This window comes from Ischnura elegans, chromosome 10 (genome assembly GCF_921293095.1).
Source record: "Ischnura elegans chromosome 10, ioIscEleg1.1, whole genome shotgun sequence".
Lineage (NCBI taxonomy): Eukaryota > Metazoa > Arthropoda > Insecta > Odonata > Coenagrionidae > Ischnura > Ischnura elegans.
In genome coordinates this window covers 104,991,974-106,145,406 of record NC_060255.1, presented here as the reverse complement: position 1 = coordinate 106,145,406, position 1,153,433 = coordinate 104,991,974, and the positions used below count along the sequence as shown (strand labels likewise).

Here is a 1,153,433-nt window from a genome sequence, read left to right as displayed (position 1 = left end):
ATTCTACCAATAAATGTAGGTTTCCATGGATTACTTGAGAAAATCTCCTTCCATTAAGCACTTCCCTCTTCAATTCACAATGAGTCTTACTCCCTTTCATTATTTCTATAAATCCTATTCTTTTCCTTCCCCTCCTTAGTTTACCCAACATTCTACCCCAATCTAACACTGTTTTCAACATCCCCTCCCCGATGAGTACTCCCTCCATCCACAACTTCTGCCTCCTCCGTATCTCATCTAAAAACTGCCTCTCCTCACCCACCATGTCCAGCACTTCGTCGTTCCTCCTCCTCTCCATCCACTTCACCTTCTCTATTCTTCGCCACACCCACATCTCGAATGCCTCCAGTCTTCTCTCGTCCTCCTTCCTTAGTGACCATGTTTTCGCACCGTACTACACTCCAGATAAAACTCTTCACTAACCTTTTCTTTAAACTTTTACGTAATGATCTTCTCATAAACTCCCTCCTGTTAATGAACACCTCCTTCGCCAATACCATTCTCTTTCTAATGTCCTTTACTCGGTATCCGTTTTCCTCTAATGTGCTGCCTAAATAGCTGAATTGCTCTACCTGCTCAATTTTTCCCCACCTACTTTTACCTATAGCCTCACATACCTCTTACGCAATCCTCTCCGTTATTCTCAATCCGGTATCTGTGCTCTAATTATTTTTGTTTTTCTTTCATATAAAATATAGAGTAAATACTCGTGGTTTTTGCTGTCCTTGAATGTGGAATAAAAGAAAGACACATTCCTGAGATTTGGCAAATCGTATTCTCAGCCGCGGTTACCATCAAACGATCCGGAACTAAAGCAATCGTTAAATGGAGCACATCCCATTCAATAAAGGAAAGAGCGTGAAGGTCCAACATGGCTGCAGCGCGCATTGCCAAAAGTGGCCATGCGGAGCGACAGCCCGGGTGAATGAATGGCTTTGGCCAAAGCAACACTTGGCACTGCAGTGCTTCGGGTAGCTCCCAAAGGGTGAAGGGTTCCTTATCCACGCTTCGTCGCGCCAAGCGAATGCAGCGCCAACTAACGGCTCCAAAGGAATGTAAATTGGGGCTATAAACGAACGGATTAGGGAATCAAATCGCTGTGAAAACATCCCACGGCAGAAATGGATACTAGAATGACGACCAAAAAGAAAAAAAAAGGCTGGCCGAGTAGTGTTATGTATTCAAAGAAAATCTAGGAATATCTCAGGTTGTCACCATAGTCTAAGGATGAAAATAGTAAAACCTTTATTTTCCGGAATAAATTGGTAGAAGAAAATACTGTGGTTTTCATTTTAAATCTGTAGAGATATATATTTTCGATCGATGCTTACGCCTGACACTTTTCCAAACGCATATTTCCAGGAATGAATTAGCTGGAGCATATAATTAAGGCTTCTCAACTTCCTTTGGACTCAATAAACACAACAATCTCCTCCCTTTATTTTTATAGTGAAATTTCTAATTACCCATGCATAAAAAATTAAATTACACACGCAGTACCTTTTGAATTGATAAAAATTATAAAATAAAAAATACAAATGGTTAAATAGGACAACCTGCACGAGTAAAAGCAAATGTTCTTTAAATCAACACAAATTTTTGAGAAAGAATTCCGTCAAAATAGGGTCAATTTTGCCATTTATTCTGTTGGAATTCGGGTCGAATGAAGCGCATAAATTTATGTTCCCTCTACATAGCTTTGTGATGTACATAGAAATAGGCACGTAATGAAAATAGCATTTTAAGTATGTCACAATAGCGGTCTGGGCTGACCAGCTAAATTTTGGAAATTTACTAGCAGAAATTTTATGACTGCGTGAAAGAAAATTATGTTAGAAACGTAGAAACTGAGATCATTTAGCTGGATTAGGACCTAATATTTGTATGTATCTTTTGCTAATTATAATTCTTTTAAAAAGTTCTAAAAGTAAAACGAAAAAACTGCAGAAAGATCAATTACACACTAATGCATAGATAAATACGAGAATAAAAAGCTCAATGGAGGGCCAGGATACAAAGAAGAACACGAATTTTTAGTTTCTGTGGCCAGACACACGTTCCGTGAGACGCATAATTGGAGGCTAGAATTGAAGGAGACGAAGAGAGGAGGTAAAGTCAAAGAAAGGCATGGGGATGAGGAGGGGGCATCTTAAATTGAAGGAACTGCAGGGGAAAAGGGAGACTTGCAGCACTTATATCAAACCTAGGATGCGTGAATACTCGTGTTTGGGGTAAAAGCAGAGATGGGTATTATGTTCTCTCTGAGGACAACGCCAAGGAGGTACGTTTAGCGAGACAAGGGAGTGGGTGAACCCTGGCTACTGGCCCTTGAAATGAATAATCTGTCGGATGGAAAAGGGAAATCCCGCGGTCAGGGACAGAGAGTGGCCGTAGCTCTCTAGAATGTCTCCCTCCGCTGCTGGTTGGTTGGTTGGGTCTCGAGAGAACCGCATCTCGCCGCTCCGAATGTCTTCTCTCGGAGACGTGTGAGGACCAAAGCATTATTACAAGACAGTGCGAGGGAGGAGAGATTTCTCAAAGGCCTTCCCTTGGCTTGCGCGTGAAAGGACGAGTGGTTCCCTAATGGACGATGCGGAGGTCTTAATGGAGCACCCCACGCCTCGAAGCCCTAAATTCTCACAGGACCCCTTTCTCCCCCGGATGCGGACGCGGCCGCGAGGATTTAATCAGTCACATGCCACGAGCATTTACATGGGAAGGACACGAGGGAACAAAGGACGGCAATGACACTACCAAAACAGCTATTGAAACGCACCTAAAAATACAATTTTATGCACGTCTACGTACTTCTATATATGCCACTAAGCTAGAATAAGCGGACAGAAACGTTTACGAGTAATTGGACCCAAATTCCAACAGAAGAAATGGAAAAAACAACCATTGAGGAAAACGATTACGACCATATTTAGCAAATCGCCTTCACCCGATTGCTAAACAAAAACCCCAGACTTTTCATGATAAATGGAATGATTTACCACACTTTGTTTAACTAGCAGTTGAGGATAGTGTCAACAGCAAATATAAATTGAGGAACAAAGAAGGGATTCCCACAACCTCAAAAAAATCAGAATTTGTAATGCACCCAACAATTGTTTTGGTTAATAAAATAACCAATTCACTTTCAATATAATACCTTCAAAATGAGTATACATGATTTTACGTACGGTTTTATATTTTGATTCCCTTTCTCTTATATCCGTAGATATGACATAAACTTTCAGTTTTAAAACACTGCAATATCATGTAAACCGTTGCATATATATTACGAAAGGACATTTGACTTTTCATTTTATATTAAAATGAAGACGAAATGCCAAATTTATTTGAAATTGTTGACCAATGGGAAAGAAAGATAAATACTTCGATTACCTAAGTATAGGTGGGAATAGACTGTCAAACACGGATGATTTTGGCGGCGCAGAGCAGAGCGGCGAGCTCTTCTCTTTCATTGCTTCACTCGCCCGATACTTATTTATCCCTTGGCGCCACGCTCACCTTGATAATTAGATATGTGAAATAGTTACGTGGCGGAGAATTGAGAAAAGATTCCGTCCACGTAGATCACTCGTTGGCGAGCTTATGGTCTATCCGATAACAGGCTCCAGGAAATCTCCGAGAACGGTATCATTAGATCAATGAGGATAATGGATTGAGGGCTCAAGGGGAGCCCTCCAAGGATACAACGCACCGGGGTGGGGAACCAAGCCCGTTGCTTATACGCCCGATCACCCGGGGAGGGGGAGGGAAGGAAGGAAAAAGGAAAGAGGCGCCGCCGCGATAGGAGCCCGTCGACGCCTCTGGGAGAGGAAAAGTGCGGAAGAAACGGGAGAGGGAAAAACACATCAACGCTATAGAAGCGAAGAGGGCCCTACTAATTAGGGAAACCAGGAAAAGCCATTAATGTTCCAACGATCTTGGAGGATTATTCTATGAGGAAGAATAATCCAACGATCAGATCGTTAGATATCAATGAGGATAATGGGAAAACAATTATTTTTTTAAACGATGATATAAATCTGCTTATGACTGAACGACGTGCTAACAAACGCCGGCAGAGGGGGCGCCAGGAGGCGCCCGGGGTGGATGGCCGCTGGTAAAGAAACGAAGGCGACGTCAACCCGTTATACAGGTTGCATTTTTACAAATTTTGATGGAATCGTGGGGGTCACAAGGGCACGCCAAATGCCACAGAATTTACTGCCCCACTGTAAATCAACGAGTCAGCCTCGATTCATGGAAATCAGGATTCCCCTAAAGATCACTATATTTATTCGGATTGCGTAAACATTAGGATACAAATCCAAAAAATTTGTTTGCCAAAAATGCAATGCAATTAGTAGACAAATATTATTTCTGAATTCCGTGATTACGGAGAGTTTTGAATTCCGTGGGCATAAATTCTGCTACATAGCTATAAATTTCTTTCCAATAACTAAATCAGGCATAAATAAAACGGTAAGGCAATGTTGAATGCGATTATTCAACTGAGAACTGAATAGCTAATCACTTCCATTTCCACAAATTAGACTTCGAATTATTACCATTAGATGCCTAATGTAGATATAAATAAAGCGGGAATTATTCATCGGAGAAATGTAAACATACTTTTGAACAAAGAGCATTATAAATAGGTTTGCTCATTACAGCCTGTTTAGTAATGGTAGGTACGATGCAGTGGCGGATCCAGGATAGGGACAGGGGGGGATGAGTGGGGGCTAAAATTCCAGCAATAGAGGTTGGAAAAAATTACCATTCTATCTAGTGTAAATTGAATACAAAAGGGGGGGGCTATAGCTCCCTTACCCCCACCCCTTCATATCCACTACTGATACCATGGAAGGCGTAAAACTCTCCATGGCTTCAACTCCGTCGCACAGCGGTAAAAAATGGCGCGAAGTCGGACAAAACACTTGTAAGACTGCGTTTGCTTTTAAATAAAAATCGGTTCTCGGGGGTATTTGACACTTGCTAAGTTCCATTATGCCCTCAGATTGCACCAGTGGCGAATGTTTTTTCAATTTATTACGATGAAAAATTGACTAAAGTTAATTTTTGTTGTCATTTTGAACACTAGAATTCCCGGCTGGGTCAAGTCGACCCAAAAGAGAATATTTATTTTGAATCGAAGAAAAATTTGGACTCAAATTTCATGACTTTTAATTATTTAATTTGGTCTACCACTGTGCAAAAGTTAGGCCTGATATCATTATTTTTTCTATTTTTTCTCATCACTTATACCTGCCATGCCCGGATGGCTCATATTGGCCCAGACTATCGAATCCATTTTAAGTCTTTCTACTTTTCCATTTGATTCAATGTAACGGTGTGATTTATACGTGTTATATTTATAAAATGTTATTGTAATTTTTTTTAACCTGATACCATTGAAATTCATTGTACCTCCATAAACCATTAGATGAAAAGTGATACGTATTCACAAATTTGTGGAAACTAGTTTCCCATAACACCATAGACGTTGTAGAACAACTACATTGTAATATTTTTCGTCTAATTAAATTTTCTACTACCCTCCAAAATGCTTTATAAACAATATTAATAACTAAACTGGGAAGGAATTAAGTATTTTGAGTAAAATATGCAAACATGGTCATATTGGGTCAAAATGACCCACTCGGGCATAATAGAGTGTAAAGATTGGTCGGGTATATTAGTGCTAAGGGTGACTGAATTCAATCATTACTTACCTCAAATTGTACCAAAGGTGAACGCATTTAGAGTTTTCAATTAGATAATTTTCAAAGATATGTATTCCGGGATGCAAGTGGTTTAGAAATGGCCCATCAGGTTCATGATCTCCCCCATGTAACACCCGTATCTCGTGCACTGAAAATACACTACATGATATTATCTACAGGCTCAGCTGCATAACACGGCAATCCTTGCCGCCATCACATGGGAAACTGCCGAGCGCCCGCCGTCTGTCAGCTGACTACCCAAGTGCGTTTTTAGCGTTCTGGGCCATTTTTGCAGGCGCAGTGGCAGTAGGTTTCAGATGTGTTTTATGTAAGGTTCAAGTTCGACTCTTGAGCAATCATGCGGACGCAAGCGATTCATATGATCTCGGAAAAAAATTTAATGCGACGCTGTGAAAAATGCCAAAATCCTCAAGAAACAACGGCTGGATTTTTCACACAAGGGCACAAGGCAAATTCTGTCAGTATAGCATGAAATATGAAATATTATTCAGAAGAATCATGATTCGAAAAGTAAAATAGATTATCTTCACGAAGAAATTGCCAGAGCAAAATATGCCACGAAAAGACTAATTGTAGGATTGCCAGTTTACTTAGGAGGCAAGAATAAAGCACTTTTAGGCGAGTTACGAAGACGTGCTTTGGGAATCTGGCAGGTGTATCTACATCTTATCAAACTGCAATGTTTGAATTAAAAGGCATAATAAACAAAATGCGACTTTTTTTTCGACTTTCTGGAATTTGCTACAACTATGGGTTGGATGCATAATCGAAGTATTCAACAGGTTATTCAAGTGAATATTTGTATTCGTAGGGTTTTTCTCGGTTAAGGTAAATTTTAAAGTCAATGTTTACTTCAAAGACCGCGAAAATGATAAAAAAATACGGTCTAGTGTTTTACTAAAATCTATTTCAGTTTAACAGAGGGAACTGTTTTTTTGTAAAAACTTTGCAAGACATCGCGAAGAACAAATTTTTTATTGCATAGCCCAAAAAAATTCCAAGCAAATGTTGTAGTTATTTTTCCATAATCGCGCTCAAGTCATCAAATAATCTTGAAAAAAATAAAAAAAACCTCAATCACATAATCTCCAACAATAACCAATAAAAAGTGTTTGCACTTTACATTAGCTAAATTTTTGAAGCTACTGTGTTACAAGTGAACGTTACTAGCTATACCACTCATGCAACTGGAGCACTGGTTAGTGTAGCTACACTATGCCACCGTCTAATGGCGCTAGCAGTCAAGTGTGGAGTTTTGCATGGAAATGACTCACATCACTGTCTGGTTCATGACAGCTTATTGTGCAGAGCGCGGTATCGTTCGGTTCCTAGCGTTCGAGGTCAGGGGTGTGTGTCCCTTGCAATAGTTACACGAATAGCATCATATCAGAACCCCTTTCCTTTTCATATGCAAATGGCTGGTATTCTATCAACCCCCTCCACACGCTTTTTGAGGTAGCTTGTAGTGTAGTATGTAGATGTAGATGAAGTATAGCACAAAAGAAATTGATAGGAAGCAGCAGAAAAGTTTAGGAACCAAATTAGAATTTCAAATTTTTTTATTGAAATAATAATATTATAAAAGAAATTTCCTCACCGTTTTCGTGGAAAAAGAGAAACCATGCATGGAAAATAATGTACTGGGAAAATTCCAGCAATCAAAGAGATCTACAATAGAGGATTGAAATTGAATATTTAAAATTTTATTTTGATGGAAAATTATGGGAGATATTTGCCAATAATTACATTAAATTATAAGTGCATTACGATTGACTTTCATGCGGTAACTAGGGTATTTGAGTTGATTTACCTGTAAAAGCATCCAAAAATGATAGGCTGTGCAGTCTGGTCTAATGAATGGCACCGATTTATCAGCCACAGAGAACATACACGGAAAATTCCGGGAACACGAACTGAAACCAGCCGATGCGATTGGATGCATCTGGATTTTAACTGGCTCGAAATGAACACTGCCTTTGAGCTGGAGCCATGAAAAGAAGATTGTGTTCCATCTTGATAGTAATTGGATAGGAGTTAGATTACCTTTACGAGAAGCGTAGGAGACGAAGCTAATCACTGCCCATTGCATCAGAAAATCACGGGTTTACTGAGCACAAAAAAGGGATTGAAAATTGCCAGCGTTATGCTCTAGCCTGACCTTTAGCATTCTAAAGAAAAGTGATTTACGAAGGTAACCCAAAACCTTGGATCCGAGGAATATTCCGAAACAGTTTTTGAGTTGCTCGAAATATTGCATTTTATGTGGAAGTCATTTTACACTAAAATATTGCACACGTACGACCGAATGCATTTCCTCACAATAAGCGGAACTGTAGTTACATAACACACGCATGAATGCGGATTAAGTACGGAATTGAGGCTTAAGAGTGATTCATGGCAAGCAGTGCAGAGAAGATATCAACAAAAACCACGCAAAGTTAAACTCTTCGAAAAGGGACAAACACAAAAACATACTGTTGCCAGAAAAACGAACTGTAAACTCCATATCATGGTTTAAAAAAACCTCACCAGCTAACAACAATCCAATGATAGATTAAACTCATAGTTTAAAGTATCATATTTCTAAGTTTAATATGATAACATCTGAAAAATCGTTTGGCAGATCATTATAGGAATATTGGTAATCGGAGCAAAGAAATATGTACATAGAGCTCTCTCAATTTATTAATGAATACGCACGCACTCACACACAAACAAGCGCTTACGAAAACATATTATTTTTTTAGTCTATTCACAGAGTCATTAACGAAAATTTATGTCTTCAGATAATATTTGCTCGCATAAAAATAGAAATTTTAACTCAAGGTTTTTTTTTAACGGGTTAGTGCAGTTTTATACCTATTTCGTGCTTATATCAGGACAATACCCATGGAAGTTCAAGCAAAATAACAGGAATTGTGGGATCTATGATGATATATTTATCCCCCTTCCTTTATTTCTACACAATATGTATCGCAGCGCAATAGATTGAGATATTAAACCACGTCAGTCTGGAGTAATAAACGCCCCTTCTGCTACTTATATGCGCTATTGTCATAAACTAATACCGCATGTGCATTTAAAAACGTGTGAATCAACTCAGTAGTTGGACATTATGCACTTCTTAACCATATTTTAAAAACTTATCTCTTACAACGTAAGTATCATTAAATAATGACGATTATACAAAACAAAAATATCCAGAGGAATAATTAGAAGTCGACGCGTATGCCTTTCTACACTGCAATACACTATGCCGAGGATAACAATCCCGAGACATATAAACTGACACTATGTACTGGCATTAACTTTAGGCAAGAAATTTTAATTAAAAAATTAACAGTTTCATTAAAATTTGAGCCTCAGAAAGTCAGAACAGAAATAAAATTCAACTTCGTAGTACTAATCTGTGGATTACAGAAAGAAGAATGCTGAAATTTAATTTCTTCATGCAAAGCGTGGACTTCCACAGCGCTCTTTATTTACCGTTAAGAAAATTGGTCAATGTTCCTTGTCAACGCAAATCGGCATTCCTTGAGAGGTCACACAATCGATACGTTTCAGCAAAAAAAGCTTTATAAGTATGTGCCATCAAAATGATAGTAGGAAAAAAAATAAATGGCGTAGTGAATTAATAGACAGATTTCAAATGATCTTAATATTTAGAGGACGCATCAATGCCTATTGACCAGTCTTAATCGCGTCTAATCACTTCTTCAAGGCTTATGCTGTCCTACTGAGACAGTCAATGTATAGAGAGTGGATCCTGACTGGCATTTGTCTCAAGATCAAATTATAAATTCCGCCTCAGAATTATCTTAGTTTTGAAATGTTTACGCTGAGGTACAGAAAATGATGAAAAACGTCCACTCTATTTACACTGAAAATGTCTATCTGATACAGCAAGCATTGATCTGGTAATAGATCGCGAGACACAATCAAATACAGCCGAGTAGGAAAGTGGTGCGGGTAAAAAAGGAAGAAGTTCAACAAGGTGGGAATCACAAACGGACAGTAGTGCCTCGTTTTATAACTAATTTAAGAATGAATGAGAAAGCATGAATGCAAAGAAAGAACAGAAAACCTAGAATAGAACATTGAGGGACACCTCTTGTTTTTCCGGTCCACCCATCTCAGATACCATTAATAATTACTTGCTGATGGCATCCAGATAGGTATGGTGTTATAAAAATGAATATCTAACAAGAAAAACTCACGATTCTCTCGTTAAAAGACAGAAATTTCGAAAAGGAATGTTAAGGTTGCCAAAGTCAAGTAGAAAAGACGAATAATAATAAATTTACTGAGAGATTTGAATGCTTTTTAAAGAATGATGATTCCTCATACTGATGTTTGACTTGTGTTAATAACTCGATGACACCAATGTCCCTAATGGTGCTATTCCGTCTTAAACGGTTCCAGACTCGAGCGCAATTTCACGTTAGGCATTCTCTCTCTCTCCCTCGGGGACTGTGTCCGCTGGACCATCTCCGCATTTCTCCTCGCTCCTAGTGGCTGCACTCCAAAGAAATGAATCATGGCCCTCCTGGTATGGTTGTAAGGGAAAGGACACGACTACACCCCCTGTTTCTGCAAGGTCTTTGCCAGCCTTCATCCCCCCTGGCAGTTCATTCGTTAAGACTCCCGCCTCAGCCATCGTATTTGATTTTGTTTCCTGGAAATTTCTTGATAAAAGCCTGGACTATTGTATTTTAATTTTGAGGAAAAATGGAGCACACTCTCATAAATGGCACCTGCATCTGAAAATTTTGCAAGATTGTCATTGGCGAGGTTTAATGAAATTACGCTGTACCTATTCCATTCATTTCCTTCAATATAACCATATATTATGAACTTCTGATTTATATATTTTGGTGATTCCAGACGTACTCTAGGTTGCAGAATCGATTCATGTATTTCGAGGCATCTCAAAATCAGAAACATGTTTTAAGTCCCCGCCCCTCCTGGTGGTTGGGGCCTGTAAAAAATATGCATAATCCCTGTTCGAATGATCGCAATTTTGTAAAATTTACTGGTGCTGAAACAGCTCATGCAGTTAACTTGAAATTTTTAGGATTTACAGATCATCCCTTGCCATAAGCAACAGATCTAAAATATGAAAATTTAATCTACTTACAGAAGATAAAAAATGTCATATTTGAGTCTATCATTATGTTATGCTATTGCTTGTATTCGTTAAACCAAATCTTACAGTCATGAATTTCGCTCTAATTTTAAAGAAAATACATTGGTTGAGGCAGATACTATAAATAAAATTAATTTTAAGTTGTTTTGTTGGAAAAAGTTAATTTTTTTCCAGAAAAATACTTCAAAAACGATTGAAAATTTTATTTTTTAACCTGTACATATATGTACCAATATTTTTCGATTAAAATTTAGTTGAAAATAATAATTTCATAGGCAAAATATTTAAACATTATTATTATATCCAGCGCGGTGGTTTGGCTCCCGCATAAGAGATATGCAGACAATAGATAAATATAAAAGCCTTTATTATTGTTAATTACACCAAGCGAGGTAAATAATACCAAAACTTCAATGATATAATATCCAACAACGTCACCGGGCATTTTATTTGAGGTTAATATGCCCTCACGTAAACAGGAAATTTGATTAAAACATGAGGCCCTACGGATCAAACGCTTGTCGAAATAAGGTGTATTCATCCGTGTATAACTTGTTTCCAGACATATGAAAACACTCGTGTGAGCATATTCCAAAATATTTTCCTCGAGAGTTTCCTTCGTACTCGACGCCCCGCTGCACTCCCTGCAGGGCGAAGAGGAAAGCGACGTGGAGCGGGACTATAGCGAGGCAGGACGCCTTCTTCAGGGGAGCTATTGGGAAATCCATCCTTGCGATGATTTACAACTGCGCGGAGCAAAAGTGTTCTTCCCACTTCGCGAGAGGAGAGGTTGTCTTGCTTCAGGCCCACTTGCATGCACCGCTCATTTCGTCCGCTTTGGAACGGGAAGGACTGGCAGAGTAGCCCCGCATCAACCCCCACTTTGCCTTGTCGCGCCGCTAGAACCCTTGTCTTGTATGGGGACTTCCTTAAGGAGGAGCTATCGTCATAAAACGGCTAAAAACGAACACTTTTCCCATGTTTTCTATAAAAATATTCCTACCATCGATTGACGTTGAATATATATTTTCTGGAAAAGTGACTTTGTTAATAAATAGTTGTCATGATGAGCAAAAAGCTGGAGGATAAAGTTAATGAAAGACTTACAAAATGACACAATCACCATTGAATATTACTCATAATTGATTTTAAACTATATGAACTAGGGTGAATTGAAATTAGGCATTCAAATGTTTAGGTTCGTATTAAATTATTAAAAAATAGGAAAATTTCGCAAAAAATTCATCTTTTCGTAGGGTTATGTTTTTAAGAGTTGTTAACGCTACAAGAATTGATAAGTCGGTCAAAACTACAAATTAAATTATTTCTTTTGTTTTTACCAATTTAATGACTGAAATTCGTAACATTATAACATTTTAATTGTTATACCATTTTTCTGAACTGATGGCGGCTGACCTTGAGCGTGCACGAAACCCACCCACTCTTTTAGCCAATCACAGAAGAGCGACAGGAAAAAGTGTGGAAGAGCCCGCAGTCTCTCTCCGAACTCTGTGCAGTGCTCGTCGCTCTCCAGCTAGCAGTGTTGCCAAGCCGAATCTTTGGAAATCGCACAGCGCTCGCTATGCCGCCCCCGAAAGTACCGTTATTCCCAAGGCTGGCAACGCCGGTCGGGCGGATGGAGGGGAGTGGATTGGAAAAGGGAAGGGGATGGAGGGGAACGGAAAGGTGGAAGGGGCAGCGCATAGTTTCTATTTTCCACCCAGCCGCCATCAGTTCGGAAAAATGGTATAAATATACTCAAAGTATTGAAATTCTATTAAAAAAATTTAATTTGAGCTAATTGTAAGCTCAGGTCGAGTTTGTAAACAAATCTCCAAGCTATTGTTGACAATCAGTAATGACCGTGTTCATGTCAACGAATCGAGCAATTTCATTTTATTTCCCCGGAATGTTTGCAAATTAGTTTCATCGGAAGGTGAGCTCATCCAGAGTGTTTCCGAATATGATTGATCACTATAAAAATCACAAATGGTCGAATGAGCGAGCAATTTTGACGGCCTAGAACGAAGATATGGATGACTCAAACTAGGTAAATCAGGATCAAATACTTGGCACTCTGCATGAATTCAAATCTTTTAACCGTGTAATAAACGAGGACGAAGTCACCAACTATCTATCTGAATATTTATAGTCCGTTGACGTACTTGGCTTACCACGGCACAATTTACAGCTAAAGGTAGGCTCTGTGTTCATGATCTTTCGAAACCTAAATCAACTAAAACTATCCAACGGAACGCATTTGGTGATTAAAAAACCGATAATGAATATGATTCACGTGACTATACTCAAAGGAAAATTCAAAGATGAGGAAGTTCTCATTCCGAAGATTCCATGATCCCAACTTATATGCCCTTTGGAGCTTAAACGAATTCCAGTTCATTTGCATTCGTGATGATGATTAAGAAATCACTAGGTCAATGATTCAGTGTTTGTACTCATAAGTTCATGAAAAACCCAAGATTTTATATGTAGTTTGTTCACAAATAGGTAAACCATGCACTAAATCTTTTTCTTCGCTTCGCTATATTTATTTCGATTCATCCGCTTTATCTTGCGCCTGATTAAAAAAAAGCTGTCATATATCAGAAGGTGCTTAACTAAAGAGATTAAACCCGAATGTTTAGGTGCCGTGGTACGTTTACGCAGTGCACTTCCCCGAACCGAGTTATAACTAGCGCGTCACGAGTATATGACAATGTATGCTGCTCCCTAGGGGCTTTTTGACGAGATTTTGAGCGTCAGTCAAGAATCGGTCTATCATAGCGTAAACTTGCTTCAACAACCGGTTGGAAATTAATAAATGCTTTTTAAGACCACAGTGTCTTAAATTTCCTAAGTTAAAATAAAAAATTAGGAAATTCATTGAAAAAATCCGCCTGTGCATTAGGGCGGATCGCAAAAATCGATTTTTTTTCAAATCCATCTGGCCCAATGAAAAAAAGTTGTGGGACCGATCAAAAATAAGGCCTGAAAAATTTGAGACCTCTACTTGAACCCCTGACCCTCGCTCAAATGCAATTTAGGGGGGGAGGGACAAAATAAAAAAAAAATATAATATTTAATGGTCATTCCCTATAGATTTTGCCGAGTTACTTTCCCCTTTTTACTTCCTGTGGTACCGCTAAATCCATTTAGTCACATTCATAATGGAAGAGAAGCGCGTCACCGAGAGACATATTCATAGACCGTAGGCTCCTTTCCTGCGTTCGCAGATCTAAAAATATTTCATCACTTCTCTAAAAGTTGGTAACATTGATTTGTTTAACGCCGACGAGGCGCCAAATAAGGGACAAGTCGTCTCATTACGCATCGTTTTTTACCTTCTACCATCTTCTGATTTATATTATGAAAGATGAACGCCCTCCTAGCACCACACGCGGGATGACTTTTGCTGCATTCGAGGTGTGGGAGGAGGAGAAGCGAGCGGGGAGGGGATCGGCTTGCTGCTCTTGTATCCGCGACGCTGCGTGGGCGTTGGAATATTTTCTTCGTGGGCGCGGACTCAAATTAGGTATTTTGTGGCTAAACGGTGGAAGATACGTTAAAATGCACGAAACTTTTGTCCTAAGGGGAAAGTAACTCGGCAAAATCTATAGGGAATGACCATTAAATATTATATTTTTCGAATTTTGTCCCTCCCCCCCTAAATTGTATTTGAGCGAGGGTCAAGGGTTCACGTAGAGGTCTCAAATTTTTTAGGCCTTATTTTTGATCGGTCCCACAACTTTTTTTCATTGGGCCAGATGGATTTGAAAAAAATCGATTTTTGCGATCCGCCCTACTGTGCATGCCTTGGTCTACTTCCCGGGTGTAGTTTGAATGAAGAAAATATATTTCTAACAAGCCATTGCTATGCTTATTTATATTTTTTAATTTTCTATTATTGTGTTACCGTAAGCTAAATATTATTAAAATCAGTACACCGCTCTTGATTCATAAATGGTGTAACTAAAGTGTTCAGTGAATAATGGGCGGTATAAGCTCGCCTCCTCAGCTAGTATATTTACTAAATTTAAGAGCTCACTGTTTCAAGCCACTGCTTCGATCTGACTTCAATTTGAGCGTGCATTTTTTAATCATTGAAAATAGTCGTATGATATCTTCGATTAATTTTTTTAGTCATGATAATTACGATATAACGAACCTTATATCAGTGCTTTGGTTATAGTGACATCTGCATTGAATTTTAATGAAAAAATTTACCCACGGCCAGCCTAGAATCGCCAAATCGCGTGCAGGAGACATTGTAAATAGATATATCGATAAGACAACTAATCTCAAAAGGCAATGAATTTAGAAATATTATATCCATATCTCCAAACAAAAAGCTAAATTTATCTGCCTAGGATGTTACCCCTAGCCGAAGTTACCCAGCAAATATTAAGTTTCCCTTTCCTCATCATTTCCTGCATTGCAAATGGACTACTTTTCGGTTCGTTTCTGCACAAGTGCGCTGACCCAATTCCAATGTGCCTATTGTTCCTTAAAACTTAAGCAAACTAGGCAGCGAAAATTGCAATAAATGCTAAATAATGCACGGCGTTTAGGCCCCTCGGAATAGAAAGGCGAGTGGTGGAACTATTTTTTATCATTCAATCCAGTTCAAAATTTAAGCGGGTCAAATTAAAAAATGACAGCAATTTTTACCCATCCACTAAGTGTGTACCGTTCCTATCCCGATTAAAAAATAAATCATCTGGAAAATACTCCAGTTTACCCTGAAATCATTGTTTGCATCGCACATTAACTGGAACTGTACTCAAGTGAGATGCTATCATTGGTAAGAAATACGTTTGCATTAGTTATTCCTAAATATCATATTTTTGATTTATATTTTCAAACGTAGCGCTGCAGATAATGTGGTATAATATAACGCCAAAATGTCGCGTATTGTGAGCATTTGACATTCCACTGGAGCATAGGTGTTGTGCAATTTGAATATGTTCAGGTTAAATTGAATACTATCACTCATTCTACATTGGCATACGTGTGTTACTCCTATCGATTCAATTTTCCAAAACGCAGATCTAAAATCAGAACGACGCGATATGATGACACTGCGAACACGGCGCGTATTTGAGAGTTCCATCGGATCATTTCACTGGAGTTTAATCGCCCTTGACTCCTGAATATCGCGACGGATCTACCAGTATTGAGTCGTGTTCGGAGCGGCGCATGTAGGTGGACAGGGCTGCACGATCCACTCACACTCGTAGGACCGGCGTAGGACAACGAAACAGCAAATCAAAACGGGCTAAAATCCCTTTCAGACCTCTTCGGAAATAAAGTGTTTATATCAAACCAAAAAGAAGGCGAATATATGCGAAAGAATTTTATCGTTTCATCACTTTACACTCGGCCTTTGATGCAGGAACTGTAATGAGTCATGCAGGTTTACTAGCCTTATGCTCAATTATGCACATTGCACAATCATTCGTACCGACATACCTAGATCAGTATTTTCCCACCATTATAATTCTCAAACACCACTCTAAAATCTGCATGACGTGACATGAGATATCTTGAAAACTGCGACTCTATGGGACTATATATAACTGAATTCGTCATTCACCAATTCGTGAATCGCTACAGATCCTAACGAATGACGCAGTGCTTGTCGTGCTATTGGGGCAGCGAGCTGCTTAGTCCATTCATGGTCTGCGTACGCGGGCTCAAATAGCTTCGACGCCACATTGGAAATTGAGATACCGATACGGTTTATTCTTCGTTTCTTTTAGATCCGTTTGACACGACATTTAAAGCCTGTTAATTTAGGAAAACAATAATATTAATTTCTCCAATCGCGAACCACAAACAAGGTTAGCCCGGGGAAGTGTTAACAGATGTTCACGAATACTGAATTTTCGCGTTTCCCCTCCACTGGTAATTTCTTGTTTTGCAATCCGAAAAAGCTTTTATTTCAATTCAGTGCAACAGTGTCTGCCATACGCCTAATTTCCTTATAAATCAATTACACAAAAACTTCTTTAAAATATGATACTGCTGTAAATGAAAATACCGCTGCATGGCGTGACATGATGTACAGCCGGAAATATAAAGCATTTAAATTCCGTGGTATCATCGGCCTATATGGCATTATATTCCAGCAACGATGGCACTGGAGAATGCCGTTGAAATGCGGGTCATGCTATTGAAAATTTTCATCACCTCAATCACGTACAATTAATGTTTTATTATTATTTATAATCATTATTTCCAAAAACAGCACCGAAGACCATTACATCGAGGAACTACAACAAATAACAATAACCTATCGTAAATATCCATGTCCTGTGTAGGGGCAATATACACAGGCGGGACTCGAACCCACGACCTTAGGCTTGAATGATTACCTACTGCCGACGAAGCATTTAATATTCACACGTATGCGGGACGATTTCATTCACAATTAAATATTCAAAAATAGTGCTGTACAATTGTGAATTATATATATTGAAATGAACACTCGCAATTTTCGACGACTATATAGCAAATGTTTACTTCAATGTGGAAATATTCCACTCCACCTCGCTTGGATCTTCGAATTTTATGTGAATGAAATGATATCACCCAGAAAACTGTGAGTATTCGAGAATTCCGCGTGGTCATCTATCCGGATTTAAATCGCCCTCGGCTCGCGACGGATCGCTCGGAATTACGGCCGCGGGTGAAGAAGTGGTGTCTGCTCGGCGGTCCATTCATGCGGAGAGGGCGACACCGCCGATCATCGCGGCTTCAAAAGCGAATTCAAAAGATACCCCTCCCTCTTTCTCTTCCGCTTTCGTTTGATGTCCACCGCTTTACAGCCGATGCGAGCGACAGTCGTCACTCCGTCCAAGCCGTAAATCTGATTCGCGCGCACGGCGTTCCCCGGATGATGCAAAAAGGACGGAACATTCATAAATCCCATTGGTGGTGGCATTTATACATTCGTGCACGGGCGTGACAAAAGGGAGGCGAAAGGCGACGCAGAAGAGCGCTCACATTTCCGACTTCACGATCGCCAAAAGCTCCAGAGGGTTTAAAATCGTGAAATAATGATGTCATGAACGTCAGTGAAGGAAGTTGTTCATTCATCACGTTGCTGACGTCGTGAATTCCAACATCCGCGGAGTGTAACTCGGTAACCAAAACGATATATGGAATGCTGGAAGTGACTTCGTTCACCAGAATTACAGATTCCTTTCATTCCAACTTCTCTCTCTATATTTAGATATTTATCCCCAGCCTATGAAGGGGTAAAAATTATTTTCAAATTAATCACGAGCATTTTCGCAATTAGGAACTCGCAGTAAAGAAGAGGTCGTCATCATCAAAACTAATATTAGTATTTTTTAAATACATGTATAACATAGTAACTTATTTTGACTTTATAACAAACTCTCATAAACCTAGAAGGAATAATTAAAGCCACGTCATCCTTCGTATTAAAACCGTGAATTTTTTAAGGAAATAGTAATTTCAATATCATTGAGTTGCTTTTGTCGATGAACTCTATGTGCAAATGATGACTTTTTTTCAGTTAAAAAAATCAATTATCGTAATAAACAAGAATTAATCATCAATTCTCTCCTCGAACATGATTCGATTATTTTGGATTGATTGAAAACAAAATTTTCAAAAATTCTCAATTTAGAGAGACTAAATTAATGTGATAGGAATACTTGGTGTAACCTATGTCTTTTATGATATTTTTTAAAAGATCAATACGCTACACCCCCCAAGAGGAGTACTTATGAAATTATTTCACATTATACTCCCACCTTTGTCATACTACAATATGTCCTAACAATTAAATGCAGACGATGAGTAATTAAATGAGTAGAGGCGATAGAGGGATTGGGGGCCCTCTGCTGGAGCTCATGATGTGGTCCCCCTCAGAGGCGGATTCGATCCCCCCTCCGCCGGAGAGTTTAAGGAATTTCCTTGCCCAGAAATGGATTTTTCCGCTATTCTGGCTCTAGATAATACCTATTTAAAAAATAAAATTCTGTAATAAAAATACAATTAAAAATGAGAACTTCACAGCTAATGAAATATAATTATGTATTATGGATCTATTATCTACTTAGTAAATTTGTTTCTTGAAAATGCCCTGAAATTTGAAAAATCTCTAAAATAACCTTTACGAATAACTCATTCAAAAAGGAAAAATTTAAAATGTAAAAATATCACGAAGTACATTTTGGGGCCAGATAAAGACTTTTGGTTGTTATTAAATAACTATGTCTAATTAATTTTTTCATGGCATATAGATATTGTCACAAGTACGTGGCTTTCATCCATATCCTTGGTTATTGTTTTAAAGTGTAGATAAAAACTTGTCCAAAAATTGAGGTAATAATTTTGCAGAAATATTTAAGTATGAATTAACAAGCATATCTCAAACTATTTTTTTAAGGATAATGTTTAGCAATTTGTTTCGTCCATATAAATCAGCTGGTAATTATAACTGTCGGGTAGAGAAGAAAATAAGAGGTCAACTATTAGGATACATTTTAAATATGTTTATGTATCTTGATTTTGAACTTTATATTAAAGATGCTGTAGTTAAAAAAAGTATTTTATCAATAACTGTCAAATATTAATGGACCCAATCTATATTAAATTATTTTTGTGCTTTCTTTCTAAGTGATTATGTGTTCAGGGACTCATAAAATACTCGCAATATAAATATTTACAACTTTGTTAATACTACCAACTTCTACACAAAAATGCAAAAGGTGGCAAATAAAAAATAAGAAATTTAGGTCAACTCTTAACTATTGAAATGTTTTAAAAATATCTGATTTTTGACGCGAAGCCGAACTTGAAGTCAACAGCCTATCCGAAAACTACCTTCAAGTGGCAGATGAGCTGTGGTTTGAAATATCAACACAGAGAACATGCATACGTCAAAGAAACAGAAGCAACGCGCCTAAAATCCAGAAGAATATTTCAGGAGATCAATTTCCAACCTTTTTTTGGATCACTTTATTTCAGAGATAGATTTAAGATAGACAGCAGAGGTTTCCGTGGAGCCCTTCCTCATGAAAGCGTCATTCCCTCCAGCCTATCAAGATTCGCGATTCGTCCAAAACTGCTACGGGCGTACAGAAAGTGTTACTGGAATTGGATTGCGAGCCACTAGAGACTCGGAGGCTGCGCGCTAGGCTTCAATTGCTTGAGCAATTGGGAATGGATATGTTTTAGAGCCACTTACAGATCATCATGCTAGATCCCACTACCTTTCCAGGTACGAAAAAACGAAAAATAAGAGAGGCATTTAGTTGAACGGATAGGCGTGGGAATTAGTTATTTCCCCCGCACGACAAAGGGCTTTAATAAATGCCAGGCGTAATTTCGTTATAACATTTCCTTTTCATATGAATACGGCGGGTGTCCTGACATCCCCCTCCACACGCCTATTGAGGCATGTTGCGGGGTGGTATGTAGATGTCTAGATGACAACCATAAAACTTGTACTTACAAAACGACCTACTACATGTGCACAGTAATGTCTTTCTTTCCCTTAACCCGGTAACGCCTGAATTAAAAAATTTCTGCTATTTTTGTGGTAATCATATGTTTTAATACGAATGAAATTCTGAGTCATTCAGTGCAAATTTTATTCTTTTATCTCTAATAGTTACCGAGATACAGCCTGGTACCATATGGTACCGCTAGGCGTTTAAGGGGTCAAAAAATCGAAATTTGAAAAACTTTTCGGAAATCACATTTTTAAGCCAAAAACATTAAATATTTATTATTTTCCGGAAAATACATTTGTTTTCATCCAAAATTACGCTAAAATATCGATAATATTCAATTAACTATTAAATATTATTGTATATAAAATAGAAGTTATGTATAATTGACGTTGAAATCAAGAATAATATGATTTCAGTGTTTCACTCAGTCGTCGCCGCACATGGAAATGAACAAAGCTGTCACTGCATTGCATTTAAAGTATTCTGTTCTTATTCTACTGGTTCAGTTTTCAGTAGCACACCATCCCTGCTGGGGATTGGAGTTTATTTGTTGGTTGTGCCCGTCGAACCTATCAGGGGTATTGGAAAGAAGATAGGCCGCTGTCAGTTGAATGCAATCTTTGAAACATGAATCAATTACCAATCTATTCCTTTAGCCAAGTACCCCATTCCAGTCGCACTTCTGGTAAATTGAGCACGTCCTTGATATTTTAGGGGATCCTTGTATCCAGCTGTGATTATACTACTGGCCATCGGAACTCAAGCTGAGTTATGTTTTTTCACGATTTCCGTATCAGCATCCATGCTTTAGGCGTCATTGCATCCAGAATCCAAGTAAAAATGGGCCACGAACGTTTTGTCGACCCCGCACCATCTTTCCCAATTCCTTTTTCGTAGGCTTTCACATTCCTGAGTTTTACGAAGTAGCAATCTGAGCTATTGATGCACCACATTTTCTAGTCAAACCTAATTAGCCTCCCCCGCATGAATTGCTAACAGCCATGTCTTCCAAAAGAGAACATTATCGACTCATTGAAACTCAAGGACTGCTTTTCTCTGAAATAGCCGCCGAATCTTTCTTTTGCCATGCCCATAAAAGGGCGCATTTTCCATATCTTATATGATTTATCCATAGCGGTGTAATCACCGCAATGAATAAACCTACGAAGTTGTAGAAATCTGTTACGTCTCATTGTGTAATAAACAAGATTATTTCAGGCGTTTAGTGCTGCCTCACAATAGTGCCTTTTACTGGGAGTCGTTTTATGCCAACTTATAAAAAGAATTGCAACAAATATTTTCAGTACCTCATGTGTTATATTTGGGTCATAACAGTTGCAGGATTGTACACACCTATTCGACTCTAACACTTAGTATGTAAGGACATTTGCGTCAAAGAACAGTTCAAATATTCTAGTTGGGCATGCTTCATGAAACAGTGAGTTGGTAATCAGGATTACGAGAAATCCTTTCGTGCTTTACGATCTCTTCATCATCAAAATTGTGTCCTTCCTCCCTATTTTTTTACCTTTTGGGTGCTTTACGGCTCTGTCCAGTTTCACTACACTTTTGAATATTCTCAGACTTTTCTTGAGATGAACTCAGCTGATTGTCCACCTTTTCGAACAACAACTTCAAGTTCGAGCAAAATTGGCGTCCATCGTTATTCCATTTTCCTCAGTCAGAAGGGAGGTATTCATCCTCTCCTTGTAGCAGCACATGCTATATTATAAGCAGTATGTGTAAGTTATTTCGGTTTTACTAGCACATGAAAGTGTGAAAAGTATCGGAGTGTGATTGAGATACGTTAGACAAAAATTAGGATTACGCTGCTTTTGTCGAAGTGATGCCTGTCGCGTGGTCGTCTCTCGCCGCCAGCCGTCATCGAATTTTCACCTTAGCAAGCCCCTTATTCCCCATCATACCCCCTTCCTAATTGAGTGCACCGATATTCTTCCTATTCATGTTTTTCTAAATAGGATTCAGGTATGCAATTATACCTCCCACTCCTCAAGCCCTCGTGAGGGTACGAGATTCTGAAAAAATGCGGACAATTTAGGGCCTTATGTACTTGGATGACGTCCTTATAACAAAAAAATTAATTTATGTACACATTTAATATGCGTTATAGCATTTAAATAACGCAAAATTTATAATATACATGATGAAAAATAAATAATTGTAAAATAAACAACAGTTAGAAAACGAAAACAACAGAAATATTCGTATTTACGCTTTCCGCCAAAACATGGTAGTGCAAGCGCCTAGCGGTACCATATGGTACCACCAAAATGTTTTGCATCATAACATCCCAAATATTAGGCTCACATACAAAAACCATACTTAATATGAAATGTACATGTTATAACAATCATAATTACATAAAAACATCTTCGTATTATGAGTACATAAGACGCAAGTAAAGAAAATCGAAATGTTTGCACTAAAAATTCCGTTTTTTTCGCATAGCTGAAAATTCTCAATTTTCAAACGGCTCTAAATACGTTAATTTCAGCTTTACAAAATCAAGCTTTTCGGGAAAATGTAAATAAAAACATTCTTATTATGTTTAAGCTCTCAAAAACCCAAATAAATTACAATAAGTGACAAAAAAGTTACGTTTAACATTGCTCTACCGGCTGGTACCATATGGTACCGCTAGGCGTTAACGGGTTAAGAATTAGCCAAAAACCTCCGTTTTTGAGTCTTGAAAACCCCAAATTTCCTATATCCCCAAACCCCCGGTTCGTCCCTTTGGTCGCTTCTGGTATCATCAGGCGTATCACTGCAGGTTTTGCAATAGTAGACCGTTTATTTCCTTTGTTTGCATTTAGCGCAATATATTGAAGTAGAAACTAAGTTCACAAAAAATTAAAATATATGTACAAAACGAACTAAAAAACAAACGTGATTATGAAAAGAAGGAAGAACCGCACGGCAAGTTGACTCGAAGCGCGTCACAAGACGGCATGTTTTAAACCATTAAAATTAAAATACGAATATTCCAACGTACCTACCTCAATCTGTATCTTAACTCTCCTTATGTAGTAAATCGGTACAGGAACCTCTGGTTTTGTTCATCCAAGCACTCAAGTTTTTTGAGATATAATTGGAGATATAAGGGGTTTTTCTTCTTTTCATTTCTTTCCTGCGCACCGCTTTTATAATCACATTTCATAAAACACTTCAAAGAGAATGATACTCTCCCACAAACCAAACCAGCATTCACTGAACGACTTGCATTTCGCAATCTGTGTCAGGAAAAATAAAGAATGGTGGAAGGAAGTTGGAGAATCTGCAGATCCGGTGGAATTCCCGAATAACCTTCCACGATTCTATGCGCCGGGAAAGCCTGCGAAAATTCAAATTCTTCAAAAATAAATATTATCTGTAGCTACTGTGCGCGCGCAACTTCCCCTTCCAAAAACGCTTCCTTCCCTACTTCCCGTCCGTTGCGCTGGGTTCCACGGTAATAGATACCCCTTTGTGAAAAAACTCAGAAAAGTGAGATGTCGGAATATACCCAAACATTGTGATGTGATATTTTTTCGCGATTGAATTCGGGTATCGACTACCAAGAAACACCTGCGGGGATATCGGGTTTCGCTGCGGAATTGGAGACTTCGGGAAGAGAGGACGAAATCTTTTTAATGGAATGTCACATGATCCGTAGTAGTCCCCAAAATATACTGATGTATACACGGTCGCACTTGCGGTTGCCACCGTGGTCTCATCTCGCGAGGGAGAATCACAAGAACTCGTCGTCATATTTGGCCTAAGCGTGGGACAGAAGAGGAAGAAGAGACGCGATCAGCGCCACAGCGGATGCCGCCCGCTTCATGGCATACGCGAGCGTTGTGTGGTGCCTCCAAAGATCGGGGCCCCCAGAGTCCTCTGGATGGTTGTCTCGACACTACTCCCTCATAGGGTTATTAGGGTTATGAGCTAAGTAGTGCATTATCGAGGACTTCATTCAGAGGACTTTGGGGGCCCCCTGAGCTCGGGGCCCTCGGCGATCGCCGACCAGCCGACCTGGCCAGACCGCCCCTGATTACACATCGTGATGAGAAGATGTATTGAATGTAATTTAGGTAAATTGGAAGGGATGATACTACGGTTATGTGTGTCTAAGAGAATAAACGGCATGGAAGACTAAGTCGTGCAGTCATAATGGCATAAGCATCACTGAAGGAAGATTTCCATTCATCATGTGGTTGTCATGACAACCACCATGCATGGTCCGCACCTCAAACGCTCTATTGGGCCAACTTCGTTCACCAGAATTATTGATTACCCACACACCCTTGTGCCTCTATCACTGTAACTCGCTGTTGCTCGTTGGGGGGGGGGGGGGGGAGGGGGGAGCTCTGCCCTCCCAGTAAAAGGCCTGCAGCATGATACGGTCTTGCACTTTTTTCCTGCCGTTTGTTACTTAAAGATCGTTCACTTTTTCATTGGCTGTATAAAATATTAGCAACATTTCCACTTTCACGTATAACGAGCGCATGGTACGTAAATTACATCTTGGAAAGAAATTTTTATAGGAGGGAAACGCTTTTCTGAGGGACTAAAAATATAAAATAAATTTTTACGAATGTGACAGAGTTTATAAATTATTCACTTCAACTAAAAAAACGTTGAGAGTATGCTCCACTGTAACACTCAAATCGTACTTAATATCATTGCCTAACGAATTTACGAAATGCAACGAATTACAGTTTACTACATTTTAATTGATAAAGAATTTTATAAAGCAAGCAAAGACTGCATAAATGTAGTTAGAAATACCAGTTTCTGATTAAACTCATCGCAATTAAGATTCATGTGTAGCATTGAATATTTCTGTGACTTTTACCAAACAAGTACGATAAATGTAATGCCATTAATAGGAGAAAGAGGGGCACGAGTACGCATCTAACAATCAATCATAAAAATTATGTATTTCAGTAAAAAACAATAATTCATTTTTACACAATTTATTCTTTGTTACATCTACTACAATACCTAGCTTCCATTGCAACATAAAAAATATAGAACTGCCGATATTTATCAAAATATAAGAGAAAAACAAATAGGAAACTTGCCCCTCGCGTGGGGCAAGAGTCCTCCCTTCATGGGGCAAGAGTCCTCCCATTGTGGGGCAAGAGTCCTCCCTTCATGGGGCAAGAGTCCTCCCTTCATGGGGCAAGAGTCCTCCCTTCATGGGGCAAGAGTCCTCCCTTCATGGGGCAAGAGTCCTCCCTTCATGGGGCAAGAGTCCTCCCTTCATGGGGCAAGAGTCCTCCCTTCATGGGGCAAGAGTCCTCCCTTCATGGGGCAAGAGTCCTCCCTTCATGGGGCAAGAGTCCTCCCTTCATGGGGCAAGAGTCCTCCCTTCATGGGGAAAGAGTCCTCCCTTCATGGGGCAAGAGTCCTCCCTTCATGGGGCAAGAGTCCTCCCTTCATGGGGCAAGAGTCCTCCCTTCATGGGGCAAGAGTCCTCCCTTCTTGGGGCAAGAGTCCTCCCTTCATGGGGCAAGAGTCCTCCCTTCATGGGGCAAGAGTCCTCCCTTCATGGGGCAAGAGTCCTCCCTTCATGGGGCAAGAGTCCTCCCTTCATGGGGCAAGAGTCCTCCCTTCTTGGGGCAAGAGTCCTCCCTTCATGGGGCAAGAGTCCTCCCTTCATGGGGCAAGAGTCCTCCCTTCATGGGGCAAGAGTCCTCCCTTCATGGGGCAAGAGTCCTCCCTTCATGGGGCAAGAGTCCTCCCTTCATGGGGAAAGAGTCCTCCCTTCATGGGGCAAGAGTCCTCCCTTCATGGGGCAAGAGTCCTCCCTTCATGGGGCAAGAGTCCTCCCTTCATGGGGCAAGAGTCCTCCCTTCATGGGGCAAGAGCCCTCCCTTCATGGGGAAAGAGTCCTCCCTTCATGGGGCAAGAGTCCTCCCTTCATGGGGAAAGAGTCCTCCCTTCATGGGGAAAGAGTCCTCCCTTCATGGGGCAAGAGTCCTCCCTTCATGGGGCAAGAGTCCTCCCTTCATGGGGCAAGAGTCCTCCCTTCATGGGGAAAGAGTCCTCCCTTCATGGGGCAAGAGTCCTCCCTTCATGGGGCAAGAGTCCTCCCTTCATGGGGCAAGAGTCCTCCCTTCATGGGGCAAGAGTCCTCCCTTCATGGGGAAAGAGTCCTCCCTTCAGGGGGCAAGAGTCCTCCCTTCATGGGGCAAGAGTCCTCCCTTCATGGGGCAAGAGTCCTCCCTTCATGGGGCAAGAGTCCTCCCTTCATGGGGCAAGAGTCCTCCCTTCATGGGGCAAGAGTCCTCCCTTCATGGGGCAAGAGTCCTCCCTTCATGGGGCAAGAGTCCTCCCTTCATGGGGCAAGAGTCCTCCCTTCATGGGGCAAGTGTCCTCCCTTCATGGGGCAAGAGTCCTCCCTTCATGGGGCAAGAGTCCTCCCTTCATGGGGCAAGAGTCCTCCCTTCATGGGGCAAGAGTCCTCCCTTCATGGGGAAAGAGTCCTCCCTTCATGGGGCAAGAGTCCTCCCTTCATGGGGCAAGAGTCCTCCCTTCATGGGGCAAGAGTCCTCCCTTCATGGGGCAAGAGTCCTCCCTTCATGGGGCAAGAGTCCTCCCTTCATGGGGCAAGAGTCCTCCCTTCATGGGGCAAGAGTCCTCCCTTCATGGGGCAAGAGTCCTCCCTTCATGGGGCAAGAGTCCTCCCTTCATGGGGCAAGAGTCCTCCCATTGTGGGGCAAGAGTCCTAATCACATCTTTCACATGAGAATTTTCGCTTTCCAGAATATGTGGTGCAAGGTTCTTTTATCCATGTTTTACATTCGTAGCACATTATCCAATCGACAATGGGTGGCTCTAAGTACATTTTTTCACAACCTCCAAAGGCATAACCAGTATTTCCGGTAATTTGAATTTTGCCGTTTGCCGTCCACAAACCGCCGATTAGCACTGCAATACCTATCCCTGTTTTTAGATATCTTCTTATTTAGTGTCAGGGTGTCGAATAAACTCGTAAGAATTCAGACCGCTTTGAGTTTTTCCGCCGATTTTGCACTTGCAATGATTTTGGATACGGAATAATGCTCTCAAGACATGTGCCTTCCGATATGTGCAAGACAAAGTATTCTCAGAGGTGGAAGGTTTAAAAGGATTAAATGGACAGGAATAAAGGAGTTAAGGGAGAAATGCTTGAGGGTAAAAAGGCTTCTTCGCCTTCTACGTTCATTTTCTCTCCTTGTTCCCTCTTTTTATCCATTTCATATCCTCCTTGATTTGGATCCAATTTATCTGTAACCAACGAAGGCACGAAATCAGACTCACTAAACGCGTATGGATCTAGTGAGTAAATACCGCGTCTATTATCTCTTTGCTGCATTCCCGACAGTTGCTTCTTTCTCAAACATTTCAGAGGGCCAAAGAATGTTTTATCTACTAGCTGAGCGTTGTGTGAGCTATGTAGGAAATGGACCTAAAGAAATTTTTGTTTGCATTACCCTCTTCTTGCATCGGCGAAGAGTCCGAGAGGGGACTAGAATTCGCAGCCTAACTTATTCCGCTATCACCTGCTTTCAGCCTCGTGAGAGGTTTTTTAAATTGCTCTTCTTCATGATCTAAAGTGAAATTTTTTTTATAAACAATCGATTGAATCACTCAAGTGAATAGTGAGCGATGATCGATATCACCTAAACGAACGACATGGTCAATCACTAATGGAGATGGAATTAAAATATTACGCTGGTCAGAAGGAGGCAGTGCTGATAATAGAGATGTGCCTGCTCTAACAAGTGATTACCTTTAGAAGAAGATGATGAATCTGTTGCGAATGGTTCTATCATTAATTATTTTGTAGCCAAGGAGGTCTTGCTGATTTGTTTATGCTTTAGGCAATAAGTCATGGGCTAAGTTTGTAAGGCATAAAAAGCTCTAATGAACTGATTCGATAATCGTGGAGATCGTCTTCATACCCATCTCCACAAATCAGACTGTATCAAAGCAATTAAAAAATTGCCATCAAATGTTCGATGAGATGAGAAAAAAATAAAGCCTATCTAGATCTACCAAGTGATTCTAAAAATAATATGTCACCCCAGCGTCACAAAAAATGATTCAATCGTCAATTTTATTTCAACAATAGGAAAACTTATTGCGCGTGTTGTTTACTTCATTCAGCCGGCTGACGTGATTTCGTTGTCTTTTCTATTTTTTGATTTTCTAATTTCAAGTCCAATTTGAGTTTTAAATTACTTTCATGCGGTGCATTGCTGCAAGATACTTTTATACGACACGTGCAGCACATAGAATGACGTTTACATTCTCCGTACAACGCGAGAAACTCCTTCGCAATCCTATGTTTATTTGATTAATTACCAGTTTTTCAACATCCTTGAAAAATATTTCTACCTAGATCGCAATTTTCATTCTGAGATACAAAATTGGAGCTTAGCTTGTAACCACGAAATACGAGTTAGCATTGGAATTATTTTTATCATCAATAAAATTAACGGTAATATCGGGAACACAGTTGTGTGTTGAAGCGCAATCAGGTTAATTGAATTTTTTCTTAGTTAAAAATTTAAACACTTTGACATGATACATTTTTTTCGTATTTTTCGCTCATATTGTGCAGGAAATCCATGACAACGGGTGCATGGTCTAGCCACGTTTTGTATCCTTAACAATTTTATCTGAAGGAGAATAACTAATTATAAACATCGAGTGATATTGCTAAAAGCCTCAAAAGAAAAAAACCAGCCCATTTATTTAAATTAATTGATTGATTGATTAATTGATTTACTTTAATTAAGTGATTGAAATTGATTGATTGATTAATTGATTTACTTTAATTAAGTGATTGAAATTAGATTCTGTTTGATCTAAGGGTAGTGTCATGTTCATCGCAAAATATTAAAATAACACCAACCAATGAAAAATATATATTTGAAACAGGATGTATTGAGAGGAAGCTAGCACTTGTATTCTTTTTTCCATTAAAACAACGCTTATATACCAAGGTCACATTCCTATATTGAGGAGCGATCAGATTAATTGTATCTTTTTCGCAGCAAATAACTTAATGTATCGCGGCAAAATAATATTGTCACATTAATATTTGCAGTAGGATTAACGCCGAGAGTATAATATGAGTATCCAAATGAACTAAATAATATAAGAAATAATTTCCAAGGCCTGCTATCAAAATGTGATCAAAATATTTAGTCAAGTGAGTATTACATATTATAAAGAAGGTATCTTATGGAAAAAGTCCTACAAGGTGAAGATAACTCAAGGGTAGTTATTATACCAATATACATGTCAGTATTTTTAACGTTTATTTTAAATCATGAAGACAAAGATTTTATCAGAATTAAGTATTGCAGTGATATAATGTTTGTCGAACTCATTTCACAACAAACAACTTGGGTAATTCTCATGCTATGATACTTTTTAATTCACACTTAAAGGGCTAATATTTCGAAAGACGAACACGGAACATGACCTAAGTACCTTAATCTCGCACGTTCTATAAACACAAAGGTAATCAAACTCTATCAGGTGTTGATGCTTTCATTAGCATCAAGATTATCAAAATTGGCATTTAATTAGTGAAACATATGAAAATCATCTTTTCATTCAAAAGCAGGCTTCGATTAAAAATAATGTAAAAAAACAGAAATCATCTTGACAGCAGTTCATATAATTATCTTAAATTCGCTTCTGTTCCATTTTATTTTCATGAATTCGGAATTATATTGGAATATTACCTTTGGATAATGTAGAATTGGAACAGGAAGTATTGAATGCTGTGAGCAATAAGAGAGTAATCCTGGGTATGTCGGTTAATGCGTCCTTGGGGAAACAAGATTTGTGCCTGTCATGGTTGGTCCACACAGGAAAGGTCGCCTCGTTCGGGAGCCAATTAAAAACATGGCGAGAAGAGAGCGATTTCAATTCGAATCCAATTAAAACGTTGTATTGACATATCAATCAATGAAATAAAACCCCGTTGATCATGTTTGACCTTTCCTCGATGCTGAAAAGTGAGAAACGGCATTTCCACTTCATAGCCCCTGACGGTTTAATCTCAATTTTAATCAACGTCCTTCGTCCAACATCTCCAACATATCTTTGAATCAACCATTTTATCACTTATCATACGAAATAATGGACACTTCCGAGGCAGCATCATGCAATAACTATTCATTAGCTATTATTTAAAGACCCATGGCCGTATGCATTAATTTCGTGTTCATCTACGCCTGCATACAACCCCGCAAGCCAGCAATATCAATTGGCGTGTGGCGGGGTTTGATAGGATAACAGCCGTTTAACATAGAATAAGGAGGTGCGCGAATTGAATTCCACCAAGAATTTATGAAATTCCTTTATTGTTATGAAAAACTAAATCCCATATCTAACCGTCCGGCAAAATATCTCTCGTCATTGTCATGCATCGCTTCTGTCTAGGAACGAGAACCTAGAAACGAAGCAGTGACGCTCGTATAGTGGGGTTCTACTATGATGAATTCTCTCTGCTACTCTGGAATATATGTATTTTCTCCTCTGCTGGAGCAATCTAAGCGTAGCGCGTAGCCTCCGGGTCTTTAGTGGCTCCAAACCTAATTCTTTAAAAATCTGATTAACGCTTTCTGAATGATCGTGCTCCGAACATAGCGATTGTGAGTAACCTAGTACCTTACCTGCGGCTCTAAGTCGCCAATTACGAAAAGTTAGTCATAGATAATTTTAACTCTGGTTTTCGCGATGCAACAGACACTTGTTTCTGAAAAGCTATTGCATTATACATCAAAATATAGCTTACTTGCATAGAAACATCAAACAACCTATTTCATACAGTTGAACATTGCCTTTTGACGTACAATATGGAGAAAAAAATGAATGCATTTGTATTTGGCAAAATCTGCTCCAATCAAATAGGAAACGCTACATAGCTTTAACACGAATAATGAAAGGAGCAGCTTGACTCTCGTAGGCTATAGGCTAGGCTTAAATTTCTTGGGAAATTAGGAAAAAATCTTTCATAGTGACACGGAGAATATCTCAGAGCAGCTCTATACTTCCAAAATCAACAGACATCATACAATAAAGACAATGGTTCAACGAAGAGAAAGGAATCGGAATTTACTTTTTCATCGGATTTGAAGAATTTAAATGAAAACTGGACCACGTTTCTGTCAAAACTCCCTTCGTCATAGGCCCACGCAAGCGGTTTGGGGATTAATGGGGCATCAGGGATTAATGAGTGAAAGTAGATGAAATAAGACGGGAAAATTTATTATTCGCAATCGGTTACTTTATTGAGTGTGTCTCCTCACAAAACATTTAGTTAATCTCATGTATTCAGAACCAGCAATGTCAAAAAATATGCGTAAAAAACTGTTGGTTCGCGAAGAATGATTACCATTTGTTCAATTGTATTAGGCTCAACTATGTGGAAGTTAATACTCGAAAATGAAAAGGAGACTTCGTTGATTTCCACTGATTTATTTCGTCCGTACGACATGTTTCAAGTACTTGATAATGACCTCTATGGTTCGAAACATGTCGTAAGGACGAAATAAATCAGTGGAAATCAACGAAGTCTCCTTTTCATTTTCGAATGATTACCTTTCTCCTGAAATCAGGAGTAAAAATCACTACTGCGCCCAATACAAGCAATGAAAATATTTAAAACCGATACTTTCTCGCGGATGCCTAAGTTATGTGGAGATTTCCCTGACGACGCGGGGTTCCTTAGGGATTTAAAAAATTACATTTTAGAGTTCTCCAATAGTCCATCGGATATGTTGCCTCCCAGCGAGCATTTAAATGGGTTTAAAAAGGTTCAACTCGCAGCGCTGACAGTAGAGTGATCCTAAGGTACAACTAGTTATGTAAAACCATAACTTTTACTCGAGATGATATAATCGATATAAATCATGACTCTCCAATATTCTATCCCCGATACCCGGGAAAGCGAGTACTCTATAGTTGAAATTGTGGATGTTAGACGGATCATCAGCCCTAAGATGGAAACAGACTCCGATGCTTCGACAGCCATGTCAACATTGACCTGGCGAGAACAAGGGAACCGAGTAGTGGTTGTAATAACAAGCCAATGAATCAATCGGCCGTCCTGCGCGCAGCCCCGTCGCCCCGGGGTGGGTACTCTGTGAACCTGCAGAACAAAAAAAAAACACGTCCGCACGTTGCGAAAGGATATTTCCGACACACTTTTATTTTTTGAACCGTGTCGGGAGATGTGCCCCTAGCGGGTTGTCGTATCGCTCACACGAAGGCATTTCTAGCATAATGGGAAAGAGGAGCCGAGAGAGGGTGGGGGATGGGGGTGGGGGGAGGGGTGAAGGGGAGGGCTATATTAGATGATGCTCAGGTGAGGGAAAGGAATCACCCGGATAAACTCGATTTTCCTCCAATCTGCCGCGATTGTGGCGGAGCCCCACGACGGAAGGATGAACTACTCTCGCTCGCAGAGCAGTACGCAAATATGGGTTTATATTGGAGCATACGTGCGCCAATAAATAGCTCTTTTCAGTCGTTTCGCGATGCCTTTAGACAAAGAGACGTCCAATAAGTCCGTCCCGTCGATTTGCGTTGCCACTTTGTTATTTTTTAATTGATTTTCAAAAATATTCGCAACGCAGCATATCGATATATTTTACCCATATATTAGCTGCTAGAGTATTTTAATGGCAATGAATATCACTGCAAATTTATGAAATCGATGGATTTTATACATTATCCATTGAGTTTCCAAAAAATAGCTTATTTCCAGTGATAATTCGGATCGCTCTGTCGTCAGCGGCGCGGGTGAGGACTTCGGCTAGATCATCTATTTGAGCGGTGTTTAACAAGACATGACGTGAGCGAATGGAGAATTCTCTGTAGTTTTATAGAGGCATTTTAGCGCCATTTTAGCAATGCAGCCTAAAGTGCCTTTCTCAACTACTTTTCAAACTCATAGCTGGATTTTTTCAGATGGAATTTTCGCTCCAAACTTTCAAAATTTCTAGAAAACACATTTTTATTTTTTTAAAGGCATGGTATGGTATCTGGAAGAGTCGACTGAATACTGATTTGCGCCAATAGGGAAGGATGAGTGGAGGGAAACCCGGCGTCGACATTAGACGGCTTTAAGAGAAAGGCGCCAAAGGGACCACGGATTAACCCTTACCCAGTGACGTGCAATTACTGTTACACTACCAGTGACCAGTGGTCTGGGAGACCGCAATAAAATAAAAACTCATAAAACGTTGCATAGTCATTTTTATTGCTTATTTTAGTGTTTCATTGACGTCTCAACTATTATAAAACTTATATTTAATATTATGCATTCCCAATACGAACCAACTTTTTCAGTAAAAATAGTTATTTGAAACAGTATCAAAAAACTGACATCAAAAACACTTTAGTTTTTAGCATCGTAATTTTATTAATAACGTACTTAATTATCCACGTTATGCAACTAAAAATTCTTTTTTACAAATTATTAATTATTATTATTACTATTAATATTCTTGAAAAGTCACTAGGAATTGTTTTTAACAACTTTTTGAATTATTTCCACCGGCATTACGTTTATTGGTTTTTCAAATTTAGTGACGTGAGGTCTCACAGACCGCTACTAATGTTCAGTTGCAAATTTCCATATATAAATAATAAGAACGTTAAATTTTAAGAGTGTCATGTCCTTACTATGCAAAATTATTACCTTCACGAGAATTATAGGCAATTTGAAATAGCAATTTAAAAAAATTCTTAATTTTGGAAACGCAGCGGTCTCTCAGACCGCACGTCACATGCTAAGGATTAACCTCCTATCTGACGTACGGAGTGCCATGCAATGAGTTCCCTCCGCAACGCAACCAAGTAGGAATCGGGCAGTCTTTGATAACTGTTTGCCACTTCCGAGATTTGAACCTGAGCCGTCCGAACGGGAAGCCATCATACATCACCCACCCTCTCTCTACTTTTGGAATTGTCTGTAACTGAAATAGCTGTGCACCTGATGATGACTGCGAGACATTTGAAAAACATGCGGTAGAGCCTTTGAATAAGAAAACGGTATGATGTCTTTACGCATATTTTTACTCTAGCAAGCACAGTAACCAGACTCACCCTTTTAGTTCAGTCCTAGTGGTTGCATTTTTAGGTGAAGACACATTAGTTTTTGCTTCTGTTGACATAAATCATAATATAAGTTTTATATCGACTAATTAATTATTTATAACTATTCATTTCAATAGCTGCAAAGAACGGTAAAACACGTATTTAAATGGTTCGTCAAAGGATAACAAAATTAAATGTGAATATAAGGATTGCATATGGCATATTGTTACGACTTTTCTTGGCACTGTATAAAGTCAAAGATTCGATTAGATGAGGGCATTTTTTAATTTGCAAATACAATGTGGGACGTCACCCGAAAATATGGCCACTGCTACTGGAAAACATAACTGACCCATTAGTTTTTTATTTTTTTTCAAAATGTCCTTGAGATGAAAATTCCGAGGGAAAGCAAACATTGAGTTGAAAAATATGAAAAGGGTGCGGGTTTGAAGGTTTTTTCTTTAAATCACAATTAATCTCAAGAAAAAGTGGCAAAACGAGACACCGTCAAGTACAATCAACATGAAATCTATGTCCTGTTTTCTTATTTTGTGAACACATCTATTTTGCGGGAGTTGTAAATAAAGGAGAGAGACAGGAATGACTACGTGAAGTCCAGTTCACTCATGCATAGCAAGCCATCACATTGGCCACGGAACTAAGGTGAAAATTGCATAGCAGGTCGCGTTCATTAAATCAGCGGCTATTCCCTAGAAAACAAAACTTGAAAATTTAATGAACCCCGTAAAATGAGATTGTAACTGCATATTTTTCAAAGTATATCACCACCAATTTTTCTTTTCATCAATTACTTGCATGAATTTCAGTTTATGTTTTCCGCACATCGCTTTCGTCATGGAGAAATGTGAAAAACAAAGAACACATTATACCCCTCAAATTAATCCATCCGAAATTTTTATTTGAATGAATCCAATATGTGTACAGTTTACCCGATGATAATCAATTTTGTCCACTATACGTATGCAACATTTTATTCAGAATTTAAACATACGGCAGAGTATACCTGTGACAATGTAATGCAATGAAACAAATAGGGAAAATGCGAGTAATTTGGGAATTACCACCCATATAATAAAAGGGTTTTTGATTATTTTTTGTAAAAATATTTGTTCGTTTATAATTAATTGGAAATTTAATCATTCCGTGAGACATAGCTATGATAATATTTTATTTAATGTAGGCAATCTAAATCCACGAATTTTAAGGCTTTTGTTCCCCGATTTACGTGGCAGGCGAATGGCACTGCAACAAATCCATTACCTACTAAGTGCGTCGATATGTGAATGAATTAGCGGCGTGATTAAGAACTAACACGATTAAATTTAGACCTTTCGTTATATTTTAAATTGAATAGTCAACATCATTCGCAAAAAGTGTGCATAAAATGCGTAGATGAAAGCGATTTCAAAGAGTATTTTTCGTTTCCAATTTCTATATTTAAGGAGTGAAGTAACATTAATAACCACGGCACTGATTCCTCCAGAACCTCTCTTTGATTCATATTTCCCATTATAAAGGTGTACAACATTCAAAAGGTGTGAGTTCCTTCAAAGGGGCATTGGTTTTTTAATATCTTTGAGCCACAGGTGCTCTCTTCTTAATAAGAAGCTAGTTAAGTTATACACGGAACATACATAATGATGCAGGGCAAAGAAAAAATTTAGTAACATGAGGACATGGATTGGAGGGTGATAGAATTGAAATTAGTACTCATAAATAGTTTGGAAAGAGGCAAGGAGAAATTATGGCAGAATAAAAACAATTAAAGGAAAATGCTGAATAGGCAAAGAAAAATATGTAGTCAATGAAAAATCAATCAGTTGGAATCCACTCAGTACAAAATTAGTCATACCTGAACGGAAATGTTTTTTCACGACCTCAAACTCGGGCACGTGGAAAGCTCTTAAATATTTGAGCAGCTTGTGGAGAAATTAAAAAAGGATACCAAGTGAATGGATTCAGCATGCAACGCGGCATGAGGGATTGGTGAAGATAATTCTTGAAGGACTGGTGTAAGGCAGAAAAGATAGGAGTTATGCCTGGCCTAGAATATTGGAAGTAAGCAGGAAGTGGGGTGTGGACGACAATGAAGAGAGTAGAAGAAAAAGATGGGGAGAGATATTGAGAGAGAGCTGCTGTCTCCAAACAATCCTGAAAAGGATTTGCAACTGAGAAGAAATAGGAGTATCGAGTGAGGGGAAAACGACAACAGCAGTGACAGCAGCATCAAAAAGACGATTCCGTGAGAGATAAGAGGCTTTATGAAAAAAAATATTTTCAAATAGGATCGGAGTGTTAGTGCATAAGTGAAAACGAGTGATTGTTCTGAATTATAGTGAAATTTGATTTTTGTTTTCGATCCAAAACCTTGGGCGATGAGATAAGCGGAAAAAGAAAGGATCGAGGAGGCATTGAAAGAAAAACTTGAGCAGGTAGAACAGTTATACTAATTGGGCAGAACTTGAGAGGAAAACGGGCACAGTGGTATGGACATCAGAAAGGGAATTGCGTTAGGCAGGGAGACATTTGAGAATAGGTATATGCTGTTAAAAGGATCGTAATGTAAACGTAGGTATAAAAGGCAATCAATGCTTCTGATATGGAGTGTAGCGGTCCACGGGGTGGAAACGTGGGCAATTAGGAAGAAAGGCGAAAACAATGAGGAGGCGTTCGTGATGTGAGTGTGGAGAAGAATGGAGTGAGGAAATCGGACCAATAGGAAGAGGAATGATGAAGTGCTGGAGCTGGTGGGCGAGGAGATGAAATCTCTCTTAAGGCAGAGGGTGGAGTAAGCCACAAGGGACGTTATAATCCGTGTTGTAAGGAAGGGTGTTAAGTAACCGAATAAAGTGCCGGTAGAGAATAGACCTTATGGACCCAATGCAATGGAATAGGCCTCACTGTGAAGTTAGAGGAAAATGAAATACCGAAGGGAGAATAGAAGGGGTTTCTGGGAAAATGATCGATAAATAAACAAAGTTAGTGGCAAAGTATCATAAATAATTACCAAAGCAACTTTCAAAGGCCTTTTTAATACTAAAATGTGACAAAAATCTCTCACATAACAGGAACAGCGAAAAATAATCTTATTACAAACTAAATTAAAATTTAATTATATGACAGCTACGCGGTTAGTTTCAAGTTTGGATTGGAAGTAGCCATAATGACGGAATTCACTGACAACTGAAAGGCATGACGGAGTTTCAGAAGAAATAAAAATTGGCATCCTAGGAATGTTGATCTATTATGTTGCTGCCCTGTAGATACTGCCCTGTAGATACTGCCCTGTAGATACTCTCGTCTTCTTTCTCAGAAAAATACAAAAATTAAAATACAGAATACAGATCTCCAAATCTCTGCGAAGCACCAACAGATGCATTTTTAATCTCTCCATCACTTCTGTCTCTCCGGTCTCCAACTTGCATTAAAACATTCATTGACAACGCCCGTCATTTATACTGTGAATGCTTTAATATTATTCTTCCCCTTATCAACGCAAGAATACCATCCCGCCCCAATCGAGTCAACTCCCTACTTCACTTGTCATCACACAAACTACCAATAGTTAAACGTTATGTTTTTACCCTTCTTATGATCTAAAAATTCCCTCCTGATGGATATTGACCGGTTTTCTTCATCAATGAAAAATTATTCCGCCTGGTTATCAACTCCTCTTATAAAAAACTAAGGAACTTGCTAAATCCTGAGGATTCTTTGGCTTTGAATTTCCACTTTTCGATGCATAACTCTATTAGCTCCTTTTTTATTGCGTTTCTATAAGAGCACGTTAAATCAGCCATATTGCTGTTGTGTGATATGCGGTAAATACAATAAAGGATTATGTACGTAAAGCTATAATGAGTTTTCATAAAATAAAAAAGGATGAAAATAAAATCCTGTGCAATGAGGCCGAGCCAACAGTCGTATGATTTCCTGCAAATAATTGCGATGGTGTTCGACTGGGGATGAAGATTTTCTTCATATCCGCTAATGTTATGAGGAAGGGCGTTATCTAAGCAAATCAGGTACAGAAAGAGAATAGAGTTAGTGGACACAATGGAATAGAATAGCGTTACTGTGAGATCAACAGGACAGTAAAAAATACTGAAGGGAATCAGGGGGAAAGTGAAATACCTAAGGGAGCCTGGCAGGGGATGTTGGGAAAATGATCCCTCGAAAAAAAGCTGAGCTGCTCCGCGCGGTAGCTGCGACCTCGGGGAGCCCTGGACTACGTCAGCGTATTCAATTTCCCTCGAAACATGCAAGTACGTGAACTTAAAAATGAAAGAACATGCCAGACCCATGTCCTTTCATTTTAAAGTTCACATTTTACGGCATGCAGTGTTTACGGCCCGTCAAGCTATCACCCTGCACGCGTTCTACCATTTTAGTTATAAGATACACGTGGTATGGGGCAATATTTTCAAATTTTGACACTATACTTCGAGAATTTAAAACTCGATGAGAAACCGAGACCACGGCGCCAACAGGTGGCAGTGATAGGCTCCCACCAAAATTGGGAACACCCGTATTTGGATCATGCATCGAAAACTAAAGGCATTCAAGAAAATCCACTCGCAATTCGGCCTGCAGTTGCTGATGGCCGGTAATTCTGAGGAATGAATCTGGGTGGTGAAGTGGAGTGAAACGGTCCTTGCCCCGCCATCAATAAGGCGTTTGCTGGAGGTATCCCTCGGTTCGGTAGTGACGGTCGGATGATTCTGGCTTTAGTTTGGCATTCGGAGTCGACTCCACGTGAATCCGTCCCTTCTTGACGCGAGGCCCACACGTGAGTTTCACCGTTGGACCCTTTTTAAAGTGGTGGCGGGTGATTCCGTCGCCAAATTCTCTTTCAAGGCGAAGGTGGTGGCTTAGCACCAATTTTCCGCTCTGGGTGCGGTATCGGGCGGAACTACCAACATGACAAACGACGTCAAATAAATTTTAGGCTACATCATTTTGGAAACATAAAATAAACGGTATTCTTTGCATTAACGAGTTGAAATACCGTAATCGACATTGAATTCATAGGCTGAGAGATATCTTACATTACGTTATTTACTAGGCTTAGCGAGAAAATTGGGAATGAAAAAAAGTATTATAAGTAATACAATGCGCCAAATCACTTCCCAGAATCCTTACCGCTGAACCATCCTTCTAGGCTCGACAATAGAGAGACATTTCGCTTTTGAGATAGGCGTAAACATTTATTTTCCCCAAACGATAAAGGTTTTTAATAAATGCTTGGTGGTACTGAGTATGCACTCCGATTTACATTTTTTCGTCTTTTTTTTCTAAAAAAACGGCTGTTGATGCAGCTGAAGGGGAATTCATTGACGGGCGGAGGTGAGTTTAAATCGTAAGTCCCACGAACAAACATTTGCGCGCGAACTGGATTGCGCGTACCGTGTAGATGCGTAATGAAGTTACGGGAGGAGAGTGACGTCACCGTGACAGGAAAACGTCTTCTTTTGAGTAATTCGGCGCCAGTAAAGCTAAAAAACGGTGTCAATGAACATTCAGCGCTAAGAGTTAAACCGAGTACAAAGTTAAAAAACATTTTTTACGAGCAGATATAAAAGAAGGTAAAAAGAGAAGCAAAAAACGAAAACTATTCTTTCGGTAAGATTCACATGAGTGCATGAGGGCAACTTTTTCCTTTCTCAAAAGAGCGTATAAACATACTGCTAGATGGAAGAAGTGAATCTTCAGTAAAAATGCTGAAACTGGTAAAAGATAGGCTTTCAAAATGGTTAACATTTGCAGAAAAGTTTCTTGGGTTTTCCACCGGTTGCTGTTGCCTATGTCTCCCGACGTTTCGAGTAGCTGTCTTCAGGGGATATTCCAAATGGTTAAAATTTATTTAAACTTTTTTTCCAGTAAATTTTTAAATATTTAACAGCCCGTAGGATTTGTTTTCCTGATTTTTTATGACAATCTTTTTTTCTGCACTCGTACTTCATTACTTCTCTAATGTTCTTTAAGATCAAATAAAGTACCTGACATATCGTTGTTGTGCAAAGTATCTCCTATAGACGAAAAATATTCATTATGAATTGCCAATCATGAAATAATTAAGCTTTGATTGCATAAACATTGGTAAACGCATGATACTCGCATTAAAATAGGAAAAAAGAATCAAAATACCGTGAAACTGGCAAAAGTTCTAGTTGCAATAATTCTTTCAAAGATATGCCAAAAATTTCGATTATTCGTGACATTACTTATTTAAACACACGCTTGCATAACCTTAACTTTCCTTTGATGTCACGCAAAATGGTAACCTAAAATCTTGAGATGAAAATTTTCTATATTAAAAAATTTCATGAAAAATAATATTATTTTTGAGTGAATGTTTTTTATAAGTTACTTTCATTAATGCATTGGTTTCATTGAATATTTTTTTTAAATATTGTGGGTTATACTGTAATCCTCAAAATATAATAAGATAGTGCTCTAAGAAACACTTCCTATGTTTTTCACACAACTTCGGAAATACTTTTTTCTCGCTATAAATAAAATGGCAAAACTGTACTTACAACGAAATTGAAATACGCCAACGAGTATTTCTCTCGCAGGTTGTCAGGAGTTAGGTACCGGAAGTCGTGCGATAAGTTACCTGAAAACTAAAGGACAATAAATATATTACGTCATCTGATTTCACCATTAAATTATTATTTTAGTTCATATAATCTCGTAAATACCATGGCAAATTACGAATAATTACCAGAGATAAGATAGGCCACAAGTGAGTTAACGTACGATTCGTCATACACTCATGCGTAGCAAATTGCTACATATTTGGCAACCATCAAAAACGTGATATCGCCACTAAAAGCACCCTGAGTAGCCAGAAAGACTCCGCCAGAGTACGAGTGCTGGCTCGAAGCCAAAGAGGCAATTTGAAGAAAAGGATCAGCAGCAAAAAATATGTAATACGAACAGGTTATTGCTCTTTACAGAAACGATTGAAAAAATGGCAAACCGATATTTACCGGGTGCGTAAAAGTATTATGAATCATCGGTTTGGAAAAATTCTGAAAAAGACTTCTTTTGTAATGACAAAATAAATTTTCAAGCAGTTTCTGAAGACTCTGTGAAACACTTTGTGAAATTTGAATTGCAGGTGTCTGACAAGTTCCAAAAGAGAATTTACTAAGGTTTTAGTGGTATACAGGTTGGGATTTTCCAGATTTCCCATTTCCAATATTTTTCTGGGGGGGGGGGGGCACAAGCAAGGCCGTATCCAGGATTCTTTCTGGGGGGGCACAAGTAATGCCGTCTCCAGGAATTTATTCTTGTGGGGGCATAAAGATACCCCGTAATACAAAACGAGCGCAATGATAATGGGACCGTATTAAAAACCTTGCAAATTTTTTAAGGGTCCGGGGGGGGGGGTGGGGGGGAGGGGTCACGAGCCCCCGCGTCCCACCCTAGATCCGCCTATAATGGAATAAATTCAGTTCTGTTTTTTGCAAAAATTCAGCTTATTTTTTCTGGAGAAAGTGCTTATTTTTATGCTGCCAGGTTATTGGGTTATTTTCAGTTTTATAACCGACTAGCTGACCCGGCGAACTTCGTACCGCCTAACAATCAATGAACTTACAGTTTACTTACACCATTTATAAATCAGGAGTGGCTGTATCGTTTATAATCGTGTTTAATTTATTATAATAAAATAAGGGTACAAATTCAATAAAACTACGTAAATGAGTACCAAAATTGCTTGTCAGAAAGACATTTTCTTTATTGAATCTACATAGGGTGAATCGGAGCACGTTTACGCGGATTTTTTCAACAAATTTTCTTACGTTTTAGCTTAAGAAAATTTGGGCATTGTGGTTTAATAAAGCAGTTCATGAAATAAAAATTATACGCATTCAGTTGTTGGCTATTTGCGTTATTAGCTGTAAAAAAATGTTTTTAGGTCCAAGTCTGTTGCATACACTTGGCCCATTCAGGGGGCAGGTTGACACGACCCCAGACCGACGCTTGACTGATGCTCAAAATCGTGCAAGAAAAGCCCCTATGAAGCAGCATTCGCATTAAATGACTTAAGGCGCGCCAGTTTTAGTATCTCTGTTTGGAAAAAAATGCACTGCGTAAACGTACTGCATGCGTAAACGCACCACGGTGAGCCCTACACATTCGGGTTTAATGTCTTGCGTCAAGCACCTTCTGAGAAACAACAGTTTTTGTTTTGTTATCAGGCGCAAGATGAAGCGGATGAAGCTAAATAAATATAGCGAAGCAATGCAGTGACGCAGCGAGGGGAGGTTTTGGGGGATAACCCCCCCCCCCCCACCCAAGAGCTTAGAGAATTTTTTTATGAAAGATTTTGTTATTAATATTAGGGGGACGGATGACTAACAAACAAAACATATTTAACTATTCACACAGCCGCAAAACCCACTATTTTGAACCATTTATCTCAAAAAATGTCTGAGGGAAGTGCCCCCACACTTCCCGCTTACCTTAGCGAGTTTTCTATACCCTACAGACCCGTGGTATTAGCTGCGCCCAAAACCCCCTATCCTAGCTACGCACTTGAAGCGTAGGATGAAATACAGAGGATGGTTTATCGACTCGTGAACATAGCACGCTAAATTGACCATGAGAAAATCATGGGTTTTCATGAGCACATGAGCACAAACAACACAAAAACTGAAAGAATGACCATGCGATTTTTTAATCGTTACCACGAATGCAACACGAATTGTAAATTGAATACGTTTTAGCTCAAAAGGGCATATGAGTTGAGATCATGGAATCTACGGAATGAGGACTTCCTAACCTTTGAATTTTCCTTTGAGTAAAGCTGCGTGAATCACATTCATCACCAATTTTTTTAATGATCAAACACGTTCCGTTGGATAGTTATGGTTGGTTTAGGCTTCGAAAGATCATGAGCACAGAAACTACATTTTTCTGTAAATCGTGCCTTGGTAAGCCAGGTACGTCCAAGGACTTAAAATATTCAGATAGATAGTCGGTGATTTCGTCTTCGTTTGTTACACATTTAAAAGATTCGAATCCATGCAGAGTACGAACTATTTGAATTTACCTCGTTTTAGTCATCCACATCTTCGTTCTTGCTCGCTAAATCAACCATCTTTGATTCTTTTAGTGATCAATCACATTCTGGAACTCTTTGTTGATGAGCAAACTACTCGATTCCTCGACAGGAACACGGACATTACCGTTTGTCAACAATTGCTTGGAGATTTGTTTACAAACACGGTAGTGAAGTGTCAACTCGAGCTGGGCCACGGTTGGGCTTACAATCAGCTCGAATTAAATTTAAAAAATGTAATTTCAATTTAATTAATATTTTGAATATATTTAGTAATTAAAATGTTATATTGCTACTAAATTCAGTTATTAAAGTGGTAAAAACAAAACAAATTATTTAATTTGTAGTTTTGACCGACTTATCAATTGTTGTGTTACTATAACTCCTAAATGCATGTCCATAGGAAAGAGATGAATTTTTTTTGTGAAATTATCCTTTTTTTAATAGCCTATATGTTAACCCCGCCTGTGACGAATCCAAAGAACCAAATCTCATTGAAATCGGTGCAGCCGTTCTCGAGTTATAAGTGTTCTAACTAACACGATTTTCGACTTTCTTTTATATATATAGATATGGCTTGAAAAAATGCACCGTGCATTCTCAAGTATAAGTTTCTTTATCTGAATTCTCCTAATACTTAACAAGAGCTTAAGACAGCATCTAGGTTGCTTGCGAGCGATATGGGAGCTTATTACAAGCTACGCTGGCCACCGTGTATGCCGCTGTACGTATGAGATGTGTGAGATGATGATAAATGAGATGCCTCCCCACTTCCTTTTCCACTTACTTGAGATTTCACTCTCACGTGTAGGGGCATTTTACGTGAAGCGATTGTTTCGGCGGCGAGTTGTGTGTCAAACAAAAGTGATCACCACACCAAACACCAGGTTAGGGGCATGAAAATTATATAAAAAGTCCCAGAACGCTGAAACAGACGGAGTCAAAATAGTTCCGGTACGCTGAAAAACTAGAAATAAGTCCCAAAATGTTTATCACAAAAGCTATTAAAAATTTTTCATTTGATAGAATTGTTGAACAAAAGTTAAAAAGCAACAGAGCAAAGACTCACTTTTAAAAATATTTCGAAAGACTTTTTCCGCGCTTTAACCATAAAAATAATCTATATACATCAAAACTCGAAAAGAAATGTTACACAACGTTACAAACATGACAATAGAGACGTGATATATAAAATAGTGCTGTCATTATGTAAAAATTTGATAACTTGAGGCCAAATTTTCCTCGGGCCATCGGTACATGCGAAATGAAAAGGCAGAGAGAATTAGCGAGAGCAGTAAATAGGTGAGGCAAGGAAAAGAGCGAAGTTCGAATGACATCGACAATCCTCACATCAACAAAGCGAACCTCAAAAGCGGAAGAAAAGAGAGATCGCAAGCTTTGCTGAAATGCTTTATAGTATCTACGGATGGAAGAGGACAGAAACGCATTCTTTTTAATTCACGGTAAATTCACCACGTACAACCGACCCCTTTGAATATGTATTTTCTTAGAGATACAAAAATATCACACGCATAAAGACAAATGTATATATGTTGTATTGATCATCGAAATCAAAAACGAGTGTACTCGATGACTCACGGTACCATAGTACCTATGAATATATGCTAAACATTTTTCTCGTCCATGTATTGTCCGCACCTTGTACCCATGATTGACAATCGACTTTAGGTGTGATTGTTGTGATGGCAAAGTATTTTCAGCCGAGAGGGAGAAATAAATCAATTTTTGAACTATGTGTGGCAGAAGAAAGATGAAAATCTAATGAACCGATTGCTTGAGTTTTTTATAAGCCCCTAAAAGATCAGGAATAAAATGAGTCCCGTGAAAACTTTTAGAATGAGACGGGAAAAGTTAATAAGTCGTAACAAAAGAAACGATTCAGAGACGTTGACAATCTTCGAATGAAATAATGCGAAAGGAAAAAACGCCAAATCAAAGATTCGGTTGATATACAGGGAGTCAATCAATTTTATCAAAATGCATTTTCAAGTCCTCGTTGGAAGTAGAATGTCCGGTGGTAAAACCATTTCTACAAAGGGAAAGGATACCTTTTTCAAGTATTTTAGGGGGACATCAGCTACGTATCGGCCATTGCGACTACTTTCATCCTTTGAATCACAGAATAAGTTCCTAAAATAACTGAAAAACTATGAGTAGCACACATTTTATTTTATTTTTATTTCAAATGAAATTTTAGGTACATAGAAAAACTGCAAATTTAAAGTCCACTTATAAAATATAAACATTATGAAAAGGGTTATTACAATTAAAAATCAAAAGATAAAAAAACAAAGATAACACACCGATTGCAGTGTCAGCAAATTCACTTTTGCATTCAGCAACAAAAAATAGTCACAAATGACTGTTTTAGATTCGAGTTGCGCAACAACATATTTTGGCCCACCAGTAAAATAAAACCCAAGGATTTGTTCGGACGTTGGCTACCAATGAAGCTTACGTGCGCATTCGGAGAAACAGAGCTAGCACTAGAATGTCCAGGGGTATCAATTTGATTCCCTCGGCCGTGGAAGGGGAAGGTCCGGCTGTTCTAATGTTATAGGCGTGCACTTCACTCAATCTTTCTTTGACCCCCCCCCCTTACATTCATAAACGTAAAACAGTTTACTCTTCCCCAAAATAACATGCCACACATGAGACCGCCGGGACAGCACGCTAGGACTTCCGAAAACTTTAGTGACCTCTAAAGGCCCCTCCGAATGCGAGGAAATTAACGAAGGACGTTTATTTCTTTTCGCGAGGGGAGACATTCGGAGAAAGTTAAGTGTCCACACTCGCTCCCGCGGGAGAGAGCAGCTTGATGGAGGGATTTCCTGGTGCGAGCGACCCTTCGTGCTGGCCAGGGGATCTAGAGGACACTAGTAATTTTTACAGCCGCGGCTTATATATCTCTATTACCCTCCCGATGGTTATTAAAGAAAGAAGGGCGACTTTATTACAACGGCGGCGCGTTTGATTAAAAGAAGAAAATGGAGGACATAATAAAGAAAGACAGCAATCCAGGCCAAAATGGACTCGTGAGCTGCAGTCAGGCGACACGTAGCAAGGGTGCTGTAGACCTATTTCCTCGCTAAACACGCCTCCATCGACAACTTGACCTGTAGCGAAAATGTAAACAATTTTGCTGGATATAGGGATGAGCCTGAAGTAAAACCAATTTTAACTTTAGAGAATGATTCATTGAGCATTCAAATTATTGCATTTTTACTGAATGCTAAAAATGACTTGCTATAAATTATTTCAATGAAAACTTAGATACATCTTACTAAAAAGGTTATTTAATTTACGTAATCCTCAGAGAAAATAGAAAGAAGAACGCGCATAATAGCTGTGTAGCAACCAAAAGCTGTGGACAAAATTGAAACCCAAACCTTCGGAAAACTTTAGGAAAACTACTTAAAAAATGACAGCAGTTATTAATAAATGAAAATACTTCCATATGTATTCATCCGTGTCATCTGTTTTCGGGTTTTGTACTGCGTGTAATAATGAACTTTAGACGAACGCGGCGGTGAAACTCAAAATGAAAAAAAACATCAGTGCATTTAATTGCTAAAATCTAAAATTAAAACTTTGTAATGGACTTAATTATAATTTAATAGAATTTATGAGATACCTTCATTTCCGAATTACCGAATTCTCGATTTTCACGAATTTCACGCATTTCATCTCTCATCGACCAATTTGTTGACACATAATTCTTCTGGTTTCACATACTTCACCACCTTCCCCATGCATCTTCATGAGTATTAAAGTCAACGGAAATAAAAATGTAATTTTAATAAGCAGCAATAAGAGAAACGCTTTCACTCTTATTAACTCATCAAACACACCAGACTTCAGACAGAACATTGAAATTCACAAGCTCAGGACCCTATGCGCGCTGCTTTAAATAGCTCTTCCAATGCTATTCATCAAGGAACATGAGTACCTGCCGGCGTATCCATCAAATACTTTTCACTAGCATTTCTACACATCAACGCATCCAATTAAAATGTTTCCTTATCTCTCAAATAGCCCATCAAAAGTTATCGATAATGAATTCATTACCGTTCTAGGGTCGATTTACAAATAAAATGATAATTTTTTATCATAATGATTACCAATCAGCAGGGTATGTTCATTCCAGTTCAATGGGAATATGCAATACTAGTACCAATAATATACCAATTTCCCAGACAGAGTTTGCATATTAAATTACTACTAAATAGATGACACATTTTTTGTTATGAAATACTGCCGAAAGATAAATGCGAGCACACAGGTAAAAAAAATATTTTCATTTGAAACTGGAAGGTAAAGGGCATGCACTGATGCGCTCAGAGAGTAATTATATTATCTAATTGGTCAAATTAGAGGGTAAAAGTTCACAGGGGTCATCACAAAATGGACTTAATTAGAGCATGATAGGGGTGCAAAAAGCAAGCGCTTTTTAAAAGGAATTAAACAGACAGCGAGATTGCTATCGCACGTGTCATACGGAAAGAGATTATGATCATAGAGTAACTGCTACCTCAGGAGACGCAAGTGATATCAGTAGTTGAAATTGCACTGAATTTTAATTCACAATTAGACGATACATAAATGGAGTATGCTAGCAAGTGTTTATGGAGTTGTGAAAGGCCGAAGTATCGTGAGATTTAGGGCTAATCCTGAATTATCGCTATCGTCGCAAGCTTGATCTCATTATTTGCACAATACTATTTTCCATTATTGCTTTCAATAGGACAGTAGCCATTGACCAATCACGTTTGCTCTACGTAAGGTCACCACGGCTATCTTCGATTGTTTATATGGACATTAAAATTACTTTCAGTGAAAAACGAATCTTCCTGTGTTAATGTTATAAGAAGCCGAAATAACCCTTGCGTAGTTCCAAGCATCGTTTCAGTCAAGTAAGGAGATTATATAATTAGTGTTCCTAATACGGGGCTAGAAATCCTGGGATGTACAAATAGGTAATATCCCTGGATGGTGGAGGGTGAGAATACTTATGGATGACGATTGGAAAAGTTTAAGGCCAACAATACATTAATTCGTTAAACAATTTTACAGCATAAAACCTTATTGTTTCAAAAACACGTTGCGTTGAAAGAAAAAATTACGTTTAAAAGCCCTTAATTTACTAAAAATTTCAAATACATTTGATAAGAAAGTACAATAAGTTTTAGAACAAAATTTCAGGTATCAAAAACTAAAAATATGTTGCGCATGAAAGCTATTCTCTTTCTCTGAGAGGCATGGATGACCTATTGACCAGTAAGTATTAATTTTATTACCTTACATGAGCACCACGTTTCTCGTTTACTACCTCTGAATCGTTGTTATAAAAATTATTTTAACTTTTCTATCAAGCATACTAGAAAGTTTCAATGATTTGAGGGGACGCAAGCCGTTATTATATACTTCTTAATTAAATGTTTTGTAGGTAAAAATGTTATATGATTAACTTGTAGCAATGAATTAAATGTTTTTTCATTTGTTTGCTCATCTTCTGAAGAGATTTCATTACACCTGCAATAATAGCGGGGCATCGATTGGATTTTGGAGGACATTTTCGGAACTTATCACCTATTTCATTTTCATTTCTGCGTATTACTCGAGATTCTGTTCCGATAGTTGTAAGAGTGTAAGAGCATTGCTTTGTCTTCTATTAGTTAGCTCTGCTGAACATTATAGCGCTCTATCTTATAAGGGAAAGGTTGAAATTTGAGTTGCAAAAGTTTTTCCTTACGGACAGACAGGACATTGAGTATGATAAAATATGATAATATAGTGTATACCAACTTGTATTATAATTAGCGAATATTTGCAAGAGCTTCAGCTTTAATAATATTAATAAAGCTATTCATTTACTGATGAAAATCCAATTAATTTGGTTACATTGATTAATTTATTTAGAATTCCTATCTTCTACGAATCAGGGACGTAGTTTACCGTGTTAGCATATGTATAACTAGACAGTGTCATTATATCCACAGAAAATTATCATGTATTTCAATTTCACTGTGAGAAATATGGGTGAAAACGGAAAGAATGAAGATGAAGTAAACATGACTACAAATATTAAAAGAAAGCGTTATCAAACGTCGGTGAAAACTAACATTAGCGGAAAATTATCATCACTTCGTTTTTTGTAGCAAAAATAAAAGTTTCCTACATTGAATTCGACTGACGGAAGCGTTCAAGTGGAGTAATAAAGAGGGAAATGTAAACTATGCCCATACATTGAATTAGTAAGAAATTTTGAAAACGTTGTTCCTCAATTACAGTAAAGCGCACTTTAAGGGAATTCGTAATTATTGCAGCAAAATAATTGTAAGTATTAAAAATAAAATTAAATATGAAAGATGTGTAACATATCTATGAGTAATACTCAGGGGAGGTTATATGGAGGAGGGTTTGTGCCTTGCTTGCTGAGAAAGAGTTGAAAAAGATAAACTTGCTACGCTCCTCCACAAATTATGATATGGCAACGAGGAAAGTCGAAATCTTAAGTGCCCCAAAAGAATTGACCACTTAAAAGCGCCCCTTATCCTGCTCCCATACAATTCTTAAGTGCCTGCCAAGGACTTAGCCGATAAGGGATTGCACGATTTTCGTTATTTTTAAGAAGTTATGGGAGTAATTAATTCAAGAGGATATAGCAATTGCCTGAAAGAAAGGATCCCACATGTCGATGATAAAGATTACCCATGGAACAACAATAATAACCAAAATTTGGTGGCCAATAAAAAAACATTAAAGTAAAAAAAGCTTAATTTTCGAGAAAAAAAGTATGCCCTGCCTGGCCTGAATGGCCTGCTTATTAGCGTATTCCGTAAAAGTCATAGAAAAAATTGCAGATAAACGTCAAGGCCATTGGTTAAAACAACATAGGTCATAGGTTAATTCAGAGTCAAGGAGTAGCTGCTGCATATTTAAGTGGGTTGGTCATATTTTAGAGCCGTACCGTAGTTACATAGCCATACGCTTGACCGTAGTAATGACAATAGTTTCTATGGCTATGACAAAAAAACATGCCTTCATCGGATAGCGAACTGCTGAAATTGAGTAAAGTGAAATATAACCTTTGACTCTCCCCAAAATCCCACAATTCCAACGATATACTGTTCATTTGAATTAGAGCATTGTTGTCCTCATACGTGACAGCTACATCGGTTAGGGTGTTCAATAAGGAGTTTTTTGCTGAAAGTGCGGATGCATTTTTCGGTTTAGTTCATGAAAAAACAGAAATAAATTAGCTCGGTCGCACAATAATTGACCAAATAGCGTTACGAAATTTCTACAGAGCCAAATTAAATGTCTACTTTACGGGGACGAACGAATTATTTCTGTTTCTATGGCAGAAATGGCGGTTATTAGTAAAAAAATCAACTTTTAGTAAAAAACGATGATGTTTCCAAAAAGTTAAATTCCCAGCAAACAGATTTTCCGCATTTAGCGACTTACGATGACTGATTTTCGATCATTCCTCGACATTACAGTTACTAACTAAGCCTTCTATTTTAAGATCCTGAGAAGTTGTCACGTGCTGAAAGATAATGTCAGCATTAAAGTCTAACAATTTCATGAAAACTTATAATATAGCCAATGTACAGGTATCCAATAATAGATTTTTTCCCCGTCAGATACTTTATTTTGAAGATAACGCATGCTAATAATGGACGTTAATGATTGTAGTTAATAATTGCGCCTCAGCCGAACAGAAATTTATCAAAGCAATCGAAATATTGGAGTTTAACTCATGTAAAACTTATTTTTTTAAATTTTCTTCGAACACAAATTGAAGGCTATCATTGGAAACGGTAAGATTATTCACTATAACTTGATTTTTTTTACAGATAACGGCAATTCCTATCGCGTAAATCTGAAGAACTAAAATTCCCTATAAAACGACATCACATAAAGCTTACCCAAAAGCATTGTCACGCGTTGGAACGAAGAGAAATAAATGACAAATCACAAAAATCAACAATATGCAAGTGGTCCTAAGGGTCGAAGAAGTGTCACAGCAAATCGAATGGCGCCACTATCGCTGTCCTTAAAAATTCAGCTTCATCACTCGTGTTTATATGTAGTGTAGTTTCATGTCCTTACGGCAGCGCATATTAAACGCAGCAACGCGCGCAACGGTGGACTTTTGTAACCAAGTTTACGACCAAAATAAAACAAAGCTATTTCTCTACCACCATATCACCATCTCCAGCTCCCTTATGACCACTCCACGGTTGGTCACCATAAATTTATTTACTCAGCAGGGCAACATGGTAAAAGTATAAGTGGTTACTTTTAACTTAAGGCATTGAATACGTATTGAGTTCATTTACATGTTATTCATTCATATTGTAGTTTTTACTTTCGTTTATTTAGGCATTGGCCGTCCTAATGAGCATATGGCATTATTGTCACGAATATTAAAAAAGAGGATCATCAGGTCAGCCTCTAAAAGAGTTGTCACCGTTCGCGCATTTAAATGGGTTTACGAAAGTTGCCACTCGTGTCGCTGACGAAAAAATTGATCCGAGAAATAAGGTATTACTATGGGTGTTAATCGCAAGTACACACGTGATGATATGGCCTTTAAAATATATGCATTTTCAATGCTATTCTTCGCAATGTGAAACATAATGCAGAAAAATATTGGAAAAAAATGGATCTCATTTTACTCATCACATTTTTATGAACCGGTTAAATGCGACCGAAGCGGCAACAGAAGTCAGCCTTAAATGGCATAGAATTGGGCCTTCTCCATGCAGTACCATATTGATTACGGTGTTCGAATTTCAATATTCATGGTCGTGGCCGCAGAAAAACATGCGGCAATAGAGGAAGTTTAAAATCGTCTCCTAGCATATGCGGCGCTGCTTCGGGAATTTTTTGACCCATTTTTGGGGGTGTCTTCAGCGAGTGTCATGGCTTCCCATTCTCACTGCTCTCTCTGTTATCCTCCAGCCATGTCCTCCTCCGGCGTCGCTCGTAACTTCACTGCGGCACACAGACAGACAGGCAGCACGCTTTCACCGAGGTACACGGAATTCACAGCCACGCACGCCACGAAATGCGGAGTTTACACCGAAACGCGCTTTGGCCCAATGAGATACGATGGCATCTGTTTCGCCAACGGAAGCTTCAGGTCATCCCTAGTTAACAAAGAAGTCGTGGCTATTGAAAATTGAAGAAGGTACCTATATGATTCTACGTCTACATTCTACCCCAATGCAAGCCGCCTCAATAGGCGTGTGGCGGGGGGTGTTAGGACAACAGACGTTAGAAAATAAAAAAGCATATGCAATAACGAATTTCCGCCCAGCATTTTTTAAAGCCCTTTATTGTCCGGGGGAAAAACTAATCGGGTAGTTTCATTCATCAAAGAAAACGAAAGGCATTGATTTGCGATTCGTTACCCACCATAAGTGTATTCTTAATATACAAATTATTTGGTTTTACAAATCCCAGTTTAGACGAATGGCAATGGTCAATTTTAACCTCGTTTGAAAAAGGCCAAATTGGCGCCCATTCGATGCCACTCCACGTGACGTCACAGGGACCTAGATTCTATACGAATAGATAGGAGGTTTACATCGTCTGAGATTACAATGCATGCATGAGGCACATAGCTCGGGGAAACATCTCTTAATAATCACTGCCTAAGGTCAGAAAGTTTCCTTCGTTTGATAAGGTACTAATAATCCTTATTGAAGCCAAACGTTGCCGACTACCTGCTAATTGCTAGCAGCTTGCATCGCAGTGGCACACGCATCCTCGCCCCATGGTGACCTCACACGGCGACAGCGGGAACCAGAATGACGTCACACGGGGTTTTCTCAGAATTCATACTTAGCCGCCGCGTTTTCGCGCGCTTGAAAATTTCCACTTTTCATTAAATGGCGAAAAATAGATATCGCCATTTAAAAATATAAAAGCATGAAATGCGTACTCCAGGAGTAATAATCATTCGATTTAGGCAATAAAAATATAATAGGAAACCACCCTATTCCCATACCACTCCGTTCCGCAAAACATATCTCTTAATTTATCGTTTCTGTCGACCTGGAAATATATTGGGGCTCTGCGATTATATTCTCCGTGTCGCTCTCAACGATATATATTCTCCATTGTTCAAACAATCTAAGCCTTGCCTTCCTTCTAGCTCTAAACTTCGAGTCACTAGTGGCTCCCAGCCTAATTCGATTAACATCAAAATAACGTTTTCCGTACGACCGTAGCAGTTTTTTTTACTATCACGAAGCTTTCCTTAGTATTTTATTAAATTCACGGATTAAGTCTTTGTGCGCCGGATCGCATTTGCTCATTACATTTTCATCTCCGTACGAAAGCGAAACTAATGCCAACAATATAAACCCACACTTGTTTATAATCAAGGAAAATGGAAACAGTAAGTGAACCAGAAACAAATTAGTAGCTAATCGTGAAATAATTATAACTCTCCCTTGATAGTGGACATTAAATTTAGTGGAAATCAAATTCCTATCTAAATAAACAGCATGAAAACAAACGCTATCGTTGTGTCCAGCCAATGGGAGCCCTCAGATCCATCACGTGATCTAGGTTTGCTATCACCTCAATCTTGATCACATGGCCAGAAACCGATTCGTATTCTTGTTTACATTTCCTCTGAGATGTACACCCAGATTGACGTGTGGACGCATTGTAGAAATTTGCTTCAGCAAAACGTGTCATGATCTCCATTGTTGCGTCAAAGCAGCTTCCCATTTCAGCTCGCCAATGAGCACTTTCGTTTCCACGAGGAAACACTGTGTGCAGTGGTTCATATCCGCTCATTGGCGTCGCTCAATTTCCACTCGCACGGACGGGGCATCATCACTTGAGATGTCGCAATTTCCACATTCGACACGCGTCGCGGAAATCCCAGCAACTCCGTGATTGCCCAATCGCCTGCTAAAGCACTCGCGCATACTATACGATTTTTGAAGCAAATGGACAACTTCCCGCCAAATATTCCCGTCGGGAAAGAAAACTGACTTACACTAACAGTCAGGCCATGCGACGAAGTTGTCTCTTTCTAGACCGACGATTAGAACGAAATATTGCCGAAGGTTTTCGTTGAAAATTGTAAAAGATTAAAGTTCAAGGATAAGCAACATCGGTGATATTTAAAACAAATACTTTCCATTCATTGTTTCACGAAAAAATACGGGACTTTTTTCACAAGTTTTACATTGGCGTCACGCGTTTCAACCGCTAGATCATCATCATCAGGAACACTTTCGTGTATCGTTTGTGAAACATTTTCACTCTTAGTAATATCCAATGCGGTAAATTAGTTTTTTTTAACCCATTTACGGCCAAAGGTGCGAAAACGTACCATTTTTTAATAAGTTCGTGAAAAAATATCCACTACGTTATTTAATAGTTTTTCCATAGTAAATTATTTATTAGATGATAAACTTATTTTTAAAAGCATTTTCTTTAAGAATTTAGGCGTGATTATTTAGTAATAATTTTTCAAGTTTACTTAATTTCTTGCTCATCGAGAGCTATCAACTTAATATTTTTTTACGAGTGCACTAAGAATATTTATGAATCCTAATACTAGTATTTTAATTGTACTAATAATGCTTAATTACTCAGATTTTTTAAAATCTAATAATATATTTAGAGGTGTACAATTTTGACACTTGAATATAATGGTGCGTTTTCGCACCTTTGGCGTTTGGGGGTATGGTGGATTAGGACTGAGGCACCGTACCGAGAGACAAATGTAGCAAACCTTGGTCACTAATATTGTACGCCGCCCTGTAATTATTCGATGAATCAATTTAATCACTGTTGGGTTTTAAATACCTTAAAATTTACTTTCTTATCTTATTGATCTCACAGCTGTCGTCTTCTTAAATGTGGCTTCATTTATTCATTGCGTACTAATGAGCAACTCGATTCTCCGCCACGAGGCCTATCGGTTTTCAACTGTGTGTAATGTGCAGTTTCTCAAACAGCGCTGGCCATTCAGAAACGGATCACTGCTACGTATAATTCAATGGATCTTACCTTCGAATACTAGAAGAAAGCTTCGAGAAGTTAGTCTCATTGGTCTATACGCATTCGTTAGGTATGACGGGTGATCCTACGGCTTCAATATCAACGTTTCAGGCAACGTAGGAGTGAAAACAATTATCTTTTACATTTCACCAAATTTTCCGAGACTACTGTAGATGGATAATAAAAGAAGGTGTATTTCCACCCAAGATATCTTGACCACTTTAGATGAAACCCTGGATTCTGTGGATGACGCAACGGATGTTGTCTAAATACCACCAGACGTTAAAAACTTGACTGATGAAGAAGACATCGATGATAACATTTGAACTGCGAAGCCGATTAACAATGACATCGCGGTAACGTTGGAAACACATCAAGGCGATGGTATAGTGGAGCACCGGCTGAGTGCGCAAGAAGAAGAAGGAAAGCCATCAGTATGCCAAAAAAGATATCCGTCGTCTGATAAAAGGGAATAATTTTCGAAAATGGAAAAAGGATATTGATGCTAAGTTTTTGTGTCGTCCAATTTCTAAAGAGAAGGAATATGACGAATAAATAAGACGTGAATTTGGAGGCATGTCTCCATCTGACATTTATCTCTTGTTTCTTGATGACGAGGTTAGGAGGAAATCGTATATTTTTCAAAAAAGTATGTTACTGATAGCAATACGCATCAGTTACAATTAGTATTGCAGACATGAAAAGTTTATTGAGATTTTGATTCTCTCTAGGTATCATGTGCTTCCGCAGCAGGACTTGTACTTGTCTAAAGATATTATAAAGATAAATGGTTGAATTAGTTCGTCAAACTATGAGTAGAAAGAGATAAAGGAAAATTTTTTGACACCTTTTTTCTCGACAAATCGGACAAATTTGCAAATCTGAGACCAATATTTACAATGTTGAATGCTAATTTTTTGCAGTTGGGAATGTTTTCTCAAAACCTTTCTATAGATGAGCAAATGGTTCCGTATTTTGGACGCCACTCAGCGAAAATGTTGATGTAAAATAAACTGGTTTGATTGGGGCTAAAATTATGGTGCCTTTGCTCTTCAGATGGTTACCTCATCAAATTGTTTTCGTATGGAGGGGCTAAATAAATCAAATCCTCATGGAATGAAGGTAGGATTTGTAGCTATCGTTGTTTCACATTTCTTGGAAATAATTCCCGTTATTACTCAGCATCGGTTATTTTTTGACAATTTCTCTTATACATGTTCCTTGTACCAAACACTGAAGGAAAGGCGATCCTTTGCAACTTGAACCACTCGGGAAAATAGAACTGGAAAGTGCCCGCTTGAAGACTCTACAGCTCTTGGAAAAAACCTCTAGGCTCAATTGTATATGCTTTTGACGAGGAATCTAAATTGTTCGCGGTCAAATGGAATGAATCCTCTGTTGCATTGCGACCAGAAATCATAACCAATTTACCATTTGAAAGAAACTATTCCCCAGCTTCTAGTCATTGGGGATTGCAATAATACCAAAGGTGGAGAATATATCACGATAATACAAACGCGATTCATAGATTCAAAATCAGAGAGAAAACGTGGTGGTGTCCATTGTTTACCAATTTACTGGAAAGTATGTTTACTTATTCATGGAAAATCTATAGGAGGGCTAGTGGGCTCAAAATGTCTCCAATTGATTCCTCAAAGATCATATGGTGCACTAACGTCAATCAAAGGTGACCGATTCAGTATTGGCAATCACTAAGAAATACATGCAGAAGGACCATCAAATCCGAAAAAAGACAAACCTTCTCGTAATTCTTTACTAGCAGACAATAAAGAAGATAATGCAGGTCATATTATCGAGAAAAAGGTATCACGGAAAAGGTGCAGGTAATGTAATACGCACAATTCATATTTTTGGGTAAAATGTAATGTGCCCTAATATCCAAATAATTTTCATGGATAAAAGGGTTATATTATAGTATGAACGGTTACTTAATGATTTTAAATACTAATTTATGCGCTTCTATGTGTTTCAAAATTAAACAATGGAAAAGAAAAAAATTTAGTTTTTCAAGATATGTTAACCGAAGTAACCACATTCCGCCAAAGGTGCGAAAACGCACCATTATTTTTCTGGTATAAATAAATTTTTTAGAGCCTCAAATTTTTCAAAATTTCTTTTCTAGTATCTATTAAGACTAAATATGATGATAAATTTAAACATTTCTACCGAATATTAGCCTTGGCCGTTAATGGGTTAATGGAGTACACGAAATGTGGATATAAGCCGACCGTCGTATGTTGGCAATTGGTCGTTAAACAGTCAGCCAATCAGTGAAAGACTTTCATCGTGGTCAGATGGGGTAGGATGAGGTATCGTGCGAAGCAATTGAATTTCAGCAGTACTCCAGTTGATAGTGTCCTCGATACACATTCCCTCACTCTAATTCTTGTGCAGGCTTTCGCGGTGTGTCTGGTGAAGATTCGGTGGAGAGGTAAACGGGATATACTCCGCGTGTGTTCTTTACCGCAGACGACAGTTTAGCCGGCATTGCAGCTGACTTATTTAGGTCGATGAAGTGCATAGCGGTGGTGTCTAATGTAATGTGCATTCAACCGTCGGAGTCAGGCGTCTTCTAATTGGTCCACTTAAAAGACAGGACTTCTCATTGGCCCGTCTTTCCTGGATTTTTCCTCCTTCTTTTTCTCCCTAATTGGCTTGACCACAGTTTTCCATTTCCATGGATAAGTGTCCGAGACCAACACCTAGACTACAAAGAACATCACAAGAAACTAATAAAACGCGCCACAGCAGATGCAAGCCGACTTCAACCTCTCCTCACGGCAACTGAAATAGCACAAAAAGACCGCCTCCGTCTATACAGGCAAATTATAATACCCCGCCTCCTATATGCATCGCCCATATGGTCAGGAGTTGGACTACGAGGCCCCATACGTCGACTCCAACTACGACTCCGTCGCATTCTGAGGATGATCACCAGGACACCGCGCTGGACCGGAAATGACGTCCTTCACCAACTAACAGACGAGCCACTCCTCGAAGATCGACTGAAACACGCAGCGAGGAACTTTTTCAATTCAACGGCGACGTGCTCGCTAGAGCACATCGCAACCTTAGCAGCAGACGTTCCTCGATGGTGGGATAGGTACAGACGTCCTATCTCCGCCACAGGACTGACAAAGCATCTCCCAAAGCAGTAAACCTGCCAGCACCGGAACGGTGCATATGATAAGAGCTGCAACGACTTAAAGCCCGCAAGGGCGAAAAGTCGACAAAATGTCCAAAGAGGCATTTAAAAGCCACCCCATGCGTCTCAGATAGTGGAAAAAGAGAGTCGGTACTACCCAAGGCAAATCAGGGAAGCAATTGAAATTCACAACACACAAAATATTAACAGGGACAACGGCTACCCAATCAACAACGTTTGGAAGAGAGTTCTGACCAATCAGCGCACAGGAGGAGATCGGCCAGTGCTATATAAGACGGCAAAAAATGAAAACTTCTCACCTTCGACCTGAAGATGGAAGCAGGATGGCTCCCGAAACTGTTGTCAACCATAAACGACAGACGCGGCTGGAGAACCCGAAAATTAGCAGTCATTGTGAACAACGCCGCGGAAACCTACGTACGAATTTCATTATTGTATTCACAGTTGCACACCTCGCCAACCTCTCCTATGAATGAATCTTCCCTCACTTCACTTTAATCAAAAGTATGTCTTTCGAGAAGTGCATTATTTGGTTGACAATATACTTTTACATCAACAATTATTATAGAAGTTTTGCTATCATTAATTACTTCAAAAGTTATTTACTGTGAAAACCGAAATCAACCATATATTAATTAATATCGGCATTCAAATATCGAGAGTCACTTGATTATGCTTCAAACAAACCAGAACATTAACTTTTTAGGTTGCGCTGTGGAGCGTCAGGCCGCGTTTTGCTTGGCTCAAAAGCGTGTTTTCATGGCTAGTATGAAAACAATAACAATTATGAAAACTTTTAATCACTTCAAGAACTAGGTACCCATCCCCATCAGAGATGTAGGCTGCAAGATGTCTGCCGTGACCTCCTATTGGTCGTGAGTTTAAATGCTCAATTGCCGACTTAATAGCGATCAACGTATGGTAATACATTCCGTGTAAAAGTCAATATTTCACTCCAAACTTGATCCCTGCCCCTGTCCTATCTTCATATAAATGACGAAATTTTAATAAATTTACGGCAATATTTTACAAACAGGTAAAAAATATAGCCAGGAGACAATATTTTATTTCACTTTTATCTTGACTACAAAGGTACAACAAATATTCCACGAATTTTTTTTTGTCATAATAACAAATATTTTATCGTGATAAATTTTTTTAACGCACAAAATGTGCATGTATCTTCTTAAGACTGCCAATATTATTGCGAATTTTAAAGCGCTATTTAAGATAATACGTCATTTTTTTAGATTAAAATTGTTTACCAAATGACACATACCGACTTCATCTTCTGGAAAAACTTCTTCAGTATCTTAAGGCAAGAAAAAATGCAGTGAAAACAAAAAATATTACCGTTCCCTGTTGTAACAAATTTCCCTGCACGGGTAATAGAACAGCGGTCCTTCCCAAAAAGTCAAGGTCCCTCAACCAATTCCAGGTAAATTGTCAATTGTTCCCATGTGTGGTACCCATTCAGATCAACGGAATTTTCTAATTACTCAACATACAAGGCAATATAAAAACTTACTACCTACATAAGAGAAAGGAGGATTCGTGGCTATGATCTAAGCCGTTTGCTTATAAACCCACACGAATCATTCCTTCTCTCTTTAATTTTTCGGGTCGATCAAATCGCGGAAGATTTGCCGATATTACGATGGGATATGTATATGTTCACGGCCTCCCTTTCTCTTCCGAGTGGCGCTGCTAGAATGCAATTAGTGGCCGCATGAGAGGCGATTAGCGTGGAAGCCGTCGGTGGGTTGAGAGAGACACGGAATATTGCGAACAATCTCATCTGAAGATTCATGGCATTCCGAAAGCGAATAGGTAGCGGTGTATTCTCCGAAAGCCAAATGGGAAGCGACAATTGCAACGCGGAGCGCGCGATTACATCCGCGAGCCAGCAAATTTGCCTTTACTACTCCAATAAACTGGCAAGTGATGCAGACGTATCCATGAGCACTGTTGACGCGCGAATAATTGAATAGCTAGCTACTAAAGTACGCATGTATTTGACTTCTCCTCATGGAAATCATTCTAGCTGCAATCAAAATATTTCCCAATCGACTGGAGCTCAATTGTTTCTTATGCTGACACTGGAAAGTCATAGTAAACTATTTATAGTGAAAAAAACTTTATTTATGCCCTCAAAGTTATGGCGTTTAAGATCGTTCCTATTTCACACTTGCTATATGATAGACGCGAATTCGCTTAAGATCATACACAGTTGATGGCGGCCATCTTCTCGCATTGAATTATTTATTTGACCTATTTTAAAAATATTCGGAAAACTTAAAGTTTATTTGTGTAACAGTTATATTTATTTATCTTTGGTTATAGAAGAGGAATACTGAAATAAATTAATATATTTATGGAATGAATGCTTGAGAACTAATTTACTTCGCATTATTCGAGAATTATAAGCACCATTCAGCATCAAGTTATCCTAAGATTCCTTGGAAATATCAGAACTCGGCCCGGGACGCCGCGTTGCTATTAATACGAGTCCTCTCTGGAATCCCTGAGCACGCTCAGACTACATATACTCCACCGTTGATAAGTCGAGTCCAAACTCAAATTGAGTCGCCAATTTCCAAGAAGTCTGCTATATTTGCCTCACACTTTTTAAATTAAATATCTCTCTTAGAAACACTTACTTGTGTAATACTGTACACCAATTATGCTAATTTTAGATGAGCGGGAGATGAGTGACACGATTTTATGTTGATGTATTGCTTTGCATAAATACTGGAACCTGGATAATTATTCGAACTTATTAAATTCAAAATATATTCTTTAATTCGAATATTTCTCTCGGTCCCCATCATTTTGTATTCAGAGAGTGCTAAAACTATTGGATTATGCGAATTTCCGGTACTATGGTAATTTCCGGTCAAATAAACTATAAATTATAATCCGCGACTCAAAATAATTGTGAATCCAACGGAAATGCTTAACCAACGTTATTGTCAAAAATGTTTGTGTTAGACAAAATGCGTGCCAGCGTAGACTCCGATGACTTATTCTTCACCTCCCACCCGCCGAGCCGACCGTTCCAAACCAACTTTGTCCTTTTTGAAATAAATATTCCTGTTTTAAGGTTACTTTAATCTCGTTAATAGGCGTCAATCAAAGTATTTATATTTAAAGGGTGTCAATTCAATGAAGAGTATTTATTGGAAATATGAAGTTAAGTGTTTTTCTCCTATTCAATAAGGAATTCTTTGATTTGAGTTTGGATAATTGGGTGGTTTCCTATTATTTTTTATTGTCTAAATCGAAAGACTCCTGGAGTACGCATTTCACGATATTAGATAATTAAATGACGATATCTATTTTTCGCGATCAAATGAAAAGTGAAAATTTTCAAGCGCGCGAAAACGCGACGACTAAAGGTACGTTTTCATAGACGCGTCAGAGGCGCACGCGCGCGACGATACGCGTCACGTATTCGCGTGAACCGTTCACATACAAGCGAAAGCGAACCTGCGCGTAGGATGTGCTTGCGCGACATCTACGGCAAAGAAGAAATTATAAAAAAAAGAAACGACACGACCGTGTGTGAATGTTGCAAACTAACTTTCAGATATATGAGTTGGAGTGTATTTCTGCGAACATATTTGAAGGGAAGAAATGGATGCAGTACTGCCATTGAATCCTGTACAAATGGAATGGAGGTTTAATGCCTTATTGGGCCTTGTTTTACTAAGAAGACGGCGATATGCAAGAAAAAGGTGGTGGGTTCGCCCAATATTTGAGGAACGCAGAAGGCAGGGAGACTACCATCATCTCCTCCAAGAGATGAGGCTTAACGACCACGAGTCATTTTTTAATTACTTAAGAATGTCCCCAGAAATGGTTTAGTTAGAACTATCGAATTCTGATGAAATTTATCAAAATTTTCGGTCATCATATGGCTCATTGAAAAATTTAGTAACAATTACCAAACCAATTTGATAAATTATATCAAACTTGGTTAAAATTGGTAAACTTGGTTAAATTTGATAAATTATATCAAACAATTATATCATACTGGTTTGGTATTTGATACCGAAATGGCCACAGCAGTTCAATAAAAACTATCAACATCAAAAGATAATAAAACATACGTAGCGTGTACATGTGAAATATTTTCAATCCAGAAAACACTCTTATGATTTAAAAAGTATAAAATTAATAGTTTAACGTAAGTTCATGCCAAAAATATACATAAAAAAGTTAAAAAAAATACACCTGCATGCAGCATCGAACATGGGCCCTCCGCATGGTAGCGTCGGGCGCTAACCACTGGGCTAAATCGGTTGCCACAACAAATGTCTACACAAACATACTAATATTTTATTAATGTTCATGATTAACCTTTGCGTTGAAATGTGAATAAGATGTGATTAAACTTTCCCTTTGTAAGCTTAAGAGTAATACTTGATGCACACAATTGCACTAAGTAGTTACTCCATATCCATATCTAGTGCATATGCGCAAGAAAACTTTGTTTGTACGCTTTTTACATCGATCTAGAGGTGATTTTAACGTGCTGGGTGATATCCTTAGCATGGATTGCGTCTAGTATGACGACTTTAAATACGTCATTCAACATGATCGCGAATGATTATGCCTCAGGAATACCTCCAATTAAGGTTTTTATGTGTCGAAATACACAAACATCTCCTAACAGCTTTAATATCCATGATAATACGCTGTTCAATCATTGTCTTTGATGCACCGGCTTACGGATAACATTGCAATGTAAAGCAGAAATAAGCAGAAAAATGAACGTAAATAAAATTAAAACTTTATCGCCATCACAAATAATAAAAACGAAATCATTTCTACCAAATTACCCGGATTTCCGAAATGATAACTTCATCAACGAAACCTCGCTGGTCGGCCATGTTTGAGATTCTACGCGTCCCACGCGTCGAAAGTTGAACATATTTCATCTCGGGAGACGCGAAGCTAGGCGAACGTACGCGATATCACACGAAGAAATCCGGGCTTCTGATTGGCTGAAAATTTCGCTTTCGCGTCGGTTCGCCTGAAACGCGTTCATGAAAACGTACCTTAAGTATGAATGCTGGGAAATCACCGTACGACCTCATTCTGGTTCCCGCTGTCGCAGTGTGAGGTGACCTTGGGGCGAGGCTTTGAGCGCTGATGCGATGCAGGCTGCTAACTAGCAGGTAGCATAGTACCCTCCTAGTAGGTAGAGCTTGGCTTAAATAAGGATTATTAATACCCTATCAAACGAAAGAAACTTTCCAACCATAGGAAATTTTAATAGGTGATTATTAAGAGATGTTTCCCTGAGCTCTGTGCCTCATTCATGGATAGGTAATCTCAGACGATGTAAAACTTCTATCTAGTCGTATAGAAACTAGGTCTCCGTGACGTCACGCGGAGTGGCATCGCATGGGCGCCAATCTGGCCTTTTTCAAATGAGGTTAAGATTGACCATTAACATACGTCTAAACTGAGATTTCTTAAACCAAATATCTGTATTGTAACGGTTAGCCACCAACCATTTTATTTTATGTTGTATGCTTTGTTTTGAACTCGCGGGCTATTGAATCGGATGATTCGATAGCATGGCTGGTTTTCGCACGCCGCCGTCCCTAGGGACGGCATAAAAAGGCGCGGCGGGTGAGGACTCGGGACAGAAAAAGGAGTGCAACGATGTTGTAGTGAGTGGTGAGTGAAATAATTGAAACCAAGGAAAGGAAGTTCGACACCGCGGAGCCATACGGACGCAGTAACGTCAAGGACAGAACGTAAAGTATCTGCACTCCATTCCCCCCCCCCCCCCAGTGAAGACCCCCTCCTCATATACAGTGAACACTGTTCGTGTGTGGGAAAAGGGATTTTTTTTATTTCTCTTTGGTTGTTATAACTTGGTCCTTTCATTGTTCAACGATTTTTTTAAAATTTCTCTTTAGTTGTTATAACTTGGTCCTTTCATTGTTCAACAATTTTTTTTGATGTTATAATAAATTTTTATTTCTGTATTGTAAGGTGGCTAACCGTCATTTCCATCCGAATCATCAGCGTATTTTACTCGTGGGCGAACCCCAACACCCATCTGGGATTTCAAAATTTTCCAATTTTATTCCTTGCAAATAACCACTTCCTTGGGACGTAGGCATCAGGGGAAGGGAGGACCTATTGAACGGGCTGGTTACAGTATATTATGAATACAGTAATGGTGGGTGACGAATCGCAAGCAATGCCTTTCGTTTCCTTTGATGAAGGAAACTACCCTATTCCAAGTTTATAACTGGTCCCTAGATATTCGAATTATCCACCTTCCACTGTGTTACCATTGCATGTTACCACATTTACTCTGGTTATAGTGAGTTCACGTGAAGTAAGTTTCTAAAATGGAATTCTTAACTCGAACTCAACTTGAACAATCTGAACTGCCGATGTAAGAATAGAGAGTGGGTACTCCAGATTGAGTCAGGTTCTGGAATTTTTTTAGCCATCAGTGACTTCTTGGGTACCTGATCTTGTAACGTGTGAAGTTGATTGTTATGATAGAAGCCAAAAAAAACTACATCCATCCACCTATTTTTAAGTTGAAGAGTGCCAAAACGCTTCGTATTGGCAAAATTGGAAAACTCGAAATAAATGCCGGATGTCAAGAGGAAGTATTTTAATTTCCATACATTTTGAGAGAATTTAGTTAAATATTGAGTGTTGATTGCTCCTTCATAAGTAGCAAACGCTAGTCCCAACCTCGTTAGAGCCCTTCATTTTTTTTATAGCTGTAAACGGCTGGTGTCCTAACACCCCCTGCCACACGCCTTTTAGGCGGCTTGCGGGGTATTATGTAGATGAAGTAGTGGACTTAAAAATAGCATTATGTGCTCCACACTCTGCCTTTGTAACTAAATCAACAAGACCTTCCTCGAAATACCCATAGAAATCGATTCCTTCTCACTTAGTTTAAAATTTAGCTGCCCAAACTACAGTAATACGAGATCGAATGATCATCTGGACCATAAGTCGATTTTTACTCATATCGTAGTCAGCCTCACTGAACAGTAAGCTTTGAAATGCTGCTGACAGCCCCTTTCTGTCCGAAGCCGATTAATTTGTCAACATTGCGGATCTTGAAAAGGGCCTTTGCAATTGCACACCTTTTATAATCACGGAAAATCACGAAATTTTTGAATTTATTTCCTCAGCTCAATTAATTCGAACGAGAATGCGACTTGGAATAAAAATTACTCGGATCCCTGACCACAGTTTTTTCAAGTAAAAAGGCGCTATTCTTCCAATACAATTTTTCACTATTAAAAGTTCCTGTTTAAAATACGTGCGAGTCGGTTGTTTGTGGAGGGCCCTGGAATGGCTTAATCCAGGCTGCAAACAGCTCGCATGCGCAGCAGGTAATGGCGACCAGAATTCCATTGTTTGGAGTGAGCCGAGTGTAATTGTAGTTAATAGGCGACTACCGTTGCAGTCAATTTCGACGAGTGAATCCAGCTTAATAAAGAGGAATCGGGACACGAGAAGGCCGGATTTCCATCAGCCCACCACGCGCGACAGCGTAGTCAAAGCGTTCCCTGAATTTGCTCTAGGGTGCTCTAGCCTGGTTACCTAATTAATTAACCTCTAAGCCTATGCTGCAAAGAGAAATTTAATAGACCAGATGAAGACTTCCTCTCGAGCACATCACAGCATGAAGTTCTTCCTGGTGTATAACGAAAGGTCCCACCAATCCCACAAATTAAGGCGGCTCTCTCTATCGCAGGCACTTCAGATGAAAGCGAATACGCAAAATGCAAAAATGAGTAATGCCTTAAATTCGGGTTATTCATCCCAAAGACAGTCACTGATGATTTTGAGTTTCTAAAGGTTTGAAAACGGGGACACAATAATATACTTTGCGAGCGTCACGTTTGAAGGCATTGTCCATTAACTTATCTTTCTCATTTCTTCGAGTTTGTTATATTCATGTGCGCCCATTGAAAAGAGATGATTCTTTTCTGATCATGGTTTAAGGTTAAAAATACTAGCCTCATTAAAAAAAACTGTTTTATTTTCCATTAACACCCAACCACCCAAGTCGTTCGAATATTCATTGAGGAAAAAAATTTACCGGCAAAAAAATCCAAAACATGGTAAAATATTACGATAATTTAGTCTTTATACTATAAAGCCCCTTTCCGACCACAAACTGATTCGCTGTATCACTCACACAAATTATCGGGGAGAATGAGATAAGCTACGACAAGAAGAAGAACGATGTAATTGATTTCCTCTAAAATTGTCCGAAACTCTGTCAAAATACTAAATTATCTATCCATAGTCTATTAAATAATGTCTATTTATTATATATATATAGCTGTTTGTTCAAAATTAAGTATGGTGATCGGTTTAAAAATTACCATAAAATTCGATAGCTGCGCAGCTATTAGTAAAAGGAAGAAAAATTATAGAAAACCATAGCAACGAATTTGCGTAAGCAAACAAAAAGAAGCAGAGGTGAAATAGAAAAGGTGAAAAAGATGAGGGAGGAGCAAAAACTAAATGAGGTGAAAAATAAGGTAGGAAATTTACATTGTAATTTTTGAAAAGGCCAATTATTCATGGCTTGTTTCCATATGAACAGTAATTTGTTTACGTCAAAGGTCATTCAAAAATGGATAGAAGTAAAATTGGCAAACAAAAAAGAATGGGTGAAATGGGAAAAAGAGAGAAAGGGGAATAGAAGAAGAATTAGGTAAAAGGAATAGAGGAGAAAGATACGGTAGGATATTTATTATGCACCGTTTGAATAGTCAGATTCTTGATGGCATGTAATATGTTACACATGAACGATTCCTCGTAAAACAATTGTGGTTTTATTCACTTTAAACTCGATATTCTCAAGCGTTTTCCTAAGGAACCTAAAATTAAAAAAAAATATTTTCAATGCGCGTGACAGTGTTGGGCGCATATTTCACTATTATAATCAATCTATACTTAACTTCAATTAAAGTATAATTAACTACGGTTATTATATTCCGTTGTTTCATTTTGTTACGATGTTAAGCATAAAGTGAGCGCTATAGATAAACATGCACCCAACGGTTTTCGTTATGTAATCAAAATAATTAAGAGGCTTTTTCCGGCTCAAAAAAATTTAATTAACGGCTTAATTTATTTTTTTTAGTTATTTAGAAAAGCGTTGTTTTTATAAAAATTATTTTTATATTGTAATAAATATTCTATCAACGCTCGTTTTACAAGTGGAAGTGAAACTATTGCAAATTTATCATCTAAAACTTCTAAAAAAAACGATCCTTAAGTAGCCAACTGCAGACGAAAATTGTAAAAACTGGTAGAGTGAGCATAAAAGGCAAAAGCGAGTCCAACAATATGGCAACGCTGCGAGCAATCGCCTCCAAATGAGATTTAATTATGACGGCTGCGGACCACCGCCTTTTTCAGGAGTCAGGCAGCCGAAATGGCCACACCTCATGGAAAGGAAGAGACTTAGGGAGAGAGTGGGAGGGAAAGGAGAGGAGAAGGGGAGAGGGGCGAAGGGGGAAAGTGGTGAAAGGCGAAGCAAAGGCTGAAGAGGAGACGGCGACGGTCGAAGTGCGAATTTGGGCGGACGGAAAGGAATACTCACGCACTCATAGCTCAGAAAGAGAGAGAGAGAGAGTTTCGGAAATATTGTGAAAGTTTCAGCTTCTGCAGACGAAATCGAAGGTGGATTCACGGAAAACATAATCCATAAATATAAATAAAGATTAACGTTAATATTAGCTTCACAGCTTCAGGGTGTTCACAGAAAAATTAGCATGGACCAAGCACAATTTACCATCTTTCTGCAGAAATACTTGTATAATAGCAACAACTTAGTCCGGAGCGAGTGCAGGATTTTTTTCTGGGGGGGCACAAGGATTTGACAGGTCTTCTCATACTTAAGATTTAAAAAAATACAACAATTACCTACTATAGAAAATATTCTCTTCATTTTCTTATGAAAGCTATTAATATTAAATTAAATGATTCAGATTCCGTAATACACAAAATAAAACGAACGTAATAATAACCGTTTCAATTTTTTCTATGCATTAAGCGTCTGGGGGGGGCACGTGCCCTCGTGCTTCTCTCTAAATCCACCTATGAACTGAGTCGCACTTAAGCTATTGGAATTGAATTTGAGCTGATTATTATTGCCACGTCGATTTATTTTTCCCTATTTACTTCATAATTCCTCATTAAATTCACTTCATTTATCGTTTAGAGTTGTTATATTCCAACATTCTCGGTCACAATTGAGAAAAAACTGTTGTGAAGAGAATGAGAGAAATGAACACAACAGTGCGCGTTACAGAGTCTCACGATAATTTCCATTAGCTGAAAATGAACCAAACTCCACGCTAATTATCGCTATAATTTCATCAGGTGAGCGAAGTCGGTCGTCGGTTGCTCGCAAAGGATGTTACTCTTCAATCGTTCACGATCAATGTCGGTCGCGACAGACACTGTTCCTGATTAACATGCGTAATAACCGACGATCGACCATTTGCGATTGACTCACTCAAGTGAATGGTGGTTGGTGATCGACACCACTGGAAAGACCGATTCGGTGCATCACAAGAGAAGGGTCGTTTTCCTGCTCACACAATCCCTCGTGTCAGAATAAGGCTCGACGCTCTTTGCTAAAATTCCCCACACATCCCCCGCAAGATTCATGATCCAGTTCTGGCACCTTAAATGGAAAAATCCTAGATCATATGACGCTCGATTCCTCGCGTGCTAGACTCCTCCTTGGTTGATTTTTATGAAGGCATTGTTCTACTCGCAGCGGAGAGTCCGATTACAATTGTTTATTGCCAGGTTACTTGGATAGCTCACTTTCACTTATACAACGGCTTTATACTATTTATCAATACTTTCTGTCTCATCCGTATCTCATCTGGAAGCTGCCTCTCCTGACCCACCATGTCCAGCACTTCGTCGTTCCTTCTCCTCTCCGTCCACTTCACCTTCGCTATTCTTATCCACACCCACATCTCCAACGCTACCTTCACTCAGCTTATTATGCCCTTGAAAATAAAATATATTATTATCCATATACTCACGCACTAATTTCTCACGTACATTACTTTTAGGGCGCGAAAAACTATTGTTATAAGTAAAAGTGAAATATCCAAGAAACCTTATAATGGAATACCACACAGTTGAGAATGTGTTGGTGAATTTTGTTTATCACAACTAAAAATGTTATTTCAATACAATGAAAGTGGGAATGAAGTTCTTTTAGAGGAATTACATGATCGTACCTTGGGAAATCAACAGGTAAAGATGTATTCAACGGTGTTCGGCGAGATGTTGTGGAACATTATGATACAATGATAAATGAAGAGCAAACTTAGTGCATGTCCACAGTAAAGGAGTAAAGTGCATGTCAACAGGTATTTTCATTATCTTTCAAAATGCAAAGTAGAATTTTTAAATATATTAAAAAGAAGAACTCCGAAGTTTTCTTCGACCACAGGTTTATGGGGGGGGGGGGGAGTCAAGGACCACTTGCGCCCCCCTGGCTCACTAAATATTTTGGGAAATGATAGTCGGTACCCTCAAAGTTTGTAATTTGAATAGGAACAGTGTGTTTTGAAAAGGAAAACATAGCAAATAAGAACAGCCGAAAAAATAAGCCCTTAACAACACTTCTACTTCTTCTACGGACTCTTCTCAGCTCACTACTCCGCTCACTACTACTAAGCATCACAAGGTAGGGATAGAGTGAAATTAATGCGATTCAGTGTCACCTAGAGCCACTTCAGGTCGCAGCACGGAGCCTTGAGTATGCTTCCGCGAAGGATACTATTTCTTTACAAAATTGTTCTTAAGCCAGACAGAAATCGGGTGTACCTCACAATAATAATACTTAGTTTAGTCATTAGGTAACAAACATCTGCTGAGCGTTAAAATAACAATCACAATGCACATATAACTTCGAACTACTTCGTTTTTACGCTGACGTGAGATTCTTACGCTAGCTCAAAACACTTGTAGCCAGCGGTAAAGGGGTTTACCTATCCAAACACAAGTATTCACCCCTCTTTACTCTCATCCCCTCCTTCCACTCCAGTCAGCTTCATCCAAAGGCCTCTGCCAAGTCGCTTCACGACCTAAGCTCCGTGTCTTCTGTACCTTCAGCTTTTCCTGATGAGGATTAAAATCCTACCGCCTTTTTTTGAATATTTTGTTTAGCAAAATATACCAATTTTTGCAAAGATAAGAAATAAAAATATAAAACGTAGCTTATAGTATTGCGCTGCCATTTTTTTAAGACTTCGCATTCAAAATTTCCGTGAAATAAGTAATAAAGGCATTGGCATTTATGTGAACTCCGCTCTCGTGTTAAGAACACATTTGGAAGGAGAATATGAAATAATCCTCGAACTACATATGAATCGGGAGATGTTTTCCGCACTCCACTTGCATATTGGATTGAAAAACCTGTGAAAATTTGTAAATTAATATGCTAAATAAACTATCTTTGCCGTAGTTCCCTAACTTAGTTCAGTGAATATGGTTAGAATGTTCACCTAGCACATGTTCAAAGTTAGTGTAGCGGGGAACGACCCCTGCACTTTCTATGAACGTTCTAAGCACATTCAATCTGAATTAATGCAACTCTGCACATACTTAGAAGTACTTACTTCTTACAAACTTCATTCTGCACAAAATGTCCGCACTGGGTTGCATAAATATAAGGTTTGTTACTATATTGGAACGATAGCATTAAATTCCCGTATTATTTAAATAGATATAATGACAACTTCACATATTCCACACAGTTTCATTCGGTAGAGCCTTCTTTGGTGAGGTTATACCGAATAAAGCTATGTATAGAAGACAGAAGCGATAGATTAAGAGAGATTTTTTGCCGAACGGATAGATATGGGAATTCGTTTTTCCCCCGAACAATAAAGGACTTTAATAAACGCTTGTCCCAACCTCGTTAGAGCACTTCTTTTTTTTTATAGCTGTAAACGGCTGGTGTCCTAACACCCCCTGCCACACGCCTTTTAGGCGGCTTGCAGGGTATTATGTAGATGTAGATGTATATTGGACAAAGCAACCAATACGTTTATTTAACCATGAGCAAGTTACAGCTCGCAAGCAATTAAAGGTCCACATAATATATTCCACTCAATATAAAATTTACTTCCCACCCAGGTTTCAATTTCCCAGCAATCATTATCGAGGTAAATTTAGCATTTTTCAAGTCTAAAACCCATAACTTCAAAGTCATGTCTGGATATAGCTTGATTAATTCTTTTCCGTTTACAAAATTTCATAATACCCTTCAAAATATCCAGAGAATAGACAATCAAGGGTTAGGCATCCGAAAAGCGGCGCAATGAAATAATTATGAAAATCAAATGGATCGCCCGAGTGAGCGACAAGGAAATCCAATGAAGATTAGGGAAGAAGAGAAGCTTTATGAAACCATTAATTTAAATGCGGAGCGACTTAATCTGCCGTGTATTGAGGACTGATGAAGACAATCGTCGAGGGAGAGGTAGACGGCAAAAATAGAATTAGAAGACCTTTGATAGGTATGGAACAACTGATGAGGCATATGAATGAGAAGAATTACCTAGGCACGAAAATATTATTCTGATGCGAGGACTGTTTGGAGAGCTGCCTGAAACCAATCACCGTATGTTTGGACGGTGATGATGACGTAAAATAGGTCTTTCTTTGGTAAAGATTTCTATTTTCAAAGTTCACGAGTTGCATTACCTTTTTTTTTTACGCCTACATTCGCTTCACTTTCCATCCCCTGCCGTGACTTTACGTGCGCGGACACTCTGTTTTCATCGACGATGAATGATTCAAGGAGGCAGGGCCACTAAAAGCGATGGTTTTGTCCGGGAAGTCGCGATCGAACGATAAATCACCCAAAGGGCCATCCATATCCCACCACTAGTTATATGCACGCACCGCTCTTCCTCGTCCATAAATCTGACTTGTAGATTTCGACCCCACACGGAAAGGGGATGAACTTGGAATGCTTCAGGGGGGGGGGAGATAGAAAGAGGATTGCGAGGCTACGGTGATGTGGAATGGAGAGCGTCAAGGGGAATAATAACAACGACTGTAGAAAGCGAACCAATTATTTACTTTATGGCTAGACGGAATGCTGACTCCAGTGCAGGTGCAGACCAGGGTGCGGCTGGACCGTGGTCACAAGAATGAGTGTTTGAATTCCCCCCTCTAAAAGTGGCCAAATAGTCTGAAACTCGTATCGGAAAAGTTTCAGCAGAACATGATAACGTAAACACCTGTCTTGTTGTGAATGAAGTTAGGATAAAATGCGATTTTTAGAATAAAATGGAGATCTTTTCTCTAATAGGGTAGTTTCCTTCATCAAGTTAGCCATATCTTACGGACGCCAACATACTACGGAAGATCAGCTGATATGAATAAAATAAGAGAGATAGACTGTTGAACAGACAGAATCAGAATGTCTTTTTTTCCACAATCAATAAGAGATCATAACGGCAGTGATAGAGCTTATATAAATATATCATATGACTTGTAGCCTATGCCTACTAACCTATGTAATACTTCATGAATGTTTCTTAATTTCTTTATTATTTCTAACAGCATATGGTAGTATAATTTGTTAGTATGCGTGACGTTTTTTGGACTCTATGGTTTGCATGTGGGAGTCCAATTGCATGCTGCATGCTGGTGATTGATCACCCCCTGCCAAACACCCTAGAGGTGGCTCGCAGGGTATTTTTTAGATGTAGATAAAATAAAACGAAAGGCATTCATTGCGATTCGTTACCCACCATTAGTGTATTCATAATATAAAAATTATTCGGTGTTAGAAATCCCTGTTTAGACGAACGTTAATGGTCAATCTTAACCTCATTTGAAAATGGCCAGATTGGCGCTCATGCGATGTCACAGGGACCTAGATGCTCTACGGGTTGTCAGGAGTTTTACATCGTCTGAGATTACCAATGCATGCATGAGGCACAGAGCTCAGGGAAACATTTATTAATAATCACCTAACTGGCTAAAGCACTCCACCAGAATTCGGAGGATCCGGGTTCGAATTCTGGTCAAGGTGAATGATTTTTTCTCTGTGAATTTTTCGCACAAGTTGTTCATTGCGGGTGACTCCCGTAAAAGTTATCATCGTGGCTAGTCCCGGTATACTTAAAATTAATGTAAATATTGTGATGAAATAAGATATATTATTATACTTGAGTTTTGTTTGTGGATTATTAATGATATGTTGATAAAACTGTGTCCAGTGCACCGACGCTTCTAATTCGAGTACCTAATTAATCACGAAGTGTATTATTTACTACCCATATTCAAGGTGTCATTTATGATCAGCGAGTTGGGCGACATACGTTAAGCCTGAATCACACGATCATTTTATCCGTCATTTCCGCGTGATTACTATCACGATCACTAGAGTTATCACTCGCAAATGATCGTCGCCGGCATTTGTTTTTCGCGATCACGATCGCGATGAGGATTCCCATTACTATTTTTCATCACTCGTCCAGTCACTTTTACCGTCCCAAAATAATATCAGTGGTTAATGATAAAAATGCCAAATGTTTGATCCAATGGGAGAAGGTTGAGGCAATACGTGAATCCATGATGGCCACCACCAATTGTGCATGAGTATAAAGTTTAAGGGGATAGGATACTTCGGGAGAACTCCGCGATAATGGTCACTGGCATTTAGTTCCGAAAGCGACCGCTGCAGTTGGAATTGGAGGGGAAGTTGACTGGGTGGAAGGGGGACTCGAGAGCGAAGAAAAAATCATGGTAGGTGAGAGGGACTGAGCTCTCCTTCTGCGGTGTCAGATTACGGTCCGCTAGCTGTCGGGATCTCGGATAACCTTGGCAGACCTCAAGGAGTTGTTTGTGAGAACGCGAGATATCGTGTATCAATTTCGATTAATTGCAGTTTCAATTTTCTCTCTACCGTTTGTTGTTGCAATCCTTCACAAAATCTACGTTTATATTACTTCAATACTCCGTATTATTGCGCACTTCAATTATAATTTTTTCCCATGATGGCAACGACAGCATAATTTTTAGTACAGCTGGGAGGAATCCTAAATTGCCTCTATTTCGGAAGCTTCAACTCCAAGTGTGAAAGATGAAAGTATGTCTTAAAGTTCGAAGATTTTTACAAGTGGTCTATTTCATCTATATACCATAAAGCCCCTTAACGACCTTTCATTCATTCATTCACTCACTCATACAAATGTTTGGGGTGAACGAGACGAGATACGACAAAAAGTCTTACGAAGACCCCCCCTAAAATTGTCTGAAACCCCAGGAAAAATTATGAAAACAATAAATTTCCAATATTTTATCTGTCTATTCATATAAAATTGAGTATGGGGATTAGTTCAAAAAATGGCCACCAAATTCCAATGGCGGCGCGGCAGTTGTACAAGCAAACAATCATAGCAACATATTTGTTTATGCAAACAAGAGGAGCTAAATTGGGAAAGAAGATAAAGGAATTAAAACGAAAGGATGATAAAGATAAGGTAGGATATTTACTAAGTTATTTTTGAAAAGTCAATCTTTTAATGGCTTCTTTCCGAATGAACAAAAATTTGATCACATTAAAGCGTATTCAAAGGAAAAGAGGAGAAACACAAGGTAAACAAACCTTCATTAAAAGATAGGTTGGTAAAAATGATTTTGTATTCATTCTTTGTGATGGCGATAACGTTTTATTTTTCTTTACGTCCTTTTCTGTTACTAACCCTTTTAATGTGCAATGTTATCCGTGAGCTGGTGCATCAATGGCAATGAATAGTAGAATAAGGAGAATAAGTGCGATTATAGAATCGAAAGTGTGGTTGTTATAAATTCCATAGTTAACAAGTGCACATTATGTAGTTCCTCCCTTGTTGCCAATACACGATTGCAGTAGAAAGATATCTAAACAACCTTTCCTTAAAAGATAGGCAGGTAAAAATTATATTTAGCGTTTTATTTTTCTTTACGTACTTCCCCTGTTACAATTTTTTAATGTGCAATTTTATCCGTGATCTGGTGCATCATAGGAAGTGAATAATAGAATATGGAGGATAAGTTCAATCATAGTTATTTCTTATTCAATTATTTGTCTTACGAAAAGCACGTTTCATTGAGTGACTAAGTTATTTAGCTTCAATTTAATCTAAATCATGACATTTATGATGCCTTGTTCATTAAAAGTTGCCATCTGCTACTCACCAGTTGATTTAATTTCGCATTATATTGGATATTAAAGCTGTAAGGAGATCTTTGTGTATACCGACTCATTAAAAAATTTATAGAGGTTTTCCTGTAGTGGTATCATTCGCGATCATGACAAATAGTCTTTCAATAAAATCGTCATATCTAAATTCGTCATACTAGGCCCAATTCATGCTAAGGATCTCCATTTATCAACTAAAATGTAGTTTACTGTAGTTCATTGTATTTCGTAAATTCGTTATGTTATGATAATAAGTAGGTATACATTGAGTGTTACAGGGAATATGCTCTAGACGTTATTTTTTATTTGAATTGAATAAGTTAGAAACTCTGTCAGACTCATAAAAATCCATTTTATTTTCTTAGTCCCTCAGAGAAACGTTCCTCTTCATTAATATTTTACTTTCATATTGTAACCCACGTACTATACGCTCAATTTACTTGAAAGTAGAAATATTACTTATATCTAATCTAGCCAATTGAAAAGTAAAAGATCCGTAAGTAGCAAGCGGCATACAAAAAGTATAAGACCTTCCATAGCGACCAAAACAAGGCCGAAGGCCTTTTACAGGGGGGTCTGGGGGGGTCTGGGGGGGTCTGGGGGGCAGACCCCCCCCAGCGAGCGAAGCGAGTATGATAAATATATGTGTTTATGATTACATTTATCTAAATTCATACACAGTTATTAAACCTCAACTCCCCTGGGATCATGCAAAATTAATTTTTTCTAAACTTTGAAGTCCATAGCGCTGCAATCGGCACTGAAGCTGAGGAGTCATGATACTTAATCTTACTCGTTTGAAAATGCCCGGAGAAAATTAATGTCTCGCCGCAGCACAGAAAAATTTCGACTCGGTTCACAATTGGTGAAGGGTATTTAGAGGTGGAATTAGTAACTTCATGTATTGCGATCTCATTACCCTGTAAGAATCCCATCTCTAAGGCTAAAGCCGGAAAATTTTTGACGTCCGCGTGACTTGATAAACAATGTGGTTCGCGTGGCTGAAAGCTATTAATTATTTTGATGCATAGCATATTGTAAGCACTAATGGAAGTCGCACTTAAATTAATTTATAAAATTGGTCGAGAAAAGAAAAATGCATCTTACTCAGCCATGCAATGATATATGTGCGATAATCCACGAAAAACCAGTGGCCAGGGCAGAAGGCTGCTGTTGGCCGCACTGCAATATACAGGGATAAAATATTACCATGTTCGGTCTTCAGGAGGCCGGTGTGCAAAGAGAAATGAAGGATAAATAGTTGAGGGAATGTTTTGATTAGAATTAAGAAAAAAACATTAACTCCGGTACAATTATTTATTGTAACCAGGTGTATTCTGGCATATTTTGGGCAACATAAAATTAAGGTAAAACTCTTTTAATTTATCCACCATTGCTGTGGCCCAAAACTGCTTTTCCCTTTGAATTCATCAATTAAAATCCCATGAGGAGACCACAAAATAAAATCGCAATATTTTTTTTCGCATATTTCCAGCTCTCCCTGCACTTGATAAAAATATCTGTTTCTCCTGCGTAACTTATATTTTCCTTCTTTCACTTCCATGAAGGTAACTCTTTTATTTTTAACTCCTTCCTCAGGAGTAATATCTCTACAATTATAAGGGCACTTGATTTCCACCAAGACTTCGCCATCAGATATTACCACATGAGGATTAGCAGCCATAAAAGGTAATATGTCATCAACAAAGAGACCTGCGGGTAAAACTTTATATTTGATTGAAGACTAATATTCCCTAATGGCAGATTTTTCGTTAGCATTTCCCCAATCTGTAGCCTTGTTTCCTCTGAAGGAAGGAAACAAAATAACGTCTGCCACTTTCTCCCTGGATATTGTGGGCCTTAAATTGCAAATACGGCCAAAGAAAGAGGCGGTCAACCTTTTCCACCTTTCCGCCTGCCACGACGCATTGAGCATTTGGTCCCGTGTTTCCCTCTCCAACTTTTCCTTTGGTGTTTTATCCATTTTAAGTGATGAATAGGAAATCACTCATGGAATCTAGGCTGGCCAATGCGATGTCACGTTGTACATCAGGAACCAGCCCATAATGTTTGCCTGGTCCCTCTATTCGCAGACGTTTCTTTTTTGAAGTTTCAGAGAATTCCAGTCGTCGCTTTCTCATGTACTCCCTATTTCTTTTGGAGGAAACAGATTTTTTTTGGGTATTCTCCTGGGCTCTTGCTCGTCAGTCATTTGTGAATTATGCCATATACATCATCTTTCACATTGAAGGCTACCGATGCAATGGCACACCTAGTTTCATAGGCCCCCCTTAAACTTAAATTTACCCTTTTCCCTCCTACGTACTTAGCTACATAAGAGTTGCAGGGCTCCGCAAGATTGTTAGTCACGTTATATATCAAACTAGCGGAGTGACAAGATAATAGACTGTCGGCATAGGTGATATCCTCCCAAATGCCGCAACTAATGAAATTAGGGACCAAGTTTTCCTCTCCTTCTTTGGGCCCTCTGCAATTATATTTGTCACATTTATTATGGTCGCCGAAAACATGATTCGGTCCTTGCTCTATGCCCTTCTATAGGAGTTTGACCCTTTCCGACCCGGCCATTTTCCCTCTGAAGGACATTGCCTCACTCACAGCTAACCTCAATCTTTGCAAATTATTGTTTATTGTTCTCCTGTACCCAACGGGCACTGCCCCTTTTGAATTTCTTTGCCGTCGTGCAATATCTTGCAGTCTACTGCTGTAATGTCGAAGAAGGTGGTTGACGCATTCTACTTTTTGCACTAGTAACTGCGGCCCATATGGCATTTACCTAGACTGCCTTTGCATTATGCTACTATCACCATCACCTGTAATAAATGTATTGCCACTTCACGTAAGGAGTCGGTTTTTCCATTTTCTGCTTTCCTCAATCACACTCGACACTGCCCCGTCGAAAAACACAAGGGTCTCATGCTCTCGGGGCACGCTTGAATACTGTACCGTCTCCCGAAACAAAATATTTTTTTTTCGAATATGACACCGACCCCCGAAGCAGTTGAGCCGTTTGTCGGGAAGGAAGGCAAGGGATTGGTGGTGGGGGAAAGAGGGGGGAAGGAGTGAGACCGACAGAGGGAGGGGAAGTGGAGGTGGGGGGGATCCTTCTCTGAAAGACAGCAGCGCCAGTTCCCAGCCAGCACTGTGATAGCCGTCGAGCTGTAGAAAGGCCAAAACATGCACCACGCTTTACAAAATTAGGGGAATCTGATTGCATGCGCGCTCTACCGGTATATATATTTGAAATTATTAAAGACACAGCTTTTGTGCAGATGTTTGATCAGTTCTGAGTCTCTATTTGGAGCGGAGTTATTCTCGTGAGAAAAAGGATATTTTTTTGGGGAGTTAACAATTTTTTTCCTCCCAACTGGTTCCACATGAGTAACTGTAAAAACACTTTAACTAAGGCTACATGTATCCCATGAATTTTAGTGAAAATGGTTCCGAGTTAAATGTAAAAAATGCCCCCATAGCGATGTTTACGGTAGCGTCCTGCAAATGGCACTTTCTGGCGAGGTATCCAGTCCCCTTAAGGGCGTCAATTGATCACGAGCAGGAAACAGAAACGATCCTAAACCCCACAAGCTAGTGCGTCTCTTTTTCTCTCTTCACACTTGCTAACGCGCTAGAATTACTGTTCACACCGCAGCAATACTCTTGGTAATACATCGAGTAATATGCTGATCTCTCAATATTTTTACGATCACGTACAGACGCCTTATGGCAAGAATTGACCTCATTGGAAGCCGGAGGTTTCATTTCATGTTCTTTGAAAATACTTTGAGTTACGATCACAATATCGAGGGCAGTAATTTATTTGGCGCATGGCTAAATGAAGATGCATTTTTCCTTTCACATTCACATTTTCCGAAAAATGGTATTTTTAGCAGAAAATCCAATATTATTCTTTAAAGTTGACAAAAAATATTTCCTTGACAACCCGTTATAATGATAAGAAAAAAGCGTTTGAGACTATGGGCCGTATCCAGAAACCATGCTTCAACTTCTAGCGGCGCGCTCTGCTGAAGGCTATATTCAGAAACCTCACTACTCCAAATCGCTCCAAATTGGTGGGGGCAGTGTTGCCACATTTATTTTGGGCTAGATTCATGACGTAGGAGAATGTAGTGACATTATGTGCCCCTAGATGCGGACATCGAGAGGAACTAAGGGCAATAATTGAATAACGAATGTCTCAACGTGACTTTGTTTGTAAGCAAAATGGAAACGGGATGGAAGTAGAATTTCACCGTAAGAGAAGAATTTGATTTTAAAACTAATTATTGATAGGAAAGTTGTATTAGAGTACAAGAAAACCGATACTGTGGGTCTTTCTTTAAAGATTATGGCATGGAAGAAGGTGGAGTTCGAATTTAATCGGCACGACGTCGTAACGAAGGTAAGCACATTGGTAGGCCATGATTTGTAAAATTTCTGCAGAAAATCTTTTGTCTTGTTCTTCATATCTGAATGGAAATTATTGATAAAATTTCTCTTTTTTAGTGGTGTTCATGGAAGGATGGTGTCTTTGGAGATGCGGTATCTCACACGGAGATTCCTTCCTTCCACGGAGAGATGGTCCTTCAAGTTTCTTCTGTGAATCTGGTTCCGTTCATTGTGTAAAATGTGTCCTTTTAAATCGACAAAGTAGTCATTGAGCACCTGCTGGTACATGCTGATGAATCTGCGTGCTCAGAAATCCCGCGACGTGTACCAAGTGTCGCGACTAGTGTCGATCGCCGATGATTGCCGGCTGGCATCGGCTCTGCCGCCGTGGAAAGCCGGCCGATGCCCCAGGCCCCGCACCCCAAAAATGCACCAAGGTGTGCGGAAATGAGTAACCTAATCAAGTTTTGTTCAGGACACCCAAGTTTCGGTGCTGAATTTATTGATGATTTTTTAAATAAAATGTTGTCATCTGTTACAATTATTGCTGACGACGCGAAATGAACGGATTACACGAGTAATGTAAAAAAATAGTGCCGTTATTAAGTTGTGTCGCTGCCGATGTTTCGCTCTAATTACTTATTTCTTGTGTTCGTAATGTGTGGGTAATTTGATTTGTGAAGTCACAGTTAGTGTTTTCGCTCCCGATTTTCTTCGTGTGTACATTTCCGGGACAAATTTATTTGCAATTAATGAAGTGAAGTAATAGTACGTATGTGTCGTTTTGCTATCGATTTTCTTCGTGAGTACTTTTCCTGGACAAGTGTGCTTGTAAAGCGTGTTAATTTTATTTGTTGCATTGAATGTGACAGGTACGACGGTAATAAAGAAATGTTTGTGTACTCATTATTTCTTGTGGTGGTATTTATTGCTGAATAATCCTTGGCGTCACTAGCGCAATTCGTCATTGTAGTTGACAAATATACTCGTACAACTGTTGATCGTATTGGTGTAGTTGGATATATTAGACATTGCCGTAGTGTAATAGATGTATGTATTGTATTTTAGCGTCCAAAGATATACGTGACATTCATTATGAGATGAATATAATGTGTTATTGTGAACGGACTGAGAAGCAATATGCCATTTCCATCGACCCTTCCCTTAAACTCCAACTCATCTTTTTATTGACATTATAAATCATTATACGTAAATTTTCTCGTAATTGAACATGATTTTCAATGGCTCGGAACTAATATTACTTAAGCTAGCATAAACCGAGTATGGATGTAGCTGACTGGAAGACGGCTTTGTTGCTTTGAGTATTTTACGCGAATTGTGGATGTCATAGGCACAAATCTGGTGATTGCAACTTTATTTGGGCACTTATATATAATATGAATGGTTTTCAAGGCAGGCCACTACGTAGACCATAGTTAATAGCTATTAGAATGACAAAGCCGAAGAGGTTTCAGTATAGTTGAGTTGACAGTAGTTATTTTAATTAAAAATGTATTTCAAAAGCATCAAGGCGAGACATTAATATGTCCCTAATTTGTTTTTCTTTAATTATAAATGGTTTTCAAGGTCTGACAGGACCCGTTCAGAAGTTAATTGCAACTAAAACGGTGAAGCCGAAGAGGCTTCATTACGGTATTGTCGACAGTATTTATTGGTAGTTAAATTAGCTAAAATATTTACTCAATAGCATAACAGCCGGTTATTGAAGCATTCCTACTATATTTTTATGTAATAATAAATGGTTATCATGAACTTATAGCCCTTTAAACATCAATAATTATTAACAATAAACGCGAGACGATAAGCTGACGAAATCCGGCGGCCATATTACTTGTAGCGAGTAGCATGCCATGGACCTCACTAGACTTTGCAGCGGGTGATCGTAGCGGTGCTCGGCCGCTATAGCAGCTACGTCATCATCTGATGACGTATCTAGCAGTACTGAGGTTTCTAGATATGGTTGGCAATTGGGATGTGTTTTGGGTTGATACGTGAGGCTGCGAATTTAATAAAGAACGTTAACCATCTGCCTCAAGAATTCTCTTAACCATATTGTTTTTTACATTTCTTAATTAAATTCTGATTCTTATATTAATCAATTAACAAATTATTTCAAAGCATATCCCTGTAGTTGTACTCGTTCGCTGCTTGGGGCGCTGCTTCAACAATTACTTGTCGCGACTTTTTAGACTGTGGTAAATAGACCGCAAGAACGACCTATGCCGGGATGCGCTGGTTATCTAATAGATGATTATCCTTAGAAGCGCAACCTTTCTCTGTTCTAACGACATTAACTTTCTCTATACCGACGACATTAATTGAAATCAAATATGAAGGCACCTATAGCACGTGAGTACTCAGTGACGTAATTTCACTTCGATATTGAGTCAAAGGATTTCCCGGAAGACGTGTAAACTTAAACGCCACCCGCAATCTGTTAGCATGGAGCTCAAAGTCAAATAATAAGAATTCAGGCGCAGTTTGTTCCCACTTACACCAATTTATGAGCTAGAACTTGGAGAAACTGCACAGCAGTGCAGTTCTTGAATTGCTGTCAGTTAATTAAGCCACGTCACGCGCGCGGAAATGCATAAGGCCTTGGGCGGAAATTTGAGACTCTATGAAGTGGGGCGAACAGCATCTTCATCTACGTCACATTCCCTCCGCCTCCCCCGCGACCACCAGTTGAGTGTGACTCGTTTTAAACAAGTTTAATAATAGAAGAAGCATGGTCTGTTCATATGCATACATATGAACAGACCTCGAAATTTCAAGTTGAACCAAGACCGAAAGCATTGTGAGGACTGTCTCCATGTCACCGAAATACTAAACAAAAAGCACCGTCAGGGTCTTCTCGATCAGTTCATTGAGTCATCTAAAGACTTTAACAGCATATTAAGTTTGTTTTTAATTTTTAAACACCACTCTTCAGAGAATCCAACTCAAAAAATTTGCTAACAAATAAATGTAAGTGGACGATGGAAAAACTCAGATAAGTTTGCGGTTCTAACTTCATGGTGGATTTAGTGTGAGAAACTTCTAATGCAATAACACCAAAGAGTATGAAGCTTTCTGTGTCAACAAAAAGAAAATGTGACCTATTTAAAAAAAATATATATTAATCAGCTTTCAGAGACATTATGCATTATGTAACAAGAACAAAATGTATTGTTAATTAACTTACAGGTCTTATAAACGCTACGGGACGGGTAAAAAAATGATTGTAATGGATTTTGTGATGACCACTGACTGTGATGCCCACGCGTGAACGGGGCAAAATGCTTTCGTATATTTTAAAAATAGATAAAGGAATGCTCACAGAAAATTTTCGCGGGAGCATAACTTATGTAATTAAGGATTGAAGAGATAAATTTTCACATTTGATGCCCAAAAAAAATCACTAGAGTCAGTATCGCCCAGGCAGAATTCATTACTCTAGAGAATCGTTTCATTTCGCTGAAATCGGAGAGTTTCGCAGTTTTTGTCGTCCAGACTGCCCTATTGGAAGAGTTAGATCACAGTGGTTACTCCATGATTTGAGAGCAGGAAGTTTTCTATGATGATTAAAAAGAAATCACGTCTATTGACTGGAAAATATTAATATTAGAAGTTTTAAGGAAAATCACGATACTTATAAAAGAAAATGGGTATTCATAAAGAACGAATTGGCCATGAACGTCGTATCAGATAACTTTAGAACGTGAATCTAATGCACTTTATTATAAAATGAAATCAAAGTAAATTATTTTTCCACCTTAAAATTTATTTCGCAATACAAGAGCGATGCCTAATTTTGAGCTGAGCTGAAAACTTTTTAAGTAATGTATTTAAAAGATTTGAAGGAAAACCCAGATAGTCCAGGAAATGAAGCTCATAAAAGTGAAAAACCTTGCAATTTTTTCAAACTGAATGGAGTTGCACAAAAATTTGAGATTAGACTAATACTGTTTAGACTAATAATATTTTTATTTAATTTTCTACAAGCTACAGTTTTCTAATTAACAATTTCCTAATAAAATTAATACTTTTCAAGTTATTTGCCTATAATTGATTAAAAGCGTTGATTTTTTCGTCAAAAAACTGTTACTTTCAATCGCAAATAACTCAAAAAATATTAATAGTACGCAAAAAATGGAAAGAACATTTTATTCTTAGAATTTATTTTTCTATCGTTGCCTGTGTTCAAAATATAATTAAAATTTTCCACCCCCGAGATGGGGTGGAAACCACCCCCTGGGTAAAAGCGCCCGTCGGCATGATATAGATTTTGATTCTTGGTATATAACCTACTTATTGTGAAAATTTCAAGAAAATCGATTCAGTTTGAAAAAATTGCAAGCCAAAATGCTTCATTTCCTGGACTAAGAGATGATGCTCGCTGTAGGACAGTGAGCCTACTTGTACTTAAATGGCAAAAGTCTCACCTCTGAGATAAAACTTATGACTACCGTTCCAATTCCCCGAACCAAAGTCATTGCTCTAGTAAATCGTTTCATTATGCAGAAATCAGCGAAGTTTGCAGTTTTTGCCTGCCAAACTGCCTTGTCCCAAGAGTGAATTAGCACCCAGTAGCTACTCGCATGAATGGAGAGAACATTTTTTTACCGAGACGTTCCGACAAGGCCCAGATGCTGTCTAATGAATTCGTCCGGCAGACTTAACGAGCGATGCAAAGCACAAGGCATGGCCCAGTTTCAAAGCATCGGTTGGCGGGGGTAGAACAGAAAAAAGGCGAGCATTGGTAAATCAGGATTAGCGTCGGAATAAAGTTGAGCACAGCTTAAATCGAACGACGCACTTCAGTCAGCCAGACTATCTCACCAATGCTCCAAAATCCTAGAGGACACCATAGAAAAACGGCACTGCTCTCGTGTTTTTCAATCGTTTTCGCAATAATGAACATGTGTCAACATCAAAGGACTTTCTTAATAAAAATCTATTTTATTTGAAGCAAAAAAAATGCTTAGCCTATGCATGAAACGTTTGCCAGACTTCCAAACCAAAACTGAAAATTATTAGTTGAAAGGCTGTTTAATTTCGGATGGAAGTCCAGCCCCTTGCATGTAATGCAAAGCACTCCAGTTTCTGTATTACCTGCCTTTAATCTTGAGTTCTCCCTCGATAGACAATACATTATCAAGAATGACATAAGTATTCATGTAGCTGCGGTGATGAATATCGCTGTAAATAATAAGTGAACGGCGAAGAAGGAGGTAAGATTAAGTGTATGGGATCAGAAATAATGGGAGTGAAAAAGAATAACTACACAACTGCAAAAAGATTGGCTGATAGAAGACTTTAGCGGAGATCTGCATCAAACCTTTTGGTTTACAAGAAACAAAAAACTACAGGATTAAAGCAATGATTCACAATACAAAATGTTTACTGAGCTACAATGAGGTTTTATTTCGAGTCACAGCTAAATGTTATTAAACTTACTCCGAAAAAAAACAAAATTTTCTAGAGGAATATTTTGCAGATCTCTATGCTTGCACAACTCAAACTTCCAGGAATGGTTCATGCGGTTTTGATGGTACACATAAGCGACAAAAACAAGCTCTGTAAAGTGAACTGTTTTAGGGGAGTGATCTGTTTGCCATGGATCAGAAAAAATAGAAAATAAGACAGTCCCAAATAAATTTTTCATACTAGGATGTATTTTATGAGAATGTTTTGACTCCCTTTCATTCGCCGAAGTCACCACTGGTTGTACTAGAGATAGCTATTTCCCAAAGGGAGCCTTAAATAGAAGCTCTAACGAGAAATTGCTAAGGTGATGCTGGTTCTCCTCATTCGTGAAAGTAATTCTTAATGCACTTCTCAGAGTTATATTTTCAATACCACCACAATCGCAGATATGCGAAAATAGTCGAAAACATACATTTTTGTAGAAGTACACACAGTGAAAATAAAAGAGCTATTACGCAAATAAACTAGCCTACTCAAAGCTCTCAAACCCAAATTAATTCATCGCTTCAATACACTTGTGTTTTTATTTCATTTCGCGTAAACATCATGTGTGCCAGATAATGTTCTGAACTTTTGCCGCAACGTTATTTGATTTTAGAGACGCCGATTTTAGCATGACTAATTTTGGATATATTCGCCAGTATTAATTTATTTTTACACATTATAAATTCACTTTTTAGTTTAAAATCTCCTTGAAAAAACTAGTTACACCGCATACGTGCGTGGACCACATTATTATGAAAAATACGCGCAGGCATGTTCTTTTTTAATATCCATCATTAGTCCTTGTTCGCGTTGATTAGAGTTTAAATTGAGCAGTAGCTATCTTATGAACGACTACACCATGAACTGCATAGAAGAGCAAAATGAAGGAATATTTCACATTTAGATCACTTATTAATTGAAAATAAAAACAACAATTCTGACCAAATGTATAGGTTTTGTTGACGCAGCCGTCAATAGGACAGCATTTTATTTCGAAATGATAAGACTTTAATTTCTCGTATCGCCGATTCCTTCTAAAGGTTTGATGATAAATTTTTGCAATATATATATGTGTAAATTAATTTAAAATCTAAATTATTACCTTTCATAAAAATGTGGAATCAAAATTCCCGAAAATGGTCACAGTGCTTTGGAATGGCGAGCTATTTGAGCGAGTTTTGAGCATGATTTGGCACATATCTCGCACTGCTCATTACCCCGCCGGGGCTTCAGTAACTTTACCGAGGAAGCTGAGCAACAAGCGCAGAATAGAAATGAATCCTCCTGGCTCAGCTGAGTGAGGGATCAGTGCCGATAATATGTTCAATGGTTTGTAACGCACGTCGTGAAAGTGAGTTACTATACTTCATGAATTCTGTGAATATACCTAAGGGTACCCGCAGAGTCCTCTCCCGTGTAAGCTCATAATTTTCGGTTTTTATGACAAATGTTATTATTACATATAAAAGGTTAGTTGGATACCTTTGCTCAAGTTCTTTGTCATTTTCATGAGCACCAACCTCTGATTCTGTTCTACACATTGGCTTTACTTTCGAAACAGCTTCACAGGCTACTGTGAGATAGGCAAACTGCGGCAGTCTTAGACGCGAAGGACTTGTCGCAGTCTATCAGAAGGCTTTTTGGGCGGATTGAATATTGATTACGAAGTGAATTGAGGCTTCGAGGAGCTCATGAAGGTACTTACATTACAAGAAAATGAAAAGCAATTCAAATAGTACTTTTCACTATTTTTCGGCTCGAAAAAAAAAGTTTATTTTTAAATAAATATTTAGCTCTTAAAACATTTCTTTTATTTGGAGGAGCCCATCAATACAGTAGGCACGTGTCTTAACTGAGACGGGCACTCAACGTATGTTGGACGTGAAGTAGTGTGGTCTCCTCACGCGGCTTATATTCCCGATATTTCCCACACCCCTTGGCTTGCTCAAGGAGTATGATTTAAAAAATCAATCTTCATCAACATTAGATGACAAAAAAATTCAATTTTTCTGCGTTATCATAAATAGAATAGGTACACATTTTTTGCTATTCTAACATATTTTCGTATATCATGTGTATTTACGTCATCATCACCTCGTAATCATCACACATGCACTTATGGATGGTTCGCCGATAAAAATTGCTCAAATATCAATTCGCAAGTGCACAGGATATGGGTAGAGCCATTCCATTCATCAAAAAGCAGCGGAGTTCACCCTGTAAAGTAAAAGTATCGGGAACGCAGGCCAGTTTGTTTAAAAAAAACACAATGGTTCAATGATTGCATTGTTAGCAAGATATCAGTAAACAAAAATAGAAAAACACAGTACTTCAAAATTTGATGGTATAAGCTAATGCTGCAATTAAATACAAAATATTACAGAAAATATGAATGTCAATAAATCTTTATTCCAATATAAAACCACCTTGAAAAAAATCCCACAATAAACTAAAAATCGGGCATAAAACTCCACTGTCAGAAATATCTTTGTTACAGCGAAGCACTGAAGAATATTGCTGAGGGCAAGGAAGAGAAATCACGCAAATTATAAACAATATTACAATTCGCAATATTGGAAAATAAATATTGCACATGCACCTCAAATTTATTAAATTCTTTCAAGAAGACGTTTGAATAAGTAAAATAAACCACAGTAACATTCACATGATGATAATAGTGAAAAAACAAATTTGAAAAAAAAAACAAATTTAATGACAAAACTTGATGTATTGGAATACATAAGGACACGCTCAGGCACAATTCATAGATATTGCAAAAGCCAAATACATTATAATGAAATCATAAATATTATCCTTTAACATATTTGAAGCAAAGGAAGGAAAAAAATACACAAGGAAAATATTATAAACAGATTGTATTACTCGACCTGTAACCATGCTGCGAGACTAATACACGCGCTTAAATACCTAGGCTTACGTTAGGCAAATTATTCAACCTTGACTTCCCAAATCAATGCTAACACTTCTTGCGATCCTCTTCGACCGTCGTCTTCTTGTCTTCGAGTCCAGGGATGACGATTTTCTGTGGAGAGGTAAGATTAGTAGGTACAAACAAAAATACGCATAAAATTTTCCTCACAACCATCCCCAAAACAAAACCAAAATTCAAAGATCAAAGCACAATAAAAATAAATCATCGCACACACCCCTACCTACGTTTTCTTATTGAGATTATAATCTAAATAAACTTTAATAAGGTTTATAAGGCCATTTGTTTTAGTTTTCATTTTGACAACATTTCTTCAGCGCTATTTTCATCATTTGCTCAACCTTGTTCGTGGCCTTTGATCTTGTGGAAACTTCATTTACACGATTTGGTATCTGTTTACTTTGATTTTTTTCATTACGTTTATTGAAAGGACTCGTCACTTATGGAAGCCATGTGTACTTTAATACCTTGTGCTATGTGAGTGTTGATGTAAAATTCATGTGTGAAAGACATGTAAACTTAAACCCAGAGGACTGCACAAAAATAAAACACGCAATAGCCGAAAACACTAAGTGATGAACTGCCTATCAGTCTCTCACTGAGGCCTAATGTCATCGTTTCTTGCGATGGTGGTTGGCGTAACATGGTGAAACTCCTTCATGATGCACAAAGGTTAAGAAAAGACTTCGCTGTGAAAGACATGTAAACTTAAACCCAGAGGACTGCACAAAAATAAAACACGCAATAGCCGAAAACACTAAGTGATGAACTGCCTATCAGTCTCTCACTGAGGCCTAATGTCATCGTTTCGGCGAAATCTTTTCTTAACCTTTGTGCATCATCGTCTCTTCTTTACAGGCGAACACTTTAATTTCCTCATTTAACATTTCGTTGTTCCGAAGATACGTTTCCCTTTAATTTCATTCTGTAAAGAAATGAAAAGAGTACTTCAGTTAGCTTGTACGTGCGGCATGAACAGGAACTCATCCCATTCAGAACTTAGTTAACCTAAAAGATAAAGAAAATTAGAGAGAAGTTAAGCAAAATTTACGGAACCATCACTGTGATGAACGAAATTAATGCTGGAAGCATTGGAATATGACCAGGATACGTCAAATAAATAAACCACTTTATATGCTACTTTTGGTCAATTTGGAATCTATTAATTGGGGTTTACACTTTTATGGGGAATATCAGGTTCATTATAAACATGAAGTGTAAATCTAATGAAAGAAAATTAATGGGAGAAATACCGAAATAACAAGAAACTTTGTCCTCAAAGTATAACCTTGCATGGATCATATGTTTCGGACTGGAGAAATAAAAAAGAGCCATGCAAAATAACTGACACACTTAGGAAAGGCTTTCAAAAAACCAGTTGGCTTCGAGAACGCCTCATCTGATTACCACACCAGGGTGCCTCGTTTTGCCACTTTTTTAGCAGAGAATTATAAAACCCGGAAAATGTTATAGATGGATAGAGATAATTAACTCTCTCGGCTGAGCTTAAAGCCTCAGTGCGTTCAGCGCATTACGGATGGTAGGTCAACCTCGATATAGAGGTAAGCTGCGATATAAGCAAGTTTACTTGTCAAATAGGCAGTCGTGGACATAGTGCGACGGCATTCCGAGGTGGTATGGAGCTATCCCCATGTACGATAGGCCATCAAAATGATATTGTGCCCGTGAATAAGCCGTTACTTGGCGATAAGAGACCGCCAAATATTAGTCCTCCCAAAAACCCAGGAGAGAAGCCAGCAGCTCTTCTTAATTAGAGATAAGGTGGATCCAAAGTATTCCCTACAGCGACACTAACTTCACCGCAGGCGTGGTAACATTTAATTTAACGGCTCCAGTAGTGTGGTATTGAAAGCAAGGGAAAACCACTTTATTATTAATCTGAAAGTCACAGACATTCCATTTTTTAAAATATGGAATTCTCTCAGGTAAAACATTCCAGAGGTAAACTATTCCCCAATTGGGATCTCCGGGAGGGAGCTATTCGAGAGGGTACATCGGTCAAAGGCGATAGAATGTTAAGGATAGGAACATGGAACGTGAGAAACCTCAGAACCTGCGGTAGGCTAGAAAAACTTAAGGCCAAAATTCAAAGATTGAATCTCGATATGCTAGGAATCAGCGAAATGAAGTGGCCAGAGGAGGGAGACTTTGGAGTGGAATTATACACAAAGGATCTGTAAACGGTAATGCTGGGGTTGGGATAATGCTCAGAAAGAGGCCGGAATGCGTGTGAAAAGCTTTCTACACTACAATGAAGGGATAGTTACGGTAAAGTTAGAGACTAAATCGGTAGATACCGTAGCGGCACAGGTTTACATGCCTACGACAGCCTACGAGGATGAACAATTTGAATACGATTATGAAGATATCACGAAAGTTATCATACAAGTAAGGGGTGAAGAATACTTAAGTATTTTAGGTAATCGCTGTCATCAACGAAGGAAAGGATAGAAGAAAAACCAAGATGTGAGAATTAGGGAGCATAAATGACAGATGAGAATCGCTCCTGGAATTCTGCACCGGACACAACTTAGTGTTTGAGAAAACACGGTTCAAGAATAACATGCGTAGGAGATACATAAGATTTCAACTAGACTATACTTTAATGAAGCAGAGATTTAGAATCCAGATAAAGAACTGGAAAAACTACTGAAGGAGAGATATCAACAGTAAGCACAATCTATTGATAACGAAATGCCTTCTGAAATTCAAGAAATTAAATAAATCACTCAAGGACTCATTGCAATTAGAGAACCTTAAGGAGAAAAAATTGCAACAAGAATTTTAGAACGTTGCGGAGAGCAAAATAGGATTACATTAGACTGAGAAATCAATGGTGGATAGCTGGAAAATAATCAAAAAGGATGCCGCTAGAGAAATTCTAGCTACTTGAAGAAAAAGCAAAAGGCCAATTATGAAGTAATATTCCTCACAAAATAATGTAAAAATATAAGAATGCGAAAACAGAAGAAGGTAATTTTTTATAAAAGGTAATAAGGAGCGATATTATTCGCAAAGCATGGAAAGATGGTGAACCGTGGGTGATAAACATATGCGGGGATGAACGAAATACTCGTTTAAAGGGAAAGTAGAAGCAGCCAATAGAATAGTGATAACCATTTCAAGGAATGGAGTAAAATATGAGATGTAATAACACGAGAGGCAATTTTAAAATATTTTAATGGAAAACGAAAACAAAGTGAAGAGATGGATTGAATAACTGGAGGAGTTATGCAACGGAAGCAGTCATTATCGAAGAGAAAAGTGAAGTAGAAAAGAATGACATGGGAGCCATCATCTTAAGATCGGAATTTGACGCTGGATTAAGATGTTTACGAAGGAATAATGATCCAGGAATAGATGATTTACCAGCAGAGGTTATTAAAAATGCAGGTGAAAAGACTTTAAATAAATTGTAGAATACCATCTGCGATATGTAATCAACAGGAGGTATCTATAGCAGCTTCAAAAAGAACATTATTCCTCTTACCAAAAAGAAGAGAGCAGAGAAGTCCTAAGATTAAGATCTGCCTGACGACGCATGAGTCGAAGATACTGACGAGAGTCGACTACAGGGGAGCAGAGGGGAGAGAACAAGAATTACTACATGAATACTAATTCCGATTTAGGAAAAGCTAGGGCACAAGAGAAGCAATTTTGGCACTTAAGCTGCGCATACACAAGAGAATGGAAGAAAAAAATCGACTTTCATAGCATTTGCCCACTTGTAGGAGGCCTTTGATGACGTGTAATGGAACTTGATACTTTGAATTGAGAGAGAAATTGGAGTTCTTTACAATATTCTTAGAAATGTGCTTATTTTGTACAAATACAAAGCAGCTGTGATAAAATGTGGACCCAACTGCGCAGAAGAAAGAATAGCGAGAGGAGTGAGACGAGGGTGTGCAATTTTCCCCGCAATGTTTACTGTTTACACTGAGAAATTCATCAATGAAATTGAAGAGAGGGCTTTGGATGCCATAATCCTCAGAGAAACAATTAGTACGCTGCTGATTTGCTGACGACTTATCAGTCACAGTTGATTCAGTGAAAGGTTTTAAGAGGACTTTGACAAATAAGGAAATTACAATGGCTAGATATCAACTGGCAATCAACAAAATTAAGACTGAGATATTAGTATGCAGCAAAATAGAGGAGCCTAAGGAAAACGTCACGCTAGGAAAGCATAAGCTTGAAGAGATGAAAGAGGTTTCTTACCTAGAAAGACGAAATACCAACGACGGACGAAGCAAGAAAGAAATGGTCAACAGAATAGCGCAGGCGAAGAGGGCTTTCTACGAAAAGAAAAATCATCTTCACTCTGACAATAAAGTACAGAAGTGAGGAAATAATTCATCAGATGCTACATATGGAGCACGATTCTCTATGGCAACGTGGCTTGAGTGTTGACAGCAGCAGAGAATTCAAGAGTCGAAATGTGATGCTAGCGTAAAAAGATGACGATAAAATGTACCGACCAAGTAATTGATAAGTAAGCGCTAAGAAGAGTGGGAGAAAAGAAAAGTCTTCTTAAAACCTTAAGCAGAAGACGGGACAACTTAGTTGGCCACATTATGAGACATGATGTAAGCCATCGTGCAATGGCAGGTGTAAGGGAAGAAGGGTAAAGAAAGGCCTCGAATGATTTACATAGGGCAGATTATTAAGAAAGTAAAGGAGAAGAAATATATCGCATTGAAAAGGCTAGCGGATAGGAGAGAGGAATAGAGAGCTGCGTCAAACCAATCTTACGATTGTTCACTAATGATGATGATGAGCATATTTAATACCTGCAAAAATATTAAGTGCCATAAATCTCGAAGACTTAGTTCAAATAATGAGATATAACTTTAAATGCCCAATTCCTCTTGAAGTTGCTTGGAAATATTGTCACAAATATAGATGACCAGGTGTAACTAATATTTATATAAAAAAACACACAGAAATACCTTCTCATTTGACACTCATTTCGCAGGATCACACAGGCCGCGGTTAGCTTTTAAAAGCCATTAAATACTAGCAGGAAAAGTCGAATCATGCATGGAATTGGCAGTGAAAAAAGAGAATACCATTAAAGATATTATATCACTCTGTACGATACGACATTAAACAATTTTGAAATATAATCACTCAAAAGTTAACGTGACATACGAAAACCGTTCCTTTTCTATACTGAGTACAGTTCCTTCTGATTTTCTCATGATTGCCGACGTATAATCATCACGTATTATTAAACCAGTAGTAAAGCTGATTATTGATAACATAAAACCCCATTGCTATCTGAAACACAATGAAAAATCCATCATCATCCATTTTAAAATTATTATTCCATAAAAAATTATACAACTTGAACTACACCGGGTATTGTTGGCCTACAGCTGAAACGTTACTCCAAGAGGAACAGAAGATCGGTGCATGGGGATATTCAAAGATAAATAAAATATTTTTCATAAAATGAGTTATATTAACTTGCCATATTTTCCCGTTTCCCCCTCCATGTAATCCCGTCGCAACTCCCCACAAACCCCCTCCAATTTCACGGAATTAATCCGCTACCCTAATATGCCTCGAACACCTGGAAGGAATTAAAACAATGTTCGTATTAGAAGGGGGTAATGTTGAAGTAAAAAAGATTTTAGTTGAGACGAAGCGTTGCTCAAGGTTTGGTGCGAGGTTATAACTGGAGTTCGTGCTAACTATCTCGACCGAAAAAAGTTTGGAAGGAATTGCTATGTATCCAACGTTGTGCGCCAATATTTCCTCGCTCCTCAAACTTATTACCAATTGTTATAGAGCGGCTACAAAGTGTAAAGTTAACGCAAACTAGAGAAAAATTAGAAATATAGCATATTTGCAGTATCGTGATGACTTTGGAGGATGACAATTAGAGACCTAAATATCATAGAAAGCCTTTGATATTCTTTTTAAAAACTATTAATAGAATGACTCACTATACAGATAACATTAAAAAGAAGAAGGCATGAAGGTCGAATGAGGGTTGATGACTGGAAACTGAAGCAATCCTTGTCATGTATTTTTGACGCGTAAATACGCTCAGTTTATCACTAACGAAACAATACGTTACGTACGTACACTATTCAGCAACATCTACAAGCACCCCACATAAACATCCTCAGCGATTACATCCATCTGTTTGACCTTGGTAAGTGCTAGTTACCGTATTGCTAAAAGTAAGCTACCGAATAGCCATAAAAAACGCAGTTCAAGCAAAATAAATATAAGATTTGTTACCCTAAGGTTAAACACGGTGTGTTAAGGTTTAAACACGGTAAAAAACGATAAAACTATTCACAAGTTACCAACACTCTTCAAATGCAGATGGTCTATATCGAAATACCATTAATCAGATGCAACACATACATATGTATGAACTTATGTAATATCTACATATGACACAAGCTCATATCAAAGGAGGATTGAACCAGTTAAATAATAGAGCAATGGTCGTATTAAATCTTTTAGGCAGCAAATACTCCATGAAACCTGGTCCATTTCCGTAGTACTTTGTACTGAGGAAATTATTTTGATACGAAATCCAGTGTTGAGAGTAAAATACGAGGAAATTTAAACCGAGAAAATATCTTCTATTATAAGCGTTCTTTAAAACACTACGCTAATTTTAACTAAGGCACATCCCCCACATGGTATCTTACGTTTAAACGTGAAGAAGGAAGGCGTCATAAAAAGCTATAAATGACAAATGTCTTATGAAAATCTTATAACGATTACTTAAAAAAATGGAATAAATCGTATTTTAGATGGATCCATGACTTGAGGGAATGGAAAATGCATGAATAAAGGCATGAAGGCTATCAAAAAAAGAATAGTTTTAGGTACTCACCTCTTAATCCCAAGACAGCTTGTCGCGAAGTGAATTCCAGAGAGAGGGACTTCTGAAACAGCCACATGCCGAATAGATATGACGTCACCATGTATTTGAACCGTTTTCTTGATAAGCCAATGAAAAGCCTTGAAACCACTGAATGCCTTATATTTTAGGTTGTTTGAAATTTTATCCAATAAAATACATACATTAATAGTCGTATTCTATATCAAAAGTTATTTGTAAAGAGGAAGATCTTGATCATTTTTTATAGATACTCAAATAAGGGTACCAGTACAATTACCAGTAACATCCACCTCGCATGAGGAAATGAGAATTTCTCATGTCAACGCCCAGTCATTGATTGCTCACATCGATGATTTCAGACATTACTATTGTACAAACACTTTTCATGTAATCGGTGTGAGTGAAACGTGGTTAAACGAATCAATTGACTCTGTAATGGTTTCCTTACCTGGGTTTGTACTATACCGAAATGATCGTGAAGGAAAACGAGGAGGAGGGGTCGGCATATATGTACACTCATCATTAAAAGTCAAAGATTTGGGTCGATCTGCTAATGTAATTGATAATCAACTGGAGTATATCTCTCTTGAAATTAGCGGTCCATATTCAAAATTATTAGCGACTGTTGTATACAGACCACCAAAGACAAATGGGTTGCCCGAACTCGAAAGTTTTCTTGTTAATACTGTTCCTAGTTATGTAAATCGAGTTGTCATGGGTGACTTCAACATCAATCTTTTAAAAGAAACAGCTGATAAAGATGCCTTCCTTAACCTATTACAAGTGTGTGGTTTGAATATTATGCCAACCTGTCATACGAAGAGCTGCAGCTCTCTCCTAGATATTATCTGTGTTGATGACCTTAATAAAATTACGTCCTCTGGTCAAACACCGGATCCGCCACTCGTATGCCACGACCAAGTCTTTGTTACCTACAAAATGTTAATTCCATCATTTACGCCAAAAATTGTAACCTTCAGAGACTTCAAAAATTTTGACGAGGAAAAGTTCATCACCGATCTATGCCAGATTAACTGGTCTTCCATCAGTAGACTGATTTCTGTGGACGACAAAGTTAACGAGTTAAACTCCCTCCTACTCAACACACTGGACTCGCATGCTCCAATCCGAAGTGTACGTGTCACCCATCCCCCGACACCATGGCTCACACCAGAAATTAAACTGAAGATAAAGAAAGAAATATTACTCGAGCAATGTTCCGGCGATATAAAGTTCCGGCTACTCTCACTAGATACAAAACCATACGTAACCAAGTGAAGAGTATGATACGCAATGCAAAAAAAAATTATTTCAAACGCACTCTAGGAAAAAAGGGCGATCCTAAATCTATGTGGAAATCCATTCGTAATCTTGGAATTTTACCTCCTAAAACCAATAGCAATATCTTAAATATCCATCCAGATGTTCTCAATAATCACTCTGTCAAAAGTGAACCGCAAATCTCCCTCGAACCTCATATCCCACCTCCAGCGAATCATAATCAGTTCTTCTTCTCACATGTCTCATCGTCCTCAGTTTTTAGCGCGTGCAAAAAAATCACCTCCAATGCCAAAGGACATGATAAAATTCCCATTTCCTGCATTAAGAAGGCTCTACCTGTCATTTTGCCCTCGCTCCTAAATATAATAGATGCCTCACTTCAAACGGCACACTATCCTGCGACCTGGAAGCACTCCCTTATACACCCAATTGCTAAATGCCCCCAGCCCTCTACACCTGATGACTTCAGACCGATAGGAATTTTATGTGCTTTTGCCAAGATATTTGAGCGGATTGTATTTCAGCAATTAAGCTCATATACATCCACTGCTAACTTACTAAACCCCTTGCAGTCTGGCTTCCGTGGTCGACATAGCACTCAAACTGCACTCTTAAAAATTACCGAGGACATTCGTGAGGCAATGGACAAACGCCAGGTGACGATCTTAGTATTATTCGATTTCACCAAGGCTTTCGACTCCGTTTGCCATGAATTGCTCCTCCGCAAGCTGAGTACCCTAAATTTCTCAAAGAGTGCTGTTGACTGGTTTAGATCTTACCTCAGCGGTCGCACTCAAGCAGTGGTGGTAAGTAGTAACCTACAGTCAAACTGGATCCCTAATCCCGTGGGGATGGTACAAGGCTCAGTTCTTAGCCCACTTCTTTTTTCTCTCTTTATAAACGACCTCCCTGATGTCCTCATGCACTGTGACTACCACCTTTACGCCGACGATTTTCAAATTTATCGTCATTCATCGCCGTCCAATATTATTAATTCAATCGCACTTATCAATGAGGACATCGAGAGAATTAACAGTTGGGCGCAGGCTAATCATTTGGTTCTCAATGACAAGAAAACAACAGCAATAATTATAGGGAGCAATTATTTCTTTTCCCAATTAGACCATGAAAATCTACCTAAAATAAGACTCGGTAGCCACAATATACCTTATGAGGAAACAGTAAAAAACCTTGGAGTCATATTCGATCGAACCCTTAGCTGGAAGCCTCAAACAAACTATGCGAGGCGTAAAATTTTGGGATCACTACATCAACTTGTCAGAGCCAGAGAAATACTTACACCCGACATACGAATTTCATTAGTTAAAACACTAGTCTTCCCTCACTTGGATTATTGCACAGCCTTATTCACTAACCAAGACGACGCAAACAATAATAAACTCCAATTGGCCATGAATTCAGCTGTAAGGTTTATTTACGATTTAAAAAAATGGGACCATATCAGTAACTATTACAATCACCTCAACTGGCTTAAGTATAAAGAGCGTCGCACCCTTCACATAATAACTCTAGCCTTTAGTATCTTAACGACCGGTTACCCGCCATACTTGTATGAGAAATTCATTAGAAAATCTGAGGTTCATGATATACCTACCCGAAATCATAACATTGACCTCCATATTCCAAAACATCACACGCCTCATATGACCAAATCATTCATAGTAACCGCCTCACAAATATGGAACTCTCTCCCAGCCCAAATAAGAAGCAGTACAAATATCAATAGGTTCAAACACATCACATATGGGTTTCTGAAGAATGCCTCCTTATCCCCAAGTTAAATTTCTTTTGTTTATATTCACTTTCTTATGTTCATATTTCTTGTTTATATTCACTTTCTTATGTTCATATTTCTTGTTTATATTCACTTTCTTATGCTCATATTTCTTGTTTATATTCACTTTCTTATGTTCATATTTCTTGTTTATATTCACTTTCTTATGTTCATATCTCTTGTTCATATTTATTTTGTTTGTCACCTTAAATTTTGTAATTAGTGTGTTATATCGAAGTGCGATTATTTATTATTATTTTTTTTGTCAAAAATATTGTATTGTTTCTTTCATGTACTAGGCGATATGCACTGTTCACATTTGACTGTATATGTATATATATTTATTTACTTTTTCTTTTATTTATCTATCTCAATGTGAAATGTAGAAAGATGTACTTATATTTTCTCATGGGCCCCAGTGCCTACGAAAATAAACGATATTATTATTATTATTATATAATTATAAAAAAACTATATCCCATGGAAAACCATATTTGCTATGAAAATAAAAAAAATGTTCTCGTAAAGGTGGCGCTGAACACATGGTTTCGTAAACAGCCAATGGTGGCAATGCACGTGGAACAATATCCCAGAACATTTCAATCCTATCCGATATTTACGAAAGAAGAACAGTTAACCGATCTTCATGAAGACTGCATTCAACTGTTATTTCCAATCCAGCACTTCCCCTCCCCTCCTCCGTAACACACCCCCATTCCCTCACCAACCGTCCCTTCGTTGAAATCATACTTGCGCAAGTTTAAAATATTTGTCAGGAGCATCAACGTCTGCCGTTCCTTCGTTTATCGTCTCATTGCGTGGGAACGAGGAAAGAGAGCGTTGAATACAATTTATCAACAGAATTACGAATAAAAAAGCAGCAGTATTGACTAAGGTAAGTGCGAATATATAATTCACATTACGGAATAAAAACGTACAAAAGTTAAATTGTAATTTTGATCTGTTCGTGGCTATAGATATGCAAAAATGCAGCCACTAACGTGGCTTATAATGTAAAATTATTGCCTACGATGGTGAATAGTGGAGATTATGAATTTATATGCTTAGCGGAGTTCACGAACAATAAGAACGTTGGTAATCGCACTATGCGGGAGGTACATTTAATTGCAATCACCAATTCCGTTCGTGAGACCATCGATGCATAAAAGTCATTGCGGACTTAATTTAAAAGACCGCTAAACTGCAGAGAAGCAACTTTTATCACTTTAGAACTTTAGTTCATTGATATTATCGACTTTTTCTTCTTCCCTTCTACGCAGTATGTCGGTGATAAAGAATTACACTCTATAACATAGAAATACTGTGTTGATTCCCAAAATTCATGCCGATTGCGCGTGTTTTATTTGTTACTGTCACATAATGCCTCCACTGTGTTCAATAGCAGATATAACTCTATATGGCACAAGTAAATAATCTCTTATCTCATAAATTATTCAAGCGTTAACATAAAAATCTCATTAGTGCCAATGCAGAGCTTTCAATGGCAGAAAAGATCAAAATTCTATTGGCAGATATCAAACGGCTAATTGAATAATTACTCAGAATGATTAATAATTCCATTAGTCTTTCATGTGATCGTTGATGGAATGAAAACTCGTGGACGAAATATGATAACAACCTGCCAATGTTTATTTTTTTTTCTGTTTATTCGCAGGTTCGTTTCCGAGATAGCATTCGCAAACTTGAAGCATTGCTCGGTGGAGTAGGCTGATGCTGCCGTCAAAATACGAAATGGGTTGCAAAGTGATTTATCGTGAGCAACATGGAAGCTTCTATCATCAACTCAAGGAATAATTTTTCTACGAAAGATAATACTTCAAGAAAAATATAAGGTGCTTCTGATGAATACGATTTCTCACCGTTAAGCCAGTCTAGATGTTTCATCGTTCTCGAGGTAAGTAATGCCATTTTATTACCTGAATTGACCAGATTTTCATGGAAAAGATTAATAGCTTTCATTAAGTTAGTTGCCTTTATTATTCATTATTCGAATTAAAAATGTCATATTAAATGATTTCATACATATCTTGGTTAATTACAAATTTGAGTTACCTTTTCTTGAAAATAGAATCATTTTGAGAGACAGACAATTTTGCAGTCCAGGCACCATTAAGAGTTGGAGTTCCAAGGAGGTTAATATGTGTAAAATATAGGAGAAATCTTTAACGCCAATTAAATGTCTTTTTGCTTGAGAATGTCGCTAAATTTTTCACCGGTATCACAAAAGCAGCTGGGCCTGCAAGGTGCACTTATCAGTATTGTATAGATCAGTCGTATTGGTCATCGTAAAATAGAGTAAAGACAGCCATGACAGGGGCATATAAACCTTTAAGCATGAGTCACACGGAGGGAGAGCTTTTCTCGGTAGAATACTCTAACGTAAACTAAGACGTATTACAGGAATACACCTGATAAGTTTTCTCATTTTGCGTCTGTTCCGAAACGCTAATGAAATATCTAATTTCGTGGAGCGCATGAAGAAGAAAGGGATAAAAGGTTTATCTTTGGAAAAAAATCAGTTTTTCCATTCTCTCTCCTCTCAATTTAAGTCAACCCATGTCAATTTGGTTTGCGCATAGCTTCGGCTCCTAGACTCTTTCATGGATTTTTAACCGTTAAGAATGACGTCGCACAAGTCCTGAATCTGTTACAGTGTAAAGAAATGTACAGATGTTTACGTAGGTATTCCTTGGCATCGTAATTAAACTAGGTCGGCTTTGTAATAATTTTTCATAATTCCACACGGAAGTATAAGAGGTCATTATTGTATTAAACTAGCCTATTGAATTGATAGTTGATTGTCTCTGATAATTGAGTTTTTTTTAAAATTCAGTCTCGCGACATCACAAAATAAAACACAAAAGCCAGGTTTAACAGAAAATTTACCATTTCAAAATGAAGCCGCCTGATGTAAAATAATTATCATCCTCTTATAATGAATCATCAAGGAAAAAGATAGGAAAGCCATCTGAAGCTTCAGAAAATCATCCCACCATCACTATTGTCGGTCAAATCGAGCAAGAACCCGGTCAAACAGGGTCTCGACGGCCGACATCACTGCCTCACATGGGATAGCACATCAATGTTATGAGATCGCAGTGGAAAGAGGGATGAAGCTTATCTACTTCCCCCAGCTAAATACCTTCCTCCAATCAACCCACTTTTTTTCTAGCGATGATTCAGCTCTATTCTCTGCCACACAATTTTCACTTAATCCATGTCAACTCGGTATGCAGATGACCTTTTAGATTTACAGATTAAACACTTTTTTTTAACTTATAACTAACCGTTTAACCGCTAACAATGACGCGTGACCGTGTTATTTCATAGTGTAAAATATGTCATTAAAGAGATTTAGAAGGTTACTACTAGAGCGCGGAAAAAAGTCTTTCGACTTTTTGTAAAAGTGGGACTTTTGTGGTTTTAAATACAAATCTTCACCAATTTCATCAAATAAAACCATTTTTAATGACTTTCTTAGAGAATTTTTGGGACTGTTTTTGCTGTGGCGGGTCTTTTTCGATTGAAAGAGACTTTTCTGGGACTTTTTATTGAAAACATCTGCCTAAGTTAATATTTGGCTGTTGTGACCGCACTTGTTCGTCTTTGTATCGGAAAAATCTTGTTTTTTTATGCGGTGCATACTACACGGAGCAGATTTTACCGTAAAATATAAGCTACTAACAATTGCTAATGCGGAATTTTATTAGTAGCTCCGGAAACTGCAATGAATTCTTTCGATTACTCCACCGTTCATGAAGTAAACCCATGCAGTGCTTCAACTCTAAGGTGGTTTGGATATGTGAGGGTAAAGCTCACGACGTACTTATCCAACTGCATGTTAAATTCACATATTGTTACTTTCCCTGGGCCACCTCACCCTTTTTGTCTGCTAAGGGTATCCAAAGACTTCACAAAGGGACATTATGAACCAACTTATTTGAACCCGGGTGGTCTGCTGACAAGGGGACAGCGCTATACTGTCTGCTAGTACTTTGTTGTTTTTTGTAGGACATTAGTGGAAAAATTATACAAATAAATGAAAGGTTATCTAGAATTTCCGACGAAGTGAATGTCTCACGTTGAGTGTAGATGGTTACGAAATGAGCCTACATTGGAGAGAGGCAAACAATACGGTCTTGGCACTCGGTCGAAGAGGAAAAATGAAGGCTCAACAAGGACTGGTGAATGTATACACATTGTATTAAGACAATTCTATACATTCGAGTTAGCCGCGTAAAGTTTCAGTCATTTGCTGAGGTCCCCAAGCGTCGCAAGACCATCGTCCGCTCGTTTGTGCAGCCCAGCCCAAGAAAATGTACAAGATGAAAGAACAGGCGTCTTCAGAAGCCAAGCTGACTGCATATGCTTCACTATGCAGGTACCTGCAAGTACTGAGCAACAGTATTTACTGCAATGCTTGTGAAAACACCGTGAGTATCAATACAATTTTTGAATCTGACGACTTTAATAATTATAATTATTATCTTAAGAATTTTTTGGCATTCCCGAATAAGTCAAAATTGTGAGTTAAATGTTTAACTGTACACTGTGTGTGTTTTTAATTATAATTCTTTATAAAAATACAAAGATCTATTTTGAGCTATGCTGAATAATGAACTTTAAAAGTAATTCTCATAATAATTTATCTCTCTCATTATTTTTCAAGATATCATCGGACAAAAAGTCACATGAGAAACAGCACATTGACAGCTCATCGCATCTATCTCAAGTGAAATTAAAGGAGACCGTGAGCTTGCAGAGTTTGCGACAGAACCAACTATCGTTTGCAGCCACCGGAGATAAGTTTGCTTTGGACTTGTGCGAGCTATTTGTGGCATTGAGCATTCCTACTCACAAATCAAAACACCCTCTATTCACATCGTCTATGGAAAAATATTTAAGAAGGACAGTTCCATCTGAGAGATCTCTTCGGAAAACTTACTTGCCGAGACTCCACGTAAAGGTATGAGTTTCTAAATACTTTTACGTTGTAAATGCTGTAAAAATCTTTTGCATGCCTGCTCTTTGGATATAAGTGTTTAAAACTTTGGTTTCATACGATTTCAAAGAAATATTCGGCTGTATTACATAAATAGTTCACTAAAATATGTCAAGGTATAAGCATAAAATATGACACATACCTTGAATGGGCATTCCCGAATAAGTCAACATTGTTCTATACATCTTTAATTATACATTGCGTGTGCTTTTAATTATAATTCTTCATAAAAATACAAAGACCTATTTTCTGCCTGCCTTTCAACATGCATAGTTTGCGTCGGAAATAGTATTATCTATTGAAATACTTTCACTATTTTCTGGTCGTAATCCGACTGGAATAAGATTAAGAACGAAAAAGTATTAACTATTTACTAAGAAAGTAATTGTGTGCCCGGGCCAATTTTTATTGCTCTTTTAAGTGTTTGCCTTAATATTTTTTTAAAATGCTCTTGTGTTTTAGATCACGAAAAGTATCAAGGATGACCTGAAAGTAAGCAAGTTATATGCCATTGTTGATGAAACGACTGATGTTAAGGGTCAATATGTGTGCAACATATTGGTCGGAATATGGTCGCCAGATGAGCCCATTAAGCCCTACCTCATACCATCCAAGCAACCTGAAAGAGTAAATAATGAAACGGTCGCTCGCTGCATTGAAAAGTCTTTGAGTAAGTGATGATGCGTTATTTGGTATGGTGAAATGTTTTCTGAAAAGGCGAGCATATTCAAATGAGAACTTCAATGGGTTTTTGCTAGAAAAAATCAAATATCTTGAATCTTCCATCGTGAGCCTCAGTGATTCGGTGTCAAAAATGATGGATGTGAAAAAGAAACTTGAATGTGCAAAGGGTGAACAAGCTGTAAGTGTTTATGGCAAATTGTGCAATGTTTTGGGGAAAAACGAAGGCTTCAAGTTAATGACTGATATATCTCAGATTCTCAACGGAGAGGTCAAGGGGCAGACATCTAATGTTTTACAAAAAATCACCATAAGTGAAGTGGCTACGCCGCGATATGCTCCTATTACAACATGTGAAGTTGAGCGATCGTTTTCGACGTATAAACTTTTTTTGACTGAACGTCGCACAACATTTACCATGGAAAACATAGAAAAATACCTTATCTGTCACTACTTCATCAAAGAATTTTTTGGAAATACAACTCAAAGTGAATGAAAATACGTTTTTTCCTTTACTTTATATCATTCAATTAATAAATAAAATCTGTTACCCATAACCAGTAATTTGACTTTAAAATCCCTATTTCAAAAAAAGATAGATATTGATCAGCTAAAAAAATTACAGGAGTCAACTATATTCTTAAACAATTGCTGATCATCAAAGAAAGTTGTATGATCTTAGGTTTTCCCGGCGCATCAGTTGCAGAAAAGTTCCTCGTGTTTTCCACCGGTTGATATCTTCCATGTCTCAATTGGAAGACATGGACATCAACCGGTGGAAAACCCGAGAAACTTTTCTGCAAAGAGAGTGTTACTCAGAATTTAAAAAAATATTTTGTAAGTTATGATGATCTCCTGTTTAAAAGTCCATTAAATAACACGTGAACCCATGAATCCGCATCTCTGCCCTATTTTCTCCATCAATTCAGTTAAATTCAGCCACTTTCTCATGGAAATAACTCAGACTTTTAAAGAAACTTTTTTAAAAATATTGACGACTTTTAGGCACCTTTTTTTGAAAAATTGGAGACTTTTTTTCCGCGCTCTTATCCCACGAAACAATAATTCTACTACGCAGAATCAGTAACAACTAAGTGCGGTAACAATTAGTGGTTTTTTATAAAGAATTATGAGGGAAAATATTTCAATTCATATCTATTGAACTAATTTTGAAATTGCATTTTTTTAATTACATCCTATGATAGCAGAAAATCAAAAAATTTATCCAAATATTACAGAAAATTTTATACTTTCAAAAAGTCGCCGTGTGGTATAAAACAATTCTCATCCTAGTCAGAAAAAGTGGGTGCAACATCTGTTTTCGTTTCGAATAATTGTCTGTCAAAATGTTAAAGCTTCACATTGAGTGCCAGAATACCTACCTTTAAAGAGAAGGATACCTACCTTTCATTCGATGCCGTGTCCATCGACGCCCGAGGTCAGCTGTCCATCGGCGAATTCCCAAAATACATACATTCACCAACACATCACATTCAACACTTTACTGACCATGAATTTTTCCATGAAAACTTGACACTTTCACTTCACTTTATTTAATAGCTAGATGAGCACTCGCTTCTGCCATTAGGTACTAACACAGTCGAAGTGTTCACACTAATTCCATGGGACACGCATTATGCTGACAGTGTGCCCGACGCTGTGTGCAGCTGACGGCTCAAAAGGGAGCGATGCAAGCTGGTTTTCAACCCTCTGCTTCCATTCAATCGGATGACTGCATTATTCGCTCATTTCTCATAAAATCTGGAATAGAATAAATAGACCCAAAGCTATAGACTAAGAAATAAATTGCATCGCCGACACAATACATCACTTTATATGAACAGAAGAAGTGGTGACAGCGAAAATGCATAAAGGTTACACATAAGCCATATTTAGGTTTAAGCCCTTCTTTAAAACCCATTTTTACGATGGAGAAGCAATTATAAGTTCATGTTTATTTCTAAACAGTTTTAATGAAAGGAAACCTGTGCGAATAAATAAATGTAATTAAACTGGAAGAGACTCAATTTTCTGCTCAAGCATTCGTAATTGATGAATCGTTGAGTTGTAAATTTTCCTGTTCATTTTCGGCCAAGACAATCTTACATGGATTTGTTCGTAGTAATGTATCGCGTAACCAGAAATCTAGAGAGTCAAACCCCAAAAATACGACCTGAAAAACCTGCATTAATTAATACTTATCTTATTATCTTATTGCCAAAGTGTATATTGTAATTTTGTAACTAACGTGCAAAACATAATTATTTAACATGCTGAAACAGCATGGAAAATAAGGTGCGAATAAAAGACATACCTCGACTCTTCAGAAACAGGCCATCCTATTTTCGCCACCAATCGAACAGCTATGAGACTCGGACTCCACGATAACAGAATGAGGACTACGAGGAATTACCGAAATCGCTGCTCTGCCTCTTACTCGTTGCAATCGGAGGATTGCTAAGGAATGCAGGGGGTGTTAACTGGCACGAATGACAGAGTCAAAAAGTGTTGAATTGAATTTGAGTCGCTGTGCATCACGAAGTCTGACGGATGAGTTGCGGTTTAGGCGTCGCGTCGTTGGGCAAGCGAGGCAGGAGTTGGTGTCTACTACTTATAGCCATATAAAATATTGGCACAGATCAAACATTTGAAACGCCTAATCCCAATAGAAGTACGAAAAAAATTGGCGAATACCTTGCTGGTTCCACATATGGACTATTGTTCCCTTGTTTTTTCCGACTTAACTGGTGAATTATATCAGAAGTAACAAACATTGTTAAATTCTGCGATTAGATATATATATATGATATAAATATCCGGGAGCATGTCACTCCTTACTACATAAAGCTGCAGTGGTTGAAACCCCAACAGAAAACTAAATTCCCGCTATCTGTTTTTGTTTACAAAATACTGTCATCCAAAACACCTGACTATCTTTACAATATGATTATATGTAACCAAAGTGAAACCAGAGGAATAGTAAGAGCTAGAAGGCGTTTTAAAATACCTAATTGCCGAACTACCGTGTACTATCTGTCCACTTTAAACTCTGCAATAAGAACATGGAATGAAATACCGGATGATATTGTTAATTGTAAAACTGTTAATCAATTCAAAATGAAAATGTTTGTTTATTTACTCGAAAAATATGATTGTAATTAAAATACTGTAATATATTTGTCATTAATACTGTTAAATTGTATTTCACTTTTCTATGCTGTTCACTACTGAGACTTAACTGTAAAATTTGATATGTTCCATAGGACAAGGTCCTAGAACAATAAATTTATTATTATTATTATAGCCCGGTCAAATTAGCCCAAAAAATAGGGGTACCCTAGCATAAATTGCCAACAAGCTGAAAATTCTCATAAACCTCAAGGATACCACTCTTATGAAATCCTAAAAAGTCCCGATTGATCCCGTGTGTGAAAAAAATTTTATTCAAGGTCAAAGGTCACAAAAATGGGTTTTTTGCATTTTTTTGCCAAATGGTTAGTTTTATGATAAAAATTGCTCTCACCAAAATTGTAGATCGGAAAATTATCTACAAATTTGTCATTTCACTTTTCTCTCTTATATTTACCGTTTCTGAGAAAAAGCCATTCGAACGTTAGCTGAAAGTGTATTCTCCGTAATATGCATGACTATATTGTTGCGCTCTCCGAACATTGCTATATTTAGTTCTTAGCAAATTTCGGGCATGGCTTCATCTGTAAAATAACCATTGCCTGAAAGTTAAATTGCTACTGCTGATCGTGGCTCAAAGACATTGATTGATGCAAGTGCTGAAAGAAGTAATGAATTCATTAACTACCAAAAAAGCCAAAAACCATTGGCAAAACATGTGCAATGTCGGAAAAACTAAACTTGGAGTAGTACTATTGCTTCAGTGAAAGGCATCATGAAGCGCATCAAGCCAGTACATCGAAAGTAAGTCCTCCTCGTACAAGAGTAGTACACATAAATGTCTCGGTTTTTTGTTTTAACGGTGGCGGCGGGTTAACGTCCTCGCTTGCCAAGCAAGAGGTCGCGGGTTCGAGTCCCGCCTTGGTAAGTTTTCCCTGTCCAGGGCATGGTTGTTCGTGTACGATTAATTGTAAAATTTGTTGAATACCCCGATATAAAATGGCCAATATGAGCTACATTCGATGGTTTGAGAATAAAATAAAAATAAATTCCTTCTTTTGCGGCGATGAACGGAATGAAGAATAGAAAGGAAACGAGTATTGGCTTAAAATTTGTAAAGTTACTACACTGTCATTCAAAGAATCTGTTTTGTGTTTAGCTGATAATAATTCGTTCTGAAAGTAATTAAAAAATATCATCGCTCGCATGAGGTTTAACCTTTAGGTGCAAGCTAAGCGGGGATTTTGCCGCATTTTTCAAAAATTCGAAATAGCGCGTTTACTGTGAATGGATCACTTGTTGCTCACTTTGGTATTCTATTTCTGTACTTTTCCCTCCACGGAGAACATATGTTTGTGTCAATGTGACGACCAACTATTGCGTTAGAATCTTACAAAGTGAGAACGACGACAACTTCGTGTGATTTGCCGCTAGATGGTGTTCACACGATACTAAGGAACTTCTGATAATCTGTCGCTACCGTGGCAACTTGGAAGCATAATTATTTTTTCAGCAATATGCTAATATGTTGTTTCAAATTTATTATATTTTTTGTAAGCATTTGCATTGTTATTTTGTTATTATTATTATTTATATAATTTATCTCAACCTCAAACCTGACGTAATTCAAATATTTCATCTTCATACTGAAATATGAATTACATTGGTGTAAAACTCCGTTATTTACACTTTACTAGTGACCAAAAAATAGGTGATGCACGTTTATTATGATGTATTATGCAGTGAAGTTTGAAGGCCAAGAGTCGGCACTTTTTGTATCTACCTACGGAAAAGAACATAATGCTTCAAATGCATTATATCAAGATTCAGGAATCGTAACCTCCTTATGGACGTAAATTGTATTATGATATTATCGAATTGTGAACAAATTGAGCCGGTGATGACTAATGTAGAGTATATGATATTCCAAGGCCAGTACGTATTTATCACCCTAATGAGTTCTAACGAGTGCTTCAAAAGCTTGATAATGAAGATGGGAGGGAAGGGCAGGTAAACCACGATATGGAAAATATAGTTTTGATTTCTCAAATGAAAGTGGAGGGGAGGAAGAATGTTTTTGAAGACGCATTACATTCCAGCGCCCACATAATTTCAACATTTATCTAAATCAACGGAAAACAAACGGTGAAACGTTTTGGCTGAACTCTTAGATACAATTTGCAAACACCCCAAAAAAAGATAAATACATTGTTCGTGATTCACCAGGGCCAACATCATTTCCTGAGAATGCCGCAACCGAACTCCGAAAACGATTTTACTGAAAGTGATTGAAAAAAATATCGAGAATACCAACTTGTATATTGAAGGAAAACTGTTATCTCATGTGTACTCGAGAATCAGCGGTTGCATCATTACTTATCGTATAGAAATAATATCTTTGTTTGGAATTAAATACACTCTCTCTGTAAATCAAAGTCGAAAGGGAGATGCTAGAAGAACTTTTAAAACAGATGGAACAGGCCTGATGATTTGCAGAACAGCGTTCGGGATAGCAACGGGAATTCATGAATTCGAAAGCGAAAATAATAGCAAAGCATTACTATTCAATCTTGGTTTAGCCATTTATTTGCAAGAAAATGGTCTAACTTTATTAGGAACCGTGAAAAAAAATCCTTAAACCCACAAAGAGCTTCTACCCTGAAAAATTCGATAGGCTGCAACTTCATTTCTTGGTTTCCAGGATACCTGCACTCTTGTTTCGTTCTGCACTAAACGAAAAAAAAGTGTAATTCTTTTCAAGTGCTTTCTATGTCGCAAAGAGGAGATCGAAACGAACTGCAAAACCTGAAACGATCCTGAACTCAACCAAGGGACTTGTCGATTCTGTGAACCAGAAATGTGTAAATTACTCCCCTTCAAGACGAACACGAAGCCTCTATCAAATTTTCTCCAGTTTTTTTATATGGCTACTCTTAGCGACCACGTGATTTTTGTAGCTAATAATATTGAAAAAAATCCATCGAAGACCAAGAATGGAGTTCATGGAAGCTCTCGCATTTAGCCTTGCAGATAAACATTTCAAGTCCAGGGTGGAAAAAGGCAATCTTTCAGCAGACACATTGGCTTTTCTAGCAATGAAACTTGGGAAAATTCCTGAATTATCTGCTTCTGCATATGAACGTCAATGTAGGGCTGGTCATTGTTTTACACGTGGAAAATTTAAAAATTATAAGACGCTAAATATACGATTTTTTTCTATTTATATACAATAATCATTCCACCTGCGTCAAAAAATGTGACAAATGTCATTTCAGAGGCAATGATAAGGATGAAAAAATTGAAAAATTAATTTTGCTTATATGGTTTGTTATTTTTAAAATTTTAATTATTGCATTAACGATTTGGCATATCCATTTCCTTTTTTTGTGGCTGTTTTTTAGACTTTATAGTGTCTAGATTGTCGTCTGCAATTCCTATAGAAAAAATAGTCGAAGTACTTTTCAAGAAATTTGCATATAATTATGTGATATTTTTGTTTATAAATTAATGGGAAAAATATTTTAAGTGCTTTTATTTATTAGAAGTTACCCAAATACGTTAAAATACCCTCAAATTTGAATTTATACTTGGGAAAATCAAAAATGTAAAAGTGCGGCAAAAAAGCCGCTAGCGTGCACTAGCGCTAAACTTGCAGATGCGTGCACCAAAGGGTTAAACATAATTCAGTATCTGCTGAGGCTAGTTATCGTCATGGTTGCAGTTTCTTTTTTAAAACCGCCCAATGGCAGTAAAACTGGTGGTGAATCCCCTAGGTGAATCATTGAATCTGGCCATGGAAGAAATATTTGCCTACATCGAGAGTAGTGACGACTGTCAGTCTACACTGGAAGAATTAAAAACTGTTTGCAAATATGGTAATATGGTTATTATCACTGATAAACCCGAAAAATTAACATTTATATGCTTAATTTGATAATCATAATGATCAATTAAATCAAGAAAAGAAGAGTGACCTAAGATCCTGGAAGCTGCGGCAGCAGATGATGATGCGAGATGATATTCAATCGTTAGCCATTGATAATTCTCATTATCCTCCACCTAGTCGCATGTTTGTAGATATAAAAATATATATTCCGTGGTCATTGACACATGTTTAAGAGAAAATTATTTTAAAAGATAAACGGTTAAATTTAGAACATATGAAATCAGTATGTACAAAGCTGTCCTAGTATTATGACTGCTGTTAAATCTCGGTCTTTCAAGTCCCAGCTAAAATTTGGTATTCCAGGTTTTATCGTCGGCAGTTTGCCTCAAAACGACTCATACAAATTTTAATACTCCAATTTCTCACAGAATTTGCTTTCTTCTTTCAGTCTATGGATCTCCAACAAAAATCACGTCCACTTATCTTTTGCTAAACAATCAATTAATGAGAAACGTGTGCAATTTGCTTGTCTTCTATCAACCTCAGCTTCTGCTCAGCGATATTTCTATCGATTGTACCAATAGGTTTAAGTGTGACTTGGCAATAAACTGGATCCAGAAGCAGGGGCGTACCCAGCGAGGGGCAAGAGGGCAGCTGCCCCCTAGAATCAAAATTCGCAAATGTCTTTAAGGAAAATAATATTTTTTCAAGCAAATAATTTTTAAAGATAATAAAGAGCTGCTACAGTTTCCTTAAAATGTTGATTTCATTTACCTTTTCCATGCTTAAATCTTACCTACAACTTGAACAACCATGGCTTGCCCCCCCTACTTTTGATCCTGGGTACGCCATTGTCCAGAAGAATGGGGTTGGAAGTTAATTCGCAATGTACTGGAGCCAATGCATACTCCACGCCCGTCTCCTTAACGCATTTATTATTTTTTTTACAACTGCAAGAAAGGGTGTAGTTCAAAATTTAGCTGCAAAAAGTGGGCTTATTTTGTTCAACGGCAAGAATCACTTGTCAAGGCCAGTCGGGTTCAAACGTTCAACTTTCAACAGAAGAAGAACCGACATCAACGACGAAACAGATAATATATCGCTGTTACAACAAGTTACATCGACCTACGGGAATGTAGAGGAAGAAGAATATAAGGGTGGAATAAGAAATTAATAAGGAGAAGCTCAATAAGACCTGATTTACGAGTAAAACAGACCGTGGAGTAGACCTACTGGGGAAACTACGCTTAAAAAAACGCACCTCGTGCACTACCACATAGGGGGCGAGGAAACGTGTGCATATTAAGGAGAATAGTAAACCCTTTGTCTCGATTGTTGGCGGATGGTCAGGCGAAGGCTAGCAACCAATATGCGAGTTACGCGTCCAATAATGTTCGGAGAGCGCAACAATATAGTCATGCATATTACGGAGAATACACTTTCAGCTAACATTCGAATGGCTTTTTCTCAGAAACGGTAAATCTAAGAGAGAAAAGTGAAATGACAATTTTGTAGATAATTTTCCGATCTACAATTTTGGTAAGGGCAATTTTTATCATAAAACTAACCATTTGGCCAAAAAATGCAAAAAACCCATTTTTGTGACCTTTGACCTTGAATAAAATTTTTTGCACACAAGGGATCGATGGGGACTTTTCAGGATTTCATTAGAGTGGTATCCTTAAGGTTCATGCAAATTTTCAGCTTGTTGGCAATATATGCAAGGGTCAATGTCTATTTTGACCGGGCTATTAGTTGGGGAGGTCGCGAAAGAGCGTCGGCGAGGACGAGGGTGGGGAAAGTGAGTCAGGGCGCCACCTTCTGCACGCTAACGCCATTCATTCAGTTTTAATTTAAGTCTGTTGAATCGCTGCAAAAAATGGCTACTTTTTGTCCTATTACCTGTGCTCCAGCTATTTCCAAATTTCAAGGCGAATCTTCACAAGAAGATGACAATAATTCATTCATTAAGTTACGATGAGAAATTATTTTCAAGTCCCTCTTTTTAAATACCATTCATATTCAATTACATTTTTTTCTTTGCGTTGTTTACTAATTACAATACTAAGGTTGGTGCCCATCAGACATGTTTGATTCCCCCGGTTTACCTTGGAAAGCTAGATTTTATGGTACGGAGGTGTTGTACGGATTGCAAAAGCTTTCGTTGCGTAGGGAAAGCAAATTTTTGTTGTAGCTCATCGCACGAAAGCGAAGTTGTTGCGCGGAGCTAGAGTCAGGGCGAGAAATGAATCTCAGCGTAAATTATTTGTCGTAGGGCATCTTGCTATCCAAATGTATACTTGTCGACGGGCTTAACATTATGGTGTCAGACGAAGTCAAATATGTGGGTGTTCGAATTTTAAGACAATTGTGGACTACATGCACGATGAATACTTTTAGCAGTATGATTTCTCAAGCACGGAACGATTCACTATAGTCAATCAGCAGATCACAGTTAATTATTTTTCCTATCTCAGGCCCAGTATCCAGGCCGCTGGCCACAAAGGAGATCCTATTTGAGCTCAGTCTCCTAATGGCCAACTGCTACCCCAACAAGAGGACATGTGGGAAAAGTTCTATAAAGTGCGGCTTGTGACGACTTAGGGTAGCACGATAATTCGACGTTCTCATGTAACCTGCAGAAAACTGGGAACACAAACGGGTGAGAAATATACTTTTATCTCTAACATTCAATCTCAAATAGTGTTTTTTACGCTAATATTATAAAGTATCATAGGACATCAATATCTTCAAATTCAAAGTCATTCCTTCACATATGATTTTAGCTATCTTATATTTTGAAATCTTCAATATAATTCATGCATGTTTGCCATTATGGCGAAAAATCGATAAATTTTGCAATCCCAAATATTTTTAAATCAATGTAATGAAATGTAGCCAATCTATACGAGGTAATAACATTTGTCAGAAAAATGGAAAATTATAAACTGACATGACGAGAGGATACTGTGGGTTAGGGGTACATCCACAGTTCCGCAAGCCACTCCCAAGGATTAGAAATTCGCTAAACTTAAAGCTCTTAACTTTCAAGATGTCCGTTACAAACCAAAGAACATTTTATCGGCACTAATCCATCACTCAATGAAGCCAAGAGGATTCATTTCAAATCTGCGCTAATGAAAGACAGCTTCTTCAGTGAAGTAAGTGAAGCCTCGGAGGGGAAAGGGAAATTACGAGACGGCCAAATCATGCTCGAAACTCACTCAAATATCTCATTCTAAAGTGCAGTTGCCATTTCCTGGAGTTATTTCCAGCCTTATTTTAGCAAAGGTAACAAAATCTTTAATTTTATCGCAGAAATACGGTCAAAGACGCACTTGATTGCACTATTGGCGGAATCACGATGCAAACAATTATTTTTGTTGCATTTTGTAGTTGAAAAAGTTAAATTTGCAGTCAAAGCGGTCAGTTTTGGGAGAGAGAGGGGAGAAGGAGGGAGAGGCGAGAGAGGGTGAGAAAGGGTATCGGATGAGTGAGCTTTTCGAGGGTGTGCCACACCCGACTGGGGGCCAACTAAGATGTGGTCCCACGTAATGCATCTTAAAATTGATCATAACTATGTGGTAATAGGATTTTAATGTAATTATATGGAGCCATGTAAATTTTATCATTAAATGTTATCATCAAAAAGCAAATTCAGACAAGTTAAAATTACGATTTCATAGGAATTAAATAGAGCGGAAGTAAGCTTAGTAAAACCACTTGTCTGTCTCCACACACTTTTATTTAAACCGACCATGGTTTTGGTACCTCGTGCCATTATCAAGGTACGAGTTGCCGAAACCATGGTCGGTGTAAATAAAAGTGTGTGGAGACAGACAAGTGGTTTTACTAAGCTGAATATCAAAGATTTCCACCGCATCACGCCGGACACCGTATCTCTTAGAGCGGTAGTGAAATTGAAATACGCACATAAGATGAATGTTTATAAACATGCAATTAAATCAACATTTTAGGAGAGATTACGAATGCACACGTTAACCGAAAATGAAGTAATCTTGAAATGAAAACTTATAAATATACTAAATAAAAGGGAAGACCTGTTTGAAATAAAAACAAGGCATGGAAAAAGTTTTATAATACACGCGATTAAAAAGGTTGCATGATAATTAACGTCCAATGCTCTCCATGAAAACTCTTATTTCGAATACATTTGATGACCTGCAGTTCATACCTAGATGAAAACGGAATTTTCTCCCTTTAACTTTATTCAAATTGTAGAATAATTTATTTCAATAAAATAAAGAAATACATTCTTATCCAATTCTGTCCATAAACTCAATTCAAATAAAACTAAATATCGATCTGATAGGTTTTTCTTCGTATAACATGTTAACAAGGACCTTAATATTCGCCCTCAACATTAATTGCACTTGAAAAAATAAACAAAAAAGGTAGATACTCATTTTAAGGATTTACCTTCCCATTAATCATATCAGCGAAATAAATAGAGCTAAGGCAATCGGACCTGGTTTTCTGAAACTCACTGCATTACAAAGCTATGCGAGATACATTATTTCAGTAATACATCAGGTTGGGTACGTAATGAAGATTGTGTGAGTAATGATAATGTTCGGAAAGCGTAAAAATAAATATCTCCAATGAGAAATTGTTCCAAATTACGGTATAAAATATTCAACATGCTGGCAAAAGTTTCATGCGAACTAATTCTGATTTTTCAAGAGGAGCAATTATAAAGATGACGATACGTACCATAGAGTAAGTATATTGTTATATATACTTACTCTATGGTAGTACTATACCCATAATGCATTGAAATATACAAAGGCAGTTGAATTGAAAAGACATCCTCAATTCACTTCCAAAGCACGAGGTGATATTTCACTGCAATTAATGCTTCACCCCTAATATCGACAAATGAGGCCAGAGCTCACCCTAAACTAAGCATGTGTTCAGTCAAAAAATGTGTGCTATTTTCTATGAGCTGATGATTTCTGTACGAGGGTGCCATATCGCTTCAGCCGAGATTTGAACCCGGGTTGCCAAGCACCACACCTATTACTCCGAAATGCAACCACGCATTTACGCTCAATCGATCCTTGGCCGCGATTTGTCAAAAACGGCTACAAGCGAACACAATGCGTTGTACTTCATTTACACGAATGTGGCTGGCAGCCGCTAGATATTCGGAGACAACGAGTTAGTTTAGATTGCTTCAGCAATAAGGAACAGACATCTTTCAGGGAGACCTGGAGGATCATCATCACTGGTTATAAATCCTAGGATTGGTTTGACGCAGCTCTCCACTCAGTTCTCCTATCAGCTAATATTTTCACACCTACGTATTTCTTCTCTTTCACATCTCTCTTTACTTGCTCCATATATTTTGTTCGGGGTCTTCCTTTTCCATTCTTGCCTTCCACTTGTCCTTCGACGATTGTCTTCATCCGGCCATCATGTCTCAAGGTGTGGCCTATAAGGTTGTTCCGTCTTCTTATTAAGGTTTTTATGAGGCTTCTCTTCTCTCCTACCCTTCTTAGGACTTCCTCGTTACTAACTCGGTCGATCCATTTGATTTTCATCATTCTTCTGTAGCACCACATTTCAAAGGCCTCTATCTTTGCTTTCTCCGCTGCGGTCATTGTCCATGCCTCACTTCCGTATAGGAGCATACGCCAGATGTAGGTTCTTATAAATTGTTTCTTTACTTCCATATTTAAGTTTCCCGCTGTAAGCAGGTCTCTCTTTTGGTGGAATGCTCTCTTCGCCTGGGCTATTCTGCTGATAATTTCTTTCTTGCTTCTCCCGTCACTAGTTATCTTGCTTCCCAAATAACAGTATTCATCCACCTCTATCAGTTTTTGCCTCCCTTTTTAAATGTTGGTCTTGACTTCTTCTCTTCTGCTGCATACTAAGATCTTGGTTTTCTTAGTGCTTATTTTCAGTTGATATCTACTCATTACCCTACCCATATTAACCAGAATATTTTTCAAATCCTTCTCTGTTTCTGCTATAACGGCTATGTCATCGGCAAATCTTAGCATGCAAATTTTTTCTCCATGGATATTCACTCACAATTCCTTTTCTTTGATTTCATTAATGGCTTCTTCAATGTAAACGTTGAAAATTACGGGTGACAGTGCACAGCCTTGTCGCATTCCTTTCTTAATTCTTACTTCTTCACAGTTGGGCCCTGATTTTATCACGGCTACTTGGTTTTTGTATAAACTGTGGATGATTCTTCTGTCATTATAAAGAACCCCGATTTCCTTTAGGATTCCGAGCATTGTGCTCCAATCCACGTTGTCAAATGCTTTCTCTAAGTCCACAAACGCAACGAATGTTGGCTTGTTCTTTTCCATTCTCTTCTCTAAGAGCAGTCTTAGGGCCAATATTGCTTCCCTTGTGCCTTTGTTTTTTCTGAATCCAAATTGGCCCTCATCCAAGTACTCTTCTGATTTTCGTTCTATTCTTCTATAGATGATCCTTGTCTGTATCTTTGACGCATGTGTAGTAAGGCTTATGGTCCTAAAATCTTCGCACTTCTCCGCTCTTTTCTTCTTAGGAATAGGGATTATAATGTTCCTCTCGAAATCCTTTGGTATCTCACCTGTGGTATACATTTCACTTATGATTTTGTAAAGCTGGTTCAACGTCTTCTCTCCTGAATTTTTAATTAGTTCTGCAGGAATGTCATCAATGCCAGACGCTTTATTTATCCTGAGGTCTCTTACAGCCGCATCAAATTCCGATCTTAAAATTGGGGCTCCCATGTCATCGGCATCCACTTCCCTCTCGTTTACGATAGCATTCGTTCTGAGGCGACTTCCTTTGTACAAATCTTCCAGATATTCCTTCCATCTCTTCCCTTTTTCTTCGTTTTCAATCAATAGTTCTCCGTTTTTGTCCCTAAGGGTATTACATCTTACGCCCCTTTCCTTAAAGTGGTTCCTCACTATCCTATAAGCGGCCTCTACTTTTCCATGTTTAAGATTGTTTTGCACGCCTTCGCAAATGCTTTTCATCCACGTTTCTCTAGCCTTCCGCGCTTTACGACATATTTCGTTCCTTATTTTCTTGTAACGATTCTGTCCTTCCTCTGTTTTCGCAGCCTTGTATTTTCTTCTTTCTTCAATGAGATCTAATACTTCCTGCGTGATCCATGGTTTTTTCATAACGACTCTTCTTTTACCGAGAACTTCCTCAGCTGCCGCCTGCAGACCACTTCTAATGGTTTTCCAACTCTCTTCCATTGGTTTGTTGGTCGTATCCTCCCCTATTTTATTTTCTACAGCGTCTTTAAAAGCCAGTTGATGCTGAACCTCCCTCAATTTTTCAACCTGCCATATGTTTATCACGGCTTTCTTCAACTTTTTAAATTTAAGGTGGCATTTCATCATAACTTAGTTATGGTCACTATCGATATCTGCTCCTGGATAACTTTTGCAGTCCTTCACCTGGATCCTGAATCTTTGTTTCACTAGAATGTAGTCGATTTGGAATCTTCTACGATCTCCTGGCATCTTCCACGTGTATCTTCTTCGCAGGGGATTTTTGAATAAATTGTTGGCAACCACTAGCCTGTGCTCCATGCAGAATTCAAGTAACCTTTCTCCTCTTTCATTTCGGTTACCCAACCCATATTTCCCAGTTATTATTCCGTCTTGACCTTCTCCGACGACGGCGTTCCAGTCACCTAAAATAATAAGATTTTCTTCCCCTCTTACCTGCTTGATAACTTCCGCTATATCTTGGTAGACATCTTCTACTTCTTCGTCTCCATATTGACGTAGGAATGTAAACCTGTACCACTACAGAAGCTACGGGTTTAGTATCTATCTCCACCATTACTATCCTTTCATTAAACTGCAGGTAGCTTTTAACTCGCATCCCGGCGCTCTTTCTAAGCATTATGCCTACTCCAGCATTACCATTTAGCGATCCCGTGTGTATCATTCTGTAGCTTCCACTCCAAAAGTCTCCTTCCTGGGGCCACTTCATTTCGCTGATGCCTAATACATCGAGGTTCATTCTTCGCATCTCCACCTTCAAGTTCTCTAGCTTACCGCAGGTACGAAGTGATCTGACGTTCCATGTTCCTATCCGTAACATTCTATCTCGTTTGACCGATGTACCCTCTCGAGTAGTCCCCGCCCGGAGATCCGAATGGGGGACTAGTTTACCTCCGGAATATTTTACCCGAGTAAATTCCATCATGTCATTATATAAATTGAGTGGAGTAGCTGTGTCTCCTCGGGATGATAATGTGGTGGTTTCCCCTTGCCTTCCACATCGCAGTACTACAGCCGTTAAAGTAAATGTTACCACGCCCGTAGTGGAATGTGTGTCGCTGTACCGACCAGTATGGTCTCCACCTTCGCACATGTGAAGAAGAGCTGCTGCCCTCTCCCCCGGGTGATGAGAGGCGTAATTATTGGCGGCCCCCAGTCGCCAAGTCACGGTATCTTCACAGGTTTTGGTATCTTTTAAATGGTCTACCTTACCCAAGGGTAGCCCAATACCCCCTCAGAATACCGCCGCTTTTTGTCCACGACTGCATATTCGACGAGATAACTCGCTTATCTCGCAGCTAACCTCTATATCTAACGGTCGACCCACCAATGGTGGGCCACCATCCACAACCCGGTGGACGCACTCGGTGGCTTTAAGCTCAGCCGCGAGACCTGGAGGATATCATCTCAAAAGCGTACAGCAATATTTCCACTAATTGTTCGGACAGAAATTATTAACTGAAAGAGATATTTGGCCAAACGGATAGATGTTGGTATTCTTTATGCCTCGAACAATCCAATAAGTGCTACTTGAAATTCAGGCAGCCAAATCCCTTTCAGCCCTATATATTTCGTCTGCCTACAAATTAATAGCTGGTCTCCCAACAGCTCTGGTGACACACCATTTGACACGGATTATCGGGCAGTATGTAGATCTATTTACTTATGTGGTGTAGTATAAATGCATATGCACATAATTGCACAGTTCATTCAGTATAAAAAACATTAAAAGGAATCCTATTCAAGTGATTCTCAATTAAAGCTAACTAAGGAATTTTTTTAATAGAGGGCAATTAAGATTAAATATATGACGTGGGCGCGAACGTGCTCACTGAGACGATGAAGATGATATTTTGAATGAAACTTTGAATAAATACCGCCAACAGAGTTCATTTACGATTCAAAAATGCTACCAGGAAAAATACAATTCCAATAAAAAGTCAATTACCTAAAGGTCAATAATTAGATTCATGTTTCAACTTCAAAATACAATAACAAACATACAGGTTCAGTATTTTTGTTGCTACTACTCAAATCGTACAGTTATTAGTTCATAAATAGGGATTGCAGCTGTACTCCCTACTAAGGTAAAAAAATTACTTCCAAGGAATTTTTATAATTTGCCGATATCATAATTTTCTCTCTATTAATCAATTTATTCTAATAAATTTATCTGAGGTATTTCGATAAACACATCATAAAAATAGGATAATAATCCCATAATCTGTTGTTTATCTCCATGAAAAAGGAAGATTTTAATAAAAATACTACAATATAACACATTACTTGAGTGGAAAATAATTGCAAAAGTTTGAATACAAAGTCATTTCCCTGAGGATGTTAATTTCGGTGGCTTGTATAATAAGAAGTTTAAAAGTAAGAATAAGATTTGGAAGAAATTACGGTAAATTACGGTATGTGAGAAAAAGTGGGCATATTGGAAAAATAAGACTAGATGTGGAAATGATGTATTTAAAAATAATAATATCGAGCGAGTAATACTTTTATTAATTTATTAAATATTCATGAAACATACTGCGCTGAAGATAGCTTTCAACTCGACGAAATTACTTTTTTATTCAAAATTACCTACCTGAAAGAGGAATATTTAGACACATACAGAGTATCAAGATTCACCTTTATTCTGACGGCGAGCCACATAGGCGAGAGGAAAAGGTCACGGCCACCAATGGATAAAAAGTCGCCTCTGAGAGTTTTTTTAAAATACATTTTTCACCATCGATTATTAGCATTCAGCGCACGTGAAAAATAAGGGTGTCTCTTGCGCTAATTGGCGTCCCACGGTCGGCTTTTGTTTCTTTTTTCTCCATCACGCTCTCGTTCACCGCTAATTTCGAGATGCAGGCATTCCTCACGATCGACTGTGGCCGCCCGATAATGAAGCGCGGATCGCCAAGAAGAGGTTCATCAAGGCAACGTCCCGGACCCACGGAATTATTAACGGCACGGCGCTATCCACCGCACATCTCGCCTTGACCCGCCTCAAGATGTTACCCATCGACAGAAAAAAAGATCTCATCAACGCATGGCTCCGAAAACCACCTTAAAACGGGTGAGTGGCGGGTAGTGTTAGGGCACCAATTTCTTGCTACCGGGAAATTACTTTGAAATAATACTACGGTGGGTTTCCATAGGTTTCATCGAGGGACTTTAAGAGGAATTTATTCATTAATTTTATCATGTTAAAAGTTAAAATTTTGTGCTCTTTACAGTTAAAAAAGAACTTTTTTGATATAAATAAAAATTTCACCCTCGGTATTTCTGTGACCATTCATTTCGGTGATATGAAAACAAAATTTTAAATTTAAAGAATATTTGCGGTACTTTTGTGATTAAAAATCAATTTGTAAAATATATATTGACCAAAACATGCTATTGCACTTGTTAAAAGTTTTTTTGTTTTAATCCTGAATTTCATTTCTTTCGTGTGCTTCACTTTCGGAAGGATCCACTTAAGTATGTTTCAGTTAGCATCCACCTTCAGCCATGACATTTATTAGTTTGAACATTCCACAACTTAAAGACTACATATTCTCTTCACCATATTTGACTATTTCTTGAGATCCTTCACCATCGAGCGTTTTCAGAGGCTGATCATGGCCACAAACTTATTGAATTCCTTTGTTTAGTGCTATGTTTGGAGAAAGGTACCGAAATCTGTGGTCATTTGCGCCATAAGGAAGGATTGGGGGAGAGAAACCCGGCGTCGGAATGAGGCAGCTGTTGGCGAAAGACACCAAGGTAACCGCGGTTTAACGTCTCATCCGTCGGACGGAGTGATGTACTCGAAGTACCTACCCTCCACAGAGCACTCAAGTAAGGGTATATCAGTCCCTGAAAAATCTCAGGCACTGCTGGGAAATAAACCCGGGTCAATAGGGTGTGAAGCCAACGCTCCCGCTACCACAGCGACCCGAACTCCGATCCGATATTGCACGAGGGAGAGAGCCATTCCTATACATATCAAAAACACCCTAGCCATTCTTCAACGAGAAAATTCATGCACCGAGCATGGAACCGAGATGAAATGGAATATTACGAAAGAAATATCAATTACATATCATGAAAATCAAATGATAGGGGAATACCCGCGGTTAAGCTAACCACTTACCTCAAAAATTTACCCATATTTTGAATACGTTTTTTCACCCAGGCTTCAAGTAATATATTTTTATCAAATACAGATCTTAAAAGGTAATCTCCCAACAGGATTATTTAAATATATTCCTCCAAAATGAATACAACAATGATTATCGTACTCCGGTTATATTTTATAATGATACCTATTGTTCGAAATAAGATTTATATTTCACCTTCCAGCCTTACTATTTAATAGCAAATAATTTCACATAAGCGATAACGCGACCAGAAGAAGTCGTTTGCCAAAATTCCGGAGTGACTCGATAATACCACCCAGGGCGAAGCCTGACAAAAGTTTCTTCAGAGTTACGGTACTTCGATGTTTTAGGTGATCAATTTAAACATGCCAATGACACTATTCCCGATTATTCTGAGAAAGGCAACCCACTAATAGTGATCAACAATAGGTTGATGCAACTCTCCATTCAATTCCACGATCGGCTAATCTTACTTCCACCCCTGCCGCATCATTCATTTCCTGCTCCATATATTTCATCAGAGTTCTTCCTTGCGCATTCCTGCTATTCACTTGTCGTCATCATACCATCACGTCGCAAGATATGGCTGATGGAAATTTTGATGAAGAGAAGAATGAAGCCTTTTTTTTGCAAGTTTCATGAGGCTTCTCTTCTCTCCCAAAGGTATCATTATTGCTCACTCGGGCGATCCATTCGCTTCCGTCACTCTTCTGCGCTTTCAAATTATGAATGCCTCCAACTTTGCTTTCTTTTCTGCTGTCATTGTCTATGCCTCAGTACCACATGGAGAAGCATGCCCCTTAAGTAAGTTCGGATGAGTTATTTCCGTGCTTGTATGATTAAATTTTCTGCGATAAGAAAACACTTCTTTAGGTAGAATTTGGGAGAAAAAATCGCTGGTGATATTTTCGTAACATAGCAATGCTTTACGCACTCAAAACCAAAGCTCAGAGATCGAATATCAGAAATTCAACTGAACTATGAATAATTCATGGGGGAAAACGACGGGAATAAGAAAGGCAATCAGAATCAGCCTTCCCAGAATTCAAAGTTTTATTTTTTGGTCCTGATGCATTCAGTGAAAATTTCTAGATTGTAGCATGTTGACTGGAATGAGGAGACGAGTTTATTACTATTTAAAATCTCTCAAATACTCTAGCTAACTTTTTCGCGGAATAGAAACGCTAAATAATTCAAAATTGAACTCACAGTGACAGGAAAGTGTACACGTGTAGGACAGGACATCTAGAGACCCAGACATGAACATTAATCAATATTACAAAGCAAATGAATGATAAATGACTATCATTTCTACCAACATACATTCTTTCGTCGTCTATTGCATGCTCATAATATCACTCTGAAGTAATACAAATGCCTTTTTTAATTTTGCAAAAACAATAAGTCATCACCAGTGGTGAGAAATCCGAAGATAAGTTTGTCGCCGCTCCCCACTCAGTCCTGACCTCCACTGATCTTTTGATATTTACGTATTTCTTCTCTTTCACATCCATCTCTAGCCGCTTCAAACATTTGATTGGCGGCGCAGAAAAGTTTCTCGGGTTTTCCACTGGTTAATGTCGTCCATGTCTCCCGACGTTTCGAGCAGCGACTTGCTGATCATCCTCAGGGGATCTTCCGAATTCTGTTCTTCGAAATTTGTCCAGTATAAATACACCCCATCCGTGGTTGGGTGTAACCTGATTGGTTCACGCTTGCTGTGCTTTCCCCGCCATTTCCGTTGTATTTGAGTGCGGGAAGACATATATTGGAGAGACCAGTCGGACCATTGAAACATACTCGCGTCACTCCCGGCAAAAAAAGCTCCCGGGCTTGACAAAATTTCCAACCTTCAATTGAAATTTGCCAGTCGCAGCGCTTCCTTTAACTTCCTTCTCTCTGATCTTTTTAATTACTCCTACTCTTTACGTCACTTCCCGTCGACATGGAAACAGGCCAAAATTATTTTAATCCCCAAACCGGGCAAAGACCCGAAAATTCCCGGCAATTCTCGCCCGATCTCTCTTCTCTCAAACCTTTGCAAAGTCCTAGAAGCAATCATTCTTTCCCGTATTGAATCCTTTGCTACTTCACGAAGGATAATTAGACCAGAAGAACTTGGGTTCAGACGCAAAATGTCAGCAATTGACCAAATCCTCCGCTTAGCCGAAAAATTTAGTCACTCATTTAATAATTATTTATTCACTCATTTATTTTTCTCAGCTCATTTATTCACGGACAGCAGCTCGTCTTTGCCACGTCTTTTAGATGGTTTTACGGTTCAAAATTTCGTTAGTTTTTTTACCGCCTTGGAGCCAAACACAATTGGAAGACTTTCCTGTATGTTGCAGAGAGGTTAAGTTCACATAGCTATACGATTGTCTCTTGTTGACCGCGACTGATGGAAAAACGTGATAATTCCTGCATTTTGTTTGCTACTCTACTGGCATTTTTTTCTTTCAATCAATCCCCGGTAGGTTTGAACTTTTGATGTATAGCGAGAGCTGAAAAATCAAAATAATTAGGCTAGAGTATTTATTTTATCCCGTTAGGGCGACTTCCTCGCGCGAGTCACAAAATAGTGTCCTTGAAAATGAATCACGGGGAGACGGCGAGAAAATAAACAATAGGAGTGCTCATGTATAACGAAGTTTTTAATCGTCACGTACCGGCAATGAGGGAAAGAAAAAGCAAAAAGGGCATTCAATTAAAAGAAGAATCTACTCACTGTAGGCGATTCAAGTGTTGAGGTAAGAAAACTATTTATGCAGCTGCACTAAAGCAGCGAAGTATGGACGACGACAGTAGCAGAGAAATCAAGGGTCGAGGCATTTTAAATACTGTGCTACGGAAGAATGATGAAAATCGAATGGACCAACTGATGTGAGTGAGGAAGACCAAAGAAGATTAAGAGAAGTCTTGTAAAGATCTTAAGTAATAAGAAGGCGGGACGATTTTATCGGCTATATCTTGAGGCATGATGGCCTAATGAAGGCAATCGACGATGGACAAGTATATGGCGAGAACGGAGAGGAAAGACCTCGGATAAAGGGTATAGATCACATAATGGAGGATTTGAAAGGGAGGATACACGGGGGTGTGAAAATAATAGTTGGTAGGAGAATCAAGTGGAGAGCTGCGTAAAACGAATCTTAGGATTTAGATTTAAAACCTTTTTCAGACTTTCTACGAAAATATCGCTTTGTGATATCGTAAACAACTTAATTTTCGAAATGTCGACCCTAATACAGATCATCAAGAAATGGGACACGACAGAAACAATTTTGCAATCAATGAAACTGGAAATCCTATAATCATTATATATTAGGATTTCTCATCGCTGGAGATAATGAATTGTAAAGCGCTGCTATGCATTTCACGGCTCTGTCTTACGGTTCATTCACGGGAGTACATTGCTATATAAGGATCAGTTGCGATTTGTAAGGAAAAAGAAATCAGGGAAAATTTGGCTCGTGGTAGAGGACCAATTGAATTTTCAAATTAAAAGGGACCTCGTGCAAAGGAAGTTCACGCAAAATAGAGACGGTGATGCATTTTTTATGAAGTGCATTCTCATTCAATTTATTTTCAAGAAGTGTTTTTTCTCGCAAATTCTAATTTTTTATTCTCAGAACTGCACTTCATGGACCGACCAACGAATCATAATAGACACTTCATGATGTATTTACTTGGAATTTCATTTGAAAATCCGCTTTTTAAGCACGGTTTACAATAAATTAGGTGAATAGGGATGGAATGACATCGAAGTCCAGGCAATAATTTGTTTCTTAAGGGCGTAATTTTGGGAAAACATGTATCAATCGCTGGAGTACACCCCTTTGGCCAACGAAAGGTGTAAGATATCTATAGCAAGGAAGGATTAAGAACGGCTGTCCCTGTAGAGAATCTTCCACTCGAACGCTTTTGCCTCATTCCTAGGACGCCGCCAGCAAAATTCTCTTCCATAGATATTCTCTGCCTTCAGCGCCCCAGCCGACCTTGACTCGAACCAAAAAAGTCGTCGTAAAGCTTTCAAATAAACGAGAGAAATAGGAGAGGGGGTGCGGAAGGGGTCTGGACGCCGAAGATGGGCTACGCACTCTCAAGCACGCACTGTCCGCATGGATCTACGGAATGGGGATTTCCCTCGATGGCTCAAGCAAAATATACGGATGGAAAGCAATGTCAGGCATTTAGGGTGGTAGGGTTGCCAACATTCAAATTTATTTGATAATTCTCATACATTGCAAAGCGGTAAAATTGCATGCATAAACTTTTGCCTTTGTTAATATGACGACGAATCTATTATACTCATCATCAGGGGCGCAGCTAAGAATTAAGGTTGGGGGTGGGGTTTAGGCGCAACTAATACTTAGGGAAGTGGGGGTATTGCATATTTTTAAGGAAATTCATAATTATTTCTTCAAAACACAAAACAATACTCTCTCCGCGTTCGTTTAATATTTGAAAGAGCATTAGCTACATTACATGGCATGGAAACTTATTATTATTTCTATTTGACCGATATTTTTCCTGGGTGAGAATCTATTTGAAAGGTATTACTATGTACTTGTATTTCAGAAATATAAGAGGAGTATTCGAAGATTTTAACGAAGAAAATTATTGGCGAATTTAACTCAATATAGTAACTATAACTTAAACTGTAGTCATCTTCAAATTTACTCAAGAGTAAAAGCTTACTCATTACGACACTTAAAAAGTAAGTGTATTTGAAACTGCTTACCAGGCTACATATACTGCCTTGTTACATTTATTGATGTAGGTTATACCCTCTTTCTTCACCTGCCTCTTGTTCATCCCTACTCCTCCAACAGGTAGCCTAACCTATGTCAATGTATCTGATAATGCCACACTATTGAATTCCGGATTGAGCATTAAAAGTTATGCGTGAAATGCCAATGTTTTAACCCAATCTCCGTCTATTTCACGTTTTAGATAATGTGATTTCAGATGATTTTTACTTGTAATTGATTACCGATCGATTGCCACCCGTACCAATTCGAACATTTATTGCCCTCTTCTTCGCTTTCGCGCAGATATGTATTGAACGTTGAAAACACGTAGCTCTCTGAGATTTAAAGATACGCTCCAAAGATTTTGGCGCTACTTCCATCGGTAGGAAAAGCCATGTCGAGAATAAAATGTGCCGTATACATTGGGAAGCGCCCACGCGAGTTCGGGACTTGTGTATGTGAGTGTGGCAGACGTATACATAGGCCGATGGGTTAATCTCGTCCTGCTCCCGCTTTGAATTACGCGACGGGATATCTGGTCCAAGAGATGGTTAAATCTCCCACTTCCGACATCGAAATGCCAAGGTCAGAGCCTGGAAAACTCACCGCAAAACCTCAACTTAGAATTAACGTTACATAGAAATTAAATTACTTTTCATAGTTTATCATCATTATAAGCCAGCATCGGATATTATTTCGCTTCGCACGTATTGTGGTCAATTTTTAGTCTGAAACTCTTGGATTGCTATCAAAGCTAAAAAATAATGACTCAATCACCAATTATTTTAACCTGGAATGTAGTGGGATAAAAGAGCTTATTCCGAACTAAGAAAATGCGTAACGATTGTGTAGAGGGTTGGGAGGGCCATCGCTGAGCCGTCTCGCACCGACTGTTGTCATTTGTTGTTTCCCAAAAGATCCCCGGATCCAATGAACCTTAGCGCAAGTTGGAAGAAAATCCTCAGATGAAGGATCGAAGACGTAAAATATAGCGAAAGATTGACAGCGGGCGATACCTTCGTTTGTGACTGCTAAACGATGCAAAAGTTATTCATGCCTGTCTACTCTAAGTATAATGTGGGGAATTTTCTAAATCACCACCTAAGCCTACAACATTTGAACTAAGTTTCCAACCACAGCGTCATGTACATTATCAACAGTAGTATTTGCAATATTTATTTACCAAAAAATCAGCATTATGACGCGCAAATAATGTAGCCGGAAGCAGCAACCATTATGTAGAGAAGATAAAATGCTTAGCAATAGAGGACCGAATATATTGAAGCGGTTAAATAATCGCTGCTTCAATAATTGCTAATGAGCGCATTTCATTTACCTTTCAAGAAAAATTCATGATACTCGCACATACCTAACCAGGAGCGCAGCTAGGAAATTAAGACTGGGCGGGGGGGGGGTTAAGATGCAACTAATACCGGGGTGTGTGGGGGTATGGAATACCCGCTAATTGCGGAATTTTAAGATAAATTGCTCAAAATGGTGAGTTTTACGGCTTTCTGAGGGATATTTCATTAATCCTTACTATTCTATTAGTAATATCAATCCAATTATGTAAAATGGATTAAACTTAAAAATTTCTCCGAGCACTGGTAGGGGGGGAGGTTTATCCCCCAAACTCCCCCCCCTCGCTCCGCCACTGTGCCTAACCACAAAAGAAAATTCTTTGCTTAAAGAACATAAGCTTAAATACAATTTAATTTGCCAGAGGCTGAATTCATGATTTCTTCATTTCTACGAAACTATGTAAACTTCTATAGGAACGGTGACCCAAAAATAATCGGACGGAATTCACTACGCGCGTCGCTCTTATATTTTTGGCTTCTCCCACCAGATGGCTGTTTTTTCACCCTTTCTGAGTCAGTATGCGAAACGGCGTAGATATAGACGGTTGCAGCGAGCCACTGTGACAGTTTACGTTCGAACAGTTTTTTGACCCCTTCGATTTTTGAAGTGGCTGATATTCGAGGACGTCGTGCAGCGTTGAAATTTTGCTCTCTACTCGGTAAATTGAGTTTGATACGGTTATTATGTTGTCTACAGCTTATAAAGAGCACGCTTTAAAAATAACTCCAGTGCAAGAGTGGTATTCGCAATTCAAACGTGGCAACATGTCAATCGGGGACATTCAACGCCCGGATCAGCCTACCAGGTCCAGAACTGATGCAAATGTGGAAAGAAAACTCTTACCCTTGTCTACGAGGATAAAAGACGTACTATTGAGGGACTCACTGTAAAATCTGGTCGTTCGTGGAGTTCATTTCAGTGAATTACAGCTGAAGATTAGCGATTGAGACGAAACGCGGTGAAATTAATCCCACCGCTTGTTGACACCTGATATAAAGCGATACGTGTTGCTATATTGCCGCGGCTTGAGTTTTTGGTTGAATTAATTGCATGATGCTGCTTCCCCACCCACTCTACTCACCAGATCTCGCACCTTTTGAGTTGCTTTTGTTCCCACGGATGGAAATGGTGATGAAAGGGAAATGTTTTGATCATATTACGGAGGTGTAAAGAAAATCGAAGGCGGCGCTGCAAGGCAACGGAAACGACGAGTACCAAAGGTTTTTCGCGTAGAGGAAAAAACATTTTAACCACAGTAAATGGGGTGTACTTCGAAGGTGACTTACGTTGGTAACATAAAACATCAAATTTTGAATCATTCAAAATTGTGTCAGGTTATTTTTGGCCTCCCCTCGTATATTTAATATCTCTGATTACTACATCGCAACGTGCCGCCAAGTTCAATGAAGGAGTAGGATATAAGATATTATTTGCAAAATATAGCCGAAATTTTCACGTTTATTTGACTCAACAATAAGCAAAAAGGTTCCTGAATTTAGCTTAAACATTCAGTTAAAAACAAGAACGAAGAATTATGAAACTTTTCGATTTTTACGGAGTTGTGACGCATTTGGAAGTAGTACTACACATGTTACAGCCCAATTAAAGCGATCTAGGTGAAGCGAATGATGAAATTATGGGGGCGTAGTGTGACGGTGGCGATTATCCATTTAGGCCCAATGGCCGTCGGGGACAGAATCCTCAGGTGAGCACTGCGCAGCTGTTCACTCATTAGCGTATGGAGCGGAAGGAGAACGAGTTTGTCCATCAGTATTGTACTATTGAGCACGAGGAACACGCTTTATTTGCTCGCAATCAGATTACACTGCTCGGGTGGGTTTGATAAAGGAAGACATAGAAATGAAGATGAAGAAAGAACAATGAACGGGCTTCATTTGGGTTGTTAACGCATAGGGGGTGAATCCATCGCGCATTTGTAAACATAAAACAAGGGAATTGATGGCAGTGTTTTGACATCGACGGACAAGCAGACCAATTAGTAGGACCGTTATTTCAAACGGTATTCCACTTAAAATCAATGGTTCTCACTTGGCGAATACCTACAACAAACATTTTTTTAAATTTTAAATTATATGATTTTAATTTAAGTTCATAATTACGAAAAATCATAGCCTCGCTCACAAAGATTTTAATTTATTGTAGCTTGAATTGTAAAATTGAGTTGAATAATGAATTTCGCCAATGGATGGCATACGTCAATCACAGCACACAATGCTCATTAGTCATGAATTCGATTTCAGAGGATTTTAGATAGTTTTTGTGTCGCTCATAAGATCTTAAGTCCTCTAAGATCTAATTGCAATTACTAGGCAGCAATAGCGCAGCGAGGGGGGGTTTTGGGGGATAATTTCCCCCCCCCCCCCCCAGAGCTCAGAAAAATATTTAAGTTTAATCCATTTTACTTACTTTGATTAGGATTACTTATAGAATAGTTTTAGGATTTATCAAATATCCCTCAGAAAGCCGTAAAACTCTCCATTTTGAACCATTTACCTTGAAATTTTTCTGGAGGAGGGCCCCCGCAACTCCCGCTTACCCTGGTGGGTATTCAATATCCGAAAGTACTGTTTACGCCAAAAACCCCCCTAGCCTTAATTCTTAGCTTCGCCCCTGCTAGGTAGGCAGTTCACTGTGAGTTCTACTAGATGTCGTCGAGTACATGATATTATTTCCTATGATCGCCCTGAAGCTAATTTTTATTCTTAATCCTATTTTATATTTATTGCCATTTTTTATATTAATCGGTCTTTAGTCTGTTTGAATGACATGTGTCACGATGTGCTGGAAGCAGCAACCTTCTCCGGTGGTCGTGTGGCGTCTACCAGACGTCAATCCATTCTCTTAAATTTGCCCACAACATATTTCCATAGCTAGGAAACTCATATTCCTTGTATCTTATTAATTTATGCTTCTGAATTAATCATCTATGTGATTCTATGTCTTGTCAAATTTCTGGAAAAAAAAAGATATTTTGTTAATTTTGGAGTCTGGTATACGCCACGCGACAACTTAACACAAATTAAGCTACAATACGTTATGTGCCAATACATTCGCGACATTCATTTCAAAGCATTCATCAAATTTATTATTAAAAAAAACAGATATATAAAGCAATTAATTTTGGATATGCGTGTTATTGCTGCGCATTTTTTATTGCAACCAATATAAAACCCGAAGGAAACTATTATTGCGAAGTATTTATTATGATTTTCACATTATTTGAGTGAACTTTGGCATATACCATACCGTTTCCCCCCTGACACACTCTTTTATGGTGACTTGCAGAGTGTAAGCGTAGATGTAGACACACTCGAGGAGTTTTTGCGTGTCAAAATTAGGGATATATGTTAGATGGCCCATTTCAGGTAGGTAACTGTCCTCATGATGTAGTTAAAAGATTTATTCCACCAATTCGAAGCAACGGACGATACGTCACCGCAGATAACTAGGTTAGTAGTTAAGATACTTTTACAGATATTCTAAAAAAATGGCAAGCTTATGTATGTGGACACAATAAGGAAAATTAAAAAGTCAGTTATCGCCCTCCAGGTCGGCAACAACTTAGATCCCTTTTTCGTTTTCAGAAAGAGTGCACTTTAGTTCCATCCATACCCAAAGCAGGAATATAATTCCCTTCTACTATCATTATGCATCGCGATTCTGACAATGATGAAGTAAAAGGTAAAGCAAAAAAACGTGTAATTGTTCCTTCCTACAATGCCACGACATCTGGAGTGCCGTTGTGGATAGGTTATGTGCGACATACTCTTTGTTGAGAATCAATAATCGCTGGCCAATATTAGCCTTCTGCACAGTAGTCGATGTAGGATCAATAAATGCTCAGATAATTTATCCATAAAATAATTATTACTCTTACAAACTTAAAAAAAAAGTTATTTTATAAAATATCTGGCAAAATAATTATTAGCGGAACAATTAACAAATGGGTCCCAAATCACTACCAATTCTACCAATAAAGTGGAATAAATTTAAACGCATTTGAAAAATTAAAACTCAGTTTAATAATTAATAATAACACTAAGGGAATGAATTGTGTTATAGTACATGCATGCGTTCCCGAAAGGAGACCGCAGAAAGTGGAAAAAAAGAGAATTCCTCAGCCCGAAAGAGGTGTTATATATGAGCGAATCCTTGAATGCCTTAATAAAAATGTAATAATTGTAAAAAATTTATTTCAACCTTAATTAACCTTATTCAACTATTTGTCTGTCGTTCACGAATCAAGTACCTAATTAGTAGGTGTTCTCAATTAGATGTATTCTGGAATAACTCCGCATACATCAAAGCCAAACGAGAGGTAACTCGTTAAAGATTCAAGTTATTTTTTTAATGGTGAGCGATGGACAATTTATGCAAGAATATTTCGAACGATCCAGAGGAAATACAAAATCATTGAATACCAATGAAGCCGTATTAGGATTACTAATCGTGAGTGCGCTTCATCAGCGAGCACCCCGGCTCAACAAATGCTCCGTGTCCAACTGTTAAACGGATTAAATCACCGTATTGAGAGGACCGTTAAGTTAATTGCGACGCGAACGAACTTGTGTTTCGAGAAACAAAGTACTGCGCATGCGCAATCACTCAGTAGGATGGCGTGATTGAAGAGAACGCGTGAAAATGGGTCAGCGCCATCATCCCGATCGCCTCCGACCGCATTTCGCAGAAACAGCAGGGGTAAAAGGGTAGAAGCGGAGGGCAGACGAGCACGCAAATACCCACCGGATCTGTTAAATTCAATACTGAACACCTCGCTAATTACCATGCACTTCCACCGAAGGCGATGCTCCAGGGAACGAGGTATCAGGAACAATCGAGCTACACGCATTTGAGATGAGAAGTTGAGAAGAATTCAAAATCAAACATTTCAAATTTGCCATTATATCGCCTCATCATTCATTTCTGCCGAATATGATATTTAGGAATCAAGAGATCAATAGTGAGTCGAGTTGTTGATGCCTTAACAATAAAAAGTGGTGAAAAATCACACAAAGTAGGCTGTTTAAACTGACCATTACATCATTAATCGTTACCACCAGAGATGATATTTATGGAATCAAGAGATCAAAAAATGATCCAGCTTCACTCATTAGCGATTATCAATAGCAAAACTCTCCAAAAACAGACATTTTAAATTTGTCACTGGAAAAGAAACAATATGACGTATATGCACATTGTATTCTTTTTATTCTATATACGTTTTCACGCATTTTTAGCTGGAAACTGCTTCTATTTTATGTTTATATGTGAGCTCGATCGCTCCTTATTATGAATGTAGCAAATAGATGACCATTTATATTTGTTTGTGAAGAAAAGTGAAGCAACGGTTTTTAAAGAGACACTAAACAAAGATATTGATTGGAATTTGGTAAACCTATCGTAGAAATAGAAAAAAAGATATTTATGGTAATGAAAACACATCTTTATTGCGATGAGGTTCATTGGTTTAAATTATCTACGCGATTAATACCCTGCCCAGGAGCATAGAATATTTACTTTACGCTTAACACGTTACTTTCAAATTACTAGGAATGAAGATAGGAAACAACTAGAAATGTCGTCAAATCAATTTTCTCAGCCCTACACTTATAACAATAATAAAAAAATCTTTAGCTATCTACGATTAAATTTGCGTTCGTGTCATTGAATACTTTCCTACCAGATGAAACTAGATGAACCAGTGGAAAATTAATTATAAAATCCAATGCAAACCTAAGATTTACTCTATATTTACTCATAATTTACATCGATAATTAGAAACTTTATAAGAAAAAATGTTAAATTCCCACAGCTGATGACACATTCAACAGAAACAACAGATAAATTTTATAGTGATTAGGAACATTGCGTACGCAAAGATACAAATCCTGCTTTTGTAAAATTCATCGATACATTTCCTCACTAATTAAAACCGAAAAAGATACTTAAATGCTAAAGAGAACATAATAGAGCCAAGATATTTCCTAAAGGCATCAAAGAATCATAAATACTACATTTTTAATAAAATAATACCTCTGATTGAGAAATATAACCACTTACTAGACTGATTTCTGTATTTTTTACCTTGCACACCCAATTCAATGGCAATTTCTCTCTTAGCTACCTTACATATCAAGCAGAACTTGCTGGATTCTGTATATTTAGAAGGCTTTCTGCGCCCAGTAACAATGGAATAATAATTAAAACTTAAGCATAAACACGTAACGCTAAAGGTTTCTTGGTCATTCAACTTTTACTTATGCCACTACTTTATTTATATAAAGCGACTCAGGTTTTAGATGAGTAATAATTATTATCAGAGGTACATTATTATTACCCCTAATGATAACGATTACTATTCAAAACCCGGGTTGCTCAATGTAAATAAAGTAGTGATGTAAGTCAATTTTAACTAGCCAAGAAATTTTATAATAGAATACCACAAAGTTAAGAATAGGTCTACATCAATTGGTCCCTCCAAATTTATTTCTCGGAATCAAAAATTACCAATTAATCGATTGGTATAATTTCACACTTAGGCCATTACTAATTATCTTTACCCTTGCCTGAGTTTTTCCCCCTATATAATTATCTCCAGACAAATACTGAAACATTTTCTTGATACATAAACGGATATAAAGGCTCTACATCAGCGTATATTTATGAAATAATGTTCAAAATTAGTTAACAAGTGGCTAAAAATGGTAAATTGTTTTGCTTTAGCTTGATTTGAATACGCAGTATTTTTGAGGCAGTATAAACGCAGCCTGAACTCCTTAACTTAAAGACACCTCACGGCTCTTCAAGATGCATTAGCAACCACGGATGAAAATAATGGCGCAGCTCATGGATCTACAGTCTTGTAGAACACTAATCGTAATTTTTTTTGGGAGTGATGCAACCGATTTACCCCTTTCATATTTTTTTAGAACGTTGCATTATCTAATGGCTATAAATTACATTAAAAATAAATTGAGGAAGGGGGTATTTTGGGGGAATATTCAAGATCTAAGCGTAAGGGTTATATTTTTTTGGTGCGAAAATTAATTTTTATAAAGCTTGTTGCATTGATTATTATTAAAATATTTCAAGCAATGTTCTGGTAAATACCTTAACTATGCTACAAATAGAGTCATAGTTTACAAATAGTTTCCCAACAGGTACACATACTGAAATAATATTTTTAAGCTAAATTTGGTATCACGTAGCATTGTCATTAATTGTTGTATTACCCTATATGATTCCGTTTGTTCATCACTTGGAAAGGGATATTTTATACGCCAAATTTGTAAGAAACTGTTCAAAGCGTGTTAAAAATGTACTTGATAGCATTTATTTGACGTGCAATCACCCGCACATGGCAAAAAGTGAGAGGAAATTTTTACGTTTTGAAATTTTAACCATAAAGGGGAACGGCTGAAGGACGAATTCCGTTTTTCCGTTCTCCTTTGCTTATCTTTCCCTACCATCCAGCGATGTACTTCAATGATTTGCTAATTGGCGTCCAAACGATAGACATCATTGAGGAATTTGCAAATAATATAATCTTTTAACTTTAATCTGCGAACTCAAAAAACACATTCTTCAGCAGAGTATCTGATGCGAAAAAGCATTCCTAAAAGAAAAATTAGCTTAGAGTGAGCTATTTAAGGTTAGAAGTAAGGGAGCAATTTATAAGATCTTAAAATTTAAATATACTTCTTACGGAAACTAGTCATAGACAATGTTAGCAGCGGAGAAAGGAGGATTAGAGGCTTTCGTAATGTATGTGTTGAAGAAGAATGATGAGGATCACATGTATAGACCAGGTGAGCAATTGGGAACTTCTGATAAGGAAGACTAAGACAGAAGGGTAAAAACTTAAAGAAGAAGACAGAACAACCCAATTGGCCACATCTGTGGTCATTATGGCCTGATGAAGACAATCGTCGATGGACGAGTGGATGGCAAGAACGGAGAAGGAAGAATTCGAATAAAATATTACTGTAAAATCCGTTTAAGTCGCGAGTATCTTGGTGTAACCTTTTCGGCAACCCAAGACAATATAGAATAAAAGGAACATATTTTTTGCGTTAATTAATTCTGATTAAACAAGGAAAATACCTGTTAATATGAATTATATCACAAACACTTTTTTGTATAATTCGATTAAAAAATTATAATTACTCTCGAGCGGCTCCCAGCATTATGCTTTTTTAATATCTGTGTAACTCCATTTGTACGCCCGTTGCAGTATTTGACAATTGGCGTAGCTTCCCTTGGTTAAATTAAGATTAAACAAATAAGCAGAGAGCTCCGTTAAAAAATGGGATTGTTGAGCAGTGAGGACGATGAGGACTACCTACGGAACAGGTAAATAAATACTCCGAGAAGAGGAATAGTCGCATGGGGTTGAGTGGAAAGGGAGAATGAGGATGAGGGGGGGGGGGGGTGAGAGGGTTAAATGCGGAAGAGGCCGCTAGATGTCTCTGAGGAGGAGTGGTCGGTCGGTAGAAGAGCGTTTGGGAGCGATTGTGGAGGCGCGAATGAGTGAAAGCAGGAGCATCCCAGAAGTAAACTGCCTCGTCCTTTGAAGCACGACCGACCCACAATGCAATGCGACCCAGTTCCGTATTTGCCAGGGAGAAATCCAACGCCAGCGAAGCAGGTCGCTGGAGTTTTCGATTGAGTTTCCATTTTATTTCATAAACTTTGGCAGAAGTTCTAAAGATATCAATAAAAAAAGAGATGACGGAGGAGTCATGAGATTATGACAGAAAGAAAAAAATCAATGCATTAAAGAGAAATGCCAAGTATTACGCATTTTCAACATTACGTATGTTGACCCGTTTAATTTTTTTCTTACGGAATTAAAACGTATGCTGCCATTCTGAAAGTTTCAGGATAGAGATAGTTTCAGTCAAGTGCTCTAATGTACTATGCAGCAGTACCTGCCAATGAATTTCAGTCAAATCTGAAATGTGAAGACAAGGACACTCTGAAGAGGAGGATTCCATTCCATCTCATGAGAGAAGATTGATTTGTGGGCTACCACTTCAAGTGCTATTTAATCGGTTTTCAAAAATATCCGCAGAACGGCGGTGCCTGCTGAGCGATCCATTATTTCACAATATTTTACAGCATCTAATTAGCAAATTCGAATAATTGAATTGAAGATCTATGAATGTGATGGATTTTACCATCATGAATATAAATTTGGTTAATAGCCCAAATTATAGCACACTTTTCCATTATATTCGAATCATTCTGACCCTGTGCGACGCGAGTGACGATTTATGTTAACTCATTAAAATGCGCGATGGTGATCAGAGACCGACTAGATAATGCTCTATGCTAGATTTCGTGATCGATCAATCCGCCATTTAGACTTTTTCTAAAAGGGAAGCATAATATGGAAAAGAGAGAAATCGTTGTGGAGTCAGTTCTGACACCCACAGTAATAAAAAAGCGTATTATCACAGTCAAACAAATTTTTATAGCAAAGCAAAAATTTTGAGTCTTTTTTATTGAAAAAAGTTTGTTTAAAAATTTTTGAAACGGTTTTTTGTAAAAAAATGTGCTAAAAAATGAGTATCTAATCTACGATAGATATAAGATTTGATGGATTTTTGACGTATAAAACAGTGATATTCGGAATAGTATTCAAGACGAAAAAGAGAAAATATCCTTAGGTTTCCTACACATGTACGTAATGAGTATTGCACCTTTCATTCGAAACAATCCGAGGACATACCAGTGGCGGCATATGAAAGCGATGAGTGCCAGGATGGCCGATGCAGCAGTCTATATTCATGTGGGAATAAAATAAGCAAGGCGTTTAAGAATTACAGCGTACTATTTAAAATTACGAAATAAAATAACATAATATATTTGTCATGGAAAATACTGAAAATTTAAAAAACGCCAACTGTTATACCAGGTTATGAAACATGAAACACTTCTTTTTTGTATTCGAAAAATATATACTCTTTAAGTTTGATTCACGCATGAGCAATGCAAATTCTATCCCACAATTGAAGGCAAAACGTGAAATGGGAACAGAGAGCGATGGACTGCTGTTGATTGCTAATCCCCGACCGAAAGCGTTAGCGCACCTAGAAAGAGTTGTATTTTGGAATTATTTTTATTTATTTCTAAACATGAAAGAGAAAAAGAAAAAATAGTTTTTGTGAGATGCATTGGAAGGCAGAACGAAACGTTAATTGAGATAATTATAGTGTAAAGAGTTGAGACCATTCCTAATATAAATCATTTACTTGTTGCCATTGACCTCAAAAAAATGATGGGTACAAAAGTGATCCCAGTAAATGCGGAATTCTGCAAGTAGAGGTCAATACAAGATAATAATTGAACTTGATCAGGCTACTTGGAAAGTAGCTTAGACTCAGAGAAAATTACTCAAGCTCAGCAATGAAATTAGGTATCCGAAGAAATGAAAATGTGGAGGTATCTCCTCTTACTTTCAAAATAAATCAAAGGGGGACTTCTAGAGAAATATGGGATAAATTGAGGCGTTTCTACTCCCTACAGAAAAATAAAACCCTAACATGAAGTATTTTTAAAATAACGATGCGTGATGTAACCGTGACAACTTATTAGGTCACATAATGTGACATGATGGCCTGATGAGGAAAATCGTTCAAGGCCAGGTAGATGGGAAGAAGGGCAAGGGACGGCCCCGAGTAAGTTCCACATTATTAAGGATGGAAATGAGAAGCAATAATTCACGATGAAAGGACTAGCGGATGAGAGAGTGAGAGGAATAAAGAGCGGCGTCAAACCAATCTTAGATTTTTTAGCTGATGACGATGATGATAACGAGTAATTAAAAAAATTAACAATGTTAAACGTCAAGTTAGTTTAAAACATTATGCCAATATACGGTCCCATTTAGATATTTAGTTATTTAATACATTTTTAACTAAATAAGCCTGAGATTTAATTCAACTTTATTTGGATTTTGGGAAAATTTACGGCATTTGGATTTACTAAGGCGAACGGAAATTCTGCCTTGAATGCGAAACATTCTGGTTTCATTCACCTCCAGTCTCACAATTTTCCCTTGATGTAAACTATGCTTAAAATCAGCTATTTTTTAAAATATTTATTCTAGAATTCCTTAATTGGAAAATTAAGAGTTATTGTAGAACTTTTCCAGAGGAGATGATAGAAATGTGAGACGGAAGGTTGCGATGTGATTAAGGAATGCGAAGGCAGGTGGAAATAAAAATTATTTAGCAATGAGTAAGCATTTAAAATTACAAAACCAAATGCAGGAATACATATTTTGCAATGTAAGGTGAAGTATTAACTTCGATTTCAGGATTAAACGCATAAACCACTTATTTTATGAGCTCTATGTGAAAACCTGAATGACTTAACGTTTCACATTTATCCTATCCAGTGTGAGGAAGTTGCGTACGTGATTACCAAGAATTTTAAGGCTGATGTGCACAATTTACATGCAAGATGCGGGGAGTTGGAATACAGTAATGGATTTAAGAAATTCGGAGGCAGTTATAGTCTCGTTGAAATAAAAAAGGGAAGAATTATATGCAAATGAATTTTTAAGATTTTGAATGAAAATTAGACACTATTTTTGTGATAAGTACTGAAATTCAAAGATAAGTTTAATGAAGACGTTAAACACATCATTCACCTTATCAGTGATTTATCCCGAAAGCTAGTTTAGATATATGAGGGTAAAGTTCACCTCGAACTAAGTCAAAGGAGAGAAAAAATTACACATTCAGGGAAGGGTAGGCAATTCTTTTCCCGGGCCAACCGCGGCCATCGAGAATTTTCATTAGGAGTGTCGTAGTCCTTCACCCGGGATCTAAACCCAGGACCTCTCCATCAGAAGCCAAAGCGCTATACCAATTGGGCGACCACGCTTCTGATCATAGAATTTTCGACATTCCATGTAAAAAGTTGAAAATCTTTGTTTCGGACGAATGCGTAAGGTGGGTTGCGTTCGATGTTTGCCGAGGGAATGGAGCGAAGGAAGCGCGGGACGAAAGAGAGAGATGGCGGAGCTGTTGATCACCGAAGAAATAAATGCAAAAGGCTACGAATGAAAATAAATTACCAGGAAGTGATTCAAATTACGAAAAAACTGATTATTTATTATGATATGAAACGTTGAATACCGTTTTCATGCTTATAATCCGAAATCAAGGAAAATATTCGTTTAATTCTACTACCTCATTTTCCACTGTACTGATTCAAATTCACTCAACTGATTTATGCATTGGGTAAGCATTACCTCATAGTGGCAAAAAAAATAATAACCAAAGTTTGGCATTGAATCCGAAAATATTTGGATTACGTTCATCTTCAATCTCACGTTCGATTGAAACAAGCAACTGTTATCAGTACCTGATGGGAGCATTTTTTATCGTTATGTTTCGTGTGCATCTACGTGCAAAGTATCTTGCGTTAGAACTTTCATCTACATCCACAAGGTACCATTCAAGCTACCACCAGGGTATATGGCACGGGGTGATTCCACACCAGGAATGCAGCACTCATCCTAGCCTTAATTAATCAGAAATGCACTCGTTTGCCGGGCACAGGAAGAGCACTCAAGACAGCGAGTTGCGGTCAGACCAGAAGGTAGGGGAGTGCTGAGGACACGAACATGCTACCATGCAAATAAAACTAATGCCTAACAATAGAAAACAAAAATTTAACGTGGTAAGAAATACATGAATGAGTTATGACATGGGGAAAATTCATGCGGATTGCCAGTATTTACAACTACAATAAATTATTAACTACACATAGAGAGCTTACTGTACCTTGTCCACATCAAGCTACCATAAATCTATAACAAATCTAAAACTATCGCAAATATAGCTGTCTCTTGTTGGCCGCAGAAAAATGACATATTAAATCTATCGGTTCTGCTGTCCATTTCCCAAATATTATCACTTTGATCGTTTTAACCAAATAATTGGGCTCTTTCTAAACACTTGAAAATTAGATTTACTTGAAATCTCCGCAAAATAGTTAGTCTAAACTTTTCTCCATAAAAGCCTTTACTTTCCAGTACTAAATTCCTAGTAAATTCAGTTGCACACCATTGTTTATCGCAACAATTTCAAAATCTTTTTTTTCTTTCCCCGTGGAGAAGTGATCCAGGGATGAGTCGCAGGAAAGCGATGGGTTTAAGGATTGCGGAGGAGGCCGTTGTGATCCCCGCCGCGGAAATAAAATAAAATCGGGGGGTGGTCGGCTGGGTTAGTGGGTTCTTTCTCCTCTTCTTGGAGGGGGGGGGCGGCGTATCGGGGTATTGTGTTCCGATCCCCCCCTCGTGGAAACCTCCTCTGCCCTACCGTACCCCTTTAAAGAGAGGGTGGGGACGCATGCGTGGGAAAAACCACTCCACCGCCGACCCCCACTCCCCCCTTCAACCCTCTCCGCGGTCCGAGAGACTCCAGGCGAAGGAGGGGGGGGGTTGGGGGGGATTGTGCGTGAGATGCCAGCAGAGGGGGAGGCGGGAGTGCGGGGGGGGGGGGGAGATGAGGGAGACGGCGGCGCCTGCGCAATGGGGTGGCGTATATATCTCTTAAAAAAAGGAAATAGGAGGAAGGGAAGGGGGAATGATAGTGTGCGAGGGGAGGGGGGATAGAGGGAAGAGCGAGGAATCTCTTGCAGTGGCAACCGATAGGCCGCCGTGATCGGTTGCATTTCGCGCGCTACCGGCTTCATAGACGCGGGGTTTCATCTCCATCTACGCTTACTCCAGAGGGGATTTCCACTGGAAACATACAGCCACGGCACTGACCAGAAAGCGGATTTAAATGCGCAAAACACCCAATTAAACACATGCGACCGTGATCGTAGAGAAGGGGTGTGAGGTTATCAATGCCCTCGAGGGCACTGCACACAACACAAGCTTGAGAGCAGCAACAGCATCGCAAAAAGACGCCGTGTGTTCCGGCAGCGAAGAGGTTGGCATCCGCCGGCGCAGCGCACAGTGTGGTCGAGCAAAGAGAGGGAAAGCAGGAGACTCGGTGTGGGCGACAACCCGAGCGGGCCAAGCGCTGTCCCTTGAGGTACCCCGACGAGGAGCAAGTTTGGGGAAGGCGGACAGGTGGAGCGGGTTTGAGTGCGGGAGCCGCGCCGGGTGCAGAGCGCCGAGAGACGACGCCGCATCGAAAGACGAGGGTGAGTGGGAACAGTGTTGCTTACCTTCGCTTATATCCCATACTTATGCGATCCCTTTTGAAGAGTGAGGTTCATGAGAAATCTTATGAGTTCTCTCCCTCATCTCCGCTAAAATATGTTTAGCACACGTTTCTATCAGATTTTTCAGGTTGCGAGTCATACCTTTCTTATTTCAATGACTAGGTAATCCTCAAAGCCGCCCCGAGTGCCTTAGACAGTTCTTATCGAAGCCAAACCATTGCCGCATCTTCGTCATCCCAGCCAAACGAGCTCTACTTCTTAATTGAAGTCAGTTTCGCGTTTGATGAGGTGTATGCAAGATTTCTCTGGAGGTTTGGTAGGCAGGTTCATGGCAATCCGAGAGTCAAATCCAAGGGTGTTGGGCAGGGGGTGAATTTCATTGAATATACTCATTGCATGTTTTTTTAGCCAATTCACTGGCGAATTTAGAGATGTAGCTAACATTCTCGAACTGGCTCATTTTGGAATAAATTTCATGGTGATTCTGCCAAACTTTCGAGGGAAAATAAGCAAACATCTTACAACTGCATATGGAAAACGAAGGAGCACGATTGTGGATCTTGCCATTGACGTATCAATACATTTTAAACCAAATCAACTTTTTCGTACGATACAAATTTAGGCGCTTATAGAGCAGACTCATGCTCATACGGAGCTTGAACCAATTTTACCGAAATAAAATAAATCAATCGGGCATTAAATTGAGTGGACCACCTGGGTAAGGTGAAATAAGAAACAACACAATAATATTTATGTGAATCATCAGTCTACGTAGCAGACAAATTAAGAATTGATGGACGACGTATCAACTCTTTCTGTCCACTCCATTACAGAAGACTATTTTAAATCATCGTGTTAGAACTTTTGACACTTAAACCCTTCATTCAGTTCCATTACTGTCTAGTTCTTATATCTTCTTTCAGCCCTTTTTTTGCGAACTTTGTTCCCTGATTTCTGCGGAAGATTGGCCATCCTCTGTCTGCTAGTTCAGAGTTTTGCATAAGTAGGAGTTCTGAGATTGGGGTGGGGGGCGGGGGGATAGGAAGGTAGCAGGTGGTTGATGACCTTGAGAAGGAAAATGCTTTACAATTGCGTGTTTCCCGTTCGTCCTCGCGACATCTATCGGATGCACTCACACTTCCACCCGCACGCACGAGTCTTTTGGGGACTGAGATCTTTCTCTCTCTCGCACGGGAAATGAAAGCCAGCAACAGTTTGATTCGTCGGAATCTAGACGGAAAAAATAACGCCACCATTCCCCAGCTCCCTTCTGTCTTGTGACTGGCGCTTTGCAAAGAATTTCGACCGCGTGAGAAGGTGAGAATGGAACTTTTTTCAAACTTCCCTCGCTCCAGCCATCACACTAACATATGGCGTCCGAATTAAAGCACAGAATGTCTCGCAATCGTATGTTTCTTCCTAGATTATGTGTGTCGGGGATTGGCTTAGTGAGGTGGCCACAGCGTTAGCTTCGGAACCTCGCCGGCCCGGGTTCAATTCGGGGATTGTCAAAGAATAATGTACAGACACAGCTTAGTCCCTGTTTGGCTGTTGGGTAGGGGACACTTTAAGCTTGCCACCCCGTCCGTCGGAAGGGACAATAAGCTGTGGTCCCCGAGGAGCCTTTAGTCAAGATCAAGCTAATGCTGGGTTTCTCTCCACCCACCCTTCCTCACGGCGCAAATGACCGCAGCTGACGCTCGTCTCCTCACAGCACACACCCTTATTCAAAGCCACCCACAAGACATTTGCTTAGTGTGTTTAAATTTCTTTCATTCTACAACCAAATTTTCATAGAGCAAGCATCTACACTCCAAGCAGACCTTCCAAGTCATAATAGCCATGGGCAGTTCTTTTCCTATGCCACACAGTGGATGCTAAATAAATGTCATGAAGCACTTACCTACTAAATGACCACGTGCATGTATAACTTCGTCACCTATCACCAGAAATGCAATTGGGAAAGGAGCGAAGGAAGCTTAAATTCGGACGGTAAATAATGGCGGAGCACGTTTTGGCACTAAAAATACGGCTGATTGCTCAAGAATAAATGGATAAAGGATAAAATACTCACAAATACACACTACGGCTATTAAAACTCCTGCGGGAAGATAAGATTTCAGAATGGATATTGTTAAAAGTAATCTGTCCTCAACGACCGAGGAAAAGTTGGTAATCCATTTACTTCGAATTTTTAATCCTTTTTTTTTGCCTCACAAACATGCGAAATATTATCAACCTTATTTATCATATATCATATCATATTCATTCTCATTGAATCTTAATCCTCCGTCGATGAAATGCCTACAAATCCAGGAACGAGAAAAAGCATTTTGGTCCAAGGAAAAAGTTCACTTATTTCTTGATACAACTCTTTCTTTCTTAATATTCTCACACTCGACAGTGAAGATCTTTGAGCATTTGCAACCTGCATTATGCTATCCCCAAAAATAAAGTCCGAAAATTTCAAGACGGAAGACTTAACGCTTTCCTGGCAAGCAATTCGGGTGAATTCACACGGTCATTTATTTATTCGGGTGTGTTGGTCATGCGTTGAAATGTCGGAAATATCTCATATGCTCACCTGTTGGAATACCCAAAAACCCTCCACCAAAAATACCACTTTTGCCAGAGGTAACGAAATTTTTATCACGGCCAATGATAAATTGAGTTTAGACAGTCATCCTCTATGTGCAAGACGACGATTAGTGGCAAGTTTGCTTCTGTTTTTGTCTTTCGAACACGAATGTTATACTTAAAAAAGAGTTTTTGATTGCTTTATGACTACTTTTTTCAACTATTAATTTCTGGAAACCGATAAATCAATTGCCTTAATACCGGAATTTTGGTACATTAGAAAGCAGATGAACTTAACGAACCCAATTTATGCACTTTCGAAAGCTGTTTTCATGTGCTCAACTATCGAGAAGGACTGACTAAAACTTCCCAGAATTGCAATCCAGCCCGGCATCATTCAGACAACTTCACTTGTTGAGGAATTTTGCACAGGCATAAATATACAGTAATTGATTGATTCTAGCAGCCTTACAATATTAATAATTTGTAGACGCAGATGGAAAATAAACAATTACTAGTTGAGTATGAAGCAGTGGCATTATGTACACCCTATTTTATTTCGTATGCTGAATCCAAATTTACTTTCGGGAATGAGTCCTTTCTCTTTCTTTAAGGCCGTTTTACACGGTACACGGAATTGCGCAGGTTAGAGCTGCATTAATTTCTAAAATGGCGTGGAATTGCGCGAATGCATGAACGAAATTAGAACAGGGGCTATTTTGCCGTCTCGCATCCACGCATTCTCGCATGTGTTCTAGCACCGCTTTACACGACGCAATTTTGATTGCGCCTTCACACGTACGTCAGACTGCGCAATTCTGTGTACCGTGTAAAACGGCCTTTAACCCATTTATGCCGAAGGTTTGAAAAATGCGAATTTTACACTGATTTTTACATATTGTGGATAAAAATACGTATAACAACAATATCCGAAAGAAAAAACAATGTATCTCTTGACAATTATGAATTAAGAGGTGCTAAAAAAATGGAACACTAGGCAAATCCACTACTATGACGAACTCATTGATTACTTGCAAAAAAATTGATTCAGACTTTTATTAACTCACTATTAAAAATGATATCCAGGTGAACATTTAACATGCAAGGTTAATTGCATTTTTACATTGAAAAGTGGGATTTTTGTAACATTGTTTTCCCTGCTTTTGCATTCTAATGGTTCATGCCGTCATTACGTGAGTCAAGTTTACGATTCATATATGGTCTTCCTTTCCCACCAGGCTCAGCAGTATTACCATACGTCTCTATATAGGGACAGGCCACATGGCAACAAAATCAAGAAGATCCATTGGCTTCACATCGTTTATTTTATGCAATTGCCAAGAATTTGGTAAAGCCAGCTCAAAACAGAATAACCGGAGGGCTCGAGTATCATTTCTTTCCACGGATTGATGCTTGATACTTGTCAATATTTTCATCAGCTCGGTCTATTTCTCCCATATACTGAATATAAACCTTAATTAATTGACTGAGTAACTTGTTGCACCACTAACTAGAGAATTATGCAAGTCTGGTCTTTGCTCCCAAATCATACATCGTCTCCGAACAGAGACGTAACCACTCAAGAAAATTATTCCAAAAAAACACCAACAGCCAGTTCAAGGTTCACTTCAATATCAAAGAAAGAGTTCTAAATATCCTGTAGTTTTCATTTTCTTGATTTGTTCTTCTGAAACTCTTCTTCCTACTGGCTGGGCAGACAGATCGGCTTTCTTCTATTTGCGCACAACTTTGGTTACCTTTTTTCTTTTAGCAAGAAGAGGTTGAGGCGAAGCAGAAGCCGATGCACCGTCATTTTTTGAAGTATCATCATCCGGTATCAGCAAAAGATCAGCATGGTCAAAGTTCTCGTCAGAAGAACCATTAACGAGATGGGCAATAAACGTGGAAAATTATTCATTGTTCCACATCTAAATGTTTACTTGATTTAAAATTAAAGTTAATATTTAAGTGCGTCTGAGTGCACGCATAGTAGTAATGGATTTGCCTATTGTTCCAAAAATGGAACACTGATAAATAAAAGCTTATAACTGAAACAAAATACATTATTTCGAATATTTCTTCATTTAGCACTATATGTTAACTATTACTGAACATGTAGGGAAACATTTACAGCATTTGTGCGTAATGGCAAATAGTTATTAATATAACATTATAGATAGTCTCAGAGAAACTGCCTTGAAAAAAAGACCGATATTTCTCAACACACTAGCTGCGATGCGTTGGCGAAAGCAGCTAGATTTTCGCGCTTCATAATACGATATATCTTTATAAAGAGGTATAAAGTCGCGTCAGGAGCTTAGATATGTATATTGTTGGCACCATCAAATCTATACAACTTGAAACTTTTGATGCAATATCGTAAGTTTTAATGCAATATTGTTGGCACCATCAAATCTATACAACTTGAAACTTTTGATGCAATATCGTAAGTTTTAAGTAAGTTCTACGCCAGGTAATGAAACAATGAACGATGCGGAAGAACTGCCATCGCGAATAATATTTTAGCCAGGGCATTCTAGCCATAACTTCCCTCGTGATTTATGTCCATACAAAATGAGAATTTAAACCCTTCAAAAATGAAAGTATTTTACCAGTTGAGATAAAGCACACGGTTGCATGTTTCAATTCATTCCCTGTCGTCAAGTGACACTGAGGTTGTAAATTGTGCTCTAAAAGCCATCACGCATCGCTCGTGCCCACTGAGCAATAAACAGACGTAAATCATACCCTATCAGGGTAGTCATTACTTCCTCATAGCCAGTACTGAATTCAACAAACAACGCGGAACAGGCTGAGCTTAACATTGCCCATGGCCATTAGGGAAAATATTTTGGCATGATTATGGACGTGAGATTTTCCACCATAAACGTGGGATCATCAACAACGTTATTAATTATGGAGCAAGACATTATAGGATTCAAAGTAACTCGCGATCCCAAAGGATATATTGAACACAAAGTCTCACCTTATACAATTATTTCGAAGCACATACGTATTGACAGCTATAGGTTTGATAATTTTTATTTGCAAATTTTGTGCTCGAACTAAAGTGGAAATACTGTAGTCTGAGATAATTACTGCGGCTGCATAAAATAATAACTAAACATATCCGCCAAATTCCTACTCTTGATATTGATATTTATTTTTAAAGTCTTTAAAGTACATCTATTTTCACGCGAACGCTCTCATTTATATCTTTAAATAATTTCTGAAAATAATTTTCGCGCCTCCTTCAAACATATCGCATAATTTATTTTATTTCTCCACCTCACGCTAAGTATTCACTTTTACGCTGTTTAAAATTAATCAAAGAAACCCAGCACTGTGAAACACAGAATTTTTTAATCTTAATTTTATTTTTTCCCCAGTGATTGTACACCCATATATTCTGCTCTCACCAATTAATTCCTACCTTTCAAGATTCAAACACCTCGAAAGCCAACACAAGGAATTCCTACCTCTCTCTATGGAATATTACAAATATAATATCAATAATCACTAAATAATAAGACTAATTACTAATTCACGATTTCGACGGTGCATCTGCATTTATATACACCTGTACCGTATAATTGAGATAGTAAATAACTCTTTAGATATTAAAAAATAAAAATAATTTTGATATACGAAAAGTAGTTTGACTCCAGTACTCTCTTGCTTTGGCCCACTTCACTATTTGTACGTGCAAAAATATGTTAGAAATATGTGTAAATTTGAATCTATGTGATGTAAAATATTTTCTGTATTACTTTTTGGGGTATGACTATGCGTTACACGAATTTCAGATGTAGCAATGATGCCGAACCTCCCTTGTGATTATTATTTTTTTAAGTTGAGCCATTGATGTCCCCGCCTGGGATTGCTTTGTCCCACGCATGATATTTCATAGTTATGACGCTTGTTTTTACTGATGGGTCAATGTTACCCCTAGAAGGAATTGTGCCGATCAAGTTGCTCTTATTTCACTCATATACCTTAAATGCTTTTTCCATGCTTTAGATCCTTGAAAACTTAGGGAGTCTATTGTTAGTTCTGCCAACTAATGGTAACAGTGTTCCCTATGACAATATGTTGACTGAAAATATGTTTGAAAATATTTTATCTTTTGTATACATATATATAAGAGGATGTCTGTTTATCAGTCCGCTATTACGTTTCCATACGACTGCAGGGATTACTACCAACGCTTGTAATTAGGTGCATCTCATGCTCCCAAACCCCGTAGTGATACTTTCGGATGCACCCGACTCGTCAGTTGTGTCGTTTTCTCATTAACAATTGTTGCGTCACATCATGCAACTTCTGCGGTTGGACATCCTGCCAGGTAGGCACAACTCTTGACACGATCAAAGGGAAAGCATAACTCAAAGGATACCACACTTAACTATTAATCCTCTTTGTGCAAACGTTTTTGCTGGCGTATGCATTCACACGACGTCTTTTACTACGCACGTCCGGACACACACTGCTGCTGAGCGAGGTGTGACCGGATCCCATGCGTGGCGTACGGAAATGGCTTCTTTCCCTTTTTGCAGTGACATATGTACACCACCGTCATACCTGCTTTGTTCCTTTGCCTAAATATCCTCCCATGTGACCATTGATTCCAAATTTCCCCCTTCTCCGGGTTCGTGCTCTCCTTCCTGATCAACGCCGGGCGGCCGGCTAGTCTCTTTCAAAAAGTGTGTGCCAAAGTTGCCCTGATTTTCCAAAGAAACACAAGCTCACGGCAGCTTTGGGAACGTATTTTGCACACGTGAGTGGAAGCGAGGTGGTTCACCATTGCTTGCTGCGCGGCATCAGATTGAAATGTACGATGCCTAGATTAAAATCTTAAAATGCTGAGAAATGCTTCGCAACCAAATAATATAATTATATTTTTTAATTTATAAATTATTAGGAATCAACGGTTAGGCAAAAATTAATTAGATTTTTTCACTAAGAAAAATAGCTCCTTCGCAACTAGTACTCCTTTTGTTTTCTACGCATGCCGTCACGAAGCACTCTTTAGCACTCATAGACACTTACGTGTTGATAATAACCGTGAGATGTCGCTATCGAGCCACTGCCCTTGCAGTCTTTTCCGGCGAGTGAACTTGGCTTTTTAACACTTTCAGCTCGAAGGTAAAAATTTTAGCTTTGCCCAGATCCGAAAACTTTTAGTTGCGTAGTCGGCCGTCATCCATTGATGACGCTCGGATCTGGGCGGAATCCGGCGCGTCGTCTATAGATGACGCTCGGTCTCGAAGTGTTAAACACGCGGAGTAGAGAAATGCCGGAAGGAGCGGCGCTTCGCCTTGCATCGCTCGCTGCAAATGCCTCGTTCACATTACGATTGTCCGAGCGATCGTCCATACGATAGTTGGCCGAACTAGCCGTGTGAATGCATGTCCCGGCAATAGTTCACGTAGTTCCGAATGTTGTCACTTTACGATGGTTAGGCGATGGGAGGCCGGAAACGGAAGTGACAAGAGAAATACGAAAAGCTCGTGAAGCTCTATTTTTTTCATGGATTTGTCCTAGGAAGGAAGAATATGGGCGGAAGAAAAAATATTCGTTAAATACACGTTGAACTCAGTAATATCTTGACCCTGCATACCTCAGCAGCTTTGCTAACAGTGAATTTCTCGTTCACTATAGATGTCGGCACTAGAGGGCAGCACAGGTTTTAACCATATTGGTGTGAATGCACGATAGTTCCGACGATTGCTGGAACAATCGTAATGTGAACGAGGCATCACTCCGAGGAGGCGCAATGACTGCTCTTGAACTTCCTCCCTTCTCGGAACAAAGTTTGGATCGCAATTGATCCATTTCACCCTCACATCACCGTCCACAAGGGCACGCTAACGTAAGGGCGGGCTCCGAAAGTTTCGAGTTCATGTCATGCCAGAACAAGGTCTGGTGAGTGACGGGAAGGAAGTCTGCCAGGGAGCCAACTCCAGAGACTCATGGCTCATCCGTCACACACAGAACCACCCTCTGCCATTCATCCCATCGGCGCATCGCTTTTAGAGCGAACTGCGCGTAGGTGTATGGAATCAAGGTGACTCACGGTTGCTTGCTTCGTGCCATTGGAGCGAAAAGTTCAATGCTCAAGATTCAAACCTTAGAATGTTGAGAAACAGGATTTTAAAATATTCAGCATGGTGTTTACAAAGCTATTTTACAGTATTTCTCATATTGAGTTGATTATTCGACGTTTTTTAAATTGATTAATAATGTTCTGATATTTAGTTTTATTAAATTAATACGAAAGACTAGTATTCATGAAATCTACTACTTTAAACTACTTTAGATGGCCCAATACCCTTATTATAAGCATCAGGCTATCCTCAAGTTCCTTGGATGCACCCAATAAATTAGAAGCTTCAATCGAAGAGGTTAAGAGATGTCTGCCTTAGAGAATATCCGAGGACCCTTGAAACTACTCAGAGACACGCGTACCGCATCCGCCACACACACAAGCACCTCCTGCCATTCACCCCATCCCTTGCTGCTCATGCACTGCTCACGGGTGAGTGGAAGCGAGGTGATTCACGGTTGCTTGATGCGTGGTACCGGATCGAAAAGTACGATGCCTAGTTTCATATCTTAAAATATTGAGAAGAACATCGACTAACTGATGCGACGGAAACTGATGAAAGAACATCACTTAACTGAGACATGTTTATAATGCTATACAACCTAGTGAAGATTGTAGAGAAGTGTTTACGAAGAACATTTACTCAGCTACCCCGACGGAGTTGAATTTTAGGAAATTTTAATGAAATATCGATGTTCAGATATGTACCCATCGCATGAAGACATTAAATTATCTATGAAAGAAAATAATGGGAATTGCAATTGTTGGCCCAACACGTCAATTTTGAACGCTAAAATTATTGAGGAAATTATATACATATACGCTCTTATGGCAACAATGTGGCGAAAAACATAGGTAGAGCTACAATAAAAATGTCGCTTTTAATTGAACATTTGACGACACATAGTAAACATTTTGTCTAGTTCTAAAAAGATAAAACTGAGGGACAATACTACTAAAAACTAGTTTCAGAGTTATTGACGAACAAATGACGAACTTGTTTTATTATTAAATATGAACTAAGTTTTATTTGAATTATCGCATTTTTAGAATCAAATTTACTCATTTTTATTCCATTTAAATAGCCGTAATTAACCGAAGCAGCCATTTGCCAACATGCACACTTTATATAAGCACAATCAAAATTGTTTTTACCTAAATATTCTACAAACATCAAACCACTGTTTTAATAATAATGATAAAATAATTAATTATTCGTAAAACCAGAGTCACTCCCCGTTGAAATTTCACCTTGTGCCTCTGTCGCATATGGAAGAAATTATTTACAAATAATACACGCCAGAAGTATTTTTTCGATACTTATTTATCCGTATGAAAATTCTGGAGTGTATAACTTCCCCGTCAACGGAATATTTTTGCCTGCACAACCCACTTCTTTCACGCGGGAAAAAATTCACCTGCTTCGCGGAGAATGGCTCTGGACTGTTGGCGGAGGCGACAGCCGTAAAGAGGGCGACGGGCGAAGGACGTCACGTCGAAAAGGAATACATGTCCGTATGAAGGATTTCTCAGCAACAGCGACGCTTCCTTTCGCTCGGGGGTTCGAATCTTTCGCTCTCCCAGCAGCTTAAAACCTCCCCCTCGACACTCCACCTCCTGCCCGCGGACCCTCACTCCCCAACCCTTTCCGCCCCCTTCCCCTCAGGGTATAAGTTCCCGAATGGGTTTCCCTTTGGATGAGCGGCGGTTTTCAAGGCGAGGAGGACAAGCGGAGAGAAGAAGGCGAGGGGGCAGTGGGTGGGCGGATGAAGAGAATTCAGCGCAACTCTCGATGAAAAGGGGTGTTTCATCCGCACCCACACTCTGCCCCCCTCCAGACGCCGGTGGAGGGGGGAGGGGGGCTACGACTCCAGCAGTTAACCTGGAAGAAATATTAAGGCGTATGAAGAGAGAGTTTTGAGCATGGCTTAATTTATGTAAGCCTCCAACGCCCGCAGGAAAAACGCCCTTTCCCAAATCCGCCCTTTCGTCCAAATATTTTTCTCGTCAATTTGGTCGGACCATTGGAAATAAAGTTCGTTTACCAAATGACTCTTTCTTGAAAGGCACTCGGAGAGTAAACAAGGCATGGCAGCAGAGCAGCCGTTAAGCTTGAGGAGAAATGAATTGGAAATATTACTTCCTCAACCTCTGTCGTATGCTCTCTCTTTCATGACTTGTAAGTTTGAACCATTTTTAAACTTACGCTTTTGCCTTCAATTTCGAGAACTAATACGTTGAACATATTTAATCTCCATATATTCGTTGTTGTCGTTGAACATATCTGTATCTCCTGCATGAACACTCGGAAAATTATATTATGTAATAACAAACTCAGGAATTCAGAAAATTATAGTACATAATAACAGCGTAATTGTAATATCATCTTAAAGTAACGAAACAGGAAGCACCTACTGTTGGGACCATAATACACTTGATGGCTCCTACCTTCATCTGGGACTTTCCCCAAATATATCTTACATGTATGTGTTCCTCACCATTGGCTTGTAATTATCATGACTATGGCAGTGTCACGACCTTTTGTAGATTGGGCTATTCGTATAGCTGGGGTATTTAGTCCTGCAACGCCAGAGAGCATACACTGCTGTGAAGGCGAAACAAGGAAGGTCGAAGAAGCGGTGGAAATGGAGGTGGGAGGGATGATGGGGGAAGTTCCGAAGTTCTGCACGAGCGGATGAAGAAAATTCTGCTCAACTCTCAACAGCAAGGGCTGCAGGTTTCACCTGAATCTCCATATTACCCCGCTATCCACCTCAGTATGATTTTCTATGCTAGATGAAGAGAGTAAGGCGTGTGTTGAAAGTATTTTCTTTGGTATGACTATGGTACTCGTCAAAAATTCAGTGTATTCAGTCTATATAAAAACTCATAAACCACTCATGACTATGGTATATTATTTATTGAAGCCTGTATTGTACGCGGGGAAAATGATTTCAAACAACCATCCGTTTGGCAAAGTAATCCTCGTAATTTATCGCATCTGTCCACCCTGGAAAAACCTGAATTGGAATGGCGCGATTTTTTGTACTGTTGTTCTCCATGCCATTCTGAAAGGTTTCAGGTAGTTGAAGGCTAGCACTTAGCCTCCGAGTCTCTAGCGGCGCCCAGCCAGCAATTTGTGTTAAAGCTGTGCAGCGCTTTCTGTTCGCTCTGAGCAGTTTTTGACGAATCGCCCGTCTCCTTACCCTTTTTCCCTCCCTCTTCAAGGTTTAAGTTCCCGAATGGGTTCCTTTTGGATAAGCGGCGATTTTCAAGTCGACACGACGCCCGAGGAGAGAGAGAGAGAGACAAAGAGAGAGAGAGAGAGAGGGTGTTTAAGAGAAAGACGTTGTGGTGAGGGACGGAGGGGGTTGCGACGAAGGGGTTTGTGAGCGAAGAAGAAAATTCCGCTCAACTCTCTCTGAGATGGGGGGTTGGAAGTTTCCTCGCAATCTACATACTACCACTCAAACAGCCTCAACCGGCGTGTGGCGGGGGGGGTTGTAGCACTACTGTTATTCTGGAAAAGATATTAAAGCGACTTATCAACTCCATTCGATAGGAATTTTACTTATATTACAGACGCATTACTTAATTCAACCTTATAATATCATCTATAAATTTTCAAGAGGCGCATAAGAGACCTTAGTCAGTTAATTAATCAGAAATATAAGCTTCCGCATTCCACCCAAGAAAAACATTCAGAGACAACTTGAAGTAAACTTTATGCTATTCTCACCATTACTCGTCAACCGAAAGCTTGGAAGAAAATAAAACGGCTTCTTGAGCGCAGATAATGCAAATATTTGAACTTTTTATTTTCTTACATGACGTTACTCGACTAAAAACGGAAAAAGACATTTGATTAATACTATAATGTGTGGGTCGTTTCGATTAGAATTGGCATAACGATCGCTATACTTTAAGAAGCGCGATAAAAATAAAACCAAAATCCAAGGATAAAATATGAAATGAAAATAATAAAAATTATAAAAAAAACTAAATGCTGGCAAGTTATAAGAAGCGCATGTCATGAAGTTCAAATAAAAGAGGAATATGTGTATGGATCCATGATTTTGTAGCAACGGCAATGAGTGGTCAAAATATGAAAAAACATCAAGATTTACAAGTTAACACAACGAAATTATCTTAAACAGCAGTGATGAGTGTACTATAGTAATAATTCCACTATCCTTTAAGAACGGTATTAAAGGTATCAAATAAGAGGCCAAAAACCCGAAGGCGATATTTAGGTAGTGGAGTGATTTTCAACCGAGGCAGTAGTTTTTTTAGTGAGTGGAAGTTAAGCTCTGCTTGGATAGATAAAGAAAATTCATTTGTAATCTCGTCGGAAAGGAATAAAAGTCTGATTCACATGCTGCCCCAATAGCTTCCTTGCTGAGCGTGTAATGGCGGCTGATTGGACGGCAGACGGTGTGCTAATAAAATGTGCAGCGGCGGAAAAAATCAGCGCAAAGCTCGTTGGCGCCTAAAAGCGGCCAGTTGAGGAACTATTTATCTTCCAAAAGTTTGCCCTCGTAATGCTCTCATACAACTGGAAATTTAAAAGCTATTTGCCCCTTATAGCTGATAAATAATCATATCCGTCGCATTATGACAATGCGCGAAAGATCCAGCTACGAACTCTTCCCCATATTCTCCGAAGTATGCTTCGCCCACGACTCACCTAGAATAAGTTTGGTCTAGTCGGGACAGCTGACATATTGGGCATTGAGACTGCCTTAGGGCACAATATTTCCAGTGGTGTAGTGGGTAAATTATCATGTAATGAATCAGAGGTTCCACGGATCAAGTCTTTGTGACGGATGATTTGATGTATTGACTGATGTTTTTAATATATGTAAACAATTTATGTGCTGGCAGGTTTAAAGGTCAATTAACGTCATTCGCAGATGACACTGCACTAAGTTATTCTGTTAATAGTGTTGATGATCTCTATGAACACATACAAAGTGATCTTTTAACACTCAATATGTGGTTTTCGGCTAATTATATGTTGTTAAGTGAAAAAACGAAATATATTATGTTTAGCATGAGTAAATCTACCTCAAACAAAAGTAAACTATACTATCAATGTGCAAATTGTGTAAAAGATAATGTTACTTCCTGTGATAAATGTATTTTGATCGAGCAGGTTAGTCACATAAAATATTTAGGCATATATTTTGACCAAAATTGTAAATGGAATTCTCACATAAATAAATTAAAATCAGAAATGATTTCCATTGTAAGAAAATTCTACTTCCTGAGATACAAATGCGCTGAATCAGTGTTAAAAATGGTACATTATGCTCTCGTTAATTCAAGATTGCAATACGGAATAGCCTGTTGGGGTGGAGCATATTTTATCAACATTAAAACATTGATAGTGGCGCAAAAAAGGGTTATCAGGGTTATAACGCGATCGTATAGAAAAAGCCACTCATTTCCTCTTTTCAAAAAATTAGATATCCTCCCACTAAGGCATTTATTCCTCCTTAGTCCTTAGATTTTTCTATAACCGTAGTGGTGAAAAGGCCATACCACAAACTTATGATATCAGATCTTGGAGAAACTTCCATATACCTAGGCCGACGACTGAAATTTATCGACAGTCATACAATCAATTAGGGCCTAAATTGTTTAGTATGTTGCCGAGTAATGTAACAAACTCGGAAAAAAGATGGGGATTTGCACCCGCTGTAAAAAAAAATGGCTTATGAGGTGTGAGGAAGTAGAGTTTCTACTAAGAAAGGTGGCTTAAAAAGTTTACAATAAAAGGTATATTGTATATTCTATGTATTTAATTATGCGTTTATATAAGAAAAATAGATATCCTTGTGCAAACATTTGAAATACCATATTGTAATAATGAATGCAATCGGCAAGAGAACAAAAAACTGAATGCAAAGAAATTTTACTTCTCATGTGTGCTAGCACCAGACCTATGTAAAAAATTTAAGATGGTAGCCCCAAAACTATACAATAAGGGGTACCTATATATATTCCATAATTATTTAAGTATGTCCTATGTAATATATTTGAATGTTAATGGAATAAAGTTAATATATTATTATTATATTATAACGTAAAAAACCCTAGGATGGGCAGTATCACAGAACACACAAGATAAACATTAAAAACTCACATTAACACCCACAAAGTAATACTTAACTCCGAGGAAGGTGGTAATGCCACCGAAAATTAAGTTATTAATGTGAGTTTTTAATCTTTATCTTGTGTGTTCTGTGATACTGCCCATCCTAGGGTTTTTTACGTTATTTACCTCGCCGAGGAACATTTCAAAGTGAGTATTATTATATTATATATATATTATTTCCTGAATAGATGCGATGAGCTAGATTTGGCGAGATGACACCTCTAAGATATTTGATGGCTAAAGGCACCTTCGACGATTTACAATTTAGGATTGTCATTTTTTAAATACCTTTACGGGTACATTTACTGCTGAAATAAACTGCACTTAAAATTCGGTGCTGTCTCCATCGATAATCTCTGACGACTTCACGCCGACCACAACCATCAGCATGGCGATAGTTAGGCGCAAGAATGGATGAGTGGTTTTCAAGTAGGTGTGGAGCGAAGGCAGGGGGTGCGTGGGAGGGAGGAAGGAGAGGAAAATTCAGCTCGGGACTCGAGGAGAGGGAGCGGGGTGGTGGCGGTGGTGCCGCGTGGGCGTCAAGGGTGCGAAACGGGGGAGGGTGCGCGGAGAGAGAGAGAGAGAAAGGGTTCGAAAAAGGGGTTTTTCCCCTCCTCTCTCGTTCCTCCTCCGCTGTTTTCTCTTCTTTCTTTCGTTTATTATTCCTCAGGGTGCTCATTCAACTCGTGGCTGCCGAGGAGGGGCCGACGACACGTGGAAGGGTGGGCCGGAAATTAAACACGGCGGCATTTAAAATGAGAAGCACGTTTATAATGACGGGAAAAAATGACGGCGCGACTGTCGTGAGGTGCGAGCGAAAAACTGTAAACATGACCGAATTATTCGTTCGTTCTTTTGACCAGGATCAAAAGTGCGACGGAAATAAAGTAAATAGCATTGTTAGCATATTGCATTGAATTGCACATTTAAACCTCATTTTGTCGAAACTGCATTTAAGATTGAAAATAGTGAATTAACTTTGATTTAATAGACTTTATATAAGTTTCATATATTTAATAGACGATCGCAGGCGGGTCTCTTCTGTGTTTCACTCTCCCTTTCCCCTGCCACCTATTCTTATCTTATCCCCAGGGTATCAGTGGCGTAGCAGAGATAACTTCCTTACCTTGAACGCGACATGAATTCATGGTCAGCTTGAGCAATACATACTAATTGTGGATATTTTATAATTTTTTTACTATATTACTATGAAAATCAAACGTTTCCACAAAATACGGCCCAATACGGTTTTGCATTTTCAATTATACCCGAGATACGCATAAAAAACCCTCCAATGCGTACTGTATTATCAATGACCGGCACTTTGCTACTGCCGCGAAATATTTTTTGGAAGTAAAAAAGTGTCTGTTATTGATAATATGGAGCCCTTCCACCACGCACAAGCTTCAAGCATTCGATTTAATTTAAGTGCGTACTGTTTTCTAATGGTGGTTTTCTGTAGGATTGAATATCAATGCAACACTAATAAAAGCAAGAGAAGGCCACGGAAATCAAGCAAATTCGGGAGAGCTGGCGAACATAAATCGATACAAATGGCGATCACCACTGAGTTGATGAGCTGCACTACTATCATGAATGGGCTTCTTAGGATCTTTGGAAAAAACAGAAAAAAGACAATTCAGGAAACCCCAGGAAAATATACGATAAAAATATGATTCCTACCCTGGAAAAAATATTTGCGTCGGCTATTCTCAAGATAAGCTGCGAATAAGACTCCGACCATTCGGCTCTCGATGCTTCATTTAACGGATATTTCACTCAAAAATAATTTTTCCGAAAGGTTCTTACGTCAATTTTGGTCTGTTCCGTCTATTGACCTTTATTTTGATTTTCAATATCAATGAATTCCAAGTAAAAACGTGAATCTTCTCCTCACAATAAGTAAAAAGTACATGTTTTGATATTTTTCCATTCAATGGACATCTTGATCAGGGAAATAAAAATTTGCAGTTATATAATAGAAATGTTATTAGAACACAACAAATGTTGCAGAGGAACGCAGGGAGAAGGTCGCGGGGAGGCAGGCCGAAGGAAAGCTGTTTACGTGCGGTGCAGAGAGAAATTATAGGAATATGATTGGATGAAGAACCGGTGAAGGGAGGTATGGGAGGTATGGAGGTTGAGATTCGGAAGACGTAGAAGGTCGTAAACCAATAGGGTTCGAATGAGATACTCAGGCGATGAAAGATGCAACGAAGCAAGAGTTGTGCGTGTTAAAAGACTAGGCACAAGAATTTATCTACGTCAAACCAATCTTTGGTTTGATGAGTACTGATAAAAACATGTTACCGCAATTAGAACATTCTGTTATCGCAGAAAATTATATCGCAATTTTTCATTTCAACTGCATAATTGCAAGCTAAAATTTCTATTTCAATGTCTGGTAGATAGAATGAAACAGTTACAAAATATCAACGAAGATACTTCCACGTTCAACAATATTAAGTCTTTGGCGCCAAGATCCCAAAATACCTCGGCTCTTTTTAAATACAATGAATTTGCTTCCAAACTTTCTAAGCGGAGAATAGAAATAAAATGATTTTTATTTCCTCGAACTGAAAATTTATCCCCTAATCTCATTCACTTCGTGAATTTAAAGGAGAAGCGATAGGTGCCTTAAATCCACTCTGGATCAAATATTCACTCCTTACCCACTCCATCCCTTCACAAGAAAGTTTGTTTCCAAGCAAATATCGGCTTCACTCTCCTCCGCGACCAGATAAGCCATTTCATCCCACCCCACCCCTTTCTGCACCACCTCCTACTCGGCGTCAAACATACCGATCCCGTCGGGCGAACGCTTCCTTAATGAGGAGCGTCTTCCGCCGACAGCGGGGACCACATACGGACCCAAACGAGCCACAGTACACGCGGAAGATATCACTGCACATTACACCTCTTCGTCACTGGACAACAATCCTCAGAATGGTAGCCCTCCTATCAGCTTAACTTTTCACATCAGGGTATTTCTTCTCATTTAAATCCTATTTATTTCATTCGGGGTCTTCCTTTCCCAATTTTGCTATCTTCTCATCCCTCGAAGATCGTCTATATAAGGCCATCATGTCTCCACACATGTTTCATTGGATTATTCTGACTCTTAATCAAGGTTTTCAAGAAGCTTCTCTAGTCCCCAGAGCTTCTTAGGCCTTTTGCATCACTTACTTGGTTGATCCATTTGATTCTAATGTGGTTAATATTTCTTTCTCAGTTACACATCACAAACGGTCATAAGTAGAAAGATAACAATTAACAAATGGCCTCGTTTTCCAGTTTTTATTTACTGTCAAGTCTGATAGTCTCAAAGATAAAGAAACCCGCATTTTCAGTACTTCGATCCATCGCCTACATCTCTTGCCATTCGCGGCGAAAAATCTACGGCCTTCATCCTCTCGTACATAAGTTGATGACGTCACATAACTCATGCCAAATGGATTACGCGCATCACGACTTTGTGCATCGTCCCCACGTGGCTCGTTGTTATACTGGGTGGAGAACAATTATGTTAAGAAATTTTAATCCTGTTTAGCTGATGCCAGGAGGAGGGAATAATACCTACTAATGACATTTTGGCCGAAAACGCGCCATATTTAAACTATCGAAACTTTGGGCCAAGCGCTTCGATTGGCTGCGAGTTCTCTGTGGTCGGATTCCCTGAACAACTCAAGACTTCGAATGCTTTGTTTGCCGGAGACCGCGATTTATCCATGTTATTCAGCAACAGGGCAAACTGCGGCTAATCCGACCTATCCGACGTGCTTTTCCGACCTAAAAATCATAATTGCCGGCCTCGTTGGCGGTGAGGTAAAGTCCTCGCCTGCCAATCCGTAGGTCGTGGGTTCGAATCCCGCCTGGGTAGGTGATCCCTAACCAGGGCATGGATGTTTGTGCTGTGCATTGTTAATGTTGAACACCCGTTATAAAGGCCGCAATGTGCTGTTTACGGGGAAGTGGGAAATAAATAATATAAAAAAATAATTATTTTGGTTCCCACTAGCAACGAGTGTTAAAATTTCGTGTAACCGTTTTTCTCCATTATGTTCAGGATCGTGTGACCATATCCAGCAGTAAAGAAAGAATTTGGCCTCTAAAAGGAATTTCATCGTTTTACCTGATATCAACTCCGATATTCAATATATCACTGCCATTAGTACCAAGTAAATGTAACATAACACAAACAGTAATGCACACTAAGTAATCAATGCGAAGTTTACGGCATGAAGGGCAACCATAGAAAAGTCCTAAGTCATGGTCAGAAGGGTACTGTGAAGTCCAAAGAGGAAGTAATTCAGGCTAAAGGTAAGGATAGTTCAACGGCGATGAACGGAGGCATCAAATTTGATATTTGCAAAGGAAATTCAAGGAGAGTGGACTCAAACGTAAGTTTATCAGAAAGAGAATCGCAATGACGTAAGAGGCGATCAAAGATAGGAATGATCTGATGTGAGGATCGTGTAAGTGAGCAAACTTCTTCAGGGAGGGATTTAAAATGGACCCTTCTCTAAAATATTAAAATAAAATACAATTGCTCTTTCCCACGATTATTTAAGTGGGCACAACGCGTTAAGTGAGCCACCATCTGATACAAGACATCGTAGTTCATGAAAACATTACATTCTACATTTAAGAATTTGATAAGTTTGAGGAAGGGGTTAGAAACAGACGGATGTTGTGACGTATCAAATTCATAAAACTATAGAGCGCTTATTTTCTGATAGTCTCACCAAATGGACAAACTAGCGCCTAACAGGAGGAGAAATTCAAGATGCGAGAGAATGCGTATCGCGTTCCCACATAAATTCAACAGGCAATTCCGCATTCGCTCAGCAATAATGTTTTAACAAAGTTTAAAAAAATGTTTTTAAGCAGGTTTAAATAAATAGTTTTACACATAGTAACTGACAAAGGCTGTAAGCTGGATTTTACAGCAATGTGAAGTTGTAAATTGTAAAAAAAATTGTGTATGATTTTCTCAACCCATGAACAAACCTCTCCTAATAGCCACAGCTCCCTCGTCTGACAACTCAAAACCCCACGAGCTGATCCTCTCACACTGACCTCATTTACTGCTCCACAGAAAAAGTCTTTGTGAGCCACACTTTCAACATCAAATTTTACCCCAAATCAACCCCACACCCCTATTTTTACCTCTCTTTCATCGACTCACCCCTTGTACACCCAACCGCAACAAGTTGCAGCATATAAACATTTATTTTGAGCTGCCGAAGCCCAGGTTTGATGTCAAAAAATAAGTACGGAATTTACAACAGTTTAATCTACATAATTATACAAATAACCTGAATGCAAGAATCACATAATGAAGAATTTTTACAAAAAATGAGATTTCCACAATGATTCTCCTAATCTCTTTAACAAGCAGACATTTTCATTTTCAACAATACGTTCCTTATAGGTCCGGCAGACATAGTAGGAATCTTACTTTTTCCACTCTGAGTGAAATAATCCTAATTTTATTCTCATTTTCCCCTAAACTTCACTGGCATTCTTGTCTTGCAATGTGTTTTTTTATGAAATCAACAACTTCCACGAAGTATCGCTAGAGAAGAGTTCTCAAAAATAAGACAAGCATCAGTTGCTTGAAAATGTTCCTAGGGACGAATGAAATAGTATAACATTTCCACTCGGGAGGGTTCTGAAGGTCTTGGAGCGAGAGATGATTTCTTTCTGAAGAGCAAGCATTCAGGGGGTGCTAGAAGACACAAGGGGATGGGAGATGCAGAGATTAGCCGGAGGAGAGCCAGCAGCTCACATTCTATTCCACAGCAGCAGGGGGAGAGAGAGTAATTATGCATTCGGAGCGTGTCTAACTCAAAAAGAAGCGCGCTCAAGCTGCGTGGAGAGATTGGCCGCGCGTGGGACTCACTTTTTTATTTTTAAAAGTCCACTTCGGGAGACCTTGGAAAGGTATAATTATATAAAAGGTAGGAATAGCAGAGGGGAATGGAATGAGGCGAATTTAAGGATTCGATACGAAGAAAACGGAATGCGAGTAAACTGAAAATAATACTAATGAAAGCAATTGGTAAAATATTCCTTGATTGAAAAAGGTATAGAAATGATCGATTGCATCATTAATACTTAAGTTAGATAAATAAGAATACAATTGATAGGTGATAGTAGAGAGTCTTGAGAAGCCTCGAGAAATCCTTTACAGGAAGACGGAACAACCTCAACGGCCATATCTTGAGGCATAATGAAAATAATCTATTACGGACAAGTTATATAAGGGCCAAGAAAAGGGTTAAGAAGGGCTTGCAATGGAAGAACTACGTACGTATGAAACGATTATCTGATAATTGAGAGGAGAGCAGCGTCAAACCAACATCAGGATTGTCGACCATTAATGGGGATGGGGTGATGTTAACGACGAGCCTTGATAACCATAACTGGGAAATAGCTCGGAAATGCAGTAATTCCAAGGGATAGAAAATGCAAGAAACTAAATATGCACTCAAAAAAATTTATCGGTGAAACTAGATTTATCTATAATTCTTGAAAACGTAGAAAAAGTAGGTGTGGGATACTTCTTAAAAGAGAGAAGAAAATAGTGAGCTAAACTCTTAGGGAAATCGAGAGAACAAAATTAGTCATAAAACCCATTCACAGAAAAGAAACGAAAACAAATATTTCTTCAAATTTAACACTCGAGGTATGGAATTAAATGATCAGGAATTGCATTGACGCCGACATTAAGAATACTGTGAAAAAGTTCTAATAATTATCTGGCCGCTTCCTAACTAAAATTGGCTTCGCTCAACATATTTCATCGGCAGTTTACTGGGCCATTCTTATATTAATTTTAAGGCAAATGATTGCTTCCCCTCAAAGCATCTACTGCTCAATTATCTGCTTCACATTTTTCTGCCTCTTTTTGAAGCCTGACCTTTCTACTGTTATACTACATCAGAGATTTGCGAATGCAATCAAGTAACATTAAAATACTTGGAATTACATCCAAGTACTAGGAAATATTAATTGCTATGAAATACTCGTGAGTTTCCCAGAGATCATGTTTGTAGCCCAACACGGTTTTATCAAAGGGGATTAAATTGAGGAAGATTAACGAAAGATGCATTTGTGAGAGGATGGAGACAACGCTGCCCTCTGACGTTATTTTTATCAAAAAGCGTAACAAAGCGAGATGAAGGGCACTGGACCCTATTGCCCCAGATATTCTTAATACAGATATTCTTAAAATTCAACTTATCATAAATGTGATTTTATACAAAAGCTATGGGTCTTCAGTTTTTTTAGTTTAGAGATAATAAGGCAAGTAAATAATATTACTCGACACCCACTACTGCCGGTCGAGAGTTGAAGGGCTTTTGTGAGCAACTTTGATAGGGTCAACATTACCTCTAGAAAAAAACTTGTGTCTGGAAAAAAACGCGTCGTATCTCTGAAAAATCTTTTGGATGACCGGGGTACTCCACGTTTTTGGCGTGGCGGCTTACATGCACGCGCATACGTCTAATGGCGTACCCATGTTGTGGGTGAAGTAGAGTCACGTGGTCGTAAAACACGAGAAAATGTTCAAATGTAAGGTTGGCTTTACTCTTTTCTAGCTGGCGCACCTCATTATGTTTGATATAAAAAATAAATATGAGTAATTATACAAATCAAGGAGTATCAATGCATGGCGCAGCCATGTCATAGCGAATGATTCATTTAACTATGATATTAGGTACTTCATTTTTCTCATTTCGGGGGGGTCAGCGCTCGGAACCCCTCCGTCCACCTTATGAACGACACAGGATCACGTTAAATTCAAATACGTTTTCATAATAAAAATTTCATATAGAACGCATTGATTTACTCTGTGTAGTAAAACCCTCGATTCAATATATATTAATCCGTTAATCCGTGCTAAGGAGCGATCGTAAAGTGAACTCTATCCGATGTTGAACCGGCATCAATTCCGGATAAGGAATCAGTTTGAAAAGCATCGCCACATCATCAAATGTTTGCTATTTAAAAAATAATTTTTCGTATCCTAGTAGACGTATTATTACATTTTTCACGACATATTGTGCGAGTGGAAACAAAATCGGCGAAATTTGAAATGCGATCACAAAAAATTAGCTCAAGGTGACTACCATGCATAATAGAATGAGCACCATATGAAAATGACCACCCATGGAGAGCTATTTGATATTAACGGCTAACTGAGTCATTCATTGAACGAGACATTGAGAATGACACGATGGAAACACCGAAACGAAAGGAGACACAGAGTTTGGCTAAAATTATTTATGCTATTTTATATATGTAAGTATGGGTAAAATTTATGGTTAGTTATTCCGTATAATCTGACAAATTCGGATGTACGGAAAAAACCCCAAATCGCAATCCGAGCCCATCATAAGTCGTACCCATCGCAAAACGGAAGTACACTGTAATCATCTTCATCTGCGTACTACCCCGCCAGCCGCCCAATAGGTGTAATACACTGGTCCGTCACTAGTGTCTGGTCACTAGCCATTTGTAGAAAAATGAAAAGGAAATGTGGATACGAATTCTGCCTAGAATTTACCCTTTTACTGATCGGGGAAAAAACGAACGCCCATACTTATTCGTCCGCAAAATATCTCTCTTAATTAATTGTTTCTGTCGGACATGGAAGTAAGTTGAGGTTCTATGGCGTTTGATGTTCTCTACGTCACCCTTAAAAGAAAGATTCTCAATTGCTGAAGCAATCAAAGCCCAACGCGCAGCCTCCGAGTCTCTGTGCTGTGTCGGCAAGGAAATAATCTCTCCCGAATTTTAAGTATGCTGATGGGAACTCACCACAGAAATAATCTTCAAGAGAGTTCATTCTACCATGATAAAAATGTTACCGGACAGGGTCCCGTCTCTTCAGGTGTTTTCTGCGTCCCCCACTGATGACGTGTTGGCTTACATGAACGTATATACATACACGTCTAATGGCGTATCCATGTTGTAGGTGAAGTATAGTACCGTCGTGGTCTTTTAACACGAGAAAATGCTCGAAGGTGCTCATAACAGTCTAGCGTTGCACAATGGATAGCCCGAGGAAGCATGCTAAAGGTCAGAGTGCATTGTGACCTACTTAGGTCAGATCCCATTGCGAGAACGTGACAAGTGGATGGTGTACATCGTCCAGAAATAGCCTCTGAACATGTAACAGGTGTTCTAGAGCCCGACTTTAAGTCTGCCTACATATTTCGAGAAATTTCGCATTACGCTAATATGCAAGGGGGAATATTTCTCTGTAAAACTTTCTCAACTGATAATTGGATGGTTCACCATTTTTTTAAACGGTTAACTTTGAGGCAGTTTAAAAATATAAAGAGAACCTTTTTTGTCCTTTTCCCCATCCGTCGCCAACTTCTCGAACCATTCGCCGAGAAGAATTAATTCTTTCGCAGATAAGTCGATGGCGACGCGATTTCAAGCCGATCGGGTTACTGCTACGGATGGTAGTGAGCGACCGGCATGGAGATCTTTTTTGTGATCGATTGATGAACGGAATCACTCCGACGAACGAAATAATCTTTATGGCCTTCGCGACGCTTATCGTTCGTCAATCATTCGCGATCGAAGTCGGCCGTCGGTCCGTGGTATGAGTAGTGAACGACATTAGTGGTGACCGACGTCGGTCTTGAGTCGTAAGCCGACATTGGTCGTGATTAACGTAGTTAGTGACCGACGATCGACCATTCGCGGTTGAATCAGTCAAGTGAATGGTGAGAGGTGAACGAAACCGCTGAAACGACTCGGATGATCGTTAGTAACCGCCTCTCAAGGTGCGGCTGGACAAGTGCGAAGTCATTGGAAGCAAAAGCAGTATAAGTAAATATCTAAACTTTGGGAGGAAATGATTTACTCGCCCGAATGCGAATATGACTGACTTTAATTAGTAACATAATATTTGAGCCTAATGTGTGGGAATTTAGTGGATTATGAAGAGAGCGCAGGCAAGAATATACATCACCTTTATTCCAGAAGTTTAGCGCGGAATGTTGTACAATTAGTGCGAAAGTCAGCATGATTTTTGGCCAATTTTGAATTAACGGGAAATTTATCGTAAAATTTGAGGGATACGCTAGGCCGTAGCCGTTTGTTTTAGGATGTTATCCGCTTTTTACTTGCGTTTCGTTAATTTAAACCGTGAATGATAGTATGCTCGGGTGAAAATTAACATGGGAATTACATGAAATTGAAAAGTAAGCTCCGGAACAGATCTCGATGTAGCGAGGAAACAACAAAAATCAATCTTTAATCCCTTGTATGTGGCAGTTTGCTTGCATAGTTTTTTAGGAGAACGATAGATGACGTCCTGTACGCTTGAATTGCTATGCATCAACGCCCCGAAGCTGAGAATCTTAATTTTCTTTGAGTGGTGAATGTAAATTTATCACAAATGTTTTCAATGTAAAGGACTTGAGGCTGAAACCAGAGCTCAAAGCTAAAGCTCAAAGGGAAAGTTAATTTCCCTCACTTTTTCCATGAAAAATGCTTACAGTCTTCTTTGGCTGCATATTTGACTTATTTAATCACAAGCAGAAAGAAATGGACACTGAATTCATGAGAAATAAAATGAGTTATGTTATCCACTTTGAGCCGCTTTTCCTTTTGGATAGAGATTCTTATCTTGTCCCAAATGATCATCTCTGGCACGGAGATGAGTTTGAATGAAAACAGCCGTGAGTTCAAAGGCGGATCAAAAAGAATTAGCCGGGATGAGAGGAAAACAGATGTAGAAACTTCCTCTCCTTGTGGGCAGGTTGGAAAGGGTATAGAGATCTTCTAAGGATCGTGAATAATGCGAAAAAAGTTGACATTTTGAGGGTGTACACAAAGGTGGGTCAAAAAACACGAATGCATCTGAATCGATCACCATTAAAGCGGAAAAATCCCAAATAACATTATAATGACCATACCACGAAGGGATTTCAATTAATTTCTTTTCGTAGCACTGAAACTTATTTCTATTATTCTAATTAATAGGAAAGCGTTGTTCTATATTAATATTAAATTTTTACCCAGACAATCGAGTAAAATAGTGCTAGTAGGACAGGCCTTTCCATCGACCATGCTTGACTGCATTCATTAAGATACATGGTAATTATTTCTCGGTTTTCTTCAAGCAGTAAAAATTATAAAATTCACTAACTCTTGGTTTACTTTGTGGTATTCCATTACAAGTTTTAAAAATAATAAAATAATTTTAAAACAAATATTTATTAATATTTTAAAATTTTGCGATGACCGCCGTGAACTGGACTCTAGGGAGCAGTTAGAAATTTTTTATAAATTATTGAAATTCAAGACAGTACTCTTATAAATGAATGTCTCTACCCATCCTTTTCCCCTATTCTGGCGTCCGTTTTAAAATTCATCAAGTAAATAGGTAACTATAAGGTAAACAAATCATAATTAGCACCTGAAGATGATGATAATTCATTGTAACCCGGGTCGCGCTCTGATAAACATAAGTGGTATAAGTAATTGTGTATCTCCAGGAAAAACTAAGTAAAAAATACAACTTTAATTACTTCTTCATTGATAATCATTTCACCTTCTTCTAGAAGTCGACGTGTAATTACTATCAATGCTTCGATGGTTAATTGCAATCGCTAAAATGTGGACGCATTTCACGACATAAGATTCCTTATCACATCTCTGTCGATTTCCATTCGCACGCAAGGATGGCAAAATAGAAGGCTCAAGTGCAATAAAAGGAGCAATTTTGACGGATAAGGAGCAGCAGCTCAAAGCAATCCCCCTCGAAGCGTATGCAAATGAATTTTTATGCCAATATGCTGTGAGGAAAAGGGGAGACTCATTATAATTTCGAGCACCCTTGAGCTGAAATAAAATTGACTTCCGTCACTCTCAGATCGCTTTCCAAGGGGTCGCAGGGAACGCACACGAAGGGCCGACGTCGTCTTCACGCACATTTGGGAACAGTCGAAGGCGAATAAGCGAATAAGACGATTAGGAGGCGGAGAAAATTCAAAGAGGACAGCCGTCGACTTGGGAGCATGAGGGACAGTCAGATACGAAAATATCAAGAATCCAATCCTGGAATTGGGGATTACGGATAGGAGATAAAATGGAGTCTTGAGGGCTAGAATTATCCTATAAAATGCTATGTTTAACTTTGTATTCCATATTTGCGACGGATAAATGCATTGGCGGAAAGTTCTCATTGAATGTCAACGAGTTGTGACAGCGGAAATATGGCTTTACAAATATTTAAGCAATCTTTTACTGTTCTCAGTGCGTTTACGTAAATGCAGGTCGACTCTTGAATATATGCTTTCAATGCAAGTTTATGCCTATTTGCAGGTTTATTGTTGAAATTGAGAAGAAAAGGAAAATGTTTAACCTAAAAATACAATTATGAGTAAAAACGAAAATTATAGAAAAAGCGAAGAATTAATTTCAAAATTCTTTTAGCGCGTGAAGACACGAATTTTCACCGAATATTTTCAGTGGAAATAAGTTAAAAGAAAAATGAATAAAAATAGTTATTATGATAATGAAGATAAGAAAGAATTTCACTTCCTAAAAATAACACCTAAGTGCATAGATAATCAGTGAAATTGGGCACCGTCGAAGATACAATCCTACGTAGGGGATTGCATTCAACGAAAATATGGCAATGTTAGGCAGTACATTTTTCAAATAATTAATAAACAAAAGCAGCTTATCTGTCACTCATCCTTGCACCATAAGTCTATATACTATAATGGAATTAAATGAATAAACAGTAATTTAACAAAAAACCATAATATAGAAATATAAACAAACAGAAAAATAAAATGTGAATACAAAAATAGGAAATTACTATTGAACAAAAATTATAATCAAATAAAATTTTTGAAAAAATAAAAGAGCACTTTTAAATTAGAGAAATGAGAAAAGAGTAAGAGAGTAAGTAGTAATATGCAATTAACATAATCCGTGAAAATCTGTCTCGAGGAACATCAAGCAATTGTGTCAAAGAGAAATTCAAGATCCTTGTGAAGATACAACCATCATCTCAATTTATTAATGAGCGTGGCTTGACAATTACAACACTGTAATTTTTGCCGTATTTTACCACGCATTGGCACTGAAAAATTATAAAACTGTTCATATGCTTCAATTTTTGGCTTTGGAATATAAGTAATTTGGTGGCGTCTTAAAAGTATTTATGCTGGGGTTATGATGAGGATATTGAGATATTAGTGTAAGTACTCGGGGAAATGAGTTTTGTTTAGGTTTAATCAGAATTGAGATGGCGAGCTCACCCCGGAGTAAGTCAATAGGGGGGGAAACCGGTTCCTTTTCCTGAGCCATTTCGCATTTCCAAGATTTAACTTGGGGATGACCCTCCGATCAGCAGCAATAGCTCCACCCACTAGTTAACCACGCTCCCCTCGGAAAGAAATATGAGCAATTAAAATATTCGCCGCACCAAAACGGTTATTCAGATATTAGATGAGCCCTTTCAATTACAAACCCTTCAAAGTTGACCCTTTGCCGGCCTCGGTGGCGGCGGGGTAACGTTCTCGCCTGCCAAACGAGAGGTCGCGGGTTCGAGTCCCGCCTGGGTAGGTTTCTCCGGTCCAGGGCATGGTTGTTTGCGTACGTTTACTAGTTACATTTGTTGAATACCCCGTTGTAAAATGGCCAATAAGAACTGTATCCGGTGGTTTGAAAATAAAATAAAAATAAAAAAATCTGAGTGATAACGAATGCTTTCCGGTGGTGAAAGAGTCTAAATTCAGTTGACAGTGGAAACGAGACTCCAGGGCGTGCTCGCAAGGTTACATACACTCCTGGGGCAGGGCCTGTAAGCGCGAGCTTTTCTCCTCTGCACCCAGAAGGGGAAGGACGGGAAGGAGAAAGGAAGGAGGCGCCGCCGCGATAGGAGCCCGACGATGCCTCCTGGGAGGGGATAGGGAAGGAAGGGAAGGGACAAGGAATCCCGCACCGTCACAGAGGCGGGCGGGTCCTACCCCAGCGAAACCAGGCAAAGCCATTGATGTTCTAACGACCTTGGAGGATTATTCTATGAGGAAGAATAATCCAACGATCAGATCGTTAGATAGATCCAGATGACAGTAAGAAATTTCAAAAGACACCAGTGTTTTCTTCTCAGCCAATCATGGATCCTAATTACTAAGCGCATCCACCAATCACATCCAGCTTGACCCCTGAGCAATCGTTTATAACCCTAATAGTTCGATCCCTGCACCTGACTGCCCTGAAGATGATGAGCAAAGCGCTCTTCGAAATGTTGACGACGATGGAGTTTTTTTTAACCCGAGAGAGGCAGCCCGAGAAACATTCACTGAATTTCATACGATGTAGTGAATCGCACCCAGGACTTGATTCATGAAAATATTTTCCAATGCCTCGAAAACTTTGTTTGACGATCAAAGAGCGCCTAACGGTAAACAGTTGAAGCGAGGTCGGTTTGTTTAATATCTCTCCGAACAGCAGCATTCTGGCGCGACGGGGGCATTATTTTGAGCAGCGAATCCACAGTCGTCTCTCATTAACATGCGAAGAGATGAACGTGCGCTGCATCAACGAACAGAGGGCGAAATTGCGACGCGATTAAAATTCATGACATAAGTGCGCCAGGTACCTATATTCATTGATTTTGAAACGGGAAAAGTGTGTGCACGGGTAGATTACCCCTATAGAGTGACAAGAGAGTGAATAAATCATAAAATATGCATCATTCACCGACGATGTTTCCAGTAAATGTTTAAAAGACTATGGGGAGGCACAAGCTGAAAATCAATATGAACGAGGCGAAAAATATCCTTATTCTTCAAAGAATGAGGAGGTAATAGGCGAATGTTTATCTAAACATTCCACCGGTTAATTTATTCGGCTAATGAAGAGGTTCTGGTACTTGGGCGGCCGAGTAACCAGCGATGGATGGCGGAGAATGTAGATTTATGGCGTGGTGGCAAAGACAAGCCTCTTGTCAAAAATATTCATTTTTCCAAAATAATATACCCAATACAGACGGAATGGACAACAGTGAGGTATGATCTGCAAATAAATAAGTAAAAAACAAGAAAAGGTCTTGGTGCGCAGAGGAATGAAATGTAGGTCAGACCGAAACTTTGCTCAGTCACTCAGTAATTCAACTGGAGGGTTTAAATGGTTAACCGAGGGTAGGGTTCACCCCGAAATAATCCGCAGTCGTACAGACATCTCATATTCCGAGTACCTATCTAAACTAAAATTGAACACTTCAAATTAGAAATCACTCTGATGTACTACATAGTAACATTCCAAGTGACCTTTTGTTATTTAGTCAAGTATTTTTTATATGCTCAAATGTACGACATACGCCGCTGAATGGGAACAAAAGAGGTGATTTATGAGTGATTATTTCTGGTCTATTATTATACACTTGGATGAGATAAAAATTAAAAATATTCGCCAGGTAAAACTGAAATACACATAGTCGCATTGCCCCCAAAAAGTGCCATAACCTGAATGAATCACAAAAATGTGCATTATTCCCCGACAATGTTTCCAATAAATAGGGAAATGAAAATGGAGAGATAAAATCTGAAAATCAGTACAAAGTACTTTTTCTACACATTATTATTATAGTATTCTACCGATTAAGGTAGGTTTCCATGGAGTATTCGAGAAGCGATCTGGGAGCCTCCCTTTCCTTCCAGCACTGCCTTCTTTAATTCACTGTAAGGCCTACTCTCTTTCAATCTATCTAAAAACATATTCTTTTCCTTCCCCTCCCTCGTTTACCTAACATTCTACCCTCCAACACCATTTTCAGCATCCCCTCACCACTAAGCACTAACTCCATCCATACCTTCTGTCTCCTGCGTATCTCATCTAAAAGCTGCCTCTCCTCGCCAACCATATCCAGCACTTCGTCGTTCCTTTTCCTCTCCGTCCATTTCACCCTCTCCATTCTTCCCCATACCCACATCTCGAATGCCTCCAATCTTCTCTCGTCTTCTTTCCTCAGTGTCCACGTTTCCGCACCGTAGAGAGCTACACTCCAAATCAAACTCTTCACCAGCCTTTTCTTTAAACTCTTACACAACGATCCTCTCAGAAGCTCCTTCCTGTTCATGAACGCCTCCTTCGCTAATGCTATTCTCTTCCTGATGTCCTTACTACTGTATCCGTTTTCCTCTAACGTACTGCCTAAATAGTTGAATTGCTCAACCTGCTCAAGTTTTTCACCACCCACCCTTATCTTGAGTCTCACATTCCTCGCTCGTGATGCTTTACAAAACCGCATAACCTTAGTTTTCGTGTGATTAATCCTCATCCCATACTCCTCGCAACGTTCGTATAACGCATCCACTAGAGCCTGAAGCCCCCTCGCTGACTGGCTGATCAACGCTTGGTCATCCGCGAATCTCACAGATTTGAACATCATTCCTCCCACTTTTATCCCAGCTTCTAACTCATCCCACGCTTCCCTTACCATCTCTTCAGCGTACACGTTAAAGAGCAGCGGCGATAGAGGACAGCCTTGCCTCACACATCGGCCAATGCTTGCCCACCCAGATTCTCCGTCCGCTATCCTCACTTGCGCAATCTGGGCCATATACAGATTACGAATCAGTCATCTATCCCTCCAATCTACACCCATTCTCTTGAGAATATCCATTAGCTTCACCCAGGTCACCCTATCAAACGCTTTCTCAAAATCCACGAAACACGCATATACGTCCTGGTCATATTCTAGCCTCCTCTCCACGAGGAACCTCATTATTGCTATTGCATCACGAGTTGACTTCCCTTTTCTGAAACCAAACTGATCTTCGCCCAAATACTCGTTTGCCCTCGCCTCCATTCGTCTGTTCAATATCCTCAGTACCACTTTCGCCGCATGCGATATTAGGCTGATAGTCCTATAGTCTCCGCATTCCACAGCTTTCTTCTTCTTCGGAAGCGGAATTAAAACCGTCTTCACGAAATCTTCCGGCCAACATCCCTCCTCGTAGATCCTGCGCACTAGTTCGAAAAACCTTTTCTTACCTTCCTTCCCTAGATTCTTCAGAAGCTCACACGGGATATTGTCCACGCCTACTGCTTTCCTAGCCTTCATATCACGGAGTGCTCTCTCTATTTCCGAATCTAATATCCCCGGCCCAAGATTGTCCTCCTCCACTGCACTTTCCTCCTCTAGAGTCAATCTCTCTGGTCTATTATTTCCGTCATACAGGTCCTCCACGTATTCCTTCCACCTACCCTGTACCTCTGCTCGCTCGGTTAGCATCCTCCCATCCTTAGCCTTAATTTTAGACATGGTTTGTCCTCTTTTGCCGCCCGATAGCGACTTAACTTTGGCGTACAACCTCCTACTTCTCCATCCTTCTGGAACTTTTCCATTTCCTCACATTGTGTTTTCCACCAAGCCTCCCTTGCCCTCTTAGTTTCACGTCGTAATCGATTATTCAATTCCCTATACATTCTTTTGCCCTGTTCTGTGTCCACGTTCTTCCACTTCCTTCTCTCCTCCATTTCTTTTACCATTGCCTCCGTTATCCACGGCTTCTTCATCCTTCTACTGTCCACGTAGCCAATTGACTTCTCCGCCGCTTTGACTATTCCCGTTTTAATATTATCCCATCTTTTCTCAACAGTCTTGGTGTTGTCAATGTCCCGCATACTAATGTCCACTAGTTCCTGATATTCTCTCCTCATGCTCCCTTTCAGGGCTTCTACGTTCCATTTCTTCGTCTTCCTAACTCTTATAAGTCTTTTGAATCTTACGTTGCATTTCATGAGCACTAGATTGTGATCCGAATTCGCATCCGCTGCAGGGAAGCTGCGCGAGTTTTTCACACTATTCCTAAACCTCTGTCTTACCATAATGTAGTCTATTTGATATCTCCCCACATCCCCTGGACTTTTCCACGTGTACCTTCGCCCTTTATGATGATTGAACCACGTGTTTGTGATGAATAATTTGTTTCTCCTACAAAATTCTGCTGCTTTCTCTCCCCTGTCGTTCCGTTTTCCTAGACCAAAATATCCTATATCGTTTCCATCCCTGCCTTCCCCGACTGAGGCGTTCCAGTCCCCCATTACTACCAGATTTTTCGTACCCGGTGTGTCTCTAATTATTTCCTCGAGCTGTTCATACACCTCATCTACTTCTTCCTCCCTATGATTGCTAGTGGGCATGTAAACTTGGACCACCACAAGGTTGGTGGGCCGCGCCTCAATTTCTACCGCCAGAATCCTATCGCTTACCTGGTCTATACCTACCACACGCTTACCCATCTTCCCGTTTAGTACTAAAGCTACCCCCCGCTGGCTTTCTTCCCCTCCACTATATATAACCCTATACCCATCACTCTAATAGTCCCCCCATCCCTTCACCTCACCTCGCATAATCCTAAGATGTCTATCCTCCCTTTATCCATTTCCCTTTTGATATTTTCTAATTTCCCCGCCCTCATCATAGTCCTCACATTCCACGTCCCTACATTTACAGCCGACTTCTTCTTCTCCATCTTCTTGGACTTCTTTTCTTCTTTCTTCATTGCTGCTGCTGATGGTGATGATGATAAGTCTCTGCAAGGATTTCGCATGTTGGCGACCCCGAGGACCTTGCCGACCTCACTGCCGTGCCCGACACCCGCCTTTTGTGGACGGGTCCCGGGCGATGAGATTCCGAGGCTCATTTGGTTGTACTCCACGTCACATGTTTTCAGGGAAGAGATAGTTGGTAGGGTTTCCCACTTCCATACCAACAGTGTTTTTCACGTGACACCATCACGTGGACTACCTTTCGTCTGGCTCCTACCCTTCGACCTATCTGGCATGGGTGGCCCTACCGGGAATAATTTAGAATTAATCCCGCCAGTGCAGCTCTAGGGGTCATAGGAACGCGCAAGCCTTTCCACCGCGACAAGGTTGTAGCCCAAGGGAAAAGTTTCTACACATGAAAAGAGAGAAATCAATCTTAAATTCACTCAGGGATTCAATAGCGTGATTAGTTTAAGATTGAAGCATGGTTAGGCTTGGTTGGAGTTCATGATGCAGGAATTCTCAGGTATGTATATACTATCACATTCTCAGAGTAAGCTCCTAGTCACTCTCCGTGAGCTACCTCAAGTTTCGATGATTTTGCGATTCGGTTGATGGATAGCTTCAAGTGGGGTGCGAACCTAAGCCCCTTCGTTCAGCATCCACACGCACCACCAAATAGGCAACAACACACACGCTGCAACCGTTGAGTAAAAATTGAGGCGAAATAATCCTCCGACCAGTTTAATCATGCAAACAGCGATTTGGGAAGCGAAGGGGAAACGGTTCGAAGAATAGCCGCAGCGAAGAGGGCTCTCTCCAAAAGAGAATTCTCTTGACGAACAAGACGCTTTCATGGGAATAAAGGCAGAACACATAATGGATGCACGCGACAAATAATGTATAAAATCGTTTCAGGCTTAATTTTGTGGAAAATTGCTATATCCGTGGTAAAAACACAAATGGCAATTTCCACACTATTTAATTTAGCACTGAACGACCGACCATGGTTTAGACACTCCTTGGAAATGACACAAAGTGTCGAAACCATGGTTGGTCTTTAAGTTAAATTAAATAGAGTGGAAATTACCATTTGTGTTTTAATCATGACGATAAAGGATGCACGAAAAAAGAATGAAATGAGTGCTCGAAGACAATGTGATTGGAGGATTCAGTGAATACGTGCGTCAAACCAATCTATAATTTGATGAAAAATTTCTCGGGATTCCCACCGGGTGTGGTATTGGGTTAATTCTCCCAACGTTTCAATGGCTGAGTCTGCCATCGTCTTCAGGGGTTTACTCTTAATGGTACTTTTTTACGGTATTTATTTATTTATTCATATCCCAGGTTGCCGTTATTGTTGTGTGCGGATGCAGCGGTAATTCGCACACAAAAATAATAATACGATATTGTTGTAATTAATCACTTCATCCGCACACAACAATAACGGCAACCGGGGATATGAATAAACAAATAAATAAGTACCGTAAAATAGTACCATTAAGAGTGAACCCTGAAGACGATGGCGGACTCAGCCATTGAAACTTTGGGAGTATTAACCCAGTACCACACCCGGTGGGAATCCCGAGAAATTTTTCATGAATCTATGCGCCGGGAAAAACTAAACTGTTACAATCTACAATTTCTTTACTGCTGATGACGAATGTCAATACCTTCTACAATTTACAAAATGAAAACCTGTTGTTTTTTAGTTTTAGTATTTGGATATAAAGGAGGGCATCCTTATACAAAATAAAAATGTTCTATAGGCTCCAATGAAGGATATTTTTCAATAACTATTAGCTCTGTCCCAATTCCTCCTCAGTTAAGTTTTACAAACTTGTAGTCTTCAATTTTATTATGAATTGTCAATAAAACAAGAATACAGTCAAGAAAATTCAATGGATAGAGGTTTGGTAACGCATAAAAAAATGAGACTGGTAAACAAGGATGAGTTGCATGATGGTCAGAAATAATCGGGAGGCGCAAATTAAATAACTTTAGAAAACTCACGCGAACTTAAAATGATCATTTTGATGAAATGTTTTTACCTGGCATGTACATAAGGGCGTCAACAGAAATCAATTTTCGATAATTTCCTGAGTACTAACTCGTCTAAAAATGATAATGAAAAGCTGCAACTGATGATGATTACGTTGGCATCTGTGTTATTGAGGGTAGAGCTAAGAAAAAAAGATTTTAAGCAAGTTTTTCCTCCATACAGTGAAAACCATAAGCCGTAGAAACTTAACTCATAAGTCTTGGATAATAATTTTGGTACCTTCAAGTTTTGTTACCTGCAATTATCGTTAAAACGATGAGATTTGGCAGTATTATGGGTTCGGAACTTTGGTGGGTTGCATGCCTCCAGGATGACTTGCAATGATGCAGATCAAAAGCTCTCAAAATAAATCAACAGCTGCTTTTCGGGATTTTTTCCCATGTAAACAACTGATTGACTATTAAGGGTAAACTAATTGTTAAAAAGTTAATAAAACATCATTAATTTCTGTAGGTAAACAATATTTAGTTTTTTATGGTAAGGCTGTCCAATTTCCATAGCAAATTGCTCATTCGGCAAAATGCTTAGACATCATATCCTCCGTGATACAAACATTTTTAAAATTTAGCAGTGTAGTTTAAAGCCAAAAAGTGCACTTGGGTACGAATTTACTCCTTCTCCCATTAAAATTTTCTTATTTTTGCTATCATGCATACATGTTTTCAAAATAGCTCGCCCTTATTCCCTGTCTTTCCGCTAAAAGTCATCTGTTATTTATTCGTAATACGTCGGAAGCCTTCACAACTGAGCCCTATCAAGAATGAATGCCCTCACGCGGACTTTTATGTAATCAAGTCCATCATCCAACTGTCACTTACAATTCCCATCGCATGTTTGCTTAATACTGCTCGCATACGCATGACTTAAATGCGCCTGGTAAAAAATTCAATAACGTAGCCAACACCGTACTCGCCAGAAGGGATAAACTGTGGGTAAGATGAGGTCATCAAACTTTAATTTTAATAATTACTTTCCTGCGGTTATTTTGACATTACAGGATATAAATACTGTTATATTTTCAGTGTCTGTCAGTGTATGGACTGTTTAATTACAATTCTCTTTAAATGCAAAAATAAAACCATTATACTTACCATTTCTTCAATTCTTGTACGGTATTAAGCATTTAGGATTTCTTGAGATTACACGAGGAAAAAATAATTAAAATTCCGCTTTCATTTTATCGTACAAAACTTTTGTTCCTTTGTGATAGAATAAAGACTGTAACAGGTTTTAATCTATCGCTGAATATGCACGTGAACTCGTACATATTTGTACTAATATCAATTAATATCGGAAGTTTATTAAGGCAAGAGCAAAGAGTGCAATGAGGCGACAAACTTCTCCATTATTGAAATTTATTCTCTGTCCCATTTATTCGCTCCGAAACAGACAAAAAATGTTATTAATGAATTTCATATTTTAATTAAAATATATTCTTCTGGCAAATCAAATAAATACAAATTTTATTTGAAGCAGGAAAAATCGCACCATTGGCCATTAATTCATGTTACAACTCAATATCTCTTCATAAAACCTCATCAATCCCTGCCCCACCACAGTTAAAATGCAACTACTCGATATCTCACTTTTACTTTTTATGCCAACAATGAAGACTGTGTCCCACGATAATATTGAATTGCACCAGATCGTGGATGACAGTGAGCACAGTGTGCCTATGAACAGGCCAAGAAATCCTCGAGACCCTATTCGCCCGAATCAAACGTTGCTTGCTATTGTCTGTTGCTACGAACTTGAGGCGCAAAGGACCGGGGCGGCGACGCACATAGTAAGGGAGTCATTGCTAATAGTCCATTCCCCCCTCATGGAAAGAGAGATGAAATATTTGCATGAGCATTTTTAATAACCTAAACAAAATAGTAAAATTTCCAATTTTAATTAGCAGTGTTTACAGTTCCTCAGATATAAATATATTTATTTTTTTCAGGGTTCAGAATTAAAATATTTATTTCCACTATGCAATTTTACATGAGCATACATAAATACGTGTACATAATTCACATGCACATAAACATTCCAAAGATTTTATTTATGAACGACGCTCGTATAAACTAAGGTCTCCACGTTTTTGCAAGAAAACGGCTGTGCAAAATAGATATTAAGATCAGGTGGATAACATTTAGGAGATTATCCATAATTCCATGCCTCAATGGGTTCGTATTCAATGCCATCTTTGGTTGTTTTCAATCGGTTTTCAAAAATGCTCGCAAAGCTGCGATTAATGGAGAGAGATCCACTTTTTTCAGAATTTTGAAGCATAAAATGTTTAATTGCAAGCATTAGGACTGAAAAGTTAGGAAATAGATTCGCCCGTGAGCGACGCGGTTGGCTACTCTTGTAAACTCGTTTAAATGCAAGGTGGTGACATATCTCGAGACGGATTATCGTTGGAAAATATCCTCTATTGCAGTATTTTTAATCATGATTTTAAAGCACTCGCTCAAAAGACGCTCGCGTACACGGAAAAGTGAAAATAAGTGTATTACTTAGGCAGAGGCCCTGGCGGGGATTCCTTGGCCAGACTGCGCCCCCGCAAAGAACCAACTTGAATCCACGACGGCTACTTTAAACTGAGAGTGAAACTGAGAGAGGAACAGAGTTAAACTGAGACTGAATGAATGATTAGGACAATAAGACATCTGCATCTACTTACTGCACCGAAAGACGCCTTAATAGGCGTGTGGAAGGGGGTGTTAGGACACCCGCCGTCAAAAAATACTAAGGCAAACGCGCATACTTAATAAAAACCCTTTATTGTTAAACGAGGAAAAATAATTCCCCTACCTATACGTTCGGCCAAATATCTCTCTCCATTTATCGTTTTTGCCGCGCTTGGAAATATAGCGAGGTTCAGATATGATTTTCTCTGTATTGCTCTTTAAAAAAAATCCATTTCCAAGAGTTTTTCCTGGATGTAAGTTTTTCCTGGATGTACACAATTACTTATACTATTTCCAAGAGCTCAATCAAAATATGCCTGAGCCTCTAAAGGCTCCCATCCAGAATTTAACATATTTGAAACGCTTTTTCGAAACCCGAGGCAGTTTTGACAAATCGTGAAGCTTTCCTTTGCATTTCATTCAGTTAACGGATTAAGTCTTTCTGCGTCAGATCCCATATGCTCGCAGCATATTCAAGGTGTAGCCATACGTGTGCGAAATAGCACCTCTCTTTTGTACTTTTTCGTTCGAAAATCTCCCCAAAATAATCTTGATGAATCCTCGCTTTTTCAGTCTTTGCCAAAAATTTTTCTTGCATGTGTTCCTCACGATAGGTTCCAAGAAGTCTTAACTCCCACATAACGTGTATCCTAACTCCCTGGAATCTAGCCTTGATGGTAATATGTCATACGAGAGTGGCCCATTCCATGGAGAGCACTATCCTAACCTATCAAAATCAACCTTTTGGTTTATGAGCGCATTCTATTGCTTTTTAAAAAGTTCTGATTAACTTTGCTGTAAGTTTTTTCGTTACTTAATCAGGTAAGCCTATAAGTTTCGCTGGAAGGGTGTGCCAGCCGTGATTGAAAACATACAATGATATTTGGCACAAAGGACCACAAAATCACCTTGAAATTCCTCCATTCACGCACATATACGGAAACAAATTACGACCTTTTTATGGAATAAATGGAAATGCGCGTCATCACTGAATTTTGGGGAACAATATTTGCTTAGAGGACGAAACCAATTATCCAGAGAGAGACAATAGCATTCGGGAAATTTCGAGAATATAGAACTTAATGCTCCCAAAGGAAGGGCTTAAAATGGGAAAGTGTGACACATACATTGATAAAGTGCCTACAAATAACATGTATGGAAAACCACCTACAATTCGCAAATCAAAGGAATGGGGAAGTTGCATGAAATTTTTTTCATCAAAATAATATATGATTCTTATAGCAATTTTCACCAGGAATCCATTTTCACCAATCAAACTTCTCGTAAACCATTGATTTTATCATGAAATTTATTTAAAACAGTGAAATGCGTCTGCAAACGCGAAGTTAGCTCTGATTGTTGGTGACGTCATTTCTCCCTACGGCGTTTTCGTTTTGCATGTACGGCCGCAGAAGCTACAATGAAGCAGTCGTTGAGTAAGTGAATATTTCGGTATTTTTTTAATCCGTGTTTTCTCTCAGACATTTTATGACGTTATTTAGTCACGTCAAGTATATTTTATCCATTTTCTGTATTCGTAGAACAAGAATATATCGAATATATGCGAAATGGAAGACGGTTTCGTGAAAAGGCTGTTGCGATAATCTCCCAGAGGTGAATTCCATAATGATGGCATTATATTTTAAAAGTAACCCAGACTTTTTGGCTGCAGAATTCAGAGAAGTGAAGGCTTCGCGGTAAGTTTTTCTAGTTTATTATGGCATTACTGGACCAGCTTTTACGAATACAGTAGCCACTCGGCCTCCGTTGAAAATTTCTGCATGAAATGTTGATGCATCTAGTTAGTGCAAATATAGTTTACATGGTACAAGTTATGATTTTTTTGCTTTCTGTATGATATCAGCTTTTTGATTCAGTATGTTGTGAAATGCTTTCTGTGCACAGATTTAAGGTAATATTTCTGTACACATTATGCACATTATACTATGGACAGTTTTAAGGTGTGTTCTGTATCCATACTGTCTGAAGTGTGTACAGGTTTTCACAGGTTATGCACTTTTGGAGCCGCTTTTATAGTGGCTGCTTAACGATAGGCATAAGCATAAGATAATACAGCTTTTAATGTTAGCTATGAAACTTCTATTAGATGCCTACAAAATAATTATAAGCTATTTAGCAAACGTATGACAAAATTCAATCATTTATGTTAAATAGTATTAGGTGCGCAACTAATCTCTCGCTGTTTTTTAAATGAATACATCTCTATTTAAAAAAGGTTATAAATGAATCATTCAAAGTATTTTCCGTCGCTTCCTAAAAAATTTCCCCATCATTGAGGCAGAGCCCGAATATCGTTATGGTAGAAGTGATTGTCTTTTAAAGCTATCCTCTAATCCTGATTTTTTGCACCAAACGGTTGTCAATGCAGGAATGAAGGACAAGCAACTTCTATTCCCTCACCTTTCTTATTACTCTCTCCACATGGGTCCTAAAGATTTCTATTTGCTTAGTTAGCTTAACTTCATCTTGAGAGCTCTCTACATTCTTGGAAACTCTTGGTGGTCTAATTAACTCTCAAATTTTACCACTGAATGAGTGAATAGTTAGTTTGAACGCGCGATCTACTTTTACCCCACAGCCTTTTAGAATTCGCTCAAGAAATCCAGTCTTGCGAATGACACTATCTATTGCCCGGCTACCATTACCCCTCGAAAGGAAATTTTCTAAAGAAGAATAATATGATTTATTTTTTTGATTGAGTTTAGTAAGAAATATTTGAGCTATAAACAATTCATTTATTTTATAGTAATGTTAAAAATGATTCCTTTTGAAATAATTGCGTTTGAAAAAACATTATTTCTATTTTTCTTCACTATCAGCAGTATAATGCACTGATTAGTACTGTAAAAAAAACGGATTTAGAGTTTCCTTCGCAATTCACTTTTTTTACTTTATACCTATCGCAGCGTAATAAACTAAGCGCAATTTGTTATACTGATCGCAGTAAAAAGAACTGATCCATACAATAGAAAATGTCACTCACTGCAGTGAGTACTGATCTATTTTTTTATGCTCCAATTCAGGTTAAACTTGGTCAAATTGGGTTACCTGGTTTTTCAATGCCTATTTCTAAACAATCAATAGTTGACTCTACATGCGAATTGCGAGCAGGAAAGGGAATTGGCATATTAAGCAGCATCTTATTTTTGTCAACCCAAAAAACTAGATTTTTCAAAAGACTAGCCACCGGAATAATGGAAGCAGAGAAATATCGTGCCGCTGTCGAGGGTGAGACATTGAGATCTTTTAGGCTAAAATATTGAAGGATTTGTTGAGTCTAATTTTCCTGAACATAGCAATAACAGGTAACCCAGTCTTTCCTGATAGCATATGACATTAAAATAATTTTCGTAATCTACTCTTAAATACAGTGCTGCCTTTTTTCCAAGAAAAACACAATATACTTGACCCTTTGGCTACATATCTCCCTGTCTGATTCCATGTCAGTCACTTATCATATTCATAGGAGAAGTAGCAGCATTGGCGGAAACAGGTTTCTTTTCTGAACACCAACAATTTTTGATTCTGGTTTCCATTGGCATGAATTTTCCTGATCTCGACTTTCCACCATTTCCTCAGGTTGTATTTCCTCCTATGGCTCTAAGTCAGTTGATTGGAGGAGGTAGTGAGTGCTAATATGGTTTCGAGGGAGTTCAGTTGGAATACTATGCATGTGAATCAATTGATTTCGGAGAGAGGGAGGGTAGCCTACTGTATGCACTCTTTAAGTATTCTTATCATGATTAATCATTGACGAATTCAAAACATACAATAATTATAAGACATCGGGTACTACGAGGGCCGTCAACCTACGATAACTCAGCAAAAACAGCATGCAAGCGACAGGCAGGTACTGCGCGAACAGGGCAACTGCACGTCCTCGCACCACACGCTCAAGTCATTTCTCAGCATAATTCCGTCGTAATTACTCAAGCTAAAGTGATCTTCACGAAAAAATCCCGTCGTTTTCGTCGACAGATCATTCTTCCTCTTCATCGCCTTAACCCACTTCTTTCTTCTCGCTTTATTATTCGACATAAGGACGAATATTTTATTAGAATTTCGAGATGTATTTGAACGCATAGGCACCACGCAATATTTATTATTCGATATTATAAACAGCACTTCACGTAGGTAAGCGTACCGTCTTCCTGGCGTACCTATACCGCAACAATCTCGAAGCTCCACGCCTCGGACGTTAGCAACTCTGTTTGGGGAGAAATGACGTCACTCCTCTTGGACACACTACTTTCGTTCGCACCCCCCACTCCTCCACTTTGACCTTTAATATCTTGAAAACTAACGCTAGTATTGAAATTTCCCTTTGTAGATATTCTTTCCTAGAGGTTTACTACATTTTGACTGAGTTTTCAAAAAATGTGAAAATTCCCCATTGTTATGCGCAGGAAAGTTCGCTACCTTAGGAGGGGTTCAAATAACATTTTTTAAATCAGCCTTGCGCAATTGTTTTTTTGGATGTTGCAGGAGTGAATGAATTTTTGATATTCTAAAAAATAAATAATTTTTGGAATAAGAAAATAAATAAAGTTTGGAGTATTAGAAAATATATAATTGAAAAAAATCAACTCGATTGCAGAAAATTTGATCCAGGTAAATCGCGTTAGAAAATATTGGCTGTATTTGATGAAGTTCTATCGGGTTTCTACGGCAGTGATTGTAATTATCACTGGCAATAACATCTTTAGAAATGAATCCGTTCCCAATGAAAGTCTGAAATTTTCATTTATTTAAAAAAATTTAAAGTAACTTAACTTCATCTCAAATAGTGAGGTGTGGTCAATTTTCAACACGGGATATCTCAGCAAGGAGTAATTGGAGATTATGTTCACTGAATTTACCGTGCTCAGCTATCACACCTATTACGATAAAGGTGGAAAAAACATTAATATGGAATAGTTTTTCGATTCGTAAGTGCGAAAACTGATCCACCGTTCTTTAGGGGAAATGGAGATTGTTAAGTCTTTATTAATACCCTGCTAATTAGTATAAAGAAGATCTATTCAAGTATTCTGGACTCCCATTTAACGATCTATTCCTAGATACGCCTCTCCGCCACTGAATTTTTAGAGCTAGGTTGCAACGCCGTGGTTCATGACGAATACTTAGCAAATGCTTTTCAAAAATGTGTGTACATCATTAACGACATCAATTGAGGAACAGAAGCACAATTACCGAGCGCATAAAATTCAGCGCTTGAAAAATTTATCCTTTTTACATTTTAAGTGGATATGTTCGGAGTTACCTCTGACAACCATTGACTCATATTTAAAAAAACGTAATATGGCCTTAATTAAAGCATATGTGTTCATAATAAAAATATATGACTGATGACGATTTTGAGTTATCTATTTTTAAAATGTCCAGGAGAAGAGAGAATGGATATTATTTTCATTCCTAATTTCAATACGAATATTTTACCTTTTTTTGCTATTATTGAAATGTATCAATCTATTGTTGACAATTTAACGCTACAATATATTTTCCACGGATGCCTAATTTCCAAGGAATATCAGAAACTTTGATAAGACGTAACTCCTCCTCACCAGGCGCATCGAGGTAACATGCTTCTTTGACAAGTAAGCAATCATAATTATTCACGTGAACACGGCCTTGGAGGTGTTCAGACGGATGAGAGAAGAGCGGAACTATATGCAAGACAGGAAAGTACATACAGCTGAACAACCTAGGGGTAGATGATGATAAAATAAAGAAAAAGTGTTCCGAATGCGCTGTAGTCGCGCAGCCCGATTGTGCGGCGGCAATGGGAGAACAACACGGAGAGCGAGACAAATGAAAGGAGAAAATGAGAAGGGATGATGCGGAGGGGAAGATTGGTGAAGTGGGAGGGGGCGGCATTGGAACGGGAGAGGAGGAGAAAGGAGAATGGGAGGGGAAAGGGGGGGACACGAAAGGGCAGAGATCAACTCACACCCTCTCTCGTATAGTAACAGAATGACCTGCTGAATGAAGATACGAGAGAGTGAACATTAAATTGTGAAAACACACACACACCGTCAGGAGAAAATGACCGTTAAAGAAGGAGAAATTTTGCAATATTCCAAACATTTATAGAGCGCGTCTCCTCTGCGGCAAGAGACTCATTTCATGACGAATTACTTGTTCTAAACTTGCGATATTATTAGCTTGAATACTTTGTAGCATATTCCTCAATGTCTGTATTCATTTGCAGTCTTCTTCTTTTGCCTCTTTTCTCATTCTACCTCCTCTCTCTTTCAGTATTCCTTTCCCTCTCTCAAAACCTTCAATTTCTCAAAACCTCAATCAATTTCTCACTCACTGTACCCTACTTGATTTTTTTTTCAATTTTATAAAAACTTGAATTTCATTTTTTAAATATATTTTAATTGGCATTAACATGGGTAAAATTGTCTCATTGTTTTCATGACTTTGCTTGTAATATGCTCAACCCAGCCTAAATTTTACTGTTTAAATTTGCACTGGTTCTAAATTTAAATTAAAAAGAAGTGGGTAATACGACCTCTGAAGAATTGCAAAACAGCGTAAGAATGCCTTTTCATCTGGTTCTGATTTGTGCTGAAAATCTTAAGTCGTTAGGTAATCGAGGAGTGGGTGAAATTTGAGTTGCAAGATTATTCACGGAGGCATAACGGTTTAGAATTTGCATATTGCAATAGTGAAATGAGATTTCTTTTTGATAAAAAAGAACTGAGATGACAGTCAGTATAAAAAGAGGAAAAATGGCGGAGAGAGGGGCTGCTGTGCGTGGTGGATGATGTGTGCATGGAGGAAAGAGATGAGTGGAGTTGGAGCGAGGAAGGCGATGCCTTGGTCGAGCGGAGGCTGAAGAAGAAGATGACGACGAAGAGAAGCGAGAGAGCCCAGACTATCGCAGTGGCGCACCTATTCTGTAGGCGCAGGTCAAGGTGGGAGGACCTTAGCATTAACATACGACTCCTCGCTGGGGAGAGCTCTCCTTAAACGCGTTTATAGCTTCACTTGATATTCATACTCGCCACCAATCCGTCAAGAGCTGAGTGGTTTGGCCACTAAGGCAGCGCGCTTCTCGAAAGAGAATGTTATGCAATTTTCTGTTTAATGTACTGTACGGCTTGTATACCGCACATACCGTACAGTACATAAAACAGAAATAAATGCATACTCTTGTGTGATCATGCCCTCATAAAAGTAAAAAATGGAAATAAACTGTCCTAAATTAATTATGAAATATAATAAAGTTTTATATTTACCTCCAACAGAGGAAGTGCACAAGAGAAAGAGAAAACGCTGGATTGGGACTCGTGGGGCTAATAATGGGGTTGGGGCTTATATCATAGAGAGGGAAGGATGGCACGAATGAGGAGAATGATGATTTGGTTGGAGGAGGAAGAAGAGGAAGAAGGGATGAGGAAGAGAGACATAGGCGGCGTGCGATATCTAAACATTCAGAATATTGGGGGGTTAGTGGAAGTAATTTACACTGGGCCAATTGGCTCTTCGAGGATTTGTTCTTGGGTTCTTTCAAGGCTTCGCCCGGGATTTGAACTCCTGATCCCTCCAATCAGTGACCAACTACTCTACCCAGTGAACTTCCACTCACCTCATATGAAACTGTGTACAGTATACAGTATGTACAGTATATAGTATGTACAGTATGTATATATGTATGTAAGTACTTGATGAAGGTGAAATACAGTTACTTGATGATGGAAACGGAAAATTACATACAATAAGAGTGAAATATATTGCGTTCCTTTTCCCAGCAAAAAATACACAAAGAAAATAAATAGAGGTGCTCTTTACCGGAGAGGCTTCCATGCTATTCATAGTCAACTTGATGATTTTTCTGAAAATGCAGGCGATGAAATTTTTGGCAATATGATACAGTATTTTGTCTCCCACCGTCATTCTCACGCAACCATAATAATTTCATAAATCTTTACACTTGATCACTTCCAGGCTCGGGTGTCGTCAATTTAGCTCGTCCGATATTCACTTTCGAAGACAAAGGGGAAAAGAGAAAGCGTTGAATGCGGTGAAAGAGGAGAATAAATGGAAAGGTGAAGGTTATGGGCGAGAGAGAGAGGAAGGGAGATCGCAAGAATGAGGAAGGTGATGGTTTGCCTGGAGGCTGAAGAGGACGAAGGTAAACGGAGTCGCATTGTTACATATGAGCACGTGATATCTGCGTCATATTATGGTGGGATGGCCAATACCTTTTAGTAGGCCGCCTCGTATTGCAAAGAGTTTTGCTTAAACGTGCTCAGAGGCTTCACAGAAATATTTGTATTTGGGACCCATCCCCAAGGCGAAAGGTGATTTATACAACGGAGGACCACCATATGCCATCAAATAAGATTATCGACGGCTAAGTTATAACAACACGTATCTCAGAATTTGGCCGGTTTGAGACAGGTATCCTAAACAAATCGCAATGACATTAAAAAAATAAAATACAAGCAAAAAACAACTCTTTGTTGGCAAATGTATGCTTCTTTTTCGGTTATATGAACTTTTGGCTTTAAATTTCAGTGTACAATTAAAAATAAAAATCGTTTCTTTTGCTCTCCTGAAAAGTTGCTATTTTTGAGATACGTGTTTTTAGAACTTAGCCATCGATATCTTCATTATAATACATAAGATCATCGTTCCCTGATACGGTAAATTGTGGATTCATATTTACCTAAATTAAGTCTAAAGTGTAATGTTTATTTACGCCCAACAAACAAGGAACAAAAGAGAAAGTGAAAAGGCTGGGTGTGGCGAACGGAGATAAATGGAGGGTGAAGGTTATCAGAAAGAGAAAGGAGAGAAGAGAGAGAGAGATGATGAGAAGAATGAAGGATGGGGAAAGTGATGCTTTGGTTGGAGGCAGGGGGGGAAGGAGTAGGGGAATCTTCAAGTGGTGTAGGATGCGAGAGGGAAGAAGGGCTCGGGAGGGGAATGGGGGTTGGGAGGAGGGGTTGCACTGTAAATGGGGAGAACTGAGTGGGGGGAGTGGAAGGGGGGATGACGGATCGAAGGGGCGAGAATAGCACTTATAATAAAAAAAGAGACGAAAAAAATCCACGGTGATGGGGAAGGAGAAAAATAAAGAACAGCTCCTTGGGAAGGAAAACGCGTTGGGTGGAGCCGAAGGGGGATGGGAGGGGAGGGGACAAATAGGGGGAGGGGAATGAGGGAGAGGGTGATTCTTCAATGCGTATACGTATGAAAAAATACTAATTTTGACGTGTATATAAGAAAGGAGAAAGGGTTTTGAGAAATAAAAGTGCAAGGCGTGGTGGAGGGCACAATCAAAAGGTTTAGCGCATTTTGGATGGGTAGGTACTCCAGCAAGAAGGCTTACGTTGAGCGGAGAGAACGCGAATATGAAAAAGAATAAACGACAAAAGCCTATCGACTACTCAAACGCTAATGGACTAACTTCGTACGCATTTTCCAACGAAAGGTATCGAGAGTATTGATTTTAAATCATTAAAATTTATTTCGATCAATAAAAATGTGGTTGATATGGAGATTACTGAACTGTTAAGAAATATGAAAGAATATAATAAAGATTGTAATAATATTTTATCACCGCAGAAATAAGAGAGGCAATAATTACTGGTGTTTAATCTTAACCTGCCATTTCCTTTCCAATTTTTCATGCAAAGCAACAGCGAAAGCAATTACAAATATTTCACATGGAGTAAGATGAAAAACGATTGAATACACTTTGAAATGCACTATCAAATAGTCAGCTGCTGCATTATCAGTCTACCACTTACTTTGTTGCCAATGGATCACGTGCGGAGTTAACGCACAATTTTTCTAATTGGAATAAGTCCTCTTTCATTTCAACCTTAAATTTTCACATGATATAAATAGCACACAACGATATTATGAAAATGGCCCTTTAAGCCAAATAACAATTTTGGGCTACCAATATTTCAGTCTTAAAGTTAGCTTGCAGCAACACAGATGAGACCAAGAGACCAAGCATTAAACAAGAATGACAAAAGTTTGAAGAGTCTTGTCACCAACAAAGACGAATTATCATCCAAGGACAAAGGAACCTTCCCTGAAATAGCACGGGTGGAAAGGAGCATGTTTCTGTATTGGGGAATTTTGACAGCAGGGGAGAAGTCAAGAGTCAAGGAAAACATTCGGAAAGTGGTGATGTTGGAGAATGTTGAAGATAAGGTGGATTGGCTGAGTCAGTGATGAGGAAGTACTCAGAAGAGTGAGAGAAAAGAGAAGTGTTTTAAAAGCGCTAAGAAGAATACGAGTCTACTTAAATCGGTCGCATCGCCATCTGAAAAATATAGTCAGAATCAAATGTCTTCTCCCGCTCGAAGTCCTGAACTGCTACATTTTCTTCGTCTCCCTTTCAGGACTCTGTCGTGATATTTTAAAATTCAAGGATATAAATCACATTCCTGAATAAGACCTTTAGTCATTTTAATTTCTTCCGCCAGTTGACCACTTTCTGTTATCTTTGTGGTTCTGACCCTATTCCTAAAAAAAGAACAACCTCAAAATTACTGCAGGAATAGAAGGGTCAACAACTTTGCTATTTCCACATCGTATTTCATTGAGACCAACCATGGTTTCGTTACAGAGTAACATTATCAAGGTGGTTACCGTTACAGTTCTGTAACGAAACCATGGTCGGTGTCAATAAAATACGATGTGGAAAAAGCAAAGTTGTTGATCCTTCTATTCCTGCGATTATGGATTTCCACCAAGTTACGCCCGCTACGATTAATTAACTCAAAATTACTAATCGCAAAAATACTTTCTCGGTGCATCCGCACAGATCACATAAATATATATACGGACATTGTCGTGGCTGTATCCCGAGTAGTTTGGGCTGTTCGTTCATGAAAAAATCAATCAGTCAGTCTGAACTTTTCAGAAGAGTTTTGGTTCCTTATGACTAAAACGCACTCCTCTTCGAAAATTCACTCAATCCCTAGCTGGATAAATCCCATCTGCCGGCCCTGAGAGCGACGCACCCTCTCTTCGATACGATATTTCCACCCTCCGCCCACACAAGGGGTGGGGCTTGGACTTCAACGGCTCCGCTAACGACCCCCGCACCTTAAGGAAGGGTGGAAATCATTCCCCCTTTGCTCATGACGGGCAAAAAATTTACGATGCATGCGCGGGTCCGGAGAAGGAGAGGTGAGAGCAAAATGAATGGAGAGAATGCGCAGCAAATATTAAAGATTAGCATAAGGTACCCGATGAAAATCGAGCGGGTAGCCAAAATGGCGATGAGAAAATATGGCTTTACCGTTATTAACAGGGCGTGTCGCTGTTTACTGTAGGTTTAGGTTAACTGATTATCACGAATAGTGTTAAATTTTATGAAATTTCTGCCGCAGAAATCCTGAAAACCGGCAAATAGTTTTGCCCTGCATAGAAGCCAATTCACGAAGCTGAAAAAAAACTGAAATTCTCAAATGCGATTCGTCTGGATTTGTCAAATATCAAGTTATATAGCAAATCCTTCAGCGATTTGTTTACTAATGACATTACACCGAAAATTCACCTGCACTTCTGACCTTCAACTGTTTTTGGGACACCCTAATGCAGCTTTCTTCCGAAATCCATGCATAGCATCAAGTTTACCCATCACTATTCCAGGGCTTCCCTTATGCCCATCACAATAAACCCTTTTCTTTCGGAGGGAAGGAGCTTTCCCTCTTTTATAACTACCTTGCTACCGTTTCATTTCTAGTATCATCTTCGAAAGAGGATCCTCAGGGATCGTGTCGATAAATTCCCTTTATTTCCTCAAAGCTCCCCTTTTTCCCTTTGCTTTCCTGTTTTTGTGATGCCCACCTCAGATGTATCCAATTTCCACCCACTGTGCGTCAGAAATATCGCAAATCGCTCCGCGGGTGGGTAGAGAAAGGAGTGAGGAAAAAATGAAATCCTCGCGGATGGAGGGATGTGGATAGGAAGTGGTTAGCAGCGGACGCAAACGTATTCCAGACAAGCACCGTCCTCTCATCGATACTCGTGGCTTCTGCGGTCGCATGCAGGCAACGCCAGGGTGTTCCCTGCGGTACCCCCGGGGGGCCTCCTCCTATCCCCCTCAGCTATTGACGCAAATTGCTTCCTCCTCGGCAACCGATTCTCGACCGCTATCTACCATTTCCCCCAGAGCACACACATTCTCGCCACGGTTTGTTTATGATTGGGGAACAGGTGTTTTGCCGCCTTACCTCCATCAAGGTGGTCTCAAGGGATTCAAACTAAAAGGATATGTGGGCCGAATGAGCGTGGACGGCTTCCCCGGGCATGCGCACCAAGTGGAAATTTGTTTCGGGGAAGAATGTGTTGCCTACATTGGGAATTTTCGGCCAATTCGCACGCATGCATACATACTCAGTACCACAATTTTAAGTTTGGTATACATACGGCAGCCTTCCAGTTTTCCTTATACATATATGCCATTCCAGTCCTTTTACTTCCCTAAGGCCCTTCTGCCCCGTATCCTTCGTCTGCCCTATGCACTTGTCCCTTAGCCTTTCTCTGCGGACTTCTGCCATCAATTTTCCCCTTATGCTATCGCAATGCTGAGATTGGTATACATACTACAGCCCTCCTTGCCACTTCTCTTCCGCACACTCACCTACAGCTGCCCTAGATACTTTTCTTCCTTTGAAACCTTTCCAGAAAGTTTTCCTTCCATTCTGCACGCGTGACATACTTTCATCAATTAAGCCTCATGTTTACTTTTTTTTAATTTTGAAAGCTACAGCCACTGTTTGCTACCACTCTTAAGACCGCAGTGATAACTACCTCGTTTCCATAGTTATATCATCCTGTGATCCACGTGGTTTTTCGAAAAATTTTAAACTTCAGGACTTGGGTGGCATTAGTAAAAAATATCGGATTCCGAAAACCATTATTTGTTCTCGAATACACTCATAATCGAGTTGACGATATTCTTAATGCATCTCCTGATAGAAAATTCTGAATTCTGAATATTCCTTAAAAAAATTATGTCATTTCAAGCAAATTTGCTTTCACTAAATCGCAATTTTGCAAATGAACTTTCACAAGATTTCAAAATCCTAATGTAGCAAAAACACGGTTCTAGTGTTTTTATTCGTGGCCGTAGTGCAGTTCGTTTCATATCAAATGTTGTCATTCGTCATCAAGTGGACTCGGCATTGAGGTAGCTTCATTTTTTTGCGTTCGAAAACGCCTAAAGTTTTCTTGTTCTGCTACTTTCTCTCCAATTACGGTCTCAGATTTTCACAGAACTATCAACTATCATCCACTATTAACTGGCATCATACCGGAGTTCCGCACATGACGTCCCAAGAAATAGTGCATACTCGAACGCGTGGCTGTATCGCCCAAAGTCTCAAGGGAGAAGTCAGGCCCTCAAAGACTTCATTCCATAGAACTTAATTTAAGCCTGGATACGACCCTGTGGCAAAACGCAGGGCCTCCGATTCATCCACAAATCCGATATCGGCTTCTCTCTCAAAATAGAAAAGCGCTGAGTGTCCTTCAACTGTCTTGCGCAATTCACCCTCGTTTTTTTCCGCGAAACTCGGAGGGTTTTCAAAGTCGTTGTAGTCGTGGTTCGCGTGATCAAGACGCACGGCAAGAGCAGCGGAGAGAATATTCCAGAGTGGAAATACCTCGCAGCGACTGAAATCAATGTCGACAACTGAGGAACCCCAATTCCAACGGCTTAATCGAGTGAAGGAGATCTTTAACTTACTTACAGTCGATCCCTTCTGCAGCCCTGCTAATTATCCACCAACTTCCTGCGGGCCTCAAGGAGCTGCTTACAAGGCATGGAGCACCAATAAACAAGCTGAGCTCAGTGCTAAACGAAATGTTTAATGCGAAGCTAATCATACGCATTATCATAGCTTTTCAAGCACACTTCATATCCAAACAATGGAGCAGAGTTTTTCGTGGATTATAATTTTACATCAATGCCTTATCGTTTAGGGAAAATATAATAAAAAGGAAATCAGTTGAAAAATAATAATTGCAACAGGCTTCATGAAATTTAAATGAAAAAAGCGAAGTAGAAAACTGGGAAGGCATCGGAAAACGGCGCTGTATAAATAAGTCATTCAAACAATAGGCAAAAAATTGAAAGTTTCAACATCGAGGATCGCCGTAAATTAGGATCTGAAACCCCTGACTAAGCTTGAGTCGTGGATTATAGTTTTTTATTTGTAATAACTAAGTATCAGTGCTCATTATTTCCTTCATAAAGCAATTCCACAATACTAGAATGAATTACACTACCGTGGAAAATGGAAAAGTTGACTGTAACAAATGGATTTCACTAAAATTCTGAAACCGCCTCTTGGCGACGGTGCAGCTATATGAAAATAAAATTTGCAATCAAAAATAATATTTAAACAAATTATTTAGTCGCGATGAACCTATAGTGATCTTACTTTACCCCCTTACGACACTACAGTGCACGGTTCACCATGTTTTCACTCTTTGTAATTCGCTATTTTTGAGCTGATTACAACACGGAAGCGATATCCGGATCTCACACATGTCCTACCACAGTAGGATTATTGACACATGTGCATTAACTGCTCGATGGTATTCACTCTAATTAGTCTACAACGCTTTTCATCAATGTATAAGTCAATGAAAAAGCCTTGCTTACGTTCTTGTCCAATCAAGGACCTTTTCTTCCTCTAGTCTCTAAGATAGTTAAGGATAATGAATGGGTAATAACATAGCTCAGGAAGTACAGAAAAAGTAACAAGGAAGAAATCACCTCATTAAATAGTCCCTCGCGCCGGAGATAATAGTCTGGTGTTCATCGTGTCCTTTACGATGGATAATGGTAACATGATAAGAAAGAGAAGCTATGCAAACAGGTTTAATGAAAATAAAAACTAATGAGTCATTCATCCGGAGAAGTTGATTGAAAATTATGGCTTATTTGCAAATTTAAATCCCAGCAGGCATTGATTCAAAATTCAGCAAATAAATTGTACGCGAAATGAAATATATGGTGCAAATGATAAACAAAGTGTACTCTTATAAGTTACACATTTTTTACTGAGGCATTTTTTTGATACGTAGATGATACCTTTCTTGTTTGGTACATGAGGCTTTAGTGTAGCTCTTTTTATTGTCAAACTTATTCATTCGCCCTGATGACGATGGACGAGTTGTCCGCTGAAACGTTGTCCATATGCAACGAATTAAACCGGTGGAATTCTCGAGAAGAATTCACGCAAATCATTCGGCGGGAAATAATTACATCGTCTTTTAAGGTGTACTCTGCTAACCCTCCAAATTTCAGATGAGAGCATAGGCTTCAAGGTAGCAATCACAACCGGTCCTCAGAGAGTCATACATACGTCCTTTTAATGCTAATATTCCTGCTAGCGTACGTCTCCACGAGTGGTGCTAAAGGCCGTATCACACTAGCGACTGCGACCGCCGATGCGACCGCGACTGCGGCTGGGACTGGCCCGTCGATCAATCAGAGCGAGGCAGTCGCAGCCAATCAGAGAGCTCTATTTCAATCTCGCGCGCTTGCGGCAGACGTGTTTGTTTTGGTTACCGTAGCGAGGGAAGTTCAAGAAGGTTGTGAGATAACGCTGAGATAATTTCGGATTTTTAAAGTGATGATGGAAGCCCAGAATATTAGATATTGGACCCGAGTACACAGATGACTAATAATGAAGTACGTTTTAACATATTTTAGGAACAATATCAACAATTGCTGCTCTCTATCCATTCTTTTGGCTTTCGTAAACAAACAAGCCACGAGCAGAGACGTTCATACGTGCGCATGCGCGATCGTGGCGTCGGCTGCAATATGTGAAGGGGTGCAGTCGCAGCCGAAATCGCGGTCGCAGCGGCGGTCGCAGTCGCTAGTGTGATACGGCCTTAACAGGTAGAAGCGTAGGTACTGAAGTACCAAATAGGTACCATGGACCAAAAACATTTTCCAACTAAAGTAGCGGCGCCAGAATTGCTATCGCTGAAAATTCAGTTTCATAACTCATAGTACATCATTCCCTAAATTTCATTGCAACGAGGGATATCTAACGCGTTTGAATGTTTAATGGTAGGCTTTGATAGGTTGATCCACTAACCAAAACTCATACAATAAGAAAAAATTTGTTTTTCCAAAAAAATTACTCTCCAGCCCTAATATAATTACTATTATAAGATACATGATAATATAAATCCACGATGAGCTTTGAAGGTTTGTTTATAGAGCAAGATAATATGGCAACAAGTGCATTTTTTAATTTTTAATTCAATGTGTAGAGTGCTATGAGTGCATTTTTTATATGTTATTTTTTACTCGATTTTCCTTTTGCGTCGGACTTCATGCTCCTCGCTTAAGAGATTTTACGATGCTCCAATTTCGATCCTTATAATCATGATCTTAGAACAGCATAGATCAAGGGAGAAAATGAAAATTGTCCACAAGAATACGTGGCGCCGCTACCTTCGCCGGAAAACTTTTTCAGCCCATAGATCTTCGGTACATTTACCAGAGTAAACGAGGTATCCGTCACGGGGACACTACGCTTGGCGCCAAGGTTAGAGAGACGTGTGATGCATGCTAAACCAGTCACGGGGAAGCCATAACTCTCGCGAACACATTAGAATAACACCTTGTGACACGGATGACACGTCCGCCGGGCGGCCCCTCCGAACCATCATCTTTTAAGTTCTAGAGTTTTAAAAGGCGGTGAGCGGAATAAAAGAAATAAGGTCAAAATTTTTACGGACTTCCTTCCGTTCCGTTAAGACGAGATAATGAAAAAAATGAAAAATGGACCGACTGCAAGGTGGCCCCTTTGCAGTTAGTTTCCTCCTGGTTGTCTGTGTTTTTCCCTCCATCGCTCTTCATTCACCCTGAGTGTATGAAATTCACACGAAAATGTGTTCGTTTGGGGTGAACTCTACCCTCGCCTAACCGAACTAACTTTCGGATTACCGCACTGAGTGAGTAGCGTTCATTAGCGGGCGGCTAATTTTTCGATAATTATCTGAAAAGTAAAATAAGTTTGACCCGCAAAATACGTTCATTTTGATGAGATACCCCACACGTGTAAATTTCTCTCGACGAGCGACGCTGCTGACATTATCGCATCGGTGTACCCAATACGAAAGGTGGAATTTAGTTCATAGAGATTTCTCATAAGGGTTTTTGATTGTGATTTATTGGCGTTCAAGGTGAGCGAGTAGTGGAAGGAGCCCCACCCATGGCCATTTTGCGGCAGGTAACACGGCAATTAACGTACCACTGCCTGATAACGTTCTCCTAATGGTTCAGGATTCATTATCATTCCCTTAGAGTGCCGGGGAGTTCCCTCTGCAAGTCAATATTCATGTTTACTTAAAGTCATATGTTTTGTTTAAATTATCACTGAACTCATATTTAAAAAATATAAAATAATACAAAAAAAGGTGAAACCAAGTATGACAAAGTTTCCCTCGAGTTTTTGAATATTAACGTTCACTTCTATTTGAGAAAATTTTTTTCCTGAACAACTGTAAAATGCCTTAGAAATTCAAGCATGGTACCTAGAATATCCGTTGGCGCTCAAGGGCTGTTCACCGTGGAAAGAGTTAAAATTAACCTCTATTTAGTTAGTATTACTAAATTATGAAAATCTACGAAACAAATTATTTAGCACCGCCATTTAAATAGAGAAGTTTCTCCCACACTGAAAAATAACGGGTAATTCTCCATTGAGTGCAGTAGTCATATGTAGACGGCCAAGGCGGACGGTCCTCCCGCTCACTTCTTACCGCCATTTTTTTATTTCAACTCTTTCAAGACGGTGCGCGGAAAAAGAAAGAGGGTCACAGTTATTACTCAGCGGCTTCCTTCTTCCCCTTCCGACGACGAGGGAATAAAAAATGGACCTTCAAGCCGGGCCTGCATTCACCATTTTAGTGCCGTATGGTTCACCGCCCGGACTCAACATTCCTGGGGCCTTATTTTAATTTATTCCTGTTATCTATATTAATGTATGTGGTTCAGGTAGAAAGACACTGCTTCACTGATGAATTATTACACCACGGTGTACCAACTTTTCATAGATAGAAGGGAATGGCTATTACGATAATGTCCCTCTCAAATTTCAAATGTTTTTTTTTTATTTTTATGCGCCATATTTTTATTGATATTTTCTGTGTGCCACTGTAAAATACCGTATTTTGCGTTTTTCTCAGTCTAGTAACTGATAAACTTCTGAAATCGCAATTGAACCATGAAAACGGTGAATCCACATCACAGACTTAGAATAATCAGGAATGGGCACTTAAAGCTTCATCTGTCGTCGCTATTGTCGCTGACGAGAAATTATTCTCATAGATGGCAGCACTGTAGCTCGCCCGAAACATCTAGGGAGTTTTATGGTGATTGTGCGGGAGTGATCTTTTTTCAGCAAACTTTCGAATACAGAAGCTACTTAAAAACTATCAATTTTATTGAGATACCAAGTGCGATGTATAAGGAAATTTTTCTCGATGAAGTTTTTTGACTCTTTCGAGGGAAAGGACGAATTCCTTGCAGTAGAATTGACTTCGTTGACATTTCCATATCTATCCCTTAAGATTTTCAGCCTCGAACTTTTCGACCACAACACAGTGGAAATGTTTATTGGAAGCCGCTATTCCTGTTGAAATAGGGCACTTTAAGCCATTATATTATATAGGGTCTTATCATTTTATCCTGTTCCTTCCGCCTCGATTAGTAAAACAACTATGACGTGCAATTATTTCCTGTCTAGCATTCACTTTCGTAGCATACATATGCTATGAAACGGAGTTACATGTTCACCACTTAGCAGCCGAATTTAACTGATAAACTGTTGAGATAAGTATTAACTGTTTATCCATGCAGTGTGTACAGTTTCCTATTTTACATTGTTGATTGACCAAATGAAATCCTAGCAGATGACATTTAATGATACACTACATGCGAAGTTCGGGGGCCTACACTTAGGTTTTTCCACATTTCTATCGCAGGAAAGAAATAAAGTGTGTTAAAAATGCTATTCAGGGCTTGATTCGATATTTAAAGGATTTAAATTTGTTGTTTAGAAGCTCTTTTATAACATACGTTGATAAAATACTATCACCTCTAGTCTGGGACTGTTTCATAGCATGATATAATCTCCTTGAATCGGAATTACGTGCTTATAACTCAGGAAGTTGAATTCTACTCATAAGCTTTTGCGATAAGTATCAGCTATAATCCCATTCTATAGAGTTTGTGCTTGATTGACGCCGTTGATTGATCTATTTGAAGCCTAGCGGACGGAATGCAATGAGGTAGAGAATGTCATGTTCGGGGGCTTATTTCATGGTTCTCCACGCATTTATTTCGTAGAACAAAGATTTTTAATTTTGAAAATAAGTTTCAGTGCTTAAGTCAGTAATTAAAACATATAAATTCATAATGAGAGCCATTTCCGCTAAGTCCTAACAAGGTAAATGAATAGGAGCACACGGGCGAGCTTTGGTGCTGCCATCTATGTTTGAAGCCAGCGCCGGGCGACAATAAGCACGACATCGCTTGGCATTACCAGGGTTCGGGAGTTGCACTGGGCTGATCCACATTAAAATCAACCAAACTTAATTTGTAAAGCTAAATACATGAGATCAAAATGAATACATAATGGCTGACTTAAAAGTGAAAAAATAATTACATTGACTCAAAGTAAAAAAATTCTAAGTTATAGAAATGCATTTGCGTGTATATTCCGGCCAGACAGTAAGAGGGCTACAGGCTAGTTTGGAAACAAATGGCAAGCGTTGCGAGGAGTATGGAATGAGGATGAATCACAAGGAGACCGAGGTTATGCGATTTTGTAAAGCATCAGGAGCGAGGAATACGAGACTCAAGATAAAAATAGGAGGGGAAAAACTTGAACACAGAGAGCAATTCAACTGTTTAGGCAGCACGTTAGAGGAGAACGGATACAGCAGTGAGGACATCAGTAAGAGGATTGTGTATGCGAAAAAGGCGTTCTTGATCAGGAAGGAGCTTATGAGAGGATCATTATGTAAGAGTTTAAAGGAAAGTTATAGAAGAGCTTGATCTGGGGTGTATCACTTTACGGTGAGGACAAACGGGCACACAGTAATGATGATGAGAAAATACGTGAGGCGTTTGAGACGCCGGTCGGGGGAAGAATGGAGGAGGTGATGTGGAGGGAGAGGAGGAGGAGCGACGAAGTGGCAGTCTCTTCATCTACATCTACATAATACCCCGAAAACCACCAGAGAGGCGTGTGGCAGGGGGTGTTAGGACACCAGCCGTTTACACATAAAAAGGAAGTTCTATGAGGAAATTACGATTAGCATTATTGAAATTCTTCTTGGTTCGGGGGAAAAACGAATTCCCATATCAATCCGTTCGGCTAAACATCTATCTTAGTTTATAGCTTCTATCGGACCTGGAAATATAGTGCGGCTATAATATTATGTTCTCCGTTTCGCTCTTACAGATATCCATTCTCAATTGTTCAAGCAATCTAAGCCTAGCGCGCCGACTCCAAATTTCCAGCGGCTCCCACTGGGAGCCGCTCCCAGCCTAATTCGCTTAACATATGGTTAACGCTGTCTGTACGCCCGTAGCGGTTTTTGACGAACCGCGCAGCCTTCCTTTGTATTTTGGTCAGTAGGCGGATTAAGTCTTTCTGCACCGGATCCCATGCACTCGCTGCATATTCAAGGTGCGGTCGGACGAGAGCGAAATAGGACCTTTCTTTTACTTTCTCATCCGAAAATCTTCCCACAAAAACTTTACGAATCCTAATTTCTTCAGGGCTCTGCCGCAAAAATTTCTTATATGTGTTCCAACGATAGCTTCGAGGGTGTCGTAACTCCTAGGTACTTCACTTCGTCTGTTGCCTTTATGTAATACCATCCACAGCATAAACATAGTTAAAGCTGGACGAACTCTGCAAAAAATGTACCGACATGCATTTGCTCAGTCTAAGGTCGAGTCCCACTCTTGGCTCGAAAAATAAACGCTGTTTCAAATCCGATGATAGAATTTCATAGAGTGACCACTAATTTTGCAATAGATGACATCGTCGTCAGTAAATAAACGTATTCTACTCCTAATTCGGGAGCAGAGGTCATTAATGTACGTAATGAACGAAAGTGGGCCGATAACGCTTCCTTGCGGAACACCTGTGGTAACTTTAACTACATCGGAGCTAATTCCGTTAAGAACTACTTTTGGTTAACGATCATTCAGAAAGTCGTGTATCCAATTTACCAGTTTAGTTTAATTCGCATGACTGCAATTTGAATTTATTGTGAGGTACTGTGTGGAAAGCTTTCTTAAAATCAAGAAACGATGCGTCAACTTGTCTTTTCGATTCCCCGGATTTCTCTTGATGAGATACGCATGAGGCAGAGGGTATCGATGGAGTGAGCAGGCACTGTGCGAGTAGGAGATATTGGGAAGAGTATTGGCGGGTAGAAAGTTGGATGAACGAGGGAAAGGAAGGATATCTGTATGGAATGAAAGGATGTGTATTGAATTTAAGATGAAAGTCCATGAATGGAGGGGAGACTCCCCGAATATCTACTTCTAAAGGCCGCTATACACGGTGAATGAGCTTGCGAATGATTCATACTGAATGATCACGTGATCATTCACAGGATCATGCGAGCAAAATAGAACATGTTCTAATTTTCAGTGAACGATCATACGTATGAAATCATTCGCCGTGTATAGTGGCCTGTAAATACTCCATGAAAGTATGCCTTAATCGGTAGAATATTTTAATCGAAACACGATTGTTTTGCGAAAGGCCATTTTCCATTTTGCGGTGAATTATCAATTAGTCATCAATGGTGGGGGTGACGCGCCCTCTTAATGAACACGCGTCCTCTCTGGCTCCGATGCTTCCCTCTCTTTAAGACACCTCATGGGCAGGGTCTTCCGCGTGTATCCAATTTTCCCTCCTCCACTACAACCACTCTCCCTTTTCCGACCGAGACGAGAGAGATTTTTTACGGGGCAAAAAAATAATAATAAACCTGTCGCCTCAAAGTTATGAGAGGAACGGATGAGAGGGAGAGTATGAGTCGGGTCGGATGTTTCCCACACCCTTCCTCCCTCTTGTTCCTTATTATTTTTTTTACGGCCGGTGGCGCTACATATGCGCCACCTCTTGCCTTCTCATTTCTCCTTCAGGGAGACTGACACCTCAAAAAGGGGAGGGCATCTTCTCCAGGTCAAGGGAGGACGAGGCGCCGAAGAACTTAATCTCACATAAGTGCTTTCTTGACTCGGATATCCACCAAATGATTTTTCCTACCACAAACTTTGATTCCATGCCAATATGAGTTTCCCAGCGTTCAACTGTTACCTCGGAACAAGGGTGTGATCTAATTACCCTTCGCCAGTTCGGAAACCGGGGATTTTAAGTTGGCAAATCATCCACCACACAACACTCAAAATATGCCGCAGATTTTCAAAATTCAGCAAGCAATAAATCAATTAAGTTCACTCAAAATAAATGTAGAAAGAATCCCTAAAATAATATATAGTTCAGGCCATGTCGAAGGTTATAATGGGATAAAAAGGTGGGAGAAAGGATTGTACCTAATATTTGACCGTAAAAAGGGAAATTCTCAATTGAATTCTCCTATTTGAACCTTCGATCTCGTATCCATATTGATTTTTCTGCAATTAAATTATTACCACAGGACAAGTGAATAAAGAAAATACTGCCAAAACCTTTTTCCAGGGTTTATTTTTGGAAACCAGTGATATAATTTAGGAAAATCATCATACAACGTGAAACTGTGCGACAGCATATTCATACAGCATTCGTTCTGCAACAGTATTATCTTCTGCAACCAGAACGTTGAAAGTACTTGAAATCAGCTCGGGTAATATCCTCCACGGGAAACAATTGTAAAAACGCGAAAGGAAGAGACATCTCCAAATCAAGGAAAAACACGGTGGCATAGACAAATCTAACCTTACATCCGTCCTATCTTGACTGATTATCCTTCGATGGTATTTCCTATCACAAACTTTGCCTTCCTGGTGATATAAGTCTCCCTGAGATACTCTTCATTTAGCTCAATTTCAACTCTTTTAAGTTTAAAGTCAATAAAATAAACATTGGTATGGAAATGTCTAAAATTACTGTGGACTATAAGTGAGGAAGGGTCTGCTATACTCACTGCGGAAAGACAAATCCTCAAAAGATTTTCCCACCGTGGCCTCTTCTTTTGCATCCAGACAAATTTCCTGGATAAATAAATCTTTGTCCAAATCAGAGGTGGCATTAAACCAATATCCCCCATTGTATTTACTGCTCTTTCAGGTCTTGTGAAATAATAAAGTTAAATAAACAAATTTAACATGAAGAATAATAACGTTCGCATGTTGAATAAATATGTGACCACCTGAGCAAATTTATTATGCCGGGATGTCCTTGAGCTGAGTAATATACAGGCGATAAAGAGAAATTTCAGCAAAAGTAACGATTATAAGGGCTAAATGCTAGTGGTTCAGAAATAGACCTTTTGCTGAAAATAACATCCATTCAATACGTATGTATAATGACAAATAAGTAATAATAGGATGTAAAAAATTAATCTCCGTATTTTGGGAGATTGAATTTCAAGTAAAGAACTTCGCATGTACTCTTCGTCGCCAGGTTGCGTGTATCACACCGAGCCCTGATTTAGGGCCGGCCAGAGGGTGCACTTGCCCCAGGTGGCAGATTTCATGGAGCGGCAACATTTGAAAACTGAATTTCTGAATTATTAAGTAATGCTTAGCTAGCAGAATACTTGAAGAGAAGCTGTGCTAAATGCAAAATTTCACAACTGTTTTTGAAATGTCTCAGAACGTTGATGTTGCGTCTTAGCTAGCTTAATTAAATTGAGGAATACCAAGAAAACAAATATATGATAAATTTAACGCGATAGAAATGGATCGGAAGAGGAAGGAAAAGGTTTTTGGTGAAACAGTTCATTCATTCAGAAAGCTATTAAGCGAATATTACGGCTTCCATAGAACGTACCAAGCAACAATAATAAATGGCCCGGGTCTTCAGTTAACGCGACTCGTAAATTTCACTAAAATATCTTAAGCCATTAAAGTCGCTGCGAAGTAAGCAAGTCTTTATTAAGGAAAATCTGTAGGGAAAGGAAGGAAATGCTCAGAGAAAAACGGATTAATTACAGCCATTAGCCATAACGTCCCTCTCATAAAATTTCTTTAGAATTACTTTAAATACACATATGATAAAACTCAGTCAAAAAATAACGATTTAATGAGAACAAAGCATTTTTAAAGTAAGCGCTGATTCGGGGATTTGTTCTTTAAAAAAACTGCACACTGGAAAAAGTCTCCCTTAATTTTTTAGGCTTATATGAAAAAACGAAAAAGCTAATTTAGAGCGTTTTTAAGAAAGGTTTTCGAACTTTCTCTTTTCCATTCTGCTAATATATATTTCCGCATATTTAAATTTCCATTTTAGTCATAAAAACCGAGTGACGTGGAAAAATTGTTGTGAAAAGGTGAGACAGGAAAAATTAACTTTCTAAAATTGACTGAAAACATTCTCAAGAACGCAACTGGTTGAAGATAAGGTAAATAATGCAGAATCTAGCCAATTTGCTGAAAATACATGCTACAAAGTTGTGGCGTAAATTTTCGCGAATACAAGGTACAAATATCGACACAGTAATACAAACCATAAAGATAAACCTTTTGGGTTTCATCAGATAAATTGAAAAAAGCTATTTAGCATCCTGTCACCAGGCAAATTTGACGTAAATACAAGTTAAAAGTACTAAATAACAGCAAAAAGCAATGGTAACGTTAAGAACTTAACTATGAATATGAAATACAAACGAAAACATCGGAAAAAACTATGAACTAATAAAAAATTCGGTACTTTTCACATGCACACATTTCCAACAGCTCCTCACGTAAGACATAGGAGTAATATAAAATCATTTTCATCGGATGCACAGGAGAAATAACGTGCCCTGTGGAAACGATTCGATCAGATTTTTTTTCACCGAGTATAAAATCAAGAAAAAGTGCCCTCGTGCGAAGTTACTGCCACGACTCCACTGGGTGCTAAAACTCCAAGGCCTAGATACACGAATCCACAGGATGCAACGCAAAAATAACGTGACAGACCTCTGCTACGGACCATTTGGAGGAGAAACTTCAAAAATACGATTGGACTGCGCAATAAACAAACGTATCGCCAAAAGCAAAAGAAATGAGAAAAGGATGACTTCGGTGGAAAAAATTATTTCACCGCAAGACTTCTGGAGAAGCAATTGGGTTAGTAGAAATCCCCACGGGTAGTCCAGAGAAGGATAGTTGTGATTCGAAACTTCAGTGCGGGACTTTGGCAGCGAAACAATTTGGTGTGCAGCGCCACTCTGGAGATGGCGGCGGTGGGATGAATCATCCGCTAGACATCTGGTCCTCCAAGGGAGAACTCGGGTATCCCTGGAGACGTTCACGTCATAGCGAGCCCCACATAGTATCCTCACTCCGCCTGCGCAAGGCTGTTTACTGTGGAACATAAGCAAGCCGAAAGAAAAGGCAAAGTCACGCTGGCGTACGCTTTTCAACGGTCCGCTGTTTGAAATGACATGAATTACAGCAGTTTTTACACAAATATATTTTCCCTAGCTTGGGTTCTCTCACGGCTCATAAGCCTCTCTCGGATTTTTTTTTCTAATTTTCAAGACAGCGGAATTCTCCGAAGCTTTAGATACAGTAACTCGTCAAGGTATAGCATTTTAAAACCGAATGGGACACTGGAATCATTTATCAGCCCGTAGAAGTTTTAAAAGTAAACCGAACAGTTGAAAAAGTAATTATTTTTTATTTATTACCAGAACCTAAAAAAATCATAGAAAAGGAAGATGGATAACGTAGTTTATAGATATTGGGGGCAATGCCCCCATGATCCCTCCTCCACCCCTCCGGGTTCCAAGTTTGGACTTATTCCCCGGGGGCTGCTTTTCTTAGCCTTATGTTTGAGTAAGCCGTTTATTTGATTAGCGTTTGCGTATCATTATAGTTAATTTGCCCCGGCTTTCGCCGGGCAGGTGTCCCCCTCACCACCCGCATATGCGATTGGATCATTGGGAATCGGCTTTCTCAAGGCTGAAATGATTTGGTCTGGTTCGTGTTATTTATTTTTAATTTCCATAATTTTATTCATGAGGCATTTGGTTGTGTTTATCATTTTTGAATTCATCAGATCGTTTCTATTAAATGTCAATTTGTTCTTGGCTAGTTCAATTTTATTTCGGTTCTCCGATGTTCCAGTGCAGCACATTCTTTCAATAGGTGCCAAGCGTGTTCAGGGAATTTCTCGCAGAAGCTGCACATTGCATTGTCACATAGGTTAAAAGTTTGCAATTTTGCTTTGAAATCTCCGTATCCAGTCAGGAATTGTACTGTGACATGGTCCAAGTCAGAGGCTTTGCATTTGTATCTTTGCTTGACATCTTTAAAATATTGATAGGTTTCCCTCCCCTTGGTCGATTCATCCCACCTCATTTGCCACTTGGCAAGAGTCTCTTCCCTAACTCGCTTTCTTTCAATCCCGCTATCCGCGTTAGTCAGTTATATTTCTAAAATTTTTCCTTCTCTCTTCCACCAGAAGGTCAGCAGGGATGCATCCCGCTAGAGTGCAGAGTGCTTCTGTCGAGACAGTCCTATAGGCTTTAGTTACAATTAGTAACGCGACCCTCTGGTCTCGTATAATATTCTCGTGGCTTTTTCTTCTTGCTGTCACTTCTTCTCCCCAAGCTTCGCAGCCATACAGTATGATTTGCTCGGCAAGTCCGACGTTCAGCTTCCTCAACGACGCACACGTGTATCCTTGGGATGCTCGGGCAAGTCGTGCGAGTGGGATGAAGGTTTCTTTGATTCTCTTTATCACATATTTACAATGCTCGTCAAATTTTAGTCCTTCGCCAACGATCACTCCGAGGTATTTTACGTGAGTACTGTATTTAATGTTATTTCCGTCCATTTTTACGATTGGTTTCCTTAGCATTTTTCCTTTGAGTAGCGTGCATTCGGTTTTGAGTCTAGAGAACTCTAGCTTTTTCTCTTCTCCCCACCTTGTTACTATTGTCAATGCATCATTGCTTTTGTTTTCAATTTCTTTCCTGCTATCCCCTTTTATTAATAGAAGAGCATCATCAGCATATGCAATGAGTTGTGATTCCTCGGGTAATTTTAGGTTCAGGAAGTCGTTGAAAATGACATTCCAGAATAAGGGTCCAAGCACGGATCCCTGGGGGCAACCTTTCGTGAGTGTTTTCACTACCACGGTGTTGTTAATCTCCATCCTGGTTCGTCGCATGTTAAAATATTCTTTCACAACGTTGTAGATATTTTTAGAGCAGTTTTGTTCCAGTAGTTCGTTTAAAATTATTGGCCACCAGGCGTTGTCAAATGCTCCAGAGATGTCTAAAAAAATTGCCAAAACATATTTTTGCTGGGAGTTTTTCACACTTTCAACCATGTTGTTTGTTGCATCGACAGTTCCTTTTCCTGGCATAAATCCATACTGCTGCTTGTTGAAGAATTGGTTTTTACTTAATTCTTCATTTATTCTTTTAGAGAGTAATTTCTCGTAGATTTTGCCGAGGACCGGGAGTAACGTGATTGGTCGGTAGGATTTGGGTTCTGCGGGGTTTTTCTTTTGCTTTGGAAATATTTTCAGAATGCCTCTTTTCCACTCTTCGGGGAATATTTCATTTTTTAATAGGTCGTTATAGATTTTTAAGACTTGGTTTTTAATGTGCGGGTAGGCGTGTTTTATCATCTCGGATTGGATTTCATCGTGGCCAGGGGCTTTTTTTATGTTAAATGTTTGGATTATTTCATTTAGTTCACTTAGCTCGAAAGGTTCCGTCGTTGTTCCATGTAGTAGCTTTGATTTTGTTTTGTTTCGTAGCAATTTTTGGTTTTCATTATCTTCTATTTCATTATCAGAGGGGAGAAGGGTATCCATTAGCAGGTCAGCCGTTTCTTTATCGCTTTTTGTGAATTCGCCGTTTAAGTATTTCAGGGTGCATGGTATTATCATTTCGTTTTTCCTTCGTATTATTTTATATGCGTAGTCCCAAGGATTTTCATTGCCTTTAGTAATAATTCTTTCCCAGCATTTTGATTTTTTGATTTCATTGTAGTATTGGTTACGTTTTTGTTTGTGATCTTGTCGCCAGATTTCCAAATTATGAGCTTGGATTATAATCTTTTCTTTGAGTTTCTTTTTGGCTTTCTTACAGGCTTTCCTCATTATTGTTGCCTTATTATTCCACCAAGGGACGTTTCTCTGTTTTGGTTTTATTCTGGGGATAGTTTTTTCGCACGCCTCGAGGATTATTTTCGTAAGGTTTGACGAGTTATTTATTTCACTGGTTTTATTTTTTATTTCAAATTCGTAATCATCCCAATTGGCTTTTGCGACGTTAAATTTGTTTTTGCTGGTGATTTTTCTTGACGATGGATTTGTCATAATTTGGAAAAGGATGAGGCGGTGATCACTCATGGTTTCCTCATCACTAACAATCCAATTTTTAATTTCATCATTAAAACCTTTTGTTAAGGTTACGTCAATGTTACTGAAACCATTCGGGCCTGCGTACGTCGTTAAGTCACTAAAACAATTTTCCACCGTCAAATCATAAAATAAAATAAAATCGTCAAGCTTATCTCCGCGGTCGTCATTCTCTTTGTTAAACCATAGGGTTAATTATGCGTTGGCATCCGCCGACAGAATTACCTTGCACTCTTCAAAAGTCCTTAAAACCTTTTCGATTTCATTCAGAAACGGGTCAATTTCGTCTCAGGACTTAAAATTGCTGTTTATAAGAATAATGTCTTTAGTACTTTTCATAGTGAGTTTCACTGTCACAGTTTTTGAGTTCGTAAATTGGGTTAAAATTGTTACACTTAGGTTTTTGTTCCTGCATATAGTGGCGGCCCATAATTCTTTGGAATTCTGTTGACAATACGTTACTCCTGTGGAGAAGGGTATTTTTCCATGCACTGAGTATGGCTCCTGTATCATGATTAGGTCTAGATCATGGTCGTTGCTTAACTTTTCGAGGTTAAAGATAATGTAGTTGCCTGTTAAACTATGACCAGCACTTAAATAGATTGAACAACTCAGGCAATGCTTGGTTTACCGCATATTACAAATAATAAGTGAAGCCAATACTTCATGACCCGCCCAGTTTCCGGAAGTGGCGTTTCATTTTTCAAATTTGGGTGAACTTCACGGAAAAAAGAAATCGTTTTACGAGTGGTACAGTTGAAGGCGTTCTGAGGAGCTGTAGCGGCCTAACTAAGAAGAAACGTGGCGGCCACGGGCCAAACGCATGGCCATTTCATTTGTTCAGAAAATATCATTTAATCAACTTAAGCTACACTTTCTGGCTGAATAAAGTTTTTAAGCATAATACACGTATGCTGATAAAGCTCACGAAGAAAACTCATCTCCTTATTTTAGACGCGCATGCTTACCTGGTGTTTGTTTCCAAAATTTTAGCTCGATATATGAAGTTTTGGTTGAAATTCATGCATTTGTCTATTTTCTTACCCACCTGGTTATAGAAAAGAGTGCTTTAAAAATAAAAATGGGAATATGGGAATACCCTCTCATAGTATTTGTTTTTAATGCATTAATAATGCATGCAGCGAAAAGAAATCGGGATCAAAATTGAAGCTATTCAGTGACACATTTCTCCATCCACCCCGCAACCGAATTAATTCTTCCGACCTTTAAATAGAATTCATGATTCTCTAAAATTATATAACGACGGTCAGTTATGTGCAGATCACCATTAATCCGCAAATTTTATGCATACTCTTGAGAGTAACGCAGCGCCAAGCGATTTGTTGTTGTGAATAGTTCTTAGACGGCCGCATTGGTGTACAGGTGCTTTGGTCGTGTTTGAATTATATTTTTCAGATGAGAAATCCGATTGCCTTGAATTGCTTTTAAAATAAATAAAATTTTTCACCGAAAGAAGCGTCGAGATATTTATGGACATTAAGCAAAATGGCAGTCTTTTGGACAACTATGCATATTAGGAAGAGTTGCCCTTTCTTAATAGTGCAAGCAACATCAGCGTAGCATTACGATTACGAGTCAACCATTTATGCCAGTCACGGAAAATCTTAATTTACTTACCTTTCTGAAATGAAAGAGGGAGTATAATTGATTATTATTGAAGGCATCCTGATAATTTTGGATTAAATGGAACATTTTTCGAATCACCCCGCCTGCGCTCCTCCCAACTTGAACTTACCACTTCAATTCATAGGAACGCCCATTCGCATTTTGCCATTTCATTATATCCATACCCTTACTTTCATCCTTTCCCCCTTGCCTCAAATCTTTCCACTATGGATAGCACCTCTTCATTCCTTTTCATCTCCGTCCATTTCACCTTCTCCGTTCTTTTTTATACTCAAATCTCGGATGCCTTCCTTCTTTTCTTGCCCCTCTCTCGCCGTCGTCTAAGTTTCCGCGCAGTAAAGCGCTACATCTCAGCGGTATATTTGGTAGCTAATAAATAAAATGTGTATTAATTGCACGGAAATAGTCATCAGGTATTCAACTTGGTTTGTTTTTATCAGATGAAATATATGCATGCGTAGAGTTTTGTGTTTGTAGGTACTTGATCAGTATTTGTTTACCCGTAAAACTGACTCAGGGCACTCATTACGTGAGTGAAAGTTCTATTATTGCTGTGAAACCTCATATACCTGTATATATTAATGTGGAAGAAATTGACATGCATGATATCACCACGCGCCAAGTACGACTGCTTCTTGCAGAAAAAAAGAAATGAAAAAGGGGAAACACTGAATTTGAACTCTCAATGAAAGGGGAAAAGATATACTAAATATGCCTTAAAATGGTAAGAAAAAGGCAAACAAATCATGTAAGTAATGCTACCAATGGTTTTTTAACTATCCAAAATATCATGTACGATGTTAGGCACGATGTGGAGGAAGTTCTTAATATATGTAAAATTGGCGGAAATATGTCCAATTTTACTTATATCCAAAATATATTTATGGTAACTATTTAGAAATTCGAACTTTCGATGGAAATGAAGATGTGGGTTAATTAATTACTGATACTTGGAGTATACCTAGTAAGCATTAAATATTTTCTTAGGAAAGTGTTAGTAACGACTTAAATCAAAATCAACCCAAAGTAAATATGACAATTTGGCACACAAGAGTATTCATGATTTCTCGTGTGATGGGGCGCGTAGAAAACTGTAGGATAATATGTATCCCAAGAAAATGCTTAGAAATGCCTATCAGAGTGGCGTTAAAGAGTGTCTTAAATGCTTAAAAAAGAGTAATATACATTTATGGATTTTGGTAATCATGTGTTTAAGGAATAATAATTTATAAGGTTATTTTGTATGAAGCTTTTAGAATCCTCTTCCAGACTTAAATTCCGAATTTCGTTTCTTACTTACATGTTCGTTGTGATGCAGATACATCTCGGTATTTTTTAGTGCAAGCCAGACTACTCAGACTATCTTTCTCAGAATACTATCAGTGACTTTACTTGAGACTTGTTCTCTTTCAGAAAGTGACTGCACTTGAGTTAGTGCATGGCATATATGTACTTTGGTGGTACACTTGAATTTGAATCCGGCCTCAGCAAATGAAAAGGACATGCATGCGTATTTCCCTCCGAGGGAGCAAGAATCAATGTTTTCGGTGAAATTAAGGGATTTTTCGCACGTTATCACCGCGGCATACGCCACTCGCCCGCTTGGAGTGGGCGTGTATAAACAGACATTTCCCGTCAATTTATTCCATTCGTACGAGCCCTTCTGACTTGCTCCGATATCGCCATTTGGCGCTTTTATTTTTATTTCGTTCGCACACGCTGTGCTTCGCATGGGAATACCAACAGCCCTCTCCCTTTCTCCTCCAAAGCACAAAAAAATCACGTACACATATCCACGGGGAAAAAAAAAGATTTTGGAGGATTTTTTCCCTCATTTAACCGTTCAATCCTTTCCTTTCTGTCATTCCATTGTTTTAAGGGATGGGGATGGTTCCAACGTAAATGTCAAAGGGTTGAAAAGGGTGGAACACTACTCTTATCTTTTTTCATCCACACTCAGGTAAGGGAAGGCCACGATACACTCAAAACAAGGTTTTATAACTTTCTAATAAATACCGAACTATAATTAGTTTGGGGGTTAGAATAGGTCAAGCGAAGAGGGCATTCCTAAGAAGAGAGGCAACTGGCAACGGAACCGTTGGAAGCTATTTATTAGGATTTACATTTGGAGAGTACTTCTTTATGGACGATGTCAGCAGCAGAGAAAAAAGGTTGGAAGCTCTCTAAATAAGTTTTCTTAGTAGGATGATGAATGTGAAATGAATAGATCGTGTGATTTATGCAGAAGTTCAAAGAAGATTAGGAGAGAGATATTAGTAAAACCCCTTGAAGACGGAACTGTTAACGCGGCCTCATTACAACGCACGATGGAATTATGAAAATTATCGTTGAAGAACGAGTTAGAACGGCGCAGAGGTTCGCCGCGGATGAGATGGTACATGGAGCTGATAATCAAGTATGTTAAGCAGAATAAATACTTGGGTGTAAAAAGAGTGGCCGATAGCGGAATCGAGGAAAGAGCTGGCTCAAACCCATAGGGTAGTTTCCTTCATCAAAGAAAACGAAAGGCATTTATTGCGATTCGTTACCCACCATTAGTGCATTCAAAATATACAAATTATTTGGTTATAGAAATACCGGTTTAGACGAATGGAAATGGTCAATTTAACCTCATTTGAAAAAGCCAGATTGGCGCCCATGCGATTCCACTCCACGTGACGTCACAGGGACCTAGTTTCTATACGAGTAGATAAGAGTTTTACATCGTCTGAGATTACCAATGCATTCATGAGGCACAGAGATCTGGGACACATTTCTTAATAATCGTCTATTAAAATTGCCAATGGCCGGAAAGTTTCCTTCGTTTGATTGGGTATTAATTATCCGTATTTAAGCCATGCGCTATCTGCTAGCAGGGTACTCAGCTACCTGCTAGCAGCCTGCATCGTAGCGGCGCTCAAAGCCTCGCCCCAAGGTCACTTCATACGGCGGCAGCGGGAACCAGAATGACATCACAAGGGGTTTTCCCAGCATTCATACTTAGCCGTCGCGTTTTCGCGCGCTTGAAAATTTTCACTTTTCATTTAATTGCGAAAAATATATATCGTCATTTTAAAATCCAAAAGCGTGAAATGCGTACTCCAGGATTAATAATCTTTCCATTTAGGCAATAAAAAAATAATAGGAAACCACCCTATTGCTGATAATGATGATGATGAATTAGCCAGGGATAGTAATTCCATATTCATATGTTAATTCCTTGGTCATAACAAAGATATAGAAGTAAAGTGGCAATGGAAGCTCAATAGATGAATTAGATCATACTTAACCCCTTTTACACATTTCACACAGTGAAAAGATTGATAATAAATAAATTTTGTAAATGAATATTTAGAGGGAATCAAGTCAAAGTTTTACTTCTTTCATTACTTATAATGTTATTTGACTTATGTAACAGGAAATATCAAAAACTAACTTTTACAAACTCTATTCTACAATAATGAGTTATGCAACTTGTAGATTCTGGTATGAAGTTCATAAATTCTGCTATGAAACGTAAAACAGTGTCATTTTATAACAGGATCTCAATTCAGTGCGTGCAGACAAAATTTTTCGAAACACGTTTTAGAGAGTAAAGGGTAGGACTGCCATTTATTCTGACGATTACTTCCGTAATAAATAACAGACATTTCAGAAAAACGCCATTTTGGATCCCGGATCGCACCATGTTCATCCATTATAGAGTCATGACCATAATTAAACAAAAAGTGACGTACCTTCACACACCGCATTCACGGGAAAAAATATTATTTCGAAGAATTTTGATTTAATTTCACGGTTCATCCTTTCCATTCTCTCGTTGCATTGTTTGAAGGGACGCATTGGGCATCGGATCCAACGTATGTGTCAGAGGGGTTGTGAAAAGGGCGCATTGAACTCGGTAATTTCATCCGTGCTCACGCAAGTGAAGACTATGACACATTCAAGATAGACTTCCCTAATTTTAGATAAATACCAAAATATAATAAGCAAAGAAAATTTGATCCATTTTGTTGAATGTATCAACTATGACAGGAATGAAACGGAAACCGGAAAGACATATGAGTAAGGCAACTTTCCTTGCAAGCAAGTTTTCATGACATTTTTTAATCCCTCAACCAAAAACGATTTTCCACCATTTAGAGTGTTCGGTAAGCATACCCGTAGTACTAGTATAGGGTGAAAAGTATACTGATGCTATCATTGCAATAACTAATTTGCGAATCCGGTTTTCCAATTCACAAGGAAATCTAATCACTTGTATATCCAAAGGAACCCACTTTATTACTAGAAATGTACATAAAATCAACGAATGTGGTAGCGGATCACATTTGAACACCTTCTCATTCATATTTTATTGACATACAGAAGGCCAGCTAATCAATTTATTTTTAGAATGCACGATGTATGATTTAACAGCGTAATGCATATTATTCTTAGTGACTCTTATTGATCTGTAATAAGTCACATTTGAAATCGCATTCTACGAATAATGAATAATCTACCAATAGTTATCTCCATACAAACCTATCAAGCCAAAAATAAAACTGTTTGTATTTGTAGCATTATAAAAATTTGGCAAAAGTTCGAATTTAACCTTGAATTTCATTTTCATTATTTCCCAGCTTATTTCGTATCACTAAACCAGTTCCTTAAAAATTCTGCACTCGGAAATAACGTGAGAAAATGAGAGCTGAATCCGGTGAAAATTTTTCAAGATTTTGTCGCACAAATGTTTCGCTAAATTTCGGTCGGATCCCTCCTATGCCACTTCGGTCAGCCTGGTGTTTATATCCCAAAGAAATGCTATATTTTTAAAATGAATTCATCACCATGGCAATGGTTTCAGTGGGCGAGGAAATTGGTCACTGACGAGAAGAAGAATATATATAGTTACAAGGGAGGAAACTCAGCATTTCTCTGTCTACAGTTTTTGATAGAGAAAATTTGTGATTATGTTGTTTTTTTGTTATCACTTAAATGACTCTAACTTTGGTATAACAAGGATAAGCACACAGATTAGATCCCAATATGATAAGGAAATGTCTGAATCGAGGAACTGTCAACTGTGAAACACTATCAATAATTTCGTCTTAATCCAACTCCGGATAATTTTAGCCCCTCGGTACAGTTCAACGCAACCAGTAATAAACCTTCCACGTAAATCGCCAGGACAGGATCAAACGGAAGATGTTTTGCCAGGTGGTGATTTTTAATTGGTTAAAAAAGCCCCACAGTTAGTTATGAGAAGGGTCGGAATAAAATCACAAGGTCAGTTGCTCGTTTCCGTAATCTCCCTTCATACTTATCTCGTATCAGAAAATCTACTCCTTCATCATTCCGCGATCTGAAGATTTGAAGACTGAAGACTGTGAAGGAATAAGAGCTGATTCCGGCAAAAAATACAAAAAAAGTCATTTGCACCCAATTCTAACATTTTACCGGTTGCGTCCTACTTTCATTCATGCCGCTTTAGTCAGAAACGCACTCTGTTTATATCCTGAAAGTATGCACGAGATTTTTTGTGATGTCGTCAGAGCGTTACGATGTCATATGAAGTTTTTTTTATTATTATATTTTCAGTAACCACGTAACTTATTCTTAATATTATCTTTCATGTCTCTATATGACTCATAGTGACAGTAAGTGCTGCACCGACGACTATTCAACATTTGTGTCTCCCGAATTAACGTGTAGTTTTAGCAATTGCGGTGTGGTGAGATACACCCACTATGTGGGATGACACACACCTACATCAACATTAAAGCAAAAAAAAGTTTTTTTGAATTTTTACGCACACCATGCGCTCATCAATTTGATACGTTAGCGAACCGAATAAAACGATGCTTCTTTTCTCATGCTGCAATTTTATCTTCCAGCTCATCTCACGTAAGCGAATCAATTCTCTCACCCTTCTGTGAACTGGGCACATTGTGTAAAAAACTAAGATCCGAATCGTGAAAATTTTAGCTTTTTTTCCTTTTGCCTATTTTTTCTTTCACCGGATGCTGACTTTCATTTTTGCTGCTTCGGTCAGCAACGATTTTATATCCGAAAAATAAGCGTGATGTTTTTGAACGAGTGCGTTACATGATGGCAATGGTTGAAGTGGGCAGAGGGGGAATAGTTTTGGGAAGGAGGAGGGAGGGTCTAGGTGAGGGAGGGGGTGGAAACAGGAGGGGCGAGGGGGGAGGAGGGCGGAAAAGTGAAAGTGAAGAGCAGCGGGAGATGCGAACGTCATGCACTGCCCAACGCAACGCCGTCCATCCATTTGACGCTCAAACTCCGTGACCGAAGCGAGGGACTCGAGGAGCGAAATAAAAACAGGGACATTTACTAGGGAGATGGCAAAAAACGCTCACAGAAGGAATAAAAAAAGAGCGAAAGATGGCACCAGTGGCCTAAAATAATGAATAATGCACGAAATCAAGGCTTCGGTACACGATGTTATACTCATTATCATTTGAATATAGTTACTTATGAAATAAAATGAAAAATTCATATTTTAAAAGACATAACTCCAGAGTAAAACAAGCGTAACGTCAGTTAGAGTAGGTGACGCCAGTCCCCTAGGGAAGAATAAAAAAGACAGGGAGCCTACCCCCCTCCCCAGCCTCATCAAAAAAGAGAACCCCACTGACAAATCAGCCCCACTTACTGCCGGCCGCGGTGGCGCCTGGGTAACGTCCTCTCCTGCCAATCAAGGGGTCGCCGGTTCGAGTCCCGCCTGGGTCGGTTTCCCCGGTCCAGGGCATGGTTATTCGTGTACGTTTAATTGTTACATTTGTTGAATACTCCGGTGTAAAATGGCCAATGAACGCTGTATCCGATGGTTTGAGAATAAAATAAAGTAATACCAGATGTAGCAGACGTAAAATAAGAAAATGACAGTTATCAACATAATTAATTGTGAAAAAATATCCAATCTGAATAAACAGCACTAAATAAATGCAGTGGTGTGAGAATCAACCAATAAGGCAAGTCGCGGATCACTGTGGTTTTTTTTCCTTTCCAATCAGGGTTGCAATCTTGAAAACCGCAAATCGCATTTCTTTGCATTTACTCCGAGTTGTACAGACACTAGCCATCGACGGGAGCAAGTATTCTATCCGGTTGCCATAAAAATTCCATTTTCATAAGAAGTAAGAAAATACGCTCTTTCACTTGAGTTTTTGCTCTATTTGCCGATGCAATTATACTTTCCATGACATATTTCCATAAAAATTTATTAATAATCAGAATTTTGGTTAGTTTCATAGCGATGAGGCTGAAGGCAATTAGAAAAAAATGTTATTTGAGGCTAAAAAAAGAATGTAGTTGTGACAAAAAACAGATATTAAAGTTCAGCGTACGATGTATACCGTGATAAAAAATTAAACAAAGGCATACCAGCATACAAATGTTTCATTCCATATCAAAGGAATGATGTATTTAGGGTCAAATTGAGTTTGACACAAATTCAGCTGGGCACAGAGCGGCGCGGCGAGGCTGCCGCGACTCTTCTTCCGCAACATCCAGGAGCAGATGCGTTGCTGGACAGCGGGCGATCAAACGCACACTCTCGATCGAGGCGATTCCGAATGGCGCGCGAGGCATCGGCGATTGCGTCGTCAGCCACGCGGCAACTGTTCTCATCGCTGCTGTGCGTATGCTGTGCGTTTTTGCCGCTCAACGCGCGCGACAGGAATACCCGTTTTCGCAAGTTGATACGTCCTTTCATCATGCTCTAAAGTGCCATTGGCTACATACATTTCAAAGCACTGCAGGAACAAATGACTTTGTACGCAGTCACGCGCACGGGTGCAACGTTAAATACAACAAAGGATGAAGTTCGCCATGAAAAAATGTTTGACTTAGACGGGATTCGAACCCGGATCTCCCGATTGCCGGTCAGGCGTATTAACCAGTTCCACCACCAAGTTCAAGTTCAATTAATGTAAAGTTATACTTGTGACGTCAACATCTTGTTCGGCAAAACCCATCCCGAAGTTCGCTCTCAGACAATGGCTTGGTGATGGAACTGGTTAACACGCCTGACCGGCAAAATGGGTGTTCCTGGTTCAAATCCCGGCTAAGTCAATTATTTTTTCATGGCGAACTTCACCCTTTGGTGTATTTAAATATATTTTGTTTACTGATCCATCGTGGCAATTTTTAATTATCAGCGGAACGTGAAAATCAAAATAAAAGGTTTTACTTCATATATTGTGACAAAAATAAAAAAAACATTTAATTTATATTAATTTTTACCGTATTAAATAGCAGAAAATGTTGGTAAACTTGGGAAATCAATACGTGAAAATTTTATCGAGAAACTGGTTAAATTCGGTCGAATATTGTTGTTGCGTGTGATTGAAATCATTTCATCGTTGAACGGCGGCTACGGGTAATTTTTCGGCATAAATTTTATATTTTAGGGAATCAACTAAGTGATATTTTCAAGCAATTTATAAATAATGGAGGGGTAAAATGATTCCGATCAATGTTCAGAAATTTGAGCCAAATTTGGTCAGTTATTATTTGCATCTTCAAATACGTTTTCGCCGCTTTTCTGGGATGAAGATGTTGAGTATATTTCAAAAGCCTATTTTATTTGATCATTATGACTTCATCCAGCGTTGCAACTTGTAACACTTTTGTTATTAGATATATGAAATAGAATGATTCCAAGGCGTATTTGAAGGCTTACCAAAAATTAATTTTTCAACCCTTAACAATATAATCAATCAATTATAATACCTGTTAACTGCCCGAAAAACAATGGAAAAGGAGAAAAAAAATGCCGGAAAATATATTTTCGGTGAATTATATACGAATTGAGGAAAATCCATCGGTAGCCAATGACATTTAAACATGAGTGGAAAATAAAAAATAGATAAGTAAGAGTAAGCTCAACTGATAATATTATGTTAAAATCTTGCAATCACATAAAATTTTTAATAAAATGATAATTATTTACAATACTTAAAAAAATTCTTAATCGTTGGAAAAAGTTGAAGACTTGAGCGGCCTCATGAAATCCACCCTGAGCGTACGGAGAGATTATTTTGTCGTGATCTCCCTCGGATTAGAGATATTTGACATCGATCAAGGTTATCATAACCCATCAAAGTTGCGTTTGAGATTCTTTGATGAACTCTTGGCTCGACAGTAGATGATTAAATTTAAATATTGAAATATTCGCATTTTAGAAAATCGAGTCGGCTCAGAATGGCCCACCGATGACGAAGGCGTAAAGGCAAAGAGCCCATGGAATACCCTACGCGTATAATTCTGATTATACTCTGAAATGGGCTTCACATTACCACATTGATTAATGAATGAAAAGAAGATTGGACGACGCAGTCTTGCGTGCGATCTCATTAGCCGTGTAGTGCAACAATAAAGTATTGGGCTTGTACTTCAACATGAACACAGCTACTAACTTAAGACTATGAACGATAAGCTGCGTGCATATTGACCTTTTAGTGTTTATTGCGAGGAATTTCATTATATAATATTGAGTTAAAAAATTAACCAAGCGACTAAACTGCCTTAAAAATACCCAATTTTATGCCGCGATGAATTCTCTCGTAGTGTTTTGTCTTTCTCCGAAGAATGACTTCTTCAGCCTATCCGTTCTTGAATCCGTATCTCTTACTTTACGCTCATTCTCCAATATTCTGTAGTACCTACCTCTGGTTCTGTGATCCCCCAAAATATTCTTGGGGTCGTCCATGAATATTCCACCCAAAAACTCATTTTAAAACTTGATATTAAGATTTAGCAGGCGTTAAGGAAAAGGTGCTCGTAGTAGGTACTTGTCGCAGAAGCTCTTTGATAAGATGAATCATATCACTTAGGCGATTTGCGAAAAAGAGAAATGCAAGACAATGACCTTTTTTGTCGCCTTTTCTCTCGACCATGCATGCAGAGAAGACGGTCAATGTAAAGGTTAAAAATGCATTAGAAAAGAATGTGAGGCATTAAAAAATTGATTGAAAAAAGATTGAAAATTTTATTGGAATTGAATCGAGCTGGTGAAGGAAGTGAAAGAAGAAAACTTTGTAAGGTCCACTATTATTTTAATATAGGCAGGACGATCAGAAGATGTAACCATGTTACGAAACCCGGATCGTGCCCATATTAAAATAATAGTGAACTTTACAAAGTTTTATTTCTTTAATTCCATTATGGAGAGGTTTCACAAAGTAAAGCCTGAAGTTATTAGAGCTGGTAAAGCATTGAAATAATTTGGAATGTAGGCTAGAGGACAATAGACTCTATTATGAGAAAGAATGGTAAACATATGCATTTGTAAACATAAGTGGAGTATCAGCTGAAGAAAATGGATAGTGACGGGATAATAATGTAAAATGTACAGGGATGGGATGCTTAGAGACTCGCATGATTGAATCAGTGTGAAAACAAGATGGAAACGGACCCAGACAGAGAGCAGCGCCATCCCGAGCGTCCACTGCGCGCGCGTGGTCGCTCCACCCGCCAATCTCCAATGTGCCCGAGCGAGGCGCTAGAATCCCAAGTAGGGTTATCTAGTAACGGCATTATTTAATACTCTACTTTTCTGGCTGGTCACAATTCAATAAATCGTGATTATGCAGAATCAATACCTTGTCCCACAGGACTTATTAAAATTAAATTAGGCGGCAGGGCGTGATGATTTTTTTAGCCTCCTCGATTATTACTACAACAATATATATTAACAAAATTTCACACAAATACGTAAGCGTAGGACAAATCGCTCCAGCGAGTGCAAGAATGAAGGTCACAATAGTCGGAGACATCGCTTTTTCTTTCCGTTACGCTCTCAATGTCCCTGCGGTTCCAATTCTGGTGGCAACTCGGTGGGGGGTAAGGAATAATCCATTCTGAGGAGAGAATCCCCGATGCGAAAACAATCTAGCGAGCAAAACCAAAGAGGATCGGGGGTGTAGGGAGCCGAGGTCCTGCACGCTCCAACGCAATCTCGCCTTCTGCAGTTTTTGCCAAACATCCAATGCAACGCTCGGAAGTAGGCGCTTGAGCTAACCATTCCTTTGGGATTACCTCGCGTGAAACTACCTTCGCTTCGCTTGGCCTTATGCCTCCGAAAAACCAATCTATGGAATAAGATGTTCATTTTTTTACATTTCCTAAACGAATTCCACTTTTTCACCGCATGATCAATCAGTCTGCCCAATTCACGTTTGACCTGCTCGACTTTTTATTCCATGCCAACGCTAATTTCCTCAAAGTATGACTGTTTTTTTACTGCAGATTACAATTTGAAATTCGATTTTTATCCGTGAAATTATCAAACTGGAGGTATCCTATCCCTTTACAAATAGGTATATTTATTTCATCCCTGCTGTATATTTATACCCACATGCGCTACTGCGTACAAAGTCAATTGTTTGTACGCAGTGCTTTGAAAAATATCCAATGCTGAACAACGACGAATTGGGCTTTATTTCTCCGAATGTCGCTAAGTGAGCACGACCTACTGTACCATAGAATGGACTTCAAAAATACGTCAACGCCAACTTCGGTAAACCCAGTATGAGATTCCGCCGTGGAGGAAGATACCTTGGTTCTGTAACTGGTAGCATAAAATCGGGAGATCCCGGTTTGAATCCCGGAAACTAATGCAAACGATTACTTAAGGTGAATTTTATCCTCGGTGTATACTAACAATAGCTTACGACAAACTGTCAACGGTCGGAATCGAACCTCGGACCATCTCGACCAAAGCAAATACCATGCACAGAAAGGGTTGTCACGGGAAATATTACATTGAGATATGCGCTAGAAATACTTATAAATATTTCACTATGATAGGAAGCTATCATATTAGAATCATTGCCTCTTTTGCTTAGAATCAGTTTAGAAGCTTACTACGCCCTCTAATTCACAGAGCAGGGAGAGAGAAATGTGAAATGTATGGAGGAGTGAGTGAGGGCGCGTGGCAAATTGGAATGGCGAGCGGACATCAAGAGAGTGTGAATCAAAGTGTGACTTTCAGAAAGTAAAGATCAAATGTAGAAAAAGTGTAAAAGCTTTCCTCCCCACTGGCTCCGGTCCGAGAGAAGGCCGCTAATATAAGAGACATTACACTGTTCTGCAAAAAAATAGTTCAAAATGCCCGGCTACAATTTAGGGTGTTTCTGGCTAATTTTGGGTTGCTGAATCCGAAAATGACCTCCGTTTTTTTCTATCGCCCTCCCTTTTTACGAGCAACCCCTAAATTGGGGAAAACAACCCCTTATCTAAACCTATCGCTTTTCAAAGGACTTTTACTAATATTATCTGCTTCTGATTGAAAAAAACTGATGCTTTAAGGCTATCAGGGTCAAGAAAGAGACAAACTTTACTGGGGTTGAAAAGATTTAGGGGGTGAAAATTGAAAAAAAAAACGTTAAAAAACATTAAAATGACCATTTTTCTACGTTTATTATGACATATGATATGGTAGCTAATGGAAAAGTTTTTCCTAATTAATTGTTGTAATAATCATTCCCAGTGTCCATTGAAATACACTCGCCGTGGCGAAGTGCACTTTGTCCCTTTTGCCGCCTACGATCCCCTTTCAACTCCCGTTGATATTTTTTTCCTATCTTACACTCTACGGAGCCATTGTCCAAAATCCCTCTGTACTAATGCCTAAACCCAATAAATTACGTCGGTTACAATAATCTCTTTTCTATACTTCAATGCTTATAATTTATTGAATACTTATAATGAATGCTTGAATGCTTATAATGAATTATACTTTTCTATACTTGAAAATTTTCTATTATCGAATGTTCTCATTTGAACTCCGAATGGAGACTTTCGACGCGATTACGGAGATTTTATTATCTCACCACTGGCCTGCAAGCATATTTTTGAGAAGCCCTCTTTTACCGATTGGAAGATTTTTTAAAGTTCCCGATGAAGTCATCATTATCGGGTCACCCGCATCCTGTAATCCTTTCCATTGTTAGCTCGACGATCTCATCATCTTAAAACACGAACGGATTGTTAAATACGGATCCCCTAGAAACCTCTCAGCCAAGAAAATGAGTTCCGGCTCAAAGTGAACAATTCGACTAGTCGCAGAACATGGATCATGCAGCAGGTGCAAAAGAAGGAAGGGGAAATATATCAAATATTGTAATTTTTAGAGTTGAAAAGATGCATCTCAATAATTACCGCCATAACGTCTTTGGAAATGACCTAAAAACACGTCTAATAATTGTTCGTTAACTGCGAATATAGAAAATTATAAAGAAAGGATTACGTGATGTGGGTTACCTGATAATGACGACTTCATCGGGAACTTAAAAAAAATCTCCCAATCGGTAAAAAAAGAGCTTAATAAAAATATCATTAAATTCAGAAAAATGAATGCAATCGTTGTATAAATGCTACTAAGCAACTTTTGCCGTTGATTCAAAATTCACGTTCAAGAGGTTAAGAGATGAGCAACTGACGCCAGTGAAAACTTCACTCTGAAACTTAACCAATCTCCAGATGGTGGCGGGGCTTCGGCTAAACTACGGGGCAGTGGCGCCTGCCTCCACCGCGATCCAAGTAATGAGAGGAGGACGCCGAAACTGCGTGGCAAAGACTTTGGAGTTCTTTTTACATGCATCAGAGAGCTCGAAGCTCACCTGCGAAGCGGACGATATCGCCTCAAGACCCAAGTTGGGAAAAATATTCAAGGACTTGGTTGCAAATAGTCGGGATTGAGGTGAGTAGTTATAGTATTTCAGAAACAACAGCGATGCGAAAACATTCTAGCAAGCCGCGAAACATTTTAAACTCTCAGCGTAGAAATGGACTTGCGTAATTGAGTTGGAAATCAAATGTAAACAAAAGTGTGCTGCGAGTTATCCAATGCCAACGATGAAAATTTATCTTAGGGTCTGTATTAATTAACCGAAAGGCTTTATATAATAGAATGTATTTATTTGTGACATGCAGGGTCAATATTCAATGTAATACATGCCTCTTCACCTAAAAATATAATAATTTAACGAAAAAAATTTTCTCTATAAAATGTGAAAACATCATTGAGGAGAAGAAGCCACATAATTTAACAGGATATATCGATGGATATGTTCTAAGAACACGTATCTCAAATTCGGCCGGTTTGAGACAGGTACCTTAAACAAAGTGTAATAACATTAAGGAATAATATAGAAGCAAAAATCAACTCTTTGTTTGCAAACGAATGATTCTTTTTCAGTTCTATGAACTTTTGGCTTTTAATTTTATTGTTCAAGTAAAAAAAGAATCGTTTTTTTTTGCTCTCCTGAAAATTTGATATTTTTGAGATACGTGTTGTTAAAACTTAGCCATCGGTATATTTAACAACCGATGTGGGAAAAACAGATTGGTAATATCAACACTCGTAGTCAACTTTAGTCGATCGTTAAAATTCACTCAGTGTGAGAAACGGTGATACTAAGCGCGCTGGTGAACACCCAAAGAGCATCTCAATTATTTTTTGATTTATGAGAGTCACCTCGGTAGAAGGGCGTGAAGCAGCAGCAAGTGCGCCGATGGAAGGGAGAGAGAGTTCCCATGGCATGATGGATGGATGGATGGATGCTGGCAGACGCAAAGTGGCCGACGCCACCGCCACCGCATTAGTATGTCGGGCGGAAACGGAAGCACCGCAAAACCGCGTCGTCATGGCAATGTTCGAATGATGTTCCAGAGACCTCGTTTGGCTGCCTGAGGTGCGGTCACGAACGCATAAGGGAGCCGAGGTCCAATCTAGTTGCTCGAAAATTTGGCGGAATAGCTCATACACCCTCCCGATATTGCAAACTGCAAAATTAGTCGTACAATTGTTTTACACGACCCAGCACTACTGCTCGACAACCAGCAATAGTTGGTGCGGAGGCTTCCGCGGTGATTACATGGATAAATGTTTTCGAAAATAAAGGAGTGAAACTTTGCCAGGTTCACTATTATATTAATATGGGAGCGAACCGGGTTTCGTAACGTAGATGGAAGTGAAAGTTACATCTTCCCCCTGAAGATGTAACTACGTTACGAAACCCGGTTCGTTCCCATATTAATGTAATAGTGAACCGGACAAAGTTTCACTCCTTTATTTCCAATATGGAGACGTTTCACAAAGCCAAGCCTGAATTCCTCACAAATATTTTCGGGTTAAGGCAAAAGTGAGTCAACGCGACCCTTAACCCGGAAAATATTCATTTAACCACCAATAGCTCTCAATATGCACGACGAGGGTTGCTATTTATGAACCCGGAGTATTTTTCATTGAAAATGGCTTTATAGTGTTTCAAAATATTCTACTTGATGATCAATACACTTTTACATACGTTCGAAACAATTTTTATATCAGTTTCGTCATTCCGATTGAGGTATCTACAAAACATACATTTTGAACGTACCAATTCTTCTGGCATGGAAAATCATTGACCACGTAATTAATTCTTCACGGACGGAAACAAAAAGAAATAATTGGGGGCCAAATCAGGACTATATGGCGCATGAATCATGAATTCGATTCGAGGCCAAAGCGAGTTGACTGATGCACTGTTGTTGAGAGAATCCACACCAAAATTCGAAATAAATCATCGCACGAAAAAAGTATCGTGAATTCCATAGTTAGAATGAGATGAAATTTTCAACGTACCATCAAAAATGTCAAACTATACGATATGTATGTCAGAGGGCACCTAGAAACACCATTGTTGCCAATTCCGTAAACATAAATAGCAACCCTCGTATTCTCCATATTTTAACACCTACCACATTAAACAATCCTCAACTAATTTTCCTCAGAAATGATTTTCAGCGAAAAATCATCCCTTTAACTCATTCATTCACCGTAGACAGTTTCAAACTGACCTTCTTTCTGCATAAATGAACAATTAATGTGCACCTATTGCCAATTATGAGTATTTCATAATTTTATCCCAGGCTTTGTGAAACAAGAATTGAAACAGCATGCTGGAGTTTGAAGCTGCAGCTGCAAATTCCATGGGTACTGGACGACGGAAGTAGCCCAATTCACTTAATCTCATTATTACTTGAAATCAATTTCACAATATCACTCTCGTCATCATCCCGAAAAAAAATTAAAAAGGGTTTATATGTTGATCACACGTTCGTTTTGGTATAAACTATGAATTATCTGTGCAACAAAGAAGAAGAAGTCAATTGCTGTTTACGGAGAAACCCTAGTTATAATTTCAGCAAGAAAGTTTCATATGCACATGACGAGGATAATAACGCTCAACACTTAAATAAAAATATATATTGCACATTTCAAAAATATTATTCCTTCTGACACATAATCTGTAATGCCTGTGCACAAAATTGGTTGAATTCACAATTCCATGTTAAACACGATATTGTCTTAAAACTTCCAAACGATGGAAATATTTGATCAAGCATGCTCTTCGCAATGACAGCTTTTAATATCTCCCTCGATTTCCATTATAAAACTTTGGTAAACTTCCCCGTAACGTCGTAATGAGCAATGATTAGGAAAATACGATTCTCGTGATTGTATATTTTAAATTAGTTAAAAGTATATGCAACTTATATTCAATACCAAAACTAGGTTATGGATAGCGCACACGTATTTTTTCCGTTAAAGCACCACGTAGAAATTTGACTAGAGCATTTTACGAGTACCTAGCCGATGCTTTTTTTTCCCTGCCATCCACTACTAACTAATTGAAATTCGAGGCACGTTCTGCGGATCCACTCGTGAGTGCTAATATGAGAGAGGGTTGCGCGTGGGCGATCTTCAACTGTTCAAAGGACGCTTACCGGTCGCGCCGCACTTCTTTTTTCCTGACGAATAGCTAGCCTAAAACTTACTCAATCATCTTCAAATGTTCGGTTCCAGAGATTGATTATTTTTCCTTATGTATTATTTTCTAATCTTTTTAATATAAAAAATAAAAATATAGTTACTGCCAAAAAAGTTCATAAAAATTATAAAATTATGGGAACCTATTGTTAGCCTTCAAGAAAAATATACAATCAGGCATCCTTCCCAGGATTAATTGCTGCTTCTTTTTTACGAGAAAAATACAGATATTGCAACAAAAAACATTATTTTACCATTAAGTTTTACAATGAACCAAATGGGAATACGAAAATACAAAAAGACATTCGTGCATTCATACAATAAAATTGCATAAATTATCTACAATAGACTGAGACAGTAATACAGGTATCAATCGGAGAAATATGTTTTTAATATAATTGTTGGCCTTCAAATGTGTGGAATAAAGTTTTGTAACTTATGTACAGTACACAGGAATGATATTTAGAACAAGAATTTTTGTGTGGTTTGGTTGGATAAACTTGGAATTAATTTCTTCAATTATATTCGTATTTTTCAATGGTCTGCTTCCACTTCTTGGGTAAAGTAATTTAAGGACTTTGTAGATATGTAAGTGTTTCAACGGTGACAATTTTAATGCTGAAAATAATTAATTAACTGAAGATTAATTGATTAATTGTTGGATTGGTAGAGAATGTTTCTTGATTCACCGGCAATGATTCTTATTGTTCTTCATTTATCGCCTTCATATTTTCAGGAAATTTACAGCAGATCCTCGTCAACATTAGACGGCATTTGAGCTAAAAAAAGTTTCCTAAGTGTTTTGTTAGTGGTAAAAATTTTAGAATTGAGATAGAGGTAAATGTTGGCAAATGAATAGCCAACTATAGATATCATGACAATGTGGTGGTGATATTTAAAACTGAAAAAAATATGTTAGGAAGATAAACCAGTTGCCGATCGTATCTTGTGTTTAGTATGGTGTATTTAGGGTTTTAAGTAGTTTAAGTGAGTGCTATGATGTTGAAATTTTAAGGACATATTCAGTACACCTTATTTGACAGTTAGCATTATCTTAAACGTTAATAAAATTATTTCCAAGGCTAATAATCAGGTGAAATTATCCTATGTAAGATACAGACAAATGCTGACAAGAATGTATTCTATATTCACTGCGAATTCAAAATTGGTAGGTAGCATGTGTTTGAAACAAGAGCACGATAGACTAAAAATATCGGTTAGGCGGCAGTGATGCTTCGTCTAAAAGTGTACGAAGTTTAAGGAAAAGTAAGAGGAAAAGTCTGATGTTTCCACAGCTGCACCGATAGTTTGGCCCCTCAATAACGTTGAGGTGAAACGACCAGAGCAGCCCTCTCACCGCGGCTCCTTCAATTTCTGTCTCTCTTCCTGGCTGAAGCGGTACCTTCCTCGCTCCTTCCATCGGGAAAGCCGTCAAACAATGCTTCGTCACCTGTTCCCCACGGACACCAAATATCCCCGAAAAGGTTTCTTGGGCCATTTCGAAGCAAGGGGATGAAACGGGGATGGGGGTCGCGAGAAGATTGGAGGGGGGTGGGGGCAGGAAGAGGTGGAGACAGTGAATAAAGGTAACTCTACCACCCATTACGACTACTGGGCATTCTATGCAGTACAATGAATATTATATACGTTAACTATGGTGTCTTTCGCAGAGGGAAGTATTTCAAAAAAATACAATTTTAAGTCCTACCCCGACGTCGTTGCTTCAAGTATCGATGGTGGTTGAGTTTGTATAGAGTTCGTATTTTAGAAAGTAACCTCAACTAAACATACTTGAGTTAAAGCAATTGCGGCAACATTCAGTGGTAATGAATAGAAAATAACACATTTATTCCCTTCATGGCCTTCCACTCATCAAAAACTAGCCATACATTACGATACAAATTGAAGCACACCGGATACGGAAGTTATTTTGCAAGAGATCATTTGTAAAAATCTCAATCGATCGGAAGAATCCGGCAGATGAACGGGAAATGCGATTGACGACGGAAGAAAAACATTTTTCACTCGGTCATTCACACACGATTTTAAAATAAATGCGAAAGTTGCCGCCCACTTTTGATGAGCTTGTGACGTCTTTATAATTCCGGCTCAGTCCCTCGTTCGGAGAGAGTCGCCCAATTAGGGAGGAAATCACGAACTGGAGTGTATTTGTTAAAGGGTTCAGGGCGTCGATTTTTCGCCGCAAACGCATTGATTAGTAAATCCTGAATTTTATAAAAATAATTTCCCAAGTACAGCAACAACGCCAAAATATAATGAATATTATAACAAAAACATTAAATGAGAATAAATACAATAACAGTATAAAAACTAGCATCCTATTAACCAGAGCAGAGAGAGAAGATAGCATTCAATTTGATGATAGAATTGGAACACATCTTGCATGGTGAAATTAATGCATGATAAGTAAACAGGTACCGTTGGTAGCAGGGAGTGAATTAAGAAGGGAGGCGATTGAAAGGCGAGCGCTTCGTTAGCGTAATGTTCTGAGAGGCAAAATAGGCAGATGGTGGAGTGGGGAGGGCAAGCTGGATGATAGAGTTGTGTTCTATCACAAAATTCATCAGAGAATGGAGTTCAGAAGGTTCAGTAGTGCAGTTTAAGGCATTATGAAGCAATTTTTAATCCATTTTAAGTCTAAGCTTCTGTGGGTTATACGAGGATAGAAAAAACAGCACAGCATCAGAGGACACATTTCATAAATATGTCTGAATATTTTGGATGATTTGTTCATCATTCCATTTAAAGCCAAACGTGACCTTACAATCGGTGTTGGCGGTAATGCGTTCTGATTGGCTGAGAGATGGTTGATTGGCTGAACGAAGGATTAAGGGACGCACCCACGGATGGAAAAAGCAATGGGACTTCAAATCCGTCGCTGAAAATGATTGCGTGAGGCGGTCATTTTTCCACCATAATCGGAGCGATCACTGGAGCTATCCCTCGGAAGGGGCAGACAAAATAATGGAGCGATTCAGGCTTCAGAGGTAAATCTAAGAACGGAAAAATACGGGTTGCATTCTCTTTCTAGCCCTTTCACATCCACAATGTCCAATGGGTGAATTATGAGAATCTTCCTTACATCTATAAAGAAGGTTAAGTTTATGGAGGTGAGGAGATAAAAATAAACTATTTTTCTTTGATCAAAGTTTAACTTTTTCATTTGAGTAACCTGTGGAAGGGGCTAGGACAAACATATAACTTGGAAAAAAATACCTAGAAAAGGTGAAAGGGTTTTGCTACTTGGGAGGCCGTATCACCAGCGATGAATGAAGCAAGAAGGATATTGTCGGAAAATTTAGCCGCCCAAATAATGAGGAATGATGAGCAGGTTGAAGGGAAGAGGGGCAGAAGGTGGTCCGAAATGAGTTGGATAGCACAGGTCATAAAGGATGTATAAGAGAAAGAAGAAGGAAATACGTAAATGCGGTGGATACGTAAATTCTGGGAGCGGATTGGAAATCTGCGTGACACCAATCTCATGAGTCTCAGACTTCATGGTGATGATGATCCTTGGAGCTTCACATTGAGATGTCTACCTTTCCTTAAAAATCATTCGGATGAACACATAAAACACGTAAACCTTAGGCAAAAATTAATTGTTGGTCAACACAAAATGTATTACATAATTAGGGTTTTCTTTAATAAATTGCAATTGGAAGTTGCACCGATATTAAAAAATATTGTAACCTTTACCAACGACTAATGCGATAGATTTTACTTCCTTTACCTTGCACGATATTTACAACAATTTGAATGAAAATTGATATTATTTCTAAAGGTAAGTAGCTTTCAGTGGCTCCTTTTTCAAAATTCAAAGAGTTACTAAAATTGAAGAAAATTTTAAAATGTAACTGAAACTAAGTCCAGTCACCTTTGGCGCTTCTTTATATCAATCAGCAGCAGGATAGGGTGGTAAGGAAGGATACATAACTACGTTTCCGGTGACGTCTATATTTTGTAACTTATCCCAGTTATTTACAGATGGCGCTTTCTTCGTCTGTGGACAACTCTTTGCGCGTAACGGTCCGAGTATCGAACGGAGTCCCTTCCTCACAAAAGAATACCAGTTGTGAGGCGACGACGCAGAAACGACTTGGCCACGGGAATTGCGTTACTTCTCATCGCTAAATGAATCACGGCACACAAGCGACGTTCGCCTGTGCCGTGGATGTCCAACGCGCTGAACTCTGAAGTTCGGAATAAGCCCCAAGGACGTTCGATCAACTTCGGCACATGTCCTAGGATGCGTACAGTGGATTGCGAAAGTTTGAGGACTAAGGGAAAGACACCACTTCTGCTTCTCAGAGAAACTGAGTTCCCCTTATTGCTATAGTCGTCCTTAGTTAGGCGCTGCAAATACTTCTTATGTCGAACGAAATGTCATCGTACCTGGGGCCGTATTCTGTATTTCGTCGGTACCGCACCGGTCGGTTTCCCTACCCAGCCCACCGACAGCACATCATTCCGTACCGACGACGGTTTCCATACCGACGACGGCTAATTCAGCGATTCAGTATGGTCGTCGGTATCAAACCAGTCGGTACGGTTCCCCCTCCTTCTCAAACAGGGAAAATCCGAATATATCCGAAGTTAGAAGTCATCTAACGTGTCTCCACCAATGAAAGAAGGGTAAAAACAAGTGAAGACTCATTGGCACAGTTTGTTGTCGTCATTCTCAATCTTTTTATTTGCGGAAATTACGACTTATTGCTAGATTAAGATAAACGATATTGGATAAGTTGTTAACAATGCTGATATAATGTGTGGTAGTAATGCTGTACCTACAGAATCGAAGGAAACAATATTACAACATCACAATAAAGTTTGGAGATTGGATGATGGAGATTGTTGTTGCTGGAATGAATTATATTGAAACTATCCTTGAGATCGTAGTTTCTTTTTTTAAATATTGGTTCCGTATATTGCTATTTATTCATGATTTGGTAATATAGTTGTCACTAAGTAAGTTCCGTCTAAATGTTATCAACGGAAGGTTATGCCATTGGCACCGTAGCAGACGAAAATAACATACCATGGAACGTTAACGTAGGATTCAAAAGCAAATGTAAATGTCATATTAGAGGAACAAGTTAGGAAATTGTTATAAAAATATGGAACTGGGTGTAATTAAAAGAAGTGTAATGACGAGGAAGTAAAGAAATTGTGATTGGGTGAAATACATATGTTTAAGTTGCGCATTCCAAGTGAGAGAAAATGATAATATTGCGGTAAACCTCATACTTATATTAACAAATATCTTCTTTTATCGTCAAGGGAATCAATGGCTGACGATAAAATGAAATATAGTTGCCTGTTACAAATGAAAGAAACTGATACCGTTGTGGCAAACTTCATACTTAAATAAAAAGATCTTATTTCTATGCCGAGAGAAACGCCAAATGATGATTGAGTGAAATAATAGTTGCCTATTTAGAGTGAGACAAAGTGATAACATTGCGGCAAAACTCATATTTAATCATAAATATCTTTTTTATGTCAAATGAGCTAATAAATGATGATAGAGTGAAAGAAATCCTATTACAAGCGAGTGAAAGTGGTAACATAAATGAGAGAAAGTCATTTTATAGTGGCAAACCTCATGTTTATTAACCAATATCTTATATTTATGTCAAGGTAATCAATATAGATGTTGACACAGTGAATTATAGTGGCCTATTCGAAGGGGCAGAAAAAGATAACATTGCAGCAAACCTCATTATTTACTCGGTGATTAGAGATAAAAACAAAATAAAACGTACAATGCGCACCGGGGAGTTGATGAAACCCACTAGTCGGTGGCCGTACCGACACCTTTTTGCTGTCGGTACGGGTACCGACGATCTCTCGCCCTCACGTCGGTGCCGCACCGATCGGGTTCGTACATAATCGCACGACTTCTTACCGGGAGTCGGTGTGACGTCGCACCCGACGAATCGGTGCCGCACCGATCGGTTTGGAGTTACAGAATACGGCCCCTGATCAAATTCTGTGAAAATTAAAAAAAAAAAGGTTTTATACCTTCATTCGGCATGAATTTTTGCCAAGTGAAATCCAAGTCGATCAATTTTTTTTTCGCATTTTAGTGACTGCATATTGTTCTCGAAGGTACAGGGACTTGGGGGGACAACACTTATTTGCCAGACGCGAATAGATCATTGAAATCTAAATATATCCATGAAAATTACGTGTAAAATAAAACATAGCATAAATTAGCCTAATTAATTGCCTAGGGGTGAATAAAAGGTGAAACAGAGAATCATATAAGAATCGCATGCAAAATCGAATCATATGATCAAAAATGAAACGAAAAAAATCGGGTCGAGACGCAAACAAAATATTACTTCAATATTTCATTGTCGTGAGTCCCATTCAAATTTGAAAACCTCTCGGATGAAGAAAGATAAAGTGTGTGTTTAGGTCAAGAATCTGAAAAGGTCTCGTAATGGTGACGGAAACAATTAAGGTACTTCATTGAGTAAATGATTAAGCTTCTTAGATGAAATCGTTCTATTGACATAGCAGTCAAATAAAATGGTGAGAGGATATGAATAGATTGACAAAAAATGAATAAGAAGCTACAAATTACCTTGTTTCTGAAAATCTACCAGCTGAGAAGGGAGGACGAAGCTTTCTTGGGTGTTGGGCTGCGTCAGATGTTCGATCGACTCCAATGCCTTCAGTTTGTCCGCCACCGAGGAATATTCGAGGTGCCACCAGAGGATGACTATACTCGCAGCTTCACAGTCGAGAGGCCTACGGCAAGAGCGAGGCCGGCCAAAGTAGAACTGACTCCGAGCACACACATTGCAAGCCTAGACTCATTGCTCCTCCGTATCTATCGCCCCCCTCCAACCATGACACACAGCTCCTAACTCTGTTTTAAGGGTAGCACGTCTAATGCCCAGTTGCCGTCGCGGCCACCCCCGGAGAGAAAAGATGAGACAAGGTTAAATTGCACCGCACCTACGAACGCGCAGAAAGGAGGGGGGGTGAAGTTATGCGTGGGATGGGTAGGGATGGAGGGGAAAGGCGAGCACAAGGGCAGCCAGAATGGGAAATACCTACGTAGACCGTCTGATTGTGAGCGCAGTAAACGTCGAAGCCGTGTCAAATATTTCGACTACTCGTGAGGCGTAGCAAGGGGGAAAGAAGGGTCCCCTCCATAACTCACCACCACACGCTGTCGTGTCTACAGCTGGGGACAATCTCGCCTGTGCGTTAGGTGGCGGTGAGGCGAAGGCCGCGTGTTCGAATCCCACCTGCTTATGCTGGGCATGGATGATTTTAAACGAGTCTTGTAAATATAAGTAAGCGAGCAATTTCTGTGCTAGCGCTTCTGCCGCACGTAGGTACTTCCCAGTTTCTCATTACGCCTCGATAATGTACTTGACAGTCAGTACATGACAAATAAGGTGAAGAAAAATTGTGTCACGAAATTTTAACCCTGGATACGTGAATCCAAAAGGAACAAAACATTACAGATGATTTTTAGGTCTTAAACAAACCATTTTAAAATTACAGACTCTTTTAGGCAAGCGCTCCGATTGGCCGCGAGTTTGCCCTGTTGCCAGATGCTCTGGACATCCCATGACTGCGAATGCTTTGTCTGCCGAAGATAGCGATACATCAAGGCATTCGGAAACATGGCAAACTCGGCTAAAATTTCGTGATACAGCTCATCTCCGCCCTGCATAATAAGGTGGTAAACTTCAATTGGAATTTAGCATCAGGCATAAGTAAAATACTGATAAGGAGACGTTCACGTATTACGAAGGCAATCAAACGAGTTGGTGGTGGTAACGAGTTTGATTGCTTTTTGTGCTTGGCAAATACTTAATTTTGCTTACTCAGAAGAGAAGAATGGGTCGAAAACGACCAACAATTTGCCTCCGTTATAATATGTATAGAGCATGTGCTCATTAAATATTAAAGGGTGATTACGCCAGCCGTTTATAAAAATCCACCAACTAATAACCTTCCCACTGGGTATTCACCAAATCACCATGGTACTACATTTGGGAATTCCTCAGGAACAGCAGCAGTTTACTGAGTTAAGAGAATAACCGGAGAAAAATTTCACGAGACGAGTCGGAAAAAAAGGTGAGGAGGTCTTGAAATTCCGTGGAGTGAAGTGTTATTACGTGGCCCGCCGCCGCAGCGGACGAGTCCCCGCAAATTGAAAGGTTTGCGTCGCCGCACGATTCGTGATTTAATTTCGCGGGACGTGGTGCTCTTCACGATGGCCTCGGAGACGTCGTTAAAGGCCTTCTGCCTGTGTGGGAGCGCACAGCTAAGCAGGTGGGAGTTGAAAACTCTTCTAATTCAGTGGAGAATTACTCCTTAGGAGGGCGCGCCACTCATTGTCAGTGTCCTATACATTGCGATTTCCCAACCGCCAAGTGAAGTCACCGCAATACGTCAATCAAGGTCCACACTGTTTGATTGAATGTAAAATTACATATCGATGGCTAAGTTCTAACGACACGTATCTCAAAGTTTGGCTGGCCTGAGTTAATACTGCTAACACACTTAATAAAAATAAAATTCAAGCAAAAAAAAAAACAACTCTTTGTTTGCAAAGACATACTTTTTTTTCAGTTTTATGTATTTTTGAGTTTTAATTTCAACTATAATTACATGCAATTAAAAAAAGTAAATCGTTTTTTTGCTCTCCTGAAAAGTTGCTATTTTGAGATACCTACGTGTTGTTAGAACTTAGCCATCGATATATTGGCGTTTGATTGAGCCAACGCGGTTTTTACGTTGTTTTCTGCGAAAAATTCACGACATGGGTTTCCGTTGGGCGCCGAACTGTTCCAACAGGACCAGCAAAGGTTTTCTCTCGAAAATCAGTCTGAAAAAAGTATCTGATAAAATTATTACCGATATGATGCTGTCCTCGTGCTGGCTTTCACGGTGTGGTGAAGATTCGGCCGATTTTCAGCTTACGGGATATGCGTCGCGTGTGTTCGTCTTCGCAGACGATAACAGTTTCGCCAGCAATGCAGCTAGCTTCTTCAGGTCGATGAAGAGCATAGAGGTGGTATCGGCCGTCTTTTATACACATCTATCGGAGTCAGGCATATTATCATATTCTTGTTGCCTTTTCTTACTTGATGTGGTATTCGAAGGTGACACAGATTGGCATCGATTCGGTATCTCAGCAACGCTCGAGAAAAGCCAGAGATGAAAGGAGATCTACTTGCTTTCTCCGCAGTTAACTCAAGTTTTGCTGGAGTTCCTGGATATGACGCTTTACTCTGACGGATGTGTTCAAAAAATAGTTGGTACCACCACTCTGTCCTTAATTGAGCTGAAGAAGGCAGCTGCAATGCCGGCGAAAGTATCGCTTAGAGAGATAAACACACGCGATGCATATCCCGGAAACATATCCGCCGAAATGATGCTTTGATTTCTCTTGACTCTTCCCCACCCATCAACCAAAATGCATCAAATATCTCTCCATTACCAATGATATCGACCGATTTCCTAATTAGAGTCAATGGGGACCATGATTTAAAAGTGGCAGACAACGCCCTCTTCATAATGAGAACTAAAATTCGGAACTAAACCCTGCGAAGTGGCACAGAGAGGACTCTGCCACGACCATCTGTGTATCTTTCTCTATTTTGTAATGCATGTTTACCAATTACGCCATGGCCAATGGGTCTAAATAAGAATTCTTGGGGCCCCCAGGTATCTCCGAAGAAGCCACATTTATATTTTAATTTCGGGTATTTTTAAATCCGTTTTCAGAAATTTCCGAAACAATGCGAAGAGTGGAGAGTAATCCAATTTTTGCGATTTTCAATATAATATTTGCAATCCTACGCATTGCATCGGAAATTTATGAACTTGGCTCATCAAATCATCATGAAGATAAATGTCGGTTAGTATCCCAAATTTTATCTTATTTCTCTGTAAAATTGGGATCACTGTGCTCGACAGCGACGCGTGTGGTGATTTTAGGAAACCCAATTAAATGCGGTGAGAAAGAGTTGATTAGACGACTAAAGAATCCTCCATTATTACAATAATCCTGGCTATGATCTAGAATACTTAGTCTACATAAAAAATACCGTTTTTCAACATTTTCTGAATATCCTATTAAAATGATTAGCTTATGAGAAAATGCCATGCTGGCATTATTAAATTTAAGAAAATGAGAAATTCTGTCGAGAAATTGGGGTACTTTATGCACCCTAAAATTTCAAGATGAAAGGGAAAAGTTTTAAAGATCAATAATTCATGTAAAAAGGTTACATGCTATTTTAAGAGGACACGTCAACCCCGCTCGATTAATTTTATCGCCATGAATGACTCATTTCAAACTTACGCCATTAGAATAGTTTTTTTCCGTTAGCTATAAAGAACTTTATAAAATTCCAGGCGGGAATTTGTTGCAGAAATTCCTTTACATTTGTCTGGCTGGTGTGACATCCACACGCCTATTAAGGCGGATTGCAATCGGATAGTATGTAAATGCAGAGGTATTTCAATGTATGCGCCACCATTCGAAGCTCTTTTCAATGTGTTTCTGAAGTTCGTCTTTAGTAATTAATGCATTTCGTACATATTTTTTCCGGTTTTCAATAGAAAGGATGGCTCATTCTTCAACGTTTTGACAGCTCACTCTGCTATCTTCACGTGGGGCCATGCAATCTTCTCTTAAGTGACTGTTTCACGGGTTTCCTTCCGTTGCGTGGTGCGATCAATTCGAGCGGGAGGGAGGGGTGAGGGTGTGGATGCAGAGCATATTTCCATCGAGGGGGATAAACTCATAATTGAGTATTCACTCCTCCACCCACTTACACCGCCCAGATTTAATACCCTTAGCAATTGCGCGAACTCGCCATATTGGTCCACCTCACCCTAATACACGCATACAGGACCCTATATTATTAAGAGTCCCCGCTAGATGAAAATTTTAATTTAAAATGGGGCAAATGAATATTTCTATCCGTCGCACGGCATTAACAGAACATGCATTAGAGAAATTGGCTAAAAAAGTTCAATCAGTATCATTTGAAATTACTGGAAAATTTCCACAAATTTCATATCACTTCACGACTGTTTTTTAAATTAATTTTGTATAATTTTGAGGTCTTTAATTTGTCACTAAAATGCAATAATAAATGCATCGATAATGGTCGTGGAGGGAAATAAAAGAAATCGAAAGTTTATAGTAATCTTTAATTTATTTATACGATTTAAGCCTGAAACAATTCTCTATGTTTAAAATCAGACGATAGTTTTTTTCCGTCCCTCCTGCGATAGCTTTTCGGGAAACCAATTCCGAATCACGTGGTCATTCCAAAAGTCCCTTTCCCCCACGCTTTCTCTGTACCGCTCACTGTTATCTTCTCTTTTAATGGCCGTGCGTTCTGATTGGCTGAGAGAGAGAGCACTGGCGATGAATTCAGGGACGGAAAAAGCGACGTTCCGATTGATGGAAAAAGGGATGGGATTCCCATCCCTGGAGCCATCGCGGGAAATGATCGCCTGAAACTGAAATTTTCCGCCATCATTGGAGCGATCATTGGAGTGATTGCTGGAGCTATCGCTCAAAAGGGGCGGATAAAATAATGGTGTGATTAAGACTTTAAATAGGATACAATACTGGCCGGCAGTGGCAGAGATTCTTCTGAGACTGCTCGATCAATCCCTGTTAGATAGATGCCTAAATAGATGCCTCTTCGAAGAGCTTACTCCGAGAGCAGTACTTCGTCCGTCTGATGGGACGTTAAGCCGTTTTTTTAGGGACGGCTAACGCCGAAAATCCTGCTATCTCTCTAATCTATCGACTCCCACGTTGAAAAAGAGCTCGCCTGTCGGTCGCTTACTTCGAATTGCATGTGTAATACTTGTGTATACTTTGTACCTCATTAACTATGTCGTTCTTAACAAATAACACGACTTTAGCTTTCACTCAGTAGGTTTTCGCAGGTTTTTCACGCCCCCTTCCTTTGTGGGCGTTTCCCTGCAGTGGGTTATTTCGCTGAAGGATACTATTCCCTTATCCTCATTATCTTTCCCACAAACAGAAATATTTTTTACACAAAATTTTCACATATAGTTGTTTATATTTTTGAAATTTCACAAATAGTGTATATTGTATGTTATTTGTACTGTAAACGTTTGTCTACCATTTTTTAATATGTTTGCATAGACGCTCTCAAGGAGTTAGGAAGAAGAGGGGACTTCTTAGTCTCAACCTCGCCCAAATAAAGGCATTTTTTATTATTATTAATTCCTACCTCCCTTTGATAAAGTACTGCTCAGCTGCAAACATCATTACAACCAAGGCGGATAGCCAAAGTTTGAAAAGTAATATCAACAACTTGTTATCTATTTTAGCATTGAAACACTATGCAAGACTGAATTTCTAATATAAATGTATGATGCAGAATATAATAACAATATATGAAACGTCTGTAAATGCCCAAAGGCATTTAAAATAATGTACCTACCGTTTATTCATAAATAAAATAATGTATGCTGTTTATACTTGACAATGAAGAGCCACAATTCCCATGCAGTGGTAATTTCAGGAACTAATGATAAATCAACAAATAATCACAAGTTCGGTCATTTTCAATTTTTCTGTGCGGTAATATCAGTATTCTCAGTTTCACTGAAACATGAAAACTTCCAAAATCACCTGAGCGGGGTACTCGGATAGGCCAATCATTTCCCCGCAAAGTAACGTTATCGCGTTGCTTCTCTCTTCATTAGCCTTTAACGATACATATAATCAATACAGGTATTACAAGAAACATATTTAATTTTATTTTATGCACGCTCTTTGAAACAAATTTGTTGAATTTCTTGCGTGGGTATAATTCCACCTCAATTCAGCAAAAGTTTGACTCTAGGGGTCTAAGATTTAGATCAAAATATTTGCATAGGCATTAGTGCAAGAGAAATTCTAAAATATACAGAAATCGAATACATAAATCCGTGCAAATCCGGTCTCCCGTGCGAACAAATCTGTGATGGTAAGGGACTATCAGGTTTATATTTTAGCAGCCACCATAGTTTATAGCTTTGGTTTCGGGAAATCTGGATGCTCCCACCCGACAAAGCTCTGTGGGACTGCATCATCACAATCGACGACCCATGAATCTGGCTTTTCCGACTGGACTCCGATATTCATTTGGACGAGCGCAAATATTTGGATAGGCGGAGCAAGCCGGCAGCGGCCGAAAGCTCTCGGCGGGGGAAAAGTTCGCCCCTGAATATGCGATGCAACCCCAAAACTTTTGGGGGAAACCTCACTTTGCTTCGGCGAGGAACGAATAAAAACCCAAGAGTCCATCCCTTTTGCGTGGTCCACAAAAAATGTCTTAGCATGTCCAGAGAATGCCCAGAACAGGGAGGTCATTGAACCAGTAGCATTCCTTTAAGAGCCATTCATCTACTTCTAAACGACGCGAGGGCCTGGAAGGTATTCGCAAACAGATGACAAAGAAATTCAGCTTACGCAGTATACTCGAGAGAGTACATTTCAATGATGGAAGCACTGACCAGAATCCTAAAAGTTCATTGGGTCTTTTATCTGCCAGTGAAAACTTCCGTTTCAATTTACGCTGGCGAACAAGGTCAAGTTTCCTTCATCAAAGAAAAGGAAAGGCATTGATTGCGATTCGTTAACCACCATTGCTGTATTCATAATATGCAGATTATTTGGTTTTAGAAATCTCAGTTCAGACGAATGTTAATGGTCAATTTTAACCTCATTTGAAAAAGACCAGATTGGCGTCCATACGATGCCACTCCACGTGACGTCACAGGGACCTAGCTTCTATACGAGAAGATAGGAGTTTGACATCGTCTGAGATTACCAATGCATGTATTACGCACAGAACTCTCTTAAAAATCACCTATTAAAATTGCCTATGGTCGGAAAGTTTCCTTCGTTTGATAGGGTATTAATAATTCTTATTCAAGCCAAGCGCTACCTGCTAGCAGCCTTCATAGCAGCGGTGCACATATCGTCGCCCCAAGGTCACCTCACACGGCGATAGCGGGAACCAGAATGACGTCACACGGGCTTTTCCCAGCATTCATACTTAGCCGTTGCGTTTTCGCGCGCTTGAAAATGTTCACTTTTCATTTAATCGCGAAAAATAGATGTCGTCATTAAAAAATCTAAAAGCGTTAAATACGTACTCCAGGAGTAATAATTTCAATTTTTCGCATAACGAATGGGTTACGTTCTACAATGATGAATTTTGAGTTGCTACTGTAGTTCGCGTAAAACGGCAGAAAACTACATAACTGCATTGCAATTCCACTTTATTGTCCTTACTCTTCACACTAAAATGTTTGAATTGTATTGAGTGCTGATTTAAGTGCTCCCTTCTGTGAAAATATTCATGGAAAATACTCTGGAAGAAAAATGAAATAATTCTACGCTGATTTAATGGAGATTTATCTGACACATAACGTTAGTAGCTCTGATTTATGAGTGGTTGATTTACTTTATGTATTTAATAATACGCCCTGCAATTCTTCTGGAACATTTTTATTTCTTCACCAATCCGTTTCATCGATTCCTCAGCATCGATATCCATGCAACGATAAAACGGACAGATTGTGTGATCAATGCAGAAGTTGTGAGATTATGGGGAGGGAGGAGAATCCATTTGAAAACGATGAGTGGGAGACACGACAAAAGCCACGCCACGAGTCACGAATGCCTAATGGAAGTTATTCTCTGAGGACAGATTGAAGGAATTGTGGGTAGAGGTCGGCAATGTATGAGAGAGAACATAATGATGTAAAGCAGAAGAATTATGTAGGCTTTAAAATATGATTTGATAAGAGTATTGAGTGGAGAGCTCATTCAAGCCTAGCTTAGGATTGATGATTGCTGATGATGATGATATCATTGATGAAGATATCCATATTGATGCTCGAAATGGCTTGTGATTCACAAACACTGAAACTGAATGGATGGCAAGCAAAATAGCTACCGAAAATATATGGAATTGCTAAACTTTGTTTGGATTGGACTACGACCCAGCTGAAGCTTTTTCAACGGTTGTAAATTTCGCGAATGTATGCATGATTTTTCCATTCATAGATACATTGGAAATGACCTAATGACGCATAGTTTTATTCTTATCTATCAAAATGTAGTGTAGTAAAATAATAGAGATATTATGAAGAACGGATAGAATAGGAATTCGTTTTTCCCCCGAACCACAAAGGACTTTCATAAATGATGGGCGTAATTTCGTCAGAGAATATCCTTTTATTCATTAACGGCTGGTGTCTTAACGCCCCCTGCCACACGCCTATTGAAGCGGATTGCGGGGTTGCATATGGATTTACATTCCCAACAAGAAATGAGTTAAAGATATCAATAGATTTTAAGGCGATTTCATGTTTTAATGGTACTTATGGCGATATTGGCTGATCTTACGAGTGAGGTCCCTCAAAGACATCCACTACCTCAGCAAACTGGGTAGCTGCAGAGCTTTAAGATTTCCAATTTAGTCACGCAACCTTGGTGTTGGCGCAATTAACTTTTTCAATATACCGAGTGTTCCTACGTGAATATCGAAGTTTTCACGCATTATAATATTTATGACACGGAACCTAAAGCTATAAATTATACATAAAATAAAAGAGCAACTCAAACAGTTTTGTTTGCTGGCAACAATGTGCATGTACTCTCACTTTTTCTGCCGTTATCCGTTAGGAAGCGCTAATAGCGAAGATGGCGACCAATGAACAGTAAGTTTTTTGTGTTTTATAGTTTGCAAAGATGGAATCTGTAGTTATTGCGTAACGTGTGTTCCACACTAAGTTCGATTGTGATTGTCCACGTGAAAGTCGTGCCTATATGTCGTGCCGTACATAATAAAGCCGTGCCTCCACTGCAAGCTGACCATTCCGAATTAATGCAACATGCAACGAGAAGCAGCTGTCGCAACAATTACTCCAGAGACGCTTGGGAGGAAATCGGATTTCGTTTTGATGTGTGCCATGCGACGAATAGAGCACGCATTGAACATTTGTAGGCTATCATAGAAAACTGTGTGAGTAGCTCTTTCATTTGATGTACGATTTATAGCTGTTAGTTAAGTGTAATAAATGTTAGGAAACATTGAAACCCCGATATTCATTTAGAAACACCCGATATTTTAATGCTGCAAATAAGCATTCCCCTTTCATGACCGCACTAATGCAGTTATCACCCCAAAAAATGAAGGTATCTCGCAAAAGATGAGAATGTGTCCCTTATCGTAAAATTGAAATGTCATTCCTTATTTAATTTTTGAATAGGAAGACACGTTATTTAAAATGCGTGCGGGTATTGAGACAATTTTCCCTGATGCTTACATGGTGTCATCGGCTAAACTCAAACTATGAGTTTGTTTATTCTATATGGAACAGTTATGTAAATAAATGCAGTGTTGAGAGGAGTTCTCAAACTAAAACTGAAGAACCGATGGCACCTATTACTTTTGGAGCGCCCACGCTCGGGGTTGTACGCCCACTTGACGACGGATATTGCAAATTATGTTGAGGCTATTCCAGATTGATTGAGGCACAGCGTGGTTGCAAAAAGTGATATATAAATTCATTTTCAAAATTACAAATTAAAGTCACTTTGTGGACTTCATATTCAAATTATATTTTCATTGTATTACGCGAAAAAAATTCTTCTGCCAAAAATGAACATTGTACTTACCTATTATTTTATAAAAAATCTACTACCACCAAAATATATCCAACGACCAAGTGGCAAATCATTCAAAAAGATTATAAATAATTTTGAAATTTAATTACTTAAATGGGGGTTAATGAATTTCACAAAATTTGAATGAATACACCTTTAAACATTCTTGCTATTTCAAATTAAAAAATAACAAGTATTACTTATAGAAAATAATTCATAGGACTACAGTTATTAATTGAAATTATATATTACCTTCCAAAATGAAAATCTAGCCTAATAGCAATGAATTTGCATTGAACTGTAGCCTTTCTCTATAGATATGAAGTCACGGTGTCCAATTGATTGATGGGATATGTGACTGCCTACCGCTCACCAAATATTCGAGCGTTTATTAATGACCGGAAGTGACAAGAGCTAGAAGCTTCGAGGGGAACAAATAGCAGTTTATCATCGCGGAAATCTCATTTTCATTTTATCGCCGAGGAATTTGCAAAGATCTGTAAATCAAAAACAGGGGGAATTAGTCACGTCACGCAGATGATTGAAATTCTATCACGATAATTAGAGCTGTCATGATATTTGGTGGCTTTGGTGTGATTAATAGCTTAATGAGCCGTGCTGATGTGCAGATGAATATCTGGATTGGACTGAATGATTCCTTCCCAAAAAGAGAGAAAGGTTTTCAAAGCATTTCGAATCACGTGATATACTTACATCATTGACTGCTGATAAATTCTATAATCGGGTAATCCATTATCGCAACTGATGAAATAAATTCCTTCAAACTCCGATAACAATGTCACCAAAGATTTCATCTGAGATTTAGGGTGCCACTTTAAATAAAACAAGATTAGTATCGTTATGAAGTATCAAATTTATTAAAATACATTTATTTTATACTGCGAAATGCTCCTCAACGAAGTAAATAACATAAAAATATCCCAGGTTGGGCAGAAACACAGGACACAAAAAGATAAAAAAACACTCACAGAACTAAATTTTCGGTGGTATACATCCACCTTCCTACTTTAACAGTCTTCTACCTATTTCTAAGGAAGGTGGATGTAAACTACCGAAAATTTAGTTCTGTGAGTGTTTTTTTAATCTTTTTGTGTCCTGTGCTTCTGCCCAACGTGGGGTATTTTTAGTTTATTTTATATTCAATATTTACTGTCGTTCGGTTTAATTTCCTTCTCGTTTGATTATAAATGGCTTCAAGCGAATGCACTTTATAGAGGGGGTTCCATTCTACCCTATTGAAGCATAATACAAGTTGTAATCTCACTCGCTTGTTTATCGCTTTTGAAAAATGTATTACACGCCGCGATTAGCGCAGAGCGCTCGATTCACTCCCATTTTTACTGCGAAGTATTTTTCCTTAACACAAATAGCGATGTAAAGTTACGAATTTGATACATTTCAACATCAGGACCATAAGTTTTAGTCAGTAGTACCAGCAACAGCTCATTTATTTGTGGAATTCGGATCGCTATGCCATCAGCGACTCGAGTAGTGATTTTTGTGAAGTAACGACTCAACCCACGCTCTATGGTATAAGTTTTCTTTGTCTTTGATGAACGGTTAGATTTCTATAACCTCCAAAACTCTATGTAGGCGGAGAACAAAGGAAAAAGCTAGTATCAAGAAATGGTGTGAGAAGCAGTGCCTTCTGAAAAAAGTTCAAGGGTGAATTACTTGGAGACAAAGTAAAGGATACTTCGAGGGACCCAAAGTTTTAGAATAGATTGGACAGTTAATAGAAAAACAGAGATATAGATTCGAGAACGGGGAGGTTTAAAAATTCAATCTTTCTGAGAAAGATATATTTCTCGATGAAGAACCACAAATCGCAAGCGAAAATGCTTTCAAAAAGGACAGTAGACTATGCATGAAAAAATGAATTTACCCAAAATTTTGCCATTTTTTTATTTTTAGGAGCGGTGGAATAGGTACTCTTTCCAGAAAAAAGCAACGAGAAAAATTCTAAAATCAATAATCTAAATCCTTTTAAATATGTCCTTCAGTGGCGTAGCCAGGGGTTCAGGGGGTCCAGACCCCCCCCCCCCCCCAAAAATAGAAAAACAGAATTATTTTCCTGCATAAAAGAAAATCACATATTGAAAAGTGATGAATTTACAAAATATTTCTTTAACATATTAAGTTTTTTCGATTATGAAAAGTGTTAAAATTAGTGTAAAACCCTCTACTTAGTACCCTGTTTTTAAAAAATTTCCCCTCTGGTATTGGATCCCCTCCGAACGAAATTCCTGGCTACGCCACTGATGTCCTGGTCTCCCGTGAGCAAAATCTAGAATGGCGAGGGAACATCAGCTTGATATGATTGGTGCCGCCCAGATTTATGGGTATGATTTCCGAACATCCGAATTTTCCCAACCGACAAAGCTCAGTGGTGCTGCATAATCACAATCGAAGTCCCATGAATCTGGCTTATTCGGCTGGACTCCGATATTCATAAGGAAAAGCGTACATATTTGGATTGCCGGAGCGGCCGAAAGCTCTTGGCGGGGAAAACATCGCTTCTGTATATGCGACGCGAGAAATGAGTCTGAAATAAAAGATGTTATCCGTTACACAGCTTAGTAACTTAGTTATTTTCCTTATATTATTTCCGAACGGCTTGCCAGGTGGTTCTCAATGATCAGTGCGTACGTAAATTTTCTTGGATGCCCTAATGTTTTTAATGTGAATCCGTTTGAGCCCAAGTTCTGCCACAAGTAGTGGAATGATTAGTGCATGGTTGGTGGGAGCCAAAGGCTGCCATGTGATTACACGCCCTATTGTGGAAGAACCTAAATTTAGCTCGGTTCATGTTGGTGAGAAGTACTTAAGTGCCACATATCTTAGAGTTGGCTTATAAAATATAGCGTAGATGCAGATTCCATTGATAAGTTTCTGGACTAAATGAGATTTAAATAATTTACTTCTACAGAGAAATTTGGCCATCTAGAATTTCGTGGGAGAATCTCTGGGTTTTCTCTCAAAAGCCCCTTTCAAAGATCCAATTCTGATCCTCATTCAGCATCTCTTTCCTCACAACAACCTAACATCAAGGTCAGACGTGGCTGGGGGAACGGCCACACCAAAAACAATTTTCCCTCCGGCAGTTTCGCGACGATAACGTTTTGCGGTGTTTGTGTAATCCAATAGGGTTAACCCGGCATATGAAGCAAGGACCCTTCCATCGGGAGCCTAGTACTCTACCTGATGGCTACTGCCACTGTTAAAATGCCTACTCCACCCACTCTGTAACTATACCGAAAAATTTCAAGGTCTTCAAAAAAACATTTGACCTTAAAAACTTCGCCACACATTGTATACACATCGGAAAGCATCAAGCCACTCTCAATAAATTCAATAGTGTACCAATTACGATGAAAACTTTTTTAATGCATAAATCTTGAAATTTTTATTAATACTCTTGATTATCTTTGAATGTGAACGATTGAGGCTCATGACATTTATAAAATACATATTTGCCGACGTTTCGGTTTCGTTTTCTATTGCTATGGCTTATTACTGAAAATATGAGAATTACAACGGATTCAAAAGAGGCCAAATTTTAATTATTAATTTTAACGCCCAAAAATACCTGAAAATTTAAAAAAAATAATAATAGTAATAACAACAATTTTAAAATAAAAATAAGAAAATTGATGTGTCTTAACTGTCATGTAGTATTGTGTTTGTTGGTTGCTATGTACAATATGATGTTTGTATTTTTATATTAAATCAGTCTTGATTAATTAGATTACAATATAATTTCCTTGAACCACCTATGTCAGTTCCTTTATTACAACTTTTCACATGTTTTCATTAATAAGCCATTTCTTTAAATAATTTTTTTGATTATTTTTTCTGTATCTAAAATTACGGTGTTATCAACTACCAAAAAGTGATTATTTTTATTAATATTAATGATTCATAATTGTTATTGGTCGTTGTCTTGACACTTAAGAATTATATTTGGGGAGTTGGTTAAGCAAAAACACTATCAACCAATTACACATCATCCGACGTTCAACTTTTAAAATAGAGTAAGTTCGGGGCTTTGGTTTTCACAATGTGATATCTTCCTCGTTCTATCATGTGTTATCAATAGCCTCGAGCAAAACATTGGATTTGGGGTTGGGGGATCTCTGATTCCTCCTTCCTCGTCATGAAAATCCCCCTCAACGGATCCGCCCCTGATCCCCCATCAGCAACCCTTTCCCAACGGAGTAAAAAAATCCCACCACACCCAAGGTCAGACGTGGGCTCAACGAAACGTGGAAACGATTTTCGCCCCGGCAGTATCGCGACGATAACTTTTTGTGTTGCAGCGGCGCCGGAGTCGGCGAATCGCGTCGAAAAGCTTTAGCCGTTCGTCGAGGATTAATTGCCTTAAGCCCACGGCCCTCTACACCGAAGCTGACAACAGCAGCGCCAGGCCTGCGCCGTGGCGGGACGAGGAGTCTCGGTCGTCCTTGGGCAGGCAAGAGAGCCCCTGTAGTAGTTGCTGCTGTCCCTCGATATCACAAAGGAGTTTTTGCTCCGCCTTCCCTCTGGCGAACAATGATTCCGGCCTTATCAAAGGGAGCTAAAAGGGGAGGGGGCAAAAAGGCCTTTGTGGTCTCATTCATGTAGTGCCGCCCACCCACCACCCCAAAAAGCATCGCTGATCCACCTTCATTCAACTCTTGACAGCCAACCACTGGGGTGTCTCATGGCGGAAAAAACTCAACCAGTGGATACCGAAGCACATATGTATGACATCATATATTCCATGTTGCAAAGTTTCCATTCACGGAACGTATATGGACCATGTATGACTACATACACTCCGAACTTGTTTTGAAACGTAAATTACAACTACATATGGCAAGCAAGAAGCTAGAAATTTGCTCCCAAGTAAGCTTAGATTAGTCGCCACTATTGATACTCGTATTTTATTGACAATTGCTCGCAAAGATATACCATGCACTTCATTAATTCAACTATATATTTTATTTGCATAGTGCTGGAAATTAAATGCGTCGCTCGTTAGTCGCAGAGATGAAGAAATGTAACCAAATCGAAACATGTGAAATGTCAAGGGATAAGTGGCTCTGGGCTATTGGTCTCCTCAGAAGATGTATGGTGGGTAGTAGTGAGAACAGATTTCGGGGGTGGGGGAAAAAAAAGGGACATGAAACCCCCAAATTTGCCCCCCCCCCCCCCCCACCCGCGTTCCTGATACGCGATCCCGATCGCATGATGAAATGTTCGTAGGTAGTTTTCTCCATTAAATGCCTGTACTCATAACATTGTAACAACTTCATAACTTTTCAATGTTATTCCACACGACTATAAATGCACTATGGTAAGTATTGAGATTAAATGCATCATCCCGCACTCAAAAGTAATTAAAATGCTCCCAAAGAGTCTACAAATATCAGTATTCAACGAGAAGAACCGATGGCCCTCCACACATTTCCCTTGGTTACCATACTTAGCAACGGAACTAGTCCGTAAAGTTAAGCAGAGCATACGTATGTCACGGCAATGATTGTTAGTGACGGAAGCTACGCCAAAAAATGATTTGTTTTCCCAAAAAAGAAGAGGAAATGTATTTTGGCTATAAGGTTTCCGCAGCGACTCAAGATCCTCCTGGATGAGGACAAGGCCATAGCAGCAACATCTGCATATTATCCAAGGCTAATTAGAGAGGCGATAGAAATTTCTAAACGGGCCATAAAAATTTTAATAGGGATATGGATATAATTTAAGCCATATGTGAAAGAAATATCTTTCAAAAAATTGAATAACAATATTCGAATACTCTCTCCCTCCCATTTTTATAGTTGGCGTTTTAAAGAAATTGTTTTAATGTTATTTTTATTTACTTTTTTTAAATCCTTGACAACAATGTATCAGTTTTCCGACGGTACGAGAGAAAAATGTTTCCATATACAGTCTCCTGACGACATTCCCCGCAGCAGGAACGAAACGTTGAGTTTCAATATTAATCCCGCAGACGTACACCCGAAAATGGACTGTAATAGTGGAAGAGGAAATGAAATTATTTCTCCCTCGCAACTCTTTTGTTTTTCTAACGATGCCTTCAAGAAGAGCATTCACACTCCTGGGAAACTAATGTGTTCATAACAGATGTGAGACACGTCACTGATCCTCCTGAGACTTGAGCCCCTGCTATTGCAGTACATTTGGACGCCTAAACCCAGATATAATCCACGGAAAACCATTCGACGGCGTCGTCAAAGTCGATTTTGCTGCGCCACGTCGCTTCCCACCGCCAAGCGCAGCATTTTGCAGTCAAATGGCTCCTTCCGAAGTGTCTAAGACCGCCGTTAGACACTATTTGCGCGCAAATATCGAGGGATTCTCGCGCATCCGGTCCAAACACATCCACAGCATGACCAATAGAAGCAACTCACTCGGCTGTAAACGGCCCATGAACGGAACGTAGTTCTTTAGGCGTATTGATTCCAGCTTCTATCGCCATAGATGGTGGAAAATGTGTTACGAGTTCAAAGCAAATCCATTTTTCATCCTCTAACGCAAACACATGTCTTTCTTTATGTTTGCATATTACTCTCCAAAAAGACACCTCGAATTTCAGTGCATTAACGTAGAAACTGTGACTTTTTCTTTGAAAGTCACTTCCGCAAGAGGCGAAAATTTAGGACAGCAAGCTGGACTTCAACCTCCGATTTGAGTACAGAAAATATTCGGGCCCGAATGAGTTCAAAGGACAGGCTGTGAAAAATGTTCAAGAGAAGAAATACATCGCTTTGAAAAGGCTAGCGAATAGGAGAGAGGAATGGAGAGCTGCGTCAAACCAATCTTACTATTGTTTGACTTATGATGGCAATAGAAAAATTAAGTACCGCAGACAGAGCATTAATTAATATCACTAAAGTTCTCAAAGGATAGAGTTGGGTGTCCTATGGCCAGAAACCTCCCGTTGGGAATCTAAGAAAACTCTGACGGATTATCTTCCGGAGGAGAAGCGGGTGACAAACAGATCTTACTTGCCAGGAGGAGAGAATCATGAATAGAAGATCTCTGAGCACTTCAATGGTCGGCCGCAAACTGAAACCAACCCAACACATACCACTCTCCGGATTCCGCTCGCAAGACTTTTTATGATTGAAAGGAATGACGCCAAATATTAAATCCAGAATCTTGTTTCTAATATAATAATGAGAATCTACGTAATACACCGCAAGCCTAAAAGTCGTGTGATACGGGGTGTTAGGACACCAGCCGTTTACACATAAAAATGAAGTGCTCTAACGAAGTTGGGACTAGCGTTTAATTAAGTCCTTCATAGTTCGGGGGAAAAACGAATACCCACATCAATCCGTTGAATCTGAATCCAAATGAATATAAGCTGATTTCTTACGAAACTTAAAAACGAATCGAGGAATTTGTGAAGCTCGTGACAACTCGAAAAGATAAAAATTAAAAAAAAAATGTGAGTTGATTATAAAGGGAAATATTTTAATTCTTCTTTTATTCATTCCTTCATGAAAAATCAATTTTTGTGTTATTTAGACGCATAAATATTGCATCAACTAACTTTTGAAGTGCAATTCTAACGTTAAATTTCATATCAATAAATAATTAGCTAAACTATACAGAATATTTCGAACTCAAAACTGTTTACTCCAAGAGTGTTAACCCGAATGGTCTAAATTGACAATTCTTTGAGAATTCCAAACATAACTCCAAGTCACTAGTTACCTAGGGCCAAAAATAAACAAGTAAATGCCTAATGCTTCCCTGATACGTGATGAAGCCGACGTCACATATTAGAAAACACTAAGTTTTGTAAAAAAAAAGACACTTTCGTCTTTCATCATCATCACTGGTCAACAATCCTAGGATTGGTTTGAAGCAGCTCTCCACTCAGTTCTCTTATCAGCTAATCTTTTCACTCCTACGTATTTCTTCTCTTTCACATCTCTCTTTACTTGTTCCATATATTTTGTTCGAGGTCTTCCTTTTCCATTCTTGCCTTCCACTTGCCCTTCGACGATTGTCTTCATCAGGCCATCATGTCTCAAGATGTGGCCTATAAGGCTGTTCCGTCTTCTTATTAAGGTTTTCATGAGGCTTCTCTTCTCTCCTACACTTCTTAGGACTTCCTCGTTACTAACTCGGTCGATCCATTTGATTTTCATCATTCTTCTGTAGCACCACATTTCAAAGGCCTCTATCCATGCTTTCTCCGCTGCGGTCATTGTCCAGGCCTCACTTCCGTATAGGAGCATACTCCAGATGTAGGTTCATATAAATTGTTTCTTTACTTCCATATTTAAGTTTCCCGCTGTAAGCAGGTCTCTCTTTTGGTGGAATGCTCTCTTCGCCTGGGCTATTCTGCTGATAATTTCTTTCTTGCTTCTCCCGTCACTAGTTATCTTGCTTCCCAAATAACAGAATTCATCCACTTCTATCAGTTTTTGCCTCCCTATTTTAATGTTGGTATTGACTTCTTCTCTTCTGCTGCATACTAAGATCTTGGTTTTCTTCCTGCTTATTTTCAGTTGATATCTACTCATTGCCCTCACCATATTATCAAATCCTTCTCTGTTTCTGCTATAACGGCTATGTCATCGGCAAATCTTAGCATGCATATTTTTTCTCCATGGATATTCACTCCCAATGCCTTTTCTTTGATTTCCTTAATGGCTTTTTCAATGTAAACATTGAAAATTACGGGTGACAATGTACAGCCTTGTCGCACTCCTTTCTTAATTCTTGCTTCTTCACAGCTGGGCCCTGATTTTATCAGGGCTACTTGGTTTTTGTATAAACTGTGGATGATTCTTCTGTCATTATAAAGAACCCCAATTTCCTTTAGGATTCCAAGCATTGTGCTCCAATCCACGTTATCAAATGCTTTCTCTAAGTCCACAAACGCAACAAATGTTGGCTTGTTCTTTTCCATTCTCTTTTCTATGAGCAGTCTTAGGGCCAATATTGCTTCCTTGTGCCTTTGTTTTTTCTGAATCCAAATTGGTCGTCATCCAAGTACTCTTCTGCTTTTCGTTCTATTCTTCTATAGATGATCCTTGTCAGTATCTTTGATGCATGTGTAGTAAGGCTTATGGTCCTAAAATCTTCGCACTTCTCCGCTCGTTTCTTCTTAGGAATAGGGATTATAATTTTCCTCTCGAAATCCTTTGGTATCTCACCTGTCGTATACATTTCACTAATGATTTTGTATAGCTGGTTCAACGTCTTCTCTCCTGAATTTTTGATTAGTTCTGCAGGAATGTCATCAATGCCAGACGCTTTATTTATCCTGAGGTCTCTTACAGCCGCATCAAATTCCGATCTTAAAATTGGGGCTCCCATGTCATCGGTATCCACTTCCCTCTCGTTTTCGATAGCATTCTTTCTGAGGCGACTTCCTTTGTACAAATCTTCCAGATATTCCTTCCATCTCTTCCCTTTTTCTTCGTTTTCAATCATTAGTTCTCCGTTTTTGTCCCTAAGGGTATTACATCTTACGCCCCTTTCCTTAAAGTGGTTCCTCACTATCCTATAAGCGGCCTCTACTTTTCCATGTTTAAGATTGTTTTGCACGCCTTCGCAAATGCTTTTCATCCACGTTTCTCTAGCCTTCCGCGCTTTACGACATATTTCGTTCCTTATCCTCTTGTAACGATTCTGTCCTTCCTCTGTTTTCGCAGCCTTGTATTTTCTTCTTTCTTCAATGAGATCTAAAACTTCCTGCGTGATCCATGGTTTTTTCATAACGACTCTTCTTTTACCAAGAACTTCCTCAGCTGCCGCCTGCAGACCACTTCTAATGGTTTTCCAACTCTCTTCCATTGGTTTGTTGGTCGGATCCTCCCCTTTTTTATTTTCTACAGCTTCTTTAAAAGCCAGTTAATGCTGAACCTCCCTCAATTTTTCAACCTGCCATATGTTTTTCACGGCTTTCTTCAACTTTTTAAATTTAAGGTGGCATTTCATCATAACTTAGTTATGGTCACTATCGATATCTGCCCCTGGTTAGCTTTTGCAGTCCTTCGCCTGGTTCCTGAATCTTTGTTTCACTAGAATGTAGTCGATTTGGAATCTTCTACGGTCTCCTGGCATCTTCCACGTGTATCTTCTTCGTAGGGGATTTTTGAATAAAGTGTTGGCAACCACTAGCCTGTGCTCCGTGCAGAATTCAAGTAGCCTTTCTCCTCTTTCATTTCGGTTACCCAACCCATATTTCCCAGTTATTATTCCGTCTTGACCTTCGCCGACGACGGCGTTCCAGTCCCCTAAAATAATAAGATTTTCTTCCCCTCTTACCTGCTTGATAACTTCCGCTTCCGCTTTCGTCTTTATCTATGGTTATATAACAGCCATTTATAAATACATAGTTCCTATTCAATTTGAAAAAGTACTGTACTATGATTTCACAAAATGTTTCAATCCATTTTACAAAATTTTCTTTGAAAAAGATGCTCTTGTGAGCCAACTGGAAATGGAAAAATAGCACAAGCGCATGTAGTCGCTGATGATTTAATACTTAGCTTCTGTCAACAAGCTCAATCTTAATCTAGAGAATCAAAATTTGGGAAGACATTTAATGGAATTTCCAGTTTCAGGATAAATAGATATAGGAAAAAATGTTATTGGCATTTCGGATGGAATTCGGGAAAGACAAAATAATTTTGCGCCAATGGCACAAAAAATGTCTCTACTCTCTCAAGCGCATGTTTATCACAGGCCCAGTGTCTTGACATTTTTTAATGCTATGCATTATCCTTACATGTAATAACTGTCCATTTATTATAATGTCTAAGCACACGATCATTTTACTGTACCTTCCGAGGGATAGCTGCAATGATTGCGGAAATATGACCGATTCTCGCAATAATTTTCCGCGATGGCTCCAGGGATGGAAATCCAATCCCTTTTTCCTTCACTTGGCACGTCGCTTTTTCATTTTTTCATCATTTTCTTTTTCATCATCAAACCATCGGTGGTGCCATCTATGAGCCAATCAGAACGCACGGCCACTAACAGCGATCGCAACGCCACGCTTCGCTTTAAATGGAATGACAGGTGTAAATACTGAAAGTGACGGAATAAGGGATGGAAAAAAGGGACATGGGTAATAATGCCCGTGTGATAAATGATGTGTCAAAGAGCGATCTCTCTCTTGGTCACAGAAAAATCCATCTCTGATGGAGATATATATCAATCCGAGTGACGGGAAAAAATATCGTTCGATTAACGGTTAAAGGCTAAGTAAGTGGTGCACATGTACAATGACTCCCCCCCCCCCCCAACTGAGTGCATGCCAAGGACGGAGGCCCATGGATTGGAAGTGCCCTGGAAAGCAAGCAACTCTCCGTTGGCAGACGGAATGTGCAATATTTCTAAACCTGCTGCGTGAACGGTGGTGAAATATACAAGAATTGCCATGAGAAAAAATTCCCCGGGACCGGGAATCGAACCACGGGCCTTTGACTTTCAGGGCCACTGCGCAGGCCACTAAACTATCCAGGTTCTTTAATTCCCATGGCAATTATTTCGAAGCTCATGGTACTAGGTGTTAGGCCCTCGCGGCCCATCAAGGATGGCAACGCGAGGGAGAAAGGGTGCCGCAACCAGTTTGGATTGGAAGGGCCATGAAAAGCGATCAAAATCTCTACTGGCAGATGGAACCTGGAAAATATTTGACGAGAGTTCGGTGGACAGATTGCGGGCTTTCCAGGGGAATTCATAAGGAGAAAGAAAGCGCAATCAGTCGTCGCAAAAGCTGCTCAGCATGAAGACATCGTCATCCTGCTTTCATATCTTCAACGGCTTATCTTTTCATGGAAAAACGGGGGGTGGGGAGAATTGGGTGCTATCTGTTCCCCCCTTCCCTTACTGTTAGAATCATTTCCGTTGTCATTTTATGATCATTTTCTCCCTTCGAAAGGGAGATAGCATGGTCATCTTCATTTCAGTTAAGTAAATTCACCAGTGGACTTCTTTCACCCTTACAATAGTCTTGCCGGTCATCGTGGTGGCTAAGAACTTAGGACATTGGGCAAACCAAAAGAAAATTGGAAAAGCGGCCACGATCAGAAATTCGAGCCTCGCTTAGCTGCTCTCGTGAGATCGGAAGTGGTTCTCGAGATAACGAAGGTGAAATACCAGAATTTTCCTCAATTACAGCAATCAATTTCGACTGCAGCTTACTCCGTAATTTAAACTCCGTGAATTTATAGTTATTTACATTTCAAAAACATACCTTCTCACACTCATACTAAGGCAATCTGTGACTCGGAGATTCCATTCATAGTTCAGGAGAATTTTACCCAAAGCAGTTAAACTGAGCACCACCGCTTCGTCCGTTACTGAAGGTATCCACAGTAGAAATTGCATTGTTCCTCGATTGCACATGGATAAAACAGGCTAAGAAATAAAATATGAAATAATAGAAGAACCATTTACTGACTAACGACCCCGGCACAGGAAATGAAGTAATTAAAGGAAGAATAGGAAGATTATTTTCAGCTGAATATTTTAGCAAAGAATATAATCAAATAAATTCCATTCGAGTCTAATTTTACCTGCCCATTATGTAAAAAAATTCATAACTTAGAAAGAAACGGAAACAGAAAAGCTACTCGCTGTTCCTGCTCTGTGAACACGGAGCATGAGATATTGTTTCGACGTCCGTCTATCTTTTTTTTGCGCTCCCGATCTAAAACAAGGGAAAAACTATGGCTAGGAAGGTAAAAAGCCGTTCGAGCTGTGAAAGAAAATTGCACATTCATCATTTCTCACTTTAATCAACGCGCTAAACTTGCAAACCCATATACCAAGGGAAACACGCCGTTCCTAGCTCAAATTTTGTTTTTTTTACGCCTAAATGAAGGACTCCTTGGTTAGTACTCGCATCTTTATCAACGTGAGTTTTCCATACCACCACTAATACGCATACTTGCGAAACAGATTTGATGAATTTTACGCCCTGATGAGCAAATATGACCAACCAGATTTTTTTTTCAATTCCTGTCCGTATTCAGGAAGTAATTTTACCATCAAGAGCAATGACCCTTATGTCCAAGTCTTATTGCTATGGATTCCAATGATTTATCTGCTCTGACGGAATCTTAAGCCCTATTTTTGTACATCAGCAATATATTGCACCCATAATCATGAAAATAAGCTCCTCTTGCATGCAGTACAACAAACAACTAACATATTTTACATACTGCCTCAAGGCCCAGGGGAAGAATTCTTGAGTCTCGTTTCACTTTCACGCGGAAATGGTCTTCAAAATTGTTCTTTTTTTACATTATCAAAATATAAATAAATAAGCCCAAAATAGCAAAAAAACTAGCATTCAGTACTTGATTAAGTACCTTTGAATACTAGTTAGTAATGTGCTAAGGCAAACATGGCCATCATATAATGATGTACAAAAAATGTCTTTTTTATCTCACTTACAACTATTAATTAAGAATACATCTTTCACAAGAAACCAACCAACTCAGTAACCAAGCCCAAAGCAAAAGGCTTTCATTCATTTCATAAGTTAAATGTGAGCTTTGTCAAATACGATACATTTACATATAGCCCTTTAATTTACATTTAATTATTCCAATTCTGCCAACATCTGCGTCTGAGGAGGGTAATAATTATAATTTCAGGAAACAAAATTAGCTCTATAAAATAGATCTCTAAATAGTTTAATTTTCAGATACTTTATGATCACATTGAAAGAGCAAAACAATAACTTGGAATAAATTTACTCAATTCGTAATTGGTATGGTATTTGTCGGAGGCAACCGACAGCTGAGGTCATTTGCACCATGAGGGAAGGGTAAGGAAGGAAGGGTGGAGAGAAACCCGGCGTCGGCATTAGCCTGCTCTTAACGAAAGGCGCCAAGGGGACCACGGCTTAACGTCCCATCAGACGGACGGAGTGCTGCGCTTGAAATGTCCTCCACGCAACATTCAAGCAGGGATCGGGCGGTCTCTCACAATTCTCTGCCACTACTGGGATTTGAACCCGAGCCCGCCGGGTGTGAAGCCAACACTCTAGCCACCACACCAACCCGATCCCCTCAATTCGTAATTATCACACGATTTTTCCAGTCGAAGTATCTACTCTTTTTCCCCCACTATCCAACGAGAATAATGTTATTGTTAAAGATTGAGTAGAAGTCTCAAATATGGTTACATTGTATTGCAACGTAGCTAATTTTTAGTTAATTGCATGAATTCTAATAAGTCTTCATACAAATCTAATTGTACTATCTAGTAAGTGAGTTTTGGACGCCCAGTAAAGTATCCTTCTTCTTTTGCATAATGGTTCATTACTCTTTAGATACTCCACTTTAGTAACTCTGTCGATAATAATTTAGTCAGTTCTAGATAAAAGACTGTATAATATACTCCATCACCGTATTGTAGGAGACTATGTTTTCACTTAAAATAATGAACTCAATCCATACTCATTAGGGTGGGCCGAAAAAAGGTTTTTTTCCTGATCAAATTTTCCCTATTCGGGAAAGTTGCGAATTGATATAAGGATCTCGCACACTGAAATTTTTTCAAATTATTAACCACTGCCGCCCGAGCTCTAAAGTTTAAAATTTTGCGAAAAATCAGGCTGATTTCAGAATCAAACGGTTATGAAGACTAATTTTATGCAAATATGGGATAATGGATAATATAAAAAAAGTGTACACATGTTTTTAGTTAAAAAAAATTAAATTTGAAGTTCATTTGACAGAATTTATGGTTCAAACAATGTCTATAAATAAACAACAAAATTAGAGTATATATCACCCGCACAACACAAAATATTTTTGCCTAGGTAGAGCATCCTTTCGAAAATTCCATTTTGTGGGATAATTTGAATATAAAATAACATTTATTTCGATTGAATATAAGTTTTTAGTAAATAAGTCATCATATGGTAGTAACTAATCCCTAAAAAAGTAATAATGAGGTAAATTATCATAAATTAACTTCAATCGAATGATGAAGTATAACTCATCCCATGGTATGGACTTCCCGAAGGTTAAGTAGCAGCAATTAAACAAGAGCTTTACTCCTCCCTTTAGAGAGGGTATTTATATCATAAGGTAGAGTTCTCCAATTCCCTTTAAATTTGATGCCAACATACATATAGATTACTTATCCAGTACCTTGACTTGCGTGGAAAGAGCAAATATATCTGCTTAGAATGGAATCAATCCATTCGCATCCTACTATCATTCCAGCCAATGTATTTCCTCTTTAACCTTTACTATCCAGGGGAAATACTGCTTTCCCTGAAGATGAAGTAGCAATGAGCGAATTAATCTAGAAGATAGTATCAATAAATGTCAGACCTCATTTCCGTTGATTGTGTGGCTACTGATATGTTTGCTTTAAAATGCACCAGCATGGGAATTTCGAAAGCTCAGTAAATTCTATAATATCCTTAGGATTATGCTTCAATACCAATTTAATTACCTTCAAATACCTCAAGATCGCATTGAAAAGAAAAGTACTTTTACTTACAATAAATGAACTAGATCTGGAATCATCCCAAAAAATTTTCCAGCCCAGGTCTTTCCTCTCACTGTTCAGGTAATGTTATTCATGGAGAACAGCCGTCACACCGCCGCGCCGTGCCGATTATGTTTTTTTTTCGGAGAAGTTGGTCCCGGAGGGAGGGAGAGCGGCGCAGGGCAGATAACCCATCGTTACGGATCACAGCAAATGGAGCGGCATAATGCCGCGGAAAACAGCGAGTTCGAAAATGGATTCTTTCCGCTCCGATTGCCGTTTCGGAACTTCCCTTTCAACGCTCTCCCCCACCACACAGGGCCGAACTGTTTCACTGGAGCAAATAATAGCGATGCTCACGTGGAAATTCCGTATACCAAAGGGAGTCCCCCTTGAGTTGTGCGATTCGGCTCCGATAAGTTCCATCAAACGGTTGAGTTTTGCTGAATGTGAACGCCACGCACCCATACTCTCCGTTTCTGTACGAAAGATTTCACCCCATCTTCGCGTTTCAAGTAAATTTCGCGAACAAAAGCATTCAGAAAAATAATTATGAACCTCGCCGGAATCTGGTCGTAAGTGTTCAGTTTTGCTACAAGTATCAATTTTTCGGCATTCAAGTGCACGCGTCTGACCTTCTCCACTGGACGAATTTTGCTTTTATCGAGAAACATTATTCGTTTAAAACCGAAAACAACATTCCCATAATTTCAAAATTTCAAATATAGTACGACTGCACATAACTGCCAAATAATTGCTTGACAATTATGCATAAAATCTTATATCACAGCATGTTTAAACTCATTTCAGTATTCTACCGGTCGAGGTAGGTATGTGGAGCATTTAGAAGATTACCCCCGGCCCCTCTCCTAACCCACCACCTTCAGCACTTCGTGGTTCCTCCTCCTATCCCTCCAGTTTACTCTCTCCATTCTTCTCCACACTAATATCTCGAGCAACCGAAGCCTTCTCTCGTCCAGCAGTTTATTCTATGAGACAAAATAGTCCAACGCCGAAACGACACATAACCACTTTATTTTTTAAATACATGTAACATCAGGAAGGAAATGAATGTTTGAAATCAGACTTAAAGTGTTGTTCTACATCTTTTCAGCAGGTAAAATATATTTATGACAATAGAGTGGAATTTTTGGCTTATTTTAGCATATTTTATGCAATAACACCCAAAAATTGAGGTAACCTTCATATCACCCAGGTCAATGTTATTACGGCTATTTTCTCAACTAGTCCACGATCCAAACTCATGAATGAAATAACCAGATCGTTGTCACGGCAACGCACCACGCCCATGTGAGGAAAACTAGGTGAGTAAGAAAGAGAACGATAACCCATTTCATTCAAGTCAATCGACCGATGTGATGTGACAAAGGAAATGGACCATGCTACGCCGCACAATGGAATATATTTTTGGAGTTTTACTTCCCAAGGGAAATTATGCACCACATAAAAAAATTATTACGGCGATCTTCTGAGGCCAGGAAGGTGATTATTCTATTCACGAAGCAGCTTTTTATTTTTGAAGAACCGATTCTTCCCGTGAATTTTTAATAATATCACCTTTTCTATAATGAAACCACGTATCCCGGCTTAGAGCCCCGACTAGGGTGCTCTGCTACGTCCACTTTTAAAAAAAGAGTATAAAATATTCCTGCTTCCTCCTCCGTCTGCCTATATAATTCTCCAAGAGCCAAAAAATGTCGAAGTGATTTCCAAACTAGCACAAAATGGCTGAGCGCAGAATGAAAGTTGATGTGAAGACGTAGGAAATAGCTACGGAAATTCTGAAAACGGTGGAGATCCACGTTTATGGTTGAACTTAGCAACTCAAGGCCGAAGTGGAGTTTAATGGATGTCACAGGGGACTACTCAATGGAAATTTTAAGTAGTGTCGTATAATATTCGAATAGAGTAAAAGAAAGTCACTCATCATTTTTCGATTTCCGAAAAAAAGTTTTGATAGGTACAAAATGCAAATATATTATGAATAATAGTATCTAATTAAAAAAATAATTTATGCTAATATTTTAGCACACCTGGAAATATTTTAAGAGGTATTATTTTGAATCTAACATAAGCGTAGATGTTTTACTATAGTTTTCTTTCCAATCAGTTATTTCCTCATGTCTAAGAGAAATGTAGACTTCGAGGAAATGCGCGTCTCTATAATTCGCACATAACATGAAATACACTTTTATCTTCCATAAATCTGCCTTATGAGTTATTTCAATTCATTTGGTCAAATTGAGTGAGATTTTGAATTAGAATTTCATATTTGAATTATGATGCTCAAACCTGTACAGCGAAATATTACATATTGTTATTGAAATCATAATGAAAAACATGACATTTACGGTAACATTTAGGCAATGTTGATAACTATTCTATTAAGAAAAACATTTCACGAAGGGAATTCATGTACGTTATGTAACTTCAATTGAAGAGCAGACTTCATAGCCTCACTTCTTAGGTCTTTGGCGTCGGACTGCACGTGTACCACTGATTTCACCTCCAAGGAAGCTTTATAAAAAGTAAAGGAAAAATATTCGTATCCATTTCAGTGAATTTCTATAATAAAAAGCAAAATAAATCGTCGACAAAATTAAGTAGCCTGTACTTGATCAAATTATTAAAAAGTCAATTCTTTAACAATTTCTCTCAGCACGCTACAAACTTTTATCATTAACTTCTAGTTTGTAAAGTAAACATTCTAATGGTATATCAAAACAGCCAATAAAGTGAATACGAATGATAGGCCAGATTTCACACACTGGAGTAAATGTTTCGATAAAGTACTGTAGCAATAAATGGATGTTGACCGATTCTCAAACGTGTGCAGTGCTAGCATATCATCCCCGGCAAGAAAAATATTTTATTTATGAGAGCCCAATGTATTACTCCGAAAGGGCGGAATAATGCTCGAATATAAATTGAAAAACTTGCGTGAATTGTGGAAAAAGTTGGACCGGAGACGGTGCAACCTTTACTCTATCTCGAGCAAACAAACAGATACATCAATAAATGGAAGAAAATCTCCAAAGAGCTGAAAGGGGATGATTCTTGCGTTATTTCGAATACTTCGGAGAAAAATACTCATTGGAAAAAGGGAAACTAAGAACTCGATTATTTATCCAGTTGGGAAGAAAGAAGAAAATTTATGTGTAAACAATAGTTTTCAATCTTTATTGATTTCTCATCTGGAATAATCGCGGAAGAAATACGTCCTACTGAACGGCTGGAGTCCTTCTAAAGTCAATAAATACCTATCCCCCCGAAAGCAATATTTTAGTGAATGACTCACAATTTTATAATTTCCACTAGTTGTTATCATGGACTTGCGATTAGTTTCATTCATAATATTTTCTCATGGAGCAATATAATTTCTCCTTTCATTTCTTATTGTGCCTGTAGTTGAGTTATTCCATAAATCTAGTAAAAGAATCCGCTCGCGAAAAAAAAGCAATTGCCAATTATTAGTACTCTTCACACTCAAAATATTTTGGCTACTATTTCTTCACCACAAGTAATATTCAAGGTTAGAGGGGGTCATGGTCTTCAGTAAATACTAACTTAATTTTGGGCGCGAAATAATCAAGCGATTATAAATTTGAGTGGTACAAAAATTTGAGTCTGGTAAAGATGAAGACAATGTCCGATCATTTATGATTTCAGCATAGTCCAAGAATTCACTACAATGAGGTCATTCATGGCTGACTTGAAAGGCAAATTACGGCAAAGAAAAATCTCAAGCAGATCATCAAGAGAATATGTTACAGATTTGGGATCGCATCCTTTTCTAGGGTATCCCGCATTGGTTTCGATGGATATCTTCTCAAGCAATGAATTAACAGTAAAAATGTTGTATTCTTTCTTATTCTGCTCAGAATATCTTAGGACTACACATGGGGGTCCATACTTATCCTTTGACTTTATTTTGAATCTAGAGCCAGAGATAGCTCACGCATAGCCGAGGCTGCATGGTGAAGCGTTCGTTGCCGAAGAGTCTCTTTCTCTTCCAAATCTCTCTCATTTACACACCCGAGAGGAGTTATTCACGCAAAATAACAAGTAAGGAATCTTTAATTCCGAGTTTAGGAAGAAGTGATGACGTGGAGAACGGCAAAGAGTTGTGATTCTTGGCTCGCAGACGGAATGTGAAGAGAGGGATAACGTTGGAAAGTTTTCTGCTTTCTTAAGAACACTCTCGTACACTCGAATGGTGATGGAATTCTGTGGAAGGTAAATTTAAAACGTACTTTCCAAAAATCATCAAGCCATAACAATATGAATAGATGAATGGGCTGTTAAGCTGCATAATTCTTCTCCTTCATTCTCAATTAACATTTCAAAGACCTTACTGACATAAAATAAGTCATGGCACTTGGAGGAGGCGCCTGAGGTGATTCACACCGTGAGGGACGGGGATTGCGGAAGGAAGCGTAGAGATAAGCCCAGTGACGTCAGCGTTTGCCTGCTCGTAACGGAAAGTGCCATGGGATCACACGGTTTAACGTCCCATCCGACGGACGGAGCGTTGAACTTGAAGTGATCTCCACAAAAAATTCATGCAGGAATCTCTGAAAATTCTCTGCCACCGCCGAGATTTGAACCTGGGCTCTCAGAACGTGAAGACAAGACTCTTACCACCACACCAACCCGATCTCCACATAAAAACTGAGGTAATCATTACATAAATGCTCGAAAATATCTAATTCAGCTTTACCGAATACACAGTTCGTGTTTACTATTGCGGAAGTAAATTTAATTTCCATTTTGATTTTTAGACGAATTGCTTGAACAAACTCTGAAAAATTTTATCAAACAATAAATTTAAAAATGACATGCTGAAAAAGTCTTCATTGCAGACTAAACGGAGGGAGAAAATTTCACGCTTTTTAAATTATTGTTTAAAGAAACCCTTCTATCACAATTTTTTCCCAAAACGCAATAAAGAGCTTCTAATTGGGAAGAGGTGAATGTAAGTCTATGGAAAACAACGTTTACATAAAATATTTACTTAGGTAATAACAACAGTGTTTGCATAAATCTGTAATATATATTATGAAACACTTTTTTGACTTAGTTATTTTCGATGCACGAGGGGCACATGAATGGTGAGGTCTTCTTAGCTTTGGCATCGCCGCATGCACCACTACGCGAAATCTAGATAACCTGTCGTGTTTATTGAACCTTTCCCCTTGCCGTCGCACAAAGAGTTTCTGTTTAACAAGATAAAAATAACTGCGCCCATTCCAGATTGCAGTCCCGATTGCAGCTCCTGCCAAGTGAGAACTGCGGTTTATCATTAAGTTTTTGCATGTCAAGAGGGTTGCTCCGATTAAAATGCATCGCCTGTTGGTAGAAAGTTTTTGTTCGAAGGGCAAAGACTTGAAAAATGTACGGAAAAGTGGGTACAAGTACTGCTTGCCGCTTCAACGTTCATGACGAAGAGTGGAATTCTCAAAATCAGCGGGCTAAATTATGGCTGCCGTCTTCTAAAATAGAAAATGTGTCCCGCTGATCGATTTAATGCCAAAGGATAGAGAAATAAACAGTGAGAGACACTACGAGACCCTAAGCAAACTCCGAAGGGTTATCCAGGACAAAAGACCCGTAAAGGCGTTCGGTTACACCGGGACAAGGCGTGTTGGCCACAAGGGATGTGTGGATGTGGCCCACAAAACAACGCCACTCATCGAGCGATTTGGATGGAAGGTGATTGATCATTAACCTTATAGTCCAGATATCGCACCCTCTAAATGTCATCACTTTCCGGCCCTAAAAAAATATTAGAGACGGCCAAAATTCGCAAACGACGATGACGTTCAAGGAGTGGTTCTTATATTCCTGCGGGAAGCGGTGGGAAGTTGGTTCGAAGAGAGAGCACTCAAGTTCAACTCACGGAGCGGAAAGTCATCGAATGCAAGTAAGACTACATCAAAAAATAGCTGAATGTTTAAGGATTCTAACCATGTAATATAAATTGGCAAAAAATCCCAATAACTATGATAATATATTGGGTGACCTCACTTTTCATCTGACCTTCGTAAATTCTATTTTTTTCAGAAAAACTAACTGAAATTAATGTGAGCAGTGCGTGGTATTGAATGAATAACAATACTTCTCAATAACAATCAAACATCAGACGACCTAATTTTTTTAATGAATAAAAATACATTTTAATGAAAATTTTAATTTCAAAACATATCAAACGTTCACAGCAATGTTTACAATAATTAAATGAGTTTTATATAAAAACAAATATAAAGCCCCGATGAAGGTGAGTGAATCCACTGGAACGTTGGCAAATTTCTGAATTAAAGATTTATTATTTCCTGAACAACACTCCAGAGAGAACGTAATTAAAATAACAGTATAAATTAAATTCCTTTTTTTAGTTTTTCACTTATGACAGCTAGTCACGCTTCCTTCCCTGCTTGTGCTACAACCTTCATCAGAATATCAAGGCTATCCAACTATTGTAGTTGTGGGGTACGGTTCTTTAGACGCTCACATTTCCATATGAAGGGTCTTCCATGCTTCGTTCACCATCGACCCCTGGTCTCGGTTTAAAGTACCCCGGTGTTTTCCGATTCTAATTTCCTCCCTGACCAAACGGGTTTCAGAGTTATTTTCCATTTGCTTAATAATATCATGACAAACTGATGATCTTCAGTGGCATATTCATCGATGGCGGAGCGATATCATAGCATCTCAGTAAGTAGTCTTTATGTGCTCTCCTCTTTGAGTTTAGATGTTTCCGATCGTTTCTCCTCTGTAACTGAGTCTATCAGTTTTACATGTATAATATAACTGTGTCGACCGCCATTCCGCGATTTGGGAGGGACGATTGTGCGGGGTGGCTCCCCTTACGAAGGAGATTCGGTCCATCGCCGGGTTGCCACGCTGGATCCCTCAGAATCGGAGATAAGGTGTGCGAGCGAAAGGAATGAGAAAGATTGCGTGTTAGAGGGAGAAAGAGTCTAAACGTCTTCACGGCAGATTAAACAGCGGTGGCGAGGGGGAGGGGAGGCTCCGTCCCTTTGAAACGGATATCTCAGCAGCGAGCCACAGGACTCCTTGTAAATAGGAATGGGGGGGGGAATCCACCCTCATTTCCCCCGCCCCCCGGAGTTAAGCTATATCGCTGTCAAATAAATGGGCAGTTTGCCCCGTCCCATTTTACGCACTCGTTTTTTTCTCCCTCTCCCTCCTGCATTTTTTCGCCGTTTCTCCGCCAGTCTTTCCCTGTTTCCTCACGGGGGAGCCACGGGAGGGGGGCAGAGAGAGAGAGAGAGAAATGGACGGGGACTCTCTCTTTGTGAGGGGCTGGTGCTGCTGTCGGCCTCCAGCATGGCCGGTCGTGTAACTGCCACAACAGCAGCGGCGATAAAAATCGGAACAAATGTCAGACATTTATGGACACAAAACGCTTGTCCTTGAGGCAATGCTATCAAGAGATTGGTAAAGCTCGGCGGAGCAGAGATGACTGACGAAGAAATACACCCCGAAATGAATAACAAAGAAAATAAGAAGCATAATTTATGTTTCATTAGGTTACGATAGGATTTTTTCATGCCATAGTGGCAACAAATGGTGAGTGTTCTCAATTGCTCCCAACGGACCTCCGAACCGGAAGATTACAGACCTATTACTTTGAGCGAGCCAGAGCGTGTCTTTTTCCATCATAGCACGTTTTCAAAAATTCGATAACAACCGATATAGAGGACAAGACTAATCAAAGGTTTTTTTGGAAAAGCATGAATATTTTAGCTTTTGAAAAAGCAAGTAAGATATTTATAAGCGGAACTCCCATATATTATAAATAGCACTTTAAATGTTAAAATACAACCGAAGATGGATGCAATTGCTTTAAAACAACTGGATGCAGATTGAATTAATGCAAGAGGCTTCAGACTGAAGCTAAAAAAATACTATGACGATCAAAAATTAAATGGAAGATAATAAAGTGTATAAAGCAATCCTTTGACCAAAAACACCAACTTCTAGACCCTCTGAATCGAAAGCAAAGAAAGACTGGTATGGCGCAACGAAGGGAGACCTTTTTTAGCAGGACTGCGCGGCCCACCGACGTGGATGGTCTTGTAACTGATTCAGCAGCTGCGAGAAGAATCAGTGCAAATGTCGGGCATATATCGACCAAAAGCGCTTGAACAAGAGAAAATTCTATCAAAGGATTTGCAATGCTCAACAGAGCGAGCATGACTAATGAAAATGCTTGATAACACCATGCATAACTTAAGTCTCGGAAAATCCTGGTGGACATAAAGTCATTAAAAGTGTTCAATTACGATTATGTCATCTTTTTATTTCATGTTTACCTTATTTGCATTCAGTAGTTTTCTTAATATCGGCGTTCATTTTATTGCTCGTGAGTCATTTCTTTCTTCAGCTTTGAGTCACGTCATAACTTTGTACTGCAGTCATTCATAGCCATTTTTAGCTATTAAGTCTTGCGAAAAGCGGCAAACTGCTGTACGTACAATTTCAAGGTTCGTGAAAACATTGAAATCGGACGTGATCAAAATGTGATTGTCTTTTGCATCAACATACCAAGCAACTAATGATTGTTAATAAATATTTAAATAAATAAAATCTATTTATTTTAGTATGTCTAACTTTCACCAATCGAAGCCTGAATCTGTTGAACTTGTTAATAAATAATTAATAACTACGCATTTTACACGTTCCACCCATAATATATTCATAACTGAAGCGAAGCGACAAGTGCTCGTTTAAGCTTCTCGTGCGATACACTGCGCCAATGATCTCTGCATTTCTTCAGGGTTTTCTTCCGCGTCAGCTTGTTTATAAACAACAGTTTCTTATTCACCTTCGACCTGACGCTGGCAGGATAGCCAGCGAAACTGTCGATAAACAAGCTGACGCGGAAGAAAACCCTGAAGAAATGCAGAGATCAGACCATCGCCGCGGAAACCAACCTTCTAACAGTATTGCGCCAATGTTAAGAGGCCACAGGTTGAGCGATTGATATTTTTCAGTGTGTTAAATTTTTGACGTGGATACAACGTATTTCCTTCAAGTTGAGCTAACGTGTGGCGATGGAGGACGTAGCTGGTAGGGGGCCAAAATCTTGACTCGCTCGACCATTAAAACTTCCATATTTCCATGTTTAAAATATAAAACATCTCGTAATTCGAATGACACTCAGTCAGTGGTTCAAACCGAATGTTGGTTTGCATGGATACGAAATGGAAGAGCTCACCCCAAACTAACCCAAGGGTGTCTAAACTTCGGGACTATGGGACGTAATTCTCATCCCAGTGAGTGCCTCATCGCACTTGGAGGGTTTTGTGCGGAAGTGTCCGAAAGCTCCGCATTTAAATTCGGGTGCACGCAGAGGAATACCTTCACATCAATTCGCGCGCATAGAAGAAGTAAACGTGGGTGTATACCATGAAACTCCGTGACTAGAAATATGGAGAAGCAAATTAATGGAAGTTTCGAATGCATATAAAGAAAGAGGTGCAAAGATATTTTTTAAAGGCTAGAGAACCACTGAAAAATCGAACGACCGCCTAACACATCGAGCCTTTTATTTTTGTGGATGTCCCAATAGTTCACTCGTGATTTGAACCCACGACCCTCAGGCCAGAAATCAGACGTTACATCCAACGCTTCCTTATTCTCACTTCCTATCGAAAACTTTCAACTTTCCAAAACATTTAACTATATATCATTGCATGCACCTAACACCATTAAATTCGAACTCAGTACTATATCCCGAAGGTTGGTTTGAATAGTTGACGGTACAGCTCATCCCGAACTAAGCCATAATCTTGTGAAATCTAAACGAACAGGGTATTTAGGGCATTTCCCATTTCCTTTGCGTGGGAGTTAACTTCAGCCGGAATCACCTAAATCGTATTTGAGGAGAGAAGTACTTAGAATCTTTTGTCGCGAATATCTTTTGCCGTATCTTATATCTGTGGCCATATCTTTTGTTGCTAATAGAAAGATCTCTACGTTTCACATGATTCTCCGATGCTAAGAAATACGATGGCGGCATAAGGACATACATAGACATACTTTAAGAAAAGGCGCTAGGATATGATTTGAAAGGTTGAGGGCGACATTGCGAGGGACGAAAAGGAGCTCTAATTGTTTAAGGGTGACCGAAAGCTTAGGCCGGATTTGAAACCGAGACCAATACGATAGAGGGCGTAGGGTGATCCGAACTAGCGAAGTCGTACCTCCATTCTAACCTTTAAAATAAGTAAGACTTTAATACTCGGAACACTAACTCACTTATTGCATCACCTAAAAGGTTGATTTGAATAGGTGAGGGTAGAACTCACCCTAGACTAAGTCACAAGCGTACGGAATACACATATTCAAGTTCCTTTCTTGAGCCACCTTGCACTTGGAGGATTTTCATGCTGGGAATTTCAGGAGAAGGCTTCAGTCGCAATAACCACTAAATTCGGATTTGAGGCGAAAAATACCTTCAAATCACAATGCGCGAATAACGAAGGAAACTCGACCGTTTCCCATGAAGCTCTCCAACTATAGGGTTAACGAGAATGAGAGCTACGTACCAATACCGTCATCATATGTGTAAGCGCAAAGTACATAGATAACTGCAAAGATAAATATATCTTTGCACCTTTTCGTATAATAAATATATATGTAAATATTGAATACATGCAGCTCTGGTTATTCCAAGCGATGGAGTGAATGTACATATATATACCTGCCAACATCCTTCTCATGTTCGCTTTTAATGGATTTTCGTCGTAATTCCGTGGCAAAGATGGAGAGCAGAGACGACAGGGAGGGAGCTTTGTATATTGTTCCTTTGATAGCGGAAGCTGCTTGGGAGGCCTTGGGGGCTGAAATCGAGGGCCGTGACGATTCCCATTGATACCGCCAGAGGGCTGTCTTTTCGCCAATCGCTGCTTGCTCCTGTCGCTTTCAAGAGGAAGTGACGAATGGGCCAAAAGAGAGAAAGGCGACAACCAGTGATGGCGCAGGAAAAGAAGCATCGACGATGGAATGACGGGGGGGCGGGGAGGGGGGAGGCGAACGCGAAAAATGATATTTCATTCGGAAACGGAACAGCAGCGCAGCGGCGCGCGTATTTCCTGTTTCAAGCGCGCGAATATAGATGGAGTGGCAGTCGTGTTTCCCGTCCTATTGTTTCCGATTCACCCCAAACTAAGCATGCCCATAGTGAAGGGTTCAAAATAAAAAGTTTTCATCGGAGGCTGCACTCTACCTAAATGCAGACATTCTATCGATAGCCGCTTTTACCGATCGATTTACTTGTCGATAAATTATTATCCAAGATTTTTAAGGCGGTCAGTGATTTCACGCAGGCGTATTTCAGCCAAGCAGTATAGGAATTTAAATGGCCATTCCAAAGATTGAATGTAGCATATTCTCCATTCACTAAGTGCACCAACCCTGGGGTTGGTTTGGATACGCGGGTTTAAAGCTCGCCCTAGGCTAATCCTCGGGCGCGTGAACTTCACATATTAAGGGTTTGGGGGCCAGTTCCTTTCCCTTTCACCATTTGCCACAGCAATTTGCCACCGCGCACTTCGATGATTGTGAAAGGGGCTGTCCAAAGACTTCATCCGGGACGTATCGATGAATCGAAAAGGGAGCGCATTCGATCATTTAGGTTGTGCAAAATTCTTTGGCTATTAATTGTTTCGCAAAGCGAGCCGTGAGTCAAGTTCATTTGCTGGTTTAACCAAAACAGAGCGGGCGAAAAGCACCCTACTCGTTATAAATTCCCACCAGGTACACCGATCTTCAGATTTAGGGTCAGTAACCAAAACCCCGATTCAATTACGCAAATTGAACTATCAATTCCGTATACGACATCATTAAATATTGAGGAAGTAAGCCCTTTCGCCACAGAGAATGGATTTTTATAAAAGCGATAGCCATGTCTTCCTAAAATCATGCTTTTTCACACCCTAAGCACCAATCGGTAATAGTAAATACCCTGAACAGAAGTAATCACGAAAAGCTTCAAAATCATAATCCATGATTGTACAGTTCTCCAATTCTTTAAATTCTCGATAAAATGAGGGCTTAAAAAATAAAGCGACCCATGTTTTCCGTTTTTTTATCTGTCCCATAATCCACAAGGTATTAGAGATGAAAAATCGACGGCCTTAATGCTTCCGCAGAAAAGTTAATGACATCACTGACACATGGAAACAAAAAAACTTCCGCAATTTTTTAATATGACTGAACGTGGAACGTGGTATCTGTTTCGTTGCCATTTCCCTTCACTTTCCATTTACTCAATTGAGGCGCTCAGAATATTAACGACATATCCTGACCTATCTTGAATATTGAGATTGGTGTATGTCTGTACACTCCTGCCATCTACCTTTCATGTGACAAAGGATAAGAGGCATTGAGATTTATCAAATCCCTCATGTACCGCCATTGAACTTGTGTCCGCTGAAAAAATGAGCTCATTCTCAGAGCAACGACGACATATCCCAACTGAGAGCCCTTTACTTAAAGTCCGCTACAAGTTCACGGCGTTGTAGTCAACGTCTTCTGTGTATGTCATTCGCTAATCTCCGATACAAGGAAAGATTCAAGTAGAATAGAAATTATTCATGCAATGAATTGCGATTTCGGGTGGGAGTGAACGACCCTTTTAGAGTTCAATATGGTCCTACTTCCAACGACGGAGGATGGCACAGTCAAACAACTAGCATAGCTACTTGATCTCCCAATCTGCAGCTGCGCTTCTGCCGAGGTGACCTTGGCCTCATTCCATCTAATGCAGGGAGGAATTCGGCGTCAATTGGCTAAATGTGGTGTTCTCTCACGGATTCCGCAGCGCCTCGAAAATACTGGATGGAATCAATTACATACGCCATCGCCAGAAGTAAATATAGGCATTCCGACGAAAAATTACACTTCGAATAGATACAGTTTATGCATGGTTCCACACAGCTAGGTAAGGTGATTGCGCAGAGACTGAGCTACTCATAATTTAATCAGCAGTCAAGTTATGAAGTAGTTTCTACGTTAGCAATCACCGCTTTATGCCATATTGGGTAAAATATTTCTCCATGAATCTCAAACTCATTTATAATAAGTGCCACACTAAGGATGATGAACGTGAAGTTGTGCTTCTGCAGGTTAGGGGTGGAAGCGAGCTTAATATTTACACAAAATATTAGCCCCAAGCACACGCAAAAGATATTTAGATTAAAAATTAGGCCAAATTTTGAAAATATTGTTGCATCGATTCAGGTCGTATGATGGCCAAAACGTGCACTGGCCCTCAAAAGTAAACGCGCACCTGCGGCAAAGTAGTCTTTAAATAAGCTTTCAATGCACACTTCGGTTTTTCACGGATTAAAATTCTGCGGGACTCCATTGATTCTAACACTGAAGTTAACTCTTCTGAGGGCGTTGATATCAAGAAAAAATAAGGAGCATTTGTGGGTTTCGGGGTGTTTGCACCGGACAACACTAGATCGAGAACTGATTCATCGTCATATGGGTATCTTTTGACCCTGGGTAAAATTCCGAAGTCAGGACTCACCGCCAGCAGTTGTTGAGGAGGGCGAGCCAGTAGCTCCTCCAACGGAAGGGTGTCTGGACCATCGACTGGAGCTACGTATCCGAATCCGGGTCCCCCGGAAACGGCGTCCTCCGGGGCGTCGATGTCATTGGGGTCCTCGGATGATCCACTGCGCTGAGTTGAGACTGAAGCGGGGTCCTCCTTGTCGCTGATGTCACCGTCACCCGACGACTCCTCCGAGTCGGCGTCCGAGAGGGAGAGGCTGAGGGCTACCGGGTCATCGGGCTCCCCAGAGTCGTGCCCTCGGAGCAACTCACCGATTACCGGGTCGTCCTCAGCCTCCCGGTCCACGTTTTCCGGTGGGCCCGGAGCCGGAGAGGCCGGCAGGTGTAGCACGGGCGGTGACGAGGGCTCCGCAGCAGGTACGAACGGCGCTTTAGCGGAGTCTGGGAGGGGCGAGACTCGACCCGCCGCGTCGTCGGCCTGGGAATCTGGAGGGCTGGCTGTGGGTCCGCGGTGCATTTGTGGTGCTTGAGGCGCGCTCCCGGATGACCTCGCGGATAATGGTCGTGGGCTGTGCCAACGCCACCTAAAGTAAAAGGCCTGAGGACTTCTGTTGTGTGACGTCACTTAGCGGAGGCCAATGTTTACTTGTAGTCAAGGGGAATCCATGTTCATCCATATAGTCATGCTTGAAGTAACGCGAGTTCAAGGGCGAAAGTGATATAGTGGTACGTTGATTTAAGTTAATCGAAGTTGTTAATTGCCGTGTTTTCCGGAAATTTCTTTAAAATTCACCGGAAATTAATCTATAAAATGGTTAATAAGTGTTGTGTGCCTCATTGCCGAGGAAATTATGTGGGCGGTGAAAAAGTTTCGGTGTTTCGCTTCCCAGATGATGAGCTGCTGAAGATGAAGTGGACAAGAAGCATTCATAGGAGTAACTTTACTCCTACTACATATTCCAGAGTAAGTACTGTTGCTTTCTACTAGAGTATGTAATAGTTAAACCTAATAACTTCACCTAACAGTAATTAAAATTCCCCGGAAAAAGTTCGAAAATGGGTTTTATACATTATTCTGTTTTAGGAAATATTTTAATTCGTGCTTATGCCGAACGTATATGTTATTGTGCTTGAATTTTTGACATACGTTTGTTATTTAATTATTCATCGCCAACTTCAAGTGTCCTTTTGTAGTGTTACGTGCGTTGAGTAAGTGTGCATTGAGTAAGGTGGTGAAATGTATTCAATTACACATGGGTCTTGGATATCGAAAAGGGTTTATCTCGCGCTTACTTTCAATTATCTCGCAAAAATATGAGCACTGCCTGATTTAAGTTCCCTGTTAATGAATGAAATGTCCATCTATTTTGCTGCGTCGTGGTATAATTTATGTATTTGTATCTGGCCGCAAGTAGGCCAAAGCTCTTATTATGGCAGAAGAGGAGAGAATTCTACTAAAATAATTTCCTAGATGAGACTTTTTTTTCGAAATTCACAATTCGCACATGGTAGTTAGTTGGAAGATAACCATCTCTCTCTATTAACGATACAATTTTTGATATTCATAGGTGTGCATCAAACATTTCATGTCTGAGGATGTTTTGTGGGAGACATCTATGTTTGATGAGAGCACAGGGAAGGTGATCACGGTGAAGCTTCCAGCGCCGAGGCTGAGAAAAGGGGTACCATCAGTATTCCCCGAACGTCCATCATGTACTTCAGTGAAAGCTCGTTTGGAGCCTGAAGAGAAGAAAGAAGGAAATGGAGCTACTGGAGAAGTGCATTAGAGATAGCAAAGAAGAAAGAAGGCTGTACGAGGAGGCAAGGAGCTTCAAAACATTGGGTGAATGTTTTGAGAAGCTCCAAAAGTTCGTGTCTTTTGGGGACTTCTACTATATTAAAAAAAAAAAGACAAATTGCTTCTCTGCCATATTATCGCAGATCCATTTCCAGTAATGAAAGCATGTGTTATTATTGATCGGGACTTAATGTTAAATATGTTCATGGACCACGCTGAACTGAAAAATATTGGTAATTTCATCTTCCCAATGCATGTGAAAGACACCAATACAGTAAATGAGGTATAAGCAGGGCTAGCAACGTTAATAAGTGACAAACCTGTCCCTAATTCTTCTATGGTGGATAAATTGGGGGTAACTTTGCAGCTCTTGGACTCTTTGCACGCCTCTAATGATTTTGTTGACACAGTTGATTTCTTAACTGAGCAAATTAAGCTTATGATGCATAGTAAGCATTCTTATCGTTATCGGAGTGAAACTTTTGTTTTTTGCAGTATTTTCTTTACAATCTCTCCCCATGCCTATAAGTTTGTTAGAAGTTCCGGTATGTTTCAACTCCCACATCCCACCACCATCCGCCAAGTGTGTGCCAGTTATAATTTAAGCCCTCAACGAGATTTGACCCACAATTTGGCATATGCCAAAACTATTTTTTCTACTCTCAAGATCCATGAAAGACAAGTGGTGCTCATGAAGGATGAAATTCATGTAAAATCTCATGTTGACTACAAGGGTGGTAGCATTGTAGGCATAAGTCAAAACTCCCCTTGTGTTGCCGAAACGGCTTTTGTATTCATGGTGTCTAGTTTAATGTCCTCTTTCAAAGAAGTTGTATACATACTTCCTGTGAGTAAATTCTCTGCTGATGAATTATTCGCGGTCACTAAAAACATCATTGTGGCATTAGAAGGTATTGGATATAGAATTGTGAGCCTGGTTTCAGACAACAACTCTATCAATAGGAGGGCTGTGTCAAAATTTTCTTTCCCCAACAAATTAAGTATTGTGTACCCCAACCCCTATGATAAGTCAAGGCCATTATTTTTTTGTTTGACTATGTGCACATTCTGAAGTGCATAAGAAATAATTGGCTTAACCAATGCAATGGACACCAATTTTTTTACCCCAATTTCGATGATGCTTGCAAACCAAAGGAAATAGCTTCTTTCAGAACTGTTCGTGAATTATATTTCCTTGATTGTGGTGACATTGTGAGGAATGGGCATTCATTAACCATTAAAGCACTCTATCCATCAAATTTAGAGCGACAAAATGTGAAACTTGCTCTCCAAGTTTTTAACGAGAATGTGGTGAACGCGCTTACCTTTTTGTGGAGAAGCAAGCAACTGGAGAATTCCTCAGGAACTGCGGCCTTTATTAAGATTATTACTAACTGGTGGAAGGTAGTCAATGTCAAGACACCTAACAAAGGTTTAAGGTTAAGAGATGATTTGCAAAAGCCATTAACTTTGGGGTGTGAAGGAATGAAATTTTTAGAGAGTGTTTTTGGTGGGTTGATAGGTGGGGTGAGAGTGGTTGTGGTAATCTATCACGTGAAACAAGGAATGCCTTCATGCATACCACCCATGCTCTAATTGAGTTGGCCTCATATTGAATTAATGAGTCGGGTATGGAGTTTATGTTGCCAGGAAAATTCCAGACATGCTCTGGAGGCTCGCTTTGGTTTCTACAGGCGGCTGTCAGGCTCCAACTATCATGTATCCATTCGACAACTCTATGAGTCTGAAACCAAATTAAGGCTACAAAGGTGCCTGCCGTTACGATTAAAGTCACAGGCTTGTGAGAGTATTTTGATTGATTCGGTTGATGATGGTGATGATGATGATATCATTGATATGGATGGCTCTGAGTCAGGGTCGTTCTTCCATTTCAAGATTTTTGTTGACATTTGCATGACATTAATGGTGTTAGCTCTCATGTACCAGTGCTATCATACATTGCGGGTTATTGTGTTCGGTCCTACCTTAAGAAGGTCAACTGCTCTTCATGTAAGGATTTTTTTTCAAAAGACTGCAAGTTGAAGGACAATAACAATGATGATTTTATTAAGTGTCTGAGCCGTGGAGGTCTTTTTCTTCCTCATGAAGTCTCGTTAAATGCTGTTTTGTTTTGTTGTGTTTAGTAAAATAGTTAGTGGCCCTTTGGAAGAGAAGTTCCTTAGGGAAGCTAATCAAAGAACTGTTCAATATAGCGTAACTATGAATGCATTGATAATGAGTGACTTTTTTAGTGATGAAGTCTGTCCTGATGGCCATCATATGTCAAGTGGAATTTTAAAAATTGTATATGTTGCATGTAACATATTTTTGAAGAACTACAGCCGTAAATTAAGTGATGCTTGTAGTAAACCTGGATTTAGCAGGAAAATTTTAACTCTAATAAAATGAAAAAAATTCTTATTAAACCATTTTGAAGCATTAAAAATATGTTTTATTGCATTGGATGTGAATTTTAATGAGGTTGAAAGGGGCAAGCCTATCTTGCTAATCACATCTAAGACAAGTTACAGGTATCATCATCCGTTTCTATTGGTCTGCTGCAGCATTCTACTTCATCCTCCAGTCGCGTCACTGATATAGGAACCTGGAAATATGATTCTGCCACATTTGCAGTTTCTTATAACATATGATGAAATTTCAATCTTCATTTCTAATTCAAGTTAAAACTTTTATTTCATACAAGTTCTGCATTCAATGCTAATTTTGCCATTGAAATTTGGCGTTTTACTCATTCTATGATAGAGAGAATGGAATAAGTAAAATGCCGAATGCCAATGATAGAATAGAAAGCCTATAGAATAACATCTTGCGCATCAAAATTTGGTGGTAGTGTGTACTTAATACCTGGCTAGCTTGTGCTACTCTGTACGTCGCGATACGTATCACTTTAACTCACGAAATGATTTAATATGTGACGCACCCCCCGCTAGAATGAACTCATGTCAGAATCAATATAATATGGAATATAATAGTTAGTATATAATGTGGAAGTGAATGGGTATTTGATCTTCGATGTAATTTTATTACAATTTTTAGCGTAAAGTACTGCAATCGTTCTTTCTGAATGACAGTTTCCTCGAACCCAATGTTCATTATCCAACATGGTAGACGATTTGCCTCTGAAGTGCGATTTCTCCTTCGTTTATCGCGCGATGCCTCCGGAGGCGATTTCGGGCTCCGCGTGATGACGTCACAGCGAAGTCCTCAGGCCTTTTACTTCAGGTGGCGTTGGCTGTGCTGCCGACGGCGGGAGGCGCAAAATTTCGTTTGGGGCAAGCAAACGAGCAGCAGTGTCCCACACGTAGGTGGCGGCAATCGTCAGGATCCGTGCGCGGTTGTAAACCAAGGAGCGGACCGGTCCCGGGAGTGCATACCAATCAGCTGCAATTCCCAGCAGTAAGGAGACCTCGTTCCCATCTCGTTTCGTAAGCTTAGAGCTGGAGGCGTTGTTTCTCAGGAGGTACATTAGCTCGAGACACTCTTGTTCTTGAGGCAGCTCGATGGTGTTTGGTGGGCGTTCGGGTCTGAGATCACGAAAGCGGCGGTCCTCTGGCACAACTTGGGATGCAGGGGTGCAGGGCCGTGGCGGCTGCGTTGTTGGAAAGGAGACCAGCGGAGGGTGGGCTCCGACATCAGCCCAAGTTGTGTCAGAGGGATGCCGCAACTGGTGCTGGGGCCCGGGTCCAGGGGCTGCGGTTGCTGCGCCGGCTGTGGCTGGGGGAAGCTGACCGTCCCCGGGGCTCTGGACTCAGTGATGGCCTTAAGGAGGATAGTGAGCCAGGAGGGCGGCTCTTCCGACGTAGGCGGCTGGACTCGCGTGCAGAGCAGACTGGATGGCTCCGAAGACATGTGAGATCCCGTAGCGGATGTGTTAGGGATCAGAGTCGGAGAAGGCGACCCTTGTCGCGGTGAGCGAGAGCGGCTCCGTCCCCTGCTACGGCCCCCCGGCGAAGCGGGGGGGTTCGCAGAACCTCCTTTGCGAGCTTTCGGACCCATGAGGCTGCGAGCGTCTGAGCAAGGACTCTAGTGTTCGACATAGTGAAATTCCTGGAAGAAGACTTGGGCATCAGCCTCAATAGAAAAAAGTGTGAACTCACACCTGTGCAGATCTTACCGTATATTGGCGTGAAAATAGACACGCTTGCATCAACTGCGCGGCTGACGCCTAGTGTGCATATACGTTTACATTTAGCAATTAAGATAATTCCTCGCCTTCGGGCACTTGATATTCCTAAATTAGCTGGTTATATTTCTTGGATATGTTATATTATGCATTTGCCGTATTTTCTTATTAGTAATGTGTACCGTCGTAATACGAAGTGGTTAGAAAAGTGCTACGAGGAAGGAATCTTCCATCAAGTGCGCCGGTGCTCAGCGTTTAGAGTGTCCTACGTCGGCTACCATGACGCCACCCCCTTTCAGTGGGCTGCTGTGTCTCCCCAATTGGGATTTGAATTGATTAAACAGTTTAGTGAACAACTTCCGATCTATTACGCCGAAGGTACGGGCGCCCTCAAGGGCATGTTGTATTTATTCAAAAATGTACCCGACTTCAGTGATATTGTCCTTTATTTCGACAACCAGGCGGTGCTTCATGCCGTCCGGAAAGGGTCGGGATTACTATTTGAAAATGACTTGTATTGTTCTTACTTGATCGAAATAATAAAGAATGCGACGCGGAATGCGTCCTGGAGGTTCGTTCCTACCGAAGCCAATCTGGCCGACCGTCCTTCACGGACAGTTCTCCCTGCTGCCAATCTAGCCCAGGCCGGCCATTTTGGTCGGTCTAGATTATATAAGACCGAGGAAAACTGTTTCTAACAGTCGAGACTTGCTGATGGTTTCGAGAGGAACGAGCGCCCAGTCTCTCTCGTAGAGGTTGGGGAGGATTTGACATCTTTGAAGAAGGGGGTGGGAACGGGCAGTGTAGAGACAGTGGGAAAAGATACAACTACGGGATGTGGGGAACCCACGTTGGAAGGAGGACTCTAGTCATAACTGTAAAATAACAACACGTGGGAAAAACCACAGAAAAAAGGGGGTAGGGGAGGATATCCCTCAAATAATAATGTGAGGGTAAAAAGTCTTTTAAAGTATTCTAGAAATTTTCCCTGCCATAGTGGAGATTCGCGGTGGGCCGTCTGTGTCGACGGTCATGTCCTCTCTTTCACGAGTACTTCTTTCTCGAGAGTTTAAGATCCTTTTCAAGGCTGCAGAGATCTAGTCATTCGTGCACCCATTCTTCAATGAGATCTTTTTGTGATGGTTCAAATCCCTCAACGATGATTCCTCGTCGTCCTGTGCGTAGCTCATGACAACGCATTTCTTTATGCAGCATGACGGAGGCCAAGTCTTCTGAGGTAATTATTAGTATGCATTGCTTAGCGATGAAAACCCAGCCGCTAGAGACGCGGGGACTATCCGCCAGGATTAGATTACTTGGGCAATTGAGAACAGATATCTTTCAAAGCGTCACGGAGAACATAATATTAGAACCCCAGTGTATTTCGTGGTCCGACAGAAACGAATAAATGAAAGAGATATTTTGCCATACGGATAAGTATGGCAATTCGTTTTTCCCCCGAACAATAAAACTGTTCAATAAATGCTAGGTGTAGCATCGTTAGAGAATTTCCTTTTTAACTTTAAACGGCTGGTGCCCGACATTATTAGCCATATGCCTATTAAATCGGCTTGTGGGATAGTGCGCAGATGTAGATGAGCCTTCAATCTTCTTTCCTATAAATAATGGTATGGTATGGTATTTGGAGGAGGCGACCGACAGCTGAGGTCATTTGCGCCATGAGGGAAGGGTTTGGAAAGAAGGGTGGAGAGAAACCCGGCGTCGGCGTTAGCCTGCTCTTAACGATAGGCGTCAAGGGGACCACGGCTTAACGTCCCATCCGATGGACGGAGTGTTGCGCTTGAAATGTCCTCCACACAACTTTCAAGCAGGGATCGGGCAGTCTCTGAAAATTCTCTGCCGCTGCCGGGATTTGAACCCGGGCCCACCGGGTGGGAAGCCAACACTCTAGCAACCACACCAACCCGATCCCCCCCTATAAATAATAATGTTGAGGAATGGGTGCCGTCCGTTGATCTACTAAAGTCTATACATTTGCGAAAGATTATTTGCTCTCTCAAGGAATATATTGGGAAAATTAATAATTTGGTGGATCCCTTCATCGCGGATACAGATTTTGGGTTATAGAGCTAATTAAAGCTTATCTCTCCGTGAAATTCAAATTGCTCGGAGTCGGCGTCGTCAACGGCAACTTTTGAAAACATATCGCAATACGCGGTTGGCGACAGAACATCTGCAGGCTGACTGGACAATCCTCTACTGTAATATGAATGGTGGCTGTGACCGTTGCACGGTGATTCATCTGTGACAGCAATATCTGTCAAATCACAACGACTCAATCCACGTATTCACTCCTGCTCAAATTTACTGAACCCATGAGCAATTTGACGAGGTGAGCTAATCAAACAACCCCATTTCGACGTCACCCCTTAGATTCCCTCCCCCGCATCATACTACCAGTATTTGCTCTGCTTATAAAGCCGTCGACGGCACGACGAGCGGCCAAGTTTCTTCTCTGCAAATACGTATCCGCGTCATGCAACTATCCAGCGGTAGGCACCGTGCTAGAGGATGCGGCCTACGGAGAGGGAAAAAATGGTGGAAAAGACCGCAGACTGCCAAGCGATTACAGTGATGTTTACCGTGTGAGTCTGATCCACCTGCATAGCTAACAGTTCAATTTAGAAGAGCGAACTTCTATAGGTTTATCACGCACTAATTCTCCAGGGGGTAAATCAGATTATCCGAATCACGCCTTTTGTAATCTTGATTTGCTGGTGGATTTGATTTGTACAGAGGTTTTAAATTTGGTGTTGCTGAAAAGGTGCAATTCAACGTCTAAGAAGGCGATGTCAGCATTGGAGATAGAAGATGAGAAAGTTACAGAGGCAGATAAATGAGTGAAGTGACAAGGATTTTAAGAGTGTTGATGCCGTGAGACCAGAGAAGCAAAATATCGTCCATGTATTTCAGCCAAAGACGAGGTTTTATAGGGCAATTTTTAGAGACTTCGAAAAGGCCAAGGCAAAAGTTTGCATAACAAGGACTAAACTTACATCTCATTGCACAGTAGAACGCTTACAGATATTGACAGTGTGGGTGAGAATAGAATGGGAGAGATCGAGAAGAAAGTCAGCATTATGTAGGTCGCAAGGTACCGGCAGAGAGCATCGAGTCCCTCAGAATAGAGATATAAAGTGAGGGTAGGGGAGAGTGAGTAAGTAATATATACATAGCTAGACACGCATTAATTACTTGAAAATTTTCCACTATTTTACGCTTTCGGCCATCACTCCATATCCACGTCACCGCAGTATCATTTTCATGTGTTAATGCTCCCGTCTCTTTGTTTTAGTTTCTATTTGATTAATATTTTTAGCAGATTTTAGCAATAAATTTTGGAAAAGTTCAGGATTTTATCATCTTTACAGCAATCACGATTTGATAATCTGGAAAATGAAATGAATTTGAAATAATCTCCCCAGTCGTCATTTTAACCTGCTATATTTTCCTTGTCAAACGAAATGGGGTTCTGTTTAGATATGTTTAAAAGTGTAGAAGATAAAGAGTGTACATCATTTCGTCAACCTTTTGTCGAGGTTGTTTCTCCCGTCAGTAGGACAACTATTTTTACTAGAATCATAAATGCTTAAATTGAGTTTGTACCAATTTCTAAGTTTTCCATCTCCCCTCAACGTTTTGTATTGGGAGACTATCATGAGCTTTTTTGAGGTCTGTTAGGAGCCGCGTGAGTATCCAGCTCTCTCCGACTTCTAGCTAGCATTTAAATTTAAGAAATACTGTCTATTGAAGATCTTCCTGATCCTACTAACCATGTAATCAGCGATTTTTAATTCTCCAAACAGAATGGCAATGTTCATGGAACACACTCTAATTCTGCTCGATTCAAGACATTGGCATCTTCAATTCGCCCAAGTAGAAAATGGATTTGTCTCGGAATGTCTTCCGAGTTTATCAGCAAAAATTTGAGACTTTTTGAGTTGTATGACATTCTAAGATCCTAATGCGTTATCTCCGGCGTGCTCCTCGGCTGGATCCAACGATGAGCTGAGGAAACAGAGCAAGGTGCGGCAAAAACGAGAGAGATGCAGACGGTGCGATGTCTGGCTTCACGCCATTTGAATGTTCATGCTTAGGGTTGGCCAAATATTTACTCGGATAAGATACGCGCAACGCCTCTACATATTGCCTCAGCCAACGTTTCTCCGAAGCGGTCGCGTTGCATAGTGCACTTGAGTGCATCGTATCCATGGCCGCGAACGCACGAGGAAGATGAATATGGAAAACGGGCCGCATTGCGAATCAGAGCGGCATTCTTTCAAAATTATGTTTACGATGGCCTTCAACGATTCCATTTCTCATAATCAAAAACTCTTTCTTAATTTGGAATATTTCACGCCTGCCTCGGTCAAACGGCGGCGGCCAAACTCACTTTAATTACCGTGGGAAAATTCCTTAGGACTGAACCACGGGCCTTTGACTTTCCAGACCACCACGAAGACTACTATCTACGCTACCGAGACCCCTTAAGGCTGCTATTTATTCAGAGAAACAATGCAAAATAGGCAGCAACATCTTGATTTATCAACGGCATAAAAGGTAGTCAACAGATGTGTTACTACATCTTATATGTAACAAGTAATTGTAAACGCGCTGGCTAGCTTGGCGTACTTTTCCTAGCTGGTAATGCGTCATAACATACTCGTTTTCTTTTAATTTAGCTTTTAATTTCTCTTTTGCTTTAGAGTGGCGTTGGGTGATAGCGATATAAGCCACAGTAGGTATCTCGGGGCAGCATCGGGCGCAGTACTGGGTGCACGCGAGTGCGAAGTGTTTGTGGCCGAGAGCGTGGGAAAAGCAGAATATGGAGAGGGGGCGCAATTGGAAGAGAGAGAGAGAGAGTCATAATATTACGATATAAATAGATTATTCTAATGACTTACAAGACTTGTCTCTTTATAAGTCATTCCATTATTCATAGAATTACAGCTGTAAAATTTGCAGCCCACCAATTACCTCCTGACCCTGGCTAGTTCTTCTACCCCCTTGAGGCCTTTGTTCTTCATCTTTGGTAGTTGTCCCTTGGTCTTCCTCCAGTGACTTTTCCATTCATTTCTTCCACAGCTCCTGTGTCTTAATGCGCATAAAATCCACCATTTTCTTCTTTGACGCATAGTGATCTATAATGCCCTGTCGTCTCCTATTCTTCTATATTCCTCCTCTTTCGTCACCATATCCGTTCATTTTACCTACAGTATCCTCTTCCAGCACCAGGTCTAGAAGGCCTCCATTCTTTTATGATAAAATTTTCCTCTGACAATGAATGACATGATTTTTTAGGCAATGTAGTGCAACTGAACTTCATCACATTTATGTAACAGAGTATTATTTCCTCATTTCAGAAAAATACAAATTTTTAATGATTTAAAATTTTTGAAAGATTTGATCATGACTAAAACTAATTAAGTGAAAAAATGCAAAAAAAATCAAATGTATATCAAATTAAACAAACAAATATACGGGTATACTGCTCACTGCTTGTTTTATTTGTATTTGACTTATTTTCATGAGTTACAATGCTCTCTAAAAATTTTGAGATATAATCGCAACCTTTTAAAAAGTTTGTATTCCATTAAATTGTCAAAATACTTTCATCCAAGCCTTGGTAATGGAAAAATAAAGCTACAAAACTGATCTCAAATGATATCTTAATAAAAAAATAAAAATAGTAGAACAACGTCTTACGGTGCACAAATTAAACGGCATAAAAGTATAAATTAATTAAATTGGTGTACCATGGGCATATCATGCGCGACTACCGGAAGTTAAAATTGTAAAAAAACGAGAAAAATTTGAAGAATGAAATTTGAAAGTAATCCGAGCGCGCCAGAGCCAATTTCAGAGCAATTCGTATGAAATCAAATGAAGCAAGATGAGAAATAGAAGCGGGCAAAATGATGGACGAATGGCAAAGGCATTCGCGAAGAGAGCTAGGGGAGTGTTGAAATTAAATACGAGATAGAGGTAGTAGAGGAAGGAAGCCGAGAGATAAGACGGAATACGCTCTTCTTCTGTTTTGAGACGAGTGAGGGGGAGTCACCGTAACGTTAACGACGGGACGTAATCTTCAAAAGGCTTAACTTGGGAGAAGGCAGCGGAGGGATAGAAGGGTATTTGCTCAGCCTCTGAGGGAGCAGAGCGCGGGTATACACGAGAACCGGAGAGGGGACGTCGTAAGAGAGAGAAATGCTTTATTCAACCCCCTCCCGTGCCCAACCCCTCGGGTCTTCAACACCTACAATCCCTCCCTACTCGCTGCACTGAGAAACTCGGGGTATGGCATGGGGTGTCAAACTACCTGAAGGGCTCCCAGAATGTTAGATCGTGCGAAACACAGCTCGCGCTCTTTCTATGCGACATTCTCAAATCAGCTGAAAGGAAACTACAAGCTGACGCCTTGTTTCTTGATAATAATAATATAAATAAATTATCACTGCGTCCGCATTAGCAATAACTTTCGCTTGTTTGCTAGGTCTTCAACTAAAAAGCGCCTTTTACGTGGTTTTAGTATAAAGGATGATTCCTGTTGCGTCGTGAGTCATTTTTAGTGACCGATTACTAGCTTAAAACCTGTGCTGTAATCTTAAAGTTATTTATGATAATCAAATTAAGTATTCTTTTATCAGCATAAGCCTGTATCTAAAGTTTAAAATTTTATCTTTTAATAATTTTCTCGGATATGATTTTTGAATATTTGGGGCAGGGGAAAATGCTGAACAGGGATCATTAAGTCTCTCATGCTTGCGCTGAACATTTCTATAAGATAAATGAATTGTGAACGACTTTTACGTCCCCGAAAATGCCGATCGATCAGAATGCATGAATCTTATGAAGGAAAAAGGATTGAATGAAAGAAGATTTTGTTTAATCCAAAGACAGATAGTTCAAATCCAAAGGATAGATCCCCTTCCAACCAAAAGTGCAAAAAAAGACAAGCGCACCGCGCTCTTGCGGACAGCGTCGCTCGCCCGCCTCTTAACGAGGTCTGTAGTTCCGGCCTGTGCCGGTGCGCGGCGCGCGCGTCGAGCGGAAATTCGAAGACAGGGTTGCATGCACTCTGGTGGCTGACAAAGGCCTTTTCCGCTTTCCATCACCCGAATGAAACGTCAAGATAATCACGTCAGCGGCGCGTCCGGCAACGTGCGCCCTAACTCGCTTTGCACCACGGGAAATTCGCCAGCGCCATCCTGCCTCAGATTTTCCCTCGGCTGGAGGGGCAGAACATTAAGGTGACTTTTCACTCCCACCTGACATGACTCATTTCCTCAAATAAGGTGAAGCAAAGCTCGTTAAAACCTCTCATCATCATATTGAAATCCTCAGGGTGCATAGAAGAGTTTTCTGAGTCTCAGATATAAAAATTTTGCATTTGAGAGAATGCAGAGGTGAATTGGTAGTATTTAAAAAACCTGAAAACGTTTATAATGGTCTCCTCCACAAGCCTTTAGTTTTCCAGGGCCCATAATGTCTTTTTTTTAGTTTTCGCATTGCACGGGTTTACATCAATTTTACGGAATTGAGGGCTGAAAAAGAAATGTCTTGAATTAACAGAAAATATCTTATTTTCTCTTAACAAAATACATTAACACTGAAGTTAAAACAGCTTCGGCATTAAGTATCACTGCGTCGCAAACATCACCCTAATACTCTCACTTTATCAATATCTATTAGATATTTTATCTATTATCTATTAGATACTTCTTTTCTACAATGTCATGTTTGAATTCTCGTAGCGAAAAGGTTACAAAAAAACTCATGTCTTGGTACCTACTTATGCAATAATAGGGTGGTGATTATTTTTAAAGTTTTCTAATTTATTTTATGACGCCCCACAGATTTTTTTAAGTCGCGAGGAATATTTCTGCTATCAGATAACGGGAAAGCATGACGCATTGTACTTAAGTGTTGAAATTTTGTTATTTTTTAGCGTTTTACGTGCAAAGGTAACTGACGATGATGATACTCTATATATTTTTTAATTATTTACTACGAATGTTAGACATTAGCAGTGTGCCACCGAAGCTATCTTTCATTTCAGCCCTTTGGTTCCCTGGATTTTTACCCCCCCCTCCCCCCCCCCCGGAAAATTTTAGGATTTTGCAGTCTGTGTGAGAAAAAATAGAAAGTAGTTAGGGCGTGCGCGCGCATCTTGCCCCTCCAGAACGGCTACCTTACCAACTACCCGTCCGAGTTCCGCGGCGAATGATATCCCTTCGTCAAAGACAGACAAGTGAAATGTGTAATGGTACCCATAATCTGATATTTTTTCTCGGTGAACTAATTGGTGTCTCAACTACCCAGAAACACAGCTGTAGAGATATTGGGTTTCACCAGGTAACTGGAGACACAAGGAAGAGTGGAGGAGGGAAAAAATGGCTACGCTTGAGACAGGACGGAGAAAGAGAAAAAGAAGAAGCGACCAGCGCATGCCGGCCGCTTTACGATAGACGCGAGCGCTGTGGGGGTCGGGGCTCTCTGCGATCGCCGACCAGCCGACCTGGCCTGACCGTCGCTGCGTCCAACCCTCTCTCTAGTATATCATTTTTAATATTTCTGGGCGACATGAAATTTGTTCAGTCTTTTAAATCAATTCCGGTTTTATTTTGGTTATTTCTGTTTCACCTCTCGTCAGTTGTTTTTTCGCAACGGTGAGCATGGTAATTCTCACTTTAAACCAACGCCTAAAAATCGGATGCAAATGGTTTTCAAAATATTAACAAAAAACACCAAATATATTTTCCAAAATGCTCTCCAGAGTAATGGTACTTAAGTTGCTAAAACTTTGAGCATCGCATTCTCCTCATTTCCTGGCATGATACCTATTTATAACAGTTAAGTAATATCACTTTGATATTTACAGTGTAGACATGTACAGAAGTCCCTCGGATATCATCACCTGTGTCTCACATATTATAAATAAATAAGGCTAAACAAGTTGTCGTTATTATTTACCAAATCTGGTGTATGTATACCCGGAAATTTTCAAGTTGATGACGTAAATTACAAACAAATATATCGTGAGGCCGAAGACTGAACAGATGGGCCGATTAACTACGTGAAGTCGAGCATTGAATCTATTGCCCTGATATCCACGGGCAGGATACTCACTACAGCGGCAACGTACCTCATTACCCTCCTCTGCATTTTACAAAGAAGTTAAGATACTCAGCGGTGACAATTGAGTGTTCTGGCCTGTATTCCAGAAAAAAAAACTAACTTTGACTTCCTTAGAGCATACGATACCTAAGTCCTAGGTCTAGCGGATGTGATACTTACTTTTTAAAGGAAAAAAAGTCAAAGAAAAAAATAACTTGATGGCAGTATTCATTACTTTCCAGATTATGAAATAAGGCTGACTGTTGATTGGGTTTTTCAAACATTTATGCGTGGAAATTTAAAATGGGACTAATAACTCAGACCCAAAATCACTACTTATGAAATGGATCCGGTATAGGGTGAAGAAATAATAATGAGAAGGAAAAACATCTCCATTCAGCCATTCTCTCGCATGTTTTAAATATGAAGACGCGAAAGTTTCCGCCCACTTTTCAGGAGGTTGTGACGTCATTATAGTTTTGGCTCATTCAACCGTTCAGGGATGAATTTTCATTCAGGTAAGGAGAAGAGCTTATAGATACAATGTCAAACCACGCGAGACCGATGAACGAGGTCTTGCAATGTCCGAGTTGCGATGACTTGTTCGGTATGAGTCAAGGACGTCATCAACATCCCTTATTAATGGGAAAAGCCATTGCTTTCTTGTTTCGAATAGCTTAAGAAGCAGATGACGAATGAAAACAAAAAAAGAATAATTACAGGTTCCATATTTCCTAAGCTCTAACACAATCGACAGTGAAGCTAAATTCGTGGAAGAGTACGTTGTTTAGTCATAAATGTTTCTTAAACTTACTTAGGGGCGAGGCCCAGGCAGACCCAAAAAAATGGGTTGAGGGGGGGAGAATACATTCCTCACTGTAATAGGAGAAAGGGTCTTCTTTTATTTTTAAATACTGTTTGAATTTATGATTTCCTTTATAATGAAGCCACTGGAATGGAAAAGAAAACCTTGAGAATAGACTATGAAACGGTGGTTGCATCCTGGGATAGAGGGATGTTTTCAAATGGCAATTATCCTGACGCAGATGGCCAAAGTTATGCGGTTCTATAAAGATTCGCAAGCTAGGTGTGCGCGAGGTGGGGGAATTGGTCGGCAGGCACTCATTCCTCAGTTGGGGAGAGGGCGTTGACTTATTCTGAAAGAGGTTTTGGAAAGGGGATGAGAGCTAGGAGGAGAATATGTAGTGAAGGAGAAATTGAAAATCCTGTATTATACATACCATGTAACGTAAATGTAATGGTGAAAGCGAAAATTTTAGGGATATTATTGGTGAATAAATAAAAAAAGACAGCCGGTGCTACAGGGGTGATGCGCCCGTAATAATGAAACTACTGGAATGCAAGAGATGACCTTGATAATAGAACCATTGGAAACCGTAACTGTGTTGTTTCATGAATTGAAACATGTTTGTGAGGGATTCTGCAACACATACCTTTCTTTACACAAATCTATGTTTTTAGCGTGGTTTCTTAACCATTTTTCCAATTAATAATTTCTGTGAATAGCATGGGACTTTAATTTATTTTTAAATCAACTAGTTAATATTTTTTTATTTTAATTTTAATTTAAGGATGCTAGCTTCTACATAGGTTTTAAGCATTGAAGCTACCTTAAGCTCCTTCATTTTTTGTTCCAAAGCTTTAAAATTTACAAATTTGAAGTAATAAATTCGTTATTATCATTCTTGTGCGGAAAAAATGTTCACGGGTCTGCAAGGAGAGCCTGTGGGACGAATGCGCAGTAAAAAGAAGGATGTTGGTTCATTCTCGGACTGCTCGGATTCATGGGAAGAAGTGAGGAGAGAGAATTAAGGGTTGAGGGGAAAGGTTAAAGGTGGCGGGAAAGAAAATTGAAGACGATTCAGGTTCAAATCTTGAACAATTCAAGAGGTTAGCGTACTTGCTTGCGAATTTATAGGTGTAAGCAACATATGCTAGGTATCCTGAGAGTGGTGCGTCTTTCTTAATGATGTAAAAAAAAAGAAAGGGATAAATAACTTTGATAATAAATCTGCTTGATGCTTTCACTTCGAATCGACTAAACTATTAACACCTGTTTGGGTGGAAAGTTTAAATTACTTACTGATAAAAATTGATGCCTTAACTGATTCAGGAAATTGTTTCAAGATTGATCAGGAGGAATTCGACAATATTTTCATGTTAAAAGTTTATGGAAATTTTAAGAAAATAGTTTGATTTCTCTTCAATACATTTGGTTTTACCTTCAGGTGGTCATCAACTATTTTTTTTAATTTCCAGGATCTTTTAATTCACTTGTATGCTTATCTACTTTTCCGGTGAGGCAAATATGTTCCCGGGCCGACTCCAATTGATGAAAGGCGAGGAGGAAGGAGGCATGAAGATACACATTCCACAGTCAGGGTCTTGAGTCATTCTTAGACTGTTTGGATTGAAGGGGAGAAGTTCTTGGGGGGGGGGGTCGGAATTTAGGGAGGAACACTGGAATGAGGGGAGGGGGGGTAGCCCGATGATGATGATGACGGCACGGGAGCTTTAATCCACTCGTCCGCTCTGTCGTCCTGAGAGACTCCTCTCTTCAACCCATGACTCAAACACAAAGAACACCTCCTTGCTCTCACGCCCTCCATTTCGCATTTATTCATTCTTTTTTTTGCTGCTCCTTAAAATCCCTCGTCTCGAGGAGGAGAACTCCGCTTTCCTACGGCTAAAGCCGAGGACGATTTATAAAATATTAATCGTCGTCATTAAATCGAGGGAAAAAGAAATACACGCGCATGTTTTCCCGGGCGTTAATTAGGTTGGACGTCTTTATCGCGGGGGGAGGGGGGGCGCTCTAGGGGTTTGGGAAAGGGGGTTACTAGGGGGTGGAGGAGGAGTTTTATTTCGGGGAATTTTCCTCGCCCGAGTTTTCTTCTCTCCGGTGAAGGCGACGTCGCTTTTTAAAAGTCAAACAACCCTCACCGTCCTCCGCTTAAATCCCTCCGCTTTTTGTATTCCAGTTCTTTCGACAAGAGTATAAATATATACGCTGAAAATTATCACGGGAATTAAATGCTTTGGCTCTAATGGTAACATTGTCTTTGTTATGGTGTACTTCCACTATGCATTACACTATATGTTACAACTACTAACCATGATTGTCTCAACGAAGAATTTAGTTCTGCACTGATTTAAACGTACGCTGTCGCATTGAAAATATCACATTCTTTTGCTCTAGCGGTCATATTGCCTTCTTTATGATGTACTGCCACTTCAAATTTCTGAAATATGAAGTCATTTCATCAATTTTGATTTACACTTTAGTTTAAATTTTAGCTTAAAGTATTTGGTACTTCTGAATGTGGAGATGAGACCAGCAGGGGTGGCCAACATGATCACGCGATAACATTCGAAAAAGTTTTCTTTAATTAGAGCTATAAACCATGTTAGCCTAAACGTAGAATTTAGTCACGTCTCTCATTTAAAACTTATGCTATCACTTTGAGAATTTCAATAGACTCTTGTCAACGCTAGCTCACATCTCAATTACATGTGTATAAAAATATAACCTCAGAGAATGTACTCAAATTATTTGATATACTATAACTACCATGTAAATACATTATCATCCTACCAGACCTCTTTATTCATGTATCCATTAATGAGATTGGTTGGACATAGCTCTCCGTGTCGCTCTCGTATCTGCCATCCTTGTCATAATGAAGTATTTCTTCTCTTTTATATCCTTCATTGCTCGTCCTATTTAACTCATTTGGGGTCGTCCCTTCACTCCTTCCACGATTGACTACATCAAGCCCTCCCTCCCAACCTCTAACCGATATTTGTTAATATCCTTTTCATTGATATTTTTTAACCCTTCGACACTTTTATTGCGTGTTGCATTTAAAAGAAAATGAATGTGTAAAAGAGCAAAAAATATTTTTGAAATGAATGTGTCACCTTGAGTTTGAAACAAATAATTCGCCATAAGCAACGACCGGTGTAACAGAGGCTCTTGAAGAGATTTACCAGGGGATAAGAAGCATTTTCAGGAACTTAAAAAAATCTTCGCCACTCTGTGCTTCATTTTTACCACACCTAAAATACGAATGGCACTGACACCGAAACTTCACATAAGTAGAGCTTGTTTTTGCGAATGTTGAAAATTGACGACGTTTTATTAGCCATCGGTGACATAGGTGCGAAAGGAATACTTCTTTTGAGAAAATACCCTCACGAAAAGTATTATACTCGTGATAAAACTTTAACTAAACCACAACATTTAAGTTAACCGTGCGATTTAATGCAACGTTTAGTGGAAACTTTACGCACATTACCCCAGATAGGAATTATTGCCATGGCTATAAAATACTTTTGGAAATGTGGAATAACATTGTGAAACCAATAGAAAATGTCCATGGATAAATAAATATATTGGAACTTTGAAATTCAACTTCGCAGTAATCGCTACAACCAAGATCGACTTCAACACTACAGTGTCACCATCAAGAGAAAATACAACTTCCACCTAACGGGTTGATGCACCGCTTAGGGGTTTCCAACTGCTGAAGTGCGAGTTCATAAAATGCCTCCTTCGCCATTATTAGCCACGGTGATAACTTTTTATGGGAGTCCTCCGCAATGCACGAATTGTGCGAAAAATCCACAGATAAAAAGTCATTCGCCTTGACCGTGATTCGAACCCGTATCCCGATTTCCAGTCGAGTGCTTTAGCCATCTAATGTTACCGAGGCGTCTTTCTCCCATGTAGATTTTGAGGACTATACCGGACAAGGTGGAATGGATTACAGAGCCGTAGCCTACGTAATAACGTAATCTACGGCTGAGTATATAATGCCAAAAGCAGTCCAAATCTTGTGCACAGCGCCACGGACGGAGAGCAAGGCTCGGACTTTGAACACATCGAGGTGTTCGCTCATGGCTAGTAAAGCCGGCTCTGGACCGAAAGAACTCCTCCGGAATACGAGGGATACGGGTTCGAATCCCAGCCAAGGCGAATGATTTTTTTCTCTGCTGTTTTTTCGCACAATTTGTGCATTGCGGATGACTCCGGCAAAAGTTATCACCGCGGCTACTCCCGGCATACTTAAACATACGCGAAGTCTGCCGGGAAGCCAATCGTAAAGTGGACGAAAGAGATGCGACTCTAGCAAGGCCTCACTTGCAGTATGCTGCTAGCGTGTGGGACCCTCATGAAGTAGGACTGATACTTATCTGAAAATATTATTCCATTGCTCAGAGCGATCCGCGATGAGCTGCAACGATAAAAAGAGCCGCGCATCCAATATGTTGGTCGAGTTATGGTGGCAATCTTTACAGGGACGTGCAGCAAATTAATGCATTATATCGCGCGTCTGATGTAACACGGATCGGAAAAAATTACTGTAAACACACTGGAGTAGCAAATTGCAGCAATATTTCTCCGAAAGGATTCAAATATTGATACAACATAACGCTTTCATATCTCAATATCTATTTCATTGGGTAAATATTCTTGTGTCTATGTGAAGTATAAAATACACTTTAAAGAAAAAACGAGGTTTCCAAGTAATTACTAATTGCATTTGAGCATACGTTATTGATATCCTATTCAAGAACTCATTACATGAGATGCATGTTTTTTTTCTCTTGGTGAAATAAAAAAAAGTAGAATTCAATTCCGCGCATAAAGAAAAATAGATAACAAAACCGTTGAATCCCAAAAATTAGGGCCAAAAGGAATAGAAATCTTGGAAACATTAATTGCATAACATAAATTCTTAAATTAAATGTATCACCCCAGAACAGAGGAGAAGTATAAACAAGCAGCAAAGTAAAAATATTATTTATGAAACCAAGTTTGCTCTAAATATTCCACACATTCTGCGAGAAGTGCTACAAAGACGCTTTTGGAGTTCTTTTAGATGCATTTCAGATAATACTGCCAGGAATGATCTATTTTTGCTCACTTTTCCTACGAAACTAAAACATTTTCAATGAACACAATTGTAGCATAACAGCGTATGCGATTTTTACGACTATCAGTACAAGTATTTACATTGATCACCTAGTAATACCTTAAGTTTTCATTTGAAAGGTACAATGTGACGAGATATTTCCCTGCGATAAGTTCGTAGCAGGACGATTAGCTTGAAAGAGGCTGATTATATTAAAAATTTATGCTTAATTTTTTGCAAGAATGGAAGGGTCAACAACTTTGCTATTTCCACATAGTATTTTATTGACACCCACCATGGTTTCGTTACAGAGTAACATTAACAAGGTGAGCCCTTGTACCTTGTAACGAAACCATGATCGGTGTCAATAAAATACGATGTGGAAATAGCAAAGTTTTTGACCCTTCCATTCCTGCGATTATGGATTTCCCCCAAGTTACGCCCGCTACTACTGATTATATTTAATTATTTGATCTTTTTCTTTCAGGCTGAGCAAAAGGGCAGACCAAAAGCTTCTCGATTCCACCCGAGACCACACACACATCCCGAGGAAACGCAGCCAGCGACCGCTCAGGCTCAGAAGAAAGGTATGTGAAAAGTTTCGTCCATCAAATTTGTGAAAATCACGAATGGAATTACAAGAAATACATACTATGTAAAAGACTGATACGTTCTAATATTTTTATGAAACATGAAAATAAAAGTTTCGATTTAAATCGGGAAGAGTTATAAGGAATAAAACTCTCTTCATTCATCCCGCATTCAATGCGTGCATCAGCTCCTTGCTGGCGCATTCCTCGCAATTCTCAGAAACCGAACGTATCTACTTCCAAAATAGGAATTTACGAAGGAATTGGACGTACACAAAGTATAAAAAGATGTTCACAAAACTGTAAATTTGGCTCAGTAATATAAAAGGGAAAGATCTCACGAGTTAATAACACGTTAGAAACTTAGAGACTTTATTTATGGGCGTTACTTATAAGCGGCGAGCTAATTCAACTCTAAAAGTGTCATGATGGCTTATTGTTAGTTTTTACCTCTTCTAGCTAATTTATACGATGAGTAGTTCTCATCGTTTGAATTTCCAGCAACAAAGATAGAAATGGCAACAATGGAGAAGGATCTTATTGTTAGCGCTGTACCTCAAAATAGAATAAGGCAAGCGGTCCTCCAGTTACGCGAAAAACGTCATTAATTTGGCAAAAACCTAAACATTTAGCTGTTAAAAGTAGCGTGGCATCAGAGTTATCGATAAAAATACAGATTCGGATACAAATCCAAAGTACAACTTCCAAGTCTATATTTATCCATTAAAAATCGATAATTAAGTCTCCTAACTACATTATCACACCAAAACCCACTCAGAAAAAAGAACGAAACATAATTGCGCTTAGTTCCAGGAGTATTTTTCAAAGATGTTCATTAGCAGTCACTGGTAACAGAATACCTTTTCATGAGGTGTAAGATACTCAAAGTATTTATTCGCACTTTAAACAGGAAATGAAGAGAAGAGGCTGAATTCATAGAGAACCGCAACGTCTTGCCAAAGTCAATATTTAAATTTTTGGATGAAAACTACACTCTTAAGTCACTAAAATACCCATTGTGAGTGTATCAATACGCTACACAAACTTCTTACTTTAAGAACGAACGCACACCACTTCTTTGATATCGTTACCGAAAGCCAGATGTTTGCGAAGTAAGTATAGCGTCGCATTCCCCCTTATCCATTTTAAACGCGTTAATCAAAAACCATTACACCCACCTTATACATACATGTATCTTCCTCACACGCACCTCAATCCACACTGTAACTCTTGAATGAGCGACCATATACTCCTCATTGGTACCATCTCTGTCGACTACTACACTGCTTCACTGCCATGAACATGGCCTGTTTCTGTGCGAATCAATCAGTTGTCAGTCACGGGTTGTCCTCGCGATGACGCTGAAACGCATCGAAATAAAAGGAATGTATTGTGGGCAGTACGGTGGCTTTGTTATTGATTGCTATTCCGCTGAAATTAAATTTCCAATTCCCTTTTTTTCTGCGTACAAATCTTGGAATGAGTCCATTCTTATCGCCCTCTCATGACCAACGCGGCCAATTGAGAAAGTCTCGTCAGAGATAAATGGTGATAAATCCGTCAACTATGGGAATCACCGGTTGTTTACTTTTCAACCCCCCAAACCGGCTCAATAAATAGGATTAAAGAAAGATAACCGCAAAAAGAGAAAACGCCAGACCAAATGGAGAGATTCCCTAGCAAAGGCTACGTTTCCATAGAGACGAGATACAGAGTCACAACAATCACAGCACACGCGTTTCAATATCTTCGATTGCATTGTTTGATATATCTATCGACTCCACTCGCTTTCGTCGTAAAGGTTAATCCCCTGTAAGCCTCATGCAAACGGTTCTCGTAAACAGGTCGGCGGAATTCGGCGACCAAGCACAATGAAATATTCTGGCAATATGCCACGGACCAAGCCTCGGTGGTGTTCTTTTTTCTGAGCTGGGCAGCAGTTCATGCGTGGATGAAATAAGACCATTTCTTCAATCAATATCTCCGTCTCAGCTCTTTCCCTGCCAGTAACGAGCTGAGAGGCTATTTATACCACGTACGTTTAGGTCCAAATTCCGAGAGTTAGTTGGAACCCACCATGTACGGTTAAAAAGAAACAGATGTAAGAAATACGGTAACAATGGGGTCAGCGCAAAAATCGTAACTCTGCTGATCGTGTTTCTGTGGTGCTGCAGTGTTGGCCTCATACCCTGTGGTTCCGGGATGAAATCCCGACGATTGCGGAGGTATTCCATAGGCTACCCAATTTCTACTTGGGTGATTAGTGGAAGCCACTTTAAGCACAGCACTCGGGCCGTCGAACAGGATGTTAAGCTATGGTCCTCTTGGCGCCTTTAGCTAAGAGCACGCTAATGCTGACGCCGGGATTCTCTCCATCCTTCCTTCCATACCCTTCCCTATGGGTCAAATGGCCTTATCTGTCAGTCGCCTCCTCCAATATACAGTCGAAAACCTTGGCAGAGGGATGGATATAAATTGAACAGAAGGAAAGCAGTTATGAGCGTTTGAGATGAGCACCTATATACCTAATGCCCTTTTGGGATTACGGTATATAGGTGAAGGTATTAGGAATAGAAAGAAATGCAGAAGAGGGTACTGGTCTGGCCTATTCGTAACACCTTCCGCACTAGTCTTAATTATCAGTAAGTAATCATAGGAGATATGAAATGAAACACTTTGCACTTTTCACCTAAAAATTTATTAAACTACAGTCGACATGTTTCACTGCACTGCGGCATTATCAAGACTCAAAACATGTCGACTCTAGTTTAATCAATTTTTATGTGGAAAGTGCAAATTTTTTCACTTCATATCCCATAATGGATCTCCACAAAGTATCTGCCTCATCCATCCAACTCAGTAATCATAAGTCTTTCGTAATAAATATCAGTAGAAAAGCGGGATTGGAGAGCCTGACCAGGTCGAAAGCCCGTGAAAGATTCATCGCATCAGTTCACTGGGAAAATTTACACTATGAGGAAGTTTAGGGAAAAATTTTCATACGTGAGATGCAGTCAAATATTGACGGTAATTGCCTCTGTGGACCTTCTGCATTCCAAAATATGAGCTTTAGTTATGAGCAATTTAAAGTGCACCTTTCAAAAATTATAAACAAAACAAAGAAGATGATAAAAACACAAATCAAACGGTAAGAAGGAAACCATACATTGGGTGAATCCTAGAAGGGAGAGGGTCGAGAAATTATTGAGCAACGTACTTTATCACTCAATATACCGTGGAAGTTTCAAAAGCATAGCGTAAGTTATATATTATTATTAGGTAAGGGATTAATAAAAAACTAACATGCGATGCGTTCCCATAAAGTCGATGGAGAAATCAGTGAGTAACAATGAGGGGTGCCCGCGTGCAGTCGTGTGACTCTTCGTGAGAATGGAATCATTTGGTAAAGAACTTCATTTTGACTAGATATCAAGTTAGAATTTTCAGGGTATTGCACAGAACCTCCGGTAATATTTGAAAGATTACATCATGGAATCTACTTATCGCATTTGAAGTACCGAAACATTTTTAAAATGGCCAGTATCGTTTACTATCATAATTTTCAGGATGACATATAATTTTGATATTTATACAAACAGAAATATGGTTATTATTTGTATGCAGGAAATACTTCGGCCATTCATTGAAGTTATCCTAACTAAGGCATTCAGCCTTTATATCGATATGTCTTAAGGATGTAATTTGTATAAGTAATATGATTGAAATAAAATATATCCGTTTACAATATTCAGCAACCCTTATTAAGAGATTGCTGAAGATGCTGGCATATGAGAAGACTAGACCACTCTCAAAGTGGAAACGATAAACGTTTTCTAAGCATGTGGACACAAAATAACATTTTCACTTATGAAAACTCCGGGAATGTGAATTATTAATCTTTATTACGTTATTTGAGTAAATAACACGTTGGTTAATATAGAATAGCAGCTATTTAAATGTTCATCTTAAATGATTTTTCAAGTTAATAGAGTTTAATTAGTTAGTTTTCATAGTCAGTTGTAATTGTCATAATCTGTCAGTTTTAATAATTTGATTATTTAACTCCAGTTAAATCATTATATCAATGGTCGTGAAAAACTATAATTTTGAGTCTTCACGGATTTTATTCGTCTACGTTGAAGTACAAATAATTAGCACACATACATGCAACAATTCTTGGGATCTACTCCGGAAGAAATAGTTCGGACTCAAGCGATAGTTACGATTACCCTGGACGGGATGAAGTGGGGTAAGATTCGGGGATCCATAACTACAGGCAGGGTGTGTCCCCGTGAGAAGAAGAGAAAGCAGTTCCGTAGCGGGGACTCGTTTGGTGTGGAATGAAGCGAGAGTGAGGGAGACTCAAAGAGGGCGCATTTGATGTTAAATGGGGCGAGAGGACGGGAGGGGGTCGGAGGGACACCTCCGAGCCCAACAGTTGCCGTGGAGATAGAGAGAGGGAGAGAGGAAGTGGGCACTCAATGCTCACTGCTCACTCAAACGTCTTCCACGAAACACAAACAAAGAAACGCCGACCACGAAAATTAGATGACATTCTCGGTTACGCCACTGAAGATGCATCACTTTCTTCCGACCGGTCTTGTTCCGTCTTTCGTTGTGACGCAAAATATTTTTCAATCTCTCGCTATAACAAAGGAATCGCGGAGACAACAAAGCGCAGATGTCAAATGTGACTCCCAGAAGGCTTGAATTGTGAGTCCACTTTGGATGCATCGTAGTTGGCTTTCAAAAATGAACGCATCCCTGCGATTAGATGATAGCGATCCAAATATTCTCAATATACACAACTAACGAGGAAGATTATTGAAAAGCCATCAATTTTATAAAGATTATCAATAATATAAATATTGGTTATCACTCTACATGAACCATTATTTCTCCGAAATTTTTTTTTCTTCTAAATTTGAATCGCTTAAGCCGTCAGCGAGGCCAGTGGCGATTTTTGTAAACCCATTTCAATCCGCGATGGGTGGAAACAGATCTAATGGCTCAATAGAGAATCCTCTCTGGCCACAATTATGAAAAAATCAAACGCATGGAAAAACCGACCGCAACAGTGAAATTCCATTGTCGGACACGCGGTTATATTGAAGATAATCATCTCTCCCTTTCTACTTACCATTTTCAATTTTTCATCCCTTCCATAAGTCCATGAATCCCTTCCACGATTATTCCTTTCCTATATCATCCCGAATATTTTCGCTAGTGGTTTTCAGAGAAAGAAAACTTGTATTCAAATTACCTACTTAAATTACATCAGCTTGTTCCATGAACCTACTTGTTAACTTTTCCCCACCAAAATCTACTAGCAGGTACCTAAATCATATTTCATAATGTAGTGAGATTCACAATTAAATGGCATGAAAATATAGTCAAGCGTAAAATATACCTATTTATGCATGTAATCAAGGGGTTTAATAAGCATAGGAGACTCAATTCGCGTGATTGGTGCATGACAAAACTATCTAAATTAACTGATTCACAATGTAACAGCCAGGACAACCGCCAGAACGGCTGATTATTTTCCAATGCTTGATAGCGATACAGTTTTACTGAACAAAATCAACTTTTGCTTGGACAGCTGAAAACAATTTATACTCTCAACTCAAACCAAGAGTTCCTCTTTTCAGTCTTACTCTAAATATTTTTACGTGCCGTTGCGGGAGAGTAAACTTTCGATCCGAAAAATGAATTTTCGAACATACAACCAAGAATAAAAAGGAGGGATTTTCTTCGTAAAAATCTATCCGTGCTTCTAAATTCTTTTCTGATTTGTAAATTGCTTGCCCTTTGGGAAAGCCAGAAGCGGTTGAATGGAAGTTAATTTTTCCAGTGCTTAAAATATCACTGAGTTCATGAACTTAAGACGATTATAATTTGACAAGAGAAAATATTTGTTTCGCTTCGGTTAAAGCCCACCAAATGTTCAACTCCTCAATCGCATCCTTAATAATCAGTCTTCTGCTTTTCATGAAAACAAGCTTTCGATCCACTAAAATAAATTTTAGACCACGTCTCGTGAACAACAGGAGGGATTATCATTGCAAAAATTGTGCAGAGTATTTACTGTCAACAGAAGCATCACAATTCTTTCAATTGAAATCAGTGAGGAGACTCAATAGTTAGTATTAGAATGGGTTTAATATCAATACCTAGAGTAAATTACTAAAAAAAAGCCGTTGAAATGGCAGATGCATGTTAACTATTTTCCTATTTTTACCAGCAAAAATTTATAACGAGCATCATAAGATAAAAAAAGCACATGAATGCATTACACTGAAGTCAACACGTTCGCCATTTCAATCACTTTCTAAGTACTTTCTCCAGCAAATCAGTGGTCGCTTCGGAAAACAATCTTATTAGAAATCATTCATATGAGCTATTCGTTCACCCTAACCAGTCACTCAACAAGAAATTTACTATAGGTGCATTTTTTATCCAGTCAGTGTCGTGTGTTATTTGTGCTATACGGTTACTTCAAATTAAACAAACCTCAATTTATTTCATTACACAATTAGTCTTTCACGCATGCAAAGGGATTATTTTTCACACTAATTTCATATTTTTCTTTCTTTTTTTGCTAGGCCACCTTTCCATTTAACATTATTACTTTCGCCTATATTTTGTAACTCGCACACTTTGCTATTTTAAAAGTTATTTTTCCTTTTCTCATTTCCGAATCAGGTTGACATCGCTGTGACAAGTGGTACCACTAAAACTATGGGGAGGTGAAAGGCATAGGAAACCCTCATAGAGAAGTAACTTGCTGAGTCCATATATTGCTTGAGAGCTTTTCTCATCATTCAATAAGTCCATCAGCTGAGCCTTATTAGTTGTTGGACTTAAAGTTATAAACCAGGTCACGGCTGAAGTTATTTACTGCCGGGAGTTTACGGACGGCAAGGTTATCGGAAATACAAATTCATTCGGATATTTGGAATAAAACACGGAGGGATTTGTTTTCAAAGCTTTCTAGTCTATTGCGTTTTGTTTTAATATGGCAAAATAATTACCATCCATGAAGGTTAGTTGGTCTAATTGAACTGGAGTAAATTCTTACTCAAGATCTTTGAGAACTTAAAATCGTCTTTATTGACACACACAGCTTCCAGATTCTGGAGCAATGCAGTTTTTACGAAATTAATAATAAACCTAATCTGAACACATTTTCTTTGAATTAACTCCTTTCTAGTGTTATTCACATGGCTTGCATCATAAATGGTTTGGCTTTAGGAGGCCGGAGGAGGAAATTTTCGATTCATAAAAATGAATATTTAAGCACTCTCTCTTTCCGCATCGAAAAGGAGGGATTTACATCATTAAAATCCGCCCAACCCTAAATCGCGCGCAGCAAACATCATTGTCCGATTGTCCAGCCCCTTCTGCCCACTGAACGAGAAAATCAACGAGAAAAGGGTCATGAGCAAACCCTTTCCACTCGCTCCGGCGCACCCTTTTCCCTAACGAAGGAGCAAAAAGGGTTCATTCCGACGCGGTGCACGCTAAAGGATTTTTTGAGGGATACGAGGGAAAAAGAGGGAAAAAATACGTGGGGGTGTGTTTATTTTTTTTCTCGTCCCTCTCCCTTCACCCCCAAACCCACGACCCCCTCCCACGAGTTTTGTTCAACTCGACGGTGGCGACTCATCGCGTGGCAGACTGCAATCCGAGCGAGTAAACAAATTGGCCAAAAATACTGCCGCACCATTCTCCAACTAATAACGAGACGAATCAACGTCGACAACAAGTGAAAAAAATATCTGTGACCATTGAATACCTATCTGAAATTGTGTTTCAATTTCGGCCCTCATTCTATCTTAATAAAATGTTAATTAAAATATAAAAAGAACGTGTCCTTACATTCAATTAAAAAAATTACTTCCCGCAATTTCCTGTTCACAGAACTCAAATAGAATTGATCACATAGCGTTCTGAAGTTGAGCTAATTTCGTCACGCACTGGCTTTGGACTGTGCCGACTAGTTCATTAGCCTATCACGAAATAAAATTAGCAGAGATTTTCCTTTTTCCCTCAGCCCTGCGGATCGTTCGGAAAGAAAGTTCATTTTTGGGGCGTTGCCTTATTTTCGGGGTCTATGGACCAATGCAAGGCGTACCCCTGGGCATGATCACCCACCCCCCAACAGCAATGGAAACATACACAGCAATCAGAACGAAAGGAGGCCGCATATATTTCCGCATCATTCCCGGCCACGAGCGAGATCATTCTCCGTGTCAATAAAAGCTGGTAATCCGGAGAGCACTTCGACAGAAAATACAAATCTTAGTGGCTTACGGTTGTTGCTGATAAGTTCACCTGCTGTTGAACAGCTATCTGTGACATGTTAGTAGAAAGGCAAGTCGATCGGGTATTTTGAACTTCTCACTTCCGTTTTGTTTTTAGACATGCTAGGAAAAAAGTGGACAAAATATTATACCAGCGTATCTGTCTTTCGTTGTAACATACACGAGAGACCAGACATTACATTTTCAATCGCCTCATAACGGCGTCCATTCCCGGGGAATCATCGCTCCCGCCAGAGGCAATGCAAACGCTCCAATCGTCAGAACGAGCGAACTGCGAAATGGCCGCAAATATATCCGTTCCATTCCCGGCCACGAATGAAAGAATCACTTCCGTGTGGATTTCAGGAAACGTAGAAATGGGGCTTGAAATTGAGGAATTGGAAGTCAACTTTAAGGTGGTTGTGATGGCCGAGTCCTTTTCATGCAATATTTCTGTGAAATTTCGCACAGGTTTCAACCTCGTGATGTCCTAGGAATAAATTAGAAACGCACCTTGAATTGAGTTAGATACGAAGGGATGAAGTTAAGATTTAACCTAAGTGTTATCAGGGTCTCTTTTTGGCTGGCCATTACCGTTTCAACAGCCTTCCCTCGGCATCGTACCCCTGTGCTTCATCATAACCTACCGGCATGCAGCAGGTGTGCAGTCAAAGCAAATAATCGGAACGGTCACGAATATTTACGCTCCAATCCGGCCATTGGTCCCTTCTGCATGGGTGTCGGAAAAAAAGATACTTGAGCACTCAAGCACCGTTCCTCCAAATTTAACTTTTTTCCGACACCCATGCAGAAGCCGGATTGATTTGGAGGAACGGTGCTTGAGTGCTCAAGTATCAGCTGGTAGAGACGGGTGGAATGTTAACATGCAGATGAACAGGAACCTCTCGCATACGCTTCCGCGAGTCAGTGTCATAGATATTTAATAGCGTTTAACATATAGCTTGAAATTAATTACCCCATTATTCCTGAAGTAACAGATCTTCTTCTAAGCAATATAAGTAATGACTAAACTACGATTTCATATGATCACTTAAAAATGAAGAACCTAGACTCATTTTAAGCCTCCGTCAGTCACGTCACATTTTGGAGCGCCATTTGTCGCGCGGGGTCTCACAGACACCATTTTGGAATTGCTGAACAAAATATATTAAAGTAGGAACAGCCATGATAAAAAGAAGAACACAATGGTAATTTCCACACTTTTAACATTACAACTCATCACCGACCATGGTTTCAACACGTAAGTGTCATTATCAAGGTGAAAAATTCAGTACTCTATGTAGGTATATATACCCAGGCCAAGGGAGGAGGTGGGGGCATATGGAATTAGGTGTGAGGGAGTGGGAGGGGAAACTGTTTTTGGTGAACAAGTGAGTGAAGGACGAAAACATGCATCGAGTGGATCGGAGTGAAGGTCAGGGTTTTGACGTCATGGGGATGCATTTTAACAAAGGTGAGTCCTTACGAAATAAAACATCATTACAAAGTCCATCCGGGCTATTGGCAATTTCGAATATTTTCCATAAAATCTAGTTTAAGCCCTTTGTCAATACAATGTAAAATATGTACGTCAAAATTGCTAAAATGGTTACAGAGGCATAAATGATTAGCGAAACAAGATTTCCCGTCATTGTATATAAAACTTCTTCTATGTTCCTTCACTCTGTCTAGTCACAAATATACTCTATTCCGCTTTCAGTATTTTCTAAATATTATCTCACAGTAAAGCGTCTCAATAACTAAATGAAATTGATTTGGGAACGAAATGATGCTTTATTTCTTCTTAAAAATGGTATATCACCGTACGAAAATACTATATCGACGCATTTTCATCAAATTTACTGCCATACATTTTTCAAATTCATCACAAGAAACAAACGTGAAAATCTAGGGTTATGTTGCTTACTGGAGAAATATATTTCAGGGCTTACACGCTGAACAAATATAATTTTCTACCTATAAAACTGAAAGAACGAGTTTTGGAGAAAATTGCTTCCGCCCCCCTTATAAATGATACGTTGCTATTTGAAAATGTTATTTCCCAAAGCGACGTGACTAGAGAACACTTGATGTCTCATTTAGACTTCAGCTTGCGAAACACAAACGCGTGGCTTTCAACGTCAAAAACAAAAGATAGCATTTGCAGTTGAGAGCATTTGAACGCCATTTTGCGTAAAAATAATTCTTTGAAGGAGTTGTTTAGCAATGAGTAACGTCTCCTCACCATAGATATCTTCCTCCGTATGCAATTTTAAAGGAATATTAAAAGCGTGCCGCTGAAATACGACATGAGCGTGGTGTGTAGGAGGACAAAAGGAGGCTTCATTAAGAATTTATGCGTTTTTAACAGCAGCATTAAGGGAAAAGACTCAACTTCGGCTAAAACGCTCCAGCAACAAAGTGAAGCCATGTATCACATGGCAAAGACAGGTAATTCCCCTTCGGATGGCTTGAGCAAATAGGTCACACAACACTAAAAGGGATCTCTCTCAATCTCCTGATAATATTTAAGATGTTTAACCCTCATATGGATTCACTGCGCCTTAGCGGCGCTCGAGGTTTTAAAAGTGGTGTAAAATTTTTCCATTCCAATGAATCATTTTGAAATTTTCAGTAGTCTATTTTTTCTGCTTTCTTCGTCTACACACAAAATTTTGTTAGCATAGTGTTGATAGATTACATTTTATTGGCCTCTAATGGAAAAAGTTACGTCGTTGGATTTTCGGCGCCGCTGCGGCGCTCAGTATTTCCTCGTCACTACGTCGTTGACTGCACTCTCAATGTTAATGTCAAAGCATTTACGTATCGTATGAAATGCTATAACATATTTATAATCATATTATTTATATTTCTAAACATTATAAACAAATGAAATTGTTAAACAAAAGGAAAATATTACCATACCAATTTTGCTTTCTATTTTAGCTAAGAATCAAAATATTTGCCTCGTTTTGATGCTCATTGACAAAACTTCATCTTTTTACAAGAATTATTCATAAAAACTCATAGCTAGTCAAAGTTGTTTTTTCATGGGCCTCCGACTTAGTTTAGCTTGGGCACCTTGTCCGCTCCGCGTCCACGTACCTGCCGTGGTGATAGTCACCTTAGGGTAAACCCTAGAGTAACTCTGTTTAGAATTACTCCAAGCAGCAATTCTAAGAAAAATTTAACACAATGCATTATCCGAATTCGTAGAATAATGCTTTCTCACCGTTGTGTGAACATTTTTCGTTGAATGAGTAACTGTAACTTGCCAGGAGATTCAGAAGTTTCACCGACTACTGTGAAGAACACATCGCACAGTTATTGTTATATGCCTTGTACCATCATTCGAAAAAAAACCCTTTGCGGCTACGATAGTCTATACAAAATTGCTGGCATTTATAGAGTTACTGATGACGTGACAGTTTACCATTGGGGTGAAAACAAGATAACTACCCAACTACTTGTGTGATAGAAAATAATTTCTCTTTCCTAACGATGGGTTTAGACTTTACATGGTAAAAATCGTTTCGTTATGAATAGGTGAAAAGACAATTTACCGTGAGGTGAAAATTTGTGAACATATTTCTCGTTTCTTTGTGTACTGAAATGCACAGATGTTTTATGCACTGGGGGTGTTACTAACGTAAAGGGGTGAGTGAGGAGGAGAAAGGAGAAGGAATGCCAGGAGGTTGTTTTGGGGTGAAGGGGTGCTAGTGTGTCGACTGCCAAGGATCGGGAAATACCCAGATCGTTAGGACAGGTAGGAGTAGAAAATCCTTAACGCGAAAAAGGTTTGGAGTGCAAGGAGGCAATTAGATACAAAAGCCTGCTTTTTCTTCATCCTTCCAAAGCTGCATGAGGGACAGGGAACAAAAGCCTTGTCAAAACGCCCCGCGGTGGCCCTCCCTTCATTCCAAGAAGGTCCAGCTCGAGTGGGTCATTAGGGTGGAGAGAAGTTCAATCAAGTTTTGTGGGAGGGGGGAAGAAGGTGGTGAATGACGAATAAGGGAGCTTAGTGGGAAGGTATGGACAGTCTCAATGTTTGGGTCAGTGAAACGCTAAGAAAGGAAACGGAAAGAAAATGTAAGGGAAGTCCCTCCAAAGTGAGGGTATTTTTGTCACCCCAGAGCATTCTTTCATCACTTTCTCACGCAGAGCTGGACGAAAGAAAAAAGGCAGCTGCTCCTCCTCCCCTACCACCAATAGCGCATACTTCTAAGAATTTATTTTTTTTGGATTTTCCACCAATAGAGGAGTAAAACCTAATCTGATGCACTCCCACGCAAAACATTTACCCGTCCATATCTAAGGAAACCTTTCCCTGTGGGCTACACGCCCCAGTGGGGGAATAGGGTTCCGTGGTAGGAAAAGAGTACCGACTCTTCTAGCTCCAACTCCAAAGAAGCGTTGGGTTCTTTGACAAGTCGCTTATCATCCCATATTATTTATATTTCAAAACCCATAAGCATTGATTTTTTTTTCATTGCAGGGAATAAGCTCCCAGAATATTCGTAAGATTTGTCTTGATCGCCAGAATCTTGTAAAAACCACGAAAGTAACACTCGTCTGTTCTCACTTAACCTGCAGCTGTTCTATTATTAATGTTTAATAACTTATCCTTCTATATACAATGCAAAGATATAACATATGGGAGGACGCAGAGAAGCAAAATTATGTCATATAGTCATAAACGAATTTTATTCGGTCATCATTTTTAGTATTTAGATGCATAAAAATATAAACAATATAAACATTAAACAACGGAGGTTGTCGAGCTCTGCATTTCAGAAAAATATTTCAAACAACAATTACACACGAAATAAAAACTTTCACTCGAAAATGACAAACAAAGGGAACTGAAATAAAGACCATTACGGCAAGAAATGGAAAGGAATGCAGCGTTCAAGTTTTTTTGTTATAACTTCAACAATAAGGGTTTAAATCTAGCAAAACACGGTAAAAAATAAAGATGATAGATGTATTTACCATTATCAATCAGAAAATTTGTAAATTTAGGCTAACTTTGAAAGATAATAGCAAAAAAAGACGCGGCGCCGCTGCGGCGCCGAGAATCCAACGACGTAACTAATTTTGTAAATCCATATGAGGGTTAAGATACTAAAATCTAGCCACTAAAGCGAAAACTTTGATACACGAGCAAATTATATCTACCGTATGCTAGAGAATCTCGTAAAAATGAAAGCCACTGAAGATTCGTATTTGGTATTTTTGTCTTCTTTGGAGCATGATATGATACGTTAGATTTATATTTTATGGTTCATTACGAGTTATGTAAACATTTGATACTTCACTCACTCAAACTCAAAGGTTAGTTTGGAAAGGTGATGGTAAAGCTCGCCCAGGAGTTAGCCAAGGGCGCGTGGGTACCACGCATTCAGGTTTATTATGTCAAGATAAGAAAAGTGGGATATTAGTCGAGATGATAAGAAGAGGATTCGTTTTTCCGAAGTGAAATGTAGTCGACTTTAATTCATTCTACGTCCAGCTGAGCTCAAACAATCAAAGCACTCAAGATGTGCACCGAAATTTTTAATCTCCTCTCAGAGAATTTATCAGAGGAAAACAAATAATGATGTAATACCTGTCACCTATTGAAGTATACGCTAGAGGGGCAGTAGGCAGGTACGTACATGTGCATTATTTCCCTTGAGCAACACAAGTTTTCGAGGGTTTAGTTTGAGCATGTTGGTATTTGAACTTGAGACCCCAAAATCAAAAACTGCGAACTTACCGTGCGGAACACACGCAAGAAATATTTGTTACAGAGCGCTGAGGAAGCTAGGAGGGGTCCAGCGTGTTGTGGGAAGATTTTCGGATGAGAAAGTAGAAGAGAGGTACTGTTTTGCACTCGTAAGGCCACACCTTGAATGTGCAGCCAGCAGATGGGATCCGGTGCAGAGAGACATAATTTCTAAACTTAATAAAATGCAAAGGAAAAACGCGCGATCCGTCACCAAACAGCTACAGGCTGTAACAGATACAGAAAACGGTACACGGCTGTCACAGGCATTAAGCTGGGAGCCGCCAAAGCCTCGAAGGGTGCGCGCTAGCCTTTGATTGCTTGAGCTTTTGAGAATAAATGTCTTCTAGTAGTAGTCTATAAGAACTCTTCGATATTTCTAGGTCCTAAAAAAACTATAAATTAAAGGAGGTATTTTTCCGAACGGATATATATGGGAATTCTTTTTTTCCCGAACAATAAAAAGGTTTAATAAATGCTTGGTAGAACTTAGTATGCACACTTCCATTTTTTATTTGCTAACGACTGGTGCCCTAACACCCTACGCCACTCGCCAGACTCCTTTTTTTGCGGGATGGTATGTAGATGATGATAATAATGTTTATTACCTCCAATATTTCGATTTTACAGCTGAATAACAAAGATAACGAAGAGAAGGAGTTTTAGTAGGTCTCCAAGGTCATAGGGCCAGATTTGAGCCACCATTAAATAACAAAAACGTATGCCAATAAAAAATAATAATGCTGTAAATAATACATGAGTGTTTTAAGAAATAATATCAAAATAAATGTTCAATTATTTCTTGTGAGAAAAGACAGTATCTGGCAAGTCTTAACATTTTATTTGAGGAATTCATTTTTTTTTATTTTAGCGGGCAGTAAATGAGATAACTTTTGCACCATGTAAGGAAAACGACGTCTGAATAATGTTAATCTTGGTCTGTTTGTTGCTACAAATGACTCAAAGATAATCAGTAGCCACGCGCTCTAGCCACTAGATCACCACTTTCACCTCATCGATATGGCATTTGGAGGAGGCGATACACAGAATAGGGAAGGAATTTGAACCCGCACCTACTACGTCGGAGGCCAACGCTCAAGCCACTAAGCGAACCCGATACTTGTTATCGGTATTTTTTTAAAGTTTCAACGCAACGTTTACAATGATATTTTAATTTTTAACGCATAATGAGTGACATTCTCCGCAACTCCACGAGCTAAAATCGCATTGAAAATTGGGAGAAATGGTTGAAGATAAGGGATTACTATTTACCAAACAGAGGTTATACAAACATTCTTGATTTCAACGGCCAGAGCTACCTACAGCGAGGTGCAAATTCCTTTTTTTCGATTCCAATGGATTCGTTCCCTCAGACTCGATTTAATAAGATGATTAGGTAGACGGATGGGACAAGGAAGTTATAACGATAAGAAAGTCTTCCTTGTTTAGCCATTTTCTCTCAACTTATAAACGAAAAATTCAAAAGTTTCCACCCATTTGTCATGAGTTTGTGACGCCATTAAAATTCAGTTTCATTTAGTCGCTCAGGGAGACCCGATACAAAAAGGCTCACAAAATTGTTTATGACAACGAAACACGTGAAATGGATGCGCGAGGCCGAGGAGTAGTACAGACGCGGTGAGCTACTCGGTAAGAGTCAGTGACGTCACCGAATTCTTAGTGAAAGGGGTTCGCTGCGAACAGCAGGAGAGGTAGGAGAGGGGTCGAAAAACGGAAAAGGTACGGATCTCTTTATTTCTTCAAATCCATCTCCATCAAAATCAGCAATCACATCAAATTATGAAGGAATCCATTTTATGTGAGTTGAATAGCAAAAGCAGGTCAGAGACGAACCTGGATTTTCACGATGATTAGGATGGCGTGGCTTCACAATACAAGGGCGGTCGGGAGGTTTAATCAGGTCTGTGGGTGAAGTGCAGAGGGAGGGATTGGTGGAGAGAGATAAGTCGGGTAAACAGACACCGCGAGAGAAAAGGCGAAGCAGTCAGTGAGCGGCGTGGCAAACATCCACAAATGGAGTCGACTGCTAAAGATACCTCCATACGCACATGCATTCAACTTTAAAGTTGGCAGTGCGAATTCGAACCAAGGAATGGAGGGAGTCACCTCACGGATGAGAGGGAGTGATCCGTCGTCTTAAGGAGGTTAGTTACTCCGCAAAAACAAAACCAAGCCATTAAGTAGGGCTTACGTATCATGCCCCTTGCAAAGAATTTTTAGTGGCATTCCAGCAACTAATGGGTCCTATACAACACCACACAGGCGCCTACGCGCAGCAGATATAAATTCTCCCCATTTTGCATCAGCATGTGATCATTCGCTTATTTTACCGGCTTATTTAAAATGTTCGTAAATGGTAATTGGCAGCACTGTCATGGGTGCACCCAGCAAGGGGAAGGGGGGCAGCGCCCCCCCCCCCCAGAAGTAAAAATCGCAAAAGTCTTTACGCAAAATTAGTCCTGAATTGAAACCAAAGTATTCAACAAATTTCCTTTAAACTCACGAAAAATGATATGTATTAGAATAAAATATGAGACTAAAATATATCTGTTTTTTCAAGGAATTTATCTTATAAACTAATAAAGCGCTGTTATAATTTTCTTAAAATGTTGGTTTCATTCACCTTTTCCATGCAAAAATGTCACAACTTGGCTTGCCTCCACCGTAGACCATGGCTGCCCCCCCCCCTAGTTATAATCCTGGGTACGTCCTTGAGCACTGTCAGTTAAACATTATTAAATTTTTCCGCGAGGACACACTTTCCACTGCCACTACATGTCAATATAGCCGTGCGTTGGATAAGAGAAAGAAATTTTTGAGAAAGCATTGGCTGAGCCATTTGGGAAAATAAAAAGTTATTATCTTCAAGAAAAGAGAAAGAAAGCATTTAAAGTCGATGGTAAGGAGAAAAACTAGTTAGAATAGATGATAAAGTTATACAAAAAGTGACTAAAGCTATAAAATAGTGCGAGGGATGAACAAAGTTTGTAATTATGAATGAATAATTGTTTCAGAAAATAGGAGAAGGGTGATTACATGACTAATGAGTGAGTGAAACTAAGCAAAGGTATTTACTATGATCGAAAATACGAGTATGAGCTATTTTTCTTAAGATTTTGGAAATAATTGTGCTTAAATTCTAACGTGACGTATGCATGATAATAACTGCTAACAATAATTTTGAGGACGTAACTAACGATAAAATATAAAGCTAAAGTATCATATCATGCTTCTAAGAAGACAAAAATACCAAATACGAATCTTTAGTGGCTTACGTTGTTATGAGATTCTTTAGCATACGATAGAGATAATTGGTTCGTGTATCAATGCACTCGCTTTAGTGGCAAGATTTTAGTACCCTTAACTGTCTTAAATATTATCAGAAGATTGAGAGAGATCCCTTTGAGTGTTGTGTGACCCATTTGCTCAAGACATCCGAAGGGGAATCACCTGATTTTGTATTCTTATTTACGTGCACGAAGATTAAATTAGCATATTTTAATAAATCATTTTCCTTTTGGAAAAAAACTTTCGGTTCATTTCTATCAAGCTATCTTCTAGGATACTCAATGATTCAGCACAAAGATAATTTCATAGGTGAGGCTTGAGCTCAACCTAGATTAAGTCAAAGGCTTGCGAATATCACACATTCAGGCCAGTTTTCTTCGCTGGGCCACCTCGCCAACATTCTAGCATATTGTTCGGGGGTATCCGATGGCTTCATTTCGATTACATTTCCCAAAATAAATACAAAAATTGCGTATTATTTGAAATGATATTTCAAATTTTCGCACACTTTAATTTTTCAGGAAAGAGAGGTAACAATTACCAACGTAAAATTCATCTAATGATGTCATTTTCGAACTTAGGATTTATTCAATGGTAACGCGAAAGGTTAGGCAAGAGAAAAATATATTACGAAAAGATAATTGAAACCAAACCTCCAAGATAATAAGCATTTGGTAGGGTCAACATAGGAAATATCTCATAGGTCATTCAATATTGAGACACCCCTTCTGAATTTCATTGGGTACCTCATGCTCTATTGATCTATTGACTCATAAATGAATATCACTCCATTGGCTACGAAACAACTGCAATCAGCCCGCCTGGTCCGTCTATGAAGATAGGAAATACCCAGCTAGGAGGAAAACGCTTTTTGCGGGAATTATACCGGTGCGTTTCAACCTCACGTCACTCTGTTATCCCTCAATCAACGAATGGAGCACATCAACGGACTCTCTTCTTTCCGGGTTCCATTATCATCGCTGCCAACTCATATGAGTCATCTCTTAATCTAGGAGTAATAAACTGGCTGGAATAGGTGAAGGTGAAGATTATTCATTTCTCTATCACTCCCCGGAAATCGAGAAAATGAACTAAGTTAAATAAAGCCAATGAGACGTATACTTCACAATGGGGAACTTGCATGAATTTTTTAATTATACAGGTGGACAGAAAATTATTTTCTGAATTCAACAAAGAAAACCGCTTGTAAATCTGAGTTTTCCTTCGCGAGATATTCAATGATAAATATAACGAATTTTAAAGAGCGCCAAAAATCCCTCCCCCCCAAGCCACTGCCGACAAAGCCTCGATGGCGTCATAGGAGCCTTAACATCACACGAAGCTATTGTTGTGATTTTTTGTAATAGTTGCCAGCAGTTGTGAGAGCTTCGTTTGTGAGACGTGTTGATTGTTTTCTATTTAAAGCAAAATATCCGACGATAGAGGCTCGGAAGCCCTCATATTTTGTATTATTTATATCTAATATTTTTATCTAAGTAGGGGCATAAAATATCAAACTGGAGCAGTTAAACCAAAAATTATGTAATACCTAAATAACATCGTTGTAGGAATCTGAGCCACGGCCGTTGGAAAGGGGATACTTTACTTGTATGTTGATGTTATCGACGACATATCATTCATTAAAGTATGTAATTAGAACAACTTCGATGTTTACTAACGCCCGCTATGCTTTTATATACAATAACTTCATCCATTCATTCGTAGGTACCGGAGAATTCGTCGTTTAAGACTGCCTGTGCTTGTATTATGAGGTGAATTACAGTCAATGAAACTTTTTCTCACTGATTGGAGACATCTAGGAACATTTTTTGCGCCAAAATAGTATTATTATCAACGTGACATCTCCCGTTAAGCTACTGCCAATAATCACAGTACAAAAAGCATATATCTACAACACAATTCAAATCAAAAAAAAATTACAATAAAGCATATATATACTACATATCAAAAACCAAAAATATTTGTAATAAAAAAACAGACGCTGATAGCCTCAGTAAAATTTATTTTTATTTAATCAATCAAAATTAATGGTAACTAGGTGTGGCAATACCTTAGTAACACAACATCAATAAATTTGTACAAAGTTAAGAGGTATGTCAAAATATTTTGTGTATTCTATTCTGTTCTTATATATATATATATATATATATGTGTATACTTTAAATTATATTACTGTATAAAAAACGCGATCGTAACATTTTTATGTAAAAATATTGTATATCGTTGTCATCTTTGTATTTTATATTGTTCATGTTTTCTTTTTCATAGCCCTGATGATGATTTGAAATCAATCTAAACGTTGGCTATAACTTGGTTTACATTGACATATACTCCAAGAAATATCATAAAAAGTTATTAAACAAGGTCAAGAATAGAAGAGGAAAAGTATAAATAATACTAATTAAATAATCACAGTGCCAGTGGTCGTAATGCACAAAGTTTGACAAGGTTGAAAAATATCGGCCAAGAGTTATCTGTGTTCCATCGTGATTGAATTTTAAAAAGTGCTATTACGCAATCGACAAATGTCTAACGGAAGTGTAAAAATTGTCAGTGGCGTGTTCACCTCCGCTGTTCACCGTAGATATAACATTTCACTATCAAGCTATCAAGATCAAAGCTGTGTGTGAAGTTTGTTATTCCATTATTTCAACGAATAGTAGTGAGAAAAGTCACCTGTGTCACTTGCGTTGGCTAATTTAAGGTTTTAAATCAGTGAATAAATAGTTGTTATTCTCACAACGAGCTCTGTTATTGTAAGTTGTACGTGATGAATATAAGAATGGCAGTGACTTCCAGTTTTTGATAATTGTATTTGCCTATTTCCCACTATACTTTTATGGTTCATGCTGCTATATTGTTTATGTATTTACCTACATTAATGAAATAGGTTGTAGCTTATGTGTGTGTGTGTTGGCAGCGGAACCAATTCGCGATCTCACATGTGGATTGTGTGCAGACTGTTTTGCTTTGAATTCGTACCGTAGGACGGATAGGACTACGTTCTCCGCTAATACCGCATTGCCAAATCCAGCACAACAGCTCGTAAGCTTACGATCGCTATCCTCCAGTATTACGAGTTTCTTTTACATCTCGATTTGCCGCCGACGTATAGCAATAATTAGTCTTAACAAATTCCATGGTCGAGGCATCAATTTTTGGTGTCCTAAAAAAAGGCTGATGTCCTAACACCCCATGCCACACGCCTCTAAGGCGGCTTGCGGGGTATTATGTAGATTTAGATGAATTTCAGGTGTACTATTCAAACGAGCGGCAACGTTATCATCCATTTACCTGGTACCTAAAGCATAAGAAGTGAAACGCTTGTCCTTCATCATCCCGATGTCGCATTATTAATATCCCAAGTAATAATCGAGGCACATTAGCAAAGGAAAATTTGCCCAAGAATAAAAGAACAAAATAAAGTGACGATGAGCGACTAAATACTCCCTCAAACCAAATTTTACAGCATGCGCTCAGCGTATTTCTCAAATCCCTACGGTTGTATAGGCACCTATGACGTCACGACTGGCCTCGGCAACGCTCGGGCGTCTTCGCGCAGTGGTCGGTTTAGAGAAATTTTTCTCGATTTTAAAGTCAATATTTTTTCATTTTTTTTGATGATGAATGGAGAAACTTTAGGTTTTTTTGTGAGCTAATGTATCCATTTTATTTATTCAAAATATTTTTTAGAGCAATCGACGAACCATGTAAGTTCCCCTTTCTCGTATGCTTGGTATACGATGGGTTCCTATAAGTTTTCCCTGGACAATTTCTATGACTTTGCGGTCCATAATTAAGATAATTACATGTGTCTCATACCAATTCGTTTAATATATATACATTAAAACTTCAATGCATATAAATACATGTATAGTTGAAACTAAAAAGGGCACTGTATAAATTAGAACTCACATTACAGACGTTAAAATTAGGATTCTTTCCTGGCTACTTATCGCGCAAGTAATATCAGGCAATTCATCCAGATTATTAGCACTATAAAAACCTTCACATGCATGACTCACCGGTGCAATCTTGCCTTCGGCGCATGGGCTTGAAAATAGAGTTGAAGACACAGACAGGTGACTGTCTTTACGGCTAACAGGAGGAGAGAGAACACGGTATCTACGCTTCCGATGCACTTGGCTTAAAACACAGGCGCAAACTGGCTCACACAGCCTGTTAAATATCTCGCACCACTGAATAAGGATAACTGGGCAGTGATTTGCATGGATTAAACCAACGCCAGATCTGTGATTGCCAGGTCTGCGCGAATATAATTGCTGCCCCTCGGGGATAAAGCATAATGAATTCAAGCTATTATTACCCTCGGTCGTGAATGCAGCCACTTTAACCAGAATTTGAGGGACGAGGTAACTTCCCACGCAGTTGTGCTAACCTCATGCCACAGAAAACGCAGTCAATATCCCCTCTGTCACACAGGACTCTCGTTTATGAGCGCCGCAATCACGACCAGCCTATTTAAGTCGGAACGATTAATAGGGTAAGGGCCGTTACACGCGCGCTAAAAGAATGGCACAAAAAAAAATAAAACATGAGAACGTACGCGAAATCAGTGTCCGGAGGAAGGGAAGTATATTGAGCTGAGAGCGTCGTGTGTGTGTGTGTGTATATATATGAGAGGGACACCTTTACTAGAGGGCGCGCAGTGCTTTTAATTGCAAACGACGCGGTCTCACGCCAGCGAGTCCAGACTGACCGAACGACCCCTGCTCCGCTAAAGCTCCGAAAACGATGCCAGATTGGCGAGGTCCCCACGGTCAATTATAAAGCGGACGAAACGACAGCGGCGGTGGCTTTTCGCGGAGGCGGCCGCAATAGGGGAGGATCTCAAAAGGGCATGAGAACGGAACTGGGCATTTGAGAGGGAAATCCGAGCGAATGGCGAGAATTGAGACACTCCCTCCGACGGCGGACCGAAAGGAAATTCGGAGTCGCAGCTTATGCAGCGTTATATGTCGCTGAAATAATTATGGCCTTATAAGTACTGCAGATTGTAATCGTACTAAATATTCATATTAAATACTAATATCACCTCATGCCTATTCATTGAATCAAGTTAATACAAGTGCATATAATTTTTCTATTGGGATCAGGTTTGTGTTGTGGCTAGAGTGTTTATTTAATACCCCGGGCCTGGGTTCAAGTCCCGTCGTTAGGAGAGAACTTTTAGAGATCATATCGATTGTTGTGACACTTCAAGTTCAGAACTCCATCCGTCGGATGGGACGTTAACCCGCGGTCCCCTAGGCGTCTTTTTTTAAGAGCAGGCTAATGCCGACGCCGGATTTCTCTCCACCCTTCCTTCCACACCCTTTCCTCTTGGTGCAAACAACCTCAGCTGCCAATCTCCACCGTCAAATACCATTAAATATTTGTTAGAAGGGTGAGAAATAACGGCATTAAAACAATTAAGCCAAGATGTGTTTGACTATGGATCAATGAAAGCGTTTGGATACCAAAAAGATATTTCCGGCCAACGCATTTTTTAAGCACCCAGGAAATTTCCATGTCATCACATTGGTGTATCATTAAGTGAAATTACCCAGCAATCAATAGAGGGTGAGGAAAAAGCAGTTACGCCCAGTAAAGCGGTTCACAAAATGAATTTAGCCCTGATAATATGTACTTTGCCTGAGAGATTACAATTTTTTTGGAATAAAATATTCCTGGCATTTTAGACCACTACTATGCCTCATATTTTTACGAGGTACATGCTATTACACATATTTTTGTGTCCAGTATCCTATTCTTTACCAATGAAAATTGATTTCATAACAACCACTGTTACAGTGTCACACGTCTAGTACCATTTATTAAATATATGGTGAATATTACACATATCAAAACGATGATGTCTTTCATGACTTTCTCAGATCATCATCAACTTCACACCATGATATGCATATAAAAATAAAAATTTTCATAGAAAGCACGACCGCTTTGGCAGTCAACAACCAACCCAACTACATGGCGGAAATGGGTTACCCTTCTACATGGAAATCAATTCTGCAATTGCAACCAATACCGGAAGCCCCGGTTGGAATAGGAGCGAAGCTATTGCCAACGCTGAGCGGCGAAATCCAGAAAAATATGAAGCAAATCTGTTCCGCGGCAATCTCAGAGCCAACAAAAAATTCCAAAAGTGTGCTCACCAAGGGAGAGAATATTTCCACTAGGAACGTTGGTACATTTGAGTCGCCATTTCCCGAAACTTTGAATAATTATTTTATCTTCATTATTTCCTACCATTACTAAACACCACTGCAAAAAAATAAACTTCATAGTTTTATTTTCTCACAAATTAGTGGATGGAGACGGAAAGGAATTTTAAAATATTAAAATAACCAAGTAATAATAGATTTATCATCACATCTCCATGGAATATGAGGACATTAGAGCAAGAAATATTATGGCAATCAGAAAAAGTACTTAATAATCATCTTTTGTTGCTCGTTTTTGCTGAATTAATTTTCTCTTCAACGTTAGAGACTTTTCATTTTCTCCTAAAGATGCGGATAAAGCTTAATTGTTATTTTCAAGCAAAGCATTTCCCAAAATATTTAAAATAATATCATCACAATAAAAATCGTGACATTATTTAAAAAATAAACAAAACGTCACTTAAAAAATACCAAATGAACCATATGCCATTACTTAAAACACCTAAAATGACCAAACCATATTTTTCCGTTTCTCACTTGAGTTATAAGTGAGTGTAAGAGGATCTGCGGCGGGAATTCGATTGCTGAACGCTAATAAAATTATGGAATCCTGAAATAATCAAGGACAACGAGAAGCAAAGGCAAATGTTTGGCATGAAATAATACGAAGATGCATTTCGATAATCTCATTGCTCCTTTTGAAGTTGCGGATGAAGCCAGAAAGGTATTTTTATAATAAAAATGCTACTAGAAATTAAAAATGGGTTAACATATTTATATTGTGGAGTCTCTGAGGTTTTGGCCAAATAATTAAATAAACACTCTTGCAAAAGTTTCCCTACATTTATAAAGCACCGTCAGGACTGATAAAACAAAACAGAATAGCGAACCAAAAGAGAAGTTATGAAATTCATCTCACCAAAACATAATGACGTAATGCTAAAACATTATGTTTTAAATTTACTCGGTAAGTATAGAAATCAGCATTTATACAGCTCAGTCTACGAAACTAAAACACTAAACAGAAAATTAGCATCACATACCCATGAAATACGTTTAGATGGACTAGCAGTTCTTAATGGAAATGAGAATTTTGAAGTAGAAAGCTAATAAAATTATGGAATAGAGAGAGAATAAATAACGAGAAACAGTGAAAGGAAATGTTTGACATGGGAGCAGACAAAGGCGGGAAGGGACTTTCATTGGCCCTCAAGCGCACGCCACGGACTCTCTCCTCTTCTTATTTTAACGACGCATTGAGTAAACAAAGGAGGATAGCGACCTCTCCCTCACCCCCGCCAAACGAGGCGAATATCTCGACCGTAAATGCGCTTCTTCAAGGCTTTATTACATTCTCAAGCGGATCCATCCCTCCGCGATAAGTCCGATTACAAGCGGAAATACGCCGAGCCTCTCTTGACCACACTAGGGCCATGAGCGCAAGCGCTTGTAAAAATTGCGACGTCTCCAATGCCCTTGAAGAAAGATAAGGTCAAATGATAAGCAAAGAGGTTAATGGACGCTCAAGTGAAGCCCTTAAATGCTCTCTGGGAGAGTAAAGCAAAAGCAGATTTGAATTATGGCGCCGTTAAATTTTGCATATAAGGACTCGAGAATACTCAACTTTCACCAATCCTTTTTTATCGATCGTGATAGCGTTTCAAAAAAAAGAAACACGATTTTTTCCGTTTCTCAACCTGTCGCCTTCTTCTCGAGCTGTTCGCTAAAAAAAAACGACAGCATTAAACCTTTCCCAGATAAGTTTATGACGACATGAGAACCTACCGATGAGTTCCACCCTTCTAATATATTCCTCGATCTCGTGCATCGGACTCACGTGGCTCGTTGTTGTCCAAATGTCCACTCTCTTGCATGCGATTCCATCTCTCAAAAAGTGATCCCCCTTGGTGCGACATGCTTTGGCAAGCTGTAATTTTTATAAGGTACCTACTCCATTTAATTACTTTCGTTTATAGTTAAAGACTGCTCATCTTTTACAACATTTCCAGCCACAAGTTATGCTTTAATATTCGCCAGAAATTACTAGGAGTGAACGAGTGTTACACAGCCATGTCATGAATTACGTTGGGATCCGCTGAGAACTAGGTAGCTATGAGTTAGGCATAAATTGGTTTAGAAATACATTTAAAATATGTTTCAGAAGTACACGGAGAACTTCATCTTATCATCTTCACCATAGTTCCAGGTTTCAGGACAGAAAAGATAAAATAAATAAGATGATTGGCCAATGAATAAGTATCTATACGAATTCGTTTTTCCCCAGTGCAACAAAAGAGTTCAATAAATTCTAGATGGAACTTACAGTCAATAGCCTTATCACTCCAACGCGAACATTACATATTTTTTGGCTGAAAGCTACTATTCACTCATCTACTGTCTCCATGATTCTATTGAGGAGCCTTGCCGGGTATTCTGTGGATGAAGAGATACCGTTCATGTTTTTAAGACATTCCACAATTCTAGCCTTAACTATGATGGGTTTCATTCACATGAATGAAAACTCGGTAAAGTCTTCTCGAATAATTTCATTTCCTTCATAACACTTAAAAGTTTAAATACATTTTTTTATCAGGTATCGTTTGTATATAACATATTTTAATTTTGGTGGAAGCATTCCTCAACTATTAGCAACACGCCGACACAACTTCATGTCTCATAAATATTTTCACCCTTTCCCTTAAAAATTCTCAGCTTTCGGACTGCGGCTTATTTCCATTTCTTATTTCTTTTTCTATTTTAGGCTCCCCATCAAGACTTACCTCACTGTTCATTTTTCCTACAATAATTTTCCACCAATTTTTTTTGCTCTACAAAATAATTTTATTCCTCCTTCCATAACATAATCAGCTAGTGCACTAAATTATCGCTTCTGCGCGAAAGACAGTTTCAGGCTCAGCTGTGATAGAGCTAATTTTCAGATCCGAAGTATTGACAATGTTCTACCATATACAACGTCGGTATATATTGGTGCCTTTCCCTATTTCTCCTAAATTTCCACCTTCAGGAAATCGGCTTCGTTCCATTCTCCTTTTGGTCATTATTTCTTCCTTCTTCTTTTCCTCCTCTCTCCCAATCCCTCCCTTTGCTCAAGTGCTACGCCGGGGAGGGAATTCTCCCAGCGGACTGACTCTTCTTCCCATTTCCCGGAGACTTTTTGACACGTTAGTCCCTCATAAAAAAAACAAGTGGAGAGTTTCCCCCCCCCCTTCTTCCCCCCCCCCCCCGGGAGAGACTGGCTCCCTCAAAGCTGTTGCCCTCTCCTTCCCCCATGCACCCCCCGCCGCCCCAACACACCCCCTAATGCTCCTTCCACCTGGTCCCTTGCACAACCCTTAACTTTCTTCCGTCGGAGGGAACCCGTTCGCCATCCTAAATAACCCACTCTCCCCCAGAAAGCCGTCTCGCTCTCTTCCTTCTCCCACGGCCCCGACTCCTTCAGCTCCATTCACAACGCCATCTTACGAACAGCGACAAGGTAGGTATCAAAGCTGAGCCAATTACGGTTATTCATCCTGAATCGCAAGAAAGAGAATCTCCTCAAGAAGTTATTTCGAGAAGAGAAACATGTCCATATAATTAAGTAAAAGATACAGTGTCCGGCGTGATAAGGTGGAGAGCTTTGATATTCGGCTTATTAAAACAACTTTTCTGTTTCCACACTCTTTTCTTTTCACCGACCATGGTTTCGGTAACTTGTGCCATGATCGAGGTATACTTGATAATGGCACAAGTTGTCGAAACAATAGCTGGTGAAAATAAAAGAGTGTGCAAACAGACAAGTAGTTTTTATAAGCTGAATATAATTTAGGGTAATATAAATATATAAAGGATAAGGATTTAGGATAATATAAAATAATATAAAGAATATAATAACACAGAGTACGTCGTACTCCGAAAAATCCACTGGGAAAAAATCATTCGCCCGTTGCGAAACGGAGAAATTATCAGACGAATGATTTTTCCTCTGTGGATTTTTCGCACAATTTGTGCATTGCGGGTGACTCCGTAAAAGTTATCACCATTGCTAGTCCCGGTATACTTATATATGTCGTACTCCATCAAGCAATAGCCAAAAAAATATAATATTTTTAAGCGCAATTCTTGAAATATTGCAATAGAGATTTACTGTTTTTACACATGTAACAAAGGACATATTTCCGTGGAATAAATAGTTAAGAAAAGCCATTTTTTGCATTTTTATAAACTTGCGTTAGGCTATGATATGGCGATATTTTAAATAATAATTCACGTGTTCATTACGGGACTACTCTTTTCGTTATTTAAAAATAATAAGCGACTTAAAAATTAAACAATGGAAAGAATTACTTCGGTTTTTTTAATACAAATATTGCAAAGGTGCCAGAACATTGCTTACATAATATAAGCGATAAGTATTACTTTATAGTTGCGCATTCCGGACTTACATCCTCACATTCCTTCCTTCGTGTAGTGAGACTCCCGTCCTAAATAACCCACTCTGCGAACTCTTCCCAAAAAGCCTTCTCGTGCTCCAGCCACTTCCTTCTCCCGCTACTTCCTTCCTTATACCTCCAATCACAATGCCAAGCGTAACGAACATCGAATAGCTAGCACGGCAGACATTTGTGCTCCACTAATTATGGATTTCCCTATAGGCACAAATTGTGCGGAGAATTCAATGAGTTAAAGTTGTCCTAAGAGCAAGTACAAGTCATTTTCACTTATGTTTTAAAATCCGATCTTACCGTGAATTCCATTGCGTCTCCATCATCATTCATCCCCTTGGAAGGTCAGTTGGTCCTTCATCGGCTGACACTCATGTGTTAGGCTTTCCATCCTATATTTTCTGGAATTAACATTTGAAGTTCGGAATTTTTATGAAGGTCCTTTAACCGATAATTGCCTCCGCACAGGAAAAATGAGGAAAATTAACCATCAGGTAAACAGAAATATGATCCAAGGTGCAAGATAGGATTGGAATCACGATAAAAATACACAGTTCGCTGTACTCGCCGAGAGAGTAATTTCTTAGATGTTAGTCAATAATTTTTCATTATGAATAGATGAAAATGGTCGGCTATAGTGTCTGCAAGAGCTCCTCAACTTCCTTACGCAGCGCCAAATAGACGCCCTCCTAAATAACCTACTCCAGCTCTTACGCAAAAAGCCTTTTCGCACTCAAGACCTCTTCCTTTTCCCCTTCCTTCAAAGTCTCCGTTCACAACGCTAGCGCAGCAAACAGTGAATAGTAACCGAAATTGGAAGACATTAGAGCAGCGCCAACCAGGAATTTTAATTTTCAATCGAAACAAACGATATACAAACTCGAAACAAATGAAATGCGTATTCTTGAGAAAACGCGTCACTCACACATGACGTATTCCTGTTTCCTGACGTATAAATTCTTTCAAAGTTTCGCTTTCGCCTGGAATAGTTTTGATTGCATAGAGCGGATTTTCTTCAGAATTGTCCTCCGTGTCAAAGTTAAATGTTTTACATCAGTATCTTCTTATGCAAATAATTTGTGCACGAGAAATACAGGAAAATATTGAAAATAATTACTACACACTCCTTGAAATTTTAAATACAACTCCTAAATGTTAAACGAACAAATTCTTCATAGAAGAAGACAAAAGCACGACCAGTTTAGTGGGAGTGATTCCTCCTCTTGATATGATTGGATAGAGACAGTGAGATAAAAGAAATTTCAATGAAATCAACGTCATTAATTGTTCCCGTGATTGCTCTCCAACGATCGATGGTCAGTCTTGCGGTGCGATATTCTTTTGAATTGGCATTTGTGCTTCCAAAAGTTATTAAACCCCTAAAGTTGATTCCTTAGATAGCTCAAGTATGTAAGATGTAACATAGATTAAGTCTAAACAGAGCAAACATACCTCTTCAAATTCCTTCTCTACGGAGTTCTTTCCTCTCATCCTACATCTCTCTTCCTGTGACTCTTCAACAAAAAGCCTTCTTGCGTCCCTGCCTCTTCCTCCATGACTCTTACCGTGTCATTCCAATCACGAAGCCAGCGTGATGAACGTACAGATACAAGGAAGGGCACTGCTCTCTCTCTCCTATACTCATCCCCAAAAAGCTTTCTCTCTCCCGAGATCTCTTCCTGCCCGTAGCTCCACCAGGTTGCAAACAGACACAACCAAGCACTGATGACATCAAAGATGAGCAAATAGCAGTTACTTACTTTGAATCGAAGGAAATAGAATCTCATCAAGATTTTTGTCGTCATTAATCAAATAATCGCCACAAATACAGTACAAATATAAATTTCTTGAGACATTGCTTTTGGGATTCTATATTACCACTATATTTACACATGCACCTAGGATAATATTTTCTTAGCAAAAGAAAATTTGGAAAAGTAAAAGCTGATTTAAAAATTAATAATTGAATGAGTTACTTTGGCTTTTGAACTCGATGAATTATGTAAATGTCAGCAAAACTTGATTTGAATGACGATAATAGTAAGTTTTGAGATCCAGAGTACCTAGTCTAAAATTGATTCGATGAAATTATTTCTCCTTCGTAACTGCCATTTCTTTTGTTTTCCTACATATGCCATTACGATGTGCATTGGAACTCTTGAGGCATGTTGATTACACAAGCGAGCTTTCGTTCTTGATCCAATGCTGTAGAGAAATGCTGTATATTGACGTATAAAAATGGGTTAATGGTTGCATTCACCATTTGTTTAACATTTCAAAAACAAAAACGGTCATGACGATGTTAGTACCATCTTTAGACGAAATTCATTTGTTGAAATTGTAAAACGGAATTATTTACCAAAAGAGCAGCGTGCCATCTCCTCTCAACTTTCCCCTCCTCTAATCTAAACGAAACCATAGCAACATACGCAAGCAGCATATCTCCCAAAGCAACCCCACCAATACTTCAAACACGCTAACATGAAAGAGCTAGTTTTCAGACGTTACAATGATCATTCAATATGGAGCGAAAAACAGATGAGGATTGGACACCGTCGCGAAACATTTGCGGCAGCTTCGCCGGCGATTGTCTTTTTTTTTACACCAGATTCCTCCGTCCATTTTTGGTTTCCGCCTCTGCACGAAAACTTTTCCGCCTTCGGGCGACGATTCTCTTCTGTTTGGGGGAAAATGAACGCTGGGGAGGAGACCTTCCGTTTTTATTTTTATTGCGGTCGAGGACTGCCGCCAATCAAAACTTCTCCTTCTCTCGGCCCATAATGCCCCTCTGCCCTCTCCCTCTTCTCTCTTGAGTCGATTGAAAACGAGACAGGGATCGATACACGGTGAAGAGCGATGGGACGTCTTTGAGGGCGATATAAGTGAACTGCCTCACGGATGAACGCCTCGGGCTGTCGAAAATATAAATGAGAGACGCTAAATGAAAGCGTGGGTGACATAGATAGGGATGGGCGACTGTCTCGAGGCCAAGGTAAAGAGATAAAAGATTGTTTCACGAGGATAAGGCATATGTTCATTCAGATGCTCTGTAATATATCCAAAAGAACGCTTCCCCCGCGAATATAAATGACAATCTTTATAAAAAGAACTCCGAGGACACAAGGCTTTAGTCGGAATCATCTTAACCACTAATATCACCGCAGAGGATTTGTAGATGAAATTTCAAGATTTAAAACTTAATTTTAAATTAGTGGCAAAAAGACGAAAGGCGACCAGTCAACAGGGAATGGTAAGCCCTCTTTTAGCTGTAATTGATAATTAACGAAGAAATAATGGCTTAGGAATATGAATAAACATTCATTCATTAACAAATGTCATAAAAAATATGTTTACATATGAAATTAAAAGTTATCGCGATTTTCCACAAAATCTTTAATTTTACTCCACGACGAGTTCCAATTCTTATTGTATTATAATCAGCTGTGTGTTCAAAAATGCAAATTGTGTTAAAAACACATTTTGCATTGGTGAAGTTTTTTTGAGTAAGATTGCAGGATTTGTGGAAAACTATCTGCAGTTTTAATTTACGTCCTAGTAGGTTTGAATTCCTCCAGATTAAGCCACAAACAACTATCTACATTACTTTCAGCCTTACTCATGGACAATTTTAAACCAAATAAATATTTGCGTAGCTGTAGCAATTTAGGCTTGGCTCGGGCTTGTGGCTGCTGACCTTTCGAGTGGAATCTAGTCGGTTGGCATCGGTAGTGAAGGGGAGGGAGCTTCGTGTGAGAGCGTGACTTCAAATGAGCGGTCCATTTGCTGCTCGCGCTCTCCCGGCGGGCGAGTGTTTACGGGGGATGGACAAGATGCATCTGGAATCAATGACAGACGGGAAACAGTCTTGGACGCTTTTAAATCGCAGTGATATCCAGATGCAGCGGTGGAGATATTAAGCTCTTATAGAGAGGCCGGATGCTTCGCTTATAGAGTCCACATCATAAGAAAGACTGAGAAACCCACGTTTGTTTACCACAGCGAGAAATTTTCAATATGTTTGAAAGAGTATTAGCCGGGATCCGCGTTAAATGCCGAAGGGGTAACAGCTGTTTTTGATGAAGGATGAAGAATTGGGTCAATGGATTTCCAGGCTTCCTGTTGAGTCATCCGGTTTTACGACTCATTTTACGCAGGGGGTTTTATGTGTTATATAAATATATAAAAAGATATAAAAATGCAGGCTTTTACAATCACCTCACTGCTATGTTTAACTTTTACTAGCACTTTGATTTTTCTACATCGTTTTGAAAATCTTTTGAGCAAAATAAAAACGGTTTTTTCTTAAGACTTCCGGACAACTGAACGGTTTAAGACTATGAAATATTCTGCCAATTTCGTTCCTTACAAAACCGAAAAACAATCAATTACTTACAGGTTATCTGTAAGTAGTAAGTTAGTTAGCAAATAGTTGGAGTATATTTATCTGTCAATAAAAAACTGTCTGCATATATGACCCATTCATTCATACACGGAAAAAAAAGTTTAGTTAGAACTATCGAATTCTGATAAAATTTATCAAATTTTTGGGTTCATATGGCACATTGAAAAATTCAGTAACAATTACCAAACCAGTTTGATAAATTCTATCAAACTGATTTGGTAATTGTTACCGAAATGGCTACAGCAGTTCGATAAAAACTATCAAAATCGAAAGGGTAATAAAATCAACGTAGCGTGCACATGTGAAAGATTTTCAACCCAGAAAACACTATTATGATTGAAAATAATAAAATTAGGAGTTTGGCGTAAGTTTCAGCAAAAAAATACAAAAAAAAAGTGGAAAAATAACAAGCCTGCATGAAGCATTGAACGTGGGCCCTCCGCGTGGTAGCAACGGACTCCAACAACTAGTCTAAATCGGTTGCCATAATAATTGATAACTTAAACGCTGTAATATATTATTATTGTAAGTATTTAACCTTTGTTTTGAAATGTGAATAAGGTGTGATTACAGTTTCCCTTTGTATGCTTAAGAGGAATACTTGATGCACACAATTACATTACGTAGTTACTCCATATGAATATCTAGTGCAGATGCGCAAGAAAACTTTATTTGCAGGCTTATTACATCGATATAGAGATGGCTTTAACGTGCTGGGTGATATCCTTAGCATGGATTGGGTCTAGTATCACGGCTTTCATCACATGTTATTAAACATGATCGCGAATGATTACACTTCAGGAATACCTCTGATTAAAGTTTTAATGTGTCGAAATACACAAACATCTCCTTACAGCTTTAATATCTGTGACAATATGCGATTCAATCAATGTCTTTGATGCACCAGCTAACGGGTAGTATTGCAATTTAAAGCAGGAAAAAAACATAAAAATGAACGTAAACAAAATTAAAACGTTATCGCTATCACAAATAATGAAAACAAAATCATTTCTACCAACTTATCTTTTATGTAAGGCCCGTTTAAGAATCTTTCAACTGCAAATGTGTATTGGTATAAACATAAGAGGAACGATAGACCGTTCGATAGATTACGAAACACTTGGTAAATTCTATCAAACCAAATTTGCATAGCAATGTAGAGTTTGATAATTTTTACCAAACAAGCAATCACCTTCGTAAAATTAATCATAACTTCGATAAAAGTTATCAAACTCAGAATCGTATTGAATTAATTCGGTTATTTTTACGAAACTCTTCCGTACAATTGACCAAATTATGCAATACCAAAATGTTTGATGAAATATATCAAGAGCTCACGCTAGCGTTTGGTAAAATAAATCAAGTGCTTAATAATTTGCATCAAAGTTTAAGTATATTTAACAAAAATAGTCCCCATCACACCAGTTCGATAGTTTTAATCAAATCTTTTTTTTCCGTTTACGATACATTGTCCTTCTCTAAAATTATAAATGAAGTGGCTGACGCAATTCATGGTTGCTGTTCTAAACTTATTATCAAAAGCTTGGGCAAATGAAAGAGTCCGGAGCATGCTTAAGGAGAAAATGCATTAATAATTGAACAACTAATCAAAATCCCACAAGAAACAAACATTGTGATAGCCGGGATGCAGTCGACTAAATCCTATTTGTCATTCTTACTTGAGATCAGCTTGTGACCTGGATTCACAAAGATAAATATTTCGTACTTTTAGCTAGCCAACCGTCATTCCTTTCACTAATTCGTACAGTGGCGGAAAAAATTAACTCCATGCTTGTTGGCGTCTGAAAGCGGCCAGTTCAGGAACTATTTGTCTTCCATAATTTTGCCCTCATTATGCTCTCACACAACCGGGGATTTTAAAAGCTATATTCCCCTTATATCATAGAAATAAACATATACGTCTCATTATGACAACCCGCAAAAGATTCAGCTATGAATTCTTCCCCATATTCTCCGATGTATGTTTCGCCCACAACTCACCTAGAATGTAGTTTACCCCCGTCAAGACATCTGTGGACGCAGCCGACGTATTGGGCATTGAGACTGCCTCAGAGCACAATCGTTCCGGTGGTGCAGTGGGTGAAGTATCGTGAAACGGCACAGAGGTTCTACGGATCACGTTTCAGTGACGGATGCTTGATGCTGCACACACTCCGTGGACATTTTTCTCATCTTAAAACTTCGCCAAACCTATCGCAAGGCCCAGAAGATGTTGCACGGCTATTAAATTCTTACGCACTTACATATTTGTTGAAATTCAACCACGATATTCCATAGCCATTTGGGCAGTTGACTGTGGAGTGAATTTCGACTTCCTTTTCCACGTCGTCCAGCACCGCTTCAAGGCCCCTTAACATTAGCTGCATGTCCGCTGTGTCACGGCCAACGCTTCTTCACCGCTCAAGCGAAAATGTCTCGGAAGTTCCGCAGAATTGAGAGAAGGCAAAATATCGAGCCGCCCAAACTCAGTTCTCAATCGGGAAAGTTTGGGGGTCTGCGCATATTTTAATGAGAAACATAGAGCAAATAATTGAGCTAATAGAATGTTACGCTTTCCATTAAATTTTTCCCAAAATGTGCATTACGTATGCATTAAAAATGTTTCATAATCACTATGGAGCTAATGTTATTTCGAAGTCATAGACATATGTGACTGTTTATTTAGTCCCTAACTTAAAGATTTCAATTAATATAAACACACAAAATAGGTTTAGGAATAGAATATAGCTGAATTATGCGTGGGAATTTCGCGTCAAAAATGAAGTGGTATGGCAGTCATATTGACTTGCATGCTAATTTAGAAAATCCACTAAGCTGGTATGTATTTTTGTCATTTTAAGTGCAAAAGACTTGAGTAGTAGCGAACCAAAATGTAGCAAATATAAACAAGTTGTACATTACCTTTAGCTACCAATGAAGATATTTTATTCTTGCAATTACATGAACGAGCCTTAATTGCGACATCTTCATTTTCTGGCCGAATTTCCAATATTCATTATTCAATGAAGAGGTGCGATAGAGTTTTTATTTTGTGTATTATAGTGTTTGGTCGAATCTTACGTTTGTCTTAGCAAAAAAGTATTTCCAGTAAGACGCCGAATGCTTACTGAACATTTTCTTCATATGCAGCGCACTGTTTCCTTTTCACTTTCTTATTAGGGATTCACTTCCCCGATTGTTGCATAATAGAAATGAATATTCCTTAAAGATGGACTGGTGAAGCAGTCTACGTAAACAAATAAAAGTAAATGGTTTTAATATTGGACATAAAATGTTTTGCGGAAAACGATTCGGACACAAAAAAGAAGACATAAATGACTGCATGTTTTTCCATATGAGCTTTAGAGAAGAGGGAAATTTTGGAGGAATAGATAGAAAAGCTAGCATCAAAGATCGGATTTGAAAAAAAGACATTCCGTTTGAATAAGAAGAAATGGATTCAAGTATCAATAGATTGATTATGACTGAAATACACGAGGAAAAATATATCAGTTCATGAGACGTACCAACGCATAGGTAGGAAAATTTTAATTATAATTCGATTATCACGAAAAAATTCAAGAAAAAAGTCATTCTCTCGTATTTACTCAAAAATAGAGTCTATTTTTATTAAATTCCTTTTTACCTTTTTGAATGTCTGTAATATATGCAGTTTTCTATATAACCGGGCGATGAATGAAAATCATAATCGATACTTTTCATGTTGTCATTGTATGTCAGTTTTTAGAATTAAAAAACATTTAAATGTGATTTCAGATACATCTATTTCAAAAAAGATCTAATTTTCAATTAATTTTCATCAAATATGCCCAATTGTTTCAATGCCAAATATGTCGGCTTCGTCCACAGATGTTCTGATGAGAGTAAACTCCATTCTAGGTGAGTAGTGGGCGAAGCATACTTCGGAGAATATGGGAAAGAATTCGTAGCTGGATCTTTAGCGCCTTGTCATAATGCGACGGATATGATTATTTCCACGGTAAAAGGGGCATGTAGATTTTACAATTCCCGGTTGTATGAGAGCATTGCGAGGGCAAAATTTTGGAAGGCAAGTAGTTCCTGAACTAGTCGCTTTCAGACGCCAATTAGGTTTCGGTCAATGTTTTCCGCCACCGTACATTTTCATTCAGTCTACCAAATTAGTACCAAGAACTTCCAACAAGATAACCTTCATTTAAACCGTGAGTGTAACACGATACATTTTGTGTAAGTCCGAAGATGCCATCGAGTATAGGATATGAAGCGCCAAAATCAAGAATCACTCTATAGGTACTTGCACCGTATATCCTTCGGTTCGTTGAATTATATCAGTAGGAATTTTTGTTTTTTAAAGAGGCAATATCCAATATTAAATCCTCCTGCTATACTCTCACCGCTCAATCACATCATAAATCCAGTTTTGTGAATTGCATATGCTTCGTTAGCAACCGTTTTAATGTAATAATATTAGACTCACAAATGTACAAGATGTTTTAATAATAAATCAAGTTACCTGGCGGTTCACTGAAACCAACAATTGTATAACAATTGGACCGACCAGAAAAATAGCTCTCTATAAATTGCGATTGTAGTCACTGCGTCTACAAAGACTTGCTATCGTATGATCAAATGAAACAAAGAGAACTTTACAATGAGTGGTTCTTGCTTTCGCGTCATTTCCCAGCCATCTCGTCCCCAGCCACGAAGGTCGCGAAGTTAATAATATTATCATTTTGCTCATTTTGAGACTAGGATAATATAACTCTTCCAAATTCTGAAAAGTGAGGGCTGGCCTGATGAGAACTCGCAAATATAATTGGACTTAAGTAGGGTCGACTTTCGCGCGATTCGGGATTAAATTTAAAACCATTTGTCCGCGAGGAATACATTTTCAAAGTCCTCTGTCAGCAAATATGACTTCAGGGCATAATTAGAATGAGCTGCGACCAAATTCAAGAAAACTATTTTCTCACCGATGAATACCATGTGACAACACATGATGACCTACATATTTGTTAGCTTATTATAAGAAATACACGCCATCTGCTGTCCCGAAATGCGTTTCAAACGTTCAGAGAGCTCCATGGCTGACCTTAATTAGCAGGCGAGTTATTATAATGAAATCCCGCAACAAGGCGGCTTTAATTAGTACAGTACATTATCATTCTCCCTAATTCTCAAATTAACCTTTTAAATGAAATACGACGGGCTGCCACGGAAAAAAACACAAAAAATGACCTTGACAGAAAAGAAATAGGCGTTTCGGGGGAAAGCGGACGAAATATTGTTTTCAGTTAGCCATGCATGTACATTTGACATGGCGAGAGAATTGAACATACAACGCCGAACTATGAGTGAGTCCTTTAAAAAAAGTAACTAAAAAAGCAATATGAAATATACATGCAATTTTCCTAAAATACTGTAATTATTGTTAATATTTTATTGATAGTTAGTATGGAGTTTGTCCAGAATCACTGTAGCTCTAAATTTACTAAAATGTAACAAATCCTCCATTTTACGCTTAAAACAACTGTATATATTGTTATATGGAATTTCACACAAATGAAGCTAAACAGTTGCAGATCGGATTTCATCATAATTGCCAGTCAACGATCCCAAATTGGGATTGACTATGCTCTCATTCCAACCTATTCAACCGCAACAACGAAGTTCATCTATTCCATCAACTGTTCCATACACATAAAACGTAAAACATGTTCTTAAACCTTATATATGGAGCTAAGTATACCGTCATGATCCCAGATTAATGACTATAAATGTTTCGAATTTTATGGAATTTTCTAGTATACTGAAGGGTTCATGATTGCAATACAAGACCAGGTAGTCCGCACTAAAAGTCTGCAAAGTATATCTTGGGCGTTAAAAACATAACACATGAGAAATGTAGAAGATGTTTTGAAGTGCCAGAAACAATCCAACACATTATATCTGGATGTAAGATGTTAGCTAATACATTGTATTTAAGTAGGCATAATCAAGTAGCAAAAATTATACACTAAAAACTGGCCTATTAACACAAGTCAATAGATACCAAGACCCGATACTAAGAATACCACCGCGAAACAGTGCTTGAAAACAGTTCATTTAAACGTTACTAGGATTTTCGTATCCAAACAGATAAAACTATAGTCAATAATAGACCAGACATAGTGTTGATTGACAAGAAGTATAGAACTTGATACATAGCTGATATTGCTGTACCACTGTCGCATAAAATCATAAAGACAATGGCCGGAAAAATAAATGAGTACCAAGAATTGGCAATGGAAATAAAAAGAATATGGACTGTAGAACAGGTAGCTCCAATTGTCATCTCTGCTACCAGTATCATCCCAAAGCATATGCAAAACAATTTCAAAATACTCAACCTTCATCCATATATTCAAATACATCAAGTTGCAAAAGGCTGTAATAATTTCAACCTGCCATAGCCATAGCACGATAAAATTTCTCAAAGCAATGCAACAGTAAAGAGTTACCTTGCTGAAAACCCGAGCTCTTTGCAATAAAAAAACTCAGTGAAAACTGAAGAAAATTTAAGGAAAAATATAATAATAATAATAATAATATTAATAATACTAAAGGGACAAGTCTTATGTAGAAAAGTTGGTTATTTACAGTAATTGAAAAAGATGAATATCCCGAGAAGACTTCACGCAAAAAAATCGCTGGGAAAGAATTTTATCGTGTCTATCTTTCTTATCGTGAAATACAATCGGGTCATTCTTCCATAATATCGAACAAAATTATGTCCATGGGCAGCCATACAAAAACTGATTATATTACAACAAAACTGAACCGGCCTATTGCTCTATGTACCCTTTTATTACCTTTAGTGACAAATTAATAAAACAAAATATATATCCCAAATTAAATGTCCACAAACTATGATTCGTCATGTCTAAGGATAGTCCCACCTAGAATTTCGAAGAAGTGTTTATGGCATTGACAACCTTTGCTAAATAATTTATTATAAAATCTATCATTAAAAAAGTTACAACACAGTAAACATGCCTAAATAGTATTTTTTGGGTGGCTTTTATTTCATAATATTTATTGTAGAATAAAAAAAACACATTTTTCCTACCCAAAAAATCAATATCCATGGACACACAGGAAAAAGGGGGAATTATTCATAGGAGCCCTGAACAAACAGTGTGTAGAGAAGATTGTTAGCTATATTGGATTGTTTGAGTTTGAACTTGGTTTAGTGAATGTTTGAATGCTGGGAGGAAATGTTTATTTCAGTTTGTTGAAAGAGCCAATAATCATCACTGATGTCCGTGGACAAATAAAAATAAGTAACTCTGAACCTTTTACTAATTACAATTGCGATGTCTTAACGGCTATAAGATACAAGTTCAATGTAGTAAGTACAGTGTCGTAACTTATTGACAACCCAAACAATAACATAGAGGATATGGTCATGTCCGTGGAGATAATGTCCGTGGACTCTGCAGTCCAGGGACATGATGGTGCACTATGACTATTTGCAGATTGTCCGATGACAAATAAACAAACTTTTTCTCACGAGTAAACACATAATATTCCCGTGCCGTCGTGTCCGTGGACCTATATACGTATAATACTTGTAAACAAATGAATCATGTACGTCGACAACACGAAAGTAAAAATAAGAAAAAAATTGTGTAAATATCAAACGATCTCTGCCACTTGCGTCATTAGCTTGTAAGCATTACAAACTGTAATTACACAATTTGGTTCTTATATGAACAATTTTTTTTTTACTTTTCCTGTAGAAAATTTACGTTTTTGGGAGAATGACCCCAGTACACTCCCCATAAATATTCAATCCCAATAAAGGAGGGATCGATATTGTTTCTCAATCACATGTCGCCAGAGAAATGTTTATTATTAAGAATTTCGTGAATATGAGCTTATATATCCCAGGTTTTCGTAAATTGTATTACGTCTGCGAATGCATATAACTCCACCAAGGCGTCTTAATGGGAGTGTGGCAGGGGGGTCAGCATTGTTTCATTGGCCACACATGAATAGCGCAACCTCCGAGAAGACGCACGTCAGGAAATTCGAGGAATATCCAGAGAAATCATATTCACCAGAGGTAATTCATAACACAGACGTTTCTCATAACCACGGGACTAGACATAAAAGTTACTTTGTTTTTCAATTGACATAGCCGGAGTCTATATTGTAAAAGCCCCAGTGAAATGCGTTCCACTTCATAAAATGCTCTACCATAGAAATTTAAAAAATGTAACTCGATTGAAAGTATTCTTTAAAAACTCTATCAAATAGTAATAATAATGAAACAAGATCACTCATTCCACAACACTTGCGCCATTATAATTATTAATTCCTTCAACCACGCGACAGTATCTATCTTTAATTTAATGTATCTAATAGCCAGCCATGTAACCATGGAAATTTCAAGCGTTTTGTCTTTTTAATAACGTTAATTTTGGCGATGAAGTGACAGGTCATCCAATATTTTAAAAATACATTATTATACGTCAAATTCCGATGAATATATCAGATTATTATCGATGAGATGGAATTTCCCTATCATGTACAGTTGCATTAAAAAGAATTCTCTATTCTTTTACAAAATTTTAATAATACTTATAATAGTCTACGATTCGAAAATGATTCGTTCGATGGAAACTAGTTATGACATAAAATTGCTTAAAAGGATTGAAAAATTGGACGTCATTCAATAATGTTAAATTATTTTACCTAAGGTCACCCTGTGACATTTCGAACTTAAATAAACACAAATAGTGGCATATAAGACGGAGAATGGCTTTATGCCGCGGCCATACTCACGCGCATGACTCATTTAACTAATTCCGACCTCAGTGCAGAAAGTTTTCTTTATTGCCCTCATTTCAGGGGGGAGCAGGCCCTCATTTCTAATAAATACCCTGCCAAATAGTAACATATAACTGCCTAATGTGCAACATTGACGAATCGTGCGATCGAAATTCATGGATTCTATCCACCCACTCGCTTCTTCTCGGTTTACTTTCGGAGAATTCAGAACTCTCTGCAAAACAGCGTTCGCGAAAAGAGATGAGAAAAGTTTCCAAGCTTATATGTGAAGTCAAAGTGTCCATGTCCTTGGGCCATTGGAAGTCCAATATGCACGACTAAGTTTATTGACAATCAATTGATTTTTTTCGGTATAAGATACGAAGCAAGACCAAGGGCCGCAAATATTTTCCTTCCGAGAATAACAGCAAAAGTTATCCGTGCTCTTATTCGCAAGATTGAAGTTGCGCTATCTATCGGTTCAACGGTATCAGGCCCAACTATGTCTCTCTCTCTCTCTTCATGATAAATAGTCCACAAAAGCCACGCTCTAAATTACACTCCAGGACCTAACTCCCAAGAAAGGCGTGGTCGTTTTCATTTACCAATCGCATGCATGAGCAAATATAGCCAATCTAGCTATTGTCGTAAATAGTACCTTTTCAAGCTTATCTAATGAGACCTTAAAGCACTTTAAAGCATAGGAGGGTGATGAGGCAAAAAGGAGAAATGTCAGCTAATTGTGATTTGTACGCAAGTATATTTTGTTCAAGATAGAGACGTATATTTATGAGTGTAACGACTAGCGTTCATTTCCGTTCACTTTCTTAGAGGTTTCTTTCCACTCTTCCTATCCTTACCTTTCCCTTGTGTAACAAATGACCCCAGTTGTCCATCATCTCCTCCTAATACCATACCATACGATACGAAATGACATTTGCCGTCGTAAACCTTGACAGAGAGATAAATATGAATTAAACTGAAAGGAAGCATATATGAGCGTTTGAGGTAAAAATTTATACGTATCGTGCCCAGTTCGAGAAAAAACTGAATTAGGAAGACGCTACTCGCCAGGCCGATTCGTAATTTTTTTTGTACTTGTCTTAATTATAATAAGTCTTTCGCAATAAATATCCGTAGAAACGCGGAAGTAAAGATTCTGACCAGGTCGAAAGCCCAGGTCGAAAAACTCATTGCATCAGTTCATCTGGAAAACATTAGATCCGCATTGGGCCAAAGTAAAGTCTGCATGTAGAGATTTACTTTCAAAGGAACGAGAACCTTTTGGTTCATTGATGGGCGAATCAGTAGGTAGGGGTGAGCAACTCGTATTAGTTTAAACATTAAATTCACCATACATAATGTAGATAATATTAGAAAGTCACCAAACCGTACTCATCTTCACTTGACTTTTTAACGTATTATGTGCAACAAATTGAAAATATGAAAACTTACATCATCAGTAAATTCAGGGGCAAAATATTCATGCGTAAGATGGAGGTAAATATTGACGGTAATTGCCTCTGTGGACCCTCCGCATTCCAAAATGTGAGTTTTACTCATAAGCGATTTGAAGTGCACCTTTTTGAAAATTATAAACGAAACTAAGGAGATAATAAAATCACAAATAAAACGGTAAGAAACAAACCGATACATTTGGCCAATCCTATAGATGAAAGAGGCCCGAGCAATTATTGACGTACTCCACACCACTCTAAATGCGAGGGTAGCCTTTTAAGTGTCGGGAATGAAGAAAACAACAAGAAGAACAATAACGCTACTTTTTTATTGCTTTTCAAAGTACTCATAGCATATTCTTGATTCTGGGGAATATGAAAAAATCATTGGGGCTCAAGTCCAGGATGTATGAAAGATGATCAAGAATTTCGACGTTTTGCTGTTCCAAAAACGACTTTGTGACTCGAGCGGTGTGTGAGCTTGCATTGTCTTTATGAAACGTAATGCGTCGATTTGGGTTATCTTTCCGAATATCGGCGATCGTTTCTGGCAAAAAAAATGGTCATATAACATGGTGAGAATCAACTGTTCTTTGATTTTCAAGAGCAATCGTGGCTACATGCCCTGATTTGGCTAGGAACGATGCGACCATATTCTTGGCAACGCTGCGAGAACGAACAACTTTTGTCGGTTTCAGCTCACTTTGGAAGACCCACATTGAAGATTGGCGTTTTGATTCAGGCTCGTAACTCCAGATCCATGATTCATCATCACCTACAATGTTGAGAACGTGCTTTGATGCTCTTGAGTTGAATCGTTGTAGAGTATTTCGACACCATTCGACTCTAGCTTCTTTCTGTTCTTCTGTTAGGAGGTGCGGCATCCAGCGGGAAAGCAATTTTTTAACACTTACATCTTCGTGTAACATCTTTTGAACTGAGGTTCCCGAGATTTCCAATGATGCCTGAATCTCACGGTATGTAACATGACGATCTTCCATGATCATGTTACGTACAGCATCTACGTTTTCTTGAGTGACGGTGGTTTTTGGTCGCCCTTCACGCGGTTCGTCACTGAGGCTAGAACGTCCTCGCTGAAACTCTGCATACCAGCGATAAACGGTTGTCTTTGATGGTGCTTCTTCGCCAAAAACAACAAAAAGTTAAGAAACGCATTCTTACTGGGTAAAGCTTCGTCGAAAGTTATAGAAAATTGTGTCGCGGTACTGTCCATGACTTAATTCCATCTTGTACAGCGATTTGGGTACTTTGACACGCCACCGTTTTAAAACTATCTGGCCGATCTTAATGGAACTTTAAATGGGAAATCCAAAAAGCTGTTTATAAACACAATTTATAGTTGCTATGTTATAAGGAACGTTCAGTTCCCGACATTTAAAAGCCTACCGTCCGCGTCGTATGCGTACATATATTTGATGGGCAAAATATCAATAAAAACCCAACACAAGTTTAAATAATTCCAATAACGACGTTTTTATAAATCAGATTTCTCAGTCTGCCAATAACAGATTTGAAAAAAAGGAATGCTGCGGTTTAATGATGCAAATTGCCACATGAACATCATCTTGCCTTTCATTCAGACAAGCCCAACAGATGCTAAAAATCTTAAGCTTTCAAGGCATCGGTAAGGAAAAACAGTAATAGCTTTTTTCTTTATTATTTTCTTCAACAATAAGTAAAGCAACATTTTTCTCTGGTCTTGTCAGTTCTGAAATTAAATTAAATTTTTCATGTGATAACTGTTAAACATTAAATCGATGCCGGTAATTCTTTTTTTTGGAACGAAACGTTTTAGTTTCGATATGTCTGTATAAAAACTGTTACAGGTCAAAAAAGTTGGAGCACTTGATTTTTTAGTTAGGCCTAAGATTTTGTTGCCTATGATCCATGAAGTAATTTTCTCTAACTAAACAATATTAGCAAAAACTACGAATATGTACTGATTCAAAAAACTATCTATGTATATCAAGCCATTCGGAAACAAATAAAATAGATTTCTAAACACTTCTTCGCAATGTAATGGGGCAAATAATGTATATGAGTACCTACATACATAGCATCCAAACAAAATATTTATTTTCACCATTAATACATAATTTTCTGTAAATGAATGACGGATTTGTTTTGACAAGGGTGGAAGATCATAGCTACCGTCAAATTTTAATGCATTTTCCATGGTAGAAAAACTTATTTCTATAAAAAAAATGATAAGAATCAATCGAACTATTATTTTAAAAATCAAACAGGTCATCCGGCTCATACAAGCAGGCACTTAGCCTGTGAATACAGTTTGCTCCATAGAAGTTCATGATAGAAAGGCCAGTGCCCTTTTCTAGTCTCAGGACATAAATATTTGTACCCTCGACTTTTTAATCCCTCTGCTAAGTTCATTTGCACTTTTAGAAGATAAGTTGCGATTACGGTTCAGTTGAAGGAGACCAAACTCAAAAGCAACGGACGAGCGCAGAGGAACGTACCAGCGGATTTATTACGCAAGCTGCGGGAAGGAAAGTTTTTTATGACCCCCGTTAAAATAAAAGGATTATTTTATACTTTTTGTCCTAGGCTATGCTCTGTCTGGCCTCGATTCCAACTTTAGGTGAAAAACTATAGACAGGATTTCGAATATGTGTACACAATAAACTACGATTTATTCAGAATATTACCTCGAACACTTAGAATGAAAAGGATAATGAATGATCCGTTCGCTACGTTATCTTATCATCAGAACAGTAAATTTCATTGTAAATATTTCAACTTTTTTCTCTAAATATCGAACTTTTACAAGTAAGCAATAAAGAATATATTTTTCTGAATATTCCTGCACGAAAAGGTCGGATGAATCCTAAACGATGACATGAAGCTATTGAACTACTACTGATCTGAACTTCACTGAACTCTTAATAATCAGGAACTTTTATGGGCAAGTTTTCTCGGGTTTTCCACCTGGTAAGGGCCGACGTTTGACTCTGACTTAAGAATCATTTTTTTAAATTGAAATTGATCCTCGATTCGAGAATAAAACGTCGTCTCAAAAGGACGCTGTGACCCGGTGAAATACCCGAGTAAATCAGATGCTCAGGGAAAGCACCAAATGCTATTTGTCTTTTAAAGGAGTTTGCACCAAAGAGGCTCCCAGCTGATAAGTAGGTGCCCACTTCTAGTATGGGGTCGTCAGTTTCTGTTCTCACGACTTTTTCAAACCCCGCTTCAAGTTCATTTGCACCGCAAGATCAGCCGCGATTTCGGATCGAGTGCACTTCAAAGCAGAGGCACCTCGCGACACCACCCATTGCACTTGCCGAATTTATGACGCACGCCGCGAAAAACAAGGAGCTTTTTTTTCAGTCGGCCATGAAAATTCGCTCACTTTTCTTCTAAAAAACATAACCGCGAACACATTCCCTCCATTTCACTTAAAAATGAATAATAAATTTTATCAATGAAATATTTTCCGTTGGTGATTGAAAAATATTTACGAGAGTGGTTAAAATCTTCGGCACGGAAGGCTATTTCCAAAACGGAAAAAAAGTTATGCCCCGTATGTTTTGGAATCTAAATATCAAGTCAACGAACACTTTTTTGGAGTTTGCACCGAATTAAGGAAACGACAGTCCAATTCCATTTTTGTTTCCGTGAATTTTTACTCCCTAACACTTGGATATTAGTCGAGTTTATTACCTACTCTGTGGAATACTATTTTTTTTACTCAGTACGCAATATAGTGCTTTTTCAATTTTTCTCTCTTTTCCTGTGTCCAACCTCACTTCGCTGTTACGATTAAAACTATTTGAAATTAAATTAGTTTTTTAAATTAAAATTAGTAAAGAAAAAAGGATCAATATTTGCAATAAGCTACGATTCACTTTCCAAACGATTTGAGCACTAAACACAAAAAGACAGAATTTGAAGAGAGTGGCTTTTTCCATCTTATCTGCTCTATCAGAACTGAACATTTCATTGCAAATTTTTCTAAATTTGGAGATAACGAAAAAAATGTAATTGGGAAGACTTATTAGCTTTTCCATCATGAAAAGACTCAGGTTAATTTTTATTCTTAGTGATGAAACGATTCCATCAAACTATAGCTTAAAAATCCGGAACTTAAATGCAGTTTGCACGGGAGAGGGACTGGAGCGCAGATAAAACTGGAGCCGATTTTCGTCTCCGGTCATAAATCTTCATTCCCACGACTTCTTAATAGCCGTTTCAAGTTCATTTGCACCACAAGATAAGTCGCCATTTCGATTCAGTCGAAGGAGGCGGAACGTGCAGCAAAGAGAATCCCTCGTACAAGCGGAAGTCATTGCGAGTGTTTCAGTGAGCAAGTACTTTTTTATTTTCTCCGCCATAAAAATACGGAAGCATTTTTTTCTCGTTCTCCTTCGTCATCCTCTTAACCTCGTCAACCTCTTCGAAAATTTGGCAAAAACATCTTTTAAGAACTACCAATATAAAAACCCTAACCGTAAGTTTTCCAAACATCGCTAAAGAGGCAATGCCTAAGCTGCTTTGAAACAACGGTTCTATATCAATACTTCATTCATTTAAATAGGTACGCCGCCACAGTGGGAAGAAAACGAAAAAATAAGCATGCAAAGACTAATATTTGCCTTATTTTTTCTGTTGAACCGTGATATTTCCCCATCCGAATATGATGTATGTTTTTATGCAGAAAATACAGGGAAGTCTGTAAAACAAAATGGTGGAAACCAAAAAATGTTGACTTTCGAATTTGAAAATGGAATTCAACTGCATTTGATGTCGTGACGTAAAATTAAAAAAGTAGTCCGAAAATAACTTAAAAGGAAACAGTTAAATCGGTATATAACCATTAAACAGGCGCAAGCAATTCATTAATACGTAAAATTGATTGTATATTCCAGGTTTATATTGATAAAATGATTGGATTTGCATTATAATATCCCAAAGCCTCGTCAGCATGGATTCGAGACGGGAAATGTGATCTCAGTGTTAGGTAACAGCATCTTGGATAGAAAAAACAGTTTGGATGACGTTGTATTAATACCTCACTAAAGTTACCGTGATCGACTCTAACTAAAAATGCAAACCATCAGATAACAAATGAAAATCAAATAAAAAAAGGATCTATTCAAAACCAACCCGAATTTTAATACCGTATTCCGAAGATATAAATTTGAGCCGTGGTTCGTAGTTGTGTTACAGCTATAAAAAAATATTTAAATAAAAAAAAACAAATTGCTTCCTGTTTTGGACTGCATATGTTGGCAATCCGCCGTGTCCGGCAGGCATAAAATCTGCAAAAAAAAAGAGAACCGAAACTGCTCAAAACATTCAAAATAGAGGAAGAAGAAGAGAAGATTCGGGTGCTTTTCCGTTATCTTTCCACCTCGCCCATTCTATCTCCTGCACTCTGTCGACCTTCCACCCATTTTCGATACCGCAGCGAATTTCCGCACTTAGTGCGTTCATAACTCTTTGGGCCACTGAAGATGCAGCGGAGCGGAGAAGCCCCTCATTCAGGGAGACTCCGGAGAATGCACACGACCCCTGGATGGTGGCCATTGAACTGAGGGGAAAAAATCTTCTCTCACTCCGAAGGAGGTCGAACAGCGAAACAACAACGTGCGCGTCAATGTCAAATCACATGGGACAGTTTTATGGAGAAACCTTTGAAATCCATGTTTAAATGCTGAATTAGTGCAATTTTTATCATTTTAGTAAATTTTCGGCTGCTCACCCCATGGGCTCGGGTTCAAATCCCAGCGCCGGCAGTGATTTTTCAGAAACTGCCCCTCTCAGGTGCTTGGTAGAGAGCAATCAATCAAGTACATCAATCCGTCCGTCAAATGGGACGCTAAAGCCGTGGTCCCCATGGCGCCTTTCGTTAAGAGCAAGCTAATGCCGACGCCGGGTTTCCTCTCCACCCTTCCCTCCCTACCCTTCCTCCACGGCTCGAATGACCTTAAAAATCAGTCCTCCCCTTAAAATACCATTGCTCGAATTGCACTTCTTCTCGCAGTGTTGCATAGCTCATAGCCTGCCTACGTTGTTTAATGACGTCGTTTTAACTCTAAAACGCCTTTAGTGAACCTAGTTTTCCCTTCCTGATATGCTGACCTTCACCACCAACGGTCTATCTTATTTTTCACTCCCCTAACCCCCCTACCTGACGTAATACCTCCCCCATTTACCTTATTCCCAGGGATATATAAATGATGATTTGGAGAAAAATGCTCGACTTGAAAATGACAAGTCCATCCGTCGAAACCGTGATCGGATGAGTGAAATACATATTTTGAGAGGAAAATTTACCCCTATTTTATTTGATTAGGGTGGGTATTTTCTTGAAAATTTCAAGACATTCCTCCATAATTCAATAGTTATTGCTCAAATTGGTGGGATTGTCGCCATGATTAAGGGAGAAATAATGAATATTCACTATTCCACATATAATTTCAATATATTATCAACCACTTTCTTATAACTCTCTGGAGTTTTGGTCAGTTGAAATAAAAATTATTTACTTCAGAATCACGCCGAAGCTTCAGAGAATTTCATCGTCTTCGTCATGGCTTATCCTATGCTTTTTGTTAAAGTTTAACTTGTTAAATCATAGTAAAAAAATCTGTTGTTTAAATTTTTTGAAATTAATAAAAACATGGCGAATGTACATATTGTTCGTCAACGAGTGGATTTACTTATGTGGTGTTGAATCAAGCGAATGAATTAGTGTTTTTCTATCACGTCACCTTAATAATAATTTTATTTTTCTGGCATTTTCATTTTACGGCTGAATAACAAAGATAGCGAAGGGAGGGAGCTCCAAGATCATAGGATCAGAATTGAGCCACCAACAAATAAAAAAATTTCCTGCCTAGAATTTATAATTTAACAAAAATCGACCGATAACTTTAGGTGACAAAGAAATGCTCCGCTGTCATTTTTTTGCGTAATTTATAGAAACCAATCTCCAACAACTTTCACCATTACAGCTCGTTAAGGTGAGATAAACAATGATGAATTTGATCAAGGAATTAACAAATATTTTTTGCCGCGTGTAATATAACTTTTGCGCACAAGGCTATTAAGTTCCTTATGCACGTCCCAATAAACGATGAGAATATTTTAAAATTTCTATCACCAAGCCATCGACCAACACCGTTTAGGCAAAGAAAAGAACGGTAGACAAAAAATATAACTCACAATACACAATATGTATAACTTAAAAAGTCGCACATATTGCTTAGTTTTTAAGGATACCTATACTACAAGTTCTAACCACCGAAGCACTAAAGACCGTTGACTGAAACGGCTGCAGGCAATAGGAATCATCATAGAATAACACAAAACGGTCAAATTCGTCCCTTAAATGTAGATAAATGGGTACAAGAAAATTCTGAATTCCGATAGAAATTTGTAATGGCATTTTCATGGACTATCCCCTTCAAAATACGCCGCGGAAACTCACCGAATCTCTCGGCAAGCCGCTGCGCTGTTGGCGATGCGAGACGCCTCCTGCCCCCGGGTCCCTGCGGGCCTGTCACTCCGGCTGAAAAAAGAAACACTTTATAGGCTTGGCATTTGACGAAAAGAAAGGCGAAAAAAATGATGAAAAAGCAGCTCAGCCGGGGCCGTAAAAGTGTGATAAGTAAGGAGTTTTTAAGCTGCGCTGAATGCCTCTCTCTCTCTCTCCACGGGTCTGGATTTCCTGAAAGGCGAAAATTTTCTGGGCCGGAATTTGGAGCTCGCCGAGCACGAACGTGGCCTTGTAAGTGCGCATTTTAGGAATCGACTATGCCGGAAAAAAAATGTGGAGAAAAATACCTTTATCTGCCACAATTTCAGAAAATTTCCGCAAAATTTACTCTTTCAGTGAGTCGAGAAATGAGAAAATAAGTTTATAATCCCATAAAATGGGCAATAACAAAGTTGCAAAACTTCTACGAAGAGAAAATATTACTTTCCTTGACCAGGATTACTTTTCAACTCGGCAAATGATTTTTCCTCTATTTTCGCACCACGTGAGCACTAGCGGGTAATTCCAAATACATCCATTGCTCGCTATTCCACGCTAATTATGTCAAATATTTAGTGAATAGGATAAAATGTGTAGTTTGCAAACAATATTTACCTCTTCCACTATCTATTAATGGTAGCTTAACCAAGTATGCCGACTTACTAAAAATATTGGGGGGGCCCAAACCGGGGATCTTGCCCCTGGAAATTTTATAAGTAGTGAGTTTTAATGTATTTTAAGCATTTGAGAAGAGTCATATGATCAACATTAGAATCCTGATAACTCGAATCTCGAATATGTGGACACTCCGAGGAAAATCGACAAGCCTGACACATTTTTTCCTCACACCCATAACGAATTTTTGAGGGGGCTCGGGCCCCTCAGGCCCCATGGAGTCGGCGCCACTGAGCTTAACACTCCTATGTATCGTTCATTTTAATAAAATCCAGATGCATATTTACATTTTAGGCTGATTAGATTTTCAAAGCTCAGTCGGAAAAATCTGTAGGTGTTAACGTTTTTTCTCTTTCATTCTTATTACATCCAATTGCAGGCTCCATGCATAAGAGGACATAAAAAAAGAATTTCTTTACATAAGTAGGGAAATACACTCCGATTAGATCCAAACTCCATCATTAGTAGATTTCCTCTGCCTCATTACAACTCCGTGTTGAGATATTGGAACATTTACTACTTTCAAGGAAAACGTACCTACTTCCAATTTTGTTAGAAGCCAATATTTTACAGCGCTTATAGGTGTTTGGACATTCAAGCGACATTTATATCCGGGGATCGGTTTGGTGTGGTACTAGAGCATTGGTTTCCCACCCCGTGGGCTCGGGTTCGAATCCTGGAGGTGGCAGAGAATTTTCAGAGCTTTCCGATCCCGCATTGATTGCTTTGAAGTGGGCACTTCGAGGGCAGCAATCCGTCCGTCGAATGGGACGTTAAGCCGAGGTCCCCTTGACGACTTTCGTCTGGAGCACGCCAATGTCGACGCCGGGTTTCTCTCCCCATACTTCTCTCGTTACTCAAACGACCTTAATTGTCGGTCGCCTCCTCCAAATACCCCGGCCTTACCACCACAAATTCTAACGAAGCGAAAGTAGTAAAATAGGTGAATATGTCAGTTCTTGAATAATGTCCATTTTCTGGAATCACACCGCAATTAGGATTATTTGAAACAGATCAAACAAGAAATACGATTAGCGTATATAACTAAGTATATCTTCTGTGCGTGGATAAAAGCTATCCTTAGATTTTTCGGTCTATTTCAGAAATCTTGGCTCCAACCGATGAGGTATCCCGTCAATGAAACCAAATGCATCTTGAAGTTACTAGTTCAAGGTATCCAACTGCATCACTGGCAAAACCTTCATTCAGGGAACAAGAGATAAATGCGAAGTAAGCGAGAAATATTTACGTTATAAAAGAATTAAATAATGAGATGAATTTTTCACGGACAATTAATACCCCTTACCAGCCTTATGTGATACAAAGTATTGAGTGAATATATATACAATCGATCAATGGCTTCTGGAAAATTCCCTAATTTTAACGAAACTTGATATTATGAATATATTCAATAATGTAACCATGAATCTAAATTTTTACGTACCAACAATAAAAAACGTGTGAGTTATTTTGATTACGAAATTCATCCTTTTAGTTGAAAATGGCGAAAAACTGTTGTAAAAAATATTTATTTGTCTATTTAATGGTATGGTATTAAAATTCTATGAGCTAAATAAGGCTCACAATCACTTCCCGGAATTTTCAAGCTTAAATTATCTCAAAACACGTAATTTTAGGTTTTTATGAAACATTTATTTTATTGATCCATAAACCATAAAATCTATTCATTTGCAAAACGCTGTCCTGAGATTGAAATAGATTAAATAGAATTCAGCATACATTCATAATCATAAATAGAGGTGTTTCCATGAATTAAATTTACTAATTAGAATTGAATTAAAATGTTATTATTATTGCTTACAACACTTTCATTTTTCACCCTAAATGGAACTAATCGAGTAAATGAAGCAACACCCATTACATAAGAAGATAAAACTGGAAAATAACAAAAATCCCCTATCTCTCCACATTTATATATTTTGATATTTAATCTCTCCACAAACTTAAGTTAAGGACCGCAAACAAATTCAAAACAACAAAAAAGTTAGACGTTGAATCCTTTGACTTCAAATTCACAATGTTGCTTCATTTCAGTGAAATAAAGCTAAACATCACAAATTCGAAATTTTTCGGAAAAGATAAAAAAAATTATATCTTATTTAAACTGCAAGGTGATGAAAAGAAATGAAAAAAGTCACGGTGTATTTATGGCGTGTTATCATTCAATGACCCATTTCTCATGGTCGATGAACTGTCAGCACGTCCAACACTCGCCTCTGTGTCTATCGCTAAATCCAATCCGCGAGGAAAAAAATGAATGACGCACAGCGGTTCTTTATACGGCTGTGCACGACATTCTTCACCCTTCCGAGAACACCGCAAGAAATTATTCATACATTAGGGCCCCCTGTGGCATCATAAACAGGGAGACGGAGAACATTCAGGTCAAGAGGTACGTGATTAAAGAAAAAGACGTAGAAGTTAACAAATACTTAATCTGCTTGGCTATTTAAAGATCTAAAAAAATAATGTAAGGTTGATGCCACGAAATAATGAGAGATTAAACAATACCGAGCAAAAGAATGCGAAAATAAGTCATTCATAGTCAGTTACTTAAAAGGAACTCAGAAAAATTCTCAAAAATATATATTAGGTAATAATTCAAGTTCATTTCTGCGCATGATGAGAATTTAAAGAATAGAAATGCATCTATCTCTCTGCAATGTCAACGAGCAAATCATGTCATTTAACAGCTACCTATAAAATTAGACGTCATTTCTAGAGAAAGTACTGAGAAGAGTGGGAGAAAACGGGATAGCTTAGTTGTACATATGATGGGACATGATGCCTACATGGAAAAAATCGCCTAAGGAAAGGTTGGATGGGAATAAGGGCAAAAGACGACCCCGAATGAGTTTCAAGTCATCCAGGATGCACGAGAGATGAAATGTACACCATCGTAAAATGTCACAATTTGAAAAGGGTATCAGATATATGGCATAACATTTCGGCTCCATTTTGTCATAGTTTTTTATGCTTCTACTTGTATTAAAATTACTCACTGCCTCCTCTTATGAAATAGAGTGGAAGGCCACATCGAAGGGAGTATTACGGAGGGAAGGGCAAGGGATAAGTGATAAGGGGTCTGAAATCGAAGGACAGAAGGAGAGGAAGGACACGTGGGGACCGAAGCCAATAGCTAGCGAGAGGAAGAAATGGAGGGCTGTGCTTAGAACCATTTTAGGACTTCAGTACTACGAATGAATATTTAGTCTATAAAATTATTTTTTCCAGTAATAAATATAAAGCAGGCAGAAATGAAAAATAAACTCTACAGAGGAAGTCCAAGAGATAAACAATTGGGGCAGATTCAGAAAGACAAGAGAAGGTCAGGGAACTAAAGTGATTGGCGTGGGAGAAATTGAAGACTTCAGTATGTCAATGCTACGACTACACAACTAAGAATTAATGGAAAGAATATCCCGAGAAAATAAATAAAGATTTCAAATTAAAATGCAGATAGATATGTTCGTATAAAAAATCTAGAATATAAATTGCAATTTTAGAGAAAATTATTCCCAATATTCTAAATACTTTCCTCTTGCCTTTTCCTTGAGCAACAATGTATAAAATTATACGACATTCTGGTGGAAAATGAGGTAAAACTTCTGAATGACCTGAACATTGAAATAATTATCGAGACAAAATCGGATTTCCCTCTCTAGAAGAAGGAGAAGATCCGATGCCTCCCAGAGCAAAATTCATCTCTTCGAAAGTAAAGTCAATTTCATGTCAGCCCATCACGTTGAAAATATCGCGCTTTCAAAAACTCTGTTGCACATGAGTAACTAATTCGTGGAGTACTACAAAATAAAAACTTCTGGATGATCTAAAAATCAAAATAAATTTTTGCATAAAATGTGATTTCCTCTCCCATCAAAATGTAGACACAATTCCAACTTGTTGAGTAAACTCAACTTCCAAGTATCCAAACCCGTTTTATATGGCTCCAGTAGTCGTATCCTCGTCACATCAGCCCATTGCCTTGAAACTGTCGCTTATTTCTTACCAAACCCTGTTGCACGGAATGAACCCGTGCTTGACCCAATCGAAACCTCTTCTTCGCTTTTGTCGTACACCAAACTGCTTTCAGAATATGCGCAGAGGTAAAGGGGGGGAGATTAAATACTCAGAATAAGTGTTGGTGGGCAATTTTCCCATCCCTCTGGAACTCTGGAAACCCCCCCCCCCCCAGAGGCAGCAACTCGCGCGCAGAGGAGAGCACTCCTTAAAAGTGGGCTGCTGGTAGTGGAACCGTGTAACGATTAGCTTTTTTCATTGCACCCACTATCTTTGAAGTAATAAATAAATAAAAAATGCCCGTAAAAAGAGTCCATTGTGCGCTCTCAACACGCCAGGGGCGGAAGGACAAAGGAGGGGTGAAGGGTCAGAAGGGGTGGGGGGAGGAGAGTCAGGGCCGCCAACTTGAATGGCCATCGCCCACCCCTTTCATCGGGGCCATCTTTTCTTTTATTCCTGACCACAATCCAAGATGATTTGTGCTGACTAATAGCTTCGTGCGAACACCTTTTTTCCTTGAAGAGGTGCAGAAAACACTTCATTAAGAAGACGAATCTCTCCTGCTGGATCAATTTTTTATCTTGAATAAATACCTGTTATATACTACGCATTCACCCGGGAATTTTTTGAAAAATGTTAAATTCCCTTAAGACAATTTCATCTCCAAGAAATTACTGATTTAACCCTGTTTCTTAATATCCCAAGTTTTTGTAAACTGATAGGTAAACACACCGAAGGATGAAGTTCGCGATGAAAAAATATTTTACTTAGCCGGGATTCGAACCCGGTTTTCCGGAATGACGGTCAGGCGTGTTAACCAGTTACACCACCAAGTCATTTTCTCAGAGCGAACTTCATCCTTTGGTGTGTTTAACTTTGCACCCGTGCGCGTGACTGCGTACAGAGTCACTTATTCCTGCAGGCTTTGATAGGTAAATGTAGGCAACCCATACACACTGATAATTTCTTTAGTTATTACCAATTACAATTACCAATCAAGACTGATGCAATACAAAAAAATCGTCGGGAAGTGATTAAATATAATCTTGTTTACATATTTTTAGATTTATGATTTCATTAAAACGTTGATCATTACAAAATATAATGAATATGTTCATATCAAGGTTTAAAAATATCTAAATATAAATATTGAATTTTTAAAGTGGTTGTTTACAGGTCGTTGACGATTAATGGTTGCATTCTGATTTGATTAAGCGTCAGACATCGGGAATAAAGAGGAAGTAGTCTGACATACTTGGGTAACCAATAAATGTTCACGCAATCAAAGAGTACCCAGTAGTAAGACGATAACGGCATCACGGCTCTTGTTTGGCCAACATAACCTGCACGAACTTTGAACTCATAGAGTTGTAAAATTATTCGCGTCACTTCATTCCAATACCAATGCAATTGATTTAGCAGTGAGCAATAATAATCCATTGCTAATTCTTCTAACCCAAACTCCATGCGTGTACGGGAGCCAGGATAGGACAGACGACGAAATTTGTTCACAGGTTAGTGTATTACGTATCACAACAGGAGTGAAAAACATTCTCTTTCACCGTCTCTCGAGATCGGATGCAAAGAGAGCGTCGTCTGAGAAATTTGGAAACGTAAATAAAAGAGCATTTTCTAAGATGAAAGTTAGTCGCCACTTCACACACCACACGAATTCCATTCCGAGCACCATAACGCACGGCTGGAGCATTGAACTCACAAAACACGCTGGATATTTCCAACACTTTTATCATCCAAAAGAAATGAATTCAAGAGCAACAGTACTATTACCCTCTTCCTTGTGACCTAAATCAGGGCGCGCGGAAGCCACAAAAAGGGAGCTCACTAAATTTATGCGCAGGTAGCGGGTACATTGAGTATCGCGATAGCGGTGGATTTCGCTTTCCCTTCAAAGTTTCGTGGAAAGACGCCCATTGGGATTTACGGCGTCATCTCTTAGCATGCATTTTTCCCTCCCTTATCTGTCCACCCCTCCCTCGCCGCTGATAACACTTTTACTTTACGGCCCTCCACGTTCCACGCAGCTGAATTTCTCCCTTCCGCTCCTTTCCCTTCCTCATTTTTCAAACTCGCCGTCGCGCAGCAAAAGAGGTCAGACGCACACAACATGCCGCGTGGCAACCGAAACGGAAGTCCACCATGACTTCTCGGTGGCATTTCTTTGGAAAATATTAACGTTTTGATACGAGAACCTGTGAAATTAGGTTAAAACATTTCCCTGATCCGAGATAATGGAATAAATCATTCCGGCACGTCATGTTTCTTACATTAATCCCCATTTTAGGTTACTTTTTTAAAAGAAGAATCCAGAAATGCTGATGATAATCTGGCAGTTATTTATGCAATTATTCCTTGGAGAGAGCCACGGACAGTATGAATGACCATGATAAAAAAGCGCACGCATTTTGAAACCAGATCATTGTCATAATTGCATTCCCTCAACATAGACGTTATCACTATGAAAATGAAATACATCCGTTTAAAAACATTAAATATTCTACCACTAACACAATGACATGCCAATATCTGATGAAAACTGTAATAATTGAGTAAATAATAAATAAATTTAAGAGTTTGAGTGGGTGAATTTGAGAGTGAAAGGGGCCAAAGGCCAATTTTTTATTTCACGCGGATACGTATACGCAAACTAAAGACTACACTTTTTTTGATAATTTGTCGGAATTTCATTTTCAATCGCTCACTTTTCTTAATTGTTCCGCAATTTTTCATTTTTTCTCTCTCACCTCCCTCTTCCTCATAACCAGTAAAGAACTTTTTAAACTGCCAATTTTGAGCAAAATATATTTTTCAAATTTTCACTGTTTGAGCAAGTGACTTTGAACGCAGTCATGCTCACGACTGAAAAGTTATATACGATGAAATTCACCATAAAAATATAATTTGGCTTAGTTAGCTGGGATCTCATGGTGAATTGGCTCAAAATATTATTTAAATTAAGTGTTAAGTGCTGCACAACCTGGAATTTAATTTGTTGACCTTAGAGAACACTTGCTCACCAGACACTTGGGAACACGGGACGGTCAACTCAAACGTATAACTCACAGGTGCCAGGTCCGTGTAAAGAGATTGCAGAAACGACAATTTTAGGATCGATCTCAGAGCACAATACGGATACTTTGAGCATTTGTTTCCACATTTAACTGGTCCCTGAGCGTGAGGTCCATGGCCGTCGTCAATTGTTTCTCTGGCCGCCCTGAGCCTTCGCCCGCCGCGATGAGATTCCCACCATACCACCCTTGTAAGACCATTATTTCCAATTAATGAGCATTGAAAGAATTATTAGACTGAATCTTGAATTAATATAAATTGCAGTCGTATTAAAAAATTTTTTTTGTCAAATGTGTTCTCAGAAATTATAGCATAAAAACCAAAAGTTTTCTTTCCGCGCAATGAGAAGAGTGGATTTTTTTCAGCGAGAGTTAAATTGAAATTTGAGCCCCTTTCTTGCATCATGCATTTTTAATTTATGAATTCAGTGATACAAGGTATTTTAATAGGCACAAGAACAATTGCAGCAATCACTACGCTAAGTTTTGCGCGGTAATTTGTCTTCAAAATAAGACTCATCTCTCACGAAGGATCGATTGTATTTTTCCCTGTCGTATTTTGTTAGCAGTACACTCCATAATATTGAAATGTTTAGGATATATACAGCAGATGTATAAGGAACTCATGTGATCTTTTCCCTGTACCTAACTTATTAAAATTTCACCTCATTATTTTCTCCGAGGCCAATTTTTTTATTTGAGACAATTATTTCAATTGGATGCATGAATTTAATTCCGCGAATATATATTGAGGATATGTTATCATAAGAGGTAGGGGAAAATGCTGCTGCTCTGCGTCGTCATTGTCATCATAAGCCAAAATTCCTGAGGTCGGTTTGGTACAACTCTCCGCACCGTTCTCCTGTATGCTGGCCTTCATACAATGATCCTTTGTATAATGAAGCATTTATTCTCTTTTACAATCTGAATAGTCTGTAACATGCATCTCACTCTGGGCCGTTCCCTACCCTTCCTCCCGTCCACATGTCTTTCGACGATTGTCTTTATCAGGCCATCATATATCTCGGTGGCGGTGGGGTTAAATCCTCGTCAATCATTACGAAGGTCGCGGGTTCGAGTCCCGCCTGGATAGGTTGCCCCTTCCGGGACATGGGTTTGTGTGATCGCCTGTTGTCAATTGTTTAAACTCCCGATGTAAAGGCCACATTGTACTGTTTTCGGGGGTAATTAAAATAAATAAATAAATGTTGCGGTCTACTAAGTTGCTCCGTCTTCCTCTCTGGGCTTTCAGAATACTTCTCCCACTAAATAAATAAGTATTGCGTCGAGGGAATGGGCGGCTTGGAGGAAGTGATACGTTGTCTTTACATGCGAATACATAAATTCGACGATGCTTATACTAGGCCTCAATAGCTTAAGAATTGAAAGGGCTACCAACCCATAGAGGGTAATTAGGCAACGTTTGAAATGCAAGCTGTTTTTGCGTGTACCCGAGTCAACCTCGTTCCCACGTCGCAGCTCGATGCTCAGGTGTGAGTGTATCTGCACAGGCCGCGACGGTGGCCGCTAATGCCATGCTCCGCCACTTCCTAGAGGATTGAATTATTCACGCCTCCCGGGGCAATCAACGCATAGACGAACTCTCGCAGTGCCATCGACCATAGTGTTCGAGATACAACCGACACCACGTTTTCATTCTAGCTAGGATTTCAAGTCTAGGAGGAAGGTTAGAGAGATTTTTTGCAGATAGAGAAGTGAGTGAACACGTTTGCCAAGAGTCTACCTAATTCGGTTGCGGCATGGAAATGAGCATTTACATTCGTAATGTAAGTGGTGAGTAATGCTTCCTCATCTTGTACGTTGCAAACAACACCGATAAAACGCAACGGAATAATTTGACTCAGCAAAAGAAAATAAAGTAGAACTATACTCTGGGATATAAAACTGCCGCTGGCAATACGTAAAATAAGGCTATTCATTGTAGATACAACAGATACAGGCAATGAAAAAATACTAAATATGATTATTTAAAAAATTGAACATGAACATCGTTGGAACCATCAACTAAATTAAAAGCAAATTTATCTTTGTTGAATGCGCATAAAAAACACAAATAAACATTCGTTGTTTAAATTTCTGGCTTTGTGATAATGTTTGAACACAAAGGTTCATACGCTGTGTGAGATACAGCCCACTTCAAATGATGTTAAAGGAGCTCTCATTTGTACGTTGTGATCACTATCATACATTATTCCATAATTTTTTTCCTCTTTGTATTTTGATGAATTTTTATACCCACATAGTTAAAACCTCTATTGGTGATTGTTGGCAATAACATATTTTTCTTTCGATACTAAAAATGCAATCTCCTAGCAGCCATATCAAGGTTTTTCCTGAACACGTATACGTGGAATGAACCTCGGAGGCAAACAACGTAATTCGAGGAAAAATCTGCAAATTTGGAAATTTAAAATATTTACGTACGGGTGGGAAAGGCGCGGGTTGTGTTTACGATGCGTTGCCAAATATTATCCCTCACGAAAAAAACTACGCTCCCAAACTTCGACCAAAATATGAGTTTTAAAGGGGATGTAAAGGTCGTGACATTCTATTTGGACACGAATGAATGGAAATGTTTTTAGAACGAACACCGGAAATGGAACATGATTGGAAGCATTCATGCCATTGTTCTTGCAAATACTTCCGCCATTAGCTGCAGATGCCCTCATCCGTTTCAATGCCTTAAAGTTCGCTCAGATTAAGCCTTCTCGGGCATTCCACCGAGTTAAGTGGCTGAATCATTGCCTACGTTCAGCGGCTAACTCCACCATTGTCCTCAAGGCGTTACCTGAAGATCGTTATCGAGTCCTTTCGGCGACTGCAGATTTTTTCGGGTTTGTGTCTTATGAAATTTCTATTCCCTATGTTCTAAATAATTAACATGAATGTAACTTGTGAAATAAATCGCACGCAAGATATTGTTTGCAGCGCCGGCTTACGTCAACAGTGTCTTGAATAGTCATCGGACTTTCGTTGCGCCGAGTAATCGGAGCGTCGTTCATTTATTACTTCTATAATTGGTTTTATTCCCATAATTGCATGTTAATTTCAATTCATGACGTTTCTTCTCACCCAAAAAAATCGATTTCATGCATATTCTTTCGTACTGAATCCTGAATCGTTCTAATAGATTTCTCCACGCAGAAACAGCGTTATGAATTATGTGTCTTCTGTGTATCTACACGACGTATATTTCCAGATTAATTTCCAGTAAGGTGAGATCTTCGACCTTAATAGTGAAACAGAAAAATATTTTAAAAACTAATATGCTGTCAGTTAAGTGCTGAGTCAAATGTGTGCTAACTGGTACGAATAGCTACTCAAGGCCATACTGCTGAACTGGATGGTTCGTGACTTGGCTATTCGCCATTTCTGCGAGTCAATTGCTGATTTTCGCATTTCACTACGATACCCTTTTTTCAGATATTTGAGATTATGATTTTTGCATCACTAACTAAAATACAAGCACAATTCCCCATGAAGTCACTCCTCTACGAGTCCCTACTGACTGAGGACATGTTCCTTTCCGGTCCTCCAAAATCACTCGTGCATTTAAACATTTGATCGTGCGTGTTAATGCATCGTGTAACCAGGCCTTTAATTTCTCTGAAATTTCGCGATTGATGCGCGATCGTACTGATATTGAAGGAACATGTCATTAATTCGTTGCAGGGATCATAAATTGTGAAGCAACGCCGGGTTAAGCTGTTGTGAATGGAGATTGGTCTGCAGCAGCAGTTAGTGGAATGCCAGGAAGGGACAACTGGAACGTTGATGAAACTATTTCGGGTTAGAGTTGGTTCCATGCCGACAGATAACTCTGCTGTCGTTCTCCGGGACTGAGTACCTTGACAATTCCGGGTAAGCTTTTTATAGCACTAAAGTTTTCTCGGGTTTCGCACCGGGTCAGGTCTTCCATATCTCCTTCCGACGTTTCGATGAACAACTCGCCCATCGTCATCAGGGATCCAGGAATCCAAATGATGATCCAGGAATCCAAAATCCTAATGGCGACAGGGAGTTGTTTATCGAAACATCGGAAGAAGATATGGAGAACCTGACCCGGTGCGAAACCCGAGAAAACTTCACTGCAATTGTTCGCCGGGGAAAAAAACAAAAATTATACCAAGCTTTATAGCTCAGGTAGGGAGGGACAACGCCTGAAGCATGAAAAGCCTCACCTTGTCCAGGGTCTCACCCGGCTGGATGCCCGAGAGAATTTCTACCAAGTGATTCACCAGAGAAACCTCAAGTCATTCGAGGGACGATCGAAAACTGTTCCTTCGCCCTCCCTAATTTTCATTCCCGCCGCAAGCGCTGGCTGTCTCCCGGCATGCACCCCTCGGCAAAGATTTAATTTGAGCATTTTCCGTCTTCCTCCTCATCTCCGATGGACCACTACCCCCTCCCTTCCCTCCAGTGGTGGGTTTTCGCCCTTGAGGTTGTGGGGAAAATTGGGAGATGGAGGCATTCGCTCTCATTAATTCGCTCGCCACATTCATTCGCCCGTCATTCCACTTATCCCAGAAATGATGCCGAATTAAAGTCTCTCGTCACCCTCTCCCAAAGCCTCCCCTTCCCACTCACTCCACAAATAATTTACACCCTCCCTCTCGGCATCCTCTTAAAGAGATCGGAGCAGAGATACGTTTTCAACGGCAGTGAATATTGTCATTATTACTATCATCCATTCTTTCACGACTTTCCGTGGAAAGGAACCAATGTCATGCAAAGCCAAGACGTAGGCTAACAATAAGTTTACTGTTCGTTTAGAAACTGATTTACAAACCTACAAAAAGGCATAGTATGGTTAACATTTATCTATTATTAAGTTATTAAAAGCCAGTTCAAAAATTAATATTTTTTTCACATTACTTTCAAGTCTGATGTATTCAATGGACACTAAATTTGCTTTGTCCCTGATTTATTATTGTTTTATATTTTCTCACAAGTTTCCTGGGAAATATAGCAACATCGGGCAAGGTCAACACATTTACTCAATTTACAATTCGTTACGAATGAGTCCGACAGACCTAAATGTGTCCGACATGACGGTCATTGGTAATAGCTATATGCATAGTGTTATGATTAATTTTTAATTGATCAATTCCTTCTCTCAATGATTTTGGCGCAATGCCTGTAGGCGATTGCATACTTGAATGGATCACTGTGACTTCATTGTGTATTCTTTTTTTTTCTCGGGAATAATTCTGGTCTTTTCGCTTTTTATCCTTTACAAATATTAGTTAAAAAATACCAAGATGGAAAATTACTCAGTAGTGACAGTAGAGAATCCATATAAACATTAAGACACATATAATGTCCCATATTAAATAAAAAGGATATACTCTGATGAAATCCCTCCCAGCATTCGTTAAATTCCTTTTATTGTTCGGGGTTAAACGAATTCCCATATCTATCCGTTTGGCTAAATATGTCTTTTAATGTATCGTTATTTTCAGACCTGGAAACATAGTGGTGTTCTAATAATATTATCTCCGCGTCTCCCTGAAAATATCTATTCTAAATTACTCAAGTAACCTAAGAATATCGCGCAGACGCAGATGCGATTGAAAATAATTGACGGCAATAAGGTTTGTTTTTGTCAAAATGAAATGTATACACTATAGCAATAATAATTATATTTCCCATGGCGAGAGAAGCAACGCTTTATAAAACTGGAAATGATGCACATTTGACGGTTTAAGAGATGATTTTCTCAAGGAAAGAACCAATAACAAGTTCCTCTGACCCCGATTAAATATAAAAATAGAGCGACAATTTTCCTAGCTGATGAGATGGTGTAAATGAAAAAGGACTGCTTAGTTTGTTCGAGCATTTGGAAATTAGGATTTGGATATTTTGGGTGGTTTCGTTTGGCATTCATTAATCTCAGGCAGCAGTTTAATATCAATCAATGGCAGGCGCCCAGCAAATGTCCCGCGGTCACTCATTAGCCTTCTCATAGAGAAAAGCGGTGCAGTGGGATTACATAACCCAGCATCGTTTACATTGAAACTGATATGCTCGAAAATGTTTTATCTAAGTTCACTATTCCATTAATTATGGATCGCCACTGGCGATATGGAAGTTAGGAATACTTAAGCGTGTTTTCGCAGAATTAGAGATCAAATACGTGTTTCATGGAACTAATCCGCAAGGAAATTGGGTCAACTTCAGCTTTTCAAGGCAACGGTAGCATTAATTCTTACGGAAACCCCATAGTAGCGCAAAATCAGACAGAAACCGTTTAAGTCATAAAGGTGGGTAAAAAGAGGGACACAATTTTATTTAAAAAGTTAGCAACATAAATGTACGAAATTGTGCAATACTGATCGCAGTATGTTGCCTCAAATATTTGCTTCGGTGAATGCTTTGATCTGGATGAGCGCTCCTCCGACACAAAGAGCCAGTGGCCCCAAATCTTATTCGTAAATCTGCATGCTCGCTGTACAAAATATCCCGGAGAAATATATGCAAAGTCAAACCCATTCGTTCCGTGGATATAAATTTTTCCAGCAAGCGTTGAAGTATTGCTAAATGCTTCAGCGAAAAAAATACCTTTTATACGCATACATAACACATTGTCAGGCTTCACTTTATAGAGCCATATAGCCTTATGTAGAAATAAAAACACTGCGAAGTTCCAAAGAAATTTATTTCACCGACCAAGGTTTCAACTTAAACAGACATTTTCTAGGTGACAAAATTTCGACACGAGCCACCTTATACCCTAATGCTGTCTATAAGGCAATTCGCGTTGAAATATTGTCAACTAGATAATTACTAAACTCGATTGTTTCTGGCTTTACTTTGTGAAAATCCATTCTTAATAATAAAAAAGTTAGAAAAATCGCATTTCGCGAAACATCTATGGGAGAGCGACCACAGGAGCAATTTTGTTCCGGAAATTCTCCACCTTGAGGAAAAGGGAAGAAGGATGGACTGCTTGGAGGAGTTGGAGATAAGGAAGCATATCAAAAATGGAATTTTAGCAAATGAAAATATTTTTGTAAACTATTCCCCGCTCTTGGACATTCCCCTGAAGCTGGATGAAAGCTTCTCGGGTTTCCAACCGGGTCAGGGTCTGCATGGTGTAGGCCGACGTTTCGTTGGGAGACTTTCCCAACATCCTCAGGGCTGATGATGTTGGGAAAGTCTCCCAACGAAACGTCGGCCTACACCATGCAGACCCTGACCCGGTTGGAAACCCGAGAAGCTTTCATCCACGCTATTCACCGGGAAAAGCTCAGATTCTTCACCCCTGAAGCTGAGGGACGCTCTAACCCCAACGCAACCCTCCCCTACCAACGTAATAGCAACCAGATAAACAAGAACAAAATGACTGTTATTATAACGGTTTCTGTAGCTGATGATGTCGCCTCTGCGACGAAACCGGTCGTATTAATTAAATCGTGTGGAAAAGTACAATAACGTTTTATTATTAGATAATTACTGTTTAACTTGAAGCCTAGTTCGGTGAAATAAAACACTGCGGAACTCTACAAAGTGATTTTTTTTTATACCTTATGCATGCATTTGGAAACTTAAAATTTATATTTAAAATATAACTTCACGAACTTGAACCAGCAAGAATGAGCAAAAAAGGGCATTTGTAAAGAGAAAATCAGCACTTCCAACCTCATCTCGCTGCAAACTTTCGCGAAGACTACAAGCGTTTTCGAAAGCTGTCCTTGCCTCTTCTCAATCCTCTAAGACCGTCACCGACACAAGAGACTTTGCCGAACGCGGATTACCCGAACGCCAAGAAGACGCTCCACGTGCGCGGAGGAATAAAAGCGGGCGAATCGCAGACCAAAGGAAGAGCGGGCAATAGCCCGGGGCAGCCGGTCTCATGGGACTCCTCGTCGGCCCCAATATGACGCCCGAGAGTCTGAAATGCAATGGCGAGTGAAAAGAAGGCGTTCTAGCATTCCTAGGAGGTGACCGAGCGGAAATCTAGGCATGACGATATTCGATGGCGTGTCCTTCTGGAATTTTATCCAGCGGGATCAAACGCAACATCGTGTAAATTTTTCTCGAGTTCAGCCAAGAATAAATGTCAAAAAATATAGGCACATATTTATAGCGCAATTCTCAATGAAACTGGCTAATTATCGCAAGTCTTAAGCAACCTCCCCATTGGAAATTATGTATCCAAATATCAAGTATAAATATGTGTTGGTAAATAATAAACGGAAATTGGTATTTAAAAATATCCTGTTCACTCAGTCAGATATTAGGTAATTATTTTAATAAATGTTGAACAACAAAACGATCCTGCGACAGCATTACGAACATTTGTTTCCCCAGAATATGAGATTCAATAATCTGATGCATGATTGCGTAATCTGCATCTAAATCCACATATTACTCCGCAAGCCGACTCCATTGGTGAGTGGTGGGGGTTGTAAGGATGCTAACTGTTATCAAATAAAGAGGAAATGCTCTCACAAAGTTCCGCCTAGCATTCACTAAAGTAATTTGTTTTTCGGGGGATAAAATAGCAACAGAGAATCCCGGCGTTATTCTGCCCTAAAAATGAAAGGCGCCAAGAGACCACGGCTCAACTTCCCATCCGACGGACGGAGCGCTGTACTTCCATAGAGCGGTCAAGTGACCTGTATTAATAATAATAATATAAAATATATAATTCTCTGCCACCGCCGAGATTTAAATCCGAACCCACTTGGTAGGAATCCAACACTCTAGCCACCAGACCAATTCGATCCTCTTTAAGGATAGATTGGTAGCAATAGGAAAGGAAGGGAATCGCGCGGAGTTAAAAAATGGAAATCAAATGAACACAGCGTGGGGATACTCCCGTAATGTTCAACAAACGCTTCAGGTTCTCCAGTAAAATACGCTAATCAATAATCGCCCATTGGAGCGAAAGACTTAATTCACCTTTCCGTTCGGCTTTTCACTATGTTATCTTTTCAAAAGGACCTGGAAACACACATCAGTTCCAAAATAATATTCTTTTAGTTAGACTGACGTGAGTCAAAGGCCTGAGTTCATCACTATGCGAATTTGGTGCAGCCTTCTGGTCTCTAGTGGCTTTCAGCATAATAATCTTAGCTTACGCTAAGTTACACACGGAGAATTTTTATGCGAAATATGATTCTCGCATTATTAAAGAATTGAACGCACTTCTTTATATAATGAGCTGACATTTTTGTTTAATAAATAACATTATAATGTATTCCAACAATGAAAACGTATTTTTTTAAATAATCCTCATAACCCGCTAGACATAACCACGGGCGTAATTACGCTGGTCAAAAGGGAAATCCAATTACTCCCGCCCGAAAAGGCGCCTGATGTATGACGAAGGGTATTCGTCCCTAATGAGGCGAGGATAGCGGAAGATGAAGACGGCAGGGAGGGAAGCACGGACCTCGGAAGGCCACCCCCCCCCCCCCTCCTCATCACTCCCAAACACGAAATGTGGCCATAATTTCAAAACTTTCAGGGTGGACTGGGAGAGATTAAACAACTCGCGCCGTACATAAAAAGAAAAAAAGCAGACTGCACGGCCGCAATTCAGAACCGCGCATTACGACCTTCATCACTTATTTTTCCTCCCTCTGGCGTTTCAACTGTTATCGTGGCAAGCGGGTCACCGACTCCGCGAAAAAATATTTAATTCAAGTAAAGAACCGTAACAGACATTTTAAAGGTTGAGGATTGGGTTTTAAATTCTTTCATCCATCCGTGCAGTCTGCTTTCCATCATTTATGAGTGAGCGTGGTAGCCCATCGAGTAGTCATCACGGTATATGATCGAAGGGTGCCGGGATCGCATCCCGGTTGAAACGTATAGAACTCTCTAAAAATATTATTCAGAGATTCGAGGTAGCATTAGGAAAGGAACTACCCCTCCTAATGAGTGCGGTCACATATCTAAGGCTTAATCTGGGGTGTGCTCGACCCAAACTATCCTAAAAAACCTTCAAACGGGTATCTTTTCACACTTCTACGCACTATTGTCAGGGTGAGTAATTCAAACTTGGAAAATGTCGGAGTATTAATCACACTGACCCCGGAAAATCCATACTTAGTGTTTTTTTTGCCACCAAAATAATGAATGGCTAAATATAATCATCGTCATCACTGGATCACATCATCTGAAATCGGTTTGACTCAGTTCTCAATTCGATTCGAGCACTTTTCACTAATTATCCTCGTTTGGGAATGCATTTGAAAGCAGGCGCGGAAAGAGTAGCGGTAGGAAACAGGGTTGGGGAGGAGGAGTGATGATTGACGGGGAAATCTGGAAGTAAGAACACGGGCTATGGTCCGCCCTGTAGTCAACTGGGTATTCTTTGCATGCAAGTGATTAAACTCGGACGAAGAAATATATAGTTTCTGGCGCGTATGGAGTTAATATAAGAAAGTACTACCTTCCTCATATCCAACCATAAGGGCGTCGCGGTCACACCGATGTTGGGACTGACTAGCTACGTATGGACGAATACCACCGCCCACGACCTTGCAGTAAATAGAATTCATGCCGATTAAAGTGAAGTTCATTGCATTCGGCATGCTGTTTTACCATATCTCGTCAAATACAGTTGAATTCGTTGGCAGTAAATACCACTTATTAGGTCATTATGGCGATATTTCCTTCAATAGATACAGGGCATTGTCTTGATTACCTCTTGTCATGCTCGCGAGGTGAGCCATTAAATGCCTGTACTGCAATTGTCAGTTGGGAAGGGTCAAATCTATCATTGGTACTCTGCTAATGAGCATAGATAGGCTGAAATGTAATTAGTAACGGATGTAATGAAATACTTAAATAAAGGAGTTTTGATACATTTGTCATAATGTGCACATTTGAATGCTATGTTTGATATTGTTTAGCTTTTACTATTCTGCGACGAGAAATGACATGAGTGAGTGATACCGCGTATGAGTCTAAAACTTAAAATAAATTAAAGTAAATATATTCAAGGATCCATGAATATAGATATAATTATTTCATATATTTTGCAAGAGGCTTCAAACTTTGACAATTTGAGGCTTTGAAGTTCAAAGCCTCAAATTGGATAGTAGTAGGATTGAATTTTAATGACTCAAAAATTAAATTATTTTTTATTAAATCCTCTTTAGTATTTCCTTTCGATTGTAACTTTTTATTTGACTTTTGAAAGAGCGTGTAGCACTGCTGACGGGTGATATGTCTGCATTTTGCCTCCTCTATTCGTAATTTTACTCTTCGTAATCGGTCCTTTTCTGCTCAAAACTCATCGGCATCGACGTGCATTTCGCGTTCAGCCCGTCCCTTGGAACACTCTCCTTCACGGGCAGATGCGCAGGTGGCGCGAACAGGGGGTAGAGAGAGTGAGTGAGAGAGAGAGAGAGAGAGATGAAAGTGCAGGTCGCCCGGGCAGCCTCCATCCCCCATGATCATCGCCGTGGTGTCTGTCGGAGCGAAAAGGGCCTTAATTAGGGTCTCCGGCTTTTTTTAAATCTTCCTGGCAACCGAAGGACTTTGATAAAGGGTTGCGAATGCAGTGTCCAAAACAAATACTTTTTGCATATATGCGCTCCTCGTAAAAAAAGCCTGCTCTAATAAAAAAAACCTCTACTGTGTTATGTTTGAACCTACGCGTCACTGCAAAGCGCTACTTTCATCGCTCGCTAAAGTTATTAACTCTTAATGAAAATGTTATCGTTGAAATGTAAAATTACACAGCAGAGGCAGAGGCGCGGGGGGAATGGGGGTGGGGGCTTACTACAGGGAAAACGCTTTCCAGTGGTTAAACATTTTAAAATATTTGACGATTTTAACGGTTTGGTTAGTGTACCATTTCTATTACAGTAATTTGTAGAATTTTCGAAATATTTCCGGACTCACCGTATCCTAGGGAGTATACGATATAGCAGCACCTAGATAAGTTCCAAAAACCCCCACTGTGGCACCCCCTGAAAAAAATGTGTAGTAATTTGTAGCTCTAGTGACACTTGCGTACTTTTGTAGCCTAACGAACGAACATTAACGCCGAATCACATGAAAATAAATACGAAACATTAATTGAAAACTCTCTGAAAAATAAGCTCCAAGTCTCTCGGTTGCGTACGTCATAACCTTTTCAGCTTTTTTATACGCAAAAATCGGCTCTTTGTTACTGCAGGGTGAGGGCCTCAACTTTACGTATTGTGTCTCATCGGCGCCCTCATGGGACGCAGACACAACAAAAATTCTTTAAAATTCGGTTGTGGAGATAGGATGTTTAAAAGTTACATTTCTATCAAAAATATGTTATTAATATTTATTCATTAATTAATATTTCAGAGCGACACGGAGAAAAAATATTAAAACCACAGTATACTCTCAGGTTCTACAGGAACGATAAATTATGAGAGATGTTTTACCGGACGGATAGGCATGGGAATTCGTTTTTCACTCGCAAAATTGACCTATTTAAAATAATATGGCAGGTGGAACTCAATACGCGCATCTCCTCTCATTTTATTTGTTAGCGATTGGTTCCTTAACACCCCTGTTACACACCTATCGAGGAAGCCTGCGGGCTTGTGCGTATAGACTTAGAAAGTAGGGTTATTTCTCAGCGGGCATCTACGAGTAATTAAAATCTTAGTGACGCCACCAAAGCACCACAAAACAAATTTGCTGGTATATAGAGAGGCGACCGCAGGGAATAAACTGGCCCCCTGCCGTACACTCACCGCATAATATTCAACAGCATATCCAGGTGGAAGGTCTATCCTCGTTACAAAACGGTAGCGGTAAATATAAACGTCACTTCAAGTCGGATTTATTTCTACGGAGCAGGTCTGGACCCACTAATTATCTTGGACTATATTTTTGCTCTCGATTGAATGTTGGGATGTACAGTAAGCTGGTGCTTTTGGACTATTTCACCTCTAAAATTGAAAATGCATTTTAATTCGAATACTTGGAGAGCTTTAACTTTACACCCAGTTTTTTCCTTTGGGCTTGGTTTTTTTAGGTAAAGCAAAAAAATCAAAACACTAGAGGCAACGCGAATGGTTTTTTCAAGTAAATAATAATTTTAGAAATACTTTGTTATCAATCAAAGTTATCCCTTAACATAGAATCGAAGGAATTCACATCGACACGGTATATAAATCTAGAATTTTGAACAAACTATAATTTCATTTAGGCTCCTCAGTATTTTTGTTCATCATAAAACTGTGTAGCGTCATAAAATGATGTGAAAATCATTGAACTCTCGCGTTACCTCTGCCCTCAATTATTCAAAGCAACCTTCGGTTGAAGCACTGAGTGAGTCGTTAGTCTTATGTGACTCCGTAAGGGAGGCTCATTTCTTTCCCTTTTGAAGCTTCATTAATGCCGCCACTTGGGTTGATTCTAAATCGGTGCTCAAAATTATCAACAGATCGGCGATGAGTGTACAACGATCCATTTACACCATTTTAAAAAAATAGGTTTTTGAACACTCAAGGAATGCCATTCCAAAATGTGTGAATTCGAATACATTTGTTATCCCCAATATAAATTTCAGTAAAGTATATCCCCAATATAAATTTCAATCGCCATACCATCAGTTTCACGAATGACGACTTTAGTAAGCCCATTCACGGGGCTCACTAAAGTCGTCATTTACGGGGCTCACTACACGGGGTGTACAAAGCCTTTACAAATGAGGGGGGTTGGAAAGAAATAGGTCTGCAGCTGGACTCACCCTGCTACATAGGAATGAAAGATCATAAATTCAAAATTAAATCTACAAAACACAGAAAACAGACACTTTGAAAATATCCTTCCTACATAGAGGGGTAACGGAGTGGAACGACCTACCTGAAGTTATTTTTAAGATCTTCCCTGCAAATGAGAACATTTTTAGGAAAAAGTGCTCATCACTTATTTATTAATCACATGGTGGTTTAAAAGGGAGAGTGTGAAATTGGGTTAATTGGGTAAATGTTCATTTGTTATTTGTATGATATTAGAATTAATGTACTATCTTTACCATAGGTGTCTTTTCTGTTTGTAAACTTTGTATAAGATAGGGACATTTGTTATTCATGTGTATGCATCTAATGCCGCCACCAGGCAATAGCCTACTTGCATCAATGTGTCATAATAATAATTTACACGACGGCGTGTCTAGCGAGCGACCGGAGAATCCTTTTTCGCAATATTTTCGGTCGGGGCACTCAGTGAGCGGGTGAATTTTCGTGCGACGCGAGAAAGAGCGTCCTGCGTAAACCTCCCCCCACCGCTATCGGGGCGCTGAGTGAGGATGAGGTATTTGGGGTCTCCGCTCTCATTTCGTCTGTTGTTTGACTTTGCCATCCCCCGCTCCTCTCCACCAAAGTCCATTTTCCGTTCCACCCAATACAATTCCCACTCACGTCCCCGGCGTTCAAATTTCTCCTCGCCTTTCACCCTCCGACAAGGGCTTTGTGTGCGCCATCACGCCACCTTCACTTTACACCCGTCAGAGGGAGTCCTGGTCGCCATGAGGTGTGAGCCCGGAAGCACTCAGCGCTCCTCGTGGTAGTATGCAAAACCCTCCTCTCCACTCCATGCTTCCTCCTCCTCCTCTTTGAGTATTTTCTCATCAAGCACCTCATACCTTTCCCTCAGCATGCTTACGTCTACCTCACACAAGGCACGTAGCAAAGGGGGGCTATGGAGGCTTCAGCCCCCCCGAAATTTTTCCCCTTATGGTGACTGCCAGCGATTCATCTACTGAGGAGACCGCTAGCCCAGGGGCATCTATTCCCATGCAAACGAAAAAAATGTATAGCTGCCTTAATGAAATGCATGGTTTTCTGATGCGTAATAATTGACAGTAAAACGTCAGTACACGCAAAACGCATACCTCCCAAGCAACCTCCCTAACTAAGAAAACTTCTAGGCCGGCGTGCCTGCCTCACACTCATCCTAGGAAATCCCACACTGATCCACTTTGAGTATCCCCGCATCAAGCACCTGAGGCCCACCTTCGCTCTACATATCTTCCTCACTCTCCGTCCTAAATAGCCCCTCATAGAAAAAGAAATGAGATTGTAGGGAAGGCTGAACCTAAATCATGGCACCCTCTACAAGACCGTCTCCTAGGTTACCTGCAAGCGCTGGAACAAATTCTTTAGGAACGAAAAGGTCAGGCAGCCTGTACCAACGCCTGCAATTTGCACGACACTAGCTCGACCTAGCTTCTTGTGCAGAGGATGGAAAAAAAATTCCCGTGCTTCGTTCTTTGATACCCTTTAAATAATTTACGAACATATTTAAACCATGTAGCACCATTCAAGCCCGATCTACCATGATTCACAATATGGTGAAACATTAAGCTCTTAAGTTCCTTTGAAATTGTCTGAATATCTTACCGATTCAGTACAGAAGGCTGAAACTATTACTCTAGCTAATGTTTTGAATATAACTTTACCCAATCAAACGTTATGATGCATTTTTTTATTATGAATAACGGACAACAACTGCAAATGTACTAACGAATACGAATTGTACGCTTTAAAATTGTTTAGGTTGACGCGCCTAAATGAAAACGAGAATCTTCGCCATCCGTCCGGAACGATCGGGAAAAAAATGACGAGAATTCTTGCCATACGTACGCAACGTGTTAAGGCACCCTACATCCTGATTTAAAGTAATTTGCAATATTTAACTATGTAATGTTAATTGCTCTTTCATGCATATGCTACACTTACATCTGCAATATGGCACCTTACACCCTGAAGTAGAGGTATTTGTGGAAGGTGAAGAATTAAAAACTTATTTCTGTTTTATTATATGATGTTGCTCAAAAAATTATTTAAACGATGGCTTGAATGCAGCGAGTGTTGAGCGAATATTAGAAGAACCGTGAGCCGTTTTGCTTTCGTCCGAAGAGATCTGAGAGACGAACGACCACTCTCGAAGGGAATGATGATTCAGAGAAAGCACACACAGTCGAAGCTCATAATTAGGAGAAGATAAACACGCGTAACGAGAACCAATATTTTCAAGTGTTTAACAGGTGCTCACCTCGTAATTGTGTCGCAAGAGTCAAGTAACCTGATGTGACCGAGGCAAACAAACCTTAAAGTCTACCGTCTTAACTAAAAAATTAAGAGAGAAAATTGCACGGCACCTTTAGTCACTTATTCAATTTCTATCCGTTTTGTAATACATCAACCATTTTCACGAGTTTAGCGTATTTTTCTAATGTAAAGGTGAGATAAAATTAACACATCGTGGGGTGATTATGTCTGCTGGTATAAACTAAATTTAACTTTTGGATATAAAAAATTTTAGGCCTAACTAACGCCATTTTTAGTTTTTAACGATCGCCGCATATGATAGGAGTCACTTTAAAAGCTGAAAACATTTTTTGTTTCAAAATAAGAATGCGGGACGGAAGAAGGAAAAAATTTCTTGAGGAGTGATCAAGGACAAACACCTTTGCGTCGTATTTAGTGGTCATAAAACTAGCAATACCATTATATTAACTAAAATTCTCCTAACTAATCATTTTCAGCACCATTTTTAATCAAATCTGCTGCAAATTTACTTACACCGAAAAAATATAAAAATATACTTGCCGGCCTCGGTGGCGGCGGGGTAACGTTCTCGCCAGCCAAACAAGAGGTCGCGGGTTCGAGTCCCGCCTGGGTAGGTTGCCCCGGTCCAGGGCATGGTCGTTTGTGTACGTTTACTTGTTACATTTGTTGAACACCCCGGTGTAAAATGGCCAATAAGAGCTGTATCCGGTGGTTTGAGGAAAAATAAAGTAAAAAAAATATCGTGCACAGAAGGTGAGTAAAATGAAATAAAATTTGAAACTTCACACAATATTCAAAATATTAGAATCTTTGACAGTAGACCTAAACAATAGCGATAATAGTCTAATCGTATTATTTTAGATACTGCTGATGTATATATAAATTTCTTAGGCGATGTAAATCCAAAACTCAATCAACAACAAAATGGTGATAATTTTAAATACCATAGGATAATAACTCAACCTAATTATCCATCATGGAAGTGCCTGACGTAATTTTCGGAATAGGAGAGAATTAGTTTATTTATAACCTAATAATATATATGAAACCACTTATATCATTTTCTGATTGGTGGGACAAAGTCACCCCTGTGGACGGAATGTAAAATATTACTCAATGATTACCACTGATATTGACATTGTTTCATGTCTTTTTATTCAACGCTTTTTCACGAGGCTACTTCTTCATTCATTATTGCAATTTTTATTTCACACTTATCCTGTCGTAGTATTCATTTCCTCAAGCACGATTGACTTGCCTGCCACTACTGACCCCTGTCCCCATTGTTACAATGAAAAGCAATAATAAACTGTCAACGGTAAGTTACGAACATAATAATTTTGATGCATCACTTTGAAATGACATCCTGAAAGCTTATCATTAATTTAGGAACATACTCAATAGTTATCATTTCTAAGAGACATTGCTTAAAAGTTGAGATTTTGTCTTGAAATGGGGCCATTTCTCCGCAGCCAATTCTGAAAGCCTCATCATATTCCACCAGCAAGTTGCCTAGCTCTCCTTGATGTCCTTCGATAGAAGTGGTATTGAGGGTAAATATCAATTACTTCACGCCTCGATTGATGTGTTAATGGAGAAAGAGGCAATGCCTCCCGACTTAAGTGCTGAGCCGACTACGGCCATTAAGTGCTGTCATCTAAAGACAGCGGTAAATGGACCCGAAGGAGTAGCACACACGTCTTCAGATGCGAAAAAAATCGAGACAAGAAATACTGTAGAGAGTACTTCCTACCAAGCTACTACTAATTGAAAATGTGTATACTTAAATTTTTATTGGCACAAAAAATCCTGAATTTCAATAATTTCCTTGTTAGTAGTAGGTATTTATCAGCAGCATGTTTATATTAACATTAATGCCTGTTAAAGATCTTTATATTTCTTACCCTTATGGACACTAAAGGCTTTCTTAATAGTATTCATTTCGTAGGCATTTCATCGTATTTCTCAGTCGTCTTAGACACATGAGTGTTGTGATTAAATGAGAATTGGGAGAAATTGAAATATTCCTTTCAACAAAACAGGTCCTCAGAACCGACTTCATGTACTTTTGCTTCAACCACGTGAGCCACTGAACATAACTTCGCTCTGTTTGATCACAGGTGGCAAATACGTATACATCAATCAACCGCATCATATTCTGCATGACGGCAAAATAAAAAATATAAGAGTAAGATAAGCACTTGTAACCCACAGCACAGATACATTCTTCACATTCAAATCAACACCACGTTCCTACCAGCAATCAATTGGGCTCATAAGTGTCTTGGTAGTAGTTTAAAGCTAAATGGACTGACTACTTATTCCATTTCCTGGTATCTGAGAGCAGAAATTGGACCTCAAAAGATCAGAAACGAAACGAATTACATGGTCATAAACTTTATTATTTAATATCGTCGCAGCATGAAAAAGCACCAAATGAAATACTGAATCCATGGTGCATCCTATATTGTCGCAAGGATAGCAACTATCATGCCAGAAGTAAACCCTGCATCACGTTTGATATTAATTAAAAAGTAAAAGCAGTTAAACGAAGCGTTCAAAGAAAGATAAGGCTATGTGAAGTGAGCTAAAGAGGCAAAGGGAGATACGAGGCCCCAAAAAAAGTGAGTTGGCGGTACCGGTGGAAGAAAGCATGCAAGATGTCGCGTGCGATAAGCGTATAAGATAGAGAGTAATAAAATCCTGCGAATCTTGCCTTAAACTCAGGAAGTGGAATATAAATGATTAAATTAGTGGCTGACAGTGTTCCCCTCCCATCGACAGCGACATTCAACTTCAAACTGAAATACGAACACTGTCTCATGCATTTCGAAAAACTCTCGTGACTGTCAACACCTATTATCAACTAATGCCAACTCAATTATTTCATGCCAACAAGTTTCAATCTGGAAATATACCTATTCATAATAAACCTCTGTTAATATTCATTTTCTAGATACCAGCGAGCAATATATTTATATCTGATCTATCAAAATCATTGTCATCCAACAATTTTCAATTTGAAAAAAAGCTAAACGGTGGGGGACATAAAAAAACACGTTAGTAAGGAAGCAAGCGTATGAAAGCAGGGAAGAAAGGGGAAGAGAACAAGATTTGATGCGCAGAATTAAAGGTTCAAGGCCTCACTCTGGGCACTGAAGAGGGGCGTCCAGAGAGATAAGGGTGACAGACCGAAGTTATGGGAAGTGACGCTACACGTAAGCGTACTTAAGCACCACAACACCAATCAAGATGGTAATGATATAAAGAGCGATGATTAAAATAATAAAAATTGTGTTTTTAAAACGATTATTATAAATTTATTGTCAACATATTCGTTGAGGAATAAAGTTAAATTCAACGGAACGCTACACATGAATTATTAATGCATGTTTTTCTACTCAGTATACTTGGATAGATCAAGGGTCGACCAAAATTTGGTGAAAGTAGTCAATAAGTCACCATGACAACGTTACGACAGCTTCTATTAATATCTCGATATATTTTCTACTTCCAAGCAAGATTCATATTACAATCAACTTATGCATTCCACATTTCAAAGTAAAAGGAGGGTAATTCAGTGGAAAATAATTTCCATTGGAATTCCTAGCAAAACTAATATTACGTAATGAAGGAAATAAAACGCCAGAGGCAAGCATGTTAGAAACGGTAAGCATTAAGATCAATGAAATTTTTAATTGCAGCTAAATACTTATGCATAAGGTACACACTAAAACGATCTCAATCCGATTCATTTGATGTCGAATGAAGAAAAAACTTCGATCATGCAAAACTCCGTAGCTTCCAACAGTGAGGATAGACAGAAAAATATAACGAAGGAATTTCTTTTGTTATTGCTAGATGAAACAAATTGAACAGATAAAAGTATGTAATAATTCAACAGCATTAATATATCCGTTAATGGTGCCTCTAGTTCGTCATTATTAACTGTTTAATGTTTTAGGGGTTCCACTTACTACGGTGGAACATGCATTAAACTACACTCATCGGAGTGATAACTTGTGTCTGTAAATTAAACTAAATTTTAAAAATTTTGTTTTTGTTCGAACTTAAAAGAAGTAAATAAACCGACCTAGCATGGCCCAAGGTTCCATGCTCAAATTCTACTAATAAATGAATACATGTTCAAAGCCAAAATGGTGGTGGACAGTCGCTTTATATTTAACCCAGGAGTGAAACAAATTCATCATCATATATTTTTATATTTTAGTAATTGTAGTATTGTAATGAGTACTTACATTTGCTGAAATCGATGCACACCTTGATTATCATGCAGAGTACTTATGTAGTCTTTTATCTGTAAAATTTAACCTTGAGGCCTTGGACTAAGGCAGGGTGGTTTATATTCTTTTCAATGGTTCGAATAAAACCGAGGGTTCGGGGATTAATTTTCTAAACTATTGTTAACTTCATTTTTTTTAAATAGAAAGTGTGATTTTTAGATTACTTTCTAATCTATTTTAACATTTATTTCTCATTAAAATTTACGAGCGTGAAGCCTCTAAGGATACCGTGGCATTCTGCATTTAAAAGTGCAAAATAGCAAAGCCTACATCAATTGAAGTCGTAAAAGCTAACTAAAGAAGTAAAATGAAAGAATACACGGATAAAATGACGACCCTGTCAGTATTCAGACCTGGTACATTCTACTGACCAAGTCAGATGCTTAATCCGTTGCGCCACAGCGCCCCATTTGTGGTTGCAAAGAGTTAAATCGTTAAATCTATTTTAGCTGCAGCTCAGTGATCATTGCAAATGTTAATAGTAAAATTAGCGGCTCGTGTCCTCTCTGAAGAACATTAAATTGCGTACGAATACATCATCTTGTTATGATCTCTACTGAAATTCTAAGTACAGAGCTAATCGTTGAAAGAGGGATGGATTTGAGATTCAGAATTTCACTGGTAATGACAATATGACAAATATGAATGTGAATTTATGAAAATGCGGTAAAAAACGCAATGCACCCGAGTTTGAGGAGCTCCAAGTGAAGGAACCAATTTGAATGTGGCCAAAAGCGTGAGAGAGAGAGAGCGATTCTATTATGCACTGCGTCGGATGGTATGCATTTAAAAATTATTTGCTCCATTCACTCTCTTTTGCTGTTTTACCAAAAAAAACACCCGTTTTTTGGGCATAAAATTACTCCAATCTCTGAGCGCTTCGCATTCCCGAAAGTTCCATTCCCTTGAGACAAAATATTCGCCGATTACTATGACGATGGAGGCTGAAGATGATCGTGAAGGAAATGAATCTGGATGGACGGAATGATACCAAGATCACAGTTATTGACGGAAAGTAGAGAGAGAGAGAGTAATCTTGAAAATTTCAAACCACGAAATTATGAATAATACCCTAGTTATTCTCCTCTGTATTGAGCGTGAAAATGATGCCGTAAGTCTAATAGAGAGAGTAGTTACGATAATTAAAAACGCATTTAAAAACTTTGAGATGCTAAAATAATGAGATTTTGAGCACAATTAATCGCATATCGGAGTGCATTAAGGCTAAGAAGACCACAAGATTTCCCTGGCGGACCTGGTATTTAAAAATCTAATCGCTAAGTTTTGACACTGATCGTGAAAGGTAAGTTGAAGCATTTGTGCAAATTTTCCAGCAGCTTTAAATTTATTAATAAGTCAGAAATTCAACAGACTAAGGCTTAAACAACTCTCTTAAATCAGCTGTAGCTTACTTAGACTTAGCGACAAATAAACGAGGACAGACGCCCGGCAAGAGATGATATTATATAACAGATATGCCCCTTACTTACTAAGATGTGCTGTGCATGCATAAAACGACGGCAGAGAAAGAAATGGGCTATTGAGTAAGGTCACTCGACGGCAGTATTTGTTAGACGTTTGCGAAGGCGTGTGGTTTTAGTGGAAGGAAGAAAAGTATTCGATGATTGATACAAATAGAGGCAGAGAGAAATGTGTCATTTGGTTGGTTGTAAATGAGGCCGGGCCGTGGTTAAGCGGGATGATCAGAGGAAGGAATTGATGGTGGACTGAGGGACGGAATGATAGTGAACAAGAGAACGAACGATATGGGTGGCTGACTGAAGACATCGTCCACGGAAAAAGGCATCCAATTACCTTCCCCGCCCCACAGCACTCAATAAACCACTCCATTGATATATTTGGATGGACTCACATGATGAACGGTAGCACAAAAGATGTCCTCAGTTCAACATGCCGAAGGGCAGAGGAATTAAAGGATCTACATGGATTAGTAATTGTGCTGTTTTTTAGATCTTTCAATGTAACTATCTTTACTTCACCGACGTTTCGTAAAGGCAAAATAGAAAAAGAAATATTTTTTTACCGAATAGATATATTTCTTAATTTTAAGTACATATTTGTTTTAAAAATGCCTAATTATAAATAAATTTTATCTTAAAACTTTATCCGTAAGGATCATAAGATGTGCATGCCGTATTACGTTATCTTTTCGGCTCTGACCTGATGCAAATTTTATCTCGTGAGGGGATGGATAACAAAAGGGTTTTACGTGTAATACATCAAGAGCAGCGACAAAATAAGAATGGGGACGAGACGTCTTCCTAAGATCTAGATGAGAAGACGGAGCGAGGAGATTAGTGTGATAAGGGCCGACGATGAAGTAAGGGGCCGGACGGAGCCAGTGGACTAAGGGGAGGGGGGGGGCTGCAGGGGGTGCTTTTCGTCCGTCTGGGCAGGAGGACACCCTCCTCCCTCCAGCCAGGTCGGAGCGAAGACTCAATTCCTCTTAAGCATCTGCTGCTCCGGGGCTAATGAAATGTAATCGAGCGACCAAACGCAGCCTTTCCCTCCGCTCGCCGTCGTTTTATACGTGGCCAGCACAATTTCTTCTTCCTTTCGTCCGTGGGATGAGGGGGTGAATTCGTTCCCCCCAAGCAAATAAAAGGGACCCCCACTGATCCCATATCACGCGGAGAGAGAGGCATCAGCGAATAGGTATGGTGTCTCCATCCTTCATCACTGCTCCATCTTTCACAAGACCAATGAGAAGTAATGAAAAACGGCATAGGTTTCCGTGCATTGGGGTGACTGTCTCAATTTGTGCGTGTCAATACAAAGAATAGGCTCAAAATTCTCTTAATTCTTCAATTTTATATTTAATGTATATTTTTTCCATTCTAAAGAGATATTGTAGAACACATTAAGCTACATTTAAAATTTTCATTCATTTTCTTCACTCAATCGTTTTGGTTTACAAAAGTGGGACAATTTCACCTCGTCATGGAATGTTAGTTTAAAAAACTCTTATGGGCTATGTCGCCGCGTCAATTTTTGGGTGGTCCTAGTTTCCCGACCAATTCCAGTCGCTTTATTAAGGGAAAATTGACGCGGCGATACTGTCCAAAAGTTTTTTTTAACTAAGATAACCAATTTCTGATCCATTTTCCGTAAAATATAACGCGTATCTATTTAAAACGGAAAAATATTTTTAACAAGTTGTGAGTCGAAGTCATCCGAAAGTGAAAATGAAAATGGTACCTTAATGCAGTCTTAACGTTTTTTTATTACCAGCAGTGAAGAAATCATAGGCTGTTGTAATTTCTTATAGCTATTGTTCAACAGAGTTAAAATAACTTTTTACCGTTATTCTTGAATGAACTTGTACCTGATGCAATTTGAAGTTCGACATCAACAAATATCTCTGAAAAATTAAATCAACAAGAAAATGTTGATAGTTTTAAATATGATTAGATTAAGGCTCTACCTATCTTTCCATTATGGAAGTAATTAATATAACTATCGGAATATGTAGGAATTTGTTCAATTTTGAACCCCATCATTAAGATGGATCCGCTTTTTTCTAAATGAAGGGACTACGTCACCCCAAGGGTGCAAAAAGTCAAACGTAAGTAAAGACGGTATCCGACCTCAACCAAACAGAGGCTGATATAACAAGGCAGGGTAAACATTACTTGGAAAGTTAAATTCATGTCTCTATTTAATAAATATAATTTTGTCTTGAAATACTGTAGCCAGCTTGCTAGCTAGATATTATACCCAGCAGTAACAATCATGAAGTATATAGATGGTTGCCATGAATACGCGTCCTCTTAAAGATATGATTTCTAATGCAATAAGAGATTTTTCTTTGGCATTAAGATATCTATCTATCAATAGGAAGCGTGCCCATGGAATCTAAGTGTATTTTGTGGATGAATCATCATTTGTGTCCGCTGGGAAATGAAAGAAACACCGAAATGTAATTCTTGAAAGACTACGAATAAACTACTTACAAAACTGGTAAATTAACTTTTTGGACCAAAGTACTGATACTTGATATTACGCACTCCCATTAAACCAAGAGCGTTTCATCGCTTGTTTTACAAGCATCTGGCAGTGAATTCCAGAGACATAGAGACTAATTGTTATTAATAGATCGCTTGAGAAATTGAGAACAGGCGAGAAAAGGGCAACGTCATAAGGTCAAACTATATAGCCCTGAAGAAAATATAAGAGAGAGACTTATCAGAAAGGTTTGGTTTAGGAATTCGTTTTTCCCCTTGATGAAAACACAAAGCACACCTAAAATCTCTCTTCTTCGCTTCATTCAAGAGTTCATGTCCCAACACTCCCTGGTTCAAGCCTTTCGAGTATCCTTTCCAGGTACATGCAAAGAAACCTCAGTTGTACGACGTTTCAAATAATAAAACGATTACACGTGAGAGCGTTATAATGTGAGAAGCCTGGCTTTAAGGATATAATTAAAAAAAGCAAATAAAAACAATTTTATCCTATTTTGAAATTTCTGATTTTTATAAACAGATGACAAACATAATAAAAAACAAGCATTACTTTTCAAAACATTTACGGCGTTAAAGAGAAACATTTCACGGCAAAACTATTTAGTAGTTTTGAAAAATAACGATTAATAAAATAAAATTTGATGCTTTTCCAGCAAATAATGTGGTTAACTTTTCTCGGGATTCCCACCCCGTTAAATTGCAACGACAATTCATTTGGCACTAGAAAAAATGTCCTCGTTATTCCAGTCAGAGAACATAATTTACAAAAGGCCATATGAGGAAATAGATTATATTTAAAAAATCACACATAGCTACGATAAAGGAGCTGGTATCATAATTATTAGTAATATTTATAGTTTAATGCACCACATTAATTGTAGCACTGAGACTTAGCAACCACAAACGAATAAAAGGACAGCCCTGAGGATGAACCCAGAGTTGGTGCTCGAAACGTCGCGTCGTCCAAATTGGAGTTTTTTCACCCGGTGGCAATTCCGGAAAAAGAATACCAAATAAATTTTTCTTATTAAAAATAACAATAAATAAGTAAAAGTGGCATTTTTAGCGCAGTTATAGGGAATAAATGCAAAAATAGCCTTATTTAGCGGAATTTTTGGTGGTTACGGGTAGCTTTTCACAGCGAAACACTCTTTTCATAGTATGTCATCGCATAAGCCCATTCTATTTCCCCGAGAGATCGGTAGGTAAGGTAAGGTAGATGGAGCTCAAAATTCGATCCATTAAAAAGAAAAAGCGGTCTTTTTTATTCCATCGATGCCGAGCGTTGCCCCTGGTTGTAATTTCAAAGGCAATAAAGCCACAACGGAAAAACCATTCACTCCTGGTCCCTTTCGCGTCCAAAATTGCCTCTCGCAGCGCTATCCTCGGAGACGAAGCGAAATAGAATCGCATGAGGTCGACCTTTGGCGCATCCTTCAGTGTTATGGTTGGGCTCTCCCCTCTCTAACTCCGAGATAGGATATGAATCACGTCGCACGTGAGTGGTGTATGCGTATTTTTGGGCACAATTTTCATTTTTATTAATACCACGACTTGGGGAATATTTTTCCACCGCAGAAGAGAAGCCAATCCCCCTTAAAAAAATGGTTATTTTCATAAATTTTGATTTTCTCTCACGGCGAAGTTTGGTGAAACCCATTTAACGTGTCGGCTACGAAAGATTTTTTCCCCATCATTCGGCTCTTATCACGCCATTTAAAGATTTATGCCAGCGACTGGTTTCATTGATGGATTTCGAGCAAGTGGATTGCTATACTCTAATGGTATAGCCAAGAAACATTATTACCAATAATCAATTTGTTCTTTCCTGCTGCTTTCTTCACGTCCAAGCGCTATTCAAAACTTTTCAATAGTTCGAAATAAAAACCAATGAAAATTTCAGATTCCTAAAATAGTCCTGTTAAGGCATTTCACAAATTGAAATACTCACTTTTTAGGGCAGGTTTTTCAAACGATCCAATTTCTACCACTAGTTTCTGCCAGTGTTGACTTTTCTCGTTTCTGGCTGGTTTCCAAGACCTTATTGATCTCATTCCATTTAAAAATTTAAATTCAATAATGTATTAAAGGATATCAGGATGCAATAAACCAGATAATCCAACTCCGGCTTCTCAATAAGGAAATTATTCTTCTTAAATTGTGTCGCATTAATTTTCATTGGGATTGCGCAAAGGGTACTTCACAGATAAAAACTTTCCCTATAAATGGAGCGGCGCCACAATAGCTAAATTGATTTTTGGCTTCATTTCTCGTGGCGTGTTATTCGTAGGTCTCGTTGCGAATACGGTAATTGAAACCAGTAATGCGCGTGATTTATAACAGTAGATATGCTTATGTAATCCAATAAATATATATCAGCAATTTCTTGGCCACCAAAATATCCCCTACAGATCAAATTCAATCATTCCATTATATCCTATTGGGTTTTCGAAAATTTATTAGTTCTTGTGACATATCTCCTTTCTACAAGCCTGCTCAGAGAATATTCAGTAAATTCCATGTAAGGAAGAGTGTAAAAGACATATAAATTTATTTTTAAGGTGAATTTTGAGGTAAGAAAGTTTGTTAAGTATTATCTATTGGATAAAATTATTTGTAAATTGAATATTTCAAAACGCCCCCCCCCCCCTCACTAACGCAACCCGATTTTTTTCCCGTTTTAGCCTTAAATTTTATTTAAGTGTTTGAAAAGTTCCTCCGTGTCGTTATTTACAACCATTTACGCCCTACACAACCTGAATCAATGGAACTCAAAACAAATTCACTCGGCTTTGTGGAGGGAACTTCAAGTACTTACATCGATCCATGTAAGAGTTCCTTGAGATGGAGCGTTAATTCGTCGCCCCTTACGTATCTTTCAAATAGAACACCGGGTTTCTCTCCTACTTTTATAACATTCCATCGTGGAGCAGATGATGTCAGCTGTCGGTCGCCTCCTCCAAATACCTGGACCACATGATGGCACTCATCAATCACACAACAGTCAGCAATCAGCCTGCTTTCCAAATCCTCTGTCGTGCCTGCGTACCCGCGTTCGAATAGCTACGCAATGCCTCGGCACCAAGACTATTTAATCCGGTGCAGACCATTTGAATTTGCGGTGTTGGCCACCCTCGCGTATCGCAGCGGCGAGCGAAGGGTTGGAGGGCAGAGACCCACACAGGCGGCGCAATGCGATAAGCTAACTGTGGTGTGGGATGGTACTATTTGGACGAGACGACGGACAGCCAAGGTCGTTTGCGCCATAGGGAAAGTCGTATGTCTACATAAAACGCCTCAATAGGTATGTGCCGGGGGATGTTAGGTCACCAGCCGTTGACATATGAAAAAGAAATGCACAAATGAAGTTCCGTATAATAGCATCTTTTAAAGTCTTTTTGTGTTCGGGGGAAAACGAATTCCCACATCTATCCGTTCGGCAAAATTATCTCTCTTAATTTGTAGTTTCTATCGGACCTGGAAATAAAGTGGGGTGAAGAAGAATGGTATAAAGCACGAAGTGCTCCAATCATAAATAACGAAATGGTCGAAAGTTAAAACAAAAACAAAACACAGTATAACGACTAAAAAATAACTTTCGACCTTTTCGTTATTTATGATCGGAGCACTTCGTGTATTATACCATTCTTCTTAGCATTTTTGCTCTTTAAAAATATGCTATTTAGATTGAGATATTGTGAGAAAGTAAAGAAAGTTAACAGTTGTATTAGAGGTGCTAGTTGCCTTCGTCAGGGGAAGAGGGCGAACGGACCCGCCAGCTACCCGTCTGTCGGTCCCTTACAGCTTTTTTTTTTCGTCGGTCCTTTCCTCCCCTCTTTTGGTCGCGACTCACGTACTTCGTGGGCCCGTGAACCAAATCACGGTATGCACAATGTAATCTGATGTTCTCCGTATCATTCTTAAATATATTTATGCATGTATTTTCTGAATGATCGAGCAGTCTATGCCAATCGACTCTCAGCTGACTTTTTAAAATATATATGTAACGCTTCGGGTACGCCGATTGCTTTTTTAAACTTCATAGAAGGAATAGTGGATAGAAACCCGGCGTTGTATTGGCTCTCCCTCAACAAACGGTGCCAAGGGGACCATGGCTCAACTTCCCTTCCGACGGACGGAGTTATATGTTTAAAATGCCCTCCACGAAGCGCTCCAGCGTGGATGGGAAAACAATTGATAAATCTCAGTCATTAAATCTCGGCAGGATTGGAACCGGAGCCTACAGGGTGGGAGGCCGAAACTCCAGACATCAAATATTACCTCGATTAAGGGGTAAAACCCAGTAAAGAGGGAAAAGGAACCAGTAGGGTTTCCATTGGTAGTGATGACTGAAATTCCCAGTATTTTGAAAGCGGTGATTTTTTTATAACAGAGAGTTTACGTAAAAGCAGGGTCGCTTGTATGTGCTTTGATTGATTGTTTAAGTCTGGTTTCTACGTTTGAAATGTTATTATAATGGACAAACTTGAATCTAAAATGAAATAGTTAGGAAAAAAAAGGGTTTTGAAAAACTCTAAGTAAATGGAAAAATGAAACTAAATAGTCACAGCAACTGCAGTAAATATCGCTGCCATCCGGTTTGGCCCGGGGATTTACAAAAATATGGTTGCACTCTTTGAACGGAATTCAAGATTATAATTTCGTTTATATCGTGAATAAACAATGGCAACGGAGCAAGCGCATTTACGAAGACGAACGCAATCGGAAATAATCACCATACTAAAAGATTTCACGCAATACTCGGACAGAATTCAATTACTTCGTCAATCCACACCATTGGACATTTACTCCGACCAGAAGAGCACAGAAGAAAATACCGAGAAATAAGATCCAAATAGCACTCACCTCTTCTTCAAGATTCCAGCATATGTGATGAACTACGTTATACACTGTAGTTTACAGCTCTACAGCACACACGACATTCCAGAGATATATCACAAGGATGAAAACTCAAACACGCAGAGCAACCAAGTGGTAGGCCGCATTATTTCGCTCACGAGAACGACGAGAAAAATCGCACTCGATCGTGCGCACTGCTCGCGCGGAATCAACAAACTGAATCCTCCCTGCAGCCACGCTCTGAACGGCTCGCTTTGAACACCCCATGGCTGGAATTGAATGTGGCTCTCACGATGCATCGCATCGCCCCATTAAACCTCGACTCATCTTTCGACGACATTTAGGACTGGATCCACCGTGATTCATAGGGGGTGCTGCACAAATCGATGGATTGCTCAACGAGGTCTCAAACATCTGACAAACAACTGCATGCTCTGTATACTACCACCGTTTTATGGAGTCAATTCCTTATCCGTTAGCTTTTATGTCCCTCAGGGCAAAATCTTGCTACTCATATTCAACCCACTTTCCGAATACCGATCGACTTGAAATTTACTGTAAAGAACATTAACTGCTGGTCATAATGTATTCTCTTTCTATTCCGGTTGGATTTGATTTCCGATCGCGGGAATGGTAGGTTTTTGACTCAAAATATTGGATTGTCGGGACATTATGTGCAATAGTTTCGTGTGTCAATAATTTCTCGGTTAATTTGCGTAGATGCACTTGCTTTCACTCCGTTGCCGTTGATTGGCTCCATTATAAACGGAGGAATAATTTTGACTGGCATACGAGAAATCGAGGGGATGGGGTTGCTGTCGTGGCAGCTGAGTTGGCTTCCTACCCTGTGGGTCCCACTTATTCAGCTGGTAGGTATGACTTAAGTTTCAAGTTTACTCATGCCATAAATTTTAAGTATGATGTTATACATTGTGTCTCAAATATGAGATATGATTTGAACAAATGATTAAAACATCGTTAAAATCGGCTCAATTTACGCTCTGGATTCCCGGAAACCTTCATAAACTTTCATTTTCAACTTGTAGCAACGACATTGCTTGGTTAGGCGCAATGCTCAGCTAGATTAAAAATAAAGTCAGCACAAAGGAGCTGAAAAAAAGAAAAATGACTGCCATAAATAGATCATGAAGGCTAGAGGGAAATATATTTCGGGAAAAAAAATATTGCTGGCTTACAGATCGCAAGAGGTAACTGGATAGTGCTAAACAGAATGTGAAACCCCGGTCGAGGACTTTGAATTCATTAGAACACGCGAGGGTGGGAGGTGAAAAGCAACATCCTAGAGTGGCTCACGGAGAAATTCCGCCTCGAGGTTAAGATTAATTGCCGTTGCATCCAAGAAGAGCGGAGCCTTAATCGGAGGAACCACGCAGATACGGAGGGTTTAAGCAGGTTGCCAGTGGATGGGAGGCCGTCAAGCCATAACACGCCTACACCTACGAACTTCATACTGCGCATATTTTAAGCGGGATATTAATCCTCACCATCACCATGACTTGATTACAATCCTAAGATTTGTTTGACGCAGCTCTCCATTCAATTATCGGATCAGATTATGTTTTCACACCTTCGTATTTCTTCTCTTTCGCATCCTTCTATACTTGTTCCATATATTTTATGCAATATATTCCTTTTCCATTCTTGCCATCCACTTTTCTCGCGACGGTGGAGTTCTTTAGGCCATTATGTCTCAACATAGGACCATTATGTAGGAACCCGCATCGGATAACATTAAAATAAGCGTGGAGTATACAGCTGCGTTTTACTATGAGGGTCAACAATCTCCGAAAATTATTCCCGAAGACAATTTCTCGTAAAAATAGAAATTATTTGTCGAGTGGGGGTGACTTTAAGCCAATGAGCGAAAGGAGAAGCAGAAAAGTAATAACATGGATGGACCCCCCAGGGATGAATATGTATGGGAGGCTGAGATCCGTTCCCTCTTCATGGGTGGGTGGAGGCTTGCTCACAAACCGCGAAGGGACCCCGAAGGCGGTTCGTCGCAGGTATTTACCTCCCTTAATGGAAGCCAGCAGCGGAAAGTGAGAGGTATATTCCTCGTCACTTACTGTCTCCGTTAATCCCTGAAAACGCACGCATACGCAATCAGCAGATGATGCTGCGTCCCCAGGCAGCGCGAAGCGATAACTATCACCTATGGCATAAGGATGCTGGAAATGTTAAGATACATACACATATAGTATTGCAATCCATAGATCCTCCATTTCTTCATATCATTGGCTCGTTTTTTTACCTCCCTGAGTCCCTACTTCCCCGAATCCTCATCGATATGTCTTGGGGCTTTTCCATCAATTTTTCAATCCATTATATTTCCTACGGGTTAAATAGTGTATCCCATTACGTGATCAATTAACCACGTTCTTCTTCGACGTGCGGAAATGCATATTGTCTGTTATTCCCCTATTCCTCAACACCCCTCCTAAATTATCACTCATATATCACTCAAACTTATAATTATGCGACTCTTTCTACGTGTATTAACTATCAGAATTTGCCTTATTACGGGCCGCAGTAATCAGAAAGGAAATCAGTTACTGCCCACCTTGTCTCTTTATTTCCAAGATACACAGCAGAGCAGAAAACGGAATGCTGCGGAGGTAATCCTAGCGCAGAATTGATTAAACTTAAATATCTCTACGTAAAAAGATCTATGAAATGGCAAATTACAGAAAATAAACGCTAAAAAAACCGCAAAAACTGAAATTATTGCGTGATAGAACATAATTAAAAACCAAAACTTCTTTGGTAAAATTTAATTCTCAAAATATTAGAAAGTGAAAAATCACCTATTAATGCACTGGTTTGCTGGTACAATTAATCGTCTCTCTGTTATTGCCCATCCAGTTTCTCCTGCCTCATGTATTCTTTCGTTCGTCCAATTTAGTTTTAATAGATTCTACTCACCAAAGTATAAAATAAGTAATTCATACTATTAGCAAAACGGCTGTCAGACAGTTTAGTTGAGTAATAGGGTATGTAAATATCCCTTGAAGAAATACATTTCATGCCTTACTGCTACGCTTTTAATTTCATGCGCGAACTTCTTTGACATGCGTCGCAAGTCTTCGCCGCACGACTCGCCGGTGCGATGACTCCCAACCCCTCCTATAGCGAAGATTCCATTACTGGCATCGCAGTGGAGGTAAACCAACCCCATCTCACCCCCTCGCCGCTCTCATATTAGTCGTATACGCAGTAATGAGATTGAGATGACGTTTTGGGCCCTGGGATGTAACTCGATTGCTCAGCGGATGAGAGTCACGTAGGACCCCAACCTTCGCCGAGCCCTCGTTGCAATGAAATCCATTAGGATTCACTCGGCAGCCATGCGGTGCCGCTCAAATGTGACTCATGCAACTCCATTTCGTCGCGTCTTGTGGTCTAGCTCATTATACGCTGCGATCGTCCATTTGGGATTCCCTGGAAACCACCCAAAATTACAAAGGACCTCAGTTGAACGACCTTGACTTGTACGACGAAAGTAGATTTACTCAGCGTAAATAAGTGCAATTCTGAGAGCAGTCCCTCTCAATTATAGGGCCTTCAGATGTACGACTTCCCCGGTATTGATCTGTGGAATAAAGCAGGTAAACATTTGTTTTTAAATTATGTCTTTTCAGTAGATTTGTTCCTAAAGCCGAAACATTTTCAAACTTGGGCTTCCGAAAGTGAATTTTCTCGTTTGCATATCGTTTGTTTATTCGGCACTGAAGAGTCAAATAAATATGTCTCTACTGTAGATCATCGCTGTAAAAATGCTTCACAGGCTTTTCGGCTTTGTTGCCGATGTTTAGATAATAATTGTTGCCGATATTTTGAAAGACGAGAGTTATCTTTCATCTTCAAGGTATATTATGTCTGCCGCAAAAGGTAGTTAAGTTTCAGGTGATTGGTAGTTTGAAACCCGAAAATTAGTAACAGCCCTAATCTTGTGGACAGCTACACATTAGAAGGTAATGAGAAAATTATAACATTAGTCGCCAATTTCTTTGCTAATAAACGCCGATTCATGGAAAAAATGAGCAATATATTTCAACTATCACGAAACAAAAAATAAGTTTCACTGTTTTGGGGTGTTTATGAAAAATATTCATGTGAGGCGGTTGCCATTTTTCATTTTTCTGTAAAACTAACAACAAACTGCCGAAAATAAGCTATTGAAATTGAGTTCATCTCTTTCATTGTTATCTTTGCCGGAGTAAATTCCTCCATTCCATATTATTTATATCCACGCGATTTTCAGCCCAAAATATCTTCTCCAATGATTCATGGATTACGTTAACAAAACTAGGGTATAATGCGCATGAAAAAGTTCAAAATAAATGACTGTAGTACTGCCCGTCCCTAAAATACCATGCATCTTTTCCCATCAATTCAAAATCTACCACGCTTATTTCACCAATTTACTCGCTAATTTTGTTTCATGTTCACCGCCATTGACACTTACGTACTTGCATTTCTTGGTTTACCCAAATTTTATTTACGTAGTTCATGAAAGGAATAATTTAATCCTGTTACAAGTCGGCAGTACCAGCTTGTAGCAGGTTCACTTATATTTGAACTTAGTCTCACTATCAGTGAAAGTAATATGGATGCATGCGAAACAGCTATTCTATTCAGTTGTTGCCATTTATGAGTAGGGTGGTGCGAAAAAACTCAAGTTACAAATTTCGTGGCTATAGCGTGGAAAAGTTGCGATACGTTAGTACAAGAAAAACAAAAAAAGAATTATTAAAATCGGACGTCATCTTCCGCTCCCGCAAAGCACCTGAAAAAATGACTAAAATGAAAAAAATGTTTTTTTTTGTGGTAACAAAATAAAATTAACTTTTTTTTTTTAACGCTTTGGCAAAAATTTATTGCAAACGGCATATTTTATTATTAATCTATATACCATAAAGCCCACTTACGACCACTCATTCATTCATTCATTCACTCACTCATACAAATGTTTGGGGTGGACGAGACGAGATACGACAAAAAGTCTTATGAAGACCCCCTCTAAAATTGTCTGAAACCCCAGGAAAAATTATGAAAACACTAAATTTCTCGTTCTATATCCGTACATTTATTAAAAATTGAGTATGGAGATTAGTTCAAAAAATGGCCACCAAATTCCAATGGCGGCGCGTCAGTCATACAAACAAACAATCATAGCAACATATTTGTTTATGCAAACAAGAGGAGCTAAATTGGGAAAGAAGATAAAGGAATTAAAACGAAAGGATGATAAAGATAAGGTAGGATTTTTACTAAGTTATTTTTGAAAAGTCAATCTTTTAATGGCTTCTTTCCGAATGAACAAAAATTTGATCACATTAAAGCGTATTCAGAGGAAAAGAGGAGAAACACAAGGTAAACAAACCTTCATTACAAGATAGGTAGGTAAAAATGATTTTGTTTTCATTCTTTGTGATAGCGATAACGTTTTATTTTTCTTTACGTCCTTTTCTGTTACTAACCCTTTTAATGTGCAATGTTATCCGTGAGCTGGTGCATCAATGGTAATGAATAGTAGAATAAGGAGAATAAGTGCGATTATAGAATCGAAAGTGTGGTTGTTATAAATTCCATAGTTAACAAGTGCACATTATGTAGTTCCTCCCTTGTTGCCAATACACGATTGCAGTAGAAAGATATCTAAACAAACTTTCCTTAAAAGATAGGTAGGTAAAAATTATATTTAGCGTTTTATTTTTCTTTACGTTCTTCCCCTGTTACAATTTTTTAATGTGCAATTTTATCCGTGATCTGGTGTATCATAGGAAGTGAATAATAGAATATGGAGGATAAGTTCAATCATAGTTATTTCTTATTCAATTATTAGTCTTACGAAAAGCACGTTTCATTGAGTGACTAAGTTATTTAGCTTAAATTTAATCTAAATCATGACATTTATGATGCCTTGTTCATTAAAAGTTGTCATCTGCTACTCACCAGATGATTTAATTTCGCATTATATTGGATATTAAAGCTGTAAGGAGATCTTTGTGTATACCGACTCATTAAAAAATTTATAGAGGTTTTCCTGGAGTGGTATCATTCGCGATCATGACAAATAGTCTTTCAATAAAATCGTCATATCTAAATTCGTCATACTAGGCCCAATTCATGCTAAGGATCTCCATTTATCAACTAAAATGTAGTTTACTGTAGTTCATTGTATTTCGTAAATTCGTTATGTTATGATAATAAGTAGGTATACATTGAGTGTTACAGGGGAATATGCTCTAGACGTTATTTTGTATTTGAATTGAATAAGTTAGAGACTCTGTCAGACTCATTGAAATCCATTTTTTTTGTCCCTCAGAAAAACGTTCCTCTTCATTAATATTTTATTTTATTATTGTAACCCACGTACCATACGCTCGTTTTACATGAAAGTGGAAATATTACTTATATCTAATCCGTAACTGAACTAAGATCCGTAAGTAACAAGCGGCAAACAAAAAGTATAAGACTTTCCACAGCAACCAAAACAAGGGCCTTTTTCGGGGGGCAAAGCGAGTATTAATATAAAGATGGCTTTATACAGTTATATCCGATCGTGCAAGATCATTAAAAATGCATAAATTTTGCAATCTGGCCGATTTTTCTGAGTTGTGTAATAATTACTTGAGGTAATATTTTAGTCTAAAATACATGTTTGATTATGTAGCTATTCCTTTGTTAAGATATGATTTAATAATATTTAAAAATCCCAGAACTCGCCACGGGGAGGTGGCCTTACTTCGGGTTCCACCCGCACCTTTCCTCAATCCAACCAATGCAAGGGTTAGTGCTAATTACAATATTTACATTTTTGTCATACTTTTAACTTTTAGTTTTTGAACGCTACTTCGTAATGCGATTTTGTGGTGAAGTGATAATGGACCTTGATTTGAATATAGCCCTAATAAATCCATCTCTGGATCGATAACCACAAAGCTTAAGGGATGCCTCCCTTACCAATATCACTCACGGCTCCACTGCTTGCGTGTGACACGGGAAGTTTTTAATATCCCAATCTGTTTTATCGCCTGGTTCAATGACGGAAACTATTTCTTCATTGGTAATTCTCCGAAGAAGAGGTGGACTAGATAGACTGCATTCCAGTCAATCAATTCTATATAGTCAGTTGCTTTGAAGTTAATTGTTGGAGAAGTTGAGATTCCGATAGGTTTGCCTTTTGGTTAAGTCTATGGCTTGTAATGCTCTTTTTAGCCCTTGCTCTCTATTGTGCCTTCTGTAATAAAAAACCATCGCCATCAATACGTTTTCTGGGTGAGCAAAGTAAGAGTTCTGTTCAATAACCGGGAAAACTATTTTAACCTTCAATCAAGTATTGCTCTGTACGCACGAACAGGCATGTAAGATTTAAAATAAAAGAAAATTTGTCTTTAAAAGCATCTGAGGGGTTTTCGGTTCTTACAAAAAGTCGGTTTGCATCGGTAAGTCGTGTAGCATGTGAAATTGGTCCAGGATCACGGTTTGCTAAGTCATTTGAAAAGTTACCACGTGTGATTGTTTGACTTATGTCAATAAGGTATCTTTGGCCCTTGCTCAAAATTTATCCATCCAATTGTAGAATTTCATATTCAATTGTTTGGAAATGCAGTATTGGAAGCTTTCCATAACCATTCAGTTTATGTCCGAATTCCCACTTTTGAATTACCCACACAAAAGATTTTTGGCCACTTGTTTCACCATCTAAATACTGATAAAGATCGCGGAAAAGTAATTCCATGAAATGAAGTAAACAAACTGCCCACTGCAGCGGACGTCCAATGTGTTCTACGATCTATCTCATGCCACCTTTCCATCCAATGTTGGTGTTCATGCCATCACAGCAAACTAAATCTAAGTACTTTAACGATACTCCATGATCAGAGAAATGAGATAATATGGAGGCCAAATGTCTTTTGCAGACCCGGAGCTTGGATAAACATGACTTATATACACAGAGGACGGTTCTTTTATTAGAGAATGGTGTTCCTCTTTAACTGTCCAACGGTACTCCTTCGATTCAATCATTTCTATTACTAGGGAAACGTATATCCTTCCGTCAAAGTATATCCCATGTAATTCACCTAAATCAAGATTGATTTGCTGTAGATCGCTTATACTATTTCTCCGTTCCATTCTAATTTCACATCAGTCAATGAACTTAGAAGTATCTCCTTCAGTTATAACACCAATTTCTTCAAGTGCACTTGATGCTATAACAGCAGCTGCACGGTCACAATCACAATGCAAGGCTTTAGTTTGTAATTTTACCCTCATTTGCCATGGTGATTAATTTTTCTTGGTCGCAGTAGACGTATAATTTTCATAGTCATCAAATTGTTCCTTGATTGTTGAACTTTGCGTGGCGTCATTTAAAACCTCAACATCTTCACCCTCGAATTCAACTGGGTTAACATGCTGCCTTTCTAAAGCGCAATTTTGCCTTTCAAGTCTAGTGGTCAGCTATATTGTATATTTTTGATGTATTGGGGTAACTAAAACTTCACTAAAAGTTGCCTTAAGTTATCATTACGCAACTATGAGAAATTGGCTAATTTCTAATATTTATACATTTTTAATGATCTTTTGCGACCGGATATAACTGGTTAAAGCCATGTATATGTATATATTAATAATAACCTAAAGTATTTGTAATCATTTTTAGCTATATCGTTAAAAAATATAAAGTTTATTTTATTTGTTTACCAAGAAAAAAAAAACAATTTTTTTCATTTTTGTCATTTTTTCAGGTGCTTTGCGGGATCAGAAGATAACGTCCGATCTTAATTATTTTTTTTGTTTTTCTTGTACTAACGTATCGCAACTTTTCCGCGCTATAGCGACACTGAATTTGTAACATGAGTTTTTTCGCACCACCCTATTAATTAGACCCCTGTACAAAATTTATCGCTAATCACTGAAGAGTCAAATAAATAATACTCTACTGTGGAACATCGCTGTAAAAATGCTTCACAGGCTTTTCGGCTTTGTTGCCGGTGTTTAGATAATAATTTTTGCCGATGTTTTGAAAGACGAGTTTACTTTCATCTTCAAGGTGTATTACATCTGCCACAAAAGATAGTTAAGTTTCTCTTTATTCTCATATTCAACCTTGTTGAAGTTCATTTTATCGTAAATAAAGAGAAAAAACTTTCTTATATTTCACCAATCAATTCCATAAATTCGTGGAATATAACAGAGTTTCTTATTTTCATTCACGAGTTTGTCGCTAATAATTTCTTGTAACCTAGCCTTACAGGCAATGAAAGGCAAGTTTTAAGAGCAATACATCCCTCTAATGTATTGCCGAACATAAATTAAGAAGTTTGTAGTATTTTGTTATGGGCGGTACTCTAATCGACAGAGCAGTGCGGAGAGTTTATGGAATTGGAGCGCGCACATCGTGTGAGAGACGAACATTCCCAGAGGAATGTTTGGGGGGGGGGGTTTGGGGACTCAAGCTCTAGGCGGGGGATTATGACGTGCCAATGAACCCAAAGTGATATCAAAATACAAGGAGGCGTGACGAAAGTGCGGTTGGAGGGATTGAAGACACGATAGTCTTAAGATGAGCGGAAGAGAGAGCTTCGAAAGCAACACTTGCGACTAAGATGACACTCGGCGACGAGATATACGTCGCGCCGTGCCCAGGAGAAAGCGAAGTCCCAAATGCCAAGCCGAGTAAAACTTAGGTGCACTATCTAAGTACGAAATACCGCATCGATTCGCTCTTTTTCAATCTAATTAACTTTTCTGCAATCATTTCTTAAACTGAGTCATGCTTTCCTTCATAGATGTGCGCTATGCTCACTTTATATATGCAACTTTGGCTTTGAATTCCATGTACTTCAATCGACCACTTGAAGTTTTGTCACTCACTACACCTTTCAGCAGTTTTAAAATGGAAATTAAGATTTAAAATAGCATGGCCGCTGTAGCACATCTCAATTCCGCCGCGAGAGCGGGGCGGAGCGGGGCTAACATTTGTATTCGAGAAGTTAAGGCGTGTCCAATTCAATGCTATCCCTAGCAATTCCAAATGCTCTTTTGCAAATACTGAAAATAATTGGATCGCTCTGCAATCAACGCGGGGTGGCGGTCATTTTTGAAAAACCGATTAATATGAGCCGAGAGCATCAACATAAATAAAGATTGTACGGGATGGACTTGCACCTCTTATATGTATTCCCCAATGGAAGTAGTCGCGACACCGAAGTGACAGGAACAAAAGGCGATCCGATGACGTGATAATAAAACGGTGAGTAGAGAGGCATTGGAGACGAGAAATCACGGCATCGCGACGAGAAAAAAAGAAACGAAAATGAAGCTTTAAAAGTACCACTTGAGGGACAGACGGCAATCGGTGAGAAATACGCCCTTCGCTCGGCAGAAGAGAGCAAACGTTTGGACGTCCGAAATGTCAAGCTGAGTAAAGTGTGCGTGAGTTCCGAAAATCTCTCTAGATCTTTTGCGGCTGGAAGCGGTTAGACACCAGCTGAGACAATCTAAGCTATAGAATAAATAAGAGCATCGTTCTAGGAGTCCTCGGAGCCTGAAAACTAGCGTCCCTATCCATTAAACCTAGTTATTTTTCAACTTACTAAGCAGGGCGTAGGATTTTCCACAACTTTCTCAGAAGCGAAAGAAAATGTTTACTGTAGCTTTAAAAACGGTGTCCAACTACCGGAATGGATTTGAGTAAGGAGTTAAAAATAGGGAAGGGAATATATTATATTAACAAAGCTGTTACTCCAGCTGTTCGAATAGAAATTAGACTTTGCGAAAACTTCGTGCAAGGGCGAAAATAATGAGCGGTAAGTTCATTGGCATTGGAAAGCACGTTGGCGCCCTAACAACTCGAATAAGTCTCCCTTTTCCAAAAGCATACTCTTGTAAATTTATCACACAACCAGAAAATTCACGGCGGAGGAATTCAATGAGTGCATCGCAAGAAAACAACGCGTTAAATACCAATACACGACATTTTCTCCAGTACTTTCAACTGATTTTTCTAATTTTCAACCCAGAATGGGCTGTACTCTCGCTGGGGTACAGCGTACATGCTTTCATTGACACAATTTTAGCTTAGAACTGGGACGATCAATGACGTACTGGTCATAAGGACCGGCATCAAATCTTTGCAACAGCTGATAGGAACACCGAAATCACCGGGTAGATGGTTTGTATATTCAATATATATTTACATACCTCTTTAATTACCCAGTAGGAGGTCGCGCTGGAGACATAATACCAATGGGAAACTAAGCGCTTATTTGTTAGCTAGGATTCAAATGATGCCCATTTTTAACCATCAGGGCAGTTGACCGGTCCGTAGGGTGTGACTATCTTTCCTGCGGCATCCAGCACCGCCTAAGTGTCCCCGTAGCACCGTGGACTTTCCCAAGGATTTATGCAGTGGCGTAACTAGGAATATGCTTTGGGGGGGATGAGAGGGGATGGGGGAGGGCGACCTCCCACCTCCACTTTTAGGAAAATTTTGGAAAAATGACATAACTGCAAATACATTTTACATAATTTTAGCACTTAAAATTTGGGTTTCATTAAAAGGTTACGTTAAAATTTACTTTAAGTCAAAACTAGACAATGGTAATGTTTTCACTTTCATAGCCCTGAGGATGATTTTACATAAATCGAAACGTTGGCTATAACTTGGTTTCAATTGACCTAAACTCCAAGAAACATCATAAAAAGTTAATTGAACAAGGTATAGAAGAGGAAAAGTAGTAATATACTAATTATTATTATTTTATGAGGCTTTGGGGGGGGAGATATATCCCCCTCATCCCCCCATAGTTGCGCAACTGTGTTTATGCGCTATATCTGCAGTCCATTTAGATCCTGGTGGCTCTTGGGCGAACGCCGGTCTTGGGTAAGGGCGAATCTATTTCGAAGAAGTATCGTCAAACGGGTGTTTAGATTAAAATTTTCGTTCTGCTCGTGACTGATCTCCTTTCGAGGGTACTCCGTGCTTGCCTCAGTCCCAAGTCCTCACTCCCCCTCCCCTCAAAAGTCCCCCCCCACCACCACCACAGCCACATTCCCCTCCACTCCCTGGAGTTCTGCGCATTCAGTGGCCACCACATTTTAAATCGACACTTGGAAGTGGGAGTCATGCCCACACTTGCCGTAATAAGTGTGGCGAATTCTATTCAAAGCGTTTGCATCTGCGTTTGTGCTGGAAGCGTCGGACGGTGTTATGGCCGCTCAAATTGGCTGAAGGGAGACGTGAGTCAGGACGGGAAAGAGGAGGGGGTGAACCGTTTGGGCATTACGATGGACGCAAGTCAGCAAGGGTCTCTTAAGAATGTCGGAACGGTAAACGAAGTATCCTCAAGTCATTTTCCACTTAAGTTTCATCACACGCTCTTATTATTTTACCATGGTTCAAAATTTTTTCCATACAAAAGGAGTGGCGCCTCATATGCAGTTGAACGAAATACGAAGTTATCCTGAGGCCAAACGCATATGAGTAATACAATGAAGAATCCTGTAGTCGGGCTCAGCGGCGCCGACTCCATGGGGCCTGAGGGGGCCCGACCCCCCTCAAAAATTCGTTATGGGTGTGAGGAAAAAATGTGTCAGGCTTGTCGATTTTCCGTCGAGGGTCCAGATATCGAGATTCGAGTTATCAGGGTTCAAATGTTGATCTGAAATGCTTAAAAAACTTAAAACTCACTACCTATAAAATTTCCCGGGGCAAGATCCCCGGTTTGGGCCCCCCAATATCTTTTTGTAAGTCAGCATCCCTGGGCGGGCTCTGTGTGTGTTTTCACCCACCGCGTATTTAACCCTCATTAACCCAATGTTGCTTCTAAGCAACATCAAAAATGTATCCGTTTTCAGCCCTATTTGGGGAATATCAAGACTACACATTATTTTGTGGTGTAAATTTTAATGAAGAAATATTTAGCTTCCATGATAAACATGATTTGATGGAAAATTTTCAAGTTTTCAAAATTTAAAAATCTTGAAATTTGATTTCTCCCTGAAGTAGCTCTGGGTTAGGAAGGTTTAAATGGTGTACTAAAGTCGACACTAGTGTCGCCCACGGGAGGAGCGATCCGTATTTTACGAATTAATAATAAGCGATAGTCAGAGCTGATTACCGAACTTTACATTTACAATGCCAAATTCATAAATTTTCATAACTCCTATCCTCAGTGATTTTAAAAGTTGCATAATATGTATTGAGAATAAATGTATCGCTATGCAATTACCGCCGCGTTGCGGACATTTGTAAAACTGATTAAAATGTGCTCGAAATGGCAAAATAAACTAAGCTTCAACTGAACGAATCGACATTCAAATCGAGCATATGAATGTATGATTGGAAGATGTTTGTTTTGAGTGGCGCACTCGCGACTGTGTCCACCTCCTTAGGCTGGAGAGGCGGTGACTGTGCCATGTGTAGTGGTGGTGGTGGGGGAGGGTGTCTTTTTGGATCGATTCGGCCCGGGCTCCTCGACCTCCTCCGCCTCCACCCCTCCCAACCCACACCCCCACCCCCCAAAAACCCCTTCTTCTCGTTTCGGGGCGCGTGTAAACAATCCCCACCAACCACGGTCCACGCCGACCCCCGCCCACCCCCAACCTTCGTCGTGGTCCTGGAAACCCATTGTCGCCCATTCCACCACCTATCTCGGACGCGCACCTCAGACGGCGGGAGAGAGAGAGAGAGAGAGTGCGTTTGGAAATTGCCTCGCGACGGCAGTGAGGCGTTCAAGAGTTGGGTCCGCGAATTTTCGTACCAAAACGTATTTCACATAAGTCATGAAAAAATGACAATCATAGGCGACAATCAAGGTGGCTATAAACCGCGAAAACAATGCTATACGCTGAGGTTCATTGTTATTTATGCATTATAATCATAAAATATCAACTTTTTATTTCTAATATCAACGGTTTCTTCGCTCGGCATGTTATTTCATGAAGAAATCGAAGTGTAAGTTATGCGTAAAGGTAGATTTGAAAGGTAAAGGCGCAGGTAAAGGAAGATTTGAAAGAGAAGAAAAACTTAGGTGTGGAAAGAACATTAAGTGATTGGAGAATTGAGTGGAGAGCTGCGTCGATCCAATCTTAGGATTGTTGACCAGTGATGATGATGATTTGAATGCAACACTTTAAAATTTAAAAACAGTGGGAAAATGTATATGTAACCATCCTTATTTATTAAAAAAAAGCTATTACTGCCCTTTCCACCATATCGCATAAAGTACTCTGCACGTGAGTAATTCAGTGGCGCTTACTCACCGAATAAATTTTACTTCGAGGGTGTCTTAACACTTATTAATATTTAAGGCTTGTCTTTGTACTACAACAAAATAGAAAAGAGGAATTCACTTGGTACGTTCCACACTCATAATTTATAACGGACTATTGTTCCCACCGTGGTAAGTTTATAAGAGTGTCGTCAACATGGTCAAAAATGTAGCGCATGTAATGAACTTATCGATAGAATTTTTATTTTATTGGAACCTTCTGACAAGTCATATGGCTTAGAAGGACCAAGTTCTACATGCTAATAAACACAATCTATATGAAAAATTCCTATATTGAAGCTCGGGAAGCGTGGTAGCCTATTGGGTAGAGTGCTTGGCTGTTTACCCAAGGATCTCGGCTTCAAATCCCGGATCAAATTCCTTCGGACATCCCAAAATAAAATGCTCGCATTCTCAGGTGACCGAACTGCCCCCTACCATGAGTGATATTCGCACACCAGTGACTTAGTTCCAGTTGAGCTCTACTCTCAACTATCCCTACTAAACTCCTTGAAATGACTGAATGAGAGAGTGAGCTAAAGGCTTCACCCGTGGATCCATCTGTCGGGTGCTAAATGTTCTGCCCTCTTGTCGAAGACGTCCTCCTCCCACTGTAGAGGCACCTGCAGTAAATTAATGACAACAATAGCTCCCGTCAATCTGATTCGCTCGCCTAAATGTATGCTAAGCTGGCTCCTGGCTTATTAACCATCCCCTCTATTTACAGTCTCGTAATCCTATCTTTTGATCAATGTTTCTACAGTGGCGATAACGTGTGATGGTGCCTATAGACTTGCTGAGGGTGAATGTTGGGCCAAAGGTATCGTATAATACAGCCGTCAACATGTTTATCTTTCCTTGCGCAGTGAAATCCCTCATTCACGGCTAGTCTCGGCCACAGTTTACGGCATTTGAGGATTTTGTGACTGGAAGAGACTGCTTTCGGAAATCCTCGGTGGCGGTGGGGTAAAGTTCTCGCCAGCCAAACCGCAGGTCGCACGCTCGAATCCCGTCTGGATAGGTAGTCCCTATCCAGAGGATGGTTGTTTGTGATGTTCTATTATTAATTCCTCCGTTGTAAAGGCCTCTATGTGCTGTTTACGTGGAAGTTAGAAATAAATAAATAAAAATCCCGTGGTCGCGGGTGGGAACGTAGCTGGACAGATGCCGTGATGTTTACTGCTATCGTTGCCGACATTTGGTTAAAACAACCCTTATGTTATATTCCATTCAAATTCATGCCAGCCCCTATGAAAAATATGAGGTCACTATCATGGATGTCTTTCAAAATACATGTATATCTGCTGCAGAATAATATCACTGATTTATAAACCGGGCACTTTTGATTTTCTGGGTCATTTATCCATGAAGTTACAGCCATCATTTATAAATTGAAGAACTCAAGTATTCCGGCATTAATTGGTATCTTTTGTACAAATAAACCTGGGTGTTTCAGGTGAGACGTGGTGTGACCGTTCCGTCATATAAGAAAGAGATTTTGAAAGAGGTTCAACGAAAGAGAAAACTTAATTCATTGCACTAAACAACGCGTTTAGATGCTTTCACATCATTTTCAAGTTCTCAAAAAAGTTCAGCCAAAGAGGTCACTGTTAATAACTTTTTCCAAATTTGACCAACAAAACCTGTTTCCTTGGCGATTTTTCTCACGCCTTAACAAAAATCGCTGCGCAGAAAATGAAAATTTAAAAAAATTGCAATGTTTTTGAAAATATACCTATCTATGGAAGGCAAATTTTGTAGTTACAACTCGATAAATTAGTTTTGAAGTTGCATTCTATCAACTTTTCATAAGAATGACTGTTACCACGTTTCTTATTAAGCGATGGAAACTCCTCCACCCCTTGATCATTCCTCTTTACTGATTACTTCACAATTTTGGACGACGCTTTCTCTTTCTTGCTATTTTACCCGACTACTATCTGCCTTCACGTATTCACAGCCACATTTCTCCAGAAGAGTCGAAAAACGCGTTTTTCTTCAAGAAATGAGGGAGCGTGTTCCGCGCCGATAGAGGCTTGAGCTCCAATGAACCGGATTCCCTGAAATCCGATACTCGGCGACGTTACCCCCACACAAGCCACAACGCCTGAACAACCATTTTCGTCGTAATTAATTAAACACGACAAGGGTGGAGCCAATACTGGAAGAGGTCAATAAATTCTGTTATTTTGAAAGAATAATAACCAACGATATAAGGAGAAGAAATATATCACTAGTAGCAGAGCTAAGGCAAAGGCAGCATTCCACAAAAAGAACGATCTGATAAGGGCAAAGTAAAATACTTTTACGGAATTTTCGTGCACCTTTTTTTCATGATTTTATGAAAGAATTATGAATGACTAACGATGGAAGAGGCAGGAAGGAGGCAGTCACCCGAATATCCGAATTAAAGAGGGCTTTCTCCAAAAGGAGGAGTCTTCTGAAAGATGGGTCTTAATAAGTGAGGAAGCTAATCCTCAGAACTTAGATCTAGAGTGTTCGAATTGTGGAGCTGGATTGAAATGATGAAAATGAACCGGACAGAGAGAGGGATGAGGAAGGCCTACAAAGAGTGGGATGAAAACATGATGGCAGACAATCGGCGGGGGACGAGAAGAATGTGAAAGACGGGAAAGAAGTGGGTGCGAAATAAACTAGAGTTGATGGGAGGATTGTGTGATTGAGAGCAGCGTCAGAACAGCGGCGTAGGATAGTTGAACTCGTGCGTGGCGTATTGTTTCTAACTCATCTCTTATTTCTGGTTTCACCCTTTTAAAATGTTCCATTGGGAATATAATCTACATGAAGAAAGATTTCGTGCTTTCCTGGCGGATGGACTCCGTGAAATGTAATCTACGTGCTTAGATAATAGGTCCATTTTACAGCATTTAGAGGTTGCTCAAAACCTATAAATACGGAAACATAATAAATACACACTGCTGTATGCTCCACAGAAGTTTTAATAGCCCACCCAGGTTTCGACAATACACTATATCATTTTCAAAGGTGTTCAAAGGTTCATACAACAAAGGTTCATACAACAATGTATCTTTATTATGTTTCCTGTCTCCAAGTTTCACCAAATATCGCCGTCCAGCCTTAAGTTGGCTTATAAATGCAATAGCGATTAATTTTCTCAGACAGACCAGGCAACAGCATTTCTTTGGCTGAAATAATAAGATTTTCTTTTTTCTCTTGTCTCGACCTCTTTTAATTTATGATTAAATAATGCCTGGAGTATAGGTCATGTAATGCAAAACGTTTTTTGCCAACGTTTCGCTTTATTTTAAAACCTTCCTCTGGGCTATATATGAAAAATGAGAGTAAAATAAAATACAATAATATGCAAAATTAATAAATAAATAAAGATAAATACTGAGTGGAGGGCTGCGTCAAACCAATCCTGGGATTTTTGACCAGTGATGATGAAATAAAGGTCACGAAACAGTTTTTTTTTACAATAATATAATGAAAAATGAGAAGGAAATAAACAAGAATTTTGGCATACCTTGGCTTTGCTCATTTTTGTTTATTGATAGCAGGTAAATAAGCTATTACCTAACTTTAAAATAATAATAATAAGTTCCAATCCCTTTCAGAACGAAATTCACCACGCATGTATTATGCCCGAGGAATTAAGTACGTACCATATACGGCCGTGCGCTCCACGCCAAATGTCCTCGTGTGCTCGCGAGACGCATTCACTCACAGTGGCTCAGTTGATTGGTCCAGCACCCCCACAAACCAAAGTTCCCGAGATATCTTCCTGAAATGGGCCAAGGAAGAAGTTAATAACAGGAAGCAACGGCAGAATTCGAATAATTATGATCGAAAAGCTATTTGACACTACAACAGTTCTTATTCACACACGTGCATATTGAAGTCATACACTTTTATATATTTTCCACGAAGATAAATACTAAAAAATATATATTTAAGACTGATTTATTACAAAGAGGCATGATCTACTTACTTTAAAACTTTCCATGATATATTTGGTTAGATAAAATGAATTTATCCTTCGTAGCCGCGATGAACAAATACCAAATTGACGGTAATTTTCAGGTTTAGATAGCTTCTAATTAACTGACAAAATGTTTCCGAGACATTTTAAGAGGTGCGATTCAAGAATATAAGAAAATTTAAGGAATAAGCCTCTCCCTATTGTTGGTGAGTGAAAAGGGAGATGAAGTCGCCACGCGCGGGCCAACATTTCCCCTGTAACGTATCAAACACGGCAAGGGTGGAGTTGCTGCATTGTTGTGGGCCCTGTCATATTCTCCCGCCCCCGAGCGCCCTCTACGGAGTCACAGGCGGCGTATTGATTTCTCCTTACAGCGCGACAACTCTTTAATTAATCCATGGAACACAGAGCATCCCCAGACCACACAAGATAGACTTCAATACTTTAGTCACATAGATAATGCTCTTAATTCACATGCAGAGCTCTTAGTTAAGCATATTTTGTACCAAGGGGTTGTTCACTTTCCAACCAATAATTAAAGTAATTAAATTTAGTACTCTTTTAGATTACATTCGGTTTAAGCGAACATTGAAGCTGTTACGGACTGTTCAAAAAACAACCAGAAGTCTTGCTTCTACCTGCTATGCTTCCTAAGTCATTAAAAATATAATCTTTGATCTTGATAATTTGAGATAAATATTAAAATTTAGGCTCAAATATAATTATAAATAGAGACATGTGTTCCTTTCGTAACTAAATCCATGAATCTGCTGAAGTAGCCCATTACATTCAAGCGTTTAAATACATAGGAATTTAGTTCAATAATTTATCCAGTGAGTAGGTACTTATTAATGGCACGTTACGGTTTTTTTAAGAGACTCCATATTCAACGTTTGAATTGCAAAATTCAGAATAGTTAGGATCAGGGCCGGCCCAAGTAGGTGCGGGGCTTGGGGCGAACCTTCAAAGCGGGGCCCTTCACTTAAAATATTAAACTCTATACCCCATCTACAAACTCGAGAATTTTGAATCCCTACTACTCTCTGGCTAAGTATGTGTTCCCCTCCCAAATTCAGACTTCGTAATTACGCCGTTATGATACCATCACGCATTTGAGTTCAAAATAGTATAATACAAATAAAATTTATAATTATATTTATTCCTAAAATTATAACGTAAAATAAACATAAAAAGCGCGCTTTTTCAATAGGTACGTATTTTTATAAGTTAGATTATGAAAGTTAATTAGTTGTAAGCCTAAAGCAATAACTGTAAAATGAAAAAAGAAAATGGAAAGTTTTAATTTCACATGCAGGTCAAAATGGTAATAAATTAATAAAGATAAACTTACACTACGCCTTCAACTCCCTAGCCGCGCCCGCTCTCACTCATGTCAAGTTCTCTCACTCGTTGTTATCACTCACACGACACAGTACTGTACTGACAAACGCAATTGCACAATAAAAGTTACTGCATTATTATTCCTTTTTCATAATATTATTTTTTGTCTAGCACGGACTTAACAATACAGTAATAGTTGAAATTGCGTTTTCAATACTATGGTATATTTTAATTTTTTTTTCACGAACGCGGGGCCCCCCAAAGCGCGGGGCCCGGGGCGGTCGCCCCGGTCGCCCCGCCCTAAGGCCGGCCCTGGTTAGGATGTGTTTGTATTATTGCTTAGTGTCACACACAGATGAAAATAATCAGGGTTATGAAAATTTACCCAAATTGTAGAGAAAATAACTAACCGTTTATAAGCTATCAAAGAGTGAAATTTAGGAAGAATATGTTCAAATTATTTCATAGGATTTGCTATTCTATTCTCACGAGCGATGTTTAAAGCACGTTTATCTGTACATCATTATGTCAGCGCGAATATATTAAGGCGAACAAACTGGCGGGGTTGCTTCTCAGTATCATGAAAATGTGTAAAATCTATGAGCTGAACTATTGTAGGTACTTGTTTTTCCAAGAAAGGAAGATAAACCACGTTGGAGATCAAATGCCATAAACTAAAGAAACCAACATTCACTCGCAGTGTACCTCGCCTCATCTTATCTGGCCGGTATTAACGGCTTCCACGGATCGGCTGAGGTTTTAACGGCCATGTGCCAATATAATGGCCAAAGTATAGCAGCTAAAATTGGCGACGAAATCCGGGTATTCTGGAGTGGTCTTTGATGTCGTTATCTCTTGAGAGCATCTCTTGGCGTGTTAAAATAGTCATTTGAGAGCAGTCCCTCGCATTTTCCATCCGTCCATTGAAGGTCCGAATAGCGTAGTTTCATTCATCAAAGAAAACGAAAGGCATTGATTGCGAATCGTTACCCACCATTAGTGTGTTCATAATATACAAATTATTTGGTTTTAGAAATCCCAGTTTAGACGAATGGCAACGGTCAATTTTAACCGCATTTGAAAAAGGCCAGATTGGCGCCCATGCGATGCCACTCCACGTGACGTCACAGGGACCTAATTTCTATACGAGTAGTCTGGAGTTTTACATCGTCTGAGATTACCAATGCATGCATGAGGCACAGATCTCAGGGAAACATGTCTTAATAATCACCTATTAACAATGCCTATGGTCGGAAAGTTTCCTTCGTTTGTCAAGGTATTAATAATCCTTAATTAAGCCAAGCGCTACCTGCTAGCAGCCTGCATCGCAGCGGCGCACATATCCTCGCCCCAAGGTCACCTCCCACGGCGACAGCGGGAACCAGAATGACGTCACACGGGCTTTTCCCAGAAATCATACTTAGCCGTCGCGTTTTCACGCGCTGGGAAATTTTCACTTTTCATTTAATCGCGAAAAATAGATATTCTCACCTAAAAACCTAAAAGCGTGATATGCGTACTCCAGGAGTAATAATCTTTCGATTTAGGTGATAAAAAATAACAGGTAACCACCCAATTCTCCGAAACTGAAGCAAATAAATTAAAACGATGCAAGTACTTAGAGATTGCGTCACTTAACATAAGTGACATGGCGTCAATTGACGCTTTTACTCTGGGTGTGGTAGCAACCCCTTCCCGTCACTGGAGATTTTTTTCTCAAAATAACTCCGGATATCAATAGATGTGCATCAAAAAAATAGTGTCGTGTGAAGTTTTTTTTTACATCTCAATACTTATTTAGTCATTCAGGATTGAAAATTTGGAATTTTTATTGAAAATACCGCGAATTACAACGGTTTTTCACTGATATATGCTCAAAAATTAATTATTAAAAAAATGTATTAAGCAAAAATTTAGCTTATAAAAATATTAAGAAAATTTTTTTTCTATAAGGAAGTATCTAATAAGGAAAAAAGCTACACATGGTTGCTGAAAGGGAACTTATGAATGCTGAATAGCATTAATATCGGGGGCTTACCCCTATTGGATCAAAAAATGCAGATCGTAGCCTAGGTGACGCCAGTCAGGACACTTGAGGATTGTTGGTCAAATGCAGTCAAAGGCAACTTCTGCCCTTCTGCATCACTCGGTCGTACACAGTAATGGTCGCGGGTGTGACGAGATGGAAATCCTTTTTTCGTAGGATTTGGAGGAATAAAACCTTTGGCTGCCATGTGGAAAAAGCAAAGAGTTAATTCTCTCAACTCCTTTAATATATTGTACTATATTTTAGGGATGATCGGATCGGATACCTCGGATCCAAATATCCGCGGATATTGCCCGTCATCGGATACATCGGATCCAAACTCGCGGAAGACATCGGATCTGGATCCGAAATTTTAAATAATAACTTCAGTGAATGCAACGCCCCACAAGGGTGGAAAGAGTTCCGATTCTCTCTTCGAATGCGCCGTCGCAGGCAATTCTTGTCCCACTCATGAACCGTTTTGTTTGAAAGCTCTCGCAGAGGTTACATAGGAGAATTTCAAATAGAATGGAAAATAAAAAAGGCAAAATACGACTGGCACATAGTGCGACTCTTTCCAAGAGATTGTGCAATCATCGGGGGAATCTCAGCGTCAGGAATTTGAAAATGCATTAGGATCCGAAAATAATCGATCCGAAAGATCCGGCTCCGAAAATCAAGGATCCGATCCGAATCTGGATCCGAAAAAAATCCTGGATCCGTTCATCCCTACCATATTTTCAATTGTGCCATTTATTATTTTGTTAGTTATTCAAAATTGGAATCTGTATATCTTTTTGGACACTGTAGTGAATAAGTTTCTTTGGTAGATGTGCTTTTCTGTTCCTTATTTCGTAACTACACATGCTCGACACCTAAGCCTCTTTCTCTACATCAACGTGATTACTCCTTAACAAACACTAAATATTTTTATAAGCCAAAGAAGATTTCATTCTTATGCGGAACGTACACTAAAATTATTCATTTGAGAATGAAAAATTTTCAAAAATTGTCCTCTCCTTCAGGGGCAAAGGAAATTCGGTGGAAATAATAATAAAAACAAAGCGTGGCGCGGGTTTAATGGGAGGGCGTGAGCGGGATATTATCGCCCCGATCGAGTGACGGTGTGTGCTGAACAAGGACGGACGGATAGAGAGAGAGAGGGCCTTTGAGGGGCGGCGATTGGCGAGGGGGAGAGTGAAAGGCGACCGCGTTGAGCATCCCTTTGAAATCTCACACCCACTCACTCACTCAGCGGTGTCCCGCTCCCTCTCCGCGGCAAACCCTCCTTTTTTTTCTTTATTCATTTATTTCTGCGCCCGTCGCCCTTCGCCCAACGTGTCTGCGTCATTTGAAAATTCCCCCTGCATCCTCCTATGACATCATTTATATCGAACAATTTTAATAAAGACGGATTGTGATAGTTTATACATTTGAGCCTTTGCCATTTTGCTCAGGAACGTGTTGACACTCTGATAAAAAGTGCATTTATATCTTCTGCTGAGTTTACTGTACACTGTACAGTGCTATTCCGTAATGGGTAATTTATATTGGTCATTTTGTACAATTTTCTCGGCAATAAATTTTACTAAAGACTTCCGAATCAAACTGAAAGAGTCTTCATTTCACTCGCTCAGGTATATCAGAAAAACTTCCTGTCGGTATAATGTAACATAGATTTCTTGTCTATTAATTTATGTTTTTGCGAGGCAGTTGGCGCCAGGGTGGTGGACCCGCGTTCGAATCCCGCCTAGAATGGATTTACCACCCCCCAGGGCATAAATGAGTATGATTTTCACCAGGGCCGGATCCAAGATTTTTTTCTGGTAGGGAACAAAAGGGTCTAACGGGCAAACGATCTTCTCATATTAGAGATTAAAACCAAGATAAATCATTTACTGCACGAAATATTCTCTTAATTTTAACATGGAAGTTATTAATATGAAAGTTAATGATTGTGGCTCCGTAATACACAAAACGGAACGAGCGTAATGATAACCGTATAAAAAATTGTGTATTTTTTAAGTGTCTGAGGGGGAGGGGCACGTGACCCCTTGTCCCCCCCAAAATCCGCTTATGATTGCCACACAAGTAAATTGTAAGGATGGACTAAGTATCTAGTTCTATATTCGCTTGAAATAAATAAATTAAAAAGTATCCTTAACTATTCTTAAATTGACCTTATTTATGCCAATCATTAAATTGGATAATCCTTTGGCAGTCCTTAAGCAAAGGTAAAAATGCAATGTTCCAGTGTTATCACCAATTTTTTAGATATTTTTTATCTAAATTGAATGTATTTAAAAATATAAATTTCGCACAACGGTCTCTACGAAAAACTGGTCTGATTATAGGAGCATGTTGATTAAAACTAAAATGAAAATTGCCTGGTGCCAAAAACGCTGGTATAAAGTTCATTTTACCAAAACTAGCGAAAAAAGGTAAACATAGGTATAGCATAGAAATAGTGATATGGATTTTTTGTGAATTGAAAAAATGAAATTATTTGCCTTTTAACCATATTAGATACAATAAAATGACTTAACGGTCGACCAAAAAGGCTTAGAACAAGGCAAAAATATAAGCAATTAACTCTCCTCACTCTTTGAAAGCATACTCTATTTCCATCATAAACTTAATAGTCCTTGAAAGCAAGACTTACGTCAAAAAACATGCGGAACTCAATTTTTTCGATGTTTTCAATCGCTAGCATATTTAACTTTAAACGACGGAGCAAAGAAGCCGAAATATTGCATATTGTCTTTTTCTCGACTTACTCCTTGAGTCAAAATTAGTCATTTTATTTTGACATTTTAAGAGTATATACATATAGTAGAACCTTTACAATACTGGCCCGTATCTCAAGTACAGACATTTTTGAACTGAAAAAATACAAAGAAAATTTTTGAAATAAGGGATACACAAAAATTTCGGCAAATGCACATCTACTCATGTGAATGATAAAAGCTTTCAGCTCTACTGCTTTCAACACTAGCTTGACTTCGCATTAGTCATTTTGATCCAAGTAAAAGTTTACGCATTCACATTTGGAATATAATCCATCGGAGAAAGATATAGTTACGTGAAATTTAACTGTTTATGGACCTACATACGCCACCTGACACATATACAACTCCACCTCACGAATTACGAGTCACATATCTATGTACCTAACATTAAAATCTCGCGGGTATCACTTTGGCACACGATTGCTTCTGAAGACCTTTTTCCTCCACTCAAATTATCTTAGTATATCTTCAGTTGTGCCTTTTAACATTTTGTTATTTATCAAACATTTCAAGTTATATCTCTTTTTAAACAGTATACCAAATAAGGTGAGTCAGTAGATGTGCCTATCCGTTTTCTATTTAATCTCTTGATATGTGAAATGAGAGCTATGACTGCCAGAGGTCAAATGGGATATGAGTTTATATTTTACGTTTCAATACACAATAGCTGAATCTCTTTCTCTACAGCAACTTTATTACATCTAAGAGAACGCAAAAGATATTTTATAAGCCACAAAATATTTCATTATATCAAAATAACGGCAGTAACAATGGCGACCTGCAGCGAAGCTGGACTTTCGGGGATTGGATTAATAGCGGGACTGACTAAGAGTGTTGAATTTAAAACAAATGATACGTTGCGAAATAGATCGCTTCAGCGGTGTACTCTTAATCCCTACAACTGTCCTAAACTTCTTCGGTCGCCTCCGTGGTTGGCTGGAAGAACGATGGGATGGCGACGTTGGGGGAGATTTATGGAGGCCGAGAGAGGGGTGACAAAGCAGCAAGTACTTACTTTAGGACGCGCGGGTCTTTGACCGCTCACAGTGAAGCCCACGACGCATCGGGAGGAATGGCTCGAAATCACAAACTTTGCGACTCTCAGTGTCTGCCCTCTCGCGAATAAGCTTCCTCGCTCACCCTCACTCAACAGAGGCGAGGCTGGATGAGGGGCGGATCGCATCAGCAGCGAAACATGAATTGGGACACTTATCAATCAGCGCATGCTTTGAATCCAAAACAGTTTCCTTCTAGAGCGACTGCGTTTAAGGCAATGCTTATATGCATTCTTATCCTTCAAATTTACGTCTAGTGTGAAAGTAACAAATCTATTTTCTTCATGTTTTATTAGAGGAGGCTCCCTTCAGAAAACCAGGGGATTCCTCATGGTTTTCTTGACCATTAGAAGACTCAGACCATTAGAGGATTATTATTAGAGGAGGACCATAAGAGGATTCCCTCCAGGAATCTTTACAAAACATTATGTGCGCGAGGGAGGAGAGGAGGAAGCAAATGCTATACAGGACTATTGTATGCATCAGTTCCATTCCCAGTTTGGTTACTGGCATCGGCTCTCCAAGGCTTAAATACTCTGGCTGTCTCCTAAACTCAGCCCTCTCCCGGATAAGTCACGAACTTCCTGCTCATCCTCACTCGATAAAATGAAAGGCTACAGCAGGAGGAGGGGCCACACCAACAGTGGAAAACACTTGCCAAAAACGCGTCGACATCAAACACAAGTTTGTTTCACACTGATTCCGTTTCAGGGAGTGATGTTACGTAATTATATACTTCTTTTTGACTGAAATGTTTGCGTAATAATACCATTTCTTTCGTGTTTCACACTGTTGTAGTTATTTATGTCCTTACATGGAAGGTTTCTCAAAAGATCGGTAAGACTGTTTACTGTTTGTGGCTACAGTGGAATATTAAAAGGTAATTCACTTCGTACATAAGTTCCACATTGAATATTTTTAACACCGACCAAGCATTTAAGTCATTATCAAGGCCTTCAATACCTTAACAATGGCGTACGAATCGATTAATTGGTCAGTAATGGTTTTTCAGCGAGGAACGTGCAAAGTGTAATTCTACACCAACGACGGAATTCGCCATGAAAAAAATCATTAGGTGTAGCTGGGATTTGAACCTGGATTCACCAATAGCCGATAAGGCATGCTGCCACAACCAAGCCATCTTTTCCGCGGTGAATCTCAGAATAGTTTCATTACATTTGTTTTGTCGTGTTATGCACTGCTTTTTGAAAACGTCCATCACGGAATATCGAAAAAAGTAGGGTTTTTATCTCCGACAGTGGCTTGCTACTAAGCACGACCTCTGTTCCCTGTGGTTCAACGTGGACAACACTTGCTCGTTGGGCCAGTCTTAGATTCTCCTCGGAAGATGATGGCTAGGTGTTGTTTGTGACTGGTTGTATTCCTCCCATGGCAATCGAGGGATCCCTAGGGTTCGCATCCCGACGAAGCAAAATGTGTTTTATCGAGAATTTAACCCTTGGTGCATATGACTTTGCACTCATGCGCGTGACTACGCACAAAGTCACCTGCTTCATGCGTTGCTTTGGAAATTGAATTTTCTTTTCATGAAGCGGTAAAAGATTGAATCTTAATCAAATGTTTTGTTTCTTCAACGTTATTCGGAATCAGACGTTGAGAATGGTAACGCTATGGAAGAGTAGAGTGTCAGAGGTCAGGTGTGACCTTGGGCTGCTCAGAAGTGCACCTCGGGAAATTGCCTCATAGGAAAGAAAGGTGGAAATGTGGAAGCCCCATAGGTCTCCACCAAAGTGTCTGCTCAGAACCCTTTGAACCTTGGTCCTTTAGCCAAAGCTCCACCTACTTGGCTAAACATGTGTTCCTCTGACTATGCAAGCAAGTTCCTCAGCCTACGTTCCAGACTATGTGTGTCAAAACGCAGAAATTGCTAACAAGTTCAAAAGCCAAGGTTGTACAGATCCGTAGCTCAACCAACTGCACTCACGTCTCAACTTCTTGGAATGGAATTCCGGCCGTGGCCCGGCCTCCACATAAACCACCTCTCATGGTCTTCCAAGAAAAACAGACGAGTGCGGAGCTGCACCCAAGCAGATTATTACACGGGCTGTATCGCTGGATACCTATGAAAGTATTCAATACGAGAATGCACATTCAAGGATTGTTTTCATGGACGACAATATAGCGAACACCCAGGTCTGCGATATTTCAGACAGCTTGGGAATCTTATCCGCTGACGTAGGGAAAAATTCTTACTTAGTGTCTTCCTTCTTTTCATTGTGAACGTAGTAGACTAAAACAAAAGATTATGAATACTCGTTTTTATACGTATTAATGCGCGCAGCCTCTGCCTTTTGGTCATCAATGACTGGCATAAATATTAAGTTTCGTCACCTTCCTCATAACCCTCATGTGTTCAAACCAGTTGGCATAAAGAGAATTTAAGAATAATAAACCGGATGAGGGAATACCTTTGAAGCAGTCATGCGTATCAAACTGCCTTTCCAATTCGCTGATATGATGGTGTGATTGATTTTGACAATGCTAAAACTAAATTTTAATTTATTTACCCAGAGAGTAATTCATCTAACAGCTATTTAATCTAATAACTAACAAATATATTCTAGAAAAGAAAAATGTAAATACTCTTATTTTGAAATCGATGACGAATACTGTCCAGTCGAGTTTCAAGAAGATACTTCAAATACAACATATCTTAAAAAGATATCAGAGCACCACAGGTAACCTACATCTACATACTACCTCGCAAGCCGCGTGTGGCAGGGGGTGTTAGGACACCAGCCAAAGGAACTGCTTCCCACTTTGTAAGTGAGAATTTCAGAAGTGGGTGGCTTAGTCCGGGGTGAGCTCAACCCTCACCTTACCTAACCAACGGGTAGGTTTATCCATTGAATAAGAGAAGAACTACGCGGAGCCGTAAATTAGTATTTTTCAATTCTTTTTATAGAATTAAATGGAGTCATAAATCCAGTGCCACCCACAGTGTGTAATGCTCGCCTCATGCATGGCTCCCGAGAAACGTCTAGGAATAATACAATAGCGAGTCAATATGTGGGCAAGAGAGCATTCATTATTCAATTCACAGAGCCCCATCTTTTATTCAGGGCGAAAAACCGATGAAAATAATTCGCCATCAAATCCTACCAAAAAGATGCACTACTTACGGTCGTTTGCTCTCAAATTGAAATTTCACTATAATAAATACTGCGCAACATTGGTATCTAGTCGTATTTCACAATGCTATATTACTTAAAATCTTTTGGTAACAAGGGATCGATGGAGCTAAAATTTGAAATAGTATATTATGTATATTCACCTATTCGCCTGAACATCTCGTCTCCTATTCTAAATGTAAATATAATGAGGGCAACAACTCTACCTATCGCCCCATGGGCTTGAGAAATTTTTGCTATAAAAATAATAATTAAGGAATAAATTATTTAAAAATTCTATTTATCAGCTCTGGGGCGTCTAATCAGACAGCTCTTAGTTTTTTAAGAGAACCAAAAATAATACCGATCGCAGTAATTATAAAGTATTTCAATTGAGCTTAATCCGACAATAGTCAATTCACATGCACTTAGAGCATAAAATTAGTCCATAATAGATCGTTGTCATCACATGAATACCAGTACGTCTAGCGCAATTTTCAGCTTACTCTACGTGAAATGCCAATGATTACGACGTCGCACACTGAAAGCACTTACTCCCAAAAGAGATATGAAAGGAGTTATGCGTTGGAAACCAAAATCTCGTTTTCCACGGAAAATAAACGAATCTGAGTAAATGCGATCGCGTGGATAATAAAATCTACTCTCTCTTTCAATCTCTACTCTATATCTTCAACTCCCTGATTTCCCATATTACCCTCCTTTTTTACATAACTTTTACAGTCATTAATATTTTTCTTCTTCAGACTCATATTCTCAATGTTGAGGAATAGCCGATTAACGATAAAATAATTTATAAATATCCATTTTAGTCTCATCAACTTCATCACCGAAAAAGGTCGAGACAAACCTTTTGCAGACATTTGTATCTACGTGATTTTAGTAGGTGCAGTCTTAAGGCCATCATTTTCTCTATTACTATGAGGTATCGTATAAATGGACTCAAATAAATTATTTAAATATATTCAAATAAATTATTTATTTGAATTATGTCCCATAAATAACCAGCCTTTATAGGCAGAGTATGAGATAACCCTACGAACACTAAGATGATGAAGGGATTACAGAAACTAATTGCTCGCTTCCTTGGAGCAGCAAATCTAATCGAAGGATATTTTATCAATAGTTTTACTCATCATACTTTTGGTGAAAACGGATATAAAGTGTGGGCCTGCCATTTCGCATTTTTGGACAAAGACTGCTGGCAATGTAGAGCATATCTTGACAAAAGACCCAAATCCTTTCGAATGAGCATGCCCAAGATGATACGTTAACCTAAAAAAAATAATTTACATCCAAGCATTTCAAAATCTCTAATAAACATGGCCCTTTGTGCTGCTTTTCACTTCCAAGAAAAGACCATACTCGCCAGATGATGCATTCATTAGCGGACACGCAATGAGAGGCGAAATCTCTTTCACACGCAACCTTCAATTAGGAAATTAGTTCTAGAAGGAGAGGTATGGGGGTGAGATAGAATGCAATTTGGCTAAGAGGAGCTTGCAATATCAAATGTGGGAGTTTCCCGCCGTGAGCCTCAGAATAAATTGAACCAGATGATAAATTATGCACCCTCATCTTGAAGATTCCATCACATTTCTCAGATCACGGGGAAGTAAGCGAAACTGCTCAATCCCCGATATTTTTAGCCAGAAATACCCAAGGCTATCTTTAACTTCACAAATAATCTCCGTAATCATCACTGGTCAACAACCTTAAGATTGGATACACGCAGTTCTCCACTTAATTCTCCTATCAGCCAATAATGGTCAATCCTTGGCCCCCTACTTTTCACGATTTTTATTAAGGATTTGCCTTGTTCCTTAATTCATTCTATGTATCAATTATATGCGGATGATTTACAAATATATCTCCGCTGCCATCCAATTCACCTGCTTAAAGGCATTGAAAAAGTAAATGACGATATCAGCCGTATTTGTAATTGGTCCCGTGAAAATTTGTTGAAAATTAATCCTCTAAAAACGAAAGGGATTATAATTGGCGCGAAAGGGATTATATTGGATTATAATTAATTTATTAATAAACTTAATTTTGATGCATTACCTAAAGTTTGTGTTGACGGCTTTGAAATTCAATACTCTCAGTCTGTAAAAAAACTTAGGAGTTACTCTTAACAATGTACTCACTTGGGAGGAACAAGTAGCACATATTTCAAATAAGTGTTATTAAAGGTTGGCACAGCTTAAGCATTTTAAGCATTGAGTTGCGCAAAAAGCTGATTCAATCGTTGTACCTTCCTCATATTCAGTATTACTCGCTGGTAATGTCTGATCTAACTAATGAATTGTCTAATAAAATGCAAATATTGTTAAACGCTGGTGTAAGATTTATATTTAATGTGGCATTACATGAACACATTACTCCTTATTGCTTAAAGATCGAGTGGCTAAAACTTGAAGAACAAAAAAAGTTACATTATTCTATTTTTATGTTTAATTTATTGTCAAGCAAAACTCCTTATTATTTATATGAAAGAATAATGGTCAACATTAGCAATTGTGACAGGGTTGTTAGGGCGCGGAGACGTTTTAAAATACCAAAATGCAGAACAAACTCGTTCCTGCAATCCCCTCTAAATACATCAATGAGAATATGGAATGATATCCCTGATTACATTGTTAAGTTTAATAACATTTACCAGTTTAAAAGGCTTATGACAGCTCACTTATATCAAACTTTCCGTGCAAACCTAAATGAAAAACGATCTGGTTCATTGTCCAATGCATAATAATAAGTGTATATATATTATGTTGGTATATTTGTAACTATTCATTTTCTGAAGATTTGTATAATTTATTTTTTGTTAATGTTTACATGGGTTCACATTTTTACTCTTGTATGTGTGTTACCTTTTGTGCACCCGAATGAAAAATAATTTGGTTTCTTGTCCAAAGAACAATAATAAGAAAGTGTGCATATATAAGTATGTATATGTATGTATATATACTCCTTTATGAATATCTACGAATGTTTCTATTGGCATGTAATGCGCATATATGAAATTCAAATAATTGGTATGTTGTCAATTTGCAGCACCAAAACTAAAAACGGTTAAATTGTAACCCTGTTCCATAGGACACTAGTCCTCGAACAATAAAATTCTATTCTATTCTATTCTAAACATTTTAACGCCATATTTCAATGGGATCGGAGGATTTCTACCCGTGGCGAACGGAACGCGAAACTGCGTCATGATACTATGCATATTAATTATGAAACTTCACAAGGTATGCACATTTTATTAAGAATTGAGTACAAAAGTAAAACTATATAACTAAGAAAATCATCAAAGTGATGACATATTTTTTATAATAATAGGAATTTTTTAAAAGACTTACGGCCAGTATATACTTTATTGTGATTTTTGTTGATGAATTATTTTTAAAAAGTATTATTAAAATCACGTCGAATGTATAGAAAGGGGAGAAATGGACACCCATGTTGGTTGGACTAAACTGCAATGGGTCTCTAATAGGAGAATATTTAAATACACGGTTGTGGCTTAGTACGTGATGAGCTCTAGCATCACCTATCCTGGCCAACCTTAGGGGTGAATTTCTCACTTGGTGAGTATTTTATTAGATCCCGCGTGATTTTTACTTGCGTGATTTTTACGCCGCAATCAGATTTAACATAAAAAATAGCAAAACCGTTCCGCGAGCCAACCCACGGATCTCACTCCTTCTCCTCTTACCTTTAGTCCAACCCAACCCAACAGCCACCTTTATATTCAGCTCAGTTATGTCCTGTCACTCTGGAGGACACCTCTCCCTACTTTTTCGACCCCTTGTTGACCTCCTTCATAGCGAGGAAATATTTCCATATCTAGTGGAAATCCTTCCCACACATTCCTCCTCCCCCCCCCCCCCCCCGCTCCGCCTGTCCGCCCTAGTTTCGCGTGGTGCGCAGACTGGCGGAGGGTGGTGAAACTACCGCTCACCCTGGTGAAAAGCAAAAGAGGAAAAAAACGATATCGCATCTTTTCTCCCATAAACCCTTCCGCAGAACTCTTGGATTTCTTTTTTCGTAACCCCATGAATCCGCGCTCACGTGGCACCCATATATCGAGGGAGATAAAGGTGTGGAGAAAAGATTATGGGGATTTTAGGCTGAAAGAAAAGATGTGCCTACGTCAGAAGGAAACGGTGCATGTGTATGAAGCATGTACATATGTATGAAGAAGGAATGAAATGCCCATTTTGATCGATTTGAAATCTTTACCTAACGCCCGCGGGTGCTGAAATCACGTCTCACCTGCATTTGGGGGATTTAGAGGAAGAGAAATTGAGGCAGTTTCCTCCACGATGAGTATGATGTCAGAGGAAAGAATATGGGTGCCGAAGGGTAATGGGCATTCCTATCTCAACGCCAATACTTCTTGTCACGCTGACAGCATCCACATACCACATTTGTCGGAAGAAAAGAAGCCCAGGAGAGGATTTGGCCCTCGGGCCCCAAATGTGTGCACTTAACACGACATAGTCACGATCCTAGTCAAGCTCCATCATCATCCATACAAACACCAGTCTATGGCACAGGCTAGCCTAGGGTTTAAGCTATAAATCTACTTAATACCCGCTTCAGTTGGCGTATGGCAGGTGGGTGCTAGGGCGCGAGCCGTTTACCAAAATAACAGAAAAGTAGGTGAGCATTGGAGTGATTCAAGATGTGAGTTCCACCTAGCAATTTTAAAATTCTTTATTTTATGGAGGAAAACCTAATTCCTATACCCAATATATAAGCGGACTCCCTGATTACAAAGCGGACTACCTGATTAGAAAATGTGTGGTTATAAAGGTTTGCTCTCACGCCTTTAATTCACAGCCTCTGGCCTAATTGCATTGCGTATTATGCAGCCCTCTTAGCGATTTCATATTGCATCCATCTGAAATATTTGATAATTTTTTATCCTTTTGATATTGAGAGCTCTAGCTGATACATGCACAATATTGCAGTCGTAAGATCGGTTTAGGTTCCGTTTCTCCCTCTTTATCTCCCATGCCAGTTCTTTTATACCTCCGTGAGGCTCTTTTATCCTGTGTAATTGTCCCTTGGTCTGTCTTCCTAAAGAGCCTTTCCATCATCTTTTCATTCCCTCTATCCGATAGGGTTATTAAATTTTCCGTTTCCGTCAACGAGGTAAATCATCGAGTGAGTGCGAAATATATATTTAACTACGCTCCGAATGTTTACTCAGCGTTTCAAGGCAACTTAATGGCACCCTGAAGCCGAGTTTTAAAAGTCTAATTTTTTCACGTTGCTAGAAAAAGTGCCTTCTTTGTGATGAAGGTATCCATTACAAATACGTCACAAAATGTTATTGTAACGGCTGATACTTTGTGAAACTCTATTATCACAGAAAAATTGTTGAACTCTACAAAATACCTCTTAGTTTTGCAAAGTTAAATTACTTTTCCATCAAATGTCACAATCTAGAGGCAAATTTTTCCTTCGTGGAGAAAGTTCACCAATTTTAGCAATCACCCGAATTCGTCAAAATTCTCCGATATAATTTGAGAGGCAGGTGAAAGTCATTATACTCTCATTGGTACGCTCTATCTACTACTCTACCACCTGCTATGGTACTTCATCCACCCTGAAAACTTAAGAACTATGGCGTGCGTTTTAAATAAGTCATCGTCTTCAGCATCCCAATGATCAACGATTATAAGATTTGTTTGACGCAGCCCTGAACTAAATTCTCCTACAAGCTAATTTTTTCACACCTACGCCATTTTTATTGTGAATTGGTTGATTGGGAGGGAGGATCCCAGACTTCTTCTCAAGTACTCCTACCTTAATCGGTGGAATACTTTAATAATAATAACGCCATTTTTATCTTAAAGCCAACTAGGCATCCACTCGTTAGCGGATGGAGGTACGACCTCTCGACACAAATTCTATCTGTGAAATTAGCGAGTTTACTCGTAAAAAGGATGTCTTCGTCTAAATACGACAGCGTTCTGAGAGGGCTCAGAACGCTGCGCTGCCCTTCTGCTCTATCCTTGGGTAAGGTAGGCCATCTAAGATCTACGAAAACCTGTGAAGATGCCGTGACTTGACGACTGAGGGCTACAAACAATTATCCTCTCATCATCCGGGGTAGAAGGCAGCAGCTCTTCTTTGTACCAGTGAAGGTGGAGAGCATATTATTGGTCAATTCAGCAATAAAAACCTTTCACCACAGACATGGTAGCACTCACTTCAATGGCTGCGGCACTATGATGTGGAGGGTAAGGATAAATCACCACATCATTATCCCGAGGAGTAGTAGCAACTCCACTCAATTTTAGATCGAGACATGATGGAAACAAGTGATGGTCTGGCAAAAAGATTGGTCGAGTGAGGAGTGATGTGATTAGGAATTATTCCTAATCCACCGCGAGTTTTTACCCCCCGGGCGTATTTTAAGTGCGCTGGGATCACGCGAGACCCAACTCACTCCAACCTCGGGCACTTTTTCCCGACGCCAATTCAGCCAGAGTGCATTCCGCCCACGAATTCATTATGCATTCACCCCACTACTCTTCTTTCTTTTTTTCATCATTACTTCTCTCTGGACCTTCGGTTCATCCGCCGTGGAGGTTGCTCGGGTAACGAAGCAAACATGCGAATTTAATGTGACTTAATTTAGAGACATACATTCCCCAAGTAATCAAATCTGTAAATTGAAATGGTTGAAAGTATATTGAGATATGACATAGCAGTGGAATTGACTTTAGTTAGACAGTCGAAAGTAATAATTAGGTATCAAAAGAGGATTTTAATAATGATTGACATGGATAGAGATAGCAATAACAATCTTTGAATATCTGTTTAAATATTGTTTGTAACATACATTATATTTTTGCCGTTGGCAGATTAGGATATTGGATTATTAACAGCAGATATGTATTTTTTTAAACGATTTCCAAGTTCTATATAAATATAAACACCACACGTGTAAACTCCATGCATTGGAAACATTAATATGGCCCATTGAATGGAAAGAGGTTAGCAAAAATAAGTGTAAACAACATTCTGAAATCCAAAATTAATCATTCACCCTGGTGATGATGTCGTCGTTAAAATGTTTAAATTGTCGTCGTCGATGTAGTCGTTCGTTAAAACGTCGCAAGTACACAACGAGTTCAGCCGCTGAGATTCCCGAGAGGACCTAATGCAAACGATTCGCCGAGAGAGAATAACACATCATATTTTGGCAATGTAAGTACAAGTTTGCTATCGGAAGTATGGGAAATAAAATCACAAACGAAACCTTTCCATTGCAATGTTTCACAATGACTCGGCAGTTTTCCTTTAATTCGTACTTAGTCGCCTCAAATACGCATCTCAGGCTCTCAGCATTTTCCATAGTGTAGTTTCACCCGATTCCAAAGCGTAATGGTCACTGCTTATGCCACTGAATACTTTAATTAATTTACACAGCGCGAATATAAACAAACCTTGAAGCAGCTAGCAACGTTTTCTAGCAAGGTTTAATCTAAGAGTAAACACTGTTGCAGGGGGGATAGCTAAAGCCCCTTTTCGGTATACACGAGAACTAATCATAATATCAAGTGACTTTGGACATTTAAACATCAATGAGCCCGGTGTGGCGTTACGTCTTTAAATCTTCCAGGTTGTGAACGTAAGCCCCAGACAGAGGGAACTCGGGGAATTTCTGGGGGGATGCACTAAAAAATGCCACACCGGAAGGACGAATTGGGCACATATAACAAAATGGAATGCAGTATTACAAACTTTTTTGAGCTTAGGAGCCCATTGAATATCACCTTGAGCGATTCTTATTTGCACTCAAATGCAAAGTGGACCATTCGCTAATCGTATGCAAGTCACGTGACGCATACCACGTTTCATTGAGACGCATGAGATCTGATGGGACCAAGGTAGCGACGCCCACTACATTAATCCTTAATCGAAAGTTTATCCTTACTCTAAGCCAATATGAATTGTAAGATGGCGACCGTTCTTTTCAGCTCAAGATATCAAATATGACTTTTAACTGTTAATGCAAAACAACAACGACATATACGAGGTATAACGGGGTAAGAATTTTGAGTTTGAACGACTAAAATATTTTTGCCATTGTTTAAAAATTTTGAAAGTACTCCCTTAAATGTGACATATACTTCTCTCCTGTGGTGCGAACCTCGGTAAAATTCACATTGTAAGTTGCCGACTGAGTGTATAGAAACAAATTAAGTTCACGTATGTTTTTAAAGAAACGCTAGCCCATGATATGACGACATCGATTGAGTTTAAAAATAAAAAATTTGAATACAGGGATTTTGAGCGAATAAATCCTTATATTTATTAGCAAACACATTTTTCCACAGGTGACCTCCACAGCGCCATATTCATGACACTACTTGGTGATTTGACATCAATGACTTTCAGAATGTATTCATTAGTGCAGGTTACGAAACTGTAAATACTAGTGCAACCTATTACGTTTATTTAGAGAGAGGTTTGGTGACACGGTACATACGATATAAGCTTAACCGTATTATGGGTTCAACAATAATGGCTTTATCTTTACTTGAGCCACCATTTTGCCTATTTACAGGATGGGAGTTTGTCTCTACCAAGAAGGACAGCCATTGGTAATTTTGACCCATAGGTTGTTTGCTATCATCATGTACATTCCTCTCTTCAATGAGTACGATTCGTTAAGTTAGGCGGGAGTTAAGCAGGCCATGATTGTGGATAAGTAACGTGATATCTATGAAATTCCTGAAACAAATACAATTGTTAGTTGGACCAAAGGTCATTAGTAAAGATAAAGGTAATTATTGCGAGTCGGATGACCGGTAAAGTAATAAAATCCAAATTCATAATTGGATTATAACGTAGGAATGGAATAAAAAGGTCTCTTAAATATTTTTCTTTACAAATTTTGGCATGTTATTGATCCATTAATAAATGTCCCTGGTGTATAGACAGATATTGAGGGAAAACTGAGTCTCAATGAGAGGTAATGAGAGGATCAATTGCGGGTCGAAATGACACAGCCATCTAGATATAACATCAATCATAAAAACTTCTACGTTTATTTATGAAAAATTATTTTTTTATCGGTATAGTATCAGTAGTTATAAAATAATTGGAAAAATTTGGCCCTCTCAGTGCTAACAGTATTATAGGGCTCAGGTAATGAATAGAGAATGACTCATGAGAATGCATATAACAAATATAACCCCAATAAGAATAACCTGATACAATAGTTTAGGTCAAGAATTCCTCCAATTATGCTGCCTTGTTCATTTTGGATTCAAATAATAGATTTATGCTGGTAATTCGACTACACCTTAATGCGTTTGATGACATACTTACACGTCACTAGCAGTGGAAATAAATGACTTAAAACACTTGACGATGTTATTTAACCATTGAAATTGATGATATGAGTGAGTTGCAAGTGATTATAACACTCTAGAGGTAAAAATTCAACGTAATACTAGCTCGTTTTATAAGATAAAGGGGAACGGGTGGGCAACAATATAATAATATATAACGAGGATAATTATAATTTGGAGTTTTCTATGACTGTAAATTTTAGCTTCTCTTACTCTTAAAGGATATCTCTAAATTTTCAAACAAACAAGCAATTAGAATATGTGCATTTTAATTTCATTTTGTAAAGTATAATATCAAATCCTTACAGCAATATATTTGAAACATTTAAACCTAAAAAATTCCGAATTTGTGTTTATTAAGCTTTAAAAGACTAAAAACGAAAGGATTAAACTAGCATTACTGATTACCATACGATTCAAAACGGGTTTACATTTGCCTTCAAACATGCAACGAGTAATCCGTGCTAGCACATAGAGCATAATAATTGAATGATGCCTGTCTGCATATTATATCATCTCTAAATATATTTGGATTCTGTAAATAATAACTTTTCACCATTAATAGAATTATATATTTTATTAATGCGATCTCAATTTGCATGCATAGTTTGCACAGCACAAATACATGAGGATGAAAAAATCGTTTGACACTCGCTCAAAAGCGACATAAAATCGTGGGAAAACAGGTGGTCATGAAATTAGACACAAAAAAGTCTGCATTAATAAAGAGATTATGTAAATGAACTTTGAGTGATTAGATTGCAACCATTTACTGCGTCGCCCGGAATATTAAGCAAGCAAAGGAAATAATAAAAATATATATCTAATAGATTACCTCTGATTGGAGAGCAAGATTTTTTTAAAGTTTAAAATGCTTAGAGTAAAAACAAATATAGATCTCTCGTAAAATGTCATTTTCCCTGTCCCACACATGATGTTTACATCGTTTCAACAAATGCTTTCTCAAACTCATTTTTGCCAGTGATTCAGGGTGTTATAAACGTCAAACATTGCTGCATGAGCTCAAACGACTACTTGCTAAGTGCAATAAGCGTTCCAATAAGCGAGCGTTCCAATAAGGCAGTGCATCGTAGAAGTTGCATCCGGAAAAAAACATAATTTACATAGATTTAACTCAACAAGTCTATTTCATTCATTTGTATAAGTCCAAAATACGACTGAATTTCACAAAGCTTTCTCAATTAACCTATTTTGGAAATTATAAAAAAAATACTATATGCACCAAGAAGGAACAGTCATCTCCGCAACAGTATGTGTATGGTCTTCAATTACAAGTTCTTTGAACCCGACAGAATTCCTCTACCTTAGTTAGTAAACATGAATTAGTGGAATTGAAGTTTTTTAAACAGAGGCAAAATATTTGTTCTCAAATTGGAGATTAAACATTAAGTTAAAACTAAATGATCGATATTTAATTTCTTGAATTCTCTTTACAGGAACCAAAAGGTGCGCAGTAAAGACTTCCGGCGCAGGTGTAATATACAAAGGTAAGCCATTAAGCCACTTTAAGCCATTTCCGAAGCCACTTTAAGTAATCAATCAAAACTAGAAGGAACAATTCCTCTTTAAATCACAACAAAACTAATAAAATATTTGCATCTATAAAAATGATGTTCCATATTTCACTGTATAGTTTCGCTAGTATCTTTCAAACAACTTTATTCACTTCAAAGTTGCCTTCACATTTCTTTCAAAAGATTATCAATCGAACGCCGACATCATATTTCTCAATTTCGTATGATTATGTCTTTGTGTTTTACCTCTCATGCTTTTTTATACTCATCCTCCGTTCAACGTCAGTTGCACTGACGAAAATCAGGATAAAGAATTGCGGCAAATATTTGTCCCTCCAGCCAGATAACTTAGTCTATGAACAGCTATCAAGAAAAATATTTGAGTAATTTTACGTCGTCATATAATGTAATATACAATTATACGTTTAAAATCAAAGAAATTAAATGTTAGCCATCCTATAAATACGGGAAAAATTCTGTAAACTCACTCACCAAACAGCTATTAATTCATACGCCGCTGCACTATGGGTGAGCAAGTTCCACGTACATGAAGGAAGATAACATGCTAACAAAGCCATTTGTTTATTTATCAATCAAATAACAATATTACGGAGAAAATACCTCTTTAAATGCCATGCTTTGTACAGCAGTGAACTAATTACAGCTATGTAAATATTCTCTATTTGGCAGCTTCAATAACTTCCATGAGGTTGACAATAACCCAGACAATGAAAATACTTTTGATCTTCAATTGCGTGTCCGACGTAAAAACATGCAACAATTGAGATAGTAACATTGTTGTCAAAAGAATGAGTGGCGACACTACATTCGTTTAGAAACCTTTTTTGAGTTCTTAAAATATTAATTTTCTTTTTTTTTCTTTTATAGAAATTTTATTTTCTATAAGTAATCATGCCCTCTCCGCAGAACCAGAAATGTTATTTTTGATATTAATGACATCCACAGTTAATAACTGATTGTTTGGCATAAAAAACATTTTCATGGCTGTTATTGAGAGCTTATTCATTGCGAAAAAAATTAAAATGACTTTTAAAGCTCATGTATACATAATATCTAACCTCAGAACGCTCTTAAGGCTACTTTGGAGATAAGGGATTTTAAATTTACAAAATTGTGGTACATGAAATTCCTTAATCCGCTGAAACCTCGCGAATAATCAGTGGAAAATGATGAATTGGGGGCGTTAATGTGTAAGACGCGGCTGGGGAAATAATCCGATCGTACCATCCTCTCCTGCGTCTTGGCCAATTCCCTCCTTACTCCACCAGGGAAGGCTCTAATTAAAGGTGCCACGTCTCGACGATAATTTCACATAGAAATCCCAACCCCTTCGTCGTCTCTTTTTCATCGGGGGAATCAATTGCCAAGTAACCTAATTATTTCGGGCAGGAGAACAATGAAAACTTTTCAGGGCTGCGGTTTCCTATCCTCCCTCAACCCACCCATTTTTTCTCCATCGCCAACATCCCCCTTCCCCTAATCCAACTTGTTGAAACAATGAGGGGGGGCCCGAAAACAAATTTCATTAACCTCTCCCCCCCCTCTCTCTCCAGGCAACGGTCGAAACCTCCAGCCCCGTTCGGGAATACTTGGCGAAAACTCTCTCCATCTTTTTTTCTGCTTTACTCTTCATGGTATCCCGGTCCAAAGATTCTTCTCTAACACACTAGCTCCCTCTTTACGCCCGACTTTAAAGCCATAAAACAACGGAGGGAAAAGTTGGATTTTTTTCGATAAGGTTGAGCTCAACAAAACCGCTGAATTAATTCCCCAGAGAAAACCTGGCGTTATCATAGCAAGTTTCCTTTTATGCCAAGAAAGCGGATGTCTTCTGAAAAAGGTCTCCCGCAATATGGTAATGAAATTAAGCAACATCCAAATCTTAGGCCAGTGATATATGGGAAGCAGCCAACACATAAACCAGAGTGTGACATCATTGCCTTAATTTAGGAGAAAATATATGTTTTTAAGCTTGAGCAATCCGTTTTGTGAAGAAACCCACAGTTTCCAAAGAGTCAATTATGGTCAAGCCTTCGGAAACAATCATTGGTAAATGAGATATTGGAAAAAAACAGCCACAGTGAGCGTTCCATTATGTCTTTGCCTGAATTTATATGTGAAACTATTTGGCTTTCGCGCATACTTAGTAAAAATTCTGAATAATAATAATTTGTTTTGTATAGAAGACTGCAATTCCAAATAAATAATCTTTATTTGGACGAAGGCGAATCTTTTGACTGCGTGGATTGAAATTCAATGCTTAAAATATGCTCTAAAAAACCGCAACAAGGCATCTTGCAACGGAGTGACCAGCAAATTAGCGTCCGGGGATATTAACGGCTTGTAATGCAACTGTTAAAAACCATGTTTAATATTGTGCGCTGCCATATTTTGCTTTTATTTTTCGTTTCCCAACTGAATAAACGTAATAGCTTGTTGAGGTATTTTAAAAAACGGTTTTGTTTCGATTTTTAAATTACACTACAATGGAGTAGGTATTGTTGAGGCCTTCTCCCTTTCGTTCTACCTAAAAATCATATTCTTTTCCTTCCTCTCCCTCGTTTACCTAAAATTCTTCTCTTTAACTGTGTAGAATCTGAGTTTTTCAAGGGCGTATGCTCTGCAGGAATATTTCTCGGGTTTCCCACCGGGTGTCGTATCGGGTTGTAGTTCCCAACGTTTCCATGACTAAGTCCGTCATCGTCATCAGGGGTTAATGTTGAGCCAAGACAGCACCAAGTGGCCGCGCCGAAGGCGCGTCTGCAGGAGCTGTACCGGTGAGTCAACCTCACCACAACCAGCCAGTTGACAATAGTGGAAAAAAAATGGCGCATGTGTATCGTTGTCAGTGTAAATGTTGTTTATGAGAAGCAGAAAAACAGATAATGACAATAAAGAGCTTGAGCACTAATGAGTGATTAGTGAATCTTTTTTTCTTTTTCTTTGTTTTAATTTTTTATATTTTTTTGAAGGCCCTTTTCTTAATATTTATATATTTTTTTTATTATTGATATTTTATAATTTATTATTATATTTTTTTTCTATTGGGCTTGATTAGTGCTCCCAAAAAGTAGGGATCAATGTTAGTACTTGCGTAAAAAATATCAGAATGCATAGTTGATAAAGAAAGACATACGAAAGACTCATAGAAGAGAATGAAAGGCAGTGTATTGTGTATTATTTTGTCTGTAGAAATTGTGTTAAGAATGCCATCAGCCTGGACATCTACACTATTACGGGCCTTGGAGTGCAAGAAGTTGGTTTAGGAGAAAGCTTTTTTTTTCAATGACTGTGCTCAGGGAAGCGAGTTGTGATGAGATGTTGGAGAACCAGCTGGATAATTCACTATTTTCATTTGGTGATTGAGGAGCATCAGTTAATGATGGAAATTCTGATTGGTTTAGGGAGTTTGTAGCGGCGGCGTAAGATCTATTGGGAGGGGGAGGTGCCCGAGCGGCATTACGTCTAGCAACCATGGCGGCTTTGGCCTCTTTATGTTTAATGCATCCGCGATAGTTAGCTGGATGATCGCCCCCGCATAGGGCACATTTAGCCGGAACTTGATCTGATTTTTTGCAAACTGAGAAAAAGTGGTCTTCGCCACAGCGGACACACTTAGGAGGAAGGTTGCAGTGATTTTTTGTATGGCAAATGCCTTGGCAGCGGTAGCATTGGACGGGAATAGCTGGTTTTTTATAATCTGTGATTGAAATTTTTAGACCGGCAACATAGTGAACATTAAAAAATGACTGAAGGTCAATAGAAGGATCGGTGGTTACATGGCAGACACCAGTAGGGTAAGATTTTACTGAATTGATACCATTATCTTTCTGGGTTTTAGAGGGACGAGTTGACATGATACGTTTGACGGAGAGAACTGGAAAGCCTTTGGCTTTTAACTGTGAAAGAATTTCTTCATCAGTGATTGTGGGCAATATCCCACGTAACGCAAATTCTCTACGGCGGTTTTGTGAGAGTTGATAAGTTCTGTACGCGACATTGAGTTCATTTAATATAGATTTGACTGTAGTGAAATCAGTTACGGAATGACACTTGATTATTGCAGACGTTATGCTGGTTGCATGAGAGACAGGGGGGGATGAGCAAGAGTGCAGAATTTTTGGATAGAAATTTGACCATTGTGAGGTATCGGCTACGTAAATTGGCGGTATTTTAACCTTTTTCGGTAATTCAGTAGTTGGATTTGAATTTACAGGATTGGAAACTTCTGTAGATGAATTCTCTGGAGTTTCATTTGCTAATTCTGCAAGGACAGTGTATTTATTGTTAGTTGAAATGACTGTGGGAGCTTTAGCGACTGATTTTGCGGCCTTTTTGCGTGACGGTACCTCACGGAATTTGTCCAGGCTGTTACACTTGGCATGCGCATTTAATGACTGGCTGGAGGAGGAGGATTGACTCACCGATTCTGTGGTACTGCTGGCAGGAACATCCTTGGTGGGTTTCTGCTGGATGCTCGAGTTGGCCCTTTCCTGGTCCTCTGACGGTGTTGGCGGCGGATTGCTGGCCGGGGCGATGACGGGTGGCTGGGCCGGGCAGGCAGGTTGGGACGATTCGGCAACATCCTGGACCGTTGGCAGCTGCGGTTTGTCGAGAGACATAACCTCGTAGAGCTCGTTGATTACTGGGTCGGCACGCAAGGACTGCAAGGCTTTTGGTGACAGTCTCTTACCCAGCTTCTTCATGATCTCTGCAACCTTTTTTTTTTCCTCTTCGATGTCTTCCTCTGCGTCTTGGGGCTTGTTGGCCATTATGGGGATGACGGTGCGCTGTGATTTGGGACGATTAGATGTCGGCATCTGCTGCGTTGACAGGTGGTATGTTGGCCCCTCGGATCGTTTGACCGGGGGCCGTGACGGCTCCGTCCGCGGGGACCCCAAGGGCAGTCCGCGGTCGATGGCTCGGCGTTTGGCCGGTATATCGGGCGTTGGACTGTTTTTGGAACAAAACAGTTTTCGCTGCTTCGTAGAGATGTCTTTCCGATATGGTACGATAGTACTCCGGGGACGAGTTGAATGTTGAGCCAAGTTTTTTCTCCGGTATTTACACTCATGAGGGCCGTTCAAGTGGGCCCTGATTGGTCCTTTCTGAATCGGGGTGATTGATCACTGACTTCCACGTATTACTTAACTGGAAGCCTTTGTCTCTGTTTAGGTTCTTTTGGTGTATGTTGATTTGTATGGCTTCTTTGACAATTCGATCCCAGTAGTTGTCTGTGCGGCATAGCACTTTGGTACTTTTAAAATCTACTCTGTGACCGAGGTCCAGGCAATGCTCTGCCACCGCTGATTTCAGTGGGTGGAACAAGCGTATGCATCGTTCGTGTTCCGTCAGCCTTTTTTCTATGGTGCGGCCTGTTTCCCCAATGTAAACGTGGCCACATTCACATGGGATGCTGTATACTCCCGACGTCTTGAGGCCCAGGTCATCTTTCGGTGTTCCGATGCAGGTCTTTATCTTGCTGGACGGTTTGTGTATCGCTTCAATGTTATGTCTCTTGAGTATTCGGGATATTTTGTTGCTGACAATGGAGATGTAGGGGAGACAGGCTCTGGCTACCGGTTTCTCCTTTTCTTCTCTGTTATTCCTTTCTAGAGAGGTCCTTTTTAGGGCCGCCTGGATTTCACGATGGTTGTAGCCATTCTTTCTGAAGGTGGACTTTAGATGTGAAATTTCCTGGATTAGGTGGGCGTCATCCGATATGGCTTTGGCTCGATGGAAGAGGGTGGTCAGGACGCCTTTCTTCTGTGCCGGATGATGATGGCTGGAGGCATTTAGGTACAGCTCCGTGTGCGTTGGCTTCCTGTATACGCTGTGTTTAATATTTCCGTTTTCCTTGCGTTCTATTAGGATGTCCAGGAAAGGAAGTCGTCGATTATTCTCCACCTCCATTGTAAATTTAATGCTGGGGTTCACGCCGTTCATGTACTCCAGGAATGTTGGCAAAGTCTCTATTCCATGTGGCCACACTATGAGTATGTCATCCACATACCGGAAGAAATATTTCGGGCGGAGCGGGGCTGTTTCCAACGCCTTTTCCTCGAAGTCCTCCATGAATAGGTTCGCGATGGCATATCGCGATGGCCTACATCTCCAGTGTCAGCAACAAAATATCCCGAATACTCAAGAGACATAACATAGAAGCGATACACAAACCGTCCAGCAAGATAAAGACCTGCATCGGAACACCGAAAGATGACCTGGGCCTCAAGACGTCGGGAGTATACAGCATCCCATGTGAATGTGGCCACGTTTACATTGGGGAAACAGGCCGCACCATAGAAAAAAGGCTGACGGAACACGAACGATGCATACGCTTGTTCCACCCACTGAAATCAGCGGTGGCAGAGCATTGCCTGGACCTCGGTCACAGAGTAGATTTTAAAAGTACCAAAGTGCTATGCCGCACAGACAACTACTGGGATCGAATTGTCAAAGAAGCCATACAAATCAACATACACCAAAAGAACCTAAACAGAGACAAAGGCTTCCAGTTAAGTAATACGTGGAAGTCAGTGATCAATCACTATAAATCACCCCAATTCAGAAAGGACCAATCAGGGCCCGCTTGAACGGCCCTCATGAGTATAAATACCGGAGAAAAAACTTGGCTCAACATTAACCCCTGATGACGATGACGGACTTAGTCATGGAAACGTTGGGAACTACAACCCGATACGACGCCCGGTGGGAAACCCGAGAAATATTCCTCTTTAACTGTGTTTTCAACATCCCATCCCCGCTAAGTACTCGCTCCATTCATGCTTTCTGTCATATTTGTACCTCATCAAAAAGTTGCCCCTCCTCACACGCCATGTCCAGCACTTCGCCGTTCCTCTCCGTCCACTTTATCTCGAAAGCCTCCAGTCTTTTCTCACCCTCCTCCGTAATTGTCCATGTTTTCGCTCCATGACGCGCTGCAGTCAAGATCACTCTTTTCGCTTACCCTTTACTAAAACTCAAAGATGGCTAAGAATAATAAACACTCACTTTGGAAGTTTTCCCTTTTAGGGATGAAAAGTATTGTATTTTAAATTGGCGCTGTCTTTGATAAAGGACATTCTGATAATAAACCACGCTCTATTGGTAGCCACCACGTGAAAACAGTGTTTCAATACCGAAGAAAGCTATGCTTAGTACCTACATACATCCGTCCTGGCTTTTGAAGAAAGATTCTTACAGAATGAAGCACGTAAAAATCGAAACGCCGATAGACGTTTCCGTACGTTTTGAGTTGTGTTCAGTCCGCCCATGCGTCCTTTCGTGGAAGCCAATGGAATGAATGACCCGATATAAAGGTCAGTCGCCCTCTTTTGACGGCTTCTCATGCAGCCACCGCGTGTAAACTCACTTTCACCAATGAAAGAGACCTAACAGCGCATCCGATCGTCCACTTCTGAGAGCGACCCCTCTCCGTGAGGATAGCGTTCGTGTGTGGGCAGGGCGAGTGGGTGGAACCAGATTCGGATTGCTTCCATACTCACAGTCTGCGTCAAGCGTGTTTTGGGAAGGTATTCGGATGAAAAAGTAAATGAAAGGCGATATTTCGCATTCGTCTGGACACAAAAAGCGTATGGAATAAGGCGCAGAATGATTAAATCCACCAAATGAATAAAATACCAATGAAAGTGAATCGTAGTTTGAGGCCCAGGGTATGCGAAGAAGTGGAAAGCGCAGAAAAAATAAAAGTCACGGTGGAACACGAGTATCAAATGATTAAATAACGAAAGAAAAGGTCGATATTAAAAAATATCACCATTTCTGAACTGTGGTATCCAGGAAACCAATTATAAGACTCGGGGAAAAGGCGAGGTTAGAAACAGGGATGGAGGATGGTTACCTTGGCTGTAGGAGGTAGCGGTGGTCGAAAAAGGTGCCTTTGGTCCCCTCGCGGGAGCAGCTCTTCTCACGCCCAAACACTCGGCAAGAGCTCTTGCAAAATAATGCTCACCGCTCACGGGCAAGCATTCCTTTATATATGTTTGGGCCCATTTGTCAACACCAATGTTAGGCCCCTACTGACCGGAGGCTATTTCCTTTGGCGGAGGATTTCACCACCTGCCAAGCTGCTACACCAATAGCGTAGAGTGAGGCATGGTCCAAAAGCTCCACGCATTATTAAAAATTTCCACGAAAGAAAAAAGAGTGAATTAACTTTGAGTCACCGGATTTGGAACATATCTGCAAGGCTTAGATTACTTCAGCTAATATAATTATATAGGTAATATTTCAGCGCGACATGGGGAGCATCATATTTGAGCTTCACTATGTCTTTAGATCTGACTGCAATGAAAAATTAAAAAAGATATTTTTCCAAATGCGCAGGTACAGGAACCCGATATTTTCCGCAAGCAATGAACGGCCATATGCTACGTCAAAATATTTAACAATATAGTCAAAATATTCCAACGCGCTTTATTCATTGACGTCTGGTTGCCCAACACCCCCCGCCACACGCCTTTGCTCAGGCCTTGAATCAAATATGAATCTCTCACCCAAAACGCTTATTTCCATTTATTCTCGCTGAAACCGCCCGTGTTTCCATTATTGGGAAATAAACCTTTTCCCACCCCCGTGTGCATTTATATGAGCCATAGCGGTCATTTGCCTTCATCATCAAAGCCACAGAATCCAGTCGGGTCGTTTCCAATCCGGACGGATAAAATCCCTTTGAAAGCAGCACGGATAACTTTTGAATAGTCATTCTCAGCCAAAATTGACTCATTTTCTCTCTTTCTGAAAAGGTGACGAACCGTTTTTTTGACTTGAATTTCATTCCCGTGGGACTCTCATGAATGGTCAGCGACTAATGGACAAGTCCCAACGAGAACCCTCCCATTTCTCCTATATTAAAAATTCTCTTCCTCTCGGCATTGAAAAAAATCATCATTGGCATCATATTTGAAAGGTACCAATTCATCTCTCGACGTCCATGCATTTGCGAATGATGCAAAAATTTTGCGAAATATTTGCATCATTCAGGAGCATGAGCCGCATGATTTTTTTAATCAATCCGCCACCGAGTGTATGAGTAGTGCGCAATTCCTTCGCTCCGGCGAAGCAAAAAGGGAAAAGTCCAGAGGATTAATGATTGACAACTGTTTTCGGAGAAAATGTCCGCCAGAAATATGAAATAACTCGAAAAATCGCTCGTGTAAGCAAGGAAAGAGAATAACGACAGATGATTTCGGGGAATTCAAAATGGAAAAGTAGGGGTCTGCATTCCGGTTTCAAAAACCATTGGATTCTATGCATTATAAACAAAGGTAACAGATAACACCCTCTAAGTATTTTCAAAGCAGGGAATAAGCTCAACAATTAAATTTCCAATGTAAGCCTTATCCAGCTGGCCGACCGAGAAAATATACTCATTAGAAGCTCGATGGGGGAGTAATAATGCGGTGGATTAGTAATTCAGTAATGGGAAGGTTCATAGCGTGGAACGGTGTCGTTAGAGTCGGTTGTAACGGGTAGAGTAAGCCAATGGCGAGCGTTATATTAAATTCCACAAAATAAAACACACACTATGTGCCTTTGATAAGCTGTCCTAAGCAAGTTTGGAAGTTTCATGCGATCTAAGGCATCGTTCATAACAGCTGTAATGGCCTTATCTTGGAGTAACTACGGAGATGAGAGCTTGAAAGTAGCATACACCACAAGGTCGGCGATTATTTTTTCAAAATGATCCGATTTAAAAATTCGTGGTCTCAAAATGTGCGAAATGGTGATTTAAAAAATTCTAAATAAAAGTTTCAGGTTCCTGCGACGTCGCATAGCCGTGCCTGAGCCGTCTAAAGGCTCCTATAGGGCCTTAATGCAGTTAATATTTCAATGTTGAGTTTTTTGACCCGGATAAAGCGTTTTCTTAGGCATTAATTGCATTTAAAAGTCATTGGAGCAAACACTTTGATATGCAAATACGCTGCCTTGAAGATGCTTGCCGCATAACCCATGCCTCCCTGCAGCGCTGCGCGTTTCTTGATACTCTGTGTGACACTCTTTAGTCCGGTGGATCTTCCATCCTTCCCTTTACATGCAGGCTGAGTGAGTGATAATGACAAGCCGAGGATCATATGATTCATTTGTCAATGTAATTTATAAAAAAATGTACACTTTTAGGGAAAAGAGGGAGTAAAACTAGGATTTTCACGAGGTAAATACGTTGAAACAACTGTAAACGGTCTCGTTTCTTTTCATACCTAAAAATCAAAGCTGACATTTTGTTCATTGGAAAGCTTTTGCCGCGGTTTTGTTCAGTAAATAATAAATGCTCACAACACAAACGTTCAACTCAGCAAAATTTCGCCTAAGTTGACTTGGAGCAGTCACTGGATGAGAAAATCACAAATTCCTCTTTGGGGTGTGCAGCACATAGAAATATTAAAAGTCTTTCATACGAATTGTGCTGTGTAGCGTTGAGACCTACAACGCCCATTGTTGAAAACCCATTATCATCCAATGGGAAAAGAGCGCCTGGCAAGGACAATGCCGATAAAAAATCAAAAGGAGCAAAAAGTACCATACCTGAGTACCATTTTTCAAGCGTGTGATAGACTGCTAGGGCCCAATTTTGGGGTTATGAAATAACTCTTTCGAGATTCAAATATTGCCATGTGGTGCAACGCAGCCAGCAGTAACAAAAAGCGGAGAGGCAATTCAAAATTCAAAGATTGGCATATCACGTAGTGAGGCCAGCAGTAGAAAATTCGGAAATGCTATCATATAATGCCCTCCCGTAAAACCAAATACGTTACGGTACAGTTGCTCTTTTTCTAAGCACTATAAATCAGAGAGGACATGCAGCTTCCAACTCTATTTCTCTGGATGATAATGTGTTGAAGCTTACAATCAAGTCTTCAGCACAAACATGTACACTAGACTCGCCTGTCATTGTCGTAGAGATAAGAACATCATTTTGTTGGCCTGTTACTGTACTTAATGTGGAAATTAAAGCTAAAATGTTACAACAAATCCTCCTAACATAGCTAAAACCGAATTTTACAAATTTTTAGGCATTTAGAGGCCGTTTCCAGCTTGCACTGTAGTACAAAATTAAAAATATCTTTACACAAGTATCTTAGCTAGGTGGTTCTAAGCTCGTTTGGAAATATTCACGAAGCGTAATTTTAGTGGGTATTGTCAGCTGCATGTTGGTAAGAAGTCAAACTCTCCTGAGTTCGCATTCAGGGAGGAACACAGATGTAAATGGCCATTCAATGGAAAACCAAGCAGGAAGCCCGAGAGAAATAAAATTGCCAAAGCTGCCTCAATTTTGCGATTTAAAAAAAAGTTGAAATTTATATCACGCTTCTCATTCAACTGAAAACATATGCCCAACTATTTAGGGAAAACAATTGAAAAAAACACAAAATAAATAAGTTTCCACATTCTCGTACCAATGTTGTTCAATTGAAATGCATTTTAAAATTGACTGATTTTCCCTTGCTCGCCAGAATGGCCATTTTTGCCAACTTCTGTCAATTTGTAAATCTTCTCCGTAGGTCTATGAGATAAACCAGAATTTGAACTTCTTTTTGAGAAAATTTCTAAATGACAAAAATCTAATCGTCTATGAGCACAATTAGTGCTAAAGTAATACATAATAAATAATACATTTGACAGGATTTTGTAAGCAATTTTGATAATTTTCAGCGCACAAAGTAACTTGGCTTCTATGAAATTAATTTTTCTCTTAATTCATTTGATAAATTTCCCTCCCCGTGCTGTATCCCGCGTCTGATGGCAGGCGCTTCTCCTCGCCGTGTCGCTTCTCAAATTGTGCATTTGACAATCCTCCGCCCTCAATTCGACACATTAAAGCTGGCATAAACAACGGAATCACCATGCCAACGAACGACTTGCATTGCCTCTGTCCTCGCACAAACACAGAAGCGCCACTTGGGGGTGCAGCCAGCAATTATTGAAGACGACGCTCTAACGGCGACTAATTGGCTAGGTCACGTGGTCGAGAAGCACAGAAAGCCAATCGTCTCACCAGAGACCACAGACAGGCAGTGATGACAGATTCAGAGGAGGAATCATCCGGACATCACGTTGGGATCCGCGCAAGAAAAGAGCTCGAAGTGATGAGAAGACTCGAAGGGACATAAGGAGAGGCCCAGATTAGCGCCCCTAAATCTCATTCATTTAAAAAGTATATAACATCCTTTTTATTTTATATGTTCCTATCCCTTTCTTTCCTTACCTCTGAATTTATTTGAATGATTGCGCTTAAGGCGTCGTGTGAATGAATGCAGTAGTTTATTATGTATAAGATATATGATCGCAGGGTGAAATATTTCACTAATTTGTCTCTGACACAATGCTTGCCCGAAAATAAAAATCATGAAAACCCCAAAAAAGACTAGTTTAATTCAATAGCTTAATGTGATATTAAGCGATACACATCCGTGAACAATTCCATAATTTGGCAGCACAGCCAGTACATCCCTGAGGAACACCTTCATCGATGAGTACATAATGTAGTAGTTAAAATGCGTGTTGCGAGAAGCGCTAATTCTATTTACGGAATATTATTACTATAATTTATCTTAAATTTTAAATTCTTTTTCGTCCCATCAATATCTATTTTGAAATCACTTCATCATCAATTATCGAAGACGATATTCACGAGAAAAAAATGGATCTCGGTGCATTTGAAAACTGTTTCGCTCATTCTTAGATTGAAGCCTTCGGTCTAAAAATATTCATTATTTCCCCCATTTTCCAACCTTCATTCACACCACTAAATGTATCCCGCAGAAATGCCCGTTGCAGAGCTTAGATCCCACAATGAGGAGACCTCCGGCACAGGAGTAGAAACGTCGCGAAGTGTCGGTACAGGACTCATGAAAACGGGAGCATCCCAAAGAATATATTTGCCACAAATATGGATCCCGAAAGTTATCATCGATTTACCCGAAGGTCAGTTTATGTAGCTCGAACCGGACTGAGACACATGCGCGTGGAATTCAGAGTAGGGGAGCCATATCTCTTCCCTTGGACACCTCGTACTTTGTTCATTTTATTTTTGGGTTGCTCGAAGGGTTCACTCGAGATATGAACTTGGGACCCTTAGATCACCAAATTATGCTCTTCCAAATAAACTCACCCTGTAAGCAGATAGCTAGCTACTCAAGGCGTGAAGAAATATTTATTTATCATATATTTTAAATTAAATTAATTTTTTGAGATGCACTATATATGTGAACTGCTTTTGGCAAATGAATCTCAATGAATATTACACCAAAAGCATTCAAAAGTGATGAATGTGGAGAGTTTACAAAGAATCGCCATCAAAACAGGAAAATAAGGCAAATCGTCAAATAATTCCAAATACATAGATTAGCCAGATAAGAAAACAGGCATCTAAGCGTGTTTAAATGAAACGGATTGAATACGCACGTTTAAATAAAATAAACGAGATCCATCTTAATAATATGAAAATAGTCCTCAGGGACATACTGGGAGTGCATCCAACTTTTGAAAGTATCATGAAGTTGAGAAAGTATTTGATACGCCCTGAAATACTCTCTATTAAAATTGCGGAGTATTGCTGTCCAATTCATACAATAGCTAAGAGCCTTGAAGTCTCCCAAACCCAATCTGTTTAAAACATTTAATACTTTGGCTAAAAATTAACTTCAAAAATGTGTCTACAAGTTCATTTCATAGGTGTAATCTCACATTTGGTAGGTCAGAAATTGTCTTAAATCCAAAGACAAGAAATAAAATTAGAGAAAAAAGATTTTAGCCGATGAACCAAGGAGGCCAGTGAAAAATGCGCGGAGCACAGCGCAGTCACCCGCTTCTTTATAGATACGCCTCTTAACATACGATAAAATACAACATAGGTAGTTGATGAAATCTTCTCGGGAAATCAGCCGGGTGATGATGGCCATTGCTGCCAACGTTTCGATGGCCTTCTCTGCCATCGTCTTCAGGGCGAATGGGCGACAACATAGGTAGTAGCTAAAAGGTATAGCAACTACTAGTGAAACCAAAAAACATCATACATTGATCCTGAAGAAGGATAGCAACATTATTGGAATATTTAGGACAGTATTATTTATTTTCATCCTACATGGAACCATTTTATTGCAGGTCTACCAAATGATTAGCGAACTCGTATCCTAAATTTCAGAGTATACTTTAAATACAAATTTTAAATATAAATTTTTTACTATATAGCTGGATAAATGTTTGTTGTTTTCGTTTTCTGTTTTATTTAAAATTGTATTAAATAATTATTTATATAATTATGAAATATTAATTGTTATAAGTGCACTATAAATTAACAGTCTTGCTGTATGTGTACCACTTTATTAAAATGAATAAAAAATTAAAATAAAGGCCCCTTCTGAATCCTAAATGGATCAAATTACCCTCAGTCCAAATCTGAACCCACAGATACCTATGTAAACGACACACACACAAGCGGTTGGGGGAGGGATTCGCGCGACGGATGTTTGGAGACGCAGCAAGAAGGAGATGCAAGCAAGCATGGAGTAACGAGGGGTCTTACCGGAATCTGGATCGTGGCCAGGCATTGATTTAAGGCCGGAGAGTAATTGCGTTAAAAACGGGCGGAGCGCAAAGTTTCCAACTTATCCGGAGTTTTCCCTCCCTTGAGCCAATTAAGCTCGCGCCGGAGTTTCTCTTCATATCCACTGGGACCTCGTCGTTCTCTCCAAGCCTCATTTCCGCACGCAAAAACCGTGACCCTGGCCCAAGATGCTCCAAGCGATCGCGATGTCAGAAACGTTTGCGCCAATGGGGTTGCTGACCTCGGAGTGTTCGAGAAATAGGTTTGCCTCGTCCAGAAATTATTATCTCTATTGATAGATACATAAATAAAGTTCAGAGAAGCATATTTGAGGTCTTTATTTTGCAACATTTTTCTCGGAGAGAATTTTTATACACTGGATCTTCCTTGTTTTCGCCGCGTAGTTTGTTAGAGGTTGACCACAGTTTCTCCAAAATTCCACCAGGTGTCTTCTGGTCGAAATCACACTCAGTCATACAACACGGCGAAAACCCGGAAGATGGAAAGATCCAAAAATCAAAAACGCCACGGGAGACTACGAGACAACAAATTTACCGCCCGTCCAAACATGCCAGTATTCATCGATAACTTTATCTTTTAAAATGCAAAGGAAATCTCCCTATCGTAAAAGAAGAAATTCGTTCATTATGATAATGATATCTATCGTGCTATGCTTGAACAAGTGACTTCAATCACCGATTTAAACATTAGGTTTGACAATAATCTTAATTTAAACTGCCCATTTCTTTTCGGTGTCAATTCGAAAGCTTCTTCCTGTGGTTCTTCAAGCGGAATGGTTTTCCAAGCTCTACCATAAATAGTATAGTTCAAGCTCTACCATAGACAGTATAGTACAGAGCTTTTTGCTTCATAATTTGACCTATTTTAGAGAACGGCAGTGTTTCTATGTTTAATAACCGCTGCAGCTTCCATTGAAGGAATCCAGATGTGGTAACGCCTTAAAAATGATCGTCCAGGCTTCAATAAAAATGACTATCCCTATTTGTGCAATCTCTTTCAATTGCCTCCTCTTCCGGTCAGAAGGATGTACAGAGCGGAGAAAAGTTTTTCCACGAAATTTTAATTCAGGATAGCTGATGCCAGTAGGATCCAAAATTACTTTATATGTTTTGGTCAAATACGCACCATTTTTAAGCTACAGAAACTTTGCGCCAAGCGCTCCAAATGGCTGGGAGGTTGCACAGTTGCCGGATGCTCTGGAAATAGGCAAAAGCAAATACATGCAAAGGATTTTTAGTCTTGAGTTGTGAAGAGCATCCGGCAACAGGGCAAACTCGCGGCCAATTGGAGCGCTTGGCTCAAAGTTTCTGTAGTTTAAAAATGCTGCGTATTTGACCTAAACATCTAGAGTAATTTTGCTTCGTACTGGAATCACCTATCCACGGTGGAAATTTCGTGACATAATTTTCTAAAGCCTCTATAATCAATCTGCGTAATATTTTGAGTGGGGCATTTGACTCAAGTCATCTCCTTGATTCGTTTTTCATAAATGTCCCCAAACGAAGGAAAAGGCTCTTCAATCCCATTGCCTGTGTGTGTGTGTTTGAATGTGACACGGTCTGTCACGCTCATCCGAATGACGCGTTCAGCCACTCGACTTCCTCGCGCATACAAACACCACTCGGACCTTTTCCTCGACTTTAAGAGAAATCTAAGGATTAGAACTATTATAAAATCATTTCTGTAGATTCGATAAAATCGATTTTGTGAAATATTGCTATATCCATGATAAAAACACAAATGGTAATTTCCACACTATTTAATTTAGCACTCAACGACCAACCATGGTTTCGACACTTTGTGTCATTTTCAAAGTCCTTTTTTGTGCCCTTGTGTCCTTAAAAATGACACAAAGGGTTGAAACCATGGTCGGTCGTTGAGTGTTAAATTAAATAGTGTGGAAAAAACCATTTATTTTTTCATCGCGAATATTAGATCTATTGCCTATTAAAAATATCTAGAGTCGTCATCCAGTGATACATATATTATCGTTTAGCATTGTCATTGGCATCGTCATCCAACTCCACCCTCATATGATAATTGCGAACCAACGCTGCATGAGAACGCCAGAGAAGCGTTGAACTGCGGCCGATATTATCGAAGCTCGAACCTTGGCGAATGTTGGTATGGTGTCCTGGTCTCAGCAAAAATGCGAGTGAGCTAATGAGTTTTGCCACCTTCTTGAAGAGCTGTTCATAATCCCGCATGCTCCGGAAAATATACTTCCTCGCAGAGTTGTGTGAAGTCATATCTGGTGCTTTCCCGGAGAATACACAGAAAAAAGCCTATTCACCCGTAAAGCACCATATCTGTCTTAAATAATAATGTTTTTCTTTCGAAATTACTAAGGGAATCAATAACTCAGCAATTAGCGTCACAGCTGGCCATCACCACTTTCTATTTGGTAAATAAATCGTACCCTTAATTAATGCAGTACATACATCCTAACATAGGAATGTATATGTGCAGACACAATAAGAAATTACTATTTCAGAGCTAACGTTGAGGGAATTTGAATAAAACTAAACTTTCTACCCAGGTTTCCCACTTTTCTACTATCTCGACCCAAAAAATGAGGATGACCTGCTGTCGCGGTAAATATTTGTCTTTTTTCGTCGCAAAGTAAGCAAGTAATTGCTTTTGAATAAAAAGCGGAATCACTTAATATGCGAGTAAATCTTTTTAGTTTTTTTATGCCGATGCTTTCACGGGCTTTGTGATAAGGCCAAATGTTGGAATTACAGCATTTTGTAGTGTTAGCTAATTACTATAGCATTATTTTGTAGCGTTGATATAAATAAACGGACGACCAAGCTCTGCCTTGTTCATCACTCTGCTATTCACCGAGTTAGTGTTTACCCTAGACAACTTCTGCCAGATTTTCTGCTGCTAACTTTGGAGCTGCTAACTTTATATTTTATACTATATTAATCCTTTACAGAATAGGGGGATGAACAGTGTATTCATCCCTTGTAAACGTTTCCATTAGCTACCATATCAAATGTCATAAAAAACGAAGAAAAATGGCTATTTTAATGTTTTTTTTAAGTTTTTTTTTCAATTTTCACCCCCTTAATCTTTTCAACCCCAGTGACGTTTGTCTCTCTCTTGACCCTGATAGCCTTAAAACGTCAGTTTCTTTTCAATCAGAAGCAGATAACATTAGTAAAAGTCCCTTGAAAAGCGATAAGTTTAGATAAGGGGTTGTTTTCCCCAATTTAGGGGTTGCTCGTAAAAATGGAGGGTGATAGAAAAAAACGGAGATCATTTTTGGATTCAGCGACCCAAAACTAGCCAGAAACACACTAAAATGTAGCGGGGCATTTTTTGAACTACTTTTTTGCAGAACAGTGTAATCGTATTGGCCGATTCTCATCTAAAAGTTTGGTCACCGTGTCTGAGGGGATGATTTGCGTTTTTGTCGGAATTTCTATGGGCAAAATATACTGACAAAAGGAATTTATTCAGTATGTTTTTCCATTATCAGGTCATCATGAGACATTCATTTTTCTCCGGGTTTTGTGACATGTCCTATGTTAGCGCGGCAGTCAGTATTTGTATTCGTTGAGCACGAAAATTACTGGTTAAGTTCCACCTTCATATGAGTAAAGATGTACCCTATGGCAATTACACTGTAGTTAATATCATAATGAAATTGGAACAACATTAAATGTTCTATGTAGCAAATTATTTCTATTTAACTCCTTCAAAATTTAAATCCCCACTGTTTCGAGGTTTTTCCCTATCTTGTGCGATTCCTGGATTTTTTACATGGCTCAAAGGGGATTTTGGTTGCTACACAATATCAATTACACCAATATATTGCCAATGATGGATCATTTAACAGAAAAAAAATTGAAATCAGTGTCCCGTGGAAGAAGTACGATGGGGTCATCATCTCATCCCCCATAAATGTACACGCTCAATGAGAATAGCAGACTCGCTGTAGTACACATTATTGCACTCTCTTATTAGTAACGTAAATATCGCTCAAAGAAGAATATGATCGCTATTCCATAGAAATGTTTTTTTTATATAAAGATTCTATAATTTCCCTTGGTAATATATTTTACACTTCAACAAGCTAGCTAAGTTCGAAATTATTTATTTGGGTTTATTTAACGTCAAGGAATATCCATAGTGAGTTGTAACTATAAACCAAAATGAGTGGTGTATTCAACTTTCGTAAGTGACAAGAGAGAGGTCTTTCAGCGAAAAGAGGAATTATTTAATTTGCCGGTTGGCGTGTTCTGCGCACATTTTAACTCGGCGAAACATTTATTATCTTCCTCAAACGCTTCCACCTGTTTCCAAGCGATAACCTGCACTGTTTCACTCAGCTCTACGGTTTGGAAACACGGAGGAGGAGGCATCATGATATACGTGCACAGAAAAGCTTTAATATCCACGTGGGAGTAATAATATTTATTTTGAAAACGTTTGAGTCAAAGAAAATTCCCAAAAACGCATTACCTGCGACGAGGCTATGCGATACCACAGTGGGAGAATTCACAAAGGAACATTGCCTGCGGCCCCGAAGAAAAGGATGGATAAAGATCAAAGATCCCCACTTAAGGTTAAAATGCCTTAAAAATGTGACTATGAGAATTTAAAAGGAGTCAAACAACTGAAAGGATTGGATAAATTTTTGATCCTGTGAGTGCAGGCATTTCCACAAAGTATTTGAGTAGTCAGGGCCGCAAACGAAAAGCTTTTCATATGCGAGAAAAATCATCTCTCACGAGCAGAGAATGCATTATTCCAGTTACCGGCAATGCTGCTTTTATTTCGCTTCGACTAAGGAATATCAAACTATCTTCCATTGCCATCATTTTCATTAAATTTCCATGATGTAGAAACATCCATTACTCCATAAAATTAACTCAAATGGCTAAAATAAGATGAGCGTATAAGATGAGTAAGTATGGGATAAGTTGTGCTAGATGAAATTCTTAATTTTTGCATTTGATTCACCGCCAAATTTTAAAACCTACGAAAAAATTTGAAGATTAAATATTTTTGACAATTTTGACGACGTTATCAACCCTAAAAACATCAAACATGGCACTTCACACCACCAAAATGTCATAATTTACAATGCACTAGAGAAAAAGCAGCCACTTACAGTATGTCGAAGTCGTCGAAGAGAAAATTAGGCGTCATTATCGCTTCCGGCGGGAATTACTTACACTTTAAGGATATTTTGGACTTGTTTGGGCTTAAAATCTAACTTTAAATAAAGTAAATGATCATAATCCACCCCATCTCCGATTCCCCCTCCGCCCCCAATGTGATAAGAATGTGGATTCCTCGTGAAGTCGCCAACATTTGTTCAAAGGAACTATAACGCACCAAAGTTCACGATCGCCTCATTATATGATAGGTTATTGACTCTAATGTTAGAAATACGCCTTTTAAGAGAAATTAAATTACATTTTCGAGAAAATTTCTGCCACAAAACAAACAGATATTTTCAGTCAAGCCAAACATGGACACACACGGAAAATATGTTATCGTGATTCAAGAAATTAATTACGACTCCTGAAAGTTCCCAGAAGGCCTACATTTACCCTGGACGCCTTCAAAGAGCGAAAAACAAGCTAAACCGTGGGTGGTACTAGGACGACTTAATTGGGCGCCGTCACGATACATCATCCGTGCAATATTAGTTTCACGGCCTGAGAAAAAAAAAAACAAACTTTCTCGCCTGGCAGAGCGCGCGAAAGATTTGCGGCCGTGATTGGCATCGCAAGGGTTGCACGCGGGCGCAAGCGAGAGAGCGCGTGGCAGCAAACGGAGCACGCAAAATGAGAGGCATTAATCACGAGAGAGGCTCACGTTTTGAAGACCAAATTTCAGAAAAAGTCCTAAATGCGAGTTCTTGTCGGCAACCACCAACAACCTATAATAATATATAGGGTCTTCGGTTATTACTGGAAAGAGCCTGTCGCTGTCTTCTCTTTAATAAAGCTCATTACCTTCAATTTTATTTTTAATGGGTTCCAAAGAAAATAAAATTTCTTTAGCCTATCAACACACAGCCCAAACTATTGATGATAATTTTACAACATATCCCTTGACTCGTACACTGAGAGGGACTCTTACGAGAAAATTTTTGGAACAATACTCACCCCATTCATGTTAACGACTCGGCTAAAATAAGAAAAACATTGAGTTCGAAGTAGACCTTTAATCATCCAGTCTTTTGGTGTGCGTCCACTCCAAATAATCGGTGGAAATTTACATCACCGCGCGGAAGCAAGAATTTGCATATGACATTTTTATTCAAATTTACTATACGCTTAGCATTGTTTTGATAATTGTACTTAGGTATACAAATTGACCCCCTGATTTCACCAATAGAATTAAAGCGAATAAAATAGGTGTTAACATTGCTTCAACATATATTTTTCGGCCAACACGCTTAATTACGATTACGTAAAAATCTCATAAACTTGAGGTTTGTGGGTTTGGTGCTCGGTTAATTGCATTGTTACCGTTAGCTTACGTAAACTCCATGATAGAGTATGAGCTGCTTTATGTGGTGCTCAGCAAAGTAAAAATGCTTTTAAGCAAAATTTATTAGTAACAAAAGCTATTCCAATAATAATTCTTTGGCCATGCATTCAAAGAAATAAAATAAATATTATCTGGTAGTACTCTCTGATTCCTATAACTAGGTACATAGTATTTTTATTTAAATTACAAATTTAAAGCCAATTTATGAAGCCCTGTAATCGGGAATAATAGAAAATAATAAGCGGTATATCATTTAGTCGATACCTATTGCTGGTAGCACGCGCGCATTTTGCCACCATCTGAATAGCCAAACAAGTTACGGCAGTCCACTGGGTTTTTCACGCATTTTCTCGCCAAATGTGCATTAATACAAAATAAAGAAATTTAAAAAAACGTAGCAACTGGAAATGAGCCAAATAAATATGAAGAAAAGCGCAATGGTTGCTTTTCCCCCAAAGCAAAGGTGAGTAGCGAAGTGTAACGCAATGGATTAAATATAAATATTAAAAATGCGTCCGTCATCATGTATCCCGAAGGTTTATATCACGAGAGGTAACGAAAGGCCTTGCGTAATTTTCTACCACTGAATATCACAATGTAAGGGGAACCAACGGCAAATGTGAGATACTTCGAACGGAAAACAAATATTTACAAAATTTTGGGTCTCCGGCTTCCGTCCCCTCCCCGCAATCTACCCGAGGAGAGAATTCAGCAGCAAAACCGGAGAGAATAAGATCACATTTTGTGGGTGAAAATAGAACAATAAATGCCACGTGTGCAAACACTCCATTCAAAATATCTGTCTTCTAAATAATTCCAATTAATATTTGACTTATTTTCTATCCTCTTTACAGAAAATAATCTATTCTTTTGGAAAGTAGGAGCAAGGCGGGGACTTAACAGCGGATATTTCTCATACGAACCCACCACAACATCCCGCTGAATATTTTTTAGCGTTATACACCGACCTCCGAGTTCATCCCTCCCGCTGTGTAATTAGGATTGCGGAAATTCGGAGTCATGCATCGTAGGGGGGGGGGGGACTTTCCTTGATTTATGTCCAACGGAGCCCACCTGCGGAGTGAAATATTAAAGGCAATAAGAGTCTTGGCAGCAGCTTAAAATACGCATCCCACGAAAAATCAATGGAAAAATGGTATTAGCCCGTAAATGTATCGTCTTTACCACGAAAATTCAACCGCGTAAAACCAAGCATTTAAAATATTGTAGTAAAAATTACAATTTCACGTAAATACAGCAAAAGTGAGTTATTTTCAGATGAATTCACCGTTTTACAATTTTTCAGTGTCTATGTAAACACAATAAAATTTCCTACTCTCTATACTCTTCGCTCGAGATTGGTCCATTTTGAATTTTGACGGGCAAATCAGCGAGAAACTTTGGAATGCGCAGAGTCGTCGTCGTTTTGTTTCCTGTTCTTTTCATGCGTTTGTGTTATTTCTTGCCTTAAATCGTGAAGGGACATTATATGGACTTGAGAAGTTAACTCCAGAACAGATGATCGGTCGTGCTGCGAAACCACTCAGCTAAACTTCAAGACTTTGTCTGCGGCTGTTTGCTGTTCTAGTTCTGATGAAGAATAATAGATGACGTCCTGTCCTCTCTCTTTTTTCTATGAACGCTACCAATGCTATGAAGCTGAAATTAACGTTATCCTAACCTATACTTATTGCAATTTTTCAATTAACCGGCCGTTAACGTAAGAGAGTACTTGGACAAATTAAAGTATACGTATTCGTTCTTTACGTAAGGCTTCGGTGGGATGTTCGCGCGAGGGAGTGGAGGCGTTGAGCTTCCAAGTGTACTGCGGGTGCGTCGCAAACCACCATCGATCCCTGCACCCCACTCTCGACGGGAGGGATGAAAAGCAGCGGATAAAGACAAACCCCCTTCAAACGGGATTGACCACACACAACATCCTCCGCCCCTTTTCTAGAGCGAAGAGTTGGGAACCTCGACAAGAAAAAACGAAACTTTTAAAACGGATGAAGAAAAGCGATTTAATAGCATGGTAAAATAGTTAACTGTTTATAACTGTTAATTATTTTACCATAACTGGTATAACTGTGAAAAATTATTTATTTCCATATTTATATCAATAAATATATGCAAAGCTAAGCCCTGATGATAGTTTAAAATAGAAGGAAACGTTGGCTAAAACATTTTTACATCACATTCATTGACCTATACTCCAAGATAAGAAGAAAAAAATAATTATCTAATCGTTTTAATGACGATAATTTTCTCAAATTCACTCGATGTCTGTCTGTTACGGTCGAATTTTCATAATAATGTTAAACAAACTTCCCGTTGAGCTAAAACTCTCAAATTCTTAAGAAAGATCAATTCCCGTTCATACCTTTAAAGAATTTCAGCTCAATCCAATAAATGTTTCAACAAAATAAATTTAAACAAGGAGATTGGTTGCAAATATTGCCGCAAATTTAATGGTAGCGCAATAAAAACTTTCATCACGAAAAAAAATAGTTCGAATGCTTATGCGTATAAAACTTTGTTAGTGATTTTTTTCAATTTGCGACTTATTAACACTTTGCTAAAAATCACATCAACACTTTATTTGTTAAGGTGGCGCAGTTCATAGTGTATCTGATGAACTGATGGCCTTATTTGATAATTTGATTGCCTGATCGCTTGCTTCACAAATATATGTTTCTCTAGATGATGTCTCCATGTTCCTGGGTTTCACCGCGTGGATTTTCTTTGTGACGACAGTTTCTGTCGTCTGTCGTCACAAAGAAAATCCACGCGGTAAAACCCAGGAACATGGAGACATCATCTAGACAACGCCGCGGAAAACTACGCATCAATATGTTTCTCTAATTTTTATGCCAATTTCAAAGCAAATATCATAGTTGTTATGACCTGTGTGAATGTAATGGCCTTGGTGCCAATTTTTCTAAGACTTGGATGCTGAATTCCCGACTCGAGGATTTATTTAACCTCAAAAGAAGCTACAAGAAAGTAAAAGCCTTTTGAAACACGATTGTAGGCCGTTTTGCATGGAATGGCTTCATTCCTTAAGACCCTTTAATGCTTCTTGCATGTAAAGAGTCCCTCATATTTGTGTGTTAGAGGTCATTGAGTGTTTACATATGATTTCACACACGTAATAATTCTCATCGAATTTACGTTTTCTAATACTGGAACACGTTAACATTTTATTGAAATAAAATTGCTTTTAAATGAAAATAAGGTGTCATTTGTTCACAAATAATATCAATAAAAATACCCCGAATAATTCCTTGTCGTGTAACAATAAAATGTAATAAGGAAAAAATCTTTTAGATAAATAAATTTTCTTATGAAAATAAAACATTTCTTCGACGCATAAAAATTCTATGGGAAAAAGGTTTTTCCCCATCACAAGGGAGCACCAACCCCTTTGAGGGAGGCACAACCCCCATTGGACCTCCCCCTCCCTTAGCCGCCCAACCCTCTGACCCTTTACCTACTCCAAGTCATAATAATCCCTCTCCTTCAGCATTCGCCCCGCCCATCACAATTCCTTCCTCTTTATACTTTTTTTCCGAAAGCGTTTTCCTCCCTCGCCACTAGGCGACACTCCAATCTCTTCACGCCTCACCATCCGAGGCGTTTATAAAAAAGGGAAGAATAAAAAATAAGAATGAGGTTGGGGGAGAGTAGGGGTAGGAAATTGCAGTGAAATTCTTTCCAGATCCTTCTCGGCCCTTTCCCCCTCCCTCCACCCCCCGCATCCTCCCACCCCCACTATCGACGGTCGCTTCCACTTCATCCGGGGGATTCCCCCCTCTAGATGATCCGAAAGTCGTCCTAAGGTTCAGCCACGGAGAAATCTTCGCCAAACAGAGAGTGGTCTCCGGGAAGGAGAGATAAAAGGTATAACCGAGGATTCGCACACCCGGCCTCCGCAAGCACGACGCCGCGATACCCCAAACCTATTTCCATTTATGGCAAACAAGTGAACAGCAAAAAATATTATGTCGTATAAAATAATATTTCCTCTTCCCCGACAAAAAACGGCGATACAGGGATACAATGCAATTTGGAATAAAGAAAACGATCAAATATGAATTAAATCTCGGCTTCATTCGCGCTAAATTCATTTTTCCCTTTTAAATGCATCGGTTCCAATTTCAGTTCTCGGTTCATTTTACAAATTAAAAGATAGCAACGGCATCCAATAGCTATTCCTATTTCCTAGCTTCCTTTTATCACGGGCAAATAAAATCAGAACTATTTTATACCGTATAAATAATGTTTCCACGTTTCCAAAATAAAGCTGCTTTCGATCACACCTAAACTGGGCTAAGGAAAAAGATCTAAAACAAGAAATTCTCGATTTACTTACGAAGCAAATTCATCGTCCCTTTTCAAATCCATCTGGATATAAGTCAGATATAAGACTGGCATGCAGATACTAATTACAATTCCCAAGCGTTCTTTTATTGTAAAAAAATAAACAGCAAAATAATTACATGAAATAAATAATTATGTATAAAATATATTTCATCTTCCCCAACAAATGGCAGCGATATTGGGTTATCATTCATACCGGGATAAAGAGAAAAATCAATTATATATTAATTCTCGACTTTTTTTACGCAGTGAACTCCTTTTCCCCTTTTTAAATGTCGACTTAAATTTCAATTGCCAGTCATTAAATAAAATATTTTAAACAACGAGCTTGGGAGGTGGGCCATATACCAATGCCAGGCAGGATACACGATTCCCACTTCCATCCTCTTTCCTCCATACATCGCGAGCAAAAACTATTTTATTTAGTATCAAATAATATTTCCTGTATTCCGAAAAGTAATGGTTTCACATATCTCATACGCTAGAACAAAGAAAACAATCCAACATAAGATGGTTAAATCTTGACTTCCTTTCGTACTGAATTCCTTTCCACTGAAAACGCCCACATTTCAGGCATCGTTTCATTTTACAGAGAATTAGACTGGTGTGTAGACACTAATTCGGATATCTATTTAACTCACTAACCGCCTTTTTTCGGGAAAAAACAAACGGCGAAAAAAGTAATGCCATATCAAGTAGGAAATGATTTCTCTTCCCCAACAAATTGCGTTGATACGGGGTGACTGTGCATACTTGGATAAAGAGAACAGCCAAACATAAATGAATTCTCGGCCTCTGTAGGCAGAAAATTCATTTTCCTCTTTAAACCGAGTCAAATGTCACTTCGCGGCTCATTTTACAAATTGCTAGCTAGGCGTGCAGTAAAGACATCCGATAGCTATTTCCATTCCCTAGCATCCCTTTACAACGGCGAAACAGACATCAAATTTCTCATAACATTATACCGTATAAAACAATAATTCCATTTTTCCTGGCAGCAGTTTCCAACTAGCAGCTTTCTAAGACGCATATACTAAGATGAAGATATCATATTTATCGTAATTATGATTTATTCACGCACTAAATTTCTTTTTACATCTTTAAGTATACCTTTCCAAGCATATATTATCAATATAAATTGAATATTTATATTTAATTTTTCAATTTATTTGACAAATAATCTTGGGACGAAGCCACAGAATGAGATATCAACACTCCTTTTAACGTGGGAAAACGGAAAGAAAAAAATATATTATACCATACATTGGTAATAGCCATTTCAACGGATAGCGACATTCCACTCCAGATATATTGGGATAAAATGCAATGAAATACAAGTAAGCTCTCCAATTCTTTAACTATTAAATTAAAATATATCGGCTAGAATTTTAGTTCTCAGGTCCTTTCAGAAATCATGAAGTTAGCATATACGTACGACTTTCAATACTATATTTCATTCAAGAGCTTCTTTTTAACACCAGACAAAACATCATGCAGTAATGAACAGCATTTCCTCTTTCTCGCAAAGTAGCAGCATTTCATAGCACACATAATGGTGAAATAAATTTAACAAAGTACTAATATAATTAGAACTTGCTTTACTCATAAATTCAACTGACTATGTTTCATTGATCAACGAGAAGTCTTTCCTTTTATTCGTAACAAGTTCTCGGGTTTTCTACCGGGTTCAATTGTCTGTTTCTTTCGACCTTTTGAAGGCCTAGGCAGCCATCATCTTTAGGGCGATATTATTAGCACGTCATATAATTGCGGTGATAAGATCAAATAAATATTGTAGTATATAAAAGAGTACTTCTTCCTTTCCCGACAACTTGGAGCTTGACTACATTTACCCAGAAAAAAGAATAACATGACAAGTATTTTAGATTTACTTGCTTCCTAATAACCTTAATCCACAGATTATTACCTTTAAATTTCTGCACCTTGCCAATCATCTGGTTGAGAGTTAATAATAATAATAAAAAACCTAAGCACAGTAATTATCCCTGGTGAGAAACTTTCTTCATTTTTTCTTACTTTTCAATTCGAAAAGCCGATGTGTCATTGTTTCATACAAATAATAGTTCTCTTTCCATGATAAGACTATGGCCGTGATATTAAACTTGAGCAAATTAAAAGTAGGTGTTATGATTGCGTAGATTTCCGCGGTGTCGAGGTTTACATATCTCAATTCATCCGGTGCTATGGCGTCGGTTGTTGGTTTAAGACAACAGTTTCGCTGGTACGATTACCGTCCGTTTCCGATCGGCATCTTCGACCTAAAGACGCTGGTAGCGCGGTGGCACCAGAAGAATGGAGACATTAAAAACTACAGATTTGAATATTAATATTCTAGAATTTAGGAATGAGTGTTAAATAATTTTATACCATTTTGGTTGGCTTAGACGGATTGAAAATTACTTGCGTACGGAATTAAAATAAAATAATGAGAAATGAATTCATTTTCAATGCGTGGGCTGTCTTTTGATCGTAATTTGCACTCTTTTATTAATTACAAATGAAGCTAGGAAAAATTCATCAATCTATTGCTGAAATAATACTGTTATATAAAATATTCTTCTGATAGTAATCATTTCCAGTTCATATATTTCCAATTCTAAATGAACTAATTAAACACTGCGTTTAAGGTTTTTCATGCAGCTAAAGCAGAATAGAAAAATTCAATAGTGGTAACTTTTGGATTTCTTTTAGAGTTTCATAAAATTTTTAAATAAATTTTCATGCTCTACACATTATTTTATTCTGCGCCTACAGACACTGATCATCAATCATTCTTTCTAAGTTACACTCCGTACAACGCTTTTATCATGAAAGAGTAGTACTGATTGTGAATGATCATGAAGGATGTATTTCCAACGAAATATGTTTTTCAAAACAGGCAAATTTGCAAAAAAGTACCGTGAAACTAGACCAAGGAAGAACATTAAGGAAGAGACAAACATAAAGCTTTTTAATTACAAAACTCTGAAGGCCTAATTAATATTTAAGCAATAAACTGAGCTCATTGATGCGTAACTAAACGATACTGTTATCGATAATCGTCTTGTAGACTAAGAATCATCACATACGGTGAAGAATTAAATCAATGACGTGTATGAAATTTATAAACACTTCTGCTAGGAAAGTCTTGTGGTTTTGATGGAATCAGCTTAAACTTCGATGACAATTTGAGACAGGTAATAGGATAATAACCGCAGATTATTCACAGTTACTAAATCTATCAATTAGTGGAAGTTCAGTTTGCAACTTACATGCTATGAAACTGTTGCTATTTATCTGGATTTATTGGTTAAAAAAAACTAGCCAATTTCAAGAAAGACCTGAGGTTTTCCCGGCGTATTATGTTGTTGAAGTTTATTCGGGATTGCCACCAGATAAGGTTCTCCATCTCTGCCGACGTATCGATGGCCGAGTCGTCCATCAGCCCTGATGACGATGGACGACTCGGCCATCGAAACGTCGGCAGAGATGGAGAACCTTATCCGGTTGCAATCCCGAATAACCTTCAATAACCAATTTCAACTTTTTTAAGACTCGGTAATTGAATTACAAAGGTAGTAGTCAGCCAATCGTTGTTTGCACGAATTACATTTTTTTAATTTAAAATAACTGTCATCAATTCGTCCCTACGTGCTTTTTTATCTTAAGCAACATTTTATTTTTTCCCCCTCCTAGAAATAAAATTGTAAGGCTTTTCATTAAGCAAACTTCTGCGAAAGATTTAGTCTTTAAATCAACACGTCTTTCGTCGACGCGTTGAGCCGACATCTGTCTTCGCTCAACTTTTGAAAGGCCTTTTCATTGCACTTCTTGCACGATGCTTTTATTTCGGGGAAAGCAGCACTAGTTTTCGACATTCACAGCCACGGAAAATTAAATTGCTCACTCAGTTTGTTTTTCACGAACCGGATCCGTGCAGGAAAGGCATTCACCCACTTAGCTTGAGGTTCCGTCTCCTAGAACAGAAAGCTTATTCCGTCGAAGCATTTCTCCTCATGGCGTTTCCTTATCTTCATCGTTTCCCCGAATTTTATCTTACGACGATGTTCCTTAAAACAGTACACCTCGCGTGGTCTCCACTTAACCAATGTCGATCATCGTATCGTCAACTGCAAAATCATTTTCATCACTGCCTATAATTCATGAATTTGTGCTTTAAAAAATCATGAAACAAAGAGTTCTTAGGCACCATACAATGTTTTATAAAGTTTGATATTTAACAACACTCTACGCTCTACCAATATGTTGGGCTCAAAAGAGTGTTGAAAAAGGTTCGTTTGCGGTTCGTTTAAACACTTTTGGAAGACAGAGTTTAATTTATTTCAGTTAAATGTTTTATCGATCTTCTCTCTAGCCATTAAAACGTTTCACGCATCCTCTCCTATATTCGAAACTCCAGATTTTTCCAAAATTCTTTGTATTTTCTACGCGACGTAAGATTTTTATTGTCAATAACTCCCATGGTCAAAACTCATCCACAAATTACTTACCTACCTTTGAGTATTGCATTGTTCATCATCAAATAATTTCCATCACTGTTTCACGAATGTGTTCTTTAGCAAATTCTTAAAACGAGATCAGTTGGATACAATAAAATATTTCATAAAGTCCGAAACGAAAGTTGATTTTCCTTAGAAAAAAACGCATAAGAGCGAGCTAAAATGATCCAAAAAAAATGTAAGGTTGATTTTTATAAAAAATAAAAGAGATGAAAAAATCACTAAAAAGCAAACAAAAACTTTGATTTATTATACTTTTAACCTTTAAATCTTTGATCTTTATTTATTAATTTTCATTTGTTTGGTTCGGATGAATTTAGTCGAGAAAAATGAACTCTATGTAAATATAAGTTACCCGTGATTTGCCACTAACGCTGCACCTTCCCTTCACGACTGCATTCAATAAACTTTGTAAAATCTTCATATGAAGACAATACAAAAGGTGTTGAAACCGATCGTGAAATAAATTCAAGTATTTTTGAAAAGTCTCCATAAACTTTTAATATACTAATATACAATAATTCCACTATATTAAGCCTGAAATTACGTTCTATACTAATTACTGATTTCAATAAAAGAAACATCACAGAATAATTTTGATTTTACATATAATGTAACCTGGGAACCGTGGAAAATCTAGTTGTAACAAAGCAACTGATGCATCCCTCGCTATATCAAAGGCATTGCACATTCATAGGATGGATAGGATCAAGGAAAAAATTCCTTGAGTAGAGCCTACCTACCTTCGACCTGCATCTGACACGCTAGAAACAAGAAGACATGCACAATGGATCTTTCCTCTCCGGTAAAAGGTGAACAGTCGAAGTCGCAATGTTTTTTCGTTCGATGGACTTTAATTGGAGTAGAATTTGAGGGTGGTTAGTAATGAATTCAATCTCTAGGAAATAATGATCAATGAACTCCTGTGACCAGGTAATTAAACTCTAATCAGTAGGTAATTCATCGTTGAACGACGTTCAATGACCACCAATTTATCTATCCCAGATAGGAAACACGATGAAACACAAAGTAATCAAATCGCTAACACGCAGACATAATCCTTTTCCACTTACAGTTAACAGTCGAAGAATGTCATTCCTTTCGCCTAGTTAAACTGCAATGCATAGGAGAGTGGGGATTTAGATGTACAAAGCTTACCCGATATGTTTGGGAGGCATACTCTTAAGTTTGAGCCCACTATCATCAAAACGGAACATTAAAAAATAGTCCACATACCGAATGAATCCATCCTACTCCGGAAAAATCATTCCCTCCCTTGCTCCTATACGCCTTCTTCATGCTCTCCAACGGATTCCCCTCTACGTATTCGCATTTCAAGTGCATATTTAATTCACACAAAGCATTCTCCCAATGTACTTAAGACAAATTATCAAGGACGTTTGCTCAGTTTTTGTTAAAAATCATTAGTTTACTGTTTTGTGAACTTGAAAAATCTATTTTTAAATCCCAAATCTCACGATCATGAGGATGAATAGACTTTTTACCAAAAGAACCATACTTATGAGAAGCCAACTTAAGAGTAAGTAAAATTAAAATAATGTATTCATTTAAACTTTAATTTAAAACCTATAAAGGAATGTAAGTGCAATCTTACACGAATTATTTAATGTTAAAGAAAATGTTGAAGAACGATTAGTCATTCTTCAACATTTCATTTCAATGAATGGTTTCTCATTTTACCCAACTTTATGCAGCTGCGAAATTCAGCTGCATCACATAATCGCTAATTTTTACAAGAAACAATATTTTTTAAATTTATATATGAATAAGCTATTAATTCACCAATAAAATTATCTTTAGTAAGTTTTATTTTCTATTTTGTTTCGTAAAAATGAAGGCCTGATCTGACACATAGCATCCAAAACAGATAAAGAGTTTACAATCCAATATATGAAGTCTCCTAAATTAGGCAATTCATGGACCCAGATGTCATTCATCCTTTTTTCAAAATATCGGTTGAAAAATAAAGCATTGACGTGAAGTATAATATGATTAAAAGCAAACGCTTAAAGGGAAACCTACATAAAAATGAGTTTTACCGAAATAGTTGCTTTTTTATAACTATCGCTTAAGAAGGTAACTCTCTTTATAAGGAAAACCCCTTTTAAGCCAATATTAGTTGATTTCTCCAGATCCTGTCCATATATTTCCAATGATAGCTTACATCGGTTAAATTTTTTTGCATTTTTTGTCCTTTATGTTTCCACCGCAACTGACATCGTAGATCATTCTAACCATTCATCTATAGGATCAAGGGATTGATGGTGCGACCGCTGACTCCCTGGTACATCTCCGTGTCCCTACGTTTCATCTATTTACAAGTGGTGTCCCTAGATAGTACTTACGAACCAGAGCACACGCTGTCGACTTCAAAGGACCAACTTCGTTCACTTTGAAACTCGCGGCATCCATTCGACCAAACATGCGATGAACGCTTTACAATATAAACGATAAAAGTGAATAAATAAAAAAATTTTACCATTTAATGAGATCGCTCCCCATAGCTCCCCAAACAAAGGAACTATTTTTGATGAACACAATCCAGAGAGGAAATAATTAACCGAGAGCACAAACTTCGAGAAAAATTTCCAAAATGTATCCTAAATTTTACCATTTTTATTTTATCTTTAATCAGCTTAATTTTTATAAAATATCTTTAACCATAAATTAATTTTTTCTTTATTAATTTTTGCAACGAGGAGTTATTTTTTATCAAATTTTCTTAACCATGCTTTGGAAACAAAGAGAAATGATGAAGATTAAACACGCCAACCTCATAAAGGCTCGAGTAATTCACTCGGCTCATAAGCCTGGCCTATCAATCTAATAAGCCTCGATTGGTAGGCCAGAACCCGCTCTGCCCATATCTAGTGCAATTTGCCAGTGGTGTCCTGGGATACGTATTAACTAGGACTACGGATATAGTTGAAAACAAGGATCGCTGCGGTCGACGCTTTATGACCAAGTTGGAGCCAGCATGATGCTAATTCTGCTATCTTTAACGCGCCGAAATAGGGCGAAATGAATTTAAAAACATTTCACTAAATCGAAATTATGTGGACATAATCTTTTACCAAAAAGTCACAAGAGAATAAGGGAATGGTTTGCGTGGACCATTCCGATCACCTGCTTATGTATTGGATCAAGGGATTGACAACGCAGCGAGCAGGGACTCTCTGATCCATGTTCCTTCGTATCATCCATCCACTCATCTATTTACTAGTGGTGTCCCTGGATACGTACGAACTAGATCACGCGTGGTCGACATTAAAGGACCAACTTGAAGCGGAATGCTGTGGCAGTCTCTTCTCCATCAAATGTCCGAGTATCACTTCAAAAGGCGAAACAGCGGACGAGCAAAAAAAAATATGGGTCCTCTGCAACACGATCTGTCATTTCCAAAGTTCACTCAACACTCGCTCCCCGAAAATACGTGCATGTAGAAATAGCATCGGGAGATACGTTCCGTGCATCGCACCGCTCCACCAAAAGGGTTCAATCGTCACACAAGGAAATGCACATAACCACTGGATTTCGCGGCGTTTTGTACGTCCGAAGAGGAAGTTCCGAATGAAAGGTGAGCAGGGAGGATTAAAGCACACGGAATGGAATGAAGCAATGGCGGTGGGAAGAGCGGTAAGTGCGAGAGATGTCGCGAGGGTATGAGCGTGGGTCCTCCCAACAAATGGGACGCTGTCATACACGAAGAGAGAGAGAGAGATATTTCGGATGAGCTAAACGTGTGAGCGACCGCGATGTATGGAAGCAGCTCAAGATGGAGCCCACGATGGTTGGGCCGAGATTTCCTAGTGACAAGTAAGTCTCTAATGGTATAAAAGGCACCCTGAATGGATGACACTCGCTGATTAATCCTAAACAGCCAACTCATAATAATATAGAACACTAGTGGGATGGACACTCATAGCTTAGCCTTTTAAAAGAAGTAATAATGGGCAATGTTAGGAAATCACGCGCACGGGTTCGAGGTTAAATACACCAACGTATGAAGAAAATATATTTTTTCATGGCCAACTTCCGTTAATGCTAGGAAATGCCGCCGCAATGTTAGGAAACCTCATATTAGTCGGCTTTACTCAAAAAAATAAATTTCAGCCATTGAATAAACTTTCAGATAGATGCGCAGTAAATATCTTTTGTGATAAGTTAAATTGAACTCTTGAGATAAAGGTCATTCATAAAACTAATATTTTCCGACATTATAGAAATTTATTCTCCGTTTTCAAGGCTAGTTACATGAATAGATGAGAAAGAAAATAAATAGAAAAGTGGTCAAAAATATAATTCTAAGTGAAAATTTTACCCAATATAACATTTTAACAAATATACTTGTAATTGAAAATAAACAAATTAATAAAATTAAGGAATATACCTATTATGTAGTCGTTTAGTTTGATTTTTAGCGGTTCTCTATTCGTTTAGACTTTTTGCACTCTTAAATTAATTTTTAATCATTGACCACTCTTGTTTTTAGTGTTGAGGTGGCCCGGGAAAGACGCTATAAACCTGGTTACACAATGAAATATTTCGCGCATTTCCCTTCGAAAATAATAGCTTTTAGCAAAAACTAGCTTTTGTCCCTGTGGTCTCTGGTCACTTTCATTAGCCGCATGACGTCATGCGCACAACAGGCTTATTTTCGTCCGCTGCCACGTCCGCGCCTACCTTATGCATTAGTACCATGCGCTAGTGTCATCTTCTCGCCCTGCTGTAGTCATGGTTACCAGGCAGAGTGGATCCTTTTGTGTCAAGCGAGGATATTCAGCCACGGTTGGCAGAAATGCAAATAAGAAAAGATTGGATGGGGGGGAAAAGGCAGGGGGAGGGGTGGAATTTTGAGCGATGCCACGACTCTTCCATCGCGATATCTCACGAAGCAAAAGCAAAAAAAAAAAATAACCGGAGCCGTGCTAGTTTCCCTCCGTTTTATCCATGGAACACTCACTGACCTTATCCTTGCAATTCACGAATAGGTCACAAGTGCGGAAGGGGAATATATCCTGAGGAATAGGTTAGGAGAACAGAGGCCTGGACAACGCCGGATACATTTAGTTTTTTTCTTCTACTATGAGAACAAAACACGTCCATTCATCCGGTAGCATTTTCCGTTATCTTTTTCGCAAAGAATCGCATGCTCTAAACTTAGAACTTTCTCTTCAGAATCTTGAGGTTTGCATGGAGAAGACCCTTGCAAGTATTAAAGAAGATTTTAAACTTGAAAATTTTTGCGTAATCAAGGGTGTGGAGCGAAACTTGGTGGAAAAGCCTAATCACAATAGGATTCCTTCGCCTCAAATTTATATACTATCTATTTACTTTTTTACTACTGCCTTTGTGAACTGTGCACAGAAATTTACTACTGTCTTTCATTCTATTCCTACAGAAATTTTACTCGTGAAAGAATCAAGAGGATTTTTTTTAAACTTGCGATGCAGGAAAATGTTGGCAATCACGTATTCCTAATATGTCCAAATATGGGTTTAAACGTACATTTTTACGAACAAATGCATAAAAGGTAGAGACTAGCAGAGCCATTTGGATGCGCTCTCGTCAGATGTCGTTGGGTTGCGGGTGCTTGCATAACAGCCATCTTTTCATTAAAGTCGTTCACTCTCTGCGAAAGGATGATGAGGTAATTGCCGAACGAGAAAAGTATCAATATAAAAGATCGGTGATTGAGGAGTGATCCAAAATCACGAGAGTACGGCCTGCTTTATTGCCTACTTTATTCGGCTTCCGTGTTTTAAAAGCACAACATTTCAAGGGGAAGCAAAGGGAGACCTTCCATCTTTCCTCCTGTGCTCATCTCACACTCAGAATATTCCTCCACCTCACTCTTGCGATTTACGAACGGGTCACAACTTCGCAAGCTCTGAGCAGAGAATACATTTCAAGGCATATGCAATATAACCAGACGTCTGGATTGCACCGTATAGTGACGTCGTTCTTGTTTTGAGAGGATACATCAACCCCTCACAGCCGGTCGTATTTTATCCTTTCCGTGAACGTATTACTAGTTTGAGTTTTATATATAACGTTGGAATATTCAGGAAACACGAAATACAGCCTTGTACTCATTCATCTACAGCTCAAATATAGAAATTCAACATTTACTAAGGAAATAATTATGTAAAATTCATGTTACAGGAAAGTATTAAATAGGATGTATTATAAGCGTATCTAAAACTTTTCTTGGTGATATTATAAATGAGTAATACACCTAGAAAAAATATCGGTCAAACATCGAAAATTTTAACTAAGTGAAAAAATTGACTCAGGCTTTCTCTCGTTGAATTAATCCATCATGCTGACGATAAACATTATTGGTAATTATCCACACTTTGATGAGATCTGCGCTGACACAAACCAATAATTGTCATTTTTATGGCCTTGAAGCCTTTAAAATGACGGTTACCCGTTGACACTAGGGTCAATGAATGTTTCATCAAGTGTCGATAACAACTTGCAGATCTTTTTTACTTCCACCCCCATGATTTTAAGTAAACATTATATCAAAGAAATAAGATTGGTCGTGCAAAAGTCCGTTCAATACGTGACGGTAGGAATAATATATATGATAAAAAGAAAATTGTGTCAAAATTTCGAGTGTAGCTATCCATTAAACATCCGGCTGCATCAGTGCTTTTTGTTTCTCATGCTTTCGCGAAATACGCCTATCAGAGTGAATTTTTCAGTCACTTGGACTCGAGGACCGCAACAGAGTCTGTCTGGCCATACGTTTTGAACAATTTGGATATAATATACGACAAATTTTTTTTCACTTAAAATAAAATACAGAAAAAGATTTAATTATACGACTTGGGGGCTTTAGGTGAATTAATTACACAGGCCAACAAAAATTTTGCTTGAAAACTTTTTTATTTTAATAGCTGATCTATATAGATTTTTATGTGCCGAATCCAAACCTGGCCTCGGTTTTTTTGTATCACCCATATTTTCCAAGTAATATGTATTTAATATTTAGTCTAATAACCCTATATGATATACAAGGAAATCAATGAAACACTGTGTTATATCATAAAATTGTTTGCATTTACTACTGCGTGATAATACAGGGTTCACTTGTCAACTGGAATTGGTCTACATTTTCTTTCCTTTATTTCCTTGAAGCTTCTTGTGTAGCTTTTTCTGCGATGAATCGCTCTGCTGAACTTCTCGGTGAAGTACCATCAGTAATCCCCCATTATCTTCGTTCATTAGACCTATCTTTTCAATTTTATTAAACTATAAAAAACCTGTTAAATTCTAATAATATTGCTTGATTTCATAAATTTAACTGTAAAATGTGAGTAAATGGTGGGTGATAAAACTTTAAAACCATCATATTTGTTAAACATTTATTATATTAAACCATTAGTTTGGATTCAGCAACTTTAAAAACATAAGAATAAGGCATTTTCAGTAAAAAAGTTTTTTCATTGTTGGCCTGTGTTATAAGTACAGAAATTACCAGATTACTAGCCACACTCTACATTCGTTCCAGCAGGTGCGTACAAATTATTATTCAAAATATTATGATTGCTTTAGTGAAGTTATTTAAGAAACAAAAGTGAAGTTATTTAAGAAACAAAAGACCATGAATAAACCGAGAAACGAGGAGGGTACAAGGAATACATAGGATGCGTCCTGCTATATTTTGATCACCAATGATGTAATCCACGATGGAATACCCCTCTCAACTTTATGCAAGAAAACACAATTTTGCTAAGATTGGATGATGATTGAAATCCACTCGAAGGAGTTTCGTCAATGCAGCAATATGAATACTCAAGAACATCTTCAAATGCGAGAAAACTTATAAAAACCGTACGAAGACGACGGGACAGTTTAATCGGTCACATCTTGAGATATGACGGTCTGATGATAAGGATCGTAGGACAGGTGGAAGGGAAGAATGGTAAGGGACGGCCCCGAATGAGTTACTCAAGACAATTGAAAATGGAAAAGACAAGAAAAACGTCATTATAACATTGAAATTGCAAAAAGACATTGAAAATGGAAAAGACAAGAAATACGCCATTATGAAAAGGAGAGTGGGATGGGAATTACGTCAAACCAAACTCACGATTGTTGACTTGATTCCAGGATACGTAGGGGTGAGAGGGCGAGAAAAAAGGAAGGGGAGAAATGGAATGGGAGAAGTGCAAAGGGAGGCATCGCATGAGATTTAGAGAGGAGCAGGTGAGGGAGGAATTAAAACAGAAGAATTATCTCTTTTAAAAAACATCATTTGAGAGAATGATTGAGTGCATAGCTGCGTCGAACCATTTGTCGAATAATTAATCATTTATTACGATGGCCAGTTCTTTTTATTCTAACAAAAAATACAAGATAATTGAATGTAATGACAGAATTTATTGCAAAAAATCCTGCCTATTTTCTTTCTAACTTCATACTTTAGAGAACTTTGACCTTTGGAAAAGGTAATTTGTCGGAACTCGTATTGCGTAGAGTATGAAGCACAGTACTACCAACCTCCGGAGCAACAATGGTCAAGCATATGAAGCTCAGCGTCGATATAAAAAAATACATGAAACTTCATTTTTTCCGCCAGTATCCTCTCCTCCTGAACACACAGATGACGTACAACATGGAAACTCGGACGACGGGCTTTTTAGGATCCAGCGATAACATTGTCCATTATCATTTTTTATGACCATCATATACGGAAAGAGCGCGATCGGCTTAAGAAGACACATTCACTCCCGCTCTTTTGGTGCACTATTATTACTTACTATGAAATTGATGCTATACTCTTAAAATGTTTAAGGCACTTAGAGAAGGTAGGTGCCGTTGTAAATAGTCTCCGTCGCCCCATATTTGAAAATTTACCGCGGAATCTTTTCAGTGTGTGAAGTGTTTATCATATTTTTTACGCTCAGGAAAATGCCGAGAAAGTTTTATTCGGGATGCCCCAAAATTTTTAGAAGATAATAAGTTTGAAAAGAGTAATACTTTTAAAAATTTACATTTTTGAGATACAGATAATGTCGGCAAGGGTTGAATATAAATACCTACTGAAAATTGATGAAGGCCTACCACAAGCTATACTCTAAATATTCTAAGATGATAGCTCAAGTTTTAAACGATTAATATGAAATAATTCCCATGTATATTTGGGAGATGCGACTAGTTCAATCCTATCACGTGGAAAAAGGTAAAAAATAAAAGAAGCTGGGATACGTTAAATGGTATTAGGCTCAACTATGCGGAATTTAATATTCGAAAACGAAAAGGAGACTTCGTTGACTTCTATACCTTCTAACAATAAAGTACTTTTACAAATGATAGACGGAACTTTTAAAGCATTTCGTTTTCTTTTTTTCGTTAATGCATGGTGTCCTAATACCCCTGCTAAACACTAATTTAGGCGTATTGCATCTGTAGACATAGGTATACTTAAGTATACGTCGCGAAAAATAGACAAAATACGTTTTGTTGAGGCGAAATGAAGCGTTCTGTGATCACGGCAAGAGGAGGATTTGGGAGTCAGGGGGCTCTAGGGTATAGACGGGCGAGCAAGGAGGGAGAATAAAGCAGACATCGGCGCTGTTTTGGTGGAGTTGGGTGCTGGAGAAAAAAAGCCCACCCGCCCCTTGTTACTCCGCCAACAGAAAAAAGGAAACAGAGCAATGAGGATGGTACTCTGGAGCTCAGCACGGACATGAAGCATTTCAGAGGCGAAGTACCTGGATCTTCTTCTCCGTATGTCAGTGAAGCACATTCTCCAACCAGATTGATCTCTTACTCTAAAGATTGACATTCGCTGTGGATCACATGGGTAAAACTTAAGTATAAACTATAGTGGTGTCCCGCTAAACTGAAATAATTGGGGGCGTACCTTGTCTGGATTACTTGATTGTCCGCATTATCCGAAATAATGGTAAAAAATCGAAAAATGATTTGATGCTTTCCCGGCGAATTATGTGGGTGACTTTTCCTGACTTCCCTAGCATTCCCTGGTTAGAGATAAATTCCAACCAAGACCTTCAAACTGTTTTTAGGCTTCAAAATCAAAATGAGTAGTCGTCATAGCAATGTTTTTTAGATATAATTAATCTGCTAAAAACAGGCATAAGTAACATTCTTAACTATCCCATGATAACAAACAACCCATGGAAAAGAAGGCACAAAGCAAAGACCAAGTTTTGAAACAGGAGGGCCTTTATATCATTTTCATGGGGTGATCGGCTCCCTAAATTTAGGCGACTTTCGAAATCACTTCATTTTTCTGGATATCCATCGAAAGATAATTTTTTCTATAAGCGCTCCCGGACGAATTTAAAATTGGAACATTTGAAAAGAAGGCTAGGCAGCTTACCCAGCCCATCAGCCTTATGCGGAGGTCTTTCAGGATTAGCCAAAACATTCGAATCCACAGCGGCGCCATTGATTAGGGAAAACAAAATCGATATCACAACATACGAGGCTTCCTCATTCCATTGCTTCCTGTTTTCGAAAGCGGGATTATTTAGTTTCTATGTCACTCCCAAAGGAGATCCAGAGTCGGCCATTCCGATAAAAAATTGCTATTTAAAAAAATATTATGCTCATGGTACTCGAATGAGTGTTTTTTGGAAATTTTAAATGAGCCTATGCATTTTCAATACGTATTTTCTAGGGGTGACCCCTACCAGGCGTTGGGAGGCTATTTATGCCGATTCAATCATCTCTCCAGGATCAGTGGAAGAAGCAAAACTTTTTTGAAATTGAAAGTGGAAAGCAGAAATTGCTGCAGCTGTTAATGTTGGCATTTCTTTTCGGATGCTTTCAAAAGGCGATCAAAAACCTTTGACCCTTGACACCTAGTACACCCGGCTTACGTGCACACCACAAGCATCATAGACGCTGTTCAAGGAATGCAAGTTTTAGTCTGCCATTTATTTTACACTCCCTCTTATTCCGGAAAATCCTCTCCTTTCCGCTGCATTTCAATAGGTCCACTTTAAGTGTATTTTTCTGAATGTCCTGACACAAAATCTCAATTGAGACTATTCAGGGAAGAATGACACAAAGCAAACATTAATGAAACACGGAAAGATAGTACAGATCTAATGATAAAGAAATAGCTTTGAATCTTAAATCAGACGGGAAATCAACGATTTTAAATAGCTCTAAAGACGTTGGTATCACTAGCAGTTGAAATTTCAAAAAGTTTACTAAAATTTTGAAAAATAAAAGATAATCCTTATTTGGGATTGCTCGTAACTTACTATTTGAATTTAGGCGCGTCCTTTCATTAAATTTACTCGAGAAAGGTGACCCTCGCTGAAGTTAACTGTTTTGGTCACATCTCAACAATGCACTCACACCACATCACACCTGATACCCAGATAAGGGTACCCTTAAGAAGATGAAAGCTCGGCTTGGATTATATTATTATATGATATTATAGTATTATAGATATGAGGTTATTTTATTAAAAAACTTGAAAAATCACAAAAAAATATGCAAATGGATATCAAAACATGATAATCTTCTAACTGTATTTCATTAATCGACAGCCACAAAAAAAGCGAGACGCGCTATTAATCTATAAATAAAATTTTAAAATCGGCATATTAATACAGACTATTGTGATAATATTTGTCTAAGCATGAGAAAAAATGCTTAATGCTTTAGCATGAGCACCTCAGACAAAATAGTCATGCATTTAATGTTAACCATAGAATAACGCATTATGATACAAACTTGCTTTCTAATGGACAGCAAATAGGAGCAACCATTTCAGATCAAATCACGTTAGTTACTTGCGGTCAGATCAAATAGCGAGACCAAGTTATCACTTAAAAGCATTAGATATGAACTATCCACATTATATACACAAAAATATTTACAGACGCCTCAAAAGACGCCAGCTTTAAACACCTATTTTCCAAAATAACAAATGCATGAAAAAAGGCACATTTGAACTATAGAGCAGCTCTTGCTCCTTGCTTTTGCTCCTTAAGCCGGTGGTGATTACTTATTTTAAAAATAGCTGAAACGCGAAGAGATCTTCCATGGTGGCCCCTCCAACAGTCCATCCTCAGGATGAGAAGGGGATTATATGGGGTGGGATTTTACGGATGATTTCATCTAACGAGCGGTCCAAAAGGATTTAATTAATGCAACGATACGAGGGTTGGATTTCCCCACCCAAGAGGCCCACCGCCACCTCTCAAGCGATTAGAGCGATAAATTCATCGTCCCTGTCACCCTTCACGCTTCGAATGCAACACATAGGCTCGTAGGAAAAGCACTCCACCGAGAAACATGGGAAGGACTTAACGGTGACTTCATGCGACCATCTAAAGAGAGATCGAAATATAGCTCACAGCCGAATAAAAGCCCCTGTTGTAATGGTGATCGCTCTGCACTGCACTGCAATCGAAGCCAGCACGGGCCTTCCCAACGTGGTCAAATCCCATGCATTATTTAACATGGGAAAATACGCAAAATTTGATGGCAGTGAGTACATCTTGGGGCGAAAAAACTATCGTATTGAATCTAAGTAATTTATCCTCGAAGTCAAAACCACATCAGAATTATTTAAGTCGAGAAAAATATATCAAATTTGGGCGATTTCCCATGTTGTATATATTTCAATGAACGCAGTTCTAGAGGTCTTCCTCAAAATGGAAAGATAAGTAATTTCTTGGCCTCACATGCAGAGTGGGGAATTTGTATTTCACTGCTTAGAGTTCAGAGTTAGCAAGGTTAATTCACACCATAATATCAGGAGGATTTAAAAATATTGCCCGGCCGATTACGGGACTGTACTTCCAGTGTGTCCACTCTAGCTTCAACTTGCCAACTTGAAATGATACCTATGTACAATCTATATCCTGGCCATTATAGATGTTTGCAGGTGGTGGACGACAGCCCATTAGACCATTTACACCATCGGGAGGATTAGGGAGGAAGGGTGGAGAGAAACCCGGCGTCGGCAACAGCATGTCTTTCACGAGATTCCTTGGATGCCACTAGGGCTCAGCGTCCCTTCCGGCCCAGGCGGATGGACACGCGTGGAAAGCTCTTCGTAATGCGCTCAAGCAGGGATCGGGAATTTAAGAAAATCTCCACCACCGTCGAGAATTGAATCCGGGCCCACACACAATTAAATGAGTATTGAAACTTATGAATACTTGATCGCATATCAGTAAAATCATAGCATTGATTATTTATTATCAAACGCGCTCTCGAGTAAATTTTTGTTCTAAAAAAGGCGAAAAAATTATTACAAATTTTTATGGCACTTTCAATTTGAGATGCTTTGATTCTAAATTATGGATTTTACTTTTTCCGGAATGATCAAAAACACTTGCGATTAGGAATTTTAAGAATATAGTGCTGGAAAGTGAATTAAATTAGGCATTTCAAAGCCTTTTTGTCGCGACATCCAGATAATTTAGAAAAATAATAAAACATTCTTCGGACAAATCCGATATATTATGATTTATTAATCACGTAGAGATACGTGTTAAAATTTTCATGATTATAAAAATAAGAAAAAAATCATTGTAAAATTTTATGGAACTTCGCAAACGATGTGACTGCAATTGTGAGCTTTATTTTTTTAACGGAACCCTTTATTTTTTTAAAATAACGGTTGGAAGCTCTTAATATCTTCTTCTAAGCGAATGAAGTTTTGGAAATATTATTTTTAAACAATAAATTTAGTTAAAAATTTAAACAAAAAATAAATATTCCGTGCATTTAACCGCAGGGTCCTGAGCAACTTCAATCGCGTAAGGTGTTCATTGCTCATGCAGACTAATATAAAGAGTTTAGAATGAATGGCAACCTCTGGACATTTAAATACGGCGGATAAAGGTTAATGGCCACTGAAATATTATCACTGATTTATATTGAAACTACGGGCTATGTTGGAAGCACCTCGTTCGAGGTGTATTGAGCGCATTCATACAGTTTTTAGGTGAATGCATTTAATTTTTTAAACGCTTATATTGTAAAAGCCACTTTGAATTAATGCTTAGCATATATTTTTACAGCATCGTCTCTCCGAACTCTTCTTGAGTTGTAAATGATCATAATTTCGGCGTTTTCCATAGTTATAGTCTCACGAATGGAGAGTAGAACAAAAATGCATCTTAATCCTAAAGTTGCATTTTTCATTCCTTTTCAACGTCAGTGTATGCACTTTTAAGAAATGGTTTTAAAAACTAGAGAGGAGAGAAAAATGGGTGTATGGCCAAAATAAAAAAATAAAGAAATAGCACAGCCGCTCGGAACATTATTCAAACAGCTCGGCCACATATAAAGAAAGATCCACATGATTGCATTAGAAAATGCTGGATTGCCAAAAATGTGTCCCGATTAACCAGAGTGCATTAAAAAAACTCTATTCGTCCATTAGCCTTCGCCAGCAACTAACTCCTCGCCATCTCTTTCAATCTTCCATCCACTCATCTTCAGCACGCCACATCTCTTTGCAGGTTCTTTCTGATCTGGATTTTCCAGCGAAGTCGTGGTCGTTCCAAAGGTCGCTTTCCTATTGGAAGGCCTCCCGATACCCTATTCCAACTGTATGATTTTCTCCTCTTCCCCACACATGGCCTGTCCTCCTTAGTCTTCTTCTGCTTTCATACTGTGCCATTATATATCGCGGCGGCGCCTCTTGCCTTTTCCCTTCCCCTCCTCCCCCTCCCCGGGTGATCGCGCGTATAAGCCACCGGCTTGGTTCCCGGCCCCGGTGCGTTGTATCCTCGAACGGTTCGCCCTGGACCCTCATACTCTGTGCCATTTTATATCTCGACCCTTATTTGAATACAACCCTTCGCTTGTTGTCGCTCCGGATTTCCACATTCCGCTTTCGTTTACGGGACCATAGAAGCATCTCAAAACTTTTATTTCCTTTAATCATCACGTTTTTTCTGTCTGTTTAGACATTGTCCATATTTCTGAGCCATATCACTGGTCATATGATACTCTTATATATCTGTTGCATAGATTCGCCGAGGATATCCCTTCCCGGGCTAAGAGAGTGGCGGATACTCTGGTGGTTCTCCACCTGGTGTACTCCGTATTAGGTGGGTCACGTGCACCATCGCCTTCTACTAATTTCAATCGATTCAGGCGAGATATAGTGGAAGTTCGACAAAGAATTTAATAAAGTGAGGGCTTGTGACAGATGATGATTCTGTGAGCCGAAACGAGTCGTACATATTAAAATAAATGAGGAAAAGGGAATTCGTTGTTTTATTTATTAATGTCGTCATCTTCTAGTGTCTCCCTTTTGCCGCATTCCGCCGATGGGAGCAGTTAGATGGGAAGTCCACCGTTCGGCCCAACTGCAGCGTCTTCGCTGCCATGGATACATTCCAAAGTTCAATGTATAAACTTAATCAACTAAAAAGGCTACGAATGTGCTCGCAGAGAGGAGAGGAAAATGGGTGTATGGCCAAAATGAAGAAGCAGCACAGCCGCTCGGAACGTTATTCAAACAGCTCGGCCATATCTAGAGAAAGATCCACCGGATTGCATTAAAAAATGCTGGATTGCCAAAACGAGGAGGGAGAGGAGGGACAAAATGTTTTCGCAGGAAGGAATGGGATATCCGTGAAGCGTGACCACCGCCCGTCGAACGATATACCGCCGATAAATTACACGCGCGTAATATTTCCCAAAACGGCCCAAAAAACCATTTCTTTTTTTTCCCCCTTTCTCATCCCAAACTGCTCCCTGTAATTTTTTCACGAAACAATCGCAATAAAATAGCACCAACAATTCATCCGAAAACAAACACGCTCCCTTCTCACGTTTCTCCCAAACCAGCTTGAAGGTGCTAGGAACCGTCTGGGGCGCTGAGCAAAGCATTTCGGATGGAGAAAACGGGAAAGAGATGCACCATTTCACACTCGTCGTACCCGACCTCGAAAGCGAAAGGTAGGCCCACGTCAGAAAGATTTTATTCGTGAACTAAATAATATGCAACGAAAAGTAACACAGCTCTTATGAGAATTAAAGCTGTTTTAAACGTTGCAAGTAATTAGAACCGCATATATTTTTTTCAATCTGGTATGCAATTGCGCGAATGCTTGACCGAAGTAAGAACAGAGGCTATTTTTCAATCTCGCGATCATCCATGCGTTCTCTCATTGCGATTCTCTCATGCGCTCCAGCAATTCACCCTTCTACATGACGCAATTTGAGCACGTGCGTCAGATCGTGCAAATACAAACTCCGTGTCAAACGTCTTTTAGGGAGGGAGTTCCCGTAAAAGCGACTGTCGCGCATAGCTTATCACGCAGCGATTCTAAAGAACTCGGAATAATTAAATCGCTGCTACAGGTTTTACGGCCTCGAACGCAGAATGACGAAAATGAAATTTTGGGAACCATTGATGGTAGGCCGGAGGAGATTTAAATCTTGAAATTTTCGGCACTTATATGGGGAAAAATTTCTGAGTTAGGATAAATAATGCAAATGATACCGGATACTGGGCCATTAAAAAGAACTCCATGTTTCCCAAGTACTACTTCTTTTCATGTCTCATCCAAAAAAATGTCCACTGATATGAACGAAAGAAACCGTAACTCAGATTTTATATGAACTATTCAGGCTTCGCGGTGGCAAGTAATTTTACAACTCAGAACTGGATATTTTTTGCTCAATCTCAGCTGCAAGTTCGCGAATTCTTGAATGAAAAAGGACAGAGCTATTTTCTAGAACAAACGTATTTCCTGTATTGATGATGGACAAAACAAAAAAATGGAATCGTATTTTCCGATGGCAGATGCACCACTTCCACACAGCTGTTGCGTACACTCCAAATTTGTTGATCATTCTCAGGCATCGCAAAAGCAGAAAACTCTTTTAGTTCGTAAATACGATGCTGAAGTAAGCATCAATTGTAATTGCCGTAATCGGCTGACTCAGTTGTAGCAAATTTTTCTCCAAATTCAGCATTCAGAACTTTCACAAAATTTTAAAATTTTGTGGCTCGGTTGGCATGGATCATCATTATCCGATTTAAAACTAATCTCGGATCTGAATACCTGATAGTCAACAATTCCGCACAGAGAATACAGACTCTTTTTCTCGAAAAAAAGTCTGGCCACCCATAAAGTTATGTGCCCAGGGGATTCGAAAGAGGGAAGCAAAAAAGGGCACCAACAAAACCAAATCATTATGCTAAAAAATGTTAAATTTATCCCTAAAAATCTTTAATAAGAAACATGCTAACGTTGAAACATTTTAGTTGTTAACAGTAAACTCACAAAACCTCATTAAAATTAATAAAACGGAAAAATTTAAAGCAAAAATTATCATCATAATTAGGAAACTTTCTCCATGACCTATTTCACATAAAAGAGTGCCTTGATATTTTAAGTATTAGGTATTGGAACGCATTTGAAAAAATCTTGAACATCGTTAAATTACGTTTCGTCTGCTGCAAGGACGCAGCCGCTGCAAGAAATTCCTCCGTATTCTCCTTCATCCGTCCAGACGCTTAACTCGCCCCCTTCCCCTTCCCGGTCGTCATGGCAACACCGGTAGCGCGCGGAAGGGCGCAAGAGCGCCTCCCCCGGGAATCATAAATACTACAACACACGCTGTTCGCAATGCGGGTGGGCCTATTTTTTTATTTTCTTCCGATTTTTTTCTCGCGTTCTTCTCTTCCACTCGCTTTCTCTTCCTCTCTCCGCCTCTCTTTCGGCGCACGTGAGCGACACGGCAACCGCTGATGTATTGACGAGGGTAAAAAGGCTCGACCCGAGAGGTGAGGCGAGGCCATCGTCTGAGGTCTTCCGGGAGAAGAAGAAGGAAAGTCCTTAATTTTATCCATTCCGTTATTGCCGCACACTTTCGAATCACACCAAACAATAGAGAGGTGAGAGCTTGAGAGATTAGGGAGGGGGATTCATGGGAAACTATAAAGTCAATGTCACTAATTATGTTTCCCAAAACTATGTTTAACAGTTTAAGCAAGAGGATAAAGATTGGGGGAGGTAGGTTTCTGCTAATAATAATCGTCTCACAACATTTCGCCTCACAACAAACTCTCTATTATCGCCTGGTTATCTCAAAAGGTCTTCCTGGCCCATCGAGAGGGTTTGGGATATTATTATTTATTTTTTTAAATTTATTTCCACACCCCCGAAAACAGCACTGCTCGGCCTTTAAATCGAGGTTTATGATAAAATTTAACAATCAAACGTGCAAAAATATCCATGCCCTGGGTAAGGGTAACTTATCCAGGCGGGACTTGAACCCGCGACCCTGGTTTGCAGGCGAGAACTTCACCCCGCCACCGAGATCGGCGAACGAAAATGACTAAGTGAAAGATGAATTCACCCAAGATGCACATGGTTTGTACAAATTTAATATTCACCAGGAGATCCATATTTCAGATATCTCCAGTTCATTAATCGTGAATTGCGAGATGTATTTTTAAGTATTAGCCTGCTTCATGAAAGCCGTAGCCTTCAGGTAATAGGAAAAGAACGATAGCATTTGAGATAAAAAATAAATGCCTACATGAGTGTAATGTACACACCCTACACATTTTTGCGTGTTAGCTTTAATTTTAAGCTAGTGAAAACAGGAAGAAAGTGATCTAGCGTGAGTTACAACAAGGTTAAAACAACAAGTCATTATAAAAATTTTACAAGACGCATCGCTACAGCTCAAACGGTCGCATTTCGTCTTAAGTAATATCGTGACCTATTTCTCAGAAAAGGCAATGAAGCAAGTTTCGACTCTCTTCCCCTCTAGTGGCTGGTGCAAGCATGGCGTTCATCGAGGGTAGGTACTCTGCAAGGAAAAGGCTTTACACCTTCATCTCAGTGACTCGGTCGTTGCCTCGCGCGTCCTTGATTGCTCAACATTGTTGCCAATTATGGTCCAGCGTATTTGATTGAATGGAGGACTCACTCCCGCTTGGATTTTCTTTTTTTCTTAACTTAGTTCACGTTTAGAAATTTGGAGTCTAATTCGGTAATCTCACGGCATACTGACGTTTCCTCCCACATTCTCATCGCAACAAACACGAGAGGTGGAGGGAGTCGAAGAACCTTCCGTGAACGTTTGAGGAACACGAATAAGTAAATATAAAGTTTCTGTACCAGTTTCTCCACGATTTTCTCTCCCCATACACATGTATGCACACACAAAAATAAGTAGAGATGTTCGATGGAAGACTAAAGAGGTGGTAAGAAGTGAAGCTTTTGCAAACGAGATTTGCAGTTCTCATTTTCATAGAGCTTTTATTCAGCAATCTAGCCAAGTGAAGACTCTTTTGTGCTAGAGAAATTGTCTGAGGTTACGGCCAATAAATATTATAACATAGAAATTAATTACTTTGAGCTAAGCAATAAATGAGTGATTGACTTCTCATTCTTGGCACTTAAAAAAAAGAAGAAAATAGCAAGGGCTGGATTCTATCTATTCCTTGAAGAACTAACGGCAAATTGCCGCCCACACAGTATTGAAGTTGAGTACTATGCATTTTTAACTATGTCACAGTATTATTTGTATTAATTCCCCATTCAGCACTCAATGCTATTTTTCATCCAAAGATGTTCTCTTCAATGTTTAAGGTTTGAATGAACAAAATGACGACTAAAAGCGTATGAAAAAAGTGACTATGACACTGCGCGCTTCTAATATTTCGCGCTAATTATCCCGGGAATACAAAATCGAGCAAAACCCGTTAACATTAATTCCCTCGCGATTTTTGCCATGTTCCAAGCTAATTTTGTCAAACAAGAGAGAGGCGGGGAGAGGAGAGACGTCCGTGAACTTTTTAAGGGGGGCGAGGATAAAAAAGGCTTCTCTCCCCGTTTTTCTCTCTCTCCATCTGCACGTATACACACGACGCCCACACAAAAAAGAAGCAGAGAGGTTCGATGGAAGATTTAGAGGCGAGGGAAGAGGTGAAGTTTCCGCGAAGGAGTTTCTCGCGTGTGTGTGTGTGCAGTGCTTCTTTTCTTCAGCGATCAAGTCGAGTGGAGACGCAATCTCTAAGCGTTCCATAAATAACGCTCCCTCGTCCGGGAGAGCGGGCCTTCGACTCCTCTGAGAAAGAAAGAATTTCTGGAGGGGTGTTGCACTCGTCTCGTTAGCACGAATTCCAAACATTGTGCACTCGAGACGAGGAAGGAGCAAAGGAGCGGTAAAAAATGGAGGAATACGCCAAGGAAACACTTTTCTCGGGGGCCCGATTTTGTTTAAAATTTCACCCTCAGAAATGGGAAGAAGAAATAAGCAAATCTACATGGGAATAGACCCACTACTTCCTAGGTTACTCGAAATGCGAATCTCGCTCGTGTGTAATAGTCTGAGTTCATTCAGTAAAGGGAGCAAATGGAAAATGTTCAAGGCCGCAGCACGGCTTTCACAAACTGACTATATCCTACGCGAGATGTGTTTGTCGCAATTTTAAAATTGAAAGCGATCTCTCTTCTTCAATATTGTTGAAAGAAAATGGAAATTTTAGACATTATTAAGTTTTGCCTACTACTATTATTGTGCATATTACTTTGGAAATATTATCTTAAAATAAAAACAATTTAAATGCAACCAAATAGGTAATTTCCAAATTTTTCAGCAATTCACGGAATTGTTTTGATACCGCAACATTATCTGTAGAGTAAAGCATATCTATGATGCAAAGTAATATGAACAATGAAGTAATCATTTGCACAATTTCCGAGAAATAACCGTGACTATTGATTGAGAAGAATATAATGTACGAATAACATTGCAGTTGGGACATTTTTGTCCCATTCTGCGATCGTTAATTCATTTTACACTTTCATTGCTATTTCTAGGTCTATAATTGTTAGGAACATCATATATTTCCAATACTTTCTTGCTAAATTATGTCGTTTGTAGAATAATATTTGCGTAATACTGATTTCATATGCAGGGATTAGAAATACAAACGCTGTGCTATGGACGAATGCCATACACTATATTTTTGTGAAGAGGACAATGTGGAAAGAAAACTCATCACAAAAAAAGGCATGGAATACAATTTTCGGACTTTTGGTTTTCCCATTTCATTTACAATGTCCCTGGGATGGAAAGAAATGGAATATACCCGCTGATTTTTTGGTAGCAATCGTCTCAAGATGAACAAACGTGTCTCGCTGGCTCATAGAAACTCCATCAATTTTTTGGATCACATCTAAAGTGAGCCTTTAGGTTGGCTGGCAGGGCGTGCTTAGTTTTCCTGCGTCAATTCCATACTTTTTCATCTTCATAAGCTAATCGTGTTGATATTAATTAATTGTCCTTTTGCATAACATCGTTTTTCTATTTTTGATTTTTCGAAATGATGATTAACGTTAAAACCGCTTAAAATACCCCACTGGCTATCACGCATGGATAAAAAAGTGAAAATAGAACCTGGATAATGTGGCGCGGAAAATATTTGAAAATGTTGCCAAAACTATGTAGACAGCGTGATTACTGCGCCCAGGCCATGGTCGCATGCGCGTCGATCGTGTCGCTCAAAGCACTATTTCACCCTATTTCAATTGAGTCGGAGTACATGCACTGGGTTATTAGACAGGAAGTCAGGCATTCAGGAAAGATTGCATTCCGGCGAAAGCGGAAATGAAAGGAAGCACGGGTGCGAGGCCTTCCCCACGTGAACAACAAAGTGCAATGCCAGAGTGCCTACGCAAAGGGCACCTCCTCCAGCATCCGTTGCATTACATGAGGGATGTCCACTCGCGATTACACGACGAAAAATATGATGCTCTGGAGGGCACCGAACGGCTCCAACACAGCCCCATTTAGAACGCAGCATGTGTGCATCAGGGCCCGCAATGCAAAGGCGCCCTCCCTCGTGCTGTTGAGGAAGCCAAAGCATGCCGCTGCGCCCCTTTGGAGTGCAAGTTCCGAAAGCGATACCGCACCCATCGCGTTACGGTCTGTATGACCCAGAATACAAATCAAAGTTGGCGAATCTCCGCTTGCTAGCAAGGCCAACCATTTAGCCGAGCAGTATCTATATCCGCACAAGCTCGTGTTGTACACAACCAGCTAGCTTCCCATCTAGATGCATAGTCGATGACATGGTCTCCTTTCATTTCGTAACAACAGATGCTCTTTAAAATCGTATACTTAGGTAGATTTTTATCCCTTTTATGCCAGCGTCACACTCCTTACAAACTAACAGGCATCTACATACACGTAATCCATGAGTCTCTGGTGGCTCCCAACATTAAGTCTTGTAAAAGCTATGAAACGCTTTCCATTCGCCCGTAGCAGTTTCACCTACACCTACATAATACCCCGCAAGCCGCCTAAAAGGCGTGTGGCAGGGCTTGTTAGGACACCAGCCGTTTACAGCTAAACAAATGAAGTTCTCTATCGAAGTTGGGACTAGCGTTTATTAAAGTCATTTTTTGCTCGGGGGAAAAACGAATTCCCATATCTATCCGTTCGGCAAAACATCTCTCTTAATTTATCGCTTCTATTGGACCTGGAAATATAGTTTGGCTCTAACATTATGTTCTCTGTGTCGCTCTTAAACATATCCGTTCTCAATTGTTCAAGCAATCTAAGACTAGCGCGCAGCCTCCGAGTCTCCAGCGGCTCCCAGCCCCATTCGCTTAACATCAGGGTAGCACTGTCTCGACGCCCGTAGCATTTTTTGACGAAACGCGCAGCTTTGTATTTTATTCAGTTCGCGGATTAAATCTTTCTGCACCGAATCCCATATGATATCGCTGCATATTCAAGGTGCGGTCGGACGAGAGGGAAATAGCACCTTTCTTTTACTTTCTCATCCGAAAATCTTCCCACATTACGCTTGATGAATTTCTTCAGTGCTATTCCCCAATTTCTGACGAATCGCGCGCCACTCCTCCGTATTTTACTAAGTTCACGGATATAGTCTTTTTGCGTAGGGTCCCATAGATATTGCCCGGCTGCATATTCAAGGAGTGGTCGGACGAGTGCGAAATAGCGCCTCTCATTTGCTCTTTCATCCGAAAATATCCCCACAGCACGCTTGACGAATCGCTAGCTTCTCTGGGTCTCTGTCACAGATATATTTAGTGTCCATTCCCCACGATATGTTTGAAGCTATAATAAGTACCGTAAAAACAGAGAAGAGAGAAAAGTATGGTAATATATTCCTTAAAATTAAGGAAACATACAAATCCATTAGTACTCCTCCTCAGTTATACTTACGTTTTAGTTAAAGAAGAAATTCACTGAGACCCTATATCATATTTCTTAATAATCATCTCCAAACCTCCAATGAAACTACTAAATACATAAATTGTTATTCTGAGCAAATATTCAAACCATCAATGGTACGGCCTTTAGGTTGAAATTGAATAAAATTAACAATGTCGCCTGATTTTCGCGGTGGTTTTTCGTTGGCTGACTGACATTTGCTCCCAACGGATTTTCGGTTTTGGGTTCTTTTAACTAAATCATTTCACTGAGGTGGCGTGCGATTTGCGTCGTTAACTTTGTTTTTGACATTAAGAAAAAAAGAAATACGAATAGAAATTGGGTTTTGCTTCATTTGCTAAGTTTTCTGTTCGTGGTAAGATCAATTTTGTGCGTTCTCCAAAGCCGCCTGGTAAGATTACTTACAGCTGATTGGAGTAAATTGGTGGAATCTTTACAGTTAATTGGTAGGCCTAATTATCTTTAAATTGGGAATACCAGAGAACATTACAAGTAGCAGAGGCGTTTAAACCGTCAAAAAATAATAATTTTTCGAATTTATCTTAGAATCATGGGCAATATAAAAATCTCCATCTTAGAAATCTTTTTAAAATTATCTGCCGAAACGTTACTGGATTTACTGGAGAACTTTTTCATGTAAAATGGGCCTAAATTGCTGATAGACGAATGCGCGATTAAAACCCAATTTCGTGACAGGAAAGAAGTCACATATTTCATAGGCATTGTTAAGTTAAAGGGAAATTTTAATAATCTAATCAGGGGAAATAAGACTTCATAAACTTCTTAGTAATAATCCATTTTTATACGCTAACTAGCTGACCCGACAGACTTCGTCATGTCAAAAAAATTTGTAATGTGGCAGTGTTTTGTTCCTGCCTTTTTTATATTCTTTGCAAAAAATTATCCTGAACAGAACCGTCACCCTGGTAATAATTCGGTGTGAATTAAAAATAATTAAATAAAACACTATAAGCATTTAAAAGTAAGTAATTTTAATCATGTAAATCATAATTATTAACAAAAAAAATCAGTTCTATTTTCATTGTAGTGCTTTGTGATAAACGATGTTTTTTGTTTGATTACCTGGCGCATAGACAAACAAATCTGATGGTTTTCCAATACGGGAACAGGCAACATACAATTGACCATGTGAGAAACATGGGTTTTCCAAATTAATACCACAAACACTTAATGATTGCCCCTCGGACTTGTTTATGGTCATAGCAAAAGCAAGCCGCACTGGAAACTGTAGTCGTTTAAACTCAAATGGCACATCAGTCGGAATCATTGGGATGCGCGGTATGAGAACATCTTCTCCTTTATACTTTCCTTTCAATATAGTTGCTTCTATCACGTTGTTTAGTAGTTTTTTTATCGCTAACCGTGTGCCGTTGCAAAGGCGCGGTTAATTACCGATCCAACCTTTAATTGAAGATTGTGAGGTGGCAATCCTGGCAAATCCAGCGAGTTTAAAAATTCCGGTGGATAGTTAACTACATCGTCTTGGTTAGTTGCCGAATCAACTGATTTATATATCCTCGATTCGCCTGTAATTTGTTCTTGAATTTTGAAATTTAATTCATTTACATCAATGTTTTTGGCTGCCAATATAGCTCGTTCGCTTAACCAATCATGGTTTCTGTAATTTTGAGCAACATCTGGAAATACCTTCTGAATGAGTTCTTCTTTTGATTGAGTTAAATGACAAAAACTTTGAGGAAAGTTAAAGCATCCAGTCAACATGTCAATAGGAAAATTGCCATTACCAATGTCAATGAGTTGTTTAGAGAATATGTTTCCAGATTGGTCATTTTGCAACTCAACACGCATATTCTTGCTTAAATGAAGTACTTTGACATATTTCCACAAATTGGATGACTTTAGACATGCGTTGAGTTCATCAGCTGGCGTTGATTGTGGAATCACTGGCAATGTTTGACGAAAATCTCCTGCTAATAAAATCATTGCACCACCAAATCGGTTCTGATTGCTCCGTAGATCTTTTAAGGTTCTGTCTAAAGCCTCCAAAAATTGTTTATGTGCCATCGTGCATTCATCCCAAATGATCAATTGACATTGCTGCAAAACCTTTGCCATTGCAGAGTTCTTCGAAATGTTGCTGGTTGGAGTTTCATTGCTTTGCATATTTAATGGCAATTTTAGTGCTGAATGGGCTGTTCGACCACCTTCAAGCAAAGTTGCTGCGATTCCCGACGAAGCGAGTGCAAGTGCAATTTTATTTTGTGAGCGAATTGTTGCTAATATTAATGAAATCAAAAAAGTTTTTCCTTTACCACCAGGTGCATCTAAGAAGTAAATCCCCCCAGTTTCATCATTTGTTACTTTCATAAGAGTATCAAATACATACCTCTGTTGTTCATTCAACAGTGGAAGATTTGTTTGAATAAATTCTTTCAAAGTGTTGAGATCATACAGTTTTTCTCGGTGCAACTCTTGGTTTAAAGATTCATGCATTGGACGATTGGGCGCGGCCAGGCCTAATTGAATTAATAGTTTGTTTGACATCATCAAGCACATGTCTTCAATTGAAATCAATGCTTCGTTGTAAATTTCTTCACTGATTTGCATATTTGGATTTCCCATTCTATTCCGTATTTGACACAAAATATCATCACACATATAATCTTTGTACTTGATCCACAAATCAATTGGGTTTGATGGGAAGCATGTAGATATGATTATAGAAAACAATGTACGTATTTGATGAGCGTGTGAAGATATTACAGCATCACTGAGAGTTTGGTCCCAATGAGCGTCATTTTCTAGCAATTGTAAACGTTGACAGGCTTCTCTGTAGGATCCACACAATTCACCATCAACAGTTCGTAAATGTTGGAATGATGTTGGGCCACGTACATTGACTAATAGAAGTCGTAAATAAAAACATTCATCATTGCTTGGATGTACTGAATAAATTCGACCAATCGCATCGGTGGAATATACATCTGGGTATCCTGGTACTGGTTTTCCTTGTTTCCGTCGTATAAATCTCCTTGAGGATTGATTCCAAGTATAATATTTTGGCATTTCAGAATATAGCAATGTTTGTGCAAAATTATCGTTTTGACATGTCTCAAAAAAACTTGTTAATGTAGTAGATGGTGGATAAGCAGCTCTTTGACCTGCGTTCTCTGCTGTAAAATACACTCTTTGTCCATTTTCTAAATGCACAGCTAAGTGAATAACAGAAGGGTGTCTCTCATGAATTGGAAAAGAAAATATTCGCCAAATTGCTTCATTACTACTAACATAGCGGCCCATTTGGTATTGAGTAACTTCATCATTGGAATTCTCTGCACCAATTCCAATCACAGCCATATCACTCCCTTTGGTTACATATTTGCAAATGTATTTAATAGATTTCACTGAATGGCAAGATTCAACATTGATGTGTGCTTTGAAGGTCTTTGATAAAATGGGTGAATATGGAACAATCCAGCGATTATCTATCTCAATATCTTGTTGATTTATTTTTACAATTGTTGATCTTCCATTGTCTGCTGTCGATCGGCGACAATACAGTGGATAACCGTCATTACCAGTAATTGTTTCCGATATTAATGTCCGTGGATATCGTTTCGAACATTTACCATCCATCATACACGGTGAATTTTGATTAAGAGTTCCACAGGGACCATGTATCATGTTTTTGATAACTCCCTCATGCAATCCAGGATCTACTTGTACATTAGGGATTTCAGCTGATATCACCGCATCAACTTCATTTGGCCTTATCTTTTCAACCAACCAAATCAAAATGTGTGCATGTGGCAATCCTCGTTTCTGCCACTCCACAGAATACATCCAGCAGCGTGTCTCACCAAACACATGATGTTTTACGATGAAATCCATCAAAGATTTCAACTTTTCCAACAAAAGACTCTGGCTGTAATATCATGATGATCAATGGGTGATTGCCCAGGGAATAACTCCTGCTTGATTTCTATCCAGTGTGGATTGCATGTAAATGTGATGAACAAATCTGCTGTACCATAATGACGAACATACGACATGGCATCTTGAGCACATTAGTGCATATGTCTAGGGCTTCCGATGTATGTTGCTGGAAGAATTGTCATCCGTCCCACATTCTGTGCATTGCCATCTGTATTAATCGCATCTCGAAGGTGAATATACTCTTCAGATCGGAGTTTAGTTTGATTCAACCTGATAAATGTTAATCTCTCCGTTTCAATTTTAACATACATGTCAACAACATATTGGTGATATAATCGCCGACATTTCAATATGTGATTGTCTTCATTTTCCCGAATCATTAGGCGGTATGAATAATAATTCATTGAACTTACTTTTTTGATGATTTCAGAACCTGTAAATATATTTTGTTTTAATAACATTGAAATATAAAATTAAAATACATAATATATTGACTGAGATATTATCGCCATAGCTAAACTAATATTTTAATTACCTGTAATGGGATTTATCATTTTTATTGAGAAATCATAGCCATCTTCACCTTGCCAAAATATAATGGGATATTGCAGTGCATCATATGAGCGGTGTGTTTCCTTTATACGTTGTAATTGATCATTCCGACGATGTAAAACAATATCACGGGATTCAAGGTTTTCTCCAACTACAACGATAGCAACTTCATCAATAGTTGGTGCATTAAAACGTCTTGCATGTTGACCCGCAGGTGTTTTATCAGCTCTGATTACAATTTTGTGATTATCAGATGGCATCAGATCAAGTGCAGTTTTAAACAATATAATCAATTGATTGTGTTCATGAAAAAAGTTTGTAATTGTTCTACAATAGGCCTCTTTACTAAATTGTTATATGCACAACGCTGATCTATTTCTTGTTGTGAATTGCCCATAAAATAAATTTGCAGGAATTCATAGTTGCTAGCTGGCACTGGTAACAATGAACCTGGGGGGTGTTTCAGAGTCTCGTAGGATTGGCGGCGTCGGAAACGGATTCATTCCGAGTCGATCGGGAACCTATCCTACGCTCGTCTTCCGTGCGTTTCACACATACTATCGAAAAGCGTTCCGCTTTTGGTATGACGTCAACAGTCATCCTCCTCCGGGAAACGAGAAAACGTCACAATTTTAAGTGACAAGTGAGCACCGAAAATAACCTCCCGCAAGATTTGATACTTGACAAGGGAGGCGAAAGGTATGTACGGGCATAAATAAGTGCTGATTGATACATTGTCACATAATTGACGTTGTTGCCGGGTAAAATTATTTTAGAATTGTTCGTCTGTAGTTTTTTTAACGTAATACCCTGTCGTTTTGAGCAAATTACGGGAGTGAAGGAAAATTTTGAACGAGTTTGTTCTTTTCATTCTCGTGAGAGCATAGTTGATTGTTCTTAAGAACTAAACTACTAGTAGTCGCGATATCCATCATTTTTCCAACAACATATGGTTTACTTACTCTATTGTTTAACCAAATTGTCATATTTTCATTCAGTATCTCAATTAAATATGAATATTGACCATCATAAATGATGTTATGGCCCTCATGATATGCCGTAAACGTCTTACAATTTTTCCGTGAAAGTGAAGGTACGCTGGAAGGAAATACTGCGATTAAAATAGGTTGAATAGTGTCCATTATTAGTAATGGCTTGAGTTATGTACGTTAAAATAACGCAAAATAATTTGGTTAGTTTGTTATCTGTTTTGCACGTTCTCGGTTATTTCTATAACACCATTTTATTTGGTACGAAAATGACAAATTGTTGCTATCGATGCACCTTTAAATACATCTTATAAATTATATTTCAGTGAGCGATAATACTACAAAGAAAAAAATAGTCGCTGCAAAAGGAAATCGAACTCATATCCTTTACTTCGCTGAATACTGCCTTAACCCGCTGCGCCACCGTCACTAGTTTACTTTAGGCCGAAATTTGTAATTTATAAAGAAAAGGATGGCATGAGGGAGCTTCAGTATAGTTGATACCGTGGCTATTCCCGTTATACTTGAACTAATATTTCACATTAAAATGAATGTTTAGAATGTATACCATGGAATCAACTGAATTAGGTACATACCCACGTCTAATTTCGATGTAACTACGATGCCAAGTCACACACACAAATAAATTTATGTATTGTCAGTGATCAAACTTAAATAATATTTGTTATTATAAATTATATATCAGAAAATATTGTTCGCTAAAATAATTATGATTAACTGCTTTAATACATACCTTGAAAGTTGGCATAAAATTTTCCCGAACCACATTTGTTGCCCCAAATGAATCCGCTCTCGCAACTAGCTACTAGCGCTCTCGCCGCTAGCAACGCAACCGTTCTCATGACCAGAAAGGACTACAACGAAAAAATCTCCCAACTTCTGGACGATCCTGCATATCAGCAGCTGAAATCGAACCCTACCACCAGGATAGAGCGACATGTGAAGGAACTCATCAAGAGGTCATCCATCCCTCAGGAGACGCAGCGGAACCTCATACCACGTGCCGCAAAACCACCAAGATTATATGGTTTACCGAAGATCCACAAGGAAGGAGTTCCACTGCGACCTATAGTGAGTCAAATTGGTGCCCCCACTTACCTCTTATCAAAGTATCTCTCTCAATCATTGCAACAGTTTGTGGGAAAGACTGAGTCCCTTGTGAAGAATTCTGTCCATTTCATTGAAATCCTAAATAGCACCACCATTACTAAGAACGACCTCTTAGTCAGTTTTGACGTCGTTTCGCTGTTCACCCGTGTCCTCGTTAAAGACTCAGTAGATATTATCAAAGAACTCACAAAAGTTGGATTGCCTAAAGATTTCCCGTCATTAGTGCAATATTGTCTTGAGAATTCGTATTTTCTGTGGAACAATAATTACTACGAGCAGATAAAAGGCGCAGCAATGGGTTCGCCTTTGTCACCAGTGATAGCGAACCTGTATATGGAGCAATTTGAGAAAAGGCACTGGCCTCTGCGAAGCACAAACCATCCCTTTGGATTCGATATGTGGATGATACCTTTATCATCTGGCCCCACGGCAAGGAAAATCTACAGGAATTCCTACTGCACCTGAATTCCCAACACAAGGATATACAATTCACCATGGAGTTAGAGAAAGACGGCCAGCTACCTTTTTTGGACGTCTTGGTAAAGAAAAGGAGTGACGGTCACCTCGGGCACTCTGTATATCGGAAAGCCACGCATACGGACCGGTATCTAGACTATGCCTCGCACCACCATCCTGTGCAAAAGGCATCCTTGATAAATACACTTTTTCACCGGGCCCACCGCGTTTCGGATGCTGAGTCGCTGGCAGAAGAAGAGAAACATCTAATTGCAGCATTGAAAAAGAATGGCTACCCGGATTCGGCCCTGAAAAGGACCATTAAAAGAAAACCACTTTCAAGTGAAAAAACGGAAGACGAAAGAGCTTGGGCCGTCATTCCCTACGTCGCAGGGACCACCGAAAGGATTGCCAGGGCCCTGAAAAAGCACGGCATCACCACCAGGTTTAAATGTACGACAAAAATTGGTGACTTGCTGCCCACAGCCAAAGACAGACTACAGCACGACCTTCATGAAGGTGTTTACAAGGTCCCTTGCTCGTGTGGAAAAGCATACATCGGTGAGACTTGCCGTTCACTCAAGATACGGATGCAAGAGCACCGAAGGGCAACAAAAAACATGCAATTCCAGCTGTCTGCAATATCGGAGCACGCCTGGACCCCGGGACATGACATTAAGTTTGACGACGCCAAGATAATAGTGAAAGAAGGCAGATATTTTCCCAGACTCATCCGCGAATCCATTGAGATAGCCCGGACGGACAATTTTAACAGAGACGACGGCTACCATCTGGATGCCCATTGGAGGAGGCTCATTAGGCGGACCAATAGGAGAGCGGCAGCCACAACTGGCGGGACTGACCCCCTATATAAGGAGGACGAAAATCGTGGACCGGCATCATCTTCGACCTGAAGACGCTGGCAGCAGTGCCAGCGAAACTGTTGTCATCACCAACAAACCGACGCGGTTGCACCGGAAATATGGAGAAATTGGAACCTGAACACCGCGGAAATCTACGTAGTCACAGTGTATGGAATCTGTTCCTATTCCTGAAACCAATGAGTACAATGGCTCTGGTGGTGGATTCAATGGTATTAATTTCACTTTACCATTTGCGCAACACAATCCATTGGCTTCGTTTTTGTATTTAAATGCTTTACAATGTGAGAAAACCGAGTTCATAGAACCAATAACAACACATTGGTAGTTACTGTAGTCAATTGACACATCGTAACTGAAAGCAGCTCGATTCAAATCTGCGCGATTATTACTTGAAAGTCGTGCTCGCGCTTCACGTGTTTGTGATATCCTAATTCTTCCATGTTCATTTCGGTCGTCACATTCTTGTGCAGTACGATTAGATCGGTAATTAGCTTGGTTTGTAGCATTTCATGTTCTTCTACTTAAATTGCCTCGTCTTATAGGAGGCGTTATTAAAATATTGTGTCACATGCAATAACTTTTTTTTCATAGGTAGATAACAAAACACTGCAAACAAAACAAAAGCACACTCAGTAGAGTATAACAGAAAATCCAAGAAAAACAACACCGGCAAAGGCGGCAAATCGACATTGACAGTTGTTTTTTTAATTTTTTTTTTTAATCTGATACGACTTGAAGTCAAATCCTTTAAAGCCATACCAATGTTTTATTTTTTTGTGTCGCCTGCCGAAAGTAAAACAAAAGAAATAATATCGCGAATCCAACCAAGTTGTTATTATTATATTTTGTGACTATTCAATTTGGTCGGGTCCGCGATCACTTTTTTTTTAGTTTCGGAACGCGACATTAAATCCTCCAACGACGTATTCTGTGCTCCAACGCACACACGCGCACTGTTTTGATAGATATGATTGAATTTGAACTTTGTATAGCGGTAAGAAAGTGCAAATTTACTTTTTGACGTTAGGAACACACCTACATTTCTTAGATAACAGTAGGTGCTTGTAATTTAATATGAACTTTATATAATAGCAATAAAGCTCAAATTGATTCTACGTTTTAGTTAGAAAACGTTTGTATGTGAAAAAGAAAAGGGCCGTTTTTAGGGTTTTCCCGGCAATTATTCGATTTTTTCTCGCCGCAAGAACCATCCTTGGACTTCAACAAACATTTAAAAAAAAGAATTGGCCAAATTGGTCCAGGCGTTGTTGAGTTATGCGCTTACCAACACATTTTGCGATTCATTTTTATATATAAGAAAGAGTTTTTCAATGATTAAAGTTTTGTAATTTTTATCTAAACCATAATGATACTTGAATTATATTTCTCTCTAGGAAACTATTAGTTGTTGGTAGTCAGCATTAAATCATAGTTTTACATGGGTTATTATAGAGTAAAACTATCTTTTCAGATAGTCATTTAGAAGTAAGAATTATCGATCATGCAATTTCTCTAATTCAACTTCCTCGAAGACCGCCTAAAATCAAAGCCCTTCTGCTCGAAGCACTTTGCGTCGTTAACTTTGTTTTTGACATTCAGAAAAAAAGAAATACGAATAGAAATTGGGTTTTGCTTCATTTCACATCAAAAGGCTTCCATTTTTTCAGACGACAGGCAGAGGTCTCCAATAACCCTCCGATATCATCCGAAAGTCGTTATTTTCCGAAATTAACCGAGTTCGCAACCGCCCCCGGCCCATCAAAGATTTCATTTATCCTGCCATCGACTGTTTCAAGAACGCATCGACCCAAAAGAAGCAATCTGCGAGCCTGTTTCGCAATTGTTTTGGAAGCGCGATTCGCGAATAAAAAGCTCCCTTCTTATATCACGGTGACTGGCCAAAGGGCTCCGTTGATATCAAAAACTACTCTTGGCAACGATTTTGTTCATTTACCTGAAAAAAGGATTTCATTGCATTGTATTCATAGGTGAATCATTCCTAAATTTCCAAGTATCTATGGAGTGAGTTAAGAAGATTGAAGAGGCAACGTAAAGGAAAATTGTGCTTGGTTAGGGTGATATCCTGAGAGATAGAATAGACGTAGGAGGGAGTGCGAGTTGGTGTTCTAAAATTCAACAGAGAAAGGAGTTAAGGGCAGTCAGAATTCGAGTTCTGTATCTTATGGAGTAATTATAAATCTAATTTCAGTCTGTGGTTCCGTAGGTCAGGTCTCCTTAGAGGGAGGGCAGCTCAGCATTAGAGGACATATTGGATAAGCATGTGAGTCTATGCCTGACTATTTAAGCAAAGACGTGAGGATGAAATCAAGGGACTTTAGATTAGTCGGGGCTAACATGGATCAAATTGTTGAGCAATATGAAAGTACGGGAAAGATAATAACTAAGAAGTAGCAATGGGATCTTTAATTTCCGTGAACGATAATGATGGGCCAATAATGCCATAGCTTTCTTTTTTACGGCCTGAATGTGAAATTCTTACGGTAAGCGTGAGATCCAGCACCCAGAATGAGGCATATACCGTGACAGTGTTCCCGAAAATATTTTAGAATATTTAATTTCATCACTGTCATTGTCTTTTAACGAAAATATTGTTTTTTTTCGGTCTCTAAACTTTTTAACCCGTATCTGAAATGCTACTCCAGTACCAAGAAATATATTTTAATCTACGTGCAACATGATTTAATGCCTTTTCTTTAGCATTAAGAGGATTTTTATGATAAGAAATCAAATTAAATTGATTATTGTGAATTTTCCGCACCTTACTGATGAAAATCAAATACCGATGAATTTTGATGGAAACCAAAAGTCGTTAATTTCTTCCTCTGAGAAGGGATTTCCCATATCCAGTGGGATATAAGCAGAACACTGTAATCCTGGCTTATGTATTAATTTAAGGTTTCTTTGGTTTTCCTCCGGTTTGCAAAGGAAAGAAATTACTTATAATCCTAAATGATACGAATCGTGTTCATATAACGCTATCACTAAAGAGCAGTTGGGTTGTTATGGCAATCTCGAAGTGGATTTTTTACCTCAAAATAGGTAACAATATATGTTCAGACAGCTTTAACTTAAAATCAATGTCAATTTTAGAAACCTATGATAATTTTTTCTAGATGAAAAGCCACGCTAACATCATTGATTGTCTATCGGAATCGTAAACTTAAGAGGATATTCATAGCGTCTTACTCAGAGATTTTTCAAACCTTGTTTTGAGAAAATGGAAAGGGTCCCACAATATTGCGGAATTCGTCCAACTCTAACCATGTTTATGCAGTGGATGGTATTAACATAAAGGCGACAGACGAAGTGAAGTACCTGGGAGTTACGATAACCTCGAACCTCACGTGGGGAACACATATAAAGAATATTTGCAGCATAGCCCTTAAGAAATTAGGATTCGTCAAGCGTATTGTGGGAAGATTTTCGGATGAGAAAGTAAAAGAAAGGTGCTATTTCGCTCTCGTCCGACCGCACCTTGAATATGCAGCGAGCGTATGGGATCCGGTGCTGAAAGACTTAATCCGTGAACTGGATAAAATACAAAGGAAGGCTGCGCGTTTCGTCAAAAACTGCTACGGGCGTACAGACAGTGTCACCCAGATGTTAAGCGAATTAGGCTGGGAGCCGTTGGAGACTCGGAGGCTGCGCGCTAGGCTTAGATTGCTTGAACAATTGAGAATGGATATCTTTAAGAGAGACACAGAGAACATATTATTAGAGCCACACTATATCTCCAGGTCCGATAGAAGCGATAAATTAAGAGAGATGTTTTGCCGAACGGATAGATATGGGAATTCGTTTTTCCCCCGAACCATAAAGGGCTTTAATAAACGCTAGTCCCAACCTCGTTAGAGCACTTCTTTTTTTTTCAGCCTTTATATCAACTCACCAACCTGTCTGTTTGTTTGTCTGTTTGTCTGGTACAAATCTTGTAACTCAAATTTGACTCACTTCCTGTGAAGCAAAAACGCTGAAATTTTGCACACTTCTTCATTTCCGATGACAATACATGAAAATATAACTTTTTCTCTCCAACCCCCCTTTAACCACCCCCCAGTCAACCTATAGCCCCCCAAAACATGTTTTTCTCTGATTGGTTACTAACACATAGAAATGTGATTGTAGTGTAAATATTCGTTTGTATTTATGTGTGAAGGTTAAAAAGAGTAACATATTACAGATAATTAGCTGTTGTACAGTTTTCACAAATTAAATGTATATGTGAATAAATGAGAAAATTGTAAAGATTCGTGTAGTGTGTACAAAAAATAAGGAAAGGTTATGAGTAAAGAACGTATATGCATTAGTTAGGTTGCGTAAATTTAAAGGCTGGTTTTTAAAAAAATTTTTTTATAAGAGCTTATTATAGTTGTAAACGGCTGGTGTCCTATGACCCCCCTAAGACCACACGCCTTTTTAGGCGACTCGCGGGGTATTATGTAGATGTAGATAGATGTAGAATATATATCCCATAATTATGAATGTAAATTTGGTGCACGGCTGTGAATAACTTTTGACTTTATTTCTTTGCAGGTAAGAAAATAAATTCAACATACGGTAGCTGTATCTCCAAAATATTCATCTTACCTGACCAACGGCTTACGTGTCTGAGGAGTGAGTACATTTGACATAGATAAATGACACTTTTTAGAGAAAGAAGGATGAAAATTGAAGTTAAAAAAATTGAATTTAAAAAAATCAGTCAATAAGAAGTAAGGAATGACTTAAGGATATCTTGTTTAGGAATAACATGAAAAAATATTGAATACTTTTCTACTTCTGTCGAAAGTTGCAATATTCCCTCAATGATAGTTTCAGATTTTTGCAGATTATAGTATGAAGGTTTAATTCATTAAAATCATAAAAATAAAATTTTGCAATATCGTCAAGGCACTTCATCCGTATATACCTTACAATATAATTTTTCCCGATATGTTATCAAGTGAATTTGAAAATGGAAGAAAAATCCAATAGAATTATTTTGTTTGAAAAGTAAAGTTTGAGATTTTTCGCCTCACCGCCTGAGTCTCCGATTCTTTTTCACGATAAAAAGTATGAGTCATTAAAGACTGACGACTCACGCCGATCTAAATCACCTTCACAATAAAGTTAAGTTAGATGCAACTCTAGATTCACAGCAATGGACAAAACAAGCTTAATTTCTTTTTCCAATGGTTGTGGAACAATAAGTAATTGCTCGCATGGTGACACTCACTAAACTGAAAAGAAATGGTGCAATAAAAAGGAGTTTGGTAGATTTGCGCACAATTAGAGTTAAATATTATTATAATTATAGTAGGAGTGGAGTACTAAAGAAGCATTCTGGGAAAATCCCCTTTTTTCAAGCACTTGCCTCTTCAATTCAGAACCCTACCCCCTTCCATCCTATCTAAAAATCCTATTCTTTTCCTTCCTCCTCCACGTTTACCCAACATTCCACCCTCTAACACTGTTTTCAACATCCCCTAAACACTAAATACTCGCTCCATCCACACTTTATTTCTCCTCCGTATCTTATATAAAAGCTGCCTCTCCTCGCCCACCATGTCCACTGGACATTGTCCACTTTGTCCAGCACTTCGTCTTTCTTCCTCCTCTCCGTTTACTTCACCTTCTCCATTCTTCTCCACACCCATGTATCGAATGCCTCGAGTCTTCTCTCGTCCTCCTTCCTAAGTATCCACATTTCTGCACCGTACAGCGCTACACTCCAAATCAGTCTTCAGTAACCTTTTCTTTAAACTCATACATAAAGATCCTCTCATGAGATCCTTCCTGTTCATGAACGCCTCCTTCGCCAATGCAACTCTCTCTTCCTGACGTCTTTACTACTGTATCCGATTTCCTCTAATGTGCTGCCTAGATAGTTGAATTGCTCTACATACTCGAGTTTTTTCCCACATAGCTTTATCTTGAGTCTCACATTCCTCGCTCGCGATGCTTTGCAAAACCGCATTACCTTAGTCTTCTTGTGATTAATACTCATCCCATACTCCTCGCACCGCTCGTCTAACGCATCCACTTTAGCCTGAAGCCCCCTTGCTGACTGGCTAATCAGCGCCTGATCATCCGCGAATCTCACAGATTTGAACATCATTCCTCCCACTTTTATTCCAGCTTCTAACTCATCCCACGCTTCCCTTACCATCTCTTCAGCGTACACGTTAAAGAGCAGCGGCGATAGAGGACAGCCTTACCTCACACCTCGGCCAGTGCTTGCCCACCCAGATTCTCCGTCCGCTACCCTCACTTGCGCAGTCTGGGCCATATACAGATTACGAATCAGTCGTCTATCCTTCCAATCTAAACCTATTTTTCTTGAGAATACCCATTTCCAACTTTCATCCAACTTTCCCCAGTTCACTCTATCAAATGCTTATTAAAAAAACCTCGATGGAGGTATACACGTTCTGGGGCCGTATTTTGTATTTCGTCGGTACCGCACCGATCGGTTTCCCTTTCAAGGCCACCGACTGGACATCATTCCGTACCGACAATGGTTTCTGTACCGACGACGACACTTCCAGTGATTCTGTAAGGTCGTCGGTTTCAAACCAGTCGGTACGGTTCCCCCTCCTTCCCAAACAGGGAAAATCCGAATATATCCGAAGTTAGAAGTCATCTAACGTGTCTATTGAAAGAAGGGTAAAAACAAGTGAAGACTCATTGGCACAGTTTGTTGTTGTCGTTTTAAATCTTTTTATTTGCGGAAATTACGACTTATTTTTAGATTAAGATAATCGATATTGGATAAGTTGTTAACAATGCTTATATAATGTGTGGTGGTAATGCTGTACTTACAGAATCGAAGGAAACAATATTACAACATCACAATATAGTTTGCATGTGATGGAGATTGTTGTTCATGGAATGAGTTATTGAAACTATCCTTGAGATCGTAGTTTCTTTTTTATATATTGGTTCCGTATATTGCTATTTATTTATGATTTGGTAATATAGTTGTCATTATGTAAGTTCCGTCTAAATGTTATCATCGAAAGGTTATGCCATTGGCACCGTAGCTAACGAAAATCACATACCATGGAACGTGAACGTAGGATTCAAAAGTAAATGTAAATGTTATATTAGAGGAACAAGTAAGTAAATTGCTATAAAAATATGGAGCTGCGTGTAATTAAAACAAATGTAATGACGGGGAAGTAAATAAATTGTGATTGGGTGAAATACATATGTATAAGTTGCGCATTCCAAGTGAGAGAAAATGAAATATAGCGGCAAACCTCATACTTAATAACAAATATCTTCTTTTATCGTCAAGGGAATCAATGGCTGACGATAAAATGAAATATAGTTTCCTATTACAAATGAAAGAAACTGATACCGTTGCGGCAAACTTCATATTTGAATAAAAAGATCTTATTTTTATGTCGAGAGAAACGCCAAATGATGATTGAGTGGAATAATATTTGCTTATATAGAGTGATATAAAGTGATAACATTGCGGAAAAACTCATATTTAATCAAATATGTATTTTTTATGTCAAGGGAGTAAATAAATGACGATAGAGTGAAATAAATCCTATTCCAAGCGAGTGAAAGTGATGACATAAATGAGAAAAAGTCAAAATATGGCGGCAAACCTCATGTTTATTAACCAATATCTTATATTTATGTCAAGGTAATCAATAGATAATCAACACAGGGAATTATAGTGGCCTATTCGAAGGGGGAGAAAGAGATAAAATTTCGGAAAACCTCATTATTTACTCGGTGATGAGGTGAAAACAAAATAAATCGTACAATGCGCACCGGGGAATTCATGAAACCCACTAGTCGGTGGCCGTACCGACACCTATTTGGTGTCGGTACGGCTACCGACGATCTCCCATTTTCTTGTCGGTGCCGCACCGATCGGGTGCATACAGAATCACACGACGAGTCGGTATGACGTCCCTCCCGACGAATCGGTGCCGCACCAATCGGTTTGGAGATACAGAATACGGCCCCTGGTCAGGTCCCTTCTAGGTTCCTCTCCACGAGGGACCTCATTATCGCTATTGCATCACGACTAGACTTCCCTTTTCTAAAACCAAACTGATCGTAGCCCAAATACACGTTTGTTTTCGCCTCCATTCGTCTGTTCAATGTCCTCAGTATAACTTTCGCCGCTATTAGGCTAATAGTCCTATAATCTCCGCATTCAAGAGCTTTCTTCTTTTTCGGTATCGGAATTAGAACCATCCACACAAAATCCACCAGCCAACATCCCTCCTCATAGATCCTGCGTACTTGTTCGAAAAATCTTTTTGTTCTATCCCTCCCTAGATTCTTCAGGATCTCACACGGGATATTGTTCACGCCCACTGCTTTCCTAGCCACCATACCGCAAAGGATTTGATTTCCACGTCTAGGATCACCGGCCCAAGATTATCCTCCTCAACTACACTTTGCTGCTCCCAAGTCAGTCTATTCACCCTATTCCTTCCGTTATACAGAGCCTCCACGTATTCTTTCCATCTACTATGTACTTCTTCTCGACCGATTAGCATCCTTGCATCTTTAGCCATAATTTTGGACACGGCTTGTCCTCTTTTGCCGCCCGATAGCGACTTGACTTTTGCGTACAACGGGCCAACCTCTCATTCCTTCTTAAACTTTTCCATTTCATCACACTGCCTTTTCCACCAAGCCTCCCTTTTTCCATTAGTTTCACGCCGTAATCGATTTTTAATTTGTCTCTATATTCTTTTGCCCACCTCTGTGTCCACGTTCTTCCACTTCCTTCTTTCCTCCATTTCTTTTACCATTGCCTCCGTAACCCAAGGCTTCTTTATCCATCTGCTGTCAACGTAGCCAATTGACTTCTCCGCAGCATTGACTATTCCCGTTTTAATATTATCCCACCCTTCCTTTACAGTCTGTGTACTTCCAGTCTCCCGGATACTATTATCCACTAGTTTCTGATATTCTCTACTCATAGGTGTCTTCAGAGCTACTACATTCCATTTCCTCCCCTTCCTAACTTTCATAAGTCTTTTGAATCTTACATTGCATTTCTTGAGCTCTAGGTTGTGGTCTGAATCCGCACCCGCTGCAGGGAAGCGAGTTTTTCACACTGTTCCTAAACCTCTTTCTTACCATGATGTAGTCTATCTGATATCTCCCAATATCCCCTGCACTTTAACATGTGTACCTTCGCCCTTTATGATGATCGAATCACGTGTTAGTAATGAATAATTTGTTTCTCATACACAATTCTGCTACTTTCTCTCCCCTGTCGTTCCACCTTCATAATCCCAATTCTCCTATTTCGTTAAATTTTTATAAGAGTAGAAATTCACTGTAACAACCGTAATTAGGCATTCAAAAATTTGCAATTCATACACCTACCAATTTTTATATTGCTGTTTACAGTACATTGCGGTAAACAGTCAACCACTGCAGTAGCACCAGTTGTTAATCGTCGTCACCTGTTGAATTTTAACGAATGATTTAAGACAGTTTTAAAATGTATAGAAGTATTCTACGCCTCTAAAATTTAATACGAATAACTGAAAACTTAATAGCGTAAGTAAAATTCAAATTCACTTCAGCTTCATAAAAATCATCCCCAAAAAACTTCATACCTGGAACTAAAACTTTCGAAATCATTGTGACCGCGCACTTTGGAACGTGGAAATATTTTTATGATTCGTAATCAGCTGTCGAAAATGCCTTCAAAGCACCATGTATAAGACAATAAACACTTGTTATCTGACTTACATTCCCTGATCCCTGATTCGCACCACAGAGTGGTGACACGTCACAAGCGATATGGCAACTGTTTGCGCAACTGAAGGTGATGTCGCGATAGGGTTTGACTATTCAATCACCCTAATCTGCGGGCCAAATAGACAAGCCCAACCCGACGCGCGGCTTCCTACCAGAAGGATCACAAGGGACGTATACACTGCATTATCCTCACACATGAGATGGAGTTCGATCCGTTCGCTCTCAATCTGCTGATGGCACACGTCGACTGGGCCGAAAGCATTGTCTATGTATAGGCACTACGGTGGTGTGGGCTTTATGAGCTATTCCTTTTTTGCTAGAACACACGCATGCTTCTTTTCACTCTATACAACGATCAGTTTAACCCATTTATTTTGCTCAGCCTGACATAAAAGTCGCGATTTTATTTCTCCGTATCCGTTTACAATACGAATTTTATACTTTTCACGCAAGTAGTTCATTACATCTTAAGGTATAATGAATTTTTCATATAAGTCGTGTTATTAGTTAAGTTTCCATAGCAAAATATTCATCTTACGGTAAATTTTTCTATTTTGGTGCTTGCTAAGGCCACACATTGTATAAAGTTGGGCTCATTATGAGCAGTTCTCGCTCAATATAGAATTATGATTCTTTAATCCAGACCACTCAAACAAAATGAGCGAAAGTGACTACAAAACTTTTTCAGTTATTCAGCGATAAACGAATTGTTCATTTTGAGAGGGTATATTTATACCAAGACTGTACAATTCACGGGTATTACTAATGTCAACTTCAAATTAATACAAATGGAATCATTGGACAATCGACAGTGTAAAAGAGCGAACACAGGCGAATGGGATGAAAATTGGTGTTACAAAAAGTTGAAATGTCTCTTTCTCTGAAAATAAATGTGGGCTCACTTGCGGATGTTTAAAAGTCGGGCAGTAGCAACCTCAAGCGGATAGATATTTTTCTATTTTGGATAGATATCTTTCAAGGGTGGCGAGTTCACGTTAGACAGGTGAATTCAAAAGCCTATTTAAGTCTTCATTTTGTCATGAGGGATCTTAAGAAAATCTCCCGAACGGCGAAGGGATTAGCGTAATTATGAACAGCAGAACCAAAGTTCGAATAGATGAGAAGAGATAGGTAGCTAGATACGTGTTCTGGAAATATCAGCGGGATGAGTGTGTTTCTCAAATTCTGGAAATCATGAGGTGGGAGTCACTAAACAGTCGAAGGCAGGTAAATAGGCTGACTGCTATTTACAAATGCCTACACCGTGCGGAGGAAGAAGTTGAGGGGCGATGGAAAGGTCTAACTTCGTATCTAAAATCGACCTTTGATACATTATCAGACGATGGGCAGCGATAAGAAACGTGAGTAAGTTGTCTTTAATTGATAGGGACATTTTGGAATGGAATTCGCTGATAATGGAATCCTCACCAGAAAGCAACAAACAAATTTAAGCCGGAGCTCAAAAGAGTTATTTCCACTGCAAAATTACATGAGGTGTAATGCTTCATAAGTGCGTGATTCTTCTTTTGCTTTAATTTCATCATTTGCTATGAACTCATTCCTTCTTTTGGTGAAATGCTTATTTACATAATGTTCAGATTGTGGTTGATGATTGTATTGTGTAGCCGTGGTATGCTTGTTTATTTTTTCGTCGGTATAAGTAAGTAGTTTGCTACTTCACGTAATATTCTACCAGTTCCATATTCTATTCCATAGTGGCTGACAATTACTTGCCACCACTTGGTGGCAAAGTCACAATTAAATAAATATCTATTATTGGCCCTTCTCGACTTCGAGAAGTGACCTTATAATTGCATGGAACTGAAATCTACGTCTACATACCACTTATCCCACAAGCGGTCTAAAACGGCGTGTGGCAGGGGGTGTAGGGGGTGTTAGGACACCAGCCGTTTACATATAAAAATCAAATGCCCAAACGACAACTAGCATTCATTGAAGTCCTTTATGGTTCGCGGGAAAAAAGAATTCCCATATCTATCCGTTTGAACCGGCAAAATATCTTTCTTAATTTATCGCTTTTCTCGGACGTGGAAAAACAGTGGGACTCTAAGATTTCCAAGTTCTCTGCCAAGGATTCGAGAATCTCCATTCAGAGGAAGATCATATTTTTGTCCAAACACTCTTTACTGCGTATAATCGATCTTTATGCCTCGCCTAAGGACCAAATACACATCAAGGGACTATGAGAAGAACACTTGAGATAAATAAATAGAACCATGCGTAAAGTTTACGACGGCTATCAACTCCATTACGCAAATACTAATGTTAAGGGTCGGAATAATTCTGTTATCTATCTAAACCTATTAAATCATTAAGCTTATGATCTAGATGTAAAAGACTAGAATAAGTAATTGATAGCTTCATTTGTGATTACAGTGAGGGTTGCGAGGGTATATTCATTTAAATCGCTGCTGTAAAAATATATGGGTAGCTTTGAATGAAAGCGGATTTGAAAAAAAATTAACTTTAATATTGTTTCCCTATACTTGATTTCTTATTATAGACCAATCTATGGAAAATACCCAAATATTATTTATAACATAATTCTTCAAAATGAAATTTACTGTCGTAAACCGCCTAAAAATAAGAAAAATGTGGGGCTGTTCAGAGTACAGTAATCGCAAATATATCTCCTTTGGCGTAAATATTTATTGGCTCACAAGAAACAAAACACTCTTCTCTTCCTCCAAAGTTTTGAATTGGATGAATGATTCCATTGCCCTCTAAAGAAGAAAATATGCATGAATTAATTAATCTATCCGAGTGATATCTACCTTGTTATTCTTATGATTATTTTTCAATTGAAATAGCATGCAACGGCGAAGAAAAAATTACGTGTATTAAAAACGGGCATGAATTCTTTAACAAAATGGTGTCATGCATAGAAACATTTGTCCCCCTAACATTTCGACATTCGCCAATATTTAGTGGCCTTAAAAATACATAAGCTACAGTAACTATCTGATGCAAAGATAAAGCTTCTGAGGTATTCAGAATGTTCTCTGAAAATATTACAAATGGCAGAGTAAGGTAATTACTATAAGGTATCTATATAGCTTACGCTGGTGGTAAGAGGTACGAAATGTAAGTCACGCGTACTCGCTTCCTTCATTAGCAAACCAACTCCAACAATAATAGTCCTAGAAGGAAATAATAAATTCTTAATTCATATGAACACAATGATCCTAAATTAAAGTATAAGCCCTATACAGTGCAATTTTTCTAATTTTTAAATTATATACTTATCAAAAATTGCGTCTTATAGACTTGGAGGTACTGTGCTAATATTTAACTGAAAAAATGTTTTCTCCTAAGCAAATATAGCCTCAAATTTTTTCGCCAAAGTTTTCGCATATTCTCTTCAACTAAAAGGTTAATTTCATAAATGAACCATTTTTGGTGAAATAAGATTTCGATGTCTTATGAAAATTGCGTTGGTTTTGAAAATAAGCCGACAATGAAGAAAAAAAACAATGAAATTTTCGAGACCGAGCGACATGAACCTTCAACCCGATCGATGAAAATCCGTTTAAAAGAAAAGGTCAAAAGATCATGGCTGGAATATAAATCACACGTGATACAGCAGAGAGAAAAATATCTCATTGAGTGAAGAAGAGGAAGGGAAAAGGAGGGGAAGCGAACATCTCGGTTTGTCAGGTCGTAAAAAAAATACTAGCGCGAGGACTATGAATAGACACCACAAATGATTGGTGGGCCATTTTACGATCTCGATTGCAGGAACTTTTGCTCGCGGCGCGCTCATGAAGGAGGCTCCTGCCTTTCTCACCCCCCCCCCCCTCCCTCTCCTCCCACCCCCTCCGCCTGTCCAACGCGCGAGGGCGTAAAGCGCCGATGGAAATCGCGCCGCGGTGATATTTACCAATTCTTCCCAGAATTCCCGCGGCACTGGTCCGAGGGAGAAGAGGAAGAGAAAAATAAATAGGAGGGCATCCGGACGCCACCGAGAGAGAGAGAGAGAGAAGTTAGAGGAAGGACACGTTTCAACGTAATGGAGTGTTATTATACACCTAGTATGAAAATGACCGTGAAAAAACATTTGGCTCAATCGGGATCCAAAACCGGATCTCCTGAGTCAGGTATGCTACCCCTTCAATCTTCCTCTGAATTATTGAAACTGCACTATTCTTTAATGATAAACTTGTGCAATAAAGTGAACATACACAGACGAGCTGAAGTTCAGCCTGAGATCGGTGTCCCGTGCAGCTAGTCTTCGAGCGAGAATGAAACCGTGACAAGAATATTAATATTCTCAAAGTTGGGTACAATAATAACGACATAAAAATGGGTTCTATTTGTTATAATAAATTTGTCTAATAAATTGTTCTCACGTGAATTAACATTTACTCCAACTACCGCATTAATTTTCTAATCCGAAAATTAGATATAGTTTTAACTATAATTCATATACAACGGAAACGGACGAATTTTCACATCATCATCAGCTTTTCGCCATAACCGCATTTAAACTTAGTTTACATGCATCGTATCATGGGCGTACCCAGCGAGGGGCAGGGGGAGGTCAGCTGCCCCCCCCCCCCCACCTAGAGGCAAAAAGTGCAAAAGTCTTTAGGCAAAATCAGTACTGAATTAAAACGAAAGTATTCTACAAATATCCTTTTAACCCACGCAATATGATATGTAATTGAAAAAGTATGAAACTAAAATAAAACTATTTTTTAAAAGGTAATAATCTCCTAAACTAATAAAGTGTTGTTATAATTTTTTTATAATGTTGGTTTCATTAACCTTTCACATGCTAAAATGTCACAACTTTGCTTGCCCCCCCTCCCCAGACCATGGTTTGACCCCCCCCCCCAGTTATGATCCTGGGTGCACTCTTGTCTCTTATACTTAGACAAGTTTCCGCGAAAGACCCTTCGTGATAGTATTCATTCAAAAATAAAATTATGGAAAGCAAAGTATGGACAGACCAATTATTTTTTTTTTGACAATGAAGAATGCGTAAAAGGACAATTTTGGGATTGACATTTTTTCATTGAATGAAAATTACATTTCCTCCATTACTGGAGGGACCGTGGTTTGATTTAAAATACGGTGTCATATTTAACATAAAATACTGTAGTGGAGAGATGAACAGGGAGAAATTTAAAAATGTGATATCACGGATATTATGAGCGCAGTATATATCGAAGTCACCGCATTGGTCTCGGGAAATAGAATTCCGTCTCCAGTGCTCATCCAGCAGCCACCCTCAAAAGCAGAATGATAGCCTTGGTTTATGGCATTGCAGCGCAGAACGAACAAACGGTTTACAAATAAGCGTCTTAAGGTCAACCGCTCCGAAATAGCTTTCACTTTCAACAAGCGCCCACGAAAGGGGATTTTCCCCTCCATTCCATTACTCTCTCCACCCAACCACTATCCCACCTCACTCCCGTAAGTATTCGACGTTGAACAGATTCGAATCATTAACGCAGTGGTGTAACAAACGGAATGCTCAAGTAAATGTCACTTCTCATTGGCTGCTCCCTCAGCGAAAATAGCAACGATCGGACACTTTCAGGCGTGATCTACAAGTTACAAGAAACCCCGATAGCTACACTGCAAACCAGGGCGTCCAGCGCGAGTAGGAAGCAATTTCATAAATCCCTGAGATTTACAGGTCTTCGACAAGAACTGCTTCGCTTTCCAAAGTGACATTCAACCCTAAACAGCCCTAAGTGTTTTTGTGTAAATATTTCTAATGCGGTAGAAGTAACTGGCTACGAGAATAAATATTTAATCATTGCAATTTTGTGGGTAATAACTTGTGATGATTGTGAGTTATATACTCAATCAATGAAAAGTTATCAGATCAGGTTAAATTAACCGTCTGTGTATTCCGTAAAACTTCAGCTCATATATTAATACATACATTAAAATGGCAAAGGCAAAGCAAAAATAAATACCCAAAATAGAAACTCCAAAAACTCAAGTCCAGTAGTTAAATAAATATGCCAACTAGTTTCTAAATATAAGCTGCAAGCATGAGAATAAATAAAGAGTATCGCTATTTGCAAGAATATAGCATATAATTCCAGCAGTAGAAAATTACTGGGATAAAATCCTCTTATAATTCAACACATTTTGATTTCAGGGAATTTAAAGGAACAATATAAAAAATTCTATTTCTTGTCTTTCTTTGTGCGCTTTACGATCATTTAGCGCATTAAGCTAGTTTTTTCCAGACGGAGCGTGTAAAAATGCTGATTTTTCCAGGCTACTCTCCAAATTCCCTGAGTTTTTCCAGAAGACTGGCTAGAAGTTCTCTGTAAAATCCAGCTTTCCTCGGTTGTTAAGATTAGAGGGAAACATTTGTGAACTCTGGATTGCTTTCAGAAAAATAAAGAATGGTAGTTTTTTGCATTAATTACAACAATCATTGTCATTCCTGCTTAACTATTCAAAATTTATTTTCTTCAGTGGATTACGACGCATTTATAAAACAGCTCTAAGCCCCTGATAAGGTAAAAATAATCACCCAGAGAAGATCAATTTGTTTATACAGAGTTGATATTTCCGTTACACATGTTTATCATTACTTAAATTAAATAAAAATTAATTTACCCTACTCTTTTGATATTTGATCTTACATTCATCTTAATACTGACACTATTTGACTAATAACTAAAGCCTTCAATAAAAATTAAAACTTATAATACAGTACCAATCGCGCATAAACTTAAAATTTAAAAGGAAAAAGGCTCCGATTTCATAAATTGTTGCTCGTCTGATACAAAAGTTGACATGCTGATCTGCAAAATGACATCGTGAAATACACACGGTCGTTTACAAAATGGAATGGCCAACAAAATTACCTGAACTGGGTCTGCAACTTACTCATCAATGGTCTAAATTTTGTACAGTTTTATACACCCATGTTACTAACTCTGGACTTAAAAAGGTGCTAAATAACTATTTAATGTCAATTTACACATTATAAAGTCCATGCTTCATTTGATTTGAAGAAGAGTATCTCACTTCTTTAGCTGTGTGATACCACGGGTAAGTAAGTTTAGATGTAAAAAAAGTCACTTTCGCAGACATTTTCCCAAACATTGAAGTTTTTCAAGCCATGATGAGGTTACCTGGGCTTGCACTCCTCAACGTGACTCAAATAATATGGCAGACATTTATACCAATGTACATACAATATATTCAAGTGTTCATGGCATGCTGATATATCAATGGCTATTTTCAACCCTCTCCGTGACGTCTGATATGTCTTTTAAAGATAAATTCTCCATGTTTCCATTGAGTTTTAAAGCAAACCAGCAAGGCCTCCGAATGTTTTGACCTTTGGATGCTTTATTTACCAACGCGGCGAGAGAATAGGTTTTCGCTGGCATTCGCAGAGAGGACAGACATTGATTCCCCGTTGGCATTGTTTTTCCGGCGCAAAGAAAACGTGGCTGGCAAAGAAGAAACGGGCCGTGGAAAGGAAATGAATGTGGTTTATATTACAGACCAATGGTTTACTTGAAAGAACATTTATGTCCTCCTAAAATCAATGATGATCAGCCACATGTCTTGTACGGCTGATCGAAAAACCTGATGAAAGATATGACTTACATTTGAACTCTTTTACAGTTTTAAAGACCAGACAGATCTAGTTTACGTAAATTATTTTGAACTCTTACGTAAGGTGCATAATATTTTCTGTAAAAATGAGATGAATGAGTGGATATTACAAAAATAATTAATGCGTATGCAATTGCACACAATAATGCATTGCTAATTCATTCATCATAAGAACTTTCTTAGAGATCAAGTTCAACATTATCTAAAAAGTTTTTTAAAAAGTTCTTCTACGTTTCAAATATTTCAAAAATATTAAGTTGTGAGAGCAGTAATTCTCAAATTACTTTTGATTATAACATAATTTTCATCAAGAGTTATACCTTTATATGTGAATCTACTTGAGCTGCTCTTAAAACTGTACGGAATTACTACGGAATAGGTTTTAATAAATTCCTGCACAAGAATCAGCGAAAAAAATATCATGAAATCTTGAATTGGAACTTAAGGAAAATTATGACGAAAGCTCTTTCATCTAATACGTTTGCTAAAAACATAGATTCTATTAGCATTTGAGGGGGGAGTAATAAAAGGCGTCAAATCATGGAAGCAATATCCTTTGTTGCGCAGCTTGGCTGCCGGGTTGTCCTCCGCGTCAATTCATCTACCTGCGACTGTTTCTTTTGCTGCATTATTCATTCTGTTCCCTTTTATAATTTTATTTAAGATAATCTATTGGAATTCCACACAAAGTTTCTTCTTTGAATCCCAAGACATCCCAAGAAGCTTTTACTCTCCATCCAAAGATGCCGATATAGTGAAAGTTTTTATCGAGGAAAAAAATTCATTTCTTGGCAAAGAAATATGCCTTTGAAATGGTAAATAGTATAGTGTAAATCTTTGGCGAATTTCGAGCAGGAGAATTTGTCGGATATGTTCCCACATGGATATTGACCTAAATATACTCAATTATTCATGGTATTCCTTAATGGAATATGGAAATATTTGAATGGACTTTAAGTGAGGTGGCAATCACAGAATGATTTCAATTCAAGTATAACAACGGAAGAAACGACCACTCTGGGATGAAATGTTCATCACTTCTCCAAATTGTCCCTACGATTGCATTTTAATATTATTCCCTCAAACGGCTTCAACCCAGACATACGACCAAAAGCCGCCGAAATATGCCATTCGGGAAACTAAAACTTGATTATTTTTCAAAATTAATATATGTCAATCTTTCCATATTCCGTGACTGTCTCCTTGTCACTGCCAATTCATGGACTAGGGAAGAGAACCAAGGGCCATCGATATACGGTCAGGTGACGATGATTTCATCGCCAATGAGAGCCTGTATCGTGAACCGATACTTGATTGATCTCATCAATCAGAAATTATAAATTTTATAGAAAAATACCTTTCTGTAAGGAAAATATCCTTGGCAGTACCGAATAATTCCATAAATGCAAGAGACAATTCAACTTCAGAAGATGATGGAATAGTTTTCCGCATTAATCATCTTATGTTTAAATTTGTTTCTCAAAACTCTTAGACTTGAGATAAGCAGCGTTGTGATGTATTCAGTAAACTAAACATAAGAGTGAAAGAAATTGCACTTCATAGGCGTTATAAACGTCTCTCTCATAGGAAGAAAAACTCCAAATAAAAGGATTCTAAAATGGAATTGGAAAAAATATTAACTCCATAGTGTCCCTGGATGAGTAACTTTTTTTAAGCATGTCATGAAACAATTGCAGAGGATAAATATAAAAAGGCATTTGAGATGAAATTTTATTTTCCCTTGGTGCTGGATAGACGAAAATTGGCCCTTGATACGACTGGGTTTATCCAGTAATACCCGAGGAATCCCTCGCCACGGAGAAAGGGAATTTTCCGAGAACCAATTAGAGATTGCGAACAGCCGGTGCGTCCCCAGGATCAGGCCTCTAGTCCACGGAGGCGATGACGAATGCAACCATCATCCGGGGATCGACACGAGGGGAAAGGGGAAGAAGGGAGGGGGAAGAGGAATCCTCACCAACGGGAAACATTAACACAACACGCTTAAGGTGCCTGCGCAGGAATGCCAACATTGAATTACTCCGCTTTATTTCTATTACGTGAAAAAGTTTCGTTTTCACATGGAATGATAAAACACCAAAAACTGGACATAACTAGTATGTTGGTAAGTCATAAATAAATGCTCGACTTTTCAGCAGGCTCCCCCTTACGTATCCTAGTTGCTATAAGATAAGATTAACCGTATTTTTATCAGATAAGTTAGTCTCTACGTTATAATGAGTTAACGAGAAGTGATTATGCACCAAAATTACCAATTTTCCTCGATAATAAGACAAAATTATAAAGTATCGCCAATTTTGCTAATTAGTCCTTCAATAATGGGGGTTTTCAGTCTTGCGTTTAGGGAATTTTACTACTTATACAATTTTAAAACGCTAAAACGTAAAGATTATAGGCAACTATGTAAGGCAGATTCAAACTATATTTATTTTACAGAGGAAAGAATAACCTTTAAAAGGCTCAAATGCCATTGTCCTACCGCTACTACGAGAAAAGAAGCACAAAAAGCAATCAAGGCACTATTTTGGAAGAAGTGTGAATACTTAAATAGCACCTGAAGTGCAAACATTCTGGTTTCTGGGGGCACTCAGTTTGAGTTAAAGTCATATTTTCGCAAAATTGTATCGAGATTAAGGGACCAAAAAGGCCACCAGCAGAGAGCCCGGGCAACAAGACAATTTTGAGGAAGATGAGTGTTTTCAGAATTACTTTAAGATGCATTTGCGATGTTTTGCTCCAGTAACGATGCATCATATCGCGCATTTTTACTTCGCATAAGCATGCGAGGACAGTGGGTATGATTGAGTATAATTGAATATGATTATCTCCCATTTTTAACGCTGTGAAATACTTTCTTGAGTGCTTCTTTTTCATGAGGATATACGGAGTGTTTACCGGAATTTGTCATTCAGACGTCACGGTTTTGGAGTGAAAGAATTGGCTTAAATTCTTTATTATATTTTCTGTGCATTTTTCTTTGTTTCTAGTCTCAGAAGATAGTTTTAATGTAGAGAAAATAGATGATACATCCGGAACAAAAACTTTAGTGATGGATTGCGGGGGTCCAAACCCTATGCATGCCCCAAGTCGTGCCATGGATCCGTCAGTGAGGGCGGAAGAGATAAAATATCCCATGTTTTATCGGGAAGAGAGAGAAAGATCTGAGGGAATCTGTTGGTTGCCAGTCGGAGAAAGTGCTTGCGGGGAATCTTTGGCGTCAAAGGGGAGCGGATGAATGAGTAATGAACGCTTTGGGAATAGATTTTGCTCTACCCTGTAGGTCGACTTCGGCGCTCCAAGGGATAGGAGGGGAGGGGGAGTCGTATCAAAAGTTCAAGCCAAACTTCACTAAAAGGTTAGCAAAGCAGACATGGGGCTGACTACAAATGTACGGATTGCAAATGAAAATGTAAAAATAAAATCAAAGAAATATTACCTTAGTGTCACCAATTATGTAATTATTCTACGAAAACAACTGTCTGAAGAGGCTCATGAGTTTTGCAACCCAAGAAACCGATTAACCATCTATGGACAAAGCAAGATAAAAATTTGTGAATTAATAATAATAACTTTGTTAGTCCACATGTGTGTAATGCAAAATTATTCTACGACATACATTTCGGTCATTACGTTACCTACTGCATGGTCCATCAAATATCGCCAAGTACTTCTGAGTTCGTCAATCCAAGATATGAATAAGTATGATAAACGTGAAATTTAATGTCTTTTTTACCAAAAATTTCAAGCAGTATGTTTCTTAACAGAAAAATTATAATATAAATAAAATCATGCTTGACACCACACTACTACTTGAGTTATTAGAATATGGTTGCCATAGCAATGTTACGTCACGCAAGTTATTTGAAAATGGCGTTACGGTGCCACATTCAGAGTACCTTCCAAACTTATACTATTTATCATCGCCTAAGACGGCAAAATATTTAAAGATGTAAACAATCGCACAGTCGTGGCTGCTACACTTCCTTACGGGTCCTCTTCACATCCGCCGTATTTGCCGCTGGAGACCTTCACGATTTCCTGTATCGTTGTGCCGTATTTGGGATGGTTCTTCGAGTGATAGTACTGACCTAATACAGACTCGGTTCGTATTACGAGGAGTCACTCGAGTGTCTTAGCTTGCTCTGACTACATTCTACGAGTGATAAGTTGAGTCGCAGCTCAAATTGAGTCGCTAAATTTCCAAGAAGTCCACCGCCACATTTATGAAACGAAACATTTTACGAATTAATTCTTCCCAACAGAGAAATTGTAATCGAGCAATCTAGAACTGAAGTCCAATTCACAATCAGTCCTGCGATCTAAATATTAGCTATGAATAAAGTTTGAATCACTGGATCTATATTTCCATCCCTCAGAATGATAGCTCCAGCGATCGGTTTTCAGGGACCAAAAGAATTGTCGCTTATCGACCCATCGCTCACGGTCATTCCTGTCCCTTTTTCCATCGCTTATTTCGTCACTTTCTGCGTTTACAACTGTCATTCCATTTAAATCCAAGCGTGGCGTTACAATCGCCGTGCGTTCTGATTGGCTGATGGATAGTACCATTGAAATGAAAAAAGAACGTGTCGAATGATGGTTGGGATTACCAGCCCTGGAGCCATCGCGAAAAATGACCATCAATAGTGTGAAAGGGTCATTTTTCCGCCATCATTGAAGCGATCGCTGGAATTATCGCTCTGATAGGACGGAAATAAATTGATCTTTGATTCAGGCTGACGTTAAGAATATTAGAACATCAAATCAGCAACTGTAATAAGATGTTTAGAATTCAGCAGAAATTACAACAGAAATTACTTAACTTATTTTTTGTTTTCGGCGCTTGTCACACTTGTCAATGTGTCACGAGAAATCAACGCATTTCACTAGTGTTTACCGTATTCTGCATTAATATTAATAAATTATTTTTCCAAGACATTCACAGAAATATCTGAGTTTTCTGAGAGGACAAGAATTTCCAGGCTTTCCTCTTTAGTGGAAACACTAAGTTTTCAGCCAAAAATGAACCACGAATCGTAGCTAGTAATGTTAGAACGTCAAGTTGTCCACCTCTGTAAAGTGCTTTCCTCCCGAACGCCGGTTTATAGACAAAAATAGAAAATAGCTATCCGTTCGCAGAAATCAGCTTGAGATTCCAGTGTCCCTACATCAATGGTACCACGGGCGAAATATTACGGCTTCACGCACATAAAGCCAATTACATAGAAGGATTGAATATTACGCCCATGGCACGCAAAGTGTTAATATCTTGTTCACCCGTTTTGTTTACCTCTAACTGTGAACCGTGGGATAAGACATTTTGGAATAAAATACAACGGGGATATAAGGATGTATGGAATTGAGAAGTAAACTGTATGAAAATGAATAGAATCAGCTCAATTTAAATTCCAATACTTCACGACCGGCAGTTTAATGATATAGTTCTGGAGAAGCATGGTAGATGGCGCCCAACACACACTAATTATTTTCTACGAACGCACCGAAGCTGTGAAGCTAAATTTTCGTTAATCGTAATCCAAATTTGTTGCCGGCCGTGAGTGGTCGATTTTTCTCGTGACTACCTCTTACTAGCCCGCGATCCCTACATTTCAGTTTGAGCATGCGCACATAGGGGAGGGGGGGCGCCCACGATGAATGTGTCTGCCGGATCGCAGGAATGATTTTCATTGGCGCACGCCCACGCCTCCCTGGGACCCCACGCGAAATAGGAAAACGGAAAGGGTCCGAAATTAGCTCATTGATTATAAGCTGATATAATAGGGGATGGGGGATAGGGGGGCATAATAGGGGATGTGATCGGTAATTCATCCCACCTCCCTTTAGATTAACCAATCCGTTATAATTTTCCCCGACGGTTAATATTTGACACTTCACTGTAAGTAGTAAGTGTAACGATAAATGTTTTTATGCTCCTGACTTTATAATGGAAAAGCACTCGTGTATAGGGAATATTGAGGAAAAAATCAGCAATGTTCATTGTGAAATAAAATTAAATAATGCCAGGAAGGTAAAACGATACAGTCGGCGTTCAATAGAAATACAAAATATAAAAGACGCCAAAAAATCTGAGATTACTAACAACCTCACAAATCATCAAAAAACTTATGCCATTTCTGCAGCAATCTGATCAAATACGGCAAGTGTATTTTTGCAGCCTTCTCAGTTGCTGACTTTGCTTTCTAGGATTTTTGCCAATAGGGTAGTTTCCTTCACCAAAGAAAACGAAAGGCATTGATTTCGATTCGCTACCCAACATTAGTGTATACATATACAAAATATTTGGTTTTAGAAATCCCAGTTTTTAGACGAATGTTAAAGCTCTATTTTAACCGTATTTGAAAAAAGGCCAGATTGGCGACCATGCGATGCCACTCCACGTGACGTCACAGGGACCTAGTTTCAATACGAGTAGTCTGGAATTTTACATCGTCTGAAATTACTAATTCAAGCATGAGGCACAGAGCTCAGGGAAACATCTCATTATAATCACCTATTAAAATTGCCCAAGGTCGGAAAGTTTCCTGCGTTTGATAAGGTATTAATAATCCTTATTTAATCCAAGCGCTACCTGCTAGCAGCCTGCGCTCAAAGCCTCGCCCCATGGTCACCTCACACGGCGACAGCGATAACCAGAATGAGGTCGCACGGTGTTTTCCCAGCATTAATACTTAGCCGTCGCGTTTTCGCGCGCTTGAAAATTTTCACTTTTCATTTTATCGCGAAAACTAGATATCGTCATTTAAAAATCTATAAGTTTGAAATGTGTACTCCAGGAGTGATAATCTTTCTATTTAGGCAATTCAAAAAAAATAATAGGAAACCACCCTATTTTGCGCCAATGAGCTCGACTTCCCCTTCTCCCCTCTCTTTACTCTCTGAACTTAAAAAAAGCAAAACTCCGCTCCGGCGCACGCCCTTACACTGATTGCACTTTGATGCCGCGCCTCGCCCAAGACATTCCCTGACCCTTCTCTTCCCTGATATTACCCTGACCGGTAGGAACCCTGAGAATGGTTAATGGGGAAGGATTGATCCGCAATGTTGTCGATTTCAATACCCGTATGGGGTATAAGTTCACAAGCCATATTCAACAAAAGAGCTGATAATTGCACATTTTTAAGAGAAATTGCCAGAAGTCTCATTGTTCGGAAGAATAGGTGCTTTGGCGATTTCTTGAAGTGGCTGCATGGTCGACCGTGCGACTGTGTATGGTGCCGGATGGGAGTTTTAAATGGATTTGTGATTTGAAGCCAAGATTGGTCGATTTCCCGCTGTTTCACATCACTGAACTAACATTAAAATCACAGGTTCAAGTAATTTTAATAGCGACATTTATAAATACTTAAGTACAAGCGTTTATGTTCATTTATAGAAACGTAAACGTTTACGTTTGTATGAGCGACCTTGCAAAATTTTACTGTTCTTAAAATAAACGTAAGTAGATATCCGTAAACTTATTTCAGTCTTCCCTTTTTCGCCAAAGTTAGATTCCGGATTCACTTGCTTGGGAGGAGCTTGTTTCAATGTAAAAAGGGCTGCTATGATATTACAAAAAATGTAGATTGATGATACTGAAAAATCCGTGGGAGTACACCCTCCCCTTTTGGCCAAACTTTCTGTGAAATATGCGCTGATGTAAGGCACTAAAATATCATATGAAAGAAGCGGCAATGTGCTTAAAAAAATGGACAGACACAATACGTTTAATCATCGTTGAGGCTATTTGGTTCGTATGCCTAAGAGTACCTAACGCCAGTGGCGGATAGGGACAAGAGGGAGGATAAGTAGAGGGTAACCTCGCAGTAGCAGTCGGTGGTCCGAACAAAATTACCATTCTATCTATTGCCAATCGCATACCCAAGGGAGGGCCATAGCCCCCCGCAGATCCGCCACTGCCTAACGCTATAATATCTTTAGCATAGGGGACCTAACTTATGCGATCAACTATCGAAATATAAAAGAGGAGAAAAATTCTGCCACTTATATTTAGATTAGTGAAACAATGTTTAATATCATGTAGAAACATTTAACATTCTCTTCGTTGTTATTTCTCGATTTTCCTCCCAGAGTCAACTCACCCGTCAAAGGGAGTTTGCTGGCTTGCTTCGAGTCAACATATTTTTATTATAGTAAAGACTCACACAATGTTTTATTGAAGGCTTATTGTTTACTTGAGTGATACGCGTGAATGAACTTGTAGGAGCCATACAACATGCCTGATGCCTTTGTATTAAGTGAATAAGGCACCATACACAGTCGCACGGTCGACCATGCAGCCACTTCAAGAAATCGCCAAAGCACCTATTCTTCCGAACAATGAGACTTCTGGCAATTTCTCTTAAAAATGTGCAATTATCAGCTCTTTTGTTGAATATGGCTTGTGAACTTATACCCCATACGGGAATTGAAATCGACAACATTGCGGATCAATCCTTCCCCATTAACCATTCTCAGGGTTCCTACCGGTCAGGGTAATATCAGGGAAGAGAAGGGTCAGGGAATGTCTTGGGCGAGGCGCGGCATCAAAGTGCAATCAGTGTAAGGGCGTGCGCCGGAGCGGAGTTTTGCTTTTTTTAAGTTCAGAGAGTAAAGAGAGGGGAGAAGGGGAAGTCGAGCTCATTGGCGCAAAATAGGGTGGTTTCCTATTATTTTTTTTGAATTGCCTAAATAGAAAGATTATCACTCCTGGAGTACACATTTCAAACTTATAGATTTTTAAATGACGATATCTAGTTTTCGCGATAAAATGAAAAGTGAAAATTTTCAAGCGCGCGAAAACGCGACGGCTAAGTATTAATGCTGGGAAAACACCGTGCGACCTCATTCTGGTTATCGCTGTCGCCGTGTGAGGTGACCATGGGGCGAGGCTTTGAGCGCAGGCTGCTAGCAGGTAGCGCTTGGATTAAATAAGGATTACTTTTAAATATGTGAGCTTACTATATGGATACATTTGTCTTTGGAAGAGTTACATTTATTATTACTTTTTAAATATAAATTAGTAGATTGAGGTCCACCATCTACCTGCAGCTCTGAACTAAGTGCTTGCATGCTCGTCTCATGTTTTCGCACCCGTCCAAGTGCTTTGGGTTTGAATGATGTTCAAAAGAAACGAAATGAATTCAAGGCTCCAAAAGTATCATTAAAGCAGTTATGGTATTCGTTCCACTTTCAGATGAGGGAAATTAAGCATGAAAAACAGCTACATCGTCGCCATTCTCAAACGCACCCAGGGATTTATAACTACCGATTTTTTAAAATAACAAATAAAACTTGCCTAACACATTTTATCGGGAAAACTGTTTCGTATCATAGCCAGGAGGCAAGAATAATCAAGGAAGCGTATGTGATGCCATTTGAATTAAAGTTTTCCCAGTAAATTTTTACAGATTACATTTTTATATCAGTTTCATAACGATTCTAATTTTTTTACCCATGATATTTGTTTTGATCTTTGTATTCGTATACCTTGGTGGAAAGGGTAACTGCCCTTGTTCTTGAGCAATAAATATACCATACAAAAAGCCCCCTATTTCGGTAGATGTCCATGTCCTTTAATGTCCCAAAGGGACTTGGCAAGATGAGATGTAGGCAAGGAGGTTAGGACGGCAAGTTATCTAGGGGCCGAAGCAATGGGTGGACATGCTCTAGAAATAGAGGAGATACGAAACGATATGGGCCGGGTATTGTCCAAACTTTGTCAATTTCCTGGGTCGACCGCGAGAGGGTGAAGCCGTTAAACTTTGACTATCGCGGCAGCTTTCGTTGAGGTACGTAAGACCGTGGTAGTAATGGGTAATTCATTCCGGCTATATCCAATCTTGTCCGCAAATGTCGATTAAAATAAGTCATAAAAGTCATTCTCATATCTCAAATAAATAGGCGAGACTTAAACATGGCATTTTTCATTTGAAAGACTGTCTGTATTCTTACATAAAAAAGATTGAAGGTAATATGTCCCCACCATCGTAAAGACCTTCAAATTTCAATAAACAGAGCTATTCCAGGTTATCTTACAAATAAAATTTACATAAGTAGTCACATACCATATCATGATTAGTCAACAATCGCAAGAGTTTTTGACGCAGCTCTCCATTCCTCTCTCCTGTCCGCTAGCCTCAGATATCACATATTATTCAATTTAAACGAGCACTCTCGTTCTTCACAAAATCAGACAGTTAATAAAAGTCATTGAAAATTATCAGGAAATCAAATCTCCACATATCTGAGTTACCACTGTCATTCTCACGAATAAAACTGATATAGGCACCACAACTTAACACACGCTATCGACATTTGAGCGAACAAGAAAAACTTTGTACACTTCCACATGATTACATTTCACTACCGTGGTGATCCTATGTGGTGGCAAAGTTTTTCTTCTTGGCTCAATATGAATTATAGATTTCACAAATTTATGCCAGGTTCCATCTTAATTGAGTATTCGTTGTCTTATCAACTCTAAACCAGAATTGCAGCAGTCATGATAAAAGCCCTAAATCCTTAAAAATATCGATGACACAGGAAACTGAGAGATAAGACACCAAACTACAGACTTGAAGTAATTCCAAGAAATCCCTCGCACTTAATGCCGCAAAATAGTGCCATTTTTGGAAATTAATCTAACATATTTTTGATTTATGAGCAAGGGATCCCAGCTATCCAACTCTGATATCTGTAGCTACCATGACAGCAAACGATTTATACTCCGCTAAAACCATCATCAATCTCTTTGGTGGAGGATCCTTTTCGCATCCTCATATAGATCGAATACTAAATGTCATTTGACGAAATTGAGATAGCATTTCTCATACGGAGGATGCCAAGACGAGTATTCCGTCAAAAGGAATAGAGTTGCAAGGTTAATGGATTATGATGGTGGAAAAAGTAACATTTTCACTGTTGTCTCGTCAAAACTACAAAGGTTGAAAAAAAGAGAAGAATAGAAAGACAAGAAACCACAGTAGCAGATGGGTCATTACGATCTCTCAAAGAAGACTTAGTTTATTATTTAAGCACTCCAGTGATTGATAACCGTGTTTCCGACACTCGCCGCTTCAACAATTCTATCCGTGTGAAACAAATAAAATGTTTCATAAGTTGAAAACCTCGGAAAAGCCACGTAACTTACATACTTTGTCTTGCCTTCTGATTTTTATGCTATAATATACTTCAATTATTCTCTCAACCACGTCGGTTGTGTTGAACTTACTGCGAGTTAGCCTTGATCATATGCGCGATTATGCGGATGATATAACTTCTACATCAACCTCCATTTCCACATAAAAATAATAAAATGGTAAAATTTACACACCAAATACTATAATAAAATACATTAAACCGGCCATGAATTTAACATGTCAATCTCAAGGTACAGAGATTTTCTCTATTCCACCATATGCACCCTGGGAAGAAGGAAAAGGAGCCACTGACCATTCAATGTCTGAACATACTTACTGCCTGACCCTCACCACCAGCGGTCGTCTCTGTTTTGACTCTTCACACTTCTTTTCTTCAATGTCCTACTTATGCATTAATGTTCCCAGAAAGGTCTGGAAAAGTAGTGCCGAGGGATATTTTTGTCCGGGAGCACAGAAGGGCTTATGTCGGACGGGTTGCCTCCCCTTTATTTATCCGCATTCCCAACAAAGGAAGTGTTGACCCTTAGGATACTTATCACGGCAGTGAGAAAATTCAGGATGAAATTAAAAGCAAATGTATTCATTAATTAAATTATTGTGCACGGACATGAAACTAAGGAGAACATTTACTGAAGTTATACAATTTAAATTAGATAGGAAAAAATGGCACTGAAATTGAAAAATTTCACAATGAATCTAAATGTAATTACTTGTTATAAATTACTTTTTATATAAGTGACTTATGGTTGAGATCATTTTAGTTTAAGCTAAAGTAACTGTAATGGAGCCCAATTACTTTTTTCGTCAGGCTAGAAACCTCAGCAGTGGGATTTTTACCTTAAACTCATTTTCACGCCTCCTACATTCTTTGAGTTGGTTTCCTTCTCTTCCTCCCACGATATCCACCACCGCTTCCTGTTCTTCATCCCTCTCCAAGGCCATGCATCCCTTATTTCCTTCCACTCACCCCCCGCTCACAAACTTTCCACTCTTCCCCGAGTTTCAAACTACCACACTCCAACCCTTTCCACACTTCCACCTGATCCCCGCGCGGCGGACAACTTTTCGCCTCCATCCTATGTTCGATTGTGCACGGGATGGAAAACGAACTAAAGCCGAAGGAGGCGAGGAAGTGAGGCCATCTTCTTCGCACAAGGACTTAGGGTATTCGGCCAGTCAAAAGAGCCGAAAGGAACATCAGAAAGGAGTCGTCGGTTCCTCCCACATGAGATTGATTTATGCTGCCACTGCGAAGCATTTTAATCCGTTTTCAAAAATGTCCGCAGGTCGGCGATGACCGCGGAGCAAATCATTTGTCCGCAATATTAGTGATAAATTATTTGCAATTGCGAGGGACATGGTTGAAAAGTGTTGAACTTGCTGGAACACACCATCATCAGGAATGTGTAATTTGGGCTATTTTGTAGCTTATTTTTCCGCGAAATTCGGTTGGCTCCTCATGTCTTCAAGAAATGACGTTGTGGTGTTATGCATTAGGTAGATAGTATAGATAGATCAGGAATGTAAAGTTCTCCTGGAGCCCACATATAAGCTTATTTCTCTGTGAAGTTCGGATAGCTGTGCCGCCAGCGGCCCGCGATGGAGAGGAGGTGAATTCATTTAAATGCGCTGCGGGAGATGTGGCAACCGGTAAGCCATGTTTACCACAACCAGCCAGATTACATTACAATATTATTTTGAGTATTTCTTTGTGTTGTTTGGGGTACTGTGGTGTTTGTGTTGGCAGAAACATACATATTAAAACAGTTGTTGATTAACAAAAGTCACAGAAAGTAAAATAAATTTTTTTCCAATGAATATCAATTCTTTTTTATTTATTTATATATTTTTTAATATTGTGATAGTATTTTATTATTTTTTTAGTTCTTATTAATTTTTTATATTTTTTTCCGTTGGTTTATTTTCATTTTTTTATTTTTTAAATTATTTTAGCAATATTTTTTTCCTTGTAAACAATATTGGTGGGCACACTTATATTTGTATAAAAAATAACTATGTCTAGAAGAAGGAAAGACATATCAATTTTCCGTCGCGAATATAAATAAATTTAAATTTTGGTGGAGACGAGGCTATTGGAGGACGAATGGGGAATGACCAGATGTAGGATTGGTGAACTCTTTGCTCAAATTTTGCGAGGGGTGGATGCACAATGGAAACTTTCCACCGCAAAGGAGGAGTGGACGACGAGGAAAGGAAGTATCGGTCGTCGCCGTAAGAGGAGGAGCGAGGCTGAAATTTAGCCATCATCCATCGAGACAGGAGAGAGAGAGAGAGAGAGAGAGAGAGGGAGATAGAAGCCAGCGGAGGAAATGCTATTTGATGCCTTGAAGAGGATTTGACGAATCGGCTCCTCCTCCGCCTTTGTGCGATGGAAATTGTACGAAATGGGGAAGATTAATCTCCCGCGTTTGCATTTACGGAGGCGTTGAATGCGAGTTTTGGCGAAATTAATGCCGAAATCAATGTCTGGAACGTGACAATGGCCGTTAAAGCCGACCCAGGCAAGCCACAATGGATCGCTTTCAAGCAGGAGTGAAAGCAGGCTTTAGGCAACACACAGGATTTTCGCTTAATTTCATCCAAGTATGAAAAGACGTTTTGATGAAAGATGGAAATAACATGCAAATACACAAGAATCTTCGTCCAGAATCGTTTCGCATTTAACGACCTCCGAGTAATATACGGACCTGCGACACAGATATCAAATGAAGGTGTATACACCATAATTTATCTTAAAAGTCGATTAAGTCCCATAAATCTCTGCAAGATGACGAACAAAAATAGATAAATTATCCCTTTTGATTCGGAAAAATGTTTGTAGTTTTTCGATTATTTGAAGCAAAAATATCATATCACCTTCATTCATAAAATAAGGATATTCTACTCATCATACGCAGTTTTTTAAATGCATAATTTGCAGTAAACATTCATTAAAAGATCATAAAATAAAGCTTTTTTTCCTGACCTGCTTAGAAACATACCATCCTGCCAATATAAAGGCTTTTAAATGAAAGATGAAAATCAAACGAGAATCCACAAGAATCTGTGTCTAATTTTGCTACATATCCAATGATGGTCGAAGCAATAGGGGCGGAGATTGTGAACCTAAAGAGCCAAAGAAATTGCTTGATTTCAAAATCTATCACAAATTTGGCTGGAGTCCCAGTAATATTCGTGAAATGATTGACAAAAAAGTAATTTCTGCATATTCATAATTAAAAACGAACGCCCTTTTCATTCACGTACGTATCATTTCTATCAGTACTACGTTTAACATTTTCCTGCAGTAAAATAAAGAAATTCTATACATTATTAAGAGATTTGGTCGTAAATAAAATTTCATTTTCTCTAAGACATCATTAAATCAAATTAAGAATTTTTATCCTAAAAATTTTAATGGTAAGTACTAACTTTAATGATATTACATAATTACTTTTTAATACTGCTGCCCAGTCTCATTTCCGAATAATGAGATGCGCGGTAGAATTTGTCCTAGAAATAATATTTCCCAGGGCGTCAAATTACAAAATAATTATTTTCTATTTTCTCAGATGCAAATTTTTTTATACTTAATGAGGAAGCAAATGTTGAGACTTAAACAACTATTGTGTATCCACACTCCGAAATTTTCACCATGGTAACATGACTTTTAGGGGAGTGATTAGTCGCGAAAAAGATAAAATATTCTATTCGATAGGGAGAGATAAGTAATTTTAAACTCGTGTAAACTCTTGATTTTCACCACCGCTATAGTGATGATGATTTATGATCACGGATGAGAAGGACAGGTCACGCGTGATAACTATCAACCACCCGCAAAACGATCTTCCGATGGATGGCAGCACAGGCAGTCACCCTTTGCATTGCACGCATAAAAGGTATTCAGCGAGAAAATACGATTTTTTTCCTATTAAAATTCCATTTTCCCTGGTGAAACGAATGCCACCTTATTATCTTTGCTTTTCCTTGTCACTGGACCAGTTTCAACAATGTGTTTCATACCGATGTTATTTCACACCTTCCGTGAACAGGAGGGTATTTCGAACACCTCTATGTATTTTAAAAGTCTCACATATACCTAGTAGAGAAATTAAACATCACCAAACTAAAGCAATCATATGCAATTAACTACAATGAATCAATAATGATGGATAGCATACAGGAATATTCGATTTTTCCTTGTTCCGCGACGACAAAGACGACAGCCTATGTGTGACCAACTAGAATTATTAAAGTGGATAAATTACAATTATTATGAGGTGTAAGGCTGACGTGAGAAACGATCTACAGGGAAAATTCCCGAAATTAACGGAAAAGGTTTACCCGCGCATCATTCCGCTTGAGCGATCTTCTTTGCTATAGGTACTCATCATACTGAAATTTGTTGGAAATTTAAGATAGCCCTTTACAACACTTCCTTTATCCCAAACACTAAAATATTTTACCAAAGCACTTTCTCGAAGATAACATTTCTACATTTGCATACAAAAGCCCGCATGTGGTGGGAGCGATCGGACGACGTTAAGAAAAAAGAAATTTAATTATGAGATACAGGAAAATGTTGGTATTTATATACTCTATATACCATAACAATGTCACAACGATGGCGTCAAAATTATAAGATTAAATAAATATACAAGACCTCTGACTCCGTAATTTCCAGGAATTGAATTTTAAATGATAAATATATGCATCGCGATTGAAGAAAAGTCTAGATAACACGACGCTTCATTTTAGGGCGATACCAACTCATGACTTCCACTCCTGCAATATGTCTCTTAGTAAAACGATGCGGTTGCATATGAAGGATTTCCACGCTGCCTTGTTCCGCGCCGACGAAGACGACAACCAAATTCCTGACCTACTTTGCGACTCTTCAACGCGCATTGTTACAGGGAGGGACGGAGCAATTGAGAGGGGTAATATTGGATGGAGTCGGGGCACGGGCGTAAACAGTGGCGCAAGGAACAAACATGAAACAGCCCCTTAGCATGGCCACGTGCCCATCCCCCTCGTTCGCCGGAGTAAACAACTTTTCAGGAGAAGAAATCGGCCCGCTGACTGAAAAGGCCTCTCTCTCTCTCTCCATGTCGCCGCTGTAGCCTCTTTTCTCTGTCGAAATGAACGAAGAAAGAAGAAGAATGTGGGAGGCAAAGGAAAAAATTCTTATCCATGGCACTCCTCTCGTCCGCAATTCTTCAAGTATCATTCCTTCCCTTCCCTGAACTCACACTATCGAAAAAAACCCGCCCATCGACGTCTTTCGAAAACAATCCTTTCCTCTCAACGACTCACTGTTCCGATGATGTGGTGCGCGGCAAATTCGAGTGTTGTTCTCCGTGCAACAAAAAAAACCAACGGTCCCTTTTCTTCTTCTTCTTCTTCTTCAGAGGTTTCGGCCATTAGGAATCCACTTAGATCCATTACTTTATTTTTTCATGCGCGTCCCGAACGGGATACGATGCGATAGAGTCTGTCCAATACGACTCAGAAAACTCCCTCCCACCTTCCGAACATGGACAAAAGCAGTCGAGTTTCGAGAAAAGTCCTCGCAAAGGGGGTCGTACAAAGTTTGCGCTAGATGTTATTCGGAGATATCCACCCTCTTCGCTGGTTGCCAAGGCATTGCTGCGAGAACACCACTTTTAATTTATCTTTTCTGTCGGACCTAGAAATTTAGCGAGGTCCTCAGATAATGTTCTCTGGGTCGCTTGATAGAGATCATACACTCTTAGTATCTATCTCCAGCAATCTAAGCCTAGCTAGTAGCCTCCCAATCTCTAGTAACTCCTGGCCAAATTATTATAAGGGCTATTTAACGGTTTATGTACGCCCGTTGCTCTTTGTGACGAATCACGCGTCTTTCCTTTGTATTTTATTAAGTTTAGGAATCAAGTATTTCTTCGCCAGATCCCATATGCTAGCTGCGTAATCAAGGTGTGGCCGGACGAATGCGAAATAGCACCTCTTCCACTTTTTAATCCGAAAACCTTTCATCGAGACGCTTAAATAATCTCAGGTTCTCTGCAAATATTTCTCCTATTTTTCCCCGGGATATTTTTGAAACAATAGAATATGTAGTATAATAAACTCGTAATTGTGAAAAATGAAATTTGTACTTTACTGAAAACAGCTCCAGACTATTAAATGTAACCACAATGACATACGATGTCATTTTTTACGGCCGAAAAGGAGTTGTTCTTGATGGAGATTTTATGTCACAATCGTCACACTCCCGTCTAGGTAATATTTCTCCCTTGCAGCACCATCGAAATCGCAATAAATTGCGTAAATGACCATAATGAAACATAGGTTTACGTCGCACGAAGTGCGTAGGGGAACAGAGACATTTGATCTGGCGGATCAATTTCTTCCGCACCCGTTTATCGAGTATCGTTGAAAGGTCGAAAAGAAATGAACTGGCAATTGAAAGAAGGTACACTATTGAGCGTCTTTTCCCTTATTTATGTATGCTTCAAAAACTAAAAAGAGTTTGAAAACCAGTTAAGGTAAGGTCAAGCTAATAGGCGAACTTCTCCACGTAGGAGTTAGAATTCTAATGAAAGAATCGTAAAAGAAAGGAGTGGTACTATGCATTGGCTGATACTGTGGAGAACAGTTTTAGGAAACTGTTTATGGTCATTGAAAAGTCATTTTATAGGGCACTTAAATCATATAGGTCACCGGTAGGAGCCAGAAATTATGTAGTTGCTATGGCTAACCACAAAATTTTGCATCGAAGTTAATAATTTAAAGTTTCCTCCTCTGATAGTCTTTCTCAATGCCTAACGCAAGCTATACACCTTGTATTTATATACCGTATTCCAATGGGAAGCAATGCAGAGCATGATAAAAATGTGATTTGGTTAAGAATCAACGATTAAAATATTACCCAAACACAAATTTTAGACATAAATTCCAAGATATATCAAATTATAGTTTCCAAATTACAGTTTCAGAATGGATAGTTCAAATATGGAAAGCTGCCTTCGCGTAAGAAGTGAGGCTAAGTCATTCTCTCTTTGTAAATAAAATATGGTTTTTCCAGATGTACTACCCAGGGAAAAAAGAATCCCAACAAAAATTGTGCCACCACTATCGCTCCGCGGGGGAGTGGGTTTCCCTTCCAGTTGGTTGTTATTCCTTGGTTAGTGACGGAAAGTCAAACAAGGCAAATCATTTCCTATCTTCATCGTCCAAATACGCGACCGACCACTATTCTGCCGCAACCCAGAGCATGACTCGCGATGAACTCCGTAGAATATATACGCATTCGACGGCATCATATGCACACATTGGGAACGCTACTTTGAATTTTTCTTAGCATGTCTCAACGAAACGACAAAAATCACTACGGGAGATAGCAAGCTTTCTCTTGAGGTAAACAAGACAGTCAACGAGCAAATTTGAAGGGACACGTATTTGAATGCAGTTGATTTCGAATAAGTTTTAGGTTTTCTGGAAGTACTGACGAGCACGTGGCCAGAACGCGTTTTTCTTTGGATCGAGAGAGATATGCTCCAATCTTGATTAGAAATGCCATTGTCAGCAGGTGAGAGGAGGAGACGTAGTCAGCTTGTTGGAGGTAGGCTTAACAGCAGCGGAAATATCGCGAAAGATGAATATAAATAGAAGTACAGTGTACTACTGGATGAAACGCTACAGGGAGGGTGATGAAGCATTACAAAACCGGAGAAGAGGAGATTTAAAACTGGCGATCTTGATGATTATATACATCGAAGTGCTGCCCTGTACTCATAGAGAATTTAAATTAATTTTAAAATCTTTTATAGTGATTACTGTTTTTGATAATTATTATAATTTCTCATCATTTCTGATGATCATAATCGCAGGTGAAGAGCATGAATAACGTTCGCTGCGTGCTAATTCACCGCCACAACCTTGGTTGCGAAAGGAAGACTGTATTTGAATTTCCCTCGAGTCGTTCCAAGGAATATATAACGTCAGAAAGGAAATCCATTCTCCTCCGTAGCGATGGTGGCGGCACAAAGGCTTTTGGGATACTTTTTTCCTCCATAGTACTTGTTATTAAAAAAATAATTCATGAATATAAGGAGTGAATTATAAGTCCGACCTTGCCCTGGCGTTCCAAGATATCCAGCATACTATATAGCCAGTATAAATCCTTTTTATCTCCAATATTCCGAGAAGAAACACGAAAAACAACTCGCGCGTCGTATCTGCAAGCAAAAAGAGCAATTTATCCGCCGAAAGGTAGCGAAAAGCCTCCGAGGGCACGATTGTTGGGGAAGGGATCCATCAAGCAGCTAGCAAGCGCGTTTTGCTTCCGCGCTACAATTTATTTGCCATCCTTGACCAATGGGGATCGACAACCTTAGCACTCTCCAAGGAGCGGAAATAAAAGAAGCAGAAACAAACGCGCCATGCATAATGCATGCGACCTGCCGACCGCGGGGAATTCGGCTCTTGAAGGGAAAAGGGCGAAAGACCTCTCGCAGTCAACGAATCAGGGCAATATCCATGCATTCATTCATTCATTCTCTCCCTCTCCTCACTTTCACCCTGTCCTGCATGCTCTTTCCTACTTTCATCCTCCTCTTACTCCCATTCGCTCTCTCGTTCGGAAAGTGCACAAAATGCGGAAAGGGTACTTTACGAATCATGCGCTCAACGCGAGCGAAAACATCGATGTCTGAAAGAGGAATCTCGCGAGAAACCATTCCGTACTGTTGGCATTTTTATGAAAGAAAGACAGGAATAGTAATCATGGCACTTCTGCTCCTGCAAGAAATCGTGAGAGGTGGTATTTTGTGGAGGATGTTATTTATCACAATTAAACACAACGTCATGGATTATAGGTCACGACATATAGTACTTCAAGACATTGAATACCATCAATATTAATCATAGAGGTCAAAAGAAGAAAAAACCTCAATAATACACAATGCAACTCCACACAAATTTCAAAGTTTTCTTTTCCGGAGAGATTTTACGTTTTACACGTTAATAAAATGGTAAGTTGAGCATTTCTGCCTTAATACCTACATTGTGCACATTGGAAATAAAACTTCCATCTACTTTGTTTGCGCTGAGTAAAAGAGCACCACTTCGTCGATAAAAGTATAAGATTATCCGCGGAGGGGTTTCCAATACACTCGACGGACCGTTGCGATGCTTTCACCTGTATCCAGCGATTGATTCCTAAAGTATTCCATCCGCAACCTGTACTCTTTCCAAATGAGTAAGCGAAGGGAAGCGCGCGAATATAGCGACAATAAAGGTGGAGACAAAAATAGAGAGTGTGAAGGATGGATGGGGTGAAGCATGAGATTGGGATGTACTTGCAGTGGTAACATGCGGATGTTAATGAAATGAGAATTCTCTTTCATATCTACGCCATTTATCTATCGCATAAATTGACTGTTACACTTCCAAGTCCTATGTTTCCGCTGAATGAATGGATAAGCCGTTTCATGGAATTAAACGATGGAATATGCTTAGAAAGGAGTCCAATACACTTCCATCTGCAGCATTTAACGAGCTCGATTTACGGGACCTCGTGGAATTCGTTCCAATCTACTTGCGCCAACTCCAATACACTTAGGGCGACCGCATCAATACTCTTTTCCGAATTGAGCACGTTTCTAAGCTATCCATGATATACACTCTCAAACGAGGCTGGAATAAGTGAAGAGGAGATAGCGAAAAGATTGAGGGTAAAAACTGTGAGTCATCTCAAGCATTGTTTAGCGCAATTTTTTAAATCTTCATCAAAATGCATAATTTTTCACTCCACACCTTTTTTTAAGTGTTTTTTTTTCTGAAGGTGGTATTTTATATTTTGAGATGCTAACAAAACGAGAAGTTGAGAATTTCTTCGTCAATAAGTCGGGTGTATTGGAATAAATACTTCCAGCTTCTTTCTTTGCGCTGAGTGAGGGTGCGTAATTGCTTCGGTGACATTGCAGAATTTCGGGAAAGGGATTTTGAACTACACGCCCCTGAACCCGTTCCAGGGGCGTAATTCAACAGTCGAAAAACAATAAACGGGCTTCCTTAAAAGAGATTTCTCCTAAGAGTTCTCGTACTTCCGTATTCTTGAAAGCTTCAAAAAAGATACGGAGTTTCCAATACTTACCTACTCTTAGTAAGCAAGAACTATTGGCAGTAAAACTCAGAAGCGACAGGCGTAGGTTTCCACGAAAGATTCTGCTACGCCTCTCCCAAGATATTTTTGTCCTTAAGGCATTCGGAGGAGGTATACCGACAGCTGAGGTTTTGAGCGCCATAAGGGAAGAGTGGAGAGAAACCCGGCGTCGACATCAGCCTACTGTATTAACGAAAGGGATAAGGGGAATATGGCCTAACGTCCCATCCAATAGCCGAAGTACTGCGTTTGAAGTGTCTACCACACAACACTCAATCAGGGATCGGGTATTTTGTTAGCATTTTCTATCACCACGGTGCACCGCCAGGTCAGCACTTCAACCACTATACAACCCGATCCAAAAAATATTCTAATAAGTGTTGGTTTTATAACTGTTTTTCTTTATAACTCAGAAGCGAAACTTGTCTGCGAAAACAAAGCACCGCCTGAGATGATTTTTTACATTTATTCCCAAGGTATCAGAGGTAAACTGCACAGATTAAAAAGAGGTGAATTCCATTTTTTTCCAAAGTTGCTCGCAAAGTACTGAAGAAAATGCATAGGAATTATGCATTACATTGAAATTTAAAGTTTACCTCTCAATACCACTCTATATCTTGTCTCTTCCTACGGTCCATTCTCTTTTCTCTCACCCTCACACGAGTAGCCACGCAAATACAACTCCATCGTCAATCGATACGCCTTCTCCCGTTCGCCTATTCTAGCATCGCTTGGAAAGAGTGCATGCTTCACAAACGATAGGCTACAAACCTCGGTTGATGCGAGAAGATCCACAAAAATATACGCTAAATATACTGGAATTTAATCGGAAGTAATACTCTTACTCGGGAACTGAATGGAATAAAAGAACCCGAGCTCGAAAAGTAGTTACAGAAGGTAATAAATGTTTGAAATATAAGAAGGGGAAATCTCTAGGGTGGAGGGTAGGGAAGCCGTTAGGGAAGGGAGTTAGCATGGCGGGGATAGCACGGACGTACGGGGATACAGCGAGGTGTAGACAAATATCACCAATGGAGTAACACCACGATCGGTATTCATGCCAAGAAAATTCAAACAGAAGATAAAGTGCGTCCATTAGATAAGGGACGACCGAAGTGACGATAAATTCAATACATGCAGCAAAATTGCTAATTAACTTACAGGGTAAAATAACCCAATAACCGTTACACAAACCGTCCAGCAAGATAAAGACCTGCATCGGAACACCGAAAGATGACCTGGGCCTCAAGACGTCGGGAGTATACAGCATCCCATGTGAATGTGGCCACGTTTACATTGGAGAAACAGGCCGCACCATAGAAAAAAGGCTGACGGAACACGAACGATGCATACGCTTGTTCCACCCACTGAAATCAGCGGTGGCAGAGCATTGCCTGGACCTCGGTCACAGAGTAGATTTTAAAAGTACCAAAGTGCTATGCCGCACAGACAACTACTGGGATCGAATTGTCAAAGAAGCCATACAAATCAACATACACCAAAAGAACCTAAACAGAGACAAAGGCTTCCAGTTAAGTAATACGTGGAAGTCAGTGATCAATCACTATAAATCACCCCAATTCAGATATGGCTTCTTTGACAATTCGATCCCAGTAGTTGTCTGTGCGGCATAGCACTTTGGTACTTTTAAAATCTACTCTGTGACCGAGGTCCAGGCAATGCTCTGCCACCGCTGATTTCAGTGGGTGGAACAAGCGTATGCATCGTTCGTGTTCCGTCAGCCTTTTTTCTATGGTGCGGCCTGTTTCCCCAATGTAAACGTGGCCACATTCACATGGGATGCTGTATACTCCCGACGTCTTGAGGCCCAGGTCATCTTTCGGTGTTCCGATGCAGGTCTTTATCTTGCTGGACGGTTTGTCTATCGCTTCTATGTTATGTCTCTTGAGTATTCGGGATATTTTGTTGCTGACACTGGAGATGTAGGGGAGACAGGCTCAGGCTACCGGTTTCTCCTTTTCTTCTCTGTTATTCCTTTCTAGAGAGGTCCTTTTTAGGGCCGCCTGGATTTCACGATGGTTGTAGCCATTCTTTCTGAAGGTGGACTTTAGATGTGAAATTTCCTGGATTAGGTGGGCGTCATCCGATATGGCTTTGGCTCGATGGAAGAGGGTGGTCAGGACGCCTTTCTTCTGTGCCGGATGATGATGGCTGGAGGCATTTAGGTACAGCTCCGTGTGCGTTGGCTTCCTGTATACGCTGTGTTTAATATTTCCGTTTTCCTTGCGTTCTATTAGGATGTCCAGGAAAGGAAGTCGTCGATTATTCTCCACCTCCATTGTAAATTTAATGCTGGGGTTCACGCCGTTCATGTACTCCAGGAATGTTGGCAAAGTCTCTATTCCATGTGGCCACACTATGAGTATGTCATCCACATACCGGAAGAAATATTTCGGGCGGAGCGGGGCTGTTTCCAACGCCTTTTCCTCGAAGTCCTCCATGAATAGGTTCGCGATGGCATATCGCGATGGCATATCGCGATGGCCTACATCTCCAGTGTCAGCAACAAAATATCCCGAATACTCAAGAGACATAACATAGAAGCGATACACAAACCGTCCAGCAAGATAAAGACCTGCATCGGAACACCGAAAGATGACCTGGGCCTCAAGACGTCGGGAGTATACAGCATCCCATGTGAATGTGGCCACGTTTACATTGGGGAAACAGGCCGCACCATAGAAAAAAGGCTGACGGAACACGAACGATGCATACGCTTGTTCCACCCACTGAAATCAGCGGTGGCAGAGCATTGCCTGGACCTCGGTCACAGAGTAGATTTTAAAAGTACCAAAGTGCTATGCCGCACAGACAACTACTGGGATCGAATTGTCAAAGAAGCCATACAAATCAACATACACCAAAAGAACCTAAACAGAGACAAAGGCTTCCAGTTAAGTAATACGTGGAAGTCAGTGATCAATCACTATAAATCACCCCAATTCAGAAAGGACCAATCAGGGCCCGCTTGAACGGCCCTCATGAGTATAAATACCGGAGAAAAAACTTGGCTCAACATTAACCCCTGATGACGATGACGGACTTAGTCATGGAAACGTTGGGAACTACAACCCGATACGACACCCGGTTGGAAACCCGAGAAATATTCCTGCAGAGCATACGCCGGGAAAAACTCAGATTCTACATTATGGTATGTTAATTTCATTTACTAATGGAATTTTTATACATTGAATTCTAGAAAACTTAAACAAAATATAATCCTTATAATAAGGATTTAATGTGTTTATATTCTGACCTCCAAGGATTGACAACATGTTCAATTCGTCTAATGTTAATTGATCAGTGGGAATTCTGAATATTCGCTTCCTTATTACCTTCAAACCGATCTATGAAAGTACTAATATGCGGTACGAAAAGATTAAAAAAAGGCACTCATGGGAGAAAAGGAAAGAATTAAAACAGAAATAGGGAAACCATTGGGAAGGAAGCGAAGGTGACGAAGAGGTGGGAGTGTTTAAGGGAGATACCTTCAGAAGGACGGGAGACCAATTATATTAGGCTACCAAATTAATTAAAATAAATTTACAGGCAATAAATATATTACTCCACCCTTTAAAACATGTTCGAAATAAGCAAAAGTTCCTTTCGCCAAGGCCCTGTTCAAGAATGAGAGACAAAAAATGTTTCTATGCGTCAAAAAAATGTTGTTCTCCATTTTGATTTTGGATGCGAGTAATATTATGAGTTGAAGATAAAATGTAAAATGTACTTGTGGATGAGAAGGGAAGAATTAGGAGGCGATTGGGAAGGAAGCGATGGGGACAAAGAGTGTGTGTGGATAACAGTGTGGAGAAGACACGTTAGCATGGAGGGGAGATTGGATGTGAAGGGTTGGACGGGAGAGGCAGCAAAGGTGAAGAGATGAGGGTTGAGAGGGTCTCTCAGAGGACACTCGGAAAGGGGCCAATTATCTAGACAGATTCGCACTGCACAAGAGGCGCAAGACGAGACTTAGCTACAATCCCATACGTGTCCCGAGGATTTTATGCCATTCGGGTCAGGAAACATCCCTCGAGCAGAACGCTGTCATCTGCATGCAGGCGGTTGCTTTCTATTCTGAGCGGAATTTTGGAGTTTTTACTTAGGAGGAGCGATTTTTCATTCCTGCGCTATAGTATCCGGAAAAAAATCTCGGCAGAAGAAACAAATGACCATTCACTAATCAATTGTACGTCAGCTTGAATGGCGGGAAAATGTGATTTCATTCCCGCACCAGTGTGAAAAACTTAAACGCCCGAAGAAGCGTAGCATTTCATGTTCACTCTAAAAAGGCAGGCAAATGAATTTACACTTTTCTTCAGTACTTTTATTTACCCGATCGGTTTCAGCAATTAATGGCATTCTCAAGAGATCTGGCGAAGTCCCTCGAGAGTAGCTCGGTACATAGAGCTGCTTAACTAGTTTTCAATCCTGGTATCAAGGAAAACATGACAAATACTAATTTCTCACTTTCTCATACATCTCATGGGTAAATCGCACATTCTGTCGTCTATAACATCTGTGTGCCTAAAAATAATATTCTCAATCCGATCAAGTGATTAGAGAGTGCTGCGAAGAGTGGGAGAAAAGAAAAGTCTTCTATAAACCTTAAGCAGAAGACGGGACGGGAAGAAGGGCAAGGGACGGCTCCATATGAGTTACATAGGGCAAAGGGTTATAAAGGAAGTAAAAGAGAGAGAAGAAATATGTCGCGATGAAAAGGCTAGCAGATAGAAAAGCAAAATGGAGAGTTGAATCAAACCAATGTTAGACAATTTGATTAATTATGATGGTTCTCTAGGAACGTAATGAAGGTCGAGAGAAAAAATCAAGAAAACTCGAAACGTGAGTAACTGTCAGTATCAATATTGTTTATAGCAGCGCTTAGCTGAGGAAAATCTCCTTATCCCTATGTCATAGACCTTCGGAGTGTACAAATACCATTGCGTAAACACAGACTCGAATGCATCAAGGACGAAAGCGGCTCACCTGAGAGCGGTATGACTCGTTCTAAAAGCGTTTGATGGAGTTCAGAGTGTTCGGACGCAACGGCCGCTGCTTCTGTATGCCATACACTCGTTCTTCGATCGCACGTCGTCGAGCTCTCCTTTCGGAGTCGTGGAAAGAAATCACAGCTTTGTTTATGCAATGTATGTGTCGCGGGAACAAAACATAGAACTCACACACCGGCTTAGATTCATATAATGTAAACAGTTGGGATTCGAGGATAATTATTCTGCAATTTTTCATGCAAGCTCTCTCATAGACGTCCAAATTCTTTGTTAGAGAAGTTTTTTGGATAAGAAAACTAAAGGTGGAGGAGATATTCTTAATTTTAACCAGTGGTTATGTGGGATTGTTGAAAAATTGTGATAACACACTCAGAGCAAGCAATATGCACAAAGTTTAACTGGGATAAGCGAGGGCTGAGCCAACCTCGGAGTGAGCCAAGGAAACTAATTTACACCTTCCATACAACTCTATACTTACCCCTATCGATTCAAGATCTATGTCTTTTTCCTTTTTGCCAATTCATTTAGTCTCCTTCCCTTAAGAATGGCTCGCGGCCGTTGAAATCGATCGGGGTAATTACAGAATTGTGTGAAGAGTACAAATTATACTCATTCAACCAGTTTAACGTGCATAAATTTCACATATTGTGGCCTCGATTCATTAATTTAAGCCAATGAGCCATGAATTTCATGCATTCAAGCTGAGCCTATCTTCTTACTTGGTCTCCCTCTTATTGCTATTGAAATTGACAACCTACCCTTCACTTCAAAATAACGCCCTCAGCCGCCATGACCCACGAAGCTCACTTTTAATAATTAATCTGTCATGCACTGTAGTAGTCTCACCTAAAGTGGTGAGTTATTTTTACCCGCAAACATAAATGCTTGCCGAATCAATTAGAAGCATATGAAAACATTGATGTGATACCTGTTTCATTGAATGACTGCTACAATAATTTCACCCAGGGATTACATATTTCGTAAATCCGTCGCCTACTAGACGGGGCATTACCGAGGGGAATCTCGAGAGAGGAATTGGCCATTATGTCTTTAACCTTCTATACCCCTTACACGGTCTGGTCTCCAACGATTATCTCCACATACAGTGGATGACTTACAATACTTACAGCTGCTGCAGATGAAGGTTTGAAAAATGCCGGGGAAAATACAGTGTGTTGAAAAAAGGTGAGACTCATTCCGTCACGTTCCAATTATCTTCTATGCACTCAGGCAACCTATCTTGAAGTGAAGAAATATAAACGGATATTCTTGGTGCTTAGTATCGAGTGAAACTGAAAATTAAAAAGAAACAACTCAATTACCTACATGTTTTATAACATAATGCTATTTAAAAAAATTGAATCGGTGATAAACAGTAGGCTCCAAGTGTTTCTGTACATGGCGTAAGTAATGCTAGAGGTCTTCCACAGCTGAGGAGTTAATGTGATCGGTTTATTTCATATTTAGTTGAAAAAATATCGTAGTTTGAATTTATTAATTAAATATTTCACTAATCCATCATTCAACACATTCAGTGCGGAGCGTGTCAAGTGGCGTGGTCCCGTCCAAGCCGAGGTACGGAGCACGTGAATTGATGTGCTCTGCCGGTCGGGCCGGGAGCTCTTTCTCCGTCTCTGTACGTGACTAATACCCACTTACGAGTCTTCCGATCGTGTGTATGGCCTTCAGCAAGCTTCCCTCTTTCGAACCGTGTGAACCGCTTGTAAAAAGCAGCATTTGAACGGAAATTATGGCGCAAAAACCTCCATCTATTTTTCTTTCTTTTTTTAACGGTCGATTTTGATGACTTAAATGAAAATCAGGCCCGCAATGAATGTGTTAATTGACAGGGCCTTCTCAAAGGGACCCCTTGAGAAAGGGTTCGTCTGGGGATTAAAAGGATCTTTAACATGCCCTGAGTCTCAGAGGATTTGGTCAGTGAATATTCCCGCACGTAGTGGGATACATGCGATAAAGCTGACATAGTTGACGGGTTACATCGGACATTCTACTCCGTTTCCGTGGAAAACAATAATATTCAATTAAGCATCTTATAATTACTTTCCCAGTGATCAGATGTCTAAATTGAAGTGAATGAAAGTTAACAAATATATTTGGATTAAAATCATAATTACGAAAAAAATATTAAAAATACTCGTTTTAATAAATATACAGCCACAAGAATTACTCAGATATAATAGGTATGATATTAAGTAACCTCATCACCAATGAAGCCTCAGGAAAAAGATTGCGAGAGGATTTTATGCGTGGGTTTTTAAGAGATTGTATTGAGGCATGAAACTTCTAGGTTGCATTCCTTCGGACGACGTAGTTTTTATTTTACCCTTGGGTTACGTCAGGCGAATCGTATTTCAGAACAACCTTGACTTCTGAATACCTCGAGCAGTCAAAGAATATCACTGTGATAATCATGAAAAATGAAAATTCATTTTACACTTTCTCTTTGCTGTTACATTTGCTACCCATGATTGCCACCCTCTGGAACAAATCAACTGCTGCAGATAAAGGGCAGTATAAAAATCTCTACGTCTTCAAAAAATATAGCGTCTTCACTCATGTCCTCTCCAAAATTTCTCCTTTTCCTCCTCGAAGATAGGAATGGCCCTTAGCATCGAAGTATCGTGTGGAATACACAAGAGCTGCTCCCTCCCACCAACAGACATCGGGACATCGGGCGAACCAAATCCTCGGAACGGAAAAAAGTTGCGGGGACGTTATTCTATATACGACCCATAGAGGGTAGCAGCGGCGTGGGAAGGTGGGGAAGTAAGGGGGAAGAAAGCCAATGAAAGAAAGACGAGAAGAGAGGATGTTCCTTCCGCTGGAACGGAGAGTATGTTGCCAGCGAACAATATTGGGTCGAAAAGGTGAACGGGGAAGAAAGGATTCTCGGCCACTAGAGGGACCATTCCAAAAACCGCATCCCCATCCACTCGAGAAGACTCCTGCTTGTAACAATTATAATGAGTGCACCCTAAAAGAAACTCGGGGACTTAGTGCGGTCTGTAGTGTTTACAATTAAACTAGCGGCTGACAGCGCTTGACATTCTCTATTTCGCACTGTGTGAACAAGCAGCGAGCAAATGAATAATTCAAAGCATTTTGATCAAAAAAGGAAAATTAATGTATTTTTGGAAAATATAAAAAACATCTAATATACTTAAACAAATAATAAAACTCTAAATTTCCCGGCCTATTTTCATGAGAAAGTGACGTCATTAAGGATCCAGTTCATTTACTCGTTCAGGTAGCACCGCTTATAGGAACTGCATTGGTTACAAGAGTGAGTAGTCGCGAAAAACCATGCGAGGCCGATGCGAGGAGGAGAGAAGTAGCTAAAAAGTGGTGCACCGCTTGATATGAGGGCCTAAATTCAACTACTATTCTGGGATGCACCCGTGTACATTATTATTATTAAAATAAGACATTGCAATATTTCCACTTAGTTTTATTATTACCCTACGCGTTTCGTCGTTACATACATCATTATCAAGTTATTGCTTGTAACGACGAAACGCGTGGTGTCATAATAAAACTCAGTGGGATTATTGCAATGTCTTATTTTAATAATATTAAGAACTTCCACCATATCGTGCCTAACATCATACAAGATATACGTGCACCTTATCATTGAATATTTTTAATTTTTAACACTGCCTTTGAAATATTCTGCGAAAAATGCTGAGATATGGCATTTGGGGGAGGCGAAGAAAAGCTAAAGTCATTTGTGCCATGAGAGCAGGTTAGGGGAGGAAGGGTGGAGAGAAACCCAGCGTCAAAATCAGCCTACTTTGAACAAAAGGCGCCAAGGGGTCCACAGCTTAACGTCCCATCCGACGGATGGAGTGCTGCGCTTGGAGTTAGAGACACTCAAACAGGGATCGGGCAGTCTCTGAATATTCTCTGCCACTTACGGAATTTGAACCCGGGACCTCGGGCTGTGAAGGCAACAAACTGTGACATCAACCCGATCCGTCGTAATGGACAGATCCCGGATAAGTCGTCGCTGGCTTCAAGCACCTTCGGGATATCACTTCAAGATACATCTTCATGCTTATACTGATGACACAAATGTTCAAGCAGGCGGATCGCATAGATTCAAGGAAAACGTCATTTGCTACAATATGATATTAATCCAAGGCCTCGCTGAGCATCAACAAATTTATTCGTCCCTGGTAAAAGATCGTAATACTATTTCAGGGCGAATATTTTTGATAAAATCTTCTCGGATTTGGCACCGGGTCAGGCTATTTAATGCCAACGTTCCAATGAGAAACTCCTTCATCGTCATCAGGGCTAAGACTGGCCCACCACCACACATTGCAATGTTCGAAGAAATTCGTCTCCTTAGAAATTCACAGTTAATCAACGGTAAGTGATACCCGGGCCCCCTTTTATATCAGGACGAGGTTAACACTATCAACTGGTTTGATACCATCCATGTCGACATAAAATATACCCATGGATTACGCAGACTAGTGAACCCTACGTTATGGATTACATTATTTATCACTATAACCCATGCCTTGCTGATAATACAACACCATAATCTGGTATTCATTCCTATGAAGTATGTTATTTCCCGTAAAATTTTCCATTTATTCGGAAAATTTCAACAGTTTCCTCCTGCTTATGCATTTTTCATTACAGGTAAGTATTTCTTGTTGCTTAATATCTACGTTTATTTATTTTTATTTATTTTCAACTTCCCAATAAAGAGCACATAAAGGCCTGTACAACGGAGGATTCACAAAGCACAAAACAAACATACATGCCCTGGATAGGGACCACCTACCACTCGGGATTCGAACCCATGACCTACGGTTTGGCAGACGATGACTATACCCCCCCGCCATCGAGGTCGGCAAATATTGATTGTAAATATTTTGTATTTATCAAAGATCTCGATACAAATAAAATAGTCCCCCTCTCATATTGAGACCAGATTTACAACATAATCCGATTTTATGTCACCGACGCCGGCAAAATTTATTCTTGTGTGAGAGTCACGTGGACCAATACAATAAACCTTAATATATCTCTTATGGTTCACACAATGCATAAATAAATTAAACTTATAATTCCTTTTATATACATTCTTTTGCAAGTTATATTTTCTGTAAATCAAATTTTTTAGCTTGTGACTCGGGATTTTTTTTATTAAAATACCAGGTACTCCACAGCAAGTGATTTAACTCAAAAATACTGATTGTGAGAATGGCAAGTTATTGCTGGGTGAATTTGAAAATAAATGCCATAACCGTTCGTACTGCGTTGACTATAGGCGTTATAACACTAAGAATTTGTGTTTATATTTGTGTTTTTTAACGTACGCTAAGATAAAGAAAAGTTCAACAAAGGAAGAAAAACTTATGATTTGTTAATATTTAATAAATGTTCCATTCGAATGCGAAACAGTATCTTTCTATTCAACTAATTGTTTATTTCAAGTAGTTCATTCTCTTAAACCTCCAGAATTGGAATACAAGGGACAAGGTAAAGGCGAATTTGGAACTCAATACGCCATCCCTGCTCCCAATGAGAACTTAATTTCTTGCAATGACTCAAGTACCGTTATCAGGCAAAGCTGTCATATTCTAAGGGCTGGGAATAAAGGCATTACGAGGGGATGAGCTTAGGGATGCGGTGAAGTATGGGGGCTATTCCATTCGGGAAGCGTCAGGGATAAATGCGGTGGTGATACGACTATCAGAGTTCGTGGAAGGAATTTGCCTTCTAAGAATTCAACGCGACTCACTCAACGGTAAGGGAAGCCCATTCTTTCAAATCGGGACACGGTCTACATTCTAATCTGATTTGATGCCCTGCGCGCATCCAACAAGAAGTATATCTCAGCGTTACATAGGCCAGTGGAGCCGACGCAATATGTATTATATTATATATCAATACAATTCATGCATAACCAAAATTCAGAGAGCATATTATGGTTTTCCTATGGGGGATGTTATTTTCCGTAAAATTCTCAATAAGTACAAACAGCTTCGAAAAAAATGAATCTCACAAATCATAACATACGTATTACTTTAAAGTGTACCTAGAGGGTTTCGTGGCTTCTGGAAAATTTTAATCGTAAATTTCAGAAAAGAATTGGAATTACATAATGATTCCAACATAAAAATTTCATCAATACCTCCATTCAAATAAAAAACTGTTTCTTCTAGTTGAAAAACTTACAGACATAAATTATGATTAGATTTTAAAAAAATATTCTTTAATTGAAGAGAAGTAAGAAATTGGAATATATATATTTCTCTCTTGACTGTCATTTTTAGATACACATTTTGAAAAAAGAGACAGTAGGTGGTATGAAAGCGACAACTGCAATGAAAACACAACTAAATAAAAGTATATTATAAATAGAGAAAGATAAAATAACATTTAAAATAAGGCCTAGTCTCAATTATAGAAAAAAGGAAAGAAAGCAATATGTGGGATAACTTTGAGCAGAATATTCGTCGATGCTCTCATATAGTGCATGAGATTCGAGCAGGTTAAAATCTGTGGGAAGTAAGAGAGGACTTTTTTTGGTATGAGGAACATTCTTGGAATGCTTTCACTCGTTGCCAGAATCTCTGGACCTACAAAAATTCCCCGTGGCTATTAATGAAGATTCACCGGTCAAGAGCGTAAACCCCGGACAGGGTTGTTGTGCTGATGGGGACGGTACCGAGGTATCTTCTTGCGCGAGGGCATAAAGAAAAAGGTCAACGGAAGAAGAATGGCACGACGGATATCAGCGAAGAATAAATTTAAGGAAAGAAAAAAGAGTGAAGGGGACAGGTCGGGGAGGAAAACGAATTAGAGGCGGAAGCGAATTAGGTATTTACGATTTATGCTCTTTTGCTAATGGGCTGATGAAGTAGATAACTTAGAGTACTTACGAAGTAGACTAACGAAAAAGGGAGTTAGCAGTACCGAAGACAAAAAGATGCTGGTCATACCACCATTGGGTCACAGATTCAGGCCGAATTTGACAAGTCTTATTTATTTTATTAGTAAGTGAAAACTCTAGTCTTTTTTAAATGAAATCTATGATTTACAAGATATTGTAAATTTACGACAGAACCTTCACATTAAACGTCCAATATCCAAAAAAAGAAAGAATTAATAGCAAAAATGTAATGATATTGAATTGAAAATAATTAGTAATAACATATTCTAATTTTTGAATAGCTTTTTGTCGATTGAATTACCACTTCGATTTACCTCGTCTTTTGATATTTCTCAGATGCTCTCTTCCACTCTTGAAAACTTGTGTTAGGGGCAATATTTCATTAAGAAAGTTGAAAATGAATTAAAATGTTGAGAGAGATTATTAAAGATGCACATAGCTCTTCATTTTATCCTGTTTCCCTATTTTCCTGGTGTACACTACATTGTGTTCTAATCATTCAAGCATTATATGTAAGCATCTTCACATCTGTTACGGTCAATAGCCACCGCGGCGGCTGACTTCTGTGCGGAAATTCTAATGGTCGGTTCTCCAGAATTATCAAGGGCACTTAATTTCCCTTTACATTTTCACAAATTTGTGCTTCCGAGTCGATGGTATTCATTACACTTGCAGTAAATATTTTTTCAGTAAACTGAATGCGTTAAAACAATAGCTTTTTCTCTGCAAACGTCAATTGAAAAACGCAATGCAGGGAAAGCCTTTATCTGTACAAAGTAGGAGCTTAATGGACCCTTAATTAGAAATGAATGGCTACTAAAGCTAATAATTTCAATTTTAATAAATTGAGAAATTTAAATAGGAAAGATAAATAGCGGCAGGCCTCGAAAACAACCCCCGGGAGAGCAAATGGAGGAACTAGGGGTGTAAAACATTTTTCCTACAACAGTTTTTATTAATAGGATAAATAGCATCAGCTTTGAACATCAGAGTCAAAGTAGCTCAAATAACGTCAACATATCTATTTTAATCGATTAGAAAAGGTAATACATACCAATTTTTTAAAATTAGAAAGAATCAATTAATTTCTGCGTTTCATTTTCTAATCTATTTTCAAATATATGGTTAACGAATTTAATTTTATGTTACGGCTACATCTTTTTTTCTTTCTGGCGTTTAACTGCATCAATAACTATTGTGAGAGAAAAAATTAATGCACCTCGCACAAAGATATAAAGATTTCGCGCAAAATTTGAGGGGGTGTTCAATGGGATATCGAAACGAGAGTTGCATGCTTGACTTCATATTTTCAACGTTGATTACAAAGCAAATATTATAATTTCACCTAAGCATTTTAAGTGATCATTTTCAAAGCTGTGTGCTTTATTATATTAAAGCATAGTATATTCATATTCCATTTTCGGCACCCTGTTTGCACAAACCAGAAATGACAACGAGTTATCACATCGCAAAAAAAGTGACACAGACCACTACAACATTAAAGACGAAAGAGGACAGACGCGAATACCGAAGATGTTCTGTAAATAAAATCGACACGTTGAAGACAGAAGTAAGAGAAGATATTAGAAAAATAAAAGATGACGTTCGATGATAAAAAAGGGAGCTGAAATGTCATGGTTAGTTTTATGTTTACCGGGACTCGCCTCAGCGATAACTTTTACGGAGTCACCCGCAATGCACAAATTGTGCGAAAAATCCACAGAAATCGTTCGCCTTCATCAGGACTGTCCGGCAGTGCCCACAAATATCCACAGGGAGGAATGACGCCTCGGTGGCTAAACTGGCTAAAGCACCTGACCGGAAATCGGGTGATCCTGGTCAAGGCGAATGATTTCTTCTTTTGTGGTGGACTAATTCTTTTTCCACGTCTCCTCCTGCGAATGAACTTCCTCCATTTTTCTACTATCACAGTGACACAACCTGCGCGTGCTAACTCATCGAGAATTCTTCCCCAATCTTGTCTGAAGAACATCCTGTCCATCAAGAATTAATTTTCAAGAGCGGATATTGCATTTGAGCTAGTCCAATCATGCATCGGCTGAGGAGATGGATAAATATAAAATAATTCTTAAATCTTTGGATTTGTTTTCGCTTGCTGTAGGCATGGAAGTAATCACAACTTGCCGATTTCTTCCTGTGTTTACCCAAAAATGTTTCATGCATTGTATTTTCATTTCTATATATATAAAAAAAAGTCGAAAATCGTATTAGTTACACCATTTATAACTCGAGAACGACTGCAACGATTTTAATGATATTAAGTTCTTTGGATTCGTATCAGCCCCTGATAAAAGAATAAACATAAAAATAAAGTGAAAGTTGGCGAAATAATATGATCTTAATCTTAGGGTATTCAGGAGGTGGTAACACTGCAAAAGCTATCCAGTTGTCAAAACTGGATGATTTGTTTTGTTTTAACCAACTCAATGACTGACTTCTTAACAATATTTAAAACATTTCAATAGTTAACATACATTTACAATATTAAAATAATATTATAATTACTTAATTCTAGCTAAAATCAGGTTGAATTGAGATGTCAATAAACATATCCCTACCATGTTGTTTATATAAATCACCAAGCAAATGTTGACTAGTAGTAATAGCCGTATACCTTTCGAGGAATCGAGCGGATGGATTTCATTTCCATGGAATTTTTGCAATTTCTTATCATCGGAAGATGAGCTTATCAACAAAGTGCTAACGAACGTGATTGATAACCACAAAAACCACAAATGGTTGATTGAGCGAGCAATTTTGGCGGTTACGAACGAAGATGTGGATGGCGGAAACTTGGTATACCAGGGTCAAATAGTTTGTACTCCACATTAATTCAAATCTATTGACTGTGTAATATACAAAGACGAAGTCACCAACTATCCATCTGAATTTTCAAAGTCCTTAGATGTGCGTGGCTTACAACGGCACAATTTACATCTGAAGGTAGGTTCGGTGTTCACGATGATTTGAAACCTAAACCAACCAAAACTATGCAATGGAACGCGTTATGTGATTAAAAACAATTGATAATCAATGTGATTCACGCGAATATACTCAATGGAAAATTCAAAGATGGGGAAGATTTCATTCCGAGGATTCCCATGATTCCAACCAATGTGTTCTTTGAGTGAAAAGGAATTCAATTCTCAAGTCGTGTTGCATTGGTTAGTGTTTGTGCTCTTAAACTAGATACGCCATGTTTTTCTCATAGTCAAATATACGTTGCATGTTCACGTGTTGGTTAACCATCCGGTTTATTTGTTTTTCAGCCTGACAACAAAACAAAAACTATTGTATATCAGATGGTACCTGAGGCAAGTGAATAAAGCCGAATGTGTAGAGTAGACCAGGGAACGTTTACGCATCGGGCACTGGGGCCGGTTTACGCAGTGAGTTACCGAGTTATATCTAGCGCACCACAATTCATGTCATATTAATGCTGCTTGTAGGGGCTATTTTCACGAGATATTGAGCGTCAGTCAGGCATCGGTCTAGTTTTGCGTAAATTTTCCCCAAAGACGGGGCCAGACTTGGACCCAAAAACATATTTTTACGGTAAAAAACGCAAAAAGGCCAACAACTGAGTGCATAATGTTTTGACTTAATTAACTGCTATGTAAAACCACAGTGTCAAAAATTTCTTAAGTTAAGACATGAAAATTAAATAAATTCATTGAAATGAATCCGCGTATGCGTGACCCGGTCCTGTCCGGACCTGTCTCATATAGATTGAATAAAGAAAATATGTTTCTAACAAGGCATTAAAATGCTTATTTTTTCGTTGCATTTTTTTCTTAATTTATGATAAGTAGTCAAAAATAATAATTAAAATCAGTGCAGCCTCCTTTGATTTATAAATAGTGTAACTAAACAGATAATTGATAATTAGGCGGTACAACGTTCTCCGATCAGCCAGCATGCATATATACGAATTATTAAATATTTCGTATGTATAATTTAAATTTTAAACACTTTCATGTTAAATATTTTCATATTTTATTTCATATTGCATACTTTCATAAATAGTCCTTAACTACGCAATAACAATGCAATTAATTTGCACCAGTTTGAATTTCCTTCGCATCTTTACTAAATTATAATTTTTTCTCGCCATGTTTTCAATATTTCAATTTTTTATGTCTTTAAGTTGTCAAAAAAATTTTATAATAACAACTGAGTTTCATCATCTCCTAAATGAACTTCATTTTCATCCTCTATCACAATGATACTAGTCCCGCATAGTGACTCATCGAAAATTCTTCTTCAGCCCATTAAATCTTTCATATTATGAAAGAAAGCGATTTTGTCCTTTAAAAGTGAGATATCCCATCACCAAAACAACCATTCTGTTGAATAAAGTATTTAAATCAGGTATAAAAAAATTTCCAATGATCAAACATGGAAACTGTAAGTTCACATTGATGAGAAGGCACATGGTTTTAAGCACTTAACTTAGGAGTCTTTGTACATGAGAGTGATAATAAACCGCTTGAGGCTAGAGTTCGCGTTATCTAAAAGGAATTCACCTCTGCAACATGCAATAGTTTAAAATATGGCAATAACATTCAAAATTCTCATCATTAAACAATTTCTGATTTGAATACCGATTCGTCATACTAGGGATGTGATTAAAGTGGACTTTAAAAAGACAGTAACACAAATATCACTTTTCATTCAAATAAATCTATTTTTTTTTATCCGCCCGGCTTCAATTTCCAGTCTACGAAGGCGAGCTTAGCTTAATAGTTTCCTAATGTATTTTTTAGACTGATTGTTTTCCCAGATAACCTCCCCCCCCCCTACAAGATAGGTGGAGTCAGCTCGGCAATAGGTGTTTGGGTCACGTAGTGCGTTTCCGAAAACAAAAGAATGTTTAGGTGAATAGCATCCAATATCAATGAAGTGAAGAATTTCCAAGCATTAATCGTTCGCCTATCTCTCCATTGTTTAGTTTCTTTGAAAGAAGAAAAAGGTAAGGACATAAAATCCAAGCCTTCAGATTTTCCACGGAGTCCGTGTTGTTTTCTTCTGATTTAGGGCGTAACGCGATTTCCACGGAAAGGCGTCGTAGTTAAATTCAGATGTAGGTTGTCTGAACGCTATCCGAGGAATCAGCCGACAAACCACGGTAACGGGCGTGCTACTTGAACCTTTCGCAAAACAACGGTTATGTATTTGAAAGTTAAGAATAAGTGGTTTACGTTGCGAACTTTAAAAACTGCAGTGGTCGTTGCATTTGGTCGGCGGAGAGGGTAGATTGTGTCTGATTGGTCGATTTAATCCAATGGTCGCTGTTGCGTTCTGATTGGTTCTTGGTTCTGAAAACCCTTTTGCAAGCGACCTCAACTAACGACCCTCAAACTCCTACACTAGACGGCCGATTTCTAAGCCTCGACAATTCTGACCTAAATACGCCAGCACGATTGCTCTTGGAACTATCGTTGCCTTTGGTCAAGATTACGTGGAGGAGTGCCCGAAAGTCACCAACGAGGAGTAACGCCGCAGAAACCTCAGATCATATTTTAGGTTTTTCCATTAACATACTGGAATAGAAAGAATTATACATCACTAAAGAACGAAATTGCAGTGTTTCTCGAGATCGCTATGGCGACAAGTAGTAGTCAGCGGAAGCACTGACTCATCTATTTAATCCTATTTAGCAACACTAATTTTCTAATACTATGTTCTCGTGATTTTAAAGGGTGCTTTTCTGTAGCATAGCCAAAAGTTCACAGACTCATTATCTATATAAAATTAAAAAAGATCGGAACATCAAATTCAAATAAATGGCAGTGGATCCCATGTCACGTCACTCATACTTTTTCAAGTGTCGACGCAAAAAAAAAACAACAGCTCCTGCTTCGTAGATCAGGTACAATTGGCTTGATGAAACATCAGAGCGCACATAGGCAGGATGACTGAAATATCTTGCAAACTCCTCAGGTTAGTAATTAGTTGTAAAATAATAGTAATGGGAGGACTCCTGTTATAAAACCTAGGGACGCGGTTTTTTCCTGAGTGTCGGTATAGATATATTGATCATCCCTAGCGTTCATTAAAACCTTACTTCACCGTTTTCATAAATTATCCATTTCGCACGATATAAATCTGTAGATATTAAATGAACATCGGCTTCTATTACACCATAACCTTTGAGAGTGACTAGAAAATATTCTTTTGCTAAAATAAGAGGCACTTCATTCATCAAAACAACAGACAAGTTGTTACCTATCGCGTTTACATTAGTTTTCTACGCATGAATTGCTCTAGATTCATGTACGGAACATCGGGTTTTTGCAGAGGCTATAATGCAGAAGATCTTTTGTAGACTGCCCGATATCCGCATGAGTTGTCTGTCCAAGCACAGCACTTCCGTCGGATGGGACGCAAAGGCACTTTGCCCTCTTCATTGAGAGTAGGCTTGTGCCGACACCAGGTTTCCATGCACCCTTCCTCCCTTTCCTAACGTGCAATCGACCTAAAAATTGAGGCAATGGAGGAATCAGGAATAGGTTTCTTTGGGAGTGACATGGGAAACATTTTTCATCCTCCCTCACAGTCTTCGAGCCGTACTATTCTTTTAAGACCGGAAGAAACGACGAATTGAGAGAGATATTTCTGTCGGGATTCGGTTTTCCTCAGAGGACTCAAACGTACACGAATTTGCTATTCCTCATAGCAATAAAATACTTTTAAAAATGGAAGATGGGACTCGCGTTACCTCTTTTATAGGTTGGTGTCCTAACAACCCCCGCCACACGCCTAATGAGACGGCTCGAACAGTAGAATGTAGATGTAAACGGTGAGGCAGGAAGGTATTTGGATCCTCAGAATACCTCCTTACTACAGCCGCAGGATAAATCTTCGTAAGCGCCTTCGAGTTGAAAAGAAAAAATCCCGACGTTTCGGCGTGAGGGCAAAGGGATTAGTGGAGGTGGAGTGGATAGTTAGCGTGGACGGTGATCTTTGGAAGGCCGTGATATACGTGCGTACCTTCCAACCACCCCATTCCGCCCTTTCACATCATGCTCCCGTTACCCTTAACTCCGCCGCCCTTCAAAGTTACAATCCTTAGGAGCACCCTTGGGTCGCCCACGCACCCCATTATCCCCTGCGAGGGTTCCACTCCCCCCCCCCCCCCACACGCCGAACCCTAAATCCAAGCTCACTTCCGCGTTTTTGTCTCCCTAACCTCCGAGCCAATTCACGGCTAGCTAGAGTGTTCATCCCTTACAATTCCTCCCTGCTTCACTTCTCTATTTTCTATGATAAAAAATACTGAAAATCGATACGATATAGTCAATAATATTTTTATTATCTTCGATTACGATAGGGTTTCAAAATGAAAAACACTCGAATTTTTGCCTTTTTCGGTTCGTCGCCTTTGGATATGGAATCGAACTACAATGATCATCCCTTTACTGCGCAAAGGTCAACGCAGCAAGGCAAATAAAATGATGCCGAATGAATGTGTTGAAAAATTTTAAGCACTTTCATATCAGAGTAAGAAACCCTTTCAACCATCCATCGTTTCCAAGTAATCAGTGGATGTCTTAATCTAGCTTCGTGCATGGAAGATCGTGTCGGTTCAGTTTTAAGCAAGTTGACGGAGATATTTCAAAGACGATACGATCCTTAATTGGGCGTTTTATGGAAGGCACTTCAAGTACAGCACTCCGTCCGTCGGATGGGATGCAATGCTGAGGTCCTCTTGGCGCCTTTTATTTAGAGAAGACTCATAACAGCGCCAGGTTTCTCTCCATTCCAACTTGTGTTTTATTCTAGCCCAATGAAATTTTTTCAATGGTAATTTGAAAATTGAAATTGTCAATTGAAAGTTGAAATGGTCAATTTTGGCGAATAAATGTAATCCGGCTATTTCTGGACAAAAAGAAAAAACTCGAATTTGAGCATTTTATTTATGTTTCTTTTAAATATTCAAGCTGAGAAGTCTCCGACTTTTCGAATCATTCAAATAATTTCAGATATTTTCGCAATATGTATTTTAACAGAATCAGAAATTTTCATGACCGTAGCATAAATTCAAGCGAAAAACAAATAGTAGCACAAGAATCATGAAAAAAGTACTACAGATTTATCGGACATAAGGTCGGTCCTTTAGAATATGAAGTTAACATTTATAAAATTCGTTTTTCAATACCTATATTTCCTTAAGAATGAATACACATCAGTGAGCTCATAAAGAAATGAGAACAAGCCATCAAAGGTAAAACTGGATAGATCAAGCAGACTATGTGACGAATGGTGGCGCCATAAGTCTGCAATAATTTATTAAATTATACCGGCACTAGCCACGGTGATAACGTTTTACGGAGTCACCCGCAATGCACAAATAGTGCGAATAATCCACAGAGGAAAAATCATTCGCCTTGACCGGGATCCCGGTCAAGGCGAATGATTTTTCCTCAGTGGATTTTTCGCACTATGTCTGCAATAATATCCAACAACATTCATTTGCCATTGTATACATGTGAAGACTGAACTGCGGAAGTAGAAACAAGACATATCAAGTGCGGTAGTAGAGAAAACATTTGAACGCATCACGTGGATAGACGGAAGACAAGGGGCCAAATGTGCATGGTATGTACACAGCTGCTTTTGGATTCGTAAGGCAAAGGTCAATCTCGAAGTAAACCCAAAGCTATTAAAGTGTTTTACGGAATGTGATAACTTTAAGGTGATAACATTTAAAATACACATCCAATATGTCAGCAAACAAGACTAGTGCGACAGATCGCGCAGGTTATATAACTGTGAAGGTTATGGTCTCAAAATTCGTTCTTTTTAACAACTTTGTATTCTTACGAAGACATTTTAAAAGTTTTGCGTTGACTTCGAGATTGACGAATGCAAAAGCAGCTATGTACCATGCATATTTGGCCATTTGTCTTCCGTCTGTCCACATGAGGTTCACTGAGAAAAGAAGACCCATCCATAAAGGAGAGATCAGCGGAAGAGGCCAAGCATTTCGGCGACGAACTTTTGGACGCGAGGGTCGAAGGTTAATTCCGAGAGCCACCTTATCATAGTGCGCTCCTCTGCCGCTTCGCCACTCCGGCACTTATTAGACGAGGAGGCCTCATTGCCAAGAGGGTTCAAGAGTCGTCGTTGAGGCATTGTAATGCAAGGATTGTGGTGGGGCTGAGTGCAAACAAACGTGAGCAATTAGCTTTTATTGTCGCCGGTGTGGATGGAGGGGGTATTCCAAGCCTCTGGCACACCTTTCCTTAAAGCTGTGCCCTTTCCAAAACCCTCCAAACCCCCCCCCCCCCGTCCTCCTCCGCTAACCTCTGACCTCGCCAATGCAGAGCAAAGGAGACCCTCTTAAATTATCCGAAGCTTCCCCAACCACCTCTTCCATCGTATGAGATCCCCATCTAAATGTTACCCTGGAATTCGTGCGTGTGAGCAAGGGATCGTGAGATAACGCCAATTACGAAAATTACACTCGTAGGGAGGCCTAGGTCATACGCACACACACTTATATACGGCTGTCATTTTGTCATACCAAACGTACAAGTGCGTGCTCATCTTTGTAATTACATGAATGTGTACGGAGATAACGATCATGACCATCGCCAAAATGTATGGAATTGAATGTTAGCGATTACTCAATAATAGAGCACATTAAGGTGATTGAAAAAAATTGATAGTTGCAAGAGCGGACGAAATTTTTGGTTTAGTTTCATGGAATAAAAGGAAAAAATCAGTTTGGTCACATAGTATTTGACCCTACCAGATCGCGTTTGAAAATTTCGGTTTCATTTTAAGGAGCATTTTTGCCACTTTACAGGGACAACACACGGCCTTATCGCGTTTCTGAAACAGAAATTGCGATTATCGATTAAAAAACTACTTTTGTTGTCATGTGCCACCCCCAACGATAGCCATGAATTGGAATTACTTTAATTTTTTAAATATTCAATTTAACCTAGCCTCAACCAAAATATTCCCCTAGATTAGAAAACTTGCCGAGTCAATTGCAGTAAATACTACCAATAACGTTCATATTTTGCATGTTTTATGCGTCAAAAGTAAGTCCTTCATAAGAAAAATGTCCATTTAAGCAGTTAAATTGCAATATAATTGAGTTAAATGAAATCGTAACCCCACAGGTTGACATTACCTTTCATCGTGAGACCAATTTTCGGGATCATTTGACAAAATATTAGTACATTTTCCGAAAGGGGGGACAGCAAAGGATTCAAAAAATAATTCCACCTAAATTACAAAGTAATTCGTGTGATCAGTGACAACATACGGCGATAAAAATTAAAATTTAGAGAATTTAGAAGAAGGAATTACAAATAATAGCTAACACTATTTTCTAGCTATTTGAAACAGACAATATCGCAAAAAAAGGTAATCGACGCCAAATGTGGGATTGATTTTTCCCCATAAACTTTACACACAATGAAAATGACTGAAAATAGATTCTCTGAAACGAATAGAATTTCAAGATTAGTCGTATACCCGGACACAACCCTATGAAGCGTACGTCCATTCCAACAACCCTCCATTCTGTGTCATTCCATTCACATGAAAGCAACAGTAAAAGTGAACGTTCTTTGCCAACTCTTCCTTTCATAACAAACCTTGATCCAGACATGTCCTTTGCTTAATATATTTTTGTTAGTTTTAAAGATTTGAGGGCTAATTTTGAAAATTCCTATTAATGTTATATAATTAAAAAAAATATTTTCCACAATTTTGTATTATTTATAGAAATGCCCTATTTTAACTATTATTTATAACTGAAAATTATACGTAACTATGTTCACACTATACTTTAACGTAAACAAATATTAATTCTGTAATGCTTATGTACCTAATGATGCCGCTTAGCGGTGAAACATGTAGCATGAGTGCTAAAGTTTAGTAGATAAGTATGAATATATCATTATGAGTATAACCTCATCGATGAATTAAAAAATACACCATGCAAATATAACTTAACCGACAGATCACCAGTAACAATGATGTCTAGGTACGCATTATTACTTACACTAGGAGTGACATTCGCACTGAAGGAATCTTATGCCTCGGCCGGTAATCGAACCCGGATCCCCCGTTTGTCGGTCAGGCATGCAATTTTCAACACCACCCAGCTAATTTTTTTCTACAGCTTCGTAGGAACAGAATCGCTCCAATTATGTGTGGTCTCACTCTAAATAAAGGGTAGGCATTATTTTTATCGGATGGGTCTGTAATTACATGGGAAGCGGGTACCTAGTGATGGGGATAAAATGACTGTTCCCGCCTACCTTGAATTTGAGGAAATTCATCTGACTGTGGCTTGGTCTGGGGAGAGCTCTATCATTACCTATCAAACAAAACGTCTGTTGAGTCATGTGAATCGGTCGGGAATACAAATTCAAAACTTTAGTAGTTGGGTGAGTGAGGGTGTATATTTCTGATCATATAAACCTGTTTTATTCTCCTTGTAGTATTTTTCTTAAACTAATTGGCTGAAAAATCTTGCACCACCCCACCAAATCGGCTACAAAATATTCAAGAATTCTCCTCCGGCTCTGCACAAGTTATTTGCTTCATTACGTTTGTACAGATCCCGTGAAGAAACCCTAAATATTATTCATTTATACTTAAATCGTGCATAAAGTTGTTGTTCTAGTGAGGGCATAAATTAGAAATGTCTACATTGTCAATTACTTGTCACTATCGAGTAAGTTGGAAATACATTACACTTTTACACTCGTATTACTACTTTTAATAATCCATTTAATTATCCCTATTGATATTTCATATACATGTAGGCATAGCAAGCATAAAGGAACGTACTACGAAGTTAATACAAAACTTGCCGGGTTTTGCTCACAATCAAGAGCAAAAAGATGTGCAAATATATATTTTCTACTCTTCCAAGAGTTCGCAGAGGTGGATGTGGCGTGATCCATTCCTGTGTGCTGTTTAAATGGTTTTCCTGCTGATAGAGATTAGAGAGAGGCATTATGTTTCTCCTCCCAAGTGTAGCAAGCGGGCGGCGGCCCCAGTGACTTTGATCTCATTCTGTGCTCCCATTAAACCACCCTCGAGATAAATCACGGATAAGATAAGTAATGTTGTCTGCGCCACTAACAATGAGCCGCCGTTGAGTACATATCCGACAGCTGATAATGGAATGAATGGCGCGAAAAGTAGAGCCAAGAGAAATAATGGGACGTAATTTATTCAAAATCAATTCCTTGATACTTATCACCCTTCTTATTATACGAACCTTTGAATATAACTCGCCACTTCATGAGCAGCCACGTGCTCACGTGCAAATTCAAACCAGAGATGGCATTTGCTTTGACAAAATCAGTTTCGCTATGAAAAATAATGGGCCTGGCCGGAAGTTGAACTCAGTTCCGCCGATCATGTGTACCACCACTTACACTACAACTGTCTGTAAAAAAAACAACACACCCGAGTTTGGGGAGCTATATCGTCTAAAGGAGGAAATTAATTTCAATGAAACAAAAAGCATACGAAAGAAAATTTATTTCTACGTCGGATCGTTTACTTAAAAAAATATCCGCCCCATAGTATTTCCTGTACTTAATTTTTTCTAAAAAAAAGTAGCCGTTTTTTGCGCAAAAAATCAAGTTGCCCAACTTTGAGCGCTTGGTATTCCCGTAGTTTTTGCTCCAATGACTTGGAATTTTGATGTAAGAAAGCCAGATCTATAATTGATAGTTTTCAGAAAACAAATTGCTTTTACCGCAAACATTGATGGATTTGTTTAAACGACGCTAATCTCTGCTAACTTCGAAACGAATGGTTCGATTGAATTGGCATCAATAACATTTGGTGATTGTTTTTCCGGGTTCATTCCGCGTAACATAAACAATAACATTAAACAATAAATAAAACATAATCGTAAGCGTGATCTATAGCATTTGCATTAAATATCGTCAAAGTAAGCCATCTGCCTGAGGCACGGAAGACGGAGGTCGTGACCACTAAGGTAATGTTGGAGGGAAAACCCTAGCCGGCGCGTGACTGCGAACGAACACTCCCCGTTTCACGCGCTGCTACTAAAAACTCTTGTCGCGGAATGACAACTTGGGTTGGGTTCCGTCGCGACAGTGGCTGTCAGTGTGGACTTCATCCGTAGTGGTGCGCAAGTCGCTTCAGTAGGAGTGTGGAGGGGAGTGTTAGGACACCATCTGTACAACGCTTTCTGTACTCCCATGGAAGTTTTTGACGGATTGCTTAGCTTTTCTTCGTATTTTATGTAGTTTAGGCATTAAATATTTCTGCACTGGATCAACTTAGGACTGGTAACTACTAAAAGGTCTATATTTCATTTCATCTCGTAGGCTTGACGGCTTCTCGGGCAAGTGAGTGACTTGTAAGTTCGCTAAGTAAGATATCGCTGATTTTCCTATTTCTTGAATTTGATCTTATAGTAAGATTCCCAATTTATAGAAAGGAGATTAAAATCTCCCCCAATGATCGATTCCTCAAATAAGTTATACGTACTTCTATCGTCTCACAGCCCTATTCCTGTGACATATGCGAAACGATTTTTGGACGCGCATCTTTTGACGAATCGTGTAGCTTTCCTTTGTACTTGTTCGGTGAATCCAATCTGAAATGTACCTACTTCGGAGGAATAGGACATATTTAAATCTATGGTAATAATATATTCGAGCTACGTGTTTAATTAGAAGAAAACCTAACGTACTAACACCTTGACGTCCTGTGACTGATTTGATATTACAGTCAATAAATTTATGAAATAGAAAAGACATCAATGAACTCAAATCCCACCACGAGGCATTGGTACGCGTTAAACAATCAGATATACTTATAAAAGGCAGTAAGTTTTTTATGACTACTTAAGAATGAAACTGCGCCTAGAAGCCAGACTGCATTTACAGCCATGCACAAAAACATGAAAGCTTAAACTGGCATTCAATTATGCCGGTTCAAGTAGGCGGACTTAATAGTAAACTTATTAAGAAAATGACCAGACTCGGAAACCTAGAGTAAGTCTGTAAGACCACCCCCCAAGGTCCTGTCTATCGATAGCTCTTTTGAAGGACAACGCTTATTTTACGAGAGCTCTCTCTTCAGAGGCTTTTGGGTCCTCACTCTTCTACCATTCAGCACTGTCCATTAGGCCGGCCCTTATTTTTCAGAATTGAGAAAAGTTATGTTTTCCTAGTCTCAAAATGATCCAAATGAGGTTCATATTCACGTGTTAAAATTTGGTTATTTTAAAATAACGGCAACCCGTGCCCCAAGGGCCCTTAGTACTGAGGACCCTCAATTGAGATTTTTGGGGCCGAAAAAGTACTATTTCTATGTAAAACGTAAAAGTAAAGCCCCTTAGGGCCGATGTTTTGTTTGTTTTGACCTATCTCGAAGCGTTTACGAGATATTGTCCGTCGTAATGCAATCCACCCCCAAGGGCGCTACCCCGCACCGCGGCGCCGCTGAGGTACGGCCCGCACCACTTACTAGAGACTTCCCCTCCACCCCCTCCCCTCCCTCGGCACAGACTTTGCTTCTGCTGGCAATATTTGCATGCTAGTGGTACAGAATTGAAAAGTTCCTCTTGTGTCATGATTAATGTTTTTAAAGCATACAATGTCAATCTTAACCCTTCAACGCCGTCCTATGTACTGTGCACCAACCCCTTAAACCTTAGTTTGTTGCCACCATATGACCGCGCACAGTTACCGCATGCTTTGTTCAAAACTGCTCTTTATGTACAAAATTTTATTTCAAGTATTTGATACAATTGTGTTTGTGAATTATAAAGGAATGAAGGAAATGAGCTTCCAGGGCCATAACAGTTGATAGAAATATTCTATGAAGAAGGAACGAGGCAGTCAGTTCACATTTGTAGATCAATGTGGAGAGATAGTTAGTTCTTATGCATAGTGCGCAAAGGATAGAATGTGCTATGTTTTTAAGGATATACGGAGAAAAGTGGTGAAAAAACTAGTTTATCATGAACACACGTGGCGTTCATTTTAAGAATAGGCCAACAAGAAAAAGTATGATAAACTCACACATTGAAGTGGTTGGAAAAGATAGTGAAGAAATACTTGGCTCAATGTTACTTACAGTGAGAGAAGTGCTGTGTGTTTCTCTATAACCTAATGGGTTTGAAATGTATCAGACTTAATTGCGAGAAAAACAGAAAGAAATGCGTTTCATCCGTGGAACAAAATGAGAATTCCTGTTATTACAGAAAATAAGGTGACTGAAATGTTAGAAACATTACACAACGAATGGATGAAGGTGCGACGACATAAAGAGAGAGTGGGAACTACCGTGGAGATTTAGAGAAGAGAATATTTCGTGACAAAACTTTATGATTTGTTTGATATTGCAAGGGGGGGTGCCATTGAATTTTTGACGCTCGCAGTTAATCTCTCAGATAAATGTGCGTGGGATGAAGAAGTAAAATTCTTATGCAGTCAAATAGGAGCACGAAATGCATTTATTGGTGGAATAGATTTCAATATGCTCAAGAAAAAAGAAAAAGTTGTGATTCCCCGCTCCTTGTGCTGCATCTGCTCCCAACAGTGACTTTCAGATCCTAAAATTACGAAAGTGTTAACCTGGACATAGCGAAAGGAGTACAAAAGAGGTTTTCAAAACACTTGTGGTACCTTAATGAGGAGTTCATAGGCCTGTCATTCTTTGACGGATCCTTTTCTGGGTGTGAAAAGGAAAATGTGATACGCCATATGAGGACACGTGAGGGAAAATATGATCCACCAAAGATGGCATTCTATAAACGTAAAGACCTGAAAACGGTATCTATATGAAATGTTGTCACTACTAATCCGAGAAAGCTATTTAATGCATTGGAAATATGAACTGCATTCTTTGATGTGCCCACGCAAGAATGCTATGAACATCCTGACGACAAGAACGATTTGCAAATTATTCGGGGCCTTCAAGCGGTAGATGATTGTGCAGAGAGAGGATTGAAACTAATTCAAGATTTTAAGTCAGTCACGTAGAAGAAAGAGAGCTTTCAAAATTGATCACTAACAGTAAATGTGAATTTTCATCGTAGCACAGCCCCTAATGTGCGCAAATACACTTTAAATGCCAAATATGAAAGATTAGAAATATGAAAATGTATTTTGTTTTGGTTAATATGTACTGAAATTCATGGACAAGTGATAATACGAGTAAATTGATCACTTTGATTGGAAGCATTGTCATGGAAATTAAATTCTTTTTAACGTAAGCACATTTCTTCAAAGACTACATCTTGCCATCAGGAGCAAAGTCTTTGCCGAGGGAGGGGAGGGGGTGGAGGGGAAGTCTCTAGTAAGTGGTGCGGGCCGTACCTCAGCGGCGCCGCGGTGCGGGGTAGCGCCCTTGGGGGTGGATTGCATTACGATGGACAATATCTCGTAAACGCTTCGAGATAGGTCAAAACAAACAAAACATCGGCCCTGAAGGGCTTTACTTTTACGTTTTATATAGAAATAGTACTTTTTCGGCCCCAAAAATCTCAATTGAGGGTCCTCAGTACTTAGGGCCCTTGGGGCACGGGTTGCCGTTATTTTAAAATAACCAAATTTTAACACGTGAATATGAACCTCATTTGGATCATTTTGAGACTAGGAAAACATAACTTTTCTCAATTCTGAAAAATAAGGGCCGGCCTACTGTCCATGGTCCAACACTCCTGACACATTCCACCCTTACTCTACTTTTCAACCTCCCCTTTAGCTTTTACAATCCCTCCCCTTCTTCCTCTACGAATCTCTTGAATTGTATCGCCCTTCTCTTCCTTCACAGCTTTTAATGCACACTTTTCCTCTCTCGCTTTAGCAACCAGCTTTCGGAGCAGCGCTTTTCAGTATCTTAACATTTAACTTACATTTTTTCAAAATTTTTTAAATTTTATGTCACAATCGGTTTTAATAATTGGTATTTATTCAGGTCAATGAAAGAAATTGTGGAAAATTACCAGGAACTATTAATTTACTAATATGTTAGAACTCCAACTGGCTAAGCCTAAAACAGCTTTCAATAGCAGTAAACACCGACTGCCGTTAAAATCAAAAACTCTCCCAGCTACATTTTCTGGATTCATATTTTTTCATTAGAATATTCTTCTATCTCAAAAAGCACAAAACAAACCTTAGGCTTGTGATAAGAGCAATTTGGAGCTACCGCACCTGAAAATGGAATCGAAATGAAAATCTCTTTGGCTCTTTGACAACGTGTAAAGGTTGGTGCAAATAACTGAATAAAATATCCATTTGAAAATATTAAGGGTTAAAGTTATAATTTCACGAATGTTTTCGTCAAAGAACGCAAGGTAAAGAAAACATGTAGTGAAAACAAATTAAGTCCCATTCATCGGTATAATAATTCGTTAAGTATTAAATTAGTGCTTTATTTTCAGTCATAAATACATGAAATTTGTGGCATGAACATCGCAAAATATTCCGCACGGAACACAATGGCGTGGGAGTTTTTAATAATTTGAAACTAAAATTCATTTTGGCTTACCCCCTAAAAAGTCCTCTCCGCCTTCCCCCCTTATCTCCTCACGGCCCCTTCGTTCTCTTCAGCTTTTACATCGAAACCCTTCTTTACATCGAAAACCTTCACCTATACAAGCCCTATAAAATCCACTCCTCCTGCCTTTCCCTTTCACAGTCAACTTTCGGAGCCCACACGTTTTAATCCCTTCGCTTCTCTCCCACCCCAGTCATCATCGTCGTCTTTCGCTCCGAAAAGCGTTCCGTCGGGTGTTCGTTTGCACAAGTGGTGGCGGTGCTGCTTATCGCATTACGGACCCTTTCAGGGACTTTGCTATTCCTACGCGTCCGAGCTTACGAGGGATTCTCTCCAGGTAATTACGAATATAATCATTTTTATGGGAAAAAAAATTCACAGATGTAGAGGCAAAAATGGCCATAAAATTATGAATCCGTGGATGAGGGCATGATAAAAATGGAATACATAGATAGATAGTATCTCCAGTGACTGCTTGCTTCAACACGAAAAAGGAAATAGCCTTGAAAATTTGTGAAGGCCGCTTCTGAAAGTAAAAATTAATAGTAGTGAGAGCTGTATTGTGCCCTATTAAATTTAAAAAAAATGTGTGAAATTATTGCATGTAAGCTAGAACGTTTTTTTCCATGAAATATGTACATTTCAACCTAAACATATGAAATTCATCACCAGTTGAAGCACATATTTTTATAAAATTTGTATGTAAAGGGTAAATAATTGCGTTGAATTTAATTAAATAAAACAAGAAATTGCGATTTAACTACGCTTTCACTTTCTACTCGTTCAGCGTGTAAGGGTAGTTTCATTCCAAGGAAGTTTCTCTCTATTTTCATCCAAGAGCCCGGAAGTAATTGATCGATGTTTTGTTAACCTTGTGCAGCCAGCTTGTGTGTATTGACAGCACACCCATCTATATCACGATAAATTTAACCAATATAGAAATTTTCTTATATTCAACAGTCACTTATTTTAAGAAGCGGTAATAATATACGTTTATCTCAATTATTGTCCGCTTACATGCAAGAACTATCACAACTTCGACGGCTGACAAATACAGTTTTTGTATCTCCAAGGTAATTCTGGAATTGAATTACGGGGGAAACTTAACTGATCATTAATCACTTGAGCTTAAAGGAGTTCAGTTAAGTAATGGAAGTTGTAGACACCGGAGATGATTTATTCAAAAACTTTACTCCAAAGCTTTACTACAGCGACTACTTCGGTTCAGACTGACAGAAATACGCAAATGGATTAGACAGCCACCAAGTATCAATACATTTACAATATTTTTCAAATTTTAGATTAAATTCAGGAAGTAAATGGGAACAAAAGGACGTGTTTCGCTTCGTCAAAAAATGTTATGAGTGTATGTATGACATTACACGGCTTGATTTTGGAAGAATTGGCTGGGAATCGCTTGAGACCGGGAGGTCTCGCGCTAGGATCGGAGCAAGTTGAGCAATTAAGAATAGATAATTTTGAGAACGGAAAGAACTCATCATAGAACCTCACAACATGTCAAGATACTACAGGAACGAATAATAATAAATATATTATAGGTATGAGAATACGTTTTCCCCAGAACAATAGAATCAGTAGTCCAATATTTTCAAGCATACCGCACCAATTATCACCACCAGCAAAACACTTCATGTTGCATGGTGGAGAAATATTATGTGAGGAAATTTTAACCCTGGATGTCTAATGTCAGTACGAACCAAAATAATTTCGGATAATAAAATATTTCGGACGAAAACGGATCATTTTTTAACCACAAAAACATTTAACGAAGCGCTCCGATTGGCCGCGAGTTTTCCCTGTCGCCGGATGCTCTGGACAACTCGTGACTTAGAATGTTTCGTTTGAATTTGCTTTTGCCTCTATTCAGAGCAAAAAAAAATTCTAATTAAGGGAGACATTATTCCGGATGCATAGGTAAAGAAATAAGTCTATCGTCCTAATATTTAAGGATTTTAATAAATGCTCCGTCGAACTCAGGCAGTTAAAATTCTCAAAACACCTACCAATATTTTTTTGTATCCTCATTCAGATAAACAGCTGATGTCCTAGCACCGCCCGCCGATCGACTATTGAGGCGACTTACAGGCACTTGTACACAGAAAACTAGTCTGGAGTCATGGAGTGGCGTCCCACATTCACAAATGAACACAAATTTCAAATAAGAGATGAAAATAGGCCCTCTCAGTTCCCAATGCGATTAGTTTAAATGTTAAGAAATACGCTCGTTACCCTGTTACGTACACAAACTCATCTAACACCAACGTAAAATCATCAAAAAGAAGCTGGGGAGAGTAGTTTGTTGGCAAACAAATTGCTTCATCTTATATGAATGCAGGTTAGCCAATGAATTACATTGCATAAGTCTTCCGTCAAACATTCACGTGTGTTACTGTGTCAAATATCCATCGAATGGAAACCCAAGAAAGGAAAACTTACCACGAGAAATTATGCTAAAATATCAAATTAAGTGATGGTGGTTACACAATTTTTGTCGGATAACTTTGTTGATACATAGCACTCACATCGATAGCTGTGAGAAACATCCCTCAGAAACGGAAATTTAATCGTGGAACCTTGATTTACCGTGTATATTGACATGCCTCTATCCTTTCCAGCACACGCAATTCCCAAGGCAATTTCTATGTCACTGGAATGGATAATGGATAAGCAGTGGCTTAGTCCTTACAGAATTGTCATTCTTATCCTAACATACATTTTTCCTGTTCCTAGAACAGCATAATCATAAGAATTCAATTGAAAGCTCTGAGTTAAAGCAATTTCTAGAAATATTTCTAGAATATTTCATATTCATCATCATCATCATCATTGGTCAACAATCCTAGGATTGGTTTGACACAGCTCTCCACTCTATTCTCCTTTCTTATTATTATATTATTATTAGCTTCTCTTTCATATCTCTCTTCACTTATTCCATATATTTTGTTCGTGGTCTTCCTTTTCCATTCTTGCCTTCCACTTGCCCTTCGACGATTGTCTTCATTAGACCATCATGTCTCAAGATGTGGCCTATAAGGTTGTTCCGTCTTCTTATTAAGGTTTTCATGAGGCTTCTCTTCTCTCTTACTCTTCTTAGGACTTTCTCGTTATATTAGGTCCCATTTTCTTAATCATCAGCCGATGATATTCTATTCAAAATTTATACTTGGAACTTTTCATGCACGTGAAAATTTCATTGCTTCTTGGTGGAACTTCCTCAAGCTAATATTGCCTCAATTAATTAGGCAGGCATTAGGAGAATAAAGGGAACATCGTCCCTGTGGATGGCGCGATGATATCAGAGAGTTCATTTTTTCATATCGCTTCCGAAACAAAAGAACTTCCAGAGATTTTGTCCTCGTTTAAAAATTATTTCACCCTCACGACATAAAATGCAAATAAAAATATTCATTCCCTCACTTCGCGCTCAGTCGATACTAGAGAGTATTTCAATTTAAATACCAACTCCTGTTTTCTCCCTTAAAGTGGCTGCAATGATAAAGACGGAACAAAAGATAGATTAACTCCGCCAGCACAGAAGGAATAAGTCTATTAATTTGACAGTGTTTAAAGAGGGAAGAGGTGGCGAGGAACACACGCAGTTCCCTCTGCTGTGGGAGAGAAATTGGCGCTCAAATGAGAACCCCTTTCTGACCGAGGGGAGTTTTTCTTTTTCCCCGCCTCACAAGCCGACCAATCCAATTAATATTACTACCACTGTTCCCTTGCGAGGGACCAGCAATGGAGCAAAAAAAGAATTCTTAAAAATTAAGTTCTCCATCCTATTCCCAGAAAGGTTTTTCATTGTCGAAATACGCCACCTACGCTGAAAAATCTAGGATTGGACACAAGGGAATCTTATGAAGAGAAGCAATTAAAAAATAATCATGAAAAAATAAACTATTTGATGCACAAGTGCTTTATCAATCATTATCTCGTCATTGTTAAACGTCTACCTCTATTAGGCTCTCATCATAGACTGCCCTAGTTCCATCTCATTAAGATCACTTAATATACGTGGACAACTGTTCAATGTGCATTTCATCTGTCTATGCGTATAATATCTTACCAAATTACAATTACGGAAAATTTTAAGGACGAAATGTAGAAGGATCTCACCTTCCTTTTTTCTTTAGATAGAAGGAAAAGTAATTAGATAATTTATTCCATCGTACTTATTCCAATATTACAGCATTAGCTAAATATATTATGATAATTATCGCGATTCATTTTCATTAATAATTAAGAGGATCTATCCAAATATTCAATATTCTTGGATTCCCCGTCAATTTTCAAAGCCGGACTTAATTTTCTTTCTCGTGAAAGTAATTCCTTCAAACTTAAAGCTGTGGAAGTTTACAATATTCACAATTAAAATAACTTGGTTAATGTCGAAAAAAATTATAACAATTACCGACCAGGGTTCACGACCTAATGCCATTAAATAGGTTTAGTAGCATCTGAAGTTGTCGTGATTTATACGGTTAAATAGTGGGATGAGTAGGATGAAGGTGGGTTGGGGTTGAGGGTAGCGTCCATTTAAGGAGTGTGTGGGGGTACACCTATCTCACGGAGAGAAAAGTGGGTCAGGAACGAATAGTCATCACATGAAACATATAGGCTGTTAGCAATTTCAAATTGGTCAAAAAATCAAGTCTAGCGGCCTCTGTCATTAAAACATCAAATTTTAAAATGAAAATCGCTAAAATATTATCGCCTCACAGGCGTTTTCACGTAAACGGCGGAGGTAATACTAAGGTTGTACCATAGCAAAATTAATCGTCCTTGTCGAGAAAAATATTTGCCTTGGTAAATAATACGTACAATTAAGGGAAAAACGACATCGATGAAGCGAGCTGTCACATCTGAGGGTATTAGACTCATATTTATTGGTATAGAATATGAAAAGTAAAAACATGGATAAGGAGCGAGGAGTTGCAAGACATGGTGGCCAGTATGAAAATTCTAGCTGGGGCTCAGAGGGCTGCAGAGGGTTTGGATGGTCCGTCTGTTGAGTGGGGAGTGCATGTGATAAAAAGGGTACGATGGAGGAACGCTAGGTAAGCGAAGGAAGAGAATGGGCTTCAAGGACAGAATGGAAGGAAGCATGTCTTATCATGATATGAGAAGCGTTAAGTTGGTAGATAGGGACGTCGTTGTGATCTGCAAAGTGCTCCACGTAAACCTATCTTTGCCGATAGAAATTTAAAATAATGATAGCATACTTGCGTTGATATAAAATGGTGATGATCACGGGACTAATGCCAAAATGAAGGAAACTTCAAAAGATGCTTAAACGAGCATATCACATTCACATTAAAGCACGGCATGCGTGAAGAAAAACTGAGGAGTAATATTTTAAAACAAAGATGCGAACCCATAATTTGACAGTGAATGTGTCAACAAAGGCTAATACTAAAAATGCCATGATTAACAATTTACCTTGCAGTAAATTATCTCTAAAACCAAACAAAAGACAGACGAATTAAACTTAATGAGACCTGCAGGAATATATATAGCAGTGCGTTATTAGAGAAGATAGTTTGATGCATTTCATCCTTACCGCTGTCTTCATCCTCTCTTCTCACTTCCGTTCACAGATTGATCAGCAGTCCTGCTTGCTTCTCGGAGCCACGACGCCTCCAGCGACCACGAGGACATCCGGACTGTAAAGGCAGGTTGATCAGCTATATAAATAAATCAATTGCATAATACGAACAATACAGTATGAAAACTAGGTAAGAAATTTGTCCAGTTCATTCAGATTAGGACATTAAACGGAAAAATTAGGAAATTAGGTATTTAGGACATTCTACCAGATACACTATCAAGCCATCTTCTTCCAAGGCGAATTTCAGGCTGGGATATTCGAGGAAAATGAATCAAGGTAATGTGGATACCAGATAACGGTAGATTCGGGTTCGACTCCCGGTTAAGCCAAATGATTATTTCAGTGGCGAATTTTACGATTGGTACCTAGCTATAACTTTTGGTATCGTGTTAATTTAAAAATAAAACTGGTTACCTAATAGAATATCCAGGCAATAGGAAAGGTTCATGAAATATATTTGAGCTGCTCATTGCAAACTTGATACCAAATGACAAAGTTGAATATCAGATGCAAACATTTTTGAAGTATCGCAGTGAAGTATATCCTTCAATTTATCGCAACAGTTAGAGGAGCGACTATTAAAATTCTCAGTGAAATACAATTTACTATTTTCCCCGGTAAAACCTGCGAAAGAGACCGTGTCACCATCGTATTTGCAAAAAAAGAAGATCAATGTGGAATGCAAAGATTATAGGACCATTGATTGGCCTCATATTGCACGCGGTTAGAGTGGTACTGATGATATTGAACAGACGAATGGAGGCGAGGGCAAGCGAGTATTTGGGCGAAGATCATTTTGGTTTTAGGAAAGTAAAGTCAACTCGTGATGCAATAGCGATAATGAGATTCCTGGTGGAGAGGGAACTAGAATATGATGACGACGTGTAAGCCTGCATCGTGGATTTTGAAAAAGCATTTGTTCGATTGGATTGGGTGGATAGAGAGGGGAGACTGACAGAGTACTTTTTAAATAAATACTCCACGGAAACCTTCCTTAATCGTTGGAATACTTTGATAACAGCACACAGTTAAAAGGTTGCGCGTCTGCTCTTCATACTCTAAATGCTCAGCAATGCGCGTGTAGAATGTAATTGTAAATCTACACGCGCATTGAGTCCAGATCTTCTATAGAAATATAGATAGTAGACCCTCACTTCGGAGGAGTTGTTCAATGATATAAATAGTGGTAGAAAAGATCTATGTGAACGCCTTATCTAGGCAGTACTTTGGATAATAATCTGCTAACATTTTAAATTTACTAAAATATCTCCAAGCTTGCTCCACGCTTCCAGATTCCTTTTCTTAAGGAATATAGAATAGGAATAAGGAGTATTTATATATGATGGATGAAACAAAAAGAGCCTGTCGAGTTGGAGAGTTATTACCTTTAGATTCTGATTTAACTCATGTATATAAGCAGCTCAAATATATTTAATGAACCCCTACTGTTGCCTGGATATTCTTCTAGATAATCTGCTTTACCTTTTAATTAACACGATACCAAAATTAAAAGCTAGATGCTAATCGAAAAAGACGTCATCTCCAAAAATTGAAATTCATACACGGCATCATTAGTTTTAAAATAATTTTAGCTACTGAAAAGTTTCATCAGCCTACAAATTTGTGAGCACTATTTGTCAAATGAGTTGCTATAAGAAATGAATGGCGTCACTTATTCTTTTTGATAACACTCCACTTTCTCTCTTGTTTCATATTAATTATGGGCGTGCAATTTCAGATCAAAATAAAATTTTCAGCGACTATCTTCTAGAATGTTTTTATCCACCTGGACTTTATTTTAATTAATTTTCAAAATAGCAAGGAGAACGAGAAAATTAACATCATTAATACTTCTTTACGATATGGCGATGAAGCACGGTACTCGAAAAGGCTGTGACGATAGTTTACTCAAATTACGACAAGGCGTACTCCCCGTGATAATATTTCAGGTTGAAAAGTAAACAAATGTGTTTGTTACCATGTCACTCAGCTCCATGTGTGTGACCTTAAAGAATGGCATAAAACAATGGGGATGGGCGACTGTCGTCCAAGAGCGTAAGTGGCGCCTCTCAATTCGTTGCGAAACGCTTTTGACCCACAGGACGTCATGCACGGCGCCATCTCCCGGATGCGAGTCTAATTAAGGGCGGCCCAAGTACATTTCTTCCCCGTGCCTTTGAAATTTGAGCCTCCCTCGCGAATCGTTTCTTTTTTGTTTCTTTATTATTTATCCGCCCGGCTCTTGGTTGACACAGCATTGTCGCGTATCCAATTAATTTACTAACCACCCGACCAGAAAAAGGTCAACAAGCTCTCTCTCTCTCTCTCTCTCTCTCCATCCTCGTCTTTCTTTCTCTCCCTCTCTTACGTCACCACGCCCAAATTTTAGCCTTTTTTTATTCGCTTTTTGGTCGTTCGCATGCAGACAAAAGCAAAGACTTCGATTCCGCCGACAGAGTGCATTCCCTTCGCTCCCATTAAAATTCACAGTCTGGAGGATTATTAGGCCGCTCATTCAAATAAGGCTCACTCTCTCCTTCATGAAACCATATTGATTATAATTCACCGAAAATGACTCGGATGTCCCTCTCCTGCTTCAATGGTGGATATAGTGGCCGCATCTAAATGGCTGATAATGGTGGTCAAATTCGTAGCACTATGCAACAAATTGCAAGGTCACAAAAACTTGTGTCGAAAATATTGTTTCATGTACTTTAACCTCCTGAATACGAAAAATACACTCTAAACATCATATCTTTTACATTTGTTGTACAAATTGAGCATAAATGCAATGTTAAAAGTGGTAAATCGATTAAAAATTAGTGCAAATCACCCTGAGAAACCTCTATTAATAGTGTTTATGGGGACATTAAAATATTTTGTGTGCATAATGCAGCATTCATTGATCTCAAGGTGCAAAAATATCTTTTGTCGTTTGGACTCTAAATCCCATACCACGGCTGCAGATGATTCGCGACTAAATACACATGATGACCTCGGATTTCCGTCGTTCCTCTCTTGTTGATAAATGGGAGCCCAAAAGAGAACGTCGGGAGAGACAGTGAAAGAAAATGCTACGATCGTTCCGAATTTGGACTGCGAGCTTCTCCACCGCATTCCACCCGCAATACAAGGCTTACGCCCGTGCTCTTTGCCTCCACAAGCCCTGCCCTGCCCCAAACACACGCGACTGCTATCGGCGACGTAAACACACTTCTTGTATCAAGTGTGCCCATCGTCCAGAGTTTTTCCATATTTTTCCCCATTCATTCTTCTGGTGGATAGACTGAATTAATACCTTTGGAAATGATGTCAGGAATGGGGGAAACGACTTCATCAGGACAGAAATAAAATGGAAAGACGCAACTAGAAAAATAGGGATAATGTGGGACAGCTGCTGGCTGATTCGCCGTGAGCACACAAAACTCCGCCGCGAGAGGGACTGAGGCTGCGAATATTATTATTATTAAATAATTGGTTACAAGTCGACCATGAAGTCGGGTGGTAACATAAGGTTATTACACAATAATATGCATAAACCAAAATGCAAAACAAAATACTTAGTACCACAAAATTTTTAAAAAGCCCTCAACAAAACCATTTTTACACAATACATGTCCCCGTATACCTAGCACCAAATCAGCAAAAATACAATACATTTCTACATTTACATTGCCCTCAAAATCCATTTTTACACAATAATATACTAAGACCAAAGAAAAAAAGACAAGAAACACAAAATTTAAAAAATATACAATTACAAAGCCCTCAAAATTCAATTTTATCTATCCTTTTGGTAAATATAGAGGTGTGAGTTGGAAATGGCTCAGAAAAAATTTCTTCGGGTAAGCCATTCCAATCTTCTAAGGATAATGCAGGAGGGAAAATTTTAGTCTATCTGTCAGCTGCCTTGGGGCCCTAATCTTATAATTATGATCCCTCCTCCCTAGATAACTTGGTCCTTTTAACCGCTTCGTTAGCTCCCTCCACGCAGGATCACCACTGTAAGTTTTAAATACACACTTCAAGCGTGCTTTCTTCCTCCTTGATTCTAAAGAATTCCATCCCAGCGTTTTTAACATTTCCGTGACGCTTGCCTTCCTTCTGAAATTTCCCAAAACAAATCTAGCTGCTAATCGCTGAACTTTTGCTAATTGCTTGATCTCACGATTCAAATGAGGATCCCATGCTGACGCCCCGTATTCTAGAATGGGCCTAACAAACGTTTTATGCGCGAATTCCTTTTTTTTTTAGCTTTTTCCAAGGGTCCTCATCAAAAAATGTAACGCCCTGAAAGCTTTGGTCGCAGTTTTTTCGATATGAGTTCCCCATTGCAAATCCCAGCTTAATGTCACTCCTAGGTAATTACAACATTTGGTTTCTGACAGTAAGTCACCCATAATATGGTAATCATTTTGTACACAACTCCTACCTTTCCGAAATCTAATTAGATTAGTTTTGCTGGCATTGATGATCATTTTATTTTCTTTAGACCATTTATCCAAATCATTTAGGTCATTTTGCAAGATAATACAACCATCTACTTTGTCTATGACTCTATGAATAATGCAATCATCTGCAAACATTCTAATTTTGCTCTTTATATTCCCACTAATATCATTTACGTAGATAATAAATAGCAAAGGACCTAGCACACTTCCTTGCGGTACCCCTGAAGAGGCATTGAATTCATCGGAAAAAATATCGCCGACTCTAACACGTTGTGATCTACCTACAGTAAATGAATTTATCCATTTTACGACCCTACCATCCAAGCCGAGCGCGTTTATTTTTTTAAATAGAATCTCATGATCTACCCTATCAAAAGCTTTTGAGAAATCAATCAGAACCCCATCGATTTGCTTCCCGTTGTCAAGCCCCTCCACTAAATCCTGATAAAGAGATGCTAATTGACTTTCATAGGAGTAACCCTTACGGAAACCATGTTGTCCTTCCCAAAACCAGTTCTTTTTTCTTAATACCTCCTTGATATAGTCCGCGATCAGATGCTCCATTTATTTACACACGATGCAAGTTAGGCTAACCGGCCGATAGGAATTAACACTATCTTGAGGCCCTTTTTTGTAGATGGGAGCTACGTATGACTGTTTCCAATCATCGGGTAAATCACCATTGTTAATTATTACCGTGAACAAGTGTTTAAGAAAAGGAAGTAGAAAATTACCCAACCTTTTAATTAGTTCCCCCGGAAGACCGTCAGGTCCATAGGACGCGTGACTTTTTATTTTTTTCAATCTATTTCTTATATCACTGCCTTTGATTTCAACAGAGTCAAACGAATGATCTTCCCCAACTATTGGTGATAATACTCCATCTTCACTGTACACTTTGGAAAAAAAGTTCTTAAAAGCTGTGGCTTTTGAATAATTATCGTTTACAATACGGTCTTCACACTTGAGAGAAATATCTTCTAGAGCATTATACCCTTTTCGTCTCCTTCGAATATACTTGTAAAGCCCACTCCAGCCCTGGTCTTTTAGAGAGTTCCTCAAAAATGTATCCTTGGCCTTTAATTTTTCGGCGTTTAGTTTTTTATAGGCATCCTTATAATCACTTAAATATACGCCACCTTGATGTCTTATCTTATGAAGCCTTCTCACTCGACGCTTTAGCCTTCTGATTTTTGCGTTATAATATTCGGGATCGGGGTTTGCTTGTAATATTTTGGAGGTAGCGTATCGATATGGTCCTTCGATTAGTAGGCTTTTGAAATTTTCCCATACTTTATTTACACAATTCCCATTCCCTACCCATCCCAAGAATCTTTCCGCTAGAAAATCACTAAAACCAACCATATCCATCCTACTATATTGCTTGCATAGTTTTCCTTTTAAGGGTTTTTTTGACTTTCTAAACTTAACAGACAAGGAAACCGCCTTATGGTCGCTTATGCCGTCAAGAACATCGGAAGAGATAAACATATCAATAAGCCTCGCTAAAAACATATCCAAAATATTTTCCCCACGGGTAGGGTCCTTAACTACCTGAGAAAATCCCCCTAGCCTTACAAGGTCATTTACTCTCTGCTGCGCCTCGCCTCCCGTTGCAGTTTGGGCTTCCCAGTCCAAATGAGGTAGGTTGAAGTCCCCCACTATAATTACCGGATTATCCCTCCCGCTCGCAAATTGGCCCTCATACAACGTGTTTAAACGGTCAAGGATACCTAGGCCGTCATTTGGAGGCTTAGAGACCGCAGTTATTTCCAACTCCCTATCGGTTCCTGGAAAAAGAAGTACGCTAATCATTTCATAGGTCTCATCCACCCTATGCAGAAGACAATGTATATTTTCCTTTACGCCGAGAAATAGCCCTCCCCCTCTGCCGGCCCGGTCTCTTCTGTAAACCGTAAATCCATTCGGAAAAATCTCATCTTTCAATATATCCTGTAATTGTAGTAATTTCAAATATCCATTCGACGACTCCAACATCTCAACTGAATCTTGGCATTCCCCATCCAAAATATTTAAATTTGTGCAATTTACATTGATATTTTAGTCCAAGTTTTGTGTAGTAACCTTGTTTGTCTTTTTAACATCTCCCAAAACAACACCTCCCGGACCCCTACTCAGTTTCCCTTCACTAGGACGGAGTTTACCACATCACATAAAAGTCCTCCAAACTTCTTTGTACCTCTTTTATTTAGGTGCAGTCCATATCTACCCAGATCATATTCCTTAACCCAGCAGTTTGGATCAACAAAAAGAAGTCCTTTTCTCTGGCAAACCCACTCGATCCCTTCATTAATATAATGTGACGATCAGCACGCCACGGGCTGAAAGACGTCGATGAATGCTAATTTCCACATTCCTTGAGCTGTGTTTGTATCATCTGTTCGCTGAGTGCATGTTTCCATATTATATATTTCCAAATTATATTCGATTATATTTCAAATGACTCTTTAGCCATACATATGCTTTCCTTAAACTTGGTGTTATCGATATTGGCGCAGCATACGATTTGCGGTATAAGTGTGTGTGATAGACGATTTGAATTCAGGAGGTGAAAATAAACCAAGTGCACCTACGCCTGTGAAAAAAAATCCACCGTTGCCTAGATCACCTGTATAAAAGATCAAACTAAAGTCCTAATTTAAAGAAGTGCATTAAGTTTTTATGCTAGCATTTACTAATTTATAATATAGTTAGCTTTAGGTTTCCTCAGGTCAAATATCCTGGGTGCGATTTATGGTCACGTCCAAATGATTGATGAAGGTTGCTACAAAACGGTAGAAAATTAAATTCAACATCAAATATAAGCAGCATTTTTGGCGATAATCCGAGTAATTTTTATTTTAAAAACATGTATTGTAGCTATCTATACCTTAGGCTTCCTCAGGCCTGCCACATAGAATGAACCTTATCACAGCCCTGAGGACAAAATGATTGATATGGGCAGCTAAAAATTTGCTAAAATTATCAAAAAGCCGCATATTTAGACTAGTACTGTGGGATTTTCATGTACACTTTTTATACACTTGCTAACATTATTTTCCTTCAATCAATAAGGTTCCTCAACCTACCGAAGGGATGCATACAGAATGAAAACATTGATCATATTAAAATGATTGATGAAGTTTGTTGAATGGAAGAAAAGTGCTTAGAAAACGCGAAATTCAGGTAGTAATTTGGGAAATCATCGGATTATTGCTTAAATAACCTGAAATTTCTCCTGTATTCCCACAGGGTTCCTCATACCTCTGAATACGCAGGGGCTCAAAAACTTGAAATTGCGATGGAACATTCAAAAGTCACTGAGGACAAATGCAATATGTCGAGAGCCTTTGTAATTCCAAAGTTGACTAGCTATCGTAATGGCCATCCCCCTCAGGATATTTTTCATAATAATATTTTATGATATCCTTAGCATTTTTGTCACGAAAAACCTAATAAATATAAGTGTTTCCACGTCTCAAAATAATTTTATTTGATCCGCGTGATATTCTGAGCTCTGTTTCGGCGAATCGTAATAAATACGTCGATAGTTCTAAAATTATATGAATCAAATTTGCTTCTTAGAAACTAATAACTTTTATCAATAGCAACTCCCGTGAGAATAATTGCTATTCCGATGTGAAATAATCACGAAAAACATCATTGCTTGCCTCTTGCAAGAATTACGTTATGGAGTAACGAAAAATCGTTTAAACTGTTTGTAAAATCAATTTTAATTTTTTCCATTAAATCCTATCGAAAATGTCGAATAAACCTGACTATATTGATACTTGTGCCTTGAAGTTACAGTTATAGTAAGCAAAAAACCATTACAGAAATCGTAAAGCTGTTAATATGAACTGGTTCGCTACATTTTTAGTAAAACACATTGAAATACTGCATTGACAGCATGAACATACGTATGTTATTACAAAATACCTAAATTGTAAGAACGAATAATTCCAGTTTCTTAATACTGACGCCGTCAAATCATTGGCTTAAAATTCGCGTCATAGGTTTGTATATTCCGTACTGTATTATGTACTTAATTAGTATTTTGAAGTTCAGTCAAATGTTAAAGAGGATACATTCTATTATTTCCCTGAAAATGTCTAGAAAATGAGTTCGTGAGAACATGGTAGGCTATTGCATCGAGCACTTGGGTGCTGATCAATGGGGTCCGAGTCAAAATACTACGGGAGGCTATCAGACATCCCCGGATAAAACACTCCAAGTGCTAGGTGATCCTAGGAAAGGAATTGGTCCTCTTACCCACAAAGTATAATACTCATCTAGTTACGACTGTGGTGAGCTCTACCCTCACCTAGCCAAACCAACCATCGTGTTGAATTATCGAGACTCAGAAAGTGCTTTCCAAGAGAGTAAATATTCATATGGTATAAAGAGGTATGCATTGACTATTTCATTGGGTAGGCTTCATGTACATAAATGAAAATTTCCTAAACTGCAGCCTTAATTGTTTTAAACAGATATTAGTGAGAGAAAAAGACGAAATATGGTCGATTTAGCGGGAGAAATCAATCCATAAAAGGATATTCTTTCCTCGAAGGCATGAAAATTTAATCAACTTATTAGGGAAGGAGGCAATGTGTCCCCGAGTCTACCTACAGCCGCAGCGGGATATCTGGCGAGCCCAAGTGAAAGTGTAGTGTGAGGATGATCGTGGGTAAACCATCGATCCGATAAGTCAGCAGGGTGGGATGAAAGATCGTGCTCTGGGGCCTCTGCTAATGGACGTCGGCTGTTTATGCCTCCTCGATAATTCGCTCTTCCCCGAATCGAGAGGCACTTCTGACGTGCGTGCAATTGGTGGAGGGAACAGTTGACTGCGACGGAGACGGAGGACATACACTATTTCGGGATATTACTCGCTTCGTTCTCCTTCATGGTCTTTTCACACCACGCAAGACAGAGCCCGATCAAAATTGCTTGTCCTATCGGTCAAATAAATTTCCCAGCGAATCGAATAGCGCCACTTCTTATTTTGGACAAATTTTAACTCTCTCCATTGATGTATGCTGCTGAATACTACAATTGAAGGGCAAGAGATATAACTTTCTTCTGATATACTGTTACTATCACGGAAATGTTATAGAATGTAAAAAAAAGATACCATGTTGCGGTGTTTGTCCGAGGCGACCGTCTGCTCAGGTCATTAGCGACGTGAGGAAAGGGATGGGGGATGGAAGGGTGGAGAGAAACCCGGCGTTGGAATAAGACTGCTCTTAACAAAAGGTGCTAAAGGGACCATGGATTAAAATCCTATCCGACGGACGGAGTGCTGTGCAATGAGTCCTTACACAAAGCATTCATTCAGAGATCGGGTGACCTTTAGAAAAATCTCCACCTCTGCCACGCTTTTAACCCGGAGCTACAGGGTGGGAATCCAGCTATCTAGCGATCACACCAACCCCCACCCTCAAAAGCTAGGAGAGCCTTAGCATCTAGATATCTACAATATATCTGCTAAACGGCGCTGTATTTGAGAAGGCGTATTTTCAAGACTTTACTGCATCCTATAATACTCTATGGCTGTGAGGTTTGGTCACTTTCAAAGTCTCAAGAAAGAAATCTCATTGCCTTTGCAAACAAAGTACTAGGGAAAATATTTGGACCTATTCGTGAAGCAGGAGTTTAGAGAATTAGAAAAATAGAGAGTTGTGAGAGATTCATAATGAGCTGGGAAAAATCGCAACTGTAAAAAGCAAACGCTTTCCGCGATAAGCAACGTTAACGCAACTCACGACTTATTTCACCCGTCCCTTGGGTTTTCGTACCGTCTGTCCTACGTACAATGCGAAGCACAAACTATTCGCTTTCGTCTTTTTAAAATATTATTTACACTAATTCCAAGTTTCACCCGCATTTTTAGCATGCATCTAACGCTGTAATCGCCTCACATAAATCTTCTTTCAGCACTGCAAGCGTTCGTAATTAATAAGGTTGTCTAAGTGTTGCAAATGATATTTTGAGAGAAGACCACCCACGTTATTTGGGAGACAGGGTCATTTTTCTAGGGAAAATTTTATCGTAACCTTAAAGGAGGATGATATAAGGACTTTTAGAATATCAGCCGCGAGAATTAATGATGCCTGTCCCGAGGACGCCGTCGATGTGACATTTCCTCCGATACAGCGCCTCGGCCAATGAACTTGGACGCTTCTCCGGGGAAACACGAGTTGATGCGCACAAGACGGGACACAGGAGGAAAAGCAGACGACCAATTACGGAGGAAAGGAAGATATAAATTGCACAAGAGGCGTTACGTTGCTTCATCAGACGGGCCAAAGATTAATGTTAAACACGAACGAGTGGACTACATAGAGTTCGGTACATTGAAACATGGTTTTTGTCGTCATTTTGGACGCATTTTAATCGGTTTCCAAATAAGTCTACAGAATGGTGTTGCGGTGAGAACGGTCTATTTATTTTTCAACGTTTTCAATAAAGCATTGAAAATCGCCAGGGATAGCATTGAAAAGTTATGAAATTGATGGTTCAAATAATGATGAATATGGATCTCGGTTACAGCTGCACGAGTTACAGTCAATTTCTCCGTGAAACTGGGATCGCTCTAGCCGTCAGTGACGCGAGTGGCGGGTTTTGAAAATCCATTGAAACGCGCGGTGGTTGAAAACACATCTAGAGGCCGACTGAATCCTCCATTATTGTATCATTCAGGTATAAGTACTTCAGAAATAAATGTACATTAATTACTTAAACATTTACGTAGGAAACCAGAAAAAGGTAAAATAAAACCATGAAAATAAATTTCGGTTAACTGAAGGAGTGGATTATAAAACCAAAGAGAAGAGGTTATTTTTCCATTTAGTAAAGCAGTTAGAAGTGTCGACGGGCATAGAGGAAAGAGGATACAGGCGAAAGACCCGTGGTGGCCAGCGGCCCTGTGAGTCCGAAGGGTAGGGTCGGAGGACGACCTCAGGAAGCCCTGAATTCTTACAGCACTTCCCATTCTCTTTGGCCCTTGGGAGTACGTTGGCTGTAAAATTAGGGAACAAGGGAATTCAGCATATCAAAGTTTGGCTGGAATAGGCGAAGGAAGAGGTCACACCAGGAAAAGTCACACAGTGCTGTCGGCGTCAAAATGATGTCTCTCTGTACTTGGCAAGTTTATATCTGGACTTCATTGCATGCCATAATAATGAATAATACGTTATTTTAGAGGAAATTTACTGTCAATTCTGATTTGTTTTTTTTATGAAGAATTCAAAAATGTAGACACGCGAGTGCAATAAATGACTCCGCGAACCATAAAATGAGCCGTTTTGTCAACTTCAGCAACTTTGTAACTCAACCTAGGGGAAACTACTGCGTTCATCTTCCACAACAAGTTGCAAAATTAATGTAGATTAATAAAATGGCATGTGCGTATTTTTATAACGCATATTTGTTTTAAAATAACGAAAATGTTTAAACATTATCTAGTCCTTCAGTTTACCCCGAAAGAAAAAATAAAATTAATAGACTTCTTAGTATATTTTCTATTTTTCTATTTTTATAGATATGAATTTTCATTGTACCTACAGCGGCACATCATTTTGGCGCCGATTGTAGGTAGGGCTTGGAAACAGGGTAGGAATCTCATCCTTTCATAGCCGATTTATGTAATTTTTATTAGCTATAAGTTATGCGTTTGGAACGTGAGGCTCCAGTGCCCATGCGTCAAAGGCACTGATCGAAGAATATATTGGCGCGGATATTACCTAGTGAGATCAGCCAGAGAGTTAGCGACACGAAGTTAAACGAAGTAACGCCGGAGATCATGTCTTACATTTAGAAGTAAACTCAGGAAACTGCATGAATGCGGCTAAAAACCACTCAACTCAATTCCAAAGCAGCGTGTGCTGCAGTTTGGTGTAAGCATGGTTTTGGTGTCTGGAGCGAACCACAGGTAAGGTCACCTGCGCCATTGGGAAGGCAGGAGAGAAACCCGGCGTCAGCATTAGCCTGCCGCAAAAGGCATAGGCGACCACGGCTTAACGTCCCATCCGACGGACAGAGTTCTGTACTTGATGCATCCTCCACACAACAGTGAAGTGGCAATGATTGCCCGGCCTCGGTCGTGGTGGCCCTAATCACAGAATTCAATGGCACAATTACTAACGACGAAGAACAAAAGCAATATTTGCTGCAGATCGTTTCCCAATTTCAAAAAACGATATGGTATAAGGGGGACGGCCTCAGCCGTCTGTTGCGCCACGTCGCGCGAGCCGCATCGCTTAGCGCCACTCTTGGCGCCAGGCTGCGCGGGCCGCAAAGCCTAAATGTTGAAAGATACGCAAAAACCGACGAAATGTTTGCCCTATGGACCATAACTTACCTTGATTACCCTTATTTTGGCAGTTTTCGCGAAATCGCATGACAAATTAAGGGTTTTGGTATTTAGGCGCCTCTCGTTTAATAATTATTTAACATTTTTCGAATTTTTTTCCCTATCCTATTTGTATACCAGAGGGTCATCTAAATCCGGTCGACGATTTTGAAATTTAAAAAAAAACGTTTTTTTGAGACAGCCTAAGCACTCGTGTATTCCATAAAGAAGCCCTTCCACAACCAGGATTTTAACCATGGTCCCACGGTTGGGAAGACAGCACTCCATCCACCACACTGAACTCTAATCCCCGTATGCAGCTTGTTCCAATGGCAATAATAAAATTCATTGGGAGGCGGAGCATAAGCGTCCCCCTCTTTCGTCGCGTCGCTGTCTTCAGTTCGTCACCTCGTCGTTCCTTCTCACGCTCATTGAATTACTCCCGAAGCGGAAGCAGGGCCGGAGGAGACAGCCACTTAAAATCGCTGAACTCTGCGCGGCATGGTGCGGGAGGAATATTGTTCAGACCGTGTGAGTGGCTCTCCTTTCAAAGGGGGTGAATGATGCAATTTGTGCAACGTTAATGTAATGTCCCTCCTCGACAGAATGGGCTGAACTCTAAAGAAATCGGTCGATACCAGAAAAAATAAAACATTGTTGAGTGGATTTTTAAAGCCTGGTGAGGAGAAGAGGCAAAAGAAATCGGAAGAAGCTCGCGGATTAATAAAAAAAAGGGCCCAGGAGTTGCTGCTCAAGTAAAACATGGAGATCCTTGATTTTAAAGCGTAAACCCATACAAAACCATCCCCCGTAACGTCAAAAATTGAATTATCATTTACACTCTGAAGGAGGTTCCACAGCGATAGGCAAAATGTCAGTTCAATTGATAAAAACACGCAGATGGTATCTAAAAAAGGAGTTTATTTGTAATAAAAGGTCTGCAAAAGCTTTAATCATATACTTCATGAAGATTCTCGAATCATTTATGGATAGCGTGCCTATTTATTGCCTGCTAATTATTTCTCAATGGCAGAATGGGCAACTAGATAAATATATAAATTAATTATTTGCTGTGCATTACCAGTTTCTCCCAACCAATGTATTTGCAACCTTCATAATGTCACAAATGACAACCCTTGGTTCACCTCCGTCAAAGGCTAGTAGCAACAGTCTAGTTTCACACGCAATGAAATTCCATAGTACTCCGAAGTTAAAATTAATTCTTAAATCGTTTTTTGGAGCAGCATTGTTATTTTTGGGTTTGATTCATTATCAAATATATTCCATAAAAAATTATCGAGTAAATATTTTTCAAATATATCCTGCACGTGGAATAAATCAGATGCATAAGGCTCCACGAATTACTTAAGACGCAAAATATTGGTCGCAGGCATTCGATCAAAAATCTTCATCCGGTTTGGAGCTCGTAACTTTTTATCAAATTAAACCCGCAGATTTCTATTTTTTTCAACAAACTATTTAGCTTTTATATAATTCAAAAACAAATATATAAATTGATGCACCCGTTGAATTATGACGCATAACTACTAAGAAAATAATTCGTCGCCCAAATTTTGCCTTCATTACGTATCAACAATTAAAAACTCAATTGTAGCATAGGCTTTAAGCCTCCGAATTCTCCCATTTTAGCTCGAAGAGAATCCAAGGCAAAAGAAAAAAATTAATTTTTGCTCTTTGTTTCGAAATTTTAACATCAATTTGATTGGCTCATATTTATTGGGAACGAACAGTGACAGCGCACAAACTGACGCTTGGCTGACGTGCCTTTGATCGAAGCGTCGACGCGAGACATGCTAAGCCTCGCGCTTTCATTTTGACGAGGAAATTTGTTCGCCTGCGTGGATAGTGCCCTCGGCTTTCAAATATCCTGGCACGCAAGAATCAAAGGTCAAATTGAAGGGGCTCCCGAAACATTGGGAATTAAAAAGTAAATTTTTGACGGATTGATTGATATCAGAACCACAGAGAAGGGATAAAAAAATTCACATCGAGAAAAGAAGTATAGAGTGCATGAAAAATTAAGCTAGGTAATAGAGTGAATAACTAACGGACCCAAAGTGACGATATATAATACCACACATTCAGGGAAAAAAGAGCACAACGAGTGCGTTTCACGAAAAATTGTCCCCGAACTGAATGTAAAATGCAGGCGCATCAAAAAAAGGACAATACACTCGCGTGGACTGCGGGATACTTTGGCGATAGCTCTTATCTGTGCTGTATTTCCCAACCGCTCGAAGGCAATTGAGGAGCAAATCATTAGGAATAATGACGTAGGGGGAAAAGTATAGAATTTACCCTTAGAGTAAGGATAAAAAGTAAGGGTGGGTGACGTCAATACCTTAGTTCCAACCCTAAAGCGAGGTTAGAAGTTGTGGGTGGGTGGGTAGCACTCTCTTCAATATAAACGTTTACTTATCACTCAATGCCTGAATGGGTGAATGGATAAATGTACAATTTAATTGATGAAAAATTTCTCGGGATTCCCACCGGGTGTGGTATTGGGTTAATTCTCCCAACGTTTCAGTGGCTGAGTCTGCCATCGTCTTCAGGGGTTTACTCTTAATGGTACATAAGTAAACCCCTGAAGACGATGGCAGACTCAGCAAATGAAGCGTTGGGAGAATTAACCCATTACCACACCCGGTGGGAATCCCGAGAAATTTTTAATCAATCCATACGCCGGGAAAACCTAAAATTGTATACAATTTAATCGTTTCCTGTGCTTCACCAGTTTCTCCCAAATATGTATCACGTGACGTGGGAATATGACGCACCAGTCCATAATGGCCCGGCGCAACCCTCCGCGTATCCTTAGAAAAAACACGATCGACAAAATAGCATTGAAGGATGAAAATATCATTATTGCGTAAGGAGTCCTCGGGATTGCCACCGGTTCAGGAACTGTATTACTGCCGACGTTGTGATATCCAATTCGGCCATTTTCCTCAGGGTTATGAGTGAGTACGAGCGTGCTATGAGTATGAATTCATAGCCCTAAGGACGACGACTTCAAATCATCAGGAGTAATGCACTTCCTGACTCGGTGGCGATCCCGAAAATTCTTCACGCAATCTCTTCGCCGGGAATGTACGAAATCTGTATTTAAAAATAAATCTTGATTGGAGCTAAATTTAATATGTTTAAATAAATAAAAGTTCGTATTACTTTTCCACAAATTTTTTCCACAAGTCTTCTACCAGATGATTGCCCCGTGAGCCGAAACGCGTTGTACGCAGTAAAATATTTTGTGGAAAAGTAATACGTTCTTTTATTTATTTAAATATGTCTAACTTCCACCAATTGAAGCCAGAATCTGTTAAATTCAATACTGAATTTATACTAAGAAGCATCGATTGCATTTGAGATGTGAGAGCGTCTGTGGAGACGCAGGAGAGATAGGAGAACATTGGAATGGACTTCATGGCGGGAAGGAAAGAGGAGAGAGGGAGAGAAATGAGGGAATTAGTGCTGCGAGGAGAGCATGGGCTCGCAGAGAGAGGGCGCGACGCTCAAAGATTGGGAATCGGGCGAGTGCTTTCAAGGCGAGTGCCGCTCAAATTTGGAGGTCCTCCATTAACAGCAAAGACTGTCGCAAATCTCCCAGTATACAATACAAATCTCTCACTCACTTCATTACATACGGGATATTGGCTTAGTTTCAAGGGCAGGTTTTACATGAGTGCATTCTAAGTATTACAAAATCTATTCCTTGGTTCTGGGAAATACGTGAAATTGATTACTTCTTCAACACTCAGACATAAAAGCTAGGTCACAGAAGCAGAAGGATAGTAGAAATGGGATGTATTCTTTTAGGACATTAACGCGGTGTAAGACCCGAGAAGAATACATCCGAGCCATCTGCCGGGAAAGCCTAAATTATTTCATGACAGGAGGGACATTATATAATATGAATAATATTTTATTTGCCTAGAGATCAGAAATACCTAGAGAAGTTTATTTATAGTGGTATAAGGCACGTCAATAAGTGGAAAAAATCTTCATACGATGATTCGATTAGGTATTGCGTGATATATTTGACTCGACGAAAAAAATCGTTAAGTGGGAAGGTAAAAAATTTACCATAAATCTAAAATAAAGAGAATTTATTTCATAACTCAACGCAGCAAATTTCATTGCATAAGGTGGATTCAGACTAGTTATTTAGCTACTTTTTCACAAGTAGCTTTCACGAGAACTTGTGAAAGAATTTGAGAGGAAGGAAAATTTTATGAAAATAGGAGGTAATAGTCGATACTATCTCGCAGCAATCGCAACCAAGTAGCAGAAATCATGAGAAAGGGTTATTTACGTCAGAAAACACCCGCAAAATGCATTGGGGTCGTTCAAAAACGCCCGACGCTGCAATTCATTGCAGGAATTCGGTCTACGGATGGGAAAGATTTGTTCCGAAGACAATTAAAAACTTCCTCATTCAGCCACCCTGTCGTAATACTGAAATAAAAATAGGAATTTTGCCCCCATTTTTCATGAGCCTGTGACTCCAACAGATTTCTGGTTCATTTACTCGATCGAGAAGAATCTTTCACTGTGGGAAGGAATCACTTACAAGTGTGACCACATTAATGAAGCACGGGAGGCCGATGCGCAAGACTGAGGAACAGCTGGGACGCTATGATCCGCTTCGCAAGTACTAGTGACGTCCTTAACTTACCTGCAAAAGAGTCAACGTCGTCAACTTTAAGATCGTGAGGATCGAAACGAGAAAAATACGGTTCAATTTACTTTTCAACCTCTATCACAACCGACTGTAAAGTAAAATGGGCGAGGAGCCCGCATTGCATTTTTAAAAATTATTTTGAATGAAGATCTTTGAAACTTTGTTTGCTTCCTTCATAGGTGGTTGGCATTTGTCTACGCACACACTAAATGATTCTACAGGAAGGTTGGTTTGGGTAGGAGGGATTAGAGTTCACCCTAGATTTGGCCGTGTGTTGTGAAAGTCATATATTCCGGGTAGTTCCTTTTTCTTAGGCCACTTCGCGCTCCGAGGATTTCCGTATTTGGGGACGTCGAAGACTTCACTCGGTGTTCTGAACGCGGAACTCGAGTGTTAGCAGCCGAACACTCTACACACTAGTCTTCTATGCTCGCCTAAAAATTCATGGTCTGCTAGAGTGTTTGATTGTTACAGTTTATGAGAAGATTTCCTCCGAGGGCTTATCCAATATTGGAAAGAATTTTCTCGTCGGCAAGGCGCAGAGCAAGTTGCACCATAACTTCTAAACTTACGAAAACGAATTCCCGTGAAAATACAGTCATAGAAACCTATATTTCATATAGATTTTGCTTATTGATTCCACAGGAAATTCAACCACTAAGATTTTCACATGCCCGCGATCTGCAAGCCCTCCAAGTGCTGCCATCTCCTGCAATGTCTTGAAACTAGCGTCTTTAGCCCTTAAGTTTTTCAGTAAACATTTTCTGCAGGTCCATATTTATGGAGAGGAGACCAGGGCGTGAAAAAGTGCCAATTTCTCTCCACGGGATTCCCTCGTTACTTGCAGCCAAAACTTGGTCTTTCGGGAGCGGAGAAAAAGTTTCCGCAGAACTTTGCCGCGGCGCGCGGAGAGGCGAGGAATTAGTCTAAGAGGATTACAGAGGAAGTGGGGGAGTGGGAGGGCGGGTCGTAAGTGACACTTAAACTGCCTTGAGGGATATTCGTGTCGCGTGAATGATAAATGATTCAATATGTCAAAGCGTGTCAAGAGTGGCGATGAAAAATTTGCCATCAAGAAGGCTTCAAGAGATGTTCCGCCATCCCGCCAGAAAGTGACTCGGAAAAAACAGAGACGGAAGACCTTGGGGCTCTTCAGCCGAAGCATACAAGATGAGTTGGGGTAGGAAATATTCAATCTCACAAAATAGGCATTTGACAGACTGCATTCGTCAAAACAACCAAGTTTATGAATTCCACCGCTTTTCACTCAAACGATTGGTTTTACTTTACTATACTATTACATATTTCTGTGACAAATTTGAAAATATTCACATCTGTAATCTGCTACCGATAATCTCACAAAAGATCTTGTCTGGTTGCATTTATGCGTTATTGTGTGTGAGTTAGCTTTTCCATTTGATCCATTGAGATGGTAGGAGACATCACATTGGACACTTTTTTCCATGGGCTCAATAGCTGGTATCCGTCCTCCCTGTTGAAGGTTTCATTGGACTTTATGGACGGATACCAGCCACCACACCCATGGACCAAAGGTATGACCCTGACTCCGACGGATGTATATAAAAGACCTCTCTGCTCTTCATCAAACTGAAGAAGACAGCTGCAACGCTGGCGAAACTGTCGTCTGCGAAGATAGACACGCGCGGCGCATATCTCTTCGCTGAATCTTCAACACAGCGAGAGCGCCCAAGCGAGGATCCCATTCGTTACTCAGTCCTTTGCCGCTCATCCAGTTGCCTGGCATCTCGAGTTCTTGGCCCTAGTTGAGCAGAGGATAGATCGACCAAGTTAAGCCGCGAGAGACCCCCCTTATACCCGGGGGGGGGGGGGGTTAGTGTGGAGGGATGAGTAATGGCGGCGACTCCCGTGGAAGGCACGACGAGAATCCGCCATTCCAAGAGCAGCGCCATCAATTCGCACGCGAAACAAGATGGCGACGAGTAATTCGCCGTTCGTCTTCCCTCGCGACCACGGATGTTACAGAATAGAGGATTCTGCAGTCGATATCCCTCCCTGGGTGTGTCGTCACCAACTGCCCAGTTAAATGGACGCACAAAAGTCGACACTCGCCTCGCGGACGGCGAAACCGATCCGAATTGCACGGATAAACAAATAGGCTACAATTACGGCTGTTCATCGAAATTTATAATGGTGGTGATGCGATCCATCGAGCGTGTAACTTTCAAATGACATTCTTTGCTATTGTAAATATAATGTTGTAAATACTGGGCATACTAAAATGGATCGCTTGGCACAGATCGCCGCTCTGCGGATATTTTTGAGAGCCGATTGAAATGCACCCAAAGTGGCGACGAAAATCAAACTTCAAAGGGACGGACTGGAAACTCTTCGAGTCAGATTCTCTTGTTATTTCATCGGTCGATAAATCTAATTTTGAAGTGAAAATATTATCTTAAATCTAAGCACATCCAGTATAACATAAAGGACAGTATACAATCGTTCATTTGCAAAAATGTTGATTTCTAACTGAAGAATGCATTGTATCTTCTGAATAATCGCCCATTTCGCTTTTTATGTATTTTTCGGCATATGGACTCCCGGAGTTCCATAAACAATAAATTACATATAAAAAACTTAGAAATGATTCACGTGATCTGCTCGCTGCCACGCCGCATTTCATGAGCACATACGTAGTTGGAGAAAACTTAAATAGATGGCGGTAGTTAACCATGTATTATTATAACACGAGTTTCCTCCGAGATACATTGCCCGAAGTGCAAAAACATGCGTAGAGATAACCACGTTGAGCAGTGTATCGCACGAGAGATGTATTGGCCAATAAATGGTGAAATCTCCGACGCAAACCAACTGGAGGGCGACAAAAGGTGCGGTTCCTGCACCCTTGCTCCGACAACCCCTGTGGAATTCCTTCCACACACACACGCTACACTCCCGGCGATACTTTTCGTCGGAGCACAGAGTGACCTCGTCCACTCCAGCTTCGGACTGGTCATCAAAGGGCACAAACGGGTGGCGACGCATTCGAAAGGCATCGACACTCCCATCCTTCAAAACAGTTGCAAGAAGAAACATTTTGGTGAGCAAGTGTTTCAGTTTTAAACAGAACAGTATGCAATTTAAAGCGACACTTTTCAGTTGCTCAGATGTGTGTAAAGCTGGTAATTCTAATAACATCCAGTTGCTTCTTCAATCCTAATAATACATGTGTAATACAAAATGGCCCGTATTATGCGTATGCATGCCGACTAAAATTCCCACATCCTCATAATCTCCTTCTTCATCGCATGCATTTTAATTTTTACCTTCCTTGGAGGCTAACAGTCTTTCAAAACTCGAATAAAGAATGAGCACAACATTTTTAAGAGCGCTCAATCTGGACTTAAATATTTTTACAGTATAAATCAATCGCTCAGAAAACATTTGGGGACAGTCATAAAAAAATGTGTAGCGCAAGTTCATGTTAGAATGGGCAGAACTCAAAAAAAGATGCATTTAGGAGCAGTTCAAGTCCGGAAATTATTGCGTTTTTTGCAATCAGCTGTGTCCTGAGGCTGAAACAAATTGTCAGAAACAACCAGGGCCCCATGGACTATTGAGCCCTAGCGGGTATTATTGCCCCTACTCCACGCGGCATAGTGAAACGAATACATATTCAATCGGATTTGTTCCAATGCTGAAGTTTTGTGTTATGGTTCTCCATTTGGAAGAAAAATAGCTACTCATGCTCAACGTAGCGGACCGAAAAAAAATTTGGAGGATAGAGGAAAAAAGGGAGGAATGGGACAGTTCAAATTTCCCTCTGTTAATTTATGTTTTTTAGCTCTTGCTTTTCTCACATGCATCTCACATGTACGAGAAACAGTCGCTGCAACTCCTCCTAAAATGGCTCCTGGCCCCATTTTTTACTGAATGTGAGTTAAGAAGAGGATACTGGTTTTCACACCAATGTTGGTAACTTTCGTGAGATGCTTTAACTTTAAATTTCTTTAATTTTAATTCTGACTTTCCCTCGCTGGAAGCACTGATAAAATTTCGTGTCCTTCGGGTGCAAAGTTGGTAATTTTAATAACATCAAGTTGCTTCTGAAAGCCTAATAAAGCATGTGAAATACAAAAAGGCCCGTAAGGGAGGTCTGGGACAAAAGGTCTGGGGGAGGAATGGGACAGTGACCCACCACTTCCTAGCACTATTATTTTTTAAGTTTTATTTTATACGGTATTTCAATTTTTATTATTAGGTTATGCCTCATAAGTGATCCAGAATGGTACCAGAGAAAAAATCCAGATATGGTACCAGTGCCAAATTGTATCATTATGGAAGCTGGGAAGATCGTTTGTGATGTAGGCTTAAGTGTGAGAGAAGTATGAAGAAAAAATTATTTCTCAAAATCTGCATTATGAAGACATGCACTGAAAACATTTGCTTCCAAGGACAGTGGCAGTGTAAATTTTAAAAGTAATCCGATATGTGAAAGGTTTTCCTCTTTTTTACTACACAAGGAATGGTTGTAGAAATGAGTATGATGATGGATATAATGTAAAATTCATGTAAAAAGAGGAGCCAATTAAAAATTTTCCTTCTTAAGAAGAAGATGTAAGTTTCATAGATTAAAAAATATTGTTCTGAAACTGAATTTTCCAATGTTGCTAAAAGGCAATGAAAGAGTGAAATCCTTGTTTGCATTTAATACTACCACCATAATTCGTATTAATACGATCGGAAATAACTACAATACCTATTTTTAATGTATTTTGAATGAATCATTTACTTTTTCTTACCGTTTTAGCACATTTACATTAGTGTCCCATCCCTCCCACTTAACCGTCACATTCCTCCCGGAATGAGGAAAGACTGGGACAAATGCCATATATTAAAAAAATGCAAAGTTCCACAGAAGGTACTCACCGATTCTAATGTCTCAAGAAATTTTCTATGGAATTTATAAGGGTCAAGGCAACTAAAAGATTGCAAAAACATTATTATTTAGACCGCAAAAATTTTCACAAATAATTGTGTTCCAAAATGTGTCCCAGCCCTCCCTAGACTCCCCTATATAGAGAGGGGTATCACATGAAGGAAATACACGTAACCAAGGAAATCACGAGGAAATGTGAGGACAATTGGTGCAAAATAAATAATACGAAAAGAAATAAAAAACTTGATTCGTCAAAGAAACCACGATTCTACGTAAAATACGTCAGTTGCAGTCTTCCTTTGTTATCACAAAAGGCGTGGCAGTTTTAGCGCGTTATCGAGCCCTGCAGAGCGGTAAATTTATATCCTTGAAATTTTATGATCAAGAAGAAGAAAATTTTAAACATTATAATAAAATCCGTTTATAATAGTTTAAATGGAATAGAAGCATGCAAACTGAGTTGTTCCCCATTACAATATTAGGATACGTGGGTTAGGGGCCTCAGGGCTACGTGGAGTTCCGATAAATACCACCAGGTAAATACAAATGGCCTCTCGCTTTTTAAACGTTTTTATCCCAATGGCTTCTCTTGGCATTAACGCGCCACGTCCGTCACAGTGCTGACTTAAAATGCACGTAATCCTTAGGTTATTTAGGGTAGAAATAGAAAAAGTTCATGCGTGCCTCTCGTTTTGCAATGGCTACAAGTGTGACTTTGTGGTTGGATGAATTATTTCATCTAATATTCAAATTAATGAGCGAATAAGTGAGTGTTGAATAAGCGCAATATTTGAGCGAGTGAGCCGGTAAAATTCCACCAACTGCAACCTGTTGCACGTAGACTGAGTCCACAATGCGTGCGAGGCATAACAGCTATTTTCCTACCCCACCCATTGCAGACTTAAAAAATGAAAGACTTCGTTTCCCATGGTTTTTTCTCATAATTTGTAAAGAACAGAAAAATGAATACCAAAGGACATTTTCCAAAGGCTTTCGTGGGTTAAGACAAGACCTTTTTTCTTTCGCTCTTTAAACTAATGGCTTTGGTTCATCTAAAGCTTTCATCCCATCAAGGACATACCCAGGATGATAACTGGGGGGGCAACACATGGTCTAGGGGGGGAGGGGCAAGCCAAGTTGTGAGATTTTATCATGGAAAAGGTTTATGAAACCGAAATTTTAATAAAATTATAACAGCGCTTTATAAGTTGATGAGATTAATTCCTTGAAAAAATAGTTTTATTTTAGCTAATTATCTTATACTAATACATATTATTTTTCTTGGGTTTAAAGAAAATTTATTGAATAATTTCGTTTCAATTCACTACTGATTTCGCTTGAAGACTTGCTGCGCAAGCATAGTATATAGTTGATGCCGCTTTTTTTCGCTCTTAAACATCGCTTACCCCGTTCCGCCCCGGATCCTCCCCCTAAATTATTTCACGATTTATTTTCAAAAAAGGGCCATCATTTTATTCTGCTTATAAATACTGGTAACAATTTTAATTTTCTCCCGAGCAGTTTAAAAAAATAACTGCCTTGAAAAATTAGTTTGATTGGATATAATGCTTCATTAAAAATGACTATGTGATTAAGTTCAGATTGTTAATCCTGAAATAAAACAGTTGCAACGAGACTACTATTCATTATTTTTATACACCTACAATATTCGAATTAGCGGCATACGACCTCCTTAATACGAGCTGGTTGATAAAATCCAGAACCCACACCATTTGCGATACCATAATCCACAAAACATCCAAGTTCCAAACATTTGGAGCTGGTTTAGAGCCTATGAAGTCTGTTAACACTTAACCACCTAGCATATATTTCTGTCACTCAACCACCTGTCATGGGTCTGTCGGACCTCAGAGTAAAATTATTCAATTTCATAAAATGTGCGCTTAAGTTTTTATTATTAATTAATAGTCCGTTTATGAGGATATTAGGCTCTGTATTAAAAATAAAGGAACATAAAAATGGACTTTATTTTTTGTATAATCACTGAGTCAATAAGTCTTATTTTAAGCTAACATACGCATATCTTTGAAAAGTGAGATCCAAATAAATGATCATGCAGTATAGAAATTTCGCAGTAATTTTTTAAAAATTTCAATGAGCAATGAAGCTATAATATGTGAATGAACCATAATAAAATTTAAAAATCCACAAAACTGCAAACTTTCAACTTAGTTTTTCGCGGCGAAGAAAACACAGTTTGTTTCAGCGCTGGAGACAAATTGGTGCTTTGAATTCGAAACACATGCATTAAATCTTGCGGCTCTTCCTGTATGTTCAACTTGAACTATTTTTGAGAACCGCCAACTCTTCTTCTGCATTATTACTTCTTGGACCTGCTGATAGAGTGGCCGTGTCTCCAAGGAGGACGTGTAGTATAGCGATCGGTATATCACGTTTGCAATTTCACATTGCCTTAACGACGTTCCATGTGCGATCTCGTCAACTGTTCTGGCCAGCTTTTTCAAACACTTGAATCTGGTTTCAATCTTTTCTTCTCCTATATTATATTGTAAAGTTCTTCATCGCGAACACTGAGAGAGATATGACGAACGAAACCGTATCTTACTGATATAACTCTACCTCCTTGAACTCCATCGAATGTGAGATAAAAGTTATTTTATCTTCTGATGAAAACTCTTTGTCATGACTTTATTTTGAGGAAACAATACTGTAGGATGATGACTTCTATTTGTTTCTCCCCGAAGTTTTCTCTTCGCATTCAGAATAGGCTGCACAACTCTCTTCCAAAACATGATCTAGCCCCATATCAGACTCCACATTGCTAAATTCGTCGTTCGGCAGGTTTTCGTCGTCTGACAGATCGTGCCAATTCACGATAGAATCATCATTTAGAGCCATTTCACTAAAACAATGAGAAATTAATAATTTAAGAAAAGTCAATAACCACCTAACATAGGTCTCCCAGACCTGATGAAGTAGTGTTTTACTAACCCGCGACAAAAGCGTCCACGTCGGCAAGCCTCTGCGAACGGTTGCATGACACTGAGGGGCGAAAGGAAACGGTACAGGCACGAACAAGCCAATAAAAAACTGCGGCGCCGAAATATTTACGATTACTTACTTAATTGTTGAGGTAAGTGAGACCCATGATAGGTGATCAAGGGTTATCGGAGAAAAAAACGTTCAAAAATTATGAAAAATGCTCACTCTGTCGCCCTCAATAGGAGTTGCCCTCCTAATCTAATTACCCTCGATGGTTTCAGCTATTAACATAAAAAAAGAAGTTAAGGTGGTGTTTCCTGAGGTTCAATTTTTTCAACTAGAATCGTTTTATCTATTCCCATACTTTCGCATATTAAAGCGGGTAAAAATGTTCAAAGAACATGGTCAAGAAACCGCACAATATTCACATTAGTTGCGCACTCTGAATATGTCCGTTGACTTCTGACCTTTCATCAAAAAATTCCGAGTCGAATGTAAAGGAATTTGATGTTAGGCTGCGGTGAAACGCAATAGATACAGAGAAGTGGCAAAGGATAAAACGGGCGAATGTTTAAACTCGGGTGCGTTCGCAGTGTTCGACACGCATCGGGCCGACAGAGGATGGAATTGGGGAGGACGAAAGGGAGGGCTCATGCAGAAGGAGGGATCCTGCCCATTCAGTCTCCTTCGAATGGTCTGCGCGCTTATGGAGGTGGAAATTTCAGCCGATTTTTCCAAAAAGGACGAGCGAAAATCTGAGAAATCGGAGAGAGAGGATTTGCTCGGGGAAGCGGAAGAGGCCACTCAGCGACAGAGCGGTGGAGTCGGCGACAAGGTCGGAGCCGTCATCATCAAAGACTCCTGCGGGAAGAATTACGAAGATTTTCGTGGGGACACAAATGTGTGTTCCGACATACTTTTGTGCTTTTCCCGTAACATTTTTAGCAGGAATGCGACCGTGAAACATGACGGAGAAAGGCAAGCGAAAGTCTAAAGGTAGGCCTTGACAAAGTCGGTTGAAGGAAAGGAAGGAGGCCAACATTTTCGTATACATCTCTCAGGACATTGATTTCGCAGAATGGTTTCTTTTGAGCTTCTGCGGACCTGGAACGTTTTAAAAAATAAATACCTAGATGAAAGATGATGAAGAATGTCAAACGAAAGTCAAAAGGTAGATTTGACAAATATGACTAAAGGAAATGAAGAAGGCAAACCATTCTTTGAAAATATCCCTCTAGCCTTCCGGGCGCTGATTACAGAGAATGGCTGCTTTTGAGGTTTTTCCGCGTCAGGATTTTTCCAGGTATTTTCTTGGACGGAATTTGGGGCTTCTTAGTTGCACAATTCCTATAGTTCCCCATTCCTACGGTTATTTCTAACTGACACCATTCTTTCTTTGATAAAAAATCTTGTCGTTGGCGTGCCTGCAGGATGTTCCGAACACATATAGTTTCATTCAGAGTTCATTAGCACAAAAAATAATAGACAATAGAATAATGCAATCAATGCACACTTTAGACGATTTTTGAAAAAGAAAAGAGTTTGCGTTAGTTCATTAGTTATTCATTGTTCTTAAATTGGCAGCAGATGGGAGCACTGTCTCCATCTTCCCCCCCCCCCCTCCATGCACCCCGTGCCACACGCTGCCCGCCTCAGGGTCCTCTGCAATGGAGATGACAGCGTGATGAGAATTCCAATGGCGATGTTCCGAGGCTCACGGTGCTATGCTTTTAAGGGTGCGAATTTGGGTGCTCTGACAGTGATGTGATGTATTTATAACCTGTCGCGTTAACGACGGTGAAAATCCCCAACAATTGCCATGGAAAAATTCCCCGGTATCGGGAATCGAACCACGAACGTGCTCACACCACTATACTCTCCACGTTCTTTAATTCCTATGGTAATTAAGTGATTAATTACGGAAATTAAATGGTAATTAATGGCTGTATTAAATTCTGTACCAATCAAATAGGTCTGCACATACGTCCGTATTTCGGTGATGGCAAATACTCCAACGCATCCCTATAAGGCTCACTGCGCTACGTGGTCTAAATAGCAGGTAATCAACAGGAGACCTGGCGTTGAATTTTCTGCTCCTTCAATAATTCTAAAGCTTCTTACGAACGGAAATAGGTTTCTGCCCTATAAAATAATGCAGGCATCTACTGTAAAGAATGTGGCCCCAGTATATTTTTCCACACGATGGATAAAATTTTTAAAGTACACTTTTTTTGTAAACATCAACGCGCAAATACCTTGAACTTTCTCTTCAATGTGATTTCCGCGTCCAAATTGTTCAAATAATAATATATCAATCCAGCGTTTGCGGTCAATGCATTTCAAACAGATTTTCTGGTTTGACTTCAAGCGTTTCCTTTTACCGTTTACGTCTTGAGCTCAGTCTAATAGAAGATTTCGTGGCACTATAAAGCTTTGAGTGGTCGTTGGAGGTCTGTTTTTGTGCGTTTACTAGACGTTGCATTCATCCAATGGGATTGCTATTCAATGGAACGACTTTTAGCGAGACTTTCCTCCTTGAGAACGAGTAGAGTTCAAACCATTAATGTAATCTTCTTGGAACTCCGTGGCAGCTATAGCATTTGCCCGAATTCCTCTTCAATGTTTTAATCGCTTTTCGAAATGAATCAGCAAAGGTTTTTGGGTCGATCTGATATCTGAAGTGTAAATACACCTATCCAATTTAATTTTCAACCTAAAATAGCATTAGAATAAACAAATGGCAACAGTATGAACACTTTCGAGGCCCATAGGTCGAGTAACTTCGATTAAGGCGAATGGTTTAGAGGATGAATAAAGACTGAAACCAGATTCGTGTGTTTGTAAACTTTGTTTCTTTTACTCTATGGTTTAAGTAGAAGTTTTAAACCATGATTGATTTTAATCGAAGACAACTTTTAAAATGTTTATCAAACATTTATCAATTGCTTGAATTGCGACAACAGGTAGTTGATGTGCTACGTCAAGTTATACGGCGCAGCTTCGACTTATCGTAAAATTTTATTCAGGCACTAACATGGACAAAATCTTTTACGGCAAAATGGCAGTTGTGTCTTAAATGTGAGCCCTCGGTAATTCCCGTGGTTTGAGTCTCATTTCCTCCCCCCCCCCTCATTCCAATTCTTTCTCTTTCGATGGGGCAGTCATCCCCTTCTCCCCTCATTTCCACCCTTAAGCTTCATCTCATCTCCGCTTGGAACCGCCATCTCCGTCCTCCTACCTCACTCACTTCTTTCTCTACTCTGCCACTGTCCGCAATGTCGCTTGCAAGTACACACTTCAATTATTTGCCGTCCCCATCCTAAGATGGCTTTGATGTACCTCCTTCATGTAAGTACTCAAAAACATTTTCCAAGTAATGACTTATATTATCGGGCAAAGTATTGATCAGGGTAATTTCCACGTAGGATAAGAAGCCATTCAAATATTCAATTTTTGCAATAGTTTTCTTTTTCAATCGATTTTAATCCTATATAGTGAGGGTTGCAAATTGTGTTTTCGCATGAAAGCGATTATAATGATGTAGTTTAAGCAATGAAATCGATATAGATTCTGGGAGGCTTCCATGGGAAGTATTACGATTGAACGAAGAGTACTCATAGAAAACTTAACAGCCTCCGAATGATTAAAAAAATTCCAAAAATGTTATGACGTGCGTCAACATTAAAAGCGTGAGTTTTAGAAAGATCCTTCTCGGAATTTAACGTCGAAACGCTCACTCCATGCATTTTATATTTTATTTGCCGGAGACTTTATTATTATATGAAACCTTGGGAAATACGAAGAACTTCTGAAAAAGCAAACAAAACGCGGCGTTGGATATGGATAGGGGTCGCGGCCTGTTATTGGTCCAGCCATCATAGCGTAGAGATAAACAAGCTTGTTTGTTTGTTTGCTGCTTGGCAATGAAAGCCCATTTACTATTTATTCTCTGAAGTTTTGACGCAGATTTCCGAAAAATGGGACATTTGAGGAGTGCAGAAATGGAAAATTTATTTCTTCTGACTCGTATAAAGTATCTCTCTTGGAAAATTGAAGTATGAGAATGAAAAATGACCTTAATTCATGATACTGTCCATCTGTCTCGCATTCCTGCTGTTTCTGCTTATGATTTCATAATTTCCCCAGCGATAGTGTGAATGCGTATAAGTGTATGAAGGAGATTTAGGGGAAAGCTAAAATACTTATAGCCATAGTTTTTCTGGATAAATCTACTTGAAGCAGATAATGTTGTGGTTTAAGCTGTGACTCGGAAAGCCAATGGTCAGCATTTCAATTTCCAGTCCAACAGGCAAATTTTTTCCAATGGGAATTATTTTTCGTCACTACGTAAACAACATAAAACATACTGAACAGAGCAACAGTACTAAACAAGCAATGTAATAAATATACGTCATTTTGGACAAAGAACCAAAATAAATGCAGAGATTGTAAACACAGGCGAAAACATTTTTTGCACAAACTCAACGTACCAATTGTCAAAACCGCAGCTGTAGGAATGAAGAGTGTGGATCGCATATTAATCCATTGCGAAATAGTGTGACAACATTAATGAATAAAGGCAACGAAAGGCCAGGAAAATAAAGTAAAAAGCTCAAAATGGAACGTATATTTCATCGGCCATGATGGTAAATGCAGTGCAATGCGTTCTCGGACGGTGCAATGTGCAAAATGGAGGACAAAATTTAAAAAATCTATTTTTCTATTTCACTATGATCCAACCATCCCGCATGAATGTCTGTTAAATGAATTACTAAGCCCACGCAAAACGAAATGCAACATCATGAGGAGCTATGAAAACGAGGATAGAATCCATTGAACCTGAAAGCAAGGTGAATACGTTTACATACGTTACGATTTGAGCGAATATTAATCCTAATTATCGATCTATCACACTTCACTGGTTGCAGATTACAATTTATTTTCAAAATTACTTTATCGGTCAAAAAAATTATGTAAAACAAGAAAATGTTGGTCATTTGTAAATCACCGCCGCAGTAAACCTAGAATCCCTGAAATAGTTTCTTACGGTAATGCTAATGCCGTTGGAGAAAACAGGACAAACCTCTTTCTCAAATTCTTCTCTGAATGCATGACACCCCTCTCTTCCCCACCTCTCACCCATGATCACTTCCCTGCACCCATTTCCAGTAATTGCCTCTGTGAAATCCGAACCGACCCGCTTGAAGTTCTTAAATATTTACGCAAAATTCCCCTTCAACGTTCATCAGGCCCTGATGGCCTGAGTCCGATATTTGTTCACCATTGTGCTGAATCACTCTCCATTCCTTTAACTTTGCTTTTAAACCGACGCTTTTCCCTTGGCATTTTTCCACCACGATGGAAAACTGCTTATGTTATCCCCATTCATAAATCCGGGCCAAAAAATGTTGCATCAAACTATAAACTCATCTCCTTACTTCCGGTTCTCTCTTCCGTTTGTGAAAGAATAATCTTAAATCGACTATTCTGCTTCACCTCCCCTCATCTCTCTGATAATCAACATGGTTTTCTTCCGGGCCGCTCATGCATGACCAACTTATCCGTCTTTCAGCATAATGCCAATAACCTCATTAATAATAAATCACAGTTAGACAGTCTGATTTTCCTGCTAACTATTGAAAAAAAAGTTGAGAGCATAATATGCATGGTCACAATCGCAGACATGGTTCCCTGCAAAAATACATCCAGTGACGAGAAATATTTTAAGCGAGGATACTAAATGGACTCAAAATTCTTAATTTATAATCGACTGTTGATTAAATTTGACACAATATAACAAAAACTAAGGACTAAAATTCTGGGCATTTTACTTTACGGCAGTGTATCAAGAGCGATTACAGCCGCGCACAGGAGAACTCGATCAGCCTCATGATTAGACACGATAGCCTGATGAAAATTATTATTTGAGGAGAGAGAGAGATAGGCATAAGGGCAGTGGTAGAGAGCGGATGAGTGACATAGAGAAGGTGGTGAAGAATGGAAAGCAGAATAACAACTCAATTGTTATAATGATGGCGGACAGGAGAATCGAACGGAGAACTGCGTCAAATAAAGGTTGGGGCTGATACAATAATGAACTCACTGAGTCAGCCGGAGGGTTGCTTTGGATTGCTTAGGGTAGAGCTCACTCCAGAATTAGCCATAGGTGTGTAAAAATCATACTGTCAGGGGACCAGTCCCTTACCTTGGTCCACCCTGCACTTCTAGGGCGTCCAAAGGCCTCACCCTGGATTTGAATAAGGAACCCTTCGAACAGCAGCGTGGTGGTTTTCCCACTACGCTATCATATTCCATCTATTCAGAAATCCATTAGCTTTGAATTGTTGACCCGAGATGGATTACTCTTCGATTAAGACCTATTTACATTTAGCATGAACACATTGCCCGAAGGAAATAAAAGTCACTTTGGACGATCCATACTGAAAATTTGCTGACACCGACCATGATTTCGACATTGGTACACCATTATCTAGGTTATTATTAATATTAATCATATAGCAGCATCGAAAGCATAGTCGGAGTCAGGAAATATGTATTGTGCAACGTACAAAGTGAATTTTATTTCCTTATATCGTAAGTTCCACGACGTTGAGGCCTTAAACAAAGTGGTGAAGTGAAAAGTGCTGCCGTAGGTACATGGGCGATTTTTCAAACGCATTCGCCACGAGTGAGGGTTGATGAGGGAAGTGGGAGGTGATTCAGCCTCGTGTTGCACCCCACCAATTACAACCCTTATCATTTGATTTTATTGTTCGATATCGGTCGTCCAGCAGATCAGGTCGATAGTGGCGGTGAAACCAAAGGTATAGAGGGCAGACATTCAGGGCGCCCAATTCAATGATCAGGGGGAGACGAGGAACCTTGAATTTATAGGAAGCCTTTTGAGGATCCACGGTGCCTTTTCTTCTCCCGTCTGACAGGAAAAATATTCCGTTTCCTACTATAGTCACCATTATCATAAGTTGGCAATCGTAATATTGTTTTGATGCCGCTCTCCAATCTGCCAGTCATTTTATTGCGATGCATTTCTTCTCTTTTACATCCTTTGTAACATTTCGTCTTGTGAAACTCATTCGGGGCCGTCCCTTGCCCTTCTTCCCTTCCAGCTGTCCTTCTTCGATTGCCTTTATGAAAACTATTTTGACTCATTATGTGGCCAACTAAGTTTTCCCATTTTCTCAATAAGGTTTTTAGAACACTTCTCTATTCTTCAACTCTTCTTACCACTTCCTCATCAATTTCATGCAAATCAAAAAAAAATAACACTATACTTCAGAGCAACGTGTTGTCTACCGTTCTCTGCTCTTCATTTTCTTCGCGTATCATCACTTACCCTGGAAACAAATATCTGCGAGCCCAAACCATATGCGTAAGCTCTCGTTTCCATGCAGTGATTGACGCCATTATTGAATTAGAGCCGGACATTGCGAAGAATTCATTCATATTCAGTTTCTCACCTCCGTGCTAAGCTTCTGTTGTAATAGGTAATCGCCTCGGTATGAATGGGGGAAAATTAAAACTTTCTCCCCATAGGAGGAATAATGCATAACGGCTTAGTGGCGTCTCTTAAGTTGCCACATCATCCGTCCAAATAATGATCGAGAAATTATGTCTTGTGTAATGAATATAATAATTTTCGTAAAATAAGTTATTAAAGTAAATATTTTTGTTATCTGAAAATAAAGCTTTTATCGATTAAAATATGACGCCCTGAAATTTGAAATGTCTACGATTATTCGAAGCCCATTGTTAAAATAAGCTACTATTATTTTTACGGATAGCATAAAATGAAGAAAACATATCTCAAGCAAAATCAGCACAATCTTGAAATCGCGTTCATCTCTTCACATGTTATTCAGTGTTTCCGTGATAACCGGGTCGTGCATCCAAAAAAAATGCTTACCTTACCATAGCCCAGTAACTTGTGAGTGGCGACCCCATGTTTATGGGAAAAACTGCTAGAAATTGTCTCCCCAACCACCTCCTGTGTTTGGAAATTCCCCCTGAAACACCCTGCATATCACTTACTTAATTTTATCTATCCAAACTTGAAATATAATTAAGTTCAAAGGCGATATTCTCCGTGTCCCAAGGAAAGATATTCCCAGACGCTTCAGTTATTTAAAATCCGTTAATCGCTCTCCGTTGTTTTATAGCACTAAAATAAGAATTTCTATGCGAAATAGACAAAGAAATGAAATAAAATCTTTCTTCTAAAAAAATGCAGTGCTCCGAAAAACACATACGGGTGCTCAAATAGTTATATTGGTGGCTAGCCACCAATCTTAAGAACTCGAATGTCGTCAGGGATCTCGAGTTCTTGCACTCGAGTGGGTTTGGCTCTCCTATTGCCTAGGGCTACCGAGAGGCATTCCTGCTCAAGAGGAAATATTCCGTCGTCGAATTTCAACTTTCATCCCTCGCAACTTCCTCTTGCGTGCGCCTCTCTTTAAAGGCATCGGCGTGCCTGACCACCGCCGCTCCTGTTATCGTGGGAATGCAGACCACGACCTCATCGCCAGGGGCAACGCTGCGCTGGCGGGGGAGTGCCGCCCCCCCCTCCCCTTTGGGTGAGAGGTCCCTTTGGAGGGAAAATAAATGAAACTTCGGATCGATCTCCGGGAGAAGACAGGAGAGAAGCTAAAAAAGAAACGTCCATCCCGCACGACCTGAAAACAGTATTATAAAGAGGGAGCCAAGATTTTTTTTAATCGAAGAACCCTCATCGGCAAGGACGCATTCATTAATGTACGGCATAACTGAAGTGGTTAAACGAGAACAATGGATTACGAGGACGTGGAGATAGTTTGTATCACGCTCGAGATAACGTGATAAATTCATCAGCAAAAACATTGGTGCACCATGAAAAGCGTCACCATGTACATAATTAAGGACCAGTTACAACCAGTTAACCAATAACGATCAGTTACAATAAAATGAAATTAGGCACCCCAGAAGAGCACCATTTTGGTTGTCGTCCGATACATATGGCAGTTCAGAGAAACAAATATATCTAAATATCAAGACTTGTTAATGCACATAAACGCTTCCATTTGAAAAATATAAAAATCAGTACACTAAAACCACAAAATAGAAATAACCGTAAAAAAATTGTGACCTCTAAATAATGTTTTCTAACAAAATCAATCTCTAGCCAAGAATTTGAAAAAAAAACGCTTTCAATTTCTGACTCCTATTTCGGTGGTGTGGACACAAATAATAATAAATAAAATAGATTATTTCCACCTCAGGGAAATTGCAGTAACAGTATATGAATAGAAAAATGTTTTACTTTGTAATCGTTTAATGAATTCTCCGTGTCTGAGATTACCCTTATCATCGTCATAGCATTAGTAATTTGACTGAGAACGGATCGCGGTTCGGAATATATCCGTGGTCATTCCCCTGCTTCCTACCGCATTTATCCCCGTCGACAAGACGAGCAATCTCCCTTTCTGATATCCGTAATTTGTTTCTCGCTCAACTCAGCCAGTCCTCTAGTGGCTCAGACGGCAAAAGTCCATCGCCAGAGCAAAAGGAAGGAGGAAGAAATGATCAGCATTGATCAGCATTTCCTCTTACCTTTAGCTTCTTAACTTACTAACAACCCCGACCGCAAAAAGGTATCATCTTATCCTTCTTTAAGCTTATAGGAAAGGGCGGAATCACATTACAGAGAGAGAGATCGAGTTCCCAATCGGAAGAAAGAGGAAGCCGAGGAAGCGAGCGAGTCAAAAAGAGGCACGCGGAACACTGGCAAAATTGTACGAGGAACATTTTCACAAGCCACGAGAAATTAAGAGTGCTAAGCTATATAATGTATTCGGAATTAAAATAGGAAGTAACTATTAAAAATAATCGCAAATGCTATGGATGCTTGCCTTCCAATACATAAACAGTTTTCGGTGAAAAGCTTGCCGGCCGAAATGGCGTAAAGACATCGCCTGGCAAGCTCAGCTCAAATCAATTTCAATATCTTATTCAGAGATTTAACGGCAGTTTACTGGTGTAGTTCTGCCGAAGAATGATAGATGGCGTCGATTCTACGTTTATTTTTTCCATGAACGCCGACATTGAAGCAGATAAGCAGAAATTAACATTAATCCTCAGTCATAATTATTGATAATATGTTCTCTAAGTCGGCCATCAGTTCTTCAACGCTTGGCCGGTAAACTAAGAATTAAAAAAAATCAGAAAATTCCGTTACTCAGAGAAAACGTGGCTTTTAACTCATTACGATATTAAAAACATATTTAAAATTATCTCTAAAAACTCGGCTGCACTATAATCAATGAATATTTTAGTCTTTGAATGTTTTTTTTAATTTCACATTAAATATTAACTCTAATGTGCCATCATATTAAAAAAATTGCTCGTTGGAGATTCAACCTATTTATTCCATAATTATTTATACAGCTATTGGTCAGCAACTGTATTCGAAAGCAACTTCTGTTTGCCATGTAGTTGGCAATCTCAGCACGTGTAATAGCATAAAAATAATAACAAAACCATTATACTTTTTTATCCAGTAATTATTTTTCTACAATCTTAAAAACTCATTCCATTCTATTTCCAAATGCCCATCATTATTTCAATCCTGAAAATTTTCCTTCTTTGTGAGCACTTACTTAAATGTAAATTAAATTCACTATCTAAGTAAACAGCAATAAAACAAACGCTACAGCCGCAATTGGTCAATCAGACAAAAAATGGAATGGATCCTTGTTTTTTCATACTGGAAATTACGATTAATTCTAAGATCAGAATGCTAAAATATCCCAGCAATATTAAAAGAGTATATTTTACGATAGTAAAGAATACCTCGTCGAAGTATCATTTATACATTTTAATGATACAATGATAATGTGTTACTAATTATCCCTAATTTTCTTCCCTTGCCGCATTTTCGAATCTGTTTGCAATATCATACGGAGATTCATGCGATCGCGATTTACAACTTTAATCTCTTTATTTTATTAATATCTCACTCTATAATATTTTTATCGAAAACTCCATGTGAATTCAACAGAATTATTCCTACAGCGTTTCATTTCACAGGCTTTCACCGTTTCACAGCTTTTCTCGTGGATAAGTTTAACCGGAAATGAGTTGTAAATGAAGCGTTAAAGCTGAATCAAATTGCTTTTGCGTCTGAATATATTTTTTTTTAAACGTGCAGAAAGGATTCGCAGGATAGCTTTTTTTATTGCGTTTTGGAGGGCTTCCAATTGCCTTTCCGTCTCCCTCCCCCCTCCCTAGTAACTTCCTCATATCTGGATCGCATAATAACTTACTGGTTACCTACTTCCCTCCTGCAAAAAAGTGAATGAAAAAATTCGAACGAATTTCTGCAGAGAAACAACGCCTCTTCCCCCGGGGCCACTCCGCCAAAGGGGAAGTTTAACTCGATAGCAACAGATAAATGAGATTGCGAGAGAGAAAACAAGGAGATGTTAAGCAAATTTTCCTATTGTAATGCTTCCTCGACTATGGGTTGAAAATAAAAACCTTTGAGAAGAATGAAAATTCATGAAGTTCCTCAACCCTCGGGGGAATATTAGGGGAAGGCAAAAGGAAGAGATAAGAGAGTTATCGTCGAGGGGTTATTCGGTATGGGTTATGCGAGGACAGTCTTTCCTCGCGGGGTTAGGCTCTGCAGTTCGGATTCACGGACTTTCCTTCCCATCATCCCCGATAAGTGCTGCCAAGGAAGATTAAGGGAGCAAGGGTCTCGTTGTGATAGACTATAGGAATCTGTCAGGGCAACGATGAGGTCGGAAGGAAGGAAGGGAAAGGAGAATCAAATTGCGAACATCAGTAGCAAAGGAATGGCTAGCATTCTAAAAGGTGTACTTCAGACAAAAAGTATGAGCACCAAATTCTTTCCCGCTCGTGCTGTGATAGCCGTTGGCGCCATAGTCTAAGATGCCTAAGATTAAGACCCTTTCGTCGAACAACCGATGTTGGCATATTTCCTCACGCATTTAATTCTTACTTCCACAATTAAAAATTTCTTCCTACACATGATTATTTCAAAATTCTGATTTTTCCCCAAAAATTGTGAACCGTCTGATGGGACAGTACAAATAACAGTCCCAAAAAAGGGCAGGAGAGGTAAAACACATTTCTCTTCAATGAGCTATTGAGCTTTGCAGACTACGCGAATAAGCACGAAACACAAATAACCCGCTGACTGTCAACCTTTAGAAATTGTCCTTCGCTTGGGCTGCTGATTTTCCAAGACTAAACATGGAGATCCTCATCTCGGAATCCCGATATTTTTCTAGGTCCGACAGAAGCGATAGTATATAGCGATAGCATATTATGCACGTGTAGTTGTAATATAAAGACGTCAAACGAAGCCAAGCCTCTGGAAGTCGAGATAACTCAAATTATTTAATTGGTAAGGGGCATGAAAATATTTGTGCCTGTGCCCTGAAGAAGCTAGAATTAGTCAAGCGATTCGTGGGAAGGATCTCGGATGAATCAGTGAAAGAAACTCCGCCCTTGTGTGGCCGTACCTCCGAAACACCTCTCGCAGGCCGAAGGATATGGAGGAGAGGGAGTATTTCGTCTTCGAGGTAAATGCAATGCAACGAAATGGATTCATCATAAGCGGTTACAAGCAAACTGAGAGCACCATAGAGCACTTATATACATTTTATTGAGAGCGGATAGTGAGTCGGAAGGCTGCGCTCATCGTTTGAGCAGCATTAGGACGGAGTTAGCGGACGGAACATTCTAATCGGCCGTACTTTGGGACGTGATCGAGGCAATCGTGGAGGGACGAGAACGGAAAAGGAAGACCTCGAGTGAAATATAGATAGGACAGGTGAAGTAGGATGCGTTGTAGAAAAGATAGGTATGTAGGTGGAAAAAGACTAGCCGATAAGAGAATTGAGTGGAGAGCTGCGTCAAACCACTCATGATCCAATTTTGACCAGTATTTATGATATGCTTCAGAGTAATACGGAGCAAAGCATCTTACGGCTACACTGCATCAAGGAAATATAACATTATCGATAAAAGAATGGGAAACTTTACTGAATGTATCGACAGGAATTTGTTTTCCTCCTCGAACAATGAGGTGAATACCATATATTTACTAGGCCATAAGAATGCACAAGACACGTATAAGACTTCTAAGCTTACGATTGCTATTCTGTAAACTCACAAAACTTAGCAAGATAAGGAAAATGGATGCAGCAGATTTAATGGCATGAAGGAGATTCTTCCAGGAGATAGGGAACGATAGCAATGAAATAAATAAAGCACTAACAAAACGACCCAACGTAAATAATACCGCGGAAGCACAATCACGCGATACTCAATACTTTATTAATATTTCACAGATTTCACGGCAATGGAACAACAATAATGAATTAGAGAACACAGTACTGATCAAAATGAAAGATTTTACAGTAAACAGTATTCACTATTTTGGCGATATTACGCAAGACCACATTTAAAATACTTTAATCTTTCTCTCATACTATTTTATGGTCTTCTAACACCCCTATCAACACGCCCACCCAGACGGCTTACCATGTGGACGCAACGAAAATAACCCTGATAGAGGAATGGGATGCCAGAGATTTGGTGACACGAAGGAAGTTCTTCGCTGCTGAGATGGAGTGATTCTCCTCCTTCCGTTGAGTTGAGATTGCCGCTCGGGAAGAGGACAAGAGAGGCAAGGAACTAAATTTTCCCGCCGCAAACGAAGTGTGGGAACCGCGGTGGGTTTATCGAGTTTCATGCCTCGGGCGGAATGCAAATCAGGGCAGAAAGGAAAAGCCATTCCGTTTAATTTTCAAGCTCTCTGAATGGAGGAAGAGGGGTGCGGGGAAGGGGTGGGGACTTTTTATCGTATTACTCATTTCTCCGTGTCTAAATCCTATTTTATGCAAGCATGGCACTCACAGAAGAGCGAAATCAAATCGAAGGGATGAAAAAAATGAAAAGTATTTGCATACCGGAAACTTCAGGGAAGGTCCAGCATCATATCCCTCCCGTGGCTATGTGGCGGTGTCCTGGTGGTCTTCCGGTGAAAGAAGGCAGAGCTGATCAGAGAGTGATTGAGTGGCTGAGACGGAAATGATGCAATATCACACACATTTTCATGCGCATTGCCTCGTGGAACAAAAAGCCCTTGAAAGGATGAGATCGACTTTAGGCTTGCAACTTTGCATGGCGCGCTGAAATCGAAGAAAAAGATGGAACATTTTCTGAAAATTGCTCCTTTCAAGATACGAACTCGAAACTTTGCAATCTTACTCAAAAATGGTCGGTAGTTAAGTAATGGGTTGCCAATTGCAATGCACTATGATCCGAGAACGTCTCCAAATAAATCAAGTGGCGCCAATGACGTTAGTGATGAAACCCTCCGACTAAAAATACTCAGCAGACAAGCTGAGAACTAGAGTTACGTAAATGTCAGCGAAAAATCTGCGTAGCGTAGCGTAGCTAGTGGACGACTTTTTTATTTCCACTATTACCATATGCTGTTCCAAAGCCACACTCATGAAGGTTGAAATTGTAACACCGTATTGTCCATGCCATTGTGAGCTCATAAGGAAAATCAAAATTTCAAAGCCGCGCCGCGCAAGACGGTAATGTGCAATATTTTTATCCTGCCGCGTGTGAAATTCACATGAATTACCAAGAGAGAAAATTCCCTTCGACTGAGAATCGAACCATGGACTTAGGACAAGTTTTAACATCCCGACTGGTTTCTCGGAAATCCTTTCTCCCTCGGATTGCTATCTCGGATGGACCGCAAGGACCTAACATCAAGTACCAAGAGCGCTGGTACAATTGCCATGGTAATTTAGGAACCTGGATAGCGTAGTGGTCCAGAAAGCCTGGGGTCCACGGTTTAATTCCCGGTCCGGAGGAATTTTACTTCTGGCATTTCATATGGATTTCACCACTATCCACCAGGCAATACTGAAAAATTGCACACTGGTATTCTTTCTTTGACAACTGCCCCACGTAAGCGGCTGCATCGAAAGTAGCCCTCATAAACGGAATCTATTGTAGAACACGCCACCACAAGTTTCTGCAATGCATTAAAACGTTAAGGCTCAACACGTAAAATATTTTGTACTTACCCAGCTGTCGACCAATAAGGCATAAGCCATCTATAAAATACTAAACCTTTATCTGGTGGAAGATATATTCAATAGGTATATCATCATTCCATTGCTTCTTTAAATTAGTTCTTTAAGAATGTATGATTAAGAGTGCGATACAGGGTGGATGATATGGATGGATATCGACTAATGTTGGGAACTAAGTGGCCTACCGGCTACCAAGGCCAGCTTGACATTTAAGATATGAGGCCGGAATATCAAAATCTTGCAATAATTTACACTGCGCAGGCTTTATTAAAGAGACTGTGGCATAGATCCCTTTGCTCTTTATCGCTATTCCTTCCACCCGTTCCCAGCACCTCAGGCCCGACAGTTTTTCCTCTTCACCATCAGCATCATCATCAGCCAGCAATCCGACGATTGGATGGGCGCAGCTCTCCACTCAATATCCCAATCACATTGCCTCTCAATAACTGCATCATTCTTCTCTTTTATAACTTTCACCACCTTCTCTATGAGTTTCATGTAAGGCCTACCTTTTTCGTTTTTCCCTTTCAACCGACTTTCAAAGACTATTCTCATCATTTCTTTGAGTCTCATGATGTGGCCTGTTAAATTGTCTCGACCCTTGCCAATGTTTTCAAAATAATTTTCTCCTAATTCTATTAAAACGTTCATATCACTCACACAACCTATCTATTATATACTAATATTTATTTTTGGAATCATGCAATGTGGTTGCTCAAGATCCGGATATAACATCCTCTTAAAAGTGGAGGAGTGCAGTAAATCATTACACCTAAGTGAAATCTGTGGCAGAATAAATTACTTTTAGAAAAGACACCTCTCGCTATTGAAGTCACCGCAATCAATCCATATGACCCCTTTCGAGTGCATCCATGCAAAGGCATCCCGTGAATGGAAATTAGGTTTGTCCCTGTATTAACACATTCAGCAAACTTCTTCGGGTATTATTTTGCATGAGTATCAGTCTCATGCGAATGAGGTTGAGATGCCCCAAACTAAGATTCACAGTCACTTATCCGTCAATAGCCCGCGGAAACAAGCATTCAGATGAGACGCAAAAATATGTACACTTATCTCAAAGATAGGACGAAATTAACTAGAATGTAATGTTAGCAGCGTGAGACGACTCAACAAAATGCGATGAAATCATGATTCATGATTAAATTTAATTAGAAGAAATTGTTAAGCAGGTATAATTAGCGTCTGTGGAAATTCTGAACTTACCCAGGCGACGTTATGATGTGTAGATCGATGTATATCTAATATTTTTAGCCGTTGTGCACAATGCATTGCATGAACTAAACTCATCGGATTCTGCGCATGGAACTGAAGCTTGAAATCGAAGCGGAATAATGAGAGATCACGCGATGGAACTGATAGGCCTGATTGGCTAACTTCAACGGAAGCGTTTGTAATTAAGTAGATTACGATAACAAATTTGATCTCCATTAATTTCAATACTTACGAGGTAGAAGTATCAGGATTTTAATACATCTATTTATAAGTAGGTTTGCACTCCGCCATATTAATTTCCCGTAGTATTACGGAAGTTGAGGTCCCCATATTACCCACTACTGCGCTCTACCCACGAATCTCTCTTGCAGTCCTATATTTCCTCTCAGAATGTAACATGTTATAATCGAAACCTTTCCCACTTGCATCATTGCTTTTTATCTTTACGGTTAAGTAAATCAAATGTTATTTTATCAGTTCATTTGCTAATTTTCTTTACAAAGAGACTGGTGTAGACGAGGTCACCTTTAATGGCGACACAAAACAGCCTGAAATAAATTAAAAAGTCAGATATAAAATAAGCCTGAGTTAAATAAACAACTCACCATGACAGCACAATCGCCGCAATCGTTGCCAATATAAAACAACTATGATAAAGATGAAAACGCAACACATTGATTTTTGCACCTTGGCATTAATATAAACACCAATTTATCCACCGGTTGACAATCATCTCGTAATCTTACAATAAGGTATCGGTAAAGGTCGAATTCCGAGCAAAGATGGAATGTAAATCATAGAATGGAAAGGGTGGTGATATTTTTTTTAATAATTCCTAAAATTCTGAATGAACAAAGGTACACATAACCTCACATTACACAGGAGCAGCTTACAATAATCTGTAGAGAGTGTCAATATAATGGACACTAGTGAATCTGTTCATTGTTCCAACTCGTAGGTATGCAGTGGAAAGAAGAAAATACGAACTAAATATTTACATATGTTTTTTATGAGTAAGCTACAAGGAGATTGCAATACAAAAATAAGCACATCTGCATTTACACCTCAAAATGCCGTTTGGGCAAAATTAAGAGTTACTTAACTCGCTAATCAACCTATTTACCTTATTCCTCGCCTTAATGTTAATGAGTCCAACTATTTTTAATTATCTCATTTATTCCAAATTGACAGGACATTCAGGCGTCTTCAGATTTATGAAAGAGCAGCATTACCTGTTATTAGCGTCCAATGTAACTTAGCTTCGTTACTGATTGACAAAGCGAATACCCTGAACTGAAGCAAGAATAGAGTGATATATTACCTTTCACTAGTCCTAGGATCCTAGTCAGTAGAGGATTTCAAATGTTGTGTGGTACAGAGATGGCAGGAAATCTTGCATCGTCGCTAGCATCCTAGATCGTATGTTTGTTCTTATAAACGGTTATGACCTACTTTCGTTTACCATTAATGCATAGTAGTCACTGAGCAAGAAGTTCGTTCGGTTTTTTATTGATTTGTATTTTGATTCCTTTCGTTACTAAAATTTTAGATCAAAGTACAAACGTTACTGAGGACAAACTAAATTGATCGACTGCTATTAAATCTTACTGAGAGCCGCAGTGAAACTAGGGCCGTACCAAAGATGAGAAAAAGCATGCCACCTAGCAGTGATGTAGGATTTCTAAGCAAACTACCAGCTTCGAATCGCACAATAAAATAACAAGCACAATATCATGGATACTCACTGATACACTCGCACTAGTTCAAAGGGCAAGTATCAGGTGGAATAGACCTCAAAGAATCCGTAACTATTCGAAAGCCTCGCATCAGTCATAAGACGAGTGGTAAATGTGAAATAAAAATATCGAAATTTCCCCTGGACGAAGGTGAAGTGCGCACGAATTGCCGAATAAACGTCGGCAACAATGCAAAATTAATTAAGGTACTTCGATGGCGCAGATCATTGCGCATTGCCCCGGACAGGCTAAAGTCCGCAGTTCGATTCCCGGTGCGAGGAGCTTTTACTAATCGAAATTCAAGAGACATTCACCGCCGGCGTTCACGCGTCCGTCTTGGGCAACTTTCACGCAAGACGTGATTCCAAGGGTTCTTATCGCCATCAGTTTTACACTGCGAATTGCTCGCATTTATTCAGTTTCTGGATTTTTCTCTACCTTGGGCAATGTTCCTTGGCACGGTTTCTTCGCTTTGGTCAACAGCACACACACTCCTTCCAAATGCTATCTGAGAGAATCCACCGATAACGACATTATCAGAAAAATCGAGGAGGGAACCCCAGCCTGAGGAGAATTCAAAGTTAATTGGAAGGCTCGGAGCCACCTTGACGGGGGCGTAACGTAATTATTCCGAGAGAATGACGTCATAACCCAATTTTCGTGACGATGGCGGAGGGGGGGGGGGGGAGCTAGCAGCATTTTGTCGCATTTTAATAAGATCTTTCCACGGTTCATTTTCGCTAATGAGCATCAACACCGAAATTCACCTCCATGCTTCGCAACGTGGTGAAATGCCGACACGTGCATAATTCAGAAATCCCTGAGAAGGCTGGCCTTGTATCAGTACCGCGCGACAATAATGCTGCCTGCCTTTTTCCCACTGATTCCATTGGATCGGATTTTCTCATCTTAAGAGCCAATTGCCATAAGGTGTAGGCCCTCCCCCGAGATGATAATGGAACACTAATGGAATGGGAAATTTACAACCAATATGAAACTTGAAATAGAGTTTCTGCCACAAGCATAAAAGATAACTCACTTATCCCGTAGTGGCTGCTTACATTTCAATCCTATGTAATTTAAGTAACACAGTTGAGCAAAATAGTATCTAAAGTGTGCGTGGTGACGATGATTTGGACTCCATGGAAATTGCTTAAGAGTACGGTCTGGTTAACTCAACGACTTTGGGCGCATTGAAGCCTTCCTCAGATTGAACTTAAGGAAATGTGTCCGCAAGTATAAATATAACATAGGAATATTACACCGATGAGGAGGCTATTGATAATAGGCAAAGTTTATTTGAAGTCCAGTACATAGGATCGAATATTCCCAAACAAAATATGTTCCTTTTCACCAATCATAATTCCCTTTGAATTCCACTTAAATCATTCCGGCAATGACGGCTCTCTTTATTCTCTCTTTAACACATTGTTTATTCCATGTTTTAATGATAGTTGTATTTTTAGTTAATTGTGGAACATCGCTTGAAAGCATCCTTTTTTTCATAAAAGGCTTTCAATCGTAAATAACTCGAAAAGTATTGATGTATTGCAAAAACTCCATTCATGATTTTTTAAATTATACTTTGGTAATACTTTGAGAATTAAATTGACCCGAGAAATAAGCGGAAACGTCGGTACGCGCTATGTTGCTGTTTGCTGACACACCAAGTCGCAGGTATCATCCGATTTTCAGCCCCAATTACTGGAGTATCATAAGGACAGTGGCGCCGACTCCATGGGGCCTGAAGGGGCCCGAGCCCCCTCAAAAATTCGTTATGGGCGTGAGGAAAAAATGTGTCAGGCTTGTCAATTTTCCCCGGAGTGTCCAGATATCGAGATTCGAGTTATCAGGGTTCTTATGTTGATCATATGACTCTTCTTAAATGCTTAAAAACTTTAAACTCACTGCTTGTAAAATTTTCCGGGGCAAGATCCACGGTTGGGCCCCCTCCCAATATTTTTTGTAAGTCGGCATCCTTGCATAGTGATGATGATGCAAAGTGACTCTTTAAGTGCGATGTCAGTACATGTCTTCAGTGAAACTTGCCCCATTCCACCCTCCGGCGTGACGCGCCATTCGATGAGGAGATTGAATGGGGCCGATATCCAGGCAATCTCGCGCCGCGAAGCAGCGTTCGCTCCCGCGCAGACACGAGGCCCATCGGACGGCGGCGGCGGAGCAGAGCGGCCTCTATCGATCCCGCCAACGAGTTCCGGGCTCTCGAAAACACGACACGCGCTCCTCAATTAAGTCCGCACGAAGCAGATTGCGCGCTTCTCTCTCTCTCTCTCTCTTATCAACTATCTGGGAACTGCGATAACTTCAAATCTATCGTGGGGAACACACATTTAAATCTACATCCTCGCCCTACCCACCAAGCTGCACCAAATGGCGTGTGGCGGGGGGTGTGAGGACAACAGCCGTTGACGAACGAAATGCGCAAGCGAAATTCCGGCTAAGGGTTATTTAAGTCCTTCATTGCTCAGAGCAATAACGAATCCCTCTACCTATTCGCTTGACAAAATGTCTCCCATGGTTTATCGTTTTTGTTGGACCTGGAAATATATCGGGGTTCTATAATGATATAGTCAGCGTAGCTCTGAAAGATATCTATTCTCGATTGCTCCAGCAATTTAAGCCTAGCGCCCAGCCTCTAAGTATCTTGAGGCTCTCACCTTAATTCGTGGGTAAACGCTGTGTGACGCTTTTTTATACCTTTTTTAGTCTTTGAAGCGAATGAGCTTCTTCATTAGTTTAAGTCATTAAAATAAAAGGGAGCGGTTTATTGCTCCCTGACAGTAAATTACATGGTTTATTAGGCATTTGGGATGTATGTGATATCTATCTGTAATTCTCAAACATATCGATGACGAATGGAATAGATTAGGAAATGGCTTGATGACTATGAATTGGCTGTAAGCATACACACGGACGGAATCATGCATGTATTATCAATGATCTATCCGACAGACTCGGTTTATTCTTTTATTTTCCATAAAAAGGTATAAAACGAAATTTTAGAAGCACTATACGAGATTCAGAAAAAAAACGTGCCATGTCTTTATTTAAAGTTTCACAATGAATCGAAGAGCCCTTTGCTTCTCTGGGAATTTACACCTGGAAATTTCTTCTCTGAGTTTCTTGAGGAGTGAATTGAATCTTGGGAGCATAGCCACTACCACATATCCATCAGTCTCTCACGAGAACGTGACTCAATGCATCAGATCAAAAGTGATAAGATTGCCTGAAGAAGGGAATACGTGACAGTGAGAACTGCAAAAGAATTTGGTGCACAGAAGAAGTACCTAGTCCCTTCTTGAAAAATGAAAATTTCCAAAAGCAGCAAAAGCATGTGGCTCAGAGCTGCAAAGGTCCGCAGAGCTGCCGGGGACATTACAAATATTATCTTTAGGCTGACAAACATTTTTCGTAATAACTGCTGCACACTTTGAAACCGATAATACGCCCAACTTTGAAGATAAGCACGTACGTTCAAGCAACGCTGAAGAGAAAAAGTAATTTATACTATTGATTCCGAAGAGCCGTTATCTGTAGCATCCGGCACCACAAATATTAGAATTTGTGCATTTACCTTTAAACTCTCGTGACAGCCAATTTCAATGCGCTTGACGGACAATTTCCTCTTCTCGATCTCCACATTCACAACATTAAATTCCTATTCAACATCAGGTAATAAAAATGTTAAACGCTACCGTATTCACCTGACGCAAGGAACCTAAAACGGAATAAGAGAACTCCTCAGTGAACTTTTAAGATATTATCACTTATTTTAAGGGTGTATAAACAATTTCAATGTCGACGACTGTACGTTAGGGCGGATCGCAAAAATCGATTTTTTTCAAATCCATCTGGCCCAATGAAAAAAAGTTGTGGGACCGATCAAAAATAAGGCCTGAAAAATTTGAGACCTGTACGTGAACCCCTGACCCTCGCTCAAATGCAATTTAAAATCAGAAGATGGTAGAAGGTAAAAAACGATGCGTAGTGAGACGACTTGTCCCTCATTTGGCGCCTCGTCGGCGTTAAACAAATCGATGTTACCAACTTTTAGAGAAGTGATGAAATAATTTTAGACCTGCGCACGCAGGAAAGGAGACTACGGTCTATGAAGACGCCTCTCGAGTGGCTATGAAGGTGTGCGAACTATGGTGACGCGCTTCTCTTCCATTATGAATGTGACTAAGTAAATGGATTTAGCGGTACCACAGGAAGTACTTAAACTTACGGAAAATCGTAATAGGCCAAAAGTAGGGTTTTATGGAAGTATAAGACTCAAACAATTTTAAAGGAACATTTTAAATTATGCGATATTTTTGCGTGTAAGTGCATGGAGGAGCATAAGGTTCCCCCAATGAGAAGTATTTTGAGAGACAATCTGACGAAAAGAAAGCTGCTGGATTGAACCCTAAAGAAACTCAACAACTGAGGAAAAAAGGGAATCGTAGGACAGCGTTGAGTCATCATCGTCAATTCTTGTACGGGAAAATAGTATCAAAAATTTTCTTCATCAATTCATCCGAAGAAAATTAAACTGGCGAGAAATTATAAATTAATTTGTATCTCTACTTTCCTCATGAAATAAACATTAAGGACTATAACCTCAAATTGGAACTTCTTCGGGGAAAATGCATCTTCCAACTGTGATAGAGGTATATGCAAGAGCCAAGCAACAGCAATGATCGTTCCCGCAACTTTAGCTGACGCAATAGTCATAACTTCGTATGATATATCAGAGCTACTGTACCAGAATTACTTACATAGACAGAAAAAGATGCAAATTACTGTGAATGAGAAAAGAGAGGTGTCATTAAAGGGCCTTTGTTTATTGGAATGAAAGACTATACTCCTGTCTGATGAAAAAAGGGAAGAGGTCTTATCAATACAAGTTTAGAGGGGAATGTGTGGTGTTAGTTGAAGAAACAGGGTCCCACTTTTGGAGGTTTGCCTCCCCCGTTGAAGGATTAGCAAAAGTTATAAAATCTGCGATTATCGATTCCTTTCCGAGTGAAAATCAGATAAACAGAATTAAAAAGGATTTGATTATGATGATACCAAGCGAATACCGCCCAAAAAGGAGGCATCATCCCTTTGCTATAAGCATAATTCCAACATCCCTTGCAGTGTGGGTAGACTCTTCTCGGGATTCCCACCGGGTTAATTTTTCCATAATGGTCAACATTTCAAGCTCCGACAGGGGGCTCAACCTAAGGGATAAATTTTGTTGGACCCCGAAAAGAGTTTACCCGCATCATTCGCCGGGAAAGCATCAAATCGTATTTCATCCCTTATAGTGGTCTATTTGCTAATTGCACTATGTTGACTTGGATTTGCGACATATACGTTGGGAGGGTTATCTAGGGACCCAATTTGCGTTTCTGCAAGGATGCGTTTGGCGACCAATCCGAGATTTTTTTAATTGCTGGATTTTAATAACGACTCAAAGGCTGATGATATATTGGAGAGAGACTCCGGTTCCTTCGGCTATATCTGAGCTTAGCACTGTGGAATTTAAAAATCTATTGATGAAAGCTCAAATTTAAAGTTCAATATTCCTTTTATTATACATACGGACGATAGATTCGCGAAAGAATCTACCAAAACTTTGTTAACAGCAGCAAAAGACGAGGAATGACGCTAACATAAGAAACATAGACTGGAAAGCAGGTAAGTGAGTAATTCCTTCGTGATTGTTCCTCACTGGACGATGCTGATAAATCAAATATTAGTAAGACTAACGAAGAAAGACGCACTTTGTGTGAATTTTGTTGCATCTGGGGCGTTTGAGAGGGGAGCGGGGAGGGTACGCCGGCGGCCTTCACCCTTATTCATCCATTTAGTCACAGCTGTCGGACAGTACCGGAATAGAAGTGCATAACCTAAGTTCCCAAACCTTCATAGCCACTCGAGAGGCTTCTTCAAGACCATAGTCTCCTTTCCTGCGTGCGCAGGTCTTAAATTATTTCATCAATTCTCTAAAAGTTGGTAACATCTATTGGTTTAACGCCGACGAGGCGCCAAATAAGGGACAAGTCGTCTCACTACGCATCGTTTTTTACCTTCTACCATCTTCTGATTTATTTTATCAAAGATAAACGACCTCCTAGCAGCATGCGCGGGATGAATTTTGTTGTGTTAGAGGCGTGGGAGGGGGAGAAGCGAGCGTGGAGGGGAAGGGATCGGCCTGCGGCTCTGGTATCCGCGACGCTGTGTGGGCGTTGGAATATTTTATTCGCGGACGCGGACTCAAATTAGGCATTTTGTAGCTAAACGGTGGCAGATACGTCAAAATGCACGAAATATTTTTCCTAGAAGGCCAGCAACTCGGCAAAATCTGTAGGGAATGACCATAAAATATTATACTTTTCGAATTTTGACCTTCCCCCCCTAAATTGCATTTGAGCGAGGGTCAGGGGTTCACGTACAGGTCTCAAATTTTTCAGGCCTTATTTTTGATCGGTCCCACAACTTTTTTTCATTGGGCCAGAAGGATTTGAAAAAAATCGATTTTTTGCGATCCGCCCTACTAAAAAAAATAATAATAGCATTTTTCTCTCTGGTGTAACATTATCACACTTGCAATACTGGCAAATGTTTACGAGTTTGCATGCCCTCAATATTTTTAGAAGAAAGCGAGAACCAAAACGAGTATACCAACCTAAGAGACAAAATACGATCGGTCCTCAGGGAATGAGGTGCTCTATTAACATCATCGCATCAATTATATTTTTATAATAATTGTACGTCTATTTTCTATGACCCTTTTATGAATATACTTATAACGACCCACTGGCCTAAATAGAATCGACGCATGGCTGACACTTGTCTGGAAACCCAATCCGTCTCTATTTATACTATATTTTTCTCATAAAATTTAATGCATAGGTATGTGATAGCCACTTGTAGCACCTCCTTACCACGTCCTCGGATAATTTTAGGCACACATTTCTTCCCGATGATGGTCGCTTAGCCTAGCGAAAAAAGTGCTTCGGAGATATACATTCCTATTTTAATTGGTTTAGGGTAAACACTTCTTAATTTCATCCAATTAGAAGCACCATCAAATATTGTTCATTGACACACTTTGGGAATGAAGGAATTTCAGAAAGTCAGTACATAAATATTAGTATGCGCCAATGATAAGTAACGTATTACTGAAACATCGATAAAGTATTCAAAGTAGATGGGCTGAGTGAAAATTCATAGAACCGTTTGAATACAAAGACGAAATTGCATGTTAATCCACCAAATGTAATCAGAATCAGAGGAACTCCCAGTAACACGGAGTACATTGTCAAATGAAATTAGATTTCTTCCGTAAAATAGGAGAATCAGTGGCCGAGATGTCATGAGTGCATGTGACTGCACTCAGTTCTAACCGTAGGCAGCATTTCAGTCGTGTATTTGCCGTAACACTTGCAGGAACGTACCATTCATACCGGTATTTCTAAATAAAAATCAAACAAGATATAAGGGGGCCAGGTGCTTGACATTAGTTGGAATTTTTTCAATCGGTTTCCATTACGAGGGGCTGATTTCGAGTGGTTGGCAACGCGATCGGATTTTGTTTTTTTTTTCAATGCGAGGGATCATGTTGACCTTTAGAAGTGCATCTCGTAATGCCACACCTCAGAGAGGTTAAGGCAAATTCCTTCCACGCGATGGTTGGCTAGTCAACAAAAAAACAAGCGTCAGAGATATTTATTCGCATAGCAAATGCCTTTTGACGTACACTTCTAAATTTTACTTCAGCCAATTAGCAGCTCCACCCCCTTTTTAAGAGCTCTCATTGTCGCGGCAATGGGAAAACTTTTACTTAAAAAAAGGGAATCGCTTATGTGAAAAAACTTCTTGATCGCATAGCCAACCACTAGAAATTCAAATCGATTGAAATAGTTCAAACTAATGCTTAAAATACCCCTCTCCCAGCGCTTCTACTGTGGAGCCAATGCAAATAAATGCGGACAAACCATTCCCCCTTTTAAATTCATGGTATGCATCCGGGTTCCGCGGACCCACGAGGGTAACTTGAGCCAAACGTGAAAAATAGATTAGATTGCATGCAAATGGCAGTGGCGTAACGATTTTGCCAGAACCCATTAGAAACTCAAGTGACTTGAAGTCTACTAAAATACTTAATTTCTCCCACTCACATACGAATTCATCTCTCATTAAAGTTTGAGCTGTTTCTTCTTCAAGCCGTTTCACCTTAAACGTAATTGTTGGGCATACGGAACACAGATTTACAGTTTCCATATCAAATACTAGAGCCTATGTGCAGTATTATGAATCTGCCGCGTGAACGGCGATGAAATGGAGATAAATCACCGTGAGAAAGAATTCTTCGGAACCAGGAATTCCGAACCACGGACCTTTGACTTCCCGGGCAAACTTAATAGACCGCGAGGGCATAACATCTGATACCATGAACCTCGGTACAATTACCCTGAGAATTTAGGTAATTGGTTGGAGAGGTGGTCTGCGGAGCGGCTCGGAGAGCCAAAGGTCCGTGGTTTGATTCCCGGTCTGTGAGAGTATTTTATCTCTCACGATAATTCGTGTAGGTACTCGAGCCCACTCCTTTCTCAGTCAGATGAGGCTCGCTGCTCTCCTTTGATGCGGAGGTCTTCTTCTTCCATCTTAAAACAACGATTGAATTGCTGGAGAGCAGCCACAGCTAAGGGGGCTTTCCCACTGCATTATCTTACCCCAAACTCCGACACTCCACCCCTTCCGCTGACGCCCCTGACCCAATTTCGGGTTAAGAATGGAATGCGTGAAGTGGGAGGAACAAAAGGAATGAGTGACGAAGGAGGAGGGCAGGGGGGACCGGTTGCCACGTCAACGTTGAAGTGAAACGAATCAAAGAATATACACATCAATATCTACTCTCAATTAACTAAACTCTATGCAATGAAATGATGACACAACATCACCAAGTCCAGCCTAAAAATTGCGCATCTGGCCTCATTGAGGAGGAACTCTACGATAGGGTAGTTTCCTTCATCAAAGAAAACGAAAGGCATTGATTGCGATTCGCTACCCACCATTAGTGTATTCATAATATTCAAATTATTTGGTTTTAGATATACCGGTTTAGACGAATTCCAACGGTCAATTTTTATCTTCATTTGAAAAAGGCCAGATTGGTGCCCATGCGATGCCACTCCACGTGACGTCACAGGAACCTAGTTTCTATACGAGTGGATAGGAGTTTTACATCGTCTGAGATTACCAACGCATGCATGGGGCACAGAGCTCAGGAAAACATGTCTTAATAATCACTTATTAAAACTGGCTAAGGTCGGAAAGTTTTCTTCGTTTGATAAGGTATTAATAATCCTTATTTAAGCCAAGCGCTACCAGCTAGCAGGGTACTCTGCTACCTGCCAGCATCCTGCGTCGTATCAGCGCTCAAAGCCTCGCCCCAAGGTCACCTCACTTGCGGCAGTGGGAACCAGAATGACGTCACACGGAATTTTCCCGGCATTCATACTTAGCCGTTGCGTTTTCGCGCGCTTGAAAATTTTCACTTTTCATTTTATCGCGAAAAATAGATATCGTCATTAAAAAATCTAAATGCGTGAAATACGTAATAATCTCTTGATATAGGCAAAAAAATAATAGGAAACCACCCTATTGCGCTCCGTTTAAATAAATTTAAAAAAATTTCTCAGCTCGCGCATAGTTCTATTTAGATTTTGACTTGGAAGGTAATTTACTTGGGAATCATTCTCATATTAGTTTTTTTTCAGTTCCATATACACTTTTCTATTAATTGACTTTGGCGCTTTTCCATATTTTACGTGGTACATGATAGTAGGCCGCATTTGAAAGCCGTTTTAAAAAAAGGAAGGAAGCACAGTAGAATGATTAAATAGCTGAGTTCCAAGTATCATTTATTGAAGTATTTTTCGTAAAGGAAGGAAGCACAGTAGAATGAAAAGGAAGGAAGCACAGTAGAATGATTAAATAGCTGAGTTCCAAGTATCATTTATTGAAGTATTTTTCGTTCGGGATAATAACTAATTCCTACTAATTCCTAATCCGTTCGGCAAAATATCTCTCTTAATAAATCATTTCTTTTTACCTGGAAATATAGTGAGGTTTTAATATGGCGTTTTCGTGTCTCTCTGAAAGATATCCACTTCTCAATTGCTCGAGCAATTTTAGCCTACGTCGCAGCCTTTTAGTCTCTAGCGTCTCCCAGCCTAATTCGCGTAAAAGTAGGGCAATGCTTATTCTTCGCTCGGAGCAGTTTTTGGACGAATCGCGCAGCTTTCCCTTGCATTTGATTAAGTCCACGGATTATATATTTCTGCATCGGATGCTCATTTGCTCACCGCGTATTCGCGTTGTGACGTCATGAATGTGAAGTAGCACCTCTTACTCACCTTTTAACCAAAATAATTTCCACAACGCCCTTGACAAATCCTGGCTTCTTCCAGGCAAGGCCACAAATACTTCATTCGTAATTTTATACGACAAAAGCACTTAAAGGGAGAAGGAATTTTGAGCGGTGTGGCAAATGTACCAGAATATACGCATTTCTAGCTGAACTAATTGGGACATATGATCACAGTTTTTTTAAATAGGTATCATTAGGAGACAAAATAATCAAACTTGACTATCCATTATCGAATATTGCATTGAAGACTGGAGCAAAGATACAGTTTTCAATTTATTTCAGTTAAACGAAACCTACTCATATACTGACTCCTTCACGTCAACTGAAATTCGATTAAATTTTCCCATCATCGGGTCAAACCTCCTAATTTGGGCCCAACGCTGGATGGAGGTTTCTTTCAAGAAATTTGATGTGCATTTCACCGCCGTACACGTGGCAGTATTGAAATATATTGTTTCTATCCTCTTCACGAGAGGATTTTCTCGGGATGCGTTCCAGTCGCTTTGTATGCTCTCTTTAATAGTGGTCTGTCAATACTGAGAGACCGAAAGAAGTTGATGAATCATTCTAGAAAAGAATTCATGATTTTTTAATCGATTGGCTCATGCTTCGACAGCTCAAAAAGAGGTTCATGACTTTGTTCTCTTCACGTTTTTGCCGCGTTGATTCATTGCCAATTATCGTGCCGCTGGAAGAGAATCAAAGCGGGAAAATCCCGAAGAAAAAATATAATATAATTTTTCTACCGATGAAGGTATTTAAGAAGCATTCTTGGATATATCACCTTCTTCATCTTCATGAACTTCTGCTGCCGTGAACGACACCCGTCCTTTGCAGACGGGACATGACCGTTGAGTTTCCGAGGCTCATTTGGTTGTACTCCATGTTTCGAGGGAAGAGATCTTTGGTAGTGTTTCCCATCCCATTCCAACTGTGTTTTTTTACGTGACGCAATCACGTGGACTACCTTTCATCTTGCTCCTATTCTTCGACCTATCCGGCATAAGTGGACATCCCGGGAATAATTTAGAATCCCACTTGTGTAACTGTAGGGGTCATATGAACGTGCAAGCCTTCTCACCGCACCAAGGGTGTAGCCAAAGGGAAAGGCGAATCAACTAGGAGCATTAAATTGGCGCGTAAGCCTCCATACTAATGTGCAGAAAAGATCATACTCCATACCAAGAGATTTGTTAAATAAAAAAACATGGCAGTAGTACAAAAGCCATTTTTCATAATCAGCGCAGGGAATTTTCTGAGTTTACAAGAAATGAAAGCAGCGTCTTTTTCTCAGGTGTGTTAAGATTTGAAAATAGTAACACTATCATGAAAGATACATTCATTGCAATACGCCGTATGGACTGAGTCTATTACTAGGATGCGAGTATTCGACATCAAAGCATTAAAAAACCAGTTGCACATTCATGCATGAAATAATAAGATAGATTTTCTGGTTATAAATTCGATGTGACTTCCATAGTCGAATTTATAAATACACTCAGTTACATTAAAATGAATAAAAAGATCGCATAAGTTTTAATTTTGTTGTATTGAGGTCTAAATTCCACATGGAATTTAATAAAATAGTATGCAAAAATAAAAACTGTTTCTATGTGCACCATCCCCAATCTGAAAACAAAGATAACTGAATTTGATGGGACAAGTTCTTTGAGACAGAGAATGCGGTGGAGTGGATAACATTTGGAAATTCAAATGAACTTTATCAAAGTGGATGGAGAAATTCAAGAGAGGTGCTCTAAATGGATAGGTGATAAGATAATTACGAAAAACTTCACTTAACTAAAGGAAAGCCAGCAAGAAACGGCTTGAGATGGCCTCTTTAGAAACACTTCAACGAACGAGATAAAATTTCCGGGCGGATATGCAGAATTCAGCTTTCCACTACTCTTGCTTATTACTGAATTTGAAAATCCGAATTTTCGTATTCCGCTTGACTTTCCTTTCTATCACTGCTATTTCTATGCAACACGACTGTCGAGGTCTCGATTAAGAAACGTATTTAGATATAAGGAAATGACTTAGTGAAGAAAAGAGTTAGAATCATGATACAATGAACTCAAACGTTGGCTCTCTGAAATAATATTGATCATGTTAGATGCTAAAGTTCTTGCAAAGGTAGTAATGGTATGTTATGGTAATCCGAATGAGACGATCGACATTTGACGAAAATTTCGCCGTGGAGTATGGCTAGGGTGGAGAGAAAACCCGGCGCTGACATAAGCCATCTCTTAGCGAAAGGCGCCAAAGGGAATTAACGCCCAATTCGACCTGCGGAGTGCCTCACTTGAAGGGCCCTTCACACAGCACTCAAGCAGGAATTACACAGCCTATGAAAAATCTCCACCACCTCCGGGATTAGAACCCGGACTCGTGGAGTACAGAGCCAGCACTAGCCACCACACCGCCCTGATAACCCAAAAAGGATACCGATTATATAAAGATTCCAAACCCCGTCAGCGTTTAACATCTTCACATTCACTCTAGGCGTTTTGGTGGCGCAAAATGATGCTGAGCAGCTAATCTCTGTTGAAAATTATGGATTCTCATTAAGATTTTGCGTTCGAATCCCCCTGGTAGATCCAAGGATCGCGAATAATAGAAATACAGAACATGCTATAGCATTTGAAACGCGCTGAGTGGTGGAAAGAATAGTTAATACCTGTTGCCATTATATCGTGGAAATAATGATTGCAACAATTAAATTACTGCAAGAAACAACCTTTGCATATTTCATTGTCTAATGGTGCTTCAAAACAGAAAAATCTATCTATTGCGTCATCTTTCTCCATCGCCTAAGATCGCCAATGAGGCAATCATAGTCCTATTCTGAGTATAATTAATCCAATTATTAAAATCTTCCCTCATTGGCGTAAAACCTCAGTTAATCGGGGTCGAGTCTCGTGTGATTCCGGTTGAGCATACTGGAGATCTGGCAACATCGCTAACATAGAAGCTATTTTTGTTGCTGTTACAGTTTCAATATTGCTCATTTCAGTACATAGTAACCAATCGAAGGGGCTCTTTTGAAAATTACGCCCACGAATTTAAAATGCTGATACAACATTCCTTTTCTGTTCTGCGAAAAAAAAACAAGGGTCTCCATGGTAACACCATAGCAAACCGCAGCAAGCATTGCGATATCCAATCATCGTATAAATAAGGATATTCAATAGCACTCTGTTTTTGCACTTTGATACCCTATACAAGCTACTATCAAGAATTGAGATAGACTAATTACCGTGTTTGTTTACAGGCTTAATTAATCTGCGAATTCCACAGGAGGCAAAAATAAGGTACAGATATGTTAAAGTATTCTGGGAGATCATCAGCCACAGCAAGTTAGTTCCGTAAGGTCCGTCAATTTTCCTCCTCTGGGCCTCAATTTCGTTGGGTTATCTTCCTCAAAACAGTCCCCACTTGAGGATGTAAGGAGAGGGGTAGGTAAAGATGAATGTGGGAGGGACGAAGGGACAAGAAAGACCCGAAGATAACGTAAGAACTATGTAAATCAGTCAAGGAGCTTTCCAACAGGCGCGAACATTAAGGAGGAGGAGAGGCAAATTTGTCCAAAGCTTTTTAAAGGATTAGCTGGGAGGGGACGAGCCTCATATTTTTTTCGCCCTCAGGAAAAAGTTGTGAGGAGTAAAAAGGATGAAAAAATACGACCACTTATCCTTAATATTTTTTTAGCCTGAGACTTCTTCCGAAGTGAAGAGAGATCAGAGGCAAGGGTCTGAAAAGAGTTTTTTTTCAGATAACTGGCTGCCTTCGTAATAGGACCTCACGGAAGAGGATAAATGCGCACAGTTCTGCAACGCAAAAAGAGAAGCATTCCCTAGCATTTTTAAAGTTACCATAGCTATTACTAGCTACTACTATTAGCTATAACTAGGACTCATCTACATTTTGAGACCGCAATATTCCACAAAAGTACGCGAAATATAGTCAGAATATCGTTAACGTCCATTAACCCATTAATCCCCAGCGTTGCGTAAACGCAACATTATTGAATCGTAATTATTAGAAAAAACCTTTGCGTTAGGATAATTTTTATCAGGTTTTCTGAATTTCTGAAGTGCCTTTCGTTCTAATTCAGTTATTTTTGTAAAAATTTTCATTAAAATAATAATTTTTATTTTACTTCGAAAATTGCCTATTTTGAAGCGTAGAAGTACTAAAAATTGTAAATGATTTATTGCCAAGATTTATTCTGCAATCTTAATAGAGGTAATGTTTCCTCTTAGTTCTAAGCTTCCTTATTCATCATGTTTATTTTTGTCACGAACTTTCGTCGTTACTGGTATAAATATGGTTGATGTAAAAAATGTTGCGTTTACGCAACGATGGGAATTCTCTGGTAGACCAGAGGGTTTTTCTCAAAGCATAACGAAACTCGTAAGTATGGCTTTTAATCGACAATGTAGTCTTTTGAAGGCTGTTTAGCTGAATTTTTGGCACTCACAGCTTGTGAGTTTACAAAGTAAAGGGTGAATGGCATTTTGAATTCCCAGATGGCAATCTGTACGAATTTTACATCGAACACTCTGATACTTCGTAGAGTCAAACTGCTGCGTGCACACGTGGAACCGATACAGGGCAATGTGCTTCCCATGTCATTGAGTGGAAGTATTACTTCGTAGACGTTAAATTCAGCTTCAGATGCATTCATTTTCAGAGATGGTTGAATGAGAGGGCGAGAAACGTACTAGTTGAAGCAGGATTGAGATGGAAGGTGGAGTGTTCCTCTAGTCACTCTTTGGAATTTTCTCCGTGCAATCCTGAGTTACCTATTTTTTCTTCTATCGCTTAGGTGATGTAAGGCTAATAATCTTACTTCAGTTGGGTTCGTATTAGTTAAATAGTCCTCTTAAATGCATCTTTATCTCTCATCCAGTAATTATATCAATAATATCGCAGTAGTTTTTTCTCGGCCTTTTGCAAAATAATTCATCCAGGGTTTTCATTCAGATATAAAAGTGAAGAAAATTTTACCCGTTATTTCTACGCCTCAGACGTATACTTTAGATGAAGCGTCAAGAAGGTAACTGAAGAATATAAATTAACAGGAGAGGCGATATATAATATTTTCTAAATTTTGGAACTACAATGGGGATTACATCTTCTGAGTATGTCAAATATGGTTGATTGCAGGAGGTGCTGCAAGGCAAATCACAGTTTACTCAAATAGTATCTAAAGCAAAATTGTCCAGTAAACGCGCACGCCCAGGTAAAAGATGCAGAGAACAAACAGGTTCATCTAAATGTGAAAAAATAGAATCTACCTCGGTAGTAGTCCCGAATTGCTCAGTATGGAGGCCACTCACCAATTGAGATCTGTCACTTATTTATCAGTGGAAAATTACTTGAATTAATTGAATTACTCAAATAACTACGCTGAGGAGATAAGTAACCATACATTTACTCAGAGTAAGGCAGATTTAAAAAAATAATTGTAATCGTAATGTTGTCGGGGTATCATATATTTCCGCGCACTGAGTTGTACTGGACAGGCCAATAGGAGATGTCTGTCGCAATTTTGAAGCAATGTATGACGCGGATTCGATTTGATAAATTAAATAAATATCCACAGCTCTCTGATAATTCTCAACTACATAAAGTAATACATTTTTGAAAGTCTGACCTTTTCTCAATGACTATACCAAAATTCCATTCAGTTAGGAATTTTCCCAACAAATGGTTCCATATTTCAGGTGACACACAGCTAAAATGTTCATTCGTGGGGAACAATTTAGAGTAGGTTATGCACTCTGGTGTCTGGCCTCATCTGCAAGCTATCTCTATCAATTTTTGCCATATGGAGAGTGGGAACTTGAAAGTGATATTTCTAGGATTTCTAGGTTCACTAGGAGAAAGGGTTGTTCTATATTTGCTGAATTTTTTGTAAGTCTCCAAAATTTCATACCGCGTATTTTGATAATTTCTTCACCAGTTACAATGTGTTAGTAAATTTTAAGTGATAATTGTTGTTTTGCAACGGGAACAGTAAGAGAAAATCGAGCGGATAACCGCGCACTCATGTCTTCGAGAGATTTGCCAAAAAAAAACTAACAGGGATTTCTACTATTCGTTTGACAGGTCAAAACATATTCTCTTAATGTGACGGCATGATAACTCTGTCATCGCTTTTGCTTCAAATTACGGGAATATGGAACCCATAGTAAGGATATTTCGAATTACGAATATTACGAATATTTCCGGAGAAAATCGGAATATCATCAACGATTACAGTAAGGGAATGGGAGGGGTAGAATTACTCGATAATTATGTTGCATGTTACCGTATCCAGATTAAGTGCAAAAAGCCTCTACTCCGAAAAGATATTGATAGTGCAGAGGTGAATCCGTGGTGATTTCACGCCAAAGTTACGGGCAAAGCAATTCCATTGTTAGAATTTCGGTCCGAGATCATAAAATTTTAGTGAGGCAAGAAATAGTTTCCAATACAATTGGTGATGACATTTGGCATAAGAATCGGTGCCCACATTCAGGACAACCTAGAAAAAATGGCATACCCCAGCATGTCCGTCAAGGGAGAATAATGCATTTCTTCCGCAGTTATACTTATAATTCACGGCGAAGATTTTGAGTGTGCAAATCAAAGATAAGTTATATTGTGAAAAGTGCTACGTTTAATTCCACGCAGAATATTATTGAATATTACATCAGAAAAGACGATGACAAATAAAATATGCAACCTAAAATTGAATAGTTTTTTTGTTTTTATTTACCGGAGTTTTCCCAGCGTTGCGTAAACGCAACATTATGCAAATCATATATTATGATGAATATAATATTTTTGTCTGAAAATTAATCTTAATTAGGCCAAAATAAACCGTATAATACGAAATAACCGAAGGTAAAAGCCCTATATGCAGTCTGGGGAATAATGGGTTAATAATGGATGCTACAAAATTGCTACATCAACTCGTGGCAGCTCAAGGAATTTTCTCATTTATTTTCATGTCACATCTGGTGATGGCGTATCTGCTAGTACACTGCACCTATCCATGAAAAAAATCCAATTTCATTCCAACGTAATTCATTTTAAATGGCATATATAGAGGAAAAAGTGATTAAAACAATAACGAGATCGCTAATTCAGTGATTTTACGCGAATGATGGTTTTGATAGGTGAGGGTAAAGCTACCCCGGACAAACCGGAGGCGTATGAAAGGTTCCAGTTCCTTACCATGTGCGCACTTCCAGAGTTATTTTGCTGAGGTTTTCGGATACTAAGCTTTCACTCATGACTATTAGATACGAAAAAAATAAAATGTACTTAGGTAATGACTATGAATTGAATACCTTTTACTACTGAGGAAATTTGTTTTTTTTCTGGCGCAAAGCTTTCATTCATTTCTTGCATAAAATACTAAATTTCTACTGAATATCATGTAAAATTTTGAGATACAGACGAACACTAGAATAGGTCTTCTTTCTCTATTTACCCGGAAATTTTCAAAAAGGTAACTTATTTCTAAAATGAGTAAAGGTCAGTTAATATGAATATTAAATAATAAATCATTCATGCGCTCTAAGCACTTAGCGTGGTATTCCACAGCGCATATCTCTTCGACCCTAGAAAAAATCAGCGCGGATATAACATGGTGAAAGTAAGCTCAAAAATTGGCGCAGAGTTTGGTCAATTTAATCGTGAAGCTTGGGAACGCGCCGTATCCAGTTCATATTTTTTTCCATGCGCTTTGCGACAGTTTTGTTTTTTTTTCCTTCTAACCGTGACTCGCTGAAGAAAACACCTCGGAATAAAAAGGATGGTGGAGATAACTCAGAATTGAAGATTAAGCTATGGGAAAGAAATCGGTGCGACCAAGAAACAAGCCGACTCAATTTGAACACCTTTGAATATGCAGCGGTTTATAGGTCTGCAGAAGAATGAAAGATGGCGTCCAGTCCACGATAATTTTAATAAGAACTTTTCAAAGCTTTGAATCTAATTTTTTTATAATCTCGATTCATATTTTTTGGTATTTTTTATTTTTTCCATAAACCGGTCTTAATGCATCGCGAAAAAAACGAAGATCGTCCGGTCGGAAAGGGAGTCATCCATTGTTACTCTTAAACTCACAAATGCTTTCTTTCTCTTCCGTCGGCAATAAAGAGAACATTTGAAAAGACGTTAAACACAGACTCGGAGAATATGAATTCTTCTTTCTCTTGCACTCACACCCCTAGCGAGTTGAAACGCCACGGTTCGAAACGGGGTTAAATTTTCGCGTCGTCATTTGCAAGTCGGACAAATGGCTTTCCGGAATGGCTTGGTGTGGGAATTGAGCATTGGGATGACGGTGGGCGAACGAATTCTCATGATAATACAATTCCCCGCGTCCATCACGATAAACAGGTATTTTCCCCACCGTGTTTCAACTTCGCTGAATAATGCAACTCATAAGGAAACTCAGGGAATTATGTATTCGGAGCGACGTGTACCTAAAAACAAAAACGTCTCCAGTCCTCCTTTTTGTATCAAATAACTCCATAAAATGAAGAGGTTATAATGCCCTCAAAACTTCGCGAAAGATGTTCCAGTCGGCTGCTATTTTGAAAATAATATTAAGAGCAGAAAGAAGGTCATGAATTCGTGAGGAGTCAAGGGAATTCTCATTGGAGAAGTTTTACCGAGTTGAAGTCAAAGAATACCGGAAGAGCAGAAAACATTTCCAGCGTCGTAAATATTTTAAGCACTTCATTGAAGAAAAAATGCGGCGCAAATGTGATCCACGTGATACATCAACTGATATCATCAAAACTGCATCACCAACATCAGTTACAGCATCAAAATAAATTACGTCTGTCTTCTGAAAACAAATGACTTGACGTCAAGAATATCCATGAAGACAGAAAGTTAAGTTAGACGTTGTTTATGAGTTATGAAAACAATAATAGGTACCCAATGTAATTTATTCGAATATATTATAGATAAGAAATTGCTCTGGTAAAGAACAGGACATTACCGATTACAACTCAAGCTCAAGATGCTTCACCGCATGGAAAATTAAATGCCCCATTTCGGACACAGCAGGAACTGTACCACCATTATTAAGAAACAGCAGGGTGAAGGATATTAACGATATACACGAGGCCATTCTAGACCAGCATGTACATGCAATGTTGAAATCTTTGGTTTTTGAAGATTGGCGTAGGTACTTTATACGCCAGCGCGCGAGGGTTAATGTTTGGTTCCTTTTTCCCTATTTGCATCCGTTATCTGAGTGCATACTTCAATAAGGGTCATACTTCCAATGTGCGATCTGAACCAACGAGGTAAAGTAAGGACTCAAAATCGAGTAACTTCTGGGATACGGCCCTAAGTGTGTCAATGTAACACCGGTAGGTAGGTATGTCAAGATATCAATTAAGTAAGACATTTCGCCCAACGGATAGATTTGAGAATTTATTTTTCCCCGAACAACAAAGGACTTTTGATATGGCTCAATGACCTCTCTAATTAACCGTGGATAAGAGGAAAGAAGTCTTTTGAATGACTCGTGGAGAAGACGGGACAATTTTAGCGGCCTCTTGTTGAAGCGCGATGGAATAATGAAAATTACCGGTCAAGGAGGGCGGGAAGAGAAGATCGGAAGAGGTAGGCCATGGATGAGAGAAATAGGGCAGGCGACCAAGGATTTGAAACAGACGAATTATACAGTAACTGAAAGATTAGCCAACAGGAGAATTGAGTGGAGAGCTGTGTAAAACCTATGTTAGGGATCATATTGGTGAATAGTCTGTTTATTCCACGCAGAAGAATATCTGATATGGTAGTATATATTATTATTACTTCATCTAATCGCTGCAAAATTCTGAAATAAAGTGATTTCAATTCGTTCCACTTCCCAATCCCTCGGGTGGTATATAGCTCCTGAGTGGTGGAGCGAAGGCGTATCATTTTTCAGTTCCATCTGCAGCGGCAATATTACTTTTGAGGCTTATAGAAGTGAAAAGACCTGTTTGCTTCTAGGAAAAACAAACACTATTTTTTTAGTATCGATATAACGTGCTCGGGAATTTTCCTCGTGGCGGAAATACACGGCAAAAACTATCGCGAGATAAATTGGATTCAACATCTCATTTCTTGGAAACTGGGAGAAAAACTTTATCGCTTCAAAAAGGGACCTTCGGTGCGAGACACAGCTGTTGAAAGTGGAGCAGGCACTTGAGAAGCAGGGATTTCAAAGGAAAAGGAGGCTTTTTGGAGGAAATTCTTGAAGGGAAAAGGACTTTGACGCTTAAGCGAGTACTGCAGGCGCTGAATCCCAGTAAGTAAGGAAAAGTTTTCGGATATTGGCGCATGGATAACGATGAATTATGATACAAAGAAGGGAGCAACTCCCACACTCCCAAGGCCAAGGAAGGACGAGGAAGTACCGCGATAAGACACTGAAAACGGCTTCGAAGACGAACAACTCAGTCAGGGAAAACGAGGGAAACGGGTGCCGTGCTTCTCCAGCTATTGCTAGAATCCTCTTCCTGCCTCTGCGTTTTCCGGATCCCATTTTCTGTCTGTTTTCTCACTGCCTCCCCACTATACATCAGTTCCCCTCCCCTTCCTCAAACTTGTCAAATGGGATGTTCTCTTGTACTATGATGTCTTGGACCAGATGACGTCTCTGTGAGGCGAAAAGCGTCGCATGCATTAAAATAATTAAATATAAGTGAAATTTAACTTAATTTTAATATATACTAACTACTCCACTACATCACGACTGAATTGGTTGACTTTACTAACAGCTGCAGAGGAGGAAGGTGATAATGGGTAATAATAAGGAAGGAAACAATTATTATATTATCCCAAGAATTTTCATATACGATTCCACTCACACCTGGAAAAAAGCAGGGTCTTACTTTCCAGGAAAGGCAGGAGAGAATAGAATCTGTGGCCCTGCGAGGCTCCAGGGCCCTTCTGTAAAATTCATTGTAGCTTATCGTTCCCAAGTGGCCCAAAATCAATGCCATTCATTATATGTAGGTATCGCAGCTATCTGTCGCACATAAATTATGAGCATGGAAAATGTTGTTAATTTTTATTTTATGAATGTGAAAAGACAATTTGCCATGTACGTAGCTATGCAAAAATGAAGTGCTGGCATGTTCACCCAGACATTATGTGAACTGAAGAAACTGTGACTGAAAATTGAACAATTTTGTTTTTTTCTCATTTGCTCATGCAAATGTTTCACTTAACTTGCCCAAGGTGAATTCGCCCTTTCGCCTCCGAGGCCCTGGTGTAATCTCTTTGTCCCCTCGTTGAAGTTAAAGATATAATTCGTTGGTGCTTAATTGGAAACGGAGGGATAACTAGGAGTGAGATTCCAGCGCCCTCTGCGTAAATGGTGGCATGAATGCCTTCAATTGAATTCAAAGAAATACTTAACGCAGAAGAATCAGCGTGGGTCAGTTGGGTCGATTTTCATTGAACGGGAAAACTAGCGTGAAATTTCGGACATCGCTGTTCATTCGCTGTTCATCTTTATTTTAATTGCTCTAAACGTTAAAAGAAAAATAACATTCATATAATATGGAATTGAGAGGCAAACTCCGAAAAAGACATCGTTGCGGCTAAAAGAAATAATTACTACTAAATGGCGTCTATTACACGATCATATTTTCCTTAAACTGTGAAATTAATTTTTTTGTTAACAACAGATTTAAAACTCATCGCTAATTTCATGCGTGAACCGGTATTTAATGGGGATAAACCGCCGACTATTCACCGGCAAAACTTCACTGAATCATCCATAGGTTCACACTGAGTGCAAAAAAGAGTACAAATCATATTCATTGACCACAAAGTGAGATGATAGCCGAAGCAGCTAAAGTGGTAGGCCATTGGCGCAAACTCGTAATGTCTGGGTTCGTGTGCTGGTTAAGAAAAATTATTTTTCCCCGAAATTCCCGCACTCCAAGAAAAGTTTTTTGAAGGCTTAAAAAGATGAAGTGACAACCATATCGGCTAAACCATGAGATGATCTAATCATAAAATCGTCGAAAGGCGAAATGAACGGAAAATAAAGACTACAGGTGATAACTAAAGAACAGAAAATGAATTTGTATGCAAAGCAGAAGTAGTTTTTGGGAGTTATTAAGAGATTAAGAAATTAAAAGCGATGAAAGATTGTGGTGAACAGCTGCAGCAAACCAAACTTCGGACCGTTGATTTTTATAAGAGGAAGGTTTCATCAGGGCTTGAAGAAGTTTTCTCCGCGAGCTCACGATTCACTCTGCAAACAAGCGAGAGACGTTGACCCAGAATTCATAAATAAAACGACGCACTCCACCCGTATGGAAATTATAGAGGGGCCCAAACGGGGAACGAATGATTTCAGTGATCTTTTTCCCATTAGAAAATCCATTAGGCGGATGAACTCCTTCCACTGATGGCATATTCTGAGCATTTGAGGAATATGTTTACACTTACCATGAGCAGCACTTGGATTTGGATATATGAATGGATCCCGCACTACATTAAATTGTTACCCCTTCCCCACTTATTTTATTAATTTGAAACAGCTTATGGATTATTCGTCATCAGTCATCAATCCTATGAATGCTTTGACTTAGCTATCCACTCTATTTATTTATTGAATCATTCATAAACAGCCCAAACGGCCTTTACATTGAATAGACAAATTTAAATCTGCAGCTTTAACAAATATAAACTATAAAAAGGATATAAAAAAAGAAAAAAAAGGATTCAGAAGATGGCTTTTCGCAGCTGCCTCTTGAATGGTCTGATGGGAATTGAAAGATCCAGGGAAGGGTGAGTACTCGAAATGGTATTGAAAGAGGTAAGGAGTCTGTGAAAAAGTGATCTCTGAGAGAGAGTAAGACGGAATTTAGGTTGGTGTAGTAGGTGGTTATTACGGAGGGAGCGGATGGGAATGTGGAGTGAAAAGAAAGGCAGTATTTCTGAGGGTCGGAATTTACCATTTAAGGCATTGTAAATGAAGGAAAGATCGAAAAGAAGGAAAATTCCCACGGGAGGATAGTGGGACCAATGATAGATATTCACTTTATAACTGCACAATTCTTCTGCTTGACATGCCTCATCACCTACACTATGAATCTCATCCGTGGTTTACCTCCGCCCATCTTTCCTTCTCCTGTCCTTCGATAATAATTGTCATCAATCCGCTGTGCTTCAACATAATAGCCGCTTAAATTGTGCCGTCTTCCACCCAAGCACGTTTTTTACAAGATTTCTCTTATCCCGCACTCTTCCCAGCACTCCCGCACTACTCGCACGATCTGTGTAGTACTGGCGTCTCCAAAACGGACCCCATCTGGCCCATGCATATAATATTATCCGGCCCGACAAACAAATCCCTGTGCACTAACTATTGGCTCATATCATCTGGAAACCTATTTTATTGCAATTCTCAAATTAAAACGACTATATCATTCGTCGCACAAATTTCATTGCATAAAACTAAAGGCAGGAATCTATTTAGTTTGCCCTAATTTTTTCCAACATGATTTTTAAAAATTTCCATGTTTATACTCTAATTTTTGAGGAAATTTAACTAGTGGTACTGCTTTATTTATTAACTCCTTCAGTCAGTATAAATGTGGGAAATATATATTATGGACTTTGCATTGAAAAGCTTGGAGACCCCTTTTCCAGTAAAATAAAAATATCTCATCTTGTAACTAATAACTTCAGGCTTTACTTTGTGAAACCTCTCCATATTGGAAGTAAGGAAATAAAACTTTATAAGGTTCACTGTTATTTAATTATGGGCACGACCCGGGTTTCGTAACTTGGTTACATCGTCAGGTGACTGATCTTGCATGCATCATACATGTATACAAAAAGTACACAAATATGACAGTGAGGACATCTATCGGAAAGGAAAAGGACTGGTTGAAAGAGCGGGGGTGAGGGTTAAACACGGACTGAAATAGGGAGAGGGGGGGGAAAGGGGCAGCCTTGATTTGGGACGAGGGTTTTTCAAGGCTGCCCCTTACCCCCCCCCCCCTCCCTAATTCAGTCCGTGTTTAACCCTCACCCCCGCTCTTTCAACCAGTCCTTTTCCTTTCCGATAGATGTCCTCACTGTCACTTGTGTACTTTGTGTATAAATGTATGATGCATGCAAGATCAGTCACCTGACGATGTAACCAAGTTACGAAACCAGGGTCGTACCCATAATTAAATAACAGTGAACCTTACAAAGTTTTATTTCCTTACTTCCAATATCTCATCTTATTTTTCTGCCTAAGTTTGACGTTTCGACTTAAAAACAACAAATGATGATGCACATATTTGAAAGCGAAACTTTAGCAGAAAGTTGAGAAGTAATATTTTGATATTTGGCCAATGCTCCATGATCCAATATGCATCATTCCTTTGAAGGTACTTTACGATTCGAGAGCGGCATTACTCAAACAATGGAATAATGGTCGCAAGGCACCACGAGCGGGAGCAATTGAAGACAGATTTAAGTCCATCCGAGTCCTAGGAACATGACCGCCTCTCTCGTATTATTTTAAATGGGAAAACTTGAAAAAATAAATTCAATGATATTGTGCACTTCGAAGTGAAGGATATATCGCCTGGGTTCCAAGTAATTTAACTCCTGACGGGATTTCTCATCAGAATCATATGATTTGAAAAAATATTGTTTCCCATTTACTGTGTAAAGGTAACGTAATTGTGTAAGTCGTTCTCATGATGGCTGGATGCGCAATTTCTTGGCTTCAATTGAGGAGTGGCTAACATCATTTCTTTGAAGAGAGTTCAGCTCCTACGGTCACGATGGAACGTTCCGATCTGAGAGAGGCATTACTGAAACAATAGCGCCGATACACCAGCAGCTTCGGCCTCTATCGAGTAACTTCCTTCGATATAATCGAATCGGCGAAGCGAGACTGGGTCAAAAGGGAATGGAATACTAGATCACTACGCCCCCAGTCCAGCTCGAGAAAGATTCCCGGAGGTCAATTACATGCAAAGCATCTCGCCGAAGGGGAGAGCACAAAATGGATTCCTGAATACTTGCAAGGAGCAATCCTCTTGATGGTGTAATAAAGCCACGGCCTACTCTACTACTTGGAATCCGTCCATCTGCAGATAGTTCATTAGCAAATCACACCAATTCAATAGAATCTTGCATTACCACTGAAAGACGCTCTTCTCTACCCCTGAACCTTTCATTGTTCGCTTCCATATCTCACAGGCAATTTCCTTGGAGGCCATTCGAATAGTGCCACGCAATTCATTTTAAGACAATCATTCTTATTTCGTTTCCTTTTTGTATCTTCTATTTCAACTCACATATGTTTCCATTGTTTTTAAAAGTGAATTATTATCTTCCGTACGATTCAGTCCAAAATTTTCAATCATTAACCTCACAAATACTATAATTTAGTAACTCAAAAGATCCATGTAGAAGAAGCCCACAGTGAAAATCCACGGAGATGGTCATTTTGGACGCAATTTTTAATATTTCAACAATGGTTTGTGAGTTAATATTCTCGCTATTTTAATGCCACTCTTTGAACTGAAATGCCAGCCTTTTTGACGCCATAGCATAGACACGATGACTTTTGAAATTGTTCACACCCACGGCAATGCCCGTCCTCTCTGCGATGGAGCAGCTCAAATGAACTATTAACTAATGGGACAATTTCGATCGCCCGCCGAGCGCCGAGTGGCTTCAATCTTTTAGCTGGAATGAGAATATGATTTTTTTGTGGATGGCACTTCAAGCGCAGAGCTCTGTCCGTCGGGAGGGACGTTAAAACGTGGTCTCTTCGGTGCTTTCCGTTAAGAGCAGGCTAATGCCGACACCGGGTTTCTCTACACTTCTGCTTTCTTCCCTGCCCTTTCTTCACGGCGCAAAGTGACTAGGCTGGAAGCCGCTAGAGACACGCAGGCTGCCTAGGCAGGCTAGGCTTACAATTAGATTGCTTGAGCAATTGAAAACCGAGTCTTTCAGTGCGTCACGGAGATCATCACATGATAGCCCTATATACCTATTTTCAGGCCCGACGGAAACGAATATAAAAGAGGTATTTTGCCGAATGGATAGATATGGGAATTCAATTTTCCCAATAGAACAATAAAGGACTTTAAAAAACGCTATTATGCAGGACCTCGTTAGAGCATTTGCTTTTTATTTGTCAACGGCTGGTGACCTAATTTTCCCGGCACACGTCTTTTGAGGCGGCTTGCGCGGTTATTTGTTGATGCAGTTGGGCCATTCTCCCATAATCGTACAAAATTATGTCCGTGGCCTGCCATAAGTAACCAATAATATTAAACTAAACTGAACTGACCTATTATTTTATAAAGGCATATTACTTTTAGTGAAAAATTAATAAAAAATATTTCCCAAATGTAATTTCCACAGACTATGATTCGTTATGTCCGAGGACAGTCCCACATAGAATTTCTAAGAGGTCCGATGTAGTCTTTTTGCGTTGCTTTTATTTCATAATATTTACTATTAAATACTAAAAACATTTGTGCTACCCCAAAAATCAATTTCCGTGCACACACAGGTACAAGAGGGAATTATTCATAGGAGATGGTGACAGCCATGAACAACAAACAACATGTATTGTTTGATTTTATAAATGGTTTAGTAAATGCTTTACTGCTGGGAGTAAAATTTTAGTTCAGTCTGTTGAAAGAGCCGAGAATCATCAGTCATGTCCGTGGACAAATAAAAATAAGTAACTCTGCACCTTTTACTAATTACAATTGCGATGTCTTAACGGCTATAAGATACAAGTTCAATGTAGTAAGTACAGTGTCGTAACTTATTTTCAGTCCCAACTATAACTTAATTCAGAGGAAATTGTCATGTCCGTGAATCCTGCAGTTTAGGGACATGATAGATGGTAACGGATATGACGATACTCTATGACTAGTCACAGAATGTGCCATGACAAATAAAACAAACTTTTTCTCGTGAGTAAACACCTAATATTCCTCTTCTGCCGTGTCCGTGGACATATATATCATGTCCGTTGAAAAAAATACATTATAAAAAAAGGATATATAATGTAAAAAATGGGAAAAATATTAACAGAATGGAAAATACTACTTAAAAAATATATATATATATATGTGTAAAAAAAAATAATTAAAAAAAATGAATAAGTCTTATCCAAAAATCTATTTTAGCCTTAAGTTTCTGCTCTCACAAATACCACACTACACGAACAACATATACAATGGCGCAAAAGATCAATTGTATCGTGAAATGGCTGGTTAGGGTGAGCTTGGCTCACCGGTACAGCGAAATATCCGTGCCTTCGTCGCTGAGAAATAATGATGATCCAACAACAAAAAAGCAAAAATAAAAAAAATGCATGTTGCGGATTTTTTGCTGCTTAAATTGTGCGTCCTTGCGTATTTTCATGTTCCAGCCCTTGCCGCTAGGGGGAACTCTACTGCGCAACTCGTTCACGCAGCGCCAGTAATTTCTCTGAGCGCTTGTTCGCTCGCTCCGTCTTTAACCGTCTTCTGAGCAGGACACTTCTCTTATTGTACTCCGCGACATCTCGTCCGCTTCGCTTATCCTTGCTCGTCTCAGAGATTAAACTCAACTCAAGGAGCTAACGAGCCTTTATTCTTTGTAAGTCGAAGCAGTGTATTTATTACTAATGATCTTTGCCAATACGTATTTAGCTTGCATGAATAAAAAACTGTAATTAGACTATTTTAGTTCTTGTATAAGCAAAAATTATTTTTTTTTCCTTTAGAAAATGCACGCTTTTGGGAGAATGACCCAGGTTTAGACCATAGCTGACGGTCGCCTCCTCCGTATACCACACCATTTTATCCCTTCGTGGTCTAGTCTGTTCCGCACTGTAGGTATATCCATCCGAAACCCCTGCCACCGATGTCCTCTTATCCCATCCCCCTTTCCGCGACCCCTTTTTCAGCCTTTGAAGACGAGATTCCCCACTCATGGCTGAGCTCATTCCACGCCAAACCCACTCCGCTTCGAAGACCCATCGCTTGATTTACATACCCTCGAGTCGGCCTGTGGACGAACGCCAGGGGTTGTTTCGTAAATTCAAACGAAAGCACCCTTTCCCCCCGCCACTTATCCTGGCCTCCCGCACACCCACACACAACGGACCAAATTCAACAATCGCACCCTCACACATACAACATATCTGACGTCAATATCATCTCGTTTGACCCGAATTCCCCCCCACACACACACATCTCCAAATTCTCTCTTCAAAACCCTTTTCTTTCCATTACTTTTTTTAGCACCATTCTTTCGACTTTAGTGGGCCAAAGGATGAGTAAGACGTATCTCCGTGACTCTTTTACATCTACATACTACCCTGCGAGCCACCTCTAGGGTGTTTGGCAGGGGGTGGCCATTGACCAACATGCAACATGCAAGACGACCGCCACATGCACACCGCACGGTCATAGAAATATTACGTATACTAGCAAAACGTGCTTGCATATTCATAAATAACTTGCTAATGATTAGTAATTCCTAGAGCAAATACATGCAAGGTTAGAACTATGGAAAAAAACATGCAATAAGTCATCCTAGCGAGTGACGCCAATGTGACTCATGTTATCCTATCAATTGAGACAACGTTGCTATCCTTAATAGTGCGAGGGAAGGATGATATTTTAAATCTCTCCGTTTTGCAGTCTATTTCTTTTATTTCCTTCTCATGATCATGTCTACCGTAGTACGACGGTACACGAAGGATGTGATTCACGTCGTCTGAGAAAACATCTTCTTCGAATTTCGTAAGTAAGTTAAGCCTATATTCTTCGATATACGCTCCTGTAAAGATTCCTATCTTAACTCTTGTAACATACTGGAAACGCTGCACTTTTAGTCATAAAAAGTCATCACAAATCTGGCCGTCCTGCGTTGTACTCGATTGATTTCAGCTATTAGTCCTACTTCGTAAGGGTCCCATACGCTTGCAGCATATTCTGAGTGAGACCTCACTAGAGTCAGGTCTTCGGGGAAAAGGATATTTATTCAACACAATATGGAACAGAGCCCGTCAGCTTGATGAGTAGCCACAATGCCAACATTTCTGTTTGCACCGCGTCAATTTTCATTAATTATGGCAATGCAGATGAAACATAAAAATCAATCGTTTATTCAAATACAATCGCAAATCACAATACCGGTATGAAAAATGGGGGAATAGAGCTCTAAGGCCTCGAAGATGCAAGATGGAATAAAAAATTCAATTGGCTGCATAATACCTCCCAAATCTCGTCCACCTTGCAACAATGAATCATTGTGTTGGTAGGTGGCAAGCTATTTGAAATAGTGTGAAATAGAACAAAGTAATATTATTTTTTTCTATAAAAGCTAATTTTTTGGTAGACGTTCATACGTAAAAAATGCTTAAAGCCTCTGCTGATGAGAAACAAAAAGAATTTATGAAACTACAACATGCTCACGTTTGTTCTTTTTTGCCTCGAGGACAAAAAGTTACTAATTCCGAAAACGAAATATGGCAAACTGTGTCATCAATGAGAGATTCATATAAAATGCCACTGCATTTCCATGTTTCGGACTGAAATCATAAAGATAAGCAAAAATTCCGGATGAATAGGCTGCTTAGGGCAAAAAGAGAGTCACAAAAGTTTTTTTACAGCAAAGTTGAAGTCTATTTGAAGAAATTTATAGATTAGTAAATTGCAGCAGGAAGTCGACCGAAATTTTATATGCCACGAAAGGGACGGATTAGAAATAACTATTACTCACAACGTTAGCGAAACATTTCTATTGGAGTTCTCCCTTTTTACTTGATTTGCGATAACAGTCCACTTTTTTGCCACATCATTTTCCCCTGGTTGATTAACGTCATCCACAGAGAGTGCGTTTTGAAACAGCGGCTGCTCACACTAAATGAATGGCATATATTTATGTTGATTCGAACGAAAGCCAGCTGCCTTTTATTTTCCGCATACGTTCGGCTGCACATCAATGATAATTTGATCGCTCATTTGCAGTGCTCTCACCCACATATTAATTTACGTCTTTCATGATGAATAACTCCACTTGCTAATCTAAATGACGGACGCAGTCAGCCATTTCAAAGCCTTCCTACCCTCATTCCATTTCTCGCTGGGATCTCGCCCTCCTACAAATAGGATGTTAAGCTAGATTTACAAAACGCCAAGATTTAAAAAAAACATAAACTAAAAAATCAAAATAGATTGACGCTAATGATTTTTTTTAAATCTATTACAGAAACAATTTTCTGAACGAGAAAATTTCCACATGCTTAACCACGCGGTCCTAAATTTTCATCGCAATGCATACATTTCATAACGAATTACAAAGGTTCAAATAGTTTTTATTTAAAAACAATACTGATCACAACCTGCTTGCCCATATGGAACAAATGTATTGCGTACATTTCCATCAAATCTGAGGTAATTTGAACTATCTCTAAATGGTATAGTTTGTTTAAATTAATTTTTAATAAGGTGTTGTTGAACTATTAATAATATACTACATTAAATTTTCATTAAAAGTTACATAAAATATTCTTCGTATAAATAAAGACCTGAGGATAAGACCCAGTGAATTTTGTAACGTTGGCCAAGATTAGTGACTTTTTTGAATGAACTATACTCGTTATTCAGAAATGGATATCAAAGAGGAGGTCAAAAACAAGATATCTGTTGACAGGACGCTGGAGAGCACTTTCTACTGTCGTTTACTTTACCATTTCTTTGTTATTTCTTCATGTTAATGCACTCTTTAAAAAGTGGCCATTCTGGCAAGCTATGGGAAAACACTCAATTTTAAACGTCACATAGTTTTGGCATCAATACGGCAAGAATGTTGAAATTTTCTTTAATTTGGATTGATTATTCATCTTTTTTTATAAGTACGAGAAAATTAGTAGCAGTGCTAAGTTGTAAAGTGACATATAAATTTTAAATCTTATAAAATAACAACATTTTTTCAACTTTGACAATTTTTTCACAGCCATGGGAAGTGCTAGTATAGGAACAATACTGAACTACGTATGTTGTTATTAAACATGGTAAGCATAGGATTTCAATTTTTTTCAATTTGATGTATGGCTTATAAAATATTTGTAACCTATAAATGTTTATAAAAAATGGATTAGTGCGGAAGTACATGCATGGGAGCTACTGAAGTGCCTTTATAGTGTTAGTCTGAGAAAACTATTTCAATCGATCGGAATTTGATGCTGGTGTTCTCACCCGCTAGTCGAATACACGAGGTGGACTATTTGCAGACATACCGGCAATCGAGATATATACAGCAAGATGACAGCCTCTGTTTTCGGCAACAGTCGGTCGGCTGCTATGGAGTCATTTCCACGTTTTAGACGAAGAGCGGACTAATCAAAAATCAGCGGCCGAGTACGGCTGCACTCGACGACGAATTGTCGAGTGCAGCAGGGAGGTCGCCCGAGAAACCTTGACTCACTCTTCGCAGCTCCTCGGATCGCTCTGACGAGTCACACATAAGAGCAGCGTTTCCCAACCATTTCTTCCTCTCGCACCCCTCCCTCTATCTCTATATAACTAATATTGCGCCCCCGAAAATGAAACGTGCACATTTTATTACTTAATTTCACTACAGATTTAACTTTCAGCTATAAATAATCGTATAAAAAGAAAATTGCTTTAAATACCCCATATAATATGTATACATACATATCCATGTAAGTAGCGTAACTAGGGATAGGCTCTGGGGGGCCTGGGGTGGCGACCCCTCCCCCCCCCCCCCCCCCAAGCAACGGGGTCCGGGAAAATGTTTTAAAAATGACGTGCCTGTAAATACAGTTTACATAATTTTGGCGCTTTAGATTTGACTTTAAGCAGGTGTCCTTATTACATGACAAAATTAGATAATAGTTTTCAATGATTTTTAAATTTCTCTAAGGCTTTGGGGGGATCCATCCCCTTATTAACCCCCCCCCCCCCCCCATAGTTACGCCACTGATCCTGGTTAAGAGATATGTAGTTCATGACGTCCGCCAATACCGATTATTTTCGACGCACCCCGACTGGTTCGTCACGTGCCCTACAGGAGGTGCGCGTGCCACCTGTTGGGAACCGCTGGATAACAGCAAAGCACACGCACATGCGATCGCCCGATCAGCTGTCGAGTCGCCCGAATCAGTTCACTCTCAGTGGTTGACTCGCTGGGAGTGAGCAGTCGAGCTAAGTTACTCACCGTCAACTGTTCATAAATTCAGTTTCTTCGCCATCCGGGTTACAATTGTCGGGTTTGGTAGGCGCTTTGCTCGGCATTAATCCTGGGAAAGACAAAGTATTTTTTACGCACTCAAGTTTTATCCTCGGTATGTATGTAGCTTATCTAACAGGATTGGGGCGACGTTTGAGATGCGAATTTGGAGGAAGATGGAGGGAATACGGTGGACGCATCGAGTTAGGAATGTGCAAGTGTTGAATAGGATAGATGAGGAAAGAACGCTGGTGGATAAGATAAATAAAAGGAAGGGTGACTGGCTGGGACATTTGATGAGAGGGAATGGCATTTTGAAGGTAGCCTTGGAGGGAACGGTGGAAGGGATCAGAAGACGGGGAAGGAGAAGGCTGAAGTTTATTGACAACTTAAAAACAGGAAAATTTAGCGACTTCAAAGACATGGCCGGAGACAGGAAGGAATGGCTACAGCGTTGGCGCAAGAACCCGCCGACGAGCATAACACCACAGGATGATATCTAACGAAATCGTTAGAATGAGAAATGAAAAGTTGCCTACCTCACTTTTTCATTTAATAAATCCATTTGTTGCGTGATTATATATGTTTGTATTTTTAGGTAGAATTAGTTAGCTTCAGAGGGCAAGACTTTTATATCGCCACGAACGAAATCTCATTGCTATAGCTTTGAGGAAATCCCTCGCGCGGCTTTCGATTGAGAACTTCAGCGCATTGCGAGCATTTCCACCTCAACGGTAATCCATCACTACTGATACCTATTATACACGAAGCATCCATTGTTTACGGCTAACTCCTCAAGGAGGCAGGCAGGTATTCAACGTCGGAAGGCGTTGAGTCGCTGACAGCGGTGAGGTGAATGCGACAGCAATGAACGATTTGTTGAGTGATTCATCCCGTTGAGGATTTTGATGTTTTCTGGACTCTCTGCTCTGCTTCTACCATCTGAATTCACTCGAATTAACACTATAAGCCGCCTAGGGGATGTGCCTCTTCTATCTCGGGCATGATACGAAACTTCAGATTTTATAACAAAAAGCAGCTTCATAGAGCTCTAGAGCCTTTTAGGCTGCGAGGTCATTTTAAGCGACCGACACATTCCCTTGTTCTTCGTTCATCCATTTGTATATAGTGTTGTCAAATATCTAATCCAAGCTTAGTAATATCCGCAGATATTTTTAGGAAAATTCCACTTGTTTCCACGGTTTTGGGTAACATAACTGCTATTCTGGATCACGATGATGCTACCTCAAATAAAACAGCAAGCTCTCTGACTTAAAAGGACTATTTATCGAAAAACAACAGAACGAGGAATTTTAGTGATCCAGCAGGGATAAAATTTAAATAAAAAATGACGGCCCTTAAGTTCGTTAGCACTGGATAACTAAATGGGGAGGAGTTGAGTGTATTCCCTGTTTTGAAAGTATGAAGGAATGCATGCATACTAATCCTAAAGGGTAACCTGTCAGAGCAAAGCAAAAATATTACTGTATTACCTATTCTGTTCAAAAACAACAAAATATTATTTTAACAAAATATGCAATATCAGCAATGTAAAAAGTATATTTTTTTTAGGTTTAACAGAAACCATAGCGAACGTTCACAAGAAAAAATGTTTTGACAACAACTTTACAAAATATGTCAGCGAACCAAAAATTTAAGTTTTATGGTTTAAAGTAATCCTAACGAACACTCATAACATTGATGTTCACACAACTATAAAAAATTGAAAGCAAACTTAAATGTGGGTCCTCAAAAGAAAGAGTATGATCTTTCTTTAAAGGATAGCACCGGTTGTGATGATTTGACGTTTCTCGTTTGGGAATTCCAGAATCTAAAAGCGTTAAGTTGAAAAGAGCTGAAATGTGTATTGGTGAGGACTTTGAAGGAGGTCAGAATGAGATCGAGTGGACATCGGTGTAACTCTATCACGGGGGAAGAATAGTTCGCACAGAGCATGCGGGAGCATGGGGGAAAGAAATGATCCCAGGCAGCAGTTCCTTCGGCAATGAAAGAGATTTTGAAGCAAGGGCACATGAGGAGTTGAAGAACATAATAAGTATGAGGAAGCAGATGAGTGCACCTCCGAATTCACCAAACTTATAATAGGAAGTGGCCATCGCACTGATTTTGAGCCGTCTACTTTTAATTCATGAAGTAATGAAGCGAAATTGGATTACCTTTAACTTTTCTAAATTTTCCATTCACGTGAGAAACCTTGTTTCTTGAAAAAATCCTTGAAAAAATCCTTGTTCATCGACTATGTCTCTGACCTGTGCTCGTCGTTGCTGTGTGTAATTGTTCCTCAACGGAATCATTCATGACTCATCCACCATTTCGTCCCCTCTGCCTAATATGAATTTTTATGGCTTATATGTCCTTCACTATGCCCTGAAGTTTGCATATGTGGACTAATTTGTGTTTGGCTAACGTTTTTGGATATCGTATGCAGTGCGCTGTCCTCATAATGCGTTTGAAAACTTGGGAATGACCTTCCCCTTTGTTATCCGTTAAATCCAACGTCGGCGAAAGTATAATTTAAGTGTGGGAACTCACAAAAGATTGTGTGTTCTTCTATCATCATGGAAAAAGAATAAATAAATAAATCTTCACACTGACGGATGAGCATTTTATGGCTTAAAAAAGTTGGCATATTGGCATAACTAATTATTGCTACACTCTGCCCCGCGAGCCGCATCTAAGGCCTCTGCCGGGGGATGTGTTGGGACAGCGGCATATAAAAGGCATTGTTTACGTCCGACAAAAGGAAGCTCCTCAAGGAAAGAGGCAGGTGTTGATTCGCGCACAGCGGTGAGGAGAATCTGACAGCCATGAACGATTTGATAAGTGATTTATTCCGTTTGGAAGTTTGATGGATATGTTTTCTAGACTCCCTGCAGACCGCTCTTTCACTCTCAGGAAGAATGACGGAGCCACGGGGAATCTTAAGGCATGGACACCTGCTGCCGCAGACTGATTGCAAACCAAACTTAACACAGTGATCATGATTACTGAAAAATTCGAAACGGCGACCAAAAGAGTTTATTTACAGGTTATCGAGGTCGCTAATAATGAATTTAATGAAGTTATACATTGGCCGGAAAATCATTTCACATTATACATTCATGATGTATGATTCCTCAATTTTATGCTCACACAAGTAGCCTATAAAAATAGGAATGTAAATATGAACTTACGTCACTAGCCAAATTAAAACTTCATGTCAATTTTATAACATAATATGGTAAAATTGGGCATTAGGCTACACGAAAAATCTCATAAATATTTACGAAATAAATCCTGTTCAGCCATTGGCTCGTCAGGATGTGCATGAGAACGCAAAAATAGTTGGGAAGAGGAAAAGGCATTAGTTGATCAGGTACAATTGATCTTTCTCTAATTATGAAGAAATAAAGACAAAACTACATTATTATTATCAGGTAAACATATTGGTAGAGAAATAACAATCAATTTCACCAAGTTATAGTTGATTTTCAAGTAACAGCTTCTTACAAGTCCTTTTTTAATTTGAAATCATAGATAAGCTTGGTGTTCTAATATTTACAAAGTTCAGTTATTTCTGTTACTCTCAGCATTCTGTCTCCATAATTTGTGTATATCTTTGAAATTTCTTACAATTCCGCATGTCTCACCTTTGCTGCAGATATTATGTCTTTTTTAACCCTATATTTGTTATTATAATTTTTTCTGTTTTATGTATCAGTCAGTCTCGAACTCTAGTGGTGAACGGACGTGTGGTGTTTTCCTTGCATAACCTTGCCTTGACGGATTTAGTGTGTCTCACAAGTGCTGTCGTCTGCTGTTTCCAAAATGCCTGTGTGCTCTCAGTGTGATATTGTGACCAAGCGCACCCAGAAAACGAAGGACTGCGGCAGTTGCAGAGGAGTGTCATCTTGCATGTGCCGCCATAAATGAAGCTGATTTGCAATTACTCGAGGATACAAATCAGACCTGGACCTGCTCCACCTGCACCGCGAAAAACCGCTGCGCCCGAGGCGATGATACCCCGGTTAAATACCTAGGAGCTGATAATATTACCGGTGATACCCAACTCGTGAGTTCTAGCACTATTTTAAATGAGTTGCTGAATCGTGTAAAGGCGATTCAAGATGATCAATGTGAATTTAGAAATTCCATAAAAAACGAGCTAAGTGAACTTCGCAAAGGTATGTCGACTTGGGAGTGTTTAATCAAAGAGAACAGTAAAACCATTTCTCTAGTAAACGACTCACTTACCAATGTCAATGCTAAATTTGACAGCCTCGTGACTGAAAACAAAAATCTTGAAAAGAGACTGCATAACCTTGAAGCTCAACTTAACTCTGTAGAGCAGGACTCTCTTAGGAATGTTGTGGAATTTCACGGTATTCCGCTAAAACCGGATGAAGTGCTTGAAGCTATAATCTGTCAAGTTGGGCTTGCTCTGGGGATTAAAATTGAATCAACGGACATAGACTATTCTTACAGACTTAACCCCAATAGCCAATTCAACAAAAGCAGGCCTCCCGCTATCAGAGTTCGCTTAACAAGATCCACACTAGTGCAGAAAATACTCGAGGGTCGTAGGGTGAAAAGGAATTTGTCAATTAAAGACCTTGGATGGAGCGATTCAGTTGACAACTCGATTTATGTGAACGAATCGCTGATCCCTTTATACAGGAAGATGTACGCCGCCGCCAAAAACTTAAAATCGGAAGGGAAGATTAAATATTTATGGGTACGCAATGGTCGTGTGTATACGAGAGTTCGCGACGGTGGCTAGCGTATTCTAATCTCCAAGGAAGAAGATCTTAGTAAAATATATTAACATGAGGCCCACCCGCTGCTTTCCAAAGTCAAAACATCTGTGAGTGAAATAACAGTAAGCCTCGTTAACTGTCAGTCTCTGATGGGTCATATTGACGAGTTTCGAAACCACTTCACATGTAATCCAGCTGATATCATTTGCTTGACTGAAACGTGGTTGAAGCCTAGCATTTCTGACGATATGGTGGGACTGGACAACTATCACCTCATCCGTCACGATAGGATTAACAAAGTTGGTGGTGGAGTCGGTGCCTTTATACACCAAAGGCTGCACTCAAAGGTCCTGGATACATCGCCTCAGGTCTACGAGAAACGACCCGAGTTCCTGGTCATCGAAATAGCGGGGGTAACTTTTTCTAAACTTCTTTTATTCATTATCTACCGACCTCCAAAAGTTGGGCATATATCAGATATTGAAAAAGTATTTTCCAAATTTAGCCCAACGTTTAAAAATATTATAATTGTTGGTGATTCCAATGCAGACTTGTTCCGCGATACCTATCACAGCACATTCTTGCATAATTTTATATATTCCAATGATCTTTACCTTCTACCGTTGAATGCCACTCATCATACTGAGAACAGCCACACGCTCCTCGATCTTTTCATTGTTGACTCACGAGATAAAGTCTCTTCTTTTAGTCAATCTCCAGTTCCATTTCTGTCGGCCCATGATAAAATTATGGCAACTTATAAATTTAATGTTACCAAAAAATCTCAGCCTCCTCTGGTTATTAGAAGTACTGCGTGTTTCAATGCTGAAACTTTCCAAGATGACTTATTGAGCATTGATTGGAAAAATGTGTGCAACTCTCTCAATGTTAATACAATGCTTCAAAGCTTCAACTCTGTTTTCCATGAGTGCCTTGATCGTCATGCTCCAAAACGACTCATACAGCCTAAGTGTTCCAGAGCTCCATGGTTTACCCCAGCAATAAAGGAGCGAATCAAAGAAAGAGATAGACCTAGACGCAATTTCATTCGGACGAAAATTCCTGCCTATTACCAATTATTTGTCATACAACGCAACCTTGTGAAAAAGTCCTTGATGAACTCAAAAAGAGAGTACTACACAAATGCGCTCTCTAAACCAGCCTATCCCAATGAACTCTGGAAAAAAAAACTTAAAAACCTGGGACTAATTAGAAAACCGGACAATTCAATCGTAAGTGGGCTCTCTCTAAATGAACTAAACAACTACTTTTCAACGAGTGGTATTCCTCCCCTGAACTCAGCTGATGCTCGCCTGACAAACTTTCCTTCTCCTGTCGCCTTTGTGCCTTATAACGATAAAAATTTTTACTTTCATTATGTTACGCCAGACGCTCTGCGTAAGGTACTCACTGCGTCGAAATCTAATTCAGTTGGTATAGATGACATCTCTGTTAAATATTTGAAAATTGCTTCTGAAGTTGTGACTCCTGCTCTTCTTGAAATATTCAACTCTCCGCTGATGTCTGGAATTTTTCCCACACTTTGGAAATCTTCCCTTATTCGTCCGATTAAGAAAGTCAAAAGTCCGTCTTCCCCTTGTGATTACCGCCCAATATCAATACTTTGCGCCATGTCTAAATGTCTTGAAAAGATAGTATTTCAACAAACTGTTGATTACCCCACAACAAATAAGTTATTTGATCCATTCCAGTCAGGTTTCCGCAAAAACTTCTCTACTCAAACGGCTTTAATCAAAGTTTCTGATGACATCAGATCTTCTATTGACAAAAAATTGTTGACCATACTGGTACTTCGACTTTAGCAAAGCCTTTGACTGTGTAAACCATAAGTTGCTCCTACAAAAATTGAGAAATCTAAATTTTTCCTGCTCGTCATTAAATTGGTTTAATTCATACCTAACCGGACGACGCCAATCAGTAAAAGACTCCAATGATAATTTGTCTGAATGGGCGTCTATCTCACATGGAGTACCTCAAGGATCAGTTCTTGGGCCATTACTGTTTTCGTTGTACGTGGGAGACCTTTCTGCATGTATCAAAAAATGCAAATACATGATGTACGCTGACGATCTCCAAATTTATATACACTGTCGCCCGCACGACTTCTCCGGAACTGTTAAATTAGTAAACGACGAAGAAACTGCTATTGTGTTATGGGCTCAACACAACTGCTTAAAAATAAATAGTAATAAAACCAAATCAATGATAATCGGCCACTCTAGGATAATTTCTAGGCTAAATATTGCCGATATGCCATCAATTGAAGTTCAAGGAATTTCAATACCTTACACAAAAGCGGCTAAAAATTTAGGGGTCATATTTAGCAATACCCTTTCATGGAAAGATCACATTTTATACGTGTCAAATAAAGCTAATGCTGCTCTTCATCAACTTAAACTCCATAAAAAACTACTTCCTATCCATGTAAGAAAGCAGCTTGTCTCTACACTAATTTTTCCACACGTCGACTACTGTTGCCTGGTGTTTCACGACCTCACAGCCGAACTTGATATTAAGCTTCAACGCCTCATGAATTCCTCAGTAAGATTCATATACAACTTGAGAAAAGATGAACATATAACCCCCTATCTTATAAAACTCTCCTGGATGGACATTAATACAAGAAGAAAGTTTAAATTGGCCTGCTTCATGTTTTCCCTCTTTAAAAATAACGAACCGCAATATATCATAGATTTTTTTCCCAAGAGAACAACTTTACCAAATGTCATTACCAGAGCCGATCCGAACTATCTCCATATATCACATTATAGGTCCACGACGGGACGTTTCAAAAATCATTTACAGTTGCCGCCTCTAAATTATGGAATAGCCTCCCCATAACACTTAAGGAATCTTCATCCCTACAAGTGTTCCGCAATAGACTATACTTGATGTTAGGCAGCTCATCCTGACTGGCTGCTTGTACGTTGCATAGACGTGTTTTGTGTGTTCTCTACTGATGTTTTTGTATACTTTTCCTACGCTTTATTTTGATTGATTTGAAAGTTGCTGTAAATGTTCATTTCTGTCGATTGTTTCAATTTATTTTTCCTTCCATTGTATTAGAATGACCTCAAAATTTTGCTATGTGTTCATTTTTGTTAAATTGTTCAAGTTGTTTTCTGCTGCACTTGTTTGACTTGAATCTTTTGTGCATGTTGGTTTCTGTTGATTGTTACAATTTATTTACTTCTGTTGTGTTTAAATTGTCTTGAAGTTTTTGTATAATCCCATTTTTTGTTAATTGGTAATATTTTATTTGGTTGAATTTATTGCTGAGCTAAAATCTGGCTACATATAAATGTTCTAACGGATGTAAATCCGAGAATAATAAATTATATTATTATTATTATGTGTTGAAACATTTTTTATGGCATTGAACACATGTCCTTACAGATCAAATTAATAACTGGTATCTCCGCGTAGTATTTTAGGTGCCAAATGTCGAACGGTAACAAAGGCAGCTCGACGGAATTTAGGCATGTCGTCATTGGACAAATTGAGCAGAGAAGTAGCTGTTTTTAATAGCGGAAAATTTTTAACTTTTACCACTTAGGTTCAACTACTTCAACTTATTTCTGCACAATCATGCGTAAAAAATTATGGTTGTTAATATCACACTACTTACGAGAGAAGGTACACAAATGTCACCACCAGATCACGAAGTTGGTCATACTGATTAGGAATACAATGACCGGTTTCCTTAGCTCCCAAAATGTCACACAGGACAATATCATAGATAAAACCTCATACTCAGAAGCAATAGGAAACAGGTCAACTGAAAAATCTGCACTAAAAAACTTTAAAATTAATAGTAATTTAATCAAGCAATAAACTTAAAGTAAGATTCCGGCATAAGTAGCTCTTTTGTCGGCAAACAAGCAATTGACGCCTGAGCATATTGGATTAACTTAGAGGGCATGACAAGATGTTCAGTGAAATATACTTTGTTTCATGGAAATAAATACAATCCTTCTTAGCAGAGATGTAAACTTGAACGTAAATCAATGTTTGATTGTGTAATTTACTATTTTGCAGGGGACTAGAGGCTAAGCAAGTGGCACTTCACACTTCGAGTGCGACAAAGCGGCGGATCATCCCAGGTAACTAAGTTTTATTTACTATTTATTTATAAATTTCAATAACATGTAATAAATACGTGGACAAAACTGCAACGAGATCACGATGGGATTTCCTAAAAATCAGAATTCTGCGATCACACAGTAACCGGCAGAGCAGGAGATGCTTGGAAACAACGGTTGAGCAGGAAAATATGAGCCGTTGAAAATGACTCCTTGCCTCGGATAGGGCTCCAATTTCGCAATCGAAGAACGTATAAAATAATATGATAGCATGTTAAGCGATGGAATAATGACCTCCGTGGGTTAAAGAGAACATTTCAACGGAAAAATTCCATTCGCCCAACTACACATTATGTTTTCATATATCGGACGGTACATAGGTACAATGAATGGTACCGTCCGCAATATGAATAGCAGCGCGTCAGAATTGTAAGTGCAGCCATACGAAGGCAAAAATTGGTCCACAGGAACGTTAAAAGTGTTGTTTAAAGTGATTTTTAGGACTAGTCTTGAAATATTTTTAGGGCAAAAACGTCTTTGATCTCATATTTCTATTATATTTTCTAAGTTATGTTTTCTTGAATTGATGATTAAATATCTTTTCTTTAAGCCAACGTCAATATCATCAATAAGGATTAACGGACTGATTGCAGATAATTGGCGCATTTATGTGATCCGACACAGAGAGAATTAATCTGTGAACTTAAAAAAAAACTTGAAAAGAAATCTGCGCGATTCGTCATAAACTTCTACGGGCGTACAGAAAACGTAACATTGAGGTGTAAAAAATTAGGCTGGGAGCCGCTAAAGGCTCGAAAATAGCGCGCTAGGCTTATATTGCTTGAACGACGGAGAATAGGTATCTTTAAGAGCGACACGGAGAACACCATAATAGAACCCGAATATATTTCCACGTCCGACAGAAACGATACATTAATAGAGACATTTTTCCGAACAGATAGGTAAAGGAATTAATTTTTTTTTCTCGAACAATGAAGGAATTGTAATTAATGCTTGGCGGAACCTAGTAATAGCATTTCCGTTTTGTAAACGGCTGCTGTCCTTACAACCCCCACCACACGCCTATTGAGGCAGCTCACAGTGTAGTATGTAGATATTTGATTGATGGATTTTTCTTCCTCATAGAAAAACCCTCTAAAATCGCTGGCACACTACTGGCTTTGCCTGGTTTCGCTTTTTAGTAGGACCCTCTTCGCTTCTATAGCGTTGATGTGTTTCTCCCTCTCCCGTTTCTTCCGCACTTTTCCTCTCCCAGAGGCGTCGTCGGGCTCCTATCGCGGCGGCGCCTCTCTCCTTTTCCCTTCCTCTCCAGCCCCTCCCCGGGTGATCGGGCGTATAAGCCACTGGCTTGGTTCCTGGCCCCGCTGTGTTGTATCCTCGAAGGGTTCCCCTGAGCCCTCATACGCTGTAATATGTAGATGTAGATAATTATTTCCCCTCCCCCATCAATTATGTTAATTTTTTCATAACTGAGAGCGCAAAGACTTCAGATTTTTACTTCACATTACAATTGATGGATAAAATTACTTTGCATCTTCAATTGCATGAGTGCAAATTTCGATTGTTTGAATAGGTAACAGCCCGAATGAAAATATTGAAATAATGGAAAAACACCTCTTAACCTTACATTACCCTAAAAAAAAGTACATTAAATGGCAACTATTATTCATGATATTGCGAACTACAAATAAAACACATAAGTGACACCCAAAATTATGTATAATCGAAACCATGAGTTTCAAATGAGAACAGTTTCCGACAGCAAAGTTTTGATACGAATCATTTCAGCAGTAAATCCACAAGCCTAAGAATCACTTCGGCTCTTCACCATAAAAAAAACTATTTGACGAAACTCAGTTCTCATTCGTAAAAACAATCAAAGCAACATGTCTGGTATCGTCGTAACTACTTTTTAAAGTTCAAAGTTCATTCAAAATGCATATGCGTTACCTAAGGGTTCATGCCTAACAGTTACGACGATTATCGAAAAAATTGTCTGCGATTAAGAATTCCTTTCACGTAAATATCACCAGAATAGTAGCGTTATGAGTAAGAAAAAAACGTAAGAATACACGTGAGCATCTACATACTATTCCACAAGCCACCTCAAAAGGAGTGTGGCAGGGGGCATCAGGAGACCACCCGATAGCATATGAAAAGGAAATCCACATATTAATTCCGCCTAGCATTTATTTAAGTCCTTTATCGCTCGGGGAAAATACGAATTTTCTTATCCATCAGTACAAATAATATCACTTGTAATTTATCGTTTTTGTAGTACCTGGAAATGTAGTGGGGTTATAACATGATGTTCTACGTGTCGCTCTAAAATATATCCATTTCCAATTGCTCTATCATTCTAAATCCCAGCCTCCGAGTCTCCAGTGGTTCCAGCGGCCTACAATGTCATGAGAGAGTTTATTAATCCCGAAATAATGCAGTCTGGCACTGAGTTGAACCCTCGGTCACGGTATTACTAATAAAATGATTGACATTCTGAGAAGACGAATTTTTATGAATTTCAATGCAAAATTTCGGTTAGCTTGGGGTCGTGAGAAAATGGTCCATCGCAATTCCGTGTGCTGACAATTGAAGAGCGATTTCGTCGTATTCCCCAAGCTAACTGGCGATCGGGAGATCCGGGTTTGAATCCCAGCCAGCCAATTGATTTTTTCACGCCTATTTCCATTGCTGCTGCATTCAAATGTTATTAAGCTAATGAAAAAGATAATAACTATACGAACAAAGCAAATGTTACGAAAACTTCCATTAAAAGGGGAGAAAGTATAAAAGGATATGGTAATGTAACTGCCACGCAGAATAACTCTGAGAAATAAAAATAGTATTGAATGTGAGATAGATATCTATAGAACCCAAAATACAATCCACGAAAGGGTTCACAGTTCTCATCACAAGCGATATAGTTCTTTTTTTGCCTTTTTACCCCGACAAAGCGTCTCATACTTTACCCTTTAAAGTTATTTTCCGAGACATTAAACTCTAGGAATCCATTGGAATCCATCTCGCAGCGAATATTGTGGGCCTTAGGCATGAGAAGGGGCCTCAATCCACCGCATGAGATGACATTAGAACCCTTGCATTTTCAATTCACTCCATAGATTTACCGACGAAATGGGAATAAGAACCTTGGTCGCGATGGCCCCAATATCCCTCATCCATTTAACGAGGAAACGTCATCCGAAGATATTATTGAGTCCGTGATTAAGTTTTACCCCGACCGGATACCGATTTTAAGCTACCACCACTACTAAGCCATTAATTGTTCAAATGCATAGTCACACACCCAAGGGGAATACTAAAATGAGGATAAGGTGAATTAATGCCAAGGGAGCGAGTCAATCTTGCAAAGTATGTTGAACCGTAGGCGTTGGCGAGTCAGAAACAATTTACCAGGAATCTGTCGCTTAATGCATATGAAAATTAAGCCCTTGGTTTATGGGCTGAGGTCACGCGATTCGAGGAAAGTAAGCGATAGAGGTCACTGTGGGCGTCGACACAACAGGACAACGAAATAAAAATTGCAACACCTTACGACCCCAACGGAACAGAAAGGAAATAACTGATGTTCCTAAAAATATTTAAAAATGGTGATTTCAAAATCGTTGAGAATGTATGTTTCAACGCACAACTAAACAATGCTAGTAAGAGAGTTTTACAAACACCAACTTTCAAAAGCCGTATGCTACGCTTTTAAAGCATTTTTGAGTTGATAAATGAAATAATGATTTACGTTAACAGAAAAATTGAATTAAAAATGAGTACCATAATGACGCTAATTAACAAAAAGCATAACACCCATTAGTTATCAGCTCCAACAGACTGAAGTTAGACAACACAGAAGAGGACTCCCATGGTTGAATTGCTATTTGATACGTATGGCTGCACAGACTAACAAAATTATCTAAGCAGCAAGGCAAGTTTAAGCACAGGAAAAATTGGTCATCATTACCATATATATGTGAAATAGAAATCATTATGGCACAAAAATATTTGGATACTTAAATTGCTTTCGAAATAAATCCCAAGTCAAGAGCCTAGGAAACACTTTCGGTAATCATTTGTCTGCACCCATTCCCCCCCCCCCCTCATGGCAGCCCACTGCTCACTTGTTTTATAACCGTCGGCCCCTCAGCTAATCCTCCAACGCCACATACACATCCTTCTTCTCAAACGCGTTTATAATGAGTGTCATTTTCTCATTTCCTTCATTTACCCCGTACTTCCTATCCTACATACTATCCCCATTTCATACCTGCTTCTCTTCCATCGACTCCCCAATCCACAATTACACCAATACACACACACAATCGCCACAAGAAATAGCACCATAGGAAATGTCAATGAGCTGCTGAAACCCGGATTAACATTTAATCACATGAATTTCAATATCTTTCAGAAACCATCCTCTTTCCTTTCCAGAAACCAGACTTTTTCTTAGATACCCTGATATTATCCGGGCATATATACTGTTTTTACAATTCTGGATATTTTTCCCATATTCCTCACCCATTCCTACCCCTCCGATTTCTTCTTCTTTGGAGAGTCAACACCCCCATTATTTATACTTCAATTCTACTCAGGTTTTATTACAGCTACAATTGAATTTTCAACTCTGCTAACTCCCTCTATACACTAAGTTTCCCAAATAGTGTGTATCATGTTCCATCATTAAGCAATCTCATATTAACTCGCTGCGAGACACAATATGCTCCCACAGTTGGGAAACGAAAGTGGAAGTTTTCGCTCATTTTTTTTCTTATCTTAAAGAAAAATGGCTGATGTCCGAAAACCTCTCGCCACACACCTGTTGAGGCGGTTTGCGGGCTGATGTGTACTTGTAAATGAATATTACCTCTATCTTGATCCTTAATTGCACTGAGAGGAATGCCGTAGACATTAGTATACACAGCCGCTATTGCACATGCATCGCTGTAATTCGATGAATTATCGTCATTTAATGCTATTTCAAGTCTTCGGGTGACTGCGTTAACCGATTCTAATAGCTAATCAACCTAGTTCGTACGGCTTCACAACTGGTCCTTCAAGCACTCTGACATTTTACCGTGAAACTACAGCATCTGCTGACAGTGACGGGACTTAATAATACCATTACGTTTCGTAAACGCTCAATTAATATTGCCACTTTGGACACATTTTTATCGATTTTCTAAAATGTCTGCATCGCTGTAAATAACGGATAGGTATGGGAATTCACTTTCCTCCAAAAAATAAAAAATAAATAAAAGACTTTAATAAATACAGCTATTATGCGGGATTACGTATGCGCACTTCTTCATTTGTAAATGGCTGGAGTCCTGACACCCCCCGCCACACGCCTATTAAGGCGCTTGCATTGGGGTAGTATGTGCGTTCACATGTGTACAGCCGAGGCATTGAGATAAGGGGAAGAAGCGACTTGAAATCTGAAGAGGATCGTGGCGCGTAAAAAATGTGCATGGCCGGCGGAGATTGCGCGGAGGAGAAATTAAGATAGGGGTGGTTTAGGAGGAGAAATTAAGATAGGGGTGGTTTAGGAGGAGCCGTTTTTGCAGCCGCCTCTCCCCTAGAGATGAGGTCTTCCTCCTTTTGAGGTCCACCCGCCGTAAATTTCAGATAACTACGTCTTTCTCCCTCTTTTTTTCCTCCACCCCATTCCCTTCCGATCGCTCGTCCAATCCGAGGAGACCTCCATTCACAAACACCCCGCTTCTTCCCCCAACACCAGACAATGGGACACGGTCATAAAAAAATATAATGCTGGATATACCAGCCATTTTCTGAACGAGTTTGCGAAAATAGACCACGTGGGCGAAGAGTCAGAAGCGTAGAAGAAAAAACGTTATTGATGTTCGTAGGATGAGCTAGAATCCTTATCGCTTGAAGAAATAATATTTTGTACGACATAAATTGTTTTCTCCTGCTATTTTTATTCCATTTTACACTCCACGGTGGCTCTTTTCATTACGTGCATGTTTATTTGCAATTTTCCCATGCAAAATTGAATTTAATTTCCCGGAAAAATATCCATCTACGACGATCACGTGATGTGATATCTCGTTAATGTGCACCCATTTTCCAAAGGGAGAATATACATTTTTCACACCTTCAGCTTTCTTCCAATAAAACACTGCGAGCACTTATTTTTCCTTAGGCTTTTGCACCATATTCTACAGTGAATTAATGACTGAATGAATCTAAAAAATAAGCGGCCAACCAAAAGATCCTTTCATTTAATAGTTCCACATTTAGACAAAAGGGATTTCAATAGCTTGAAAGAGTAAACTACTGTAAAATCCTCCTTTTGACCGACAATGCAAATAGTGTTAGTAAATGTTGTGCATAGCCTTTGAAGTAAAATTAACTTTAAGTTGCTCATTTTGAAAGCTTCTCATACTTCCCTAATTGAAATAAAGCACTTCGTGGGTAACAATTTAAAAGGTTTTTAATAATACTTTTACACTTTTGTCAGTAGAAACTTGGACACTATAAAAAATCAGTTTCACAAAAAAATGGGAAGGGTAGACCTCTACAACGATCCTCTATCACTCCATATCATCTACTAGTCTTGCTGAGGCCAAATATACCAAATATATAATTCCATATTTGAACAAACCAGTGCATAATCACCGTAAGAAATTCGTAACAAAAGCATCAAATTTTTAATGGTATTACTTTGTTGTTTCGTTTTAACAACATAAAAATATATATTGATCGTCATAGTGATCACATGTACGTGATTCACAGATTATTATTGTCCCGTAAATCGTAATAATTAAGTTGAGCTACTAATTGAAAGAGGTGGAAATTTCCGAAGACAGATTCTCGAAATTCCAATGTTAATTAGAAAGATAAAATTCCCCGAGACAGCTTTTTCGATTGTCGGTTGTTGTTATTGATTGCTGATTCTGATTTTGTTTTTTTTGCCGATTGTTTATTTACCCACCGGTGACTTCACACCTGTTCTCCTCCCCGTTGATGGTTGCCTTAGACAATTGAAAATCCTGTTTCGGGACATTTTTCCTTCTAGCTTTAATTGCCATTACAATTTCCTGTCATCGGAATTTTAAAAATGCACAACAAATAATTCTAGACAGTGAGCAGTCATTCTTTAAAGACTCAGCACTAACTGCCTAAGAACTCCAAGGGGTGCGGGTTTGTGTGATGGCGAGGTGGTCAGCTTCCAACTCCGTTAGCCTGGGTTCGAATTCCGTCGCAGTCGTGGTGGAAATAACTAAAAGATAAACTCTCTTCTCCTCTGCTTCTGTACTCTGAGGAGGGCACTTCTAGTACGCAACTCCGTCCGTCTGATAGGACGTTAAGCAATTGGCGCATTTCCGTAAAAGCAGGCTTTCTCTCCCGGGTTTCTCTCCATCCTCCCGGCACTGCCCTTACCTACAGCACAAATTACTCCTACTGACTTCTCGATCGACTTATCCAAATGCCAAACCATACCATAGCACAACAACAGAATCGGATGAGGAGATGCATCACTACACTTAAATGATTTCTTATGCAATACATACTTTTTAATTTAACCAGAAACTAGGAATCCATATAGAAGCGGAGGTGACGGAAGTCTTCTAAATGAGTAGCCGAGGGACCAACGATAAATGATGCTGGAAGGAAATAGCCTCTAGAATAGCCGAAACGAAGAGGGAATTCCTCATAAACAGAGGTCCTGATAGTTGAGAATGTAAGCTGTGAAGTTGAGAAGCAATTTTTTACAACTTACATCGGGAGCATGCTTCTTTATGGCATTGACGGATGTAAGATGGGAGCATCGGAGAAAACAAGACTGGAAGATATCGAAATATGGCGATATAGAAGAATGGCGAAGATCAAATGGAAGTTCTTTGAAGTGTTGGAGAGAAGAGAGGTCTTTTGAAATCTTGAATAAACCTTAAAAAGTATTTAATCAGTCTCAACTTGAGACACGGTAATCTAATGAATATTCACGATGAAGTAAAGGCAAAAGGGAAGAATTGTTAGAGGCTGACCACGAACGAGATAAATAGATAAAGATGTAAATCAGAAGTTGGTGTTGAAAGATTAGCCGATTGGAGCATTGTGAGGAGAGCGGCATCAACTCAATCTTCGGATGGTTGACTCTTGATATTAATGATGATATTTTAAATGGCAATGCACTTTAATAGTGTTTTATTTCCAAAAGCTAAGATCAGTCGGCGTCCTATCGACCAACGATTTAATTGACAACCAGCACGGCTGACAATGGATGCAGAATATTCGGTTAGAGACCAAGTTATACTTCCAATTATCACTTGGAAACCGAGTTAAACGTGATGACACAACCGGATGGAGACTCGTAAGGCGTGACTTTCAGCGAAGGATTCACATGAGGCCATACCGTTGGCTATATGCTATTCGCACCTTTATCATTCGGGGTATGCGCCCACTAGCGCCGCAAGAATTACAAACCGGCGGCGGCCAATTCGGTACTACTACTTCGGAGCTACTCAATCATCAGTCACCAACGGCGGACCAATCGTTGGCACTCTGAAAGTACATCAGGAAGACAAGTATTATTAAGCCCACAAATTCAAGTGATTGGTATTCAAGTGATTCAAAATAAATGGTAAACAGATTATATTTCTTGAGAAATTAAGAAAATATATTGTTCATAGCAACACGGAGACATTTTTCCAAGCCGATAAGTGTAGGAATTTGTTTTTCCCACGAGCAGTAAAGGTAAGTTAAGATCACACGAACAGTAGTAGCATTGTGTGCCTCCCATTTTGTATTATTGTATGACTCAAAGACAACCAAGCCCTCCTTCCTAACTTCCTCACCTTGGTCTGCCTTTCACCCATAGTGACTCAATGAATATAAGGTCATGCTTCTCCTGTCCTTGAACCTGACGATGCCGCACAGCAACGAAACTAACTGGCCGATATTAAAGTTATTAATGTAAAATCTATAAAAACATTTTCCTCTAACGTAAAATCATTCGCAAGCAGCAGATTTCCGTTCACTCCAAAGGCGTACTCAGGATCATAACTAGAGAGGGCAAACCATGGTCTAGAGGGTGGGGGGGGGGCAAGCCAAGTATTGACATTTTAGGTGAATGAAGCCAACATTTTAAGAAAATTAAAACAGCATTTTATTATTTTATGAGAGTATTTCCTTGAAAAAATAGTTTTATTTTAGTTTCATATCTTATACTTATAAATATCATATTCCGTGGGTTTAAAGAAAATTTGTTGAATGCTTTCGTTTTAATTCAGTACTGATTTTGCTTAAAAACTTTTGCTATTTTTGTTTATAGGGAGGGGGCAGCTGCCCCCCTCCTGCCCCTCGCTGGGTACGCCTATGCTTCACTCCTTTCCTTCCTCCACAAATTGCCACTCTGTCTACGGCTGTCATTTCAGAGCATGCATTGCATCGTATCTCACTTTTTAATTTTTTTTGTGAATTATACGTTGTTTTGTATAGTTGTTTTGGAATTTAATTATTTAATCAATCATTTAAAATCAAATTTATATAAACATGTTCTGGGCTGTATAATGATTCCACGCTAAATGAAATAATGGATGAACGGGTAGTTGAGCATCGCGTCCTTTCCGTGTCTGCTGAGGGGAGGGGGGGGGGGAGGGAGGCTCTCGCGCTCCATCTGCTAAGGCGCTCATTGGCTGCGTCGATGCAATCGGCCCGTGGCCCCACTTAATGTGCCGAAACCACCGCGGACCCATCGGCCAAGCCATAAATAAGCCTGGGAATTGTCCGAAGCGAGGATGTCACGTGACTGGGGGGGGGGGGCGATCGGTCGTAATCGCAAGAGGAGGTTCCCTCGCAACCGCTCAAGAGTAGGCCTGCGCAGCGACGCGTAGTAAATGTTGGCGGTGACGCCACGCAACGTCACGCTCACGGATTTACATCGCGCGGAACGCCGCACAGAGGTTCAAAATGCTAAAAAGTGCGATATTAGCCAATCAATCGAAACCAAAGTGGACTAATTACAGGTGTTTGGGGTCGCTGATTACGATTTTTGTCGAAATATACACGAACATTCACTCCTTCATTGGTTCAGACTGAAGGTTATTTAGGACAAGTGAGGGCTAAAATCATCCCAGAGAAATACTTGGGCACATTCAGGGTAGGGAGGGGCAGTTTCCTTCCCACGGCCACGAGGATTTTGTCTGTGGGTTTCAGATGGCTTCATCTGGGGTTTGAACCCGGGACCATTCGGTCAGCAGCAAAGAACAATAGATACCAAAAAATAGTATCTGCCGACGCTCGTCCACCTTGTAACAATTACTCACTGTGTTGGTGTGCTGTAAGGGGATCGTTTCACCGCAATGGGGACCGAACCCTGGCCTTTCAACTGAAATGGCCCAACTCACACACGCACTCACGCATAGATGTAACCAAACAAGAACCTTCGTGAGGGCTGAAGGGACCCAAAGTAAGGCTAATCCTGGTTGATGACCCGGGATTCTTCGCAAGGTTCTGAATTATTTCTGAATATAATTCTGGATTAAAAAGCACATTAAGCTACTCCCACGCATCGAGGTGAAAAAAATACACATGACAAAGCTAGCGCGTAGGTGCGCATATATTCTAATTTTTTCCGTAATTAGTGAAGTCTTTTAAGTCAATCACTTTAGTTTCTAAGGGTCAAAAAAGATTCCCTGAAAACGGAGTGGCGACACCTGTGCTCTTTGAAGAAATCCGAAGTTCTCTATTGTTGAATGTTATTATGGCCATGCCCAATAAGGAAAGTGTAGCATAATAGCAAATTCTTTCATTTAATTTTCAATCTTGAAAGTGTGCTGCTAAGAATTAGCCTATACCGTGGTTCATTGCTCTGTGGAAATTAATTCGTAATTATAAATTTTTTTCGCTCTCCTTGCATTTTCTTATGTTCTGTGAAAACCTTTCTTATGAGGGTGGCATCATCCTAGAAGATAAACACTGAAAATTAATCGATCCTTAAGTGCACACCAAATTAAATAACATACTACAACAATATTAAGAGTCGGATTTTATCCGTAAGAATAAGTGGTGCCGCTAAAACCGCGGGAAACTTTTTAACCAATGGTATAGTAACCAAGCAACGTGAAGCAATCGCTGGAAGTGACCGTGGTGGAGGTGGCGTGGGTGGGGCTAATCAGGGAGGGGCCGAAAATGCTCCGTGACCTTTGGTATTCAATGAACAGGTAGTTATGAAACGAAGCCTAGAGGAATAACGTAGCTTACAGTTAGTGTATTCGCAAAAAAATTACTGAAAAAAACGAGTTTATTTAAGTATCATATAATCGATGGATTAAAGGTATGACAGGCAGGCAATGGTCATTTATGGGAAGAAACCAAGGAGGTTGCAAATATCTGGAGGGTGCACCACTGGGAGCGAAGTGTTTCAGGAATGGGGGTGCTTGGGTAAGACAAGCCACGCCCACTTCGACCAAAACATTGACAATCCCATGCCATGGTCAACGCTCGCTATCTGGTGAAGTTTTTGGTCATAACTCGTTAATACATTAAAATAACCTATGGAATGCAAAATGTAGAGGTTTTTTTCTTAATTCATTGGTAGGCTTCGCGTAGTTATGACTCAGACATCTTTTCCCAGGAAAAACATATTATTAATCACCATGGTTACGTTTTACATTCAGCTCAGCTGAAAATAAAATTTTAGGATAGTAAACTAGTCATTCACCTGCACTTATGCTGGTATTTAATCTTATTATAGCCATCGGAAATCTAAAAATTACCCTAATAATAATGTATATTCTCAAAGATATCCCCACCAGTAAAGTGGCCTACAGACACAGAGTTTAAACATAAATAGAAGTATCGCGAGCAATAGGAAAAATCCGATTACAATCGCCGGCGAAATACTAATGATTATGCATTTTTCACTTAATGTAGTTCATTTTCAGAACAAAACTTAGCCTCCTCAAAATATCAGTCAGAGACTGAGTCCAAAAATTGCCAAACTAAGATGGCGGAACTTTGACCTAGTCAAAAACTCGGAAACAGTGCCTCCATGATGTTTACAACCTCCCTGGAAGAAACTGATTAGTCCCTGCGATTACTCGCCGTTACAATCATCGTAGTTTCTTACTTAAGCGTCATTTCAAATGATAATGAAGTTAATGCAACAAGGTTCCAAGCAATTGCGACGTAAACCGCGAGAGATGGAAATTTCCATCACTCTACTCGTCTCACAATGAGAGAATATTTTGGTTGCAACTCTAATTCGGTAATATTTCATTATAATTATATTCGGACGCTTTTTTTGGAGGTATTTGTTACAAGTGAAAAGTTATTCCATTGCCGTAGTAAACGCCAACACACGCCACTACATAATATCTGAACTATATAAAAATTATGGATTCGATTTCCTGAACTCCATTTGTCACGATGGGCATTTCAAGCTCTTTAACTTGACGTATTCTCAGAAGGCATAATAACTACATGAGATCACCTCCTGCCCTGGATAATTGTGGCTGGGCGAGGGAGCCACCCCATGAACTCAAAGAAGCACGATCAACAGAGCTTCCAAGTGCCATTACTGCGCAGAACAGTTTCGGGGGTCGGGCGGGGGGGGGGGATATTGGGGGGCGGGAGGAGGATCCTTAGGAAGAAATGAAACGAGGAAAATCGTCTATTAGAAGGAGTAATGAAGCAAACAGCCTCAAAAACGCGGTGACCGCAAATGCAAGGATGCAGGATGCTGATGACAGTGAAGTTCCCATGGAGACGAAATGCCCAGGGGAGAAGAGTTAACGCCAGAGGGGAGTGCTGTCGCAAATTTTATTACTGACTGATGATCCCTAACCAGCCAGCAATATTTCACCCGAGGGACCTCGGATGAAAAACGAATAGAGACTCCTTGTCTTTCGAGCGTCGTCATCCCAACGTCCTCACGGCGCGCGGAACGGTGAAGTCGCGAGAAGAAGCAACGAGCTGTAAAAATGTTCAGGAGTAGAACGAACGCCTGATATATTTAGATGGTTCCACCGAGACTCTTGATTACAGAGATTTTGGTCAAAGCATGGCATGGAGGCCAGCTTAATCTATGAGATTGGAGTCGGGCAAGGTTTTTAAAGAGGATGAAGGTAGGGAAAAAAGGGAGCAGTAAATGCACTTTGTTCAAAAGTAAAAACTACACATTTTACTAAATTGTAGAGTATTTTTATGGTAATGAGTCCCATAAATGACTGAAATATTAGGGATAGGAATGTGATTAATGAAACTATGACAAAATAATGAAAAGCGAATTCTAATATTCTAAGACTCATATTTATTATAGCCCAATACCCTTTTTTATTCGTCAGATTGAGAATAGTGGCGCATGGTGGCGGGGATTGAAAATTTCAGGGGTCCGCACCTAACCGTATTGCTATCGTTGCCACTCGCAATAATTATGTTGGAGTAAATAAATATCATAATTGATGAAGCGATATGATATTTAAATATTTCAATTTCGTAGGAATAAGGAGACGACGAAAATCGCTCTTGTTCATATTAAAGGGACCCATATCGTAAAGGAAACCCTTTAAATGTACACACGAGCAGTGGCGGATCCAGGGGGGGACAAGGGGGGGCTAAGTGGGAGTTGAAATTCCAGCAGTAGTGGGGGTCGGAATAATACCATTCTATCTAGTGTAAATTGGATACTCAAGGGGGGGGGGTCCCCTTAGCCCCCATAGATAGGCCACTGCACATGAGCGAAGTTTTAGCAGAGGAATTCAAAAGGAATAGTAAGGGCTGCGAAGAAGAGGCCAAAGGTGGCGCTGCATTAAATATCACATTACTGAAGAGATTAATTTTAAGTTTTTGTCGTAAATTCTTATGTGCGATGAAGAAAACTACAGAAAATCTTTCAAATTATATTGATGCGTAAGAACCAATGAGTGAAAAACATTGAACGCATTTGACCCTCATCATGGTGCAGATAATATTACAACCAATGCCGCATGAATTTTTTAAATAAATGCGTACATAATAAGGTAAACTTTCATGGTTAACTTTAAAGCTAATACTAATAGTCGTTATCAGCACAGTCACAAATCCCATTAAGAAGAACATTTCATGATCGTTTAGGTTCCACAACATAATAACATTCCCTTGATTAATCAAGACCCTGATTATAAAAAATTCATTTTGAAAAGCCAATAGCAGTGGAGACAGCGAATGGTAATCATGAGCGACGATATAATCTTCCAATAAATGATCTAAAGCCAAAATTATTACTGAATACCAATGTATTTTAGTAGCAAAATATTTCATAATCACTACAGTTCATGAGGGAAATCATTAATGACACCCCTGCTAAACACTCAGACAAAAATACCTCTCTTTTAAATAATCTGAGATGTATTTAAGTCATAAAGGAGAAATATTTCTAAAAGGAAATACATTTAGAAGCCTAACAGAGATATTGCACGGTTACCTCGAACCACGGATAAAATTGGCAATATCAAGATTCTATTCAAGAATTGAGAATTGGAATTCCATGGAATTTCATTTTGTGGAGTGACAAAATTCCACGAGCAAATCTCTTTATAACGTAATTTTAATAATATTAATGTCAATATTAAATATATATGCAATTAAGTACAAATGAAAGGTGTTGGAAGTTAAGAAATATTTGCCTTTCAATATCCATAGAAATAAACACACATAAATGAAATAAACGTTTTCTATTATTCTAATAGGAATTCACTTTTCCCCGAACTACAAAGGAGATCAATGAATGCTAGGTGGGTCTCTGCACCCGCATCATTAGCCTATCAAGTCCATATTATTTCACTACCAGTTCACGTAACAATCCAACAGTAAGTTCGAAGTTTACACTAAAATTCCGCTTCAAAATAATGAATACCTATCGATTACCCTACTAGCCAAACAACTAAAGAAAGAATTACGCAATTAGAATTTTTTCTTTTTTAGCATGCTAATATACATAGAAATTAAAAAGCTATCACACGACGAATACTCTTATTCCTGGAAAATGAAAAAGAAATATCAGAAAACTATTCACAGCATAGAAAGTAGAAAATTAGATATTTACTCGAAAAATAATACAAACTAAACAACTTGAATGTCTACATACTGTGACTCATGATAAATCATTTTATAATTATTTAATGAATAGTAAACATTTTCATAAAATAAAATTTCAAAAGAATAAAATAAAAAATCGTATTTCAAACTTTCGAAGTGAAATTATCTCGCCCGTAGACTGGGGTGGTCTATATAATATATCGCTCGATAGGAATTTCATTGGATCGTCTCTGACCATGATGAAATTTGCTCCCGATCAGCCGATATTCTCCCCAAAGGCGTCATTCTCAATTTTTCCGCTCGATGGCACTTTGGAGGAGTAAATTTTTACATCACATCTGTCGTCAGCGGCGGTAATTGCTTCGGGAAATTGCTTTATGACAACGGGACCGTGAATCTTTACGACGCCGTGAGGTACTTGAAATTGGAAAAAACGAAGGCTTTGAGCGTTAAATGTCCACTCCTTCGGGTAGGCACTACTTTTGGGTGAGTGATTTCAACACTTGAGTGAGTGGAGAAAATAACTGATGTCATGAGATAATAATAATATACTCTCAATAGCGAAACATTCCAAATTACTAGATTTACTGGAAAAATACTATTCATAAAATTCAAATATTGCGCAAGTACTGCATAAAAATGTAGATTATTATACATTATGAGTTAGATAGAAGAAAAGAACTGCTTGTATTCCACACAATGCAGTAACAAACCAACCGATAACTCAGTGCGTCAGTGTATCACATTGCATTGGGTGGGATGTACGAAGTCTTTTTATTTTAAATGCCGTCAGAATGAGTTTACACCAAGAGACGCCTAAATCGATTCAGTATTTTAAAATTAAAAAGAAGAACTTTGTGCTTTCACATTAATATTTATTCACAAAGTTACACGACCACTAGTTTAAACATTTTAGACGTCATCATCATGGGAAATCACAAATCTCTTCTTTTTAATTTTAACAATGAATCGCTTTCAGAAAGTTACCCCTCAAACAATCAATTTTAATTCAGTATTTAATTTTTGGGAGCCATTCCATCGATCAGGAAAAGTAAAAGAGAGATGCTATTCCGCACTCGTCCAGCCTCAACTTGAAAATGCAGCGAGCATATGGGATCCAGTGCAGAAAAACTAAATCTATGAGCTTAATAAAATTCAAAAGTAAGGAATGTGATTCGTCAAAAACTGCCAAGAGTCAACAGAAAGTATTAGGTACATATCTTTAGCGCGAATTAATCTGGGAGGCGTTAGATGTTCGAAAGCTACCTGCTCGTCTTAGTTTGCTTGAGTAGTTATGAATAGATGAAGGATATCTTTCAGTGGGAAACTATGAATATTTTTGGAATATCAGTGCAACCGGATAACATGATATTAGAACCTCAAAATATTTCTAAGTCCGACAAATACAATAAATCAAGAGATATATTTTGAGGAACGGATAGATGTGTGAAATTTGTTTTTTCCCCAATTTACGATAAAGGACTTAAAAAAATGCTAGGTGGAAATCAATGCACGCATTTCCTGTCCTTTGATTTATTTAACGACTGGCGTCCTCACTCGAGCGTATTTAGAGGATCGCGGTGTAACAGGCACGTTTTATTATTTTTTTATTTTTTCTCAAGTATTTAAGAGGCATAAAGTACGCCACCTCAATGAGCACCTTTTTGCCTACATTGGGTTAGTTTATTTCTTTAGTTACAATCATTACCTTCAGTACGTAAAAGTATCAAGTAAAGTTCATGTAGCTTTCCCTATGCATGAGGTATTTTACATTTACGCACTTAAAAATTTAGCTTTGAGGTATGATATGTACACGAGCATGGTATCTATAAAGTGGTGTTTTCACAGAATACCTCCTAATTTGCTTTTATGATATTTTTAGATTTCCTTCATTGTGTGCATGGAATGTCCAACCGAAATAAGCAACATGAAAACAAATGCTGTCGTCCTAGTAAGCCAATCAGACCCATCAGATTCGTCGCGTGATATATGTTTTCGCCATTCCAATCTTGATCTAAACCGTAGATGCCGATGCGAGCTATGTCATATCTCTCCTCCTTGGCGCCACAACACATGGCATTGAGGAAGCATCGCAGTTTCTTCACAATGAAATAATCAATTGTGAAGAATTGGAAATCATTGAAGAGACGGGCTCATCAGAAAGATAATCAGCGTTAGTATATTGAACTCCGAACTGCAATAACGAACTGAACCCCACCGAATTGGACACCAGTGGAGAAATAAAATTTTCTCCTAGGACAAACCTACTTTCGGGATAAATTGAAGCGAGAGAACTTCATGAGGCGTAACAGAACCAAATCGAGTCCAATTCAGAGTAACCAGGCAGTAAGGCTAGCGGAAATGACGTTTTCTCCGGCCAATCAAACCTCCAATTGAAGAGCGCGGGCCCTTGCGGAAATCCAATAACTAGTGTTGAGTTAACGAAAAGAATTCCGGAAAAGATCGTGATGGAATTGAGATTTGAAGGATTATCCTAGACGAGTGGATACCTCGCAAAAGTAGAACATCAATATTTTTAAAGTATAGTTAGGTACTATTCAGGAGATTAGGTACAGCAAAGGACACCTTATCAGTAAAGGAGATGTAGCCGGGTAAGTGATACCATTGGTATGTTTAACCACGTCACAACTTGAAATTAAATGGCATCGTCCATAGTTCTTATATCTGTAGTATTCGTGCTGTTCCATTTAACTTTATTTTTGGCACAGCAAATTCCACCTCTAAGCATTATACTTGAAAATAATATTTCTCTTCCAAACATTGGTTTGGTCTTTGTTAAGTACCTATGTGCATGCTTGGCGGTGAGAAATATCGTGCGGAAAACGAAATTTAGCGGAAAAGTAATTATGCAAACATTATTATTATTAAGCTTTGAAATTGGATTCTTAATAATATGAAATATTCGCGTGGAGTACAGATAAAGTCAAACGTGATATTGGTGATTGAGCAAAGAATTGATGATCGGAAGCATCAATCATAATACAAATTTGTAGGTAAGTACTAAATCAACTCCTGAGCAGAATTTGAATCAATTTAATTACTCGATACTTGTAAATTGACTTATTTTTATCGGGACATATTCAAGTATTTCCATTAAAGTTGGTAAAATTCGTATAAAAAAGAAAACTTAATCCACTCAAAGACTTACCATCCAGCCACTGAAGCATTGACGAAGGATTGAGTGGTGGCGATCTAGCCAATGAACCTGAAGGGTTGACTGAGCTCATTTCGAGAATACCCACACCTTCGAGAATCCAAACACGTAATACGCCATCAACCGGCCGAATTCGGAAGTAGAGCTCTAAGGACCAAGAGGGTAGTTTCCTTCATCAAAGAAAACGAAAGGCATTGATTGCGATTCGCAACCCACCATTAGTGTATTCATAATATTCAAATTATTTGGTTTTAGAAATACCGGTTTAGACGAATGGCAATGGTCAATTTTTATCTTCATTTGAAAAAGGCCAGATTGGTGCCCATGCGATGCCACTCCACGTGACGTCACAGGAACCTCGTTTCTATACGAGTGGATAGGAGTTTTACATCGTCTGAGATTACCAATGCATGCATGTGGCACAGAGCTCAGGGAAACATGTCTTAATAATCACCTATTAAAACTGGCTAAGGTCGGAAAGTTTTCTTCGTTTGATAAGGTATTAATAATCCTTATTTAAGCCAAGCGCTACCTGCCAGCAGGGTACCTACTCTGCTACCTGCTAGCAGCCTGCATCGAATTGGCGCTCATAGTCTCGCCCCAAGGTCACCTCACATAGCAGCGGCCAGACGTCACACGGGCTTTTCCAAGCATTCATAGGCCGTGTCCCAATCCAGAAGGGTGCACCCTGCGCCCTGTGCCCTACCCGCCCTTGGGGCACCTTGCGCCCTTCGTGCTCTTCGAACCGACGCCAGCGCCAAAGATGGAATTGGTCATTTTGCGAATCATAAACAAATGAGCTACGGTTTCCAAAAATTCTGATTTTATGCTAACACAACCATAATAAATGGTTTTTATTGTAATAATTGTTACAAAATGGTTCTTATCAATGTAAGAAGATAATGATTAAATAAAAAATAGCAAGAAGCCTGCATATGCTGCTTCATTAGTGTTTAGATTAAGTCGTATATATAAAATATTTACTAATGTTTATCACGTGAATAGAATTCCTCAGAGTAATAAAAAGATTGTTTAGGTGTCGTTAAGGTTATATACATATGATTTTTCGGACCATGATGAGGTTAAAGAGTACTGGCACTACCACTTAATTATGGCTAGACGGGAATTATGTGATATAATGAAATAACTTTTCATGAACCAGTACCACAGTCGTTGTACCACTACCTCCAGAAACCACTCCACTTGATTGAAGTAGTTTTAATATAACGATCAGCTAATTACAAAAGGTAATCTTGATCGTTAGCTAGGCATACTCAAGAACCTACTAATACCATGCCAATGCCTCGTACCACAAGCCCTGCATCGACACAAGCTGATGCTTTATGGAACAAAATGAGAATACACGCAGCGGAGGGATTAGGTGAATGCATGCTTCATTCACATTCACGAAAAACTTGTTTAAACATATCCACACACATTTACGATTACAATCTTAACTTAAGATTCTTTTTATTACGATAAATAGTTTAATCTAGGTCGACTTGAATGAAGAGATAACACGTTTCGGAGGTACTGAAAGAAAACCTTCTGAAATATCGAATTTGTGGAATTAATTCCTTCTGGTAACAATTTCTTTGAGCTGCAATTGCCAACAGACTAAAATTAAAAATCTTTATAACCTTCCCGTTCACAAAAATGGATGCATATGATACGGAAGAACTAATATTACCTGCACCTACGTAGGTAACCTAAGCAATATTATGCAAGAATCCTAATGTCAATACCGAGGTTGATGCTAAATTGAGTCGGACAAACAATTACAATATGATAGCAAATGGTTCGGAGATGGGGATATAAGTAACGGGAAATAATATGATGTTGAGGTTGCACTTCACATCATGCCGATAAATATTGCTTATTTTTGCCAAATACGTACCTTATATACAGCGGCGGGTAACCTATGCTTTGAAGCAATAAAACAGCAACCTAACCTTCAATAGCACGAAAGCGAGAGCACATAGGACGTAAGACACATTTAAGGATTGTAACTTCATTTATTATTTGTGCAACTCATGCTACGAATTACAATTATCCCTTTAAATTATGCAACAGCATTATTTAGTTAAGATGACATGAATGAACTAGCCATTCCCTTGACGCCAACCTTTATGGAACTGACACTTGTCCGCATATTACGCTTTCATCCACATAATTATCACGAAAACTTCCGTTCATTTGTTTAAACAACATTCACTTAAACAGGCATGAACAATCTTAAGTGGTTAATCCATTCAGCCGGCGTAGTTATCTCCGATCCTTCCGTCGCGTCGACCGCTGAAGGGCACGTAGGTACCTTTCTCGTACCCTTCGTGCCCTTAACTCCACACGCCCTTCAGACCCTTGCACTGAGCGTATTGGGACGACCCTTACCTGACGTCACTTCCTGAACGTGACGTCAGCAAGGGCACGAAGGGCGCATAACCGTGGATTGGGACACGACCATACTTAGCCGTCGCTTTTTCGCGCGCTTGAAAATTTTCACTCTTCATTTAATCACGAAAAATAGATATCGTTATTTGAAAATCTTAAAACATGAAGTATGTACCTACCCCCGGAGTAATAATCTTTCGATTTAGGCAAGAAAAAATTATTGGAAATCACCCGTTTACCTTGGGAAACCACGTTTAGGAATCATTGGCATCGGAGGGGATTTTATTATTTATCCAGTTATTTTGTTGTTATTTCAGCTGTATACTTTCTCGCAAGCCGTCACATTAGGCGCATGGTGGGGGATGTTAGGACCCCCTGTCGTTAACAAATGAAAAGGAAATCTCTAACTAAGTCACGACTGGTATTCAATGAAGTCCTTTATGGTTCGGGGGAAAAACGAATTCCTATTCGTTCGGCAAATATCTCTCATAATTTATGTTTTTTTCGGACCTGTAAATTCAGCGGGATTCTGATATGACGTCATTCGTGTTGCTCGGAAAGTTATCTATTCTCAATTGCTCAAGCAATCTAAGCCAAGAGCGCAACCTCCTCTAGTGATTTCCAGCCTAATTTGATTTAATGAATGATTAACATATTATAAAGTCGTAATTAATACATTTTATTCATTTATTCTATGGATATGACCTTTCAGTAGTATATCATTGATGCAATCCATTATTTACTGTGACGGTGGTTAGTAGGTGCAAGGCAACCAACGTATTCGGCAGGACCGACAGATTTAAGATATATTTTTTTATTTTTCCGTGTCACAATCGTTTCGCCGATTAAGCTGTAGGATAGCCTGACTCGAACTAGGGCAAATAGTTTCTATATGTGTAGTTAATAGCTTATTACATTTGTAAGCACTATCAATCTGCAATAATTTTGGCATGTTATAATCCATGCATGAATAACTTAGTTCGCTAACTTTTCGTTTTTCTAATACCAAATTTTTACCTAATTTTTATTATCATGGTATCATGTTCACATCCTTAGCATCCTCTCCTAGTTTTTAATCCGAGCGCGTATCGCAGCCCAGCGAACGAGTGGCTGCATCATGGTCTGAAATCATCCCGTGCCAAGCGCCCTCGTGCGGTCATGCTCGTAGGTGTAGAGTCTTTTTTCTAACTTAATAGCGTTTTAGTAACGCATTCAGGGTCATTAGAAATCCTTTGAATTGGTTAAAATATAAGCGCACTTGCCTCGTTCCACGCGACAGGTGTATAGGATTGGGGATGGAATCGACGTCACAGCACAAGAAGACGAAAGGAGGCTAAATATAATAACGATAAGAATCGCTGGCGAGGATGAGAGAGCGCTTCCGGAGAATGATCGCAGATTTAAGGGTAGAGTGGAAGTGTGGAGGGATTTAATGCACTAGCCGTTCCACACATTTAAGATCGTGGAATGAGAGAATGTAATAAAGATTTGAAATAGTACAATTCCACGTTGCTGTGGTGCTATCCAATGAGACATAAGAATAAACGTATTATTAAACTTTCCCTGAATCTCTTCAACGCGAAGAGCAACTTGAATACCATTTCGTTCGCTCATTTGCAGGACCTTGCTGCTGAATTCTTTACTAATGGCATATTTTTATAGCACTTATCTCTTTGGTCACCAGTGTAAATATCGGCGGCTCTCCACGAAACTATTTTATAATACGACATTTATACGTATTTTAATGAAAAAATGATCCCTTTCCACTGTTAACTTCTACATTACTTCTCATTGTTACTTGAATACTGAGATCACGGCATTATCGATTCGATATCTATCTAATTTTTCTGACGGTTAAATTGTCCGCATTATATTTAAAGACGTAATTTTCAGAACTGATTCAGGTCGTTTCCGTGAGAAACAGCGGTATTTTAAACTTGCATCTAAGCTTAAAAATAAAATTCATTTCATTAAAAAATTAACTGTGATTCTGGATACCCCAAATATATTACTATATCACCCATGTTGGTTAAATGAGTTTCAAGAAGGCCGAAAGAAGTGATTTGAGTCCGCCTTTTTTCGGACTCCGCAGCGCGACGTCAGTTACCGCCCCACGAAAGATGGAGGCCTAAATATAATCATGATAAGAATTGTTGGCGAATGCTTCCGGAAAATGAAACAGGATCGTAGATATTTTGTGAGGGTGGGCGCCTCGGGGACAATAAATAGGGATTCACCGAAGGTAACCGACTCTAAGCCAATCACAGAGAGCGACCCACACAGAATTCAGCACGTGGCACATTTACTCATGAGGATAAAAGGAAGGGAGATAAATGTTTTTTTTTCTCGTCTCACGAAGGTTATAACTGGTTTCAGTCCGGCATTTTCATTAGACCAATCGATTTTGCGACGCACGGTGCGATATAAAAAAGTCCAACCACCTTCAAATCGAGATACTGCCGAACTATTCTTGGGATGTTATCTGAGAGGGCCCATGCAAAGAAAAGAATACGATCGGCTTCATTCCTGGCTACCTTGGCGTCTAGCTGCGGAAAAAATGTAGTAAAACATGGCTGTACGCAGTAAAAAGTATTTGTGAAATTACAGTAGGAATCACAGGCTCTATTATTGTCATCCGTTTTTGTCGCATTGATCCATTTTAGCAGAAATAGCCTTATGCAAATATTACTTTTGGATCAATACGAAAAATAGCATTGCTAATTACATCGCCAATCATTCCAACTGCATTTTCTCAAACCTTTCTTATAGTGATCAATAGTTATACGAAAAATTACTGCAAAAAAGAATTTTCGTCACAAATAAAAGTAGCCTATAAGTGGAGTCATTCAAAATGAAATGGATTGAGCCCATTTCCAACGTAGAGAGGAATTCTCAAAAGAAAAAGAATGTAATGTACAGATAAAAGATATTCTATCACAGCATTGTCTGCCAACGAAACTCACACTATATTTAGTTTATAATTCAAATTAAACAACAGTTTAAAAATGGCCTAAAGCGATGTTCAAGTCAAGAAGTTGTTTGATTATTTCGCCAAAGTTAATTGAGTCAACCACGAGGCTTCCAAGGCCACCAAATTTGAGTGCGTGGCACATGGTACTTTCTAGCAATAAGTTAGATGCTAACGTATGTTTTTAAATGAATGCTGGCTGGAGACTGCTCAAGAAGGCATTATCAGCTCATCTTAATGTAATAGAGGAAATTCACTGATTATTCTTAATGCACAACTTCCTCAACCGCTTTCTACGTATCCTACGCAAATTTAATGGGGAGCATCTTGAAGTCATATGACGTTGGATATATCTTGCCGAATGAATACCTTGGTGACGAAAACCACGAAGCTGATTCTCACTTTAATGTAAGCTCATATTCTTGGAACGAAAGGATTCGCTTGTTCACCTTCAAATGGAATTGTTCATCCGTATTTACATTTAATCCTTATAAACAACTTCACTTTTTTTGCCATAATTCAGGGTATTAGTATGTAATAGGGCATAATAAGGATATTTTATGCGAGGGATGAATGTTTTCAGAAATAGACACCGACAAAATATGAAGATAACCACGAATCAAACTGAACATATACTTCACTTCAGGAATCAGCATATCTCATCAGATATTCGCATCATGTCTCAGGTCTTATTGCTCCTAAATTGGACGCCCACATCATGGATGTACGGTAGGAGAGGGTTAGAATGTAAAATTCCTCAATGATGGATCCATTTCATCTGAGATATGCCCTGAACACTAATTCTTGGCAATCGGTCCAATATAACCCATACTTATAATCGATAATCCCTATTTTATTTGATTGCATACTTCATTCAGCGTCATGGAGGTTTCAAAGCAAGGGTTTCAAAAAAATAAAATGGAGAATCAAAGTATATTCAAATAAACTTTCTTTTTCGTTGCAATAACTGTCACCATCGTACGAGCGTTGTTTTATAAGTCCGTGGCTTTTTGCATTTCTCTCGTAGAAATGAGAAATAAAACAAAACTACCTTAATTTGCTATGTATTAGTAAACAGCTGTAGAATATTGAGCTATTTAAGTCACTTAGTTTGCGTTTGGCAGCCTTTTACAGCAGACAAACTTGTGAATTTTAATGATCATGGGAAAAGTTAATTTTGTGCACTAAGTAAACATTATTTTTGGGGCATAAAAACTGTCGCCGGAACCAAGGAAAGGTTTGATAAATACAAAGCTGCACCATCTGCTCTGCCCCACAATTTCCAATGATAAAGAAGTGGTTTACTGAATTCCGTTGTGGTCGTATCAGCACAAATAACGTCGAACGATTAGGACGCCTGACAGAGGTCTTGACGCCAGAAATCATCGATAAAATCCATGTAATGAATGTTGGGTGTTCAAAGAATGAATGTTCGTGAGATGGCCGATGCTGTAGGCATCTCAAATGAGCGCTTATGCCATATTTTACACGAATATTTGGATATGAATAAAATATCCGGTCGATGGGTGCCGCGATTGTCCACATCGAGTATAAGCGCAGCCGCATGAACTCTTCAAAGAAGTGTTCGGCGATGTTTGCAGATGCAAATCGAACGCGTATTTTCACCCTCTCGTGACCGTGCACGAAATATTCGTACCTTGGTAAATGCCATAATTTTGAAAAAATGGAAAAACGTTGAACTAAATGTATCGGGGTAAAAGGAGTTTATTTTCAGAAATAAAACACCTTTTTGCCGAAAAAATATTTATTCAAACAGTCACGGAATTATCAAACCACCCTCGTATTTTGAATTACTCTGCGTGGTTGACTGGATGTGATTATGGTATTGATAGCGAATATTAATCAACAGCAGCGGGTGTTCAATACAAAGGGGTAATAAAGTTGTCCACTATATATTTCGCAGAAATTACTTTCACCGAAATAATCCGACATTTTAGCCGTAAGTGGATGCATATGGTGAAAGTAATGAAAGCGACTATGCACCTACAATAGTGGGATTCCAAAACACCGTTGGAATACAATTGTCGTTAACCTTTTGTAAGCCAGAGCTGCTTCTAAGAGAAATTAAATTTCAAGCTTTCTCATCATAAAAATGTCAATATTTTCTACTCAATCATAATTTTTGTGGCAGCCATATATTTCGTCATTTAGCTACACAGGACAAAACAACACGTAGTTTAAATCTTTCCTGACTACAGCGTAAAACGTGTACATTTTTGATATTGCTTAGAAGCAACATTGGGTTATAATGGGTTATTATCGCCCAAATAATCCGAAATTTTAGTCGTGGATGTCCTCATATGATATTAGTGATGATAGCGACATTTAAACAAATAGAACGAGAATTCAGCTATATTGGTAATATCATGCATTTTAATGAGCTCACTTTCTATTTCAACATACATCGCCTATCAACAAAAATACCTGAAATTACAGGCGTGGCTGATTGGAAACGATAAAAAGCTGTAAAGAGCAATAGAATTTATTGCGATCTTGCTTTGATTTTTACAGCACAACTATCATGATGATTACTCTTTCCACGTAAGTTTTACCACATTGGAAAATGAAAAAAATGATGCATGTCACGTGACTACTTTTGTAATTATTAGCAAATAAATGCAATAATAATGAAGACAAATCATGTTTTTAACACGAAAATGGCATGGTGATCGGTAGAAATATCTGGAGAGATAATGCACTATAAATAATGGCTCTCTCACTCACAATCGGTGAATCGATTCAAAGGTTGGTTTAATAGATAACGAAAGAGTTAACCTCCAACTAAGCCAAGTTATGTGGGCAAGTTAAAGCAAGTATCTGAGCTGCCTCGCACCACAATAATCTTTATGGTTGCTGTCTATGATAGAAAATCTTCTTTTTAAACCGCATTCGATATAATCGTTGTTTTATACCGTTCAGTTGTTCAAATATTCCCTGAAATTTTTCTCAATGCTACGAACCGGATTTAAGTACCCATTAAAAGGTTCAAACTCTGCGGAAGCCTCTTCGCAGGAACGGAATCCTTGGTACTTGAGGGAAAATATTTTACTTTCCAGTCGAGAGGATATTGAGCTCGTGGTCGGTGGAGGTACGTACTATCCGTAGGTTAGGAAAACGGTCGGCTCAATTGAGTAAAGATCCGTGTGTGTCCGTGAGCAGTTTGCCGAATAACACGACTCCTGACCCAGATACGTACATCCAAATCGTTGGGCACTTGAGAGGAAGCCACGGTACTTCTACTCGGACTCTCTCAGAAAAGGTATCGCAGAAATGGGACCGATAGAAGGCGATGTAATATATCTCCCTTAAGTTGCTAGATTCTTTAGAGGCAAGTTGGGATTAATGAAAGGCCTACAACATATCACAATATCTCACTGCTTATTGTTAATGTTTTAGGCTTAATACCACGAGACTGCCAATCGCCATATTTCGATAATAATCAAATAGCATATTCTATAGCCTGATTGAAGTCAAAGGCAATCAGTAATGGTAATGTTTCTATCTCGATGGAGGAAAGAAATCTTAATGATATTCATGGTAGAGAGTTACTTCACATTCGAATTTAATTGTCGGTAGTCAGGAATTTATAGCACGATAAGCAAAACCAGCTTCTTAATTTATACGTTCTATCTTCCATTATCTACCATTCTCACCTAGCTTGTATTTATGGACAGAACACTTGTATTGGATAGTACTTTTATATGCCAAAGTGCTTTTTATAAAACAATGACCGCGGTTTCAGCGACTGATCGTCTTCGTCACGGATCATAAAATAACGGACCATGTCAACAGACACACGTTAAGGAATAGGGTGGAATAAACAAAGGTTCATCAAGTCCAACGTGAAATTTTTTCCACCAATTGATTCCTAAAATAAGTCTCTTGCTGGACCTAACACAGACGCATTTCAAGTAATCAACTATTTAAATTATGTGCCACCAAAATCACTTTAATGAATGTATTTGTTCTTTCTTATGATATTGGATTTAAGCTATACACCCTCAAAATTTTCGAGGCAACGCGTTATCAATATTTAGTTACGAAGGTGGCCGCTGCAGCTGGTGGGAAGCCTAAATCGGTGGAAGGGGGACTCAGGGATAGCCCACAGAGGGGAAGGCGAGTCAGTCGAAGGAAGTAAACGTGCGGATATGAAGTGGTCATATTTCAGGGGGAATAGTGGTGTGCACACTATAAAAGAATATGAACATTTCTCGTATGTCAACGCCTACTTTTCATTTAGAAAAGCAATTATTTTCCGTCTTTTGATTGCTAGAGTACACTAGCTAGATTATTAGGCGAAATACAGACGCAAATAGTTCCAGCACAAATTGTTCTAAGTTTATTTCTTTGCTCTCAGAATGGAGAATATTCTACAGCCATCGATCGACGTACATGCCGCTAGATCGAAATAATATTTTGGCGAAGAGGCAAGGCGTGCGCAGGCTACTGAGGGCAATTTCCACAAATGCCATATGAATATATTGAAGGCAAAATTCCTATAGCAGACACATAAATACCTATATCAAAGCATACGGCATGAGTGTCTCATTCTGAGTGGGAACCGAATTTCGAGTAACAAATAACCATATTTTTCATTAGATGTTCATTCCGAGTTGATAAGAAATGTATGTTAATGCTATCTATCAATATTTGAGTACAAGACCATCCCAAGCTAGCACCGAAATTGAAACTTGTAGACAAAGTATCGGATTTCCGCCATTATTATGTAAAATATCGGATTACGTTCATGAATGGGACCTACTATTTCAAACTTATTTATGACAGTAATATAATGCTAATGAGATTAACATGGTTCAAGCTGAAAAGTGGCATCCAACTCATGTAATTACCGACGGGATTCCTTATAATCATTTACCAAAACCGATAGCATAGAAAATTTTATGACAAAGGAATTTCATTAAGAAAATATGATTATGAGGAAATCTCTCAATAAGCACTCCTATTTTCACTTAAAAAAGCGAAAAACTTCCGTGATTACGAAAAATGTGTAATTTTTTATGTTCCTACAATTGAAGAGATTATTATGAGCAGTGGCGTAACTATGGGGGGGGGGATGAGGGGATAGATCCCCCCCCAAAGCCTCAGAGCAATAAAAAAAAATATTTGAAACGATAGTTTAATTTTGGCGTTTAATGACTGCATCTGCTTAATTTTAAATTTTTAGTTCCAAATCAAGTAAACGGTTTCTCAGGCATTGTCATTGTTGCTGGATTTGCCATTGGCAATGTCATTGTTGAAAAATTTTCCCGGACACTCCGTCGCCTGGGGTGAGGGTCGCCACCCCAGGTAATCCCATCCCCCCCAAGAGCATAAGTATTTCTAGTTACGCCACTGATTATGAGAATACATTTTTGCAGTAATTTATTATTTGTCATGCATCAGATTTTTTCAAAATGCGATGTGCAAAAAATCTGAGTCGATGAAATTAAATGAAAGCCACTCTGAGAATCAGGCCTAGCCATCAATGACAGGTAAAATTAAAAATTAGAAGAAGAAATCCTTAGTATTCCTGTTTAATGAATTACTGTGGTCTGTGGCTGGGACGGAAAATAAATAATTCGTTAAACACGCCTGAGCCCGAGATTATGCTATCTAAGCGGAAGAAATAGGAAATTTTTCTCATGTAGTTTAACCAAAAATATCCATTCCAACAGGTGAAAACTTCCGAGCATGAAAGTAGTGAACCATAAAATAAATATGCTTAGCCATTTATGCCATATTTTGACAATAAATAGTTAGCGAATCTCATATTCGGTTTCCGCGCCCTAACCAAAAAAGCCAACGAAGAAAACATCGAACGCCTCAGGAGTCTATCAAGCCTGCATATTGCCCTGACTGTTCGTAAGGCCTGGTAAGGCGTAACATGATACATTAGATGAAGGGAAAAAAAACGACCCTCGCCCGATAGGAGTGCTGGAGTGAGTGGGAAGGCATGCCGCCAGAGCGAGAGAGAGGGGAGTCAGGAGGGGAAAGCCTTCGTACGAGAGCAGCGCCAACATGGAGAGAAGCTACAAGAATGATCACGCTTGGAATAGGCGAAAACCTTGCTCCGGAACGGAGGGCCTAGCGGGGTTATTATTCAATGTACGATTTCGAAGTTTGTTTTATTGTATATAAGAAGAAAATAACTTTGAGGTGACTGAAACATATCTTTTTAAGTTTGCTTTCTACGTCGCAGGATAAGGAGGAGAAAATGAGAATCATTTTTCGTCACCTCTACGCTAATTACTGTTAATATAACGAAATAACCAAGATTCAAACAAGATAATTGTTCCACTCGCCTCGTTTATGCATTTGTTTTTAAACCATATAGAAAAATGAGAAAAATAAAGGTAATAGCTCATTAAAAATTGACCAAGTCAACACAGCATGCCAAAGCCGCTTTTTACGGGGGTACATCCTTAATTAATTTTCGATTATCAACATGTAAATCATTCTTATAAATTTACCATTTAGTAAAGTAATAAATTTATAAAATTTAAATATAAATAATATATAAAGAATATAAGTATAAACTTATAAATTTTCAAATATTAAGTAAAGTTATAAAGTAAAACATCGTATATCATTTGATTTTATCTAGAAATACTTTATTTGTATGCGTTTATATGAGTTTATTTAGGTTTGCGTCTTGGCTTTATGTGAAAAATAATTTGAATGAATAAACTATTGCAAATCGGATTTTCAGTGGTGCGACGCTCTCTTTAACGCTACATTTTTGTCTTTGCATCCGGAGCGTCGTACCAAGTGGTCGTACATTTGCGCCCGACACTCGTTCTTCCGATGGCCGCTGCAAAGAGCAAATTCCTGAGCGCTCTCCCCCCTTGCCCCTCATCTTTCTGACCCCCTCAACCAAAAGCAAGCATCTGCACCCATCCGCACTCATCCGCTCTCGAAAAGGCGCCCCCTTTGCTTCGCGGTGTGGCTGCGGGCAGTTGCTCGCTCGCTCGCCGAAGCACCCCAAGCATTCAAAGCCGCCCGCCTTCTAATTGGGCTCGTGGCGCTGCCTGCTGGACATTCCAGGAATAATCGCCCGGAAATTCCAGCTCCAGCGATCCTCGTCCCTCCTACATCCGTGAGGGTTATGTTCCTAAGACTTCTCAACTACCGTACTTACCCTAGTTGATTAGGGCATTTTAAAGTACATAGATATATTCCCCTTAAATGGAATTAATTGCTTGTGAATTCACAGTCATTTCATTCGTCGGTTCATTAAGAGATTTGTCGCACTTACGACTAATTGTACGATATAATATGGTACTTTGCAGATGAAATAAGGTAATTTTCGCTAACGGAGACGGAAGGGAAGGCAAGTATAAGGGTGGAGAGAAACCCGGCGTCGGGCTTAGCCTGCTCTTAACGAAAGGTGACATGGGAACCTCAGCCTAGTGTCCCATCTGACGAGCAGAGTGTTGTACTTGAAGCGATTTCCACAACCTACCCAATCGAACGGTCACTGAAAAACACCCATTACCGCCGGGATTTGAATCCGTACCCTCAGGTCGGGAAGATCAACACACATTTCAACCCGTTCACACATTAACGATTTATTTTGAAGCGAAATGGAAAAAAATACCATCCAGGGGTGTAGCAACGTGGCCAAGAGGAGGTGCGAAGAACTTCAGCTTCGGAAAGTTTATCATTTGTCGCGACTAGACGGGATAAAACCACTGACAATGAGGAGAATAATAGCCCATGGGCGCCAATCTTCTCACAATCCATTTTTCTACATTGTTAGTTCCATTTCATAATCATAGTGTCTGCCACTGAATCAATTTGAAGAAACATTCTTAAATTAATCTCCTTTGCAACAGGACAATAAGTACGTACTTAGCTATAAAAACACGGAGGAGTCGTAGTATGAAACTGAAGTATGAAAATGACATTAAGTAATACTAGCACTATCTTTCTCGCGAAGACAAAATGCAGGTGCATCATGAATGGAATGGACCCACTCACAATGACATGGCAACTTTCACTTAATTTCCAGTGAGAAGAGATGCCATTCCAAGCACCATTTGGGAAGCCATAGAGATTATGAAATTCACGAAAGCCTTCAACAGGGAAGCCGGATACACGCCATCCAACTCATGGGATCTCGGGAGCATTAGAATATGGAAAATGCCAGGGGAGATGGACCAATGAGAAGTCTCTCTGCACTTCATCGGCCTGAAGAAGCCAGCTTCAATACCGGCGACACTTTTGTCATCTACAAGCAATGCGTATCCCTTAAACCTCTCCGCTGAATAAATAATTTCGTCTTTATTTTTCAAGCGAATTAAGGACAACATTGTCCTCTCTTACAATTAACTTGATTAACAATCACAATCACTTAATATACATTAATACATAAATACTCACTTCTGACTAAAAAAACCGCTAAGATGACTACAAATGTTCTCAAACACTCCAATAAGGACGTCTACTGACAATGAGTAAAGAATTCGCCCACTGATCCACCGTATTCACATCTACAAGAAACGTGTGGACGCGCTCACACAATAATCTTTGCTCAGCAATATACCCGAGAAAACTATCAACGTTTCTCCTATCATGAATATATGACATTCATTCAAACGGGTTTTACTCTGAATCGTATCCTAATCAATTCTGAAGCGAAGCTCACCTTTCCGTATCAATAGTATTCTGAGAACAAATATTCCTTCGCAGCAGCATAGATTAACTCGGTTTGACATAAGGGAAGGGAATTGGGAAAGAGCGTCAAATAGTTATCAATTTAAAGCGGCATGACTTGACTTGCGTGTTGCCTTCAGTTGATAGAATATCATCGCTCCTGAATTCAAACCAATAGCCAGAATTTAAGAGAAGGGTAGTTTCCTTCACCAAAGAGAACGAAAGGTATTGATTGCAATTCGTTGCCCAACATTTAATTATTCATAATATACAAATTATTTGGTTTTAGAAATCCCAGTTTAGGTGAATGTTAACGGTCAATTTTAACCTCATTTAAAAGGTTCATAAAAGGCCAGATTGGCGCCCATGCGATGCTACTCCACGTGATGTCACAGGGACCTAGTTTCTATACGAGTAGATTTTTACATCTTCTGAGATTACCAATGCATGCATGAGGCACAGAGCTCAGGGAAACATCTCTTAATAATCACCTATTAAAATTGCCCAAGGTCGGAAAGTTTCCTTCGTTTGATAAGGTATTAATAATCCTTATTTAAGCTAAGTGCTACCTGCTAGCAGGGTATTCAGGGTATACTACGCTACCGCCGTGCTCGGCAGCAAGCAGCCTGCATCGTAGCGGCATTCATAGCCTCACACCCAGGTGGTCTCACACAGCTGCAGCCAGACGGGCTTTTCCCAGCATTCATACTTAGCCGTCGCGTTTTCGCGCGCTTGAAAATGTTCACTTTTCACATATTCGCGAAAAAAAGATCTCGTCATTTAAAAATCTAAAAGCGTGAAGTACTTATTCCAGGAGTGATAATCCGTCGATTTAGGCTATAAAAAAATAATAGGAAACCACCCTATTGTGGTCCCCAAAATATCGAAACTCGACAGTAGAACCTTTATAAAACTCCACGGTGAGTGTTCGCCCCATAAAACATTTCCAATATCAGGAGAAATGTCTCCAGTGAAACGGTAAAATGCATGCACCTGGTCTCCTCGGGTACGTAGTCTTAATAAGATCTGCCTTGTGGCCTAGGATCGGATTCGTGCGCAAGCAGAAGCGCTCTATGATATGCGCTCGACGTCGCATGAACCGCCAAAACCGTCCGATGCAAGCCTTTGCGGCGTCCGGGCCATCGCCGTGTGAAAACGTGCGATCATTCTACGTGCATGTATGCTAATTTATTCAGCGCGTGAGAGTTCACCAAGGCTCAAGGCCAACCCCCTAACAACACGCCTAGCTCGTCCTTCAGGACACCTCCTGCAAAAGACCTTCATGCATATACATTCATCACAAGTGGGACACCGGCGCCTAATAAGCATCACACTCACAGTGCTTGGTAACTCAAAGTCATCGTAATTAAACTGCCCTAAAAAGTATGCAGACTTCAATATTCATGAAGTCTGAAGAACACAAGGATATTTTATGCTGTCGAGTAATTTATGAGGGCTAAAACAGATGACAGTGAACATCTACATTTTAAGTTCATAGAAAAGTCAAAGCACTGCAGGAACAAGTGACTTTGTACGCAGTCACGCGCTCGGGTGCAAAGTTAAATACACCAAAGGATGAAGTTCACCATGTTCGAATCCCGGCTAAGTCTAATATTTTTTCATGGCGAACTTCATCCGTTGGTGTATTTAACTTTGCCCCCGTGCGCGTGACTGCGTACAGAGTCACTTGTTCCTGCAGTGCTTTGAAATTCGTCACCGCAGACAAGCGTCAAATAATTTTTCATGGCGAACTTCATCCTTTGGTGTATTTATCATAAAAAAGTATTCATCGACTTTGAATCGTCACAAAAAATGAATGCCAAGTATTTTCAAATAAAATTTTATATGCTGACTGATATTCGGTAGATGGCAAACTTTAACACGTAAATATACAAATAAATAATTTATTGCAGTGTAGCTCCTCTGATGGGTGCCTGATTATTACCTATAACAAAATCGTAATGCACACAAATAGCCATGGCAAAATATTCCCGTGGACCGGGGGTCGGAGCACGACCATTAGCTGTCAGGACGAGGCAATACCCCACCAAAGTTCCTTCATTGCAATTGGCAAAGTTTTGAGGTTCATGGTGAAAGGTGGAAAAGTGAAATTTCTTCCCATAGCAATCATTATGAATTTCATTACCGTTAACGGATCAGGCTGAATATACATCACAAAAGAAGGAATCATCAAATCAATAATTCATCGATATGAATTGTAATTATTTTAAAGGAAAATATTTCACCGTATAAGTAGATGGATAATGTCAAATGAAGAGAGTATGAAGTGCATTTGTATTTACATTTCAAGTTACATATGATGTTTTTCGGCGGATTGCGCATATTATGGGGTAGGGATCGAAATTTTTAAAATATTCAGCATAATGAATAATTTCTCATATAATGGACGCCATGCTATTTCTTAATAAGGTTATTATTTATTTTCTCATGATAATTTGCCGCGGCTGTGGTTTTGATAAAATGTAATTGCTGTAATCCGTTGAAATTTCTACTTTTAGGACGTCCACATTCAGCCACAGGGCACCTCTTCCCTGCTTAGACTAAGTCCTCTTAAAGTAGCATCTGGGTTGAGGAATAATTATTCTCCTCCAACAACTCCTGTTCCTTTTCAAACGGCGAACAGAACTTTGTTATCCCCTCCAATAGTGACAGAGATTGTTGTGTCACACCCGTTATAAGTGTGAAGAAACAGCGAGAATCCTCGGGGTTATTCCGCGAGCAAATGCGGAGCTGGAGTGGTTGACATTCTTACCCCTGCCGCCTTTCTAAAGGAATACATGGGTACCGTTCGAAACAAGACCAATCTACTGACCCAGAGGATCCACTTTCTACCCGTTTATCTCCACTACACTCTCAAGTGTTTTAGTTGTGCTGAGAGCGGTTCACACGATGTCGTAATCTACACCTTCCTCCACCTGTATCGCAAAATATGCATGCCCTTTTCTTCAAATGCGGTGCCCAAAAGAGATATAACCCTACGTTTAATTCATCCTTCGACAGGAAATTCTCTTGTCCCACGCACAATTTTGTGCTTTTTGTGAGCAGGATGCCACTGTAAAGGTGCGTTTACACTGTGTAGCATGTTATATAAACATTTAATATGTAACAAATTGGTTGTAACATTTGTTTTATACAACAATTGTTCCATCACATGAGTCTATCGGAGCCAAATATGCAAAAAGAACATGTTACAGACTCAGTCCTAGCACACCAGTCAATCCACACCATGCGCATCACCTCTTTTCTGTAACATATATGTTACACATTTTCCCACATATTGCGGGAAACCAAAAACTTGTCGTAGGTATAACACGAATTTTTGTTTTGTAACACAATGTTACAAGTAATGTGTTACACGGATTTGTAACTTTTCCGTAAAACATGTTATACGTAACTTGTTTACAAAACATGTTACATTAGGGTGGTCCTTATTTCTAAAGTTTTCGAATTTCTTTTGGGACCCCCCACCCCCAGTTTTGTTCCATTTGGTGAGAAAATAAATCGTGTAAATTATTTTTGCAATCGGATACCGGGAAAACGTACCGCATCGTATTTAAAGTTTTGAAATTTTGGTATTTTTGGGTGTTTTTCGGACGTAACTGAAGATGATGTCACTCTCGGATTATTCTTTCACTTTTTTGTCTTCTACAACGACTCTCTAGACAATTACAGAGATTCACCTCAAATTTCTTTCATTTCTTCCCTTTGGTTCCCGAGATATCGCACCGAGAGTGAGCGCGCACCATCCCAATCAGACATTTTGGGTGACACGCGGATTGCATATGCGTATGCAATATTTGCCGATCATTCTCACTCCTCGAAAAAGCACAAAATTCTTTAGATGAACTTTAAACTTCGTCAGCATAACCTTGAATGCTGTATTTATCACTGTTTATTGCCGAAACGGGCTTAGTAGCGGGGGTTTATTCTTCATATAAGCTAATTCTCCATAAAGCAAACCCATAAAAAACAACGGAGGTATTACTCTTTCACGAACTTTGCATAGCCTTCCGCAATTTAGTCGACGGAAGTGTTGTGGTCCCATTCCACATAGTGCGGGAATAAACCGTCGATGACGACACACGTTTCGCCCTCACTTTGTCTGCGAAGTGCTGAGGATAGAGACGACTTGGTTCCCTTTCTCATTCTCCCCTCGTCGAAGAAAGACAACTGGAGACAACTCACTGTGAAGATTCCCTTTTGACTCCCCATCGGGTTGTTTTCTATGCACAACCTCTGAAAAATGGTAAACCGATCGGTGTCGAATTTCTTGATAGCCATTCTGATGAAATTGCTGATGGAGGAAGAGGCAACTAATTTATCCTTGGGTTTACAGGTTAGTTTACCCATTGTTTGACCTACTATACTCTTCAATGTTTCAGTTTATAGGTCATGGGCTTTGAGTCACTTGATCACTGCTTCTTCAGCTACTACTGCTGATCGAACAGACACTATATTTCGGGTGATGGGAAGTGCAGGATAAAGATGAAACCATCTCCTTGGTTTCTCTGCGTCCCTGGTGCAACTACCTATCTGACAGGCTTTCATGTCCACATGGAATTCGGAAGTGATATAAGAGATGCCAGAAAGCCGTACACCACCTCGCACATGCAGGACATGTTGCATCGCATCACTTTCTTTTAAATTTCAGAGATCCAGCATCCCGAGAAGTTTGGATAAAATCATCTCAAAATGCTACCGTAAAATTAAAACAGGCAGACAACAGGCGAAGTTTAGAAAGTCGTTGTAAAAAGGGAAATGAGAGACTGCAGAAAGATTAGTCAAAGAATTGTATGGGGCGAATTTTTCTAAAACAATTTCTTCTTCTTCACTCTTCTTTTTGGAAGACGGATGAGTGAATTGGAAATTGCCAAAACGTGAAGAAACCAGGAGATTCGCCGCCCATTCAGGAAGTTGGAAGGTATTGAAGGTGACTTCAGTAACAGATGGCACAGATTCACGATTGATTTTCGGATTCGTTTTATTCTCGACGATTCCCACGCCTCTCACGTCAAACAAAGACATTATTTTTGAATGAATTGAAGCTCTCTCTCGATGAAAGGCTTGAAGCAATGTTTTTTCCAATCATAATGATGCTTCCTCGCTGCCTATATATGGAAGCCAACGCCACTGTGATCGAAATTTTAAGCTGGGGCCAGCTAGGTATACCCGTACCTTAAAGTCTTGTGATACCATAAATTCCTTCATTTATTTTTGGCTATTCTCACCTTGGTGAAACACTCAATTATGGCTAAATCACTGAAGATAGACACATATAGAGGAGATATGATGATCCTAAATTACGATATAATCTAAAAAATATTATCCTTTCATATTTTTTAGAAAATATCCTGAAATACTGGTAAACTTTTAGTCATTTATAAGCGAAAACAATTTTGTGTTTCCAGTTTCAGCAATTATATTCCTTGCTTATTTAAGAGCCACACATAATGTGATTCAAGGTTTCTTTTCCAAACAGTTCGGAATTCTTAAATTCTTAACAGTTCGGAAAAATTAAAAAGGGGCACCTTTCAGGACAAAATAGCATATATGATTCTAAGATGAAATGATTATGAAAAGAATGAATAAGGTTTTCACGGGTTTGCAGGCGGGTGAGAATGACCATTTTTTCCGGATGGCAACCTATGAAAAACCTATTGTCTATTCGCCGGGAAAGCAACATATCTTTCTTTCTTCATGATTCTGATGAATTGGAGACGCTATCTTCAGTTCAGTAATTATAAATTAACTACTTGAAGTAAATTAAATTATTCGTCACGTCATGAAGGCCATCTCACATCGTCAACATAATAGCATGTGAAAAGTTTTCATATTGACATAATATATAAATTAATCGCAAAGAAGTTTTGGGCACCATGTATAAAAATGAATTCGTGCCCAACTGATGCTCAATAGAACGCATGCATTCCACTACAACTCATCACAGCTCGTTTGGTTTAATTGCAGCTTACGACATCATTTTGAAATTTCAGAATACATGGATCTTATCCTTGCCAGTAAATGCTGCACCCACCACAAACACGATTTTTTCAGCTCGGCCTTTTCTATGATGCGAGGCTTTCGTATTTGTGGTAGGTACAGGTACTTAAACGGTTATCATTCTCTAATTCACGGATAAACCCTAAATATTTCAAATTAATAGGGTAATTTGTAAGGAAGTAATACGTCAGGAAAAGAATATGAAACACATCTGGGACTGGCTCTTCTTTACAAATGTTGGTTCAAAAAATTATATTTTCTCTTTAAAGCTTAGTCGTTAGTCGAGTTCCAGAATTAATTTCATGTTGCCTTAAGAGATTTCTCCCAGGCACCTTGGCCCAAAAACACCTCCGGTTTAAAATTTTCCCGAATGTAATACGCATGTATGCGAAAAAAAAATCTTTACAAAAACGTTTCTAATCCATTCGTTGAGACCATTGTGAATTTTAACTCGGTTCGAGCGAGGAGACGAAGAATGGGCGAGAGAGCGGGGATTTCGAATCAAATGCCTCCATCCCTCCACGTCAGGCTTCCCACGGCTCTTATACACCTCGACGACGGAGGCGACACGACGCGGCACAAAAGCACACCAAAGCTGTGCGAAGCACGACAACTAACGCCGGCGAAGAATTTTCATTTTCGCCCGTCGCCGTGGCAACGGGGAGAAAGAGGTTGTAGACTCGCTCCCAGGCAGAAACCCTTTCCTTCTGCTGCCGAAATTCCGTGACGCCCGCCAGCGAGCAAGCAAACACGTGCCTGGCCCCATTTTACTCGGGTCTAATGGGTCCTGTCCCGAGGGCCCAGCGCACCTGTGTCTACACACAACGGAATTTCGAATCTCGGAGCTCTAAGTGAGAAGACCATTCATTGATAGAGGCGAAAATTTCGGCATCTCCAGACAGACTTTCACTATTATGCCTGGTTAAACCTCCTCAACTCTAGTAATTAGGGCAAAAGCCTCGTTCACAGCAGTTTGACTTGACTGTCGGTGGTAGATTCGCAAAGACGAAATGAGAAACCAAACATTATTTACACACGAATTATGAAAATGTTTGCCAACGGCCATAAAATCCAGTACAAAGGCAAAACTGCGCAGAATGTGGTTACTCCATCGTTATAATTGTAGAGTTGATACCTTCCCCACTATCTAAGCACACTATAACGCCATTTCCATGCAACTAACGTGATATTGAGTTATTGGCGTTAGTTTATTCCAACCACATATAGAGGATTCTGATTATTGTGGAGTATTAATGCATTCGGAAGGTACCTAACTTGCACTCTCGGAAAAATTATATACCAAACAAATTTTCCATAACAAATGGAATTATTATGCCGGGAATAAGCTTAGATAAGCCAATAAGTTATTGATTTAAGAAATCTATAGCAAAGCCGACGTTAGTGCAGTTAAGCTATTTTAAACAAGGCTGATTAAGATGCGCACCTTCTGCTTGGCCAGTCTGTATTTGGTGACGGATTACTCGCTAAAAACTTATGCTATCACTTTGGGATATATAGAGTAGAAGACTACTGCACTGTCATCATTGGACTGTATTCGAATTTCTTTTTTAATGTTTTTCTTAATTTCACGAGGTGTCTGTCACGGAGTAGTTTCGCAATTAAAACACCCTAATAAGCTAGAACTCTGAAATTTTTAAGAATGCGCAAACCCTACTGAAAATGTATGTTTTCAATGCTTTCAGCTCCAAAGCCCATATATATCCAATTTTCAACGACTTAACTTTATTACGGAGATCATTTCCAAAAATTACCGGTAGCGCTCGATGCAGAATTACGGGAAGAAATTCCAGAGCAAGTAATGACTGATGAACAGTTCCAGTCTGATCGCACTGCATTAAACGTGCATAAGCGAAGTTGGGTCGATTTGATTACTTGTAGGATTCAGCAGGACATTTGAGCAGTTATTTTAGTTACTATATGGCGATATCAGGAGATAATTTAAGATCGATCGAAAATGGAGGCGTAAAGGAAAATCTAAATCATGAAAAACCTAGTTCATGTGCTTATTTGTGGAAAAAGTTGTCTTATGATTTTTATTTTGTGACTCGCTCCTTTTAAATATTTTTCAGCGGTACTTATATATATTATTAGTAATGGCACTGATATATACTCAATCTTTGATGCGATGTTGACCAGGGTCGACTATGCTTAACCTTAATAAATGCAATATGAGTTTTACGATAGGAACCCGGCACCAAAAGAAACCGCTTGAGGTGGTGGTTTGCGTCCGCGAAGGCGATGAAAAAGTTAAGATATGGATGCAGGAGACGAAAACACTTCTTCACTTTTAGTTGAATACGAGAGAAATATGCGCATTTTTCCAACAATAACCATCCGATTTTATTCCCGCCTTTTTAAGCTGTAGTGAACCAGAAAAGGCTCCATTGAGTTTTTAGCTCCATGATTAAGGATGACTCATTGAAGAGTTAGATTGATTTTGAATATTCGTCAACTTTGTGGAACGCGTAGCTTTGTCGTCATGTGTTTCTTGAGGTCTTCTACCGTGATTTGTTAACTCAAACCGCGAATAATGAAGAAATATATATCGGGTTGAAAAATATCGTGGGTTGTAAATAAAACGTAACATTGTGGGATAATAAATCCCAAGATATCGTGGGATTGGAGAAGTAAGCTCCGAAAAAGATACTTAGGCAGTTGAAGTCTGAATCAAACAATCAATTTCCACGAACAAGTCAAAGGATTATTTCAGCCATACTTCTCAGTGACAGGAAAAATGATTGCATTCATCAGAGGCGGTCAGTTGAGACGCCTTTTATGTCTACGAAGCTCGTTATCATAAAGTGCAATGGCGTCGCCACAATTAGCATGCGTTTGATCTCATGCGATGATTGGCTGCTGCTGTATTTCACGCAATAACGTGTTTACTGATTAAAAAGATGACGACCACAAATGTTGGAAATGGAGTTATTATTAGTTCATTTGAGCCTTATCTTTTCTGGGCACTTAGCCATCGTTGACACCAACCCTGAACGTGTACGTGAAAAATTATCGTTTAATGACAGCTCATGGAACCACTAAGCTTAAATTTAATACGGAGTTTGCGGCATTTTTCTGTTTATTCTTCAGTAGAGTGATAAGAGGCTCCCGCTTAATAATTTGGCGTGACTTTTAATATTTCCACTGAATATGCATGAAATAGGAAAATCCTCTAAAATCACTGGCACATTAATGGCTTTGCCTGGTTTCACTAAATTGTAGGGCCATCTTCGCTTTTATAGCGTTGGGGTTTTTTTCCCTCTCCCGTTCCTTCCGCACCTTTCCTCTCCCAGAGACGTCGTCCAAACCCCTCCCCGGGTGATCGGGCGTATAATCCACTGGCTTGGTTCCCGGCCCCGGTGTGTTGTATCCTTCGAAGGGCTCCCTTCCCTTGATCCCTCATTCTCTTTGAATACGCATGACGCGTTTCCTTGTTACAAGAACTTTTTGAAGCGCATCATGTGCTGCCAAGTTATCCCTTAATTATGTCCTACTGCTAAAGGAGAGTAAGGATGGCATTGAAAGGCAATTGGGAATATTGAAGGCTGTCATCGAGAAATGGTCGTTTTTAAAGGCCTCACGGGAGGGAGATGTTATATTGATTAAGGTCTCGGAGTAAAGAATGATTTGCAAAATAATATTCCGACGTTCCGATATATGTTTAATATCTTCTTCAGGGCTCCGAGACGTCAATTCAAAATAAACAATTGAGGTCAAGAAAAATGGAAGGTATGTTGCACTTGAAAGTGTAGTAGTTACAACAAAATTGGTTGTGTGAAAATAAGATTAGTGCAAATATTGAAATTTCTTGATTAACCAAAAAATAAATTTTAAATGATTAATTTTTCGCTGCGTTTCCCAAAAAATCGGCCTCTTACGCCGAGCGGAGTTAAGTTGCTGTGGCGGAAAGCAAAAGGCGGGGGAGAGTGTGAAGACGCGGAGATTAAAGCGAAGGGCGAAATGGAACGAGTCTTCCTCTCCATTACTTCGCACAAACAGTGGGCCCATTGCTCTCGCGTCTAATGGGGCCGCCCAGCCCTTTAGACAGCACTCCGTCATCACCAGCCGCCGTCTCACAGCGCCTTGAACGATGCGGGCACGGCACAGGAATGAATGAATGGGTTTTTGCGGGGACGAGAAAATGTAAGGAAATGAGATGAAAACGCATCAGAGAGAGAGAGAGAGACTAGGGAACGGGGACTGGGGTAGTGTCCCGGGGACTTCGTGGATGAGTCCCCTATCCGACCCGTTGAAGCTTGAAATGCGTGTTGCAACTTGCCACGCATTTTAAGCGGTTTAAAAAAATGCGCGCCTTGCGATGACAAGTGCAAAGCGGTCCGTTATTTCTAACGCTATACTATATAAAATGTCAAATCATGTGAAATACCATTGAAAATTTATGAAATCACATCATAATAATATTAATTTCGGTCGCATCCTTAGTGAAAGCCAATTTATCCGTGAATTCCGGATCGCTCCCTCTGTCAGCGCTGGGAGTGGTAACTTCTGTAAACTCATTTAAATGCGCGTCGTGAGAAGACACATCTAAAGGCAGAATAGAGAATCCTCCACTATTGCAATATTCGCGAGTGTAGGGCGAGGGAGTGGATGGCACAATCATAAGCGCTATTTTTCTCCTCGAATTACAACGAGTTTACAACAGATTCAAGGACACTGGTCACGAGCTAGTTCATTTACATCTACATATAACCTCGCAAACTGCCACAGTAACAGGAGGTACATAAGATTTTACACTTTCCCGGCGAATAACATGTATTCTCTCTTCTCGGGATATCGCACGGGTAAGATTTTGTAAGAGCGCCGACGTTTCGGGTATCAACTCGCCACTCATTCTCACGGTTATAAGAAGCCGTAGAAGTAGAAACGAATTAACTCGAAACGTCGGCGCTCTTACAAAATCCTACCCGCGCGGTATCACGAGAAGAGTTTATGCGTAACAGGAGGTGTTAGACACAAGTCGTTTGAGTAATAGAAATTTAGTCCATTGATTGTTTTCCTTGATGCCTATTTTTTTGAAGTCATTCATGGTTTTAGGGAATCAAGAATAAATATTATTAATTAAAACACAAATGTTATACACATTCACCAGGCTAGAGGTACTTATTCCCTTATCCTAAATTATTATTAATGCATTCAATTTCAGCTGCGATGGTTTTAATTCCTGTGCCTGTTCAGAGAGAGTTGTCCTACATCATCACCACAGCCGAGTCGTTTTGAGATTGTCGCGGGCGGACGCGAGGAATGAATTCGGAGAGGAACGAAAATGTAAGGAAATGAGTTAAAGAGAAAACACAAGAGAGAGAGAGAGAGAGAGAGGAACGACTGAAACGCAAGACTCGAGGTGAATGGAGAAAGAATTGTCGCCTTTCTTCCCTGAGACTCTTGTGGTTGCGAAGTCACCAACACCGCCAAGGACACCGGACGCGAATAGCTTCACCAACATCTACAAACCTCAGCGCAGAATTATTCAGTCCGTGAAATGAAAGAAATGCAAAGGAAACGAAAGTTGCGTGAGTCGTCAAAAACCGCAACGAGCGAACAGAGAGCGTTAAACAGCTTCAACATGAACAGAAGCCGATAGAGGCTCGGAGGCCACGAACTAGATTTATATTTCTTCAGCCATTAAAAACCGGTATTTTTCAGAGAGACATGGAGAACACTATCTTTGAACCACACTATGTTTCTAAGAGCGACAGAAACGAACGAATTGGCATGGCAATTCTTTAATTCGCCGTAGATTTAAGAATTTAAGGATTTTCTACGTCGAACGTAGTGGCTACATCACTCAAACGGCAAATTTGCTATCACCACCCGCCATACGCCTTTCGAGGTAGAAATGGGAAATAAATAGATGCTACTCACCAATACATGCTAAAATAGACGCTTAGCGGGAGTGTTGTGATTACAGCCGTTTGATTAAAAGAAAGTTACAATTTGATTGCTGCCTAAAAACACAAATATTTATGATTGTCAATAAACCAGATGTTTGACAGGAGCACCTGGCAACATAACCTCATCACTACATCTCCTGTTCATTATTCCTTTGCAAGGTTATTTTTGTTCCAGAACAGATACGATTTAAAATTGAAGACTTGGTACTATTTGGAGTGAATTTGACTCAGTCTATCGAATATATTTTATACAAATGAAAGCATTGCATTCTGCATCTACGCCCTCAATGACCTCGGTAAACGTGTAGCCGTGTACGGGTGTTAGAAAACCGACGGTCATAAACAGAAGATTAATGGCAAAGTATTTTTCTGGCATTATCGTATCTATTGCACCTAAAAATAAACATTAACAGCGAGTTTCTAAAATATTGCCTTTAAAGTCACTCTGAAAGGTTTATGGCCGAGCATATGAAGTCTCACACGACTCCGAGTCTAGGGTTAAAGTCTTAAAGCCATTATTTAAAAAAACATCAGATGGTAGACCTTAAAAACAAATCCACGCTTATAACAATCCATTTGAATATATAAATTCACCGAACGGAGTGCGTTCACTTCCGTACATTGATGCTAAATTTATTGTGGATTGCTGTACCTACTTTGAAGAAGGAAAATAATATATATCATATGTTAGGAAGACAAAAGGTAGGTTGAGCCACGCCAATAGGTTAAGCCATGCCACTCACCCACGCCAATGGGACCATGCGACAAGCAGCCTCCGATGACTCCGTTTAAGCGGTCGCTTTGCGATGTGCACTGCGTTCAAAGGAAGACTCACACGAATTCACTTCCGTCCACGAAAGGAAAACAAGCGAATATCAAAAGTTTAGTGGCACCTCCTGAAGATGGCGCGGATGAGCCATCGATGAATAATTCGAAAACACACCAGTATTCAAACCGACGAGAAACGTTTTAATGCTCTTCGACAGAAATCTTCTTTCAGTTAGGTGGAAGAGAAAAAGCAACCAACTTCTTCCGACCGTGAATGTCCATTCAACTCTGACTTGTATCCTATCCTCTCCTTTCCTTATCAATCCTCTCAGTTTGTGTAAAGTTTCGTTCACAGCAACGTGGATTGACTTGTATATATGAAATATAATAGATGGAAATTTTAAAAAACGCGTGTGAAAATTCACAATGGAAAGCGGAATTACTCGTTTTTGAGTTACCTTTAATAGGCATAATATCATCGTCACTTTATTACGGCCAATTACTGGAACCATAGTCTTGCAGTAGCCAACATATCTTAACTTGACCATAGAATTCCTACAATACTACGCGGAAGTAGTTCGCACCCTTAAAAGTGTCCAACTGAACTTATGAAAAAAGGCCGCTTCTGAAGCAATTCATTTCAATGTTTAAATACGCGGGTGTATTTGTACTTCCGATGTATTTGTCATTCACCAATGTCAATGCGACAGCCAGAATCCGTCTCGTTTCGAAGTCATTAACATTATGGTGATTATTATCATTATGGCAGAGCCCAAAATGCATATCCATTAGCTAGAAAAATTGGGTCTTTTCTTATAGGCTCAGTCGTTTCATGCGCTGGAACAATGGTATTTGGAGTGCTTATTCATTTAAAATTAGACCACTGATATTTTCTCTAATATTTAAAACGTATGTTTTCCAAAGACATCATGTACCAGAACTTATGTACGTGTATTTTATTCTAAAGTTACAAAGAGATAATAAAATTTAATCGGTCAAGCGGATAGTTTGAGTCCACTGAACATTAATGGCTGGTTTGTGATTGATAAATTGCTCAACATCCATCTTAGTAACCTATTTTCAACATTTGAGAAATAAAATGTAAAACAAATTCTTCATGAGGAACCTGATGAAACGTGCGGCTGCTAGAGATAGTGCTTGCTGATCAGCGATTACTTGCGCCAGATAAAAATTGCTGATTTACTGACAACATAATAGCGTAATGTCTTATGTAAGGCAACATGTCCCGACTGACTGACTTATTCATTCACTCAGTTCAAACTACTCAGAGATTACTACACAAAGCCACGAAATTATCGGAATGTATTCCATGTGCAATTTGAAGGGACAATAAGAAACGATTCCTGAGAAAAAAATGATGGCGGTAGTTCTAATTTCATTAATAATAAATTCCTTTGACTATTATATGATAAGAACCGGATTCCGATCAGAAGTTTTTCATTTTTCTTTAAAGTTACTTCAAGATACTTGTCGAAAAATTCAATTATGGCGTGGTAATAGAATTCTGATATTACTATAATCATTTTGTTCAGTTTTACAATACTGATTTGCGAAGAGTTTTCTGTCCTTTCATTCAAATTATCGTATCTTTAGATCCAAATGATTTTACTTCAATTTCAAAAATATTCATTTGCGTTAGCAACCAGGCGAAAACATAAAATCAAAATAATTATGTAAAAAATAAGCAAAAATATATATATTCCGAAACCTTCCGCAAATAGTAAACCGCTCATTCAATAATTGCAAAGCCATATTTTGGTCATTACAACCCGTTGAAATTCAATTGGTACCTTTCCCTAGTTACCGTATTTAGCCATGAATTCTTTCAAGTTTAATCATAGCCCACAATATTCTGGATAGCTACGCATTAAGTAGTCCGTGCGGATCGCGTATTCAGGCAGAAAATTAATATTGCCAGCGCAGGCATAGTACGTGCCACCGGCATCCCTTGTCATTTCGCATGCAGCCAAGCTTCGAGTCGAACCTTTGATCTTCGATTCCTCAGATATAATGGAAACCTGAATTCTAATGGAGGCCGTTTTTACCCAACCAATATCTATCAAGACCCCTCCTCCCCAGTTCAAATCGCGATTCCGAGGAATTATGGGATTTTTGATAGCGGTCATCCAAGACTGCTGGGGGTGTGGTAGGGAGGGGTGGGAGCGGCGATGGAGACGAATCCATTAGGGCGACCGACCAACGATAGAAGTAAGAAATGCGAACGCTTCGCTTGAGGAGGTGGTTGGAGGAGACGAGGGAATGGTTGTGGAGCGAGCAAGAGCGGTCCTTTCTCGCACAGGACGACCATTTTGGGGATCGATGAAAGGATTTATTTATTTTTCGCGCCTTTTTCAACAGTTTTCTTTTCGGATATTCGGCTGCAATTTTCTCTGCTAGATGAAATAATGAATGTAGTCTCTTACTTAAGCCATCATTTTCTTTCTTACTTCACCTGCCATAAGTATTTATCAACTAATGGCATTTTTGACACCGTAATAATAGTTTTCTCTCGTTTTAACAAAATCGTATACACTCAGTGACTGTGATATTTGCTTTATTGGGTGGCAAGTTTTGCACTTTTGCCTTCAACATGGTAAAAAGGCATAATTTTAGGCATCCAAGGGTCCGTAGTTTAATGGTATAAAGCTTTTGAAACGAAAAAGATGCCCCATTCTCTGAGGATGGAGCTTACGAAAAATTAAGATAATTATTGATAGACTAAGATTTTTTGATTCTTTAGAGAATATGGGGTTTGCGACACAACCAACAAATGATGTTTTCCCACCAATTAAAGAAGATAAAATTAATTACATTTGCGATACTGAAGAATCATATCTACTTTCTAGTACTCGAAACAGCATGTCTCTGCCTGTGATAAGTTTTCTTGTGGTTAAAAGTTGTGGAAAGAGAATGAATAGGGCAATCTTTTCCGACTCAGGATTCAATGAAATTAATTCTTATTTTGGCACATTTAAATTATTTTCACTTAAAGTATTCTCTTTTAAATAGCACAGTATGATAGATGACGTAATTAAGTTCCTGATTTTGACTATCGATTTTCATCACAATAAATAATGGGGTGTTTGCATGGATTTTTTTAGCGATATATGCGGAAACTTCACTTCATCCTAGTTACGGAAATGCTATTTAAACTTAAATTTAGGGTAATTTTGGCCATTTCTGGCTGCGTTAAAAATTACCCGGTTTGAACGTCCGCGAAAACAAGAAAAATGAACATGGCCGCCTGTGACGTCACGTGCCCGTAACTACGAGTACTCGCCGTACGGGTATGCTGTAGTTAATGGTTTTGCGCTCTCTTGAACGAAAGTCAGAGATAAACTGTGCGCAATGTCAGCATATAAATGGTGTTTTGTACCAGAGTGTACAAATATAAGCAGCAGGAACCCTATCAAAGTGTTTTTCGCGGTTCCGAAGGAAGAGAAACAGAGGAAGAAATGGTTTAGAGCTGCAAGAAGGGACTTCAATGTCTCTCTGAAATCAACCCTTTATTGCTGCGTGGACCGTTTTAAGGTATTTTAATATTTATTACTGACGCTTATTGAATAGATGCTGATGTATGTATATGACACGTAAATTATTCATGATGAAGAGCCTTTAACATCTGCTGAATGAATCCATTAATCGTACAAAATAGCCAACGTAATGGAATGGAAAATAGATGCTTCCAAAAAACTGCAATTCAAAGGATGTTGTTGACGAAGAAATCCTTGGAAGAAGCATCTAGTAGATCAGAAGTAAACAGTCTGAGCTATGATTTTGGTATGTACAGTTAAAAATATATACCTAATGCTTTTGTTCTTAGATGGAGGACGACATGGGAAATTTCATGAGGTGCAAAATGGTAGGAGGGCATAAGCTATTGAAAAAATGTGCTTTTCCCCACGTATTTGGCTGCCAGGAAGATCGGCAGAGAGCATTTGCGTCAACCACCCGAAAATTACCCATGAAGAGGACTCAGCAGAGATTAATAGAAGACGCACTGAGTGTAAGCTATGCATATGCAGCCGTCCCTAGGCTGGTTCTAAAGATATGTGTAGCCTCAATGTGAATTGATGAATATTACAGTCATTATGGGAACTCTTTATAGGTACCTACTTTAAGTGTACACTGCATTGTTTATAGTTGCCCTTTAAATAAATTAATATTTTAATTAATGAATAAAATAAATGATAATCACTAAATAGAAACAGTTACAGAGACATAAATGTGTTCTACAGGTATAGATTGACTAATATATGATATGCTGCCACATCATAAGCGGATCCAGGGGGGAGGGGGCACGGGGGCACGTGCCCCCCCAGGCCCTTAAAAATGTGCTAGATTTTTAATACGGTCCCATTATCATTTCGTTCGTTTTGTATGACGAGGTATCCTTGTGCCCCCCCCCCCCCTCCCCCCGTGAACAAAATCCTGGATCCGCCCCTGTGCAACATTGAAGCCTAATAACAACAGAACAGTTAATATTTCTGAAAAATATTTCATATTAAAATGTGGCATCCATACTCTTGGCTTCTAGCTATTGGCTATACTTGGATTCTAACCCCATCATATCTGAAATAAAATGGGCAAAATAATAAGCTTGAAAGTGAAATAAAATGTTGTTAATCATTTATTTAATTCTATACTTATATGCCCAGTAGGAGTTTGAATACTTTCATATAAGCTCAAGTGATTATTGAAAATTTGAAGTGATGAGTTTGGTGATCCTCAGGTACTCAAATTTAAAAAAAAAATAACTTGGTACTATAGAGATAAGGGTCTCGTTAAATGTATGTCAGTTACTTGCAAATTATTACCTGAAGTATACAAATCATAAAATATATGCTTTTCTTTTAGGTTGATAAACATATCCCTCCCCATATAACCAGTCGTGATTTGGATGAGGAATCAGTGGACATAGAACTAGACTGCTCTGAAGCTCATGAGGGTGGAAATGCTGCATCCAACTATGAGCCATTGACTCTTACTAAGACATTTAGTGATGCTAGTGTCCTAACTTCTGTTTCTCAGAGGAGTAAGGGTATTAATTGCAATATGACAAAAAAGGAAGTACTTAACATTACCACATCACCCATCAAGTTACAGAGGGATGTGTCGACATCTCCACTGAAGAGAATAGGTGGGGCTGTGGATGAAGAGGAATTGGAGTCTGTCACAACAACTGAGGGGGTGGAAAATGGCAGTGGGAGTGAATATGAGCCATGCTCATCTGAGAGTGATGAGTCTGCTCATGAATTTCAGGACCCTGATGCAATTCTCTCTTGTGTAAATAGGAAATCCAAAATGTATATTGGCGTGCCAGATGAGTGGTTTCCTCATGCAATGTCTTTGATAATGAAATACACTAAACTTGGCCAGAGAGACATTGTATTTACTCTCATGAAAATCAAGGTAAATGATTCTTTTGAAAGGCTCGCGGATCAATTTTGCATATCATGTGGCCATGCATGTAAAATTTTTAACAGAACTGTGCCAATCCTGGCACAAACATTGAAGGAACTGATCTATTGCCTTATAGGGTGACTATAAAAAGACAGCTTCCCATACCTTTCATTGTACTATGGAGATGAAATCATCAGGTAACTTACCGAAGTGCCTTCGTTCCTCTAACTTCCGGAATGCTGAAGCAGTCATTACCCTTCAAATACTCCGCCACCATAAATACATCTACTTTTGGTAGATTATTTGTATTTCCTTTATCAAAATTTACCTCTAATACCATGTTTTCGACAATTTTCCCAGTCGCAATAAGGCCTCATACCGGTAACTACGGGCAAGTGACGTCACCAACCGTATCTTCTCCCGCTGATTTCCTTGGCATTTTAGCGATTTTATTATTCATTTAATAATATATTTCTCCATTTTACTGCATTGAAACCTATGTTTTCTTCATCTACTTCCTTTCCTCTATACGATGAAGAAATATTTAAGCGCAAAAAATTTTTATGCAAACACCCCATTGAGTTTTTAACATCAAAGTCACACATTTTAACGAATTTTCAGTTTTGGATGTAAATTTAGTAAATTCGGCCTACTATATCATGATGATACCATATCAGATTTAATGGACGGCGATAGTTCACTTGTTTTCAATTTCAAGAAAGCAAACGCAACGATTAATACCAAGTTTGTGTTTTCCTCACAAAAAAGGGTAGATAATCATTCCCAATGACAATGCATAATCATGTTTACTCTCTCAAAAAAAGCATTTATCTATGTTTAAGAAGAAGAAGTCTTTGAGCCTCATTTGGAAACAATGGAAATTACACAGCTAACACGGTTATTCCACATTTAAAGCGTTGATTTTCACCTTAATCTTTCAAAATATCGCTCTATTCGTTCCCCATCCATCTTCATCATTTTCTCTTTCGGCGCCTCTCCGCTACTTTTTCACCTCGCGCATCCGTCCCTCGAGATTCGTTGCTCCTAGCAACAGTCAAATGAGTGATTCTTTTCGTCAAATATTGGACGTCACTCCGAACGACCTAATTAACCAGAACTTTAATGACGTCACTAACTCATGAAAAGTCGGCGGAAAATTTGACCTACTTTCATTTTCAAGTTTTGAGAAAATAGCTGAATGGGAAATACTGATAAGTTTTTACTAACAATGCTTTTTTAAGTTCTTACTTATATTTCCCATCTATCTGCGGAATTCATATTTCGAAGCACGATTTTGGATTTTAAGAGAACGATACCATTACAAAAGCTCTTTTTAGGAAAAATACACTTCAATAACATTTTCATTTTTAGATACAGTTTATCATTGAAAAACATGCACTCAAAATGCACTGAGATATTAGGATGATATCTTTGGTTTTTAATAAATAATACGCCAGGAAAAAGACCTGCCAAGAGGAAGCAGAACATTGTGTCATGGGTCGGAAACAGGTTGCGGGATAGAACAATGGTCATCAATGGTATTACCTATATGTCTTTACAGATTTGGTATACAGCGGCACCAAATTTCTCGCTTTCACTAACCACTTCATTCATTTCGGATTTTGTGCCTCCTTCATTATAAATGTATCACAATAGTTGCCGGTGGGTCTTCCTTGGGGGTCCTTACCTTCGCCATTTCCCTCCGTTTCCCCCCTACAATTCCCTCACGTAATCACTGCGTAGGAAATTTTGAATGAAAAAGTTTGGTCGGGAGAGCATATTTCTCACTCCAACGTCACATGGGAGAGGATTCATCGGGGAAAATTCTCTGAAAGCCGGACAAAAGGAATTGGAGGACAGAGGTGGAGGAGGTGGAGGCAATTGGTCGTAAAACAGAGACGAGCGCCGTGCTTGGAGAACATAGGTACTTAGAGCGCATCGCCAGCGGGAGAGGATTTTCTAATGAATGTAAAAATAACGAAAAAGTGCTTAATAAAGGATGAGTAGACAGTCTGGATCATTAGAAGAGTCTTTGGAGATAGCGTACATATCGCAATAACAAAGCGCGCAATGAGTTGGATTTTGAATGCGAGAATGGCGAAAATATCTATTGCTTCAAACTCCCATAGTGTAGAAGAGTTTACTCAATACACAATTAGAACTAGTGGCACAATAATTGCCAAAATATTCTACCTTATTGACCCAATAATATATTAACAAAGTCTAGCAATATATAAAGATCAATACGAGAGAATTCAATGGCAATTATTCACACTGTATTTTCACAAAACTTTTTTTAAGTTTTAGGTTCATTCTCGATCAACAGATTGCTCTTTTTTTAAATTGTTGGAAAATAAAACTTGAATAACTTACACTATATGAGCCGTTGATTTTTCGCGAATTTATCCAATAAAAACGTGAAAAAGCAATGTATAATAATAATTTATTATTGGATCATTACGACGAAATTCATACATCATTATAGGGTCAATGATTATCTTTGTATTTTAATAATGCCTGTTTACAGTCCAGGTAGTGCGTAAATCACACAAACCGGCGATTAATTAATAAATAATGTGAGTTAAATTGAGATATTAAGAATTATAAAGGTAACTGAAAATCCAGACATTCAATGATCATTTTATATATTCATCATAACGATAATGTTGATTACTGATGTTTTGGAGTGTAGGTCTTCAAGAAGTAAATGTAGAATTTTGGTATGATTAATAATTAATTATTTTCATTCATAGCCCAGAAGAAGAAGGCATAAAAGTATACCGAAACGCTGGCCAAAAAATTTGATTCAATTCTTATAGACTGACACTCTAATTTAATAATGAACGTTAAAAATTGAGGTCAATGGAAAGAAAAAAAACTCAACTGAACGATAATGTTTCATATATATCTCAATAGTGACTATCTATTAAATAGAAATATATTAAAAAATAATAGAAGTAAATACAATAGCTCGAATTTCATTAAATTTCTTAACTTTGTTGCCCGGAAAGTTTCTTATTAATAGTTGTAAAGCTCCGTTGATTGAATTTTAATATTGATCACAAGGTTAGCCGCTTATGCTAAATTTTGTTATGAATAAGGGGTTTATATCACAAGGAACGACCCTTTCAAGGGACTTCATAGAATAGTTCTTCGATGCACAATGGTGTGAAATCTTTCTATAGCAAGAACGGATTTTCAAACATCCACAACCGTCCTATTGTTTTTTAAGCATCAACTAACACCTTATGTATTTCTCAGTGGGATTTCCTAGATATTTCTCTTCCCCCCTCCCCTCCTAATGTGGGTATTTTCCTTCAGTGGATTTTTTCCCAAAAGGATAATCAAAAAATATCCTTAGGTCTTTTTAACAAAGACACCTTAGATATTTTGGCACATAGTATTTGACACTTAGTGATGTGCCAGCATGTTGTCAAATTTCGTGAATCCATAGTTTTCTGGATTACCATGTTCTTTAATGCTGTTTATCGATTTTTCATAAATGACTGATTTAATATTTTTCACGCATGGTTTGAATTGATCACTCAAATCGTTCTTAACTTTTACAACTAGTGTAATATCGTTTGCTTCAGAATAAGGGACTCCAGTTTCTCAATATTACCCGATTGACGGGGTTTTATTATTAATATTATTTTAAAAATGGCCAATCATTATTCACATAAAGGGAAATCCATCATAAGAATTTCTATGCCTCATTGATGAAACATAAAAGTAGATTTAGTTCAATTGAAGAAGTTGACTGAAATTTCGAAGGCAAATATGATGGCGGGACTGCGTTTGAAGGATCAAAACTAATTTACTTCCAAACAAAAGTGTTTTTTTTTTTGCTCAGCCTTTTGCTCCCATAGGAAATATGCTCTGATCTTATCCCTTCCCTTACATTTCTTTCCTAAGAAATCCCCTTTGCTCTGGGTCGAACGAAATAATCCCATTGCGTGGATTAGGTAGAACAGTTTTTATGCGAGAAATTTCAAGTATGGCCTTCAAACATAAAAGTGTCTCCTTAGGCGTTATTAACTTACTCTGCGTAAACTCAGACCAGACTTAGTACACCATTTATCCGCAAGAGTCGGCCTATTCAGTCAAGGCACAGACGTCCCGCAATTATTAATTAAAGAGAGGAACAAACTGATAATAGATATGAAAAATGATCGTAGACTTTCCCGGCGTATAGAATTGTTGAAGGTTACACGGGATTTCCACCGGGTCAGGTTCTCCAACTCCATCTCGGCCGACGTTTCGATGGGCGAGATGGAGTTGGAGAACCTGACCCGGTAGATATCCCGAATAACCTTCCACAATGATAATGTATACGTTGATTTGTTGACATTGAGGAACAATAAGACATGCTGTGCCTGCATTGTCGGTCGCCTCGAACAAAAATAAATTAGATATTAATATGAATTCAGCACTAAACGATAAATAACGAAAAATTAGATTCAGAAGTTTTGGGACGTTTAAAAAGACCACGAAATTACAATAGAGGACTCTTAAGTCGCCCTCTAAATGTGCTTTGACCTTTTTTTAATTATTCACGCAAATTTATGTTTGGTTCTACCGAATATCTACAGAATATCCCACCGCGCACTTAAATGGGTTTGCAGAAGTCGCCACTCGCGTCGCTGACGGACAAATTGATTCGATTTTCGCGGGGAAATAAGGTATTATCAGCGGATTTAAGCGAAATATAAATTCATGATGGTGTAATTTATCAAATCCATCTCTCTTCAATGCTATTCCTCGCAATTACAATCATTACTCTGCAAAATATTGGAAAATATTGGATTGCATTGCACTCACCATTTCGCCGCGGGCATTTCAGAAACCCGATTAAAATGCGATCGAAGTGGCATCATCAATCAGCCATCTATGGAATGGAATTGGGCCTCCTCTACGCAGTCCCCTTGATAGAGACAATCAACGCGTACTTAACGCCATCTATCATTATTCCAAAGAACTAACATCAAACTGCCGCGCACATAGTATTGAAATCAACATGGAGGTTATAGGACATATAGGAGACTCCACTAGGGAGTAGTTGCAGCGTTACTGTGAAACCGGTCTCCGAGCATCAATTTGCACTCCAGCTTTAGTCACCAGTGCCGCAAGGATCGGTATCTATCGATGCATTCGACTTTGAATTTCCTTGAGATCCCCTTTCCCTTCAGAACTGTCTCAGTGGCTTCGGTACTAGATTCTGGTACTTTCTACTTTTTCTTTTACGGAATGCTGCTTTTCACAATCATTTTCCTGATTTTCACTGAAATTTTCACTTTTAATGTTCGAGAATTTTTTGTACTAATGTGACAAGTGAGCATGTGCAAGAGTACAAAAACATTTCCTCACACACAATTAAAATATTCAGTGAGAATCATGAATATAATTGTGAATAGCAGGTTTCTGCAAAAGAAAAAGCAAAACGAAATTATGAAAAACAATTACCACCGATGTGAATGGAACACGGAACCTCATGGTTGTATTCCATTACCATAACGACTAGATCACATTTACAAGTATGTACTTATTTATCGTTTTGAAGGGACGTAATTTCACTTGTAAATGTTTTACTGCCTTTTTTAACTATTATAAATGAATTTAGTCTTAATATTAACTAACTGAGCTTGATTTTGAGCAATGGACGATTACATTCTACGCGTAGCGTAACTCTTTCGGGGTATTACGTATGTTGACTTGTATCCTAGCGACTGGAGCGCCGTTATGGATTGCGACCGGTGGGAATCAATGGAACCATGGGAGTGGAGAATCCTGTGTTGTGTATTTATTGACGTTAAGTTGACTCTTTTCTGAGCTGCATTCATGTCTTTTCCGGAGTTTACTTCTCATTTCTATATTATACCCACGCTATTTTTCATGCCTTCTTCCAATTAGAGCTGATGAAAAAAATCACTGCGACCCTGCGCGATTCAAAGTTCCTCACTGACGCTACCGTCAATTTTGCCAGTTTGTACGCAGTTTTTTTCTGTCAACACTCACGTATACGTTACCAAGATGAAGTTCAACCTTAGTTTTTATCATCATGGATTTTCACTAAGTTGCACATGCCGCCGTCTTGTCTATTCCTTTATTTAATCACGAAATACCCTTTCATTGGTTTTTGGATTACCGTTTGGGCCGCATTCCAAAACAAGTCTTGACTCGCATGTTACCTATTGATATTTTTGTATGCACCAGACATACCACTAGATTTCATCGTGATTTTTACGGAAAAAATGAGATAAGCTTCGTTACGCCATTAGAAGCATAACAACAATAAAAATAAGCTCATCACCAGACTATCTTTAGAATTATTTTGAAATAAATGCTCGTTACAGAAGTCAAATCACGTTATTTACTAGAAACAGACCCTATAATCGGCTTGAAAATCCAGAAAACGTGTTAGCATTCAACTTCACGGATGGAATTACGGACATACAGTGTGATTTAATTTTAATTTATAACCTAGTCGTTTTCGTACATGAATGCTAAACCAATGCCAAACAATGGCGTCCAAGAAAATTGTTTGCTTTGGTTGATACAGTCGCGAATGCATCCCTCCTCAGCGGAGAACATGGAAAGATTCCCGTCGCTCCCTTGAATTAAATTTGGAAGGGAGTCGCGCTGTCTCGTTGCCATGCATTATTTATTCCAGCGGTTTTTGCCCCGCCATTAACATGCTCCACCATACTCTCCTACAGGACCATAATTCTCATGCAGTTGGCTGCTCGCATCCATTTCTCAAGAGATTCTGAGCTTTCTGTGAGCAAAAACTGGGTTTGAAGCAGCACGAGAAGTATACAGCAACCATCTTTATTCGGCCACTTATCATTTTCCACAACAACCTTTGCCGAAAAGTTCATTCGGCTGCCGACAAAATTACGGGAGCAACTGATTTCAGTGTGCAACAGGAAAAATAGCTGGCGCAGATTCTTAGGACGCGATTCAGCGTGAAAACCTTTTTCGCTGATTTCTTAAATCGATACGAAGTTAAAACAAATGAACAGGTGCATCATTTTTCGGAGACTTAAGCACCTCATCAAAAAGATATCTTCCTTAAATGTTCTGAAAATGACAGTGAAATTCCTCGTTAAGGAACTAGAGTTGGCTAGAATTGAAGTCAAGTCTACAAACAGTTACGCTAACTTGTTACCAACCATTAACTACAATTACGTGAATAAATAAAGAATATGTAGGAAGAAACTATCAAAACGCATCATTATTTCCATGGAAAGGCTTTGGAGAGTGACTTCTATTTAAGAGAATAAAATTTTTGGGAAAATTGGAACAAATATTTTATAAAATTATTTTATAATTCACTTTGTCTTGGGTGAGTTGCGAGAATAAGATGCATTGCTCTAATGTTCGAAAGACACTGTATGCGTTTAAAACCAACTTTTCCAGGGCATTTCGCAGAGCTGTCTTCTTAATAACAGCCAAATTCCCTGAGTATACCAGGTTTTCTAGAATAGCGAACACAATCTGCTCTTATATACGTAGTCTTGGGCATTTTCGAAAAATCAGCAATGGAATTGCCCAAGTTTACATGATTCAAAGTTACTTCCAAAGAGAAGAAGAACTTCCAAAACTGCTGCGCCGAAAAACGCTAATATCGCAAGGCTTCTTTTGGACGCATCCAATGCATCACCAATGTGAGTTTGATAGCGATGGCATGCAGCCTATCCTTCGGCGGGTTGACACCTCTTATACTCCTCATTAGTAAGGCATTAGAAAAACCTGGTTCCACTCTTCGCCTGGGCGGATCAGCACATTCTCCGTCGATGATTGCTCAAGACAATCGAAGGATCTGTTTCGGAAATATTTTCCTCGCAGCTTAAATTGGCATTTGCATTATATATCATTCTTATCTTACAGATCTTAACCTAAATACATTTGTGGTCGCAAATAAAGCTCAGTGAATAAATTAGCGACTTAATACTACTTTTACATTATTTTATTACGGCTAGTGGAAAGTTTATCGCATGTAACCGTTTATTCACAAAACAATTTTATTATTGCAATTAGTGTAATGAATTAATTTCGAAAATAGAATCCTTCTACCTCCTTTCAATTATCCCCTCCTCAACACCAGCAACACTTTGGCTACACGAAAAACGTCTTACACGTCCTCCCGCAATTCTCACGCAATCTAGTCAAACGCCATTTCACCAATGCATCATGCACATCAATATGAATGGTATTGCAGGCAGAATTTAAAATAGCTATGCATAGTCGACAACAGAACCGGAATACACGCCCATTCTTCTGGATCGTTTCGCCGCACAGTGGACCTCAGAACGTGGCCGAAAATCCTAGTTCTAAAGTTTTTTTGAGACGTTCTGAAATTATTGCTGGTATTTTTCTCGATGGATGAGGGGATCATTAAATACCACATCCGCTGTCAGCATTGATTTTGATAGATCGAGCATATTTTCGCTTGGTTGAATTGCTTCATCGTGGTGCTGTCTTCAATCACGGTCGGATCGAAATTAAAGTTTTTGCTGTCCTTCCAGTTTTTAATTTACTTCTATTTTTTAATCGTGTACAAAATATAAATAAATGCTTTCATAATATTTTGCTGCGTTTGAAAACTCAGGCGCTCCAGTGGGACGAGAGATTTTCCAATTTTCTGTAGTAATTCCGCTCAATACTATTATATATACCGTTTGCTTCAAATTCATCGCGGAAATAATTTCCAACAGATGCATTCAACATTGATTTTCTTTCAAAAACGAGACGAGAAAATACTGCAATGTATGGGACCATGGGGAGTGACGAGCGAAGAGTAATCCTGAATTATTTCATCTCATAAAATGAATTTGACTGATGAATTCAAGAAAGATATGTCCTAAATATAGTATGGAAAATTTCTAATTACTTGAATAAAATGGAAAACAGATAACTCCGGCAATGTTCAAGCTTTTAACTATAAGTAATCATGGAATTTAGAAAAAAAGATTTATGGATGTCATCAAGGCCAAGTTGCCAGAATTGGAAGTTATAACTCGCATTACTATTGCACCCTTCACTGAATACCAACATCGCGCGCATAAAATTCGAACTGACGCACCCGACATGGCTTTTGTTTCAAAATCGAAACGAGGAAATGTAGTGGGGACGGGAAAGACATGGTCTTCGATATCGCGTCCCTCCATGAGTCGCATTTCATCGCCTCTTTTTTGAGGCCAGTCATTCGGTCGGTAGCCACACTCAATCACATACTTCCACTCCCGCGAAACGAACAGCAGCGGTTTTAAGTGCAATCTACTCACATCCAGGAGAGATGAAGACAGCGGTGGTGACAGGTGTAGTTCATCACCCGCTTGCTCCCCTGCCTTCTTCAGAATGGGAATGGATGAGTATGGAAACATAACCCTCGGAGGATTGGCCTGAGGGAAAAACCGATATAAATATAGTATTATTAACCATCAATTCATTCACATTGATTTTTGGCATTCAAAAGGGCATTAAAATGCATCGTAAACCACTGTTTCAAATGCACTGAATGTTTCTGTGGCTTCCACTCGCTTTAAAAACTCCATCCTCGACAACGGTTCAATGAACGTGCGCCGCGTCTTCTTCAAGACAGTCTGAAACGTTGGCTTCGCTCTCAGCTCTTCGAAAGGTTGACGACGATGTGTTTTAAACCCGATTGAAAGCCCAAGAATCATTCAGTGCTCACATTCAGGACAAGGAAACAGTCTCTTCACACTGTTTTCACTTGTTGTGTGATTTATGGGGTGTTGTGTTCATCCAAATGTTGGTATTAATCTGAAGTCAAGAATAAAAATTTCATGACCAGCACCCAAAAAAAGACAAAAAGTATTTAAAGATTGTTTGCAGAAGAACTGGTATTACTGAGTACGAATAAAAACAGTGTGGGGAAAATAAAATGCAAATATGATACTCTTCAATTGCGCGATGAAAAACAAAACTATCTCATCTGAATAACTCAAAAAAGATGTTCCATTTATCCCTGCAAACTGATTGGTTTACATTACGGAAGGTAAAAGTTTAATTTTTTAAACTACACAGACTAATTGGTGATATGTGTCCAGAAAATGCATGGCCCATTTAATATTGGGATTTCATAAAAAATTATATTTCGGAGCCGTGGAATTTTATATCGAATTTTGACAAAGTATATGTGAATATTTGCCAATGACCAACAAAATACTCTCTCGTCATGTGATATGGTGACTCCTAAGGCTTTGGAGACGAACGAATATTGAAGAATGAACTCAAAATGTAAAAGGGAAAATTTTTATGAAATAACATCCATGCGTTGGAAGAAAACGTGAATATTAAAAGAAAGATGCAATCCTATCGCATCCCCGATCTAAAATTACGTATTTAAATGTTCTCCTACAGCAACCTATGTTACATAAAAATTTAATATTAACTGGTTTATATGCATGATACCCTCACGTGAGCGTTTAATGTTTTACAAAAAGATATATCTCACTTTGATGAAACTATATTTCTTATGCCCAATTCAGCCCCAACAAAAATATTCTTGTATCATGCATTGAAAAACACTGCTACAAAATAAAACGTTTAACACATAGTCTTCTAGGCACTAGACGCAATAACGATTAAATACAGCATTAAAATTTCATCAGATGTGACGTCAACTTCTCTATAAGAAGTAGCGTCAACCATAGAAAAAATATGATATAATTAAAATACTAACATGTGATCACAAACCAACCCAAAAGTTGAGAAAGGAACATTACTCCGAAAGTACCAAATAGCAAACTAAGATTACATGCTGCACTGATTTTTCCTTCTACACCCGTCAACGGTGCTTGTGATTTCAAATTGGATTGGAGGTGTTTCTACATATTTTTTTTAGCGGGCATAAAGCGGTATGAAAGGCCTTTTTCAAAAAGAGAGTAAATCCCATCAAATCAAATTTCTGACGAGGATTAAAATTATTGCGTCTCACGCAAACCTAAGAAATGTCTCTCCGACTCCTTCTGCTCTGTTCTTGCATTTGTGACGAAATTGGAAAAACATCCAAGTCCAAACAATATTCTCCCACATTAGGTATTGAAAATTCCTCATTCCGTAGACAGCGAACCAAAAACTGGGATTGCATTCTGCATTAATGCTACGTTATTTAAAGTCAGCATGAAGTGAATATGTCTTTTTAGCGGAGAGATAACTCCATCGAATCACATTTGTGCGGCGGATTTCGAATGACTCTTGCGCCGCTCACCAACTCTCTCCAATTTCCTCTCCTTTTTCTCTCTCATCCCATAGTTTTAGACGAAATATTAATGACAGGGATTCTCACGAAAGACACAATCAATACACAAAATACATATTAATAATAGAAATAAATACATAATGATAATAAACGCATGAGCTATTGCAAATCCTAGCCAAAGTAGCCAAAAACCTAACAGTGAAGATGCATGCTGCATTTAAGCTAAGTAATGCGTGACTGTAAACGTTATTATAAAGTATAACTTTTGCATTGGATCAAAACATGATATTTTACATCAGTTCTTACAAAAACTATCAATTTATAGATAGAATATTCCGTCTTAAGTACCAAATGACAAATAATAATTAAAAACTGGTATAATGTTCCCATAACGATTATGAAGCGGTTAATAGGATGGCTATATATTCAGAGAGGGATGGAACTCCATGGAATCACATTCCTGGTGGGAATTGAATAAAATGGAAGGGAGTGTGTAATTGTGACGTCACGAACCAACTCAGAGCCCTCGACTCTTACGCTCTACTCAAGCATTAAAGGTTAAATTAAAAAATATCAACTTCCACAAAAGACTCCTGCATCATTAATTCACAATTCACCCACAGTAGCCAAAAAATCAATATGTAGTGTTGTATTCTGCAATACAACTGCGTTACACGCAGCTTTTAAGTTTTGAATAAATATAGTTGTTGGTTTGGATCATAACATGATAGTTTTCAATGCTGGACACACTGACTTCATGATTGAGAATCTAAATTAGTATAAACCACCTCTAAAACTAATTAAGATTAAATGTTGGATTTATTTCCCAGTAACCGTAAGCGGTGCTAGCTAAATGAAATCGGAATGTCGTGGTTTCCAATTTCCTTTAACATGCGAGCTTTCAGTGGTGGATATGAATTTATTTGGAAACGGGAGAAAAAACCACTCGAATCATACTTTTGATGAGGATTTCGCGTATAATACTTGCGTCGTTCATAAACTCTCGGAAATTTTCTCTTTCGTCAATTCTAGCGTTTTCAGGCGAAATTTGAAAATGGTGTAAAAGAGGGAGAGATTTGCTAAATTTTCCATCCTCCCCCTCCCCTCTGCCTCTCACCCTGGCAACGCAAAGAAACGGACGATTCTTCACTTCAACATTCCCTGGCTCTCTCTCTCTCTCTCTCTCTCTGCGGCGACCACAGCACAGGATAGAACTCAATGAATGTGGCATTCTGGCTGCTTTTGACACGCGGACCAGAATTTCAACGAGACAGTCCACGTTTTTTATCCCCTCCAACACCCATCCAAGTCATTGCGTTTTTTATTCCTGGAGGCAAAAGAAGTGTGGGCATGGATTTTTTGGCGGCCGACGGAGGGAAGGGGTTTTATATAAGGGGTGGTGGGGGTGGGTGTAAGAGGGGGTGGTTTTTATTCCGTGTCACCGCACAGCCCTCCAGCCATAAATATCTTTTTCGCTCCAATCCTTCAACTCACCCCATCTCACCCGTTCGCCATCAAAAACCATGAACACCCGTTCCAGAGGAAAAAAAACCCTGCCATCAAAACGTTTTTCACCTTCCGTTTAACTAAATATCAAGTTCAAGGAAAGGAAAGTCTGTGAAACCCTTTATGAAAACATTCGAGGAGAAATAGAAGAGTTACCGAGTATTAGTATAATGACTTAAAAGGGTATTTAGGTAATTTTGTGATGGTATAGAACTCATTATTTTACCCCTTACATTGGCGGAATGATACCCACAATCACACCCTCTTATTGAGCTGCGGAACTCAGCTTGAATTCTGCACGGTACCAATGCATTGCAACATGAAATATGAAGAGACTTTTTCCTGGCGTTTGAAAGCAGATAATGTTTTACGGGCTTCCGTTCTGGTTAAATAACTCAATTGTCTCCAAAGTTTCGAAGAGCGTGTCGCTCATCATCTTTAGTGCAGTTTGATGCAGGGATCGAACAATCGGGCTTATGTACGATAAGGTCACTTCGGATGTGATTGGTGGATACACCAAATGACTGAGTTCCATGATTGGCTGTAGTAGAATACTTGGTGCCTTTAAATCGTTTTCTTTTCATTCTCTTTTGAACGCCCGCAGGCAGTCTTAACTAAGGCGATGATGGAGTTTTCAACACAAACGGAATCCCGAGAAATATTCAATGAGTCGCAATGTGTCAAGGTTCCAAAGCCACGACCAAGGAATGAGTAAACGAGGAACAAAGAAAGCGCTTCGTGGACTCGGTGTGGTACACGCTCGCCAGCCAATCTTAACGGACTGGAATGAAGGAACAAAATCCTCATTTTCAGCGCCGATTTCCTAAAAATGGTGAATTTTAGCCACATGGCACTTCATACTTTCCGAAAAATTTCCAAATTATAAATAAATTATTCGAATGTAATAAGGTTCTAAATAATTGGTTTATTTAATCCAATAAAAATTTAATAAGACGTCCAAGTGATACCAGCTACTCCAATATTTGAGAAAAAAGTGTGCGTGCTTAACTTTATTGCCATCTGGAATATTTCATTTTAGGTAAAAATATAGCATATGTATTTGTACTTAGCGGCAATATGACCCCAACAAACCATATTTTACTTGATTGTGCATCCTATCACCTCCCGTATAAATCGGAATGGAGACGCACAAGTTTTAGCCTTAAAAATTATAAATCAGAGCAATTAGACTAATAAAATTTCCTCACCAACTTTTGAGGCAATGAAGCCTTTAAATGAACGATGATTTATCTCAGTCTGGCATTCTGGAAGCGAAAAAAGAGTCCCTACGGCGGCGCAATGCGGAGAGTTATTTGGAAATCTTTCGAAGCACGCAGGGAATGCACGCGCAGAGCGAGATTCGTGACAAAAGACGACCTTTGACTTTTAAGTAACTCAACTTGACATTTCGTGCCAATTATAAAATCTCTTGGGAAATTATTTTTAAAATTCGGGCCATATATGTTAAAATCCAATTGAGGCCCTAATAAAAAAATTGGGGGAAATAATATCCAATGAAAAATAGAATATTGAGAATTGTGCCAGGCTTAATCTGGGAGATTTATAACCAATTAGTAAATAAAAATCAGTGGCAGCATTTCATATATAATTAAATTCCAATACACGACCGGTTTCAATATTTTTTTTTACCTGTGACCTGAACATAATACAAAACGTATTCAAGTTGATCGCGAAGTGAAATAAAAGTATTTGTGGAAAATTGCCATTCACTTTTAATTTGTCAATAAATAATCGAATCTTATGAAACAAGCAACAAAGCAATCGGAATAAATATTAGAACACTATCAATACATTCCACTCCACCTCACATCAGAGCACTGAAGTTCATAGCATAATCATAAACAGCATCAGGATAACTTCGTCGGACACATCATAAGGGATGATGGCGTGATGAAAACAATCGTCGATGGACAGGTGGAAGGGAATAAGGGCAAGGGATGGCCCTGAATAAGATACAAAGGACAGGTTATTAACCATGTGAAGGAGAAGGAGAGAAGAGCTGATGGGTCACACGACTGCTGACGGATGATGATGACATCATGGGTCACGATAATATAATGAAAGTTATCGTTGAAGGAGAGGTGGGTGGGAAGAACAGCAGAGTTAGGCCACGGATGGTATGATTAAAGATTTAAAACGGAAGAATTAAGTAAGTGTTGGAAGATTAGTCGATTCGAGAATTGGGATGAGTGTAGCGTCAAACCAATCTTAGCGAATGAATACCGTTGATGATAAAGTTCGTTGATGATGAGGTCCCAAGGGTAGTGTTTAAATTACTTTCGTGGAATTATGAGATAGCCAGGCACTGATTCCCAGGCATCTCATTTTAGCATTCCACGAAAATCTCGCCGCTTGTGTTAAATAGCGTGGGACACTCGTCCTTATGCGTTTAATGAGGTCGCTTCCCAAAATTCAATACGATCCCCACTTAAATCCTTTCTCTTTCCGTTTGGCGTCATTGCTTATAATTTTCTCGACCTGAAGCCTGCTCCGCAATCTCTTCGCAACCAAAAAACTGCTTGCATTTATCCTTTCGCAGATAAGTTGTTGACGTCACAACGTGGCATCGCGCATCAGCTTCAATAGGTCCTTCGTTGTTTACACACTTTTATGAATGACTCGACGTTAGGTTGATGGTTGACAGATTCCTCAATTAGAGCAGAGAGTTACACAAAGAGGACTCTATGAGGATACACCATTGTTACCTTGCAATGGCAAATTCGCCATTCAGCCATCTTGAAAACGAGTTAAATTTGCGCCAAATAAAACATGTATTATAGCCACAGAATGAGTAAAAATAGTTTGTGTCATTGCCTTGCCTGATAAAATATGATTTCATGAGGTACGCCAGGATAATTTTTAACAGAGGAGTAGGTACTCAGTAAGGTGTAGTTAAAGACTCTGTTTCCTCAACTATCGCACTAAGAAATAACTAACTCAAGTCATGGTCAAGGTTAGTAATTCTCACGCAAGAAAGCTCCTTCAATTACTGCAAATAATCCATTTAAGCATACGTATCCGCTCCATGTACAGCGTCGATTTCCCCCTTATTAGAACCTGAATAATGGGCTCAGGTTAATTGCAACGCATTCAATTTTAAAATTTCATGGCACAAGGAAACGGAGCGTCGAAAAAATTCAATGTTTTCTGCTCAAATTATCTAGTATCTCATCATACTTGATCTCATCATATTTGTTTCTTTTTATAGATGATTTGTTTTTTATTTTCCGGTAATGGCAGAGCATTCAGCTAAAACGTTTCCTTTCTTTTCTATCTTCTCTCCACCCATTTCCCCGCAGCGCAACTTACATCAAAAACAATAAAAAATTCTTTCAATTTGACACAAAACAACGCCAACATAAATGAATGGCGTAAACGCTTGTTTACTGCTCAGCGACATCAATTAATCTATTTACAGCATGGAAAAATGCGTATCGAGTGATTATATGTTTTGACGCCCTCTCTTTAACATGTATTCACTAAGTCTGTGATTAGAGATTCTTCTGGAACGAGTAACTGAGTCCGAAACACTAATGACATCACTAACTCGTAAGAATTTTTTGCAGGAAGTATTTGCGTTATTTCCATTACATTTACGAGAGATTGACTCAATGGGGAAGGTTTTTTTCCATTGCAACTTGTATTTCCCTTCCAGCTATGAATTTCTTACGATGCATTGCGATTTCCGGTCTGATCGAGCTAACCCAATGCACAACAAACAATTACAATTTTGAAGAGAATTTCTAGTGGTGTTAGATTTCTCAGCTGTTTTCTATCAAAATGGGCAGAGAGATTGTAAAATGACAGCCACTTGTATTCTATCAGGTAAACTTTTTTCTCTTGAGCAACTATTAATAGAAACCAATCTTTGCTAGATCAAACCGGAATCCTTGAAAAATCATTAATAAGGATTACTAGTACTATGGGATGATTATAGTCAAGATATGTTGCCTTTCCGCATACAAATGTCCTTTATGAACATTAAATTAGGTTGCTATTCTTTTCTTTGCGTGCAAGTATTGAATTGTATTATTGCAAGATTTTTGGAAAAACAGATGGCATCATGTAGCTTAAAAAACGGACTTGGTTAAATTCTCAATTTAATTTTTTTCGGCTATTTATGCCTTCTTGAAATATATACCATTGCTGTAAATAACCGTTTCTTTAAAAAATGCTTTCAAATCAAAGGTATATTTGCGGTCAATAGCGTGATTTGTTAACGCGCAGATCCGAGATTTATTTTTATTTGATTTTTCTTGGAGGAAACTTTCAACAAAATATATTCGAATGGTTTGTAAAGATTGCCACATCAATTTTCATGTTAGTGAACGCGCATACGCGATTTCTATTGTAAACTACGATTTTGGGTCGAAAAACACTACCCCCTAATGCCGGCAATGAAATTTTTGTACGTAGCAACAAGATATACAAGGCGTTTGAGAGTTTAATTTTTTTCGGGGGGCTAATCCGTGGAATGAGGGTGCAAGTGACTTCCCAGAGGAGAGCATATCAAATGGAAATCGCCCCAACTGTCTATCCGTTCACCTCTCCCCCACACATCCTCGCTAATTCCCCAAGGGGGCCTGCACGCCCCAAATCCATTAATCCACCCTGGCTTCAACCCCCTCAAGGCCCTCCTCACCAGTTCCCCAGGCCGCCACCTGATGGCACCACCGCTCAATCTCCACTCTGATGAGTTCGGTCCTCATCCATTTCACCCACCCCTATCCTTCGGATTTTCACTCAAACGAAAAGCATTCGTTTACGTAAAGTAAAACAGGAAGATTTAGTTATAGCAATCTCAACTAAAAAGATTAACAATTATTTTATATTGAGCAAATTATTCCTTGTAATTATGTTTACTTATTTAATGAAAAATCTGAACACGTAATTAAGTGACCATGGTGTATGCTGTCATGTACAAATCAAACATCGCTAAATTGCTCAAATAAAAGTATTCGCATCAGTACCGTATAACCGGAAGATGTAATTAATATAATCTCCAGAAAAATAGATACAAAGATTTAAGGATCCATGAATTTTAACTTTTCCTGAACTGCCCATCAAACAAATACTCCTCACCTTGCTGGCATCGTTACTCCACTTCTATTTTATCACACTATATAAAAACAGTATATTATTTGCTTATCATATATTTTCGAAAAAAACTTTCATAACCGTAGACTTCTGAAAGGTATCTATCATGCAGTCTTTTTAACAGAATTCTTAAAAAATCATTCTCTAAAATTCATGGAATTAAAACCACAGTGCATTTTTTTCTAACGAAATTTATTTCATTTTCGGTATTAATTGCTGTTCTCAAATTATCATGAAAGATAATTAAAAATGGCCGATTGAGGACCCTAGAAGCAAAAGGGGATAAGTTAAATTTTTATTTTTGAAGATAGAACCGATGATGGATGGTGGGGTACACAATATAGTCGTGACAAGGGGATACAAGTGAAACACTGTTAAGTATAGATACATAGATTCAGTGATTTACATGTATCTCTTTGTTACAACAACATTGTGTACTCCAGCAACCATTATCTTTACTTATCTCCAAAAATAAACAAATACACTTATCCCCCTTGGCTTCTAGGGTGCTAAATTATGCTTTGTATTACATTTAATTTAAAAAGTACTTATTCCAGTGTTTGCATCATATATAAGGTTCGACCGACAGTGACGACGTTAGCCATTAGAAATAGAGGAGCCATTGAATTGAGGTTTCTTCCCCGTTGCTATGGCACCCGGCGTAAATAGAATGAGACGACAGGTGTTGTGACGATGAGAAGGGGCTCTGTGACTGACTCACCAGAATTTGACTCGATAACGTAACCCCAAGGGTCATAAATATTATATTAAAATGAAAATTACTAAGGGTATTACTTACAGTTTTGTCGCTTCTCGCGTCACGGTAAGTTGATTGCTGAAATATCATAATTCACAGTGTCCGGCGATATATGGTGGAAATGTTTAATGTTCATGATGATAAAATAAAATAAAATGGTTAATTTCCACACACTTTTTTTATTAACGAACTACCGACCCGGTTTCGATAATGACACTACGTGTCGAAACCGGGTCGGTAGTTCGTTAATAAAAAAAGTGTGTGGAAATTAACCATTTTATTTTATTTTATCATCATGAGCTGAAATATCAGTTGACAATGACATCGTGAATTTTAATCATGGAATAATCCATTAACAGTTATCCCTAATAACATGTAGCGTGTACAATGTTGGTAAAAGTACTATGAAAAAGTGACTGTGTCCAATTACAGTTAGTAAAAAGTAATTAATTACGAGTGCAAGTTATTGATTTTATTTACTTCTTGTAAGACTGTCCTCTCTAAATACCACCTGGCAACTGCCACGAATATTGCAATGAAATTTGGAACAATTGAGTGATAGAGATAGCTAAAGTTGAAATTTCAATTGAGATACAGACAATTATCACTGTTTTATCAATTATAATTGGGTGTTTTCCAAGTAATTTTTATTGCCTAAATCGAAAGTTAACTACTCCTGGAGTACGCATTTCACGCTTTTAGATTTTTAAATGACGATATCCATTTTTCGCAATTAAATAAAGAGTGAAAATTTTCAAGTGTGCTAAAACGCGACGGCTAAGTATGAATGCTGGGAAAAGCCCGTGTGACGTCATTCTGGTTCCGGCCGTGTGAGGTGACCTTGGGGCGAGGCTATGAACGCCGTTACGAAGCAGGCTGCAAGTATATAGCTAGAGTATGTACCTTGTTAGCAGGTATAGAGCGTTCCACATTTAGTTGACAGTACGGGCCTTATGGAGAACAGTGTTGCCAAGCTTCCGCTCCGTCGGCAGGCATCCTGACAGAGCATGCAACCACACATAATAGAGCGCCAAAATGGTGTAGTTCAAAAAGGAGTTAGGGATCGAACGAAAGATCGCGTAAATTAAGAAATATTTTAGCGCAAACTAAAATACCTTTGCTGCATTATAAAAGGAAAGGAAAAGACTTTTGTTATTTTATGTATGTACTTATTCAATGCACAAGCTGAATAATGAATAATCTGTAATGTAAAAAATAACAATAAAGTGAAGGATAATAAAATTTATCGCCACTTCTGAATGCGACAAATTTCTATTCCTTACATATTATGCAATATTTTTTGGCTCTGGCTAGTATTACATGAAAGGTGATGTTTTATAAGACAACGATGGTTATATCAGACGGATAATTGGCTTTTCAATGATACCATGAAAATTTACTGCAAGCGAAACGTCTATTTCCACTGACGTACGCTGTAAGACGTATGGCGTAAGAAAGATGACCTCATGATACCTTGCTTCTAAGCATTCATGCGTGCCTTAATTTTGCGGAGAAGGTCAATAGACCGTCTCAAGGATAAATCGAATAGACCGACAGGAATAAGTAGCAGTCGATCCTTATTACTACTATTCTCCTTTACTCCAAAGATTAACCATGGAACGTCCAACTTGAAAAATCATCCATAATCTATTTGAAATTTTCTCTCATATCAGTGTGGATCCAAACATTATCGACTCATGCAATGAGATAAAAGGCAATAGCCTCGATGAAAACGAAGCAGTAATAAATGCATGCATAATTATGCTAGTATAATAATTAACTTAACCGCCAGAATTATTTTCAACCAGCAAAAATTTAGGGCGAGGTAACTAAATAACATTACTGACAATATTTAATACAAGTATTTTAACGCATTGCCTACACACGCGATAATTAGGGTTAGTGTTAATGTTTTTTAAGCTTATTTCTCTTCTTCAATTTATTGGCTATCGTTTGGCCAGCGTTATGATGCAATTTGTGACGAAGATAAATTATGAATAGCAACAATCTTTCAAATCTTAATAAATACTCTTTGCCTGAGGATTGTATACGAATAATATCATCCCTTTCAATAAGGATGCTTCTTTTCCCCCTGCGTTCGTACACGAAGACTTTGTCCAAAAGAAGACGATATAGTGTAGTCCTTTTGTAATCTGGGAGATCACTATCCATATTTTCCGAGCTTAAGATGGTTTTTAAAGTCGGAGGAATATTTTTTACAAAGGATTCATGTACCTTCCTGGAATTATTTTCGATCTCACAAAATCGTCGAAGGTCACTGCTCTCGAATTTTTGTACGGCTGTTTAATTTCTTTAGTTTTTGAAGGAGTTGCCAATGAACTACCGGAGGTTTCCTTTCTCCCTCTGTAAACTGTGGACTCCACGCACCCCTTCGAAGTTTCTCGGCCAGCCTCACTAATGCTTTGAGATTTCCTGAAGTACGAAAAGACTTCGAGCACCAACTGTCTTTCGCAGCTTCTGAGCTTCTCACCTTTTCTCCTCTTCTTTGTATCGGACGTGGTGATTGGGCGAATAGCAGCAGAGATAAGTGTAAAATACATTTCACAGCTCTCAAATTCAGCAGACCACACAACACTTGTTGGCTCCAAAAAATTGCAACGACTAACTGAACTCCTTCGTAAATTCTTCCCCCGGCCCCTTCGGCTAGAGTCCCATCTGGTGCAGGCGTTTTATGGTACCCTATGAACGGAACTTGAGGAAAAACCCAAGCCCCCTTTTGTAAAAGGCATGCACTGGAAGGGGTAGATATGAGGCATTGGGTGCATCCAGGGGGAGCTCCGCTCACTGAGCGGAAGGTGAGCGAACCACCGCTCTCCCCCTGGATGCGACCGCTCACCACCCGATCACTAGTGAGCGGCCGCCATATTTGTGAGCGTACTCCGGGACCGATCACCTCGCTCACCGACCAGTGAGCGGCGGCGCGAGTTCAAAATGGTGCCGAAGAACTGTCAGGTCGAGCAGCCGTATTAATTATACATTGTAACGCATCTAACGCTGGATGACTTATACGTAATGTAGGCATATTAAATGCGATTGGCAGAAGGCCTTTTGTTACGTATTTATTTACTAAATTAGGTAGCCAAAATATTATTCTGCGGTGGAATTTTGTCGTAAGCCAGGTAAAGTTCAGATGTAGCCTTCGCTGAAAAATGGATTTTCGAGTTGAAATGTGTTTTTAATTCTTTATTAATATTTCATAGGCTTCAGATAAATGCAAATATAGCTATATACGTAAATCGCGGGGTATTAATTGTCCGCTTAGTCAAAAAAATAAGGCGTAAGTAATTTTTCTCCCGGGTTAACTAAGTAATAGCTTCAACATTGTCTTCTGGCCGTTTTACACGGGGGACGTCATTGCGCAATAGCTGAAGTATGTAAGAAGTTAAAATCAAAATTGCATCGTGTAAAGCGGTGAATTTCTATAACACACGCGAGAATGATCGTACATAAGGTACCTTTATAAATATTGGTCTTCTGGTAGAGAAACATATTACAGTGATATCAGGGTTAAGAGTAAAACCTTTCATGTGACCTTTGACAAAGTGAGTGGCATACATAAAGTAGACAGAACTAGAAATGTTGAAGGTTAGAGGCTAAATCTATTCCCTAGTAGCACAATTTGTGTTCAGAGTATGCTCAGGGCATTTTCAACACATATGTAAGATGTGTTCAACATAATTTGAGCACATGCTGAGCATATGTAAATGTCCGGCAAGGCATATGCTCAACATATGTTCAACACAAGTTTTCAACATATGCTCAGCATGTTTTCCACACATGCTCAACATATGTTTTTAACATATGCTCAGCATATTACCCACTTATGCTCAACTTATGTTTTTAACATATGCTCAGCATGGTATCCAATTATGCCCAACATATGTTTTTAACATATGCCCATCATTCTCCCAAAATATGCTCAGCATACCCTAGTGAAAATATCTACAGGATTTTTTTTCCAATAGTAATTTGACAATGGGAAACATTTGTTTCTATAGGAAATTTTTATGTTTCTATAGGAAATTGTTCTACAGGAAAATTTTATTTTCCCATAGGAACCTAAAATTTTCCTATAGGAACAATCATTTCCCATTGTCAAATTACTAAAGGAAAAAGAAATCCTATGGAGATTTTCACTAGGGTGAGGTTGCATCCATTTATCCCCCTTATGAAAAGTATTCCCTTACAACCTTGCAATACCTATAGATGCACAAATTCTCTCCTTTTTACCGCTCCTGCCTTTCACTGTGGACTTAGGGCATGATGTCAGACCTACACATTGCATTCACTCAAGTTATCAGATTAGCACTTTAAATTGAAAATGTTTAATCATTAATACAACTAAATTTGGTCAAGGATTTGAAATCGCCAATGTTAATTTAAAATTTATAAATGATAAGCATTCGACAGAATAAAGCATTGATGGTACTGATTATCATGTTGTCTAACCCTTCAACATCCTCTTTAGCCCTGTCATCGTACAGCTCTCACCAGCTCCACTGCACATGTGCATCTGAAAGCATTACACTCCACACTGCTAGATTACAACGTACGAAAGATTGAACGAACAAGGAAAAGGGCTAAGGCATGTTTTCGTAACATTAATAAGAATATTGATACATAGGTGGTATCATGAGCCACTATAATGCTTTAGCCCAAATTATTTGTAATTATTAAAGTCTACTGCCACCTTATCCTTTGATGGAGCTCCTACGGAATATGTAATCAATTGGTAGATAATGGATTACATAGGATATAATAGGAGAATCAAGTATGACATAGTTCTGCAATTTGATAATGAAGTAGATTTATTCTAATAAAAAAACATAAGCATTTAACATTATCAACAAATATTTCAATCCTATTCTTTTCCTTGATTTCTCTCAGTCTTCTTCAGGCAGCACGACCATCGTAGCCACTCCCCAGTTAACTCAAGAAAGGCACATTTATCAGCACTGCTAAACATAAGACAAGAGTGGAGAGCATCTGTAGATTAAAATAAACAGAAATCAATATGTATCCACTAAACAAGCACTAAACAGCAAAAAATTATTTCTTCTTTAACCTGAAAATGGTGAATATTGACATCTTTCATGAATGGTAAATTAACATTAAGTTGCAAAATTTAAAATTTGCATGAGACAGACTAAGGAGAGGAAGTAGCAGTAAGGGAAGTATTGCATCATAAGTTCACACAATATGTAATGTAAAAGTTATTCATGTCAGCTAGTGTATATACATTGGTCTTAAATATCAATAATCCTACAATACATTTCCATGTAAGTCCATCAACATAATACAATTATTGAGAGCTAGATGAAGATAATACTAATAGATTAGTGAGGTCATGAACATTTTAAGACACCGATTCATTTCCATGCAAGAGGGTGAAGTTCTTCAAAAAATAAAAATGTCATTTTTTTGCATGACTAAACAGACATTTCTCATTAACAGATTTTGCATTGCTTAAAATATGTAATGAAATATGGAAAGCAAGAAAATTATGATGAACCTGAGAGTATCATGTTTAACAGAACAAACGGTTCAATTGACAACATTAACTTTAATTCCACTATAATGTGGAGCCTTATATTCCATAAAAAATCGCTTAAGATACACATTATGTGACTTTGGTCTCTAATTGTCCATGAAATTATAAATACCAATGCGCATATGGTGTATGTCTTGAAATCCGTGAAACCCAAGCAATATATATGCCAGATTTGGCTAGTATTTGAGGCACGAACCACAGGAATACTGTAGATACTGCAAATAAACTCGATTATTTTTGTCCCCTTACTTCTGAGTGAATCGCCTAAAGTGCTAAAGTAAATTTTTAGTAATCTGATGGAAAAACTAACGATAGTACGTATCATGCACTCCTTTTGAGCCATCCCCATGGGTTACCCATGCCAATTCTTTGTTTCGTTCCCTCATATCAGAGTGCAACTGTGTTAACATGATTCCTAGTCGAGACTACTCATATTTACTGTTAGCACTTCGCTGCGACAGTTATTCACAAAATAAGTTCGTTAATGATACTTGGTTACAAATTAGTTAATTATGCCTCAAAATGATACCATGAAAGAGAGGGCTAATTCATCATCCAGCGATTAGTTTAGCATTCATGAAATGGTGCTGTTATCATAATTTTATGGCCTTGTTACAATATTAGCATGAACAAAAAAAGAGTTTATGAATAGATTCACAAACGAAATTAGAACAGGCTCTAAGCCTTGACCAAGAATTTATTACTTCCTTCACATTTTATTGTGGCTATGATTGATTTTGATCGAACATTTTCGCACTCACTCGGTTACATGCATCATATTCGATCCAAGTATTTACATTGGGCAGGAATAACTTAATACGGCATTTACGACCACAATTCAGTTCATAAATAGCCATTGAGAACTTTTACCATACCACACAAGAACAGTCAGAACTAAAATAGTAATATCATACATTCATCCGTTCATAAACAGCGATTGAGAACTTTTACGATATCACACAAGAACAGTTAGTACTAATTGTAAAATAGTAATTTCATAAATTTATCTACCAATGTACTTACATTTCATGCTTCTAGATGATTCCGAGGTAACTGGGCTCTCTCCTCTTGTATAAAGTAACGTAAACAACGTGCGATTTGAGCAATGAAATCATAGCAACATGAACACACACAACAACGTCGACGCATGCGTCTCGCTCTTCAATTATTTTTAAAGTGTTAAAATCAGGGCCTTGGTTAAAATTATGAATTGATATACTTGAATTAGAATAAACTAGAACTAGATATATTCCTTTACATTAATTATAAAACTAGCATGCAGTATTCGAATCCTGATCGCTGATTTGTCGACGAAATATTTCTCAGAACGCATAGATATTTTCTTGAAAATATGATCAACATATTTCGTTGAACACATGTGGAGCATATGTCTACGTATATATGCTCAACATATTTTGTTGAACACATGTGCAGCATATTTCTATGAAAATATGCTCAACACATCGTCTGAACATATGCTGGAAATATTTCGAGCATATGTTGAAAACATGTGGTTTTAAACATCTGCTGAACATATTTTCAGCATATGCTAATGTTGTGTGCAAAACATATTTCCCTGACATAATCTGAGCATATGCTCAACATTTCTTGTGCTACTAGGGTTATGTCAATAAAAGGTTGGCATCAAGCAAGTTGTTCAGCGATTTTAAAAACCCTTAAAACTACTCGCTGGCGAACGACAAGAAGATATGAAAAAATTTGTTTGTCATCAGCAGGAACATGAACATTAACCCGAGCACATTCCAAGTCCATTCCTCAATTAGAAGCTCATGTGGCACATAGCTCACTTCAAAAGTAATGTCAGATTTGGTTAGTACGATAACACCAGCACTTTTTTAATTTGACCGGTTTACCAGCACTTCCTCAAAACATCCGCCACACTACGTCCCGTAATGCTGAGATATAACTTCATCATTAGTCACCCGATGTTCACAAACAGTTTGTTGTGATAATAATGTCTACTGCTGTCCTTGATCAATTATTAAATCTCATTCAAGAAACTATAAGACGAAGCGGATTTCATGGAATTAGCAAATGTGAAACTATTGCTTTCTAAACATGGGAAAGACGTCCATTTTAGTGTAAAGACCTCTTTTTTCAAGACTTCAATGTCAGGCGCCAGATTCCCAACGAAATATTTGGACGATTGACACAATAGGCATTTCCAATAAATATCACGGGACTCGTAAAGAGCTGTTAGCGATAAATCCTTTAGGCCCGTTCATTAAGAGTGATATATATTCGGGACAGAGTCACAAGGTATGAACTTATCACAGGAATTAAAGTATATTTCGCAGCCGCTACACGATAGTATGCACAAGCGCTGGGCGCCATATTGAATGTTATGCATTTCAAGTTCCCCACCTTAGCGCTCACTGAGCATTCACCATCCAGGGGGGAATGTGATCGCTCAGTGAGCGCTGACGTCACAGTCCGCTCACTGATCAGGGAGCGATCACTCCCCCTGGATGCACCCATTCTCTTTCTTGGTTTCCACAGCCGGACCGAAACACCCAAGGCGGAATCTGCGTCTTATTTCCAAGCCGTTATAATTTGCTTGCTTTCGTGTATCAATGCATTGAAATAAACACAATGCTGTTACGACGCATGAGTATTATCTGTTAAGGATATCAAACGAATAGTATGCATTTAGATATTTCATAGTATGAATTCACAAAAAACTCTAAAAACTCCCTCCTCCGCCCGATTATTTTCCTCCTGCGCGCAAGAAAAAGCAAGAAGTCCGGCCCAGCGGCGCCGTAATATTTTTTCTTAAGATCAAAACCCTGTAACTCCCTCCAGAATTGATGTAAGTAAATGATTTTTCCACCAAAAATAACTTTGTAGCTTTCTTCCAATTTGGTACGAAGCATATAGGGACCTAGGACGTAAGAAACGTAAGTTTGACCTAGGACCTAGGACGTAAGAAACAAGTGACTACTTTTTACTCTACAAAAATCAAAATTTTCTTGACCTAAAGGGTGTTACGCCGGCATAACAACATTTTGCTCAATCATTGTAAAATTGGTTTAGGCTTTTAAAGAGAAAATAGTATGAAGAACTATGTGCAGAAGATTCATTTCAATACCTACAACGGTCAGGCAACAATTGCAAGAAGAAGATAAGGTAAAAAAATACTCGTTTCTTACGAAAATTTAAAGAGATGTTTTTTAAAGCTTTTGTTATAATTTTTATAGAAAAACTATTGGCACCAATGAATGCAGCCTTTCTATCTTCTTTAGAATGCAATTTTTAATCAGAGCTTAGCGCAACATTCATTTTCGAGCTGTTATTGACAACACCGCGCTCCCGGCCTTATGGAGATTAACATGGGAAACGATTCTCCATAAGAGCCCATACTATCAACTAACTGTGGAACGCTCTATAGCACTTGGCTTAATTAAGGATTATTAATTTCTCATCAAACGAAGGAAACTTTCCAACTATAGGCAATTTTAATAGGTGATTATAAAGACATGTTTCCCTGAGCTCAGTGCCTCACGCATGCATTGGTAATCTCAGACGATGTAAAACTCCTATGTACTTGTTTAGCATCTAGTTCCTTTTGACGTCACGTGGAGTGGCATTGCATGGGCGCCAATCTGGCCTTTTTCAAATGAGGTTAAAATTGACCATTAACATTCGTCTAACCTGGGATTTCTAAAACTAAATAATTTGAATATTATGAATACACTAATGGTGGGTAACGAATCGCAATCAATACCTTTCGTTTTCTTTGATGAAGGAAACTACCCTATTTCCAACAATTTCTCTGTGGATTTTTCGCACAATTGTTGCATTGCGGGTGACTCCCGTATAATTTACCACCGAGGCTAGTCCCGGTATACTTAAATTAGTCAAGAGCGACCGCCTCTATGTGGCCAGAGTTCGGACTTTGCTCTCCAGCCGTGGCGCTGTGCGCACAATTTGGACTGCTTGTGGCTTTATATGCTCAGCAGTCCATACCACCTTGTCCGGTCTCTTGGGGAGAATGACGCCTCGGTAGCTTCACTGGCGAAATCCCTCGACCTGAAATCGTGGGATCCGGGATCGAATCAAGGCGAATGATTTTTTTCTCTGTGGATTTTTTGCACATTGATTCTGGTATTCACCAAAAAATAGTCGCCTTCCACCTACTCTAACTCGCTAAATATTTCACGTCGATCAACAACAAATATTCCACTTAGATTCATTAGAAAAATTCTATTCTTATATGTAAGATAATTTTTTTGATATTGCACGTATTTTTTTAGATATTCGTGTGAAACAGTATGAAAAGATATTTTTTCCATAAAGATTCTATTTTAAAATGTGAATACATGATATACTATGAGGATTCTTTCCAGATGTTTTCATTTAGGAATAACTCGGCAAGATCTACTCATCACACAAACTTTATTCTACATTTTTCTTGCTTCTAACTTGAATCCGTATCGTTTTCCGGAGTTACTTAGAGAAAAAATTTTCACCCTCGGGAAGGGGTGTAAACCACCCCCAGAGAGGAAGCGCAAGAGAATCGGCGCCATGCCACATTCCCTATGCACAAAATTTCAAGTCTTGATTTAGTGTTGGAAGAATTCGGGGGTAAATCCAGAGTTTCAGCTTGAATGAGTGTACCAATACGAGTCATAAGTGCCGCACTTTGTATCTCATTAACCGTCCTCGATGGCGGCGGAAACCCAAGGATTAAATAACTACTAAAGACAAAAGAGAGAGTGGAGAAGGAAGCAGGTTTCCATTCCGTTCAATTTCCTGTCCGCTCACGATATCAACGGCGCAGCAATACGCGCCTCGCGTGTCCACAAAAGCGGTTCAGACCACAACCGAATTAAGCCCAGCGGAAAACGATTCATTCCTCTCTCCCTCTCTCTCTAGAGTGAGACACAGGTCCATTTGTCACACACAATCAACCCACCCTCTCCACTCCACCCCTCCTCATAGCCTCGGTCTTCTTTTTTTAATAATGGCGCTTCAAACTTTACCCCAAGGGCTGGCTGAGGCTAATTTGCACCCGTCCCATCGCACCCCGATCCCAGGGTACGCCCAGGGTCCCCGAACCCTTTATTCCGCTCCCCTTTTCCTTACCCCGCCCCCCTACTTTCCCTCGCACCACCCCGTGCCCGCTCGATTCCTATCAATAGGGTGAAACGATACAAAAGACATGTTTTTTCTGCAATTGCTCGCTAGGCACTTTTGCAAAATTTGCTCACGTTAAAATAAGTATATTGATATGTTTTCAATTCCACACAGATTTTTATGGTACAAATTCTAACAGTTTCAACTTTTCCGTGTGAATGTCAAGATGAACTTTTTCAGGAAGATGCATCGAATGAGCTAAGTTATCAATACAGTCATGTAAACAATACATTTTAATTCTAATGAAAATATGGTTCTCATTTTAATGGAAGTGCTACTTCCTCTCAACGATCAACTAACCCGATGGGTTTTAACACAACACGTGTCCATCTAAAGGGTACAACTGCAAAGCTTTTTTTGGGGCAGGTGTCGTGTTGATTGATGTTTGTTAAAGAGAGGTGGGAGTTAGATGAAAGAGGGGAGAGGTGTGTGCACCTGAATGACCATGAAATGTAATGTAAGGGGGGGGAGGAGTCATTTCGCGCGGGAGACAGTGGAAGAATAGTCACTGTGCCCTAAGGTTAGAAAGAGGGCAGAAGATCATTTCGCCACATAGATGAGGAAGAGATAATAGAGTAGTTTCCTTCAACAAAGAAAACGAAAGGCTATGATTGCGATTCGTTACCCACCATTAGTGTATTCATAATATATAAATTATTTGGTTCTAGAAATACCAGTTTAGACGAATGTTAATGGTCAATTTTAACCTCATTTGAAAGAGGCCAGATTGGTGGCCATGCGATGAAACTCCACGTGACGTCACAGGGACCTAGATGCTATACGAGTAGATAGGAGTTTTACATCGCCTGAGATTACCAATGCATGCATGAGGCACAGAGCTCAGGGAAACATATCTTAATAATCACCTATTAAAATTGCCTATGGTCGGAAAGTTTCCAACGTTTGATAAGGTAATAAAAATGCTTATTTAAGCCAAGCGCTACTTGCTAGCAGGGTAATCTACGCTACCGCTATGCTCGGCAGCAAGTAGCCTGCATCGTAGCGGCGTTCATAGCCTCGCACCCAGGTGGCCACGCTCAGCAGCAGCCAGACGTCACACGGGATTTTCCCAGCATTCATACTTAGCCGTCGCGTTTTAGCACGTTGGAAAATTATCACGTTTCATTTAAACGTGAAAAGTAATGATCGTCATTAAAAAATACTAAGAAGTATGTACTGCAGGAGCAATAATCTTTCGATATAGGCAATAAAAAAATAGGAAACCACCGTATATGGAATAAAAAAATGAAACTGAGACAACGCCTGTCTTTCTGACATCGAAGTAATCCCCGTGTGAAGTTCAATGGAGGACTTTGACAATGCACAAGATCGCTAGTTACTAATATGACAATATTACGCAAAGTTGGGCAATTGGAAGATTGAATCGATAGGTCTCTCGACTTCTTGGAAATTGAATTCTGTATCTTTATTGATGTTGCTCAGTCGTTATTTTCCCTGGTATTTCGAAACATATCTCTATGATCTTTGACCCCAATTATGACCCCCTGAGGTCGAAATATCTGCTATACGGCTCTATTAGATGCAAAAATGAATTGGGCACCCTTTAAAACCAATGGTTCGACACGTTTTTAGTCATCAATGCCCGACGATTAACTCTATTACTTTTGACCCCCATTATGACCTTCGAGGTCAATAAAACAACGAAACGGATCTAGGAACTGCAGAACTCTCTTGGGCACCCTTTAAAACCTATGTTTCGACGCGTTGGTTGTCATTACGGCCCGAAGTTTACCCCTATGACCTTTGACCTCCGTGTTAACCTTGGAAGTCAATCAATGGATAAGACGGGTATTAGGACATTACCAATGACATGGGTACCCTTTAAACCAATGGATCGACACCTTTGTTGGTATGCTATTCTTTTTGCCACCCCTATGATCATGAATGTGACCTTACTGGGTCAACGGTTGAATTTTCGCAAATAAAAGTGTCATTTTCGGTTTTTCTCGAGTACACAAACCTAAGAATTGACATATTGGTCAATGACATGCAGACCTTTTTCTATCTCGATTTTTTTAAGACTGAAACCCAATGAGGAAAATTAAAATTTTTGCTTCGGACAAACCGAGTGAGGTCAGGTGGTGAAAATTTGGTCGAACTTTGCTTACACTTAAAACAAAACTTAGGACCTTTCCCCACCAATGTGTGCCAATTTTCATGAATATTTCTATAGGCAAAGTTACTAAAATTAGAGGTGACACACTACCAGTGGGATAGTCTGGTTATCTTAGCGATTTATGAGCAAAACAAATATTTTCGCAAATTGAAACTGCATAAAACTAAAATATTTAGCTGATAAAGCATGCAAATAGTAAAAATAGAAGTAGCAATGAAGTGCTCCCTCCGGAATGTGTACTCAGCCGAATTTCATGGGTAAACGAGACTGTTTTGTACATGGTGAGTCGCTTACGTAGTAATTAAAAATTCTTGAGTGGGTTCAGAAGGAAACATTAAGATATAAAAAATAAGAACTTGCTCTAGGATGCCATTCCTAACATATTTTCATGGAAGGAAAACTCTGCATCTCCGTTAAGTCGCGAACATTCGTTGCCGCTATATGGAAAAGTTATTAAATTCATTCAAATATTTACGTAATTATGGGCCCAAAAATCATAATGCAATTATTAATTTGAATCCATCTTTTGTTTTAACATTGGGAAGAATACCAGGATGATTTTTTTACAAACACTATTTACATTTAGTAAAAATTTCGTTTATAAACATCTTAAAAACTACAACTTTTTTATATAAACTACCTTCATTCAGAGGGATAAGTTAAGGAGCTGCTCTATGGAAGGCAGGTCAAAAGATTGTTTTGGTGTTCAAAGTCTAAAAATTAAGGCAAAAGCAATTGAGAAATTGTTTTAACTATGCTTTAGGCAATAAAAGTCTTTCATGAGGTATGCCGATGAATAGACTAGATAGTCGCAGGTGTAAGTATATGAACTTTAGTATTAATCGATACAATTCAGCTTCTATGTAAAACTTAAATGCTGCTCATTCAGATCAAGATTTTGGCTCCGCTACAGCTATTTTAAGGAGCAATTCATATTTTCTTAAACGGCGCACTTTGTTTTCGTATTATTCCTTTTTACGTAATCTTTTGTCATTAATACGTAAGCAATGGGTAAAGTAATCGCAATGAATAAGTAATCGCCTTGAATAATTAGCAATTTTAACGACTAATTTTATCATCAATGTGATATGATGAGAGCATTTTTGAATCCCAATCCAATTCCTTATTTTACCAACATTTAAGTTTATCAGCCGCTCCTTTATGTATTCTGCTATTTTTTTCAATGTATTCCCTAACCGCTTGATGTCCCTTAAATTAATGCTCGCGAAATAAAAAAATGCTTGGCGATTCCCACTTATTGGTGTCCACTACGTCTCTGGTTTCGATGCTATATGGCCTCCGTGATAAAAACAAAGATGTATTAAACATAGGAACTAGGATTGCAGGTATTAAAAGTTAAAGAAAAATCCGTTACGCAGACTTTTAATAAATTTAATGCCTATATTTTAAACTAAAAACCCTGACAGTTTAATTAATCATTTGGCCGGAGCCCAGGTTTCCATTTTTTATCAATGCTTAGTTGCTCTTATTCACAAAAAAATATGGCGAAGTACGCATTGCCATTTACGAGAAAAATTGGTTCCATTTATAAAAAATACTGGAAAATGTGTCTCTATATGAGAAATCAATTACGAAGCATTTTTAATCCAAGCGTTTGGGGGAAAAAGGATGTTACTCGTAAATTAAAAAACGCAGCTCGTTGAACTTCAGTTTTGATGCTGCTATTTTTTTAATTGGAGATTTCATTTCCAGATACGTATCTTCTTAATATTTAATAATAAACATGAGATGGATAGTCAGTGATAGTAAAAGGGTCGAAATCATGAAAAAGTGAACTTCTACACCGTGTGATTTTGTTTTCCAATGGACGATAACTTGGACTGAAGGCTCCTCGATTTGCATTTTCAATCACTCGACACAAGGAAGCATAATGAAGATACCCTTTTGTATGTTCCACAGGAGTTTTAATTACCGACCCAGGTTTCGACAGTACACTATGTCATTATCAAGGTCACTATGTCGTTACCTTGATATTGACATAGTGTACTGTCGAAACCTGGGTCGGTAATTAAAACTCCTATGGGACAAACAAAAGTGTATCTTCATTATGTTTCCTGTTACCAAGTTCCACCAAGTATAGCCTTCCAGCCTTAAGTTGATCACTCGCTATAAACTCAGAAATGCATTCCGTTTTGTAACTTATACCCTTTTTAATTTTAAAATATGAATTAATCTTCTATGTGACCAGTAAAAATTTCCATTTATCTCAAATCAATAAAAACCGCTCTTCCTATTTTTGGACTTGTGTACTGGAGACGTTAAGAGTGTTGACTCAACGCCTTGTTCGGTAAAACCCAGTGTGGAATCCCTCATGCAATCGGATGGCTTGTGAAATAGTGGTGTAACTTGTAGCATAACTACTTGACCAGTAATCGGGAGATCCAGGTTCGAATCACGGCGAACCAAATGATTGTTTTCATGGCGAACATTTCACCCTCGGTGCCATTCATTGCTCAATCATCAGTATATGATATATATATATACATCATAAAAAGGGGCGAATTTATTCAGCCCAATATCTTGTGGGGAATGCGCAGTCTAGTGTGGTATAATGAGGGGGCGACCGACAACTGATGCGGTTTGCGCAGTGAGGGATCGGTAAGGATGGATTTAAGGGTGGAGAGAAACACTGCGTCGGCATTAGACCGATCTAAACAAAAGGCGCCGAGGGGACCGCGGCTTAACGTCCCATCTAACGGACGGTGTGTTGCGCTTGAAGTATCCACCACACAACAATAAAGCTGGGATATGGGTATTTTGTGAAAAAACTCTGGCACCGCCGGTATTTGAGCCCGGGCCCTCATGGTGGGATTCCAGCATCCTAGCCGCTCAAGTAACCCGACAGCCGATCTGACTCTTTCCCTTCGCTTCCGTCTGCATTGTCAACACTGCGTCATAGAGCCTGTTTACTAGTCGAGGCACGCGACTGATTTGTGGGAGAGGCCTTTGGAAGAGTGAAGAAGGAAGGATGAAGGAGGAAGAGAGAGGAATGAAGAGAAAGGAGGGCGAGAGTGGGGCGTGGTTGGAAATACTTATTGGCTGCTGCAGAGGGAGCAGTGGCGGGTGCTGATGGGAGAGTGGGAAGTGGCTGCAGAGAGAAGGAGAGATTGAAGCGAGGGTTAAGAGAGTGAGCAGGGGCGCAGTGGCCAGGGGCAGAAGGGATCGGGCCCTGCGAAGCACTCAGGGCCTCTACAGTAAGTCAAAGAAGTGTCCCAACAGATGGAAAGGCGCCACTCTTGTACGAAATTTTACATTCCTATTGTTGTACGCTATCATTTTTCTCGCTCAATTTCAGCAATCATTTCGGACATCCTTTTACAGGGAGCAGATATTTTTTAAATGCCACACGGTCAGTGGAGGTGTCCATGGAGTTTACTACTTTTTTCATTTGGCGCCCCCACACTGTTTGCATTTGGTCTCGTGCGCTCATTGGCTGCTGATTTATTTCACGTATGAGTTTAATGATGGTGTAATCATTTGAGCTAATATTGTCGCCATCCCTGAACGAGAAATATGATGGAGTGAATCTGGCTTAGGACTGCGCACGTGTTGACGTACGTGAGGGGCATTGATTCACACAGACATTTGGAAGCGACAAACGTTGTTTTGCAAGGGTGTTCTTTGGGATTGGGATTATTTTGGGGGAATGTTGTGAGAAATGAAAAGTTACTTTTTTGACTCAAAGTTCGTTGTACAAACCTCAAAGGAAATGGACAGTTAAAAAACTGTGAAACGTAATCGAAGTTAGATAGGCAGAGGATAAGAGTCACTAAAAGCAAAAGTCTAAAAGTTACAATAATAAGATTAAAACTCAACAAAAACGCATAATACAAAAAATCGTATGAATTAAACATTAACTTCGTCTATTCTACAGCCTTTGACTGAATCTCTTTATGAATAATTCCTCGTTCGGCGTTCCACAATATATATATATATTTCGTACATCCTCCCAAGACTTTTTCTATTCTAAAGAATATTCTAACGAATAATGATGGCATCCTAAAAATATAGGGCAGTTCTTCAATATCTAAGTAATCGATAATATGCCTGATACGATGTTTCTCGACGATTTGACCATAATATTTCTTTACATTTATCCAACTAAATGGGAGAATTAGTGGGCTAACTCATTTAGTAAAATATATTCCCCATTGCTCTGGATCAACAAATGAGTTATTTTTAATGCTTTCCCATTTGATTTGACGACAAAATTAGAATCTTTAGTGGTTACTGTTAGTTATATACGCCACTATACCATCAGTGACAAGGATTGAAAAAAGTTTATTTTTCGCGAACGAGATGAATTTCACGTAGACGAGGATATAAATTTATATTCAATGCCATCCATAAAAAATTTCATCCAAGAAAACAAAAACTTGACGAGATGAAAGAGTTCTTCCATCAAGGAAGCCGAATGACCATTGATGGACAGTGATTGATGGTACGTATAAGAGAAGGAATGCGTCGCTATGAAAAGGCTAGCGGAGAGGAGAGCGGAATGGGGAGCTGTGTCAAACCAATTTCACGATTGTTTACTCATGATGACCATTTTAAGTATTCCAACTCCTTCATGACACTTTTTTTCGGATGAAAGTAGACCTAAAAACATAGCACTCTCCGTATCAACCAATAACTCAGAAACGTGGAATACATTGATAAAAGGTATCGAAAGTATGTACAACGTCGAAAACTGACAGGGAACTTCATTTTAGAACGTGATAAAATCAGTAAGATTTAATTAACGTGGGGAACAAAAAGAGAAACGGACAATTATTACAAATGCGTTTCCACTCTGACACTGAATAAACAGCGTCTGAACACCCATATTGCGGGATTAATAGGTTTCAAAAACTGAGCGTAGCTGAGTTGCCATTTTCTTTTCAATGAGAAATTATACTTTTGAAAGTCATTAAGAGAGTTGATTTTTTCGGTTTTGAAAATGAATTACAAAAACTTTTCTGGAAGAAGCCTCGCAGACTTTTTTCGAGAAATACCTTATCAACGACTCGCCAGACTTTAAGCGCCACCGAAGATACCAAAACGACCAGAGTAATATCCTTAACAGAAACGACGCGAAAAATCTGACTCCTAATTGTAAGGGGTAAGACAGCAATAGACATGCAAGGATACGACCCCAAATTAATAAGCAACAAACTTTTCTTAATGACCGTCATATGGCCTCAAGGTTTCACTCAAATTATGAGAAAGAAATCAAAATACATTTTTATTACATTTCCCTGTGAAAACGTTAATTTAACGTCGAGCACATATTATGGTTTCGCGTCTCAAAAGAAAATGGGAAATGTTATCCAAAGTTGAAACGATGGGAGTTTTTCTTTAATTAATTTTCAGAGAAATGAAAACACGCTGGCGACATCCGTAGAATTTATTATTCCGAGTGTCTTTGGGATGGGATCGCGTTTCCGTCAAGATGGAACATCGACGTAATATCAGCTTCGGCGAATATAAAAAAACACCCCGCCTCACAAAAGAACTCATCGTGAAAAATTAAAGGTTTAGCTTCGAAGTCACCCTGGATGAAAGAAGAGAAGACATCAGCCTAGAGATAAGCGTGACTAATGCGGAAATTTCAAGGGATCAAAAGATGACGACGTGATCGTTTGCGAGAAGAATGAAAGAAGACCGAAGACGACCTATCACGAACCGTAGGAAAAAAAAGAATAATCGATTTTCTACCGCCTCCATATTCCCCATTCGTAAATCGAACGGAATAGCATTTATCATGGCGAAAAGATGAAATTTTTTATAGATTGCAATGAATTTAACTTTATATCCCCGTCTACGTGACATTCATCTCGTTTGTGAAAGAAAAAAACAACTTTTTTAAGCCTAGCGCAGCAAAACATGAGAACACAAACGCTACGACGCGACGCAAATTCCACAGATATCATTATTCCTCGCAATAAATTCAACACTAACATTCTATCATGCTTGCCTAAAACGATTAAGCAATTTTAACAATAAAGCTGACCAAATTTAATGCACGTAACGCAGATGCAACAGAAATGAAGCTTTAGAAATGCGTGTTTATAGAAGTAAGCTTAGAATCGGTTTGGCGTCAAGAAGAATGGCAAAGAACGAAGGAATACATGCAACAATGAAAATAAGAAAATTACAACACCTAAGACGTATTGTGAGAGGAAAATTTTAAAATATTTCACGAGTTTTACCAGGGAAGATTTGGAGTAGGAGAACGAGTGGAGGAAGGCAAGGCGCGTCTTAGGTGGACAATATAAATGATGGCTCAAGTGCACAAAACTTAGAACTGTTCCAGTGAGCTTAATCAAGACAGAGGATAGCCATGATGACATACGGCCCTCTAAGAGGAGACAGCAAATAAAGAAGAAAAACGCATAGACCCTTTATTTTCGGAAAATTATAATGGATCCAACACTAGCAATGCAGAGAAATAAGCAAACATAATTAATTATCCTATTGGGAAATTTCATGATGGCGAGAAACGTTAATGAGACCTTAATAAAGAAAGATCATTGTGTAAACTTGCACAACTGGAGTTCTTGAGCGTAATCAAAATTTCCTATTACTTTTAATATAATCGCATCGATTTCTAGCTACTCAAGCCCAGCAGAATATTCTTAAGCCTCTGAATTTGGGTTTTTTAGGGTCAGAGAGGAGACGATGATAACTCATACAAATTTCTCATTTTTCTAATAGATCACTTCTCTCAACTCAGACAACTTTCGGCGGCTCATTAGCCGACATCTTCACGGATGAAACCGCGGAGGAATGGCCGAGTTATTTTATAAGCCAGTCGGATGTAAAGCAGAGGAAATTTCCGGCAAATGATACTCAATGAATGGCTCAAGTGTTTCGTCTGCGATAACTCACTGCACTTTTGACACAATCGATTTTCTCATTTTTAGCGCCTCACTTTTACTCTCCCTTTTAACCTTTCCCTTCATTCGCCAAATTCTTTTAATGAGTTGCAAATTTGTTTGTTGCAAAGTGGTTTCCTCTTTATGGATAGTACGTCATTCAGCAGAGAATCATACTTTCCCTATCACTTTTCTCCTCTATTAAGATATCCTGAGACCTCAAGGTAAATAGTACGGCATCTTCAGTTATACGTGAGGTATGTATTATTCTAAGGAGTTTAGCTGACAAAAACAAATGAAAGCCTCTGTTTCACCGTGATACTTCTTATTTTCATCCCACGTGGATATGAGCGTGAATTCCACAAGCCTGGGGTATCTAGGGATGCGTCACGAAATGCCTATTAATGCATCAAGGCAGGTATTAAATCGAAAGCATGACGGAGGGAGAGGGACTTAATCCTTGTAGGAGGTTGGGGGGGGGGCAGTGATCCTCCTCTGCTGAGCTGCATAATCTCCACGGAGCAGCATCCGGCTCTTCATGCACAGAGAGAGGGGACGTCCTTGTCACCCTACTAGATAGGCACAATGCCCCTTAGATCCACACTACACCTCTATCATCTTGAGGACTAAGACATCGTGTTTGCTCCCTTCTTGCCTGCCACACCCTTGTTCCTCACAGCATCCACTCCGTAATCCACACGAAGCGACGCCGCGACATACACGTATATCCACTTCGCCCTGTGGGTTACCTGCTCCCATGTTTAAGGCTGCGATTTCGTCAGATAAAGAACTGCCCCACTCAAAGGTAATTACGTCGCCGTGAGTAATTTGAGATTTTTTTATTAGGAGAGCAAAATAAGTTTGATGTTATTTTGTATTAGATTTGGCATTGAACAAAAAATACTGATAAATCGAACATAATTATCAAAACTAATAAAACAGAATAACACGAGCTGAAACTATAATCTTGAACATTATCACGAAAAGTAAAAAAAGAATTTCTTCTAAAAATGCTTTCCTCTTTTCCATTTTAACACAGAATACAAAGAATTGTTACAAATATAAGGCGCCACTATGTGTGTCCCCAAAATACCGAAGGATGTTCTTATTGGTCAACAGTGGTCCACGGGGCAGCACCTTCATCTCGACGACTTAGACATCGTGTTTGCTCAGTTCTGGGCTGCGTCCGCTCGCTACTCTGTCCACCTAGAGCAGCATCTTGCTTTGGCCCGTTATCCAATAGGAAGCTACGCCTAGCCTAGACCCTTTTCCACCTCTACAGCACCTTCTCGCTTGCGTGCGTAGAGCAGGGATTACGTCCGGTAAACACCTCTCTCTCTCTCGCTCAAATATAATTACGACTCCCAGAGATAATTCAGCACTTCGACAAAGGCAAAGTATTACTGGCTCATGCAATTGATAATTACAATCAATTGCAAAACAGATGGTGATACCAGGCCCATTCCATCCCAAGCCCAACAAACGTTCGTGCTTTGGGATCTAAGATTTTGGATGAAAATTTCTGCATGGATCTACCTCACACAAAATATACAGATACCGTTTAGCGGAGAAAAAAAAACATTTCGTGTGATTTATGCACATGTTAATGTTTAAGCTTTTTTGCAAAAACCCACCTTGAATCATACAATTCCTTGTAGCTCTTCACTGAAATGTCTGAGATCTAGAGTTCATGGCTGACTTCAAAGAAAAATATGGCGTAAGACAATAAATGTATATAAACTTAATTGGAAACCATTTCCGATAGTTATTTAAATGTTAAAATAGCTGCTCTTTAACTTTAATTATTAGTACCTATTAAATACTAGATCTTGGAATGGGTCCAAAGTTTCACTTTACAATCTAGACATATCTAACTTTCTGAGTCAAAAATAAAATTTCATGGAAACTCATAAACGTTTTTTTTACTAAAACATTTTCAATTTCCTCTCGCGTAACGTTCTCACTTCCACATTAGAAATACAACCAAGTGTATTACGTGATAACTACAAAGGACGATAGTAATTCCATACCTTCAATAATGAATAAAAATGCCGCCAGTATTTGCTACCAATATTATTAATAATATGCCTTCAACGAGTCTCATGCGAGAGCTTAACTGCATTTAAGGATTAGATAACTAGTTAGTAGGACTTAATGCTATGGTTGAGTAATGCCATAATGGTTAAGAGAAATATTAATTATTGCCAAGGAAACATAAGATACTATTCAAACAAATACATATTTGACCAACGCCATGAGTGACCTCAGAGTGTTTAATTTTTGTTCAATTTTTATAACCGATCTAAATTACTTTCGGTTGAAATAAATGTTTATCAGACATAATAAATTTAAATATAATGGCTCAAATCGGCAGTGTCTTCATTTTCACCATTTATGCTCCAATAGGTCAACTTTTTTAAACTAGTCTATACATGCAACATGGAAAATCGCACGAAAATGTTGCATGCATACATTTTTTTGAGATTCCCATTTCATTCAAGTAGTATTTGACTAAAGTTTATTTTTTACTCTGCTTGGTCTAGGGATGAAATATTGCTCACTCGTCGTTCCTTTCCTAATTCATCACGAGTAAATATTCCACTCCAGCTCACCTGCTCAAATACTCCCCAAAGTTACACAGAATGTGACCGGATTCAAGGAAGTTATTCTACTAGAAATAATCCTGAAAAAAATTGTCGATAAATTCGTAATAAAAATCTTAGTGTAAATGACTTCTGAATTTGTGTGAATTTTGGGCCGAAAAATTTGCCAGCAGAACCAAAATCACTCCGAATTTTGGAAGTGGCGGCTTTTTACCCAATGAATGTGGGTTCAATTCCAGGCAATAGCAGAGATTGCATTGGGCGTTAAAACGTGAACACTTAAGCACTTTTAGTGAAGAATTGGCTGATTCCAGCACCAGGTTTCTCTCCACCCTTCCTTCCCTGCCGTTCACGCATGGCAGAAATGACTTTAGCTGCTGGGAGCCTCCTCATACCACTAGTCAAAAATACATTCAAAATTGCGAAAATTTCAGGAGAGCTGAATTTTCATTGCATATCATCATTCAGCATGTTAATGTGACAATACCTTATTGCTTTGATTACTCCGACGTATATTTTACGTGTTCAAATTGTGGTATGATGTACTGAAACACTATCAAGAGTGACCTTATTTATGTTATATATTGTTTTTAGTTTAGGTTGGGTTAAGCAATGCCGTCTACTGACGTGCACATTTTGGTTTCCTGGTTGGTCAGGAAACAACATAGATGCGAATGTCGATCACGTAATATGACGATTTCGTAAATTTGTTGTAATATTTTTCGGGTGATGCCGCTAGACATCATTTTAAATGATCATAATCAAAGTTTAACGATTGAGCAAAATTTCCCAAATTTTTCGTCACTATAACATTCTTGCTACTTTGTTTTAAAGATCTATAATTAGAATTTTTCCTAATTTGGTGGAGTCTTTGAACATGAAAAATTTGGAATTGGCCGGAGAGAGCTCGGCTGAATGGCAAACCTTAAGCCACGTTTAATTCTCTATGCTCACTAAGTGCACTTACGGATGTCTGAAGTGGCTGTAAACAAGAATTGATGAGAATAAGCCAGCTATTATTGGATGAGAGTAGGTAATGAAGATATATTTATATCACCATGGAGCCAAATTATAGATGCGCAATTGCTTATTGATCCCATGGATGGAAATAAATTGGATTTTATAGGTGCTTGAAGATGATGAAGTTCTCAATTAAGCTGCTCGTGTTAAATATGAAGGAGCTGAGATGGGATGGAAATATGATTGGCCCCCAAAAAGACCGTAATGAAGTTACAAATCAGTTAGTATTATGAGAAAATCTAAATTGCTGGTCATAATGAATCTTCTCATAGGGTCGCAATAGTGATTTATTTAATTCAAGCGATGAAGTTAGCTCAATAAGAAGATGTTATTAATATTTCGTTTTTCATGTTTATATACATTATATATTTTATACAAGTTTTTTTATATGCATTCCACGAATTTATCACTGTTGATGTTCTCAGGTAAAAGTTTAACGAGGCAAATGAAAATTGAGGAATACTTTTTGGATATGAACACTTTTTTCAGAGTAGTTTTAAGCGTGAATTTATCACTAATTACCAAAAACATTTAAAAATTTCGGGAATTCATACATTTTCAGAACATTAAGAATTTCAATTTGAAAAATTGATGATGAACAACGTACTGTATTCCCACTTGCGATTCATCGTCACCATTTCTTTCCTTGCCATCGACATCATCCACGGGGTTTCTGTGACTATAAAACATGCGAATTTCCGCCATTGGATTTATCAGTAAAAAAACTTGCAAAATAAAAGTACATAACAAGTGTCTCAGAAAAAAGGTAATTCGCATAGTTTTATCGCTGTAAACAGCAGTTATATTTTTCTCATCTGGATTGATCGTAAAAATTTCCAATCCTATTCGCGACAATCAAGAATGGCTGGGGAGAACTTTGACGTAAACGAGCTTGGCTTGGCGTTTAAATTATTACTCTTGCACTGCGTTTCATGTCATATTTGAATATGTTGTAATGGTAAGGGTAGGCTAGACGTTAGATTAGAATAAAAAATATTTACAAAAAATATACACTTCGACAATGATAACCCTAATTTATTCGCACATTCACGATTAAAGTTTTTTATGTGGTAGAAAAAATGCTTATGGTTAATGTTTTAAGTCTCGTCATTTGAAAATCCAATGAAAAAAAAACATAAAATACGTTAAAAAAGCGGTTTATTGGTCCCACTGAGAAAATAAATTTGTTCCAATCAGCAACAACTTCAGTCTTTAAAGTGTGGAACCTTTTAAATATGGAGAATAAAAGTATTACATTCTAATGGTTTAATATTCATGTTTAACGGAAATGAGCACGGTTTCTTAATTTTTGAAGAACATAGACCTATGAAGTTATGATGCGTTTACTTGAAGATGTACTATGGGATAAAAGTTTCCTTACAAAAGCACCAACTAAGCTCAGGGATGATTTTTTATATATCCTCTATTGCTGAATGTTTTCTTATATTCCTACATCGTGATTTCATACACCCTTATCCGATATGCCTATGGTCCACCACCTCAGAAAAAGCAAGTCAAATATAGTATTTAAGCAAAATATGTGAAAAACACTCTTAGGACCCTATGCTTTAAGTGCAAAGTAAAAAAAAACGCTTGTTGCTATGTTATCCTGTTACGTAAACAAACTTAACGAAATCCCATCGTGTAAAAATCAGACATGAGGTGGAGAGAGTATTTTAGTGACAAAAAAGTAATTCGTTTTCCAAGAGTCAATTGAGTCAATAAGCCTACAGTTCAACGTTTCGCGCGATGTGTTTAATTTCCGTCGTCACATCGAGACCAAGGGATAAAACATCGTATGAGATAATGCTGAAGTTTCAACGATAATGATTGTGGCGCTCCTTCATTTCCTGGGGACATTTTTTGATCCGCAGTAACTATGGTATGAAACATTTATCACGCCCATTAAACATTCATATTTAAAGGCAAAAGTGAAGTGTAAAAAGTAAAATTTCCATTGCGTCGATCAATTTCATCTCTGTAAACACCTGATAAACTTCGTTAAGGCGGTTCGAGCGTAAAAAGAGCCCAGCACTTCACGTGACAATCCAGATTGCGAGGAGAGAATGGGGAGTACATCAAGGGTTGGTTCTGGGTCCGATGATCCTTTCGAAGCGGCAAACAATGCCCTCCTCAACTCCATGGCACGGAACACTGCCTCCGCCTCTCTCTCTCTCATTCTCTCTCTTCCTCTCTCTTCCTCTCTCTCTCTCTCTCAACCTACCTCTCTCTCCTACCACAAAATTTCCCGTCGAAGGCAGAAGGAAGGAAGGAAGGAGGGGTCGGAAAGGCAGTTAGCAATATCCCCACTCCCCCCCTCTCTCTCTCTAGTCCACCGCCACGTACCTTTATTGGATTTTCTTGATAAAGCAATTACATATGGCGCCTCAGACGGTTGTCAGGGCGTGGGAAACATATCAACAGGGCGAATGGGGGCGGGGTGAAGGGGAGGGATGATGATGATCGGGGCCTGTAAGATGAGGTCTAAGGGATGAACAAGATTCACAGAGCAGCGGGAGCGAGTGGGCGGGTGACGTACATATATATATATATGTATGCAGACATGAGGGAGAGTGGCTCAGTAGGTTTTGATCGAAGATTGCAAGGTAGTTGCCTGATTACCTTTGCTTGGAAGTACAGCCACGGCTGAACAAATCAAAGACTAATACTTTGCGCATTTTTTTACCAAAGAATTATGCACCTAAATATCGCATGCACTCAGGTAAAAAAAACGAAATAACGGAGAGAATGCGGGAAACTAAAAAAATAAGTTAAGCATAATTTCCTACAGAATATACACTGATAGATCAATGGAAATATTCCGTAATTGAAAACATGTTATTTCTGCACTTTATGTGGGAAAAGGTTGCCCAAATGTACACTATGGAAAATATTTTAATCGTATTCCTAAGAGGAAAAGGGCGAACTGAAAAGATTTTGGGTCCATAAGTTTGACTATACATGCGTCGAAGATACTGACAAGGATCATCTATAGAAGAATAGAACGAAGAGCAGAAGAGTTTCTGGATGACGACCAAAAAGAACAAGGCAACGTTCGTTCCGTTCGTAGACTTAGAGATGGTATTTGACAATAAGAATTGGAGCACAATCGGAGTTCTCTACAATGTCAGAAGAATCACCTACAGCTTAGACAAAAACCAAGTAGTGGTGATAAAATCAGGACCCAATTGTGAAGAAGGATAAATTAGGAAAATAGTGAGACAAGACATTTTCAACGTTTACATCGAGAAAGCCTTAAATGAAATGAAAGAAAAGGTTTCGGGAGTGAATATATACGGAGAAAAATTATCATGTTATGATTTGCCGATGACATAGCAGCCATAGCAGAAACAGAGAACGATTTGAAAAATTTTCTGGATAGTATTGGTAGATTTTTGATTAATTTTTTATCTGATAAGTATTTTACTGACCAAGGTAGGTTTCCATGGAGTACTTAAGAAGAATCGGGGAGCCTCCCTTTCAATCAAGAACTTCTCTTTTCAATTTTACAGTAAGGCCTAATTCCTCTCATTATATCTAAAAATCCTCTTCTCTTCTTTCCCCTCCTTCTTTTACCAAACATTCTACCCTTTAATACTGTTTCCAACATCCTCTTCCCGCTAAGTACTCGCTCCATCCATACCTGCTGTCTCCTCCGCATCTCATCTAAAAGCTGCCTCTCCTCACCCACCATGACCAGCACTTCGTCGTTCCTCCTCCTCTCCGTCCTCTTAACCTTCTCCATTATTTTCCACATCCACGCCTCGAATGCGTCCAATCTTCTCTCGTCCTCCTTCCTAAGTGTTCACGTTTCCGCACCTGTTCCTTCCATCACACAGGTCCTCCACGTATTCCTTCCATCTACTCTGTACCCCTTCTCGCTCGTTTATCATCCTTCCGTCTTTATCCTTAATTTTAGACACGGCTTGTCCTCTTTTGACGCCCGATAGCAACTTAACTGTGGTGTACAACGCGCCTACCTCTCCTTCCTTCTTAAACTTGTCCATTTCCTCACATTGTCTTTTCCACCAAGCCTCCCTTGCCTCCTTAGTTACACGCGGTAATCGATTATTAATTTGTCTATATATTCTTTTGCCCACCTCTGTGTCCACGTTCTTCCACTTCCTTCTCTCCTCCATTTCTTTTGCCATTGCCTCCGTTACTCAAGGCTTCTTTACCCATCTACTTCAACGTGGCCAATTCTCCGCCGCTTTGATCATTCCCGTTTTGATATTATCCCACCCTTCCTCAACAATCTTTGTACTTTCGATCTCCCGAATGCTATTTTTAACAAGTTCCTGATATTATCTCTTCTTACTCCCCTTCAGAACTTCTACATTCCATTTCTTCGCTTTCCTAAATTTCATAAGTCTTTTGAATCTTGCGTTGCATTTCGTAGTTCTAGGCTGTGGTCTGAATCTGCATCCACTGCAGGGAAGCTGCGCGAGTTTTTCACATTATTTCTAAACCTCTGTCTTTCCATGATGTAGACTATTTGAAATCTCCCAATATCTCCTGGACTTTCTCATGTTTACCTTCGCCCTTTGTTATGATTATACTAAGTGTTTGTTATGAATAACTTGTTTCTCTTGCAAAATTCTGCTTCTTTCTCTCCCCTGTCTTTCCGAAGTCCTAATGCAAATTCTCCTACATCGTTTCCATCCCTCCCTTCCCCCACTGAAGCGTTCCACTCTCCCATCACTACCAGATTTTTCTTACCCTCTAATTCTCTAATTATCTCCTCGTGCTGTTCATACTCTTCATCTACTTCTTCTTCTCTATGATAGCTATTTGGCATGTACACTTGAACCACCACAAGGTTAAATAAGGAAGTAAGAAAACAATTTATGATATCCTACACGTGGAGTATGCTCCTTTACGGAAGTGAGGCATGACAATGACATCAGCGCAGATGGCAAGGTAAGACGCCTGGAAAGATTGGCTGATAGGAAAATTGAGTGGAGGGTTGTAACGAGGGACAAAACTTTATGAGCGTTAATGGTTTATTCCACGCAGAAGTACACTCGAAAATGGCTTGCGTTTGTGCATTTAATGGCCGCAAAAGTCTGAAAACAAAAATTAATGGATTTGTAAATAAGAATTCTGAATTGGGGGTGAAATAATACAGGTTTCTCGTCTCAATGACTTATTCTCGCTGTGTTCTAGATGATAACAAGAAATATTTCAAGCCGGTCTATGATACCTATAGATATAAAAGATGAATTAGGAAAGATGGGTGAAGAGTTCTCAGGATCGCCACCGGGTCAGGAACTGCATAACTGCCGACGTTTCGATGGCCGAGTCGGCCATCGTCCTCAGGGCTGTAAGTGTCGAGTGAGAAATTTTACTGCTTATATGCAGCCACTCTAATGGTCTGGTGACTGCTGATTGGCTGTCACTCACAGCCCTGAGGACGATGGCCGAGTCAGACATCGAAACGTCGGCAGTTATGTAGTTCCTGACCCGGTGGCGATCCCGTGAACTCTTCACTAAGTCTATTTGCCGGGAAAGCACGAAATTTTTCTTCAATTAAGAAAGATATTTTCCGAACGGCCAGGTATGGGAATTCGTTCCTCCGATTAACAATAAAGGGTTTTCACAAAGAGGGAACTTGGTTTCATTTCATTTGATAACGGCCGGTGTCGTAGCAGCCCCCGCCAGACGCCTGTTGAGGCGGCTGGCCCCATTCACTGCACGGCTTATGTAGATGAAAATACTTCCGTGGAATAAGCGAAGTTTTTGTTGCAGTCACGTCGCATCCAGTGTCCCCGTCCAGTTTGAAGTGACGTTGGTTGCAGAGAGAAAGAGCGTCTCTCCTTCGGAAAGACGGACGCGCTCTGAATGCGAACGGGGGTGTGGGCGGGGGAGAGGGAGGCGAGGGAGGGTCGCAGCCAAGAGCAGCGCCAATTTCATTTTCCCGCGATCCCTTTCTTTCTTTCTTTCTTTCTTTCTTCGCCTCATCAGCGCCTGCGTGCATACCACTGCCACCTCAACACGACCTTCAAGCGCCTTCGTGCGCGGAATACTACACACCCTCCCCACCACTATTAGACTTTGCATCTAATTTATCGACGAGGAAGAGTGAATGAAATTACTTCCTGCCTCTGCAGCCGCATCTTAAGACCCATGGCCTGCGTTTGACTCCGTGGAGAGGCCGATAAGAATTAAGTCCGCTAGTCCGCCGACCACGCCTACGTTCGAAAAATGCCTTTGGTTCGCGGTTTGGCCATAGTACTTTTTAAATGCGCAAATACCACTACGGGTGTGCCTTCGAGTTCATAAGTATTGGAAAGGAACGTGAGCATTGGCCTCCTCTGGCTCTCGAGCGACCGAAAGAGTCAATATAAATTGTTGAAGCACCACTCCTGCTTATTATGTCATGATTTTGCAAATAATACACAAAGGCATAATCAATATCATATATAAAGCTTAAAAACTTATTTATAATGAAATAAAGTTTAATTTTACAATTTTTAATTATTACTGGTAGCATTTTATGTGCCACCAATTTTAGTAGTTTACCAAGTATTACTTTTAAATATGTGAGCTCCTTAACTAGTTCCTCATTCTTATAGCCACTTACAATACATATACTTAAAATATAAGAGCACACCTCGAATAATGGTACACAGATATAAGAACATTAATACGAATATAATATAGAAATTTTTGTTTTATCACTTCAGCATCTCTCAGGGATCTCTCTCTCCTCTTGCACAGAATTACCTCCATCAGAATAGCTCTGCACATCCCATAAAGTTCCTCAAAACTCAATTTGCTCATGAAAAATAGAATGCTTCAGCATCCGCATATAGTAGCAACTTGTAGGCTTAGGCAGGCGAACATTGGCGAGGTAGTTGCAATTGCGAATCGCTAGCAAGCAGAAGGAACAGCGGTCGGTGTAGAATCAAAAATATTTAGTGATAAATATGCCCACTCAAGCCATTGACAATGGATTTAGAAATAAATATTTTTAATTGAATTTTACAGCTGCAACATTTTCATCGAATATTACTGCGTAAAACTACATACTTATTCTTGAAAACCTAAAATTTTGCACTACTGTGATCTCCAACTCGGAATCTGTCCGTGAATTGTTTTTATTTTTCGTTCATATCCCCAATTTTATTTCTTAATTAAGTTTTCAGTTCTTCTTCTTCTATTAAGTTTTTCTTTCTTCTCAGCAATAGATAATTTCTTGATTAAACATAAGAATACAATTTAAATGTGAATGTAATTTCATGGAATGTAAAAGAAATAATTTATCTACAACGTATATTAAATATTTCAACCAATTATTGACATTATTATTATTCGACTAAGTTTACCACTCATTTTTTACGGCGAAATATACTTTCATTTTCCAATTTTCTGATATTTTTTTTGATAACATGTATGATTTTCTAAGTCGACGAGAACAAAGATCGACATAAGCAGATTTAGGGGGCAAAAGTGGGGCACGGGGTCTCGTGCCCCTCCAAGACGCCTAAAAAATAGACAAGATTTTCAATTCGGTTATCATTAAGTTCGTTTAATTTTGTGCATTTCGGAGTCTCAACCATCTAATTTAGTATTAATAACTTTCATATCTAGTACAGTAATTGTTGTATTTTTTTTGTTTTGATCTTCAATATGAGGAGACCTGTCCGACCCTTTTGCCCCTCCCTGGAAAAATTCTTGGATCCGCCCCTGAAGATCAACCTTCTCCGTTGTAGGTTACATTTCTGTCAGCGCTCAGTTCCTTAACGGCCGCACCTTTTTCTGATGAAGGAAGCACAATCATCCCGAGACGACCGGGGTCATGTTACTCCGACGTATCGCATGGCGGTGAGGAAGGATAGCGTATCACGTTACATATACGTGAAGGAATGAGAATCGTACATGTGGCTGATACGCCCCCCGTCCTCCCCCCACCCCTCCTCGCCCCCTGGAATGCTTCAGAACGCCCTACACCAAGTGCAACTATGAGTGAAAGTGAGTACTACGTCGACCACACTCACGAAGAAGTCATGGACGAAGAGGATCTAATCCACAACAATTATGTGCTTGAGGCCATTTCCGACGAATATCCTTAAAAACACCATTTCCACATTAAATTTAGCGAATGCTGAGAATAACCATCAACTGGTTTGTCTGCCTTTCACTGCCCCAAACACCAACGTTGTCTACGCCACCTTCTTTCCGAGGCCTTCTCCTCAGTTCCCTTGTTATTATACTCACTCTGCCTATCGTCTCCTCGCCTTCTCCTTCCTCTTCTCTTTTCTCCGTCCGCTGCTCCCTCGACTGATGTGTTTAAAATCCCCTCCCCTCTTAAAATTCACCCAATCCAATTCCCCTTCCTCTCTACCTCTCAAAGATGCTCTTTCCTCCCAAACTCTTTATCCACCACCTCCTCGTTATTCTCACTTTCTCCACCCACTTCATTCTCTCTCTCTCTCTCTCTCTCTCTCTCTCTCTCTCTCTCCACACCCACATCTCAAAAGCGTTCATCCTATTCCTATATCTTCTTCCCACGTCTCGCATCCATATAAAATAGCACTCATGCATTGCATTTCACCAGTCCCTTGCTCAGCTCTAGGTCCATGATGCTACCGAACACCTCTCTCTTCTCATTAAAAGCTTCCTTTATCATTGCTACCCTTGACTTGATCCCTGTCTCACTACTCCAGCACTCAGTCAGCATGCTTCTTACTCGTAGATATCTGCATCTTCTAACTTGCTCTATCCATTTCCTGATTGACCAAAATGTTCACATTTCCACCATCATTCATTTTTATAACTTCCATTTTCTTTAGAATACACGTCCAATGTTGATGGTATACAGTCAAATTGTATCATTTTATGATAAAATGTTTGCTGGAAGCGACTAATAGCTCGTGAGTTACGCGCATGGGCATTTAGCTGGTAAATAAGAGTGGACTTAATTCGGTCGTAGGCCATTGCGAGATCTCAATTTTAGAGTGAAAGAGAAAAGCTCACTCTTGTTTACTGAAAGTAATCCTTGGGTTAGATTTTGGATTGTTAGATCCATCTTGTGTATATTCATAGGGGGCCATCTCAATCGTCATGAACAGGTTTTGTTCGGTTGCACTGCATTTAGACAAGGAAGCGCTTTTTAATCCACTAGTACTTAAGTGTATTCGCGAAGGAGGGATACGAAGGACGAGCTGAAAGCAGTCCAAGCTATAAAAAAAGGGGACGTGCAATGGGGGGGTAAATTACGTTATAACGGCTCGAGATTTTTGAAATCTTGCGACATGAGAGGTTGATTGAAATGTGGGCGAAATGTTGCGTTGGAGGATGAAAGAACAACTGAAAGGCACAAGGTCGTCTAGACTACCTAACGTAAAACGTAAACTACGCAGCGAATGCAAAATATCCGCGAACAAAAATTGAATGTGTTGAACCCGTGGAAAGCTACCCACTCTTACAAGGAATAACCACAAATGGAGAAAATAAATAAGTAATGAAAATAGCTGAAACATTGAGAAAAGCATTAAAATTCTAAATATAATCTTGAAGACAGCGTGAAAAAGATATTTAGGCAAATTATTTGCATGGAAACATTGTAGTTCACAGATAGAGATTCAGCGTCTTGGAAAATTATGAAACCTATTGTTCACAAGTAACATATTCATTTGGCAAACTCACTTTTATTAACTTTCTACAATTTATAGAAGGTAAGTTTTTTTATTCTACTTTCACTGACCTCATCCAGTGGTAAAAAGGCTGTATGTAGCCTAGGAGAATGTATAATTTCTCTTCCATTAACTGGACACGATGTAAACTACTGAATAATCTAAATATCTTCTTCTTTTGCAGGCTTCTTGTTTTCTCAAGACTCGTCGATAATCAAACACCAACAAGGTAAGCTAACTTTTATAGCTACTTATTAAATTCAACAATGCATTAATAAGGGAATATTTAATACAAAGGTTCAATATTTACAATTGAAAAATGCTGAATAACGCAAAAAATAGAAATGCACTTTATGGTCGACAGAGCACTTGAAATTCATGCTATCAGGGTCCAAACACATCTAAGCTGATTATAGCAAGTAGACATACAGGTGTTTGCTACTTTAAAAAAAGTGTTGCGTTTCACAGCCAACTCATAATAGGTGTGTATTACAACCTGGAATTTAGGTTGACAGAGAAGGTTTGGATAAAGGGAGTACTTAGCAGGGATGAGATGTGAAAATCCGATTTAGGGAGATGAATGATAGATTAGCGAAGAAAAGAAGGAGATTTGTAATTGTATAATGAAAGGCCTTATTTTGAATAGATGATGGAAGTACAAGTTAGGAGGAGGGGTGGGATATGGGGAAGTCTGAAAACGCTCAACCTTTTAACCTACCACCCCAACCTTGTTTTTAATACTTCGCCATACATCATGTATCTCACGGCGACATATTATAATATCTAAACAAAATCATCACGGCCTATAAGAATATTCATTGCCAATAGACTATACTTGAGCGTTCTCAACGAGCGATGATGTAACAGCAAATTCATCTATCGTACTATAAATTGGTCACCAATTTTTTTTATGCTGTGCCACTATAAAATGGCAACTATGCTGTATGTGGACAATTTGATAAATAAATAGATAAATAAATTGATACTCCATCTGTTGCCCAAACCGGCATGCTGGTCATGGTCGCGGTTTAAGCCGGTACTTACTTACGAGCCGCTTAAGAAAATCCCATTGTCCCATATAAATATCCTCCAACCATAGAAAGTGCAGCGTCGCCATCTCCCGGTTGAGATGAAATGAATTCCACGGGAGATATAACTAAACCATCAGGGCGATCCTCGTATACACGCAAGAAGATGCCGGGCCCTTAATTTTTTCCGCGAAATGTATATTTTTCGATGGAAATAGTTTACCTCGTCGCGGACGCTCGTAAAAAGAGCCGAAGAGTGTAAAAAGACCGTAAAATCTTTTTACGGTTCCCGAAAAACCGCTCCGGTGGATGAACACCCTCGCAGCCTCAAACTTCTTCCGCGTCACATCGCTCGCGCAAAGTCTGAAATGAGATACGACTGCTGCGATCGATTCCTTCGGAACAAGAAGGCCAAAGAATTATAAAAGGCGGACGAAAAAGAAACTTATTACATTTACCGCACGTGCGTCGGCAAGTATCCAAGGTAAATAAATTGACATCCCTTCGAAAGCACGATAAGGGAAGCTGCGCAGGAGCTAACGGTAGGCAGCGATTCTCCCGGGTTTCCTTCCGGGTTTATCCATTTTGCTGGACAATATTTCGCCAACGTTCCAGCTGGCTTGCTCAGGCCCACCGTGATGCAGAAATTTGGTCTTCTTTATAATCACTATATGTATGTATTCACTGCACCAAAATTCTGCATCGACACTTCACTGAAGCCTGAGGAAGCCAGCTGGAATGTTGGCGAAATATTGTCCAGTAAAATTGATAAACGCGGAAGGAAACCCGAAAGAATCGCTGCCTACCGTCATAATCTCCGCGAAAGCCTACTTGGGAATCTGAGGAGAGAGTTAAAAACCCTCAAATTTAAAAGTAATAATGGAAAAATTGAGAAAAATTGTTATCCCGGTTCCCCGAGTAAATCTAATTAGATGTAAGGTGAAATCTGAGTAAGTGTAAAGTAGATCCAAGGAATATCTTTAAATTCCCTCTATTACATTGAACAAACCAAGCAACTCTTCGAAGGAACTTAGCACTACTTTCTGGTTTCCACACCCGCTCCAGAACAGCCAAGTTATCCTGTTTTTCATCCGCTGATAATACAAAAACAATTCGCTGAGTCGTGGATAGGAGAGGTATTGGATGAGCTCCATGACTGTGCATGACTCAATGACTGGTTCGGTGGAAGATGATGTTCTGATATGGTGATGGAATATTACTTGGGTCACGCATCATCCGGAAGCGTCATCCGCATGACTTCTCCAGCATCCGCTCCTCCGCCAGCGAGGCGCATCCTCATTGTAATGCGATATCAACTCCTCATCCTTACTTACTGATTACTTCGACCGCTATCTATAATTGGCTTAGGGACATTTAATGAGCACAAAATGCAGCTAAGGAAAAATCTATAAGAAATATGATACCTTAAATAGTTTTGTTTCATGCAATTTAATTGCACGCTAATCCATGGTACATCATGAATTCACTATCTGACTGATATATGATTTATAAAGTTTTATAAATTCATAACTTTAATGTTCAATAATTTTATAAATTTTGAGATAATTTACAAGCTATTAGATCGTAATTTTTATGTTCTATTGTTAAACATTTTTATATATTATTTAATATATTAACACCTTTCACTGCATTGAAATTTCAAATTTGAAAAATGTAATGACAAAATTTATAAAATTATATAATAATAAAAATTAAATCACATGAATTAATGAATTTATACTACCTACGTAAAATAATAAGATCATAATTTACAATACAATACTTCATGGGGCAGACCAAGGCTATTTCGAACAAATTAACAAATACGCTCCGTGATAAAATCCAGAGTTGATGCAAGTGGTACAGTCAAGTTGAGTCGCTAGAGAGATGTCGGCAAGCAAAATTAAATAAGAGCTATCAGCGCCAATAGAAAAATCCTCAGAAAAAATGGAGACATGAGCACTAATTAATTTAAGGTGCTACTCTAAGTTCTATTGAAATAATTTTTTAAATTCTCACTTCCATGCATATGTATGCCTCGAATTTTCTGACGACTCTACAAAGCAATAGCGACATAGTTACAAAATTGCAAGGATCTACTGAAGCCTAAATCGCAAATATTAAATACTTAATCTTAGCATTTCCTGCTTGGATAATTCGATGAAATTTTAGAGAGCCCTGTGATAAATCTATAGTGAGTTCAGTGCATTGTCATAGGGTGATTCGGGGAGAGAAGCCGTATTTAGGATAGACTGAGAATAGAAAAATGAGAATTAAAAAGTGAATTTTTAGCAAATTACGGTTCTTATTCCGTAACATCAAAGCTGTTTGACGCCGAAACTTGACTAATATGTCATTTTTATAAGATATATATCTTTAAGTATTTTTCAGGGCATTTTTTATTAAACTGATAAGATTTCGCTGTCTTCAACATTTTACAGATACGGTTATGTATGCGCAGAATACTCTCAATGGCGGTTTAAAATTAAAAAAAAACCTAAAGGTTGTACGACTTAAGATATCGCCTTGAGCCTTTGCCAGTAGCGCCTTAGACTTAGGTTGGGTTAGCAAATGCTGGTATGATCTTCCGTACAAAATAAGCAGTGATTACAATTGGTTTAATCGGCCCTTTAAAGCTGTTTCGCCACAAACTTAATCAATTTATTTAATGATTATGTTAACTCTCTGCAGCTTCACCCTAATTTCAAATGTACGGAAACATCCTAATTACTACTTGTTGTCGTATTATTTCCGACCTCTACGTGTTTCTCCATAATGCATCAATTATTTCTGTTATATTGTAACAAATATATTTCATCCAATTTTTGCAGTGGCAAGGAATTGTGCATTTTATACTTCTGGAAATGTATAGTCCCAGAACAATAAACACCATTATCAATGACAATTTTCAATTTATACTCATGGCTGTAGATATATGGCCATATTGCATTGATGCCACTTGCGGATTAAAAAACACTGAAAGACAGCCTACGAAATTTGATTTACAGCCGTCATCGATAAAAGAGCACGTCTACTTCCAAAGTACGATTGACCTAGGACAAGTTTCAAAATAACTAATGACGTACGACGGACGCTCAAGTGGCTATCAGATAGCATAGGCAAATAAACAATTCCACGACTTAATGGAGGAAATGATTCAGCTGGATTTTCGGAGATAATGGCTATGTTGTTGAAATCAAAGAATGCAGAATTATTACTTTCTCCGCGCGGGAGGCATTGCATGCTTTTGATGGGATTCAAATGAAACGATTTCAAATTTATAAGGTTAAATTTAGGAGTTTTAAGAATTTTAAATAAAGGAGCCTAGGAATTTTAAATAAAATAGCCATTTGAATTTTAAATCAAAAATTTCCTGACAGAGATCATTCAATATGGTGACTCGATGTTCCGGTGATTTGGTCAATAATTGAGCAACTCAAAGGAGAACTATCACCGACAAAAATTTTCTTTTTCAATGCTCCTCCATTGTTTCCCGTAGCAGACATTATAAAAAGCATTTTTTTCCAAACACCTTATTACTACCCTAATGCAACCTTCAAATTGCTAATTGGAAGGTAAACTCCTGTTCAAACAGAATCCTAAGGCCATACACAGCTAGTGCGTAAAAAATATTCCCCTGAACCTCAACGGATTGGACAATTTAGTGTTGAGTGTATGTGATGTCATGGACGACTTTTCAAATACGACTTTCCTTGTTCACCGCTGAACTAATGGGTATCGGTTTCGTATTTTGTTAATGATGCGAACAATAATAATTATAGCTCTACTTTCAGCTATATTGGTTGCGAAACCTCTTTCACGGATTACGGGAACAAAACGTTAGAAACCAGTTCCTAATTCATTTCATTACCGATCCCAGAGACCCTAAAATAGCAGGTGAAGATTCACCAGCTAACAAAACGAGCAATGTGTTTAATATTTGGGAGAATGTGGTGAAAGTTATTAATATAACTTTAATGAGGCATTTGAATATTTCCACTGAATTTATTTTCTCACTAAGCGTTTCGTTCTTACAGCAAATGCACTTGAAAACGTTGTTATGTAATGCGTCGTGTAAATATAAATTCAGCGGAAATACTGCAATGTCTTAATTATCTAATAAAAGGAGCATCGTACCACACATCCATCAAAGAAGTGTCATTTCTTTTCAGCTATCACAAGACGGAAATAAATAGAGCTCATTTATTATTGCATAAGAACTGAAATCATTTTAAAGCTGCTTCCTCTCCATCAGTGGGAGAGATTCCAGTCCGCAGACATAGAAAAAAATCAATAAGCGTGTCCTGATGAATATCACCATGTCGACGAAATTAATTCCAACGAATAATAGGATCGTCACACCAATGAATCAAGGATAGACTCTAATTTTCAATCAAGAACAGCAATTAATCGTGCATGATGGGAGGGCAATGATTTATGGAGGTATTTTCACGGGGGAAAAGTACGAATGTCGTATGAGCGACCTTAATCTTAAAATGTTCCGAGATATCGATTGCATAAAACTGTTCTGACACAATTTAAAACATTTTTGTCGCCTCTTTGTTCTCCAAAACTTGGATATCATTCCATATAAAATTAGATATTTGAACCAAAATATTTGTATTTTATTTCAATATTGAAATTCCACGCAAACAAAAAAGGCCTTCAACCTGACACTGCTTTGAAATAGATAATGAGAGGCGAGAAAAGGGTATTATATAATCCTATTTTTAACTGCAAGAGGATACTCAAAATAAGGGAAAATTACCTAGAATTTAATCCAATGTAAACATAAAACATAATTACAAAATTATATTAGGCTGTATTTTGTGGGAAACACGTCAAATTTGGCAAATATTCCTCATTTACTTACTAGGTGATTCAACCCGAACGTTGGTTTGTATAGGTGAGGGTTTACAGCCGAGTAGGAGTACCTATAGGATGTCGCATTACGGGGATTAATTTTGAAAACACAATTTCCAGCACATAAGAAAATTATTAGTTAATTGTAGTCTTTGTGCATGCCTACTTACGTACAACCTATTGACTCATCTTCCCTTCTTCCTTCAAACGAATACTGATAACATATAAGTCAAAAAACAATAGGATTAGCTTTCATTTAATGTAAAGTCTTCATTGAACAAAATGTATTTCTCTATGTTAAGCCACTTAAATTATTGAGTTTCGAACATATCTATTTGCCATGGTATCTCACGCTTGCCATGATATCTCACATTCTAAAGCAAACATTATAATTTCAAAATTGTACTGTTTACTTCAGCGAAAATTTACAACATAAATAGATGACATACGCAAAAAATGATGTCAATTCAGGCAATCAAATCGACAAATGACGAAACTAAAAATATATCTTTTCCGTGAGGCAACTTGTAACGATGTTTTCAGGAAATATCCATTTGCAAACATTAAATTTAGACAGCCATAATTTTATTGTATGCACAAATGTATTACCCAAAACCAGTAATTGAAAAATTGCTCATTAGAATTCAGAGGAAAATGAAAGACTAATAGAGAATGAATTTCTTACAACTGAGAATACACGTATAGAGGTGAGGAATCAGTCCATTACATGCTACGCTTGGAGAATATTCCTTAATGGGAGGGAGGGATAGACGTAGATAGTAGCAGAGAAATCAAGGTGAGGGGCCTTCGAAATGTGGTGCTACAGAAGAATTATGAGGGCCAACTTGGAAGACCAAGAAAGTGATGAGAGAGTTCAAAGAAGAGTGGGAGGGCAGAGAAGACACACGAACACCTTGATAGGAAGACGGAACCCCCCTATCGACCATATCTTCAGGCATGACGTCCTCATGGAGAAGACGAAAATAAAATAGAGCAACATATCTTTTACTGGAGAGAAAATTTTTATATCTCTGATAGAATTGCGAATGCGCAGAAAAGGCGTCGTTGGCCCCAAAACTTTACAAAATGGACTGAATGGAGGTAGGATTTTACACTTTCCCGGCGACCAACATGTATACACTCTTCTCGGGATACCGCGCGGGTAAGATTATGTATTGAGGTGTTTTGCTATTCGCGGATTAAATTTTTGGCTCCCATATTTTTTTATAATTAATTACCTTTAAGCACTATTGCCCTTAAGCAATAAATTATCTCCATTTAGATAAGAGTATATCGATTAAAAAGCGTTAACCTGGATGGCTTTTTCTCCCCCCGCATTCACCTAGACAAAGAATAGCGAAACAAATAATCAACCGACAACGTAATCTAATTATAGGAAGAAATTTAGTCATTACGTAAGGAAAATATTCATGATAACTTCCATCTGGTGGACGGAGAAATCAAGGTTGGAGTCATTCGAAATATGGAGCGGAAGCGAAGAATGATGAAGATGAAAGGGATCGACTGAATGACCAACTGGGGATTGCTACGAAGTGTAGAAGTGAATAGAAACCTCACAAAAACTCCGAAAAGAAGACTGGGCCATTACATGAGGCATGATGGCCTGAGGAAGAATACCGCCAAAGGACAAGTTGACGGAAAGAAAGGCCAAAGATCGTCCCGAACGAGTAATACAGGACTGACAATGAAGTAACATTCGAAAATATTATAATTACGTGAATATGAAACTTTTAGTAGATATGAGAGTAAAGTGGACAGCTAAGTCAAAAGATCTTCAGATTGTTGACTCATAATAGTGATTAGGATTCATTAGTATGGGGGCCATGCTACAAAGTTCATTTATCAAGGTAATATGCCTCGAAAAAATACAAAAGTTGAGCTGCAGGGATTCGTCCCGTTCAGAAATTTTAGAAAATCCAGACGCAGACCACCACTGAGACCAAGACAACGCGTGGAAATGAGGACACATCTGCTTCAATAGCTTGCGCCCATGCACAGAACACGTGTCCGTGGCCAGGAAGGTTATTGCGTTACAAAGGATTCCTATCTATAACTAGTCCACTGTCCCGAACGCACACTTTAGGACAGGAGCAACACGAAATGACATCATTAGCCATTCTCTAGAAGTCACGGAAGCCCTATCGATATGCCATGCAACGGAACTCTAGAGATAATGGCATCCCCGAACATTGTCAATCAACGTCCCTCGGCATAGATAGTGTTTTGTTCCCACAGATACCTACTACACTCCGAATTACGTAAAAGTCAGGGAGAATATTTTCGTGGTTTCAAATAAGTATTAATGAATGTAATTTTTGCATTAAATTCTGTTGCAATATATCCTTGATAATGTCCATAATATTGAAAAAAAACGTACCATCACATGATTCCAAGGTTCGAGGGCATATCACCAAACTCTGATAAATAACGAAAATTGTGTGAAATATAACTAATTGCGAGAAAGATTAATGACAATTTTTTTTAAAAATGCAATTAAACAAAGAACGAAATATAGAAAGGTATTTCTGAACGCGATGAGTGCAGAAATACCTTTTTATATTTCGTCCTATGTTTCAGATGTGCGCTGAAAGTGGAAAATTCTATTTCTCTTCCGTACAATTACCATTACTTCATACATAATATATGTTCACTGAGACTTAGTCATTGCAATTTATCACAATAATTGGGTCTATGCCAGAAGGGAAAGAAGCAAAATAATTCATCTCCTATCAGTCATTCAACCGTAAGTTTTAAATGAAGGAAACGCGAAAGTTCCCGCCAATCTTCATGAGTAGGTGTCGCCACCAGAGTCCAATTCCATTTGCTCGAACAAGGAGAACCTTTCATTGAGACTGAGAATGACATACGTACAAGGGTGCAATGAACAACAACGAATCACTCGTGGTCGTGCAATGGCAGCGACTTGGTGATCTGCTCGGAAAGAGACGGCGACGTCAGCAACTTATTTGCAAAAGGGTTAAACCCGTCGATCTTTCGTCGCGTGTAACGACGGCTCAAAACACGAAAAAATATGCTTCTCCTTATCCCTAAAACTTCATCACAATCGACAATTAAATAAAATGGTGAACAAGATTCCACAAAAACATAGAATATGAAATGCGCATGAGTGAGCGCATTTATAGGTTGGCGACATCTGATCCATTCTAGATTCTTTGAATCGAATATCCAATTGCAGCATTATTTAATTATTCCAACATCCTGATCCGAGTGCTTTTTCTTTACAATTTTTTCACCATTCATTTTCATCACCATCGTTACCAAAATTATACCATTGAGTCATCATTTATTCCTTTTTTTGCTACTTGGATACGACATATATAAAATATAAAACTGAAGACACGCAGAAAATTTGTACAGACATGACGATGCAGTTTTGTCTTTCATACTGCACTCAATTTTCTTGCGTTTAATATTGAATTCAAATAGCTCAAATGAGTGACCAAAGCTATGACTAAAGTTAAGAGGTTATATTTTTATTATGACCGATTCCCTTTAAGTCAATCCGAATCATTGAAAGAAGTCGCCAATAACAGCCAACATAATTTCAGTTACCAGAATGAAAACGCTACGCTTTCCAGCTTTGCAACATCCTTAATATCAGACATCGAATAGCATGCATTTCAAATATTATTGATGGGAATCTCCACCCCACGCAGATGCTTCCCCGATGGATGTGTTTGGTCTTATAAGTTTTCTCCAGCCTCCACTGTCAACAAAACGTCAATCAGACGAAAAATAAAACCCTCAGTGATGGATTAGGTTAATCCATGAAAGTTTTATTTCCCCGGTGGCAAAAGCAATATTTGAGCAAGGATTGGCTGTCATATCCCAATTTAAGTTTCCTATTTTTGCGAAAAAAAAATGTCGACTGTCACTCAAAATCACTGAGCTCTATAACATGGTATGAGGATACCCGGTACCCGACTGAATCAAAGATATTGCGCATTTGGCCATCTTGAATATGACTTCCGAGCATTACATCAACGTACTACCCGGCAAGTTGCCAACATTGGTGCGTGGTGGGGGGTTTTAGGACACTAGCTGTATAAAATAAAAATGAAGAAAAGAAAAGGAGATAGGTATACTGAGTTGCACTAATTTATTTCCTATCTTTTCGGGAAAAAACAAATTCCCACACCTACCCGTTTGGCAAAACACCTATTTTGAATTTGCGCTTCTACCGGACTTATGGCAAGTTTTCAAGATGATGTTCTCGGCGCCGCTCTTGAAGATATCTGTACTTATCTTTAGTGGCTAGGGCAATCTAAACATAGCACATAGTTTCCCAGTCTCTATTGCAATGCACTTAACGATACATTGGCAAGACTGATTCTGGACACCTGTGCGACGGTTTAAACGCTTGGAAAATCAGTATGTATATGCACAACATTCAGGCTGATTTTGTTTTGGTTAATGCAAAGCAGATATTTAAAAAACGGCCCGAAATATATTACTATTATTTAGTAATAAGGAATAGCGGCATAGATTATGCTGGGTGGAGAGAAGTTTTCTCACGAATTATTTTCCTTAGATAGCTGATGTCAGTCGAAAAAAATCCTTACGTCGTTTATGTCGAAAACGCACAATTTTTAAATTACAGGAAGTTTGAGCCAAGCGCTCTGATTGGCCGCGAGTTTGCCCTGCTAATGAATGCTCTGGACAAAGGCAAATACAGGCAAAGCATTCGAAGTCATGAGTTATCTAGATCATCCGGCAACAGGGAAAACTCGCGGCCAATAGGAGCGCTGGGCTAAAAAGTTTCTGTACATAGTTTTAAAAAATGGTGCACTTTCGACCTAAACATCATTAGTAATTCTGGTTCCTGCTGGGATCAGTTATACACTGTAAAATTTCGTGGAAAATTTTTTCTCAACGCTGTATACATTCAATATCTAAAACTTAGCCACAAGGAGGGAAGAAAGCCATGGATCGCATCACCGTTCCCACAATTAACGGGGAATTTCCGCGTTCAGTCGTTCGCGGAGGAGGAGCGGGACAGGAGTGTGAGGGGAGGGAGCGGCAATCAGGGTGAAGGGATAGATCGGGCCCAGGAGGCAAGCAGCACACCCACACCAGGCCATGATTGATTCCTCAAATCTCAGGGTACCTTTCCCTGTGCAACTCTCAAACCCCGCTTCCCCCCTACCATCCCTTAACCCAATTGCAGGAATCAGTACAAATACTTTTCGCCTGTGTCTTTAACCGAAAATGTTTTTCGATCACGTCAGGCAAACATCAAAGTTAAACAACAATATAAAATCTAAATACTACCCCTCAAGCTGTCAAGATAGGAGAGTGGCGGCGGGTGCTAGAACAGTAGCCGTTGTTATAAAATATGAGGAGAATAGAAAAAGATGCACGACCTGACTTCCACATAGCATTTATTAAAGGAAAATGATTGCGTCATGGAAAATATATACAGAAAATATATTGGCTTACAGGTATATATATAAAAAAAATAAATATATATATATATATATATACCTGAAAGCCAATTTTACAGTAGTATGACTCGGTGTAATTTGACTCATAATGGCGCAGACCAACTGGTTGGTTCAGTAGTGTATTTCTTCAAGCTCAGCACAAATCACGCATCAGTCGTGAAATCTATTTCTAATCCAGAGAACTTACCTTTCTATGCCTTGCAATAGGTAAATCAATCTTCATTGCAACTGATCACCTACAGCAAAAATATAAACTTTCTCGAATAATGACTACATTAAGCCGAGTTACACCATTTTCAGTTGTTACGGATCAACAAACTCCTCGCCGTTTTTGAGTTTGCAACTCCATAGATACGTCAAATTGCGGCCAAAGAGGCTTTATTCTTCGCCAAAGTTATTTTTAGCACTTATAGTCAGCGATAATATCAATCGAAGTTACAAAGGAAAAATAGGGAACACAATGCAGATTTTGTGGACAGATAAAGGATATTGGAGAGGACCCAAATTTAGACTATCAGAATCAGACGGGTGAGACATGTTAAACAGGCTCAATTACATTCATTATTTAGTCTAAATAATTGTGAATTAATGACAAAACACAATCCATCAAGCAAACATTCCATGCTATTGTGGATTATTCCTGAAACTTGAAATGCATTCGGTCTATTAAACGCTGATTATCTACGGAGTAACATGACAAATTTTGAAAAACTTTTAAGGTCACTCTAGCAGTAAATAAGTGGACTAAAAAAAAATGGAAAACTCCTCCACCACAATCTCCTGCGTAATTAAACTCAGGGTGCTCTATAAAAGTCTTCTCAGTGGAACAGCAGTTGACAGCTAAAAAGAAAAGGGAGATTTATTCGATGAAGCAAGAGTAGTTTATTTCATTAGTTAAATATTCCCATTTTATCAGTGGAATTTGAAAGGGCTGTTTGGTACTTCGCGCTAGAGTCTGCGAGTTTGCTAGTTAGGATTTTGAGCCGGTCGGAGTTTGCACGATCAAAATAGGCAGGCGCTATGTGTGTCTAACACAAGAAGAGACAGGCAGCAATATTTTAGCTTTCTTTAGGGCCGTATTCAATTACAGCATTCAAATACATTCATTATGTTCTCTAGAAGATTTAAAATGAGCACCAGAACTTTCTGCGCTCTTGTGATTTTTTTCTGGAGTTAGGAAATATTCGGACTATTAAACAAAGGGCTAATCTTTCTATACTTTTTAACGCTATTATCATGTGAAATAACGAAAAGTGTTCCCTCCTCTAGTCTGATGACTCGCATACTTATATACAGGGTTTATGAGGTTAGATATAGATCTGTGTGGAACAACAGTTGATTGGCAAAAAAAGCTACCCAGTACGAAGAGATTTATTCAATGAATCAGAGTGTTTTAGCGTCTGCCATTTACTCAGTGGGATCGCAAAGGATTAGCTGGCTCCTTTCGCTGGGGAAGCGAGATAGGATTTTTGAGGGAGCCGAAATTTGCATTATCAGAATAGGCGGACGTTGCTCTGCGTGTACACACGAGGCAGGAGAAGGGATTGGCGTGGTGTATCGCTCATGGGAAATGAGAAGAGCCTCCCACTCCGCTCATAATCCCACGGGTGTTGAGCCTTTAAGCTACCCGGGAAGAAAGTTCTGCGACTGGCACGCCGGGATTAATAACCATACCTACCTCCCTACTCACAGTTTCCTAGTGGAGGAATCGCGCGAATTCGCCAGGGTACGCGGAACTTGGGAAACACAGCAGGCGAAAGGCTCGTGGAATGGGCCAATATGGTGTCCTGAGTACATAGAAAAGTGGTGAGGACTAAATAAGCCAGGGGACATCGGAATGCACTTTTATCCTAGATGGGAGGGCTGAGTGAATTGTAAGAGATTTACCGATCGGACGACGAAATTCAATCAAAGAAAATTCCTGTCGAGTCCTCAAAACTTTTCACCACACCGCGTAATTAGAAATTAATTTTTTCGTTTACAACTGGATATACATGTCAATTTACAATTTTGCCTCTGCCTCATTCTGATATCTAAAATTAGATGCAGTACCTGGTGCTCAATATTTCAAAATTGTGTCCCTAGTTCGTTGTTCAGTCTCCAACCTTGATTCTAGCAGGGGCGGCTATATTCATAGCGAACCTCCTAATAATAACTTGGTATAATTCCTTGAATTCTACTAGTTCCAAAATGTGAAGAGGAAGTGAAAAGCAAAAAAAAGATTCCACTAAAACTTTGAGCCGAATTTGTTTGAATATACATGCAATTATTAATAGTTTTCGATTATTATTAATTCACTCCAGTAGGAGCTCATAAATAAAAAGAAGTTCCATAACAAATAATACTTCCTTATATCAAAAGTGGGCGATGCACTTCAAGTATATTGGGACTAAGAATGGAATAACAGTTGCAATGATTTGCTCACCTGAAACTTAAACTCAAACGCACACACACATTCTTATCTATTCTATTTCAAATTTCATCAATTTTTCGTCAGATTCATTGAGAGACTTTTTGATCAGCTAGTAGAGAAATAGAGAAATTCCACATTCAGTAGAGAAATTCCACATTTTTTACTGTGTACTCTTCATTCAAGAGCTGGATCACCATCAAGCTGATTGATTTAATTAAAATATGCTTCGCTTTTAATTGAGTGGGTGAGAAGTCAAAGGGAACAATTGATTTTCTTTCTAAAAAGAGTTTGGTAGAGAAATTGATAAAAGAAATATAGAAAAACATAGTGGTCGAGTGATAAGTGCGAATCTCTGTTCTGCGCTGATATCGAGTGGAAAAGTAAATGCAATACTATATATTTAGTTGATCTCGTTTGTTTTCTAAACCTAATTTCTGTCCCTAAGTCAGTTTAGAAAGACGTTGATCCCTTCGCCTCTCACCCACTTAATTGAGCCATACATTTCGAAGTCGACCAAAACATGAGACATATGAGACATATGAGACCTTAAGTAGGGCATTGTGTCAATTGGTCCCGCGTTGTTGATTGGGATATTTAAGAAGAAATGAAAAGTATAAATAAAATGTGAATCCTACGAGTTCACATCAAAATACGAGCTTAGAGACTGGCAACATATTTAACCCTCGTTTTCCCTTAATCAGAGTTTTCCTTTGGCGTTACCCCAAGCTACGTGACTTGTGTATTTTGACGTGGTTTTTGTGTTGCGTAGGCGTTTTTTATTACTGTATTTACAATTCTTTTGTGTGCCGCTGTGAAATGGAAGCATTCCTGAATGAATGAATAAATAGATGAAGAGGCCCCCCAAAAAATATGCTGGAAATAGTTCGTCTTCCCTATCATGCAGTCGCGTCGAGGAACATGAAAGCGGCAATGGTATAATATGTCCCTGTGGGCTCAATCCCTTCGTGAGATATAAACTTCGCTGTGATAACACCAGGTATTGCACACACACATACACACGCACTCACATTGTGAGGGACTGGAGTGGTATGGGGCGTGGAACACACGCGAGTAGAGAGAAATTCCCGGAAATGCTCGACGGGTCCCATTTGACTCGGGGCGCAGCCTTGAACACGTCACGTGGCATTCATCCCCACGGCAACATCCTAACAAACTTGGAAAATGTCGGTTATCAGCCCCTGGAGGCGGCAATCAAATTAACTCCCGTAGCGGCAAAAGCGAAATGCAAAACCATGCGACGTCGCGAGGGAGGGACGATCGATTAATTAAAGGTCGAACACACTCAGGTGATCAGACAACTGAATAGCTAATTCCGCTCGCCATGAGCATGCGTGAGGCCAGGTGTGGGGGGCTGGAACTAAACCTCAGCGAGAGCACGGTGGCATATATCCGTAGTATGCTTCGAGCGGTATCCTGAGCACCACAAAGAAAGTGTATCGGCTCCCTTTCGTTAATATAGAAGAACAACACTCGCAAATTTACAGTAAAATTCATGTCTTTGCTGATAATGCCGCTATTTAAGACTTGGAAATTCACTCATCAGACTTAAATAAAGCTCATGGATGGAGTATCCAGATTATTTCTCTCTGTTTCGGCAAGAATTAAATCTCAAGGAATGCATGGCAGGATATTTATAGCTTAAAACATCTCTAACGTCTTGCATACGATTGTGGATACGGTCAAAAGTAAAGGCATCGAATGATGTCACATATATCTGGAAATTGCGATAGCTTTCCACTCTTCGTGTGGAATGTTTGCTAGAAATAATAGTGTCACATACCAGAGACAACCTTTGCTCATTAAGCGCATTATGGCACACTCATTGGACGAAAAGCTGCTAGAGATGCGCTGCTTACCACTCCTTAAGCAGCATCTCGAATGCGTGGAAAGAATTTGGGAACCGACGCAGAACAATTTTATTAATGACAATTAATGACGAAAAAGTGGGGAAGTAGTAAAAAAAACTCTGTTACGAGCGAACGACAAAAGGTTTTCCTTGCAGGTATCGTATCGTATTTGGAGGAGGATACCCATTACCCACAGCGGAGGACATTTCCCATTGAATGTATCCCCCCCCCCTCCACCGCCACGATTTGAAGCCGAACGACCGAGATGGGAAGCCAACACTCTAGCCACCTCTACACTACCAAAATTTCCTTTTTACATATCTTTTACACAGATAAGTTTGGTAACCGCTAGACACTTGAGAGGTCACGGCATTTGTCAGCCTTACTTTGTTCACACATTTGAGAACAGACGCCTTTTGGAGTGACATTATTTTACCACCGGAGTATATTTCTTGAACCGATGGAAATTATAAAATATAAGTGGCGGTGAATTCTTCTGAATAGAATCCTTTTCTATCGAAACGTCGGCAGAGATGGAGATGGAGCTCACCCGGATGGAAACCCGAGAAGAATTCACCGCCATCATACGCCGGGAAAAAGTGAAATCTTACATAAAATATGTGTTACTTTGCCGCAGGAACAGGTATGGAAATGTGTTTCTCCATTCCCACCGACGCTTAAGTAGGTACTATTTTAAAAATTAGGATATATAATCGGAAAAGGTGGAAACGCATTGTCAATTCGTATATTGCCCCTTTTTCAACTATATTTCCTCCATGTGTGATATATGCAGAAGAATATTTATTATTTGTCAATTATTGACATCGGTACCATTCTCATGTTCCATGGAGTGTGAATTTCGAAATTAACCGAAAAAATATTTGTATGCATGGGATTGATTTGTTCACTGGTGCGAAATTTACCTCATGTATAATTTAGGTACTAGGTTAATAAGAAATAAATTTAATACGGAAATCTTTGAGATGAATATCACTCACCATTTCGTTAGTATTTTTTGAGAGACTGCCTAAGCATTCTGATATTCGCGCATATCTGCGAATAGAAATAATCCCTCCAAGCAACCCAAGGATAATATTTAACGGCTAACAAATAAATTTCATTAATGATTCCATTCTGCCATTCCACTGGAGGGAGAATCAACGCAATCATATTATGAGCGAGGAAATTCATGGAATTATATTTTCATATCTTTGAATTTCATCGTGCATTAACGCGGCAAATTGTAAATACCGTGAAATAATTTGTTTTCCGTGTCCATTGGGAAAAATGTGGAAAGATATTCATGTCGAGAATGTGTAAACGTGAATCGCTCCATTCCAAATTTGAAATCCGAATTTTTTGTGAGAATCGCGCTCTACGGGCGTAACAGACGCAAAACACGCTATTATTTTGTTTATGAGGATGCGTTTCAGAGGTATTATCCTCCACCATTTTCTCTTTTTCCGGGTATATGCCCGATGGTTGTAAAGCTCTCAACGGTGCAAGTTACGGCCCTTGAAATAGCATCCTGTTTGTGGTTTCTGATTCCGGACCCATTAAGCCTCGCCATCTGTTCTCACACTCAGAGGACGAATTCCCTAAACCTCAGGCACGACATCTAGCAAATGGCGGTGGAACTATAATGGTGGTTAAAATATTACGACTGTGACTACGCGGGTATTCATTTGACTGTTACGGAGAATTTTAGTTGGCAATTAAGTATCCATGTACTCATTTAAAAACATTTCAAATGCTAACGAAGTCTGCTATTTTTATTTATTAAGGTTTTTTCTACCGTACATGAGGTTTCATCAAATGTAACATTATCTTTTTCACGAATTTTCTCCTAGGCATGATTTTTACATTTATTTAATTTCGCCATTGTACGTACAATTGATGATGAATTTTTATGATATTGAAAATTATTATTCGATACTAAATCAAAGGATTGTAATTTTATCATAGAATTGGAAACCTTATGATCAGGTGATTGATGAAACTTTTTCATATCCTCTAGAATAATCTCCCGATAATATCGAATGATGAATATCGCATAAAATTGCAAAAATATGGCAATGTAATTTTAGTTTCAAGTAAGCATTATTCGAAAGTCTAGAGGTAGGAAGTATGGAAAAAAGTAATCTGATAATATTAATCGGTCATTTTGCGAAAAAAAATCAGCTTAATTTATTGGTTTACTCCCTTTACTTTTTGTGGACATTTAATTTACAAGGAAGAGCTAATCTAAATCTACATGCTAGTCTGCAATTCTCCTCAATAAGCGTGCGATTTGGTGGAGGTATATGACCAGGCAACCTGAAAGATAACATTAATGTTCGAGGAATTAAGGTCTACTATGGCATATTCCATTTTTCGCTTGCATATTTTCCTAGCTTTGCGCAAATGTTCACAGAAGCAAGTTGGTTCAAGTCCCTCATTTTGAAATCCGCCTAGTGAAAAAAACACCTAGCAATCAATATATTCTGATCGCGTAGCTAGGCAACCAACGGTGATATTTTCAATCACAAAACTTCACTGTAATCAGCTGACCTTTCCCAACACAACGACATCTATCAGATTTAACTGGAACTAACTGGACCCGCACCATTCAAAAAGTAAACTTTTTTTATCAGACCTGTCACTTTCTCTCTCAACGCGATGATTAGAGATAAGGATTTTTGGACGTTTCGCAGATATTATTTATCATTTTTACATTGTATTCGTTGCTCCCAAATTCTTAAAAACAACCATTCAGAGAAAAAATGACTGTCGCAACTTTAATACAAAGATCAGAATCGTGGAAACCGTCTCGGATAGATTGATCAGAAAGGAATGGATACCTTCGAGGGATGGTGCTTGATGAGGACACTGAATATGTGTACCTACAATGGAAGCTAAAAGCGACATACTGCGAGGAGGTTGGACTGTAAAACAGGAAAGGAAAGGGATCAGAGGAATATCATGCGCCAGAAAAGGACCCAGTGGTAACATTAAAAGACACTTTGAGTGCGTGATTAGTGTAATGGAGGGACACATTGAAGGAGAAATTCCACGAGGAAGGCGAAGGTATAACAACTTTTGGTAAGTGAAGTAGGACACAACAGAAGGATTAAGGGAAGCTATATGATGTAGATGAGGAAAGATAGAAATGGAAGATATACCAATACCATGTATGATCTTAGGTTTTCCCGGGGTATCAGTCGCATAGAAGTTTCTCGGGTTTTCCACCGGTTGATGTCGTCCATGTCTCCCGACGTTTCGATCCGCGACTTGCTGATCATCCTCAGGGGATCTTCCGAATGAAGATTGGAAGATCCACTTCTTTAGAAGATCCCCTGAGGATGATCAGCAAGTCGCGGATCGAAACGTCGGGAGACATGGACGACATCAACCTGTGGAAAACCCGAGAAACTTTTCTGCATGCCAAAAGAAGTATACCAATGAGAATATATATAACATTGCGGATTCGTCTCGCGGTAAACACTAGATGGCCCACACGGCGTAGGTTGAGTACACTGGTGTGCAACGAGTGGGTACTACCTTTTGACCTCGTTGAGACGAGTTGAAAGTCACTCGCGAGTATCGAGTTGAGTCGAGTGTGGTAATTTCTGAACAAGGCGATAGAGCAATGCGTACTTCAATATATTCTCATTTTCCCCATCCTCTTGTCCATTTTCTATTCTGAATGCTCAGTCTGATGTAGAGAGGGAAGATAATGAGGAACGTTTATGAAAACAGTATCTGATTTAGAATATGAATAGAATTTTGTGTCTTAAACAGTTCCATAAGCACAATTGAATTGAATTATTTTCTAGTAATGTGTCGACATTTTAATTAACACATGCATCCAAACTGCTAGGAATAATACTGAGTAAAGGCATCCGCACAGTTGTAATAAATATTGCATACGCAAATCAATCATGTAACATTCGATTCTTTCAAATTCACATGCAGAAAAACAAATTTTTCTACATTATCAGATTTTGACGTCTCTATGTTACATTATTACTACCAGCAGAAAATCCTCTCACTCTACACACTTGTGTGGCACGACAAGTACTTTTATGCGAGAAGTTTTGCGAACCTTCCGAATTTATATTAAAAATTATACCACCGATTTTCATGGATCTTGAATCTTCATGGAATTTAAGTGGACGAAGAGAACGAACTACGGAACTTGGCTTTACCAAAAACTGTTTCTCTTTGTCTCTCACTTCGTTTAATTAATCTTAGCAGCTATTGTTTTGTAAGTTCAAGAAGAAAACTAAACGCAACAAATGAATAAATTTAAATTAACATTAGACGTAGGTACGCAGCAGGGGCGCAGCTAGGAAATAAGTCTAGGAGGGGGTGCAACTAATACCTGGGGTCCGGGGGGATGGAATACCTGCCAGGGTAGGCGGTAGGTGCGAGATTAATAAATTGCGGAATTTTAAGATAATTGATTCAAAATGGTGAATTTTATGGCTTTCTGAAGGAAATGTAATCAATTCTTAAACTATTCCATAATTAACATCAATCCAATTAAGCAAAATGAATTAAACTTTAAACTTTCTCTGAGCTCTGGGTGTGTCCCCAAAAACTCCTCCCTCACTGCGCCACTGGTACGCAGTGCACATAAGAGCTAAAAGATGGAACCCCTTGTGACGTCAAACCAAACAACAGGAAAAACCGCCATCGTCTGCTAAAACCAAAAAGGAATTATTTTTCACAGAAATCTTACATTTTCCTACGTATTCTCTCGGCTTTTGAATGAAGTGAGTTGGGTTGGCTACAAAAGTATCGTATGAGAATGCATAGAGTACTCCACTCCGATTACACCGCTGCGCTGGGTCAGAGGACGGTCGGCTGACGAAAAGGTATTCCGCGTCCACGTCGACTACTACGTATCATAGTGGTCGACTGCCACGTATACAGCAAGATGAAACTCCAAGGCCAAGGCATTAGAACGATTTATCGGCTTTAGAAACGATATGCATGAGTCTCATGATAGCGCCACCTGTCGGCAGATTTCTGAACTTACTGGCCTCGAAAGTTCCGTAACCGAAAGTACCCGACTCGACATTTGTAATGCCACTCGAGTCCAGTACCAACCCATTGGACTCGACTCCAATTTTCAAATACTCCCACATCCCTAAAGTTAACCTAACTCCAATCACTGCGGTTTTTCCGCAACACCACAGAGGACAGTAGAAGTTTTTGGTCACAGTAGGGAATTGCAAATTCGCCTGTTTTTATACGATGGACACCAAATATAGGACCCACCCAATGGACCACCCAATTTAGTATGGTGTTTAAAAAAATGCAATTTTCTCGTGTTTCAACAGAAATTAATACACAAAAAATAACGCAAATATTGTTAGAGTAGGTAAACCATTATCCTTCACGTTAGGGCGCTGTGGAATACACATTCTTCTATTTCTTCTCCTTTCTAAAACTCGATATTTCCGCTTCGGGCGTCAAATAGTTACGCAAGAGATTGATAGGTGTCATCAGTGTCCCTTGTTGATCCGATCGTGTGCTATGGCAACCCTAGCAATTGAGTTACCTATCCGTAGTTTAAATAACCGCTGCTATTATTAAAATTCAACGGTTATCGCAGCGATTTCTCTCGCATCTAGTATTGTTAGCAATTTAAAATAAATGATAAATCCAATATTTTGGAATCATCGGACAAAAACAGGCAAACAAATGATTACCGATTACAACCGAGAAGGTTTGCTTGACTTCGGAGAGTAAGAGACGTAGGGGAAACATATAGAAAACTAGATGATAGATATGGGGAAAGCGATACGAAAGCTGAGGAACGCAACCTCCTCCAAAGCGGAGAGGAGACTGTGGGTATTTGGACAAAGTATTTTATCTCGCCGACGAAGTATTTTTAGAGTTATTTGCAAATTAATGATGTTACGTATGACGGACCCTTCTGTTTACGCCAAATCAGCAAGGAAAAGTGCTCACTTGAAAATGTGATGAATGAATTATTTACATCCTGAGCACACTAATTTTCAGTTCAATCTCAATGATATGACGTAGAATATGGCGAAAATATGTTTCCAAGTAAAATGCGTGTAAAATATGTTTCAAAGTATGCATTAGAGTAAACAGCACTCGTTCACCGCGAATTTGTTATCCTTGTTCTTTGGCTTCAATTTCACGTGCAATCGCTGTACCTACTTTGATGTTCACCTTAATTGCTAGTTGGGACACACATTTTTAAGACAAAAGCCTTCGAATTTTATTTTTCAACCAGATTAGGACTAGAAAGATTCAGATATGGTTATAAAGTATTCAAGTGATATTGGCGAAAGACAATTTACTTTAAATCAATCATTCTGTGCGGGTACTAGAAGAGGTCGGACTGAGGATGATGAGAGGAGGTTTGCTTTGCCTCCGCAGCACATGAAGAGGAAGAAACCGAGAGGGAAACATATGAATGAATCGAGATGGATTTAAAGGAACGCAACCTTTTCGACACTGAGGAGGGGGGTGGTGGTGGGGGGCGGTGGCGTCCGTTGCCTTGGGGATGTTTGCTCGAGACGGTGAGATTAAAAGGAAGAAGGTGGTATGCGCGGTGGGATGAGGAATGGATTGAAGGAGAAGAGAATTGTGAGGCAGTAGGAAATATGGAATGTAATATGGGATGCCAAGGGGAAGAGAGCCACTTCAAATGGCATGCAAGATGAAAACTAGAGTCTAATCGCGAAGAATAAACGTAAACGCTACAATGAAGCCTCTCTCAACACAAGCGAGCATTGCGATTTTGCATTTCTTAGATTTGGATTTCAGTTCGCACAGGTTTCCTACATTCAAAGCAGGATAAATTTCAATAATTTTGGTAAAACAGTATATAAAGTTGTGGGAGGTCAAAATATTTATTATTCTATGAAATCATGAGAGTACGGAAGCTAAGACTCGAAAAGGCGATTTATTGTAAAAATTACGTATGAGGGACAAAAAATTTACGTTGAAAAAAACATATTACCCATTCAGGCTTTCTCTCGTAAGTTTGAATATGAAAACGCACGAGTTGCTGCCCACTTTTAATAAGTTGATGACGTCATCAGCAGTCTGGCTAAATTAAGCGTTAAGGAAAATCCTCTAGCTATGGGAAGTTATCACTCCCAAGAGTTCGAAAATCAACGAGCCACGCGAGGAGCATATGAAAGGCCGAGGAGTAGCTTAGCAGCAGTGACCTACTGGGTAAGATCTTGTGACGTCATCAACTTACCAACGAAAGAGTTTAGGTTATCGATTTCTTTCGTCACGAATGCATAGAAAAGCAGACAAAATATCGAAATGCGGAAATTTAAGTGTTCCTATGTGCCAAATTCAATCAAAATCGGTGCTTAAAAATATTATGGAAACATTTTGTTATTTCATTTTCTCGTTTACCTTTATTCTCAACCTCGGCGCTCCCATGTACATAAATAGCCACAAATCCTGTATCCCTTTAATTGCTTCTCCTCCCATGCGACCTCATCCATCAAAAAAAACTTCCTCCCCCCAATATGCACGCTAAAAAGCGAACCTTTTCCGGCAACCTCCATTTCGCTCTCGATCGAAACAACATTGGAAAACTCTCTTCCTCGTCTCCTCCATTTTGCTTTCAAAAGTCTTTCCTTCGCAGCCGATTTCCACCAAAGAGAAAAAATTTGAGTACTCTGGTATAAAAATCGTGGCAAAATTAAATGCATGCACCTAATGAAGCGACATTTAGAGGTACTAGGAGGAGAATGCTGTAGTTGAAGTCAAACCACGTAAGTCACATAAAATAATAGCATTGCGGTCGGCTTAAATAGCTGAGGAAAATATTAACTTAGGAATACCTGAAATCTGTATACCATTATTTTGATTTTTAACTTCGTCGGCTATCATTCTTGCTGGTATGTTTTTATGGAAGCAATTTAATCGATAAAATAGACAAAAAGTATTAGCGATGGATTTTACGATATATAACCTGTACTCTTAAGCCAATCTAAAGCATTTTAACTATATATTGACCGTATTATTGTTTTCTACAATATTTTTTTCATAACAAATTATTTAAAATCCCTCTTTTTATTGCGTCGCGTTAACTTGATTGTCATTGCCCTGAGTATTGAGCACACAGTTACAAAAAATTGGATTGAGGAAAATAAGAACTGCATCGATGGCAAAAAAATCTATAGCTACAATTATTTCATACACACTATTGTTAGAAAAGGAATTCTAAAGGTAAAGTAAATTTGGCATGAAGTACTTAGCAATTCACACTCGCTTTTCCTTTCTTCCTCACTGAAGGTTCCTCTCCAATTCAAAACAAGGCCAACTCACTTTCAATTCACACCTATAAATCCCACTCTCACCCTTTCTTACCAATGATTCTTCCCTGTAACACAGTTTTTAACATCCCCTCCCCGCTAGGCACTCGCCTCATCCAAACCCTCAACCGTATCTCGAGCTTAAGAGTGTTCGTCTCACCCACCATGCCCAGCACTTTGTCGTTTCTCCTCCTCTCCATACTCTTCACCTTCTCCATTCTTCTTCTGACATTTGAAACGCCTCCAATCTTCTCTCGTCCTCCTTCCTCAACATTTCCGCACCGTACAGCACGACACTCTAAAACAATATCTTCACTATTCTTTCGTTTTAATCCTTACAAAATGATCCTCTGATCAACTCCTTCCTATTCACGAACGATTATTTTGCCAATGAAATTTTCTTCCTCAAGTCTATTATACTGCTACGCCTCTTTTTTTCTCGTGTGCTGCCCTCATCCTTCAACTGATTTACATACTCCACCTTCCCTCTGACACACCTTACCCTCTCCGCTCAGCACTCGCTCCATCCATGCCTTCCGCATCTCATCTAGGAGCTGCCTCTCCTCACCCACCACGTCCTGCACTTAGTCGTTCGTCGTCCTCTCCGTCCACTTCACCTTCTCCATTTCTCTCCTCACCCATCTCGTCCTCTTTCCTCAGCGTCCGCGAATATATGAGAAAAATGCGATCCATCCTCCATCTCTTTCCTCATTCCATCGCTCCATGGATTGGGCGTAGAGTTCGGGGAAGGTGAAAGTTCCCGACCTCCGATCGAGTCAATCGGCCGTGGCGGGAAAACCACCAAACGCCTTTCGGGGTCGTTAATCCTATCACTTTGCCTTTGAGCATGCATATGTTTGCTTTGGGTAATGATTTTATCGAAAACTAATACCCCAATGGAATCGATAGTCGCAATTCGTGGGTTTCGAGGCATCGATTGGTGTGATGTGGCCCGTATCCCTGACGAATGTTGCGATGCGAGGCGCAAAATGCTAATGATGAGTTGTGGATCTATTGAGGGTCAGTGGTGGATAGAAAAACGTTCACCCGATAGCCGCAAATCCAAAAGGTAAGCATATCACAAGTAAAGCTGAATAGTATTTAAATAACAGACATGTTTAGCAATAATGTCAATAGTCATTTTTTTCTTTCCTGATTAAACCATGATCTCTCTGACTACCCTAGACATTGTCATCCCTGACACTTGATGATAAAAAATCAGTAAATCTTTGGTAAATCAATTCAGATTTTTATTTCACCCATGGAATTATGAATACAATCCTTTACTCATCTCCAACATACAGGTACTTTTTCACATAGCTGCATTTCACGCTCAATCCATCCTCTCCATTTCCAAAATCGCACTCCAAATAAATGCAAAAACTATTCACATTGAACTTCGTCGAAGGGATAATCGAAATTTATGGCTTTCTTTGGCATCGTAATTACAGAGACGGTACTAACTACCTACTGCAACACACTGAAAACTTTTCCCCCAGAATTACTTTCGGTAAAAATTGACTTAACCTTGGGATGTGTAAAAAAAATGCAATTGCTCTGCCTCAATTCTTTAGAAATTGGTACAAAAAGGCAATAAACTTAATTCCATGGCAATGGAGTAAACATTTTACAACTATGCGAAAAATAATCAAAATAAGATTTCTTTCACAGAAAAATAGAATTTCCATCTCACGCTTTCCTTGATTTTTTGGATCAGCTAAATCTTCCACAGAAGATATTGGAAATTTTCTTACAAACGCGTCGCTTCGGTCTCGAGTCATATTCGCTTTCAGATCATGGAATTCCTTTTCCGCACAGCCCTAGCAACGCCCTCCTGCGGCAGAAAAATAACTCACTACATCAGTTCGCATGCAACCGTGGATTCTTACCGGCAAATAATACGAATCCCTTTAGCTGTAATGGATTTTCCCGTCGAAATCTTTAGAATGGTGGTCGGTGTTAACGAGACGCGAACTGAAAAATCATTCTGTTGGCGTTGAGGCCAATCACACCATGTGCACGCAATATGCTTCCTTTCATTCGCTAATGGTTTGTATCATTTGTCAGCATTTCTCATAAAAGGATTTCTTCGGCCTCCTTAGCTTTTCAAAATATATTTTGCGTTGAAGCATATCGGTGGACTAGAAATGGGATACGGCTTCATTCATAAGAGCGTCCTTAAAGCGACACCACAATGCGTTTCATCGGTGGAAAAACCTCAGAGTAAATGCCACGAATTTTACAATAGAGGATTCTCTAACCGATGTATATTGGGTTATCTCCTACTGAGCCTTTAAAAGGTTTTCCAAAAGTCTCCACTAGCGTCGCTAACGGCTGAGCGATCCGAAGTACGCAGAGAAATAAGTCGCAAATAAGGCTATCAACCGAATTTAATAATAATCATGATTTCGTACAACAAATTCAAAGCTTTCTAACGATATTCCTCGCGGGTGTATATGCTCTACTGGAAATCACTCCTACTCATTGATTCAATGAAAAGGTTTGTTTGGATAGGTGCGGTTAGAGCTCACCCCGGACTAAGGCGCAGGTTTGTACATTTCACACTGTTAATGCATGGCCCAGATCACTTGATATCCTACCCTTACCCTTCCAGACTTTTTCTCTGTGTCTGGGTAGGTCGGTTATGGGTTGATTATTGGCCGAAGATGATTACATTAGAATTTAAGTTGTCAGGTTGAGGCTCTCCCGTATGGCGACTGCTATTTACTTATGTTTACTCCGAGATAGATATAGACTCGGATTTGGTTCTTTCCCGGCGAATAATGAGGGAATCCCGAAAAGAATTTACCCAAAATTTGGAAATGCTTGCATATATCGATACTCAAGAACCAAAACCATTTATTTACAAATTCTCTGCAAAAATGAACTTTGGCGTTACTTAGTAAATACGTAAAAAATCAAATGGAAAGACGCCCTTAATTCATTTGAATTATTAATGGTCAAAAAGCTAACTGAGCGGATCAGTATTACTCATGAGTAAAGTACATATTATGTGAAACTGCAGTATTATCAAACATTTTATGACAACAACAAGGGCTTACTTACGTTGAGTGTAATTGATAAAAATAACGGCAACGGGAGAAATCATATGCTTTACTTACCGTAACTATGCATACATTTTATATCGCGATGGTAAAACCCTGTGGGTGTCGTACAGTCAGTTTTCCATTCTTTACTCTTTTCATTTCTTTTTAAGCATGCATAGATTAAATATACATAAAAATTGGAAGAAGAAAAAAACGTCTTCTCAAGCTCTTTACAATATTTGTAAATCTCGTACATAAAGCTATTCATTTAACAAGTCCAAGTTCCCTAACTTCACCGAAAGTACATTTAAAAAACCAAGTAAGTAGAGAAATTTCTGTGATACGTAAACCGATGCTTGCCTAATGGGCCATCATGCGAGGGGTGGTTTCGGACCCTGGGGGAGAGAGTTACAACAAATTAGATCGCATATAAGCATACTTTTTCAAAAACTACGATCATTTGCAGACTTCCATTGTGATCAGTAAAACGGTGCGATAATGCATGAAGAGCAGACAAACAGAGGCGCAACTCATCACAACTCAGAAAACAAACCAAGATTGGTTTCACGTCGCTCTCCCACCTTTCAACACCTCCACATTTCATTAGAATTCTAAAGTCTGCTTTTAACCCTTTATCACCTCTCCTATGTATCTCTCCCATGGCCAACATCTGCCGTTCTTCAATTCCACCTGTCTTTTCTCGGTAATTTTCATTTCATTCCGTTGTGCTTCAACATAAAGGTGGATCAAATGCTCCCATCATCTACTCAAGGTTTCTGGACGACTTCTCTCCTGCTCATCTTAGAATTTCCGCATTACTCCCACCATCTAACCATTTGATCCTCATAATTCATCTATTTCACCACATTTCGGAAACTCCCAACCATGGTTTTCTATTTCACTCCAACTCTGAAGCATGATGCAAATGTTAGTCCTAATAAAAATGCTTCCCCACTTCAACGCTTATATATCCAACGGTAAGAACACTCCTGATTTGGAGGAATTCTCTCTTTTCCTGTGCTATTCTTTTGACTATTTCTTCTCACTTCAAACAATTTAGATTGGTTTATACATTTTTGCTTGGTTTTGCGGATGGAATTCATTGCCTGGCGACCGATACATACCTACGATCAGTATGAACTTCCCTCTAAAAAGCCGCATATACAGCAGGTATCGTCATTACATATCACCAATCGGATTGTTGCGCAGGAGGTCCACTTTTTAATCTTCCACAGGGACATTATCACTAACATGCCAGTGAGAATAACATGCCAGTCGAATATCAAATCACGATGCGTGAAAACGATACTTGAAACGGAGAGATTCCAATTCCTAAGAGGAAAAGAGCCGAGAAATGCAAATATTTTAGGGCCATAAGCCTGACTACATATGCGTCGAAGATACTGACAAGCAGCATCTATAGAAGTAAAATAGAACGAAGAGCAGAAGAGTTTTTGGATGAGGATCAATTTGGATTCAGAAAAAGTAAAGGCATAAGGGAAGCATTACAGGCCCTTATGCTACTCATAAAAAAAAAGAATGGAAAAGAACAAACCAACGTCCGTTGCGTTCGTGGACTTAGAGAAGACATTTGACAACGTGGATAAAAACACAATGCTGGGAATACAGAAAGAAATTGGAGCTCTTTACAATGACAGAAGAATGATCTACAGCTTATGCAAAAACCAAGTAGCGGTGATAAAATCAGGACCCAGCTGTGAAGAAGCAAGAATTAGGAAAGGAGTAAGACAAGGCTGTGCTTTGTCATCCGTAATTTTCAAAATTTACATCGAGAAAGCCATTATGAAATCAAAGAAAAGATTTCGTGAGTGAATATATACGGAGAAAAATTATCATGTTAAGATTTGCCGATGACATAGCCGTCATAGCAGAAACAGAGAAGGATTTGAAAAATATTCTGGTGAATATGGGTAGTGTAATGGATAAATATCGACTGAAAATAAACACAAAAAACGAAGATATTAGTATGCAGCAGAAGGGGAGAAGTCAAGACTAACATGAAAATAGGGAAGCAAACACTGGTAGAGATGAATGAATTCTGTTATTTGGGAAGCAGGATCACTAGCGACGGGAGAAGCAAGAGAGAAATTATCAGCAGAATAGCCCAGGCGAAGAGAGCATTCCATCAAGAGAAAGACCTGCTTACAGCAGTAAACTTTAATATGGAAGTAAAGAAACAATTTATAAGAACCTACATTTGCAGTATGCTCCTATACGGAAGTGAGGCATGGACAATGACCACCGCGGAGAAAGCAAGGATAGAGGCCTTTGAAATGTGGTGCTACAGAAGAATGATGAGGATCAAATGGATCGACCGAGTTAGTGATAATAGCGACCGAGTAGGAGAGAAGAGAAGCCTCATGAAATCCTTAATAAGAAGAAGGAACAACCTTATAGGCCACATCCTGAGACATGAGAGTCTGATGAAGGCAGTCGTCGAGGGACAAGTATATGGCAAGAACAGAAAAGGAAGCAGTCAGAATCTGACCCTCATTGCTACATTAGATTCCACCTATTTCATTAATATATCAGTTATATTATACATTCATATATCAGTTCAGCGGGATTAACGTGGATCATTGGTAATCCCACGTACGTGTTCTCTATTAAATACGAGGATTTTGAATGGGATTAGCTGTTATTAATGATGAAAAATCCAATAATCACCAGAAATTTAGAGGTTCACCGTTCATGCGATCACAGGAATTAGGACCGATAGGAGGAAAAAAGAGTCCATGGAGGTAATTTAGATTAGCGCGGAACACACCGTAATAGCACAATTAAGGGCGTTAATGCAGTCTTCTCAGATCTTCTAAAGCAGGTCATCTGAGCTTGACTCCACGTCGGTCCATTTCATCTGACATTGATTGTTTCCCCATTGGGATGCATTCCGCTTCTTCAGGTCACCTGAGTTGATACTCAATTCGCTGATTTGAGTATCAACTCAGTGGCTTGAGTTCGGCTTCAAACATTCGTCTGGTGTTCTTTTTTCCCCATTTTTGATTTGATGTATTCCTCCGAATAAAAAGGCGTAAAGCCATTTATATAAACATTTACGAAAGATGAAGACGATGCCCTGAACACGATGGACAACTCGCCCATCGAAACGTCGCGTCGGCCGAGATGGAGTTTGAGAACCTGACCCGGAGGAAATCCCATGTAACCTTCCACAATTCGATACGCCGGGAAAGCCTACGATCATACTTGACCAATGCTTTCCTTTAAAGAACTCTGTTATATGGGAACACCAAGAAAGTGGGAGAATATTCCACTCGCTAGGCTCCTATCTGCCGGAGAAATTATTCCAGTCGGTTTATCACGCGGTTGAATAATCCAGTCCGTCTAAAATCATGTATGCATAGCCACCGGCTACAACCCGCAGACATGCGCACAGGTGAAACTAGAAAACATGATGTCACAATTGATGCTTACATGTAATCGTGAACCCTAATGTCAAGTGACGCACATAAGTATTCAGGTGTTACAATATACAGTAATTTTAAAATCGATGAGCATGATTACGAGCTACATTTAAAACTTAAGAGAGAAGCATATTTGATGTACTAAACAAAAAGGCTTGTGACTACAGATGTGCCTTTCATGTTTATTTTACTTTATGGAATCATAGGTCGGATTTGAAAGAACAACATGGTACTGTAGAGGCAATATGCATTAAAGGTCTTGGAAACAACGAAAGTTGGATTTCTAAAACATTTTGGGAAATAAAAAGATTTAGGCGATGATGGAGGTGAGTCACCCGTGGTGACGGCATATAAGCTAGAATCATTGCCATCAAAAGGTGGTTTATTTCGATGTACATTGATAAAAGAGAATTTGTTCATTGAAAAGTATGAACCACCTTCGTACCACTGCAGTTCCCAAAGTAAGCTAACAGAATTTAAATCAAATAATAGATCTCTAATAGGACCTCTAAACTCTGGATAACTACCACAGAGAATAGATAACCGGGTCAAATGAAGTTGCTAGGCACTAGAAATATAGAATCATTATCATGGCTAAATTACAATACGTCATTCTCGATATACTCTGTCGTGTTTCCCTTGATTTCCAAGCATTTTAAATTAAGCTCAATCCTTAAGCTTTATTTTTTAGTTTTTGCACCAGGAAATTATGTATTAACACTCCCAAAATCTAACGGAGACCTTGGATGTGTATATCACACAACATTCTGTTAAATATGCTAATCAATACTGGTTTCAGGAAAGAAAAGGTTCACCCTAGAACTTTCGAAGCTGTAAGTAATTGAAAAAATTAGGGCAGTACAACTAATACTGCTTATGTTAAAGTGCGGGAGGAAATTATTCACGAAATTATTACAAATAAATTGCACGTACGAGAGTTGTGGACAAAAATAATGTTGACGCATGGAATCGAAGTCAGTCCAATTGAATATTGAGTGGTAGGTCAGCCTGAAACGTAGGTGCAGTCCCGGGGAGTGCGGTGGAATTTAAAAGATAGGAAAAGAAATGATTGAAAAAAATAATTAAATTTATTAACAAAAAAACAGTCGCCAATGAATCCCCCCAAAAATTTCGAACGGCTCAAGGAAAGCAACCAGACTGGAGAGATGAGGGAAGATCGGGGAGAGAGGGTACGATTGGCTGCAGTGGTGTTGAAGAAGGTGCCGCGGGTCCGTCACTCGGGAGCAGCACTTCCAGCGCCGATCACTCGACGAGAACCTCACCAAAACAAAAATGCCCAATACTCGCGTAACAACGCCGCTTTCCATATGTTGGGCCCCATTTTCCGCCAGGGCATATCACGGGCTCCTACTGACCGGTGTCCTACCTGGGACTGTGGCGGAGGATTACACGCCACCAGCCAAGGTGCTCTCTCGACCCCATCAGAATGAGTGACGGCTCAAGGTCGCGAGAGAGGCTCCCGTCGCATTTTCATTCGAGTTCGTAGGCCCGGAGTAAAGAGAGGTGGGAACAGTGGCGCCGACTCCACGGGGCTTGAGGGGGCCCGACCCCCTAAAAAATTCGTTATGGGTGTGAGAAAAAAATGTGTCAGGCTTTTCGATTTTCCCCGGAGTGTTCAGATATTGAGATTCGAGTTATCAGTGTTCTAATGTTGATCATATGACTCTTCAAAAATGCTTAAAAAACTTAATACTCACTACTTATAAAATTTCCTCGGGCAAGATCCCCGGTTTGGGCCCCCCAATATTTTTTGTATGCCGACATCCCTGGGCGGGATTTCATTGAAGGGGAGCGATCAGACAAATAAACCATCTTTAGGGATATGTTCACCCATATGCCCTGCTTGTCTTTTCTGACCAAGTCCTCTCAGATTTTCAGGTTTATTAGCGTTTTCTGAGCATGTGACGATTATGAATGATTGAATGATGAAGAATGATTGATCAAGTGACCTTCATATCTCCGTGATTTACGCTGACAATAATCAATATAACTAGAGTACATTTTATTGAAAACACATTCACATCATATCACAGATAAATATACCTGCTATCGCAGAAAAAGGTTATTAGGGTCTCGAGTCGCATTTTCCCGTCAAACATTGACCTCTGGGCCACCGTTGCAACAACGCGTTGGGACATTACAATATTGATATATTTCCTTTCGCTTGGTACTACGGGATACATTTTGTGATGTGCCGAACCTGGAATTTCGAAAAATGTTATTTCAAGACTGATCCAAGCAAATGCCCTGAGGTAGGAAAGTGCGTCAATGGTGGGTGCTATACTGCCACCAAAGTTTTTTGTCAGAGTAATTTCATGTGGTGACCGAGTAAAATCATAATTTAATAATTCTGCTAAACCTGGAGAGCTCAACTTTTTTTGCATTGTATGGGCAACTGGGTCAACAGATTTGGTTAAGTACGGAGGCACCTGAAGTAAGGAATCATTATCATTATGAATAAATTACAATATGTGATTCTCACTCAAACTCGTTAGAGTAAATGGATAATCAAACAGGCAGGAAAACATGTTGGACTCGGTCAACCAGTATTCAAATGAACCTTATTAGCAACGACATTTTATTACTTTTTGTCATAAGGTGATAAAGGAAAGCAAAGAAGGCTTTACTGTGAGTTGAAGAGCCCATGAAGGAAAGGGCGACTGTGAGAATCGTTAAATACTTATTGGCGACCTACCTTAATCGGTGGAATACTTCAATAATAATAATTATTATAACATGATTCTCAATTAGCTAGCTTCCTAATGTAAATGAATAATGTCCTGGGGAACAAGTTTCACTCAGATTAGCGACAGTTAGATGAAGGCTATTTAATTATTTTTTACCATAAATTAGCACAGCAAAATCATTCCCAAAGTCCAAAAACACTAAATGATCATACTGATGCAATAGTGAAGTTACCCAACAGCGACGTAATTCACAAAAAATGCTGATTTTTTCCTGCCTATCAGATGCCGTTCGCAAGGCATAAAGCCCAGCCAAAGTCTAAAAAGATGTAAAACTTAACATCCACCGTTCTCCTTTAAGTCAATTTACGTATTCGCATCACCCTTTTTTCGAAGAAAATGCTGTGAACGCAACCGTATAAACTAAGTTTAATAAGAAGAATAAGAACTATTATGCGGAATACACTACTATCTATTAGCATTTCATTACAGTCAATTACACATTTTTATAGCTCTAGTGCAGCCATTACTAGTTTCCGCGTAATTTCATGCGTTCAATGGGGAGAATCGTAATTCAATGCACAGTTCTTTCGCTTCGTAAATTACCATTTGGTGTGTTTTCTTTTTCGGACCACGTGAGTGCAAATGAATTCGGGTCAAGAGAGGCGAATGAGTGAGTAGACGTTTGGAATATGGAATAATTATTGTGGCTTGATCACAACACGCGGCACCCGATCACCTCCTCAGTGTAAATGCATAATCGAGCGAGTGGAAAAAATAAGTTCCGCTATGTTTACGGGCACTCAATAAATTGACTCCGTCGATAGCCCAGTGGTCACTCCATTGACCTTCCAGCATTTACATTTGTTAGAGCGAATCGATCAATCGGCCAATTTGAAAGTCAAAACAGAGTCCGAGGAAAGAGCGAAGCAAATGGACACTCAAGCTCGGCGTTTTAAAGCGGGCGAACCGCTACTGTAAAATACCAAATTCATACTTTTCACAGTCGTTACTGTTGGAAATCGTTTTGCAAACCTCATCCACTTATGTTGAAAAAAATAATTAAATGCAACACTTTTTGCCAGTGTTTCATCATGTTTTTATACCTTCACCAGGGCTTAATTATTAGATAAGTATTCCCTTGGATTATTGTTTCATTTTTCCATCTCCGAAGTTTCATAGATGATCATGAGTTCACGAGAAAGAAAAAACTCAATTTATCCAATCAACCAAGCAGGACAATAAATCTTCACTTTAATATCGTCGTCATTTCATTCAACAACAAAGGAATAAAATAAAACGATCAGAAAAAATAAGCTCTATAACAACGTCAAACAGAAACGCATCTTTTGAAGCATCAGAAATAGTAACTACAAATAATAATCCAAGAGCTTTTGGCCATATAAAAATTTACCAAAATGTTGGCCATTTTGAAATTTAATTGCGTGTCCTGCACTGGGTGATGAGGATATACAGTGGAATCTGCTCAAAAAGGACAGTGTATATTTTATAAACTGAATAACTTACAGAATTATTCGGCACGCGAAACGCCGAGAAGAGGCGAATATATGTGGTCAGCAAAGGGAAGGAAGTGGCAAATTCCTGGTGGATGTCCATGGGCGGCAGAGCCTCGCGTTCGGCTCATAGTGCCCTTATCCAAAACCAACACAATGGCCTCCGTTGCTCTCACTTCGGCTGCGGCCCACCGCTCGCTCGTACATCCGCATCGCACCCGTGGCACTCAGTCAAGTCGGGAGTCGATCCTAATCGATCACTGCCTCTCAGAGGGAGACCGTCCCTCCGCCGAGCTATCCTTCGGAACGGAGGCCCAGTGCCGAGGCTGCCTGTTCCGCCACCGCCGAATTCAACTTCAACACTCAGCGCGAAAATTCCACGGGGAAAAAATCATTCGCCTTGATCGGCATTTCCGGTCGAGTTCTTTAGTTAGTTAAGTTAGGCGTCTTTACCCTCTGTGGAAATTCCACCAGGTTCGTATCCCGGTCAAGGCGAATGATTTTTTCCTCTGAGGAATTTTCGCGCAATTTGTTCACTGCGGGTGACTACGTAAAGTCATCACCGTGGCTAGTCCCGATTTACTTAGATTCAACATTCACACCAGAGCTTCAATTCTTCAAAAATCAAAGACAAGAACATCCAGTACCATGATCCTGTACCATGGAACAATTGCCATTGGAATCAAAGAACCTGGATAGCGTAGTGGTGTATTCCGTGGCCTATAAAATCAAAGTTCCGTAGTTCCATCCCGGTCCCTGGAAATTTTTCCGATGGCATTTCATGTATAAAAGAGAAGAAATTCAAGAAAAGATGTGGTTTTACAGTATGAAAAGGACTAGCACGTTGCGTCGTTCGAAGAAAAACACGTAGATCGGAATGCTTTGTATTTGTCTTTTGTCTGGTTATTTTTTCCGAGGATTGATAACCATCATTAAAGAGGAGTGATCCATAAAATAATATTTGTGAACATGAAAAATAGTTTGTGTGCCTCGAGAGCTACAATAAGGATGTGAATTCGTCCAAAGCGCTGAAAACTTTTATAGTTTTCCAGCAATTATTGCATAAAATTCCGACTTAAATAATACTAGTCCTTTCTGAACAGTCATGTGCATGAAAATGGCAGTAATATCGGTAGAGGGCTGAGGGAAGTGTAAACTTAAATTATACAATAAGCCGGATTTAGCTGAAGTTAATGGATTCATAGCTTTTGCCCCTGAGTAATCTTTATGTTTACGTTTTTCTAAATCTGAGTTTTTTAAGAATCGGTCTTGATTAAAATCCTCATCTACAATTCTCGCAAAACCTACACATATACTACTTCAGTTGAGTAAAAAATATCTGAGAGATAAGATGAATCAGCACGTTGAATAAGGTAAAAATATTAGCTTGATTTACTTTAATATGATGAAGCATCCAATGGCCATGTTATCAATTACGTACGCAATATATAACATGGTCAATTGCACAGGAGTTAGAAAAGGTGAGATTTGGAAAAACTTAAAAAAACAAAAATTGCCACGGTAAAATAGCACAGCTATCAACTCTGGAAGATAAGTTATTTGGCTTAGCTTTGTACTAAGGCAACTAATTATGTAGATATCTCTTCAATGTTGACAATGAAATTGTATGTAGGTTAATTACGTACAAATAGAGTCATGACTTGCAAAAAAAAGATACTAAGTATAACAAAAGATGGCACCAAAAATATGCGGAATATTTTCGCTGACGTTACTGGCTGCCCTTATTCGCATTCTGTGTACCGTAAATTTTTGTTCGGTTTTTGACCGAAACGGTTAATAATTCTTTTTATCAATATGCATGCGAATATTGTTTTTTTTAAGCAATCAGCTGTCGAACTGCCGCACCGATTCAAGGTAATACAATCCACTGCGATGTTCTCCATCCATCCATCGTTAAAGCGCAAAACAAGGAAAACAATACACGATGATTATACTTCAATTTGCAATTTTAAATATCTGCGGAGCTAAATTTATGCGCAGTGGGGCCGAGCATCTGCCACGAGGAAAATGGACCAACGAACATTTGTTGCCCGAACCATGCGCCACATTAGCAATACGAGTTTTTAAAGCAACGCATTACAATGACCAACTTGCATATTCCACCGTTACACATATACTCCGTTATTATGCCTTAACAACGCCGCTTCAATTTTTCGTATTATGAGCTGATTTTTTTTAAAAAATACAGATTGCCGAGTTTGTAATAACTATATCACATAAGGAAATATTATCGATACCAAGAGAATTAATTAATATCATAGATCTAGCCTGAGTCCACTATATAGTAGTGAAGTACAAAAGATTTAAACCCAATTCTAATCACGAAATCGTTGCATTGTGTAGATTTGACTTTCGAGTTCAAAATCAAAACGAGACGACAAAAATTTCACTCAAAAGTCAATTACTTTCGTTTCACGCCGCCCTCCAATAAACTCTCAAATCAGCTGATCTTTTCACGTCTACGTATTTATTATTTTTCGCATCGTTCTTCACCTGTTGCATACATTTTATTCGAGGATTTTACAATCCATTCTTGCTATCCACTTGTCCCTCGGCAATGTTCCTCACCGGTCTACCTAGATATGGACGATTAAATTGTTAAGTCGTCTAATTAAGGTTTTCACGAGGCTTCTCTTCTCTCCTACTCTTCTTACGACTTCTTCATTACTCGGTGATCCCCATAATTCATCTGTGGCAAAATATTTCGAATGCCTCTACCCTTTATTTCTCCGCTGTTGTCACTGTCCATGCCTCACATCCATTTAGGAGCATACTCCAAGCGTAACTTTAGATCAATTGTTTCGTACTCTAGTGCTTGAATTTCCTGTAAGTAGATCTTTCTTTCGGTGGAATGGTATCTTTGCCAGACCTATTCTACTGATAATTTATTTTCTGCTTGTCTCATTGCGAGTATCCCCGAGCCATATTCCTCGCGACGCCTTTCTCAGAGCGGAGTATTTGGGAGTTGGGAGGCTTGGGTGTGGGGAGCAATGCTACACGCGTGGCATTGCATGCTAAGGTTCAGAAGTTAACGCCCTCAACCAATGGCGTTAACCCGTGGATTCTCCATGACGACGACAGACAGGTGACAAGGAGACTGCGGAGTATTTTTACGATCCGAATAGTAAACACACGCAAGTACTTCGCCGCGGATATCATCTCCAGCAAAAGCCTCCCGCCCACACTTTGGCGTTCCATACAGACATTTCTCCGATAGTACATGCATACGAAAAAAATGATCTGTTTCCCTTTTTGAAACAACATTTTAACCGTAGAACTGCCGACGGAATCATTTTGACTCCTCGCGATTTTTATTTATCTGCCCTGACCAATAGATATTTTCCGAATTCAGGCCTATTATTTTGTGACTTTTACTTATTTTTGACGTAAAAGAAGGCTTTGCGATTAAAATAGTTTTAGAAAATAAAATAGTACACGTTGGTCAAAATTTACCATTAACTACCAAAGAGAGTCGTTTTGACTCCCTCATATATTTTGACAGTCTTTTCGCCAAATAGCAATTTTTGTCCAATTGATTATTTTTTCGTACGTTGATAATTTATTTAAAGCAATTGATGCCTCAAATCTATAATTATTACGCTTTTTGGCCAATATTTGCGAGACTTTGAAGGCATGTTTAACTCTATGGGTCCGTGTTTGAAGCTACAAACCATGCAAATGCCCTGATATTATTTCACCTTGCAATAAAGTGGCGAGTCCATGCCATCCTCGTGTCATTTTCAAATCCGTGTGTTTGGAAGTCGTCGTGTCTCCCCATCCCTTCTCGCCTCCCGTCAGTCTCGCTTCAGCGCAATACTGCCTAACATTCTCCAGTGATTCATCCTCGATTACGAGAAAGTGTCTTTTCGAACCTTAAAAAGTACCTTTGTATCCTCCCGTGCATTGGATGCACTACGGAATTAAATCAGTAGAAAGAAACAAAGTCCTAAAATGTTCGTCCCTGTCAGCGCTGGCTGCCGCGTGCTGCGCGGACAACCGTGAGTTGCCCTTCGCATTTAAGTGAAATCCCGAGTGGACAACAAAACTCATGTGAAGTTCGCCCTTCATTTTTCCTGACTAGCCGTATGGCTAGAAGAAGTAGGCTAAAGCGTGAAAGAAGTCCTTTCTATTTTGCATTCTATACCGGAAGACGAACTGGAATGAGAAACGGAAGATCATTTCGGCTCTGACAGTGACGAAGATTTTTGTTCCTCAAAACGTTTCTAGTGAGCCTGAAGATTCAGACGAAGCCAGCGCGAAAGTAATTTATATGTACTTCCTCTTTCATACGGAGTTACGAAACAAATATATTATCTAAGATTATTTATCGACTCGTTTATACAGAATCACATAAAGCGATATAAAATTGCGGAAGCGCGCAGGTGAAATGATGAAGATTTTACTCTTTCCAATGAGGAGCTAGATGCTAGTATAGTCATATTTTACGCCCGTGGAATATCAGGTACGAAAATATCACTCTATTAAGACTACAAGTATTTGGTCACAAGACTGGGGAATATCAATTCGTAAAACGACGATGTCTAGGAACTGTTCTGTAAACATGTTGCATAATCTAAGATTTGATGATAAATCTCATCGATCCCAGCGGCTCAAAAATGAAAACTTTGCTCTCTTTTCAATAGTGTGGGATAGATTCGTTGACAATAGCATTGCTTGTAACAAACCTGGTCCGTGCATAAGGGTTGATGAACAACTTTTCCCCAGTAAAACTAGGTGTCCTTTCACTCAGTGATTCCTTCTAAGCCGGACAAATATGGCCATAAATATTGGCTAGGATTTAGGCTCCCTCATATCCCCCAAAACATATTCCTAGTTATGCCACTGCCTAGGCCTATGCTGAGCGTTAAAAGTCATTACAAACTGAAAGTAGGACCTAAATAAACAGCAGAGAACGCAAACAGTCAAATATTTCTAAGACTTCGAAATAACATTATCTCCATGGTAATGGTGAAATATATTTTTATGTCTGCGTTAGACACATTTTGTCGGAAATTTAAGGGCAAGCCTCAATCATTTGCTCAATTTTTCTGATGAAATGCGTACGCAGACGCCCAAAATTTCCTGATTGATAACCACTGAGTTTGTAGATTCGATATATATGCCTTCACTCAGCTCTGTGGAACTTTCGAGGAATTTTCTTTTGAAATGAGGGAGGAAGAGTAGCCCGTGACACATCGCATATGCAGCGCATACGTTAGGAGCCTTGAAGTGAGGCTGGCCGACGCTGAAAAAGTATTCAAAATCCACTCCAAAGTCAACTGCCCTAATGGTTGCGCAAGATGGGAGTTGAATTTCAGCAAATAAATAAGCGCGTAAGAATTCAATAGCCATGCAAAATCCTCTAGACCCCGTGATAGGTTTTGCGAAGTTTTAAAGATCAGCATAATGTCCACGGAGAATGTGCAGCATCAGATATTCGGTCACTGAGATTTGATCCGCTGAACCTCGTGGAGTCGTTGCACGATACTTTACCCACTACACCACCGGAATGATTGCCCGTATTTTAGTCTCAATGCTGCGTCCACTGATGACCCCACGAGAGTTAACTCCATTCGAAGTGAGTCGTTGGCGAAACATAATTCGAAGAATATGGGGAAGAATGAGTAGCTGGATCTTCTACGCGTTTTCATAATGCGACGGATATGATTAATTTCCCAGCATAAGGGGCATACAGCTTTTAAATTCCTGGTTGAATGAGGGTATTCCGAGGGCAAAATTATGGAAGACAAATAGTTCCTGAACTGGCCGCTTTCAGACGCCAACGAGCTTTGCGTTAATTTTTTCCGCCACTGTTCCAACCACCAACTCGAATTTTCAAGGTTAAAAGAGTGGACATTCGTTACCATTTGTCTTTACCTCATGTGTCTTGTTTAGTCTCGGGCACATAAATTTATCACCCAGAAGCCGAAAATATTCAATTGAAATAAATATAATCAAGTCCCGCATTGACTCCAAGTTGGCTATTTAGGTTGGTTTACCAGGTGCTTATTGCTAAACATACAGGGGTGGGGATGAGAATTGTAAATTTTAGAGTATTTCAGGGTATTGGTACCTTACAGAATAGGTGAGTAACTAAGTAAATCTACTATATATATACTATAAATACTACATAAAAATATCCCAGGTTGGGCAGAAGCACAGGACACAAAAAGATAAAAAAACACTCACAGAACTAAATTTTCGGTGGTATACATCCATCTTCATCAGAGTTATACCTAACTTGGATTGGTTGGATGTATACCACCGAAAATTAAGTTCTGTGAGTGTTTTTTTATCTTTTTGTGTTCCATGCTTCTACCCAACCTGGGATATTTTTCTGTTATTTACCTCGTCGAGGAACATTTCAAAATACTATATATACTAATTATACTACTAAATAACTAGGTTAAAAGGGGAGTAACTGAGTAATAAATCCTCTGCACCGCGCCTCCGCATCGGAGAACACCAAACCCTCTGCTTTTGTCCTACTCAGCAAAATGCATAAAAATGCTTTCTGCGAAGGAAGTGACGCTTACAGAATGCTTCGTAACCCCACTTCATAAAAAATTCACGCTCGCTGGACTTGTGCGCACCCCATCATAAGAATCACTCTGCTGGTCAACTTCCCTTCTAAGATGAGCCACATAATCCTTTCCGACCGCACCGAAGAATTTGCCTTCCCTCCAAATTCATAAGGTTTTTTGTTCTCAGATTCGGAGGCGTGGTTCAGCGGCATTGCCAATTCGGCGTCAATTCCGCAGTTTTCGGCTCCTGCATGGTAGGATTTTAAGAGTCCGCGACAACTCAAGATGATGTCGCTGTGAAACGAAAAGCGGTAGTAATTATACAAACGTAAGCGCAATTATTCCATATGATTACATGTGGAACATCTACAATATCATGTATAAATGCTTTGCATCTGAGAGCAAACTTACAAAAAAAGTTCAAATTGAAGATAAAGGTAAATTTTTGCAAGGGTGCAACATTTGGCACTTGACAATAACCCTTGACATTACCAGACGATATCTTCAGTTTTGAAAGAGTAATAAGAACAAAAATTAACCAAAGATATACTCAGGGTATGTAGAATAGACCCAGGTGAACTTTAACCTGTGACTCAAGTTAAAAAAATTCTCGTCTGCAAAATTTAAGCATATGATATATTGATAAATGTTGAAAACGGTGTTATATACATACTCGGAGTATTACAAGGTAGTACGAAGACAGATCAAGCAGATATAATGCTTCCTATTTAAGTCCACTCCAAGGATATTCATAGCTAAATGAAAGACATCTCAAATGTATGAGGATTCAGCAAAAGAATAAGCATGCCTCGTAAGTTCTCCGTGGTTGTATATCGTCTTTAAATCAAAGGTAATACTATCTCCATTGAATTTTGAAGACAAAAATCATTACGCACAGAAGACATTATGATTTGCATGATTTCATTTCCAAAGCGCAACAAATCTGAGCATCAATGAGCGTGTCATCTCTTAGTATTTTGTGGCGTTCTTGCTTAGATAATCTTCCGGGTTCTCGCCGCGTTTCTTGTCATAGAGTGACAACACTTATACATGAAGACGCCTGGTGGAATCCACGCGAAACAGTTACAGCGGTCTCGTTAGAATGCTTGCGTTGCAACTGAATGTAAACCTTATTTACACTTTGAATACATTTGGGCAATTATAAGCATAAGTCATCATCGGTATTTGTCAATTTTATTTCACTCTGCTATGATTTGATATGATTTTTTTTTCTTTCCAGGTTAGTGTAATTCATCAGTCTTCACCAGGAGTTGGAAATGTGCTCTACGAGAAATAAAAAAAATGTGTGTGAGTAAATACAAGAAAATCTCTTTGTGAGAGTTCGTAGCCGTTCGTCTCCGTTTTCAGTTTCCCTCATTTTTCCCTTCAATTTTTAGAAAACTAATTGATGAGCCTATTTGACTTTTATGTAATTAATTACCAGACAACTTACTGAGCTTAAGGTCTACAAACCAGCATCTTAAGAAATCACAGACTGATTGTTATTTTTCCTGACTTTATATTGTTGAAAAAGCAGCCATATGCGATTAAGGATATGAGTAGAAATGCAGCAACAAGTACATCAAAATGCTGCCTTGCAAATAGGCCCTCACAAATAAAAGACTACGCTATCTGTATATCTCTGAATAATACCCCTCTGTTCTTACTAACTCAAGCAATGTGAGGATAGCCTCTGATTGTCTTTCAGCTCCCAAATTGTATGATCTCTGACCAATTTTTGTCGAATCACCCCGCATTCCTAAGTTCACAGATTAAGTCTTTCTGCGCCGGAATGAGAAAAAAGTTCAGCGAATTGAAAACCAAAAAGTCGTCCGATCAAAAACATGTATATCTTAAAAGACGTGTACTAGCAGTAGAATAAACGGCATTAAATATTAGACCTAACGGATAATATCTTTAGACTGCGCAAACGCCACAATTTTTTTATAATTTTATCCAAAAATTGAATTATTCTGATTTTTCTAAAATTCCTTTTGTATTTCTTTTCTTTGTTTTCCATTTTCAGATTTTTCTTTTTTTTTATTCGCAAATCATAAGGTATTTCTTTCATATATACATAAGAGGTTCAGCGCAAGAGTGGATGCATGAAATTTCTAGTCTGAACCGAAATTGATACCTTAGTTACGCAATGATTGTACCTAAGGAATCACTGGATTGATAGAATATGTCCTATGTAATAATTGCTAATGTAATAATTCCAAATACAGTTTTTGCATTTAAATTTGTGGAACCGTTTGGTAGCTACGGTGAGAAAATCACACATACTCATACTTTCTTTCCTCAGGCAGTCGTGTGGAAATAAGCCACACGTTAAGAGAGCCTCGCGAAACAGACGAGGGAAACTCCGTCGCAGATACGAGTGGGACGGGGCGAACAACTAGGTGCTTACTCTCCCTCCTTGTCAGGGTGAAAGGGGTTCTCACACATTCACACGAGAAACATGCGAGCATCGCCCTGCGTAACGCGCAAATAGTCGCGGGACTTCGCACACCGAACCCTCGCCCCCTTTCTCAAATGTCAAGAGGTTAGCTAACGGAACGTGATCTTCGCTGTACGTGAGGGAGTAATGTCACATCAGTAGCCGACTACAAAATTACTTTTAATTCGTAAGAAAGTGTCATTTCCAAACAGTATACTGTTCCAGTGATATTTAATCGACTTTAAAACAAGTTGTAAAATTAAAATAAGCTTTATTTGAAAATGCGAATTATTATACAGGAACAGCGTGGGTACCCGTTAAGATACTGCGGAGAATGGAAGAAAATCGGAGCATGTGAAAATGAATGAACAAATGCCCCGTTCATTCCCTAGATTAACCCATTTGCTGTTAAATAATGATCTTTTGGAGAATTTGTAGTTATTTCCATAACTTTTTGAGCTCAGTTTCGCAAAACCCATATTTCACTTCCCTAGTAAAATTTCACTCCAACTTCTCGCGGTAGCTATGATTTTCTTTCCAGATGCGAGACCGAACGTCTTCTATTTGGCCCATCAAAACATTTCGGCCTTTTTTGCGCTTCGTATAACTCTGGTAGGACTGAAAAAAAATTCTAAATTAGGGCTAACTTATTTTTACTATGATTTAGACGTTCATCTCATTGATTTTGTGCTCATCACGATTTATTACAATGGGATTTTTATTGCTGGGATTTAAATTAATCAATCCTGCGTCTGCGGCGGAAAAAAACCTTTTTGTAACGTACTTCCCGAGAAGTAATATAAGTTCGTAAAAGAATCATCAGGTAAATTTTTATTTGTTCAATGGCGGGATCCATTGCAGTGCTTTAAGAGCGAAGCGAAATTCGTTCTCTTTGCTACGAAACGCGGAGACAGTTGGCAAACTGAGGGGTATCCTCGATTATACGAGCCCCAGTGAGCAGAAAGACACATAGCGGTGTCTTTTGCAGAAGATGGCGAGGGGCGATGCGATAAGCAGTACCGTATTTACCCGTGTAGGCGGCGCTCTCCTGCATAATTCACACGCGTTCGTCGTTTCAACCGGAGCAGTTATTTGAATAGGTAAAGGTACAGCTCACCTCAGTCTAACAATAAGCTTAAGTGTCACATATTTCTCACGATGCCTCAAAAGAGGAAATTGAACGCTGAATGACAAAGAGACTGAGAGAAAGATCTAAATACGATTAAATTCGTTATAGGAAAGGGAATAAGTAGACATAGGCTTAAAATCAATGGAAAGATAACAAAATTATTAGTCTACAGCAGAAGAGAAGAGGCAATAACCATCATGTATCAAGGAAGCGATAAACTTGAGCAAGCGAGGGAGCTTTGCAAGGTGGGTTGCCAAGTGACCAGCTTGGACAAAGTAAGAAGGAAATAGTCAATAAAATGACCCATGCGATGAGGGAATTCCTCAAAAATAGAAGTCTCATTTGGAAAATAATATCATGTATTAAGCACTTAGGTAATGCCTACTTCAGCATAAGTATTTTGATACAAAACTCTCGAAAGTTTTATGGACTATCGACAAAGGCTATGACATTTAATTTTTATAATATATTCAGGGCAAGTTCCATTTTACATTGCGAGGCATTTACGAGTTAAGATTTACGATCAAATGACCTCAGGTAGGAATTTTCTCCCAGGCTATAATGACGTACTATGAGAGAAAAAGTATCCCAAATTAATTTGCGCCTCCACTATCGCTCACTGAAATAATAGGTTTCATTAACAGTGGGTTTTTTACTCTTTGGTCACCGCGGGAAAAGTCAAACAATGAAAACCAACTCCACTCTTTCGTCACCCAAATACTCGACGTAATAGCTAGTGTTCCCCTATCCCAACATGTCTCTCGAGACGGCTCCAACTCCTACGCAATGGATGCTGCATTAGATGGCATTATGCGCACTTTGGAGGCGTTCCCTTGAACATTCCTTCACATACCTTAAATAAATGACCACACCTAAACGGACTTGCGCTTCAGAATCCCCTACGGATGACCACAGGAAGTTCACCTCTCAGAGAAAAATACTAGATTCAATGTGTTAGGTACTTGAGTACACTAGAGTTTGATATTAGCCTACGTAGGGCGACTGACAAGCTCTTTGCTAGAACACTTTCTTATTTACACTGAGAAGGATATCAGTCCTTCGTTTGAGATGCCATTGACTCTTGGTAGGAGGTGAAAAGTGGTAGGCACAGGTAATAAGGCAGACTAAAGAGCAGCTAAAATATACTGGAAATGACTTTCGACAAAAGTAGCGCGTAGTGCTGACGGAAACAGGTCAGAAAATTGGAGAAGATAAGGATTAACACTATCGGAGCAAAATATAAATGCCATCGAGTTATTATACAAATAACAAAATAGATCAATCGAGCACGGGAAAACTATTTTCATCAATATTTTTCGCGTTTATTTCTGCGTGTATTTGACTGAATTTTTGTTACGTAGTCGCATTTAAAGATTTTATACCATGGTTGTAACGAAGAAAATACCCATTTTTAGTTTTCAAGCAAAGCACCAACTTTGGTAGCCCATAATTCGGAAAAAACGTAAATTGATTCTTACCAAACTTAAGTTATAGCTAAGTTATTGTATTTTTATACATAGTTTAAGCTTCAATGACCCACGTGATGCAGACAAAGAGCTACAATCAATTTTTTTAAACGCGGGCAAAACAGAATTGAGGCGTCGCTCGTAGAGTTCAGTGTACTTTTCATCCTTATGTCCACAACGTTACTAATTTACGATTGGTGATTGATACAGCAAGTTCTTACACTTGACTGATAACTGTACAGAATAATGTGAGTGTTTTAAGAAGGCGAATAGTTATGCTTTGGACATGCACAACGTCGTGACGTCCAGAACCACGAGATTGCAATCGCAACTCTTTAGCAAAAGGGTTTCAGCAATTGATTCTCAACTGAGAGATGGTTACTTATCAATAAATGAGTTTGAGTATCATTCCGGTGAGGACTAAAAATCACCTCCCAGAATAAAGTGAACGAATATTACAGCGCTCAAAGAGTATTGAACTTTAATTTGGGGGAAAAAATGGCGTCCGTTGTCCTCATGATGTCCCCATGTATTGGGTGAATATCTTCATACGCAATGTACGAAATAAACTGGTAACAATGATACAGCGATGCTTTTTTCTAGGTATCCTGCTTTATTATTCGTTATTTTTCTTGCTTTTAAGAACCTTTCGCCATCACCGCTTTCCGCCAAGAGACAACTGTTCCCAAGTTTTCAGACGCGAGAGAGCGTAGGAGTGGGGATGAGCATTTCAGGATTTGCAAAATTTAAAGAGTGGTTGCGAAGAATCGAAGAAAAGTGAGGATGACTAGAGGGAGATATCGGGGAGAAGATAGGGACGACAATTGAATTGATCGCCAATTTCACGATGTAAAGCGAATGCACCGACACCATTCTAGTGACCAGCGTGCGAACTACGCCTGGAGCGGGTGAGCTGCAGATACTTCTCTACAACATCGGTTGCTGAAGAAAGGCCATATTTTTATTCCCCTCACCTCGCTCGTAAGAGTTAAACCGTCAGAAAAGAATCCAATTTTCCTGCAGAGAAAAAGTGGCAACGAATAATTTTGTTGGGATATCTTTTCCCCCGTAATATATTATATCGATAGACGTGAAATGTGAATATGCAGGTCTTCCGGGCTTGACTCCGCGTCGGTCCCTTTCTTTGGACATTAACAGTTTCGCCGGTGTGGCACTTAGCTTCTTGAGGTCACTGAGATCAGCTCAGCCAACGCAGAGTCAGGCCCGGAAGAACTGCACCTTCACAAACAATCCCCCCAGAAACGTAGATAAGGAGATAATGCCTAACTACTAGAAAAAACTTTGTTCGGTAACGTTTACGATGGTGCGAGGAAAGATTTTCGGAAACCTCGGTGACTTTCATTCACAGTAAAGAAGCAAATAGAATGATTATTCCATTTATTACACGTCAGCTGAACAAAGAGAGTTACACTAATGTGCACATTTTGCAACTGTAAAACGTTGGCCGCTGTCTTTCGGAAGCATCCAAAAAGCGGTTTTCTTTTTCAAAATGCGATAGCAAACATCTCTAGACTCATTTATCCACGCAGGTGGATGTCTACAGGAATGTTTTCATTTGTTTGCAAGAATCTAATGCGCTTATTAATCTTCCTCGAAATGCTTTCCTCGTGTCCTCTCTGATCGCTTTTTCTACCGCACGGAATGCAGAATAGTCCGAAAACTGAGATTAAAGTGACTTCTGACCTTTTGCCTCGGGCAGAATGTTCCCCTGGTCTATGGGCAAATACAACGAATATCCCAGGTCCCGACTTCATTTGGTGAAATCATGAAATAAATATCGATATTAAGCTCAAATAATAAGGGGAAAATTATGTGTTCGTCGTTTATTCTTTGAATTAGTAATCAAACGTAGCTATAAAAATTAATGTAAATGAACATAGAAAAATAATATAAATGTATAAATAATAGAACATGAAAGACCGTCATGAGCATTTGCTCAATTATAAAGTCCCTACAAGTGATGGAGTTTTTCTGACTTCCACCGCGTTAGTTTCTAATGACGGCAAGAAATCGCCAGAAATCAGACAAGCACCTTCAGGCCAAAACTTAACTAATTCATAACTTCTGGCCTAAAGATACTGGCAGCATTGCCGACGATATTTTTTGTCATCAGATATGCGGTATGAAGCCATGATCACATCCACTGCTCACTATAAGAGTCTTAGAGAGGCATATGAAGTCCCTATTTTATCAATTACTAGCAAGCCGCCTTGCGTCGCTCGGGAATGATAGTACCCAGAGGAAGTTGGATTTCATGGTCGTTCAGTTTTGTTACGTTTGTCTCGGAGCGTGTCAAGCGGTGTACCTACCCAGTTGGATGTACAACCGCAGACGTTGTGTGACGCGACGCAACTAACAGCAATGAGACAACTACACTAATTTCGCAACCGGAAGTAGCACCAAGGAGTTTGAGAGCATTAAATGCACCTACGAACTAACTTTGATAGCATTTCGTGCAGCCGTACGGCAACGCAGAGCGGACAGATAAACAGGCATCCTCTTCTATAAATGTATAGGAAGAATAGATTCTCTACAATTGAATCCAATGTAAATGGTAAAGTCATTTGTAAATTTTAATCATGATAGCATCCTTGGGCCGCAAATTAAAACATACTAAATGATAAAGGGCTGGTATTGAGAAAAAAAGGACTTTTAGCAATTATGAAATGAGCTTGGTGATTTTGCAAAATTTACAGCACCTTGGTGTATAATTTCTTAGCGTATCGTCATTAATAGGCTTAAGATAAGAAGCATTTTAGCATTTAGAAGCATTTATAATTAACGAAATTACTTTTCAATCTTGGAGTGAGTGTCAACATAAAAAGTTAAGCGTTAGATTTAATGTTTGAAATGGCGCCACTGGAAAGTGGTTCCACCTTGCGACATCTGCGTCTCGGAACTAAAAGGCCACAGCTAATAAAATGACACTAAAAAGCATCAGAAGTTTAGTTTCCTTTACAAAAAAGGCTTTTTGTATTCTATGTAGACAGTGTGAACGTTATATATTTTAAGATATTTTTAAACGCCCAATAATTTTTTTTACTCTGCATTGTTTAAGAAAACCCAGCCTTACCAAATTACAAGACTGAGGGACAATTTAATGAAGTTTAATTTTCGAAATCACACGAGATTACCTCAATAAACAGAAGATGTATGGCGTATCTCATTTAAAGTTTCTCTTGTTTTTTCCGAGCGTAGAAAAACGATTTTGTAGCGATGGCGCTGATGTATGCCTCGCAAAGTAAACAGTAGCAAACGGTGTGAATGCACCACCTTCACATTAAAATTTCTTTTTTTCACATTTCGCGTGCTTACGTCAGATTATTGCAATTTACATACACGTGTATCAATTATTTCCATTTTTATAATAGAATTAAGCAAGATCGTAAGAGAATACAAAAACTTTTGAAATGTTCCACAGATCAGACGTAATCAGACCTAAATCAGACCTATATCGAACTAAAGTAACTTTGATTTAAGTGTGGAACATTACTAAATTCCATGTACGCTCACCTATTGTCCCGATTGAAAAATTCCACCAAATAAATCCTGAGTAGATTGGTCATAGGAATTGACTGTAGCAACCAGTCGTAGACATGAAATGGAAAAATGCACAAAAGCAATATACTATCGCCTAAACCCTAGGTAAACAGTAAACCAGTGCTTCAATTATTGCAAAGCTTTCAATTCTTTTTGTCTATCTAATTAATCTATTCTAAGTTGAAACTCAACCATCGCTGTCGTCAAAAATAGACAATTAGTGCAGGAGCCAAATGACCACTAAAGCTAAGGCTATTAGGCAGCAAAAGATACCTATTTTATACATTGCATTTAATCACTAGGTGATATTACGATTGAACTCGGCCACTTATCATTATTATTAGGGGGTGGTTATTTTACTAAGCTGAGGAGATACGCTCAAGCTTATGAAACATACATGAGATGTCACGGTTGTAAAGGGAGGAGCGGTTCAAGCACCCTTGGATGTAGCTCCGGAAGAAAGGCTCATTCCCTTTTTTAGGAAGTTCGCTCCGACGAGGGATGAAATAATGCGGACATTAACCCGACCTCCTACCTGCGCTGCGAGACGAAATCCACTTGAAGCCCTCGCGCGCTCAGATCCGAAAAGCCTCTAACGGGGTGGAATCCATTAAAAGCCACAATCGAAGTAAATACATCGTTAATCATGGCATTCAACCCTGCTTCACAAAAAGAAGGATTTACTCAGAGCATGAAATTTCAGAATAGAGTTAAAGAATTGCGTAAAAAGGAGGATCGACTAGCAGATCGGAAATTTCAGGATAGAAGTGAGGAAATAATCAGAACATAAACGTCGAGTATGCTCCCCTATGGCAATGAGAGCTGAGCGACGAAAGCAACAGAGAAATTAAGAGTGAAGGCATTTGAAATGAGGTGCAAAAGAATCACGATAAAAATTACACTAATCGATGGCGTGAACAATGAAGCAAGTCCTAAGAAGATCAGGAGAGAAGCCTCGTGGAAGCATTGATGAGAAAACAACCTTATAGGCCACATATTGAGACACATGAAGATAATCGTCAAGGGGCAACTGGATGGCAAGAGGGTTAAAGGAGGACCTCGAATGAAATATATGGCACAGGTAAAGAAAGATGTGAAAGAGAAGAAATGCGTATAAGGTGTGAGAAGATTGGTTGAAAAGTGAGTGGGTAGCTGTGTCAAAAAAACATGAGGAATGTTGACCAGTGACGATAATGATACCTCCGCGTAAATAGTTTTTTATAAGACCAAATTAAAGGCTTAGAATAAATTGTTAGCAATACTTCAATCAATTCTTTCAATTATTATAAAAAGACATTTCACACATGGCAATGAACTGAAAACTATCATTTTACGTACCACTTGAACCATTTTACGTGTCTTTTGAAAAAGCGGCAGCATTGCAATAAAACTCTACTATCCGAGCTAAATGTCATCATTTGATTTAGTTGATCTATAATAGATACTCAACTTTAAGGAGAGTTGAATAAATTAATCGATGAGAAGAACATATTAAAAGCACGAAATAATTTAAAAAATAGGTATATCACTGCAAGATGAGAGAAAATGCGCGTCTTTGTATTTCGATTCGAGTAACACGTTTCAAAGAAATTTGGAACGTGTTACTCGAACAGAAACTTTCTCAGTTATATTTCAATTTATACGAGTCTAATGTTATCACAGAATATTTAATTACTGCTGGTGGTTAATTATAATTTTTTTGTTTTCAGTTGTATTATAGTTTCAATAATGAAGAGAACCATATTTTTCTGTTATCGATCCGTCACCTGAATTCCGAAAACTTTGCGTAATGGACGTTAATGGAGAGCTATAACCCTATCGGAGACGAGTTGATGACGTGGTGAGCTCAGAACGATCGGATCGCCACTACGCTCTTCCTCGGTCTCACGCATTTGTTTCTCGAGATGTTTTTGACTCTTGTGATCGATTCCTTCTCTCAATGAAAGATTCTCCATGAACGAATCAGTGAGCCATATCCCTAATGATGTCACGAAGTTATGAAACGTGGGCTCCAACTCAGGCGTTTCCTTTTTCACAATTACGCGAGTATGGCTGAATGAGGAAGATTGTCTTTCCGCCGTAATATATCATTTCCTTCTGTTCTCTCAATTCTTTTAACGAATGAAAGCGACTTTATATCTAAGTAAACGATTCCATTATGACACGAATACGAACTTATCATAAAAAAATTTATTTTGGCATAATCTAGACTTTTCGATTTAAATTAATTTTTGTCCAAATTTTGTCTTATCATAAATCAAATACAATACTTAACACATTTTTTTGACTGCGGGTATCTCATTCGCCTCCGTTAAAATTGCAGTCTTAAAAATTATATTTCCTTCTTATAGCCTTAGTTGAGAAGATTATTGGGATTTAAGGTACTCGAAATACTTGTACATAAACGATACAAGACAAGTTTGTACCTCAGGTTAAGGAATTAATTATAATAGGCGCTGTTCTACTAGATAACATTGCCTATCCGCTGGGTTTCAAATCACTGAGTACAATTATCGGTTCGGCATTCCAAAGAAAGTTATTCCTCATTCATTTTTAAGCTTCGGATATCATTATAATTAATTTTCATAAATATATTTTGACCATCCCTTATCGTATCATCGAGCGATTAAAAAGAGTCAATCCAGAAATGAGTGAATGCTGCAGACAAGGAATTCCCGATTCAAGTATTCTCACGAGGAAAATTCCCACATCTTTCCCGTTTCTCCCGGTACCAAAATGTTTTCCTGGATTTCGAGGAACTGGTTTGGTATTTGGAGGAGGCACCCGAAAGACGAAATTGGTCGTTTGCGCCCAGAGGGAAGTCTGGATAGAAACCTGCTGCTCTTGGCGAAAGGCGCCAAGGGGACCGCGTCTCACCCGACGGACTGCGTGTTGCGCTCGAAGCGGCCTTCAAACTGCACTCAGACAGCGATCAGGTTATTTAGGACACATCCCCTCCGCCGACGGGATTTGAACCCTGATCTATAGTGTTTCACTCTTTTGACTTCTTCCACCAGAAAAACCCTTCGCATTTCATGGCATATGCTCTATAAGTCTCTCACTTCATGGTTCTGGCTATAAATTCAGTTTTTCTTATGGACGCATCCCACATTTACTACACATGACAGTCAATGTGATGTTTCTAACCCTGCCGCGTGAACGGCGGTGAAATATACAATTATTGCCGTGAGAAAATGAAATCCCCTGGAACGGGAATCGAACCACGGACCTTTGGCTTTCCGGGCCAATGCGCAGACCACTACGCTATCCAGGTTCAATTATTCCCATGGCAATTATTTCGAGGCTCATGGTACTAGGTGCTGGGCCCTCGTGGTCTATCAAGGATGGCAGGCGACATGAGGGAGAAAGGACTTCAAAGAATTTTTTTTCTCGTGGCAATTCTTGTATATGACAGTGAATTATGTTAAAAATCATTTTAAAACGACTCTATAATAGTAGAAATACAGTCACTTTTTAAGGAACCACCTTCTTAACTTTGACGCATGAGGAGTGTTGCCATAGCCACCGGACGTTGCCTCAAGTGAAATGGTTTGACTTCAGACCCCTTGATGTGATTAAGCAATGTGGGTCAGCTTAATTCGCATTTCCTCTTTAATCGCGAATATCACCCAAGCAGCGAAGAAGATCACTGGAGTGGTGTCCGCAGGAATTCATTAGCGAAGCGGAGACGAAAAATGCGCTAAAAAATGAGACGCGGACCACGGAGAAAAAATAATTGTCATCAGCAGAGCGCTGATTATGGCGCCAGGCTCCCCGCACCAACTAACTGCCCAGGAATTTATTTTCCAGCCCGCGGACGCCTTCCAACTCGAGCGCTGCTAATATTCGACTCCGCTCTTTGCTACGCTCTCTCGTTCCACAGACATAAAGTCGACCTTAATCCAAAAAGGCGCGAGGATTAAGCCAAGATGGCGCCGGAGCACCCGCCATTAGCGGAGCCGACGCATGCAATTAAACGAAAAAACTCTCGTCGGTCTAACATCGTTCAAAATTTAAGAGCGGCAAGTTCAGGATATCGCATCTTAAGCATTTGTGGTTTGCATCCGACGAAAATGCGAATAAACGTATTTACTCCAATGGGAAAGTCCTCACTGACCCCGTGATTCAATTCTAAGATTGGTTTTGGATATTTGAGGGTAGAAATCACCCGGGCGTGAGTAACTGAGTGCGCGTGAGTTGCAAACGTTCAACGTCAGTTACTTCCTCATCACCTCACACTTCGAAGGTTTCCTTTGACTTCATCCGGGATATGTTTTTGACCCATTGGTTTCATCGAAAGAGCAACTTATTAATATTTATTTATGATATTCAAAGTTTTTACATGCTTTCAAGGTTTATGCATTTTTAAATTTGAAAGTACTTGCAGCGAATGTTTTCATATCAATATGTAGTCAAGAAATCTTTGCTTCTAGAGTACCATTTACGAGGTAGAAATGAATCAATTTTTGCGTACACTCTTGAAAACGACCACTCTCCGTATCTGAGTGCGATTAACGGCGTGGGAATAATGGGGTAATAGGAGAATAGGAATAGGGGTGGGGTGTCTGTGAGGGACAACTAGTGATCGTGACGTCAAATGTGTGATTAGTTACGTTTAAACGTTACTCAATCTCAGTTTTTGGACGCCTCTTACCTGTTGGCAGGTGTGTGGTGCGTCCCGTGGAGTAAGCCAACGGTGAACTGTCTCAAGTCTCTCTTCAAGCCCGCAGTCTTCAATCAAGGATTATTACTAAGCAGCCTAGCATCACCCTCACGTTTTAGTTGAAATTAATAATTTTATTGAATATTTTCATACGCTTACTTATTTGGGGTTGAACATCTTAATTACGCCAGACAGCATAAGATATCGATGGCTAATTTCTAACAATAGGTATCTCAAAAATAGCAACTTTTCAGGAGAGCAAAAGGAACAATTCATATTTTTAATTGTATGCCGAAATGAAGCATCGAAAATTCATAAAACTGAAAAAGAAGCATTTATTTGCACACAAAGAGTTGTTTTTTGCTTGAATTTATTTTTTTTATGTAATTACATTTTATATAAGACACCTGTCTTAAACCGGCCAAATTTTGATACACGTGTTGTTAGAACTTAGCCATTGATATACATAATTTTCTGCATTTATTCCAAAGACGCGCGCAAGGTATGCCTATTAATATAATTTTTATCAAAAACATATTACTTTACAAGATTGCAAAATATTGTTATCGTAGTAAGTAGTAAATCTTGAAAATAAATGTTTGCGTTTATTCCGTGGATTTATTAATAAACCTTGAGAAACCTAAAATGGAGTTATATCATCTGTCTTTTGAGTTTTTCTTGAAATTTACAATAATTAGGCTTGGTAGAGCAAGACTTTTCGCTTGTCCGGCGCTCTCACTCGAACGACGTTCTCTCCTTTGGAAATGGAGCGCCGCACAACTGAGAATCCAAGGAATTCCGAAGTCAGCAATTCAAGCAGTCATGCGTTCGCAGTCTTACTCTCCAGAAAAGTATTTCTAACGTTAAGGCAAGCATTTATGAGCCTACTGATTCAAATCACACGAGAAAACTAAATTTCAACAAGTCTTCAATTCTTTTGCTTGATTAAAAAAATTAATCTTCCATCAATTAATAGGGGAAATAATTTGTAATTTTTCTCCGAATATGTCTCGCACATAAGCCTATGGCATGGCTTTCTATGAATTTCAAAAATATTGATCGGTTCTTCTAAAGCGTTCATTATCGAGAATTTGATACCGGGTGAAAATCATTCCAATATAAAAGCTACCGACTCTTAATTTTCCATTTTTTCTACGATAAATCGGTTTGAGAATACTTAAAACTTCAAATATATTGGAACCATTGCAACAAACTTCAAATGGATATGATTTTCAATTTATCATACTCACAATAAACAAAATAGGATCGTATTTCTAAAATCGAGTTGCGGTATTATTTCTGGCAGATGAGAATGCCTTAAAGAAAAGAAAAATGACAGATTCGTTGAAATTTGAGGTTCTCGCAGTAATTAAAAGTACTTGAGTGGCGAATACACGGCTGTGTGGCAATAGAAGCAGAAAACTTCACCTGAAATGGTCAGATCCACGCTCAAAATCGTGTCGAATGGTAAGAGATGATAAGGGGTTTCAGGAAAGGATGCGAGGAGTGAAACAGCGCTCTCTCGTGGGAAAACGCGGAAGGATCGACCGACGATAGGAGCGCTTTCCCAGGAGTGGCTTAAAGGAATTCAGACGAGAGAAATTTCTTCCGTGATGGAAGATTCCAATGGGGTCTCCAAAGCAGTCGATAAATAAATATGATTATTTCGCAGTGCGGATAAACACGCTAAGACGACGCATCACTCACTGGCTCACATTGTCTCGTATGTCGTGACATATAACTTGTTTGAAACTTACGCAATCACGTCCACACTTTCAATGCGCGAGCATTTCACTTGAACGCATTTACCATTTGCTGATGCGTGAATCCAGAGATGATCATTCCTTTTGGGTTCACTTGACGCAGGAATTCACCCAAAAGGAGCATAGGCGTACAGGGCTGGTATTATTTAAAACTGTGTCTCGTACCAATAAAGTTCACGAAAGAATAGGCTCAATCAAGTTAGACGACTTCTCTTTGACTTATACCCGTGATGATCTCTCGTTCCTTTTCAAAAATATAAAATTTATCATCATCTTGTGATGTTCTGCCCGTCGCGTCGCATCGGCAGGTCCCCCGCGCCAATGCTGTCTCCATTCTCTCCTGTCTCCGGCCATCTCCTTGAAGTCTCCATATCTTCCAATTTTTATGTTGTCAATGAACTTCAGCCATCTTCTTCCCCTTCGTCTGAACGCTTCCACCGTAAAATTCAAGTTTTGTGGAAAGGTGAAATACATTAAGATTAGAATTACAAGGCCATTTTTCCGTCCCTCAATGAATGCTCCAGCGATCGCTTTTCTGTGACCACAGACATGATCGCTCACTGACCCATCATTTATTATGAATCACACGGACATTCCCACCATTGTCTCTTTTTCCTTCGCTTGTTCCGTAACTCTCCATTTTTTCAGTTGCCATTCAATGATAAGCCAAACGTGGGGATTAACATCGCCGGGCGTGCGTTCTGATTGGGGAAGAAAGACACTGGCGATTTGAGAAACGTAGAAAGGGAAGCGATGGGAAAAGGGATGGGATTCCCATCCCTGGAGTCATCGCGGAAAATCATCATTGCGTGAAACGGTATAATTAATCTGCAATCGTTGAAGATATCTCTCAAAAGAGATTGAAAATTGATTTGTCTTTCAGGATCTGCATAACAAAAACGACAATCTCCGATAAAAACTATCTAAGAGAAAAGACAATTAATTTTAATATTAATATCACAGATAAAGGTCGAAATTGATAATGTTGTACCCAGTAAGCTTACAAAATTACATTTTATCCATTTACATCTACAAAATAACCTGCGAGCCATCTGTAAGGTTTATGGTAGGAAGTAACTAAACAGCACTATGCAATATGTATAATAAGCGAAACTTAAATTTAAAACACGTAATCCGCACGTTTAAATTCTAGAGGGTTAGATGCGTCCTTTTACGAGTCACAGTCACAGAGAAATAGCACCCAAGTACGCACCAACTGCAATCCGCATTTCAGTTGTTATTCCAATTCAGTCAAGCTTACGCAATTTATTAATAGCAGGCACACTTAACTCACTTTTAAAATAACGAGTCTGGTTTTTAGCATAAATTTTCTGGCGTATCTTCCATTAAAAATAAAAGCCGTTGTCTAAAGATTTTAGGGTGTGTCACATACAGAATGAAGGATTATCATAGTCGTAATAATATCCTAGTTATTATTTTTCCGCACGCCACAAGACCACCATAATTGCACTTCTACCATATAATATTTCAGACCGTTAATGTTTAAATACCTTCATTTTGCTTTGTTCAATCCTATTACTCAGGGCAAATATCTTTCAGAGGGACGAAGAGCGTCAACTAACGATCTTATTATTTTTCTAGGTCCGACAGGAACGATAAACTAAAATCGGAACGGATAGTTTTAAGAATTCGTTTTTCCCCCGCGCGGCAATTGGTGAGACTCAGTGATTAAATTACTCCAACACACAACTCCTTTCCTTTCGTTTGCAAACGGTTCGTGTCATGACAGACATCCCTTGCCAGACGCCCAATGAAGTAGCTTGCAAGGTGGTATTCTGGAAAAAGTCTTAGCGAAATTCAAAGTCATCTCCGCTGCTCTAGGCAAGAAACCGCCGACAAATAACGCGCAAAAACACCTAGGGAAGAACCTTGACGTTCATTTCCCAAAATTATTGACTCGATGGTCTCCGAACCAAAATGCGATTTCGAACCAAGCTGATTTTGGCTGTTGCTATTGAATACACTCCGTTATTTGATAATCAAGTTTAAAAAGTTGAAATTTTCAACTTTCAACAGGCATAAATTTCGAAAATATTTTTCACTTATATACACTTTAATATAGCTTTAAAAATCACAATGATTTTCACCATGCCATTATTATGCCACCATGGACCGGGGATTATTTTAGAGTTATTTTTGCCGTTATTATAACTTGTAAATGTCTCCAATTTTTTACACCAGTACCGTTAACTGTTCAAACGCGTTGTGCATATAAAAGCAACAAATATTTACAATATTAATATTGAAATTATTTATCGGCATAAAGAGCCGATTTTAAGATATTTTATTGCTAAATACCGCGTAATAATATACCAGTCCTTGTCAAAGTGTTAGAATTTGAAAGTAAAAGCACTAAATGAATTTCTGCATAATATAGGATTCACAATTATATGCAAGCATTGACAAAAATATACTTCAGACTGTTATGAGAAATAACTACATACATTACACCAATATGAATCTCAATTGTGTTTGTGTATCTTACAATGCCTTGTTCACAAATACTATACCACATTGTTCAGAAATCTCCTGATCTGCGTACTCTTTGTAAAATGCGATACGGCGCACGCGTACCTCATGAATTTATTAACGTCGAGGAAGAATAATTTGAGTCAGGAAAAACGGCGAATTATTAGTAATTAGCATGATGATGTAGAATATTTTTAAATGAACATAAAAATATTCAACATAATAAGAGCCTCAAACTAAGGATTCAATGCATTTGTAGTAAGTATAGTGTACGTAGATGAAAAAACGAAGAAAAACGAGCGCTGTTTCGGGAGTGAAAGTGGAATGAATGAAATATTCTGAAGGCACCCGAGGTGGAAGATTCGTCACATCGCAGCGACCAGCAGCGCTCGGGTGGAGCATTAGGGTAATGAAAATAACAAAAGGGGGGCGAAAGATAATTTACGGTCGGCCCTGCTCCCCACAATATATTTAACACCACTTCCGCATTGCTAAATTACCCGAAGCCCATAAACGTACCCTCCAACCGCATCGGCCGAACGTGCACGCATGCTTAATATAAACCCATCGCTCGACGCCGGCCTCTGCATGCAAATGTACCAAGCACTGCGGAAATGGATGTTATATATTGCGCGCAAACGAAAAATATGGCGTCATGATAAATAAAAAAGACAATGCAAGCAACTGAGGTTAAATATCTTTAATTTTTAATGCGTTTCATGAGATAATAAACACCTTTCGGAACTATCTATTAAAATGGATATGAGGGAAAGGGGCAGTGGCAGGAGGATGGGGGTTTAGACGAGGAGAAAGGGGTGGGGAGTGGGGGTGTTCAACCGCCCCACCCACCCCCATCCCCTCTGTTCTTTTCTCCGAGGCATCCCTCCTTCCATCCACCCTCCCCCTTTTTCTCTTTACCAGAAGATGATGAAGTAACCGGTCGCACTAATTAATACTTGCGGAAAATTGGCATTTTTATTATTTAATAGCATCAATGAATTTGAACCGTTCTAACTAGCGAAGGCCACTCTTACATTCAGTACATTCTGTTTGACCATTATACTTGCCTGTTATATGCCTCTTATCAACGAACATTTTTTTCATAAAAAATAGGAAGTCATATCATAAAGAATAGCACGCCAATCATTAGATTTAATTAAAGGTCAACCCTCATACCTCTGAGTCGAATAATATTAATGATATGTGTTTGAGGCCCCAGGGGTGACGAGATTGCCTGTCGTGTATTTTCGGTGACTTTCACCAGGCATCATCACCATAAAGCCTCACCTTTGGGCACTACATTGAAGCAAGTGCGTCCACACATAATCATGCGATCACGTACTTTTGCGGGGGATTCCTGCGTCTCTCGGGGACAGCAGGAATTTGGAGATTCCGAGTGGGCGAGCAGGAGATCTGATGGCGCCATTCGTATAGTTTATGGCGCACTCTTCCTCCTCAATACGCACTGCTTGCCCCGAAATGGGATCACACACACGCGAAACAGACCACTGCACCACACTCCGAATTTTCACAGGCTTCATACCGACTACTTATTCCTGCTTTCAATGACTTTTCCCTGATTTTCAGCACAATCGTTTATAATTTTGGAATTTACTTTTACCTAGAACAATGAATCACTTTAAAAAATGCTATTAGAAACTTTACATTCTAATTGTTAAGGTCCGGTGCCCGCTTTCGGGGTAATATGTAAATAGGTCGGCATGGTCTGCAAAATACTCCATATAAACCAACCTTAACTGGTCGTTTCATTTTAAAATAGTGGGGTAGTTCACCATTCCAGAGGAATACACCCGTATATTTCCGTTCGTAGAGCCTATTTCTCGATATATATACGCAAGAAAATAATTTTATCAACAGTTTGAGAAGTAACGACTTCATTTTAAATAATGAGTTTTCCCTTATGATGTATTTTTACGGTCTCTCTTAAACACAACCTTCCCCAACTCCTGTCTCCATCCTTCCTCCCCCACTAACCAAGTGTGCTAAAGAGATGGCTGACAATGTGTGCTTAAGTGTGTTTCTTAACTATAAAATTGCAACAAATCTGTTTTCATCAATCAGGTAAAGAGTTTCCTAAGGAAACCTAAATCGAGTCGCTTACGCAAAAATGGTGACGACCTAAATTCTCTCCCATTTCACATTTTTACACTCTTTTGGCACAAAAAGCGTCCGTCTCTTTGCTCGAAACCTTTTAAGTGTACTGCTGAGTGCCTGCTCACATGGAATCATAAAAGCAAAGCAGGTAGTTACACCGTTATTGAATAAAACACAGTAATGCGTTTACTCCAGTAGTACCGAGGACATAGCATTTCAGGTTTACGACTGTTGACCTAAGAGTGTTTCCATCGCCAAACCCTTACTTCACGAATTCAAAGCACTGTACAACTGGGCTGAGTGGCACCTCATAAAAACCATAGACAGCAGCAGGCAGTAAAGTACGCCATCATTGAATGCATCGCTGCAATGTCTTCATTTCTTGCATCGCGGCCTTCTCGGCTCTATTTAGTCGTAGAGCAAAGATGACTTGAAGAGAATGTAAATTGAGGATTTCCCAGACAACTCTTCAAGAATTACACTCGGAATGTTCTTCAGTTGCGAAAATTAAAGATTTATAATTGGGACTCAAGGTTTTTACGGGGGCGATGAAGTCTCTCCCATTAACTCCGCGCACTTAAGAAAATATAACCGGTCAGATGACTTCCATTAAAACTGATTTTTGTTTTGAGGCTTCTCTTCTGAGGTTTTGACTTTATTTTGTGGGTTTAGACGGTTAATTGACTGCTAACATTTCCCTTTCGGGATTGCTGCCGCATGTGTGTTGCTTTCCAGCAACAGTTTCTCCTCCCGTTCTGAATGGATCTTCAAGAGAAAGATTTATGGATTTTATTTTCGTAATTAATCATATAATTATCCATCTTAAAGGCTATTGCTTAGTTTTGAATAGTGGGAGTGAAATTCACATTAATGACTTATCAAAAAAATTGAAGTGAAGATATTTAGTTTAAACTAAAAGTTTTCTTTGTCTCCGGAGGTAGCAGCTACCGTTAAGTCCGCTTAGACAATTTTTACAAGCTACAAAACAGAAACTGAAGGATATGTTGCCTAGAGTAAAATTCGTTGAGACTCCGTAAGAGAAAAATTTGTTTTTCCGCTCGTAGCTCAAATCAATATGCTCAGTCGCTATCACTTCTATGCTAATTACAACTTTCTCAACGAAAAAGAGGAAGGATTGCTATTTAAATGGAGTAAATCCTTAGGACTAAATTTAAAGGTCGTCATGATATCAACGACATTTAAAATTTTCTATTTCGACAGCCTAATATTCGAAAAGGAAGATGTATATGTAAAGGTGACTTAAGTACACATTCTCAAACTTTGACAGGCATACCTAATGTTTATTCGTACGCCTTGATAAATGGAAAGTTTCTGCGAAATATGTTCGCTTTCTCTTCAGGTATTTTGAACCATAAGATGTGTTTTCGTATGCATGAAGTCAAAAAGCGGCAGATGAGAAACTTATAATAAGAGTCTAAAAACTAAAGTCAACATGGATCAAATATGCTTGAATTGTTTCTCATGATTTCCTTTCCCAACTACCCATGTTCTCGACTTCTTATCGATTTTATTTCCAGCTGGAAATTATTCTTATATCTCACCGCATTAGTTAGGAATAGTGAAAAATAAAAAGTTCGCTTTACAAAGGCTGAGTTTTTGTATAATTATCCTAAACTCCCTACGAACCAGGGTCCAAAAAAAAGATGATAGAAATATAAAGCTAAAGGATCCTAAAAAAGCGCAATTCATAGAAGTTGAAAATGTCGAGATAAAACTCGACCGAACATTTTGTTTCGATTCTCAATTATGTCTTGGAAAATCGATATTCGTAAATTTGAAAGATTTGAGGATTGCTTTTCTTTTACCAATTGATTGCAAATAATCTTCATTCTAGATATAATTCAGCTAAAACCTCCTGCTTCCACTACTCTTTTCCTTGACTCCCTTACACCATGTACCGCGTACAGCTGTTTTATGGACCAGCAAACACACCACTCTAATCCTAGATAATGGCAAGTATAGGCCGAAAACCAGGTCGTTTTTTATTACGTTTATTATTTTATCGTTTTTCTCAACTTTAGTTTAAGTCTATCCGTTAAGCTGGAATTTCGCAATAGCTTTAAACTAGCATTCCGGTTAGCTAGAACTTTTTTAACCCATTAGTGCCCATAATTACCTAGTTGTTATATTTGAACAATATCTTCAAAAAATGGTCCTAGGAGTATTTTAAACCACATATATTAAATTTAGCACTCAATAATAATTTTTTAATTGTTTTCTGAAGGGGCAACTTTAGTTGCCGATGGGCACTAGCATAGTCAAAATATGCAAACTTAATTCCATCTTCGCTATTTTTCATTTTACCCGTGGTATTTTGGGGTTAACTTCTTCAAAATTAATGCTGTCTCCCTATTGCAATGCATTTAAGGAGATTATGAAATATTTGCATTCGGGCACCGATATTTTAAAATATTCTTACCATTTCCTCACACAAGAATGGGATGTTATTCTGGCAATATGGGTAATGATTTTCTGTGAATTCAATAACCTATCGCAACACTTTCAAAATGTTCTTATGAACTTTATTAGCTTAAAACAATTGTTAATATTGCACATATATTTTTCAAGTAAATCACATTTACAAAAATGACAACACTTGATATGTTTCATTTTTACAAACAAATAAAACTTATTAACACGGACTGGCAGAAAAAACTCAAGATCATATACCTTTTCAGAAAAAAATGAAGCACAGTAATTTTAAGATGTAGTTTGTGCAATAAATTATAGAATGAATGCGTTGAAAATTTGAACTAAATGTATTACTTTCATTTCTTTCACAACAACGCGCCCAAAGGAGCGATAGGAAATTAAAGAAACACATTTTACACTCTACGAATGAAAATCTCCGAAACATTTGTTAGCATGCAGTGGTGCATCACATTTTGCGCAAAGATACTGTGTTCTTTTTTTTGCAAACACGGCATCGCCGATGCTTTGAATTCCCATCCCAATTATGTGATCTTTGTGATCTCGGCGAAAATTATTTCTCGGAGAAGACGAAAATGGTGACCGCACTCCTGGTGACAACGGGGCAACAGCAAAAGATTTAAGGAGAAAAATTGCACACCGGCGCCTGAATTCAAGTTGAGGCATTTCATTTCCAAATAATCTTCTATAAAGAAGCCATCCTTGGACCACTGAAATGTCTACCACCCAGGCAAAGAATGGCCACCACCATTTCTTTGTCCTAATTGCTGTGCGATAGGCTGCAACAAATTGGTCACATATATCCACCCCGCCCATATTTGCATTGTACTTAGCGATTGTACCTGGAAAATCAACTAACTGAATCTTTTTTTCTGCCATGGAATACCGAGTTGATTTTTTCATAGGCTCCACGGGATCACAATTTGAGAGAACGGTGACAACGGCATTATCATTCCACCGTACCGCAATTAGATCAGGAGAAGGGGGAAACCCGGTAGAACCCCTGTTCGTCTTTTTCCAAGCCCTCTTTTCAGGTAGCTTCATATTCGATCCGACTCGATTTCCTCGCAATGTCCCTGTTCCTCCCAGTTCCTTTTTTGTCAACTCAGTTAAAAGTTCAACTGACGTAAATAGGTTGTCGAAATATAGTTTAATTCCTTTTTCAATTCCAATATGCTCTGCTAAACCTAACACAACGTCCCCTCCTTGCCTAAGCCCAGTGTCAGGAAGACGAGTGGATGAACCGCAGTAAGGCTCAGCATGGTGTATGTAGCCTGTTGGATCAGCAGCAACCCACAGCTTGAATCCAAAGCGAATGGGTTTTCCTCTAATAAACTGTTTGCTCCCATGCCGGCCGTAATAGGGAGTCATGCTCTCATCGATGCTCAAACTGTTCCCCGGTTCTATCTGTTTGAATGCCTGGTTGAGGAAATCAAACAAAGGACGTACCTTGTACATTCGGTCACTCCCATTGTTAGCATCATTATCTGCCAGGTGAAGGTATCGAAGTAAATTTTCAAACCTGTTTCGCCTTATTGCATCCGCGACTATTTTCACGTTGCAATCCGGGTCCTCCTTCCAATACATTCTCTTTTGAGAGAGGCGGTGGTATCCTGACAAAAGCCTATTAATGAATGTATTTCGTCACTTGTTGCCTCTAAACCATGAACAAGATGTTGGGCGGCATACCGATTGCTTTCTATGACTATATGATTCACTAAACAGTCCGAAAAAATTGCTTTGAAGGCATCAAATGGGGAGTTCACAGTTTCGCGCAAATAGTCTTCCGCATTGGGGAGATATTTTGGCGACACATTTTCAATTTTGGAAGTAAAGTCCTGACAGTTTTCTTCCCAACAGCGCACGGGGTAACAACGCTTGCGCTTCTTGGGTTTCTTTACGGTTAACGTTATCGAGGTTTCACATTTTTCACTGAAATTACCCCGTCCATTCTGGACCAATCTCTCCTCAGCCTCCTCGGAGAAGTCAGCAAGAACCTCTGACTGTAGAATACGAGACGGAAGATGGCTGAAGTCTCCTTCCACCTCCTCGTCAGATAGATCGGAATCCTGACCGCTTGTCATTCCCTTCTCTTCAACGGGAGGGCAAATGGCAATGCTCTCGGGGGAAACATCGTCCTCCAATAGGGCATCTAGAATTTCATTCAGGGGCAAGCCTCGTTTAATACAACTCCTCTGGGCCCTAAAAGCGAATTAATAAACATTTAATGGTGTGTAACATAGCAAATGAAACCGACATTGAGTGTTACAAAAGATGATAATAAAGAATTACTAATCAATATCACGGAAGCATCGCCTCGAGTAATGAATTTTACCACGGTTCGTGATATTCTCAAGCAAATAAATCAGAATTATGAAGATAGAATGCCAAAAATAGCTCTCCAGAGGTGACTTTGTATGTAACATATTAATTATTTCGCCTTATTTCGATAGAATTTGTAAATAATAGTGCTTTTTCCCAATGATAGAAAATAGGCAACCTGCTATTTACTCAAAAATATATCGATAATTTAGGAAAATTAAAAGAACAAAACACCGAATGATGCATGAAAAGTACAAAAGTACTCAATAAAGTTTTAATAGCTACTGTTTAAGTACTTATACTATTTTGAATCTGAATTAAATCAAAAAAATACGAATATTTGCAATTTTTGACTACGCTAGTGCCCGTCGGCAACTTTGTTGCAACAGCAACAAGTTGCCATCACTTTATACACTGGCATAGAAAAACAACAAAACCATATTTCTACGTAATAATTTGGAAAATAATTCATTAAAGCTTTCACTATAAGTTGGAAAATAAATATTAGTGAATATAATACGGAAAAAGACCTCAACTTACATGATAAAGAAGATAGTCACCAGTCGTCGGCTGAACACCTGGAGGAGCTGCAGTAATCCGACCAGTACGCGAAACACAATTGAACTGACGAGGAACGAGCAACGTTGGCCAACAATGTTAGGGTCTAGTAAAAGCACACACGAAGAATCATATGAATTGACTACTTAGTAAACGCTGTGTGAGACAAAATGTAGCATGGCAACAAAAAGTTGCCGATGGGCACTAATGGGTTAAGAAAGGTCAATTCCCGATGGCCATGTTTGTTTCTAATATTGCCGATCGATATCCGGTGTATGTCATGAATTTTCAACCAAATAAAACTAAATATGGAAAAGAGTTCCAAAAATTTCCTTGATGGTGGCATTGCAGGCACTGAATCACTTAGAAATAAAAAAAAACCTGCATCATGAAAAGAAATCAGTTCCATTGCTTAAACGTGGAAAACGCTGCTTTATATATTTTTTTTCGTGACTTGTTTCATTATAAAGCTATGTAGTATGTGGAACAGCATTTTTTTCATCTCCGCTTCAACTTTGAATTACATTTTAATAATAAGTACCCCAATCAGAAGGATTTCGTTCAATGTAAATTTTATACGAGAGATTGGTGAGTTGTTGGTGTAAGTGTTCACTTCAATCCCTGAGGACCCGCGCTCATATCCCGGTGATGACAGAGATTTTCTGAAATTCCCCGATCCCTCCTTGAGTACTTTGTGGTGGTACTAATGTCCATGGGATGCGACGTTAAGTCGTGGTCTCCTGGATGTCTTTCATTAAGAGTAGGTTAATACCAGCGCCAGGTTTCTCTCCACCCTTGACTGTGGCTGAAATATCCTCAGCGGTGGGTCGTCTCCTCCATATACCAACCTTCCCCCAAACTAGTAAACCCTGTTTTTGTGTAGCTATAGCACCCACTTTTGCATCCGATTTGGTGGTAGTGACTTATGCACATGATTATCACCCGATGTTAGTTTTTCAAAGTCACGAGTGTATCCTCATTTCACGACTTATGACGGCTTTATCAGCTAATAACCGACTAATAAAGCTAAGTTGGCAGCAGAGGTCATTTAAGTAGAAAATGAACAAAAAGTGTCCGATCACGCTTCCTTGTGGGACACTAGAGGTCACTTTAACTACATCAGAGGTCATTCCGCCAAAAACTACTTTCTGTGTACCAACTTTCAGAAATTCGCGTAACCAGGTTTCTATTGTTTCGTCTAAACCCCAGGATTTTAATTTTTACGACAGTTTTTTTATGAGATACCGAGTCAAATTTTTCTTAAAATCTGGAAATAAGGCGTCCACTAGTCGTTTAGATTCATCGGATTGGATGACGTCGTGAAGAAATGCGAGCTGTGTTTCGCATGATTAACACTTCCGAAAGCCGTGCTGACAACCATGTAGAAGTTTCGACAATACAGGAAAGTTGTAATATTACTGGCAGCTACATTTTCGAGGATCTTGCCTAAATGTTAATAATATCTGATGATAACTCCCTGGGTTATACCTGTTTCCCTTTTATAGAATATCGGTGTAGCGTTTGCAAAATTACACTCAACAACGACTTCTTGGACAATATGTCCAGAAATGTTAAAATCCGTGGACGCAAGCGAACCCGAAGATTTAATACTTTATATCAATTTTAGCTCTTTACTGATTCCATTGCGATGAATAACGATTTTTTTCGTTAGTTAATCAATGAATGGAACATCAAAATCATACACAGGTCCACCTGCGGTGTTCTGCATTATCTACCCTCCCGGAAGCCGTGCTAACAACCATATGCTTTCGAAGTTTCGACTGTCTACAAAAGTTATATTATTGCCAACCTCGATAAGCTCGAGAGTATAATCGAAGTGAACATGGCGGCGGCGATCGTCATAATCTTCAGAGGCGAGATTCACCGCCGCTCCGTGTCGGAATGAACGCAATCCCTCTCTCCATATATTAGTTCCTCCCCCATCCACCAACATAATTTGGCGCTAGGAAACGGAAGGGCTGCCAAAACGGTCTGAGGACTCGCCTCGACAACCGCGGAAACTCCTTATCTCGGCTAATTGAATCACACCAGCCATCCCACAAAAAGCGTGCTCTCAATCGCAAAAGAAGACGAGTAGGCATTAAAGCCACGCGCACCGCTATCAGCCTCGAATGAACTATTTATGAGAAATGCATTTCACACGTGTTGTGAAAAAAATTTGACCTAATTGATTTGTGTCCTTATGAAGGCATGGGCGACACGTTTGTCCAAAAGCCCGAAGTTTCATCACAGTTAAAACTTGAGTTAAGTCAACTTTATCACATTCTATGTGTCTGCGTATGCGGTCAAAGAAGAGCAGTCCCACTGAGGAGCGGATAAGATATGATGCCCTTTTGATACCCTCCTCACTCTTATCCTGACGCCCCTCGTACAGACCCCTAACAATGAGGTAACGCATTACTGAAAATCCTATACACAGAGTCTATTTTTCATAAATCATTGATCGTATAAAAAAGTACGCGCACAATCTTCTATATTATTTCTACTGTATAGATACCTTTTTCTCAACTTATACGCAACCAAACTCTACAAATGAGGTACCAAAATGCACAGAATTTATCAGAGAACATGCGACAGCATATCTTACTTCCTAAATATTGCTATTGTTTCCTAAAATTGGTTTTTAAATAATTTAAAAAAAACGGTAAATATTCCTGACGTTAACGGCGCATAAACTGATACATTTGTTCATTTTCAACAATATCTCGCATTCTTTAAATAACTTTTATTAAAATGCGGCTGATTCCACATTCAAGTCTCCTGTTGATACGTAAGTATGAGTCATCATGTGCGTTTAACAGAGGATAGTGTAATTACTCCCAATGTTGTGTTTAACCCATGAAGAGATGGGTTAAGAGGTCCTCTGACCTCAACTTGTACATGAACATTCCAATTAAATTTGTACATAAGACCCTGCCTTTTTTCTACATTTTAAAATTAGAAACGCGCCTATCCCTCTGTGAACCTGCATTGAAAAGATCGGGGGAAGCCCGCTGGGAGCGGGCGCAGCACGCTCGTTAATTTTTAAACTAATTATCCGTTTGACAGGCGAGGCAATAAGAGGACATGCGTGCAGTGGCGTAGTCTGGAATTTCGATCGGGGGGGGGGGTCCAAAACCAGGGGGGAAATTTTAAAAAAAACCGGGAACTAAGTTTAAGGTTTTAAACTAATTTTAACACTTTTCATAATCGAAAAAGCTTAATTTGTAACATTTTTTAAACTCCCGATCTTTCAATATTTTTTTTCTTTTGTGAAGTGCAATACAAGTGTTATTATATTTCGGGGGGTTGGGACCTCCCGGACCCCTCTCCCCCCATCCGGCTACGCCACTGCACGCGTGGCGATTGTAAGGTTGGTTAGTGGCTCAAGGGAGTGGATGGAAGCCTCCAATGAGTAATTGAAACACTATTTCGGTTTAAAAAAGGAGTTTTTCCAATCGCAACTCTCGAGAAAGAGAATGTGTGAGACATACGGATGAGAGGCGATGGAGTCGAAAGTCCGCTTTCCCCGAATTTTCCCGACGATACGACTCCAAAGGTACGATCCCTGTGTCTGACGGCCTCAAAACATTCGCTATCTTTTGAATTTTTTAGGAAATATGTGGTAAACCTTTTAAAGGAGTTGAGCGTAAAATTGGAGCATTTGGAGCGTAAAATTTTCAATATTTATCGGCAAATCAACAGTTATTAGTTTAGCCCGATATTTTCTTCAACGTTTACAGAAGTACACGTAATTTGTAAGGGTCAACTGTAAACACTCAGTATTTCAACCCGATGGCTGGCATTGACATTTGAGGGGAGAGATCAACAAGTACTAAGCCAAAGGTTAGTGAATTTCACACATTGAGGGTAGGGGGCCAGCTCCGTTTGTCAGCCCCCCTGGTACGTAGATTGAGGGTTCTCTGATGGGATTATTCGAATGGTCTACTACATATATGCTCCAAAAATTCAAATATGAAAAATTGCGTCACCAACAAGTAATGCCAAGAAAAAAGACAAAATAGATCCGGTCGAGCGAGATTGGTACGTCATCTTAAGGGTCTTTCGCCGTGTCTTTGGAGTGTCGTGGAGTCGAACTTTGAACAAACTCGTCCAAAATAGTGAAATCAGAAGAGTTTATGAAATATTTAACCCGACGAAATGATTTTCAAAATCGGCTGGAGCCTATAAAACTGACTATTCAGAAACGGTGGGCATGATGGCTGTGACAACAATATACTTAGAACAAGAAAATGCTACAATGACGTACTGAGGGAACAAGGAACTGTCAGATATATACACACAGCACGGACGAGAAATGCCAAGGTCTTTGGTTGAGGAGAAGAAACTTCGGACTTTTTTGCAACTGATGTGGAGAGCATTGAAACATAATTCTGCTCTGCATGTAGACACCACCCCGTGAAGTTTTAAGATTTGGAATTTTAAAAGAGTAACAGCACGCCACGGCAAAAAAAAAACACAATATACGACAGGGACTGATTAGTCCTCTTAGCAATGCCCCCACTCAATACTTGAATGCCCCCCTTAAGACTCGAAAACAAGAGAAGAGAGCAGAGTTAAAGTTTCTACATTTTCCTCCCCATCCCTTAGATTCCTTTCGTCGTGGCGCTGGTGTCGGTGGAGAATGGAGCAACTGGCTATTCGCAGGGAGAGCACAGCGCAGCCGTAAATAGAAGCCTCGCGGAGGGGACGTAAAACCTGATGCGGAAATGAATTAGTGCCATTAAAAGGAGAAATAAATTGCACCGCCGCGGAATTGGCTGTTTATCGTCAAATGCAGGAGGGAGCGCGCGCATGCGCAGTGAAACAAGGATCAGTCAGCAGTCCAAGGCCGTCTCCACGACGACCATCCGAGAGGAAAACCTTAACCTTTCGAAATCTGGAATGATTACTCGTCTGCAGATAAATACTTTTAACTGTTGGTGCGAAGGCTTCCGCGGTGCGCTGGTAATGTAGGCTGCATTTTTCGGATTACTTTATACTTATATTAATACTTTTAACTTATGAAAAGGTACTGCAGATCGTTAATTTACGATTTGTTTATTTGCAGCCTTCGTCCGGGGAGGCGTCGATATTAGCAAAAGATTCGCTGCCAAGGCCATTCCAAAAGAAAAAAATATTTTGTGTGCCACATATGTTTTCATTTTGCATAAGTTTAAGCTAAACTGGGAACATCATTATAGAACCCTACCATATTTCCAGACCAATAAAAACAATAAATTAAGAGAGGTATTTTGCCGAAGGGATAGGAATTTGAAGTTTCCCACGATTAACTATGAAAGACTTATTAAATGTTAGGTTGAACTTCTTATGCACATTTAATTTTCATTTTTAAACGTCACCTAACACCCCCCGCCACACACCGCCCCTCTAGATAGTATGCTGATGTATGCCCTGAAAATTTCAATATCAAATCCTTTATTTTGAACAATTGATGCGTGAGCACGCACAAAAGACAAAAGAAGATCGGTGGTGATGAGGGGAGTCTTATGCAAAGACTTCAAAGCACAGGGCAGCACTTTCATCATGAACCCGACATTAAGTAAGCGAAGAAAACGCTCTCCCGTTCATCACAGGCCTCAGACACTATTTGAAATGGTGATCCTGTGAAAAGCTGCAGCTTCAATCTGCGCGAGGAGAGAGATTCCTTCTTCTGAATAGAGCGACCTTTAAGACGAAGTGATGGTCGCACCCCCGCCCACCCCCCCCCCCCACCTCAAGAGGAGAGGTTCCATTTCCTTCGAAGAGGAAGAAAAAAATAGTCAGGGGATAATGCGTTGGAAACGTCAGCCCCCCTCCCACTTATATGGCGATGAATCGATATATGGCGAAGAATCGACCCGGACTCCTTGCACGAGATATGACTGATTTACGCCAATACTTCAAAAAACTCCCCCCCCCCCCTTAATCCATGGTACGAATGGTTTTCACACAGGATTCAAAACGCTATGGTTTCAAATAGACCTTAGCTTTGCCGCCAATTTGAAATCCGTTGAGATTCAATTATGTCTATAAAATACCCTAAAAATCACGATGTGAGGGACAATTAGCTGACATACGGTGGATGAATCCCATAATTTCATTTGGTAGCACTATTTTGCCCTCTAATTTAATGTTATAACTAATATGTGACGACCTCGAAAAGACATATCGCATTTTCCAATAACGGATCCTGGCTTCTCAGACGAGATACGATTGATTTCCGCCTGTTTTTAAAAAAACTTTCTGCTCTGCGCAATGAATGGACAAAGATGGTATTTTTATGCCTACGACTTTAAAGTTTCTAAAAGGGTATAAAGCAATCGCCCTATTTAAATTCACCCACTCAGGAATCACTGAAACACTACGGCCATAAGACTTTCACATAAGGCATAAGAAGAAGAAGAACATTCACGCTAGTTGTGATAATTAGCTATGAAGCTGTAGCTCACATCCCATTTACTAGTTGTTTAAAATCCTCAAGATAAATAGTAGAATAGACAGCAATATCAGTTTTGGAATGAATCGGTATTGGCTTATAGGTCGATATACGACTGATTTACTTCAAATCTTCAGAATCCTTTTACTCTCTGCACGGAACGCGACCGAGATGGAGGCGACAAATCGAAAAACGATAAACGTGGCTCTCTTTATTATTTCTATTCTTTCTCAAAATCGGAATTCACAAATACAAATTTTTGAAACTGAATCCCGAATGATAATGTCAGCATTAAAGAACGATACGGATAAGATGAGCTGCATATTCTTTTAATATTACCAAAACTCCATAATGAACCTTTTCTGATACCGATTTACTTCAAAGATATTTTTGAAGCCTCCAATGCCTTTTGTGAGAACAATTTGATTTTCATCAAATACAAAACCAAATTTCTGTCTAATTTTTAATAAATATCGATTTTACACCGAATAAATCCAGCTCTGACGAAATATGAGTTATTTAAGTCAATATTTCCAAATCCTCCACGCAATAATTGTGGGTCGGAGGTGGTTTTTACGGAGGATGTACGACCCTGCGGTTTCAAAGAGACCACTTCTCATTCGCCCTCTTTAAATCCTCATTTGCGACTCTAATATGCCGACAAAATCCTCGAATATTTATGCTGACAGGGAATAGTAACTGCATAGCGGTTAATCAGAACCCGAAAACCTTACACTGCCACTACTTTCTCCAGCTAAGGATTGCAGCCTTTTTTTCGCCGGCCTGTGCCTGTTTTACTCTGCAAAGTAAGCTGTATCAGACACATACGTGTCGGTACATGGCTGCGAATTAAAGGTACGAGAAGAATGCCCTAAACTTCTTCTAAGTAGTCAACCCTTGGGTTGGTTTGCAGTAGTCTTCCATCGTTGTCTGTCTTCCGCCAGCCTTTTCAGCTCCAGGTAATTGTTGCAGCAATTGTCTTTCATCACTTGGGTAATGTAATTCAACCTCGGTCTTCTTCTGATGTTCTTTCCTTCCACGGTGCCTTCCAAAATTGTCTTTACCAATCCATCATGTATGTACCAACCCACTTATTTCTCCTTGCTGTTAAAATATACTACTGGTCTGCTTTCACTCCCAGTTTGTCCAGTATTTCCTCATTCGTAACCCGGTCTACCCATGAAACTTTTAACATTCTACGGTAGCACCATAGCTCGAAAGCATCAATTCTGTTTTTCTCTGCTGCTCCTTCATACAAAAGTTTTGAGTAGATTCATCTTAATCTTGATACTCATGTTTTTTGATACGTGTATCTTTCTCTTCTTGTTGAAAGCTATTTTAGCCTGTTGTATTCTACTGCTAATTTCCCTTTTGTGTCTGGTATCCGTGGTGATCTTGCTCCCTAATGCCCTAATAGAAACAGGATAAAAAGAAGTTTTAATGTACTGGGACTATGTCCCTTAGAACATTCAATTAACGAGAAGAAATAAGAAAAGAACGATCGCACTTAGTGAAGCAGCTTTTAGGAATGCAAAATATTCGTGTGAATCGGGTCGATTTACTGTCGGGTCTGGTATTCGGAGGAGGCGACCGACAGCTGAGGTCATTTGCGCCATGAGGAAAGGGTGTGGAATGAAGGGTGGATGGAAACCCGGCGTCGGCATAAGCCTACCAAGGGGACAACGGCTTAACGTTCCATCCGACGGACGGAGTGTTGCGCTTGAAATGTCCTCTACACAACATTCAAGCAGGGATCGGGCAGACTCTGAAAATTCTCTGCCACTGCCGGGATTTGAACCCGAGCCCGCCGGGTGTGAAACCAACACTCTAGCCACCACACCAACCCGATCCCCCTATTGTCGGGTTGATGCTCTTCTTCATATTCAATTTCCACACGAGCGAATTACTCAACTACTCTAGTACTCAACTCAAACGATAGGAAAACCAGGCGTTAGACATGAACACTATAGCTTCGGAAGGAAACCACGTCACCGTGTCAAAAATATACACTTTCATTTACTACGTACGTACAATCTCAAGGGCTATCGTAGATACATTTCAGTGTAAATCTCACCCCTGGTAGTCTCCCACGCTGCATAAATAACCAATATTATCGTGAATTCGTAAAAAAAATAATCATTATGCAGAAAAATACTCGCGCCAAAATGAATCTTAATCAGTCGAGCATTGGAACAAATAAAAATACATTTCTAAGCATTGGCGTACCCAGCGGGGGGCAGGAGGGAGCAGCTGCCCCCCTAAGCAAAAATCGTGTAAGTCTTTCAAGAAAATCAGAACTAGATTGATAACGAAAGTTTTCAACAAATTTTCTTCAAACCCCTGAAAAATTATATTAGTATAACTCATGTAAATAAAATACTTTTTCTCAAGCAAATAACTTTAAAAATTAATAGTGCTGTAATAATTTTCTTAAAATGTTTCATTCAGCTTTTCCATGCTTGCCACCCTCCTAGTTCTGATCCTGGGTTGGCCCTTGTTTCTAAGAAAATAATTCACTTACTCATTACTAACTTTGTGGTATTCCTTTATAAGTTTTCTTGGATATTAAATTGCTATTACTTATACCACTGGTTTTTATATAACGCTTTTTTGGTGCTTTGTAAAAACTAGTGGTATATGTTATATTGTAATATTCTAGAAAACTTGTTTCTAAGACCTTTTAATTTACGTTTCAAAAGTACAGAAAATAGTCAAGAGAATTCTTTTATAGCAATTATAGATAGGTAAAAAAATAATTCAGTATAAGTCGATTTTTCAGCGAAATTTTATCGCATTGAACAGTTTATGATTGTCATAGCAAAAGCAAAAAAGCCTTTAGGGTTGTCCATCCCTCTAATCTCTGAACGCCGCAATGGAAGGGGTAGATAATTTTCCAGGATGATCTACGGCACTGTGGCTCCAGATAGACCATAACTCTATGGTCCATTTTAAATCCGCCAAGTTGCGACAGTATTATGCCTACAAACCCCTCGAAGATTCACGCTGACAGAGAAAATTAACTTCCAGGCGATAGATCAAGCCTCTTATCCCGAACACTTTTTCATTCTCCAGCGAAATTCCAGGGACCTTCACTCCCGAAAAGCTTTGATTTTTTTAAATCAAAAGGCTTGAGGTTTATTCACTGCAATACAAATCATATGTTGAGCTGACACTTAACGCATATATTAGGAATGGAATCGCATTTAGGATTCAAAATAAAGTTTGAATTTACATTGAGTTTTCTTATAATGCAAACACGGTTTATCGACAATTGTTTATTTATCAAAATCCATCAGGGGAAAGGTTAATAAAAATGGCCGGAAATATAGCAAATGTATAAAATGGTTTTTCATAAGCTTTCTCAGGCGATCCCCCGGGTCAAAGATTCCATTTTAGCCATTTTTTGGGTCCCCGAGACGTCGCGACGGCCAAAGAGGCGCACTGACCCGGTGGACCACCCGAGAAAACAGATTGATGCAGATACAGCGGGAAAGCTCCAAATCATATTTCAAATAAAACGATGAGTAGAGAGAGAAAAAGTGATAGGGATGACAGGAGACTGGAGTGAAGAGCTCCGTCAAAGCAATGCAGCCAATGGCGTTACTAGGAATATTGGCGTTACTAGGAATTGGGGGGGGGGGATGAGATGGCCTGGGGTGGCGACTCCCCCTTCCCCCTTTGGGGGGTTCGGGAAAATTAAAAAAAAAATAACATGCCAGGAAATACGCTTTATATCATTTTGTCATTAAAAAAATTAACTTTAAGCTGATGCATTTATTATAAGTCAAAACTAGACAATGGTTTTGATTATTTTTTTATTTCTCTGAGGCTTTGGGGGGGGATCTAATCCCCTTCATCCCCCTCATAGTTACGCCACTGAATACAGCGCGCTTAGATGATTTCGTCAGATCATAAGGAACTGAAAACAGCGAAAATAAATATTGAATTATTATTTCACTATTGCCAACAGGAAATTTTGTCAACCAATGTCTAAGATCACGTCCTTTTTGTATTATATTCACCTTAAATATATAAAATGAACCAACCGTGCATTTACTTTGTGCCTACTTAGCACTTACTGTTGCCTAATATCCCAATGATTATTATATTATATACTCAAATATGTTTTTATATGTATGTTCGTTCAGCAACATATACATATATATGTTTGTTCAGCAATGAATTTTAAAATATAAAGCAGATCCAATGCAAGCCTTCTCTTATTGGTAATTTTTTTAAAAAGCTGTGTGGAAATCATCAGGTAGTTTAATTTAACATGTTCAGCGCATGGAAATTCCACGGCGCATCGCCTTAATCCATTGATTGAGTATTGCTAACTCGTGGTCACCCTAGATCCCAGGAGTTGAAAAGAGATTCCGCAGTTTGATGAAAGAATTGAAAATTAGTCGGGTCACAGAAATTCCGCTAAACCTCGCCCACACTTAGTGCTTTCAGCCGAAAATCATTTGAAAGCGCGTTTAGAGACACTTTACAAGTTTGCTAATAGTACGTGCTACAAACTGTTTTCATCCAATCACTTTACGGGCGAGTCAAGTGAGACCAAACAGCCGAGGTGCTGTAGAAGGCCTAAGCCAAGAGGAAGGAGAACCAAATCGCAACAACCACTCAAAACTCTTCAGCAGAGAATGCCCCGTCACGAATTCCGACAATAGAGGGTCGTAAAATTGTGGGCCTTGCACACGAAGTGCAGAAATACACAAGGCAGACTCCAAAGAAGTCCCTCCAGCCAACTTACAGCAGACTTAATTTTCTGATTAGGTGCACCATTTACATATTCCAAAGCATGATCTAGACATGTCATTCACTAAATATTTTTAATTTCTTTGTCATTAATTTGCTAAGTTCATAATTATTTCATTTTGTTAATTATAATTTTGTATAATTTGTTTATACACGATTATATTTTCACCATTATTAATAAATCATATGCAAGAGGTTCACTCAATGATGTAACAAAAACAAATGAGTTATACAACTCTCATTTGTTTTTGTACTCGGTGATGCCGATTAACGAGAAACCTGTTGAACGAATATTAAAAAATAGAGCAAAAGTACGAATAGACATTTATGAATATTTATTCAGTATTCATTGAAATATATTTATATTTATTCCGTGAGATAAAGAAACCAATAAAATTAAGAATCGCATTTACTCGTATAAAGGGCTTTTTCAGTCATGAATTGATATAATAACAATAAATCGAAAGCAAGCTTTTTTTTCGGTAATTTGAGGTAAATATTTTGCTCTTTCAGTAATTATTTTTTTTCAAGCCATTGCAATAGTTAAGTGTATCCTATCAACGCCATCACGACACAAAACTGACAACGAAAACATATAAGTACACAGATGAATGTTTTCACATTCATTTTTCGCTTCACTTTCACTGGTTGCGGCGAGCCATGGGAATACCGAATCAGCACATAATAGCGGACGCTTCCAATCGCGAATGACATGTAATCCGGCAAACAATTCCACTCCTATGAACCCTGCACCCATAATCGCATCACCTCTAGTCGCTACATTTAGTTAGCCCACGAAGAACAGGTCATGAAATTCGTGTAGGTGTGCCATAAATACCCCAGCATGAGAGAATAATTGTCATTCACCAGAGTGTTTATCCAAGAGTATTAATGAGACTGATCCAAAAATGCGTACTTCACGTCACATGCAATAAAATTACAATAGTTACTTCACGGAATGAATCGTTACAGTGCTTAAGTCTCAATGAAAAGCATCATTTTGCAAACACTTAATCACTTTTTCATGCCTATTCTAACAGTGTTCGAGCATAAAAAATAAAAGATCAGAAATTTGATGTCTCATTCCCATGACATTTAATTTTCAGTACCAGAGAAGATTCCCAGGGTCTTCTCCTATCGGATACGTTTCTGCGTATTTCATGTAATTAGTTTCTGCCTACAGTAAATAGATATCTGAATCACTCAGAAGTAAATTAAGGTAATACGCTCATGTATAAGACTATGTTTGCATGTCATTGAAGACAGCAAGAGAAAAAATTACGAAAAAATAATTCGACGACTAAATGGTAAAATTTACTGACTATGATTTCTCGCTTTTGATAGAAGTCATCGCGCGGGACATTGTGCCCCAAAGTGCAGTGCCTTCATGCCATTTAGTAACAGATACCTTACCGTGGAAGCATTTTGCTCGAAAATCATAATGCATGTAGGTATATGACAAGCGTCAGAATATCCATGCATAAGAGCGGTCATTTACTATCGTAGATTTTTTATTAATTTCGTTCCATATGCTTGAAATTGCATTCCTCCCCATTTCTTTCAAATTTCATAACTGTTCATTTTCATTCGCTAAGCATCAAATGCTCTAATAGCATCCACTTGCATGATTTACGGGAAACCTACTTACGCTTTCGTCACTTTTTGGCAGTTCATTACACTTGAGAAAATACATTTTGTACTATTCCATTATGGATTAATCGCCCGATCAGTTTCAAAACTTCTACGCCATTTTCATATCTGATCAGACTCTTTAGTCCCTTGCAAACGGCATGAATTGTTTACACCGATTGGATAATGCTTATAGATTGGTGCAAAGTCCATTTTTTCAAGTGATATCTGATTTCCCATTTCAATGTAAATGATTTTCGCGTAAGCCGCTGGAAAGTAGATAGAGCTCCATTTGCAATGCTGACCCTTAGCACCTGTTCCTCTCCGCTTCAAGATGGCTCGAGAGGAGAGTTTCACAAGAGCAACTGCGACAGGATTGCAGGGGGGGGACCTCTTAGGGAGGCAGAGGGGCGTGTGGGTGAGTGGGAGACCGTCCTTTGGGGGGGGGGGGGGTTTGCTCTCGAATGGATCGCTTCTCAGAGTGTGAGTAGGGACTGCGCCTCAGCAATGGAAAAGCCACCGCAAATAATTAATATCAATCAAAGGGTCGAAGGGAATGAGCCTGATCCCCTTCCACCTTTGCCTTCCTCTTCTCAGTTTTCTGAAGGGTAAATCTAGATTCATTCATCAAACATTCGCTCAATTAAATGCTCTAAATGCCGATATTAACGAGGGTAATTGACGCCCACGATATGAGGAAATATAATTCACTTTTATGTTAAAAACTGAATATTTAAATTCAATCAATTCAGACGTGATAGAAAGGAAGTTCGAAACATTAAAATAAATTTTAATTTCAAATATCCACCATTACGAGACTAGTAGACAAAGTAATCGTCTACTCGTCTTTAGACTCAGTGAGCCTAAACGCGCAGTGCGAATTAAAATAATGGCAGAAAAGTGTAATTAAAATTTCGTTTATACTGCATACTTATTGACACCGACCACGGTTTCAGTACTGCTTATCGTTATGGCTTTATGTTACAATATCCTAGATAATTATATGTTAGGGTCGAAACTTTTGTCGGAGTTAATAAGCTTTCCATCGGGATATACACAGTGAATTTAATTTCACGTTAATAGATGCGTTCGTAGAAAATAAAGTTAGCGAGCAATCTGACTAAATTAAGGAATTAGCGCTCGTTTTGTTCGATTAACGGGTACATTGGAGCGAAATGGGCAGTGTCCTCGTCAATTTTTTCTCCTAATCTCCTAATCATCCGCGTTATGTTAATTTGAACCGTGAAGCATGAAAAAAGACACCTCGATATGAAAAATACATTGAATTCATCATCTGAAATTGAATATTTCATAGTTAGAATGAATTGTAGAATGACACGCAGCATCCGTTAACTTTTATATAAACACCTTACAGCTAATTATTCTATAAGTGCCTCTTATAATTTTACCCTGTCATTTTCTATGCCTGCCACTTGACTGATCTTATTTTGAGACGAATTACTCACTTAGAATAATGCATTCATTAATTAAAATCTTCAGGGAATACGGAGTAGACTCTGGCGAACATTCGCCTTTTTCTCAAATTAGTATATTCTCACTATTTTCCCAGCTAAATACGCAAATGTTCACATAGTACTACTCCTTATACTCTAAAAATTTCAATATCATGGCAAAAGTTTTATTGCGGCAATAGAGACAACAAATCTAGAATGAGGAGTGCGTGATCTTTAAGTAATATGGAGAGAATGCATCGCGGATGCAATGAGGCACTGAGTGCGCCGCAAAAAATTAACATTAATCTCATAGTATAAGGGATAAGTATAGCCTCATCCTACCACTTGCTTTTCTATCCTAATTTACCGCAGTAATACTGAGGTAAGCTCGTTTCATTTATTGCTATTTTTTCAATTAACCATCTAACCTCCTGCTGGACAGATCATATTTTATGACGGATCACTCCCTTAAAACGTATCCTTGTTTTGAAATTTCGGAGAATGGCATACATAGTAGCATCTGATCAAAACTTTCTTTGTATCCCTGTTGAAAGACTCAGGAATTAACCAGATGAACACGCCAATTTTGGACAACGGACTCCTGGTGCCCTGAAAATTTCAAGATGATACCGTTAGTTTGAAAAGAGAAATGAATCGCTAAAAAAGACTAATGATATAATCAGTGTAAAGGGGGATAAAGGCCCTCTTGAGTAAATCTAAATACTACTCTACAGAGCGACTCAATAGGCGTAAGACACCAGCCGTTAAAGCAATGAAAGAAAATGATCAAACGAAGTTCCGCCCAACATGTGTTAAAGCCCTTTATGGTTTGGGGGAAAAACGAATTCCTATGCATATCGGTTCGGAAAAATATCTCTCTTAATTTATCGGTTCTGTCGACCCTGGAAATATAGTGTGGCTCTAATATTATGTTCTCCGTGTCGCTCTTAAAGATTCTCAATTGCTCAAGAATCTAAGCCTGGCGCGCAGCCTCCAAATCTCTAGCGGCTTCGTTTAACATCTCTGTAACGCTTTCTGGACCTTCGTTACTGTTTATTAAGCTCAGAGGTTTAGTCTTTCTATGTCAGCGGTGGCCATGTGTCCTTAAGGTAAGTGACGTAGCACTTGAAGCCGTTGCGAATAATTAATATCAATGTGAGGGTATTAAGGCATTGAGATCCGTCCCTTCTCAGGTGTTTTGTCCAGCCACCCACTCACGATGTCTTCGCGCGCGGCCTTCGAGTAATTTCTCCGCATTCATCGTCGAGGACGCTGACCGAGGAATGAAAATCAAAGGAGTAGAGTGGACAGCATATTAAGACGGCATTCAAGAGGCTTGGAGATTCATTACTCATGAATGGCGTTTTGAGGTCTGAATTAGCCTCATGGAGTTTCCATGTACCCGAGATGAGCAGAGTCAAGAAAGCATCGACCTCCATCTTAAATATGCCATGAATAAAAACTATAATAACTGTCCACGGAGATAAGTGGACATTAAAGAAGTTGGTGGTTTGAGGCGTCACTTTGTGGAATTTACTCATGATGAATCATTCATCAAGTGGACATTACATAAAATATTATCGTCGAAGGAATTTCGACAACAACTCGAATCATGGTTTTAAGATTGATTCGCGGTCTGAGTGAAGATTGGGAAAATGTTCGCCCGTTTTTACTTTCTTCATTCAGCTTTACCTCCCTTGCTCCTTCGTACTCAAATGGCAATTTTTATCACTTTTTTCGATTGTAAGTTCTCATAACCTTTATTTGAGTTGATTTCGCTTGAATGCATTCTTTTTTTCCTTCCATCGTAACATTCCTCGTCTGTAAATAGGCATTAACGCTATTCATGGACAATTTTATAAATAAATATCATTTCTGTAATATTTCAGTATAATATAACATCTACAGGAGATTTCTGAATCCTTTTCCCTGAAGTCCGTTTTCATTGGATGCGTTCTCAAATATCGCCCCCCGACTTGGTCCACCGCTGCCCCAAACACCCTTAAACCACTCAAACGTACTCTCGACTTCTTTTTATAAAGTGCTCAGCGCCGGCTCTCCTCTCCTGATGAAACATATTTTTTCATGCGGATCATCTTCTCTCACCCGACGCCAAATCTCACCTGACCTCGTGGTCCTTCACTCAATCGTCATCACAGGATCTTTCCGTTGCCTCCTTTCCTTCTCTCCACTGCCCATTTACACAATCAAACACATTTCGCACCTTATCACCGACCAAAATTATGCATATCTATTTCTAAAAGATCCTTATGACATCAACGTGTATGGAGGAGTCCACAAACAGATGAGGTTATTTGCGTTATAAGCGAAGGTAAGGGAGGGAAGGGTGGAGAGAAACCCGGCGTCGTCATTGGCCTGCTCCTCTCTAGACGGAAATTGCAAAGGGAACCGCGGTTTAACGTTTTATCCGTTATGATAACGGATAAATTATCCCAACAAAGCACTCAAACAGGGATCAGGAAGTATCTGAAAAATATCTGCCGCCGCCAGGATATGAACCTGGACCCACAGGGTGGGAATCCATCCCTCTAGCCACTGCACCAACCCGATCCCCGCATTTGCTCCGTATTCACGAGCAGTGACATGACCACCTAATGCTAAGTGAGCGGTTGTTTGCCTTATCTTCGAATCTGGATTCCTTCACGCCGTCGCCATGACCGCAACAGGCGCGCATGGTCTAAATTGGGCGCTAAGCGAGAGGCAATCAGTCAGTCCACCGCCCACAGGCACACGTTGAACAGGAATCTCTCAAAGACACTGCTCCCTCGCTATTGCGTGAGTGACTGATTTAAGAGATGAAACGGGAAATACAGCGGACACGAAACGCCTTTAAGCCAACCAAACGCGTACAAATGGCAATTAGCCTGTTTCCGAGATAGTTCAGTTTTTCTCGCTCGCATCCAGAAGCTTGCTTCGGGGGATGGTTGGGTGGTACGCGTGGTGCCCACACTGATCATATTTTATGCAAATTCGAACGCATCGGAAAACCATGCGTTCCATTAAGTCAGCTACATATTGCGTTTGCATAACGCTGAAGGTTATTTTCATCTTCCGCTATTGGCAGACATGTCATGCTACTATATCAATACATTTATTTTGTTCCTGACATCTCGTTTCTATTTAAATATGACTTCTTGTGGTTTTTGTTTATTTTTTAAGTACATGTAAGCCAACGCTCCAGAAATTGCTTTTCAGAATTTAAAACCTCATTGCATGAAAAAAGAGATGTAAAATTAATATAAAATCGGAACAAAAGTATTAAACAATCATTTTAGAGTTCAAATGCTATTCAATAAAACATCTTCACAAAGTACCAAATATTTTAATACTTAAAAACCACTTTTTTATTAATTGTTTCTCCCATCTTTCCATGTTCTAACAAGCCTTGAAAATAGGAATTTAATTCCCGAAACGTCAGCGAATATGTTTTTTTAATGTAATATGGCCTTAACCTGTATATTACTACTCATTCAACTCTAAATGTACAAAGTGTACTTTCGGTATATAATTTTGGTACGTTACTTTGGGCACGTAAGAGTACTTGAGGTACTTCTGGCCCCTGTGGCACCATCATTTTAAAGTGACCAAATTTGAACCCGTGATTATTAACCTAATTTCGGTCATTCTGTAACTGGGAAAACGTTGAAAAATAAGGACCGGCTGACTTTGCAGAGATCGAAGTCAATGCAAAGATGATTTATGATTAAATGCATTGAGCTGTCTTGTGGAGAGGCCCATGAGACTTTTCTCACAGAATAAGTGTGACTCATCATCAATGTATTCATTTCCAACTTGCTCTCCACTTTCATCGACAGCTTAATAAGGGACCACCCACTGTCAAGAGCGAGGGACGTCACGGATGAGGCAGTGATGAGCCAAACGCATACGCAACAGGAAGGAAGTGTCATTTCTGAACGGGATGAAGGTGCTTCAAAAGGGGATCACTCACATCTCTGGCTGAAAATCCTTCACATTTCCAACTTCCCCGCCTACTTTCGCATTTTCGTAATGGTGAAATATCAAACCAAACATTCATCTTTTACAGGTGAAATTATATTAAAGGCCAGTATGTAGAAAACAAATTATTCGTATTAATTATCCGTACGATTAAATTAGCGTGAGATTGCAAAACCAATGCTTGAATGGTGGTTTTAATGCGTGATATTAGCGCAGAATCAGGAGAAATTAACGCAAAAATTTGCATGGGGTTAGATGAATTTAGAACCAATGGTATTAGCGTGACATTTATATACGCGCAGTGTCGAAGGCGTCTTTTTAAGTGCCCCGAGCGCTTTTTATCCGTATGAATCAAATAGTGAATCATTTACTAAGACATCTTAATAAATGAAATAACATACATGTGATATTAAGTTGAGAAATAAATTCCGGAAGATGCTTCGATGCAGCAAAGAACCAACTCAATTCAATTTCAATGTGGTGTATGCGGCATTTTAATGGCAGTGACTATGCACTATAGTGAGTAAAACACACAAGAAATATTTGTGGCAGGCTTTTGAAGAAATGAGGATTCGCCAATTGTCGGAAGATTTTCGGAGGAGGAAGTAAAAGATATGCGCTATTTCGCTCTCGTCCGGCCACACCTACAATATGCAGCGAGAATCTGGGATCTTACACATAAATACCAAATCCTGAATATAATAAAAAACAAAATAAAACTGCACGATTCGTCAAAAACTGCAATGTGTGAACAGAAATCGTAAAACAAATGTTAAACGAAGTAGGTTGGGATCCGCTAGAGACTCCACGGCTACGCGCTACGCTTAGATTGCTTGAGAATTTTTTGGAAAAATTTTAGAATGCTTGAGAAAAAAGCATTCGAGAATAGATATCTTTGAGAGTGACACGGACGACAGCATATAAGAACCTTCTCATATTTCCTAGATATTTATCCTATCATATTATCATTTTATTTACTCTAAATCCATGTGAACATAGAAAACATTTTTAGACATTTTATAAGAAACTTTCGTTGGCTTTTTCACATTAATTTACATTTAGAGAGCAATTGTGGGTTAACCAAACGGTCTCCTTATCTTTATGGCTTGTTTAGACAATTGGCTGAAATATAATACCCATATTCCACCATAAAAAGCAGAGAGAGAAAAGCCTTGGTGTGTTGTTTAGTATCTTAAAATGTGGTATAGTCGCCACCCTAGGATGGCATTTAAACAGAAAAATAACGCAATTTCCACCACATAAAATGGGGTCAACCCATTATGTAAGTAGGAATATCGTTGGGGGGGGGGGGGGGGTGGGATGGCCTGAGGTGGAAACCACCCCCACCCCCAGGCAAAGGGATCTGGGAAAAATTTTGAAGAATTACGTGCCTGGAAATACATTTTACATCATCTTTGCGCTATAGGTTTAACTTAAAGCAGGTGCAGTTATTAAATGTCGAAACTGGACAATAATTTAAAGTAATTTTTAAGTTTGTCTGAGGCTTTAGGGGGGATCTATCCGCTTTACGCCCCCCCCCCCCCCCCATAGTTACGCCACTGTGTCGAGCTTAACTCAGTGGAAATTCTGAATATCTATATTGAAATGAGAAAGCTGGTAAAGTTCCTCACTTATCGTTAATTAAACACATAGGGAAAGAATAAACTGGTATACTCCCGGTTATATTTGTAATGACATTCTATTCTCCGCGTATTAATTTGATGGCTTCCTTTCGCAGTCCAGTGAGTTGTCACCGATCGCATCCTTGGTTATTTTTTGCCTCCATTTCTCTCCATTACGTCATTATTTCCTCGAAACTATCCCCCTCTTTCCTCTTCAGTAAAAATTCTCTTTTCCATCCCAAAGTCCCTCCCCCCTTAGTTCTGCCATCTCTTAATCACTCCTTTGTATCAACTACGCATGCCATACCTTACTTTCACGTTCAAACCCCCTCCCCTCCATTTCCTTTGCGTTCAAAATTCCTTTTCTTCCTCGTTGAACCCCTCCTCATATTGACTCTCTATTCAGTGTTGAAACCACGGTCGCGGTTTAATATACGTTTAGTGTGAATTTTACCAGTTTCCTCATTTCAATATAAACTACATGTCCTTTCGTTTGGTGCTTTGGGATGCATTTGGTGATACACCGACCTTTGAATTTCGAAAGAAGTTATTTGTGGCCTATTTCAATGCTAAAATAGCTATTCCTCGCATGGATTATGGATTCCACGCAATAGAGAACATATTTTATGCACTGTAGAAATGTTATATATCTTATTTATGATCAATATTTATAATGTAAATTACTATTTACCTCTTTTTATGCAGACGAAATTCCGAAATTTTAAAGTCGAAATATACTGCAGTAATTCGGTAAAAATCCGCTGAAGTGTACACCATGGAATGTCAATAGCCCCTCCCCAAGTGAAGCCACGAAACTGCGCATCTTACCATCTTGATAAGAGCCTCTACAATTTCCCTCCATTTAAATACTACATGGGAAATCGCGCAACAATGGAATTTTTCTTAGTTCATACATTTCAGATGAGGTTGCGACTTGAAAATAAATTACTTGGATTGCATGCGATATTCCGGTCACCTCAAAATGCAACATTATTTCATTAAATTTTGCGCGTGTTCCTGATGCACGGGGGTCGGCCATGTTGCAATTGCTCCCTTGATGCATGGCGACCTGCATTCCATCATCTGCTCATTGTTAGTTCAGCTTAAAATCTCGTAATTCACCCTCGTCACTATGGCCACCAGCCGTTGTTTACAGGAGGGTGATATGGCCGAGGAGGGAGCTTCAATTTCTGTCGCTCGAGGGAGCTGTGGCAGTGTGTCTGCGATAGACAAAATTCCTATCCTCTCCACTGCCTGCATAAAACAATTCCCACCCGAGGATGAGCATCGAGAATATATGAGAAAACTGACATCATCGCGGATCCTTCATTCTTCTGAGAAGGCGGGGAGGGGGGGAGGAGAAGAATATTTGGGGGGATGGGGGTAGATATGGGGCAAATTAAGAGGGGCCGGATGTGGGTGATGGATGAGACACGAAGATGAAGAGGCAGGGGGTGGAGTGGGGTGGGGTGTGGTGGGGTGGGGGTGGGGAGAAAAAGTGCAAAGGGTGCGCGCGAGGAGGAATCTGAGCGTCATTGGCGATGGGATGGATATGTTGAAGAGGATGAGGAGGAGAAAGGAGACGGAGATAAGATGCTTGGAACACACTCATAAAAGGACAATGGATGGAGTTTATTTGCGCTCTGGGCTACCCAATAAAAGCAGATAAAAATAAATATATAACAATTTCTGCTCAAATAAACAAAAATATTCCAAGTACAATTCTCTTGGCAATAAGAAGCAAAAATATTACTCCGAAAAGAAACAAAGCTGAGTTCATGAAGAGAATATTAAGTATTAATCAGGAGAGAGAGAAAAACTAGACGAACACTTCCCATATAATTTTTAGAAACATACCATAAAAGTAATTTAATTTATTGACTCCAATGCTTACTGAGGTAATAATTAAATAGTTTTTCTTAGAAAGTAAACATAGAAAAGCAATTTCTAATGCGCTCTTAATAAGTTAAAAAAGAAGATGATTCAGTACAAGAATACAACCACTAAAGATGTATGGTTAGTGGTATCAATCACCTATCGGTGTAGCCGCATAAACCCCATCCGTCATCCCCTTGGGTCTACTTTAGGCCACATAATTAGCATTTAACTATGATATGCCAGAGTTAAAAAAGGCATAAGTATAAGGAGAACAAATATGGCCCTTACAGAAAAATTTCCACATCGGATTTAAAGTTTAATTTGGAAAAATGTCTATTCTCATCACCAGCATTCGAAAACTCGAAGATTGTTTTGACACAACCCTCGACTCAATTCTCCAATTATCAAACCTTCACATCCTTCTACTTTAGCCATCGTAATTCTTTTGTTCTAAATCCTCCATCACTGCTCCTATATCTCATTCTGAGTCTTCTTTTGGCATTTAGCCCTCCCGCATATCCTTTGACGACTGTATTTCCCACATCCTCACATCTTAAGATGTGGCCATATATGTATCACTCCATCGTCTTCCCTGCTCTACTTGCCATAGTTTGAAAATTTCAATGCCACAGCTTGAGTTTCAAACACGCAGACCGCCAAGGAAAATAAATAACAGCTGTCGAGCGCGAATGCCACGCCCTCTTAGCGTCAGTCTTCTAGAGATTGGAGCGATAGGGAATTTGAAAACAAAAAAGGAAGCTGGAGAGAAAGGCAGACGCTTGGAATAGTGATAAAGGGGACGAAGGAATGGGTTAGATATGAGTGAGGATGAATGAGGGCGTGATTAAGCTTGGAGACGGAGAATTGAGGAGAATGAGGGGAGATTTTGAGATAGGAGAGAGGCATCTCTTGAAAGACTGTCGGACGTCTTGGGTCCAACCTCTTGAGAGCCTTATCTCTGTCCATCTTCCTGCTCTTTAAGGGTGAAAGGGTAGATCAATCACATAGGGACTAGGACGAGGAGAGTTGCTGGTGGTAAAACTGGATGACTAGATGTGTCAGAGAAAGCTGGAGTTGGAAAGTGAAAGAGAGCGTGTTCAGAGGATAATGATGGATTCAGAGAATCACATTCCTTTGCTAAATATAGCTGTTGATCAAGCTGATACATTATATGTTGGCGATGCTTAGTGAAAATAGGAGCATAAAATTAGACTTTAAATTAGATGTAAAATATTTTTGATGCTTGTGACTTTCACAAAATATTGAGGAGGAATTTAATTTCTACGGAATATGTTCAGTATGTTGAGTGGTAATTGGCAACTGTCCGCTATCAAAAATACGATTCTGCAGGCGTTTCAAGGATATCACGAACATTTCAGTAATTACCACAAAGTCTTTTGCATAATGTGAGATTTAGAACGTAAATCCGATTTCAATCTAGCTTTAAATGTACTTTCATACAATTAAAATGAATTCATTTAAAGGGTAAACAATCAGCGCTTTGAGACATATTTGATTGCACCATGAAGTTTTAGGAAAAGGATACACATATACGGGACAACTCTATAGGAGCTACATTGTTTTTTCTGTCTAGTTGAATTTACTAGGAAAGATAAGAATGAGATACAAGCACACAAAATATAACTAACGCCTCCATAATGGTTATTATGAAAAAAGGCAGAATCGGAAGGTAAAAATGTGAAATGAATTCATAACTATAGCAAGGACAAAGCACGCATTAATTACAAGGAAAATTTTCCCATAATTAAGTGCGGATAAGCGAGATTCCCCACAGTAAGGGATATTGCAGCCTATAATAATTTAATTCTTGTAATTCTTCACCTTGTTTGTTCTTTGTAAAAACTTTCTTGTTTTTAAATAATCTTTCAGCGGGATTGCAATGTGTAAGTACTATTTTCAAATGAATGGTCAGTATACGATATGGCTCATGAACACTCTAAATTTGTTAATTTAGGTCCCTTTTTACCACCATATAAAATTTTTCGCAAAACGTGTTACCATTAATAATATGGTAACTTTAAAGATGGCCTCAATTATCCTTAACTCGAGGAAACCTCATGCTGAGGATGTAGACTTTTTTCTCTTTTCTCCATTGCGTTCATAGACTTAGCCAATAAACACAAGCACATATTTTGAGAACAAGATAGTCAGGTAGCATAAGAATGTATACATACAATCCTATGTTAAGTGACAGGCAAATAGCCAGGGGAAATATAAACTAAATATCGGCGAACGAAAGCTCTTTAAAATATTCGAAGGTCTATAATCTTAAGGATTCCAAGGCTAATAAGGAAGGCCTTCAAAATATTCCGATACTATGGTTTAATTGCATTGAAGGATGAGTTTTACCATGTCGTCAAGTGGCAAACAAACCCATACATGAAAGCACCAATCTCACTTAGTTCGCTCATACATCCCCGCATGCGAATCTCTTTTCAAGCAATAAACCGATAAAATCTAAACAAGATGATGCAATTACTGAAGCACACAGCTTGTACGGGGAATCGGTGATTGTACTAAATGAAGACACGCATCGACCCTGAAAAAATACACGCACTTAAAAAGCAAGCACTTGGCTTCCACGCCAACTCTTCATGGACGAATGGGTCAATATACAGAAAAAAATTCAGACTCGCAAAAAAGGGTTTTAAAAACGCGAAAAAGCGACTTCAATATGATTAATAGCACGCCAAAGGAAGTAAATTTGCATGATCAAAGCCTTCCTTCAACGCACTGAGTAAACATCGTCATCGGGAAAAAAACAGCAGTGACCTTGCAAGAAACAGGAACAGCAATGACCTTGCAAGAAGCCAGAGGCGGCACTCTCATTCTGAAAAAAAAAACTGCTGCGACTCAAACTGAAACAAATGCGTAGGACACAATGGTAAGAGATATAGAAACTGCTCCTTTTCGTATTATATGACGAAGACATAATCATTTCAATCGCATAAACGTTTTTTTCCGTCCCTTTCTTAGCTATCGCTCCAATGATAGTGTGAAAAAAGACCGTTTCACGCAATGATCATTTTCCACGATGGCTCCTGGGATCGAAAACCCATCCCTGAAGCCATCCCTTTTTCTATCACTCGGCTCATCCCTTTTTCCCTCGCCGAAAACATCGATGGCACCTTACTTCAGCCAATCAAAACACACGACCGCTAAGAGCGATTGTAACGACACTGTATTTTAATTAAACGACAGTTTTAAATTTGGAAAGAGACGGAATAAGCGATGGAAATGACTGTGTGATCCAGAATGTATGATTGGTCAAAGAGCGATTGCACTTTTGATCCCTGAAAACCTATCGCTGGAGATCTTTCACTCAATTGAGACGGAAATAAGGATCGTGTGATACATCGCACTTTTCCAGAAAACTTAAATTTAATTCTTTTGGAAAGGCAAGAGAGATTGTCAAGGGTGTAAAATGCGTCAAACAGCTTCCGCCTGACTTGATTAAACATTTTGTCCGGAATTTATTTGGTACAAGAAAGAGTTTAAAATAAGCCCGGCCCTGCCGGCCCTGTACAGCAAAGCCCCTTTAGGATTACTTCCTCGTCAGGTAAACCCCAAAATCTCTCGACATCCATGGACCGCGTCTTTTTTAACCAATTGACAATTTTAGCCCTTCTTTACACACATTCGCGCGACAAAAAAACGCATATCTCACTATGAAATAATATTGCAATATTAAAAAATATCTATCCTGGCGAAATAAAATGCATTTTATTTGAGCATGACAGAGTCTCTAAATAGTCTAAAAACATTTCTTCGCTTTGGAGGATAAACGTTGGGCACATGCTCCGCTATAATTGCATAATAACAGATGTTTAGAATAAATTTTGTAAATGGATCACGGATTTTTTAAATGGATAAAACACTGCAACCGATCAATTTCTAGTACATATAACCACGGTATACAATATAATAATCTGAAGTATTTTGATAATTAAAGCAGACATTTTCATGAGGCAGACAACCTCTTTTCATTTAATGATCGCAGCGCTGCCATCGGAATTGGGCGCACATTGTTTAAATACAAATCACCGTAATTATTTTTAAATTCTGAATGAAATAGAGATGCAGTACTAATCATGATAGTGTTTGAATATTGCATTTTTATCTGGTTCAGAGTTATCCAGTGAATTTGAGCATGATATCTAATCGAAAAGAGGGTTAAAATTGAGTTGCAAGATTTGATCCATGCAAGACGGCAAACAAACAACAATGCGAGTAATGAAAAACTTTGTAAAAAGTGGGATCATTATGAATAAATTATTCCAATAAGTTTTGGAAGGAACGGTTTTCGAAAGAACTTCACAGTTTTGCTGTAGGAAAGATGAGCAGAGGGCGTAAGCATCATCCAAGGAAGGCCGAAGCTAAATATATCTTTAAAACACTTATAAACAAGACACGGCATGTGAATTCCTCTAACGTGAGAAACTGGGTGCTAACATATGAGCATAAAAACCGCATAAAATCCTGTAATGCTCATAAGCACGATAGCCTCGGTCAAATGAAATTCCACAGAATTTCACGATACACTTCTACGTTTCATATTTTCAAAACTTGACCTTTCAGAGCTGAGCTCTTATTCTTATTCTTCCCATTTAGAAAATTCATACATTTTTCCAACGATTTCCAGTAAGTAGTTTCTTTAAGTTATACTTATATATTTCTCAAGCATAAGATCTTTCAATGTGATTTTCTCCAGATGGAAGTTAGCAACGATTGCTATGGCCATCAGCTCAGTTGTAAAGGGAACCGTGAGGCTGGGAAGGAGGACGGAGAGAGAAAGTGATGGAAAAAAAGGGTTTTGGAGAGAGGACATGAGCGTTGAAGAAACCTCCTCCCGCCTTGATCCCCTGTCGGGTGAGAAGGGGTCGCCAGGTTCGAAGGTACGGTTTACTTCAGAGTAAAATTCCAAGCTTTCGTGAATAAAATCCCGAATTTCAATTGTACATCCAATGGGTCATTTTGTAATTTCTTTCAGTCTACTCTCGGTCTCAGCAAAAGGTTCCAGCTCTTATATGTATTATACACGGTGCGACACAAGGCCTTGTGGAGAGCGGCCCGAAGACGCAGTTCCGAGCAGTTTGATTGATATATTGCCTCGTCCACGAAACGCCACGTAAAACGACAAGGGGAAAGGAGTTTCGATAGAGGAGAAGGAGAGAGAGAGAGATATGTTTGATGTGCGAGATGAGTCGTTGGGAGACGGTCCGATGCGGACGAGGAGAGACAGCGGTGGAAAAAATAGGGTTTTGGATAGAGGACCTTGGCGACGAAGAAATCCCCTCCCCCTCCCCTCTTGATCCTCTCAAGGTCCCCTCTCGGGTGAGGAGGGGTCACCAGACCTCTCAGAGAGAGAGAGACCCTTAAGACATTAATCCCATGAGGCCATGGGGGAAAAAAATGAACGTCGCCGAGCGATCTTTGGCGTAGGTAAGGGAATTGTTTACGGTGCGTTGTCAACGGAAACGGATGGCAGATGTGCTTTTATGTCTCTGGGCGACTCCTTAACAAGCGGCTATACACTTCCTCTAAAGGGGGGACTAGCACTATAACTTTCTCCTCGCTTCCTCGTGTCACGGGAATGTTGGCAGAACTGGAGGCGTATATATAAACTGGTCCACTGCGTCGCCTGCTGTTGACAAGGAGAAAACACGAGTATAGCGTGTCAAGAAAACGTCCTCTGTTATTGGCACCCACTCAGCTGTACTACTGTGTAAAACTATAACAAAAAAGACTTTAAGCCTTATGTTAACACTCGCTTGCACCTTAAAAATACCTAGTATTATCTTAGTACATTTCTAAAAGCAAACGCTGAGAAGGATTTTTAAAAAGACCGAAGGATCCATATTTTTAAATTCCTCGTTTACATTTGCACACAAGGCACACCGGGGCTAATTCGATCATTTCAGTATCATCCCATAGTAGATTGCATTAAAATAATTATTTCAATTATCCATGTATTTTTGTCATCATTTAACTTAAACATTTCTTGGGGATGAAAAACTTGAATAACTGTTATTACTTATCTCTGATTTCAGCTACCGGTTTCGGACGCAAAATTTAATCTAGTTTGCGGGGATATCTGATAATTAACTTTAGTATAAATCAGTTGTAGAATAAAAGCTAAATCAATAGCTAATCACATAAAAAGTTTTAGAGAAAAAGAACACTGAAAAGCATTTTTTTATAAGTTGAAGGACATTTTCGTCACATTTCCAGGAGCATTAATTGAGCACATGATATAGTTCATAAAGTCATTAATTTACAAAAATAACTGTTTACCTTTTCAGTGCATTCTACTGAACATATTCCAATGAAATATTTATGGACTCGTAACATTGGAAGGGCATGAGAATTTGAGGCTAGACCGAATGAAATTAATTGTGAATTGCTTATTACAAATAAAATCAAACGGCTTAGGGCAAGTGCTTGAAAACCTAAAAAATGTGTGCATATCTTAATTGAATAGCTGCCACTAATTGGATAGGTGTTTGCAGGGAGTGATGGTAAATGCCTACCTATCACCATTTTATAGCTGCGCTATATTCGGTCAGACTAAAACATTATCAGCGACACTGAACGCGAAATCGCACGGTGGGGAAGATTTTTGGGAGGTTCTTCGTAACATTATCGATAAAAAAATTGATTAGAAGCATTTGCAAAGACATTTTCCTTTTTTTAATAATAATTAGGAGTGCGAAGTGGAGTGCCGATCCAGGAATACCAGGATCAAATCCAAAGCGAAGCCTGCGGACATTCCCAATCACAAATCCTGGAAATGCGAGGCGGTCTAGGGTATCGAACTTTCCCTTACCCAGAATATTGTTACTCACAGTTACTAATGACTGCAGTTTACTCTGAGGTGAGCTCTGCCCTAAACTATCGAAATCAATCTTCCGGTTGAAACACTGGGAGATCTAATATTACTAAATATAATTTTAGCACATTCTATTTCACTCCAAAAATAAATAATGATATACATCTCATTAATATCAAGTTGACTGAGAAAGCTCTGACAGTACCACAATCCGACATGAGGGGTTTTCATTCTTCCATTAACGGAATGCATCTCTTCGGGCTGTTAAATACAAGGAATAGTAAATAATCTACAAAGCCCCACAGGGAGCTGGAAATCAACGATATCGTTCAAAATAATAACTAAAAAGTGGAGAAACTGGAGAACGTCCTTAAACAAGGACCAGCTCAATCAATGGGAAGATTATAACGCCTGAATAAGCCCAAAGTCCATGCTTATAATGAGGATAGCTATATCGGTCTTCGAAAGCGGAGATAGGGCACTAATTTGAATATGTTGTCTAGCAACCTCCCAGGACGAGCAGCCTTTCGGTTCTAAGTAGCTACACATTTAAAAGTTGAAATTATTGTTATCTAAACATTTTTGAAGATATAATTCCTTGAATGTCCGCAACTCGACTGAATTTCTTAAAATTCAAGAATTCCCAGCCGGAGATAAGCACCTCAATTGCATATATTATTCCTATCAACGGTGCACGTAACTTCATTTCAAGTCCTTCAACGCGAAATATTAGTTAAATATCGATATAAGTCACTTTGGCTTAGATTCCATTGTTTTTTGCTGCCTCCCACCAGATTCGATCCACAATCTATTAGGTAAGGAGGGCATTCTTTTTCGCAAACAGCAAACTTTTGCTATTTTTCAACAGGATCAGCAGCATGAAATGACGTCATGCAACTGTTGTTTTCTCGTTGTTTGGTACACTACATTTTGCCGTAAAATAAAGCTCATTTTGCAGCCCTTCATAAAAAAATCTGTATTTTTGGCAATCGCAATATCACATGCGTGGATGGGGGGGGGGGATGCAATTGAAGTGAAGGTTCACTCGTTGGTGGAGTCGTATTCTATACACAGAATTACTCTTTGATTCCACAACTATAGCCGGAATTTAACAAAAAACAAAATAACAACATATGAAATAGATAATTCAAGTTTCAGAAATGATTCATGGCCAGGTAGGTACTTACTCCATGGTTGAAAATATCCTCGTGCATGAGTTGCAAGCAGTCTACGCATTCCAGAATTCTAGAAAGACCTGCCTGAAAAATAAAAGAAATAAATACCTATGTGAAACGGAGGTGGCAACACAGATTTCTCCCGATAACAAAAAGTTCATCTAATAAGTCTGACGACAAGAAAATCGGAGATAAAACTAGAGTGAAATTTCTCCAGATGCCAAAAGCGTTGGAAGAGCGATTTCGCAAACGCATAGAAGTAGCATAATGCAGCTAAAAAGAATTCCTGCTAACCCACAAACAGATTCATTACATAGTTTTTGTTTAAAAAAACATATGGGGCTCAAGTGGAATCAATACACAAATATTTAAAGATAAAATGCTTGAATTTTCAAAAATAGGCGAAAAAACTAATGACTATCATAGACACACGGCTAGAACCAGGTTGACTGTCAGTGTTGCGAGTTGCTCGTATTATCAATTGAATACAAGCAGGTAGAAAAAGAATCCTCTCCGATGTGTGAGTAAAGAGCATTCCATTTTAACTATTCGACAAATTACTGATGCACGTGCATTATAGTTAAGTATGAAGTAATGCTCATGACACATTTATGGATGTGGTGAGGCAGCGATTTCTACACCAACCATAAGACCATATAGTACAGTCAGTGACGGGTAGCCCTCAACACTAGAAAAACATTTTAATTGGAGGGCAACGCAAGACACGAGTAACTTTGTTCACAGTCATGCACACGGGCGCAATGAAATATACTTATACCGAGGAAAGAAGAAATTCGCAATGAAAACTTCATCTGTTTCATCCGCAATTATTACACCTTGTTGGGTAAACCTCATCTGAAATTCGCTTCATCTATGGATGTCTCGGTGGCATACCTGACCGGCAACCGGGACATCCGGGTTTACATCCCGGCTAAAGCAAATGATGGTATTCGTAAAATATTTGTCCGCTGGTGTAAATGAACCTTAGTTCCTGCCTCCGAAACTACCGTATGCTCTCGTAGCGTGTTTGAAACTTAATTTATCAAATTAAGATTTCCAGAGCACACATGGTAGATCCGTGCCGGAATTTTCCTGCTTCTCAAAAACGAAGCACTTGCATCTGAGATAATTCTAGGCAAAATTTTCACATCTAAGATACAGCAAACACCGAACAGATTTTACTGTGCATATATAGTCTGAGGTTTCAGGCGAGATGCAGTGGAAACGTGACATAATGAAAATGAATTGCTCCTGCTTTTTCATTTTTATTTATTCTGCATACCCTGATAATTTCAGTATGACAGCATAAGTATTAATGGAGTTGCCTATTACAGAAAAAATCCGCAAATTGAAATGTACCCACCACTCAAAGACGTAATACATGAGGGTAGTCATATAGCATGTTCCAAAAATAAACAAATGGATTGCAGCATGAATTAAATTTTAGCTGCAATAAATTGAACACTGAAATCCTTCCACTCTGTTATCACACGAAAAGCATAAACCGACATTAACCGGATGCAGTCCGGTCCACATTAGTTTGTAGCATTTAAAAAATGGCCAGAGCAAAAAATATTGATTTATAATAATGTCGTAGCGGGTGGTCAGGAGAGCCCGGGCGTGGGGATGGGTTCACTGCACCCTCGTGCAATGCTCTCTTTCCGCCTGGCTATGACATCAACTAGGTGACTCAATCCGCCCTTTGAACCCTTGAAACGGGTTATAAGCGCGGCAGCCAGGATGCTCGTGGGAGTCCGATCCTAGACAAGGCCGTGTTGAGTCTGCGACACCGCAAGACTTGGCCGCTTGTCCTACCTCCGTTGAGTCTGCGACACCGCAAGACTTGGCTTCCCCGGACTCTCCCCCTGCGTTACCGCTCGCCAGCATCCCCGTTGCCTTGTAAGTACGATATGTAATAAACAAGTATGAAGATACAAGGTGTCTTTCCTTCCACCTTAATGTCCCGACGACAATAAGAAGAAAAGAAAAAATATAAAATAACTGTTACAATCAGAAAAAGAAAATATTGATAGTGAAAAAAATATAATATCAAACAAAGGAATCTTGTTAATAAATAATTTCCCAATCGATGTTGCTGAAATTTATAAGAAATTTACCGTTGTTCAAATACCTAAGTTGTTTGATGTAAGTTTCCTTTTTCACACAAACCCGACAAATGCTCAATTACTATATTTGTAAAGTGGCTGTTTAGGATGTTTCTGTGGGCACACAGTATTACTCATAGGCTCCTTCGCCTATGTGTATCTTCGCCTATGTGTAATTGTGAGGAAGACTGACATATCCTCCTAGATAACCATAGAATGATGATTTATTTTCGCAAAGAGTAGGATGGAAAATAGATTTGAGCGTATCAGCTATCGACTACCTACTTCTTACTTAAAAGGTTTGCGAAAGTTCAAAGATCAATCGCCTCTGCTCAACGAAAACACATCAGGAGTGATTATGGGAACCTCAAAAGAAGTCGACTCTCACACTATTCGCCCGTCCAATTGACGAATGGACTCAAATCAATGAATTTATCCCTTTCGGAGGTGCAAGGTGGCCACTCCTAGCATTTTATTTCTTCAGTTTATACACTGTCTATTCTCACAAACGATGAATCAGTCACAACAAATCATATTATTGGGGATGGCGGCCGACAGATTATGATCAAGATCTACGATGTAATGCTTTGGGCACAAAACTCCAAGGGGTAGCAAATTAATCCACCATGAATTACGAGAACAAATTCTCTCCATTTACTGAAGGTTCCTTTTTTTGTTCATATTCAGCTCATTTTGCTTAACCGAATTCTATGTAGATTAAGCATTGCCTGTTCAGTAAAATGGCCTTGGCGAAGAGAATGCTCTATAAAAATAAAATCAACTTACAGCCAGGAATACAATCAACGCAATTTTACGTTTTTTAAGTAAATATTTTTAAGTAATTCAAAGAATAAATACCTTGGATATTTGGGGTAGCATTTTGTAATCTATAAAGTGGACCTCTGTTTTGGTAGCCATCAATTCAAATCGCTGGCAATACGTAGTTGTATAAAGAAAAATGTCAGCAATCTGCAGAAGATAGGGGTCGTATACCCAATATAAAATGAGCCACTAAACCATGAATTCGTCATCCCTTCATGACTGGAACACGTCTTGATAAATCATGTTTCTGGGGATTGGGGAAACTCAGACGAGTGGAAATTCTAACCCAGGCGTATTCTATGTAACGCGATACGAATGTGTCATAGACCCTAAAGAAAGTGTACACCTTAACCCGTGTTAAAAAAAACATAAAAATACTTGCATTGAATGAAAGATTAAAATTAATACTTAACACAAATTTCGTCTCAAAACATTTCCGAATTCATTTATACCTGGAAACTGGGTAATGCTATCGCCCACGAATGCTAAGGCCATGGTTTCAAATCTCCGTCAAAAAGCATGGATTACCGCACGAAGCCTTTGAAATCTCACTGCATTTACTCAGCATCGTAGCCACATTTGATAAGCGCATTCTCTAAGCAATCCTTAGATACCTTATTTTGCATCGTAGAGATTCGATCAAAAGACGCTCGTTAAGTCGCGGGGTATCTGATTTTTAAAATACAGGATGAGGTATTGCAGTTACAAAAGTAAGAATGACTTTTAGAAAATATATTTGCATTAAAATATGGAAATTTAAAATTATGTTGTACATCAAACTTCGTGTAGTTTAATATGAGATTAATACGCTATGCACTCGGTAGAGATATTAGTGGGTAATTATGCTGAATGTATTACATTGACCTGGGAAGAGTGGATGACCCCGAGCAGGAAAGTTAAAATTCCAAACAGGTACCAATACTCCTCAAAAAATCTCTGAATGATTGGAGAGTATGATGTACCATGTGAGGAATGAGCTTATTGCCATTATAAACACTCGACTTGAGAAAAATACCCTGCCGGTGGCTATCTGGGAATCAATTCGATTCGCATGTTTAACTATTTTGAATGAAAAAATATTAGGCCCACTTATGCACTCACAAGGTAAAATATCGCATATACAAGGGCATTCCAACCGATACGAGAGGACTTATCGAATAAGAAATTGCATCCTAAGTCAAGCAGTTTTTATTGAGTGACTTTTAAGCGTAATACGATTCCGTTATTGCACATAAATTTTAAAATTTCAGATAGTTATGGTATCAAAATTATATTTGTAACATGTATGGGTACCTAGTATATTATCAGGCCTAATATATATCAGACCTCATGATTATTATACGCTCGCGAATGTTCCATGCGAATTATGATGAAGCAATTGTTCTATTACATGTTAATATAAATCAATTTACATTAGCATTTTGCTCTAATGATAGTGTTCATTGAACAGCTTTTTGATGAATTCTTACCTTTCAATTAATGAAATAGTAGAGGAAATTATGTGCAATTATTATGATTTATGACAAAATGTTTTCTTTCTTATTTCAGGTGAGTGCAAATCAGGACCTGTGAAACTGTGGTTGAAAGATTCTTCAGCTGGGGAATTGGTAAAATCTGTGAGTAAGTTTAAAAAAAGCAACAATGGAGAAAAAAATACTCAACAATTTGAATATTGAGATGCGTATGGCCTTTGAATTTTGATCTCTCTAAAAATATTCTCTCCCGGCTCTTCATTATTTGCCGTGGAATAACCAACCATGGATTCCAGGTGGCTTCTGGTGTCCCCTCAACTGACTTACATCCGACTGCCGGTGCGAGAGAAAGACATCTTCGTGGAGACCTTTATTCTCCTTTTTGTGCACTACATAAACTTAGCAACTGTATGTGAAATGTCGTGGCCACCAGGTTGATTCGAAATGATGCGAATCGATATTATTTATAGCACAGCAAGGTGAAGGTGGGTGTGTAGCACATTTCACAGACGATAAATTCCAATCACAAAATATTATTTAAGCAGGCACCCAATCTACACTACATACTAGCCCGCAATCCGCCTTAATTACCACGTGGCACCCACTAGCTTGTCTTTTTTAATGCTTTGTAACACATAATAATTGTATAATTTCATAAATTTTTAATGTTTAGTAGTTTTCGCCAATACCGGATAATTCCACACTCCAATTGTCACTTTTGTCAGGAAAACATTCTCATTCACAAAAACAAGGAGAAAAATAATGCGTTTGTGGCGGCCGCACATCCTGCCTCGCCGCCACACCGCTTGCCCGGAGGCAAGTTAAGTTGCGCTCCGTCATCGACTCCTTTCAACAGTACAGGTACTCCAGCGGTAGCGCGGTCGCCTCCCATTCGGGCGGCCCGGGTTCGATTCTCCGCGCCGGAAAGTCTTGTTATTTAATTTTTCTGGCCTTCTAGAATTCCCTTCTAGAAGTTTCTTTAATGATCAAGTAAAGTAAGATAGATCATTCTGGAAGTGGGCAAATTGAATAAATACTGCGGCCTTTTTGTTATTTACCAACAAAAAATAATATTAGATCACTTTATGAGTCATTAGGCCTGAATATACCCGAACGAATTCAGAAAAAATAGGTAAGCATGTAAATGTAAATATTCTATTTGTATTGCGAGTTGCATGTCCAAAAATCACCTTCAATTTCAGTGCAGTTCCGGAAAGTTCGGAAATTTGAAAAATCAAGTAATCCTTTTTGCATTACATTCTCTTGGCCTGTATTCTTTTAATTTAGGTATTATGTGGGAATCCGAAGACTGAAGTGATTTCCACTTCCTCCCAACGCGTGGACCATTCCACCATGCTCATGAAATGGTTGAAATTAATTGGGCCCAGAAAAAGCACCCCACTAGTTGATACTCAGACACCACGTTTGAAATTGGAAGAGCCGGAATATAGCTTGGCAGTGTAAATGGCAGCATGGCTGGTCGAAATTGGCAGAACCATAGCTAATAATCAAACTTATTTTACAGATTTTTACCTTGAAAGTTGAGGCTGAGGTTGAAATAAAAATTCAGAGAAAATAAAATAAAACTAAGCCACAGCCACATCAGCCGTAGTGCCTGAGGATCAATCAGTAGGGTGATTTTCCTGGGTCCAATTGATTGCAACCATTTCATCAACCAGGTTCCACTCTCAGAACAATGAAAATATCCAGATGATAGCGTGAGTATTAAGTAAGGAATCCGTCACCCAAATAATCCGCAGTTTGAAGAGGACTCAGAATTCGTACTCGTTTACAAAAGCAATGAGAAATTGAGGAAATTATAAATAATTTAAAACTTATTTTTTAAATTTTATTAAACATATTTAATAAAACAATTTTTGACAAAAACGTTTACAAAAACAATGGGGAATAGACGAAATTATAAATGATTTAAAATCGCTTTTTAAAAATATTATAATGAAATGAAAAACGGAGTTCTAAATTATTTAAAGTTTTATCTCTTTTCATTGTTCTTGTGAACTAGTACGAATTAATCTTCAAAGTGGGGATTTTTTCATAATTTCTCGGATATTTTCAGTTATTAACGTGAAAAGGAGAGACCAGAGACGCGCACGTTCTTATAAGTGTTCATGGCTCGTTAAAACGTCGACGCCGCCCGCGGTTTGAGACCGTCTGTCACCCACGTGAGTCGTCCGCCCTATCCCAACATGCAACGAGAAGGAGAAGAAGAAAATCGCTCGTGAGCGTTAATTACGGAAGATATTGCGCCCGGTGGCGTTAGAGTACGCGAGGATCAATTTCCTTGAGCGACGTTCCCTTCAGCACACAAAGCATTCAAAGACGGTGAGTGAGTGTCCTTTGTTTTCGAATAACGTGTCCCTCCCTCATGACTGAATCCTTTCTTCCTCTCTCTCTCTCTCCATCCGCGCCTCCATCGCATTGCCCAAAGACTTTTGATTCGGTGTTTTCCGCACATCTTCCGTAATAACGCCAGAACTCTGAGTGAATTTATGACTTTAATTTCTTCTTCCCCTACTCGAAAATCATGCTGCAGACCTAACCTACCCTTCGGGGAGATTATCGATTCGCGTAGTTTCTTAGGAATTTCTTTGCTACGGATGAACGCCTCAAGTTTTTAATGAGTGGAGAGGAACCCGGCAATTAACATCCAGTATGCATTTACTCCGATGGGTATTTTTTTAACATGCTAACTTCCTCTTTTGTGAAATTAAATTGGAGGATAATAAATATTAATTCAGTAAGTAATTACCCTCGGGTACTTGATTGCAAGTAATAGCTGCAATTAAACCTCAGCAAATGCTAACATATCCGAATAAATAGTTCCAGGAAACGAAATATGAATGTGATAAGCACTGATTTAATGTCTAGAGCTTTCCTCCCCCTCTCGGCAATTATCAACCCCGCTGGTGCCTACTGATAAAATACCTGTCGGAGTAAATTTTTCTACAAAATAAGAGGTGACTACGATAGGGATTGATGAATTCATCTGGTTACAAAATGTGGTTAGTTATCTGAATGATTTAGCGAGGAATATTGCAGAATTTCACATTTAGACTGGTACCAAAGTAAACTTTAAATTTGTTAAATTACCAATGACTTAACCTACTTGCTCCGATGCTTCACATAAATATCAGTTCAAACAATACCTCAATCTACATTAACGATTTTTTGCTACATTTTTACAAAAACTTGCATTCCGACGAAAAAATAAGGTTTCATTTCTTTTCGTCTAGAAATCCTTGTCTGTCTCGCGATCCGTTATACTCCGGTCCGTCCTGAATACGCTGGATGACTGCTGAAAGAGATTCTGCGAAAAATACAAAAATAAGTGACGAAAGCAAGCAGAAGGCATCTACGAAGTGGTGAATGCGCCAACGCGTCCCAAGGACTTGTTTCGAAAAAGAAGAAGGCGGCTAGGCGAGGTACGTTTCGTTACATTTCAATTCAAAAATCCATTCGGAGGTTGGTCTCCATGGACACGAGCAAGAGAGGATATTCGGAAGTGGGGATTTTCAAGCGGAACGAATTACATGTAGCCGATCGGAAATCGAAGATGGACGGCCCTGGAGGGACGGAGGGGGCCAGTTAAGGGGAATGAACGCTTTAGGGAGTTCAGGAGGGAACCGATACCCTAGCGAGGGGTGAGTGTTTTCATTAGGGTAACACTCAAATAGTCGGAAAGGTACTCGAGTGCCACAAAAGACGATCAGTCGTAACATTTCACGCTTAAGAAAGGAATGTGGTTGCGAACCAACAACTTTTTCCGAGTGATTTAAAAATGATGCACTTGAACTTGTAGCATAGCATATTGCAACAAAGATAGCTATTGCCCAAATACAAAATTACTATGTATAGCTGTGGAAAATTTCAATAGTATTTTTATTAAAATACGAATATCCTCCAATAAATCTCGCCTGAATTAGTTGAATTTATAGAAACACAACATTTTTGCCGCCATAACCAACACCAACGCAATGTTTAACAATGGAGGATAGAATCTGTTTCTAGGGGACGCTGAGGCAATAGCTAAAGTCAAATTGGCTAATTCATGAAACAGTCGAATGTGGCGATAATCGGGGAGCTGTATGAGAGACTTAGTGGCGTGTAGGAGGAATGTGACATGAGCTCGAATAATAATCATTACTTAATAACAGCGTGCGTGCAAAATATAAGTAATTAAGGATCAGAATGTAAAGAAATATTGCTGATGTAGCTGCTTCTTATCTTTTTTAGAATTATAAAGTGGCTCAGAGCATTAAAAAAGAGGAAAATTCTATGTCCTACAGAAGTTCGAGTCACAATGGAAGTAAAATGTTTGGTTGGATGGTGTTAGGATAATTTTGATGAAGTAAGTGATGGAAATTTTATAAATTGGGTTCAAATGAACATGTAGCCCCTTCTAAACGCGGACGGACGACCTTGGTCGGACGAATCGAGTCGTTTACGGAGCATGAAGGCTTTAGGGTGTCCAGTTAGGGCGCTCGAACCGATACCCTCGTAAAGGGGTATGTTTTCATTAGGGTAACACTTGAATAGTCAAACATGTACCACAACGATCATTTGTAATATTTCACGCTCTATAAAGGATTAATTTTTTTAAATAAAAAAATTTTACTCACTGCTCATTTAAATGGGTTTTCAGAAGTCACCACCAGCGTTCACCTTCTTCGCCCTATCGAAATTTGTGGCCTGCCTAATTACAAACATGCTCTGCAATGGCTGACTAGTGCATTTGTTTCTTCACTTGTTGCTCTTCCTTACTCCTTCATCCTTGTCGCCATTCCACGGCTTGCTTCACCAACACATCATCTTCCGCAAGAGCATGGCACTTTATAGGGGCAGGAACAAAGAATATCGCATTAAGTTTGTATACACAGGACGGTATTCCTAAGGAATTGTGTGTAAAATTGGTGGTGCGTAAGGTGGATCCGAAGTAGAGGAGATAAGTGTGGTAAAGGGTGCGAATGCGAGGGATAATAAAGCACAACTTGTGTGTGAAGATGAAGGGCGTCGGGAGACGATGAGGGGAAATCTGGCTAAGACATGAGCAGGCTCCCCGAAGATCGCCATGAAATCGGGATGGACTGGTGTTATCCAGTTTAGAATCATTCGATACAATGATTGGGTGAATTTCGCGCAGCATGAAGTGTCAAGTGACGTTGAACTGATTGAAAAGGCGGAAATGATTTAAACGCGTTTTTAACCGCTTCCAATCATTCCAAAAATGATTACGTCCGATTAGTTGAAATAGAAATTGCAATAAATTTAAACTATAATAGGAGATATTTAATTGCAGAGCACGAGATATTTCAGGGGAGTTATTTAACTGTAGGAGACTTTATATATACGAGATATTTTTCCCGTTAACTTCAATAGGCATATGGAATGTCTGTCTTCGGACTTACACCAATAAGGTATTTTCCTTCACTAAAGAAAACGAAAGGCATTATTTGCGATTCGTTACCCACCATTAGTGTAATCATAATATACAAGTTATTTGGTTTTACAAAGTGCAGTTTATACGAATGTTAACGGTCAATTTTAATCTCATTTGAAAAAGGCCTGATTGGCGCCTATGCGATGCCACTCAACGTGACGTCACAGGGACCTAGATGCTTTATGAGTAGTCAGGAGTCATCGTCTGAGATTACCGATGAGGCACTGAGCTCAGGGAAACATGTCTTAATAATCGCCTATTAAAACTGCCTATGGTCGGAAAGTTTCCTTCGTTTGATAAGATATTAATAATCCTTATATAAGTCAAGCGCAACCCGCTAGCAGGGTACTCTGCTACTTGCTAGCAGCCTGCAGCTAAGAGAAGCACATACCCTCGCTCCAAGGTCACCTCACACGGCGGCAGCGGGAACCAGAATGACGTCACTCGGGGTTTTCCCAGCATTCATACTTAGCCGTCGCGTTTTCGCGCTCAAATTTTTCACTTTTCATTTTATCGCGAAAAATATATATCTTCATTTAAAAATCGAAAAGTGTGAAATGCGTTCTCCAGGAGTAATAATCTTTCGATTTAGGCAATAAAAAATAATATGAAACCACCCCATTAGTTACAGTCTGTTTAAAAGTCGGCGGCACCTGCGCAGACGCCGGCATCGAGCACGAGAGTTTCTAATTCAAACAAGTACCATATATCACGCGGGAATGTCGGTTGAATTGGCCGCTTTTGATTTGGACTCGACTCCATTCGACGCTTGACACAGCAATACGAACCCCTTCGCCTCCTTCCTCCCCCCCCCCCCCCCCCTCTGCCACATTCAGGTGACACAAAAGTTTAAACCGCACTGTTGCTCATACTAAATGATTCCGCTCCATTGTGATTTGAGCGGATTTCACATAGTATTTAAGGGATTATACACGCATTGGGCTGTGTCCGTGAGGTGGAAAGGAGGGAATGGCTGAGTGATGGCGTGAAATGAGATTACGGATCGCCTCTGACCGGAAGGAAAGAGAAAAATCCCCGATCATCCTTTGGATCAATACCCTCCCACACTCCCCAGCTTAGCGACGGAGAAAAGATTAGCGAGCGGTCTAAAAAAAAGGGAGCGAGCTGAGAGGATCTAGAGAGAGAGAGAGGGTTGAATGAGGCAAAAGAATCGCCCAAGGGAAGATTCCTCGCGGATGGCAGCGAAATGATATAAGTATGTATATGTCGAAGGATTGAAAGGGTTTTTTGAGGCACAGTGTGTCAGAGGGCCAACGCAAACAACGAGACCCAAATTCCTCCGAAAGGTTGGAAAGTGAAACTCCCATACTACCCATTCGAAAGCAATACATACATATTGCTTAATTCAGATTGCGTACGATAATAAAATATTTTGTAATTCGATCGCCTTAAATAATTCCAACCCAAATTTTCAATTTGAATAGTAATTAATGCTATGAAGGATAGTTTACTAGCAAAATGGGATAATGAACTGCTTATGTAAAAAAAGTTATTCGATCAAGGACTGAACAAAACCTTTAAACCACGGCGTAGCAATAGATATTATTAAAATTAAAGGAATAATCTCAATATTTTACCAATATATCACACTACATCTGGGGGACAAAAATCTATCTGCATGCTCAAAGAGCATGCGCCTAGATTTTTGTCTGCATGCTCCTTGAGCATTATAAATTGTTTATAATAAATTGTGTTTTGAAAAGTGTATTGCTTGGTTAAAAATCATGGAATCAAAAACATGTTATATAGTGGGAAAAAGCTAGCACCAAATCCTGATTTGGATAAAAAAAATGGGCTTGCTGTATTTCTGGAAAACTTCCTCAGTTTTTATTTGGGTGCAGTTAACTGTCCAAAAAACGGAAAAATGAAAATTTTCATCACAGCAATTTATTACATTTTATTCGAAATTTTCTTTGTTTTAGTTTTAGAGTCATTGAAGACGAAATAAGCCAGTTTTTTCATGCTCTTGTACTTGTAATAAAATGCCTAATTTTCACGTTTTTACAATTGTGTGTATGCACTTTATTAATTTGCACAATTAAATCCGGAGTCTTAATCATGGGCACCAACACGAAATTAATATCAGGTCACCCACCAATAGTAAGACTTCGTTCTACCTGAAAATCGATTTCTTTGTCATGATACTTTTACATGAAACTTAATTCCTTTCTTCGATGAATCCGGTTAATCGCTTTATATAAGTTACGCCCAGAATTTAAAATTGTTCGTTTTTTACGATCGTTATGGATTTCTGCGAAAAAAACGCCCACTTTCACGAATCAAACACTCATGTTATCTGTTTCACTCAAACGCGCAATTTTTTTAAGGAAATAAGAAATTTTACTCACAATCAGTTGTCGTCAAATCTGTAATAGCATGTCCATCATATGTTAACTAATGACATTCTAAAAACAATATTCTCGTCATTTGGATGGCAAACCGAGAATGATGGAATTTGGCTTGAGCTTGATGCAATGCCAAAGCGTTTGCGATAAATTCATGCGTACTGCCACTCATTTGGTCAATAGCAGACACAAACGACTACAATTGATTAGGCAATTACAATTATCGCACTCACAAATATTGCAATAGAAGATGTTAAAGTCGGCCACGAAATGCGTCACCAACCACCATTGCGCATTTAAATGAGTCGTCAGAAGTCGCCACCAGCGTCACCGACGGCCAGGGCGATCCGAATTCACGGAGTAACAAGCTATTATCGGGGCTGTTGACCAAAACTTATCTTCTTGATGATGTGATCCATCAAATTCACGTATTTTCGATGCGATTCCTCGCGACTGTTAACATTATATTGAAAATATTGAGAATAGATCGAATTTCCTGCACTCATGACCGCGCTTCCGACATTTTTGAAAACCGATTAAAATTCCACCAAAAATGGCAACAAAAATCAAGGTTCTACGGGGCGGATTCCGCTTTGAAGTTCCCTCGACTGCACCGTTAGAAAACAGAGGCATTAACAGTAACACCATATCAAAACAATCGTTCAACTATATGTTTTTAATGATGATAGTTTCAGTATCGTACCTTATCATTTTAAAATTTCAGTCAAAAATGTGACCACAAAATTAATTAATTTCAAAGCTACTAGCAATGCAGCCAGATGAATAATAAAACGAAATAATGTGACTATCAGCAGTTCTGGACGGAATTGTCCGACTATTTCGATTCTCGGGCTATTAAACCTTTACATTCCAATGAGCTTTGAAGTAATTTAATGAATAGTTATTGAAATATCCACAATTATTGCAATGACTGCATATTTTAAGCATAACTTTTAAGCCCTCTCCATGAAATATATTTTGAATTAATTATGACTTACGGAAAAATCTCGCTCAAAACAGCTTTAAAAATATCTTCACAGCTACAATGATAGGAATGTTAACCACAAGATGGATTTTGTATTTAATTAAGCATATGGTGTTTACAATATCCTGGAAATATCCGGAACATTGTATACAGTGTATACTCGATGAAAAAAAACCTACAATCAATGTGGATTTATGTGCATTATTCCGAGTTTTAAATAATGTGTGAGAGAAATATTTATAAAAAAGGTCCAAATTTACTCCTTTAAATTCAGTTCTAATACATTTAGGCGAACGGCGATTACAGTTTTAGTAATTTATCCCTAAGATAAATACATAACACGAAAAAATAAATACAGAGAATGCACAACATTTACAACAAGTTATAAAGCATGGGTATTTTTAAAGCAGGTAATATGAATGCAGTGAGAGATCTAGAATTTAACAATTTGATAGTAGGTATCCTCTTTAAAACTGAGCACAATTGTTTAATGAGGGACTTATTGTAAAATTCAAAACCCTTTAAAACACCCTGAAAGTGAGAGCGAAGTTGATTGTTTAGTATGAATGCGAGGGTATTGTTGGACCACCAATAGGTACGCCAGTTGCGGGACGGTCTCCACGAATGTATGTAACAATAGAGGTCTCTTAAATCGGCCACTGAATGTGTTGCCACACACCGCGCATATAAATTGGTTTCCAATGGCCGCCGCTCTCGTCGCTGACAGGCAGGGCGATCCGAATCTTACGGAGTAATAATGATGGCTATAATAGGGTAGTCTCTCATCCATCAAAGAAACCGAAAGGCACTGATCGCGATTCGTTACACAACGTTAGTGTATTCATAATATACAAATTATTTGGTTTTAGAAATCCCAGTTCAGACGAATGTTAATGGTCAATTTTTCACCTCATTCGAAAAAGCTAGATTGGCGCCCATGCGATACCACTCCACGTGACGTCACAGGAATCTTCATGCTATACGAGTAGATAGGAGTTTTACATCGCCTGAGATCACCAATGCATGCATGAGGCACAGAGCTCAGGGAAACATCTCTTAATCACCTATTAAAACTGCCTATGGTCGGAAAGTTTCCCTCGTTTGATAGGGTACTAATAATCCTTAATTTAAGCCAAGCGCTACCTGTTAATAGCCTGCATCGTATCGGCGATCATAGCCTCGCACCGAGGTGGCCTTACACGGTGGCAGCTGGTACCAGAATGACGTCACACGGACTTTTCCCATAATTCCTACTTAGCCGTCGCGTTTTCGCGCGCATGAAAATTATCACGTTTCATTTAATAGCGAAAAATAGATATTGTTATTTAAAAATCTAAAAGCGTGAAATACGTACTCTAAGAGTAATAATCTTTCGATTTAGGCAATTAAAAAAATAGGAAACCACCCAATTAGGGCTGTGAACCAAAATTTTTATTCTATGTGATATTCACGGGATTCATTCATAACTTCTTAATGAAAGCAATTGAAACTACTCCATCGAAAAATTGAGAATGAACCGATCGCTTTGCTCTCATCCCTGTGCTGCGGAAATTTTTGAAAAGCGTTTAAAATGCTCCCAAGGTGGCAAAACACACGTCAAAATTCAACAGCAAGGACGGCGGCCTCCTCTGACACGTAGCCAACGGAAATTGGTGAAGATCGGCCGGAAGTGTCGATAAAAGCGCCTCGCAGCGGAAAGAGCGCGAGTTAAAACCGCTAAAACGAACAAATCACGCAAACCCTGCCCTCGATTACACTCCTCGCGTGGAAAACAGCGCCAATTCTATCCCTCGATCCTGCGGGGCAGCCAGGAGCACTCGGGAGCATCGGAAAAACGAAAGGATGGCATTCGAAATGCGGCAGCAAACAGAGAGGAATGGTGAAGATCAATTGCATGGACCGATTGATGCACGCCGCCTACTCCCGATCACCATCCTCTTCATTCGCAGCAGATACAAAGAAATTGTTTCTCATGGCAACGAATTTAGTTGAATTCTGACATGTAGTCAATTATTTTCCTGGTACGGGGCGCTATGGTTATTGAGGAGGTGACTGTCAGTTTATCTATTATTTATTTGTTTAAATCGGTCATAAATTGATTGCTTGAAACTGGGAAGATTGAGTTTTTGCCTATTTATGCAAAATTAAAACTACTGCCAATATACGAAGTGATGCTGGACAATTATATGATATGTTGTCTTTTTCTTCTTTCATAGCATTATTTCCTTTTTGGGACACTATTATCCGTACGCATTTTATGTGTCCATATGTGTATTTAGATTTTATACTTAAGAATTTGAATGCAAGTTGAAAAACAATAAATGTAGCACGCCATTTCAAATATAGATGCGCATAAATGAGTGAGGTGTCATCGCTTAAGCGAAGCGAAGCAACGGTGCCTAATTACTAACTTTTGTTGATGTACTACTACTGCCTTAGAGGTGGCTCGCGAGGCATCATGTAGATAAACCCTAGGGATTCAGGGTAATACCTCGGCGCCCACATAAAGGGCGGGAAATCGGAAGGAAAGAAAGCAAGAGAGAGGAAAACGCTGAGTGAAGCAGAAAGTGTGAGAAAGGAATGCGTGCACAGAGATGGGAGTGGCGGAAGGCATCAATAAGGGAGGGAGATACATGGCGTGGATCGGAGAGAGAGAACGGGGGTGAGATAAGGAGGGTGTTCGCCAAGGATCGGTGCTGAGCCCACCGGATTTATGTGGAGGGCGAGAGGAAAAACAGCGGCCGATCGCACCGCGTGGAGAGAGGATTAATTGGAGAGAGAGGGGAGATCAAGGATGCGCTCCGTTTCGGCCATGGCATCAGCAGCGGCCTCCCAATTCTCGATGAGCGACGTCGCCCCAATGCGACAGATCACAAGCAATGCACAACCACGCGCTGAGCGTAATGGCTTCACTGAGGACACTCACCAATGTCCCGTTAATGCTGATTGCGATAGAGATTAAAAGTAAAATGACTCTTAATCTCACATTTTTCGATCCTTTGCCTCTTCCTCGAGATATTAGCGACGTCTTTGGCCCGTTCCCAGATGAGTCGATGAGGACACGAAGTCATACCTAGCCAGTCATCCCGGGCGAATTTCAATACAAGTATACCACTTCCTCATACATATACCATGTGCTAAACTAAGTACAAGTTACAAGTAGAACTAACAAACCGAAACGACCCTACGTGTCACCAAAGCACTCATGCACTGATGTGGCCGTCTACGAACTAAAAGACAAAACAAATCGCGTTGCCCTGAGTGATCGGCACAAAATACATGGATAAAAATCGTGATTTGTGCATAAGTGACAGTCTTAGTATATTTGGGCGTTGCTTAGAAAACCGTTGCGTCAACGGAATGCTGGACGCGTTAGTTCAGTAGCAGATAGAATGTGTCGACGACCGAAGAGCTTCAATTTTGATGATAGGCTGCATTACTACATGTTAAATTAATTTTTAAAAAGAAATACTATAAGATTTCAATTTTTAATCACCTTTAAAGAGTATCAGCTGGGCGTAAAAATAATCAAATGCATGAAATTCAACCAGAACATCATACTCTAATCGAAAATTTTGGTATAGCTCAAGCGTACACGAAGTAAAAGAACGAGTCAAAAATTAGGAGATAAGTTTTCTTTATGGGGCTTTAAATATAGATATATTATCTTTAAAACCATGTTTAACCTAAAAGTGTAGCTTACGTTGACGAAATAACATTTTAAGAGCAAATAATATGGTCTTAATTTGCCCCGCGTCAGCTATGTTTATTGAAGAATGTCCAATGAATCGCATTATTTCTGTGCAAGGCAATTTAATCAGCCGCATTTTAATGGGACACGATGCAATGATGGCAAAATATACCTGAAGGACAGAAAAGGGAAGGCGAGAACGGCGAAGGCAGGACACGGATGAGATTCAGAGAACTGGTGATGAAAGATGCAAAGCAGAATAATTATAAATCGATGTTAAATCGATCGATGGCCGAGGAGAGAACCGAGTGGAAAGCCGCCACAAGTCAATTTTAGGATTGATAACTGTTGACGATGGAGACGGTGTAGCGACAAAAAGTGACCACAAAGACAAAAAGATGGCCAACAACGTCACTCGGAATTTTTACAACTTTTTCTCAGCTTCACTCGGGGTCTGTCGCCCTGTCCAGCCAAACGAGTTCACTCGATTTACGGACATTTCGTCTCTAATCAGAGCGCAAACAGGATAGCTCAGAATCGTATTGCAATGTAACATTTTAATCATTTTTGGAACTGTATTTCGAATATTATTAAGGACTAAAAATAATGTTTCAGAAATGGCCACAAAATTCAATGGATGTGATGCTACCGCTGATATTATCAAAATTTCGAGGAGGAAAAATTTGACGACTCATTTAATATTGAAATATGTATGCAGCTAAACAAAAGTATTTTCATTTCTAAAAACAATAAATATTGGAATAATTAATTCACCGATTTAAAATTGGATTCATTCTAAAGTGATGTAAAGTGAAAGTGGAATAATTTTTTTTTTATAAATACAATTTAATTTTGATACGAATACTGAGTTTTATGATTTATGAATAATCTTTGCATTTAGAGCAGATGAGATAATAAGTCGAGCGCGCTAATGCGCTAAAATCGAAAGAATTAATTCCGTTATTTAATTAATCAAAATAGCTTCAATTATAAAATCAAATTAAGTTAATAAAGAAAATCATAAAATAAATGATAACTCTGCAGAGGAATTTTCAGAAAATATAATTACTTATTACCTTACCTTACATTCTGCATAGAAGCATTATAATTCTACTAGCACCCAACGTTCTTCGCTGCTTACGAAGCAATTTATTCAGGGCTCATGGCAATAAATTCAGAGTCTTTTAGGACGTAAAGTAAAATTACTATCTTTTATTAAGCTCCAGACAACAGCGGTTTTATATAGTAACAGCTGTAAACTTGCTGATACCCTTCTGAAGTCATTTTCTCCAAGTTCTTGACAATTTACGTGAATTGAAGTTGATATAAATAAGCTTACCTCCCCATACCTAAAATTAAGTCAATGACTAGTTGTTTGAGAAACCTCAGCCAATATCTGGTAAATATAAGGTGCCTCAGGATATAACTAACGGCTAGTTATATTGAAAGGATTTATTTTAAGTCGCACACTAGCTGATGATCTTCTGAATTTCTAAGCTTTGTGTGAGCTACGTTAAGTTGTGGTGAAATAGCTTAGCTCATCACCTTTTAACTTTATTTCGGATCAATAGTCTTTCCTTTATCACCTTCTCCAGTTTTCTTATCTTTCCGCCCGTCTATTATCTCCGAATGGATGTGATGGATTGATCCCTTGAGTTTTCTGCAACCACGCGAGACATATGAACGTGAAGGCGATGTCTTTATTAACTGGGAAGAGTTCAAGCTGAGGAAAAGAATCGTCTTCTTATCAGTTTCCGCACAACCATTACGAAAGTGCTTTATCAAGGTATTTTTGTTGTGGTCGTCCGTTTCAACTCTCTAAGGACGATTACTTTTCCTTCGCCGTTTTCCCCCTTGTGTCCCCCCTTCGATGTCCCACCGCCACCCCAATTAATTATCCGGCCTCCCAACACCTTTTTCCGTAAGCCAACCGAAGAGGGTCCCCCTATCGGTCATTAGCCCAAACTAAACGCGTAATCATTATTAACATCCCAAATGTTCCACGTGGCGGTCATCAATCTTCCATTATCCTCTTCACTGCTGCCGTCCTTGATTGCAGTTTGTTTATTCATTTAGCAAATGAGCTGATCGTTGATTATGCCGCGACTTGAATCCCCTTTAAAGGCGCTAATTACTACCATCTTCTTTTAATCGGTCGCCTTGCGAGTCCCTCGTGTATTTAAGGTGTTCATTTTTTCATTCAGAACAATAAAAATCCTACAGAGGATGACCAGATCTACAATCCAAATAAAATATATGAAAAAACTAATAAAAAAGGATTGGTAATTCGTTTAAAGATCCAGAACTCACCACAATATAGGCGTTCACTCAAACCAACATTTGCTCTTGAATGAAGTATTTCGGTAAACGGAAGTAAAATGTAAGTTAGGATGAAAGCAAATCACGCCCACTCAGCCAACATCGTAGCTTTAAAATGAAAAAATGCGAAAGTCATCGCTCACTTTTCATCTTATCATGTGACGTCAATAAAGATTGGGCTCATTGACCTGTTCGATGTAAGCCGAATTTTTGTCGGCAATAATCTCTCAATAGAGAGTTAATGAGGCGCGAGGAGCGGGGAGCGGTGAGTCAGTGACGTCATGAACTTTACTGCCAAAGGATAAATTGCGTCCATTTCTCGCCACAAATAGCTTGACAAGATGGCTACTGATCGATAAACGGAAAAATGCACTATTTGAATTTTTCAAGCACCATTGTAATTGATAATAATAAAAATTTTGTTGAACGACCCCAATGAAAAATAATTTTGGTATTTTAATTTGAATACAAAATGACAATTTATGGTTTCAAACACTGGTATTAAAGAAATATACCATTTTTGATGGATTGAAATCCTTTTGTTGAGAGAGTAATTTCAGATAAGGGCCCTCCAATATTCAATTGCTTATCAATTGCTTATCTTATCAACCCTTTCCTTGGGCTACAACCTTGTCGCGGTGGAAAGGCTTGCGCGTTCCTATGACCCCTAGAGCTGCGCTGGCGGGATTCATTCACAATTATTCCCGGTAGGGCCACCCATGACAGATAGGTAGAAGTAGTCCACGTGATGGTCTCACGTAAAAAACACTGTTGGAATGGAAGTGGAAAACCCTACCAACTATCTCTTCCCTGAAAACATGGAGTTTGATCGAACTAGCCTCGGATGGAATCGCGGGACCCAGCCCTCAAGGGCGGGTGTCGTAGGTGGCAGCGAGGTCGACAAGGTCATCGAGGTCCTGACCATGCGAAATCCTTGCAGAGACATATCATCATCATCTTTTTCGCCATCATCAGCAGCATCCAAGGAGCAGGAAAAACTTTAAATAGCTACCATGCCCAATAGCTACCATAGGGAAGAAGTAGTAGATGAGGTGTATGAACTATAATTAGAGAAACCCCGGGTAGGAAAAATCTGGTAGTGATGGGGGACTGGAACGCTTCAGTCGGGGAAGGGAGGATGGAAACGAAGTAGGAGATTTTGGATTATGAAGGCGGAACGATAGGAGAGAGAAATCAGAAGAATTATGCAGGAGAAACAAATTATTTATAGCAAACTTTTGATTTAATCATCACAAAGGGCGAAGGTACGCATGGTAAAGTCCAGGGTATGTGGGGAGATATGAAATAGACTACATCATGGTAAGGCAGAGATTTGGAATAGTGTGAAAAACTCGCGCGGCCTCCCAGCAGCGGATGGAAGGGCAAACGAATTGAAAAGTCGAAGATGAGTTTGGTGTTAGAAGAGGAACGTCATCTCGTGACGCAGTAGCGATAATGAGGTAATGGAGAGAAACCTAGAATTTGGCAAAGGCGTGTATGCCTGATTCGTGGATTTTGAAAAAGCATTTAATAAAAGTAAACTAGATAAATTTAATGGAATTCTCAAGAAAATAGGTGTGGATTGGAGGGATAGGCGACTGATTCGTAATCTGTAAATGACCCAGACTACGCAAGTGAGAGTAGCGGACGGAGAATCTTGGTGGCCAAGCATTGGCCGAGGTGTGAGGCAAGGCTGCCCTCTATCGCCGCTGCTCTTTAACGTGTACGCTGAAGAGATTGTAAGGAAAGCGTGGGACGAGTTAGAAGCCGGGATAAAAGTGGGAGGAATGATGTTCAAATCAGTGAGATTCGCGGATGATCAGGCATTGATCAGCCAGTCAGCGAGGGGGCTTCAGGCTCTAGTGGATGCGTTATACGAACGTTGCGAGGAATATGGGATGAGGATTAATTACAAGGAGATTAAGGGTATGCGGTTTTGTAAAGCATCAAAAGCGAGGAATGTGAGACTAAAGATAAAGGTGGGTGAGGAAAAACTTGGACAGGTAGAGCATTTCGGCTGTTTAGGCAGCACGTTAGAGGAAAGCGGATACAGTGGTAAGGACATTAGGAAGAGAATAGCGCTAGCAAAGGAGGCGTTCATGAATAGGAAGGAGCTTATAAGAGGTTCTCTACGTAATAATTTAAAGAAAAGGTTATTGAAGAGTTTTATCTGGAGTGTAGCGCTTTTTAAGGTGCGGAAACGTGAACACTGAGGAAGGAGGACGAGAGAAGACAGGAGGCATTCGAGATGTGGGTGTGGCGAAGAATGGAGAAGGTGAAGTGGACGGAGAGGAGGAGGAACGACAAAGTGCTGGACATGGTGGGTGAGGAGAGGCAGCTTTTAGATGAGATACGGAGGAGAGAGAAGGCATGGATGGAGCGAGTACTTGGCGGAGAGGGGATGTTAAATTAACATGTTAGAGGGAAGAATATTAGGTAAACGAGGGAGAGGAAGGAAAAGAATAGGATTTTTAGACAGAATGAAAGGGAGTAGGCTTTATTGTGAAGTGAAGAGGGAAGCTCATGATGAAAAGGGAGGCTCCCAGAATTTACGAGTACTCCATGGAAATCTACCTTAATCGGTAATCTTATACTATAATAATCTTCATCGAATGTAGCCACTGAAGTTTCCCAAGTACGAGGTAACTTAAGTTTCCTAACTCGTATCAGTTGCTAAGAGTTCCTCGGGCATGCGCAATCAATATATTTTCACTTGGCTTGTTGATCGGACTCATAAACAACACGGAATAGTATACAGAGATACATGGTGCACAATTAGGTTACTGTAACCTTAAATTGGATATTTGAATCAACTTATTCCAATAAATACAGATGGCACCACCTAATCACATTTCGACTATTTTAATTTGCCGTGAGAAAATATTAAACTTGAATGATAGTAATAATTTTATTATTATTTAACAAAGTATATATAAATTATTTGTTGGATTTTTAGAGTATTCGGAGGCCTTAAAATGTCAATTACACTCTTGCTCGAGGGATCCTTTATGAAATTATCAAACAATGATAACTTTGCATAAGACGCATATATAAACATTCACGCACACCATGTTAATGATCTTCATATATAGCATAAAAAATCCTAATTACCATGTCACATAATGGCCTATTTAAACTTTAAGTATTTAACATCTATTTAGAAAATCTTAGGGTATAATTCATTTACCTAGAGGAGACGAGACTGGACGATTGATTTTGCATACCGACCTTATAACTAATATTTCCCTCAGCGAAGTATAGGGGTACCTTATAATGAAGGTTACCTATATGTACGGCATAATGGTTGTGCGAAGAGTGAATACGTGAGTCTAATTGGATGTATTTGGAGAAAGTAATAAATTGAAGGCAAATAACAGCAGCTGCGAATTTTTCTCAACCATTTTAAAGATCCTTTGACTGAATCACTAGCATAGTTACTTAGTTGGCTTTGCGCTTCTTCCGTGGTTTAAGCCAACGTAATTTCACGCTTTTCACGTAGAAATTTATGGTAGCCTACGAGGTCTCAGTCCCGTCTCACTTCTAAAATAAATTTGAGAAAATAATGCTTCAAAAAATTAAAGAATTAGTCCGAAAAATCATGTTTTTATAAAAACTAAAAGGAAGAGGAGCCTTTTCCCAATATCCTACGATTAAATTTCAACGATAAAAGAATACATGTTCAAAATCAATACCGTGGTGCGCTCAAATTTAACATCGTAACTCTAGTTCTTTCTCTGCAAATATTCATTGCAGCACTGCAACTAAAACCTCATACGTATGACGATGTGCTTATATCATCCCAGTGTCAAGTTCAAACCAAATGCTCACAACATTTTTCATTTTAAACATGTTGCCTAACATCAGTGAAATTTAAACGTGAGACTTTCGGCCAAAGAAAAGTGGTTAATTTTCTTCTTTTCGGTTTTAATTAAAACGTGGGTATTCAAATTCATTTCAGTCACAAACCAGATGATAGCTCTGTGAGCCGAAACCCGTGTTGCACGTTAAATGAGCGTGCTAAAGTTATTACTTCCTTTCATTTCAATATGTCGAACTTCCATTTTATCGAACCTGAATCGGTTGAGCTCAATTTAATTTTTTTCCCATTAGTGCTACTTTCGACTCGTGTTACACGTGGCCCGAGTTCACTTCGCTCATTAATTGGCGAAGTCACTTTAACCTGAAGATTAGCCAATGTAGAGGGCGAAGCGTGTGCGCAGAGGAGAGCGCAAATGTTTTATCGATGACCAATTTACCCTAAATGCATTTAAACCCTCAGTGTAGCTTAATTTGTATTACAGTGGTGTTTCATGGAGAGATGCAAGTTTGTTGGAAGCTCACACCAACAGCACAAATGAATACATGTCGCTTTGTTATTTAAACTTTAGATAAATGCGGCTCACGCAGACCACCCAGAGAAAAGGCGTGTGGCCTTTTTTGGTCACTTCTCACAATTGTGTCTGCCGTTCGTTACTTTAGGATAATTTCTTTCTATTCGCTAGATTAGAAATAAGTAATGATATTACCACTTTAACTGAAAAAATTATTGAAGGGTACATAAATTATAATATAAAAAAATAAATTAAAACGATTTCTAGGGAACTAAAGAAATGAAAATAAAATAATATTGGCCTGACATAGTATTTAAATAAATTGCTTCGTATGCAACGGAACACGTTTGGCGCGTGTTCCACTACAGCACTCAATTTATACTAATTGTCATAACACTATGAAACTACTAAATGTAGTGAACTACAGCTAAATACATCTTATAATAAATCTCAAAATACATTGATGTTACGTTTTAAACGATAGAAAATTTAGTGTTTCGGTAATTTTTCCTGGGGTTTCGGACGATTTTAAAATGAGTTGGTTGCATGATTTTTTGCCGCATCTCGCCTCGTTCACCCCAAAAGTGGGTGAGTGGTCGGAGGTGGGTTTTTTAGTACGATATGGATGAGTTGCGCATGAGGGATATCGACCGCACGCTATATGCTGGAGATTATTTCGCCACTGCCTAACACTATTGGGGTGACTCGCAGCGTACTATGCAGGTATGCGTGGATAACTCCGGCCGGCCACGTGACTGCTTCGGCGCTGATTACCATGAGTACGCGCTACATGAACATTCTGCTGTGTGGAATTTGCATCTCTGGAAGCATAACTAATCATGTCCTCAAAAGACAACATAAATCCGCGGGAAATCTGAGACTGTTTTTATTGTTCTCAATTCCCTGTGCCTTTCCTCTCCGCACATGACAAAATTTTACTCTCTTATTCATTCAATTCCCCTCGTATTCCTATACCTAAAATTTTCTATCGTGATCTTAAAAATTTCGATACAGCAAAGTTTCAGGACGATCTGCTCACCTTTGACTGGAACAACATATTTAGCTCCTCGTCCATTGATTCAAAATTAGAACTCTTTAATCAGAAATTCTTAGAGTGCATAAATTGTCATGCCCCCGTGCGAACATGCGCACCTAGACGGCCTTCAACCCCTGGCTGACTAGTGACATTAAGCAAAAAATGAAGGAACGTGATATTTCACGTAGAATTTTCACACGAACAAAAAGCCAGACTGCTTACACTGAGTTTATCATCTTGCGTAATCAGGTAAAGCATCTTGTCACGGAAGCCAAGAAAAAATATTTTGCAACCACCTTCTCCAATTTGACAGAACCAAACAAGGTCTGGAGGGAACTTAGAAGTCTTGGACTCGTGCAGCGACGAAACAAGCAGCCCTTACATGAATTATCTATCGATGATGTAAACAAGCACTTCACTCCCGCCTTTACCTCCGAGGCAAATAGCATTGCTGACATATTCAGTCTCTCTAACCTTGATCCACTTGTACCCTACAACGAAAGAAATTTCTTCTTCCAACACGTAACCCCACACAGCCTACGTAAAACGTTATCTCTCTCTAAATCGAACTCAACTGGGGTCGATGGAATCTCAGTTAAATTTATAAAGGCCGCGTCAACTGTACTTCTACCTGTAATACTTGATATCTATAATTTTTCCTTATCGTCATCTGAATTTCCGAATGTATGGAAATATTCACTAATCACACCAATACAAAAAGTTAAAAAACCAACTTCTCCCAGTGATTATCGGCCAATCTCTATTATGTGCTTCTTTCTAAATGCTTAGAAAGAATTGTTTTTCAGCAGGTAACGGATTATCTGGACCAATGCAACTTGCATGATCCATATCAATCTAGATTTCGGAAAAACTTCTCTACGCAAACAGCGCTACTCAAATTAACGGATTATATACGTCAAGGAATTGATAAACGGATGGTTACAATTCTGGTTCTATTTGATTTCACCAATGCTTTTGGTCTTGTTAATCATGCCAAACTTCTCCACAAGTTGAAAAACCTTAATTTTTCCTGTTCCTCACTTCACTGGTTTTACTCCTATCTAAAAGATCGTCAACAGGAAGTCGAGGACGCGAATGGGAATACATCGCAATGGACTACTGTCCTAATTTCCGTATGTCCTTGATCTGCCCAGGTGTATTCTAAACTGTAAATATCTCTTATATGCCGACGACCTACAGATTTATTTTCACTGGCATTTGTATGAGCTGAATGATGCAATTTCCAAAGTAAATCAGGACGTTCAGGCCATCACTTCATGGGCTGCAGACAATAACTTTGTGCTTAACCCTAGGAAAACAAAACCTATGTTATTTGGTACCTCAAAACTACTCAAACATGTCCACTTTGATGATCTGCCCAAGATTTTTGTTGGTGATGCCGAAATATCATATGCAAACTCCGTTAAAAATCTTGGAGTCTTATTGATGCCTAATTTGTCTTGGCAAAACCATGTTAAAGCCATCAGCAATAAGATCAACATGATCTTGTTTCAGCTAAAAATTCATAAAAACCTTATGCCCTCTCATACACGCAAGCAACTTGTATCCTCGTTAATATTCCCCCATATTGATTATTGCTGCCTTGTATATAATGACCTAACCGAAAAGATTAACACCCTGATTCAACGGCAATTAAACATGTGTGTTAGGTTCATTTATGATCTTAAAAAATATGAACATATATCCCCTTATTTCTCTAAATTAGAATGGCTTAAAGCAAAAACAAGGAGGCAATACCTGCTTGCCTCTTTTTTATACAAACTTTTTAATTGCAAACAGCCAGAATACATTATGCAATTTTTTCAGAGTAAAGAGAAATATCGCAATGTTGTAACTAGATTATCAGCTGATTTTTTAATTGTTCCTCAGCATCGTACCACTGCATTTGATAATTCATTTTCAGTTGTTGGGTCAAGGCTATGGAATGGTACTCCAGAACCAATCAAAACCGCAAAATCGCTGATGTCTTTTAAAAATCTAATGTTCACTAAAATGCTATTACAAGAAAAAATGTAATTGTACCAATATTCCACTATATTCTGTTACAATTTATTTTTTATTTTTTTGCATGTATCTTATTCTTCTGTGCACTGAGCTCTAATATGAATGTAAGCCTTTGTATGTTCTTAGTGGACCATAAAGGTCCAAGAGCAATAAATAACACAGGCCAACAAAAGAAAAATGTTTTTTTTTGGTGCCGGGAATTTTTGAGCTGATATTAACAATATGTGTGGTGCTGAATCCAAATATGATATCCGTTTTTATGTAACAGCTCTACTTTTTTAGATACGGCGCATTTTATGATTAGATTCTTTTAAATATTTGATATATTTCAGAAAATATTTTTCTAATTTAAATCAATCTATAAATAAACTAATTCATAACCACTCTGCAGTATTTACTTTGAAAATCACCTTTATACCTTAGAGAAAGGGGTTGGGGAGGATTTGGCGTGTTTGAAGAAGGGAGAGACAGGCGTACAGAGTGGAGACAGAGGGAAAAGATACAACTAAGGGAAGTGGGAAACCCACAGTGGAAAAGGACCCTAGTCATAGCTGTAGAATAACGACACGTGGGAAGAATCACAGAAAAGTGGAGAAGAGTAAAAAAGAGAGCGTGTCTTTGAAAATGAAGAGGCGGGAGTAAGTAATGAGTAAGGGGATTTCCGAAAACAAATGTTCAAATTCTCAAAGTTTTTGTAAAGCAACGTGCATACCTGGGATATTTTGGTGTTCAGCTTGGTGACCAAGGTAAAAAGTGAGAACCACATGTTGTGTGTAAAACATGTACAGAACATCAGCGGTAGTGGACTACAGGAAAAAGGAAAAGTTTAAAGTTTGGTGTGACAATGGTTTGGAGAGAACCTACAAACCATATTGATGACTGTTATTTTTGCATGGTAAATGTTTCGGGAATTAATCGAAACAATCGCCACAAGTGGAAATGTCCAGACTTGCCTTCAGCTAGACGCCCGGTACCCAATTCAGAAGAAATCCCGATCCTAATATTTCAGACATTACCAAATGTATATGAGGATATGAGCTATGTGAACATATTCCTGATTCTATTGACGAAAGTGACAGTGACTACGAGGTAGTATCAGCAAATCCTACACTATTTAATCAAGATGAACTAAGTGACCTTGTTAGAGAATTGAACTTCGAATCGAAGGAAGCATCTGAACTACTAGCTTCAAGGATGCATGAAAAGAATTTAATGGAACAAGGTACAAAAATTAATTTTTATCGCACAAGGGAAAAGGATCTGCTACCCTTCTTTACTCAAGAAGACAATCTTACATTTTGTTTAGACGTTAGAGGTCTTCTGAAAGGAATGGGACTACCGCAATATGAAGCTAGTGATTGGCGTTTGTTCATTGATAGCTCCAAGCGTAGTTTAAATGTGTTCTTCACAATGTTAACAAGTTTGGCTCAATACCAATCGCCCATTCAACAGAAATTAAAGAATACTATGATACAATAGTGTTGGTCTTACAGAAGATAAAATGCCAGGGACATCGCTAGGTGATTCGTGTAGATTTAAAAATGGTGAACTTTCTTCTTGGGCAGCAATTTAGCAACACAAAATATCCTTGTTTCTTGTGCCTCTGTGCTAGCAGGGACAGACAAACCACTGGATTAAGAAGGAGTGGTCAAAGAGAGAAAACTTAATTGTTGGGTAAAAACATTATTGCCGAGTCTTTAGTTGAACGTAGGAAAATCACCTTACCGCCCCTTCATGTTAAACTAGGCCTAATGAAGCAATTTGTAAAGGCTTTTGACAAGGATGGACCATGATTCGGCTACATAAGAATAAAAATGCCGCAGATAAGTATAGAAAAACTTAAAGCTGGTATTTTTGATGGGCCACAAATCAGACAACCTACAAAGGATCCTGCTTTTGTCAAGTCAATGAATGGGATTGAAAAAAACAGTTGGCTTTCATTTGTAGTAAAAAAATTTCTGGGAAATTACAAACGAGAGAATTATCTCGAGCTGGTAAACAATATGCTCACTAACTTTTAATCACTTGGATGTAATATGAGCATAAAAGTTCACTACCTACACTGTCACTTAGACTGTTTTCCTGAAAATTTAGGCGACACAAGTGAAAACAAGGTGAAAGATTTCACCAGGAAATCAAAACAATGGAAGATCGCTACCAAGGAAAATGGGATAACGATATGATGGCAGATTACTGCTGGTGCTTAAAACGAGACTGTTTTAACAAAGTGCACGCAAGAAAATTGCGAAAAAGAAGCTTGTGAAGTGTTGAGTGACGTTTTTACGTCTTTTTTTTCTTTAAAGTGTTTTATTTGAGTAAAAAATGTTACTATTTGTATTCAATCGTATTTTAAAACTGTTGTTATTGTATGGGTTATAACATTCCTATAAATTAATCAAGTCTTTATATTTTGTGGGTTTTATCATTTATGTAATTATCCCATATCATCATATTGAACATTTTTTTTACGTAAGTAACAACATATCTGTATCTTGAAAACTAGAGCTGATAGGAAAAAACTAATATCATATTTGGATTCAGCACCCCAATTATACTTGAAATCAGCTTTAAAATCTCCGGCACCAAAACCACTGTTGACCTGTGTAATTCTTTACCTTTATCTTATCTTTAAAACATATCTTTCTTGCTAACGATTAATTTCTAGAAAATTTTGCACTTTCTGTAATAATGACTATCCTTTGTAGTGTTGCGTCATTGTGAGTTTTATACTACCAAAAGAAGCTCTATTTGATTGCTGTGTTCCGCAGTTATGCCAAGTGAATTCCAGTTAAGTTGCATTGAACGAGGTTACATAACCACCGTGTTCCCCTCCCTCCAAAAATGCACTGCATGAATGGCCACTGAAGAGAGAGGTATATACTCAGTTCTTGTGGTTGGTGGAAGATAATGAAGAAACAAATGGAATCCCTCCACCCCCTGGCGGCGAGAGACACAACTACGGCACCGTGGCCATAGGTTGGGGTTGATCTCGGGGCGGGCGCCGTGAGTGTTGCTGCATTTTCAGGGTCTGACGACGTTGAAGAGGAAGTCGTCGGCATGGAGACGACAAGGCCGGCGGGGAAACGAAGAGAAGGGGGAAAAGATAAATGAACAAGATAGGCACTGCGGAGGGAGAGAGAAACAACATTTGAAAAAGACGAAGCGCAATACTTTGGAGTTTACGGACCAAGGGGACTTGATGGAAGAAGACTCAGTCCATCCTGCTGAAGCTTTATTTGTTCCTACAATGGATATTGCAACAATGGAGGATTCTCCTGTCGGTCTCTACATGTGTTGCATACCCAATGCGCATTTAAATGGGTCAACGAAAGTCGCGACGGAAACAAGTTCCTGAAAATATTCGCGTGGGCTGTGGCACTGTATGGCTCACAAGCATGGCTCATCTGGAAAAGCGATCAGAATAGAATGGAGCTGGGGGAGGATGGTGAGGAGAAAGTGGACGAATGGCAGGGAGAGACATGGGGATGTCAGGAGAGGAAAAGGCGCTATGGACGCCAAGGGAGGACCTTTCGTTGAGGGAAGGTGGTAATCACTCAAATGGTTGTCGGGCAACAACAGAGAAGCACATCTGGCCCATGCAATGAGACGCTGAAAGGCGGTGATGCGCTCGCGATGATCTTATAGCGTCATCAACTTACCTTACAACGTATTTGTTGTGAATAGCTCAAGAAGTTGGTGAGGGATCAAAAAACTAAAAGATACAGGTATCTTTGACTTCCAAACTCTATCGCAATCGACAGAAAAACAAAATTGAGTATGAGCCGAGTAAAGTTGAATAAGGTAGCAGCACATATTAAGTCTCATATACCATATAGGAAAGAAGTATACAATCCCGCAATTTAGTTCCATGGTTTCCACAGCAACGACGCATTCCATACAATCGTGAGGCTGTCGCGGACTGCGCGCGCGGCCATAAATATCGATGTTTATTTTGCTTGATGCTAACGGTCGTAGTTGATTTCTTTCAATAGACACTGTAAAAAGTTTGATGTATTTTAACGTAAATACCTCGAGTTAACTCGGTGATCCTTTTCTTATAATGCCAATAAACACATAATTTCGACAAAAACAGAGTCCTCCGATTTGTATCGTATCGAAGATAAATATCGCAAGACTACGAAGAAATTATGTGTTAAGAATGTATTAGGTCATGTGAAATGTAAAATAAATGTGGCTCTAAATACATTAATCTTATACACAATTCACTTCCCCACGTCCGGCGAGCACGGTATTCCCCGTGGCCAGCAGCAAGCTCCGAGCTGTGCCGCAAGTTGGAAAAGTCGATCTTAATTTCGGCGTCGCCAGTGGTCGCAATTCTCCTCTTGGTATCATACTCTATAGGTTTTGTTGTATGTGTGGTGTACATATCTCGAGGTAACTCGGTGATCCTTTTTTATAATCCTACTTGAACACAAAATTTCGACGAAAAATAGGGCCCATCATTTTGTATCGTATCGGCCACAAATAATACAACTGATTCGTGAAAGTTGACATGAATTAACAATAATAGACCGCATAATAATATCATTGATTTTTGTTCATATTGAATTATTACAGAAGGTGTGGCATTAGTTTTAAAATCGTGAATTTCGAAAAAAATCAATGAGGGCATTTTGTGCGAAATTTGTTCAACTTTAAGGCTAAGTGATTTGTTTAAAAAATTTACCGATGAAAAACGGTTTGCGTCAAAAAATGTACCATTGTATTGAACATAAGTGTGCAAAGTTTCAACTTCCGCACCCAAAAAAATCGATTTTGAGGTTTTGTGCAGCTTTGTTCGATTTCAGCCCACTGTGTTCAAAAAGTTAACACATATAAAAACATAGCAAATAACTGCAAGAAAAACATGAATTTTTGATGTATTAAAGGACGTACGCATAAATGCTCTGCTTTCTATTCGAAAAGGAAATAAGTTTCATTTGCTTCAAAATTCATGAGAATAATTTAAAACACGCAATGAAAGTGTAAAAAAAACTATTTCTTTTTCTGGAAATAACAATAAATATAACTCATACTTACTTCTGGTTTTAAATTTCTTTATTCTCAATTTTTCATTTTAAAATAATAATTCCATTTTTTATAAGATCCTTAGCAAGGTCTGATGGAAGGGAAGGGCGGAAGAGAAACCATGGATGAGGCTAAGCAGTTGATGTAGGATGTAATAACAAGTGTTCAAAGAATAATAGATAACAGAGCTTATAGTCTAGCTTCGTCAAAATTAGCTTTGGATTTCCGAAAACGTTGGTGATGGAAATTATCAATTTACTATGCTCAAATAGCATACACTAGCAGTTTTAAAAATATCAATCGACAAAACTGCAGACAAAAACACTTAACTACCAAGAATGAAACTATTTTGACCACAGGATACTATGCAACAGTGAAACTCGAGCAAAAAATTAAGGAGCCATTTTTTCCGCTCCATTCGCAAAGGAAACCATTCTGGACTGCGAGTTAAATGCCTTGGTAAATAGACCAAAACAACATCTGCCAGTTAAGCGGCAGGAGGTGGACGAGCAAAGAAATATAAAAAAACAACAGCGTTTCGCGAAATCCCTCTCGCATTTGGCGCGGCTCCTGTTGAAAGAACGCATGCGAGAAGCAAGCAGAGAAGAAGATTCGAGGATGCTTCGAGAGCACCCGCGCCTGTCACAGTGGCTGTGCCTCCTTCATTCGCTGAGACCAGCACGCTGGATGAGACGATGAGGATTTAAGTTTGGAGAGACAGCACAGGAGGGAAAGAAATGAAGATGTGAATGGAGAGACAGCGATCGACACACACACATTAAACCTCTCCTGTGGGCGAAAGCAGTCGGGGGAGGAGGGACGACGATTAATCTAATCAGCAGCAACGACAAAATGTGAAAGTGTAACTATCCTGCAGTCCCTGGCCTTTTCTCTAGATGATAGGGATGAGTTCCTGAGGTGTTTCACTATATTGAGTATTCAGCCTTTCCGCCGTTATTTAAATCATATATTTTCTTAAATTTTTATCATTTATTTGCAAAAAAATCAAAAATTGGGATTTCAGTTTTGTATTTTTAGAAATTGCAGCGTAAACCTAAGAAACAAACAAAATTATCGCGAGCATTGATTGACTATGCAATTATGAACGTAAATTCTTTTTTATTTCATTTTAATGATGCAGACCTTAGCCGTGATAATGCTCGAATGACGTAGCAATACATTTTCATTCAGCCATTTTCTCAAAAGTTTAGACGGCATATTATGGTAAAATAAAAAGAGGATCTTTGGAAAACTAGGGAAAGTGTAACTATCCTGCAGTCCCTGGCCTTTTCTCTAGATGATAGGGATGAGTTCCTGAGGTGTTTCACTATATTGAGTATTCAGCCTTTCCGCCGTTATTTAAATCATATATTTTCTTAAATTTTTATCATTTATTTGCAAAAAAATCAAAAATTGGGATTTCAGTTTTGTATTTTTAGAAATTGCAGCGTAAACCTAAGAAACAAACAAAATTATCGCGAGCATTGATTGACTATGCAATTATGAACGTAAATTCTTTTTTATTTCATTTTAATGATGCAGACCTTAGCCGTGATAATGCTCGAATGACGTAGCAATACATTTTCATTCAGCCATTTTCTCAAAAGTTTAGACGGCATATTATGGTAAAATAAAAAGAGGATCTTTGGAAAACTAGGGAATCAGAAGGAGGATATTTTGAAAACAACACAATCTCATCATTTATGAGTAAAAATAGGTATAGGACTTTCTTTTGGAGCTGATTAATTATCGCTGATTAAGGGATTTTGCTAAACATTGTCTTGGATTTTGTGAAAATGTCTCCTTAACGATATAAATTTATGGACCTTCGCTTCGCTGAATGAAATTCCCTGTCTTTTGTTGCAACTGAATTTAGATCAAATATTTTCAATTCAAATGTAATCACTTAACTCTGCCATGGTATAAATGCCATAAACCGTAGACCTAGATTTAAAGTAACTCCTCCTTAAATGCGCGCTAATGTCATGAGTCACTTTGGTAATGCATCTGCTAACCGTAGACTGATACATAGCAGTTTGATAGCATAGTAGATTGATACTGGTAAGGTCCTCCAGCACAAAATCAAAGCGACGGCGACCTTTGGCGTTAAAATAATTTTTATAATATTTATAATAAGTTGACCAAAACTCAGAAATAGTGTTACATCAATTAAATAAAATGCAGGAGAATAAAATCTTCACATCAAATCAAAAGCTAAGAGCATGTAGGCAATCTCCTACAATAAGTTACGATCACTTACGTTAGTTTCTAACGTCAATGCCATTTCCTGAACATTGCCGTGGATTTCGTGAAGATGCCTCCTTAAAGGCACCTTCGCTTCGCTGAATGAAGTTCACTCTTTCTCAATACCCGCGTCAAAGTTATAGCTTAGGGAATGCAGGCAATCTACCACAAGATATCATGAGCACTTCCATAGTTTCCTACGCTAATGCGGAATCTCGCACGATACCCCGTAAGCTGTCGATTAAGTCCGTTGTAAGTTGTTTGTTCAGCCGTTATAAACTTATTGTATTCAAATTGAAATGGATTTTTCCTGTAAGGAAGAACTCGTAGAATTGTAAGTACCTTATTTTCCGCCTCTTCTAGCTCTCCGATTGCGAGCACATGCAGAAACTATACGCTTCATTTTGATGAACTCTAACCACCCTGCTTACACACGAAGGGTAAGTTGAGGGGTCCTGACCACTCGACTGCCTGCGAGTTCGGCTGGAGTCGCACACGGGACCGTCGCATTCGTTTCCAAGGAGCTCGAGCGTACCAAATGGTCAGAGCGCTCGGCTCCGTACCACGTGACTCGCACACGACCGCGAAGTCGTGTGCGGCTAAAATTTCGAGCGTAGACCATAAGACGGAAAGAGTTGCTCACTCGAATGGGAATGGAAAAGAACTACGTGAGATAGCCACGCGACAGCCGGGAAGTAGCGGAGCTGCTTTGAACCGCTGGGAAAGAGTCAGTGACGTCATTAACTTATCACCCGATATTTAGCCGTTTGATGTAGTAAGAAACGGGTGAAAAAATAGGAAAAATATGATTCTATTCACTTTACGAACTCTTTCGCAAATGAACAGTATTTTTTTTATATTGAACGAGCTCATTGCTCAGTTAATTTGAAGAGGATTCAAAACCAATTATGGCCAAACACAAAATATCGCCAACTGTTCAGTGCAAAACGAAAACTCAGAAGTCATCTTAATAACTAAAATTGTTTTGCGAGATACTTTATCGGTATGAAAACCAGAAATTTTTCAAAAGCGTCTTCACATTAAACGACATATCTAAGGAAGAATGGAGGATAACACACACTAAATATCTAAGTAAAATGGTCTGGTATTTGTAAGGTTATAATATTATCAGCTTTAAATAATGGAATGTCTCTTATAACAAACAGATGTTCTAACGGATTTTTGAAGTTTTCGCGGTATCATAAATTTTTCTAAATTCTTTAAAGATTTATTTGTAAATGTTTCCACAGCTACGAAACGTCCAGAAATCCACTTCTTCCTTGCGTAAGGTGTATTCCAATTTAACATTAGAAACGAAAGAAGAAAAAGGAGAACATTTTTCAAGAGGGAGCACTTAATGTTCAATGTATCACATTGTAGTAGATTACGAGCTAAAATGAACCTTAAATACTTGTTCAAGAGATCATTTTTCACGTTCAAGTTCTGGGATAGGCTAAATGACAGATCCAATTATGACTCTCGGATGTCATCATTTTCAGAATTGGCAGTAATTATAGGGATCGCCGTCCTTATTTCTATTATTTGTTGTCGTCGCGTCACTAAAGGCATCACTGAAAAACTTCCGCCAATCAGCACACAAGAGATAGTGAGACGCCAATGAACGATATGATAACGAACGTACAAAACATCAAGGACGCCTCAAGTACGATACACAAAATGATGGCTTAAATATTCCACGCATTTGCAAAGTATAATGGAAATTATCACTGGCCGTATGCGAGAAAAATGGTGTGATTCAGGCTTAATGGAATCGCATTTTATTACGACCGATTTGGCCTAGTAAGGTTAGAAGAGGCTGATATTAACATCTCCACAAAAAAAGCAAAACTAGGCTTAATAGCATATAAATGTATAGCATTTCGTCCACAGCAATTCTATTTAAATGCCAAGGAGTAGACACGGTCAGTTCAATTAAACCAGCCCTTTGTTCGAAGATACAATGGTGTCTTAAGATAAAAATTCCGAGAAATTAAGTTTTTGGATGATTACAAAGCGCGTGTATATCCTCCAACGAATGGGTTAGCCTCCAGCCATTTTTACAGTCCCAAACGAAGCATGCTGTTTCAAAAACTCAATTTCGTTTGCAGGGAGGGGCGATATAACATGAGGAAATGAGCGAGGAATTAGAGTTAACCGCCAGGAAGGGAACTAAGCCGCAGGTTGAATGGGGGTGCGATTTACTCCCTTCTTTTGTTCTCTCCGTTTCCGAACAAGAGAGGATCGGCAAGCGCTCGAGGGAGCAAGAGAAATAAGGAGAGCGGTGCTCAAGACAGTGGCGGTGAGGTTGAGCGGCAACGCAAGAAAAACGACCCCATTAGGGCGAGGGGGGGGGGTGGAGGTTAATCATATTAATCCCATCTGGTCCACTCTCTCTCGCCGAAGAAATCATTTCGGGGCCAACATTAAGTTTCCATTGTTTCGTCAAATTTTACGCCACGGTTCCCTCCGACATTCACTCTATGTGCAAAATTGTTCGTGGAATTCACGTCTCTGCTATCTAAAATTAATTAAATATGCGTGTGTGGCCAAGGTTTCGGAAATTTACGTTTCAATTCACAACGTCTGAGTGAAAATGTTATAAAATTTAGAGAAATAAAACAATGTAAGAATCATCGGAGCATTTCCCTAAAAATAGAGGCGCCACATTCACCATCGTTGAAAAATATGATGCTGCCCTCTCGTGGTAAAGAATTCCTAAGTCTCGTGGATATTTGTTATTAATGCTTATTTGAATAATTTAATCGCTTTACCGAATCTTGAATAAGATGAAGCAGTATGTTTACCACCGCTATTGGTCACTTGGACTGTTTCACGATGAGTTCTCAATGAGTTTATTTTCGTAGCACGAATTATTGTTTACTTTTCTATCAAAGTATACAGTGTTCATACTGTTTTATTATATTTTAATTAATTACTTTTCCTTAAGTGTCGGAGGTAGGTCGGATGTTCAGTTAAGAACATATGCCGTTTTAGCAATAGATATTCCATCTTCATACGAGTGGACTTGGAATAGCAAAAAACAAGAGAGGAAATCAAATATCGTCCCCAAGCATATCCCACAAGCATATCACGCATATATCAGTGGCGCCATTCCATATGTAGGGAATCATTACGACCATTAAATTACATTGTAATGGAGTCGCTCACTCAGATCCAAAATCTCATTTCAATGGGATGATTCGGTAAATGAATTAGAAAGATAAGTTTTGCCGAAGAAAGCTTTTCCTAATTCAGCCATTTCCTCGTTACTTGAAAATGAAAATATGCTAAATTAGCCGCTAATTTTTCACGAGCAAGTGACGACAGTTCAGTTCTGTTTCGATCAATCTCTGACGAAAAGAATCGCACACATTGAGTGCTCATGACAGCAAACCACGAGAGACCGACGCGTGAGACCGAGAAGTGGCGGAGAAGCGGTGAGCCACTCGGCTAGAGTCAATGACGTCATGAAATTCACAGTGAAAAGGCCTGTCGATATTTCTACGCAAAGAGCTCGAGAAGTAGTCAACGGATCGAAAAACGGAAAAATATAGGCCTCTTCATTTTTTAAACTCTATCTTAATCGACAATAGTAAAATATGGTAATCGATGCTAATACATCTCACAATAATATCTTAAATGTCTTTAATAAAAAAACAATTTTATCAGTAAATTACTAGATTATAATTTTGACACATAGATACTCTTGATAAAAGTACGTGGTTACTAAGCTACATGGTTATGTATCTAGCAACCACAAATAACTCATTACAGGAAGGGTATATGTCAAAATTCTAATTTACGTTCAGTAAATTAATATGTAAATTACTTTTTGCTTATTTATGCTCTATTCTGAATTTATGAATCTGAGTAAGCTTATTATCATCAAGGTGTACCCTTTATTCAAGATAAATACAATTTGCTATTGCTGATTTTTTTTCATATACACGATAAATTCAACAATACTGTTCCAAAAATCGAATTACAAACTCCTCGCACCCTATAAATAAGCCATTTCCACTTTCCTTCGTCCACTTTGAAATTTAATTTCGAAGTGAGAAGTCCAAATCTAAGACCATTCATATTTGGCCCGAAGCTGAAAATCTAATGAAGACATTAATAGCAGTAATATCAGAACAATGTGTTGAACACTTTTTTAAATTATGTTAAAACATATATTATTAATATATGTTTTAACATAATTTAAAAAAGTATTATTAATATAAACATATATTATTAATACGAAATGTCAAAGTCGTTCTAACATGTGACAGTAAAATTGCAACCTATCTATTTTCTGAAAATGAAAAATAACTCCTTAAAAGAAATAACACTATGAAATACGCAAATTTTTTGTAAGGAGTTTATGTGATAATAATATAAAATATTCCAATCCTAATGCAAAAATATAATACTGTAATAAAAATCATATGAAAATTAGGGAGGAAAAATTGAGTGTTCCCACTTGGACGGTCACTTCATTTCATTTTTTTTCCTCACTCTACTTTCTTCCGTTAGTGTGAAGAGGGAAATCTCACGCACCAGATTAGTCCTTCAAGATGGAAGACATAACGGTCGTTTCCCCAAAAGAATCTCTCCTTTACTTCCCCAGCAAAATCGCCTCATCCATCTCCTTGAAACTTTCCTTCGCGTAAAGTGCGACCAAAATCGGTTTCCTCTCCACGGCAAAAAAAAATAGCATCCCATAATGCGTTGGTCGCAATTGTATATACGGAAGCGAAGGTATTTACGAGCGTCATTATGGAAATAACCCATTACGAATGGATCAGATTCTGAGAGGAAAATCGAAATCTGAAAGTGGTGAGAGATAGAATTAATCTATCCTGGTACGAGCGCGATAATCATGAAAGGAAGAAAATGTATTTAGAAAATCGATATTTCGTTCGAAGCCATGCAGGCCACGAGGAAAAGTAAGAGGTCGACAGTCGAGATATTTGTCGAAACAAATTTTTTTGCAGTGCTCAATGAATTATTCAAAAACTGGCTGACTCTAATTTTCTAAGTTAATTATCATGAAGCCAGAGCCACTAAAAAGCTCCACAAATGGTTGTTGGGGAAAACAATCGAATTTCAAATGTCTATAATTGGGACAATAAGAAGACTAGAAGGTGGAAACTTTCCTCAGGAATAATTTCTTATTTTTTTACTAATTGGTACGAAAAATATTCCTCCTCCCATTGCTATTTCTTCTACAAGTTTGGCTAAAGATATATAAACTATTATAATTATAATTTATCAATTATTACCTTATAAATTGTTTATTTATACACGATAAAATTGTTTTCATACATATTCATGCCAAGACGACCATGCAAAAACGGCCGCGCCGTGATGGCCGCTCCAAGATATACCAATCCCCGTTGAAGGAGAAGTCGGGAAAGCCATTGGAGAGAGACGGCTATGCCAATGCGAGATTGAAAACAACTAACTAAGGTTAATAAGTAAAGCTAACACTGGACTACAAAAAATGTGGGTAATTCAACCCCACTAATTTTTGGTTAAATATTTTAATCTAGGTATTTGAGCCTACCGTAGTGCCATTTTCATGTAACTAAGACGATTTAGTTTTATTTTAAACATTCGTCAAAGCAAAAGCCGGTGTCAAAAAAGGAAAAATGTACTGTAAGACTACTCTAAGTATTTATACCGAAGGTGGTTCAATCACTTTATTCCATAATTTTACAGACAGCATCAGTGTTTCATACAGCTAAGAAACTTCAAAAAAGTCAAGCAATGTTAAGATCCAATGAAATAACAAAGATAATGCCAAAAGGGGTAACTGGTCTTCCATGACATCACCATTCCATTCAATGGCTTCCGATATAAACAGCTCGTCACTAGGGACAACGCGCCGCGGCTACAGTCGACTCCTATCGCACAATAAGTAAAGCGTGAGCATTAAAAAGCATTCATTCGCAAAAAAAATCAAAAAATATTATGGCGATGAGGCAAGGTTTAATTATCATCGTGCATGACGAACATTTTAAAACTTTTTTCAAAACTGCATACACATTCTTGCGTTAATTGATATATTTTCCATGTAAGCCATAAGAACAATTATGTAAATGCATTTTTTCAATTAAGATTTCCATAAATTGCAGCGTGCAAGCACTATTTTTGCGGCCATCAGTCGATGCGGTGCCATAAGAAGAGCACATTTGGAAAATTTCATGAAAATTAGATTCACCATTAAATAATCACAGATATACAATTACTCATCATTGATGATCATTAAATGGCGAATAGCAATGTAAATGTTTGTGTCATTTGATATAAATAAACCAAGAGCTATAACATGCGCAAGATTAAGGGTAGATCATCCGGAATGTATATTATTCTAATTACGCAATGCTTTCAGAATAGATATACGATATGATAAAGAGTTCAACAGCCCGCCACACTGTCAATTTACGAATTTGAGCTCATATTCACAGATTTATGGAAATGCGGGCGTTGCGTAGTCACAGAGAAGTACAGCCCAGAACATCTGAATTTCGATTGTCATTTTTTTTAATAGTAGGCTTGTTTTGTGCATGTCCATATACTCTGAAAATTTTCATATTTCACACCATTTGGGCAGTTAATATTTGGTTAGTGCCGTTAATTTCTATTAAAAAATCATCACACTAATGAGTAATTCGCAAATTATGGCTCATAAAGCGTATGACAACAAATTATCCAGTACATTCGCACGTCGTTGAAAGAAAAATGTCGATTGCAATGTTTTTGTCTGCCATTTTTCTGGCTATATTTTTCTAAGGTACAATATTTCACTTATGCAATAAATTCAATAAAAGCTTTTCTTGAAATAAATCGAGTGAACATGTAGATATAACCATATTTCTCCAACTCATCCATAAGAATAATGACAAAATTTAAAAAAAAACTTTTTATTGTTTTATGGTAATACAGGCAATTGCCATAAATTCTGCTTTAGGTAATACTATTGCTTTCACTAGTACTACTCTGAGAGGGTAGTGGAGATAATGATTCCAGCCTGTACTTGCAACGCTGTTTAGAAGTTCAATAAGTGACCGCCTGTGACGCGCGAGTAGCGGCTCACTTAAAGGGTTCACTTCCACGGGAACGGTTCGTTTCTATCGTGTCACTGTTGTTTCCTCGAGCAATGAACGGTTCATTTGAAGATCCAACACCTCTCCGAATGAGGTGATTATGATTCGGAAATACACGATGACCTCCCCAGAAAGATGGTTTACGACAGCGATATCTTCCTCACGACAATGTAGTCTCTCCCACAGATATCCAGCGGCTGATCGCCAAGGGAAGAAAGATAACGGATAATGGTGGTAGTTGGAGGCAAGCGGACCGTGAGTTAGCAGGAAGGATACAAAAAAATTGGTTCGAATCAACTTCTCTCTTTTCTTCTCTCACCGAGAACCGAAAGTCAGTTTCCCAAACGCTCTCTGCGCGCAAAGGACGACAAAAACTGAAGTTTTCTGACTGTGGGGGGGGGGTGTGGGGGGAGCACCCCGAATCGTTAGACGGGTGAGTGAGAAAGAAAGGAAAGAGAAGAGGATGAAGGCGAAGTTGTGAATAAAAAGGGTAGTGGATCCTTCAAGGACTCAGGGCGAAAGGAATGTAAAAAAATGAGGCGGTTTCATTGGTCGAAAATGCTCTTGTTGTCAGTGAGAAGGAGCTAGTTAGAAGTGTAGAGGTTACTGGATAGCACGTTAGATCTCACTCCAACAATGAATTACTGTATGGGTAATGGGGTCGTTAATATTTTTTAATTGTACACGGTGGCCATCATCATCATTCGTCCTGAACGATCGTATGATTGGTTTGACGCTGCCCTCCACAAATTCATTCTCCCATCGGCTAATCCCGTCGCTATGAGACCAAATGCGATTTGCGATGGCATGGAGAAGGAAATAACGATGAACTTGACGATGACGAAAGAGAAATTTTTTCATCTCACATTTTATTTTTTTAGGAAACTTAAGACATCTTTATTTTATTCTTTATTCTTCGAAAGAAATTAATTGAAAAAAAGACAGTTGTACCTGTAGTCTTTGTTTGCGAATATAAAATCAACGTTTGCCGCTTGAGTTATGATCAACTACTATCGATTTGTACAGCAGTCGAAGTTCAACGGCTTCAACTTGTTTTTCTCGTCCTTTGAACGATACACTTTCAAATCCGATATCTCAATTTTAAGCATTCAAAATGAGCAATTAAAGAAGCTTTTGCATCCACCCCTACGCTTTCCTTAATGGATATCCATTGCGGGACTTCTAAGTCTTCAAGACCTTCCAGGAATGAACTTCCGGAATTTTTCAGGGTCAGCAAGTCGACTAATTTGAGGGTAATATGATGGCTGTCCACTGTCTAGTACACGCAGTACAATTTCAGCATCCAAACATTTTTTCCTGGACGCTCTGCTTCATATATGTAGATATATATAAGATTATCCTGTGCATCAAAAAGTCATCACCTCACACATCTCTTCTCCTCGGCGACGTCTAAGTTTTCCTACACCACTCTGATCGAACAAACACGTTCCCGCCTTGAGATGTACCAGCTACCGTTTGCGGGTGAATCCAGTGTGCCCGCCATATGTTACAACCACGGGTGAAGCTGAAATACACAGCCTCTAATGAAAACAGTTGCTACTAAACCCAATACACCCCCTAATTATACTCCCATCCTTTTCCATCACATGCAAGTTGTGAGTCACTTTTAAGCAAAAGCTAAAAATTAACGTGGCTCATTCCACCAATATTCCCCCAGGAAAAATGGCAAACCGACCGTTAAGGCCAGATCTCTTCTCGTACCATCTCGACCAAATGTGGCGAATTGCCTTGAATTTACTATAAAATGAAAATCTTTAAGTGCTCTTGTAATACATGCAACGGTTTACAAGATATTACAATGTTTAAAAACTGAAAATTTGCGAGAGCGACTTCAGGTTACATATCAAGTCTCCGGAAATTATGAAGGTACCTATGTAAGCATTCAATGGCTCATTTTAGAGGTCTTTAATTGAGAAAAATTATCATTGGATTTCTTTATGAAATTCAAACAACTGAATAAAGTTTATAACAAATTTAAAATTTAAAATCTATTTTTGATGCGGAACCATCAGAATGCTTCGGCAGCCTTGAATTGGAGCAAAAGTGGCGATTAATTCAACAGGTGAGCTGGCGGGGAATATAACAGTCGCCGTAGATCAATATTGCGTTTTGCGGATATGCGTTTTAGAAGTAGTAATCTCTCCAGGAACCTTTGTGGTTTGAAGACGCAGGAGTTGGGTTGTTGGAGAGAAAGAAGAAGCGACGAAAGAGAATAGTAGATGCATGATAAGGGGTATAAAGTTTCCAAGGACTCCGTTGGAGATGGGGTAAATAAAAGTCCAAGAGTTGGTGGCTCTATCTGGTGGTGCGCGACGGAAGATACACTCGAGGCGATAAAAAGAATGCGATTCGGAATAAATAAAGAGAAAGATGGGTAAGTGAATAAACAGGAAGAAAAAAAAAGGTAAAGGAAGTTCAAGAGGACTCAAAACCAAGTGAATAGAAGCGCCTATTAAAGTATAAGCACAGAAACACAAAAAAAGATAAAAAGAGCATGAAAATATACGAGTAAAGCAGAATAAAAGCAGACAAATAAAAGCAGACAAATTACTCAACTCCAAACAATATAATACTAATACGAATACCCCAATAATATCCCCAATGAAGCCACGAAATTGCGCATCACGCCATCTTGCGAAGGACCTCAGAATATGCTCCATCTAAATATTACACGGTAAATCGCGCAAATTACACATTTTTTCTCAGCTCATATAATTCCGATGAGATAGCGACTTAAAAGACAAGTGATTTGCATCGCATACGGAAGTTTTTCACTTCTAAATGCTCGCGCTGTCCTTTCAACTCATTCGCGCCAACACCATTTCCCCATTTTAAACGGTGCATCGGAGTCGCACATTGGCAACGCATCGGGTGGTGGGATTTAGCGCGGTTTCAGTATCTCCGGAGCGCATCGGTGCATGGCGATTCAACATTCCATCGCTTGGAGTTCGTTACGGGAGGCGGTTTGTAATCATTGCTTTGCAGTCCGTTTTAAATAGAAAGCTGTTATAGCAAATTGCCATGGGACGCAAATATATAAACACTCGGACGCGGTAATGGCGAAATCTTGTAACGCATTGCTTTTGTCAACTGCTTCATCCATCGCCGCGGACATTGGCAACGCAAATAACGGCTCTCCTAAAGGCATGCACCTCCCATCAACAGCTCTATACTGAAATTCCCTACAGTGAAATGTTTTTTTGTTTTCCTCAGTCGTTTCCGAGTTCACAATATATTCGATGGAATTTCACTTCAAGTCGCGGCCATGATTAATTGAACTTGGGCATGATTCATTCGACTAATTCACACCAGGACACTTATTTTGTTTCATTACTTAAGTTATGATATAGAGAGAAGATTTCTGATTCGCTTTTTTTACACATAAATTACTTCACAACTTTTCGCTCGATGTTAAACTAGTTCAGGGAGAGAAATTCGAAGGTAAAGATACATTTTTCCGTTAAATGGCACCTTGTCATCCATGATGAACCAAGAAGAAATACACACTTTGTAAACTTAAATCTAGTACTTTTTAATCTGGTCCTGACGATTCCGACTATATGTACCACATGAACTATAGATTTCATAGTGTTACGCTCGCTACCATCTTCTTTTTACCTGGTTCTTTCCGTAAAGAGGGTGAGCTTCTATAGATAGAGCTATTGAGAAAATGGAACATAATGAGCAAACACATGAACGCAAACTATTTAGTTGCAGCGCTTTATTCTGAAGCAGTCTAGCATAAGAGGAATCCAATGCCCACTTAAAAAGAGATGCACTTGATTCGGTTTGAAGTGGTACCCTGACGAGACAACCGCAAGTAGGTAGGTAAGACGATTTAAAGAGCTGGGAAATAACTCGAGTGTGTCTCAATTTAAAATTCCGAATCGTCCACCACCACCGGGAATATTAATCGGGCCTTTGATATGCGACTTTACCCACGAAAAAGAAACATTTGAAAACCCGATTGTTGAGGGAGGCGTTGGAGAAAAAGCCAAAAATTTAAATAGAGATTTGCGCATCTTAGCTACTCTTCTCAAAAGAAAGAAACTTCCATCTACCCTCCCACCCCTAAGATGCACAATAAAGGCACATCGTTAGTCCAGAGGCAGGAAGCGTTGGTATGCTTACACTTGACGCGGAAACCAACCCAAAAGTAACAGCGCTGGGCATAAATGGACTTCGAAGGCTTTCACCAGCTCACTTCTCCATTGTAGCTGATACTAAATGTTACGTAAAATGAGATGGATCTAAAAAAAGTGCACATGCATAGTATTGCATCGCTTTATGACGCTCTTCGCATTCCGATCCCAAGTCTCTTCATCAGTTCTTCATCGAATGTTCTTTCGGCCATTTCTTTCTGCAGCTTTTCTTCGGCATGACTCACTGTCGCCTTTGCTAGATCCACTCTAACATTTGCTCCGAGATTCGTCGCACGTGCCCTAAACCAAACCAAATATCGACACACGGCAGCGCGATGAAAATTATCGTCGAAGGACTTAATGTGGAAGGATGAGAAAAAGGGGATTAAAACATTGTATCAAATTATTTTCCTTGCCAATTTTACAACACTGCTTGACAACACCCTCTGAGTTCGCCGATGACTAATCCCCGTTTGTTTTGTGAAGTTTGCAACAACTCGATGATAACCTGAAAGGGCGAAGGCAGATCATCGATTAATAAGTTTCCGAAGTTAGCGAAGGGGCACGCGCGGCAGAGAGCAAAGCACGTGGCAACCCACCCACCCTCAGCAAGAGTGCACTCAATAAACGAAAAGTTTTGGGGTTTTTCCCATTCATCAAACGGACCTTGGCGGTCGATCCTGGAAAGTGCGCGCGAGGGTGTAACCCTAGATTCAACTGAACCCTCCCCGAAGTAAGGGTCAAGATTGATAGTTATGGCAAGGCTGGCGGAGGAAATAGAGCTAAGCTATCTATGAAAGTAACCTAACTGTACTACCAATGATTGAACTATATTGATCGAAAAAAGGTAACATTAAGAGTTATCTACCGAGTTCCCGCCTCTACCATGAGATGCATATCAATGTGATATATATACCTACTCGACAACATGGTTAGGAGATTGCTGAATTCAAATGCCCTTACTTTCACATGACGTAGATATTCATTTCCCTGACTTTTCCTCTCTCCAATCCACCTTTACATAACATTTTCACTCGGCTTGATGAATAACGGGCAACTGAATGAGTATGCCAATGAAATATGCCGCACTGCAATGCGTAAAAGATAATCAGAGAATAGCAGTGTGATTTGTTAGGAGAGGAGCGAGAATAAGGTGAGCAGAGAGCTGAATAGTTTGGTTATAGAACTCGTAGGAAGTGAGAAAACACGGCAAATATAAATCTCTGACGATATACTCCGCAATGCGATGTTTTCAGAAACTCCTTGACTTCCTAAAGAAATGAGTTTAATGGCTTGAACGAAAAGTGAATGCCTTTCAAAAGGCCGTTCATCTATCCGTGTCAAAGACGCAAATCCACTCGCTGCTATTCTTCTGATTCTCGTAAAATGACATCAATGACACATGAATCAGAGTCCCTGACATTTCCCTGATAGCCATGACCCAAGTAATATCCCATTACTTTTCCCTGAATAGCCTTTATTTCCTGACCTGTAAAAACCCTGAGGTAATTCCACAGTACTCGTTGCCTCAAGTATTAGGAATGGCGACTTTTGAGAGCGATTTTTTTGTATTTTCTCACATTTAGTATAGGTTTTTCCAAGACTATTACGGTTTTTATGGTGAATTGTTAACTTTCACTCAAGCCGATTTTTCCTGTAAATAATGTGTAGCGTGTTCTCCTTATTGCAATAAAACATGAGTGTATTAATTTCGTATACTTGATTACAGTAAAGGCACTTTCTTCATCTTTCGAATTTTTTTGCCTTTAGATGAAAGCGTTCTTTAAAAAAATTAAAAATTGTACCTATTTTAATAATTAGAATAACCTACTTTACTTACATTATCATCAGAAAGGAGTTCCATCTGTGTGTCATCGACCATAATATCCCAAGATGGACGATCTCTGAGCACGAAGTCCAAATCCGAATAATCCACTGAAAATGTTAAAGAAATTGACATAAAATCAATAATATAATTTTAAATTATTTACAATTAGAGAGTGAATTAATTATTACCATTATAAAAAATGAACACCGTGAAAGAGTAACACTAATTCAATTATGATAAATCGTCATAGCGTACGTCAGGTTTAAATTGAAAAGAGTGTTTAGCGCATGTTAATGGCATTTAACCACTAGTACTGAAATAGCGTCAGAGGCATTGATTGCTGTCAGCTTACATTAAACCAAATTAATGTTGCTTTTCCGTGAAATCCCCTCGTCGCATGTGTTCAACGAAAATTTCTTGGATGTGAGGCTTTATTTTTACACAACATTTGAAAATAAACCGGGGGCAAAACATTACGTACCTACGTTATTTATCTAATCTTTTACTTTCCGTTACGCCCACAAAGTCTCACCGATCACCGTGAGAGGGAGAGAGTTTCAGTTTCCTTGTTCTATCCTTGATTGGAATTTGGAGAGGTTTAGTGATGGAAGAAGTGCGCGTCGGTGAAAGGGAGAGAAAGTTTGCGGTGCGGCAGACAAGGTGGTCCGGAGAGAATTCCGAAGGAGGCCGTCTGAGGGCGCGCGCGTGGTCTTTGAGGTCCCTCCACGCTGATAAACTCCATCCATCGGCAAACAAACGTTTTGTAGGAGAAGTTTGAGTTTACCAAAACCTGTTTTCGACAGTTTCTAGCCGAATACGAGGTAAAAGAATCAAATGGAAAAATAAATATTTCAATAGAACCTAATAAAGACCTCAAAATAGATTAAAGAGCAGTTCTAACATTTTCTACCAGACGTACGCCCATAAGAGCTCAAAGCCTCCTGCAAGTGTCGATTCTGAATGATTTTGCGACACATCCGCTTCAATAATAGACGTGGATAGATTTTTATCAGAATCATCGTCAGCAATTACCATTAAACAAGTTTATTTTTATATTGAGTTTTTTATTAAGAGCTAAAAAATGAAATTCTGCGGTGTTATCCCTGACACCGTAAACGAATTCTTGCCCCATCTCTGTTTGTTCGAATGAAATAGAAAGCGCCTTGAATCGATACGAATTACCAGAGACAAAAAAAACACAACAATAATGCTTCGATCTGAACAGTGAAAAAAAAGATCTAGAGATTTCTCTCTCAGCAGTGGTCCATTGAAGAGCAGTCTCAGCCTCAGATTTACTCAAGCAAAATCACTGCAAATCACGCGTGCCGCTTGTATTATTATTTTGAGATATGAGGTCAGTGTAAAAAAAACGACATTTTTCCAAATTCTGAGACTTCGTCTGCAATGATAGTTGGGAGATATGCGTGTCCACTGACAGCAATGGAAGTCTCCTTTGACTTATCACGCGTTTTCCTCTAGAGTGGTATCACTCCCATTTACACTTGTGACTCGAGATCAATCTACTTTTACTTTCAGAAACTTTTAGTCACCAGTGGACACGCATGCGAGTGTGTTGCTCGCGGCTGAGCTTTAAGCCACCGAGTGCGTCCACCGGGTTGCGGATGGTGGGTCAATCTCTAGATATAGAGGCTAGCTGCGAGATAAGCACGTTCACGCGTCGAATAGTCAGACGTTGACAAAAGGCGATCAATGTCTAAGTGATACTTGAAATCGGAGGAGAAGCCGAGAGTTGGCGACAGGAGGTCGTCAACAATTACGCCTTCCATCTCCCCGGGAAACAGGGCAGCAGCTGGTCTGCATATGAGTGAAGGTGGAGACCACAGTGGTCAGTACAGCGACACTCATTTCACTACGGCCGAGGTAAAAATTACATCAGTGTAGTACTGATTGTGGAATGCAACCCACCACATTATTATCCCGAGGATTGCATCTTCTTCATCCATTATTATAAAGACATAATGAAGGATCAAAAAGCAAAAGAATTATGGAATTGAACCTCAACCAGTCAGACAGAATTACAATATAAAGATGACGTGCGCATATGTACTGCTGTCGTTTGAAGTGTTGCTTGTGTGAAGAAGAAACTTATAAACTAAATTGTAGCGCAATGGAAAAGAAATATTACCACATTATTAATATTATTGCTGTTTTTTAATTATTATTATTTTAATTTTTTATTTTTTTGTATTATTTTGCATTTTGAACAATTTTTCTGTGAATAGCAATTGATTTTGTTATTTTTATTAATATTTTTTTCTATTTTTTTATTTATCAAAGCTCTTACCACTTCTTTAGTGATGCTTCGCCTTAAATGCCACACTTGAACAGATTCCTCCACGTGCTCTACTTTCTTTCGATTTGCGCCCTCTGTTGGTTCCCCCCCGAGATGAGCTCTATCGGATGTTTGCGAAAGGGACGAGTTGATGGAAAAGGGAGGGAGAGTGAGTGTCCGTCGAAGGAGGAGATCGCTCCACCCGGCGGACTCCATTGGCCCCGAGGAGTGCAGTGAGAGTTGCGGGCCAAATGCTTTCATCGCAATGCTTTATCTGGATTCGTACAACAGCGATAATAAGTGCACGCGATGAAAATATAAGCACGAACACCAAGGGTGCTTTGAGTCATAAGAGAAACTTGAGTCCAACGCATTGCAACAATGATACAATGAGCCCAAATAGTTGCGTGAGGGTGGCGCCACTTACGCTCATGCTCGAAATTTGAATTTCTCTATGGTTTATGCTATTCATGAGGCCTCGAACTTGAAGCAGGGCAGCATAGTCACAGATATATATGTTTGCTTTTCAACCTGACTATAGTATTACGGAGAAAATACATTTTCAAATACAGTGCTTCATCGAAGGTCTGGGAGAGATGTGAAGAGACAAACAGATGTGGCTTCAGAAAAATAACTTCAATCGAGGAGGACCGAAAGTGCACATAAATACTGGAAAAACGTCGGTAGAAATGTCAGAAATAACTCGGAGGGAAACCCGGTTAACCTTATAGACAATGATTCATGTTTTCCGAGATATTTCATTAGGAAGGAACACAAACCTTGCCAAATCTTTTAGCAAACCGATAGGCGGGAGATACTACGAGGACTGATTTTTTTCGCCACTTGAGTCGATCCATTCTAATCGGTCTTCAAAAATGTCCGCATAGCAGCGGCGAGTGCTGACCGATCCGCTTTTTTTATAAATGTTTTGCGAAGTTCAGAATTAAAATTTGCGGCAAATGGCATTGGAAACCTGTAAGTTCGATATGGATCAAATCTTCACTGATAAATATTTCTGATAACAGCCCAAATCAAAGCTTCAAATCAAATGGCTTAAGCGGTCAGTGCCGCGAGTGGCGACTTTTGTAAACTCATTAAAAAGCGCGTGACAACACGTCAAGAAGCCGACTAGAGATTCCTCTAGCGTAATACTCGAGTGACTGATGGTCGTGCATGCAAAGAATCGGCGTCCAATTCGAAGCGTGACCATGAAGACACTGCACTTGCGAGGCCGTCCCAATATAATTCCCCAAACTTCCCATACGTGTCAACGGGATAGAGCTCCGACGAGATTGGCCCCTAATTTTGCGACGTGAAAATTATTTTTTCCCTATTTTATTCAAGTTCTTCTGTTAATCCATTTCAATTGCCAATAAGTTTTAGACCACATTTTCCCACCAATATGAAATTAAGTGAGTAGCTGAATGCATTTCATTAAAAGAAATCGATGGAAGGAAGGATTAGATATGTCACGACGAAAAAATCTTCCCTATTCAGCCATGCTTGTGGAAATTCACAATATGAAAACGCGAAAGTTTCTCAAATGCAATTTCGTGACTATTGCGCAAGCTAGTCCATTTTAGTCAAGGGTGATAGATTCCCTAGAATGCACGATATGCCTGCCCACTAACAGCATCAACAACTCTATCTCCCCTCCCTGGTCATCATCATTAGCATCACTTCGTACACATATTCTCTTTATTATTTTTTAAGCACTTCTTTAGACCATAAGGCCACTGGTAAATTGGCAATATTTTTGCAGGTGGAAATTTTAAATAAAATAATGCCGTTATCCTTGGCTGGGGCTGTACAATTAACACGGGTATGGAGGATTCGGTCGGGAAGGAGAGGAGTTGAAGACGGCTAGTTACAGACGAGGAGGGAGATTCTTGTTTGCCAAGATGTTCCCTCATTCACAAGGGAGGCGAAACTTGCCATGCTTTAAGCCATTAATCAAAGCGGGCGCGGAACTTGTGAGCGGGTTAAACACGACGAAATGGGTGGAAGGGACACTCCCTCCACACTCACACACACGTACATCGCCATCGTTATATCTATGTATGTGTGTATTTGTAGAGCTGCAGGCCGGTCCCGCATGAATTAGCGTTCGCGGTAAAAGGCTGAAGGGCCCTAGGTTGAAGGCGTCGTCAGTGGGGGATATTCCCTCTCTCGTTGGCTCTGTCGGAATGGAAAGCGAACAGGAAGGAGGATAATATTATTAAAACCTTTTAAAACCGATGCAAGATCTCCTGAACACAAGATACCATTGCTCTGAATTCCAAACGACCATATTCCTTTATATCCCTGCTTAAGCCTCAAAGGGAATGTTACGAGAGACGCCAGACCTTGGGTGAGCTTAGATGTCGTAAGACAGGATTACTCACGTCTTCTAAGAATTCTCCACGGAAATCCCCCCTCTTACATTAAAAAATTCCTCGTGCAGAGATATGTCTTAAAACATTTGGTAAACATGGTTTGTGAATTTGTTCCTGCAGCGGGTAAGGAACCACGGATCTTTGGCGTTCCCGGCCACTCCAAAGAAACACATCCAAGGGATTCACACTGACCGGAATTATTCCAAGTGGTTAGCGACGCGATCGGAATTTGTTTTGTTTGAAAATTCCAATGGTGTCGTTCTGAATGCACAGAAGGGGCGAAACGGGAGGAGGATGTTTTTAAACCTTTTACTACCGATGTAAATCTCCTCAAACACAAGATACCATCGCTGTGAATTCCAAATAAGCCTTACTAATATCGTAGTTACATCCTCAAGGAAACACAAACCGTCCCAGGGTGAACTCATATACTCCAAGACGGAATTGCTTACGCCTTCAAAGAGAAGGAATTCTCCACGTGAGTGGTCCTCCTTCATTGAACCGATTACTAATCCCTCGAGTAGAGATCCTTTTTTATACTTTGATAAATATGCGATGAGCATCGGTGGTGATGGGGTAAAGTCCTCGCTTGCCAAACAATAGGTCGCGGGTTCGAGTCCCGCCTGGATGGTTTCCCCCTATCCAGGGTATGGTTGTCCGTGTACGTTTAATCGTTAAATTTGTTGAACGTCCCGATATAAAATCGCCAAGATAAGTTGTATTCGGTGGTTTGGGATTGAAAAAAATCTGCCGCGTGAACCACGGTGGAATGTACATGCAAGTAAATCGCCATGGGAAAATTTCCCCTGAAGTGAAAATCCTTAATTCCCAAATGTCCGCGGTTCGATTCCTGTTTCTGTTAAATTTTGGCCTGTAGAAATTCATTAGAATTAATTATTTCTATTTTCTCCGCTTAATTACCTGATTATATAGTATCCCAGGTCATCATTAACACATAACCCTGCAATTTGACAAAAAAGGGGCATAGGGATGACAATAATGGTAAGTAAGCGCATAAATGCGCGTAAACATTTTTAGCTATCAAGAGAGTACTTCAAATGATAATTTAAGGATCACTATTAACCTTTGGTAAAGATTTGTGTCGCACCTAATAATTGACATGTTATGCAGATTGAGGACCATCACTACAACGTGAGGTGAGGCATAATAATAAATGCCATTAAATTTAGACAGCTAATAGCGACCTCTTAAAGCTCATATTTTTCAAATACCCCTCATAAGTAGGCGCTCGGTTGGTTACACGTTCTTCAAATTTGATGACCCAAAGCGTCTGTTTTGCGCGCGTTCATGTCGAATTCAGCGTCCTGATCTCCCAACGATTTCGAAGTCAGCCTTTCCAATCAACCACTATTCATATCGTTTGCTGTAGAAACATTCTCAAACTATGCTCATCAATGCCTTCTTCCTGTTAGAAAATGCTGCGCTTTAAGAATTCGAATCAACTTCGAAATCTTCCCTGGTTTGTGAAAGGTATAAAACGTTTTCCCTTCATCAATCTGAACTCACAAGCGTCACATTATTCTTCCATATTGGTCTAAAACATATTTTTCAATATTTCGTAGGATTTTTTTTATCAAATTCAGTAGTTGAAGAAAATGGATTTATTAAGAGAATATATATAATTTTATTTATAAAGAACTGCACCTGCATATTGCCAGGGAAGGATTTTGAATGTTTTCAAATTTTTTTTATATTCTCATACTTATTTCATCACATATCGATTCCAGCAACACGTATCTCAAAATTTGTCTGGTTTGACGCAGGTATCTTAAACAAAGTGTAATAACATTAAAAATAAAATTCGAGAAAAAAACAACTCTTTTTTGGCAAATGTTTGCTTATTTTTCAGTTATATGATTTTTTTGTTTTAATTTTAGCGCACAATTAGAAAAAATAATCGTTTTTGTGCTCTCCTGAAAAGTTGTTTTTTTAAGATACGTGTTGTTAGAACCATCGATATGTTTCATTTTTTTAGACGCTTTAAATTGCAGCTACACTAAAGGCTGCACTAATATCAGAGTCAAAAATAAGAGAAAATCAAAGAGGTATTCTTCGTTGCGGGAGAGGGGAAAAACAAGAAATGCAATTCAAGAATCGGCACATACTGTTTGGATGACTAAACCACTTCATGATAGTGTGGGCGAGAATGAAGGCCGGTCTAGCGATAACAGCGCTGTTTTGATTGTCCTTATCTAGTCCCTGAACTGAGGTACAATTCCCAAACCTGCGCTGCAGGTGATGAATGATTCGAATTCGATTCGCGACTTGGTCGACTATTTGAGAAATTATTCCCAGGAGGGTGGTAATTTTCCTTTTTTGTTTAATATTAAGAAATCGATTATAACTCTCGCTGACGTGCTAACTTGCTAACATAACGTGCTCCCCGAGTGGGACCCAAGAGATGGTTGCCTAGCCGAAGAGTCCCCTTCCACCTGCAAATGCAATTTTCTCGTCGCCATCGGCGCACATGATCGTACGTGAGACAGCAGACCGGCACCCATTATGCCTATATAGGAATGAGTGACAAGAGGACGGCGATGTAACATGTGATTTTTCACAAGGGCATATTGCATTAACTCTGAAATTTTCAAGATGATAGCCTAAGTTTCAAACAAGTACTACATGATGGAATCATGAAAACATTTGACCGGTTATGAATGAGTATAAAATTTCCTTTAAGCTACCAACTCACACCAATTCCTTCCATCCATCGTGAGCACAATTTCATTAAATTAAATTCAATATTACTATAAAAGAAAGCATCACGTCCATTCGATCGATCGTGTTTTGTGTACTTTCCTTATGTTATTGCTAACTTCACACTGTGTAAATTAGCAGCTTAGGACCCCATCCTCGATATGACTTTGAGCTAGTAGTTTCGAGTTGCGCGTCCTGGCTCACGAGGCTTGTGGCGGTAGATACCCTGGGCAAGCTCCTCATGAAAAAAACTGTTGGGTAATGTCGGACCAATGCTTTTCCCAAGAAACGTATCTACTGTTTACAAAATTGCAGTCCATGAAGTATTACTTCCTTTTCAATTTTCGTTTTCATATCTTTATTTTCAGTTTACATGCAGAGGCATAAAAATTTTCCGGTACCAAATCATAAAAAACTTTACCTGTGACGGAAACAAATGTTGATCAGGAGACCACTTCATGTATACAAACTGAAATGTTCAAAGTTTTAAGTGGAGTAAGTCCAGCAAATCACACCTATGCTACAACAATCTGCAGTATTTTGTCTTTTAGGTCCGTTAAAACTTAAGCCAACGCCTTGAAAATTTCAGAGCAAATTGAGTTGACCCTTTTTAAACTTTTTTGAATATTAATAAAATATAAAGATTCGTATCAGAGAAGATACCAACGCAAAATTTCTTATTTTTTGAGAAGCATTCAAACGTTGAATTCGTCTCCTCAATACATGCTGAAATTTTCCAGATGATATCAAGCATTAGTTTCAAGCGAGTACGTAATTGGCCAATGGGCGAGCGGGAGTTAATATGTACTTCCGTCACACCACAACATACCATTAGCGGCCTCGGTGGCGGTGGGATAAAGTACCTACTTGCGTGCCACACAAGAGGTCACAGGTTCGAGTCCCGCCTGGGTAACTTTCCTCTATCCAGGGCATGGATGTTCGAGTACGCTTAATAGTTAAGTTGAAAACCGCGACGGTGGTGCTGTTTTTGGTGGTACAGGAATAAATTAATAACATGGTGGAAAAACTTGATACACCAACCACTGATTCTTCCTCGCAGGTTTATTTCCTGAAGTCCTTCTCGTTAGGCTATCACAAGAGCGCTCTCTTCCGCCAAATCCCAACCCCTTATCGTCGCCACAAAAACATTCCAGCTCAGACAAGAGGGATAACCCAGCCACCATAGATCGCTTTAATCCCCATGGATGGACCGCAAACAGCTATTTCGCCATTCGCTTTTTTTCTTCCTCCCAAAAGGCCTATCGCGCGCACGAGTGGTCGTCCAAGGAAAAAAAACCCACTCCCCACCCCCCGGAGCAACATGAAATATAAATTACCTCTTGAGATATTCCGGCTGCGTCCGCACGCCCAAAACTCTCGATTGGTCCGATGGGATATCCCCCCGCTAACGAGAAAACCTCCACCGACACCAGCGACTTTGGCGATGGCGGAAATTTGCAAACTTTGAACGGCACCGCTTCCCTCAGCGTCACAAAGGCAAGATTGGATTTAAAAAAACACTGACAGACACACCGAAGAAAAAATATGTAGTTCAATCATTATTCCAGGTTCATCTAGCATTTCATTACCGTCGTTATTTTAGCAAATGTGACGTAGATTTTCCATGGCCATTCATTTCATTTTTTATTCTTGATAAGTTGTGTTTTAAAAGATTAATGGTGGCCCTATGGCGTTGCATTATTCTCATTTTGGCACCAATTTTAAACTATTAATGCATCAAAAATAAAAAATAACACACGTCCAACCACATAAGCATTAATAGTTAACTTATAGCATTAAGAATCATAGGGTAAAAGTAGATATATTTCTTTCGTTTGCAGATTCTAAATCGATTATTTGAGTTCCTTTTGGAAGGAGGTTTTAATAATCTTATGAGTTATTTCTAATTAAGTAAGAGTATAATAAAATCCGTCGGAAAATTTAGCTTGGATTTCATATTGATTTGAGAGAGAGTGAGCGAGAGAGAGAGAGACGATGGTATCCATCCATACCAAATTCTGAAACTCCGCTTGTCGAAACTTGAGATTGGTCCGATGGGACCACCCGAGTCTCCGATAACGAGAAAAACCAGCGCCGCCGACATAAGCACCTTTCCCAACAAATATTTACAAACTTAGTAGAGCATCGGTGCCTTCCAAGAAGTAAAATTTTCTACCGCAAGACTGGATGAAAAAAAACACAATTTCCGTATAAAAAGCACAGGCATATTGTACACCATTATAAGCATATAAAATTCAATCATAATTCTTAAATACTTAAGTACAAAATTTCTTCATCACCACAGAAACCGAAAGAAAACAGTCTGAATGCAAAATTGTTGTCTGCTGTTAGATTAGAAAAGTTAAGAGAGAAAGAAAAGTTATTATTTACTATTTGTGCTTCTATTTATAAACCTGGCTCAAATGTAAAATCTGATGCTTTCCCGGCGAATATGTTCAAAAAAGGCTATTCGGGCTAACCATGCTCCAAACTAAGAGATCTACTTCTTAAAGCGAAGGATCCTTGTGGTTTTGAAACTCCAGGGGTCTACCAAATTCCTTGTGAGTGTGGGCAGGATTACGTGGGGGAAACGGGAAGAACTATCAATACAAGGATAAAAGAACATAAGAGACACCTTAGGCTCTGCCAACATGAAAAATCCGCGGTTGTAGAACACGCCATTGAATCCGATCATAGGGTAAAGTGGGATCACGTGAAAATTCTATGCCGCGAGACTGATTTCTGGAAAAGACTGGTAAAGGAATCCATCGAGATCCGGCTGACAACTAACACCCTCAACCGTGACACAGGATATTCACTGAGTAATGCATGGAAACTGGCACTAAAGAAAATAAGATTGGCTGCCTCCCAGCCAATCACGTTAGACCTCACAACCAACTGAAGAGTAAACAAGCTGGCAAACTTCATCCACTCACCATTAGCCCTGAGGATGGAACCCGACTCGTGTTCCGAAACGTCGGCAGAATGGAGGGAGAGCACCCGGCTGGTGGCCCGAATAGCCTTTTCTGGCTCAAATGTGCTTATTTCTGCTTGTTGTGAGTAATACGATACCGTAGTATTTCCTGGAGTACACATTTGTGATTATGATGTATTACTTAGTACTATTTGACACATAACCTGGTGAGCGTCGAAGACCCTTTCCGTTACAGTAGTTGGCTTTTAATGTGCAAGATAGAAACAAAGAGTGAAAACCGGGGCAAATATGTAGTAAATTCACACGAAATAATCATAAAATTCATCATAAATTGAAAATAATGATATATTTGCAATTAAAAAGTAAAATTTCCCGTTGAGCGCGTATGTATTTCAGCACATACGAACTTTTGCGATGTGCGGCCAAAGACAACAAAAGGAGTAATGGTAACTAAATCCCATTGAGAAGCAGAAAAGACTTACATTAAAATGGCCCTCACAAATTCTATAACAGCCCATCTCTGATGGAATATGCTGCCTCCGTGCAGCGTCGTAACACCGCCTTCCTCGGTCTGGGTCGTTTTGCACAGCAAAAAAAAACTTTTCTTATGTTTAACGAGAGGTAGATTCACATTAGGCACACAACAGTGCACGTAAGGTTTCCTCCCTCTCATTTAAAATTCTCCGTTTCATCTACCATTTATTTATACTCGAAATAACGCCTACGATAATGCACTCCTTATGCAAGCAATGCAGATATCATGAGGTTCACACGTCATCAACATGGCGTCGCCTAAAAATACGTTTTTGGCGCGGAATTCAAGTTGAAACTTCAAACTCTTTTAGGGGCGAAATTATTCAGCGCTCAATGGCAAAATTTGGTGAGAGGCTTTCTTACACCCATTGCTTTATAAATCAATCATAATACTAAGAAGTGTAATCCCTTCTTTACAGAAAAATTAAACAGGTAACACAGTTCACAATAATAAGTTCACAATATCCTTCCCAGAATTCCAACAAATTTGGTCACTCAATTATTCACGTTTAGCGAGAAAATAACCGCGCGTACAATAAAGCATCCTCGATGACGCTGAAGTTTATTACTCTTATATTTTTGTAAATTGAGTTCAACGAGATGAAGCAAGAAGTACTTGGGGATTAATAATTTTATTTTAGAGTAATTGGATCAAATTTACCACATCATCCAAACGCCAATGGCTTTTTAGAATGCGTTTTTCAATAAATGATATATGGGTCACGGGTCATTCGCATTATCGGAGTAAGCCATTAGCAATGGAGCGATTCATCGATCCTTCGGAATCCACATCTAAGTTAATTAATGAATTATATTGAATAGAGAGACTAAAATATAAGAACAGGTCCCGGAAAAAAATCAAAAGCACCTTGTTAATTGCATTTCAAGCTCACCATTCAATTACGTCTCTTTTCAGCGCAAACCCTCAGGGAAATTTCAATTAAAAACACTCGATGCATTGAATGGAGTCACCAATACATCCGCAATCCAGGGGAAGTTTTTTCATCGACCATTTTCAATGAAATGAGATTTTTAAATTTGATTGATTAACAAAACAAGGTACGTTAATGATAACTGATATAAGAAGATGGGCATGGCAAAATAGAAGCACTAACACATTATTCTGTAAGTCTTATTGGAGTGGAAGAGAAGTTGAATCTAAACTGAGCACAACACACCACAAAAGAGTCGTCTTCGGTTTTATATCGAAGTGCCTCGAAAGTAGGCTAAGTATTCATTGAAATTAGTGAAACCTTCAAAAGATTCTTACTTAAATATTTCTGATAAAACGACGTCGAGTAACTATATGAGTAATGAGCTACATAGTACAATTCCACCTTCTACAAAAGGTTTTATAAAGACTTTTCTTTTTTCCAACTTTTCTTCGAACTTCAACTTGGAGAAGGTTGGTATTATCAAAAGACTCCCACCCAAGGACAACATCACAGGCTGCTTTGGGGCTTGGAGGGAGCGAGCATATTGTTTGCAAAGGAAGTGCAAGGCCATCAAACCCATTCTTTCCATCAAGGGGCATCTCCTCTTCCATTCAGGATTGCATGGCTGACGAAGCGTATCCCGGTAACCAAAATATCTAAATGCAGCCTTTCTAAAAGAGAACAGGAATGATTTCACTGATTCACGATATAGTTTCTCAATATTACTGTGTACATCGAAATAGTAAATTACTCGGTGCGAGTGTAGCAATGGAAAAAAATCAGCCCCGGATTTTTCGGAATATTCAATCTCTATTTACTTATGTTGTAACACATATATCACATATTTTGAATACGTATATTACATAATTTACAACATCATGATTAATGAATTTAATTGCTATAATAATATACAGAAAGATCCAAATTTACAGAAGTTATATCAAATTATTAACTAAATGAAATTAAAATATGAAACGATGTACAATATTTATCGACAGTGGATTCTTTGAATATTTTCCATATTTAAAATATTTTCAATGGTTAAAATTGAAATTACTACACATTCAAAACATATTTTTTACAATATTGCAGTATTACACGATGACAGAGGAGAGGGATCGCCAATTGCCAAGACTTGGATCTTGGAAGCAAGGATCCAAGCCGAGGCCAGGTTCTTCAGGGCAATCGGTGCAGAAGGTGGTGGCAAGGGTCTTATTCCCGATCTTTGAGCACTGTCTGCGTTGTTTTTGGACCTCCTCTTATTCCTCTTCTGCGAAATTCTAAGGAATTGATAATAAGGAAGGACCCCGTGATAAAGGCTAAGTTCTTCTTGGTTGGCCTTTGGCGAGGGTGCCTATTATGGACAACCTGAATTAGTTCAAGCTCAGTTTTTGCGTGCCACACTTCTGGTCCATGAGATAAGAATTTCAAACAATTATATGCAATACATAAATATCTAATCTTCCTAAGCATTTTAAAGTTGACAGGGATAATATGCCATGAGCTGGCCGACACGGTCTATGCCCCCCAGTGAACCTATTACATGACGAGATAGGTTTCTTGCCGTATTGCAAAATACGCATTCTGAGGAGAATGTTAATCCTGGCGATCCTGTTCCGATTTAATATACCTACTCTACATAATTAAATATTTTTCTATTATCTGTTCAATCAAATACTATTACCAAAGCATGCTGAGGACGCCCTTCCTTCATGTAAAACTGGAAATTGGAGGAGCACTTAATTCTAAAATTAAACTCTCCTGAGTTTTAATAACATGAAATTACGAGTTAAAGTTAGTTTTGTTTTTAAATAATCGAAATAAAAATTCTTCGTCAACGATAAAAAATATAAGAGTAAAAAATTTTAAACTCGACGTAATAGAACTTACTTTTATCAAAGAATTCCTTTCCAAGTTTCCGGAGATCCAAAAAAATCATTGGCAAATTTATTTCCTATACCTATTGAAGTAGAGGATAATTAGCAATGAATTAGTGGTGAAACCGAGGAAAATGGAGAATAGAGAAATTATTTACATCACTAACTACACGATTGAAAAAGTGAAAATTACTTCGTAAAAAAGTGCACGAACTTTCGGAGGGCACCGGTGACAGAGGAAAGCTGGAAACCAGAGACGACGCGAATTGTAGATGCCTGAGAGCCTGCGGCCGACGATCGTTAAGATCCGATACAGGTAAGCAAAGGGATAGCGAAGAACGGAGTTTTCAAGGTTGAGGCTGCCGTGTGCAGTCGGCCGTCATCTTTAGATGACGCTTGATAGACGCGATGATGATCTGGGCAGAGTCCTGAGCGTTATCTACAGATGACGCTCGGTCTTAAAGTGAGCTAAAAGGATATAAACAAGTGATAATTTCTCAAAACTTTTCCAGAGACGAACGGCTGTACACCCTGGAAGTTATTATCTTGGATTTAAAGAACAATCGCTCATAATAAAATCGCAGGCACGGGACTATAATCAGCACAGTTGCATTGCACAGACCGAGGGAGGCCTTCGCCAGGGCCGGGCACCCTTACTTAGGATTCACTCTTACCGCCGGCCCTGGCAAATTCCGCCCCCGACAAATACTCTCTGCATTCAGATCCATCGGTCTCGAGTCTTACTCGAGTCATGATAAACATAAGCGTCTTCAATGTGCTTTTTCCTTAAAAGATTTCAACGTTTTAATTTTAATAATGCCAGAAAATTGGCGTTAAACTTCTTTTGACATAATTTGCATCAAGTCAAGATTTACAAATTATTTTTGCATGAGATCATGAGAGTACTAATTTACCTCAGTTTAACAATTAGTCGACTTCATATAGCAACGACGAAAATCGCCGTTTTTCCATCTTACAACACGAAAGGACTACTTTTCCAACGACCTTTGATTTAAAATATCATCATACGCCACGATAACTCTTAATAGCTATAGAATATCATTTAAACGTTTTAAGCAAATTGAAGAAATCCTTTTTAATTAGCTTCATCTTTCAAAGAGAGAAGACTTGAAAGCCAATCGCACATCGCTGAGTGCGGACTTAACAAAGTGCCTTTCAATTCATTGGAAACACATTTAATTATCAGAGAGCAATTTGCACCGCTCAAAAAGAACCCTCCCCCTGATAGACTGCGCGCCACGCCATCTTTGAAAAGCAGCTTTTGCCCCCCCCCCCCCTCCCCACTGCTCATTAATTTCAATTTTCCAAAGCAACCACACACTTAACCACAATCCAAAGGGCCACTTTGACATAATGAAGAGATTTTATTAAGTTGGAGAGAAATTAATGCATGGACAGACTGGATTCAGATAAAAATAGGACGTGAGAAGGTTAATGAAGATGAGTGAATCTCAGCCAGAGGGCTTTACTATTAGTCGGTATCAAAAGATAAGAAGAAATCGAATCCATGCACCATGATGTGACCGAGTGGAAATAAAAACACATGAAATTTCCTGTGAACAACCTGGTCCACGTTTAACCAAATAGCGTAGACGGAATAATCATTCAGTTTTAATGCCAAAGTTAATCTTGGATATGACATTTTATCGCTTACTCAATGAATCAATCCGAAGGTTGGATGAGATAGGTGAGGGCAGATCTTACACAGAACCAACCACAGGCGTGTGTATATTTCATGTTCAGGGTAAAGAAGTCGGTTTTTTCCTCTATAGTTCGCAAACTACATATATATAGGGGCGTCTTAAGACTTCCGCTGAAATCTTAGGAAAGAACACTTCCATCATAAACCAAAGAATCTAGAATATACTTTACGATTTTCAATTCACGCGAATATGCTTCGAAACATGAAAAAAGAAACTACCAGCAAAGTTATCTCTTAAATTAAAAACTTATGGCAAAATACGGAAACACTGGTGTCGCGGGGGGTGGGTGGAGTGAAGTAACGGAACTCCTGTGAAGTCATCGCGTCCGCCTGCACTCTCATCCCCCCCTGACGCATCACTCTCTTGTTATCAATTTGTCCGTTGGACCCCCGTATTGATATAAATATGGGGTACCCAAAGGACAAGGCACCCCTTCTTGCCATATGGGTCTGCGCCCTCGCAAGACCCGTATCATCCCCTGTTCCTAGCCGGTATGCGCCCTCACAAGACCCGAAGATCCTCCTTCCAACCACCGGGCTCAGACTTCGCTGTAAGATGTGAGAATGTGTAATATACTTTGGCCAACAAATACGTACTTATTATTTATTTCTTAATGTCACGACGACACTGGCAACACATTACCAATGGCTCACCTGCGTCGCAAAATATCACTTAGAGAATTACTATTTTCCAAAAATATAGCACTGATAAACTACATCATTATCGCGCATAACTATTGATAGGCATATCCATTGGTCATAAATGTAATACATTTGAGCTCTTTGAAACAACGGTCACGCGATGCCGAGTTACGCCGCTTTAAGTTGTCCCGTAAAAGGCATTCAAGTAGAGGGCGAGTTTCGGTGAGTCCGGCATCGATCCTGGGACCACTTGACACGCGGCTACATCGACGGGATTTTCACAGAAGGGCGAGACAATGGTCAGCGAGGGTGAAATTCAGAAGAATAGCAGATATGATTCATATCGGAATCATATATAATATGATTCATACACTAAACATGAGACATTAGTGTGTCTCTAATAAATGCTCGTTGACGGAAAATCTTTGGGCAATACTAAAATTTTAAATACCCGGGATTAGAATATTGTGTAAGTTGCAAATACACCGCGATTAAAAAATGTTGAAACGTATCTAACGAGGACAAATTTTCAACCTCTCCTTAGGATGAGAGCGGCAATTTCTTGATAGCAGATGACTCGTGCGTAGGTTTCCGCGGCGTTGTTCACGATGACTGCTAATTTTCGGGTTCTCCAGCCGCGTCTGTCGTTTATGGTTGACAACAGTTTCGGGAGCCATCCTGCTTCCGTCTTCAGGTCGAAGGTGAGAAGTTTTCATTTTTTGCCGTCTTATATAGCACTGGCCGATCTCCTCCTATGCGCTGATTGGTCAGAACTCTCTTCCAAACGTTGTTGATTGGGTAGCCGTTGTCCCTGTTGATATTTTGTGTGTTGTGAATTTCAATTGCTTCCCTGATTTGCCTTGGGTAGTACCGACTCTCTTTTGCCACTATCTTCGCTTTTACGAATTCAATGTTAGGATACTATGTTATGTTAGGATAGTATGTTAGGATATGTTAGGATAATATCAAATTCAATTGCTAGGATACTAAGGAAGCATGACGTGGTCACAAGGTTCAACTGCGTGACCAAGATACAAAAAATTGTACCTGGACCAAAAGATCGTATCCCGCAGGCAATATGTGAAGGCGTGTACACAGTGCCATGCTCCTGCGGAAAATCATATGGGTTCGGTTTGAAGTAGCTCTCACTCAAATCTCCTATCAACAAACCTTTCCATGCTAAAGCACTCTTCACCGTTACACCAATGATGCCTTCCGAACCAATTCTTCCTTTGCAGTCCCTGTCATCCGCTTATACCTCGAAGATTGTCTTCATCAGACCAATATGTCTCCTGATGTGACCGAATACGCAGCCCCATCATACTCAAAAGGTTTTGAGAAGGGACATTGCTTCTTGGTTCTCTCCTCTCTTTCTCTCCCGAGGACTTCCTCATCACTCACACATTCCATCCATTTGTCATCGACATTCTGCTGTAACACCACATTTTGAATTCCTCCGCCCACGACTTCTCTTCTGCTGCTTTCATCAGTTGTATGACCTTGGACATGTATCCAGGTGATTTGTGGACATTCATCTCAGACATTTATACTTGGTCTTCCCCAATCAGAGAGCCATTGCCTTTGCTCATTGGAGTCGAATGAAGGCTGGATTTTTATTTAGAGTTCTACAAGTAGGCCGATCGAATGGAACATGATCTAACATATAAATTCATGAAGTTCTAATTTTTTTATATGATATAAAGACCAGTGCCTCCATCATAATTACAGATTCGCGATCCTTTGGGGCAGGTCGCCAAATAACTTCGAACGTCACGCATTAATTTGGGATATTTTCTCTCAAAAAATGCGTCAAGTGGTGTTGTTGGTTATCACAAATTTTAACTATTACGTTGGTTACAAAGCTTAGCGAGAAAATCAGAAATAAGAAAATATGCTGTGAGTAATTGGATGTGCGATACTACCCACCCTCTAGAACCCTCTCCGTGGGCAGTTGCGGTGGACCAAATTCCAACGCGTCTTCCGAAGATCCGTCCGCGAAGAACGTTGCATTGCAAAATCTTTTAATAAGAGAGCAAAGTGCCATCATAATACATCCTTGCATTTTTGCGTTATAGGTCAATGATATATTGATATGTAACGCTACGATGCGCTCTAAACACAATAAATTTGGTATATCAGTCACGTCAGCATGTCCTTACAGGTAGTACAGATATATCGCCACAATTTTCCTTATATCCAGCAGAAAAGGTTGAATTATATTATATTATGATACATATATGCTATTAATTACTTCCAATCCAACTAAAACCCTTTAAAAGTGTTAAATAAATTACGAAAAAACATAATTTTCCAATATTACGAGTAGTGAGTCGTATCTTGAGCAGTTTGGACCGAGAGTTAATGAGCGAGTGAATCAGTCTGTCGGTCAGGACACGTTGATTCATGCAAGAGAAGGTGTGTAGTAAATTCCTCAACAATTATCATATAATTTTTCAAGGAAATCATCCCGTATCGCCTATATTTAGTGTCTCTCTCCCTTTATCTATCTATCTCTCTTTAAGCCCCAATCTCCCTTTAAGAAGATCTCTATCCTAACTGCATTCCTCGTTCGACCATCACCTCCCTCTCCGCGCATAACCATAACCTATAACTCCCCTTTCTGCGTCTCCTATCAATGTCCAACAGGGCCTCGTTTGTCTTCATCATTTCTGCCCAATTGATTCCTTCTCTTGATCCTATGTTTTCGCAGCTCTCCTCCGGGCCAGCCTTTGAGCCTCTCCCCCTTGATGAATCATTGCAGTCTCCAGGCAACAGCGTAAACAACCCACCATTCCCCCTCCTTCTTGACGGGCGCATTTTTATTCCTTCCTCTCTCTCTCTCTCTCTTCTTAACCTTCCAACTCCCTCCTTTCACACGCACACACACACACACGTGCTGACGAGGATCGCTGCAAGGTTCAGCCGCCAGGATACGCCTTAGTCAATATCGTCGCTTTTAAAGAGCTGTCTTGGATAGTTATCGATCGATCGACTAAATTACTTTCGATTTATCGAAACGATTGATAATATCTACTATTTTATCGCTTGTGTAGAGAACTAGCCTCAAAAATTGCCCCCTTCTTGCAGTTATTACTCAGTAAATCCATGATGCAGCACAAAGTACCTAATCATAATGAAGATACACTTTTGTATGTTCCACAAGAGTTTTTAATACCAACCCAGGTTTCGGCAGTACACTCTGTCATTATCAAGGTGAATATACAAAAATTTTGCGAGCTTATATATACCTTAGGGAGAGGGGGGTTAAGACAGGGAGGAGGTGGTGATGGTGGGAGGGGAAAAGCTAACAAGGAATAGTTTCCTCAAGGTCAGTGGGTTTACTTGCCGAGTCCAGGAGAACGGATAATAAAGGAGAGGAGTGGGAGGGGTACAAAAGGTCGTTAACCACCCTTACATTTTTGTTTCGACATGCTCTTAAAATTTCGAACTGCTCAAAAAAATCCAACTTTTTACCTTTACAAAGATTGTGGAGAACCTTGACATTGAAATCACTGCTATGGTTGCAGTCTAACAAATGTTTAGCAAAGTTAGAGGTTGAATCGCCTCTTACCCAACACTTCATATGTTCATTTGCCCTAGTTTTTATGGCACGTCCGGTCTGACCAATATACACAGAATTACAATGAGGCATATTGTAATACAATTTATACACACCGCTTTGGTCCTTGTCAATAAATTTTGGTTTTGAATTAAATAAAAAATTTCCAACAGTTGTCATATTATAAAATGATAATCTTACTTTATCTTTCGGGAACATACCAGTCACCCGATAAGATAGGGGGCCAAGGAATGGTATTTTCCCCCAAGATATTACAGGTCTATCAATATTAGGAGATTTTAAGGATAAGGTTGTGACGGTCTTCATTGCGTGCTTTTTAAGTTTCCTATTAAGGATTTTGTCAATTGTAGGTAATAGATTCATGCCCGTTTTGAACAGCAATTAACTTTATAGTGGATAGTTCTTTTTTTAAATTTTCATTTGACATGGAAATGGCGACCAAGCGGTGTATTAAGGCTATTCAAGAGGTCTAAAAATCTGTCTAGTTGTCGGAAACTACCTGTCCACAAGCATAAAATGTCGTCAACATAACGATACCAGTAACTAACATTTTTTATTAACACGTCATTGGATTTAAAAAGATTATCTTCCAGGAAGTCCATAAAAATCTCTGCTAATACAGGTGAAATTGGTGATCCCATTGCCAAACCATGATTTGATTTATAGAATTTGTTGTCAAAAATAAAATAGTTTTGTGAAATACATAGATTTAAAAGCATGTTCAGTTCAACAGATAGTCTGGTATCACCGGAGCGGGCTTGAACGAAATCCACTACAATGCGAGTGGCTTCTTTAGCGGGTACAGAGGTAAACAGATTAGAGACATCGAAGGATATCAGTTTGCCATTAGGCGGAACAGTAGGGCGGATCGGAAAAATCGATTTTTTTTCAAATCCATCTGGCCCATTGAAAAAAAGTTGTGGGACCGATCAAAAATAAGGCCTGAAAATTTTGAGACCTCTAGGTGAACCCCTGACCCTCGCTCAAATGAGATTTAGGGGGGGAGGGTCCAATTTCGAAAAATATAATATTTTATGGTCATTCCCTATAGATTTTGCCGAGTTACTGCCCTTAAGGGCAAAAATTTCGTGCATTTTGACGTATCTGCCACCGTTTAGCCACAAAATTCCTTATTTGAGTCCGCGTCCGCGAAGAAAATATTCCAACGCCCACGCAGCTACGCGGATACAAGAGCGGCAGGCCAATCCCGTCCCCTCCCCGCTCGCTTCTCCCCCTCCCACGCCTCGAGTACAGCAAAATTCATCCTGCGTGTGCTGCTAGGAGGGAGTTCATCTTTGATAATATAAATCGGAAGATGGTGGAAGGTAAATTATGATGAGTAGTGAGACGACTTGTTTCTTATTTGGCGCCTCGTCGGCGTTAAACAAAACGATGTTACCAACTTTTAGAGAAGTGATGAAATATTTATACATGCCTCAACCCAAATACACCAAAATTCACACCCAGTGCGTCTTTCTTCGTAAGTCTAACTAATATTTTATGTTTCAGCATCGTCTGTGGAGGAACAATCACGAAAGAATTACTCAATTATCTGCTTTCCAGTCTGTATTTCTTATGTCAGTGTCATTCCTCATCTTTCGCTGCTGTCAACAAAGTTTTGGTTAATTCCTTCACGAATCTCTCGTCCGGGTGTATAATAAATGGAATATTTAACTTCAAATTTGAACGTTCACCAATAGATTTTTGAATTTCCACAGCGCTAAGGTCACATATAACCGGATGTCTCTCTCCAATACATAATCAGCGCGTAGTCCTTTACGATGATATTCAAATCCAGCGTTTAAAATAATCTTAGATTGGTCGCCAAATGCATCCTTCCAACAACGCCAATTGGATCCCTATATTGCCCTCCCAATGTTTATGTCGAAAATTCTTAGTCAAAAAAAGCCAACTTAGTGCAATTAGCAAATAGACCACTGCAAAGATGAAATATGATTTTATGCTTTCCCGGCGAAAGATGTGGATAAACTCTTCTCGGGATTCAAAAAATGTATCCCCGATGATGAGCCCCGAGGTCGAAACTTTGCCCCTTGTGGAAAAATTAACATGGTGGGAATCCCGAGAAGAGTTTACCAACACTTCAAGGGATGTTGGAAAAATGCTTGTAGCAGAGGGATGATACCTCCTTTTTGGGCGGTATTCACTTAGTACCATCGCATTCAAATCCTTTTTAATTTTTTGTATCTAGTTTTCACTCGGAAAGGAATCGAGAATCGCAGATTTGATAACTATTGCTAATACTCCGACGGGGGAGGCAAACCCCCAAAGGTGGGACCCGGTTTCTTCAACTAACGCCACACATTCCCTTTTAAACTTGGATTGAAAAGTCCTCTTACCTTTTTTCATCAGACAAAAGTATTTGTCAAAATTACACATTTATTTCATCAAAATGGAGCCCTTTGATACCTCTCTTTTCGTATTCACAGTAATTAGCATCTTTTTCTGTCTACGTAAGTAATTCGGGTACACTGGCTTTGATGTATCTTACGAAGTTAAGACTTTTGCGTCAGCTAAAGTTGCGGGAATGATCATTGCTGTTGCTTGGTTCTTGCATATACCTCTTTCACAGTTCGTAGACGCATTTTCCCCGAAAAAGTTCCAATGTGAGTTTATAGCCCTTAATATTTATTTTATGATGAAAGCAGAGATACAAATAGGCTGATTTCTCGTCAGTTTAATTTTCTTCAGATGAACTGATGAAGAAAATTTTTGATACTATTTTTCCATACAAGAATTGAGGATTTTGACTCAATGCTCTCCTATGATTCCCTTTTTTCCTCAGTTGTCGAGTTTCTTTAAAATTCAATCCAGCAGCCATCATCTTTCGTTTCGTCCGCTTGTCTCTCAAAATGCTTCTTCATTGGGGGGAACTTTATGCTCCTTCTTTCACAACACACAAAAATATATCATAATTTCAAATGTTCCTTTAAAAGTGTTTGAGTTTTGTACTTCAATAAAACCCTACTTTTGGCATATTCCCATTTTCCGTAAGTTTTAGTACTTCCTGTGGTACCGCTAAATCCATTTAGTCACACGTTATGGATGAGAAGCGCGTCACTATAGGTCGCACGCCTTTATAGCCACTCAAGAGGCCTTTTCATAGACCGTAGGCTCCTTTCCTGCGTTCTCGGATCTATAAATATTTCATCACTTCTCTAAAAGTTGGTAACATCGATTTGTTTAACGCCGACGAGGCACCAAATAAGAAACAAGTCGTCTCACTACTCATCATAATTTACCTTCCACCATCTTCCGATTTATATTATCAAGGATGAACTCCCTTCTAGCAGCACACGCAGGATGAATTTTGCTGTACTCGAGGCGTGGGAGGGGGAGAAGCGAGCGGGGAGGGGACGGGATTGGCCTGCCGCTCTTGTATCCGCGTAGCTGCGTGGGCGTTGGAATATTTTCTTCGCGGACGCGGACTCAAATAAGGAATTTTGTGGCTAAACGGTGGCAGATACGTCAAAATGCACGAAATTTTCGCCCTTAAGGACAGTAACTCGGCAAAATCTATAGGGAATGACCATAAAATATTATATTTTTCGAAATTGGACCCTCCCCCCCTAAATCTCATTTGAGCGAGGGTCAGGGGTTCACCTAGAGGTCTCAAAATTTTCAGGTCTCATTTTTGATCGGTCCCACAACTTTTTTTCAATGGGCCAGATGGATTTGAAAAAAATCGATTTTTCCGATCTGCCCTACGGAACAGTCAAATTAGACAATTTCTTGGTAAGGTCAACTGAATTGATGATACTCCTTTTAGATTTAAAACCAGATAAATCTCTTAAGATAATACTTAATTTTGTGGCAAGTTTGTGCGTAGGGGCAGTGACATGTGATACTATTGGTCGCACAGGAACATTTTCTTTATGGGTTTTCGGTATTCCATAGAGTCTGGGGGGTAACGGATTCATATTTATAAATCTCCACTTATCGGAAGAATTTATCAGGCTACTGCATTGAGCAAGTTTTTCTCTAACACTCTTTTGGTATTCGTTAGTGGGATCTTTAGGCATTAGCTCAAAATTATTGTTTGTCAGGAAAGTATGAACTTTGTATAAATAGTCATCATTGGATAATATTACAATGGTATTACCTTTGTCTGCTTTGGTTAAAACAAGATTTTTCACTTTGAGAGTCTTTTTCAACTGAAGGAGAGTACTGTGGTGGTGACAGGAGTCTGATGCGTCTGCAGGCGGTCCCACTCCTCCCCTTTATTATCTGTTCTCCTGGACTCAGCAAGTAAACCCACTGACCTTGAGGAAACTATTCCTCGTTAGCTTTCCCCTCCCACCATCACCACCTCCTCCCTGTCTTAACCCCCCTCTCCCTAAGGTATATATAAGCTCGCAAAATTTTTGTATATTCACCTTGATAATGACAGTGTGTACTGCCGAAACCTGGGTCGGTATTAAAAACTATTGTGGAACATACAAAAGTGTATTTTCATTATGTTTCCTGTCAACAAGTCCCACCAAATATCACCTTCCAACCTTAAGCTGAAAAGTACCTAATGACTGGAAAATCGCTAATGTAACGCCAATATTCAAAAGTGAAGACAAGGAGCAGCCATATAAATAATAAATAAATTACAGACCGATACCTTTGATGTCCATCTCATGCAAAGGCCTTGAATACATCGCAGTCAGCTCAATTATGAAACATCTAGACGCGCAAAATTTGATGATGAAAACTTCATAATGAGAACATGAATTCATGGTAGATCATGCGAAACCTAGTTAGCGCTTTTCGCCCACGATATTTTAATCTTCGGAGAGGACAACATTCCGACCCAATTTTTCTTGATTTCAAAAAAGCATTTGATAAAGTACCCCACAGAAAGTTAATAATAAAACTGAAATCTTACGGCCTAAATAAAGATGTCATTTCCTGGTCAAGAGAACTTTTGAGCGACCGTGTGCAAAGAGTAGTATTAAATGGTGCAGTCTCCAACGAGGTTAGAGTCACTTCTGGTGTCCCTCAGGGTAGTGTCATAGGTCCATGTCCTATTTCTTCTTCATATAAACGACATTGGTGAAGTAGAACACAGTAAGCTACGATTGCACTGTTCTGCAAAAAAAGTTCAAAAAATGCCCGGCTACAATGTAGTGTGTTTCTGGCTAGTTTTTTGTCGCTGAATCCGAAAATGACCTCCGCTTTTTTCTATCACCCTCTATTTTAACGAGCAATTAATTCGGAGAAAAGTTTTTCCTAGACGACGTAAAAAATATGGTTGGCTTACCGCCGTATTATGGTTGGCGTGGTGACGAAAATAAAATAGAGGAAATAGATTGCAAAAAAGAGATATTTGAAATGCCATTCTTTACTCGTACTAACAAGGATAACATCGGTGTCTCGGTAAATAAAATTAGTGGCGCCAATCGCTTGGAAGATTGAAAAATGTTTACATTTTACCATTGTTCTAATCTTGCATGGATTTACTACATAGTAATTACTAAGCATTGGCAAGTTTTGCCTTCGGATGAATGAGCACATATTTTTTCTATTTCCTACTATGCGTAATATTTTTGTGTGGTGTGCCTGTGGGTATTGCCTTGCATGCTGCATGCTGGTAGTACGCCAAACCGTGGGAAGCATCGTCGAGGTGGCTCGCCGGATGTCATGTAGATGTGATATACAACCAAACAACGAACTTTTGTGAGGACTCCAGGGACCCAGCAAAAGCACTCGGAAAAAGTCACGCATAGATTCACTCACCCACGGATGACTTCAACACTTCAAGAGAACTTATCTCTAAGAAGAGCGTAGTCTATGGTCAGAAAGGGACGAGGAACAGATCGTACAAGTATTTCGGTTCACCAATCGGCCCTCTTCAACGAACTGAAGGAAAAGGCTTCTATCATTTTATTTGGCATCTTTTAGGCCGCAGGGCTCAATTCTCCTTTCGCATTCAGTTGAAAAATAGGTAAACCCTATAACTTAAGCCAGTAAGTATATCAAATTTATAATTAAGATACGACGAGATATAACAATAAGATCCTTCCACGTGAATGGTGGCAAACTTCCGATGGATCGCAGGAGAAAAAATCCCCAAAACAGAAAATCGAATTACGGACCTTTGGCCTTTTGGGCCACGGCGCAATCTAATGGTACTAGATGACTTGCGGTCCACCCAAGATGGCAATCCGAGGGAGAAAGGACTTCAATGAAGCCACGGCAGGTTGAGAGCCACAAACTTACGCTAAATACGCGCATCGCGGTCGTCTGCAATATTTCAATCCTGCCGCGTGGGTGGCGACGGAAAGCCAAAGGTCCGTGATTCGATACCCGCTCCAGGGCAATGTGTTCTCTTGGCAATTCATGCAAACGATCCGTAGAGGCTGACTGTGTTTCTCTTGGCATTGCAGGACTATTGCCGCTGCTGTTGGTGCTTCTGCTGGCGATCAGCCCGGCCCGTGGGATGTCTGTAGCGGGCCACTACCTGCTGCTGCTGTCCAGCTGGGGGGAGGCCATGGAGAGCGGCGGAGAGGGGGCGGGCGGGGGCAGGGGTCACGTGATCCACCGAGAACCACCGCCGCCCCCGACGAACTCGGCGGCGGCGGCGGCCGAAGCGGCCTCCGCGGGCGGGGGCGACGCCTCCCCTGCCCCTCTGGACAAGGGAGGCGGGGGCGGAAACGCCACCGCGGCCACCGTCGACGAGGCCCTCTTCTCCGAGGGCCCCCCTTCGTCCCAGGGCCCCCGGGCGCAACCACAGCCTCCCCCACCGCCCTCTGCAGACGACTACCTGAACGTCACCAAGGAGCTTCCCATTGAATACGCACAGGTAAGTACCACTCCTACTCCAGGGTTTCCACTACCAATGTCCTTATCAGTGGGACTGCGTAGAGCGGGTCCCAAGCAGTCAGTCCCGAAGAAGCTAAATTTATAGTATCGCTTTTCACGCCTTTTAATTGACTCTCAAAATTGAGGATTACGGGATTAATGACAAACATTAAATTGGGTAAGTACGCGACATTCCGAGTGACCGTAGGAAAAAAGTATCTCTTGACAGTATAAGTTCCAACATAGCCAAATTGAAATGCAGTGTCCCGCAAGGAAGCGAGATTGGCCCCCTTTTGTTGATTTTTTACATATGAAGGACATATGCTCTTGAGTTAGAAGTAAAATTCGTTTATTTGCTGTCGACGCTGCCTATCGCAAAATTTGTAAAAAAATGATTTTGAAATCCTCACAACGGATCTTAGCCAATTTCATGCTTGAAGCCAAGCGTGGGGAACGGTGAACGGGAAACGTGGCGGTGATTCTCGTTCTCCTTTCGCCCGGGTATTCGCTTTGCCACGGCAACTTGAAACGAAGCGAACATTTTCTCCGCGATTATTCTCGTTCTTTTCGCCCCGCCTAACGATTCAGTTCAGGTAACTTCGTTCTCTTGGCGAAATACTGTGGCATAAATCTAAAGCGTAATAGTGAAATTCAGTGAGTCTTTATAAGAGCTGAACAAATGATGAAAGATTTTCCTGTACAAATATTTTGAAACTTCAAGTGACTTGCTTCTGAAGATGAAAAGCATAGTATGCAAACCTTTTTCTTGTGGTGGAAAGAAAAAGAAGTTATTATGGCAGGAATTGACCTTATAACTTTAAGGTTGGTAGATAGCCGTGCTATCCACTACATCACTACTTCATCTACTATTCGACAAGCTCTTATATGACAAAACTTCGGTCAGTCTCTTTCCTATTGTTTCCGCTTGAGCGTTAACGAGCATAAATACCGAAACAACAAGTTTTCTCAGGCCATCCAACATATTTATATGCTCAGAATAACAGCACTCCCACGATAACACAATACGCTTGCCAGACAAAAGCTCGCGGTTCATTCAAATGCAAACTCACTTTTAAATCCATCTATTGAATTACTTAGAACGACAAGACGAGTAAAAAACACACAGGTTGTATTCCAAGCATCATTATAGCAATTAAACTCATTGGGATCAAAAATATAACATAGTAATGGTGTATCGCTGGAATTGAATCACGAGTCGGTCTCTCGTCAATTCTTTCGCCGCTAGAGCGACTTCACTATCTTCGCTAGCGAAAGTCACTCTTGGCGAATGTTTACATTCACTACATGCTCGCCATACAGAACGAGGATAACTTATTCGTCGCCAGAGGGACAAAGCGAAGCTTTCCTGGCGAAATAGCTAGCGGAAACGAGGATACGAATTCAGTCACCGTTCGCCAATCTTTTCGACTAATGGCGTTGGCTATAGCCAGAGTCAGGCCCCAGATCTTACGTATGACGTCAAACTATCCCCATGTAAGTGTTGATGGAGTTAACCTAAATGTGTCAGATTAAGTCAAATATCTGGGAGTTACGAAAACCTCAATCCTACGGTGGTGAACACATCTAAAAGGTACATAAGTAGTTGTCTTAAGATCCCTGGTGATCCAGAAATTTCAAGTAAGTGAAGAGAAGTCTACGTTAGGGAATTGAAAGTCTACAATAGGGAATTAAGATTTCGCTCGGCTGAAAAGTCACCAGGGGCTAAGAACGTTAATATAGGTCATCCGTACAGCTTCGATTGCCCAATGAACGTTATCACTACGAATCTTAATCCGTTAAAATGGTTAACCCTGACATTTATGGTTAGAAGAAAAGAGGACGTGGCGCACAGCGGTTCCAAATAGAAATAAGTACCCTGAAAGCCAAATTTTCTACTCCAAACAAAGAATTTTCATAAGAGGTACTTGTATTCTAGAGAGTATTGCCTACAATATTTGCTAACTCTGAAATTATTGTGCTGACATGTATAGCCCGTAAGACGTGGACCTGTCAAACGCAAAACGCCCGGCTCCAACATATTGTCGATTTTATGGAAAAATCCCCAAATATATGACTGTATTAATTAATTTGGAATATTATATCAGTTTAATACAATTATTCTGTACATTTTTTCACTATATTCTGGACCGGCTTGGATTTGTTTGAAACAATATTAAATCCTTTATAACTTCAGATGTTTTGGTAAAACATGTTATTAAGTTTACTGATAAGGTTTTTTGAGGACCTCAAATATTTCCACGCAGAATTCCTTCAAAAATGTGTACACAAAAATTGAGAAAAACTTTTTGCTGATACTGTTTGACACTACTTTTAGAAGGCTCCCGGCGTAGCGGGTGCTGGAGATCAAATGGGGGAGAAAGTGGAGAGTCTATGGAAGAATCGGAGAAGTAAGGGAAGTGTGGAGAAGCAAACGCCAGAGAATCTAGGTGATGGATAGGGTGCGTCATAAAACTCAATGAGAAATGACATGGAGGGAGAAATTGCCGAAATAAGACCTTGAGGAACACCTACAGGTTTAAGTACTACAAAAAGGGTTGAATTCTGAACTCATAAAAACGTCAATCAGTGCGAGCCGAGGTTACGAAATGTGTATTCATCTACATCTACATCTACATCTACATAATACCCTGCAAGCCGCCTAAAAGGCGTGTGGCAGGGGGTGTTAGGACACCAGCCGTTTACAGCTATAAAAAAAAGAAGTGCTCTAACGAGGTTGGGACAAGCGTTTATTAAAGTCCTTTATTGTTCGGGGGAAAAACGAATTCCCATATCCCATATATATAACGAATATATTGATGGGCTGCTGAGGGAACAGCTCTGCGTTTCACATGAGGCACCTTCAAAACAATAGCGTACTAAGATGTCTGTTTTTCAAAGTTGAAATATATTTTAATCGATTTTTATATTTTAACCATTCATCAATAAAGTCTCAGATAAATAAAAGAATACATTGCCCTTAAAAGATTTTGACCGTCTTTTGAAATCTAGATATAAGGCAATGCATCAGTAAAACCGTCAGTACTTTAATATTGAGTATATCAGTATGTATCAGCTACCCTCCTGTGGAATTAATACAACATTAGTGGTGTAATTTATTAGATATTTTCATTTTAAAAAATACGCAACATTGGAAGCACATTTTAATCTACCACCTAAAGTGTAGTTCGTTGAGTGATCTTAATATAAAAATAGCTGCCTGAGCCTGTAAATACCTGCAGATACCCCGAAGAAGGCTCAACCAAAAAACATTGAAGTACGAGAAATCACGATACCTATCTCATAAATGGATTAAAATTTACACATTTATAGTATTTCCTGCACTTGAAAGCCTTTTTTCAGAAAAGATATTACCTCTGTTTCTTCTCCTGAAATCGCCAGAGCTAGAACTAAACGGCCACGAAGATAGAGCTATTTCCATGCATATGGCTTGAAATCTTTTTCGCCGCTTCGTTAATCAATCAGAAAAGTGTAACCATTGGCTTTATATTTAAATCGAAGCGCTGACTCAGATAATAATTACTTCAAAAAGAGTTAAACAGAGTGAACAAAAATCCAGGGGTAGTTTGGCGTAGGCTTCCACAAAAACGATAAATACCGACCTATGCCGCAGAATATATAAATTACAAGGCATGGAATTGGTAATCCGGAGAAACAGCAAAGTGATGGCGGGTGACTTGGACGAATAGCAACTGACGACTAATAGGCGGTGAAATTTCAACGCGTTTCTCTGCACGGTGTCAATTCCCAGGCGTAAATATTCGCCCACAGCGCAGGAATTTCTCGGAAGCGACCTGAGATCACCACATAATGTTCACTCCTTTGCAGAGTCCCCCCAATTAACTCGCTCACGTTCGCATGGTAATCGCCCAGAGCCGTTATTTGATTAATTGCTTTGTCTGCCGCACACTTGACTCATAAACGGCGCGGGTTTCAAAACGACAGCGCTTTCCAAAGACGACTTCTACGATTAGAATCAGGTATCCGAAATCGTGTTACCCTCAGTGTAAGCACGCAGAGGATTTTATAATAGTATTTAATATATGAATCATGGGATCGGGATAGTCTAGGGCGGAGAGCGCGTGGATGATGATTGGAAGGTCCCCGGTCCAAATCCCGGGTGGAACCTCCAACACTCCCAAGCAAAATCCTTGATGTGCGGAGTAGGAAAATAAGTTCGCATGCCTGCGGCTTAATTCGGGAGAGCTCTAGCCTCACATTTAAAACTCACCTACGAATCAATCCACTGAGTTTTCATTTAATTCACAAATTTCCAATGACCTGTATGCCATACAGTGTATGGTCACTTTAAAAAAATCGAAAAAATTTCGAAATCACTTTGAGTGACTTAATCATTCAGGCAACCGTTTCTCCTTACTATGTACTCGTAAGTACTTGAAAAAAGGCTTTGTGATGGTGCCTACCTATAACAAACGTACACCAATTACGGTTTTATTTCCGGTACGGTTTTACGGGAGTAGGTTCAGCACTTCGGGTTTTGTTGGTACTATATTTTGCGTGGTATCTGATAAGAAATGTGTGATGCTCACATCCAATCGCCAGCAGATTGAGCAAATACGAGCCCTCATTTCGCTCCAGACATTGACGTAAATTGGTAAAAGGCTCATTCCCAGCAGGATACTATAAAGCAATCTACTATGTACCTACTTCAGGAGTCTATTCCTAAAATTATTTCCATTTGAGAACGTAAGCCTTGACCTCATTTTAGCTCGCTTTTGATAGTCCCACATCTCTTTGTCTAGTTATGATTTTAATCAAAACGGCATTAATTAAACGCAATTTCAAAAGACAGCTTCTACGCAATGTTTTTGTACAAATTTATTAGAAACTATCTCACTAATCATTGATGAAATGTTTCCAAAAACTTTTATGCACTGTCAATAAATCACGAAAAAAGTATTGGCTCAAACAGCTTTATACGCGATTCAAGCAATCGTTATTCCAAAGATTTGGTATTTGGCCGCCACGTGTCAGACTTCGCTTTTATTCACAAATAATCGTACGATAAGATTGAGTAAAGGCATATCGTATACACGAACGTTTTGACACGAGACAGTGACTAAAATTGGCATTCAAAACCAGATAATCTATAACTACTCATACCTTCAGGAAATGGTTTCTCATCATTTATTATACTTTCTAGAGAGAACGTATCTGATTGAAAACTTCAGACTACTTTAGATTCTTTTCCACAATAACTCAATATTTTTCGCGACTGGTTTTTGCACTTCTTAAAGGTTAATACGAGAGAAATAGAAATAAAAATATGTGACATTAAACTCAATATGAAATTCTTATACTAGGGTCTACTCAATGGGGAATTTAGGGGTACCGTGAGAAGAGTATTGTTCATTCACGCGGTTCTTATGCACTGTGTAGTGTGTACCCCTGTGGTTCATTCTTCCGTTTCAAACCGGTTTTTTTTACTATTACTTCGGCTATTCCGAACAAAAAAAGTAATCCAAAAAGTTGCGGTCGCAATCAGTTAGGATTCGTGTGACTCCACTGTACTTTTAAATCATTCACCCTTATTTAAGTATACCGGAACTAGCCACGGTGATAACTTTTTACGGAGTCACCCGTTGCGGTTTATCGTTACGCTTTCTTAATATATTCCATTCAACATCACATTAAGACCTCATCCATTGCAAGAAAATAATTAGTGCATATTTCAACTCTCCAGATTGATTTAGGAAACTATCCAAAGAGAATTTTATAACAACCAGAGCGAGCAAGAATGAATCGAAAAGCTTCATAGCTAAATTCCACAAGACAACAACGCGATTACACAACCCCACCAATTTTCTCATATGGATTATTTTTTACTTAGAGATATACAGACAAGTATTGACGATATTTTAATCTGCTTACACTTGTATTTTCAAGACAATTGGCGTAAGTTTAAAATGAGTTTCAAATCGTCAACAAGTCGAGAGGAGAGTATTCGCACTCTTAGCAGTCACATCCGACACACAACGGCGGAATAAGGGAAATAATATTTTTTTAATGGGACACAATGGCGCACGCCGGGTTTAAAGCTGCCACGGCAAGCACGGAACGTCCACGCCAGATGAAAGAAAATGGCCGCGGAACACTTGAGAGACACATGTATAAATAAATGAGAGCCTAAGATAACCGCTAGACGCATTTAGACGAGGAGTGTTGGCGAGGGGCATATTATTTCAACTACAAACGGCTCTTTTGAAACTGTGGAAGACGAAAAATAAACACACCTCAGATGGCGCTTTCCATCCACTGCAAACTGAACAAATGACACGAGGAAAACGCTTGAATTCTTCAAGCAGTTACTCAAAAATACAAAGACATAATTAGTTCACGATATTCCACACATTGTGCACAAAATATTGAAATTTGAGAGATTTATTATAGATTATAATTATGGAAAAGTCAGTGAAATCAAAAATGTAAAATTGATATCGACCCCGTACATCAGTAGCGCTAGTTTTTATTTACAAATAGAAGACCCTGTGTACGTATAGTTTAAGAGAATGTGTTATTTGTAATTTTTACGATTGGATGTTACCACGATTTCTGAAGGCCAAGAGGGTTGTGTTTAAGTTAGATTTTAAAATGCGACCTCCAAACTCAACCTTAACTTGAGTCTGAGATCTGAATCACCGAGGTGGATTGAGGACTACAGGTTGAGTCAGGATCTGGAACACGGCTCATAAATTGAAAACTATGATACCGTTTACTTTTGGATGGCGTCGTCAACTGTAGTGACTTTCTATCTCACGGGCGACTTTCTCCCTCCGTTCAAAGAACGGCAAAGGTCTATGATGAAGTTAGTAATTCAGCTAATTCGCATTCATTCCGATCTAGGTATGTTGAGTACTTCCATGATGAGTGGTTTGAGTTTCCCTTTCATAACATTGGAAACTATCAACATTCTCTTGTTGACTATTCTAGTGATAAAAATCGCCTACAAACTTTCTATTGTATCATGTAGAAGTATCTATGAAAGAATAACGATGAACAGCAACTTAAACATAACAATTAAAGTGATGTACTTTCGACCTATAAACTACCGACAAAGTCACCAGCAAGTTTTTTCGTCTCTATATTTCGAATATATGAACAGCTAAGAACAAAATCAATGGTGATTATAAAAGCCAGTAGAAGTTTCCAAGCAGTTCGTCTGCATAAAATCTCGGTTTATAAACATGCTCTTTGCATATTTGTCTTGACAGCCGTCTTAGCTGACACATTTCGATTAGCGCATATTCTTTTTACTAATAAAACAAATCACCGATGTATGAGCAATGGTTGCACAAATAATCTAAAATTGTTGATGGTGATTCAGTTTGAATAATAGTAATGGGAGCCGTTTTTTTTTCGTTTTTCCATCCCCCGCCATTCACGAAACTTCACGAAAAATCACCTGCCGTAACCCTTTTTAGATAAGTTGATGACGTCATTAGGTCATTCGCACGTTGCCGCTCCTCTGCCTCGCGCATGGTTCTCGCGTGGTTTGCTGCTGTTTACACCAATGTCAGCAGCTCACTAAAAGATGGTGGAGAGAATTTCAAAATGGAGAGGGTTTTGTTTTAGTGGTGGCTTTCCATTCAACGACCAAATGCTTTGAATGGTTTGGGATTTCGGGCCTCAGTCATGCACGTTGCCAGATTTCTACGGAGGGAGTTGGAGGGGCATGCTGCTATTTTTCGCACTCATTCTATTGAATCAGCTTAATATTTCATATTAGTAGCGCTGGGAATTAAATTCATCGCCCGTTACTTGCAGGAATTATGAAATATATCTAACTACCTAAATGGGAGGAAATTAGACGTGTCAAAGGACCCGGGATAGTGGTCTCCACAGCTGATGTATTGGGGTAATCAACACAAGGAAAAAACTCCGGGGGGGATTGAAGCTCCCCCCCTTCGCCTGTCCGGGGTGAACTTCCCTATTTTAAAGAGCGAAATGAATCACTGACATGGAGCCAGGGCAGAGTCCTCTGCAAGGCCACTCTCAACACTACTTTGTCACCAAATCGAATCGTCAAACATGATTCGACATTTGGGAAAGCCGTTGTCCGCAATTATTGGGCTATACGTCCCCATGTAACACTACGGGGGAATAGGCAGATATAATATTTCTTAAGGTTTATCAAACGTACGAAAATCGTCGTACAATCAAGATGAGTTTAGATATTTTGCTGACCCTACAAACATTTGAAGCGTGATAACTATGGAAACGTCGGAAAAACTCATTTATGAATATATTATATATCATAATTGCTGACGAATTGTTCATTTATCTTAAATATCATTTGAAAATTTGAAAATACACTCCACACTAACTCGCGTATGCATTAATACGATTAGTGATGTGCCGATGGTGAGCTGCAACGACACCACTTCGTAGTTATTGTGAGGCAATATAGAGGACTCTGACGCAGAGTGACGCTGACCGGCATCCGACGTGATAAACAAGCGTACGCCGACAACAATGGCCTCGCGAATAATACTTGTTGGTTCGCGTCCCCGCGGTGAGATGCCTCTCTCGGCGGTAGCGGGGTCTCACGCCACGGCCCATTACGCAAAACACCAATGTGGATGAAGATTGCTCGCAAGGGAGACGAGCGGAGACAGGCAGCCGTCAATCGGGGCGACGTAATATAAGCGTTCGACACCCCGGCGCACAGACACCCCGAAATCAAGCATGTATCCAGAAATGAACTTCATAATGTATTCGACCGGTATGGGGTTCTAGGAAGACCTTTCCCTCTTCTATTAGTGATAGTAACAGGTAGAAATTCTTTCAGGCTTGTCGTGGTGGAAATGCAATATATCCATGATAAAATTAAACAAAAAATGGTAATTTTGCTCACTTAAATATATGTATAACCCAACTACCGACCATGATTACTACACTCCATGTCATTTTCAATACGTATATTTTATTATGGATGAAATAACAGGTGCCTGGGAATACGCCAGTTGGCATAAGCCACTATGAAAAAGAGCGCTCCTCAGATTGCCGCTGTCCGCGGCTTCATAAGCTACAGCTTCAGACGGCTATATCATCGCCACCATGCATCAAATTTGAGTTGTACCAACTTGTAACAGAAACAATTATTATTTTGTTAAATTAAAGCCAAAGCAAAAACCATTATTTCACATGTTAATTATCTCTCAACGATGAAATTATAACTTTAAGTATGGTAAAGTGCGTTGCGGTCCTATCTACAATTTGCTTTGCAAAAACAACTAATTTCTTAAGGAGGAACCAAACATGCCCGAAAACCTCCCCTTTTTTTGACACATGTTGTTGCTCATTATTTTTTCTATCGAATAGTGAAAAAATATTACTATTTCATCGGCCATTTAAAAAAGATTTATGGATTTGAAAATGACGGATTTCCATCTTGAAATACATTGTCTTAATGGGAGAATGATGACCTTCCCTTGTAAAACATTTTTTATCTCAAATTTGGCCCGAAATATATCTTTGAAAAATTAGCACAGTATAGAATAGACATCGATGCCCAAAATATATATATTTTAGAAGGGGTTACCGATGTGTTAGCGCCAGTATTTAAGTTTGAAGAACATACTTCCGGTTTTCTGCAGAGCGAGCAGCCATTATGCTGCGGAGGTAGTGGCAACGCTGCAAAGTATACGGAGGTTAAATATGAAGAGCGATATTGCACCTGTCGACTGCTGCATAATTCCAGGGAATTGGATTTTTCGGAGTAATTTTTCTACGAATTCATTAAAAAAATATTCAGTTCATCTCGAAACGTGCTATACACCGAAATATGTAATTATCAGTGCTAGCTTTTAAAGTAATTTCTATAAGCGCCTAAATTTTATTAAGCATGCGAATAATCATGACCGGAATATAATACTTCCCTTGAATTGTAGGTGTATCGCTTCAAAAGCGAAAATGATAGAATTTATTTAGACTTGCGATAGTTTATCTGTTCTTCAGAATACTACTTCAAATTATTTTACGTTTATTTCGAAAAATATAAATCGTTTTCAACTTGTAGAAAATACTTATTTAAATAGAAGTTCATTATCAAGCGCATTATGTATTTAATCATCAATTTAATTTATATTAAGAGTCTAGGATAAGGTCTACAGGTAAATGACTGTACCACGAGACAAGCAAATTGCTGTTGGGTACCGAATATGTAGTGTTTGGAAATACAACTTCGCGAACGTACTAATTAATCGAATATTCACCCGAATCGAAATCGAAAGTACAAAATAGAATGGAAAAGGGTACTTCTTTTTTTCACTGTCTAACCAATTTACTTTGATACGTTTTCCAAAGGTCCAATTAGCATAATTTGAAAACACAACAGTAAATAAATCTATTCATGAAGTCATTGCAGGAGGATAAAAATTAGGATGCACTCTTGAACAATCGGTGACAGAGCTGACATAAGTGAGTCAGTAGAAGTTGTAATGCCAGCCTTCCAAATTTACTGAAATTTCGGCACTAGGAACAAGGATTATTTAATTATACTGATACTAATGATTCGAATTGCATTTGGGTTATAAATGAAACATTAGTTTCTAATTTTCACTAATCAACTCCTTATTAATAGTATGGATGAGGCTATTAAATGGAAAATCTAAAAAGAAATGAAGATTAAAAATCTTTGCGCTAGTCATTCGACAGGGACTTTAATCTTCTTAAATCAAGACATAAACATTGATTATTTAAACAATGGACACTTTATGTTCGGAAATATTGCAAAAATTTATTTATAAATTAAAAATTAGTAGCTTATCGTATCTTTTAAGATTTCAAATTTTATTGCATTTTCATCTTCAAAAACCAATGATGATGAGACCTAATTTAAGTAAGTTTGACGAAAGGATTTGAATTTTCATATTTGTCTTCAATTTTATCAAGTGCTAAAAACTAATATATTCATGAACCTGGATTAATATGGGATTAAGCAAATTAAATCATGGTATAGATAAAAGATAACATTATCAAAATTAAATGAATCTGAAGTTGATAAAGATAAAATTGAAGAACAATGTGTACAAATCATCTGCTTTGCCAAAAGATATGCGTCGACGATTCGGTATCCTTCAACAGATGCACTCGTTGGAATCACTTCGATGGAATTGATGGATTCACTTTCGGTCACATTTCGTTTCCTCAAATTATCCAAGCTTACCTTCACCTTCAGGCACAAATTTGCCTTAAAATCGGCATAATGAAGCCATCACTTCAGCCTAAAGGTATATTTAATAACTTTAAGGCTAAGTTAAGTGGATAATAAAACGAGTAACTGTCACAATGCAACGTAACTCAACGAGGTAACGTAAACGAACAAAGGTGCTCAATTGGTGTGAAAGTACGATCTGTTGACAGCGTTGTCGAGTTGGTGGTCAGCAATTATATATAAATCATTTTTCCAAATTAGTTTTAAGTGTACCGGGACTAGCCGCAGTGGTAACTTTTACGGGAGTCACCCGCAATGCACAATCGTGCGAGAGTTCCACAGAGAAAAAATCATTCGCCTTGACCGGGATTCGAACCCGGATCCCCCAATTTCCGGTCGAGTGCTTTAGCCAGTTAAGCTACCGCGTTTACATTCGTTTTTTTTTCATTCCCCCATTCACAATAAAAAAACTGGAGACGGTCGTGTTTGGATGGGCCGGAAATTTCTCCAGCCTGGATTAAACTACATTTCGGTGCTTAGCGACCGGCATTCCATTGTTAAAGGTTTTTTCTCTTTTCATTACGTCGGAAGTCGTTCTAAGGGATGAGCGTGGAAACCCGGCGTGAGGTAATTGCTAAGCGAGGGTCGATTATATATGCAATGGTGGAATGCACCAATGAGCTAAACGGAAGAAAGAGCTTAAAGGAATGGCATAATTGTGTGCCCAAGATAAACGATATAAGTACTTTTCGAAGTTGATCCCTAGCAAGATTCATCGCTTTCCATAGGAAATCGTTACGATTTCTTTTGAAATTATATCTAGCAATAAAAAAATGCTTAATATAAAAAATTGGATACTTTTGGTAATGTTTTAGTTTATTACTTGTGTTGGAGTTACCAACAGAATAAACATAAAAAAGATGCTCCCGAATATAGTTACACTCAGTTAAAACTCAGGATGAAAAATAGGTTCAAACCGCAAATCAAAAACTGATGATGACGGAATTACATTAATAACCAGTGCATCAATAAATAATGGCTATTAAATACAAAATGGATTGGGTGGAATGGAACAAAGAAATTTTCTCTTCTGAACGGAGTCAGAAAAGGTTTGCTTCTCAGCTGCGTCACAAAAAAACAAAAGAAAAACCTTTATTGTTGTTGTCCAAAGAGTTGCAAAGGGCTATATAAATAAATAAATAAAAAATAAATAAAAGGCGTTGTCTCCTGGAAATCAGCCCATGAGCTTGCATTTTATGACTCCAAGTCCATTGCACAATGTCTTTTTTCGCGCAAATTTTATTTCTTAAACTATTTTTCTTAGCCATTAATTAATTTCAGTAGAAGTAAATATAGTGATCATTTAGTCGTTAATTATACTACATGCATCAATATAGCCTTTCAATTTTTACTTCCTCATTCGAATTACACGAGAAATAAGACAAAGCATGGTCTCACCAACAAGGGTAGCGTGAACATTTATGTGGAAATTCTTTTATGATGACCGAAGCTGCAACAGGTTGACTACTGATGCCATTTAAGTATATTAAAATAAGAAGATTATGAGAATACAATCATGCATCATATTATTTAATAAAAAAACAACCGTATTCACCAGCGACGAGCTCCCTCGCTGTATGTAGCGTGTGATATCAATGAAGGGTACCTTTAGTAGTAAGATACGTGATTGTAATTTACTATAATAACAGGGCTAATCAATTTACATTTTTGAGGAAAAAGCTGTATGATATTGATGCTTACACTTAAAGAATAATTCTAGCTGATGAAATGAATGGCATTCTTTATAGCCACCAGAGGAACTTCACCATATTTTTCTAACTAACCTTCCAACATGCAAACAGCAAGTCTAAATCCTCGGTGTACTGCTGCCTCCACGCAAAGAAAATCCAAAATTAATTCGATAGCTAGTCGGAAAGTGGGTTGCAAGATTTTTCCCGAAAGGACAAAAAAACAGACAAGATATTGACTTTATAGAAAAAAGGTGGAAAAATGTGTCCCTGCATAGCAAATACATCTCTTAATAAATCAAACTCGACCACAGACCCACAGCTAACTGAAGCCCTAACTGGGATCCAACCAGAATCTTCAGTTTCGAAATATTCTCATTTTTACCTTCCTCTTTACCACCGTTCCTGTATCGCATCCGATCGCCTATATCTGTCATCGACTACCTCACGAAACTCCCGATTTCCGCTCCATCTAGCCGTCAGAGACGTAAGCGGAGTCCGCATTGTTACGCACGGGAAGCCCATTAGGCCATTGTTGTGGAGGCCCTGTCGCACCCAGCCGCCATAAGGGCCGCTCAGGAGACCCCCCTTCCCACTCCACCCCTCACCTCGTCGCAATTACCATGCTGGCGAGTGCCAACCAACCCGTCCCAAACCCCATCTAGGAACAGGCTCGGACACTACTGCAGGAAGGGAAGGGGGTTCTGTGTGCCTGCACGCGAGATTCTGCTGACCACAGGCAGTCCCATCGAACCAAAGGATGCCAACGCTGTTGAATGTACGGAACCCACGAAGAAGAACGTCACTTGACACGGCTCATAAACCATTGAAAAATAGCCTCATTCAACAGCCAACACTTTTCAATTGCTTGTAATGATTGCGCTCTATAAAAACAGAGAGGCACGTACAGTCTCTTTCAAAAGTCGGTCCCCATACCTGGCGCAGCCGTCTCCGTTATTCCCCGAAGTCGACCTTCGCGTATTGCTTACACCTTCCTTGTCCACTGGGGATCGATTCGACTTGATCAGGTAGTACAAATGGTGCAACTTGACTACTTTAACCGTCGTCAAGAGCCCCACGCACGATTTCAGAGGTAGGAAGGCCCCGTGAACCTCCCCCCACCCCACACAGCCAAACAATTCCACCACCGAAGAAAGCGGAGAAGAATATATGGGTTTTTCCGGCAAGTAACACATCGCACGAGGAAGAGAGGAGACATCTGTGTAGTTTGGTAAACTTATACAAAACATATTGTGCAAATAAATTTTCGGAGCATTTCGAGCATGTTACTCCAATATTTTTTCTTCACGTCGACTGGTGAAAAATACGTAAATATATACGCCTATGTAAAATATTGTCATTTGCGTCACGGTTACCATCCGTCATCGCGTTCATCCATGCCGGCGCTTAAAGATTTTCAGACATTTTTTCAATGTTTACAAGTTAAATAGCAGTCACTCCCCAAGTAGTAGGTTATTCGGGCTACAAGTAGTGCCTACATTTTGAATAACGCAACTTATTCCCATACTGTGAATAGAAAATCAGAAGAAGTTTTTAAATTTTTACCGGTCAAAACTACCGGTACGGCAATTTTTTATGGGAGAAGATAATTTTGCATTATTTTTTCGAATAAGCAATTGGATTGTCTTTAAATTTTATTGAATTGCTTTTGAGGTAAACATAAATTTTCACTAAAAGAAGCAGCGAGATGTTTATTGGCATCAAGTGAAATGGCAGGCTGTTAGACCATAATGCGTCGTAGGAAGTGTTGTCCTTTTGTTTATGGGAAATACTCTTACATTAATATTGTTCATTTTTTTAAGAAAAACAGTACAAGCAACATGTGCGTGGAGTTATGATGGTGAGTCAACCAGTTATGGTGGTCATAGAAAAACATCATTTACCTGCCCTTCTGAATTGAAAATTTTACGAATCACCCTGCCTGCGCCCCTCCCAACTTGAACTTACCCCTTTAATTAAAAGTGACGCCCATTCGCATTAGGACCTTTCATTCTAACCATATCCTTACTTTCATCCTTCCCCTCCCCCCTTACCAAAAATCTCTCGACCATGGATAACACTTCTTCTTTTTTTCCTCTCCATCCTTCTCACCTTTTCCTTTCTTTTTTGTACTCACATCTCGGATGCCTTAATTCTTTTCTTGTCCCTCTTTTGTCGTCGCCTAAGTTTCCACACCGTCAAACGCTACATCCCAAGCAGTATATTTGGCAGCTCATAAGTTTAATTTGTATTAATAAAGCAGAAATAGTCATTAGGTACCCAACACGGTATATTTTTATCGGATGAATATTATGCGTGCGTAGTTTAGTGTCAGTAGGAATATGATCAGTATTTGTTCGCACGTAAGACTGACTCAAGGTATTCATTACATGAGTGTAAGTTCTATTTATGATGTAAAACCACTTATACATAATAATGTGAAGGATATTGCCCTGCATGATATCAGCAGGCGCCAATTACGACTGGTTTTAGCAGAAAAAAAAAGAAACGAAAAAGGGGGAAGACTTAGGTTAACCCTCTCAATGAAGGGGCAAAGATAAAACATATAGTATTAATGTGCCTTAAAATGGTAAGAAATAGGCACACAAGTCATCTAATTAATGCTTCCGTTGGTATTTTCACTATAGAAAATATATTTATGGTAACTATTAAGACATTCGAACTTTCGTTGAACATAAAGATGTCGGTTAATTACTTCCTGATACCTAGAATATATAAAGCATTATTTAAATATTTGTTCATATGGGATATGTTAGTAACGACTGGAATAAATATGATACAGAATTAAACATTACAATTTAGCGCACATTAATATTTTTGATTTCTCGCGTGATGAGACACGTAGAAAACTGTAGTATAAACCATGGTAAACATATGTATCCTAAGAAAATGGTTAGGAATAATGAATGCGCCAAACAGTGTGTTTGAAATACTTAAACATAGAGCAATATATATTGATGGTGTTGGTAATAATGTGTTAAAAGTATAATCTAGAAGGTTATTTTGTAGGAAACTTTTTGAATTCTCTTTCAGACGTAAATTCCAATTTTCGTTTCTTCCTCATATGTGCGTTGCGACGCAGATACGTCTCGTTATTTTTTAGTGCAAGCCAGACTACTCGGAATATCCATCTTAGAATACTATCAGGGTGGGAATCCCATGACTGAGAACATATGCTTCGCCTTGTGTTGTGGCACTGGGAGTCGGGGAAGTCGCGAAGAATTTAGGAATAGTGAAGAATGCCTCGGGAAGACTTGCGCGGACGGTGAGAGTAAGTCAAACTGGCCCGTTCAAGACACAGAAGGCATAGCCAATACCCGAAGTTCGACCTCCGAGAAAAACGTAGTTGCTCGCGCTGGCCGTGGGGACCTACTTTTGAAAGTGACTGTACATTTCCGTCCCTTTGCTCCGTCGAGGTATTCCACACGAAATTTCTACAACATAAAACCCTATATCATATAAATTGATGACGTCACGAACTTTTCACTGCCTCTCCGCCACGCTTTGATCTCGCGCACCGGTCCCACGTGGTTCGCGGCTTTATTTTACTCGTGAGAGCGTTACCTTATCCACATGAGTGGTTTTCTCGGGACCTATGAATGGACCAGAACTATAATGACGTCACAGATTCAATGAAAGGAATAGTGGGCGCAGGCAACATTAAAATTATTTAGTTCTATACTTGACTAATCTGGTCTGAATATATGACGTCATTCACTCATCAATCGTGCCGATGCAGATCTGCAGACAGCTTGCGGATCGCAGCATCTACGGGCAAGAACTGCGCTTTACCAACAATCAAAACTCCGTTAATTTCAAAAATAAAAGTGCAGTTCACACAATACATATAACCGTACAAGTTACTGTCGAAATTCTTGAGCGATTTGGGCGGAGCGGAACGGAGCATAAATGAGAGCATGAATCACATCAGAATAGACTGTTCTTTCTTTTAATGATTTCGTACAAGTTGGGTGATACTTCGGTGGATTTTTGCGTTCAAACTATTAAACATAAACTTGTACGGGTTACAGCACCGTGTAACCAGGCCTTAAGAACTAACATCAACAACTGATAACTTAGAGTCTTGATGCCACTATATACCTACCGATATAACGGTTTACCGTGGGTGGAAATGATACCATCGCACAAGGGGGCTAAAATTGAAAGCAGCTGGCCAAAACCACACTAATATTTCTTTTTACTATGGAAGTGAAAACTTTGCACATTTTTTATTAATGAGAAACAAGTAATCAGAACAGTTACTATATAAGACTGTTGGTCATATTCGTATGTCCTTTGATAACGACAATCAAAACTCTTGGGGACCTAGGCAGAAAAATAAACAATTGAGAACATGAATAGAAGTGTTATTTCCTTCCCGAGAACGAAGGTTTGATTGTAGCATTGTAATTGTTGCCTAATGATGTGCCCTTGTCATTTGTTGCAGGCGATGTACGGCTACGCGATGCCAGCGCTCCTGGCGGTGACCGTGGTGGCGAACACCCTGATCGTGGTGGTGCTGTCGAAGCGCCACATGAGGACGCCGACCAACGCGCTGCTGATGGCAATGGCGCTCTGTGACATGCTAACCCTCCTCTTCCCCGCGCCCTGGCTCTTCTACATGTACACCTTCGGCAATCACTGGAGACCCCTGTTCCCGGTCGCCGCCTGCTACGCCTGGCACCTCATGAACGAGGTCCGTACCAACTACCCATGCTACACGAGACCTTTCATTCCCATGCATTCTATTGAGAGTAACTAGTGTCACTTCAGGGCAAACAACGTCCCCAAAATGAAGTTGAGAACAACGGAAACCACGTGACGGCAGGGAGGGGTTGCCAGGCAACACCAATGTCTATCTGTCTCCAATGGTCAGAGGAAATAAGAGTGGCTGCATCAGCAGACTGTGGAGGCCATTATGTATCACGTGCTGAGGGCTAGTTAAGGATAAATTAATACCAGATTACATAAATGAATGATAGATAGGATATTGGAGAATATAGGATGTGATATGTATGAAATATTTCTAAGTATTTGCAAATGAAATTTTATGATTTTTCTCCTTCACTAATTTTTCTTCACAATTTAAAAAACAACAGAATTTTACCACTAGGCGTGTACTCTAACATCAAACGGCCGAAACTGAATTTAAACTTCACCAATATCAATTAAAGCCATAATTAGTATTAATCAGGTTTCTCAGCTTTTCAATATTTCGCTTTGAACTTTCCACATAAAAATTTATTAAACTTCACTTCATATCCTATAATGGATCTCTACAAAGTATCCAATTTCAAAGTATCTCCATCCAATTTTTCAATATTTCCGTGAATATATGCATTACCTCATCCACAAATGCAAGCAACTACTGCTCATTGCTCAACACGAACAAACATACCGTAAAGGCCTGGTTACACGGTACATTAGAATGTACAAGAAAATGTGAGAATGTCTGAATCTCAGAATGAACGCGAAAATGCACCGTGTAACCACGCATAATGTAAGAATGTATGAATTTCTGAACGCCTGTTCTAATTTCGTTCAGACAAACATAGAAGTTGGACTCATAACAGAGTCACCTGGTGGCAGACTACGAAAACGACACATTCATTTCATCTGGCTTGTATAGGCCACTTCTTTGTTTACGTACGCCCCCGATAGTTATTTGGATTTGATCTTGCTTGACTTGGAGATCTCACTAATTGGATATGGGTAGCGAAAGAATGGAACACAAGAAAAGGGGATGGGTAAAAGGAAGGATTAGATGGAAAGGCGCTGAATGTATGAACCGCGAGAATTGTCCAAGATTGAGATCCAAATGATCGTTAAAAGGTCATAAAAAAGCATTTGATAGACAAAGAAATAAGTTTCAAGTACTATTTTCGCTGTATTTACTCGAGTTCCTGTTTTTGAATCAAGACCGACTGCAAAACGAGTCGAAATTTTAGGTGTTGCGTTGACATGCAGCGAATGCTATGAGCATCGCAGTAATAAATATTGAATTTACCTTACCAAAAGCCTCATATTTTTAGTATATTCATGTAGCGTGCGCTGATTAACAGTAGAAGGATGGAGGGAAATCACGACACACTCGCTTTCAAGACTAAAATTCAACTGCCTTTATTATGTCCTGTTTTTATATCACAAGGCTTAAGGGCACGAGAAAATTTTAAAATGTGCTTTATATTATAGAACAATACTATCCAACAAAATTTGAACGATATCGGCGAAAGACACTTCGTGAATATTCCTTCTTCCGACGCGACGTGAGGCCGGCCGCCCATTACATTCCTTATTTTTCTCCGTGGTTTGATCGTAATCAGTATTTATTCTCGTAAACAGCCACTTTCCTCATAATCTGATCCTACAATGGGTAGAATGATAGATTTATTTTTAGAGTTGTTTACAAAGTGAAATAAGTAACTTGATAATATCCTGCGGTAACCCTGATTTAAGAGTGTATCTACTTACGTTGAGGATATCCCGTTGGCAATGTAATGCATTTGACTCCATTCTGTGGATCATCAACCACTTATTTCTCTTATTTTGGTCCTTTCGAACACAAGCGAAAAAATTCTCCGGCGAGTTAGTAGAGGTACTAGACTACTGGGCACTTTATACGGTTTTATGGGATAGACGATTTATATGGTTTTCACATGTTTTCATATTGAAGTTCCATGCTGCAATGCACTTACTGCATTAAGCAAATGATGTAGGTGTGTAACGTTGATCACAATCTGCAATCAACTTATTTTAATTTAATCTTTCCAAAGCTCCCCAAACAATCGCCTTTATTTATTTAAACAACGCCTTGGCAACCCAAAATATTCACAATCCGAAGCTTGACGTTAAAACAGCGATTATATTCGCCAATTTTGCGTTTGGGTCCCTACATAGACAGTTTTTCTATCCACTTCCATCGTCTGTCATCAGTGGATACCGTGCTGTGATGTAACGCGCGCACGCTCCGTCACGTGTTTTCAAACAGTCAATGAAGATTATTTTTAAAGACTCATTTCTCAGCTATAAAACATTATTCATCCGCAAAAATTTCGGCAAGTACATTTTAGGTAAGGATCTTATTGTTCTATAACTTTTAAAAAAGTTTGCATATTCCCCATTGGTTTATATTTGAAGTTGAAATAATTTGTTGCGCATTCAAAAATGTACGAAAAAATGTCCGAAAAAATGTGCCGTGTAACCACCTATTCGGGGACCTTGTCCATGAGAATGTACAAGAATCTGTTCAGAAAACCATTCAGAAAAATGTACAGAATCTTGTACATTCTATTTTACCGTGTAACCAGGCCTTAAGCAACGTAAAAAATCACCCAACCAGCTTCTCATGCTCGGTAATTGGGAGGTGGATCACGTGATCTGCGACATCTTGGCCTCACACACAGAAGCCAAAGCGTACTCGTGCTCACGTACATACCTTTTCTCTGAGCCCCTCATTTGTCTCCGCATGCCAACCTCAAATTAAACATAAACAAGAGTCCAAATGAAAGCCAGAGTCCTCTAGATTGTCTTATAGTAACAAGGCAGTAGTGTAGAAGTGGCATCTAGAGGGCTCTAATGATGCCTGCACAGCAGAGTCCTCTACATTTCACTCTCAACATCACTTATTACCTCGTAGTTATCATATGGCAATAGAAAGGAGCCTGATAGGCAATGAATAGCATTGAACCTTAACTCTCGGAATATTTTTCGGAATGGAAACCGATATCAAAGTAGATAATTACAAATAGATTTGATTAAAATCCTGACATTTCCTTCTCTCCATGAGTCTTCAATTTAAGGGAAATAAACTTTCCAAATTAAGTTAACAGCATAAAAACATACGCTATCAACCCTAAAAAAAGCAATCAAACCCACTTTTTTCAGTGGAGCGTCATTTTTTTCCTTAAATAAAGGTCTTGCTATCGCTGGAGACCCCTATTACTTGTCGAAGCCTATGCGTGGAACATCGTGAACGAGGTCAATACATGCTTATATTACACGCGATAGCCAGCTTTCCTAATTGTGCTAGACCTTTTTAAACCTCTTTTTGGGGCCCATTGAGTGACAAATATCGGTGGAGGAGAAACATAACGGATACATATCAGGTTTACAGACCAAGAGAAAGAACGACGCATATATACGTTGAAGATTTTCCTCCGCAAGCAAACGGATGACTGATACAAGCGTCGCTTCGTTCCCCCCGTTCCATCGAGACCCAAAGCAGTCCGGCCTTTCTCTCGGAAGCAGTCCTTCAGGAGTTTCAGCTCCTCTATATCTTGGCATCCACTTGGAGACAAAGGCCCAGGTCCATAATATTTTTCATGCAGATATTTAAAAAAAAATTATTTATGTATTCATCAAGAATCATGAAATAGGAATTGAACTTCAAGTAAATAGGGTTTGCCTAAGGCGTACGAGGAATCAAAGAGCAATCCATCAGTCCCCCATCGCAATTAGTGTGTTCAAATCAATTCTTTGATGTTGATGGCAGAATTTCATTTAAAATGTCACAGTGGTATGTTAAACACATACCTATATTTCATTTCTAAATCAACGGTAAACATAATGCATTGAAGTGTCTTGATGGCCAGGACTTGCTTCCACCAGGTTTCAATTGTTCCGATAATGCACTGCACTGCATGACGACCAGAATTCCATTGTTTACAATTCATCGATTGTTACCGTTAGATACAGAAATAAAGTAGTGCTCAATTTAACCAAATGCCGATATTTATTACATATAACAGTCAGAGGTAATTAATCAACAAATTGAGATACTGTAACAATTTTCTCCTCCTGGACATTAGTACGCGTATAGCTTTCTAGCACATCGTCATTATCTCAAAAAGTTTAGCCTTCTGCGGATAAATGTTCCATTTTGAATGATTAAGTTTGCGCATCAGAAAAAAAAATTTTCTAGACGAATTTTGCCATCTTGCGGTTAGTATTTTTAGAGATGTTTTTCATGCCTACATTTGTAGCCATTCTTTCCGGCTCATGGGAAGAGGTTAAGAGTTCCCTAGAGAAATAGAGAAGTCATTAACATTTCTCAAACGTATTTGATCACCTCTGATCATTTTAGCATGCTTACGTAAATTTTACTTATTTTTTTATAAACGTATAATGCAGCCATTTTTTGTAGCCTCTTATTGATATGGTAACACAATGTCGGTAATTTTATATAATCCGAACAACATATGCATGCATAAACTTAACTGTTTGCATCAAAAGTTTCCCCAGGATAGCAAAACAGTTTCCAGTATTAAACACTTTAAAGTATTAAATCAGACATGAAGATGGCACATTTCCTCAAAGTCGAGCCTGAAGTAGTCAATGTAATTCTCCACAGAAACATTTTAACCATAAGAAATCGTAAAAGAGATGAGTGTTGGCATATCAGTCACTGGATAGCGATCAGATAATTAGAAACATGCGCGTCACCAATCAATGCTTTACTTCAACTGTTAATACATTCCAGTCACGTTTACCGCTACTATTTAACTATATAGAGTGACTGCCGAACTAGTTCTATTACAACAAGTGACATGAATTATTTCCCAATTATTTCCTATCAGAGAAAAAAATAATACTAGAAACGGTATCCGGAATTATCAGCGAGGGATCATTTAAATCAAATTGATTAAGGGGATAGATTTGAATGCAAAAGTTTCCTCCGAAGAAAAGCTGAGTTCAGTTCATTACACATCCCATGGGTTAAAAAGGTTGTCCACCAAAATGAGTGGCGTCACTATCGCTTCCTTTGAAACTTAACTTTCCTCTCTCGTGGTATACTATTCTGTGTGCCTCTCGTTGCAACATCGGAAACTTAACACAAATACGGGCGCTAATGCTGTCTTACCAAAACTTACACCAGATGGAGTGCTCTGTCAGGCATAAAAATACACTTCCCAGCAACGGCTTAAGATAACTCTCTGATGGTCATAGCAATGTAGGATAGTAACAAGTGAATTTGTTAACTAAGAGATCAATTTTTGCTTTTTTCATCTCAGCTTCATATTTTATTGCTGTTCCTTAAGCAGCAGACGTCACAGATCTCACCTCAGAACATATTACATGACGGTATTAGGATTTCGATTCTCTAACATTATAATAGAAACAATAACGGAAGTCACCAACCGTCACCAAGCATATGTGGCGCCGTCATTCCACTCCGTAGAGAAACATTTTGTGAGTGCATCAACGGGCGTGTGAGCGGCAGGGGAATGTGTTTCATTCATTCGCAGTCGTTGACTCATGAAAAGATTAAACCTAAGATTATAATGGGCTAATCCTTACGTATATGCAACGTGCCATCCTTTTGCGATGTGCACAATTGCAAACATTTCAGGGGCCTCTGTGAAAAGCAGTGATAAATACCCTGGCTGAAGTCATATGCATGATTGAGTTCATAACAAAAGGAGCGCATTTTTTGCGTGTCCATCAAGGCAAATCTTCACAAAATTTCCCCCAGCAAAAGAATAACTATATATAAGGAAAAAAGCTGTTCACATAAAGCCATTTAGTTGGTTAGCATCCACAAAGATCTAGCATCCGCTCCTAGAATGATTAAAACCAATAGAACACGAATGAAGAAGGTACAAGCACATAATACAATATGGACAAGAGAACTGCTTACGTACACAGGAATAAGCTGAAAATCAGAGGTTAACTACACCACCGTAAGGACAAAATTAATTTCTTTAAAGGCATCTCTAAGCCAGATAAAAATCATATTTCATTTAAAAAAGCTCCACTCCTCATAAATTGAGTGGGAATCTGTTCCACTGCCCGCCCGCAGTGACCGTAACCACATTAGTAGCACACAATCGAGCAATCAAGCCCTCCGAGTCCAGCGATCAACTGTGGGGCACAAAAACTCCATCGATTTTTTTTACTCTCAACCCTTCAAAAAGCCTCGTTAATTATTGCCCGAACGCTATCCGAATGCTTTGACCCAGCGGAGCTAATAGGCGACACGCATTCTCTTCGAATTGTTAACCGCAGCTCGGCTAGAATAAAAAAAATGAGTGCCCGCATAGGGTGGAGGGGAGATTAGTAATTAAAGAGAAGAAAGGAGACACTCGTAATTATAGCCGAAAAAGAGCAAATGGAGGGATAGAGATGAAATAATGGACAGAGACTTTTTGACGCAATGGTGAGACTGGCTGAAAAATTAGCATTCATCAATTCGGAGAAAATAAAATCCTCGCCAGAACTAGTTCGTAGTAGTTAATTGAATCTCACTGGGCAAAAGCGAGTTAAACGGAGACGACGGTGCTATTGGTGGAGGTCAACATCTCGACGTGAAGCGAATCTGTGTCACGATTTCCCATTTCCTCGTCACTTACGGTTGGCCACTGTGCACTCAATACCTTTCCAACGTCTTCTAACAAGGAAGGGCACTCAAGTGTCGCCAAATGATCGTGTTAACTATTTGCAGTGCCGTAAAAAATCGTATTTCAAGATGTTATTGTACCTGAGGAAGAAGCTTATGAGAGGGTTGTTACGTAAAAGTTTAAAGAAAAGGTAAGTGAAGAGTATGATATGAAGTGTACCGCTTTACGTGTTCATGGTCATAGAGAAGAATAAGAGACTGGAGTCATTCGAGATGTGGGTGTGGAAAAGAATGGAGGAGATGAAGTGGATGGAGAGGAGGAGGAACAACGAAGTGCTGGATATGGTGGGTGAGTATAGGCAGCTTTTAGATGAGATACGGAGGAGACAGACGGTATGGATGGAGCGAGTACTTAGCGGGGAAGGGATGTTGAAAACAGTGCTAGATTAGGGTAGAATGTTGAGTCAACGAGGGAGAGGGAGGAAAAAATTGTGATACTTGTATGGAATGAAAGGGAGGAGGTCTTATTGTGAATTGAAGAGGGATGTCCATGAAGGGAGATAAGATTAATAGAATACCCAAATGGAAACCAACCTTAATTCGCAGAGCACTTTAAATATATTAATCCTGCTCCAGTGGATATTATATATCGAGATCTAACCGATTCTGAGTTAAAGAAATGCCAAACAATTATGTCGCTCATTAATCCTAATGAGCAATTCTTTCCTTGATGAACAGTTTTTGCTAAACGAGAGAACGATCTGAAATTATAAAAAAAGTCACCAACTTTTAAAAAAAGTTCAACAAATTGAGCATTTTTTTCAGTTTTGAAATAATGAGGTAATGAGGAATGCTGCACCTCCAGACACTCAGACTGAAGCTGAGTTTGAGTAAAAGTCCGTATTTTAGGAATTAATGTCAGCAGAGATATAATTTAATGAGTTACTCTATCAAATTTACTCATGAATTTTATTTACGTTTCACAACTCATCACCAAGGGCAGCAATGGATATCAACACTCATACCATGATAAAACAAATAAATGCAAGGCAGGTCGTTCCGAAATGAGGTCACTTCTGCGCATGACGTCACTGAAGTGCCATTCGTGCAAAAAGTTAACAAAAATGGAAAAAAATGAACAAAGGTCTATGGGAGAGTTGAGCATTCGCACGGAATTTGCGGTTAGCAGCTCAGATAATTTAGTTAATAATAATTTTAGAATGGTGTATAATGAAAGGTACGGCTGGTCGATATGTATTTTATAGGCTACAGTAGACTAATGCGCACTTTTAGAAGACAGCCTAATTAACAGCGAAAGAAAAAATTCACTGCGATGTCACCCATTATTGAAAGACAAAGAGAACTTTATGATTTAGATTTAGAAAGGATATGTTTATCGTTTTGCGTCGATTGTTGAGATTTTATGATTACCTAATCATACGTAGATTAGAATTATCTTACGGGAACAAAAATGGCAGTTCATTAGTGTATTAACGCAGTAGTTGCAAGTACGTAGGATTTGATGCGAATTGTGTTACTGATGAGCGGTTAATTTCAGTATTTCCCGTAACAGTGAGTTTACTGACCATATCTATATATCCATATTCAGGCATGCAAACTTCTTCAAATTGCTAATATACATTAATTCTGATTTCTTTCCTTTCATACAAACATTGACGTATGAGTAATTCAGATTGCATTGGTCTCCAGGAAGTAATCAAGTTAAAATTACGAGAAAGCTGTTTTTGTATTCTGGTATATTAAAATAGTTATAGAATTATTGTGTCAATGACAACGTACCTATGACTTGTATTAACACCTTGTTGTTAACACAAGTCATAGGTACGTTGTGAAGTTTTCCCGTTAATTTCGAGAATCCACTGGGTAGAATAAGCGGGTAAAATCAGAAAAGCAGTTCTTATGATTTTCATGAGAATTAAATTCCCCTCCATGTCGCTCCTTAAACGAACGCGTTTCCCTGGCGACGGTGTAGCTCATCACCGCAGGATGATGCTCGTACATGCCGCCGTTCTTTTTCTCTCTCCACTTCATTATGCGGCCGTTGGCGGACGCAAGACAAGGACAGAGTGGGCTCCACATCACCTGCTTGCTCGTCCGTCTGCTTCCCTCATGAATCATTGCCGCTAGGAGCTTAATTTCTCCACCATACGCAAACTCCCTCCTTAAGTTCGCGAGGGAAAACGATGATTCTCGGGTGGAAATCAAACAGAAGGGCACGTGGTCGTGAATATAAGCCCTAAAGGCTGGGATTATCTGGAGTTTAAGGTGACACGAAGGAAAAACAATGGAATGACGTGTTTATACTGTATGTTTGCTCAATTTTGGGAAACTGCATCTGAAATGTATGTACTAGCCAAAATTGTTAAATTGCAAATCTTACGTCCCCATAATATATCGCCGATTTGTTAATTATTAAAATCTATGAAATTCCAATTGCGCTGAAGCACTAGGTCTCTATATATTCCAAAATGTGACTTATACACCAATAAAAGGCGTAAATTTTTGTCTAAAGCTCTCGTCGTGGCAGCGCAGTCGCGACCGTTTTGAGCAAATATTGTATCTTGTGTCACCATGGTAACGCCTCATCTATCATCCCAGCGTTCTACTTTTTACGTAATAAATACTTCTCTTTTTTTTCTTTACTCCCGAAATTTCCCTCAGATTTCGTCCGTTCGCTAACGGATTAAACAAAGAGGTTAAAATAATTCTGAATTTAATACGAATCAAGTAGTGAATGAAACCATATGAAAACTAAAGCTTAAATGAAAATTATTTTAACCACTGCCCTATGAATCGTAGGTGGCTATTTAACTTGAGCGAAAAATCCTTTGATATGATATCGTTTATCATTTATTTCGATTTATCTTCAATAAAAGTCAGTGAATTAAACTATTGCATTAAAATATTAAGGCAAGAGGAGGCAGCTTTATTTTTACGGAACTTCAAACCAATCACCAGTATTGCATTCCTCCAAAACTTCATTAGATATTTCAATGCATCAATAAATCAACCAAATCAATCTGAAACTTTTACAAGGGTAAAGATAAAACGTGGGGCAATGAAGCAGAACTATTCCGCACGATGGTTATTCTTTCACGATCTTTCGAAATTGGGTATCTTGTGAAATTTGGCGGTAAACTCCAAGATCCAAGAAAAATCAAAAAGCCATCGCAGTACTATAAACCTCGTCTACGAATCCCTATTTTGATTAAAGGCGAAGGAAAAGTAACAGAATAGCTAGAGGAAAAATTCTTTGCTATTGAACAAGAGAAAATACCATTTGACACAAACGACCAAGATATATCGGCGCACTTAGCTCAAATAAAGGAAGGAAAAGAGAAAATAGCTCTATTTTAACGTAACTCCGATCCAATTACCAGTAATGGCGTTCCTTCGAAACATCAATGCATGTATAAATGCATCTACAAATCCACCAGTTCCATCTGAAAATTTTACGAGAGTACAGATAAAACGTGGGGCAAAGAAACACAACCATATTCCAAAGGATGGTTAATCTTTTATGATCTTCCGCGAAACGTGCATCGCCTGTAACTTGGCAGTAAAACGGAGCGCAAAGAAATCTCAAAGTATTCACCAAACTCTAAAAGAGGAATAGAACTCATTCCGAGGACAGAAAGGCAAAGAAACATTAAACGCAATATTGTAAGGTTACCAGACTTCTACAGCAACTGAGCCACGAGATAAATCATCAAAAAACGGTCACCCCATTCCTGCGACGCCTTACACCTACCGTGCATTCAAACTGGTTTACGAAACTTAATAATTTTTCTCAGGCAGTCCACCGGGTAATATAGTCCATTTCGATGTACGCGATGCGCGACGTTTCGATCATCGACACGAGTATCATTTTCAAGTCGAGATGATGGGGCCTGACCCCGGTGAACGACCCGAGAGAACTTCTTTGAGCAGATACGCTGGGAAAGCTCCAAATCATATTTTTATCCCAATTAACAAAAGTTGCCGCTCTCTTCACTGACGGCGGAGCGATCGGAATTTCACTTTGGGGAAATGAACTGCAACTACGGCTGTCGACCCATATTTATGTTCACAATGATGAGATCCACACCTTTCTAATGCTATACCTCGCGATAGTAAATACTCTATTGTAAATACTGAGAAGACGTATCTCGCTCTGCACTCGTCACCACGATGTGGACATTTTTGAAAGCATATTGAAAAGCAAGCAAATAGCAGCGAATGCATCAGGCGTAGGCCTAAAAGCACTAATATATATTACAGAAGAGAATCCTCAAATCGGCCACTAAATGCGTTATCAACCCACCGCGCATTAAAAAATGGGTTTACAAACATTTTAGAGTAAAATATTTTTTTTAATCGGATCGCATTGCTCTCTTCACCGCTCAGCGGTCATTTTTGAAAACTGATTAAAATTCGATCAAAGTGTATACAGAAATCAGCCTTTTGTGGATTGGAATCGAGTCTCCTCCCTACACTCCCCTTGCCTAAAAACTGTGGCCTATACAATTTGGCCCCTTGCACACACACCGACTTTGGACGGCCGGCAAAATATCGACCGATATTTTACCGGTTAATCGATGCTTGCACACACGCCGGATTTTTACCGGTCGAACGATAAGTTGCTATGTTTTTAAGAGCCGGCGCCGGCAATTCATAGTGACAATGGCCGGCAGCTGACCGGCTGTTTACCGGTGCCGGCGCGTGGTCGATACGTTTGCAAGCTCCAATGCTTTGCTGCAACCATCCAGGCTCCCATTTTTCACTTTTGGAATATGGACGGCCCATATTTTACCGGCCGTCCAAAATCGGTGTGATTGCAAGAGGCCTTTGGTACCCTCGCGTCCAGCACTCTGACCTTTGCAACCGCAACGAACTTAAACACACATTTTCCTTCGGGATAAGCAGAACGCACATGTTGTGGGCATGGCGGGAAGTGTACACATAAGGATAAAATATGAGAGGTGACCTGCCATCATTGTATTCAGAAACCCAACTCACATGATAAAATGAAGACACATCTTCGAAGGACAAGTGAAATAGAAGAACGGCAATGAAATTCCTTGAATGAATCCCGCTAAACAGACGCCCAGGCCCTCATTTTGGCAAAGCGAGAGTTCATCAGTCAGGGCTACACTTTCGCATCGCAAGAAAACCACTCCAGGAAAAAAATTGAAAATTTAATGGATAACCTTGCAAACCTCGGAATAACCCAAAAGAACGGAAAATATAGAATTCCGTTTCATGAAAGGAGGAGGTGCTATTCCTTTCGATTTGTAATAATAGGAATTTTGCGGATTTATCGTGGGACGACCTAGAAATGGCAGCGTCTTCATGATCGTTTTACAAAGCCTTGGCATCCGTGACACGTGAATATTACAACGGAGCATCCTCCGTACGGCCTCCGGATTTGCTTACAACGACAGCGCAATTAAACAGGTACACAAAAGTCGCCACTCAGGTCGCTTCAGACAAAGCGATCCGAATATATTGGTGAAATAAGCTATAACTGAGGCTGTCAATCGAAATGAATGATAGAAAATGAAATTAAAGTTAAGCTTCCCCATGACGTCAAAATTCTGACCTTCACTCACGCTCCTCTTGTCGTATGTCCTCTGGTTTCGGCCTTCATTCATTTGCTCACCTAAACTCTTCCCCCTCCCACTCCCCTCACTCCAATTCCATATGCCCCCACCCCCTACCCTGGAATGGGTATAAATACTGAAAGAGTGCTGGTTGTATCACCTTGAAAATGACACAAAGTGTTTAAAGCATGGTCGGTTGTAAAGTGTTAAATTAAATAGTGTGGAAATTACCATTTGTGTTTTTATCATGGATATAGCGAACTTCCACAAAATCAAGCCTGAGACGATTTTATACAATCGAAATGAACATTTACAATGATGCGATCCAAAGTATTCATAACTTTCTGGTTCAACACCTCGCGATTGCGAATATTGGCAATGCATGGATCGTTCTGCACCCATCACAACGCTTTGGGCACTTTCGAAAGCTCATTGGAAAGTAAGTGAGGTGGCAACATGGATCGCGCGAATACACTAGGGGCTCCTCCATTTTGTGGTCCATTAATATTATCTCTGCGAGATAATTACCAGGTCTTAAAGTTTCCACATCGCCAGCAAACAATTCCACCGAAGCGGCTACAAATACAAGCATCATACTTTTATAGAAAGCTTTTCGCTTCGAAAAACGCAGTTAGAGAATACCATGGCAACTGCCCCTCCTCCAAACATTGAGATAGGTCACGCAATTGTCGGAGACTGCAGTAGAAGTTGGCCCACTATTCATTCCTCCACAATTGCTGCAATTCAACAAAAAGTCTCTTCACGAAAAGGGCTGTGGAAAACACTTCGGCCGATAAATCAATTACCCTCCGACGAAACGTGGTTTCCCCGCTAGCCTCCACTCCACCCGCCAATGGTCGTAGATGATATCACTGGGCTCACAAGAACACCAAATTCTCTTTATCGTAGATTTTAACAGAGCTGGGAGACTATATTCTTATATTTTCTCATCCATCGCCCACTTTTCGACCTATTTAGTGTGTAACATCGTTGGTCTCACCCTTGCGCAATTTAGTTGATGACGTCGCAAGTTCATGTCGAGCGGGTCACCACCTCTCAGCAACTTCTCTCTCTTCAAATGACATTGGTCTCACTTGTATAGTAAATTATATCCACTGGAGACTAAAACGGGTGTGAAATATAGTGGTGCGAGAGCGAGACAAAGAGCGATAAGTCTCGGAGACTTCAATTGTTTGCTTCCAGCGGACACGAGGCATACTTCACAACTCTCAGCGGAGACAATGTCTCAGAATTCGAGACGATTTCGTTCTTCTTGGAATGGTCTCCGAATACTAATAGCGGCGTGGATTTCCTTCGGCGGAGTTGAGATAAATCTCCGTGACAAGAGTCTCGGAAACCTCTCGAAAGATGAGGCTAATTTCCAATGGTCACAGTTCTGAGATTAATCTCGCGACCGAGACACTAGATTTGGTCACCAGTGGTCGCATAGCTTCTCTTGTTCTTTACTCTCCTGCGAGTGCTTTCCACCTTGCGGTAAATGGCAGATTCTCTGAACGAGCAAACGTAAAATCAGATACGGATTCAGTAATCCAAATAAACCATTCGAGAAAGAAGAAACGAAAACTCTCGAAAAACTTTCCACGCATAGCCACATTTTCGACTGGACTATTTTGCCTGGCGTAAAAAGGGACGTGAACTATTAGAAGGAACCTCGTAATGCGTCAGATATTGCGCGTGTCCAATGGCAGACGCGTCTCCTAAGATCTAGTACAGAGAGAGCGGACCCTTTCCAATCCATAAGAGGATGATTTTTGTTCTCGCCACTTTAAATTAGTTTTCAAAAATGACCGCATGGTAGCGCTGAGTGTTAAGCCATCCATATCTTTCCTATATTCGTCAGTATAGTATTAGTAAATGCGAGACATTGTATTTAAAGTTATTCATTCGATAAATAAAATCATCAGGAATCTAACGTTCGGTAAAGAGCCCAAGATTACAGTTTATTTTTCCGGGACATTTGGATCGCGTTGGCTGTCAGCGACAAGGGTGGTGACTTTTTTAACCCATTTAATTACACGGCATGTGACACATATCTGGAGACCGACTTGATAAATTGTTACTGTTACGGGCTAGTTAACATTAATTGAATGGATTGTTTAGTTCTGAACCTCTACACTGATATATAATATTGTATGCCTCTTGAGGTGTCCGCTAACAAACACTTCAGCACGCCGAGTGTTCGAGCGGTTTTTTTTTGCTCTTTAAGAAACTACTCTTTATCATCGAACCGGTTCAGGGGTGAGCTATTTCCATGATGGAAAAATATGAAACTAGCTCATTTCATAAAGTGAATTATTTCCAACAGCTTTTCACCATATTTATGCCATTTCTCTAATTTTGTTGCACCACACACATTGGTTTTTCACATTTTTTAAAATTATCTTCAGTGTCATTATGCTTCATTAAAAGCACTGAGGAAGGACATTAAGTGTTCGAAATTTTTAAGTAATCATTTAATTGTTTGTTTGCCGACCTGAACCTCGAGAGAAGAAACCCAAAAAGAAACACTCACACGGGAAAATAAATTGAGTTTCTATGTTTAGTGATATTGACTTGAACCATTTATATTAACTACTACGTGAATTTAATTTTCCAAAACATTGTATATATATGCACAAAAGCCTCATTCAGGCTCAGACTGAGGAAGAAGTCACTATTTCGAAAGCTCCCAGTTTTATTTTCCCGTGTGCGTGTTTCTTTTTGTGTTTCTATGTTTAGTGATATTGACTTGAGCCACATATACATACATACACACACACACAAGAGTGTTCATAAGGTGTTACTTACATAGTGCTTGCGTCCCGATTGGCAGGTGATTCCGGCGCTGTTTCACACGGCGTCCGTGTGGCTGACGCTCGCCTTGGCGGCCCAGCGCTACATCTGCGTGTGCCACGCGGCCACGGCGAGGTCCTGGTGCACCATGACGACGGCTCGGAGGGGTGTGGTGGCCATAGCAGCGGCCGCCGCCCTCCACCAGTCCACACGCTTCATGGACAGGCAGTACGACGCAATGGACATCCACTGGAACGGGCACAAGGCACAGGTGAGTGCAAGACCACGCACCGCACTCGGGCTCACAGTTGAAGATGGAAATGTCAGACACACAAAATCAGGGATATTGGGATCAATTATTTCGTTTCACTTATTCGCTATCGATGTAATAGCTGTGAGAAAATACGCCAAAACATCAGTATCAATCATATTAACTGTAAACGCGTAATCTTATGACATCTGCGTCGAAATATGGATCGGAGGATTCCCCTAGTCTTTCGCGGTTTAAGGTTTGAATAGCAAAAATGATGGCGAATTATGTATCACATTAATGTATCCTCACTTTTGCAGAGTTCGTTAGATCCAAGGTTTCCGCGGTGAAAGATAGCATAGATATGGGCTCCATTGGCCCACTTTTAGGCCTCTATTTTAGATTCTTCTTTTATTTTTCCTATTTTACTTTTTTAGACATTTAGGACATTACAACCCATATTAACTATCATTCGTAGAGGTACTGAATCGTCATCAACTTCTTTTCTAAATTTTGTTTATTTAAAAATATTATTTTTATTTGGGCCTATGTTACTCTTGAATTTGGGTTACTTTGGCCCAAGGCGATTTTACAAGCTTGAATTATTGTAAGAATATATAAGACTTGGATTCAAGAGGAAGTCGACATATTTTATATTAAAACATATTTTAGAGGTGCTTTAAGTTTTGGTTTAAAAAAATTAAAAAAATATTTCAAAATATGAGTGTTGTTTTAATTTGATTTTTTTACCTATTTCTTTTTTAAATAATCTAATTCGATTATTTGCATTTTTAAATCCTTACCCATGAAAATATAATACAAGTGCGTAGCTTAACGTGCAAGCCTAGTAGGAGCAACATGTTGCTTATAGGTAGTTTAGTTTCATATTAATAAAGAAATATATGCCGCCGTAATAACATAATGACATTTTTTGTATACGTTCCGATACTTTTATTCGCCTGTTTTGCCACCTATGGAAATAAAGCCAAAACATGGCAGATATGATAAATAAAAACTAAAATGTCGGTCTAAAATCTACTTTTACTCACAAAATAGAACACAACATGCATTTATACAGAGTAAGTAGGTTTATGTAAGTGGTTTGCAATCATCAAATACGATATTTCGGCGCTGGTATTCCTCATTGCAACGAATTATCACAACTAATGTTGAAAGTGTTGTTGTATGCTTTTCTCCGGCTTTTTTAAATTGTTAATTAATGGCATTAACTTACTTATCCTTTCCAATCCGTGTACTGCAGATGAAAATTAATAATTGATCATTGGCAAATAAGGACGATCTATGCGATCAAGAATAAGCTTCGATAGCTAAGTTTACAAACACATTTGCTATGGTTACAGATTAAGGAGGAAGGATGACGTTTGCACCAGTCACAAACGAGATTTAGCGGGAATAATAAATTATTTGCTGTTCTTTGTAATTTCTCTCCTTTCGGGGAACTCTGAACCACGAAGCGGGTATTTTCACGAGTTACTTTTCCCGAGTAAATATTTCAAATTGAATTAAATTTCGTCGTAATGAAGATAGGTCGCAGCTTTTGATGAAAATGACACTGCAGCGAATATCGTCACCCCCGCACAAAAGTATTAACAAACATTAATTAATAAATATCGGGGTCCATAAAAATTTCCACACCCAAAACCACCGTGAATTACCAGCACCAAAAAGAAATCCCCAAGCACGATGTAAACTTCATGATGACCATCTGTCACGCACATGGCTTATTCCCATCACCAAGAAAACGGCGTGATTATAATAAAATCCATTTGACGCTATTGCGCTGATAGGTTTAATGGGAAACAGAAGTGACAAAACGAATGAGAATGAAACAATGGCAACTCGCGCTGCGTGATGGAATCATTTTACCACCGATTTTTCCGTACGAGACAAAGTAGCAAGAGAACAGAAATCACTGCGGTAGCATGAAGCCATATTAGCTGCACAGCCAAATATTCTCCCCACACGCTACTTAAAAGAAAAAATACTAATCGTCCTGAAATCTATGCTGATTTTTTTCCTTCTTTCAAACTCGTAGGAATATGTGCAACGCGCAACAACTTAATAATCTTTTTTTTGTTAAACAGCCAATTAACAATTACAAATTGGTACCATGGAACTTTAACATAAATATTATAATTGAATGTTATCAATTGTATTCAATGCATTACATTGTAGGTCCCCTAAAACACCAAATATATGTCCACAGTCAAAGGGCAATGAAAATAAACTGAAGTTAAATAATTATTACAGCCAATCGTGAGGAAAATAACCGCTTGTTGGCAATCAACGCATACCTGAATTCATGAGATTGGCATCTAAAGTGGCATCAATGGTGGTTGCAGCCTCAGGCACTTATTTTTGAAGCACGTGTTGATACCGAAAAATCAACAACTCCATAGCTACGCATTACACGCAACCGTATCGATCGTATACAAAAGAATTTATTGCATAACCAAAACCTCACAGTTTTCGTTGGAAATAATTTTATACATGAATATTAACGACTACGTTTCAGCGGAAAATCAAAAAGTTTGCACGTTGAAGCACTTGTTATCTCTATGGTTATCTTTATTTTTATTTAGATGGTCATTGAAAATATTTAACAGTTTAATTTACCCACTAACGAGCTGAACTCAGAAGGCTTTAAAAAAACCTGCTTAAGGGTTTTTCGCATGCGTAAATTTTTATGCACCAATCATTGATAACAAAGCAATGCATAGGCGGCCAAAAGCTTGAAGGCTGCAATGTCATTGCTAACGATACGTGCGACAGCGTTTACACATATCAGCATTTAGTCGTATGAGCCAATTTATCATGTAACTAAGCCAAGACGAAAATACTATTGAAAACATCAAAGTAATAGCATTGAAAATGTTATATATGTTGCAGCATAAAATGACTTTTAACAATCATAAAACATTATCTGAGTTACATTTTGGGAATGAAATGTATAATTATCTAAGAAAAACGATTCGTTACAGGTTGAGGAGACACAAATTCTAATTTATTGATATTTCATTTGCGCTGACGTTTTGCAACGAATAAATACATCCGCCGAAACACCAAATCAGTTGGAATTAACCTTGCTTTCCTTGCTTGCTAACCTTTCCTTGCTAACCTTGCTTTCATTATCAGTTCTCATTAAAATTAACAAACAATTATAAATGGAAGGAAAATATCATTGTTTCCAGCCATATCTATCCAGTTTTACATTGGAAATGGGTAATAATAAGATGTTTGAGATGAACGTGAAATGATCTTCACGAGTCCTCATTCATCACCAATTGGCCAAATCATTTCGAGCGAAGCAGAAGGAAACCCTACCCTTGCAATAACTACCACAAAATGTGAACGGCTATGCATTTGGGTCTCAGGAGGCGAAATTACTATGATAGATTGGTCTCCCTGACCGCAAAACAAAGATTCAAGCCAAGACATGAGGGGAAATGTTCGAGCAAAGGCTCAGCTGTATGTGGGTGTGACAGAAATTCCCCGACATTCAATTCACGCAAAACGCTGAAGACGGATAAGTGCTGGCAATGGAAGCGAGATCGAAAGGATGGGAAGAGATTTAAAGAGGAGTGGCGTTCGGCCAATCCAAAGGCCTTTAAAGAGGACAGTCCGACAATGCAATGCATCCACCACGCCACGCAATAATGCGTGTAACTACTTACATTGTTTCGCATCTTTGATCGTCACTTTTCTCACGTCATTCATTTTAGCATTGCTAGTAATTTGTTGCGGTAGTCATGGTAACGGATGCTTCCGATTTACGACGATAGACGAGGACTGCCGCCCGCCGAGCTGTCCATTTAGTGGAATTGCGACCGCCTACCGCTGGCTATCAGTGGCGCTCTGAACGGACGAGAGTCAAACAAACGACAATCAGTTGGCGCACATAAACGGCGTCAGGTCAAATCATTGATCGAAAATGATGACTTATTGGCTGATATTGCACGGAGCAATGGTTAGGGCAGCGAGAGATCTGTTTTCCAGTATTTAAGAGTGCAAAAATGAACCAAAGACTGCAAATATTTCACACTTGTTCTTTTGGCCTCTTTTATCGAAATGAATCAGCTTTAAGGGAACCTGTGAGCCTTACTTTGAAACAAAATTCAATTCGCAAAAGCCAAGTTTTGGAATTAAATTTCCTCAATCCGAGATTTGATGGAATTTACTAAAGGAAATATGCTCATGCTAATCAATGTAAATGTGTATTTTTTATTTTTTAGCAATTTTGAGTATAAATTGTAGCAAAAAGATAATAAAAATTTTAAAATTTGGGAATTGAAGCCATCAGACCTTTCTCAAAAATACTGGAAATAGTTATTAATGATTATCATGTGAATTCCCACAGTTATACGACCTCCAAAATCAATGATTATTCATTCATGTAAGAAAATATGTCTATCAATTAAAAAGCACAGAATTCGCTCGATATTTTTGCGCGCAACATACAAAAAAGATAGAATTTTGCCAGGCCTGCCACAAGTTCACATTAAAATAATCAATAGTTTTAGTAGTTACTTTTTGAAAGTGCTTCATATCAAATAAATAACTATCAATTCCTCATATTCTAAACATAATCAGTAAATATGTTTTTTAATATTCGTATAAAAAATTGACTTCATGTTACATCAGTTTTAATATGTTTCAACCAGAAAAAGCGATACATAATTACATAATGGAAGAAGCACTCGATCAGTGATTCAAATCGAGATCTGGTTTTAAAAGGGTATGGTAGAGTTCACCCCGTAACAACCCAAAGGATAATATGAATCGGGAAATGGGTTAATAGGGAAAGAAATTGCAAATTATAAAGTAAATACGTAATCGGTGGTTGGTAGACGTCATGAAAAATGCTAGCGTTTACTCACTTCGTATACATTCTATCGATCAACAGTACTCTTTCTACATTCGATCATTGCATTGGAATCAACGCAACTTAGAATTTTATTTTCTCGGCACACACATTTTGAACGAGGATGCAACTTGGATCCCAGATGATTTTTTTGCATATCAAAAGCACCACTTATCCTAACATTCCATTATTGCACACTATCCCATTCCAAATGTAATGCATGGAAGTCGGACATGTTTGGAGGGCCCGGACGAGCTCCAGTCTGGATTCAACCGCTCCTGTACGCAGTGAACAGCATTCCATTGTTTACAATTCAGAGTGAGACGTTATAAAACGGTTCATCGAACACTTTAGACAAATATGGCAGTTTTAGTCAGAATACCATCCCGGTTTACAACTTCTACGGTAATAACTCGGGCGTATAATCATACCCTATGCAATGTCACATGGCGTTTCTATAACACTCGTACTATAAAAAAATACATAAGTTAGAGAAAAGAAATTTCTTGGGACGAGGAGCCCAACTTGTGAGGCCGCCATTTTTTGATACGCATCTTAGAAGCACATAAAAGATACATCTCGACTTTTATACTCTGAGGAAGAAACAATTTCTATCAGGAGCCAAAAAGCACCGAAATATAATCATCATAACTGCTGTCAGAAATAGGTACGTGTTGCTCAAACAAGAGATTTTAAAAATGAAAAAGGTGATAAGATAACCCGTTATGTTTGAATTTTCCGCTCATGCCAAGATAATTATACTCGGCTGTATCTGTCAAAAATGTATCTATGCCAACCGACTCATCGTAAAATATATCTGGCTATAAACTGGACGCAAATATTTCCTTGCTTGGCATGGCGGGGATATTGAAAAGGCGTGGTTATATTACCCCATCAAACGAAATTACTCCCATAAAGGCCGCAGCGAGTCCATCCATTGCATCCATCAAAACATGAAGATTGAAATCATGTGCCAAATAGAAGTTATCCCACCAGGTTATGGATCTCATACGTAAAAGGGATTTGAAATGCGACATGTTTACGCAGGAAGAGGGGTTGTTATGGGAAGGTGGAGCCATTAACGACCGAGATGAAGTTCACCTCTGCGAAGCAGAAGTTACGATATAAAAATCAACACAGCACAGGAATACAAATCAATCTTGTTCGTTTCGTTTGAAAACAGCTTAATACCTTCTTCATTCGGCCTCCCAAAACTATATGCGTGATGTCACGCACCCGTGATTTAGCATGGGGTGAGCTCAACCCTCAACAAGCCAAACTAACTTTCGGTTGAATCATTCAGTAAGAGCCGATGACACAGCAGTCAAACAGACACCGAGGAGGTAAATTATATAAATACAGAAAGCACAATGGCTGAGAATAGGCTGATAATAATCAATACAAATGGCAATAAAGTATTAGCCCATTGCGGAGAAGAAGAGGCCGAGATCAGCGCACGACAAGTAAAACAAAAATTAAAGAGATGACTGTAAAGTTTTAGGTATGACCGCAGTCTGCGCAGCCGAGTAGCGTGGGATGGGCAAAAGGGGAAGGGAGAGTTCGAGGGAAGAGGACTTTTTTCGATTGGAGGAATTTCACAGCTGAGAAAAAAACACGTTGAAGTGTGAATTCGTTTGGATTTACATTTGCAGCGCGATTCTTAATGACAGTGACACATGAACGATCACAGCAGCAGAGAAGTCAATACCGGTAGCATAAGAAATGTAGAGACTTAGAAGAATGATGATGGTCTAAGAGCTAGGTCGTATTAGTAATATCTTAAGATGGGAAGTAGAGAATAGAGATCTCGAAAATCTTCCTAAGACGAAGAGAAAACGCAATCGGCAACATGATATCATTACTAGGATGGTCAAAAGATTACAATCCTTGAAGGACAAGCGGAAGGGAAGAACGGAAAAAAGAGGACCTCGGACGAGAAACGTGGATCAGGCGAACAAGGATTTGAAACGGAAGAATCGTGGGCAGTTTTAATATATTAGCTGATGAGATAAATGTGAGGAGAGCGGCATCAGACCAATACCATTAATCTTGCCGAAATGACGTTGAGTATTTTGAAAAGTACCTCCGAGGTAAATAAAGGGAGTTTTCACAATTCTCGAGGCTACACCGAGAGCCTCCCTGATGAGCACCTATTTGGAGAAAAAATGCGGAAGTACGGACACAGCGACTGACAATGGTCATGAGAAGAACTTTCAACGTAAGTCTGGCAGAAGAAAATTAAAAGCCTAAACCTATAGCCAGAGGCGGCCTGCCGTTTATGCCAACATTCTCTTGAAAGATCACCAATGCCATCAATATATACAACGTAGATACTGTACTTTTAATGTAAGTCATCATCATCATCATTAGTCAACAATCCTAATATTGGTTTGACGCAGCTATCCATTTCCCTCTGGTATCCGGTAACCTTTTCATGGCTACATATTTCTTCTCTTTTATATCCTTTTTAACCTGACATATATCATTCGGGGCCGTCCCTTGCCCTTTTTCCCTTCCACTTGTCCTTCAACGATTGTCTTCATCAGGCCATCGTGCATCAAAGTGTGGCCAACTAAGTTGTCCCGTCTTCTGCGTAAGGTTTTTAGGAGGTTTCTCTTTTCTCCTACTCTTCTTAGCATTTCCTCGTTACTCACACGGTCAATCCATTTTATCTTCATCATTCTTCGGTAGCACCACATTTCTAATGCCTTAATTACACTCTTGATTTCTCTGCTGTCGTCAACGTCCTAGCCTCGCTTCCATAGAGAAACATACTGTATATGTAGCATCTGATGATTTGTTTTCTTACTTCTATACATGTATTCTCAGCTATAAGAAGATTGTAATGTACGTATAATTAGTAAAGCGAGAGAATAACTGGTGGGGGTAACAGGCCTAAAGACCTATGGCGTCCACCAGATTCCTTGCGAATGTAATCAAGATTTAGCGGATGATACTGGTAGAACAATAGTCACCAGGATTAAGGAGCATCGGAGGAATTTTAGACGTAGACATCCAATCCAAGAAATGCTGTGGCTCAACATAGCATCAGTAGGACCAAAATATAAAATGGAATAGCGCCACAATGATCTCCCGATCCAACATCTCCTGGGAAGGTTTCCGAAGGAGGCCATTGAGATCCGCGTTTGTAAAAGTACGTGACAGGGGGTATAACCTTAGCAATGCGTGGAATCCTATTTGAAATAACATCTGATAGAACTCCTCCTTTTAATGCGAATTGTCTAAATCTTTCCGGCCTATCAGAAGTGACCTGATTATTGTAACTGTTTTTAGCGGCATCCGTACAGTTTTTAATTCACTCAACCTTATTCATTCATCCTGATGACGGTGGACGAGTCGTCCGTGGAAACGGTGGTGATATAAAAGGAATCGAACAAGTCAGACTTCAGAAGATACTTCACGCAAATAGTTTGCCAGGAATGAGTTGTGTACTTCATATTTTACTATCCAGTTAGTTATACCAATTCGAAAAAAAATTATCTCCAACTTAAGTATTCCGAAGGTTATTGCGAAAGTAACTTTCGGGATGTATTTCCGGCTTAAGCCAACTTAAACACATCCAATACCAACATCTTTTCTTCGTTGAGACACATGAAGCATCTATAAAATGTGATTTAACAAAGTGTCCATTTTTTTGGGGAGATGACGAGACCCCAGCTGATGCATCTTTGCATTCACGACAAGTCACGGCCAGATGAGACATGGCATGATGCGAACGGTGTTGGACAAATTATAGAAGTTGATGCGGCGTGAAGAAGTGAAAATCCGCGCTCACCGTCCGGAAAGTGAAACCCAAAACGAGCTAAAAATAAAAACAAACGAGGCCTTCCAGCCGCCGTCGTGCGATAACATGTGGACGTGAAAAATATTCCCTCGGATCATATCTTCATACGAAACCTCTCAACCTCTAACTCCTTGTCCTCCCAAAAGACATCAGCACATACACGAAAACAAATGAAATCCCATAGGCGACGCCAGGGAACAGTCGTTTGTTTCCCGTCAGGACTCACGACAGGGGCGACACGGACAAAAAAACGAATTCGCGCGGAGGAGATGGAAAACAAATGAAAGCACAAGGGCGAAGGAAAGGGATGACGGGGGCACTTCTTCTGCCGCCGTGACCTTCGAAGACGATGATTTAGTACACGGGAGAACAAGGTTGAAAAATACATTGTGTATTTGCACGCACACGGCAAAAATTACATTTCGCAGCGACACAGTAAAAAATTGAGAGACGAATCAATTTTTAAAAACTAAAAAAACCTCAAGAATACACAGTATCAACATCAAAATACACTAGTAATATGCACTTGTTAGCAGGACTACCAGTGGAAAATAATGATGAAATGGAGTAGTTTTCTATAAGTTTTGTTGTTACCTTGGAAATGAGACATTTTAAGTTTGATGAATGAGTCTGCAGAGAGATAGAAGGGAGGTGAGGAAAATAGTTAAGCAGGGAAGACCAGCGGAATTCAAGCGACGGCTTCACAAGGGATGACGATCTAAAGATAGGCGGATCGGATGGAGCAAAATGTGCGCGCAACACCCTCAATAATCACCCTTAAAATTAATTATTTTATTTTCACTGAAATAACGATTGCATAAGTATAATATTATTTTTTGGAGCTAAACGGTGGTGAAATTACCGAGAAGAAAACCGTCATATATCAGTCTTCAAGCAAATGCAATTCACATTCAAATGAGGTTAAAAAAAACCCCATCCAGACGTCCAGATAATAGAGGACAATAATCACATTAAGTGACGCGTCGCCGGCGCTTTTTATCTGTACCGGTGAACCAAGTTCACCCTAAGTTTACAGTTGATTATTTATTATGCGCATTTTTTGTACTTTGGGTGTAGTGTTGTGTTTGTGTGAGTCATCATCGATGGTCAGCAATCTTAGGATTGGTTTGACGCAGCTCTCCACTCAGTTCTCCTATCAGCTAATCTTTTCACACCTACGTATTTCTTCTCTTTCACATCTCTCTTTACTTGTTCCATATATTTTGTTCGGGGTCTTCCTTTTCCATTCTTGCCTTCCACTTGTCCCTCAACGATTGTCTTCATCAGGCCATCATGTCTCAAGATGTGGCCTATAAGGCTGTTCCGTCTTCTTATCAGTGGCGGATACAGATGGGGGGCGTAGGGGGCGCCCCCCCCCCTTTGCGGGTCCGCATGTGTAGCTGAACATTGCAAAACCACAATTGTAACTTTTTTATATCATAAGATGGCATTGTCTTTTACATGTTTACAATCACTTTAAATAAAATTTTCATATACTTTGCCTGTGACTTGATCATCTTTTATTACGATAAAATTAAAGACGACTCAAGATATGTTGCGCCCCCCCCCCCCCCCTTCAGCTTTTTCTGTATCCGCCACTGCTTCTTATTAAGGTTTTCATGAGGCTTCTCTTCTCTTCTACCCTTCTTAGGACCTCCTCGTTACTAACTCGGTCGATCCATTTGATCTTCATCATTCTTCTGTAGCATTGTAGCACATTTCGAATGCCTCTATCCTTGCTTTCTGCGCTCCTGTCATTGTCCATGCCTCACTTCCGTATAGGAGCATACTCCAGATGTAGGTTCTTATAAATTGTTTCTTTACTTCCATATTTAAGTTTACTGCTGTAAGCAGGTCTTTCTTTTGATGGAATGCTCTCTTCGCCTGGGCTATTCTGCTGATGATTTCTTTCTTGCTTCTCCCATCACTAGTTACCTTGCTTCCCAAATAACAGAATTCATCCACCTCTATCAGTTTTTCCTACCCTATTTTAATGTTGGTCTTGACTTCTTCTCTTCTGCTGCATACTAAGATCTTGTTTTTATTCGTGCTTATTTTCAGTTGATATTTACCCATTACCATACCCATATTAACAAGAATATTCTCCAAATCCTTCTCTGTTTCTGCTATAATGGCTATGTCATCTGCAAATCCTAGCATTCTATTTTTTCTCCGTGGATATTCACTCCCAATACCTTTCCTTTGATTTTATTAATGGCTTTCTCAATGGTAAATTTCAGGGTTTGGGAGTCCTCCTTGGAGGAAAGTCAGGAGGGATTCCTCCCAACTCCTTACCTCCGAAACTCTTGGGAGGAGAACTCTGTTCAGAGGAAATACAAAAACTCTGAGAGTTTTTTTCTCCTCCAACATATGTGAAGAGGAGAATGAAAAGGCTTTCCTCCGAAAAGAGTTTCCTCCCAAATGAGCTAGAGCAATACAAAAAAAGTATTTACGGCTCATGAGGCAAAGCTCTGGACAGAGTGGAGACATGCGGTCAGCACTTACGCCGAAGCACTTCGAAGGGTCGCTAATCCGCGACCAGCTCACCCACGCAGGTCTCCTCGACCCTACGAGCAGGCAGACTACCTCCCGAAAAGTGACCTCTCCGACTGCAAGTTGAAAATCAATTACTCAATCCGATCATCAAAGAATGATTGTTTTCATCGCACTCCCGAAAATCATGCAATCAAGTACGTCTTTGAACCGTGTTTCTGCGATGAAAAATAAAGATTTTGTTAACTTTGCTGAAATGGCCATTTTTCCGGTTGTCCGCAGCCACGTTTCTAGAAAAGTTAACCAAATCGTTATTTTTCATCGTAGAAACACGGTTCAAAGACGTACTTGATTGCTTGATTGGCAGGAGTGCGATGAAAACAATTACTTTTGATGATCACATTGAGTAATTGAATTAGAAATCGCAGTCAGAGTGGTCATTTTTCGGGAGGTAGGCCCCCCGCTGGTAGGGTCGAGGAGACGGTCCTGCGTGGATGAGCTCGTCGAGGATAGGGCCGCGGATTAGCGACTCTTCGGAGTGTGCACCACACCCATCCTGGAAGTACCTGCTCCATGGGGCCATGAAACGCATTTTAACATTTTCGCAGCATGTGAGGAGAAGATTTTCGGAGATTGAACAGCAGCGAAAGAGTTAACTGTAGAAGTGATAGAAATGGCAAAACTTTGAATTTAAAATGACTAGTAACTTTAACTATATTTGAAACATTTTTGGAGAGCACTTATAAATTATTCCGCGCAGTTTTTGGGCCATATGGGACAGTTTTTGGAGACATTTTTGGCATAGACACGCAGGGCTGTGAACAACTGCGAAATTCTCCGATGACTAACAATAAATGCTCCTTCGCGGGAATTTGTTTTTGGCTCTACGAAGGGTTTGAGATTTTCTTTTTCGCCCCGTACGGAGTTTTTTTTCGGCTTGGGACTGACCAGGTAGTCGCTTCCTCCCCATAATGACCTTTCCTAGTGGGGATAATCCTCGACCCTTTTCCCCGAGAGCAGCCCATCCCGGCGTACTTTTGCGGTCAGTTAATTGTTACCAGTGCAATTTTAATTTTTTTAATTGTTACTGTTGCATTAAATGTCAGTTCATCAATGTATTCCTTTCATTTTGCAATGCCTGTAGAACTTTTAAACGAAGTTCTACGGTTATTTTTAGGGTTTTCAGCAAAACGGCATTATATCATAGACCAACAAATACTTTAAAGGGAATTAAATATTTCAATGTTCCTAGCCTACTTCTAGGTATTTACGATTTATGATATTAACATAATTTAGATCCATGATGCCAAAATCCACACTCCTCATTTTCACATCCTCGTCTTCACTGTCTGTTTGCGTAAGTATTTCCAGGATCGATTGATCCGTTACTAGCCGGGACATTTTCCCAGTGCAAGTTAAGTCCAGGAAATTTGCCTAACGCTCCTCTCGGCCAAGCAACTCCGAACAGGTCGAGAACGTAAGCAAAACTAACGAAAGCGAAACGAAAGGCACTTCAAGAAAAAAATCCTGGCTGTATAATTCCAAGAAAAAATGTAATTCCACCGAAACATCATTTGAAAAAAAATCCTTGCAGGAGGAGGAAGGGGAATGCATACAGAACATTTACGGTTAAATTTGAATACACGCCAAGAAAATTTTGAAAATAAAATGAGCTTTTCCGAGAAGAGTGAGGTTATCATCTTCCTCGTACATATTTCCGTAGGAGAATACTTACACCAATATACTCTTGGGTCTTCCAGTTGGAGGATGATAAGTTTTTCCTAGAAAACATTAACGCGCTAATGTGTCCCGAAATAAGCCCGTGAGGGGCACAAAGCAGACCACCTGGATCCTGACCAGAGAAGCAAGATATGAGTGTAATTACCTGGGTGGTGCAGTTCTCTTTCATTCATGGTATGGACTGCATCGCACAGCAGGGCTCCACAAAAACCATCCCTGGTATAGGTAGCGGAATGCGTACAGAGGCTAAATTTGAATACACGCCAAGAAAATTTTGAAAAGAAAATGAGCTATTCCGAGAAGAGTGAGGTTATCACCTTCCACGTACATATTTCAGTAGGAGAATACTTACACCAATATACTCTTGGGTCTTCCAGTTGGAGGATAATAAGTTTTTCCAAGAAAACATCAATGCGCTAATGTGTCCCGAACTAACTCTGTGAGGTGCAACCTGACCAGAGATCCAAGATATGAGAGTAACTACCTGGGTAGAGCAGTTGTCTTTCCTCCAATGGTATGGAATGCTTCTCACAACATGTGTCTACGTAAAACATTCCTTATCATACATTATCGTACATTAAATTTACGAATTTTTAGGATATGCATTAATCAGTATTTATAGCGAAATTCGTTTATAATACCTTTGAATTCAAAGGTTGGTAAGAGGTCATTAAAAATAGTCGCTGTAATTTTGGCTCACGACAAAGAACTGAGAGAATCATATTTTATTACATTACGAGGGCTTTTTTTCATAGAAGTTAAATCGAATATTCTATCGAATTTCACCGCAAATGTACATCTGGAATGGAGCTAACAAATTAACGTATATTTTTAGATGTAAATCATTACAATATCGCTCCTACAAACTTGCTAGTGAGTTATAGAAATAATAATTAAACATCTAACCTTAGCGTCTCCAAAAATTGTTCTAGGTGATGATCAACTCCGTTAATATGAACGCTAGAATTCCGTTTAAAATTTGGAACCAATCAGCAGAACATACAGAATTTAATTCCTCGCATTGATTTTCAATAAATTCAACATGAAAGTTTTTAGTTATTTTAACTTATAAACAAATAAGTGACCATGAGCCCCTTCCTTGAGTGGGACACTGAGAGCCGGAATGGGCCGCGGTAATCCCCACACGGACAATAGGAAAGGGTCGGACCTCTCGCGCCGAGGGACCCTAATGGCGGTTGGGACCCACTTTTCATTTCCTCCCAGAGTCCTCACAGCATAGCTCTAACAAGAGGAGAACATTTGGTTACCTGAAATAATCCTCAAAATAGCTCTTCCTCCATGACTAAATGTCCTCTTCCTCGATCGGGAGGGAGTATTCTGGCTTCAGAAACTCGTGAGAGTTTTTGGACTTTCTCCCTTCTCCTATTCTCCCCTCTCGGAGGAGGATCTCAGATTTCCTCTCGGAGTTCCTCCTTGAGGAGGTGAATGTATTGAGAGGAAACAAAAAACTCCCAAACCCTGGTAAATTTCAATTGTATTGAATTTAATTTGCCGATATCGAAAAGCTTTCATCTAACTCCACTGAGAGTTATTTTTGGGTCTTGGTATTTCTTGGTATTCATTCCTTTTTATGAGTTATTCTCTCATCGCATTTGTATTTTTCAGCCTCCAACATTGACTAAATTATTATTGTTCCAAATAAACGTTGGAAAATACGGGCACCAATGCACAGCCTTGTCTCACTCCTTTCCTGATTCTTGCTTCTTCACAGCTGGGCCCTGGTTTTAAAACCGCTTCTTGGTGTTTTGTATAAACTGTGGTTAGTAGAAACTTAAAATGAATAATTGTTTTCCCTAAATATTAATACTGCCGATGGACAATGAAAGAGGACAAAGGCAATCTATGAGAGAGTATAATTAACTGTAAATATATTTGAAGCCTCCATTTCTTCATTAACGGCTAAAGCGTGGGGTAGATAAAGAGGATAAGATCTAATCAATAGATGTGCTGTGGTAGTGGGGAACTCTAGGCCTAAAATGTTAGAAAAGATCCTAGCTACCCCATTGAGTGAAGCAGGATTTGCATGCGTTTCCATGGTTTCCCTCATGATTTTTTAAATAATGGGATCAGCGCAGAGTCAACTAGCAATGCATGTAATAAACAAAGTAGAAGGTTGGTTTCTTCATATCCTGATGGCTCTGAGTACTAAAATGCCCGCAAATAGCTCAAAATCATGAGCAGAATTGAAATATCTCAGATGGCGGCAAAGTGACAGGCTCGAAGTTTTCCCTCGCACGATCAATCATTTCGTGCGATCAGGCAACAGTGCGACTCCGATGAATTCCTCTTCGGAGGGCGAGCAAGTTGGACCACACCAGACATCAAACTACAATATCCCAATACTCCCAGGGCACGAGGGCACGTGACACCGAATATGTTCTTTAGGCCTCAGCGCTTTTGTCGAATTCAAAGCCTGAATTAAACGATCATTTCCTTCCATTCCAGCGATAGCCCTTGCGGTCGCTCCAGCCAAGGAAGATCGCTTCACGCAATGATCATTCTCCACGATGGCTCCAGGGATGGAAATCCCATCCTTTTTCCAACACTCGGCATGTAATTACACCATCTTTCAGTTCATCAGAACGCCCACAACAATAGGGTAGTCTTCTTCATCAAAGGATATGAAAGGCATTGATTGCGATTCGTTACCCACCATTAGTGCATTCATAATATACAAATTATTTGGCTTTAGTAATCCCAGTTTAGACGAATATTAATGGTAAATTTTAACCGCATTTGAAAAAGCCCAGATTGGCGCCCATGCGATGCCACTCCACGTGACGTCAGAGGGACTTAGTTTCTATACGAGTAGATAGGAGTTTTACATCGTCTGAGATTACCAATGCATGCATGAGGCACAGACCTCAGGGAAATATGTCCTAATAATCACTTATTAAAATTGTCTAAGGTCGTAAAGTTTCCTTCCTCTAATAAGATATTAATAACCCCAATTAAGCCAAGTGCTATCTGCTAGCAGGGTACTCAGCTACCTGCTAGCAGCATGCATCGCAGCGGTGCACATATCCTTGCCCCAAGGTCACCTCACACGGCGGAGGCGGGAACCAGAATGACGTCACACGGGCTTTTCCCAGCATTCATACTCAGCCGTCGCGTTTTCGCGCGCTTAAAAAATTTCACTTTTCATTTAATCGCGAAACATAGATATCGTCATTTAGAAATCTAAAAGCGTGAAATGCGTACTCCGGAAGAAATTATCTTTCGATTTAGGCAATAAAAAAATTATAGGAGACCACCCTATTGTAACGGCGTTTAACGGAATGACAGCCGTAATTACGGAAAGCGATGGAGGATTGATTCATAATAACTGATGATGAGTGGTCAAGGAGCGATAATTGTTTTCGTCCCTATCGCGGGAGCGTTCGGTCTGAGGGATGGAAATAAATGAGCGTGTTATTCAGGCTTAAGTAATAAATATGGAGCTATTTCAAGGACAAAGCCCCGCACATTACGCTATCTTTTGTTAAGTATCTTATATTTGAGACAAGTCCATTATTAACCCCCGAGCCGAACAAATGGGGTTACACTTGTATTTTTTTTTAATTTCCATTTCATCTCCCAGCGACCTTTCATCATTCCGCCTGGGCCACCTCATCTCTTCTTCCACCTGAGAATTCTTTCAAGTCTCCGCGCCATTAACGCTTAATAGACGCTCATTCCAACCGCGGTCCTTCCTCAGCCTTATTTACGGCCCTCTCCGCCTCGCGTTCTCTCCAGACGGACTCATCTTTCTTTGTTCCCTCTTTCTCTAACATCCAGTTGCCCAAGAGTGCTGCGATCACGATCACACAAACATATCAAACGCAGATGCCTCGCAAAGAATTTTAATTTTCCTTAAGTCTAATGTCTCCTCGTGATTAAAAATACATCGTGATATTCTTCCACAGTCCATTTGTTCCTTCAATTATTATCACGTTTTTTGGCGAATGAGTAAAAATTTCGGACTCAATACTTCTGGCTTCTTATGAGACTTTGCTTAAACCCTTGGAAGGTTGACATATTTTCTCGTAGCAGCGGATGATTGAAAATTCTATCGAAAAACTAGTTTCGGCCAATCAAAAAAGCAGTTTTCCGAATAACTTTTGCATTTGGACTTTCTTTTCTTTGGGCATTTCCACTCAAGCTAATGAAACACTCAACTTAATTCTTCATTAAAGACAAGCCGAGAGGCTGATCACGTGACACAGTCACGTGGGAAAACATTGTCGGGCTGGACTTGATAATCCCTGCCTACCACCTTGTTTCTGACAACCGAGTTCTGTGTTCACGATTAACACGGTTTGACGGAATTCGTACCTCATGTATCGCAAGTGCCCGCCGCACTTCCCAAGTCGTCTTGTAAAGGGAAAATTAGGCTACGACCCCTCACGACGTTCTTTTTATTTGGTGCCGCTAGATTTTAAAAAGGCGTATCCTCCGAAATACTACTATCAGATTGAAAGCTAAACAAATAAAGAAGTTAATATGCTGCAACGATTAACGTACTCGGCTTAAGAATATCATACATCAGTGGAAAAACTGAAATTTGTGTCCAGTTTCCAAGTTCGTAAGTGACGCCGCTCAATTTCTAAGGAAACCTTTTTCGGTCCATGAACAGAAGAGTGAGTACGCGGTCTTTTTTATTTATCCGTGCCACGGCCAGCCATCGTCTTTCGCCGAAGTCACGAGCCATCACCCGGCATGCACCCTCCTTCCCCCGCCCTCAAACTCCACCGTCCCCTTCCTCCCTCGTCGTCGCAGCCTTCATCAATCATCGCCACTTTCCCTCTCCCCACTCCACTCTTTCGTCACACCTTCGCACACTACTTTCTTCAGCTCACTGGGGCTCTTCTGGCGACGCATTCGGAGTATCCACGGCGGAGCAATTGAGGATTTCCCCGAGCGAAATATCTCCATAGAATTCATTTCAGTGGGTGGCAATTCAGCTCAAAATTAGCATTCATAAAACCTGGAAAAATTCATTGAACAAAAGGATGTAAAAAATGCGCCGCTGCACCAAAATATTCTTCCTGAGGTACCAAAATAACCCGCTAAACATAAATAAACTACTTTGAAGAAATTTTTATTGTAACTTTTTTACTATGTTTACATTGGACTCGTAGCGATACAAACGATTAAAGCGCCATTTATCAACGTCATTTTGCAAATTATAGCATTATTGTAATTTCACATTCGTAGCTAAAGAAAATAATTTGCTGTATTCATCAAAAATATTTTACAATGAATTTCAAAACCTTGCACTTGAAACAACAATAGTTATTTTTATTGAAATCAAATATCTACCAGCTTAGGCATATTGTTATATCACTTCACAAACCTCGTAAATATTACATTAAACTAATATGTATAATAAAATCAAAGTAAGTACATTGAGAAAATGACGGATTGTCATCTTCTTCATCATAAGTCAGCAGCCGTGATATTGGTTTGACTTGGCTCTCCATTACACCTTTTGCAGTGACGAATTTCATCTCTTCTAAAATCTAGTTTACAGATAATCCTCATTAATTGAAGAACTTTCTATTCAGCACCCTAATTGCGAAGGTAGTTAATTTTTATTTCACCGTAATTGCGATGTAATAAGTCTCGTCATAATTGCGAGTTTGGCGTGAGGGAATATGTAATGGCAATGCTGGGATAACACCTTTCGATAACTTCCTCAATCGCAAGCAAATGGAAAACTGGACTATGAATCCAGAGCCAATGACTGTCATCATCCAAATTACTGAACAGTAGCAGATTCCTGGGGTCGTAATACCTCAGGATAAGTTAAATTGGATATGGCGCTCAAATACTCCATCAACCCCAAAATAAAAGTGTCATTCCTAATCCAGGAAAAAATTTTACAACTGACAACGAACATTGAAATTATGCTCAGTTTTGAATTATTACCAGTAGCTGATTGAGTAGACAGAATTAATACGACACGATAAAGGATATTTGAATAAAATACTAATAGAATTTCATTCTTTATTGGAACCGATTGATAAAAACGCGAAAACGCATTGACACGTGGGCCTCTTACCAATATGTAAAGCATTTATGATGAGAAAACAATTTCCGAATTCGTGGAAAAGTGAATAACCGATAATGATAAGACACGAGATCGCGGTTGGTGATGCTCACGAGCATTGGGAAAGTGGAGAAGAAGATATTGGTATCGCGAGGCATATATGAAGATACCAAATGCTTGGTTGAGATTGGAAATAATAGAATCTCCTAAAGGCACGCAAATGTACATATTAACTCATATGTTCAGTGGAGGGAAATTTTTTCCTGTGTGGGAAATTACTTTTCCAAAAAAAAGACCATAATTTTTCATCACCGTGATTCAAAAGAAATAACGCACATTTAACTATCACATTTTTTTTAATGAGACATTTATTTTAGCAACAAGCAGCAGTTTCTCTACGAGGATTGCATAATAAATATAAAAACCCATTTACACAAATGCTGATTTTCTAGCGCAAGTTCTCGAATATATTGATTGCAAAGATTCCTTATTTTTGTGCTCATCATTTAATGAAGTTTCAAAAATCAGAAGAGGATTTTTTGAATATTTCATTAAATTATACACCTTCCGTTCCGTTCATGTCTGACGTACCAGCTCAAAAAATTTAATCTAAAATGCTTACAGCAAACAAATACAAAATAAATATTAATCCTTTCAAGACAGTACGGAGTCTTCAAAAACATGGCGATTGTTCTGCACAAATGAAAAATGTGAATAAATGGCAATAAAACATAATGGATGTAGCGATTAAATGTCAGTGCGGTGCAGTATTCGCGGGACTGTTTTATGGTTTAACGAGCATGATCGAATACCATATCAACTTCATTTCGTGCATCGATTATAGTGGAATTTTATTTCAATGATATATGAATTAAACGTGGGCATAAGGCAATAATAATATATATGAAATGTACTTAAATTCTATTAGTAGAGAAATAACTAATTATTTTTCTTTTCCTAAAAATTGAAAGTAATAATTCATAATGCATAAAACTGCAATCCTAATATTGGGAGACTGCTAAAATGCTAGTGCGGTGTCAGTAATACTAATAATAATCATAACAGCAATAAATAAAGGTCATAGATCTTCTTTGGCAATCAAAATGTCTGTTGTTGTTGTTTTCATAAGGATTCAACTTAGTGGTTAACAAGTTAAAAAATACACAGACCTCATTCGTTCAGCCTTAGATTGTAATCGCACAGAAGAGAACATAACTTGATGCATCACATCGAAAACAAAGTTTTATACTGGAATTTGCTATGGAAGAAATGATCGTATGAAAATGGTTATTTTCCATACAAGTTCTAACTTTTCAATCGAGAATAACTCAAAAAGTATTTACTTATCAAAATAAACTGTAAGCTACATCATTTGCTTAAACTTTGGTTCTCTTTGGATTTCTGGAGTTAGCTTGAGAAAAAAACATTCACCCTCGATTGAAGGGGTAGAAACCAACCCCAGGGTAGAAGCAACAATAGCCGCTACGTTACTTATGTCTGTTGACAATGTAAAAAATCCGTTACGTTTCCAAGAAAATCCGTTACGTTTCCAAGCACCCGGATGTAAAAACCTACAATGATTGTTCAACACGGACAGGTAAACACAATCATAGCAACCGCACGAAAGAGGTCTTTCACTCGAACAGAAAGAATGGAGAGAATTCGGAAGTTGGAAGGGAAAGGCATTGATTTTACGGCGACAAAATCTTCCTCACACGGACAGGCATTCTTCCACAAATTAAAAAGAGAGGAAGCACGAGTGCTAACGCCCACTTTTCAATAGTTGGTGACGTCATTAGATTTACGATTTACTTACTCGTGACAGGAGAGCCTTTCGTTGAGGGATCGAATTAATGACTTCACAAGACAACAATGCACCACGCGAGCACAATGCGCGAGGACGAGGATTGGCGGAAAAGCGGCAATGCGCTCGTAACGTCATCAACTTCTCCGCGAAGGTTTGATGTCGTCGATTTTTCGTCGCAAATAGCCCGAGAAGCAGCATAGAGATAGGGAGCGAAAAAATTCTGGTCTCTTCACTCTGCCACAATCGATAGTTTAAGAAAACTAGGCGAACGAGCCCTTTCTATCTAGCTATCTTTTTCTAATTATAGCCAACAACTTTGATCCAATCTTCCTGAAAGAACTCATTACATCACATATACGTCCATGACATCTATCGCCTCAATCGCTTTCAACAGCGTCAGGCAATACAAAAATTTTCCGGCTCTTCCAACCATTTTCCGTCAGCAAAAAACCTTAAAAGTTAAGCCACCTATATTTGTCTCACTGAGATAAATATGCCGAGAAAATTTAAAAGAGATGACGATGATGAAAATATTTCCTGCAGGAAATTCATCAATGTAAAAAATGTCTCACTTCTACCAGAAAACATGTAAAAAGCGCCTCGTTGGGCTCTCTTGGCTGTAAAATTTTAAAAAATCGCAAATTATTCTCCGACTAACCTGCGCGTTTGTTTTACTTTCGAATTTCTCCACGCGCGTCGATGGCGCTGAAAGATAAAATAAAAAAGCGGAACAGAAAGGAGTGACACTGAGAATATTTTTCCTCGCCCATTCGCGCCACTGATTTTTATTCGTCCGGAATCGCTCAAAATCTTGCGCTCTCTGCGTTTATTCGTTTCCGGTTCGCTCGGTCGTCATGGAAACTCAAACAACGAAGTGGGAAAAGTCATCTTTTGTATCAAATGGTGGGGATGGGGCAAATTAGAAGCCACCCTCGAGGAGGATTTGATTTTTTTAATATTGTTTTGATGCATATTTTTTAGAGAATGGTTTCCTGTGATACATTCATGGGGAGGGCAAAGTTGGTGCATACCATAAAGGCGAAGCCAGCAGAAGCCTATTTACCTATACGGCTGCCATAGTGATCGAACGCGTTTGTTACTTAGAGTAAGGATTTGCGTGTATCCAGCACCATCTTCAGAAAACACGAATAACTAACGATTATAAGAGTCACGTGGCGTGGGATATAAAGCATCAAAGAGTCCGGGAGGAGGCAGAAATAAAAATGAAATGCGATTTGATATTTTTGACTTTACTCACCCACGAAAGGTTACTGAGCTTCCATTGAACGATTTTTCTTGGCACCCTAATGCATTTGATAAGCACACGCAAGTCACGTGACAATACCATGTTACCATTGAGACGCTGGAGGTACGTTGGGAGTAAGGTAGTGACGTCACCCTCCCTGTGTTAATCTTACTCTATGGTCTGTTGAGTTTCTTGAGAACTCGAGTATTAAATAAATTTACAATTTTGCTGTAATCGGAGGTGACCAAACTATTTAGAGAGTAAGTACGTCACAATTACATATTTCATCAATACATTATGGATAAATATTATATTTGACAAGCAATTAACATGTGTGCGTGTTTACATTATTCATACAACATGCATCCTTAAGGTATACGTGGAAAAGGGACATTCGCGCGGTCAAAAGAGAAAATATTGAGTTATCTCAAGCATACTTACCTGTAAAGCCCGTGTACCCCTGCTTCACCTGTGGTAGCACAATATGGCGCACGATTGGATTCACCCGCCACCTAGGCGGTCGGAGGAAGAGCTAATGAGTTTTACTGAACGGAGGAACAGAAAGCATTTTCGACGTACCCAACTTATCAAACATGGCGGTATGCGAAAATCTATATAATTATACATTATTTCATGCATACCTATGCATCCTATAGAATTGTTTCGAATTTAGTAGTATCGTATTTATTATCGTAGAATTTAGTATTTCTACGCACTTAATTTGGTCTAGACATTAATTTGCATATTTTTGCATTTATATTGTGAAGTAACTTCTCTTTAACATTAGGTAGTTAACGCAAAGTAAGATATATCATGCAGAACTTTCAGCGTCGGTATTATTATTATGATTAATGTAGAGTATGTTACCAAGAATTAGATCATTACGTCATATCTTCACATACTTAGTACTTCTGCTAAAAGTGTTGTCTGTTTCTCCAGTCTGGACAAATCAAAGCAAATGCCCTTCCAGAAAAATTAGATTGGTGAGTGGAAGTCATCCTGAAGAAAGGACAGTGGGGTGATGATTTTTTCATGCTATTTGGATAAGTATAAAGCATGTGAGAATGGTCTCTTCTGACGCAGCGCTGATTTAGACTCCGAGAGGGAAGAACGGGTCATTTAACGCCGTAATCTTCCATCCTGCTGTCGTTCGCATATGTTTCGGTCGTAATTTGTGGGGTCGGGCGGTCGAGTCGAACTAATGGGAATTGGCAGGTGAGGCGGGCGCTATTAATAAGCGTGGATAGGCCCGCTGGCCAGCCCACTCTCAGCCCGAATGCGAAAGTCGAGAGCCACACGAATGAAAGAGCGAGTTTTTCGAAGTGTTGGAGCGTGCAGACAAAGTGAGTGATGGCGGGAGCTTATTCATAGTTCCCTCCCTTAATCTATGTTATTTTTTTAGAAAATAAAAACAACTTTCTATTCCGAGAGTTTATTAAAGGAGAATTTTTCACCCAGCATGTGTGTTTCATCGTCGTATAATGAAGAAATATTAAGTAGGGCCGGCGTGCCCCGCCTGTTATACGAACGTCACGAGGTAGAAAACGTATGAAAAATATAAAAAGCGAGGTGATTTATAAATTCCCCCTGGAAGCATTGAACACGTGACGATTCATACACGGCTACATTTACTCGCGAGCGCTTTTTTTCAAACTTGAACGTGGATTACGAATTCTCTTTTATTGCTATTCCCAATTTGACACCATTTTCACTAAATAATTCCCTTCAGCGCGTATATAATGATGATAAAGACGTGGAATTAAATAGAATATAAATTGAAACTGGAATAAGAAGCGGCGATGTCAGGAAATTTTCACAATATGGTTACATCCTCTGAGGATTCGTTTACAATTTGAATAAAATGCTTTTCGATGTTCATATTCTCTAACTCCTGAATATTCCCCGTGGAAAACGTCGAAAACATTCAGATCGTAAGTCTCAGGGGGGGTAAGATTACAGCTCTTTGATATCCAAATTTTATATTGAAAACGGAATGAAATTTACCGTTGACATTTACCACCTAAATATGTTAACGGAAAATCATTTTCTAACCACATCAGGTCCAAGGTGGAGGAATGGGGTGGACTTATGGTTTGAGACATCTCCGAGGGCGTAACAGAAATAAAAACATGCACTTAGGATGTTAGTTTTAACTTCGGCAGAAATACAGGTAAAGAAATTCGGCCGCACAAATAGAGGAAAAAACGACATTTTTAAAAAGAGGAGGAATACCGTCAACAATAATAATTTAGTCGATGTTGGAGGCCGAAAAAAAAAAATGCGATGAGATAATTACTTATACAAAAGGAATGAATACCAAGGAATACAAATACTCAAAAAATAACTCCCTGTGGCGTTAGATGAAATCCTCTTGGTATCGGCAAATTAAATTCAATTCAAGTGAAATTTACTATTGACATTTAAGGACCAAATAAATTGCTTGAGTACAAGCAATAATAATAATAAAGTTCTGTATAAAAAAACCTGTTAATATCTCTCTTAAATAGTTTAGTCAATGCAGGAGGATGGAAATTTTTTATTATCTCTATTGTCTGAGGCTCAACTTTGTGGTGATGTTCATTTTAGGCCTCCGTCAGTTTCGTTACATTTTGGAACGCTATTTGTCGTGCGGAGTCTCACAGACTTAATTTTGGAATGGTTAAACAAAATATATTAAAGTAGAAACGCCTCTTTTAACTAAAATAAATCATCCAATTAACACCTTATTTCATGAATGCACATCAAATTTATGGTTAATAAAGATGTAGATATGTGTAATAATAAAAGACTGAGTACTACGTTTCTAAAAGTTTTTCTTTCATCGACATTATATCAACATGTTTAATTTGGACATTTAATGCAAGCATATTTTTCATAGTACGGATTTTGCTAATAACCCAACCAATAATTTTGACTACAGCAGGAATAATTGATTTTAGAGATATTTTATATTGTAAGCGCGTTCATTTGAACTTGAACTAGAAAGTCTCCTATCAGATTAGAAAGTTATTATCCGATTCCGCCAAAAAAATTTTATGTTTACAGATAAATTAATGCATCCACATAAATGTAATAAGCCACCATGAACGTATGTAGCAGGGATAAATTATTCGCAATGATAGTTTTATTCAGGTGTTAAATTTATTACAAATCAAAATACGTAGCAATAAGACGCGTATCCAAAATATAATGCTTTAAATATTTCTTATTTTAAATTATAAACGTATTTAAAAACTTTGCAATGAATACCACGAAGTTATTAGCATGTAACGCATTGTAACTCAAGTTGTCGCGTGGCGTCTATCGAACTCCGAAAACTACAAAAATATCAAAATTTATTCAATAAATGAGATAAAACATTTAATCATATTGGTGATTATTTCAGAATCATTAAATGATAAGATACAAGGAAAATGAATTATTTAAAATATGAAAATATAATGTGGGCAAAGATAAGAAAATGGCCTGGCGCTGCGCGACCAATGTCAATGATAAATTTAAAAAAAAAACTTTGCTGTATTCCACAAATTTATTTAAATATTTGACTATTTTCGACGCAGCAGCGTCATCATCTGATTTGAAAACGGTGGAAAGTTTTTAAACGTTATTTTTAAAAATTAGTTGGAAAAAATTATTTCTCTTGGTCGTAGGGTAAAAACGTTTTGACAAACAAATGTTAAATTGAAATGTAGTTTACAATCGAAAATCAAGGCCTAAGTAAATTGCATTTCGAGCGAATAATTGTTTTGTGATCACTTCCGGAGTAAGTTGGAGGAAAAGAGTAAAACTGCCACTGGAGGTGTGATTTAAAGCTTATAAGTAGAATTATGATTTAAGTCATTAAGACGAATTGGAAACAAATTGTATGCAACGCTGACGTTGGTATTCATATTTTCAGTCTTAATGCCATGTTTTTGGTTGTAAAATAGAGCTGGAACCAAAAGGTGTATTCTGTAAAATAATTAGGCCAATACAGGAGGCATGAATATGTAAAATTGCAACACGAAAATTACTTATGTAGTTTGATCACCTCGCGGCTGAGCTTAAAGCCACCGAGTGCGTCCACCGGGGTGCTGATGGTGGGTCGACCTTAAGATATAGAGGTTAGCTGCGAGATAAGCGAGTTCTCTCGTCGAATAAGCAGTCGTGGACAAAAAGCGGCGGTATTCTGAGGGGGTATTGGGCTACCCTTGGGTAAGATAGACCATTTAAAAGATACCAAAACCTGTGAAGATACCGTGACTTGGCAACTGGGGGCCGCCAACAATTATGCCTCTCATCACCCGGGGGAGAGGGCAGCAGCTCTTCTTCACATGTGCGAAGGTGGAGACCATACTGGTCGGTACAGCGACACACATTCCACTACGGGCGTGGTAACATTTACTTTAACGGCTGTAGTACTGCGATGTGGAAGGCAAGGGGAAACCACCACATTATCATCCCGAATAGTCACAGCCACTCCACTCAATTTATATAATGACATGATGGAATTCTCTCGGGTAAAATATTCCGGAGGTAAACTAGTCCCCCATTCGGATCTCCGAGCGGGGACTACTCGAGAGGGTACATCGGTCAAACGAGATAGAATGTTACGGATAGGAACATGGAACGTCAGATCACTTCGTACCTGCGGTAAGCTAGAGAACTTGAAGGTGGAGATGCGAAGAATGAACCTCGATGTATTAGGCATCAGCGAAATGAAGTGGCCCCAGGAAGGAGACTTTTGGAGTGGAAGCTACAGAATGATGCACACGGGATCGCTAAATGGTAATGCTGGAGTAGGCATAATGCTTAGAAAGAGCGCCGGGATGGGAGTTAAAAGCTACCTGCAGCTTATTAAAAAGGATAGTAATGGTGAAGATAGATACTAAACCCGTAGCTACTGTAGTGGTACAGGTTTACATGCCTACGTCAGATTATGGAGACGAAGAAGTAGAAGATGTCTACCAAGATATAGCGGAAGTCATCAAGCAGGTAAGAGGGGAAGAAAATCTTATTATTTTAGGTGACTGGAACGCCGTCGTCGGCGAAGGTCAAGACGGAATAATAACTGGGAAATATGGGTTGGGTAACCGAAATGAAAGAGGAGAAAGGTTACTTGAATTCTGCACGGAGCACAGGCTAGTGGTTGCCAACACTTTATTCAAAAATTCCCTGCGAAGAAGATACTCGTGGAAGATGCCAGGAGACCGTAGAAGATTCCAAATAGACTACATTCTAGTGAAACAAAGATTCAAGAACTAGGTGAAGGACTGCAAAAGTTATCCGGGGGCAGATATCGATAGTGACCATAACTTAGTTATGATGAAATGCGACCTTAAATTTAAAAAGTTGAAGAAAGCCGTGAAAAACATATGGCAGGTTGATAAATTGAGGGAGGTTCAGCATCAACTGGCTTTTAAAGAGGCTGTAGAAAATAAAATAGGGGAGGATACGACCAACAAACCAATGGAAGAGAGTTGGAAAACCATTAGAAGTGGTCTGCAGGCGGCAGCTGAGGAAGTTCTTGGTAAAAGAAGAGTCGTTATGAAAAAACCATGGATCACGCAGGAAGTATTAGATCTCATTGAAGAAAGAAGAAAATATAAGGCTGCGAAAACAGAGGAAGGACAGAATCGTTACAAGAGATTAAGGAACGAAATATGTCGTAAAGCGCGGAAGGCTAGAGAAACGTGGATGAAAAGCATTTGCGAAGGCGTGCAAAACAATCTTAAACATGGAAAAGTAGAGGCCGCTTATAGGATAGTGAGGAACCACTTTAAGGAAAGGGGCGTAAGATGTAATACCCTTAGGGACAAAAACGGAGAACTATTGATTGAAAACGAAGAAAAAGGGAAGAGATGAAAAGAATATCTGGAAGATTTGTACAAAGGAAGTGGCCTCAGAACGAATGCTATCGAAAACGAGAGGGAAGTGGATGCCGATGACATGGGAGCCCCAATTTTAAGAACGGAATTTGACAACGTGGATTGGTGCACAATGCTTGGAATCCTAAAGGAAATTGGGGTTCTTTATAATGACAGAAGAATCATCCACAGTTTATACAAAAACCAAGTAGCCGTGATAAAATCAGGGCCCAGCTGTGTAGAAGCAAGAATTAAGAAAGGAGTGCGACAAGGCTGTACATTGTCACCCGTAATTTTCAACGTTTACATTGAAAAAGCCATTAATGAAATCAAAGAAAAGGAATTGGGAGTGAATGTCCATGGAGAAAAAATTAGCATGCTAAGATTGGGACTCAGAAGCTATGCCCTAGGATAGGATTGCTTGAGCAAATACTATTGATATCTCTCAGAACGACAAGGTGAACATCATCTTAGAGCCCCACTACATTTGCAGGTCCAGAAGAAACGATAAATTAAGAGAGATGATTTTGCCAAACGGATAGCTATGGGAATCCGTTTTTCCCTCGAATCAGACAGGCCTTTAAGAAATGCTACTATGCGGAACTTCGATAGAGCATTACGTTTTTATTTGTTGACGGTTGGTGTCCTAACACCCCTGCCACACACGTATAGAGGGGGCGTGCGGGGTAATTTTTTAAAGATGAGTATTGATAAATAATCCTTTTCCTCTTCAGTTTATATCATATGTACGGAATAAGCAATTATGTTTTGCATACATCTTTATTCAGCCAAGATACAGGTACTTCTAAATTCTGTTTGTATACAATTCGGAAGCCAACCTGTCGCGTTTTGTCGTTGCTAGGGTTTTAAACAAGTGTATTGAAATTGAATTGGACACTTGAGCAGACATGCTACGGGACACATGAATTATTCCACCATTTGATCTTCCGAAATTCCGACGAGTGAAGCATTTCTCTTCCCCTCGACATTTTCCTCATCAGTTGTGTTTTGTGCCGAACGTCAAAGCAACAAGGGTCTCGAAATCATATAATGGCGGACGCCCAAATTGTTTGACAGCCACGCAGAAGCTGTCGAAGACTTTCTCTGTGATCGCTTTTCAAGCGCCGACACGCGTCAGAGATGTCTTGAGACTTGCCTTTGGGAAACATATCGCCAATAGCTTCTTTTGCCTGTTCTTTCATGTACTTTCCTATTCCTTCCCCACCTCCTAAATACCGTGCATCATCAGGCTTCCTAACTCAATAGTTCACCGTTCATAGCAATAGTTCATTGCCATTGAGCAGGGCAGCAAAATAGCCAAGAACCGCATCGTATGGAAACTCCATTATCAGAAGGAAATAGAATCCTATTGCAGTAACACTTGAGAATAAAGCACACGGATAATATGCACAAATAGGATTTGGTGCTTTCTCGGCGTACCTGCTTCACGGCATTTCCACGGGTCGTCCACCGGGTTAGAGCGTCCGTTTTGATTCTCGACTCGAGGGACCAAATGGACGCCCTCACCCGGTGGACGAGCCGAGAAAACTTCTTGAAATTTCACAAGTTTCACCGCTGCCTGGAAATGTTGGCGAACCCACACCCTCAACTTAAATTCATCCAAAAATAATTCGAGAAACTCAAACGACGGAAGGCGGGTTAAGCCACGACCATCTTCCTCATTCAGCTACTCCCTCGTAAATTTAAAATAAAAAATATAGCATTAAAGATAACCCTCAGTGAGGGAAAGATTCGCTTACAAGAGTGTAAAAATCACGATAATTGTGATTGAGTGCATAATTTTCAAGTTTTCAAAAGAGAAATCTTGAAATTTCATTTCTCCTAGAAGCAGCTCTGAGCTAAAAAGGGTTAGATGCATCTGCGTAATAAAAACAGAAGTGAATTAGTAAAGAAATTAATTTGGGAAATACCTCGTGAAATATGAACTATTTCATTAAGAGAATATCAAGTAATTCAGATTTCAGGTCAGTTATTAGCTCTTTTCCTCGCTGTATTTACTTGCGGCAGAACATAAATATACTCATGAATTTCGACCGTAATCGTAAATAAGCGTCATTATTTTTCAATGAGATGCAGAAACAAATTCTGCTTTGGTTACACAGTTGCAATAAAAAACATAGAATGTTGTTATTGTTTCACTTGCAGAGATTTTCATGAAAAATCCGATAAAATAATAAGTATATATATTAAATGCGAAAATCTCCTTGGAGCTAACTATTCACTCTTCCTCAACCGATGGGACCAGCGCTCCCCATTGCTCTACGTTCAAATTTTTCCCCGATTTTCCCGATCATTAGTTCGTTGGCCAAGGTATTAGATATTTTTAGTTTGAGTGACTTTGAATTCGATGTATACTATTGTCAATATGCCTGATGGTGAAGATCCTTTGCAAAACCTATATCTAAGTGAAGCTTTGTAATAAATGTGAAAAAAGGATATTCTTAACAAATAAAAATATGAATTGTATCTGGTGTAAATTTGTGGAATCTATGGTTCATGTTGAATCAAAGATAAAAATTTGCACACTTCCACAGCATTATTAGTTACACGCCATGGCTTCGCCAAATAACAACCTCCATCATCAGGTGAGCGAGCGATATACTAAGATGAAATAGAAATGCGTGGAAGTGGGAGGGGAAGTGAAAAAATGAGGGATAGCAACGCCTCTATATCCACTCCCCACACCTTCTTCCTTTGTTTTGCTATTGACGCTCAATATATGTTCAGCAAATCGATTGTTCGGCGAAGACATGATCTGAATAAATAATACTGTTTAAATTAAAAAAAATTTTCTTGTACGTTCCTAAGTTATCTCTATCACTTAATTCGAGATTATTAAGATCTGTCATCCAGGCGCGTAAAACGGTTCATTTTCTTTGAAGGTACTCTATGGAACAGTGAATAAACTTTTTTTCAAAATAGCTATTCTTACTATATTTCTGACTGATGAATTCGAAAATGATACTAATAACCTCGCATCACTCACAGTATATCAGATACTCCATCGATATCGATAACACATATGTAGTTAAATAGTATTTTAATGTCAAATGTATCCTGTCAAAGTGGAATATTTTTTTGAGCCAAAATTATTTGTAAATATGGCCCCAGCAATCAGGTGCACGCATGGAATGTGGAGCAAAGCATACACTTGCATCCTTTCACACACCGTGCTTTCTTAGTTAATCATGGCTTAGTCCTTGCTTTTTCCTCACCGGGCGATTCTTTGCGCTCACGGAGAGCCATCCATCAATAGAGTCACCCATCATTTGAACATCACAAATGTTCTGGTATCATCGTTCCATTTTCTTGATATTAACATAGAACACTTCCCTATATTCCAAAAAGAAATTTCAAGTAGCATTTTATTAGCATATTTATATATTTCATTATAATAAATCGAATATTTGTGCGATTTGTGCAAAAAGTCTGGGTGATACATTTTTCAGAGTGTCGCATTCGTATTCAGGAGGTCACTATGCATGATGAACTCCTAAATTTTCGAAAATTGTTTTTTTAATGAGGCCTTGCAATTATGTGCATAGGTATTCACGTCAAGAGAGGCAAACTTCGAAAGCGTTCGTTCGCCTCTGAATTGCCCCCCCCCCTAAATTTATCGCCCGAATCCCTTCCTCCCCACCTCCGCCGGAGGGAGCCGCGTAATGGCCGATTATCACGGGATTATCTCGAGTTCGCCTTCTCGATCCCGATTGGCAGTGCAGAGGCGTTTATCTCCGAATCGGATCCAACAGATAGTGGAGGTGGGGACACGCTATTCCTGGAGCAGAAGGGAAGGGGGTCTAATGGTTCGGTTGGCGTGACTGACACTACTAACAATGCTACGGTGGAAAGTTTAGATAGAGTTTACACAGCTGGAACTCACGATCGGTGAAATTGAGGGACTCAGCCACGCCTCTTTGGCCAAATTATTGCTCGTCTAGAGCTCACTCACTCAACGTTTCCAACATTTACAAGTATCTCACATATGAAAAAAATAAAAGCGCTCGAAAATGCCGAGGCCCAGTTTACAAATTTAAAATGCAAGAAAATATTCAAAAAGGTCGACTTTATTTACTCTGAAATATTCAAGATGACAGCCTCGGATTTAAACATGTAAAACGACGATGAAAAGAATCCTCCTACACTGTAATTGAATACTGGACAATAATGGCCCACTTAGCGATCGATATTACCACCTGAGTTCTACTTAGCATAAATTCAAGAGTGCTGGCGTGACCGCTACTGCTACAACTAATGCCACAGAAGGGAAGTTGGGACTGAGTGTACAGATGCAGAAGTCACGAAATGAAGGTCACGACCACGTCTCTTTGGCGACATTGACAGATTCGAATGACTGCGGGCGCGAGATTGAATTTAGAGGTGCATTGAAACTAATGCACCGTTTTCGGTAACTTCCAACGGTGTAATTTGGAACGAAACTGGCTGTTTCAGGTGGAGTATGGTTCAACTGCTCCGTCTTAAATGAATGATAGTCCGCAGATTCCAGTTTCACCACCTTAGACAATTTAAGGATGGCATCGTGGGTTCTAAGTGAGAAACACTTTCGTCGCGAAAACAGACAAATTCGACCAACCGATAAGAGCAGAAATTACGAAGGTTCTCTCTTTCTCTCCATATTACACTATAAATGAAATAGATTTTGCACGTTCCACGTTTTTTCATATTTTTAGTTGAAAAATGTGGAACATGCGAAATTTCTTTCATTTATAGCGTAATATGGAGAGAGAGAGAGAGAGAGAGAGAGAGAGAGAGAGAGAGAGAGAGAGAGAGAGAGAGATAGAGAGAGAGAACACTCATAAATTCTGATCGAACGGTTGGCCGAATATGTCTGTTTTCGTGACGAAAGTATTACTTGTTTGGAACTCATGAAATCATTCTGAAATTTTCAGCTCGCCTATGGTTTCTCATTTTCAACATTTACCTATATCTTACACATAAAATATTTGACCCGAGAAACTTCTGAGGTGAAATGTTTTCAGTGAACAAGAAAGTGATTAAATGGGTTTTCTATAGAAAGTCAACTAAAGAGTTAGTTTATAGGGATACACGTCATGGGATAACTTGAAGGACGTCCCATCATCAATGAATAACACTCAACAATTATTTATCGCATATTTTGCTAGTGAACGTGTTACTTACGGAGATGAGTTCCATTGATGCCAACGAAAAAAATGGCACGAAGAATGTGGACAATTCAGTGATAACGTACTTAAGATTATAATTTAAGTTTCAACCAGGCATTCGATGCAACAAAATCAATATGATTGAATAACGTCTATAGTGAGCAAACACCTCCTCCAAAAACTATTAGCCATAAATATCCGCAAAAGACCATAGCCCTCCCTAACCAGTTTGCTACCTGTTCCCAAAGCAGAGCCTAAACGTTGGTGCAAATTACCCTTCCTAGGTTCCTTTGTGTGTTGGTAATCTCCTCTCACAAGACAAATACCGAGTGTGTTTGTATTCCCCGACATGCCTGGGTAAAGAGTTTTTCAACACCTTTTTTATATTACGCTTAGTTTTTGAGTTACGCGTACTTTGGTAATTTGGTTTTGCCTTAAAATTTCAAGTTCTCGATCGTGAACTACTCAAAAGGTATTGATTTATCAAAAAACACGTCATTCAAAAATTTTGTTTGATTCAGTTTCAAATGTAAATTCGGATGATGGGAGCTCCACTGACTGGATGGAATATTGACTGAAACCGGGGTTCCGACCGCAATGATTCGCGCCATTCGCAATTTCGGTGCTTCTAGTCATGAGAGCAATGTGAAAATTATGCCTCCCGACAGGAGATGACTAGTCAGTGGAAGTTTGCGTGAAAATCTAGTTCGCTACCATTAAGTAAGGGAAAGAAGATATACTTTCGCCGCTCTGATGGTAAGTTCGTACGCCGTTTAACTAACATTGGCTCGTTTCCATTATCTTGATGAATGAGGCGATTACACGTGAAACGAAAATCTTTGTCCCTACTCTTCGCCGACAAGTGGTGAGTGCTGTGGCGTTCTCTAAACCGTTCGTAATGGGATATGAAATTTCATCGTTCTGACAAGTGCGGCGCGCAATCGTTTGGCCCTCATTCCCTTGCCAAAAAAAAGCGCCAATTCCACCGACCGAAAGCATTCCCAAATACCCCCGGCACCATTACGGTTATGATAGTGAAGTCACTCAAAATCATTCCCATCGTTGTGCGGAATCCATCTCGTACAAGTTGGTTCGTTCTTCTTTATGTGCGAGTGAATTCACTCTCGGAATATACGTGAATAAACAACAGCAATATTCGGCTTCTGCGCACGTGCCCAAGTTTAATGGAAAAATCTAGCCACGTGATCTCCAAACCTTCCGGCATTAATATCTATGGAGGAAGCATAAATAAATGTAAACCAGCCCTATGACACTTCCTATCCTACTCCATTGGGAACTCATGGTCTTTTATTGAAGTCGTTTCCTCAACCTGCCGCACGTTTGCCGGGGCGGCGCCACGTATTCTGGAGGGCAAGAATTAGCGGGTAAGTTAATTTCCGTATTGTTGAGCGCATACTACAGGTGAGTGGAAATAGTCATTTTTGTAATTAATTAAGATTTAGTTTTCATTTATTTTCGAATGTTAGTCTTCTGCATTATTTTCTTATTGTTCTACATTAATATTTCGTGGATATATATCGCGGATTTACTGAAAAAAGGAAAATGCCGTGGACGTGTGTGGTACCGCGTTGCACCACTGGTTACGGCCACAAAACTTCGGGGATTTCGCTTTTTAGATTCCCCAAGGACCCTGAGAAGCGATAAAATAGCTGTACGATTCCTTTTCTTGGTGTGCTAAAGCTCCAAAATTTATGCATATTTTAAATTACAGGTTCTGCTGTTCCAGTGGTCAATGTCATTCACAGTGGAGGAATGAAGTAACACTGAGAAAATGCAAGATGTGCGACGGCTTTCATCAACTATTCATCATTCTCTCCTACTAAATTGAATCTCTTAGAATGATTAGTAATTAGAAATAGAAATTAGTAATTGAAAGAATTAATAGAAATGTTGAATTGTGAGTACTTAAAATTTATTTTTCATGACATTACCTTGCATTGATTGTATAAATAATCTCAGTTTCAAAGGCATTGTGTATTCATTCTGGAAATGTAGATTTGATGTGTGTGTACATTATATAAGTTGGAAAAATGTGAATCGTTTTCATTCTTAATGCCTCTTTCGATGATTTCTTTTAATGCAGCTGTTATCGATGGTGCGTGCAACTCTCATGAAAAGTACTACATTTACCGCGTATTAGCAGTATTAGCCTGTGGTTTCTGTCGTACTACTCATTTTATTTTTTGGCGAGGGATAATATTTCAGATTTGCCAGCACCTGAAAGTGATCAGACATACGCAAATCCCTCGGATTATATCCATTGCACTGTTTTCGTGGAAGTTTATTCGGAAATTATTTGCAAAATCTCTTTCGTTCTTATCTTTCATATGGTATTTTACTTCCTTAAATCTCAAATTATTCCTTTGGTGAGTAGGCAAGCATCGTTATAAAATAGCCTTTAACGGTAATAATGGTACTTCCGGAAATTATTCACCCTGTTCAACGATTAAATATGCCTATTCTATACCCGCAAAACGTCCCAAGGATAGAATCATTTTTCTAGGTTTGCTGTGCCCTGCCATTATTATTATCACTTGATCGAGACTCAGGAGATTAAAAACATTAACATACGTCACTTCATAAGAAGTATTTCACTTCGGCCTTGGTAAGAAGCCGTTTTCGTTTCTGATATTATATTTGTTAATAGTGTTTGAAAGCAAGGAATAACATCTATGTTCTTATAAGGCCGTGGAAACATGCCGATGGGCTCAGAGACAATGGTGCGTGCGTAGCTTCTATGACAACTTATATTAACGTTTACCACAAGATAGCTATAAATAATTATTTCCTTAAAAATACCTTTCCTCACTACATAAGTTTTTAACTGCTGACAATCTTTCGTTATGGCTGTAACTGATTTTACAAAGGTATGGAAGCAGACGAAGCTGAAATCCAACGCCTTCCATTTGATTAATACTCACGTATGAGAACGATTTCTAGGTATTTTGCGCTATATGATGTTAAGTGCATATGAACTTGTTAACTAGTAACCACTGTCGATGTGTTTATATTCATTTTTGCCATAAATTAGTGCATAATTACTGAAGTATCGTATACAGATACGTAGGAAACTTGCCCTTCAGGATAGGTGGCGCCCCTACCGGCCTCAACGGGAAACGGCTTCATTAAATGACCATGCCTGAACGGAGAGTGTCCAGACCTTCTCATATTCTAAGACCGTGATGTAAACTCTATGGGAGGAAGAAAGCCGATTGACTGATTCCGACGACTGCATTGTTCGCCTCGCAGCAGTGATATGTTTCATTGTTGTTAATTTAGATGGAACTTTGATTTCCACTCGATTTAAAACTCACACGCAACCCACAGCAAGAAATTTCTCAGGATTACAATTTATTTATGCCTACCTATACAATTTACTGACATTTCTATTGACCATTCATCTTAGCATCGAATTTTGTGGTTTCCATGTTGCTTGAAATTATAATCTACATTACACAGAGTAATTAAACCTAAAGAACGAGGACAGGCATCGGCCCATGTTCTAATTAGTACCATCATACGCATCCAAGAATACTAGATCACTAGGGATCTTACTATTCCACGGACGCTGAGGGTGAAATGCGAAGCATCGTAGTCAGAGTAATAATTAGAGAATTATCACATGGACTAAAATTTGGCATGGAAAAAATAATTTGGCTTTACCGGATTTTATTTCGCGCCGAATACAACCTTGGTGTATATTTTCTCCTGCGTCCGTGGCTGCGTACAAATTTACCTGTTGTACGTAATCATTGACTCGAAAATGCACAGAACTGGCCCAAATGATCAATTCACTTGCCCGACTCAAAGGGTGTTGGGCACTATCGGGATATTGCATGTCAAATTTCACCGGAGGAAAAAAATGACCTCAGAGCAGGATGGCTATTGGCAAATATTACCCCAAATTTACTAAAGCGCAGTGAAGTGACCAACTGACCATGCAAGTAGTGAATTCATTCGGAATCTTTCACGAACTCAGCGACAAAAACAATCCATGAGGCAAAAGTATTTTGCCTTCAACGAATGTGAAAGTAGGTCAATTGAAACCGCGCCGAGTTCTTCCATAAATACTACTTACATTTTTATTAGCTAATAGGGTAGTATCCTTCATATAGAAAACTGAAGGCATTGATTGCGATTCGCTACCCAACATTAGTGTATTCATAATATGCAAATTATTTAGTTTTAGAAATCCCAGTTTATACTAATGTTAATGGTCAATTTTAACCTCATTTGAAAAAGGCCAGATTGGTGCCCATACGATGCCACTCCACGTGACGTCACAGGGACCTAGATTCCATACGAGTAGATGGGAGTTTTACATCGTCTGAGATTACAAATGCATGTATGTGGCACAGAGCTTAGGGAAATATCTCTTAATAATCACCTATTAAAATTGCCCAAGGTCGGAAAGTTTCCTTCGTTTGATAGGGTATTAATAATCCTTATTTAAGCCAAGCGCTACCTGCTAGCAGGGTACTCTACGCTACCGCCATGCTCGGCAGCAAGCTGCCTGCGTCGTAGCGACGTTCATAACCTCGCACCCAGGTGGCCTCACACAGCAGCGGCCAGTCGTCACACGGGCTTTTCCCAGCATTCATACTAAGCCGCCGCGCTTTCGCGCGCTTGAAAATTTCACCTTTCATTTAATCGCGAAAAATAGATATCGTCATTTAAAAATCTAAAAGCGTGAAATACGTACTCCAGAAGTAATAATCTTTCGATTTTGGAAATAAAAAAATAATAGGAAACCACCCCATTATGCCCACTGGGTTCCGACGGGAAGAAAAGACAAAAATATGACTTAAAATTGTTTAAAAATCGTTTTGTTTTCCGTTTTTCAGATGGCTGAGCTGAAAGCAGTTTTATTAATTTATATTTTTTGCTGATTATTTACACCGAGGTTTATTTCCATTGTTGATGGAGGAAAATTGGATAAATTTGCATCTAAAAATACAAAAATAAGATTGAAACGAAGCACGCTGAAAAATTGAAGTCAACTGCAGTGAATAATTCAAAACAATTACTTATCGCAAATATTCTTCATTGCAATAAATTTTTTCTTTTATCGATGGATTCTATTGATGTTAACGAGCAAAAGTGTGGCGGAAAATGTGGACAGTTCGATGTTTTCGTATTTAACAAACTTCATAGGTCCATAACTCTTGTCTTAAATTACATCCACTTTAGACCTCCACTATGACGAACACGTGTCTTCATACAGCGAAGGAAAATCTTTGTTACTTGTCAAGGACAGGTGGGAATAATAGCTCGGCGTCAACGTCGAGTTCAACTTATTCTCTGTCTCCGAGCCTACGTGCCTTAAGGACACGCATTTATCCCAAACACCCAAACGAATTAATAACACAATGAGTGCGCCAACAGACTTGTATATTGCCCCCACAGAGAACCACCAAAGATCATTTCTCCTCCGAAGTCAGATTTACAAAATAATGGAATTCCCTTCTATAAAAACCTAAGGCGGATTAAGAATAGAAAGCCATTTGTGCTGGCTTTTTAAACAAACTAGCTCCATTTGGTTGATTTCCTCATTAGCTGTGAGTTGTTCACACGTTATGGAACGTCCTTCAAGTTATCCCATGACGCCCACCCCAATGAACTAACTCTGCAACTGACTATTTCCAGAAAACCAATTACTCCGCACTCCCCAGGTTTACTTCCCTTTTATGCCGACAGGGGGCTAGAGAGTCGAGGTAAATTACACCTGCGTTCGAGTGTTGTACGAGGTCTCCCTAGGAGGCGTTGCGACGCAGGTATAACTCAATTTCATGGCCTTATAATGTTACTTACAGCAGCATTAATACATAGATATAAATGATGGTTCTGATATGGTTGCACGAAAGATGTCCAACACTGCAAGGATAACAATCTCGCACAATGAGGGACACAAGATGAAACAAAATAAATATTTAGAAACGTTTCATATCACTTTTTTACGTTAACAACAACTAACGAATGTTGGAATAAACTCACACCACATTAGTTACATGAAAACGGCGCTATTGTCTTCTCATAAATATTGATAATACTATTACAAACCCTTACTTCGCAGAGAGAACTTAATGAGAACACACCGTTATAATCTTGTAATGGGAATTTCGATTGGCGGCCATCTTGAAAATAAGTAATCTGCACGCCAAATTAGAAATGGCTAAAAAGCAATAGCCACAAATTAAGTAAATATATTGAGCGTGTCTTGCCAGAAACAATATGATTCCCAGGAGGAATGGCTGAGTAATTTTTAACTGGAGAGTGATCAGTAAAGTTTAATTGGATTTGATTACATCCATTTAACTAAACGTACTAAGGCCTCACTCCACTCATAATTAAGGTCAGGAAATCTCGGGTTATAATAACAACCCCTTTTACTCTGGCAAACAATCTATATATACGTATACGCATCCGCGCCTTGTATATGTACGAAAATGAATCACCCATTCTTTACAGCTGAATCATAAATGAGCACTAATAAATTGTTAACATTTTCTTTTTTTCTTGACCTCAATTATTTAATGGCGATTAACGTCTCGGAGTAGGTAAAGGTTGTAGTCTAACCCAATTTCATCACCTTCCAGTATTAGTACTTAGACAAAAATGTTGAATCTAATATATTTCACATATTTTCAATAGATCAAGAATAAAAATGTCACACTATGTGTAACAAAATAAGAACCGAATTAAAATAAATATTTAGACACGCATCATGTCACTTTTATGAGTTAAAAACAAGTGAGTGTAGCCATGGAAGTCATACGACATTAATAAATATGTAAATTATCTTTGGTGATTTAAATTTAATCTTAGACCTGTACTCCAAGACGTTAAGTATCAGTAAATTGCGACGCATCCCATCTGACTATTCCAAGGCACAATCAAAGAACAAGAATCGAAGAAAAATGAATTTTCCCGATTAAGTTATCAACGCTTTACATTCCGGAGCTGCTTCTGCGAGGAATGAAATTTCAAGATTTCTCTTTTGAAAACTTGAAAATTTTGCACTCAATCATAAATATTGTGGTAGCTAAATATTTCGTCAATGGAATTTACTCCACAAAATAATACGCAGTTTAGAAAATTCCCCAATAGAGCTGAAAATGGTGTTGGTTTTGCTTAGAAGCAGCATTGGATTAGGATGGGGTTAGTATGGGGTAAGGCCAGTCAGAACTCACGGCAAACACTCACCTCACTGGATTTTTCAGAACGCTGATAAAGATGCACTTTTTTCACATCGGAGTTATATTTGCTGTTAATCGCAGAACACCAAGCTAAACCGCTTCTTTCCTTTATTACTTCTCCTCACCCATTTCTCTGTGATGCAACTCACGTAAACTACAATAAAAAAATTCGAAGCAAAACTACGCGAACATTAATATATAGAGTAAATGGTTTTTTACTGTATAGTGGCCACAGTTAGCTTATTAAGAACTTGTCCAAAAATTAAAAAATTGTCCGAATTCGCATTGAGTGATGACCGCTTTCAGCGTCATCTGCAATATTTACGTATTCTATGGCATAAAAATAAATACTTCAGCATTGAACTGCCCAAAATTTGTGTCCTATCTGATTACAATAAGCAAGACCCGTTGGGGTATTTTTGCATTTCGTCGAGTTCTCCGCGTATATCTTCATTTAAAAATGATACTCATCCTAATATTACATAATCCAAGGCTTCGTCCGACTCCAGTTTGCAAATTTTGATAAATTCAAATAATTACGAAATTGAGTAACTATGCTTTTCCCAACAGGCTATTGATATCACACAAACTTCTTCCTTTAGGTATTCCTTTTTAAATTGACTACAAAAACCGCAAAAACGCCTGAGGAGCCCATTCAGATTGATTTAGTCTAGTTTCACTCCGAAATAGGCATGGTAAATAAACTTTTTTCTCAAAAGCAGTAATGTATTTCCGGCATTTGTTTCACCACAAACACACCAAAAACATCTCGGAACGTTCACTGGGTATATTAAAGTACACATTTTTATATTTCATTATCATTTTTTACAAATTAATGCGATATGTGCAAAAACTGCGTGTGCCATTTTCCAATTCAGGCGCTATAAACGAATAACACGAGGTTGGCCAACAAACTTGAAAAAAAATAACTTTTGTACCCTAGCAAGTTTTGCAAAGTGCTGTAAATATCGATGGAGTCGATCTACGAAAGAAGAAAAATAAAATGTTCGAGAATAATTTTCGAGGATTTCTATTTCGATGCAAAACTCCTCAAAGTTACCCCGCATGACGTTCAACCCTCACTCTGGAGCCCACTATTACTAGGAAACCCATTAGCCCCCCTCCCCCGACACTCTCTACGGATCTACTTTCCTTCCTGCCAAGAGGAGACGACGACAAACCTATTCCGAGGAAGGTAAATTACTGCTGCGTTCGGCTGTTTAATGGGAACCGAATTGAAAGAGACGAGGTGCGACTTTGAGCGGCACAAACACCTTCGGCAATTGAAACAAAGACACAGAGATAACGGCATTGAAGAGGGATGGGGAGTCGAGCGTACCTACTTGGTTAGGCCAAGGGAGATGTCGTGAATTCGCACAGATCACCATTTTTATTCCATTTTAATTTCAGCACGCCACTCAACCAGAACCCCTCCGACTCCTTTAAACTATGGCTCTCTTAGTTACCCCATTAGCAATAAAAAAGTGACGATTTGTTAGATTTATCAACTTTTAATAAGAAAGTTGAATTCAAGAAAATATTAAAGGGAGTGTTGTGTGATATCCCCTCGGTCAAATTTTAATGCGTCAATGACTTCTGGTTTTGAATTTCAAATATTTAGATCACTTTTCATATCAATGAAATACTCTTTTTCTTCGCTTTTGCAAACATTTCAGTGCAATAACTGCGAAAATATTGCAAATATTGTATTTGACGTATTTTTATAAATACACATACTTAAATTTAACACATTTTCTCAAATTTAGCGTGGAAATCCCAACAATTTATCGTCATTCTTACACTAAATATGGAGTAAAAATAGAAAACCTTAATATATAAGTTTAATGTTCTTTTGTTTCACCCTCGAATGACGCACTTCCGGCATATGCACCCGAAATCTTTGTCGTATAAATTGGGCCGTAGGCACACGAAAATTGTTGATTTCTGCTGGAAATATTATAATTGTGCCGTTTTGACAAAAACAGACATTATACTCGTCGCACATTAAGGATAATCGCAAAATAAAATGTTCCCCCTCGCTGCACTACTTTGTTTAGTTATTTTTCCAATAAGAAATGCCTTTAATTAAGTCAAATCACGTTAGTTATATAAAAATGACGCTAGGGCTTTGTCAAATAGTTTGATGGAGAATTGAATTAAAAATTTTATGCGCATTCGTTGTGTCAAAGAGTTTATTTTAAATAAACAGCTTTGGTGACCGAATTACCAAGTTTCATTTCAATGTGGAATTTGACAAAGTTAAAGCCGAATCGATTGATTTCAGTTTCTTTTAAGTTTCATCGTACGCCATCCAAGATGGGATACATTTTGTCCATAATATTATCGAATGAATGCACACCACGCCGAAGCCCTGTTTTCTGCACCTCCTTGATTCGGTCGAGGGCAGACTGCTATGCTAATCACCATCTATTCCATCTTCCTTGAAGATTTCGAGAGTTAGTTGGAGCGTGGAATACGTCACCAAATTAGACCAGTGAAGCGGGAGATTTTCTCTTAAAAGCGCGTTCATAAATAAAATTAGCAAACTTTTAAATTAAGCGTAAATCAACGTAAAATTAACATAAATACTTACGGGTGTTTACCATAAACATTCCCGCGTACTGAGACCCATCTGTTGTTCGGCTGACGTACTAACTAATCGTTGACTGCCAAACACGAGGCGCTGAAATTGATTTGAGATGCTTCTTAGTCGCATCGATGTCTTGTACTTCTCAATTCCACGTTATTTCTGTACCATTTTTCATCTCGGGATGTCTGCTTCCAAGGTTCACGGTTAGAACTGGCAAAACACGGAATTAAAGCGCATTAAAAAAATGACTACGTCACTGCGCGTTCCCAAAGCTTACGCTAGTTTTCCCGTAAATTCAAAATCGACCGAAACCCCTTTACGCCAATTTTTCGCTAATTCCACCACACAAGTTTACGTTACTTTTTTAAGAACGCCGCCATTGACACTAGAATAATAATCTCAGGCCTAGAGCTACGTACGGATAATTTGTCGCTATTTTTTTACTATAAACCGGGTTTGTACTGTGATTGCCTCAGTTATGAGGTACAATTGCCGAGGGTTGTAATCTAGAAGGTGGAGGTGGCAATGATAAAGCGAAATATTTCGATTCTGAAACGGTTTTGCGTTCGCGAAGCGTAACTTATGTTCTAGGAGGCGCGGAAGTGTGTTTGCATATAGAGCAATAATAAAGTGAGTTATCGCGGCAAGTCAGACGAGAGGAGAAAAATCGCTCTTAGAAGAGGAGATGAAAATGAAGATGACGATGTGGCTGCATCGCACCTGGACGAGGGTAACCTTGAACGCGGCGGAAGTGGCTTTGTGACGAACACGTCCCAACGAAGAGAGCAGGAAGTCTTGTTCGGTTGACCTTGTGAGCGGGAAGTAAACGCAGTTCAAGAATTCCATCCTCAGCCATCCTGCGCTGCTTCCAGAAACTCCAACAGAAAAGCCTTCATCAGACTATCGCTACTTTACGGAATAGAATTCACACGCATAAATCTTTAATAGCAGTTCTATTCATTGGGAGGACATTCCTAAATGTCCACAGTGGATTATACTATATTTCGAAATAATAATCTTCCTTAGTAATGTTTCACACAAAGATTAAATTAAAAGTTTCAATTCTTCACAAATACGTGTTTTATTTCAATATTGCCGCGTAAACGGCGGAAAATTCCAAATTAAATGGACTCCCTTGGACCAGGAATCGAACCAAGACCTTTAGCTTTCCGGGCCACTGCTTAGATCACAATTTTATCCAGGTTCCATATTTACGTTTAATTATAATGATGTTCATGGTGTCCATGGCCCCTGCGGTCCTTCCAAATTAATCGCGGTTAACGCACGCGGTTAGCACCATCTCCATGGAAAAGGAAAATATTATGATTTTCAGAGAGGAAAACTTTAAATGTTTTTATGCCTTTAATATCTCATTTTAAAAGACGATATTGGAGAACGATGGTATGCTTTATATCCATGCAAAAACTCATGTTAGGAATGAAGAATGTGGCCGTCAGGGTGTCGTCAATGATTGCTTACATTATATACTTTTAAGCAAAGGAATTACGAGTTGGCAGTCGTTAGTGCGCTATTATTGCGTAGTTTGTTAAACGAATCCACTGCATGTGTAAAGCTTTGGGGTCGTCCATCCGTCCTCCGCCGGAAAGGGACCAACTGCCGGTGCGTATACGTATGTACCGCCTCTTCAGCGGCGAGAATTGAGCGCAAAGTGCGCACGCGGAGAAAAATTACGACCCAAGTACATAAGGACCAGTGTAACCTTTCCAATGTTAGTGATGAAGGGTAGGGGAGAATTGCACGTATCTATTTAAACTTTAAATACCCATCCATTTATTGCTAATATATAATCGCGGCGAATAGCACTACAAAATGTGTATTTGATGGATCATGAATTTCGGTTTTGCAGCTTCAATCAAAGCTTAATTCTCCGTAAAAAAAAATGGGATCGCTCTCACCGCCAGCGAAGTGAGTGGCCACTTTTGAGTCAACTCATTACATTCCGTCGTGGGTGACGTCTAGAGGCCGACTTGAGGAATTTGATTCTTTTTTTGATGCTTACATTGGTTTTAAGATAATTAAACATTGGCTCTTATGGAGAAATACGGTTTTTTCAAGCTAGCCACTCTGTTATCAACAAGGAGTCGTTGAGACGGCACTCATTAGAAGTAATTTGGTGACAAATCTAAATATTTAATGTAAAGTACAAGTTTATCATAAAATACAAAAGATAATTGAGAAAACTGGCTGAAACTGGAAACAACTGGTACCAGCATAACAAAACGAAAATCAATTCACCGACTTCTCGGACATAACGCGACTATATTTAGTTTTCCGGCTTTTACAGACGTCTTACATGCCTTCTGTTTATAAATAAAAATATTTATTAAGGATCTACCACTTAGATAGTAAATATTTAGTCAAAGTGTGTCGTCAACAGTTCATTATGCAAAATTTCGCAGCGGTGTTGAAACTAGACAAGCAGACTACTGTAAATACCTTTTAAAAAAGCATTTTTGACGTTTGCATTGTGCTGAGGTGCAAAATTGCACTCAAATGTTATTCTTAATTATGTTTTCTTTTGGAAATAAAGAAATAAAGCTTTGACAGGTTCACTACTATTTTAATATGGGCACGACCCGGGTTTCGTAGCGTGGTTGCAACTTCAGGTGACTAATCTTTGTGGCCCATGTCCTTCGGAGAAATCTTCAACCCACACCCGCACCATCCACAGCCGGACTCAATGACTACCATAGACTATTGTGATTTGGATAACTCAATGTACCCCGCTAATCCTCTCTTTCTTCCCCAACACCGCCACCTTCTTTAGCTCTCGTCTCCTCACCCACTTTAACCCTGCCCTCCCCTCGCTGGTCAGATACCTATCCTCACACGAAAAACCCTCGTCCCATATCAAGGCTGCCCCTTCCATTCCGTGCTTAACCCCCGCCCTCCCAACCAGTCCTTTCCCTTCCGATAGATGTCCTCACTGTAATATGTGTGTATAAATAAGATGCATGTAAGATTAGTCACCTGAAGATGTAACCACGATACGAAACCCGGGTCGTGCCCATAATTTAACAATAGTGAACCTTACAAAGTTTTATTTCTTTATTTCCAATATGGAGAGGTTTCACAAAGAAAAGCATGAAGTTATCAGTTATGTTTTCTTTTATTTGATGCTTATTATTTATTTGATGTGGCATCTACGCATGGCTCTGGGGAACTTTCTCCTTTCTATTTCTTTGCTTTGGTATCCCTCTCAAGGGGAATAAAAATCGATATAAAGCGCACAAAATATAAATAAATATCAATCAAAATTGCACACGCTACTGATATACTTCATGGATACTCCAAGCACCGGCAGAAATTATATACATTACGCAGCACAAAACAGTACGATTTTCAATTTTGCCATTGGTTTCGAAGTTAGCAGAAGTTTGCGTTCGATATACAATAATCTCTTTAATTTTTGTGGCATAAACAATATTTTCAGCAATCAGTTAGCTTACATAGCTTCTTGAAAACATTACTGCAAGTTATGTGAACTAAAACAACGGGAATAGAATGCGCTCAAATCAGGGCAACGCAAATAGACATGTAAGAAACGGGCACTTTTGTAATAATCCATTAAGTAAAAGAAATACTGCGGAGCGAAGGATTTGTTAAAGTATGCGAACCAACGTAGAAGTCAACGGTCTCTTTTAATCTTTTTGCTTAGTTGAAATTGGTTTAATTCTTTTACACGATGGAGCTCTTCACACTCGGATGTCTTCCTGTTTTTAACAGGCAACAGATGATCTTATAATGAGGGAGTAGTGTTGAGAATGGCCGTCTAGAGGACTCTGCTAGAATTCATGACCTCCTCTCCGAGAACTTCCTCTCCTCGACGTAAACCCTACTTGTCTGCTGTCTTGCGTTGCAACCGGCTGGGAGTCCAGACCTCGCCCACAATCGCCGCATAACGGCCGAGATTTATTATTTGTCAAGTGTAACAGCCGTCATTTTCATATATTTGCTTGCACGACTCGTGGACCATTTTGGAAACATTTTACCTGCTTGATTTTTATATTCGGATTTGTTTGTCTTTAGTGGAGTTTTCCCCCGTTTGTGCCTCCCACAGGGGCAAAGAGTTATTTTTGCTCGGCAGGGTGGACGTAAATAAATAACCGACGATTCGACAACGTTACGTCAACATTGACTGAAACACACACTCATCAACGCACATCTCAAACTACTGCGCATAATTCCGCCACGAAATTTTATAGTTACATTCCTAATGTACTGCATTGACGCACCGTTTCTTTACAAGGAATAATTTTTATGGTTGCGTTAACCCCTAATTCGTTAACTTTTTGATTCCCGCATCAAAACCACTTCATTCTGGGCAGGCCTTTTTCCGTCTGCTTTTAAAAGAATACTTGCTACACCCAAAATATTGGTCGAAATCGAGTACAATTTTGTGCAAATAAGAGAGCTCTAATTAATTCGTTACGTCAAATTTTCAACACACTTCGCTTCCTTTTAATTAAAGCAATTTCACGCAAAAATTTATCATTTACAGCAATAGCAAATAACCTTATATAGATATGCAATGAAAAAATTTATAAATTCGAATTTACTTTTACTAAAACACACACTAAAAACAGCAAACCATGGCATTAATCATTGTAAAGCCATATTCTAGTCTTCTCCACCCGTTGAAATTCTATCTTCAGCTCGTACCCCAGGGTTCTCGTTCGTCCTTCTACGGTTTTATTATTTTTGCATTTCATCGCGCCAAAGAGAGAAAAAGAGTAGACCTAAGTCGCTATTTTTGCTCCTCCTGTAGGATAAACATAAATTTTGTTGCGCACGCTAAGGATACCGCCGCACGAAGACCTTCCCAGAAATCTCTCCATAGACCTTTAATCTCCTCTGCTGGCCAACCCTGGACCCAAAAAATAAATCCAACGAATTTTTCTATCTTTTCCTGATGCCTTACGAGAACGAGCATTCATTTTTCGGGATATATATCGTGCGATCGTCTTCTTTTTTTATAAAGAGTCTTCATTTTTCGGACATCTTCTCATTTCTCCCTCGGTATTTTCAAAAAGAAAATATGAAATCGACCTTCAAATATTTATGACCTAGCATAATCTGACAAAAATAGTCGGAGGACCTTTCTAAAATATTTTGAGAAGACAAGAAGAGTAAAGGGTAGTATATTGTGAGAGGTGAAATGTGTCCAGTAGCCCAATAGCGAAGCTTATTTTTCGCGAAGCTTAATTTATCATCTTCGCGAAAGCACTTTTGCCAGATAATTTACCTCAGATACGTTCTTTATCGAAATATATGTTTATTTTATTTTCGAAAGTAAAAAAGGCAAAGAGCTGAAACATTATTTATCAGATATATAAATACGTGCATAAAATATATGGACTAGCTACACAAAATTTAAACATAGGTTTATGGATTAGATATCTCCACATACAGTCTGGTATGAACTGGAAAAATTGTCCGCAATGATGTTATAATTAGTAAAGACCAGGATTATTTATTAATGCCTATGCTATTTTGTCCCCATGCGTGGAAATAGAAGCTGAAGTTTTACATAGTATGCAAGTGGTTAGTTGAAACTCAATTAATTGCGATGACTGGCATATATACATAAGGCACTTATCGAGTGCAGTCCACTCCGTCCGTCGGATGGGACGTTAAGATGCTGTCTCCATGGCGCCTTTAATTAAGAGCAGAGTAATGCCGACACCGGGTTTCTCTCTATCCTACCTTCCCTATTCTTCCCCTATGGCGCAAATTACCTCAGCTGTCGATCGCCTCTTTCAAATACTATATCACCATAGCACCCTGGAAAACAAATTTCCTCTGTAAAAACTTGGAAATCTCAGAGAATATTTTGATCGCAATAAAGGGGACTCCATAGAAGGTCGCGCGACAGAGCTGGTGATCTCAGTTAGGCAATGTTCCCCGTTGAGAAGTACTTGAGATGATTTATACTCCGGCACGAAAGCTAGGTTAAAACCACAGAGGATGAAACGTGAGGAGGAAAAATCCATAATAGAGTACGTAGACTAGATTACTCCATGGTACAGTTGGTGGAGGAACTAGATGCCAATCGTGATGTGAAAAGATTGGATAAAGTAGAAGAATGTTGCAGGCCAATGTCAGTGAATTATATCCCGAGACAAAGAAGCATATACTATCCGTCAAAATAGTATTTCCACAAATGAAATTGCGCCACTTCTGCTCCTAAACGATTACGGTGCTTGTATTTCGACCTTCATCTTTGTGGCATCGGAATAACACGCAAAAACAGAGAAAGACAAATTTCGTTTGGGAGCGGACGTGGCGCCATTTCATTTTTGGAGAGACCTTTTTGACCGATGGTTACAGAATAATCTCTAGCTCTTCATTATTTTCAAAATTCATTTCGTTTTGAGTTCGTTCAACAGAATTAGAGGCAAAAATGTAGCCTCCCATTTTTCACAACAACATCCGCGAAACCCAATCAAAACATGTTTTGGGATGCTCACAAAGCGTTAAAGCGACTAGAGCTCATTTCAAGACATACCGCACCAAATAAATGGTGAAAAACCATTTCTTACTGGTGACTATCTCGCCAATTTTGTGAAAACCAAATATTCTGAGCAATGCACGTTGTAAGATGAACAAAAATTTAGTTTTAACATAAAATACACAGAAACAAGTCCACCAGTCCAACATCTTCAACACATCAAAAATGAGTGCACCATATGGCTATAGCCAAATTATCTACTTCAATGTCTATATTAATAGCTTATTTTGAGGGGATTAATCACTTATCTTGATGATGCCTCTGAGGCGTTGAAAATTGACGAAATACGATGAATAGTTTGGACATAAGGAAAGCTTTATCATACATATTATTGTGATGAGGACTACTAGAATTAATCCACCATTGATTTAATTCTAATCATATGTTTCTGTAGTGAATCGATGAAGATTCGAGGGCTGACACTGAAACACTAAAATGCGGCACTGTCTACAGACCTTTCAGAGAGGAAAAATATAGGGAATGGAGGAGACGTGAATGAAATATCTCTGTGGGCTAAAAATATTAGAATGATGAAGACAAATCGCCGGGAATGGCGTAATTACTTCCGTATTTTTAAGGATTTTATGAAAGAAGTTTTAGCACTTCTCTATTCATCGGAAAAAAAACTTGGTCCGTAAACGGCAGCCGCTTCATGAGGGTTCACGGCATTTGCCCATTTCAGAATATATATATCTCTTCCATCGAGTCCTGTAACTTTTTAAGGGCTTCGACCTTATCAATAAAATTGAAAGAAATACGTATTGGCGTTCAATGACGGATGGTTCAATGATTCGCATAGCTTCCCTTTTCAAATCAATCAACCATCGTGATGCCCGATGGCATGAACGGAACTTCATTCATTTGAGGAAGAGGCGGGATTTCATCTGAATAAGAAAAGGAGGTAAAAAAGATCAGGCTCCAATGATAAATGTCCCATTAACTCCATTATTATATTCTCTATCTTTTCTTTAAAATGTATGAGAATGACAAGAGGTGGCTACGGAGTTGACGCCACGCATTGAATGCCGCGCTTTTTTTCGGTGCAGAAGGGAAATGGAAATAGTCATTCAGAAGTCATCTGGCCAGCTCCTCCTCATTTCCTTGAAAGAAATTCTTTAAAATCAGTTAACTCACTGTCTTTTCCTGCCGAAATCTTATCAATTGTTATGGTTAGTATGATTATTTGACTAATTTGAGGTATTTTGTTGCTACGCTGACCAGAAAACGCTTGAAAAACAGGATTCATTACATAGTGAAGTTCTTTAAGGCCCAAAATTCAACACGAATAATGAGCGTTTCCAGGTCAAGCGAATGAGAAAAATATTTTAATGAATTAAATACAATGTTAAAAAATCCTTAGAAGTATCCTAGATTAACGGAGGAGAAAATGTTCCACGCAGGGCCTCAAACCAGCGACTTAAGGGTACTGTGTGCAGATAGCCAACTAAAATGCTAATCACCTGGCAATGGAGGTTGGTGGGAGCTATCACAATAAAGCTTGATTTTACGATTGTTTGAAACAATTTACTGTCATGAGACTGAGATGAATTGGACTGAATAACCAATTAATATTTATTTTCCTGCTGAGCTTAACAAAAGAAATTCAAATCAAAGCCTTCCTTCCTTTGTAAGTACTTATCTCTAAATCGACTGAAAAACAGGCAAGAGGCAGGTTTTAATCAAGAATTTTATATTTTCCAAAAAATCCATTGCAACTTAAACCGGTCACCAATTGTTATGAAATCTACTTCCAAAATATTTTCATTCGAGATATTTAAGACTTGGAAATGCTGACCTTTATAAACAGATACTCCTGATAAGTCCACTGTTCTCGGAGATCAATGACAACGGACGCGGAGGGACAAGTATGCACTATCGTAAAAAGAAAGATAAGAAGAGCACGAACCGGAGTGAAAGCGTTGGTACAGCACACGAGCCACGCTCTTTGTGGATTGAATTTCCTTTACTATACCGCTAGGATATTCTCTATAAATTTCTCAAGACATTTTCCTCAGAATTCCTAGACTCCCGTACTGAAGTTCCTAAAAATATTGAAACACTTTTTCAAGGAATTTCTTCATAATTCGTAACAGTTTCCGTAATATTCTTCAGAATCCCTTCAAACGTTCCTTAGAAATTCCATTCCATCAATATCTAGCAGGATACATCAATATCTCCATAACTCCACACCATATATGATATCTATTGTTCAGGATACACCCATTATAAAACAAACACGCACATATGATCAGAAAAAGGTGTAATTAAATAAAAATGCTGAAGAGGATAGTTTATTCTTACGATTTATATTATCTCCTCTATATTATTTTATTCACTTTAGGAACTGAAGAAAACAATTAAGATATTTACCAAGTCCTCATTATGAAAATCCTCCACAAGGTCGAGCTAACTCGGTTGCGTGCACAAAGAATATAATACACATTTCTAAGCTGTCAATTATTTCATCTCCATGGTGAAACAAGCATTTCTCATATTATTCTTTTATACTTTCAGGTGAGTCCTGAATCTTGGATTGGTGAGGAGTTTTTCTGTCTGCCTAGAACAGTGCGGTGCATCAAGTGGTGAGCTAAGAAATTGACAATTCCTGCGTTATTCCCCCGCTCTCCATTCCAATGAAAATCACTCAAAGGATCAGGAAGAGAGATTTATTTATCAATGAGCTCTGAATAACTTTTTCACCTGTTCCACGTTCATCCCATTCGACTCCCCCCCTTCCCCTCCACCCCTCTCCTTCGACGGCAATCCTCATCAGCTCTCATTGCGTGCCCGATCAAATTGTCCCTTCGTCCGCTCCTTGCATTCGAAAGACAACTCTCCTGATAACTTACGCATTGCTCAAACGATCCTGTTTCTTTTCTGGATCTTCACTCTCCTGCTTCACACATTTCCTGACCTTGAGTTCTCCGTGACTGCCAATGTCTATGTCTCATTGCGATGCAGAAGCATACTGCTTATGATGCAGATGGAATAGTGTGAGGTAACGCCATTGGCAGCCTGAATTATTTGGTGGTTAAAAGCTTGTCTTCACTCTAATACGTTTGCCAATTACTCTCAAGCATCGCAAAACCATTGACTGTTTACAATTAACTTATAATGTTATCAATACAAAGAGGAAAGTTGAAATTACCATTGTTTATTACCGAAAGGCTTTTACGTACAATATATTCTCCTTCATATGTGTTTCTATCCAAATTCCAGCTGACCTTATCAAAATGTTAAACTTTAGGGCTTTGGCATAAGTGGTTACTATTGCACGATTTGAAAAAAAAGATTCGGGTCCAAGACCTGGTATTAGGAGACAACTTTTCAAACTTGGTCCAGAGGGTAAACTAAAGGAGAAAATTGATCCCGTGTAATAGCTCTCTTTTTCGACCCAGCCTGGTGAGGAAGTCCTAAGAAGAATAGGAGAGTATTGTAGAGGACACACGAAAAGACAGAAGACAGAAGGACCTGATCGGCCATGGATTAAGGCGCGATGGCCTGATGAGTGCAGTGAGTGTGGAGGGACCAGTGGTTGGTGAAGGTAGGCCTCGGATAAAACATATGGAAGAGATGATAACGGATGTGAAAGAGAAGAAATGCGTAGATGTGAAATCGAACTGGAGAATAGAGAGGAGAGCTACATCAAACCAAAAGGCTAAGTAGCAATGCAGTAGGATTGCAGTCGGATCGGACGTGGAAACAAGGCTTTAAGCTCGAGTCGTACGTGTTGACAGTAATTGCGAGGCATTGGAAACGGGAGCTCAGGGCCAGCGGGGATACGCTCTCCAGGGCCGGAAACCGAAGCATAGACATCCCGTGCGCAGAGGAGGACAGATGGATGAAGTGATGGGAGGAACAAGAGGAAGAGAAGTATAACAGACGAAGCGCAGTGGTCACAAATTGAAAAAAGCTGTAATCAAAATTAATACCGCTCTCATATTTACTCACTAATGAATTTAGAAGATGCGTTTCATACACTTTTTGTCCAAATTTGAACTTATTTTTGTCAGGTCTTTGATATTTTTTTCATATAGCCAATTATTTAAACAATTTAGTTTAAAAATAAAAATCACATTTAATTTTTCATCCCAAATGTTGTTTGATTCGATTCAAATAAAGCCAATGTGATTTTTCAAACCTGCGATTTTTATTTGTTTAACTTGATGAAGTATTTAAACAGTTTAAGTTAACCGTAATTAAAACAACGATAACGAGAAGACATCTTTTTCCTGTTCACTTCCTGTCTCTGCCATCGCGAAACGCGTTCATAGGGACGGGATTAGCCGACAAGAAAACTGATCAGAGAGCAGCGTTTAAAGCAATCATAGGATTGTTGACCAGTGATCATGGTTTTCATTATGGTCCACATTTTCCACAATAATCCAAGAGAAAAAAAGGAATTCCAATACCTAACCGTTTGTCAAAGCATCTCTCTTTCAGTTTCTGTTGGACATGGAAAGAGAGTGCGACCTCAGAATAAAGTCCACTATTTCACCCTTAAAGATGTCGGTTCACAATTGTTCATTCGAATTAAGCCTAGGTAGTATCAGCAGCCTTCGAGCCTCTCAAGCGGTTCCCAACCTAATATGTGTGAAAAGCTCCGTAATTCCCGCTGATTGCCCGCTGCAGTTTGCAATCGCACCACTTTTCCTGCCATTTTATTTAATATTTTCCCCGTAAATATTTCTGCCACGGATGAAACGAACCGTGGTGGAGAATGGGGGAATAATGCCATGAATCTAACGGAGACATGAGTGTGGTTGAGGTAGGGATAGACACAGAGCATCTTTCGTCGTATTGCGCGAGCTAATGCAAATTGGTACTGAAAAGGACGCCTTCAGGGTTAGGATAGGATTTGAAGGGTATGGCATGGGATAATTTAGCAATTTTTTTTATTAAAGGCTCAAAAATCAGAATAAAACTGTTATTTATTGCGCCTCAGTGCTTCAGTACCTTCTTTACTCGCCGAAAATGCCCAGTTAACCTTTTCTCCTTTTTTTATATAATTCTCCCCCGTCCCTAATTCTTCAAAATAATTTCCACCGCGTAATCAGGTAATTAATCAAACTAATCATTTGAACATAAATTTGTCTAATTCTATACTCACTACTGGTAATAGCAGATTAGCAAAACAATATGTATTTATAATCGTTTTAAAAATCAAATATAAAGTGACAGAAAGAAAAATATTTGAAAATATTTGGACATTTACGAATAAGACCCAGAATGGAATTAGTTTTCAAACACGAAACAATACGTTCAAAATAAATAATTGCGTAATAACTAAGGGCAACATAATGTGTTTGCCCGGGTATTAGTTCCAAAGGTGACGCAGGCAATAGAAAAACTCCAAATCTTTAAGATCATGCGTTGTGAATCAAATAAAAACAGGGAATCAAATCAAAGAGCCCTCAAATAATACTCAAGATCACAATTCATAGAAAGAATTCGCAAGATGGAAGAGGAAGTTAACAGAAAAACATTCTTCCTTAATCAGCCATTTTCTCACAAGTCTGAGACAAAAACATTTGAAAGTTGCCGCCCAGTTTTCATGAGTTGTTGACGCTAGCATATACACTCGTATGATAGGGAAATTTTCAGAAAGCTGTGACTAATGAAACTCGTCCGTTTCGCACCGACCCGCGTTATACCGTCTTGATTTGCGGAGAGAGTGATTGCAGGGACCAAACTCAATCGACGAGCATTGACACACTCACCAAAACTCACCAAGTAAACATGTATTAGAAGCTTGGAGAATAAGCTGAAACGGAGCAGGTGAGGATGGAAACCGAAGTGAAGAACGAATAGCGCTATTCCGTCCTTTCAACGCATGAAGTTGAAGGTCTTCACGGCAACGTAGAGTTCAACTGATGTGTTATTCTCCCAAGTGAGTTCGTGTAAGTGCATGTGCCAAGGTTTGAGAGGGCGGGCGTGTCCCTGCGGTCACTTGCTCCATCCCCGCAAGCCAAGGCAGTAAACACGGGTCGGTGCAAAACGGACGGGTTTGATATGTCAAGGCTTTTGGAGCAACTTCGTATGCTATTCCGTATTCAAGGCCGCAGATTCCACGTCCCTGCTTCAGTCATTTAAGTTGCGGCCCACTGACTAGCTCAGGGAGAACCGCTCATCGAAGCAGAAAATCTCTCGCAAGAGCGTACGCCACGAGGAACCACGTGAGGTCGATACAGGAGCGGGAGGAGTAGCGGGGAAGCGGTTAACCAATCGGCACAGATTCGTGACGTCATCAACTTATCCACAAAAGGGGTTAAGATTTTTCACGGAGAATATCTGTGAAACAAGGCCACAAATTGATAGTCGGCATTATACGCAAATGACGGTCCTGCATTTGACACAGGCGACTGACAGCTAACGCCATTTGCGCCCAAAAGGTCATGGAAGAAAGGATGGAGAGGAACCCGACGCCGGCATTAGCCTGCTCTTAAAAAAAGAGGACCACGGCTCAACGTCCCACCCGACGGACGGAGAGTTACTCTTAAAATGTCCCTCCACACAACACCCAAGCAGGGATCGTTTAGTCTCTAAAAAACCCTCTGTCACCGCCGGGATTTGAAAGCGGAACCACGAGGCGTGAAGCCATCACTCTAGCGACCACACCAACCCGATGGCCAACTACAGAGTCCTCTTTAACTTCTTATGCACTATCAAAATCGACTGTAAGAAGGGATTGGTTCCCGCGCAAACTCACTTCATTTCCGCACATGAAGAAAGCGGGAAAACCGCGTCGCGTCGACAGGTGATGGATTTAGCGGTCCAAGTGCTATCCAAAGATCATTTGCCAAATAGCTGGAATTTTTGGGAGTGAAAAGAGATACAAAATGTACTGCAGTCACTGACTACCACCTCATCTTTAACAAAGATCAGAAGAGTGACAGTTGCCATGGTTTTCGTCCCCAACATTTCTCGGAGTATTTTCTATACAATTCAGACAATTTTTATTTAATTTTTTCTGACTCTATCACTATCCACGATGAAATAATTGATAAACGAAAACCTTTTTTTTTCTTTTACATCGTGTCGAATGTCTATTTCTCATCCGTAGAGACCCATAAACTCACGTTCACATAATTCCACGTCGGATTTTTCAATCAATGAACAAACAAATCTGGAAGAGTAATACCACCTGATACAGTAATAATTCATCCACGGCTGCCAAATCTATACATCCCTAATACGTCATATTTGTTACTTAAATTATTTCTAGCGTGTAAATCCGGAACAGGACACCATGTTGATTGATTACCGGATGTATGTAGCTTTGAACGTACTGACCCGAGGCAAAAAAACGCGATGTAAGGAGGTAATATATGGACCATGGTCTAAAACTCCAATGGCCTAAAAAAGAGGGCAAACCAACAAATTAAAATCTTTATTGAGTAGCAGGAGAATGGATGAAATAATTATACTTCAACCAAACCAATAGAGAAGAGAAGAATCCAGGAACTCCAACAAAAAACTGACGAATAACTCTTTCTTTTTCTGGGAAAAATTTTCTAAGGCCACCAACTTATTTATTACAGGAGATAAGCTATCGAATTCTTCGAAGCCAACAAAATAATGGACCAATAAATCCAGCATCTAATGACCGTATTTTCTGTGGATACGGATAGTGTCGATACAGCCTTGTGGCAAACATTGCACTCTTTCAATTTAATACTCGCAAAAAATAATAGAAAAGCAAAATAATATTCGCGGTGCGGTGAAGAACCTGCCGCCTTTCTTAAATCTCTGATTTCAAGTACATGTCCTGATTGTTTATAAGCGTATTGCTTTCGCTGGCACAGACACGTAAGTCTCACAATGAAAAACACGTTTCTGTTCTCCAAAAAGTATATTTAGCCCAATTCTCGATATTTTTTAACCTAATCAGTTGCAACCCGAAGGTGCCATTCTAGATGGATTCTCAAATTAACACATTCGATCTGATGGAGTGTTGAACATATACCAGGTACCGAACCCATTTGGTGATGGAGAAAACACACAGTACTATTCTCACTATAGGTAACTTTCAGCCAAGTTTATCTTCACTTTCTTTTCCAACCAGTTAAATGCCTGGTTTTAATCTTGATTTCATGCCTTTCCTTGTTGGCCTATTCTTAAAATGAACGTCACGTGTATTCATGTAAACTATTTACTTCACCATTTTTCTCCTTACATCCTAAAAAACTTAGCACTTCGTATCGTTTGCACTCTATGAACTAGAAATATCTCTCCACTATCCGTGAACTGACTCCCTCGTTTCTTCTTCCTTGAATATTTCTATCTACTATTGGAGCCTTGGAAGCCCTGCTCATGCCCTTCATTCCTTTATAATTCACAGACACAATTGTATCGCATGCTTATAATATTTTGTATATAAAGAGCATTTTGGAACTTGCTGGAATGGTCCGCGGCCGTATGGTTGCAACAAATTAAGGTTTAAGGGGTCGGTACTCAGTGCATAGGATGGCACTGAAGGGTTAAAATTGACATTGTAGGCTTAAACAACATTAATCATGACACAAGAAGGACAACCTGTTCAATTCTATACCACTAGCATGTAAACATTGTCATCAGGAGTAAAGTCTTAGTCGAGGGAGGGGAGGGGAAGTCTCTAGTTAGTGGTGCGGGCCCTACCTCAGCGGCGCCGCGGTGCGGTGTGGCGCCCTGGGGGGTGGATTGCATTACGACGGACGATATCTCGTAAACGCTTATAGATAGGTCAAAACAAACAGAAAATCGGCCCTAGAGGACTTTACTTTTACGTTTTACATAGAAATAGCACTTTTTCTGCTCCAAAAAACTCAATCGAGGGTCCTCAGTACTTAGGGCCCTTGGGGCACGGGTTGCCCTTATTTTAAAGTAACCAAATTTTAACATGTGAATACAAACCTCATTTGGATCATTTTGAGACTAGGAAAACATAACTTTTCGCAATTCTGAAAAATAAGGGCCGGCCTAATGCAGAAGATTTCCAGACGCAAGGGTCTTCGGACGAAGACGTCAAAGGTGATTCACAGCAAGGATTCGGGATGGTGACCAAAAGTTGATCAAATTAAAGATAATTCATCAGTTGAAAACCACCGTTTGGCAGCAATCTTAAAAGACTTAAATAATCAGTATGGGTTGTCTGTTTGGACAATTTTCCATAATATTCCAAAAAGTTAAAGTAACAGGCTGTTCGCATCGCATCTTTGCATACATCAGGGTGCTCAGAAATTCACTTATACGCTACCATGGACCAGGGAGTGAGTTACTCTTGACAGCAAATTATTTAATTTTTTACGCAGTTGTACCATTTCCGAGCTATTCGCGATTGAAGTTAACCAATGAGAGCGCAGCGTGGGCGAACACAAACGCCCTTAGAGAGGCGGTGTTGCCAAACCGAAAGTGGTTTCGAAGCACAAAGCTATAAGACCCAATTTCACTTTCGAACCAATTCGAACATTCGAAACAAAAATCTTCGGACTGGGAGTCTCGCTTCTTGCGACTTGCACTACTGAAATGCCTGCGTTTTGCGCCACTGAAACACCGATGCTCAATTTGGTTCGAGAGTAAAATTCAATCTTATCGCTATGAAAAATGCGGTCTTAAGATGCTGACTTCATCGGTTCATTATTTTTTCCTGTGAAATCGAAGGACCTTTGATATCTTATGAGTGAATTTCCGGCCACCGAGTATTTGTGCTCGCAGGTTCCTGGGTTGGGGTATCGTTCCCTTCTGACCCGGAGATGGCGGTGGAATCGCCAAAAAAAACTGTCGTGTCAGACAGAAACCAACGCGGTTGAAACCCGGAAACCATGATAGCATGACTACTACCCATCACGGCAGCTTCTGCGAATAAATGTTTCAACTTCGAAATACAGGCTAACGTTGGTCAAATTATGTTCCTTCAGAAGTGAGCAATTATTAGTTGACAACTTAGTACCATCAGCACTCATTTTCACGTAAGAAATACTTATCCATATTTTATCATAAAAGACTATGGCAATACAAAACGGAAAAAAGTGAGCTTTTATTTCTAAATGATATTCTGTGCAAAAACTACATGCATGAGTGTAACGAGTGGAAAATATCGATGGCTAAGTCCTTCAAACACGTATCTGAATTTCGGCCGGTTTGAGACGGGTATCTTAAGCAAAGCGTAATAACATTTTTAAAAAAATAAAATACAAGGAAAGAGCAACTCTTTATTTGCAAATGAATGTTTCTTTTTCAGTTTTATGAACTTTTTATTTTTAATTTCAGTGTGCAAGTAAAAGAAATTAATCGTTTCTTTCGCTCTCCTAAAAAGATGCTATTTTTGAGATACGTGTTGTAAGAACTTAGTCATCGATATGCTAATTTTGTGGGAAGCATCACATTAGGTGATTAGTTTATCGAATGGAAATTATGATTCAGTACTTAGAGGCTTTCCAAATCATGGCGTAAGCTTCAAAGGAGTAATAAATAAGCCACGAAAAAGAGAGGAAACCCGAGCGGTCGAGGCTGAGGTCAAACGAAGGTCCTCTTCAAAGCGAATGCGGTCTTTTCAGCGAGTGTGGTTTTCGCTCGTCACCGGCGCGGCGCGTCGTCACAGCAACAAGAAGAAGAAATAAGAGAAGCGCGGATGCCACACGTGGATATCCCCGCAGAGAGAGAGAGGAAGAACGATTCTGACCTCTAGCGGGGGGCGCGTGACCCCCTTCCTTCGACTCACAACCCCCCCCCCCCTAAAAATACGCCCTCTATCGCCTCTATCTCAGCATTCGGAAGTTTCTGAGGGGATTTGTCGCCGTGGGCGGAATTGGATCGCCGCCGCAGAGAGAGATGCATTCTCAGCGGAAGATAAGGAGAGTGCGACGGAGATTGACGAATGGCAGGCGCAACGGGAGATGCATCACCACGCCTAAGATAGGGGGCGACTGGAGTTTGAAATAAAGAGGTAGGCTAAGCGGCGTCAATAAAGCGTTTTTGGAAATAGGGGCACGGGAGAAAATGGGTCAAAAGCCAGGCTAACGTGCTGCATGGGGATCAGAAATTCGAAATTAATTTCAAGAAGCAGTAAACGGACATTCTGAAGTAATCCTCAGCATTAAGGAGAGACCGAATTCCCTGTGGAAATTATTTTTAGATCCTTCCCGCAAATGTTTAAATTTTTAAGGGTAAGTGTTCTTCGATTCTCTTTTGATGACATTCTGTTTCTTCAGGGAACACTGGAAGTTGCGAGTACCACGTGATATGATTCAAATTTCATTTTTGAATTGTGTCCGTTTAAGCGTTTTTGAATCATATAGTTTGAGTCATAGAGTGATAACACCTTACTTCAGCGAAAGCGATCTGCATCTGCAGAACAGCTCTCGCATAAGGTTCGTCAAAATATGTTTATTAACATAGCTAGCAAACAACGGCGATTGCAGTCAATAATTGAAGCTAAAGGTTACTACTGTCTGGAATGGTTATCATACCTGCAGGTTTCTATTCTAAGCTTACGGAATGTGTTTCTAATGGAAGGGCCGGGAAACCGCGCGGGGGTGAAAAAAATAAAAGTTTAGATTTATTTTCAAAATACACTAATGAGTTGCCACTAAATTATATTTATGAAATTATAAGATAGATGTGTCTAAATTTAAGGATAAAGGTTTGGGAAAATGCTGAGGTGGAGTTTTTGAGAACAGTCAATTTAGACTTTTTTTAAACATTTCAATATAATAATAAAAGTAAGTGCCATTCGATGAATTTTTACACATTCAGTGTATTAAACAAAGCCATAACTTAAAAAAAGGCATTAATCAGGGCTCTACGACAATTACTCTTACTTGATGGTGAAATATAAGGGCCTATATGATTCAAGGCACGATTGTTCTGGCGAAAATGCGAAAAAAATGGAATTCGAATAAAAGCCACACATTTGTTTTCGCAGCATGCTCTCGGAGCACCTCCATTACTCTTGACAAAATGCTCCTGAAATATTATTTTTTACTCATTCAACACTTTAAATTCTCCTAATGTCTTCAATATATTCGTTATTATTTTTTAACTATCACCACGATAGGAATATTATGACTTTCTTGGACAACATAAAGGCAACTGAAGAACCTGGTAGTTACGATAACTTCGAACCTATCGTGGGGAAAACATGCATTAAGGAATATTTGACGCAGACACCTGAAGAAGTTAGGATCCGTCGAGCGTATTGAGGAAGATTTGAGATTGAGGTGGATCCGGTGCAGAAAGACTTAATCCGTGAATTGAATAAAATACAAAGGAAGGCTGCGCGGTTCGTCAAAAACTGTTATGGGCGTACAGACGGCGTTACACAGATGTTAAGCGAATTAGGGTGGGAGCCACTAGAGACTACAAGGCTGTGAGCTAGGCTTCTTTTAGGGTTGCTTGAAAAATTGAGAATAGATATCTTTCAGTTCGAAATAGAGAACATCGTATTAAAACCCCAGGCATGGGAATTCGTTTTCCTCCGAGCAAAAAAGGAATTTAATAAAAGCGACGTTGAACTTAGTATGCGCATCTTCTTTATAATTGTTAACGGCTGTTTTTCCAACACCCCCTGCCACTCGCCTATTGATCGGTTTACGGGGCAGTATGTACATGCAGATTTGCGTGATCTATCCAACTGTGAAATCCTCTTGTCCCACGGTACAGCTAACGCCCTCTCTGCACCCACAACTTCCAATAGCTCCGCGACATAGGCACTCCCTCTCTACAACCTTTGAGGTGCGTCAGTTGCGGTTTCTTCAGCTCTGAAATACGCACAAAGCGATCGGTGAGAAAATCACGCTGCGTATCTCGATGACTCTCTCCTCAGCCATTTGCCAAATTCTGCTCCACCCCCTCTCCTCTGTGCAGAGGGAGAAAAAGATATTGTGCTGCGAAGAGAAGGGGGCTCTCTGTGTCACGCACGCACGTTTGGGCCTTCGACTCTGATTGGCTCTCTCCGCATCTCGTCTTCTTCCAACTACGCATGGATCGCCCGCAGAAATCCTTTCTCCGGTATATATTGGAAAAAAATACCTCATTTTTCTTAAGATGCTCTGCGACTCCGTCCTGAGAAATGTAACGCCTTTCATTTTATCCTGCGCCTCTCACAATACGCCAATCTTGAAGAAATGCATTCAGGATCATTCAGATGCTCATTTCTTGTACGCATTGAATGCCTTTTTTGAACTCTTGAGTGCACTGCACCAAATTTGTCAAATCATTTACTGAATTCCATGAAATTATCTTAAATACTGCCACAGTTAAAAATATTTGTAAAAACATGTGTCAGTAATGTAATGTAATGTACTTGAAAATTCATTATTCACTTTTTAAAACCCTCAAGTATGGTTTGTGTTGGTTTTTATTTAGCATTTGTTAAGTCAAGATTTAAAGTTATAATTTCATTGTGCATTTTTGATTTTACTTTTCCATGTTATTCTGTTTTCGTTCATTTTTGAGTAAATTTCTAGTAACCAGTGGCTCTACTCCCTTTCTCAATTGTTGTTGTTAGCTACAACACTTTGCATCAAAAAAACTGTTTACTATTTATATTTTGCAAATGAATGTGGAAAATTCAGATCACTGTTCATTGTTTGAACTGTATATTGTATTAGGCACTGAGTTGAGGTATTTCTATAGCCAGGTGTTAAACATTACTTTATTCCTCGTACTCATGTCGCTGGCTAATTGCAATTCTAGGGAATTATGTGGATGCATGGATCGGGAACCGCAAAATAAAGATGAAATTTCGGGATTTAAACAATTTTTCACGCATAGTTTTCATTATTGACGTGGAATATCAACTGTATATAGGGTCCATTATAGAAGTAATGCGCATTTTCTAGGAAAAATACACCTATTGATCCTGCCGCTACAAATGCTTAAGATTCTTCAAAATGCTCTCCCCCATCGTCAATGTACTCGCGGAGACGTGTCTGCTATCCCTGAAAGGCGCCTTCAAACTCCTCGATGGGAATATTTCTAAGGAATGTTGCAACATGCTTTTGAAAGTTTTACACGGACTCCGAATGCTTCCCATTCTGCTCTCTTCTCAGTTAGGGAAGCAAAAAAGTCGCACGATGCCAATTCGGGACTTTATGGCGTCCGGGGAACAACTAGGGAGTTTTCCGGGTGTTGCTACGGGTCAGGAAATTGGTAACTATGACGGGCGTGTGGGTGGAGGCATTGCCATGGTAGATCCTAACCCTGTCTTTCATGTCATCCCTCACGCGCGCGACTCGGCGTTTCCATTTCTCTGGGGCACCTACTGGTGATAGGATGGGTTGACGATTTCTCCCTGCGATACAAACTCAAAATATTGCTCGCAAATCATAAAAGACAAGGAGCATCATTTTGATGTGAGACTTGCTCATTTGCGAGTTCTTGGGGATGATTTAGTGAGCCAGTCGCGGCTCTGCCTTTTCGATATTGGGTCGTACTCGAACATTCAGGATCCGTCTCCGGTTACGACAGAGTTCAGAAATTCCGGATCATTTTGAATCGAATCAAACAATTCTTGACGGCGTGAAGTCCGCGCCGTCTTTTTAAGTCCTGTGTCACAAAGTCGAAAAACGCACTCTATGCTGAGGCTCATCTTATCATTTTAACTGCTCGGAAGTAACTGCTCCTATCGCGGCGGCGCACAGTGGGCTGAAATCGAAAAAAGCTGGACAAAACCTCGAAAATGGTTTTTTTGAGTATGGAAGTTGAAACTTTGCACACTTGTTGCCAACACGTTAGTGCATTTTTTGACGCAAAATGTTTTTCGTAGGTTCATTTTTTATATTAAATACATAGCCTCAAAGTTGAACAAATTTGGCGCAAATTGCCCGTTTTGAATTTTTTTCGAAATTCAGCATGTTTAAACTAATGTCACACCTTTAGTAGTAATTCAATAGCAACAAAAATTTATAAAATTGTTAAACAGTTTGTTATCATTGATTGCCATCAACTTTCACGACTTAGTTGTTGTATTTGTGACCAATACGATTCAAAATGGCGGACCCTGTTTTTCGTCGAACTTTTGTGTTTATGTAGGATTTTAAAAAAAGGATCACCGAGTTACCTCGAGATATTTACACCACATATACCACAAAGTATATAGATTATGATAATCGGAAGTACAGCTGCGACCACCTGCGACGCCGAAATTAAAATCGATTTTTCGAACGTGCGGCACCGCCCGGAGCTGGCTGCTGGCCACGGGAATTGCCGTACTCGACGGATGTTGGGATAGTGAATAGTTTTAAGCATATTTATTGTATAAAAGCTATGATATATTATTACTACATTTCTTTTCCTTTTGTTGTAACCTGATTTCTTTACTGTCTTGTAATATTTATCGTCGATGCAGTACAAAATGGCGGACGCTAATTTCAGTAACATTTTTGCCCGTGTGTGGCTATATAAAAAGAAGGACACCGAGTTGCTCTCAGATATTTACATCGTAATTGCATCAATCCTTCTAGAGTCTCCGTCTACAGAAATAATCTGCGACCGTTCGCAACAAACAAAATAAAATCGATGTTTTTACCGTGCCGCGCAGTCCACGGCTGCTCCCTGGGCGCATGGAATGTCGTGACGCAGCGTACATTATAAAGCGCTATGAATGCATAGTCTTTGCTGAGGATGTATTTAATCTTATTATTAACTGTATAGGCTTTTAGGCTATTTTATCAGTCTTTCCATTTTGATAAAAGGTTGTCAATGAATATCTAAATAACTTTTGAACTTACCCTATGTACATGTAATAGCATCACTCCGAGTCGGTTGAAGAACTGTCGGTTTCACTTACAGGCTGAAGGATTTCTGGGTCATCGTCATTTAGTAACAGTAAATTCCTCACTTCTATCGGCATTCTTCGGGATTTCTTCGTACTAAGGGGTGCGGCGTTGGATATTACTGGATCCGATGTCAGGAGGAGCCGGCGAAATAAGTCATCGTTGGTAGATATTCTTGAGTGCTTCCTGCTAAAGCTTTCTCGATATTTTCTGGTATCTTTATTACGTGCTTCAATTGCTTCTTCAGATAATTGCCCTAGAGGAAGAATCATCTCTGAAGCTATATCTGCTCCGTGTATTAGGACCTTATGAACGGTCGGAGGCATGTAAAACCATGGGTACAGAGTGACGAAGAGCACAGCGGTTTCCAAACAATAATCTTTGAATTTATCTTCTTTTATGGGTGTATCGCTGGAAATGGCTTTCAAAATCGTTGAAAATCTTTTGATAAGATCTTCATCAATGTCTGCAAATTAAGCATAAGAAATTTAGCTAAAATTATAAGGCAGCTGTTGCCAATGGGAAAGGCAGAAATGCCAATCGAGGTTGTAAAGTCAGACATGTTTTTTCATCATAATATGAATTAAAATGTTTTTACCTAATATTTCAGATGACAGAGTGGGATTTTCAAAGAAACGGCGAGCAGTATTGCCGTCGTTTGTAGTTCCAGCACCTTGTTTCGTCACATCAACAATCAAACCCATTTCTTCTTTAAACTTATTTTGTATTAATCCTCTTCGGTTTAATAGCAGTTGCTTTTTCTCTCCGCGGGCCTGATTGAGAAAGTTATATGGAATGATATGAAAAGTAATTTTCATAGGGTAAAAGAAAAAGTTCTCTTTCAGTGAAAATACAACCTACATGCCACTGCTTAAAATCCAATCTGTATGAAATATGCAGAAGACATTCAAAAAATCTTATGTAGCAGTGCAATGTGGAAATGCCAAATTTCAGATTTTTCCTTTTCACAGGTCGGTTTTTCAATTCTTGAATTCGATTCATTTCCGAAATTTTTGCACCACAGACAAAACATGTCATGCTTCCCGTCTCAGTCAATGCATTGCAGACCTAAAGTAATTAATTCATGTTATCAAGAATGACAGAGTAGTTCATTTCAGTTATATTGCAGTTATGCTCACCTTTCCATTGACCATTGTGAGAAGCATGGAGAACCCGATGGTGTAATCTCCCACATGAATCGGCCTCAATTTTTTTATTTGCTTCTTAAGGTGCACCTCTTCTGCCTTGGCTATTTCCTTTGTTTCTTTAACCCACTGAAGCCGAATGGGTCTACAGAACCTTGTGGATGATGGCCGAGAATTTTCCCAAATAATTTCTCCTGGGGAGAATTTGCAGAATGTATTAAGGATAGAGTGTGGATTTGCTTGGATACTTAAAAAGTAAAACGATTTTTTAATATTACCTGTTTCATCATCCAGCAATCTAAGGGGCACCATAGAACTCATAAACAAATATTCCTCCGACCTGGGCTCTTGCTGCCAAACTTGCTTATACTGTGAATGCCCAGAACTGCCGTCGAAACCATATTTACAAATCAGAGTGCACTTCAATTCACTTCTGGCATCAGGAACAGTTGCCACGCAAGCTAGGATCCGTGAGGCAGTGTGCGAGAGGAGACTTTGTAGATTGACTTCGCACGATATTTCTGTAATCTCTATGCCATCAGGGTACGCAGCATTTTTAGCAAGCCTCACTCTTTCATAGTTCGGGTATAATTTATGACCATGGCTTTCAGCTATTTTCCGAAGTCCCTTGTACTGGTTTTTTGTTAGTTGCATCGATATAATAACAGAAAGAGCCTCGTCTTCTGACATCATGGAGGAACCTGATATGGGTGTCTTCCATTTAGCTAGGACTCTCCTTGCTCTGGTAGGAGTGGTCGTTGTAATTTCCTTCACTAATTTGGAGACCGCCTCATCTCCTTCCTCTATTAATGTCATCGATGCTGCGAATGATAAAGTTGCCGCCGAGTGAGAAGATCTAAGACTTTCAGTCTTCCTCCTCTTAGTTCTTTCGCTAACTTCGTCAAATATTTTTTCCGGGCGTCCACCTGATTTTAATGGGATCAAAATGAGTAAAAAATCGCCCTTAAATCCATTGAGATAATTCAACAACTCAGGTCACTTATTAATCGAATATACTTACCCGAAGAATTAGAAGCTCTTGTCAATTCTATAACGTTTTCTGGTACATATATAGGTGCTTTCAGCCACTTAATATTTCTCCTCAAAAATCTTTCATTATTTCTACTACAGGATTCCCATTTATTTTGGTAGCGAATCAAAAAATATCGTTTAAGAGAGTCACTAAGGCCCTTCTTAGCTTCAATATTACCTTGCGCGTGAAATGTTTTCGTCAGATATTTCATTAAAAATTCATATCTCTCAACAAAGGATTTACATCCTGATTTCACAACTTTCTTATGAAGCAATAGACGAGTTACCTCGGGACTAGACATTTTTATAATTGCTCCAAATTTGTTGTTCAATTCAACACTGGTTCTATTTCAGGCAAACGAGTTACCAATAACAAGTAACATACATGAAAATTAAAGAAAGGGTCAATTCTTGAGGCGTTCATGGTAAATAAAAAAGGGAAATTGCTTATAGCACGAGGCAAAATATAAAGAAATACAAATGAAAATCTCTTACCAATTTGGATGATAGATGCCTGGTGAATGAGTGACTGACACCGCCAATGCAGTTTAAGCAGAAAACCGATGAGATTCCCCAGAGCTCTCAATATCCGAAGCGCGTGTATCCGAGTGCATCCAAAATCACCACAGCACAACTAACCTCTTTCACTGTATATTCAAAACTAAATTCATGTATGCATTTCTTTCTGGAAACGGAATTTCCGAAAAAGGTAAAAGGAACCGCACACGTGCAACGTGGGGTCATAAAAAGACCCTTTTCGCGACTACCGTAGGGGGTGGACGGGCAAATACCAACCAGCTGCGGGCTGGACGGCTGGTTGTAAAATCTATTTCGTCTTTGAGGTTAAAAGCAGGCTAATAGAGGCGTTTTACCCATCCAAGGGGTAAAATGCACGTGCGGAATTGTCAGAGTTTCAAGACATCTAGTTTGCATTCGGGAATTTGGTAAATAGTCACTAGTCAGTAAAAATGGCTTGAGGAACGAATTCATTTACATAAAATGACAACAAACCAACTTGAAATGAAATAGTAATAACTATGTTGGATAAAATATATCCACAGCAAAGACTTCATAGCGCTTTATGATGTACGCTACGTCACGACATTCCATGCGCCCAGGGAGCAGCCGTGGACTGCGCGGCACGGTAAAAACATCGATTTTATTTTGTTTGTTGCGAACGGTCGCAGATTATTTCTGTAGACGGAGACTCTAGAAGGATTGATACAATTACGATGTAAATATCTGAGAGCAACTCGGTGTCCTTCTTTTTATATAGCCACACACGGGCAAAAATGTTACTGAAATTAGCGTCCGCCATTTTGTACTGCATCGACGATAAATATTACAAGACAGTAAAGAAATCAGGTTACAACAAAAGGAAAAGAAATGTAGTAATAATATATCATAGCTTTTATACAATAAATATGCTTAAAACTATTCACTATCCCAACATCCGTCGAGTACGGCAATTCCCGTGGCCAGCAGCCAGCTCCGGGCGGTGCCGCACGTTCGAAAAATCGATTTTAATTTCGGCGTCGCAGGTGGTCGCAGCTGTACTTCCGATTATCATAATCTATATACTTTGTGGTATATGTGGTGTAAATATCTCGAGGTAACTCGGTGATCCTTTTTTTAAAATCCTACATAAACACAAAAGTTCGACGAAAAACAGGGTCCGCCATTTTGAATCGTATTGGTCACAAATACAACAACTAAGTCGTGAAAGTTGATGGCAATCAATGATAACAAACTGTTTAACAATTTTATAAATTTTTGTTGCTATTGAATTACTACTAAAGGTGTGACATTAGTTTAAACATGCTGAATTTCGAAAAAAATTCAAAACGGGCAATTTGCGCCAAATTTGTTCAACTTTGAGGCTATGTATTTAATATAAAAAATGAACCTACGAAAAACATTTTGCGTCAAAAAATGCACTAATGTGTTGGCAACAAGTGTGCAAAGTTTCAACTTCCAACTCAAAAAAACCATTTTCGAGGTTTTGTCCAGCTTTTTTCGATTTCAGCCCACTGTGCGGCGCCTCTTTCCTTTTCCTTCCCATCCAAACCCCTCCCCGGGTGATCGGGCGTATAAGCCACTGGCTTGGTTCCCGGCCCCGGTGCGTTGTATCCTTCGAAGGGTTCACCTAGAACCCTCAAACTCTCTGCTCGGAAGTAACTAGCGACCGGCTGCATTGGCAAGGCAGACCCCTCACCACGTTTCTCGACTCGTTTCACCGCCCTGCGATGGGTAGTCGAGTCATTATAAAACCAAACGCATTACTTTCAAAATGGACCCTGTACCATCAAATGATTACCCACCCTATTGAATATCGGAGGTGGGCTCAATTTGGGTTAAGTTGGCACGCTTGAATCGCCCGTGTCGCCACACTGTTTCCCCAGCGGTGGACTGCTTCGGGCGATGTTTCGGCGCAGGTGACGTCATCGAGGCTTCTTCAACAGTGGCTTGGGGGATGAGGGAGTTTTTGGCGCACTTTAAAATTCGTTATATTAATCATTCAATATATCGCGATGGAAAACTCAGACTGACATGCGGTTTTCTTGGATGATTCAGAAAATGATTTTCTGCCCGCCTGTAAAATAAAAAATCTCATGCAACTTCTTCACATTAGCACGTCAAAATCATGGAATGGAAGACGGCAAATCATTTTAATGAATGAAGTTCATTACAATTTGGATTATGGACGAATAGATCTTTACATGAGTGTAATAGGAAGCAACCGCACAAGCCAACCTCCATTTCTTTTGACTTGGAGACGTCTCTCCCTCCAAGCAACCAAAAGGAATTCGCAACCTTGTGAGGATCCTGAGTAAATAAATAAACATGTCATGACGTCGCAGGCCATGACGACGTTTACGTCCGTTATAACCCCGCGCTTCGCGGGAAACGGAAACGCGGAAATGATTGAAGCTTTCGCGTGGCCCAAGGAAATGACGATGACGACTGATAGCGCTTCGAAAGAGAAAAAAAAACAAGGGAAGGGAATCCCAATGGAACACAAACACTTTGCCTCTGGGGAGTTCGAAAAATACAGAGGACAAAGACACCAGATATATTCGTGTGCGTGTCGAAGGCGTATTGAGCGTCTTTTGAAATCCCACCGCGGTCCTCGAGTACACAATTCCACGTAAGATGATGAACTTGAGGAATATTAATACAGGAAGGTCCACAGAAGTCAAAATATAAAATCCAAGCAAAGTACAAAGTATGCAAGGCTTATGGCTTAATTATTGCCAGCGAGTTCATTGCATAAATATAAAAGGTGTCAAATCAATTCTTGTCCCGACGCATAGAGGACTGAAATTAAAAGAAATCTGGCCAAAAATCAAGATTTCGACTTTTCCATTTCAAACCGAGAATGAAACAAAGAGATTTAAGATGGCATAGGGCATGTAAAACCATAAGAGTAAGTAATATGAGCGGACGAATGGAATAGACCCTCTTTAGTGTACACGTTATACCCATCACATGTTATTATAACGTGGCGTTGGAAATTTAAAGGATCAATGACCCCAGGAGGAAAATTGTTTCCTTTGAATGATTTTCCTAATTGGCAGCCAAATGCACGCAACGCAATACTGCACCACTTCCGTAATGTCTCTGACGCAAGTCACGTGACTTAATGGCTCGTAACCATCGAGACGCGTAAGACGCTCGAGACGCGTTAGACGCTCGAGGCATGTTGGCAACAAGATAGAGGCACATGTGTATCGTAACGCATCCCTACCCATTCTTTGAGAGAGAGAGAGAGAGAGAGAGAGAGAGAGAGAGAGAGAGAGAGAGAGAGAGAGAGAAACAAAGGAAGGGAATTCAAATGCAACACACACACACACACTTTGCCTCCGATGAAAGAGAAAGAGGCCTTTCTCTTTCTCTTTCCTTAGCATCCTCTATCCAAGTGCACAACTGACGTTGATTTAACTGTCAAAACAATATGTTCTACTTTTTAGCCTGAAAAAACATTAATAAAAATATTTAATCTAGAGCGCGCGATTGTTACGATATATTTAAAAGTGCATGTTTTCCTATACAATCGAATACAAAAAATAATTCGGTACTTTTAAGAATAGAACATTTAATCTATTATTTTATCTATTATTATCTTATATAAATAAGACAAGAACCTTTTTAAATGACTAAATTATTTGTTATATCAAAGTAAATCCCTAATGTTTATCTACAGAATTAATTAGCCAGTAACTCTTCTCCACCGCTAATAGAGTATTAATTCCGTTACGATTGGAATTTTTTTAAAGTATATAACGTTGTTGAAGTGTAATAAGACCCTTGCAATTAAGATAGGTGGAAAATTAAAGCTGAATTTCTAAATTCAAAAAGAAAAATATCACAAAATTTTATTTGTACAAATTTCTAGTGCTCTTTCAGCTTTTCGCATTTTTTCTATTTTCGTAATATTCTTTCAAATGCTGAAAATATTTTGATTTGTTTTCTCTGACGATTGATTGGTTTATACTTGAGGTTTTTAATACGAGCCATTAAGTAGCTTAACATGTTAGTTAGTCACTGAACTGGCAAAGATGGAATCCTTTTCAAGTAAAGCCCAGAAATTGCGCGTCTGGCCATCTTGAGAAGGAGACACCACCATAATTGCGCTCAAATCAACTAGTACCTATGTACACTGGAAATCGAGCAACTTTGAATAATTTTTCTCAACTCATATGCTTTGGGTGAGGTGTCGATTTGGAAGATGAACTCCTCGGATCCCATGTGACAGCATTTTTACTCCAAAATGCACCATGATTTTCTATCGCGCAATTTGATATTCGAAAATCCTATAATGCATGCGAGTCGGCTATAATTGGAGGGCCCAGACGATCCAGAGCTTGGCTTCAACAGCTCATGAGAGCCATTAAATGCGACCAACATTCCAATGCTCTGAGGTTAAAGTAGATGATGGTTTTTACTACTTTGATTATTTCCTTCCTTGAGACTTGATCTTGATACTGAGGGATGTCAAAACTATGTCTCACATTGGATATTAGTCTCAGTCTGCAAAGGAATTTGAAATTAGTAATGCGCACTATTTAATGGACCTAAGAATAGATTGAAAGAAAGGGAAGAGTCTTTACATACATGTTCCGTGGTCGATATTTTGGTGGGCACCTTGTCTCGTTCCGTTCAAACCTCGAATTCCTTCTCGCGACTCCTATTTCTCTCTTTTTATCCATCACCGCAGCGAGTCACTTTGTGTATGAAGAGATGAAGAGTCCTCTACATGTCTTCATAATAACTATTGCATGGCACGCTGTGTTGAAACGTGGCCGTCGAGCCGTGTGGATTTTATTTCCTATTTTCCAATGGAAATGTGATTGGAATGGACAATTTGTCAGCAGCAAATATTTCTAATACCTCCATTCAATATTTTCAGTTATTTTACTTTATTTCTGATCTGCCCATTGTTATCGCACTTCTAATATTTGTAGTTTGGCTCTTATTGGTTCCGGGAAACATATCAACTCGTATCGAATTCCCGAAAATCTTCATACGCTCAATAAACCTTTAAAAGGCTTGATACCCGTCCCTTTCCCCGCTCTATTTCCAGAATTAAGGGGCCGTTTAGCCCAACAATTGCAAACCTCGTCTATCATATTATGGAAGCGTATGGTGAGACTCGACTTGGTGATGGAGTAGTGTTGAGAATGGCCGTGTAGAGGACTCTGTAGGAGAAGGCTTTTGGTGCTTAACTCTCGGAGTAAATTCAAATGCCCACAAATAGGTACCATCCCTAAAAATTACTGCTACTACTAATTTTTCAAAGTGAGTTTTTGTCTATAGGGCAATAGACTAGGGCAATCCTATTTATGACGGAATTGCCTTTGGAGAAAACTGCAATAGGATATTTCGATGATACTGTAAAAAAACAAAAGCAATTGTAACACTTCTGTGTATGACCAAAAAAATTTATGAAGGTGATGCTCACGTACAGAAACAAAATTAATTTTCGAAATACCTTCTAAATATGCCCAAAATTAACGTGTGACGGAAATACTGCCACTTCAACCTCTTTAGTGTAATATTGTAAACATTTCAAAAACTCTGTCAATCGAAGTATGATTTGAAATCTTTTAATAAGGCTCTGAATAATGTTTCAAATACTCATCTCATAAAATCCAATCATTTAGGTGTAGATTTATCGAGATAAAATATATCCAGCCTAAATTTTAATTTGAGAGAAAAAGTTGACATTTTCATGGAAATGCCCATTAACAATATTTTTAGTCGAATAACGTCCTGTTAAATGTTTCAGTAAATAACCAGTTGAATTTCCCTTAATGGTGGACTATAGTGTAAATAATCACTTTTTTGTGACTTAAATATTGCAGAAAATCTACGATCGAGGACATTTTTAACTCTAGGTGAAAACTCGTGAATAACTACATTTATAAATCATTGCTTATACGGTAAAAATCCTTTATTTGCTACTATAAGCTACATCGATAGCAACTCTGTACAATTATAACTTATTCCGAAACTATCACATTTTAAGCTATGCACAATTCGGTTGTGACTTATTGAAATGTCCAACTTGAGCCGCATCACCTCTAGGCGGTACAACGAAACTTTCTGTTTTCATTTTTCATTTGTTTTTACTCCGTGGGCGGGTGTGTATTTGTGTCTTCGTGGGTCTTCCTGTGCATGTGGCGCAGAGTACATCGACACGCCAGAGTTAAAGCCATTGTAAGCTACATGCGAGAAGAGTGGCCCACGTTTGGTGTCTGACATACGAACCGAGGCTCGACTTTGCATCGCGACTCCATCCATTTTTGGTAAATCCATACTTCAAAACCATTTCATTCCACTCAAAACATACAATTCACGTTCGGAAGTGATCATACGAAAACCGTCACTGGTCTTCTCATTACGTACTATCGCTAATTCCCCGACCACCACTACAGGTACTTGGATTTGAACTAGACCAAATATTGACGTGGGAGCCACATTCAGCAGGCACACTTGGAAAATTGACCAATGCAGTTTACATGTTACGTAAACTTAAATATGTTTCCAAAAGAGAACCTTATTCATGCATATTATTATTTCTTTCACTGCAACATTAATTATGGCATCGAACTATTGTGCAACTCGCCATCCACAAATACCTTATTTAGGATGCAAAAAAAGACGGTCAGGATAATTTCATTCCCACACCCTAGGATCACTGCAAGCCTCTTTTCTGCGAATTGGGTTTTATGACTCATCACAGCCTGTATATTTATAAATGCCTTTGCAATTTAAGGGAAAATCTTAGCTCTTTTGAGAAAAGGTCGAACCTCCATACCCTCCATGCTATACCAGGAACAGCGATGCCCTGGACGTCCTTTATTGTATTGTATTGTCAAAAAAAAGCAATTCTTTTTATGTCTTAAAAATACGGCTATTTAGTAGATTTCCCCATGACGCTAAATATGTGCGTGTGCCCAAATTTAAAAAAGTTATCCGTAATTGAATAACAAAAAAAAATTTACTCACAGTCAGTAAATCAGTCATTTGATTGCAAAATCGTGTTTTCCTTCGTTGATATTTTGTCTTGCCGTGTTGTATTTTGTGTATTTTACTTTCTTAAAGTCAAATATTGTATATAAATGTAATTCAAATCACTCAACTCATGTATGAAGACTATTGCCAATCCAATTTGTTTAATGTCTAATAAATTATTATTGATATATTATTGCTGTTGTCGTTTTCTGGAATCATTCGCATAAACTGGGGAAGAGAGCGAAGGAAAAAAGGATAATCATGTTTAGGAATAGGAATGAAAACTCCCAGGACCATGAGGAGTGCCCGAAGATGTATGCGTCGAAATTAGTTGTAAGACTCAGCATTCAAGTGGAACACATGTGCTGCATTCTTTGCATATTTCATGTAGTATCTTAAAGACTTCTCGCGCAGATTAATCTTCAGTGTTACCCTATTCGACAGTTTCCTGAATTCGCGGCCTTGACGGTAGAAGTGGGAGTACTTATCTTCCCTCCATATTAATTCTTACTCATAAGAACTAACTTGTCTAGGGTCCAGCAAACTTGACATTTGACTGATTTTGGAACCACACTCTCATGATCGCTCCAAGAAGCAGTTTTCCAAAAGTTCCCACGCTAATTTCCAAACGTCCTGCTTTCGACGAAACAATGCACTCAGACATACTTATCAGCCCCAGTTAAGCACTTTTCAGTGATATAATAGGACAAGAGACGAAATTTCGCGCGGCATATGAAAAAAATCCGCAAAGAGGGTGGCATGCCATCGTAAGCTATCTCGGAGGAAATAAAAATACTATTTATTTACCCAATTCAGTTCATCTTTTTCGCGAGAAACGTCAAAATCATCCCCTGTGATAGGAGGAATGATATTATTCAGGCACGTATACGATATAGCGAGACTGCCAGAGTTAGAATTGCTTGCTCCGACTGAGAAAAATACAAGACTTCGAGACAGGAGACCCTTAAGATGAATATGCCCGCCCTCTCTCGAAAAACTGCGGAACTCGTTTCTCGTTTGTTTTATTTTTTCTTACTTTGGAGCCTGTCAAAATCACTCTCCGCACTGGTGAGAGATGCTCTCATACCACCACCTGACGCAAGCTAGCACATTCAAGCTATGGAAGGGGAATAGAGTCCACCAAGGCAAGATTCGACAGCGTGTGAGGGAACTTTCGGGCTTCAAGGACAGATGGCGCCACCAGTGACGGCCGAATCGTGACCGCCAAGGATAAATGGACGCGCAGCAGAGGGAGGAAAAAGTCCGCTCCCTTCCCGTCGATATTTTTGCATGGAAAAATTCCGTTTCGCCCGCGTCTAGAGAACAGTTTCCGATAGCGCAAAATAAATCATTCAGAGAAAATTGTCCCGCTCATGACCTGAAAAGATTTACCGCACGTATATGCATCAAAAGTTAAATATCAGTTCGATTAACCACTTGCGCTGAAATGACGAGTCTATCTCGTCACGAACTTCTGATGCCAAATCGCGCAATGACGGGTGTAGCCCGTCATCAGACTATAGCAATTTAGGACTATATAGGGCAACAAATAAATATTTTGAAAAATTAACCATGTTAAAAACATCCATAGCATACTTTAAGAACTAATATTTCATGAAATATTATGCATTGGAAGAAATAAAATGATTTTATACGAGTAGCGATGGCGGTGTTCTCGAGGTCCTTCACGGGAAGAGGATTCGTTGGTAAACAATATGAAATAATAAACACTTTTTATTTCACTGTTTCGAGTTGATTACAAACTAAGAAATATTATTTCATTAACTACCATTCTATTTAAAAAAAGAACCACAGTAAAAATAAATGGGGGTTAGGAGCACGATGCGCAGAAAATAAATATAAGTTGAAGGGGTTAATCAGCTCTTCCCGTGCAAAAACTGCACCAATACCTATGTTGAAACTGCATGTGTTGAAAATGTGCATGAATTGCAAATTTATCTGAGGAATTCGTAAATTGGACCTTAGTCTCATCAACTCATTAGATTTTACATCAATAACTATAATTTCATTTCTTTCCTCTATCGGACCAGTTAACACGTAATGACCGGATACCTATCCGTTCGGCAAAGTACCATTTATCGCTTCTGTCGGACCAAGGAATGAAGTAATCTTCTGAGATGATATCCTCTGCGTCGCTCTGTCAATTCTTGATTGATCGAGCGAATCAAGCCAAACACCTAGCCTCAAGAGTTTGCTCAGAGTTCACACGTACTTTCTGTTTGCTCTCACCAGTTTTGGACGAATCGCACAGCTTTCCTTAGTATTTAATTCCCTTAGCATTTATTATATTTAATTAAGCGTTCCTGCACCGGAAGAAGTTGAGACCGCAGAGTAAATGACACCGCACAGTAAACCAATTCAAAAGATAAAGAAAGCTATGGATAGCCTCAACGTATATTACATTTTCCCAAATTTCTGACCGTTCAATACAGATTGAGGTTTCGGCCCATATTTAAATCAGCTTCTATCAAGAGCTACCTGAACCAATAGATTTCTCCTCATTAAAAAAGGTACGCTCGAGCAATTTTATAATTTCCGCCGGATATACGTTTCAAAGTCAATCAAAATTCACTAGAGGCTAGATAGTTCTTTTTTTTAATTTCGGGTAAAAGGAATGTTGTTCTTTTTAAGTTGATTGGTTTCCGTGTCACACATAAGCCTGGCTTGTTTTGGCGAAGTGGATTGAATTTCAGACTCGTGTTTTATTTATACTTTTGAGCAAGGGCGCCGACTTATAAAAAATATTGGGGGCCATATCGGGGATCTTTCCCCGGGAAATTTTCTAAAATTTAGATGAAAAATAGTGAGTTTTAGAGTTTGTTAAAGCCTTTTAGAGGAGTCATATGATCAACATTAGAACCCCGAAAACTCGACTCTATAACTCGACACTTCGAGAAACTACAAGCCTGATGCATTTTTTGGCTTTAAAAAAAGTAACAAAACATCAATAGCACGGTATTTTGGTAAAACGCTTATTTCATTTTCAGTCATAATTACGCTAATATACTATTAGAGAGTAGTGAATATAGAGCTCTGAAAAAACTGAAATTATATTTAAATATATCCTAAACTATCATAAAAAATAAACCAAAATATTGCTGTCGCTCAGCAATAGCACTTTGTTGAATAAGTGATATAGCTAATTTAAGTTTACTTTGAATAAGCCTCAGGGTTCATTAAGTTAAAACAATATCTCATCGTTAGTTCTTTAATACAGTTATTAAAGTTTATGCAGTACGCTTCATACTTTCAGTCAACAAGTAAGTAAATATCGGGTTTTAAATCGGTCTAACACTCTAAAAATACTGAAGTACTTGAAAATAAATAATACAGTGCTGCAGTACGAAATCGTAATATATAAATACAGTACTTAATTATCACTGACATTTCAAAACTGAAAATTTAACATTCCCTATGTATTTATCTGTTTTATGAAGATTTTTAATATTATTATATTTTTAATATTATACCATTATTAGGGCAAGAGTGTCTTTAGAAAGGTGCAAATGTCGACCGTCCGACCGGATTACTGTATATGAAGTCGTTGATGACTGGTCAGAAATCCAATTCATCCAAAACATCACGGTGGGCATGGAGAACAGCCAAGTTGTTCTATCACTTCTGTCCCATTGCTGATCGAAGGTATGCTTTCAGACGACTATGGGAGCTAAATGACTGTTCTGCTGTCGCTTTTGTTATTGGAACTACTTGGAGAAACTTAATCACTTCACTACTTTGCATAATATTTCTCCAACTGCAGGCTCTTGTTAGAGTTTAAATAAATAAGTACCGTAAAAGTTACCAAAAAGAGTAAACCCCTGAAGACGATGGCAGACTCAGCCATTGAAACGTTGGGAGAATTAATCCAATACCACACCCGGTGGGAATCCCGAGAAATTTTTCATTAATCTACCGCCAGGAAAACCTAAAATTTTGTATCATATTTTTGTGATAGCACAACATAACTTAATTATTTTCTTGAATTATTGGGGGGTCCCCCCAAACCGAATTTTTGAGGGGGCTCGGGCCCACGGAGTCGGCGGCACTGCTTTTGGGACTTCTTAGTGGACAGATGAGGCGACCGATAACCACTTGAGCCCCATCAAGCAAAACTAATTGAAGCACACCTGTTTTATTTTTCAAAATTTTTTTTCCGCCGAAAAAATATCTGCGAATGGAACGCGTTGGCCACCCAGACCGCAAGAGCTTAGAAATCAATTCTCAATACCAGCTTTTCACCAGCTCACAGAGCATATTTCATTTATTAAAATATTCTACGGGTCGAGGGACGATTACCAGGAGGCTGACTCTAGTTCTTTCTGGCTATAGCCAACGCGATTTGTCGAAAAGATTGGCGAACGGTGTATACATTATTATTCTCATTTTCATTCGCTAGCTAATGAACCGCGAAGCTTTTATTTAATGAGCGCATTTTGTTCTCGTGGGAGTGTTTCTAATCTTAAGGTCATTAGGTCGATTATTGCCGGGGTCACTTTTTTTTGCTACAACACAAGAAAAAGATTCCCATTCTGAGCTTTTCATCTTACGAGGCAATTCGCTTGAAGTTCTAAAATTAGTTTCTATGTACAGGAAAATCTCTTATCAATTGTTCAGCTCTTATAAAGACTCGCTGAATTTCACTATTAGGCTTAAATTCATGTCTGGCAGAGCTCTAGGCATCATAGTACATAGTTTGTGTAGTACGCTGTTCCGCTGCCTTTGGTGTTCATCCAACATAAGCAAATTATGTTAATATGAGAATATTTTAATGCATTCCTAACCTATTCTTCCCTAATATCGTAGCTTCCCTTACATAAGTTCTTTAGCGTACGATAAGCTGCTTGTCAATTTATTCCGTTATAAAACCACAACAAATATATAACTCTCATAGTTTGTGTCATCTGGGTTAGGTTAAAATTGAAAATACTAATCCATAAGTTTCACCGGAGTGACTTTTGGACTCATCGTTTACATCTACGAAAAAGATAAAAAAAAGATAATAGTTTTATGTTCAACTACGGAAAACCGCTAATGAATTAGCAATATTGTACAACTAAATAAAACAATTTCATAGTTTCACGCAATAAACAAAACGTGGCATAATATATTTTAGAAATATGGTATAACTTACCAACGTGCTTCGCGCCCTTAAATTGCTTCCGAAAGGCAGCTTGTTAATCGCTGAAATTATCTTGTGCCCATTGACTTATGGGTAGTGTGCCATTGCTTACAACACAGTATTTCGACATGAGAACGAAGTTTCCCGCACTGAAGCGATAGGTGGGGCGAAAAGAACGACAGGTGGAACGAAACCCTTAGGACGGTCTCGCGGGGTACACTCCTGGGGCAGGGACTGTAAGCGTTAGCTTTTCTCCTCTACCACCAGAAGGGGAAGGACGGGAAGGATCAAGGAACGGAGGCGCCGCCGCGATGAGAGCCCGACGACGCCTCCAGGGGAAGGACGGGGAAGGAAGGGAGAGGACGAGGAATCCTGCACCGTCACAGGGTGGGCAGGTCCTACCATCAGCGAAACCAAGCATACGCAATTAATATGCTAACGATCTTGGAGGAGTATTCTATGAGGAAGAATAATCCAACGATCAAATCGTTAGATCGAAAAGAACGACAATAACCACGGAGAAAACTTTCGCTTCGAGTTGCCGTGGCGAAGCGGAGAGCCGGGCGAAAGGAGAATGAGAATCACAGCATTTTGCCGACCAACACGGCCTGACTTGAAAATTCCTCCTCAATCCGCAATGAGACCCACCCCCTCCTATCCTATCCACAAATCCTACTCTTTCATTTCCAATCTGTCGCTAAATTACACACACACACGCACTTCATTCGTCAATTATTTTCAACATCCCCTCCCCACTCAACACTCGCTCTGAATCTCATCTTGAGGCTACCTCCCCTCACCCACCACGTCCAGCACTTCGTCGCTACTTATTTCTACCTAACCTCCATTTATCTCCATACCCATATTTCGACTGGTATGAAGTAAAACGGATTTACTATCAACAACTAGGAAATGAAGAGCATTTAAGATGAAGATGGTACACTCAAAAGAGTCACCGTACAATGTATGCAATGAAAAATACGAGTAAAAAAGGGAAATTATCCTATTACCATCCCAAAAATCTTCCTATTAAAATTCCTACCATGGTTACAAAAGAGTAATAAAATCGCACATAATTTGGCTGGAGTGTTTCTTGATGCCCAGAAGATCCCAAAAGGTTGAATAATGGAAAAAATAATTCGGTTAAACACTCATTTCTAATAATTTCCATCGAAATTAATTCAAATCACTGAAATAGATTCTCTCAATTCCTCTTTTTTATGATTTCACATAAAATTAGAAGAAAAAAAACACGAAAGTGATGTTGGCCCAATGCCTGTAATATTTAATCCCTCGCAAAAAAATTCGTCACAAGTGCCGGAATGAAACGTTGTCGGATCCTAAACAGACAGGAACTACAACCTAACACGTCGCTAAACTGACTTAATTCAAGATAAACTTGTGCAGATATAGTCATCATCAATTCTTGCGTAGGGACGGTTGCCACTGTAGTTTTTTATGCATAGTCCAATGGCTTGATATTGTAAATGTATTAATAACGGCATAATTAATATTTTAATATTTTTTAATTTTTTTAGAAGTTGCGCCATGCAATAAATGGAACCACGTGACTTAAGAAAAAAAACAGTTTTTACTTAATAACGATTTTGATTATATTCACGTTCCTAAGTCTCGTAAACCACAAAATAGAGTAAAATTTCAAATTATTCGAAACGTAGTTCCCTCATATTCATATATAAATGCAGAAAGAGAGAGAAATAGTGATAAAGAGATTGTATCATCACAGAATTAGGAAGTAATCAGAAGCACGTGATGATGAATTTGAATAGTATCTTTCTAGAAATGGTAGCCTTGCTTGTTGTTTATGCTCAAATTACTATACCATGGATTAATCCACAAATTAACGTGTTCTTCAGTGAGATAGGAGGTCTATAATCCCCAACCCCAAGGTATTATTTGACCTTTATTTTCCAGAGTAATAATAGGACAATGAATGGTTTCTTTATCGAACTTTCTAATTTTCCTGAGCATCACTTGTCACTCAAAACTCGATTCCATAATAATGACAAGCGACAAACAAGTAACCGCTTCATGTCAATAGATAGCGAAGACTCAATATGACTTCACTGTTATTGAATCCGTGGATTAACACTAGAAGGACGGCAGGGGTCATTTGACCCATTTTCAGAATTCAAATTTATTTTTCTCTTATTAAAATATTTTTTTAAATTTTGAAACTTTTTGACTTTGTTCATTTTGGTCTATATTTTGATAAATTAGTGAAAATTCAGCAATAATGTCTTGTTTTAATTTTTTATGACGTGTTATACCTAGAAGGACGGCTAGGGGTCATTTGACCCATAACTGGTTTTCGCGCTATTTTTTTGCCCGTGGGCACTTTAGTGCCATGTATATCATATAATCAGCAAGAGGCTAGTGTGGTAGATGATTTGCTTCATTTTGAATCTGGAAGTACCCGGTTCAATGCCAGTTTCGTCCCAAGGGCTCCTATCTGTATTCGAAAACCTAGGCATAGCGACTTGTTGTGCACAATCTTTCGTTATTTTTTGGGCAGCAAAAGGAAATAAAACCTTTTCAATCCTTGATTTGTGTAAATTCATGTAATTATGATATTTTAATTTTGTTTTATTTATTGTTCGATGATTGTTGTATTACCCACACCGGAAAATCGTCACGTATCCCAAGAATTGTTTTCCGCCGTCCAAGATTCAGAGCTCTTAGAGACATTATTTTCAATTTCGACTCATCAGGTTTACGAATAACTTTCATTTTTCTGGCCTGACGGCACTGTCACTTGACCTAGCCCCTTTGCCGTGTGTCCAGCATTAGTGCCGCCTGACCCCGTCGGGGTTTGGGGTGGGTTGACTGCACGCTTCGTCCTGGGGAAAAATCCTGTCTCTTTTTGAGAGAGCGGAGGAATTGGGTGGACTGTAAAATTCTACTGTAAATTTTACCCTTGGAATCCGCACGTAGGTCGAAGAAGAAGCATTACTGCAAGTTCCTGGAAGATACGAATCAGGATACGGTTGGCGGTTGAGTCCCTGCCGTTCGAGTGGCAATTAGCGTTACTTCTGAAAATTTTGTCCTTTCGTAAGAATTTCTAATATTCTCCTGCTCTCTATACCTCGAATGCAACTAGAGAAGATTCTACCATAATGCGCTTTCGTTTGTAGATTTTTTCGCATGCATATCAGTAGAGAGTTGAGGAAGAAAGTAAGAAGTCAATAAATATATCAAGAGAAGAGAATCCGTCGCGAATCAAATAGCAGTAAGGAATACTGTAGATCAGTCTGGAAGTGAATCGTAAACATCATTTCAACGACATTCTGACCAATCCATCAACATCTGCGTATGATGGAAGCAACGAAGTCCAAGATAGTGAATCCGATGGCGGCTTTGGCGTTTTAGCAAATGCACAGCTCTATCCAATAAAATGCAGCTGTCCTTTTATGAGGTATATTCCAAATAAACCAGACAAATTTGGAATCGAGTACTGGGTTTTTACAGATGTGAAATGAAAATAAAGCCTAAAGGAATTTCCATATTGTGGCAAAGATGATGATTGGCCATCAAATCAAGCGTTGGGGAAATAAATAGTTGCTAAAGTGACCGTAACATACAAGAATTCAGGAATAAATGTAACTTCTATCAATTATTTTCCGTCAATCCTGCTGGCAGGAAGTCATAAAAAATGGAAAATTTCTCTTGCATGGACGATTTGAAAATAATAGGCGTTACGCACAAATATCCATGACCCTAAAATAGCCATTTAATCCATTCAACGCGAGAGCTCAAAAATACCTTAGGCCATACTCTTCCGTAGAATCAGGCAAACTAGAACAATAATGTACTTTCACTCAGCAGCATGATCTCAGGCAACGCTATTTCCGAAACGAATAAAATAATACCAGAGACCATCCTATTTCGTAATAAAAACAAAGCGGGAGTAGATATGATGGATAGCATGTATCAATTTATTTACGTCTCCAAATCCAACGGTCATATCTCCAAGGGCACAAAAAAGAAAAAGGTGCCAAATACCATCAAATTGAATCATTGCACCAATTTCCTTTCCATTTTCCAAATTCCTTTTCATGTGCAAATGGCTGGTGTACTAACGCTCCCTGCCACACGCTTTTAAGCGGCTTGCGGGTTAGTGTGTAGATTTAGATGTAGATGAATAAATCGTCCAATGAACGCATTCAGCGCAAAAAAAATATACCAAAATAAAAAAAAATATTTTGTGGAAACAGGGCTGAAAACATACTGTCTGAGATTTATAACAAAGTAATAAGTTTAAAAAATTTTAATGCAAATTTTGTAAACCCAGTATCCCTATTGTTTAAACATGTAACACAACTTTTGTATTGAGTGTATGTATTTTCATTATTTGATTTGCAATCGACTACTACACACGGTTTAATTCATGATTCTTTAAAATATTTGTTATTAACTTTTGACGATGGAAATAATATTTAATAATGTTAAATAGTGTTTTTAATGAACTGATTCAACAATTAATACGATTAAACTGAATATTGGTTGAAAATTAGGCGTTTTATTCCAAAATAAATTTTAGGGGTCAAATGACCCCTAGCCGTCCTTCTAGGTAGCGCGAAACTCCCGTCCTCCTAGTGTTAAAGAAGGTTTTCCGAAAATATTCCTTTACTAGTTGTCGGAAGAAGAGAAAGATACGAAATTATATTCACTTTTGCTTCAATCCAGTCACGGCAACGGACATTTCTGAAAATGTAACAGCATCACGCTTCATAAACTTCTCAATTTTTTGATTCGCCGATTCGTTAAGCAAGGAGGGCCACTCTGCCAACCAAACAGGACGCATTTCGAGTGCAATTCAACTGCGCTCCATTAATTGCATAATGAACTACTGCATGTTAACTCGGCGCTGCGTGTTAATCGCCCGAAATTCGGGACGCCTGCCACGGCGGATGGAGACAGGGCCTCGCGACAAGATTAGAGGAGGATATTAAGCCGATAATGCGATGAAATACGGCGACGCGGCCGCACCAGTGTCACCGGCGGAGGCGATAAAACTTCTCAAACGCGCCATTTAACTTCCCAAACGGGAGAAGAGGCATTGGACCAGCAGAAGGGGAGGGGAAGTTCAACGGCGCAACAGAGCACCTCCCTCTCTCTCTATTCCTCTCTCTCTCTCTATCTCTATCTATGGTTTCAGAGCACAAATATAGCAATGGTACTTGGAGGATGCCATCCGCAGCCGAGATCACTTGCGCTATGCCACTTGAGAGGACAGGAAAGGGAGGAAACCCGGTGCCGGCGTTAGCTTGATCATAACGAAAGGACCAAGGGGATCTCGACTAAACGTCCCATCCGACGGACGGTGTGCTGTACTTGAGGAGTCCTTCAAAACGCACTCATGCAGGAAATTCCTTAAAAATCTCTGTCATCGCCGGGATATGAACTTGAACCCACAAGGTGGAAAACTAAAACTCTAGCCACCACCCCAATTCGATTCCTCCCGCATTCGCCAAACAACAGTGAAACTCGGCCACAGCGAAATATAAAATTTTACATTTAGCTCCAAGTATGTCAGATGGTAACTCCAGTTTAGAATCAGAAATAGACATATCGCTGAATGAAAATACTCCTTACCATATTAGGAGACGGTGCGTTATTTCAGTTCCCATCAAAGTTTCATGTCCACTATTTTTCTAAACCTATATACTACCCCGCGAGCGGACCCGATAGGCGTGTGGCGGAGTATGCCCGTCACCAGACGTAATAAAATAGGGAACTGCGCGGACTAAGTCCCACCTAGTTGTTTCAATTGTGTCTGTAACTGGCCAGTTATTGATAGGGTGAATGAAATAAAATACTTGGGAGTAATTTTGGTCAGTAATTTACGCTGGGATAAACATTTACTTACTGTAAACAAATGCCTTAGAAGTGCCTTGTCCAAAGTTTACTACCTACGAAACAAATGTCCACTTCCAATTTAAAAAGAATATTTATCATGCTCTTGTTCATTCTAAAAATATTTGTGGTATAATCTGCTGGGGCAGTGCATACATGAGCACATTTAAGTGTGCACTCGTTTTGCAAAAAAATAATTAGGGTAATATTGTATAAAAATTGTTATGAGCACTCATTTCCGTTGTTTGTGGCCCTAAATTTGTTGCCATAAAGGAATTTGTATTTAGTCAAAGTGCTTAAATTTTTTTTTGCCAGAAGTGGACATATGCCGAGTTGGTGTGATAAATATAAATACAATGTAAGGATTGAGTCATTTCTAGCAGCTAACAGACCTAAGTTAACATTATATAAACGCTGTTTTCTTTACATGGAGCCAAAGTTATTTCATTTACTGCCCACTAGAATTTAAAAAAATAAATCCTCAAATGTAATGTTAAGACTTGTTAAAGACTGGCTTTTCTCGCAAGAAATAATAGAAAATTTATTTTGATATTGTTTATTTAAAACATTCTTGTATCATTTACTGCGTTATTATTTTTTATTGGCATACATATTGTTGTTATTCGATGGTGGCTCAATTCTGGTCCTATGACCTTGTAGACCACCTAAAGCTCCTTCTCATGTTATTTTTGTATTCAGATGTAAAAACAAAATGTAGGAGTTAATCAATAAATTATTATTATATTATAGTATTTATTAAATGGTCCTCAATGGTGCGGGGCAAAGCGAAGTCCAACAGCTATCCTCTCAACAGCTGTCAACCACGCTCTCCTACCTTGCTCAAATCCTTAATCACTTGTCCCATTTACGTTACTCATTCGGGGCAATCCTTTGCCGTTCTTCACGTCAAAGCAAGCCCTCTATAGCTATTTATTTATTTTAGGGGGAAAAGCGGTTTCCCATACCTATCCGTTCGCGAAAATATCTCTTAATCAATCGTTTCTGTCGGACACATATCAGGGTTCTAATATGATGTTGTCCACGTCACTCTGAAAGATATCCACTCTTAAATTCTCAAGCAATTGCTTAACCTTGCGTCAGGCGCAATATTGGAATTGCTGAGTACAGACGCCATGTGCCCGACAGTTACAGGGGTGGAAAAACATTGTTTACCCTCGGCATTTGTCAGTGGTACACCGTTGTAATTTATGGCACCATTGTAAGTGTAGTCTAACACCTCCATGATGATGTATACATAGCCCTTAATACGCCGTCATACGGCCGCAGACCGCTTCTGCAAGGTGCGATTCAACGTGTTCATGAGGCTATAAGGTATTATGATATATATATTCTAGCATGTGATTAAATAAGATCAATATTTTTATTTTGCTAACTTATTTAGCTAATAACGCTTTTATTTGGATTTATATTTCCAATATTTTGTTTAATTACGCTAAATAATCCGCTACTGACTTGTCGGCATAAATGCGAAAAGCAAAAGGCTGCATGTCGGATGTCAAAACAATGTTGATCCTGGGTACGCCCTTGAGTTTAAGTTAAACTTAGTATTTCAGAAACTAACTTCAAATCAACCTACTCCTGCTACAATTTTGGTAAAATGGGCAAAATAACGCACTTCCCTTAACTATTTTCATTCACCGCCTCCTACTCATCGAAAACTAACATTACTGGAGAACAGCACCTCACGTGAAAGAATTTTTAGGATAGATATTTCGTGTAAAAACCGTGATGCGATGATGACAGACATCTTGGAACTCGGCGACACAATTTTAGTTGGGAATTCTCGTAATACTATTGCCGCAACCGAATACCACTTGAGGCGGGATCACACCTTGAGTGACGTTTTGGAATACGGCCACTAATAGTGCGTGCGGAAGTCCTACTTCGCAACCACTCCGATAACCAATTCATAAAAATAATTTGCATCGAGTACAACGCATTTGGACACGTAGGGATATAAAATTTCAAGACATCAAATCCCGAAATTTGATACTGTAGAGAAGTTGAGGCCCGGTTTATAGAAAAATATTTGGGATAAAATATCTGACCTGCACTGCACTTACCGTGATATTCCAACACCTATACGTCAACGGTGGTGTTCACAGAGATTATCGCGGATACTACCTTATGGCGAAATCAGTGTGGTCGGCGGTTTGGTCGATTTGGAATTAACGAAAAAATTAGCGCGAAGCTCTGGAACGGCAGTTGGTACCCTTGTTTTTCTTCAATCTCTTTGCAAGCGTGGTTAATTTGTTATAATCGTGAATCGTGGAGGAAGATATAATAATGTAGATTTGAAATGGAATTGTAGATTAACTTCGGAATTGAAAATCGATACGAATAAGAAAATGCTCGATTCAATTTCAATACGATATGCGGCAGTTTGCTCGAACAGTTCAGCAGTTTGAAGCAAATTTTTAAGTTGATGAATCAATATTCATCGCCAATTATTTCAATGAATCGGCCTGTGCACTTGCGGGAATAGGTGACTCTTTTCAACTAGGAAACAGACGTTGCTGATGCATAGGAATTGAAGTCCCGAAATTCGATGCGTTCACGCAAGATCATGAGTCGCAATTCGAAAAAAAAGACTTAAGGCCGATGGAAGGCCACTGTTTAATAATCATGAGAACTTTACCACATACTTATTCACTTATTTGGAAAATCCTTAAATTTATTTTAGCAGAAAACCATCGCAAAAACAAGAGACATAGTGTGGGATCGAAGTCAGAAACACAATCATCACACGCGAAAATCGCGACTTAAAAACTTTGAAAAGGTCGCATCTGCATACCCAAGTACAAATCCTGATCCGTAAAGGTCTATGCCAACATCTACTGGATCTGAACAGTTGTTATGCATTACCGAGCATAGTAATTATGCGGGGCGCATGCGCAGAAGAGGAAAAATCGCCTTTGTTTACTTACATGATCTTGAGCTGCACTATTGGGATTCAAAGACGTTTGAGATGTTTGACTGGCTGTCGTCTTCGGTTGCAGGTGTGCCGGGTACGTCGCGCGGCGTGGGTGGACCAGGTTTTCACGGCGGACGCCTATTTCATGGCGTACTTTGCCTTTCGCGTGCTTTTCGTGCATGCCATCCCGTGCGCGGCCCTGGTCGTGCTCAACGTGCTGCTCTTCAGGGCCATGAGGGCAGCACAGGTCAAGAGGCGCAAGCTATTCCAAGTGAGTACCAATCCCTCCACACCTTGAAACATAAAAAAACAAGATGCTGGTCATTCCACCTTAATATAAATAAAGTAAAACTCTACACACTGATTTCCCAAGAAGCCGGACATTAAGGAATTTATGTTTATTATTATTACAAATAATATTGAAATGTTAAGGTGAAATTTTGCACAAATTTCATCAATTGCACGTAATTATTTTAAAACTACGGAGCCTTATTCTTATTATCAGCATTGTAATTTATCTCACTAGAATCTTCGGATTCTCTGTAACTATCGTAACAGAATTTACTCTGTGACGCCTTTTCGTTACGGATAAAAGAATTGCACTCATTGTCAGTAACATTCACTATTTATGGATGATTTCTAACCACTGATAAACTGTGCCAGTCGAAAAAGCTTTATTTGAAATTGACGCCAATAGAGATATCTTTGAATTAATAATAATTTAAAAAAACCTACAAAATCGTAATTGTGCTGAAACACACACACTACATTCCTTTTCGATATGTGACGTCAGACACAACATGAAGTTTGCTATTTGGCATTGGTTTATATTTGTTATTTGGTATCTAGGAGTGCTCAGTTCTCTTTTTGAAATACTCAAAGAATTGTTTATTTGGACCAATCAATGAAACACTCACGGAGTAACGTATTATTTAGTTCGTGAAATTTTACATGATGGAAGAAATAGCTTTTTAAAAAACTTAAATAACTTTTTTTTTGTTTCAAAAAGTGTCTTCGACGCGAAGATCGGGAAGTCGTCGAATACTAATGTTCCTCTGGTTTAAATATTTCAAAACCTAGGGAGAATCAATCATTAAGTCCAAATAATAGCCCGTTTTGGCAATAAACAGTGATAAATATAGCATTAATGGTTATATTGACGAATTTTAAAGTTTATCTAGAATTTTATGGTTTTACGATGAGTGAGAATGATCAACAAATGTTGAGCGTATGCAACCCGCGTGCCACCAAAAATGTCTGCCTGGGGTGGGGCGCGCTCACTCTTGAGACCGTATCTCGGGAACCACTGGTCACAATTGGAAAATATTTTAGGAGCAGCATGCCAAATACCCATTGTATCGTTATTTACCATAGGAAATCAGTTGAAAAATACCAGCGCCTTCTTATCGCCATCCATATCCGAAAAACAGCCGAAAATACCGAAATTTCTCAACTTTGGGTGCGATGCGGCACGTGTTCCTGTTATCCAATTGCAATAATATTTTACAGGATTTGTTTTTACACCAATTGGCATAAAATGAGGGGGTGTCCCGAAATAAATTCGAAAAATCGAAAAAAAGGACCACCCTAATGTCACACATTTAGATTTCTTCGACACATGAAGGTTAGGCGTGTACGGCACTAGTCACAAATGAAAATATCATCGTCAATACCTGCACATTTTTCATGAGCCCAATCTCACAATCCAACCTTTGCCTCATTCAGACTGTTATATGAACCATTCCAATAAAGGCATGCAGAACTTCTCTTGCCTCCATCCTCAGGCTCAGGACACACATTGCTTCGTTGCTGTGTTGTCCTCTCTATAAGCTATCCTCTTACAGATTTCTTTAGTCTCCCTTGCCTCTTCATGTCTCGTCTTTGTCTTCTTCGCTATTCGTCCACCTATGAATTTTTACATAAAATACTCGTCAAGACTATTGCAACAAATCTTTGACGTTTCGAAACAGTTCATGGACCCTTCATTCCGGGTATTGGCATTACGTCATCCGTGGAGACAAGGCTTAAGTCTGTTACGCGTGAAATGAAGTGAGTCCACTGGGATCTGTTAGCACTAAATCGCCTGGAAGGTCTGTTTCGTGAACAGAAATTGTAGATGCCTTGTCAGTCAATACAGTCGGCTCTGCATATGTGGTTACAGGGTACAATGAGGACTGGTCTGATTGCGCATGATCGGATATAGATACCTTTGGATTAATTAATGCCTGTGTTACAGGATCTTTAGCTAGGCGTGTTGTTTTTCCACGACAAAATATACATTGTGAAATATCGCGAGCTAAGGAATGTATTCCACATGCCTTCAACCAACTTATCGCATCCATGGGAGTACAGGCTTTCAGAAAAACCTCTCCAAAGACTTCGGGCCATTATAATCCCTCGAGACATTATCAAGGCATACCCTTCCCTTCGAAGGAATATTTACAGAAAATTAAGAAATCTGAGCATAAAAACAGAACGCTGTTTTACATAATGAATGCAAAGGCTACAAAAGAATCATCGATATATTCTTAAAACGCTGACATACATTCATGAACAAGTACAGGGGTTTAGCGGAGTAGGACCCATAGAGGGGGGCCCTTAGAAGGACACAACCACCAGGGCCGGGACCCAGTACCATTCCACAGTTAGGCCTCCCAGTCAACTCGGGGAAGGGTTTGGAGGCTCGCCGCCGCGGTGGGGAGAATGCCTCCGGGGTGAGGATGGCGTTGTAAGGGAGAGGGTTGGGGCACAGTTAAGAAGAAATAATGTGATTATCAGTCACCCGAGAGCTAAAATCACCTTTCCCTCTCTAAATTTTATAGGACGCCACAGAGTTAACCATGCTTCAGCCTCCTTTGAGGACGACTCTTAACAAGATGGCATAGGTACTAATCGTAAAGAAATGGAGGGTGATTGTTTTAGCGCAGAGGAATGCATTCCCACTCCTCTGTTCACTGTCCACCCCTTTCATTTTCCCCGACCCGAATGTTCGAATGACCTCGCGGCAAAGGTCATCCATTCATCGAGAAATCGCCGAACGCTATCGTTATTCTTCTTTTTTTTCTTCGAGGCGGAGGGTGGAAAGAGATACATCCATGGCCGCTCAGGGACAAACGGGAGAGCAACACGCGAACTGATTCAATGATTGACTCCAGGCATGAAAGCTTACGGCCGTGCTACTTACCACTGCCCACCACTCCCAGAAGCACCGAAAACCGTGAGATACGTATTTGCGGGCTATCGACCATTCAACTCCACATGCTGGCACGTTATTCCGCCGGAATGAATGTTGTTCGAGAAGGCACGGGACGCTTGATCACCGTTTCAAATTCGTCCAACGGTCGCCTTTTCCGTTTGTCCCTCTAAGCGAGGTCCAATCGCCGAATGGGATCGAGAGAGAGAGAGAAAGTACGAACGAAAGTGGCGCCTTCAATGAATGCGTGCCATTGTTGGGTCGCTGTGGTTATTGCAGCCAAAAAATAATGTAAAGCAGCCTCAAAACAAACGAGTGCCATTTCCATGACAATTCCAAAACAATAGCTCCACAAATCACAATGAAAATCGAACAAATACAATTAAACTGTAAGATTGCATATAGACAGAGACAACAAAAGTACTTTTCCACACTTTTTTATCATTCAATTATTGAAACTTCTATTTAGTTTCCCCCGTGATCAGTTAACAACCGATGTTAAATAAATAATAAAATCTCACGCACGAACGCAATTTTGGATAATCAGTTTCGTCGCCTGACTACTGACCTACCTCAATCCTACCAACCAAACAACCATAAACCTACTTTCTTAAAGCCGTTTTATAATAAAAAAGTAATCAATCAATCATTCATACTCAGCACTTATCGTGATATTCCGATAGTTCGTCGATAGAACAGGTTTGGAGGTGCGGCAATGAGCTGGCAGTGTGGTCGATTTTTAATTCTATCAGGAAATGTAGAAATGTAAATGTGGAACTTCAGAGCGCGCAGCATCGATCATTCAATTTATTTCATGCGCTATATAATCGTATCTTGCTAGTTCTCATCATAAATCGTGGAAAAAGACACATTGGAATAAAAAATTTTAATAAGGAATTTATATTTTTTGGTAATTTTTCCATGAACGGTTTTTGCACCTTCACTAATTCGTTACATAGTTATCACGAAGGGGTTTTCCGTTGATATGTATTTCAACCGTCTCTTTCCCTTGAGATAATGTACCCCCTGTTTAAAATTAAATTGAATTTAAACATAAAACGAGGCGTGCGAATAGATATAAAATGAATCGTGATCTCTACCATAAGAACACAATTGGAATGGCATTTGCCGTCTAGGCCGTCTAAATGATACTGGGGAGGCTGACATCTCGGAGTCTACGCATGAAAATGTATACGTAATGCACGGTGCAAGCAGGGCTGGGAAAAACACAGGCCGGGGAGCATTTGAAATTCAAATTTCGGCTCCAAAACTTAAAATTCAATATACAAAATACCTTTGACTTGGGTATTTGAAAAACAAACTACAAAAAGAGTGTTTTAAATGCATTTCAAAATAGAAAATACATTTGTATGGAAACGAAGAGATCTTAAAAATGAATATAGTCTGCCTTGTCTTGTTATGGATATTTGCAAACGTTAAGAAAACGATCCTAACGAAAACGAAATACTCTCTGATGTTACAGAATTATTATTAGAACTACTTCAAAAGTATTTTAAAGTAACAAATGTTTTTTATTTTAGAATGGTATCCTTTTTTCATTTTCGAATATATATCGTGTCGTGTATTTTAAATACAAATTACAAATGCATTTCAAATAGGTATTTTAAAATGCTTGTATTTCAAATACTTTCCATCCCTGGGTATTAACCTTCCACATCCTCCATGCCATTACTTTGATTTTTAACATTCATGCATGATTTCATGCCCTCGTTGTCGCGGATTTATTTACGCGAATTATTAAACTAAGGAAGTTCAAACCTCAAAGTGGGTACGAAGAAAGCGTAGGCATTAGTCAACGGTAGAGGAGAAATCTGGAATACCGACAAAACACTGGAACGTAAAATGGATGAGTTGAATGAATTATGTTATAGGAGGAGAAGAATAAATAGCGATGAAAGGGAGAGAGAGAAGATATCATCATAATAGCCTGAGTGAATAGAGCATTTCACAAAAGGAAATACGCAATTGCGGCGGGAAATTTAGGCGTATATGTGGCATTGTGGCATTATGGTCGATGACAGCGGCAAGAAATCAAGGATGGGGGTATTCGAAATGTGGTTTTACAGGAGAATGAGGAGGATCAAACCGTGAAATCTTCACTGAAAATAAATATCTAGTATTTTCCGCCATTTTGACAAGTATTCGAGAGAATAAATTCGCGTCACCGACAGCCTCGGCGATCCGCAATTCACGAGGAAATGATATACATATAATCGGGGTAGTTAAGCGCGGGGTAGTAATCGTGATGGCGTGAACTAAGGAGACGGGAAAACTTATTGGGCCACATTATGAGGTACGATGGTCAGATGAAAACAGTCGCAGAAGGACAGGAGGATGAGAAGCAGGTCAGGGGACGGCCCATTAATGAGTTACTTAAGCAGGACAAATGATAAAGGAAGTAATAGAGAACAACTGAGTCACTATGAAAAGGCCAGCGGCGGATATGAGAGAGAAAGAGGAATGGAGAGCTGCGACAAACCACTCTTAGGATTTATGACTTAAAATGATGATGGTGTGATAAAAAATTAATCAATTTTCACAGCAATTCCTCGCCATTGCAAATACTCAATTGCATATATCGATAAAAAAAAATGGATTCGTGTGCCGCTCTGCAGACGTTTTGCAAACGTATCACAATGGGACTGATGTGGCATCAGAAATCAAGTTCTGCAGGACATACAGGCCACTCCTCCAAACAGTTTCCTTGTTCGAGGCAAAAATTTATTTTTATTTGAACGAGGCGTTTTGTGGAACTACTTTTGAATAACCAGTGCGATAATCGTCAATTCTCAGATTTAGGTTGAAAGATAGAGAAGTTAGGAAAAAAAATGCTCCGAAGTCATTAGGTACACATCACTCGTTGAGGTGAGCAGTTAGTCGCGCGCCGTAGGCGGTCACCTGCTGAATTTCCAACCGATGTCCGTATTTGAATAGTTTCGTGACGTCATCCGAATATGAATCTGGATGTACAGAATAACCCCTGATCGCTAATTGAGTCTCTCTTTCTGGTCTCAATCCGAACAGGAGAACAAGAGGAACGAGTGTCGTCGCCTCCGAGACTCGAATTGCACCACTCTGATGCTGATCGTGGTGGTGACGGCGTTCCTGGCCGTGGAGATCCCCCTTGCAGTCGTCACTCTGCTGCACATCATCTCGTCCACGGTCACCGAGATCCTCGACTACTCCGTCGCCAACGTGCTCATCCTCTTCACCAACTTCTTCATCATTCTCTCCTACCCAATCAACTTCGCCATCTACTGCGGGATGTCCAGGCAGTTCCGGGAAACATTCAAGGTGAGACCACTGGCAACAATGGAAGCCCTAGTTACTAGCCCATTACAAAACTGAAGTCATAGCCTTCAATTTATTATTCCAGAACCCGATTCAATCTGGAGACCTCACTCCAACTGATGTAGTTCAGACCGAAGTTGAGTTTGAGTTCATATTTTATAAACAACCCTAGACTCAGCTCAATTGAGATAGAGTAACTGCGGTAAGATCCAGCGGTAATATATATCGATGGCTAAGTTCTAACAACACGTATCTCAAAAATAGCAACTTTTCAGGAGAGCAAAAAAGGATTGATTGATTTTACTTGTACACTGAAATTAAAAACCAAAAGTTTATAATGTCCGATGTCCTTTAATAATAATAGTAATAACCGATGTCCTTTAATAATAATTGTGGAAGTTACCACCAGGCTCAAATAAATCAGGTAAATTTCAAATACCCTATATCAACATTCAGTAGTGAAGAGATGGCTTAAAGCTACCGAAGAAATCAGAAATTCAAAGTTCAAAAATTCCTCACGGCAGAAACTAATTTAACTCAAATTGGTTTGGAAAAGAAGATGGCAACCGGCTGTCGTGACGTCAGACTTTACCAGTCCAGTAGGGAAGCACTGCGGTTGAATTTGAAAAAAGAACCGCTTCGGCTATATTTGATGTGCTATTTTACCGTAGAGAACAGAGTGACGGTATTATGACGAAATTGAATCCGTGAACATTTCATATGATGGCCGACAAGTCTTGCCTAGTATTTTATCTTCATCTCCTCCACGTCATTAGAGGCAAAACATTAAGAGAACAGTTAATATTTTACGTACAACTTGAAGGGTTGAAAAAACACGCCAATGAGTAGTCTTTCCGCGACTTTTCTCAGTCATCGCGTGACAAAAAGCCTTGTCCTCACAGTCTCGTTCTTGGTGACGTCATCCGATGTTTGGGATGTTCCCTTCCATTTCCCCTCGTCAACGCAGCCAGCCTTGCATGCTCCGTAGAGCCTCGCTCAAATGAAACTTGACCTTGCACAATTCCGGGCGACTAAAGTCATAACAACAATGGAGAGAGCTGATGTCCCCTCCTCACGTGAAGCCATGGGATTGCACATTTGGCCATCTTGAAAGGAACCTCTTAAACACACGAAAAATATCGCAGCTTCGAATTTTTTCCTCCGCGCTTAGAATTCGGATGATGTTGAGAAGAGGGAGATAAATAGCTTACGGGTTTTAATAGCTGGCTATAGAATAGATAAATAGCTGGTGTGAGATTTTCACCTCAAATTTCAGAAAACTTGCAATTAAATATTACGAATTTCCTCATTCAACATAAACAATGCATGAGAGTAGGTCATGTTTGGAATCCCAGCCTGTCTGCAATTGCTCCCGAGTGAGATACATGGCCACTGGCATCCCATTTACATGACCTCACTGGTGTCGTGAGATTTGTGTGCTAATAGATCGCTGCTATTCTTCTGTTTTGCAGGAGCTGTTCGTGTCCAAGCAACATGGCCACGCGGCGCTGCCGCAGCCGACGGGAGACGGGGGAGGGGGCGACTGCGGAGGGACCGGGGCCCCTTCCACGGCCATTGGGACCAGGCGCTCTCGGGCCCTCTCCGTCCCCAACGGGCCCCCGCGGACCTGCACCGACCAAACAGTCCTCTAAGAAGGACCACCTCCAAACACTGCTTTGATGCGCCCCCTTTACGATGGCATCTCAAATAATAAACAAATGAATCACGTAATGAAATTTCAAGTCGTCTGCAGTGGACCGAAGAATCCTTCAATCGTGTAAACAATTGATGCGTTGCTAGGGCAATAATCCCAACAACAAAAAATATTTTCATGAACAGTAATGAGGAGCCAACCCTGTAGCATCAGCGTAAAACGCTTCAGGCAACGCAAAACAACTAGCTGAAAGTCATGCCATGAATGAATGGGGTCCTCAGGTGAAAGTATGAACAATGTGACGTCAGTGGACAGGTTTGATATTGAGATCAGTTTTGCCTCGTTGGTGAAGTGTATTTAAGGGCGCAACTATTAATGTTGGTCTACGAACACGATCGAAGACTTAAATGACGATCAGAAATACGTGAAGTTTGGCCTACCGGTATCCTTCTTGGAAACTTTAAGCATAGAGAAAGCACAACTTCCCTTGAAAAGCCCATCAGCGGTGAGTTCAAAGAAGAATGCTGAATACAGACAGTGCGAGAAACTGTCGGTTAAACATTTCATGTTCATTGCAGTAACTTATGAATAATCACGATGTTTCTTCAATTAATGTCATAATACAAAATAGAACATTGATGTTTTCTGTCTAGGAAATATTTTTTCTTGCAGAGTATCGGTTAATGTGTTAAATGGAAATTGTTTTGTGTGACGGACGTCCGTCGAGGCAGAATGAACGCTTCGATGGCATTTTTCCAAGATCGGAGATGTAGACAACCTTCTCGATGAAAACCTACCACTCAAGATATCTTTAAATCAAATAAACTTCATCATATCCTTTCTGAGAAGAAACTTAAAGAAAAATAAAGGGACACTTAGATCCCTTCGCAGCCCAGAGCTGTGACAACTCAATGGATTCTTGTCGACTTCTATGTGCGATGAAACTGACATGTTAAACCACGATGCATGCTCGTGAAATCAAGTGCGAAGCATTAATAACATTTCGATCCTCTAATTATGAGGTCCTGGGATAGAGTTACCCTCGAAATGGAAGAGCATTCATTAGATTTCAAGAAATATTGAATCGAAACCTCCTAACTTATCAATGCCATCACTATGAGCATGCAACTGGTTCAACATCTAGTAAAAAAAACTTTTTAAAAAAGGAAATGATTGGGTGTACAACTGTAATAAAGAATTACAAAATGGTTCACATTAAAAAAATGTTGTAAAAATTATTTTGTGTCGTGATTGACAATTTTTCCATACTTCGACACTGGATAACTCTCACCAGAAATTTGGAATTATTCGTCGGTACTGGAATAAAAAAAATAGGCAAAAGACAAATTATTAGTACAGAGTGAACTGTAAACATAGGAATGCTGATACCCTCTCTGTAAGCAAAGCCAAGAAATTGCGCGAATGGCCATCTTGAGAATTGGGTACCATTAAAATGCATGGGGAATCGCACAACTCAGAAATTTTTGTCTAAAGCAATAAAATTCGGATGAGATTGCGGTTTGGAAGGTAAGTTACTTGGCTCCCACATGAGTTTTTCTTTACCTCAACACGCTTCATTCAATCAATGGAATTTTAAGCTCTTCCCCACTTTAAATGACGCATGGGAGGCGGCCATGTTTGAAGGGAGCGGACGTTTTTCAGACCGGCTCCTTCAACTGCTCCCGTGCACGGCGGCCAGAATTCAACTGTTCAAGAGTTCTGCGGTTGAAGAGCTGGATCTATTTACATCGCTCGTATGTTTCATATGCAATGACATGCCTTGAAAAATTAGAGGAGAGCTTTGTCAAAACAATCTTCGCATTGTTGATGACGACTGGGAGAGAGTAATAAAGTAAACCACATCACGCGCTGCATAGCTACATGAGGATGGCTCAAGAATTTCTGGTGTACTTATAAAGCACATTTTAGGAATAGAACCAGCTAGACAAACGCTGTTATCAAAACGGTGAAAAATCATCTATGAAGGCCTGAAATTACGATCCTGCAACGATAAACTTACTTAAACCCTCAGTTAACTATCGATCTTATTACGGCCTTATTCCGGTGTGTATTGCTAACGGTTATAAATGAAATACCAAACACAAGGATTAATTCTTCACATCCAGCTCGCAAACTTGTTCATAAGTGCAGACAAAATACTGAGAATATGTCTAAATGTTGATTGTTGCCGTTGTATGGTAACCAATTTTGGAAAATTCTTAATATGGGTTCTCTGAGATATTGCCTATGGCAAAATTTTCATACATTTCATACGAAAGTTAATATTAGGCAAAATTATCATCTTTTCGTACTTTAAATTCATATAAAATAGAAGCGCAACGATATTGAGGATATTAACACGTTCAGGGCACAGAGTAGATATATACAGAGGGGACATTAGATGGCAGTACCATAGGTTTCTCTGTAATGAAAAATGCGCACGGCGGCCATATTGAAAATAAGTAAAATTATGCGGTAAATTCAAACCAAATAGTGCAAACGACCCGAAAAAAGGGGGTTTAAAATTCAAAGTAGCCTAATTATTTCTTTACTAATAAAGGTAGAGCAAGGAACTCCAAATCGCACGCACAAATCCGGCAGTTATTATGTAAATTGCTGACAGTCTTGTTTTCTAAATCCGACCGACGACATCGAATCACCCGTTCCTTGGACCTGCGCCAACACCACAAGTTCTTATTAAACTTTTTCGACAATTTCATTTCGCATGCAAAATAATACTCGAATATAAGTTTAGTTTCTTCGATCAGCGATGTAACTCAGAAAAAATATGAAATTACTTACCTCACAGGGTCTTTAAGGGAAACTGAAGAAACTCAACTTTGCTTCCGTCATGCCCGCATTGTTTTTGCAGTTAATGGCTGAACACCAAGCAAAACCTTTTCTTCTCGTCTTATTTTCCACTTCCTTCATTTTCCACGTTTCTTTAAAACACTAGCACACTACGTGAAAGCATTGAAGAGTGGAGGAATGAAAAAATTTGTGCGACAACACTCCACGCCAAGCGCGAACGATAGCAACCAAATAGCAACTCAAGCCACGTTTCCTTATTTAGAACATTGTGAAATGCGCAATGAGCTGATTACCGCCTTCAGCCGTTTTGTCCTCTCTGTATATCCCTACTCTGTGTTCAGGGTGTCATGATCCACCGGTGGGTCTTGGCTGGCCTATCCCCGTGGGCGGCATGACCCACTGGTGGTCACCATTCGAATTAAAGGAGCTTCTGCCCACGTACGCCCGTGAGGACGGACTTATTACGTTCTTCATCGCCCATGAAGGTGTTTTTAGTAAACTTTTTGCCTAGAGAAAGGTAGCAAGTAAAATGACGGGCACTGGTGTAAAGATTCAGTTTTTGAAGTTGTATCTGCATTTGTGCGTTAAATATTTTCAATTTTATTTTAACTTATTGAAAAAATATTCAAATGAACTCGATCACCGGTTATCAACTTCCATAATTTTATGAAATACGTAATTAATGTACTTTGGGTTGCCTATCCATCGATTACAGGGCGTTTAAAAAATTTCTAGTTGTGTTGCGTAAGAAGTTCTCAATTGTATCAATTCCGCGGGCAGTTTTATAAAGTTTATTTCGTATTGAAATAAAATAAAGAATATGGCAGTCACATTGAAGGTAGACGATAGCTAAATATAGTTGATTCGCTATTGAGCCATTATTTTCTATGACACGGCAATCTCTATACGTAAATTTTATGTTTTGCATCGTCTATCAAAACTATTTCGAACTATAAGTCAAGTTGGTTTTGCATAATTTGCATTTCACGACGAGGAAAGGTTAACTAATGTACATCTCAGTGGCGGCTGGTGAACTTTTATTTCGGGGGTTCAACCGGGAGGTGCGGGTAGTCTACCTTCCAACCATAGAGGGAGAATCCCAGGATTTTATATTTTTAGAGCTTAAAAAACTATTTGAAAGCTATTTTGATCCCAATTTGGTTGCTTTGAAAAATATTTAGTTATTTGAAAATAAGTATCTACAATTATATTTTTATGCAATTAATTTAGTTTACTATGGATTGTCGTTTTATAAAAGTTGTACAATGGAAAAGGAAAAATAAGGAATGATATTATTTTATTTAAGTTTTTGTGAATTCACTAGCAGCCTACAAATGCTTGCATATTGAAATATTTTATGCTCAGTTTTTAATGGTAATAGAACCCCAGCATATTTAATTTGATGTACACACGATTTAGGCAATTGCAAATTCACAAACACCTATATGAGGCAGGCTCAATGGCGTCTCCCCCCAGAGATTTTTCCTCGCAGGGACATCGTGAAATAAAGAAGTTGCATGAAATTTGATATTTTTTAAACTCGAATCACCAACCTCTCAAAATGACACTTTCCCATCCTCACTCTCGAAATCTGAGCCGAGAGTTGAGATTCTTGCTGTAATCAGAATATCAAGTTGCAATTAATACTTTGGCAATTTTTTTACAATTGTATATTTTCACTAATAACATCGTACAGCTACAGATATTCTACACAGTTAAGTTACATTCATTGTTAAAATGAGACTTAAACCACACTAATTTTAATAAGGACCTTTAAGCGACTCCTGCAGTTGTTGTATGTTTAAACATGAAGTCCATTCTTCTCTCCTTTTTTGCGGCAAAATGGTCAATCACCTTCTCATTAAAGTGCACTGTTTTGCGGGCCATCTCTTTTTCAATTGACATCATGGTAAGTGCTGTAAGCCGGTCTTCGTCCATTGTGCTTCTGAGGAAGGTTTTAATTCTTTTCAGACATGAAAAACAACGTTCTGCTTCTGCCGTTGTCATTGGTATTGTGATCAGTGCTTTTAGCAGTTTCACCGTTTCACTGAAACGTTCTTCTAAATTGTTTTCAAGAAGGAATGACAACAAATGAGTGGCCTTCTCAACTTCTTTACAATCTTCCCTGCTGTAAATAAGCTGAAGCTCGCATCTCAGTTTATTTTTGTCAAGAAAACCAAATGATTCTATTGTCGTGTTTAGGATATCATCAGGAAACCTTTTTCTATAGACGGACATATTTTCGTTGTCAAACAAGTTTGCTGCAACTAGATGACCAGTGAATTCGAATCTGCGTTCTGCCTCTGCTGCTATAGCGTCACAAACTTCCTTGGCAGCTGCATTTCGCAATGTTTGCCAGTTTTCGACCTTATTTCTCTTTGGTCTAGGCTCTGCTGATTCATCTGCTGTGGCCAGGCTTTCCACACTCTCCCTTACTTTCTGTATTTCTCTTTTGAAAGAGGAAATTGCTTCCTTTGCCCAAACAGGGTTTATATTTTTCTTTTGCAGTGAGCTATACAAAATATCTACATGAGGCATAACCTTTGAAAAGAATTCGAGCCAGTATTTAAACTCTGGTTGCTGCAGTTTCAGTTTAAGTCCTTGAGCTTTATTCAAAGTAGAAGTCATTTTGCTTGTTTCTTAAATTTTTTCAAAGCATTCTATTAATTCTTGAATATTTTGGTGAACTACTAATACGGATCTTAAATTGTAGTTCCATCTTGTTGAAGAGCCAGAAGGAAGTCGTTTTCCAACTATTTCATCCAAAATGTCAGTTCTCTGTGAGAACTGGCTAAAAAAGGTACACACCTCTTGAAGATTTGCAAAAAATACCCTCACTTCTTTGTTTTGACTTGTTGCTTGAACCATGACCAAGTTGAGCTGGTGCGCGTAGCAATGTACAAAGTGTGCATTTGGATACTCCGCCTTGACACGTGTCTGAACACCATTGAATTGGCCACTCATTACATTTGTACCATCATAGCTTTGTGAGATAAGTTTGTTTTTGGCATCTCCTAGCACTTCCACGAGAACATGTTTTATGCAGGCGAATAATGTTTCAGCATCATGATGTTTAGGGTTTAGAAATGTCCAAAATCTCTCGATAGGCAACCCACTTTTGAGAACAGAGCGAAACACTACAACCATCTGAGCTTTAGCAGACACATCTGTAGTTTCATCAGCTATCACAGACACAAAATCTGCTGAGCGAATTTCTTCAAGAATATGTAGTTTGCAGACGTGCAGAATACAATCTAACAGGTCATTTTTAATTTCCTTGGACGTACCTTTAAAAACAGAGGCAACTTCGAGGTGTGATTTCAAAATAGTGTCTAATGTAGCTGAGAAATTCACTAATCCTTTGAAAATACCGGGGTTATTGGAGCCATCTCTTTCATTATGTCCACGCAAAGCTAGTTCAAACTCTCCACAAAATCGAATACAATCAATTATTTTTGAAAGGACATACCGATTTTTCCTGACTTGGTCGTTATTTTTCTCAACATTAAGCCTAAAAGCTTCACTGAGTTGTTTCCTTATTTCAGTGCGATCTAAGATGGATAAATAAAAGCAGGCATTCTTATGATACAAAGATGTATCATGTTTTTTATTTTCTGGGTAAGATGACTCAAGTCTGAAACTCCAGTAGTTGTCCATGTTGTGTCCCTTCCTTTATAAAATAGAAGGCACGGGAAGCAAAAGAATCTATTGGTTACTTCACATCCACAAACCCACGAATTTCTATCATACAGATGGAACTTGAATATACGAGTGTAGTTTTTGCCTCGAGAACTTAGCTGTAGACGAATGTCCAAAGGCGGCGTCGGTCTGCCTAGGGCTTTGATTGCACATTTTTGCTCAAGAGTCAGGGCACAAAAGTTACTACTAAGTAATGATGCAACGCTGTTCATCCTTGACACGTTTCGAAGCTCTAAGCTCACACTATACAGTCGCTCACAATCAACTGAAATAATTTACAATCCACGATGACACATTCAGTAGGGTGAAACACTATTCGTGATACTGGCCAATACTGACTGACAGAGACGTAACTTAAAAATTGTAGTAAACAAATGAGTTGCAGCGATATCGTGCGCCAGCTGTTGACAGCGCTGTGCGCACTTATCCGCGCGCATTAAAATCAGCTTCAAATATCGCCACTTGCGACGCTAACGAGCAACGGTATCCAGTCTTCTATTTATGAAGAGAGGGAGTGGTGCTGAGAATCCAATACAGAGGACTCTGACGAAGAGTAATATAGAGAAAGAGTAGCGTCGAGAACAGCCATTCAGAGGACTCTGAATACCGTTGCTTGTCAGCGCCTCGAGTGGCGATTTTTGAAGCTGATTTTAATGCGCGCGGAGCGAAAACAATTCTAGCGGCGGACATGAGAAACCTCTTGTTGTGCAGTTTACGGGAATTGGCAGACTCGTGAACCTCGGGAACGATCGGCTATTCTCGGGGACCCGCCATTAGGACACGTTCGGTTACTCTCGGGAGAAGTCGGTTGTCGCTGCACTGTCTTCGCAGCTCCGAGACCATGCTATTCCACCGCAAGCCCCCCTCCCTCCGCCAACCTCGCGCCTAAGTCAGGAGGTTCATCCTTCCTACTGAACTCAGCACAGCAGTCGACAATTGTAGAGCTCACGCGCGGTAACTTCAGCCCTGTTTCAACAATTTTGAAACGTATTTAATGAAATTTTCCAAGATAAATCTTGCAATTCCGTTTCCGTGTAGGTAAATGTCAAAGCAGCAATTTATTTTGGGGGTTCACTGAACCAGTGAACCTATAGCACTAGCCGCCACTGGTACACCTACTATTTACGTGGCATTATGCATCGCTAGAAATGATTTTTCGTTGATGATGCCTATATATAATTTCGTTCAATAAGACTGTCAGATGGCCCTACAAGAAGGAAGCTTACCCTCTTTGATTACACGTTGAAATTCTACCACACTCACCATTTCAATTACATGGCTTTCACATATCGTAGATATTCCATTTCCGTAGATATTTAGAGGGAATCACACAGCGGAAAAAATATTTAGATCGAAAATAAAAATGGATTTTATTTTTGTTTTCGATCTAAATAATTTTTTACATTTTTAAAAAATACATTCACTTATTTTCTTTGACAATGTCAATGGTGAATTTTGTTGAAACGATCCAAGCACATTGTAGGGTGCCCATCACATTCCCCACAAAATGTGTTCACTTTTTTTGCCTTTCTGCCTGCCTCTTTTGTTCCTTTTTCTTTACGTATTCACTCGTAACAATTGAGGCATCTCTTTCTACTTATCCTTGCAGTAACTTCATATTTACTTAGGTTGTCCAAGGACTTCCTCTTCTTCGAAGATGGAACACTTCCCTCAGCCACATCGCTAAAGACGACATCTTCTTTCAATAATCCATCAATAACTTTCTCTCGAAAATTCAGCATTTCTATTTTTTATTTTGGCCATAATTATTATATAAAACCCATGAATTTACCATGCATGTCCCAAGAAGCAGTTCTAATGCCAAAATCTTGTACCACTTGAGAGATCGTCTGATCAAACTATAATAAGCAGACATTTGGTCGGAAATGTCTATACCCTTTTTCGCCCTGTTGTAAGCTATGATTGCTTTTGGTTTCATTATCTCCCCTCGCTTAGATGTGGACGTGGTTGGTAGCAAAATCTCACCAAGCTAGGGATTAGAGGATATCATCATAACTGGCCTTTTGACCTGAAACACAATTTTAAGTTCTTAAAATAATGTGATATTTATAAAACGATTCCAAATTCAGCATAATACTTCCTTCGACGTAATTCTCGAGTCCCATCGACTACTAACTATTTGGAAAGAAAATTCCTTCGTTCGTATAGAAGCATTTAATTGTATTAATAACAGAAATATCTCAACGCGATATTTATCCACAAGCAAAATAATATTTCATCGATAAAGAGAAACCGACCAACAAAAATATTTAATACGATACTAGCAAAGTATATAACTGTACAGCCTTAACTTATATTTGAATTCAAAAGATAAAATATCGTAAATACATTTCCAACAGCTCGTTTCAATTAGGAAATGCTTCCTGATTACGAAAAAGCGTTCCTTATTAAGAATAAAGGTTTTATAAAAAGTTTTTTCGATACAGAAGGTTCACTAAATACGTAAATGTAAATCCTTGTTCGTGAAATTTTTCTGAACACGGTTTTATGTTTAAATAATGAAAAATAGCAATGGCCAGGTTACTTTCTATAAATATTAAAGAGAAATAAGTAGGTGCCTTCCGCATAAAGAGAAAGTTGTCACGTACTCGAAACACGGCAGGCCTACAGGCTTCTAAAACTTTGTAATCACAAAGACAAAAAGTTCCAATCATGAAATAAAATAATCATTATTTACGAAATAGACGGTATTTAATGCAGGTTCGATAGGTCTCCACGGAAGATGACACATCGATTCTCCGAACGCAGTCACTATTCTGATAAATTGTGGAGTTCGTGCCATATTTGCTCTCTCTCTCTCTCCACCAGGGGCCGTATTCTGTATTTCGTCGGTACCGCACCGGTCGGTTTCCCTTCCCAGCCCACCGACAGCACATCATTCCGTACCGACGACGGTTTCCATACCGACGACGGCTAATTCAGCGATTCAGTATGGTCGTCGGTATCAAACCAGTCGGTACGGTTCCCCCTCCTTCCCAAACAGGGAAAATCCGAATATATCCGAAGTTAGAAGTCATCTAACGTGTCTCCACCAATGAAAGAAGGGTAAAAACAAGTGAAGACTCATTGGCACAGTTTGTTGTCGTCATTCTCAATCTTTTTATTTACGGAAATTACGACTTATTGCTAGATTAAGATAATCGATATTGCATAAGTTGTTAACAATGCTTATATAATGTGTGGTAGTAATGCTGTACCTACAGAATCGAAGGAAACAATATTACAACATCACAATAAAGTTTGTATGTGATGGAGATCGTTGTTGCTGGAATGAATTATTGAAACTATCCTTGAGATCGTAGTTTCTTTTTTTAAATATTGGCTCCGTATATTGCTATTTATTCATGATTTGGTAATATAGTTGTCATTAAGTAAGTTCCGTCTAAATTTTATCAACGGAAGGTTATGCCATTGGCACCGTAGCAGACGAAAATAACATACCATGGAACGTGAACGTAGGATTCAAAAGCAAATGTAAATGTCATATTAGAGGAACAAGTTAGGAAATTGTTATAAAAATATGGAGCTGGGTGTAATTAAAAGAAGTGTAATGACGAGGAAGTAAAGAAATTGTGATTGGGTGAAATGCATATTTTTAAGTTGCGCATTCCAAGTGAGAGAAAATGATAATATTGCGGTAAACCTCATACTTATTAACAGATATCTTCTTTTATCGTCAAGGGAATCAATGGCTGACGATAAAATGAAATACAGTTGCCTATTACAAATGAAAGAAACTGATACCGTTGTGGCAAACTTCATACTTAAATAAAAAGATCTTATTTCTATGCCGAGAGAAACGCCAAATGATGATTGAGTGAAATAATAGTTGCCTATTCAGAGTGAGATAAAGTGATAACATTGCGGCAAAACTCATATTTAATCAAAGATATCTTTTTTATGTCAAAGGAGCAAATAAATGATGATAGAGTGAAAGAAATCCTATTACAAGCGAGTGAAAGTGGTAACATAAATGAGAGAAAGTCATTATATAGTGGCAAACCTCATGTTTATTAACCAATATCTTATATTTATGTCAAGGTAATCAATATAGATGATGACACTGAATTATAGTGGCCTATTCGAAGGGGCAGAAAAAGATAACATTGCAGCAAACCTCATTATTTACTCGGTGATGAGCGTGATGAGATAAAAACAAAATAAAACGTACAATGCGCACCGGGGAGTTGATGAAACCCACTAGTCGGTGGCCGTACCGACACCTTTTTGCTGTCGGCAAGGCTACCGGCGATCTCTCGCCCTTACGTCGGTGCCTCACCGATCGGGTTCGTACAGAATCGCACGACTTCTTACCGGGAGTCGGTGTGACGTCGCACCCGACGAATCGGAGCCGCACCGATCGGTTTGGAGTTACAGAATACGGCCCCAGTTTAGACCAGAGGCGGATTTATGGGGGTGCCGTCATGACCCCCAACGCAAATCTTATCAAAGAGTTTTAATAGTTTTTGCATTCTTGTCAAGGAGGAAAGGGAGTTTATATGCAACTGCACGGCTACAACTCCCAACGGTAAGAGAAGTTGTAGTTGTATTTATGATAGAGAGTAGCACTTCTGACAGTAAAAAAAGCTTAAAAATGTAATAATCAGTGTCCTTACTCGTTATGCACTAGAAAGCATGAATTTGTATGCCTTTAATTGGGGTTTTGAGTTAATATGTTGTTAAAATTGAATTTATTCATCATTTTTTGTTGTTTTTCAACGAAAATACACATTTTTCCATGCAATTATTATGTAGATACTCTCTCTTTCTTAATTTAAAAAAATGATAATGAATTGCCTTTCCATACATTCTTTTGTCAAATGATACTGATGATACCGCACAAAAATATAAGTATCTAACGCTAACTTTTTAGTAAGCCCTAGCTAAACGGATTAGTTTTTAACTTTTATGTATATGCTCATCATCACTGCAAGCCTTTACCAATGAATTATTTTCACAATTTCTGTTGTATGAAACATTAATATTTTACAATTATTAGACAATAGGTTGGCCATTTATTTCTCTGTTTTCTTTTAATTTTTAAATGTCTAAAATTATTAATTTTAACCGTTGTAAAGAATAAAAAAGAAATTTTAGGCTCCAAAATGCGTTTTTTTTATGGGTATCTTTTACAAAATTAAACACGAAAGAACGCCCCTCTTCCCCGGATGGGGGAGTTCCATACTCCCCAGAATCGGGTCATGACCCCCCCCCCAAATATTGATGCTGAATCTGCCCCTGGTTTAAACAGTGCAAGCAAAGAGCACTGACCAATGACCATGTCATCCCTTCAATTTGACTCACCCTTCACCTCAGGTGAATACCCCACACACGTGAAGCCTTCCGGCACTCCAACACAAAATCCTCCAAGTGAGAGGTGGCCCGCGGAAAGAAAGTGGCACCCATACCCTGAATGTGTGATATTCACACACGCCTGTGGCTTGGTTCGGGATGAGCTCTACCCTCACCTATCCAGCCTACCACCTTCGGGTTGGATCACTGAGTTGGAAATATCGTAACACATTGACTGGCCGATGAGCAATCGAAGATTGTTCAGGAAAAAGCTTGCTTGTCAGCTGAACGAGGCCACTGTTTATTAATCAGCAAAATACTAACGGATGCCGGCCAACACTCTCATTAGAAAAGTAAGTATTACCTATTTAATCATTTCTCGGGTTTTTTCGCGGATAAGATATTCGAAGAGTGGAACCCCAGACGCCAATTGGCGCTCTTCTAATATCTTACCCGCGAAAAAAACCAAGAAAAGATTAAATATTCTGTTCGCCAGGAAAGTGTAGAATCGTACTTCAGGAAAACTTAGGTCCAATAACTAGTATTGTTGAAATGACACATTGCAATATTTCCACTTATAGATTTATTTTACACTACGCGTTTCGTCGTTACAGCGACATTTTCAAGTGTGAAAAAAGTCTTAAAGATTTTCCTTATATATCATGGTGCTTGAGGGGAGGGTGGGAGTAGGATGGAGAATGGGGTTTGGGTGGTGACTACCCAGGAGGAGAAGATCATCTGGGCGAGGACGCTATCCGGACAACCACAACCCGAAAGAAGACAGTGAATGAGTGCGGGGTACCCTCACCCATCCTAGAACCTTTCTTTTCTTCCCCCTCACCCTGCCTCAGTTCGAGACCCTAAAACGACCCTCCAACCCCCCCCCCCCCCCTACAGCCTTCAATATGCTCGCTTCTCGTCACCCAAACCCCATTCTCCATCTTACTCCCACCCTCCCCTCAAGCACCATGATATATAAGGAAAATCTTTAAGACTTTTTTCACACTTGAAAATGTCGCTGTAACGACGAAACGCGTAGTGTAAAATAAATCTATAAGTGGAAATATTGCAATGTGTCATTTCAACAATATTACGAACTTCCACCACATCGTGCCTAACATCATACAAGATACCAATAACTAGTATTTGATCTATTACCAAATCGCCTCCTGCGTGAAAATATGCCCGCAACACTTAGTGAAATAGATGGTTTGCCGCAGTAGCAGGAGAGTAAAATTTATGCACGAAGTTACTGATAAACAAAGATCTTCAAAGAAATATACATAAAATATTGAACCGCCGAACCCGTGCGTTAGATAATAATTTAGTGACACGCTAGGTGGCATTGATCAGCCTCAATTGTCAATTGTGCGATTCCCATCTATAAACTAAATTTTCTATGGCTCACCTTAAATGGAGGAAATCAATTGGTCACTATTTACGTGTCGTATTTACCAATCATTGCAGCCGCCTGGAGGTGATGCAATCATCAGATTACTTACTCAATGCAATCCCCATCAATCGGGTTCGAAATTGAAATTAAAGTTATTTGTTTCCACCATCCAATCTTCTGCGCTTACGCGAAACGAACTAAGGGACTCAAATAAGCACTGACATGCAAATGGTGACTAATCTTGTTGCGCATTCCTCTTGCCTAGCACATCCATCGCCGTGGTATTAGGCAACACACACAACTCTCCCGTAACGCTACGCAACACGCGTCACAAACTCTTACCAGAATTGCCCTCAACAACTGTAGACCACGGTCCAACGTCCCATCCGATCCCAGCATTTGAACCCGGGGCTAATGGATGGGAAGTCATAATGCCACACCAAACCGATCCCTGTTCTAGCTTAGCTAAGCCAAATATTTTTAATACCGTATTTCACCCACCGTGTGTATTTGCATCCCTGCAACGACTGTGTACAAAATCACTTGCCCCATGCAGTGTTTTGAAAATGTAGAGCTCTGTCAGAATTTCCTGGTATCCGCGCAAAAACCAATGCCCAGCTGGGGGGAAGTCTATGAAAACAGACTGATGGGAGACAGGGGTTCGGCCATTCTCTTTCAGGACTGAATAGAGAATGCTTGAACAGCCAAACGCCTTTCGTTTGTTTCTATAGGATTGCGTTTGCGACCCAACATCTCTCATTATTTCTCCTCCCTTTTCATTTGCTCTGGAGGAACCGGAGGGGAAGCTTCGCCATTCCCTCCACAAAACCTCCCCCAAACGCTGAATTTCTCCTTCTCTATCTGCACATTTAAGGAACATTGAAAAGGACAATACATATTCGCAATATTAAAGTTGCTGGCCATGAATTTGAGCAAGCCCAACAATATGGGCAGCACACTTGAGGAAAACGGTTACAGAAGTAAATGCATATGGAAGAGAATTGCACAACCAAAAGGATGCTCATGAACTCGAAAGATCTGACAATAGGATGACAATAGGAAGAAAAGGGCAGTGAAGACTTTGATCTGGAGTGTACCACTTCGCAGTGTGGAAACATGGACACTCAGGAAGGAGAACAAGAAAGAACTGCAGACATTCAATATTAGGGATTGGAGCTGTGGCGTACCTATGGGGGGGGGTGAGGGGATAGATACCCCCCCAAAGCCTCAGACAAATAAAAACATTATTTAAAACTATTGTCTAGTTTTGACATATAACAAGTGCATCTGCTTAAAGTTAAATTTTTAGTTCCAAAATGATGTAAAATGTATTTCAAAACATGTCGTTTATCAGAAATTTTCCCGGAACCCCTGTTGCCTGGGGGGGGTTCCCCCCCAGGCCATCCCAGACCCCCCAAAGCATATGCCTAGTTACGCCACTGGTTTGGAGAATGGAGGTGAAGGAAAAGTGGACAGAGCAGAGTGATGAATGATGAAATGCTGGACGTGGTGGGTGAGGAGAGGCAGCTCATGGATGAGATACGGAGGAGACAGAAGGTATGGCTACTGAGCGGGGAGACAACATTAGAGAGAAAAATGTTAGGCTAGCGAATGAAAGTGGATGAAGAGGATAGGTGTGGGATGAAAGGGAGTTGGCCTTACAGTGAGCTGAAGAGAGTGATGCGTCCCATTTGGGAGAAGAGAAGGCAAATGCACCATTCAAACTTGACTTAGCCGGCAGAAAATCTCACTTGTATCACGACCTATTCTCACTGAAATATCACGACTGCCAGTGTGCCTCTGCTCATGGATAAACACCTCAATTGATGGTCCCTCCGAGCAGGGGCGCAGCTAAGAATTAAGGCTAGGGGGGGGGGGGGGTTTAGGCGCAACTAATACTTAGGAGTGTGGGGGTATTGCATACCCGCCAGGGTAAGTGGGAGTTGCAGGGGCCTTCCTCCGGAAAAATTTTAGGAATAATGGTTCAAAATGGCAAGTTTTACGACTTTCTGAGGGTTTTTTTTTAAATTAATCCTAACACTATTCTATAAGTAATATTGATCCAATTAAGTAAAATGGATTACACTCAAAAATTTCTCTGAGCAAAGGGGGGGGGGCTTATCCCCCCAAACCCCCCCCCCCTCGCTGCACCACTGCCTCCGAGGTACATATTCAATTATTACTATAGTTTGGGAGCTGAAAGAAATTTAAAAACCACAAGACTTTATTGGACAAAAAGTGTACATATCCATATGTACATTGTAATTATTTCCTCATTCATAAAAGACATGTGCCTTGAATTATATTATGCCCTTATCTCTGCTATTAACAGAAAGAGAACAAGATTCTAGGCTCAAATTAAGGATTGGCTCAAGGCATAGAATATATCAATATGGAATTGAATTTAGGCCATGTTAATTCTGTAAGTGTCAAATTTTAAATTTTTAAAAATTATGACAAAATTTTCCCATCTCAGCCTTGGTGGAAATTTTTTAAACAATTATATATTCTATCTAATATTCCAAAAATAAAATTAATATAAAACCAATAAAAGCATTTTTATGTTTTAAAATATACAGTTTTATCCTCCAATGCATAATGACCATATTATTAGAAGTATACATGTAAATGAATACGTATATGTTGGTAAAGTTGGAAAGGAAAATGTTGGGAAAGCAAATAACAAAATCTTACAAGATCAATAGTCTACACACATGATACTCTCCATGAAATAAATGAAGCTACAACTAAGTATTCAAAAAATGTTGTTAATATATTCAAAATACATTTTTAACAAAATCCCAATTAAACCTCAGGACTGAAATTTAGCTAACATGGCCTTATTTTGAAGTTCACTTGTGAGATGGAGGATATATATACAGGATTATAAAATATTACATAATGTGGCAAAATGAAAACATTACACTAGATAAATAAAAACTTGAGGAATTGAAAGAGTTTTGAAAATTAGGAAGCCAAAGTAACGGCAATGAACAAAGCAAGAAAGAAATATGGAAGACTGATGAAGACAAACGTCACAGCAAAGGTGGACAGGGAGGATGGCAAATGGCTGCACCAAATGAGTCACAAAGGACAAGTTAATAGGGATGACTATAAGAGGAGAAACATGTCTGTACAAAAAGGTTAAATATTATATAAAATAGCAGAGAGGAGAGCTGTGCCAAACTAATCTTCACATTACTAACGTATAAAACCATTTCAGTCTTGATTTTGTGGAATATTGCTATACCATGGTAAATGGTAATTTCCACACTATTTAATTTAACACTAAACGACCGACCAATGGTTTCAACACTTAGTGTCATTTTCAAGGTGATACAACAAGCACTCTCTCAGTATTAACACCCATTTCAGGGTAGGAGGTGGGGGTGTATGGAATTGGAGTGAGGGGAGTGGGAGAGGGAAGAGTTTATGTGAACAAATGAATGAAGGTCGAAACCAGAAGACATACGACAAGAGGAGAGTGAGTGAAGGTCAGAATTTTGACGTCATGGGGTAGCTTAACTTAAACGGGGGTGAGTCAGTACAAAAGAAAACATCATCACAAAGTCCATCCGGGCTATCGGCAATTTCAAATTTTTCCATAAAATCTAATTTAAGCCCTTAACCTGTCAGCGCCCAAAGATTTTTTAAATTCACACATTTCACTTAAAAAAATATGATGCATAGGAGCTCAACACAGTGAACACAATTCAAGCTGACTTAATAATAGAGGAAACCTTCTTCTAAGTATGTGCACCGAAATGTACACTTAAATTCACATATTAAATGCATTGCAGGAGTATTGGCTCAGCACTGCAATGGGTGCACCCGTGGGCGTTGATGGCTTAAGTCAATATCATGTAAAATATCCATGCCAAAATTGCTATAATGGTTATTCAGGCATAAATGATTAACAAAACAAGATTTTCCATCATTATATATAAAACTTCCTCTGTGTTCCTCCACTCTGTCTTTAAATCTTTTACCGGTCAGGCCAACATAGCACAAACGGCAGTCCTCATAGTTTTATTTGTACACTCCACTTTTGTCCATACAATAATATTTGTCCTTAGAATTGAATAAAATCTTGTCAAGCATCATTGGGTTATAAAATGAAATATTGCCATTACTTTTATGGAAGACATTCTGGAGTTTATACTAAATGTTTCCGATGAAAGGTACATAGTTTGATCCTGCAGGTAATTTTTGTTGGTACCATACACAGAGATGTCAGTAACTTTGTGGTTCTTTAGGAGCGATAGCTTTTAAGCATCTTGTCTAATCACAGGGTATTGAAGCCATTTCTTACTGCTATAGTTTTTATAATTTTGGGTTCTTTATGAAAGTTGTAGACAGTCATAGGAATATTCATTAACCTGTGGATCATACACCTCAATTCAGCTAGCTTACGTGTATGGTGATGAGATGAGTCTACCGGAATAATAACATTAGTGAACGCATCTTTTCTGTATATTGATAGATCATGCTTACCACCTTTAATTGAAACATTTAAATCTAAGAAATTGATATTATCCCCACCATATTCAATCATAAATTTAATCTTGTTGTGGATGGAACTTAAAACATTGTTAAAATTATATAATTGGCATGATGAGCCTGTCCATAAACATTAAATATCGTCTGAATATCTAAACTAATAGACAACATTGGTCAAAAGGGGGTTGCCAGAGCTAAAAAGTTTATACTCCAGATTGTCTATGAATATTTCAGGAAGAATCGGGGACAGAGGTGATCGCATAGCAAGGCCAGAATTTTGTAAGGAAAAACAGCCATTATAGATAAAGTAGTTCTGTGAGGGATGAAGTGTATTTAAATGTGTGTGTGTGTGTGTGTCTATTGTTTTGTAGATGTTACCACTGCTTCTCTAGCGTGAGAGAGTGGGCGCCATGTTGTAACGGTACCGTGTTGATTGTGTGAGATTGTTGATACAAGAACAATAAATCGTTAAACTAAATGGACTACCGGGTTGTTAATTCAGACCTCCTCTCCTCGGGAACACTTCAAGAGACAGACACATGTTTAGAAGTTTCCCAATCTCCTTAAGTATCACCGGATCACATTTAATGTCTTTTAATAAATTTAGGGTCAAGTTAGAGGCTTCAGCAGCCGGAACGGAAGTGAACAGATTACATAGTGACATCAAAAGAAATAAGTTTAGGGTTAGAAGTGGGAACTATATTGGAAATTTTCTCCGATAATTCAATTGAATTTTTAATACTGTGCTTAGATTTGAAAAAAGAAAATTGCCTAACTAAAGTATGTATTTAATTTGGCCGCTAGCTTATGGCAGGGGGCCGTGGGGGGGGTGAGACAACCGGTCTAATAGGGATACCCACTTTGTGAGTTTTAGGTAACCCATAAAATCTTGGGGGTAGAGGGTTCATATTAATGACTCGCCATTTCTCAGTCTTCGTGAGTAGTCTCTCACAATTACCCAGTCCACTTTTAAGAATGGTCGGAAATTTTACCGTGGGGTTGGTGCATAATTTAACAAGATCCTGGATTTTCAAGAACAAATCACATTTGCTAATATAGTCAGACTTATTTAAAATAGCAATACTGTTGCCTTTATCTGCTTTAGTAAAAACTAAATCCTCCTCCCTGATTGCTGCTTTTATCCCTCCGAGTTGGCGCTGAAGTGGTGGAATCCCACTATGACGATGTCGGTGGATGGAACTGGATACAAAGTCGGCAGCCAGCTGCTTCCTTCCTGGTTCACTCCTTCGAGCCACGTCGCGGTCAGAAGCAAGGTTGATCCATGATAAGCGGGGAGGGGTTAAGGGAGGTGCAAATTTCCACCCTTGGTTGAACAGGTTCATTCCTTCTGATGAAAAGGAATGGTCGGACAGGTTCACTATACCACTGTGGAAGGACAAATCTTCTGACGCATTAACTGATGGAACAGAAGTGTTAGGGTGGGAAATAGGTACACAGCTGAGAAGCACACAGCCCCTCAAGTTTCTTCTTCAATGTCTTCTTGAGATTATGGACATTGAGCACACTAACCTTAGACCTTACAACATCCTCAAAGACGAGCCATTCACACCAGTTGAGTGAAGAGGCTAGATCTATATGGAGGAAATACACGTAGTGCGAAAATGCATCCCTAATCCCAAACCAACACTTCAGTTCACACTGTATCCATAACTTCTTGGTCACTTCCACAGCTTCCCTCACTAATTTAGAGAGAAGACAGAGCGATGGAACACAGAAGAAGTTTTATATATAATGGCAGAAAATCTTGCTTTGCTCATCATTTATGCCTGAATAACCATTTTAGCAATTTTGACATACATAGATATCTTACATTGCTTTGACTTAAGGGCTTAAATTAGGTTTCACGGAAAAATTATAAATTTCCAATAGCCTGGGATGGACTTAGCAATGATGTTCTATTTTTTACTGACTCACCTTTGTTAAAGTTAAGCTTCCCCATGACGTCAAAACCCTGACCTTCACTCACTCTCCTCTTGTCGTATGTCTTCTGCTATCGGCCTTCATTCATTTGTTCACATAAACTGTTTCCCCCTCCCACTCCCCTCACTCCAATTCCATACACCCCCACCTCCTACCTCTACTCTGAGTATAAATACCGAGAGAGTGCTTGTTGTATCACCTTGAAAATGACACAATGTGTTGAAACCATTGGTCAGTCGTTAAGTGTTCAATTAAATAGTCTTAATTAAAAAGTCTGGAAATTACCATTTGTGTTATTACCATGGTTCACATTACTGTCTTAAGATGAGAATGATGAAATTATGTCATACTATCACATCACATTGATTTAACAAATACAAATTAAAATATTGAAATTCCAAAATAAAAACCACACCTGTAATGATTCATATTCATCTGCCTTGTGGTCTTCCATTGAATTATATCCAAATGTCAGATAAATATGTACACCAAAAAGGTGCTTTTTGTGTATTGAAAAAAAACTCATTTTCCTGGAGTAAAGTTTACATTGAACTCAAATCTACGCTCCATCTTTTTCTATACCCTACATTATTTCTGTTTCACAATTTTTAGGTAGATAGTACAATAGGCAATATGGTGCTGGGATCGATGCAGAAATATGGAGATTGAGGAAAAATGCTGAAAATAACACGGTACCTGTAAGGAGAGCCTAACCCATCACATCGGTTATGATGGTAGGGAGACTGCATTGAGCAGGTCATGTGGAGCACATAGAGAAAAGCAGGTCAGTCAAAATAGTTTTCGTTGGCCCTCCAAGAGAGAGGAAAATCAAAGGAATGATGAAGCGGCCGACTTGAGAAGACACAATATGGGGGCAAGTTATGTAAGATAGGGATGAATGAAGTGGGCAGACTGTTATGAAGGAAAGGGCCCAACTACACAGGCAACTAGATATGGGCTCCAGCACCAAGGATGGTGATGATAATGATAGATTTCATCACACACAACCACTGATGAAAACAATCACTGAGGGACAAGAGGATCTGAAAAATAGAAAAGGAAGATCTCGGTTAAAGTATTTGGAACGTGTAATGAAGGGTGCAAAAGAGAAGAAATATTTAGGAGCGAAAATATTCGCTGAAAGGCAAACTGAGATGAAAGCTGCATTAAAAATAATGTAAGTATTGTTGACCAGGGATGATGATAAATTTTGTACCAATAAGTGTAGTAATAAGCTCATTTAATATAAATTAAGGATAGATTTTAAAATGCATAAAGCATACACACCTACCAAAATTAGGTGATGATGAGAAAGATACTTTGCATTCACATCCACAGAATTTGGGTCGCACAATGATATTTCTTGATTTCAATTAAATGAGTACCCCGTCACAGGTGGGTGTGATTAAAGACACAAACCCCAAGAATTGCAACTCTTAACATTGGAAGTATGACTGGCAAAGGGCTTGTAGACTTTATGCCGGGAAGTAACGTAGATGCACTTTGCGAACAGGAGACAAGGTAGGTAGGAAGCAAAGGTTGAGAGGTGATGGGTGTAAGCATATATGCATATGTATAGTGGTGGAAATAACCATGACAGGAGGAATGGTGTTGGAATTATCCTGTGTGGAAGAACCATCTGATCAGGGTAACCAGAAAGAATGTTAGGGTGATGAGTGAGGGACTAGATTGTGGAAATATTGCCATGAATATGATGGATGCATACGCTCCTCAAAGTGGCTGTTATGAGGAAGAGAAAGAGGATTTTGGGTTGGCTGAATTGATGGTAGAAATACAAGAAGGTGAGCAGTGGTGACTTATATGGACAGAGGATGTTATGGTATCTATACACTTTTTGTTATGCAGAAGGAAGCACCTAAGGGAGGTAAGTATGTACCTACCTAATTGTAAAGTGATACTGGGTGAGTGTGTAGCTAATCAACAGTGGCCTGTAATTGAGGACTGTGCCATTAAAACTGGTGGAAAAGGAAAGCAGGAAGGTTTGTGAAAGATAAAGGAAAGATAAGGGTGGAAAATTGTGATGCATGGCAGTGGCGGCGCGTGCGTATACGCATGTTAGCAAGTGCACACCCAAAGATGAATAAATTATAAAAGAAAACTATTCCTTTGCAACGCGAAGGATAAAAGTACTGTCTGCATATGCAAGAAACATGAGCCTCCGAACGCTACAGCTATCTCCTTTTCGAATTCACCGCTCTACAAGTGTGCGATCCCGTGACATCATGCCGGGTGCATTTTCGGTCTGTGCGATCGCTTGAGTGAGCTCTGGCAGGACGAGGTAAGCGGGGGGGTATGTGCTGTTCAAAGGGGCGATGGGAGCAGACTCAAAACCATGCGAATGCGCACGCGCATGTTTTTGATGACTGACTAGCAGGTAGTGTAGTGGTGTAGCCGCCACCTACACTACCTGCGCCCAGGATCCTAGTCCGTCTACAGAGCCATCTGTATAGCCGTTTTCTACACTACTTCCTCATAAGGTGTAAGGAAAAGAGAATGAATTTCAACTACCGTCACTTGTAAAGGTGTGTTGAGAATAATTATTTTCATACATGCTAATATTATTTCTGTTCATGCAATTTCAAGGGTAAAGTGTACCAGTGATATGTTTTGCTTGCTATGTATCCTATTACGACGAAATATGACGCTCATGGATTAGGATTAACATAATATAATTAAATCATCCTATATCTGCTCTAATGCACACCCTAGATAAATTACCACCAGCCGCCACTGATGCATGGTATTTTGTGTGTCACTTGTTTTGGTGACTCCAGCGTTGGGGACCAAGGAGGCATTGGCATGGTTTCCTGATATCCATGTGTGCTGTGAGGCCATATGGCCAAATTTGATTGTTGTATTGTGTTTAATAAATCAGTGCAAAGTATTGCGTGCATCATTAATCCCTTAATGTTCGGTGTATAAATAAATAAATAACCATTGGCGACAACGGTTTGGCTGAAAATAATATTTTGTGATTGTTATGAAATGGCGACACCTATGGTGACTAACTCGCTTATAGGGCCCTTTTGGGCCGTATGGACCCTTTTGATGCAGAAAAGGAAGACTTCTCATCTTACATAGAACGTTTTGAGCAATTTTTCTTGCTCAATGGCATATCACAGTTGAGCGTGCAAGTCTCATTATTTATAACTTTTTTTGGAGCGTCCACCTACACATTCTTGAAGAACATCCTCTTTCCTAAGAAGCCATATGAGCAGACGTTTGAAGTGCTTGTGTCCATGATAAATTCACACTTTGCCCCAAAGCGTCTGACAATTTCAGATCATTATAAATTTTATTCCTGTTCTCAGCAAGTGGGAGAAAGTGTTAAGGAATTCATAATTGCCTTGAAGAAACTGGCCAAATTCTGTGAATTCCGTGACTTTCTGAATGATGCTCTCAGGGATAGGCTTGTGTGCGGCCTGGAGTCGACTGTGGTGAGGCAGAGGTTTCTGCTAGAGAGCCAGCTAACATTTGAGCAGGCATGCATGATTACCACGGATGTGGAGTTACGCTTTGGAATCGGTGAAACCGCAAGTGGATGCTGCTTTTAGTAGAGTCACCGCCCCAGACCATCGCCAGCGTCATCAGCAAGAGGTGGGGGAGAGAATTCGCTCCTGCGCATCGGGGGTCACGGCAGTGGAGCAACCGGCCGAGCAATGGACCTCAGAGAGGCGGTTCTTGTCAGCGGTGCGGCAGTTTCCATCGCGAGGATTTGTGTCTGGCCCATGAGTGGAAATGCTTCAGATGTCATCGAAGGGGGCATTCCTCTAAAATGTGCCAGAGTGGCATTGTCCGTGAGGTGTATTTGGACAAATGGAAAGATGATCAGTCTCATCCCCATCAATCTGCTGAACCGAGGTCAGACTATGTTCCTCTAAGTAATTCAATTGTTCTTCCAAAAGAAATGGTAACTGGTTCTAATGTGACCCAAAGTTAGTTCGGTGTTAGGTAGTGCCCCTGTGATAATCAATATACTTGTTAATGGAATACGCCTAGCTTTTGAAGTTAACAGTGGAGCTAGAGTGTCTCTAATTTCTAGAGACACAAGAGTTTCTTGAATGATATTTTTCTTAACAAATGTTCCCTAGCCCTTAAGTCTGTAACCCAATATCAACTTTGTGTTCATGGGAAAATAAGTTTAAATGCATCCCTTCCAGAGAGTGGGAAAAATAAAGGTCATCATTTAGAATTAATAGTGGTTTCGTCCAAGGGAAAAATAAAACCACTGTTGGGTCGACCATGGCTGGATGCCTTATTTCCAGGTTGGAGGAGGGCAGTGTAAATGATGCAAAACAATTGAGTATGGAAATGGAGGGCATGTCCATTTTTCAATTTGAATCTAAACCTGATCCCAAAGTTACTGTGTGTGAGTCAATTCTAAATGTCAAAGAAATGGTTTCAAGGCATGTTTGCAGGTTCCCTGGTGTTTTTAATAGTAAGAAATCTGTTACAATTAATCATTTTAAGGCAAATCTGGTAGTGACGGAGGGGGCCACTCCAATATTTCACCGAGCTTACTCAGTTCCATTTGCATTAAAAGCCGAGGTTCAGAGGCAGCTGGAAGAAATGGTGCAGAGCGGGATATTAAAACCTGTTTGCCATTCTGAGTGGGCTTCCCCTATATTGTATGTACCAAAACAAGGAGGAGGGTACGAATCTGTGTGGATTTTAAGGAAACAGTAAATAAAGTCCTGGTCACTGATTTTTACCCATTGCCAAAATTGGAGGTGATCTTTGCTTCATTAGCCGGAGGCGCTATCTTTGTCACTCTAGATCTCCGAAATGCATACTTGAATCTCGGAGTGGGCTCAGAGTCCCAAAAGTACCTCACTATAAATACTGACCAGGGATTGTTTCAATTTACCCACCTGTATTTTTGGGTTTCTAGTGCACCTGGAATATTCCAGTCAGTAATGCAAGAGATACTCAAGGGATTACAATGGTAGTGTGCTATTTGAATGACCTTTTGATCTCTGGAAGGGATTTTCAAGATTGCAAAAACAGAGTGGAAATCGTGTTAAAGAAACTGAATGAATATAAAGTTAAAAGTGAACATTGCCAAATTTAAGTGGTTCTCTAAATCTGTCGACTATCTGGGTCACTAGGCTGACCCAAAAAAAAACATTTTTTATTGAAATTTCAAAATTGTCAATCCAATTTGAATGACCATCGGGTATACAAGGATAGGGAAAAAAATATTTTCGAAAAATTATAAATAATTAGTTAGCGAGAAGTGCCTAAATACCAACACCCTTAATTTGTCAAACGATTTCGCAAAAACTGCCAAATTAGGGGTAATCAGGGTAAATTATGATCCACAGGTCAAAAGTTTCGTCGGATTTTGCGTATCTTCCACCATTTAGGCTTTGGGACCCGCGCAGCCTGGTGCCAAGAGTGGCGCTAAGCGATGCGGCTGGCACGACGCAGCGCAACAAGCGGCTGAGGCCGTCCCCCTCCCCTCCTTTCCCCCTCCCCCTCACCCACGGTCGCCCGCCATGTTCACATGCTTCAGTGACTCTCTCTCAAATTCATATTTTGAACTCCTTCCGTGGACCAAATCATGTCACCCAGTGGGTCCTACTATCAATACGGAGGGTGTTCCGCCGATGGCATATAAAATGGATGCCATCGTGAAGGCTGAACCTCCCAAAGATGTCACTCAACTGAGGTCTTATGTAGGGATGTTAAACTTCTATCATAGATTTTTACCTAACCTCTCAGTTGCCATGAAACCTTTGAATAATATGACTAAGAAAAAAGCTTCTTGGGAATGGACTGAGGAGTGCAACCGAGCCTTTGAAGATTGCAAAAAATTGCTTTCAGGACATTCCTTGTTGGTGCATTATAACCCCAAGTTCCCAATCCTGGTTTCAGCTGATGCAGCCTATCATGGGGTAGGGGCATTTCTTAGCCACATAATTGAGGGTGTGGAAAAACCTGTGCTGTTTGCATCAAGTACCCTTACGGCTGCACAACAAAACTATTCTCAGTTGAACAGGGAAGCATTAGCTCAGCTCTTTGCAGTTAAAAGGTTCCAAAGTTCCACAAGTATGGCCAGAAGTTCACACTCATCAGTGATCGTCAACCCCTTTGCCATATCCTTGCTCCTAATAAGGGAGTTCCGACTGTTGCAGCTGCAAGACTTCAAAGATGGTCAATTGTTCTAGCTGCCAATCAATATAGAATAGAGTATCATAAGTCTGGTCTAATGTGTCCTGCAGATGCACTATCTAGGCTCCCTATTTCCCCAGAAGACTGTGTTGTAAATGAACTCTGTGTGCTCCCCATTAATTTTCCATTGACCTACAGTGAAGTTGCTGAAGATACTGCCACAGATGTAGTACTAAATAAGGCTATGGAATTCACTAAGCAAGGTTGGCCTAATTTTGTTGAGGATCATGCCATTGCTCCATTTTTCTGACAAAGGTTCAAAATTTCTTTGGAAAATGGCTGTCTTTTTATCGGCACCAGGATAATCATTCCTAAATCCCTGCTGGAGTCAACTTTGAGCTTATTACATTTTTCCCATCCTGGTATTGTGAGAATAAAATCATTAGCTCATTCAGTTTGTTGGTGGCCAAACATGAATAGGGATATTGAAGATATGGTCCGTAACTGTGAACAGAGCCAGATTTCAAATTTTAGACCAGATTGTTCGGCGAATGTAACCTGGCCTATGGCTGATGCTTGGTGTAGATTACATGTAGATTTTTTGTAATAGAGCAGAAATGTTTCCTTATTGAGATTGACAGTAGCAGTAAGTGGATTGAAGCATTTTATATGCCATATTGGACAAATTTGAAAAAAGTGAGTGATCATTTAAATAATTTGTTTTGTACTTTTGGTTTGCTTTTGCAATTAATGTCTGATAATGGCCCACCCTTTGATTCCAAACATTTTATTGAATTTTGTAAGTCAAAAGGCATTGAGGTTCTAAAGTCACTGGCCTACCACTCTCTATCAAATCGCCTTATTGCACAAAGGGCAGTTCAAACCATCAAGAAAACCCTAAAAAAGGAACTGAGCTCTAGTACGGCAGACAACAAAAACATTCAAGGGGTCCTTAATAAAATTTTGTTTTCTTACCATACCACCCCCCTTTTTCTCCCACTTAATGTTGAAATTCAAACCCCGCACTCTCCTCTCGTTAATCAAACCTCGGTACCCCCTTCCCCTTATTCATAATCATGAGTATCCAGAGTATAAGGAGGGGGAAGTGGTGCTGGTGAGAATAAAACCAAAAAGTGAGCCGGTTCGAAGGATTATTCAGAGAAGAGTTAGCCCAGTGATGTACAAAGTGGCCATTGGAGGTGAAACTCGACTTGTTCACATGGAACCAAATTAAATCCCTGTCATTACCCCATGTCACTTCTAAGTATAACAACACCTTGGATTTTCCATCACCAGGAGCATCAGCCAGATCCAGGGTGGACTCACCATCTGAACCTCCTCATTCATTCCTCAGTGGAGACCCATAACTCTACCCCGCCAGCATGCCTGTACACACTGATTCCCGTTCTGCCCCCAGCTACCGATCCTGAAAGCATCCTCCAAGGCTAACCTCAGGATATCACCTTCAGTGAGCTTCATCACTCATCTCGACAAAGCAAAGAATCTATATGTCTTAATCTTCGAGGCTGAAGGGAAGGTTTTGAAACCTAGCAGGGGAGGAATGTGATGAAGGATATTTTGTGTGTCACTTGTTTTGGTGACTCCAGGGTTGGGACCAAGGTGGCATTGGTGTGGTTCCCGGATATCTGTGTGTGCTATGAGGCCATATGGCAGAAGTTGTATCGTTGTATTGTGTTTAATAAATCGGTGTAAAGTATCGTGTGCGTCATTAATCCTCCAACGTTTGGTGTAATAAACACGACAGGTGGAAAATGAAAGAGGTGGGTGTGAAAGATGCCTTTAAGGAAGCTGTACATGGTAGAACATCACCAAAGACACCCGTTAATGTATATATGACTGGTGGAAAGAAAACAGTGAGATAATTGTGGAGGCTGTATCTAGGTGAAATTTCCAGTAAAGGTCCACCAGAAAACAAGGAAGTGTGGCGGTGGAATGGAGAAGAACAGAAAATAGTCAAGAATAAGAAGACAGCTAAGAAGAAATGAGATAAATCGGAAAGACAAGAGGACATGGAAGCATATACACAAGCAAAGAAGGCTGTGGCGGAGGCCAAGGCAAGAGCTGATGATGAGGGATTAGAAATGCCAAAAGATCTCACGCGATTGTGTAGCATAGCAAGGGCAAGGAACAAAACCTCTAAAGATTCCATCCACATTTGTCAAGTTATGAATTCAGCTGGAAGGGCGTTAGGAAAAGAATACATATCACATCAAAAGAAGGAGGAGGGAGTGTTTTTATTGTATAAATTGTTGAATGAAGAGTATCCATGGGCAGATCAAGGGAGTGGAGTGCCTAAATTGAAAATATAGCACCAAATGGGCGCACTCAGCGAGGGGCAGGAGGGGGGGCAGCTGCCTCCCTAGAAGCAAAAACCGCAAATGCTTTTTAGGAAAATAATATTTTTTCAAGCAAATAATTTTAAAAACTAATAAAGAGCTGTGACAGTTTCCTTAAAATGTTGATTTCACTCACCTTTTCATGCTTAAATCTTGCCTACAACTGGAACAACCACGGCTTGCCCCCCCCCCCACCTAGTTTTGATCCTGGGTATGCCCTTAGCCACTACGGGACAGGTTTTGTATGAGCATATCTCTTTCTGCATAATTCATTGAAGCAATCAACTCCGACTGTCAACTGATAAGCATCAGCATTGTGGCTAGGTGATACCACTGCATTCTAGGAAGTATGGAAGGAGTTGTAGGAGATTGTAGCTGTTTTTTAGAAGTTAGATAAGGATAAAAAGACTGTATAGAGACAAAATAAAAAGTAAAGGAGGCTCAAAAGATAATAATTTATAAAAATAAAGTTTTTGTCATGGACCCTCAAGGTAATGAGGACTTAAAGGAAATAAAAAATAGCTTGCTTTTACAATTAGAAAACAATAAGAAATAGGTAACAATAAACTCTGAACAACTTCAACAGAAACTAGTAACTGTACCTTCCACATTGCAACAATTAATTGCACTCAATACACAACTAGAACCGAAACAAGAAGTGGAGATCATTGGGAGCAGAATAAACTTCAAGAAAAACAAATTTGGGAAAGTACACAAAATATAAACCAAAAAGTGGTTAAACCATGATGCATAGTAGCATACACTATAGACACCATGTCTGCTTACTATTTACATGAATTCCAGGTTTATGTTATTGCAAGATAGGGGTTTCTCGAAGATGAGAGAGCCTAGTTCGGGCCGAAGAGTTCATTTCTTGTCGGCGGCTGCCGTCAACATATCGTGGTTGCTCTGTGCATGCTAAAGCAAGGACAATAGTTCTCCCCCACTTTGTAGTGGGGGCTTAAAGGTTATAAGGTAAAATGCAGTGCTGCATTCAGGATAGGACAAGGAGGGGCTAAGTATGGGGTCAGGGGGGGGGGGGGTAAGCTCCCAGCTGCAGTGGGTGTCCACGTAAAATTAGCATTTTATATTGTGTAAATTGGATACCCAAGGGGGATATATCCCCCTAAACCCCTCTCTGGATCTGCCACTGGACTAGAATGGTATGTATTGGTGGATAGGGTCTTTTTTCTAGCAGAGAAGTTTAGATCCAGTTGAGTCTACAGGTCCTGATTGACCTCTAAGAGAGGCAATGGGAAGCAGGGCCTAAGCTGGTGATATCAACGCATGGAACATACTAGGTAGTAACTGAGTGGTAAATAATGCCAACACATATATGTTCAGGTGTTAGAATTATTACAACTGAATTGACAGATAAGAGGCATTTGGCTGGGTGTGAAAGGGTAACTTTATTACCTTAATCATTATTAAAATGAGGGCCGTAGTCATAACATAGTGGAGTTGGGACCACCCACGTAATTACTAGAATTTAGGTGTTAGAATTACAGTGGAACCTCGTTAAAGCGAGTACGGGATATAGCGACACCCCCGCTATTACGAGAGATAGCCGATGCACCGTCAATTGACCCTATAATAAGCGTGTTAAAAAATTCGTTTTTACGAGACCCTTTCGGTGTTGGCTCTCGCTATAGCGAGAGTTTCACCGCCGGAAGACTTTCATGAAGATTCCTTAACCTCTGTAATTGCTAGCGATCTGTTAGAAATGAAGTTAAAGTAGTGCTCAGTCTCAAATTTATGTGGTAAACTGTCGTTCGATAAATATAATGATTGACGAAACAATGCTTTGCATGATTTTTATTCAGTGCGGCGCTTATAAATTGTTTGAATAGTTAGTCGTTATTTGAGTAAGGAAATTTAGTGATGCAAAAAAAATCGCCTTTCGTCTGGATTTATGCTTACGTTTATCGAATAGATGTTTATCTGTCGCCGCACCACTCCTGTTCCTGTATATCTGTTCGCAACAGGTATATTGGCTATTATTTGCTCCACCTCCGGTAAAGCGACAATTCGCTATAGCGAGTGTTTATTAGTGCACCGTGGGGTGTCGTTATATCGAGGTTTCACTGTATTTATCACATATAGTTACCAGCTACGTTTCATGCGTTGATATCAGTGGCTAGGCCTCACTTACAATGAGTAGAAATTAAAGGGAAAATAAGTTACATTTATGTGACTTGGTGGAATTTTCTCAGGTAATTGGCAAATCAGTTCATTCTTGCCCAAGATTATCATTATCGCCCTGCAATATTAACGGAAATAGCAACAAATATGTTTAGAATTATTTTGGGCTTCTGACTAGGCTAAACGTCCTTAGACACGTCAACAGAAATGGAGTCGAGCCTAATCTGCAGACGGAATATCTAGAAAATGCCATCGCATATAGGTAAATTCAAGAGCAGTTTATTTTCTGAAGAAGTTAGCCATATTTTACGAACGCCATCACACTATAGTAAGATCATAAAAATAAAAGAGATAGACTGCAGAACAAATAGATTCGAAGCGTCGTTTTTTTCATAATCATTGATAAGAGAATATACCGGAAGTGTTAGGACTTATAAATAGGTTAGTTGACTTGTAGTGTAGTCTACTGACTTACCTATTCCTTAATGTATGTTTCTGAAATTTCCCAAAGGACTTCTAACAGCAAGTTTAGCATGGTCTAACTTCATAGGCAGATTACCTTCATGACCACTTGGCAAGTTTTGCCTTTGGTTGAATGTGGAAGTGTAATTTGTTAGAATGCATTTTTATGATTGAGTGGTGCAGTGGTGTAGCAAGGGTGGTTTTTGGGGAACCCCCCCCCCCCCCCCCCCGAGCTCAGAGAAATTTTTAAGTTTAATCCATTTTACTTGATTGGATTGATATTACGAATAGAATAATGAAAGAATTAATGAAATATCCCTCAGAAAGCTGTAAAACTTGCCATTTTGAACCGTTTATCTTAAAATTCAGCAATTTATTACTCTTGCACCTACCGCTTATCCTAGCGGGTATTCCATACCCTCACACACTCCGGTATTAGTTGCACCTAAGCCCCCCCAGCCTTAATTCCTGGCTGCACCCCCTGGATTGGTGTGCATGTGGGCCTCATCTTGCATGCTGCATGCTGGTGATTGATCATCCCCCTGCCAAACACCCTAGGGGTGGCTTTCAGGGTAATATGTAGATGTAGATATATGTACTAACTCTCCAGGAAATCATTACATACACCTTGAGCAATGTAAATTTCAGGGTTTGACCCGAACATGGTGAAATCGTTGACGGCTCCAAATTATTCACTCAAATGATATAAAATGTTCATCAAGCGAGGGACGAAGAATTTTGACAGATTTCAGTAATTTAATGAGAACTGGAAACTATAAGAGGAATAAGACACCTGAATGAACACGCAAGAGGCATCGCATGGGTGTATGGCAGTTTGAGAGCAGGGGCGCAGCTAGGAATTAAGTCAAGGGGGGGGTTTTAGGCACAACTAATACTGGGGTGTGTGGGGTATGGAATACCCACCAGGATAAGCGGGAGATGCAAGGGCCCTCACCTACAAAATTTCTCATATAAATGGTTAAAAATTGGTGAGTTTTACGGCTTTCTGAGGGATTATTTTATTAATATTAACACTATTCTATTAGCAATATTAAACCAATTAAGTGAAATGACTCAAACTTAAAAACATTATCTGAGCTCTGGGGGGGGGGGGGGGGTTTATCCCCCAAACCGCCACTGTTTGAGACGGTTGCTTTACTACCTTTATCGTTATTAAAATCAGGGCCGTGGCGTAGTGGGGGTGGATCCACCAACGTAATTTCAAGAAAAATTGAAAATATTGTAATCTTTTAGGTGGCTTACCAATCATTGCTTTTGTTGGACCAAATTAACGAACTATTGAGTTTAACATCTTTGATACCTTGTCGAAATCAAGAATCAATATCATGATGAGTATAAAACAGTTGTTTTATTTCCACGGATTTTATTTCTTAAACGACGAGGGTTCATAATTCAAGAATGCCGGGACTAGCCACGGTGACATCTTTACCCACAATTTTTGGTCATGTTTAATAATGAACAGTGGCTTAGCCAGGAGGGGGGGGGCCGGACCCCCCCCAAATATAAAAACACAATTATTTTTTCCCATAAAGGGTAACAAAAAATTGAGAAATCATTAATTCAAAAAATTATTTTTTTAACAAATGAAGTTTTTTCGATTATGAAAAGCATTAAAATTAGTTTAAAACCCTCTCCTTAGTACCCTGTTTTCAAAAATTTCCCCCACTGATTTTGGACCCCTCCCGAACAAAATTCTTGACTACGCCACTGGTAATGAACAATCTTTAGTCTCCCGCAATGCACAAATTGTGCGAAAAATCCACAGAGAAAAAAATCATTCGCTCAGAACCCGGATCCCTCGATTTCCGGCCGAGTGCTTTAGCCAGTTAAGCTCCCGACGCGTCATTCTCCCCCGTGGAAATTTGTGGACACTACCGGACAAGGTGTTTCTGGACTGCTGGGCATGTGATGCCACAATCAATAAAAAACGAGCGCACAGCGCCACAGCCGGAGAGCAAGGCCCGGACATAGAACATATGTTCCGAAAATACATGATTTTTATGTAGTATAGGTTATACATAAACGGGCATTAAAAAATTCGCCGGAGCGAACGAATGATGCGTAGTCACGACTTGCGCGCGAAACTTTGCCTCTTGGTAACCGTAACTAGGCCGGCGCGGCCCCGTTTGGCAACATGACAATAATAGTAGTTATTAACATTCACAATTATCAATATTTTTATAGATTATGGATCAAGGAAATTACAAAAAATAAGAAGTGTCAGTTCAATTTCTGAGGGATTATTTTATTAATATGAACACTATTCTATTAGCAATATTAAACCAATTAAGTGAAATGACTCCAACTTAAAAACATTATCTGAGCTCTGGGGGGGGGGGGGGTTTATCCCCCAAACCGCCACTGTTTGAGACGATTGCTTTACTACCTTTATCGTTATTAAAATCAGGGCCGCGGCGTAGTGGGGGTGGATCCACCAACGTAGAATAATCAGTTTTATTTTTTTCTTTCGGGGTAAACTGTAGGACTAGATAGCATTTAAACATTTTTGTTATTTTGCAACAAAATATGCGTTTGAAAAATACGCAAAACCATTTTCTTCATTCGCATTACTCCTTGCAACTTACTGTGGACGATGAATGTTGTGGACGTTGTAGTTTTCCCTGGGTTGAGTTACGAATTCCATAAGTTGACAAAACGGCTAATTTTACGGCGCGCGGAGTCATTTATTGCACTCGTGTGTCTTGATTTTTTAATTTTTCCGAAAACAAAAAATTAATAATTGAGAATAAAATTTCCTTTAAAATGACGCATTATTCATTATTATGGCTTGCACTAAAGTCCAAATATAAATTTGCAAAGTACAGCGGCACATCATTTTGACGTCGACAGTAGTTTTAAGTACTTATATGTACCGGGACTAGCCACGGTGATATCTTTACGGATTCACCCGCAATGCACAAATTGTGCGAAAAACAGACCTACTTACTTAGGTTTCGACAATATACACTGGATGCGGTTACTATCATCTTAATAATGATAGTGCTTATTGTCGAATCCTATAGGATTCTTATATATATAGGATTCTTATACATATAGGAACTTATAAGTAGGTCGGTTAAGAAAAAAATCTGTGTTAAAAACTGTTACATCTTTGTCATGATACGAATTAACGAAAAATGTTTTAAAAATTGATGAAAACCACATAGCTGCTCGCAGCGCTGTAGTTGGGAAAAAATTTAGGCGGTACTCACCAAAATTTGCCAACAGCTGAACGTGTATTATACATCCAGCCGCGATTGAAATGTCAAACTCCAACTCTTGTATTAGTTCCAAGTTGTGCCACGAGATAACTCTTAACAAGTAAAAAATCATTTTCAGATTTTTCTTTCTGAAATCCATCGGACAATAGTGTGGTTTCCTATTATTTTTTTATTGCCTAAATCGAAAGATTATTACTCCTGGAGTATGTGTTTAACGCTTTTAGATTTTTAAATGACGATATCTATTTTTCATGATTAAATGAAAAGTGAAAAATTTCAAGCGCGCGAAAACGCGACGCGTAAGTAGGAATGATGGGAAAAAGTCCGTGCGACGCATTTCTGGTTCCCTCTCCCGCCTTGTGAGGTGACCTTGATCGAGGCTCTGAGCACTGATAGGACGCAGGATGCTAGCGGGTAGCTGAGTATCTTGCTGGCTGGTAGCACTTGGCTTAAAAAAGGTTTATTAATACCTTATCAAACGAAGAAAACTTTCCGACCTTAGCCAGTTTTAATAGGTGATTATTAAGACATGTTTCCCTGAGCTCTGTGCCTCATGCATGCATTGGTAACCTCAGACGATGTATAACTCCTATCCTCTCGTGTAGAAACTAGGTCCCTGTGACGTCACGTGGAGTGGAACGGCATGGGCGCCAATCTGGCCTTTTTCAAATGAGGATAAAATTTGACTCTTGCCATTCGTCTAAACCGGTATTTCAAAAACCAAATAATTTGTGTATTATGAATACACTAATGGTGGGTAACGAATCGCAATCAATGCCTTTCGTTTTCTTTGATGAAGGAAACTACCCTATTTACAGTCGGGCTCTTTTTTACATATTTAAAACAGGTAGCTTAACCGGTACGCTTATAACGAGTTTGGATTTTAGGGGGTACGCTGTACCGGCCCAACTACAGCACTGGCCACTTGTCTACGAAAATGAAACACAGCCACACCTCAACCATCGCGACACGGAAACTAATTAATCCTACAAAACAATGATATTAAACCTCATCAAGTTTCAAGGGGTAGAAGGAGGTGGGATTCATTATTAGGGATTTATGCATATTTTATTTATATGGCATTAGAACTTAGGCATATGACCACTCCCTCCCGCATTTAGGGAAAGGCCTCTTTGAATTCCACACCGATCCGACTTCCGACTATTACCTCTAACTCTCACCATTGTTTCATCGAAAACCACAAAGAAAATACATACTTGCACATTCGAATAATATAAGACTCACCCTAAAGTGATAAATGTACGAAATAGAACTAATGATAAAGTGAACTGCTCGACAAGATGGAAAGTAATTTGCAACACAAAAATAGTAATGCGATTTTATCTTAATGTACCACTCAACTACTATCTTAATAATGTAACAAATTCATTTACATACAACCCATTTTGAAGCTTTAAACCGTGCTAAGATGAGCAGCTAGGTAATGATTTTGCGTCCATTAACCCCACTGATATTTTAATGAAAAATTAAACCTCAAATACAGGCATTTTAGAAGTCTTTTTACTTATTCTGGTCCTTTCCACCACACCAATAGAACCCGTAAATATCATGAAAGTCCCCACAAAATAGCCTGCATAAGCTTTTCGTAGTGATCAATTGTTATTCCACTCAAATATTAAATTGTCTTACTCACGTAAATGGCCATCCGATAAGTTTTTAATGTCTCCTTCGTTTCCTCCTACGCACAATCGACTCTCTTTTCACACCAGCTTCGAAACCGCTGAGGTGGATGGTGATCTTGACGAGTGGGGTTGGTTTGTTTTTCAGTTGTCTAATGCTAAGAATTAAGTTGCTTGCAATGACTCAAAGGTTCGTGTAGGTCAGAGGAGAGGGGTGTGACTAGTTGGGAGGTGGGATAGGGCAGCTATTGAGTCCGTTGAATGAAGGCTGGCGTGGCGTCAAATACCTATGGATACTGCCCAATTTTACTTCGTGGAATAGATTGTTATTTGACGCAGAGGAATAACGCAATAGATGATTGAAACACTGATAATGATGTGTCTGTGGCTTTGAATGACCTTTTAAGCCGCTTTACCCCTCCCACAATGACATGATTTTTCTGGATAGTCTCAGCACGAAAACTTCCTCGTGACCCACGCGTAAGGATACAGTTTTCCGTTACGGTTGGTACTTTAAAATTTAAACTTGTTCGCCCGAACTTAAAATGAAATTTTGAACGCACCTAATTATGACATTAATGAAAAAATGTATTAATATAAAATATATATTTAAATATTTAATAAATTATTAATTTGATACTGTTGATTGCTTTGTGCTTTTTAAAAAATGTATCGGAACTATTTGCTGCGGCGACCAGAAGTCACGTGACACTCGCAGCGTCCTATTGTTAGGATTCCTCTCCGTCAGCCTGCCGACAACTTTCATCGAGTTACAAGGTAAGTACATCAGTGTCCCCAAAAGTTAACAACTTTCTCTTTTTACGCTAATCTTCAGTGTTGATTGCGTGTGAATTCCACTGAATTGGAATGTGACGATAATTGCTATTGCAATTGATTATAGAACCCGTAGAGAATATTTATTTTGTGAAAAATCGTGTTCAACGAAGAGCCGAGAACCTGTGACCCTGTTTCGTTTCAAAGCTTATCTCGTCATCATTTTCATTTTATTGGATTTCTTAGGATAATTAACGTTATCGTTGTGGACGTGATTGTCGTGAATATGTTTTTCGGAATGAAAATCTTCACCTTTAGATTGCAAGAAGCATTTTCGTGTGTTCCATCAACTTACAAAATACTTACTCGCAACGTGTTACACATTACTATGCGTGGTGAATTTCTCTGAGTCACGTCTTTCTTAAGTTTAAATCTGTTTTTCTCTGCTCGTGTGAATCGGCATATAGAGCTGCGCTGCAGAAATTTTGTAAGCAGGGCTTCAATGCCAGCTGTTGAATTAGCGATCATTGTGGCAGTCCATTGCCCTCAACTTTAATCATGAATACTGCAGCTAGTTATTCTAGTTATCACCGGTGTATTACTGCGGCTCCGGAAAAAATTGTCATCTATAACTCTGTAGTAATGCTATTCAAATATCGGTAACATCAAATCTTTTGCCTATCTTCGTTGGTTATTCCACCTTGCCATGAAGTATTTCTCACATATTTTAATCCTCTTTCCAATGATAATCTACGAAGTATAAATTGAGGTTGCCAAACGGCAGGAACCATCTGAATTGTGTCCACAGTGGCGGAATTTAATTTGTGGTTTTTCTTTCTGTATAGTAGGTTATTCAAATCCGTTGAGTTGTCGCTGTCGTCTACGTCAAATGAAATAACATTTGCCGGGAAATCCTTTTGAGAACACATGGGAGAGATATGCAGGTTACGATATGGTAAGTCAGTCAAATTTTTCGTTTATTTAAATTCTTTATTTTCAATTATTCAATGCCAATTTGCTTCATTTTGTCTCAGTGAACTGGCAAAGTAGAACTATTTCATGACATGTTGACAATTTATTTAGTGATTCACGAGTAAACTTTTTTCGCCATTGTTTGCTTTGTTCTTCCGCGGCACAGGCTCCCAAGAAAATATGTCCAAAGTGCTTAAATATGCTTTTCGAGATGGCGAAACGTGCCGTGAAGATATTCAATAAACTGTCATTTACTTAAGTTTCAACCATCAATGAATAAAACTCATATTTCAGCCCCACAGTGATTGCTGTTAACTGTCATCACATTAATCTACTGCGAGTATTTACAGTTTTCATTCATATTGATAGGTATATAGATAGATACATAATGATCATTTTAGATTACGTGTAATGGCTTGATTAGTACGATTTACCCTGCGTACTTTCTCCATTATCCTCGTATACACCATTCTTACTTCGATTTATTTCTCAGTTCGAGCGATAGGTCTTTATTTGAGCTCATACTCGATTTTCACACAAGGGGCAACTTAAAGACTTCCTTTTTCATCGTCAATCTTGATAAATACACTCACACACTTTTTTCGCTTACGTTCCGTAGCCCACTTCTCGAGATATTCATAGTGATATATCAACGGTGTCGTCAGTCGAATCGAATGGAATCGAATCGTGTCAAATCGTCAGAAAAGTTGATGGCGTCAGCAGTTATATCAGTCACCACCTCCCAGTTTCAGCGAGGAACAGCCCGGGGGACTTTCGAGGTCCATTGTTGCTTCTTTTATTGATTTATTCCGACGGAAACACTGTTTCTACATGAATGAAAATAGTAATAGAATTATAATAAGATGCGTATAAATAAAAGATTAAGTCATAGGAATTAGAATAAATCATCATTGCCGAACAGCAATCCTAACATTGGTTTGACGCAGCTCTCCACTCAGTTCTCCTATCAGCTAATCTTTTCACATCTGCGTACTTCTTCTCTTTCACATCCTTCTTTTACTTGTTCCATGTCTTTTGTTCGAGGTCTTCCTTTTCCGTTCTTATCTTCCACTTGTCCCACGACGATTGTCTTCATCAGGCTATTATGTCTCAAGTTGTGGCCTATTAGGTGGTTCGTCTTCTTATCAAGGTTTTCATGAGGCTTCTCTTCGCTCTTACTCTTCTTAGGATATCCTCGTTACTAACTCGGTCGATCCATTTGATCCTCATTATTCTTCAGTAGCACCACATTTTGAAGGCCTTTACCCTTGATTACTCTGCTGCTGTCACTAGCGAGGTTCATTGCCGTTTATTCACTTGTGCTTTAATGAAGCAGGGTCAACGTGTTTTCTCCCCTATTTTTAATTAGATCTATAGAATATCGTCAATTCCAGATGCTTTATTCATCTGAAGGTCTCCTACTGCCGCATCAAATTCTGATACAAAAATTGGAGCTCCTATGTCATCTTTATCCACTTTTCTTTTGTTGTCGATAGCATTAGTTTTTATGTTTTTTCTTTGTATAACTCTTCCAGATAGTTTTCTGTCTCTTCAATTTGTCTTCGTTTTCAATCATGAGTTCTCCATTTTCGCAACTAAGTTTAAACAAAGAGTTTTATTACATCTTACGTCCCTTTCCCTAAAATTGTTCCTTACTAACTGTCGGTCCTCTTGCTAGAAATTCTTTTTCATCTGATCGGTGCCACCCGACTGATTAAATTTATCATAGATGCAATTACGTCACCAACTCATGTAATTTGGGAGGTACCTTCGCGTGTTTTTAATATTACATATAGAATGGCTAAATGAGAAAGAATGTATTTCGTCACAACAAATCTTTCCACTTCTATCTACGGAATTCTTATACTGAATTGCGGTTTCGGGTCTTATAGCTCCACCCTATGGTGACATTTGGCCTCCTAAACACTGTGACTAAATGAGGAAAGATCTGTTCTCTTCCGGCGAAGAAATGGATATTTTCACCCACCTGAAAACCCGATAAAACATTATATGACTGTAAAGGCATATTTTTCGACGTGGCTGACTGGTTCATAGGTTCATTTAGACCCATTTATTTATACTTGCCCAATTCACATTATTGCCTACTTGCTCATCACGTTATTCCCGGCATTCGTCTTTCTCATCATTACTATTTCTCACTTCCTTCTTATCGAATAAATTATTATGTGCCTTTCCCCCAAATCAGGCATACTTAATATTATTGATAATTTTTTATTACTCATCGCTCACATGTTTGAATTTATAACTAAGTATTATTTTGTTTTACCAACTGGAAATCAACTGTCGTCGTTTAATTAAATTTTCGCGTAATTTTATTTAAAGAGAGATATCAAATAAACTTCTTTTCAAAATCATAAAGGGGTAGTTCCGTAGCTTAATTGATCTTGTTTGGGGTATTATTGTGGGTTATTTTGATGGTTCAAGGGAAATATAAACTGTCTGAATTCCATACTGCGAAATCAATCAGGTTCTGAGGTTTCTACCGAAAGATATTTCCGCTCGTAAATCGGTCCTTAGCGAATTATTTCCATTCAACTCCCACAGTGAGTCTAGACCAGAGGCGCAGCAAAGCGGGGGTTTTGGGGGTTAACCCCCCCCCCCCCCCAGAGCACAGAGAAATGCTTAAGTTTAATCCATTTTACTTAATTGGATTGATATTACCAATATAATAGTGTAAAGATTAAAAAAATATCCCTCAGAAAGCCGCAAAACTCACCATTTTTAACAATTTATCTTAAAATTCCGCAATTTATTAATCTCGCACCTACCACTTATCCTGGTGGGTATTCCATACTCCCACACACCCCGGTATTGGTTGTACCTAAGCCCCCTACGCCATCATTTTAGTTACATAGTTTATATATCACAGGCAACGGCTGTACCGATTTTAATCATATTTGACTTATAATAATAATACGAGGAAAAAATCAAGAAAGCCACACAAATATAAGAATCACAACGGCTTGCTAGAAAGACATTTCCTCTATTCAATTTATAATATATACGTTCTAATTTCTAAGGTCAAGCACCTTCTGATAAACAACATTTTTTGTTTTGTTACCAGGCGCAAAAACCAATGAAGCGGATAGTTTACCACCACGCCGGCATGCCACATATAATTGACGACGAGAAAAACAGGCTTTTTCTAGATTCAAACAACAAACGCTCAACGACCGTCATCGTGATTTGTAAATGGTCCTCGCGAATTCAACGCGCATTGAGAATTGTATTCGCGTTCAAACTCAAAAGGCAGATCGGTTGGGATCATGGGAATCCTGGGAAGAAAATTTCCTTATGTTTGAGTTTTCCTATTTGTAGAGTCTGCGTTTTTATCTTACAATCGTGAGTGATGCAATGAACCGGAATTTAACTGTGTCCGGCTTTTATCATCTCAAATTATCTTATGCTTATATCTAGTTTTTTATAAAAAAATCATTGAGGTATATATGTAGTTATCTCCTGTATTTACCAGCCAAGTCATGAGATATATTTCTCATTCAGAAATGCCTTAAATTGAAAATGAAATGACTAAGTAATTTACTTGGTATTTTCTTATTTATTAATTTTAGGTGTGTGAGCTGCACTTCACATCGATTGATATCAGAAAAGAATCTGTGGCCTTGCACGAGAAGATGGGGAGATAATTCGTGTTGAATTAAGGTGCCGAGACTGGAGGAAGGTGCCATTTCTTCAGTTACCAAACTATCATTCAGAAGACAGAAAGACAGTGGTATAAGTGACGTATAGAACTATGGTGGATGTGGATTTTTTTTACGTGGATGATGTGACAATAGACATTCGTTGGAGTAACTATTGAAGATAGCATGGCTTCTGTCAATGCACTTAAAAATAATTTTTGTTCAAAAGAGAATGACAGTATTTGTTTCAGCAAAGTATTTCATGGTAACAAGAGAGGATTGCAGCTATTATTGTGATTGAATAATGAAAATAAAAAATATCTGTATTTTAATTGTTTTTTTCTTTCCTGCCACTAAAATTCATTATGGTGATGTCCTCATGCATGGTAAGAGCTGAGATGTGATTTAAGAGACATCATATTCTTTATACATATTTTTATGCTGGTTGTTTGGCAGGACATTCAAATTTTTATTAGATTGATACATCTACTGAAGTGACATTGAAACTTTTGCTCATCCCAAACAATATTTCAAATACATATCCGCCTGGGACTGGTACGTTTTAGTAGCTGAGGTTGGACTAGTAGTTGAGGTTTAGATTGATCTTTGCTTTTGCTGGCATAGTGGAAGTACAATCCTTTCAGACATATTTAGTTGAAAATATTATTTTTCTCGCGAATTCACATTGTTAATAGTTCTTTGTGGCAAGTATAGTCTCTCTCTATTATCTCGTAGGTATATGGAGGGTTAATATATAATATCTTATTATATTATGGATTATATTTTGAATATATATTATGGAGGGTTATAATATGTCGCATATTAAATCTGTATAAAATCCATATTATTGCAGCAGATATAATACGTATAATATCTAGATATTATATGCGTGGTAGAGGACATTTGCATGGATTTTATACAGATATAATCTGTATACAGTGTATACAATGATACGTATTATATCTAGATATAATCCTTTTTGTGCTACTAGGGGAAGAATTATGAGAATAATCATAAAATTAATATCGATAAATTAATTATAAAATTAATAATGTCAATGTCCTCATTTCCTCAAGTAATGAGGAAATGGACATTATGGCCTGATGAAAACAACCGTAGAAGGACAAGTGTCAGGGAAAATGTGCGAGGGACGGCCCCGAATGAGTTAAATACGACAGGTAATAAAGGATGTGGAAGGGAAGAAATACATCGCTATGGAAAAGCCGTCGCATAAGAGAAAAGCATGAGGAGATGCGTCAAACCAATCTTAGGATATTTAACTAATGATGATGATGATGATGAGTGTACCATTGCCGGTGAGAATTTCCCGCCCCTTCAAAGGATTGTGCAATAGAATGCACTAAGTAAGGAGTGTTATTGGCACAAATAAGTGTAAAGGGACCTGTTTTAACTTTTTGTGCTGTTGAGTGCAGGTGACGATGGCAAGTTGAGTCAAAATGTTTATTACCATTGCTGCATGTTTGCACAAATATTTACACAGTGAGAGAGTTTTATATAGATACTCAGGTTGCTACTATTAAGGCACTGTTTGTGCTAATCCTAGGATATTTAACTATTGACGATTTAAGATCGTCATATGGGACGAATGCACGATGACGTACAATTGCGCTTAGGAGGCACTGACTGGAAATTGAAAGATCGGTGTTATGACTCAATACTTTGGAGTCGCAATGATTTCACTGTTCTGCGATTTCCTCCAAACGCTGCCAGTCATTCCAAGATCGACTGCTGCCCATGAAATAAACGCCTCAATTCATTAAATATGTGACGCTATGTGAAGAAACTTCAACTGACCGTAAACGTGAGAATTGCATTGCTGAACGATCCATTAGCTGAAGATTTCTCCAAGTGATTGTCGACTATCGGTAATGGCCGTGTTCGTGTCCACGAATCGAGTCGATTGATTTGATTTCCTCTGAAATTTTTGAATTTCGCCCCTTCGAAAGATGAGTTCATCAACAAAGTGTTCCCGAATATGATTGATAACCACAAAAATCACTAAGGGTTGAGTGAGCGAGTAATTTTGGCGACTAATAATAAAGATATGGATGACTTAAACTAAGTGAATCTTAAACTTTAGAATCAAATCGTTGGCTCCCAGTATTCATTAAAATCTATCTATTGACTGTGCAGCAAACGAAGACGAAGTCACTCACTATCCATATTAATTTCTACACTTCTTGGATGTTTCTTCCTTGCGACCAAACAATTGAAGGTTTCTGAAGGTTGCCTTATGCTCATGATGCTACAGAACCTAAAACAGCAAAGATAAAAAAAGGAACGCGTTTCGTGAAAAAAAGAACTGTTAACCCATTACCGGCCGAGTAAAGAAATACTTGAAAATATATATTTTTTCTCTTCAATTTACCTAATAACATGCTAAATAAGGTGAATTGAAAATATGGACCTTCAAAAAAATTTGCTTATGGTAAAAAAATGTTGCGTTTTCGCAACGTTGGCCGAATCCGGCATCTGTATGCAGTTATGCAACCCGCGTTACGATACTTTGCCGTCTCATATGAATATGCTGTTTTTACTGTCGGATATAATCCTATATCTTTTCATGCCACATATATGACAAATATCGTCATATTGGATAAATAAAATCCTTGGATATTATGTTTCCAATGAGATGTTGTTGTTATTTGACCTAAATCCACTATAAAATAGACATGCTTTACGGTTTGTAAGAAAGAAGTCAAAGCGAAAATTTTCTCAGAAGAGCATGTATTTCACATTTTTTCATTGAATTTAATTTTATCATTGCAGATTAAATTACAACAATTGATGGCTAGTTATGAAATACTCAGCATTTTGGGTGCAATGGAACATAAAATTTTGTACATTCATACATGGTTTGGCTTTTACACTGTTTCAGCAACTACTGAATTTTTTTAACTCTATAGCCAAATTCGTCCTTTCATGCTTCACGAATCCGCGATGAATTACATGGCCTACCTTTTTCTATGTTTATGGACGCGAATCGTATAGGGGTACGTCATCTACTGACTGATCCACTTCACTTTTTAGATGTGTCCCTGCTAGATACGATTTGAAGTCTACCTGTGAAATTTTCTTCCGTTGCATAACCTGTACAATCTTCTGGCGTAAGAGCAAACGCTGTCCAGTAAGTTGATAAGCTAGGACCTTTTTTCTCCTGAATTCTAGTGCGATAATTTGCATTTGCATTATCAAGTAGGTCCACACCTCCCATTGATTTACTAGACTCCCCAATACCACGAATAGTATTTTCTTTTATTAACATAGAATAGTATGTGAAATAGTATTTTCTTTTTTCTGCTGAAACTTTTCCCTGTGCCCAATTGAAGCGAATAACTTGTATGTTCCTCTCGGTTTCACGCCGATGGTTTTATTACATTCCATCAGGCAATTCTCCGTTATATTTTCACGGATGGCTCCAGTGACAAATAATCCTTTTTCTTTCAAAAAAAAATAAATAGTCTTCAAGATGAAAAGAAGTTATCGAAAACATACGATGATTCGAGGGATCAGGGATAACCTTGAGAAATTCCAGAATAACACTTGCTTCCAAGCCTAAATTTCGATGGAAGTAATTTTCTATCGCCTAGTTGAACCCTAAAACCGTCTGAATAACATAATCACCAAAGTTGACATTGACTATTGTTATTGGGTCAGTGTTCGATCAAACAAAAACGCCCCTTCAGTTCAACATCTCCTAAAAGTTCGGTTTCTCCGGCATAATCTTGTGTGTGAGTTTCTGGCAGCACGACGCGCGAGGAAAAACCTATCCGCGAAAGACCTTGGCTGCGATGACAATCGCACTATTTACATCGACGAAGCTCTTAGTACCTTCAACCGTCGACTATACTCTGCTGCCAGGGAATTGAAAAAGTAGGGAAAATTGAAATATTTGTGGATTCGCAACGGGTCGATCTTTGTTAGGAAAGAGGACGGTGGACGGCGTATCACTATACGCTGTGAAGCCGACCTCGAGACCTTATGATATGAGGTTGGCAACGCAGCCGATAATTTCGACGGTGATATGGGGACAAGTGTTCCTAAACTTGTGAAAGCTTCGTCTGCTCAATCTCTTCGTTTATCCCTTGTGAACTGTCAGTCACTTCTACCTCATTTTGACGAATTTAAAAACCATTTTGTGCTGAGCTCGTACGATGTTATCTGTATGACTGAAACTTGGCTTAAACCTAGCATCCCTGACAACATGGTGGAACTCGCCAACTACCACTTACTCAGACATGAACGGACTAGAAAAGGTGGCGGTGGCGTCGGAGCTTACGTTCACCATCGTCTCCATTCATCTGTGGTGGCGACTTCCTCTCCCACTTGCGAAGGACACCCGGAGTTCATCGTTCTCGAAGTTTATGGTTTAAATTTCTCCAAACTTCTAATATTCATTGTTTATAGACCACCAAAAGTCGGATATCTCACTGATATTGAACATATTTACACGACATTTAGTCCCAATTATAAAAATATCGTAATTGTTGGCGATTTTAATGCTGATACGTTACGAGATAGCTACTATTCGTCTTTTTTGAAGAATTTTACTTATAGTTATAATCTTCATCTTGTTTCTACGCAACCAACCCATCACACTGAGCATACTCATACTCTTTTGGATCTCTGCATCGTTGATTCCGCATGCAAAGTCACATCTTTTTCAAAATCCCCGGTCCCCTTTCTCTCCGCTCACGGCCAAGTTGCATTTTCTTACAAATTCAATACGCCTTGTCCGCTTCCGCCTAAAATTGTTTACCGCGATCTAAAAAAATTTGATGTAGTCCGATTTCGGGAAGACTTGGCTTAAATAAGGATTATTAATACCTTAATAAACAAAGGAAACTTTCCAACCATAGGCAGTTTTAATAGGTGATTATTAAGACATGTTTCCCTGAGCTCTGTGCCTCATGAATGCATTGGTAATCTCAGACGATGTAAAACTCCTATCTACTCGTATAGAAACTAGGTCCCTGTGACGTCACGTGGAGTGGCATCGCATGGGCGTTAATCTGGCCTTTTTCAAATGAGGTTAAAATTGACCACCAACATTCGTCGAAACTGGGATTTCTAAAACCAAATAATTTTAATATTATGAATACACTAATGGTGGCTAACGAATCGCAATCAATGCCTTTCGTTTTCTTTGATGAAGGAAACTACCATATTATGATGATTGGAAAAAAGACAATTTTCATTTGCATCTGGGAAAAATTGTATAGTACAATGGTGAACATCAGAGGCCTACTCTTCAATGGACACATTGATGTTGACACACGCATGAAAGTCATTCAGCGGTAAAATTCGAGTTGTGCTGGCATGGTGATTGGAGGAGGAGATTGATAGGTGCTTAGGTCATTAGCACCGAAGGCAAGCATGAGGAAGGAAGGGAAACCCGTAGTTAACGTTAGCTTGATCTTAACGAGAAGATCCAAGGGTAACATTGTTTAATTGCCCATCCGATGGACGGTGTGTTGTACTTCAGGAGTCCTATACAAAGACCACAAACACGGATCGGGCAGTCCCTGAAAAATGTCGGCGTGAAATGCCACCACTCCAACTACGAACCCCAAAACTCAATTTAATACCTGATGAAAGCGTTTATACAGGATATTTTTCTGGGGGGCGCAAGGGTGTGATAGGTCTTCTCATATTTGAGATTTAAAACAAAATGCAACTATTACTGTATAAATACGTAATACACAAAACAAAACGAACGAAATGATAACCGTAGAATAAATGGTCTTGTCTATTTTTAAAGCGTCTGGAGGGGGCACATACCCCCGTGCCCCCATTAACCCCCCCTAGATCCGCCTATTTCCGGAAATCCGCATGTATTTGGAAAGGGAGCACTGTTCTCCCTCCCCCAAACACAACAAATACCATACACTCAGAAGGCCAACATTTCAATTGACGCCACTGGAGAAAATTCCAATCTCTCAAATTGACAATGATATGAGGAAATAAAGAATGTCTTACCTCGGCAGAACTAGGGAATCATCCACACCGAAGGACTTGAAATAGCTATTCCGCACGACATTTAGCCTCAATTCCGTCTGGCATCCAGTACTGATGATGGCGTCCCATCGAGAAATCCTCAATGAACTTCATTGCACTCACGTTGACAAGACAGACTTGGTACGCCCCAACACACACGCATTACAACAGTAACAAAGGCATGCCAAAACATGAAATAGAAAAGCACCATCACCACCTAAAGTCATTACACGTAAACAATGGCTCAACTGTCACTGATTCCTGGTTAAAATCCCTACGCGGGCGGTCAACAAGACCTGTCTACTGTCATCCGTTAGGATTTCGAGAAAGAAGTCGATGTAAACAACTGGATGCCGCAGAACCGATAAGCGCAAATTACAAGCAGGCGAAGTGAGCCCAGCTTTAAGTTCTAGAAAATATAAAATCTTATAGAATTATAACATCTAATTATGGAAATTCCATAGATGAGCCTTGATTTTATTGGCATACAATCAGCCTCGGTGCAATTGCCACGATAAAGTAAGAATCATGGTAACGTAGTGGTCTGCGCATTGGCATGTAATGCCGAAGGTCCATGGTTCGACTCCCGGGGAGAGGTATTTTTTTCTCACTGCAGATCGTGCATATCTCACCGCCGTCCATCCGGGAGGCTCGAAATATTTACACATAAACATTGGGCACAATATTCATTGTCTTGATAATGAGCACATTCAGTTTTAGGCCATGAGCATCTAGCATGAAGATATCTTGTGCCATGAGCATCTAACATGAAGATATCCTGTTCCAGGGGCGGGTCAGACCATGACCATGCCAGGGGCGGTCTGGCCAGGTCAGCGGGTCGGCGATCGCCGAGGGCCCCGAGCTCAGGGGGCCCCCAAAGTCCTCTCGATTTTCGTCTGGATGACGTTTACCTCTATGACCTTTGACCTCAGTATTAGCCTTGGAGGCCAAATAGTGGATAAGTTATACGAGTATTTGGACAATACCGGTGACTTGGGCACCCTTTAAAACCAATGGATCGACACCTTTGTTGGTATGTTATTCTTTTTGCCATCCCTATGACCTTGACCTTACAGGGTCAAGGATTTAATTTTCGTAAATAAAAGTGTTATTTTCGGTTTCCTCGGGTACGCATACCTAATAATTGACATCTTGGTCAATGTAATTCCGTCTTTTTTCTATCTCGAATTTTTTAACATTGAAACCCCATGGCAAATTAAAAATTTTGGTTTGGATCCACATTGTGAGGTCAAAAGGTCGATATTTCAAATTTTGCTTCAACTCAAAAAAACTTAGGACTTTTCCCCACAATTATGCCAATTTACAAGATTATTGCTCGAGGGGAAGTTACTAAAATTAGAGGTCTAAAATGACACACGACTCTTGGTACTGTCTGTGCATTAGGCCGGCCCTTATTTTTCATAATTGCGAAAAGTTATGTTTTCCTGGTCTCAAAATGATCCAAATGGTATTTATATTCACGTATTAAAATTTGGTTACTTTAAAATAACGGCAACCCGTGCCCTAAGGGCCCTAAGTACTAAGGACCCTCAATTGAGTTTTTTGGGGCCGAAAAAGCGCTATTTCTATGTAAAACGTAAAAGTAAAGCCCTTTAGTGCCGATTTTCTGTTTGTTTTAACCTATCTCTAAGCGTTTAGGAGATATTGTCCGTCGAGTTGCATCGAGCATCTCCGGAAGGGTGCTGGGCAACAGCCTGGAGGAGAGGCTGGATTATGAGTATACTGTCCACCTGGAGCACATTCAACCGAACTTGAATGGAATGCCCAACGAGCTTCTCAATCAGGCAGAAAAATTGTTGATTTACCTGATCGGAGTGACTACCAAAAGCCTGGAAGAAAAGGAGAGGCGAAACATCCACCTATTCGTTCTCCTCAATAACATGGCATCCGGAACTCTCACGGGTATACACAAGAACACGAATCCCCCAAAACCAGGGGAACCAATGCCTCCGCGTCCGAGAATGCACTTCGACGACAACGAGGAGGAATCGCTGGTCGCGGAGGTCACTAGAGAAGACCTGAGCGACGCGTCCGAGAAAATTGAAGACGGGCGTTTTTACGGAAATTTGTTCACGTTTGAGCCTCTGTATCTCAGTAACGGGTGGGATCTATGTCAAATGAAGTACATATCCATAAATTTCAATCATTTGTAGTATAAATGCAAAGCTTCAAGTTTATAACTCAAAAAAAGCCATTTTGTAATTTTGTCCGGCTTTTTCCGATTTCCGCCCACTGTGCGACGCTTTGTGCTCAGAACTCAACGGAGAAGAAGGTGATGGTGCAAATTTGGCCAAAAGAGGGCGTGTTCAAGAGCATCCAGTGACACAAACTCCTGTCATCGCTAGTGACATCTCGCCTGGTGACACAAACCGTCCTTCCATGCCAGCTGAAAAGAAAAGAGAAGGACACGACCATAGAAGGGGCAACACCGACGTTCGTCCAGATGCCGAAGGTGAGGTAATAAATTCAATCCATTCCAAACCTGTGAACCGTGGCACATTTAATCATTCTGTCGTGCCAAATGAACAGAATATAGAATGCAGAAAAAAGGGAATTGGTCGCAAAAGTGCGAACCTCAAAGCAAAAGGTAACTTGATAAAGGTAAAAGGCAGACACGAGGAAACAGATGACACTTATACTCGTGTCAGTGCTGAATTTGTGGTAGTAAATTCCCAGCTTTCCCCACCAAAAAATCGTGGAGCTTCATATCGTTCTTGCGTGCAAGCTAAACGGAAGGCAGAAAGCTGGGATGAGGAAAAGAGTTACAAAAATGGGAACCACAACGCCAAACGTTTCGCAATAAATGCACGCCATATTGATTCAAAACAAGCTGTTGGCTTTAAAAGGTCAGATGGGAAGAGGATAGCTGGAGAGAATGTCAGAATGGGATGCAGGGATACAAACTTCCACGGCGAAGGAAATTTCGTATATCCTATCGACGTCGCAAATGAACGCATTTATTCCGGCAACTATCGAGTTCTTGTATCCGAGAGTAAAGGAATTAAAAGGAAAAATTCAATTTATGGCGGGAGTCCTTCCTTTCATGGGAACGGTAACGTTATTAATGCACGCCACTTCTCACCAGAGCAAGTTTATGATTTGGAGAATTCTGATATGCCGCCCAAGAAGAAAAAATTGTGCCATAACAAACAAATGGGATGCAATGATACTTTCGGTCGTGGTGAAGGTGATTTATCAAAGCCCATGCATATCCCAATAGAACGTGCCGATCCCTACAATAACCCTTTTACGTTGGCTAAAGACGAGACACAGGAATTGGATAGTACAATGGACTGCGATAGCCCTCATCTTGATAACGAAGGTGACATTATGAACCCAAGCAATATACCATCTCAGCATTCGCAAGAGGAGAAAATAGTGGGCCGTAACAAACTAATTGGATGCAATCTTGCTCACTGCCCTGATGAAGGGGATTTTTCAAATCCAATTTATATCCCATCAGAACGTGTTGACGCTAGCAACTATCCTTATATGCTGGCTGAAGACGATACACAGGAATGGGACAATAGAATGGACCGCGAGAACCCATGCCATCATACCGAAGGTGATGTTAAAAACGAAAACTACCTTCCATCACAACAACCTAGTGCCTTCCACCATCCTTATGAGCCAGCTGACCAGATGGAATTCTGTACCCATGGAATGGACGCGATGAATTCTCGCTTCCAAGCTGAATATGACTTTGGGCATCCATGCCAACATGAGCCCACAGAAGAATGGGAAGAACGGGAAGGTGCGATGCCTGGTGACAGGTTTGCAGCTGAACCACCAGCACCGAGCCGGCCCGCAGAAAATCTGAGAATGTCAGTATTGTCGATGGATTATCCCGTTGGTCTCGTGGACCGGACGACCCTTGCCCACCAATACTCCGACCAGACTTCATCTGGGTGCAAGTGCTCCTACCACGCTACCTACCAAAGACATTCATCCGAAAATGTAAGTACATGATTCAAATTGAATTAGAATACTTTTGCCGAGGGTAGAGGGTTTCCTTTCTCTGAGATATAAATACGAAATATGCACAAGAGCGGGCATCTATTTCTGTGCGTGAGACCAGCTTTGAAAAGGCGAAAACCTAGGTTCCGCGGTAGATCTGATAGGGTGTTTAGTAAGATAGCGTTTTTTTCATGCTGTTTCTTTAGATTGGAATTAGGATTTAAGTGAGTAATCACGAAGGAGGAGTAATGTTAATATTTCAATCAATACCGTAGATGAAGTAAGATACAGGTGGGAATGTATGAGAATAATTCATAGCCAAGTGCACTAAAATTGCAAAAAGAGATGAACTGTTGAATCCTTGATGGGGAAATAATTCAAACAAGTTCACATGCTCACTTAAATGACTTAATCGCATAACAAATTATTGGTCTTAACATTCTCTCTACTTCCGGTGAGTCAAAGGCCATTGCAAATCATATTCGAATCCTAATAAATGGTAATATGCTTTATCGTTACTGATTCTTACGATATAATTTTTCAAGACGATAAAAGTTACAAAAATAACGAAAATTTGAAATTTTCACAAAGAGCTCGTTTACCATTATTTTTACATTTATTGTGATAACTTTTTAAATATGCAGGGATCTAAATTTTTCCTGTTTTAATTGCGTCACCCACTTCTCGAGTTCTTCGCAACGAAAAATTGATAGTCATCACCCTCGCGCACAAAAGTTGATGTGGTTAACAGCAAAATCCAAGCTCGTCGCCGCTTCTCAGCTACTCCTTGATCTTGTGCTTTTGTCTCGGGTGGTTTGCATTCTCGCTAGCAATCAGTGGCAGATCCAGAGAGGGAGTATACAATATATGCAATTAATTAACTGTAATTTTGTTCATTTTTCGAATATATGCAGGAAAGAATAGCCACTAAAATGCAAATTATTAAAAAAGCACATAAATGTTTGTTTAAAAAAGTTAAATCTTTGAAAAATTATTAATTGGACAACGTTAATGTGTTGTTACAAGCTTCCAAATCCTCAAAATTTTCGTTACCTCTCCGACCCCCCTAGTGCTGAGAGGTGACCCCCAGGAGCGCGTCTAGCCCTCGTGTCCCTATCCTGGATCCGCCACTACTAGCGATAACTCCCCTTAATATATGATTCTCCTAAAAATGAATAAATGAGCAAGAAAATACAACGAAGTCACCAACTCGTGGAAACAGGGTGACAAATTTCGTGATTTCTTACGTTGAACTTAAAAGAGAAAAAAATACATGGGAAGGATGTTTTGGTCGAAGCTTATCATAATTTTCTATAAAAAAATTCTTTCAATGAGTTGCGACTTTCTGTGTGAACGACACCATTCAAAATTTAATTATCTTAGTACATTAGAGATCAGCTAAACATTATCAATAACAGTATGTTTTCTTTTTTTCACAGACGAATCGCATGGATTACGGCAATACATTGGAAGGTGGAGAAAGAAGACATCATTCCCACACTATTGTCGTTCATCCATGGAGGAATGAAACCAGTACCAAGGCAGAACTGGATATCTGGGAGGAATGGTAGCTGGTGAAACTCAGCTGCGAGGAAGACAGCGGAGAGGTACATCAGATATGGCTTCCGATCTCCTAGAGTACGAAGAAATGGTACACGAATTGAAAATGCTTGAGAAGAAGAGGAACTCCATGATAATGGCATACAACGAAGGGCTGATTAACCTTTCTTATGTCGCAATAGGTGATCAAGTTCCAAATTATATTCCTTTGCTCTTTGTAAAATCGAATTGAATCGAAAAATTGCTATTGTCACGCATCCTGTTCATAAAATGGCACGAAAATTTGTGTGAGGGCAGTAGATCATTCACGATGAACTATACTAGCATAAATAATATTAATCGAACGCTTTCATCATGGTGATTTTTCAATTCGGTGTGTTAATGTGATTTTTCCCTGCATTGCCAAATTGTCCTACGTGTCATGATGCATGTCACCTAAGGCATCGTCTCAATATCACTATGGTATGTCAAAACCAAATTATATTTCATTGAATCTACCTAGGGATGCATTAAAATTTGATGACGTGGTTGGCTATCCTAATTGCATGGCATTATAATTTTTTACCCTTATTCTCCCATTGATCTCCATAGATTATGTATTCAACAGAATTTTATTATTTGAATAACATCCAGTACACGTTAATTTTTTATCAACGACCCAGAGCTGTTTGCTAGTTATTTGTCCAGTTTTTTATTTTTAATTATTGCCACTATAAATCTCTATTTATGCCAAATTCAGGGATGTCAAAATGTTCAAGGATGGCGAAAATGACGGCTCAAATTATAACTCTCCCAAGTAATCATTTTCAGAGATGGCAGGGATGATCACAGGCCCTATTACCATGATTTTTTTCCATTGAGTTTGCCATCACTGAATTACTGAACAATTACGTAGAATTAACCATTTTTTTCAATTGAATATATCGAAAACGTGGGAAAAACACGCAAAAATATCGCGAGAATTTCGTATTTGTAGCCGTGTGGCGCTGGCCAGAGCACCCCATCCGTCACCATACAGTTATATGTTACAGTTTGAGTGGTAGTTGTGAGGGCTGCTGGTGCTATGACGCGTGCCTCATTATTATAGCGTGTCTTGCACGCCGCACGAGCATGCGCAGTGCGACGTATCTAATGAGTTGACATCGCCGCACCGGCCGGCGCAGCGGCCGTATAATCTTGGTGTTGCAGAATACCTTGTATTGGTGACCAGTTGACATATTATGTGGAAATTGTTTTATTGAATGAATGATTTATATGTAAATAGGCCTAGTTGTAGTTGGGTTAATCGAGTCAGTGGTTGTTAGAGTTTTAGTGTTAGTGAATAGAGTGATAGAAAAAAAATCAGCGTTTCAGAATCAGCATTACCAAATTACAATTATACAGGTAGTAACTTTAAGCATGAGAAACGTCAGTTGAGTCATAATTTCAAAGACGGTCAAGATTCAAGTCATTGTAATGGTGAGACATTCAAGTCATTGTAATGGTGAGACATTTAAATCTGCAGTTCCATTTATCAGGGGTATAGAGCCTAAAAATAGCTTACTCGACAAGAGAGAATCAGAAATAGTCCCGAATCGCATGTGATTATTACTTCGGAACCAGTAATTTGCAAAATACTAGTTCCGAAGTAATAATCATGGCTGTGGTTAATTTCCGTAGTTTAATAAATAAGAGTACCTACCGATTTTCATCATTTAATCATTGTACGAAGTGTAACGTAATTATTGGAACTGAAAGGTGGCTAATAGACGATGATTCAGGCAATGAGATCTTCCCAAAATCGTTCACAGTTTATCGGAAAGATAGAATTAATGGAGCTGGAGGCGGAGTATTTATAGATGTAAAGAATTCAATCGTCAGCCAAGCGGTAACCGTAACTTAGACCAGCGTTGAATTTGTGTGGTGCTCAATTAAATGCCCAAAATCCAAAACAATATTAATATGTTCGTATTACAGACCTCCCAACTCACATATAACATTAATGTTGGAATTTGAAACCCATATAAACAGCATAGCATCCAAGTATCCTGAAAGAAACCTGATTGTAGTTGGAGATTTCAACGTACTTTCTATAGATTGGCAGGCGTATTGCTTCATTCCTGGTTGGAGGGATAAAGTGATTTGCGAGACGCTATTAAACACTTTTGTATCAAATTCATTGTTTCAAATAGCATCCGTACCTAACAGAGGAGAAAGTATTCTTGATTTATTAGCGACAAATATACCTACTCAGTTAATAAATGTGAACACCGTCGAAGGAATAAGTGACCATAGGTTAGTAACTGCAAAGTTTTTTTAAAATACCGCCGAAAATTTAAAAAAAGAACGCAAAGTTTTCATTTTTAAAAGGGCTGAATTTTATGGGTTTAAGAGTAATTTGAAAAATACTTTTCCCGCGTTTCAAGAATCAATAATAAAGTTAAATGTAGAGGGTAGTTGGAAAGCTTTCCTTTCGTTCGTAACTTCGGGAATAAATAGCTACATCCCTAGTAAAACAAAAAAAGAAGGTAGCAAATCGAGATGGTATGACGCGGAAGTGAGAAAAACATTGAGGCGACAGAGAGCGTGCCATGCTAAAATGAAAAAAGTCAGCACGGATTTATCCGCTAATGAACGCGAGTTAATTATTTAAAAAATATAAGTTGTCTAAAGCAGCCACGAAGGAAGCGTTCAGGAATGCATTCACGAATTTTAAAAGAAAACACTAGTAGAGCAGTTACGGGATAACCCAAAGGCATTTTGGTTTAATGTTCGGGAAGTTCAAGGTAAAATCTACCGTATGTTCGCTGAGAAAGGATAATGGAGATGTGTTAACAAACAGTTCGGATAAAGCCAATTTATTAAATTCCTACTTAAAGAGCGTGTTCACCGAGCCTTCTGAGAACTCATCCGAAACAGTTGACAATGGTTGACAATCTCTGCATACGAAAGATGCCACCTATCGACATTAGTGCGCACGGAATAGAAAATATATTGAAATCGCTCAGTCCAAATAAATCATCTGGTCCAAACGAAATCACGTCTCGCGTATACAGAGAACTAGCCTCAGAAATTTTCCCTTCTTGCAGTTAATATTCAGTTAATCCATCAAGCAACACGAAGTACCTAATGACTGGAAAATTGCTAACGTAACGTCAATATTTAAAAGTGGAGACAAGGAACAGCCATCTAATTACAGACCGATATCTATAACGTCCATCTCATGCAAAGTCCTTGAACACATCGTAGGCAGCTCAGTAATGAAACACCTATACGCGCAAAACTTGTTTATGAGAATTCAACATGGATTTAGGAAAAGTAGATCATGTGAAACCCAGTTAGCGCTTTTCGCCCACGATATTTTAGTCTCCGGAGAGGATAACATTCCAGTGGACACCATTTTTCTTGATTTCAAAAAAGCATTTGATAAAGTACCCCACGTAAAGTTAATAGTAAAACTGAAATCTTACGGCCTAGAGTCGGGACCAGAATGACGTCACACGGGCTTTTCCCTGCATTCATACTTAGCCGTCGCGTTTTTGCGCGCTTGAAAATTTTCACTTTTCATTTAATCGCGAAAAATAGATATCGTCCTTTACAAACCTAAAAGCCTTAAATGCGTACTCCAGGAGTAATAAATAATCTTTCGATTTAGGCAATAAAAAATAATATGAAACCACCCTATTACCCGAATGGATGACTTTTTTGGTTAGTTAAACTCGCAAATGTGAACTGTTTTGTTTTTCTAAATATTAATTGTAGTCTACCACTCAATTACTTTATCTGTTAACCAATATTCCTTTCGTCAAAGTAGTAAAGATCGTTAATCGTTTGGAGAGAATATCGCTGAGCATTTGCCTTACGAGTTTCTCCTTCCGGCGAAAAAACATTTTTAACATCAGGAACAGCAATGGAAACTCCACCGCGCCCAGCAAAAGCCAACATATTAATGAAAAGCCTCGATAATACAGAATGCAGAATGCCTCATATGAAAGGAAAATGTGGATGAGATACATCAGGGGCGGATGGAGGTCGTTATTTAGGTTGAAGTTAAAAAATTTCTGCTGCGCCTCAGTGGAATGCAATACCGCACAGCGACATTTCGTCAGGGGTCTGATATACGTAGAGAAGGGGCTTTTAGATATCAGTTAATACTTTTTAAACATTTTTTGTTTCATAATCATCAACAGTAATCGTCATTTATTGGAGGCAGAGTCCCCTTATCGGCTACTCTTCCAAAACCTTCATAATTCTTCGGCTGTACATACTTCATCACCTGATCTACGAATCTCACCCTACGTCTGCCGTCTCTACTATTCCTTCCCTTCCACCTGTCCTTCGATGATAATTTCCAGAACTCCATATTGTCTTATGATGTTGCAGATTGAATGGTCTTTTATCCTACCGAAGGTCTTCAAAATAAGTCTCTTCTCTCCCTCTCTTCCTATGAATTCCGCAATAATCACACGATTTACCAATTCTATCTCTATTATAATAATCTCTACTATAATACCACATTTCGATAGCTTCTAACCTTGATTTCATCTATTCCATCATAGCCAATACCGCACTGCCATCAACATCCATGCTCCAAATGTACGTCATAATAAATTTCCTCCTAAATTCAACCATTGAATTATCGTTTGTAACGCGACTCTTCTTTTTGACGAACGTCCTCATCGCTTGGACTATGGCGATGATTCCTCGTTTAGGGGATGAAATAAAAAGACTTTAGCTTGAGAGATTACGATGTTTTCAGTTTATGCACGTATCACGGGGAACAAGACCGTCTCCACTAATTTATCCCGATCACCATTGGACCCATGGAAAGGAGAAACTGGACAAATTCTACAGTTATTTGAACGGTATTAATCCCCATATCAAGTTAACGAAATGGCAACCGTCGCGAAAGTAAAAGTTTTTATACATAAACTTATCATAATAGCAATATATATACAAAAGAAAGACAATAAAAATATTAACAGCGATACCGGCCTCAGCGTAAGTCACGCGTGGCAATCAAAAATCCTGGAAACAACTTTTAACTCACCCAAAGGCCTCCCTTAACCACACGACGAACAAAAAATATGAGCATGAATGAAAAATTCCTGCCTTTCTAGATTCTCTTGAAATAAAAGCGACCACTCTGTCGGGAAACGTTGGAGCCATCCAAACAGTGACACTGAGGCATAAACAAAATGTTTAAATATAATGGCGCAAACAACCTTGAATTTTTTACGAGGATACAAGTAATGTTTTGATATGTATATATTGGTATTATCAATTCTTTGGTCAAAGTACGTGGCGTGGCTATCCTACCCAAGCACTCCCATTCCAGCCACACTGCGCTCAACGCTAGGAACCAGTGCTGCCCCATCCAGTATACAATTTACAACCTCATTGTTTTTAAGTCATCTACAAACACACCATTGGCCACATAGAGCTAATATTTGAGCTTCCACCAATCAGCGAAGAGTGCTCAGGCGAGAAGCGCCCGAAAAATCCCCTCCCTGAAGTGATTGAGCTGCAATAAAGGCCGTTTTACACGTCATTGAGCAATCTGACGTATTTACGAAGGCGCAATCAAAATTGCGTCGTGTAAAGCGGTATTTGCTGGAACACATGCAAGAATGCGTGATTGCAAGAAGGTAAAACAGTCCCCGCTCTAATTCCAAGCTCTCATTCTCGCAATTTAAACGTTTTTTCATTGCGTGTTAAGCGGCCTTAAGATGCGGTCGCATTCACTGGGAGATTTCACAGCTGTTGCGTAGCCAGTTTTTGAAACGGAGGGTTTATCGGAGATTACGAGGCACTTCCTAGGTGTATGGAAAATACCTAAGGACGAAGAGGGTTTGCAACTCGGAAAACTCCCCGTGGCTACGTCACTGGTTCACACCCCTGCCATGCATCAAATGTAATGAGTGAAAAAGGCTCCGTGGCCCGTTATAGGTACCTACCCTTTATTATGCCAATTTCAAATTTCCCATCAGTCAGTGCCTCTTATTCTAACTATGATATTCCCTCGTCTAGATTAAGTCAACACATATGCATGCCGATACTGATACAAAAAAATAGAAAAAATATTTTCCTTAAAGTCAGTATTCTTTATTATTCGTCAGGTTGGAAATATTGCCAGCCTGGCCGGATAAAACATTTGAGGGGGCCGCAACTTACACGCTGGCCGTACCATCGCTGACATGGAAGATTCTCCTGCCGGTTGCTAAGTGTGCTGCCAACAACCCCTTACGTAAATGTTTCTAAAAATCCCCGCTTGAGTCGCTGACGGCAGAGCGATCCGAACTTCTCAGAAAAATAAGCAATTGTTAATCATAAAACCGGAAATTATACGCGTCATCATATCATTCACCTAAATATTAACGTTGCCACGTAAGTTAAAGATATTATATGTTAACAATGAAAATTCATTGTTCCCTTTCACCTCACGTCGTGCAACGAATATTTTCGAAAACCGTTTGAAAAGTACCCACACTGCCAAGATATAGAATAGTTCTACGAGATGGACAATGGCCATCTACACATAGTTTCGTAGGTCATGGTGCTGTACTGTATTTTCCAAATGTTTTTTCACAAATTGAGCGGCGCCACTTTCGCCGCAGTTTGAAAATTGAGTTTCGGCATTTTCTATGGTACCAGCAGGAGGGAAATTTGAACAAAATTCCCATCTTCCGCAATATTGCTATTACTAAATCATTTAAGGGCAAAGTATGCGGTATTTTGCAACGTTTAATGTCACATGAATTGTGCAGCTGATTATAGTAAATAAATACCCCTCCAGAAATTCAATTTATTTTCTCTCGTGAACTGACCGATTCATCGAAGTATATTTTCACGCAATTAACGCAGTAGCCTTATATTGAGAGTTAAAGAACTTAAACTACAAAAAAAGACCAGCCGCAGTTCCACTACAAATAATAGCACACAATTCTAGTGCCACTAAATGAAATTCAGATTGATTTGGTGACAGTAGAAGACAGTGTTTCGTTCTCGTGCATGACTTAGGAAAACACGTAACGTGACGCCTTCGATATCAGAGAGGGAGTTGTGGTAAAGATGCGGATTTTCCACTGCAGTAAAATGAAGGAAGTTGCCCTTTTTTTTAACTTTTCTTATTCTCGTAATTTTCGCGGTCGTAATTTCGTAATTTTGACTTGCGGTCGAAATTTCTACATGAAAAAGTTGTATGAGTAGGTATGACAATGCTTCACTTTTTATAGCTTGTTTATGGCATACCGGTAACTTTTTTCGAGCGACTTAAATGATCAAGCTCTTTTAAACAACTCTGCTAGCTTATTATCTAATGGCTCAAAGTAACATCATTTGGGACTGTTGTGCCCTCGGAGTGTGCATATACAACGACGATTTTCGGCTTCTGCGCATTGGACCAAGTTTGAAATGGCCGAGTCCGAGATCACGAGATGGGCCTGATTGCAACGATATCGTTTGTTTTTATATTGTTTAATTGGATACTTTAATTGGCAAAGAGCGCTGTCCACAAAAAGGATCTTCTTATAGCTAAGAATACAAGCATAGAAGAAAGGAAATTATTCATCAGATGCTACATATGGAGTATATTTCTGTATAGGAGCGAGGCTTGGACGTTGGCAGCAGCAGAGAAGTCGAGAGTGGAAGCATTCGAAATGTGGTGCTACCGAAGAATAATGAAGATAAAATGTGATGAGGCAGTGCTCAGATGAGTGGAAGATAACCTTAAGATTGGAAAAACCTTAAGGAGAAGACAAGACATCTTAGATTGCCACATTTTGAGATATGATGGCATGATGATAACTATTTTGACTTATATTGAAAACTTTTTTTTTAGTCATCTGCATAGATCATGTTGATGTTCATGAGATCTCCTATAGAAAGTGAAAAAAGTATGATAATTTCGGATTCGAACCCCCCCCAGAACTTTACTTCTACTACCGCGCAGAGTATAGATTTGCTGGGCCACTGAGGAACGCGACGTATTGGTAAGAGATAAACGGTGAGTCAACATATGAATCTAAAGATAGGAAAACCCTGCCACGGAGCCCGAAAGACAACACTCCGACGGCCCAACGTGAATGTGGATGTGAGTTACCCCAATACATTCCATCCGCTAATCTTAATTCCAATTGGGCGATGCTCCTGCAGTTTGACTCCAGCTTCGGTGGCTAGGTCGCGTCCACCTCCGTCCTCGTCGGCTCTTGGTGGCATACGAGTAAGGGGTGCAGGTCGCTTTATGTGTCAACCTCACAAATTTTCACCGACCCGGCTCCATCAGTGAAGTGGGACTCTGGGGTGTCTACATACTTTTGAAACGATGGTACATAACATCGGCTCGTGTCTTACGCGGTCGCCAAAAGTTTTTTTTACCGATAATTTTCAACCTGCATAAATGGTAATATCCCCCCAGAAGTGAGAGTCGAGAAGTTGACAAATATTAGGTGAATGTGTCCTAGCTTTTACAATCTTTGTGATTTCGTTGGATAAAATTTCGCGAGAAAATGTCTCAAAACTTTAGGGAGCTATGGGACGAAAGCGAAGACTGGAACTTGAGAAATCTCGTGAAAAAGTGATGGTGGAAGTGGCGAAATTGTCGCAATTTTTCAACAAAATACAGGCTCCTTTGCAGACTCACGAGGCAGCAGTAATCGGAGGTGATCATGATACAAATAATCCTAATGACATCCAGGATCTAATCGCCAACCAGCACAACCGCAATCCTAACGAAAACAGCGAACGTTTGGTCACAGCAGAAGGCACGGCAGACGAGATAAAGGGTTCCGACCATGATATTGTAAATTCTCTTTTCTCACATGATCCATCAACTTGGCCTGAATTTTTAACAGGGCCCGAGCGTGATCAATCAGTATTAGCAGGGCCCCATTATGGATTTTTTCAATCTGATAACGATTACCCACGGAATTCTCCATCTCGGCATAGATGCCCAATCCTTAATTACACATTTCGAAGATTTCATTTCTGGTCTGCTTGAAGGTTTGGCATACCATATTATTTCAGGTCAATCTCGTTTGTAAAGCTCTCGAAGGCAAAACCGCAGATGTTTCATTAGCAGTAACTCAAATTGAAAAATATATCCAATTTGATGATAATTTTCGAGAGAACGGATTCAGTAAACCCATTATAGATGTTAAAGATGTTTAGGCTTTTTGAATTCCCTCCAGGTGGCGATGGAGGGGGAGGGAGAGGTTTAGTGCGCATGCGCTGGGCCGACCAGGAGTTTCGTCTCGCCCGGCATTCTCACTCACTCTTACGCCGAACCGTGCCTTGTGAAGTTGGCCTGCACTCTGTACCCACCATTAAAGAAGTTCAGCTGAATAACAGATTTCACTTTATTTCAACAAAAGATATTGCTGAAAATTCGGGGTTCCTCTGTGATTTCCCGAAAAAACGACGTGCTAAGAAGAAAAAACAACTTTATTATGAAAGCACACATAATTACGAAGGCCCGCCTGAAGAAGAATTTTCGAGGGACGTGTTCTACCCTCTGATAGACACTGTATCTACATCCCTCAAGGAGCGATTCTGCCAACTCAATTCAGCAAGCTAAAACTTATGAAAACCTACTTGAGGTCGTCAATGTCCCAAGAACTATTGGTTGCCCTAGCAACGTTATCTATTGAGAATGAGGAAGCTAGAGAATTGAACTTTCAAGAATTGATGAAATCTTTCGCAAACAGTAAGGCGAGAAAAAATCCATAATCATAATATTCAATAAATATTCTTCTATAGTACTATGTATTTTTATTGTACCGTTTCATTTCGAAATTTTTAAATGTTCTTGTATGTTTTACTTTCATAATCAATAAAATATTTTTATTATGAATTTTTTTTTTCAATTATATTTGCAAATCCGCCGATTGCAGATATAACAATGTTAGGGGGGGGGGGAGGGGGCATGATCCCAGTTTGCCCCGGGCGCCAGATTAGCTAGATACGCCGTGGGTTCTTATCATGTTGCTTTCAATGGTGATTCGTTCGTCTCCATTAGGCGCTGAAGACGGTCCCAGACGGCGATGAAGTCGATGGGATGCTGATGGCCAACTTGCCTTCTCTGGCGGAAGACACGACCAACGCCCCCCCCCCCCCCCACTAGACCCCAGTGGCGCCGCCTGCTCGGACACGACTGACTGGGAAGACATCTTCTCCGTGATCCCCGAACTCAAGGACTACGATCTGCAATTGCTGCTTTAGAATGGCGTGACAATCACCTTCACACGCCTTACTTATATTCTTTTAGATGTTTTCATTCCGTTTTCACGCTGTTGCTATGTTTTATCATGATGAAATTTATACCTGTTGCTCATATACCCCGAATATTTTTGTAAAAGTTTATCTCGGTTTATGAATGTACTAAGTGATTAATGCTATATCAATCAGTATGACCTAATTCTTCGTTAAAACTTTCGCGGGTGCTCGTCATTATGATTAACTACTTTTGGGCTATGCCGCCGCGTCATTTCTTGGGTGGCCCCTACCCAACCCAGCCCAAGAAGGGGCCACCCAAGAATTGACGCGGCGTGAAGTGTGACAAGGACGTTAGGGCAGCAGCTCTTTCGCAAAATAAATACATAGTAGAAAAAGGAGATGCGAGCTGTTATAATTTGACCTCTGCTTGAGTGAGCCCTACCCTTTGGAGGAATAACGAACTTCTATATCTATTCGTTCGGCCAAATATCCCTCCCATTTAAGTCAGGGGAAAAATCGAAACTTTCAGTCTTTCAGCCCCGATTCTCGTTTCCCAGAATTTTTCCTAAGCCGGTGCAAATCCTTTGGAGGCTTGTTCGAGAAGTAAGGGAGACGAAATAGCCCCACAGGGGAATGTGGACAAGTAGCTCGCTGTCAGCCATATAATAGTGATCGCAGACAGTCTAGTAGTACGCCTGTCGGGAGCCTATCGACAACCGACCTCTGAATTTAACATTTCTCGAATTCATAACGCTTTTGTCCCGCTGGTGACTGGTTTCCGCTTGAATGAAGCATCCTATGCTTCTATCGATAACGCGAGCCCGTGAGGGGGTGGATCGCATTTTTTAATTGTACTCGGATTGTTGATTTAACCAATAAAAATTGGCCATGGGGATTAAAATCGATACGCTAACATAATCTATTTATGAAAATAATAAAATAGATTTTAAAAATAACCTATTTAACGTCTTTCTTAAACTTAAAAAAAAAAATATTTATGCTAACTAAAGAGAAGGAAATGCTACAAAAGTCAAAATATTCATCTAAACACTTATGATTTTATTCCGACAAAACATATTATAGGAAATTACTTAGCCTTGGCCAAGATCTCTAATTAATACTTTACAGATATGAGACTCCTTTCATTCATTACATTCATTCATCAACAGAAACATGGTGCACATTCACTTTATATTTGATGCTGTAAAGATATAAATCTATCATTTGTTTGAGAATTTATTTATATTATTTAGTGCACGTTTTATTATAAATAAGTTTATTTTTCATATGCCAAAATTGATGCACATTCCCAGCCAGCGCAAAAGATACTTTACATGGTAATTTTTCTACTTTAACCTAATATTCCGTAAGTCGACGCTCATCCATTACACCTAATTTTGTTGCTTTCTTTACTTTTTAACTTAAATCTTAAAAAGTTACTCTGAAGCTGAGCAATCAATAGAAATTTAATTTTAGAAAAAGGTAGAACATTCTTTTGCAGACTTTCCAGAACATCAGAACCATGGACCATCAGAACCTCCTTCTTACATGATCAGAACCAGTTGAGCCTTGTTTGAATGGGCGGTTTACTTGGTGGCGACAAATGACAAACGAAAATAAGGGGGCGTATGATGTCTTGGCTTCTTGCTAAATGCTAGCAGAGTAGGAATTGACGTTTAGCGAAGGTGTTATACTGATAGCATTCCATTCTTATTACCTCTGCTGGAAAAATGGTAGGGTATAAAATTTATGGTGTTACTTTGCTAATGTTTGGAATTGCCTTACGGACTATTTTTTCCTTCCAGATACGTTTCATCCTCATCCAAAATCGAGCTGGAAAAACACGCTTAGCGAAATGGTACATGAATTTCGACGATGATGAGAAACAGAAATTGATCGAAGAAGTGCACGCCGTTGTTACAGTACGAGACGCGAAGCACACCAATTTTGTTGAGGTGAGAAGTGGAAACTTATTATTCTCATTTATTGTGAAGCGAAACTTTTGAAAAAAAATGGGCTATCGTGATTTGTTAACTGTTTCTCGGGGTAACTCAAGAATTTCATTGAAGAATAACAAAAATTCGGCATCGATAAGATTTGAATTCATGGAATAATTGCTAATAATTTGAGTACGTGCTTAAAAGTGCGGTTGCCGTTAATTGTATCGTGCAGCATATTCAAGATTCTTGTGTCTCAAGCATTTACGTTGATGCCAGCATTTTATGCTGTTGTAGTGCCGTGTTATATTTAAGTTAAAAGAACATAATTTTTACTACGCTTTACTACAATTTGATGGAGTTCACTCATTGTAACGTGGAAGGAGTGCACTAAGTATTCAGTATGGAATTTTTCAATGAAATTCTTGTCATGACCTACTTAGAATACAAGATAATATATTAATTTTAACATTATTTGTTCAGAGTGTGCTAACTAAGAATATTTTTAGAAAGCCCTTTCGATATACCATCCTGAGGGGACATCATTATCAGCCAGATGCTTAGCCGATCGCATAAACTATTCACAAATACCAACCAATAAGTAATGACATTTTCACCAATTTTTTTACAGTTCCGAAATTTCAAAATAATCTACAGAAGATATGCTGGCCTGTATTTTTGCATATGTGTGGATGTGAATGACAATAATTTATGCTACCTGGAAGCTATTCACAACTTCGTGGAGGTGCTCAACGAATACTTCCATAATGTTTGTGAGCTGGATCTCGTTTTCAATTTTTACAAGGTACGTTTTTATCTTTAATTATTGCTTAATTGACCATTGGTTCAAGGAATCTATGTTCAATCATGGATTGATAAGGAAAATTATGTACATCATTAATTAGAGTTTACTAAACTTCTCCCTTTTCACCGAGTTGAGCCTGTGTGTAATTATACACATTGGGAGGAGAGGATTCATTGAAAAAGGAATCACATTTTGGGGGAGGGAGGGTCAGTGGAAGGGAATAGTAATATTCTTAAGAGGGCTTCCATACCTTCTGCTTGACCTGTAATATCTGGCAACAGATTACTTGCATAAATCTCATATAGCCATCATGAAATATTGAGGATGCTGAGAGCCCTTGCTCACATTTGGCTGTATCTCAAATCAGAAAATATATTTTGGTATCTTATCAGATTCAACTTTTGTATGTTGGAGAAACAGGCAAGTGTTGACATAGGTTAAATCTGTATGCTCTGAATATATATTTCAATATAAGACAATGCAAGTCTTAAATTTGTAAACATGCATTACCATAAGCGACAAAATGTGATTGGTCGAAAAGAAGGAATGCTCCTCTTAACGCCTGGTTACATGGTACATTAACACGTACAAGTTCATGTACGTTTGCGTGAATGATTTTGGTGGACTGAAACGGAACATTTACGAGTGCATGAACCAGATGAGAACAGGTTCTATTTTCTGTGCATGCATTCGAACAAGTTGGGTGGCTACACGGAGCATTTTCGTGTTCATTCACGTGTTCATACATTTGGACATTAACCCGTACGTGTTAATGTGTCGTGTAACCAGGCCTTTAGACCTGTTAATGTATCCCTCAAATGCTTGGGGGGGTGTTTGGACCCCCAGCATGCTATGGATTTAATTGAATTTCGTAAATTAACTTGTAATTGAAATTTTTTTGCTGAAAGATAAATATGTTTAGCATTTATTTTGGAGCTGTAGAAACATACATTTCTTGCAGGTGTACACTGTTGTCGACGAGATGTTTTTGGCCGGTGAAATAAGAGAGACAAGTCAAACCAAAGTTCTGAAGCAACTTCTAATGCTAAACGCACTTGAATAAGAAGAGCGACTCATTTTGCTGAAGCAATATTTGTATATTATGATCTGTTGTATTAATATGAATTTATATATCTATCATACGTGTGTTATCATATTTCCTTGTGTATGAATGTTGTACATAGAAATTCACATCATTAAACTGTAGTGAACAAAGATTTGAGTTCAATCAAACAATTGTTCGATGAAATGATTTATTGGGACATAAATTTAAATCAGCTGCCATAGTCGAGAGGAATTGAATGATACTTGATTGAGCTTCAAAGATGTGATGTGTTCAAACTCAAGTGAGCTCTACTTAGCATTCATAAACTTCTTCAAAGCCTGAATTTCTGTCAGTGATGGATTTCCCTGAGTGATTGTAATCCTGTCACTACAAATATGCAGCACAATAAAGTACTTGGAGAATAGCTTCCTACTTTCATGCTATCAAACATCCCATTGCCTCCATGCCTTGACTAAAAATTGCTTGATCAAAACTATGCCTGGCTATCAAATAAAAATGCCTGGCCATTTTGTGTCTAGATTCAAGCTGGCATGTAGTTTTCGCCATGGCTTCTCAGTTTCACTTTGCTAAAATGTAAATGGCTTCGACAGTTTTGAGGCTAACAGGTATATGTCACTAGCTACAACAAGTCAACATAGAAGAAATTCGAGAGAGGAGGAATCATTTGCCTCGAGTGGGATTGGAACCCACATCTGTACGGCCGATGCATCTTTCTCTGCTGAGTTTTTTTTGAGTTGAGAGGACAAGATGGTTTATATGCTGTCAGACATTCCTTCAATGACTTTAAATTCCCACTGCAATTAGCCACAGTAGATTCTCCTCATTAAATATGAAGTATCGGTAAATTAAACCATTTGACAGTTCCAAATGATTTTTGATTTTCCTTCTGAATTGAATACAATAATGATTCTTGAGCTTCGTACCAGTTGATGTGTTACAATAGCATTCGGGTTTCGAAAACTTACTTAATTCTTTATCATCGGAATAGGGGCCCCACATTCAAATTCACATAAGCAAGTGGTTAGAAATTTTCTTCAAGAGAGTAGCTAGGGTGGTGAGCAGGTTGCATGTACTGATATTTTGTTGACGACATATTTGCATGCATAAGGAAGTCACACATTTCCTTAAGCAGGTTATATATACATATTTCATTTGCATGATGCAGAGAGTAAAATCCATTGTTGATTATTGGCTCTCTCAGTGACTAAAACCAAAGATTGGTTTGGATAGGTAAGGGTAGAGCTTGCCCCAAACTTAGCCACAGGCATGGAAATATTAGCCACACATTTAGGGTAAGAATTTATAAACATTTCTAAAATACCATAAAATGCTGTTCTCTTTAAAGAAAGCATTGAAAAAGAAATTGGAAAGCTCTCAAAGTTCTGAACCCCTCACTCTAGTTCCAAGCTAATCCCCTGTAACGTATTCAAGATAACTTTCATGTTGAAGCACTAAAGGCTCTATTTCCGAACATTACTCAAGTCTTGCTGCCAATTTGAGCTCAACTGGATTACCACTTTACATATCGCATGATCCCAACTCAAATTGAGTTGCCAAGCTTCAAAAGGTTGGCCACCATTACCTTAATTTTTAAAATGGAATATCTCTAGTAAAACTATACTTCCACGTGTGATGTTGTACTCTAGTAATGCTAGTTTTGTGATTATCAAGCAACCAAGAATGAAAATAGCTCAGGTGAATATATATGTACCGTTTCACGCATTTTACCACAGTTAATGTAGCTGTAGTGGGTTGGTTAGAGTTACTTTCTAAATATGAACTCAAAACTCAACTTGAGTCTGAGATCTGAGCCACCAAGGTATAGAGAGGACTCCAGATTAAGTCACGTCGTGGAATACAGTGGTGAGAAAATGGCATAGATGTAAAATGCAGTACATACATACACCTTATTGGAAATATTCAATTGAAAAGTGACAAATTTCAATTGATTGTATGGGAATTCAATTGAATATGAGGAAATTCAATTGAATATTGGCACATTTTTTCCAATAGGGCATACCTAGAATATGAACTACTGACTTAATTTCACTATGTATAGCTACATCCATGTCATGTCAAGTATGCAAGAATTCAGTGTTAAAGAGTCAAACGGTGAACACATCCTTCTATGAGTTAACATTTCGCTGTACCACACACGGTGTGCGTATCATTAGGCGTTTGCACTGCCATTTTTGGCCAATCCCTCTGCAGCAAATTTCTTAGTATTACCACCAGCAGATGCCTTAAAGCAGTCAACTCAAAAGCATTATTGCATAAATATTAATCCTGAAAAATATGAAGCTATCTCTTTTTACTGATTAAGGCCCTAATAAGAATTTGGATTCAACGGAATTGGACAGAGTAGGTATCACTGTGAAATATTTCAACTCAACCACATGAACAGTGGCAAAATTCACACAAATTGCAATGGGAAACAATTCCCTTCAAGCAGGAATTGGACCATGGACCTTTGGATTTCTGGGTCACTGCACACTGTCCATTCATTCCAATGGCTATTTTATGACAGTCATAGAGCTTGGTGTTAGATTATGTGAACTAAAAAGGCAAAACCAACAATCCGTGGTTCGATTCCTCAAACTTATTCTATCTAATCTTACTAAAAAGTAAATCAAAACACACAGAGAACATACATTCCAAATACAGGTCATTACAAAGGCGAGTTGATAGCCGCCCAGCCGGTGAGTGTGGTCTGGAAAATTCTCTTGATTCTGCGTATTCAAAGGGCATTGAGTAGGGGCCACGAAAAGTGGTAAAAATACTCGAGAGAATGCTATGCAAAAATAATACTGGCAACAGGTTAATTTTCAAAAGATCTCAAAATTCAATACAGGGGTTATAATCATATAATTTTACATAATAAGATCATTTCGCAAAAGGGAGACTAAATCAATCGATTCGGCTTTTACTTCGTGAAAATCCACGTTGAAATGTAAATACACAACCCTGGTAATTTTTTACTGGAAAATAACCTATTGGTACAACGTGTTTTGACGTCATCGTCAGTTTCAGCGTCAAAACACATCGTACCTATAAATAATTTTCCAGTGAAAAGTTACCAGGGTTGTGTATTTTCATTTCAAAGGGAAACTAAATATAATAACCATGCATTTTCATGTATGGCCTAAGGTAAAATATAGACTTCACAAAATCATCTCGATTTCCACGTATAAAACACATGGGGATATTGATGGAGATTTTTTAACCTGCAAATAGCCATGAGACTAAAAGTCATATGTATTTACAAAATCCGTTCTCATGTGGTTTCTCTGACTAAACATTGTCACATTCCCTGACAATTGAGAATAAGTATTCAAAATTGGTGCTCAATCCTTTTTTGCAGCAAAAGAGGTCCTAACCATAATCCTAGGACTGGACTGACGCAGCTCTCCGCTCAATTCTCCCATCAGCTAATATTTGCACACCTAAGTATTCCTTCTAATCTTACATGCCTTTATTTAGCTGCTCCATACATTCTACCCAAGTTCCATACTTTTCCATTTTTGCCACAAGCCTTTCCTTCAATGATTGTCTCCCTCAAGCCATACTGCCTCCGATTATGGTCTATTGACGTCACGTGATGTCACAGGGATCTAGTTGCTATTCAAGTAGATAGGAGTTTAACATCATCTGAGATTACCAATGTAAACATGAGGCACAGAGCTCCGGGAAACATCCGTTAACAATCACCTATTAAAATTGCCTTTGGTCAGAGAGTTTCCTTTGTTTGATAGGGTATTAATAATCCTTATTTAAACCAAGCACTACCTACTAGAAGGGAACTCTACGCTACCGCCATGCTCGGCAGCAAGCAGCCAGAGGTGATGCGGGCTTTTCGCAGCATTCATACTAAGCCATCGCGTTTTTGTAAGCTTGAAAATTTTAACTTTTCATTTTATCGCAAAAAACAGATATTATCATTTAAAAATCTAAAAGCCTGAAATATGTACTCCAGGAGTAATAATCTTTCGATATATGCAATGAACAATAGGGTGGTTTCCTATTATTTTTTTATTGGCTAAATCGAAAGATTATTACTCCTGGAGTACGTATTTCACGCTTTTAGATTTTTAAATGACGATATCTATTTTTCGCGATTAAATGAAAAGTGAAAATTTTCAAGCGCGCGAAAACGCGACGCTTAAGTATGAATGTCGGGAAGTCTCTCCGCATGACGTATTTCTGGTTCCCCCTCCCGCCCTGCGAGGTGACCTTGAGGCGAGGCTTAGCGCTGATACGACGCAGGCTGCTAGCGGCTAGCCTAGTACCCTGCTGACTGGTAGCGCTTGGCTTAAATAAGGATTATTAATAACTTATCAAACGAGGAAAACTTTCCGACCTTAGCCAGTTTTAATAAGTGATTGTTAAGACATGTTTCCCTGAGCTCTGCGCCTCATGCATGCAATGGTAACCTCAGACGACGTATAACTCCTATCTTCTCGTATAGAAACTAGGTCCCTGTGACATCACGTGGAGTGGCATCGCATGGGCGCCAATCTGGCCCTTTTCAAATGAGGATAAAAATGGACCATTGCCATTCGTCTAACCCGGTATTTCTAAAACAAAATAATTTGTATATTATGAATACACTAATGGTGGGTAACGAATCGCAATCAATGCCTTTCGTTTTCTTTGATGAAGGAAACCACCCTATGTAGACAAAAAAATGATTAGGTGAAAGGAGCACCTGTACATGGCATCAACAGGCAGGAGTACATGGCATCAAAAGTTTCATGTCTTGGTAGTTAACAGACATGGGACAACTATAGCTCGCTCTGTAATCCACACAATCAAACAGGCTGTGACACTAACAAATTCAGATATAAAGACATACAGTACTCAAAATCTCACCATGAATGACTTCATTGCGTGTTTCCGAAAAACCTGGTGAATTTCTAAAACCACTGCAGTTTGTTTGGAAGAGAATGAAATTAGTGTCTCGTTTATGCATCCACATGGCCCATCAAAATGTTCCACATGGCCCAAAGTAGAAGACTTATGTGAAGTGCCATTGAAAAATACACTGCAAATTGCGACTCATTCACAGTTTCCAGTCAGTCGCAGTGGGTGCTTGCACACATTGGATACCATGGAAGTAAACAAGATTGAACTTGCTTTCACTCAATAGATGTAACAAATCATTCAGATATGAATTTTTCACTGTTATGAATGCTAAGTAGAATGGAACTTCATTTTCTTCCCCCTGGAAGGTATGCTATCTTCGTGTAAAAGAGTCGAAAACATGACTAACTTTGACATGCCTTAAAACAAAAAGTATAAAAATACTACCTTTTTTAATTTTTTTTATTTGAAAGCAGAACTTTTACACTAACCGCTGAGAAATTTTAAAGAAAATAAAAAGTGGCCTTTTTTAGAAATAAATTGTTAAATAATGACTAATTTTTATTGTTTAAACAAGTACTATTTGTTTATTATTGCTTCAAATGACTTGAAAGTTATGCCATAATGTGCATAAATGAATTCTCTTCAAAATGAAACAACCACTGCTTTACGGGCCATGGTTCCTTAGTAATCAGCATTTATGTGATTTTTCATTTTTCACTCTGAGGCCTGACACTGCAATGTTCAAAGGACGGTAACTTTATGACGGTTCAGTTCTAAGCTGAGATAAAGGCATCATTATTCATCATAAGCATACTGCTTTCACATACATATATAAATTTCAGAGAAATCGGTGATGGTCACCTGACATGATTTTGCACTATCTGCCTGATTTGAGATGAAATGGCCCAACATTCCTGATGCAATTGCTCGTTTTCCTCTTAGCTGTTAGGTAAAGAAGGTAATTCAATTGTATCACTTTAAAATAATTCACCAGTTTACAAAAAAAGTAATTCATCAAGTCTTTTTCAAAATAAGCTATTAAAAAATCCAATAATTCAGTTAAAATTTTATTAATACATACTTCCTGCATGCAAACAGCATACAGCCTTATCACAGTGATTTCCAGCGTCGTCTTACAACAGAAATAATACTTGAGTCTTCTAAAACTAAATTACATTATAGGACCCTGAAACTAAAATCCATCACTCAATTAACAGACTGATAACCACAATTTTTCTGAAATATATGAGACAATAGAAAATTTAATGCTTGTTTGTGTGTCTATCCTAAAAAATTCTGTCCAATTCTACTAAAGGTATCCCCTGAGGCATATAATGGCTCCTTTTTGTAGCCCCTTATCGATCTTTTACTTTATAATGAAATGCTAAAGAGAGTTGCCAAGGTAGAGAAACCATTACAGGTGCCTATTTGTTAAATTTAATTGTATAGTAGGCTAAAATATGACTAAAGGACCATGAAGCTCACTCATAATAGTAAGAATAAATGGCTAAGGTTTTTACAGTTGGTGAGCAGATGAAAGATATTCAAATTGTTGCAAAAACAACAGTGTGTGCTTTCAAGTATTTCAGAATGGCTAAATCGGAAGGGCAATATCTTCCAAATAATTTCCTAAATCAACTATGATTACCCAATGAATATTTTTCAATTGTAATACCACTTTCGCTCCTCACAACCTCACATAGTTTAGGTCAGCCATTGATCATAAGACATTACACAATGAAATAACCACTAGTCAAATACAGCACTCAGCACATATGCATTGCTTGAGAACAAGTAAACATTCCATACAACTGAGAATATTCTTCAGCATCCATTTGACGCTAAAATAAAAACTTTCATTTACAAAAATATGGACAGAAATTAAAAATCCCACGTATTTACATAAAATAAAATATTGAAAAAATAATATATTACACTAAAACTGCTTATAAAGACTTTTCTTTTTTAGAAACATAGAACTTTAACAAGAAACTTTTAAAAAATAGTTTGTCTTTTGAACAATCAAAATGATACTAAAAAGCATACTCCTTCTGGAAATAAATATGTGGGTGCAAAACCGAATACAACTTATTTTTCCAAATACATATATGGTTAAAAAATTTCCAAATATCTGCATAAGCAGGGAAGAATGAAATCTCCATTCTGCTTTTGAACTCTTCCACGTTGAGGCTTGAGTTGTAATTTCTTTGACTCTATAAGCTTCAACCACATTTCATCACTGTGAGCAGTCAAATTTCACATCACTGTCATCATGCAGGTCTTGGCTGTGAATGAGAGGGTACAGTTTTGAATTCAAGGCGGTATCCACCACAGTTTCAGGGAATTTCATGAAAGCATTAAAGCAGGAAGAGAATGGTGCTAGCCAAGGAGGCATTCATGAAAAAGAATGGGCTGATGAGAGGATAGTTATGTAAGATCATAAAAGAGTCTGATTTGGTGTGTAGCGCTTTACGGTGCGGAAACGTGGACACTTAGGAAGGAGGACAAGAGAAGACTGGAGGCGTTCGAAATGTGGACGTTGCAAAGAATGGAGAGGGTGAAGTGGACGGAGAGGAGGAGGAACGACGAAATGGGTGAGGAGGGGCAGTTTTTATATGAGATACACTGGAGAGAGGTTTGGTAGGAGTAAGCAACGGGTGGAGAGGGGATGTTGAAGATAGTATTAGACGGAAGAATGTTGGGTAAACAAGGGACAGGAAGGAAGAGGATAAGATAGATAGATATAGACAGAAAGAGAATAAGCTTAATAGTGAATTGAAGAGGGTCTAATCTGGGCTAGCTTAGCTAACTCGCAAAACATTCCACATGAACCTACCTAACACACTTTTTAAAAAATCAGTGCAAGGAGGTTTCATGGAGATTTCAATTGAGGAAGGGAGGGATTTGAATTTCCCACAGTTGAGCTCACGGTCATCGTATGAGGCAATGTACCTCAAGGACTCCTCAAAGAATGGAAAAAAATGGATCACGATTAAGGCCCGTGTGTCAGTGTGGATTATTGCAAATTGAGCTGTTCTTCTGGTTAATTTCCACAGAAATTGTGATTTTTTTTAAAATTCAAGGGAAATTCATGACAGAAGCAATACATTACTTCCCTAGTAATGATGAATCACTACATCAGTCAATAAAACAGAGTGCTTAACTTTTAACGTTGTAAGATTTTAAGATAAATTCATCTTTAAAATGTGGCTTGATGTAAAAATCTCTTAAAAAGACATTCAACAGGACTTAGAGTTGGGAAAAAGTCTTAAACATGCCAAACATCAATAAGACTTTATAAGTGTGTCTCTGAAGACAAAATTGTTATCATCCCTAAGACTGGTTGAGATTGGAAGGGGAAAAAGTTAAAGTGATTTAGAATTCAATCCATGTGTACGTCCTACGTTTATTATTATTTGGTACCTCATTAAAAAACCCTTATCAGTAATGATAGATAGAAAATGGGTTTGCCCTAGTTGATGCTAATTCCAAACTTTTGTCTGTGCTATTTGTCCATGCAATTAGTTCAATCATAAACATTCTGGATGCAGATCCCAATACTGCCACAAGTGCCAAATGTTGCCACCCATGGTGGTGGTGGGGGATAGCTTCCGCATGCTAAACCAAAGGTCGTAGGTTCGCATCCCCCCCTGGGCGGATTCACTTGTTTGACAAATGCATCCAGGGCATATGCATTTGTCAAACAAGTGAATTCTAAGTAAGGACTGGATAGTCCTTCATAATATGCTGGTTATAAAGATAAATTATGTATTATTATAAGATATTATGTACTATGCAGAGGCTTCTCACCAGTGCCAGCAGATATAACTTTGATCTTCTAGAGCAATGGTTTCCCTAAATTTGGTGATATTTTACGGCATTCATTACTCCCTCAATGATATCATGTTTATGTCGACACCTGTGGCCATAGTGTTTTTGTTGATGTCACACTGGACATGGGACAGCCAAAAATTTAGGCTAGGGGGGGGTTTAGGCGCAACTAATACTTTGGGGTGTTGGGGTATTGCATACCCACCAGGGTAAGTGGGAGTTGCAGGGGCCTTCCTCAAGAAAATTTTTAAGATCAATGGTTCCAAATGGTGAGTTTTACAGCTTTCTGAGGGATATTTGATTAATCCTAAGACTTTTATGTAAGTAACACTAATCCATTAAGTAAAATGGATTAAAGTAAAAAATTTCTCTGAGCTCTTTGGGGGGTTTTAACCCCCAAAACCCCCCCTCGCTGCGCCACTGACACTGGGTTTAGTCACAAGGTGATGGTCACTTTTGTACTAGTTAGGTATACATTCATGTAAGATCTTCGAATTAGACACTTAGCAGATATTCCTAGTGACGAATTGTATTATGGACAGAAAGTTTTCACAAATAACCTGAAATCGCAAATATATTCATTAACTGAATTCGGCAAATGGAAGAGAGAGATACGTTATAAAAAGAAACAAATCTTTTCCGTTCAGCCATTCATACACAAGTTTAAAATATTTATGTTAATGCCCACTTTTCATGAGTTGGTGATGTCATTACGTATGCTATTCAGGTTCATTTACTCATTCAGGGAGAACCTTACATTGATGGATGGACTCATTCAGAAGAGTGTAAACGACAACAAATTACGCAAGGCCCATGCACAAGGCCAAGGAATAGAGAAGAAGAGGTGACCCACTCGGCATGAGTTTGTGACTTCACCAACTTATATAGGGAAGGGTTAAGGCAAGGCGCATAGCCATAAATATGCTTTAGGGGGTCTTGGGGGGTACACGGGTTGCCAATACATATTGGTAATTCATTTTTTTTTTCAATTTCCTCTCATCCGTAAATCATAAATTTTATTAAATACGCTATAAATTCAATTTGCATAACTTTGTTATATTTATAGTCATCATTAGTTTTTATTGAAATTGCCATAGCCATTATGACTTGGTCTTGGTAGGCATTTTGTTTCCAAAATCATCCCGATTTTTCAGATAAAACTTTCAACTCAAGGGCACTTGGCAGTACTGTTAATATTATTTTACTTTCTCCGAAAATTTTGAATCTGACACCTACTGATGCTAGTCCAAAACTTTCAATAGTTGAGAGAGAGAGAGAGTCAGGGGAATGCTCCTGGATAAGCTGTCTATGCACCTGGTTAAGAGCATCCACTTAGTTCACCACAACTGGAGTATTAGAGAAATGGGCGATGGATCGCAAAACAGAAAAAAAAGTCTTTATTCTTCAAACTTTATCACAATCGACAATTTGAAAATTTGGTGAACAAGCCAAGTGTTCCATTAAAAGTCACAGTTCTTGTAATCCGAAGACGTGTAAAAACAGTTCAAAATGCTGAGAGGGCCGTGACTGCAGTGAGAGAAGAGTGGCAATGAAACGCTCTATTTTTATCTCCCTCTCTCTCTCTCTCCCTCAAATGCGTCACGTCATCCAAAAGCATAAAAATGCAACTCCCACAAAATTTCAATGCATGCACAGGTTTCCATAGAAGTAGCTGCCTAAACATGAGACCAATTTATGTGATGGAGACCCAATCATTTCGAGTCTATTAGTTTCCCTAAAAATCTTGAGGTAGTATTTTAATGTAACCGTATTACGAATGCTAAAAGATTATAGCCTCAAAGGTAGTCTTTGATACATTACGTGACGACCTAACTCACCACATATGACAATGGGATGAAGAGAAAAGCAGTTACGCTTGGTTTCAGTCAGTGCATGTGACATGGGGCTTGTTAAAAGTGCTCAAGGCCATGCATTAGAACATGTAATGTGTTTTTGGGAGGAAACATTACTTACACAATATTCAAACTACAAAAACCCATTTCCATGGTTGTAATGCATAGAAAAGGACAGTCAAGTATGACCAAGTCAGATAGAGGTGGTGTGGTTGAAATTACTATATCAATTAGATGAATTAACACTTTGGCAGAAAAATTATTTCGAGGAAAAACCTCAGTTTCTTTTCTTTAGACATTCCTTACGTTGACTGACTCAACTTCTACAGACTACAGTTTTCACAGATTGACCTCAATGTATCAAAGGGATGAATTAACACTTTGGCAGAAAAATTATTTCAATAGAAAACCTCAGGTTCATTTTGTGTAGATATTCCTCACGCCAACTGACTGAACTTGACCAACTGATGCTGCAGCTAGAGAAATTTCACAAAATATGTAGTACATTTCCATTTCGGCTAGTTGTAATTCTGCGGCAACAGGGTCAATTTGAACGAGAGCACCTCATTGGATGAGCAGTTGCCATGGATACAATATAACTATAAATATTCATGCAAATGAATGCCCATATTTAGCACCCCTCCATTCCTCTTTGCAAGAGGGCTTTTCTTCCGCTAAGTATGGGCGTCAGGAACTGCATACTTGATTATGGCAGGTTGACAATAGTTTCACGATTCTGCAGCTGCCACACTTTCCTGCAAAAATAAACACACTCAAATGTAGGGAAATTTGAAACAACCCTTATAGAAATTATCAAACCTTTGTAGTTGTAATCTTGAGTGCCAATCAGCAATAAGGCCTTCATTTGAGGCAGATTATAAAACTGAAGAAATGCAGACATTTGTTTGACACAAAGGCAGGTTTATAGAAAATTAATGATGGTTGGATCAGATACATTGGATCCAATTATCAGCTGATATTGCCCTTATCCCGATACATCAGATCCAAAGTCACGGAAGACAACCAATCTGGATCCAAAATTTTAAATCAAAGCTTCAGTGAATGCAACATTCCATAAGAGAGAGAATTTAAGCTAAGGAAAATTTTAAGGCAAAATACGATAGGTACACTAATACATAGTGTGAATTTTCCCAAGAGATTGAACAACCATAGGAGGAGGCTCAGTGCCACAGGATAATAACCACGTCAAAAGTAACGAAGATGCAGACTTCACAAAACCACTAATCCCCTACCTTGGCCCTCCCTCAGCCCATGCCTCTGATGTTTTTTTTCCTCTCCAAACAGACTATAATTGATTAGCTTTGAAGAAAATACATGTCAAGTGACATGAGAACAACGAAAACTTTACTCATCCCTCCCCCTCGCACCGACTGACCTTTTCCCGCCTACCTGCTTCAAATTCACCGTTTCTGGAAGCAACTGGTAAGTGAGTCACCAATTGGACCCATTAATGTCTAAGGGGGCCTTCACAGTTCGGCGTTGCCTTGACATCATGGCTTGTGAGCCAATCAGATCCTGCCTTGGAGAATTGGTGATGTCATGTCGCCGATAGCCTTTAGCAATAGGATGACATGCACGAGATTCAAAAAAGAATGAGACCAGGCAAGATCCACTTCCGATGGTACCTATTTCTGTTTTTTAAGCTCTAATTCAAGAGAATCGTCGAAATGAAATGTTTTTTTTTATGTTGGAAAGACGCTTCCTAATGAAGTTAATACAGACCTCCAAATTTTGGTTGTAATAAGAAGAGTCTTCTGTATACTGTTTCCTTTGCTTTCCATGATGCAATTTTTAAATGCCTTACATGTGTGTGTAGTGCAGCATTCACATAGGAAAAATGTTATTTTGTTATTTCAGATGATGATACTACTATGATAACGTGAGTGGGTCAAAGGTGAAGCCTATGCTAAGTAATATTTGATCGAACATTCCAAAATATACTTCATTGAGAGTTTTTATACGTACCAAATAAATTCAAAACAAGATGACATCATAGCTTTCACTACACTCTGTAATCTATTTCAAGTTTTCCTTATCATCACTGATCAAAGATAACAACAACAGTTCATCTTAAGGCTTTACCTTGGAATTTTTTGAATGTCGATCGCTTTCTGGCGAGCAGTTCATTGGCTCCAGGTTCCAACCGCCTTCCCCGTCAAACTGCAACTTGTGGGTGTGGAATTTCCTGAAATGAATCATCAGCGCTAATGGTCAACCCATATTGATGGGACATAGTAGGATGAGGACTCAATTATTTTCAGGTTATCCTTTTTTATTGCGTCTCTCTGGACTGAAGTGACAACAATTCAATAAGCAAAACAAATAGCATGAATGTCACTGCTGTGACAAACACACATGAATGAACCCATTCACTTAACAATTGCATATGTAGTCCTTACTTTTAGAGTAAATGTGGTCCACGGTGACAGTAAATTATATTATAATTATAATTCATAGCATTTCAAGCTTGAATTATAAAACAATATGCAGTCAGTTAACTCTTTTAATATTAACATAGAAAAAGATATCTTTGGACTCTACCACTGACAACATCGATTGGGCACCTCACACACAAATTGTTATCAACAAAATTTCTGTGAGCGCATTCACCAACAGATTGTTTCTTACAGTGTCAAATGGTTTTCTACATTTAAGCAAAAATCCATCACCATATTTCGTAAGGCACCCTGTTTAGGGGCTCCTCCTCTGCTACTTATTGTCAGCTCAATCATCAAGTCCCCAGTCACATTCCCGGTAAAACTTTCTTTGCTTAATCCCAAATCCTCACTATTCCACCTTCATGTCTACATGTGCCTGCTTCGTTAAAGCACACCTCTCCAAATTGCCAACTAATTCTACCAACCTGTTCAAGAAATACATAATATCCATTGCAATCAATACTCTAGCCCTCTCTGACTAAAAGGTCCTACCCTCCATCCTACACAAAAAAATCCCATAGAAATAAAAATAGCTACTTAAAGCTTAAAAATTGAAGCTTAAAAAAATTTCTAACTATTTTTTTCAACTTATAATTAATCGTAGAGGGCGTAACTTGGTGGAAATCCATAATAGCACGAATACAAGGATCAAGAACTTTGCTATTTCCACATAATATATTATGTGTAAATATTTATGTATAACATATCATGTGGAAATAGCAAAGTTCTTGATCCTTGTATTCGTGCTATTTTTTTCAACGTTCAAATATCTTTAGCCAAAAAAAGTTCAAACTTCACAAAAGCTCAAAAAAATGTTATTGTGGTGATTTAGAATATTTAAAGGATACTTTTTAATCTACATTTGTACTGGTTGCTGCTTATGGGCATGTAGTGATCCGGAAATGGAAGATTTCCATTTCCAAATATGTATAAATATGTTGTTGTGTGACATCTCAGAATAGCCAGCTATGACAAACTATGCCTCGGGATTTGCGCCTTTTCACTTTCTAGAATGCCTAACCTTTCTCTTCCCCTTCATTTCCCCTTCCTCTTGGACGAAAACATCCTGGTTCCACTTCCCTATATAATGGCACGGTGTAGATGCAATTGGTACTCAACACGGACGCACTCAGGAACTCACAGTTGGAGTCGAAGCACGGACCGTATGGCCCGTGCGACCTAAGCGCCTCGCTATCCACCTGTGCCATCACCAGCAGCTCCTTTCCTTCCCGAGACTTTGGTAATGTTCTACATTATGGCTATTCTGGACGCACAAATTCACTCTTACTTCATGCCTTTTGCTTGAATTGATTTGGGAATTGGGTTTAATGGAAATAAACTTTGGGTTAAAAACTTTAAATACTTGTGTGTGATTATTCGTTTCCCGACACCAAGGGCAAGAACCCACACATAATTCGAGGTGTGCGACCCGCGACTTTTCGAGGTGGCAGGCCGTGCGAACCCTTACAGGCACATCATGTAGCCTACTTAATTTTCTTTATCTTTAATTAACCTCATTATACTTATGTAAAATTGTGAGCTCTGATGGTCATTTCCTCATACATGTATGTACAGGATAATACATACATATTTAATTTATCTTGGCTTTAGCCATGCATATGTATGTATTGTCAATGGTGATATAAATTTATTGTAATCATTTACAAACGGCTGAAACATGGTGCTACTGCTCATACCAGGGAAAGAGAATTTTGAAATCTTAAACGAAAGACTTTTGAACATGATTGATGTTGGTTGATTACTTGGAGGAGGCTACCGACAGCTGAGGTCATTCATGCCATTGGGAGAGGGTAGGGAAGATAAGATGGAGAGAAACCCAGCTTTCACATTGCGTAGCTTGCTCTTAACAAAAGGTGGCAATGCATCATGGATTAACGTCTCCTCTGACAGACAACATATTGACTAGAAGTGACCTCCACAAAGCAACCATGCATGAATTGAGCCGTCTTTGAAAAACCTGCACCACTGCCTGGATTTGAGCACAGGCCTTCCAAAATTGTTCCCTATTTTCCCAAAGCCACTGGTATGAGTCCAACTCACAACCAACCTTTGGGTTGAAACGGTGAGCAAGTGAATAGCTACTATGTATATACAAATTAGTGTCAACCAAGTACTCACCATAGAGACGGCCTGTGGGTGATGGTGAGCAACGTAATGCCGACATCTTTGGCACTCTGGTAAATAGCACTCTCAACGTCAATACTAACGGCACTCGTGCACTCATCCAGTAAGGCAAATCGTGGCCTTTGGAGAAAAGAAACAAAAGTTGTTCCAGCATGAGACAACAAATTAAAGTGATTCATGAACAACAATCAAAATACTTATGTACTCTGATATCACATGACAATAACAATAAATAATTATTTTATGAATCCAAAGAATTCATACAGCATGGAGCCTTGATTAAATACTTATGGAAGTAACTGTAGATAACCCAGAAGAATAACCCTTGAATGTCACACCTTTAAAATTCATTTCTAAACTTCATCATTTAGAAATAGGTTATGTTCACAAATAAACATAACCAGGGACACTATTTAAAAGTAGAGAACACATACATGTAAATTGATATCACAATCAAAGGAAAACGTCCCCCATTGGGACTTGGCCTGGTAAAAAACCAAGGCTGGACATTAGGCCGGCCCTTATTTTTCTGAATTGCGAAAAGTTATGTTTTCCTAGTCTCAAAATGATCCAAATGAAGTTTATATTCACATGTAAAAATTTGGTTACTTTAAAATAAGGGCAACCCGTGCCCCAAGGGCCCTAAGTACTGAGGACCCTTAACACGTTCGCGGCTACCGTGAAATTGCCGTTTCTTCCCCGTGGGCGTCAATTTTCGTAAAAATTAAATCGATCCAATCATGTAGAAATTAATGCACACATCTTTGGTATAGTTGAAAATGATGAATTGCAATAAATTTTGGAAAACCTATGCACCGATATTTAGTAATTAATTAATCCCCTTTTGCGTATGCAACCACGCATTGCACGTTTTTTTTTTCTTCTGTATTTATTTATTGTCACCTAAAATACATTCAAAACGTACAAAATGGAAACAATGAAATAATTTATACCCTTACTATTATTATAAGCTCAGAATGCAATATTTAGCTATTAATTAATCCCTTTTTGCACATGCAACAACGTATTACACGTTTTATTTTCTTCGATATTTATTTACTGTCACGTAAATACCTTCAAAATGAACAAATAAGACGTGCTTTTAGATATGAAAACGATGAAATAATTTATTTACTCTTCTTATAAGCCCAGAATGGAAGCATTCAGTTATAAGTATCGGAAAAAGTTCGGTATTTCATAGTTTTTTTTGCAACTGTTTCGAATTTATCTTCTGAGCCTTCATTACACTCTTTCTATTTCGCTGTGATGCCTTGCTTCGGTTTTATTGCTTTGGAAACAAAATCCAGCGGGAGGAAATCATACATCTCGTTCTTACTGTCATTGTTAGAGGTTGTATGCTTTCAGAAAGTCGCGAAAATGATTATCCCCAAAAGAACCGGGAAAACCTCTACCTTTTTGACGCTGGCGACCGACCGCTCAGTCCGTAGCACCCGATGCGAAAAAATGGCTTTCCCCTTCTCTCGCCTTTCGGGGTGGACGTTCCATGGGATTTTGTAGACTCAAGACGGGCCTAACTGCACTTGTCCGGCGCTTAGAAAAGGCTAGGGCTGACGATATTCCGCACCCAACCTCACGCCTCCCAGGAGAGGGGTGGTGGTTGGGGCGGAACCTTTGAATCTATTATTTCCATAGTCTACGGATAAGACCAAATTATTATTGCCATAGGTGAAGCTTTGCTTACAGTTTTATTGCAGGCAGACCCACTCGTGGGAGCAGTTATTATCGTAAGCTTACCCACAATTGGGTGTTGCAAGTAACCCTAGTAGGAGGCTAATCCCCCGACAATTTCGTTTTTGACTAATCTTGTGCGGCATCGCTTCTCACATAGTGGCCTTGTCGCAACAACGCAATCCACACGTCGAGTTTCAAATTACTCGAGCCGAGCGGAGGGCCTTACATGTACAATGGTGACAAAATTTTCCTTGCAGTGAGAGAAGAACTTTCAGTCTTGGCTAATAAACGAGTGCCACTAGATATACGAGTCTAATTACCTTGTCTTTTTGTGGAGCAGTGATTTTTGTGTTACTAGTGGCAAAGAAAAATTAGAGGAGATGGCTGACTCAGATGCATCTCAATTTAGTCTGACTCCGATGATTCATACATTCCATCCGATTTCGAAGAAGACAGTGTATCTTCATACTCAAAGGACGAAATTGGAGAAGATTCACATGAAGAGGAAGAGCATGTCGCGTTATCAAGCTCCGATGAATGGGGAGACTGCACCAATCGTACAAATGGTACCTTGGAGAGGTCGATTATATTTTAGGCAGTACCTTCCTGGAAAGTCTCATAAATATGGAATAAAATGCTACAAACTGTATAGCCCTGACTCATTCACGCATAGTTTGCAAGTGTACTCTGGGAAAAGTGAAGTGCCAAACACGAAGGAGAAGGTTGGACATGGACAATAAGTTGTACTGCAACTGCAACTGATGGAGGGACTTTTAGATGCTGAGCGGACATTGTGCATTGATAATTTTTATACAAGTATGGGCCTAGCTGAAGAAGACCTTTTGGGTAGGGAGACCTATGTTTGTGGAACAATGCGGGCGAATCGGAAAGGTAATCCACCAGAGGTTCGTCAAAAAAAGTTGAAAAGGGGGGAAATCATTGCAAGGCAAAATGGAAAAGGTGTTAGAATGATGAAATGGCAGGACAAAAGACCAGTTATGATGATATCCTCTAATCCCGACCTTGGTGAGATTTTGCAACCAACCACGTCGAAATCTAAGCGAGGGGAAATAATGAAACCAAAAGCCATCATAGTCTACAATATCGCGAAAAAGGGGGTAGACATTTACGACCAAATGTCTGCTTATTATAGTTGCATCAGACGATCTCTCAAGTGGTATAAGAAACTGGCATTAGAACTGCTTCTTGGGACATGCATGATGAATTCATGGGTTTTATATAATAATTATGGCCAAAATAAAAAAATGGAAATGCTGAATTTTCGACAGAAAGTCATTTTTGGATTATTGAAAGAAGATGTCGTCTTTAGCGATGTGGCTGGGGGAGGTGTTCCAGCTTCGAAGAAGTGGAAGTCCTTACACAACCTAAGTAAATATGAAGGTACTGCAAGGATAAGTAGGAAGAGATGCCTCAATTGTTACGAGAGAATACGTAAAGAAAAGGGAACGAAAGAGGCAAGCAAGAGGGCAAAAAAAGTGAACACATTTTGTGAGGAATGTGATGGACACCCTACAATGTGCTTGGATTGTTTCAACAAAATTCACCATTGACATTGTCAAAGAAAATAAGTGAATATATTGAAAATAATGTAAACAAGTGATTATATTGAAAATAGTTTGAAATTATATTTGAGATTCGGCAAGTTTTCGTTGTGCTCATTTGTATTCCCCATTTAGAAAATTGTTTCCATTGACCCAATTAGGATATCCAAACTAAAAATGACATTTATTATAGTTTTGAAATGTTTTCTCCATTTTTGTTTTCGATATAAATAATATTTTCGGTGTGTGCTACCCTCTAAATATCTAGGGAATGGGGACATCTTCGATATGTGAAAGCCATGTAATTGAAACGGATAGTGTAGTAGTATTTCAACGTGTAATCAAGGAAGGAAATCGTCCTTCCTGTAGGGCCATCTTATAGTCTTTTTGAAAACGAAAAAAGCATTTCTAGCGATGCATAATGCCACGTAAATAGTAGGAATATTTTAGTTAACCTATCTTCGTCGTAAAATGTAAATAAAGCCAAACCAACTTGATTTATATTCAATATACTTTTGATAGACGATGCAAAACATAAAATCTACGTCTAGAGATTGCCGTGTCATAGAAAAAATGGCTCAATAACGAATCAACTATATGTAGCTCTCGTCTACCTTCAATATTCTTTATTTTCTTTTATTACTGAATAAACTTCATAAAACTGCCTGTGGAATTGATATGAATGAGAACTTCCTACGTGACACAACAAGAATTTTTTAAAACCCCTATAATCGACGGATAGGCAACCCGCAATGCAAGAATTACGTATTTCATAAAATTATGGAAGTTGATTACCGATGATCGAGTTCATTTGAATGTCTTTCCGATTAGTTAAACTAAAATTGAAAATATTTCATGCACAAATGCAAATACAACATCAAATAATGAATCTTTACATCATTGCCCGTCATTTTACTTGCTACCTTTTTCTAGGCAAAAAGTTCGGTTTGGCATCAGTAAAAAGTTTACTAAAAACACCTTCATGGGCGATGAAGAACGTAATAAGTCCGTCCTCATGGGCGTACGTTGCCAGAAGCTCCTTTAATTCGCATGGGAAACGTGACCACCGGTGGGTCATGCCGCCCATAGAGCTTAGAAACGCATGACCCACCGGTGGGTCATGCCGCCCACGGGGATAGACCAGCCATGACCCACCGGTGGGTCATGCCGCCCTGAACGTGTTAATTGAGTTTTTTGGAGCAGAAAAAGTGCTATCCCTACGTAAAACGTTAAAGTAAAGCCCTATAGGGCTGATTTTCTGTTTGTTTTGATCTATCTCTAAGTGTTTAAGAGATATCGTCCGTCGTAATGCAATCCACCCCCCAGGGCACTACCCCGCACCACGGCACGGGTTGCCGTTATTTTAAAGTAACCAAATTTTTACATGTGAATATAAACTTCATTTGGATCATTTTGAGACTAGGAAAACATAACTTTTCGCAATTCTGAAAAACAAGGGCCGGCCTACTGGACATTTTTCATTATTTTCTTTACTCATACACAGTTTTTCAAAGCCATTCATGAATCTGGTAACGCATTATAGATTTTGAGCCCATTATTGATTTTGGACGTTAAGAGGACATGAGGATAGTGCAATGTCAGCATCCTTTCAAATGCTGCCGTGAGACAAGAACAAGATGAGGGTGCACCACAATGAATGCCTTGATTGGTGGATAGGGGGTGTACGAGCAGAACGCAAACATATTTTGAGCCATTTTCTACCCCCCCCTCCTAGCAAGCAAAAATAAGTACAGTGGAACTTGGTTAGTACGTTCCTCGTTAGTACGTTTTCCTCCTTAGTACGTCGATTTCTCTCGGTCCCGGTACCATCCGAACAAAATACAGGTAAAAGTATTTGGTTAGTACGTTTGAAAAAATTGCGCTTTCCTGGTTAGTACGCTCAATTGCTTGCCGTGACGCAACCCGCAATTCGTTCTCTATTATCTTCTTTAGGGTCGTAAACCTCCGAATTCATGATTTAATTTATTATTATTAGCCATTGACATTCTTGCATTCATTCCACATCCCTTTCTTCGACTGTGATTTATCCAAACGCATTTCTAAATTCTAGTGACGTGATGAATAATAAAATGCCGCCATTTATCAGGAATGTCTGACTAACTAATCTGCAGCCAACGAGAAGCCTCGATTTTCCCCACCCCGAGCTCCTCACCTTCTATTGCCTCTGCAGTGCCCACTGCGCACAAATTTCGCGAGTGGGCAATTGTTGCTATTGCATGAGTTGTCATGATGAAGAAATGAGTCTTATCCAAATCCCACTTTATCTTAAGCAGTACTGCATAAACTCGACGTCTAGGCGGTTTAGGCTCTGCAGTACGTGCGTATTTACTTGACTACTGCTGCGGGAACAGACGATGCTCTGGATCTCCACGCGAAGCTTAGCTTAAAAATACTTGATTTCGGCACGAAAGCAGACGACATTAGACTTTTTAAAGAGTATATTTAAACTGTATAATAAAAAATCTTCTTGTAACTACGTCGTAATCTAATAATTTTGCGTGTTATTAATCGCTATACCGATCGATATGATTTCATTCAAGAAGCGAATGTGCACGGCTGCCGCCGTAGTTAAAGGTTGATATAATTTTGTCCAATTTTAATGATGTTTAAAAACAACCCGTTGACATACTCAGGGTTGTTGCTATATTCTCCGAGTATGCTGCGACAAAAAAGGAATGACTTAGCTTTACTTGCCCTCTTTCTATAAATATATATAGGATTAATCACGGAAGATAGACGCCGTTTTCATGTAATTGTCTTCGGGAAATCTACGAAACATTGTGATTTTTATTCACATGGTATTGTTTTTCGATGTAGCGCTCATTTTAAAGGTGAAAAGAGTTCAGGAAGGCGACCGTACGAGAACTACCGATAGTAGATGTAATTATGACGACTTTTCCACAGATTGCAATTACCCCGACTGCTATTATTTACTTTCCTCGTTAGCACGTTTTCCTGGTTAGTACGTTCATTTTTTGTGGTCCCTTCAGAAACGTACTAAACAAGTTCCACTGTACATACTTTCCAAACTCATCCACCTGCTTGTGCACCTCACATTAGATTTTTAGATTTATTTCATTTCCTCCATATTACGAAAACCAAGTATTTTATACTATTTTTGAAGTGTTTCTTTAGCAATATGACATGAGTACTACAAAAATGCACACTATTTCAATACTTAGGTAGTATTTATAACTAAATTAAATTCATTAACCGACTTAACAAATGAATATTTATTAATAACTTAATGCTATACACGTATGTACTATTTGGGTCATACTTGTAGTGTATAAATTAATTATTTCAAGCAAAAAGCCATCCAACATGCTCTACTATACCACTACTGCTTTCATCACAATTAAAAGTAAGACCTATGCATCTTACATAAGGCATGCAGTGACAACACCAATTGTTTGCAACAGTTAGCAAACTCGTAACACCATCCCCAAGAAGTGCACGTGGAACACTTGATAACGTCCCCTGATTGAGTTGAGAGAGGAAGATTAGTGGTTACCTGTGGTAAAAGAGTCGTGCCATGCCCATGCGCTGCTTCTCGCCGCCCGACAGCACGTCCCTCCAGTCTGCCTCCGCATCCCACCCTCCCTCCCGCGCCACTATGTGGTTCAGCGACACTTTGCCCAGGTACACCTCCAAGTCCTCATCCGTCAACCCTTTCTCCCTCATGTCCGCAACCGTGTCCGGATAGATCACTTGCTCACGCAGATTGCCAAGGGAAAGGTACGGCCTGCGTGCATACAACAACACTCATGATTTCAACATGTTTAGAGGGCAGGACAATCTATAAAAAATTTGGGATTTTCCCAATAAAAGCAGGCCCCAAAAGCCATGCTGCACCTCTTACTCAAGGCAGACCCTTACTCCACCCTACATCCTCAGATGAGCTTCATTTAAGAGTACATAATAATATTACGGTGGAGTCTCGGTGATTCAAATTAATTGAGAGCAAACCCTGTTCCGATAATAGTAAAAAAATCGGTTGGAAAGGGAAGAGCGAATGAGAAGCGTACGCAGTGCAGAGGACCACGCAACTGGAGAGACTGTTCCGCACCCAGCGCCTTCTTTGAAGCACCACACTCACGCTGACTCAGAGGTGTTGGCCACCTGGCGTGTTCAGCTGTCGACACTCCACATTAGGGTGTCATCCGTTGTAACAGTGCACATATATTTTCTTTTTTTGAGAGAGTATTTGCGTTTTAAAGTGCGGCTGATACGGCTCGAAAGTGTAAGCACAGAATCCTGATGCTAGAATCCTAAACTAGACGCTTTACAGCATTTATACAATTGAAAAAGGGTATATAATTTGGTTAAATGTTGGTAAAACTAGTTTGCAATTGGTGAAAACACTGTGCAAAGCTGGAGCAATACTGAGCTACTCCTTCTAGCAAGACTACTGAGAATAGACAAAGTGAGGCAGTCTTCATACAAAAAAGGTTGATGAAGCATCTTGTGATTGGTTCACCCAGGACAATGAGAGGGGAACTCCTTTCAGCAAAAGCGAAATTGAAGCATCATTTTTACAAACAAATGTTACCCCTTTACCAATGCAGCCTATGGATCAGAATTTTAGCCAACCAACAAAAACCAACAAAAACCAACAGGTATTCGAGTGTAAGGGACTGCGAATGGCATACATGGCCTAACTTGGCCAATCTAACAACAGTAAAACTTTGATTTTACGCAGTTGGAGGGACCAAAGTATGCGCACTGTGTAAAATCAAGATTTGTATTGAGGAGGAGTATACTTTATAGGATAACACTTGCACTTTATTATTAGAACACTTAGTCATATACATTTATAAGTCTCTGATAGTGTGTAAAAAAAATCTCTGATGGTAGTGTAAAAAAATTAATTTTTTTAATGAAATCACTCATTTTGGGTGAAAAATCTTTCATTTTACTTTGTGGCAAACTCTTCTCAAATATTTTATTTGCAACTGCCTCTAATGCATTAATGTTTTTAATATGGCCTTCACCAATCTCTGAATGTATGTAACAAAAACTGTGCAAATGCCTCAAGGTTTTTCTAATATCACTACAGGAAGGATGAACAGCCACTGCATCACTGTCATCCATCGCATCACTCTCTGCCTCTGCCTTTCGCAAATCCATTTTGAAAAATGTGAAAACAACACTTATATGTATGAATCTGAGAACAACCAACTGCTTCGATTTTAATTATTAATATGGATTTTCAGACAATAAACTCAAGGCACAAATCAAACATAAAAAGAAAATTGAAATGCCCAACTGTTCAGGCATGAAAGGCAGGCAAGTTTTTTCCAATGTATGCTTTTGATTTTCGACAATAATTAATGATTGATAAGTCACGTTGCGGCTGTGTCTTCGTTACTAGAATGGTCGTCTATTGGTAGATTTGAGCACAGATATTATAATCCGAGCTACCAGGAGAGTAAAACAAAGAAAGAGCAAAAAGTGCTATCGCTGTCTATATGGGCCTTTTGTGATTATGTTTCAAAAGTATGTAGTTACTCACACACAGCGATTACTTTGTATCTCTGTGTTTTTGCTATCCTGCTACGACTAATTTGAACCAAGAGCGATATTCACATCTGTAAAAGAGGCTGAAAAAATACTGAGAGGCCGCAGTGGGAAGTAATAATTAGATTTGAAATGCTTTCGGTTCCACGCTCAACTGCACGACATCATGTCAACCACTCCCCTATTCACTTTGCATCTAAATGAGGTGAGTAAAAAACATAACTTCATATTACTCCAGTTAGGATTTTCCAAACCTGACCATGAAAACGATATACAGCTGCATCATTCCGTATGCACTCCTGGCAGAGGACAAAAGTCGACCTTGGATTGCCTCGAAAGTTTCTTACATCATTACCATCTAGCAGAGACTATATGAACTGTTGCAGGGCTCCGATGACCTTGGAGCCCTGACTACACAATCATACGTGATTACTACCTATATGGAGCACATGAAGTAATTACGTGAGAACATGATTTGTAAATTTAAAACACCATTATCAATCTAGCTTTGTTCGACTTTGTCTTATCTTAATCAATTTTCATACCCAGTTCAATGTTACGAGTGAGATTCGTCAGCACTTCAGTTTTTCTGACCCTTTGAAAAGTATCACACATAACTTTAGAAAATAGAGCGATGAAAATGAAACCCATGGTCAACAACCACGAGCAAGATGTCCAAGGGAAATGAGATGACCCCCATAGCCCTGAAATTTTGAATCCTCACGCCTGTGACTAAGTCTATGTGAGTCTATACAAGTGCTAAGGGGTGAACTCTACCCTCACCTATTTAAACCAACCCTCGGGTTGAATGAATGAGTGAGAGTGATGCATTGAAAAATGATTTTTTTTTAAACGATGCAGGGTGTATGAATGGAGGAATGAGCGCACACCTTTGAGGGATGTAGAACATGGAGCAGTCGGGTGGTTTGATGAGCGTGCCGCCGTACACGGGCCACAGTCCGCTGAGTATCCTGAAGAGGGAGGACTTGCCGCATCCGTTGGGGCCCGTGATGAGAAGGTGCATGCCTGGGGAGACCTTGAGGCTGAGCGAGGAGACGACGACGTCACAATTGGGCGTCACAATCGGCACCTTCTCCAGCACAATAGCGCCACCTATGCTCGCCACCTCCACCCTCCCTGCAATGCACGATTACAAAATATATGTCAGAACAATAGTTGCAGGCATCACTTGGAAGAGGTTTTAAATGCTCACGGAATGGATTTTGGAGGAGGCAACTGACACTGGAGATCATTTTCACGATGAGGGAATGGTAGGGAAGAAAGAAACATGGCTGCAGAATTATCATCCCTTCAGCAAAAGGCACCACCACGGCTCAACGTCCCATATACAGGACAGAGTGCTGCATTTGAAGTGCCTTCCAAAAAATACTGATGGAGAGATCAGGCTTTCTATGAAAGATCTCCACCACTGCCAGTACATACATATTTGACCCTGAGCCCACATTGTAGGAAGCCAAAACTGTAGATACCACACCAACCTGAAACCCATAAATCTTCTTCACTCTTTCGTGCCGGACGTCGGGAGGAGCCGACGGGTATTTTCATACGCAGAAAACCTGACGTTGGGTATACATAACTGTAGCGGATTTTTCAACGCATATGACTGGACGTCGGCTCTGGCCAACGCGAGGGAAGGGAAGTGACTGCTGAGGCAGCAATTGTCAGATGCATTCAGACCCGGCCTGAGACCCAGCTTAGCGAGTCCTTAGGGCCACTCCTAGGCAATAAAGCCCGACCCTCGCACTCATTTATGACCATCCTCACCGCAGGAATCCGTTGCATAGTAGTTACGTTTTCAACAGTTTTTCCAGAGATATGTTTTATTGCATCGACTCATTTGAAGACATCCATAGAGACCAATGGTAAGCAATGGAAATGTTACAATGTTGGCTAGAGCGACAAACTGACAAACTCTTAAATGTGCAAGTTAGCGAGTAACTCTCAAAAGAAAAAAAAACATGGAAGCCATGCCATCAGAAAGTAATATATGCGTATTTCACTCTCTTTTCACTTTTTGCCCTTAAATACGCAGCAGACCATTTCGGTTTTGGGCCCCAAATCCAAATCCTCGCCACCGTTTCAAGCCAATTCCAAAGTACCAACTTTGTGCGACTGGTTCTTAATACCGGTTCCACAACCAAAAACCAGCAGTACCGAGAACGGCATACAGGAACCAACCCATCTCTAAAAAAAAACTAACGTCATCTTACCTTTGACAAGAGGCTGACCATCTAGTCCAAAGTGTAAATTAAATTTTTCACTTGGAGGACACAAAATTCCTTCATTGTGAATGGCATATCTCCCACAAACTTAATGTCCACCTCTGACAGAACTACAATAACCCCTTGATTCAAATTGCAATTGCACAAGAGAATGAGCCAATGTCTCCTCACCTTTGATGACAGGCTGGCCATCTGGTCCAAATTGCAAACCGGCCGCTTGGACGGAGCGGCTCTTCTTCGACTCATCGTCCCACGAATCGGCATCCTTCCCCCCTCCCACCACTATGCGCTTGTACTTGCCCTTGCTCACCTCCTCAAACACGTCCAACATCTCGCCAACGCGGGCCGTGTAGCCAGCCAGCTCAACCACTTCCTACAACAATACAGCAGAAATTTGAATTATGGAGATGAGAGAGATTAAAACATTCAACCAAATCCTAACCATGCATGTTCTACAAAGATGACTGAGACTTTGCTATTCAAGATATTAGGCTGGGTCTACACTTTGAAGTGCTAGTCATAGTAGCAATTTATTGATTACTCTGGTCACAAGCCCTTAAGAGCAAGATTACAGTAATGAACCTTTAATATCATACGTATGCATAGTAATAGATAAAAAATTCACCATTTACAATCACATAATTTTCATTTATGATACATATTAGCATAGTAATGATTGATATTAAAAATCCTAGCAATATTTATCTAGTTGTTATATAACAGCAAAAGGGCTGAAATAAAGTTAGAAAGGTTACCACAAAGAAATTGCAGCATTTGGAGATATGGTGCACAAGAAAGTATAGCCTTAAAGAATAGTAGGGGGATTGTGATTGAAAGCCCCAAGTGTGCCTCAGTGCTTTGTGACGGCAGAAAAACAATAGAAAAGGGCAGTGGAAAAAAGATAAACACTTTCATCACATACTAGAAAACATATGTACATATGTACTTGAATTTAAGCTTGTGTCTGCTTCCTCGCAAGTTAGAGATTTACAAAAAGTCAGGAGGCTGGCTTGTCCTTGCCTTTCTGGTTAAATCAACATTTGCCACCAACAATGTATCCATAATCTTTTGATTCCTTGAGTTCAAAGTTGAACTGCTTTAACTTCACTTACAAAGTGGATCAACACTCAAGGGTCCATACCAACTTTCCGTTTTCGATTTCCATGATTTTTCCCTGATTTCCAGTCCAAAATTATTTATTCCCCTGACCAACGTAAACCAATGGAAAAGGACTTGTACATGGGGACATTCAGTAGAAAAATTGCGAAAATGTAATCGAGAAAAAATTGCTTTCTACTGGATTGTAATATTTAGCAGTCAAATTAAAAAGAAAACAATAGGAAAAATCTAAATAGTCTTTGCATAAAAATCTGAGGTAGCTAACTATCTCACTAACTATCACAAAAAAATGAAACTTATCCTTGTCTTGAATTTATAGCAGCACTCTGGTCATCGTCATTGTACTCTCATTTCCGTAGCCTTCTTAGTCACTAACATTGCCCCCTTGGCCTTCTCAAGCCAGCAAATTTGGAGACAATGACCTCAACTTTGTCTTATTCCCTCTCTTTTTCTGAACACAATCAAATCAAAATGCCCACCTCAATGCAGCAATGATCCATGCCCTCAACTTATCTTTTCATCTCTTCCAGAATTTTTCCCTGACCATCACCCAATTTCCCCAACTTTCAAAGCCCATTATATTTATTTCTCTGACTTTTTCCCTGACTGGTATAAACCCTTAGATTGACCACAATGGATTCATACACTCTCTTTAGTGCTTCACAGTCACTCTCCACAAGTATGAGACACTCGCAACAGTTGGGAATGTGTGGTTGCTGGTTGAAAGCAGTCAACTTCGACCTGTGAAGATGCAATTTTAGATTGAGAAGGGGAATTTTGAGATTAGGCTGTCGCTTTAAAACTTTGCTTAAGCCAACAACAAGTAGTTCCAAGCAAATATTAATCTTAATTTCTAATGATGGGTAAAACTTGTGTTGAAATTTTAATTTATGTGTATTGCATAATGGTTAGAGGCCCGTGAAAGTAGTTTTATTTTTTGATAAAATTCGTTTTAAAACCATTTGATTTTGGTGTTATAGAAAATCTTGGCAGTGTTATTATGATGCTACAATTTTCCCACGTTTATAGGCATTTTAATATTTTATGGTACACATTTCATGAATGTTTATACTTTTATTAAGTATTCTATAAAACATTTAAAACAATTTCGACTGTACAAAATTTCTGATAAAACTATGTAAATGAAAGAAATGGTTAAACTTATACTGGTTCAGGGTATATGAATGATTCAAGTATGTAGTCTTGGTGAATACGATCAGCAAACGGCAAATCCCCACCACCACATATGTGTATACTTCAAGAGCCATTCCAGAATTTTTGGATTGTCGAGTTTCTCTACACTAAATAAAGCCTTTAAAAATGCTTCTGTGGTGGCAACAACAAGCTCCTCCTTTGCTTTCTTTGACTGAGTGACTGTGTGTTCAAATGATAGCTGTCGTTTAGCGGGTCCCCTTTCTTTTGCACGTTTATGTGTATCACTACTGATGTGCTTTAACAAAGTGTCACATCTTTTAAATTAAAATCTTTTATCACTAACTTTGCACAGAAATACTCTGTCTTTCAAATAAAATCCTTCTCAGCTGAATTCACTTGCCCTGGTATGAACATTATCACTAGCTTTCGGCATTTTAAAATTCCCATCCTTCGTTCGATATTTAAAGCTGGAACTACGATAAAGAAAACAGTCCAATTGCAAAGCACAATCACTCACGATGGTGTTTCCAAACTGAGTGCTGGGTAGCTACGGTATAACCATAGTACTGTACAACTTACAAATTGGCTGAAATGTTTCATGTCATGGGTCACTTTCGATACCCCTCACCCAAGTGTTGAGGGAAAGTAGGACAGCAGCTAGATAAAAAAATCGCTTAGTTTTGATTACAGCTGTTGGCAATCGGAAAGAAGCACACATAACTAAAAATAATTGGATTCAAAGAAACTTGAAAAATTATTTCCCATATATCAATCCTGAAACATCTAGAATGAGACACTTTCTCACCTGAAGAATAAGATATTAGATTTGGCCAATATCAAAATGATTTTTTTGCGTTGTAGCTCAGTGGAGAGCCGAATATCAGACGATCTGTCCGCTAATAAGGAGAACCCCCTCTCCTCCTATCCTTTCTGTTCCTTCCTTCCCTTCCCTTAACTGCAAGCGCATTGTGCTTTCAAATAACCATACGTGTCTATGCATGTCTTTAAACGAATCGAATCGTGCAGTTGACGGCACGGTGCCAAAGACGGCCGCCGTGGTCACCACGGCACCCATTTCAATCCGGCCCGGCGGTGTGCATGAAATACAGGCAGTGCTACATTGAGGCCACTTTCTGACGAAACAACTTTTCACTGGCCGCCGTTCACGTCACAGCCCCGTGAAATTCAGGCCGCTTTCAGACGAGACGATGCTCTGACACGCTGTGGGCCGTGCCGTGAATGGCGGCCCGATCCCAGCCAGCGGCCATGTTTAAGTCAACGAAATGTTACATTAGACCCACACTTAAGGTTTTCCTGCAACAAGTTATCCAATAATGCGTCGCGGTGAGTCACCGGAATTACTGCTCGGCATTGATACATACCAGGCGTGTGAGCTTGTATTTCCCCTCTTCTGCGGCCGCGTTAAATTTCTTTCCGCACATTTTTAATCCATTATATCTAATTCATCAGGTGAGAAAGCGCCTCATTCTAAATGTTTTAGGATTGATACATGGGAATCGAAGAGAGAGGCTGTGATAAATTTAACGGCAAATGGTGGCATAGAAATCACTACCGTGCGCGATATTACGCGGATGCGTTGTGCGCTATACTAAATGAGTTAATTGACCTTGGAATCCTAACGTGATAGAGCAAATGAACATCGGCAGCATTAAACAAATGCTTAGACTTTAATAGATTATGACTCATTAGATGTGATTTTTTTGCTAATCCACCTAAAATCGCAAAAAACGCGAAATTTCGTTTCTATTTACCGAGTTTACATTATTTTGCGATATCGCGTCTCGCGAAATTCACAGACTTGTAATAATGGTACACAAATCACTTTCACCTGTTAAAGTGCATTTTTTTCTGTTGATGATACTTCACTGTAAAGCACAGCAATGATTAAAAATGAATATAAAAGCTTAATTTATACTACGATTGTAATTATTTCAACTAGTAACAAACATGTGGAATTTCGATAGCCTATGGGATAGAGTGCTTGACAAAGGGTCCTTCAAGGAGTCTCTAGCCAACTCCCTCCAACTCAAATGCAAGGCCAATCTACGTTGATACTATGCTAACTCCATAAACTCCATAGACCAATAGCAATTGCCTTTCTCAAAACAATCCTTAAAAATTTTGTCAATAGTGCCCACTAAAATTGTAGCTAAGCCATTAGAGAATTAACAACACCGAAAATGGGGAATGGTTGTGGAAATGGCTTGTTATAAGGGTAAAGCAGTCACTGGTTCATATCCGTATTCAAGGAAAACCTACTGGGAATAGTCCTTTCTCATGGATCCAGTAAGGTTTACGAATTTGCAACCATCAACTGCGTGCACGGGATTATATGCAAAGATGCAAGGATCACACATTTCCCATCTAGCATGGCTCCCTATGTTCAATGGCTACTTTAAAATGACCAGGCTTTATCAGCATGCCAAAACAAAATAAAACAACTATGAATCTAGTGATGATGACAACTTTTGTATTGTAAGTTTTCAGACATGAAATGAACCTTTGTGGAAATGACTAACTCAGATTATATTCTCAAAAGGGAACAATTCCAAATAAAATAAAAAGATCTAAACAAATGTTAATATCCATGCAAAAAACACATGTGTAACTTAATGAAGCTTCACAGTGAAAAACGTGTCAGCTAGTAATATGTAGTAATATGCATATCAAACGTTTTAGATGAATTTTGAAGGAAAACACTTCTTTTGCTTCACTTATACACAAGGTGCAGTATTTGTCTGAGCTTCATGATGCATAATGAAGGAGTGCTTACCTTGTATGAAGACATGAGACGCTCAACTGCATCCGCACCAGAAACAAGTAAATTCCTTGATGTTGTAAAATACTGAGTTCTTTCACTGACACCCAATTCTCCCTGGTCATCCCCTGAAGAAAAAAAATGGAATTGACTGTAATTAAGATCAATCCTCCTCTACTCACGTGGATTTGAAAGAGTCATCTACAGCATACATCAACTATTGTTTTCCACATCAAAAAGGTCAACTGATTTTTGCTCAGGGAAGTATTTGAATTAGATTTAGTGAACACATGAATAATCCTTTGGTAGTGTAAACAAGAACATAAATGTCATTGGAGTAGAGTAAGTAGTAAGAGAATAGGTAACTCAAGAGGACTTTGGCAACACACGTGGCACTCTACCTACAGCTATCTATCAAGACCACATTTCATTCAATAATCACCAAATTTCCACAGCTTTATCAATTGAGAACATTCTCATTGGGTGATCATGACAGATCTACAATTTGTTGATTGGTTTGAGGTCCCATCGGCTAACCTTTTCATATTTACAGCCAAAGGTGGCAGGAAAGGGCTCAAGGCCCTCACCTTTCCTTGATATGCGTGCATGCATTCTCATTTCCAAGAGGAGCAATTTACAGGTAAGTGAGCAATGCCACTACTGGTTCCTGCAGTTACCCTCAGGTTACCCATTTGTGGCAACGCAACGGAAACAATTTCAGAAAGCACCAATGAGATGTCAACAAACGATTTCAAATCCCCTAAAGGTCAATGTCTCAACAAAGTTGTATTATTTTCTATTTTCAGTAAGCCATTTGAAATTGCCCTCCTAGGTTTTATTTACAGAAAAAACTATTTTTAGCATTAATATCCAAGAAATTCACATTTTGACTGTAACAAAGTTAGGGGTGTTATTTAAAATCCTTTAAAGATGCACTCTTGGAATCCATCTCAATGGAATCCTCAAATCTTGGGGATCCAATGGATTCAGGGAAGATCTGATAAGCAACCTCTGCTTATTAGTATGTACATCCAACTGCCACATGGTATTGAACCAAGAAAATGGTGAAGAAGTGTACTGTTTATACGTTACAGTATTTTTCAGCTGGCATCCACAGTGGTCAATTATACAAGCACCCATTTACGATGTAAAAAACACATTAATGTTGTTTGCATAAAACTATTGCTGACATCACTAATAGCAGGTATCACTTAAAAAGTTGGAAAATGCTCTAGAAAATCGTCCCCATAAGGAGTTGAGAAGTGCAGTTGGCACACAGCAGGTGGCACTCTTCCAATATTCATCACCATCTCTGTTTCCTCAACCCTTCCTCATTTGTTCTTTATGTAGCTCCGTCACCAATAGTCAGTCTTTCCAGCCAATTAATTTGCATGAAAATGGTGGACAACATTCATTGATATTCAGCTCATGATCATCACCTGTACCTGTGCTGTTTTTCTTGGCCGACATGAGGATGGGCAGTGAGACCATGATCATTCCCGTGCCACTCCAAACATACTTCATGAGGAACTGCTCCAGCATGACATACCACAGCCGCTGCGAGAAGATCTTGCGCATGTGGACAGTGAGTGACTTGTACGCTCTCTCCAGGTACCCAAGTTCAACCTAGGAAAAAAAACAAGAAAATCCATCATTCAATGCTCTGAAATATTTGAGCCAGCCAAGTTCTGCTTCAAGGCATGGAACTTGTTCTTATACACTACTCTTACCCTCCAGGCACCCCTGGTAAATTGAAACACACTTTTTAGTTCCAAAGCATTCCTATTGGAGGCATTTATATTCAATGTCTGTGTGTTCAGGTATTCAATTTTCACGAAAAGAGACAATGTTTCCAATATCCAGATCAATTATCCATAGAATGCCTCATTAGTTGTGTTGCACAGAAGGGAGTATGAAAAATGAGAGAGAAGGCTCACTCATTTATCACTGATGCCATTGGGAACCACATTGACAGGTACATTCAGAGCATAAAAATATTGAGTCAAAAGTTGTGCATTTATCAGGTTGTTGATTTCATTTCTGGAAAAAGACTTGTTCCGAGTTTCAAGTTGTGTTTATCTCATCATGTCAAATTGCATACTGAATGGAATAGACCATTATTGGGGTCAACAATTACAGTTAGTCTTGGCCTGATCAATTTTATTAAACGGGACTAGCCACAATGATAACTACGGAGTTACCCACAATGCACAAATTGCGTGAAAAATCCAAAGAGAAAACATAATTCACCTTGACGGGGATTCGAACCCCGATTTCTGGTCAAGTGCTTCAAAGCACTCGACATGATTTTCACCATGAGGATTTTTTGCACAATTTGGCTCGAGTGGCTTGTGCTCATAACTTTTCATTGAGTAATTTTCTCTCCATTCCTTGCATGTTTTACACAATTTCAAGTATTGCAGGGATGAAAGCCAGTATCATGATTGCATTTCTTTGGAACAAGGTGGACTTTCAACGGCTTCCTTGACTATGTGGTCCTAGTAGTGCTATGAGAGGTAATGATGGGAAGGGCAGGGAAGCAAGTTGTTTTCCAAAATGTACGAAACCACTAACCTGATGCAAAGACTGAGAAGAATCCAAAGATATTATAGACACAAGGAAAACTTAAACCATATACGTACTTGGTATCAGTTCATTTGAACTTTTAACCTCACAATTAGCTCATAATAGAATGGCAATGTTAGTATGCTCATCCAAACAATAACTCAGAGAATTAGATTCATTTGGAAGAAGAAAGTACAATGATGTCACACAGACAGGGGCACTACAATAGAGCATCCCTTTCGTGGCAGGGAGAGTCCAAGGAAAATTGAATGTAGCTAATTGCATAACTTATAAAATTACTGGCACCAGATCCTCAGACTGAATTACCTGATAATATCTAAACAGAAGGAGACAGATGAGAATAGAAAACAGAAGCAAACAAATGAAACAAGAACAGAGATGGAATAACCACCAAAACTAGTGGATAAAAATTCAACCTGACACAGACCTTCCAAATTTAGTGATATATTTATAACCTGCCACAGAAGAATCCTGAAATTCACAATAATAGCCATGAGACAAAAACTCCTCTGGACCAGGAAACAAAACAGGTACATGAGGCTATCTGGATATGAGGTCTAAGGGAATTTTTTTACCATTTACCATGACAATTGTTGTGAACACCGAATTTATAAACAGAAAATGTGACCACAAAGTTTCCCTTGAATGCTCAGTAAAAATCTTTCACTTTCTCCAGTCACATTGTTTTTGTGTCTGTGCCAATGATGATTTAGAGAGAATGCCTAGATGCGAAGGAAATTGAAATAACAATTCTAAAAAAAATAATTGAGGAAGCAAGAAGCCATTGAAAGATAGTGGTGAAAATTATTGTTTAGAGAAGTTTAAATAATAATATATAATGTAAACGACATGATGTTTAGATAGACTAGAACTAAATGTTTAAATAACTTCAGTTCCAAGAAAAAATTAAGAATTCTGAGGTATCTCAAGCATACTCCGCTTGTTTCTGCAATAAATCGTGGATAACTCAATTTGAATGCATCCGCGATAACCCCAGAAAATTATTTCTTTCCCTTGAACTTTGGGGCTATAAATTGAGCTGAAACATAATTAAGAATTTGTATATAAAACTGAAAGTAAAGGGGCTTAAGCTGGCATTTTACAATAAATCAGCACATATTACATTAAGCCTGAATCACACAATGATTTGCTCCGTCCCTTCAGAGTAATGGCTCCAATGATCCCTACAATGATAATGGCAATCACTCCATTTTCATGCGATGATATTCCATGAAGGGACGGAAATCCCACCCCTTCCCCATCCGCCATGTCCCTTCTTCTGGTGCTCGCACTGTCTTTCAGCCAATCAGAATGCAAGGCCACTAACGGCCATTGTAACAATATGCTTGGTTTTTCATGGAACGACAGTTATAAGTATAGAATGCAATGGAATAAAAGGAGAAGGATAAAAAAATAAAGGGAGATATAATAAAGAAATGACCGTGTGATTCAGAAAATGATGAGATTGACTTTTTTTAAACTTAATAAGCTACTGCTAGAGCGATTACTCCACAGGATGGAAAAACTTATCGTGTGATTCAGGGATTGTGTAGTACATACCTTGTGTCCACCATAAAAAGCTATTTCCTCGGCGTTTGCTATGATCCTGGAATGTATGTGACGCAGGTATCCCTTGCGATTCGCTTCCTCAGCAACAAGCTTGCCAAATTTTGGTGAAACTGCTTTCAAGGTTTGGCCAGTTATCATGATAACCACAAAGGCTATCACGGGACCTGAAAAACAATTACAACGTTGAGTACAGCTGTTTGGAAATAATAAACCAAATGGTGCTGTTATGTTTTTTGTATTACACATTTTCTAAAATTTGTGATACAATTTTTTAATGTAGATCAAGGTAAGCATAGGGGTGACAATAGACAAATTGTCACCCCTTTTAGACAATAGACAAATTGCACATCAAAATAATTTGAGACAGTACTTGCTAGTTTTGTTTTGGTTCAATATTAAAAGAAAGGGTAAAATGCTTTCATACCAGCAGAAAAAAAATGATATTCAGGTGAAATGAATATCAGCGTTAGCACACTATATATTATGAAACAAAAAATTTCTTCCCCTGAGAGTTGTCTCAGAACATAAATCACTTCTTTCTGCCATTAAGGAAGTCAGCTGAACTGTTCTTGAGATATTTAAATTCCTTATGGAAATAAAATGCAAAAGTGCTATCGAAGTGTTGAATTAGAACTGTATTTGCAGGTTTAATTAGGAGAGGAGCAGCTCAAATTCTTTGTAATATTGCTGGTGGCCAGAGACTGTCTGAACATGTATCGTAAGCAGTCATTCACTTCCATACATTGATAACAAAAAATTAAGCCAAATATGCGGCAACAAAGATGTCACAAGTGAACAGGAGCATGACAATGAAAGCATACACACCTACAGTACATTTATTTAAATCATATTTAAAAAACCACCGAAATTAGTTATTTCTCTAAAACAACCAAAATTAGCATTACTCGTAATTTTTATCCTGTGGTACACTGGGACAAACAAAGACCTCTACCAATGAAAAATGAGTACCTGAAATGACTTTTACTCAGTAAATCATTCATTACACTAACTATAAACTGGGCTTTGCAAAATATGTACCACAAATATAGATTACCATAAGTCTCTTCTGGAAATTTTTTTATCAGGACTTTCGATTTAAACTTTTATTCACTATTTACCAGCAGACAGGGGGCTTAAGCAAAGGAAGAATTTCACTTATGGGTGAAATATATTAGCACAATGTACTTGAGAAATTAATTCATCATGATGGTATATTTATGAGACTGCACAAGTAGATATTTTAGCACATCCAAGTCCCCATTGTTTCAGAATGACAAGCAGCAGGCTTTCATTCTGTAAATTTTCAAAAAATTTGGATTGCATGGTCATAGAAATCCTCCTTCATCCAGATAGTAAGAGTATATGCAAAATTTTTGAAACAACGGCAAAAAAAAAACTTGGACCATAAAGCTTCTTATAAATTTACCTATGGATATGCTTTGCAACGATTCAGAAATCACAGTCTAAAAGTGGTACCTCAGATCTTGAACTGAAATGAACAATTGCCACCTTCCTCTTTAAGCAAAATATTCGGGAGTTTGAGAATGTTTATGCGAATCATAATCATAAACCAACTAACCAAATTCACATGCCATAAATTCTAACTTGTGCATGATTTATGATTGATCACCTGTATAGTGTTTGCTGGGCAAATAAATACATACACACATTTGGATTAATGTATGGTACGGTATTTGGAGGAGGTCAAAAGTCATTTTTACCATGAGGGAAAGGGATAGAAAGAAAGGTGGAGAGAAACCCAGTGGTGGCATTAAGGTCTGTTCACTTTATCTTTGCGGGTGAGCTGGTGTGGCTTAACCGAGTTGGGGTGAGAGGAGGGAAAGTTTATCTACACGTGACTTTCCCTCTGCCAATCAGCAGACAGTAGGCGTGGCCTAGCACTTCGGAATTTCAGTCGCTCTCAGTCCTCCGTCGTGTCAACTTCGTGAATCTGCTAGCTGTGTTGCCAAATCTCGCGCGTTCTCTTGGTGCTCTTCGATTCTTCCATTTAAATCCAACTTATAACTTACTGTTCCTTATTCTTCCACTTCAATCCTTTTCCATCGTCTTTCCAGAAAACTTTTATTCACCTTTTGCATTCCCATCAGCACCGACTCCCTCCCTCCACCTATTCCCTCTCGGTACTTTTCTGATCCCTTTCTTATCAAACCCTAACCCTTTTCCTCAACTCCGTATTTACTTTTGGGTATTACAACCTATATAGTTTTGTATACCTCTGATTTAAAAGAGTAACATCCGAGCGTGTTTATTGAAGGCTCCGAAAGTGACTTCGAAAATTAAGACACTGACAGGAGGGAAGACGAGGAGGTTGATTTATTAGCCACACCACTCCAGCAATAAGTTACAAAATAAATTATTTAATAAAATACCCGTCGTGCTACTTTTCTCCATTCTTTTTGCATCCTCATCCTCATGAATTCCCTTGCAATCCCCGTTTATCAGAATGTTACGCTTATGCATGCCTTTCACCAGCGGTCTCGCATTTAGCGCCGGCCTCGGTGGCGGCGGGGTAACGTTCTCGCCTGCCAAACAAGAGGTCGCGGGTTCGAGTCCCGCCTGGGTAGGTTTTCCCTGTCCAGGGCATGGTTGTTCGTGTGCGTTTAATTATTAAATTTGTTGAATACCCCGATGTAAAATGGCCAACATGAGCTGTATTCGGTGGTTTGGGAATAAAATAAAATAAATAAAACGGCTTAACGTCCCATCTGACGGACAGAGTGCTGCACTTTCCTCCCCCTTTAAAGTAAATATGAAACATTCCCCACAAAGCACAAAGTAGGGATAAGGGCACTCTCTTAAAATCTACGCCACCACTGGGATTAGAACCTGATCCTATTTATGATTGGTATCTGAGTGCAGCTTACGTATTTAAAAGTCAGAGTCGGAAACAAAACCAACACTGCATTATTTCAGAATGGAGGGAAACATCAGTTTGTATGTGACATTGGGGCCAACAGGTACGAGCGTAAGTAATGAATGGAACAACCGGAGAGGGCAAGATTAGAACGGTCCATCAAAGTGACAATTCTTGGTTCATCTAAAGTGAGTGACCAACCCCAGTCCTTCAAGCATTACAGATAAAAATAGGTGTAATACATTAATTTTCCACAATGGAAAGGTTTCATAGCAGTTAAGCCTGACATTATTAGTACTATAATAGCGTCAGGCTAAACTGCTATGAAATTGAATAACTACAACCGTGAAGAGTTGAGAAAGGCATTTGATACCAACCAGGTATGATGGAAGCGCCCATTCGGTGTGAAGTTCGCGCCAGGGTGAGCGCAATGAGCGCACAATCAAAGAGGGGCTTTGTCAGGTGAGAATAGAGATGGGCCACAGAAGCTGTGAAGGCCGTCACATCATCAGTCAGGCAGTGATCAGCATTCTCAATACGACCATCCAGATTTGAAGCTCTGAAAGACAAAACGTGCAGTCACCAATGAGCCAACAGCTTCAGATAGACACTTGACGAGTTTAAGTATCACATGGAAGTTCATTGTAACAAGTATAGACCCAACTTAGTACTTTGCCACAATGACTTCTTTTTATTTCTTCCGGTTTCAATGTGCTTCAAGTCAAGAGCTGTCAGAGTGACAAGCAGGCAGCCTGGTACAATTATATTGCACAAGGGTATGAGTTCCCAACCAGTCACTCTCCTATTCACTCGTGCTACCCTACTTACACCATTATATATTTCGAGCTGACTGATCTTCACCTAGACAGCTCATGACGAGAAGTGCGTCAAGACCGGAAGAAAAGAAGTAAATAAACGAGGAAAATTAATGTCTATATTTGAGCCATCAACATGGAAATCGTCCACGCTTCCATGAAACAAGAGGCCCTACTGAAACCTTCAAGTGGTGATAAACACGACCTATTTTCTCTACAACTGATAGAAGATGAAGGCAGCTACAACAGCCATGCAGGCGTTGACATGAAGCTACATTGCCGCACAAATGACTCAATGCAGACAGCTACAAGGAGCAAAATATGAATACAAAACATGACATTTTCACCAGAGCCAGGTATCATTTCTCAGGCGATAAGAAATTAAAATTAGGGTAGGGTCTGATTGTAAAGATTCAATGAGTGTCAATGGGTTTAAATATCATTATCAACATGATATAGTCATGTCAGCAACTCCTTCACCTGTAGTAGGTTTGGTCCTTGAAATACAGCCGGTATGCATGAGCCACAAGTCTGGTTCTGAAAGCGAGGGCAAGCCTGCTTTCCAGATAACGAATGGTGGAATTGATGAAGGTAGCCGGCACTGCCACTCCGAGCCACCACATCAGCATCACGGCGAAGGATCGCACGTCTCGCCTCACAATGTGTTTCACCATCTGACCCTCCATCGTGGCCACATAGATCGATAGAAAAGTCCTACAAGCCAGCGAGAAAGTGTGCAGGGTCAGCAAGCCCATTTCACCAGTCCATACACCAGGAACCATAACCTGCACAAGCTTCCGTAGCTGTATTAGGAATTCTTTACTAACACTGGGGGACTTTTTGAACCTCGCACCCGCATCGTCTTGCTGTTTCGCGGTTTTACTCTTTTTCGCCTCTTCCTCAGTCCTGCAGGGAACATCTTTGGGATCTATCACTTCCACTTTATGGGCTGTTTTCAAAGAAGAACCAACATCGTTGCATTTTTCGCTACCGTCGGGCTGCTTTTCTGGCTTATAGAACTGTTGCAGGTAGGGGTATCCGAATTTCAATCCATAAAGACACACCGCTACCACAACAACACTGCGCGTGAAGTGTTCCTTGGGGATGTTGTATTTGGCGGCGGTGGAATCCAGGTACTTGGAGATTGCAGTCGGCATTATGGCGATACTGTTGTCTCCTCTTCGCGCGCACAATCACAGAATCCAAGCGAACACAAAAATGTCCTTGGTTGACACTATAAATACATCGAAACTCGCTCAATATCCATGTTGTTTACTTCTTCACTTCCGTATCCTAAACAATATTGCCCTCTTCCGAAATGTATGCACGAGGAAGATCATTTTCCACACATTATGAAGTATCACTACTTCGCGAAATCACGTCTAACGTTGACTCACTGCATCGCCAGCAGCTGACTGCGATCGAGGAGGCCAAAGAAGCGACATGCGAGTCTCCTCCTGCGATAAGCTCTTCCTGCCCTCCCCTCTTGCCGCCCGACCCGTTGCGGCGAGACAAGTGACTGTAGCTAGCCGCAGCCACTAATCGACTGAATAGGTAAGGTCATAACGGGATACAGTTGAAAAAAATAACTTGCGAAACAAGTCGGCCTGACTGATAGCATTCTTGCAGGAAAAGTCCACTATCTCATTCTGCTGCAATTACCAGGAAACAAGCTTTAAATTTTAGAAGGGTTAAAATTACCGATGCTAATTAAAAAAGGCTTGTTCGTGGATATGCGGATTACTTAACATATTATTTAATTAATCAAGAGGAAAATTATCTACTTCTGGTATCAAAAAGAAGTAGGCTCATAGTTCAATGAATGTTAAAGTTCGATGAGTTCCAATCTCGCACGATTTGCGCAGAAAATGGGACACAGCGGGGCTCTAAGTGCATGCGCTGAGTGTAAAATAAAAAATGCGCGGCGTATAAGAAAGTAGAGAAAGCCTTTAAGGAGACTCGTTCTATCTGACCTAGCTTCGTCATGGAGTCCTGATATGTAGGACTTCCTTTAAAGTAAAAGTGACTTTATTCCTCGTTTACGATATGCTACAGAAAGTCTCGGGCCGCTCGCATCCGTAGAAGGAGCCCAGTCCAATCCTTTCTCCATCCGGACGGGTCGGTGAAATCAGCTCCCTTTTATCGAGGTCGCAAACTTTGTTGATGGTCGCTCGGGATTTTATTTCTCCCAAATCGAGGAACGTAAATATATGAGCGGATTTTAAAAAACCGCTTCGCAGCATTTAAAGGCACCGCCAACGTCGATTTATTTGGTCTAAAAAATCAAACCCTGCGACCGTGTCAATATACGATTTTTTGAAGGTGCATTTTCAACCATCCACGTAGAAATTATATGTCTCTTCGCATACAATTCGCCATTGAGGTAGTTGGTCATTCAATCAACCCGGACCACTATGACGTCACACTGTTTATATATTCACCGCATGGTCCCATGAGTGAGATGGTTTTCAGATGGTATTCCACGGTTGCGCATATACCCAGCGCTACTGATGAGGCTTGCGATATATTAGGGCTCCAAGGCAAGCTCCTCGTGAAAAAGTTTTCTTTCTTGGACCAATATTTTGCCGTAGCAACAGCGGCGGATTAAATGCGGACGTAACGTCTGGGAAAATCGAAAGGATAGTAATATTTGACGTGGCTCCCCAGTTCAGGTTTTTCCACCAGATCAACAAACAACAATTAAAAATAGTAGATGAATGGAACAAGTTACTTGCCCTAGCGCATATCATATCTACGCATTATCTGTAAGAGCCATAGCATACCATAAGCATATCTCCAAGGCGCCGCGGATAGGAATGAACCATCCCCAGAACAAACACCTTAATCCGCCATTGCATAGCAACGCATTAAACGTTGACATTATTGGTTTCAGCCTCAAAATATTTTCATGAGATGTAATGAGGATCATGAGCTGGACCAACACATGCGTAATGACTCATCTCTGTACATTAACAACCTGGAACAACAACCTGAAAACTGGGCTCCTCAGGTGAACATATAATAAGTGTGACGTCAGTGGTGCTTTTTTTTCAATGCTACAATTACCCTAATTCAATGACATAGGAAAGCGTGTTTAAGAATTTTTCACGTGGGTTCTATGAGTGCGCCCACCATTTCAATTTCGTCTCTTGCATGAACGATTATGATACATGTGTCTATGAATTAATAAAATTCCCCTTATTTTTCCTTGCAATTCTATCCAATGGGAAATGAATTTTTTTTAATAATCACACTGAGGTTTAACCTTTTACACATCTAGAACTAAAGCTTATCTTGGCTAATTAGGGGGTTCTCTCATGGAGAATCGTCGCGATAAACAAGGCGAGTTGGAGGGGTCAGGTTGTACGAACACCTATCACCCTGAAATATTTGGTATATTCTAACGAGTACCCCCTTCAAATTTATCCCCCCCCCCCCGAAATTTTATCTCCTTCCTCTTCATTACCCCTGAAAAAATGTCTGACCACTTCTTTGGTTGATATCACCATTTCTTCCAAAAAGACCCTAAATTATTTGGAAGATGGAAGAGAAATTTAAGTGGAGACGAACGAAGTCTTTCCCATTCATCCCATAATAGGGTAGTTTCCTTCATCAAAGAAAACGAAAGGCATTGATTGCGATTCGTTACCCACCATTAGTGTATTCATAATACACAAAT

At 39.1% G+C, this 1,153,433-nt stretch overlaps 4 protein-coding genes across 5 annotated transcripts; 3 read left to right on the top strand and 1 right to left on the bottom strand.

Annotated features, from left to right (window-relative positions):
* Window positions 1-275,171: 275,171 nt before the first annotated feature.
* LOC124166502 (THAP domain-containing protein 2-like) lies at window positions 275,172-276,147 on the top strand. Its single transcript, XM_046544032.1, has 2 exons — window positions 275,172-275,324; window positions 275,929-276,147. The coding sequence occupies exons 1-2, from the start codon at window positions 275,172-275,174 to the stop codon at window positions 276,145-276,147; spliced, it is 372 nt and encodes a 123-aa protein (XP_046399988.1).
* A 19,724-nt stretch (window positions 276,148-295,871) lies between these two features.
* LOC124166779 (sex peptide receptor) lies at window positions 295,872-1,045,310 on the top strand. The gene is made up of 10 exons (XM_046544458.1): window positions 295,872-295,966; window positions 422,660-422,710; window positions 642,766-642,830; window positions 745,032-745,076; window positions 913,778-914,193; window positions 931,603-931,851; window positions 946,927-947,157; window positions 1,035,999-1,036,184; window positions 1,042,152-1,042,421; window positions 1,043,891-1,045,310. The coding sequence occupies exons 5-10, from the start codon at window positions 913,831-913,833 to the stop codon at window positions 1,044,068-1,044,070; spliced, it is 1,479 nt and encodes a 492-aa protein (XP_046400414.1). The 5' UTR covers window positions 295,872-295,966; window positions 422,660-422,710; window positions 642,766-642,830; window positions 745,032-745,076; window positions 913,778-913,830; the 3' UTR covers window positions 1,044,071-1,045,310.
* Window positions 1,045,311-1,108,453: 63,143 nt separating this feature from the next.
* Window positions 1,108,454-1,111,070, top strand: LOC124166938 (AP-2 complex subunit sigma). Its single transcript, XM_046544652.1, has 4 exons — window positions 1,108,454-1,108,592; window positions 1,108,665-1,108,814; window positions 1,109,428-1,109,601; window positions 1,110,563-1,111,070. The coding sequence occupies exons 1-4, from the start codon at window positions 1,108,590-1,108,592 to the stop codon at window positions 1,110,662-1,110,664; spliced, it is 429 nt and encodes a 142-aa protein (XP_046400608.1). The 5' UTR covers window positions 1,108,454-1,108,589; the 3' UTR covers window positions 1,110,665-1,111,070.
* Window positions 1,111,071-1,119,754: 8,684 nt separating this feature from the next.
* On the bottom strand, window positions 1,119,755-1,151,268 carry LOC124166625 (ATP-binding cassette sub-family D member). 2 transcript variants are annotated; one of them, XM_046544238.1, is made up of 11 exons: window positions 1,150,235-1,151,268; window positions 1,149,317-1,149,498; window positions 1,146,056-1,146,228; window positions 1,143,349-1,143,535; window positions 1,141,925-1,142,037; window positions 1,137,028-1,137,229; window positions 1,135,504-1,135,750; window positions 1,132,608-1,132,838; window positions 1,125,813-1,125,938; window positions 1,123,318-1,123,420; window positions 1,119,755-1,121,969 (listed from the first exon to the last, which is right to left on the bottom strand). In XM_046544238.1, exons 1-11 carry the CDS (start codon window positions 1,150,909-1,150,911, stop codon window positions 1,121,943-1,121,945), a joined length of 2,268 nt encoding a protein of 755 aa, XP_046400194.1. In that variant the 5' UTR covers window positions 1,150,912-1,151,268; the 3' UTR covers window positions 1,119,755-1,121,942. The 2 variants fall into 2 exon arrangements, with proteins under 2 accessions (XP_046400194.1, XP_046400195.1); XM_046544239.1 differs by having other exon boundaries at window positions 1,143,355-1,143,535.
* Between the last annotated feature and the right edge of the window lie 2,165 nt (window positions 1,151,269-1,153,433).

Bases quoted from the DNA above. Each gene is read 5' to 3' on its own strand.
- LOC124166779 (XM_046544458.1), top strand. From the start codon at position 913,831: ATGTCTGTAGCGGGCCACTACCTGCTGCTGCTGTCCAGCTGGGGGGAG. The intron at 931,852-946,926 runs GTCCGTACCAAC...CCCGATTGGCAG, and splicing joins CCTGGCACCTCATGAACGAG to GTGATTCCGGCGCTGTTTCA. The intron at 947,158-1,035,998 runs GTGAGTGCAAGA...CTTCGGTTGCAG, and splicing joins GGAACGGGCACAAGGCACAG to GTGTGCCGGGTACGTCGCGC.
- LOC124166938 (XM_046544652.1), top strand. The intron at 1,108,815-1,109,427 runs GTGAGAAGTGGA...ATTTTTTTACAG, and splicing joins AGCACACCAATTTTGTTGAG to TTCCGAAATTTCAAAATAAT. The intron at 1,109,602-1,110,562 runs GTACGTTTTTAT...CATTTCTTGCAG, and splicing joins TCGTTTTCAATTTTTACAAG to GTGTACACTGTTGTCGACGA.
- LOC124166502 (XM_046544032.1), top strand. From the start codon at position 275,172: ATGGTTAATAAGTGTTGTGTGCCTCATTGCCGAGGAAATTATGTGGGC. The intron at 275,325-275,928 runs GTAAGTACTGTT...TGATATTCATAG, and splicing joins CTCCTACTACATATTCCAGA to GTGTGCATCAAACATTTCAT.
- LOC124166625 (XM_046544238.1), bottom strand. From the start codon at position 1,150,911: ATGCCGACTGCAATCTCCAAGTACCTGGATTCCACCGCCGCCAAATAC. The intron at 1,137,230-1,141,924 runs GTAAGCACTCCT...GTATTGTTGTAG, and splicing joins GTCTCATGTCTTCATACAAG to GAAGTGGTTGAGCTGGCTGG. The intron at 1,132,839-1,135,503 runs GTGTGCGCTCAT...GTATGCACGCAG, and splicing joins ATGTTCTACATCCCTCAAAG to GCCGTACCTTTCCCTTGGCA.